The sequence below is a fragment of the Ambystoma mexicanum genome, chromosome 1q, assembly GCF_040938575.1.
Source record: "Ambystoma mexicanum isolate Mex_15411 chromosome 1q, UKY_AmexF1_1, whole genome shotgun sequence".
Taxonomy (NCBI): Eukaryota; Metazoa; Chordata; class Amphibia; order Caudata; family Ambystomatidae; genus Ambystoma; species Ambystoma mexicanum.
The window spans coordinates 901,514,424-902,667,856 of record NC_090922.1 but is presented as its reverse complement, the minus strand read 5'-3'; the positions used below and the strand labels follow the sequence as shown (position 1 = coordinate 902,667,856).

The 1,153,433-nt window shown below is 46.4% G+C and overlaps 1 protein-coding gene across 1 annotated transcript; it reads right to left on the bottom strand.

The window, feature by feature from the left end:
- Window positions 1-299,443: 299,443 nt before the first annotated feature.
- PLPPR4 (phospholipid phosphatase related 4) lies at window positions 299,444-837,449 on the bottom strand. The gene is made up of 7 exons (XM_069641535.1): window positions 837,132-837,449; window positions 664,331-664,516; window positions 507,448-507,577; window positions 392,486-392,681; window positions 334,694-334,751; window positions 331,338-331,511; window positions 299,444-303,362 (listed from the first exon to the last, which is right to left on the bottom strand). The coding sequence occupies exons 1-7, from the start codon at window positions 837,207-837,209 to the stop codon at window positions 302,028-302,030; spliced, it is 2,157 nt and encodes a 718-aa protein (XP_069497636.1). The 5' UTR covers window positions 837,210-837,449; the 3' UTR covers window positions 299,444-302,027.
- Between the last annotated feature and the right edge of the window lie 315,984 nt (window positions 837,450-1,153,433).

Genomic DNA, 1,153,433 nt, shown 5'->3' with positions numbered 1-1,153,433 from the left:
TCTTCTACACGCAAGGCAGACGGTGAGTGGTACCCCGCTCCCCCAGGCCCGTTCTCACGCGAACCCCTGAAATACACGTAGCCCGCTCCCCCAGGCCCGATCGCGTGAGAAAGTTCACGCGAACCCCTGAAATACACGTAGCCCGCTCCCCCAGGCCCGATCGCGTGAGAAAGTTCACGCGAACCCCTGAAATACACGTAGCCCGCTCCCCCAGGCCCGATCGCGTGAGAAACTTCACGCGAACCCCTGAAATACACGTAGCACGCTCCCCCAGGCCCGATCGCGTGAAAAAGTTCACGCGAACCCCTGAAATACACGTAGCCCGCTCCCCCAGGCCCGATCGCGTGAGAAACTTCACGCGAACCCCTGAAATACACGTAGCATGCTCCCCCAGACCCGATCGCGTGAGAAAGTTCACGCGAACCCCTGAAATACACGTAGCACGCTCCCCCAGGCCCGATCGCGTGTGTGACTTCCCGCGAACCCCCGGAATACACGTATCCCGCTCAATCGCGTGTGTAACTTCCCGCGCAACCCCTAAATACACGTGCCCCGCTCGCACAATTGCTGTATGTTGCCACTTTTGTAATGCGCAGGGACGCTACCGCCTGCCTTCGTGTGGCGGACGTGTATCGGCTTGTGCGTGTCTTTCGCTGTGCGTGGCTTTGCCCTATTCGATTCCATGAATACGTGTGGTTCGGGTGCGTGTGGGCGTTCCGTCTGCTTCCCTGCAGTACATCCCCAGTTACGCCCTTGTTTTCGTGAGTTATTCCCCATTCCGCGCGTTACGCCCCGTGTTCCGCCCACTTTCTGGTGTATGCGCCGAGGTTGTGCGCTTTCACTGTGCGCATCGCGCACGTCTTTTGGGATGTTGCAGTGACGTGTGCGCCATGCACGGGTTTGGCGCACATCCCGTGGTAAACACGCGCAGGGACTTCCATGTATCGCACGCGTGCGCCTGTTTTTTTCTGCTTGCGCCTGCTTGCGCCTGCTTGCGCGAAGATTTTCGGCGCACGTTTGTTCCATGAATCGGCCCCATAATGTCTATATGTTTGACATGAGGAAAGGAGAGGGGTTATTTAATTCCTACTTTGCTGAATGCCATTTTGTTTTTCTTCCATAATTCATTGCAGCAAATTGCAAATGTACTGACTCCTGGATAACTGGAATCTGGCATGTCTGGTGTGCAACATGAAAATATGGCATATGCATTCATAATTTCATGAATATTAGTGATTTTGTTGATTATTAAAAATCAAAGTGGGGGGGTCACAGATTCGGAACACACCCAGGCATATATTTGGAACTGGTATGGTCTTAGAGTTATGGGCCAAAATGTATAATGTAGTAATATGTAATTGAAACTAATGGATATATTTAACCCATCAACAAGACCTCATTTTCAGAAAAATTACTCATGTGAACATATCTCTATAATGTGTTCAGGGAATTGATTGATTTGCCATGAAATGGCAGATCTTTTTTGTTTTTGCTACGTTAGTTTACAGATGGCCAGTTCAAAAGGTGCCATGCTAAGTGCAGAACAGGTTTTTACCAGCAGTTGCTAATCTCTGCACACACTGCAACCTCAGGCTATTGGAATTGTAAGTTATTTTTCTGGAGTCCCTGGAAAATATTCCCAAAGGTGGGGTCCAACTTGAAGCTCAGATCAACTTGAAATCATCAAAATATAGAGCTGAGTGAGATGAATACAAACGTTATCCAAACCAGATATGTTGCATTTTCAACATATTTACAATATAATACATTATATAACATCCACCATATTATTATAAGTCATGCAAACAAATCTGACCATTGTGGGAGAAATAAATATCACATAAAATATATTCTGTATAGAATGCTGATTCATTTTCTTCACTACATGTACAGTAGGAAAACTGCACGAGTCCGCATTCAATACACATGACAACATCCCACAACAAGATTTTTGTCATTTTAAAATGTATTTTGGAAACACAAGCTGTGTTCTCCTGTTAGCTAGATTTCATTTCTGACTCATTTGGACCTTGGTATTTCTTAGATGGGCAAGTTACATTGTGACAATCGTAAGGGATCAAAGTTCAGTTCTACAGATTTCTGCAAGTTAAATGAGAAGCTGCATTGTACTCGGTTGTGTGACTGCAAATTTCTTGTGAGTAATATGGCTGTCATTGTAAATTTATGTTTGCCTGTGTGGTAGTGTGTGTAGAATGAGAATACTACTGCATACAGCTGTAAATAATTACATTAATAATTAATAGATTGGTAGATATTATGCTTTAATGAGTGTGGGATTTTCAGTTCCACAATTCTGTGGATGCAGCATGTTGTAGCTTTGTCCTGTACATGTACAATGTATTGTTCTGATCGGGTACAGTGGTGTATCATTTTTACTTTGTGAACCTAATTGAACATGCCTTTTCTTGAATCTGTGTATGCCTGCAGTGGAGCAGATCTTTGTAGTGCCATCAAGGTTTGATGTGCCATGTAATTCACAGTGTTGAGGATTATGTATATTAATGGTACTGAGTGCTGCATATTACCTTTGCATATTCATTGTAGCGCATAATGGAATGTAAGGTTACTTAAGGTCCAGCAGGAATACTGGTGCTAATGCTAGTGGGTTATCTTCTGACAATACGTTTTTTTTGGCTCAATGGAGACTCAAATCCTCAATATCCCTGGTAGGGCAAATGCCACCTTGGCATCTATCTGCCTCTTGCTTGTCACTCGACACTATCTATTATTTAATGCTGCACATCAGAAGCATTGCAGCTTGTGGTCCTAGTGCAGCGTCTTCAGTTTCTGTAGAATACACGGTTCAACTCCTTAACTTTAGTCATTTCAGAAAGCTGTCGACAATGGGCCTCATCAAGAGTGTGGCCTTAGCCCTTAAATGTGGCGGTAACGCTATTACCACCGTGTTTAAGGGCTGGCCCTATCATAAGTATGGTGGAAAGTTTGGACGTTTACCTCCAGCTTTTTGCTGGAGGTAAAATGCTCTGCTTTCCATCCATTTCAGGTGTAATTAGCACAGCACTTATTGTGCCGGTGCTAATATTGCACAGAAACCCCATTGGCTCAAATGGAGCCAATGGGGAATGGGGAATAACAACTAGACCGTTATTCGTGATCCGCAGCTAATAGTGCCAGACCGAGTAGTGGTAACGCTATTTGCGTTGGCGGTATTCCGGTGCATATAGCATTGGAATACCGCCAACCTCCTGATGAGGATGTCTGTTATGCACAACACAAATTAAATCTCCATAAAAACCAAGACCATTGTTGTAGTTAATTCTTCACTTACATTTTCCTCATAGGAAATTACTGTAACGACCACTATGTCTGGCAGAATTATTGCCATATTATGAGCCAATGTCTGTGTAGCAATGCTCCTGGCAGTAGCAGTTATTCCACCTGGAGGACGTACTGCCAAAATCAGCTACTGAGTGTTAATTACACCAGTATTTGGCAGAATGACTCTTACCACAAATAGTAATTGAATGAATTACCAAATGAAAATTCTGCCAAAGATCAGAGGAATAAGAGGCAGGTGTAAATAGCGTCATGGCAAAAACAGGAAGCTGCATAATGGCCAACTTTAAAAAGTCAATTCATTGAAAATAATGCAATCCAGGAATGAAGGGGGTAAAAACATGCATGGGGAAAAAGACAAATGTGAGGTGCCTGAAATGCGGATCAGGAAGCCAATGTTTATTGAGTCTGAGCTGGCTGTATTGGAAGCAGAATTTATGGATCATTCTCAAGATGTCTGTGTGGTCCAAAACAAGAAAATTATAATGTAATCATTTTTTATTAGTGTGTATGGTTAAACAACAAACCTTTCAGACTACAATTTAAAAAGAGAAAAAGGAAAACACACGTATATTGATCAATGTTACTGTGTGCAAGAAGTGCGTGAATATAAAAGAATAGTTAGAACAAAAAAAAAACACAAACCAGAGGAAGGCCTCCATCTGGAATGAAATAGAGGACACGGTGGTTTAAGTGGTGTCACTAAGAATGGTGCTGTGAGACCATGATGACAGGAAATAGGTGGAATTACCTCAAGTCTAGGCTCTGCTCACTGCTGGCAAACCACCACAAGCAAACAGTAGCAACAGGAGAAGGCACAACTGAGCCCCACAAATTCACTTCATGGCAGGAGACATTCAGCTAAATGTTCCATATAACTGGCCTGGAGGGTGTAGGTGTGGCTGAGGTCAGAGCTGGAACTCAAGCAACCCCTCTGAGCATATTTATGACTATTTGCTAATGGCATAAGCCATAGACAAATGGAAGCCAGACACCGCATAGAATACAGCAGTTTATGTGGCCACCATTGCACATGCAAAACGGTTGCAACCAATACAGAGTCCCCAGGAATAAGTATTCAAGGAAGGTCAGACCCATACACTAGGACATACAGTTAGCAAATAATGTCACAAATGCATCAAAGTGATGCATGTCATTTGACCCGGAAACAAACCACAGCTCAACCCTCTCACTCACATGTGAATCAGAAGCCTGACTAGCACATCTGGACAGACAGCCATATGTTGCACAATTTATATCATACCATATTGGCATCACACAAACACATAGCTAATAAGGAGGTACTACAATGGAAATGCAAGATGAAATACTCATCCACCACCTCTCTCTCACATATGGTGCTCCCAAGGTCTCTATCCTCTCACCCTGGCTCTTCAATGTCTACTTGGCCTCCTGATCTCTACCTTCTCTAACTTTCAGTGTTATGCGGATGACACTCAGCTCTCTTTTAGGCTTGCTTCAGCCTCCTCTCCTTTCTCACTCATTGCTGACCGTCTATTCACAATTCAGGATTAGTGTGCCTCCAGCGATCACTGCCTCAATGCCAGTAAGATGGAGATATTTCTCATTGGGACCCCTGCTCCTGCTTTCCCTATCTCACTCTGTCCCCTCTTCTTTTGCCTCCCTGTGAAGCAAAGAACCTTGGTGTCATCTCCGACCCCTCTCTCTCCTTCTCTCCTCACATCATAGACCTTGCCAAGAAGTCCCACTAACAGCTGCACTTCCTCAGAGGTATTCTTCCTTTTTTCACTTTCCCCCAGAAGCTCACTGTCTCCAGAGCCATGGTTCTCTATAGGCTGGACTACTGCAACAGCCTCTTTGTCAATCTGCCTTCCTCTACTCTCTGCCCTGTGCAACTAACCCAGAAGAGTACAGAGAAACATATCCTTGGTCTCAAGCGCAGGGATCGTGTCTGTCCAGCCCTGAAATCTCTCCACTTGCTCACGGTGGCTGCAAGGATCAAGTTCAAGACCCTCTGCATCATCCACAAGGCTTTCTGGGACCGGGTCCTGCACTAAATCCAACTTTCTCTTCCAAAATACCTTCCTTCTCAAGCCGTTTGTTCAGCCACCTCCAACCCCCTGAGGGTCAGACTATTCTCCGTGCAAAGAGTGGGGGTAGATCTCTCTCCTCTGCAGGTGCCTCCCTCTGGAATGTCCTTCCTGCCCCTCTCAAACTTGAGCCGGACCACCTGAAGTTACAGAAGCAGCTTAAGACCTTCCTTTTCTCCTCTGCTTTCTCTCTCTCCCTCCCCTGCTGACCTACCTGTCTGCTGCACCGACTGGTTGCTTGGCTACCCTCATAGTATCACTGGGTATCAGGCTCCTCCTTGATCAGTCTCCCCTGCACTGCCTCTGGGTCTACTACACACTTAGGGGATGTAACTGTAACCCCTACAGTCCCCTGCCTCCTTGCACTTAGCCAGAGCCACGCTGCCCTTGCTATATTTACTCAGAGCATTGGTGCCCTGATTGTACTTCCCCCTTCCTGCTCCCTGGCACTTCCCCCTCTCACTTCCTCCTGCACTTTGCATTGGTGCACTTGCACAATCTGAATGACACAAGGCCTATCTATCTGTGGGAGACTGGTTACCCCTCCCTTATTATATAATTAGCACAAATGCTCGCATTTTCCGAATTAGAAAACCGTCAGTTATCACTCGTGCTTCTGGTGCAAGAGAAACGCTGAATCCTACAAAGATAATATTGCTCACTCATTTTCTGTTAAAAAACACATTTTATTTGTAGTGTGTATTGAAAGCCTTACACATGGCTTTACTAATCAACATAGAACATTGCTTCACGTAATCACATAGGGGGTCATTACGACCCGGAAGGAAGCTATGCCTCTATTTGCGGCATGGCTACCCCCATTCTGGGTACCGGGTCTGGGTTCCCTGAATGGGGAAATACCGGGCCATTCCGACCTTGGAGGGCCCGGTATTTCCCCATTCAGGGTATCTGTACCCTGCACATCCCCATTCCCATTCGAGCCCCCATAGGGCTCAATGGTAATGGGGAGCATGCTAACAACAGGCCCGTTAATAACGGGCCTGTTGTTAGAATGCTGGGCCGCTCGCGGGACCCGCCAAGGACGCCTGGTTTACCAGGCGTCCTTACCGGGTCCCACGAGCGGACCTCGTAATGAGGCAGTAGGGGTTTAACGGGCAGGCAGCACTACTGGCCCTGTTGAACCCCTACCGCCAGGGTCGTAATGACCCCCACAGTGTTAGGGGGACATAAATAATGATAACAAGTTGCTACTGATGCAGCACTTCTACACACATAATTGTGACTGGGGGTTAGTACACAAGTGATTTTTCTCATATTTTCAGACACTTTGGAGAAAGCCCTTAATGTATATAGAATATCCGTGCTAGCTTTCTTCTGTTTATTTGTTTAGGAGTACATGTCCAAGAAAACACTAGTGTAGTGTTTTCTTGTTCAGATTGTCGACAAGTGTTTTGGCTCTTCACTCGTGTTACACGATTTATGGGTTTATAGAGCCATCTTCAAGACATGTAGTGGGAGTTTATTATAAATGAAGTGGGTGCTCGGTGTGTCCCTTGACATAAAATATGAAAGTATTAGACCTCAATGGCCGGATTTGGCAATTGAAAGGGTTCTTGAACTGCAAAACCGGATAGTTCATCTATGGAATTAATCTTTGCAATAAACTACTAGGTCTTCCTTCCCTTCTGACCTCCACACCTGTCAATCCTCCCCCCCAAAACACAGACCAATGAATTAGAAATTCTTATACAGAAAAAGAAGAAATTGATCAGGACAGAATCACATGGGTAGTTAATGCTGGAGCACCTAAAAGCTAGAGTAATTCCAGAGGGCCTATAGGTCGGGAATGTCCCCCGAATGTTTATAGATAATCCTAAATTTAAACACAATTTCAGTGGAGTGGGAAATAAATGTTCAAGAGACTGGATCATCTTGATCATTGACTCAGCCGCGGAGGAGGCTAAGAAGCAGAAGGAAGAACTAGATCTTCTAGAAAACAAAATAAAAACTGACAATCTTATACAATACATTAAAAACAAATTGGAGAACATAGATGAAGAGATTGTGAACAACTCACATTAGACGAGAACATTTGGAAACTAAAGAAAAACATAGACAACTACAGAGAGGAAAAAACATATCCATATTTGGTAGAAGGTTTTTATGACAAACGCAATAAAACAGGATACAATAGACCAAACATTCAGAATACAAAAAAACGTTTAGTAACTTTCTCTAACACCGCAAATAGATCCAGTGGGAACAAATCCAATAATTCAGGTCCACAACCAGCCCCATCAACATCAGGCCACCCGGCCATACAACCACCACAATTATTCTTTTCAGGGGTGGGGGAGATGAAGCAAAACCCGACAATACGTGGCACCACGGATGCGAACCCGCCAGTGGAGTCCAACACAACTACAGAATTGGTAATTCCCTTCTTTAACCTTACGGACTATCCCTTAACAGCTTAAGAGACCGCTCTACTAAGCAAAGGTCTAAGTTTCATGCCCACCACCCAATCCAATGAATTTGGGACTGAAATAGAACTGAGGAAATTTTTCAGGACTATACGTCTCAAATATTTCTTCTCACAAACTACGGAACTAAGTCAAGCTACGAAAGACAACACAACTGGGCTAAAACTACCCTCCACTTTTCTACCAACATCCAACATGGTGAGTCCGGCTATTGGGGCTTTCGAAAAGAAGATCCTGCATGAATCTAAAATCCTTCTCCATTCACATAATGTCAGTCGAGACAATCTAACCAATGAAGAGAGAGTGGCACTGAGAAATCTGGAACAGAACAAGGAGTTCATAATAAAGCCAGCAGACAAGGGCAGTGGTATTGTCCTATGGACATGGATGGGGTATACAGTAGAAGCTAAGAAACAGTTATACAATGACTGCTCTACAGGAAAATAGAGCACAATCTAACTACTAGGTTAAGGGAAAAAATAAGTAGCCTAACCACACATGCCTTCATGGAAGGATGGATAGATGAGGAAAAGAGTAGCTACCTCGTCAGAACACATCCCATGACACCGGCTTTTACTTAATACCAAAAATCCACAAAAACAGTACAAAACCCCACGAGAGACCTTTAGTATCAGTAATATGCTCTATTCTAGAACCACTATTAGTCTATTCTGATTTCTTTCTCAAACCCTTTGTGAAAACAATGCGATCTTTTGTAAAAGACGCAACTGAAATGCTTAACATTCTGGCAAGATTGGAGATCAACAGAGTTCATATTGGAGTGTATCAGTCTAGCACTTACAGAACACTTTTTTCTATGCAATGGCTCTTTTTACAACCAAAAGCACGGGATAAGCATGGGCTCCACCTTTGCTCCAGATATAGCCAACCTTTACACGGACAAGTCCGAAACAACTTTGATTTATCACAACAACAATCCTTTCAATACATGGATCACCTAATGGCACAGATACATTGACAATGTTTTCATTATCTGGTCAGGGAGTGGAACTAGTCTCAATGCTTTTCTAAGATGACTTAACACACCAGACCATAATATCAAATTCACCATGAACTACGATAAACAACAAACAAATAGCCTTTTTAGATCTACTGATCATAAAATCCCCGTCAGGGACCTTGGAGACCTCTTTATTTTGAAAAGCCACTAAAAATATCCTACTTCAATTTGTGTCATGATCTCTGCTTCCAAAAGATCAGGACTTGCCCGACTCCCTTGGAAGCAGACCCATAACCCCGGTTCCGAGTGCCAGCCAGTCCCAATTGGGACCTTTTGGACCCTGTCCTGGCACCAGTGGCACCAGGCTCATAAAGATGCCCAGTCCCAGCGCTGGAAGCACCGGGCTCATAATGCTTGGGTGGACTTACCTGCAGCAGACCATGCTGCTTACTTACCTGCCAGTTGAACCCCTGATCCTCTTCTGTTTGGGACTACTTTTCCTGTTGGGTGGGGCAGGAGCCACTCCCTAGGTTCAGAACACTGGAACTCTTCTGGAAAGCAGGAACTCTTTTCTTACCTAGGCGTGGCTGTGGAAGGAGACACCTAAGCACTACAGGAGGCTATTTAAACCACACCCGATGGATGAATCTTGCTTTGTGTTATTCTGCATTCTCTGCAGCAGAACGCTCATCGTGTCTTCTGCTTCTGATCCTGGGCCTAAGGGAACAAAGGCCTACCATCCTGGAATCCAGTCTTCAGCAGCACCTGTAAAGACAAAGAAAGAACAGGTTAGCACTACGGTCTTCAGTGGCAGCGCATCTCTTACCTGGTCCATTGGCTGTCACCAACGCCTCGCGCTGCATTCCGGCATCTGAAAGACAAAGGCTTACCTACTCTTCGCATGCTCCGGAGGTCTTCGCACTGCATTCCGGCATCTGAAAGACAAAAGCTTACCAGCTCTTCGCACGCTCCGGAGGCCTTCGGCGCTGCATCCCGCATCTGAAAGACAAAAGAAGGTGCGTTTAAAGACATTGGGCAACTTTATTACTCACGTGCCATTACTCCTTCCCACGCCGAATCCAGTGGGTATTCCAGCACCCTTCAGCTTCTCTAAAGCTCTGAACTTGTACCTGCAAGATAAAAGGGACAGTTAGTGCGCATCGTGAAGCAGGCTACAAGCGCTTACTTACGTGCTTCCAGGCGCTTCTATTCCTCACGCGGGTTCGATCCTCAACTCTCATCAGCCCGCCATCCGCCATCGCCGGAACCCTGCAAAACAAGAGATATCATTACAAAAGACTTTTAAGACATTTGAAGTGCCCAGAACTTACCGTTCGTGCAGTTAACGACGGACAGCAGTCCTCTGAGGTCAAGAGGCCTGCACCCTTATCCAGTGAAGAAACTGGTTACGGCACCCTGCCCCGAGGCAGATGGAGAGCTCGGCGTTCACTTACCTAAGACATCTTACTCTTCAAGTCAGACATACAGTGCACAGAGGTCCAGCCCAAAGAGCCAACCGTGTGTTACACATCACCTTTGAAGATACGGCATTCACCCAGTCAAGACCGGCGCCTCTGCGGGAATCAGGTGAGCGTTACAGAACACAAAGCCTTGTCGCAAAACTCCCACCCAGGCGCTATGGAAACCTCGGATACCGACCAGCTAGCCCAGTTACTTGGGGAACTAAGAGCAGAAGTGCATGCAGCCCGTCAGGAAACGAATGCTCTAAGAAGGGAACTGATTATTTCCAAGGAGCGAACAGACGATCTCGCTAGACAATTGCTACAGTCACAAGCCGGACAAACTCCGTTACCCGCATCAGGGGCAAATCTTCCTTCAACATCCTCTACGAACCCAGTGCAGATCAACCTACCTGGGAATGTACCTCTGGCTCCGCCCGAACAATTTTCTGGTGACCCAAAGAGGTTTGCAGTATTTATTAATCAGTGCCGGTTGCACTTCTTATGCCGGCCAGCAGCCTTTCCAACTGATCAAGCTAAGGTAGCTTTCGTGCTTTCGTACCTTAGTGGCAATGCGGCAGACTGGTCGATCCCTCTAGTTAATCAAGATGATCCGGTTCTCCATGATTTTCAAGCTTTTCAGCTCAGTATGGAAAAACTGTTTGCAAGACATTCACAGGGGCAGGCCTTGGACAATGAGCTTCTTTCATTGCGACAGGGTAATCAAGACCTTTTGGCTTATATTGCGTCTTTCAACAGACTGATAGTGGAAACTCGATGGCCTGAGGACAAAAGGATTACGCTGTTTTATAGAGGTCTACGTGGAGAGCTCAAAGATGTGTTAGCCCAAGTAGTGAATCCCCCACAAGACTGTTCGGACTATATTGACTTAGTCGTTCAAATTGACCACAGACTGCAGAACAGGAAGGCCGATCGTTCCAAGTTTGATGCTCGAGTATTTTCCAAACCACCAACTCCTACCAAAGGAGTAGACTCTGGGGAACCCATGCAAATAGGGGGCCTGAAAGGACCACTAACACAAAAGGAGCGGGAAAGGAGAAAACAGCTGCAATTATGCCTCTATTGCGGAAACTCGGGGCACTTTCTTCGAGACTGTCCGGTGAAACCAGCCAAGAAGGCAGTAGGAGCTGCAGTTACCAGGGTCACAAACTCTGAGCAGGGAAACGACCTCGCCCGACAAGAATAGAGGTCCTCTTGCCGAGCGTTAAAACCAGTTCAGTGACCTCGCATTTCGTGATACCTATGGTCCTCATTAGCCCTGAACATCCGGATCGATTACATGCGATTGAAGCTTACGTCGACAGCGGTGCCATCAGCAATTATGTGGATCATGAAATGGTTTTGAGGATGAATCTGACTCTTTGTCCACAGGCTGTAAAGGACGTCATTACTACGGTGGATGGTACGGAGATAGCCTCCGGACCAGTAACGCATACCACCCAAGAAGTGACGCTAGTAAGTCAAGCTGGACACCATGAGAAGATCGTGTTCGATGTGATCAAGGCCCCTCATTTCCAGATTATTCTAGGAATTCCTTGGTTAGAGAAGCACAATCCTCAGATCGATTGGCGAGCAAGAACGGTTCAGTTTCCAGAATGTGTCTCTACTTGTCACCCTCGACCTGGTGTTGCACTGGCAGCAATTTCCTCGGAGGCTCCCCAGTTACCTCCTGAATACCTAGAATTCCAAGATGTTTTCCGGAAGGATCAGGCTAACTCTCTACCTCCTCATAGGTCTTATGACTGCCAGATAGACCTGATACCTGGATCTACTCCTCCTTGTAGTAGAATTTATGCCCTCACCGAGCCTGAGAATCTTCACCTCCGACAATACCTGGATCAATACCTAGCGAATGGGTTTATTCGTCCTTCCAAGTCCCCCGCTTCCTCAGCTTTGTTCTTCGTTCCAAAAAAAGAAGGGGACCTTAGAACTTGTATAGATTATCGTGCCCTGAACCAGATCACCGTTAAGAATAGATATCCGTTACCTTTGATCCCTGAACTCCTGGACCAAGTCAGAAAAGCATGCATATATACAAAGCTGGATCTTAGAGGAGCCTACCACTTGGTACGAGTAAAAGAGGGCGATGAATGGAAGACGGCCTTCCGCACCAAGTATGGGCTATTTGAATATCAGGTCATGCCCTTCGGACTTTGCAATACCCCGGCCGCCTTTCAATATTTTATGAACGATGTCCTCAGAGAGCTCATAGATGTGTGTGTTGTCGTTTACATTGACGACATCCTCGTTTATTCTTCATCGGAAACTGAACATCGGAAACACGTGAAAATGGTCCTCGAGAGATTGCGTCAACACAAACTTTTCGCTAAATTGGAAAAATGTGTTTTCAACGTGACTGAAGTTGAATTCTTGGGATTCATATTATCACCTAGCGGAGTGCGTATGGATTCAAAGAAGGTCGATGCAATTCTCAAATGGCCATCGCCATCCTCCGTAAAAGGTGTTCAAAGCATGTTAGGCTTCGCTAACTTTTACCGCAGGTTTATCCCCGAATTCTCTCGAATAGTCCAGCCCATCACCGCCTTGTTAAAGAAAAACAAACGTTTTGAATGGTCTACCGAGGCGGAACAAGCTTTCCAGAATTTGAAGACTAGATTTATCTCTGCACCGATCTTAAAACATCCTCGCCCAGAACTCCCCTACATCGTTGAAACTGATGCTTCGAGCCTTGCCATGGGGGCAGTTCTATCACAAAAGGACCCAGTAACCAATCAGTTGCATCCCGTGGCATTTTGGTCCCGCAAATTCTCGCCTCCTGAAATCAATTACACTATTACTGATAAGGAACTTCTAGCTATCAAGTCCGCCTTTAAGGCTTGGCGGCATTATCTTCTGGGGGCCCGACACACCGTTACTGTGATTACAGATCACCGAAACCTGCAATATTTGAAAACCGCAAAAGCTCAATCCTCTAGGCAACTCCGTTGGGCACTATTCTTTGCCGAGTTTGACTTCATAATTACCTATCGACCTGGTACAAAAAACAGTAAAGCTGATGCCCTTTCTCGGATGGGAGTGGAAGAACATTTGATCAATCCTAAACCTGTACCTATCATTCCCGAACAAAGAATTCTAGGTGTAATCGCCACACAATCCATAGAGGAAGTTAAGGATAAAGCCAGGCTACTGGTAACTCCAGCAGACATACAGAATTGGCATCTGCAGGGAAAGGACTCTACGGTGAAGGACAACCTATTATATTTCCAAGAACGGTTATTCCTGCCCAGCACAGATTTACAGAAAAAGGTAATCTCTTGTTATCACGATTCTTTAATGGAAGGACATCCCGGTATGACCAAGACCTCGGAAAAGATCAAGCGCTACTTCTGGTGGCTGTCTTGGAAAAAAGATATCAGAGACTTTATAATGTCCTGTGGAGTATGCTCCCAAAACAAGAGTCAAAAGGAAAAACCAGCCGGCCTCTTACGCCCTATTGACATCCCGCCGCGCCCTTGACATACGCTTTCTATGGACTTCATCACCGATCTACCTCCATGCTCCGGATACAATACGATCCTAGTAATCGTGGACCTATTCTCCAAGATGGCGCATTTCATTCCACTCAAAGGCTTACCAACAGCAGCAACTCTGGCCCGAGAATTTCTCGAAAACATCGTCCGACTGCACGGTTTTCCTTCAGTTCTAATTTCGGATCGAGGTAGTCAATTTATTTCTCATTTTTGGCAAAGTTGCTGTCGGTCGGCTCAAATTGATGTGAGACTTTCGACAAGCCACCACCCTCAAACCGATGGACAAACCGAGAGGACCAATCAAACTCTGGAACAGTATTTGCGCTGCATGCTACAACAAACTGAAAAAACTTGGAAAGATATCCTTTGGATAGCCGAATATGCCTACAATAACTCTGTCCACTCGGGAACTGGGAAGACCCCGTTTTTTCTTTTATACGGTAGTCACCCTCGAACCTCGGAGTTGGATCCACTCCAAGATCTTGGAACACCAGCAGTAGACCACCTGCATTCTACAATCACCCAAGCCTTTAAGGAAGCCGTTTCTCACCTTCAAAGGGCTAAAGAACAATACAAGAAAGGAGCAGACCAACATCGGAAGGAAGCCCCCCAATATCAAGTAGGAGATCAAGTCTGGTTATCCACCAAATATCTACCTCTAAAAGGACCACGCACATTCAACCCAAGATACCTTGGTCCCTATTCCAACACTACCATAGTAAATCCAGTAGCGGTCAAGTTGGACTTGCCCCCTCACATGAAGATACATCCGGTCTTCCACGTCTCTCTATTAAAACCCGTGCAACCTCAAACCCGACTAACTACATCTCCAAAACCTATTCTAGTTGATGGAGAACTCGAGTTTGAAGTCAAAAGCATCCTGGATTCCAAGATCTCCAAATCTAAACTATTTTACCTGATTGACTGGAAAGGCTACGGTCCCCAAGAAAGATCCTGGGAACCTGCAGAATATGTCCACGCGCCTTGTCTAATCAAAAGATTTCATCGAACATTTCCTAACAAGCCCAAACCCCCGGAGAAGCCCGGTTTGGGAGGGGCCTTGAGGGGGGGTACTGTCATGATCTCTGCTTCCAAAAGATCAGGACTTGCCCGACTCCCTTGGAAGCAGACCCATAACCCCGGTTCCGAGTGCCAGCCAGTCCCAATTGGGACCTTTTGGACCCTGTCCTGGCACCAGTGGCACCAGGCTCATAAAGATGCCCAGTCCCAGCGCTGGAAGCGCCGGGCTCATAATGCTTGGGTGGACTTACCTGCAGCAGACCATGCTGCTTACTTACCTGCCAGTTGAACCCCTGATCCTCTTCTGTTTGGGACTACTTTTCCTGTTGGGTGGGGCAGGAGCCACTCCCTAGGTTCAGAACACTGGAACTCTTCTGGAAAGCAGGAACTCTTTTCTTACCTAGGCGTGGCTGTGGAAGGAGACACCTAAGCACTATAGGAGGCTATTTAAACCACACCCGATGGATGAATCTTGCTTTGTGTTATTCTGCATTCTCTGCAGCAGAACGCTCATCGTGTCTTCTGCTTCTGATCCTGGGCCTAAGGGAACAAAGGCTTCCCATCCTGGAATCCAGTCTTCAGCAGCACCTGTAAAGACAAAGAAAGAACAGGTTAGCACTACGGTCTTCAGTGGCAGCGCATCTCTTACCTGGTCCATCGGCTGTCACCAACGCCTCGCGCTGCATTCCGGCATCTGAAAGACAAAGGCTTACCTACTCTTCGCATGCTCCGGAGGTCTTCGCACTGCATTCCGGCATCTGAAAGACAAAAGCTTACCAGCTCTTCGCACGCTCCGGAGGCCTTCGGCGCTGCATCCCGCATCTGAAAGACAAAAGAAGGTGCGTTTAAAGACATTGGGCAACTTTATTACTCACGTGCCATTACTCCTTCCCACGCCGAATCCAGTGGGTATTCCAGCACCCTTCAGCTTCTCTAAAGCTCCGAACTTGTACCTGCAAGATAAAAGGGACAGTTAGTGCGCATCGTGAAGCAGGCTACAAGCGCTTACTTACGTGCTTCCAGGCGCTTCTATTCCTCACGCGGGTTTGATCCTCAACTCTCATCAGCCCGCCATCCGCCATCGCCGGAACCCTGCAAAACAAGAGATATCATTACAAAAGACTTTTAAGACATTTGAAGTGCCCAGAACTTACCGTTCGTGCAGTTAACGACGGACAGCAGTCCTCTGAGGTCAAGAGGCCTGCACCCTTATCCAGTGAAGAAACTGGTTATGGCACCCTGCCCCGAGGCAGATGGAGAGCTCGGCGTTCACTTACCTAAGACATCTTACTCTTCAAGTCAGACATACAGTGCACAGAGGTCCAGCCCAAAGAGCCAACCGTGTGTTACACATCACCTTTGAAGATACGGCATTCACCCAGTCAAGACCGGCGCCTCTGCGGGAATCAGGTGAGCGTTACAGAACACAAAGCCTTGTCGCAAAACTCCCACCCAGGCGCTATGGAAACCTCGGATACCGACCAGCTAGCCCAGTTACTTGGGGAACTAAGAGCAGAAGTGCATGCAGCCCGTCAGGAAACGAATGCTCTAAGAAGGGAACTGATTATTTCCAAGGAGCGAACAGACGATCTCGCTAGACAATTGCTACAGTCACAAGCCGGACAAACTCCGTTACCCGCATCAGGGGCAAATCTTCCTTCAACATCCTCTACGAACCCAGTGCAGATCAACCTACCTGGGAATGTACCTCTGGCTCCGCCCGAACAATTTTCTGGTGACCCAAAGAGGTTTGCAGTATTTATTAATCAGTGCCGGTTGCACTTCTTATGCCGGCCAGCAGCCTTTCCAACTGATCAAGCTAAGGTAGCTTTCGTGCTTTCGTACCTTAGTGGCAATGCGGCAGACTGGTCGATCCCTCTAGTTAATCAAGATGATCCGGTTCTCCATGATTTTCAAGCTTTTCAGCTCAGTATGGAAAAACTGTTTGCAAGACATTCACAGGGGCAGGCCTTGGACAATGAGCTTCTTTCATTGCGACAGGGTAATCAAGACCTTTTGGCTTATATTGCGTCTTTCAACAGACTGATAGTGGAAACTCAATGGCCTGAGGACAAAAGGATTACGCTGTTTTATAGAGGTCTACGTGGAGAGCTCAAAGATGTGTTAGCCCAAGTAGTGAATCCCCCACAAGACTGTTCGGACTATATTGACTTAGTCGTTCAAATTGACCACAGACTGCAGAACAGGAAGGCCGATCGTTCCAAGTTTGATGCTCGAGTATTTTCCAAACCACCAACTCCTACCAAAGGAGTAGACTCTGGGGAACCCATGCAAATAGGGGGCCTGAAAGGACCACTAACACAAAAGGAGCGGGAAAGGAGAAAACAGCTGCAATTATGCCTCTATTGCGGAAACTCGGGGCACTTTCTTCGAGACTGTCCGGTGAAACCAGCCAAGAAGGCAGTAGGAGCTGCAGTTACCAGGGTCACAAACTCTGAGCAGGGAAACGACCTCGCCCGACAAGAATAGAGGTCCTCTTGCCGAGCGTTAAAACCAGTTCAGTGACCTCGCATTTCGTGATACCTATGGTCCTCATTAGCCCTGAACATCCGGATCGATTACATGCGATTGAAGCTTACGTCGACAGCGGTGCCATCAGCAATTATGTGGATCATGAAATGGTTTTGAGGATGAATCTGACTCTTTGTCCACAGGCTGTAAAGGACGTCATTACTACGGTGGATGGTACGGAGATAGCCTCCGGACCAGTAACGCATACCACCCAAGAAGTGACGCTAGTAAGTCAAGATGGACACCATGAGAAGATCGTGTTCGATGTGATCAAGGCCCCTCAGTTCCAGATTATTCTAGGAATTCCTTGGTTAGAGAAGCACAATCCTCAGATCGATTGGCGAGCAAGAACGGTTCAGTTTCCAGAATGTGTCTCTACTTGTCACCCTCGACCTGGTGTTGCACTGGCAGCAATTTCCTCGGAGGCTCCCCAGTTACCTCCTGAATACCTAGAATTCCAAGATGTTTTCCGGAAGGATCAGGCTAACTCTCTACCTCCTCATAGGTCTTATGACTGCCAGATAGACCTGATACCTGGATCTACTCCTCCTTGTAGTAGAATTTATGCCCTCACCGAGCCTGAGAATCTTCACCTCCGACAATACCTGGATCAATACCTAGCGAATGGGTTTATTCGTCCTTCCAAGTCCCCCGCTTCCTCAGCTTTGTTCTTCGTTCCAAAAAAAGAAGGGGACCTTAGAACTTGTATAGATTATCGCGCCCTGAACCAGATCACCGTTAAGAATAGATATCCGTTACCTTTGATCCCTGAACTCCTGGACCAAGTCAGAAAAGCATGCATATATACAAAGCTGGATCTTAGAGGAGCCTACCACTTGGTATGAGTAAAAGAGGGCGATGAATGGAAGACGGCCTTCCGCACCAAGTATGGGCTATTTGAATATCAGGTCATGCCCTTCGGACTTTGCAATGCCCCGGCCGCCTTTCAATATTTTATGAACGATGTCCTCAGAGAGCTCATAGATGTGTGTGTTGTCGTTTACATTGACGACATCCTCGTTTATTCTTCATCGGAAACTGAACATCGGAAACACGTGAAAATGGTCCTCGAGAGATTGCGTCAACACAAACTTTTCGCTAAATTGGAAAAATGTGTTTTCAACGTGACTGAAGTTGAATTCTTGGGATTCATATTATCACCTAGCGGAGTGCGTATGGATTCAAAGAAGGTCGATGCAATTCTCAAATGGCCATCGCCATCCTCTGTAAAAGGTGTTCAAAGCATGTTAGGCTTCGCTAACTTTTACCGCAGGTTTATCCCCGAATTCTCTCGAATAGTCCAGCCCATCACCGCCTTGTTAAAGAAAAACAAACGTTTTGAATGGTCTACCGAGGCGGAACAAGCTTTCCAGAATTTGAAGACTAGATTTATCTCTGCACCGATCTTAAAACATCCTCGCCCAGAACTCCCCTACATCGTTGAAACTGATGCTTCGAGCCTTGCCATGGGGGCAGTTCTATCACAAAAGGACCCAGTAACCAATCAGTTGCATCCCGTGGCATTTTGGTCCCGCAAATTCTCGCCTCCTGAAATCAATTACACTATTACTGATAAGGAACTTCTAGCTATCAAGTCCGCCTTTAAGGCTTGGCGGCATTATCTTCTGGGGGCCCGACACACCGTTACTGTGATTACAGATCACCGAAACCTGCAATATTTGAAAACCGCAAAAGCTCAATCCTCTAGGCAACTCCGTTGGGCACTATTCTTTGCCGAGTTTGACTTCATAATTACCTATCGACCTGGTACAAAAAACGGTAAAGCTGATGCCCTTTCTCGGATGGGAGTGGAAGAACATTTGATCAATCCTAAACCTGTACCTATCATTCCCGAACAAAGAGTTCTAGGTGTAATCGCCACACAATCCATAGAGGAAGTTAAGGATAAAGCCAGGCTACTGGTAACTCCAGCAGACATACAGAATTGGCATCTGCAGGGAAAGGACTCTACGGTGAAGGACAACCTATTATATTTCCAAGAACGGTTATTCCTGCCCAGCACAGATTTACAGAAAAAGGTAATCTCTTGTTATCACGATTCTTTAATGGAAGGACATCCCGGTATGACCAAGACCTCGGAAAAGATCAAGCGCTACTTCTGGTGGCCGTCTTGGAAAAAAGATATCAGAGACTTTATAATGTCCTGTGGAGTATGCGCCCAAAACAAGAGTCAAAAGGAAAAACCAGCCGGCCTCTTACGCCCTATTGACATCCCGCCGCGCCCTTGACATACGCTTTCTATGGACTTCATCACCGATCTACCTCCATGCTCCGGATACAATACGATCCTAGTAATCGTGGACCTATTCTCCAAGATGGCGCATTTCATTCCACTCAAAGGCTTACCAACAGCAGCAACTCTGGCCCGAGAATTTCTCGAAAACATCATCCGACTGCACGGTTTTCCTTCAGTTCTAATTTCGGATCGAGGTAGTCAATTTATTTCTCATTTTTGGCGAAGTTGCTGTCGGTCGGCTCAAATTGATGTGAGACTTTCGACCAGCCACCACCCTCAAACCGATGGACAAACCGAGAGGACCAATCAAACTCTGGAACAGTATTTGCGCTGCATGCTACAACAAACTGAAAAAACTTGGAAAGATATCCTTTGGATAGCCGAATATGCCTACAATAACTCTGTCCACTCGGGAACTGGGAAGACCCCGTTTTTTCTTTTATACGGTAGTCACCCTCGAACCTCGGAGTTGGATCCACTCCAAGATCTTGGAACACCAGCAGTAGACCACCTACATTCTACAATCACCCAAGCCTTTAAGGAAGCCGTTTCTCACCTTCGAAGGGCTAAAGAACAATACAAGAAAGGAGCAGACCAACATCGGAAGGAAGCCCCCCAATATCAAGTAGGAGATCAAGTCTGGTTATCCACCAAATATCTACCTCTAAAAGGACCACGCACATTCAACCCAAGATACCTTGGTCCCTATTCCATCACTACCATAGTAAATCCAGTAGCGGTCAAGTTGGACTTGCCCCCTCACATGAAGATACATCCGGTCTTCCACGTCTCTCTATTAAAACCCGTGCAACCTCAAACCCGACTAACTACATCTCCAAAACCTATTCTAGTTGATGGAGAACTCGAGTTTGAAGTCAAAAGCATCCTGGATTCCAAGATCTCCAAATCTAAACTATTTTACCTGATTGACTGGAAAGGCTACGGTCCCCAAGAAAGATCCTGGGAACCTGCAGAATATGTCCACGCGCCTTGTCTAATCAAAAGATTTCATCGAACATTTCCTAACAAGCCCAAACCCCCGGAGAAGCCCGGTTTGGGAGGGGCCTTGAGGGGGGTACTGTCATGATCTCTGCTTCCAAAAGATCAGGACTTGCCCGACTCCCTTGGAAGCAGACCCATAACCCCGGTTCCGAGTGCCAGCCAGTCCCAATTGGGACCTTTTGGACCCTGTCCTGGCACCAGTGGCACCAGGCTCATAAAGATGCCCAGTCCCAGCGCTGGAAGCGCCGGGCTCATAATGCTTGGGTGGACTTACCTGCAGCAGACCATGCTGCTTACTTACCTGCCAGTTGAACCCCTGATCCTCTTCTGTTTGGGACTACTTTTCCTGTTGGGTGGGGCAGGAGCCACTCCCTAGGTTCAGAACACTGGAACTCTTCTGGAAAGCAGGAACTCTTTTCTTACCTAGGCGTGGCTGTGGAAGGAGACACCTAAGCACTACAGGAGGCTATTTAAACCACACCCGATGGATGAATCTTGCTTTGTGTTATTCTGCATTCTCTGCAGCAGAACGCTCATCGTGTCTTCTGCTTCTGATCCTGGGCCTAAGGGAACAAAGGCTTCCCATCCTGGAATCCAGTCTTCAGCAGCACCTGTAAAGACAAAGAAAGAACAGGTTAGCACTACGGTCTTCAGTGGCAGCGCATCTCTTACCTGGTCCATCGGCTGTCACCAACGCCTCGCGCTGCATTCCGGCATCTGAAAGACAAAGGCTTACCTACTCTTCGCATGCTCCGGAGGTCTTCGCACTGCATTCCGGCATCTGAAAGACAAAAGTTTACCAGCTCTTCGCACGCTCCGGAGGCCTTCGGCGCTGCATCCCGCATCTGAAAGACAAAAAAAGGTGCGTTTAAAGACATTGGGCAACTTTATTACTCACGTGCCATTACTCCTTCCCACGCCGAATCCAGTGGGTATTCCAGCACCCTTCAGCTTCTCTAAAGCTCCGAACTTGTACCTGCAAGATAAAAGGGACAGTTAGTGCGCATCGTGAAGCAGGCTACAAGCGCTTACTTACGTGCTTCCAGGCGCTTCTATTCCTCACGCGGGTTCGATCCTCAACTCTCATCAGCCCGCCATCCGCCATCGCCGGAACCCTGCAAAACAAGAGATATCATTACAAAAGACTTTTAAGACATTTGAAGTGCCCAGAACTTACAGTTCGTGCAGTTAACGACGGACAGCAGTCCTCTGAGGTCAAGAGGCCTGCACCCTTATCCAGTGAAGAAACTGGTTACGGCACCCTGCCCCGAGGCAGATGGAGAGCTCGGCGTTCACTTACCTAAGACATCTTACTCTTCAAGTCAGACATACAGTGCACAGAGGTCCAGCCCAAAGAGCCAACCGTGTGTTACACATCACCTTTGAAGATACGGCATTCACCCAGTCAAGACCGGCGCCTCTGCGGGAATCAGGTGAGCGTTACAATTTGACAGCTTTCATCCTTTGAGCCTAGGAAATAACCTCCCAGTAGGACAGTTGCTTAGAGTTAGAAGAAACTGCAGCTACAGTGAGGAATTTGAGAAACACAGTATAGAATTAGGCTCAAGATTACAACAAAGAGGCTATCCACCAAAAGTAATCCATAATGCCTGTAAACAAGCCAAACATACGACAAGGTTGGATTGTTTGATACCCCAGGAAAAGTCCAAGCTGGATGGAAAAATGACGTTTGTTACGACCTTCTTACTGAGAACATTCCTGAGAAACTGGAAAATGATACACAGGAGATTTTACATCTACCAAACCCAGATTTGGATATAAAAGGCAGAGAAATCTAAAGGACATGCTAGTACATTTTTCTGATGACCCCAAGAATAATAAAGGCGAACAACAGACCATTTGGTCCTTACCCCCAGTGGTAGGTCATTATAAATGCTGTGGATTCTTGGTGTGTCCCTTAACCACAAAACATAAAAGAGGTAGACCTCAATGGCCGGATGTGGCAATTGAAAGGGTTCTTGAACTGCAAAACGAGATGGCCATTTACAGAATTAAATGTCCTTACAATTTACTCTATATCAGGAAAACTAAGAGAGAGGTGTGACAAAGCATATGTGAGCACCGATCGTGACTGACAAACCAATGGTAGGCCATTTCAACCCAAAAAACATACATCCACAGACATGAGATGGTTCCTCATTCAGATCATTAAACACCTACCAAGAGATGGCGACAGAGATGCTCAACTGAGGAGAGCTGAGCAGAAGTGTAGTTTTAAGCTCAACACAGTCACTCACAGCATCAACATTAATATTGAATGGGAGCTCTTTATGCACAAGAGATAGGCAATGTACACTGAGTTACACCCTTTGTGTAATATGCCCAGCCTGTCTCCTTTAAAGACAACACCCCCAATGAGGTTACACCCAACCTACACACCTGGGCAATATATACTGATTTACCACTCCGAGATATAAGTAGGAGTGTCCCCTAAATGTGAGGAAGCCTAGTAACTAGATCAGAAGATCAACACTACAAACTGTTGGAATTCCTAAAGTGTTTTACAATATTGAGACGCGACCGCATTGGGGGTGCAACATTATGTGAGGGGCACCATGGCCCACTACAGCATTTCTGATGAACACATCACACCAGAGCATGCCACCCATAACCCGGGACAAAAGGAGCTCCCCTACTGTTTTTTTCTGCTTTTCTGTTGTCTGTTATTGAACTTGCCAAATGGCCCACAACAAGATAACTGATAACTGTGTTTTGCCAACATGTATGTATAAGAAATGCTGTAAGAAATGTAAAAAAATGTAAAAATAAATGTTTTGTAACATGATGTAAGCATACATTATTTCCAGTAATTGGTATCAAGAGACACAAGTAGTGCTTGCTCTTGTTTATGTTTTTTATTTTTTTTTATTTTATTGGTTTTTACAAACCTTTAAAATATGTATAACGTGGACACCTACATACTAACATATGTCATCTCACAAACTCTAACAACTCTCCAATAAACCATCCATTCCCATGCCTCGCACGTCTAACATCAACATATGTTATTTCAACCAACATTACTTTTTGCGAGTAGAATTCCTTCTGTTGGTGTCAAGCGTGTTTCAATTATTTCCAACAGCCGTGTTAACGGGAGTATTAGTTTCGCATCAGTTCCTTGAAACATCAGTTTCCACCATTCGTCTGCACACAAGGATGGATGGTTTAGACTCCAGGGACCCAGATGAATTGTCCTCTCAGATCTTAGTTTGGTACAAAATAGCACTAAGTGTTTGAGTGATTCATTTTTGCTAGAACACAACCTACATTCAGGTCTCAAGTGATCATAACCCTTCCATAGGCGAAGCCGATCAATGGTTTTAAACATGTCCAGTCTAAACAACATGAAAAGTCGACGTGCCTGCGGATCGGGAAATAATGCCACATAGTTCTGAAGAGTGTTAAACTCACATGCCTCTAATGGAACGTCACTCATTCGACTGGCGGCCGATCTCTCCACACAGGTTTCATCCCAATCTGTACGCCATATTTTGAGCTTGGCTGCATCCGGATTCTCGTGAAGCATGTCGATTTTGATTTCATTTTTTTTAAAAATTGCCTCGCTTCTGTTTGACCACATGTTGACAATTTTGGAGTTAACGGGTAAGACGTCATGAAATATCTAGAATTGTGGAATCTGCGCACAAGTGCAGGTCTTTCTATACAGATTCAACAGACTCCAACATATTCGTGCCTGTATCGATATTAATGCAAGCTCGTATCTTATACATGACGTCTTCACACCCCTAGAGAGGGTTAAAACCTTGGTCCAGAAGCAATTTTCTAAGGAGGCCCAGGTCTCGTATGGACAACCAAGGGCGTTTTCTGCCCCATAAGTCACAACCGGGATGACCTTTTGCTGATAAAAAGACAAGACGGGTCGTAATGAAAATTTACCAAACTTCTTGTGGATTATTAATGCCTAGCTTGCTAGTTGATTACATTTCCTTTTGATTTCCGCAAGCCAGGGCCCGTCGTTTATAGCAGAGCTTATTGTCATCCCAAGATATTTGACAGTTTGAGAGATTTGAAGCGTTTCTCGTCCTAGGGACCATTTTATATGTTTTATATTGGACACACCACCACCATTCAGATTCTGCAGGACCAATATTTCACATTTCTTAGTGTTAATCACTAGCTTGTTGGATGTGGCATCTCGTTGCACCGCGTTTAATTTTCTTTGCAACCTGATAGGCGTCACATCCATGACGATCAAGTCATCTGAATAAAGCAGCCAGCTTAAGTGTGTATTGGCAACTTTTTTGGCGAGAAGGACTTGACTTCATTGATTGAATCGCCTATATCAGAAATAAAAAGGCTGAATATAGCAGCGGCCAATGGACAGCCCTGTTTTACTCCTTTGAAAGTGTCGATGGAGGCGGATAGAAGGCCAGATTGATCCAAGCGAACTCGAATAGAGGTCTTTGTGTGGAGTTTTCTAATGGCCGCAACTAAATCCGGAGGACACCCCCACTTCCTCAGTTTAGCCCAGAAGAGCATTCTGTCGATGGTGTCGAATGCATACAAAAAGTCTATGAATGTAAATACACCTTTGTATTTGGTTTAATGGCCTCCATTTTGATTATATTTAGCAATAATAGGTTCAGCGAACAACCCACCTGCTTTACAAAACCCGATTGGCATTTGTCCACATGGGACGATGTTATCGACCAGGCTAATTTTTTCTGTAACATTGTGGTGTAGATTTTACCTAACACTTCCAACAATGTGACAGGCCGGTAGTTTTTCGGATTGGATCTATCGCCCTTTTTAAAGATAGGTACGATGATCGCACACTTCCAAGATTTAGGCGTCTGAAAGTTTTGGACTATCCTTTTAAAAAGTGTCTCACAAAACCCTGCCCATATCTCTGGGAACTGGTTGATGGTGAAATTTGTGAGCCCGTCAGGGCCTGGTGCTCATGAGTTTTTTGCTTTTTTGATGATGTCTACTATATCTTCTTTTGGAAATTCTAGGTCCCACGGTTTAAACATTTCTTTTGCTGGAATTTCCGAGGCCTCAGATGAATGATACAAAGCTCCAAAATGCGTTATCCAAACAGCTTCTGACACCATACATGCCTGTTTAGCATTTTGGGGGGCATGCAAGTTGTTAATAAGGCACGAGAAGTCCTTTGTACTTTTGTTTTGCAGGATCCTCAACATTCGTTCAGTGTCGTTTTGCAACATGATAACCTTATGCGATTTTACCCAATTTTTGTACCTTTGCTTTGCGTACTTAGTTACTTGCAGACGGGCATGTTCTTCTAAAGTCTTAGCATGTCTTTACTCACTACGTAGCAACCGCTGGTGTTTCACGAGCTCCAAGTCAAAGCAATGAGTACGTACGTAGGACTTATTTTTAAGGCCCTCCTTTTTGGGTTTAAGTTGCATCAATAGCTGTTCATATTCCAGAGATTTAGTGACATTACAGTATGTACTTGTAAGATTTTCAAGCTCAAGAGAGTCCAGTCTCAGGCGTACTCTGTTTGATTCAGCCTGGACTTTTTGCTGCCACGTTGGTATCAGGGCCTTAGGCCTCGTTAGAAATTCTACTACCAACATGTCGTGGTCGCTCTCATTTTTCTTTGTGACCGTCAATGAGCTTATTCGCGGATGCAAGGGTTCTGAAACAAATATGTAATCAATTGTTGAGACCAGATTTGCCTGATGCCAAGTTTTAGCTGGTGGCATATCGTTGCAGGTGTTCACGTTTAACATCTGAAAGTTGCGTACAGCCATCTCTTCTGTCCATGATTGAATTAATGCTTTTTTTTCTGTATCCGATGGTTTAAACAGAGACATTTTCAGATCGCCACAAATAATAATATTCGGCCATCCATCAGAGAATCTAATATTTCCATAACTTTATCCATAAAACCTTGCTGTCCGGCCCTTTTATGATTCCAATATATGTTTACCAACGTTATTGAGTCAGTACACATACCTGAGGATCTCAGAATTTCTATGGAAGTAGTCTGAATAAATGGAGTATGATTAGTTGAGTTTTCAATCCTCCAACCTGAGGATCTTCTAATCATAGTGAGTATACCTGCCATAGGACGACCCTTCAAAGGTTTAATTGCCGGATTTAATGTGACCTCAAAGTCATTGGTGACCGGGGCTTCCGTTAGCCATGTTTCCTGTAAGCAAACAATCTGTAATTGATCAAGCCAATTTGAATTAAATAAATGCAGGAAACCACGGGTGTTCCAAGATGCAAGGCTGCACATGTCCTGTGCCATTATTTTTGGCATTATTGTTGGGTTTTGCTGGTCAAAGCTTCAGGCAACCAAGCCCACTCATTGTTGTCCATAGTTAGATTCTCGAGAGGAATTCTCGAACATTCAATTGAGGGCGGGCATGTGATTCCATTTATTGTTATTATTATCTTGTCTTTTTGCTGAGTTGTTTCCATGTGTGGCGCGGATGGATCTTGAACTAAATACTTTGAGGAACTGTGATTTTTGTCTAACGTTAAGGCCTTATTGGTTCCCAGGTGAGAGCTTGCTTTTATTTTGCGTTCAGTCAAGTTGTTGACTGACAATGTTTTAATAGTGGTTGCTCCCACTAAAGGCGTACAAACAACAATTTCATCCTCTTTAGAGTCCAATGATCGATACTTTTCCTCAAACTTGTAGACATCAAAGCCCAAAGAGAACAACACTACGTTGGCATCCATGATTGAGGAGACAATCAAGGAGGATAGAACATGTAGGATGACTTTATCATTTCTGTTCTCTAAAAAAAATTCCACAATCTTCAAATCGTTGGAGCTTATTGCTCGCAATGATGGCACCAAGTGAAGTAACCTAATAATATTACCTTGGTTCAATATTATGTTATCGGAGGGTTCCAGACTCTCAATTATCAATTTTTGAGCTGAGATTGACAAGACGGTGTTTCTAGTGGATGAACCTTTGATGAGTTGCACACATTTTTGCAGGCCTTTTTGCTCTTGAGATCTGCCAAAACTTTAGCAAGTTTCACACGTTCCGGGAGAATATTTTTGGTCCCTTTTATTCTCCCATGACACCAAGCTGGGGGACACATGAGAATTAAACCCTAGAGCATTGGCACACTCAAGATGTTGGGATGCTGAATTATGCAACCTTTTTTCGTGTAAAGTTAGAAAGACCGGACTGGCCGAAAATGTTGATTGCGGCAGTGAACTGTCGTCCTCGCTGATAATACGGCAGATTCTGCCATGTGGGATTGAGGGCTCACGAGATGCTTGCAGGGGCTCCTTCAAGTTGTGGGCGTTAACGTGCTCTCTTGAGGCCATACTGGATTTCTGATGCTCCTTTAAGCAGCCTTGTGCATTTTGATTCGTCAAGCTCTTGGTACTAATCGGCTCAGCAATCTCAGACATTACGGTATCATTTTCCAGATCTAAGTGGTCACTGTCTTCGTAAATTGACAAGTTTAACAGCACATTTGGTATGTCCAATGCTGTGTCCATTAAGGCCGCTTTTGTGTTGTCTGTCGAAACAGCCTGTACTATGGATACTTGTTGCCGTGGATTATTGGATTGAGCAGACGCCATAATGCATTTATTTATGCTACTAGCCACATGCTGTACTACGTTTATATTCCGCAAGAATTTTCTGGCTCCTTGTAGAGACTTGTTTTTCCGACTTAGTTGATTTTTTGTTTTTTTCATTTGTTTTGGTGGTTGCAGGATAATCCGTTTAGGTAAGGCGGAAGTTTTCGGAATTTGGGGGCCCCCATTAAATATTGAATAAACGTGCTGTTGCGGCACCTCAGGGTCCGTTGAGAGCCTGTTACTGACCACGGCCACGGCCTGCTCCAAACGTGAGGAAGAAGCTGCCTGTGAGTCCATCTGCGCCGGATTTGAACTGCTCTGCGCTTGTTCAAATGCAGTATTAAAAGAGATGTCTGCAATTGGAGCAGTTTCACCACTTGCAGTAGTTGATAAATCTGCAGTTCTTGGAAGTGATGTTTGTTCATTTTTTCCTGTCGAAGGACAAGTATTCGACTCAATTAAGGTGTTAGAAGTTGTAGATTGTGGAACAGGCACGTCGCTCATTCTCGGCAATGATTTAAGGTCAATGGCCGTGGAGTCCACTTTTTCCACAGAAGTTGAATGAGGAGCCTCAGTGCCTCGTTGTACAGCTTTTTGATTAAATAAGGTAGTATCAGTTTCAGATGATTCAAGGTGACGTTCTCTGTTTGGGCGATGTCCCTCGGATTTAAATAACGCCAGAGCCTCTTTTGCAACTTCTGCCAACAGTTTTTTGTCAAGGGTATCGCTTTTCCTCTGATCGTGTAGAAGGCTGAAAGATGCGTCAAGCCGCTTTATCCCTTCATGTTGTTCATGATGAGAACAGTCGCACAACTGTTCGAGATGAATTAGTTTTGATAGCACTAAGGCCACAGTTGTTGATAAGTCTCTGGTTGCTTCGTGCATGCTTTCATATAATTTCATGAACGGTGCCAAGGAGATTGCCGTTGAGGATATCAATATTGTTTGAAGATCATGAAGTAGAGCAGGGGTGATGTTATTAAGAGCGGCCTAATGGCCCTGAGTGTTTGTTATGGGAGCTTCCCTGCCTTGACAAATTTTTGGGAAAGGGCGATCCATAAGAGAGGAATCCTGAGAGTCCTCTAGACATGATTCGTTTGTTCCAGGAGGCAGTGTCAATAATTCATTGTCAACAGTTGATTTATGTTGTCTCGATGCTAACCTCTTTTGAGATAAAAGCAACTGGCTAGATACGTCATCAAAATTAAAGTTATTCTCAATAAGGTCATCCGTTTTTGTTCTTTTATAACACACTTTATGCCAAATGTCGTCATTAGCTCCTGTTAATTGGCAATTTAACCTTTTGGCTGGATGTCTGTTTGTTTTAATTGGTCAGTGCAGACACCCTCTATGGGCGTTCTCATTACATGTTTTATTCATTGCTGACAGATTAGCCAACCCTTTATTTGCAATTCCCACAGAGTCTCTTCTGTTTTCCTTTTGCGTGAAATTGACCTTAAGTGGTGCAATTTCGTGTGTGTCTGTAATGGGGTTTTGCTCGTTAGTAACTATAAACGGGATTGAGTGAACAAGCACATCATCCAGCAGCGCTTCACACTGGAGGCTGCCGAGAGCCGCAACCGGCAACCTGGCGTCCAGAGGAGACCCGCAAGGATGCACACCAGCGCCGACCGGCTCCCTGACTCCCAGAAGCCCCAGCGGGGCACCAGCACCACCCTCTGCGCTCATTCCGATGCCGAAATCGGCACCAACCCCGAGGCCAACACCATTGTGGCATGAAAGCTTCTCAGCTGGTGCTAGCTCCAGCCCCCCCAGGCGAGCCGGGCCATGACAACGTCGGCAACGTGGGATCGAGCACCTCCATTCGCGTGAGAAATGCCACAAGCACAAGTCTCGCCACCGTCATCGCCGGCCCCCAGGACTCCCACAGCAGCCGCGGAGAAGGCGGACCCGCCACACCGTAAATTCTCAAAATGAGCCACGGCAGCTTTATCTTTAATAGAGGCATTTTCGTATGAAAGTTCGTTCAGTACAGTTTGTGCCTTAAGTTGCAATGTAGACGGAGTGTAGGCATCGTCGCCGATTCCCATCCCTTCAGCAAAAACACAATCGGTACTAAATCTGCCTCTTTACACGAGTCAGCCAAGTCATCCACGACTGTTATTATTTGTGCATTGCTAACTTGGCTACAGTCAAGGGAACACGGGAAAGGGGAAGGGGCGCAGGTTCATCTGTAGTTGAAGTAGTTGATGCACACAAAAAATAACGACTTACTTTGTTGGCTGGACCACGCTGGATGAATACATCAGTCACAATGCTGCCGGCACCTTCACGCTTCTTTTGAGCGCGGGTCCTTAGACCTGGTGATAGTGATGTTAAGTCTGGCATCTCCTTCCACGGACTTAAAGTCCCACCAGCTCACCACTCGCCAAACAGCCCAACAGCCAGAAAAGTTCACCGTCCTTCACTTCACTGGGCCTAACCCCTGCTCTTGTTTCATTCTGTATGATATAAGTTTGTACGCTGACATGTTTCGGAAGTGTTACTGATTCTGCTTATGCTTTACAATATATGGACTAGCACTCCGCTCTCACACATGGGTGGATACTGTGATCTGCATGGAAACATCCAATCGTGATGTTCCAGCACCGAAACCTCGCTTTCATTACGAGGCTTGGTTTCACTCTTGCCTTAGTGACATACACAAACAGACGCGTTTTTTGTGAAGCGTCTTCAGACCTGTTTCGATAGCGGCCATCGGGACCGGCATGAGTAGATACTGAGGTAAGCAACCTCTGCAACACGCTTAGCCATGTTTGGGACGTTATCTCTGTTTTACAGCTTTTCCTTGCATCAGATTCAAGCGAACACTTCGACATTTGTCCAGACACAGGGACGTGAAATGATACTTTGATCATGTCTTTTACTTTGGCATCGATGAATGTATGAGAAACAAGTTCATAATGAGAGTGACGCTCCAGCTATATTGAGATAAGCACCTAGCTAAGTGAACATGCATGTATAAGTAAAAGATTTGAACCACTGATTAAGTGCACAAAATGTAACAGTTGAGGAATGACTAGTGAACTATTCCCACATTAAGTGCATACATATAGCCTGACCTCACATGACATGGTGCTAAATACATCCTTCTGTCTATTTATTGACAGAGATCATATACAGATCTGAAATGGACTGGACTCAATCTAGCAGCCACAGAGGCGCATTCATCCCATAGGCAACAAGGACTACCTCCTAATTAAGATTGTGGGTAGGTGAAGTGTGTTGCAAATAAACGTCTTGTAATACAATGAAAGAACATTGCCACCCCAGCCCATGTGTTCATAGGAGAAATTAGACCATCTTTTGTCTTCTTTTGTCCCTGTAGGGAAGCAAATTAATCTTTGCTCTGCCTAGAAGAAATTTGGTGCACCAAATACCTGTCACTGGAAATGATCGCCTGTACAGGTTCCCTATTTTTCCTTCCTTAATCAAAGGTATTACACTTTCTAAGGTTTACTTGAATATAAGCATACACCATCAATTAGATGAGCAATCTGAAACCATTCCCTGTAATGTTTATTGTGTATTGTAGATCACACGAAGAGAGGGGTCGTAATATGAATTGTTCTACACTACAATAACATGTTTTCTATATGTCCTGAAGATGGCTCTATAAAATCATACATTGTGTACACTTAGGTACGGTGTAACACAAGTGAAGAGCCTGAAACACGTGTCGACAATCTGGACAAGAAAACAACCCACTAGGGTTTTCTTGGACCTGTACTGCGGAAAATGGATATGAGATTATACAAATAATCAGAAGAAAGCTAGCAAGGATATTCTATATACATGAAGGGCTTTCTCCAAAGTGTCTGAAAATATGAGAAAAATCAATTGTGTATTAACCCCCAGCCACAATTATGTGTTTAGAAGTGCTGCATAAGTAGCAACTTGTTATCATTCTTTATTTCTCCCTAACACTATGTGATTACGTGAAGTAATGTTCAATGTTGATTGGTAAGCCATGCGTACGGCTCTCAAAACACACTAAAATAAAGATTTGTTTTTTAACAGAAAATTAGTGAGCAATATTAGTCTTGTAGGATTCAGCGTTTCTCTTGCACCAGAAGCACGAGTGATAGCTGACGGTTTTGTAATTCTGAAAGTGCAAACATTTGTGCTAATTATATAATAAGGCAAGGGTAACCAGTCTCCCACAGATAGATAGTTATATACTCTTCCACACTTGAGTCTGGTTACCCAATAAAAAATAAATAAGTGGAAGTACCCAATTTACGTACTGACACAAGACCTAGTAAGATTGTTTGTTTAGTCCTCCCTCTGTCTTCCCTCCTTGTCTTGTTGCGCCTAGAAAGACTTGTGTATAGGTGTGTTATAAATTAAATATATCATTTCAGTCAAGGGGAACAATATGACAAGTCACAGCAAACCTCACTTTTCACTCATGCTGAAGACCAAATAGTCCTGCAGCCTCTAATTTACTGGTGATGACTGTGGAAACTTGCACATCTTAGTCTCATGTGCACAATAACTCTGCTTGATTACATTACATCAGATGCACATTAAAGAATCTGGGCCTCGATGAGCTGTACAACAACTATGATGCTCCTCCAGAACCATCAAGGAAAACATTGTCTCTCTTGCCCCTGCACTTGATGATTTCTGCAAGCACTCTTTTGCTACTGGATCTTTCCCCTCCTCCCTCAAGCACTCTCTTGTGCGCACCCTCTTCATAAAGCATTCAGCAGAACCCATTTTTCCAGCCAACCTCTGCCCTATTTTTATCACCCCCTTACCCAGGAATCTCCTATAGAAGCTGGCCTTCCACAAACTTACCTCACACACTGAACTTGTTTGTGGTCTCAAAGACCATCAATCTGGAATCTGATCTTCCAGAGGCACATAAACTGCTCTTCTGAACACCCGTGAAGAACTGCTCCCATAATTAACTCTCCAGCTGTCCTCATTCTACTTGATCACTCCTCTGTGACACGGCCAACCACTCCATCCTCATAAAGCAGCTCCATGATACCCTGGGCATCTCGGAGTGGGCACTGGACAGGTTGATCTTCCTAAGTGACCGTCCGTCCCAGGTTATTCTGGGCACCTTCTCCTCCCCTACCTCTTTCTCTACTTCTGGTGTCCACAGGGCTCCAACCTCTCCCCCTGGATTTTGAACACTAACCTTGTTCCAATGGTATTGCTCATTTCCACCTTCTCCTCTAACATCCAGTGCTACCCAGATGACACACAGCTCCTCTTCAAACTACATGCTGACCCTTCTACTTCTTCCATCATCCCGGACTGCCTAGCTGGTGCACTTCCAATGATCTCTGCCTCAATGCCAGCAAGACTGAAATCCTTCCTATTGGGACCCCTGCTCCCTCTTTCTTCCCCTTATTCTGGCCATCCTCTATGGGCTCTTCCGCTTCTCCTTCATCTGAAGCCAAAGACCCCGTAGTCATATTCAACTCCTCTCTCTCCTTCCTCCCTCACATTCAGGATATTGCCAAGAAGTTCAACTTTCAAGTCTTCCTTCTAAAATGAATTCTCCCTTTCTCACTTTCTCCCAGAAGCTCAATGTTACCAGAGCTCTGGTTCTCTCTAGGCTTGACTTCTGCAATAGCCTTCTCTTCAATCTACCCTCTTCCTCCCTACAAACCCTCCAGCTAATCCAAAATAGTGCAATGAGTCTTATCCTTGGTCCCAAGCCCAGAGAACATATCTCTCCTGTCCTATAAACTCTTTTCTGGTTCCCATTTGCTGCAAGTATCAAATTAAAATCCCTCTGCATCATCCACAAGGCTGTCTGGGCCTGGGGACCACGCTATCTGCTGCTTGCTCTTACTAAACACTCTCCCTCGAGATCTCTACCTTCCTCTGGTACCAACTCTCATTGTGTCAAGCGTTTCGGTAAACAGAGGGTCGGTGGCTGATCTCTTTCCTCAGCTGGCTCCCTCTTATGGAACAGCCTTCCCCTTCCTCTTTGTCTTGAGCTGGATCACCTCAAATTCCGGAAGCTCCACAAGACTTTACTTTTCACCTCTGCCTTCCCTTCACCCCTCCCCTGCTAATCCCACAGTTGCTGGGATTGGTGATCAGGGCCCTTATGTGTCCTTGGGCCCTGGCCTCCCACACCCAATCACTTTCAGCCCCTGCCCACCCACAGCACTTGCCTCGGCAACCATTGGCTTATGCCACTGTAGGCATGCACTTACCGATTCTTTGCAGCCTAACGTCCCTAGCACATCCTATATTGGTCACTTACAGTTGCTGCTCAAACCCCTCTGCTTCCCTGAACTTGCATGTTCTGAATGATTGCAAGTCCTAGTAGGTCTGTCTTTATCCTCCAGTGTATTAATTTGTTTCAATCCCATGCTCCCTCCCTGTTGTCCTGTGGGTGCTTTGAAACAAAATGTATTTGTTGTATAAAAAAATGCACTATAAATAAATAAAATAAATGAAATAAGATCAGGGATGATGATTCTGGGAAGATCATTAAAGAATTTCTCTTATTAAGATCTAAATATAGATAACAAATATAATCAAATAAACATATAAAATAATCAGAGTGGGCACTGGACTGGTTGATCTTCCTAAGTGACCGTCCGTCCCAGGTTATTCTGGGCACCTTCTCCTCCCCTACCTCTTTCTCTACCTGTGGTGTCCCCAGGGATCCAACCTCTCCCCCTGGATCTTTAACACTAACCGGCCGGTGGCTGCTTCCATGGATCTTTAACACTAACCGGCCGGTGGCTGATCTCTTTCCTCAGCTGGATCCCTCTTATGGAACAGCCTTCCCCTTCCTCTTTGTCTTGAGCCGGATCGCCTCAAATTCACACATAATGCTTATTTAGGTTTAACAATCTACGTGTGATGGTTTGATAACCCAAGGAAAAGGGAGATTCTGTTGCGCCTCATGTCAAATGTACTAATTCAAAAGGGCTCTGGCTCTCGCTTTGATATTAGGCCCAATGGCACAAGTAGATGCCACAGTAACAGGTCGGAGCCTGAAAACAGATTACAATTTATTTTGCTTTGTCCTGTTTTATCTAATCTTAGAAAGAGATATACGTTAACCGTGTTAAAAAGATGGGGAGTGAGAGGTACGCAAGTAGCCTTTCTCCCAGCCTTAGTATTTTCAATACCCATATGTGGCCTGCAGAATCTCTACATGTGTTTTCACTGAAGACAGTGAAACTGGCAAACATTTTCCAGGTCAGCCAGGCCATTAAATGTAAACATCCAACCCAAAATCATTCCATAGCAGTCGCCTAAACATCATAGGGTGCATGTAGCTGAGGATGCCAGAAATAAACACTCCATTTGTAATATCGACATCTGTTACCAACATGAGTGACATTTTATTTATTTATTTTATTTTATTTATTTCCATTTATAAAGCGCACAACTTCCATAGGGTATTGTGGCGCTGTTACAGAATATTCACTTAGGTGCAGGAAAAAACCTAGGTATAGCTCTTAAGTTCATTAAGGTTTAGACAATATACATGTTCCATGGTTAAAGGGAAACAGCAGAGAGGATACTCTCTATTTGAATAGTTTGGTTTTCAGTGCCTTTCTGAAAGCTATGAGAGAGGTTTCTTTTCTGAGTTTGAGTGGTAGTGAGTTCCATGATTTTGTTTCTGGCACTTCAAAGCTGGACCTGTCGGCTTTGGCTCTGTTGAAGCCGGGGATTGTAAATTGGTGAGAGTATAGGTCACGCTTAGGTCTGTGTGATTGTACTTGATGTATTTGTTCCGTTAAGTAAGGGGGGTGCCGATTTGGATAGACATATGTGTGTGATTGTGAGTGCCTTGAACAGTATACGTTCTTTGATAGGGAGCCAGTGGGCATCTTGTCTGGCCTGAGAGATATGCTCTCTCCTGGGGATACTGAGAGCAGCCCTGAGAGCATCATTTTGTGTGATTTGTAGTCTGTTCATGTTTTTGGAGGACATACCTGGCAGGAGGACGTTACAGTAATCCAAGTTTGCGCCCATGGTGGCTCTAGCAGTATTGAGACAATTTTTGAAGGAGAGGTGTGGTTTTATAGCATTGATGATTTTAGTGGTGAGTGCTGCTGATGACGAGATATAACTAACTTGTTTATCCATAAAGAGGGTGGGGTCCAGGAAGAGAGTGTTTACTGCAGCAGAGACTGTGATGACAGTCTTCTCTATGCTGAAGTTGCTATATTTGCTGTCAAGTTTTTTTAGGGTCTCCTTTGGGGCCTACCAGGAGGATTTTCATTTTATCCCCATTGAGACAAAGGCCATTGGCCGCCATCCATGCCTGGATGATTGCATATATCTGCCTGCTGTACGGTTTTGAGGTCCTGCTCATAGTCACCAGATAGTGGGAGAAGAATTTGTGTGTCATTGGCATAATTGGTAAACGTTATGCGAATTCTTCTAGGTGATTGAATAATTGTAAGGTGAAGAGGTTATAGAGGGTAGGGAAGGTGCACAAACCTTGTGGCACCCAACAACCAATGGGAGATGGGGCGGCTGATGCCTGGTCTGAGAAGACCCTCATGGCTTGGCCCTCCAGGAAGAGTGTTATCCAGGTGGTGTCTTCTTGGGAGAAATGGGCGGGGTCTGTAAGGTTTTTCCCTAGAATCTTGTGGTAGACGAGGTTGAATGCTGCCAAATGGTTGAGGAGCAAGAGAAGTGCAGATTTGCCTTTGTCCATGTTTTCTAGTAGCTGATTTTTTAAGTCTAGCAGGGCTGACTCTGTGCCGTGCCGAGGGCGAAAACCAAATTGCCTCTTGCCCAGGATGTTGTGCATATCCAGGTAGGACTGGATCTGTAAATATGCAGCCTTGTCAAGAATTTTCAACAGGAATGGCACAGTGGTGATAGGTCTATAGTTGTTTGGGAAGTTTTGGTCCAGTATGGGCTTTTTTAGCAGAGGCCAGACCCAAGCTTCCAGCCAGAGGTGAATGCGTCATTAATAAAGGCTGTAATGAAAGGAGCTAATGCTGCAGCACGGTCTTTGATTATGCTTGCAGGACAGATGTCGCCCTTACACAGCAATGGTTTCATGTGCTTCATGATTAGTAAGACCTCGGCAATGGTTTCTTCTCTGAAATCAAAGGGTGTCAGGGGTTTTGAGTCAGGGGAGATAGATGGAACTGGCTCCACGCCGACGTGAGTTGGGGGCGCAGCCTTGGGCAGGTTGTTGAAATTAGCCTTAATTTTCTCTTGGAGTAAATACATTTTGTCTACCATAGCGTGTTGGATTTTTCATCCTTCACAGTCTGATGTGTAGATGTGGGGGGGGAGGCAGTTCATTGAAAATGGCAAACAATTCCTTGGACTGGGATTGTGCTTTGTCAAGTCTGAGGTTGTAGGCAGCGACTTTTGCTGTGGCAATTGCGTTTTTGTATTGTATGGCGATTGTGTGGTATGACCCACACGTGGAGGCAGAGGGGCAAGATTGCCATTTGTTCAGGGCTTGCCTTTTGAGAGCTTTTAAGTCAAGTAGGTCCTGGTTGTACCAGGAGTCGGCATGTTTGATACTTTTGGCTCTTTTTTTCTAGTGGGGCAATGGCATCAACCACATCTTTAAGAACGGTGTTGTAGAGCTAGACCAGTTCTGTGAAGTTGCAGGGGAGTGGCAATGCTAATGCTGATGCTTCTAGAAAAGGGAGAATTCTGTCTTTGGTGAGCAGTTTTTTTGATCTGGCCATAGCAGCAGGCATGGGAGGGTTTTGTTGAGCAGGTATTTTAGAAGGTATGTGGAAGTGCAGAAGACGGTGGTCAGTCCATGTGCATGGGGTGTTGGAACTGATGTCAGCTCCACAGTTGTGATCGACGAACCAATCCAATATGCAACCTTTGATGTGGGTTGGGCTGTCCACTTTTGAAATAAAGCAGAGGTCCAGGAGAGACTTAGCGAAGGCTTTACCTTTTTTGTCTTTAACATCCTTGAAACCAAGATTGAAGACTCCTAAGAGAATGGCTCTGGTGTTGGTTTTGAGGTTACTACCTATGAGGTGTAAGAGATCAGCTTGGAAGTCCAGTAGGGGCCTGGAGGATGGTATACTAGGTGTAGCATCATGGTGTCATTAGGAGAGAAGGAGATTTTTACAGAGAGAGCGTCAAAGTTATCTGAGGTGGCAGACTTGATTTGTCTGGCCTTGAGTGTTTCTTTGACAATAAGGGTGATCCCACCACCCTTGTGGGTAGATCTATCCTGGTGGAGGATAGTATATCCTGGTGGTAAGGATTGGCATATGGCTGGTCCGGAAACTTAGTGTAGCCAGGTTTCTGTGATGGCTAGTGCGTCAAGCTCTAAGTCAATGATAAGGTCATGGATTTCTGTGGCCTGGGCTTGCATGGACCTTGCATTGATGAGTGAAAATTGGGTTTGAGTGGTAGAATTGTTACTAGATTTGGTTTTGGTTGTGGCAATGGGAAGCATTGTGATTGGTTCATGAGTTCTTGGCATAGAGGTAGTTTTGGGAGCAAGCGCAAGAAGGGTTTTTTCTGGGTGCTTGTTCGTAATGGAGGATAAAGTGGGGGAGCAAGATCCTAGTCTTTGGTTCCTTAGGTGTAGAGGTAGAGGCATCATATGGGCTTGAGCTTCTTGTGTTGGCTGAGGTGGGGCAATGCCTGAAAACTGAGCTGAGGAGATCTTTGTGGGGGCAAAGTACGGCTCACCAATAATGAGTGCAGGGAGGAAGGATGTCGGAGGAATACTTTGTGTGCAGGGTGGAAAGAGTGGTCCAGTAAGCGAATGTGGGACCATGTTGGTGGCTAGTTTCATAGAGTAGGTAGGTGCTGACAGGTTAGTGCACACAGGCAGAGGGTGCAGTACAGTGGCTAGTCTAGTTGGCATGGGTCACAAATGAAGGCAATCAACAATAGATAGGCAGGATCAGGTGATAGCAGGTGCAGGCATGCAGGCAGGAGAACAGTGAATAGCTAGGCAGATGGGGCTGGGTCACAAATGCAGGCAATCAACAATAGATAGGCAGGATCAGGATAAATACTGTAGCTGGTGCCGATAGGGCTTACTGGCAGTTATAAAAGAGTGTGCATAAAAAAGTTTTTGGCTGACTATTCGGTTGTTTAAGTGTCTGGCAGGCATTATAACTTATGTTGCAAGGGTGCTCATTGTCTTACTGTCATATGCCGAGTGATAGGCGGTAACTTGGGTGGAAGTGTCCAGGATGATGTAGTAGCGGAGGTGGAGGATGATGACAGGTGGCTATCTTCCCAGGCAATGGCCACTGGCCACGCACGGACAGGCACAGACAGCCCTGTGCCTTCACAGGAAGGGCCGGCTAGCGCCTTCCTGTACTGCTCGTGCTGGTTGAAGGAGTGGCGGCCAATCACTGGCAAGGCTTTGCTGCTGCTAGGCAACCAGTTAAACATTGGACTCAGCCGCCATTTTGTTATGGCTCCTCGTGTCCAGTCAGCGGAATGGTGGAGCAAACAAGGCTAATCCGTGGGCTATGGAGGTGAGGACAAGGTGGATGGGCCACAAGGAGAGGTGGGAATAAGGTGAGGAGTTCTTCACAGTACACAGCTCAATCACCTGATCACGATGTCCTGCCACTCACAATGAGCCAGAATGTATAGAATAGCAATTCCTGTAAGATGCATGTCAAGTGACAGCATGTCACATCTCTCACAACAGGCACCTAATGTCATGATGCCTACCTCCAAGGAGCCAGGTCCGACCCAGCAACCCCAGAGGCAGGCATCATTTCCCCCAGGGAAGTGCCAGCGGGCCCAAGCTGGGGCCCTTTGGACACAGTCCTGGCGCCTTAGGCGCCAGGCTCATGTTGGACCCCTGTCCTGGCGCCTTAGGCGCCAGGCTCATAAAGCTAGACATGTGTTCAAGTGTTTTAAGGTGCACTTACCTGATGCAGACCATGCTGCTACATCCAGGCCCTCTTGAGGCCTGAATGGAACTACTTTACCTGTGGACCTACTTTCCCCTGGGTGTGGTCGGGGAAGGATACATACCTGATCGGTGGAAGGATACATACCTGGAACTTCTTCCAAAGCTATTTAAACCACGCCCGATCAGCAACTCACCCTTCACGTTGTTCTGCTCCTCGCAGCTGGACGCTCACCGTGTCAGCTCCTGCATCTGGACTTCAGCCACGCCTGTCAGCATCCTGGGTCACCTGCTAAGAGAATTGGAGAGAAAGAAGACCTTACCTGCTAAAGCTGCATCACGGAGACTTCACACCGACGATCCTGAAAGGGAAGACATCATTTTAAAAGCATTTTGCTCCGATCGCTGCAGCGCTGCATTTCACTCACCTTTCCTGGGCACCTCCGTCTTCAGCAGCAATCATCTGGATCCGCAGCCACTTCCCAGAGCCTAGAGAGAAAAAGACAAGAACACAAGGTGAGAGAAGGAAGGGAATAGGAAAAGCTCAGTTTCCTTCTAAGACTTACCTGTTGGGTCATTCCCATTTCATTTCGGGTCCTGCCGCTTCCTGGCATTCCGGACCCCGGCCCCTATGGGGAAAAAAGACAAAGACATTGAATGAGCGAATGCAAAGACATTACCCGAACGCTCATCCAGAACTTACCTGTCATTTACTGAAACTGCACGTTTCACTTCGGGTCAGCGCCATATCTCCGGCATTCCGAACCCCGGTGCGCTTGCTGCAATAAAACGATGAACATTATTATTAAGCTTGAACTTTTGAACTTGCTACAGAACTCTTACCAGTGAATAGTCAAGCTTATTTGAACTCCCATCAAACCTCAATCCAGTGAAGTAACTGGGTTTCAACGCGCCCCTGCATCAGAAGCAGGATGGAGAACTCATCCTTCCAGACCCTAAGGTGAGACTTCACGGGGAATCGAGGAAGGGTATCGTGGAGGGTTGGAAGGGAGTGGGAGGCTTCAGCATTATTCCGTCAGTAGGTAATACTCCCTTTTCACGCACAGGGGAATATTCCTGCGAGCCAGTGAGTCCATCTTCAGAGTCTTGCGCTTCACCATAGAAGAAGCATCAGCACTCGAAGCCAGACCTGCGCCTCCGTGGGAATCAGGTGAGCGTGACACCTAATACGGATTGCCTAGTGACCTACAGGTAAAAAATGCAAAGTGGCCTCCCCAAATTCTCTGCATAAGTTGGGTCAGCCATTTTGGGAAAGTGTACCGGCTGGAATGTGATTACCTTTGGATTACCATGAAATGATCGAATTAAAAAAATCGAAAGAAGAAATTACAGAAGATTTCTTCTTCTAATAATGTGGGGAGAGACCCCCCACGAACTCCCCTCAATCCCCTACCTTAACTAATACACTTACCCACCCCACACCTATATTTTATGTCCCTAAACTTTGATACAAATTTTACCAAAGAAATGTGGTCATTTCTACCTTGTTTTTGGGGATTCGATTATTTCTACCGATACCCTTACCTTTTATACTTGGTTGTTTATTTTGACTGGATTGGGATGTGTCGTTATATTGTTGGGTATATCACTTGCAATTTTTTCAAAAAGTGACACAAATATAAAATGCACAGAGACTGCCCTCATGAATACTGTAAACAGCATTCCAGCACCCATTTGGGTGCTGCTAATGCATTTCACAGTGATTGGCCCAAAAAGGGCGAGTCACTGTAAAATGTTGTGAAATATAATTTTAAAAATGTGTTTCTATGTTATGTTATGTTATGTTGAAGGTTGTTCTACTGTGCACTGCTGCCACCTGCATGGTCTCTTGGCGCTCTGGCAGATCTGTAATGCAAGCAGGGTGGCAAAGTTTGATAGTAGGACTGAGCACGAAAAAGAGCAGGAGAGCTGTGATGTGCTGTTATCAGCTTCAGTTCGGAGAACACGGTCACTTACCTAGATGTGTATTTTGGTTGGTAGTCACAATATGGTGTTGGGTGAGATTGTCTGGTTTGTTTAATTGTCGTGTTGTTATGAAGTGTATGCGGTTGGTGGTGCAGTAGATGAATGCCTGTGTTTAGTTCAACATTTTAGAAGGTTATGCAGAAGAGTGAGTTTTTAGTATGGTTAGTTAGTGGCAATACATTGTATTTATTTATTTATTTATTGGACATTTGTATGGCACCTATACACCAGTGTTGCAAGGCTCCACAAGACAAAAAAGGTGTAGGGGACAGGGGAGAAAACAACAATAAATGGTTCTACTAGGCCTTGTGAAATTCGCTTCATGCAAATGCAGTGATAAATAAGTGTGGGGGGAGGGGGCAGGACCGGTCAGAAGGAATGGGATTTGGGAAATGGTGGGAAGGGAGATGTAAGTGGTTTCAACCCAGCACTCCACCTAAGTCAATGCCTAGCATGGGATGCCCAATTGAAACCCTTATTTATATATTTTTATGTCAAAAGTTCTTTTATTTCTGAATGATGTACCCTTATATCACGCCCCTTTCTTTGAATCCCCCCGGTCTCACTGAACCAAGGACTAGGTTTATTTTGCAAATTTAAAAGATTTATTTGAAGAATTGAACAATATATATATTACACTTTTATAAATATGAATAATATCTAAAGATCACACTTATTAATATTTGTACAATGATCAGCAATGGGTAGTATTACAATAATCAACAATCTCTTTAAACAATTAGGAGTATGGGTAAGAAGAATAATGTAGCAGAGAATAAAACTTTGTGTGGGTTCAATGAAATGCAATGATATGAAATTAATGCAACACAGAAATGAAACTTGATATGAATTCAATCAAAGACAATGTAATCACTCTTTCCCTCTGATACTATTCACTCCCCCCAATATGCAATATGAAGAGATGGAATGAGGGCACACAGGTTTCAGGAATAACAATCAACAATTGCAGTTTCAATCCCGATTACCACCAGCAAGCTTAGAGAGAACAGGAATGATTTTAAAACAGGTCAAATGCTTTTAAAGGTGGTTTGAAATGAATCGGAAAAATGCAAAAAATTACTTTAATTCGCTAAATAGGATTCAGAACTAGTGAGAGTGGCTTTGGATTGGTTCAGGTAGACACTAGCAATGATTGTTGAATGATTGGCAGATGGAAAACGAAATTCAGAGGTTGAATGCAAGAAATAGCTGTTTTTACATGTGGTGAAATTGAGCCAAATGCAAAATCGCGGCTAACTTTTCAGCACACACGAGAAATATGATTACAGCAAAACTATAAGGAGTACTATAGGGTTCAGAAGTTACAGAGGTTTTAGTAAAGGTCGATTTTTCTCAAAAGGGTCAAGATTTTACAAATGGGATTGCGCTTTTGAAGATTTACCAACAAGGATGGGCCTATACTAAGGGGCTATGAAGATGCAAGATACCCAATAGCCAGCCACCAGAGCAGTGGCGCCTCCGCTCCGACTTTTGTCTGCCAGGACACTTGACTTTCTTCAGAAAGATATCAGCGCACAGATGATTATCACTACGATTATCACAGGATTATATGGATGGAAGAAGGATTTCAGGATGGACAAAAGAGATTCTATAATGCAGTTCTGGATATATTGGAATGGGTTGGATTGGATTACTTAATACTAAGGGATTGGTTATGGACAGTTCTACGCTAAATACTCACAACTATGGTTTGGAATGGGCCCGTCAGAGATCTGGTCAAAGGTTTGGGTGGAATTCGCTCACCACCGGACAGGTCTCAGGTGCTTGGTTCTGCTCTCAGCAAGGAACTCTGGTCTGCACGGCCTCTTGGACTGGATCTGTCGGGTGGGTTACAGCTCTGCTGGACTGATCTGGAGCTTGGGTTCTAGCAAGGGTTCTTGGCCAGAAGCAGCCAAAACAGCACAGTCAGGATGTTGAATTGGTTAGGCCCTGTGGAAGTTTAGGGGTTAAAATCAGGTTGCAAGATTTTAAAGGCCCGCTGAGAAGGGTTCAGCTTTTTGGGTTGGGCCTCTGCTTCAGGGTTCTGGAGTCTCGATCTGGGTTCTGGAGTCTGGATCTGGTTCTGGAGTCTGGATATGGGTTCTTCCTGCAGAGCGCTTCACCGGTAGATCAGTGATGGGTGAATGTGTGTGTGTGTCTGGGTCCTCAACAGTCTCTATTTATGCATTTTCCGAGTGAGTGGGGAGGCTGATTATACTATGCCCAACCCTCTAAGAATCTGATAGGTCAGAGAATTACCTCTCCCATGATTTGAGAAGGGAACAGTGTGTCATCCTATCTCAGAGTGACACTGTGTTTATGGTCCAGAGAAGAACCCTCCCCTTTGTTTCTAGCAAGAAAATCTATTTTACCTAAAAAACATATTTCCTATATGTCCAACTTGTTAATAATACATATTTACATTACAGATTAATTTAAGGTACATTTCTGTCAAAGCCTCATCTTCCTACGAGTTTTGGTTCACAAATGACAGTTTTTATGTGGCGCTTTTGGGCTGTTACTCAGTGTCAGTTCTGTACCAATTTTTACACATACATGCACATACCATCTGGGCATATCCCTGTAAATTTTCACATTCCTAACATAATCACAATAGCTAGAATATGAACATTTTCGTGGTTCAGTCTCTGAATATCTCACAGATTGCAGATTAGTTTTAAACTATGAGCGAACTTTTCATTTTAATGACCTCTAAATTCCATATTTTTATCAGTTCAGTAAAATTTGCTATACGACTTTTTCAAAAAGATATTTCCTGTGCTTTCTGAATACACAAAACGGTTTGTCTCCGCCTCCAAGGTCTTGGCTGGGCCAGAGAGTCACATGGGCTTGTCTTCCTGGGCAGTTGGTTTCTGTTCACACCCAAATTAGCATTTTCTTTCAGTTCATGAAGCCCATTTTCTCTTTAGCAGAACAGCAGAGCAAGTCTCCTCCTCTTCTTATTAGCATCCAAATGAGGTATCCTCTCCTTTTGGTGGGAAGGAAAAGGGTGGTGTGTTCTCAGTGGGGGAAAACCTCTTTGAAGTTTAGCTGAGTCAGGTTACCTTACAGTAAATTGTGACATTGTTCCTTGTAAAAATTACAGTTACAAATTTAAAATAAGCAAACATATCTTCAATTCCAGTCTTTTTCCACATGAACATCAATAGTGGCACCCTATATTGCATTTGATGGAAGTCCCTTCATTCCCCACACTTAGATTTTGAGGCACACGTTACATGACAGGTTTAGAGATCGCCAGCTTCTGACAGAGGTGAGTAGCGGTATTGCGCCTATTTTCAACATATTTTCCCAAGCAATCATCTTTAAAAGTGGATTTTCTTCTGATAAATGTACTCCTGCTGACATTATATTTATGTGGCTTCTTGAAGTAGAATGATGTTTAACCCCCAACAAGGAGGTTGGATCTTTTGTGTGGTTTGTGAACCATGATTTTTGCAAATTTGACAACCAAGAAAAACGGATTTCCAAACAGCTCTGTGTTTCTTTTGCAATCAGCACTGCTTTTTCAAGTAGTTTCAGGATACTCTGTGGGTATCCCAATGGTGGGTTTTGGCAGTGGTCACCTGTGTTCCCACTGACATAGGCAAAAGTGGATTGGCGGCCTATTTTTCAGGTTTTTCCTGCACACTTCTGGGTGATTTTAGTGCAACAATCTTTTTGGCGGCCATTTCTGACGTTCCTGATGCAAGCAGCGCACAGGAATGTTGCAGGGCCTGGACCAGTGGGTTAAAACATCCCGTAGAGAAGTGGAGGAGGGATGGGCCCCCAGGGGAAGGGCAAGTGCTGAGGGGTGCCCAGGAGGGCAAGTTCTAGGGGATCAGGGGTAAGGTTAAGCTAGTGCAAGGATGGGGGACCAGATTCAGGCTAGTCGGGGGAAAGGTGCTCAAGTGCTGGTTAAGGGGTGCTGAGGGAGACTGGACAAGGAGGGCCTGACCCATATAAGGCACATAAGGGACCAGGCACCAGTCACAGTGGCAGGGGGACTTTAGCAAGGGATGGAGGTAGGAAAGGAGGAGGAGAAAAGGAAGGTCTTGAGAGGTTTCTGGATCTTAAAGAGATCCGGTTCAAGTCTGAGGGGGGCAGGAAGACCATTCCAGAGGGGGGATCCTGCCAAAGAAAGAGTCCCTCCAACCCTTTGCTTGGAGAAGCATCTGATCTGCAGAGAGTTGTAGCTAGAAGACTGAAGGACTCTAGCAAGAAGGTACTTAAGGAGAGAAAGTTGGATGTTGCAGGGTGTCAGGCCCCAGAAAGCCTTGTGACTGTTGCAGAGGGTCTCGAGTTTGAACCTTGCAGCCAATGGGAGCCAGTGGAGTGATTTTAGGGCTAGAGAGATGTGGACCCTGGGCTTGAGGCCAAGGATAAGTCTTGCAGGCCTAATCTGGATTAGTTGAAGAGGGCGCACGGAGGAAAGAGACAGATTGAGGAAGAGGCTGTTACAGTTGTTAAGCCTAGACAGAGCCAGAGCTCTGTAGTCATTGAGCTTCGGCGAAAGGCGAGGAAAGGGAGGATGCCTCTAAGGAGGTGGAGCTGAAAGTTGGACTTCTCGGCAAGGTCAGTGATGTGAGGAGAGAAGGAGAGAACAGGGTAAAAGATGACCCCAAGATTTTTGCCTAAAATGAGGTTATGGGAGTGGCCGCAAGGAGGGCAGGCAGAGAGTGGGAGCGAAACAGGGAGCAGGCACATATCCTACCCCCAATGTTATAAATAAACGTTGGTTATTCTAGAACGTAGCAATTTCCACACCCACAAATTCCTCCTGGAGAGATGTGTTCCCTGTCCACCATGGTTAATCTGTGAACTGCACGGTTTCTGCCACCAAATGCATTCATTTTTCTGTGAAGCATTTCACCACTCAGTGCTCCAATTACATGTGACATATTTCCTTCCCTTGATTTCAACTTGGGTCCTCTATCCGGGTGACATGCACTTCTGGTATCAAGCCACCCTTCTGCATTAGACACCTCTCTTCTCCCCTTCCCTTCCACTCTGGTGAGGCAGCCCCCTACTCTTATTCCTCTATATGGTTTTTTAAAGAATTCTTGCTGTCTTTTTTGTGTGCAGCAAGGGGCATAAGACTTTGCTATACTATTAGACTGGAGGCTGAGGCGGTTAACCTGCCGATACGCAATAAGTGCAAGAGTGGCTGATTTACACATATATTGTGTATGCTTGATGAATCTGGTCTATGTAGGTAGGTTAAATGCCGGTTGGAGTATGGTAACAGGTTGCTCAAAAAAGGGGGTTTCCTGGGGTACTTTAGTGGTTGTATTTCCTTTTTTCAGGTTTGTTTCTCTTAGTGGTTATTGTTTGGTTTGGCTTTTTGGATTGCTTTGATGGGGCCATTTCCTTTGTTTGTTCTCGGTTCATATTGTGTGTGTTCTTTCCATTCTTCCCCTTGCTGGCCTCCTTTTCTATGTGTTTGTTCATGTTGTTGTGTGTAGATGTTGTTCAGATGTTTTCATCCTGTTTGGAGTTGAAGAGCCAGTTTTTTAGAAGTTTGCTGAATTTCAGGTGGTCCCACGCGGTTTGTATTTCTTTCAGGAGTGAGTTATAGAGTTGCATGGCTATGCAAAAAAAAGGCTGATCCCCAAAGTTTTTTTCTCAAGTAGAGTGAGTTTAGGTTCTATGTGAATGTCGTTTGGGGGGTCAAAGTGTTCTTGTTGGTTTGTAGATGGTGATTTTCTTTGCACAGAGGTTTGAAGTTGATTGATATATTTTTTGACTGGGAGCCAATGTAGCATCCCTAACGCTGGTGTGATGTGGTCTCTTCGGGAAAGTTTGAGGAGAAGTCTGGGAGTTGAAATCTGTATTTATTGCAGTTTCCTCTGTAAGTAGTCCAGCATTCCAGGGTATGTGCTGTTGGTGTAGTCTATCCTAGAAATATGGCAAATATTTTGTGCGTTAAGGAGAGGAAGGGTAGAATCTTTTTGATTGTGTGTAGGAGGAAGGAGCATTTCTTAATTATCGCATTATCTTGAGTTTCTAGTGTTAAATCATTATCCATTAGGATTCCCAGGTTTTTGACTACTTTAGACGGTTTGGGTGGCTTTCCGAGTTCTCAGCGCAACAGGATGTCCTGGTTGTCTCCTTGGTTGTCACAATTTCTGTTCTGTCTGTGTTCATTTTGAGGTTATTAATGTTTATACATTGGTAGAGTTCTTTGAGACAGTCTGCTCATGTTGGGTTTTCTTCCCTCCAGATGTAGATGATTTGGGTATCATCTGTGTTGCTGTAGTATGTGAGGCCGTGTCTTTTGATGAGGTTGATTAGTTGTATAATATAGATGTTGAATAGTAGTGGGGATAAAGAAGAGCCTTGTGGAGTTCCACAAGTTGTGTCCCGTGTGGTGGATTTGAATGGTTTTATCCATTCTGTTTCTGGTCTTTCTGACAGAAGATTTAATCCAAAGCAGCAATGTGTTGCCGAATCCCATTTCTTCTAGTCTCTTGACGAGTGTGTTATGGTTCACTTCGAATGTTGCGGAAAGGTCGAGTAGTGTCAGTGCCGAGTTGGTGATGGAGTGATGGAGTCTGCATTGGTCTTTATGTCATTCCATATAGAGAGTAGTGTCGTCTCCTTTCCTCTCATGGGTCTGATGCCTACTTTTGCCTGGTCTAATAGTTGGTTATTTTCAACATGTTCCAGTATTTGTTTGTAGGCCTAAGTCTATATTAGTTTTGCTGGGTAAGGAATGTTTGAGATTGGTCTATAGTTTGAGAAGTCTTCCAAATCACCCAAAGTATCTTTGAGGAGCCGTTTGATGTAAGCTGATTTGAAGGCTTGTGGTACTCTTGCTGTTGAAAGTTACAGATTGAAGAGGTTTAGATAGTATTCTGATGTTGTATCCTGTGTAAGGATCGATTTGTAGATGACTGGTGGGCAGGGGCTCATTGGGGAGCCTGTATTGTTGTTGGCTTTTGTGATCCGGTAGTTGTAGTATTTCTTTTTCGCTTTGAGAACTTCCGCTTTGAACAATCAGATTTGTTTTTGATATGTTATTCTTTATCTTGGTCATAGTTTTTCCTCCATTCTTGTTCTAGTTTCTGTTATGTTTTTTTTCATTGCTTTGAGGTGGGCGTGAACCATATTGCCACTGCTTTCTTTCATGATGGTATCACGTTTTTTTTTCTTACAGAGAGATGCTATCTATTGTTCTACATTCCATTTCAGGATTATTTATTTATTTATGTTTCAATTTAATAAGCGCACAAAATCCTGAGGCATCAAGGTGCTGTTACAACCAGTTATATTTACATAGGGAAGAAAGGTCAGGTGAACAGGAGCAGCCAATGTAGTCTGAGATATGGTCCTTAAGGCCAGGTTTCCAAGGCCTTTCCGAAAGCCCAGTACAATTGTTCCTGCCTCAGATATGGTGGGAGTGCGTTCCAGAGACGGGCGGCAACAGTGGGGAAGCCGGCACCACCTCCTTTGGCTCGCTTTGATTTGGGCAGGACAAGTCTATGTGCATAAACCCTCCTGGTGGGACTGAGCATTCACAAAGCTTTTAGACAGGTAGGGGGGAGCAGTATTGGGAAGGCATTGGTGTGTAATTGTGAGTGTTTTGAAAATGATCCTTTCCTTGATAGGGAGCCAATAGGCATTTCTTCACGCATCGTGATTTGCTCTCTTTTGGGAATGTTGAGAGCCACCCGAATGGCATGGCATTGTTTTGGATCACCTGTAGTCTTTGAATGTTATATGCAGACGTGCCCCAAAATAGTAATCTTGTTCCGATGACGGCTCTTGTAATTGTAAGCCATTTGGCTGAGGCAAGGAATTGTCTAGCAGCATTAATAAGCTTCGAGGTGTAGGCAGCTGATGCCACAATGGCGTTTACTTGGCGTGTCATAGTGAATGCAGTGTCTAGGTAGATGCCTAGACTCTGCAATTAGGTGGAGACTGGTATTTGCAGATTGTCAATGTTAAAGTTCAGATATTGGAGACTGAGGTTTTTTGTCACTGGATGGGAGCCCTACCAGCAGGATCTCAGGCCATTGGCTGCCATCCAGGTTTGAATGAGGGAGTAGGTTGTGTTCAGAGTGTTGGAGTCTTTGAGGTGGTTTCCGGTGAGGGGTAGCAGAATTTGCGATTAGGTCTGTTTTTTCATCCAAGGTTGCAGATGGTGGCTTTGAGGATTCTAGATTTTATTCTTAGTTACTGCTTTTGACTGTTCTCCTGTTTCGCTTTCAGATTGGGGGGTTCTTTTGAGGATGATTGGATGCTTTTGATGGTATTTGGATCACAAAGGGTATAATGAGGTAGTTTTTCCATAGTATTTGGATTGGTGGTGCTGTTGGGATCAGAATTGTATTGGCAAAGGTTTCATCTAGGGTGTAACCTGCTGTGTGCACCGCTCCTTTCACCATTTGTCTTAGTTTCATCATCTCAAGTTTGCATTCTCTTCTTTGAACCATATCCCAAGAATGATCAAGTTTTCATGTTTAATGGCCAGGTTTGTGACTGCACCTAAGAAGGTGTTTACTAAAGTTGCGTCGTAGGTCAGGGGTCTTTTGATCAGTATAAATGTGAGGTTTGTTGGCAGGTTTGAGGTCAGGTGAAAGACGAGGGATTCATGGCTTGAGATGTTCAGCAGATCAGCAGTTTTAATTTTTAGATGTTCTTTGTAGGCCACTGCAAGTCCTGCTCCACTTTTTCCTTTTCTGTTTGCCTGTAGGCATTTAGAATTGTCAGCCAGACAGCTGCGCATTATGAGTTTGTAGTTTTCAGCTAGTCAGGTTTCTGTGACGGATGCTCCCATCATAAAGTAAATCATAGATCTCTGTTGTTTGTTTGGACATAGATCTGGCATTGATTAGGTTGCAGTGTATATTTTTTTCATTGTAGTGGCAAGTTCTTTTCTTGCTTGCGTCTTCTGCTGGTCTTTTTGGCGATGCTCATTATTGTGTTCAGGGTGTTGGTTATGTTCTGTTAGGTCTGTTTCATCATTAAGTAGTTCGGCTAGGTTTCGTATTGGGTTAACGTCTCCTTCTGCGTCCTTTTCGGTTTCAGGTTGATGTTGATGGTGGTCCCATTGGGTTCTAGTGATGTGGAGGTTTAATTTCCCATTGTTCACCTTCTGTTTGTTTCTGCCATTTCCCTTTGAAGTCCTGATATCCTGCTGATGTGTCTAATATTTCTGGTAGTAGGTTGCTGCTCTTGCAAGCAGTCTGTTGAGAGATAAGATGTTAGGTTCAGTGATTTTTGTCTTGTTTTCGGGGTGTCTCTTATTACAGTCAGGCTCGTAGGCATGAGTTCCATTGCTGTTTTGGTGTTTTGTGGTGTGGTGGCCCGGTGTAATTCCATTTAGCGTATTCTTTCTCCTTGCTTTCTCGCACATTGTCCTCTCCTTTGGCATGGCATATTCTATGCTTCTAAGTCTTCTAGTGTTTTTTCTTTGAATACTTGGAAGGTTGGAGTATCTCACATTTGTGAATGTCTTCTCGTGCTTCTGAGGTTAGATTTTTTATGGTTGGGTGTTCTTTGGTTTGTGCCCAAGGTGGTTCCTACTGATTTTGGGGTTTTCTTGTATCGCTCTTGGGTTTTCCTTTCAGTGTCCGGTAGTGTTACCATCTCCCCCATCTGCACCATCACAATACATATCATTTACCGCCCCGCTGCCCCAGGGCCGACTTCCATGAGAACCTCATACATCCACTATCCGACAACCTAAAAATCTCCTCTCAGTCCATTTTATTAGGAGACCTGAACCTCGGATTCAATGACCCTGACGATTTGCATGCCAAATCTCTCGCCAATGCTCTAGACACCACGGGGTTCAGTGAATCGATCACCAACCCCATCCACGCTAAAGGCCACATCCTGGACTGGATAGCTGACCACAATTGCTCTTCATCCATCTGCTCCAACACCCCCTGCCCCTGGACAGACCACCATATCATCCACTTTTCCATCCCCACGCCTCCGAAACAAAAACCTCTCACTACTCCACTACCGCCCACCCCAGCTCGCAGTTCAAGGAAACTAACCAAAGAGAGGCTACTGCCTGATGCTCTATCTAGAAACTCCTGCTTTCAGACTTCCTTTCTCCAATGACCCCACCATTCTAGATGATCTATACAACTAAAGAATGCAGTCAATCCCATAGCTCCACTGTCAGCAAGGAAAGCCAAAACTGTCAGACATGCAAACACTGGGTTCACCCCCGATCTACTGGAACTCCACTCCTTGAAATGCGGGACCTTCTCCACTTGGCAAACTAACCCACTTGAATCCACAAAACTAGACTTCAACAAGATAGCCTCCCAATGCAAAAAGGCAATCATCGCAGCCAAATCCACCTCCTTCCACACAAAGATTACCAATGCAAAATCTGGAACCAAGGGGATCTTTGCCATCTTCAGGAAAATGAACTCACTGGCTCCTACCACGCAGGTCATATTTAAAGACGAATTGTGGTGTTCTAACATCCAAAATGCCATGCTAAACAAACTTGACCTTATGCAGAGCAGAATCCCAACCAGCAAGAACACACTGTCCTCACCCTCAGGCACACCCACCACTAACCCCTCTTCCCAGGACTTCACTGTCTTCTCCTTCAATGATGTCACAGAACTCAAAGTCCTCACCCTCCTGAAACACCTCAAACCATCCAACTGCAAAGGTGATAACTGTCCAGCCATGATCATTAAAGACTGTGCTATCACACTGACCCTGTTTCTCACAGCATTTATGAATGCCTCCTTTGCTTCAGCACTGGGCCCTCCTTGCCTTAAGGAAGCCTGGGTACAACCACTTCTAAAAAAGCCATCACTTGACCTGGACTCCCCTAACATCTACAGACCCATAACTACAGCCCCTTTCCTTTTAACAATCCTCGACAAAGCAGCCTACACTCAGGTCCAACACTTCCTTGAAACCAACCATATCCTGGGCCTACGTCAATCCAACTTTCGCCCCAGTCACGGCAGAGAATCTGCTCTGCTTGACCTTAAAAACCAACTTGATTATATAAAGGATGCAGGCAAGCCTGCCCTACTCCTCCTCTTGGACTTATCAGTGGCATTTAACCTAGTCGATCACAACAAGATTGGATGGTATTGAATTCAGAAATATTAGTAGCAACCCCTATAAAGGGCCCTAGATTACATTTCTACATGTGATAATATCAGAGGCTCTCACTTATATGATCACATCATGAACGCAGAAAAAGCTTTAAATTGCATTCCACTGTACATGAGGAAATTCCCTGATAGAGGGCACAGGGCATGGTTTAACCTACCTATGAAATTTAAGGGGGTCGCCTTAAAATTCCAAGAGCGTTATGGTCCTGCATATTTTGTAAAGCACCAGATGTGATGATCAAAAAGCATGTACCATCTGATGATGGAATGCAAAATGCTATCAGTTAAACGTCAGCTAATCTTTGAGACCTTCTTGTATGGCTATTCCTAAAAATCATTCTATTTTAATTGCGTATTGACTAAAAACATTATCAATTCTAGTTCATAATACATCTGTTTTTACTATTTATTTGGGGCTGCATAGATCCATTTATTTTTGTATTTTTAATCCAAGAGTGTAATTGGACAATTTTCATTTTTGCCTGAGGTTGCCTCTGGTTTCTAGTGCAATATTTTTAGATCTCAGTGTTCATAATTTTATCGACTGTTTTGCACGTTATTTTTGTGTATTTTAATGTAAATATTAATCATTGTAATTCAGGTTTACTTCTAGCTTAACCAATTATTGTTATTTCCTTAAGTCCCCTGTATTTTCTTCCTGGGTCTTGGTTCTCTCTGAATGACACGTAAGGGACTGCGAAGTCAGTCAGCTATGGAGGACTCACTGGCTTCGACTCCGTCTGCTATTGGTAATTTACCCTCTGTTTCATCAGTTACTACTCTGTTAGATGTTCCCTCCCCGGCTATACTGGGGAATTTACATCATGTTCCAGCAGATGCCCCTCATAACCCTTTACTCCTTAAAACCCTGGCCCAGGCTCAAATTCATGTCAACGAGAGGTCTGAGGTATTCAATGCTATGGGTATCATTCCACGCAATACATCTTACAATAGCTGTATCTTTAATGGAACTCATGATATCTTGATAGATACACAGGAAGAACGTCTAGCAGCTACCTTAGCCTCTAACCCTGCGGACGGTGCTACTTTTCACAAGGATAAGGGCCATTTGGATTGCTCTAACAACAATATGGTTAATATTGTTCTTTCAACACCTGCTCACCCTCATCCCAGGACGCCTATATTATCTGTCATGGCGGCTGACTCTGTAGCTAATGCCTCTGAATTACCAATGGTGATGGTCAATGGGAATGCTGTTTCTCCTCCCATTGAACATTTTCCAGAAGTTAATTCCTCAGCTAGGGGCATTAATCATACTTCGTCTATCCATGTTAATCTTTCTACCAATGTGGCTGGAACTCCATACACTCCTACAGGGAAATCTATATCTATTTTGTTCAAAACTCCACTCAGCAAAACCCATAATCCCACCTTCAAAACAAAATCCAATCTGGGTACCCAAGGGAAACCAATTCAAGGGAAAAATATCTCACACTTCTTTGAAAAGAGGACTACATCTAGTACCCTTGTTAAATCTCTACACCCACTTCCAACAGTGTGCTCATTAGATCATACTAATCAGTTGAAGTAGTTAAGAAATTGGAGATTGAAGACCCTTTAGCTCAGGATATTGACGACATAAGCATTATAGAATATGCAGACAAGGCAATCACTGATAGTCACCTGGGCCCCAATTGTAATAATACAAATAATGTCACCCAGCAAATCTGCGATGATTCCTTTGTAGGCTCTCCCTCTGATCTCATCAACTTTATTGATGAGTACACAGAGAAAAAAATTGGCTGAAAGAAAGGGGTCTACTTCCAGACTCAAAAAAGGATCAGGGCAGCGAGTCTATCTTCCATCATGCTCTTAAAGAGGCAGATGAAAGAATTAAACTTTCTCAACCTACTATCTCGGCTCTGAATATGGTTCTGAGTTCCTTTGTGAGTTTGTATGATAACATATGGTCTGAGGTTAGATCACATTCTCTCCTCCTCTCTGAAATCTATTCTAGGTTAGAGGGCCTTGACAGATTTGAAGAGTTAGTTAAAATTATTAAGGAAGAACATCCACTTTTGTGTACACACGGTCCTGACTCAACCCCTTCTAATCAACTACTGTCTGAAGCCCATATCGTACGTAAAGGGCTTACTGCAACCATGCCAATTATACAAGAGGTAGTTTTAGTTAAGGGCCTGTGTCCTACGGTCCCCCAAGGCCCAGCTTTGGATTTTTGTAGCCAACCTTCTATGATTTCGTCAACTATCTCCGAGGGTATGCAAGAGGTTACTGGATCGAAGGCAGTACATCCTACCCCTCACACCAAACTTACTATGGTATTAATGGAGGAGAAAGTCCAAGAGGAATCGGTAGGTCCACTTCCTAATTTTATTGTTCAAGGTCTTCCCCTTGTGGGAAGATCTTTAGAACCAGTAGATACATCTAAGGGTGCCCTTATCGCCTCTTCTTTGGACTTCATATCTATTCCGACTTTAGAGAATCCATCTGTTCCCATTGAACGCATTAAAGAAATTTTACATCAAAAAGTTTTGCCCTGTATAGGAAGGAAAAGGAAAATTATTCAGCAAATGAAGAAAACCAAAAATCAGAAGAACGTGAAAAATATTAATTCATATATGAAACAATTTTTTAAAAATCTCTTCTTGGCAAATACTTTAGCTTCCTCATCTACTGCTCCCGTTCCGAAGGGGACTGGGAATTCTGCTGAACCAGTGGTTTCTCTGACCCCTATTTCTACTACGGTGGCTACTGCGGCCACAGCTGACTTACTTCCCACTACAGCAGCTCTATCTTCCTTACCGGATGGTTTGGTTGATGGTCCCTCGACTAACAACACTCCTCCTCTAGTAGTGGGACCTAATATTGAGGGGGCTGTGGACTCTGCGGCTTCTAGTACCTTGACAACAGTTCCAACTTCACTAGAGCCGACCTCCATTAATGCCTCCACTGTGCTAACCTCCAATATTATTGTCAAGGCAAAGGATTCCTCTTCTGCTGTAGTACTCCCAATTATTCCATCTAACTCCTTATCAGGGATAGATCAGAGCCATTCAGAGATTATTCTGCCAACGATTACAGCAAACTTGGTTAACATTGATATGGTCAAACACTTATTCCAGGAGATACTGGTTCCTAAAACTGTATGTGGGGTAGTGCCTAAGTCAAATATTAGCCCGTCCCAGGATGGGGCTTCTTCTACCCAGCCTCTACCTTTGGAGCCATCGTTCGTTTCTGTTATTGAGGGTCTTCCTGCTAATATCGAGCTTATAATGAGGGACGGCGATATGGGAGCCCGACTAGAGAGGGGTCCTTCTGCCCCTCTCTCTCTTAACCCAGCCTTTTCAAGTTTGCCCATTGTTGGCCCGATTATGGGCCGTGAAGGTGTCCCCTCTGGGCCCCATTCTGTTCATTACAATAATTCTTTCAAATTATGTGAAAGATTTCCTGTGGGTCCAAACGTTATTCAAAATAGGACTATATTAAGAGATGCTAGGGGCCCCGACTTGGCGGTTGATTCTTTAACTCAGTTCACTAAAAAGATCTCTGATTCTTTACCTGATTTATCAGAATCGAAAGTACCTCGTGATATTATACAGCTTACCAGCCTTTGGGGCCAAGATATGCCAATTTGTCTAAATCGTGGTCGTATTTTAAAGATCTTCCATCAACTTCCCTCACTCTCGCTCATCTCTAGCTATGACATGGATACCATTTTGTTCCCCATTCAGGATCGGGTAGATGTAAGTAATATCACTCTTAAATCAAGAGTGGTGCTGGACTTGATCATGGGGCATAGGGAAGGGTTAAAGCAACTTGGCTTCAAAGCAAATTTACTAGAATCCACTCAGTTCTCCAGTAATAATGGAAGGGGTGCAGAATATAGGGGTAATCTCACTATGGTATATCATCCAGAAAGAACCCCACAGCCCCAACGGAGGCAATTTATGCCCAAATCAAATGGAAACTTTCGCAACTGGGCACAGGTCACCGCAGGTCTGTGGAAATGAGTACCTTCTGATTAATTCACAACTCTCTCCAAACGTTCTTCCCGTGAATAGCTTTGGGTTTCTCTCTTCGAATTCTAGAGGTAATTTTCACCTCTTCACGAACTTAGACACTGTCACTCTGATTAGGGCTTCGCATTGTTTCTTTCTCCAAGAAACCTGGATGCACTCAACTCCCGTTTTAGATGGGTTTGATACTTTTTCTCAAAATGCTAAACCCAGCTTGGGAGGGAGGCCGTCGGGTGGTCTTCTTATAGGATTAAGAACTTCTTTTGGTTTTAGGAATAAGGTGCTTTTGGATACGCCTTTTGGTATCCTGGCCCTGGAGGTGTTCTCTCTTGATCTAACGGTTATTTTACTTCTGGTTAATGTATACTGGCACAAGGGAATTTCTCCTCTTGAGCCGTTTTTGTAAAAGTTAACGGATATGCTTCTTTCTTGGAGATCTTTGTACCCTAGGGGTAAACTGATCCTCGCAGGTGATCTTAATTCGGATTGCTCTATTTCTTCCGAATCCAAATATGACGACTTGGGATTGGCTATGGAGGATGATTCTCGCCTAGGCCTGAAATTCACACGGGGTGGTCGTTGGAATTTCGCCTTGGAATCAGTTGGTCTAACTTGTCTTAATGGTTATTATGACGCCATTAATTTACCTTGTCCCACATGGCGTAGATCCTCATCATTATCTACCTTAGACTACGTGTTTGTAGATCACTCTCTCATTCCTTTCTCGTCTAATGTCGAGGTTTCTTTTAATTCATGGAGTGACCATGGTATCATCCGGGTCTCATTTCTCTGTCCCTTTCCTACTAAGTCTTTGCCCGCGGGGGGTCCTACCCATCTCCAAACTGTGGGATAAGGGACAGGGGTACGTTGGACTCCTCTCAATATCAGTGTACTTAATCGTAAACTGATTTCTTCTTTTAACCATACCTCTTTCTGTTGGAAATTAGCAGTTTTCAATACAGTTCATTTTGATAGCTTTCTCAATGCTCTCCAGTGTAGTATTCATGGCCAGCTTAGGAAAGGTGTTTCTAAAATATCTCACCCTCATAGATTTGACCAAGAATTGGCTAATGTAAAGGGTCTCATTAGGAAACTCATTAGAGATGTACAAGCCCTAGATATTGAATGGGTTGACAAAAAAACAAAAATTAAAACTATCCGCCAAAAATATAAAAATTATTGTAAGTCTAGAAAAGCTACTATGCTACAAAATGACACGGTGCATATGCTTGCAGTGCTAATAAAACAAGATCTGGGGGAATTTTGGGTTATGGTATCTAGCTTAGACAATGCGGCGGTGGCCGACCAGCTGAATGCCATCCCTGAGGTTCAATGGGTTGAGCATTATACTAAACTCTTTGACACTGGGGGTGAGGGATTAGTTTCCTGTCTTCTGGGGAACAACCCCTCTAAGGACTCATGGAAGTCTGCTATTGATTCCGAGACAGTACTAAAACTCATCTCCAAAGCCAAGAAATCTAGGGCTCCGGGGCCTAATGGCCTCACTGACAATACATTTAAAGCTGAGCCAGATCTCTGGGTTAACCTTCTTTCTTTGCTCTTTCAAGATGTCGTTAATTCTGGGAAGGTACCCATTAGTTGGCAAACTGCTCATATTGTTCCAATCTTTAAAAGAGGCCTGCGTAATGAGGTCAAAAATTATAGACCTATTTCGCTTATTGATGCGGATTGTAAGCTTTTTGCCTCTATGTTGCTCTCCCACCTTAACGTTTGGATCAAGGAAAATCATATTCTCCCCAAACAACAAACAGGCTTGAGGGCAGGCCACTCAACTAATCTTAATGGTCTTATTCTTAGTGCCCTGCAGACTTCCACTTGGGGTAAATATGATGGTTCTCTTTATGTTGCGTCTATCGACCTGTCAAATGCATTTGACCTGGTTATCAGGTCAAGATTATGGGAAAAATTAACAAAATGGGGAATTCCGGCTGGGCTTTTAACTCTTATCATGGCTATGTATGAAAATTCTGGGGTCCATATCAGGCTTGACTTGGCAGGAACCCTCTCCAGAAGGATAAGGACACGTATTGGGGTGAGACAGGGTTGCTCGTTAGCTCCCTGTCTCTTTATCCTCTATATGGCTGACATTGATGACTTTCTGAGAAATGCAGGCATGGTGAGTGCTAAACTAGGGGATCTGAGGCTCTCATGGTTGGCTTATGCCGATGATTTTCTTCTTTTTGATCAAACTAAAGTGGGCCTGCAGAGGCTCATTTGCAAATTTGAAGAATACGCTACTCTTAATGGGCTTAAGATTAACCCGAGCAAAACCCGTACTATGGTCTTCTCAAAGGGGAGAATGGGGAATAACAAAGTATGGAAAATAGGTGGTGAAAATATAATCAGAGCAAATAAAATCGTCTATCTTGGTTATTTGATTTTGGCCCAACCCTCGGCGATCGAACTAAGACGATTTCTTAGACACAAACTGCTCCCTCTCATCTACCAATCCCTTAGACTAGACAATAAATACTGCATGTTCTCCCTTAAGCCTGTAGTAGATTTCTTTAAGGGTAAGGTTACTCCAAAGCTTCTGTATGGAATGGAACTCCACTACTCTGCACTTTTGACTTTCTGGGACTCTCTTGAGGGTATCTATTGGAGGAAAATTTTAAAACTGCCGAATTCCATTCCGACAGTGGCTATTAGGTATGAACTAGGGTTAGTCTCATTGCGAGCCAGGATTCTCTGGAGGGTTCTTTCACTTTTTTCAGCTTTGCTCTCTCCCAAACCTGATACTCTCTGTGCTGATGTGGGTCACATGATTTCTTCCCAGGGACCTTTAGTCCAGAATTTATACCTTAATGCTTTTAGTGATCTCTGTGATAAGACCCTGTTGGATATTTCGACTGATAGGGACACCCTATTAACGAATCCTAACAAGGTCAAGGAGTGTCTTTTCAGTCATGACTGGAGTAACACTATTGAAAAATGACATTTGTATCCCTCTTTGAGAGACTTACAATTTGACTATAAGAAAAGAGGCCTGCTGACTTTTATTCTGAATCAATTTCCCAACAGATATTATTGTTCCCTTCTCATTAAACTCAGATGGAATCTCCTTCCCACTCGAGAAGTTCTACATAAAAGGAAGGAGTTTTCTGACTTAGATCCTATCTGTCGTTTTTGCAAAACTCTGGGGGTGATTGAAACTGCTCGGCATCTCTTTTTAGATTGTACTGCTTTGACATCTTTAAGGGACAAATATTTAGCTTGTTTTAATGTAATGGGGCAAATGGGGGGGACAATCTGATCTGGTCACAGTGTCTCCCTATTTCAAATATTAAGGATGGACTTGCTGTGGCGGGTTTTATTAAAGCTTTAGATTTATACGCCCCTCTGTTATGATTATGCCTGTCTTCATGAAATTTTTCCAATTTCTGCAGGTTTATTCTCTATTTTAGAATTCTGAAAATTTTAAATTTAATGTTGGTATATTTCTCAATGATGCACTGTACTTTGCACTGAACCTTTCAAAATTAAATTTAAATGTGTCCCTTATTCTCTGGATATTTTAACTGGAAATTGGATCTATGTTTTAATGCGTGTTTGTATATTTGAAATTTAAATGTAATGAATGTCTCTTTTCTTCTTAAAGTCTTTTTTTTGTAAAGGTTTCTTGTAAACCATATACAATAAATAAAAAAAAGATATAAGCCTTGTGATTGAATCTGAAATAGAATCATGGAAATGTTACAGTAAATGCATGAAATTGTGTAAGTATGGAAAGAATAACACAGTTTGTAGTTTAGGGATATGTAAGATATGATAGGTTTTTTATAATGCACTTAATACTCAGAGGTTTCCAAGCGTGGACCCGGGGATCGAACTGGTGTTGTTCTGAGTCGCTTCTAAGGTTAGCACGGTGCCCCTGAGCTATCCTCCCTAGATAAGGGGAGTAACTTGTTTTTCTTATTTATAATGTGCTGTTTGTATGGGCGAAAGTTTGTAGTACAAACTGTAACAGGTTAAATAAAAAATTAAATTAAAAAGAAAACAATGCACACAATGCCAATGCCTTGGGCCCTATGTTCCATGTAAAAGCCTTTGTAGGTTATCCATCTACTCTACAAAATTCACTTGATGTCACTGTTGTAAGCAGGCTGGTACAGATTTCTGATAATCTTTTATCTGCAGCTGGTGCGTTGGCTGCAGTCCTTCACCTGATTTGTTTTTAACCAAAATCACCCTTGCTTTATTTAAGACATGTACATGCATTTAGCGTCATCCCATGCCTTGGCTACTAATCACCCTTTTGGTTTGTAAATGACCAAAAACTACATGTTACACTTGCATGCAAATATAACATCACCAGTGTTGGAAATGGATCGTTTTCAGTTTTCTTTGAGAAAGGGATGTGTCTCTTATACAGTATGCTTGGGGTCATATCAGGCTTTTATTTACCATGTGTAGGTGAGGATAGAGGAACTTTGATGATGGCCAGAGGTAATGACAAACTAGAGTCAGTCAGTTGCTCCATCATGTATGACCAGTGCAGCTTGCAGAAAGCTATTTTGTTCCCCCACCCCGCCTCTTGTCTCCTGTGTTGCTCTGTTGTGCCCCCAACCCCTCGTGTCCCCCATGTTGCTCCGTGTCCCCCCACCCCGTTGTTCCGCCACCCCCTCCTGTCCCCTGAGTTGTTCCATTGTGCCCCTGATCCTCCTCTTGTCCCTGTATTGCTCCTTTTTGCCCCAACCCCCTCTTGTCCCCTGTGTTGCCCTGTTGTGCCCCCCTTGTCCCCTGTGTTGCTCTGTGTTACCCCCAACCCCCTCTTGTCTCCCCTGTTGCTCTGTTGTGCCCCCTCCCTCTCTTGTCCCCCATGTTGCTCTGTTGTGCCCCCACCCCATCATGTCCCCATGTTGTTCAGTTGTGCCCCCAACCCCCTCTTGTCTCCCTTGTTGCTCTGTTGTGCCCCACCCTCTCTTGTCCCCCATGTTGCTCTGTTGTGCCCCCACCCCCTCTTGTCCCCCATGTTGTTCAGTTGTACCCCCAACCCCCTCTTGTCTCCCTTGTTGCTCTGTTGTGCCCCCACCCCCTCGTGTCCCCCATGTTGCTCCGTGTCCCCCCTCCCCGTTGTTCCCCCACCCCCTCTTGTCCCCTGAGTTGTTCCATTGTGCCCCTGATCCTCCTCTTGTCCCTGCCTTGCTCCTTTTTGCCCCCACACCCTCTTGTCCCCTGTGTTGCCCTGTTGTGCCCCCCTTGTCCCCTGTGTTGCTCTGTTGTACCCCCAAATCCCTCTTGTCTCCCTTGTTGCTCTGTTGTGCCCTCACCCTCTCTTGTTCCCCATGTTGCTCCGTTGTGCCCCACCCTCTCTTGTCCCCCATGTTGCTCTGTTGTGCCCCCAGCCCCCTCTTTTCACCGTGTAGCTCTGTTGTGCCCCATTCTTGTCCCCTGTGTTGCTCTGTTGTGCCCCCCACACCCTCGCTTGTCCCCTGTGTTGCATCGCTGTGCCTCCTCAAACCCTCTTGGACCTAGTATTATGGCAACTGTGCTTGTCTCCCCCCTTTATTTGTCCCCCCCCCTCAAGCACTATTTGAAATGTCATCAGGCCTAGTACAATAGTCACTTGTTTTGTTCCTCCCCTCCCTTTCTGCGCCCCTCTCCCTCGCCTTTTGTTTTCCTCCAGCTCTACCAGAAATGTCGCCAGGCCTAGTACAGTAGTCGCCTGTCTGTTTTCATTTCCTTCCCACTCTCCCCCGCCCTTCCTTATCTATGTCTTAGTCCTTGCACTATCTGAAATGTCCTCAGGCCGAGTACGATAGTTATTTCACATTCTTATTGTTCATGGCCTGTAAGAATGTCATTGTATTTTCCATTGTTACCTGCCTTGCCTCGAAGCGCTTTGAAACACATTGTGTGTAGGCGCTATATAAATAAACTATCATATCGTATGTTACGAAGCAGGCATTTTGAAAGAGCAAGTCAAGCTACCTGTGTTTGCAAGGGATTTTCTGAATGTTGCTTTTAAGTGTTTTATTTTTATCTGTCCTCCTTGGTGGATTGATAGGTCGATATAATTTTCACATATTTTGTGCATTACATCACATCCCAACCCCGAAAGCTCAAATGTTATTTCATGGTACATGCAATGTGCCTAATATCTGATTGACTGCAAATTATGCGTGTACATGTGGTAATTAAGCATTCACATTTCTTACTTTTAATCATTAAATATTACTTTTACCATAGCATTTATTTCATTTGGGCTGTTTGTTGTAGACACTGCAAACACACGTTGTGGAAGGCCTCTGTTGCAATGGGTTGTTTTTGAAGGCTGGAAGCAGAGGTGATTAGTCTGTTTGTGTGAGGCACTCTGGCAAATACAACATTTGCAGACCCCGAACAGGTGTGTGCGCGTCTTACACACGGTTTACATCACTAGTTTCACCCGTGCCTAATTGTTCAGCAGTGGAGCTGTGCCAGCAGTCTCTGTGGTGCTTGGGGGCTTACGCCCACCGAGGGATAGAATAGTTTGCCCCATACAGAAAGTAATAATATTTCTTTATAAGTGTCACCCGAATTTGTGACTTGCCCTTCGGTGATAATAACGTGTAATACGCGTATTCTCAGTGTTTATAGGAGGGGGGAGGGGCACCATTGCTTCATTCTTCTTGTGTACTCAAATCTATTTACAGGGGTTTGATTTCTTTTTCTCAAAATGACAAACCAGCGTTAAAAAACAATCATTGAAAAAGCTAATAGTTTTGGCTACACTATGTCAAGCACTTCTAGGTGTTCAATAACGCTTGTGGCTTGAGGTGAGGGAGGCATGTCAGAGGGAGTGTGGAGGAGATGTGATGGAAGATAAACATTATACTGTAGTGGGGCGGAGATGGGAGGAGGTGGCAAATGAGAGCGAACGAGGAGAGGTCAGGTGGATGGGAAAGAGGGGTATCAGAAGGAATGGAAGAGAGCTGGTAGAGGTAGTTTTGAGGATGTGATGTGGGATATGTTGCAAGGGACTGAGCATGATATGGCCTTGAAAAGAGGCGTAATGACCAGCAGAGATGTGGGGAGCAGCTGGAGGAAGTTATAAGAGATGGCTGGAAGGGATTCTGGTGCATTGAAAGGGAAGCTGCTGGGGGGAGGGCTTAGAGAAAGGAGGTATATTGTGCATTGTGAGTGCCAAAGGTGAGGAACGCTTTTGCAATGACACAAGCCGTTGTGCTGATAACAGCAGATATGACGTTTACAAGTTGTGAAATAATGTGCTGTATCTAGTGCAAAGGCCCCAAGAAGGTTTTGGAAAAAAGTAACTCCGCAAAAAATGTGGTGAAGAATCCTTTAAAATTGCTATTCAAATGACATACTGAGAAAATCCTTAACATCAGGTTGTGTGATGTTTTATTCACTTATTCAAGCTTGAATGAGGACCCCTGTTGCACTTTATTTAGTGCCTTGAATCTAAAGTGACCGTGTGACAAGTGACCCACTTTACAAAAATATATGCATCTCGTGAAAGTGAACATTAAATGCACATCAATAGTGCTTACATGCTTAGTCAATTGGAAACAGACGTATTTAAAAATGTCAGGCATCTTTTTTGATATGCTAAACATTACAATAGGCAAGTGGGTGCCTGAACATAATAAGTTGTGGCTATTAGGTGGCGCTTAAAGTGCTACCTTTAAGCCAAAACTATTGCCAATAAAATATGAGCTTTAACATAAGAGCTTTAAATAGGGGCTTTGCATGAGTGTCTGTAATGCTTTTCAATGGAGATGACATATGAGGATGGATATCTGTTGTTTGGCTATGTGTCCACCCGTTTAACGCCCATCTGTAAGTCAAATCTATATCATTGTCCTCCAATTCCCGCCCATCACCACCCAAAACCACACCCCTTCAGCATTCTACCAACATTTGTATTGTGTGCTGATTTTGTCAGCCATTTTTAATTCTAAAATGGCAGCCGCCATATATAAATGTTTCTAAAAAGTTATTTGACTTGATAGATACTTTAAAAAATATTGACAAGAGATTTAAGTTGTGTTACATATTTAAATGTTTTTTGTATTACAAATAAACAAGTTACAGTTATAGATGTTGCAGTAACGTTTTCAATCTCCAGGTCCTGGAGAGGAGGACCTATACTGCACTGCGCATACCACTATATTATTAGTTTCTGATTACCAAATCAAACAGTTACATTTCAAGGGTGGGATACAACTGCTGCATGGACTACCAAACAGACCCAAAGTCCCCACACACATCTGACTCTAAAGCATACAGAGAAAGATTTGTGGCCTGTTCACTGCGCAAAGCCCGTCAACTTCCCTGCTAAAACAGTACTCTATAGCCTTTATCCCTGTTGGGTATTATTCCAAAATTATCTGAACATGTCATATTATTCTCAATTCAAAATTGTATTCTATTCTGGTGATTTTCACGCTCCTGCCAACACGTGTTTGCACCTCACATTACATAGGTCTTCATCAGGGCTAGTAAAACACCCTTCTCAATGTCACAATATATCACATTCATGTTGTCATACCAACATAACAACCAATTATCACATTTCATTTGTCATCCCAAACATATTTCACAATATTAAGTTAAGAAAAACAATTGTATGTACAAATTAAATACTGCATATGTCATATGTCATGTGACAGAAGTGGTTCTACATCAGGGGGATGCAAACAATACATAAGGAAATTAAGCAACCAATCGTCAAATTCAACTAAATTCCTATTGCATCATTATCCTCACAGGATAACATATATGTTTTGTAGGAAAATGTCTGTGTACTTACCTGTGGTTGTTTGTCTAGTCTTTGGTGATGTAAGCAATACCTGATTGGATGTGCAGTATATTAGTTATGTCACTATAATGTAATTGGGTCTGTAGTATGTGCTTTTTTTACACTCAGCAGCCATTTTCTTTCAACAAACTGAAGCACTTGGACAATCTGAGGGACCATGCTCCCTGGACAGTTGGCAGACTGAGCCATTCTCCAAGATTGGCAGTCTACTTCTTGCCTTCGATTGGAGTTTTCTTTGGAATTTTATCACCCAACCTCATGGACTGTGATATTTTCTAACACTGCACCTCGCAACCTCTGCACCGGCGGTCTCTCTTGGACAGTAGCAGGGCCTTGTGCCTTGCCAACCCCAAGGAGGGCACTGCTCCTCATCGGACTTCTTACAATGCTGTGGCCAGCACAGGTGATTGCCTCTCTAATCTCTCTTTCCCTGGTCCATGATACCGCTGCCTGAGCACCTCTTTCTTTAGCTATTTGATCGGCTGTCTCTAGCTTAGTCTCCCAACATGGTCTGTAACATCCTTCATATCTAGCATAAAGTAGGCGAGGCACTGAAATTAAGCCCCATTCTAAGTAACTAATCACAACGAAGCACCCAATGTGATGTACCAAGCCCGTCAGATGAGCCCACCAGACAATAAAGAGCAGCAGGGATTTAGGACATGTGTCTGTGGCACCGAGGCAGAACCCAGCTGCATCAGACTGTGATGCCATAACAAGGGATACTGCAGACCAACGATGGAAGATCCAAGGACTCGAATCAGATATCGGAATCAGATATCGGCCCCACTCAGAAGTACGATCAGGCAAGATCACCATCACAGGGGAGTGACAAAAGCAGACTGGCAATCAGCTTGATGGTTTCAGCGCCCAGAGTTGACAGAGCCAAGCAGTGACACAACAATGCCCCTGACCACACTGTCTATGTGGGTGGGGCGAAATCGGACACAGCTGTTTCTGCATGGCATATTTATGTATTTTTTATTTATTTGTATTTGTAGCTCACACTACAGCCCACAGGCATCAAGGTGCTATATCAGAGCTTAGGAAGGTTTAATTAAGGGTTACAAAGAATCTCCCCAATGAAAGACTTGTTACAGTGCAGAGTCAATGGTTACTTAGTAGCATAAAATACATGTTATACAGTCAGACAAAGTGATTTGTTTTGATGACCTTGCGAAAGCCTGATGTGAGTTGGTAAGGAGAGAATATCTGATTGACATCTCAGGAGTGAATATATGATTAACACCCCAGTTTATCTCAAGGCATTGGTGGAATCCTGGCATCATATTGTGATCCCAGATTTGTTGCCCACTCCCCAAGCCACGCCTCCTGCATCAGCCCCCACCCCTTCCTCCTTCTTCCAAGGCCCAGACTGTGGACCAGAGGTTGGGGCCTCCTAGCTCCAGCACTTGTCCAAAGTTATAAATGAATTATCATATCATAGTAAGCGACGGTCTTGCGATGACACTTACAACTGCCAGATTACTCCCTTCACGGGCTGGGATGTTTTCTGCACACTACACCTTACAACCTCAGTTGCCCGCAGCCTCTCTTGGACAGTAGCATGGCCCTGTGCCTTGCCAACCATGGGGGAGGTCTGCTCTAAATCGTACTTCTTTTGATGCTATGGCCTGCACCAGTGTGTGCCTCTCTGATCTCCCTTTCCCTGGCCCTCGATCCCGCTGCATGAGCACCTCTCTCTTTAGCTGTTTGTTCATCTGTCTCTGTATCTCCCTCTGTTGCCAGGGGGACCCATTTCAGGCCTGTTTGTCACTTTTGAAATGCCTCCCTTTTTTTAACATAATGTTTATCTATTTGCCCGACCCGCTCCATAACCTGCATGTGCTTCTTGGGTGAAAGCGCTATTTAGGGAAATAATTAAATACAAATGCAAGTGTTTGGTGTAGGTTGTCCTCTGTCCTGCTGTTTCGTGATTCATTGGTGCTACTCTATGGGCAGCCTGTCCATACTATTAACTGCCCTCTAATCTATGTGCTGAGCAGAACCCACCATAGGGGGCACATTACAAGATAGGGGGCAGCACATCTTCAGATTGCCAAACAGTAATGATGAGTGCCCACTGATTTTATCTTTCGTCCAGCGGTATCACCTGCGGTGGTGGCAGGAATAATAGTGTCGCTGGATCTGCAGGGGTTGTTGGTTTCAGACAAGAGGGTTGTCCTGTTGGGAAAGGACAGGGAAGGGTGTGAGTGGTGCACAGTGCTCAGTATAGATCCAACGGTACAGCTAAAGGAAATGACGGATGACAAATTGTTTGAAGATAATGACACAGATGGGGAAATAATCGTAATAATCTGTAATCCCTGTGACATAATGATACAGTGTCCCTTGATGGCAGAATTAACTCCACCTCTATTTTGTTATGAGGATTTACAACACATGCCTTTGCAGTTGTGGACTACAAATCCACATGATGTAGGGTTACTGAAATATGTTACCCTCGTGCATATAAAACTGAAGCCAGGTGCAGTGCTGCCCAGGGTAAGACAATATCTATCGATGGAAACGGAGGAAGGTATTGGAAAGACTTTACAGGCCCTACTGGACCAGTGGATCATCATGCCATCTACGTCCCTGTGTAACAGAGTGATATACACTGGTCTAACCTGGTCCTCAACACCGTGCAAATGTCCTATATTGTCCTTTACTGCAAACTGTTCTTGCTTGCACATTGCACTACTAGCCCCTTTGGCAACCTTAAAGTGATGCTATGAACCTACTGTGATATTCCAATACATGTACGACTAATGTAGTAATACACCTCATGATTGCTCATTGCCTTACTAGCCCCATGGTGACCTTAACATGATGCCTTTAATCCACTGTCATTCCGATATGTAATGGTGTCATTTCGATTTCTATGTGACTTCATGCTGCAACTCTCAAATTATATGATTTATGCGATTTACTAGCCCTACGCGACCATAACGTGATGCTTGAATCCACTGTCACTCCGATATGCAATGGTGTCATTTCGATTCTTATGTGATTCTCATGCTGCAACTATACCCTATGCTTGAGTACCACACCCCCAGCCTTTCTGTCCTAGCACCGTTCTCTCTGAACTTGCAGCAACTCTAATTCGGATGTGACCATTGAACCTTGCAATGATTGTTTTTAGCTAAGCAAACCACCCAAGGCTGAAACAGCATACATCTGCTACACGGCCCTATTAGCATATTCCATGATCCATACCACTGGGTGAACCCCTTGGTTACAACTAGCCACCCTCAATCTACACTGCAACACCTTAGCCAGACAACCTTTAGCAAAGTAAGGGAAGTAACCTGAACCCATAACTACTCTAACTACCATGTGTAGAAACCTGACATCCCTGACCCTCCTAACTACACTTGGCCTCCTTACAATCATGGCCTTTGCTACGTATAGCACTAGTCCCCCTACAGACAGAAACCGGAGACTTAGGGCAAGACTACCTTGCATACATGAACCAAAAAGAAACAGTGCAAATAATACTGCTAGACTCCCAATTACACAGACTCACTTGGATAAGCAAACTCAAGCCACGAAACTCTCAACTCTGACCCCGAGGCCCACTCACTCTCACAAAAAGAAACACCCAAGTAGAAATAAACACACAGACAAATCTGTAAGCAATCCCATTCCCAAGAATACTTTGTCATTAATTGGATCCCTTATCAACGCCAGATCAATGGTAGCCCATACAACGGAAATTGCTGACATACTAAATAACGGTAGCATCGACCTCTTTGCCGTAACAGAAACCTGGCTCCACGAGGCAGCAGGACCCTCCCTGATGCTAGCCGTACCTGACAATTACCAGATCCACAGAGTAGACCCAATGCCAAAGGCGGTGGCCTAGCCATCATCGCTAAAACCACTCTGCCCATCAGGCTCACCATCTCACCTCCCTGTGCTTCTTGTGAAGTACTCTCAGCAAAACTGCCACTCTCCAATAACCGCACGCTAACCATCCATTTGATCTATAGGCCCCCAGGTCCCTTGGGTACCTTCGAAGATGACCTTACCACCCTCATAGCTAACAATACCCAAAACCACTCGCAAACGCTGTTGCTGGGTGACTTTAATATTGGCTTTAATGAGCCAGATAACAAAAATGCCCTTTCTATAACAGCCATCCTAAATGACCACGGGCTTACCTACAAAGTCCTCACCTCCACACATGTTAAAGCTAGGACCCTTGACTGGGTATCTGAACTTAACTGCAACCTAGTCATTACTTACATCATCCCTCAACCATGGACCGACTACTATCTAATAAACTTCACTGCCACACTTGATCTCCTCAGCCCCAAAATTATCAAAATGATACCACCACTCCCCACCAGAAGCAAAAAAGACATTACTACAGAAAAACTCATCCCCCTCCTCCTGCCTACTATTAATGGCCTGGAGAACAATACTGACCCAGATACCCTAGTAGACACCTTCAACAAAGCTATACCTCATGCACTAGATACTATTGCACCACCCAAACTAAGCAAAGCTAAGCAAGAAGCCCACCTTAATGCTTGGTTCACACCCCAACTTAAGGACCTCAGAAAGCAGAAAAGAAAACTCCAAACTATCTGGCGCAATTTGCCCACTGACAATAATAAAGCTAACTTAACCCAATTCTCCAAACATTACAAGACAAAAATTATCAATACAAAAAAAATGTATTCAATGACACAATTACTAATGCTAAATCTAATACCAAGGAACTTTTCGCCATCCTCTGGGAAATGCAATCCCCCATTCAACCAACTGACACTGTCCCCAAGGACAAGATATGGTGTACTAACATACAGAACGCCCTATCGAATAAAATCTCCCCCTCCAACACAAAATAACTAATAAAAAGGATTCCCTCCCTTCTACTGATCAACAAGTACCCTTAGTGACTGAACCCAATACTAACCTAGCTCATTAACTCCTTCTTCAAATCCAACACAGTACCGGCCAACCTAAAAGAATCCTGGGTCCTCCCCCTACTTAAAAAACAAACCCTTGATCCATCCTTCCCAACCAATTATAGGCCTATCACCACCGTACCCTTCCTACTAAAAATCATCTATAGAGGAGCCTATCTCCAATTTCAAGATTACTTAGAAGCTAACCATCTACTAGGCTTGCGCCAATCGGGGTCCACCCTCTCCATGGCACTGAAACAGCCTTGATAGATCTTAAAACTACAATTGAGGAATTTAAGGATAGTGGGAAAACAGCATTGCTACTCCTACTGGACTTGTCAGCAGCTTTTGACTTGGTGGATCACGCAGTGTTATGCAACCACCTCAAGCTCGCCGCCAATTTCACAGGGGAAGCTATAGCCTGGGTCCAGTCCTTTCTAGCCAATCAGACCATGAGAGTCTTCTCCACCTCTACCTGCGCTGATCCCATCCAAATCACATGTGGAGTCCCACAGGGCTCCGGTGTCTCACCCACTATGTACAACATTTTCACCAAGCCATTGTTCGACAAGTTGGACAGACTGGGTGTCACCTACACAAATTATGCAGATGACACCGAGATCCTCAAACCCCTTTCGGGCAACTATGAAGTGGACCTGGCTATGTTGAATAAAATATACATCCTCATTCAGACATGGATGGCCACCCATGGCCTCTGCCTGAAGGACGATAAAACTGAAATCCTTCTCCTCGGATCAGACCTTAACCTAACTAAACTCACCCCGGACTATGCCTCATTTAACATTGACAATAAGGTTATGCGAGAGGTTAAAACTCTAGGTTTTTACCTAGACTCAGCTCTCACCCTCAAAAAGCAACTGAACGCCCTCGCCTCTACAACCACTTAAACCTGTAAACTCATCCATGCTGCCAGACCATTCCTGTCCAGTGCCAGCTGCCTCACCTTGACCAATGCTCTTATCATGTCTAGACTGGACTATTGTAACACCCTATACTCAGGAGCCAACAAGTCGGTCATTGACAAACTCCAGAGACTACAAAACAACGCCCTAAGAGCAGCTTTGAATATCCCACGCAGAGAGCATATCTCCAAATACCGGACTGAGGCCCATTGGCTAAAGATAAAGGACAGAATCCTCCTTAAAACTATTTCTCTCACATCTAAATGCCTAAACAATCTAGCACCCCCATAATTAGCTGAAAAAATCAACAGGAGACCCTCAAACAGACCGACAAGATCTGCCAACACCTTCTTACTTGAAGTCCCTAGATTTAAACTAACCACAGCAGGAGGGTCTAGCTTCCCTGTTAGAGCTGCACAATCATGGAACACACTCCCACCTGACCTCAGACGCCCATTACTCTACATTAGATTTAGAAGTAACGCTCTCAAATGGCTGCACAACAATGATATGCAACTCTCCCTCATCTAGCTGTTCATGATATGCATATGTTAAAACCGTCTTCTTCCAATGCTGACCCATTATGACCCTGTATGTACTGTATCATTTGTATCATTTGTTGTAATTTACTTCTGTTTGTAATAGCCTGTTTCAGGCACTGTAACTAAGCTTCGAGTCTACCTGTACTGTTGCGCCCAGCTGTCCAAGGGCTTGGCGCGCATTATCAAATAAATAAACAAACAAACAAACAAACGGTCAGAAAATCAACAGGGGCCAATTGGAGAATGGTTCAGGACTTGCGCCCCCTAAATGACGTGGTACATAAAGAATTTCCAGTTGTTCCAAATCCTGTGACCATTCTATTTAGTATCCTCTAACAAGCCCCATATTTTACTTCAGTGGACCTGAAAAATGCATTCTTCTCGATTCCACTCCATCCTAATTCTAGGTACCTGCAGCATTTACACAGGACCAGATGCGGTTCATACACACTAGGTTACTTCAGGGGCACTGCGAGAGCCAGAGCATATTTAACAGAATACGGCATGCCAATCTAGGGAACATTCAGGTGCCTAGCCCGATTATCCAGTATATGGACGGTCTGCTAGTGTGTAGTGACAGTGAATAGCACTGCCGAAGGGACTCCCTTGCACTCCTGTAATTGCTGGCCTCTAAGGGGCACAAGGTCAATAAGGCTAAATTGCAATATTATCAACAGGAAGTGCTCTATCTAGGGCAGTTAATATCAGTGAACGGTAAAAGAATACTACCAGGTAGGGCGGCATCAGTATATATAGTACATCAGTTATCTTAAACAAGGGGTAGCAGTACTTGTACCCCGACTACCTCACTGGCCGGTCCAGGGGCGATGCTTGTGCAGTGGTATGCTCCAATGGCAGGCTGAAGTTTAGCTGCTAGCTCTGTTTCTTTCTTTTTTTGGGAGCGCTTTTCTTCTTTCTTTCTTTTTTGCCCTCTCTGTCTCTTTCTTTTTCTTTTCTCTCCCTTTTTCTCTTCTTCTTTCTTCTTTTTTTCCTTTCTTTCTGTTTGTACAAAGTAAGTCTTGTACATTTCTCTTTTTCGTTGTCTTGTGTGTCTGTATGTTCATTTCAGGAAAGAAGAAGATGGATGTGACTAATGCAAATAATTTGTTAAGCAAGGACCTGAGGTATAGATACACAAATGAGAGAATATGGGCCTATGTTAATTTTTGTGGGTTGGCGATTATTGTAGGTCTCTGTGTGATATTGCTAGTACTCTTGGGAGTGTATTGAGGAGAAGGTGTTATAGGGGGACGTCCTATAAGGTGGGAGAATAGGGGAAATAAGATTGTCAATCATCCAAATGAGAGGATACATATAAATGTTAATAATACGAGGTGATTTACATATATAAGCACTAATGTGAACACTAACAATAATAATGGAAATTCATTTAATGACTTTAATAAGCACAATATGTCAGTGGGGGAAACAGTGAATAGGTTGTTTTCAGCAAGTAGGAGGCTGTCTACCACTGTGAAATGATATAATGTTATTTCCGAAAGCACTATTAACGCGACCATCCCTGAGCTCATGTATAGAAGAATGAAAAGAGAAGTATGACAAAAGTATGACATGTATCAAGGGCTGGGTTTGGATGTGATTGAGGATATCAATCTTTCCGAGCTCACCAACTCATGGTATTCTGATATGAGTGGTGTGGGCAGAAACAGTGTGAATGGAAGCTGTTATGTGTGTTAACTCATTCCACACGTGTCAGGGGCTCCTAAGGTGTTAGTACCGCAAGCAGTCCCAATTATAGTGGCACAATGCCTAGTTCATCTTGTGCCATGCAGAATAAAAGGAACATTTCAGGCACATAGTGTTCAACTGCAAATGGTGGGTCCAGATTTTGTAAAGTGCAACGAGGATCCAAAAAACATGAAGTGTGTGGAGCTACCCTATCTGATGGTGAAACGGAACAAACATGTCAATAATAATTGGCATGACATCACACTACCTTGCTTGGCAGAAGGACTGGTAACATTTAACAAGGAAAGGATAGTACGGGTGGGCAGTTTCTGTGCGCAAATCTGAACAGAGCATGTCACAAAGCTGACGTGGAATGCAACAATGGAAAAGACGGTGCAAGTGCACAAGGAAGAAGAAAATAGACTCTGTTTCTGCAGCAAAGGTACAGTCTTTGTCGGCTCGAACCAACATTGCAATACAACTCTCTTGATCACAGACATGAAGAAAGTAAAAGCAGAACTGAGGGATTACTGCTCGGTCTGTGGCCACAATCTTACATGCACATCCCACCATCATGGGGGGATGTGGTTTGCTGGCCACATTGTACTCAGTGCTATTAGTAATCCCAGAAGAACACCAGAAGGGGGAGCACTGCCTGCAGAGGGACCAACTAGTCTCCCCATGGTCGAAAATGAAGAGAAAGGTCTGGTGCCCACATAAGAACCCCATATCTTGGCAGGAAAAGCGAAGTTCTAACAACTACAGATGATGAAAAGATTGAATTACATGTCTAAAGACTCTTCCACATTGCTTGGTGAAACACCAGAAGAATACAGGCTCTTCAGCTCAGCAGAATCCTTTTTTGCTTCTTTACTGTTGCCGGGAGTGCAGGCAGCAGCAAATGCCAAATGGTTGCAGATCGTAAGATGGGACCTGGTCAAGCTCACAAACAACAAAGATAATGGGTTCAACGTGATCAAGGTTGAGTTGTCTGCATTGAGATTTATGAGAATGGATTCAACATGATCAAGGTTGAGTTGCGAGATTTATGACGATGCAAAATGCAAGATGGGGTTTGCAAAAAAATTGGTGATTCCTGTTGCGCATTTGTGCCTCCAGAGGATGAGGAGAACACATCATTATCTTATCTCACATAATCGCAGCTGTCCATTGCCTTGGTGTTTGCATGAAGAAGGAAGGAGGAATACAGGAAAGTGACTGGTTTACTACAGTATTTAGTTGGGCTCTGTCGTGGCTCATAGCGATCGAGAAGATGCTAATGCCCCTCATTGAATGATGGTATGAATTGGGTTATAAAAGCACCTTGAAAAAAAAAACGATTGAAGTACAAACTGGTGTCCCACTGGGTGGCCCTAAGTATGAAATGCTCCCCATCCCATATGGGGATGATCGTGATCCTCTATACCACACCATCATTTCTCCACCTCTGACCCAGAAAATTACATAGAGGTTTGGGTGGACCTGGCGGGGGTGGGCGGTTGCATCTATATGATCTGCTCACCTGAAGAGTATGCACATAGGGTGGAGAGTTTGTGGTCAGTATGTAGGCCCTACGTACCAATAAAGGGAACTCAGCCATATGAGGAAGCAGAGACGGTGGAGCTGGAGTGCAGAGGTATCCCAGAGTTTGCTACTGTAGAGGTAATGAAATGGGGGAATGTTGGGATGGGGGACGCCTCATCCCACCCCCGTAGGCACTTTAGAGTGAGGTGAGATGCATTTGAAGCACTATGATGGGAAGGGGAGTAAGGAGGATGGTGAAAGTGACACGTCCCAGTTTAACAGGACCATACTTCATTATAACCAAATGTAATCCATTCACATAGTACAGCATAAGGCACGAGCAGCATTGCCATTATGTATAGATATTAGTAACCATAGGTAGAAGGGAATACCTGCACAGTAAATGCAGAATTGCATGCACTAGGCCCAAATGCGCAAGACAAGAGAAATCCCCAGTCATGCCTGAACTCCCATGAGGACAACCCACACCACCAACCACTACAATGCCTATTCATTGTTCTAACAGTGTTGCAAAGATGTTCAAGAGGAATGTGCCCTACAAGGCTGCGATCACAGACTGGCGCGTGGTGTGCATGTTAACACACATTGGCCAAAGCATGAACCCGCCCATCCCCTGGCGACCACATGTTATGGCCCATATAACTGACTAAAACTTAAGACCATATAACTGACTAAAACTTAAGCCCCGCAGCACCCACGTGATGTAAGACGGACGGTCTGGGACCAATAGAGCAGCATCCCTTATGAGTAAATGTGGAACATGTATAGGGTCCATCCAATCAGCCGGGTGGGTTTATACTGTATGTTGTTACGTCATTATGATGCTGTGTACCTTTAAAAGTTTCTGCTTGTACCTCTTTTTGGCAGAACCTTCTTAGTAGTAGAGTTCTTTGCTGTTGCTCTCATCTGCATGTGAGATTAAAACTTGTTATCCTTACAAGATTGACTTGGGCCTTTCTTCCCTAGCGGGTTGCATTTTCTCTGTTGTGAGCGTTCAGGGACTTGTCTTCAATACTCATGGATAGCGTTGTACTGAAGACTTCTGCGGGCTGGTGAATGAGGTAAGACCACAAACCTCAACCCTTTCAGTTGGCAGGTTGTGGGAAAGAAATCGGATCCTGCTTTTTTCAGGTGAGAGCCCGTTGAAATCTAGGGATAGGTGTAGTATTTGCAAGTGTGCCTGAACTCACTGCTGGCTGGTGAGTCCAGAGGTATGGTACAGGTCTGACATTCTATATTTGCAGCAAGAGCTACCTATTACTAATTAATGCACATAAACCTCCCAAAATGTAAAGCAAAGACATGGGTCCTTGGGTAAAGCAAAGAAAATGGTTCTCTGCAAACTAAAAGCCAAACATGCCATAATAATAAACGTCACACACTCAGAACCGTAATAGTTTCCTTTAGTGAATGAAACATCCATCAGTGTAAGGGTTATATGTGATTTTACCAAAGGTAAAAACAGAGTGGTAAATTTCAGAGTGGTCAAAATATTCAGAGTGTTCCCCCCCAAACCCGTTTTTCTACCCATTTAACCCCACTCCAACCGCATCCCCACCCATTTTAACCCCTTATCCCATTACCACATATATATTTAGTTATAATGTTCGGTATTTTTTCGATATTTTGGCTTTTGGTGAAACTTACCACTCTGTTTTATGTTCTGTAAAATGACTGGATACCAGTCTATGTCGCTCTGTCATTCTCTCTCTCTGTGCGCTGTCACTTTCTCTGCATTTTCACTGCCATGCGGGCAACGTGCTTGCATTAGAAGCAAGAAGACGCAGAGCCACACAGGTTCGATCCCAGTGTCCGCGCTTTGAAACCTCTCCGTTTTAAGTGCGTTATAACTAACCAATTACAATTACAAACAAATGTCAGCATTAAGGTATCAATGCACCTAAAAAATCTAATAGCCTAAGCCTACCAAACTGACAGAAACGGCCCAATCCTGCACTCTCCTTAAAAAGGGATGATTAGACATTGGAAAGGTTATCTGGACGCAGTGTTATTTTTTTAGCGGTAAATGAAGCAGGAAGCCCAATTCAAAACAGCATGGTCCTCCCTGAGAGTATCTCAGAATGAGGTATTGCAGAGATATCTACATTTAAAATTGCAGAATATTCAATTCTTCGATGCACACATACTGGGCCTCATTCCGAGTACGGCGCTAACCAATGGCGCTATTAACGCTTTGGTTGACGCCGTACCCGGACCGGCAGCGCCTTGGTGGATGGCGGAATTACCGCCCCATTCCAAGGTTGGCGGGGCGGTAATTCCCCAATCCCCATTTACCCTTCCCCATTCCCATTCTTGCCCCATAGGGCATAATGGGAGTGGGGAAGGCGTTAATTACGCCACCGTAAATTACAGTGGCGTAATTAACATCAAGGTCCCTTAGCGCCATGGTTTTTAGCACCTGCTAAAAGCAGGTGTTAAAACCTCCATGGCGCAAAGGGAACTCGGAGTATGGCGGTAAGGGATTACCGCCACCGCTCTCGTTAGCGGTGGCCGCTATCCCTTACCGCCATACTCGGAATGAGGCCCACTGTCCATACCAATAGCTGGACCAGACCTGCTGTAAATGCTTATGGATTGAACTGACTGGAACTCCTCGCACAATTGGTGAACCAGCGATAACACCCTGACTTTTCTCTCATCTATACACACTCATGGGTCATATCCCCCAAATCGATTTCAAGTCTGAATGAATGAGGTATCAGATCCTTATTTCTTCCAGTCAGGATGTGCAACAGCTCCTTTGCTGATTCTGCGAAGCGCTGCTGATTCTGTACTGGCATATTAAAGGATGCTCAATTTAAAAAAAATGCTCATTGAATGTCTTCTCGTTTGCAATGAAGGATAACGTTCGGGCCATTAATTCAGCAGTCCATGGCTACTCTGTATGCAATCCGATAAGGTCAGACTATTGCTTCCCAGTGCGAGCCAGATTTGTAGACCATCTCCTAATAACTGAACACTCTGCATCCCAGGATACATCCATTACAATTAATTTGAGACACATTCGGTTTATTAGGAAATTGATAATTTTTCAAACAATTATGTCATATGGGCAACAACAAAAAAGATTGGGATAAGACTCTTTTAGAAATAGATTTAAGTGACAGGAAATTGAATCCATAAACAACAAAATAGGAACAGGCTCTGCCCTAACGAGAAGGCATTAAGCGCCCATTTCAAATACATGCTTAAATATAGGGCGTGATTCACAACGTTTTTTTTGGTTGAAAATTAACTAAGCCGAATGCACCTGCACAAATTAGGATCTAAGCATGGCAATGAAAAAGAGTCTTGAGGCTGATTCCTATGACAGACATAGCTGATTTGCTCCCGTTAATTATTTGCACAACTTGCCCTTTTTTAAACTTGGCAACAAGTGGAAGGGACAGTTCATGTCCTCCACCGTTGGCTTGTAATTTTGTAAGTTAAGGGTTCATCCATGTTTTTCGCATTGGTAATTGGGCATTAGCAAAATTAATTCTTGGTCTTACAATGAGGATCTAACTGGCAGTGGGAAGAAGAGGGTTGGGAAGGCACCAGTGACTGATGCTCAAGCTAATGTGACAAGAGACAGCAAAAGCTGAATGATCTGAAATGTAATGAAAGTATCACCTTGCAGAAAGCTCATCAATTCCACAATGAACATGTGATGGTGCACATGGGGCAAACGTCAGGTCATGCATCGCTCCCCATGCTACCAAAACGTGAATGTAAATACAAGATAAATGAATGAATGTATGCCTTTTTTTTGTATTACTATCAATAGGCTTGAATACAAGCAACACACTAATACAAGTAGAATAGGGACACGTGTCTTTTGTTGCTGTTGAAATATAAACACAAGTAGAATAAAACTAGTTTGAAACACCATATATAGCTGTGCCACAATGAGTGAGTTGTGTTGCACTGAGAAGATCACTGAGCAATATAAGGTGCTGAATACACTGAGAAGACTAATAAAAGATACATACAAAAAGAAACAGTATTCCTGATGAACCATACATGTAGCACTGAGCAAAGGTTATGCCATTTTGCAGTAAAGACCTTATGTCAAATGGACCAACGTGCTATTTTAGAGCTGCTGGACTGCTGTGCTTAGCTTAGTTCAACGTTATAGAAAGCCTTTTTCTCACCTGAACGTATGAGGCAGCCAAGGTTACAGTGGAAGCAAGCACAAGACAGTGCTCGACATAGTGTCAAAGAGATATTGTTACCATGGCACAAGGACAGATAAGTACCAATTATTTTTGGTCCAAACAGTAATTGAATGAACACACAGAAGCCATGATCGTCAGGTGTATGGTGCCCCAAGACGAAATATTGCCAAAACACCAAATTAAGTTCTATACACAGTGCCCACTATGGCTAAGTAGTGCCTTCACACTCTGTATTAAATACAGTAAAATAGAAGGAAATATCCCTTTCAGACAGAGCCCCATAAAGACTGTTGTTATTCATCCTGTTGCCCAATGAAATGATTATGTACCTTTGTTGGCAGCAAGTATCGAGACCACAGTTGCAAACTAGAATATTCAGGCTTAGGGCAGCAGTCTGGGACAAATGAGGCCTTGGCATCGGAAATGAGATGGGATTATCCTTTAATTCACGGAAGCAGGGGTTTAATCTCCCTACAGTACATTAAACAATCATTGGCCTGTCTAGGATGGTTGCAACATTTGAGGCCACCATAAGAGTTGCCATCCAATGGCAGATAAGTATTCTTATCACTGTCAGTATAAAGTGTGCCAACTAACCAGATGATCATTTGGTAGTGATTTTATTGTAATGACGACTATGTTTGAGAATTTGGACATGGGTGGCGTTGTTGAGAATGGACTAGCCAATGCTAGACACCAATGTATATGGATCTATAGGTGTATTGATTAGTGTAGCCAATTATTATGTTAGAAAATGTCACGTTATTTTTGTAACTATGCAAATTGTGAGGTTTTGCACCTTATAATCCCCGGCCCATTGTGGACTTGTTGAGTTTTTTGCATTGTGCTTGACTCCCGGCCGACACTTTGTTAAAAAGTGAATAAAGCAATTTTTTCTTGCACATGGCACACTTCCTTTTTTAATAATGCACTGGTTTTGTGTGCATTAGTACAAAAGCACCAGCATAGGCTGAGTGAGGTCATTTATCAGAGAAGGTGTTACAGTTATAGTTTAAACAATCAAGAGCATCAGGAAAGCAAGGGAGATTGTAATTATTGCTTGAATAATTACATTAAGAGAACTAGAACAGGAAACTGTGATCCCTGCAGAAGGGCACAGTCTGTCAAGAACCAGGATATGACAATCAAACTGTGTTTAACACAACTGGACATTTAAGTAGAGATTCTTGGATAAATACCACACTCTCTTAATAACCTCTGTGTTGCTATTATTAATACAATATTCTGATCCTTGTGAACGAATATTTGGAAGCCAGGTTTATTACACATCTTATTATTAAACGATCCACCACTGGTATACACGCATTTCACCGCTGTATTTTTCATCGCGTGTTTTTTCATCGTCGTTTTTATTTCGAAAAAAACTAATCGTTTTTTGGGTTTTTTGGGGGGGGGTTAAAAAATTAAATATATGGTTGTGGGTGTAAGGGAATAAAAAAAAGTGGGGCTTGGGGGGGGTAAACCGCTCAAAAAAAAAAAAAAAAAAAAAAAGTTTTTCAAAAAAAAAACGGCGATGAAAAAACCTGCGATGAAAAATACCGCAGCGAAATAACGTAGAACCCCACCACTATACATGTCTAATTACACATTGATCCTGTTGTTCGTCATATCTGGTAGTTATTGTTCATGTATCACATACAAATAAAGTAAATCTATTTCAAGGTCACATTCAGAAATCTGTTTTCAAGTTCTGTTACAGAGTAATATAGTTCTCAAATAATGTTCTCTACTGTTTTTGTTTTTAGAAGGCCATTGTTTCCACTACTGCCTGCATCACAAAAGAAAGTAAAGCAATTTCGAGTCATCAATCAGAAAGCCATTTTCTAATACCATTCCGAAATAAATAGTTCTCCAATTGTTTCCACTGTTGTCTCTATAATTAGACAACATTGTTTACCTCTACTGCCTGCCTACGCATGTTTCGCCCATCTGGCTTTTTCCAAGGATAACACTATGAGTAATGGAAGACACACTTTTCGATCTAGAGATGATACTGTTCAACAAATGTTAACCGACTACTAGATTCAGGATGAATACCTCTTTCTTGAAGGACAATAAGGGGAAAGGCTCCCTATAAAATTAACTCTAAGGGCTTTTACTATATGACACTGGATCATTCTATTGTGTTCAGACTCCATGGGAATCTATGCAACTTTCAATAGAGGACAAAGAGCATAGATCAAAAGAGAAAGTAAGAGAACCTTTTAACATGTTAGAAACAGTGTTTAAGCTTGTAGAAAAATTAGACTTGAACTGTATATCTGAAAATAATTTTTATATTCTGATATCCATAGCTTTTGAACTTTTGTAAACTGACATAAATAGATGTTTCCTCATGTTTTGGAAAGGTTTTAGTTTATATGGTAACTATTAGGGGTTTTCAAGTAAATCTGCAGGAGCATTTCGGACAGTTGTTTCAGAGAACGCACACATCAATGCAGATATAAATGAACAGGATGTGAGTTATAAACTGTAGGTGTATGGATCATGAATAATGTTCAGAACATGTCTATTTATTTGGTTACATTGCAATATTGCCCTCAATAGATGGACTTTAATCAACCTGATTGCATGTGGCAGAGTAACTCTCACAATTATGGTATTTCCTGTATTTACATGTTTTTAGATTTCTATACATTGTTTAATGCATGTTTTTCATTGGTTTAATACACTTATCAGGACTTTTATTCGGGAGGGTAGCAAAGAAGCATAATACATGTAAATCTTTGCTACACCATACACCATGCACAGATTTTGTCAACAGATACCTAGAACATTAACATGGAAATATAATCATTGCACCAAATGTGCACTGATACCCCAGATCAGAAGGTACTTATGTGTATCTTTGTTTTAATCATAAAGGTTGAACATATCGTATTCTATGAATGCATGGCCTGATAGTCTGGTGCACACACTAATCAATTCTAGTTACTGCGGTGTACACAATTCACTAACACGTTTTCTGACATGCTATTACAATGTTCTCATAGATTCTGAATTCATTTCAGAGCTGCCTATTCCTCCCAACTCTCATCCTACCTTCAGCAGTTCTGCCAGTTTTGAATAGCGCCCACTCTCCTGCCCTCTCCCTCACAGGAAAGGCAAGTTCAGAAGCAAAATAACGTATAACAACCCGAATGTGAGAGTAGCCGTCAGAGAATGAGATAAGAATAGCTTAACCCTTTTTGTGATGGATTTTAGATCACAAGAGGAGAAGATTAGATTGTGCGGTTTGTGTGAACAGGGCAGAACAGTGAAAGATGGGAAATCTCTTTTTGCATAAAGTGCACATGCGGCATGGCTTCATTGACACCATGACACAACAACATACAGAGCAATTTGCACTCTTTATAACGAGACAGAGTCCAACTTAAGATCAGTTCCACAGATACAAGTCTCAACCACAGTATTTGCCAAGACCAAAGTGGGTGGCAGTTCTGCTCTGGGAAGTCAGCTACAAATTAGCAAAAGAAAGGGTGCTAAAAAATGGAATGTCGACCCAAATTCCCAAAAAAGTTTGCCCTCTCAGGAAAAAAATAAAATGATCTTCATCAATCATCGTGAGTACAACATCTGCGATCAGAATGAAACCCACTAGAGTAAACCATACTGCAATGCAGGACTGTATCTTTCTCCCTCTGTGTTTCTCTTGATCGCTCTGCCTCTAGCACGGTACAGTATGTCTATCGTTTCTCTCTCTTCCACTCTCTCCATACAGTATTGCTCTATGACTCTATCTCGCTCTCCCAATCTTAACATACACTCAATGTTTTTGAGGGCGAAAGTCCTATACTGAAACTATAAATACATAAGCTTTTTGTTTTTTCTGGATGGTTGAACAACATTTGCTTCTGGATATGTCTACATACCTGGCTTATCTGGGTCACATTTATAGGATGTGACCTTGGAGAGAACCTCAGACTCTCATGGCCATGGTGCCCCCAAAGAATCTGCCTCCTAGAAAACCACACACAGTTGACTACTGTGGCTCACTGGTTGTTGGAAAAGATGAATCTATTTGGGATTATGATTGGTTTATCCTTTGGGATGCTGAAGACCCACCCCATGTTTGCAATCTAGGCCCTCCAGCTAATCTTTGTTCCCTTTGAGTGAAAGTGCCATGTGTTTACTAAGCACAAAGCAGTAAGCTGGTCTAGTTTCAACACAGGCGGTGGCTGACTGTCCACCGGGCTTTGCAGCATTGACCTTCTATGGATAGGATTATTGTCTTATTTTGTGGAAAAGTGTATTCTCTATTGACTCTTGGGCACCCCTGGCTGATTTTGAATTGTGACAATCTATTTTGTAAGTCCTTCATTGTCTCTCTCTTTTATGATGGCTGGATATTCTTGGCAGTGTACAGTTTACTTAATATTAAAATAATTTCTCCTGCATACACTCCCTCCTGGTAATTTAGTGTTTTTCTCTGAGTGGCCGGTGCACAAAATGTAGGTTTTGGATTTAGCAAACTTTCTCCACTGCGTCTTTCAGCACACTTCTCAAATGATATCTTAACAATTAAAGTTTGATAATATGTCCTTCACAGTATGTTTATACAAGTTGGCTGCTTTCTAAACTAATCAATATCCTTAATTACCTTGTTCCAATCTGAACTTCTCTACGACATACCCCTTTCTGCTTAGTCACATGGTTTAATCGCATGGTCCATCTCAAAGGTTGCGTATAAGCACTTCTCCTTGTTAGCTATGTCATGTGTGCTAGTGTAAGTCCAACCTAATGCTATTGTTACAGCCTCTTCTCTTAACCTTGTGCTGGTTCAACATGCAAAACAATCCTCTATGATCAAGATTGCTTCATTCCTCTTTCTGCGGCCTGCAGGCTTTCTGCTGGAAAACAGCATCATAGATGAATGAAAAAAACACTTATAATTGTTAAGTTTCTACATGGCACAAGGTTTGTCATGATTTATGCAGTATGATTTCAAAACACAACCGTGATGCTAGCTCTTCTGATCCCCACACGTATGCCTTGTGCCTTGCAAGTGCAAGTTACTGCGTATATTTTCATATAGGGTTCTAGATAACAACATTAGGTCAGCAAGACGTGCAATAGATTCACAAATTAGACATGCATCATAATAAAAGTACATGGATGAAGTAATTTATGGTCAAGGACATTATTTGCCCAGAGAGAAGAGCAGCATCCGGTCAGCACTAGATCTGGCTAGTCTTTGAATCATACGAATGGGATTTCTGGCTGGAATTCACGTCCTATGTGTTTCTCCAGTGAGAATATGGCAAGTCAACACTCAAGCAATTGGTTGGCTGCCAAACATTTGAAAGGATACGCACTCCAGATTGGAAGCTGAGTTTGCACACAGTTCCCACTGTTCCTATTTAATCTTGTATCCTATACTTACCTCACCCAAAGCTGAGAAACTCCCCTATGCATGAGACTAATTCACCAACCCAAAGATGACTTCCCGAAAGCTCTGTTATTACACCTTATTGAGGCCAATCTGATGCAAAAGCTCAGCCAATGTATAAAAAACTGTGTTTCTTAAAAAAAAAACAGAGGGAATAGAAGGTGTTCGCTTTCACTAGCACAGCAGGCACAGCTGGGCCGCAAGCCATAAGGTGATCTGTTTCTAGAGAGCATGCTGTTGCCCATACGTGTGTGGATTGAACATGGAGAGAAAGGCAACATTGGACTTCCTGAGTGGCTGTAAAATATAGAGCCTTAGGCTCATCATTAGAGAAACAAAGAACACCAGCCAAACGTTCAAACAACTGCTGGGATGCTGCTGTGTCCAGGTCACCCCTGAAGTGTGATTTTTGGGATCTGTGCACACCTTCCTCTGAATGGTACCTGTGGAGAACATGACAGCTGCACCAACTTCCATCCTTCATCTCTCCTCTGGTTACTATCTTCAAAGGGCTTCAAAGGGAAGCTGTGGCAGAGGATGCTGCCTGTGCAGTTGGTATTATTTTAGCAGAGTGGTGTAAGCTGTTATTGTATGTGCCTCGCCGGAGTATTGCAAATCCAAGGAAACTAATGGAAGTCCCTTTTTGATGTCTACTCAGGCTTCACTGTGGGGAAGTGGTTTCCTGCTCCTGCCCATAAACCCTCATACATTGCACAAAGTGCCGCAAAGGGCTTCAATGGGCAGTTGTGGCATTTGAGGTTGTTGGAGGTTTTGTTTACCCTTGCTGCCACTTGTAGTCCATTGGAAGTGACACTCAACACCAGTTTAAATAGATTTGTCTTACTGCACAAGATTGAAAATTGAGGAAATGGTGAGTGAAATTTTGTCTTTGACATATTCTGATACATTGATGCTGACTGCATGAAGCAGAGAGGAACAGAACACAGGACGTCTTTTTGTTATCGCACTGTGCAGGGACTACTGCGAGCACCAACCTTTTTGAATAAGTGATGGAGCACATGGTCACTAAAAAATATGGGCTATGCAGCGCGACTTCCCGTGCTAGCAGAAAATCTTATTGGCACTAACCGTTCTGCTTCCCCTGACCTCACAGGATTAGTTTCCTCTTCTGATTCTTTGGAAACCACAACTAGCGAGAGAGAAAGTGAAAGTGGATTGAAATATACCTCTCCCCCAAACGGCGGAATGCAATGGAAGATCTGCAAATCCTGTCCAAACTTATGTACTCGTTTCAAGAGTGGGCGCTTTGATGATCCTGTGCTCCTCCATTGCAAAAAAAGGAAAAGGATCTCAAACATGTTACTGCCAAGGTTGTGGATATTATTTTGGAGAATTCCTCTCAGCCTACGCAAGTGGGCACCTCTGGAATCATCAGGAGGAACAATGATGCTATTCAACATCACAAAAGTACCTTTATGCAAATGACTACTCCGTTATTAGTTGAAGAGCATTCTCGTCAATCTGTGCCAGAAGAAGCGGACAGTACTGCTCTGCAATCACTCATAGAGGATGACTGAGACTATCAGGTGGTTATGCTGCCCCTACTCATGAATAACCTCACCCTTGATGAAACTTCACCATCTGCCCCGGAATTGCCTCAAAGGAATGCTAAGCCTGGAGTACAAAAACGTAGGAAAACGGGAAAAAGGAGCAAATACGTGGTCCAAGTAGGGAAACCTACGGCTGCTTGTGCCCGCAAAATAAATTGAGTTTTGATGCCAAACTCTATGACCATCGTATCACACACCTTAAGCGATGGCACAGTTATGCCGGTCCAATTGCAAGGCCCTATATATGGTTACAGGTGCCTGGGGACACGGTTTCTGCCACTACTGTAATTTGAGTAAACGGATCAATTACAGCTGCTGGAACACATATCAGTGCCCGCATTTTAAGCTCAGAAATACTGGCTCCTTCGGGGCCGCTCTTAATAGAGATAACTCTGTTTTGACACAGCTGCCGGTGTCATCTAATATTTTAACTTGCGCCAATTTTTCTTTAGAATCTGTTTGTGTGGGCCATTCTCTTCCTTATGTAATGGTGGCTTCTCTATTTCTGCAGTCTCCAGCGAGAGAATGCTGATCATTATTAGTGTAATTGTTTATTTGTAAAGCGCTTATGCACAAGGGAAATGCTTCAAAGCACCTCAAGGCAGGAAGGGAAAAGAGGGCTATCACAGTCTTTCTTAGGCCATGAAGATTCAGAATGAACTAACAACAATAACTAGCATACTGGGCCAGGGCATTTCTACTAGTATAAGTGTGTGACAAAGAATGGATGGAGAAATTAGGGTGGGGAGGGGGAGGAACATAAAAGACAAAGAAAGGGTTGGTCATCAATGCGCCTATGCATGCAGGCAGCTAGAGAGGGGTGGGAGAGTTGGACAGGACAGACAAACATGCTAAGCCTAGTACATTAAAGGTTCTGCAAGTACACAGACAGAAGTGTGACGGAGGGAGAGGGGGCATGTGCGCCCAGTCAAGCAGGGGCCAAGGTTAAGTGCAGAGTGGATGCCACTCTCATGGAACGTATTCCGAGTGCAGTAATGTGAGACAGAGTGCAGGAGGTCCGGAGGCAGCGGCAGGACTGGGGGGGGAGCCAGGAACCTGTGAGGCTCTGGATGTGAGCCAGGCGACCAGTCAGCTGACTAAGCAATTTGGGCATGAGAACGAAGGAGGGAAGCAGGAGAGAAGAGAAAGGAGGTCAACAAGGGAGAGGTAGAGAGAAAGAGGAATTGAAGAGGAATGTCTTGACGAGTTTCCGGAACTTAAGAAGGTCCGGCTTAAGATGGAGAGAGGCAGGTAGGCTGTTCCAGAGGAAGGCACCTGCAGAGGATAAGGATTTACCCCAAATCTATGTCTGGAAAAGCGGCTCACCCGCAGAGAGTTGGAAGAGGCCAAGCAGAGGGCTCTGGATGGAGAGTATTTAAGAAGAGAGCGTTGTAGATAATAGGGGCCATGGCCCCAGAAAGCCATGTGGACTATAACATGAATATTTATGATCCACCTGATGGTGAGGCCACATCTAAAATACAACAGTCAATAGTAAGCGCTATTCTAATGTGGTATAGCAAACATCCAACAGATAAGCTTTCGATTGCAGGAAATTTAAATGTCCAAGATCTGCACATTGATATGCTTGAGGATTTAAACATGGAAATGCATCAGTCTTGTGTAATGCTTAAAGTTAGTGGCATCAATCGTTGATGGCAATGACTTATTTTGTCTGCCTAGAGACAGCCCTGATCATCCTGATTCCTGCTTTACTTGGACATCCGGCCGCTCTAAATCTTACTTAGATTATGTAGTTGTAAACCAATAAATGCTTATGAACTGTAATAACTTAAATATCAGTCACAACCACCTCAGTGATCACGCCATTTTTTCCTGGACTTCAAGATCAAGACATCTTCACTCTATTCCTTATCTCACTACTTCTGTAAAAGTCAACACTACTGGAAACCGCCTAATGTGGTCTGCAAAAATAACCATGATCATTAATAACATCATCTCAGCATATGCAGCCTATTTAGAATCTGATATGCGGGGACATTTCTTCTCTGTGAAAAGAACAGTGAGTTAAAGACTTGGCTGAGACTCTCACAGGGGCCATCCACCCAAGAACAAGTCAATGGGGCTGTGTGCGTGCAGGTAGAGAGTTTCCCAGACCCCCCTCTATTTAGAATCTTAGCTGGTAAGATTGTAATATTGAGTTTATGGTGAAACATTTAGCGTGCCACGTAGATGTACAGAGGCATAATAATATCAGTAAGGCTAATAAACTTAAACTATCTAAATTCGACCCTGATATTTCGTATAGAAAGATACTTTATCGGAGGGAAAGGGCAAAGATCAGAAATCAAAATATTATACAGAATGAGAAAACAGCTAAGCTTACCCTAGGATGACACAAATGCGCTCATGCTTGCTAGGCTTCCACGTAAAGTTGCTTGGTGCCTGCAGCACACGCTTCCTTGAGGAAATCCTCAGCCACCACGAAACACCATGGGGGAATCGGAAAGGCCAAAATCTTTCAAGCTAGCAGGTGTGGAAACCGTTAGAGGATAAGAGGATCAGGGAGCCCTTTCAGATCCAACAGTAGAAGGAGGGATACCATTTCTTGCCACCGGCTGCCTCACCCCCACTCCCTGAAGACCCCTCACCCAGGTGAACCTCCTGCACTGGTCCACCCATGGGGTCTGGATCCAAAGGTGATGCTGTGCCCTAGCCACCTGAGAAAGAGATCCCTGGGGACTAGCAGGTGAGACGCCCTTGGGTTTCTCGCATACTCTTCCCCTATGCGATGTAGCCACATCTGTTTCACACGGAAAACGAGAAAGGATATCTATGCTCCCCTGTTCCTTTCTTTTTCGTTGTTCCACAATGAAAAAGTAGGGTTGCAGGTCTAAGAACCATCGCATTTCTCGAGGGTTAGAGTTATTTTGTTGACTTGGTGAGTGGTCAGTAACAAATGTGAACTTGAAATGTGAAATGTCATCCTTTGTCGGTAACAAATGTGAACAAATGTAACAAGGTAATACCTCAGATGAATAATTGCCCATTTGATGGCAATGGCCTCTAATTCTAATACACAGTAGTTTTTCTCACGTGGGAAGAGTTTACGACGGGTGAATAGGATGGGTTGTTCCAATCCATCACATATTTGTAACAATAATGCTCCTAACCCTGTGAGGGAGGCATCAGTATGTAATACGAAATCCTTTGAGAAATCCACCACTTTTAGAAATGGGTTTTGGCATAAGGTTTGTTTCAAATTATTGTAACATGCATCGTCCTCATCAGCCCAACCCATTTGCTGGGGTTCTGCATTTGTTAGTTTGTCTGTCAGTCAGGCTGTTCTATCTGAAAAATATGGGATAAAGCTATGGTAATAACCAATTATTCATAGGAATGCCCTGAGGCCTCTCTTGGTCTTGGGTGTGGGGGCATCTAGGATGGCTTTCACTTTTTCTTGCTAGGGCTGGACACTGCCATTTCCTACAAAAATAGGTATTTCACGGCTTATTGAGCCAGCTTGCATTTTGATGGATTGGCAGTTAAGCCAGCCTCTCTGAGGGTTCTCATAATAGTAGAAAGTTGAAAATGTGGTCTTCCCAAGTTTTACTATAAATGGCTATGTCATCAAAATAGGCCACGCAGAAATCAGAGTAAGGTTGTAATACCCTATCCATAAGTCATTGGAAAGTGGCTGGGGCCCCATCCATTCCAAAAGGGTGGACTTTGAATTGGAAAAGTCCCAATGGTGTTGAGAAAGCTGTCTTTCCCTTATCCGATCCATGTACAGGGACCTGCCAATATCCCTTGGTTAAATCTGGGGTTGACATGAAAGTGGCATTTCCAAGTTTATCTATTAACTCATTGATGCATGGCATAGGATAGGCATCAAAGGCGGAGATGTCGTTGACCCATTGGAAGTCCATGCAAAACCTCCAAGAACGATTGGGTTTAATCAGTAACAGAATAGGGGAGGACCATGGACTTGAAGAGAGCTCGATAATGTTTGCCTTCAGCCTTTTCTTAACTTAATCAATTACTATCTGTTTTCGTGCTTCTGGAAGTCTATATGGTTTCAGATGGACCACTTTTCATGTTGGGGTTCTGATACAATGCTAAATACCATGTACTCTCCCTGGTTTCTCATAGAATTCATTGGGGAATGCCATAATAAGGCTGTTCAAATCTTCTTGTTTCTGTTTCGATAGGTCTTGGGAAGTAAGTTCAGGGTTGCCTATCTCGTCAGGCACCAAACAGGACAATATAGAGGAGGAAGTAGCGGAAGGATTTTTCTTTCACTCCTTTAAAAGATTTAAGTGGTGGAGATAGGTCTTTTGCCTTCTTTCGGGTTAGGCTATTTTATAGGTTCCTGTTTGCTCTAGCACTTCATAGGGCCCATGCCACTTTGAGACAAGTTTATTTTCAAAGGTAGGTAAGAGGACTAAAACTTTGTATCCTACTGAAAATTATCGTAAATGTACCTTCTTGTCATAGGTGGATTTTTGTTGGGCTTGAGTTTTCTCCATGTGAGTGTGGACTAGACTCCGGACGAGCTTCATATGCTGTTGCAGTCGGATATATGTCTGTGAGAGGGGAATAGGTGCCTCTTTTCTTTCTTCCCAGGTCTCCCGGAGCATGTCCAAGACAGCTCTTGGTTCTCTACCACAGAGCAACTCAAAAGGGGAGAATCCTGTGGATGCCTGAGGGGTCTGTTGTACTGCAAATAGGGCCCACATGATCATACGATTTCAGTACTTCCAATCCTCTACTACCAATTTCCTCAAAATAATTTTGAGGGTTTTGTTAAATATCTCAACCAGTCCATCCATTAGGAGGTGGTAAACTGAAGTTCTTAAGGAGGTAATGTGTAGTAATTCTTTAACTTCGCCCATAAGCTTAGTTGTGAAATTGGATCCCTGATCTGTTAGAATTTCCCTGGGGAAACCAACCCAAGAAAAGAATGGCAGCAGGTGTTTTTACATTTCCTGGGTTGTGTTGTTCCACAGTGGGAAGGCTTATGGGTACCGGGTATATTACGAGGACATACTTATAACCCAGTCTAGAAGTGTACAACGGTCCAATGTTGGCCATCCCAATTCGGTAGAAAGGGATTTCTATTATCGGTAATGGGTTTAGAGGGGCAGGTAAGGGAATATGTGAGCATTTTTGGCATATCTCACATGTCTGAATGAAGTGTATATGTCTGAATGGATAACCGACCAATAGAATATCCCACTGATGTGAGCTTGGATTTTAAATTGTCCCAAGTGTCCCCTTGTCAAATGAGAGTGTGTGATCTGTAGCACAATCTTGCAATGGGTTTTGGGTATTACTAACTGAGTTTTACTTAGGCCATTCCTGGAGGTTTCCCTTCTATATAGTAATCCCTGCTTCAGGAAGAAAAAGAGGCTTTCCTTCTCTTGTCCTTTTCCCTCAGGAATCACTTGTAAGAAAGCCTCTGCGAGTACTGGATCATTTCGCTGAGCAAAGGCTAAATCGGGAAGGATGGTAGGTTCTTCTTCCCTTTTTGCCAAAGTGATACCTGTCTCATCGGCCTCTCCAAAGCCTAAACTACTTCTCTCAGTTTCCTCTTGTTCACTTTCTTCAGCAAAATGGGGAAATAGAGCTTTCTCAAGAATTCCATGTGCATTTTTTCCCTAGGTTGTATCTCAAATGGAGTTTTGCCATGGTTATGTAGGAGAAAATGTATGTCTCCCATAAAGTCTGTATCTAGATTTTGGGGCCAGACTTATATAAAAACCTACATGGGGGATCAGAACTAAGGGCCTGATCACGACTTTGGCGGTAACCCTTAAATCCGGCGGTACCGCTATTACCGCCGGATTTAAGGGTCCGCCAAATCAGGACTTTGGCGGATTTCGCCCCAGCTCTGAGCTGGGGGGAAATCCGCTGAAAATTTGCGCTATTACTGCTGGTGGGAAATCCACCGGCGGTAAAAGCGCAAATTTTCCCCATTGAGCCAAATGGGGAACGGGGCATTCCCGAATGGGCTCAATGGGGAATGGGGAATTACATTACCGCCAAACTCGTGATCCGGCGCTATTAGCGCCGGGGAGTTCGGAGGTAGGGCTAATACCGCCGGCGGTTATACCACCGGCATTACCGCCAAAGTCGTGATCAGGCCCTAAGTCTGTGAGAATCATCCCTCTTTTACCGGGAGGAATGGTGGCTTCTATGCTGCTGCAAATATCAAAGCCTATGGATTCTTTTGTGGCGTTAAAACAATCTGAGGCTCTATGACTACGTTTCTGAAATTTTAGGGTCCCCAATTTAGTTGTATCCCAATTCTGACACCATATGTAAGGGAAGCATGGTATCACACGTATGACAGTAACACAAAAGGTACAATTTGTAAAACCTTTATTGAAGTTTTAATGGGGTTGGAGAAACTCATACTTTGCCCTGTAGCTAAAATTGAAGTAGTCTCGACTATCAAATAATAAACAAAACAGTCCTAGTTGAGTCTGTCAAATCAAAATGGCCTATACTAACAAAACCTAATGGCTGCTCTATATCTTGTACAAAAAGTGTGAAAAGGAAAATAAGTGTGCAAAGGAAAGTCAGTGTTCAAATTTAAAGAATAAATGTGGCTGAGTCAGCTCCCCTCCCCACATTCGACAGCACGGAGTAAGGCTGTCCCTCTAGTCACGATGCCACATTCTGGCTCTGGCTTTTAACACAAAGGCAGTTCAATAAGTGGATCGAGCCCTGCCTGACCTTCCACATTAAACTATTTGTTTGCAATTTTCAAACACAGTTCACCAAACAGTTCACATCGGTCACCATCTATCGGCCTCAGAACTCTCAAAGCAAAATTCACATTAGTCTCCCTCAGTCGGACTCAGACCTCTTAAAGCAAAGGTTCACATCGGTCTCCCCTAATTGGGCTCAGACCTTTCACCAACAAAAGTTTGCCTGTCTCCCTCAATTGGGCTCAGACCTTTCACAGAAAAACAAAACACTTGCCGGGGTTCCCTTCGCCAATGTTCATTCACCTTCTTTAGGGGTTCCCTTTCCCTAACATATTATACCTTTGGTCTTCCACTGTCGGGATCGGAACATTTCCTGATGTTGAAGACTTTCGAGTGTGCGTGGCTTTTCCTGATGTTGAAGACTTTGAGTGTGCGTGGCATTTCCTTCAGACCTCTGCAGGAGCACTTGGACTTTCCAACTTGTAACTCATATTTCTATATAATTTGCTGCAGTGCTTCCTGGTCTGGTGGTTCAACTGTGGTTCCCCTCCTTGAAAACTTCTCCTCTGCCCTCTTCACTTCCCCCGACCCCTCCTCTTCTTACCCTCATCTGATTCCCCTCTCCCCTCTCCTACTCCTCTCTTTTCCCCTTCCATTCTCCCTCGCCCTGTCCATCTCCTACTCTCCCCACCTCTTCCCTCTCCCCTTTCCACCCCCCCTCCTAAATTAATTGCTCTTTGCACAGTTTTGTTGAATGATTCATGATGTAAATTTTGCTCTCATTGTTAAATGTTGTTGTTATTTTGTATTATGTTGTTCACCTGTACAGCGCCTTGGTATAAAGCGCTATATAAATAAATCAATCAATCAATCAATTATGCATGAAGTTCAACGTTACCCTTTTTACTCTCCACTTTTCTCCGGGTCAATATCTATCACCTTGCTTTTACAGTTCATCACTTTGTCGCTACAAACGTTTCACCCTTCACTGAGACTTTTGAGTGTGCTACTTCCTTTCGCTTGACCATTCTGTTACTCAGTACCACTGACTTTACAGCTATCATTACTTCAAGGTTCAGGTCTGCCTTTCTTGCATCTCATCCACATGCATGCAACCTTCAACTGTGCAATAATAAGTTGCTACTTCAATCTTTCTTTAGCACACATCAGTCTCTCAAGTCGCTTGCCAACTCACTCCCTATGTCTTTTCTCTTTTCTGTTCTGTGCTATTTGATCCTCGAGTCAAGGTTAGTACCACAGGCTTGACCCCACCTCCCCAACTCTGCTGTTCGCCCGGGAGGGTCGTTGCCTTCCTTGAAACACAATGCAGGCGTTCTTGTTTGGGACTAGGCCTTCTTCACGTGCCTTTTGCAGCCTTTTGGAGGAAACAACCTCCTGCAGGGAACTCCTGGGTTTCTCCTCCTGTGCCTCTCATCCCTTGGTCCTTTGCCCTGCTCCAACAGGTTCACCTACCCCGAAATTTCTGCTCTTACTCATGTTTCACCTTGCTCAGACTGTTTCTACGTTATGCTTTTTATCCGTGTGAGTGGAGCTAATTGAATTGGCATCAGGTGTATGCACTTAGAGTCAAGTGTCTGATTGTGGGGGCGTGGCTACGAGAGCCATGTTGGAGGAAGCGTCCTCGAGGAGCTCCCGAGATCCTGCAACGATCCGGGCAAATATGTGCGGTACGACGTATCGCTGACCACCGACGATACACAGGATGGTGTGTGAAGGTATTGGCCACGCATTGTGAACTTTTGGAGAGAATCGGATTAACAGCGACGGAGATCGGTGGCTATGAGTTAAAAGACTCCGCGAACAAAGGGCGACTCAAAATGGCCGACCGGGGCCCGGGACTGGAATAGAGGCGAGTTGTGCAGTGGCCTAGCTGTGACGGTGCACTGTACACAAACTTGCTACTTTAGCAACCGATCGATTTTCTGAGCCATGTCGAACAGGCCGGTGCGGCCGAAGGGGAAACAGCCTACCTTAGATGACTTCACTAGAACTCCCCCGAGCCAGGACACTACCAAAAGTAAGGAAGCGCTGGCTGGGAGTGGCACGACATCTTCGTGCACCAACCAAGAAATCCTGGCGGCGATTGTGGAACTGAGGGCGGCCTGGGAATCCAAGTTGGAACTGGCCGTTACGGAACTGAAGATTGCACTGGATCGCAAGGTTGGAGAGGTCCAAGAGGACGTTAATCTGCTACGACAAGATGTCAGGACCCTGGCGGAGCGCACGGAGGCCCTCGAAAAAGAAGTTGGCCCGAATACAGCAGATTGCGCCACTCATAAGGCCGACTTGCATGCCCTGACACAAAGGATGGGCAACCTGGAGAGCAGAGCGGAGGAGGCTGAGGGACGAGCCCGCTGCAATAACATCCGCATCGTGGGCCTACCGGAGGGGATGGAGGGCCGTGACCCTACGGATTTCATCGAATCCATGCTCTTACAGGAGATATCTGGAGGGGCCCTATCTCAAGGATTTGCGGTAGAAAGAGCACATAGAGCCCTAACTAGGAGGCCACCTCCCGGGAACCCGCCTAGGCCTGTGATCGCCAAAATCCTTAATTACCGCGACCGGGAGAGGATACTGGAATACTTCCGCAAAGGAGGGACGATCACGAGAGGAGCGGCAAACATCACGGCTTATCCAGATTATACTTTGACTGTACAGCGTAGTAGCATGAACTTTGGGTCTGTAAAGCGGAGGCTGAGAGAAGCGGGCCACAAATATATGTTACTCTATCCTGCAAAATTGAAGGTCTTCCATGCACATAAAACCTTGTTTTTTGAAACTCCGGAGGATGCCATGGGATGGCTCGATGCGCATGGATGCCCCCAGGAACCAGAAGTTCGGCCCAGAAAGGGCTCGGAAGAGACACGGGAATCATAACATGGCGTCGCAAGATGGCGTGGCTCGTGGGACTTGAATATAGTCGGTGTGACACTTTCGGTAAAGAAGGTCAGATGACCGCACTATTTGTCAGGACACTGTGAATTTTTATTTGATCGGGAGCCTTACGGGGCGATACTCTCTACCCCACAATAGTTTTAGTTGGGTGACCACTAGGGTGACCTCACCCTACTGGGCTCCGTTCGCCGATCGGTGTTTGCGGAGCTAGATTTGGGGGTGCCTGAGCTCTGAAGCTGGAGCTGGGCAGCAGTTGGGGTGTGTGATGTTGGGGAAGGCACGGGTGGGGGGAGGGGAGTTGGGGGTTAGTTGTGTATATAGTTGAAGGGAGTTTGAGCTTATATGAGGAGTTACTGGACCAAAACGCTATCTGTGTCATGGGGGCGGTTGGGGGTCGCTACATGGGAGGCAGGGGGGAACTAGCTTGCCATGGGAGACCTTAAGATTGTCACCTGGAATGTCAGGGGACTTAATAGTTATTTAAAAAGGAATAAAGTTATGTTGTACCTCAAAAGGCAGAGGATTGACATCGCACTATTGCAAGAAACACACCTAAACCGACACAAGTTAGAACTGGTTGAGAAAAAGTGGAGTGGCATGGTGGTGGGCTCCCCGTACTCTGCCTATGCCAGGGGAGTGCTAATCTGGGTAGCACCGCACGTTCCGTTCAGAGTCACGTGGCAGGAGGTGGACACGGAGGGCAGGTTGGTTATGCTCAGAGCCCTGGTGGAGGATAGAGAGGTTTGCATTATTAACACATATGCTCCCAATCAGAATGCTGCCGCATACTTCAGGACCCTATGCACCCGTCTGGGCACATGTGTGGGGGGAGCGATCATTTGGGGAGGGGATTTTAACTGTGTTCTCGACCCAAGGGCTGATAGGTCCGATGATAGGATTGATCGGCCCACCCCGGCGACCAGAGTACTACAGACGTTACTGGGCGACTTTGGGCTGGCGGATGTTTGGCGACTGAAATACCCTGGTACCTCGCAGTACTCTCACTACTCTGCCCCACAGCGCTTACACACGAGATTGGATTATTTTTTTGCCACGTCAGAAGTGGTGTTGGCGACCACTCAAATTGAATATAAAGCAAGGGTCCTATCGGACCACTCGCCCTTAGTGCTGACCTGGCAGTATGGCCGCCCTCGTGCACGAATACCTACATGGCGCCTCCGTGCGGAGGCGCTTAAGGACACGGTTTTTAGGGAGGACATCAGGGAGGCGATCCAGCGGTACTTTGAGGTTAACACGGGCAGTGTAGATTCAGCGGGCACACTTTGGGAGGCATTCAAGGTAGTGTTACGGGGGGACGCTATTTCCAAGTCGAAGGGCCTGCAGGGTGGGGTTCTGATGGAGTTAGAGAAGGCGGAGAGACAACTGGAGCGCGAATGTAGCAAGGCAGGAGGGGATGCAGACCTACTACTTGAGCTGCAGCAGCGGTGTTTGGAGCTTTGGGAGAGGCTTTGTAACCTTAACTATAGAAAATATGTTGAGAGGCAGCATGCGGGTGGAGACAAAACTGGCCGCCTACTGGCATGGCTATATAAGAGAGAAACCCCTAGGCCCCCGATCAGGATGATGGTTAGAGAGGACGGAGAGGAGGTGGACACCCAAGAAGGAGTTAATGCAGCCTTCCTTGATTACTATAAAGCACTGTATGAGGACATAGGGGGAGAAAATCAGGCAGAGATCAGAACTACACTGGAAGACATAGAGCTGCCCAGGATTAGTGGGGAAGAAAGAGAGGAGCTGGACGCGCCTATTACACTAGAGGAACTGGAGGAGGTAGTGAAGGGATTGCCCACTTGTAAGACCCCGGGCACGGACGGACTCCCTAGTGAGTTTTATAAAGTGTATGGAGCAGAGGTACTCCCCCCGATGCTAGAAATGTTCAATGAATCTTTCGAGAAGGGTCGGTTACCGGAGACGCTCAGAGAGGCGCTGATAGTGCCGCTCCCCAAGCCTAATAAACCCCGACAAAGCTGTGGATCTTATAGGCCGCTGTCGATGCTGAACCAGGACAGCAAGATCCTTACGGCGGTCCTGGCCAACAGGCTACATAGGGTCATCAGTAAACTGATACACCCGGATCAGACGGGCTATGTCCCCAACAGGAAGATAACTCACAATCACAGGCGACTTCACCGAGTGATTGAAGAGGGGAATAGAAGCGATGAAGAGATGGTGGTGGTGTCCCTAGATGCAGTTAAGGCATTTGATTCAGTGAGGTGGCCGTGGTTGCTGGCGGACTTGGAGAGGTACGGGTTTGGGCCTGGCTATGTGAGGTGGGCGAAACTGCTGTACAGCGAGCCACTGGCCAGGGTGCACACGGGATCTGTGATATCCGAAAATGTGGCGACTTAGCAGAGGCACCAGACAGGGATGCCCCTGTTCCCCGATGCTGTACATATTGGCCCTGGAGCCCCTGGCGGTGTACCTCAGACAACAATATGACCTGGTTGGCATCGAGGTGGGAGGAGAGAACCATTTGATATCCCTATATGCTGACGACCTGTTGTTGTACCTGAGGTGTCCGGAGGAAAACCTCCAGTACATTTTAGAGGTCATGGAAAAGTATGCGGAGTTGTCCGGCATATCGGTTAATCTCAGCAAATCAAGCATGTTTCCATTGGGGAGCTTTATTGGAGTCCCTCTGGAACGGTTGCCGGTGTTGCCCGTGCTCTGGGCGACTGAGTCTTTCCGCTACCTCGGAATCGATGTATATCATGCTGTGAAGGAAGAACACTTGCACAATGCCGAGGCGGCGGTAAAGAAAATCCGCAAGAGTATGCGGTTTTGGGAGAAGCTGCCGCTGGCAATGGTGGGCCGGGGGGCGATGCTTAAAATGGTGGTCCTGCCCAGGCTTTTGCACTTTTTCAGTAATACACCATATTTCATACCCAGGAAGTTCTTTGTCAAACTTGATAGTGTATGCAGGGACTTCCTGTGGCACGGCATCCGCAACAGTATAGCCTTGTGGAAACTGCAAAATTTCCACGATAGGGGAGGCATCAAGCTGCCAAACTTTGAGGCCTATTATGTGGCCAGCCAACTGCAATACGTGACCAGATGGCTCTCTGATGAGGAAACTCCTGAGTCTAGGCTGGTTGGGAGGGACTGCGCCCCATTTTATCTAAAAGAGGTTGTCTGGGTCCCTAGGTCGGACTTGCAAGGATGCCCAGGTATGTTGCTGCTGGGGTGGAGAATTTGGCGTAGAATGTGCCAGCTGATTGAGAGCCTGCACCCGTGTTCCCCGCATGTGCCATTGGTCTCCCTAGCTATGGGGGACAGCCAGCTCAGGAAAATTATCAGGACATATTGGGAAACGGTTGGACTGGCCACACTGGGAGACATATGGCAGGATGGGGCCATTAGAGAATTCGTAGACCTGGGTGAAGAAACAGGGTTGCACGGGGGCCAATATGTTACATACCTAAGGCTGGTACAGATCATCCGCAAAACTTGGCCGGAGACGGTGCTGGCGGAAGATCCATATGCACTGATCGGAACGATATATGATATATCAGAGGGCGGGCATGAGATCTCTAGATTATATGAGGTGGTGATGACCCGGGTGGGGAAGGATTTGATGGATCTGAGGCTTGACTGGGAAGCGGAAGTGGGGGTACAGATGACTGATGGGATGTGGGAACGGGCCATGGGATACCATAAGAAAGTGTCCAGGAATGCTAGATTGCAGCAAATACAGCTGTACATCACGCACAGAGCATATATGACCCCGAAGAGAATAGCTAAGTTTGCGAACGCAGGCAGACAAGCATGCCCGAAATGCGATGAAGTAGATGCAGGCATGACACATATGTTCTGGTCCTGCCCAGTGATTGAAGGCTTTTGGGGGGAAGTGGCACAGAAATTGGCAGATAAGGGGGTTCTGCTACGCATTGACACGGCCTGGGCCTGCCTCCTGGGAGGGTTCCCTAGACCACGGAACACCAAACATCTTGGGAAACTGAGAGACCTGGCGTATGTACTTGCTAAGAGAAGGATAGCTATGAGTTGGAAGCAACGCCATGGGCCAAGAATAGAGATATGGTGGCGGGACCTGCAGAAGTGGGCGGAGGCTGAAACGGGGGTATGGCAGGAAGCGTGTGGTATTTGCGGGGAGGAAGAAATGGGCAACCTGGCGGCTTGGAGAATGTTAATCACGGGACTCTTTGGCGCGGAAATGGACCCTGCTGCTTCCGGGAGGGGCGGCGCCCGACCGCACCAAGCGTACACAGAACTGTAAGGCTGATAAGCTCTCGAGGGAGGGGGGGGGGTTTAAGTGCAGTAATACGGTATTAATTGATGTTTACAGTTTGTAATGTATAATGCTGCAAGTTTGGTTTGTATTGTGTTATTTTGAAAATAAAAAATTATTTAAAAAAAAAAAAAAAAAGTGTCTGATTGTGCCTGACCCAATTAGTGGGACATGTCCAATGAGATGTGAAAGAGTTAGTGGTGTTACTCCTAGTAGACCTCTTCCTCTGCGCAGTGTTTGTGTGGAAAGGGGGGGGGGGGTCAGACATTGGAGAATCCTATGAAATATAAGGGATCATAGGTATGGGAAAGGGAGGAATACCGTGTCTAGCCACTAGCAGTGGCTGCCTCACCCCCACTCCCCAAAGACCGCTCACCCAGGTGATCCTCCCACATTGGTCCACCCTCATGGTCTGAATCCAAATGTGATGGATTTTCCCTGGCCACCTGAGAGAGAGATCCTTGGGGACTAGCAGATGAGACACCCTTTGGTTTCTCACATCTACCTTTAAAGTGGCATCCAATCTGCATACATAAGTCCTTTCCCAAGACAATCTGTCTAATTCAGAACCCTGTAGTAGAGTGGAAATATTGCCTGAATTGATGCAGATGGAAAACCTATAATCTCAGAAAGGTGTTGGATAGAAATAACAGGATGGTGTAGAATCAAATGTAACCCTCTTTTTATGGCCAAAATATTTCCCTGTGGAAGAAAGAGGGAGGCCCTGGCTGCATCTATATGAAATCCCAGAACACCCATCTGTTAGGAGGGAGGACATCAGATTTGTCATAGTTTACGACAAACCCCAGTCCTGAATGAAAGTCAAAACAAAGGGGGGTCTGGGAATCTCTCTACCAGCACGAACACAGCCCAATGACTTGTTCTTGGGTGAATAACCCCTGGGAGAGACTCTACCAAGTCTTTAGCTCACTGTCCCTTTCACAGAGAAAAAATTTCCCTGCATATCAGCCTTTGTCCTGCCCAGGGGCAGTCCAGCGCCAAAATGCTAGGCAATTCTCCTCTGAACAAGAGTACCATCAGTAACCCCATACACGTGTTTCAGCCTTGTTGGGCATCATCAGTGAGGTGAAACTGTTGCCTCTCTAAGAACAGTGAGCAAGGGGTCCACGTCTGGATCGCCCTGTTAACTTAGAGTGAAACCCAAAGTTAATTTATTCAAAACAAAGGGGGGTCTGGGAATCTCTCTACCAGCACGAACACAGCCCAATGACTTGTTCTTGGGTGAATAACCCCTGGGAGAGACTCTACCAAGTCTTTAGCTCACTGTCCCTTTCACAGAGAAGAAACATCCCTGCATATCTGCCTTTGTCCTGCCCAGGGGCAGTCCAGCGCCGAAATGCTAGGCAATTCTCCTCTGAACAAGAGTACCATCAGTAACCCCATACACGTGTTTCAGCCTTGTTGGGCATCATCAGTGAGGTGAAACTGTTGCCTCTCTAAGAACAGTGAGTAAGGGGTCCACGTATGAATCGCCCTGTTAACGTAGGGTGAAACCCAAAGTTAATTTATTCAAAACAAAGGGGCGTCTGGGAATCTCTCTACCAGCACGAACACAGCCCAATGACTTGTTCTTGTGTGAATAACCCCTGGGAGAGACTCTACCAAGTCTTTAGCTCACTGTCCCTTTCACAGAGAAGAAATTTCCCTGCATATTAGCCTTTGTCCTGCCCAGGGGCAGTCCAGCGCCGAAATGCTAGGCAATTCTCCTCTGAACAAGAGTACCATCAGTAACCCCATACACGTGTTTCAGCCTTGTTGGGCATCATCAGTGAGGTGAAACTGTTGCCTCTCTAAGAACAGTGAGCAAGGGGTCCCCGTCTGGATCGCCCTGTTAACTTAGGGTGAAACCCAAAGTTAATTTATTCAAAACAAAGGGGGGTCTGGGAATCTCTCTACCAGCACGAACACATCCCAATGACTTGTTCTTGGGTGAATAACCCCTGGGAGAGACTCTACCAAGTCTTTAGCTCACTGTCCCTTTCACAGAGAAGAAATTTCCCTGCATATCAGCCTTTGTCCTGCCCAGGGGCAGTCCAGCGCCGAAATGCTAGGCAATTCTCCTCTGAACAAGAGTACCATCAGTAACCCCATACACGTGTTTCAGCCTTGTTGGGCATCATCAGTGAGGAGAAACTGTTGCCTCTCTAAGAACAGTGAGCAAGGGGTCCACGTCTGGATCGCCCTGTTAACTTAGGGTGAAACCCAAAGTTAATTTATTCAAAACAAAGGGGGGTCTGGGAATCTCTCTACCAGCACGAACACAGCCCAATGACTTGTTCTTGGGTGAATAACCCCTGGGAGAGACTCTACCAAGTCTTTAGCTCACTGTCCCTTTCACAGAGAAGAAATTTCCCTGCATATCAGCCTTTGTCCTGCCCAGGGGCAGTCCAGCGCCAAAATGCTAGGCAATTCTCCTCTGAACAAGAGTACCATCAGTAACCCCATACACGTGTTTCAGCCTTGTTGGGCATCATCAGTGAGGTGAAACTGTTGCCTCTCTAAGAACAGTGAGCAAGGGGTCCACGTCTGGATCGCCCTGTTAACTTAGGGTGAAACCCAAAGTTAATTTATTCAAAACAAAGGGGGGTCTGGGAATCTCTCTACCAGCACGAACACAGCCCATTGACTTGTTCTTGGGTGAATAACCCCTGGGAGAGACTCTACCAAGTCTTTAGCTCACTGTCCCTTTCACAGAGAAGAAATTTCCCTGCATATCAGCCTTTGTCCTGCCCAGGGGCAGTCCAGCGCCGAAATGCTAGGCAATTCTCCTCTGAACAAGAGTACCATCAGTAACCCCATACACGTGTTTCAGCCTTGTTGGGCATCATCAGTGAGGTGAAACTGTTGCCTCTCTAAGAACAGTGAGCAAGGGGTCCACGTCTGGATCACCCTGTTAACTTAGGGTGAAACCCAAAGTTAATTTATTCAAAACAAAGGGGGGTCTGGGAATCTCTCTACCAGCACAAACACAGCCCAATGACTTGTTCTTGGGTGAATAACCCCTGGGAGAGACTCTACCAAGTCTTTAGCTCACTGTCCCTTTCACAGAGAAGAAATTTCCCTGCATATCAGCCTTTGTCCTGCCCAGGGGCAGTCCAGCGCCGAAATGCTAGGCAATTCTCCTCTGAACAAGAGTACCATCAGTAACCCCATACACGTGTTTCAGCCTTGTTGGGCATCATCAGTGAGGTGAAACTGTTACCTCTCTAAGAACAGTGAGCAAGGGGTCCACGTCTGGATCGCCCTGTTAACTTAGGGTGAAACCCAAAGTTAATTTATTCAAAACAAAGGGGGGTCTGGGAATCTCTCTACCAGCACGAACACAGCCCAATGACTTGTTCTTGGGTGAATAACCCCTGGGAGAGACTCTACCAAGTCTTTAGCTCACTGTCCCTTTCACAGAGAAGAAATTTCCCTGCATATCAGCCTTTGTCCTGCCCAGGGGCAGTCCAGCGCCGAAATGCTAGGCAATTCTCCTCTGAACAAGAGTACCATCAGTAACCCCATACACGTGTTTCAGCCTTGTTGGGCATCATCAGTGAGGTGAAACTGTTGCCTCTCTAAGAACAGTGAGCAAGGGGTCCACGTCTGGATCGCCCTGTTAACTTAGGGTGAAACCCAAATGGGGTTACTGATGGTACTGATGGTACTCTTGTTCAGAGGAGAATTGCCTAGCATTTCGGCGCTGGACTGCCCCTGGGCAGGACAAAGGCTGATATGCAGGGAAATTTCTTCTCTGTGAAAGGGACAGTGAGCTAAAGACTTGGTCGAGTCTCTCCCAGGGGTTATTCACCCAAGAACAGGTCATTGGGCTCTGTTCGTGCTGGTAGAGAGATTCCCAGACCCCCCTTTGTTTTGCATTAATTAACTTTGGGTTTCACCCTAAGTTAACAGGGCGATCCAGACGTGGACCCCTTGCTCACTGTTCTTAGAGAGGCACCAGTTTCACCTCACTGATGATACCCAACAAGGCTGAAACACGTGTATGGGGTTACTGATGGTACTCTTGTTCAGAGGAGAATTGCCTAGCATTTCGGCGCTGGACTGCCCCTGGGCAGGACAAAGGCTGATATGCAGGGAAATGTCTTCTCTGTGAAAGGGACAGTGAGCTAAAGACTTGGTCGAGTCTCTCCCAGGGGTTATTCACCCAAGAACAGGTCATTGGGCTGTGTTCGTGCTGGTAGAGAGATTCCCAGACCCCCCTTTGTTCTGAATGAAAGTCACTTCCAAATGCTGTAAAACCAACACCTTGGAAGAGGCCAGAATCAAGATGATGTCTAGACCTATCCACATTTGAATCCCCTAGCTCTGCAGGGATGCTGCAACCAACTTCAACACCTTTGTGAAACACCAAGGTGCTGAGGACAGGCTGACCAGCAGAAAGGCACATTTATCCAGGATATACATTTTAGGGCATTCTGACCGTATGCCACCTCTGGCTGCTTTGTCGAATCTTGCTGCTGTTACCTATTCTGTCATGTGAGCCAAAGGAACCCATTCAAATGAGTTAGGATAACTAATAGTGTGGGCTTACAATTGATGTTACCATCTGAGTCAGATACCCCCCATGTCTGTGTCTAGGCAAAGGTCAGGTACTAAGACAACCCCATCTGAGGTATCAATGTCCCCATTTCCATCATCATTCTCCACATCATCCTAATGATCATATGAAGTACTTGGAATCTCATCCATTCCAGGTGTCCTGCAACAGCCTTACTGCCCCACTCACTTTCTTATTGATAGAGTTCCCCATGGGTCAGACCTTGGTCCAATTCTCTTCATTCTCTATACCCCTGCTCTTGGCACTTTTACCTCCTCCTCTGGCTTATCCTATCAACTATTCGCCAATGACAATCATCTTCTTCTCCTTTCCCTCATTATCTGATGAGCTATGGTAAAAAATGTCTGTCTCTCTGTCATCAAATACTGGATGGCATCACCCTCATTCATGCTCAACTCCACAAAGACTAAAGTTCTCTACTTCCCATCCAAACAAGCTATCTCTTCCTCTCCTCCTCTTCTAGGTTTCTCTCCTGACCATCTTGCATACACCACTTCTCACAAGCTTGGTGTCATCTTCGACCCATCTCACAACTTCTGGCTATTCATCTCCAAATGTGCCACTGTAGCCAGACTTAATCTCCTCAATATCAGAAAAATAAGAAAACACTGCTAAACACCTAATCTCCTCTTTAATACTCTCTCAATCTGGCTACTGTTCCAGTCTCCTATATGGCCTTCCCAACTATGCTTTTTCACCTCTCGACAAAGTCCTCAATGCTGTCTGTACACTGATCAACCTTATCCACTTCACCTACACCTTCCCAGTCCATGGTCAGTTAGGCTGGTTATGTATGACATAAAGGGCAAAGTATACATGCATTCTCATAATCTTCAAAACTTTATACAGACTTACCCCACCGTACCTATTGGTCCATCTCACTCCCTACTCTCCCCCTCGCTTCCTCATCTTCAGTTCTACTTGCCACATCGTGCGCCCCATGTGCTCCCTCTCGTTTCTGCTCTCTCCCTCTCCTTGCTCCCTTACTATGGAATTATCTACCTCTCCATCTCTGTGCTTCACTGGCTCTAATACTACGTAAATCCAACCTCCTAGCTCTCCTCCTTTACTGAAGAAACTCTTTCATAGCATTCTACGCCACCACATCTCCATATTCTCCTCACCTCCTACCTCTCTATGACAACCTCGTGGCATCTATCATTCACCCCATCATCATAAATGTAGCACTTCCTCCACTACCCCGGTTCTATATCATGCACTACTGCCATCATCCCTGGTTCATGTGTTTACCTCCCATGCATCATCTGGTTTTATAGTCACATCCTCTCACCCACTGTTAATGATGCTGGTCCTCTGCTCTATAAATCAATGTTAAGAATTTCATAAGCATGTCTGTGTCACAAATACATTGTTTTCCCTGTACGTTCCATCAATAAATTAATAAATAAATACAATCTCATAGAGGACATGCCCCTCAGGGTATTGCATTCCACAGGCTGCCTTAGACCTGGAGTGATTCTTTCTCTTTTGATCGGATTTATAACTTCCCTCCTGATCAGGGGCACAAAGTCCCACTCAGTCATCATTATTCTGGCGTGAAAGGATGTGGTAGGGTAAGCACGGCACCCATCCCCTGTGCCTTACAGGTGTTTCCGTTTTGAAGCCTGTTTGGGGGGCACCCATGCTCACCTGTGGATTAAGCAGAGCTTTCTAACGGGGCAGAAATAACAGCTCACTATAGGGCTTGAGCCTGGGAGATCACAGTAGAAATAGAACTACCCAATTTATATGTCAGCGATAAAAAATATTCTGTCATGTCTTTCCCTGAAGCCTCAGTCACAGAAGTATCCTAAAAGGGGCCAGTTCAGTACTTTTGACAGGTTGAGACTCCTGAGTCTCACTAGCATCAAAATATTCCTCTGTATGGGAATCTTTCCCCAAACTTCGCCTCCCCATATTTTGCTAGTAAGCTGATGCAGTGCTTGCTGGTATAGGCATAACCAAACAATTGAAAAGTGCTTTGGGATTGATTTTTATGAAACATGTATGTTCCTACGCCATGCCCGCACGGCATCTAAACCATGGTAGTTCTTGGTGTCCCACCCAGCAGAAGTATTCATCATGGTGGGAAGGAGTGATCTGGAATATAGGAAACTCTGATGATATCCCACTAGGCCTCTGCACTCGGGCCTCTTTTGTGGGGTAACCTATTTTATTTTCACATGTTCTCATAGGAAAAGGATTGACCCTGCTGAAAATGTGTAATAGGGGGTCACTTTGAAACTTATTTCCAGGGCCTCTTTTGGTTCCCTGTCTACCATTGATGGTGGCACTAACAAACAAAGGGTCTGATTCACAGAAGTGCTTTATAATGGCGCAATCCCATTGAAAAACGTTCTGTGAATCAGGTCCTTTAAAGTATTCTCTGTGCTAGAGGCATTGCAAATCCTCACTTGAGGAATCAGCTGTTCAGTGTGCGATGGCCGGCCACGGAAGGGTGCTTGGTATCTTAAGGAAATAGATGGTGCTTGGTATCTTAAGGAAATAGATGTTCCTTTTGCGAAACATGGGAAACCTGCTACATTCCGCATTTATGAGCGTTATGCAGCAAGGGTTTTGAATGCTCTTGCTAAAACAATGAGCGCTCAGCGTGTTCAGGGATAAGACTAATCCTACGTACCATGCACCATAAAATTGGACACAACAAGAGCATAATTACATTGATAGATTTAAAATAAGGCATACTTAGCTTTGGCTGACCATGGCCACAGCAAGAAAAAGAGTACAACTAATGGGAAGGAGACACATTTATTGAAGAGCTAAGTACAGTGTTTTAAGTGAGGTGAGCAATTGAGGGGAGCCCTCATTTATGGACGTGGCTTGTATGTTGGGCATTGTCTAAAACATGATGGGCGTAGCCTAATAACCAAAACGTACAAATGTTCTGGCCTACATAACTAAGTTCATATCACAACACCGTCTGATTGGTACAAACTAGATAGATCAATGCACACAATGCATAAATAAATACATCGGCTTGTGTATCCGACAAACAATGCATAAATAAATAAACTGGGTCATGCATGCAGATAAGGCCTTGTAACCCAAGAGCTGTATGACACAGTTTACTTATTTATGCATTGTTTGTCGAATACCCGTCATGTTGTTGTCCTCCGTTTCTCCTTGCTCTTGTGGTTCTGGCTTTAAGTAGTGTCCCTTGTGCTGGTCACAGTGAGTGTTTGTGTGCTGTAGTAGAGCTGGTGCACTGAGGGCAATGTTGTGATCCAAATAAAGAGGTGGGTGCAACAACCACAACAACAATGCAGCCTACAGCGGCTGCACCAAACTGCTGTATGCAGCGCTGGCTAATGGGCCCACTCTCGCTGGATCCGAGATTCGGCATCAGTTCTCTAGCTGCATCTCGGGATCCGGCTTGCCTCTGCCCCAGCCCCATCAAACAGTGCACAGTGCGCTCACACGTGATCTAATGTGCTCTGTGCGAGCACACTGTGCACACAAATCCTGTGTGCACAGTGTGCTCGCACAGAGCACATTAGATCACAGAGGCCCAGTGGCATATCGAGCGGGGGGTGGGATGCAGCTGCTGGACATTTATCAGTGGTACACATCTGCCGTTCCGCACCTCAAAAAGGGTGCCCAGCGGGCAAAGGTGTCTTGCTGGCAGGACAATGAGTGCTGAGCAATTCCTGCTTACCTTTTCTGAACAGGGAGAGGTGTTCCTCTGCCAGGACCATGCCCTAAGCAGCTTTGGGCAGCAGAGGGGTTCCCACGTTGCTCTTTGTAAACAGAGCCTTAGAATGTGAGCTGAGCCATTAGGCACTGATGGAAGGGAGGTGGTACTATTAGCAGGGACGTTTTCCCTTTAGAAATGTGAATGGGAGGGAGTGATAAGTGTACATAATGTTGTATGCTTTATGAAAAGTGCCTTTGGTGATTTGTTGGGCTAACTTTGAATACAGGAGGGGGGAGAATATTACTGCTTATTGCTCAACTTATTTCTATGACAATGTAGGTAGTGTATAGTTAGTTTACTATGAAAGGCTAGTGTATTATGTAATGTGGTTTGCTTCCAAGGCATTGCTATAAATAAAGTATTATTTAAGCACATGAAATTCAAAGCAGAACCTAAAGCCGTATATCAGCTCAACCTGGGAAGATGTGCTCAGTTGCTTAAACCGGGTCCACATCCCGGTTTCACCATTTAGCCAAAGTTTGTGATCCTGGGCAAATCATTTAATCACACTGGCCCTCATTAGGACCCAGGCGGTAAGGGGTTTACGCCGGCGTAAACCATGGCGTACCTTACCGCCTGAGTACGAGTTCCCTTGGCGCCAGGGTGATTTTAACGCCTGCTTTTAGCAGGCGTTAAAATCCATGGCGCTAAGGGACCTTGTTGTTAATTACGCCACTGTAATTTACGGTGGCGTAATTAACGCCTTCCCCACTCCCATTATGCCCTATGGGGCCAGGAATGGGAATGGGGAAGGGTAAATGGGGATTGGGGATTTACCGCCCCGCCAACCTCGGAATGGGGCGGTAAATCCGCCAACCCCCATGGCGGAGTTGGCAGCTTAGCGCCATGGACCATGGTGCAAATTGCACCATGGTCCTCCGCCAAGGTCGTAATGAGGGCCACTGTGTCTTATCTGCAGCTCTGTAAGTGATTCTGATTCACTTCATCACTTATGTTAATATATCATCTATTATTTAAAAAAAGCCCAGTGTCTATACAATTGCTCCATATATAATAAAAGTGCAATTTAGATATGTTGCACCACAAAGCTATTTGCCACTTTGTTTACTTATTGCAACTTATTCTAAAGTCATTTCCATGGTGCCTCCAAGTATCAATGCTGATGCTCATTGCAATGTCCTTTTCTCTGAAGTCACTTCTGTTGGTGGAAGCCATATGCACATTCGGAGGTTTGCATGTATTTTGCCCCAGAGCTCCTGGACAGGCTCTAATAGATGAGTTTCCTGCATCTGTAATGATCATGCAGTTTTTGTTGCTGTGTTATAATTCCATCTGCCACTGAAGTTACCAAAAAAGTAGATTGGGGTGGGGGTGGCTGGTTTGGGGGCGTTGGTGAGACCGTATGGAATTGCGCACACTGCATTTGGGGGGAAAAGTAACAGGTCTTTTTTCGTGCCCCCCTCCCTTCTTGTAATGCTGGATACTCCCCTGCCGTGGACAGCCCCCAGGTTCGCAGAGGGTGAGAGACCCGGTGACAGAGTAGAAAGCACACTGTGCATACAGAGCAGAATCCATTTGGAAAGCACAATGATACCCGAGCCCCCAGCTTTGCGGGCACAATAATGTAAACTGCTCTGTGTGAGCACACTGTGCACACAGAGCACTACATTATCGAGCCCGCAAAGCTGGGGGCTCGGTGATCATTGCCTTTCCCAAACAGATTCTGTTATTTGTAGTCTTGGGAAGATGGCTTGAAAAGAACACACATCAAAGTAAGATATGCACACATATATTTGTGTAATTTTCAAGCCATATAACAAAATTGCTCCATTTTTAAACAAATTTTGAACAACCTTTGATCGGAGTTCAACTGTCAGCTACACCTCCTCGGAACTCCACCCATCATCAAAACTTCGCCCCCGGCCATTGTGGGATCCCCCATCACATCTTTTCCATTTCCACCACTGTCTGTATGTATATATGAAGCAATGGCTTGCGTGTGGGGGTTGGGTCAACCTGGGAGGGGTGTGCTGGATGGTAGAGGAGGTGATGTTGCTATTGAAGGAGTCACCATTGTGGTGCAAGTGTAAAGCCATGGAGTACTTGTAGTTTAAGAGTTCTTGTGGAGCCGATCACAAACAACCCATGTTTTCCCATGTTAGGTGTACGTCTTGTGTGGTATTTGGGTTCTGTTACTTCTAGTGTTTAATACATCTCTGATATAATGCAAAATGTACTTTTTTTTAAAGATACTGCAAATGTTCAAACGGTCAATAGAGCATTTCCATGAGGTTTGAATGACATACACCAGTTGGTTGAGGGGGAACTTGGAAACATTAATAAGTTGGTATACAGACTATCAATGTAAACAACAATTTACAGTAATTGCACCGGTTGCCATAGAGTGGAGGATGTGGGTCTGATTGCACTATTTAATGCAGGGTTACAGGTGATTCTTTAGCACGACCATTAACCTAATTGATCATTTTGATCCCACCACTTAGCATTATGATACTCATAGCTTTGCATACTGCACTGTTTGAATGCTAGGCTGTCGGCATTTTAGTAATACCTCATTGTGTTTTAAACACCAGGACCGATTGCACATCTTCCTCCTGGCGCAATGGATTCAGCCCTGCACTTCTCTTCCCCTGCAGCAGCCTCATGACCATTGCATGTGTTGCCCACCCCAATATCACTGGCCTAGTCCCTAGAATGCTCTTGTTGGAATTGTTGCCCCATGCATGTGCCAGTATGATATGATATGATAAGGCATTTATAGCGCGCCCATACACAAGTGTTTCAGGGCACGACGGAGGCAAGGGAGGGGGAACAGAGGGAAGACAGACAAAGATCCTACTAGGCCAGGTGTCATTAACATCGTGCAAGGGCATGGGAAGGGGGAAGGAGAAAGTGCGGGGGGAGGGACAGTGCAGTACATGGAATAATATAATAAATAACGATAAGTACGGCCCGCAGGTGGCAAGTGCAGGGGTGAAGGGTAAGTGCAGGCATCAGGTGTCAAGTGCTGGTAGTGGGCCTGTAGGGATACAGAAACAGTCCCCAAGTTCGGGGTTTGCAAGGAAGGCAGTGCAGGTGTGCGACTGGCGGGGTAGGGGACCTGGGCCCATACAGTATCTTGTAGGGCGACGTTCACTGATCGGCTATGTGGATCATGCAATTTGACAATTAGCCACTTCACCAAACGGAAAATAAACAAGAATAATCATCTGTCAAAATGGTACTTCTGGTTCGAATCTGACTCGCATCCCGTGTTGAAAATGCTACTCACAATTGGATTTAGTTGTGTATGTTCAAAGTAAATTGGTGGTTACACCTAAACATTAGGCAATCCGTGACAACATGTACCAACACAACATGAGTGATATGAAGTTTATAAATAAACCAGATCCTGTATGCAGTTGAGGCCTTCCCTAGCTGCCATATTCTGCTAACTTGATATTCTTTGCTAAGACTATCTAGAGACAACTGTGTGTCTGATTTCCTTTCCCATCCTTCAAAGAGTTAATACTATTCACGATGTTCCCTCTTTTTATGTACAAATCTTACTCACTTGATGAGGATGCACATTTTTACCTTATGGATGCCCCTTTGACCTGGAATGTTTAAATGTGGTTAAACATGTTGCTCAATGTGTGGCCTTGTTAAATGATACATTCTTGCTGATGTGTTAATAAGAGGCCCGCCTTCTCCCAACTGCCAACTAGATATTGATAGCTGGGCATCTCCCCATCAGTTTTTCTTTCACAGGTGGGACATCCTGCAATGTATAGTCAAGCTGAGTTCACCAAGATCTCCTGGGCCAGACAGTCTTACCAATGTTGTTCTGAAGCAGCGTCCTGAAGCCTGGGCTAGTATTTTACATCTGATCTTCAATAGAGTCCTGTACTCGGGTTGTATACCCTGTTCTTGGAGGAAATCAGTTATAATCCCCATCTTTAAAAAGGGAGAGAGGACCAACCCTTTATCCTATAGACATATTGTCCTACCAGACTCGACGAGAACAATCTTTGCAGGCTTGAGGCTGAGAGATTTAAACTTGTGGCCAAATAGAATGAAACTGCGAGATCCCTTTCAGACAGGGTGTATTTCTGTTCTAGGCACAGGTGTTAACCTGCTGACAATGAGCAGCAGAGGAAACAACCGCTGTACATGGCATTTGTAGATTTTCGCACGGCATTTGATTCTGTCCCAAGGGAATTGCTCTTCAAAAAACTACTTGACGCTCAATGTCCCCTGAACATACTGTAGGGGAAGGTAGGTCGATAGGACCCCCCTCCCACTGCATGTCCCACCCTGGTGAAGACCCTTGACTCGTCGGCAGCCCACCGGCCCCCCGGGCCCAGGCGGCGGGGTGGCTGCAGACCGACACTTGAGGCTGCACCACCACGTTATGTGGCAGAGCACAGACGCCATCTTGTATTAAGCCATCCCCATCTTGCTAGGAATGTGCAGATCTAACCCAAGGCAGAGCAAACATGCACACTGAACGCTGCAGGGTGACCCCCCACTCGACCTCGCTCACAGAGGCCCACACTTCCCCCACCTCCCACTGCATGGCAGATCCGCTGAGGACACGTTCTCACGAGCCACCAGACGCAAGCAAACAACAAAATAAAACATTGTAGCTGTTAACCTTCCGCAGTACATCATTGCCCCAGCCATGAACGGGAACATTAGGAAGCAACAGAGACCAGCCCAAACCCTGCAGGCCCTGACCCTGCACCAAGCGCCCAATGATCGACGGCGTGGCGCCTCACACCCATACCCACCCCGAAAACCCTTGCAATGTGTAGAAACCATTCATGTAATGTGTGCCTTGTTGACTAACGTTTGCTGCTAATGTAAAGGAGAATGGGTAAAGAGAAAATATGCAACCGATATTGTATATAATGAAGAGATGTACAAAGACTGGATAGCTGATAACAGTGTACAATAACATATGTTGCTCTCTTTATACACACACCAGCCTAACACTACGTCATGTTCGTATGTCAACTGTAGATGTGAAATGCTATGCAAAAGAGTATGATCCCCAGCTAGTATTCCATTTTAATGCAAATACATATGAGCGCTTTTAGAAACCCCATGTGTTGTTAGTCGCCCCTCACCCACAAGACAGTAAACCGCCTTGTGCAAGATGCCACGCACAGAGCTACAAGGCCATTTCCCCCTCCTCCTGCCCAGGCCCTCTAGAGATAGCTGGTGTTCAAACAGCACAGCTTTGCTTCCCCTCCCGACCCTGCTGGACCCATTTCAAGCATCCGTCCGCCTCCCCCATGTCAAAGGCCGCCACAGCCTGACTCCATGACTCACAAGCTACCTGGTCCTAAATCCCACCGCCTCTCAGGCACCAGTCACATGCCCCCCACGGGCCAGTAGTACCTCCATCGACCCCGAGTAAATGACCCTAAAAAGGGGGGCACCCACACGTGTACCAACAGATCGTAATACCATCCCTCACCTAAATTGCCAAGGCAGGTTGGTCAAGCAACCCCGCCCATGCCCCTGACTATGCAAATGAGACCGGATTGTTTGAAACTAAGGTATCCTCCAAACTGATGTATTGAGACACTCCAGATCGCATGTCAATGTTCCTGGCCACGTACTGATCTAAGGTCAGCGCTTACAAGAGTTGCAAATCAACGGAAAACATGAAGTGTGACAAATGAGTGGGAATGTGTGGCCAAAAGGGCAAATGTTAGTTTAGTTGTCAATCGTCGTTACAAAGCATGTCTGGCCCGGCACTCCACCCCGATGAGCCCAGCTGACCACCCACCCCATGTGGCACAGCACCAACGTCTGCCAATCCTGGAGAAGCGAACGTATACATTGTATCATTGTATACCACCTAGCCATCACCACCCAATCCCTAAGAGTCTGTGGCCCTATAGCTTACCTCATGCATGACGTGTATTTGTGATATAACTGACTGTCTTTGCTATTGTCAGACAGAGCGCTCTCGGAGTTTGCAAAGTCCTTTGCATGCCCTATATTGATCTATGCAAAGCTCTCTTTTGATCTCACCTGCACTTGGTCCTAGCCTCATTCCCCTTCTGGGGTGTGTCCTTTATTTCCTCTCACTAAGGAGGGTGCGTTTCTGGGGACGCTTACATTCAATACTAAAATGTCTATATCAATTACACACTGACACTACAATACAGATTCGTCTGACCACAACTGGGCTACTTACAGCCACCATAAGGACATAATGAGGGCTGAAGCAGAGTTGTATTTTTGCCTCAGTCCTCTTCAACTTTTTCATCGCAGGCATGGGCCGGAATTTTTCAAACGTAATAACTGATTCACCGAAGCTGGATGGTCTGATAGTTAGGTGGTTACTTTATGCGGACAATTTAGTCCTCATGCCCAGAAGCTACTTAACGCACTTGATAAATATGCCCAAGCAAACCATCTAACGATCAACACCATTAATACCCAAATAATACAAAATTGGACCAGCTAATAATAGAATAAAATTATGCAATTGGTATCTTCAGAATCAAGTGCTCCCGGTAGTCACAGTGTATATTTATCTAGGTCTCAACATAAACAATCATCCCTCTGACTTCCCATACCATGGAAGTCTTAGAAGCAAACTAGCTACAGTTTCATGACAAGCTAGAATAATAAATGGGAAGTATGGTAAGTTTTCTATCACACCCTTGCTTACATACTATAAACAAAAAGTAACTCCGATCTAACTATATGGTGCTGAGTCCAAATCTCACAAATCTGATGATTTCTGGCCCAAACTAGAGAGTAAGAATTGGAAGACTGTTATAATGTTGCCTACGTCACAGCCCATGCATGTCTTGAGGTATGAATTAGGTATGTTATCATTGTACAGCATATACACTTGAAAGTTGTGTTCATTGTATCGCAAATGTCTACTTACAAGAGATTGTGTTGACTTACTATCTATGATATCCACTTAAGTCAAGACATCCATTCATAATTTTATTACCCAATGGAGATCCAAAGTTCAGTGTATTTTGCATGAGGCTAGAATTTCGGTTGACTTACTAATTATGAATCCTGACCAGGCCAAAAAAGAAGCTTTGGTAGATGGATTGGATCAGAACGAGGGATCAATACATGCTATACAAGGATTTTCAACAGAATCCTTTTCTCTTGAAGGAGTGTGGGTCTCTTCCTTCGTATTTGTCAAGATCACCTGATCCAATACAAAGATCTGCCTTTATGCATTTTAGATTTAATTTGTGGCACACAAATGAGATTGTGACTAGACAGAAACCTATCCTTCAAACTGATGACAAGTGTCGCTTTGCCATTTACACTGTGAAACACTTATCGCTAAATGCTCTGAGTTGTTGTATATACGAATAATGTATTTTTAAAAACATTTTAAATGTTGCGAAGTTTTAATACCTGATTGTTTATGGAGAAAGTTATTCCATACTGAAAAACCAATCAATTAGATATTCGATTGTGAATTTTCTGCATTTTATGAAGTTAGGCTCTCTGGAAAAACAACTCATGAGGATAAACAGTTAAGGGGAAAATACAATGACTTCAATGTGTATGTCAATATTAGTGTGGTAGACACTTGAGAGCAAATCAAATGACTTGTTGCATCGATTCCGTTATTCTTATTCCTTTTATCTTTTTTCCTCCTTTTAACAACTTCTTTTTCTTTTTTACCAGGTGATTAAATGGAGTGCATTCATGAACAATATGTTATATTTAAATTGTGTAACTAAATATTGAAAAGTTGATTTGTTAGCTATATCAATTTAAAAAAAAGTTTGAAAAAAGATAAGATGCCTAGTGTTTTTTACGAACATGTATTTTCCTATTTATTTTGTTTTGATCATATCATCTTTTTGTCACATGATGCTTTCTGAAGTATTGTCTGGCCATTGTTATTTGACTACTGAATTTTGACTGTACGTTGTTGAGTCTGTGTGTCGATATGGCGATAATTGTTTTTGGTCAGTCAATGGGATTCTCTCCACCCCACCATCATAATAAGATTCCAAGTTTGTCACACACTCAGTTACAACCACTGAATGTAACTTCTTGACTCCAAACTACTCTGGAATGTTTTCCTTCATAGTAGTCAATGGCACATTTCATGTTCACACATGTCTGATCAAGTGGTCACTGGGATTCACTCCTCCCTTGTTATTCATAACTAGTTGGCACATGTGTTGCTTACCTATATACTACCATTGGATGCAATCTTCTACCTAATGAAAACAACAATGTAGTGTGTGTGTGTGTGTATGTATGCTTGAATGTGTATCAGTGTTTTCATTAAGAAAATAAGCAACATAACGTTGATCTAGCTCTTTCTTAACTATCCTTATTTAGCATAAAGTGGTGAACTATTTTAACTTGTTATCCAACACCAGTAAAGCCAACACCAACCTCCATCATCCTTCCTCTGCCCACAAGACTGAACAAAATGTCCAACCACAAGTTCCTCTTATACAAATTGAAAGAGATAATTTGCACACCCTGTGGGAAGTTCAGGAAAGTTTGGCTTGTAATTGATGATAATTCTGGTTGTTCAGAGTGTACCAGAATAGGTTTGCCATACTTAACAATGTGTTTACTGAGTTCAGTGTTCATGATATAATTTCCAAAATGACCTTAAAGGCAATATTTAGTTGACAAAAAACCATGTGATGTCCATTGTGAAATACAATGTAGAAGAATGAAAGCTAAAACCAGCAGCATGTTTGGATAGATTCACTATTATGATTATGCCTACTGTTGTAATTAAGCATCCAGTATTAAAATGTGAAAGCATACAACTTTCTGGTTTTTGACAGCTCTATAAATGTGTCTCGAAACCACAGCATTACTCGTTGAAATATGTTCTTGGCACAAGGCATCCCTGCTTGTATGAGCAGTCGGAACCTAAATGAACATCAATATGTTACAGAGGAAAGACACAGATTGTTTTTATTTTGTTTTTCAAATCCGGGCCAGTACTGCCAAAATTGGCCTGAAACTGTCTGGAAGATTGATCCACAGGTATGCTGCCATCACTGAAGATTAACTTCTAACTGTATGGACTTTCTGTAATGATTGTACAATCTGACATCAGAATTCATGGATGCTAGGTCTGTGGTGAGCAAATACATAGACAAGGAACTGTGTGCAGCAAGTCCAGGACATGACGTCTATTTCAGTCACTTTGAAGGGAATGCTCCCCCTTGTGATGGTGGTTTAGCTTATTAGCAATAGTTAATGGAAAAAAATAGTAATTCAAACATTAAAAAATAATAGTAATACACAGAAAATGAAGTATACAAAATAAGATTATTAATCAAATATAATGATCAAGATTAATAATGAAAACCAATCATTAATGAAACATACACTACTACTACTACAAATATGTGAAATATTACTTTCCAGCAATTATCAAGATGAACAAAACAATAAAAACAAAAATAGTAATGCATGGAGAATTACAAATACAAAATAAAATGATTAATCAAACTTAATCAACAATCTTAATTATAAACATACTATTTATTCATGTAAAATATAACAATTCAACAACAGAAAATTATATTGATTAGCAATAATCAGCATTTATCAAAAATAGTAATAATTAAAGAAAAATACAATAACAAACTAAAATGTATATCATAAATTAGCTGTAAAAATGGTAATGACTAAAACATATGCAGAACACAATAGTTAATCAAAATGTATGATCATCATTTATAATAACAAGTAATAGGTAATAGAAAATACAATAGAAATACAAAATAAAATGAATATGTATCAGTAATAATCGTTAGGGTGAACGGTAACAACAAAACATTATACATGAACAATTAAATACATAATATATTTCATTCAAAATGAAATCAACTTTATCGAAAGGTAAACTTCAAGATGAAAACGAAATTATAAAAAAAGTATATGAAAAATACAAAATACAAAATAAAACCATGAATCAAAAAGTATAACATAATAAAAAAACGAAGTATCTATAACACTAACAACTAATTAACGTATTAGTAATATTAAACTTAAATTAAAAAAAACGATATTGACGTTTAATAAATTAAGGCACACAGCTTGCTCATTAAAAGGTGTAACAAATCAGATTTAATATATTTGTATATGCATATATATATATACACACTTTTATAATCGTACATGTGTAAAATGAAAAGTAAACGGTTTGCATTTGCGATGTCTTTTACTAAAACATGTATATGATCTTAACATGTATATATCTTAACATTTTAATAAATGTACACATTTAAAATTAAAAGTGAATGGTTTGCATTTGTGATTTATTATACATAAACATGTATACAAAATATATTATGTTTAATTGTCATTTTCTTTCTAATAATTTTTGTATACAAGTGTACCTTAACTTCGAACCTACAACCCTCTCCATACCTACCAAAGGGAGCTTAAGGCCCCTAGTGTACAAAGAAGGTGGTGTGCACACACACAGGGTTCTAGTTCTTGCAGCTTCAGGCAATGCATCATCTGCTCCTTCCCTTAGCACCCCACCATGGGCCCTCCTCTGTTGTGTGTTGTGTGTACTACGCTGCTACGCAGTGCATCTAAAAACAAAGCACGTATTGCAAATAAAGTATAACATGAAATAAACATGTCTGTTGCGGCAACCTCTGCAACACCCCAATCAACCCCCCCCCCCCCAAAAAAATGTTTAATGTATGTAAAAAGTCACAAATGATGAGCGAATTAGTTATAACACATGTCACTTCTAATTACATGTGTTTTAGTATGAAAACACAGGATCACACAGAAGACCAAGGATGCAGCCACATTCTTCCAGTAACGCGGATCCAGGCAATCATTACTCCCAGAGCAATCCCATGTGAATAACAGGAAGGAGGAGTGGTATACGGTGTATCCAGCTTGCTACCTGCACTGCTGAGGGGGCGGGGTGTGCAGGGGCGTGCTAGCATGTGCTACACCCATGTCCTCATGATGCACACTCCATGTGTGGCAGTGGGGCCAGACAGATGCTGCCAGTGCTGCAAATCTGCAATGGCTGGCAGCGAAGCACCCAGTGGACGTGTCACTACGCGGGGGCTGCCTTCTATTCTCATTCTGTACTGATGGCACCGATTTTATTATTTATTTTACATTGCTGTTGGTTCTATTTTTGATGCCGTAAGGGGTATTGATGTAGCACAAGCCTGGCTCGCGGACAGTGGTGCAGTATACAGTGCACCGGAATATAACTCTAGACGTGCTTGTTTAGAAATGCATTCTGGGACATTTGGTAGCTGAAGGAGAGGGTTTCCAAACGTACAGCTGATGCCAATAGACAAGTGGAGGAGGAGGGGAGGGGCTGAAAGGCAGAATAGTGGAAAAGGGGAATGGAAGTGCGTGGACCGCAGTTGGCAAGATACATCTTCCTAAACCCTTCTCGCATCGCCCCCTCACCCCCTCACCCCCCCTACCTGCACCCTAACACACCAAAAAGGTAATCAAAGCATGGAAGAATCATATTGTTCTGATAGGATTAGACAGTTCGTGTAGAAGTCATATCTCGTAAACAGATGAGGAAGCAGAGGCTGCGGCAGATAGTCTGGGATCATAGCAAGCCCCGAAGTAGGGACAGAATACCCCCATATTTCAATGTCTCTTTCCCATGTGCAGGAGGGGACACAGTTCCATGTCACATGACCCTCCCCCCCCCCTTCACCTACTTCATTTCAAGTTTATGATGTTGTTTCCAGAGGAAATGTACAACCAACTTGTGGGCATAGTTTCCAAAGAGGCTACAGTGGGTGAGGCATGTGCCGCAAGGCTATTGCTCTCTTCAATACCCTTCTCAAAAAAGAAATGTTCTCACTTTGGCAGCGAGTGGACATCGACAGGTAAAATAAATGCGGCAGGTACTGTAAACATGGCGCTTTCCTGTCAGTGCCTTACATGGAGTATTGCGTGGGTGGACTCCGTCCCCCCGCGTGTACCCTCGACTTGAGCCCTGCTTGCGTCGCTGTGGTTAAGAATCAACGAGAATGTGTTCCCGAATAGCACTGGCGCCCACTGCATGGTGTGTGTGCGAAGGAGCGTAGCCACATATATGGTGAATCTTCGAAGGAGGGGGCTGGGGAAGAAGGTGTGCAGTTATGGATTTAATCAGATGCAGCGCATTGAATAAAGAAAATGGTCCTGTGAAGGGTGGGGCATTTTCACTCTGAAATACAATGTGTATGTGATCAGAAGGCCGGAGAATTACTTCAGCGACAGATAGGTATCGTTTAAAGAATTATTGTTTCCAGCGCCACAATTAGCGGCAATTAAACGGCGTAATGGCTTCATCAGTAAGACAAACTCGCAGCTTAATTTGTGCGTCGTGACATTTGTGAATAGAGAGATACGTTTCGTAAAAAGCTACTTGAGTCACACAGTGAAAGCTGCACACGTGGCAGGATCAAGCGGACTAATGCCGCGTGGAGGTGATTGACCCCTTCATCTCCCCAGGAGTCCGGCTGATCTCTGGCGCCGAATCTCCGTTTTTCTAGCGCGAACCTTCCGAGCGTTTTATTCATATTCATCTGCACTTAGAAAAGTTCTTTCCATATATAAATACCCGACTAGCAGCGTTGCCATAGTGACTGAAATAAAAGGCACTGGAAAGCACACAAGTTGTGTAAGCTCGAGTAATCTTTAATACATCAGCTCGTGGGACACGCTCGAGAAAAGCCCGCTACCTTTGTATAAAGGATGAATTTGCAGAATGTTATTTGTGTACACGCTCCATGGAGCAGCCGAAAATGTGCGCTATCGCGGACCATAACATGTTCACTCCTAATTATCCGATTTTATGAGTGCAGTCATGTATTTGCCACCTATCTGACAAGCACATTTTCAGACTAGGGCACGTTTGCAGGAAGGGTTTGAATAATTCTTTGTTTTTTGCTTTTGGAAATAATGCAATGGGCTCGTTATACATACGCCGGGTTATTTTGAGCTTGTGTTTTTGGTTCGATTGTAGGCATCAGACCAGCCCTCGTGCATGACAACGTGCCGACGATATTGGTGGAACAATCGATGTCGCCTTGGGCACCAAGCACGTCGACTCTTAGATGCTATCTGCCTAAGAGCGTCCCTCTTCATGGTCCTTTTCTTATCGCGAGAAGCCACGCAGGCAGCCCAGAGATCAGACACCTCTAGGCGGTCAGCTGTTCCCACAGCTGATACAGCCTCGTTTTGGCACCAAAGTAATAATTGCAGCTCAATCCCTGTGACGAACAGACTTGCACCCTGCTGGAGAACAAGGGTGAGTAGAGAGGCTAGAACGTCGTCTCGGCCCTCACATTTCTACATACCCAGAGCCAACACAATCGTAAAAGTAAAACTGCCACAGTTAAGAGATATACCTCCTTCGCCTTGTGTGATAACGTGGGCTGAGGAGAGGCCACACTCTCAAGACGGGTGTCTGGTGTCAGAAGGAGTCAGACAAAGGGGTTGCATTTCAAACTCAAGGTATTATTTGAATAATAATAAGAACTTATATTTCGCAATAACTGGCAGTGCCTGACAGGCTTTGTGCTGGGTTCCTCCTTCATTGAGCACCTTCTTTTTTTAATGTCCCATAGCGTCCTCCCCAGCAGAGTGCCATAGTCCTTCATTTGTATCAATGGAGTATTCTTCATGCCTCCTTGGGGCAACCTCTTCTCAGTACTGTCTAGACTTGGAAAAGGAGTGCTTTGCATCACTTCTTCAATCTTCCTCTTCTCAGTACTTTCGAGAGATGCCTTATTATCACTCTGCATGTTCCTCCTCATCGTGGTATTATTAAGTCTTAAGTGTGCAAGGAGGGAATATTGCAGTAACACACAGTAGTACCCTCAGGTTGGTTCTTGGGGGACTTTTATTGGTCTCATAGGCAAGTGGGTTAGGAAGTTCCATCAAGGAGCGGGAGTCCTTGTCCTCAAGAAGGCAGACTCTTCCTGCGAGGTTCTGCTTTCTGCCACCCCTAAGGGGATTGTTGGGTAGCGGGCTCACCTCTGAAACTTCACAGGGAATGCTCCCACCCGGGGAGAAGTGACGAGATCCTGTGAATCGTCACAGGTATCTATGTGGTTCAGTATCAACCCAAACTGGAAAGTATTACAGTCGAAAATAAAGGAATATCCTGTCAAGGAATTAAACACACCATGTACTGTAAAAACGAACTAGAAAAACACTACACAAAAACACTGCACAAAACCCAGCCCTGATGAAAGGACAACAAATAAACAAAGACCTTAGATACAGTACCCTCGGTAATGAATCAGGGTGAAAGGCAAAAGCAACAATGTGTGTGAAAAAGTATATGTACTTGTAACCAAAAAGGGTTTAAAGTAACCTACCCAGTCTCTGAAGCCCATAGATGGACAAATGGAACAGTTAGCAGTCATTGGAACCTTATTTTCAGTTCTTGGTTGGCTCGGCAGCGCCGAACCAGACTTCTTGACACTGTTCAAAGAACGGGAGAGAGCAAAAGGCAGCAATGGAGGTTACTGCTGGTTCAAATGTGTTGAACAGTCCTTGAAACATGCTCCGATTAGTTCAATGATGAAACATACTAGGATCGTGACTGTCCTGGCTCTCAGGGTGTTCTTAGTCCCAATCCAGGGGTGCAGTGAAAAGATGAGTACTTTTGCCATGCTCCCATACATGGGGGAGGCTGGCACGCAGCTACAGGGGTCCTCCAACATGGTGATGTCCTCAGTACCGCTGTGGCTGGCAGAGAGGCAGGCACTGTTCCAGCAGCAGATCACCCCCAATGGTCCCTATGGATGGCTAAGGGACAGAGCTTTCCTTTGCCTTGGGACACCAGCCTTCACACCAGAGCTGGTGGACTCTGGAAAGGACTGTTCTCCAGCAGGCTCCAACAAAATTTTCTCAAGTGACAAAGATGAATCAAGATGACTACAAGCATTGGTTTGAGACCCCTTCTTTCATAGGCAAAAGTCTCCAGAGGATTGGAATAAAGCTAGCCTGGTTTAGCAGTTCAATCTCTGCTCTTGAAATGGGCAGGCTTTGCCCTTCTGATATCACACCCAAAGTGCTTTGCCAGAGGAAGAGAAAGGGGACAGGGAACATAAAAAGAGGCAGATAAATTCAAGATGGTGGACGTCTCCTTCATTTGAACAAAGTTCCAGTGGCTACTCCAAACCCACCCCTGTGAAACACACTCCAAGCAGATTAGGGTGCTGTGAGTCCCAATCCAGTGGTCCAGGGACATGAGGAGCCCTTCACGCGCACCCTAACATGAGGGAGGCTGGTACATAAATGCAGGGGTCCTTAAACATGGTGGGGTCCTGGGAACTGCTGTGGCTGGCAGAGGGGCAGAGAGGCAGGTCCTGTTCCAGCAGCACTGTGCTGTAGCACCTTGAAGCAGCTTTTGTGCTAGATGGATTTACAATAATGGTCACAAACCCAATAATCGGACAGACTCAAGGAATATGGTAAAGTACTACTTTATTATCAATTGAATAACACATGGTGAACTGGCAGACATCCGACTGATGCTTGCACACTCAGAAACAAGCTTGATTGCATGGAGGTCTTATACCCCAATATGCATCATCTATGATGTCATTCTACGTGGAAAAATACAAAACCTATCAAGGGACGGGATTGGTGAAGGGCACATATCTACTTATAGAACATACAAGGATTAGTGCATCATTGGCTACCCCTTATCTGTAGGGGCCGCCTTAAACTACTAAATATGTATAGTACAGATTATAGCGGACAAAACAACAGTGGATTGGCTTCTGCTACATTGTGTATTCGGTTGCTCTCCAACCCCACTGATTAGTTGGCATACTATCCCAACATTGGGCCTTTGGCTCTTTAGCAGCACATATGTGAAACTAATTCTAGGTGTTTGAATCTGTCAGACTACTCCCCATTTTCCCAATTAGTCCATCTCTTATCGGGGGGCCATCAGCTAAAGGCTTCCATTTGTAGTTGACCTTGTTGCTGCTCATTGTCCTGGAACAGTCAAGGGACTGTGAGCACAGCACTATCTTACCGGAAGGCTCTAATGAATAGTCTTTGTTTTTGACTTCTGAGTCACATGTGAAGAGACCACACATGTGTCCATGTCAGCCTTTTTCATTTACTGCTATTTGATTTAAATATACAGAGTGCTGTTGCTTCTCTTGGCCTCTAGAGACTTGCTCACTCTATCTCATATTAATTTTGTATACTTTTAATTGACACACAGTTTGGCTCTCACAGATGTTTTAATCTTCCTTCATATATGAAGAATGTCCCATATTTAGAGCTTATCCATTTACTCCCTTTGTGCTCCTTGCTTATCCTTTGAAAATAGCATATTCGCTCTGGACCAACCTTGACTCATCATCAGCTCTGCACACAGAGCTGTTTTCATGTGTCTCCTGATTCTTACAGCCCCGGTCTATCTCTGAGGTAGCTTTATTATTTGAGCCAGCATCCATTTTCCTAATCTGGCCTTTCTTGCGACATTATATAGTCCTCTAGAGCAAAATTCTATACATTGTCTTTTTCCCTTGCGTTACTGTATATTTACAGGTATTGACCAGTAAGTTTCTTTATCTTCTTTAGATCCATGATTACTTTAGTTTTAGGTACATGTTACTGTTAGCGCTTCAGTTACATCTTTACTCAGTATGTTCATATCATTTCAGCATAGGTTCATATATCTTCTTTATGACATCACTTTGTCCTCATCAGATTTCACTTTAACGTACATCCATAATGTTCATCGATTCAGTCTGACATTGTGGTAGGTGACATTCTTCCATGTAACATTCTTCCATGCAACATCCTTCCACACTTTCAGTTTGAGGGTACATTCTGTATGGCTGTCTGAATGCATAACATCTCTCATGCACTCAATGTGGTATGGGCATAATGCAAGGGGTCCCCTTTATGGCTTTTTTCTGACTTTTCCAATATGACTGCAGTGTGTGGCAGAAACTGGCATAAGGGCGTCTACCTGCTCCTCTACATTCCCCCCTCTGGCCGGAATAACAACCAAATTCTCTTCTTCCATGGTCTTTATCTCCTCTTCATCATTTGTCAGCATCGTCTCCTCATCCTGCATTCTTTATATGTTCATCCACTCTCCAGGTCATAAGACATCACTCGCCAGATGGTGAATAGAATATCCAACATCCTACATATCTTTTCCAATCCTTAGGGTAATGGAACTTGGGTCCTGGAGGTGCAAGGGTACTTTTCTTTATGTTCTCATGGGTACTGGCTTCATTTTGCATCTGCTTACCCACTCCAGCATCACTGTCAATCATTATCTTCATCCCAACAGCTTCCTTGGCTGTCTTCTGGCACTGTCCCAAGATGATCCTTGTAAGACAGAATGCTAACAATATCAACACAAGTATTTCTCCAAGTATTTTGAAAGCATTATCCAGCCAAATTGGAATCCATGACAATAGGAATGAAAACCAGTCATCTTCTGCTATCTCTCAGCTTCTTCTTCCATCTTTGTATGCAAAATCGTCGGCATAGTTATTGCTTCTGTCAGGGTTCCATTCTCTTCATCATGGGATGGTAAAATAATGTACAGCAAGAAGGATCGAACTATGTGCACACGCCTCCTTCCATTGCTGTAATTAAGTCTAGGACATACCTGCTCTGGCGAGTCATCAGCCTGATGGCTCTCAATTCTTCTCTCATTGCATTACATCCTTGTATTGTTGAATACATCATCTGTAACATCTCCCGTCTGGTAATCTGCAGCCACTTGGCATTCACTGCATTGTGGAGTCCTGGCAGGAATATAGATGTCATTATCATTGCCATTTTACTGAACAGTATGTGCTCATCTGGAATACTGTAATAGGCCTTTATTGATTCTGCTGAGAAAAAATGACTTCCCTTCTTGCGATAGAGGTTGAGCAACCTCTTCTTCCACATGTGCTCATCCATTTTTGGAAATTCATCAATATGAAGGTCACTTTAGGGGATCACCAATGCTGGAACATGTACCATTACAATAGAGAATATTCCTCCTTAATTCCTTAATTCATAGGCAACTGCATGCAAGCTCTGGATCCACAGGCCCAATATCGATCCATCAGTACGGCAGTCCCACCATTCATCCCTGGCACTTCAAGTACCTGCTTACATCCTTTATCTTCTCCAACTAGAACTGAGCAGCCATTCTTAAAACATGTTGTTGCATTTGTTAATGGTATTATAGAAACTTGTCCTGCTTCACTGTCAACCCATGTTAGTAAATTAGAATACCTGGGCCACGACCCTAGGTATTTGTCATTCACTATTTGCAATATAGCTACTGGTTCCACATTCAATAAGTATGTAGGGCAAGATAATAGTGCTTCTGCCCATCTGGAACTGGTTGCAGCACGTCCATAGATCAATATCTGAGGTCTCTCCCAGCATCCTGGATGTACTGCTCATTCAGTCATATCTGAGCAGATCATCCTTTTCATCTCGACAACTTTTATTCATTCTCCAATGTGGGCTAGATACATGAGTTTTTTGCTTGTTCACCCCACCCTCCAATATTGGTTGGATACATGAGTGTTTTGTTTGTTCACCTGACTCTTAATCCTTTTTAGCTTTATATAAGTATCTTCACATGGAAATGTTCCTCATGATTGCCATCGTAAAGTTGCCTATTTTCCTTTGACCTGCCCTCTGGTTGTACATGCTGCTAGATGACTAAGACATATTGCATCATGTGTAGCCATCTCTTTGGCAATAAATGGTCTTGCTGCATTAACGGCTGATAGTATTAAGGAACAGACATAGCAGCTTTCATCTGATGCTCTCTCTCCCATTTCATTCATATGCTGAAACCATAGGTTATTTTTTAAATGAGCCAAATTATCAAGATATGTATTTATGTCTTCATGGTCTTCCTCAACATCCCTTTTAACTCAAAAATGTTCTCCTAGTTATATTACAAAAACAGGCTGTCTATGCCTTTAGTGGGGATAATAATAGACATTTCATTAATAACCATCACATCTGTGCAACCTTTTGACACATTTCGAAATGCCATAATAATGAGAAAAACTCAAATCATAAAACCAACGGATATCATCATCAATATTCCGTGAAAAACTATCGACTTTCTGGATGGCAATGAACCTCTGACATGTCGAAGCCTCTCCATCTTGTATTTACTTTAATATGCAAATGTGTTATCTCCTTTGTAATCTCATCTATATCAAAAACAGGTGTATTACTGCAATTATCACTCTCTAGACAATACAATTATTTTTTGGATCTTCCAAAGATGTGATAATATGTATTGATCTTCGTATTAGAGCTGGATAAGTCTGCAATAAGTAGGAAAAATAACTGATAAGAATGTGTATACTAGTGTAATCATGGGTATCATAAACCATGGTCGATACTCTTCTTTCTTCTTCAAAGTCTGGACTCTTCTCACATTGTCTCCTTTGGCCTGTCTAAAACAAGTGTTCCAAGGTAGCTGCAAGTCTATTTTCTCCTTGTCAAACTTGAAAAGCAATGATCTTTCATTGGCTTTAAAACATGTTGAACCCTAATCTATAGTGCTTGTGTGCACTTCATTCTCCTTGTTCTCGTTTCTAGTCATCTGGTGAGTCTACCTGCAAGGAACTACTTCTCTTGCTCCACTTGGATGGGTCAGCACATGCAGAACTTCTTCTCCTGCTTCGCTGTGCGTAGTTGCAGGAGGAGGTCAATGTTTTGCCTTTATAAGGTTTGAAGTCGTGTAGATGTAGCCATGGTCTTCACCCATTCAATTTGAATGCAGTGGGGCTAACTTCCTCTACCTAATGTGGCCCTTAAAGCGGGGTGATATGATATGGCATTTATGATGCGCCTGTACACGAGTGTTTCAAGGCACGATGAGGCAAGGGAGGGGGAACAGAGGGAAGACAGAGACAACGATCTTACTAGTCCAGGTGACATTGAGATTGCATAAGTGCAGGAGAGGGGAAAAGTGCAAGGGGGAAAAGGGGGAGGGTGCAGTGCAGTACATAGGATAACAGTAAAATAAATAAATATCATAAATAAAAAGTTCGGCCAGCTGGTGGCAAGTGCAAGGGTAAGGGCAGACATCAAGGTGTCAAGTGCTCGTAGGGGCTGTATGGATACAGAAACAGTCCCTGAGTGCAAGGGTTGCCAGGGGGGCAGTGCAAGTGTGCAACTGGTGGGGCGGAGACCTGGACGCGAGATCAGAGGGTAGCCAGGTAACCAGTGCAGTTTCAGTTCAGCCAGGAAATCAGCAGGGGAGAAGAGGAGAGAAAGCAGAAGCAAAGATGAAGGTCTTGAGGTGCTTCTGGAACCGGAGATGGTTCTCCTCAAGTTTCAGAGAGGCAGGGAGGCTGTTCCAGAGGGATGCCCCAGCAGAAGAAAGGGCACTACCACCAACTCATTTCTTGGAAAAGTGACTTACCCTGAGGGAGTTGGAGGTGGATGAGGAAAGAGCTCAAGAAGGGAAATATTTAGGAAGAGAGGGTTGAAGGTATGGAGACCCCCGGACCCAGAAGGCCTTGTGGACAATGCAGAAGGTTTTGAACTTAATCTTTGCCACCACTGGGAGCCAGTGCAGAGATTTCAGTCCTGGAGAGATAGGATCCCTGGTCTTGAGGCCAAGGACAAGTCTTGCAGTCCTGTTTTGGAGGAGTTACAGAGGGGGGAGAGTAGAGGCAGGCAGATTTAGAAAGAGGCTGTTGCAGTAGTCCAGCCTAGAGAGAACCAGAGCTCTGGAGACAGTGAGCTTCTGGGGGAATGAGAGGAAAGGAAGAATACCTCTGAGGAGGTGCAGCTGGTAGTGTGACTTCTTAGAGACATCAGAGATGTGAGGCGAGAAGGCGAGTGTGGAGTCGAAGATGACTTAAAGGATTTAGCCTCACAGGCGGGAGCAGGAAGAGAGCCAAGAGAGGCCAGCCAGAGAGTGACAAGAAAGGAGGGAGCAGGTATTCCGATGAGGAGAATCTTGGTCTTACTGGCATTAAGGCAAAGATCATTGGAGACACACCACTCCTGGATAGCAGACAGACAGTCAGAGATGACAGAAGGAGAAGAGGTGGAAGGGAGCCTGAAAAGGTGTTGGTTGTCCTCCACATAGCACTGAAAGTTGGGGCAGAGAGCAGCAATGTGGTGGGCATGAAGTTCCAAGTATTGGTTGAACAGCCAGGAAGATAGGTTAGACCCCTGGGGAACACCACAGTTAGGGATAGAGGAGAGGAAGGACTCAAGGTGACCTGGGAGGGTCTATCGGAGAGAAAAGAAGTCAGCCAAGCCAGGGCCTGATCGGTGATACCCAGGTTATCACAGAGATGGTTGAGCAGGAAGGCATGGTTGACCGTGTCAAAGGCAAAAGAGAGATCAAGCAAGATGAGGACACAGGGGGTGTTGGAGTCCAGGTTGGAGAGCAGGTCTTCACGGATGTTCAAAAGAGCAGTTTACATGTTCTGGCAGCTCTGAAGTGAGACTGATGGTCATGGAGACAACCAACAAATTCAGTGTGAAGATTAAGCTGGGAGATGGCCAGCTTTTCCAGGAGTTTTCCCAGGAAAGGAATGATGGAGATTGGGAGATAGTTAACCGGGCAGGAAGGGTTGGCTGGAAGTTTCTTAAGAAAAGGGTGCACAAGGGAGTGCTTCACGGGTGAAGGAAAGACTCCAGTGGCAAAGGAGGGGTTACAGAAGTCAGCCAGAGCAGGAGCCAGGGTGTCAATGTGGTCCTTGATGGTTTTGGAGGAACATGGGCAAACCTGTTTTGACAAGACTTTTATAGATCAGAGTTGTCTAGCAACCTCGTGTGGGGAGAACAGGTGAAAGGCAGAGAAGGAGGGGGGTGAGGTTGCCAAAGAGGGGGAGAGAAAGAGAGAGAGGATAGGATGTCCTGAGTTTTAGAGATCAAATGAGAAGCCAGGGCCATGCAGAGGGCCTGGGATGGGACAGGGGAGGTAGAGGCTGCAGCAGGACTGGCCAGCTCCTTGCAGATTTTAGAGAGTTCAGCCAAGTTGTTAGATGCTGCAGAGACACATGCTTGGGTGTGGGCTCTCTTATTGGTGCGGACAGAGAGCCGGTATTGCCTTTGGAGCAGGCAGCAGGCCACTTTGTCAGAGGATGTACCGGAAGCACAGCATTTCTTCTCAGCCATCCGGCACTTGCATTTAAGGGTGACAAGGTCAGAGGTGTACTCCAGATGTGCATACATTTAAACATTATCGCCTGGTCTCCTGGATACAACCTTGAAGGTTTCAGTAAATCTTCTGTTTCACAAGATTTATTGTCTTTGTCACTTCTTTTTGACACCTCCATTTTGTTCTTGATCTGTTGAGACATGAAAGAAACACATGCAAACAATTGTTGTTCGATAATCGAGCATCTCATCACCTAATGCCCTTGCTACATTGTGGGCATCAGTTCTTAACCTGGTTAGAAGAGTCAATGGGGTTCTCATACAATGTCCAGTCACCAACTCATGAGGATTCAGATGGTGATCTGAACTTGGCTGATTTCTCAGAGCATATAAAGCAAGGGGGAGGGAATAAAAAGATTTTCAACTTGGCTATGTGCTCCTTTAACAATCTGTTTAATCTCTCACAGGCGCTAATCACCTGTGGGTTACAAATGGAGGAGAACTTGTATTTTATACATAACAGAAGTACTATTTGCTCAAAAAGTTCATTTACAAAATGTGGTCCATTGTCAGACCACAAAACCTGGCACACCACAACCTGGAGAGCACCTGGCATACAAAGAACTGGTCAGTACATGGGCCATCAGGATGTGTGCATGGACCTGGCCCTATCCATCTAGAAAAAGGACATACCACGACCAGCATATCTGTACCCATTGCATATCTGTAGCATATCTACATAATCTATATGCAGATGCCAAATGGGCTATTGCATCTAGGGATTGGTCCTTTTACTGTTTGCAAAGTGTGCCCTGCAATACACTACTTTCACACTATGCAACTCACAATGAACTTTGCCACATATTTTATTTTTAATTTTTTTACATTTGTATAGCGCACTGCAACCCAAAGGCATTGAGGCACTTTTTACAAGAAATTGTCCGTAGGCAGGATTACAATTCAGACGGTGGTTACTTGGTTACAACATATGCACAAGGTTACAAAGTACAGTTAAGGGTGTTCATATTAGGTTCCAATAGTGTACAAAGTAAAAGGCTTGGGAGTTGACAGAAGCAGTTAGGCAAATAGACTGCATACTCCAGGAGATTGGGTGTGAACCACTCTTATTCATTTGTTGCAGCTAGACTCTCACGAGCCATGTGGGCTGGGTAGTGTCCAGTACTATCCTGCCTCCAAATTGCCTCAGTGGGGAATAAAGAACATCCCTGCTTTCTCCATAAATCATTTTCTTCTTGTGGAGCTCAATCTTGTATTTCAAGTAACTGCACAATAGACAGCATGTTAAAGCCCTCCTTTCCCAACATGCATCATCCTGTCATTTGTTTAACATCTTCTTTATCTAAACTAGATGTGGGTGTGACAGACCTGCATGTACAGTAGACGTCACATAGGCGTATCCGAGTACACTGTCACTTCCTCATCTTCGAAGCTCTGCAGCAAATCAATGAGCATCACTAATTCTGCAGCCTGTGCTGAATAATTTGAAGACAAGCTCATGCGTGTTATAACCTTGAATTCACCTTCTCTATTCAGTTTCACTACCAGTGATCCTGTAGGCCTTCCCCAGTTGTTTGGTTGATTTTTTAAGAAACATCAATAACTCCCCCTCTTCACAATGGCATTTTGTCTAGCTTGGGGGATTTCATTATAATTCTCAGCATACGTTGTGCAATCATGTACATAGTCATCCTCTCCTACTGGTTTCGGCTATAAACATTGCTGGATTCACTGTCTTATATCTAACAATTGTAATTGCAGGGTTGGAAATTATCACCTCGTACCCCAACACTCTTTGTATGGTCAATGTATTTTTGGGCTTCTGTAGAATTGCAAATAATGCATGCTCTGCAAATAACGTTATTGAACACCCCATCGTTATACTTGAAGCTGTTTCAATAGCGAATGCAGCAGCAGCTAAAGATTGCTCACAGGGTTAGTGTCCTTTGTTACTGGATCTGAAATCCCATTATAATATGCCAACGGTTTGTGTCCTAATGTCGTCTTCTGTTTAATTGCTGTCATGACATCTCCATTTTAATGTTTGAATAAATAAAACTCTTCATAGTAATCTGGGATCCCCAACATAGGGGCTGCACTGATTGATTTTTTTTCTCCATTCTTCTCACCACTTAGTCATCTCATCTGCCATGTTATTTTGCTTGTATCTACCTGTGCTTCTTTGAGTCCTTTTAAAAGTGGTTGATTGAATGTACTGTAATCAAAAACTCAAGCCCTGCCATAATTTCATGATCCTTGAAACTGTTGCATTTCCCTTTCTGTTTTAGGTGCTACGGTTTTCATGATTGCTTCTGCTCTCTCAGGTGTCACTTTTCTCAGTTCGTGAGAGATCAACTGTCCTATGTACAGGTCTTCTTCCTGACAATATTGTAATTTCTCCTTGTCTACCTTATATCCTTACTCTGAGAGTATGGCCATACGTTTAACTGAGTCTTCTCTACACATTTTCTCTGTCTCACTACAAATCAAAATGTCATCCACATACTGAATTACTACACTTTCGAGTTGGACATTATCCAAGTCCATTTGGAGGACTCTATTGAAGATCGAGGGGGACTCAAGGTACCCCTGGGGCAAACAAGTATGTTTCAGGCATGTATTTCTATATGAAAATGATGTAAAATCTTGTGAGTCTTCATGAAGGAGAATCGAAAAGAATGCATTTTTCAAGTCGACAACTGTGAACAATTTGGCCGTGGATGGGTGTTACACAATATCGTTGCAGGATTTGGAATTAGAGAAAACTCAGCTTTGACTCTATTGTTTAGGGGATGAAGGTCCTTAATAAATCTACCCCCCTCTTTGATTTTCTCACAGGGTACACAGCCGTGTTACATGATGAGTCTGATGACACCAATATGTTTGTTTGTTTGCTTATTTGTCTTATTTGCTTGTATAGTGGACCGAATCCAAAGGTATCTGGGCGCTTTTCTTGTGTACATGGTTACAGAATGTATAGGAGATATAATAATAGATACAGTAGAATATACGGTAGTAAATACAATAGTATACAAATATATACAAACTGAGGGACATATACAAAATGTACAGGTTCATAACATAGTTTAGGACAAGGTTGCACAGGGCCTAGGCGGCCCTTAGGTATGTCATATCTAAGCTATGGGCAGGGTCACAAGGATAGCTAGGTCTTGAAGTCATGATAGTACCTAGTGGTCATAGTACATTAGTTTGATTGCAAAAACAGCCAAGTTTTTACTTTATTCCGGAATGAAAGGAACATAGGGTCAATCATTAGTGCCAATGGTAGCATATTCCAAGTCTTAGCTGCGAGCACCGGAAAATTGGATCCTCCCGCTTTGCTGAGCTTGAATTTTGGAATGTTAAGACAATGGGCATAGTTAATTCTGGTGGGCTCTTTTCTAGAAAATGTGTACATCAGGTGTTTAGGAGCTGAGTTGTTTAGGCACTTTTGAGTAATCATGAGCATTCTAAAGGTGATCCTATCTTGAATCGGGAGCCAGTTAGTGTTACGTCGGATTTGTGAAATGTCATTGGAACGAGGAATTTTTAGGGCAGTTCTGAGTGCATTATTTTGCAATACTTTTAGCTTGGGAAGGTTCCTCTGGCTGGTGCCCAAGTAGATAGTATTACAGTAGTCCAGTTTGGACAGTATAAGGGCTCTTGCCAGGGTGATACAGCTATTGATGGTCAGAAAAGGTTGGGCATTTATCAGTTTTGATGTGTAAGCTGTTGAGGAGGAGGTGGCGTTGATTTGTCTTTGAAGAGTTAATGCAGAATCTAGCTAAAAGCGTAGTTTTTTTGCTTCCTTGTCGACTTTCATGAGGTTACCATCAATATTTAAAGAGGAATATTTGGGACCTAGCTTGTTAAGTCTTAGCTTGGAACCAATGAGAATGAGTTCAATCTTATCGCCATTGAGACAAAGGACGGGTTTGGCCATCCAAGCGTGGATTCTTCGGTAGATTTCGTTAAGGAGTATAGAATCTGCTTGGTAGTCGCCTGATCGAGTGATGAGTATTTGCGTATCATCTGCGTAATTCGTATATGATGTACCTGGATCACCTAGAAGGTCAGACAGAAGCTTATTGAATATATTATAGAGGGTGGTGGTGACACAGGAGACTTGTGGGACACCACATGTGATGGGGGAGGGATCAGCTGATGCGGTAGGGGAGAAGACCCTCATGGATCTGTCCGCCACGAAGGAGTTGACCCAAGCTGCAACTTTAGTGAAAAAGGAAGCAGCTGTGGTGGGATGTTTAGTTAGGATGTTGTGGTCGACTAGATCAAACACTGCTGACAAATCCAGTAGGAGGAATAGGGCAGGCTTTCCATTGTCCCTTGCCTCATCCATTTGGATTTTCAGATCCAGTAGGATTCTTTCTGTCCCATGTCTTGGTCTGAAACCAGATTGGCTGAGGCCTAAAAGATTATTATTCTCAATATGATTTTGGATCTGGACATATGCAGCCTTTTGTAAGGTTTTTAGGAGAAAAGGCACTGTGGTGATTGGTCTGAAATTAGTGGGAATATTGGGATCAACATTCGGTTTTTTGATGAGGGGCATGACCCATGCATTTTTGAGATTTTTGGGAATGGTGCAGGAGGTCGAAAGAGGCTTTTATGAAGGAGGTGATAAAAAGGGCACATTCTTTGGCTCCTTCTTTTATGATGGAGGCTGGGCATATGTCTCCTTGGCACTTAGACGGCTTGAGGCTTCTGGTGATGGATTCAACCTCTGTCGTAGTGACAGGGGTGAATTTGAAGACATTGTTTTGATTAGAGGGCGTGGTAGATTGGGGGCTCAGATTAGTCTGTGTATTGTCTGAGTTGCTAGTTTTGGCAGTGGTCAACAGGTTCATACATTTTGCTTCTATTTTTGATTGAAGTAAAGAAATTTTGTTGAGTACGGCCTTTTGGATGTTGGTACACCAATGGACATCTTTGTTACAGGAGTCTAGAGGGGTGATAGAAGATTCCAATTCTTTGAGGATGGTGAAGAGTTCCTTAGTGCTAGATTTGGCATTAGAGATTATGTTGTTATAATGTTCCCTTTTTGTTTCTAAGATAGCAGTTTTGTAAGTGGTGGAGGCAATCATGAATTTATCCTTGTTTTGCGTTGATGTTTTTTTTTTCCAGGACGCCTCTGCGTCTCATGCCTTTCCTCATTAAAGCGGAAGTTGACTCAAATATACCTTCATCCTCTCTCTGGACATAGGGTATTGTTTTGCTCGTGGTAAAAGAGTCCCTGGTTTTAGATACATTTTAACTGCACCTATCCCTTTTAATAAACCCATATCAAATGGGCTTGTGATCCATAAAACTTCTGGCACTTTCTCTAAGTCTTTGTGGAAGAATGGCGGTCTTCTTTTTGCCAATTCCATTCTCTGCTGTATTTCTATATTCTTCACTATAATTTAATATGTGACACTTATAAAAAAAATACTAGTTCATCGTCAGAGTAGTCATCTCTAAACAGTTCTTTGTGTGCCAAATCTGTCAACCAGTATCCTTCACTGAGGGCTATCACTGTCCTCCACCCTCTTCCTTCATCATCTGTAACATGCAGCATCACCCTTTTTTCTCTGACCACTGTTGCTTTTAGTGAATGATCTGCCCTTCCTCACCATGGGGATTTCTGGTTTGAACACAAATTCATCAGGTATTCTCAATATTTTACCTTCGAACCTGGGTAACCATGATAATAAAATACTCCATACAAAAATACTTCTGGATCTAAAGGTACTCCTTCTAATACCTTCGGACCTGTGAAGTCTAATACAAACTCTCTGACATTCATATAGTGTATCCCTGGAGTAAAGCACACTATTCCTTCATCGGTGAAAGATATTGTCCTGTTAAACTTTGTCATTAAGGAAAGTTCCAATGTGTCATGTCCTCCTATATAAATCGGTAATTCTTCTGTAAAAGGAACTGAATTTGACTACCCAGAGAACCCTTGAGCATACATGGTAGTACCTGACATTGGGTATTTTCCCTTGAGGACAAAGGAACAAGTGGCTCCAGTGTCTGCTAGAAATTAAAATGTCTTGCCCCCTACCTATCATCAGCTTGACCCTTGGATCCTCTTGGGGGTCTGGTGTCACTGATCGTACGAAACACATCAAGTCACTCTGTGGGCTGTCCTATTGTGGATATAAATTCATCCTCGTACCTGTGAAAGAATTTCCTCCTATCACAGTCACACTCCCCATTTTGGGCACAGATGCCTGTTGTTTCCCTGTGGTCATGTTCCATTGTGGTTCATAGCCTGCTGTATCTGTGCTTTCTGCAGTTGTGCCTGTTGTGTTTGCATGGGTGCCTGCTGCGGGTGCCCTTGCAACAATTGCATTTTCAGCGGTTCTGGCTGCATTTGTTGGGATTGCGGAGCAAATGTCTGAGCATACGTGTGATCTTGCATGTAATATTCCTGCGGATCTGCATTATATTGTGGAGCATAACCCATCACCCCTCTTGGAGCTTGCCAATTCTGTTGCATGTCTCCTCTGCTTCTGCATGTCCTAGTTATATTGTTGTGGCTGTCCACCATTAAAACCTCCTCTTTTCTGAGAGTTTTGAAATCATCTTCGTCCTACTCCTCTAGGCCCATTCCCTCTTCCCCTTGGCCAAAACCTTTACCCACTCTGATCTGGTGGATATCCTGCATTATTCTGCTGCCCTGACTGTATCTCCTGTGTCACCCCTCCTTCATTAAGTATCCATACTATTGCCTCAATGACTATTGTGGCCAACTTCTTCTGAACTAACTTTGCTTCTTCATGCTTTCTGTTCTTAGCTTTCTTCTTACATTTGTCCTGCATTCATTGACAGGGATGCACAATTGTTAATTGTACCTCTGGCCATTGCTTCAATTCCATTCACACCTGTTTTTTCAATTGAAGGTGCACTAGCTCAGATAGCCCCTGGCACAAAACATGTTAAAATAATGCTACTGTTTCGTCCCAAGGTTCAAGAGTCTCTTGCTGCCATTTGTCCTGAATATCTTGAATAAAGGCAACAAGATCTTCATCCTCTCCTATCTTCCTTCTCATAATCACACCCATTTCTCATTTATCGGGATTTTGCACTCGTGATATGTCTGCTCTGCAATTATTAAATGGCGCTCCATCGTGTGTCATATTTTGTGCAGTCACATCTGCATATCCTGCTTGTTTCCCAATGTCATCAGCTCTCTCCACTAGGATAGCCGTTAGCAGCCTTTTTATGTCACCTATAGCTAACGTCACTCCTGATGTCATCCACTCTAATTCATAAATCCATGTTCTCACACTGGAAGTTAAACTCATCAATTTACATCTTAAATTATCTTTATCCATCTGTGGCCAAAGTAAATATTGTGGTGATCCTCCCGCCTTTTTCTATAATGGCAATTGTGAAAATCATGATTTATAATCATATTTACCTACACTCCTTGTCTTCAAGACAGAGCTAGCCTCGCCCATTAGTTTCCTTCCTGGTATTGGTCTTTACCTGCTTGCCTATGGCGGGGATATATCCTCTGTACTACATACTTGTGGTCGCTCAGTACATGGTGTTGGTTCTGGTGTCCTCTCTTTAAGGTCCTCTAAATCTGACCACTCTTTCTGCACTCAAATTCTTTTGAAAACTCACATGCACCCTCTCTTTGCACCCTTTCATTCTCCTCCCTCCCTTTGTCCGACATCATTATGCCCCAGCTCCTGTGACTTTTTTCTCCTTCCACGTCGAGATCTAATCTGTTTAAAGACAGTGTTCTGTACTTGTCTGTTATGATGTTACCTGATCCTATTTCAGTTCCCTTTAATAGGGATCCTTCTATATTCTCTTGGGTTTTGCAGCTTCCTCTATCACTTATTTGCCTGTATAGCTTCCCAAGCCTTTTCTCTATATGTTCTGTATCCTGCCCACTGGCCCATGCTGATTGTGCCATTCCTTGCAGCTCTCTACGGGGCTGTTGTGACCCTCTCTCTTCCTCCAGTCTTTCCCGTGCATCAATCAGCACTATGCTGCTATGGCATAAATATTCTATTTCATTGTCTTTTCTCCCCTACTCTTGTTAAGTTCTTCTTGCCTTCTCCTCATCCCCCTCAATTCATCTTCCTCTCGCCTTCGTTGCAACCTACACACTTTCATTCTTTGGGCTTCTATCTCTTCTTGTTTCTTTTCTTCTAGTCTCTCTTTTTCTTTTCTTGCTTCGTATCTTCTTTGTTCTCCCCTTTGCTTGCATTCTTTATCCCTCTCGTCCTTGTAATTCTGTACTATTGTCATTCTCTTAGCTTTACCTTTTCTTTATTTCTGTTTCCCTGCTTCTTCCTCTATCACCATTCGTCTGTCTTGTCTGTCGTTTCTCTCATCACGCTTTTTACTTTCATTGTGTGCTAATCTAATATATCTTTGTGTTCTCTGATCTTGCTCTTTTCTGTATTTTTCTCACAGCTGGGAGCGTATAAGTTGGATGAACATACCCCACCACTGCTTTTAATTCCTTTAAGGGATACAATCCCTTCTCCTCTGTGTCTGTACTCTTCTCTTCAGGAAGGGAAAGGGGAGCCAAAGTGCTTTATCCTTCCTGTTACGGTGATTGAGCATCCACTCCCGATAAACTAGATCTTCTTTCTCACTTTGGCACATTTTCCAAAGCTCAAATATGGCTATCCTTTTCTGCAACATTTTTCCCTTATATGTGGCATGCAAATATGTCGTCACATGCTGCAATACATCTTTTGACAGCAAAACCTCCTGAGGCCATGAAATGAGTGTCTTATTGGTTGTGCCTCTAACCCATTACGAATGATATTTCCTTATCTTCACTATGTATCACGGTAATGTCCTACATAAATGTAAAAGAAGTGTATCGTACATGATGACAGATCGGTTTTGATCGTCAATACTTACCCGTTGTTTTTTTCGATTCTTTATTTTATCAAATATCCCCCACTGATCAATTGGTGTAGGCACCATCAATCACTGTTTATAATCCCTATCAAGATATATTTTAACTGCCTACTCTCCTATTTTTAAAATCTATGCAATGGTATTCTGTTTCCTCCTTCGTTTACACATTACACCAATTTGTATTATAACGTTCTTGTATTATCAGTATGTTAAGAGTCTTTTCTTTACTTATATATTACTTTCCTTTGATTTTTCCCTTCCTGATTAACATCAATCTCTTGGTCAACATTTTGTTCCAATCTCTTTCATTTTTTACTATCCATTTATATTCATCAGTGTAAACACAACAAAAGAATTATATTAGCAGTGTTATAAATCCACACGTGTGTACTTTTAAAATGTTTACTGCATACGCCTTCCTTTACTGTCTTAGAAAATGCATCCCTTCTGTGCTTCACTCCATTTTGGAGTTTGATATGTACTCATCGGTGTGCTTTGCCTTAGGAATCCTTAATATTCTTTACTTTAGTGTATGCCCTTCTGTCCCCTTAAAACCAGGAATCAATGTATCTACTTCTCTTTATAAACTCCCCAAAAAATCCTGTTACTTTTTTACACATATTATTTATAACACATCCCATCCCCCTATTTTGCCACTTTCATTGTTCTACTTACATCCGTGACTCAGTTTGAGTCCTCCGCCATCAACTCCCCCTCAACCGACCAGTTCACCTTTCATTCACAGGGCACCTGAGGGGACCGGACAGAAATGTCATCATAGGGCGACCTGCCGACCAAATCTTCTTCACATGTGACTCTGCGAACCAATCTCCACAGGAAACTCAGCAGTCTTCTGGCTAATGGCAGGAGTATACTTCCGCGGGTCTGGATCTGGCTTAGGTCGACTAGACCATAACCATCCCCATCGCTACCAAAATGTGCTATAGCACCTTGAAGCATCTTTTGTGCTAGATGGAATTACAATGATGGTCAAAAACCAAATATTTACTACTTTATTATCAATTGAATAAAGCAGGGTCAACATTGGACTGATGCATGCACACTCACAAACAGCCTTGATTGCATGGAGGTCTTATACCCCAATATGTGTCATCTATGATATCATTCTATGTGTGAAAATACAATCCTATCAAGGGAAGCGATTGGTGAAGGGAATATATCTACTTAGAGAACATATCAGAATGAGTGCATCATTGGCTACCCCTTATCTGTAGGGCACGCCTTGAACTACTTCTAAAAACGTAAAGTACCGAATATAGCAGACAAAACAACAGTGGATTGGCTTTTGCAACATTGTATTTTAGGTTGCCCCCTAATCCCACTGATTGGTCGGCATGCTATCCCAACCTTTGACCTTTGGCTCTTTAGCAGCACGTACGTGAGATGAAACGTAGGTGTTTCAATCCCATCAGACTACTCCCCAGTTTCCCAATTAGTACATCATCTCTCATCGGTAGGTCATCAGTCAAAGTCTTCCATTTGTAGTTGACCTTGTTGCTGCTCACTGTCCTGGAACATTCAAAGGAGTGTGAGAACATCACTGTATTAATTTAAGGCTCTAATGAATAGTCTTTGTTTTCAACTTCTGAGACATGTGAAGAGACCACAAATTTGCCAGTTTCTGCCTTTCATGTAGTGCTATTTGATTTAATTATATATGGTGCTGTTGCTCCTCTTGGCCTCTAGAGATTTGCTCACTCTATGTGAATTTACTTCCTTTGTGCAGATTCTTTGAAAATAGCCTCTTCGCTCTGGGCCAACCTTGACTCATCGTCAGCTCTGCACACAGAGCTGTTTTCATGTGTCTCCTGATTCTAACAGCCTCGGCCTGTTCCTGAGGTAGGTTGGTTATATTCAACGTGAGCCAGCATCCATTTTCCTAATATGGTCATCCTTGCCACGTTATCTATTCCTCTATAGCAAGGTTCTATACGTTGTATTTATACCTTAAATTACTGCATATTTTTATTTATTGGTCAGTAAGTTACTTTATCGTCATTAGATCCATGATTACTTTAGCTTTAGGTCCATGTTACTCTTAATGCTTCAGTTACAACGTTATTTAGTATTTTTATATCATTTCAGCATGGGTTCATATATCTTCTTTATGACATCACTATGTCCTCATCAGATTTCCCTTTAAAGTACATCCATAATGTTCATCGATACATTCTGAGATTTTGTTTGGCAACATCCTTCCATGTAACATTCTTCCAAGCAACATCCTTCCACACTTTCAGTGCAATGGTACATTCTGTATGGATGTCGGAGTGCATAACGTCTCTCGTACACTTTCAGTGGTGTGGGAATAATGCAGGGGGTCGTGTTTATAGCTTTTATTTGACTGTTCCAATATGACAGCAATGAGGGGGTGGGAACTGGAAAGATGGCATCTACCTGCTCCTCTACAGCACATAACCCCACAATGATCCCTGGGGATGGTTAGGGGACAGAACTCTCCTTTACCTTAGAGAACCTGCCTTCACCTCACAACTGGAGGACGCAGGAAAGGACTGCTCTCCCAGCAGTGCCCACCAACATATTTTCAAGTGATGATCCAAAGATACTTCAAGATGACTGCAGAACTTGGTGGAAGGCCCCTTCTTTTATAGGCAAAAGTATCCAGGTTATTGGCCTAAAACTAGCCTGCTTTAGGGGTCTAATCCCTTCTCTTGGAATGAATGGAATTTTCCCTTATGATGTCATACCCAATGTGCTTTGCCAGAGGAAGTGAAGGGAATAGGAAAAAGAAAGAGAGGCAGAGATATTTAAGATGGTTGCCATCTCTTTCTCTTCCTGTGGTAACTCTAACCCCACTCCCTTGAAAAACACTCCAAACTGATCAATGATGAAAAACACTTGAATCGTGGGCTGTCATGCCCTGTGAGTTCTTTCCTCATGCTCCCAAACATGAGGGAGGCTGGCACATGACGGCAGAGGTCCTTAAACATGTAATGCTCCTGGACACTGCTGGTGTGGCAGAGAGGCAGGTCCTGTTCCAGCAGCATATTACCCCCAATGGTCCTTCGGGATGGTTAGGGGACAGATCTCTCCTTTGCCTTAGAACACCTGCCTTCACCACACAACTGGAGGACTCTGGAAGGGACTGCTCTCCCAGCAGTATCCAACAAAATATGTTGATGTGATGATCCAAAGATGCTTCCAGATGATTCCAAGAAGTGGTGGGAGGCTCCTTCGTTCATAGCAGAAGTCTCCAGGTGATTGGGTTAAGCTAGCCTCCTTTAATCCCTCCTCTTGAAATGAACGGACGTTGCCCTTCTGATGTCACACCCAACATGCTTTGCCAGAGGAAGTGGAGGGGGAAGGAAAGCGAGAGAGGCAGAGATATTTAATACTGTGGAAGTCGCTTTCCCTTCCTTGAACAAAGTTCCCCTGGCTACACTGTCCCTTCACTCTAAGAACAAAGACCTTTAGAAATGCAGTTTGCTGTTGCCAGGATTGGCTCTTTGTGAATGGGTGTGCCCTATGATTCCTGCTCCCAAGTCAGCATCCTGTGCAGTGGCTATTTCTGGGAGAAGGGTGTTACCTGCCCTTACAAAGGATCAAAGATAGGCAAACCAACTAGATGAAAGTCCTACCAGTAGGGCAGGGTCTAGTCTGTCTGGGGGAAACACATAACCTTTCCACAGCTAAACTGGACCCACTGGGCTGACACATGTGTGATATAAATTGTATTTGGCTGGAACAACTCTGAGAGATGATGGCCACTGTACCCTAAATCAGTTATGGCTTATTTTTTTTTTACAATTTAGCCTACCATCAGGACAGTATCTTCAGAGGTATGCAATTTTTGGAACAGGGTTGCATATTTTAAATGCAGCCCCTGCGCTGCAGAGACTTGGATGTCACTGCAGATATCAAGAGGGCACATGTGACCTCTAAACCTGTTCTGTGCCACTCGTAGAGCAGGTTTTGTGAATTAGGATGCTGATGCAGCAAGGAACAAATGCATACTATGCTTATGACATGGAGCTCATGAAAGAGGAACCTGATAAGCAGATTTCCCTTTCATTAATGGAATTACCTGCATCATTTCACAACCTTGCCAGATGGAAATTCATCACAATCCAGTCTTGCACTTGTCAGCAGCTTACCTGATTCAAAAGACTCCACAATCACCTACCAAGAAACCACACATCCTGTCCTACCATACACCCACCAATAAAATAGCATCCAGGCGTGCCTTCACATTCCCTTAATGAAAACTAAATACATATTACTTATGCATCATGCATTTTTGTTCTTTTTGTTTTTCACTTTATCCCAAAGCACAAACTCAGAGTAAAGGATTTGGGAAATCATTATAAGCTTGGGGGTAGCAGTAAAACATGAAGAATTTGCCAAATGACACTGTTTTTACTGCCCCCCGCCCCCATTACAATTCAATGCAAGGTATCACCTCTGGCAATGTTCCAGGGGAATACTGCTGCTGGTGAATTCTGCTGAATTATGAGCTGGATTTTCACTATGAAAATCTAGCAACCTTTACCTCCATTTGAAAGGTAGAGGGGAAAATTGGAATCAGCACTGCTACCTTTTTTATATATATTTTCCTATAGAAGGGGAAGAACATATTTTGCGGCGACATGTGAAGAGGGGTGTATAAAGTGAGCATCTCTGATAGCCCCCCTCTCACCTCCTTTTCTATGGAATGCACCCTTTTAAATCCCACTAGTGTACACTATTAATTTGCACCACCAAAGCAGGGGTAGAAATATAGTCTTTGTAAGACATTCAAAAAGTAGTATTCTTGGAAGGCATTTAGTGAAATCTAGTAATATCGCTGGGGCAGTAGTAAACGTGGGATTGGGTGGATTTCAGGAAAACTACCAGTAATATTTATTTTTTTAAGTTTTTTAATTATTATTTATTACATGCATATGGTTAAACAAAACATTTTGCATGGAACACAACGGCGAATACTTCAACAAATAGCATTGTACAATAATAATATCACAATAGCATCAAATAATCAATATAATACAAACCCTTTAAAATAACAGTACATTAATAAATACATAATTATAAAATATCAAAATACATACAATCCAATATGATAAAACAAGATTCATTGCATGCTGTTTATAATAGTGATACACGCAAGAACATAACTCATAGCACCGTTATAACACCTTAATAAAAACCACCTAGGCCACTTCTATGAATCCTTGGTGACTCTTTTCTGAATATAATATGCAGCACAACTAATGATTCAGCTAAGTAAATTGCAGCCCAAAATTGGTAAACAGGAATCATAGAGGGATGGCTAACCGCATTCATAAAGTCCTTAAAATAGTAGGGCAGCAGAATAGGGCAAGCCGTATGTATATGTCTTGCTGTTTCTATTTCACACTTGCAAGAATGACACTTTCTGTCCTCGTAAGGGATGCCAGACCATGCACCAATATAGTAATTACTGGACAAATGGTTAAAAGGAAGCTATGAAATGAAATGTTTAAAATCGTAGTATGGCATTCCTGTTAAAAAAAATCAGCCAACACGTAATGAGGTCAAACTGAATGGTTCCCTGTTTGTAATCTTTTAATTGCATTCTTGGTGCGTGTTTAATTTTTCAAATTTATAGCAGTGTTTTAGAAACATAAGATATTGCAAACATGCAGACATGCAAAATATCAATAGCAGGAATCTAGAAATCTAGATGGTCCTAGTAAACATGCATGAGCAGTGAGCACACTTTGGAACCAAAACACATCCTCAATAGGTCTAAAATTGCAGTGCTGAACGGTAACTCTAGGACAGAAAATGCACGAAAAACATATTAATACAAATGCAATACACTCAAAAGGCCACACAACAAGGCCAAGAAAGATCAACAAGTTAGGGCAGTAAGGAGAGAGGGACACAGAAGCAGATGAGCAAAAGAGAAACTCCACCAAAATACATTGCCAACCAAAAGGACAGACTCATCAACCAAAACAATCCTTGCTGAGCCTGCCACACCCACGGATCTATCTCCACGACCCAATTCACCCACACCTGACACCACACACCTTCAGGTGCCTGGAGATGCTGTGTCATGTTTCTGCATCTCTGCCTCTGCGTGGCGCTGTCTGCAGACCAGCAGAGTGTTTTCTACCATCTTCAGAGAAGATCCTAAATCATTATTTAACATTTCCTTTCACAAATCTGTATATCCGAAAACATGGACTTCAAGTCCCATAATGCACCCTGCGGCAGTTCCCATTGCCTGGTTATTCCTATGATGCAGTCCTGGAACCACAATCCCCAGAAGACCTAGAGATCAGTGCTGCTTTCACTTTCCCCCGGACCAGAGAGGGGGGAGACATTACTTCCAGGTGTGCTGCTTCAGGTGCTACTAATCAGCCTGCTTCAGCACAGAACAGGTCAGTATTTAAGCAGCTGCCTGCAGGAGCAGAGGGCTCTTGCACTGAGTTGGCTCACAGCCCTTGATCTGCCTTTAGCCTCAGAATTCTATTTCCTGTTGCTGCTAGAACCTGCTCATGAGTCAGTGCCCTGTACTCCCTGCCTTACAGCCCTGCTACTCTTCCTATTATCCCCTGCCTTCTGACCTGCTCCTCTGTGCTTTCTTGGCTGCCGCCCTGCTTTCCTGCTTGCAGCCTTTTGTTCCCTGTCTGCAGCCTCTTGCTCTCTACCACCTGTTATTATGTTATTTACATGCAGATTCTTGTTCTATACCCATAGTCTGTGTTACCCGGCTTTAGCTTCCAAGTTTCCAGTCCTGAGTTTCCTTGTTATCTGTCTGCAGTCCTGCCCTTGTTATTCGAATACAGATTTACAGTTCCTTGAATTCCATGTTACCAGGCTGCTGTTCAGTCCTTCTTTTCTTAGTCTAGAATTTCGGTCCTGAGTTTTCTTGTTCCTGGTCAATAGTTCAGTTCGCTGTTGCTTGATTCCGATCCTTAGTTTCCAGTCAGCAATTCCAGTCTCCTGTACCATTGCACTTAGATTGTGTACTTGTTTTTCGTCTTTCATTCCTAGTCTCTTTCCTGAACCCTTTTTACTTTGCCTATTCTTCCCTAGAGCTTTCTGTTATCATTCTTGTCCTCACTCCTGCTTCTGTTATTCCTTTGTTCACAGTTTGGCTACCAGGTTTTCCAGCAGGCAATCTCTGCCCCCTCCTTTGTCTCGTTTTACTTGTGGTCTATAGTGAATTTAATCTAACAGTGTGTTGTGTTCTCTTCCCTGGGAGGGCATCCGCTGTAGGTTGCGGCTAGAGCCAAACCGGCTTTCTCGTGTAAGCACACTCCTTGTTTGTGTCCTAGGGTCAAGACACAGAAGCCACTCTTGCTGCCCTCTTCCATGGGCTTGCAGAGTGCTGTGCCTGTTAAAGTAACTTACACAGAGGCATTGACCTTCCCTTATATCTATGGGTAGTCTCTAGTGCAACCTGTGTATACATTCCTCATTGTTTGTCCAGTGCATGGTTTCCATCGCTTCTTGTTAAACATTGAGGTCTGCCCTTTCTTCCTGTTCCGTTGTTCTGAATTACCTTGTCTATTCTTCCTTTTGTCTAGCCTCCTGCTGTATGTGCTTGCTTGTCCCCTTACATCAGCACAGCCACCCCAAATCTATGCGCGTGCCTTGTGCAACCCCTGACATGCTACCCCATCAACACCCAATAACTGAACAATCAGGGCTGCTACCTCTCAACCACCACCTCCCCCCGCTAGGACACACATAGACACCACCAACAACGAAAGGGCCAGACACAGAAGAGGGAGGGAGGGAGGGAGGGAGGAAGGAAGGAAGGAAGGAAGGAAGGAAGGAAGGAAGGAAGGAAGGAAGGAAGGAAGGAAGGAAGGAAGGAAGGAAGGAAGGAAGGAAGGAAGGAAGGAAGGAAGGAAGGAAGGAAGGAAGGAAGGAAGGAAGGAAGGAAGGAAGGAAGGAAGGAAGGAAGGAAGGAAGGAAGGAAGGAAGGAAGGAAGGAAGGAAGGAAGGAAGGAAGGAAGGAAGGAAGGAAGGAAGGAAGGAAGGAAGGAAGGAAGGAAGGGCGGGCAGAGGTGTAATTTGTACACTTCTATAACCACAAAACCAAGGGAAAGTGAAGTACAGCTGCACAGAACATACAGCTGACATCTGCCTCATAGCAAGCAGACAAAGAAGCCACCCAACGAGCAAGCAGCAACACTCTGGGGACCACATCCCTCAATGGCAACATTTCCTGCTACCAGGAGAACACCAACAAAGTTAGAGAGAGTAGAATGAACCAGGAATAGACCAATCCAAAGGGAAAGAAAAGAATAGCCATACAGAGGAAGGTACACCAGGCAAGGACTGAACACACTCACACACGGGAATAAAAGGGTAGAATGGTAAAGTTATATTGACAACCGGGGAAGGGCGCTCAGCCAATCAGGTGACTGGAAAAACGGGCGAGAACACAATGTATACTGCCCACTGTTTCTGACCACCGGAGGACCTTTCCCCAAGTGGTGACCTCTTGCCTGTTGGAAAACTGTGAGGAGGCAACAGAGAGCCTCTCTCTGTTGCCTCCCCATGTCCCCAGCAACAAAAACATACCATACACTTTCCCCACCCCCTCCCTCTCTTCCCACTTACCTCCTGGATCAGAGCTTTGTGCACCGGTCCCAGCGCTTCTCCCTTCTGTAGCTGTCATGGAAATGGAAAAGACACTAAGTCCCTTTTCCTATGGTGGCAGCCATCGTGTTTTTTGTATGTTTACGGGAGATTGAGCTTGCGCAATACACGCTCAGTCCATCTCTATCTCAGAAGAAATTTCAACTATCCGCACCCTGGATGAACCCCAGGGTGCAAATGTCAATCACCCCCACGATGGGGGGCTAACATGGCCGGTAACTGCCCTCAGCCTTCCCTGAGGCCTGACTAGACTCAGGCTGGTGGGCCATTACCGCCCCTTCCAAACCGCAACCCCCCCACCCGAGCCGAAGGTTGGTGGCCATAGAGTAACCTTATGCAGTTTAACATCTGAGATGTGGTTTTCAGATCAGTCCTGTTTGTTGAGTGAAGACCACACAGGTACAGAGAGAGGTGACCCGCCGATGCCCATCCCCTAGTCATTCATAACATTACAGACACAGCACAAACACAGGTGAAGCACATTGTCATGAACATGCATGTTGGTATTTTTTGCCGCCAAATGACAAAACCAAAAATACAACTTAAACATATATTTATCATCCACATCAAGCACATCTGGGTCCCTATGTCATTATTGCCCAGAAGTCATTTCCCTTAAATCTGTGTTTTTTTTTGTGCCCCAATATATGAGGGAACTCATTTGCACCACAGTGCAGTGACAAAAGCCAGCACTACGTATTCCTTTTTTGTCTTCCGTTGTTCACCTTCGAAACCATGCGGATCAAGCAATTACAGGACTCATGTTCTCAAGCAATTACAGCAGCGTATGCAGAATTTAATACTGCTTCAATGACAGTCATTGCTAGTTTGTAATGGAAAAAGATAATTGAGTAGGTAAATCGTCGCGTGGCATTTACAAAAAAACCTGATAGGTGTTATCTAACGGGTTTCACTCTTGTGTTGCACTGGTTTCCATGGCATTTGCTACTTTCACTTGCATGCGTCACAGAATCAACCGCAGAGTGAAACAATACCTCTGCTCCACAATCAAGCATTCACCGATGGCCATCAGGCTCTGCACAGAGGTACCCATCCTTTCCTTGCCCTTAACGTAACACTGGCATACACCAGCTCCCTCCCAAAGCAGCATTGCTCATCTCGCATTTGACAAAAAGGATAGGGCCTAGCTGATGATGGGCAGATATATATCAACATTCTCAACAGAATGGAATTCTTACCTTGAAAATCAGGATCAAAATAGCATACATTCAGAACCATGGAAAAAGTAGTACAATACATGTTTTGTGTTGCAAAAGAACAGGTCTGTAGGTGGTGTTCAGTCAGGGTCACAAGGCGCCCGGCCGGAGGTTACACAGAGGGAGATTATTGCCCACTTTGCAGGGAGGCATACATGGCAACATGTCCCATTCTATTTGGGGGATATAAATCCAGTCCTGGTTTTACCTTTGAATTCTGTCAATTGTAGTCCTGGATTTGTAATAGGGAAATACGGAAGTGCAAGTCCCAGAATACAAAAAAACAGGACTGGATTATCATTTCCCAAACGAAATTGAGCATGCTGAATGCATGAAGAGGATATCAGGGACTCGTAGGCTTTACGCCAAGTTCTGTCTGTGCTGGAGTTCCAGGTAAACGTGTGTTATCAGCACATGCAGGCTTTAACGTTCAGCATCAGTTCCTCTGCCCTTGACTATACAGATATGTGTGAATGAACAGGAAAGAGATCATTTAGAGCTTGAATTCACCACAGTGTACCTTTCAATTGCTGTACTTGAGAACTACACCATGAGGGAATGACGCTCCAACCAGACTGGTTATATATTTCAGTTTTTCATGGATGAGAATGCTCCTACAATACCGGATGTGATAGGTTATGGCCGAGGCACATTTGATTAAGCATTGAAAAAGTCAATCGTTTTGGTTTTTGCATTTGTTCATTGCATTTTACATTTATAGGCATATATTTTTGTGACCCATGTCCAAGCATTTGACATCTGAAGGGCAAGTCATTGCGTGCCTATTTTTACATGAGCTCTCCTCCTCTGCTGGTTAACTAAATATTCTATGCGTTTTATAATATTCTGAGGATGGAGGCAAAGAAAGGTAGGTCCCATTATTGGGAGCCTCTCAGGTACATGAGGATGAGGTAAGTACCGGAACTGTGGTAAACAGACAGCAGAGATGGAACAGAGAAATGGAGCACTACAGCATGACACACGCCTGTAACTCACCCAGGATTCCATACACACAGGCAGGCAAGCAAGACCAGGAGACAACACATTTTACATCAGGAGATGAGACACAGAGAATTCAGCTTACACCACCTGCTACAAAGACCCTTCCATTACTTTTGGAAGAGCAGGAAGCAATGTCCAGTAGAACAGTGTAGCCCCTAACAATCTGTTCACTACAGGGCAACATATAGTAGCTGCCACTCCAAATAAGACCACAGACATAAATGATATACGAGACCAGGTATAGGAGGGCATGTGCAGCTTAGTAACCATCATTTTGCAGCAGGAGGAGACTAGTGTGCCTTACCAAGACCCATAAATGCTTACAAGCCATACTCATGCAAAGAGGGCATCACACTTCATGTCGAAATGCTACTCCTAAATGATGCAAGGAAGATCGGCTAACATGAAGAAGAAACACCCATTTCTGACTGGGAAGCATTTGATCAGCATTCATACTGTACCCTTTAGCTCTAGGACAACTGAAGAAGATGTTCTACCCAATCTTTACCTGCAACTTTCATGTCTAATAGCAGAGCATATATGCTGCATATAAATTAATTTCTTCAAGCAAGCTAGGCATGCCCGTATTCAGCTAAGAGGGTAGTTGTTTAAGTGAAACAGAGAAAAATGGTTTTAGGTCACATATCATTCTATGCATTCAGTGTTCAGCTCCCTTTCAAACACTCCATGCTGCAATTGTTTTCTATTTTTCTTTGCCACCATTTCCACCCCAACCAACACCTCACTCCCCTCTGAGATTAAGGGATAGAGCAAGAAGAAAGAGAGATAACAAGGGAAAACTGAAGGGGGAAAAGAAGAAAAGATGGTTGAAATAATGGAGAAACAAGAAGGAGATTGACTGAGAGGCTCTGCCTCAAAGACTGACTATGGCAAGGACAACAGAAAAGTACAGGGATGAAGTAGAAGTATACTTGGATATAGGACTAAGATGAAGGATGAAGGACAATGATGAAGGCTTAGCACTAGAAATAAGGACTAGTACTAAGACTACGCTCTAGGACTAGTTGTAATAGGCCAAAAGTGAAGGACTAGGATAAAGAAGATGGACTAGGATGAATGTTAAGGACTGGATTGAAAGAGAGGTACAAGGACTAGGAGAAAGTAGTGGGGGATGGAGGACAGGGATGAAGCAGAAGCACTGGGATGATGGAGAACTAACATGACTGTGAAAAGTAAGAATGTCTGGGACAAAGGGGAAGGAGAGTAACTGACAAAAGAGAGAGTCAGGGAGGAAGGAGAAGGACTAGGACAGGATACAAACTGGGACTAAGACCTTCATCCCAGGACTGGGATTAAAGAGGAGAAGCACTGGGATGACAGTAAAGGATAGTGACTGGGTTGAAGAAGACGGATGAGGATGAAGAAAAACGAGAAGGGATAAAGGAAAATGACTGGGGAAAAAGAGGAGAAACAATAGGATGGAGGTGAACAATGGCATGAAGGACAGGACGGAAGAGAAGGAGAAGAAACGGGATGAAGGTGAAAGAGGACTGGGATGAATAAGGGGAAAGACTTGGACAAAGTTGAAGGAGAAGGACTAGAATGAAGTAGACGGTTAAGGAAGAGGACAAAGAAGCAGGACTGGGTTGAAGGAAAAAATAGAAGGACATGGAAGGAGGAGAAGGGCTAGGAGAAAGTAAGAAGTGAAGTACTGGGATGAGTTGGAAGCTGAGGTGGAAGCACTCTGGTGCAGTCCCCCTGTGCTGTTGAGTCTGTTGTCCATTGCTATTGGTGTCTGGAGGAGGTGTCCACCCTTGAAAAACCTCCACACACCGCAGAGCGGACGCGGAGTTGGAAGCTCAGGTGAAGCAGTCTGGTGCAGTCCCTCTGTGCTGTTGAGTCTGTTGTCCATTGCTATTGGTGTCTGGAGGAGGAGTCCACCCTTGAAAAACCTCCACACACCGCGGAGCGGACGCAGAGTTGGAAGCTGAGGTGGAAGCAGTCTGGTGCAGTCCGGGGCTGCACTGGGTGGCCTGCTCGAGACCAACTGTGGAGGATGTTGGCCGTAGTATGCAGAGCAAACGACCAGGGACTCTGGACTGGACAAGAGAAGCCCGCTGAAGCGCCCCCGACTGCGCCAATGACGACTAGTATCAGCGTCACCAATGAACATACAGGTCGAGGCAGGTATGCAACAAAACATTTTCCTTTTTCCCAAAATGACCCCGACTAGTACTGACATTCTAAGTTGCCCTGTCTCTGTCCCTGTCTCTCCGTCACATTTGGATGAAACCATCGACAGTCCCTTGACGGGAGTGGAGGAGGAGGAGAACGCGGAAGATGACCGCAAATCAGCCTCTCCTTCCTCCCCCTCCCCCTCCGAAACACGAACATTTCCTCAATCTGTCTCCCCAACCACGCTGTCCCTCTTACCTGCCACCGGACTTGGAGCGGAGGTGGTGGAGCGAGTGACGATCGGCTTGCTCCTGATGGGGGCAGGGGGAGGTGGAGTGATGGAACTGCCCCGGGAAAGTGAGAAGTGAGGAGCGGATGGTGGGGGACGAGAGGTTCCATGGCGAGGAGGGAAAGGAGGAGTCCTGGGGATCGAGTCCTGCGGGAGCCGTGGGGGGAGTGGCTCCCGAGACAAACTCGCTGGGCCTGCCCTCGGAGGGGTTGACAATGAACTTATGCACGGAAGTGTCTCATACAGCCCAAAGTGCGACTGAAATTAAAGTGAACTTAACCAACCTAACAAACATCAGCATAAAGATCCACCCTTTAATTACAGAGCCAGATTTGATTAGCCCGTGTAAGGAAATTCAACAAGAGACCCCAATATCACCAGATGATATCCAAGCCCCAGAGTTTATAGACAATAATGAAACAAATGTTGATAAAGAAAATGGAGTTGGAGATTGTAACAGAGGGGAAGCTGAAGGTACAATAAAGAGTAATAACTCTCTTTCATCAGAGGATGAATTTGCGGCCCTGGACTCCTCAGACAAAGATAAAGACACTCGGAAAAAACCTGCTAGAAAATGCAGTATAAGAAGAGCAATGATATAGTCGCACATGTCTTTTCAGGAAAAATCAAAATTAATGAACAAGAGAGTAATCCGCAAAACTAACTTAAGGCGAAGGACAAAATTTGTATCCTCAAACCCTGTGACAAGATTCTTCCAAAAAACTGTAAGGAAAGAACAAATGCAGCTGGAGGACGTCTCTGATGCAGACTTATTAGATGGGACAAGTATGCCCCTGAATGAGAAGATACTTGGGAAAGACTGGGGTTGGTCAGGAACAAGAGAATACCCCCCTCGTACATCTTTAAAAACAGGAATTCGTTATTTTAAGGATCCCGAATCACAACTTGAAGGGAACCAACAACCCATTTTCACTTTAAACAAATGACCACAGGAGGAAATTGTGAAGTGTCGGGCATCTAACCCTGTGATAAGTCAAAACTATACGGCAAATGGCCGTGTCTTGGAATTGTGTGAAACTTCTAAGACAAACACAGATAAGAGCATAGAGCTAATCCCCAGACAAGAAGCAACTGATACATCGTTATGTGATAAAAACCTCCCTTTAAGAGAAACAAACTTGAGACCTACCTCAAGGGAAATATCAATGATGAGTGAGGCTCAAAGGGAGAGACCGCCAAAAGTTTCACTGGATGGGGGAAGTGGTGTTGAGAAGCCTATAAAGAATTTAGAGCAGGGACCTAACACCACACCTAGTACCCATCTACATTCTCCGCTGCTAAGCAGAAGATCTCCAACTATGGACTCTAATAATGAAAAAGAAACTCCCACAAAAAATGTGGACATCCTAACAGTGATGTCACCATCAACAATTGCCCTGACACCGTTTTGTAAATTATATTAATCCATTCATGACACCTTAAAGGACAAGATAACTTTGGTGGCAATGCTCTACACAAAAATGACTTACATTGAAGGGTATATTATGGCCCTAGAAACAAGAGGTGGGGGGCTTGCTTCGTCTAATAAACCACAGGACGACACTATAGGAAACTCGGAAATGGAGGGGAACAAGGCGACTCCTGGACTTGCACCGACTGTTGCACAGTCTGAGGAACTTGCAAAAGTACTCTCAAATACATTTGCTGTAGAAGACGGACAGCCATTGAGTGAAAATAGGAATGGAACAACTAACCCGAAGTCCCCAGGGGACTCCACCGAAGTCTTGAAAATAGTCCCGCAAACAAAAGCATGGAAAGAACACAGCCCCCCCCCCCTTCACATCTAACAAACAACCATCTAATGGATGTGTAATCACGCCCGAGGAAAATAGTACACTTGCCAAGGTTGAAATAGTAGAGGAACTAGATCTAGAGCCACATACTGAACCTCGGGGGGGCTTACCAGAGGACCATCCGTTCCAAAAGAACTTGACAATCGAGGGAAGACCCCAAAACTATATCCGCTTTTTGTAAAAGGGAAAAGACCAGTGAACAAGCAAGGAGAACATGTAGCAACAGAAGAAGTTCAGTCCTCAAAGTCAGTTCTAGCAAAAGACCAAACAGAAAAACAGAGAACTAAAGAACAGACAAGAAAAGAGGTAATCAATAGATCAGTGGTCTTCCAGGCTTTGAAACCTTCAAACCTAGAAGAAGTGAGACCAGCGGATAGCTCAGCTAAGAAGCATCAGATCATCATTGACTCTGAAGAGAGTATTGATTTATTAGACCTGTCGACATACTCGGTTGAAAGTTCAGAGCTAGAATCCCCAAGAGAGATTCAACATGCGAGGGTCTTAGAAAATGACTGTGGAAACAAAGTAAACAAAGACGTCCAACAATTTAGCCCCTTCCTTACTTTGGCAGAAAAACGGGAAAAGGCAGTAAAGGCCCACGGAGGAAAACAACTTTTGAGCCTGAATTCCCTAGAAACTGGGAACTTAGTGAACGACCATAAAAGGAGCAATAGAACTGCCTTAACAACAAATCCAAGGCCCATGGTCCTAGAAACCAAAAGAGAGATCAACACTCGGACATGGGAGAAGCCACACTCAATAACTTATAACAACAAAGAGGAAAAGAGTAGATTCACATCGGATCAAATTAGGGGACATAACGCAAGAGCTGACAGAAAACAAGATACACTCAAAGAACAAGATAGCCACATCCCGTACATCAAAAGACTAAATAGTCAAAGGACTTTTAAACTGGAACGGGTGGGGGAGTCCAGAGATAATTTGATCCTGAATCAGAAAAACATCATGGCACTAATGAATTGTATCCCAAAACGGAGGCAGATTAGCACGGAAGACATAAAAATTGTGTAGTTCAGCTCCACGGGTAAAAGAGATTGTGTCTATCTGCATATTACCTCCCCTATAATTAGACTAATGGTGATCTCGGAACAAGAAAGTTTCCAAATGTTAGGTTACGACTTATGGGTCTGCCGAACAAGTGGTGCTCAAACTGAACAAACATCCCAAAAACAGGTGCAAAAGGATAATCTGAGATCAAGACAAAAGGAACTACCTACCTGTCAGGATGACACCGCTATTCGATCTACTGCAGGTCGTACAGAAAGAAAGGAAGCTACCAGGAATGAGAAACAGTTAAGTGCCGAAGAAAGAGAAGATCAAAGAGCGAAATCAAACAAAGCAAGTGAAGATGGAAATATTCACCAGGTTGCTGTGAACAATGACAGATACCCAAAAGGTCCCCTGCGGAAGATAAAAATCACATTTGCCCAAGAAGTTACTGAAATGGTCAACGATCAAACAGCGGTAAGAAAAAAGTCTGGGGACGGAGAAGATGAGGAATATGCGAACGGTCCGGGGAAAGCACCAGGGAAGTTAGCTATGCAAGGCACAGAAGGTCAGCAAGGCGGATGCTGGGAATGAGAGTCGGAAGGCCTTGAGAGTGGATAATATCACCATGGCATGTTGGAACACCCTGGGGTTTAGCGATGTTAACCTGGGAGAGTTCGACATCATTTGTCTCCAGGAGACATGGCTAACCAAGAAGCCATTTTTGGAGGGTTATGAAACCTACCTGGCCCCACTGACCGTTCGGAAAAAGGACGACCCTCCTCAGGTCTGCTTACCGCTATTAGATCTGGATCAGGACTATGCTATGTTGACTCAGTGACTTCAAATAGCCACTTCCAAGTGTCTCTTCTGAATTGGTCACAGCAATTGTTAGATAATAGTCATCATATTCTAAAGGATGAAGCAATAATTGTGCTGAACACATATTGGAATCCCTACCTAGAAATGGCAGACAACATCTCAGAAAGAATACATCTGGCGTGGATGCCGAAATGTGTCATTCTGTGTGGAGACCTTAATGCAGTTTGCCCGAAATCTAATACGATGTATGAGAATGGTAAAAAGGTCTCTTTGAACATGGTACGTGGACATCTTCGTATTAAGGCAATGGCCGCTTGGGATCTGCAGAGTCTGGAAACATCAATACACAGAGATAACCCGAGAATAGCGACATGGGGAAGAAACAACTCGACAGCAAATTTGGATCATATATTGTTTCTAACGAGTTAGTTAAGATCATAACTGAATATGAGGTTGTGAGAACGGTTAACAGTGACCATAACCTCTTAAAGGTAAAATGGGCTTGCACAAGAAAAGCAAGTTCAAAAATGGAAGCAAAAATTGAAGTCTGTAATAGGGGCACAAAGTTAAGATTGTCGGCTAATGCAGTTGTGGAACTTACAGATTCATATATAAGCATCAAACCAGCAAGTAGCCATGAAAGATAACATCGACTATCAACCTCTGTTAGAAATCTATGAAGTTAAAGGAAAGTTTGGTCCAAATGATACATCAAAAACCCATTTACATGAATTTAACAAGAGAATTGTCGAAGAAAGGAAAAAACGGAGAAAACTAAAGTGACAAGTAAAGAAGACACCTACCTCTGAACTGCTGAATAAATAAAAAATAGCATCAAGGACCTATAAAAACTGGTTAAGACATCACAGAGAAAACATGCTTCAAGCCGATGCTGCTGGTATGCTAAAGACACTGTGCAGTAGGAAAACCAGAGATTTTTGGACCTTAATTAGAACCACATCAGACACACAAACTAATTCAATAAATAATTTTGTGGGGGAAGAAGCCTGGTCGGCCTACTGAAAGCATTTCAGAAAAAGGGACATCCTTACCGTTCTTACAAAAAGTTGGTAAATCTGTCCCATAACCATGAAGTGTTAGAACCATCATGGGAGAATTTCTGGGATAAGGAGGACATAAAAAGAAAACTCGTCCAATTGAACAACTCAAGGGCCCCTGGGCCCGATGGCATTACCAATGATTGATACCTGCTTCATGGACTACAGCAACAATTGTCCCGATTTAGAGATCAACCTAGGAACTACTGGCCGATTGCATTACTAGATGTAGTTGGGAAAGTGTTTGGTTCACTCTTGCTAGAAAAATTTCAAAAATGGTCTAGGAAATCGGGACATGAGGACCCTCTACAATCAGGGTTTGTGAAAGATGGGGGAACTGCAACTAACATTCTCTTATTAACCATCTTGAAAAGCAAGGTCCAGGCTTTTGACCAGGTCAATCGTGAAATACTTTGGGAAAAATTAACATCGAGAAACTGTCCGGAAAACATCTTAGGACCCATTAGAGCCCTTCATCATGACACCTCTATCAGAGTGCGTTTAAATCAAGGGGGATTGCTATCTGAGCCAATCCCAATGGCAAGAGGGGTGAAGCAAGAGTGTCCTTTTGCACCAACACTCTTTAACGCATATCTTTGGGACATTGAAGAAAGCGGCCTGGAGATCCGGTCTTTCCGACCCACAGCCGGGAAGGTTAAGATCCCAAAATTACTCTACGCGGACAATCTCATTCTAATGGACTACACCCCGATCGGCCTTTAACGCCAATTGAACGAACTAGTGTTGTACATAAAGAAGAATAATCTAGAGATTAACAAGACCAAAACCAAAGTTATGATCATGGAGAAACAAACCACCCGCATTGAGAATTTCAGTTGGACTCTGGAAGGTGAGAAAATAGAACAAGTGATACAATTTAAATATCTAGGGGTAATTCTCAGTAACAATAAACAAGAGTGTCCCATGCAACTCCACCTTTTGGAGAAGGTAAAAAAATTGGCAAGTCAAGCAAAAATAATCGACAGAAGATTTGGACGATGTACCGTAATCCCCCTGATTCAATTCTATGAAGGAAAGGTGGTACCGTCTTTGATTTATGGGGCCTACGCATTGCTGATGATTACACAAGACGTCTGGAAACGCCTAGAAGGTTTGTTCTGGAAACGTACCCTGAACTTACCACAATCAACTCCAGTCAAGACCATACGCCAGGAACTCTGTCTACAATCATTGGAATCAATGGTCATTAGAAATTCATTAATGCTATATAGGAAGTCCCTGATTACCACTTGCCCAAACGTAATGTCCATTATTCATACGGAAATTGAAGAACAGAAAAGTAAAATTTTGATGTGTTGGAAGAAAGAACATCAAAAAACCCTTGCGGAAATAAAAAGCTCTGAGGAAGAACTTATTCAGAATCCGAATAAAGTAAAAGAAAAACTGAAGGAACATGACTGGATACAGACTACATAATTGGACCAAAGAAGTAAATTGGTAAGCCACTTGCCACCAACAACAAGAGGCTTAAATGACCTACCGAATTATTTAAAAAAGTTTCCAAGCAAGACGTTGCGAGATACCTTCTTAAGAGTGCGAATGAATCTCCTATCAACGAACGAGATTAGAACAATCAGGAAAATAACAACTGACACTAGCTGCCGATTTTGTAAAAATAAGAAACAACCAGAGACATTGCGTCATCTATTATTAGCCTGTACTTCTTTGTTAAGGCTGCGAATGGCACATTTGGGTCATTTATTCAAGGAGTCAAGAACGTGCGATGAAGAAGATTGGTGGAACCGCTTAATTGAGGGGGATAACATCAGATATGTGATAGCGGTTTCCCAGTTCTTCATGAACTTGAATCTCTAAGAAAACTGGAGCCACGCCGTGGGCTGTGATTCGAAAAGGTCTGTCCGTGCATTACTTTGGACCTTGGTTACAATTTGGCAGCTGAAATGATGGGACAGTTGGAGTTGAGAATTTCATTATATTCTCTTTTTCTTTTTCTTTTCTTGTAAAAACATTTTTTGTAAATTGTGACAAGTAAAATTTTTTTAAAAAAAGTACTGGGATGAAGGAGAATAAGAAAGACAGGGATTACGTGGTTGAACTAACTGGGATGAAGGACACAGTGAAGAACTGAATATTGGTGTAATAGAAAGACTGAGACAAAGAGAGACAGACTAGGATGCCTTCATGAAGGAGAAGGAGGACTGGAATGAAAAATGAGAAAGACGGAGATGGAGAAAGAGAAGGACTGGAAAGAAGAAGGAGGTGCAGGAGGAGGAAGAATTAAAATGGGATTTGGAACAAGGAGTCAAACTGGGATATCTGATAAGGAGATACACTTGGCTGAAGTAGAAGGAGGACTGGGGAAAAAGGAAGGATGGGGACAAAGGAAAAGAAGGAGCTGGATAGAGATGAAAGAAAGAAAGGAGAATGACTGTGATGAAGGACTGGGACAAAGGAGAAGAAAGAATGGGATGAAAAAGAAAGAACGGGATTAAGATGAAAGAATGGAGCATAGGACAAAGTATGAGTGGCAGACTGTACCTGCACTGAGACATGCCGGCAGTAGAAAGAATGCAGAGTGGATGGTAACAAACAAGCTGATTGGACACAAGCAGACCAAAAATGAAAGAAAGATAGGATGCATGAACTAAACTTGGAGACATGCAGACCACGAAGGAAAAAGGAGAGCTGAATTACAATACATCTTTACAACAATCTGAACTCCGACATTCAAGGGAATAACACTTTAGCAAAGTTGGTTTACCTAAAACTAAAAATACCAATCGGCAACATACGAATGTGTCCAAAATCCTCTTTCATGATGTATATAAAGCAAACAAATTGTATTTAAGACAGTAACTATGTTTCTGAAACTGACATGATTTGGCATTTATTCAAACAAATAAAACAATGTAAATGTTTCCCTGGGCCACAACGCTGCAGTTCTCAAAACTGCAGCAATTTTGAGTAAGGTGGTACGTATCAGAAGAAACTGCTGCAGGCTTTTCCATAACCCTCAACCACCTGGCCAGGATTTTAGTGCCCCTGGACAAAGTGGACAAGTGGCTTCCAGTAATTTTGAGGTCAATAACATTTTGCTTTCTGAGAAATGCAGTAAATTGGCTCAACATGTAACACATACAATCAATTCCCGAAAGCACATGACAGCCTAAAAATCAATTTACTTGACCTTACTGTTCAAAAAGTTGATGACAAATTAGAATGCACATTTTATGGAAAACACACTGATAATATATTGCTTCATCTCAAAAGCTGTCATCCATGTAGCCCAAAGGAGAATCTCCACCTAGGGCAATACCTTAGAATACGAAGGAATTGTACTACACTGGTGGAATTTTAACAAAATGCCAATGTACTAGATACACTCTAAAGACAACGAGGATACCATAAAAATCAAATTAATCATGCACACAAGAGGGCGAGGTACACCTCACGAAAAGTGTTGACCACAGCTAAAGCTAAATCGGATAAGAGCAATAGATTGGCATGCATTACCACTTATTGTCCACACAACCTGGCTTTAAGAACATAATTTAAAAAAAAATACTTGCCTTTAATAAGACTTAAGTCTTCCAAATGAAGAAGTCCCAATGTACACCCTAAACAAGTCCAGAAACCTTTGGGACACTTTGGTCCATTTTCCAACACTGTAGAACTACTATCCCACACCGTTTTGGAATCAAAGACTCTTGATGGAACATATCCCCTGTGGACAATGCTCTGTGTGCAGATTCACCCAAAGAATTGATCACTTCTAAATATTTGAGGAAGAATGGGTACTAAGGGCTCAAGGATCATCAAGTCTCATACTCTACTGATTGCCCCTGTGAAAAGAGACATTTAGGCCTGACTATAAGATCAGCCCACCCACGTATTATGGAGCATCGCTCTGGAATATGGTGAACAACTCCATACGCACCTTTTGTTCAACATTTTGAAGAACAAATCCCTCAGCTGATGATATTCTATGATGGACAGTGGTTACAGTCCCTACCAACTTTAATCTACAACAACCGTTGCTGTATGAGGAGTCAAAGTGGATTTACCAGATGCAAACACATTTCCCTGGACCCAATGAGCATTTTTCACCTCCAATACAACACATTGTTCTTTGATAATTGATCCCTTCTGCACTAGAAATACATTAGGATCTGCCCAATTACCCACCCCAGTTTTGCGAATATTGTCAGCACTTGTAGTCAATCAGGACACCAGCTGGGACATGTCTTCCACCACTTTGGTCAAATGATCATTACAAAATTGACTATGCCATTTCCACTTTTGACAAGTCTTTACTAGGGTTGTGGATACTCATCGGTCTTGAACAACACAGAGACACATGTTTATCACTATTAATCTTGTGCATGACTCTGTACACGGCAGGATTTATGCAACAATACAACAAATAGGGGACATTTATCAATGGTGCTGGGCCGTGACTCCAACGTGATGCTATGACATCATCACCTCTGTTTGCCTGCCATTGATGTCATCCCAATGATGCAAGTTTCAATTTCTCTTCGAACAAGTAAGATATACACATTCCAATACAGGGAACAGGTTCATGTAACTTGATTAGATGCATGAGAACAAATTGATGACCTTTGAGCTGACAGATTGAAGGCACATTTGAGGTACCAGAATGCCCCCCTGCATCTCTGTATGATCTCCAATATGCTTATAAGACCTTAAAGAAGTATGGTCTGCCTCTCTATAGACACTTTGCACACTTGATCTATGGATAAAAAACTAGATACATGCAGAGGTATGGACTTGATTGCTTTTATTCATATCCTTATGAACGTTCTCTCCATATCCTAAATATACACCACATACATTGATATTTAGATGTATTCCAGTGAATAACTCACAGGAACGTTTCCAAGAGGGGAACTGTTCCCTCAAACGATTGTCAGTTGCTATTTCGGATTGGTGAGCATTTAACAAGTGCCTTATTGCTAAATGGGGACTATTCTATTTGTCCCCATTTCGGAATGAATGCAATTTCTACACACAGGGTCCTGTGAAGTATCAGCTGGTCTTGAGGAAAGCCCTTCAATAAAAGGCACAAAAACCTCTATGACATCGACTCTGTACCTCTTAATATTTGGTTCACCTTAAATGTTGCTCAAAATGAAGTATTCGTTCTCCACTCTACAGTTTATAATTTGAATAACTTATTTTGATCAAGAAATGTCATGTACTCTGAACATGTACTCACATTGCTATGACTCACAGAATGTTGTAGTATTCAAATTATGATTGCCATGTAATATCCAAAACCTTTTTCTTGTTTTTATTAATTGTTTTGTTGAATTTCACTTTGTGGCTCCTTAATATACACGTAGAGTATTACTTTGCACTTCAATGTTGGGAATTCTAAGTTACACATGTTGTATATATATTTCATTTCAACACATTCTTGTAATTTATTTTATTTTATCAGATGACAGAAAAATAGATGAAATTTGATCCAAATTATTTGTGTGCTCATATTTCATTCAAATGTATGACACCTACTAGTAAGGTCACCCAGAACTATTTACATCACCCTAGTTATGGGGGTCCTTTATGGCCTGTAACTGCCCGCCAGTCCAAGCTTAGGTATGCATGGGTATGCATGGGTGAAATGAGAGCCTTGTTGAGGGCGGGGGGGCATTAACGGCAATGTCTGCCCCTCACAGCGGGGTGAAAGCCATTTGCACCCCAGGGTTTATCCTTCTGACACTGTATGATTTGTCATTTATTTAAATAAATGAAAAAATGTACATGTATATGGGGGCTGAACACTGCAGCACTAAAAACTTAAAAGTAATTTTCGGTAAAGTGATAGGAAAGATAGATTAGTCACCAAAGGGGCAGAAGTGGCCATCATAGCCAAAAAAAACTGTCCATCAGAGAAATCTCCAATCAAGCATTCCAGTCAGGGGAACTGCTCTCAGTCAAAATGTCCCTCTCTGACATTGCCACCCTAACTATCCACCTAATCTACAGACCACCATGCCCCCTGCTATCCTTCGAGGAAGACATTGCACACGTCCTCTCAAGCAATTCTAAGCCTTCCTCCAGAATCATTCTCATGGGCGATGTAAACTTGGGTTTCAACGATCCTACTGATGACAATGCACTTGCCATAGCCAACACTATCAAAGCCTTGGGCTTCACCCAATGCCTCAAATGCCCGACTCATGACAGTGGTTGCATGTAAGACTTGTTGGCAGATGCCCTTTACTATCCCTAAAAATAATCAAACGTCTGCTACACTTCAATCCACACTGGATTCCTTCTCAAGAAATGCCTGTAATATCACTTCAGCCAATATTCTTCTGTTGCTGCAACCTCTAATGACCTACCTACACTAAACCAATGATCCTATCTCCATGGTAGAACTATATAACAAAACTCTCCTTTTTGCTATCGACAACGTAGCACCCATGAGCAAACCTAAACCAGTAACTCACCTGAAATCCTGGTACACCCCAAACCTTAAAGCACTACAGTCTACAAAGTGAGCAGCAGAGACTAAATGGGAAAAGTCTCCAGCAGCTGCCAATAAAGAGCACTTCACCTCCTTGTCTAAAACCTAGAAACAGGCCTCCAAGCTAAAGGTTTGAATTACAACAAGCGAATAGAAAAGGAAAATTCAGGTACTAGAGAGCTCTTCACTATCCTGTGAGAACTGAAATCACTGGTTTCTCCCCTAGACAGCTGCCTTAAAGAAATCACTTTGTGCTCCAATAGTGAAAAGGCATTATTGGACAAAATATCCTTACTACATGCTAAAATTGAGACTAAAAAAACAAACTAAAACCAATCGATGCACCACCAGACCCCTTGCCCCCACCTCCTCACTCTACACACCTGTTTGAGTTTAACCCGGTCTCTGTCTCAGAAGTTGCAAAAATCATCAAAGGGCTCAAGCCATCCAGATGCCAAAGGGACTTAAAAGACTTTGCAGCAGAGTTCGCCCCCTTCATCGTATCGCTTACCAACACTTCATTCACCTCTGGTAATGTACGAGCTAATCTAAAAGACGCATGGGTCCTCCCACTCCTCAAAAACCCACAGTAGACCCTAATAACCGCACCAACTATCAACCTGTCACGACAGGCCGCTTCCTACTTAAAATACTGAACAGAGCAGCATACCTGCAAATCCAAAAGTATCTTGAAACAAGGAAACCTCCTTGGTCTGCCCCAATCTAGTTTCCGCCCTGGTCATAGAACGGAATCAGTTCTCCTGGACCTAAAAATCCAAATGGATGAGATCAAAGACAATGGTAATCTAGCCCTCCTCCTTTTGCTCGACCTCTCAGCGGCCTTTGATCTGGTGGACAGTTAAATCCGCTGCCAACACCTCTCCTCAAAAGCCTATTTCCCTAACAAACCTATAGCATGGATTGAGTCCTTACCAGATAACTGAACAATGAGGGTCTTCTCCACTTCCGCAGCTGTCCCCCAGCCCCAGTCACCTGCGGAGTTCCCCAATGTTCTTGAGTCTCCTTGATGCTATACAATGGGAGTCATTAGGAGTTAGGAGGTAGCCATGCCGCTATTAGTGGCATGGCTACCCCCTTACCGGGTACCAGGTCCGGGTTCCTTAAATGAGGAATTGCCGGACCATTCCAACCTTGTAGGGCCCAGTAATTCCTCATTCAAGGAACCCAGACCCGGTACATCCCCATTCCCATTCAAGCCCCCATTCGGCTCAATGGGAATGGGGAGCATGCTAACAATGGGCCCGTTAATAACGGGCCCTTTGTTAGCATGCTGGGCTGCTCGCGGGACCTCGTAATAGGGCGGTAAGGGGTTAACGGCTTCGGCACTGTTAACCCCTTACCGCCCTCCTCGTAATGAGGCCAAATATCTTTACAAAGCCTCTCTTCAACCTCCTTGACGATATGGGTATCTCCTACACTAACTATGCAGATGATACCCAGATCCTCCTTCCCACCTCAGGCACTTACAACACTGATTCCAACGCACTGAGCAAAATCTATCAAACCATCCAGGCCTGGATGGCTCGACATATACTTAATTTACGAGAAAACAGGGTTGCTGCTTATTGGAACACAAACACGCTTAAACAAATTTAACGGATCCTACAAATCCTTTGTCTTTGACTCAAAAGAAGTACAAATCCTGGGGATTTACCTGTACTCCTCGCTATCTCTAACTAGATATGTAAATGCAATCACCTTCATGGCAGCATTGACGGCTAAACTCATCACCGCCTCCAGACCCTTCATGACCACTCACATCTGCATCACGATTGCCAGCGCCCTCATTCTTGCCAGGAAAGATTACTGCAATGCCATCTTTGCAGGCTCAAACACCTGTAACATAAAAAAAACTACAGAGCATACAAAATAGTGCACTAAGAGCCGCTCTGAACATTCCAATAAAAGACCATATTTCTTCTGCTAGACGAAAAGCCCACTGGCTGCCTGTTCGCAAATGCATTGTGTTCAAAACTCTTTCATTAACGCAAAAAATGCCTGTCAAATACTGTCGCCAGATACTTGTCAAGAAAATTTGCTAAATCACAATCTAAAAGATCCACCCGGGCAGCCCACTTGCACCTTCTCACTATCCCCAGAATCAAGTTGCAGAAAGCAGGGGGTCGCAGCTTTCCAGTTGTGGCAGCTAAACACTGGAACACCCTTCCGCTCTCACTAAGATCAGAATCCTCCTACTGGACCTTCCGCAAAGGCCTCAAAATCTGGCTATTCACTTAAGCACCTTAATCCATGGAAGTTACCACGTTCTACTATGCATGTTAAGCTCTCATGCATTCAAGTAATAGTATTGTCTGTCTGTATCGTTGTTTTACTGTAACCAGCGCCTAGATACCCTTGGGTTCAGTGCACTCTCCAAATTATACAATAAATAAATGTGTCAGTAGCCACAGCCCCAGGCTTTTCCGTGACCCTCAACCGCCTCCCTGGGATTTTCGCATCTCCGAAGCCCGTGGACATAGTTGATAATTGGCTGCAAGTCATTTTTTAGGGCAATAGCATTTTGCTTTCTGAGAAATGTGTTTTTGTTTTTTCCCATTGTAATTGTAGGGAAATACACCCCCGCATGGTAGATGAGTCCTGACATGTACCATCTTACCAGCTATGATTACAAAAGAAAGACCTCAGTGAGGCACTGGGGGCACAACATGCCGGGCTATGATTGTCCTTTGGTTTTATAGTCAGCCCAATAATGCCTTTTCGCTATACCCTGCATGCACTCCCGAATTCTGCAGACAGGCATTCCCTCATAGCCATGATGTTGCAACACGTGCACTAACAGTCAGGCCCCTCTATATTTGCTTCACTCTGGAGGGACACACATGAAGAGTTTCAGAGAGAGGAAGGATTGCCCCAAAGACACGCCAGGGTCCAATAACAAAGGGGTGGGATGAGCATACAGAGAGCAGTTTCACCTGGTGGCCAGGTGTCAATTTCCCCTTCCAAAAGAGGGCTGCGTGCACAACCCTTAATACTACCAATGGTGTGCTGCAAACATCTTTTTATCTTAATATACGTGATGTAACCAGATCTTGACTAATTTGACCCCTGGTAATTTTCCATAACTGGCGTTGAATGTGTTGAGGCTGCGCAGTTTGCGTTTTTCCATACATGAAATCACTGGCAAAATACTGTTTGGAAGAGAGTATTGCAAACTGAGGTGACCAGGCATGCCTATTCTGCTGAGAAATACCTGCAGCGCACAGGCTTGATTCATGGAAGTGTTTTATAATGGGGCAATCCTATATGAAAACGTTCCATTAATCAGTAAACCTGCTTCCCATAATTTCTATTCAAACACAGCTGAGTCTTGCTCCAACCCACATTTTGACGCAGACGCAACTGGTCTCCCCCAATTCCTGTAATATTTGCCCGGTTCAAAGTGAATTTGCACTGCTGAAAAAGTGACTTTGCACTGCCGAAACAAGCCCTGATTCATGGAACCGTGCAAAGGGTATTTTTGCGGTGCAAAGTTCGATCAAAGTCAGCGCATAGTCACTGTTGCAGTACAAGATGAACTTTGCCCGGCAAAAATACACTTTGCACGGTTCCATGAATCAGGGTTTGTGTCGGCAATGCAAAGTCTCTTTTCACAAGTGCAAATTCATTTTGAACCTGGCAAATATTCAGGTTCATTGTATTCTTCTGCATGGTGTAATAACTATGATTAGACTGTATAGCGTAATTTGGGATCTGAATATCTCATGTTTAAATCCACGCGTGAAATTTTCAAGCTTGTAAAGTGGCTAGTTAACAATGTAAGTGGTTTCAACCCAGCACTCGACCTAAGTCAATGCCTAGTATGGGATGCCCAATTGAAACCCTTATTTGTATATTTTTATGTCAAAAGTTATTTTATTTCTGGATGATGTACCCTTATATAACGCCCCTCTCTTTGAATCCCTCCTCCCCCGGTCTCACTGAACCAATAAATAGGTTTGTTTTGCAAAGTTAAAAGATTCATTTGAAGAATTGGACAATATATATATCACACTTTTATGAATATGAGCAATATCTGAATATCACACTTCTGAATATTTCTACAATGATCAGCAATGGGTAGTATTACAATAATCAACAATCTCTTTAATCAATTAGGAGTAGGAATAGGAAGGATGATGTAGCAGAGAATAACTTTGGGTTGGTTCAAGAAAATGCAATGAGATGAAAGTAATGCAGCACAGAAATAAAACTTGATATGAATTTAATCAAAGACAATGTAATCACTCTTTCCCCCTGTTACTACTCACTCCCCCCAATATGTAATATGAAGAATCGGAATGAGGGAACACAGGTTTCAGGAATAACAATCAACAATGCAGTTCAATCCCAATTCCCCAGCAAGCTTAGAGAGAACAGGAATGATTTTAAAACAGGTCAAATACTTTTGGATGTGATTTGAAATAAATGGGAAAATGCTAAAATGACTTTAACTCACTAAATAGGATTCAAAACTAGCGCAAGTTGCTTTGGATTGGTTCAGGTATACAATAGCAATGATTGATGAATGATTAGCAGATGGAAAATTAGATTCAGAAGTTGAAAGCAAGAAATAGCTGTTTTTACATGTGGTGAAATTGAGCCAAATGCAAAATCACAGGTAACTTTTCAGCGCACGAAAAACGCGATTACAGCAAAACTGTAAGGAGTTGGAATACGGTTCTTGGTTCTATAGGTTTTATTAAAGCCCGATTTTTCTCAAAAAGAGGTCAAGATTTTAGAAATGAGATTGCGCTTTTGAAGATTTACCAACAAGAATGGGCTTATACTAAGGAGCTATGAAGATGCAAGATACCCAACAGTCAGCCACCAGAACAGGTCACCTCCGCTACGACTTTTGTCCGCCAGGACACTTGACTTTCTTCAGAAAAATATTAGCGCACAGATGATTATCACTACAATTATCACAGAATTATGTGGATGAGAGAAGGATTCAGGATAGACACAAGAGATTCTACAATGCAGTTTTGGTTATGATGGAATGGGTTGGATTTGATTACTTAATACTAAGAGGTTGGTTAGGGACAGTTCTATGCTAAATATTCACAACTATGGTTTGGAATGGGCCCGTCAAAGACCTGGTCAAAGGTTTGGCTGGAATTCGCTCGCCACCGGACAGGATTCAGGGCACCTGGACTCTCTCAGAAAGGCACTCTGGTCTGCACGGCCTCTTGAACTGGATCTGACGGGTGGGTTCTGGATATAGCTCTGCTCTACTGATCTGGATCTCGGGGTTCTAGCAAGGGTTCTTAGCCAGAAGCAACCAAAACAGCACAGCCAGCCTGTTGAATGGGTTAGGTCCCGTGGAAGTTTAGGGGTTAAAATCAGGTTGCAAGATTTTAAAGGCCCGCTGAGAAGGGTTCAGCTTTTTGGGTTGGGCCTCTGCTTCATGGTTCTGGAGTCTGGATCTTCCTTCAGAGTGCTTCGCCAGTTGATCAGTGATGGGTGAATGTGTGTGTCTTGACTGTCTTCAGCAGTCCCTATTTATCCATTTTCCAAAGGGGTGAGGAGGCTGATTATACTATGCCCAACCATCTAAGAATCTGATAGGTCATAGAATTCTCTCTCCCCTGATTTGAGAAGGAACAGAGTGTCATGGTGTGTCAGAGTGACACTGTGTTTATGGTCCAAAGAAAAATCCTCCCCTTTGCTTCTGTTCCAGAAAATCTATTTTTCCTAAAAAACATATTCACAATATCCCCAACTGGTTAATATTATATATACACATCACAGATTAATTAAGGCACGTCTCTGTTCATGTCCCATCTTCATAAGAGTTTTGGTTCACAAATGACAATTTTTGGTGCTTTTGGTTGGTTTCTCAATCTTAAATCTGCACAACTTTTTCCCCATACATGCACATACCCTCTGGACATATTCCTGCACATGTTCATATTTTTCACATAATCACAACTGCTACAAAGTCCACATTTTGATAGTTCAGTCTCTGAACATCGCAAAAATTCCAGAGTAGTTTCTACTTGTCTTGTGAGCAATATTTACATTTTAATAATCTCTAAATTCCATACTTTTGCCAGTTCGGTACAATTTTTTATAAGTCTTTTCCTCAAACATGTATTTCCTCCGGTTCAAAATCCAAATCTCAGTCTGGGCCCACCTCCAAGGTCTTGGCTGAGCCAGAGAGTCACTTGGGCTTCTTCCTGCCAGGGCTGGTTTCAGTTCACACCCGAATTAGCATTTCCATTCAGTTCAAGGGAGTCCTTTGTCTGCTAGCAGAACAACAGGCCAAAGTCCCCTTCCCAGTTCCTTTCACACCAGCCTGCCAGTTTCTTAGCAGAGAGCAGGGGGAATGATTCCTTTGTTGGGTAAAAGGGTGTGGAATGTCTTTGAAGCCCAGTGCAGTTGGCTTTAATTCACTTTAAAACCAAGTTTAACAGTTTTGTCCTAAAATACAAATGACATTTTTAACAAATATCCACAAATCTCTTAATTTCAACCTTCTTAAATATAGGGATTGAATTATAACAACCCATCTTGCTTTTGATAGGAAGTCTCTTCTTTGGCATATTTTGATTCAATGTACAACTTTAAAATGACAGGTTTAGAGATCGCCAGCTTCTGACAGAGGCCAGTAACAGTATTGCACCCATTTTTGCCATATTTCTTTCCATCAAGCATCTTTAAAGTTGGATTTTGTTCTGATAAATGTACTTCTGCTGATATTGTGTTTATGTGGATTCTTGAAGTAGAATGATGTTTAACACCCAACAAGGAGGTTGGATCTTTTGTGTGGTTTGTGAACCATGATTTTTGCAAATTTGACAACCAAGAAAAACGGATTTCCACACAGCTCTGTGTTTCTTTTGCAATCAGCATTGCTTTTTCAAGTAGTTTCAGGTGACTCTGTGGGTTGCCAAATGATTGGTTTTGGCAGTGGTCTTCTGTGTTACCACTGACATGGGCAAAAGTGGATTGGTTGCCTATTTCCAGGTTCTCCTGAGCACTTCTGGGTGATTTCTAGCGAGCAGAATGCTTTCCGGTGGCCATTTCTGATGTTTCTGATGCAAGCAATGCACAGTGATGTTGCAGGGCATGGACTAGTGGGTTAGAACATCCCACAATGGGAATTCACAAGATTGGGATGTCAGTCTCATCTCTTTTGGTTCCAAAAATGGCACAGTTCATCATCTTTTCTTCCATCAGGGGTGGATCGATCGGTTCTCCTCATCCAGTCCTGATGTGAGTATTGAGCGATACTCCGGGGCCCTTGTATCTTTGCACCCGGTCCCTGGGTAGGCCTCCTTGGTTAGTCTCCATGGCTTTCAATCAACTATGGTTTCCAATCCTAGGATGACAAAGCAAAAACATATTTGTAGACATTTCCCCACCACTATGAATGTACATACATTTTGATACATCAGGACACATATTTATTATTGTATTTTATAGACTATATATGGAATATTTTATAATTGGAATTTTATGGAGCTGGAGTGACCCCCTCTGGGGTTCCAGAAAACTCCTCCAGTTGCTGCATAGTGTGCGTAGGATGGCAACACTTTAGTTGATTAATATGGACCCACTTATCTTCCCCATCTGCCAAACTGCCTTTGGGGATGCAGATTTTATAGGTGACTGGTGAGATTTTGTCTACGATTTCAAAAGTACCCCTCCAGTTAGGCAAATATTTGCGCTGTTTGACCTGGTCCTTTGGAAATTGTATAAGTAGACCCGATCTCCTACATTGTATTCTTTTCTAGTAGTCTTTAAGTCATAGTGAGACTTTATGCTGTCTGCAGATCTCTCTGGATTTCGTTGAGCATAGGCAAAAGCATGTTGAAGGTGTTTTCTTAGATTTTCAACATACTCAGGAGTTGTGGAGGCATTGATCAATGTCTGCTCTTGGGTTCTGTAGAGCAGATGCTGGGGCGGCACCATCCTGTGTCCAGTCATCAGCTTTTACTGTGACATTTTAGTTGCAGATGAAGGGGTAGATCTGATGGCCATTAGGACAAGAGGTAATCGAATATCCCAACTTGGCCCAGAATCTAACACAAACTTTTTTAATATGCTCACAATTGTTTTGTTTATCTCTCCACTGAACCACTAAAGGCTAGCCGGTAAGCAACGTGTAGCTTCCCTTTGACCCCAAATATCTCCCACATCTTTGTCATTACTTCGCTGGTGAAATGGCTACCTCGGTCTGACTCGTTCCTTTGGGGTAGTCCAAAACGCGAAAACATGTGGTTGATCATCAGGGCAGCTGCTGTTTCTGCCTTGCAGTTTGGGGCCGGGAGACATTCCACCCGTTTAGTAAACAAGCATGTCACGGTCAACATGTACTTGTTTCCCCTAGAGGAGCGAATCACAGGCCCGATGAAATCGACTTGCAAATCTGACCATGGCAGTGTCATCCCCCTCTTTTGGAGAGGCGCACAGTGTGTGAGGGACGTTTGCTGAAATTATGCACACACAAGACACCCCTTCAAGTATTGGTTGAGGTCCTGCCCCATGTGTGGCCAGTATGGAACCTCTCTTAAGATTTCAAGTGTTGTATGAAACCCCCTATGACCGGCTGTGGCCGCATCATGGGCGTGACTTAACATCAGGCTTCGGAATGAGGTAGGAACCACCCACCGATCATGGCCAGCTAGGGATTTCCTCACCAACAAACCGTCTTGGATTCGGAACATTTTTGGACATTTCATCAACACTCTGAGGTCCTCTTTCCCAATGTAATCGGTATCCGTCATGGGAAAGTTCTCAGGGTCCTCAATGTGTTGATAAAACTTACCAATTAGTGGATCCCCTTTCTGAGCTGTAATCAAATCAGCATCTGGGGTCTCCTTACTCCATTGTTCAGTTGAGAGATCATTGTGAGCATTTGTCTAGGATCTAGTGATAGCAGTGACCTGGATTTCCCCCAACAGGGACTCAATCTCAAGTAGATCCCCTTGGATGGCTCCGGTTTTGGTCAGCTGATCAGCTAAGTCATCTCCAGTTTCCTCTGGTCCCCCTGCTTTGGAATGACACTTGATCTTTTTCCAGTAGATGGTCATCCCATTCGAGGTGACCAGATCATCAATATTTTGAATTAACTTCCCATGTTTCAAGGGTTTGTTATTAGCTCAAAACATGCCTCTGGTTTTCCAGTTAACCAGGTGCTCCACAAACCCGTTCCGTACATAATCCAAATCAGTGATTATGACCAGTTTGTTGAGTTGATGTTGGACAGCAGTGAGGATGGCTTGATGCACAGCCATCAACTCTGCCACTTGACTACATGGGGACCAATCTTGTACCCCGCTGAGGGTTCTGGGGTCTCATTCACCCATGCGTTCCCTACGCCGGCCACAAGTTATTTTTCCCCATTGTTGTCAATGTGGTAAGAGCATCCATCCACATAAAAAGTGGGCATTCCCTCACACTTGTCTTCTTCAAAGACTTTGTGTGGGGAATTAAGGTATGCCTCCATGTTGTCCTTGATTTTTAGACTTTTGTCCTCGAGACAGTTTTCTCTGGCACAATCATGCAAGTCAGCCAGACCTTGCGCGAGGGAACTCATATTGTTTTGACCATATCTGACCTCCACATGAAAGCCTTGCATTGACAGAATCCAGGAAGTAATTCGGGAATTACTCACATTTCCGGCCTGGATTCTGTCACTTTGGAGATATTGCTAAGGCTGGTGTGGAGTCTCCACTATGATGTGTTCCCCCTGGATAAACAGGCTGTAATTCTTCAATGCCCACACCGTTGCCAGGAGTGCCTTCTCACAATCGTTGAATTTTTCCTCCACTGAGGATAATGTCTTACTCGGATAGGAGATTACTTTATTGACCTTGTCATGCTTTTGGTATAATCCTGCAGTCAAGCATGTATTAGAGAACCCTGTCTCCAAGAAGAACGCCTTGTTTTTGACTGGGTAAGCTAGGCAAGGCGCTTGTGAGAGGCTTCTTTTGAGTTGTCTTACTGCATCGGCTTGTTTTGGACCCCATTCCCACTTGACCCCCCCTTCAAAAGATGAATCAGGGGTCTTGTGATCTCTGCGTAGCCCTCAATGAACTTTCTACTGTAATTAGTCTGTCCAAGGATGCTCCTTAGTTCCCGCAGAGTTGTGGGGTCTTTTCATTTCTGGAGTGCTTCCACTTTCTTTACCTGGGGACAGAGACCCTGAGGAGTAATCTCATGCCCCAAGAAATTGACAAGGGTTCTACACCACTGTGCCTTTTGAAAGGAAAGTTTTGCTCCGGCGGCCCGCAACTGTGTCAGAACATAACGAATCTCCGCTATGTGATCCTCCACAGTTGAGCTTTTGAGGAGGGCATCATCTACATAAGCCAGGTTACCCCTCTCACCCAGGTAGGGCATGGCTTTATGTAGAAAAATGTTGAATTCATTGATGTTGATTGATGTAGCCAAAGGCAGTCCGGGTCCATGTGTACTGCTGCCCCCCAAAGGTAAAGTCCAGCTTGTATTGGTCCTCCCTACTGACAGGTACAGTCCAGTATTCATTGGTCAAGTCTATTGCAGTGAATACCTGTGACCACTGAATCTCGGCCAGCCCTTGGTCAATGTACGGAAGAGGCCATCGGGAAGTATGGACCCGCTGGTTGAGCTCCCTAAGGTCTGCGCAGAGTCTCCACTGGCCGTTTGGCTTCAATATCCCCAGCACCGGATTATTGAAGGTGCTGTGGACTGGACGGATTATCCCACAGGACTCAAGGTTCTTAATTATTTCAGTAAGGGACTCCATTGATGCGAGAGGCAAGCGATATTGCTTCACAAACACTGGAGTCATGCCAGGGTCCGTGGGAATTGTTGTTGTGTGGATGTCGGTGCGACCACAGTCATATGAGTCCACCGCAAAGAGATCTTGAAAATCCAAGAAAACTTGTTTCAACTTTTGCTTCTGCTCCAGAGTCTCACAGGCATCAGCTAGGTTGACTCTCTCTTCAACCATCTGGCTGAAGCCTGGAAAGACTTCTGGTTTCGCTATCTCAGCGGCCTCCTCCGGCTGGGTGGAGAGGTCCCTGGTCACAGTGCTGATTTGGACTGGAGGCTTCAGGTGGGAAAGGCAGCCCTCATGGACCTGAAAAATCACCTCATCCCTCCTGAAGTCACAGGTCACATCTTCCTTACCATAAGGGCAGGAAGTGTACACCAGGAAGTGTACCCCATGCCGGGAAAAGATCCTGTCTGTTGTTGTGTTGTCATCACTGTCACTGTCAAAACAGTCCTTGGGGATTGGTCCTAACAGTTAATTGCCTAAATCTATGGAGAAATGTCGGTCATCAACCGCCATTCCAATTATGGTGCCTGCGGCTAGAGTGATACTCTTTAAGTCGCTGTTATCCACCTCTATTGGAATGGTGTCATGTTCTATGTTGACTAATGGTGTTGGGTTTACCCCTAACCCTTGCTGTTGGAAGTAAGCACTTAGATGAATATAGGCATCAGGGGTTTCAAATTCTGTCCTCTTTTAACTTTCACTTCCAGGGAGAATTGTCGGGTCCTTTCTGGGATGGTGACTTCCTCTCCAATCTGAATTTCAACTGCATAAGGCAGCAGTTGAGCTGACATAAATGCTTTCTCTGGGTCATCAAAGCCCATGGGATTATCCACTAATCTGGACCAAGCATTGAAGTTGATTAGGTCCAAACTAATGGCAAAGCGATTGAGAATGTCACTGCCTAAGTAAAAGTCAGCAGTGACGTCTCGCACCACCCAACAATTATGGACTATGCTCTTGTTGCCTATGGAGATTTTGAACATACACCTTCTTGGCAGGAGATGTTTGGAATTGGGTGTTTCCAGATCCATTTCCCATTTGTCTATCAGTCTAAATGTTGACTGGCTGGATCTTTTGGGAATCGGTGGAACATGGCTTCGCTGATGAAGCTCTTACCGTTGTTCACATACACTCGGGCGAGAACAGAGTCCTTCCCTTCATTTAACTGAACAGGGATGAAAACTGCTCTCCAATTTGCTGAATATCAGCCAGGCTCTGAGCTGAATTTTCACCTTTCTGCAGTATAGGAGTGGGAATGTCTGATTGTGGATTGGCAAAACATTTCAGAGTGTTTCTTTCCAGTGTGGAATGCCACCTTAAACTGGAAGGAAGGTTGATTTTCAGAAATAGAGAGGACCCCCCATCACCAGTCTGTTGTCCTACTGCTATTACTGTCACGTCTTGAATTTGGTTGTTCTGGAAGCGAAATTCTACTTGCTCAGACTCGTGTTCAAACATGTGTCATGTGCCGTTTAAACTAACATGGTTGACACTCTGTTTTAACTTTATTGGCTGGCTAGTCTGGGTCCAGAGGACCTTGTTTACACAGTCTATTAGGGATGACAACCTTCTCAGGAGGTCATTCCCTAGTAAACAAGGGGTGCCCTCTGGAGTCACAACTATGACCGGGTGCTTCACCTTGTGTCGCCCAATTTTAATGTCCAAATCCACAGTCCCCTCGACAGGAATTTCCTTCCCGTCAAAGTTCTGAAGTTGTCCAGGAAGAGGTGTGAGAGGAATTTGGTATTTCTCCCCCCTTCCTGAATTCAGTTTATCAAAGGCCTTTTTGGACAGAAGGGTAGCTTCGGGATCCAGTGTCCACAAGTGCCAAAATTGTACCCTGCCCCTGCACTTGAACCGGGGCATAGTATCTTCCCTCCTTCTCCGCAACGGGGCACAGATAATGCACATTTCTGGACAACTGGTGGGTTAGTTTTTTAGTTTTGGACATTGAGAGAGAAGAGATTTGGCCAGAATTCTTTGGGGAGTCTTGGGAATCTGAAAGAAAAAGGTGGCAACTAGAGATGGGAGAAGTTTTGAGTTCCCCTGGTTCTGGGCCACCCTCCTCTTTTTGGAGGCAGTCACCAGGATGGGTTTGAACCAGGGGATTTTGATGCTGTTGGTCCTGGGATTGGATAATGGGTGGCGCTAGCTCAGTCCCCACATCTACCCAGTCTGGATTTGAATCCTTTGGGACCCATTTTTCCTTGGGAGGAGTTCCCCCATCTCTGAAGGAGAAGATCCTTCTCCCAGGATCCTTTGGGGATCCCTCTCCTTCAAATTGGAAGACTTGTGCCTCCTCCTCAAAATGGGTCTTTTTGGGTTCTTTGTTTCTCCCACCCCCCCTCTGCTCCTTGGGTGGCAGACTTTCAGGGGTAGGAGATTTCGATTCTGGTTCCTGGGTTTCCAGGGGCTTTCTACAAATGGGGAAGGAAGCTTCCTCCAAGGCTTTACACCCCCCTTCCCCATGTGCCTCCTCCCTGGGAACCAGTGGGTTGTCGGGGTGCTGCCCCCGTCATTGCTCTGGAGCACCAGGTCCAGAGTTTGGGGCATTCTGCGCCGGCATGCTCATCTGAGGGTTCTGTTGACCCCTCAGCATGTGACCCAGATCCTGTGCCATGTTTTGGACCTGGTGCTCTAGCTGTGAAACCCGCTCAGGCTGATACGGGGTTCTCATTTCTCTCCTGGGCTGATCCCGGGAAGGGTAGCTATCCCTTCTTTGATAATACCTCGGGTTTGGAAGATTTGGGTACCCCTCCACCCTTTGCCTCCCCTCTCTGTCTGGGCTCAGGAAAGTGGGGAAAGAAGGATGGATTGTTCTGGGGTTGAAAGTTTTGTGGGTAGCTGGGGAAAAAGTTCTGCCCAGGATTTGGGGAATTTCATCCCTCCCGGGGGAAGTGAGGAGGAAAGTTCTGTGGGTTTGCTGCTTGGTTGGATCCTCCCCTTGGGCAGGAGGAGACCACACATAACCCAGGATGGGTCTGTTCCCCTTGTAGCAGGGGCTTATTTAGTCAAGGGAGTGAGGGATCCCATTTGTGGGACTACCTCCTTGGCTCCCTGTCTGTGACTGGCACGTGGGCCTTCTGAGCTTGGGATTATTCTGCTGTGCAGGTGGGTTTTTAGGCCCCCCATCTCCAAATCTAAAATGGGGGCAACCTTCACCTCTGCCACCTTAGCAGCAGCAGGGGTGCTGGTTGGTTTGGGGCTTCTTTGAGTATTCTTGTTGTCTATGGGCTTTTGCGCCTCATAGATCCAGGTGGCCTGTTCAATGACCCAGTTTTGTGATCTTTTATCATGAAAAACTCTCACTAGCTGGGTCATGATGTACTTTGGTAGAGCGTGGAAAAAAGTATTAACAAATTCTTTGTTGTCCGTGCGCACCCTTCTGGTAGTCTGTGCAAATGCACGCTTTAATTCCTGCACAAATTCTTGTGGGGCCTGATCCTCCCCACATTGCAAGTTGTAGGCTGCCTTGCGAGCCTCTTGGGGATTTCTGTGTACAGAAAAATGCTTCAAGATGGCCGCCCTATATGTGGACCATATAGAATGATTTTGGTCCTCCAGCCCCGCAAAGAAACTGAAGTATTCTGGTGAGAAGGTCCATTTCACATACTGAATGCAGCTACTGTTGTCTTTCAAATGGAAAGTTTCCATCATCTGCTCAAAGAGCTCTAAGTGCTCCCAAACAGAATATTTGTCGTTCTTATGATAAGGCATGATGATGCTCCTTATTGCCATGATCTGTTTTAAGGGGACCTTAAGCATGCCCTTTTTGCCTCATTGGCCTTCTTGGTTTGGGTAACCCTGGTCCAATCCTCCTCTGACTCAGAGGCACTGCTCCCAGAGGTGCCCGTCTGGTCTTCTAGGTTCTCCCGGATTCTGCGAGCCTGGGAATGGCTGGCAGAATGTGGGGACCTAGTCTCCTGTGTCCTGTGGTGCTCAGAGGAGTCTTCTGATTCCTCCTTGCTCCCAGGATTTGATGGGTACCCCCCCACTGTCCTAGCTGGGCAGAGGATTTTAAGATGCCCTTAGTGGGCCTACTCTCCTGCAGTTCCCCACTAAATTTCACAGTGCTTGGGTACCCACCCCAGATGCCCGCCTAGCCATTCCTGGCAGGTGCTGGTCTATGAGCCCCATACTTCTGACTGGATAGTAATCTGCCATCCCCGTGGCCCTGGGCTCATGTGCGCCAGTGGACATGGGGTGGCAGAGTCCAGGGACTGGGAGAGATGAAGGCCTCTGGTACTAGGGTTCCTGAGGTTATGCTCAGGTGTTTCCCTTTCCCAGCGAACCTCATCTCTATCAGCCCATGCTCCCTGTTGTCATGCAAGAACCTGAGCTTTCTTTTCCTCAATCAAGGCCTTACTAGTCTCTATCAGTCTCTCTTGCATGGCTACCTGTCTGTGGAGCCTATCATTGTTCTCACAGAGATCCTCATTTTCTCTCTGTGCTTCCTGGTTTGTCTTTGAGTACTGGGCCAGTCTTTGCTGCAGGAGGGTTAACTCCTGAGTCCTGTCCATACTGGCCTGTTCTTTCCTTGCCAGAGCATCTTCCACCCACCTGGTGTGCTCTAACAATCTATCATGCTCTTTTTGGAGGTCACCCAGTCCCTGGAGGACCAGGTGACTTTCTTCCAGTTTCCCTTTTAAGTGACAGACTTCCTGGCCTAAGGTGTCCCTTTCCTGAGCAAGAGTCTGCCTCTGTGCCGCCAGGTCATCTCTATGTCTTTGAAGCGTGTCAGCTTTTTGGTGCTCTTCCTCAAACTTTGCCTGGGTGTCCAGGTCTTTCAGAATAAATGTGTTGCTCTCAGCCTTCTCTCTATCTAGGTGGCTTTGCAGGGTGACTACCTGCTCTGTGCATGCCCTGTTGAAAACCAGTTGTTGCTCCAGCTTTTTCTGGCTCTGCAGTAGGGAGTCCAAACTTTCTTGGTACTCCTTCTGCAAGGCCAGAATTCTGGTTTCCTGTTCTGCCTTTTCCTGCTGCAGGATACCCATGTCCTCTTTTATTTTAACTATATACTGCCTGCTTTCAGCCTCTGCTCAGAAGAGTACAGATCAGATTGGGCCTTTCCTAATGCCATCCGTTGCCTACTTGTCAGATTTTAGCCTTCAGCATATTTATCCTGTATGGCTCCCATAGATAAATATAGATATGCCGCTATCTTGGCAATCTTATTTTGCTCATCCTTGGCCTTAGGGGCCATATATAGTTCACTCAGGGCCACACGTAAGGGACCCTGATCTTTTCAGTTATCTAACCCTGTTGCAGTGATCTGTTTTGTGATTGCCTGCAACCACACATTCTGATCCTGCTCCGTCCATTCAACTCTCACAAATAACTTATGCAAAAGGTGTTCTCTAGCCATATTGATGTCTACCAATGTCTCCATTCTGGAAATATTAATTTCCTTCCTGACTTACAGACTTTATATTATTTTTGCAAAACAGACCGTTTCCTTAGAGTGTTCCCTTTTGAGGGGTGCATTTACAGTGTAACACAGCGTGGTAGCCCAACAGGATTTATGTATCCTGTCAGCACACTATATTAAGCTGTACAAGTGGTAGATATAATCCAGAAATCCCGCTACGAGCCCCAATTTGTAAGTGGTTTCAACCCAGCACTCAACCTAAGTCAATGCCTAGTATGGGATGCCCAATTGAAACCCTTATTTATATATTTTTATGTCAAAAGTTCTTTTATTTCTGGATGATGTACCCTTATATAACGCCCCTCTCTTTGAATCCCCACGGTCTCACTGAACCAAGAAATAGGTTTGTTTTGCAAAGTTAAAAGATTTATTTGAAGAATTGGACAATATATATATCACACTTTTATGAATATGAACAATTTCTGAATATCACACTTATGAATATTTCTACAATGATCAGCAATGGGTAGTATTACAATAATCAACAATCTCTTTAATCAATTAGGAGTAGGAATATGAAGGATAATGTAGCAGAGAATAACTTTGGGTGGGTTCAAGAAAATGCAATGAGATGAAAGTAATGCAGCACAGAAATAAAACTTGATATGAATTCAATCAAAGACAATGTAATCACTCTTTCCCCCTGTTACTACTCACTCCCCTCAATATGCAATATGAAGAGATGGAATGGGGGCACACAGGTTTCAGGAATAAAAATCAACAATGCAGTTCAATCCCAATTCCCCAGCAAGCTTAGAGAGAACAGGAATGATTTTAAAACAGGTCAAATACTTTTGGATGTAATTTGAAATAAATGGGAAAATGCTTAAATGACTTTAACTCGCTAAATAGGATTTAGAACTAGTGAGAGTTGCTTTGGATTGGTTCAGGTAGACACTAGCAATGATTGTTGAATGATTATCAGATGGAAAATTAGATTCAGAAGTTAAAAGCAAGAAATAGCAAGAAATAGCTGTTTTTACATGTGGTGAAATTGAGCCAAATGCAAAATTGCGGCTAACTTTTCAGCGCACTAAAAACACGATTACAGCAAAATTCTAAGGAGTTGGAATGCTATCTTCAAAATGACATTTGAATTTCGTTCCTAGCACGTACGTACGGTTCACAAGTTAGAGAGGTTTTATTAAAGGTCGATTTTTCTCAAAAAGAGGTCAAGATTTTACAAATGAGATTGCGCGTTTGAAGATTTACCAACAAGGATGGGCTTATACTAAAGAGCTATGAAGATGCAAGATACCCAACAGTCAGCCACCAGAACAGGGCGCCTCCGCTCTGACTTTTGTCCGCCAGGACACTTGACTTTCTTCAGAAAAATATTAGCGCACAGATGATTATCACTACAATTATCACAGAATTATGTGGATGAGAGAAGGATTCAGGATAGACACAAGAAATTCTACAATGCAGTTTTGGTTATGTTGGAATGGTTTGGATTGGATTACTTAATACTAAGAGGTTGTTTAGGGACAGTTCTATGCTAAATACTCACAACTATGTTTTGGAATGGGCCCGTCAAAGATCTGGTCAAAGGTTGGGCTGGAATTTGCTTGCCACCGGACACGATTCAGGGCACCTGGACTCTCTCAGCATGGAACTCTGGTCTGCACGCCCACTTGGACTGGATCTGACGGGTGGGTTCTGGGTACAGCTCTGCTCTACTGATCTGGATCTTGGGGTTCTAGCAAGGGTTCTTAGCCAGAAGCAGCCAAAACACCACAGCCAGGCTGTTGAATGGGTTAGGCCCCATGGAAGTTTATGTAACGCTCACCTGACTCCCACGGAGGCGCTGGCCTGGTTCGCGCTGTTGTGACCTCGTCTAAGGTGATGCGCAGGGGTCGGGAGACGGACTGGACCGGGCCCCAAATCTGGCTTGTCTGACTCGCAGAAGTATCCTTCTGTAGGTGAAAATAGGGGGTTAACTGTCTGCGGGGTAATGCAATCGGCCTCCCACTTACCCCTCTCACCCTCCTCAAAACCCTTCTGTGCTTCCCCGTAGCGTCTCACCTTAGGGCCTGGAAGGACGAGCTCTCCATCCTGCCTCTGATGCAGGGGCGCGTTGGTATCCAGTTACTTCACTGGATTTTCAGATTGGTGGTTTCAGATGCATGGGCGCGTTGGTATCCAGTTACTTCACTGGATTTTCGGATTGGTGAGAACCAAACTTGCTTGGCTTCCAGGTAAGTTTTTGATAAGTGGTTCCCCTTGTGTCCATGCATTAATGTTCTAATGGTAGTGTCTTTTTCCCCATAGGGGCCGGGGTACATAATGCCGGGGAACAGGCACCGACCCGAGATGAGAGGTGAAATCCTTGTGGAAATCAGGTAAGTCTTTAATGAGCGTCTTGGTAATGTCTTTTCATTTGCTCATTAATGCTGATGTCTTTTTCCCCTTAGAGGCCGGGGTCCGAAAATGCCTGGATGCGGTGCGGACCTGAAGCGAAAAGGGAATGACCCAGCAGGTAAATCTTAACATGGAGATTTAGCTTCCCTTTTCCCTTCTTTCTCTCACCTTCGTTATTGTCTTTTTCTCCCTAGGCGCTGGGGCGCGACTGTGAATCCGGATGGTCGCTGCAGAACATGGAAGCGCCCTGTAAGATGAGTAGAATGAGGCGCTGCAGCGATCGATGTGATGTGCTTTTAAAAATAAATGTCTTCCTTTTCAGGATCGTCGGCGAAATGTCTCCGGGATGCAGATTTAGCAGGTAAGGCATTTTCCTTCTTCTGTTCTTTTGTTCCCTTCCTTTGCAGGTGATTCAGGCTGCTGGCAGGCGAGGCAGAAGTCAGGATGCAGGAGCAGACACGGTGAGCGTCCAGCAGCTAGATGCAGAACAACGCAAAGCACGTGTGGCTGATCAGGTGTGGTTTAAATAGCCTTGGAAGAAGTTCCTAGAATGTGTCCTTCCCCCAATCAGGTATATATCCTTCCCCGACCACGCCCGTTGGTAAATGAGTCCCACAGGTAAAGAAGTTCCTTTCAGGCCTCAAGGAGGCCGGGGTTCTGCAACATGGTCTGCATCAGGTAAGTGCACCCAAACACTTTCATAATGAGCCTGGTGCCTATGGCGCCAGGACTGATGTTTTCTGTGAGCCTGGCGCCATAGGCGCCAGGACGCTGTCCAAATGGCCCCTATAAGGGGTTGCTTGGACCTTCCCCGAGGACTTGATGTCTGCTTTCGGGGACGCAGGGCCTGAGCCGGCTCCCCAGGAGCGGGCATCGTGACAGCACTCCCCCCCAAGGCCCCTCCCAAGGTTGTTCCCTCAGGGGGTTTTGGTTTGTCTGGGAAGAGTCGGTGGAATTTCCTGACTAATCGAGGTGCATGCACATGGTCACTGGGTTCCCACAACCTCTCCTGAGGTCCGTACCCCTTCCAATCAATTAGGTAGAAAAGCTTTGACCTAAACATTTTTGAATCTAAAATGTTCCTCACTTCGAATTCGGGTTCCCCATCTATTTGAATAGGTTCTGTAGGTTTGAGTAGTCGGGTTCCGGGTACCACTGGTTTCAGAAGTGACACATGAAAAACAGGGTGAATTTGCATATTAGCTGGAAAATCAAGTTTAACCGCTACTGGGTTAATTATTGCCGTAATAGAATAAGGTCCCACATATTTTGGGTTAAAGGTTCGGGGCCCTTTGAGCGGTAAAAGTCTGGTAGCTAACCATACTTGATCCCCAATCTGATACGGAAGTGCTTCACTCCGATGTAGGTCAGCATTCTCCTTGTATTTTCTCTTGGCTTGTTGTAAATGCGTGGTTGCCTCTTTGAAGGCTCGGGTAATGGTAGAATGCAGATGTTCTACTGCGGGCACTCAGAGGTTCTGAGGTGAGTCAAGGTTTGAGGTTTGAGGGTGATGTCCAAACAAGGTATAAAAAGGACTATGGCCAGTTCCAGAGTGTACCGAATTATTATATGTGTATTCGGCTATCCAAAGAATGTCTTTCCAGTTGCCTTCAGATTGCTGTAACATACACCGTAAGTACTGCTCAAAGGTCTGATTTGTCCTCTCAGTCTGACCATCGGTCTGAGGGTGGTGACTGGTCGATAATCTTACGTTGATTTGTGCCATTTGACAACATTTGCGCCAGAAGTGGGAAATGAATTGGCTTCCCCGGTCAGACATTAGTATAGATGGGAATCCATGTAGCCAAACAATATTTTCGAGGAATTCTTTGGCTAGGACAGCAGCTGAAGGTAAACCTTTCAAAGGAATGAAGTGGGCCATTTTGGAAAACAAATCCACAATTACCAGAATGGTATTGTATCCCGAACAAGGAGGCAGGTCCGTAATAAAATCCATTGATAGGGTGTGCCAGGGTGCTGGCGGTACGTCTAGAGGTTGGAGGAGACCGGCTGGTCTTTTCTTTTGACCTTTATTTTGGGCGCAAACACCACAGGACATCACAAAAGATTTAACATCTTTTCGCCAAGAGGGCCACCAGAATTGTCGTTTCACCTTTTCCATTGTCTTGGCAATACCGGGGTGTCCCACTATTAATGTATCATGATTACCGGAAATAACTAGTTCATGTAAATCCTTGTGTGGCAGGAATAAGCGTCCTTGGTAATAAGGTAAACCATTATCTATGGTAAAGTCTGATCCCTTTTGTATCCAATCCTGTAGGACTGTAGGGTCCAGGAGTTGTTTCACTCTGACTTGAATGTCTTCAAGCGTCTGTAACAAAGTCATGCCTAGAATTCTTTGTTCGGGAATTATTGGTACTGGTTCTGAGTTTGTATCAGGTTCTCCCATTCCAATTCGGGATAAGGCGTCTGCTTTGCCGTTCTTGCAGCCAGGTCGATAGGTAATCACGAAATCAAATTCAGCGAAAAACAAAGCCCATCGGAGCTGCCGTGATGACTGAGCCTTGGCGGTTTTCAAATACTGTAAATTCCAGTGATCAGTGATCACTGTGATGGTATGTCGAGCACCAAGCAGGTAATGCCACCAGGCTTTAAAAGCGGACTTTATGGCTAACAGTTCTTTGTCAGTGATTGCATAATTAATCTCTGGCGCCGAGAATTTTCTGGACCAAAATGCTACGGGATGTAGTTGGTTGGTTTCGGGATCTCTTTGAGACAGAACTGCTCCCATGTCTGGGCTGGATGCGTCAGTTTCGACGACATACGGGAGATCTCGATGTGGGTGTTTCAATATAGGTGCGGAGGTAAACTTAGCTTTTAAATCCTGGAAGGCCTGCTCGGCTTCTTCAGACCATTCAAAACGTTTATTTTTCCTCAAGAGTGCAGTAATGGGTTGTACTATGCGTGACAATTCCGGGATAAACCTCCGATAGAAATTGGCAAAGCCGAGCATGCTTTGAACCCCTTTTACAGAGCTAGGTGATGGCCATTTGAGGATGGCATCCACTTTTCTTGAGTCCATTCGGACTCCTTTGGGTGTCAGGATGAAACCGAGAAACTCAACTTCTGTGGTATGGAAAACACATTTCTCCAGTTTAGCAAACAGTTTGTGTTGGCACAGTTTTTCCAGAACTGCCCTAACGTGTTTTCTGTGATCAGATTCCGAAGAAGAGTACACTAGAATGTCATCGATATAGACGACAACACAAACATCGATGAGTTCCCGAAGGACATCATTCATGAAGAATTGGAAGGCAGCAGGCGCATTGCACAACCCGAAGGGCATTACCTGGTATTCGAATAATCCATACTTAGTACGGAAGGCCGTTTTCCATTTGTCGCCTTCTTTTACTCGCACCAGATGATATGCCCCCCGGAGGTCTAACTTGGTGTATATGCAAGCGTCCTTTACCTGGTCAAGGAGTTCAGGGATCAGAGGCAGAGGATAACGGTTTTTAACCGTTATCTGATTCAATGCACGGTAATCGATACAAGTTCTGAGGTCGCCTTCCTTTTTAGGCACGAAGAACAAAGCTGAGGATGCCGGGGGCTTTGACGGGCGAATAAAACCATTGGCGAGTTATTGATCCAAATATTGTCTCAGATGCAGGTTCTCAGGTTCGGTAAGGGCATAAATCCTGCTACAAGGGGGTTGTGCACCGGGCACCAGATCGATTTGGCAATCGTACGATCGATGAGGAGGTAACGTGTTGGCTGTTCCTTTTGGAAGACGTCCTGAAAGTCTTGGTATTTCGGAGGCAATTGCATGGAGGCAGAGGTTACAGATGCTAGATTAATCTTCAGGTTTTCTGGATAACAGGTTTGTGCACAATCCGGGAAGGTTATTCTCTTAGCTCGCCAATCAATTCGAGGATTATGTGTCTCTAACCAAGGAATTCCAAGAATAACCTGAAACTGTGGGGCCTTGATTACATCAAACACAACTGCCTCCCGATGGCCGTCGGGACCAATAAGAGTCACCTCAGTAGTGGAATGCGTTACCGGTCCAGAGGCAATTTCAGTTCCATCTACTGTGGTGATGACATCTTTGCTGGTTTTAGGACAGAGAGGGAGGTTAATCCTGGAGACCAACTCACGGTCCACATAATTTCCAATATCGATGTATGCCTTTATTGCATGCAACTGCTTAGGCTGTTCTGGATCTACGAGAACCATTGGCACTATGAAATGCGACGTCTGAGAGTTAGTTTTCAAGCTCGGCAAGCGGACCCCTACGCTTGTCGGGCTGAGTCGTTTCCCGAAACAGAGTCTTCAAGGTTTTTATCAGCGGCCCCTACCGCCTTTCGGGGCGGCTTTGCCGGGCAATCTCGTAGAAAGTGTCCAGAGTTCCCACAATAAAGACATAACTTTAATTTCCGCCTCCTTTCACGTTCCTTTTGAGTTAAAGGTCCTTTAACTTCACCAATTTGCATAGGCTCTGAGACATCAACTCCCATGGGGTTAGCGTGGGTCTTGACCAACACCCGGGTCTCAAACCTGGACTGATCTGCTTTTCTATTCTGGAGTCTGTGATCCAATTGGACCACTAAGTCTATATATTCTGTGCATTCTCGGGGCGGATTTACAACTTGGGCCAGGACATCTTTAAGTTCTCCACGTAAACCTCGATAAAATAACGTGATTCTCTTATCCTCTGGCCACCCAGTTTCTACAATTAGTCTATTAAAGGTTGCAATGTAGGATAGGAGATCCTGATTGCCCTGTCGCAGGGATAGAAGTTCATCATCCAGAGCCTGCCCCTGAGAGTGTCGAGCAAATAACCTTTCCATGCTTGCTTGAAATCCTTGAAAATCACGGAGAATCGGGTCATTCTGAGTAACCAGTGGAACTGACCAATCGGCAGCGCAGCCGCAGAGATATGACAATACAAAGGCTACTTTGGTCTGATCATTAGGGAAGGCCCCAGGCCTGCATAGGAAGTGCAAACGACACTGATTCATGAATACGGCAAATCGTTTGGGGTCCCCAGCAAAGCGTTCGGGTGGGGCCAGCGGCATGTTTCCAGGTAGATTCATATGCACAGGGTTACTGGGAACCACAGGAGCGGGGTTCCCTCCGGAACCGGGTAGAGGAGTTTGCCCAGATTGACTTTGCAAAAGCTGTCTGGCCAGGTCATCAGTTCTTTCCTTTGATATTATTAATTCCCTCTTGAGGGCATTAGTCTCTTGACGAGCGGCATGTACTTCGGCCCATAATTCCCCCAGTAATTGGGCCAACTGATCAGTCTCAGAATTTTCCATAGCGCCTGGGTGGGAATTTGTAGGAAGGCTTCGCGTTCTTTAACGCTCACCTGACTCCCACGGAGGCGCTGGCCTGGTTCGTGCTGTTGTGACCTCGTCTCGCAGGGGTCGGGAGACGGACTGGACGGGGCCCCAAATCTGGCTTGTCTGACTCGCAGAAGTATCCTTCTGTAGGTGAAAATAGGGGGTTAACTGTCTGCGGGGTAATGCAATCGGCCTCCCACTTACCCCTCTCACCGTCCTCAAAACCCTTCTGTGCTTCCCCGTAGCGTCTCACCTTAGGGTCTGGAAGGACGAGATCTCCATCCTGCTTCTGATGCAGGGGCGCATTGGTATCCAGTTACTTCACTGGATTTTCGGATTGGTGGTTTCAGATGCGGGGGCGCGTTGGTATCCAGTTACTTCACTGGATTTTCGGATTGGTGAGAACCAAACTTGCTTGGCTTCCAGGTAGGTTTTTGATAAGTGGTTCCCCTTGTGTCCATGCATTAATGTTCTAATGCTAGTGTCTTTTTCCCCATAGGGGCCGGGGTACGGAATGCCGGGGAACAGGCACCGACCCGAGATGAGAGGTGAAATCCTTGTGGAAATCAGGTAAGTCTTTAATGAGTGTCTTGGTAATGTCTTTTCATTCAATCATTAACGCTGATGTCTTTTTCCCCTTAGGGGCCGGGGTCCGAAAATGCCTGGATGCGGCGCGGACCCGAAACGAAAAGGGAATGACCCAGCATGTAAGTCTTAACATGGAGATTTAGCTTCCCTTTTCCCTTCTTTCTCTCACCTTCGTTATTGTCTTTTTCTCCCTAGGCGCTGGGGCGCGACTGTGAATCCAGATGGTCGCTGCAGAACATGGAAGCGCCCTATAAGATGAGTAGAATGAGGCGCTGCAGCGATCGATGTGATGTGCTTTTAAAAATAAATGTCTTCCTTTTCAGGATCATCGGCGAAATGTCTCTGGGATGCAGATTTAGCAGGTAAGGCCTTTTCCTTCTTCTGTTCTCTTGTTCCCTTCCTTTGCAGGTGATTCAGGCTGCTGGCAGGCGTGGCAGAAGTCAGGATGCAGGAGCAGACATGGTGAGCGTCCAGCTGCTAGATGCAGAACAACGCGAAGCACGTGTGGCTGATCGGGTGTGGTTTAAATAGCCTTGGAAGAAGTTCCTAGAATATGTCCTTCCTCTAATCAGGAATATATCCTTCCCTGACCACGCCCGGGTGGTAAATGAGTCCCACAGGTAAAGTAGTTCCTTTCAGGCCTCAAGGAGGCCGGGGTTCTGCAGCATCATCTGCATCAGGTAAGTGCACCCAAACACTTTCATAATGAGCCTGGCGCCATAGGCGCCAGGACGCTGTCCAAAGGGCCCCTATAAGGGGTTGCTGGGACCTTCCCCGGGGACTTGATGTCCGCTTTCGGGGACGCAGGGCCTGAGCCGGCTCCCCAGGAGCGGGCATCGTGACAGTTTAGGGGTTAAAATCAGGTTGCAAGAATTTAAAGGCCCGCTGAGAAGGGTTCAGATTTTTGGGTTGGGCCTCTGCTTCAGGGTTCTGGAGTCTGGATCTTCCTTCACAGTGCTTCGCCAGTCGATCAGTGATGGGTGAATGTGTGTGTCTTGCCTGTCCTCAGCAGTCCCTATGTATCCATTTTCCAAAGGGGTGGGGAGGCTGATTATACTATGCCCAACCCTCTAAGAATCTGATAGGTCAGGGAATTCCCTCTCCCCTGATTTGAGAAGGAACAGAGTGTCATGATGTGTCAGAGTGACACTGTGTTTATGGTCCAAAGAAAAATCCTCCCCTTTGCTTCTGTTCCAGAAAATCTATTTTTCCTAAAACACATATTCACAATATCCCCAACTGCTTAATATTATATACACACATCACAGATTAATTAAGGCACGTCTCTGTTCAAGTCCCATCTTCATAAGAGTTATGGTTCACAAATGACAATTTTCTGCGCTTTTGGTTGGTTTCTCAATGTTAAATCTGCACAACTTTTTCCCCATACATGCGCATACCCTCTGGACATATTCCGGTACATTTTCATATTTTTCACATTATCACAACTGCTATAAAGTCCACATTTTGATATTTCAGTCTCTGAAAATCACAAACATTCCAGAGTAGTTTCTACTTGTGAGCAATATTTTCATTTTAATAATCTCTAAATTCCATATTTTTGCCAGTTCGATACAATTTCTTATAAGTCTTTTCCTCAAACATGTATTTCCTCCAGTTCAAAATCCACATCTCAGTCTGGGCCCGCCTCCAAGGTCTTGGCTGAGCCAGAGAGTCACATGGGCTTCTTCCTGCCAGGGCTGGTTTCAGTTCACACCCGAATTAGCATTTCCATTCAGTTCAAGGGAGTCCTCTGTCTGCTAGCAGAACAACAGGCCAAACTCCCCCTCCCAGTTCCTTTCACACCAGCCTGCCAGTTTCTTAGCAGAGAGCAGGGGAAAGATTCTGTTGTTGGGTAAAAGGGTGTGGAATGTCTTTGAAGCCCAGTGTAGTTAGCTTTAATTCACTTTGAAAACCAAGTTTAACAATTTTGTCCTAAAATACAAATTACATTTTTAACAAATATCCACAAATCTCTTAATTTCAGCCTTCTTAAATATAGGGATTGAATTATAACAACCCATCTTGCTTTTGATAGGAAGTCTCTTCTTTGGAATATTTTGATTCAATGTACAACTTTAAAATTACAGGTTTAGAGATCGCGAGCTTCTGACAGAGGCGAGTAACAGTATTGCGCCCATTTTGCTATATTTCTTTCCAGCAAGCATCTTTAAAGGTGGATTTTGTTCTTGTAAATGTACTTCTGCTGATATTGTATTTATGTGGATTCTTGAAATAGAATGATGTTTAACACCAAACAAGGAGGTTGGATCTTTTGTGTGGTTTGTGAACCATGATTTTTGCAAATTTGACAACCAAGAAAAACAGATTTCCACACAGCTCTGTGTTTCTTTTGCAATCAGCATTGCTTTTTCAAGTAGTTTCAGGTGACTGTGTGGGTAGCCAAATGATGGGTTTTGGCAGTGGTCTTCTGTGTTACAACTGACATGGGCAAAAGTGGATTGGCGGCCTATTTTTCAGGTTCTCCTGCGCACTTCTGGGTGATTATTAGCGAGCAGAATGCTTTCCGGTGGCCATTTTTGATGTTTCTGATGCAAGCAATGCACAGTGATGTTGCAGGGCATGGACTAGTGGGTTAGAACATCCCAAAACAAAAGTGATGATATTGCTCTGTATGTGTAGATATTAATCATCTGTATAAGCTTAAGGTTTTCAATTGTAAAGCCAAATGCTTAATAAAAATAAAAAAAGAAATACGAGGGAGGTGTTGAAAGTTTGATTTCAGGTTTCCTTCATTTGGGGTCATTCCGAGGTTGGAGGTTAGGTAAAAACAATGCCGGTAAAGGATTACCGGCATCGCTTACCACTCCGGGCTATTCTGACCAACCAGACCGCTATTTATGGCATTGTACTTTCCGATGCTGTAAATAGCGGTCTATGGGTGCGCGCGTGACACACTATGCCGGCATTAACGCCATGCCGAAACCGGAGTTGATCCCACGTAATGCGGACATGCAAATAACGGCCTCCCGAAGGCCGAAAAAGAACTTACTGGCATGGAGTAAATACCAGCATCTCCGAGAAGGTGTAAAGAACCCTGAGCAGTATTTAGAAGTGCCAGAGGTGCACACAATCAACACAGGTGGAGGCAATGGAGTGAGGGCCAGTACAAAAGGAGCACACCCACACACCACACCCCCTCCCACACCAAGGTGATGCCAATAGTAGTAGCATTGCTGGAGTTGGAGGCCCTGCGTGCAAGGCCTCAACAACAACAACAGCCCCCACCACAGAGGAGACATAGGAGGAGAAGGAGGGTGAGACAGGCCCAGCATGCCCCACCAGTGCAGCCACCGTTACCACGCCAGCAGCCCCCAACCCCTCGCATCAGAGCCGCCCCCTTCAACCTAACACCTGAGCAGATCCACACCCTGTACCAGCTTGACCGTGACACCATCACCACCGTAGTGGACCTGATACACGACAACATAGTGAGCCTCATAGAAATACGCACCGCCATCCCCCCTCTACTGAAGGTAGTGTCTGTGCTGCACTTCCTTGCCACAGGCACCTAACAGCACACAGTGGGGCACATGCATGGCATATCACAACCCTTATTTTCCCGGATACTAAACCAAGTGCTGGATGCTCTCCTCAAACACACAAGGGACTACATATCCCTACCACAGACTCCCCAGGAGATATTCGATACAAAATTTGCCTTCCATGCACTGGCAGGCATGCCAAATTGTGTAGGTGCCCTTGACTGCACCCACGTGGAGTTGGTAGTCCTGCATGCCATGGAGGTGGTGTATCGCAACCGCAAGCAATAGCACTCCATCAATGTGCAGATGGTATGCAACGCCAGCATAATCATCACACGTTGCTGTGCCTGATATCGAGGATTAACTCATGACTCTTTGCTCCTGCGGAAATCCATGCTACCACGCTTCATGGAGCGACATGCTGGACGACGTGCCTGGCTGCTTGGTGAGTTGCCTGAGGCCCATTGCAGTGCATCGGGGTTGTGAGGCGGGGTGGCTGCGTACTCCACCTGAGTGGAAAGTGGGGGGATGCATACTCCACCTGGGTGGGAAGTGAGGGGTGGGTGCATACTCCACCTGGGTGGAAACTGAGGGGATGCATACTCCAGCTGGGTGGGAAGTGGGGGAGATGCATACTCCACCTGGGTGGGAAATGGGGGGGATGCATACTCCACCTGGGTGGGAAGTGGGGTGGATGCATACTCCACCTGGGTGGAGCAACTGAAACTGCACATGACAACCAAATTCCATAGTGATGAAGTAAGTTCGACACCTATCGCTACATGACTAACAGTTAACCAGCCCACATCCCACAACACATGCACCACTCATTGATGGCCCTCACACACCGTACGGCCATCCTGCACTATGCACTGCATATGCACTATGTTGTTGTATCCAGCATATCACCACACATGAGAGTCATCCCTGCGAGTGCATTGAATTGAGCCAACCAGGGATACCACAGTGTATCCCTGGTTCCGCAAACCCATTGGAGCGCTGCAAGTCACCATGGAACTGATCAGTGCAGAATGTCAAATATGGTCCTGACTACAGCCAACACTCCCTAATACAAATTCTCACAGGACACAACACATGAATAGTTTTACTCCAACACTGCTTCATGTATATATGTTGCGCGTGCAACAAGATGCCAGTGCACACCATGACCCATCTCGAAGATGCAACCCACTCCATCAGTCCATTGCACAGGACACATAGCGTGGCCAGAAATGGGGTAAATGCATCCAGAGACATGTGCGTATGTGCAGAAATTACCTGCTGCCATGTGAGACTAGTACAGTTGTCCGCCATGAATCTATGTACACTTACCTTCATTCCCCTCTCATGCAGGTGATGCTGGCTAACCCTTGAAGCCGTGGCTCATGACCCCTGTCTGAAACCCACAGAACAGGCACGAGAGGACTACAATCGTTCCCATACCCGTACACTTGTGGTGATTGAGCAGACCTTTGGCCTGTTGAAGGCAAGATTTCGCCGCCTCAGCCGGTCGGGTGGGGCACTCGTCTACAGACATGAGAAGGTGGCCAAGATCACCATGGTATCGGTAATGCGGCACAATATAACATCCGTCGGAACGTGCCCCTGCCCCCTGACATGGAACTGCTACCACCAGATGATGATGAAGGGGAGGAGGAAGATGTGGCAGGACATCATCAGGGTGCTGATGCACAGGAGGGACGTGCCGTGCTTCAGTCATTGATTGGACAATATTTCTGACACACAAGTCAGCAGAGGGTGTCATAATTTGAGGACATAGGGCACTGGGTGTGGGGATACATGTACACTATGCACTGTTATATATTAAATGACACATGTGCAATGATGAATGTCCACTCTGTTTTTTCTTTGCAACACAACCGGTGTATTAAAAGTGAAAATGTCGAAGTGAAAAACAAACCCTCAACCACCCTCACCCCCCTCCCACTCCCCCCGCCTCCCCCATGAACCCTCACTCCACCAACTTCCCCACACACCCTCCTCCCCTCCCCCCAACTCCTCCACACACCCTCACCCCCCTCACCCTCCCCCCCAACTCCCCCACACACCCTCACCCCCTCCATCTCCCCCCCACCTCCCCCACACACCCTCACCCCCTCCACTCCCCCCCAACTCCCCAACACTAGTCCCATAGGGTCCACGTAGCCCACATGTGGCTGGCAGTAAAGTCACTCTGCGCTCCCAGAGCCAGGGGAGACATGTCCCGGCGGCGCTGGCCACAGAACGTCCGACGGAGTGGGCTGGTCTGGGTCGTGTTGCTAGTTGAAGGGGTGTCCTCATGCTGGGGCTGTTGGGCAGGATGTGCAGCCTCCAGAGCATCGGCTATGCGGCCGAGGACCTCACAGAGCCCGTTGGTGCTGTCTGTCATTACCTGGCCCAGTGTCCTCAATTCATCCCGCCACTCCTCCCTGGCCTGCTGATTGTCCTGCATAAAATCTGTGATCAGGGCTGTGAGCTGCGCAGCACGCTGTGCATCTGCAGATGATGTAGTGGCCCTGCAGGGGATTGGGCTGACATGTCCTGCTGGCGCTTCCTCAAGGGAACTGGGCACTGGACTGGCATGTTCCTGTGTTGGTCCTTGGCCAGATTGCTCAAATGTGTCGGTCTCACCCGAGTCACTAAAGTGACCTGGGGGTTAGAGTAGGCTTCTGGGGTGTGCACGACAGCAACTGTGTCGTCCTCTGTTGCTCCACAGATGGAATTGGGGCTGTCTGCAAATTCGAGGGGGGCCGTGGCTGCCACCTCCCCTGCCACACCGACTTCTCAGACCGTGGCATTGGGCATGTGTCTGCAGCCAGTGCAGGGAGGGGTGAGAGTGGGGTGGTGGCGGTGCACCCTCCACGGCCTTGCTGGAGCTGGTGGTCTGCGTCCAGGTGTTGTCTTCCTTGCTGGGAGGCGGCGGCCCCTGCCTTGGCCCCGGGAGGTGCTGGGACAGTTGCTCTCCTGCTCCTCACTGTCATGCTCACTGCCTGTGGGGGTGGAAGAGAGGGGCGGCATGAGTGATGATTTGAGAGCCAACATTTATACATTGCTACAATCGCACATTCAGATATTTGTGGGTTATCGGCATTTGGGTAGGGAAGGAACGGCACATCATTCAATATTTGGGTGGTAAATGCATGCATATGTCGGTGTCACTCATGTTGGCCGGGTACTGTGCTGTCTGACATGCACACTGTTTACATCAACTGCCCTGTGGGCCTCATGGAATAGGCCACTTTGTGCAGTATGTGTCATTTACGTTACAGCCTTGCACCTGGCACTTGCTTGGGTCTCACTTGCTTTGCCATGATTTACAGGGGGTGGTGTGACCGACCATGCCGTGACTCCTTGGCCAGACCTTAACAGTGACATTCATAATATTGGCGTTGGCGGTGTTGACTTTGGACACTCACCTCCATCAGCGGATGACTTTGCACCACACTCCATTTTGCCGACCCCTTCGATGGATTCGGAGCCTATCATGGCCGCACATGTCTCCTCCCACGGCATGAGTTTCATGGGCGAACTTGGGGCTCCTCCAGTCTCCAAGGCCTGGCTTCTATTTGCAGAGAGGATTCTCCACATCCTCAGCCGCAGGTCGTCCCACCTTTTGCGGCAGTCCTTCATGGTGCGGGGGGTGTTGCCCACAGCGCTCACCTTCTGTGCCACTAGTGCCCAGGTGTCTTTTTTTTAGCACCGCCACCCTCCTCATGTCGTTGCTGATGACAGTCTCAGCATGCTAGCATTTGTAAAACTAGCATTTGCAGTTCGTCTGGGCTGAACCGCTCCTTTCGGAGGCGGGCAGCTCCCTTCTTTGGTGCTTTAGACATTCCTCGGTAGTGGTGGTAACTTTCCGGTATGTCAACAGTGTGCCAGGGGTCCTGTCTGGTGAGGATGGCAATGGATTGTGTTTTTAAAGATGGCCGCCGTGCTCCTTCCAGTTCCTGTGTGATGACGCTATTTCCGGTTCCACATTTTAACGGTGACCGTAATTAACAGTGACCGCTATTTAAAGGTCACTGATAATGCCACGTTGCTCTATGGTGGTAGTGTTCGTTACGGTGCAGTTCATGCTGGTAGGGGGTTTTTCAGGCATTTTTGCGGCATGCCGCTACGGTCATTACCGGCATGGCACAAAGCTTGTGCCCGCGAACTCGTAATTGTGCGCTTTTAGCGGTCTACTGCCAGCTCGGACACGCTATTTGCGCCATGCCGGTAATGGACAGTACTTACCTCCAAACTTGGAATGAGGGCCATTCTCTTGTTTCTTGAAAATCATTCTAAGCAGGGTCGGACTAGGATAACAATGATCCAGGCACCACAGAAAGTGGAGTAAATTTATGCAAGCCAATTGCAAGCTGCTTGATTAGCAGCCACTGATGCATTTTGTGTCAACATTTCTGAAATGGTACCTTTTAAAGCACATGAGTTCAGTAAAATTAGTCAAAACTATAAGCTGCACAGACATCAAGGAGGCCCACATTGGTCCAGAAAACAGGGCCAACATGGTCAATGCAGCCCGAACTTCATGCATTGCCTCATTGCCCTTCAGGTCTTATTTTCTCGAAATTGTTGCTAGCATGCAGGCATACACATACATTAGCACTTACATTCTACTGGGTCTCCTTCATGCATTTATTTATGTCCACAAGTCTTAGGGGTCAAGAAAAGAGTAAAAGTGGGGCAAACTTGCCTTTTCTTGTCCATTTCCCTCTCCATGTGAACAAGTAAACCCTGCCTGCAAAAGACTGATAGATTCCTATGGAATCCATCTGGTTTTGAGCGGGTGCAAAACCTGGGTTTGATTGAAGAGGAATCCATCTTTTTCACGCCTGAATGAAATTCTCATGCAGGTATAAAATTAAACGCACTGAAGAAACAGAGGAGGTCTCCATGGCACAGATATTATGTGTGCCGATGTCATGAAATAAACCTTCCCCCGTAACAAAGCCACCCATTGGAGAATCTATTCTGAAGAAAAGACTCCTTGGGAGAATGCATTCTGAAATGCAATCTCCCCCTGTGAAATACATTCTCCCCAAGACAAAAAATTAGTTTCCTCTTATTTTGAACCCTTCACCATATGGCATTTTATTTAACTAAGTCTCTGATTTTCTATGGAGGGAATTGGAAAAGTCCAGTCAGGTGAGAGAAGTCTCTGTTCTGAAATATTGTTGAGCCTTGATCTAGATGGGGAGAGACTCTGTAGCAGAATATCCCCTCCCCCTTGAAAGGGGAGATTCTGTAGCAGAATACACTCTCTCCCTTGATGGAGTGGACTCTGTTGCAGAATAAAATCCCCCCCTTGATGGGGGAGACTTTGCATCTGAATTATCTCTCCCCATCGAAGGGGAGACTCTGTAGCAAAATACATCCTTGCCCTTGATAGGGGAGTGTCTATATCAGAATAAATGTTCCCTCTTGATAGGGGTGACTCTGTATTAGAATAAACTCCCTACTTGCAAGGGGAGACTCTGTATCAGAATCAACTCTACCCCTTTAAGGAGAGACTCTGTAGAAGAATAAACATCTTTCCCCCTTAAAAGGGAGACTCTGTATCAGAATAAACTCTCCCCATTGAAGGAGAAGACTCTGTATCAGAATCAACTCTGCCCCTTTAAGGAGAGACTCTGTAGCAGAATACACTCTTCCCCTTGATGGGGGAGAGTCTGTATCAGAATAAGCTCTCCCTCTTGCAGGGGAGACTTGGTATCAGAATACCATCTACCCCTTGATGGGGGAACTCTGTATCAGAATAAACTCTCCCCATTGAAGGAGGAGATTCTGTATCAGAATCAACTTTGCCCCTTTAAGGGGAGACTCTGTAGCAGAATACACCCTTCCCCTTGATGGGGGAGAGTCTGTATCAGAATAAGCTATCCCTTTTACAGGGGAGACTTGGTATCAGAATACTCTACCCCTTGATGGGGGAGACTGTACCAGAATCAACTCTACCCTTTAAGGGGAAACACTGTAGCATAATACACTCTCCCTCTTGATGGGGGAGATTCTGTATCAGAATAAATTCTCCCCCTTGAAGGGCAGACTCTGTAGCAGAATAAACTCTCGCTCTGAGGGAGAGAGTCTATATCAGAATAAACTCTCCCCTTTGAAGGTGAGCCACGGTAGCAGAATAAACTCTCCCCCTTGATGGGGCAGAATCTGTATCAGAATGAGATCTCCCCCTTGAAGAGGTGACTCTGTATCAGAATAAACTCTCCTCCTCAATGTGGGATACTCCATAGCAGGATAAACCCTCCTCCTTTAATGGGACACTCTATAGCAGGATAAATGCAACCCGTCAATTAGCAGAGTAAACTCCCTTGATGGGGGATACTGTATCAGAAAAAGCTCTCCTCTTTGAATGGGAGACTCTGTAGCAGAATAAACTCACACCCTTAATGGGGGAAACTCTGCATCAGAGTACGCACTCCCCCTTGAAGAGAGAGGTTCTGCCTCAGAATAAACTCTCCGCTTCGAAGGTAAGCCACTGTAGCAGAACAAACTCTCCCACTTGATGCGGGAGACTCTGTATCAGATAAATGCTCCCCTTGAAAGGTAAACTCTGTCACAGAATAAAAACCTCTCCCTTGATGTCCAAGACACTGTATCAGAATGAGATCTCCCCCTTGAAGAGGCGACTCTGTATCAGAATGAACTCTCCCCCGTGAATGGGAGACTTTGTAGCAGAATAAGCACTCCCCTTGATGGGGGAGGCTCTGTATCACAATACACTGCCCCCTTGAAGAGCGAGACTCGGTATAAGAATAAACTCTCCCCCTTGAATCAGGGACTTTGTAGCAGAATACACACTCCCCTTGATGGGGGAGGCTCTGTATCAGAATAAACTCTCCCCCTTGTAGGGGAGACTCTATAGCTGAATAAACTCCCCCCGTTGAATAGGGAGACTCTGTATTAGAATAAACTCTCCCCTCATAGGGGAGACTCTCTAGCTGAATACACTCTTCCCCTTGAAAGAGGTGACTCTGTATCAGACTAATCTCTCCCCTTGATGGGGGAGACTTTTTATCACAATAAACGCTTCCCCCTTGATGGGGAGACGCTGTATCAGAATAACCCCCCCCCCCTTTGAAGAGGGAGACTCTGTATCATAATAAACTCTTCCCCTTAATGGGGGATACTCTATAGCTGAATACACTCTCTACCTTGAAGGTGGAGACTATGTATCAGAATAAACTTTCCCCCAGACTCTGTAGCAAAATAACCACGCCCCCTTGAATGGGAGACTCTGTAGCGAAAAAAAGCTCTCCCCTTTAAAGGTGAGAATCTGTATCAGGAAACACTCTCCCCCTTGAAGAAAAAGCTCTGTAGAAGAATACACTTTCTCCCGTGAAGCGGGAGACTCTGTACCATAGTGAACTCTCCCCCTTGATGGGGAGGACTCTGTATCATAATAACCTCTCCCCTTGTAGGGGACACTCTATAACTGAATACACTCTCCCCCTTGAAGGGTGAGACTATAGGGGTTATTCCGACCCTGGCGGTAGGGGGTTAACGGCACCGATAAGGATGCCAGTGCCGTTAACCCCCTACGCCCTATTACGAGGTCCCTTAGCGGGTCCCACCAGCCAGCCTTAGCAGGACCCATTAAGGGAGCATGGAGCTAATAACGGGCCCGCAATTTGCGGGCCCGTTATTAGCTCCTTCCTCATTCCCATTGAGCCCTATGGGTGCTCAAATGGGAATGGGGAATGGTTTTCGAAATGGGGACTTACTGGGTCCGCATAGGTCAGAATGTCCCGTTAAGTCCACATTCTGACACCACGGACCCAGACCCATGTTTGGAGGCAGCCATGGTGTTAATAGCACCATGGCTGCCTCCAAACTCGGAATGACCCCCTATGTATCAGAATAAACTCTTCCCCAGACTCTGGCCCTCATTACGACTCTGGCGTTGGACCATGGTGCTAATAGCACCATGGTCCATGCCGGTAACTTACCGACTCCGCCATGGTGGAATGGGGAATTACCGCCCCATTCCGAAGTTGGCGGGGCGGTAATTCCCCATACCGCCATGGCCCTTCCCCATTCCCATTTTTGCACCATAGGGCTCAATGGGAATGGGGAAGGCGCTAAGTACGGTGCCGCAAATTGCGGCACCGTACTTAGCACCAAGGTCCCTTTGTGGGTTGGTTTTTAACGCCTGCGTTAAAATCTCCAACCCGCAAAGGGACCTCGTAATCAGGTGTTAAGGGGTTAACGGCGCCGCCACCTTTTACGGTGCCATTAACCCCTTAACGCCAGGGTTGTAATGAGGGCCTCTGTATCAGAATACACCCCACCCCCCTTGAATGGCAGACTCTGTAGATAAAAAAACTCTCCCCTCTAAGGGGGAGACTCTGTATCAGAAGACACTCTCCCGCTTGAAGACTAAGCTCTGTAGAAGAATACACTCTCCTCTTCAAATGGGAAAATCTTTAGCAGAATAAACTCTCCCCTTCGAAAGGGAGGCTCCATCGCAAAATAATCTCTCCCCCTTGAAAGAGAGACTCTGTATCAGAATGAACTCTCCCCCTTGAAGGGTGAGACTCCATAGCAGAATAATCTATCTGCCTTGAAAGGGAGAATCTGCTTCAGAATAAACTCTCCCCCTTAAAGGGTGAAACTCTGTATCAAAATAAGCTCTCCCTCTTGAAGGGGAGACTCTGTATCAGAACAAACTCTGCCCCTTGATGGGGTGACTCTGCAGCAGAATAAACTCTCCCCTGTGAATGTTAGACTCTGTAGCACAATAAACTCTCCAACCTGAAGGGGAGACTCTGCAGCAGAACAAACTCTCCCCCTGATGGGGAGACTCTATATCCAAATAAACTCTCCACTTTGAAGGGAGACAATGGGCCTTATTATAACATAGGCGCTCCCATAATGAAGGGTGCCAGTACGGCACCGGCACCCTTCATTACGGGATGCCCTATTATGAGGTTCCCTTACAGGACCCGGAACAGACATCTGGTAAAATCAGATGTCCTTTCCGGGTCCCGCAAGGGGACCAATGAGCTAATAACAAGCACGTTATTAAAGGGCACGTTATTAGTACCACCCCCATTCTCATTGGGCCCTATGGGGGCTCAAATGGGAATGGGGAATGGTTCTGTGCATGAGGAATTACCGGGTCCTCCAAGGTCGGAATGACCCAGTAATTCCTCATTCACAGACCCCGGTATTAGAGCCCGGTATGGAGGCAGCCATGGCGCTAATAGCAGCATGCCTACCTCCATACTCGTAATGAGGCCCAATGTATCAGCATAAATGTTCCCCCTTGATGGGGGAGACTCTGTATCAGAATAAATGCTCCCCCTTCTAGGGGAGACTCTATAGCTGAAAAAACTCTCCCCCTTGAACAGGGGAGATCCTGAATCAGAATAATCTCTCCACCTTGAAAGGTAAACTCTGTTGCAGTATAACTCCTCTCTCTTGATGGTGCGAGACACTGTATCATAATGAGATCTTCCCCTTGAAAAGGAAAGGAGACGCTGTGTCAGAATAAACTCTCCCCCTTCAAGGGGAGACTCTGTATCAGAATAAACTCTCCCCCTCGATGGGGGAGACTCCGTAGAAGAATAAACCTTGAATGGGAGACACTGTAGTAGGATAAAACCAACCTCTTAAATGGGAGACTCTTTGGGCCTCATTACACGGATGGCGGTAGGGATTTACCGGTACCGGTAAAATACCGGTACTGGTAAATCCCTACCGCCTTACTACGAGGTCCCTTTGCGGGTTGGGGGATTTAACGCCTGCTTTTTACAGGCGTTAAAATCCAACCCACTAAGGGACCTCGGAGCTAATTACGGCACCGCAAAATTGCGGTGCCGTAATTAGCGCCTTCCCCATTCCCATAGAGCCCTATGGGGCAGAAATGGGAATGGGGAAGGGCAATGGCGGAAGGGGGATTTACTGCCCCTCCAACCTTGGAATGGGCCGGTAAATCCCCTTTCCGCCAAGGCGGTGCCGGTATTTTACCGGCATGAGCCATGGCGCTAATAGCGCCATGGCTCACCGCCTACCGGGTAATGAGGCCCTTTATCAGAATAAACTCTCCCCTTTGAATGGGAGACTCCATTGCAGAATAAGTTCTCCCCTTTGAATGGGAGACTCTGTAGCAGAATACAATCTCCCCTTTGAAGTGGAAAATGTGCCTCCAAATAAACTCTCCCATTTGTTAAAACTCATGTTGCTAGGCTTTGTCTTGATGCTGAGCGAGTGACTTGCCCTTGAAGTATTGGCTATGGTATTCTCATTACTTCATAAGTGATGTAGTGGTTTTAAGTATTCCATTTGCACTAATTTTGTGTTGTCTGCAGACAATTTGACACCAAGTTATTTGACTGATCAAGTCTATTATAGTGAACTGAATTATACTGTGTATGGTTTATTTTGTGTACTTGTCCTAATATGGTCATGTCCAAACATAGAGTAATCTATTCTGATGTAAACTGCTGGATATGATTACTTTGTTATATTGTGCACAGTGTTCTTTGGGGCCACTGAGCTGACAGAGAACACCTTAAATGTAATTTAAAAATAAGGTCAGTTGCATGTAATGACTAGGTTTGCAGGATCCACATGATGGCAGTTCTAGTCAGTCCCAGCACCTTAATCTACTCAATAATGTGGTTGTTTAGTTGCCCCTTTGTTCCTGTTTTGTGGACTATTGGTCAGATTTCACAACCTTTCAAGCGGTCCTTAGAATCCTTGTTCAACCTTTGTTTGGTAGCCCTTGTGATCCCAATGGATTCTTTTCAGTTAACCATATTTGCGTCTTTACATTGACTCTTTCAGATTTCTTTTCCTTTGGGATATCAATCTAAGCAACAATACAAAGAATCGGATTGGGTACCTGCAAATGTCACCAAACAAATTGGGACTATGTACTGCCATGAAAACTATTGAAGCTATATTGTATTACAAAAGTAAAACAAAGTTTATACAGTAATAGTACACTAGTCGCCAGCCGGGGTCTGGAGAGGTGTGTCTTTTTCTTGAGCATGTACTCTGCAAATAATCACAGCATGGTAAAATGCAGTTATCCTTCTTTTGATGCATTGATATCTTCATTCCAATCAGAAGGAGATTTATTGTTTCTATTCTTTATGCAGCAACTTCCAGCTGTGCTTGAATGTTACCATCGCTAGTAACACATTGTAAGGTCCCACCATGTTAACTCCAGTTGCATTGTGAGTGTATCCATTGCATTGAATCTCACTGTAGACACACGCTTGATTCCAGGGGTCCCTTGAACTCTGTCTCCTCTAATCTTGCTTCCGTTGAGTGCACTAAGAGCCCCTCCATTGACCAATCTTGCCACCAGAGAAGACGCAGAAGACTAACCATAATGCCAACCATCTCCCATATTAGAGGGGCACTTTGGTGTCCCGGAAACACTGACAACCCCCATGCCTACCTCATCCTTCCCTCATACCATCCACACACCCAGAATTCGGGGGAAACACACACCCCTCAGACACCACTCTCTGCCACCCACAGGCCTTGCAGCTAACATCGCCACACCACCCTCTCCTACCCTTGTGCCACCCCCTTACCCCCTGACCCCATCCCATCTTAGTCTCTACATCCCTAGGTGCCAATCTGGCTTCACTTGCCAGCAACCTTTCCTCAGCCACCCCACTGACTCTCACACACATGCTACAGACACCCAAGATTCCACTCAAACACAGAATATGCAACAACCAGGCCCTCTCATCTCTGCACACCTCACCCTATCTCCCTCCAGACCCCTGCCTGTCCCCCTCACTTACACCATTACATCCTCCAACTCTCCAGACCTAGTGGAATCTCTCTTCAAGACTACTTTCAACAACTCTGGCAGTAACCACCCCCCCCAGCACTCTCAACACTCTGATGGAAATCAGCAACCCGGCATCATCTCCAATCTTACACTCTTCCCTTCTTTCCACCTCCATTCATCAACAACCCATTCTTGGCAACCCCAGTCACCACCCTGAATGTTCTCTGGCTCCCCTTTCCTCTGCAAGATGAACTAGGCAGTGTGCCTGTACAATTTGGACTGCTTGCAGTACTAACACCTTGGGAGCCCCTGGCATGTGTGGAAGGAGTGAACACACATAACAGCTGCCATTCACAATGTTTCTTTCCATGCCACTCATGTCAGTATACCAACTGTTGGCAACCTTGAGTTGGAGTATATATCCTCAATCGCATCCAAACCCAGCTGTTGATACATATCATACTTTTTGCGTACTTCCCTTTTCATTATTCTATACACGCTCTCAGTGGTGCTGGTCTTAAAATTGCCATTGAAAATGCCATCATAATGTTTTGAAACAACCCTCAAATTTCTGGGCACAAACTCTTTACTATTACCCTCATTGCCGCTTGTGCACATACACTCTCTGTCATGTTATTCCTGCTATAACCATCATTAATACGTGTATCAACACTGTTGCTACTCCTATATGTATTTCCATTATTATTGTTAACATTCATGTTGCTATCAATATATGTAAATTCACTAATAATATTAACATTTATATGTACTGTCCCATTTAAGTATAAAGCCCCACCCCCCCTTTATATCACCTCACCCTATCACATACTCTCCCCGATAAAGCCCCAATAATACTGTAGAGGAGCAGCTGAATGCCTCTGCAGGAAGACCTACGCCTATTCTGCATATATGTTGGAAACCGGAAATTGTGACATGTGCAACGCCGGTAATGGTGCTGATTACACGAGGAGCCTTTGAGACAAGGTGTCGACTGAGAAAATCCTATATGATGTATCCCCAAAGAGATGACGGTCTTTTGAGGGAGATCCCAGAAGAAGTGTAAATATGTGAAAAGGAAAGGCCGGTGACGTCACAAGAAATGAGGGTGACGCACTGAGAAGGATGACCGAAGAAGAAAATGCATAGACCTCATAGAATCTGATGGTGAAGTAAAGAATCAAGAAGACTTTCATATGCGTAATGAAGTTTGCACTTGTAAAAAAGCACTGCATAAAATGTAAGCCATTTTATACCTGTACAGATGCTGTAATGCAAGTAGACCAAGTAATCATGAATGCTGGCTATACGCAGTTAATAGACTGCAGGCAGTGCCGCCAATTTATATAGAGTCTGGATATTTGATGTCACAATTTGAGTAAGGTCAACCCATGGAGAAAGGAGGATTGATAGCTGTGTGTGTGTGTGTGTCGCAGCAAAATAATAAACCGAAGCTCGAAGATGGACCAAAGAAAAGCTGTTTGGCCTGGTGTCAAAAGCTAACGCAGCCAAAACTGGTTATCAGTCCTTGAAGAACAGTGAATGTAAGACACTGAAACATTCCTTGTTAACTTGCAAAGAGAGAACACCATGAGTGCCAAGATTCTTTATTCAAGAAAATGAAATGCTATAATATGGGCTGATTCACAGTCTCCTGTCACGTGAGTCCAGCATGGAAATAGAAGTGGACACGCAGACCTGAACCTTGATAAGAATATGCTCACACTCCCTTATATTCCCAGAGAAGAAAAGCTACTACAAGGCCAAGTTCAAAGACAGTCCGAATGGTAGAAGGCATGAGCTATGAGAGATGTTGGGCTTATTGGGTGGGGAGGTACGGTCAAGTCCACTTATCAGCACCTGGGACACCAGCTTATGTGCTGCTAGTGAATTCAAATGTTCCAGAAGGGTACACATGTGTCAACCAATTGTAGAGGGCCATACAATTAAGAGCCTTATAGTTTAAGAGCCAATTATATGCTGTGTACTTAATAACTGTTGAATCCCTCTGCAGGAAGTCCCGCCCCTATTCTGCCTATATGTTGCAAAACATAAATTGTGACATGTGCAACGCCAGTAATGCTGCCGATTACATGAAGAGCATTTAAGACAAGGTATTGACTGAGAACACCCTATATTGTGTATCCCCAAAGAGATGACGGTCTCCTGACGGAGATCCCTGAAGAATTGTGAATATGTGAAAAGGACATCACAAGAAATGAGGGTGAACCACTGAGAAGGATGACCGAAGAAGAAAATGCATATACCTTAAAGAATCTCATGGCGAAGTAAAGAACCGAGAAGATTTAGATGCAGCCATAGTACAAGGGGAAATGGCAATGCTCGAAGGAACACATGATGCGGGTAGGTCATGGAGAACAGTGATTGCTATTGGGGAAGGGTGCAGATTGACTGACTGACTGACTGACTGACTGATTGACTGACTGACGACGATGACATATTTGGAGATGATCCATCAGATGATGAATTAGTGTTCTTTATGAGCATTACATATTGGATTAGAATTGATAAAAGATAGCCAGCGCATGGTGATAATGTGGTAGCACCCAGCATTTTTTGACAAAGACTTGGCGAAAGTGCCAAGCGCTGTATGGACTACAATCCCTTATGATGTAGGCCTATTGAAGGGAGATGGGGAGGTTAAAATAAATCTGAAACCAGGAGCGATTTTACCTTGAGCAAGGCAATACCCCACGTCTCGAGAGGAAGGTGAGGGCATTTTTTAGGCTATTTCAGTACTGTTGGAACAAGGTATTCTGGTACCATCAGAATCATTGTGTAATACCACGGTGTACCCTGTGAAATAATCAAAGGGAGGGTTGTTTCCTTTAGTTCCTAATCCAGCGATGATACTATGCAGTGTACCAGTAGAAGCACGATATTTCATGGTGATTGATTTGAAGAATGCGTTTTTCTAAATCCCGTTGCACAAGGACTCACAAGACTTGACTTCATTTACGTTCTGTAGAATCCGTCTGAAACACATTCATTTGCCTCAAGGGTACTGTGAGATCCCATCGATTTTTTTACAGAGTCCTACAGATGGAGGTAGGCAATATTGATTTGAAAAGCACCATGATGCCGTCCTTAGATAACATTTAGATTTGTAGCACATCAGAAGATGAGTGCAGGCAGGACTCAATTCAATTGATGACTATTTTAGCAGACAAGGGACACAAAGTAGACAAAGAAAAGTTACAGTACTGTCAAGAAGAGGTGCTGTACTTAGCCCAGTTGATCTCACATGAGAGAAAGAGGGTAACACCTGAAAGAGCTGAAGCGATCATGAGAACACACAGTGACTCAGATGCAACAGCTTTGGGGATTATGTAATTATGTGAGAGCATGAGTGTTTGATTATAGTTCATACACAAGACCCCTTTTGCAGGCCTGAAAGAAAGCACAGGTGAATAAGGAGAAAATAGAATGGACTGAGGAAATGGCTGGAGGGTTTGAAGAATTGAAGAAAGCAATTTGTACAGCTCTTGTTTTAGGAATTCCCAATTATGCTGAGCAGTGTTTCTTGTTTTCACATACAAATAGGACAGTTATGATGGCAGTGCTTACACAGAGGACTACATTAGGGTACAAACCTCTGGCATATTACAGTGGGATTTTAGACCCATTTATGAAAGGGCATTTTCCTTGCGAACCGTCATTGGCAGCCGCTACGTTTGCAATTAAGAAATCGACAAGTAGTGTAATGGGTTGTTCTATGATGCTTTTTATGGAACATACTTTGTTTGCCATTTAGGAGAAACCCAAGGGTACATTGAAATCTCAGAGTGCTTCTGTTTATGAAGTAATATGATCAAATCTAGCAATTAAAATTGTCAGATGTAAGATAGTGAACCCTGTCACCATTGTAGCTGTGCCAGTGGCAGAGTGTGAGCCTGTGCATGACTGTGCAAATTATATTGAGTTTTATGATGATATACTGTGCGTAAAAGAGAACGCATTGCCAGGAGGGGAAATTCTTTTTATTGATGGTTCTTTGAAAATTGATCAAACAAGTGGAGAAAGACATTCTGGCGCAGCTGAAGTGAGGCATAAAGGAAATGGTGAATTTGAGGTTGAAGCAAGTACAAGACCACCATCTCACTTTTCAGCGCAAGCGTCAGAATTGGTAGCGCTTATTGTCACGCTCGAAATACATAAAGGGCAGGAAGTGACAGTGTACAGTGACTCTGCCTATGTGACGTCAAACGTACATGCAGGACTAGCTCTTTGGAAAAGGAGGGGCTACCTGCGAGCATACGGCACTCCAGTACAGCATGCATCATTATTGGACAGATTTATTTAGGCACTACGACTCCCAGTAGCCGTAGCGAAAGTTATGCAGCGCATACTAAGTGAACTGACTTTAACTCTTGTGGGAATGAAGCCATAGATGTAGAAGCCAAAAGGGTTGCATATTCTTCAAATATATTAAGTTTTGATACTCCAGATGTCAAGGAGACTGTAGTTACGATTATGGTAGTGAATGAAGGATTTAATCATTTACCAAGAGCCCCATTAATAGAGCTGGAAGGCAGTACACCACAAGAAGAGCAGGAATCAAGGAAGTGAAGGGGGTGTTCTTTATCCCCCACAGAAGCATTATGGCGACAGGGCAGTACTGGAAAGTCTGTAATACCAGTAGCTTTGTTAAAGGTAGTGCTTGAACAGATGCACTACCTTGTGCATGTACCTAGGAAAAGTCTTGCTTACACAATTGCAGAAGACTGGTTTGTGCTGAACCTGTTAGAACATGTTGCATTTTGTGTAGTAAACAGCATTGTATGTCAACAGTTTACCACTGGGCATACATTGTGAACAATTAGAGGAGTCATTCATGACCAAATGGTCCCTTTCAGCATTTACACATTGATTGTGTTGATATGCAGCAAGTATGTAATGGAGACAGGTATCTGGCAGTGGTGGTGTGTCCCTTCTATAGGTGGATTGAAGCAGGTCCTTGTAAACACAATGATGCCTCTTACACAGCAACGTTTTTAGTATCTGAAGTCTTTCCAAGATAGTGAGTGTGTAAAGTGCCAATATCTGATAATGGGTTGTTTGAAAAAATAGGATTATTGTTGAGCATTAAACACAAGTTTTCTTCTGATTATCACCCGCAAGCACATGGGAAATGTGAGAGACTCAATGGCCTTATTAATGAAAGGGTTGCCAAGCTTAAGTTGATGCTGAAAAATGGATGGTTTTATTGACTACCCCTAGCTTTATATGCCCTAAGGAATCAGCCGGGTTGGCCCACCAACTCACACCCCATGAGCTAGTGACAGGAAGACGAATGAGAATGCCTTTAACTCCTCCAGCGAGGAGTAGAAGTGATGCCCAGAGTACAGCAAAAATGTTAGGAAATTAATTAAATGAATATTTTACATGTATGACAGCTGGTATCTCTGTCATTTCAGATCAACTCAAGTGACATGGGGGTCGGCCTCAGAACACAGGTGAAAACCTGTCAGCAACCTGATCTTCAGAACTATGATCAGCACCAAGACTGTTTGCTGGTGACACTGTGCTGATCAGAAACTTCACTAGGAAGTGGCATGAGCCAGGATTTATTGGACTTTATGTATTGGAGGACATTACTCCCTGAGCAGTAAAAGTTGAAGGCAGACGAGCATGAATCCATCTGAACGACATCAAGCTCTACACGGGCAAGGCCGCAGCACCCCCAGCCATTGGTACATAAGCAAGACAAGAAGAACAATTTCATCATTTGCAGACTCGCTCGATGACAGAGAGGAAGGACGATAAACCAACGGATTGACTGATAAATGCAGATTTACATTTGGACTGTGGCTCTCCTGGGACACTCCTTATAGATATTTTAGCAGGTATGCAAACTTGTTGCTTGAGTCACAGAATTCTGTGAGAATGAACTTTAGAAAATTGCTGATGCATCACAAATATGCCTGAACTAGATTTCGAGTTTGGTTTTGATAAATGGAGCAGGAGCAGTACCTTGATTTATTTCTTACTGAATGCTTGTTTAATTGAGTCTATGATCCTGTCAGACGGAGATGCCCATAGACTTCTAGTTCTTGTCTTTGTGTTCATTCTTCAAGCTTATCCTACCTTTGTTAGAAGAGATGTGGACATTCCACTTTTTTTTACAGGATACTAGGAATGGGCCTGTGATTAAAAGGCTGCTTACATCGATAGTGGAAGAAATCCTGCAGCTGCAAAACTTATTATAACGTATTTGATTAAAAAGTGTTTTTCCTTCCTTAATTGAGCATAGCAAAAATTAGGAATCTTAAAAATGGTATGGTTTTAAGGAATGAGCAAGCCCAAGAAATTCCAGAATGCCATAAATGGTGTGTTTTTATATTCTGGTGTGTAATATATGCATGCTCAGTTTCTATCTTTGTCTTCTTGTTTCTTCTGGTTCACACTCTTTATTTTCTTTGTCCAAGTAAAGCAGAAGTCCACTCCAGTAACTCGTGTAGATTTGCCCATTACTGATGAGCCAAGGTCTCAAGTGTTTTCTTCCCAGAGCAGAGCTTCTTTAGAGTTGTTTCCATGGGCTGCCTACATTTTAAAGGGGAGACACTGGAGAAGTGCAGAGGAAGATGATGATGAGATTGACACATATTTAGACAGTACAGCTTGGGTAATAACTTGTGGTATCAGCACATGAAAAAGGTGCTAGAGAGAACTTCCAAGGAGAGTTGCCATGTTTGTGCTCTCATACCATATGCTATGGGGAACACTAAGTTATTCATAGCTACAGAGGTTCCAGTGTAAAAAGCTATTTCCTAGCACATCTCGCACTCTGCCAGACCGAGGACAGTTCCAGGGTAGAACTGCATCCTTGATATGTGTAACTGAAAGACATCCCAAAGAGAAGACTATGTGCAAGATCTGAAAACAAGAGAGGAACAAGAAACACAGAATTTAGTGACAAGATATGAACGATGTGCTCCATAGTGCTTATTCACGTTCCAGCATTATTAATTCCAAAAAGTGACCTGAACATTGGAGAGTTTCCAAAGGCAGATGCTCACTTGAGAAAGAGAAGATCACCCGAATTCCTCAACCGGACACAGAGGGAGAATTATTTCTCAGCTAAATCGATATAAGCTTTTGATGCTATTCCATGTGAGCGCAGGTTGTACATCCAGTTCAGTGCTATTTTTATGCCTGGAATCCAGACTATGGTGAATGAGAAGTGGTTACAAATCACTCGCTGGGTGCTACTGCAGACAATCAACATTACCATAAAGGGACACAATGCGATCAAGGAAGATTTTAGGGCCATAAGGCTGATTACCCTTCGGAAGAGATATGTCCTTGATTTGATCAAAGCGATGGATGGAGGTGTTTGCACAAAAATCAGAGAATCATGTTGCACATTCATACCTTCTCACGAGAATGGGATCTTGACAGAGGCTATAATGTTGCTAACAAAGCTACACGATCAAATGGAAGATGAGACAGAAAATATTGACGATGACAGCTGTTTCGCATCTGTCTTCTCATGGGTTCCACAATGGATGGAGAATATCTTCAAATTCCTGGCAGAAATACTGGTGATAGTGATGTTTGAATTCTGTGTTATCAGGATAATAAGATAGCAAAGAAGGCAGTAGAAATGAAGATCATGATCAATGTTGAATCAGGGTTTGGACCAAAGGAGTTGACAGATGAAGAAATCAGAAAATATATAGAGGGTAGTATTTTAGCACCTGAGGGAACAAAATTCCTGCAGCCAAGAAATTACAGAAAGTATGTGGGATGATGGATCTACTGTAAACTGAATGAACAATGCAGCAACATGACTTGGAGTGTTGATGAAAATGTAAAATCAGCAGGATCCCTGAAGGGAGTGGTGAAGGTCTGGACTCCAAAGAAGCACTTTTTCAAGAGAGGATACCAAGATGTGGACACTGGTGAAGGAGTGGTCGATAAATCAACCAGAGAGGAGAGGTGTAGATGAGCAGCTGAATCTCTCTGCAGGAGGTCCCACCCCTATTCTGCCTATATGTTGCAAAACATAAATTGTGACATGTGCAACGCCAGTAATGCTGCCGATTACATGAAGAGCATTTAAAAGAAGGCATTGACTGAGAACACCCTATATTGTATATCCCCAAAGAGATGACGGTCTCCTGAGGGAGATCCCTGAAGAATTGGTAAGATGCGAAAAGGACATCACAAGAAATGAGGATGAACCACTGAGAAGGATGACCCAAGAAGAAAATGCATAGACCTTATAGAATCTCATGGCGAAGTAAAGAACCAAGAAGACTTTCATATGCGTAATGAAGATTGCACGTGTAAAGAAGCACTGCATAAAATGCAAGCCATTTTATAGCTCTACAGATGCTGTAATGCAAGTAGACAATGTAATCATGAAGGCTGGCTATACACAGTGAATAGACTGCAGGCAGTGCCGCCAATTTATATAGAGTCTGGATCTTTAATGTCACAATTTTGGTAAGCTCAATCCATGGAGAAAGGAGGATTGATAGCTGTGCGTGTGTGTCGAAGCAAATAAATAAGCCGAAGTTCGAAGATGGACCAAAGAAAAGCTGTCTGGCCTGGTGTCAAAGGCTAAGGCAGCCAACACTGATTATCAGTCCTTGAAGAACAGTGAATGTAAGACACTGAGACATTCCTTGTTAACTTGCAAAGAGAGAACACCATGAGTGCCAAGATTCTTTATTCAAGAAAATGAAATTCTATAATATGGGCTGATTCACGGTCTCCTGTCATGTGAGTCCAGCCTGGAAATAGAAGTGGGCATGAAGCCCTGAACCTTGATAAGAACATGCCCACACTCCCTTATATTCTCAGAGAAGAAAAGCTACTACAAGGCCAAGTTCAAAGACAATCCGAATGGTAGAAGGCATGAGCTATGAGAGATGTTGAGCTAATTGGGTGGGGAGGTACGGTCAAGTCCACCCATCAGCAACTGGGATACCATCTTACGTTCTGCTAGTGAACTCAAATGTTCCAAAAGGGTAGACGCATGCCAACCAATTGTAGAGGGCCATACAACGAAGGTTCTTATAGTTTGAGAGCCAATGATATGTTGTGTACTTGATAACTGTTGAAGATGACTTCCACTAGGGGAGGGCATACGTTGTCCACCTGACTGTAGAGACCCAATGACAATCCAGTCCCTTATAGAGAGTATACTTAGATATTCCCCTTGAACGAACCACAACCTCACATAGGTTTTCTTATTATGACATCACATATGACACATTTTTGTTAATAAGAATGTTTTTTTATTAAATACTTTGAGACTATGCTGTGCGAAATTCATGTATGTCCGTTGTAATTCCCTGTTTTAGATAACTGAGAATAAAACAGAGACATTTTGCCAACTTCCTGACTCAGTCTTGTTATTTGGTGTAAGAGGTATTCCCCATCCCATTCATCATACAATGTGTTGCCTCAATTAAAACACCATAAGGATTCAATACCATCAATATTATAGAGAAACCTGCAATAACGGTAATTCCACAGTAATAGGCACAGACTCAAACATTATCATTTGTGCATATACACTTCTGAGCCACACTTAACAAACAATTATTAACATTGGTGAGGTTCATCACATTCTCTCCAGAAATGGACACAGAATACACAGAACTACAAAGAAAAAGATAGGCGTACAAGACGAACCTTTACAAAAAGAGAGAGAGAGAGAGAGACAGAGAGAGAGAAAGAGAGAGAGAGAGAGAGAGAGAGAGAGAGAGAGAGAGAGAGAGAAAGAGAGAAAGAGCTCCCCAAAAAAAAATAGAAATACGGCACAAGCAGCTGAGTTTTTGCCCATTAGAGGAGTGTGACACCGAGCACTTACTGTGCTTGCACGCGCCGGTGAGATAGATAGGGTGCTGGTACTACTGCCACACCTTTAGGATAACTAAAGTGCTGATGTTCTGTCTGGAGTTGCCCTGCGGACCTCGGAGAGGTGGGCCCAATATTGCAAGCCGATTACCTTCACAGTGAGAGGAGTGCAAAACACCACCTCGCAGAGCCAGTGGAACTGAGGGTTGTTCCACCTACACACAACATTGTGAAAGTACACAAAGACACCAGGCAGCAGCGGTTGTGTGGCCATGCACTCAGCATCTATCTCCGTTGTGGTAGCTTCGCCCGGTGTGTCTGCTGTCTCAAGTGTGGGAGGTGCAATCTGTCAGGGGACACATTTAATTGCACACGTTAGTTTGGTCAAATAATCTTTGAACTTGTCACCTAACACCGCTGCCACCCTATGTGCGTCTGAAGCTCTTCTTACAGGAGATATGGGGATGTGCATGCACTGACCAGTGACCACCTTGTGAGGTGCCAAATAGTGGTCTTTGCTGGGAGGTGTGTGTAAACTAAATAGGGCGAGGGGCAAACAGTGTACACAGTTCTTCTTCAACATGGTACACACTGTGTACAATATGCTTTTGAGGAGCCTGTTTATCCTCTCCACAACACAGTTGACCTGTGGGTGGTAAATTGAACACTTCTGGTGCTGAATGCCAAGCAGTGGTGTGATGTGCTGAAACAGTGCATTGAAATATGTGTGCCATTGTCTGACCTTAAAACCCTGCACACGTCCCATCGAGGGAATACCTCAAGTACCAAAAATCTAGCAGCACATTTGGCATCCAGATGTGCACAAGGCCCTGCTTCCACCTCCCATGGGAAAGGGCAAACCACTAATAAGAGATACCTGGAGCCATTACAACGCTCACCCACGTTTGCATAATCTATGTGTAATTTACGGAACGGCCCAGTAGGGTGGAGCAATGTGCCCTATAACGTCTGTAGTGTCATCTCTGTACTGAAACTTTGACATCTGGTGCAATGTATGTCCATTTCATTGATGCTCTCCTGAATGTTTGGTATGAACCAGTCCTCCTGCATGTACACAGTGATGTGTTGCTTTGAACTGTGGGATGGGTAGTGTAATTGTTCAAATGCTACTATTAGCAACTCCTGGGGGATTATTTTCTTACTGGAGCTGTCTTGCTTTCACAATAGATCTGCTGGGTATTGCTTGCATCCCCCTTATAGAAAGAATTATGTCTCCCTTTCTGGTACCCTTCCCTGTAACTTGATTATCTTGGAGATAGGCAATGCTGTGTAAGGTATTGGATGTTCGCTTCGTGATAGGGTGGTCATGATGTACTCAGCACTCATTTTATTTGGCAGATATGCTGCCATTTTGGCTGCTGCGTCAGCGGCTGTGTTCCACATTGATATTTCATCAGTCCCGTTAGTGTGAGCAGTGCACTTAACGACCGCCATGACAGATGGCTGGTTTATGTCTTCTATGAGTGTTTCTGGACATTATGCATGCTGCACTGGGGACCCTTCCAGCCTCCCAAACCCCCTCCTTTTCCAGCGATATATATCGGAGTGCACAGTTGTTGTGATGTATGCTGAGTGTGAATATATTATGACATGCAACCCTTGGGACGCTCTCAATGCTTCGATGAACGCTATGAGTTCTGCTGCTTGTGCAGAATAATGCATGGGCAACCTATTCATAACCACTGTCTCGTATTCCCCTTCCTCATGTCTTACCACTGCTGCCCCTCTATGTCTCTATCCACTCTCTTCGTCAATTGTGGATGATCCATCAACAAACAGTACCTACCCCTCTGTCAATACACAATCTTTCGCTTTGGGGATATCATCCTCCTGCCCCTCATATGTGGCACTGTTGTGCAGCACTAGATCTTCGGCAGTGGGCATATCTGTTAGGAAGGTGAATGTGGGCTTTGAAATAATAATCTCATATGCTGAAGATCTATGTGTAGTCAGGATGGATTTTGACCTCTCGGGATGGCAAATAGAGAGTGTTCCACATGTAACTAAGCACCCCGTTACAATAGCCGAACTTCTTTCTATTGCAAATGTAGCAGCTGCTAATGCTTCTTCGCACACAAACTGCCTTGCATCACTGAATCCAGTTTTCCACTGCAATAGGCCAAAGGCTCATGGCCCATAGTGCTCTTCTGTATTAACACTGCGGTCATGAACGGACTAACTGAATGTGAGAACAAGTAAAATTCCTGTGTGTAGTCTGAGGTGGCCAGTACGGGTGCTGAACTAATAACTTCTTTTAGATCCTTGAACTGTTTGATCATATCTGCCGGCCACTGTAGCTTATGATCCTTTGTTTTTGTGCTTCCGTAAGGACCTGCAGAAGTTGTCTTGTGTATGACGGGTAATCTAAGATCCATGCCCTACAGTAGTTGTATAGCACCATAAATGTCTGCATTTCATTAATTGTGGCAGATCTGGTGGTGGTGCGTACTGACGTTGCCCTATCTAGTAGTATTCTTTTACCATTCACTGATATGAACCTCCCCAGATAGAGCAACTCATGTTGCCAGTATTGTAACTTAGCCTTGTCAACTTTGTACCTCTTATATGCCAGCAATTGTAGGAGTATGATGGAATCCCTTTGGTAGTGCTGTTCACTGTCACTAAACACTAGCAAATCGTCCATGTACTGGATAATCATGCTAGGTACCTTAATGTTCCCTAAATCAGTGTGCAGTACTCTGTTAAAGATGCCCGGGCTCTCACAGTACCCCTGAGGTAACATAGTGTGTTCAAAATGCGTTTGGCCCTGTGTTAATGCTTTGAGGTATCTTGACTCAGAATGGAGAAGAATCGAGAAGAATGCATTCTTAAAATCCACTACAGCGAAGTATGTGGCTTCTTTGGGGATACTGCATAGAATTGTCGCAGGGTTAGGAATGATCAGAAATTCTTTCTGTCCCACTTCATTGAAGTAGCGTATGTCCTGAATCATTCTCCAATTGCCCCCTGTTGATTACTTGACAGGATATATCACTGTGTTACATGGAGAGGTGGACGGCACAATGATACCCTGGTCCAGTAGGACCTTTAATGTATTTCTGACACCCTCTTCTGCCTCCCTTGATAACAGATATTGGGGGTCAGTACGACCCAGGCGGTAAGTACACCAACTTTACCACCATGGTGTAAACTATGTTTACACCATGGTGGATGGTGGATTTACCGCCCCATTCCAAGGTGAGTGGGGCGGTAAATCCCCATTTCCCATTTACCCTTCCCCATTCCCATTTTTGCCCCATAGGGCATAATGGGAGTGGGGAAGGCGCTAATTACGGCACCGTAAATTACGGTGCCGTAATTAGCACCAAGGCGGTTTAGCACCATGGATTTTAACGGCTGCTAAAAGCAGCCGTTAAAATTGGAATCAGGCGTTAAGGGTTAACGACGGCATTAACCCTTAACGCCTGGGTTGTAATGAGGCCCATTGTTTTACCCTGGGTAGTACTACACCTGGCTTCAGTTTTATACACACACGTGTCACGTATTTCAATAGTCTCACGAGGCACGTGTTGTAAGTCTTCATCAAGAAATAAAGGTGGAGTTAGTACTGCCATCAGGGTTCACTGCACCCTTCGGTACTGTACAATTATGTCGCGTGGGATACACATCTCTAATATTATCTCCCCATTTTTGTCATGGTTCTTAAACAGCTTGTCGTCTCTCACTTCCTTTAACTGTAATGTTGGGTCTATACAGAGAAATTATGTGCCACTCACATCCATCCTTGTCTATTCCTAGCATGACAACCCTCCTGTCAGAGACCAACAACTGGACGAAAGATGAAATCTGTGTGCACTCGCCAATATTGCTTAGCAATCTGAGGCAGCACCTCCACAAGCACAATAATACCATAAATGAACATGTCCAGGTCGACAGGAGTCCCGCAAACCACCATATCCCTTGTCATTGCGTGTATTATCTGCATTTCCCTTATTACGCACATCCTATGTATGGAGCAAACTATACCGCGTTCTGTGAAAGATATTGTCATGTTTAACTTGTTGAGCAGATCCCTGCCCAGCAAAGTAACAGGGAAACCTTCAGAATATAGTAATGGAGCCCGCACCACCTTCCCCCCACCTTTACATCCAGCTCCTCAGTGTATGAAACAGTGGAAATAGCCCCAGAGAATCCATGCGTGTGGAGATATTTCCATGATGCATGATTTCATTGCACCCGAGTCCAGCATAAACATGAACTGTTTCTTTCCAATCAGCGCACCACCAAGGGTTCCTCTTGAGGGTGGATGGTTGTTGACAAAACCGGACATGCAAGCGCTCTCTGTGGGCTGTCCTAATCGGGATATGTGTTCATTAACAGGGAACAAGTAGGGGTTACCCCATCACTGTTGTTCCTCCAGAGCAGCGGTATTGCCGCTCGGTACCCTGTTGACCGGGGCACCACAACCCTGCTGCTGTGGTGGTGGGTGATGCACTTTTATGTCTAGATCTTGGGCCTGCTGGTGATATGTCTGGTGTTGCCCCTGTAGATACCCTTGATTTTGATACCCTTGACTCTGTTGAGGATACCCTAGCCCTTGGGGCCCTCATGGCCCTTGGGCCTGCTGCTTTGGCCCTTCATTATACCCCATTGCAGACCTGCTCCTGCATTCCCTTGCAAAATGCCCCCAACTCAAACAATTCCAACATTGCAATGGTCCAAACCCACCCTCTCTGGGACCAAATCCCCCCTCTTGCTCCTTGGAAGCCCCCTCTTCCTCACTGCGGTACCACTTGCTGCCACTGTGAGCCGGGATACTGTTGCCCCCACCCCACTGTCCTTGTCCTCCTTCAGCCCAGAGCACAGTAATAGTGGCAATCACAACCTGTGGGGTGCTCTCTGTCCACCTCCACCTGTACTAGCATCAATAAAGGTAACTGGACAGCAACCTTTGCCAATTTATTTTCTATCCGTTTTGCTTCTTCCTTTTGATGCCTTTGGGTTGTTAGCCTGTCCCTCTCCTTGATTCTTTTGCAATGATGCACTAATATGCTCTTTATCTCCGGCCACCCCTTTGTTTCGATACCCACAATCTTATTTAACGCTGTCTGGACTTTCTTTGGCAAGCCCCTCTTTACAATAAAATAGAAAAATGGTATTGAATGATCCCATGGTCCTCCCATTTCAGCTCTCCACATCTCTTTTAATTTAAGAATGAATTTAGCTGGGTCCTCATCATCGCCCATTGTACACTGCATCAGGGACTGTAAATCTGGGGTATCTGGGAAAGCCCTTCATAGCCTATACGACACCTATGCTCTAATTCTGCTGAACAACACTCCATCATGTCCATCGTCCCCCAGTGTTATTCCCAGATACCCAGCTTTTACCCACACATCTTCAGCCTGGTCCCCAATTACAGCAACCATCATGCTCTTGATATCACCCACTTCCAGGGGCAACCCTGCTGTTTGCTTTTCAAACTCATATATCCACTTACTCGCCCCTGCTGTGAGCCGTGGGAGATCTTTAATCACTGAGTGTTATGTACATTCTGTCCATACTTGCTGTCTACTTGCTGCTGCCTCCCTATCGCAGACAGGAGACAGGAGTCTGTCATCTCTGCCTATGGTGTTGTTGAAGGAGGAGCTAAAAAACACCCAGCTCCGGCGGAGCCTCAGCAGAGTACGCCGAGTGTTCTGTGTTCAGTGTGAGGTGAGAGTGAGTCTGACCTCAACGCCCCGCTGGATTACTTAAATGCCTGAATGCGATGATTAAAGAGGATCTAAAATACCCTCCTGCATATGGAAAACCTCTTCCAATGACAGTAACACGGACCTGCCTACAAATGAGACTACTGGAAGCTCTCTGAAGCACCAGTAAGAAGCTGTGAGTCCCTGCAGGAAATCTCAATTAGTGGCGATGGGGTGGGGCTAAATAACGAATCAGGGGGGCAGGCAACTCAAGTCCAAATACTAGACTGCTCGATAAATCCCACTTGCTCAGAACCGCTATTAAATCTGCTGCCACCTCAGATGCTGCTATCCATTAACAATTATGGCAAAGCAGACCAATTAAGCCTACAGACGGGGCAGAGTGGAACTGGGGGTCAGTGCGGCGAGTTTGAATCCAGCTCTTCTACTCAGGCAATCGTAAGGGGGAACAAAGTCTGGATGAGAGCACAGTGGAATTTGGATGGGGAGAACTTAAGCACCCTGACGCCTATACAGATCCTGTGGAACAAGCCCCTCGATCCCTTTAGGAGGGCCAACCTCCTGAAAGGGTAATGGAAGCCAGTAAATACTTGAAAGCTGGTGAGCAAAAATAATTCTCTCTTGGTAGCACGACTGTCAAGGGACATTCTGGTTCTAACCTCTAAGGCCTGTGCACAATGAAGACGGAGTCTTCAAAATCAGGATGGATTAGAGGACAAACAGCCCCAGTGGTGAAACTACTAATAAAAATGTGCAATGGTCTGGATCTTTGAAACAGAATGTGCCAACACAGGATAGGTGGAATGTGCATGGAGAGAGCTCAAAAAGATGCCCCTTGATCAAGAAGTGGAGGGATGGCAAGCGCCAAAAAGCCCCATAAGATGACCCTTGCAGAATCACTCAATACATCGGTCCTCCTTGCAGTCGGACTTGGACTCTGGCTCCTCTGAGAGTGGCCAATATTCAGTCCCTAGAAGAGAACCAAGAGGGAATCTGCAAACTGGCAGGGAGAGTGGGTATGAAGATGGCAGAATGATGAGAGAGAGGATGGCACATGTGAAAAACACGGTTATGGCCTCTCTAGCCATCTCAACAGCACCCTTCACTAAGATCCATGAAAACATGAATGATTCCCTGAAAGATCAAGCCACCCTCATAGCCATGGCTCTCTCTAAGATGTTTTTCCTGGAAACTTTTGTAGTAAAAGGCTGGATAGGCAGTATAGCGAGGCCTCAGCCTTGCTTAACTGGAAAAATCGCCTAAGCAGCCTCGCGAGGCAAGAATAACTGAGTAAGTCAACTCTGATGGAAGCAGAGTTGGTGGACTGTAAATGGATTAAAGCCCATTTTAAGGATCATCAAAACAGGGACGCAACCCAGGATAAGTCCCAAGCCTGTCCTTCGAGCATGCAGATAGAAGAACTGCGAAATAATACACCTAATACTGCATCTAAACAAGTAGTTGGACGCGAAGAGCAAAATTGTCAGGAAAAACCCAAAGACAGGTAGCCCAATCAAAGTGCGAGACCAGGTGGACTATTACACCAATTGATCACTCTGGAACAGGGTGATACCTCTTGAAATTGCTAAGAGGGAAAGGTAGCGACCCTAAAACAGTGAATGATACCAACAAGAGACAAAGCCAGCAGTGCCCACTCGAGAAAAAGTCACAAAAACATGAAGATGGGAGTTAAAAGGAAATCTAATGGGTGGAGGGCATTCCTGAGGCAACTATGTTCTCCCCCACAAACATCCTCCGATCAGCCCATCAAACGTTCCAGAAGAGGTCCAACAATGGAGCTAAAAGGTGTCTTGGAGTCAGTAAACCTCACTTGAGAAAGGAAAGTGAACCTAATCAGAGAATGGATGAAATGGACTCAGTATCTGACTCGTGTCTCGGCAATCTAATAGACATTGGGCCTCATTACGAGATTGGTGGCAGTCATGAAGCATGAGTATGACTTGTCCCTCCTGAATTCCATAATGCAAATAAAAGATGAAATTCAAATGACAATATTTGACCCCCAACTGATACAATGTGGGGACTTTAACATGCATATGATGGATCAGTGTGGGAGGCTCAAGCAAAAAGAACTACTGGAAAACAGGGCTAATCTATGGCTGAACGAAATACAGCTTCGAGATATGGCACTGCTAAATGGCCAAACCTATGGAGATATTTCTGCATCTTATAACTGGTCAGGGGGTGATCAAATGGTGTGCATTGAATACTGTTATGCCTCCTAGAATGTTCTTGCAGATATATCTCAATTCATGGTTATAGATATGCCTGCAAGTTATCATAGGCTATTGGCATTAACCTGGGGTGAGAGTTGCCAAAATAGAAAATTGGGTACTACTGGCCAGATTGATGTTTTGTAGGGCAAGAACAGACTTAGAATAAAGTCACAAGAGATACCTGCAATAGCAGATCAGTATGTTCAATTCACGCAAGACCATCCAGAGGCAACTGATTATGCCTGGATTCTCTGGGCGTATCATGAACAAACGAAAACACCAGGCAGTAAACTGACTTCATTCTAGTGCATAAATATAAATACAACTTAGTGACAGCTAGGAGAGTTTTTAGAGCAGACATGAGAAAGCTAAAAAAGGCTGGTAATGATTTATCAGGAGATTTAAGACGAGAAAGAAAACACAGATGTAGAAACTGCCTGAAGGCTTCCAAAGCCGCTCGGGTTTAATTTGATGCTGAGCACATTCTCAGAATGCTCTGTAAAAATAACACTGGGCAATTATGGGAACTGTTGAATAATGGGGGAACATTTTAACCTTCCGCATTATTATCCCAATTCCAGAAGCCAGATGGGCGAGACATTACTGAACGATTTTTTGAAAGTGAGGAAGAGGAGTCTCATATGGAGCCGACGGTTTTGACTGGAAGCTGGGGTTTCAGTTTAGATAAAGAAGAAATAAAATCCATGATTTCTATATTGAGCTTGTCTAGAGTGGCCAGCCCAGTTGGTCTGGCAATTCATGTCCTTAAAGAAAATACCGAGGCCTGCATGGAACTAACTATAAAAAATCTTCAAGCAAGCTCTGGACACGAAGCGCATCCATTATACCCGGAGAGAAGCAATATTGGTACACATTTTTAAAAAGGGAGACTGCAGGGATCTGAACAACTACCGCCCAATAGCCCTTCTGGGCACCTTGGGCAAGCTGTTAGCTAGCATACTACTGAAAGAACTAAATGAGTGGGCAACACAATCGGGGCACTTAGATCCACATCAGACTGGCTTTGTCAGGGGGGTTGGCACACCAGTAAATCTTATACTCCTCGATTTATTAAAACTCAAGGCTATTGAAACCAATAGGAACATATACCTATCCTTTATGGACCTCGAACAAGCATTCATCTGTGTTAACATGGAATAATTATGGCAGAAACGATCAAGTTAGAATTGTCCTCCAGATTTGGTAGAGACCATTAGACTCTTATACTCAGACACCTCTGCACAGGTCAGGCTCTCACCGGAAAGGGTGCTCTCAGAGAAGATTCAGACATTTAGAGAGTTGAAACAAGGGTGCGCCTTAGCACTGATCCTTTTCAACCTCTATCTGTACAACCTGAGAGAGTTGCAACTAGAGATCAGAGCCTTCCCTCCCAAATTTGAGGAACTAGAGCTACCCTGGGTCCTTTATTCGGATGATCTGGTCTTTATTGACCAGACTCCGATTGGGCTCCAGCGCCGATTAAATGGCTTTGTTTCTTACATAAAAGAAAATAACATGAAGGTCAATACCAATAAATTGAAAGTCCTCATTATGTCCTCAGCCAGGAGAAAGTTTCAGGGAGGTCCGATCTGGAGAGTAGACCAAGACCCCTTGGGCACGTTAGATACAATGGCATACCTAGGGATGATAATTATTAATAACCTGGATGATAGAGCCCACCTAGTAATGCTGCAGGGAAAGGCAGAAAAACTCGCGATTCAGGCAAGCGTTCTGCATAAGACATTATGGACTTTTCTCGATGCTTCCTGTACTTATGTTTTACAAACAGAAAATTGTTCAGATCCTAACATATGGAGCGGAAGCCATTCTCAAGCTAGCAAGGAAATAATGGGGTATACTGGATGGAGTATTTTGGAGAAAGGTACTCCGTTTTCCAGGCTCCCTTCCAATGGCCTGCATTAGGTTCAAACTGGGACTGCAATCAATGGCCTCAGTAGTGTCTTGGAAAGTGGTATCCCTCTGTAGGAAGTGCCTGACTTCAGACAGTATTTCGGCTTTTGAAATCTTAAAACAAAAAGAGTCGAATGGGTCAGAAAAATGTTTCACTAGATAGAAGGAACAATGTAACAATCTCCTAGATGAGCGTAACTAACGCTAGATACCCTAATAGCCAATCCATTGAGGGTCAAGAAAAAACTGCAAGCCTTTGACTAGATCCAAACGATGCAGCCAAGGTCACGGTACATGCCATCCTTGACCCTCATGGAAGAACGAAGAGGGATAGATAATTCATGCCCCAAGATACCTACAAAAATGTCTGTCTGCCCAGGTCAGGGATTTCTTCATGTAGTGTCGTCTAAACATCCTCCTGACCAGAGAGGTGCACCTTCCAAGGAACCAGATCTTTGATGAGGCACATTGTAGATACTGTGGTAAGCAGCAAGAGATTGAATCCATTTTTCATTTGGTAAACAGCTGCAAAGCACTGACTGACGTTCACACTCGATTGTTGGTAAATTTCATTAAACAGGCAGAATCACTCACTGCTAAAGAATGGTGGGATTGGATTCTCTTGGCTGAAAAGATCAGCCTAATCCTAGTAGTGATGGCCTTCTTGGAATTCACTCTAAAAAAATAGATGGGAAGTAGTATGCTGAAAGTAGTGCCCTCACTATAGGGATAACATTAATATGTAAAGAATGATAGGGGAAATAATGTTTTAATGAAATTGTGTTTCCAAATTTGAGAGATGGGAAAAATAACAGACTCTTTTGCCTTTTAAAAATAATTAATGAATGTATTGTGACTATTCGGATGTACTTTTTTGTAAAAGGTTTTTTTAATTGTGTAATAAATCATGTACAAATAAAAAAAATTAGAAAATTAAACAGCTGTTGTTTTTATCCATCTGGGGCCAGGTCACATACTGTGTCCTCCCTGCCACCTTATCTCTGAGGGGCAGCTGCATCTTCGTCCCACTTCCCACACCCTTCTCGTATTTCACCTGTTCTTTATTAACGCCAACCGGCCGACCCTATTTCTCAACCTGCCCCGCACGCATATGCCTTTTACTTGGGGGATAATCTCAGCCGACTCTTCATCCCTTACTTCTCCTTCACCATATCCCTCATCAAACGTGCTATTGTCATCCTCCCTCTCATCATTTCCCAACACTGTGTTCTCCTGTCCAAAGATTGTCCATTCACACTTGCTTACCTCCTTCTCAACACATATGCTTCTTATTCCTTCATTATCCATCCTGATCAGCAACTTCCCTGATCTCCATTCTCCTGATCCTTTTTCTGACACCCCTAAATCCCTCACGTTCTCTTGAAGATGCCTTCATCTTGTTCAGCAACTCTGCCAACCTTTCGTCGAACTCTCTTGACCTGACACACGTGGGTGCCAATACTTCAGGCGGTTGTTCATATGGGGTGAGGGAGCGGTAGCCTTTGGTGTTACTGGTGCTGAAGGTGTCCACATCGCAGTGGGTACATAGGTTGGATTAGTGTACCCATCTGCGGGACATGCTGTCAAGGGATATAATCTCCCGCACCCCGGTTGCACCCCACCCTCTCCTTCTCCCTCCTACATTTTCCATCTTTCTGTATATGTGCACCCGCTCTGTCCCAATTGTCCTTTGTATCCTCAAACATTCACTAGAGGTCCAACATTTATTTTCTCTTTATAGCTGTTTCCCCTTACACTTAGCTACTAAGAATGTGGACATATGTTCTAAGACACTCTTATTGTGGGAGCCCTGCTCTCTCCACAGGCAGGGCATCCCCCTCCTCCCATCTTCACGATCCATCAAAATGTGGCTTTTTTTCTGGTCTATATACACTGCATACTAGTGAAGAGGAACACTGGGAAAGGCGAATATACATTTCATTTTACATTTTCTCTACATAGTGCCAACTTACAGGGGAAACTGTTCCAAAGCTCTTGGCAACAGATGTTAAAATTACCAATTGTTATCACCCACATTGTGGTACTTATTTCCCATTTGAATGAGTAGTGTAACAAGTCAGAAGAAGGAGTTGGACTCACGCTGGTCATTTTTATCTGGTCTATTTTAAATAATAAGAAAAGAGCCCATCTCACCCGACTGCTAGGGGAATGTTCCCTACCTAACCAAACTTACTTAGGGTGCTATTCTATCATCAAAAGTCCAATGAAAAATGTCCTCAGTCCAAAACCTACACTTGAGTAGAGGCGCGTTATAAATGCCATATCATATCATATCTGGCCCTACCACTAAAACAAATAAGTAAAGATTGACTATATATATATATATATGTATATATATATATATATTACATGGCCACGGTAGTGGCCATGTAGTTATGGTTAAGTTGCTGTTTCCATAGGAAGAGCACTTTTTGGGCGGCTTATAACTCGGCTCCCCCTGGACAAATCCATACCAAAGTTTGCAAAAGAAGTATATGGGCCACCCTGAATTCGTTTCCAAAGTTTGGTAAGGATTCGTCCAGGGGGGGCAAAGTTATAGGGGGGTCCCAAAACATCTTTTTTTCCCATAGACTGAAAGGGGCAAAACCTTTGCGCACGGCTACAGGCCAAACCACTGGACGGATTGTCACCAATTTTGCGGCAGGGGCAGGGGCTTGTTCCCCAAAGCGTGCTTTTGTAAATTTTGTGAGAAATTGTCCTGTAGTTTCCTTTAAAACGATCAAAAAGTAGCACTCTGAGAATTAGTGATATCTATGTCCGCTCTGCGGCCCCACTTCCCTGTTCGCTCAGTGGAGAAGATTTCTATTGGCTAATCTATGCCATGCTGTACGTCATGATGTTGCGCTTTCACCGACTGGTTCTGCCGCAGCGTCAAGTGCGTAGCATTCTTTTGACACGGCCGCCATGGTCATTTAGTTTTTGTGTTGTATGCCGAAATCCCCGCAAACAAACCCTTCTGGAACACTGTGTCAAAAGGTAAGCATTACTTATATGTGGCAGTAGAAAGTGAAACAGTGCTTTATTCTTGTTACCACTATCGTACCGTGCAGTGAATCTTGGTAGGCAATGTACGACAAGTCCTTACTGCGTCTATGTAAGAAGCCACCACCAAAAGTTCTGCGGTTAGACTGGCGTCCTATATTTTGGAATCTGAGGCAGCCACCTGCACAGTTTCGTAAACAGAGCGCGTCTGCACGTGGTCAAGAGTAACGGTTCTCATGATTGACTGCTGATATGTTGTTGCAAAATGAGAATGTATTTGCGCTCGGAGTGAAGGTCAGTTCATTTTATTTCATTTTCTCAGTAGGCGCTCAGTATGGTCGCACATGTACCAAACCTCATAAGGGTCAATTCTTTTTCGACCTTGACGTACAGGGAACGGAGACAGAAAGAATGTAGGGAGTCGCAGTTTGTGAAACATTCCCTTCGATAAGTTATGCTTCAAAAAGGTTTGTGAAGCACATGAAATATCAGTTCCCGAGGACGTCTTCTTGCAAACAACTACTGTGTGACTGCGGAGGCCGTACTGGAGGCGGTGCATATCATGTAAGCTTATTTTGTCTGGCCTATACACCTGTATATCTTCTGGCACCTTGGCACCTTCTCTTTAGATGTATGTCCTGGAGCTTTATTTCAGGGGTTTTCCAATTGTAACAAGTCTGTTTATGCCACTAACTGGAAGCAAGTTAGTAGAAAATGTTTATCCTTGTTCACAATGGCTCTTACATGAACTACTGCAGTTCATGCTGTATTTTCATAGGTAGGCTATGCCAGAGTGTACAAGACCTATCAATGTTTTTCTTACTGTCTTTCTGGCTGTAGCCTTTTGCATTCCTTCCTCTGTATATTAGTTGTTTAGACTCTTTATACTTGACTCTCTTTTGGTTGGGGTTTGGTAACTCTTAATGATTGTGTTTAACTTGTTCCCATCTTTAATTTCTGAGATTGATACTTGAGTTTAAATTACAGTGGTTTTCAAAGGGGGTCATTACGACCTGGGCGCAAAGCGATACCGGACACCGGTAATGACACCGGTGCCCGGTAACCCCTTTGTGCCCTATTCCGAGGTCCCTTTGCGGGTCCCAGGCATTATGGACGGGACCCGCAAAGGGATACCGGGGTCAATAACGGTACCTTTCAAATGGGGACTTACCGGTCCCGCAATGGTCGGAATAGACCGTTAAGTCCCCATACCACCAATTCGGTGGCGGCACCAACCTCGGAATGAGGGCCAAAATCTCTTAGTAATGGTTTCCAATATTCATTCCTAATTATACTTGGTAGCTTTCTAGCTGTTTCCCAATCAATATGTGTGGGCTTTCTTAATTATTCACAGTCAATCTAGGGGGTGAGCCCCTTTGGTATCTCCTAGCCCTTAGGTTTGTGCTTTCTCACTTTCCCCTGATCAATATTGGTTACAACTCTCCATGGTGTCTTCCAATAAGTATGCTCAGGCTTTCCCCAGGCTTCAGTATCAATTAAGCAATATGACACGAGCAGCGGGGACATTACCGCCTCAGGTAATGCCCCTGGGCCCATAGTTATAGGCCCGAGCGAAGCGAGTCGGTAATACCCCTGCCGCGAGGGTCATATTGCTTTTATTACCTTGGCCTGCAAGATTTGCATGACTGGGGCACGAAAAGCATTTTCTTTCTGTCCTGAAATGTTTCCAGACAACAAAAAAAAAACAACCAAGAAAATAGCTGCTGGGAAAGGGAAAACGGAGTCTGTTTTCCCTTTCCATGGCAGCCATCGGGAGAGGACGCGCTGGAAACAGAAGTGTTCCCAGCGCGTCCGCTCCCAAAAAAAAAGGAGAAGAAGGTAAGTGGGGTTGGGCGGGAGGGAGGAAAAAAAAAATGTACCTGCGTCCCCGGTGGGGAACAATGGAAGCCTCCAGCTGTTTGGAGGCCCGGAGCAGGGATGGCCCCACTCCGAGCTTCCACACGGCTGGAGGCTGCCATCGTCCCCCACCGGGGACAAAGGAGGCAGAAGGTAAGTGGGGTGGGGAGGGCAGGGAGGAGGGAGGAAAAGGAAAAGAAAAAAAGAAAAAAAAAAGCCTTACATGAGTCCCCGGCAGGGGGCGAAGGCAGCCTCTCAGCCGTGGGGTGGCTCGGAGCAGGGATGGCCCAGCTTCTAGTCTCCTCATTGGCTGAGGGGCTGCATCGCCCCCCCCGGGTACAATGGCCGTGGAATCACAGCTGAGGGATTCCCAGCCGGGTAATGCCTCGGTGGGGGCCAATCAGAAAGGTTGTTACATTCTAATTGTGCCCTCGCCGGATACTAATATTGGTTATAACTCTCCTTGGTATTTTCCAAAATATATGCTCAGGCTTTCTCAAGGCTTCACATTTAAAATTGCCAACAACTGTCCTGGGTATCTCTCCAATATGTCTGCTTAGGCTTTCTCCATGCCTCGTAATCACTATTATAAATGTGTCTACTTCCTCATCTTTCTCTGTACCACCCTGGTACCTTTACTTGGGGTGGGTGGATTCTTGGGGGTGGTGTTGGGACGAGTCGACATCCTCGACTCTCAGTCTACTCTCAATCTACTCTCTCTCGACTCCCTTGTGGAATTGTTCTCGGCGTCTCAGTGGGTCTGTCTGTTCAGCACAGGTTTGCAGACTGGAGGTTTTGTTCTTCCCGTTCCTTCTGGTTTTGGCTTTGCTGATCGGGCCCCAGACCCACCACAACCTTTTTGTGGTTACGCCACCACATAGGATTGTCTCCAGGACTCCGTCCGGACAGCAGTTTCCCCATTGTCCTCTATGCCAGCCTTCAGGCGTCCTTCTCTGGTGTTCTCTATTTCGCAGGCCACTGCGGATTCCGCGGCTCCACACTGCTCTGCCTCACCAAGATGTCACTACGTTAGAGGGCATCCCATGCGTATGGCTCTCTGTCTCTCTCCTCAATCTGTTTGTCTCTGTTACATAGAAGTTCACGTTCAAAGGGGAGTTCAGTTTTTCTTCAGGTGTCGTATTTGATCCAGCATAACCTGAAGCCAAACAAAAAGAAAGCACATTACTTGTAATTGAAGGTAATCCCATATAGGCTGACAGTTTTGCTTCCATAAGGGGCTCCTGTGGGAATGAGAGTCCTTGTCCCCTTGAGTGAAGTCAATCTAAATGAGGTCCCACTTGCTGCCCTAGAAAGGGTCTTGCAGAGTGAACTAACATTCCTGGAGGAAAATAAAACACCCACAGTGCGCAGCTCCTCCTCATCAGTGTTGTGTGCTTTATGCTATCCTTTCCCCCTCACATGTCACATTCGAGTTTTTAACTAACCTACTTTTGTGGATGTCTCTCCCCTGAACGTGCAAGCAGTATGTGGCTTGTTAGTTCCCCTCCTTGACATGCAGTATAGCAAGAGTCGCCTTATCCATAATGGGCGAGGGATGCCGACCCCCCATAACCCTTGCTCATTATGGCAGAACCAATGAGCAAGTCCAGTGAGCACTCCTGAGCTGGCTTAAACTGTCAAAGGGAAATGCGGTTTATCGTTGACAGTTTTTGTTCCTCAGTGTGCATGTCCAATGTACTATGCAGGTCTATGGACATTTTGCTTCCCACAGCTTTGCCTGGCCCATTGGGAATTCAGGATGTGGAACATAATGTGAATGTGAATGGGGCCATGCCCACAGTTCCATACACGTAAGATCAAAACTACAATATAGGACAACTATATACATACAACCAGCAGATGTCAGTCCCCACTTTCACTGTTTCTACTTTCCCCCATGCTGTCCCTCCCCCCTTGGGCTATCCCTCCTCCCCATCTTTTGCTGTTCCTCCTCCCACATTGCTGTGTCACTCCTCCCCACCCCTTCCACTGTCACTCCTTCCCCTTTCACTGACCTTCCTCCCCGTTACGCTCTCACTCCATCCCATGCACAGTCCCTCCTCCCCAACCCTTGCACTATTGCTCCTTCCCGTTATACTATCACTCCTTCCCTTTTTCATTGTCCCTCTTCTCCCCCTTACACTGTCCCTCCTTCCTCCCTTGGGCTGTCGCTCCTTCCCCCTCGCATTGTCACTTCTTCCCCGTCTAGTGCTGTTGCTCCATCCAGATTCACGCTGGCATTCCACCCATCATTGCGATGTTGATCAGCCCCATTGTGCTGTTGCTCTGCCCCCCCTTTACCTTGTTACTCCTTCCCCCATTTGTGCTGTTACGCCTTCATTTAAATGTTGTACAATGCTCATGATTACTGTTGGTGGCCTATCTTTCAGCTCATGTTTTTTTTGTATTCTTCCTTGAGATGCCATTTATTTTGTATTCCTCCCCACACATTGCATCTCTCACTCCCCCATGCCCAGCATTGCCCTTCATTCCCTTGCATGCTGCAATCATCTTTGCACTGCCATTTCTCATTCCTTTCCTCCATTCTAAATGTTAAATGCTATAATCAACTACAAATGTCAAAACTATTGGGTTTGCCAATGCTTGTTTTACTGAGCATCTGTTTTATGGCAAGCATGATGTGTTATTACGAGGCTAGATTTGCATGTTGGTTCAGCCACTCTGGCTATTTATTACTGTGACATGACATTTCTGTGGACATTATGATAAAGCAAGCATGATGTGTTATTACATGTCTATACTAGCATGTTGGTGCAGCCAGTTTAGACATGTGTTCATATTGTGGCATGGCATTTTTTATTGAAGCTAACAGGAGTACGTTCTTATGTGGGAAAACTGCCCTATATTGTCAGAACCATCGTAGACGTGTTTTCTTATAGTATCATTACATATGTTATGCACAAATCAAAAATGAATATGTTGATGTATGTGAATACTGGCATATATAAATGTATGGGCACAACTGGGAAAGAATCTTCATGACCCTCTGCGAGATTCATTCAGGGTCCGTCCCAAAGCTTATACTGCCGGTGACTCACATCTATTTTTTTTTCATGAGTTAGCCTATAAAACCAATTGAAAACTCTCTGGCCCTCATTACGACCCTGGCGGAAAGTGACTGACCGGACCGCCACAGCGTAAATAGCGTTTCCGCCATTGCACGAAGGAGCAAAGTGCGGCCCATTCCGACCCATCGGGCACGAGCACCACGGCATGGCGGAAGTGCAAAGTCCGCGATGGCGGAAATGACCCCAAAACGGCCCACACCGCCGCCGTACGGCGCCCTAGGTGCAATACCGCCACCCATCACAGCGGACACCGCAGTGTGCGCCTACCGGAAAGTACGGTGACCGGAAATATACGGAAACGGAAGTTAAAACATGGGCCCGGAACGGGAAACATCCCGCCGTACACCTATAAAACCACTAAAACCACACAACCACTAAAATCACTACCCTGAAACACACCCCAACCCGTCATCCACCCTAGCGAAACCAAGAAAAATGGGAAAAGTAGCGAAGAAAGCGTGCGACCGCAAGCGGCAGGTCCACTTCTCCCATGAGGAACTCACCGTGCTAACAGAGACCCTCCAGGAGAATGCTGCCGTCGTCTTCTGCACGCAAATGACCAGGACGGCACTTGCAAACAAGAAGGCCATATGGGCTCTGGTGGCACAGCGGGTAAGTGCGGTGTGGACCGCACCCCGCACCCCACAGCAATGCCGTAAGCGATGGGACGACCTGCGGATACGCGTCCGCAGCATACTCTCTGCCAACCGCAACATTGCCACAGCCACCGGGGGAGGTCCTGAATCACCCATCAAGTTGACCCCCTGGGAAGAAATCTGTGCCTCCACCATCGGAATGGAGAGCATAGAGGGAGTCGGAGGGATGGAGAAAGGAGTGCAGACATCCGAAGATTCAGGTAGGTGGGCCAAATAAAACAATGCCAAATCCACAAAGTCCATCCATGTGAAGTACCATGCGTCCACATAGTGCAACAGAAACACATGTCCAGGAGAACGTCCACACACATCGGCCTGATAGCGCACGTTAAAACCCACAATAAATACATAAATAATTAAAAACCCCTAAAACACGCACTACACGTGCAGCAGGCACACCCTAACTGCAGGCTGCCAAACAACTGCACCCTCACTCCACACACAAATGAAAGCACCTCCAAGGCCCCGACCCAAATCACCCTCAGGTACCACCCCAATGCATGTGATACAATGCCATTCCAATTCCCACAGACCCATCAATAACCCTCGCCCTCCTTTACTCCACCACAGGGTCCGATCCAAACGACGAGCTTCAGGACACCCCTACCAGCACACCTGCAAAGAGGGCCAAGACCAACGGCCAAAGACCCTCCACCTCAGCTGCACGCATCAAGACACGGCAGCAGCACAAATCAGGTGGCAGCACAGAGGAGGGAACATCAACAGGCACCCCAGCAGCCAGCATGCCCACAACACCACCACCACAGGTCCCCCCAACGGATGCCACAGAAGGCACTGCCTCTGGTGGCAGCAGCACCATAGGTGACACCCCATTGATGGCAGCATGCTCCGACACAGAAGACGGGGATGTCGAAGTCAGATCCATCCATGACCTGTCCCAATCCCCCTGTCTGTCCCATCCCGTACAACATGAGGATACCACGCAGGGGCACCCACAAGACGACGACTGGCCATCCCCCACAAGCCCTGTGGCAAGGCAACATGAGGACCACAGCCCCTCTGTGACACCCCTGCAAATGGCCATGGCCCAGCAGAGGCAACAGTCCCTCGACCAGTTAATCGTGCAACAGCAGCAACTGGCCACGCTCCTCAAGGACCATGCCGATGAATGTGGGGGCACTAAGGCAGACATAGAAACATCAACTGAGACACTTAGGGCACAAATGGAGAGTAGCACCGAGAGCCTGGGAGTCCAAATGGAGAGATGCACCGAGAGCCTGAGGGGGGAACTGCATGCGACGTCCAAGGACGTATGTGCCGAACTTGCCGCAGTGCGCCGTGTGCTCACTGAGCTCTCGCAAACCCTTAGGGACATGCATGGACGTGAGCAGGCAGAGACATCATCCGTTGCAAGTTCCGTCCAGGGCAGCCCCCAACGTAGATCTGGGAGGAACCTGCGCTCCACAGGCAGGGGTGCCCCTGATACCCGCAGAGGGGGCTTGCAATAGCGACTGCCCACTGACAATGAGCATCTTTGGACACTGGTGTTCGGGGGGGAGGTAGGAGGGTGGAGGGGGTGTGTTGGGCTCACTTGGGTGGCGGGTCGATAGGGTGTACAACATGATATCACATATGCCATAAACAGTGCACGATCAACCAATGAGATGTGTGGACATTGATCTTTGTGTACTAGGCCATCATAGGCGTACAGTCCATATTGTGCATGTCCCAGACACACACAGTGCCACGAGTCCCGTGTCCATGTATCAGCCACCAGGCGTGAGTGCTAGAAGCATACATCAATGAGACTCGCAGACTCCATGAGGTGCTGCCACATCCCCACCCTCATCATGACCATCATCAGGTGCTTGCAGTTCTGCGTCAGGGGGCATGGGCACATTTCTACGTACGCACATGTTGTGGAGCATGACACATGCCATCACCATCTTTGCAACCTTCTCATGGCGGTACAGGAGTGCCCCGCCAGACCTGCTGAGGCAGCGGAAACGACCCTTCAGTAGGCCGAATGCCTGTTCAATGACTACACGGGTACGTGAGTGGGCATGGTTGTAGTCCTCCTCATGCTGGTCCCGTGGGTTCCGGACTGGTGTGAGGAGCCATCTCTTCAGTGGATATCCAGCATCACCTGTATGTGGACGAGAAACGTATGATGTGGAATGCCATTGCTACGTACGCACACCCCCCCCTCTTCCTGCCAGGTCATTGCCGAATCACATACCCCACATTATCATGCATGTAATGAGACTCACCGAGTAGCCAGGATCTGTTCCCTGCGTGTCGCTCCATGTAGCGTGGTATTGTAGAGTTCCTCAAGACCATAGAATCATGGGTTGATCCAGGGAATCGGGCACAACAATGTGTAATGATCCTGTTGGAGTCACACACCATTTGTACATTCAGAGAATGAAATTGTTTTCGGTTGCGGTACTGGGCCTCCATGGCATGTGGGACGACCAATTCCACATGGGTGCAGTCGATGGCACCAATGCAACCCGGTATGCCGGCAAGTGCATGGAATCCCACCTTTGTGTTGGTAATTTCCTGCTCCGAGCGTGGTAGGGAGATGTAGTCGTCTGCGTGCTGCAGGAGGGCATCGAGCACTTGCAATAGTGTCCGTGAGAACAGTGGCTGAGAAATGCCATGCAACTGTCCGACTGTGTGCTGGTAGGTGCCTGTGGCCAGGAAGTGGAGTACAGACACCACCTTCAGTAGGGGTGGGATGGCGGTTGGGCTATCTATCATGCTGACAAGGTCAGCCTGTGTCATGTCCACAATGGCGGCTATGGTGTCCCGGTCCAGACGGTAGAGGGTGTGGATCTGCTCATCAGTGAGGTTGAACGGATGTGCTCGGAGGCGTGGGATTGCGGGCTGCCTGCGTGGTGGTAGTGGCTGTGCTGGCGGCCCTTGCTGGCCCTGCCTTGGCCTCCTCCTCCTCCTGCGTCTCCTCCGTGCGGCCGGTTGTAGTTGGTGTTCGTCTTCTTCTTGGAGTTGGAGTACTTGCAGTGCTATCATGTCCCCCAGGGCCAACATCGCGAGTCCTGCCGGTAGCATTTCGGTGTGGTTGTGGGAGGAGACTGGCTGTGCAATTTATGTGTTTTCAGGCTGTATGGCCTCCACCTGTGGTGATTCATTCCACCTGTGCAAACTGCTCTCCCCTTTGGCCGAGCACGTCCCGCGCACAACGCTGCAATTCGGGGAATGGCATCTTGCTATTGCAATCATGTATTTGTACCCGATGGCCGTGTAACATTGGTTGATATGTTCATTCTGCTGTGGTCCCATTGTTTCACATACTATCTGTGCAGTCGCGAACAGACTTGTGAAGGGTCAGTGGAATGTAGTACTCGAGTAACGGTGGGCCCTCATGCATCACTGTACCGAGTTGCAACGACGGGCGGGGCGTCCCATTTGTGGGTGAAGGCAGTTGCCATTTTCACACACAGCCGCACTCGATGGAATAATTAGTGATTTCAAACGGCCACAGATGCCTCTTCGACGTGATGTTGCAAATGAGGAATTCGAAGGGCGGCGCTTTCGGTTTTCAGCTAGCGGCGAGGAAATGCCCACAGGTCTGACTGCAAATATAACGTACTATTGTTCAATGTCCTTGAGACAGGGGCCATGGCGAGCATGCAATGATTGATATGAATGGTTTGGGATGCGCAATGGCGACGTGGGCGATGAGGCCGGACGTTCCCAAATACATGTTACTTCACTACACTGGAATTCCGGGCTGGGGCACTGTGGATTTTGCAGGCTGCATAACGCACAGACTCAATGGATATTTCTAATGTTATGTGAGTAAATATTCAGGCGTTTTAATCCCGGGATGAGGGAATGATGAATGGATGCATGGGCAGGTGATTTGATACAGTGTTTGCCATGTACAGGGCTTCTTGGGATCTATCCGCCTCCCCTACGCTATGTGATGCAGGGCTGCCATAGTGGGACCATCGTCTATCTGGCCTTGTTGAGCCCTCCCTGTCTCGACGCGCCCTCAGACACTTGTGTCCATGCACGTTAACATTCCCATCTGATGGATTCTGTTTTGACAGACGCATGCACAGGTACACTCGTTTGTGATGGTGTTTGCACCTCGATGGTTATGAGTCGCAAGTGGTTTTGGGGTGGTGATGATCCTTTGGAGTGGGCTAGCATGCATATGGCTGTGGATTTAGTGTGATCATTGAAGTGAGTTGTTCGAATGTAGTTCTGATGGCCATTCTGTTCTTTTTCTTTTCTTTTGGTTGACAGGTATCTCCTCCCCTTATGCCACTGCCATCTGTATGCCACTCCTGCAGATGGGTTTTACTCCCGACACCTGCTGCTTCGTGTTAATCAGTGGAGCAGCATTACGATCTTATGGGACGATCGCCAATGGGCCACATGCCCTTACGCAGTACTGGTGGCTCGGAGCAACATTTCGGCCTTTCAGCTGGACTAGTGCCTCCCCATTGGGACGGCCCTGCGGTTCTGTGCGCTTCCATGTTGCCTTTTCGTTCGTGAATGTGGCTCTGTGTACCATGAGGGAACAGGGCGTCACACAAGTAGTGGCTGGTCATTTCTTGCGGATGCAGCCCACAATGGTGAAAAGTGTTTTGGAGTTCATGGCCTGATGGCTGTATGGGCTTGGTGATTTTGATGTGCATTAAATTTCTATTCTGATTTGGCCCGTGTAGCGTTCTTCTTTGCAAGTGATGTGACATATGCCTATTTGGGGGGCGATGTATTGTGAGGAGATCTGCATTGGGTTCCAGCTTCGGAGTTTAGTTGCGTGGTACTGTACTGGGCGCGTTTGCCTACGAAGCCCGTGAGGTCAGGGATGGGGGCTGCCAATATGACAGTTTGAATGTTGTCATGCTCAGGGGCGGGGGATTGGGTTTTGTGTAACAGATGCCGGTCAGCCAGGTGGACTGGTGGAATGATGTGATTCTCGGAATATTGCTGGTCACAGGTGCCTGTGTTTGCGTGCGTTTCTTGGTGGGGGACTGTGGTCATGTCCATTGGGATGGCTTCTGTATTCGTGCCATCTGTGCCCTGCAGCTCCCATTGGCCCCTGTTGTGTTTCTTTTGTTCGTTGGCATGCATGGGTGACTTGTATATTTCAATGGTTGCATTGTGACTTCATTGCACCTACGGGGAGTTGTACTTCGTGGGCAGGGAGCGGTGTACAGGCACTCAGTGGGGCCGTTTACGGTTGATTCGCGATGCCGTACTTCTCACCATGGCGGAATGGTACATTCCGCCATGCTTGATGGCGTTAGGTACATGTCCGCTAGGGTCGGAATTGGCGTACCCTTGCGCCATGGTGGTGTTTGCGGTTTGGCATGGCGCGCGCGCGTGTGCTTGGTGCAGTTAGCGTTGGCGTTCACTACGGTGTCGCTAATGGCTTCGTACTTTGCGGTGACGGGTCATAGTCGCACCGAGCGCTATTCGATGGCGGTATTGCATTTCCGCCATCGTTTTCCGAATTCCGCCAGGGTCGTAATGAGGGCCTCTGTCTTTTCAACCAATTGTCCTGTAAAATGCACCATTTTCACCAATTCTTGAAAAAGATTTCTCGGGCGAACAACTTGCATGACCCTCCCTTTGATTGGTTCAGGGTCCCTCCCAAAGCTCAGTCGCGCCTGCATGTTTGTAGGACGTATTTACGCCCCTCCAAAAAAAAAAGAATCACCAGCCACCACTGAGGATAGCTCTGCCTTTATGGCACTCTCAAGCAAGAAAATGGAGTTGCCAATGACACCACAAACGCCAGTGCGTTGAAATCGTAGTGCACATGACCAATTTAAATTGGCGTGAAGTTGGGCTATGGGCACTATGATTTCAGCGCAGTGTGTATGTGTGCAGGTATATCAGTCCAAATGCATTTCAAAATGTGCGTGAAGATGGGCCAGTGTTCTGGCGATATACATACAATTTTGCATAAAAAATCATACTGACATCAATTACTCTGTAAGCACTTTCCAAAACTAGATTTATGCTCAATAAATAAGTGCAAATATTACAAATAAAATAAATGCTGTCAGAAGAGATTTGGAATTATACCAGTGGTAAAAGCGGCTAGACAAATGCCCAACATAAAGTAACATTCAGCGCCAGGCTCCGACTGGCTTATAGGACAATAGGCCAGGGGCCGAACCAAAAATTCAAAATGCTTGTGTGAGCCAGTTTATTGGGTCAAAGTGGGCCACATTTTTGGCCAATGTGAGCCAGTATGATGAGTTACTTCACCATGCGGCTAATAGTTTTAACCAGTGTTGCTGAATAAATATTCTTTAAAATGTACAATTTGCATCACATTTGGGTACTATTCAAACAGCGTCACAAAAGGAATGAATTCCCATTTGCAACTGGGGGCCACTTTTTCGTTGGTGCCTGAGACAATTTAATGCCCCAGTCCGACCCTGTTCAGCGCTGATCTTTTGCTAATTATAAGAGTATAATGTTAACATTGTTTTTAATTGTCTCTATAGTTTTATTAAACTTTTACACAAAACAAACAAAATACATTTATCAACATATTACATAGATACAATATTACTTTTTCCTCTTTTTCTCTTCCTTTCCTTCCATCATAATCCATAAATAGAGATACTTCAGTTAAGACCTATCTTCATAATATAAACCATGCTTCAGGCAGAATCAGGGCAGCTCCTCAAATAACTCACTGGACTAAGCTCCAGATTGGAGTAATTGCATGGCCTAATACACAGGTACGAATCCTGCTTCAGGCACTTAAAAGTATGCCTAAATATATGCATAGCAGTACAACAATCAGGCTGGTTAACAGAGATGCAAAGGAGCGAATTGATTTAACAGGGGGCACAAAAGTATTCTTCACCCTGGAGATTGAGATTCCATTTCAGTTTTAAAGTCTCTGGGTGATCCCCACGGGATATTACTACAATGGCATCCTTCTCTGCCTTGTCAGTGCTTGAAAATGTACAGGGGCCTCAAATGGAGGCACTTTGATGCCTCCATTTAACACACTGCTCCATTTAAAATGAGCCCTCTAATCTACCTCTCAGAGAACCAATATGTGGCTAAATTGTATAGTTATTGCTCTGAAACCCTAAAATATAGAATTTAAACTGGGGCTATGACATTTTATAAAAATGGTTGATTGCATGCAGGAGATCACCAGTGTTAGCACTCATGTGTTGTTGGATCCCCTGCAGGCAATTTTCAGCATTCACGAGGCGGAGGGGACAAGGACATAGTAAAAAAAGGGGCAACTTGCGTTTACACTTCCATTTTCATCTGCGTCTCATGACCAAGTAACTACTGCATGCAAATTATGCGTTGCAGGCGGTGTTAATAATAGATTTCTGTGGAATCCACCTCTTTTTGAGAAGGTGGAAAACTGAGGCTGATTCCATAATAATCCACTTCTTTTATGCCTGCATGAAAATCTCAAGCATGGTGAGATGAGAAACACAGAGGAGATGGAGGAGGTCACCACAACAGAGACCTTATATTCACTCCATACCCCTCCTCCACCTCATCACTGCTCTAAAATGGGGTACAACATTAAGTAGAGACATAAATGCATTACTCTTCACTGGCACGCCTCCATTTAATGCACAATCCCATTGAAAATGGGGTCTTTGGTTTTTTGATGAAGTTAATAAAGCCTCATGTTGGTTTTTCACAGCAAAGCTCCTCAACTTGGGGTAGATGACAGCCAAGGTGTAGACATTGAACATATGGTGAATTTCATTAAATTGGTAACCTGAACACAATGGCCATCTCCACGCTGTCATTTATTGCATCTACCACATAACATGCTTGACATGAGAAGTGACCACTTGTCAGAAGGTGTCTCAAGGAAATCATGCACAGATATAAAAACTACAGACGGAAGTGTGTCAACACAAAGAAATATGTCATCACATTAGACTTCTATCACTCAACAAGAGAGAACACATAATGCCAGCACTAATGTCTCTACACTGGCTACCAGTTAAGACACTTTGCATTGTGCACAGAGCAATTCACAGGGAATGAAGAATTCCTGCAAATGAAAATCACTTTATTTGCATGGGTCTTACCCAAGTTACTTTATGGCAAAGTACTGTGATGATGAAGATGACAGTGATTCCAATGGGGATTACTCTCTTCCCCACTCTAGGAAACCAGTTCACTCTTGCAGGTTCTCTTTGCCTCAGTTTCAACGTTCCCTTCTCCCCTCTGGCTTCACCAACAATCTCTGCATTTATTCACTCCTATTATATACGTTTGGATACTAGCTGGATTTGAGCGACTTTCACTAATCAGCGGCACGGCATGTTCTTGCTCCTCGCATCAGAATGAAACCCATCCTGGCTTCCAGTTCCCACTGTGACTTCCTTCTTCTTCTGCTGGTGGTTCCCTGGTCAACCGGCAGCGCTTGCCTACGCAGCCTGTCCAGAGCTCACCTCTGTGCTTCTCTTTTCACCAGTAGAGCTCTGCGGCCACAGCTCTCAGTCTGGCTACTTCCTGGTCTGCCCGACTGGCCAGGAGTGCTTTTGTCGGCTCCCTCTCTCACTGCCTCCACTTGCCTGTTTTAGGGTTACAATCCCATATTGGGACACTGTCTCCTCTGCACTGCACCCTGCATCTCTCATTGGTCTCTTCTCCTCTCCTGACCTATGGACTCCATATGTGGTCTCAGTCCTCTCCCCTTTACATTCTTCGTCCATTAATGGTGGAACCAGATGGGAAGTACTGTTTGCACACTCCCCATTCTCTAGGTGCATCATCAATGTCTACCAGAATGGCACTGTCATGATTCAGGGCTCTCAGCCCAACCCTCTCCCTATTGATAGGCTCCTTGTGTCTCTCATCAACTTCCTCCCTTCTCCTGCCACTCCTCCTTCTGCCACCCCTCTGGTACCTTTGCCACCACCATCAGGTATACCACGTCCCTGTACACCTCCTCAGAAGACCTTCAAAGGTGGCAACTATCTTCATTTAGCTACCCCCGACTCTCGCTTTGCTGTCAAACACTCCTCTGACATCTGTCACCTCCTTGAAGACTTTGACCTTGACGTCCTCGCTCTCAGTGAGACCTGATTCACTGCCAGCTCTGTCACTGTTTTTTGACACATTCCTCTCTGAGTGCTTCAAGATGCTCTCTAAGCACAGGCCAAACCAGCCTGGAGACAGAGTGGCCCTGATCTTTCTGAATGGGTCCCTGCTACTATCATACACACTCAGACCTACACTTCCTTCAAATGCCTCGTCTGCAGGCTTGGCGTCTCTCCTATCCTCTCGCCTACTCTTGCAACCATCTACAGGACCACTTGTCCAGTCTCCCTCTTCCTTTCGGAGTGGTCTGACCTCAGCTCTTGTCTCCTGACCTTCAAGATTTTCCTCCTCAGAGATTTCAATATTCACCTTGACTCTCCTGAAGCAGCCACTGGACCCTTCTGTAGCCTCTTTGACTCTCTTTCCCCCATCATTTTTCCATCCCGTCCGACTCACTTAGCCGGACACACCTTGGATGCTCTCCATCTCCAATTCTCTCACTACACCTGTCCCCTGGTCTGACCATGCTCTCCTGTCCTCTCAACTCGATCTCTTGGGTCCCCTAACTAAGGATCTGCCCGTACTGGCAGTCTCCTTCTCCGTCATTCAACCGATTAAGCAAGTATCAATTCCTGCTTTTGCTGCACTTTTATACCCCCTCCCACTCCAGCCACCAACTCTCACAAAGGCACAGCTCTTGCTAACCTCTACCTCTCCATCTCCAACACCCTTGACATCCTTGCCCCTGCCATGAGGACCCGCTTGAAGCCTGCCTACAAACGTAACATCTGGTATTACTCCAACCTAGCCTCTCTGAAACACAAGTGCAGAGTTGCTGAATGGAAGTGGCTGGCTTCTTGCACATCCACTGACAGATTGTCCTGCTGCTGGCTCCAAAGCCAATACAGACTCTCCATCCACTCTAAGAAGAAGGCCCATATCCAAGCCTGCATCTCTTGGGCCACCAACAATATGGCAGAACTTTTCAAAATCTGCCAGGAACTTGCCAATCCTAATGCAGTCTCCACTTCTCCTCTGCCTTTCCAGGTCCTCTGCACTGCAAAGCCAAAACCCAAGCCATCCAGTCCACACTCTTTTCTACTCCCTTCCCTCCTCCATCACCTACTCTCTGGCCTCCCTTGGGCCCCCTTGCCTCTGCCCTCTTACTCTCCTCCTTCTCGCCCATAGCACCGGATGAGGTCACTAGACAAGTCCTCTCTGTGAAAGTCTCCTCCAAACAAGTGCTCCCCTGCTCCTCCAGAACTATCAAGGACAGCATTGCCTCCCTTTCTCCAGCCTTGGCTGATTTCTGCAACCAATCTTTTCCAAGGGGCTCCTTCCCACTAACCCTCAAGCATTCCTTTGTGCACTGTCTTCTTAAAAAGCCTTCTGCCGACCTCTCCAGCCCGGCTAACTAACACACTAACCCCATTACCCCCTTCCTGGGAAAACTCTTGAAGAAGCTGTTCATCTCCCAACTGATCCACCACAATGAATCTGTGGGTTGTCTCCATGACCACCAGTCTGGCTTCCGAGCAGCGAGAAGCACAGAAACTGCTCGCCTGAACAGCCGTGAAGACTTGCTCGCTATGCTCCATTGGAGCTCTCCTTCCGTTCTCATCCTTCTCGATCTTTCCTCTGCCTTTGACATGGTCAATCATGCCACCCTTATTAATTGGCTCCATGATACCCTCAGCTTCACAGACCTGGCCTAGCACCATGGGGCCTCCTCTTCCCTGCCTCCTCCTCACATGCACTTGTTTGCACCCCCCGCTCTCACCTACCACCTAGGCATTATCCCTGCCGCCCCTCTGGCACTACCCCCCCTCCCCTCTGCACTTCTTGTTACTGCATTTGCACGATCCGAATGACACAAGGCGTAGTAGGACCATTAATGGTATTTTTATCCCGTTCCTCCCACCTTTTTTGTCTTATGGAGCATTGAAACACCATTTTCGGTATTGGCGTTTTATACATATACAATAAAATACAAATTAAAATAATTATATTCTTTCAATATTTTCAATGTTTTCTGTGAACGTCTGTGTCCCACAGTTATTGCATCATGGGTATGATGTAGCAATAACACCCGAAATGACATAGGGACCACCCATTGGATCTGACCTGAAATGGATTCTCAGACCAACAGTCGTCTTGAGGTTGAAATCTTTTTTTATTCTATAACATGACCCTCAATTCCTCTCTTCCATTGTAGGATTTTTCTCTGTATCTGACAGATGACTTTACAACATGCCTATGATTGGGTCTTCTCTTTGTGCTTTGATCAAGTCCTGATTGGGCATATCAAAACTCGACTGCACCACTGGTTGAACACTTGTTCCCTGAGATTTGGAACGTGTTACCACATCCACTTGCATCTCACTGAGCAAGTGTTCAATGGCAAACAGTTCCCCCATTACTGCCCCAATTATGGCCAATTGTTCAGCCTTGTCATTTCCTTCCTTATCTACCCCTGGTGTTCTGGAGTGCCCTCATATATTCTTCCAGTGAATTTTCATCTCATTCACTGAAACAAGATTGTCAATGGCCTGAATCACGTTTCCATGTTTGAGTGTTTATTACACGTGACCGTCCCTCTCAGCTTCCACTCTGGCAAGTATTCTACAACACGATTCCGGGCAAAATCAGAATCCGTATCCCATACTATTTCTTTTAATTTGTTTTCTAATGCTGTGGATATTGCTTTGTAAATTGCAGCCAATGCTGCCACCTGACTACTCTCAGGACCTATCCTCATGCTCAGTCGTGGGATACCTTCACATTTGACCCACACATTCCCTATTTCCCTATTCCTGCCACCAACCCTTTTTCAGGATTGCCCCCCAGGTGGTATGCACATCCATCCACATATACTATTGGAATATTTCTACACCCTTCTTCAACAAAGGACTTGTTTGGTAATAGTTCAGATTCAGTCAAATTAGTTTCTAATTCTGCCTCATCTGTAACATCTACAGCTGCACAGTCATGTAAGTCTGCAAGCTGCTGAGCTACTAGACTTGTTCTATTCTGCCCATATCTCACTTCCACACGGAATCCATGTGATGCCAATATCCATGATGGAATTCTTGACTGGTCTAAGTTCCCTGATCTGATCATTTTACTCTGTAAGAATTGCAGGGGCTGAGGATTAATCACAACAATCACCCACTCTCCTTGAACAATGGGGCGGAAACGTTACAATGCCCACACAGTCATCAAGAGTGCTTTTTCACATTCATAACACTTTGTTTCCACCTGTGACAATGCTTTCCTTGCATAGGTAATGGTCTTGTTATTTGAATCCTGGCTTTGATACAAGACTGCTGACATACATCGATCTGTGAACTCTATCTCCAGAAAGAAATCTTGATTCTTCTTTGGGATCTTATAACTTTTGGATGGCGTCTATCGTTTTCTTTTGCGGGTTTATTACTTGCTCTGTAACTTCATGTCCCAAGAAATTCCCCCTTTTCCTACACCACTGGGCCTTCTGCAATGATATTTTTACCCCAGTCTTTTGCAAATGGCTGAGCACATGTTTAATTTCACTGAAATGGCTTTTTTATATCCTAATTATTTAATCAGGACTAATACACATACACCACAGTTCCCCTTTTGGCTGCATCCGGGATTGCTTTGTTCAGAAATATCCCAAACTCACTTCCACTACTAATAAAGCAAAGGGAGTATGATTCCACGCATATTTAGTCGCTTGGAACGAAAAGACATATAGATTTTGTATATCTTCTGCTAGGGCCACACACAAATACCCTGATGCTAGATCGAAGTTAGTAAACCCCTTTGACCCTTGGATTTATGCAAGGCCTTGGTCAATGAATGGAAGAGGCCACCATGACACAGGCACCCTCTTATTCAGTTCTCTCAAATCTGCACACAATCACCATTGACCACTGGGCTTCAGAACACCTCATATGGTCATCTTTCAGGTACTGGTCTCTGCACTCCACATTTTTAATTATTTCTGCCAAAGATTCTAAACAGGCCAACGTCTGCCTACATTGTCACACAAATACAGTTCCCCACCGATTCTTCTGGCAGTGTAGCAACATTCAGATCAGTATGCCCACAATCATAGGGGTCCTCAGCAAATACCTCCTTGAATTCTATGAATATCTTTCTCAGTTGGTTTTTCTCTTCTTCATTGGTGCAATCGTCTGCAGCCTGTTTGTGTTCCTGTAACATTTCAGACAATTCTGAAAAATCCTCCAAAAGGAAGAATTTCGGTGCTTTCTTCTAACTGCGTGGCAGTATCTCTTTGGAGAGAGATCACTCTCATGTACATTGACACTTCAGTCTCCACCTCGATTTGCTGTTTGTCCTCTGTCTCATTTCCATCCACCTGATATAAGATGTAATCATCTTGATGATGATAAACCACATATTTTGGTGCACAACGGTACACTGGGCCTCATTACGAGGAAGGAGGTAACCATGCCGCTTTTAGCGGCATGGCTACCCACTTACCTGGTACCGGGTCCGGGTTCCTTGAATGAGGAATTACCGGGCCATTCCGACCTTGGAGGGCCCGGTAATTCCTCATTCAAGGAACCCAGACCCGGTACATCCCCATTCGAGCCCCCATAGGGCTCAATGGGAATGGGGAGGATGCTAACAACGGGCCCGTTAATAACGGGCCTGTTGTTAGCATCCTGGTCTGCTTGAGGGACCCGCTAAGGACTCCTGGTAAAACTAGGCATCCTTAGCGGGTTCCCGCAAGCAGACCTCATAATGGGGCCCACTGACTGAATTCTGAAAATTCCCATTGGGTTGGATTCTAAAGACACGGGCAATTCACCCTGTCAGGTGGCATAGCTTTCAGGAAAATTGCCAACAACTAGATTGTTTAAATCTACTGTATGGAATGATTCTTGCATTGCCACCACTAATGGTGTACCTTCTTCCAAGTAAATGTCCTGGCATCCTTTGTTATCCACAAGTATTCAGATGGAACCATCCCCAACATTCACTAAAGGTGTGTATTCACATTCTAGCCCATTCTGCCTCATGGATTCATTGAGACACACAAATGAATCAGGCTCCTTCACATTATGTCCAACATTGCCTTGTGAAATCAGGATTGGTAACATCCTTCTTTACTTCAAGCTCTACTGCAAATGGCATTATTTAGGCAGACTGGTATGCTTGCCTTCTATCCTCAAACCCAGGTGCTGCCCCCCCAGTTTGGACCAAATGTTTTAATTCAAGAAATCTAACACCATACTCATTCTGTGCATGATGTAATTTCTCTTACACTCCATATGTCCTGATGAATACTTTTGGACATGTGGTGTTATTTTCAACATGTACAATATTTTGTCCCAAATCAGGGCCATCTAATACGAAAAATGTGTTGATTCTTTATTTTAAGAAGTATTTCTTCACTTTTAACACTTTCTCACTAACGAAACTCTTTTCCTGTTCCAGGGCCAACACTGCCTGAATCATTTCTGGGTGCCCATTCACATGCACAGGTATCCAGGCTTGACCTTCATTCATGTGTTTTTCTGCAATGGTTAAAATATACTTCTCCTGATTTGACTCTGAAACCTCACTTTGTTCACAATCTTCATCACTTAGATATGATAGGTTATTTTTAACGCAATATGATAGGTTATTTATAATGAGCTTAATAGCTAGAGGTTTCTAAGTTCGGTGCTCCGTGTTGTCTTGCTTCGAAAGTGAGCACGTTGCCCCTGAGCTATCCTCCCGAGACCGCAATATCCTTTCATCTATCTGTGCTTGCCAGTTCTTCTTGGGATGCAAGTGAATCTCTAATGACTGCTTCTCTTTTTCTCCTTGTATTTCACCCTGGCACAGGAGATTGATGGTGACACTAGGTACACAGCCATTTTGAAGATACACTTCCACTACTCTCACATTCTTTTGCATTGCTAAACTGGCTCACCACTTTTTGAGGTTTCAGGGGATTTTTGTCCAAAGACCACAGTACCCCATTTACCCCATCAATAAGGAGTGACAATCTCTTCAGATAATTAGTTCCAAATAGGAATGGGGACTCTCCAATGGGTGTAACCACCACTCATTGTCTTAGTCTATGTTTCCCTACTTTAATGTCAACTTCAGTGGCACCTTCTACCGGTATTTCTTCTCCATTGAAATTATGCACAGGACTTTCAATCTGTCTCAATTTCAACATGTCTTGTGGAGGTCTCCCTTCATTTATGCTATACAAAATCTTTCTTGTCATTACAGTCGCCTGTGCGCCTGTATCCACCATTGCAAATACATTGCATTGCTTTTCAATTGTAATAGGGACATCTGTCTTCACATTCTTCAATTATACAGAGAAAATGTTGATTATCACTAATCTCAGGGCGTAATTTCTTTAGGCCTGCCTGGCTTTTGGCTAAACAAAGAGGCAGATGAAATGACATGGTACCCCCGTTTGCCGATCTCTTTTTCAATCTCTCTGCTTATGTTTCTATCCTGAGAATTCATTTGGAGTGTTGCTACTGATTGGTTCCCTTGTATAGCAGAGCCTCCTGAGTTCTCACCCCAACCCTTTTCTGCTTTCCTCACATCTTCTATTTCTCCTATCCCCTCCCAGACCCTCTGCACGCCCTGGTCTCTCATTTCATCTCTAAAACCCAGAACATCTGGACCACCATCTCATCCTCTCCTCCTCTTTCCTCTTCTATCTCTGCTACCTCTGCCCCCCCTTGCATGCGCCTCTCCTCCCTCTTTCTCTTCCTTTCCTCTGTTCTCCCCTGACGAGATCTCCAGACAAGTCCGATCTTTGAAAGTCTTGTCAAAACAGGTTCTTCCCTGTTCATCCAAAACTATCAAGGACCATATTGATACTCTCGCTCCTGCACTGGCCGACTTCTGCAACCACGTCTTCACCTCTGGAGCCTTCCCCTCCCCGTTTGAAACACTCTCCTGTGCACCCTCTTCTCAAGAAACCCACAGCCAACCCCTCTTGCCTGGCTAACTATCGCCCAATCTCTTTCACTCTTTTCCTGGGCAAAAACCTGGAAAAGCTGGCCATCTCCCAGCTTAATCTTCACACTGATTCTGTTGGCTGTCTCCATGACTATCAGTCTGGCGTCGGAGCAGCCCTCGGAAACTGCTCTGCTGAACATCTGTGAAGACCTGCTCTCCAACCTTGTTTCTAATCTCCCCTCTGTCCTAATCCTTCTCGATCTCTATTATGCCTTTGACACAGTCAACCATGCCATCCTGCTCCACTGCCTCTGTGGTAACCTGGGTATCCTTGATCAGGCCCTGTCTTGGCTGACCTCCTTCCTCTCCCCCTTTCTTCTATCTCACTCTCCACTTGTGGTGTTCCCCAGGGGTCTAACCTCTCTCCCTGGCTTTTCAACCAATACCTGCAACCCCTCACCCATCGCATTACTGCTCTCTGCTCCAATTTTCAGTGCTATGTGGAAACACTCAGCTAGTTTTTAGGCTCCCCTCTGCCACCTCTTCTCCCTCTCTCATCTCTGACTGTCTGTCTGCAATCCAGGAGTGGTGTGCCGTCAATGACCTCTGCCTTAATGCCAGTATGACAGAGATCCTCCTCATCGGTACTCCTACACCTTCCTTTCCTGCTGCTCTCTGGCCGGCCCTCCTTGGCCCATTCCCTGCTCCCACCTGTGAGGCTAAGAAACTTGGGGTCATCTTCAACTCCACGCTTTCCTTTTCTTAACACATCTCGGATGCCAGTAAGAAGACAAACTACCAACTGCACCTCCTCAGAGGTATTTTTCTTTCCTCTCCTTCCCCCAGAAGCTTACTGCCTGTAGAGCTCTGGTTTCTCCAGCCTGGACTACTGCAACCACCTCTTTCTAAATCTGCCTGCTACTACTCTTCGCCCTCTGCAAGTCATCTCTTCATTGGCTCTCAGTGGCTGCAAGGATTAAGTTCAAGACCCTTTGCATTGTCCACAAGGCCTTCTGGGGCCTGGGTCCACAATACCTTCAACTCTCCCTTTGGAAATACCTTCCTACTCAAGCGCTTTGCTCCTCCACCTCCAACTCCCTCAGTGTCAGTTGCTTCTCCAAGCAACGAGTTGGGTATAGATCTCTTTCTTTGGCAGGGTCCTCCCTCTGGAGCAGCCTCCCTGCCTCTCTGAAAGTTGAGGAGAACCATCTTCAGTTCCAGAACCACCTCAAGACCTTCCTCTTTGCTTCTGCATTCTCTCTTCCTCTCCCCTCCTGACTGCTGTCTGTTTTGGCACTGGGCACCTGGCTACCCTCTGATTTAGGACCCATGTCTGCCCACCCAGCCACATACCCGCACTGCCTCCTGGCAACTCTTGCACTTGGTTCTCCACCTTCAACCCTACAGTCCCCTTCCTGTATTTATTAGATACTGTTTGTCTGCGCCTTACTATTGCACTTGCCACCAGCTGGCCGCACTACCTGTTGTTCAGTAGATCATGTGTTCAGCACTTTTCCACTCCCCTCATCCTTTGCACTTTCCCCATTCCCTCTTCTCTGCACTTGCGTGTTCTCAATGTCACTGGGCCTTGTAAGATTTTTGTTTTGTCCCCCGTTGTTCCCTTCCCTTGGCTCTTTCTGTCCTAAAACACTTGTTTATGGGGGCGATATAAATATAAATAAAGTATTGTATCATATCAATGTGATTTCCTTCACTTACCTTCACTCTGGTGTGTTTTCAGTAGCATCATGTGGCAGGATGTCAGCATTTTGTGTTCGGAACTCACCTGGCTCTTGTGCCATACCTGTCAACCTTGCCTCTTGGAACATTTGTGGCTCATAATACTCCTCTGGGAACTCACCTGCAAATGTCCTTTGGGGAGCATCAATTTCTGTAGATATATGAGCACCATTAGAACCATCTACTGTTCCCCACTTGGCTGGTACACTGAAAACGTTTGTTTCCGAACCATGGATTGTTGTGAATTGCTGTGGAACTGCCACTTTAATTCCCCAAAAAATGCTGGGAACGCTTTTGGCTCTGCCCCCAACCACATCGCTTCGCTTTCAAAACCCCAAAAAACAATATCTCTATCGATCGTTCTTCACAAGTTCCCTCTATAAATGAATCTAAACTGATAAAAGAGGATCGCCAAGGAAAGCATCATCTACAAAATGTTGAGAAGAGTCTGAATCAGGAAAGCAACAAAATCCTTAGTCCCCAATATAGCATTGGACATGAGCCTTATTTCTATTTCTTTGTTACAAATGCCATATCATATCATATGGACTCCAGCCATCTGGCTAACACAAAAAAAGCACCTCAAGTAGCTTCTCGGAATCAAGTAGGGAAGAACCAATATGGGAACCAGCCGAGACAAACCCTGCCCTGTCTACAATGAACCTTGATACGTCAGAGCTCCAGAGAACTATTCTAGCCCCCATCTCATTCTCACTAGCACCCTTCATGAAATTATATGAAACCTTGCATTAAGCCCTGACAGACCTGAATACTCTAACGGCTATGATACAAGCAAAGTTAACAACAATTGAAGTCTTTGCCACGCGGGTTGAAACTCGTTTAGATAAGGAGGCAGAGACTTCAATAAGATGGCAAAATCGACTGTCAGATCTAGCTCGTAGAGATGATAATGATATTTCAACCATAATGGAGGCAATACTAGAAGATTGTAGATGGATGCCTGCCATGTGAAAATCGTCTAACGCCCCTGACCTTCAACATCAACCAGACGGATTAACCCCTTAGACAACAAAGCCAGAGACTGTAGTTGTACCAGTGGATTTAATACAATCCGATAAAGTGAAAGGAAGTAGCAGAAACATATTCTCTATCTTTACCAAAAAAGATACATCATCGAAAGAAGACCGAAGACAACCTCTTGAGAAAATAATAATAAAAGAAATGAAGAAACCGAAGAACCAACCCATGATATAAAAAAAAAAAGCAGAAAACCACTGGATCCCATGCATTCCTGAGAAATCTAAGAATTCCACCAAAGCTAGATGTAGATCAGCCTTCAAAGAAAGCGAGGAAAGAATTAGTCCTAGTGGCTAAGGATCCAATTAAAAATAAAGACAAATTTACTATGTTCCCTGATATTGCACACTCTAATGAGGATCAAATTGATGTAGACGCATTACCCTTAAGCGAGTTGGTCGACATACTCGAGCAGGAAATGGAAGACTCAGATTGGAACAATTTGTCTGAATCTGAATGGGCAGAAATTGAAGTTCTAACTGCTGAGATCCCAGACAATTCTCACACTAAAGACAAAAATTAAATTAAAAACAAGGAAAATCCTTGTGTGAACAAACAAGACAATTCAGATGTCTTTTTAACAATGGAACAAAAAAGGAAAAATCTACTTGTTCTAAATAGGCAATCAGCAACAACCAAAAGAAAAACATGAAGCAAAAGCCCCAAGGCCTGCAGCCCTAAATTGAGGAGGGAAAACAGACAACCTTCAGCGTTCAAACAAAAAGCAAGGAGTCAAAGCCTCTTGGAGCATAAATCTAAGCCGAAGAGGGAAAATCAGAAACTCAATCTAGAACAAATTGATAAAGGAGGAAATGCCCCTATTTTGAACAGTCTAACTGTGAGAAAACTGTTTCAGCATCTACCTAGTTGGAGAAAGATTTCCATGGACTACATTAAGATAGTAGATAATTGTGGTAATTCTCCATCTGTCGTCATGGAAAATCAAAACAGCGATTTTGGACCAGAATGTGAATCTACTGCGCTTAGGCTATGACCAACAAGACTACCAACAAGTCCCCAACCAAAGAGCACTGAGAGACACCAGTCCATTCCTGACCAAAGATACGCAAGCACAACTAACGCATGATGACAAGAACTCCCAAAAAAAGTGAATCAATTCAGAACACTTACACCAATACAAAGATTATCAACCAATACAACCGAAGGGATCGAATACAGTCAAACCAACAAGAAAAATCCTATCGAGGTCCAGAAAAAGAGAGCACAAAGCGACATGATACTAATTACATATGGGCTAGTCAGCAAAACCATCAGACCCAGTTACAAAATATAACAAAAAATATGGCAAATCATTTAACTCCAAATAAAGAACATCTGCGTAAAATATCTTTTATGGTAAGAAATACTGAAATGAAGAAGCATCCCGCTGCTGCCAACAAAGAGACTGTTTGGATTTGGATGGCAGAGACCTAAGCAGAACAAAAATGTCAATAGAATAAGGCCTAGTATACTACCTCTTGGTCCTGGTTTGCCAGTTGGAATACCAAAGGCTTCAAAGCTTTGTTCACTGAAGAGAGGCAGGATTTAATAAAATATGAAATCATTTGTATGCAAAAAACCTGGCGGAGGAACATCCCTGCGTGCAACGGATATTAGCCCTTTGTAAATCCAGCAGTAAAGGTCTGCTAGGTAGACCCTACTCTGGGCTCCTAACCTTGGTAAAAACTGATTCTGATTACCAAGTACTCTCACACAGTTGTCCGAATCCATACATACAAATTCTCAATTTACAAAGGAACTATAATCACTTCCATGAAAAGATATTATTGGTAAACTTCTATGGGAGATCCAATCTACTCCTAGGTAATAATCTCATGAAGTCCTTAAGTGGAGAAATTGAAAAGATGAGAACTGGCTGGAATGAATCCATATTAGTACCCCGGCGAGAGACAATCAGAATGAAACAAGCATTCTGATTGGCTCTCGCCAGGTCCATACCCGGCCGGGAATCCCTCCGTCGGGATTCCACGGCCTTTTTCCCCAGCGAGGGGCGTGGCAACCCCTCAGCCTATGGGGAGGCTCGAAGCGGGGCCTCCCCGCGGCTGAGAGGCTGCCTTTGCCCCCCGACGGGGACTCGGGTAAGTATTTTTTTTTTCTCCCTTCCCTCTCTTCCTTCCCACCCGCCCCCCCAACTTACCCTCTTGTTTCTGCATCCCCGGCGGGGGACGAGGGAAGTCTCCAGCCGTGTGGAGACTCGGAGCGGGGCCATCTCTGCTCCGCGCCTCCACACGGCTGGGGGCTTTCCTCGTCCCCCGCCGGGGACGCAGGTAGGTTTTTTTTTGTTTTTTTTGTCCCCTCCCAACCCCACTTACCTTTTTCTTGATCCTTTTTTGGGAGCGGACGCGCTGGGAACACATGTGTTCCTAGCGCGTCCGCTCCCGATGACTGCCATGGAAAGGGAAAATGGACTCGTTTCCCTTTCCATGGCGGCAGCTCGGGCCTATAACTATGGGCCCCGGGGCATTACCTGAGTCGGTAATGCCCCCGCCGCTCGGGTCATATTGCTTAAATAATAATCTGTGGTAATTTCAACATCCACTTGCTACATAACAAAGGTTTCCCGAAAAGTGAAAGCTATTGGCATCATCAAGCAAACATAAGAGATCTACATATGCTCAATGACCAAACAGCTGGGGATATCCCAGGAGGTTGTACATGGGGCCTGGGACTAAAGAGCTAATGTCTTGACTACTTCTTTGTTTCTGGAAACTTAAAAGATAGAGCTAAAAGTTTAGAAATCAAATGTCAGCCTTCAAGTGACCATGATCTCATTGCAATGGCGTTAGAGGTAGTATGCACCAACGAACACAGGAAGCATATGGACCCTGTAGATCTATCATGGGCAAAAAAAAGATTAAAAATTAATACGAATGAGATCATGAAGATCAACCTCACCTTAAAACAAGCTCTTGACATTAATCCAAACCAGGTAGAATAAACTTGGATCCTAAGAGATTTCTTAAAACCGTGTAAAACTAGCAAAGCAACTCCAAAGAACTAGTACATAATGCCAAAAAGATCATGCAAGCAGACATTCCAACACTAAAAAAGAGAAGACCTGTTAAGTGGAGAGAAATGGTGCGACTAATGAAACAAAAATATAAAAAATGGTTGATCACCACAAAATGACAAAGAATGCAAACTGAAGCTGAAGAAATACTAAAAGTTATCTGCCAGAAAAACACTATAGATATTTGGACACTGCTAAATGAGAAAAGAAAACATGTTGGCACAGATCTGTGAGCAGGGATGGTGTGAACATTATGCAAACCTGTTTGCAGCAAAAGAAGTTATACTACCCATTAGGTATCCACACTTACCACATACATGGCAAATAGACATCGATCTGGATGATATCGAGATGAGAATCATTAAACTGACAGGATCTTGAACTATCTTCTGAAAAAAAAGAAATATGGAGCAAAGTCCTATTGCAAATTTATAAAAAAAGTGCTGAAAACAAATTAAGTACCGATGTCCAGGCGCGAAGCGTTAATAGGATCGATCTATAAAAAAGGAGATCGATCAGACCCCCATAATTATCGTTCTATAGCGCTATTGGATTCGTTGGGGAAGTTATTTGCCTCGATACTCTTATGAGATTTAATAAATTGGGTAAAGAATGTACGAATCCTGGATATACACCAAACAGGTTTCATCAAGGGCATTGGAACCTCACTAAATATATTCATACTGGGAATTTTGAAATCTAAAGCTCTGGAAACAAACTCCAGAATCTACACAGCTTTTTTAGATCTAGAAAAAACATTTGATTGTGTAAACCGGAGGAAACTATGGTCCAAGCTTGCAGGGTGGAATTGCCCAAGTGATTTAATAGATCAATTCAAGCTTTATATACCAACACCTCTGTGCAAATAAGATTGTCAAACTCGGGCGCACTTTCTAAAAGAATTCCCACATTGAGAGGCTTGAAACAAGGCTGCGCATTGGCCGCCTTCCTTTTCAGCCTTTACATTGCGGACTTGAGAGTCTCCCAACAAGAGATTTGCGCATGCCCTCTGAAAATAAATGGCAAACCAACGGCATGGATTCTTTACACGGACGACATCATGTTTATGGATCTCAGTCTGTTTGGCCTACAAAGAAGACTCCATTGTTTTCATTAATATCTAACAACAAACAAGATGAAAATCAATGTTCATAAATTGAAAGTCCTACAGCTGTCCTCGGCACAACTCTCGAATCTTAAGAACCAGAATTGGTGGATTGTAACGCTCACCTGATTCTCGCAGAGGCGCCGGTCTTGACTGGGCGACTACCGTATCTTCAAAGGTGATGTGCAGCACCCGGTTGGTACTTTGGGCTGGACCTCTGTGCCCTGTATGCCTGAAATGCAGAGTAAGATGTCTGCAGATAGAAAATACGGGGTTAATGAACTGGGGTTATTGGGGTGTCCCTATCTCTTTCCTCTTCTCCTCTCCTGTAGACCCCCACAGGTTAACGCTCTCACCTTAGGTAAGTGAATGCCGAGCTCTCCATCTGCCTCGGGGCAGGGTGCTGTAACCAGTTTCTTCACCGGATAGCTAGCGCAGGCCTCTTGACTTCAGAGGACTGCTGTCCGTCGTTTACTGCACGAACGGTAAGTGCCGAGTAACTCAAATGTCTTTAAAGTCTTTAATAATGATGTCTCTTGTTTTGCAGGGTTCCGGCGATGGCGGATGACGGGCTGAAGTGCCTTGAAGATGAAGCCCGTGTGATGAATAGAAGCGCCTGGAAGCACGTAAGTAAGCGCTTGTTGCCAGCTTCACAATGCGCTCTAACTGTCTTTTTATTTTGCAGGTACAAGTTCGGAGCGGCTGCAGGGTGCCGGGATACCCACTGGGTTAGATGTGGAAAGGAGTAATGGCACGTGAGTATTAAAGTTCCCCAATGTCTTTAAACGCACCTTGTTTTGTCTTTCAGATGCGGGATGCAGCGCCGACGGCCTCCGGAGCGTGCGAAGAGTTGGTAAGCTTTTGTCTTTCAAATGCCGGAATGCAGTGTGAAGACCTCCGGAGCGCACGAAGAGTAGGTAAGCCTTTGCCTTTCAGATGCCGGAATGCTAACCTGTTCGTTCTTGTCTTTATAGGTGTTGCTGAAGACTGGATTCAGGATGGTAAGCCTTTTTCCTTAGGCCCAGGATCAGATGCAGAAGACACGATGAGCGTTCTGCTGCAGAGGATGCAGAATAACGCAAAGCAAGATTCATCCACCGGGTGTGGTTTAAATAGCCTCCTGTAGTGCTTAGGTGTCTCCTTCCACAGCCACGCCTAAGTAAGAAAAGAGTTCCTGGTAAGAAAAGAGTTCCTGCCTTCCAGAAGAGTTCCAGTGTTCAGAATCTAGGGAGTGGCTCCAGCCCCACCCAACAGGAAAAGTAGTTCCAAACAGAAGAGGATCAGAGGCTCAACTGGCAGGCAAGTAAGCAGCATGGTCTGCTGCAGGTAAGTCCACCCAAGCATTATGAGCCCGACGCTTCCAGCGCTGGGACTGGGCATATTTATGAGCCTGGTGCCACTGGCGCCAGGACTGGGTCCAAAAGGTCCCCATTGGGACTGGTTGGCACTCGGAACCTGGGTTATGGATCTGCTTCCAAGGGAGTTGGGAAAACCCTGACCTTTTGGAAGCAGAGATCATGACATGGATCAACAACGTGAAACGCAAAGTAGTCAATTCAATTACCTACATAGGAGTAGTGATTAATAAGAACTGTGATGATAAGGCACATCAACAATTTCTTCACCTAAAAACTAAGAAACTAGCAGCTGAAGGAGTGTGTATCCATCAAAACTACGGAAGGTTCTCTTTGATTCAACTTGTGTCATTCTACCGTCAAAAAGTCGCAGCCATGCTAACCTACGGATCGGAAGGTATGGTATGCTTACCATGGGAAATTTGGTAATCTCAAGAGGGGCTCTTCTGGCGCAAGTGCTTAAATCTACCCAACGCCCTTAGGATGGCAGTCATCCATCAGGAGCTTAGATTGCAATCATTAGAGAGCATGGTACTATGGAAAGCAATAGCTCTATACAGAAAAACTAAGATAGCGGAAGCACATTCTCTCCATGAAATCTTCATTGACCAAGCTAAAGAACATGATGGGATACTTCAGAATTGGCGCTCTAAAATTTCAAATATAATGCATGACCGCGAGCTATTGGAAGAAGAGCTAGTGGCTAATCCTATGAAAATCAAAAGAAAGATAATTGAACTGGACTGGATAGAAACAGTGCAAGCGAGAAACAAAGATCAGCACAGACCATCTAAAGAAAAGGAAAAAAGAGGTTTAAATAACCTGCCTGTATATCTGAAAAAATGCCATTCCCCTCTTTATTGAGACCTGTTATTATGGGTAACACTAAAAATTCTAAATACTAAAGAAATAGCCCTGGAGAGGAAATTGATAACGCAGGAAGATGCAGCCTGACGATTTTGTGAGACAGGGTACACAATTGAAACACTGTCTCATTGGGTAATAGGTTGCCCTAAACTGTCCAACCTACATACTTTATATTTGAAGAAAACCCAATTGATGTTGTATTCTAAAATGGATCATAATTGGTGGGAATGGATAATCATGGGAGAAAGAACTAGCCAATGCTTAGAAGTGCTGAAATGTATTGAAGCAATTCTAATGGAGGCAAAAAAATTAACTACACCTGTATCAGAGTGAAGTAAAGCCAATGACTGTGCCTTTGATAACCCACATCCCCATCTTCAAATTATTGAAATACCTTCTCGAAGTTAAGAGGACGATTGATTTTAATGTGCTTTTTTTAAGAACGGAACCACTCGTTAGGAAAATGAATATAAATGGTTAATTTAAATGTGTAATGCTAATGTATAGCTTGCTTATTTTCTTCTTTTTAAAAACCAATAAACATTTTATATAAAAAAAACATAGAACCATCAGGTAATACAAACCTTTCACCTGTCTTTCTTTTTCACTTCATTCACTTTTGTTTAAGTTATTGCTGATGCATTCAGTGCACCATTAACCCTGCAATTCTTGTTCAAGGTATGTGCTTCATCTTTTTCTTGTGCCGTGTTATTTTTGAATTGTCGTTTGGCCCCTTGCTGTTTGGGTTCCTCCTGTGCATTTCTCCTTCCCTTTTCCTTATCTTAACATACCTGAATAGTCTTTGTGTGTGTTTTATTTCCTATGTTATCATCATTTGGTTGTTTTCTTCATTTGAAATCGCTATGCAACTCAGTTTGTTCAGTTAATTGTGGATCATTTGTGCTTCAGGTGTGGGACGTCTGGCTGATAAGTCATTTTCAAATGCCTTGTGCAATGTCACTCGTATGTTATGCATTCTCACTCAGCCGTTGTTTTTGCCCTGTACAAAGCCTTCCTATCTGCTCAGCTAACATTTCACTTGTGCCTATAAGCACTGGAATCTAAACAGATCCCGAAAATCATCTTCTGGTCTCTGGGCCGGTATTGACTGTATTCGTAGTGGTCAGTCCTATTTTGGTTTGTTTTATGAGACTTATTCCAGTTAGTGTTTCCCCTGAATTCCCTGGACAGAAGAGGTGGGGGACATGGGGCTGCTGTGGAGGCCTGAGCATATGTGTGAGGGTTGTAGGTCACATTATGTCTCTCATTTGCTTGATACTGCTTCTTTTGATGATTTCCTTTTTCAATAAATATATCTACAAATCTACTCTGTGCTCCCAATGCCTGATAAGGCCTGCTATGTAATTAACTATGGGTGTTATAAGAACGTTCCTGTCATACCAAAACCCCACCCATGGCAAATTGCCAAGTTACCTGGAACTGATGTAAGTATCCCTCTGACTTGGGTCTGTGGATTGAAAAACATATACCTGGAGTGCTGCCTTTCCCTGCAGTGCCTCACCGTTCTGACTTTGCAATGTGTCATTCTTTGTTTGAGCAGTCCTTAATGACATGTTTTTTCCTGATCTGATTTCTACAACTGCTGGAACAGTCTCTTTTGACTTCTGCTTTGATTCCTTGCTTGTATTCTCACTGTTTGACATTACTTCACATATCTTTGTCGATTGATCTAGAATACATTGCAAAGTCTTATCTCTAGTAAATTCACGAGCCAACGGAGCTACCACCTCTTTCTGTAAACCATAAAATAACGTGGTCTTAACTCTACTAAGTGTATATCACAGGCCACATCTTGAAAACACTCTTTTCATATTTTGCAAGAACTGTCTTGGGATTCATCTGACTGTGCTAATAAAGTATATGCTGCTCTTTTTGCGTCTTGTATAGACTTAAGTGGAGAGAAGTGTTTTCTGACCTGTATCTAAAAATCATTCCATGGTAAATTCTCCTGTTCATTAAGGCTACATATAAAACTAGCATAGCCCGGATCCATTGTCAGATAGAAAAATCAAACATATTGGGGGTCATTACGACCTGGGCGCAAAGGGATACCGGGCACCGGTAATGACCCCGGTGCTGGTAATCCCTTTGTGCCCTATTCCGAGGTCGCTTTGTGGCCCTGTCCTTAACGCCTAGTTTTACCAGGTGTTATGGACGGGACCCGCAAAGGGACTTCAGAGCTAATAATGGTACCGCAATTTGCGGTACCGTTATTAGCGCCTTCCCATTGAGCCCTATGGGGGCTCAAATGGGAATGGGGAATGGCTTTTCGAATGGGGACTTACCGGTCCCGCAAAGGTCGGAATAGACCGGTAAGTCCCCATACCACCAACTCAGTGGCGGTACCGGTATTGGTGCTAGTCATGGCGCTAAAAGTGCCATGACTAGCACCAACCTCGGAATGAGGGCCCTTGTGTTTGTGGAATGTCCAAAGTGTGATACAATTCGAGTACATTTTCCAGATGCTCTTCGATAGTCACACCCAAGTCTTTTCTAAAAGGTTTAATTAGACTTTTAAGATGTTTCATGATTTTAAGTGGACTATCATGTGCTTAATCTTGACCCATCCCTCCCTGCTCTGCAGAAACAGGCCTAGCCTCCAACACTGGAGCCCGAGCAGCCCTTGGTAAGCGCACATCAGCTGGCAGAGTTTGCAGACTGTGGGCCTCATTCCGAGTATGGCGGTAAGGGATAGCGGCCACCGATAACGAGACCGGTGGCGGTAATCCCTTACCGCCATACTCCGAGTTCCCTTTGCGCCCTCGCCCTTAACGCCTGCTTTGAGCAGGTGTTAAAGTCGAGGGCGCAAAGGGGCCTCCAAGCCAATAACGGTGACCGTAATGAACGGTCACCGTTATTTGCATCTTCCCCATTCCCATTGAGCCCTATGGGGGCTCATTTGGGAATGGGGAAGAGCCTTGGTGAATGGGGAATTACCGCCCCGCCAACCTTGGAATGGGGCGGTAATTCCGCCATCCACCAAGGCGCTGCCGGTCCGGGTACGGCGTCAACCAAGGCGTTAATAGCGCCATTGGTTAGCGCCGTACTCGGAATGAGGCCCTGTGACTTGGCATAGCTCCAGTGAGAGTCATGCCCTGCTGTTCATGGTGCCTTGAGCACAGCTCTGGAATTCTGAAATCTAAATCTCACCATTTTATTTCTCTTAGTCGGGAGTAAAAATTGTGTATCTCTTTATAAAGTGCAGAGCCCTCGCCTCTCAGTTTGACTATTAAATCATTCATTGTTGTGATCTGCAGTATGTAATCATAGATTGTTTCAATTTTTCTATCCTATTCAGACATCAACTTAAACACTTCACTTTCTAACGATTATATCCCTACCAGCTTGGTTATTGTGTTTGTGTAACGATTGCACCTCTGACAAAGCAAGATCCCTGTATGCCCGGATGCCATCTAAATCTGTATTTAAGTGGTCAATCTCCCCCAAACATGCTTCCAACTGCTTCCCTTTCTGCTCAACCTCCACATTTAAAACTTCACATTTGTGGGGCACCCACTAACTGAAATACCTTTTCACGCATGGCTGCCAACTCATTCTGTAACTCTGTGACAAGCCTATCATCCCTCCTCTTCAGATCGATCAATCTGTGGTGAATGAACCATGTCTTTCCTCCTAAATGGACTAAGCAATCTTGCTTACTCTGCTGGTCATCACAGTTAAAACATCTAAGTAAACAAGAATGTAGAACCGTTCCTTCCGCAAACAATTGCTGATTGGACGCCTTATCAATTTCTGATAGCAACCTTTCTCACCAGACAGTATTTGATTCTGGAGTCCAGCTAGCTATAGCAGAGAATTTAGTTTCAGTGCAAACAACCAAATATGATATTTACATGTCTGCCATGTATGCCTGCATAATACACGGTGTGCTGAAACTATTTAAGACACAGCACTTGACTCACCAAGTTCGTCCATCCCAGCACCATATGGCAGCTATGCCAAGCCTAACTAATGCTCATAGCCAAAACAATCCATGGCATCTCAACCAACCATATATGATATATTCCCATGTCACTTTCTGTTAATACCGATATACATAATTGTGAGGGCATCAGAAGACCTAGTACTGCACTAGGCACACACCATTTTTCACACTATATATTGTAGATTGAGTAGGCCACACACTAACAGACTATCACGCATGCCTTTAAATCCATATTTTATGATTTTATTTTTTAGCTCAGTTAAAAATGTAAGACAGGGCATTCATTCCATTTGCCTTGGTTATATTTAAGAAAAAATGAAACATATTCAAGTTATAAATCAATCTACAGAACATAAATTCAACCATGCATGTTAAGAAGAGAAAAAAAAAGAAAAAAAGAACATGCCATTTTACACTGAGGGCTTACTTTGGGTTCTAGAACCCTAAACTAGCATTCATTGATAATGTATGTACCATGGAATGACATCCTTAGCCACTTCCCCCTTGTTTAATATTAGTACATTGAGAATTAAATATGGACACTCCCTGGTAAGTACTTTAGTTGGTTTGTGAAAGCAAATGCACTTTAGGAACAGCCTTCCCTCCCATTTACTCTTTGCCCTATAGCTAAGGTGGGGTAAGGATGATATTGGAGATAATGCACTGTCTGCAGTTTGGCATGTCTCAGCTTAAGTCACAGCAGCCCCACCTTCTGGCTCGGGATCCCAGTTCGCGTTGTCCTGTCGCACTGCCAGGCACACAGATAACCACTCTGCTTGATGCAGCTTTCAAGGCTACAGCAAGGCTTGGCAAAATGCATTATGCTCAGACAGCACAGTCACCAACTGACCAACCTGGCCTTCTTACCTGAGGAAAGCCATCCAAAATTCGAAAAACACAGTCCCATGTCTTTCCTTACAATCAAGCCTTGTGATATTTCAGCCCCGTTCTTTTTCAGCAATGTGAGGCCCTGCGCAGGCTACGACATGCAGAACAACCCAGGCCCCCGACTCATGCGGAAATCCCAGGTCAAAACCACCAAAAAGCCATGCAAAAAACACATGGAATGAGCCAAAAGCCCAGCCTTCCAGCTCGCAGTTCCTTATCAGCCTTTCTCTCCAAATCAGCCCATCTCCTATATCACAAATGGAATCTGCACATTTTACCCACCTATTTGCCGATGTCACTTCCTTCAACTCCGAACTTTAACACATAACAGAGAATATTCTGTCCCTTCCTGCATTGTGTAATTTCCCAGCTCAGCCCTCTGGTCTTTCTCAGGCTGTATCCCTCCCACCTGTTCCTTTCTGCGTTGGAAGAAAATCAAACATGCCATCCTCCCTTCCTGCGCTTGCTTTGTGCGAATAATGGACGTATATTATCAATGTCCTTTTGCTTTGCAAGGACTGGTGTCAGCTTCTCAACTTTATATTATTTTGAAACTTGCCATGATCGGCCAGCGTGTTTGTTCATGCACCTGGGCCTAGCAAGATCGTTGTTTTGTTCTCTCCTGCTCCCCTCCCTTGCTTTGTCGCGCTCTGAAACACTTGTGTACAAGCGCCAATAGAAATAAAATATCAAGTAAATTCGATTCACCTGCATCGGGGGTCCTCTACGAGCATGTAATCAGTAATTTACCTGAAGTAGCCCAAATTGTAGCATACACCAGGCAAGAATTAACACTGTTTATTACAGCTGGGCAAACACAAATCAAACAGCACAGTAGAACAGAACTGATTGATGAAAGCTGAAAAACCTGCCCACTGCGGTCAGATCTTTTATACAGCGAGTACAATATGTGCATAGTAAGAAACAGTTGCAATTAGTGTTACAGGTTATCAAGTGTCCCTCGGAGCTGATTTGCGGTGCCACGTCAGTCCCCTATAGCTAGACATAGGTTAGCTAGAAATGATTGGAGCAAACAGACCTGCCAACCCCTGGTTCATTACCTCCCCTTGTGGTGTCACATTCATTCTCGCTGCAATACATTACATTGTTAATAAACACTACGTAATCGTCCTGACCACCAGAACTTTATTAATCTGCCATTGATCAGCACACATAGCAAGAACATAAGACATCCTGAGCTGGTTAAGAAGGGAGACAATCACATGGCATCGGACCAATGAGGGGGCTCTTAGTCATCATTGAGGACACAGTATACTTGTTGCCTTTCAGGGACACTAAAACTCACCTTCTGTTTGGCTTTTATTGGATCGCCCCTTCATCTTACATCCTTCTTAACAGACCAACCTGACAAAGGGTGGTTTGAAATCACTAATGTGTTTTGGATGTGCTTCCCCGAACATATCTTTGTGAATTTAATTCCCCTGGTTTCAGCAAGCACCTGTGAGACTAGCTTGCTGACCTTGTATTTATCGGCTGCTTCTGTTCCCAGTGACTGCTGTCTCCTGGGGATGGTCAAGCCTAAATGCCTCTTCCCCCACCCCACTGCTGTCAAGTGTCCATGCAATGTTCTATGTGGCCTACCGTGCAGGGCTTGGCAGGATTATCCCTATGTAGTCCACTAACCTGCATTTTTCACCTGATTCAGAAGCAGCACCCTACGTGTTTATGATAACATACTAATCACACACCCGCATATACCTCATTGAGCACCTTCACCCTTCTCTTAACTTCTCCGGACCTTTGGATGCTCTATGCATCTATATTACAGCCGTCAATGAGGACAGGAGTCCCATGCTGGGGGCGCCCCCTCCCTTTCATATTATTCCCTCAGCTGCAAAATTCACCCCCTAGATAGCACTGTATCAGCTCCTTCATTGCATTCCCCCCTTTGATCGATTCTCTCAATCAACACACTTTGTTCCACCATTTCTTTTTACACTGTCTTGGGCACCCATAGCCTTGTTAACCGGTCCATGTCCCCTCCTTCTTCTTCGTACTCATCCAATGTTAACCCTATCACCATGCAATTCTGCCCATCTAGGGAACATGCGACCCAAAATGCGTCATCATCTCCTGCATTTGGTAGCAGTACTGTGACGACCACCTGTGCTTCATCCACACCATCATTCATTTGAGTATGCTAGGCCTCCTTTTTGCCACCCTCGTTCCACACATCATTGGCAGACATCATGAAAGTTATTTTGAATATGGTACCCAGCCACTCAGGCATCCAGGCAAACAATTAGTTCAGCCAACTGTCTTATGTGGTGTCCTGTGTCTCTTTGGTCACCTTTTCATGTAAGTTGCGCATCTCTTCGTCAGCATCCGTGAGCGTCCCATTGGTGCCATCATTGGAGGATATTGCTGTGCAGCAACTACTGCCAATTTTGTGGCAGACCCAGCCCTCCATGGAAGTCTTCATTTATTTTGCATTTATTTCAGCACACATAACCCTTAGGCATCTAGGTGCCAGTTACAGAAAGTGCATAGTACAGTTAACGAAGTGCAAGAACACACATATTAGTTACAGAATGAATTGTTGTGTGTGTACAAAATGGTAAAGTCTGACCTCCTGGCATGGGGGGCTACATCAGGTGTGCAGACAAGCATATGGCACAAAATAGGTGTGTGTATACAGACTGGCAAAGCCTCACCTCATGGTATCGGGGGCTACCTCACCAAGAAGACCCAGGTAACATGTTACTGGCTGTCACTCATCTGAAAAGACAAGCTTTTCATCCTGCCCTAAGTTTTATAACCGTTGTCCAAGCCCTGGTCATCTCCCTCTTGGATGGTGTCAGGATAGTTGTCTAGGGGGTGTAGTTGTTCAATTCAAATGAATAGTTGTGTGGGTGACCACTTTTGCCAAGATTTTACCAATAAACGGGATGTTCTTAATTGGCTAACAGTTGGCTAGGTCATCTAGGTATAGGGTTGTTTTTTCAAAAGAGGCATTTGAAAACAGTATTCATGTTGTCCAGGAATTACCCTTCTGTGAAGAAGCAGTAATGATGCTAAGGAATGCGCTGACCATGAAACTCATCAATTGTTTAATAACAGAGGCTGAGATAATATTGTCAGAGTAGGGATTCGATTTGAGGGAGATGATTGTTTTAGGAGGTCTAGGGAGAGAAAGGAGAACATTTGATCCACAGCTGCAGTTGTCTGCTAAAGTGCTGGGTGGAGCTAATGCTGTGAGAGGTTTATTCAATGATCTGTTGGATAGTGCCTACTTTTCCAATAAAGTTAGTGGCGCCTCAGGTCTCGTAAGGGTTTGGTATAATGCTTTACTACTTCAAAGAAAATGTTGCTCCTGTTAGAGGCTGCCACTATGCTGGTGGAGTAGCAAGCAACTTTGCCTCTGTAATCAGAATCCTATGGTTGCTACTGAGAGATGTGAGGTTTGTGAGAGAGCCAGGGTTATGTTTTTTGCACCACCATTTCTCTTTGGCTCTGATTGAGCATGTGTTGGGGGCAAGCTAGGAAGTGGACCAAGTAGCAGATGATTTGGTCTTAGCACAACAGGTCTTTAGAGGGGTATGAGTGTCTACTAGTTTCATAGTGGAGCTGTTGAATAATTATAGGAGGACCAACGCATTCTCTGTGGTGGGGAAGTGTGTTGGTTCAGATGAGAATTGCAGTGGGTCTGGCCATGCCTGCACCCATTACTGAGCATCAATGAAAGTACAAGCTAGGAAACATTCAGTAAAACACCAACGGTCACGCAGTTGCCATGAAGAGTAGAAAATGGTTGTGCGACACGGGTAGGGCGAGAAGTAGTTTGCATTTATAGAAGTAGGGAAAGGTTGCAGAATACCCAGACAGGGTTATACAAGTAGTTTAGAGATGGGCAGGTAGGTAGAGGTTGCAGCATACATGGGCAGGGAATAATTAATGGTGGCATGCAAGACATGAAGAGCACTAACTTGGCGAAGAAAGAGCTGAAGTACCACCATTACTTAGAACGACCCCTGCATTGCATCAATTCTGAAATATTGCAGCTAAGTACAACATTCCAGGCCACATGATGCTCAGACAGCAGCCCAAACTCCAAGGTCAGTTTACAAAAGGGAGTCATGCTTAAAAGTTGAAACCGAACCAGATAGTGTTTTCCAGGGCACAGTGTGCAATTATTAAGTTCATTAGTTTTAATTTGTAGCAACACGAAAACAGACACATCTTTGAATGCCAGGTGCAAGTAGTTGTGGTGACAAATGATCCCATAATGAATTAACATATAGCACCACAAGTGTTAGTTCAGTAGGAAATCCAATAAATGGGCGAACATTTTTTTAGCACACCGGTCCCTCATCAACAGTGACCATTTATTCCATGTTCAATTAGATAGCACACCTGCTAGGCTTAATGTGTATCTAGACAGGGGGATTACACACCAAGGCCGCAAACATGTCTGGAAGAGAGAACCTCGGCATGGGAATGAGATGGCAGTAACTGTTAAGGCCAGCTCACAGAGGTTCGCTTATCTCTCCTTCCCCACCACGTACCTTGGCATCACATAACAAAGCCTAAGGCTGGATGACCAAACAATATGATATGATATGATAAGGCATTTATAACGCACCTATACACATGTGTTTCAAGGAGCGACAAGGCAAGGGAGGGGGACAGAGGGAGGACAGAGACAAATGATGTTACTAGGCCAAGTGACATTAAGATCATGCAAGTGCAGGGGAGAGGGGAGGGGAAAAGTGTAAAGGTAGCTGGCAGTGCAAGGGTAAGTGCAGACACCAGGTGTCAGTAAGTGCAGGTAAGGGGACTGTAGGGTTGCAGGTATGGCCCCAAGTCCAAGAGTTGCCAAGAGGCAATGCAGGTGTGCAACTGGGTGGGCAGGGAACCTGGGCCTGAATTCAGAGGGTAGCCAGGTGACCAGTGCAGTATCAGACAGGAGATCAGCAGGGGAAAGGAAGAGAGAAGGCAGAAGCAAAGAGGAAGGTCTTGAGATGCTTCCCGAACTGGAGATGGTTCTGCTCAAGTTTCAGAGGGGCAGGGAGGCTGTTCCAGAGTGAGGTCCCAGCCGAAGAAAGAGCTCTACAACCAACACATTGCGTGGAGAACTGGTTGACCCTGAGGGAGTCGGAGGTTGAAGAGCAAAGGGCTTGAGTAGGAAGATATTTATGAAGATAGAGTTGAAGGTAAAGTGGACCCCGACCCAAGAAGGCCTTCTGGACAATGCAAAAGGTCTTCAACTTGATTCATGCAGCCACTGGGAGTCAATGAAGGGATTTCAGGGTTGGTGGGATACGATCCCCGGGGTTAAGGTCAAGGACAAGTCTTGCAGTCTTGCATAAGGTGGAGAGTAGAAGCAGGCAGATTTTGAAAGAGGCTGTTGCAGTAGTCCAGCCTAGAGAAAATCAGAGCTCTAGATACAGTGAGCTTCTGGGGGTAGGTGAGGAAAGGAAGAATACCTTTGAGGAGGTTCAGTTGGTAGTTTGACTTCTTAGAAACGCCAGAGATGTGAGGAGAAAAGGAGAGCGTGGAGTCGAAGATGACCCCAATATTCTTAGCCTCACAGGTGGGAGCAGGAAGAGGGCCAAGGGAGGCCGGCCAGGGAGTGACAGGAAATGAAGGTGCAGGTGTGCCGATGACGAGGATCTCTGTTTTACTGGCATTAAGACAGATATCATTGGCGCCACACCACTCCTGGTTTGCAGACAGAAAGTCAGAGAATGGAGAGGGAGATAGGCGGCTGAGGGGAGCCTGAAAACCAGCTAGGTGACAGCCTCATAGCACTGAAAGTTGGAGCAGAGAACAGCAATGCGATGGGCCAGAGGTGCTTGGTATTGGTTGAACAACCAGGGAGAGAGGTTAGACCCCTGGGGAACACCACGAGTAAAGAGTGAGCTAGAGGAAAGGAAGGACCCAAGTTGGACCTGGGAGGGTCGGTCGGAGTGGAAAGAGACTGGCCAAGCAAGGGCCTGATCATTGATACCAAGGTAATCACAGAGAAGGTTCAGCATGATGGCGTGGTTGACCATGTCAAAGGCAGAAGAGAGATAGAGTAAGAAGAGGACAGAGGGAAGATTTGAATCAAGTTTAGAGAGCAGGTCGTCACAGATGTTCAGGAGAGCATTGTCCACACTTCTGGCTGCTCTGAAGCCTGACTGATGGTCATGGAGAACACCAACATATTCAGTGTGAACAATCAATGAATTATGACCTTCCTCACCTTATGGGCTAGAGTAGAAGAATGGTTACCAATGGCAAGTTAGATAGAAATGCATCTTTATTAGAAGGATTGGCCTATGGGGAGTTATTAGTTGTGAAAGAGCACATAGTATACATTTTACTTATAGGTAACTGTTTTACTTATAGTCAACTATATGTTATATATTCTACTAACCAATTGAACAAGGCAAGTTAGATAGAAAGGCATCTTTATTAGAAGGATTGGCCTATGGGGAGTTATTAGTTGTGACAGAGCACACAGTATACATTTTACTTATAGGTAACTGTTTTACTTATAGTCAACTATATGTTATATATTCTACTAACCAATTGAACAAGCAAATAGAAATGTTATGATAATTGCTAACTATGATATCAGCAGTGATTTTTTTCTAACTTGAAACCTTGTTGTTTCTTACACCATTTTGAGATTCTCTTTTGTAGGCTCGCCCAGCCATTCGTATCTGAATAAACCTGGGGTTTCCTGTGCACTTGGAGTTCCTCTGGTTATTGAGTTTTTCTCTTTTTTGGTATTCTTGGGTCTATCTTAACTAAAGCCTGCAAAGTTTGATTCTAGATTATTGACCTTGAAGGTTTTGAATGAGTGGTGCTGAGAGAGGGGACATTTAGCCTGACCGGGTCTAGTGGGTGATCAACAGTGGGATGGCAGTGTGGTTGGATCAGTCGAGTGGTATAGGGTCTGCATAGGTGATGAGGGGTGAGGATGTAAAGACTATGTCTAGGGTGTTGCCTTTATTGTGAATGAGGAGAGCACAATTTGCTTAGTTCCATGGATCTGGTAAGTACAAAAAGTGCACTACTAGTGTGTTTGTTGGTGTGAGACTCACTGATATTAAAATCTCTCAGAAAGACAGTATTAGTGTGTGCTAATATGGCATAGGAGTTTGAGATGTCTGCAAGGAAAGAGTGGAAGTTGATGGATTCCTTTTGAGATAAAGTTGACCGGTAGACAAGTGATTCCAACAAGTTTGTTCTGGGAGAGGGAATGATGGAGCATGACCAATCGTTGCAGATGATAGCAACTCATGTTGGATGCAGTAGTCTTGGGGTATGAGGACATCAAAAATGTGGGGGGAGGATGGGGCAATCCATGTTTCGATGATGAAGAGGGTGTCCAGTTTATTGTACGAGATGAGGTTGGCAATCTCTGCGGAATGAGCGACTGCTGAGCGAACTGCATGAGAGGGTGTGTGTGAGTGGTATGTGCGTGTTGGTTTCTGGGAAGGGTAATGTTGATGAGGTGTGCTAGGGTAGCTTGCCAGGGCAGTCCAGGGCGCTTGGTCATTCAAACTCTAGCAAGGGTGCGTATAGGTTGTGGTGGGAGGAGACACATGGTGCCAAAAAGGCACAAACAGTTTCTTGTCTTCTTCCATAATTTGCTGATGAAAGCCAGCAATGAGGACATCTAGGTTAAGCTGGTTATGGGAGAATCAGCCGAAATGGCAGGGCCTGGTCACGTGACTGTTGTCTGCCTGTTAGGTAGCAATAACTTCCTTTGTCACCTTACAAGCCTTCAACTGTCACCGGAGTAGCTGCTCATCTAAGAATATTCTTCATACACGTATGAGAATATGGTTTCTGTTTAATAATGACATGCTGCAGTAGTTTATTATTCATCTGGACTTTACTTGTGCTGAGTTTGTCTACATCCACTAGCTATTGATATCTTTCCACTTGAGTTGCCACACCTCCATATTCACCTAAAGATCTTGAAATATTATCAGGTCACTACACTTTCTACAGATCCCATTTGGGACCAACTCACCTCTCACTAAAGGTTTTGATTGAATCCCACAAGTTCATGCGGAATATGATCCAGTTCTAATAACGAGGAATCAAGCCACCACTTTCACATTCTATGTTGCTCTATAGAAGACACAATTTAAATGTTCACGTCATTGCTGTAAATTCAGACATTGCCACACAATTCACCGTGGGGACATCAGAAACAACATATATCACAGAGAGATCATTAACTCAGTCAGGGCAAAGTAACCACAGACAGAATCATAATAGGACCCGAGTGTGAATTCCCACCAAAAGATGTAGCCACAGCAAGCCCTACACCAAACTTATATCCTACACACGCGTGATTCTTGTAACAAACAGATAACTGCTTTTCATCTATCCAACCAGTTCATAGTTATATTCCAATCTTTCCCCAGCGGTCATAATGTTCCCATGCTATACTGACCACCATCTGTTAACCTCTCAACTGATGAGAATGTGCATGTCACATTTAAGGAATGACATACATATCGTGTGAGCTTTTACAATTAATTATGAGGCAAAGTCCCACTGATAGATTGCCAGTGAGTCTAATATTTTCTAAAGGTTCTGCAGACTTCGTCACACACCTCCTCAGTAAACATATTAAAAAATCCACCAAAACCCTACTCCTAGGCAATCTCAATCTTGGATTCAATGACCCCAGTGATAAAGCTGCTACCTCATTCACAAAGGACCTCACAGATCTGGGGTTTTGCCAGAAAATGATGTTCCCTCCCCACTCAAAAGGCCGTACCCTTGATTGGGTGGCCGACCACAATTGTGATTCCACCATCACCTCTAACACTGTCGACCCCTGAACAGACCATAATTGTATTCAATTCACCATTCCTACAGCCCCAAGTACCAAAATAACCACTCATGCACCTGCTACTATAGCTAGAATGCGAAAAAGCTAACTGCAGATAACCTCCGACCCTTTCTTGACCTCCCGTGCCTAGCACCCCCTTTCACACAAGACCCAAACTTCCTAGAAGGAAAAAAAGTCATTCCACTCAAACTCTTGGTTCACAGAAGAGCACCAAACCTTACGTAACAACAAATGCCAGGTGCTCAAAACGTGGCAGGCTAACCCTAGTGACGCAGCTAAAGAAAATGTCAAAACAACTGCCAAAAAGTCCAAAGACGCCATCTTCTCTGCCAAATCCGAAGCGTATAATCGTTGAATATCTAACGCCTACTCTGCAATCCAAAGAACTCTTTACCATCTTTAATGACCTCACAGATCCCCCTATCTGCACGGACGAGATAATTAAAGATGAAGCCTGATGCACTAGCATACACGTTGTTATGCTTAAAAAATAGACTTCCTACAAAACAAAATCCTGGACCATTATAAAGCCTTATTCAACCAGAACCAGCCAATACAGACTATGCCCAACCGCAAAACCACCAACTTCCCTAAATTCACATTTAAAGACATCTCAGAAGTAGAAGTCAAAGGCATCCTCAAACACCTTAAACCATCGTAATGCAAGGGCGATATATGTCCCCCCAAAATCATTAAGGAGTGTGCTGTGTCACTTGCTCCGCTCCTTACCGCCTTCATCAACGCCTCATTTAAAACAGGCATTGTCCCTAACAGCCTTAAAGAGGCTTGGGTGTGCCCCCTTTTACAAAAAAACAACACTAGACCCCTAACAGCCTAATAACTACTGGCCTATAACAACCGTCCTGTTTCTTCTCAAAATCTTAGACAAGGCCGCTCACAGCCAGATCCAACGCTACCTAGAAACCAACTCCATCCTAGGAAAAAGACAGTCTGGATTTTTCAACGGGCACAGAACTGAAACCGCCCTCCTAGACCTTAAAAATCAAATCACTCAAATCCCGGACAAAGGTAAACCCGCCCTCCTCCTCCTCCTAGACCACTCAGTGGCATTCGATCGCGTGGATCACAAAAAGCTCACCGCACACCTCACGCATGCGGTGCAATTCTCTGACCAAGCAGCTTCCTGGATCACCTCTTTCTTAGTAGGCAGAGCAATGAAAGTCTTTTCAAACATAGCTAATGCAGCTCCAACCATCATTCACTGTGGTGTCCCACAGGGATCTTGTACGACCCCTACGTTATACAATCTTTTCACAAAGCCCCTTTTTGATAAGCTGGATGCACTTGGGATTGCATACACAAACTATGCTGATGATACACAGGTGCTCCTTCCGCTAACAGGCTCATATCACCAAGACGCAAGAGCCCGACGGCAAATTTACTCCACCATCCAAGCATGGATGGCCACAAATGGCCTATGCCTCATTGGGGATAAGACGAGATTCTTATTCTTGGCCAAAAGTCCACCCTAGCTAAACTTGACTGTCTCTATGCCAAATTCAACATTGACAACTGCATCATGCCAGTCCTGTCCTCTCTTAAGACTTTAGGGGTCCACATTGATGCTACTCTGTCAATGAACAAGCAAGTCAGCGCTATAGTCAACACCTCCGTCCTAAGCACCAAACTCATTAACGGCATAAAACCCTTCCTAAGGACAACTGTCTCTCTATAGCAAGAACCACCATAAGGGCCAAGCTCGACTACTGCAACATGCTCCTAGCCGGCACCTCCAAAAAAAATACATAAACAAACTCCAAATCACCCAAAATAACTCACTAAGAGCAGCGCTAAGCATTCCAAAAAGAGACCACATCTCACAAATGAGAAAAACCGTCCACTGGCTCCCAGTCAAAGACTGCATCACTTTCAGAATTCTCACGACTACACACAAATGCATTAACCTTACAGCCCTGTCATACCTCTCAGACACACTATCCATGGCTACCTCAATTAGGCCTACTAGAACATGCTACACCAACCAACTAATTGTACCACGCATCAACAGGGCCAAAGCAGGAGGGATAGGCTTCCCATATCTAGCCCCTAAACTATGGAATGCGCTACCCACTGACCTCCGAGCAGAAACTTCTCTCACTGCCTTTAGAAAAAACCTTAAAACGGCCCTCTTTAACTAATCCACTCTCTTCTCTTACCCGTTCTCACTTTCCAAGCTATCCATATGCTTTACAAACTGTTGCTTACTAAATTGTACAATAGGATACCTGTATATCTGTTTTTTGTGTAACTAAGCTGATCTGATCACTCACTGTAACAAGCGCCTCGATGGCTCGGGCTGTTGCGCGCTTTAAAAATACAAATATATAAATAAATAAATAGATAAAAAAAATACAAATAGGCAATCATTTGAAGAGAGGTATTGATTTCAAAGTTGCAAAGAGTGTTATTGACACAATGACCCAAAGAAATTGTGCGAGCCTTCGTTCTAACTGTTGCGAATCTGTAAAGTAATTGCGCGTGCAAAATAATCACTTCCACCTTTGCTTTGACAGATCTGACCCGTTATGAAATTATACTGTCATTTTCCTGCAATAAATCTATATAATGGGGCAAAAAAGGGAAACATTTTGCCAGATTCCAAGGAAACAAGCAAGGTATTATTTTTTTGGTGTAATGGCTGCTCCGGCCAAGCTTCAAACTGAGGCTGTTAAATATTGTGCGGCCCAGTAAAAATGTAAGAAAGGTAACAACAATGATTTGGCAACAGATTAGCTTACATTGCTGAAATAAGTAAAACTTTCAGAGGATAATTAGGATGTTGTGCAGGAGACCATACATACTGAATTGCATCTGTTTCTATATTTTGCGATATTTTGCGAAACAGTCGAGTGATTTACTTGAGAGTTATTTCAGGGTTTATTTTAGTTAAAATACATGACTACAGATGACTCATTAAAAAGTCAGTAAATTGTCAAAAATGTTCAATAGGATGAGTTACTAAAAGAAACATTTCCACTAAAATGCATATCATATCTTCAAACGGGGGTACTCACCACTAGATGATAGGTAAATGTGGCCCAGAAAATCTGCACCCACATTAGTATACAATGGCCAGAACATGCTATGAAAAGTGCAGTGATGCCAATATACCACCATCTATCTTACAACAAGATGAAAACCTAAATGCTGACTCTGTGGAATGCAACCCTTCATATGGTGGAGCATTTACAAGAACAGTGCAGCCATTGCCTCCATCAATAGTCAGAGCCAGAATGCAATATTGCCTACTTAACACTGACACAGTGGCACATTTGGGACAATGTTTGCTCTTTGCTGCAGCCAATGGACAGATGAGCCTGTAAACTACATCACTCAGTGTGGTGGTGGTGTCACTGAAATTAGAACTACCCAACACAATAAATTAACATGAACTGTCTTGTTATGCAGAAGCAGGGAAACAAGCTATGAACCTGCTCTAAACATTCAGACATGATCTGCACTCTTGGTATGAAAGCTAATGTGGCGTATGTACTTGTGTCTTTTCTTGACCTGTGGTTTAAATTCAAGGGAACATTTTTTAAACAGCATTTGAGGTGTCAGGGGGTCGGTGGTGGTGGTTAGGGGGGGAATACTGCAGGCTGCCATTTTCAAGAGAATGTTCAAGCCATTCGTAAGTATGAAGCAAGATAACAGAAAGAGAGAGGCAAATGTCAGAGATCACCAACCCAGTGCCACAGTCACGTGGATAGGGCAGCAACATGGAATGTTGTGGAGAATGAAACTCTGTGCAAAAATAATTTGTCGTTTTTTCATCATGCAAAATGTATCGGACTCTTCCAACCAGCGGAGCTACTCTCTGTGTCCTAGTTCGACATTCATAAACTCGGGGTTCTGCCTCAAGTAATTTTGCTCTGCCAGCACCACTCAGGCCATTTTTCAGCACTCTTGCAGGGCACTGTGCCTCGCCTTTCAGTAGCCACTTGTACAGTCTTCTAGAAAAGGGTATGTTGGTGAAGTAGCATGTGTCACTCCATGGCATCGACCACTACTTCATCATCCAACTCAAACTGACTGACAGAGGTCGTGCAATGCACACTGCATGTGCCTGAATTTCTGAGGTTGGGCCTGTTCTGCCCAAATGTCACCACACCTTGAATTGTACAATCACCAACAGGAGTCTGCACTGCTAGTGGTGGCAAAGTGATCCTGCTAGTCAAGGGTACCACTGAATCAGACATTGGTGGATGGCCAACAACATCCTGCAGAGGCTACATTCTAGCAAAAAGACCCTGTCCAAACTGTCTCTGTACCATCCCATCCTTAGTTCTCCAGAGGCAAGGAGTACATGGGTTTTAGCTACAGAGTGCCCACTGGAGAAGTGCTGTTTCATCTGAAAGTTCCCTGTGGTCACCATCATCACTGCCTGCAGGAGGGTGTGGCCTTATCAGCATCTGTGGCCCATGATGTGTGCTTCTTGAACACATCATTCGTCCACAGCCTACAGATATATTTCAATATTTAGTCCTAGCACAGAAAGTAGCACCATGACCTAATCAACTGGCCACGTGAATCTTGTATACAACCACCTTATATGAAGAGAGCCTTGATGAACTCACTACAGAACAAAGCTAACACCTATACACACAATCTCTCTTATTATACGCACCTTTAAAACCTGCTGTATCATGCAAACATGATCTCTGATCTCAGACAGTAACATAACGTATAATCAAGCCAAATCAGTTGGCTTTGCTGGTAGATTTCTCAAATTCAATTGTAATGAGTAACTTCCACAGTATTTTTGCTTGCGACACAAGCATTTCAGATTTTAGAAATCTATTTTGGAATACAATCAAACAATATTACAGATATGGAACACTGCTACCTCATTCAACAGCGGAACACATTATCCTAAAAGGTGATGGGGTGTAATAATATTGTGCGCCAAATAAATCATACAAAGCAACACATGTTCTTCTTATGAAGATGTGCAGCCTAAGTGATGCAAACAAGGCAAAAATGATAGATTACCTAGCAAATTAACATTTTTTAACAAGTATGATATGTTATTTATAACGAATAAAATAGCCTACAGAAAGAAATCTGTATTTAAGAAATCTAAATTACAGCAGCAAAGACACATTTTGGCATGTGCAGTTGTGTTGTAAATGTGCTTTTTGACATCCCTCCTATATTTATAATTACAATAATATTAATAATAATAATAATAGAAATTATTATTATTTTTATTATTTAGTGAGTGACTTAAATATTATGTTTAGAGGCAGGATTCATCGTGATTTTAGGTTGTATTTTTTTAACTCTTCAATCTGCCATCTGTCTTTACTTCTGAGGATGTCTTGCCACTCTGTCCTGTCATGCGGAAATCTTTCTTCAAGCTCTATTGAGGCAGCCAACGCCCATTGGGAAAGGTAGTTTGAGAGAACACTGTGTGTATCCAAATCTTGATGCAAAAAAACACCACATGCTACATTTGACTTGTTTTTACTAGAATCCTTTATTAAACATGTTATCCCTGTGACAGAGCTTACTCCCAAATGCAAGAGTGTCATGGATAGAATTTATTGGGTTTTTAGTGTGTATTTAAAGAAAATCACATCTTTACTTCCATTAAAGTCTTTTCACATTGCCCACTCAAACGGAAGTCTTTGTAAAAGCTCTGATGAGATTGCCATTTTCCACTGGGACACCTGCAATGACAGAGCTATATATTGAAACATGCTGCGTAAGTACAAACCTGTCAAATGTATTATCCCAGGGACAGAGCTTACTCTGTAATGCTGAAATGTGTCAGCGAGAGGTTTAATCATAATCAACACTTCACTCATTCCTTACTTCCACACAAGTCTTTCTTATCTGCCATCTCACAGCAAAGTCTTCCTACAAGTTCTATTGAGGAGGCACTTTCCAATTGGGCCACCAAAGCTGATAAACGTTTATAGAGGAGCACGGAGTGACCGAGCAGCAGTCACGTGAAGCGACTGAGAAGCAGCCACATGCTGCGGATGCACTGCAGTTTACCAGAAGACAATTCTGCCATGTATGACTGTCAGGACACAGGCAGGCTTAATCCCATAGCCCATAAAATCCAAACAAAATCTTGGGTACATGATGTGAATGAACTAAAAGACATTTAGCGTACACACTTTATAGCTAGTCCCACCACACCTCAGTGAAATCCAGCTGCAAAACCCTTTCACCACAGGCATTACCACTGCAGGGCATGATTATCAATTCTAGATAAGCACCTAAGCAGAGATATGACTTTGGCAAAGTTATTTTGGATGCCAAACGTGTTTAATTATTTATAATAGAAACGTGAGTGCCTGAAAACTGTGCTCAAGTGATGATAGACATCGATTGTGGACCAAAATCATACCTTAGGCTCTGTGGTGGCCTGGCACTGATCCATAATAAGGATACATTTATGATAACATCTTTAACATCTAGCACCATTAAGGGTTGTGAATCTATTGTCTTACAATAGCAGAATACATAATATTCAACTTACTGTTTCCTTTTTTATACATTGATTGCCATGCGTGTCACATCCCTTTCAGATAATATACATGATGCGGTTTTTGTCTTTGGGCTTATCAGCACTCACTTCAAGGGAAGGATGAGACTCAAACAAAAGTACATCAAAAGTGAGGATTAAACGTCTACTCACAAACAACCATGTCCAGTAGTACACATAGAGCCATAAGCATTTATAGTGTGTAGTGGAAGAAATAAGATTACATTCTGTCATTGGCTATCCAAATTGTAATACACAGCTAATCTAAGTAAAATATAGGCTTTGTGCAAGGAGCAGCACCAGCAATAAAGGCTCTCAATTCAGTAAGAGACTTGAATATTGGTAGATATGAAAAACAATTACCAACCAACTAGAAAAGCTATGTAACAACAATCGATATATAAGTATAAATGAAAAAGAGGTATACATCTTTAAAGCGATGCAATGCAGGATGCAATGCAGGATGCACAAAGTAGGCATTCAGGATGTATACAGTGAGCGATACTCATGCATGGGAAACCAACCCCAACTTCTCGTTTCGCAATGTACAATTTACAGTGATAGTAGCTATGTCAGGACAGCCGACAACAGATATAATTACACTCTGAATGAACAATGACCCACACAAGGACTGCAAAGTCTAAGTACCCTAACCTACGGCATTATTCCTGACCTAACTATGAGACCACTGCACACAAACACCACACTTGAATGACAACTGCACAATAATTCGGCTTCACACGGGTATCTTCTATTAAAATGCATCTAAACCGACTACAAGATGTAAATGGGAAGATGTCCCACCCTACTGACATTCAGCAGCCTAAAATCAAATGAGGCCGTAGGGGGCTGACAGCTCACTGTCCTGGAGTGGTAAGGTGTTCCCAAACATGCCTGCTTGAACTGTCTCATCCATAGGAACTTGTAAATGGAAAGCTAAAACATAAAGAAATAATGTGGCGTTATGCCCCTCTTCCAAGGGCTTGAACGGGGGTAACGGCCCAGCAGGCCATGCTAATAGCCCGAGCAAAGCATGACCAAGTACTCAGAGCTGAATACCCAGGTGCATACAAAAAAGAGCTCATGAAGCACTGGCATGACCAGATGGCCACAATGACTGAGCAAAGCAAGGGCCCTTAATGAGGGCACCAGGCCGTTACCCCATTCCAGCACTTGGAACGGGGGCTTAAAACCATTAGCATTGCGGGTTACCAAAGCGGTAACCCAGGTGCATACAGAAAGTATATTCAGTCATTGAACACGACGCAAACTTCCCACATACGGGGACTTGCACTCACACCAAATAATATACAAAGTAGGCATGCCACTCCAGTGGCAGTACACTTGCAGTATGTTCCAGACACTGCAGCATTTTCTTCTGGAGTGAGACCTAATTTATTGTCAGAATCCAACACCCCGTTTTGCCATTGCTTTTACACCTCTTTATTAACCTAAGTGTAGAGCAGTATCACAGTAAACAGCCAAACCATAGCTGTTCAGCTTCAGCAGTGGTGACTTCCTGATGCCCAAATATACAGCAAAATATTGCCAACACGAATTACCCGAGGATGGATGGGCTGTCTGTTGGGGGCAGCGTGAGTCTCATTTGGCTGCGTCACTCCACAGCATGCTTAGGCATGTTTATGTTGAAACTCGTTGTCTATGAAGGTCACTTCTCATACAGTTGAATGGACTTCGCCACACTTAAAAAAAGCGCCACACTGGGTATTTGTGAAGGGTAGGTTAGTTTATTAAATTGAATTGAAAGTGCCCTTTATGGATGACACGTGTTTCGAGACACCAGTGTCTTTTTCAAATTAGGGCTGATAGCAATGCTAAATCTCAAGTCAAAAGGTTTCAATTAGGTGTAACTCATAGTCATGGGTTAAATCCCCCTCCTGGTTCGCTGAAGTCTGCTGCCGTCTGGATTGTCGACACCTTCTCGAATTGGAATAATAATCAGGCGCATGGTAACCTTGTAAGTTGGTACCAAACAAAAAAACCCCAGAGTTGTGGTACAGCCCACTTCTCATACAGGTAGCAGCAGAAGCCAGGATATGCGAAATAGTGTTGCTTTAGTTACAGTCCATTGCAAACAATCCAGTTACTCGTCAGTTCAGATGTAGAGATAAGAAATAACCACAGGCCCATTCACGGATATACTTCAGTTCCAACAGACACTCTAAGAATCATACAGGCATACGCAACATTCTCTGAAGTGTCATTCATGGCCATTCACCAACCTTATACCAGATATAACATGCCTCCCTTTCAACAGTAGTTGCCCACATAAAGGCAAGTCACTAGTGTCTCTCGCAGGAGAACATTGTTCACTGTTAGTAGAATAAGCCATTGGAGTCTCTTGTCGGTTTATAAATGAGTGTCTCACAATGAGACAGGTTAGGAGTAGTGTGTAGGAGGCTCAATTATTCCAAACTATAGGTTCTGTTATTCAGCTTGTCAGTTTCGAGCTCGACCCATTGTTTCGGTAACATTATGACAGAAATGGAGAGAGATTAAATGGAATGGGAGAATGATTAATGGAAAGGACAAATGGCCTCTTTTATTCAAGGCTCAGTGAAGAAGGTACCATCTGCCAACATGTCGGGAATAAACAGGCATATATGCAAATGCATAAAAAGGTAAATTCTAAAGCATCCTCCTCAACATTGCAAACTCAATCACAGCAGCAGGGGCTTTCTGTTGACATTCTAAATATCTTCGAAAAAGAAAACACCTGGACTACACCAGTCAGCATTAGTGTCATATTTTACTTTCAGTCCACACGACCCAGGGCGTATGCTGCATTTCCACAGATTGGTGACACTTTTTCACAGATGAGACCCTACAGCCAAGTGGATGGGGATAAAGTGGCAAAAGGAGCCAAGACTCACATAGCTCAGATTATCCCATCAGGTGATTCTGATGTGGAATTGCCCCTGGGTGACCCCACGTCCTGAAGGATATTCTATAAGTAAACATTATCCATTACATGAGGACTACCATGACACTCAGAATGTGGGTAACCCAGTGCTAGGGGTGCCCTCACTCTTCTTTTCTGTGTGTAGAGGAAGGTGTGTGTGGCTGAATCAGTGCTGTGGTTAAACATCAACCCCCTCAAGTTTAACCTAGAGGATCCTTCTTAGATTAAAAATAAATTGAGGGGGTTGATGTTTAACCACAGCACTGGAGAACCCACATTTACAGCCCCACAGGTCTGCCTTGTTGTGGAGACTACAGACATAGGAAAGGGGCTCCTGCTTGCAAATGATGAAAATGTGCTAGGTCTCCCATAGAGACACTGCGTCCTGCAAAGACAGAAATCTTCTTGGACCACATAATCATGAATGAGAACAGAGCCCCAGCACTTTGTGATTCTTCTGCTAGTATCACTGCCGTCTGACGACGGTAGGTGCAGGAGGAGCAGAACATCCCTGGTCTTGGCAACTTCTTGCTGCTGTCAAAGAGACCAGACACCCCCGGACTGCCTAATAGGGAATGAAAAGCTAGATGAAGAAATGATTGCCACGATCACAAGATATAGCGCCAAGAAAGCAGCACAGGAAGCAACGCTGGTGAGTCCAGGGGGTATCCAGCGGTAGACAAAAAGAGACTGACCCCACCGCTACTACCCAGTCCGGAGCCAGAGTCCTGCAAAATATGGCTTAGTGGCCACTGAGGTACCTGCTGTGGCCGCCCCAGACTCAGTGAGATCAGGGTTGCCTACAGGCATACAACCAAAACCTGAGATGGAGGACACAGTAGTTAATTGCCACAAGGTTCTACCAGAACTGAGTGATGTGTCCTCAACTGGAGGTCACAGTCAGGCTGACCTTTGACAAGCACGGAGCTACTGTGCCACTCTGGCCGATTCTCGTGAATAGGCAGATAAATAGACTCATGGGGAAGCCCCAGGGATATTCTGGGAGAATTGCCTCCTGCAGCGAGCCCATAGCATTCTGAGGCAGGTGCAGCTGGTGGTTGGTGGTCCCCCAAGACCACAGGAGTTTCCTACTTGACTTGGCTCACACTATTCCTTTGGCAGGTCATTTAGGAACGACCAAGCCAGCCAACAGACTCTCTGCTAATTTTCAATGGCCCCAGATGGGGGCAAAATAATTAAATTAAATAATTTAATTTGTCAGTTCCTCCACCCTTACCAAGCATCCAGCAAGTCTGGCTGGGCCACTGAGGCACCCTTAATTCCACTACCAGTATTTGGAAGGCCTTTTGAGAGAATAGGAATGGACATTGTGGGTCCTTTGGATCCTCAGACCTACTCCGGGAACGGGTACATCTTGGTAATGATAGAACATGCCATCCAGTACTTTTGAGGAGCATCAAAGCTCCTTTAGTGGCAAAGGCCCTCAAAGGGATGTTCTCCTGGGTGGAGTTCCCTACGCAACCTATTTCTGACAGGGGATCCAACTTCATATGTTCATGTATGAAGGCAATGTGGAATGGGTGTGCTATAACTTTCACTTTCTCCACTGCCTTTCACCCACAGTCCAATGCCTTTGGTGTGCATTCAACAAGACCGTATCTGGCATGATAGGTGGCATTGAAGAGCTTCTAAGAAAAAAGTGGGATATTCTCCTACCATGCCTGCTCTTCTCCTAGCAGGATGTAGCCCAGAATGATGTTGGGTTCAGTACCTTCAAGCTCCTCTTTGGCCTCCCCGTTTGGTGGTCCTCTAATTCTTGTTCAAGAAGGGTGGGAGGCCATCCCCAAACTCTTTCCCATGACATCATGAACTATGTAAATGACCTCAGATCTGGAATGACCAAGTACTGAGAACGGAATACTCAGGACCTGAAGCCAAGAGCTCATGAAGCACTGGCATGACCATATGGCCACAATGACTTAGTATATGCCAGGCCAAATGGTCTGGTTCTTAGAACTAGCCAAGATCAGTGCCTATACTTTTAGTGGACTGGACTTATTTGGAACTGGAGAAAATTAGGGAGGGTTACTAATTCATTGATACTAAGGCCGTGAGCAGACACTTCAAGTCTTTCATGTCAACGGGCTGAAGCCCCATTAAATCCAGGATGACTTAGTGAGGGCTCTGGTCATTGATGATGAGACTGAGGAGGAGAAGGATCCCATCCCAATCTATTGACCGGTCTCTGCAGCGTTTTCCAACACAATAACGTTGTATTTATGTTTCCGGTCGCTTCAAAAGCGACTGCAAACATAAATACAACGTTTTTAAAGCTGCAGTTTTATTTCTCAGTTTTCCGGGCTCCTCCAGCCCGGAAAACTTAGAAAAAAAAACGCAGCTAGTGCTTATTTTTTGTAAAAATAAATAAATAGCACTTACCGAGATTCAGCTGCAGCTTTCCTGCTCTGGTCTCCGGTCCGCATCCTCCGAGTCCCGGCACTAATGAAGGGAAAGCCACCCAGCGGTAGACTTTATTTACTACAGCTGGCTGGCTTTTCCTTCATTAGTGCCGCAAAAGCCAGCACAGGAGGGCCTCCATTTCACAAAATGGCGGCGCCCTTGTGCTTGCTTTTGAACTTAAATATCTCAAAATTTTACATAGGAAGTTTTAAAACGGAGGATGCTAGTATTTTTTTTTTAATGTGGGCTATCTATTTTTGAAATAAAATTTTTTACTAGAGTATGCCTTTAAGGTATGGTGGCTAGCATCTCTCCTACTCATTAAAGATGCATCAAATTGATATCATACATGTGGCATTCCTGTGAGCATAATAGCTCATATGTGGCAGTGTTATTAGACAGTTTGGCTCTGACAACTGACAGGGCAGTGTATTGGATGGCTATGTCTCTCCTTTGATCCTTTTTGAAGCTGGGTAACATCTCTCTACAGCAAGCCAGCCTCTCAGTATGAGCCACCCTGGCAAACAGGATTCAAAGGGCACAGCCATCCCAAAAGGAGTAGCCTCACACTAGGGTGTTGCATACGAAAGGGACCTTTGCACTATTGACAAGTTAAAAGGGAAGAGTTAATGTAGATAGGGAGCTCAGCATAGCTGGAAGAGAATTCTGCCATTTTGTTTCTATCTATATTCTCTATTTGTTCCTGTCCCCTACACTTCCTTCAACACAAAGCACTTTGGGTGTGATGTCAAAAGGCAAAGACCACTTATCTCAAGTACACGGATTGAACCATTAAAGCAGTCTTGCATTGCCTTTAAAAGAAGGGACCTCCCCCTTCTTTGTGATTCACCTTGGAATGGACACCTTAGATGGAATTTATTGGACACCTGTTGGCAGAGTTCACTTCCTAAAAACCCTCCACCTTTGAGGTAAAGACTGAGTGGCAGAGGAGTGCTCGTTTACCTAACCATCCCCAGGGCACATTTGGGGTGACCTTCAGCTGGAACAAGACCTGCACCTCTTCCACCCACACTGCTGTCCATAGTGGAATTCACAACACCTGTGAGACAAGACAGACAAGAATCCCGTATTTTTCACTGTCGAACCACTGTGAGCTGTCACTCAACTGGCTTTCAAGCCGATATCTCGCACACTCAAACCAATTTGCCACTGCACCGCATCAGCTGAGCTCATTTCCTTGGCTCAAATTCAAACTCAGTCTTTGCATCCACTGCTATCAAACCGTCTTTCAAACCGCCAGTATCTTTGATTTTGATCTATATCACCAGAGGAACCAACCCTGGTGGCCCTCACCATCCACACTTTCTCGAGTGCCTCATCGAACAAACTGCCCAGAACAGCAGATCCAGGCACAAGTATCTTCGCAGTCGAACTGACCGTCTAACTGACACTGGTGGCCCTCACATCCCATCTTTTTTCAAGTGACACTTTGAACCACATCAAACATTTTCTCCACCCCTGTTCAACACTGCTCACCATATGTAACAATGCGACCACTCCATTTCAGCCATTTTGAAACACATGAGCAGAGGCTAGAAGAATGGTTCAACTTTGTTGAACTGCCAAGACCAACGAATGGTACTATTAACTGGTTACTGCCCCCCCCTGGTACGTATGTGGTCTGTACAGACTGGACAGTTAAACAGTCGTGCCTTTAAATACCAAAACATATACTTTTAAAAACGTATTGTGGTTAATTTCTGGCTTTTTCCCCCACGTCGTTACCGAGAGTGCTGCATCTTTCTTTCTGTGCATGTTGTCTATTCTTTCCACAGTTTTAGGTTTTGTAGTGCTGTTTTGTTTAGTTACTATTGCAGATGATGTGCATTATTAAAGTATACATATTTGTATAGAACCTTGATTGCACATTCCCTTTATTTCAGACTGTTGGGCTTTACTGTTTGGGTTGCTAATGGATCATATTCACACCCCTTTTGAGAGTATAGCCTACCTTTGGCCATGTTACCACAAAAGGTCAAGACAGTATATCTCTAGACTGTGCCTGTTTTGCTTATATGGTTGGGTTCACTCATGTTTTGTAGAAGTATGAGGGCTGAGTAGGCACTTTAGCCACTACACACCTTTGTCCATGTGCAGGCCGGAAGTCAATTTATCGCAGTATCCACATGGAGTTTCATCATCAGCTGCAGGTATACACAGAGACTCATAAGCACCTGATACATATGGGTCTGACAATGCTTCATTGGCTTCCTGGAAACTCTGGTATCACCAAAGGGGTCTCCATCCTATTTTGGGAGACAGGCATAATTTTCTATCTAAATTAGTGGACAGTTTTTCTTACTTAAGAGTGAACCATTACAGATCAGCTATTTCCTTCAATCATGACCTTGTGGATGACTCTGTGGTGAGGGAACACCAGATGGTCAAGTGCGTGTTGATGCAGATCTGAATTAGAAAGCTTCCTATATGTATGTATATGTGCATTTATAGTGTGAATTGAGTTCTCGTTCTATTTTTTGGATTGGCCTGACAAACCCTCTTTACAGACTTTCTTTGGCAAAACTAATGATGCTCATGTGGCACATATCCTTCAGAATAGTTTCTGAATTGAGGCACATTTTTTCTTGTTCCGACATACACTTTCACTTTTACTATTTCTGTCATCCTCCATCTCCCCTCTTTACCCCTTCCACCCTCTGCTACTTCCCCCACCTCAAATACCAAATTTGCTCCCATCATTTGCAGTACCAACCTATCGTTTGCAGCATCATTTTTGCAAATGGTCAGACACATAATTACAATCACGTGACCCGATGCCTCTGAGGTCTTTAGCCTCTCTGTATCCACTGAACTATTCTATGCCACCATCAAATCTGTAACTGTAATATAATTCTGAAGAAACCTTCTGCTGACACAACTGTCTCAGTGAAGTTTCACCCTATTTCCTTCCGATCAGTTATTCAAAGGTCCTTGAGCGGGTGATCCTACACTGGATCACTAAGTACCTTGAGAAAAATGGCACTGGAAAACCATTTTCATCTTGCTTCCATATTAAACATTACAATGACACTGCACTCATGAATGTCTCTAACTTCCTCTCTGATGTTAAGCACTGCAAACTAATTTCTATATTAATTAATTTGCAATTCCCTGCCACTTTTGACACTGTTGGACAATCATCTCTCCTTCGCACTCTCCAGACCTGTAAGGTTACTCCTGTACAATCTCCTGGAACTCAAAACACTCTGTCCCTAACTCCCTTCCTACCAGCATCCCCCAGGGATCAGTCCATGGACTTTTGCTCTTCACCCTCTAGACCAGTCCCTAGGTAGACATATAGGCCCTCATTACGACCCAGGCATTGGACCATGGTGCTAATAGCACCATGGTCCATGCCGGTAACTTACCGACTCTGCCATGGCGGAATGGGGAATTACCGCCCCATTCCGAGGTTGGCGGGGCGGTAATTCCCCATGCCGCCATGGCCCTTCCCCATTCACATTTTTGCCCCATAGGGCTCAATGGGACTGGGGAAGGTGCTAATTACGGCACAGTAAATTACGGTGCCGTAATTAGCTCCTAGGTCCCTTTGCGGGTTGTTTTTTTAACGCTTGCTAGAAGCAGGCGTTAAAGTGCCACCCGCAAAGGGACCTCGTAATCAGGCATTAAGGGTTTAACGGTGCTGCCACCTTTTACGGCGCCGTTAACCTCTTAACGCCTGGGTTGTAATGAGGGCCTAAGTGTCCTTTGGCTTTCACTGCTTTGCTGATGACACTGAAATCTTTTCTCTTTTTCTCTTTTCACTACTTCACCTTCATCATCTTGGAAAAGTCTACCAGCTATCTTACTGCAATCCTTCACTACTGCCTCATGCCGAATACTTTGAATTAGAAAGTAATCTTTCTCCCGGTTAATAAAACCATCTCTACCCTCCACTCTCCTTCCCATTTTAACTTCTTGCTTCCTTGCCCAAAGCTTGAAATCTTGGGGCCATCTTTGATTGTGATCTCCAATTGCAAAAATTCATCTTTACCACCACCTCTGCTGGTTGCATTAGGCTTCTCAACATTTGTAAAATAAAATAATTCTATGTCCTTCACACCACTCTATGAACACTCTAATCTCTACCCTTATGCTCAGCAGCCCAAACTACTCCTCGTGCCTACTCCTTGGCCTTCCACTGTCACTGTATTATTTGTATTTTTTTATTAGGAGGGTGGGGTTCCCAACCTCCAAACCACCTGTTTCCCTTTGTTTATAACCCTACCCCAAACCCCTCCCCACCTGTTTTAACCCCTTACCCCCAATATATATATTTTTAAAAATGGGTTATTTGTTTTGGCAAAAATGTTTAGTTGAAAATGTTGTTTGTTATTTTTAATTCGGTAGAATCACTGCATACCGTTGATTTGCCCTCCATATAAATCCTCTACATTTTCAAGTTCCTTCAACTAGTCTACAAAGTCATCAATTCGCTTGTTCCTCAGTACCCGACTAACTGACCCCCTACGTACTTACCATCTAATTGCCTCCACTCCTTCTCTGAACTCAAACTTGGACCCCCGTGCCTCCTTGTGCTTCTGCTCTTTCTCCCTACTCAGTTGGACCTCAAACCCATTACAAAGAAAGCCCAACTGTAGATCTCTTCAAAGCTTGGCTTACCCTTCACCTACTGGCCAAAGAGGAGGTTCAACCCACCAGCCCCACCACCCTCCCTTCGTGACCCCCCCATTCCCTCTAGTGCCAAGTCATTATGTAATGTATATTTTTACAGTACTTCTCTTTTGTGTGCAGCACTTGACCATACACGGCTGATATTACCTTTGTAAATCAGCTGTGTCATGAATGACCATACAGGGAGATGATGAGGGAGGAGGGTTTTCTGGTGCAGGAGGGATCAAGGTTTATCCCTTATGAGCTGCGGATAAATGGCCCGCCCATATAATATCATTACCCTCCACGCCTGTAGTTCTTTTTTTTTAGTAGACTTTATTTATGCATTTTATGTATTGGTTATTTATAGTGCACCTATACATCACAACGAGTTTCACAGCGCATCAAGATTAAAAAAAAAGGGGGGAACAGAGAAGCAGAAAAACAAAAACGTTCCTACTAAGTCTTGAGACATTCGGATCTTCCACAGCTATAACATGAATGAAAAGGGTGGGGTGGATGGGGTGTGCTAGGGCAGCCCAGAGGCTATTCGGATTGTGCGAGTACTATAACATAAAAGAAGAGGAGAGGGGGTGGTGTGCCAGACAGGGAGAAGGAGAAAACATAATGAGGACAAAGGTAGATTAAGTGCAGTGTGAGGAGTCGAATACAGTGCAAGGCTGGAATGAAGAGTGGGTGAACATCTTGGGAAAGCCTCACCATATGTAGGAGGGGCTACATCAAGTATCAGTTCAAGGTTAAACAATGTAAAGCACAGCACAGGCTGTGAAAAGTCAATCAGTGGTTGCAGGTATCTCAATTTGTATTGTATTGTAACAACATTTGTAGAGTGCAAACTAAGGCCCAAGGGAATCTTGGCACTAAAAATCCAACACGAGTTGGGGGATCCAAGGGATATTAAGAGTGCACCAGTACCTAGTTGAAAAAATGTGTTTTTAGTGCTTTCCGGAATGGAAGGTATTCCTCTGTTACACACAGTGGGAGCGGAAGCCGGTTCCATAAAGTTGCGGCAATGAATGGCCACCAGCTCAAGCACAATGGTACCTAGGCACTTTAAGAAGACCCAGAGAAGAAGAGTAAAGAGCTCTGGTAGGGAAATATATTTTGATCTTGCTTCTTAGGTAACTCTCCCCTCCTCCATGAAGAGCCTGGTGGGTGACACAGAGAGTTGCAATCGGCAACCAGTGAAGACGTTGCAGTAATCCTGCAGAGGGGGTCAACCTGGGGGCATTCAGGGCAAGTCTGGCTGACCTATTCTGAAGTATTTGGAGCTGTTGCAGCTAGCGCTCAGGTTGCCCTAGGTAGATTCAATTACAGTAGTCAAGCGAGCACATTATTGCTGAGGTGACTCTCTGTGTACGATTAGAAGGTGGCAGCAATGGTAGAATCTTTTTCAAGACTATCAGCTTGCTGAATATGGCGCTGGAGACAACTGTAAACTAACAGTACTTCAGGTTTTTCTCCATTTAATTTAAGCCACTTGGCGGCCATCCACTTGCCAATGGCAGAGAGGCAGTTTCTGAGTTTAGCAGGAGGGTTGGTGGATGGTGAGTCAAGCCGAAACACCAGCTGGGTGTCATCGGCATGGATGCAAAACACAGCAAGACTTCAAAATCAATCCGTGGCTGCAGATAGGAAATGCTAAACACAGCAAGGTTTCAAAGTCAATCAGTAGTTGCAGAAAGATGAAATCTAAAACACAGCAAGGTTTCAAAGTAATTCAGTGGTTGCAGGTAGGACAGATGCAAAACATAACAAGGTTTCAAAGTTAATCAATGGTTGCCGGAAGATGAAATGCAAAACAAAGTAAGGACAGGGACAGATTGGGGCATAAAATTATTTCGGGCACCAATGAAAAAGTATCCCACAGTTGCAAATGGGAATTCATTCCTTTTGTGACACTGTTTGAATAGTACCCGAAGGGGGAGGTGTTTGACAAAATGTGATGCACATTGTACATTTTAAAGAATATTTATTCAGCAACACTGGTCAAAACATTTAGGCGCATAATGAAGTAACTAATCAAACTGACCAACATTGGCCAGAAAAGTGCCCCACTTTGACCCAAAAACTGGCCGACACAGGCGTTTTGCATTTTTGGTTCACCCATGGGCCTATTGCCCTATAAGCCAGTTCGAGCCTGAGTATGGATATGCAAATCCATCAGTGGTTGCAGGTAGGGAAAAGCAGAACACTGCAGAGCTAGGGAGTGGCCATCCAAGGCTAAAGAAGGGCACGAACGAAGACACAGGACAAGGCTGAGTAAGACAGTTTAGAGGTTGCAGGTGGACAAATGCAAGGGAGGTTAAGTCTAGCCAATGGTAACAAAGCATGTAATTGGGCGACATCAGAGGGCTTCAGAGAATACTAGTTGGCAGAGGCAGGGAGTGGAAGTGCCTCATGACAGGGAGAGCGGGTAACCTGAGGAGTTCCAGGATGGGGAGTTCCAAACGGACACAGCAGCTGGGTAAGCTAGAGTAGGAGGAAGATGCAAGTACAGGCGAGCGGGCCAGGCAGTATAAATGCAGGAAATGCAGCCTCCCCTAAAACCAGGGAAGCCAAAACTGCTCCTGGAGGTAGAAAGTAGTAAGAAAGAGGCAGGGAATAGAAGGAGAGAGGTGAATGAGGTGGAGGGAGAACAGGCACGAAAAAATCAGGCTGACAGGAAGGCAGCCAGCCCAGAGCAGCGGTGAGAGAGTAAAGGGAAGAGACTGAAGGAGAGGTTAGGAAAGGGGGTTAGACAGGCTAAAGGAGGGGGAAGGCCTCATTACCTTAAAATGAGAGAAGGAACCATGGCAATGCCTCAGTTGAAAACAGGATCCATACGTAGAGAGCAGAGTGGCAAAACAGTGTGGTAGCAAAAAACAGAGAAGGGAGTTGGCTACTCGGCGCTGTCCATCTGGACCCTTATAGGTGGTCCTTCGAGGGGGCCAGCATCATCAGGTTTTCCCTCTTCCTGTTGGCTAAAGCCATTAATGGTTAAACGATTCATGCCTAGAGGGCAAGGGCCCCATTACAAATATACCGGTGCAGGAAAAATCTGCAGTAATGCAGCGGCAATACCGAACCACCGTACTACAATTTAGGTGCTGAGGTGGAAGAAAACCTCAAGCAAAATGCTGAAGGTAAATTCCGTTGCTTTACTGCCGAACATTGGTAAAATCAGTGCAATTACCGCTGGTGGTAATTCTGGCGGAACCCTCATGGAATCCATAAATGGGGACTAACAACACTATACCACCATTTGTAATCCAGTGATAATTCCGCTGGACCAAATGGTGATAACAGTAATTCCGTTTCACAGTACATCAGTGGATTTACCACAAGAATACTGCCAAACTTGTAATGAGGCCCAAAGGACTTTAGCCTCCATCCTTTCAGGGATTACTGGAGCAGGGCCACAGTCCTGAGCTCAGCAGAACAAAACACTCTCAGCTGGACTGTACAACGGACTGCTTTAATAAAACAGTAGTTGTCACAGGGTGGAGGATGTATGCCTTGGCTGATAAGTCAAGAACGGAAGCACTTCTCTGTGAGGGGTCTCTACCCTCTGTCAGGTCACGCTCCATTGGAAGAATATCTGTAGACACCACTTCCATGCATAGAGATTAAAGAATGACTTGTGCCACAGATGGATAGCCCATTGTTTGGCAGAAGGCGGCTTAACGGGCTGGAAGGCCTAGATGGATATTTGCTTATACCTTCTGAATTCTAGTAGCCAGAAGTCTATAAGGATAATAGGGTTGGAAGGTGGGAAAACGAACTAATGTTGTAGAAATTGTCAAATCTGCTGGGGCAGACATTGGCGACCCCCTACACCGTAAGGTGATTACCTAGGAGGATTTGGGGATAGTAGCAGGGATGTCATTTGGGGGTCGCCGGGAGTCTCCCTTGCAACCTCTAAAATAATAATTGTTATTGTAAGCTCCTGGCCTGGCTGTGGAGAGCGCCATGTGGCTCTTGGTTTCTGGCGTGGCGGGCTGTCTTGTTCAGGCCTGTTTAAAAAAAAAAAACAGGGGGGTTGAGCAGTGACCTTAAATAAGAAAGAATAGGAATAACAAATAATTTGTCTTTCCGGAATTCTATACAATAATTGCTAAACCCATTAGAAGTTAATTTCAGGCACACTTCAGGGGTGAGACACTGATTTAATCTGTTCTTAAACACCACAACTCAGCCTTTCATCCTTCTGAGGTTGCTAAATGAGTACAAACACAGGTTGGGTGATCTTGTATGCATATTTGTTCTATATAAAGCGCTTAAGCGTAAGTGCTTTATAATAACACATCATTATCATTTGGCCTTGGGCGTCTGCATGAATTCACAGTAACTTGGTAATATGGGCCTACACACACTGATATTAACAATACATATGGTGATCCATTCTTGTATGATATGTACATCACATTATAATAATATTGTAAACATATTTTTCGTTTTGTACTTAGGAACAATGCAATGTGATGTTCCTTCCTGTTTTGTCAAGGGATGAAAGGTCATGTTCCATCGCTCCCCGTGATGCCACTTCGGGGTTGAGTCAACTGACATCACTTCTCGTGTTGTCATCAGAGGTCAAGGGTCATGTGATGTCATTTCCGCTACCCTTGGCATTTTGGTAAAATGACATCCCTGGGCAGTTGCAGAGGCAGGGGGGAAGAGGAGCCCCACATCCGACACCTCATGGATAGCAGGAATATCAGGGACAGTAGGGAGATTAGGGATAACTGGGATATTAAGGCCCTCACGGTTATCAAGGACAACAGGCACACTCTGTTGATCCATCATTGTACAACTACTGTTAGCAGCCTGATCATGGAAAGAATGAACACCTTTCTAGACCCCAGTGAGGGGTGGTGCCCAATTGATAGGAGTCTAATACAACCCTTATCCCACGATGAGTACATTAGGGCCTTTCCCCAGCCATAACAATACTACATGTGGCCATGTCCCTAACCCTTATGCCCCAAGCTTTGCTCCAAGCAAGCACCTGCTTTCTCCAACGGACCCAGATCCAGTCTAAATCAGAAGGGGAGCTGACCTCACTGTTTGTCTCTTGATACCTGTAGATCAAGAAAGACCATATGTTCAATATGAGGTAGATGCAAAAGCTATTCCATGTCGAGTTGATACTGGTGCTAGTATGTACATACTCTAATTTGCAAAATTAGTTTGGTTCGTGAGAAAGTGAAGGAGTCCCTTCCAAAAATGCCTGCCAAAGCTTGCCATTCTCTGGAACCTTGCCATTAAGTCATGGTGAAGATATAGGTACACATCATCCAATTGGATGGGGAAGCGCCTGCGTGGGTCCGCCCACGCCTACTCTAATTTAAAGAAAGAAAACAAGAAAGAAAGATATTGCAATGGAAATCTGCATTTGCACACTGTTGGCCTTTGACCTCCCAGGTATTACTGACAGCACATTCTGCTCTTGAGGTTCATGCAATCCCCACTTGGGTGCATGCCATGCACTGTAGCCATGCTGTCACACCGAAGTAATGTGCAAAATGGGACTGAGATTGCAACTGTGATATTCTATTCTATGTTTCCTATGTCAAGCTGTTCCCTTTCCCTTAGAGATTTACAACCTGTTCCAATGCAACACCAGCCTGAGCGTAAATACAATTTGTCTAATGTAGTGATTACTGCTGAGGTTGAGTCATGGCCCTTCTATCACTGAAGGGATAAAGTGTCATGGCAAGGGCAGACTTGCAATCTTAATGGGAGCTGGAACTGTGGAATAGACCTTCTCCTAGGATACTAACTGAAATCGTCTCAATGCCTACACAATCAGGTCGCATACGCATATGAGGTACTCCCGAATTGGCTTTCCGATAAGAGCTATGCTCGAGCTTTAGCTGCAGACCAACTATCCATTAAACTGTTGTTTTGCCTGTACTGACTCAAATGTATGATCTAAAACATTATTGTCTCTCTGTTCTGCACCGTAGGCAAGAGGAATGGGAAATACAGCTAATCATCTTTTGCTTCTGCAATGGATCAATCGTTACTACTACAGTGAATTAACAAGTCACAGAGGAGTTTGACAGCACACTTCACATACTGGAAGGATTCCACGTGGGTAGTATAGAAGAACCAGAGAGTGAGTTAAAAATAGACTTTAATGAGACTGTTTAATTATTTTGTTTTCCGATAACTTCTTTGAGTTTAAGGGACAGCACAACGGTAACCAAGTTTTGCTCTAAGGTGTCACAAGTAATGTGCCAATATACCATACATGAAGAGAATACGTCATGTTCAATCGGTCCAATATACGGTTTCTCATTCCTTTAAAGTAACAGAACTTTTCAATCATACTAAAGTTGGTTCTCAGTCCCTGTGTTATGATACTGTTGGTCAGATAGAGAAGTCTGGCTTTTGTATGACATTGTAGATGTTTCATTGGGTAACACAGTTGTTTCAATTTTTCTCTCCGTCTTTCAGGTCACATCACTGTTTCCCATTTGTTTGGAGGGAGCTTCAATCAGGTTGTAACAACAGGTGGAGGAGATAGTTGCTAGAATGGGTAAGACGGAAGTGGCTGTTCAAGTCTGGGATGGCCCAAATGCAACCTTTGCAGCTTGGGGAATTTATCAGGTTGAAGTGCTATATGACTTTTTGGGGCAACTTGAAAATATAGCAGGGCTTATCACGGGGGCACAATTGACCAATACAGACACTAATATTGGTGAGCTCTAGTTAATCAGAATTATCAGCACAATAATCTGAGATGAGTTGGTTCAACTATTAAAGGAGTTGTATCGCCTGTGAAGAAGTACATGGCTACTTAAATAGTTAACTTCTGAGCATAAAGGAATATGTGCTGGACAGCAATTGGGCACACATTCTCAGCAATGACTATAGAATTCCAAAAGACTTGTGGCCCTTGAAAGACCTGTGTATATGCAGCAAACCGTGGTGTGAGAGCAGTCTGTGCACCTTGAATGAGTAAGGTCCAGTAAAAGATATATGAACACTGATTAGAAAGATCGTCCCGGCCCGTGGGCGAGCAGTACTTGGGACTGGGTCACCCAAAGGGATGGGTGACCCAGTCACCCACAGAGATGTGTGGGAGGTGCAACCTTCTGGAAAAGTCCTCCTCATTATCTGACTTCTGCCACAGAGACAATCTCTGATCTATGGTTTGGTATCAGTTCCATTTGAAGGTTATGGCCCTTACAAACACCTTCACTGCAATGTCTTAGTACGTTAGTAAGAGATCAGGTAGTACTAGTAGGTAATATAGTGTGTCAGGAAGGCTTGGTAACTGGAGTTACATTGCCTGGTAAGTTTAAGTTTTAAAGTGTGAAGCTTATAGTTTTACCCATGCAAAGATTTGAAATTGTAAGTAATTAATGAAGTTATTTATTGTACTGTGTAAGTAATTGATGATTGATGTGTGAAAAGTTCAGTTTTGTACTCAACACACAATAAATAAATAAATGCAATTGCATGGTAAGCTAGAAAGAGAACACAGGTGTAGAGTTGGTATCTGTGCCCTCCATCGATATTTATTTTGTTTTGCAGACATGAATACAGACATTTTATACTTTCTGTCCCATGGAGGAAAGGAGGTTGATAGGATTATAAATAGAGTTTCAGCAGCGATGGCCCAAGATGGTACCAAGACGGTCTGATAACTTAATAGAATTGCTACCAGAAGTGAAAATGATAGTGGATGTAAAAAAAAAGAGATTGCATGTATTAGTATTCAAAATCGTTTTCAATGAGGAGAACAGAGCCTTTGAGGTAGCTCATCATACAGCCACCTTGTGTACTCTCTACGATGTAATTTGTTCTGTTGCTCATTAATACATTTATGAACAACCTTAACTTACTGCTACTCTGTGCTGGATAGTGGTCTTTTATTTTTTACTAGGGCTAATCGTATGCTGCCACGTGTACAATTGTAAAGGAAGAGATATATTAGTTTTCAATGACTCTTCCAGACATGGTCAAAAATTGATGTATAACGGTTTGTATCTACATGGCATGGTCCAGCAAATGTGGGAAGAGAAGTTTGAATTCTTGATCGAGATGGAGATGTTGAAGTCAATCAAAATTAAATAACTGTTTCCTTTCTTTAATTACATAGTAGTCTATGAGAGCAGTAAAGGCCTCAACTTTTGGCCCAATTCCCATAAATGTTCCCCATGCAATAAAGCAAGAAAAGGGATAAAGATGGTGGTTGCACTGACGTGTAGATGGGGGAATTGTCAAAATGTGTTTTTGTTTAACAAAATAAAAAAACGATTGAATATACATATGGGAAAACAATGAGAAAGGGGGTGGCCACTGTAGGAGGGATTGGGGTGCATCCTATATGAACTGTGGCAACAATTGTCCCCACTTCTATGATATCGTGCCCCTTAACAGCCCTAGTTTTTTTTTCCTTTTTGTAGGTGTTTATCAGGTTTTCCCTTTTCCCATTGGCTAAAGCCAGTGCTTGCATGCACTGAAACTAAGGACTGTAGGTTTCGGCGCAGGTCAGAGCCCAGAAGAACAGACCAGTTTAAGCTGGACCGTACAATGGACTGTTGTCATGAAAAAGAAGTTGTCACAAGGGTGGAGGATCTGCGCCCCTCGTCAGATGCGGCAAGACCAGATGCACTCCATCCAGGAGGGTTCCTCACCTTCTTCCAGGTTAGGCTCCTCCCAAAGTGCATCAGTTAACATCACTCCCATGCATGGACATTGAAGTAGGACTTATGAGACAGATGAATAGGTCCATTATTTAGCAGAAGGCATGATACACAGGATTAAAGGCCTAGAGAGAGGTTTTCTCGAACCGTTCAAGGTCAGTTGACCAAAGAACTTTAAAGGTAGCAGGCCAGGTTAGTTAGATGGGTTCCGTTATGGGCAGGTTGCTGTGTTCCTTGGCTTGCAAGCCAATTAATAAATCACTTCTGTTTGCCTTGAACCTACATTGAAGTGTGATCCTAGTTTTCACTGACACTTGTTTTTGTTTTGTTTTTCTTTTGTTTTGTTCCTGGTTTATATCCCGAATTGTTCAAACCCTCATAAACTGGATGCCAAACTGTTCTCATCTTTGTGTTACTGTACAGGCGCCTGTCTAAAACTGTGCTAATATACGTTACTTGGTTGAAAATCTCCAACTGCATAGAGACCCTAAATTTCAAATAAAAGAGCAAAGGTCAGTTGAGAAAAGATACTTCTAATTTCAAATCATGCATTTGTACATATGCTTCCAAAATCTGACAAAGGCAAATGCACAGGATTATGTATACTGAACAATACATTCCAAAAATCCACATTCGGTCCATACATTTCACAATCCAAAAGTAATAAAAAGGTTTTACATTAATAAGAATACTGTATCAATCCCAGGCAGCCCAAGTTATCGGCCCAAGCGAAGCAAGGGCGGATAATGAGAGCTCTGGACCGTTATCCCCCTGGCCAAGCCCTGCAATGGGGGATGAATACCATTAGCACCCCGGGTTCCAAAAGGGGAAACCCAGGGTGCTAAAAAAAAGAAAAGATATTTCTTCCTACACCGGGATGCCTGCAGCATCCCTCTGTAGGAAGGAAAATCCTTTTCCAAGATGGCCACCATGGAAATGGAAGGCAGGGTCCATACAGAGCCCCTCTTACCTTTCCATGACAGCCTGCAGAAGGCAAAGAGAGAACCCTATGGCCATATGACGACAAACACAATTTGTTTTCCCTTTCAAACTTATTCCACTTTCGAATAACTTTATCACATAGCCGGTCCCAGGTGGACATGGCCACTTTAATCCAATTTGTCGTCACTCATGGTCAAGGCCAGTTGCCAGATTGTCTGTGTCATGACCTTATGCCATGACCCTGACAATCAGGCCACTGCCCATGGCCACAGGCTACGCCTCAGTCACCAAAAGTATACCACTATTTTGTGTACCTACATTATGACACTTGTAAAAAATAAAACACGGGCACATTTGCAAAACCATGCTTTAAGGTCATTGCCAATGCCCCTTACATGAGTTTGCTTGAAATCCACCGATGTTTTATTTTTTCAAAAGTGTCAATATGTATGTACATACAATAGTCATATAACTTAGCCCCCACTTTATAAAACCCATTCAGACTTTACACAAACATTCAAGGTTAGGTTTATAATCTTTCTGGAAACATTTGTCCACATTCGTCAAACGGCAAACAAAGTTATAAGCCATTTAAAAATGTTGAGACCACACCTCTAATTTAGCCCCTCTTGACAATAGATCACAAAACTTTACAAAAACATTCATATCTAGATCTAAAATGTTTTTTTGCAAACTTTTTTGTAGATTCGTCAAATGGCACCACATTTATAAGCCTTACAATATTTTGGGATCCCCTTTAATTTTGCCCCAACTGACAGAATCCCACCAAACATTGCGGAACCATTCAGAATCAGGTTTAGAATAGTATTCCAAAATTACATGCAGTTCCATTGAGTGGTGCCAAAGTTATAAGCCATCCAAAAACTGCTTTTCACCAATCCTGTAATGCAGAAATAGGCATAGATGTCCCCAAACATCGGAAGTGTTCGCGAACATCACAGAACTGTACCCGAACATCCAGAATGTTTGTGGACATTCGGGGAGAAAAACACCCATTTTATGGCTTCTTACGGCCATATCCTATCCCATCCTCATCAACCCTCACCACCTCATAGATTGTTTGATAAGTTAGATAAGTGCAATGTTGTGTTTTTTAATGTTTTTACGGCGATCCACGAATCCAACATGGAGGGCGTTTCCAAAAATGTGATGCACTTCACGCTTTTCACCATCCAACCAGTGGGCACGTCCGATGTTTGCGGACATCATGTCACCCCCTAGGCCAATTGGATGGGGGTCCGCGGACCAAACAGCGAAATGAGTCCACGGACCGAACCAGATAGCACACATTTTTTTTAACTGCTTTTAGCCCCTTTTTTCTGCTCAAAATTGACTTCCCGGTTTTTTAAATAAATACATATACAGATACTTCCCATTGTACAGTTATGACATCAAAATGTATTGAGTACCCAGCTTTCCATAATTTCTCAAAACCGTACATGGTGTTATGTCACCAGTGTTATGAAGAATATTCTTACGATTTAAGGATGTCTACTTTCAGTTGTTTATCTCCCGGAGAAATCCCTTCAGTCCAATTCACTTTCCACTGTTGACCCAATTGGTTTGGTGTTGTTATGTCCTATGCAGGGGTAGATGACTCACTTGGTTATGGGTGTTATGGTAGCCAAGGTTTATTGGTTGTGTTATTTGCAAGACATACTTATTTTGGCAGATTGGTCCAACCATGGCCCATCCATATCTTTCACTGCCAGTGTATTGTGCATGCTTCATCTGTGGTTCTTACACAGCTTTCAACATGCAGGCAGACTAGGAGCCACTGTGCGATGACATAAAATACTTCTTGCTCCTAAACATGATACCAGGGTCATTATTTGATTGAAGGACATGGTGACATATATTTTTGCTCCATTAATCCAACCATGTTTATGTTTGGTATGTTTCAGCCTTGGAAAGCCCTGACATGCCTACAGACTTTTTGAAACAGGGATATGAATTAATTGCAGGCGGATCAGTGCTGAATTATTTCTGGGGCTTGGGACACGCCAAAAAAAAAGAGAGGCTTTTGGGGTTGGGACCAAACTTTATATATTAAAGACTTGGTTCTAACTGTTTTTACCACCGATTCTTCTCTGCAGTATTTTTTACTATCTGTTTTTTACTGATTTGTATGCCACCATGACTGGTGTAAATGGGCATTGCACAATGAGAAAAGTAGTTTTGTTTTGTTTTGTTGCTGCTATGCACAATTACATTACTTGCAAAATACTCACCTCTGCATAAGACATGTGAGTGCATTAAACATCAAATAACTGCCACCATTGTTTTTATTATCACTTTATTTTTGTGATGTTTAGCACAATAAACACACAATAGCTTTGATCTTCACTTATTTAACAAAATACATTTATGGCAATCTACAAATTGTTTGCTTTGAAAACATGTGCATAACGTTTTATTAAAGACAATATATTACATGTAGAATCGTATTTATAAACATTTTGTTTTCTTTATATATACCTTTTCAGTAAAGCACAGCATAATGAGGAAATAAGTGCCCCCTTTAGCAAGTAAGAAAAATTAGAACTCCAAAAAGATGCAATCTGTTCATGAAATTATTGATTACTCTCATTTAAGGAGTCATCTGCATGTAAACATAGATTCATTTAAAAAAAGTTCCCTTATCAAAATGCATGCAGATGTTGGAGTACTTATGTTCTTGCCGTATTTAAGGTATCAGAATTATATATAATACAACATAACTGGACAAGCATCCATAAAAACATTATATTTTGGCACTTTAAGTATAAAAGAATGCACTGTATCAATATGCAAAGGACAGAGTTACAGCATTATAAAAATGCTCTAGAATCTTCAATCAGAAACGAGAAGGCTTGTGTAGAAAACGAAATCAATACTGTACCTGAAATAATGCAGCAAGTCTTAAAATACTTGAAAGCAGTGGGCGGTACAATTATGTGACACTTGCTGAGTTAACGAGTTACAAGAAAAAAAAGCAAATATGCAGAATAGGAGAAAATGGCTAATTGCCAGGGGGAACGAGTATCACATCCTTCTCTTGACATCATGATCAATGCTGTATGCGAGTACCGCAAAATAGAAATACACTTTTTCTTTCCTTAAATCAACAATACTGTATTACAGCATATACCCTGTAAAAGCTACTTCAGCCTACGGTAGGGTAAAACCAAGTGTTTTACCATAGGACATCACCATTTTGCAACTATTTACAACTCCTGGAAAATCGTCAACGTTTATATCAGGGACCGTAGATGTAAATGCTTTAGTAAAACCATTTGCAATGAATGAGAATGTCTGATTGATTAAGGCTCTTGAATAGAAAATTCACAATCCTGGTGTTGTGGTTGCTTTTCTCAAAATGCGCCCAACAAACATGAACATTGTTGTCAGAGCTTGACCGATGTAAATGAAGCAAGTTTATTTTTCACTGTCTCTTGGTACATTTTTAGACCATGTCAGTTGTGTTGCAGTTGTCGTCCACTAGTTCCTCTACGCTCACTGGATACATGCTATGAGACTTGCCAACCAGAATTCGATTTGTATACCACTTTGAGAATCAGCATGTGAATTAAGTCATGCATATTTGACAGTTCATCGTTGAGCTGAAATTCAAGATTGTTATTAAATGTGTGCATGATTGAAAAATAAATCACTCCTGCACTGGAGACTTTAAAGTTATCTTAATTGTACACATCACTGTTGTTCACACATGCAGTGCCACTCTCACAGAACCTACTATGAAACAGAAGTATGTTCTAATCTTTTGTACATGACAAGGACAGCACCTCAATTTAATGATTGAAAAAAAATAAAAATACAAATGGGTCCACTACTCAAGCATTACATATTCTGTGGCCAAAGTTAGTTGTCTTCTTGAATATCAATGCATTCATGACAATGTGGCTTATGGCTGCGAACACGAATTTAGATGATCGCTATAGGTGAATTGTGAAAAATAAATAATTTTGAAACATCAGAATTGGAGAGGGAAGCTTTGCAAATAAACTGATCTTTCATGTTTCACAAGTACCTCGAAAACAATGTCAAGTTCAGCATGTGTACACATTTACCCACTTTGAAGCAACACTGTTATCTTATATCAGTTTATCGAACCATAATTAACTGAAGCATCAAGTTCATTCTACAACGATGTGTACCAATCTAGTGGTGTCAAAGTAAAAGTTGATTTCAAAGAATTAAACAACGTCCTGCAGTCTGTCATAGTGATGGGGCCACTAAAGCAACACAGTTTTGTAAATACATTTTGTCCTAATCTACATGACTGGAGGAATGACTGTTATCCTAAATAAACATGTGCAACTTATCTAAAGAATAGAAACACCAATCTGCCAAAGAGAATGTGTATATATTTCAAGAGATATGAAATATGTTTTATGTTCAGTTAGCACCTTTTTCTTTTGTATTTAGGTGATGGTGCAAGACCTGATTGTGTTAAATATTACATTGATTGATTTTTGCACCCAAAAATATTCCTGTATTTGTACGGGATCAATTATCTAGAACAAGCAATATCAAACATGTTGACACGTTCAGGAAATAAACTTCCTGTGTTCAACAAGAGTGTTTCCACTGATGCCCCTCAGAATGGTTTATCTAGTCTGAGGAAAAAGCTGCTAAATTGTTTACATTCCTTCAGATTGTTTAGGTTCTTGCCATGTGCTTTTCCTTCCTACAGGATTTGAAACCCAGAAGCTCATGCTTGCCGCATCAGCAATGTTCGAGCATGGTTTGGCTGGTCACTCATAATTTGGCACATCGAGAAAAGGTTTAAGCTCGAAAACAAAAAGAGCACAAGTGTTGTCAGCGTACACCATATTCATGGGATGCCCAGTGCACCCCACTTCATTCTTTGTAAGCTCTTGTAGGGGAGCTCCCTTTGTAGAAAATATTACGGGTACTTTCAGGGCTATTTCCCCTTTCCGGAATCAAAATGATGTTTGCCTTTCGTCTAAGTGTCGAGTCACGGCTAGAGGCAATCGACACAGTCTCAGAGCCAATTTCACTCCCCTCAACTGGAGTTACCCGGATTGTGGTAATTCCATGGGCATGCTGGTCAATATTATCTATATTGCTTCTATTTCTCTCAATTGAACCAAAGGCATCCTTCAGAGATTCACAACTTTCCGAGTCTCTGCTGAGATCATTGAGCTCGTAAGCCTGGCGCAGGGCACTTTTTTCATGTGCTTTCCATTTCCATGACCCACTCCCTTCTCCTTCTTGTGGCATCTGAATGACAGGTCGGTTGTTTTCTGGATGGGCCTCTACCCTAACAATACTTGTTGGTTCATGCTCTGTCAAGGTCTTATATCTGATGGAGCCAGTGCAGCTGACTGTGCTGCCCTCTGAATTCTTTATATTGCCCTGAAGCATTCCTTGTTGCTTTGACATGGCTATGACTTGCATGATCCTTGGCTGACTGTTGCTTCTACATGCAACACTCTTCTCGGCTACTTTTAACCATTTGGATCTGGCTGAGCTTGTCTTAGGGGATGTGTTTATACCTTCATGGGTTTCTTCAGGAATGTGTACCAGTTGTGAAGATCCAGGGCGTGACTGAATAGAGACACGAGGCCCACCGATAATGCCACTGCTGTTGCATCCTGGCATACTGCCCGGCTGGAGCTTTAGGTACGGGTTGCTTTGGCAGTGGTGCTCCCCATTCATACCTACTCGGACTGGTTCAGAGCTTGATCTCATATCCATAACCCGCTGCGGAGAAAGGCCTAATTCAGTCTCTATCACTTGAAGGGATAGCTTGCGACTTTCATTCTTACTCTTCCACTGAGACAGAAGTTGCTTTGAGCGTGCAGAATCCATCGATGCATGTATGCTTGCATTTCTTCTCGCTGACTCCTCCACTGCGGGAGTGTGCACCCTTGGTAGGGTATTGCTAAAGGTTACCATATTTTCCTTCCCCATGGGACTCTGTGGTGTTATGATCTCTACATCAGCACTTGCTCTCTTAATGTTTGTTAGTGAACCAGTGTCTCTATGATTTCTGTGCAAAACAGTTTCTGAATGATGGGATGAAATGCCATCGCTGCTGCTATTTTTCCCTGGTAAAGCTCGACTGGCTTCTTGGCTAATGTCTGTCAACGAGCGTAATGGTTCTCTTTGCTGGACTGGTTGAGGCACATTATCTTCACTTGGTTGAAAATTTCCCACTGCATATAGTCCCTAATTTTCAAATAAAAGAGAAAAGTTCAGTTGAGAAAAGATATTTCTAATTTCAAATCATGCATTTGTACATATGCTTCCAAAACCTGACAATGACAAATGCACAGGATTATGTATACTGAAAAATACATTCCAAAAATCCACATTTGGTCCATATATTTCACAATCCAAAAGTAATAAGAAGGTTTTACATTAATAAGAATACTGTATCAATCCCAGGCAGCCCAAGTTATCGGCCCAAGCGAAGCGAGGGCGGATAATGAGGGCTCTAGACCGTTATCCCCTTGTGCCAGCCCCTGCAATGGGGGATGAAGACCATTAGCACTCTGGGTTCCCAAAGCGGTAACCCGGGGTGCTAAAAAAAAAAAGACTTTTCTTCCTAGCAGGATGCCTACAGCATACTGCTGTAGGAAGGAAAATCATTTTCCAAGATGGGCACCATGGAAAGGGAAGGTGGGGTTCCACACAGAGCCCCTCTTCCTTTTCCATGACAGCCTGCAGAAGGCAAAGAGAGAACCCTATGACCATATGACCACGAGCACAATTTGTTTTCCCTTTCAAACTTATCCCACTTTTGAATAACTTTACCACATAGCTGGTCCCAGGTGGACATGACTACTTTAATCCCATTTGTCATCGCTCATGGTCATGGCCAGTATGCAGATTGTCTGGGTCATGACCTTATGCCATGACCCTGACAATCAGGCCACTGCCCATGGCCACACGCTACGCCTCTGTCACCAAAAGTATGTCACTATTTTTTGTACCTACATTATGACACTTGTCAAAAAATTAAACGCAGGCACATTTGCAAAACCATGCTTTAAGGTCCTTGCCAATGCCCCTTACATGAGTTTGCTGGAAATCCGCACATGTTTTATTTTTTCAAAAGTGTCAAAATGTACATACATACACTAGTCATATGTCTTAGCCCCCACTTGACAAACCCATTCAGACTTCACACAAACATTCAAGGTTAGGTCTAAAATCGTTCTGGAAACATTTGTCAAACAGCAACAAAGTTATAAGCCATTTAAAAATGTTGAGACCCCACCTCTAATTTACCACCTCTTGACAAAATCCCACCAAACTTAACAAAAACATTTATATTTAGATCTAAAATGCTTTTGAAAACTTGTGTGTAGATTTGTCAAATGGCACCACATTTATAAGCCTTTCCAATATTTCGGGACCCCTTCTTTAATTTTGTCCCCTTTTGACAGAATACCACCATTCGGAATCAGGTTTAGAATAGTATTTGAAAATGTCATGCAGTTTCATTGAGTGGCGCCAAAGTTATAAAACATCCAAAAACTGCTTTTCAACAACCCTCTAATGCAGAAATAGACATAGATGTCCCTGAACATCTGAAGTGTTCGCGAACATCACAGGACTGTAACCGAACATGCGGACTGTTCGCGGTCTTTCGGGGTGAAAAACACCCATTTTATGGCTTTTTACAGCCATATACCGTCCCATCCTCATCACCCCTCACCACCCCAAAGATTGTTTGATAGGTTTGACAAGTGCAATGTTGTGTTTTTTAATGTTTTTACCGCGATCCGCGAATCCAACATGGCAGGCGTTTCCAGAAATCTGATGCACTTCACGTTTTTGACCATCCAATCAGTGGGCGCGTCTGAAGGGAGTCCGCGGACCGAACCAGATATCACACATTTTTTTTAAAACTTCTTTTAGCCGCTTTTTAAAGAAAACTACTGGACGGATTTACACCAAATTTACAAAAGCACACTTTCAGGATCAAGCCGCCGCTTGTGCCATAAATTTGGTGAAAATTCGTCCAGCGATTTAGGCTGTAGGCGTGAGCAAAGAAAAAGGTTCCATTGCGTCTATGGAACAAATACAAAATGTGCGATCCACTATAACTTTGACCCCTCTTGACAAAACCTCACCAAACTTACCAAAACAATTCAGAGCGGGCCAGATACCTTTTTGCAAAGTTTGGAAAGGTTTTGTCCAGGGGGTGCGAGGTTATAAGCCTCCCAAAGAATTCTCTTCCTATGAGTTGAGCAACATAACCATAATTACACGGCCGCTAGCACAGGCTGTGTAAAAAAAAAACAAATATATATATATAAATGTATTAAGTGCTTATGGTCGAAGGAACAACTTTTTACACTAAACATTTACAAAAACTATACAAAATCGTATAAAAACACAAAACCAACATATTCCACACCAAAAGGATATAAATAATTTTGACTTTAAAATAAGATATACAAATAACCTAGGTTAACAATTACACATTCATGGGGGAGCTACATCCAGCATTTGTTTTGCCCACAGCCAGATGTAATAGGCGGACGATGTCACCATCAGCAATTATGCACCATAACTAAGCCCCAGAACTGAGCAGACTGATCATGCTGAAATTTAAAATAGCCTTTCTCATAATTAGGTCTAAGAACAGTGCATTACGTTACTTCAACTACTGATTTTTTGTCAGACATCGGATACATTGAAAAAGTATATGCCATGGGATGCTTTGCTAAGGTACCAATGCAAACTTCACTGATGGAGCCCAATTGGGTACCCTGAGTGTTTTAGCGCAACAGCCCACTTTACGGCGAGAGTTAGGCATGAATGTGAAGTGAGTGGTTGCATATCTAATTGTAAGTGACACCAACTTCTTTTGATTTTTTCAATAAAAATAACCTGTTTTTGTACAATTAGTGTTAACACAGATGTTGCCATTTCTGGAAAAACCCAGTGTTTCTATTAACAACCAATGTACTTTTCTCCGATTTATCAACTCAGGGACGAAAACTGTCAGAGTTTAGGGGTTATGCATTGCATAAAGGCTAACTAACTTTTGGTGAAGAACGTGTAACGACAGAATTCGATTATAGGTTTCAGTGTTTGGAATATTTTTGGTTTTCTGATTGTGTATGCACAAGTGAAATGACTGTGCCTTAGGCACACCGTTCAGCCACTGAGTGACTTGTAAATGCCATTCCCAGTAACACTCATGCCAATTCATTCTCATTTTTAATTACTCGTTTTCTAAAATAAATATATATCAATGTGGACTTGGAGTGTGCAGTCCTGATTGCTTGAGCACAATTATTTTGTGAGAGTGCATGTTACGCATAATAGACTTAAATGTGTGTGTTGTTCAGCCTCCTATGCCTTTGTGAGAGTGTATACAACTTAAATTAGCTGTAAAAATTGCTTTAAGAAATCATGCATTGTAGCCTAATTTTCAGTGTTAAATCTGAATTATGATTGTATTTATATCGTGTGCTCACTTCGTTTTGTAGAAAAATGTCTGCTGTTATATACTCAAAACTTGAAACCTACATACATGATTACAATACAGACAAATGTATCCACACCATTTAGGTGTTATTTCTGTGAACAAATGCATTCTTACAATGGGCCTCATTACGACCCTGGCGCTAAGTGTTTAACGGCGCCGTAAAAGGCTGCGGCGCCTTTAACCACTTAGCGCCTTACTACGAGGTCCCTTTGAGGGACCCGACCTGAACGGCTGGTCTGGACCAGCCATTAAAGTAGGGACCCGCAAAGGGACCTCGCAGGCAATTACGGTACCGCAATTTGCGGTACCGTAATTGCCGCCTTCCCCATTCCCATTGAGCCCTATGGGGCAAAAATGGGGAAATACCGCCCCGCCAACCTTGGAATGGGGCGGTATTTCCCCATTTCACCATGGCGGACTCGTTACAACACCGGCACCAACCATGGTGCTAATAGCGCCATGGTTTTGCGCCGGTGTTGTAATGAGGGCCAATGTATTTTTGCCCGAGGGGACTATTTGCCATAGAGCTAACAGGGAAGAGTATCAGAACTAAGTCAGACATTGCCCTGGTGTACAAAAACATTGGGCATCATTACGAGTTTGCCGTTCCGGTAAATATGGTACAGGTAAGCTTGGCAGTACTGGCAAACTACGAGTTCTGCTTGCGGGTGCCATTGTGATAGCCAGGTCTGACCTGGCGGGCGTACCGGCACCCGCGAGCAGAGCATTCCGCATGCACGGCACCAATCACGAATGGTGCAGGTGCATCCGGCTTCCCCAATCCCATTGAGTCCTATGGGGCTCAAATGTGAATGAGGAAGAATATTTTCCGGCGCTCAGGAATGGGCAATTCCCGGGTCCACCGGGGTTGTAATACACCAAAATTGTAATGAGGCCCATTGAATACATTTGTTTTTACACTATGGCAGTTGTTACCCTATTGGTAAAACTGTGCAATATTTCAGTTGCACCAGTGTCAAGCCTTTGTAATACGGCCCCAGTTGAAAGAGTTATAGGACACAATGGGCCTCATTACGGGTCCGGTGGTAACCCTACCGGTGCTACCTGTAATAATTTACCGCACTTGACTTCTCAGTGTCACCGGGCTATTACAAGTCCGGCGACAGGAAAGTCAGGTGCCAGTACATTTGTTAATCCCCATAGAGTCTTATGGGACTTTATGGGAGTGTGGACATGGGACAAAAGTGCCGTTGCTCCTGTGACAAGTCTGCGTACCGTGGCCACTGTGCCCGACAGGGTCAGACCTGTCAGGCACAGCGGCTCCGTCAGGCAGACTTGACGTTTGCCGGTCCAGAAAGAAATGTGTCAGTGAGTTTACCACTTTGATTCCGGACCGGCAAACCTGTAATGAGGCCCACTGAATAGTAACTACCGTAGGACATGGCAATTATGCTTTTCACTAGCCTCTACAAATAAATAATTGTTCTTGCCTGCACACTTGTCTCAGGACATTGGCTTAAGGGCAGGCATCACTCAGAACAGTAGGCCTGAGCTTGGATGTTCTAGGTGGACTACTAAGTACTACCACGAGAAGGGCTGATTATTGGGCCAGCAAAGCAGGGCAGATCCAAGGGCTCCATTTCGTGTTTCTATTAAAATGAGTAACTCCAATGGAGGGCAGCACAATAGTCAGTTGCGGAAACATTGGTGACAGCTTTCTTTGGGGGCGTTGGCCCACAGAAGCTGTTGCAATCAATCATGTACTGCTTTCTTCAAGGATCACCTTATTCATACCCCAAAAGGTACACCCTGCACCGGAGAAGCCACACAGCTGATTTTTGTAGGCGACAACTACCCATGACATTCTATCACCCTATACCACCCCACATCTCCTGACACCACTGTTACATTCCCCCCACTAACTGTAATGTAAATATTACTCTTGGTGCATTCTTTGTGACATGACTAGCCTTTCTCAAAAGGTAACGCAGAGTTACTCCTAGAGACCTCTTTGGGAGTCAGACCCATAGCTGCTCTATGGGTCAGGAACTTGTGCTAACGTTTATTATGCATAATATATATGATGAAGCAAGGAGGGCTGACATCCTCTCAGGGAAAAATGTGGCAAGCGTATGAAAGCTATTTTTATGACAGCTTAAAATTTCAAAGCGTTGTGAGGGTCTTAAAAAGTAAAAATAGTTCAGTACTAAGACATCTAGTTTTAAGAACACTTCTGTTCTGGAGCGCTTCTTTTCTGATATTGCTGTGAGCACCTGGAACCAGCTCCAGTGATTGCTTGGAAATCCTCAATGGTGTTGCCTTTTAAGAAATCTTTGCAGATCTTACTAAGGTTGTCACAGCATTCCACAGTAATACATTACTATTGTTTTCCCTTCACTGCTTATCAAGACAGGCTTTGGGAGCCTGTGCATTGTTGAAGTTGATTATGTTTGATATCTTTGTATTGCAGTCTTCTTTCATTTTAACCAACTTTTATGCTTTTAACGTTGAACCTGCGGGTCCTGTTTTTTTATAAAGTGATGTGTTGCATTATATTATGCCTTTTTCGTGCTATAGAAAGTTTTTATTAATTACATATAAATACATCTAACTACTTTCGATTCTCATAAATAATGGCCTCCTTCAGAGATACAGTAGACGCCCTGAGGCTACAAGCTAGAATATATAGAACTGTGAATGTCACACCATTTACAATGGTTACAATTTCAAGTGAGGTTTTAACAATATGTCCTAGATCCGATGGATTGGCCAAAGCTGGTTGATAGGTGGTGATGAAGCATCGGCCATCCAGCCCCTGCCCGTAGATGTATAGTTTGCTTGGGACAGTGCAGGTGCTGCTGTCAGCACCATTGGTATTTATTCTGCTTCCCAAGAGTCAGAACAGAAATGCTGGCAGACAGTAGAAGGCAGAAAGAATGGTACAATACCAGTAGGAGAAGGTTTAAGTCTATGTAAAGTGCTGGTACTTTCAGTTCCCCTATGCGTCTGCCATTAGAAAGTAGGACAAACAAACCATATAATGGATTTATTCATTCATTAGAAGACAGAAAAACCTCACAGACAGGATAGATGTTCATTTTTACATTCATCTGACACCCTCGTGCACTACATCCTGGCTACCCCTTGAATTGGGGACTCTGTCTGTACCAACACAGCCGCCTCCACCCCCATTCTTCTTCTTTTTCTGCACTTATCAGACTTACCCAGTCTGCTGCCTTAAACACAGAACTTGCCACTTGCTGGCTGCACTACCACTGTTTATTGCCTCCATTTTCTATTTATTTTGATTTATTACTATTTATCTGCTCTCTTCTGCTCTGCAATTTCCACTCTCCCCCTTACATGCACTTTTTCCCTTTTCCCTTTCCCATGCACTTGCGCGTTCTCAATGTCACTGGCCTAGTAAGATCGTTGTTGTGTAGTGTTCTCCCCTGTCCCCCTCCCTTGCCTAGTCGCACTCTAAACCACTTGTGTACGAGCGCGATACAAATAAAATATCATATCATATATATCTTGTTCAGAATAGGTTCACAACAATCTCTTATGTGGTTCGAAAAAGAGTACTGCTAAGTGTGTACATTTCCTATCGAGAGGATCTAAATGTTGTGTTTTCTGTAACATAATAGAGAAGCAAATGTATTATGCTTACCGCACAATGCTATTGTTCAGACCCTATATTTTAATAGATTGTTCATTATGGTCATATGTCACATTTCAAAGGCCTTGCCTCAGAGACGGTGTTCACTGCTGATGCTACATGAATGCTAGATGTACCCTGTGCCTTCCTTTCTATGCTTTTTAGGTGCAGGGTCCTATGGGTCCATCAAGTGAAGAACGTATTTGTCTTCCCCAATGTCATATTAAGATCATAACAGATAGACTGGACGATACACCAATTCTAAATATCCAGCACATCTAGCTATTAAAGATAATATTGAGATTACCTTCACCAGAGTACTGTTAAATTGTTAAAAAAATACTGCGCTCCCTGAACCAGTCCCGACTAACCCATGTACAGAACCGACAACTGATGGCAGCTTCTAATAACGGGGAGAAGCCTAACATCAAGGAGCATTGCTAGTCAGTTTTCAGGTAGCCATCATATTTGGCTAGAATTCAGATGTCAATGAATGTTCTTGGTCATCATCCCTAGCTTCTCTCTAGAGTTAGGCTCATCACTGTATAGCAGAGGTGTGCAACATTTGGCCCTCTAGATATTTTTACTACAACACCCATCAGCCTCGGCCAGCATAGTGAGTTGTGAGGAATTAGGGGAGTTGTGGTCCAACATAGCTGGAAAGCTGCAGGTGGTAGTATTGGGTGATTTACAGGGCATCTTTAGAGTATAATGTGTCTCTGTATATAGAGATGTGCACCTTATAATGTTTTAATTAAAGTCTTTAGGTGGTAAGGATAAAGTACATATGTTCATATTAGTAATGTGAATAGGAAATACTTTAATTTCTTTCTTGAAAGATCTTCCTGCTGGGATGTTAAATTTTAATCTTGGCTGACCACCTTTCATTCCTTCTGACCTAAAATGTATATCCTGATGCCATCCGCATTCTGCCAGGAAGAATGGTAGCCATCTTGAGCAATTTAACTTCAAGGCAGTCACACGACACACTGCCCCCCGTAGGGCCCGATTCATGGAGTTTTTTGCACAGTTCAAAGTGACTTTGCATTGCTGAAAAGTGACTTTGCACTGTCAAAACAAGCCCTGATCCATGGAACTGTACAAAGAGTATTTTTGCAGATAACTCCTTCTAACACCTCTCACTGTTATGGCCCTCTATTAATCCACTGGTTCCCTCAAGTTCTTCTTTCCACATCTGAACCTTTGCTCTGAGTAACTTCCCTCCTATATGACCACATTATCTTCTCCCTCCATGAAGAGCCTGATGACTCTGGGGGACTCTCTTGATGTTATCTTTATCTTTTCTCTGCTTTCCTTCACTGATTTCTCTATTGACTTTTCTCCTTCATTCCTCTACACCTTTGCTCCTTTTTCAATGACCATGAGGCAATTAGAGCAGATCTTGCTCCATACTTTGTTGATGTGCAGACCGCTTTCTCTCCTTTATGCATGCATTGTTGATTGACCACGTTGTTTCCTGATTTTCATCATGCCTTTCTGACTCCCTTTGACCAACACTACCCTGGATACACAGTCACACCTTTCCAAACTGGTCCTCAGCCTTGGATCACCTCTGACTTCCAGACCCCCAAAACAGACATGCATTGTGACATATGATGCTGTTACTAGCTGTCAAAATGTTCTCTTGCTGCCTTCACCTATGCACTGGACTCTGTCAAATTCCCTTACTTCAATAACATAATCTCCCCACTTTCCAATCACAGTCACAAATGTGCAGCTTCCCTCCAATGTTTCCTCACACCTCCCAAGCCAGTCCAATTGCCTTCTCATTCTCTGCTAATGTCTTTTCTCATTACATTTCCTTGAAACTCTCTGGAATTCATGACACTCCCACATCCTACCTCTTTCCACCTCATTGACACTTCTTCTGCCCACCACCTTATCCCATCCCTTCTAATTTCAACTACTTCTGCCCTACCTCTCTTACAGAATTATCATCCACCCATTTGCTCATCAGACTGTCAAAAATATAGACCCAGTCATCTGCCAATAGCTTCCTATGCTCTGTAACATCTCTTTCTTTGCTGAACTCTTCCCTTTCCCTTCTCCTTCAAGTATTCAAATGTCCTACTTCTTTTGACGAAACCCTCTGCTAACTTAAATTTTTCCAGGAAACTATTGCCCATCTCATTCCCAATTATTCAATGCTCCTCAAGTGGGTGGTCTTCAATCGGATCGCTATATAAAGCCTCCTACCTGCAAAATCACTTCTTTAAATTCTCATGGGATTTTCAAACCTCTTCTTTTCACCCCTATGCCTCTGCCAGCAGAAGACATAGCTGGTCTTTTGTCTTCCCTATAAAAATGGTTCTGAGGACACTCAAATCTTGTTATCCTTTCCATCATTCACCTCAGCCATTTCAGAATGGATCAACAACTCTTCCATTGCAATCTGCCACCGGATGGCCTTCTTCTGCATAAGATTTAACACTTTAAACATTGAATTCTTCTTTCTACCATCTTACAGCACCTTCTATAACCTCCCCTCTGCTATCTCCTTCCCAGATGACCTTATTTCTCCTACATACTCCTGAACCTCTTAGCTACCCCTTGCTCCTACCTACTCCTTGACCTTTCTCTTTGCTCCTTCCTCCCCCTAGTTAAAGTCCTCAACTAAGCTAAGATCTTTCCCCCTACTCCCTTTTCAAGTTGCTACTCCTAGTCTAAAAAGCAATAAATGGCCTTATTTCTCAATACTTGTCGGACTATATCTCTGGCTACTCACCATCTTGTTGCTTCCACCCCTCCTCTCCTTTCCGATCTTTCTCTCTATTTGCCCAACGCCATTGGAACCTGCTGCCCATCACAGTGAAAATTAGCCTGTTTGTTGATCTATTTAAAGATAGGCTTACGTTTCATGTACTTCCCAGAGATGGAGCTTCCACTGGCCTCTCTCCACACTCCCTCACTTACTCCATGACTCCCCCCCAGCGCCATGCAATAATGCAAATGTGCACATTACTCCTCTTTTTAAGTATGTGCCATCCCCTCACCCCATTTAATGTTTCCATTGTGGTTTACCCTGTTTCTTACATTCGTTTTTGTTTTGTTTTATTCCCATGCCTACGTTCCACTTTTTCACACACTCATAAACTGGTTCACCACTTTCTCTCATCTTTGTGCTATGATACAGACACCCTTTTGCGAAAGTCTCATGCCATTAGTAAATGTGTTTGTGTACGTTATTTCTGATTGAAAGTGGCAACCCTGTCCTTCAAATAAATACAAAATATAAACACTTCAACTCATTATTTTCAGAAATGGTTATGTGAGTAAATGATTACAAACTTTGACTTTGTAAGGTGCAGTGGGGTAATACAGTGGATTAAAAACAAAATCTAATGTTAACTCATAAGATAATTTAACATTTCAGAAATACCTGATCAGTTCTACAATACAACGTGCACTGCTGATGGGTGGCAGATATACATATGACACACATATTCATTTTACAAGAATTACTGAATTTAATTGTGAAGAAATCTAAAGCTAGAAACCTGAGAGATGACAGTTTCATACAACTATAGTTGGCATAGAATGAGATGACTTGTTCAACTCGATTGTTTTTAGAAGTTTTAGAAGACGGTTGGCTACTCAGTCCTGTGGATTCTGCTCACGGATTTGTTCAAGTTTTTGTTGAGGTTTTTCACATAGAGCCACGTATGACCTCCCCTTGCGCCAGAGGGAAATCCAACCTGCCAAAAGGTCAAAAAAATGCAGAGTTGGGGTAAGATAGGGAGAGGGAGAACAAACTGGTAGTTATGATGACTACAATAACAGCCGACAGGCCTGAAATTAAAACTACCATCCAAGAGTTGATGGAGAAAAGGGGCAATGTTGTCAAATTCACCCATTTTCTGGAAGAACAAATATCCAAAGGGGAGGACATGGATCTCTCAGAGCAGAAGCATTTCTCGTGGCAAAATAGACTATGCATGTGTGGAGCACCGGAATGGGTAGAGAAAGACATTTGATTGAATTTCTGCAAATAACATTTCCCAAGCTCCTGCAGCTCCTCTTGGAGAAAACCACTGAAATTATAAAGATGTATGGGGCCCTCTTCCCAAAACCATTCTAAGGAGAAAGGCCAAGGCAGCTTATTTTGAAATGTCTTCACTATCATGTAAAAGAGATGTTATTGAAAAGAAACAGAGAAATGCAAATCATGGGGTGTGGGGTGGATAGGTAACCTTAAAATTAGGTTATTTGCAGATTTCATACTTTTTAGACTTCAGAAAGGATATTATGGACATGAGATAACTCTTTCAAAAGTCCTTAGTACATGGTGTACTTGCAGTATTCAAACTAGTATCAAGGGCGGCCACTCATGCCTTTCTGGTCAGGCAGAAGTGAAGGAATTTCTATGTGGATTAGAAATGGAGCACATGGAGCGCCTGCCTGGATTCTTTAAAAGACCACATAACAATCCTACCTCTGGACTAGAAGAAAGATCTCCATTAAATCTAGCTGTGTTGGGATTTATGAAATATGGCATTTTATTATTATTTATAGCTGTCTATTTTACCACTATGTATTGTGATTCCCTTGAATCACATTAAACAATGGATTGGAGTAAGTTTCATCTGTGATACTAATCCTCACACCCATTTCATTTGTCTCGCAGTACAGCTTTGCATACAAAATAGCAGACACTGTGAATGTTCCTTGTAGTTTTAATGGGCCTTCTGATTTGACTGCAATTGGCATCACACTTCCAGTCTTTCACTGGGCCCACTCAACTGGTGTACGTGAATAGCAGGAGGTATGGGGTCTGATGTCAGAGCATTGGGAGAGCCCACATCATCGCCACCAAGAATACATCACACCGCAGGTGCTGCCTAGAGCCTTGGTGGTAGACCGCAAAGCAGGAGAGGGGGGATACAAGCCAGCCAATACAGAGAACACCGTACAGCACATGGAATCCCTGCTGATGGCCATGCAAAACTGCATCCCACACATGTGGGTCTCTGAGCCTTACATCCAGGAGGAACTCACCAATGGCATGGATTCTGCACCATGCCATGACTGACATCTATGCCAAGCCGGCCTTCATCAACAAAGTGCAGATGGAGGACCAAACAGCTGACCTGGACCTCATGCTCTGGTAGGGTTAAGAAAATCTCCCTGGGCCTTGTTAATATGTACTCTCCAGATATACATTTTAACTGCTGATAGCCTGCACTACTGTTTCTATGTATGTTGTCGCTTATATGGAGTTTGAACATACTTTATGTGTGGATTTGGGTGAAGGTAAGGGGTGAAAAGGATGAAATATCATTGTGAAATACTGATGGGATCAGTGGGTGGGGAAGAAAGGTTAGGTTCTGAGGCACATATGATACTGTCTTGAACAAGGAAGGTAAGGAGGGATAGAAACAGTGCTTCATTTGTGCCGGTGTTTGCCGGTGGGCAACACCGCCACACTTTTTTTGGGCCCGGCACATTGCGCACAACGTTTAAGCATTATCCAATTGAAGTGAGTCAACAAACAAAACTTTGTTGACTCATTTCTTTTGAATAATTGATGTCGTGCTGAGCACTCGTCTGCCTGTATACAGTGCGTGTGTGCCGGGCACGCGGCCAGCGGCGGCAGGGCGGGTGCTTGCGTCAGCCACCGCCGGGCCTCCCCACCCCTTCCCTACTTGCAGGGCCCCTTCTCCCACTGCTACCGCCTGGGAGGCCAGGGCCGGAGCGCAAGACTTTTCAGAACCCCAGCAGCAGCGCCAGCGCGAGGCCCTCCGAGGAGACTAAGCGCCCCCGACCTGCCACCATGTTGTGGAGAGCCAATCAGGCTCTGACGAGGAAGTTCTCCACCGCCACGGTGGGTCCCGCGGCTGCCTGGATTGGCTGTTGTGCAACGGCACGTGTACATGTGCACAGCACATGCGCCAGGCCTGCTGCCAGTGCTCCCGTGTACTGGTGCATGCAACCAGGCTGCTGCCTATGAGTATATGTGCCCTTTCAGCTGCCAGTGCTCCCATGTACTGGTGCACGCACCCAGACTGCTACATATAGGCATATGTGCAGTTAGCAGAGATGCCATGCACAGGTAAACACACACTGACAGATGTCAATGCTGATGTGTCCTTGGGCACACATCCTGGCTGTTGTCAGTACTCCTGAGCACAAGCACACACACCCCAACAGCAGTTAGTGCCACTCCACATATGCACATACACCCTGGCTGCACTGTCAGTGCTTCTGAGTACAGGTACAAGCACCCTGCCTGCTATCAGTGCTACTGTGTACACGCACTCTGATTTCTGTATGGAGGCACATGTGCATGGGCTGCTCTATTAAGACACGTGCAGCCTGTGGTGGCTGTATACAACTACATTCTCACTGACTTTTCCCTGGCACATACACTCTGACTGCTAACAATGCTTCTGTGTACAGGACATGAACCCTGATATCTGGCAGAGTGTCTCCTGATGCTTACTGCTACCAGTGCTGCTGTGTTGAGGCACATGCACTTTAGCAGTGATGCTTTATTAAGGACCATGCACTCCGACTGCTAACAGTGATGCTTTATTCAGGCACATGCTTTATTCATTTATTACATACACTCTGACTGTTGTGCAGTGCTGTTGTTTAGCTCCTTGATTAGTGTCGGTGCTGCTGTACAGGTGCATGCCCCTTCACTGCTGCCTGTGCAGCTGGGTACATGTACATGTACACTGACTGCAGTGTATCTATGTATATACACCTTGAACATGGGTCAGGACATATCATATGCATACTGTCTGCTGCCGTTGTTGTGTAAAGGCCAGATTAGTACACAGACCCAGCACCTGCAGTCCAGCTGCGGACAGGGCATGGCATGGCAGGCGCATACACCCTGGCTCGTATGAAGAGAGGCCTGTTACTGCTGTCAGCCAGCAGCGCTGCTATATGGCTATGTATGTGCACTGGTGCTGTCGGCAGTGCTTAGCGTGTCCTATTCCAATGACTGAATTGTGTTTTGATGTCTTAATAGTATGTTGGCCTTTTTATAATGTCAACCTCTGAAGCATGAAAGATTGAGCTCCCTTCAGAGGCAGGTATTCAAACCTGTGACACACACACATACACACCTCACCCCTTGGCCCCCTCCTCCTCCTCAGCAGATGCATTAGTTCACCGAGCTATCTCATCAGCTCAAGCTATAGCGATTATTACCATCCAGTCATTGTATTTCAAGCACAGAGAAATGGCTTGGCCTGGATCAGCATGGCAGGGTTAGTGTAATGCAAGCAGCGGTGCGCAGGCACAGTGAGGAAGGAATTGCAGTGCTTGCAAAACACACTTTCCCAGGGCTTTCTGCCTCTGAGAATTATTAGTAGCAGGGCATGGGGGCAGGGGCGGGGCGGGTGGTTGTAGAGTGGGGCCGAGGATAACCATCCATTCCAGTGTATTATGGCCTCATTACGAGTTTCCCAATAATAAGTTGGCAATCTCAAGGTGATAGAAAGCAAATGAATCCTGGGGGCACGGGATAGATGGCGTGCTATGAGACTTGTGGCAGTAATACCATAGTTGAAGTGGTGTGTTGGTGGTGCAGATGCTAAAGTTGCGGCTGCACAATTTCTTGAGGTTGTTATGGTGGTGGCACTGGCACTACAGGTGTCGTGGTGGTGGTGGTACCAGCATTGCAGATGTGGGGTGAGGGAGGGGAGTGCAGATATGCTTAAAACTACAGGTTTGTGGCTGGTTACTATCACAGGTGCCCAGCTGGATGGCACTACAGAAGTTGGGATTTAGTGCTGCACAGAGTGGGGTTGTGGGCTCTTCACATGTAGGTTGGATATGGTGCTACTGCAGCGGGGTAGTAGTGCCCTGGAACATATTTGGGGGCATTGTTGATATTTCATGTGTTGGTACTGACCATGTTGTGCCCAGTTTGCGGTGGCCGCACTGCATATGTTGTGGATACGGCAAATCTAGGTCTAGCACTGAACTGGCCCGGGCCGCCCGCATGGCGGGCAGCGCCGGCCAGCCCCGGGTCGGCATTATGGAGCCAAGATTCTTTGGGCCCTGGCACTTATTTTTTTACAAATTAAGCACTGGATAGAAAGACTAGGGCCACTCTATGTAGAGTGTAGAGAGGATGGGTTAGATTTATAGAGACCATAGTGTAGCTTGGTTGGTGGGTGTCACCCTCCGATGTTATTATTTTTAGACACTATTTCTGAATGTACCTATGGTAATGGAGTAAGCAAAGACCTCTTGTGGTTTGTACATGATGTGTTTCCCCTTAGCCTTTGAACGTGTATGTGTGTTTGTCTGTGCCGTCCACCAGCACAACAGTGTGTGCATGTCTGGAGACCTTAAAGGGTAATAGGTTAACATAAGCTGCAGAGTCACTGGGCCTTGTTCAATGAAAGCCCTCAGGTAAGCCAGAGCATGGGCAGATAAGAGTTCAAGATAAATATACAATATTGAAGTCAATTGTAGCTACTGTTGATTAACAGAATGCAAATGGGGTAAATTGCTTGATGAGAAACAAGTTTCTGCCACACTTTCACCAATTTAGGCCTGATAAAACACTACTAGAGAAGAAACAGCATTTAAAAGCAGATAAACATTATATTTTAAATAATAAATACTGTGTCAAATTCTGCTGTTGCTTTAAACCCAAATCTAGAGTAGTTGCTACTTTAGTTAAACAAGGCTTAAGGTTTAGGAGGGCTGCGTTGTGAACGATGGGGAGGAGATATGCTCCATACTACTTGCCTACATAAATGGTACGATTTATATATTGGTTATGGTTATGCATATAACGTGGTGTCGGGGTAATGTTCTGATGCGCTGTCACTGGTACTTCCCACCCTGTACTGTCCAAATGTGATTCAAGAAGGAGGTTTCAACCTGGTACTTAAAAAGAGTTCAAACGGTTAAGAGATGGGCATTACTGTCAAGTTGGTGGCACCCTCAGGCTGAAGAAATTGTTAGACACTTTTAATTTGTGAACTGTGTGGTGCTGGCATTGCCATCATATCTAAGACCAACCTAGACTTAAGATTAGCCACTGTGCCCACACTCTCCTCCTGTGAACTACTCAGAGCCAAATTACCTGTCTCGAAAACATGCACCATAACGGTCCACCAAATTTATAGATCACCAGGGCCCCGTGGCTCATTTGAGGAGGACATGTCGCTACTACTCTCAGATAAGACTAAAACATCTTTGCAAATACTAATACTAGGAGATTTCAATCTAGAATATAACAACCTCAATGATCAGCAAGCATTAACAAGAGCTAACACCCTCACGGAACATGGCTTTAACCAAAAACTTACCCAGCCTACCCATGACAAAGGGAGGGCTTTAGACTGGGAAGTTGAGCTAAACATATCTTAATTTAGCTAGAGCCCTCCTCTTGTCCAAACTGGATTATTGTAATGGACTGTATCTAGGTGCTAGAAAGTTTGTTCTGAATAAACTACAAATCATGCAAAATAACGCACTCAGGACAGCTTTGAGCATCCCAAGGAGAGAACGCATCTCAGAAATTAGAAGACTGTACAAGTAGCTGTCCATCAAGAATAAGATTCAGCTGAAAACCATGTCTCTCACATTCAAAATCTTGAATCATGCTGCACCACCCTGCCTAACTGGGAAATTCACCATCAGATCATCTACACGGGTCACTAGGTCCACCAATACCTCCAGTCTGGTAGTAAGTACTAGGCTACAAATGAAAACAGTCAGGGGGGGGGGTAGATTCCCAGTTATGGTTGCCCAGCTATGGAATACACTCCCACCCTCCCTCAAGCTGACCAAGCCCTTCGCCAACTTCAGGAGAAAATCGATCACTTGGCTAACAATGGACCAACCAAGATAACAGGAGTCCAATACTTCCGGGGCCTCCCATTGTACACTAACTCCTTGCCACCTTCTACACCTTCACAATGCTCAATGCTCTCTGCCTTTATCCCACGCTTTTTACTCATTGTTCCTAGCTAAGTGTTCTTATAGTACTCATTCTGCAACCGGTGTCTTATGTACACTACTGCTACTTGTAATCTACCCGTTCTTAAATGTACCTTCCTGTATTATGCAATGTTTGACTTGCTTACCTGTAACACTGTAATCCTGTGCTAACACGCCCAGATACCCCCGGGTTAGGTGAGCTATAGAAATGAATAAACAAAGAATCAAACAAACCTCCCTTACAAAAGGCACTACACATTTTAGTTGCCTTTGCAAGAAGTTTAATCTATAAATTGTATCTTTCTTTATTAAAAAATCTTGTTAAAACAGTGTCCAGCATGGACACCCAAGTAATCGTGATTTCTGGTGATGCCAATATGACCATATTGTTTCAATTTGGAGGTAGCCTGGACGTACAATCAGACGTTTTCCCAGCCCTTGTCCTAGGAGATACAGTGGTAGAAAAGCACATCATGAACAGCATACCATTACTTCTAGGAGATTTTGTGAGCACATCACACATGCACATACTTTGGAATGCTTTGAAAGACAATGTACGGGGTGTCTTTCTCAGCCACATGGCACAATCTGGGACATTAAGGAAAACATTGATGGACTGAGATACAACTTGAAATAATCAGAATATAGATATGCATAAACCATGGCTATAAGTGATTCGATTGCTTTGCAGAAGTTGAGATTTTTTATTCCCTATTGTTCAGACGTGGTGAAAAATCAAATTTCTTCACAAGCCAATCTTTCTGAGGGCAGGGACATAATTGTGGCAAACTACTGGCCAGATGTTTTTTCACAAATATTCATTAATAACAATATATGAACAGTCCACAAAGTATATGGGAGCGTTACTGCATCAAATAAATCTGTGCTTTTTTCATCTTCCATTAGATTATTTATACAGAATCCCCCAACCTGAGTGCTAGTTTATATCACTGCTTTTCTGTGCGACTTCACCTGTCAACATTTAGTGACGAAGATAGAGCCTTTAGTCGGGGTGACATTCATACTGCAATTGACAGTATGAGTGAAGGTAAGACTCCAGGCATGGATGATTGTGTTCAAGACTGCCTCCATCCATGGTGGAAGCAGTGACTTCTTCAGTTTGAAAGCTTTGGAAAGATGTCATGTCACTCACTGTGAAAACTACAGGCCAATCTCACTGCTGAGCAGTGGCATAAAGTTATTTGAAAAGACAGAGCTTTCAAAAACTGTAATCTGATTCGACAGCAAGAACATTGACCAATGGTCACAGCCCTTTTTATAGCCATTAAGCACAATGTCAACCCTCTGCCCAACCCACTTGTAATGCACTCCATTGAAAGGTCCAAAGCCATCAACTCTTTGTCAACAAGATCAGCATGATCCACAGAGACACCAATGCCAAAACTGAAGGCACACTACACAATCCATCTTTCAAAACCACAACTACCTGGACAACTTTCAAGACACTAACTAGGGAACACTGCCACAATAGCATAGGTCAAGGCCAAATTATATGTGGGCAACATCAACCCTGTCTCCGTACTCTAGACCCTGCCCACTGAAGCACTCGTCCCTTACCTGACAATCCTCAACATCTCCCTCATTCAAGGCACCTTCCCCTCCACACTCCAGACTGGACAAATCCTGCCACTACTGAAAAACCAACCCTCAGCAATAACTGTTCCATCACCCATCCGTCCTTCCTATGTAAGATCCTTGAGAAATCAGTAGCCACGCAACACCACCAACACACCATAGCCAATAACCTCTTTTAGTCCTACCAATCTGGCTTCAGACCCAGATGTAACACAGAAACAGCTACTACAAGGTGACTGACAACTCCCTTAAAATCCTCCATGATGACCATCCTTAGCTTTTGGTTCTTTTTGACCTATCAGCAGCATCTGACACAGCAGACAAGCAGACACGCACTGACAATGTACATTGTCGTATGGGGATCAGCGAGATCATCCTCAGCTCATTCAATTCTTATCTTGCTAATCACCAAATGTTTGCAAATATGGCTTCCTCCAGATCACCAACTCTGCAAATCACCTGTGGAGTCCTGCAAGGATCCATTCTGTCGCCCGTGATCTTCAATCTGTACATGGAAGTGACCAGAGGCCACCACGCTCCACACATGAAGAGCTACCTCAAGATATCCTTCATCGAAGACATCCACAGTGTCAAGGCCTGCCTCACAACGATTCAGTTGTGGATGTCCAGTGCTTACCTGAAGCTTTAAGCCTCTTTCTACTGCTGACCAACAACACCAAACACCCTGACATGCAGACCTGGCTCGCTGCTATGAACCGCAAAAGCTTTACACCCCAGCTGGCCACCTGAGCTAAGTCCCTAGGGTTCAACATCGACAGATGCCTCACCTTCATACAGCACATAGCAAAGAAGACTAAAACAGCTTGGTACCAACTTACTCACCTGCCGACTATCAAGCCCGTCATCCCAGAAAACAACTTCAGATATTCTGTGAAAGCCTTGATCCTCTTCCATCTGGATGATGGCTTTTGGAAGGCCTTCTTGGGACTACCTTTGCACCCCTGAGATGTGTCCTGCATGCAGCAGATTGACTCTTCAAAGGAATCTGCAAATTTGACCACATCACCGGAGTCCTCATCAAACTGCACTGGCTTCCACTGCAAGCCTGTATCATCTTCAAATCCTGTTGCATCACCTATAAGGCTGTCACCCTGAAGTACCCAACCTACCTCACTGAGAAACTCAGTATCTCTGTAGTCCTGCTATTCACCAGAAGTAAGGACATGTGCAGAATTGAACTCCACTGGTGCAAGAAGAAAAGAACCAGAAGACAGTCCTTCTCTGCCTATGCCCCAAGACTCTGGAACCTTCTTCCCATCAACATCAGACTTGCCCCATCACTTCTACAGTATTGATATACATATGTTATTTCTATCACGCTCATACGCAAGTGTTTCAGTACAGGAAAGACCATTATCTTCTAGGAATGGCTCCTCCTCCCTAACATCTAGGTCCACACACCCTCCACTCCCCACCCTACCCTACCTTAGACTCTGATCTGCTCCTCAGTTTCCTCCCATGGTTGTTTGTAGATGCTTTCCTGCCAATGGCCTGCCCTCCCTTGTTAGCTCCTTGATCCCTTTTTCTATGCTTCCCTCACTGTGTTGTTCCCCCTATGATTCCCAAAGCTAGGTCTGCACTCAATAAATACCATCATAAAAAATATAATAATAATAATAATAATAATAATAATAATAATAACAATAATAATAATAATAATAATAACTGCATACTTTCAGAATGGATAGAGGGAGTAGATAGGGCTACCCCTTGTCACCCCAAGTATTTTATTTATAAATTGAACCAATAGCTGAATCAAATAGGTATTAACCGCCTGGTCGTAGGCTGGATGGATTATTGAGTCCTGTTATATCTGACCGACTAATGTTGTTGATTGAGAATAACTCAGCTATTTAAGGCTACAAAGTAAATTGGGGGAATCAGAAGTATTTCCAATGTCCAGTAATGACTATAGAAGCCATCCTGTGGGGCTAGGCTTCAATTGGTCATGGACAGAGCATTGATGCATGGGAGTCAAAGTGGTTCATGGGGTTAAACAACTAATATTTTTGAACTTAGCCATTGTTCTTAAAAAGGTGATACTTGATGTTGACAAATGAGAAAGGATATGGTTGACTTTTTGGGGAACAATTCAAGGTAATACAATGGGCCTTCTCCCTCGGATTTTCTACATTATTACAGATCTTTCCTTGCATTTTCAAAGAAGAGATGATGATATGACAGAACCTGTTTCAAAATCTTTCTTATGTAGAGAACAAAAGTGTTGAAAATCCCAGCTTGGATACTTCACACAAATTCCAGAAAGGGAATTTTGGTTATCCCAGTTTACTGAAGTACCACTGAGCCTTAAATTTAGGAGACAGGTGTAAATTGTCGGTATCAGAAGTAGCGAAACATGAACTACTACGATGGTGACTTGAATGTAGAATAGATACGTTACATGACAGAATATAAGAGTCCTTAAGAATGTCCTGTTTACAGCATCCAACCTGTTGACTCCGATTGTAAGGAACTAATAAGAGTCTGAGGGAAGAGAAATGAAAGCAAGTAATCATTCAATAAGCTGGGCAGTATCTTCACAGATGTGCAGTGGAGAATGGTCTGTGGGTTTCCTGTTGCTGAATAACTGGATTTACATTTAAGTTTCACTCAACAGATTATTTGCCGAAGTTATTGGACTCCATTTTGGATGTTAGCAGAATGCCGCACAGCCCTACGACAAATTTGAGCATGCTGACCACATAGCGAGTCTCTAGTACGGATGCCATCCCTACTCCTCTCAGTACCCATACACGTGCATGACCACATGGGTTGCATCTCTACTGGAGCCTGGCCACCCCTCTAAGTCTTTTTTTTGGCCAACTGCACACACACATCCTAGTCATACTTCAGGACCTCCAATACACTGGACTTCGGTCCTCCAAGGGCTTTCCCGCTAACAGCTCATTGAGACTGTAATAATGGTACCATAGGAGCTATACAAATGACAATTACAGCACAATACAATACAGCATCTAAAACATAAGAGCTTTAGGTCATCTGGCACCTTAAGAGCAAAGGGATCTATGCCTCATATGTTAGGGCATGTCCACGTTTCTGGCAATTTCGTCTAGATGTACTACAGAAAATCAACCTAAAATATAGTAGAGATATGCCCTTCCGCCTGATAATGCTCCTATTACTCTAACAATCGGCTCAATATGATGAGTCCTAGTGGCTCTGGTTTTTGCATGTGGTGGTTGCTAAACTCCAGGTCCTAAAATGCTGTAAATTTGAACACAGACGGATAGCTGAAATGTGGACCGACATTGCTTTGTAATCCTACATTGAGAAATTACAAATCCCACATTTTAGTGATCTGTTTGGGTCCGTTTAGGGACATGTACACTAAGTTGGAATTACAGGAAGAAGGCACAACCAGTCATCCAGTAGTCAATGGTTCATTATACAAATAAATATTCTATAACATCTTAATGATATCACCATCAATACACCTATATTCAGGTCTAATGTCAAGGGTACACGCAGGTGGATGGAGTCCACTCCCTTTTTTCAGAGGGTGGACTCCACCCAGCTAAAATGAGAAACATTGAAAGTCTTCCTTGAAAACGGGATGGGAGCAGTGATCATAGCAGACTCGAGCTTTCATTCCAAAACATTCTAGAAACTAAAACAGAGAGAAACTCAGAACCTAGAGGGAAAAAAGGGAAAATTAGAGTTGTGAAATATAAATATGGGGGATTTAAACTCAATGAGCGGCTAAATGAGATTCCTGAGCATATCTGGAAATTGGAATGCGACCCGCAGAGGTTCACCAAATTTCTCTGGGCAACCCTAGCACCCGGAGATTTAGCGGGCAGAGATAAACAGAAACATCTCCACGTCGTTGATGATACAACACAAAGGAGAAAAAGAGAGCATAGGAAAGCCCTGCGAGAAATTAAGAAAATAGGGTATCCTGCAGAACAACTGAAAATAGAAATAAAAAGAGAGAAAACCAAATATATATCTTGGTCACTCTCACAAAGGGAAATCCGGATGCAAGCAGACAGGGAGTTTGTACTTAATATACTAAGAGAAAATAATAATAAAAGCTTCTGGGAAACATTAAACCAATTTGAGGGGGAAACAGGCAACTCTCTTGGTAACCTAGTCTCTGAAGAAGGCTGGGTCAATATCTAAGAGACCTATAAGAGTCACAGTACCTGTCATTTTACGACCAAGCCAGACACACCTTGGCAACTCAATGTTGACGAGGAGGAAATTTACGAATTATAATGAATTCTTCGACATCTAAAGCTTCATGATTGAATGGCCTGACTTACCAGACTCTAAAAAGAGAACCGGAACTATGGTTGAAACTATTATCTGGTCTCTTTAGGGAAATCCTTAAGAAGCGGGCAGTTCCAATTTCTTGGAAAACGCCATTAGTAATACCCTTTTTTAAAAATGGGGATTGTCGGACAGCAGCAAATTACAGACCAATAGCGCTGCTCGACATCGAAAGCAAAATATTTATTAAACTCCTATTAAACCACGTCTCAAAATGAGTAGAAGATTTTGACATCCTATCACGCTTCTAATCAGGATTCAGGGACACTCGACATCAGTCAATGGTCTGATTTTAAGTCTCTTAAATGAACAAACAGAGAGCAAGAAATCGCCCCCATTTTATGGAGCTTGGATCGACTTATCGAAAGCTTTCGATCAAGTAGATCAAGTAGAACAAGCATTTCTCTGGCGAAAACTGCAATGGTGGGGATTGCAAGAAACACTATTGTCCATCTTGGTGGAACTGCATAGAGCTACAAACTTTAGAGTTCGTCTTGATGCAATGGGCCACCTCTCAAAATTAATAGAGGTAAACACAGGGGTCAGACAAGGGTGCCTAGGAGCGCCTCTCTTTTTCAATCTGTTTTTGGCAGACATGGGACCTTTCCTAGAATTGGCTGCGCTGGCCAGCTCTACCATAAATGGGAAAAAGATCTGTTGGCTGGCTTATGCAGACGACGTATTACTTCTAGATAGAACACCAATTGGTCTGCAACATCTGCTAGTGAGACTGAATGAGTATGTTGGGATAAACAAACTAACAGTCAACCCTGCCAAGTCAAACATCCTCATCTTTAAACATCCTTTGTCAAAAACTAAATATAAGAACTGGAAACTGGGGGGTGAATGTATTAGAGTTGTAGAAACCATAAAATATCTGGGTTATAATATACACGCTCATCCAGCCCATTACAAGGCAGAATCTGAGATTATGGACAAGATAACACAAGCTGCATCACAAATGATCAAACTGAACTATAAATTCTGTAAATTTTCCATCCTTCCGCTAGTGAAATATTACCTAGCAGAAGTGGTCCCAGTGATACTTTATGGTCTGGAAGCTAAACCAGGTCTCTGGTCAGCAAACTGGGAAAGTTTTGAAGGTCGACTGTGGAAAAGGGTCTTGGGACTTCCAAGCTGTACATCTATAGGAAGTCTGAGATTCGAGCTAGGCCTAAAGTCACTAAAGTGTATGGCAAACTGGAAACTGATTTCCCTGTTTCGATAAATAATTACGGGCAAAGAGACCTCCCTTTATGGTGACCTTAGGTCTCAGAAGTTACAGGGCAAATCATCACTTTTGATCTCACTTGGGGACAAGGTAACAAAGGCACTCATAAGAATAGACCTTGATTAGGAAACTCTGGTCTTAAATCCACTCAAAATGAAAAAAAAAACTGGAACTCTCAGACTGGATCGAAACCATAGAGAAGGTCAGATCAGATCCAGTTCAAAGTGTGTTCTTGAGGGGGTAAAAAGGAACTTGGGTGTCTTTCGTGCTATGTAATGAAATTTCCAAATAGAAAGCTGCGTTCAAACTTCCTCAGAATGAGATTAAATTTGGTCCACTGCGGGGCAGTTTTAGAAAAGCGAAACAAAGGGGATAAGGCAAAAAAACTGTGTTCGATTTGCATAAACACTGCCAAACAAACATTAAGGCACTTACTTATGGACTGTGAAGGCTCATGGATACAACGGTCAAGACTATTCAAGAACTTTGTGCGCAGAGAGGAGGACATTATTTCAGACTTTTTGTGGGACAGACTTATTTCTGGCACCAATGTCGCGTTGACATCAGCAGCCATCCAGGTATTAACCAACTGTGAAATAATCATCTAACCTGTATAGCCCAGGAAAATAGTCCACCACAACATTGTGCACTTAGGTGACATGAGAAAACATAAAACTAAAAAGCACAAATGCCTGAAAAGTGGCAGGGTTGATAAAAAGGAGAACAAAACGTTTTTTTTCTCTCTATCTTTTTCTTTTATTCTCTTTTTTATTTAGACAAAAATGTGTACATTGTCAGGTGAACCCATGTTCCAGTTATTATGCTGCAACATTTGGTGATGTGGGTTTAGAAAATCCAAGATGGCTGAAAAGCCCACATTTGCGCCAGAATCCAGGAAAACCGCACAGCTGAGACTTCAAAGGCTAGCTGGTCAATGAGAATTCTTAACACCTACCCTTCCCAGGCCCTACACCAACAGCACAAGATATCACAGGGTCCTGTTGATTAAAAGGGGAGGAGAGTTTCCCTGCAGCATGGAGGAAAGAGACAATGGATGCTTTCAGCTGAATAGAATATGCTGATTTTGGGTGTGAACTGTCGCCACATGATCTCTGAGTCAAGCCAAGTTCCCGGGGGCGGGGGCAAACAAATGGGTGTACTGAATTGAGAGCAAATGTATGTTTTATTAAATTGCTTATAAAATATTGTATTAAGCTGGCAAAAATGTACAATTTGGAGATTCCTAATATGAAAAATATACCCACAATTTGAGACTAAGCTCAACTCTGTGTGATGTTCTGACACCAAACCCCACGATTTATTCATATTGTAGACACTGGGTTTATGCTAGAAACATGATAACTTATAGCAATATGCTCAGGGAGGGGGTGCAGGTCTGTGTAAAATTTGATGCAGAACCGACCATGGCAAAACCCACTTAAAGCGCAAAATGTTGTCATTTCTGAACCCAAGCTCTTAGAAAGATCAGGGTTGGACAGAGACCTGTCTTAATTCATCTGTGATGTGTACATGTTTTATCAACCACGTGTGTATCTGGGAAACCTGTTTGTTATGAAAAATTAATTTTCTAAGTGAAACCAAAGGGGCGTTTCTTCAATAGATTGTAAAAGCATCACTCTGACTCACAGCTCAGTTCTCTAGTCAGGCGACAGAGAATCCTCTAATCTATCAGGATCCTCAGAGTGGTTGGCATAGAAAGTCAGCCTTCCCACCCACTTTCAAAAGACATAAAAAGAACCACTGAAAGCCACATAGGGACTGCTCTTTCCACTTTCTTGCGCAGCACTTTGCCGGACCAGACAATATCCAGAAGGACCATAGACTCCAGATAGACTCCAGAACTTGAAGCACAGAGGCCTGAACCAAAAGCTGAATCCTTCTCAGAAGGCCTCAGAATCCAGCCACCTAACCAAACTATTCAACAGCCGGGCGAGCGGTTTGATTCTGGCTAGAACCCTGTGACAGAACCATACCCGGACCAGACCGCTGTGCAGTGCTGATAGCAGACCAGACCGCCATGCAGTGCCAATAGCAGACCAGACCAGACCGCTGTGCAGTGCCAAGTACTTTTGCCAGAACCAGAGATCCAGACCAGCAGAGCTGACCCAGATAGCTGTGACTTCAGAACCACCCGCCAGAAGTCCAGTCTAAACCTGTTGACCAGATCTTGACGGCCTATTTCAAATTTATAGTGCGAGTATCCAGCCAGAACTGTGCAGAACAAATCTCTTAGTTTAAAATAATCTAATTCAAACCATTTCCACCTATCCAGAACTGCATAAGAAATCGTGTGTCCATTCTGTGATTTCAAAGCTGTGAAAGTGTAATTTGTCATTCTGAATCTTTACTGTATTTCTGAGAATCTACCTCCACAAAAACATCCATATCTTTTGAACCGCATGTGCTAGAAGCGAGATTTAACTGTCATCTTAAAGCTAAGAACCTAAGCTTTCCAATAACCCCATAATAGTTTTTCCGTAATCGCGATCGACACACTCAGAAAGAGTGCCGCCAATTGAAATTTAGCTCAATTTCACCACATGTAAAAAAATAGCTGTCTCTTGCTTGCACCGCTGAAATTTGTTTTCAATTTGATAATCATTCCTGAATCATTGCTAGTGTTGACCTGAACTAATTCAAAGTAGCTGCCACCTACCCTGAATCTCCTATAGGGAATTAAAATAATTTTTAGCATATTTTTCACTTCATTGCAAATCACATGTAAAAGTATTTTTGCCTGTTTAAAAGCATACCGGTTGCTCTAGGCTTGCTAGGGGGGAACTGGAATTTGAATTGTATTTTGATTGTATTCTTGAGAACTGTGTGCTCTCCTTTCCATCTCTTTATATGGCATGGGGGGGGGGAGTGAATTGCCACAAGGGGAAAAGTGATCATATTATCTCTTGTTGAAACCATATCAGTTTATTTCTGTGGTGCATTCTTTCCATCATTGCTTTTCCTTGAAACCCTCTGCTACCTTATCCTTTCTATACCAACTCCTAAGTAATTAAAGAAGTGTGCTAGTGTAATATTATCCATTGTTGATCACTGTCATATTATAAGTGTGCTATCAAATATTAATTTATTCATAAAAGTGTGATATATATTGTTTAATTTTTAAAATAAATCTTTTAATTTGCAAAACAAAGCTACTTCTTGGCTCAGTGAGGTCAGGGGGATTCAAAGAGAGGGGCGTTATATAAGGGTTCATCATCCAGATTTATGAACTTGTCATAAAAATATATAAATAACGGCTTCCATTGGGCATCCCAGACCAGGCATCGACTTAGTTGGATTGCTAGATTGGAGTCACTTACAACATTTGCAAAGACATTTTTTCACTTGTTTGATTTTATTTGATCCTTTGTAAAGGCTCATCGAGCCCAAAAAAAAAAATGAAATTCCTGAATGAATGCCGACCTCGGTGATCGGACTACAGTCGTCAGGCTTGCAAGCCTGATACTTCACCACTGCGCTACCTGATGAAAAACAACAAAAAGCGAAATATGAAATGTCCCATTTTGGTACTGCATGTTCCAGGGAAAACATTTGTATTGGTTCTTGGAGTTTAAAACATGCACAACTTTAAACGTTTTCAAACACTATTAGAAGAAAATATCCTCTCTTGATTTTGTGTGTGTGTTGATTTTATGGGAGGCAAATGCCATTTGTTCTGTGGAATTTGGGTGCTTATGCAAAGCCAATTTAATGAAATGTGCATATTTCACCATCATATGCTAATGTCTGGTGACGTCAGTTCCCATCGCGTTTGTTGATGAGTCCCCCCACTTTTATTTTTAGGACTTGACCCCTGCCTTTATTCTACTCTTGCCCCTTACAATCCACATGTTCATGCTTCGTTGGGTCACACTGTTCGCTAAGTGCTTTCCCCATGTGAAGTGTGTCCTTTCCCTCACACAGAATGATCCAGGCTTGCCCCTCACATCTCTCAAGTGGTGCTGCACATTCACCCACACTTACCAGGTAGACAGCAATGCATCCTCCGAGCAGAAAGCCGCAGTAAACATCAATTGGGTGATTCTTGTACTGGGTAATGCGGGTCAAGCCGCAGATGATTCCACCGATTATGAAGGCAAAGACCAGCAGAGGCTTCAGCAATTTGGATGAGTCTGTTAACGTAGCATTGAAGTACATCTTAGAAAGAAGAAACACATGTATTTAAGGAAGGCAGGAGAGAGATTGCATTCATTCTTGCTCATATCATCTTGTGTACAGTTAAGAAGCATTGAACACACACTTGCACAGAGAGATATCACTAAATTCAGCACGATGACATTAACATCAAAAGATACAGTCGTCAGAAAAGTGGGGGATGTACAATCCAGGTTTTTTTTTTTAAAACTTTGTTTTTATTAGCATTTTCAACATATACATAACAAGAAAGAAAAACAATCGCCTCCCCCTTCTCCACCTCCCCATGTCCCCCTCCCAACGCTTAATTCTGAGACCCGCAAGACCTTACATATGTTAACTCCAGTTGCGGTTCCTACATTATGTCCAATTTTTTAAAATTTTGGGTACACCATTGTTGCATGTATTCTCCCCGAAGGTAGTATCGTAAAGACAACGAATGTGATTAACTTTCACAAAACTGCAGAAGAGACAGCTATTTACCCGCAATTAAGCTCACTTCTAGCCATCTGCCATCCAGGTTGGGCAGTTGGACAAATGACTAATGGTGGTGAGCCATTCTGAATCTTTGTACAGTTCTGATCGGCTCCGGCGCTGCCTACACAATCAGCAGTGTAGCATGCTGCTCGCTGTGCACAAGGTCCAGGCACTACTCGAAACCTCCACTTGTTCCAGTGGCTTCTGATGTGAAACGTCAGGGGTTAAAAATGCATGAACTTTAGTCCTTAATTGCACGTATCTTTATTTTGTCGATAGTGGTGCAAATGTTTTCAGGCCAATTGTGCACATGGTGGTCGTAAATAGCACATCTTGTTCTTGTTAAGTGGATTTTAGTTTTTTTATGGCTGTAGCCAATTTGAGAGCACATCGACTACTCAATACATTTACTTTTTCTAAAAGGAAGGAAGACATGCCCAGGACAGGGTTGCATACCATCTGGTGTGCAAATGTACATCACTGAAGCCAAATAACGCAGAGATAGTATTTAGCACTGCTCTCCTGGGTCTATCAAGTGCTGTGCATGTCCACCTCCCAGGTGCTTTATGAGGTTTATAGCTTGCAGGTGCAGATGAAATAATGAACATTCTAGGGCCGGTTCCAGGCTGGGCTGCAAAGGGTAGCACAAGGTTTTGTTCCTTAGTGCAACGTAGGACCGAGGCATCACAGTTCATCAGTCTACATTCCCTGTGTCTACCTACGAGACTTGGCTCATGGATTGTAAGCAACGTCCAGGTCTACAAGATACAGTTGGGTTATGATAAGGGTTTTTCAGAGCCCTTACAGTTAGTTCAGTTATTTGCTTGTCCGTTGGTTTTTGTGCCACTTACCTCGGGCTATGTCTGGTACTGAAGATCCTAGTTCTCTCACCTCTTCACATTGAATCGCTGAAGGGCTGAATTGCAAAGCTTTTGCTGCAGGATAGGGGTATCTGAGGCTTGTGAGCAGACAGCACCTACTGTGTCAAGGGGAGGAAGGGTTGGTTTTTCATTTCCATCCAGACACTGTAGAAGACCAGTCCCGGCAGACCCAAGGAGTGCCTCTCTGTACAGCTGTTGGCAAGATGCAGTCAGGCACAATTTCTGCCCACTCCTCCTTCAATTTGTTTTTATCTTGTGGGCAATCCCGAGATCTCAAACCAACTAAATAAAGCCACAGACATCCAATGGCTGTGGGGAACAGGAAGGTGTTTTTAAAATTGCCCTCGATAAAAATACAAATACTCTGGATTGCTTTAATTGGTGGAGAAATGGTGATTTCATTATCAAAAATTAAACCTTGGTTCTTAACCTTGTTATAAACAAAGATTTTCAATATGGAGAGAAACAATGTCATCTTGGTTTTTGAGGAATTAGCACCCTGCCGGGGGAAGGTTGGCCATCAGAAAGCTCAGAACAGAGGTTATAGTCTCGGGTGTAAGTCTGCGTTCTGAGGAGCCTATGTTCAGCTCGGAGGGCACCCGGCATCCACACCACCTTGCATGCTCGCATGAAGGCCATTTGCACCCACGAGGATCACACATGGGTGCTGAAGGCTCGTTTATGTTGAGCTTCTTAAGTCCCTTTTTCTTGTTTGTCAACCTGTTAAGCAGACTTTAGAATTGCAACGTGGATTCAGGCACCACTGGGCAAAATTTATTTTCTTTTTTAAAATTCAAAAGTGCCCATAACCCCCCCCACCATGTGATCCTCACTGGTGCTAATGGCGATATTCACGACGGTGGCGGGTCGACCCCCGTGGTAACGATACCAGCACCCTCATGAAGGGACCTTAGCTTTGGTGGTCGGCCATTACCAGCCCGGTTTGCCCACCGCCTCAGTGACTATTGCCTTATTAAGTTTCAATAAGCTAACCCTTTTCCAGAACTGAACATTATGTAGATTGTCGTAAAGCAGAAGAAGCTAATCCTTTGCTTCCGATACCCGTAGACCTGGGTGTCCTGTGCATACGACTGACCATGCACAGTATGTCCTGTACGAGCTTAAAGGGTCAAGATGAATATAGAACACTTCAGCCTGGGATAAAAGAACCCTGCAGGACCCAAAATCCAGCCTCGACCCACACATGAGGAGGTCCTGTGAGAGGTGCGCGGGTTGGTGCAACCCTCAAACGTGAGATGTGAACATTCAAAGGTCACCAAAGCTTTGACTCACTGAGATATATAATGATCAGGAAGCACTTTGAGGAACACTTTCTCTGGCAAAAACCTGCCCTACTTTGGGGAAGTATGTCTGTTTAAGGCAGTGAGTCCACAATTCCACTTATGATAAACTGCCACACCAGTGCAATATTTGAATTCATTAAAATGTATTGTTTTATTTGTAATCGTGGCCATCACATTTATATGTCAGACTCGTACCTTCTTAACGCCTCTTGCTTTTAATAAGATTATTAGCTACAATAAGGGCAACTGTGATTTGAATACAGAAAATGGCCTTAACATGAGACATATGTATGTACATTAATCCATGAATTAGCATGCAACCTGACTGCAAATCCAAACGCTTCTGAATGCACACCCTGTTTTATCCCACGACTTTACAGGCCGCTGATAACACACATGATATATTGCCCACTCCTTATTGCTTTTTTATTGTATTCCAATAATGGGCATACTTTCGACAATTGATAGAAGATATCAAATTGTAAATGTGTGAGAAACACTGATCGATAATAGTATTACTTACTGAAATGTACACTGCTGCAAACGCTGCCAATGTAGCATGCTGGGAGGGGAACGACTTTCTGCCAAAGTAAAACACACACATTACAAATTGGAATCCATCCCTTACACTCTGTACATAACAATATACATGATGCATCTTGATTTGCAAACCATAAACACAATAACAACTTCATAAGTGCGTGTAGTGTTTGAGAGCGTGTAAAACATACCTACTATTCAATGAAACTATAAGATACTTTTTGAATCAGTAATCCAATGTCATGTCCGATGTATATGTTTGCATATTCAATACAAACCTAAGACAATGCACTCATTTGAACTCCATATATGTTTCTGTCGGTGCCCTTATCGTTAGTGAATTAAAGGCACAACATTACATGACACACCAGGAATGATAGTAAAAATGCTGCCCAGAATAGTGGGAACACAGACTGCTGTACACCGGGAGCATGTAATCTCCCAACGGGACTGGGTTACTTTTTGTTTGCTGTCATTTTGTGCACCACTTGTTCGCAATTACAATTAAAAAGGTAATTGGCAATGCCAACAATTTGGGCTTTTGTGTAGACATGGGAAAGGCACTTACCAGGCACTGCTGCAGAAGTGTTTACTTGCTATTGATGGTAGCAGGTGAAACATGGTTTGTGCACATGGGCATCTCATAGCAGCACCTGGCAAATGCCTAATATTTATACACAAGCCAAAACTGCTGCATTTGCCAATGCTTGTTTGTAACAGGACTTCAGTGAAGATCACACATATTGTTTATAAATAGAGTGGCTGAAGCCAGACCTCGTTAAGGCTTAGTTATTACACCAGTAACACCCGCACAACTCAGAAGAATGCTATGAAAATACACTGGCAGGCACTTCTAGTGCAAAGTTTGATGGTAAGACCTAAATAAAGTGAACTCAAAAAGTTCCCACGAGGAGGTTTTTTGGGCGGGTGTGGGGGGCGGGGAGCTGAAGTGAGTGGGAATGGCCATTTGGATTAGAACGGCCATGAGCAGTCAATGGGTGGGCAAATAGGTGGGCAAATAACCAAACAACCCATATTAGGTTTGTTTCTCTCATCTGCCATTTCTGTAATAGTTTCGCTCATAGGTGGCGTTAAAGCACATTTCATAATACTTGATACAAAGCAAACGCTGCAGCCCTTATATGTATATAAGTAGTGGCATATTTTGAAATGTGATACAAGAATAAAGAATGTATTTTTTGATCAGCCCATGTTTGCTCATACTCGGAGTTCCAACTTTAGAGACCATTTATTTAAAACTGAACTTTCTAAAACAAAAAAAAAAACTATCCCAGGAAGAATTACATTTGGCACCTTTCCTGAATCAAGATTGTCATTTTTCTATTATGTATCTTTAATGACCATATTATATGGGGTATTACATAATATTCTCTTCTTCAGAATAACAGTTTGTATGGTACCCAGTATTTGTAACCCATCTAGTTGTGGTTACTTATTTGTTCGCTTACTTCGTTGATTGCGGAACGATTGAAAATCTCAAGTGTCTGCTACTTTCTAGGTAAACACATTTTCCTGAAGTAGATTATTGACGCTGTAATATACATATAGGGCTTGTGGAGAAAATAGGCGTACCGGAATTTATAGAATATACTTCAACAGTCTTATTCTTTAGAACTCAGGTCCTTGGTTATTCCTTACTCATCCATGTTTTATCTGTTATTATATTTTGCAGATTGCATAATAAGTTTCTCCTCTTTCCCTTTTTGTACTTTTTTTTCTACTAGTTTTTGTACGTTTCCCTACTTGTGATCCTATGATGTCATGGTGTTGACGGTATGTTTTGGCAGAGCATCCTCACGTACCCTGTATAAATACAGTATGAATATGTACACATTTGGTTGGATGAATGCAGCCCTTACACACTGGTTGGTATCAATGAGTATTTGTAAGGAACCGGGGTGGCAGGAGTGTTGCTAGTTCTGGAAAAGATCACGGACTAATCGAATGTCAGCACTGACAGGAATCGGGGCTAGCTATAGCCTTTTGGTTGTAGTTCCTGAGCTTCCATCCAGGCTACAACCAAAAGACCCGGGGCTCTAGCCCCCTCAGCCCCACCTCCTAGCAACGCCTCTGCAGCTCGGGCTATCAAAATGTATTGGCAAGTTCTTTTGCCACAATTCATTTACTGCCACATTCAGCATGCCAGTTTGGCTATAGCATTGTGTTGAGTTACTATAGGGGCTTAATTATGGTTGTACTGACAATAATGTGTTCCCTTTTTCTTTGCACTGGCTATAGTATTTGAAATCGAAGTGATACGGGTACCGTTTTCTCTCTTTCTTCCAACTTGTGTTTTTCTCTTTTCGTAATCTTGTCACAAATGTTGATTGTGCTATAATGTACTCATATCTATAGCAGTATTGCAAATTCCTTTTCCATGCATTAAATGTGTATGTGTCAGGTAGGAATGAAGGTATGGACCCTTTTTGTCTGTGTCCATTTGTTTGAGCGTTTGCTTACAGTGAAACACTGGTATGTTAAAATGGTATGTATTCATATGTTTCTTTAGTTTTTTCCTGTTTTTTTTCCCTTTCTTGTGCCATTTTACCATGAATCATGCCCTGACGATGGACTCTGCCCAAAATGCTTTGACTTTCACTCTATTTGCTTCCTTTATGTTTTTTTTTAGCTGGTTTTGCTTATTTTAAAAATGGGACTACACAATGAATGCTTTCACACGGAAAATGTATTTCATACTAATATGAGAGAACACAGTATCTATGACGTCTTCCTTGGTTCTGGTTATAAGGTTATATGTAGCCACAAAATAATCTTCTTTTAAGAAACCTGGTTGTCTATTGATCCGAATACATGTTTTTCCAAGTATCACAACATTTGCAACTCCTAATCTAAGGGAATAGAAGGGCAATCATGTCAATGTGCATAGCAATGTGGGCTGCAACACAATTTACCTTAGCAAAACACAGCCATGTAATGAAATCAAGATATAGCATGCATTTTCTCTAGGATTCATCTAGGAACTAAATATCTCTGATGAATTATTATGCTCTTTTCTTCGCACAAGGACAAAGTGAGGTCACAAAATTGTAGCAAATTGTTGAATCTCTCTTCACTTTAGGCAGTTAGGGATAACTGGCCTTCCCACTTTGATCATTGATAGGAATTGCAATGTTAAGATGGTCCTACGCCTCTGCTGTTGAACGTTCTGGTAGTTTAGACAATTTACTGAATACTATATTCTGGACATGCTGTCTCTGTGTTTAATGGATCATGATATTGAATTGAACAGATCTTTGCTTTTTGGCCTACCTCCATGAACATGGTATCCGAACATTTAATTGTAGGCTTCTTCAGGATGTACCTGGGAACTATGCAAACAATAATGGGCACAGTTGTAGGATTGTAGAAAGTTTTGCTGTGGTGCTGAAGGACTAGCCAATGCTAAAAGGTTTGTTTATTGTGGATAGGCCAGTGAATGATCATGAATCGTCTTTTTTTTTTACTGCTGAACAGGGGTGTTGCTAGGTCTGGAAAAGACCTGGGGCATTGCTAATGTCAGAACTGTCAGAACTCGGGGCTAGCTATAGCCTTTTGGTTGTAGCTCCTGAGATTCTATCCGGGGCTACAACCAAAAGACCAGGGGCTATAGCCCTGTGAGCCCCCCGCTAGCAACGCCTCTGCTGTTGAACATTCTGGTAGTTTAGACAATTTACTGAATACAATATACAATATGCCCACAAACACAATCATTGGCCATAATTGAAGATGGGCTAATATTAATCTTAATTGAAAACAATATGGTAGTGAAAGACCCACAGGTAGTTATACAGGTTTGTTCTGAGCCCTTTTCAACGGACAAAAATTGACTAAAATTATTATTATTATTATTATTATTATTATTATTATTATTATTATTATTATTATTATTATTATTATTATTATTATATTTATTGAGTGTGGACCTAGCTCCGGAAAGCAATGGAGTGCTTTACAATGATAGGGGAAGAATATTGTCAGGCAGCATAGAAACAAGGGAGTGGGAATCTAAGAACAGGGGAGGGAGGGCAGTAGTCAGCAATGGATCTACAAGTAACCAGGGGAGGAAACAGTGGGGATCATATCATCCAGTCTCAGGTAAGGTGTGGATTGGATGGTGTATGGACCTAGGTGTTAGGGAGGAGCCACTCCATGATGAGGAGGGCCTTGAGCTCCTTCCTGAACTGTTGAAGAAGAGGGCGAGTTGGATGTTGATGGGCAGGAGGTTCCAGAGTCTGTGGCATAGACAGAGAAGGCCTATCTTCTGTTTTCTTCCTTCCTGCACTGGCAGAATTCAAGTCTACACCTGTCTTTAATTCTGATGGACCATAGGCCTCTGGAGATGCTGCATTTCTCAATGAGATAGCGTTGGGACTTCAGGGGGACAGCTTTGTATATGCTGCAGCAGGATTTTAAAATGATACAGGCTTGCAGCAGAAGCCACTGCAGTTCGATGAGGGCTGGGTGATGTGGTTGAATTTGCAGAGTCCTTTGATTAGTCATGCTGCAGCACGCAGGAAAAATCTCAAAGAAGCCAGGGTAGTTGCCATAAGACCTTCCAAAAGGGCATTGCCATCATCTAGGTGGGAGAGGACCAAGGCTTGGACAGCAGATCTGAAGTCGTTTTCTGAGGTGAAGGGCCCAGTTTATTGCAGGAGAGAAAGTTGGTACACAGCCATTTGTGTCTTCCTGGCTATGTTCTGTTTGAAGGCGAGGTGTTTCTCAATGTCAAACCGATGAGGCTTGGCACAGGTGGACAGCTGCGGCGTGAAGCTGTCGAGGTGCATAGCTCAGAGCCAGATCTGGATATCAGGGTTTTCTGTGATGTTGGTCGGCAGTAGGAATTCAGTCTTTGAGGGGTTGAGCTTCAGGTAAGCACTGGGCATTTACGACTGGATCAATGAGAGGCAGGTCTTGAGCCTGTGGATGCCTTTGATGGAGGATATCTTGAGGTAGAGCTGCTTGTCATCTGCATATTAGTGGATGTGGGTGTTGTATGGACCAAGTGGTTCAAAGTAAAGATTGAAGATCACAGGAGAGAGGATGGATGCTTCTGGGACTCCACAGGAGATGGGTAGAGTTGGTGATCTGGAGGAATTCATGTGTACACACTGGTGGCATAAGGTAAATTTTGAACCAGTTGAGGATGATCTTGCTGATCCCCATGCTGAAATGTCAGTTGTCAGCGAGTGTCTGGTGGGCTGCTGTGCCAAATACTGCTGCGAGGTCAAGAAGAACCAGGAGGCAAGGATGGCCATCATTAAGAATTTTAAGGGAATTGTCGCTCAGCTTGATGGGAACTGTTTGTGTGCTGCATCTGGGTCTGAAGCCAGATTGGTAGCACTGAAGGAGGATTTTGGCTTCAATGTGATGGAGGAGTTCCTTGGTTACTGTTTTCTCAAGGATCTTACCTAGGAGGCGAGAATGGGTGATGGGGTGATAGTTTCGGAGGTCCTCTTGGTTTAGTGTTGGTTTCTTGAGAAGTGGGTGGATTTATCCAATCTTGAGGGTCGAGCGGAAGGTGTCTTGAGTTAGGGAGCAGTGGATGGTTGGCAGGTAAGGGAGGAGTGCTTCAGTTAGGAGTGTCTTAAGTACAGAGGCACAGCTAATGTTGGCAGAGCGGATGTTGTCCCATGATGATGTGGCCTTCAGGGATGCTAGAATGGCAGTATAGTGTTCAATAGTGAGTGGCTTCAAAGTTGTGGAAGTAGTTGTGGTTTTGCAAGATTGGATCTGTAGTGTGCTGTCAGTTGTAGCGTTGGTGTCTATGTGTTGGTGGATCATGCTGATCTTATTGATGAAGAAAGTGTTGATAAGGGTTGCCTTCTTGATGGTGTGCAATATGGGTAGGGCGGGCTGAGGGTTAATGCAGTGCTTGATGGCTTTGAAGAGGGCTCTGCTTTTATTATTGGGCTTGGATATGGTGTTTTGGTAAAAGTTGGCCTTAACAGTGGTGATCAGTCATCTCCGTGTAGCACAGAGTTTGAGCAGGGCGAAGTCAGATGTTCAGCAGGATGTTTGGCAAGCCTTCTCTTGTTTTCTGATGGTTCATTTACTGAATTTGAGTTCTTGAGTGTACCAGCGTGTGGAAGGTTTAGGCTTGAGGGTGCGTTGTTTTACCGGGGCATGGCGGTTGATGTTGGTTGTCAGGTAGGTGTTGAGTTCTTGGAAGAGCGAGTCTCAGTCCTGGTTAATCAACGGTAAATCATCCCATGTGAAGTGACCCTTGGTGAAGTCTTCTGTGAAAGCCTCCACTGGTAAGTTCTGGAATGATCGGAATGCATGTTTGCAGGGTTTCCGATGGATTTGCTTGACTGGTGTGGTGTGACTAATAACAGATTCTGAAGAGCTGAACTCACCAATTTAAGGAGTACATTTTAGAAACCAGTTGTTTGTAAAAACATACTAATTAATTGTTTGATAAACATAAAACCTGGCTAGACAAGCAACGTGAAGAAATAAGATGTCTCTTATTAAAAATCCTGAAAAAAGGATAAACTCGGACCAGCCAGATTGGTTTACAAATGAGCACATTCAAAAGAAGGGGAGAATGTGTAAACATTATGGGGCAATGTACTTAATGCCTGTCAGGCATACCACTTGGCTGAACAAGCATTGTAAAGATCTATTGTACTTCTTAAAAATACACCGAGCCACTGCATCCTGATAAGCTCAAAACAGCCATATTGGTATATAAACGAACACTTAAGAAAGGAAGGGGGCGATTATGGAACTACTACAGGGTATTTATTTGATGCCTTTCAGACATAAAATGTGGATGCAGAAGAGTTGCAAAGAAACAAGATGCTTCTAGTTAAAAGGTCTAAACACAGAGCCACTGTATCTAGATTCGGTCAGAACAGTCAGATTTGATTTACAAATGTGCACTGTAAACAAGGAAAGGGGAGATTGTGCAAAAAGCATGGGGTATTTACTTGAGGTTTCCTCCTGGAATAACCCTCAGGAATACTGCACTGAGAGGAGCCAGGTGGGTACAACTACACAAACATATCATCCAAAAGTATGGGTGATCCTAGGGAAAATAACTCTGTGTTTAGCTGTAGATATGCCCTGTGCTAAATCAGAACCAGGAGACAGACAACTCATGGTGAGGTAAAGAAATAACTTGTATTACAGTGGAAAACCCCTGTCTAAACTGTATTCATTGAGTCCCCATTTTACAGAAAAAGAAAGAGTCCAAAGGGATGCAAGTCAGGATGTCATTTAAAGTAATGTTGTCCACTGTTCTGAACAATATCTAGCCCGATCCTAAAATACCACTATAAAGTAACAAAACTATAAATAAAAATGGGTAATGGCTTCCTGCCCGACTGGCTAGCTTCTGACCCACACTGTATTGTCGCAACATAATGTCAGGTCATAATTTGAGGGTCCATTTCCCTTTTCACAGTTCCAGCATGGATCAGTTCTCTACGGGCTCCTGCCTCTGACTTGTGACATACAGAGAAACAAATGGCTCTAGGGCTTGTGGTTTGGTTTAGGTTTCAACACAAATCCTTCAAATGTCCTTAGTTGGTCAGGGCTCTCCCAGACTGACTCAGATCCCTTTAGTTACAGCCCCTCGCTGGGGTCTCAGGTTCTCTACCCCCCCTTGGGGTCTTTGGGCTCTCAGCCCCTTTTACTGTCTTTATTTTCCAAACCCTGCATGGGGCAGTTTTGAAATGGGACAACCGACCCAGCCCTTTAAGAGAGAGCAATACTTAGAGACACATGGGGATGCAGAATATTACTCAATAATCAAACTAACTCAGGAAGATGGCAAAATGCGACTGTTTTAATGTCAATCTTCTAAAATAGGGAGTTACAATGAACTTCAACACGTTCGCTCGATCCTGAAACTCAATTCAATACATATAAAAAGCAGGTTACGTACTACAAACTTGTCACTATTGACTTCTACCTGCATTGCAAACTACAAAAACCTATTCGGAATGGTGATAGGCTTATAAGGAACATCTAAGTATACGTTCCATACCGGTCAGGAATAGTGATTGGGTCCCTAACATCAGGCGGGGCAAATAGGCCCTCCTCTAGTGCAGGTCACTGCAAATGTCATCAAATACATGACATCCCATTGGTTACACAAACTATAGGACTCTTTATTACGTGTCCCTCTATAATTGGTTGGCACCCTTGTACTCTTCTGTAATATTCCACATGCGTAAGCAGCATGCAGGCTGGCATGGCCACAACCATACCCTCCCATCAATTAGCCCTGGCATCCATCATCACACTTGCTGCCTACTAGTTAATTAAGGCTTTGAACTCGGCCTTGCAAATGTTCTCTGTGCTGAAGAATATGAGGGAGTATAGCATACTCTGTCCTCTTGGTTTCAATACAGCTCATTATAGTGTCTATTTTCATCTGACCACGTGACTGTAGACCACGATTTCAAGTCTTACTGCATTTAAAATACTACTATTTGATGAACCTCTGACGTCTTCAAAGTTCTTGCCTCTCACTAGAGTTAGGAGTTCTGTTCTGTCACACAATCTTTAATTGTTTGTACGCACAGGCAAGCCCAAGATGGCCTTGGCTTCTTGCTGTCGATCCAACCAAGCCTTTCTTTGACCCACCTCCATGGTTGAGTTTTCGATTTCGAACTATGCCACACTAAAACGTGTTCCTGCTTTTGGGGTCCAGCTCTACTATAGCGCATTGTGGAATTGTCAGTAGTCCTTACATTTCCTATTTATATATGTTTGTGCATTGCCACAATCTATTCACTACAGCCAGTCTTAAAGAATACTTTGTCTACTTGCGTTACTGCTTCTGTACAATTGTAAAACAACTCAATATCTTCTCTATTTATACTGTAGCATAAACAGCTTCATCTCGAGCCTGAAATGTTGCTAATCTTCAATACCTTGAACTTAGTGCGTATAGAATCTTTATGTTCTCTCATCTCTGCATCACTTCTAGGTGCGTCGACTCTGCTCTTAATGATGTCACCAATCTGTTTTCTCGCTTGCTTCTCCCATTTCCTCTGGGATTTCATTCAGTTAGCCATCATATTGTCATGTATGCATGTATGGCTTTCTCAATGGAAATATTACTTCCAGGATTCTCTATGGTATAGGTATTCTTACTGGCAATGCACAGGTTTCGCATTCTGGCTCCCAACATATAGGCATCATGGAGGAGGAGCTTTGGGTGGTGGTACTTGGCTCCACCTCTACAGTTTGGTTCTTGACCTGCCTCGGGCTGTATGTCGGATCGGCCTCCCTTAGCCCTTTATTTCTACCATCCTGTCTTGGGCAGTAAGGCAGCTCGGACCCTGCTGAGCCTTCCTCACCCCGGCTTTGGGTATGCGGCTTCTCACTCCATTGTCAGATGGTGTGGCAGCAGGGCCCCTCTTGGACCTTCCAGTCTCTCATCCCAGCTGACGGGTCCGCCCTCTTCATGGTTCCCTTAGCATACTGCATATCTGTCTTGTGACAGGCTATTCCATGAGAGAGGTAGAAGCTTCTCTGCTTCTTTCCGCAGCAGTGTGCAAGCTTTGGTTCTTTCTGGTCGGCACTGTGGGAGCCAATCACACACATCTCAAACTGTCAAATCACTTCTCGTTTTGGCAGGGACAACCTTTTTAACCTCCTGGCCTGACAGTAGGGAGCAGCACTCTGTGGGCTTCCTAGCTGTTCAATGCTCCACACCATCTGTGTGGGATGTCTCCCTGACTTTGCCTCAAAGGTGGATGGGCCCTTGTCTGCAGCTCTGCTCCACAGGCTGTTGAGCTGTACTCTGGCTTGCTCTCTCATTCCTCCTCGTGTCAGTGATAGGCTCCTTTAATATCTGTCTCTGGAAGGAGGTGAAGCAATGCATTGGTTCTGTGAGGACAAAAACATCAGGTCAGAAACTAACCCATGTACAACATTCTCATATTGATTTGAGGCAATCCCCAATGTTAGGCTGAATTGCATGCAGTACCCTCTGGGACCACCACACACAATTAGGACTACAGGTGTAAGCAAGAGCAACCTTTGGTATAAGTCTTTACCACACAGTTTGTTGGTAGCGAACTGAGCAGCCAGGCTTATCTCAAGAGTGTATGTGAGCAGTACAAGTAGTTACACAGAGGACTTTCAATCACAGTGGTTCAAGTAGACACTTATACTCAATGTTTCTTGGTAAAACACGTATTAATTTATTACACAATCATTTATAAAACATTTCCCTAGAAGAAGACAACTTAATATTATATACCAATACACTTCAATAACAAACTCTAAGTTTTTGAGACAGTCTGAGCTCCCCTGAAATAGGAGCAAAATGGCAGTTCAGTTCCTTAGCAGTGAGCAGAAAGGACAAAAGTAAGTAGAATAGATTACATATACTTTGTAGGCAGTGCAAATAGTTTCAGTTCACCAAAAGAGTTCAATTCAAGTCAATAGGCCAGGCCAAATTCAATGGGCTAGTGGTCTGGATTGGAAAGAGAAGTTCTGGTATCAAATGGTAAAGTCTTTGCAAAAGTTCGCAGAAGTAGTTTAGGCAAAAAAGAATCATTTGTGGGTTCACAAGCTGATTAGGCCTGCGAGTTGGGAACGTTTCACAAACTTTCACTGCAAGAGTGCTTTCTCTCAATCGGGTTGGCCCAGTACCTTTATATGAACAAACAAATGTTGCTAAAGTCACAGTTCCAGGCAGTTCCTGCAGATCTCGCTGTTGCTGAGCCTCAGTAGTGGGGACAAGAGGGTGGACGTCGGGGCACTCCTGCACTGCACGGAATCATTGAAGAAAGCAAACAAAAATGAGTCACTTCAGTTCCAGTAGCTGTAGATTCAAGAACACAAACTGGTGTCCGTCTCCCTGGTTAATCCCTCTCCCTGATTAATCCTAACTAGCCTTGAGAATGGTATCCAGGTGTTTTATGAGTTGATTGGTCCCCGAAGGAGCTTCTCAGTGGAATGGATTTTGGCAATTCAGACCTCCAGCAGGGCTTCACAGGGCAAACCAACGGTCCAGGAGTTGAAGCAGCCGTCCTCTTCCAGCTCGTCTTCGGTTCTTTCATTCCAGTGGTCGACTCTGCCTTCCAGTCCACGAGACTCGCCTTTTAAACAGTTCTCTCCCTTTCATTCCAGCCTAGCTGTCACTCATCCAGCAGGGTGGCTGTCCTTGCTGGACAGTCAGCCAGCCAATCACACCAGAGTGTATTTGGGTCTCATAGGAGACTAAGCACAGGGAGTTTTGGGCACCTCACTCACTTCCTGCTCACCCCAGACACTCAGACACCAAGGGCGGACTTAAGTCCTGAAGCCCGCCAAAGGCACACCAACAAAGGGACCAAACCTGGTTTGGCGCGCAGAGACAAATACTAGAAGGATCTTTCCAAAAAGAAATGGTGAAAAAAGAAGACTGGGACCTGTTTAAACAAAGGGGCTTAAGGCGCCATCTTGAAAAACATGGCTCCCGTGACTTTTAGCTACCGGTGTTCGCGGTCGGGAAAAATCATGGCAGTTTGTTGTAAAACCACTGCCACCAGCCTTTTCAATAGGAAAGGGTATCATTTGATTGCTGCATGAGTGTTTAGACACAGGGATACTATGTAACCCCTCCAGCACTCCAGTGTAAGATGGTGTGTGAATGGTCTAGGAATTTGGAAAAGACTAGTAAATTCAATTTCACTTTACATTCTCTGGGAAGCAGTAGTTGATTTTTAGAGAAGGTATTTAAACCTTTGGGAAGTCTAAAAGACATCCTTGTGTCACTGCACTGAGGGTGCTGTGTAACACACATGAAAAGATGATGCCTATGGAGTTATCTAAAACTCCATAATCGGAGAACAGAAATGTAAAACACACATCAAAATACATGAAAGAGTGGGAAAAAAGGCTCACACGCTTTCCAGGTAAGAAAATCAAGTCCTCAAAATCCAGAAAAGTTGTTGGGGGTCTCTAAGGTGAAGGGAATTAGTACATTTATAATTCTCCCTAACATCCAAATACCCAATTAAGACGTAGGATTCCTGAGATAAAGGAGGGTGGTCAATATCCCTTCTAGGGGTCTGCCTATCCTCTAAGGGGGGGGGGGTCACCACCAATGGGATCCTACTTGCCCTTTCCCCTAGGGTGTGTGTAGCTTAGTGGGCTCACCTCCCTAGTCCCAAAGGGTTTGGCTCCCCCTTGGGGGGAGAGGACAAATGCTATGACTTCATCACAGTCCATAGTATGTAAAGTAGATATTCAGAGTTGGCATGGTAAATACAGAGCTATTAATTGGCTATCATGTGTTCACCTTACCTGAGACATTTGCTGTATACTTCAAATGGGCCATGGAAAAAAAATCCACCAATTGTGACAACACTTTAGTACATATCAGCCCCCTTATTGTTGTAGACCTATCGTCCACCTCTAAGGACTGGCATGCACACAGGATATCAAAAACATGTTTCCCCTGCTGTATGCCTTCTTTCCTGTGTTTGTGGCACCAACCTCTTGCTTCCCATACCCTTATCTTCCTTTTGCAAACATGCCTTCCTCCAGTGGATTGAGGTTTGACTACCCCTGGCAGGGGCACAGTAAGCCACTCCATGAACAAGGCTAGGAAATCTGAAACTGCTATGTTGGTGATTTGGTGCAGTATAAAAGCATATTAAAATAAACTAACTTTTGCCACTCTAAAAATATATCAGACTTATATATCACATTACAGTTCATTGCATGCCATCCATTCTATTCCTTGAAAGGGTCTTCAGGGCTAGACAGGTAGCTGGCCCATAAAGAGGGTGCTTTACAGTCATCCGTCCTTTTTGGGGTCCTTCTCAGGGCCCTATGACGAAGGCACATTCCCCAAGATTCTATTTTTATTGATGCAGCTTTACAACATGCTTCAGTGACTCAAAAAACTAGGAAGCAATTGTAAGGAAGCATGATAGTTAAGAAAAAATAAAAAAGAGATTCCATTTCATAGAAGCACATTTTTGCTTGAAAGGATTAGACATGCCTCACTTACCAAAAGTGGCCAACATGTTTCTTTTTGAAGTCGGGAGATATCATCTCTTAATGAAATTAAAAGGCAATTTAAGCCCCGGGGTGGATTGAAGGAAGGGCATTAAAGGCGAGGCCCTCTTGCCTTTTATTACTGGGCCTGGTCCTCTCTCCATTTTACCAGCAGCCTACCCCCAGAGGAGCAGACTTAAAATATAGAAGTGGTGAGATGTAAGTAGTGTCTGTATGTATGTGTGTTTCTGTTTATCCCACGGAAATATCTTAGCAGGGATATTCTACCATGGCAGTGATGTTTTGAATGCTTACATTATTATTTATTGCTATGCTAAACCATGTCTTGCCTTTGCTATGTAGCTGTGCTATATTATTTTTACTCTGCTCTGCCCTGCCTTGGAATCCTATGCTCTCTTGGGTGTGTTATGCTACACACTGGTTTATTATGGTTTGGTATGTCATGTTTTAAGCTGCAGGGACATGGTTTTCAATGTTTGTCTGTTAGGACCTATGTGCTTGTTTTCCCAAATCTAAATGCATGTTAATTTGTGTAACAAATTGACTTCTGCCCTGCACGAGTACAAGGATGAGTAAAAGCTAAAGCGCCCACTGAGTCCTCACACTTCTACAAACCAAATGCCAACACAATCATAAAGGTAAAACAGGCCCAGTTAAGAGATATACCACCTTTGCCTTTGGTCATAACGTGGGCAGAGGCAAGGCTTTCCTCTCAAGGGGGTTGTGAATGTGGTTCAGTATCAGCTCAAACAGCAAAGTCAGTCCAATGTAAAGGAATTTCCAATCAAGATCCAATAAAAACATATGTTTTAATTAAACATACAATGTACAATGATACCTAACTAGAAAACACTGTAAAAACACACCCCTGATGAAAGAACACAGAAAACGCAAGATTAGAATATGCAGCACTCTGGGAAATGAGACTGGGGAAGAAAGGCAATAAAAACCACAAGGTTCAATGTATATGTTCTTGTGCTGCAAAAAGTGATTAATGTGACCTACCCAGTATCTAGAGCCCAATATGGACCAGATATCAGTCAATGGTGGCCCCCGGTGGGAAGCCCTCCTGGCCCCATTCAACTCCTCTAAGGTCATAAGTAATGTTTACCTGAATGGCACTGTCTTGGTCCAAGGCCCTCAGGATAACCTTCTCCTCTTTGATAGACATTTGCCGTGCCTCAACAATTTCCTTTCTTCTCCTGCTGTCACTTCTCTCCCTTCTTCAGCTTCCTTGCTTCCCCCCAATGCCTCCTCCTTGGCTGCCTTGCCCTCTCCTTCTTCCTCTTCTGCCTCTCCTCAGTCTCCTTTACACCTCCGTAGGGTGTACCTCTGATTCGTAACCCTTCCTGGAAGTCTTTCAAGGTTGGCAACCTTCTCCATATTGCCATTCCCAACCCTCCCTCAGCTGTCAAACACTCCTCAGACATCTTCAACTTCCTAGAAGAACTTGATCACGATGCCCTCTATCTCACCGAGACATGGGTCACGGCCATTTCTGTCACAAGCTTAGACACTGTCCGCCCTGATGGCTACAAGATCCTCTCTGCACCCGGATCCGACTGTTCCTGAGGGGGTGTAGCCTTGATCTTCCTGGAGTGGATTCCTGCCTCTGTCATTCCTATTCAGGCCTACTCCTCTTTGGAATGCCTTGTGTGTAGACTCTCTCTCTCTCTCTCTCTCCTGGAAACTCTTTTACCGTGGATACAATCTATCGGTCGCCTGGTCAGATCACCACCTTCTCTGATTGGGTGGACCTCTCCTCCTCCCCCCTGGCCTCGACCACTCAACTCCTCCTTCTTGGAGACTTTAACATCCACCTGGATGCTTCCTGTCCCTCCTGGGGACTCTTTCACAACCTCGGCGACTCTCTCTCTCTCTGTCTATTCTCCCCTTGTGCCCGACTCACTCTGCAGGGCACACTCTGGGTGGCCTTCCCCTCCCTATCCCTCTCAACACTCCTCTTTCCTGGAGTGATCACTTTCTCCTTTCCTCCCATCTCTCCCTCTCTTCCACTCAGGCCAAGTAAACTCCTCACTGCCCCCTACCTTCCCAGCCATCTGACCCATGAAGCATGTGTGAGTTGAGGCTTTCACTGCCACTTTGTCTACCCCTCCTCCTACTCTGGCTGACTCACATCCTGACACAGCACTTTCCATGCTCCATTCTTTTATCTCTGATAATCTTGATGTTCTTGCCCCTGCCATGAGGATCGGCTTGAAGCCCAAAGCCAAGTGCAACACCTGGTATGACTCTGACCTCATCATCCTTAAACACAAGTGCAGGGTGGCGGATAGGAAATGACTAGCTTCTTGTGCATCCTCTGACAAACTGGCTTGCTGCCTGCTCCAAAGGCAATACCAGCTCTCTGTCCGCACAAAGAAGAGAGCCCATCCAAGCCTCCATCTCTGCGGCATCTAACAACTCGGCCAAACTCTTTAAAATCTTCAAGGAGCTGGCCAATCTTGTTGCAGTCTCTACCTCTAATGTCCCCTCCCAGGCCCTCTGCATGGCCCTGGCTTATTTCCTCTCTAAAACCCAGCACATACTGTCCCAACCTCTCATCCTCTCTTCCTCCTACCTCTACTCTCTCCTACGCCCTTAGTCCCACTGTGGCCACCTCTCCTCTCTCTTTCTCTTCCTTTCCTCTGTTCTCCTCTGACAAGGTTTCTAGACAAGTCCCATCTATAAAAGTCTTGTCAAAACAGGTTCTTCCCTGTTCTTCCAAAACCATCAAGGACCACATTGACAACCCCGCTCCTGCCCTGGCTGACTTCTACAACCACTCCTTTTCCGCTGGAGCCTTCCCTTCCCCCCTGAAGCATTCTCCTGTGCACCCTCTTTGCAAGAAACCCTCAGCCGACCCCCCTGCCAGGCTAACTATCGGCCGATCTCCATCACTCCTTTCTTGGACAAACTCCTGGAAAATCTGGCCATCTCTCAGCTTAATCTTCACACTGCATCTGTTGGTCGTTTCCATGACCATCAGTCTGGCTTTATAGCAGCTAGAAGCATGGAAACTGCTCTCCTGAACATCTGCCAAGACCTGCTTTCTAACCTTGATTCTGATCTCCCCTCTGTCTTCATCTCACTTGATCTCTCTTCTGCCTTTGACACGGTCAACCATGCCATCCTGCTCAATCATCCCTCTGATAACCTGGGTATCACTGATCAGGCCCTGGCCTGGCTGACCTCGTTCCTCTCTCATCTGTAAATGCCCACACACTGCTGCTGAGTGGGCATTTACAGATTTTGGGTGGGCCTTCCCGCTATGTACCCACCCTCTCTATGCCTCTCCTGGCTCTCATGAGCTGCGAGTCCCACTCCAAGGTCTCATGGACAAGATTAGTCATTGTCCTGGGCTCCCACACACAGGGGAGGCTGGCACACACATTCCAGGTTCCTTCAACCAGGTGAGGTCATAGGAAGAAATATGGCTGGCAGAGATGCAGGTCTTGTTCCAGCAGCAGATATGCACAAATATATGTTCCACCATGGGACCTTATTTATAGTAACTTAATTATGAAAAAAATAATGGGTGTGGAAATATACCTGCCAGATATCACTTGAAACACACCAAGTGTGATGCTCTAATAAACTGATACTGTGGAAATATTGATTAATTCAGAGATGTAAAATAGGAGACCATTATGTATTTAGGTCAAAAATGAGAAGAAACAAACCAATGTGGTATGTGACATTTAGAACATATAACAAATGGTTATGGATCAACAGTTACTGTATACACACAGAATGTACGTTTTCATAGATTTTTTTGCACAATATTCTGAATATAGTCATAGGGCCTCATTACACGGATGGTGGTAAGGATTTACCGGTACCGGTAAAATACCGGTACCGGTAAATCCTTACCGCCTTACTACGAGGTCCCTTTGCGGGTTGGGGGATTTAACGCCTGCTTTTTGCAGGCGTTAAAATCCAACCTACAAAGGGACCTCGGAGCTAATTACGGCACCGCAGAATTGCGGTGCCGTAATTAGTGCCTTCCCCATTCCCATAGAGCCCTATGGGGCAGAAATGGGAATGGGGAAGGGCAATGGTGGAAGGGGGATTTACCGCCCCTCCGACCTTGGAATGGGGCGGTAAATCCCCTTTCCACCAAGGCGGTGCCAGTATTTTACGGGCATGAGCCATGGCGCTAATAGCGCCATGGCTCACCGCCTACCATGTAATGAGGCCCATAGTATTGCATAGATTTAGAGTAGGGTATCCCCCAAAGCGTGTCTATACCTTGGAACGCCTGTCTTTGCGCCTCACATCTGATGGAATTTGAAAAGGATTGCTCTCCCAACAGGGTCCAACAAAACCTTATTGAAAGTTTGATGTCCAGAGATGATTCAAATAAGAGGTGGGAGACCCCTTCTTTTTTAAGGCAAATACCCCCAAGTGAATGGGCTAAAAATAGCCTGATTTAGGGGTCCAATCTCTGTTGTTGGAACTAGAGGTTTTTGCCTTCGGGCAGACAGAGAAACAAGATGGTGAAACCTTCCTCCAGCTGTTAAACATTCCCCTATGTCTACACTAAACCTGCCCCTTCCATTCTCAATAGAATGAAAGGCCTTTGGATATGCAGCTCCCTGGTATGAGCCTACTCCTTTTGAGACTGGGTGTGCCCTTTGATAACTGTTCCCAGGACAACCTCCAGTGAAGTGACTGCCTCACAAAGAAAACAAGAGAGGCAATCTGGAAGGTTAAAGTCCAGCCAGCACTGGCAAGGTCCAGCCTGTCTGGGGAGAATGCACATAATCCTTTCATAGCCGAGTTCACCGGCCTAGACACATGTGTGATATCAAATGGATGTTGCTTGGCTAAATATGAGAGATGCTGGTCACCATATCCTAAACCCAGGTATGCCTTATATTTAAAGTTGTACGTGCCACCAGGAAAACAGGCTCAAAGTTATGTAGCTTTAGAAACAATGATGGATATCTTCAATGCAGCCCCTGCGCCGCATAGACTTGGATGTCACTGCAGCTTTCAAATGGGCACCTGTGTCCTCTGAACCTGCTCTGTGCCACTGGAGAGCAGGTGTTGCAGATCAGGTTACTGTGCACTATGCTTTCGGCATAGACCTTATGAAATGGAAATCTGATCAGCAGATTTACCTTCCTGAAGTGGAATTACCTTCATCAGTTTACACACAAACACACACCCACACACACACGCACGTCCTATTTCATGTTTTATGTCATTATGCAATTATTCACCAATACGTTGTACTCCTTTGAGACATGATGCCAACTTCTGTTATACTAGTTCATTATGGCAGAATAAGTTATGTCAGGTGACATTATGAAATCCTTTTTCATGTTGTTCCACTATAATGTCTAATGTTCTAGCAATCTGAAGCAGCCAAAAGGTGGTATTTTGCACACTTCACAATCACGCAATAGAATAAATAAATTAAATAAAGGATAGGTGTTCAGTTCATAAAAAGGGCCAAAATACCCAGGGTAGATGAGCAAATGTAATCTGGTAAGAAGACACTGCACTCCTGTTTTGACCTAAGAGTCACATGCTATCCTCTATTACCAGGATATGTTATCTGCAGCTCATGTTGAAAAAAACACATATAAGGCTGGATTATTCAGTTTAATTCTGAGAAGAGGCCAGCCAGGAGCCAGGCTTCAAAACCTAACAACTTTTAAAAGTACCCATAAGTCATGACAACGTTCTTGACTATAGAAACTAGCCAATTGTAGCATTCTGGCCTTTTCCCTAAAATGCCAAACCCACAATGATACCCGAGCCAAAGACAGTGCTCATGCCCTAAAAAGTGTTGCATGAAAAGAGATGATGAAAGGATTGGTGCTATGTGACAACTGTGATCGTGATTTGGCACAGTATAAAAACTGTAGAAAATAAAACGGGGAGGTAGGTGGGCATTTATATACAACATCTCCTGAGTATTGGTATTAACAAGGTTTCCTAGCACAAGCACATTATCTTCCTAGATCACCATTTCTCCTGCCTGCATGTCTGATGTAGAGCACAACAACATCTGTTTCTTGCCCATTCGCTTCACTTTGGCTGGCACATTGTCGGCTTGCAAACTGAAATATTCCCTCCCTACTACTCAGCCTTGTTGGATGGACTCACTGCGGCATAAAGTGCAGGACAAGTGCTTACCAGGCACAAAATAGTGGCATAGCCTTATGGAAATAAACAGTCAAAGCATAATATCATAATATAACATAACAGAAGTGTGCCGGACCTTCATTGCATACAGAAGGACAGGCATCTTTCCCTTCTCCCCCTAACTACCCTATTTGTTTAACAGCTTCATATTTCCTCACTATAGTACTCTACTCTGATAGCCTAGTGCTATAAAGCACCACCAGTTCTCGCTGAAGACTAAATTAAAGACAAGAATGACATGGCATAGAAAAAACTGTCAATAATAACCATTTTGACATCAATTGTACAGTACTAGTGTGATCACGGACGTCGATTCACCAAAAGTCAGCGATAGCGGAAGTGACATCATACACCTGATGACATCACATGAAGTGATGTCATATCACCTTTGCCCGCAGTGATCATGCATGAAATGACATCACACGACATTTAACAGTGATGGCATGAGCTGAAGTAATGGACAGGTTTTAAAAAACAGGATATAAGCTTACATTTCATCAACAACAAAAAAAACTGCCACTAAAGGAAACATCCAACATTTTAGATAACTACCAGATTATAACTAAGGTTACTAACTAACTAGGGTTCTGCCTCGATATGCAATGAGAGGTGCCATGTTATGACATTTTTGAGCAACAGATCCATGAGAATCTTTGCCCCATCCGCAGCTGCCGACCCTTCCCCAATTCACTGCGGCGTACCTCAGGGCTCTTGTGTGTCACCCACACTCTATAACATCTTCACAAAACCACTCTTTGATGTGCTTGACTATCTGGGTGTCTCCTACACTAATTATGCGGATGACACCCAGATACTCATCCCCATTACTGGTGATTATCTGGCTGACACCATACAAGCTTGGATGGCCCAACACCAGCTGTGCCTAAACGATGATAAGACAGAGGTTCTCATTTTGGGCACTGCACAACGCCTGAGAACACTTGAACCGGCATATCAATCTTTCACTATAGATGGCAATAGCATCCGAGTTTCAAAAGACACTAAAACATTAGGGTTCTACCTTGATGCTACTCTATCATTAACCCGACAAACAAATGCTGTCAGATCTGCGTCGGCATACACATGCAAACTCATTGCAGCCTGCAGACCTTTCCTTACCACCTCCAACAGTGTCACACTAGCGAGAACCCTCATCATGGCTAAAATTGACAACTGCAGTGCTCTCTACCTAGGCACTCGTCAAGAGAACTTAAATAAACTCCAAACTACCCAAAACAATGCCATTCGTGCCGCCTTAAACATCCCTCGTAACCACCATATCTCAGAAACTAGATCAAAGTTAAAGTGGCTACCTGTCAAGCAAAGAATCTCACTCAAAGCACTCGCCATTACGCACAAATGTCTGGCCAACAAGGCCCCCATCTATCTCGGCAGTCGACTGTCGGAACACTCGACCTCCCGTCCACTAAGAACTGCCCAGTCCCATTGTTTAGCTATCCCTAGATTTAAACTGCAAAAAGCAGGGGGGTTCAAGCTTCCCGGTCCTAGGGTCCAAGCTCTGGAATTCCCTCCCTGCTACAATCAGAGCGGAAGAGTCTTTTCACACTTTCAAAGCCAATACCAGATCCTGGCTTTTCGACCTGCCTTAAGTCCCGCACAGCGCCTTTGTCTTACTTTCTCTGACCTGCTGACTGTTTTACTTGTACTTAATGTCCTGTTCATATCATGTAATGTCATTCCTTTGTAAATTCATGCATTGCGACTCCTGTATCTATGCATTTCTGTAACCTTACAAATTGCGCCCTGATGCCCCCGGGCCTGCGGGTTGTGCGTTATGAATAAAATAAATAAATAAATAAATGGGTAGACTAGAGCGAACCAACATAAATCACGGGCATACCCATGAATATGCCATGAATATGCCACCACATTCTCAATAATAGCTGCAAATTGCCTAAGTAGTAATCGTGTGCCAAATAAAACCCTACATTCCCAGGTGTTGAAATAATATGGTGTGCAAAATGTATAACCTTACAGCCTAGGTGCAGTTACAATATATTAGTTACAGGTTTATATATATCCAGTTGCTTTGATCATATGCTAAGTGCATCCTCAAGTGCCCAGTAATGCCACTCAATTTCAGTTAATGACTCATACACTTGATGCTGTCACAACATGTAGGGGAGAGCCTCACATGCATAATTGCTGCCATCATATCTGAGGTGGAGCCTCAAATCCTCAGTAATACCATTCAATGCCTTTTATGCCTTGCATTAGGTTTCATATGTGCCTCACATGTAATTGATTCAATCATGTGCCAAGCACAGTCTAAAATGATCCAAAAACACCATATAGATTCTTTACCATCAGGAAATGACAGTAATCCATATCACCAGCTTCAGCCATACCAGTATAAAATAAGGTTCATACGTTTCTCACGGATGCAAGAAACATCTTTTAAAGAAACACTAATTTAAGACTACAACATTAGTCTGAGCCTATGCATGGATTTATTCATGCTAACATATAGGAATTTGTAATAATCCATTGCGTATGTAGTGTTTTTTCACCAAATAACTTTACATAAACCATTTTTATATAAAGGAGAGTTTGGCGCAGGAGTTTGTCAGAGTGACTGTGTGGCAGCTTGCTCTCTTCGCGACCCTCCTGTGGATGACAACTGTTGCTGTAGCTTTAAGGGCCAATCCACTTTTCTGAGCTCAAAACTACTCCATGGCGCGAAGCACCGGCGCAAGAGTTTGGCGCAGGAGTTTGTCAGAGGGACTGTGTGGTGGCTTGCTCTTGTTGTGACCCTCCTGTGGACAGTAACTGTTGCTGTTGTTTTGTGGCCTAAAGCACTATTGTGAGCTCAAAACCACTCGGTGGCGCAAAGCTCCGGCGCAAGAATTTGGCGCATGAGTTTTTCGGAGAGACTGTGTGGCGGCTTGCTGTCTTCGTGACCCTCCTGTGGACAGCTACTGTTGATGTTGCTTTAAGGCCCAACCCACTTTTGTGAGCTGAAAACCACTCTGTTGCACGAAGCACTGGTGTGAGACTTTAGCGCAGAAGTTTGTCAGAGTTTTGCAGAGGTGTGCACGGCACACCAATGGTGTCGACTTCTAGCCAACCGACACAGCATCAAGTCAAGAACGGACTTGCAACAAATGACTTAGCACCAGAAAGAAGCAAACCTTACCCGCCTACTGTACGAAGTGGATAGGAATGGTTGGTGATGGAAGACAAATGCATCCCGGAGCGCGCTGGTGTGTCTTGAGCTTGATATGCACGAAAAGAGGGAGGCACTGGTGATGCTTGAGAACATGACTGTCGGGGAAAATGTTGTGCATTCAACTTGTGATCTAGTACCTCATATTCATACACTGGAAGTATCCTGACTTACTGCAAATGAGGCAGGAATCATTGAGCTGGCCTCTGATCACGAGCCTGACACGGACACCAACGTCCAATCTGAAACTGTTATGCAAGATGAAATGGAGCCCTGCTTGTACATTGTCCAACGCTCAGATAAGGACACACTCCTTTGGCATTCTTTTTCTCTGAGTGTTGAACCGGAGTGTGATCTGATGGAAGCATGCAAGGCTAGCTTTGTGGGCAAAGACATGGAGGATGAGACTGTGGGCCTGATCACGACTTTGGCGGTAACCCTTAAATCCGGCGGTAGCATTATTACCGCCGGATTTAAGGGTCCGCCAAATCAGGAATTGAGCAGAATGGGGAATGGGGCATTCCCGAATGGGCTCAATGGGGAATGGGGAATGTGGAATGGGGAATTACATTATCGCCGAACTCATGATCCGGCGCTATTAGCGCTGGGGAGTTCGGTGGTAGGGCTAATACCGCCGGCGTTACCGCCAAAGTCGTGATCAGGCCCTGTGTCAAGCCTTTCATATCATGAAGGGAAAAAAGTTGCAGGAGGCTGCACCCACCCAACCGACAGCAATCTCATTGAACATTTCTGCATGGGCCCAATCTACATTGCAACAAGATTTTCCCTCGGCTCACATTGTGGCGGAGAGCGTACAGACTGCCCCTGTATATGCCGACCAAGGGCCCAAGAACCTTACCCCTCAATATCTACAACAACAATGGACTTACAAAACTCCCTTATGGCAGCTAATACAATATCATTAGCACCTGTTGGACCAGGAAAAGGGAATCATTCTCCTGGTATTCTCTACAAGTGCAAAAGTTTAACTATTATCAAAGACTAATAGAAGCATGCCCCTTGGGCTGATCCCATTGAACCAGAAGAAGGGAGTCATCCTCCTGGAGCTATTTATGGCTTTTGTGAGTGGTAGGGCTAGAGTAGGTCAGTTTTGACAGAGGATGGACACTTTGAGTATGACAAGCACCCTGACGACGAGCACAAAAATTATTCTTTAAGGATAGGGAAAGATTAGCTTTTTTCATTATTATTTAACTAAAGATTATTGTGAACATGCCACCCCTTGTCTGACTCCTTACTCCAGCATGCCACACTATCTAAGTTTTAAGAATCTCAAGGACCTTAAGGTTGAGCATCCAACATGTCCAAACAATCGCACAAATCAATGAAGAAACTATGCATTGTATCAAGGAAACTAAAAGACATCCCACTACAAGGTCCATAGTGACTGAAACATTGTGTGCATGTGTTCTGGGAACAGATTCTTGTACTGATATTCTGACAGTAGATCATATTTTCCTGGTGTGATTATTGAAGATCCATCAGCCTACTTGTTCATATGTTGTGCATGTCACCCCTCTTTCCTGGTCAGACCACTCACTCCTCTGCTCTAATCTGGGTCCTATTGATCCCCTGACCCCCCCCCCCAGTAGTCCCACCAACCTCATTCACTAAAATATGCTCAATGAAACGAGTGACTGGCTGCCTTCGCCTATATCTTCACTCCCCCCTCACCCCTGTCTCTGACTCTACCTCTGACTCTGCCCTGAGCAACCTCCATCTTTCCATCACCAACATTCTTGACATTCTTGCCCCAGTCACAAGGATCCGTCTGAAACCTGCCTCAAGGCATAACACTTGGTATGACACCGAACTTGCAGCCCTGAAATGAATGTTCAGGGCATCAGGCTCCTCCTCTGACACACTGGCCTCCCGCCTACTCCAAAGACAATACAGACTTGCCCTCCATGCAAACAAAAGAGCCCACATTCAGGCACGGGTCTCCGGCGCATCCAATAACTCGGCTGAAATTTTCAAAATCTACAGGGAACTAGCCAACCCCCTCTGCAGTCTCCTCCTCCGCTTCTCCTTCCCAGGCCCTCTGCAATGCACTGGCTTCACACTTTGCCACCAAAACTCTGGACACTCTGACCACCCTTTCTACACTCCCTCACAACGTTTCCCACACCCCCACCACACCCCTCCGTCCCCCTTCCTCCTTCTCTCCTGAAGAAGTTACCAGAGTTGCCTGCTCCATGAAGGTCTCTTCTAAACATGCCTCCCCTTGCTCATCCAGGACCATCAAAGATAACACTGCCTCTCTTGCCCTAGCTCTCGCTAATTTCTGCGATCACTCTTTTGTCACTGGATTGTTCCCCTACCCCCTTAAGCACTCCCTTGTGCGCCCACTCCTGAAAAAACATACTCTGACCCTACCTGCCCTGCCAGCTATCGCCCTATCTCCATCACCCCCTTCCAGGGGAAGCTGCTTGAGAAGCTAGCCCTGCCCCAACTCAACTCTCACACTGAACGTGGTGGCCTCCACGACCATCAATCTGGATTCCAAGCATCCAGAGGCACAGAAACTGCTCTTCTGAACACCTGTGAAAAGCTGCTCGCATCTCTGGACTCCAACTCAACAGGCGTCCTTATCCTTCTCGATCTCTCATCTGCATTTGACACAGTTAACCATTCCATCCTCATACAAAGGCCCCAATATACACTTGATATCTCAGAACAGGCACTGGATTGGCTGTCCTCCTTCCTCACTAACCTGTCTTCCTAAGTCATTGTGGGCCCTTCTCCTCTCCTACTTCCATCTCCAACTGTGGTGTCGCCAGAGCTCTATACTCTCCCCCTGGTTCTTTACCATCTAAATTGCTCTCCTTGCACACCTCATCTCCTCTTTTCTCCTCCAACTTCCAGTGTTACACAGCTCTTCTTCAGACTTCCTGCTGACCCTCTTGCACTCTCCATCATCCCCGACTGCCTATCTGCCATTCAGTCCTGGTGTGCCTCCAATGATCTCTGCCTCAACACCTGTACAACTGAGATCCTTCTCATTGGGATCCATCTTTCCTCCCCTCACTCTGGCCTTCTGCCTTGGGCTCTCCCCCTGCACCTTCAACTGAAGCCAGAAACCTGAGTCATCTTCGACTCCTCTCTCTCCTTCCTCCCTCCCACTCAGGACTTTGCCAAGAAGTCCAAATATCAGCTCTTCCTTCACAAAGGAATTTTACCTTTTCTCACTTTCCCTCAGAGGCTCAATGTGACTCGAGCCCTGGTTCTCTCTAGAGTTGACCACTGTAACAGCATCCTCCTGAATCTTCCTTCTTCCACTTTGCAAACCCTGCAGCTTATCCAGAATAGGGCAGCAAGACTTATCCTTGGCCTTAAGCCCAGAGACCACATCTCTCCTGCACTAAAAAAGTCTTCACTGTCTCCAGGTTGCTGCACAGATTAAATTAAAATCCTTCTGCATCATTCACAAGGCTGCCTGGGCCCGGGGACCACACTATCTTCAACTCTATCTCACTAAATACTCTCCCTCTAGCCCCACTTAATTCCTCTGGCACACCTCTGTGTGTAAAGCGTTTTGCTAAACAAAGGGTAGGGGGTCGCTAACTTTCCTCTGTGGGCTCTCTCCTTTGGAATAGCCTCCCCCTCCCCCTGCTCCTTGAGCAGGATCTTCTCAAATTCTGGAAGCTTTTTAAGACTTTCCTCTTTTCCTCCTCCTTCCCTCCTCCTCTCCTCTGCTAATCCCACAGTTGCTGAATCGGTGTCCTTGGCCCTTATGCATCCTCAGGGCCTTGGCCTCCCACACCCATTCTTCCCAGCTCCTGTCTATTCACAGCACTTTGCATCTGAACACCCTCTGCACTGGAGGCTCACACTTACACCTCCCGTGTCCCAGGCCATGTAGCACTCAACATTCCTAGTACTTCATCTATGGCTCATCCACGAGCTCGGACTCCCCAGCACTTACCCCTTCTTCCCTATTCCTTTCTGCACTTGCACATTCTGAATATTCGCAAGGCATACTAGGTTCATCCCTCTCCCCTCTGCTCTTAACTATTGTGTTGTAATGCCCACCCTTGCTCCCTCCCTGCTCTGTGGGCGCTTTGGAACAGTATTTTCTTACTGTATAAATGCCTGCTACACAATGAATTGCCATAAACCATTTTATCTGGTGTTGCTGATAACTACAGCTAGTTGCTATCTCTCCCCTAGCAGCCCTGAGTACCTTTCCCAAAGCAATTGGTGAACGTGGTCGGATTTTAGGCTGTTGCCATTAAGAACTGATTCTTTCTAGGGCTTAGTCAACTCATCTTGAAGGCATCTCAGCCTCACAAGCTTGACCATCCAACATTGTTGGTCTGGCCATTACTAGGTTTTATGATCATCCAACATCCTAAAATAGTACCCCCAGGACCTTTGTCAACTGTAACTATGGGTCCCGGGGGAAATACCTTAGGCAGTAATGGTTCGCCATCTCAGGGCTTATTGCCTCAATAATGCAATGGGAAACTCTGAAAACAATATGTTGAGACATATTATACCTATTGGAGGGAAATCCTCTGATCAGCAGTCGAAAAAGGACACACTTCTGACATGTGTTGGAGTGGGGGGTGGTAAAATATTTGAGACTATAAAATAGGCAATCAGTGGAGAAGGAGAGACTGGTGCCGGAAACGTGCATGACATGCCAGCGCAAATGCTAGAGAGTAATTTGGGGCCAACATAAAATGTGGTATTGGAAGGACATTGCTTTTTTGTCAAATAAAGTGCAATGGTTCAATGAGACTATAGTATGTTATGTGACAGCTTCGATTGGCTTGGATGACAATTGTGAATTTGGGTTACTGAGTGTCCCTATTCCCATTTAGTCATGGGAATAGGGTTCTAGATTATATCTGCAATGACTATGTACCTTTTGTTCAGAAGAAATATGAAACAAAAACCGTCCAATCCTTTGTATTCTCCACACTTAGCGTCCTTAAAGAAAATATATTGATGGCTGGAAAATCTCTGGAGACAGTGAAATACCCTGCTTTCTGATTTAAATGTCAAAATGGCTTTGAAAATCTGAATACCTACAAATCAAAGTTCAGACATCTCATAATAAACCCAGAGAACTGTTCTATGCCATGAATAACGTATTTCACCACAGCTGCAGCTCGTTGTCTCTTGTGCCTTCGACCACCACGAAAGTCAATGGGCCTCATTACGACCCAGGCGGTAAGTTACCGCCTGGGTCGTACCTTTACCACCATGGCGTAAACTACGTTTACGCCATGGTGGTTGGCGGACTTACCGCCCCATTCCGAGGTTGGCAGGGCGGTAAGTCCCCAATCCCCATTTACCCTTCCCCATTCCCATTTTTGCCCCATAGGGCATAATGGGAGTGGGGAAGGCGTTAATTACGCCACCGTAAATTACGGTGGCGTAATTAACAACAAGGTCCCTTAGCGCCATGGATTTTAACACCTGCTAAAAGCAGGTGTTAAATCCTCCATAGCGCTAAGGGACCTCGGAATCAGGCGGTAAGGGTCGGCGCTGTTTACGCCGCCGTAAACCCCTTACCGCCTGGGTCCTAATGAGGCCCAATGCCTTTTAAATTTCTTTGATGAATGACGTTGAAAATATTCAGAAAACGATTGACCGCAAGCTGGCATTGGTTGAAGTCACCTCAATTACTTTGGTTACCACGTTCTCCCCATTGCATATCACAATGCCTCTGCAATTTGATTTCACACCGGTCTCCCAGGAAACTATTTGTGCTTTACTAAATTAACTAAAACCCACCAATGGCACAATTTGTCTTTCCTGCCAGCACAGCTAAGCATTAAGCTACAGACTTCGCTGATTTTATGACCAATTTTGGAAACCTCTGACTTTAACACAGAATAGTTCCATCTGTCACAGTATCTCCCCTTTTGTTTTAAAAACAGTCTTTACTCCAGTGACCTCCAAAACTATCAGCCGGTTGCTGGCCTCCCTTGGCCAGGGAAGATCTTGGAGAAAATAGTTACTGATCAACTGCAAGATCATGTAGAGAAATACTCTCTCCTGGATAACTTCCAGTCTGGTTTCTGCACCCGAAATATGGTCCGGAAACAACCCTGGTGGCAGTGTGGGGCGATCTTCTCGACTGGGCAGAAAAGGGTGAATCTTACCTTGTGGTGTTGTTTGACCTCTCAACAGCCTTTGACACGGTTGATCATACTATCTTACTCTCTCGCCTAAGGTCAATTGGGGGAGTCTCTGAGAAGGCATTGACATAGTTCGCATCCTGTCTGTCGAACCGACATCAAGGCAAATGTGAAGGGTATCTATCGGATAGTCTACCATTGAGCTGTAGGGGCCCCGAGGGCTCTTCAATTTCACCTCTTCTTTTCAGTCTGTATATGAAACCTTTACTGAATATCTTTAGGAAATTCAGTCAAAGCTTCCATACATATGCAAATGATACTCAGATTTTTCTGAAAGTGGCCAACAGTGAGGATTCCTTACAGAGACTGGATCACTTCTTGAATGAAGTCAACCTCCATATGTCCTATAACCAGTTGCAGTTGAATGCCAACAAAACAGAGTGGCCCTGTTTGGACCCAAACATCTGCTAACTGACACCTCTAACCCAAATGTGCTTGAGCCTTACTTATACATATAAAATTTAAAAAACGTAGGCTGTATTTTGCTAGCAAACCTTGCAACAGGAAGCCAAGTTGCCGCCAAGGTGCAGTCTGTTTTTTACTCTGTATCTGGCCCTCATATTTAAACTGCAAAAAAATCATGCTATGGTTGTAGTACTGCTGGTCAACTCTCGCTTGCTCCCTGGCAGGCCAGAAAATCAATTAACCAGACTCCAGAGAGCCCAGAATGCTCAATTCCAGCTATTATTCGAAGTATCTAAATCAACAGCCATTTCAAGCAATGTAACACCTAGAACATTATGATACTTTACGTTGGAGATGAAGTGATTGTATTATCATAGGTGCCCAGAAGCAGTACAGTCTGCCCGATCACTTAGCGCTTTCCAAGTTCTTCAAAATTCAAATTCATGAGTGGTAGACTGGCTCTGAACCAATGGGCCAGTGATGGTATAGTAAGAGATTCCAGGAATAATAGTTGTTAGTGAAAAAATTGGAACAATAACAAAAAAAGAAGTGGAAATCAAGGGGAACACTGAGGAAATGACTGAAAGAATAGGAGATGAAGGGACCTGAGTGTTTATGTGTGTAAGCTTGAAACATTTAGCATTTAGCCCTAAGTAAGCACCAGGGAAGGGATGTGCAGGAAGTGCTGGAAGAAGGTGTAGTCAAATGTGTGGTGGAGGATGTAGTTGCTGGCATGAATTACAATACAGAATATTGACCATAGCAGCATGAGGGTGGGGTAGGTATAACAAGGAGCCCAGAAGCAGGTTTTCTCCTTTAGAAAACACTGATTGAGAGGGCTCCAACCCTGAGTATGGTGAGAATATGCTTGCCATTGTCTTTCTATTTGTTTTAGAAATGCTATACCTGAATTTTTGGGATTTGTCAGAGGAGAGATCGGCACAACAAAATCCGAGGGAGAGAGAGAGAGAGCGAGACAGCTTCTGATGGGAGCCAAAGTTCAAACCTCAAAGCACAGCGGAAGCACCAGTATGACTCAGCAGAAGGAGAGAAAGACCGATGAGCTACGCGGCCACATAAAGATTTTCGTAGTGCTCCCGGAGTAACCGACACCACCACACAAGGGCACAACAGTACATGCAAGGGAGCAAACCCACACTTCCTTGATAGATTTACCAAAGCAACCCATCAGTTGGGGAGCCAGAACATGACATGGAACATTGCCTATGCTAGCCACCATTGTTGTTGCTCTGTGGTAAAGCTACATGCACAAAGTGGGTATGGCTTCGATCCCTTTTCAATACTTTCCCTCAATATGATATCATATGATATGATAACAATATTTATAATGTTATTTGCACATACAAGCTCTGTTTGGGGAAGACAGGACCGGATGGGCTGGGCTGGGGAAAGGTGGCCATTCCCTTTAAGGGAGGGGGGATTTAAGCAGGGGACAGAACACAGCAAGTTTGGTTTTACTGGGTGAGGTCTGACATGGAGGTGGAGGAAGACCAAGAGACCAGGAGGAAGAAGGCAGGAGCGGTGGCTAGTGATGGAGACTCAGGTTAAGGAATGACAGTGGTTCTGGAGTTTGAGTGTGTGTGCTTGTGTGGCAAGGGATTAGTTGAGTAAGGAGTGATTGTGAAGAGTTTTTGGAGGGAGGTGTAGTAGAGCGGGAGGGGAGAACAGTAGTTGGAGGAGTATAATGGTTAGAGGGAGGAGTTGTAGAGTCGAGCAGTAGAGTGGAAGTATGAGAACATTGGTTGGAGGAGAGTAGTGTTTGAATGGAGGAATACTAGAGTGGGAGTATGGGAGTAGTGGTTAGAACAAGGAGTAGAAAAGTGGGAGGATAGGTAGGAGATGTGGGCAGAGGAGTGGGTGCAAAGTAGAGTGGGAGCAGAAGTAGCATGCACAGGTGGTGGTGAGGAGGATTGAAACATGGGATGGACTGAAGAGTAGTGACTGGAGTAAGCTGGAGGAAGTGCAGTAGTAAGAGTGGGAGAAAAGAGGTAAGTGGGCGAGGCTGAACTTGTCTGAATTCAACCGAGCAAGTGCAAAATGCTATCCCAATTCCCTTCATAACACTAATCTCTGGTTAAAGTAGGAAATATTATGAAGTCCTTGAGGGCTTTTAGATAGCCTCCATTTACATAACCATCATTAGTACCCAGTGTGGGTATTTCCACGGGATACACGTAACGTGATTGGCTCGTTTCAGAACCATACCACGGTGTAATCCCATGGACACACCTACGTGCCTGCGTTTGATAACCGGCGGGGGGCGTGGCAGCCCCTTGCCAATGAAGAGGCTTGAAACAAGGCAATCCCCGCTCTGAGCCTCCCAAAGGCTGGAGTCTGCCTTTGTCCCCTCCCGGGGACTCAGGTACGTTTTTTTTCCTCCACTCCCTCCCCTCCAAACTATCCCCTCCCCACCCTCCCAACCCCACTTACCTGCTTTTTTCTTCTTTTCTCTGGGGCGAACGCGCTGGGAACACTTCTGTTCCCAGCGCGTACGCTCCCGATGGCCGCCATGGAAAGGGAAAACGGACTATGTTTTCCCTTTCGCAGCGGCCATTTTATTTGAAAAAAGGGTCTAACGGTCTAACGGGCCGGGGTACTAATGGCGATAAGCCCCTCGACTGCGGGCCAATACCGCCCACGGGGGCATTACCTGGAGCGGTATTGGCCCGCCATCTCAGGGTTTATTGCCACATTAGTTGAAGCCAGACCTTAGACAATAGGGATCAAGATTTGGTAGTTCTAAACAGGATTTATGGATGCCTGGGTTAGGAAGGAGGGTCAAAATAAGACGGGAGACAGAGGGACCACACAAGGCCCCACAAAGGAAAAAAATGAAAGCCCTTTAACTGTTTGTCAGACTCATAATGATTTCTGTGCAATCTGTGCCAGTATACCAAGGCTTGTCAATACAGTGGATTCTCGATCTGTGGCAGATATGGGATCGTTCATAGGTTTTGGACCTGAATGCAGCATTGGCTGCCATATATGTGATAGAGACATTTTGAAATATACCCTGCAGTATTCATAGAATGGGGTGCAAGGTTTTAAATATTTGATTGGTGAATGAAAGGGCCCAGGACAGTTATACATAGGATGAGGCCCATTCCTTTATTATTGAGAACGCCTCTAAATAAGGAGCTACCTCCATTGTGTTAACTCGATTAAATAGACAATATTGATTTGGCAGAATGGATGGTCTGTTGATCATGGCTTGCAAGTTATGTGGTTCCATATGGTTATATGTAGACTTGCACTCCTTAACTGGCATGATTTCAGTAAACATACATATGTTGTTGTGAAAACTAAATATTTCTGAAGGAGCAAAATGGTTAAGTTAGACCTTTTGTATGTGTGTCATCAAATAGAACTTTTCCCAGAATGTGTGAGGTTATTGGGGACATTTGAGGGCAGAAGATTCTGTAGTCGACGGTTGAAATGACAGTTGTCGAAGATCATTGGTTTTGGATGGAAGGTTGAAAGGGTTCTAAAACTGAATTTGGAGTGACATCTTGAAAGAATAAAAAAACGTCCTCAACCACTAATTCACATATTCCTTACAGTATAGAAAAAGAGTGGGCATGATACTAAGATATAATACATTTCCCTGGGGGTGATCATCAAAGCCACAAATCATGTCTTACAGGGACTTGCTGATCCCCTCATCAACTCAATGGTGTTTGAAAAATGGTGAATCACTTGTATGTTAAACTGCACATATATTCCATTGCCTTCATATGGGAATATATGGTAGTTCCCCTTTGTTAGACACAAACTATTTGGGGACACAGATTCTGGTAGAAATGCAATCATGTTGTAATGCTTCTCGAGGGCATTATTTCTGGATACCCTGCTTCATGGACCACATATATTAGGATGAACATGTTACTGGAGGTAGTCTTGCATTCTACTGGTGTTCATCCCTATCATTCTATAAGTGCCCCCTTCACTGTCATTTGGATACGAGTGCCTTGGAGAAGCTCCATGACTTACGAGTCTCTTGCCATAATTTTAAAGGAAATAAACAGCCAGGGGCCTTGTAATATATATATATATATATATATATATATATATATATATATATATATATATATATATATATATCAAACAGGACATTCTGCAGATGTTCATTTTCTACTCAGGTTCACAAACACATGTTTACGTTTACCATGTGCAGATATTTTATTAAGGAACATATCCAAATTTCATAGACTACAGAAAGTAAGTGTGCAAAGGTTTCCTTATATGGTCATTTGTGTGTGTGTGTGGGTGTGTGTCCATGCATATTTAGTTTAATATATGTGTGCTTGATTGTGTGTGTGTGTGTGTGTGCTGTGTGTGTGTAGGAGGTATGCAAAGTCATAGCCCATGTGTCATCCTTGTAATACATCATTGTACTTGTTCTTTACCATAATATTTAGGAAATTGTTGGGCGGGGGTAAGAAGATGTGTGACATTTATGGAAATCACGCAACAGTCAATGTAATGAGAGATGTAAGGATATTTGGCGTGTTACAGCACAGAGTACAGCACTACTGCACCGGTAGCAAACAGCACAGAGTACAGCACTACTGCACGGGTAGCAATTTTTTTGCAGCACCACCACAAGGGTGCGGTGTATTGCTATATGTGTTACCAGATTAACAAGGAAAGACAGGCCATTCAGTCAAAAACGATTTTAACATATAAGATGCAAATCTATTTTTACAGTTAAAAGCACACGTGCACATTCAAAAAATGCACACTATTTTTCACCTGAAATGCCTATGGTGCGAGAGACACATTTGAAAATAATAACTAACATTACTTATAACTAACCTGACTAATGAAACATAATCCACTAATAAAAATGTGTCTCCACTGCAGAATTAGGCCTATTCTGAAAGTGAACTTTTAAACGCACATCCATTTTTTTTTTCTCCTCTCTGCTGCCCTGTCCACATAATTACAGGAAGCAAAAGAGCTCGAAAGAACAGGAAATCAGTTGGTTACAAAGTATTACTATAAAAATGAGCCATTGTGTAGAGAAGGAGGAGATGGCATGATTGATTCTGATTGGAGCAGCGTCATAGCAAGTATCATGCTAGAGGGAGTGATCAGAGTTTTGCTGGGGGGAGTTTGAGGAGAGAGAAGGGGAGTCAAGATTTGGCAGAGCTGGGAGAAGGACCTATTTTTTCCTGGTTGGAGCATTCCTATCTGCAAAAGCTGAGAATTCCAGGCAATGACCCCGGTTTGAGAAGGAAAGGCGATCCTTTTTACTGGGGTTAATCTTCAAGGGAGCCACATTCAGAAAGAGAACAGCTAAAGAAAACTTGACTGAACAGATAAGGTAATTACATAAGTGTGGGAGCTAAGTGTGTACGAGACGAGAATGTTCAGTCAGAGTAGGAAAAGAGATTCCGGTGCCTTAATCACACGTTAATGTTGCAAATTATGTTCTGTTCTCTGCCAGTTTTTTTTTCAGTGTATTTCAGACAATGCTGTTAATGTGCTGTTTTAGTTATTTCTGTAAAGAGTGAGATCGTGTTTAAATGCAACTTTTATAATACAGAAAAATATTTGAAAGCAGACGGGTGGTGTGTCTTCTATTTACCAATACAGTGCTGATGAGGGGAGATTTTTAAACAATGCAATTGTCATTTTAAGACAGATGTGTGCATGATCATATTCAGTATGGAGAGTTGAGAGTGATTGTTTGTAGCATAGCTCTTTGGAGGTACATGAGCCAACGGGAAGAGGGACTCTCTGAACATAGTTCCCTACCGTATATAAGGTAGTGGAAATTACCACAAAATTACCACATATAGCTCTCTGTCGTAAATAAGTCAGTGAGATCGCCCATGGTGGCACACTAACACTAACACTGAAAATGTGGTATTTCTAAAATGTAGGTCTGAGGTCTCTCTAGTGATTACACGAAAAATCTAAGCAAAGATAAGGGATTCTGGACATTGGGGCCACAAATAAAACAAGGGAATTATGCTCACCAAAATACCACCAACCACGCATACCAACCACGCATACCAAATATGCATGTCTGGGTGCTGAAATAATGCATGTCCACTGTATTATTGTTGTACAGGGCCCAATCTGAATACGAGGAGTGATTATTGCTAAGTTATTTTTCGGCGGTAATAAAATACCGTCAGGCCCCAAATCTCCACAAAATACCCTACATATTTATGGTGCGTTGCAGGCCGGGAAAGTGATCATAGAGTACCTACTGGGCGTGGCAAGTGTGTCTCACACTGCCATTTGCACATTAAAGGGAACCCATTTTATAATAGCAGTGTGCCACTAAAAACGAATTTCAGAATGTCACAAAGGGAAACCACATTATCAGATCTAGTGCAATATTTAGAGGCAAAGTTGTTTGCACATGGGAATTGGTCGTCAAATAGCGCGTTAGAATGGAGTAACCGCATTCAGGGTGAGGTGCAGAAAGAAAAACTAGACAATATTTTTGCAGAAGGCAGCATAATTCAGGTCTGCCTTACAAGATTATTGAATGCAGCCGATAAAAGTGCAGAGAAAGACTGATTAATACGGCTATGCGGCAAAATATGGTTTATTTTAAACAAGTCCCTGCGAATGCAAGAGAATGATACTCAGCTAATTAACCGGTTAAAGACTGAATTAGAGGGGGCAAGTAAAAATCAGGAAATGTTGAGAGCAGAATTGGATGTATGCCAAAAAGACATGCAATTAAAATGCAGAGAATGTGATACTCAGTTATCCAAAAGCAAGAAACAATTTGAAGATAGTGAGCAAGAATTGGCACACTTAAAAGCCTTAGTGGATCACATTAGGCAGGATAAAGATGAGGTTGTTTCAGAAATGCAGATTTTACAAAAAGAACATTGTGAAAAAGAAGGTGATCTCCAGAGTGCAGAACAAGAAATGATTAAAATGATTCAAGAAAGAGACAAGGGAAATAAAGAGTTCAATGAATGCCAAATGCAAATGTGCAACATGCAGGAGGTGATTAATAAAATGAATGGTGAAAACAACTATTTGCAAGATGAAGCCAACAGACTCCTTAAAAAGTGTAAGGACTTAGAACAGCAAATGTGCATTCCCAGGTCCCAGGAGAGGCGGCAGGGTACCACATTCAATGGAGTGGGGGTGAATTCTAGCTCTGCCCAAAGAGCTAGTGCTCCAGTGACTGGGCCGGTGACTGAACTTGGTTGCAGCGCCCTTGGGGGATTTGATACTCCCATTGGGTCAGCCACCAATCTCATACACCTGAAAACAGGATTGAATCACAAAATAATGCAATTCCATGCATTGCAACAAGTAGCCCCATAAAAATAATGAAATCCATTAAAGCCCTGATCAAACCATTTAAAAAGGGAGGTGAATGCTGCATTGAGGATCACTTAGAAGCGGTGCATGACATGTTTAAAGCACTCCAGATACCTAAGGAACAGTACAGACAATATTTTCATTTAACTTTAGATGCCCCGACGGCCAGCATCATAAGGGGATTAAATGAACAGCAGAATATGACATGGCTGGAGTTTGAAAAAGAAATTAGGCGTCATTTTTCTCCTTTTCAGTCATTGCAGGAGGCAAAGAAAGTCGCGTACACAATTACTGCTGGACCTAATATATCCCCTCACCAATTTTTACAAGACTTAAAAAGAGCATTTTCTCGCTTTGATGTATCTTTTGACTCAAATTCCAATGAGTTTAAAACTGCATACTTCTATGGGCTACAGAAAGACATCATATCCCAATTGGTCCGTGAATTTGACCGTGACAAGTCCCTTGAATGGATTGTACATCAAAGCACAAAACTATATGAAGTACTCTATTGTCAGGGTAGAGAAAGTGATAAAATGAAAGATACTAGACCTAAATCTAAAGAACCCTCAGCCACAGTAATGGAAATCAGGTCAGCCAAAATGTCCCTTGAGTCTGCTCAAAGCCAAGGTAAAAATAATGTGACACCTGAACAAAGGGGTAATCAACAAAGATCGCCATTTCCTGTACCAATGTTCCAATCACATGATCCTAGTAATAGAGAGAGCTACATCAGCCCTAGGTATTTAGGGGACAGACCCCGGGTAGGATACCGGCCTGATATGGCAGGTATGAACAATAACCAGAGACAAAATCAAGATCAAAGAAATGATGGTCCCTACCAGTCATTGGGGACACAGAGCAGATTTGATCCCAGCACCATGATATATGGTAATCAGGATAGGCCCCGATATGTGGATCGATTTACTGATAATGGAAATCAACATAGGGGCCAGTACCCACAATCTGAGAGACAGGACATGAGGCAAAACGTGAACTACAGTCCACGCCAGTACAATGATTCCCCACCAGGGGACTATAATCAAAGGATGGGTGCAACCCGCTCCCCTCCACAAATGAATCAAGAGTTCAGAAACCATCCCAACCGACATCAATCACCTGAGAGGTATCAGAATAGATCCAATCAGGGGGAAAACAACCAATATCGACCTAGGCCACAGAAAGAGGATCCTAGAGAGATGGAAAGGTTCCAGTGCCTTGAGGCCCAAGTGAAAATGTTAGCTGAGCAAATAGGAAAGCTCTATGCAGCGCAAAAACAACCTTCCAAAGAGGGGGCTGATGGCCATAGCAATGACCGGGGGGCTTCCGAAAAGTGACTAAGTACTCATGATAACTGCAGTGCCAAAATGACAGATTGCTCTGATATAATTTTGCATAACGACTCTAAGATGCTGAATGGATTAAAAATGAAAGTACCAGTAAATGAATTTGTGACAGAAAGTGCAAATACTTCTAAAAAAGAGGTACGGTTTAACTTAGAGCTAAATAAAACAGTAAAGATTTGCACAAATGAAAAAGAAACAATAGGAATTCCAAAAGAACAAAGGGACAGATTTAAGAAAAATGATTCATGCATGGGGAATACCAGTGAACAGGGAGTAAGTGGGGATGCTATAGCTCCTTCCCTGGGCAAGCTAAACAATGACCAAACACAGACAGAAAAAGGAAATACTCACAAGGAGGGTACAAGTCAATCACCTGAAGAATTCTTTGAGCCACATATTTTTGAAGAGGCTGAAAGGGCTGGTATCACACTAAATGATCACAAATGCACAGAATTAAAAAATGACAAATTGCTGAATGATGTTGTTACACATGTTCAGTTGGAGGATTGTAATGTGGTCTCTGATGTTACCCAGATGGATGGGCGAACAGTGGCCACACTCAAAAAAACCTCTAAACATGGAGAAATGAATAAAACCTCTCGCGCAGAAATGGGTAAAAAGGAGGGAAGAATGTCTTTCCATTTACCAATGTGCTTAGCCAAAAGTGAAAAAGACCTGAGAAAGGTGAGCCCTGAAATCAAAGAATTCACATTTCTTATGTGTATTAGAGGAAGTTGAGGACAGATATTATGCACCCATCACTGTAGAAGAAAAATGCCACACCTTTGCTATGATTGACACTGGCGCACAGGCCACAATTATGTCCAAGGAGCTGGTAAAGAGTATCAATGAAGGGAGACCTCCACCGAGTCAGATCACAGTGAAGGAAAATCAAGGCCCAGTGCATAACTTTAATGGGGAGGAGGTGCCCATCATAGGTGTAACTGAGGTTGACATAAAAATAGGAAAGCACAGAATGAAACAAGAGGTATTGATCACATCTATTTGTGAAATTCCATTTCTGATGGGGACAGATTGCCTGAAAAGATTGTCTCCTCTCATAGATGGGGTGAATGGAGTGCTGTGGTCCTTAACCAAAAAACCATTGAGGTCTAAGAAACTAAAATCACAAAACAGCAATATAAATGAATGTCACACCGTTGCCAAAACAAATGATGCTGTGGAGGTATATCTCCAGAATAGCTGCATACCTAGTGTCACTGTCATTAATGTGTCAAGACAAAATGCAGAGCGACAATGAAAAACTACCTGTACAAATATACTTGGACCCAAGGAAAGATTGGCAGACTGCCATAGATGAGCACACATTATGTTTTTATCTAAAAGAGAAAACATGCAAACAGAATATTGCTCCTAAAACAGATTCAGAAAAACACATTACCACTCTGGCAGAAATACACATGGAAGATGAGCAACCATGGGTTCATGTTGGTATAAATGAATATTTTAAAACAATAAAAGCCACTTTAGCGCTTGAACATGAAAGGAGTTTCATTAATGAGAAATTGTTGCAAAAAATAATGGAAAGGGAAGAAATCCCGAGATTTAGGATTAAAAACCAATATGTTTCTGGCTTGGACAGTCCAGACTTTGAAAACCGAATTGCAGGCAGATGCATGCTTAAAATTAGCATTGGGCAGAAAACAATTTACCATAATGTATGGATAGTGAGTGGAGCACAAAATGAATTTTACATGGGAAATGACATCATGCACAGAATGTGTATGGTGTTAGATTTCCTTAATCAAAAAATATGGTCACGCCTAGGTGGTCCGGCACCTGAATTTGAAGACAAAAGAAGGGCTTATCATTGTGCACAACTGGTTCCTTATGCAATCGAATTACAAATGAGGAAAAATACTATTATTCCTGCATTTACAAAACAGTTTGCAATAACACTGAAATGCAAAAATGGACAGCAGATGAAAGGCTCTGATGCATTTGTATGCCTGAATGAATCCATAAAACAGCAAGGCCTGGATTATGAATACATTCCATTGGTAGACATTGGTGAGGGATCTGTAAAAATCATGGTAAATAATAAAGGTTGTCAGGATATTCATTTAGACGAAAACTCCCCATTAGGAATGGCCATACAAAAATCGCATTATACGGCAGATTTAAATAACATGGTGATTGGGAATATTCCTGAAAAATATGTAGATGCCAAGGGCGAGTTGCCAGAACACCTGGACTCTCAGCCCAAAGGAATATTTAAAATTCATTCTGTGTACCCTTATGATTCAAATGAGACAGTGTTCTGCCATCAAGAGGATTGCATAATATTTAATTTAAATGAAAATGAAACAGAAAATCAGCCCATTGAAGTGGAAGCTGATATGCCAAAATATTTAAAAGTGGCAGCTTTACAAAAAGACACAGCCACACAGTTAGAAGAAAGCGCCGAGATTCCCTTACCAGAAGATTTTCCAGAATTTTCCAAAATGGTAGAAGAGCAGATCTCCTTAGCGGATGCATGTGAAAGCAATGAAGAGAGGGACAATCTGAGGGAGATATTTATGGAGTTTAAGGATGTATTTGCAAAAGATGCTTATGATTGTGGTTTAACTGATTTACATGTGGCCACACTACCAGAAGGGTGTAGCAGAAATCCAGTGTTTGTGCGCCAGTATAGACTACCGCTGGCATGTTTAGAATCATTGGCAGAGATTATTAAAAATTTGGAATCGCGGGGAATCATCAGGCCCATTCATAGCACATCCAATACACCTATTTTAGGTGTGTTGAAGCCAAATGGTCAATGGCGGCTGTGTGCAGACTTGAGAGAGTTAAATAAAAGAGTACCAATATCTAGATGGCCACTGCCATTCATTGATCAGGGCCTAGCTCAGGTACATGGTTCAAATGTATTTACCACATTAGATCTCACCTCTGGATATTGGTGCGTGCCATTGGCAGAGGAGATACAACATTTATTTTCTTTTACATTTGACAGGACTCAATATGCCTGGCTTAGAACTCCGTTCGGGTACATCAATAGTGGGAGTGAATTTGGCATATTTTTTGAGAAAGGCCATGCCGGATGCAGCGGAAAGAGGAACAATAGTTTATGTGGACGATGTCCTGATAAAAAATGAAAGCCTGAAAAGCCATTTTGATGAAATAAGACATGTACTTGGCCAATTGCAGAAAGCAGGCGCCAAAGTATCTTTGCAAAAAGCACAATGGTGCAAGAAAAAAGTGAACTTTCTAGGACATGAAGTGACTGAACATGGGCTAAATCCACAAAAGAAGAAAATAGAGGCCATACAAAGATTAAAAGATCCTAAAAATGTGAAAGGAGTAAAAAGTTTATTAGGGATGACAGGCTATAACAGAAAGTTCATTGAAAATTATGCAGAAATCACTCAACCATTGACTAAACTGCTTAAACTGAATACTCCCTGGAAATGGGAAAAGGGGCAGTCTGATGCAGTGGCTAAATTAAAGGAATGTCTTGTAAAGGCACCATATTTAGCATACCCCATAAAGGACAGGGATTTCTTTATAGAAATAGGTTTTTCTGAACATTGTATGTCAGCAGTGTTATCACAAAAACACGATTTGAATCACAAAACCATTGCATATGCAAGTAAGGCATTTTCCCAAGTTGAAATGAAATTTAATGAATGTGAAAAGGCCCTATTAACCACTGTGTGGGCGCTACAACATTTCCGCCCCATTGTTCAGGGAGAAAAGGTAATTATTGAAACAAATCATCAACCTTTGCAATTTTTAGAGAGTAAAAGAATTAGATCAGGTAATCTAGCGCAATCCAGAATCACTTCATGGACGCTGGCATTACAAGGTTTTCCCGTAGAAGTGAGATATGGACAAAATAAAAAGAACCCAATTGCTCAAGGGTTAGCTGACTTACATGACTGTGCAGCTAAACAAATACCAAATGAAATGGAAGTAGAAACTAGTTTACAGGAATTTGAACAATCACCACACAAAGCTTTTGATGAAAAAACATGCAAGGATTTGCCAACTGTATATGTGGATGGTTGTGCTTTTCACATTGAAAATGACAGTAATAAACAGTTAGTGGCAGGAATAGGAAATGTCTGGTTGAAATGTGAAGGTGTCCCCAGTATAGGGATGAGGATTGGAGATAGGAGCAGTCAGGTGGCGGAATTGGCAGCCATTTATAAAGCAATTGCTACTGCAGTTGATAAAAAGTTCAGTGAAATTGTCCTGGTGACTGATTCTGACTATGCACGGAATAGCTTTGTGGAGTATTTGCCTGGTTGGAAAGCAAGAGGCATGGTTACATATAACAAAAAGCCACTTAAGCATGGAAAAATGATACAAGCCATAGACAAATTGGTGTCAGAGAATGAGTTAACAATATACTGGAGAAAAATTTGTGGGCATTTAAAAACACCAGGAGAGGATAAGGACGGAAATGATAAGGCAGACCACCTGGCTAAGATTGGGGCTGTGATGGGAGAATTGCTACCTATTGATTATTTAATGGGTGAAATACAAATTGATGCAGTCACACGTTCTAAAGCACCAAAGGAGGTAGATCAACCGGTGGTGCAGTGGAGTCATGACACGCCAGACCAAGATTTGATTGAGGCACAAAAGAATGATCAAATTTTGGGAATCTATTATAATCATTTGATAGACCCCGAACAAAATCCTTTAACAGAAAATGATTGTATGGGAAAAGAAGAGTTGAGGGTGCTATTAAAGAACAAAACACGAATTAGATTACAGGATGGACTCATGATTAGAGAGTCCATAACAGGACAAATACAGTGGGTAGTACCCCTTTCATTCAGAGGACTAATGCTACACCATGCACATGATGCCATAACCGCAGGCCATAGAGGTTCACAAAAAACATTAGAAATACTAAAAGATTATGCTTACTGGCCACATATGTCCCAAGATGTGGAATTATATACTAGAGGATGTCTAGTATGCGCCCAATTTAAACCTGCTTCACCAATGCATAGAGCACCATTGATGAAGAGGCCTAACTCTCCCATGGTCAGATTTGCAAATAGACTATGTAGGTCCTTTAAAAAGGTCGAGCAGGGGACACCGTTATATTTTGAGTGTTGTATGTTTGATGTCGAAGTGGATTGAATGCATTCCTGCACCAGATTGTAGTGCGCAAACAGCAGCCACATTGCTGGTGAACCATGTGTTCTCAAGGTTTGGGTTGCCACAAAGAATTGAGTAAGACAGAGGAAGTCATTTCACAAGTACTCTAATGAGTAAGGTATGGCAAATACTAGGTGTGAAAAGGAAACTACATATCGCATATCGGGCGGCGTCTTCAGGTACAGTTGAAAGAAGCAATAGGTCTGTTGTGGATATTTTAAAGAAATTTGTGGCAGAAGCAGGTTCCAGCTGGGATTTGCGTTTACCATTGGTTTTGATGGCAATCAGGTCGACTCCTGCCAAAGCAACAGGTGATAGCCCCCATGAGGTCTTAACAGGTAGGAAAATGGTGTTACCACAACACCTACTATACAGAACACATGAGCAAACCCTTGTGAGTGCATCCACAGTTCATGAATATATTGATGAACTGAGGAGGCATTTGCAACATGCATTTGCTTTTGTGCAGAGAAATCTGGAAAGAGCTGCTGACAGTGCAAAATCGTATTATGATAAAAAGACATCAGTAAAGGAATACAGTGTAGGGGATCAGGTATACAAGTTTCATTTTGGAAAAAGTAAACAGAAAAATTCTAAATTTCTAGCAGCCTGGCAGGGGCCATTTCGAATTATAGATAAGGTCTCTCCTGTAGTGTATAAAATTTTGAAAAATGAAGGTGAAACAGCAATAGAGCAGTTTGTCCATGTAAATCAAATCAAACCATGCCATCCCAGGCATGAGATCAGGCAGCTTGAGCATGTAGAAACAGATAAAGTCCCTTGAACACAAAAAGAGAAAATAAATGGGTGTAATCAGGAGGCAGTGACAAAAGAGTTAAAAAAGTTGATTGTTATGATGGCACATAAACACTGTAGTATATGTAAAAATATATAATATAAAATAAATAAATAAATAAATAAATAAATGCACATATAACGGAAGCTCATGGTTGGTGTGCAGAGAGAAAATGTATTAAATATTGAATGCTGTTTATGTGTGCTTGTTTTCTTTTAACTTGTGTTTAATTTCAGAAAAAAAAAAACGAAATATTTTTACCAAGCATGTTTTATTTTTGGCAAAAGGGTGAAGTTAGTATTGTGCTATGTACTTAATTTGTTTATTTTCTATTTAATTTAGAAAATTAACATTATTTGGTCGGAGGTTCCGGGATCAGAGGCCACGGGAGACGATGGAGTCCTGGAGTCCCCTGGATGAAGACCAAAAGATGCCTGCCTCCAGGTGGAGGTGAAGACAAGATAACCAGAATGCTAAAAAAGATGACTCCTATGGATCTAAGATTGCCAAGATGAAAGTGTACTCGAATGAACCAAATAACATCGCTGGTCGGGACATATCAGAGACAGACAAGAGTGATGACATATGGAGTTCCACGTATTTATTATTTTAATTATTTATTTTAATTTGTCATATTAATTATTTGTTTTGGTTAGTTGTTTTATTTCATTGTTTTTAATTGACTTGAAAAATATAAACTTAAAGTAATGCCACTTCCACTGAGAAGGCAAATGTAGAACATTTTGTAAACTAATGAACTCAGATGAATACTGTATTGATTGCAACTTTTTCATTGATGCACATGGATATTCATTTTATTGGATTGCTATATTGTGAAAAGAAGAAAAAGAACAAATTGTTTTTAGGAATTGGCTTGGATCGTAGCCAGATTCTAAAAACAAAAGGAGGGTATGTAAGGATATTTGGCGTGTTACAGCACAGAGTACAGCACTACTGCACCGGTAGCAAACAGCACAGAGTACAGCACTACTGCACAGGTAGCAATTTTTTTGCAGCACCACCACAAGGGTGCGGTGTATTGCTATATGTGTTACCAGATTAACAAGGAAAGACAGGCCATTCAGTCAAAAACGATTTTAACATATAAGATGCAAATCTATTTTTACAGTTAAAAGCACACGTGCACATTCAAAAAATGCACACTATTTTTCACCTGAAATGCCTATGGTGCGAGAGACACATTTGAAAATAATAACTAACATTACTTATAACTAACCTGACTAATGAAACATAATCCACTAATAAAAATGTGTCTCCACTGCAGAATTAGGCCTATTCTGAAAGTGAACTTTTAAACGCACATCCATTTTTTTTTTCTCCTCTCTGCTGCCCTGTCCACATAATTACAGGAAGCAAAAGAGCTCGAAAGAACAGGAAATCAGTTGGTTACAAAGTATTACTATAAAAATGAGCCATTGTGTAGAGAAGGAGGAGATGGCATGATTGATTCTGATTGGAGCAGCGTCATAGCAAGTATCATGCTAGAGGGAGTGATCAGAGTTTTGCTGGGGGGAGTTTGAGGAGAGAGCAGGGGAGTCAAGATTTGGCAGAGCTGGGAGAAGGACCTATTTTTTCCTGGTTGGAGCATTCCTATCTGCAAAAGCTGAGAATTCCAGGCAATGACCCCGGTTTGAGAAGGAAAGGCAATCCTTTTTACTGGGGTTAATCTTCAAGGGAGCCACATTCAGAAAGAGAACAGCTAAAGAAAACTTGACTGAACAGATAAGGTAATTACATAAGTGTGGGAGCTAAGTGTGTACGGGACGAGAATGTTCAGTCAGAGTAGGAAAAGAGATTCCGGTGCCTTAATCACACGTTAATGTTGCAAATTATGTTCTGTTCTCTGCCAGTTTTTTTTTTCAGTGTATTTAAGACAATGCTGTTAATGTGCTGTTTTAGTTATTTCTGTAAAGAGTGAGATCGTGTTTAAATGCAACTTTTATAATACAGAAAAATATTTGAAAGCAGACGGGTGGTGTGTCTTCTATTTACCAATACAGTCCTGATGAGGGGAGATTTTTAAACAATGCAATTGTCATTTTAAGACAGATGTGTGCATGATCATATTCAGTATGGAGAGTTGAGAGTGATTGTTTGTAGCATAGCTCGTTGGAGGTACATGAGCCAACGGGAAGAGGGACTCTCTGAACATAGTTCCCTACCGTATATAAGGTAGTGGAAATTACCACAAAATTACCACATATAGCTCTCTGTCGTAAATAAGTCAGTGAGATCGCCCATGGTGGCACACTAACACTAACACTGAAAATGTGGTATTCCTAAAATGTAGGTCTGAGGTCTCTCTAGTGATTACACGAAAAATCTAAGCAAAGATAAGGGATTCTGGACATTGGGGCCACAAATAAAACAAGGGAATTATGCTCACCAAAATACCACCAACCACGCATACCAACCACGCATACCAAATATGCATGTCTGGGTGCTGAAATAATGCATGTCCACTGTATTATTGTTGTACAGGGCCCAATCTGAATACGAGGAGTGATTATTGCTAAGTTATTTTTCGGTGGTAATAAAATACCGTCAGGCCCCAAATCTCCACAAAATACCCTACAGAGACCAGCACCTCTTGAACTTCCATCTTTAATAGATTTAAATAAATATTGCTCTTAATATCAAGATTGCAAATTGATCCAAATACATCATTTTTCAGCTCATCAATATATAGCTAGTGACTATATTTGCATAGTGCAAAAGCAGATTACATTCTGTAAAGATTTTACAATTGTAGAACACAAATATATAAATATTAAAAGGTGGTAGATGTGCCCCTGAAAAGAATACAATATCACAATTCCTGTTTGCTATTCTTTCCACTCCCCAGACACTGGTCTGACCATGCTGAGGTTTCTTTTCAGATTTTTCTCTCCCCTACCTTGTCAATCTGTCAGATTTTGTAATTGAGTTGCAAACTCATGTGCAGTTTTCTAACTTACTACTATGTTACCTTAATGGAGACACTCGGAACAGTTTGAAAACTCATGGATACAGAGACTCGTTTTTGTGATGCTTCTGGGTGACCCCCTTAAAATGGTCTGTTCTACCCAAACTAAACAATCTGCACTGTAGTTTACGGAAGACTTAAACTTCAAAATTAAGAAGATTAAAACCATGCAGCACCTGTGTTGCCCTCCTATCTTGTGGATGATACACATTATTTTTCAGCCAGCTAATTGTACATAGCCTTGGGCTATTAAGAATGCCAAGATCTCCTTCCAAAGCAAATGTTTATCTACTGCCTCACATGGACAGGATGAGGTGTTTGCTGTTCTGAGACAACTTTCTTTTTTTCCGGCACACTCTAAAGCCTCTCAAAAATGTGTTGCCAATCTGTCATCTTTTCTAGGCAACACATTAAAAAATATCGATTCTAGAATTGTCAATCAACTAGCTCATGAGAATGGCCTGATGATTCATTTAGCATCTCCCCACTCCACTGTCTTACCATTGTACAGCATATCTGTCCCAGAATACCAGTATACGGGAATGCAGCTTCTTACCCATCTTAAATCTGGCTGAGCTCAAGAACTGATTACTATAAAAAGGTATAAAGTCTACTCGAAACATAGCTCCCTTGTTGACAGTGCTTATTTCCACTCTCTAAGAGGTTAGCATTCTTTCTGCTCTAAACGTGCTACTTTAGTTCCCCTGTTCAAAATACTCTTTCTGGAACCTTTCATTTCTGCAATTGTCAACCACTCGCTTTATACTGTGTGGTTGGTAAAGTTTTTGAGTAAGCACCCTACCACAACTTTCTGACTCTTTGGGAAAACGCTAATGTTTTTTTTTTTAGGAAGAACTGTCTCTCCCCTCCCAAGCTCTTTACTTGACATCTATAAATCTCACAGGGTCTTATAAGCTACTTACAAGAATTCTATGAGTCATTACTATATGGGATGTTTTGATATTTTTACCTGATCAAAATTGTAATGTTATTTCCATTCTTTTAGACCTACACTGACTGCTTATTCTTCAGATCATCTCCGTTCAGGTTCTCTACCCGTGCATCATGTCTATTAAGGCAAAGGTTTCCTTTTTTGAAATGTAAATTCTGTGTTTACATCCCTGGTGACTCAATATGGTCCTCTAATCTCCATTTACTTTTGATTCCCGGTTTTCATTTTACATGAGTAATTGTCTCCCCTTTTCCATTCTGGTGCCCATGGTTTGCAAATGTGAGGAGTGGCGTTCTGGTAAGGGTGTAGAAGCCCTGTTTTTTTTGGATTTATTAATTTAAGAAAATGAAACAGGTAATTTCACCTCTGATATGTTAATTTGCTAATCAGATTCCACTTTCACAAGCTCCACGACAAAAGTATACTGTACACCTGTGCCCACCTGACCGCTGCACTGGCAGCCAAGTCACTGAAGATTAGGGGATGCATTGAAGACATGCACCCCTATAAGAGAAATGGCTTAACTATGGGAATGCTCTCCTGGTGGCATGCTAAACTGTAAATATAAGCACTAACTGAGTTTAGTATATGATGGCCAGAATCCCTCAGTTATCCCACCCACAACAAAATGATATCACACATGTGTCAGGCCTATAAACCCAGCCCAGGTGTGAAAGGATTCTGCATATCCCCCCTTCTCTCCCCAGCCAGACGGTCCTTGCTAGTTCTAGCAACACCTTAGTCCTGTGGGGAGGGGGGGGGCTTGAGGGCTCAGCTGCCAAGATGTATGCTATAGAGTGTGCTCCGTACCAACACTCACAAACCTGGAGCAAATATCCTGATATCAGCTGTGAACATTATGAAAACATAAGGGGATCCAACACTGAACATCTCATGAGACCAGAGGGTCTCATCTCAGCTTATACAACCGACATGATATGGCAGGAACTGGGGTTGCTCGGACAGGAGAAGGCTATGTGGTGCCATTATGGCTGTGAGGATCTACCAACACAAGACCAGACACCGTGAGCAAGAGCTCTGACTGCAGAGATCAACCAAAAGGAGCCCTGGCAGAGAACGAATGAAACAGGCATCAGAGGCAAGATACCCGATCACGAGAGGTCCGATGCAGGCATAGCAGTCAACGGTTCCCAGTAGGCTTGGAGAACCCACAGAGGAGACGCAAATCCCAAGGAGGGGTGATAACAGAGACAGCTCCTTTGCCGTATCCCTGTTGCTGTGGAGCACCCAATATTTGGTGTCTGTGAGGCCGGATGATACTGTGAGATGAGACTTGTCGTGCATGCCCGAGGGGACTGGTGATTAATGCTGCTCCCCTAAAGGTGACATGCACTGTGTATTAACTGATAAACAATTGCAGCTGAATTGAAGGGCAGCCTTGATCACTTCATCCAGTGGCCAGTTCAAGCTCGGGGGTGTTGGGTGCATTGTCAGTAGGAAGGTGGATAGGTAGAATGAGGGGACAGGTGTGGAAGTGGCCCATATCGTTCTTGTATCTCCAGATACGGCAAACATGACAGCACAGAGGCCTTTGATGAGGGACATCCAGCAGATGGGTGAACAACCCTGGGCTCTATGCTCTGAATAACTTGTGACAATATTTGATGGTGGTTGACTGGCAAACTGGGGTGGCAGATTGCCTGAACACTTGGCCTCGGCATGTGCAAAACCGCTTCACAGCTTGCTAAGACCCACGAAACGCCCAGGGGGATAGCAGCTGCCTTGATAGTGGATATCCTGGATGGCCACTGGACCACTGCCCCTGCACTCTGGGTGAGAAGATGCTCAGGATCGGGTGGCACATTGGTCACAACCTATAACACTCACGCAGCAATAACACGTCATGTGTGGTGACACAGAAGATATGTGAAGGGGCTGCAGCAGGGCCATACTCTGAAGAGAGAGGCCTAAGATCACTGCCTGGAGTTGATAGCTAAAAGTGGGGCTAGTGGCATGCTAGCATCTGGGTGTGCTATGTGCTTGGTGTGCAGCTGGTGAACACAGATGATCAACAAGAGGAGCCCTAAGGCTGAAATGATTCTCGATCTGGCCTTTGATGAGTAGAACTTGAGCTATTGGTGCATATATATTGTCATACCTTGAAGAAGGCCTGTTGTCGGGGAGGCAACACACCTCTTGGTGCAGTGTTCGGGACTGAAAACTGACATTATCTCCGGTAAAGTGTGTTCTACCCCGGCATCACTGTTGTCCACAATGGGAAAGAGAGATAAACTTCAAACAATACTTCCATTTAAGACTCCCACTCAGGATAAGAAGGGGATATGGATGGAGCTGACCCCCATGGAGAGCCAAGCTGCTCTGTCCGATAGTCCACAGAGTATGCTACATGATATTAAAGAATTGTTCATGCAGTTGAAGACTAGCATACACTCTTAGGACAAGCTTGACAAGCTGACTTGCAAGGTGGATCACATGAAAGTCAGCCTCAACAAGCAGAGAGACAGGCTGGATGAAGCAGCAACAAAACTGTCAACTGTGGAAGATGAGGCCTTCACGATGGAGAGGGACATAGCGCAGGTCTGGAAAGACTCGAAGGAGTGGTCTGACAAACAACAAGATTTGGAATCGAGGTCACAGAGGAGCAACTTGAGAATAGTGGTGTTCCGGGAGTCAGCTGATGCTGGAGCTATGGAGCTGGTGGGGGAGTCCATATTGCTGGAAGTGCTAGGAACAGATGGTGTCTCCTCGGAATTTGTGGTAGAACATGTGCATCATATCCCTGGCGGGAAAAAGCCCATTCCTGGGGCTCAACCAAGACTGATATTTGCTTGAATGCTTAATTACAGGGATAGAGTTATTGCCCTTCGCCACTCTTGAGAAAAGAAATATTGAGATACAAAGGTGAGCAGATAAGGTTATTCCCAGATTTTCCAATAAAGTTCAAGCCATCAGGAGAACATATAGAGTCAAGTAGAGGCTAAGAGAGAAAGGAATCAAGTATACAATGCTTTTTCCTGCAAAGCTGTGCATTGAATATAAGGGCCAAGCAGTGTTCATCCAAACACCTGAGGAGGTCAGCGATTTTCTTGACTCAATGCCTCAGTGGTCTGAGACACCCAAGGGCAGATGTGGATCGATCTCGTCACCGAGCAGTGACAATGATTGACAGTGAGCATAACATCTTCAATTTGAAGCCCTAAAGTGTATTGAATGATGTATGCTGATGCTGATATACTGGGTTGGTGGGGGTAGTTGAGCCCTCGAGAATCCCTCAGGCAAATTTGCATTGTTTGCATTGTTCACTGGGGGTGGATAATATACCAGTGGTTTGGGGTTACTCGTGGGGGCGGGTGTGGGGGTGGCAACCCGGTGGTGGATTGTGGTGCTTGGGTGTTTCATATTCTTTGTTTCTTGACCAGTATTTGGGAACAGTATATCGTAGGTTCTTCTTATCAGAGTCATTAGCACAAGGCATACCTTACTGCATGGAGGATGTGGCTTACTGAACTGGGGCAAATGGATGAGTTATTACCCAATTGTAGTGCAGGGCCTTTGCAGCAGGGAAGCCTGGTGTCTTACTCTACAAAATGATAATGGCTAAAGGGATACAGATTGTTACATGGAATATAGGGACCTTAATTGTCCCTTGAAAGCTTGTATGGTCCTACTATAGACAAAAAAACACAATGCAGACTTTGTGTTTCTGTAAAAAACTCACTTGATGCCCACAGACAAAGCAAGGTTTGCTATGGGGTTGTCACTGTTACTTCTCCTCTCAACTGAATTATTGTAGAGGTGTGGGCATATTGATACATGGATCCCTGGGCTTTCGATCATTGAAGTGGCAATAGATGCAGTAGATAGAGCCTTCATAGTAACGAGTGTTATACATAACTACACCATCACGCTGGTTAATTATTTTGTGGTCAAATACTGAGATGCTAGAAACTTTAGAGTGGATAGAGTTACAACTGTTGAAGTAAGCAACCAATGTGATAATCTGGGCTGGGGATTTTATTGCAGAGTTAAACCCTGAGTGGGATGTAACAGGTGGGATACACAGGTGATTTTCTAAAACTACTAATCAAATTTCAGCAGCTTTGCCTAACATATGAATTGTGCGATGTGTGGTGAGAGAGGCACCAAAATAAAAGGGGTTAACGTTCTGGTCTGTGGTTCATTTCCACTAAAGAGGCAGACTGGGTCCCAGATTGTGATATACTGCAACGCACATTGTCAGATCATGCATTGGTGAGTGTATGACTAGTCTTTTCTGAAAAATTGCCGAACAGATCAAGATGGATATTTAAAAGTGTGGGAATGTCAGATCCTGTGTTTAGAGCAGCAACAATACTCAAGTGTGTCAATAATGTTTTTGCTGCATATTCTGTGTTATGGGAGTACTTTAAGCGCGTAATAAGAGGGGAACATATAGCTAAAAGTACAGAATATTGAGTACCTGTATTTCAGTTTCCAAGCACGGAACTGGAATTTGACCCTCTGTTGCTCTGCATGGTCTTGCTTCCGAGATCAGTTCATTGCCCCTGTGCTATCCTCTGTTCACATGTAAAATGTAATGAGATGGCACAGAGAGAGGTTACATTCTTGAACAGGCAGGTGGCTGTTGGTGGGTACAGTGAGGGATAAAACCCTCACTAGGGTGGCAAGAGTCGAAAAACCAAGAACGCATATAAATGCCTTAAAAGGTGGTGCAGTCGAGGTAAATACACGGATAGTGAGATTGTTCATACGTAATGCGATATCTGCACGCACCTGTACTCGACATGCATGGTTGTTCTGCAGGCTCTCATTACCGATTTTCTAGACCAAATAGTACTATATTGGTTTAATCAAGAGGAAATGAAGTGGCTATGCGGACCTTTCACCCTGCAAGAAGTCCAGTGAGTGATCGAGGCATTGCCATCAGGAAAAACACCAGGACCAGATGGCCTCTCGGCAGATTTTTATAAGGCCTACTCAGTGAACCTTGTTCCGTACCTTCTGAAGGTATATAAACAAGCCTTGGTCAATGGTATACTACTGTAGTCAATGGGAGAAGAAGTGCTATTGAAACCTGGGAAGGATTCCACAGAGTACTCATCTTATTAGCCGGTCTCGCTTATTAATATAGATAATAATATTGATATAGATAATATTTTGCCCAGCATTCTCACTTCTAGACTGGTGCTGTTAATGACAAAGTGCATAAAGGCGGATCGGGCAGGCTTCATTCTGGGTAGGTTCACGCTGTATGGGCTGCGTCTTATATTTGGGTTGATGTCAGCAGTAGAACAGAATATCTCAGTAGCAGTCACCTTACTGAATGCAGAAAAGGCCTTTAACTCTGTGGAGTGGCCATTCATATGTATGGTACTTTTGCGTATTGGTGCTGGGGAAGGGTTCTTATCATTGGTGTCACTGTTATATATTTCACCAATGGCACGAATCTGGACTAATGGACAGGTATCGGGTTGGGTAGGGGCACAAGACAAGTGTGTCTGCTCTCTTATTTGCTTTAGCAATTAAGTCGCTAACCAAATTAATCTGGGAAAAACATATGCACACAGGGAAACAGTTAGACTTGCATAGAAAGATCGTATTGTTGTATGCAGACAACATGATTTTATATGTCAAGTATCAGGTGGTTAATCTGCAGCCTATCATGTCGGACATCCTGGAGTTTGTAAGGCTTTCTGATCTTAAAATTAACCCCAAAATGTTGATTCTATTTCCACTTACTGATTAACAGCAGGAATATCCAGATGGGTTGGGGTTTTAGTAGCACATGATCAGTGCTCGATATCTAGCGATAGAATTGGCGTGCGCAACGCAGGTCCTCTGGAAAGGAAATTATCCTAGGGTGTTCGAGCAAGCACAATGTGTAGTTGACCTCTGGATGAAGCTCCCTCCTTTGATATATGGAAGGATTCCCTTGGTCAAGATGGTACTCCTATCCATATATATTTTACCCTTATTGCTCCGAGATCCTTCTTTAGTGAGTTTTAAACTATAGTATCTAGGTTCATCTGGGCAGTTAAGCAATCACGGTTGCGATGGGAAAAGGTGATTGCCCCGTTGGATAGGGGAGGGTTAGCACTTCCTGACTTTGGGTCTTACTACATAGCGGCACAAGTCAAATTTTTGTCATACTGGTATGCTCCCAATCCAAACAGACCTCATGTGCAGTTGGAGAGGGCTATGGAGGCAACGTCACTATTGAGAGCAATGCTGCCAATGGCTCCTTGAGGCATGGTTGGAATGAAAAACATTGTGTAGTGCACATGTACGGCGTGCTGGCGGATAAAACAATAACCAAACACAGAAGTCTTGTATTTCCCCCTCCTTCCTGTGATGCATATTCCTGGAGTAGTGCTTACAAGTGGAAAGTGATACACCCACTGCATGAAGAGGTTGGGCCTGTCTCGATTCCAGGATCTCTTTTCCCAAGGACAGTTTGTTGGACAAGTTTAGGGAATTGGGAGGTACATCATCATTGGATATATATTTTAGGTTCAGGAACTCGTTAAAGGGATTATTTGCCACATTCCCTAAGTTGCTAGACATAGCGCCTCTACTCCATGTTGCAACAATAACAGAGGAAGCAGAGAAGTTGGTTTCTAGTCTATATGAGAAAATTATAGAAAAGAAGCTGGGATGGTCAGATGTAGCACATGTGAAGTGGGAAGAATCATTGGGCTTTCCAATTCCCGACGAGGTATGGCATTACTGCTGTGCGCAGACGAGGAGAATAGCTCTCAATATTCAATACAAATGACTACACTATGAATACCTACATCAAACATAATGCACTCAGCAACACTCTGCAGATTCTTTCCGGACAGCTCTGAAGAGTGTAAGACATGTGCACATTCACCAGACACCTTTACACATTTGGTATAAGCCTCACCATTAGTGGCGCTCTTGGGGTACACAAATAACATATCAGGGCATGCGCAATGCCTAGTGGGGCTGCTATTAGCACTGGCAAAGAGAAAAGTGGCAATGGCCTGTGAAAGGGGTCTCCACCTATGAGTGATCAATGGATGAAAGATGAAATGTATCGCCACAACATAGAGTTAGACTATAGACTCACGGCCCATCTGAGTGCAAAACCTAGAGAATATAGGGGCCGTGCAAAACTTATTTGATAACGAAATCTCAAAGAACCTCTGACTACTACGATTTGGAAGCTCATATTTAAATTGCGATTCACTACAATGTTTATCCAGGGCATTTTCTTTTTTTTTTTTTTCTCAATAGTTGGAAATGCTGTCTTTTTTGTTGTATAAAATAACAAAGGGAATAGATAATTATTTAAAAAAAAAAAAAACTAGCCCTGTGGGTTGCATTTCTTTGTTTGTGACGGTAGGCACTATCCTTCCCAGAGAGACAGCCACTCTGCAGGAAGCTGTCCTGTGAACAGGAATCGAAGAGCACACCCATTCACAAAAGGAATAGCCTCACACCAGGGTACTGCATACCAGAGGGGCCTTTGATTCTATTAAGTAGGGAAGTAGCAGGGCTAATGTAGACAGAGGGAGCTCTTTACAGCTGGAGAAAGGTCCCACCATCGTATTTCTCTCTTCCTCTTTCTTTCCTTCCTGTTCTCTCCACTTCCAGCAGCACAACACACTTTGGGTGTGATGTCAGAAGGCAAAATCCAGTTGTACCTAGAACAGGGATTTGACCCCTAAGGCAGCCTAGCTTTAGTACAATTTGCCACAGGCTTTCTGCTTTAAAAGAAGGGGTCTCCCAATCCTTCTTTAGTTCACTTTTTGACAAATACTTAAGCAAGAATTCATTGGATCTGTTGGCCGAGTAGATCTTTCCAGTCCTCTGCCAGTGAGGTGAAGACTGAGCGCCTCATCACGAGTTGGGTGGTAATGGGTGTTTCCCATTCCCCATATGGGGCAGTTTCGGCACCATTAGCACGTGTTAATAGTGACAGGCTAATTGTGCCCAGAATTGGGCATTAAGTTGACGCATTTACCCACAGCTTAGAGCTGGGGCTAAATGCTGCCAGACTTATGATTGGGCGGACCCTTAAATGCAGCGGTAATTGCGTTACAACTGCATTTGAGGGCTACCACCCAACTCGTGATGAGACCATGAGTGTCCAAGGCGGATTCAAGGACACCACTAATTATCCCGAGGGGCCATTGGGGTGAACTGCTGCTGGGATAAGACTCTGTCAGATACAATGGTACACAGGACCTCACTGTGCTAAAAGAGCCGTCCAGTTGTGTGTCAGTCTCCCACGGGTCTGGGAGACCGGGTACAAGGATTAATCTACTCCTTGAATCCATGAATTGGGATTTACAGCATCCTGATAGCAGAAACAGCCAAGAACCCTGTTTTCATCACCTTGATCCTGTTTAATGTTTTGGTTAAAGCATATTCACTGCATTTCGAAACACAGGACCCACTTGTATTGCCTTTGGCACTCAACCAAACTCTTTGAACTAGTGTTCTTGAATCTCGTAACAGCTCAATGGTGCATCGTACCTTGCAGAGCCTGTCACAGCTGTGGCTTGAATCCACTGCTCATCGCTGGACCCCATCTTTAACTGCTGGAGTGTCACTCAGTGACTTGAACCAAAAGTTACTCACCGACACAACCCAGCTCATCCTCAAACTGCTGCTTCGTAGAAATGAACACCGGAGCATCAGGATCACCAATTCAAAACATTGCTGACCTTCGACTCAAAGCATGGGAGTATCATTCACTGACCCTAACCAGTGGTTACCAAATGTCTCGAATTGGCTCGACCCTGAATTGATCCAACTAAACTCTCCAACTTGCATCTCTCGAACACTGCCTCCGAACCACTCAGAGCCACTGCTTTCGACCTGACCCAACACGAGCTCTCTGCTTGGATCAACATGATATGCTACATCCTAACTTAGCTTGAACCAGTCGCACATCTCGAAGCCTGGTTTGACTCGGTCGAACCGCCATGAATCACAGCAAGGTATTATTGACTACTAACTGCCCCTGGGGTCAATTTGTGGGCCCTAGAGACTGATTAAGTCACTTTGATCTCTGTTGCACCCAAGAACATATCCTTTTAAAGAACACTGTTTCTTTCACTGCTAATTCATTCCCCAGAGTGCTGCATCTTGCTATATGTGCTTATACTGTGTTCTTTTGGGTGTTGTGTATTACTTTCTAATTATGTATTATTGCATATGGCGTGTTTAATTAAAGTATATATATTTTTATGGAACCTTGATTCAGACTGTTATACTTCACTGTTTGGGTTGCTACTGAATCATATTGACACCTCTCTTGAGAGTATAGCCTTCCCTCAGTCCAAATTGCTGCAAAAGCTCAAAAGGCAAAGAGGTATATTTCTTCTAACTGTGCCTGTTTTACCTTCTTGATTGTGCTGAATCTTGGTTTGTAGAAGTGTGAGGGCCGAGTAGCTGATTTCACCTCTACACATCCTCGTACTCCTGTAGGGCAGAAGTCAACTCGTCAGAGAAATCGATGTCCTTTTCACATTCATTGGGCCTCATTACACGGAATGCGGTAACCATGGCGCTATTAGCGCCATGGTTGCCGCCGGTATTTTACCGTGTCCGCCTTGGTGGATGGCGGAATTACCGCCCTACTCCAAGGTGAGCGGGGGCGGTAATTCCCCACTCACCAAGGCACCTCCCCATTCCCATTTTTGCTCCCATAGGGCTCAATAGGAATGGGGAAGGAGCTAATTATGGTACCGCAAATTGCGGTACCGTAATTAGCACCAAGGTTCCTTTGCGGGCCCGTTCCTTAACGGCTGGTAAAACCAGCCGTTGAGATCGGGTCCCGCAAAGGGACCTCGTAGTAAGGCGGTAAGGGTTTACCGGTACCGGTGCCCTTACCGGTACCGGTAAACCCTTACTGCATTCCATGTAATGAGGCCCATAGTGTTGGAACTGACCTTTTTGCATGGTGCTCACACTTGATACAATATAAAATAATTTAAACACAATTGGGTCATAACAATATGTATGTTTCCCTGTTTTTAATACAACACCTGTTGTACATTATCATATAGAAGCTCAAACTGCTGTGTCAGTCAAAATAATATCATGTCAGCGAGCCTTCCCTACACAGTTCCAGACTAGATTTAAGATCTCAGATGCTTGATCATGGGGACCTGATGATGAAAAATTTAACAATATTAAATAGACAACTCAGAGGAATACATGTTTGCGTTTTCCCAGTTCTTTGAGAATGCAATCGCACGACTGTAAAAGTTACACATCATACACAACGGTTTTCATTTCAAACATCAAACATTATAATACTGTACAATAGACAAATGAAATAAACAATATCATACCTTCCAGAATTTATAAGAGCTGGATCTGAGCCCGAGCAAATATCTTCCAAAATGTATGAATTTTCTTTGCAGGATATGTTCAAGGACGTATAATTAGGCTTGCAAACTGTGAGGAAATATGGTGCCTGGTACCCAGTAGAGAGTTGTATGATATCGGTAATGAGGGCAGTGGAGCAGAGACCAAAAATATGAACACCTGGTGAAGAAGACAAAATACAAAATACACTGAAACAGCCTGATTAATTTATATTAATAGAAGATGAAAACATGTATGTAAATGTAGGCTCAAAGAAAAAAGTCCAATGTTGTGTTAGTCCGGTTTTAAAATCACATGAGATGCAGGTTTTGATTGCTTTTATTGGATTAAATGAAAATACTATGCAGATATGGAAGAAAGCATTATCTTATGAAGTTCCACAGACTTCTTCATCAGATGGTACAGTTTGAAATGATTCTCAAAAAGAAAGCCACACTGCAGCGTATTCAACAAATGCAGAAATAAACATGTTAAACTGTATTGGCAGAAGGAACAGTATGCCTGAAATGTGGTCTGGAACCTGCTGTCTAATGAAAAAGCCCATACAAAAACAGTTCCCGGAAACAGGGAAGACACAGCAGTTTGGAAGCAGCACACATTTCTATCTGAAAGTTACATTTAACAAAAAAGGAAATAATGACTCCTCACGTGAATAGAGAGTGGCAGGTGTGAAATACGTTAACCAATTGGTGAACTGTCTGCTGTTGTCTCAGAATGTCCCGTGCAGGGTAATGGGTGCCACTCATTTGAGCTTAGACACCAAATATGTCCATTTTCGGTGTCCTGTGCCCCTTGCCCATACAGGGTCCTATGCAAATAAAATTATGGGTTGAAGTAAAAAATGTCCATTCATTTTAAACAGTGCATACTGCAGACGTTCTATACCACATGTAAACAGAAATTGTGTTATTTGCACATGTGCACGTATTCGTTCGTATACACCTGAATATTAGGCATTTCGGTTGACTCAAGATTTCATAAATATAATCAGGTCCAGGCAAGAAGTTTCTGGTGGTTTGGGTTTGATTGTGTGATCTCTTTAGTTAGGCAGTATAAGAGTTTGTTGGAAAAGGTGAGGGAATACGCTTTAGTTTATGGGAAAGGTTGATAATGAATAGGACTAAGGGCCTCATTACGACCCAGACGGAATGGGTTTAACGGCGCTGGTAAAGGTGCCGGCGCCGTTAAACCAATTACACCCTATTACGAGGTTCCCTTGCGGGACCCGCTCTGGACGTCTGGTCAGACCAGACGTCCTTTGTGGGTCCCGCGAGGGAACGAGGGAGCTAACAACGGGCCCATCATTAACAGGCCCTTTGTAAACTCCCTCCCATTCCCATTGAGCCCTATGGGGGCTCGAATGGGGATGGTCCGGGTCCGGGTTCCCTGAATGGGGAAATACCAGGCCCTCCAAAATCGGAATGGCCCGGTATTTCCCCATTCAGGGACCACGGACACAGACCCGAGTTTAGAGGCAGCCATGCCCTTTTTAAGGGCATGGCTGCCTCCAAACTCGTAATAAGGCCCTAAGACAAGGGAATGCTAACAATCTAAAATTGTGATAAGTTATGGGAGAGTCAGAGCATTACAATTGTAATAAATGAATGGAGAGGTAGAAAAGTGAAAAAGGATAGCACTTACTTTGTGTGATTACTGGCTACTGCCTCCCAGAGACCACCTTACATGACTAAAACAGTGAGAAGCCATCTCAGAATCTGAAGGCCTGCACAAGACTGCATTCAATGGCTGTAACTGAGCGTGCCATCCTTTTGTGGTGAGACAAAATAGTAGTTGCTTACAAAGAAACATTCTTAGAATAGTTTGGAGGCAGGAGTAAACTACCTTGTTTTCAATTGAGTGCCCCTTTTTGTGGAGAAAGAAAATGAGTGTTGCTTGCATAGACAAGGTCTTCAAAGAATTATTTAAGGGGAGAAGATTTTATTCAGTGGATGCAACTCAATTTACCTTAGATAAGGATGAGACAGACTACTAATTCTAAAGAATTGCTTAGAATGCTTTGCAGGATGGAGGAGGTTGTATTAGCTGTAACTAGTGCAACATATTGTTATGGCAATGCAAAATAGTAAATACTTGCAAAGAAGATGTTTTAGAATAGTTTGGAGTCAGGAGAGTTCACTCAGTGGCTGTTAATAGGAAATAAACTACCTATTTAAAATGGCTTAGGCTACTTTGGAGGCAGGATGAGACTATAGTAATAGGCTGTGATTTAGTGTTCCTCTTTTGTGGCAAGAATACTATTAGTGTCAAGAACAAGTCCTATCATTCTTTGGAGCAAGGAGGAGATTATATTTTGGGGTTTATTTTAATGACATATTCGGGACAGGACAAAATACAAGTTGCAGCAAAACCATTCATAGAATTCTTTAGAGGAAAGGGGAAAATGTATATTTAGTGCCTGGATCTCAGTGTTCATTATGTTGGGAAAAATTAAATGCTACTATTGACTAGAAAAAGTATTTAAATGATTCAGGGAAGACAGGAAGAGATTATATTCAGTGGTGGTAAATCAGTCAGACTTTTTTCTGATGAGTTGGCATGCTAGTAGTGACCAGAAAATGTCTTAGAATTAATTGGAAATAGCAGTTGATTATCTTCAATGATTGCAACTCAGTGTGCAATCTTTTTGATATAAAAATAAATATAAATAGTAACGGCTTGTAAATGGTATTTATATCTTTAATGGGTGAATATATTTGAGATTTCATAGTGGCTGAGTTAACAATTGTTTTTGGATAAAAACCTTTCAGCCAATCCAGTGTTATCATGTTCTATGTATTTGGTATAGACAGAATAGGATTTGCTGTGTAACACAGATTTGGGAAGGAGAATGTTTAACTAACTAGGAGAGTATCCCTGTAAAGATCAGGTATGGACAATAATTATTATTTGTGATTCACCTAAGAAATTCAAATGAATAATAGTGATGGAGCAAGTGTGACTGACATCAGAGAGGTTTTACATTTTGTGTTTCATGTTCCAAATATGTATAGATATTCATGCGTTCATCAGTGTGTTGGTTGACAGAGAAGGACAGGTAGGGATATATGTTAACTTCCTGTTGAATTACATTTTTTTGGATGGCAAATTGACAATTCTTACTGATCCACACATTGGATGTTTTTGTAGAGTCAGCCCTGAGGATGGATTCTAGGGTCCAGGATGCATTGGCTGCAGTTTCCTTGTCCTCTGTTGTGAAAATACAGCCAACAAATCAAATCATGAAGACTTTCACTTTAATTGAACGAATAGTTTATATTGTTAAGAGTTATATATAACATGCAGTGGGTTTTACTACATACAGATTATTGTTTGATGTTTTGTTTCTGATACAGCACAAATTGGGTTTCTGGAGGATGCCAGAAATTTGTCTTATTAAACACTGAATGTGTTTTAAAGAAGTGTTGCCCGGCCTCACCCCTATTTTGTAACACCTCCGCTTAAACCACAGGAGCTCCCACCAGGAGATCTCCTGGGAACTCTCCTTCAAAGGGTACTCACATTACAAAGGCCAGCCCCACACCAAAGAGCATTTGCAGTTGCAGGCACGGAAAGTGAGTGGAGTTAGAATAGCATTTGAGGTTAAACTGGACCTCAGTCTGAAATCTGTGTGGATCATTTTCCTTCATGTCCCATCCTTTTCCTGCAGTACAAGGCACTTTGAGTATGATGCAAGAAGGCAATGGTCACTTGTTAGAGCAACAGAGCAACATGGATTGAAGCTCTTATAGAAGGTTTGCTTTTGTCCAGTCTGCAGTAACAATTTGCCTTTATAAGAAAGGGGTCTCCCACTCCTTCATTGACACTTAACTGGACAAAAAAAAGAATACATCCACTGCCCCAAAGAAGAAGATAGATGTTATGCAAATCAGGAGGAAATTATGTTCCCTTACCATCTCCAGGGAACCTTCGAGGTGCCTGCTGTTGACATCAAGAAATACCACTCTGCCAGTTGCACTGGAACCATGCCCCTCATTGGAGGGGGTGGAACCCCAATAGGTTAGCCTAGCTCCCTGGACTGGGAAGAGCAGAGTAAAAAGGATTCACCTTGCTCTGGAGTCCCCAAACCATGAATCCTAGCAACCAGACGCCCAGGAGAAGCTGCAATGCTGCTGGCACAGCTTTGAACTACCTCATACTGTGTTTGATGCCCTATCTGACAGGGCACTCAGTGCTACTTTTGGCACTTTTTTAAATCTTTCAACCCACTGCTTGCATCCTTTGATCCAGCTTGATAATGTATTGCACCAGCAGCTTTAGTTTAAACACAGCTCACTGCTGCAGAAGCCATTGACACAGCGGTTTTTCAAGCACGACCTGAAACCACGCCGCAACCCGACTCGAACAACTGGAAGCCATTGTGTCCTGCATCGACTCAAACCAGCAGTAACAATGTCTAAAACGGACCCAAAAGTGTTGGAACCTTTGGACAGCAAAGGCAACTCAATGCCAACTTGCCACCTGGTCCAACGTGACTTGCTATATCTCGGGCCCTGTTTGACCAGAAGGAAAGCAGAGAGAAGCCCAGTTCAATACTATCAAACCAACCACGACCAAGAACACAGTAGTGTTGAGAGGCCTTTGGTGACTTCTATGCCCCTTTTACACCATTTTTTGAAAACCTATATCCTTTAAAGTTACATTGCTGAACTTGCTTGCCTGACCATCCCTGCCCAAGTACCTAGAGTGCTATTGTCTACAAGTTGTGAATGTTCTGTGTTCTTTCCATAGGGGTGGGTAATGGTTGGTATTTCCTAGTTAGTAAATTGCATTATTTACTGTTTAAGTAAAGTACATAATTATGTCTCAAACTTGATTTGGTATTCTTTTATTTTGAAGTCTTTCTGCTATAGCTGTTTGGATTGGGTTGGTACTGTGAAAACTTGTGTTAAGTGTTCATGGTGTTCGATTAAGATATAAATCTACACAGGTAAATATAGGTGTAGAGAGTGACTGGCTACTTAAGGATTTTACTAATTGGGACAGTACCAATGCCATATGCATGATCATCTGCTCTTGCTGGTTTAAGTATTTTGGTCAAACATGCAACATCAAAACTAGAATGATTAGCCATAGACGCTGTCTCAAAAATAATATTGAAGCTGCCCCATTGGGTAACAATTTCCAATGAAGGGCCAAATGTTTCATGACTTTTGGTTTACTTAGTGCAGAGGTTTAAGGGACAGTCCTATACTGTTTTTGATAATAAACTCATTAGTGGGAATACATATTCATTTTCAAGACTAAATAAGAGTAATGGAATTAAGCCATAGAATGGCATAATATTAAATGATATAGGTTAAAGTGATGAATAATATCTTGGATACGACAGCGGATGTAGCAAATTGATGAATTTTTAAATATGTGGAGTCTGTAAATGTTATGTTATGCTATCTTGCAGTTGTACAGCGCCTCCTACCATGGGTTATGGCATTGAAGTGCATTGCCTGTCAGAGAGGCAAAGGAGGAGTATGATAGAACATGCAGTTGTGGTAGGGAGGAGTAAAATCAGGTAGATAATTCTGATGAGGGTGGAAGATAGATATGAGGCTCATGAAGGAATGAGAAGGAAAAGGTGGAGGACTATGTGTCCAATTGGTCCAAATTGTTCACAGACACTATATTCTATGGGGCACAGCCCCTGAAAGGAGGAACAACTGTAGAGAGGCATTGGGTGCACCAGGAGGTATGTCTGGAATGTACTCATATCATGGTGAGCCAAGGTATCTTGATGCCATGCCCAAGAGGACACAAGACGGCAAAGCCCTTAAACTTCCTTCCTTCAATATGCCCCCAACAAACATTTGGGAGGGTCTGTATGTCAGAAATCAGAATTTGCCAAGCATGAAAAAATCTATCTAGTAAAAACAACCATGATTTTTTGGGGGTTTCCTCATTTGTCATGCAGTACTTCGCCATGCATTTTATTGATACAGCAAGGTTACTATGTGAATATCATTCTTAAAGTGTAGCCGTCATGTGTAATGAACACAGTAAAGAGCTATCAACAGTGGTATAAATTAATTTATTTTATTTTTATATTTATAATGCGCCGGTAGCCTGCAGGCATCAGGGCGCAAAAGATAGAGAGGGAAAATCAACCAGAAGACAGAGATGTTAATCGAAGAGGACTGTTTTCAGTTGTTTCCTAAAATTTAAGTGATTTCTTACTGTAGATAAATCTTTTGGAAGATGATTCCACGGACATACAACCTATGCCTGAAAAGATCTTCCCAGGCTCTTCACCCGCCTGCTCTTCAGGAGGGCCAAACGAACAGAGTTGCTTGATCTCCAGAAACACATTTATGCACAACAGTGCATACTTTGAAACAGATCCTGGCTTCTACTGAGAGCCAGTGCAAATCTTTAAGATACTCCGCAATGTCTTCTCTTCTGGAGACCCCTTTAAAAATGTGCACAGCATCATTCTGCAAAGTTTTGAGCATTAGTTACACCCCTTACCAGCCAAAAAAGCGCTGCAGTAATCATTACGTGGCATAATCAATGCGCTAACTATAGCGGTACAATTAGCCTCTGATACAAACGGTTTGACTAACCTAACTAATCTTAGGAAGTATTGAGCCTTATTTGTGGTATGCTGGATTTGGGCTTCTGAGTTTAGAGAGGCCTCAAAAACAACTCCCAAGATCTTGACCTTTGAAACCGTGTTTACTAGCTGGTTCTGGATAACCAAACTTGAGTAAGAGTCATCCAGTTTCGGCTGCGCCTGTGCAGAACCAGAAATCGAAGCTTGGTTTTGGCCACGTTGAGACACATACCATTATTGGACATCTAGTCTTGAATGGTATTATAAATCCTAGAAATGAGACCGAGGTCTTTTTCGTAGTTCCCACTGATATTTATAATCAGTTGGGTATCATCGGCATAGTTAGAAAATCTAACTCGCAATGAGTCAAGAAGATCACATAGTGGACGACAAAATACATTAAAGAGAGCAACATTAGAGAGAGACATTAAAGAAATATATTCATTACAACATGGCGGCGGCCATTGTGATCCAAGATTACCATACAAGTATAGATGATAAGTGATGACGCAGTACATTAATAATAAACAATGATGACTACTACGCATCACAGCATTTTGTCGGCCCAACATCTCCTTAGGTAACAGGCACCTTGCAGGTTATGGCAGCTAGCTGAAACACATGGCGCCTTTAACTGCTACAACACAGCTAACTAAAAGATTGGACAGTTAAGAATGAAATTGATATTTGACAACAGTTGATTATTCAGGTAATTGTATCCATTATGTTACCCTGTCTGTTTAAATGACGTTCTTCTAAATCAATCAAAAAAATCACTAAATAATTTCCCTTAAAATGCTAGAAAATTGCCATGCTGGGAAGGAAAGATTCCAAGTGATTGGTTCACGGCGTGGATTACAGTATTTCAATTATTTGAAGTCATAGATGATTATATAGTTTCACCACACATTAGTATTTATTGTTGTTTGTTGTTAATTATTTTACAGAAGCTGTGAGACATTAGTAACCATCTTCACACACTACAAACAGAAGTGTATCTATGCAAGAAAGAAGATATTGTATATTGTAGTAGAGTAACATGTTGGAAGGGAATCAAACTAGTAGGGTATTTTTTTTTTTTTTTTTTTTTTTTACAATTCGGGGTTTCAAATGATTAACTTCCTCATCCAATTTAATATTAAATCCTATTGCAGGGCTAATTTAAGCTTTAGAGCCCTGGGGCTATTAGCTGCCAGGAAGCCTGGCTTAATGTCCTGAATTTAAGGAGGGCTCTATGCACCAACTGCCTGGGAGTTTCACACCCCAGGGTGCTCAGACACTTAGTAATCATGGTGGGGGGTGTGCCGGTGTCCAAAACCAAAAGGTAGCACTCTGCGGCTTCAGTATTGCTTTGCTTTGCTTTGCTGCAGAGACAGAGGCAGGTTGAGGGAAGCTGACAAAAGTGGACATGCAGTTCAACATGCCAGATGGGGCTGAGTGTTACTTAGAGACAGGTTGGCAGCGGAAAGTGGGCTGATCTGAATGCATCCTGCCCCAGAGAAGAAGAGTCAGCCTGGTAATTCAGCAGAGGTGAAGTGAGTAGGAGGGAGGCGGAAAAAAGGGAGGGCCAGGAGAGGGTGGGGGATAGAAAGAAGGAGAGGCAGGGCACAGGCGACAAAGAGCCTTCCACGTTGGACCAGCCAGTGAAAAGTGGGTATTTCCGAGCAAACACGGGCATGCCTGACATTTGTTTGGGATGCTCATTCTTGGTTGGATGAGCCAAACTGAACTTTCTCAAATGTGTGCTAATTTTACAATTAAATTACTGTCAAGAACACTGAGGGCAGCCAGCAGAAGCTTTAGCATGTCGTGAGTCCCTCTAGCCCAGCTCTAAGTCACTTGAGAAGAACACACTAAGATCCGATGCAAGCACCCCAAGCCTGATCCCTTTCTCCCACTTTTTCCTGGATTTTTGTGATTTTCCTTACTAGAGTCAGAAGTCAGAACACGCTTTTATTCTCATGATTGGTCTCTTGAATTTGAGGCTGGGTAAAGGAGGACGTAGCCTGATCAGTGCGTTGCTTGGCAGACTGGGCAATAATGATTCGAATTGTTGCTTCAGAGGCTGGATCCAACCAGTCAGCGGGAAGATTAATTGCAAGTTTATAGCATGCATGTTTGCATGAAACTGGGGCCCATTCGTAGCTGGACGAAGAAGTCATCACTTCATGTCTTCTACCCGTCCCATGCCCAGAATGGCAGAGGGACCAACCCGCTACACCCATCACAGGAGTGCACGCCCAGGCCTAGCAGTAGCTCACGTCAAGATGAAAAGAGACTGGAACACGATCACAATTTCACTTTTTCCCACACAGAGATGCGAGTCCACATCAGCCCGGCGGGGTTTAGAGCGAGGCATTACAGTCTGAAGGAAATAGCAATATTCTCTTCCTTTGCCGCGAGGGACCGCCTGTTTGGAAAACTCGGCACAAACTCAGTAAAGCTGCGCGTGCTGAAACTCAGTTCCACAGAGAGACACAATCAATGAAGACTCGGCATCTTCGTTCATTCTGCTCTTTTCATTGCTGGTGTGATGCTGTTGCCATAGTAAAGACACATTTCGCCATATCAAAGAAAGTCACCACATTCAAAACCCATTTAGACATTTATACACGTCCCCAAATAAAGTACATACTCTCACGCAATGTCATCACGGTGCTCATGTAAACAAACATGATGTTAATTTGGATAAACATTTTTCCTGCTTCTAAAAAAAGAACCTAGACCTCAATATAATGCACCATATACATGTTTTACATGGGAGATTTCAAATCCTAATTCTAATCCATATTTGGGCACATTTTGCATGTTTAAATAAAGATCATTTGCATTCGTTTCCATTGTATTCCAAAGGCTTCTTTTCCATAGAAAAAAGTGTTTGTGTTGATTGTATAACATATTATTTATTCTCAGACTTTTCAGCAAAACATGGTTTACTTTTGCAGAGTGCCCGATGATGGCTGGTTTTGTATCGAGCAGTGCTAGGTTAATAGGTTGGCTGCAGCTAACGTGTCTGCTGCTTTTGGTCCTCCAGCTAAGGGTAAGTTGATGTCGAATAGTAAGATTCAGCTAAGGACTGGCATAGACTGGTTGAGACTCTTTAAATCAGTGGAAATTGAGGGCTCACCAGTAGGCTGAATCTGGACCATATAAATGAAGTTCATTTGAGGGCTATATTGCAGCTTGGTTCAGAAAGGCTCTTAAACAGTCCCAGGAATAAACTCCAAATATGGGTAACCTGCGTGCTAATGTTTATACCACTTCCGGATCCACCAAGTAGGGTAACTTGATGGCAATATAGCATAGGCTCACTTAATCTTTTCAGAGTATGGCTCCATCAGGGCTGTGGCCTATGCTGCCCCACGACCCAGAAATTAGAGTTATCGGAGGGTTATGGGGTATGCATAACCGCAGGAATCTCTAAATGAGGACCACATGAGGACTATGAAGTAGAAACCCCATAGACGTTACACAAGCAAATCTCTGAAAACTTCATATAGGCTGGTACTGCACCCTTCAAAGGAGGAGACACTTAATGCTATTGTATACATATTGTCTAATTAAATTGTGGAATAGGATAATTTGCGGATTGCGTACAATACAGGGTATACTGTCTCATGCCCCCCAATGGCGGTCACATTTCACATGAGGGCTATTGGGTATGCTGCTGGGGGATAATGTTAATTAGGTTCATTGAATGGATAGGAATGATACTGACTGACTAACCTCCAACTGATGGGCACCTGAAGACTATGAAGCAAGATGTCTCAGCAATATAGGATTCACTGCCCCAGGACCCTTGTAAGGTGCCTCAAGGCTTCCAAGTGAAAGCCACTTGAGGGCTGATATAGGCTGGCACCAGGCACTTCAAAGGAGGATAACAAGGCTACAATGTACGCTGCTACTAGACCTACCAAGTGAGTTCATCGTATGGGCCATCAGGAATGCTACATTGGGCCTGTTGATATGAGGTCTATTTGAGGGTTATGGGGTATGCTGCCTCAGAAACAACCAAATTAAGGTTATATGAGGGTTATCTTTATGCCACATGATGGACCACCAAACAAGAACAATTTGAAGGCCATGCTTTATATCACCATGGACCAACTTAATGGCTGTTATTGTAGGGCTGTGTGTGTGGTATGGAGATTTGGGCCTCCCCAGAAAAGTCAGTGGAAGGCTGTGAATTCAGATGCCTCCATATGAGCATTACTTGAAGGCCATTAAGTAGACTGATTTACGCATCTGCATAGGTGGGGCACTTGAGGGCTGTCGGATAAGCTGCATCAAATCATCCAAATTAGGGTTAATTGAGGGTCATGGGATAGTCCACTCAGAGTGCTCCAACTGAGTCTCTGTGAAGGCTTGATTTTAGTTGGATCAGGACGAGCAAACTGAGTGCCTCAAACCTGATATGGAGTACATGCTTCAAAACCCTCTACATGATGGCTATGAGGAAAGCTGTCTCAAAAGAGTTAATTTAGGGGAAACATTTCTTAAAACCTTGGCAGTAGACTGTCCTAATTTTTAACACCAACATTTTCAGTACACATCATACCATTCAGAAGTCTATCTATCACAGTGGGGAGAATAAGTCTCCTTTTGTGGAAGATTCAACACACTTTTGCCATTTTAATAGCTGATTTTTCACTGGTGCTATAACATTCTATTTTATATCACTTCTGATATTTCCATACATTAATTTCTGTGATTGACATGGAATTCCTTTTGAAAGTAATGCTTGTCATTTGACACTTAGGGCCTCATTACAACTGAGGTGGAATGGGTTAACGGGCTCCGCTAAAGGAGGCGGACCCGTTAAACCCGTTCTGCCTCATTATAAGCTCCCCTCGCAGGACCCGGTAAGTAACGCCTGCTCAAACCAGACGTCCTTACCGGGTCCCACGAGGGGAAGAGGGAGCAAACAACGGGCCGCTCGTAATCGGCCCGTTGTTTGCACCTTCTCCCATTCCCATTGAGCCCTATGGGGGCTCAGATGGGAATGGGGAAGGTACGGGCCGGGGTTCCTGGAGGGAGGTATTACCGGGCCCTCCGAAATCGGAATGGCCCGGTAATTCCCCATTCTGGGAACCCAGACCCGATTTCTGCAGCAGCCATGCCACCAAGAGCGGCATGGCTACCGCCAAAGTCGTAATGAGGCTCTTATAGCCAAACCAAACATCAGGTTAACATCTAGCTCTCTCCAAGATGTTTCCGGGTTGTTCACCATTACCAAAATCAAATAATTGCCTATCCTGCAAGAGGAAACCTTAACTAACAGATCAGCCATGGGCTTTTTACGTTTTAACAAGGGGTGACTATCATCTGGTCAGCATTGGGGACATAGATTGTAATAACATGAAGCCAACTAACCCCTTATTTAACGAAGAGATAGATTTGGAATAAAGTACAAAATTCATGTGGTTAAATATAGTCGTGTTGGATTTAGTAGTAATACAGATAAATTGTCCCCCAGAGCCCAGGCATGTAGTTTTGTCTTGCTGGCAACCAATAGTAATGTATGCATTGTGGTGTCGATTCATGGAATTAATGTGCGCCGAAAATTCCCGCGAAGAGGTGCCAAAACGTGCGATTCGCAGTAAAAAAGCGAAAATCGCAGTGCAAGTGCGAAAATCGCAGGGAAACCAGCGCACATCGTTTCATGGAAGGCCGTGCGCGCGAAAAATATCGGATGTGCGCTGAAAAAGTGCACGGCGCACACCGGCGCACAGGTTATCTAACGGCGTGCGCCACGGCCACAGCGAAATCGCACATAGCGCGGCGCACACAACAAAAGTAGACGGAATACGGGGCGTAACACTCGGAATGGGGAACAACTCGTCAAAATGTGGACGTAACGGGGGAAGTACAGGAGGCAAGTGCACGGAACGCCCACACGCTCGCCTACAACACGTATTCATGGAATCCAATAGGGCAAACCAGCACACGGTCAAACCAGCGCACAGGCCCAAACACGTCCGCCACAAGAAAGCAGGCGGTAGTGTCCCTGCACCTGAAATAAATGTGCGTCAACAAAAAGCACCTATGTACAGCTATGATGAATGTCACATACTGTGGCCCTCTAAGACAAATGACGTGCAAAGGGGTACGCGACAAACACAGACACCCGCTGTGTGAAAAATAGCATGTGCGTGCATTCTGTGCTGCGCGGAAAGTCCCACACGCGATTTGCCTGGGTACGTGTATTCCGGGGTGCGCGGGAAGTCCCACAGGCGATTGGCTGGGTACGTGTATTCCGGTGTGTGCGGGAAATTCCACACGCGAATTGCCTGGGTCCGTGTATTCCGGGGTGCGCGGGAAGTCCCACATGCAAATCGGCTGGGTCCGTGTATTCCGGGGAGCGCGGGAAGTCCCACACGCGATTGGCCTGGGTACGTGTATTCCGGGGTGCGCGGGAAGTTCCACATGCTAATTCTGCAGGGTACGTGTATTCAGTGGTGCATGTGAAGTTCCACACGGTAATTCTGCAGGGTACGTGGAGTCCGGGGTGCGCGGGAAGTTCCACACGCTAATTCTGCAGGGTACGTGTATTCCGGGGTGCGCGTGAAGTTCCACACGGTAATTCTGCAGGGTACGTGGATTCCGGGGTGCGCAGGAAGTTCCACACGCTAATCCTGCAGGGTACGTGTATTCCAGGTGCGCGGGAAGTTCCACACGCGATTTCAGCAGGGTACGTGTATTTCGGGGGTACCAGGTAGTACTACACGTGAATTGACCGTGTGGGTCATCCCAGGTGTTCCCTCTACACCCTCCACGGCCTCTGCAGGCAGCCCACACCACAGGGGACTACCCTGCACCCCTGCTCATGTCCCGTAGGCAGCCCATCCACCATGGCCATGCCCCCCAGCCAACCCACATGTCACCTTGCACTACTGATCACCAACGCATGTCCCCCTGCACCCCCACCCCCCAGCATCCAGGGGCACCCTCCACCAGGCCCCCACACATGTCTCCCATCACCCCCACCCCCCAGCAGTGCAGGGCACCCTCCACCAGGCCCCCACTCATGTCCCCCTGCACCCCCACCCCCCAGCAGTCAGGGGCAGCCTCCACCAGGCCCCCACTCATGTCCCCCTGCACTCCCACCCCCCAGCAGTCAGGGGCACCCTCCACCAGGCCCCCACACATGTCCCCCACCGCCCCCACCCCCCAGCAGTCAGGGGCACCCTCCACCAGGCCCCCACACATGTCTCCCACCACCCCCACCCCCAGCAGTCAGGGGCAGCCTCCACCAGGCCCCCACTCATGTCTCCCTGCACCCCCACCCCCCAGCAGTCAGGGTCAGCCTCCACCAGGCCCCCAATTATGTCCAACTCATGTCCCCCTGCAACGCCACCCACCAGCATCCAGGGGCACCCTCCACCAGGGCCCCACACATGTCTCCCACCACCCCTACCCCCCAGCAGTCAGGGGCACCTTCCACTAGGCACCCACACATGTCTCCCTGCACCCCCACCCCCCAGCAGTCAGGGGCAGCCTCCACCAGGCCCCCACTCATGTCCAACTCATGTCCCCCTGGACCTCCACCCACCAGCATCCAGGGGCACCCTCCACCAGGCCCCCACACATGTCTCCCACCACCCCCACCCCCCAGCAGTCGGGGGCACCCTCCACCAGGCCCCCACACATGTCTCCCACCACCCCCACCCCCCAGAAGTCAGGGGCACCCTCCGCCAGGTCCCCACTCATGTCCCCCCGCACCCCCACCCACCAGCATCCAGTGGCACCCTCCACCAGGCCCCCACAGATGTCTCCCACCACCCCCACCCCCCAGCAGTCAGGGGCACCCTCCACCAGGCCCCCACACATGTCCCCCTGCACCCCCACCCCCCAGCATCCAGTAGCACCCTCCACCAGGCCCCCACACATGTCTCCCATCACCCCCACCCCCCAGCAGTGCAGGGCACCCTCCATCAGGCCCCCACTCATGTCCCCCTGCACCCCCACCCCCCAGCAGCCAGGGGCACCCTCCACCAGGCCCCCACTCATGTCCCCCTGCACCTCCACCCACCAGCATCCAGGGGCACCCTCCACCAGGCCCCTACACATGTCTCCCACCGCCCCCAACCCCCAGCAGTCATGGGCACCCTCCACCAGGCCCCCACTCATGTCTCCCTGCACCCCCACCCCCCAGCAGTCAGGGGCACCCTCCATCAGGCCCCCACACATGTCGCCCGACACCCCACCCCCCAGCAGACAGGGTCAGCCTCCACCAGGCACCCACTCATGTCCAACTCATGTCCCCCTGCACCCCCACCCACCAGCATCCAGGGGCACCCTCCAGCAGGCCCCCACACATGTCTCCCACCACCCCCACCCCCAGCAGTCAGGGGCAGCCTCCATCAGGCCCCCACTCATGTCTCCCTGCACCCCCACCCCCCAGCAGTCAGGGGCACCCTCCTCACGGCCCCCACACATGTCTCCCTGCACCCCCACCCCCCAGCAGTCAGGGTCAGCCTCCACCAGGCCCCCAATCATGTCCAACTCATGTCCCCCTGCACCCCCACCCACCAGCATCCAGGGGCACCCTCCACCAGGCCCCCACACATGTCTCCCACCACCCCCACCCCCCAGCAGTCAGGGGCACCCTCCACCAGGCCCCAACACATGTCTCCCTGCACCCCCAACCCCCAGCAGTCAGGGGCAGCCTCCACCAGGCCCCCACATGTCCAACTCATGTCCACCTGCACCCCCACCCACCAGCATCGAGGGGCCCCCTCCACCAGGCCCCCACACATGTCTCCCTGCACCCCCACCCCCCAGCAGTCAGGGGCACCCTCCACCAGGCCCCCACACATGTCTCCCTGCACCCCCACCGCCCAGCAGTCAGGGGCACCCTCCACCAGGCCCCCACTCATGTCCCCCTGCACCCCCACCCACCAGCATACAGGGGCACCCTCCACCAGGCCCCCACACATGTCTCCCACCACCCCCACCCCCCAGCAGTCAGGGGCACCCTCCACCAGGCCCCCACTCATGTCCCCCTGCACCCCCACCCACCAGCATCCGGGGGCACCCTCCACCAGGCCCCCACACATGTCTACCATCACCCCCACCCCCAGCAGTCAGGGGCACCCTCCACCAGGCCCCCACACATGTCTCCCACCACCCCCACCCCCCAGCAGTCATTGATACCCTCCACCAGGCCCCCACACATGTCTCCCACCACCCCCACCCCCAGCAGTCAGGGGCAGCCTCCACCAGGCCCCCACTCATGTCTCCCTGCACCCCCACCCCCCAGCAGTCAGGGGCACCCTCCACACGGCCCCCACACATGTCTCCCTGCACCCCCACCCCCCAGCAGTCAGGGTCAGCCTCCACCAGGCCCCCAATCATGTCCAACTCATGTCCCCCTGCACCCCCACCCACCAGCATCCAGGGGCACCCTCCACCAGGCCCCCACACATGTCTCCCACCACCCCCACCCCCCAGCAGTCAGGGGCACCCTCCACCAGGCCCCCACACATGTCTCCCTGCACCCCCACCCCCCAGCAGTCAGGGGCAGCCTCCACCAGGCCCCCACATAACTCATGTCCACCTGCACCCCCACCCACCAGCATCGAGGGGCCCCCTCCACCAGGCCCCCACACATGTCTCCCTGCACCCCCACCCCCCAGCATCCAGGGGCACCCTCCACCAGGCCCCCACACATGTCTCCCTGCACCCCCACCCCCCAGCAGTCAGGGGCACCCTCCATCAGGCCCCCACTCATGTCCAACTCATGTCCCCCTACACCCCCACCCACCAGCATCCAGGGGCACCCTCCACCAGGCCCCCACACATGTCTCCCACCACCCCCACCCCCCAGCAGTCATTGATACCCTCCACCAGGCCCCCACACATGTCTCCCACCACCCCCACCCCCAGCAGTCAGGGGCAGCCTCCACCAGGCCCCCACTCATGTCTCCCTGCACCCCCACCCCCCAGCAGTCAGGGGCACCCTCCACACGGCCCCCACACATGTCTCCCTGCACCCCCACCCCCCAGCAGTCAGGGTCAGCCTCCACCAGGCCCCCAATCATGTCCAACTCATGTCCCCCTGCACCCCCACCCACCAGCATCCAGGGGCACCCTCCACCAGGCCCCCACACATGTCTCCCACCACCCCCACCCCCCAGCAGTCAGGGGCACCCTCCACCAGGCCCCCACACATGTCTCCCTGCACCCCCACCCCCCAGCAGTCAGGGGCAGCCTCCACCAGGCCCCCACATAACTCATGTCCACCATCACCCCCACCCCCAGCAGTCAGGGGCACCCTCCACCAGGCCCCCACACATGTCTCCCACCACCCCCACCCCCCAGCAGTCATTGATACCCTCCACCAGGCCCCCACACATGTCTCCCACCACCCCCACCCCCAGCAGTCAGGGGCAGCCTCCACCAGGCCCCCACTCATGTCTCCCTGCACCCCCACCCCCCAGCAGTCAGGGGCACCCTCCACACGGCCCCCACACATGTCTCCCTGCACCCCCACCCCCCAGCAGTCAGGGTCAGCCTCCACCAGGCCCCCAATCATGTCCAACTCATGTCCCCCTGCACCCCCACCCACCAGCATCCAGGGGCACCCTCCACCAGGCCCCCACACATGTCTCCCACCACCCCCACCCCCCAGCAGTCAGGGGCACCCTCCACCAGGCCCCCACACATGTCTCCCTGCACCCCCACCCCCCAGCAGTCAGGGGCAGCCTCCACCAGGCCCCCACATAACTCATGTCCACCTGCACCCCCACCCACCAGCATCGAGGGGCCCCCTCCACCAGGCCCCCACACATGTCTCCCTGCACCCCCACCCCCCAGCAGTCAGGGGCACCCTCCACCAGGCCCCCACACATGTCTCCCTGCACCCCCACCCCCCAGCAGTCAGGGGCACCCTCCACCAGGCCCCCACTCATGTCCCCCTGCACCCCCACCCACCAGCATCCAGGGGCACCCTCCACCAGGCCCCCACACATGTCTCCCACCACCCCCACCCCCCAGCAGTCAGGGGCACCCTCCACCAGGCCCCCACTCATGTCCCCCTGCACCCCCACCCACCAGCATCCGGGGGCACCCTCCACCAGGCCCCCACACATGTCTACCATCACCCCCACCCCCAGCAGTCAGGGGCACCCTCCACCAGGCCCCCACTCATGTCCCCCCGCACCCCCACGCACCAGCATCCAGGGGCACCCTCCACCAGGCCCCCACACATGTCTCCCATCACCCACACCCCCCAGCAGTGCAGGGCACCCTCCACCAGGCCCCCACTCATGTCCCTCTGCACCCCCACCCCCCAGCAGCCAGGGGCACCCTCCACCAGGCCCCCACTCATGTCCCCCTTCACTCCCACCCACCAGCATCCAGGGGCACCCTCCACCAGGCCCCACACATGTCTCCCACCACCCCCACCACCCAGCAGTCAGGGGCAGCCTCCATCAGGCCCCCACTCATGTCCAACTCATGTCCCCCTACACCCCCACCCACCAGCATCCAGGGGCACCCTCCACCAGGCCCCCACACATGTCTCCCACCACCCCCACCCCCAGCAGTCAGGGGCACCCTGCACCAGGCACCCACTCATGTTCCCCTGCACCCCCACCCACCAGCATCCAGGGGCACCCTCCAACAGGCCCCCACACATGTCTCCCACCACCCCCACCCCCCAGCAGTCAGGGGCACCTTCCACCAGGCCCCCACACATGTCTCCCTGCCCCCCCACACCACAGCAGTCAGGGGCAGCCTCCACCAGGCCCCCACTCATGTTCAACTCATGTCCCCCTGCACCCCCACCCACCAGCATCCAGGGGCACCCTCCACCAGGCCCCCACACAGGTCTCCCATCACCCCCACCCCCAGCAGTCAGGGGCACCCTGCACCAGGCACCCACTCATGTTCCCCTGCACCCCCACCCACCAGCATCCAGGGGCACCCTCCAACAGGCCCCCACACATGTCTCCCACCACCCCCACCCCCCAGCAGTCAGGGGCACCCTCCACCAGGCCCCCACACATGTCTCCCATCACCCCCACCCCCCAGCAGTCAGGGGCAGCCTCCACCAGGCCCCCACTCATGTCCAACTGATGTCCCCCTGCACCCCCACCCCCAGCAGTCAGGGGCACCCTCCACCAGGCCCCCACTCATGTCCCCCTGCACCCCCAGCCACCAGCATCCAGGGGCACCCTCAACCATGCCCCCACCCATGCCAACTCATGTCTCCCAGCACCCCCAACCCCCAGCAGTGCAGGGCAGACTCCACCATGCCCCCACTCATGTCCCCCAGCCAACACGTCATCACAATCCAGATCCCAGGCTCCTATGCCCACCCAAATCCCACCCCACGCCACCCCAGTCCAAACACCCAACCAAGCTTTACATCCATTCAAAATGGAAATACCCATTACATGATAGATAACAAATAAGCAGTATGTGCATGAGTACAAATCCGTCAGACCCACACAATGGCAACACATGACTGTGAAAACCCACATTCTGACAGGCATGAAACCAATGAGAGAAGTCCACACATTGAAGTAAGAAACAAAAATGTATTACAGTGTAAATGAAGTGAATGAAATACAAACAAACAATAATGGCAACAAAAATCAAAAAGCAGCATGTCCACAAAAATAATAAATAATGAAAATGGGACTCCAAAATAACCGTAAAGAAATTGTGTCCAAAGTCACTGTCCAACAAAGCAAATCCAAAGGGAAAGTAAAGTGAAAATCCATTGCTTCATGGTGAAAAAAATAATAAAAGATGAAGGCCACAAATCCACTGTCAAACTATGTACAAAGAGCAAATCCAGGGTCCATGATCCCAACGATGTAAATGAAACCTACAATAAAACCTACCTAACTAATAACTATATACAAAAATGTGGGGCATAGTCCAAGCGCCCCAAATTAAAAAAAGAAATAAAACCTAACACTAATTAACTTTGTACAAAGGCGGCGGGCTAGTCCAGCGGCTCACTCTGTAGTGTCCTGGGCCAGGGCATCATCGAACTCCTGTTCGGTCTCCCCGAGGCGGTCCTGTTCCATGGCCCCGAGGGTCCGCAGGGACGCCGACATGTCCTCCTCCAACTCCCTGCGGATTCCCTCGAGGCACTCGGCCCGCCTCAGGGCCCTCCGAATGGAGTTCTCCGCCCTGACCATCGTGAGCCGCGCCTCTTCCGCCCGCCGCCGCTCCGCACCTATCTGCTGGCCCAACCGCTGCCACACGGAAGACACTTCCCGTCCTGGGTCCTCCTGCCCTCCGGCCGATGCCTGCCCCTCCGATGTAGATTGCCCCGAGCCATGATGCCTCCCACGTTGACTCCGCTGCTGCCTCTGACGCAACTGCCTCTGCCAGCACGACGGCATCCAGGCTGATGGAATCCACCGACGCTGTCGTGCACGTGCCCTGCCCAATGATGCCGGCACATCCTCCATCTGATGGGGTCCAGTTGCTGTGGTGTCCACCCCTGCTGGACCTCTGACTCCCGACTGTGGCAGGGATGGGATCCCCACCAAGCCGGCTGCGTTGGTCAGGGCAGGTCCACAGGGGGCCCTGGTGGCATCTGGGCCGGAAGACGGCATGGAGAACGACTGGCTTATAGTCTCCACAGAGGAGGAGAGGGCCGCCAGATTGGTCGACACATGTATGAAACCCCCGACCACGGGCGATCCCAACTGGGCCACGTTGGCACGGTGCTCTTCGTGATGACGTGCAAGCTCCTCCTGGGAAGCATGCACGTCATCACGAATGACACCCGTGCGCAACGCGACACCAATCAGGACCTTCTCCATACGGCCATGGGTCCCCTCGTCCGCAGGTGGAGGGGCGTCAGATGACATGGACATCCCCCCTACCTGCAGACGGGCCTGGGATGGGGCATCCCTGCTGGTGCATGGCGATGCAGTCACAGTGTCAGGGACAGTGACATGCACAGGCCCCTCCACAGCGACCTGTGCTGCCTCCTGCCCCTGCCCCTGGACTGCACCACTTGCACCAGCAGGGATGCCCCCACCAGGCCCCATGTGCGCCTCAGTAGCGGGCTCCTCCTCCTCTGTGGAAACCACCAACCTGGATGGCTCCACACCGTCTTCCGCCGTTGCAAGCCCCTGTGGGGGCTCACCCACCCCTTCCGCTGCAGCCGTGGGGGCATCCTTGCCGCTTTGCTCCACAGCGCCGTCTCCGCCCTCTTCTTCACTTGCCGCTTTGTAGAGGGAGACATAGAACACAAGCATCAGGGTACTGTACAATGTTCCCCTAGACAGGAAGCAATAGCAGATGAGTGGCACTGTCAAAGATCACTTCCATCATGTCCCTCCACAACCCATGGGTCAGTGCAGGCAAAACACACGCAGTAACAGGCATGGCACATGCTATGGACATTTGCATACATGTCCAAGGGACTCTCCAAACATACAATGTTGTTATGGAACTCACATGCATCATGGGTCATGCCTATCACATGCACACACATCAACGTAATTTCATCCATCTGGCCTTGTACACCCCAGACACAGTGGATACAAGGATAACTAGGCAGCATCTGTGAATCTGTACAATGTCACAGACATGTGTCATGCATCCATGGCATTCACAAGTCACAGACACGCAGGTCAGACACACAGACATGGATACCATACATGTACATGGCATCAGCACCCATCCCTCACCCCCACCCATGTCCAGGAACAGAGACTGGCATGCTCTCATGTGTCCAATCCGCATAGGGCTCCCCATGATGCATTTAAACACATGACCAACCGTGTGGTTCACACATTACTGGTCTCACATGCATGACCATGATGTCCCTGCACACATACATGCATACATGGCCTATGTCACACATACAGGCAAGCATCAGACAACCAGCACACTGCAACATGCCCTGTCTCACACAGCAATGCTTGCCCACTTACCGCTCAACTCCAGACGGGTCTGCCTCGCAAGGATCTGGGCGTGGAGCGCTGGGTCTACACGTTCCAGGACCCTCACCTGGATGGTACTCATGCGGCCCCGGCCCCCCTCCACGAGGCGCCGGGCCTTCAAGAGGGTCCTGGACCTCAAGTCCTCCCAGCGCTTCTTGACTTTCTGGATGTTGCGAGTTGCCACCCCCTCCGCATTGATGGCAACCACCAAGTCGTCCCAGATCCTGTTCCGTCCTTCCTTGTTGGCGCGTGGCGATCCGAAGAGGGCATCTTACTGCCCCAGGACTTGCTCCACCAGGACACCAACTTCGGTGGCAGTGAAGCTGGTGCCCCTGTGCCTCTCTGGCCGGGGGTTGCCACTGGTGTCAGATGTTGCAGTGCCCGACATGGCAACCCCAGAGGCAGGAGTGGGTGGGCAACTGGGTCCTGGGGCTGGGCTGTGGAGCGATGGTATAGCAGTCGGGAGGCTTCTGTTCCAGCAGGGGTGGACACAGCAACTGGACCCCTGCAGATGGCAGATGTGCAGGCACAAAATGGCAGGGCACGGTGGCAGCAGGCAGGTAGGCAGCAGCAGATGGCTCGTGGGAGGCTGCTCGGGGCTCTGGGGGGCAGTAATTTGGCCTTTTGGGCAGGAGCGTGGTCTTCCGTGTGCATACGCGTGGCCAGCTTGATACGGAGTGAATTGGCACGTGAAAATCCTGCACGTCAACCTGAAATTCGAGGAAAGGGCCTTAGCGCGTAAGCACGTCAGCATGCATACGCGATTCCATTGGACCAAAGGCCCTCAGCGCGTAAGCGCATCTGTGACGTGACGCGCGCGGGAGTTTCCGTCATAGCACGTGATGACAGAGCACACGTGGAAACACTGCACGTCAGAGTATCATTGCGTCTAATTGGATGAACGGTATATTCATCCTGGCGGCTGAGCTTGTTTGTTGTTTGCGCGCACTTTTATGCTGCGCGGGTCGACGTACGCCTGCTTCCTGCTGGCGTACGTGTTTCCGGATTAGCACGTTTTTTTGTGCGCATTCCTTAGCCCCGTTCAATTCCATGGATACGTGTTGTTGGCGAGCGTGTAAAACTGCAACTCCAGACCCCTGCAATACACGTACACGCAGTTGGCCTGGGTACGTGTATTGCAGGGGTTTGCGGGAATTCTCACACGCGATTTGCTTGGGTACGTGTATTACAGGGGTGTGCGGGAATTCTCACACGCGATTTGCTTGGGTACGTGTATTACAGGGGTGTGCGGGAATTCGCACATGCTATTTGCTTGGGTATGTGTATTACAGGGGTGCGTGGGAATTCTCACACGCGATTTGCTTGGGTACGTGTATTACAGGGGTGCGCGGGAAGTTTTACACGCTCGCCAACAACACGTATCCATGGAATTGAACGGGGCTAAGGAATGCGCACAAAAAAACGTGCTAATCCGGAAACACGTACGCCAGCAGGAAGCAGGCGTACGTCGACCCGCGCAGCATAAAAGTGCGCGCAAACAACAAACAAGCTCAGCCGCCAGGATGAATATACCGTTCCTAGCAGCAGTGGCCATGGGTTACCAAAAGAGGAGGAGGAGGATAGTGAGGGCCCGAATTTTCACACCCAGAACCAGCCTTTTTGGGATGCCTGATGACCAGGTGTATGGGAGGTACAGGTTTCCACCTCACATAATACTCGACCTAGTGAGTGAGTGGGAGGATGACCTCACATCACCCACCCTGTGCTCCCAAGCACTCAGCCCCCTGGAGAAGGTCCTTAATGTACTGCACTTCTTGGCCACTGGATCATTTCAGCAGACAAGTGCCATAGTGGGTGGGGTGTCACAGGCCACGCAGTCACGCTGCCTACACCAGGTCTTGAACATCATCACTGCACGCCCATCAGTCCGCAGGCACATATACCTTCCCAGGACACCTGCAGAAAGGCAGGCTGCCTCCCTGGATTTCTACGGTGTGGCACAATTCCCCAAAGTGCTAGGTGCCATTGACTGCACCCATGTGGCACTACGTCCCCCCAGGGCATCTGAGCACATCTATAGGAACCGCAAGCACTGGCATTCAATCAACGTGCAGGTAGTATGTAATGCCAAGGGAATCATCACCTCAGTATATGCCAACTATGCAGGGTCCACCCACGACAGCTTCATTTACCGAATGTCTACCCTAAGCCGGGACCTAGAAGCTGGGCGGCATGGCAATACATGGCTGCTTGGTGAGTATGAATGCCACTGCACATGCATGCATGTTAGATGCAGAGTCATGTCACTACCCCACTAATGATACCCATCACCTCCTCACCAGGCGACAGTGCCTACCCTCTGAGCACCCACATGATGACGCCAATTCGGAACCCCATCACGCCTCCCGAGGTAAGATACAACACAGCCCATATTGCAACCCGGGGCATAGTGGAGCGCACATTCGGAGTGCTCAAGTCACGCTTTTGCTCCCTTGACCGTTCTGGCGGGCAGCTGTTATATGCGCTCCCAGTAGTGTGCAGGATCATAGTGGCAGCATGTGTCCTGCACAATGTTGCAACACGCCGGGGCCTGGCTGTGGACATGGTGGTGCCCCCACATCCCCAACCACATGCATGCCCGCTGCGCATGGGAGGGGAAAGGGCACGGGGTGAGGCAGCCCGTACGCAGCTGGTGGCTAATTACTTCACATAGAAATCACACCCCTGTGGAGTGCACACAGCCCTGTCACATACCATCTGATAATCAATGATGACTCGACCTGACAATTATGATGAACAAAGGGACAGTCAACTGTCAGAACCATAGCAGCCTGAGATTGTTCATGTGGAAGTGTCACAATGTGTGCATCCCTACCTACACAAACACCACCAATGCAGTGTCATCAAAAGACACACTTCCATGCAGCAGAAATGAATACCCACTTGCAAAATACTACATGAGAACAGTGCCATGTCACCCAACCCCTCCCCGGCACGGCCACACAACACACCATGGCATGTCATGCAATGTGAGAACAAACAAATTAATCCCCACAACATGCCCCAAGTGTCACCAACTACAGTGTCCCTAATGGAAACTGGCCACACATGAAATGTTCACAGTAATGCAGGACCTACAACACACATTACCAAATACTTACCAAGAATACCAATCACCTACACAACCTCCAACCTACCTTAAACATGACAGTACAGACTTAAAAAATTGGTAGCCTCACTACCTGATAATGCCAGCACTTTGAACACTTCCAAGTATACAGTGTTAGCGCCACGCAAAAGTGTAGGTGCACTGCTTACAACATGGTTTCCAGTTCCAAAGTAGACCGCATTGTGAAGACATGAAAAAATGGACCTGCAAATTAGGAGGATGAGATGTATGCAGAGGCACATATCAATGCAGCATGCAGTGTACAATACAACAACAATATGCACTAGGAATGTATACACAGTATTGACTACAGACTGCCCACACATCAAATGGGAGTCCAACGTCACCGTGTACGTCAATGTCACTTGGGCACACCCTTTGCAAGCCCATGGAAACGGGAAGCAGGAGGGGTGTGTGTCACAAAAACCCAAGCATCTGACCCAAATTCATGACAAGCCTGCATGTGCCCAGCCACAATACAGCGTATGCCCACGGGAGCCACACAAGACAACACACTGTCCAAAAAATCAAAGGTTTAAAAAAAAGAAAAAAAGAATATCAAAAATGGCCATTAATGGGCCCGGGGGGGGGGTGGGGGAGGCCACGCAGGATGTCCGAGGACAGGGCGCACACCAAAACCCACCTGTGTGGATCTTGTGGAAAAAAAACACCTCCATGGGCTCACGGCCTGCACGGCTACCCTATTGTGGGAGAATTGCTGCTATCGCTCTCCTCACCCTCTGCAGCTGCCTCAGGAGGTGGTGGCACTATGGGAGGCAGCCCATGCAAAGCCCTAGTCTGGTCTTCCATGGCAGCAAGCATGCGGGTCTGGAAGGTCTGGTTCTGGAGGATAATCGTGTGGAGGTCCCCATGCAATAACTCACGGGATGACCGGACCTCCTCACGAGTTGCCTGCATCTCAGCTGAGAGCGTACGTGTGAGACGCTCCAGCTGCTGTTCTGTCCTTGTGTTTGTTGAAGCCTCAAGCTCAACAAGAGTCATCCTGAGGTGATGGAGTTCCACCCTCAGGGCTTCCCTGTGGCCCTGGGACTCTATGGAAATGGCTTCCTGCAGAGTCGCTAGTGCCGCCCGCCTGTCCCTGTCGGACACCAACATGTCCTCCCTGTTTGACTGGCAGATGGAGTCTGTTGCCTGCTGTAGTCGCTCCATCAGCCTTTCGGGTGAACAATGGAAGTGGCCACCCTATCCATGGCCTGAGCCATCATCTCTGATGATGCTGCCTGTTGGGTTGCCATACCGTATATGGATTGCTCCCATGCGGTATTGCCAGGTGGCGTACGGCCACCACGTCGGCGGGCACCACACCTGTCTGGGGCAAGGCGAACTGCGCCTTGCTGTGCCGGCACTGCCTGAGGCTGCATGACTGCATTCCCCCTCTGATCTGCTGGCCCAGGAACAGGATCAGATGTTGCGGAGTGTGACCCTGCATCCGTAACCACCAAAGGCGTACCTGCCAACACTGACATCCCCATTGAGGGTTCTAACCCTGGTGCAGGTGGGTCGGACAGAACAGAATCCCTCCCAGGAACACTCACCTGTGACGGCACATAGGTCTCATCATCCAAATCGACACCTGAATACAGCTTGGGGGAGGTGCACATAGAGACACCCCTTGAGAGCACGACCTGCAGCAGTTGTGGGTTCTCACCCACCACCACACCACGTCCCTCACTGGTGGTCGGTCGGCACTGAGACCCCTCCTGGGTCTGCACCATCACCACAACCCCAGCAGTATCAAGTGCGTCATCCCCTGCAAAGACATAAAAGAAAAGAAATGGAAACAGGCATTAGCACTATGGCACACAATTAGGGCTGCGAAGCTACAGAAACAGTACTTGATTGACACGTGTCCCACATCACTTAAACCCTCTCATGCATGCACTGTCACTGCGTGTGAAGGGGAGGCAGATGGCACACATTGATGACACCAAGATGGAAGATGAACACATTTGCTGCATGCTGCCTAGTAGTGGCATCACACATTGGCCTGTGATTGGCAGGTCAAATACACATGCCATCACACAGATGGCATGTACCCTAGCCATAAAGTGAAGAGGGAGAGGAGGGCACCAATTGTTCATTCAGTCTAGTTTGCTCATGAAATAGATTTTTCTATTGAAATGGTTCAAATGTTTAACCTGGAGCTGCCAGTCCAAAATGGTCCTATAGCACAGGGACATGTCTAAACAAATCATATCCAGGAAACAAAGTCAGTCCACTGTACCATAGCCATGTCAGACATGTGACAATAGGACTGAGAAATGCCTAGTAAAAGTGGTGGTATGCAAACAATCTGCCTGAATAAACAGAGAAAAATAAGCAACAATGTTGTGGCAAGATGACACTTCAAGGGCAACTGGCGTGGTGTTGGGCTAGATGTCTAATGTTGGCAGAAGGGATACTGCTATACCCAAATGCTGGTGCTCAGAATGTATTGGATGAGGCACATGCGTGACCCAAACCACTCAGGCACACACACCCTCACCTGGCACCCAAACAGAAGCCCTCACACACACACCATGCATATGGATGACACACACATGCATGTGCACTCACTGGACAATGCCTCGTAATCTGCCAGTTCTCCCACGCCTTGGATCTGTTCCTCCGTGACGTAGGTCCCAGCAACATGCTCATGTGGAGTGAGTTCTATGTCCTCTGCTGGAGACCCACCTCCAGTCACTAGAGTAGCGGCATGACTTGAGGCCAGCTTATTCTTTGCCCTGCGCTTCAGGTCATTCCAGCGCTTGTAGCATTCTGTAGCTGTGCGCCTCACGATTCCAAGGGCACTTATGATGTCCGCGATGGTCTGCCAGTGTGCCAGACGTTGTGCAGGTGTGGTCTTGGATCCTGCAACAATCACCATTTCGCGGTCATGTGCGGACACATACTCTACAAGTGCATTCAGTTCCGCCTCATTGAAGCTGGGCTTCCTTGACGGGCCGGACTGTTTAGCCGTGTTTGGGGCATCAGCCTCTACTGGACGAGCACTCTTCCTCTTCCGCTTGGAAGGTGGTGGGGATCCTGAGTGTCCTATGCCGCTCTGGACACTAGGGGCAGGAGCCCCGGTGGACTCTGTACTAGGAGTGTGGGATTTCACACTCAGCATGGGAGTTGGTGCAGGCATTAGCTCAAGTGTGATGGTGTCAGGGGGGATGTCAGCAGGATGGACTAGGACCGCAACTGTCCTGGCTGGGTGTGTGAGAGGTGGGGTGGATGGAGCCGCAGCTGCCCCTGCAGCCTCCCCAGCCTGCCTACGCGGGGCAGCAGATGACCTAGCTGACCCTGATCCACGTGGCCTGATGACACCAACGTGCACTGGCGCACGTGGCCTAGACCTGCTGACCTGGAAGTCAGCCATGGAGTCACCCTGTGCCAGGTCTGGTTCCACAGTGGGCTGGTCCAACAAGGGCTGAGCATGGATGGTGTCAGCCACGTTACCCTCAACCAGGGGGGGGGGGCATGGGTGCCCCTGACTGGTCCTCCACACATGGGGGGCTAGGGGCACCCTGCAAGACATGGCCACGTCCCCTACCGGATCCACCACGGCCACCACTTGGGGCTCGGCCACCTTTGCCACCCTTACGGCTTGTTCGCCTCCCAGCCATGGCACTGATGTTATTGTGCGTATGGGAGTCGCTGTGAACTATTGTCCTGGGGGTCAAAGGGGTTGGGTACCAGATGGTAATCGTACCCTAGTGCTCTAGCAAGGCTGTGTGTTACCCCTGGGGAAAGATGACGGGTCACGCAACGCACAGGCACCCCAAAAAAGGGAAGTAAGGTGCATGCAACCCCTCCTAGACCACATGTGTGGAAAAATAAACCTGCACTGGGCTGTGGCACCCAGAAACACAAGAATGAACGTATGCGTGTCACACGCAGCCTAGAATGACCTCTGAAGGGGTATGCGACACACGGAGCAAGCACAGATGTTAAATCCGTGCGCGACACACCGTCTGCCAGGAAAAAAACCGTGAAAAATATGCACGCCAAAAGAAGAATTGTACGCTGTCTGAGGAGACAGGACAACAGTAGAAAGGAACGCTGTTTGAGGAAACAGGCCCAGGAAAAAGAGGAAAAGAGAAAAAGCTGTCAGAGGTACCAGGGAGTACGAACTTGAAACGCAGTGAAGTAAATCGCGTGTGAACCGACAAGAAGTACAGATTTCACCCACTTGCTCTCCACGAAAAGCACGTACAAGGAAATGGCGTTCTACACGTACCTTTTATACAAACGTCACAGACGCGCATACGCGATGAGGCCATTTCCACCAATTACACGCTTTGACACTCGGATGTGTATTTTTTTTTTACACGCGCCATTCTCTGCGGCCATGCACGTGATGTCATAGATGCGCCTGGGGGCCTTTGGGCCAATGAATTAACATACGTGTGCTGATGTGCTTACGCGCTAAGGGCCTTTCCTCGAATTACACACAGATGTGCTGGATTTTCACGTGCCAAATCACTCCGTATCAAAGCTAGCCACTCGTAAGCACACGGAAGCCCACGCTCCTGCCCAGAAGGCCGAATTACTGCCCCCCAGATCCCCGAGCACGCTCCCACCTGCCATCTGCTGCTGCCTGACTGCCTGCTGCCCATGTGTCCTGCCATTTGCTGCCTGCACATCAGCCAGGGGTGCTGTTGCTGTGACCACCCCTGCTGGAACCGAAGACTCCCGACTGGGATACCATCGCTCCACAGCCCAGCTCCAGGACCCAGTTGCCCACCCACTCCTGCCTCTGGGGTTGCCATATCGGGCACTGAAACATCTGGCACCAGTGGCAACCCCCGGCCAGAGAGGCAGAGGAGCACCAGCTTCACTGCCACCGAAGTTGGTGTCCTGGTGGAGCATGTCCCGGGGCAGTATGATGCCCTCTTCGGAAGGTTGCGCGCTGACAAGGAAGGACGGACTCGGATCTGGACAGACATCGTGACTGCAATCAACGCGGAGGGGGTGGCAGTCTGACTATTCCATCAAGTGAAGAAGCGCTGGAAGGACTTCAAGTCCAGGACCCTCAAGAAGGCCCGGCGCCTCCTGAAAGCAGTGGATGCTAAGGGGCGCCAGGGCCACTTGTCGGAAGATCAGCTGAGGGTCCTGGAACGCATATCCCCAGCGCTCCACGTCCAGGTCCTTGAGAGGCAGACACGTCTGGAGTCGAGCGGTAAGTGTACATGCATACTGATTGTAAGCTGTGCGTGTGGTGGTGTGGCAGGAGTGTGCAGGTTGCACATGTGGTTTTATGTGGCCAAGTATGGGGGGGGTACAGGGCCATGAGGCTGACACATGCGAGGGCTCTCATGTGTGACACATGGATGGTGCTTGTGTGTGTAGGCTTGCATGGCAAAGGATGTGGAAGAATGATTGGCAGGTGTGACATGGATGCTGATCTGAACACTGCGACAGTTGGCGGAGGTGTACACATGCATGCAAGTGTGGTGGTGTGTGTGCATGTGTAGTGCACTCCCTGTGTCACATGTGATGTCTGGCTCACCTTTGCCTGCTCATGCTGTTGGATGTGCTGGCTGTTGCGATATGGCTGTGGTATAGCTCATGTGTGCAAGTTGAAATGACATGTGTGTTGGATTGTGATGGCATGTCTGAGGTTTGCCAATGCCACTCATGTACAACTGTCATGTGTTTATGAGTCCATTATACAGTGCCCTGATGCCTGTGTTTTATTTCTCCCTGTTTGCAAAGTCAACTGATGAAGAGGGCGGAGAAGGTGCTGTGGAGCACAGCGGCAGGGGTCGCACCACCAGCCAGAGACGCAAGGCCCGGCTCCCCTCCCAGGTTGTGATCTCGTCAGGGAGTGAGGAGTCCGGTGCCGCGTCCGAGGACGCAGCTGCCGAGGGGAGGTCCAGGAGGCGGAGGCTGGAGTTGGACTCCTCGGCAGCAGAAGGGGCAGCTGGGACCCCACAGGGCCCAACGGAGGAAGATGGCACAGAGTCATCCAGGTTGATGGGGGGTTTGGTGGAGGAGGAGGCCGTGCAAGCAACAGAGGCGGGGTATGGAGGTGGGGATTTCACTGGTGCTAGTGGTGCAGTGCAGGACCAGGGACAGGTGGCAGCACAGGCCACCGCGGAGGTGCCTGTGTGCAATCCTGTCCCTGCTCCTGTCACTGCATCATCTTGCACCAGCAGGGATGCCTACCTCCAGACCCGTTCTCAGGGAGGGGATTGGCTTACACCAAGTGGCCTTCCTCTCCCTGCGGATGTGGCTATCCTGCAACAGGTTGAGCCTGTCCAGGGTGGGGTGGCGTTGCGTCAACGGGCCATGTGAGCTGACCTGCAGTCTTTCCATGATGAGACTGCACGTCTTCTCGCATGGCTCATTGACCCACTGGGACAGCTCACCATGGCCGGATTCCTCCATTTCCTGGACCTTGTTCCGACCCCCTCCTCAACGGTACCCCCTATGCCCCAGTCGTCCTCCATGCCATCTTCCCACCCATGTATCACCTGGGTTCCCTGTGGAGCTGCCTCTGAACGTGCGGCTAGGCTGGTGGACAACAGATCCCTGCCACAGTCGGGAGTCGGACGTCCAGCAGGGTGGCCACATCAACAACTGCACCCCAGCTGGACGAGGATGTGCAGGCACCATCAGACAGGGCACATGGACAGCAGCAGCAGCAGCAGCAGAAGGAGGCTGTAGGTGGGAGCCACGATGGCTCGGGGCCTTCGACATCGGAGGGGCAGGCATCGTCTGGAGGGCAGGAGGACCCAGGGCGGGAAGTATCTTCCGTGTGGCAGTGGTTGGGCCACGCCATAGATGCGGAGCAGCAGCGGGCAGAAGAGGCACGGCTCACGATGGTCAGGGCAGAGAACTCCATGCGGAGGGCCCTGAGGCGGGCCGAGTGCATCGAGGCAATCCGCAGGGAGTTGGAGGAGAACATGTCGTCGTCCCTGCGGACCCTCGGGGCCATGGAACAGGACCGGCTCAGGGACATTGAGCAGGAGTTTGATGATGCCCTGGCCCGCAACATCCAGAAGTGAGCCGTTGGACTAGCCCGCTGCCATTGTATATAGTTAATTACTGTTAGGTTTTATTTTTTTAATTTGGGGCACTTGGGCTATGCCCCACTTTTTTGTATATAGTTATTAGTTAGGTGGGTTTTATTGTAGGTTTCATTTACATCGTTGGGATCATGGACCCTGGATTTGCTCTTTGTACATAGTTTGACAGTGGATTTGTGGCCTTCATCTTTTATTATATTTTCACCATGGAGCAATGGATTTTCACTTTACTTTCCCTTTGGATTTGCTTTGTTGGACGGTGACTTTGGACACAATTTCATTACGGTTATTTTGGATTCCCATTTTCATTATTTATTATTTTGGTGGACATGCAGCATTTTGATTTTTGTTGCCATTATTGTTTCTTTTGATTTCATTCACTTCATTTACACTGTAATACATTTTTGTTTTTTTACTTCAATGTGTGGACTTCTCTCATTGGTTTCATGCCTGCCACAATGTGGGTTTTCACAGTCATGTGTTGCCATTGTGTGGGTCTGACGGATTTGTACTCATGCGCATACTGCTTATTTGTTATCTATCATGTAATGGGTATTTCTATTTTGAATGGATGTAAAGCTTGGTTGGGAGTTTGGACTGGGGTGGCGTGGGGTGGGATTTGGGTGGGCATAGGAGCCTGGGATCTGGATTGTGATGATGTGTTGGCTGGGGGACATGAGTGGGGGCATGGTGGAGGCTGCCCCTGGATGCTTGTGGGTGGGGGTGCAGGGGGACATGAGTGGGGCCTGGTGGAGGGTGCCCCTGGATGCTGGGGGTTGGGGGTGCAGGGGGACATAAGTGGGGGCCTGATGGAGGGTGCCCCTGGATGCTGGGGGGTGGGGGTGATGGGAGACATGAGTGGGGGCCTGGTGGAGGGTGCCCTGCACTGCTGGGGGGTGGGGGTGCTGGGAGACATGAGTTGGGCATGAGTGGGGGCCTGGTGGAGGGTGCCCCTGGATGCTGGGGGGTGGGGGTGATGGGAGACATGAGTAGGGGCCTGGTGGAGGGTGCCTGCACTGCTGGGGGGTGGGGGTGCTGGGAGATATGAGTTGGACATGAGTGGGGGCATGGTGCAGGCTGCCCCTGGATGCTTGTGGGTGGGGGTGCAGGGGGACATGAGTGGGGGCCTGGTGGAGGGTGCCCCTGGATGCTGGGGGTTGGGGGTGCAGGGGGACATGAGTGGGGGCCTGATGGAGGGTGCCCCTGGATGCTGGGGGGTGGGGGTGATGGGAGACATGAGTGGGGGCCTGGTGGAGGGTGCCCTGCAATGCTGGGGGGTGGGGGTGGTGGGAGACATGAGTTGGACATGAGTGGGGGCCTGGTGGAGGGTGCCCCTGGATGCTGGGGGTGCAGGGGGACATGAGTGGGGGCCTGGTGAGGGTGCCCCCGGATGCTGGGGGTGGGGGTGATGGGAGACATGAGTGGGGGCCTGGTGGAGGGTGCCCTGCACTGCTGGGGGGTGGGGGTGCTGGGAGACATGAGTTGGACATGAGTGGGGGCCTGGTGGAGGGTGCCCCTGGATGCTGGGGGGTGGGGGTGATGGGAGACATGAGTGGGGGCCTGGTGGAGGGTGCCCAGCACTGCTGGGGGGTGGGGATGCTGGGAGCCTTGAGTGGGGGCCTGGTGAAGGGTGCCCTGCACTGCTGGGGGGTGGGGGTGGTGGGAGACATGAGTGGGGGCCTGGTGGAGGGTGCCCTGCACTGCTGGGGGTGGGGGTGCTGGGAGACATGAGTTGGACATGAGTGAGGGCCTGGTGGAGGGTGCCCCAGGATGCTGGGGGCTGGGTGTGCAGGGGGACATGAGTGGGGGCCTGGTGGAGCGTGCCCCTGGATGCTGGGGGGTGGGGTGATGGGAGACATGAGTGGGGGCCTGGTGGAGGGTGCCCTGCACTGCTGGGGTTGGGGGTGCTGGGAGACATGAGTTGGACATGAGTGGGGGCCTGGTGGAGGGTGCCCCTGGATGCTGGGGGTGGGGGGAGACATGAGTGGGGGCCTGGTGGAGGGTGCCCCTGGATGCTGGGGGTGGGGGTGGGGGTGATGGGACACATGAGTGGGGGCCTGGTGGAGGGTGCCCTGCACTCTTGGGGGGTGGGGGTGCTGGGAGACATGAGTTGGACATGAGTGGGGGCCTGATGGAGGGTGCCCCTGGATGCTGGGGGCTGGGGGTGCAGGGGGACATGTGTGGGGGCCAGGTGGAGGGTGCCCCTGGATGCTGGGGGTGGGGGTGATGGGAGACATGAGTGGGGGCCTGGTGGAGGGTGTCCTGCACTGCTGGGAGGGTGTCCTCCACCAGGCCCACCCCCCAACATGTCCCCCTGCACCCCCAGCCCCCAGCATCCAGGGGCACATGTTGGGGGGTGGGGGTGCTGGGAGATATGAGTTGGACATGAGAGGGGGCCTGGTGGAGGGTGCCCCTGGATGCTGGGGGCTGGGGTGCAGGGGGACATGAGTGGGGGCCTGGCGGAGGGTGCCCCTGGATGCTGGGGGGTGGGGGTGATGGGAGACATGAGTGGGGGCCTGGTGGAGGGTGCCCCTGGATGCTGGGGGGTGGGGGTGCTGGGAGACATGAGTGGGGGCCTGGTGGAGGGTGCCCCTGGATGCTGGGGGGTGGGGGTGCTGGGAGACATGAGTGGGGGCCTGGTGGAGTGTGCCCTGCACTGCTGGGGGGTGGGGGTGGTGGGAGACATGAGTGGGGGTTTGGTGGAGGGTACCCTGCACTGCTGGAGGGTCGGGGTGCAGGGAGGCATGAGTCGGGGCCTGGTGGAGGGTTCCCTGCACTGCTGGGGGTTGGGGGTGCTGGGAGACATGAGTTGGACATGAGTGGGGGCCTGGTGGAGGGTGCCCCTGGATGCTGGGGGATGGAGGTGATGGGAGACATGAGTGGGGGCCTGGTGGAGGGTGCCCTGCAATGCTGGTGGGTGGGGGTGCTGGGAGACATGAGTTGGACATGAGTGGGGCCCTGGTAGAGGGTGCCCCTGGATGCTGGGGGGTGGGGGTGATAGGAGACATGAGTGGGGGCCTGGTGGAGGGTGCCCCTGGATGCTGGTGGGCGGGGGTGCGGGGGGACATGAGTGGGGGCCTGGTGGAGGGTGCCCCTGACTGCTGGGGGTGGGGGTGATGGTAGACATGTGTGGGGGCCTGGTGGAGGGTGCCCCTGGATGTTGGGGGTGGGGGTGGGGGTGATGAGAGACATGAGTGGGGGCCTGGTGGAGGGTGCCCTGCACTGCTGGTGGGTGGGGGTGCAGGGAGACATGAGTTGGACATGAGTGGGGGCCTGGTAGAGGGTGCCCCTGGATGCTGGGGGCTGGGGGTGTGGGGGCCTGGTGGAGGGTGCCCCTGGATGCTGGGGGGTGGGGGTGATGGGAGACATGAGTGGGGGCCTGGTGGAGGATGCCCTGCACTGCTGGGGGGTGGGGGTGCTGGGAGATATGAGTTGGACAAGAGTGGGGACCTGGTGGAGGGTGCCCCTGGATGCTGGGGGCTGGGGGTGCAGGGGGACATGAGTGGGGGCCTGGTGGAGGGTGCTCCTGGATGCTGGGGGTGGGGGTGATGTGAGACATGAGTGGGGGCCTGATGAAGGGTGCCCCTTGATGCTGGGGGGTGGGGGTGCTGGGAGACATGAGTGGGGGCATGGTGGAGGATGCCCTACACTGCTGGGGGGTGGGGGGTGGGAGACATGAGTGGGGGTCTGGTGGAGGGTGCCCTGCACTGCTGGGGGGTGGTGGTGCAGGGAGACATGAGTGGGGGCCTGGTGGAGGGTGCCCTGCACTGCTGGGGTTGGGGGTGCTGGGAGACATGAGTTGGACATGAGTGGGGGCCTGGTGGAGGGTGCCCTGCACTGCTGGGGGGTGGGGGTGGTGGGAGATATGAGTGGGGGCCTGGTGGAGGGTGCCCTGCACTGCTGGGGGGTGGGGGTGCTGGGAGACATGAGTTGGACATGAGTGGGGGCCTGGTGGAGGGTGCCCCTGGATGCTGGGGGTGCAGGGGGACATGAGTGGGGGCCTTTTTGGAGGGTGCCCCTGGATGCTGGGGGGTGGGGGTGATGGGAGACATGAGTGGGGGACTGGTGGAGGGTGCCCTGCACTGCTGGGGTTGGGGGTGCTGGGAGACATGATTTGGACATGAGTGGGGGCCTGGTGGAGGGTGCCCCTGGATGCTGGGGGGTGGGGGTGGTGGGAGACATGAGTGGGGCCTGGTGGAGGGTGCCCCTGGATGCTGGGGGTGGGGGTGGGGGTGATGGGAGACATGAGTGGGGGCCTGGTGGAGGGGGCCCTGCACTGATGGGGGGTGGGGGTGCTGGGAGACATGAGTTGGACATGAGTGGGGGCCTGGTGGAGGGTGCCCCTGGATGCTGGGGGCTGGGGGTGCAGGGGGACATGTGTGGGGGCCTGGTGGAGGGTGCCCCTGGATGCTGTGGGTGGGGGTGATGGGAGACATGAGTGGGGGCCTGGTGGAGGGTGCCTGCACTGCTGGGGGGTGGGGGTGCTGGGAGATATGAGTTGGACATGAGTGGGGGCCTGGTGGAGGGTGCCCCTGGATGCTGGGGGCTGGGGGTGCAGGGGGACATGAGTGGGGGCCTGGTGGAGGGTGCCCTGCACTGCTGGGGTTGGGGGTGCTGGGAGACATGAGTTGGACATGAGTGGGGGCCTGGTGGAGGGTGCCCCTGGATGCTGGGGGGTGGGGGTGGTGGGAGACATGAGTGGGGGCCTGGTGGAGGGTGCCCCTGGTTGCTGGGGGTGGGGGTGATGGGAGACATGAGTGGGGGCCTGGTGGAGGGTGCCCTGCACTGCTGGGGGGTGGGGGTGCTGGGAGGCATGAGTTGGACATGAGTGGGGGCCTGGTGGAGGGTGCCCCTGGATGCTGGGGGCTGGGGGTGCAGGGGGACATGTGTGGGGGCCTGGTGGAGGGTGCCCCTGGATGCAGGTGGGTGGGGGTGATGGGAGACATGAGTGGGGGCCTGGCGGAGGGTGCCCCTGGATGCTGGAGGGTGGGGGTGATGGGAGACATGAGTGGGGGCCTGGTGGAGGGTGCCCTGCACTGCTGGGGGGTGGGGGTGCTGGGAGATATGAGTTGGACATGAGTGGGGGCCTGGTGGAGGGTGCCCCTGGATGCTGGGGGCTGGGGGTGCAGGGGGACATGAGTGGGGGCCTGGTGGAGGGTGCCCCTGGATGCTGGGGGGTGGGGGTGATGGGAGACATGAGTGGGGGCCTGGTGGAGGGTGCCCCTGGATGCTGGGGGGTGGGGGTGCTGGGAGACATGAGTGGGGGCCTGGTGGAGGGTGCCCCTGGATGCTGGGGGTGGGGGTGCTGGAAGACATGAGTGGGGGCCTGCTGGGGGGTGCCCTGCACTGCTGGGGGGTGGGGGTGGTGGGAGACATGAGTGGGGGTCTGGTGGAGGGTGCCCTGCACTGCTGGGGTTGGGGGTGCTGGGAGACATGAGTTGGACATGAGTGGGGGCCTGGTCGAGGGTGCCCTGCATTGCTGGGGGATGGGGGTGCAGGGAGACCTGAGTGGGGGCCTGGTGGAGGGTGCCCTGCTCTGCTGGGGGTTGGGGGTGGTGGGAGACATGAGTGGGGGCCTGGTGGAGGGTGCCCTGCACTGCTGGGGGTGGGGGTGGTGGGAGACATGAGTGGGGGCCTGGTGGAGGGTGCCCCTGGATGCTGTGGGTGGGGGTGATGGGAGACATGAGTGGGGGCCTGGTGGAGGGTGCCTGCACTGCTGGGGGGTGGGGGTGCTGGGAGATATGAGTTGGACATGAGTGGGGGCCTGGTGGAGGGTGCCCCTGGATGCTGGGGGCTGGGGGTGCAGGGGGACATGAGTGGGGGCCTGGTGGAGGGTGCCCTGCACTGCTGGGGTTGGGGGTGCTGGGAGACATGAGTTGGACATGAGTGGGGGCCTGGTGGAGGGTGCCCCTGGATGCTGGGGGGGTGGGGGTGGTGGGAGACATGAGTGGGGGCCTGGTGGAGGGTGCCCCTGGTTGCTGGGGTGGGGGTGATGGGAGACATGAGTGGGGGCCTGGTGGAGGGTGCCCTGCACTGCTGGGGGGTGGGGGTGCTGGGAGACATGAGTTGGACATGAGTGGGGGCCTGGTGGAGGGTGCCCCTGGATGCTGGGGGCTGGGGGTGCAGGGGGACATGTGTGGGGGCCTGGTGGAGGGTGCCCCTGGATGCAGGTGGGTGGGGGTGATGGGAGACATGAGTGGGGGCCTGGCGGAGGGTGCCCCTGGATGCTGGAGGGTGGGGGTGATGGGAGACATGAGTGGGGGCCTGGTGGAGGGTGCCCTGCACTGCTGGGGGGTGGGGGTGCTGGGAGATATGAGTTGGACATGAGTGAGGGCCTGGTGGAGGGTGCCCCTGGATGCTGGGGGCTGGGGGTGCAGGGGGACATGAGTGGGGGCCTGGTGGAGGGTGTCCCTGGATGCTGGGGGGTGGGAGTGATGGGAGACATGAGTGGGGGCCTGGTGGAGGGTGCCCCTGGATGCTGGGGGGTGGGGGTGCTGGGAGACATGAGTGGGGGCCTGGTGGAGGGTGCCCCTGGATGCTGGGGGTGGGGGTGCTGGAAGACATGAGTGGGGGCCTGCTGGAGGGTGCCCTGCACTGCTGGGGGGTGGGGGTGGTGGGAGACATGAGTGGGGGTCTGGTGGAGGGTGCCCTGCACTGCTGGGGTTGGGGGTGCTGGGAGACATGAGTTGGACATGAGTGGGGGCCTGGTCGAGGGTGCCCTGCATGGCTGGGGGATGGGGGTGCAGGGAGACCTGAGTGGGGGCCTGGTGGAGGGTGCCCTGCTCTGCTGGGGGTTGGGGGTGGTGGGAGACATGAGTGGGGGGCTGGTGGAGGGTGCCCTGCACTGCTGGGGGTGGGGGTGCTGGGAGACATGAGTGGGGGCCTGGTGGAGGGTGCCCTGCACTGCTGGGGGGTGGGGGTGCTGGGAGACATGAGTTGGACATGAGTGGGGGCCTGGTGGAGGGTGCCCCTGGAGGCTGGGGGCGGGGGGTGCAGGGGGACAAGTGGGTGCCTGGTGGAGGGTGCCCCTGGATGCTGGGGGGTGGGGGTGATGGGAGACATGAGTGGGGGCCTGGTGGAGGGTGCCCTGCACTGCTGGGGGGTGGGGGTGCTGGGAGACATGAGTTGGACATGAGTGGGGGCCTGGTGGAGGGTGCCCCTGGATGCTGGGGGCTGGGGGTGCAGGGGGACATGAGTGAGGGCCTGGTGGAGGGTGCCCCTGGATGCTGGGGGGTGGGGGTGATGGGAGACATGAGTGGGGGCCTGGTGGAGGGTGCCCTGCACTGCTGGGGGGTGGGGGTGCTGGGAGACATGAGTGGGGGCCTGGTGGAGGGTGCCCCTGGATGCTGGGGGGTGGGGGTGATGGGAGACATGCGTGGGGGCCTGGTGGGTGCCCAGCACTGCTGGGGGGTGGGGATGCTGGGAGCCATGAGTGGGGGCCTGGTGGAGGGTGCCCTGCACTGCTGGGGCGTGGGGGTGGTGGGAGACATGAGTGGGGGCCTGGTGGAGGGTGCCCTGCACTGCTGGGGGGTGGGGGTGCTGGGAGACATGAGTTGGACATGAGTGGGGGCCTGGTGGAGGGTGCCCCTGGATGCTGGGGGCTGGGGGTGCAGGGGGACATGAGTGGGGGCCTGGTGGAGGGTGCCCCTGGATGCTGGGGGGTGGGGGTGATTGGAGACATGGGTGTGGGCCTGGTGGAGGGTGCCCTGCACTGCTGGGGTTGGGGGTGCTGGGAGACATGAGTTGGACATAAGTGGGGGCCTGGTGGAGGGTGCCCCTGGATGCTGGGGGGTGGGGGTGGTGGGAGACATGAGTGGGGGCCTGGTGGAGGGTGCCCCTGGATGCTGGGGGTGGGGGTTATGGGAGACATGAGTGGGGGCATTTTGGAGGGTGCTCTGCACTGCTGGGGGTGGGGGTGCTGGGAGACATGAGTTGGACATGAGTGGGGGCCTGGTGGAGGGTGCCCCTGGATGCTGGGGGCTGGGGTGCAGGGGGACGAGTGGGGGCCTGGTGGAGGGTGCCCCTGGATGCTGGGGGGTGGGGGTGATGGGAGACATGAGTGGGGGCCTGGTGGAGGGTGCCCTGCACTGCTGGGGTTGGGGGTGCTGGGAGACATGAGTTGGACATGAGTGGGGGCCTGGTGGAGGGTGCCCCTGGATGCTGGGGGCTGGGGGTGCAGGGGGACATGAGTGGGGGCCTGGTGGAGAGTGCCCCTGGATGCTGGGGGTGGTGGGAGACATGAGTGGGGGCCTGGTGGAGGGTGCCCCTGGATGATGGGGGGTGGGGTGATGGGAGACATGAGTGGGGGCCTGGTGGAGGGTGCCCTGCACTGCTAGGGGGTTGGGGGTGCTGGGAGACATGTGTTGGACATGAGTGGGGGCCTGGTGGAGGGTGCCCCTGGATGCTGGGGGCTGGGGGTGCAGGGGGACATGAGTGGGGGCCTGGTGGAGGGTGACCCTGGATGCTGGGGGATGGGGGTGATGGGAGACATTAGTGGGGGCCTGGTGGAGGGTGCCCCTGGATGCTGGGGGTGGGGGTGATGGGAGACATGAGTGGGGGCCTGGTGGAGGGGGCCCTGCACTGATGGGGGGTGGGGGTGCTGGGAGACATGAGTTGGACATGAGTGGGGGCCTGGTGGAGGGTGCCCCTGGATGCTGGGGGTGGGGGGAGACATGAGTGGGGGCCTGGTGGAGGGTGCCCCTGGATGCTGGGGGTGGGGGTGGGGGTGATGGGACACATGAGTGGGGGCCTGGTGGAGGGTGCCCTGCACTCTTGGGGGGTGGGGGTGCTGGGAGACATGAGTTGGACATGAGTGGGGGCCTGGTGGAGGGTGCCCCTGGATGCTGGGGGCTGGGGGTGCAGGGGGACATGTGTGGGGGCCTGGTGGAGGGTGCCCCTGGATGCTGGGGGTGGGGGTGATGGGAGACATGAGTGGGGGCCTGGTGGAGGGTGTCCTGCACTGCTGGGGGGTGGGGGTGCTGGGAGATATGAGTTGGACATGAGAGGGGGCCTGGTGGAGGGTGCCCCTGGATGCTGGGGGCTGGGGTGCAGGGGGACATGAGTGGGGGCCTGGCGGAGGGTGCCCCTGGATGCTGGGGGGTGGGGGTGATGGGAGACATGAGTGGGGGCCTGGTGGAGGGTGCCCCTGGATGCTGGGGGGTGGGCGTGCTGGGAGACATGAGTGGGGGCCTGGTGGAGGGTGCCCATGGATGCCGGGGGGTGGGGGTGCTGGGAGACATGAGTGGGGGCCTGGTGGAGTGTGCCCTGCACTGCTGGGGGGTGGGGGTGGTGGGAGACATGAGTGGGGGTCTGGTGGAGGGTACCCTGCACTGCTGGAGGGTCGGGGTGCAGGGAGGCATGAGTCGGGGCCTGGTGGAGGGTTCCCTGCACTGCTGGGGGTTGGGGGTGCTGGGAGACATGAGTTGGACATGAGTGGGGGCCTGGTGGAGGGTGCCCCTGGATGCTGGGGGATGGAGGTGATGGCAGACATGAGTGGGGGCCTGGTGGAGGGTGCCCTGCAATGCTGGTGGGTGGGGGTGCTGGGAGACATGAGTTGGACATGAGTGGGGGCCTGGTAGAGGGTGCCTCTGGATGCTGGGGGCTGGGGGTGCAGGGGGACATGAGTGGGGGCCTGGTGGAGGGTGCCCCTGGATGCTGGGGGGTGGGGGTGATAGGAGACATGAGTGGGGGCCTGGTGGAGGGTGCCCCTGGATGCTGGTGGGCGGGGGTGCGGGGGGACATGAGTGGGGGCCTGGTGGAGGGTGCCCCTGACTGCTGGGGGTGGGGGTGATGGTAGACATGTGTGGGGGCCTGGTGGAGGGTGCCCCTGGATGCTGGGGGTGGGGGTGGGGGTGATGAGAGACATGAGTGGGGGCCTGGTGGAGGGTGCCCTGCACTGCTGGTGGGTGGGGGTGCAGGGAGACATGAGTTGGACATGAGTGGGGGCCTGGTGGAGGGTGCCCCTGGATGCTGGGGGCTGTGGGTGTGGGGGCCTGGTGGAGGGTGCCCCTGGATGCTGGGGGGTGGGGGTGATGGGAGACATGAGTGGGGGCCTGGTGGAGGATGCCCTGCACTGCTGGGGGGTGGGGGTGCTGGGAGATATGAGTTGGACATGAGTGGGGACCTGGTGGAGGGTGCCCCTGGATGCTGGGGGTGCAGGGGGACATGAGTGGGGGCCTGGTGGAGGGTGCCGCTGGATGCTGGGGGGTGGGGGTGATGGGAGACATGAGTGGGGGCCTGATGAAGGGTGCCCCTTGATGCTGGTGGGTGGGGGTGCTGGGAGACATGAGTGGGGGCATGGTGGAGGATGCCCTGCACTGCTGGGGGGTGGGGGGTGGGAGACATGAGTGGGGGTCTAGTGGAGGGTGCCCTGCACTGCTGGGGGGTGGTGGTGCAGGGAGACATGAGTGGGGGTCTGGTGGAGGGTGCCCTGCACTGCTGGGGTTGGGGGTGCTGAGAGACATGAGTTGGACATGAGTGGGGGCCTGGTGGAGGGTGCCCTGCACTGCTGGGGGGTGGGGGTGGTGGGAGACATGAGTGGGGGCCTGGTGGAGGGTGCCCTGCACTGCTGGGGGGTGGGGGTGCTGGGAGACATGAGTTGGACATGAGTGGGGGCCTGGTGGAGGGTGCCCCTGGATGCTGGGGGTGCAGGGGGACATGACTGGGGGCCTTTTTGGAGGGTGCCCCTGGATGCTGGGGGGTGGGGGTGATGGGAGACATGAGTGGGGGACTGGTGGAGGGTGCCCTGCACTGCTGGGGTTGGGGGTGCTGGGAGACATGAGTTGGACATGAGTGGGGGCCTGGTGGAGGGTGCCCCTGGATGCTGGGGGGTGGGGGTGGTGGGAGACATGAGTGGGGCCTGGTGGAGGGTGCCCCTGGATGCTGGGGGTGGGGGTGATGGGAGACATGAGTGGGGGGCCTGGTGGAGGGGGCCCTGCACTGATGGGGGGTGGGGGTGCTGGGAGACATGAGTTGGACATGAGTGGGGGCCTGGTGGAGGGTGCCCCTGGATGCTGGGGGCTGGGGGTGCAGGGGGACATGTGTGGGGGCCTGGTGGAGGGTGCCCCTGGATGCTGTGGGTGGGGGTGATGGGAGACATGAGTGGGGGCCTGGTGGAGGGTGCCTGCACTGCTGGGGGGGTGGGGGTGCTGGGAGATATGAGTTGGACATGAGTGGGGGCCTGGTGGAGGGTGCCCCTGGATGCTGGGGGCTGGGGGTGCAGGGGGACATGAGTGGGGGCCTGGTGGAGGGTGTCCTGCACTGCTGGGGTTGGGGGTGCTGGGAGACATGAGTTGGACATGAGTGGGGGCCTGGTGGAGGGTGCCCCTGGATGCTGGGTGGTGGGGGTGGTGGGAGACATGAGTGGGGGCCTGGTGGAGGGTGCCCCTGGTTGCTGGGGGTGGGGGTGATGGGAGACATGAGTGGGGGCCTGGTGGAGGGTGCCCTGCACTGCTGGGGGGTGGGGGTGCTGGGAGACATGAGTTGGACATGAGTGGGGGCCTGGTGGAGGGTGCCCCTGGATGCTGGGGGTGCAGGGGGACATGTGTGGGGGCCTGGTGGAGGGTGCCCCTGGATGCAGGTGGGTGGGGGTGATGGGAGACATGAGTGGGGGCCTGGCGGAGGGTGCCCCTGGATGCTGGAGGGTGGGGGTGATGGGAGACATGAGTGGGGGCCTGGTGGAGGGTGCCCTGCACTGCTGGGGGGTGGGGGTGCTGGGAGATATGAGTTGGACATGAGTGGGGGCCTGGTGGAGGGTGCCCCTGGATGCTGGGGGTGGTGGGAGACATGAGTGGGGGCCTGGTGGAGGGTGCCCCTGGATGATGGGGGGTGGGGTGATGGGAGACATGAGTGGGGGCCTGGTGGAGGGTGCCCTGCACTGCTAGGGGGTTGGGGGTGCTGGGAGACATGTGTTGGACATGAGTGGGGGCCTGGTGGAGGGTGCCCCTGGATGCTGGGGGCTGGGGGTGCAGGGGGACATGAGTGGGGGCCTGGTGGAGGGTGACCCTGGATGCTGGGGGATGGGGGTGATGGGAGACATTAGTGGGGGCCTGGTGGAGGGTGCCCCTGGATGCTGGGGGTGGGGGTGATGGGAGACATGAGTGGGGGCCTGGTGGAGGGGGCCCTGCACTGATGGGGGGTGGGGGTGCTGGGAGACATGAGTTGGACATGAGTGGGGGCCTGGTGGAGGGTGCCCCTGGATGCTGGGGGTGGGGGGAGACATGAGTGGGGGCCTGGTGGAGGGTGCCCCTGGATGCTGGGGGTGGGGGTGGGGGTGATGGGACACATGAGTGGGGGCCTGGTGGAGGGTGCCCTGCACTCTTGGGGGGTGGGGGTGCTGGGAGACATGAGTTGGACATGAGTGGGGGCCTGGTGGAGGGTGCCCCTGGATGCTGGGGGCTGGGGGTGCAGGGGGACATGTGTGGGGGCCTGGTGGAGGGTGCCCCTGGATGCTGGGGGTGGGGGTGATGGGAGACATGAGTGGGGGCCTGGTGGAGGGTGTCCTGCACTGCTGGGGGGTGGGGGTGCTGGGAGATATGAGTTGGACATGAGAGGGGGCCTGGTGGAGGGTGCCCCTGGATGCTGGGGGCTGGGGTGCAGGGGGACATGAGTGGGGGCCTGGCGGAGGGTGCCCCTGGATGCTGGGGGGTGGGGGTGATGGGAGACATGAGTGGGGGCCTGGTGGAGGGTGCCCCTGGATGCTGGGGGGTGGGCGTGCTGGGAGACATGAGTGGGGGCCTGGTGGAGGGTGCCCATGGATGCCGGGGGGTGGGGGTGCTGGGAGACATGAGTGGGGGCCTGGTGGAGTGTGCCCTGCACTGCTGGGGGGTGGGGGTGGTGGGAGACATGAGTGGGGGTCTGGTGGAGGGTACCCTGCACTGCTGGAGGGTCGGGGTGCAGGGAGGCATGAGTCGGGGCCTGGTGGAGGGTTCCCTGCACTGCTGGGGGTTGGGGGTGCAGGGGGACATGAGTGGGGGCCTGGCGGAGGGTGCCCCTGGATGCTGGGGGGTGGGGGTGATGGGAGACATGAGTGGGGGCCTGGTGGAGGGTGCCCCTGGATGCTGGGGGGTGGGCGTGCTGGGAGACATGAGTGGGGGCCTGGTGGAGGGTGCCCCTGGATGCTGGGGGATGGAGGTGATGGCAGACATGAGTGGGGGCCTGGTGGAGGGTGCCCTGCAATGCTGGTGGGTGGGGGTGCTGGGAGACATGAGTTGGACATGAGTGGGGGCCTGGTAGAGGGTGCCTCTGGATGCTGGGGGCTGGGGGTGCAGGGGGACATGAGTGGGGGCCTGGTGGAGGGTGCCCCTGGATGCTGGGGGGTGGGGGTGATAGGAGACATGAGTGGGGGCCTGGTGGAGGGTGCCCCTGGATGCTGGTGGGCGGGGGTGCGGGGGGACATGAGTGGGGGCCTGGTGGAGGGTGCCCCTGACTGCTGGGGGTGGGGGTGATGGTAGACATGTGTGGGGGCCTGGTGGAGGGTGCCCCTGGATGCTGGGGGTGGGGGTGGGGGTGATGAGAGACATGAGTGGGGGCCTGGTGGAGGGTGCCCTGCACTGCTGGTGGGTGGGGGTGCAGGGAGACATGAGTTGGACATGAGTGGGGGCCTGGTGGAGGGTGCCCCTGGATGCTGGGGGCTGTGGGTGTGGGGGCCTGGTGGAGGGTGCCCCTGGATGCTGGGGGGTGGGGGTGATGGGAGACATGAGTGGGGGCCTGGTGGAGGATGCCCTGCACTGCTGGGGGGTGGGGGTGCTGGGAGATATGAGTTGGACATGAGTGGGGACCTGGTGGAGGGTGCCCCTGGATGCTGGGGGCTGGGGGTGCAGGGGGACATGAGTGGGGGCCTGGTGGAGGGTGCCGCTGGATGCTGGGGGGTGGGGGTGATGGGAGACATGAGTGGGGGCCTGATGAAGGGTGCCCCTTGATGCTGGTGGGTGGGGGTGCTGGGAGACATGAGTGGGGGCATGGTGGAGGATGCCCTGCACTGCTGGGGGGTGGGGGGTGGGAGACATGAGTGGGGGTCTAGTGGAGGGTGCCCTGCACTGCTGGGGGGTGGTGGTGCAGGGAGACATGAGTGGGGGTCTGGTGGAGGGTGCCCTGCACTGCTGGGGTTGGGGGTGCTGAGAGACATGAGTTGGACATGAGTGGGGGCCTGGTGGAGGGTGCCCTGCACTGCTGGGGGGTGGGGGTGGTGGGAGACATGAGTGGGGGCCTGGTGGAGGGTGCCCTGCACTGCTGGGGGGTGGGGGTGCTGGGAGACATGAGTTGGACATGAGTGGGGGCCTGGTGGAGGGTGCCCCTGGATGCTGGGGGTGCAGGGGGACATGACTGGGGGCCTTTTTGGAGGGTGCCCCTGGATGCTGGGGGGTGGGGGTGATGGGAGACATGAGTGGGGGACTGGTGGAGGGTGCCCTGCACTGCTGGGGTTGGGGGTGCTGGGAGACATGAGTTGGACATGAGTGGGGGCCTGGTGGAGGGTGCCCCTGGATGCTGGGGGGTGGGGGTGGTGGGAGACATGAGTGGGGCCTGGTGGAGGGTGCCCCTGGATGCTGGGGGTGGGGGTGATGGGAGACATGAGTGGGGGGCCTGGTGGAGGGGGCCCTGCACTGATGGGGGGTGGGGGTGCTGGGAGACATGAGTTGGACATGAGTGGGGGCCTGGTGGAGGGTGCCCCTGGATGCTGGGGGCTGGGGGTGCAGGGGGACATGTGTGGGGGCCTGGTGGAGGGTGCCCCTGGATGCTGTGGGTGGGGGTGATGGGAGACATGAGTGGGGGCCTGGTGGAGGGTGCCTGCACTGCTGGGGGGGTGGGGGTGCTGGGAGATATGAGTTGGACATGAGTGGGGGCCTGGTGGAGGGTGCCCCTGGATGCTGGGGGCTGGGGGTGCAGGGGGACATGAGTGGGGGCCTGGTGGAGGGTGTCCTGCACTGCTGGGGTTGGGGGTGCTGGGAGACATGAGTTGGACATGAGTGGGGGCCTGGTGGAGGGTGCCCCTGGATGCTGGGTGGTGGGGGTGGTGGGAGACATGAGTGGGGGCCTGGTGGAGGGTGCCCCTGGTTGCTGGGGGTGGGGGTGATGGGAGACATGAGTGGGGGCCTGGTGGAGGGTGCCCTGCACTGCTGGGGGGTGGGGGTGCTGGGAGACATGAGTTGGACATGAGTGGGGGCCTGGTGGAGGGTGCCCCTGGATGCTGGGGGTGCAGGGGGACATGTGTGGGGGCCTGGTGGAGGGTGCCCCTGGATGCAGGTGGGTGGGGGTGATGGGAGACATGAGTGGGGGCCTGGCGGAGGGTGCCCCTGGATGCTGGAGGGTGGGGGTGATGGGAGACATGAGTGGGGGCCTGGTGGAGGGTGCCCTGCACTGCTGGGGGGTGGGGGTGCTGGGAGATATGAGTTGGACATGAGTGGGGGCCTGGTGGAGGGTGCCCCTGGATGCTGGGGGGTGGGGGTGATGGGAGACATGAGTGGGGGCCTGGTGGAGGGTGCCCCTGGATGCTGGGGGGTGGGGGTGCTGGGAGACATAAGTGGGGGCCTGGTGGAGGGTGCCCCTGGATGCTGGGGGTGGGGGTGCCGGAAGACATGAGTGGGGGCCTGCTGGAGGGTGCCCTGCACTGCTGGGGGGTGGGGGTGGTGGGAGACATGAGTGGGGGTCTGGTGGAGGGTGCCCTGCACTGCTGGGGTTGGGGGTGCTGGGAGACATAAGTTGGACATGAGTGGGGGCCTGGTCGAGGGTGCCCTGCATTGCTGGGGGATGGGGGTGCAGGGAGACCTGAGTGGGGGCCTGGTGGAGGGTGCCCTGCTCTGCTGGGGGTTGGGGGTGGTGGGAGACATGAGTGGGGGCCTGGTGGAGGGTGCAATGCACTGCTGGGGGTGGGGGTGGTGGGAGACATGAGTGGGGGCCTGGTGGAGGGTGCCCTGCACTGCTGGGGGGTGGGGGTGCTGGGAGACATGAGTTGGACATGAGTGGGGGCCTGGTGGAGGGTGCCCCTGGATGCTGGGGGCGGGGGGTGCAGGGGGACGAGTGGGGGCCTGGTGGAGGGTGCCCCTGGATGCTGGGGGGTGGGGGTGATGGGAGACATGAGTGGGGGCCTGGTGGAGGGTGCCCTGCACTGCTGGGGGGTGGGGGTGCTGGGAGACATGAGTTGGACATGAGTGGGGGCCTGGTGGAGGGTGCCCCTGGATGCTGGGGGCTGGGGGTGCAGGGGGACATGAGTGAGGGCCTGGTGGAGGGTGCCCCTGGATGCTGGGGGGTGGGGGTGATGGGAGACATGAGTGGGGGCCTGGTGGAGGGTGCCCTGCACTGCTGGGGGGTGGGGGTGCTGGGAGACATGAGTGGGGGCCTGGTGGAGGGTGTCCCTGGATGCTGGGGGGTGGGGGTGATGGGAGACATGCGTGGGGGCCTGGTGGGTGCCCAGCACTGCTGGGGGGTGGGGATGCTGGGAGCCATGAGTGGGGGCCTGGTGGAGGGTGCCCTGCACTGCTGGGGGGTGGGGGTGGTGGGAGACATGAGTGGGGGCCTGGTGGAGGGTGCCCTGCACTGCTGGGGGGTGGGGGTGCTGGGAGACATGAGTTGGACATGAGAGGGGGCCTGGTGGAGGGTGCCCCTGGATGCTGGGGGCTGGGGGTGCAGGGGGACATGAGTGGGGGCCTGGTGGAGGGTGCCCCTGGATGCTGGGGGGTGGGGTGATTGGAGACATGGGTGTGGGCCTGGTGGAGGGTGCCCTGCACTGCTGGGGTTGGGGGTGCTGGGAGACATGAGTTGGACATAAGTGGGGGCCTGGTGGAGGGTGCCCCTGGATGCTGGGGGGTGGGGGTGGTGGGAGACATGAGTGGGGGCCTGGTGGAGGGTGCCCCTGGATGCTGGGGGGTGGGGTGATTGGAGACATGGGTGTGGGCCTGGTGGAGGGTGCCCTGCACTGCTGGGGTTGGGGGTGCTGGGAGACATGAGTTGGACATAAGTGGGGGCCTGGTGGAGGGTGCCCCTGGATGCTGGGGGGTGGGGGTGATGGGAGACATGCGTGGGGGCCTGATGGGTGCCCAGCACTGCTGGGGGGTGGGGATGCTGGGAGCCATGAGTGGGGGCCTGGTGGAGGGTGCCCTGCACTGCTGGGGGGTGGGGGTGGTGGGAGACATGAGTGGGGGCCTGGTGGAGGGTGCCCTGCACTGCTGGGGGGTGGGGGTGCTGGGAGACATGAGTTGGACATGAGAGGGGGCCTGGTGGAGGGTGCCCCTGGATCCTGGGGGCTGGGGGTGCAGGGGGACATGAGTGGGGGCCTGGTGGAGGGTGCCCCTGGATGCTGGGGGGTGGGGTGATTGGAGACATGGGTGTGGGCCTGGTGGAGGGTGCCCTGCACTGCTGGGGTTGGGGGTGCTGGGAGACATGAGTTGGACATGAGTGGGGGCCTGGTGGAGGGTGCCCCTGGATGCTGGGGGCTGGCGGTGCAGGGGGACATGAGTGGGGGCCTGGTGGAGAGTGCCCCTGGATGCTGGGGGTGGTGGGAGACATGAGTGGGGGCCTGGTGGAGGGTGCCCCTGGATGCTGGGGGGTGGGGTGATGGGAGACATGAGTGGGGGCCTGGTGGAGGGTGCCCTGCACTGCTAGGGGGTTGGGGTTGCTGGGAGACATGTGTTGGACATGAGTGGGGGCCTGGTGGAGGGTGCCCCTGGATGCTGGGGGCTGGGGGTGCAGGGGGACATGAGTGGGGGCCTGGTGGAGGGTGACCCTGGATGCTGGGGGATGGGGGTGATGGGAGACATTAGTGGGGGCCTGGTGGAGGGTGCCCTGCACTGCTGGGGTTGGGGGTGCTGGGAGACATGAGTTGGACATGAGTGGGGGCCTGGTGGAGGGTGCCCCTGGATGCTGGGGGCTGGGGTTGCAGGGGGGCATGAGTGGGGGCCTGGTGGAGGGAGCCCCTGGATGCTGGGGGGTGGGGGCGGTGGGAGACATGAGTGGGGTCCTGGTGGAGGGTGCCCCTGGATGCTGGGGGGTGGGGGTGATGGGAGACATGAGTGGGGGCCTGGTGGAGGGTGCCCTGCACTGCTGGGGGGTGGGGGTGCTGGGAGACATGAGTTGGACATGAGTGGGGGCCTGGTGGAGGGTGCCCCTGGATGATGGGGGCTGGGGGTGCAGGGGGACATGTGTGGGGGCCTGGTGGAAAATGCCCCTGGATGCTGGGGGGGTGGGGGTGATGGGAGACATGAGTGGGGGCCTGGCGGAGGGTGCCCTGCACTGCTGTGGGGTGGGGGTGCTGGGAGACATGAGTTGGACATGAGTGGGGGCCTGGTGGAGGGTGCCCCTGGATGCTGGGGGCTGGGGGTGCAGGGGGACATTAGTGGGGGCCTGGTGGAGGGTGCCCCTGGATGCTGGGGGCTGGGGGTGCAGGGGGACATGTGTGGGGGCCTGGTGGAGGGTGCCCCTGGATGCTGTGGGTGGGGGTGATGGGAGACATGAGTGGGGGCCTGGTGGAGGGTGCCTGCACTGCTGGGGGGGTGGGGGTGCTGGGAGATATGAGTTGGACATGAGTGGGGGCCTGGTGGAGGGTGCCCCTGGATGCTGGGGGCTGGGGGTGCAGGGAGACATGAGTTGGACATGAGTGGGGGCCTGGTGGAGGGTGCCCCTGGATGCTGGGGGGTGGGGGTGGTGGGAGACATGAGTGGGGGCCTGGTGGAGGGTGCCCCTGGTTGCTGGGGGTGGGGGTGATGGGAGACATGAGTGGGGGCCTGGTGGAGGGTGCCCTGCACTGCTGGGGGGTGGGGGTGCTGGGAGACACGAGTTGGACATTTGTGGGGGCCTGGTGGAGGGTGCCCCTGGATGCTGGGGGTGCAGGGGGACATGTGTGGGGGCCTGGTGGAGGGTGCCCCTGGATGCAGGTGGGTGGGGGTTATGGGAGACATGAGTGGGGGCCTGGCGGAGGGTGCCCCTGGATGCTGGAGGGTGGGGGTGATGGGAGACATGAGTGGGGGCCTGGTGGAGGGTGCCCTGCACTGCTGGGGGGTGGGGGTGCTGGGAGATATGAGTTGGACATGAGTGGGGGCCTGGTGGAGGGTGCCCCTGGATGCTGGGGGCTGGGGGTGCAGGGGGACATGAGTGGGGGCCTGGTGGAGGGTGCCCCTGGATGCTGGGGGGTGGGGGTGATGGGAGACATGAGTGGGGGCCTGGTGGAGGGTGCCCCTGGATGCTGGGGGGTGGGGGTGCTGGGAGACATGAGTGGGGGCCTGGTGGAGGGTGCCCCTGGATGCTGGGGGTGGGGGTGCTGGAAGACATGAGTGGGGGCCTGCTGGAGGGTGCCCTGCACTGCTGGGGGGTGGGGGTGGTGGGAGACATGAGTGGGGGTCTGGTGGAGGGTGCCCTGCACAGCTGGGGTTGGGGGTGCTGGGAGACATGAGTTGGACATGAGTGGGGGCCTGGTCGAGGGTGCCCTGCATTGCTGGGGGATGGGGGTGCAGGGAGACCTGAGTGGGGGCCTGGTGGAGGGTGCCCTGCTCTGCTGGGGGTTGGGGGTGGTGGGAGACATGAGTGGGGGCCTGGTGGAGGGTGCCCTGCACTGCTGGGGGTGGGGGTGGTGGGAGACATGAGTGGGGGCCTGGTGGAGGGTGCCCTGCACTGCTGGGGGTGGGGGTGCTGGGAGACATGAGTTGGACATGAGTGGGGGCCTGGTGGAGGGTGCCCCTGGATGCTGGGGGCGGGGGGTGCAGGGGGACGAGTGGGGGCCTGGTGGAGGGTGCCCCTGGATGCTGGGGGGTGGGGGTGATGGGAGACATGAGTGGGGGCCTGGTGGAGGGTGCCCTGCACTGCTGGGGGGTGGGGGTGCTGGGAGACATGAGTTGGACATGAGTGGGGGCCTGGTGGAGGGTGCCCCTGGATGCTGGGGGCTGGGGGTGCAGGGGGACATGAGTGAGGGCCTGGTGGAGGGTGCCCCTGGATGCTGGGGGGTGGGGGTGATGGGAGACATGAGTGGGGGCCTGGTGGAGGGTGCCCTGCACTGCTGGGGGGTGGGGGTGCTGGGAGACATGAGTGGGGGCCTGGTGGAGGGTGCCCCTGGATGCTGGGGGGTGGGGGTGATGGGAGACATGCGTGGGGGCCTGGTGGGTGCCCAGCACTGCTGGGGGGTGGGGATGCAGGGAGCCATGAGTGGGGGCCTGGTGGAGGGTGCCCTGCACTGCTGGGGGGTGGGGGTGGTGGGAGACATGAGTGGGGGCCTGGTGGAGGGTGCCCTGCACTGCTGGGGGGTGGGGGTGCTGGGAGACATGAGTTGGACATGAGAGGGGGCCTGGTGGAGGGTGCCCCTGGATGCTGGGGGCTGGGGGTGCAGGGGGACATGAGTGGGGGCCTGGTGGAGGGTGCCCCTGGATCCTGGGGGGTGGGGGTGATTGGAGACATGGGTGTGGGCCTGGTGGAGGGTGCCCTGCACTGCTGGGGTTGGGGGTGCTGGGAGACATGAGTTGGACATAAGTGGGGGCCTGGTGGAGGGTGCCCCTGGATGCTGGGGGGTGGGGGTGGTGGGAGACATGAGTGGGGGCCTGGTGGAGGGTGCCCCTGGATGCTGGGGGTGGGGGTGGGGGTTATGGGAGACATGAGTGGGGGCATGGTGGAGGGTGCTCTGCACTGCTGGGGGGTGGGGGTGCTGGGAGACATGAGTTGGACATGAGTGGGGGCCTGGTGGAGGGTGCCCCTGGATGCTGGGGGCTGGGGTGCAGGGGGACAAGTGGGGGCCTGGTGGAGGGTGCCCCTGGATGCTGGGGGGTGGGGGTGATGGGAGACATGAGTGGGGGCCTGGTGGAGGGTGCCCTGCACTGCTGGGGTTGGGGGTGCTGGGAGACATGAGTTGGACATGAGTGGGGGCCTGGTGGAGGGTGCCCCTGGATGCTGGGGGCTGGGGGTGCAGGGGGACATGAGTGGGGGCCTGGTGGAGAGTGCCCCTGGATGCTGGGGGTGGTGGGAGACATGAGTGGGGGCCTGGTGGAGGGTGCCCCTGGATGCTGGGGGGTGGGGTGATGGGAGACATGAGTGGGGGCCTGGTGGAGGGTGCCCTGCACTGCTAGGGGGTTGGGGGTGCTGGGAGACATGTGTTGGACATGAGTGGGGGCCTGGTGGAGGGTGCCCCTGGATGCTGGGGGCTGGGGGTGCAGGGGGACATGAGTGGGGGCCTGGTGGAGGGTGACCCTGGATGCTGGGGGATGGGGGTGATGGGAGACATTAGTGGGGGCCTGGTGGAGGGTGCCCTGCACTGGTGGGGTTGGGGGTGCTGGGAGACATGAGTTGGACATGAGTGGGGGCCTGGTGGAGGGTGCCCCTGGATGCTGGGGGCTGGGGCTGCAGGGGGGCATGAGTGGGGGCCTGGTGGAGGGTGCCCCTGGATGCTGGGGGGTGGGGGGGGTGGGAGACATGAGTGGGGTCCTGGTGGAGGGTGCCCCTGGATGCTGGGGGGTGGGGGTGATGGGAGACATGAGTGGGGGCCTGGTGGAGGGTGCCCTGCACTGCTGGGGGGTGGGGGTGCTGGGAGACATGAGTTGGACATGAGTGGGGGCCTGGTGGAGGGTGCCCCTGGATGATGGGGGCTGGGGGTGCAGGGGGACATGTGTGGGGGCCTGGTGGAAAATGCCCCTGGATGCTGGGGGGGTGGGGGTGATGGGAGACATGAGTGGGGGCCTGGCGGAGGGTGCCCTGCACTGCTGTGGGGTGGGGGTGCTGGGAGACATGAGTTGGACATGAGTGGGGGCCTGGTCGAGGGTGCCCCTGGATGCTGGGGGCTGGGGGTGCAGGGGGACATGAGTGGGGGCCTGGTGGAGGGTGCCCCTGGATGTTGGGTGGTGGGGGTGATGGGAGACATGAGTGGGGGCCTGGTGGAGGGCGCCCCTGGATGCTGGGGGGTGGGGGTGCTGGGAGACATGAGTGGGGGCCTGGTGGAGGGTGCCCTGCACTGCTGGGAGGTGGGGGTGGTGGGAGACATGAGTGGGGGCCTGGTGGAGGGTGCCCTGCACTGCTGGGGGGTGGGGGTGCAGGGAGACATGAGTGGGTGCCTGGTGGAGGGTGCCCTGCACTACTGGGGGGTGGGGTGGTGGGAGACATGAGTGGGGGCCTGGTGGAGGGTGCCCCTGGATGCTGGGGGCTGGGGTTGCAGGGGGGCATGAGTGGGGGCCTGGTGGAGGGTGCCCCTGGATGCTGGGGGGTGGGGGTGATGGGAGACATGAGTGGGGGCCTGGTGGAGGGTGCCCTGCACTGCTGGGGTTGGGGGTGCTGGGAGACATGAGTTGGACATGAGTGGGGGCCTGGTGGAGGGTGCCCCTGGATGCTGGGGGCTGGGGGTGCAGGGGGACATGAGTGGGGGCCTGGTGGAGAGTGCCCCTGGATGCTGGGGGTGGTGGGAGACATGAGTGGGGGCCTGGTGGAGGGTGCCCCTGGATGCTGGGGGGTGGGGTGATGGGAGACATGAGTGGGGGCCTGGTGGAGGGTGCCCTGCACTGCTAGGGGGTTGGGGGTGCTGGGAGACATGTGTTGGACATGAGTGGGGGCCTGTTGGAGGGTGCCCCTGGATGCTGGGGGCTGGGGGTGCAGGGGGACATGAGTGGGGGCCTGGTGGAGGGTGACCCTGGATGCTGGGGGATGGGGGTGATGGGAGACATTAGTGGGGGCCTGGTGGAGGGTGCCCTGCACTGCTGGGGTTGGGGGTGCTGGGAGACATGAGTTGGACATGAGTGGGGGCCTGGTGGAGGGTGCCCCTGGATGCTGGGGGCTGGGGTTGCAGGGGGGCATGAGTGGGGGCCTGGTGGAGGGTGCCCCTGGATGCTGGGGGGTGGGGGCGGTGGGAGACATGAGTGGGGTCCTGGTGGAGGGTGCCCCTGGATGCTGGGGGGTGGGGGTGATGGGAGACATGAGTGGGGGCCTGGTGGAGGGTGCCCTGCACTGCTGGGGGGTGGGGGTGCTGGGAGACATGAGTTGGACATGAGTGGGGGCCTGGTGGAGGGTGCCCCTGGATGATGGGGGCTGGGGGTGCAGGGGGACATGTGTGGGGGCCTGGTGGAAAATGCCCCTGGATGCTGGGGGGGTGGGGGTGATGGGAGACATGAGTGGGGGCCTGGCGGAGGGTGCCCTGCACTGCTGTGGGGTAGGGGTGCTGGGAGACATGAGTTGGACATGAGTGGGGGCCTGGTGGAGGGTGCCCCTGGATGCTGGGGGCTGGGGGTGCAGGGGGACATGAGTGGGGGCCTGGTGGAGGGTGCCCCTGGATGTTGGGTGGTGGGGGTGATGGGAGACATGAGTGGGGGCCTGGTGGAGGGTGCCCCTGGATGCTGGGGGGTGGGGGTGCTGGGAGACATGAGTGGGGGCCTGGTGGAGGGTGCCCTGCACTGCTGGGAGGTGGGGGTGGTGGGAGACATGAGTGGGGGCCTGGTGGAGGGTGCCCTGCACTGCTGGGGGGTGGGGGTGCAGGGAGACATGAGTGGGTGCCTGGTGGAGGGTGCCCTGCACTGCTGGGGGGTGGGGTGGTGGGAGACATGAGTGGGGGCCTGGTGGAGGGTGCCCCTGGATGCTGGGGGCTGGGGTTGCAGGGGGGCATGAGTGGGGGCCTGGTGGAGGGTACCCCTGGATGCTGGGGGGTGGGGGTGATGGGAGACATGAGTGGGGGCCTGGCGGAGGGTGCCCTGCACTGCTGGGGGGTGGGGGTGCTGGGAGACATGAGTTGGACATGAGTGGGGGCCTGGTGGAGGGTGCCCCTGGATGCTGGGGGCTGGGGGTGCAGGGGGACATGAGTGGGGGCCTGGTGGAGGGTGCCCCTGGATGTTGGGTGGTGGGGGTGATGGGAGACATGAGTGGGGGCCTGGTGGAGGGTGCCCCTGGATGCTGGGGGGTGGGGGTGCTGGGAGACATGAGTGGGGGCCTGGTGGAGGGTGCCCTGCACTGCTGGGGGGTGGGGGTGGTGGGAGACATGAGTGGGGGCCTGGTGGAGGGTGCCCTGCACTGCTGGGGGGTGGGGGTGCAGGGAGACATGAGTGGGTGCCTGGTGGAGGGTGCCCTGCACTGCTGGGGGGTGGGGTGGTGGGAGACATGAGTGGGGGCCTGGTGGAGGGTGCCCTGCACTGCTGGGGGGTGGGGTTGGTGGGAGACATGAGTGGGGGCCTGGTGGAGGGTGCCCTGCACTGCTGGGGGGTGGGGGTGCTGGGAGACATGAGTTGGACATGAGTGGGGGCCTGGTGGAGGGTGCCCCTGGATGCTGGGGGCTGGGTGTGCAGGGGGACGAGTGGGGGCCTGGTGAAGGGTGCCCCTGGATGCTGGGGGGGTGGGGGTAATGGGAGACATGAGTGGGGGCCTGGTGGAGGGTGCCCTGCACTGCTGGGGTTGGGGGTGCTGGGAGACATGAGTTGGACATGAGTGGGTACCTGGTGGAGGGTGCCCCTGGATGCTGGGGGCTGGGGGTGATGGGAGACATGAGTGGGGGCCTGGTGGAGGGTTCCCTGCACTGCTGGGGGGTGGGGGTGCTGAGAGACATGAGTTGGACATGAGTGGGGGCCTGGTGGAGGGTGCCCCTGGATGCTGGGGGCTGGGGGGGCAGGGGGACATGAGTGGGGGCCTGGTGGAGGGTGCCCCTGGATGCTGGGGGGTGGGGGTGCTGGGAGACATGAGTGGGGGCCTGGTGGAGGGTGCCCTGGATGCTGGGGGCTAGAGGTGCAGGGGGACATGAGTGGGGGCCTGGTGGAGGATGCCCCTGGATGCTGGGGGGCGGGGGTGGTGGGAGACATGAGTGGGGGCCTGGTGGAGGGTGCCCCTGGATGCTGTGGGTGATGGGAGACATGAGTGGGGGCCTGGTGGAGGGTGCCCTGCACTGCTGGGGGGTGGGGGTGCTGGGAGACATGAGTTGGAGATGAGTGGGGGCCTGGTGGAGGGTGCCCCTGGATGCTGGGGGCTGGGGGTGCAGGGGGACATGAGTGGGGGCCTGGTGGAGGGTGCCCCTGGATGCTGTGGGTGATGGGAGACATGAGTGGGGGCCTGGTGGAGGGTGCCCTGCACTGCTGGGGGGCGGGGGTACTGGGAGACATGAGTTGGACATGAGTGGGGGCCTGGTGGAGGGTGCCCCTGGATGCTGGGGGCTGGGGGTGCAGGGGGACATGAGTGGGGGCCTGGTGGAGGGTGCCCCTGGATGCTGGGGGGTGGGGGCGGTGGGAGACATGAGTGGGGTCCTGGTGGAGGGTGCCCCTGGATGCTGGGGGGTGGGGGTGATGGGAGACATGAGTGGGGGCCTGGTGGAGGGTGCCCTGCACTGCTGGGGGGTGGGGGTGCTGGGAGACATGAGTTGGACATGAGTGGGGGCCTGGCGGAGGGTGCCCTGCACTGCTATGGGGTGGGGGTGCTGGGAGACATGAGTTGGACATGAGTGGGGGCCTGGTGGAGGGTGCCCCTGGATGCTGGGGGCTGGGGGTGCAGGGGGACATGAGTGGGAGCCTGGTGGAGGGTGCCCCTGGATGTTGGGTGGTGGGGGTGATGGGAGACATGAGTGGGGGCCTGGTGGAGGGTGCCCCTGGATGCTGGGGGGTGGGGGTGCTGGGAGACATGAGTGGGGGCCTGGTGGAGGGTGCCCTGCACTGCTGGGAGGTGGGGGTGGTGGGAGACATGAGTGGGGGCCTGGTGGAGGGTGCCCTGCACTGCTGGGGGGTGGGGGTGCAGGGAGACATGAGTGGGTGCCTGGTGGAGGGTGCCCCTGGATGCTGGGGGCTGGGGTTGCAGGGGGGCATGAGTGGGGGCCTGGTGGAGGGTGCCCCTGGATGCTGGGGGGTGGGGGTGATGGGAGACATGAGTGGGGGGCTGGCGGAGGGTGCCCTGCACTGCTGGGGGGTGGGGGTGCTGGGAGACATGAGATGGACATGAGTGGGGGCCTGGTGGAGGGTGCCCCTGGATGCTGGGGGCTGGGGGTGCAGGGGGACACGAGTGGGGGCCTGGTGGAGGGTGCCCCTGGATGTTGGGTGGTGGGGTGATGGGAGACATGAGTGGGGGCCTGGTGGAGGGTGCCCCTGGATGCTGGGGGGTGGGGGTGCTGGGAGACATGAGTGGGGGCCTGGTGGAGGGTGCCCTGCACTGCTGGGGGGTGGGGGTGGTGGGAGACATGAGTGGGGGCCTGGTGGAGGGTGCCCTGCACTGCTGGGGGGTGGGGGTGCAGGGAGACATGAGTGGGTGCCTGGTGGAGGGTGCCCTGCACTGCTGGGGGGTGGGGTGGTGGGAGACATGAGTGGGGGCCTGGTGGAGGGTGCCCTGCACTGCTGGGGGGTGGGGTTGGTGGGAGACATGAGTGGGGGCCTGGTGGAGGGTGCCCTGCACTGCTGGGGGGTGGGGTGGTGGGAGACATGAGTGGGGGCCTGGTGGAGGGTGCCCTGCACTGCTGGGGGGTGGGGTTGGTGGGAGGCATGAGTGGGGGCCTGGTGGAGGGTGCCCTGCACTGCTGGGGGGTGGGGGTGCTGGGAGACATGAGTTGGACATGAGTGGGGGCCTAGTGGAGGGTGCCCCTGGATGCTGGGGGCTGGGTGTGCAGGGGGACGAGTGGGGGCCTGGTGAAGGGTGCCCCTGGATGCTGGGGGGGTGGGGGTAATGGGAGACATGAGTGGGGGCCTGGTGGAGGGTGCCCTGCACTGCTGGGGTTGGGGGTGCTGGGAGACATGAGTTGGACATGAGTGGGTACCTGGTGGAGGGTGCCCCTGGATGCTGGGGGCTGGGGGTGCAGGGGGACATGAGTGGGGGCCTGCTGGAGGATGCCCCTGGATGCTGGGGGGCGGGGGTGGTGGGAGACATGAGTGGGGGCCTGATGGAGGTTGCCCCTGGATGCTGTGGGTGATGGGAGACATGAGTGGGGGCCTGGTGGAGGGTGCCCTGCACTGCTGGGGGGTGGGGGCGCTGGGAGACATGAGTTGGACATGAGTGGGGGCCTGGTGGAGGGTGCCCCTGGATGCTGGGGGCTGGGGGTGCAGGGGGACATGTGTGGGGGCCTGGTGGAGGGTGCCCCTGGATGCTGGGGGGTGGGGGTGATGGGAGACATGAGTGGGGGCCTGGTGGAGGGTTCCCTGCACTGCTGGGGGGTGCTGAGAGACATGAGTTGGACATGAGTGGGGGCCTGGTGGAGGGTGCCCCTGGATGCTGGGGGCTGGGGGGGCAGGGGGACATGAGTGGGGGCCTGGTGGAGGGTGCCCCTGGATGCTGGGGGGTGGGGGTGATGGGAGACATGAGTGGGGGCCTGGTGAAGGGTGCCTCTGGATGCTGGGGGTGGGGGTGCTGTGAGACATGAGTGGGGGCCTGGTGGAGGGTGCCCTGGATGCTGGGGGCTAGGGGTGCAGGGGGACATGAGTGGGGGCCTGGTGGAGGATGCCCCTGGATGCTGGGGGGCGGGGGTGGTGGGAGACATGAGTGCGGGCCTGGTGGAGGGTGCCCCTGGATGCTGTGGGTGATGGGAGACATGAGTGGGGGCCTGGTGGAGGGTGCCCTGCACTGCTGGGGGGTGGGGGTGCTGGGAGACATGAGTTGGAGATGAGTGGGGGCCTGGTGGAGGGTGCCCCTAGATGCTGGGGGCTGGGGGTGCAGGGGGACATGAGTGGGGGCCTGGTGGAGGGTGCCCCAGGATACTGTGGGTGATGGGAGACATGAGTGGGGGCCTGGTGGAGGGTGCCCTGCACTGCTGGGGGGCGGGGGTGCTGGGAGACATGAGTTGGACATGAGTGGGGGCCTGGTGGAGGGTGCCCCTGGATGCTGGGGGCTGGGGGTGCAGGGGGACATGTGTGGGGGCCTGGTGGAGGGTGCCCCTGGATGCTGGGGGGTGGGGGTGATGGGAGACATGAGTGGGGGCCTGGTGGAGGGTTCCCTGCACTGCTGGGGGGTGGGGGTGCTGAGAGACATGAGTTGGACATGAGTGGGGGCCTGGTGGAGGGTGCCCCTGGATGCTGGGGGCTGGGGGGGCAGGGGGACATGAGTGGGGGCCTGGTGGAGGGTGCCCCTGGATGCTGGGGGGTGGGGGTGATGGGAGACATGAGTGGGGGCCTGGTGAAGGGTGCCTCTGGATGCTGGGGGTGGGGGTGCTGGGAGACATGAGTGGGGGCCTGGTGGAGGGTGCCCTGGATGCTGGGGGCTAGGGGTGCAGGGGGACATGAGTGGGGGCCTGGTGGAGGATGCCCCTGGATGCTGGGGGGCGGGGGTGGTGGGAGACATGAGTGGGGGCCTGGTGGAGGGTGCCCCTGGATGCTGTGGGTGATGGGAGACATGAGTGGGGGCCTGGTGGAGGGTGCCCTGCACTGCTGGGGGGTGGGGGTGCTGGGAGACATGAGTTGGAGATGAGTGGGGCCTGGTGGTGGGTGCCCCTAGATGCTGGGGGCTGGGGGTGCAGGGGGACATGAGTGGGGGCCTGGTGGAGGGTGCCCCAGGATGCTGTGGGTGATGGGAGACGTGAGTGGGGGCCTGGTGGAGGGTGCCCTGCACTGCTGGGGGGCGGGGGTGCTGGGAGACATGAGTTGGACATGAGTGGGGGCCTGGTGGAGGGTGCCCCTGGATGCTGGGGGCTGGGGGTGCAGGGGGACATGTGTGGGGGCCTGGTGGAGGGTGCCCCTCGATGCTGGGGGGTGGGGGTGAAGGGAGACATGAGTGGGGGCCTGGTGGAGGGTTCCCTGCACTGCTGGGGGGTGGGGGTGCTGAGAGACATGAGTTGGACATGAGTGGGGGCCTGGTGGAGGGAGCCCCTGGATGCTGGCGGCTGGGGGGGCAGGGGGACATGAGTGGGGGCCCGGTGGAGGGTGCCCTGCACTGCTGGGGGGTGGAGGTGGTGGGAGACATGAGTGGGGGCCTGGTGGAGGGTGCCCTGCACTGCTGGGGGGCTGCTGGGGGGTGGGGGTGCTGGGAGACATGAGTTGGACATGAGTGGGGGCCTGGTGGAGGGTGCCCCTGGTTGCTGGGGGCTGGGGGTGCAGGGGGACAAGTGGGGGCCTGGTGCAGGGTGCCCCTGGATGCTGGGGGGTGGGGGTGATGGGAGACATGAGTGGGGACATGGTGGAGGGTGCCCTGCACTGCTGGGAGGTGGGGGTGCTGGGAGACATGTGTTGGACATGAGTGGGGGCCTGGTGGAGGGTGCCCCTGGATGCTGGGGGGTGGGGTGCAGGGGGACATGAGTGGGGGCCTGGTGGAGGGTGCCCCTGGATGCTGGGGGGTGGGGGTGATGGGAGACATGAGTGGGGGCCTGGTGGAGGGTGCCCTGCACCGCTGGGGGGGTGGGGGTGGTGGGAGACATGAGTGGGGGCCTGGTGGAGGGTGCCCTGCACTGCTGGGGGGTGGGGGTGGTGGGAGACATGAGTGGGGGCCTGGTGGAGGGTGCCCTGCACTGCTGGGGGGTTGGGGTGCTGGGAGACATGTGATGGACATGAGTGGGGGCCTGGTGGAGGGAGCCCCTGGATGCTGGGGGCTGGGAGTGCAGGTGGGCATGAGTGGGGACCTGGTGGAGGGTGCTCCTGGATGCTGGGGGGTGGGGTTGATGGGAGTCATGAGTGGGGGCCTGGTGGAGGGTGCCCTGCACTGCTGGGGGGTGGGGGTGCTGGGAGACATGAGTTGGACATGAGTGGGGGCCTGGTGGAGGGTGCCCCTGGATGCTGGGGGCTAGGGTTGCAGGGGGACATGAGTGGGGGCCTGGTGGAGTGTGCCCCTGGATGCTGGGGGGTGGGGGTGGTGGGAGACATGAGTGGGGGCCTGGTGGAGGGTGCCCCTGGATGCTGGGGGGTGGAAGTGATGGGAGACATGAGTGGGGCCTGGTGGAGGGTGCCCTGCACTGCTGGGGGGTGGGGGTGCTGGGAGACATGAGTTGGACATGAGTGGGGGCCTGGTGGAGGGTGCCCCTGGATGCTGGGGGTGCAGGGGGGCATGAGTGGGAGCCTGGTGGAGGGTGCCCCTGGATGCTGGGGGGTGGGGGTGGTGGGAGACATGAGTGGGGGCCTGGTGGAGGGTGCCCTGCACTGCTGGGGGGTGGGGATGCTGGGAGACATGAGTGGGGGCCTGGTGGAGGGTGCCCTGCACTGCTGGGGGGTGGGGGTGGTGGGAGACATGAGTGGGGGCCTGGTGGAGGGTGCCCTGCACTGCTGGGGGGTGGGGGTTCTGGGAGACATGAGTGGGGGCTTGGTGGAGGGTGCCCCTGGATGCTGGGGGGTGGGGGTGCTGGCAGACATGAGTGGGGGCCTGGTGGAGGGTGCCCTGCACTGCTGGGGGGTGGGGGCGGTGGGAGACATGAGTGGGAGCCTGGTGGAGGGTGCCCTGCACTGCTGGGGGGTGGGGGTGGTGGGAGACATGAGTGGGGGCCTGGTTGAGGGTGCCCTGCACTACTGGCGGGTGGAGGTGCTAGGAGACATGAGTTGGACATGAGTGGGGGCCTGGTGGACGGTGCCCCTGGATGCTGGGGGCTGGGGGTCCAGGGGGACATGAGTGGGGGCCTGGTGGAGGGTGCCCCTGGATGCTGGGGGTTGGGGGTGGTGGGAGAAATGAGTGGGGGCCTGGTGGAGGGTGCCCCTGGATGCTGGGGGGTGGGGGTGATGGGAGACATGAGTGGGGGCCTGGTGGAGGGTGCCCTGCACTGCTGGGGGGTGGGGGTGCTGGGAGACATGAGTTGGACATGAGTGGGGGCCTGGTGGAGGGTGCCGCTTGATGCTGGGGGCTGGGGGTGCACGGGGACATGAGTGGGGGCCTGGTGGAGGGTGCCCTGCACTGCTGGGGGGTGGAGGTGATGGGAGACATGAGTGGGGGCCTGGTGGAGGGTGCCCTGCACTGCTGGGGGGTGGGGGTGCTGGGAGACATGAGTTGGACATGAGTGGGGGCCTGGTGGAGGGTGCCCCTGGTTGCTGGGGGCTGGGGGTGCAGGGGGACAAGTGGGGGCCTGGTGCAGGGTGCCCCTGGATGCTGGGGGGTGGGGGTGATGGGAGACATGAGTGGGGACATGGTGGAGGGTGCCCTGCACTGCTGGGAGGTGGGGGTGCTGGGAGACATGTGTTGGACATGAGTGGGGGCCTGGTGGAGGGTGCCCCTGGATGCTGGGGGGTGGGGTGCAGGGGGACATGAGTGGGGGCCTGGTGGAGGGTGCCCCTGGATGCTGGGGGGTGGGGGTGATGGGAGACATGAGTGGGGGCCTGGTGGAGGGTGCCCTGCACCGCTGGGGGGGTGGGGGTGGTGGGAGACATGAGTGGGGGCCTGGTGGAGGGTGCCCTGCACTGCTGGGGGGTGGGGGTGGTGGGAGACATGAGTGGGGGCCTGTGGAGGGTGCCCTGCACTGCTGGGGGGTTGGGGTGCTGGGAGACATGTGATGGACATGAGTGGGGGCCTGGTGGAGGGAGCCCCTGGATGCTGGGGGCTGGGAGTGCAGGTGGGCATGAGTGGGGACCTGGTGGAGGGTGCTCCTGGATGCTGGGGGGTGGGGGTGATGGGAGTCATGAGTGGGGGCCTGGTGGAGGGTGCCCTGCACTGCTGGGGGGGTGGGGGTGCTGGGAGACATGAGTTGGACATGAGTGGGGGCCTGGTGGAGGGTGCCCCTGGATGCTGGGGGCTAGGGTTGCAGGGGGACATGAGTGGGGGCCTGGTGGAGTGTGCCCCTGGATGCTGGGGGGTGGGGGTGGTGGGAGACATGAGTGGGGCCTGGTGGAGGGTGCCCCTGGATGCTGGGGGGTGGAAGTGATGGGAGACATGAGTGGGGCCTGGTGGAGGGTGCCCTGCACTGCTGGGGGGTGGGGGTGCTGGGAGACATGAGTTGGACATGAGTGGGGGCCTGGTGGAGGGTGCCCCTGGATGCTGGGGGCTGGGGGTGCAGGGGGACATGAGTGGGAGCCTGGTGGAGGGTGCCCCTGGATGCTGGGGGGTGGGGGTGGTGGGAGACATGAGTGGGGGCCTGGTGGAGGGTGCCCTGCACTGCTGGGGGGTGGGGGTGCTGGGAGACATGAGTGGGGGCCTGGTGGAGGGTGCCCTGCACTGCTGGGGGGTGGGGGTGGTGGGAGACATGAGTGGGGGCCTGGTGGAGGGTGCCCTGCACTGCTGGGGGGTGGGGGTTCTGGGAGACATGAGTGGGGGCTTGGTGGAGGGTGCCCCTGGATGCTGGGGGTGGGGGTGCTGGGAGACATGAGTGGGGGCCTGGTGGAGGGTGCCCTGCACTGCTGGGGGGTGGGGGTGGTGGGAGACATGAGTGGGGGCCTGGTTGAGGTTGCCCTGCACTACTGGCGGGTGGGGGTGCTAGGAGACATGAGTTGGACATGAGTGGGGGCCTGGTGGACGGTGCCCCTGGATGCTGGGGGCTGGGGGTCCAGGGGGACATGAGTGGGGGCCTGGTGGAGGGTGCCCCTGGATGCTGGGGGTTGGGGGTGGTGGGAGAAATGAGTGGGGGCCTGGTGGAGGGTGCCCCTGGATGCTGGGGGGTGGGGGTGATGGGAGACATGAGTGGGGGCCTGGTGGAGGGTGCCCTGCACTGCTGGGGGGTGGGGGTGCTGGGAGACATGAGTTGGACATGAGTGGGGGCCTGGTGGAGGGTGCCGCTTGATGCTGGGGGCTGGGGGTGCACGGGGACATGAGTGGGGGCCTGGTGGAGGGTGCCCTGCACTGCTGGGGGGTGGGGGTGCTGGGAGACATGAGTGGGGGCCTGGTGGAGGGTGCCTTGCACTGCTGGGGGGTGGGGGAGTGGGAGACATGAGTGGGGGCCTGGTGGAGGGTGCCCTGCACTGCTGGGGGGTGGGGGTGCTGGGAGACATGAGTTGGACATGAGTGGGGGCCTGGTGGAGGGTGCCCCTGGATGCTGGGGGCTGGGTGTGCAGGGGGACATGAGTGGGGGCCTGGTGGAGGGTGCCCCTGGATGCTGGGGGGTGGGGGTGATGGGAGACATGAGTGGGGGCCTGATGGATGGTGCCCTGCACTGCTGGGGGGTAGGGGTGCTGGGAGACATGAGTTGGACATGAGTGGGGGCCTGCTGGAGGGTGCCCCTGGATGCTGGGGGCTGTGGGTGCAGGAGGACATGAGTGGGGGCCTGGTGGATGGTGCCCCTGGATGCTGGGGGTTGGGGGTGGTGGGAGAAATGAGTGGGGGCCTGGTGGAGGGTGCCCCTGGATGCTGGGGGGTGGGGGTGATGGGAGACATGAGTGGGGGCCTGGTGGAGGGTGCCCTGCACTGCTGGGGGGTGGGGGTGCTGGGAGACATGAGTTGGACATGAGTGGGGGCCTGGTGGAGGGTGCCGCTTGATGCTGGGGGCTGGGGGTGCAGGGGGACATGAGTGGGGGCCTGGTGGAGTGTGCCCTGCACTGCTGGGGGGTGGGGGTGCTGGGAGACATGAGTGGGGGCCTGGTGGAGGGTGCCCTGCACTGCTGGGGGGTGGGGGTGGTGGGAGGGTGCCCTGCACTGCTGGGGGGTGGGGGAGTTGGGAGACATGAGTGGGGGCCTGGTGGAGGGTGCCCTGCACTGCTGGAGGGTGGGGGTGCTGGGAGACATGAGTTGGACATGAGTGGGGGCCTGGTGGAGGGTGCCCCTGGATGCTGGGGGCTGGGTGTGCAGGGGGACATGAGTGGGGGCCTGGTGGAGGGTGCCCCTGGATGCTGGGGGAGTGGGGGTGATGGGAGACATGAGTGGGGGCCTGATGGATGGTGCCCTGCACTGCTGGGGGGTAGGGGTGCTGGGAGACATGAGTTGGACATGAGTGGGGGCCTGGTGGACGGTGCCCTGCACTGCTGGGAGGTGGGTGGTGGGAGACATGAGTGGGGGCCTGGTGGAGGGTGCCCTGCACTGCTGGGGGGTGGGGGTTGTGGGAGACATGAGTGGGGGCCTGGTGGAGGGTGCCCTGCACTACTGGGGGGTGGGGGTGCTGGGAGACATGAGTTGGACATGAGTGGGGGCCTGGTGGAGGGTGCCCCTGGATGCTGGGGGGTGGGGGTGCTGGGAGACATGAGTGGGGGCCTGGTGGAGGGTGCCCTGCACTGCTGGGGGCAGGGGGTGGTGGGAGACATGAATGGGGGCCTGGTGGAGGGTGCCCTGCACTGCTGGGGGGTGGGGGTGGTGGGAGACATGAGTGGGGGCCTGGTGGAGGGTGCCCTGCACTGCTGGGGGGTGGGGGTGTTGGGAGACATGAGTGAGGGCCTGGTGGAGGGTGCCCTGCACTGCTGGGGGGTGGGGGTGCTGGAAGACATGAGTTGGACATGAGTGGGGGCCTGGTGGAGGGGGGCCCCTGGATGCTGGGGGCTGGGTGCGCAGGGGGACATGAGTGGGGGCCTGGTGGAGGGTGCCCCTGGATGCTGGGGGGTGGGGGTGATGGGAGACATGAGTGGGGGCCTGGTGGAGGGTGCCCTGCACTGCTGGGGGGTGGGTGGTGGGAGACATGAGTGAGGGCCTAGTGGAGGGTGCCCTGCACTGCTGGGGGGTGGGGGTTGTGGGACACATGAGTGGGGGCCTGGTGGAGGGTGCCCTGCACTGCTGGGGGGTGGGTGGTGGGAGACATGAGTGGGGGCCTGGTGGAGGGTGCCCTGCACTGCTTGGGGGTGGGGGTTGTGGGAGACATGAGTGGGGGCCTGGTGGAGGGTGCCCTGCACTGCTGGGGGGTGGAGGTGCTGGGAGACATGAGTTGGACATGAGTGGGGGCCTGGTGGAGGGTGCCCCTGGATGCTGGGGGCTGGGGGTGCAGGGGGGGCATGAGTGGGGGCCTGGTGGAGGGTGCCCCTGGTTGCTGTGGGGTGGGGGTGATGGGAGACATGAGTGGGGGCCTGGTGGAGGGTGCCTTGCACTGCTGGGGGGTGGGGGTGTTGGGAGACATGAGTTGGACATGAGTGGGGGTCTGGTGGAGGGTGCCCCTGGATGCTGGGGGGTGGGGGTGGTGGGAGACATGAGTGGGGGCCTGGTGAAGGGTCCCCTGCACTGCTGGGGGGTGGGGGTGCTGGGAGACATGAGTTGGGGCCTGGTGGAGGGTGCCCTGCACTGCTGGGGGGTGGGGGTGCTGGGGGACATGAGTTGGACATGAGTGGGGGCCTGGTGGAGGGTGCCCCTGGATGCTGGGGGCTGGGGGTGCAGGGGGACATGAGTGGGGGCCTGAAGGAGGGTGCCCCTGGATGCTGGGGGTGGGGTAATGGGAGACATGAGTGGGGGCCTGGTGGAGGGTGCCCCTGGATGCTGGGGGGTGGGGGTGCTGGGAGACATGAGTGGGGGCCTGGTGGAGGGTGCCCCTGGGTGCTGGGGGGTGGGGGTGCTGGGAGACATGAATGGGGGCCTGGTGGAGGGTGCCCTGCACTGCTGGGGGGTGGGGATGGTGGGAGACATGAGTGGGGGCCTGCTGGAGGGTTCCCTGCACTGCTGGGGGGTGGGGGTGCTGGGAGACATGAGTGGGGGCCTGGTGGAGGGTGCCCTGCACTGCTGTGGGGGTGGGGGTGGTGGGAGACATGAGTGGGGGCCTGGTGGAGTGTGCCCTGCACTGCTGGGGGTGGGGGTCGTGGGAGACATGAGTGGGGGCCTGGTGGAGGGTGCCCTGCACTGCTGGGGGGTGGGGGTGCTGGGAGACATGAGTTGGACATGAGTGGGGGCCTGGTGGAGGGTGCCCCTGGATGCTGGGGGCTCGGGATGCAGGGGGACATGAGTGGGGGCCTCGTGGAGGGTGCCCTGCACTGCTGGGGGGGTGGGGGTGCTGGGAGACATGAGTTGGACATGAGTGGGGGCCTGGTGGAGGGTGCCCCTGGATGCCTGGGGCTGGGGGTGCAGGGGGACATGAGTGGGGGCCTGGTGGATGGTGTCCATGGATGCTGGGGGGTGGGGGTGGCGGGAGACATGAATGGGGGCCTGGTGGAGGGTGCCACTGGATGCTGGGGGGTCAGGGGTGATGGGAGACATGAGTGGGGGCCTGGTGGAGGCTGCCCCTGCACTGCTGGGGGGTGGGGGTGATGGGAGACATGAGTGGGGGCCTGGTGGAGGCTGTCCCTGCACTGCTGGGGGGTGGGTGTGATGGGAGACATGGGTGGGGGCCTGGTGGAGGCTGCCCCTGGTGGCTGGGGGGTGGGGGTGGTGGGAGACATGGGTGGGGGCCTGGTGGAGGATGCCCCTGCACTGCTGGGGGGTGGGGTGCAGGGAGACATGAGTGGGGGCCTGGTGGAGGCTGCCCCTGCACTGCTGGGGGGTGGGGGTGATGGGAGACATGAGTGGGGGCCTGGTGGAGGCTGCCCCTGCACTGCTGGGGGGTGGGGGTGATGGGAGACATGAGTGGGGGCCTGGTGGAGGCTGGCCCTGCACTGCTGGGGGGTGGGGGTGATGGGAGACATGGGTGGGGGCCTGGTGGAGGCTGCCCCTGGTGGCTGGGGGGTGGGGGTGGTGGGAGACATGGGTGGGGGCCTGGTGGAGGCTGCCCCTGCACTGCTGGGGGGTGGGGGTGCAGGGAGACATGAGTGGGGGCCTGGTGGTGGCTGCCCCTGCACTGCTGGGGGATGGGGGTTATGGGAGACATGAGTGGGGCCTGGTAGAGGCTGCCCCTGCACTGCTGGGGGGTGGGGGTGATGGGAGACATGAGTGGGGGCCTGGTGGAGGCTGCCCCTGCACTGATGCGGGGTGGGGGTGATGGGAGACATGATTGGGGGCCTGGTGGAGGCTGCCCCTGCACTGCTGGGGGGTGGAGGTGATGGGAGACATGGGTGGGGGCCTGGTGGAGGCTGCCCCTGGTGGCTGGGGGTGCAGGGGGACATGCGTTGGTGGGCAGTAGTGCAAGGTGACATGTGGGTTGGCTGGGGGGCATGGGCATGGTGGATGGTGGATGGGCTGCCTGCGGGACATTTGCAGGGGAGTCCCCTGTGGTGTGGGCCGCCTGCAGGGACCGTGGAGGGTGTAGAGGGAACACCTGGGTGGACCCACACGTGCAATTCATGTGTGGTGCTCCCCGCGCACCCCTGGAATACACGTACCCTGATGGAATCGCGTTTGATACTTCCCGCACACCCCTGAAATACACGTACCCTGCTGCTTTTGCGTGTGATACTTCCCGCGCACCCCTGGAATACACGTACCCTAATGAAATCGCGTGTTATACTTCCTGCACACCCCTGAAATACACGTACCCTGCTGCGTTTGCGTGTGATACTTCCTGCGCACCCCTGGAATACACGTACCCTGCTGCTTTTGCGTGTGATACGCACCTCTGGAATACACGTACCCTGATGGAATCGCGTGTGATACTTCCCGCGCACCTCTGAAATGCATGTACCCTGCTGTTTTTGCGTGTGATACTTCCCGCGCACCCCTGGAATACACGTGCCCTGATGGAATCGCGTGTGTTACTTCCCACGCACCCCTGATGTACACGTACCCAGGACAATCGCGTGTGAAACTTCCCGAGAACCACTGAAATACACGTTTCCCGCTTGGCGTTTGCTGTTTGGCATCCCTGTGAACTGGTCCAGGGTTAGCGCAGCCCTTTGCGATGATTTGGGAATTTTTAAGGCTTTTCCTTTCGCGAGGGCGTTCTTGGGGGCGTAACTGGCGCTGCTGCAGGGTCGCTGCGCCACTCGGAGGCTAAAATCCATGAATACGCTGTGCGATGAAAAGGATTTTTTCGCACGCGGCTGGCGCAGTGTATCGCACGGGGACACTGTGCGCCAGCCGCGTGCGCCACTTTTGTGTGAATTTCTATGAATTACCCTCTGTATATGTTCAGTTGGGCCCTACATTTCCTGCATGAAAATAACATGAAACTGTAACATTAGCTCCTCCCATCTGTGATAGACTAGTTTATTACTCAATCCTGCAATATTTCAACTAAATATCTTCTCTTTTTTTACAAAACTACAAATCCAAGTGGATAATGATTTACCTAAGTTGTGAATAGCTTGGACTTGAGGAAAATAGCAGAAAAATGGGATGGCTTTCAATGTTTATCTTGTAAGGTTAGTAGTGTTGGGAAAGCCTTAGTCGTGTTGGTTACCTGAGGGGAGTGACCAAATAGTGGCATTTGCATCCTCTAATGCACCATTAATTTTTTCCTTTAATATTCCTGGTATAACAAGTATGTGGACTCTTTAAAGGCCACTATAAGGAGGTTTATGAGTGTCTGGCCTGCATTGTTTTAAAAGAGAAACATGCCAAATAGGGTGTATTCGATATTGTTTTGGCAGTCTTAGAGAGTAAGCCACTGGGTTGATTACTATGGTTATCACATATGGGCCGACATACCTAGATGCTAATTTCTGGGATCCTGTTAGGCATAGATGTTTTGTAGACAACGACACGTTTTCACGTATGCTATACGTGGATACAGCTGTTTGATGTTTATCTGCCTGTGCCTTATAGGCTGTTTGTGATTTTTGCATTCATCATTTTACTTGATTATGAACAGAAGTGCTGCTATTTGCTTTTATCTGCACTTAGGGTGCACTAGTGTCTCGAGGGACCCAATCTGGAAATGTTCTTGGATTTCTTATATATAAAGCAAAAAATGGAGAAGTACCAGTGAATGTTTGCGGGGCATTGTTATAGGTATATTTGGCCAAAGATAACAAAGTACAGGATTTATTTAATCTTTCTGCTTGTCCATCTGTTTGTGGATGATAAGCTAAGGACAAACATAGTTCGATATCTAGAAGTCTTGAAAAGGAATTAAAAAAATAAGCCGTAAACTATGGGCCCCTGTCTAAAACAATTTCCAAGGGTAAACCATGCAATCAATATACATGATGCACCATTAAGGATGCAGTTTGTTTGGTGGTAGGGATACACACACAGGGGATGAAATGACCCATCTTGCTAAAATTGTCCACCACAACTAGAACTGTAGTACTGCTATAGTCTTCTGGCAGCACCACTATATAGTCGATGCTCAAGATACTCCATGGTTCAATAGGTACAGGTAAAGGATGTAAATAAATAAAGTGGTTTTCCAGTGGCAAGTTTTCCTTGAGCACATGTTGAACAAGCTAAAATGTGTTCCTTTGCTTGTTTGGTAATTCCAGGCCACCAGCACCATCTTTTAAGGAGTTCAGTGGTTTTGCTAATGCCGGGATGACCAGCAGTCCTGTGGTCATGACACAGAAAAAGGGCTTGTTTTGTAGTTGTATTAATGGAGGTAGCAGACATTCCTGAAACAATGGAAAACTCTCTCACAATTGGAGTTCCTGCCATTAAGGTTCATGTTGCTGTTTTTTTTTTAATAACAAATTTTATTGGTTTTCCAACAAAACAAAACAAAGAAAAGACATACATTACACAAACTTGTAACTTTGCATACAGACGGCGAGTCAGCACGAACAGACATAGTATATGTTTCTTGGTCGCTTCCATGCTAGTCTTATTCTAAGGATGACAGGACAGGATATGTCTCTATGAAATAGTGGGAGGTTTATACGTCATTATCTATTGGTTCAGTCAGTATGTATATTACACAGTTTGTTCCCACTTTGCCCATATCTTCTCTGCCTTGCCCGGGCAGCCTCTTGCTTGATATACTCGGCGTTCCATTAGGATGCAGGCGTCTACGTCCGACAACCATTGGTCATATTGGGGGGTGGATTCTGAACCCCATAGCTGCGCAGTGTTTTTTTTTGGCAATGCCTGTGGAGGTTGAAAACAGGAGTTTTTCAAAGCGAGACATTTCCCCTTCCTCTGCAAATCCCAGGAGAAGAAAAAGTGCTGTATTTTCTTGCATTGCCATAGGATGTGGTAGAAGGTTCCTTGCTCTTGCTTGCAGCATAGACATCTAGAGTCATTTAATTTACCCCATTTGTATAGTGCCACTCAGGGATAGTATATCCTATGAAGTATTTTAAGTTGTATAAACTGGATTCTGGCCGAGATTGCAGTCGCTCTAGGATACATCAGGGTCGAGATCCAGTCCTCAGGCAGTATTGAGCCCACATCTCTTTCCCATTTCAGCTTTAGACTTGCCAATTCCTTTGTGGTGAAAGAGGAGATGGCACTATACACAGTGTATGTCACCTTGGTTTTCACGCAGTCCACCACTATATTCCTTTCGATGGGCGTGCATTTTGGCATGTCTAACAGTTGGGCCCTTTGGTGATAGCATTATATAGTTGGCCATAGAGGTAGCTATCGGTGGCAGGAAGATATGTGGCTGAGATCTCGGCAAATGAGATAATTTGATTGTTTACATATATTTGCTGAATGGTATGTATACCGGCAGTTTCCCAGTTTGGCCACTTGGGGAGCCGACTGAGTCCTGCAAGACAGGCATTATTCCAGATGGGCTGGACTGGGGTAATTTTTGTTGTCCCATCCGATATGTTTGTGTGCTTCTCTCCAGATTTGGGACGTATGTGCTATTATCGTACCTTCAGGGGAGTGGTTCTTTGTGGTATATAGGCTTTCAATTGGGGACATGTTGTGCCTTCCTGCTATTTCGGCCATTATGTGTGGGAGGTTTGGGTTACCATCATTTACCGTCGCCATCTCGGTCACCCAGTAATAGGTTTGGATATCCGGGAGTCCTATTCCCCCTTCCCATACTGAGCGTTGGAGGGTTTTGAGAGCTATCCTTGGATGTTTCCCCGCCCATAATAGTTTGCGTGTAATTCTGTCTATTTTACAGAATTCTGTTGCTGGGTAGTGAAGGGGGGCATTTTGTAGGATGTACAAGAATCGAGGTAGAGCAAGCATTTTGAAAAGTGCTGCTCTGCCCAGTAGTGTTAATGGCAGTGCTTCCCAGTGGGTCACGTCTTGTGCAAATCTTCTGACCAACGGATATAAGTTATGAGTTATATAGCTGTCCAGTCTACTTGTGATCTGGATGCCTAAATATCGAAACTGGTTGTGTTTGACTTGGTATGGGGAACCCTGTGGTGGAATGCAGTCTACACCTTTCACCGGGAAGAGCACTGATTTGGACCAGTTCACTCTTAGGCCGCTAAAGGCCCCATAATCTAACAGTATTTGAGTGACTATGGGACAGGAGGTTATCGGATCGCCTAGGTACACCAGATGTGGGATGTTTTTATCCACGCATCCAAGCCCTACCTCAAAACTGTGCAGTACTGACATGGAAAACATCATGATGGCCAGAGCTTCCCAGAAAATGCACATGGAAATGCATGAAAAATAGGCTGCCACTCATTTTTGCCGATGTTATGGGCACAGAAGGACACTGCCTAAAACCACCATTGGACTACCCACACAGTAGTCTGAAACCATTGGGAATGGCAATGCTGATTGCCAAAAGCAAACCCATAACTGTGGAGAATTCATTTCTTAAATCCCAAAAATGGGTGCACTACCAGTACTCACCACTATCCAAAAGCCGGCGTTTTAAAACCACCAGATTTTACTTTTTGTAAAACTGAATAAATGAACCCAAAACAGGCCAAAGAAAGACTTACTGAGAGGTGGATCCAATGTAAAGTTATATTCTGAAGTGACTTGAAGGTTTATAACAAGACTGGCTGAGCTGTGGATTTCAGCAGTTTAAGTGAATTTGGACTGAAAGACACTAAAAAATCTAAATGTTTAAATTGACTGAGTGACCTACTTTTGAGTGTCACATAGGTTGCAATTGTTTAAATGTCATAGTTTTAAACTTAGAATCAGCATTCTAGCTGCATATGTAAAAAAAATGTCTTGACTTAAACTGGGGAACAAAAAGTGACATTTTATCTGAAACCTGGCTTGAGAAACTGAATTCTGCCTGGCAACTACCCCCATCAGGAGTGAAACTTGAGTCACAGCTGTGTTCCCAGGCCTATCTGCCTTTTGCTGGCCACACTAAGGATATGCCATCTCTCTGATAATTGAATTAAGGGGAGCCCCCACAGAATACAGGAGCTCTGAACAAAGCCCTGTCCTGACTCAGGCAAAGGTTTTATTACGGGGGCTGTAAAAGTAGCTTCCTCCTGAAGCAAAGGGGAGGAGCACTGCCTGTGAGAGCAAGCTGGCTTGGCAGAACTGGAAAAACCAGAAATTCAACCTTGTGCTGGCGGAAAACCACACCCCTTTGGGGCCAGAACATAACTCTAAAAATATGAATAACTCATAGTACGGACTTGTGAAAATTTTATAAATGATACCATAATTCTTGTGATTTTTCTGCCCACATTTTAAGAGGTTTTTAGAACCGGTGGCATGTTCAGGGGGGTTTTAGCGGAAAAGAGGATATTACTCAAAATGTGTGCATGTGAAAAATCTGACACTTCATCAACTAATGTCCATACTCCTTGCGCACATGTGTGTAAATTTGGGGTAATGTCCGGTATTGCAAACCAGTTAAAAAGTGCAAAATATTGCCATTTCTGAATGCAAGCTCCCAGGAAGAGCAGAGTTTGAACAGGGTATACATCCTGTAATGCATGATGGGTGCATATGATTTTAAAACAATATGTACCTCTGCAAATATGTATTTGGTTCAAATCTAGATTTGTGTGCAAGTTGACAGGAGGAGTGGACTTTCTGCAGGCTGTAAAATGACATCACTCTGACACAACTTAGCTCCCCCAATCAGGGAAGAAATGAAAGCTTGGCCAATGACAAGTGGAGAGGGGTAGAGCCTAGTGATGCTGCATACACACCCATTAAAAAACACATAAAAGCAGACAGACAGGACAGATAGGGACCTTCAAATCCATTTGCAGCTGGAAGCTCTGCCGGGAAAATCCATACTTTACCTTCCTCAACCTTCAGAGAGCCAAACTGGAGACTTCAATCTATCCAGAACTAGAGACCCAGACCAGACCAGCAGAGCAGAGCTGATCCAGACCACTGTTAGCAGAACCAGAGAGAGCTGATCCAGACCACTGTCAGCAGAACCAGAGAGAGCTGACCCAGATCACTGTGAAGTGCAGAGACCAGAGTCCAGTCTAAAACCTGACCAGATCCGTGGCGAGGCCCATTTAACTCAAGAATATAGTGTGAGTACCTAGAAAACGGTGCAGAACCTATCTCTTAGTTAAAATAATATAATTCAATCTATTTTAATCTAAGTAGAACTGCCTCCTAACTGTCACTTGTCATTTTCTAGTTGCAAGCTGCACTTGTCTTTTTGAACTTTAAAATTTCAAATCTGAAAAACGACCTTTATTTAATCGCTCATATCTCCGTGACCGTTTGTGCTAGAGACTTGCAGTAACTTTCATCTGGAAGCTGAGATCCTAGGCTTTCCTAGGACCCCAAAACGATAGTGATAGTCCTTGTAGTTCCTCTGTAATCGCGCCCGGCGCACCCGCGAATTTTGCCGCGATTTGCAAATTTCTCCACGTGTAAAAATCTGCTGCTGCTTGCCTTCCATTTGCCAGAAATTCGTTTAACCTGCTAATTATCCCTGAATCATTGCTAGTGTGAGCCTGGACTAATATTAACTAGATACCACTCACCCTGAACCTCTAGAGGGAATTAAAAGCATTTTAGCATATTTTTCCTTCATTGCCAGCACATTTAAAAGCATTTGGGCCTGTGTTTCAACTTCTGTAGTCTAAGTTGCTGGGTGAACTGAATTACATTTGAATTACATTTCTGAGAACTGTGTGTGCTTTCCTTCCATTTCCCTGCATTGCATAAAGGGGGAAGGGGATTGCCAGAGAAAAGTGATTACATTGGTTTGTTGAAATCATATTGAGTATTTTCTGTATTGCATTTTTCATTCAACATTACATCCATCTGAACTTATATAAAGTATTCTCTACCACCTTATTCTTCTGTTCCTATTCACAAGTGTGCTAGTGCCAGATTCTCCGTTGTTAATCTTGATCAGCTCAGATTAAGTGTGATATCCAATTATTAATTTATTATAAAGCGTGATATAATATATATTGTTTAAATTATCAAATAAACCTTTAAACTTGCAAAACAGAACTACTTCTTGGCTCAGTGGGGTCAGGGGGATTCCAAGGGAGGGGTGTTATATAGGGGTAGTCATCCAGAACGCATGAACTGGACATAAAGATATATAAATAAGGGTTTTCATTCAGTATTCTAGACTAGGCGTTGACTTGGCTGTAGTGCTGAATTGAATCCTCTTACACAGAAGATAGTCTGCGTAGAGAGATACTTTATCTTCCCAACCTGAGTTCCAGCGGAAACCCGTCCATGCCGTAGTGTCCCTCATTATGACTGCTAGCGGTTCAATGATCAATGCGAATAGCATTGCTGAGAGCGGGCATCCTTGTCTGATTCCCTTCCTCAGATGGATGTTACGAGAGGGCCACCCATTCACCCTCACTTCTGCCAGCGGGGTGTTGTAAAGAAGCTGGACCCATTTTATAAATGCCTCACCAAACTGCATTTTTCTCATGATTGCCCACAGTGCCTCCCAATAAACCAAGTCAAATGACTTTTCAAAATCTATGGACAGTAACGCAAGTGATTGTTGTATGGTGGCTGCTCTTTCCAGCGCTAGGTGCAGCCTGGGGATATTCATCCTTGTGGATCTTTGAGGCATAAAGCCGCATTGGTCCGGATGGATCAGTGTTGTGATAACCGTTTGGAGTCTATTAGCTAATATTCACGCTAGTATTTTGGGTTTGCTGTTTATTGAGGATATGGGCCTGTAGGATCCACATTCGTCCGGGGCTTGCCTTTTTTGGGGATTAATATGATTGTGGACTTGCGTAGGTCTGGTGGGGGCTTTCCTACTTCTAAGAAGTGTTCAAACATATTAAGCAGGTGGGTGGATATGTCTGTTTTATCTTTTCCATATGTCTAGTTGGAAACCGTTAGGACCTGGGGACTTGCCCGTTTGGAGTTGGGCAATGGCTGCTGAAATTTCATCTTCAGTTATTTTTGTGTCTAGTATGGCAGCTTGCTCTGTGGTAAGTGTGGGGAGATTGGCACCATCCAGTATGGTACTGGTTGCTATGACGTTGGGGGGTTTGTAAAGCTCTTCGTAGAAGTCAGCAAAACATTCTGCTATCGCTGCATCCGAGGAGACCACTTCCGCATTCGCATTCTTGATGCTTTTCACTTGTTGGTGACCTTCGTCACGTTTTTCTAGTCATGCAAGCAGTTTGGCCGCTTTCTCGCCAGTCTCGTATATCCGTGCTTTCATGGCACTATGTGCTTTCTTGGCACAGTACAGCGATAAATTGTAGAGCTTCTTCTGGGCTAGTGTCAGGGCTCGTTTGTCTTGGGAGTGTCGTTAATGTTGTGTTCTGACTCCTTGATCGTGACTTCTCTTTCGGCCTCCATGACCTGTTCAAGCTGCGCTTTTTTCTTTGCCGTTGTCCACGAATGGATTTCGCCCCTTAAGACCAACTTGTATGCTTCCCATAATGTTCCAGGGTCGTTGACCGAGCCTGTGTTGAGTTCGAAGTAATCAGAGGTGACTGTTTCCAACCTCTCCTGTAGGTCCGGGAACCCCAGGTAGTAGGAGTTACGTCGCCATGTGGGGGGAGGCCGCGGTCTTTCCGTTTCAAGCTTGAGCAACATTGGGGAGTGATCAGAGACACCCCGTGGGAGGGAGGATGCATCACACACTTTGGAATGTTCTGATTGGGTAGGAAGAAAGAGTCTATTCTTGACATTGAAGCATGTACTCCTTAGTGGAAGGAATATTCACGTGTGTCCCTGTGCAGATCCCGCCATGCATCTTTCAGTCCTAGCGCGGACGCAAAGGCAGCCAGTTTAGTGGTGGTGGCTGGGTTCCTTGTTCTCATGTGTGTACGATCTAGGGCGTTGTCCATGACTTCATTGAAGGCGCCACCTAACATCCACGCGTCGGCCGTATTTGCAGCCAGGATTGAGGCAATATCTGCTAGCAGTGCGTTCAGGAGAGACGGCGGAGAGTATATTGCCATGATCGCCATGGTTTGGTTCCAGAGCGTAGCTTGTATTTGTACATAACTTCCAGCTCTGTCCTGTGTTATTTGCGAGATCTCTAGTGGAAGTCTCTTATGAACCAGTATTAGCACCCATCACGCCCCCATAGAGAAACCTGCGTGCATCGCTGTGCGATAGTTGGATCTCTTGAAGAGGTTACAGATCGTCTCTGCAAGATGCGTTTCAGTTAGGAGTACTATGTCCGCTGAGTGCCGATTTATATATTGCAATACCAGTTTTCTTTTGATGCTAGACCCCAGCCCATTCACATTCCAGGTCATGAGCTTTAGGTGTCTATTGGTTGAACCAGTGTCAGGTGTCATCAATTGTCTGGATCTTAGGTTTATGGGTTCGCCTCCACTGGCGTGAATGTTCCAGACTAGTTAGGAAGTGGAATAGCTTGTTGTACATCCCTTTCGTTTTGCTTGTAGCGCCGTTACATGCTGAATATTGAATAAGAACTTTGCCCTCAACTCCCCCCTCCCTATACTCCAACCCCAACTGAAGCATCTGTCGGCCCAATGTAAACTTGTAAACAGTTAAACTTTAGCTCGCATAAGCTCGCTCCGTGCTGACTGGGTTTGCAGTTTTGTGTCGAAACTGGAGCTTGGCGGTGTACCACTCTCGTTTGGTGCTGTGAGTTCGTTTCCTTGTCAGAGGGGGGGGGGGGCAGTTGCCAGTTCGGCCACCAGCCGTGGTATTCTTTGGGATTTATATTACGTTTGAATTGCAGTCTCTTTTTCATTTTCTGCACTATGGTGCCGTTGGTTGAGTACTGTTAAGCCTTGTTCATTTATTTCCCTGTTACGGCATTCTGTCTTGCTGCTGTTGTTGGGGCTCTATTTCTGGTGGTCTCTCAGGATGTGGTCTGTTGCGTTCTCCTCTCCTTTTTCCTTCAGTGCTCCGGTCGCCCTCTATATGCCTTTCGCCCCAGCTCCATGCTTCCTTAGGGTCTGTGAAATGCACAGATGTGCCTTTATGAAATATTTTTAGTTGGGCAGGGAAAATTAGTCCGTATTTGGTTCCCATTTATTGCAGGCATTTTGAGGGGATCAAAGGATTGGCGCACTTTCTGAACCTCTCTGAACCTCTCTGGTGAAGTCCGGGAAGAAGGCGATCTTAGAACCATTGTACGCGACAGTCCCCTTCAACCTGGCCAATTGTAGCACAGTGTCTCTGTCCCTATAATTCAGGAATCTAGCTATGACTGTGCACGGTGGGGCGCCCGGTGTGACTTTTCCTGATGGGATGCGGTGAGCCCGCTCGATGGAGAAGAACCTGGAAAAGGACTCCAACTTATATATGTTCGCTAAACATTCTTCAATAAATAGTTCCATACATGCCCCCTCTGCCTTCTCGGGGAGACGGAGTATGCGAATGTTGTTGCGTCTGGATCTGCCTTCACTGTGACGTCCACCCTCACCTCCAGGGTTTTGATGAGTTCTAGCATACCAGACACATGGCGATTAACCCCTCGTAGGTTATCTTCAGTCTCCGAGATGCGTGCTTCGGCCTCCCCAGAGGTTAGCTTTTGTAGATCATGGCTGTGCAGAGACACGTCAGTGCCTATACTGTCCATCTTCTTTGCCATTGATGTTCTGGAGCTGGCTATGGCACCCATCACGTCTCTGAGGGAGATGTCATCTATGGGTAGTCTGTTTCTGTTGTCGACGACCGCTCCGGAGAGTGAGCCATTGTTGTGGTTGCATATTGCTCTATTCTACTTTGTGTGGAGGTTTTTATGGGCTTATCTTTCCCCATTTTGTTCAGTCATTATAGCAGCAACGGAGAGCTGTGTCTTGCCAGGAGGTGGGGGTGGAGACAGAGCTGATAGGGCTGTATAACCTGGAGCGTTGGGGATGACACACCCTGGGTCTACGTGCGGCGTAGTGTACTACCCGCTGGGGAATTGCACCTTCTTGAGTCTTAATTTGGGTGCTCACTCTGTCTGGGACCCGGGAGCCGCACCAACTCCCTCCCTTCTCTTTCAGGGCTGTCTGGTGGCGCTTGTGGTGGTTTTTGCTTATGATAGCCGGTATGCTGGGGCCTATGGTTCGTGCTTGGAGACGTTCTGGTATGTCCACATCGGGCTTGGGGTGCTTCCGTGCACCCCACTGCAGAGGCGCAGCAGCAACAGTTGCTGTGATGTGTGTAGATTCTCGGCACCAATAGTTCAGTTAGGGGGAGGAAGTGCGTTCGCCGGCCCTATGTGTGGCATACTTCGGGAGAGTCAGGCGGCCGTTGAGGCTTGTCTGGCAGTGCTATGAGTAGCGTTGGTTGATCCTTTCAGCACTTAGGCACACCGAACAGTCACTTATTTGCGTTGTTGGACCACTGGAGATGTTACATGCGGTCGTACCACTCTCCTATTGTCTGGTGCCACCAGTGCAGGGGTCTGGGTGTACGTTCTTTGTTTTCCTTGCGTCCCGCAGTGGTTATTGGTGATCTACATTAAATGCGGTGGGGCTGCAGTGAGCTCAGTATCATGTAGGGGATGTGGCCAACTCTGCCGCTGCCACCACGCTCCCCGTGTCTCCCTCTCCTTATCGTTGTTTCTTGGCCTTCTTGTGCAGACAGGTGGGTTTGCAGACACCAGAATATGGGACTGGCAGGCACTCTACTCTGAGCAGAGTGCTGCGACCCCACCGCGGGTCCAGATGGTTCTTTCAGCGTTGTGGCCGTGTACTGTGGGTGGGTCGTAGCAGCGCTCTCTTCCCCACGAGCCGCCACAGAAGCAGTGACAGCCGGGGACACCTGTGCTCTCCGGAACACGGGGCTGTGCCTTTCTCACAGAGCGTCCGTCGACAGGGCTCCTGCGCTCCTCGCAGCCACTGTGTATCGGAGGGGGAGGGGGGATGTCACCCACGCCCGTCTGCCCTCGTGAGCGGGAGTCGGCAGAAGCGGTTCGGCAGCACCCTCGCCCACACAGGTGCAAGGTCCGCTCATTCCACGCCACCCTCCGCCCTCCGTCCTTTCACAGCTGTAGTCCTCTCGCTCAGGCTGGCACGAATATTGATGCACGGCCTCCGCTCAGATCTCACCCATGGCGGCCATCTTGAATATCGCACACGGAGTGGGGCCCGCTACTTCCAAACGCTGCAGCCGGGGATCCCCGCACCGGTTCTGATCCGTTGTCAGACTGGTTGATGCAGCAGTTTTTCATACGTTGCTGAAGTAGTTTTTGGCTCTTCAGTATTATTTTTCAGCAGGATTCTTGCAGGAACTGGCCGGCAGCACGGGAGCGATGCGAGATCACGTCCACATCGTACATCTGTTGGCCACACCCCCTTGTTGCTGTTTTTAACACCCAATTCTGTAGATCACTGAGATCAAGGGTAGGGGATTTATATAGACAAACTACTCGACCTGGGAGGAGTATGGTAACTGCATCTTCCTTAACTTTGAATACTGTATCTGTTTCTTCAGGTATCCGGGATATAGTGTCTGCCTTACCATGCTGAGAACCTCGACATCAGGTCAAGAAAAAATTGAATTCAGAAAAGAAAATGTGCCACCGAGCCAGACAAGCATTGGTAAAACAGGCGCTATTCAAGGCTAGCAGATTACTATGGTCTGTATATATTGTGGTTTGATGCCTGACTCCTGCAAGCAGATGATGCCATTCACCTAAGGTGTCTTTAACCATCAAAAGCTCCTGCTCAGTTATGGAATAATTCTGCTCTGCATGGCATAATTTTCTAGAATAATAAGCAAAGGGATGTAACATATTTGTTGTCCTACAATTTTGGGATAAGACTGCTCCAATGACAAACGAGGAAGCATCAGTCTCGAATATGTATGCGTGGTCGGGGTCTGCATGCTGTAACACTGGAGCCATGGTGAACCTGTTTTTTAGGGTCTCAGAAGCCTTTTGAGCTTCTGGGTTCCATATGTACGGCTTGTTGTACTGGGTTAAGTCAATTAATGGTCGTTCAATCTCTGAAAAAGCCATGGATAAAACAACAGTAACAATGTGCACAGGATTAAAAGCTTTGTTGTGTCTTGAGATTTGTAGGGACAGGCTGTTTTACCACAGCATTCACCTTTATATCATCCATACTTATTCCATCTGATGAAAAAATGTAGCCTACCAACTTAATACATTTCTACAGTTTAGCATACAAAAGGTGTTCATAAACTGTTTTGAGCACCCATGACAAATGCCTCTTATGTTCCGGAAGGGAATTGGAATACACCAAGATGTCGTCCAGTTAGATTACCACAAATCCATTCAATGTTTCCTGGAAGACATCCTTAACAAAGTGTTGAAATGTGGCAGGTGCATTGCATAGCCCGAACAGCATTACTTGAAACTCAAATAATTAGTATCGGGTGGCAAAAGCATTTTTCCGCTCATCTCCTACATGTATGAACACCAACTTGAATACACCGTAAATCCAACTTGGTGTATTCCGCAGATCTATCAAATGCTTCCCAGAAGACATCGTTAATAAAGTGTTGGAATGTGGTTGGTGGATTGCATAGCCAAAAAGGCACTACTAGATACTAAATAATCCATATGGGGTGCAACAAGCCATTTTCCACTCATCCCCTGTGCTCATGCGCATCAAGTTGCATACACCCTGTAAATCCAACTAGCATCATGCACTTGCATATCTCACTTGTTCTAACAAGACAGAGGTGAGAGGAAGAGGGTGTTGATTCTTGATCATTATGCCATTCAATTTACAAAGATGGATAGCTCTTTATTTCATTTTTAAACAAAGAATAGTGGAGAGGCAGCTGGGGATCTTCAGTGGCGGATTTAACCATTTTTGAGACATTCATCAAGATGCCATCTAAGATAAGCATTTTCCTATTTAGTAAGCGCATAAATACAACCACATGGAATTGTTACCCCTCGTAAGAGATCAATTGGGAAATCACATTCTCTATGTGGAGGTAGCATGATTGCCTCCTGTTCACTGAAAACCTGTTGATACTGGTTATAACAAGGAGGTATTGAAGAGATCAGGGCTGTTACGTGCTTGATTAGATAAGAGGCTGCTGAAGCTGATGGTGTCTGTTCCGTAGCACCATCTGATACCTTTACGTCATTGGAATGGATACTGTTGCAACCTGAGTCAAAAGAGACGATTCTCAATGCCCAATCTATGGTAGGGTTATGAAAGGTCAACCAGGGAGATTCTGAAAATTAATCACAATAAGGGATCATCGATTAGATCAAATGCAAAAGTCTCAGTATGACCCCCTGTGCATGTCATGCATATGTCAATTGTATGTTCCACTACAGGACCGGATGAGAAAGACGTACCCTCAATGGTCTGCATATGTTCTGGTGCCGCTTTTTGCAAGGTGGGTACATGCATGGTCCTATTATATGTAATATCCATATAATTACTGGTTGTACCCAAATCGATAAGGGTTGCAGTATCAACAGGAAGGGAACCAGGCCATGACAATGACATTTGTAAATTCCTGTGTGGTACAGAGGTCTGCAGAGCCTGGAACTACCAAAAGCCTTGCTGGTTTCCCCAGTCCCCTTTAGAAAACAGCACATGCATTTCTCGACCTTCTCACAGATCTGTTTGGGCATTCACAGATAAAATGGCCATTCTTGCCAGAATACAAATGAAGTCCAGTGGTAAGATGTCTCTCTTTCCTGTGGAGTCAGAGGGCCTCGTGACCTACCTATTTGGATTGGTTCCTTGGTATCATTTTCTGACCAAGCTTCTTCTCCAGCCCCAGGGGTGTGTATGGACATGGAGGGTTTAAAGTCTGGGGTATGCCTTTCCCTTCTCCTATCAACCAGTCTTTGATGTATACGAATTACCAATTCCAAAAACTGTGAGAAATCTGAGGGCATCGAGGGAATACTAGCTAAGTCGTCCTTCAGATCTCCTCTAAGAAATCTACAAAACCCAATGGTTTTCTTATTTTCAGGACAACCAGTAGTATTGGTCAAATGGTTAAACCGTACTATATACTGATATAGATCCTCCCGTCTTTGTTTATGTTCCAAGAGCTTCAAATCTGCTGCTTGAAAAACATCCAATTCCAGGGGCATGGGATCAAATGGTCTGACTAATTACATTCTTAAAGCTGATATAGGCCTCCGGTCAGACATCCTGTATTTATTATTTTTTAATATACCAGCATCAAGAAATTATCTATCATTATAACTATCTATAAAAAAGGGGATCGGTCGAACGATATAAAATATCAACTGATCGTGCTACTAGATGCTGACATCAAGATTTTTCTGCAATGGTGTTAAAAGATCTCAACGATTGGACATGTATAGCTGGTAGACTACAAAACATTTCAGACTGGCTTTAGAAAGGGTACAGGGACTACTCTGAACAGCCACATGATAATTGTTTGCAGGAGATTGCCTGGAGGAAGGAAGCATTGCCCGTTTATGTGGCTATGATAGACTAATCACAGGCCATTGATACCATCATTTATGAATTGCTATGAACTAACCCAAAGAAAATGAATATTCTGGCACCCCATTGTCGATTTTCAGGTATCTACATGATACCAGGCATCAGGTTAGGTTCAACAGGCAGTGCAGCCTGAGGAGGGATTTTCAGTTTTATAGAGGCCTCAGCCAGAGGTGTGTTCTTGACCCCTGCTTGTTCAACCTCTATCTTTCTGACCTGGGGGATAGTCTGTCTTTATCAGCTTTGGCTAGGCCGAGAATTAAGACCTTAGCAGTAAAATGGCTAACATACGCGCATGATGTGGTCCTTTTGTACCACACACTTTGTGGCTTACAGAGACTTATAAATGCTATTGCAAACTGCGCATCTTAAAACTATTTCGTAATAAACGCAGCCAAAACAAATATCATATGTTTTACTAAAAACACAAATAAACCCTATGGGTATACCTGGGAAATAGGTAAAACAACTGTGAATCCGGTAACACAGGTAACCTAGCTGGGATTCAAACTGTATGTGTCTCCAAATAATAAGAGGATATTTTTGAGGATAAAACTTATGGCCGATCATGTGATGAAGAGAATAGATAACATATTTTACATTTTCGTTCCTGGACCTCATTGAATTTTACAAAATGAACGTGGCCCCTACTTTTCTTTATGAGTTGGAGACGTCACATATAGTCAGAGATCTGGATTGAGGTCTCTTTGAGGGATGGATTTGGAAAGAGGCACTGAATCTTCCAGCAGGTTAACCAATAGATTTGAAGTGGGCTGTGCGTCTCTAAGAGGGTGGTATAGCTGGCAAGTACTTTCTCTTCAAAGACACGTTTTGGATCCTCCTCAGAATTCACTATATCTTTATCTTAAAGAAATAATGTTCTCTACATTGCAGGGACTGGTAGCAACTTTTAGGAGATTTTTTATGGAGGAGACTCTAGAAAATAGCCAGCAGAGGTCTGAAGTGCTGATTACAAACCCGGGTTTATCAAAAAAGCTGCTATTAATAGAATGTGTGGCTATGCCCTCTACAAAAGTTTCTCTATAGGAGATGAGAGTTTTGGTATGGTTCCAATATATTTGTGTAGGCTTCCCAATGCATATTGGAGACAATCCTTGTTATGTTTCAGACTTAATATATTGCCAATTCGTGTAGTGCTTGCTATTCAAGCAAATGGAATAGAGAAATTCGGCATACGCTACATGTGCAATTCATGAGCAGGGGGGTTCAAACGTTACATCATTTGTTAACAAGCCACACTGCATGGGGAAATCTAAGAACACTTATTGGGTAGATTCATACATGACTTATGCTGGCTATCCACATAGGAGTTTTGGGAAAGACTTGCGAGTGGCGATGAGCCATGAGACCTTATTGACTATAGCAGTGCTGCCATGTTTAGGCTTATTTTAAATAAAGGTAATGTATACACATGTTAACTGGACCACGTGGATGTTTTAATCGAGAAATTATGTACCTCAATAATAATGTGATGTATTGTAATATTCTGCTCAGACATTGATTAGTGTGTTTTATCTTTTTAATATATCGAGTGGCTTGTCAATGGACCCAGGCATCTTCCATGTAAGGGGAATAGAAAAGGTAACAGGGTAACTTCAGAATGCTTAAACCTAGCCCACCAGTTTGCATTTAAAGAATGGACACACACTGAAAATACCTAGAGTTACCTTGAAACAGTACTCTGTCGGCCGCATTTGCAGCTCTATTAAGGAAGCTACTGTCTGGGGGGCTGCAGGAACAGATTGGATTGGCACCAAAGTTACATTAATTAGATAAGTGTTTACCCTTTCTTTACATCTACTCCACACCCCTTAGATTTGGGTACCACAATTTGACTCATTTTTCTTTCAAAAGATGAGATTCTTTTACAAAGGGGAATAATCATGTGTATCATAATACAAAATGATTTAATTATAGGATGCTTAGAAAATTGAATTAGAAACCTTAAGATTACGAATATCCCCTGTGCCCCCGACCCCCAGTTAATTTGGCTAACACACATATTGGGCTAATTTTGTAATCCAATTAACAATATCACCTGTGATCTCACTCATGAGGTTTTGCTGAAACACTTACTGGGCCCATTTTGTAAGCACTGGTGAAGTAACAGTGTAAGGACAATGCATACAAGACTGCACTCATTTTCTCACTCTGGGATATTTTCAACATTTTCTTGCAGTGTGAGAGAGAGAAGGGGACATACAGTCTCTCCTCCTAATTCCCACTCCGGCTGCATAACCACCCAATTATACTTGCATTAGAGTGTTATTCGGGTATAAAAGTAATAGAGTCCTACAGAGTCCTTCATTTAGCACCTGCTAAAAGCAGGCGAATCCCACAGGAATCCACTGTAAAAGGCATCAATAAAGAATAATGATCAGACAGCAATAACAGTTTTTGCAAAACAACGAGTAAAAGGAGTAAGGAGAAGTTCACCTGTTTTTACTATTTGCATGTACACTCCATTTTGAAAGTGCTATAACACTGGTAGTTCCATGCGTGCATTTAACAACTTTTACCGAAATAGCCCCACTGACTTATTTATTTTTATTTACATTTTTTTTAATAATGCGCCTAATACCATACCTGAGTCCAGTTTCTAAGTGCGGATCCGGGATTCTAATCTCTGTTGCTCTGTGTGGTCTTGCTTCCAAGATCAGTGCATTGCCCCTGTTTTATCCTCCATTCCATTTACCAACCTATTACATTTTTAGTTTGGGCTATTAGGCACACTTGTGACACCTAATGCCTAAACTATTGCAATAGAGTACAGGTAGGATGGAATGGCATACGTGGAGGGACACAGAGGTATGACATATGAGTAGGGGCACACAGTCTATAGGTGTTTGGTTATGAGCCCACCTATTGACTGCCCATGGCCATGCAAATCCCAATGGCCATTGCAACCCAATTTCTGCCTCTCCCATCCCAAAACGCCTCCTCATGGGAACTCTTTCAGCTCACTTTAATCAAGCCTTACCATCAGACATTGCACTAGAAGTGCCTGTCCTGCTAGTGCGGTTGTAAAGCAGCCTTCTGGGAGATCATAACTTATTGGAATTGTAAGCACTCTGCTGGTGTAATAAAAATGGCTTGCCAGGCCTGTATGCACCAACTTGATTTGTAAGCACTCTGCGTGTCGTTCCCTGAAGTTCTGCAAAACTAAACAGGGCTGGTCAAGCATCGGCTGTATGTAATGGAATGGAAGTTCCACTGGGAAGCTCTGCCGCCATCATCTCCACCACCATTCTTCTGGCCTTTCTTACACGTTGTGCAGGGAGAGCAATGGGGCATCCATAATAACGATGGCTGGGGGTGCTCTTACCTACTGTCTGTATATGTTCATAATAAAAAGGCATTGATCTGGTGTAGTCTGTAGAATTAAAAATGCAAAAGGGCAGTTGAAAAATGGTAAACACGTTTTTGGGGGTACAAGCAGTTTCAGTTAGTGATTTTTTTATTTTTTTTTAAATACGGGAGCACATATCTGATCACACAATCCATGTACAACAAGGAATGGGAAGAGTGAATTAGGGCAACCTAGGTGAAGGCCTTCTTTTAGTGGAAGCAGCTTTGGGGTGCATTTATTATAAATGGAGAATATGTTTCGCAATGGAAATATAATGAGAGGTTCTTCTGGTGTTTGCTTAAGGTTGGATGGCTTGATGAGCTCCACTGTTGAACTAACTGTATTAATTTCCTAGCAGATTGGATACCCCACTCCAAAGAGTTAAAAGAAGAGTGGCACATGTCTGTGATTATTAAACAGTTTTAGGGAAGGTCTGTCTTTGGCCAACAGTGTACAATTAAAGTGCACACGCCTTCAATTTGTGAGGACTAATGTTTCTTTAGAGCATGTGTGCATACCTTCTGCTCCACCAAGTAACCTTATCCTGTGGAAAATCCTAGATGTAGCAATACCGAGGATGGTATAAATACAAATGATCACAGGACAGGTTTACTGGCCGCTGCATAGTCAAACAAAGAAAGACAGCCAGATGGGAAGCTTTAACCCGCAAGTGACCACTTAAGAAAAGCTATTAAGCTTTCATGTCAAATTCAAAGAGTAGAGTCCAATGCTAACTGAATAGGTGGAAAGGTTCTGATGCCATGCCCGATTCTGAATCACCTTATTATATCATAATTTTCAGACTCATTTAACCCATATCCAGAGTCTGGCAATTCATGACGCATGGACCCAGAATACATAAGCTTCCTCTGGGTCATAGTCAGGCCCCATCATCACCATGTGAGTAACCCTACCAGGCTGGATGCTTGGTGTCTTTGCATAACTAGTTTCTGTAAGTATTTCTAGTTTTCTGAGTACAGTGGTGACTGTTGCTGGTGCAGTGGAGTCTCTAGGAAGGGCCTGGTGGACCCCTTCCATAAAGCCTGTCCTCACCCCCTTTTCCCTTCCATGCACTGAGCACCAGGAGGCTTGGCCCTGGTGATGTGGAGCACACAGAAACGGCACTTGTTACAGATTCAAGTCAGGTGAAATGTGTGCACATTGCATTTAATGCAGGATGCAGTTAAACATTCACACCACAATTCGCCCTGCCAGGAACCTTCCTCGTTTCACGTGGGTTTTGGCTTTCTATCAGTGGCTAATGTGCTTTTTTCGTAAGGGAGCAAGTAGCGAGTAGGGTGTGTCTATTTAGGGCAGGCAGACTGGAAGCTCCACTTCAAGAGCTTTTTTACATAGAATCAGCTTGACTGTTTTATCTTTTTATGACCTATCATAAAATACTGCATTTTGATGCTGCTGTGGCTTAGAGATACCCTAATGCTGGAAGACTATGTTATTATATCACATATTTATTTATAGCGCTTCATGATTTAACCAAACCACTTCTAACTGCTGTGACAATGGTGGAATTACTACCAAAAGCAATGGTACTCAATGTATCAACCTCAAAAGGATGAAGGGCTTTGTAGGTGCAGCCAAAATTTGAACTTGGGAAGTGCAGGCAAGCACATGTCGCAGCTGAGCATTTAACTCACTGAGCTAAACACTTACGGGCCGATTCATGGAATATTTGCCCGGTTCAAAGTGAATTTGCACTGCTGAAAAGTAAATTGCACTGCCGACACAAATCCTGATTCATGGAACCGTGAAAAGTGTATATTTGCAGTGCATTGTACGGGCAAAATCAGCACATAGGCATTATTGCAGTACAAAATGACTTTGCCTGGACTTTAAACGGCAAAAATACACTTTGCACAGTTCTATGAATCAGGGTTTGTGTCGGCAATGCACAGTCACTTTTCAGCAGAGCAAATTCACTTTGAACTGGGCAAATATTCCATGAATCGGGCCCTAAGTGTAGATAAAAAGAAACATGTATCATGTCTGCTACGCACCCTCTCCTAACTCCTTTTCACTTCAGTCCTTTTTCAATACAAAATATAACATTAATATTATCACATTTATAAGAAGTGTGCCTTGACGTATTTGTACTGCTTCTATCCACTGTACTAAAAAGTGAAGTAACAGGTGTAATATTAGTAATAAATGTAATCCACACAATCAAAGCATTAGCAAAGGTTTTTCCGTATGCACATGTACGGAGAACTGTCTAATTATTAGCATCAATTATTCCATACAAAGGCTCAGAATGATGTCATAGTATTAAATCAGTTGATTTAAGTGGGACTGCACGATTCGTACTAAACTTCAAACATGCCCCTACAAAAATAGTATCCCAATCATTTTCTTTGCTTCCATGAGGTATGCAATGATCTAATTTGTTTAAGCTATTAGGTAGCACTTGCACCACATATAAACTGAAACTATTGCATTAGGATACAGATAGGGAGAAATGCAAATACGGAGGGACACACCAGCTTGGAGGTGTTGTTTGGTTATGTGGCCGCCCATTGACTGCCCATGGCCATGCTAATCCCTAAGGCCATTCACACGCAGTTACTGCCCCTCCCCTGGCAAAACACCTTTTCATCAGAACTTTTTGTGCTTGCTTTAATTAAGCCTTACCATCAAATGTCGCACTCAAAGTGCCTGCCAGTGTTTTTCCAAAGTAGTCTTCTGAGAGTTAATGACTTAATTGGGGCTGTAAATGTGCTACAGGCGTAATAAAAATGTCATAACCAGGACTGCCTTTAGTCACTCAATTTATAAGCATTCTGTGTGTCCTCCACTGAAGTCCTGTTAAAAACAAGCATTGGCAAAGCCAACAGTTTTGGCTTGTGTATACATATTAGACATATACCAGGCAAAACAGTGAAATGCCTAGGTACTTGCACTATTTTGCACCTGCTGCCATCAAAGGCCAGTTAATACCAATATGGCAGTGCCTGATAAGTGCCTTTTCTATGCTTACACAAAAACCAAACTGTTTGGTATTGTCCATGCTTGTTTTACCTGTCATGATAAACTTAGGCTTCAGCTGCACAGTGACCTAGTTTAATTCTGCACAGTGAGGTGTAATTGCTTACCACTCCCTACCCAATAACTGATTGCTAAAAACACCCAATTGTAAAATATCATTATTAACAAGTCTAGATATTTGGATGTCCTCGCTAATGGGCAGATATGGCACTGATGTTTTTCTATGCGCATGTCCGTTTTGCTTTTCGTACCCTCCCCTGACAGCTTTCATTAAATAATACGTAATTGATTCAGGTTGTGCTTGGTTTTCTGCTATAGGCAAGTAAAGGCAAAGCAACCACAAAAAAACAAATACAGGAAACCTTGCTTACAATGTGGCAGATACGGGCTCCAGACCTTATGGTCCCTGGATGTACAGTTAGGAGCTCAACATTTGCTATCTAATATGAAAAGTGAAACATGCAATCGAAAATGTATAGATGGTGAAACAAACAGCGTGCTATAATGTATAATTGCTAACATTGGTCAGGCTCCAAGACTGAGTGACCCCTGGGCACCCTGCTGAAAGTGCAACATGCAGAAAATAATACACAGCTCAATAAGCACCGCAGAAATAACTGCTGGGTTCCAAGTCTAAATGGCCCCAGGCCACTAGGATGCAAGTGTGGCATGCAACACACAGAGAGCAACTTGATGGGATTGGGAACCACTAAAAGGTCAGCTGTGCTCCAAGCCTGAATGGCCCCCTGAAACCTCTCTGAAAGTGCATAATGAATTAAACAATGCACAGTTTACATTTCAAACAAAATCCAGATTCAGATTCTGCCTGCATAATAAGGTGGATGATAACGGTGGGTGTCCCAGCCACAATGGCCCTGGTCAACCAGCTGAAAGTGGGCCATGTCCTAAACCGCACACTCTTTTTGGTTTGCAATACACCGTGTATATAAGTACTCTCTATTCGTAAACTATCAGCCACTCTATCAATCTCTGCGATTGGGCAAGTAGGCACACAGCTGTAGGCCTTCATTGTTCTCCTTCCTGCTAAAAAGAGATTGAGAAGAAAAGGACCCCAGAAAATGTCCAAGCTGCACAGACAGGTCAGGCTCTCCCATTGTTATCACATGGGAATAACATTTTACCCACCGTGCAGAAATGTTAAAGCAACATATTACTCTGTAATCTCACTATCATTAGTCGCCATTGAAAGGTAAACAAAAGCCACGCTTCACGCCCTGCTGCCCCATCTCTCCCAGCTAACGTTCTAAATACAGTGCAAACGATTGCAAACAATGCCCATGGTTATCATAAAAAGCAACACAACACCCGAAGGCCACCGGGGATGCTTATAAAATGCTCTCACATAAAGGTGAGAAAGTTCTGAAAGAGGTATTTAGTGACTCCCAAGTCCCAACAGCAAACCTTTCCTAACTATAAAGCCACTTCATAAGTTTGATTCTATAAGCTCCCGGCATCTGGGTCCAAGGATCCCCCACATGTCCAAATGTGCCCAGCACCCAGGCGCCCTCCTCACCCAAACGGCTGATTCAGGCGTTCACGCCCTGAGGTGGCTGGATTTTTATGCGGTGATGCTTTCCATGCTGGCAATGCAGGATGCCTTGAGATGATGCAGCCAAGTGATTCTTTTGAATGAAGGACGTGCACAGTACGATGCTCTCAGAGTCCCAGTGCTTCCTTCCACTGCCTGCGTTCTGCTGCCCAAACTGACACAGAACGGTGCCATGATCAAGCACTATAATTAGTGTCCGTTTTAACGTGTGCTTTAAATACATGTCCATGAAAGGTATAATCACAAGCCTCTGTGAGCTGGTTGACTAGATGATTGCCGTCTATATTTGCAGGCCGGGATGCATTTCAAGGTTTGCACTTTTGAAGTGAGTTATTTAGTCTGACGCATGGACAATTAAAAACAATTCGATCTATGTCTGAAGGCCGTGAACTGACCTTGCGCAATCTAGACCAAAAGGGCAGCACCTGCAGGGTCGGTCCTTTCATTATGACTCTCTTCCTCCACCTCGGCTGCTCTGCACGGCCCATCCCCTCCTCCTGACGCGGGCTCGAGTTGCCTCACTTCACGGTCTGAAGGCCCTGAACCCGGAAGCCTGACGTAAAGAATGCCACGCTTCTGTATGTAGACTTTTGTGCCTCAGGCTTCTGGGTTCACGGTCTCCAGACCGTGAATGTTATGGGATCATTATATAGGTTAGCGATGGATGTAGGGGACCAGCAACAGTTACTGGGATAAAGCAGATGAGGCATTGTCATTTCTAGAGCTTTCTAGATATTTTCTGTTCCAGAAATCCATGTGTAGAAGCACATAAGTCTCCTTTTAGCAAAGTCCAAAATACAGGCTGATTTAACTCTAGGGTAACCTCTGAAAGCGGGATTGAAGATGGAGGACTGACAGGCCTCCACCCACCTCCGTTTTACTGACACTCAACAAAGTACAAGTGGTTCTAATTATAGGTAGTGAAGACATGCTCAAGATTTAACAGAGCTAATCTAACAAAACACAATACAACATAGGCAGAAAGTACAAAGTATAAAGAAAGTCTGATATAAACATACTAGAAATTCAGTCGCTACACGCTGATAAGGGGGTAAGGGTGAAACCGGGAAAGAATGAAATCAAAATAGATCAAGTCACTAGGAGAAATGTTTTAATGGTTAAGACGTTCTCATTAGTGTCTCTGTAGGTTTTCGGGGGACAGTTTATTGTGAATGTACGCCTTGCAGAACTTGGTTGATCTGAATCCCATTTATTTAGGAATCAGTGGATTTCTAACGTCATCTGAGACAAGCAGACGCACCGGGATCAGAGCTGAACTTGCCCAAACACTCCTCTCTAGTTGCAACAAGGTGGCTTGTGTGTTAAACACTTAGTGCCTGATTCACAGAAGTGTTTTATAGCTGCTCAATCCCATAGGAAAATACTCTGTGAATCAGGCCCTTAGTTACAGCCACTGCATGAAACTACCTACAAATAACTCTAGCGTGTTTTGTTCACTGCTAACAACTGTCATGCGCATGAATGTCTTGCAAGATTGGTCACTGGTATTTGGTCCACCCAAGTATTAGTCACACAAAAAGGATATTCCCCTTGAAAAACTCCTTTGTAAGTCAGGCCCTCTGAATCTGATTGCCTGCCTGTTAGAGCTGGGGATGAGTGCATTCGCTTATGCTTCAATAAATATAATAAAATTAGTTTGCTGATTTATATAGACATAATACCAGACTCTCCTAGTTGGGATGCATGAGGAGATACAGCTCGTAGTAGATGAAGCCCGACTTGGGCATCACAGCCCAGATTCTGTAGCCAATAACAGCCAAGGTGCTTAACCTTCTAAACAAAGCAAGTTAGGAGACCAAATAAAGGAGGCGGCGATGGTAGTTGATTGATCGTTGAGTATATGCTTAGGACCAAATAAGATGATCTCAGTTTTTGATGGGTTCAGTTGCAATCTGTTAACAGTCACCCACTGATTTACTTCATTGATACATTCCAGAATATTTGGTAAGGATTCTGCAGGATAACTGACATTGAAGTGCTCCAGATAGGATTTTGAAGTGGGAGTATCTTACTACGTATTTTTGAAAGCTGAGAGTAAAATGATGTTTTAGGGAGTAAATAATTCCAATTCCCAATAGTAGCATTTTTATAAGTGTTTAAACATATATTTTAAGTGGGAAACAGAACAGTTTTAGTAATAATTATTTATTTGCACCTAGTTATTCATAGACATTAAAAGATGTATGTTTACTTCTTTCAATCAGGCAGTAATAATAGCAATTTCCTCCAGTGGTACTATGTGCACTGCTGGCCCAAATATATCCATGAAGCTGTTTGAGTGAAAGCAGGGGCACATGGTCATATATGTTTGTTTCCATTTTTTATTGTAAGTATATATACTCCCTGTTTTAATTTTTTGGGAGTATTTGCCTATTTTTAGGGAGTACAACTGGCCAATACACCCCTTATCTATAGGGCTGCTGACATGTAAACACATCTGTGTGTCATCATCATATGAATGATATTGGAGTCAGAAGATAGAAAGGAGGGACATCAAGCACCAGATAGACATTTTAAAAAGAAACAGTGACAAGGAAGAACCCAGGGGTAATCCACGGGAGACAGGAAGAAGATTGGGGAGACAGCCACCATTATTATTAACTTGTTGGAATAATCAATCAGAAATGACTCGACAGCCTGAGCAGTGAGATGTCATGATCTAGAGTTGTAAGTGATTTCAATCCAACACTCCAACTAAGTCAATGCCTAGTATGGGATGCCCAATGGAAACCCTTATTTATATATTTTTATGTCAAAAATTCTTTCAATTCTGGATGATGTACCCTTATATAACGCCCCTCTCTTTGAATCCCCCCGGTCTCACTGAACCAAGAAATAGGCTGTTTTGCAAATTAAAAGATGTATTTGATGAATTACACAATATAGATATATCACACTTTTATGAATATGAACAATATCGGAATATCACACTTATGAATATGTATGCAATGATCAGTAATGAGTAATATGACAATATCAACACTCTCTTTAATCAATTAGGAGTAGGAATGGGAAGAATAATGCAGCAACGAATACTTTATATGGGTTCAAGAGATGCAATGATAGAAAAGAATGCAACACAGAAATAAAACTTGATATGAATTCAACCAAAGACAATGTAATCACTCTTTCCCTCTGTTACTACTCACTCCCCCCCACTATGCAATATGACGAGATGGAATGAGGGCACACAGGTAACAATTTCAGTTTCAATCCCACTTCCCCCCAGTAATGATTTTAAAACAGGTCAATTGCTTTGAATTGTGGTTTGAATTGAATGGGAAAAATGCAAAAAATGATTTTAATTCACTAAATGGATTCAGAACTAGTGAGAGTTGCTTTGGATTGGTTCAGGTCAACACTAGCAATGATGTGTGAATGATTAGCAGATGGAAAACGAAATTCAGAAGTTGGAAGCGAGAAATGGCTGTTTTACATGGAATGAAATTGAGCCAAATGCAAATTTGTGGCAACTTTTCCACGTGCGGGAAACGCGATTACGTTAAAACTATAAGGAATTGTTACAGAGGTTTTCGTAGAGGTTGATTTTTCTCAAAAGAAGTAAAGATTTCTAATGAAATTGCGCTTTGAATTACAAACAGGTTGGCTTACACTAACAATTATCACAGGATTAGATGGATGAGAAAGGATTCAGAATAGACAAAGGAGATTCTACAATGCAGTCTGGATATGTTGGAATGGGTTGGATGGATTACTTTAAACTAAGAGATGACTATGGACAGTTCTACGCTAAATACTCATAACTCTGGTTTAAAATGGAATGGTCCCGTCAAAGATCTGGTTAAAGGTTTGGAATGGACTTCGCTCGCCACCGGACAGGTCCAGGCAGTTCTGCTCTCAGCACTCTGGTCTCTGTGCAGGCTCTTGGACTGGATCTGACGGGTTCTGGGTTACAGCTCTGCTGGACTGATCTGGATCTTGGGTTCTACCAAAGGTTGTTGGCCAGAAGCAGCAAACAGCTCAGCCAGGCTGTTGAATGGATTAGGTTAGGCCCTGTGGAAGTTAGGGGTTAAATCAGGTTTGCAAGATTTTTAAAGGCCTGCTTAAAAGGGTTCAGCTTTTTGGATTGGGCCTCTGCTTCAGGGTTCTGGAGTCTGGTTCTAGAGATGGGTACCTCCTGCAGAGCGCTTCACCAGTAGATCAGTGAAAGTGTGTGTTTGTCTGGGTCCTCAACAGTCCCTATTTATCCATTTTCCAAAGTGGGTGGGGAGGCTGATTTCACAATGCCCAACCCTCTAAGGATCTGATAGGTCAGAGAATTCCCCGTCTCCTGATTTGATAAGGGAACAGTGTGTCATGAGGTGTCATGTGTCAGAGTGAAACAGTGTTTAGAGTCCAGAAAAAATCCGTCCCCTTTGCTTTTACTTAGAAAATCTATTTTTCCCAAAAAACATATTTTCAACATGCACAACTTGTTAATAATACATATACACATCACAGATTGCCTAAGGTAAGTTTCTGTCAAAATCTTATCTTCCTACGAATTTTGGTTCATAAATGACCATTTTTCATGCTTTTGGTTGGTTATACATTTTCGGATCTGTACAATTTTTTATATATACATGCACATACCCTCTCGGCATATTCCTGTAATGTTTCATGTTCCTAGCATAATCACAATAGCTACAATATTAAAAATGTTGTGGTTCAGTCTCTGAATGTCGCACAGATTCCAGATTAGTTTTAAACTGTGAGTGAATTTTTCATTTTAATAATTCATATTTTTGTCAGTTCGGTACAATATTTTATAAGTCTTTTCCCAAAACATACAGTTTCTTCAATTTCAATTCAAATCCACATTTTCAGTCTGACCCGCCTCCAAGGCTTGGCTGAGTCAGAGAGTCACATGGCTTGTCTTCTTGCCAGGGCTGGTTTCTGTTTACACCCGAATTAGCATTCCCATTTAGTTCAAGGGAGTTCTTTGTTTCTTTCCCAGAGCAACATGCCAGAGTGCCCCTCACATTTCCTTTCACACTTGCCTGTCACATACTCAACAGAGCACAGGGGAAAAGATTACTTTGTTTAGGGAGAAGGTGGGGAATGTCTTTGAAGCTCAGTGTGGGAAACCTAACTTTGAAACACAATGTCTGAAATTATCTTGTCTTATAATATAACTTACATTTTTAACAAATACATCAACCAATTTCTTAATTCAAGCCTTTTTAAAATATAGCTTTGAATTGTCTCCACCTCTTAGGCTTCTGATAGCAAGTCTTTCTTAGGCATACTTTGAGTTCAATGTCCAACTTTACACATGACAGGTTTTAGAAATCGCCAGCTTCTGACAGAGGTGAGTAACGGTATTGTACCCATTTTTGACATATTTCTCCAAACAAACAATCTTCAATGTGGATTTTCTTCTGATAAGCGTACTTCTGTGGACATTGTATTTATGTGGATTCTTGCAGTAGAATGATGTTTAACACCCAACAAGGAGGTTGGATCTTTTGGGTGGTTTGTGAGCCATGATTTTTGCAAATTTGATAACCAAGAAAAACGGATTTCACACAGCTCTGTGTTTCTTTTGCAATCAGCCTTGCTTTTTAGGCAGCCTAAGGATGGGTTTGGCAGTGGTCTCCTGTGTTAACACTGAGATAGGCAAAAGTGGGTGGCGGCCTATTTTTCGGATTTTTATTGCGCACTTTTGGTTGATTTTTAGCAAGCAGCATGCTTTCCGGCGGCCATTCTGATGTTCCTGATGCAAGCAATGCACAGTAATGTTGCAGGGCCTGGACTAGTTGGTTGAAACATCCCACAAGCCTCACCTCTTGCGATTTGGCGTTGAACATCCATCAATGGGAATTTGCAAGACTGGGATGTCAGTTTCATCTCTTCTGATTCCACACATGGCAAAGTTCCTCATCTTTTCCTCATCAGGGGTGGATCGATCGGTTCTCCTCGCCAGTCCTGATGTGAGTATTGAGCGATACTCCGGGCCACTCGGATCTTTGCTCACGGTCCTCGGGTAGTCCACCTTGGTTTCCGTCTCCATGGTTTATCAATCCTAGGATGACAAAGCAAAAACATATTCATAGACATTTCCCCACCACTATTAATGTAGTGGGGCAAACACATACATTTTGATAACTCAGGACACATAGAAATGTGATAATCATGGACTATATATGGAGTATTTTAGAGTTGGAGTTTTATGGAACTGGATTGGCCCCCTCTGGGGTTCCAGAAGACTTCTCTAGTTGCTGCAGAGTGTGCTTAGGATGGCAGCACTTAAGTTGGTTAATATGTACCCACTTATCTTCCCCCCCCCCTGCCAAACTGCCTTTGGGGATGCAGATTTTGTAGGCGACTGGTGAGATTTTGTCTACAATTTCAAAAGGACCCGTCCAGGTAGGCAAACATTTGTGCTGTTTGGCCTGGTTCCTTTGGAAATTGTATAAGTAGACCTGGTCTCCTACATTGTACTCTTTTCGGGTCTTCATGCTGTCGGCTGAACTTTCTAGATTTCGCTGAAGGCAAAAGCATGTTGAAGGTGTTTTTTCAGATTTTCAACATACTCATGAGTTGTGGAGGCATTGATCAATGTCTGCTCTTGGGTTCTATAGAGCAGATGCTGGGGAAGCACCATCCTGCATCCAGTCATCAGCTCAAACGGTGACATTTTAGTTGCAGATGAAGGGGTAGATCTGATGGCCATTAGGACAAGAGGTAATCGAATATGCCAACTTGGCCCAGAATCTGCCACCAACTTTTTTAATATGCTCACAATTGTCCTGTTGTATCTCTCGACTACACCACTAGAGGCTTGCCGGTAAGCAATGTGTAGCTTCCTTTTAACCCCAAGTATCTCCCACATCTTTGTCATTACTTCGCTGGTGAAATGGCTACCTCTGTCTGACTCGATCCTTTGGGGTAGTCCAAAACGTGAAAAGATGTGGTCGATCATCAGGGCAGCTTCTGTTTCTGCCTTGCAGTTTGCGGCCGGGAGACATTCCACCCATTTAGTAAACAAGCATGTCACGGTCAACATGTACTTGTTTCCCCTAGAGGAGCGACTCACAGGCTCAATAAAGTCGACTTGCAAATCTGACCATGGCAGTGTCATCATCCTCTTTTGGAGAGGCGCACGGTGTGTGAGGGATGTTGGCTGAAATTGTGCACACACAAGACACCCCTTCAAGTATTGGTCGAGGTCCTGCCCCATGTGTGGCCAGTATGCAACCTCTTTTAAGATTTCAAGTGTTGTATGAAACCCCCTATGACCGGCTGTGGCTGCATCACGGGCGTGACTTAACATCAAGCTTCGGAATGAGGTAGGAACCACCCACTGATCATGGCCAGCTAAGGATCTCCTTACCAACAAACCGTCTTGGATTAGGAACATTTTTGGACATTTCATCAACACTCTGAGGTCCTCTTTCCCTATGTAATCGGTATCCATCAGGGGAAAGTTCTCAGGGTCCTCAATGTGTTGATAAAACTTACCAATTATTGGATCCCCTTTTTGAGCCGAAATCAAATCAGCATCTGGGGTCTCCTTACTCCATTGTGCAGTTGAAATATCATTGTGAGCATTTGTCTGGGAACTAGTAATAGCAGTGACCTGGATTTCCCCCAACAGGGACTCAATCTCAATTAGATCCCCTTGGATGGCTCTGTTTTTTGGCAAGCTGATCGGCTAAGTCATTTCCAGTTTTGTCTGGTCCCTCTACCTTAGAATGACCCTGGATCATTTTCCAGTAGATGGTCATCCCATTCGAGTTGACCAGATCATCAATATTTTGAATTAACTTTCCATGTTTCAAGGATTTGTTATTAGCACATAACATGCCTCTGGTTTTCCAAGTAACCAGGTGCTCCACGAACCCGTTCCGTTCATAATCTGAATCTGTGATTCTGACCAGCTTGTGGAGTTGATGTTGGACAGCAGTGAGGATGGCTTGATGCACAGCCATCAACTCTGCCACTTGAATACTTCGGGGACCAATCTTGTACCCAGCGGAGGGTTCTGGGGACTCATTCACCCATGCATTCCCTACGCCGGCAACAAGTTCTATTTCCTCATTGTTGTCAACATGGTAAGAGCATCCATCCACATAGACAGTGGGCATTCCCTCACACTTATCTTCTTCAAAGACTTTGTGTGGGGAATTGAGGTATGCCTCCATGTTGTCCTTGATTTTTAGACTTTCGTCCTCGAGACAGTTTTCTCTGGCACAATCATTCAAGTACACCAGACCTTGCGTGAGGGGACTCTTCTTGTTTTGCCCATATCTGACCTCTACAGGAAAGCCTTGCATTGACAGAATCAAGGAAGTAATTCGAGAATTACTCACATTTCTGGTCCGGATTCTGTCACTTTGCAGATATTGCAGAGGCTGGTGTGGAGTCTACACTATGATGTGTTCCCCCTGGATAAACGGGCGGTAATTCTTCAATGCCCACACCTTTGTCAGTAGTGCATTCTCACGTCGTTGAATTTTTCCTCCGCAGAGGATAAATGTTTACTCGCATAGGAGATTACTTTATTGACCTTGTCATGCTTTTGGTATAATACTGCAGTCAAGCATGTATTAGAGAACCCTGTCTCCAAGAAGAACTCCTTGTTTCTGACAGGGTAAGCTAGGCAAGGTGCTTGTGAGAGGCTTCTTTTGAGTTGTCTTACTGCCTCGGCTTGTTCTGGACCCCATTCCCACTTGACCCCCCATCCAAAAGATGAATCAGGGGTCTTCTGATCTCTGCGTAGCCCTCAATGAACTTTCTACTTTAATTAGTCAGTCCAAGGACGCTCCTTAGTTCCCGCAGAGTTGTGGGGTCATTTAATTTCTGGAGTGCTTCCACTTTCTTTTCCTGGGGACAGAGACCCTGGGGAGTAATCTTATGCCCCAAGAAATTTACACAGGTTCTACACCACTATGCCTTTTGAAAGGAAGGTTTTGTTCCGGCAGCCCTCAACTGTGTCAGAACATAACGGATCTCCGCTATGTGCTCCTCCACAGTTGAGCTTTTTATGAGTACATCATCTACATAGGCCAGGTTACCCCTTTCACCCTGGTCGAGCATGGCCTTATGTAGGGAAATGTTGAATTCATTGCCAGAGTTGATGTATCCAAAAGGAGTCCGGGTCCATGTGTACTGCTGCCCCCCAGAGGTAAAGGCCGCTTGTATTGGTCCTCCCTACTGACAGGTGCAGTCCATTATCCATTGGTCAGGTCTATTGTAGTGAATACCTGTGACCCCTGGATCTGGGCCAGCCCTTGGTCAATGTAGGGAAGAGGCCATCGAGAAGTATGGACCCGTTTGTTCAGCTCCCTAAGGTCGGCACAGAGTTTCCACTGGCCGTTTGGCTTCAATATCCCCACCACTGGATTATTGAAGGTGCTGTGGACTGGACGGATTATCCCACGGGCCTCAAGGTTCTTAATTATTTCTGTAAGGGACTTCATTGATGCGAGAGGCAAGCGATATTGCTTCACAAACACTGGAGTCATGGCAGGGTCCGTGGGAATTGTTGTTGTGTGGGGTATTGCCCAAATTGTTCGTTTACAATTGTTCGAATGAACAATTGACCGATATATATATATATACATATATATATATATATCAGTTTGGTTATATATATATATATATATATATATATATATATATATATATATATATATATATATATATATATATATATGGGTTTTGGGGGGTTTGGCGTTGGGTGGGGGGTTGTGGGGGGTTTCCCCCCACATATGTGGTACAATTGACCTTCACAATTCGGTCAATTGTGAAAAGGTCAATTGTCATTCGAACAGTTGTAAAACGTACAATGTATATACAACCGCTGTGGATGTCACTGCGACCACAGTCATATGAGTCCACCGCAAAGAGATCTTGAAAATCAAAGAAAACTTGTTTCTACTTTTGCTTCTGCTCCAGAGTCTCACAGGCATCAGCTAGGTTGACTCTCTCTTCAACCATCTGCCTGAAGCCTCGAAATACTTCTGGTTTCACTATCTCAGCGGCCTCCTCCAGCTGGGTGGAGAAGTCACTGGTCAGAGTGCTGATTTGGACTGGTGGCTTCAGGTGGGGAAGGCAGTCCTCCCGGACCTGGAAAATCACTTCATCCCTCCTGAAGTCACAAGTCACATCTTCCTTACCATAAGGGCAGGAAGTGTACACCAGGAAGTTCCCCCCATGCCGGGTAAAGATCCTGTCTGGTGTTGTGTTGTCATCACTGTCACTGTCAAAACAGTCCTTGGGGATTGGTCCTACCAGTTTCCTAAATCAATGGAAAAATGTGGGTCATCAACCGCCATTCCAATAATGGTGCCTGCGGCTAGAGTGATACTCTTGAAGTGGCTGTTATCCACCTCTATTGGAATGGAGTCATGTTCTACATTGACTAGTGGTGTTGGGTTTACCCCCAACCCTTGCTGTTGGAGAGAAGAATTTAGGTGAATATAAGCATCAGGGTATTTCAATGTCTGTCCTCTTTTAACTGTCACTTCCAGGGAGAATTGTCGGGTCCTTTCTGGGATGGTCACTTCCTCTCCAATCTGAATTTCAACTGCATAAGGTAGCAGTTGAGCTGACCTAAATGCTTTTTCTGAATCATCAAAGCCCATGGGATTATCCGCTAATCGGGACCAAGATTTGAAGTTTATTAGGTCCAAAGTAATGGCAAAGCGATTGAGAATGTCACTGCCTAAGTAAAAGGCGGCATTGGTGTCTCGCACAACCCAACAATTATGGACTATGCTCTTGTTGCCTATGGAGATTTTGAGCATACACCTGCTTGGCAGGAGATGTTTGGAATTGGGTGTTTCCAGATCCATTTCCCATTTGTCAATCAGTCTAAATGTGGGAATGGCTGGATCTTTTGGGAGTTGGCAGAACATGCCTTCGCTGATGAAGCTCCTACCGTTGTTCACACACACTCGGGCGAGAACAGAGTCCTTCCCTTCATTTAACTGAACAGGGATGAACAACTGCTCTCCAATTTGCTGAATATCTGCCAGGCTCTGAGCTGATTTCACATCTTTCTGGACTATAGGAGTGGGAATGTCCGATTGTGGATTGGTGAAGAATTTCAGAGTTGTTTCCTTCCAGTGTGGAATGCCACCTTAAACTGGAAGGAAGGTTGTTTTTCAGAAATAGAGAGGACCCCGCATCACCAGTTTGTTGTCCTACTGCTATTACTGTCACGTCTGGAATTTGGTTGTTCTGGAAGTGAAATTCTACTTGGTCAGATTTTTGTTCGACCATGTGGCATGTGTCATTTAAACTAACATGGTTGACACTCTGTTTTAACTTTATTGGTCGGCTAGTCTATGTCCAGAGGACATTGTTTACACAATCTATTAGGGGTGACAACCTTCTCAGGAGGTCATTCCCTAGTAAACAAGGGGTGCCCTCTGGAGTCACAACTATGACCGGGTGCTTCACCTTGTGTCGCCCAATTTTAATGTCCAAATCCGCAGTTCCCTCGACGGGAATTTCCTTCCTGTCAAAGTTCTGAAGTTGTCCAGGAAGAGAGGTGAGAGGAATTTGGTAATTATCCCCCCTTCCTGAATTCAGTTCATCAAAGGCCTTTTTGGACAGAAGGGTAGCTTGGGATCCAGTGTCCACCAGTGCCAAAATTGTACCCTGCCTTTGTACTTGAACCGGGGCATAGTATCTTCCATCCTTCTCCGCAAGGGGGCACAGATAATGCACATTTTTGGACAACTGGTGGGATAGTTTTTTAGTTTTGGACATTGAGAGAGAAAGATTTGGGCAGATTTATGTGGGGAGTCTTGGGAATTTGCAAAGAAAAGGTGGCAACTAGAGATGGGAGAAGTTTTGAGTTCCCCTGGTTCCGGTTCTGGGCCGCCCCCCCATTTTGGAGGCAGTCACCAGGCTGGGATTGAACCAGGGGATTTTCATTTTGTTGGTTCTGGGGTTGGATGATGGGCGGCGCTAGCTCAGTCCCCAGATCTAGCCAGTCGGGATTTGAATCCTTTGTGACCCATTTTTCTTAGGGAGGAGTTCCCATCTCTGAAGGAGAAGATCCTTTTCCCAGGATCCTCTGAGGATCCCTCTCCTTCAAATTGAAAGATGTGTACCTCCTCCTCAAAATGGGTCTGTTTGGGTCCTTTGTTTCTCCTACCCCCTCTCTGCTCCTTGGGTGGCAGACTTTCAGGGGCAGGAGATTTTGGTTCCGGTTCCTGGGTTGCCAGGGGCTTTTTACAAGTGGGGAAGGAAGCTTCCTCCAAGGCTTTACACCCCCCTTCCCCTTGCGCCTCCTCCCTGGGAACCAGTGGTTTGTCGGGGTGCTGCCCCGTCATTGTTCTGGAGCAGCAGGTCAGAGTTTGGGGCATTCTGCACCGGCAGGCTCATCTGAGGGTTCTGCTGAGCCCTCAGCATGCAACCCAGATCCTGTGCCATGTTTTGGACCTGGCGCTCTAGCAGTGACACCAGCTCAGGATGAAACAGGGTTCTCATTTCTGCCCTGGGCTGATCCGGGAAAGGGTAGCTATCCCTTCTCTGGTAATACCCTGGGTTGGGAAGATGTGGGTACCCCTCCACCCTTGGCCTCCCCTCTCCCGGATTAGGTTCTCTGGGCTCAGGAAAGTGGGGAAAGAAGGATGGATTATTCTGGGATTGAAAGTTTTGTGGGTACCTGGGGAAAAAGTTCTGCCCAGGATTTGGGGAATTTCTGGCTTCCTGGGGGAAGTGAGGATGGGTCTGTTCCCCTTGTAGCAGGACTTACATAATTAGGGGAGTGAGGGATCCCATTTGTGGGACTACCTCCTTGGCTCCCTTTCTGTGACTGGCCCGAGGGCCTTCTGGGCTTGGGATTATTCTGCTGTGCAGGCGGGTTTTTAGGCTCCCCCATCTCCAAATCTAAAATGGGGGCAACCTTTACCTCTGCCACCAGCAGCAGGGGTGTTGGTTGGTTTGGGGCTTTCTTGAGTATTCTTGTTGTCTATGGGCTTTTGCACCTCATAGATCCAGGTGGCCTGTTCAATGACCCAGTCTAGTGATCTTTTCTCATGAAAATCTCTTACTAGCTGGGTCATGATGTATTTTGGTAGAGCATTGAAAAAAGTATTAAGAAATTATTTGCTGTCCATGCGCACCCTTTGCACAGACATTAGTCTGTGCAAAGGCACACTTTAACTCCTGCACAAATTCTTGTGGGGCCTGATCCTCCCCACATTGTAAATTGTAGACTGCCTTGCGAGCCTCTTGGGGATTTCTGTGGACAGAAAAATGCTTCAAGATGGCTGCCCTATATGTGAACCATCTTGAATGATTTTGGTTCTCCAGCCCCTCAAAGAAACTGGAGTACTCTGGTGAAAAGGTCCATTTCACATACTGAATGCAGCTACTACTGTCTTTCAAATGGAACGTTTCCATCATCTGGTCAAAGATCTCTAAGTGCTCCCAAACAGAATACTTTGCGTTCTTATGATAAGGCGTGATGACACTCCTTATTTCCGTGATTTGTTTTAAGGGGTACTTAAGCAAGGCCCTTTTTGCCTTATTGCCCTTCTTGGTTCGGGTACCTTGGTCCAATCCTCCTCTGACTCGGAGGCACTGCTCTCAGAAGTGCCCATCTGGTCTTCTAGGTTCCCCGGATTCTGCGAGCCTGGGAATGGCTGGCAGAATGTGGGGACCTAGTCTCCTGTGTCCTGGGGCACTCAGAGTAGTCTTCTGATTCCTCCTTGCTCCCAGGATTGATGGGTACCCCCCCCCACTGTCCTTGCTGGGCAGAGGTTTTCAGGATGCCCTTAGTGGGCCTACCCTCATGGAGTTCCCCACTAAACTTCACAGTACTTGGGCACCCACACCCAGATGCCTGTCCATCCATTCCTAGGAGGTGCTGGTCTATGAACCCCATACGTCTGACTGGATAGTAATCTGCCATCCCCGTGGCCCTGGGCTCATGTGCGCCAGTGGATATGGTGGTGGCAGAGTCCAGGGACTGGGAGAGATGAAGGCCTCTGGTACTAGGGTTCCTGAGGCTATGCTCAGGTGTTTCCCTTTCCCAGCGAACCTCATCTCTATCAGCCCCTGCTCCCTGTTGCCATGCAAGAACCTGAGCTTTCTGTTCCTCAATCAAGGCCTTACTAGTCTCTATCCGTCTCTCTTGCATGGCTACCTGTCTGTGGAGCCTAACATCGTTCTCACAGAGAGCCTCATTTTCTCCCTGTGCTTCCTGGTTTGTCTTTGAGTACTGGGCCAGTCTTTGCTTCAGGAGGGTTACCTCCTGAGTCCCGTCCCTACTGGCCTGCTCCTTTCTTGCCAGATCATCTTCCACCCTCCTTGTCTATCATTCTCTTTTTGGAGGTCACCCAGTCCCTGGAGGGCCAGGTGATTCTCTTCGAGTTTCCCTTTTAAGTGACAGACTTCCTGGCCTGAGGTGTACCTTTCCTGAGCAAGAGCCTGCCTCTGTGCCGCCAGGTCTTCCCTCTGTCTTTGAAGGGCACCAGCTTTCTGGCACTCTTCATCAAATTATGCCTGGGTATCCAGGTTTTACAGAATTAATTTGTTGCTCTCTGCCTTCTCTCTATCTAGGTGGCTTTGCAGGGTGACTACCTGCTGTGTGCATGCCCTTTTGAAGTCCAGTTGTTGATCCAGCTTTCTCTGTCCCTGCAGTAGGGAGTCCAAACCTTCTTGGTACTCCTTCAGCAAGGCCAGAATTCTGGTATCCTGGTCTGACTTTTCCTGCTGCAGGACACCCATGTCCTCTTTTATTTTAACTATATACTGCCCGCTTTCATTTTCTGACTCCTGGCTCCTCTGCAGCCTCTGCTCAGAAGAGTCCAGATCAGATTGGGCCTTCTCTAAGGCCCTCAGTTGCTTACTTGCCAGATCTTGGCCTTCAGCATATTTGTCCTGTATGGCTCCCATGGATAAATATAGATATGCCGCTATCTTGGCAATCTTATTTTGCTCATCCTTGGCCTTAGGGGCCATATATAGTTCACTCTGGGCCACATGTAAGGGACCCTGATCTCTCCAGATAACTAACCCTGTTGCAGTGATCTGTTGTGTGATTGCCTGCAACCACACATTCTGATCCTGCTCTGTCCATTCACCTCTCACAAATAACTTATGTAAAAGGTGTTCTCCAGCCATCTTGATGTCTACCAATGTCGCCATTTTGGAAATATGAATTTCCTACCTGACTTACAGAAGTTTATTTTATCTTTGCAAAACAGACCGTTTCCTTAGAGCATTCCTTTTTGAGGGGTGCTTTTACAGTGTAACACAGCGTGGTAGCCCACCAGGATTTATGTATCCTGTCAGTTAGCACACTGTATTAAGCTGAACAAGTGGTGGTTCTAATCCAAAAATCCCACTCATGAGCCCCCAATCTGTAAGTGATTTCAATCCAGCACTCCAACTAAGTCAATGCCTAGTATGGGATGCCCAATGGAAACCCTTATTTATATATTTTTATGTCAAAAGTTCTTTTAATTCTGGATGATGTACCCTTATGTAACGCCCCTCTCTTTGAATCCCCCCGGTCTCACTGAACCAAGAAATAGGTTTGCTTTGCAAATTAAAAGATTTATTTGATGAATTACACAATATATATATATATATATATATATATATATATCACACTTTTATGAAAATGAACAATATCGGAATATCACACTTATGAATATGTATGCAATGATCAGCAATGGGTAATATGACAATATCAACAGTCTCTTTAATCAATTAGGAGTAGGAATAGGAAGAATAATGTAGCAAAGAATACTTTTTATGGGTTCAAGAGATGCAATGATAGGAAAGAATGCAACACAGAAATAAAACTTGATATGAATTCAACTAAAGACAATGTAATCACTCTTTCCCTCTGTTACTACTCACTCCCCCCACTATGCAATATGACGAGATGGAATGAGGGCACACAGGTAACAGGAAAAACAATCAACTATTTCAGTTTCAATCCCACTTCCCCCAGCAAGCTTAGAGAGAACAGTAATGATTATAAAACAGTTCAATTGCTTTGAATTGTGGTTTGAATTGAATGGGAAAAATGCTAAAAATGATTTTAATTCACTAAATGGATTCAGAACTAGTGAGAGTTGCTTTGGATTGGTTCAGGTCTGCACTAGCAATGCTTTTTGAATGATTAACATATGGAAAACGAAATTCAGAAGTTGGAAGCAAGAAATAGCTGCTTTACATGGAATGAAATTGAGCCAAACACAAATTTGTGGCAATGTTTCCACGTGTGGCAAATGCGATTACGGAAAAACTATAAGGAATTGGAATGTTGTTTTGGGTTCATTTGAAAGCTGAGGATGTTAGCTTCAAAATGACGACAATTTGGTTCCTAGCACATACGGTTCAAAAGTTAGAGGTTTTAGTAGAGGTCAATTGTTCTCAATAGGAGTCAAGATTTCTAATTAAATTGCACTTTGAATTACAAACAAGTTGGCTTACACTAACAATTATCACAGGATTAGATGTAGGAGAAAGGATTCAGAATGGAAAAAAGAGATTCTAAAATGCATTCTGGATATGTTGGAATGGGTTGGATGGATTACTTTAAACTAAGAGATGACTATGGACAGTTCTACGCTAAATACTCACAACTCTGGTTTAAAATGGAATGGGCCCATCAAAGATCTGGTCAAAGTTTTGGACTGGACTTGTCTTGCCACCGGACAGGTCTCAGGCGCTTGATTCTGCTCTCAGCACTCTGGTCTCTGCGTGGCCTCTTGGACTAGATCTGACGGGTTCTGGGTTACAGCTCTGCTGGACTGATATGGATCTTGGGTTCTAGCAAAGGTTGTTGGCCAGAAGCAGCAAACAGCTCAGCCAGACTGTTGAATGGATTAGGTTAGGTCCCGTGGAAGTTAGGGGTTAAATCAGGTTTGCAAGATTTTTAAAGGCCTGCTTAAAAGGGTTCAGCTTTTTGGATTAGGCCTCTGCTTCAGGGTTCTGGAGTCTGGTTCTAGAGATGGGTTCTTCCTGCAGAGCGCTTTGCCAGTAGATCAGTGATGAGTGAAAGTGTGTGTTTCTCTGGGTCCTCAACAGTCCCTATTTATCCATTTTCCAAAGTGGTTGGGGAGGCTGATTTCATGATGCCCAACCCTCTAAGGATCTGATAGGTCAGAGAATTCCCCCTCTCCTGATTTGAGAAGGGAACAGTGTGTCATGCGGTGTCATCATGTGTCGGAGTGACACAGTGTTTAGGGTCCAGAAAAAATCCGTCCCCTTTGCTTTTACTTAGAAAATCTATTTTTCCCAAAAAACATATTTTTAATATGCACAACTTCTTAATAATACATATACACATCATAGATTGCCTAAGGTACGTTTGTGTCAAAATCCTATCTTCCTACGAGTTTTGGTTCATAAATGACAACTCTTTGCACTTTTGGTTGGTTACACATTTTCAGATCTGTACAATTTATTATACATACATGCACATACCCTCTGGGCATATTCCTGTAATTTTTCATGTTCCTAGCATAATCACAATAGCTACAATATTAAAAATGTTGTGGTTCAGTCTCTGAATGTCGCACAGATTCCAGATTAGTTTTAAACTGTGAGTGAATTTTTCATTTTAATAATCTCTAAGTTTCATATTTTTGTCAGTTCGGTACAATATTTTTCCCTAAACATACAGTTTCTTCAATTTCAAATCCACATTTTCAGTCTGGCCCGCCTCCTAGGCTTGGCTGAGTCAGAGAGTCACATGGCTTGTCTTCCTGTCAGGGCTGGTTTCTGTTCACACCCAAATTAGCATAACCATTCAGTTCAAGGGAGTTCTTTGTTTCTTTCCCAGAGCAACATGCCAGAGTGCCCCTCAGTGTGGGAAACCTTAAATTTGAAACACAATGTCTGAAATTGTCTTGTCTTAAAAAATAACTTACATTTTTAACAAATACATCAACCAATTTCTTAATTCAAGCCTTTTTAAAATATGGTTTTGAATTGTCTCCACCTCTTAGGCTTCTGATAGCAAGTCTTTCTTTGGCATACTTTGAGTCCAATCTCCAACTTTACACATGACAGGTTTTAGAAGTCGCCAGCTTCTGAAAGAGGTGAGTAACGGTTTTGCACCCATTTGTGACATATTCTCCAAGCAAGCAATCTTCAAAGTGGATTTTCTTCTGATAAGTGTACTTCTGTGGACATTGTATTTATGTGGATTCTTGAAGTAGAATGATGTTTAACACCCAACAAGGAGGTTGGATATTTTGGGTGGTTTGTGAGCCATGATTTTTGCAAATTTGATAACCAAGAAAAATGGATTTTCACACAGCTCTGTGTTTGTTTTGCAATCAGCCATGCTGTGTAGGCAGCCAAATGATGGGTTTTGGCAGTGGTCTCCTGTGTTAACACTGAGATAGGCAAAAGTGGATGGCGGCCTATTTTTCAGATTTTTACTGTGCACTTTTGGGTGATTTTTAGTGAGCAGCATGCTTTCCGGCGGCCATTCTGATGTTCCTGATGCACGCAATGCACAGTAATGTTGCAGGGCCTGGACTAGTTGGTTGAAACATCCCACAAGCATTGTGGAATCAGAAAATACAATATTAAGGATTTTACACCATGCAAAGAGAAATACACCGACACAGCTTGTAAGGATTCCCAGAATCTTTATTGCAATTCTGTACAGTTCACAAAACAAAGTACACAAATAGCTATTTGGCCATCAATACATCACAGAGACCACCAGCAGGGTTCAATGTGAGCAGTGAACAGGATTTGCTAGCTGGACATCAGCGTATTTATACAGTTATAACAATGTCCAGCCTCCTACAAGTTAATCATGTACTGGGCTAGGGTCGCGCCAGGTTCGTTCTTAATTTACATATCTCGTGCATGCAGTTTACTTTTTAATGCATTTGCTAACAAACACTATTATTCTCTAGGTTTAACTTTACACTCTTTGCACATTGCTTTAATACAGATCATACAGATGTTTCACATATCGTGTTTAGTGTTATTGTTCTTGTATACTTATAGGTTAACATCGTCAATTCAAGTAATCCCCTGATCCCGAGGTCAACAAAGGACAAGGTCTACATGACCCTAACATGTAGCCTGAAGGCAGGTTGGGCATTAACTCTCCTACAGAGGTTGAGGGGGCTAAAGCAAGAACAAGAGAACACGAGACAGCCATTTTAGGCCACAGGGTGACTTTGTACAATAAACTAAAATGGCGGATTTAACCTAAAATGGAGGCTTGATTCACTTAAGGTCACGACCTTGCAATACGGATTTCCTCACAAAGCGACTGGGCATAGGCCAACATATACAATGAGGACGAAACAATATTATATTAGTTCTAACAGCATCAAATGCTTCTGAGAGATACAGCATGAAATCAACACATAGGTGCACCTATCTGCAAGTTTCTAGCTATCCTCCTAGACTGTCAGTGCGGTTTTCTCTGTCACATGTGCTGGCCGAAAGCCAGATTTAAAAAAGCCTAAAAAATGATGTTCATCAACATGATTCTGTAGTTGAGACATAACCACATTTTCCAGTATTTCTGCAGTTCAAGGCAAACACACTATTGTTCAATCATTTTGTAAAAGCCCTGGATTGTGCAATGATTCATTTAGCAAAGGGGTTAGAGTAGAGGACCTAAGGGCCCCCCAGAAACACTGCTTGGGAAATGGTGGAGTCCACAAAGACTTTGATAAAGGGGCATGCATGCTGGTATGTGATCAAAGAAGCAATTGCTAGTTCTTAGAGCCTTCAGAAGTGATAGGGCATTAGAGATGTTGGTAGGCTTTGATAACCAGATCGACTGATTGAGCTGAGGGGCCGACATGGCTTTGTTAAGGTCATCCTGAATGAATTTAATATGAAACAATTGTTAAAATCATTTGACAGTTTAATAGTAGGTACCACATGCACCAACATACAGGGAGGATTGCAAAATGTATTAATAACATCAATTAGCTCTTGTGGTGTGTTGGTGGCAATATAAGCTATTGTTCAAGAAAGCAGTGTTTGCCAGAAAAAATGCTTTTTTATAACTGGTAATGTAATTCGAACATTCTTGTAACCGCTATGCCCTGATAACCTTGGGTCTGGCATGCAATATAAATAAACAATGCTGATTTAGCAGTAGAAAGACAGAATGGGCCCTCTCGTTTCCTCCAAATGTTTTCTTTACTTAGATATTCTTGTTTCAGGTTTCTAAGGATAGGAGTATGCCAGAGATAATGGCGTTTTGTAATTTGTCTGACACGAAAAGGGGTAAAAGAATCTGACACTCAAATCGAAGCAAAATAGATTTTTTTATTGTCTCTCCAAGTTAGGATACTAAAGCGGGCATTAGATCTTGCACGGTGATCTCCGAGAGGTTCTTAACACTGTGCAACAGACCTTGGTTGGCTACACGAGCAGTGTAAGACACTGACGCCTGACCGAGACCAAATGTAGAAAACCTAGCACAATGATCCGGCCAGTATCAAGATATCCCACTCCAATTCTTCTACCGAGGATTAAGTCAAGACAATGCCCTAACCAATGTGATGGTGAGGTGACCAGAGATGAATTATCACAGTCCACAAGTATCTCCATCAGTTTATTAGTACCCTGGCGAGAGACAATCAGAATGCAACAAGCATTCTGATTGTCTCTCGCCAGGTCCCTACCCGGCCGGGAATCCCTCCTTCGGGATTTCACAGCCTTTGTCCCCAGCGTGGGGCATGGCAGCTCCTCAGCCAATGAGGAGGCTCGAAGCGGGGCCATCCCCGCACCAAACCTCCCCGTGGCTGAGGCTGCCTTCGCCCCCTGCCGGGGACTCGGGTAAGTCTTTTTTTATTTTTATTTTTCCCTTCCCTTACCTCCCCGCCCTCCCACCTGCCCCCCCAACTTACCTTCTTGATCCTGCGTCCCCGGCGGGGGATGAGGGAAGCCTCCAGCCGTGTGGAGACTCGGAACAGGGCCATCCCCGCTCTGCACCTCCACACGGCTGGGGGCTTCCCTCGTCCCCCGCCGGGGACGCAGGTACTTTTTTTTTCTTTTTCCCCCATCCCACTCCCGCCCTCCCAAACCCACTTACCTTTTTTTTTAATCCTTTTTCGGGAGCGGACGCGCTGGGAACACTTGTGTTCTCAGCGCGTCCGCTCCCGATGGCCGTCATGGAAAGGGGCGGCGGCCATTTTCTTAGTTGTTTTTTTTTGTCCCAAAACGCCACAGCGTTGAAATGCTGCAGCGTTTCGGGACAGAAAAAAACTTAGTACCCCGGTCATGCACATTTTGCGGGCCGGGATACTAATAGCAATAGAACCCGAGCGGTGGGGGCATTACCGACTCTGGTAATGCCCCGGGGCCTTCGGTAAGGCCCTCGCTTCGCTTGGGTCCTTACCTGAGTCGGTAATGCCCCCGCCACTCGGGTTCTATTGCTTAAATAAGTCCACATTGTCCGGGATGCTATGCCACACATTAAAGTTGCTGATTAAAAGCAATCTGGAGCGTCTGAGAGCTTTAGAAGCCAAACATTCTTTTACATATACCAATAAATTATGCACAAGACCAGGTGGTCTATAGCATAAGATCATTCAAAAGTACATCAGGAAGACAGGAATAGGGTGAACAGGCACATTTAGGATAGAGTATCCCAAATCCTGAATAACCACATGCAATAAATTGTTCATGCTGTAACAGGTTTGTGTGGAGGACATTCCCCCCACGCAAAATCTTCCTGTTTTGGTGAGTTTCAGTTGTGAAAGCATACATGTGATTGATTGATATAACATTTGACATTCTGAAACAGCTGCTGTTTTACTACCCAAGTCAAACTTGTAACAAAGCCCTTAGTCGTTCATCTTTCTAAAATCTATACACCTTACCAGTCAGTTGAATAATAACAAATCCTGTTACTTTAAAAGCAAATATATGTGTAAAGTTCATGGTGTGTGCTTCATAAGTGATCAGTGGCCTCTCTCATGTGTTAGAATTGGTCAGACAGACAATGGCAGTGTCAAAGAGATCTGTGTGGAATCTAAAGGTCTGAGGTAGCTCAGTGATCTAAGCACTTAATACTAGGACCTGTGTGCGACCTGCAGGCCGTAGCTTAGTATTTTAATGGCGCCATATTTAGTCATGCTGAAGTTCATAAAATAGTACAATTTAGCTGCGTAGTAATAATCCCTACTGTTTACAGTCCTATGGGCATGGCAAACGGTTCAAAGCTGTGTTTTGGCTCCGGGCACTGTAGTCCAGGACTCAAACACAGGCTTACAGGCATTTATTTATTTTTATTTATTTGGATTTGTATAGTGCACATCTGCCCAGGGGCATCGTGGCGCTGAAAGCAATCTTACTTGTTACAGGCATACATGGTGTATACATAGATACAGTGCAGAGCATATTTGCATATTTACATACAGTTGTGAAAATACAGTCGGATAGGTAAGGTGGAGCTATTAAACAACATGGTTTTGAGTACTCTGCGGAAGGTATGGTATGAGTTTTCGTTCCATAGCGCGGTGGGGCATATCGAAGCTAACAGGCCAAGACCACTCTGAAACCCGCCATCTCACATCTCAGTGCCTCCTGTTCCACACCAGCAACCTTCCAACAGAATGCACAGATGTCAGACAGCGGCTGGGCCAGCAGATAAGCGCAGGAGAGAACAGGGGAAGGTGCAACAAGGTACAGTGAGGCCCTCAACAGAGAAGACAGATAAGAGAACGGATCACACAGGTACGCAACAACCAGAACCCAACACAAGCATTAGCAGTAACCAACACTACTGGTCAAAAAAATAAAAATGTTGAACTCCCAGAAACCCATTCATCTGCAGCATACATTAGGAATGTTCAAATAGAATTATGTCGCGTTGCCATTCATAATTTCACATTATGAAGGAGGTCATTACATTTTGCTTGATCAATTTTCATGAAAAAGAACATGTCTGTCCTGTGAGAGCAAGCATTTCGAAAGGTCGGTGCTGTGAAAGTATATCTTGTGAAAACATAACGGTTACAGTTATAGGGTTACAATCCCATTAAAGCATATGTCATTCATAGCAATAAACGACATTCTTCAGACTCTCCTGAAAGTGCTGATTCTTCCGGGTACATGCTATTCACTTTTACACTTGTTTCTGCAATGGCACATACACCGGTTTCGGAACACCTTGAAGTTACAAGCACAACAATGAACGATTCTAAGGAATGCTGGGGAAGGCTTTATATCATGCACTTGAAGTTCATGGGTAAGACATACCAATAAAGCGGACAGCTCTTCGCAGGAAGGAGTTGAAGTTGCAGCCTCCGGCATTAATGTTGGCTTCTGCTCCAATGCCGCTCTTCCTCTTGGACAGACAGCAGTAGAGGACACCCTCTCCGACCATTATCTAGGGTGGCAAGGAAGAAGGTTATCAGGTTAGAAGTGACCGCAGGCTGGCAATTTAACGTATGTTCATGAACAGTACATAATGTTTGACAGAAGCATGTCACAAATATACTCGATAGTATCATCATCATGTTAATCATCATTTGACTTTATTGTTGGTTTGTGGATAACCACAAAATTATGAAAACAAAATAAGAACCATGTCATAAACAATTTTAACTCTGTTACCCATATGGTATAACACAAGATATTAGTCATACATAAGGCATAGGACTGTGAACAGTAGCATGATAGATAGCATCATTTGTGATTAGCTGTGGAGCAGAAACAACACCAATTTTGAATATTCAAAACACTTAAATAGATAAATGAATATATACATACACATTATTTAATCAATTACCCAGAATAAGGCACTATTATCCATATTTGACACACAATCGGCTATGCTACGTATTATATTACATGACTAGGAGACTACATAACAGTATAACAGTACAAATGTCATGATACATTTAAATTAAAAAGAATTAAAAACAATAGTTGATTGTTCCTGCCCAAAAGGACAGTCTACTCAAATCCATCCTCGCATTATAATACATTTAATTTAGGCCAACATAGTTCTTGGCGATGCCAAAGGCCTACATCACATCAGCCATGCCTGGGCTAGGCAAGCAGAAACCACAAACATGGTATCTAAATCTTTGGATTATTTGCACAACACTTCTGCCTCACTAAGGGATGGTTATCCTCTATTATTTAAAAATAAGTTTACCTTTTTTCCACAGGCACTTTTGTACCTTGGGCACAAAAAAAGGAAGTGTGTACTTTCAGCTGCTGGTGGTCAGTGGACTTATTGTTGCCACTGCGGCAAGGAAACTCTCTTTGGATGCTGGGTATACAAGTGATAGGGTCCCCAACCCGTCTATCTTCCACCTCTGTGTCCTCTCTGTGTCTCTCACACCTCCAGTTACCATCTGAAGGATTTAGGCACACCACTGGGACTTCCTGGGACTGGGGTTCTTCTCTCAGATGTACCAGGTTTCTCTCTCTGGTTTCCACAGCACCATGCAGCTCCATGCTCTGGTATGCTTCTCGGCTCTTCTCTCCTGCCTCGTGTTCAGGTCCATGTTAGTTGGACCCACACAGAACTTCGGCGCTTCTCTGGCAACCTCTGCTCTCCCCTAACTCTGGTCTGCCCACAGGGTTTGAAACTCCTGTTGGTTTCTGAACCTGTTGCCTCTCCCGGCTGGGTTTGACATGGTAAATCCTTCTTCCATTTATAAAGGAGTTTTCCTCTTTGGAGATTTACAAGTGTCTGATGTCTGTTTTACCAAAGTGATCTCTATGCCTCCTCAGGGCTTCCTCGTTCCAGTACTACTGGACATTAACGAGTTACAATATACCATCTGAGTACATTAAAGCATATCTGGTTTTGTACTGGTGGTGGATGATGGGGTTATTAAGGGAATGCGGTGCTTGTGGGCCACAATATAAGTCCTCATCCCCAAGAGGGAAGCCCACCCCTGCAAGAACCTCCCGCATTTTACCATCCCTAGGGGGAATATTGGTTAGTGGCTGCACCACACTAGCCTTACAGCGAAGGGCTCCCCATGTGGAGAATTGACGTTATTCAAAAATTTGTCACAGAGCTCTTACAAATTACATTGAAAATATCTAATCCTCTGCATTAGCAACTTAAGTATATGTGAAAAAATAAGTTTGGTAGGAACAAAAATGTAATTCTGGAGGGGAGAGTACTAAAATCAAAAAGTGGTAGATGCAAGGATTTCAATTAAACATTACCACTATCATTTCTCTGCACAGATATCCATGCCATAATTCTTTAGTATGTCTGTGCCGTTACAGAAGGGGGCAAGCCATTAGCAGATGACTCTTGGTTCTGCCACCAAAAGGTGCAGTTCAGTCTCAATTGCTAGGCATGGGCATGGCAAACGGTTCAAAGCACTGGAACACAAGCAACCAAAGGCATTTTTAGATCTTATAGTCTAGCCATCTAGCAGTTTAGGCAGGGCTGCTCACATTAGTGGCAGGGCCAAGGCTGATTTGCAGACAATGGTATGGAAGGCTGACCAGAGCAATGCCAGTTGGATTGATTCAGAGACGTACATCCATACTTTTTGAGCTTTGCCTATTAGGTATAAGCCAGAATTCTTGCAGTTGAACACAGATAGGATGGAGACAGGATGTGAGGGGAAACACACATCTCACTGCGTGTGTCATGATGCCTGCCCCCAGAGCACCGGGACAGGCCCAGCACCCCCGGAAGCAGGCATCATGCCCTCGGGAAAAAACCCAGCGGCCCCTAATAGGGGCTCTTTGGACTTTGTCCTGGCGCCTTTGGCGCCAGGCTCATATTGGACATCAGTCCTGGCGCCAAAGGCGCCAGGCTCATAAAAGAAGGTGTTTGGTGCACTTACCTGACGCAGACCATGCTGCATAAAGCCTCAAGCCAAATAAGGCTTAGGAGGGACTACTTTATTAAGGAACTATTTTACTTGGGTGGGGACCATGGAAGAATACTTACCTGGGACTTCTTCCAAGGCTATTTAAACCACACCCGGACTTCCACACGTGCTTCGCGTTGTTCTGCATCTAGCAGCTGGACGCTCACTGTGTCTGCTCCTGCATCCTGACTTCTGCCACGCCTGCCAGCATCCTGAATCACCTGCAAAGGAAGGGAACAAGAGAACAGAAGAAGGAAAAGGCCTTACCTGCTAAATCTGCATCCCAGAGACATTTCGCCGACGATCCTGAAAAGGAAGACATTTATTTTTAAGAGCACATCGCATCGATCGCTGCAGCGCCTCATTCTACTCACCTTACAGGGCGCTTCCATGTTCTGCAGCAACCATCCGGATCCGCAGTCGCGCCCCAGCGCCTAGGAGAAAAAGACAATAATGAAGGTGAGAGAAAGAAGGGAAAAGGGAAGCTAAATCTCCATGTTAAGACTTACCTGCTGGGTCATTCCCTTTTCATTTCGGGTCCGCGCCGCATCCAGGCATTTTCTGACCCCGGCCCCTAAGGGGAAAAAGACATCAGCGTTAATGAGCGAATGAAAAGACATTACCAAGACGCTCATTAAAGACTTACCTGATTTCCACAAGGATTTCACCTCTCATCTCGGGTCGGTGCCTGTTCCCCGGCATTCCGTACCCCGGCCCTTATGGGGAAAAAGACACTAGCATTAGAACATTAATGCATGGACATAAGGGGAACCACTTATCAAAAACTTACCTGGAAGCCAAGCAAGTTTGGTTCTCACCAATCCGAAAATCCAGTGAAGTAACTGGATACCAACGCGCCCCCGCATCAGAAACCACCAATCCGAAAATCCAGTGAAGTAACTGGATACCAACGCGCCCCTGCATCAGAAGCAGGATGGAGAGCTTGTCCTTCCAGACCCTAAGGTGAGACGCCACGGGGAAGCACAGAAGGGTTTTGAGGAGGGTGAAAGGGGTAAGTGGGAGGCCGACGCATTACCCCGGAGACAGCTAATCCCCTATTTCCACCTACAGAAGGATACTTCTGCGAGCCAGACAAGCAAGATTTGGGGGTCCAGTCCAGTCTGTCTTCCGAGTCCTGCGCATCACTTTAGAAGAGGTCACAGCAGCTCAAACCAGGCCGGCGCCTCTGTGGGAATCAGGTGAGCGTTACAGAACGCGAAGCCATCCTACAAATTCCCACCCAGGCGCTATGGAAACTTCTGAGACTGATCAGTTGGCCCAATTACTTGGGGAATTACATGCCGAAGTACATGCCGCTCGTCAAGAGACTAATGCCCTCAGGAGGGAATCAATTGTATCAAAGGAAAGAACTGATGACCTGGCCAGACAGATTTTGCAAGGTCAAGCTGGACAAACTCCTCTACCGGGTTCCGGAGGGAACCCCACTCCTGTGGTTTCCAGTAACCCTGTGCAGATTAATCTACCTGGAAACATGCCGCTGGCCCCACCCGAACGCTTTGCTGGGGACCCCAAACGATTTGCCGTATTCATGAATCAGTGTCGTTTGCACTTCTTATGCAGACCTGGGGCCTTCCCTAATGATCAGACCAAGGTAGCCTTTGTATTGTCATATCTCAGCGGCTGTGCTGCCGATTGGTCAGTTCCACTGGTTACTCAAGATGACCCAATTCTCCGTGATTTTCAAGGATTTCAAGCAAGCATGGAAAGGTTATTTGCTCGACACTCTCAGGGGCAGGCTCTGGATGACAAACTTCTATCCCTGCGACAGGGCAATCAGGACCTCCTATCCTACATTGCAACCTTTAATAGACTAATTGTGGAAACTGGGTGGCCAGAAGATAAAAGAATCACGTTATTTTATCGAGGTCTAAGCGGAGAACTTAAAGACGTCTTGGCCCAGGTTGTAAATCCGCCCCAAGAATGCACAGAATATATAGACTTAGTGGTCCAATTGGATCACAGACTTCAAAACAGAAAAGCAGATCGGTCCAAGTTTGAGACCCGGGTGTTGGTCAAGACCCACGCTAACCCCAAGGGTGCTGATGTCTCTGAGCCTATGCAAATTGGAGGGGTTAAAGGACCTTTAACTCAAAAGGAACGTGAAAGGAGGCGGCAGTTAGAATTATGTCTTTACTGTGGGAACTCTGGACACTTTCTACGAGATTGCCCAGCAAAACCGCCCAAGAAGGTGGTAGGCGCCGCTGATAAAAACCATGAAGACTCTGTTTCGGGAAACGACTCTGCCCGACAAGTGTAGGGGTCCGCTTGCCGAGCTTGAAAACTAACTCTCAGACCTTGCATTTCATTGTGCCAATGGTTCTCGTAGATCCGGAACAGCCTAAGCGGTTGCATGCAATAAAGGCATACATCGATAGTGGGGCTATAGGAAACTATGTGGATCGTGAATTGGTCTCTAGGATTAACCTCCCTCTGTGTCCTAAAACCAGCAAAGATGTCATCACCACAGTCGATGGAACTGAACTTGCCTCTGGACCGGTAACACATTCCACTACTGAGGTGACTCTTATTGGTCCGGACGGCCATCGGGAGGCAGTTGTGTTTGATGTAATCAAGGCTCCACAATTTCAGGTTATTCTTGGAATTCCTTGGTTAGAGACACATAATCCTCGAATTGATTGGCGAGCTAAGAGAATAACCTTCCCGGATTGTGCACAAACCTGCTACCCAGAAAATCTGAAGATTAGTCTAGCATCTGTAACCTCTGCCTCCATGCAACTACCTCCGGAATACCAAGACTTTCAGGACGTCTTCCAAAAGGAACAGGCCAACACCTTACCTCCCCACAGATCGTACAATTGCCAAATCGATCTGGTGCCCGGTGCACAACCCCCTTGTAGCAGGATTTATGCCCTTACCGAACCTGAGAACCTGCATTTGAGACAATATTTGGATCAATACCTAGCCAATGGTTTTATTCGCCCGTCAAAGTCCCCAGCATCCTCGGCTTTGTTCTTCGTGCCCAAAAAAGAAGGCGACCTTAGAACTTGTATCGACTACCGCGCATTGAACCAGATAACGGTTAAAAACCGTTACCCTCTGCCTCTGATCCCTGAACTCCTTGACCAGGTGAAGGACGCTTGCGTATACACCAAGTTAGATCTCCGGGTGGCTTATCTGGTGCGAGTAAAGGAAGGCGACCAATGGAAAACCGCCTTCCGTACAAAATACGGATTATTCGAATACCAAGTGATGCCTTTCGGGTTGTGCAACGCGCCTGCTGCCTTCCAATTCTTCATGAACGATGTCCTTCAGGAACTCATCGATGTTTGTGTTGTCATATATATCGATGACATTCTTGTGTACTCCTCTTCGGAATCTGATCACAGAAAGCATGTCCGGGCCGTCCTTGAGAAATTGCGTCAGCACAAACTGTTTGCTAAGCTGGAAAAGTGTGTTTTCCATACCACCGAGATAGAGTTTCTCGGATTCATCCTGACACCTAATGGGGTCCGAATGGACTCACGGAAAGTGGAGGCCATCCTCAAATGGCCATCTCCTAGTTCGGTGAAAAGGGTCCAAAGCATGCTTGGTTTTGCCAATTTTTATCGCAGATTTATTCCGGAATTTTCACGTGTAGTACAACCCCATCACTGCACTCTTGCGGAAAAATAAACGTTTCGAATGGACCAAGGAAGCTGAACAGGCCTTTTAGGAGTTGAAAGCTAAATTCACGTCTGCACCTATTTTGAAGCACCCGCGTCCCGATCTCCCATACATAGTCGAAACTGACGCATCCAGTTTAGCCATGGGAGCTGTCCTGTCTCAGAGAGACCCTGAAACCAACCAACTGCATCCTGTAGCATTCTGGTCCAGAAAGTTCTCACCGCCTGAGGTAAATTATGCAATAACCGATAAGGAATTATTAGCCATCAAGTCCGCCTTTAAGGCATGGCGGCATTATCTTCTTGGCGTCAGGCACACCATTACCGTGATCACTGATACCCGAAACTTGCAATACTTAAAGACTGCCAAGGCTCAATCGTCACGTCAGCTCCGATGGGCTTTGTTCTTTGCTGAGTTCGATTTTGTAATCACTTACTGTCCCGGCTGTAAGAATGGCAAAGCAGATGCACTATCTCGAATAGAAATGGGAGAAATAGACACTACTTCAGAACCTGTGCCGATCATTCCCGAACAAAGAATTTTGGGATTAACCTCCTTACAAACCTTCGAAGACATTCAAGCACGAGTAAAACAACTCCTGGACTCTACCGCCTTGCAGGATTGGATCCAAAGAGGATCTTACTTTTCGGTCAACAATGGCCTACCTTACTTCCAAGGACGCTTATTTCTGCCAGAAAAGGAATTACAAGAACTGGTTATTTCCCGTCATCATGATGCCCTGATGGAAAGACATCCTGGCATTGCCAAAACTGAGGAAAAAATTAAACGACAATTCTGGTGGCCTTCCTGGCGAAAGGATATTAAATCTTTTGTGATGTCCTGTGGAGTTTGCGCCCAAAACAAAGGCCAAAAGATAAGACCCGCCGGTCTTCTTCAGCCTTTAGACATTCCACCAGCGCCTTGGCACACCTTATCACTAGATTTTATCACAGACCTGCCCCCTTGTAATGGATACAATACCATTCTGGTTGTGGCGGATTTATTTTCAAAAATGACTCATTTTATTCCGTTGAGAGGATTACCTTCAGCTTCTGTCCTTGCCAAGGAATTCCTCGAAAATATTATCCGTTTGCATGGATTCCCGTCCATATTAGTCTCCGACCGGGGAAGCCAGTTTATTTCACACTTTTGGAAAAAGTGTTGTCAACTGGCACAAATCGACGTAAGACTCTCAACCAGCCACCACCCACAGACCGATGGTCAGACGGAGAGAACAAACCAGACCCTTGAACAATACCTACGGTGTATGTTGCACCAATCGGAGGGTAATTGGAAGGATTTGTTATGGGTGGCCGAATATGCATACAATAACTCGGTGCACTCTGGAACTGGACAAAGCCCCTTTTACACCCTATATGGACATCACCCTCGTACTTCAGACCTGGACTCTCCTCTGAGCCTCGAAATGCCCGCAGTGGACCATTTGCATTCCACTATAACTCAAGCCTTCAAGAATGCAACTGCCCATTTGCAACAAGCGAAAGAGAAATACAAGAAAAATGCAGATCAGCATCGGAGGGAGGCGCCTTCATACCAAGTAGGAGATCAAGTATGGTTGGCTACAAAACATTTATCGCTCAAGGGACCTCGAACTTTTAATCCAAGGTATTTAGGCCCTTATTCGATCAAAGCTATCATTAATCCAGTGGCAGTCAAGCTCGAGCTGCCAACCAACATGTGGATTCATCCCGTTTTTCATGTGTCTCTTTTGAAACCAGTGCAACCAGGAACCAGATTAATAAAGCCTCCAGAACCAATTCAGATAGATGGGGAACCTGAATTCGAGGTAAAAGACATTTTGGATTCTAAAATCTCAAAATCAAAACTTTTCTATCTAATTGATTGGAAAGGGTATGGGCCTCAGGAAAGGTCTTGGGAACCCAGCGACCACGTACATGCACCTCGGCTGGTAAAAAGGTTCCATCGGAATTTCCCAAACAAACCGAAACCTCCAGAAGGAACGACCTTGGGAGGGGCCTTGGGGGAGGGTGCTGTCATGATGCCTGCCCCCAGAGCACCGGGACAGGCCCAGCACCCCCGGAAGCAGGCATCATGCCCTCAGGACAAAACCCTGCGGCCCCTAATAGGGGCTCTTTGGACTTTGTCCTGGCGCCTTTGGTGCCAGGCTCATATTGGACATCAGTCCTGGCGCCAAAGGCGCCAGGCTCATAAATGAAGGTGTTTGGTGCACTTACCTGACGCAGACCATGCTGCATAAAGCCTCAAGCCAAATAAGGCTTAGGAGGGACTACTTTATTAAGGAACTATTTTACTTGGGTGGGGACCGTGAAGAATACTTACCTGGGACTTCTTCCGAGGCTATTTAAACCACGCCCGGACTGCCACACGTGCTTCGCGTTGTTCTGCATCTAGCAGCTGGACGCTAACCGTGTCTGCTCCTGCATCCTGACTTCTGCCACGCCTGCCAGCATCCTGAATCACCTGCAAAGGAAGGGAACAAGAGAACAGAAGAAGGAAAAGGCCTTACCTGCTAAATCTGCATCCCAGAGACATTTCGCCGACGATCCTGAAAAGGAAGACATTTATTTTTAAAAGCACATCGCATCGATCGCTGCTGCGCTTCATTCTACTCACCTTACAGGGTGCTTCCATGTTCTGCAGCGACCATCCGGATCCGCAGTCGCGCCCCAGCGCCTAGGAGAAAAAGACAATAACGAAGGTGAGAGAAAGAAGGGAAAAGGGAAGCTAAATCTCCATGTTAAGACTTACCTGCTGGGTCATTCCCTTTTCATTTCGGGTCCGCGCCGCATCCAGGCATTTTCGGACCCCGGCCCCTAAGGGGAAAAAGACATCAGCGTTAATGAGCGAATGAAAAGACATTACCAAGACGCTCATTAAAGACTTACCTGATTTCCACAAGGATTTCACCTCTCATCTCGGGTCGGTGCCTGTTCCCCGGCATTCCGTACCCCGGCCCTTATGGGGAAAAAGACACTAGCATTAGAACATTAATGCATGCACACAAGGGGAACCACTTATCAAAAACTTACCTGGAAGCCAAGCAAGTTTGGTTCTCACCAATCCGAAAATCCAGTTAAGTAACTGGATACCAACGTGCCCCCGCATCAGAAACCACCAATCCGAAAATCCAGTGAAGTAACTGGATACCAACGCGCCCCTGCATCAGAAGCAGGATGGAGAGCTCGTCCTTCCAGACCCTAAGGTGAGACGCCACGGGGAAGCACAGAAGGGTTTTGAGGAGGGTGAGAGGGGTAAGTGGGAGGCCGACGCATTACCCCGCAGACAGCTAATCCCCTATTTCCACCTACAGAAGGATACTTCTGCGAGCCAGACAAGCAAGATTTGGGGGTCCAGTCCAGTCTGTCTTCCGAGTCCTGCGCATCACTTTAGAAGAGGTCACTGCAGCTCAAACCAGGCCCGCGCCTCTGTGGGAGTCAGCTGAGTGTTACAGCGTGTTCGGTCATTTACCCACTCAATGAATAGCCATGGCTAGGTGAATGCCTATGGCATTACTACCAACTACCCTTTGGAAATTCTTTGAGCAAGCTCTATCACAAAGTAACATCAATCTATGTGCTATATAGGACCTGGCAGTGTTATATTTAAGTATTCTTTTGAGGTGTTTAATTACTTAATTGCCTCTGTAAATGAGCTCCTGGTGTGATAGTAATCTCTTAGTGTGTGCCTTCAGTCAGCTGATTTTAAAAACAATATCTGTGTCGATGTCTCTGTTCCTTGCACGGGAGTCCTGTCTAAGAAAAGCAATTGCAAAGCCAGCAGTTTTGGCTTGTGTATAGGTATTAGACAGACATTTGCCAGGCAATGACATCATAAGCCAAGGTACTTGCACAGTTCCCGTGTGGCAGTGCTTGGCAAAAGCCTATCTGTGCCTAATCAAAAGGCAAAGCTGTTGGCATTGCCAATGCATGTTAGTTTCAATTTATCTCCCGAAGTGAAAGTGTATATATCCAGATGTGGGTGCTTCATTTGCTCTGCCTAGTGAATTAAGCTGCACCTCACTGAGTTGGTCCAATAACCCTACCTGGAAATGACAAGTCTACGATGGTAAGTATGGACCCGTTTCAGATCATCTTCTCATGAGTACTTACCAGTGGAGTTCAGACCTAAATAGACTATCTTTGTCTGTGTGGGAGCATGGCCTGAACTGCCAGAACATTTCATGATTCAAATTGATAATTACTGAATTGATAACCTCATTCTGCTTGAGTAACTTAACAAAGTTTGCATGTGTTAGGCAGAATCATATGCAGTACCCTTTGGGAACACCACACACAATTAAGACTACAAGTGCAAGTACAAATTCACCTTTAGTACAAGCCCGTACTACACAGTAAAGTGTTAGCGATATCTGAGCAGCCAGACCTATCTCAAGAGTAAAGTGAGCAGTATCAGATGTTACACAAAGGACAGTAATTACTATGGCTCAAACAAACACTGACTCAAGGTTTCTGAGTAAAAGAATATACATTTAGTTACACCATCATTTGTAAAACAGTTCACCAATAAAAAAGTAGCAGAAAATCACAATCTTAATATATCTCACAACAACCAATAATTTCTGGATAACTTAAGCTCAAAATGAAGTGTGAGCAAAATGGCACTCCAGCAATTTAAAAAGGGAGGGAAAGACAAGGTTATACCAAATCAAACAGCACCAACAAGTAAGTAGGCAGGGCAATCTAGAAAAGGCTTACTACAATGAGGATTCAAATCAATAGGCCTGGGCCAATGTTAATGGTTCAGAGTTTTTGCAGAGGATCACACAGTTCAGAGTAGTTCACGGTTAAGTCTTTGCCAAGAGTTCGAAATGAAGTTGGTCGAAGGAAAAGTTATTTAAAAGAGTAGAGAAGGACAAGCCCTCGGATTGGTGAAAGATTTAAAACACTTTCACTGTGGTTGGATGAAATGAACAACCGGGTTTGAACAGTACCTTAGAAGAAGAAGAATGCTGTAGCTGAGGCAGAAGTTCCTGGCAGATCCTGCAGGCTCACCGTTCCTGGAGCGACTGTCGGACTGACACGAAGGAGGAAGACTGGAGGGTCCTGCACTGCCCAGCGAAGAAACCAGCAGCAGAGCAAAGCAACAAATAAAAGGTGCGCTCCTTAAAACTCAATCAGGGTCTGGTCCTCCTGGCTATCCGGCCCATTGCAGTGGTGCACAGCAAATTCGACCAGGGTAGGGAGGCCTTGCTTGGTGTTTGGCAAACTGGTTGGTCCCACCAGCTAAAGGGAAGAAGATTCCTTGCAGATCTTCTCTGTCATTGAAGTTTAGGAGATTCAGACCCACAGCAGGGCTTCACCGGGAGGTTCAGTAGTTGCAGCAGTCCTCTTCCTTCAGCTTCTCTTTGGTTCTGTCAATCCAGTGGCGACTCTGCCTTCCAAGTCCCAGAGACCTGCTTTTTATGCAGTTTTCCCCCATTCACACAGGCTGGCTGTCAATCACACAGCAAGGTGATTGTCCTGGCAGGACAGTCACCTAGCCAATCAAACAAGAGTGCAACTTGGGTCTCCAAGGAGACCCTGTCCAGGGGGCCATAAATCCCTCCCTCATACCTGTCTACCTAGACTCTCAGGAGCCTAAGGAAGGCTTCTGTGCAGAAGCCCGCCAAAGGATGGCGAACAAAGGAACCAAACCTGGTTTGGCGTGCAGAGTAAATCATGAGAAAGACCTTTACAAAAAGAAATGGCGAATAATCCCAGCCGGAACCAAATTAAAGTAAATGGGGTCCAGCGGATTAAAGTTTGAGGCTACTAACATAGCCTAAAACAGTCCGAGACTGCGGTAGGAAAAATATGGTAGATACCACTACCACCAGCCAAATCATAAAGAAAGGGGAACGAAACAATGTTCCATGAGAGACAGACAAAAACGGATAACTATTAACCCTTTCCAGTACTCTATGGAAGATAGTTTGTACTGTGTCTGTGAATTTAAAAAGACTAATAAAGCCAATGGCAACTTTACATGTATTGTGAGACCTTACTCAGTCCCAGAAAATGGAGTTTAGAGTGGGAAGTCTGAAAAAGACAACCCTGTCTCACTGCACTAAAGGTGCTGTGTGACAAACAGTAATAAGATGATGCCTATGGAGTAGGTGAGGCCCCACAATCTATGAACACAAACATGTAAAACACACAGCAAAACACATGTAAGAGTGGGAAAAAAGGCTCACACTCTTACCAGGTGAAAAAAATAAATCCTAGAAATCCCGCAAAACATGCTGAGGGACTCGATGGTAAGGGAAATAAGCCATTCTGGAGAATTATCCCTAACAGCATGCAAACAGAAAACATCATGTGTATTTGGAAAGTATGATGTAAATCTTGAGTGCTGGGTGTTTAGGCAGTGCCGGAAATGGAAATGATTTGCCATGGGACCCCCACCAGTGATGGGGAGGGGAGCAGGTTGGGAGGATTTTTCCCACCCCCAGCCGCCAAAAAACATTTGCCTCTCAGAAGATTAATCAGGAACAATAAAAGCGCCCAGATGCTGTGGGATGTTTTTACCCATGCATCCAAGCCCTACCATAAAACTGTGCAGTACTGGCATGGAAAACATCATGATGGCCAGAAAGAGAGTGCACAGGGAAAACATGAAGAATAGGCTGCCACCCATTTTTGCCTATGTTGTGAGCACAGGAGGGCACTGCCTAAAACCACCATTGGGCTACACACACAATAGCCTGAAACCATTGGGAATGGCAATGCTGATTGCCAAAAAGCAACTCAGAACTGTGGGGAATTCATTTTCTTAATCCCAAAAATGGTTGCAATACCGGTACTCACCACTAGCAGAAAGCCGGCGTTTTAAAACCACCAGACTTTTGTGTAAAACTGAACAAATGAAACAAAACCAGACCAAGGAAAGACTTGCTAAGAGGTGGATACAATGTAAAACTATATTCTGAAATGGCTTGAAGGAAGTAATTATTTAATGTATATGTAAATATTGTCAGTTTGATTTGATTGTAGAAAACTGGGAACAAAAAGTGACATTTAGCTGAAACCTGGCTTAATGAAACTGGATTCTGCCTGACAACTACCCCCGACAGGAATTGAAACTTGATCAAACTGCATTCCCAGGCCTGGCTGCCTCCCGCTTCCCCGCCAAAAGGAGATCACACCTCCCTGATTGAATTAAGGGACGGGACCTGCAGACTGCAGGAGGTTAAACAAAGCCTTGTCCTGTGCTCAGGCAAATGTTATATTGGGGGGGCCGTAAAGTGGCTTCCTCTTGGGAAAACTGGGAGGGGCAGTGCCTCTGCTAGCAGCTGAGCTTGGGGGAAGTGGATAAACCAGTTATTCCACCCTGTGATCTGGGAAGCCACACCCCTTTTTGACCAGAGCATAATTTTAAAAGATAGATAACTCATAGTGCGGACTTGTCAGAATTATATAAGTAATATCATTATTTTTGTGATTTTTCTGTGCACGTTTTAAGAGGTGTTAGGACCCTGTGGTGTATTCTGGGGGGTTGCTAGCGGAAAATAGGGTCTCACTCCAAATGTATGTATGTTAAAAATCTGACACTTTATCATCTGAAGGAAGGTAAGTAAGTGGGCACCACTTGTTTAAATTCACTTTCAAACAGATCAAAAAAGGTTGAGGTTATAAATCATCTTTCAAAAAATTCACAGGAGCTGGCTACGATGAGTCTGGAGACACCCTGACTCGTGGAACACAAAAATATGCCACTAAAACACATGTCGTTGCACCTACAGATTGAAGAATTGATTTGGTCTGGTTTCCAGACCTTTGATCTTGCGTGAAGTTGTTGTCAACTCCCCGCACATTCTTTCCACGGGCTACCTCGATCCCTGAAGGTAACTTTCCTTGGTTTTCTGATCATGTTCAAATTAACTGTGTTATTTCATTTACACATTATTTATTTTGGCATCTTTTCTTTTCCCTACTGTGTGGCTTCATTCACCTTTTCCATTTACCTTGCAACTCATCTAAAATTGGTATGTTATTTTTATATTGTTTTCACGCATGGTTATATTTTGTAACACAATCACGATTTTGTTTATGTTTTTCAAAACTTGATGCTTTTGGTATAAATGTTCCACAGTTTGTGTAAATTAGACCTGCCCTGATGAAGGAGCTGTATGCTCCGAAATGCATTGGCACTTTATGTTTATAACAATTATGGGATGAGTTAGCCGCGGCCTCACTAAGATTTTATTAGTGACCAACTTGGAATTTTCTTTTTGATAAACGCATATTACTTTTGGATCCGACTAAGAGATTTATTTGGATGAGTTACATTCTGTAAATACAGTGAACATTTACTAGTTGACTCTAATTTTGCAAATTGCACTGCCCTTGGTAGGGCTTATACAGAGAGCGGCTGTGTGGCCAGGTTTGTTACCTGGTCTTCTGCATATTTTTGTACTTTATCATCTGAAACCCATCTCCCTGGTGCACATTTGTGTAAAATCTGGAAAGGTTTAGAGGTCGTTATCTGGATGAAAAGGGGAGAATTCTGTCATCAGTGGACACGACATCGTACAAAGACAGGGATCGGATGGTTTGGTGCTACAGAAAATATGTTAACTGGACCTATAATATTAGAAAAATGGTACACAGATAATAGATTTGTGTGCAATTTGACCAGGGGAGGATCCTCTGACCCATAAACAGACCTCATCATGATGACAATCCATTTCCTTCCCCCAATCATGGGAGAGGGGAGAATTGGGCCAATGATAAGTAGAGAGGGGCAGGCTTAGCTAGGCCCAGGCACACACCCATTTTCAAAACACATAAAAAGAGACTGCTGGGACAGGTAGAGACATTCAATTCCATGTGCTGCGGAGCATGCTGACCGACGACTTCACATCCAGAGATCCAGACTTCAAATACATCAATCTCCAGAACCTGTAGCAGAAATTAACTCCAGAATTTGTAGCAGAGAGGCCTGAATCCACCAGCTGAATCCTCTTCAGCAGGCCTCAAAATCAACCAAACTATTCAACAGCCGGGCGAGCTGTTTGAATTTTTGCCAAGAATGTTTGCAAGAACCTGTAGCAGTATCCAGAAAGCAGTGCTGTATCTGGAACCCGAGAGAACCACAAACCAGACCGTTGTGAGCAGATCCGGTGCTTGACAGACCCAGAGAGCAGAGCTGACCCAGATAGCCGGGAATTCAGAACCACCCGCCGGAAGTCCCGTCCAACCTGACCAGACCGTGACGAGGCCTATTTCAAATTGATATTGTGAGTACCTAGCAGAACTGTGCAGAACCCCATCTCTTAGTTAAAATAATCTAATCCAAACTATTTTAACGTAAGTAGAACAGCCTCCTAGAAATCGTGTCATCTGTCATTTTTAAAGCTGCACAACTGTCACCTGTCAATTCTGCAGCTGCAAGCTGTCACCTGTCATTTTGAGTTTTACTTTAAATCCGATAATCTACCTTTATTAAATCGGCCGTATCTCTGGAACCGTTTGGACTAGGAACGTGGTTTAACTTTCATTTTAAAGCTGTAATTCTAGGCTTTCCAACCTAGAACCGACTTCCTATACTTTTAATCGCGAGACACACACTTGCGAAATTTACCGCGATTTGCGATTTTGGCTCAATTTCTCCACTTGTCAAAATAGCTGCTCCATTCTTTCTTTTGTTAAAATATGTTTGCAACTTGGTAATAACTCATAGAGCATTGGTAAAGTGAGCCTGCACTAATACCAACACGCATCTCCCACTCACCCTGAATCTCTAGAGGGAATTAAAATCAGTTGGCACATTTTCCCATCCATTGCCATCACATTTAAAAGCATTTTGGGCCTGTGTTTCAAACCTCTACCTGTTTTCCTCTAAGCTTGCTGGGGGAACTGGAACTGTGTATTGCATTATAAAGTGTGATTTGTGGGATTCTTGAAGACTGTGTGCTCTCCTTCCATTTCTTGTATTGCATAGGGAGGGAGTGAATTGTCAAAAGAAAAAGTGATCATATTTAAATTTAAATACTTTAATGTGATATAGATTGAAAAAAATTCAAACTTTACACATATTACTTTTACATAATCATATACAGAATACAAAAAATAAAATACAGTTTATACAATTATATAAATATAAGAGTAGAATAAAAAAAAATCAATTATATACAAAATAGAAAGGGAACTCCATAATAAAATACATTTTAAATCATTTCAGTCATTTAAATCCGAATATCCATCACATTTTCAATCTGAAGCCATACATTGTGATCATATTACCTTTTGCTAAAATCATAACAAGTTATTTCTGTACTGCATTTTATTCCACCTTGCATTTCCTTGAAACCATCAAGCATTTTCAGCTACCTCATCCTCTACACTACTCCTAAGTAACCAAATCAGTGTACCCCTGTAACATTATCCATTGTTGATCACGGTCATATTCTGAAGTGTGATATCAGTTATCAATTTATTTATAAAGTGTGATAGATATATATTGTTGAATTGTCCAAATAAACCTTTTAAATTTGCAAAACAAACCTACTTCTTGGCTCAGTGGGGTCAGGGGGATTCTAAGAGGGGGGTGTTATACAAGGGTTGTCATCCAGAGTACTGAACTGGACATAAAAATACATCAATAAGGGTTTTCCTCAGCATCCCAGACTAGGCATTGACTTAGCTGTAATGTTGATTGAATATCGCTTACAATGCCTGTGGGCTTTGTGCGTTATATAAGCACCAAAAATAAAATAAAATAAAATAATTAAATAAATAACAAAAGAGAGGAGAGTTTTCTTTAATATTGCGGGCAAAGTATAGAAGGTGTACATCTTTTCAAACAAACAAACAATATTTAAACATTTCCTAAAGAGTGCAATCATAGGTGGATTTAACATTTGGACAAGGGGCAAATGTCCATGCCTCCCGCCCCCGATCTGCCTCTCTCCCCTCAAACACAAACAGCCAGGGCTGCACGTGCCCTCCCAGTGAGGTCTTATCTTTTAAATGTGTCTCAGAGGCAGATTATTTACAACAGGAAGTGATTAGAGATGTGAAAAAAGATAACTGGCAGTGAGCATTGCTGTGACACTTTTTCTTAAAATTATATACTGTGTGAATTTTGGGTGATTAGAAATTAAGGAGATGCAGAACAAGCTGTGTGACACAATTTCCTTGTCATGAATTTAATTTCACTTTGTCCTTATGACATTTTTTTGTAAGTACTCATTATTTTCTATGCTGGAGCTTGTAGGCTTCCATTCAGGTTGAGGAAAATAAAGCTGCAATCATAGGGCGTCATTTTTCAAGTCAAGCAGAATGGAAAAAAATTTGCACGAAAAGCATTTATTGCCACTTTTTATGCGCTGCAGGATTTTGTATGATTTGGCAGGCAAAGTTGGAGAGCAGATCAGACTTAACAAGCTTTGTTGCTCTTACAGGTACCCCTGCCGAATCCGATTGGTGTTCCACCAGCATGAATTTTTATGTTGGTAGAAAACCAATGGATTCCTTGTGGAATCCGCCTAATATTTACACACTGGTAAAAGCAGGCAGATTAAAACGGAAACCATTATGGATGGCTCCCACAATCGTTAATTGTGGGAGGGATTTACACTTTTCCAGACACTTAGTGGAAAAGTGACAATCAGAGGCAATATTTACCAGTGGTTTATGATTACTTTACCAGTACTTGGTAAAAAAATACTGCAAACAGGAGTGGTCGCCTCTGTGCAATTTAGGATTCAAAACTAAATGACTCCCTTACTCTTTTTCATCAACATGGTTCTACAAAGACATATACATTGTTAGGTTGGTTTATCATGTGACTTTTTAAAGTAATTGTATACTTTACAATGGAGTATGATTTAGGTATTCAAAACCAAACTTAAACACAACCTGAGCTTGGAAGATACATCGTCAAGTATCTAAATTTGAAGCTAGGCTCAAATTCTGGCTTTATCACTTAACCAATGTGTGTGATCCTGGGCAAATCATTTACTCACACTGTCCCTTACCTTCCAAAAAATGGGTACCTCTAGAAGTGATTCAGTTCACAGTATACGCTATTTCAAAACAGCCTTGCTCATGGTTTAACAGATGGGCAGTGCATGTTTCAGGACCTGCTAAGAACATGCCCACACACCTTTCCTTGAAAATATCAGGCCACATTATTGAACAAAATTGTGGAAATTAATAGCAAATCAAAGTAAACACATCAAACAAAAAGCCATCAAGGACAATTGCAAATTATAACCAGTATATAAACAATATGTACCAGACAATGATGTACAGGGGCATGACAAGAGGGAAAGAGCTGCTCCTACCTTCCAAGGCCCACTGGGACCGATAACAGCAAGATGGAAACCCCTCCTCCTGCACTGTCTGCCTCCTGATCCCGCTCCCTTCCACTCCCACCCTGGCTCTCCTGCATGCTAGTACTCCCTCATGCACTCAACCCAATTAAACTGTTCTGCAAAAATGCAACAAAAAATAAAAATGTTGTGCTTCAAAATGTAATTCTCTAAGAAACAAAAAGTCCTATTTCTTGCTTCAGTATTTTGAAAGGGGGCCCTGGTTTTTGCAACAAGATGGTGGCACCAGAAGTACCTCCTGCAGGGCCTGCTGGGAGTAGCCACAGTGTTCAGGGTGGCATTGTTAAGTGCACAGCATCTGACAAGGAACACAGACTGGGGGCCTCGCTGCTCAGCCTTCACAGAGGAGGAGGAGGAAGCATCAACCTTGATTTTCCCCAGCCATTCTAAGAAAGAGATACAGTGCCCAATTTGTGGGGGTGTTTGCCACGGTTCAGCCCCAGCATGTGTTTTTGAGCTCAGCACTTATTTTCTCAGACTCACTTTAATTATGTAGTGGTGATAGTCAGTGCATCCATCAACCACACTGAGCCGATGCAAGCTGTACTGTAACCCCAAATATGTTGATACTGTGGGGAGCAGCTATGGCTGGTGGCAGCAGTGGTGGGGAATTGCCCACCAAGCAGTGTCACAGGACTGCTAGAACTATGTGGGCCCTAGCACTTATTTGTTTTTCAAATTAAAAACTGAAGACATGATGTGGGTTTGTTGGGGTAAGTGGGGATGGGGGGAAATGGGAATGGTGGTCAGGGAGACCTGTTAAGGATTTCAATCAGGCACACACCTAGGTATTGCCTAGCATGTAGTGCGCAATTAACCCCTTATTTATTTGATGTCTATAAGTTAAATATTCTGAATGATATACCACTCATATCACACCTGTCTCAAAATACCCCCCAGGTCACACTGAACCAGGAGTCAGGCTAATTTGCACAGCTAAATATGTATTTTTTCATTTAATATTCAAATCACACATATGTTTATTATTTATATATAAGTCAAGCAATTGAATTCACTTATAATGATGCAGAATAGAAACACAAGAAAAAGAACAGTTTTGTGTGTGAACAGATAGCGTTTAGGTTGATAGTTCCCCCTGCAAAGTACTGAAGTACAAATGAGCAATCCTACACAAATGTGAGTAATCAGCAGGTATTCAGGAATGAACGGCAATGTCTAGAGTTTAAATGCAATCTTCCCTCCCCAAACAAGAGAGAAAACCGTTTTGGAAAATGGCACTTTTAAAATGACAGGTGATATGTTTGTTGGTTTGTTTATGGCTTGGTGAAACAATGCAAACAGGTGCAAAATGCTTAAAGGGATAGAAATTCTGAGGAAAGCAACACTAACAGGTCCTATGACACATGAGCTATAAAATAAACAACAGTACACACTTTAGATCAGGATGGGATTGAAGAAACCTTTGGATGGGAAAACACACGTGGGAAACTTTTGAAAACTGCAAATTCGCAGCAAACCTTTAATATGCAATATTTGAGAAAAACGGGTCAAATACACTGTTCCGCGATGCATTGTAGAGGTAGCTAAGGGTCTTGGGTATCAGTTATAGAGGTTTAAGTGAGAGGTGTTTCTACAAAATAGGCATGAAAATGAAGCAGAAGTTTGGTTTTGAAAGTGACAGATAAGTTTTACTACACTATATTAATGACTATGAAAAAGAGGAGGCCACACATGAATCTTCACAGTTACGTGGCCAGCGCAACTATTCACGTGCTGGATACTCAATTTCTTCCTGGGATTTACTTTAGTTACTCAAAATCACTAAGGAGTTATGGTTTAGTTACACAGATGAGAAAAATCAGTGCAAGAAGGATTCTAACAATACTACGGTTCTGAATTTAGGATGGGTTGAGATTAGGATAATACAATGCAGATATACTATGGGTCACTGTTCTTCCTATTAATACTTAGAGTCCTTTGTAATTAAATTGGACCGTCACGGTTCTGGTCATTGGATTGGGTCAGGTCTACCTGCACCAGGGCACCTCTGGAGGGATTGGATCAGCGGCACGGTTCTGGTCAATTGGGACTGCACCTCAGACTGGATTTTGGATGGGCCCTTCTGGTCACTGGACACGGAAGATTACAGGATGCATGTTTCAGCGGGAAAGCCTTAATGGTAACAAGCCAAGCTGAATCAGAATTATTCTTTTAAGTTTTGGATGTTGAAATTGGGTCAAGCCAGCAAGAGTTCAGCAATGCTAAAGTCAGGAGTCTGCCAAGATGAAGAGTTCTGGAACAAGGTGCTGCGCGGAAATCTGGAGGGGTTCTGGAAGCAGTGTGTCCTATGTGTTGTGAAGTTCCTATATTTATACTATCAAATGCCATCCCCAAGTTTATGGTGTGGGCAGAATTTCAAAACACACCCCCACGGCTGTGAGTGGCCGCAGGCACATGCTTTGTTTTGGTTGGCAGTCAGCACAGAGCAGTCATCTTTATGATGCGATTTAGGAACTCCCAAATTGATTTTGACCAAAACGTTAACTTTTGCACAAATGTACATTTCTAAACGTATGTACCCTTATGTACCCTGATAAAATCGGACACATACATTCAATCCCCATCTTTGTGAGAGCTGTCTTTGTCATTCTACAATTTTTATCAATTTTAACCATGACAGTTTGGATTAATAATTTCTAATTCGGTACATCTGTGGGCGCTTATCAGTGGATCATGTACATCCAATGTTAGGTTTGCAACATTAATCGTTCTGCTACAATGAGCATTTTTTCATAACTTTGGTTCCTTAAATGGTACAGGTTTCATCAATGTCTTCAAATCAAACGCCTGAAATTAGGTTAATGCCTACCAATTTTCAGATGTATCCCTCTTTAGGTGCTCAGTTAAAGAGTTTCAACTTTAATCACAAATAAGGTTTAAAATGTCACAGCAGTTTTTTTTTTTATTTGTACCTCCCCTTCACAAGCAACAGCTGTCCAGTCCTTTGATCAGGGAGGTGTGTCCCCTTCGTGGAGAGGGAAGGTCCCCTGTAGAGATCAGTTGGGCAGCTTGCCATTGTTCTTGGCTCAGCCAGAGACGAATATCTGATGCTCTCTTTGTTGTCAATATGCAGGAACCATTAGGCTTCCTGTTTTCAAGGGAGTGTCAAGCTGAGATGTCAACCTTCCCAGGCCAGGCACTGCACAATCAGAATTAAGCAGTTACTTCCACTGGGTCACTGTAATATTCACAATAAAGTCTTCTTAAAACAAAAAAATAAGCACAGTTTATAAGGGATTTGGACATTTAAAAGAATTACGCCCTTCACAAACATGCTTTAAATAGGCATATTTTGCAATTTATTCCAGAAAAAGGAACACCTTTAAACTGGGTTTGACAGCCAATTTCCTTAAGCAGCTGTCAGGCAGTGAGGCCTGGATTCCTATGATTGCCTGTAGAATCTATGGGCCTCATTACGACAAAAGCGGAGGACCATGGTGCTATTAGCACCATGGTCCATGCTGGTAACTTACCGACTCCGCCATGGAGAAAGGGGGAATTACCACCCCATTACAAGGTTGGCGGGGCGGTAATTCCCCCTTCCTCCATGGCCCTTCTCCATTCCCATCTTTGCCCCATAAGGCATAATGGGAATGGGGAAGGCAGTAATTATGGTACTGTAATTAGCACCAAGGTCCTTTTGCGGGTCCATTCCTTAACGGTAGGTAAAACCAGCCGTTAAGGTGGGAACCCGCAAAGGGACCTCGTAATCAGGCACTAAGGGATTACCGGTATGGGTACCCTTACTGGTACCGGTAATCCCTTAGCGCCAGGGTCGTAATGAGGCCGTATGATTTCAGCACACTTTTCCTTTCAATCATTCACTGGGAAAATGACTGAATTTTTAAGGGCATTTTCGGATTTTAGCCCTTCTGCGGCCTTGCTTCAGGTGACAGGTGACATTCAGTGATTCCTGTTTTTCCACCAACTTTGTTGTGTGTGGCAGAGTGTACAGCTCTTTTGTGGTTTATGAACCATGCACAGTTTTGCAGATTTGGCGCACACAGGGGTTATCGCCTCCATTGTTGGCAGTTTTCTTTCCCCATTGGCAAAGGGGTTTAGTAGGGTGCATTGGCATGGATAACATTATTCCACAGACCTGACCTGATGGGGGGGTTACACCGGGGTGAAAGGTAAAAGAGAAGTGGGTATAATAGAAAGGGAAGAGTAGATGGCAATGGGAGATAGGTAGAATGATGTTTCAAGACTGTTTTCCATGTTTCGCTTTTGCTCTGTACTGTTTTTTATAGAGCGGTGAAATTGTATTTTCTGGATGGGGAAGGTATTTTTTGCTGGATCACAGATCAAGGGAATCAGGATTAATGCCAGCACATTGTTTAGGGTACTCATACACCCACACCCAATGGAAATTGCCCCCCCCCCCTGATCACAAACGTGGCCCATCCAGAAAATAATATTGTTTCCCTGGGACGCTAAAAACAGACACATATCAACATTTAGTAAAATCCCTCAGTACTGGGACGAGGAAGAGGGATGCAGAGGAACAAAGATGCAGTAGGTGTCACCTAATTAGTAAAAATGACCCACACCTGATGGAGACAGAGGTTTAAAAGGAAGAGGAAGAAGCAGAAGCAGAGAAGGCAGTGCATGCTGTGCATGCAAAGCGAAGAAGGAGTAGCAGAGCAAGGAGACGCCAGGACCATTGTGAGTCCTGAGAGGGTATGTTCCTCTACTATCCCAAATTGCAGGGGTCATGCACTGGGAAGCGTGAGGAGGAAAAGTTTACCTAGGGAGACTATGTTGTGCAGAGATTCTGCAACAAGAAGCAGACATGGTGTGGGCATTTGAGAGACGCACCAGAGACTCTCAGGAGTCAAAGTGACTCCAATCTTGTAATGCGGAAGTGATGGCGACCAAAGAGTGAAGGTACACCGAGTCAGCTGAAGCCACAGGTCCAGTAGCCCTGCAAACACGAAGATGAGCACCTGGAAGCGACTTACCCAGTGAGTCGGACACAAGCAAGTGACTCCAGGGCGCTCCGGTGCAGGCTGCGTGTTCAGCGTAGGCAAACTAACTGGCAAGCATGTGAAAAGCAGATTAAGCAGCGTTATGAAAATGCTGAACATTTGTTGACTTACAAAATCAAGCGAATAAATGTTCCGAATATGGAATTACTGCAAATGTACTAAAACAAGGCAACAAGCATTATGGATGCTGAACTGTTGTTAACTTACAAAAACAAGCCGATAAGTATTACTGATACCAAATTACTGCAGGCTTACCAAGACAAGTTAAAAAGCATTATGAATATGAACCATTGCAAACTTACAAAAGTCGTTGATGCTAAATCAAACAAATCCTAGAACTAAATGGGTGAGTGTGGGCTAACATCAACAACCTGGTGGGGAGGCCTTATTAGAATCCCAGGCATGCCACCAAGACCCAAGCCAAGAGAACCAAAGAAATTGGCAATATCAGTCCAACACAGGAGGGAGTTATTGAAAAGCCCAGGGTTGTCAAGGTTGCAATTCAGGTTCTGGGATACCCATCATTGTGGTTGATGTAAGTTCAGATTGTGACAGCCAAAACCGAAGCAGGAAAATACGTTATCCTGACCATTATCTTGTTGTTGATGCAGAAGGGAAAAAAGGTGGCAAACAAGCTGCCCTTCTGGGAGAAGTTTTCCAGAGGGACAGGAGCATTGTTTGTAGACCAATCCTGATATGGATCAATGTGAATGTTCTATTCCCCGAAAGCTGCTGACATTTATGATACTAAAGAAATATATTGAAGGTTTTGTTCTACTTGGAGGTTACCATTGAAGCACTTTTCTGTTTGCGTATTGAAGAATTAAATGGGCAGGCAAGAGGTGCCCTAAGGGCAAGAGGTGATTTCTCAAAAGTAACCTGGTAAAAGGAATATGCCAGGTAGTAGAAGGTGCAAGTGCTGCAGAGTGGTACTAATAGAAAGAAAATATTGCTGTTTCATATTTGGGGAAGAATTGTGTAAGCTGGTTGAAGAAAAGTTACAATTCTTTCTGTTGTTTAAAATGTGCAGAAGCATCGTGAACTTAAGAACTATATTGGAACTTTGTGTTAAATCGGATGTTTTTCCTTTGTACTGTGGAGAAGAACCTTTTTTGGATCTGAGGATGGGAAGTTCGCCCCGACCATAACAGGACACTTATCAAATTGTGCATAAGGCCACATGTTATTGTTATAAATATATGTTGAATTGAATTGCCAAATTATACGTTTTTGCTGTGATTGTTGTATAAGTGTGAGGGTTAGATATCCCTTGGTTAGAATATTCCCTTTAGTTTACTTTAGGCAGGGAAATCCTCGTCAGGGTAGGGATAGTGAGGAGTTTATTCAATTTGTTTATTTAATAATCGCAAAAGTTGAAAACTCTATACAAAGTTGTTTGCCTCACATTTCTGACCACTCACAGTTGCTGTTATTTGAGTGCAGATTTATTACATAAAAAATATGACTATCTGCTACAGTTATGCTTTCAATTGGATGAACGGAAAAAGAGACAATGACCACTTTTAAGGCTGCAAAATCTAGGAGGGTGAGCTTTAGACAATTAACCTATTCTTGAGAGAAATGAACATGAATTATTTTTTTGCAAAATGGTCTCCTTGGCTTTGCTAACTTATTACTTTTACATACATTAATAACAAGTTAATAAAACCACCTCTAATTTATATTGCAAATATTTTACTTTCATTTTGGATCAGGGTTGTAGAACATGGTTTTCAGTGACTTGCCTAGAATCTGCCCTATAAATAGAGTACACAGTGTGTGAGGGAGAGGCGAAAGTGTTCTATTTTAGCATGTATGCTGCATTGTGAGGGATGTGCATGGTGGAATGGCCTGTATTCGATTTAATAGACCAGAGAGAAGTGAGATCATTTAACAGAGACATTGCCCGGTATTGAAAAAGAATGGAGCCTAATGGCTATTACCAACAAAGGGGTGGCCAAGGTTCTAATGGTAAGATAACAGAAGGAAAACAGGGGATGCAGCAAACTGGAGACCCTTGCGTTCTATATGTAAAAATAGAAACATCGTTGGAAACAAGAAATATCGTCGGCATGCAAATGGAAGCCCTGGCTTTGAGTGGAGCCGCTTTTCACTTCCACTTCTATAGGCACTGAGGTGCTAGCAAGAGGCTGAAGGATGAACATTAAATCAGGGGCCTCTGGAGTCTGTCATCAAGTATAGGTAAAACGGTTCAAGTGGGGGGCGAGAAGCTTGGAGCAGTGGAGAAGGATAGCGGGGTTTGAGGACAGGCCGTTAAATAGGCATCAGGCATGTTACACTGGGCAGCAGCTTTCAACTTTGAGTTGCTTCTGTGAATAAAGGCTGTGTTTATTCAAACTTTTCTCAGGGGTTCTTCAAATACATGAAATCTCCCAGCACATCCTTCCCTTTTGGCAATTTCACGTCACAACCTAGACAGTACCAATACATTTCCAAAGGTGGCACCCATGCTCCTTCCACTCCACTCCACCTCTTGCATTTATGCATTGTCTGATATTGCTATCATTTTCACCACAACATTGCAGCTCCCTCGAGCCTCAATCTCCTTCATGTTACTCTGCACTCCAATCCTCCTGTAACCTGTCACCTCCTGCCCCTGACCACCTTTCAAATGCCCTCATTAATGTGCACTCCCCTCAAAAGCATGCCATCGAAATATTCAACTTAATTTTCTCACTCTTCCCGGACAGGTTTTCCTAAAGTAAGCTTGTTTTGTAATTCTACCAGTCTTGCTCCTGCCTCTGCTCCCAACTATAACGTCCGTCCTGTCGGCAGCTTCTCCTTACTAGGCGGGCACATCATCATCATTTTCCATGTTTTCATTACAGATTCTCACAACTCCTTTTCCACCTTTGGGGGCATGGTTTTTGTTGTGGTTAAATGCATGTGAAGGGGGGACCAGAAATGTTATGCACTTAGATGTATTTTGTGGCCGGACAGTGCGTTGAACATAGATGCAATGGGTGGCAGGAAATGTGATGCACTCAGTATTTGGGAGCGAACAATGCGTTGAACTTGGAGGTATTTGGGGGCATGTATTCTGTTGGGCTTAGATGCATGATGCGGGTGGGCAGTCAATCGCAGTAAGAAGTATTCAGTGCAACAATTCTAGGTGAATGTAGCTAGACTTCCAAGGCATTCATTAAGTTATAGCCAATGCCTTTGAACCTATTGCACTCCATTATTATGGAGCTTTAGCTGCAGGCACGGATACTCGCCTAATGCACCCACTCCATACCCAGACTTAACACAAAGCACAACATCTCTGCATTTAAAAGGCAGCTACGACCTATGGAACATTAAGTGCATTTGGACACATATTGAACTTACTGCATCAGAATGCAATTCCGACCTACGACATAAATTCGGTCCAGCTGGACACATTACAACTCAGGCGGTGGACCATGGTGCTATTAGCACCATGGTCCATGCCGGATTCCGCCATGGTGGATGGCGGAATTACCGCCCCATTCCAAGGTGAGTGGGGCGGTAATTCCCCATTCACCATTTGCCCTTCCCCATTCCCATTTTTGCCCCATAGGGCATAATGGGGATGGGGAAGGCGCTAATTACGGCACCGTAAATTACGGTGCCGTAATTAGCACCAAGGTCGCTTAGCGCCTTGGACTTTAACGCCTGCAAAAAGCAGGCGTTAAAGTGTGAATCAGGCGTTAAGGGTTAACGGCGCCGACGGCGCCGTTAAACCCTTAACGCCTGACTTGTAATGAGGGCCATAATGAGTCTCTTGCACTTGTGCCTTCATCTGTCCACCTCTTAGCACCCATGCACATGCCTGGCCTTCAAGGGTAGCTTCTTTCAGTGGTACAGTCCACCTAAATCCCTTTCTTGGTAAAAATGCACACATGCATTCTAATACTTCAGACACATTTCCCATACAATGGACTTCAGTCCGCAGAGGGCATTCCCCCCACTAGCGTGTTGAGGTCACAGTAATGGGATAAAGGCACTATAGAAAGGACAAACTACTACTACTACCACCCGTCTCCTCCACCTATAGAATGCATGTCAAAATCATCAACATTCCCATTTTTAACATCTCTCTGGGCATCGTTCACCACCCTCCAGACACATCATTTTTTGTGACACTGACAATATCGCTCTTCTGGCTGCCTCATCCTTCCCCTAATTGGTGACTTCATTTACAGTGCGGACTGCCTCTCTGCTGTTCATGCTCTCCTTGTTCTTTTTTTTATATTGCACCTCATTGCACTTCATGATGGATTTGGCCTCTAAGCAAGGGACACGGTTTCAAACCTGTGCCATTCGCTCTGTCTTGTTCCAAAAATGAGCGAGATTGCCCTTACCTGTCCTCCCATTTTGTGTTTGCAAGGCACTGGGGGGCATAGGGGTCAGGCATGGAAATTGTTTACTGGACATCTATGATAGATTTCCAATATAAAAATAACATGCTTGAGCCCTGTGCCTCCTAGCATCTTGCATACTCAAAATTGCATTCATTGTGTTGTGTGAGGTGCTGTGGGGCCTGGGGCACAGACATGATATTTTTCGACTGGATATCTATGATAGATATGACAGATGTCCAATGGAAAATACCATGTGTGCACCCTGGTCCCCCAGCACCTGGCAGACACATATAATCACATGGGACGTGTGTTTGTGTGAGGAGCTGCAAACCCAGGTGGCAGGTATGTCATTTCTTTATTGGACATCCATCATAGATGTCCATTAAAAATATCATGCCTGCCCCTGGGACCTCCAGCCCCTGGCATACACACATAATCACATTGATTGTGTGTGAGGAGCCTCACATGTACACACATTTGATTATCTGTGCATGTGAGGTGCTCGAGAGCCCAGGGGGCAGGGATGCCATTTGTTAATGGGCATCCATGATAGATGCCCACTAAAATATACCATGCCTGGACCCCACAGTACCCTGCATGCACACAATTGATTGGAGGAGGCCCCGTGGGGCAGGCATTGTAGTTTTTACTGGCCATTTCTGCCCATAAGAACATGCCTTGGTTGTACCTTAGGACCCAAGCACCTTGCACACATCTGCCCTCCGGGCCCCCAGCACCTCGCACTCACATAAAATCGCATTCATAATTAATGTGATTATGTCTGAGTGTGAGATGCTGGTGCACCTGGAGGTAGACATGGCATTTTTTTACTGGGCATGGATGATAAAGCAAGCATGATGAGTGTTATTATGTGGCTAGACTGGCATTTTAAGGCAGTCAGTATAGCTATTTCTTATTGTTGTTTGACATTTTGTATTGGGCAGCTTTAATAAAGCAAGCATGATAAGTGTTGTAATGAGACTAGGCTGGCATTGTGTGCAACCGGTCTAGCCATTTCTTACTGTGGCATGACATTTTGTATTGGGGATCTTTGATAATGCGAACTGATCAGTGGTATTATTCTTACTGTGGCATGCCATTTTGTTTTGGCCATCTTTGATAAAGCAAGAATGTGAAGTGTGAATATGTAGCTAGACTTGCATTTCAATGCAGCCAGGCCACCCATTTCTTATTGTGGTATGACATGTTGTATTGGGCATTTTTGATAAAGCAAACATAATAAGTGTTATTACGTGGATGGACTGTTATTTTGGTGCAACCGTTATAGCCATTTCTTACTATGGCATGATATTTTGTATTGAACATCTTTGATAAAGCAAGCATGATAACTATTATTACGTGGGTGGACTGACATTTTGGTGCAACCAGTATAGCCATTTCTTACTATGGCATGATTTTTTACTGAACATCTTTGATAAAGCAAGCATGATGAGTGTCATTATGTAGCTAGACTGGCATTTTGGTGCAACCACTTTGGACATGTTTTCATACTGTGGCATGTATGTTTAATGTTAAAGCCAAATGGAGTATGTTCTTGCGTGGGAATACTGCCATATATTGGCAGAACAAGCCTGGACATGTTTTCTTATAGTATCATTACTGGCTTTATGTGCAAAGCAAGCATGTGTGTGCTCCTATATGAAAATGTATGGGGCCAGCCAGTGTGAACATGTTTACTGGCACATATTGTGGTTAAAAGCATCATGAAAATGTGTTGGAGAAATGCCCCTGTGCACTGTTGGCGACGCATCTATTGGATTTTTTCATGAATTATACTACAAAACCAATTTCAAGTGTTTGGCTTGTTACCCAATTGGTCTAAAAAGTGTGTTATAAAATGCACAATTATAACCCATTATTTAAAAATATGTCTTTGGGGAGAAAACCCTCACGCACCCAAAATCAGCTTGATCAGTTCTGGCTCCCCAGTTACACTTGGTTACTGGGGCATATCTTGGAGAAGTATTTACCCCCTTTACTTAAAGAATTCACCAGCCGCTACTGTATGGTATTGAACCTTATTGCTCAACAAATGTCAGTGATTGTCACAGAGGTCTGTTTACTCAGCAGTTCAATGTAATTTCATCTGCTGAGAAATCAGGACCATAAACAAAATTGGGCCAATGTTGTATAAAAGAATGTGCAAAAAGGTTCTACAATTTATCAAATACAACAACAAACATTTTCACTGTAATGAACTTTAGGGTCTCCATCACTTCATTGTGAGATTCACAAGCACAATTGTGATATTGTCTGTAACAACTGTGAATGCGGAAAGCGCTTCTAGGCTTGTTTCATGCCTATAACATGATGAACATGCCAACTGTGATGGAATCATGCACACTTTCATAGCATTCTTTTATGTTCATAACAAAATTGAATGGATAGATGTTCTTTGATGATGGGTCAGTGCCTATTGACCAAAAGACAGGTCAGCGATATACTGGGGAAGCAGTGGTCCGGTTGGTTGATGGAGTGTATGATATGATAGTTTATTTATAAAGTCCCTATACACAATGTGTTTCAAAGTGCTTCACGACAAAGGAGGGGACAAGGAAAATACAAAACTTTCTTGAAGGCCATGAACAAAGGAATGTGAAATTAACTATCGTACTCGGCCTAGCGACGTTTCAGATTGAGCAAGTGCTAAGACACAGGTAGGAAGGAAATGGGAAGCAGACAGGCGACTACCGTACTAGGTCTGACAACATTTCTGGTAGAGCCGGAGATTTACACAAGGTGAGGGACTGGGGAGGAGAAAGAAGGGAGAGGAACAAAACAAGTGACTATCATACTAGGCCTGACAACATTTCAGATAGAGCTGGAGGGGAAGGCGGGGGGAAACAAGAAAGGAGGCGGGGAGGAGACAAAACATGTTACTATCATACTAGGTCAAGGGACAATTCAGATACAGAAAGTGCATAGAAGAAAGTAAGAGGGGGATGGCAAAACAGAGAAATGGGAGGGGAAAGGGGAAGAGAACAGAATAAAACAGTGAAAAGAGCAGAGAAGCAGAGGGAAGAGCAGAAAACTGTTGCAGAGGTCAGTGAACACATAATGATTGCAAGGGAAACAGGGATTGAATATAAGGATTCACTGTGAAGATGGGGACAGCAAAATTCAGAGCAAACCTGATTGTGAGATCCAGGGAAGGCCCAGCATGAGAGTTGAGGGAGAGAAGCCCCAAGTGTCAATGGCCCTCATTACGACCCTGGCGGAAAGGGTTTTACGCCAGCGTAATGCATGGCGTACCTTTCCGCCTTACTACGAGTTCCCGTAGCGCCATGGTGGTTTTTTCGCCTGGTTTTTCCGGGCGGAAAAATCCATGGCGCTACGGGACCTGTTGTTAATTACGCCACCGTAATTTACGGTGGCGTAATTAACGCCTTCCCCACTCCCATTATACCCTATGGGGCAAAAATGGGAATGGGGAAGGGTAAATGGGGATTGGGGACTTAACGCCCCGCCAAGGTCGGAATGGGGCGGTAAGTCCGCCAACCCCCATGGCGGAGTTGGCAGCTCTGCGCCATGGACCATGGTGCAAATTGCACCATGGTCCTCCGCCAGGGTCGTAATGAGGGCCAATGTGTCCAAAAGTAAAAATCAAACATTGGCAAATGTCATTAACGGAAACCCTTTAGGAATAAAGACAACATATGCAATGAATGGAGGGTTGGGAATTAGAAGAAAGGAGACAGGGAGGGGGAGGAGGGGGAAGGGATTAGGGAAAAGGCAGGGGGGTCACATGGGAAACTTCACGAGGGACCAGCAAAGGTGGGGAACATATGGTAAACATCATGGGTGGCCAGCCTGGATGGGGGCACATGGGAAACATTATGGGGGACCAGAGAGGGTTGGGGGCACATGGGAAACATCTCGGGGGACCAGTAGGGGAGGGGGGCACATGGGACACATCAAAGGGAACCAGCAGGGGTGGGGGGGCACATAGAATACATCACAGGGGGCCAGCAGGGGTGAGGGGCACATAGGAAATATTACAGGGGACCAGAAGGGGTGGGGGGGCACAAGGGAAAATCATGTGGGACCTGCGGGGTGGCCCATGGGAAACATAACGGGGGACCAGCATGGGTGGGGACTCATGGACAGCATTACACGGGACCAGCAAGGGTGGAGAGCACATGGACAACATCACAGGGGACCAGAGGGGGTGGGTGGCACATGGGAAAATCATGTGGGACCTGCGAGGGGCACATGGGCAACATCACAGGGGCCCAGCAAGGGTGAGGGCACATGGACAGCATTACACGGGACCAGCAAGGGTGGAGAGCACATGGACAACATCACAGGGGACCAGAGGGGGTGGGTGGCACATGGGAAAATCATGTGGGACCTGCGGGGGGGCACATGGGAAACATAACGGGGGACCAGCAGGGGTGGGGGCACAATCACGGGGGCCCAGCAAGGGTGGGGGCACATGGACAACATCACGGGGGACAAGCAAGGGTGGAGGGCACATGGGCAACATCACAGGGAACCAGCAAGGGTGGGGGGGCACATGGACAACATCACAGGGGACAAGCAGGGGAGTGGGGCACATGGGAAACATCAGGGGGACCAGCAGGGGAGGGGGGAACATGGGAAACATAAGGGTGATCAGCAAGGGTGGGGGGCACATGGACAACATCACGGGGGACCAGCAGGGGAGTGGGGCACATGGAAAACAACAAGGGGGACCATCAGGGGAGGAGGGCACATGAGAAACAACAAGGGGTACCAGCAAGGGTAGAGGGCACATGGACAACATCACAAGGGACCAGCAATGGGCATACCTGAAGCAGACAGGCAGCAGACAGGGGCCTCAGGAGTGGGCCCCGGTGGGGACTCATGGACAGCATTACACAGGACCAGCAAGGGTGGAGAGCACATGGACAACATCACAGGGGACCAGAGGGGGTGGGTGGCACATGGGAAAATCATGTGGGACCTGCGGGGGGGCACATGGGCAACATCACAGGGGCCCAGCAAGGGTGAGGGCACATGGACAGCATTACACGGGACCATCAAGGGTGGAGAGCACATGGACAACATCACAGGGGACCAGAGGGGGTGGGTGGCACATGGGAAAATCATGTGGGACCTGCGGGGGGGCACATGGGAAACATAACGGGGGACCAGCAGGGGTGGGGGCACAATCACGGGGGCCCAGCAAGGGTGGGGGCACATGGACAACATCACGGGGGACAAGCAATGGTGGAGGGCACATGGGCAACATCACAGGGAACCAGTAAGGGTTGGGGGGCACATGGACAACATCACGGGGGACCAGCAAGGGTGAGGGGCACATGGACAACATCACAGGGGACAAGCAGGGGAGTGAGGCACATGGGAAACATCAAGGGGACCACCAGGGGAGTGGAGAACATGGGAACATCACGGGGGACCAGCAGGGGAGTGGGGCACATGGAAAACAACAAGGGGGACCATCAGGGGAGGGGGGCACAAGACAAACAACAAGGGGTACCAGCAAGGGTAGAGGGCACATGGACAACATCACAAGGGACCAGCAGGGGGCATACCTGAAGCAGACAGGGAGCAGACAGGGGCCTCAGGAGTGGGCCTCGGTGGGAGGCCTGGCAAGCCTGCCAGCTTACCCATAGGCCAAAAAGAACCAATCAGGCCCAGCATGCACAGACAAAGGCCCAGGCACGCCGGTGCATGCGGGGGCAGCCATCTTGGAATGGCCAAGGAAGCACCAGCAGGCACTGCAGAAACTCAAAGAAGGCCGGCAATTGCCAGGGCAGGCATTTTTTTCAAAAGGGCAATGGAAATCCGCTACTCCAACACAATGTAAAGTCATAATTTTTAAAATGTCTGCGTTTTTCTGAAAAGTCATGCTCGAGCGCTAATAATGAATTTCTGTAATCCCCATGGCTTACCTTCCTTCAGATGTTGTCAAAAGTCAGGCCTCCCGATGGAATTGAGAGAGAGGCGTGGGGCAACCATCTCCCTGTAGCTTCAGGTCCTAGTATGAGGTTTTTATCCAAAAAAGATTACAATTGCATTATTCTGCCCAGGCGGCTGAATTGATCGCCCTTATTGATGCCCTGGAGGCAGCACAGAGATGTCAGCTAACAAATCTTTCAAACTCAGCTTATGTAACGCAACTATCTACTCAGGATTGTTGATTTGGAAGAGAAGAGGGGTTCAGAGAGAAGATGGGTCCCCAGTACAGCATGCAGCCCTCTTAGATAGATTGATACATGCTCTCTCACAGCCAACACTTGTCATGATCATCAAGTGTGCTGTGCATGCTAATGGCAAAGACATTGTCTCACTTGGTAACAAAGCAGCAGACAGGCCAGCTAAATTAGCAGCATATTTACCAGTGCCAAATATCCCTGAGCACCCAGCACTCGTCAGTATGCAGTTGTAAATACAGGTTCGGTATACCTATTACGGAAGTGCTAGAGTTGCAGGGTCAAGCACCGCAAAGTAAGACATTGTTGTGGCAGAGGAGAGGATATGCGCAGTCTCCTAGAGACCTAGTGTGGAGACAGGTTAGCACAGGGAAAGTGGTGATGTCCCAAGAACTGGTCCTGGTCACATTCAAGCAGCTGCACTACCCCTCACAGGTGTCTAAACAGCACATTGCTGCTGATATACAGGAATATTGGTACATGCCAAAATAGTATTGAATGTGTTAACGTCAAACTGTACTGTCTGTCAGACATATAACAGGGGGCACATGTTGAGGACCTTGCAGGGTACCTTGCCACGTCCATGCAGGCCATTTCCAGACCCTCATATTGATTTGCAGATATGGGGGAACAGTGCAATACCTTTCACTATCTCATTGTAATGGTATGCCCCATCTCATGTTGGATTGAGGCTGGTCCATGTGCATATGGGGATGCCAAATCGGCAGCTACATTTTTGGTCCGGGAAATATTCCCCCAGTGGGGAGTGTGCGAGAATCTTTAAAGTGATAACAGCACTTTAATGAGCTGTTCAAGGAGATTGTGGTTCTTTTAGGAATTAAACACAAAATGGTGTTGTTGAGTGGATGGACAGCCTTTCAATGGCTAAACTATCTAAATTGTGTTTTACTGTCAAAAAAGAATTGGGTCAGTTGCCTGCCTTTGGCCCTCTTCAGCTTGAGGACTCAGCCCTGCAAGGACCATCACCTCTCCCCGCATGAGATTGTGATGGGGAGACGTATGCACACGCTACTATCACCTGTGCAGAGTGTTTCCAATGCTAGGAGATGAGATCAGGTTGTATTTAACCGAATTAACAAAGTCAATAATATGTCTTTCTCGACAGAAGAGAACAGCGCTGCACCAGATTCTACAAACTTTCTGCCTCTCCAGCTGCAAACAGGTGATGCAATCTATATTAGAAACTTTGTCCACAGGTGGAGTTAGCCATGCAGTAACGGGCCTTACATGGTACTGTATGCCATTCCCTTTGCAGTCAAAGTGAAGGAACTGCGGTATTGAGTGCACCTCTCCGATGTCAGGAGGGCGCCCCATACATCACTTCCTTCTGTGAACATATTGTCTGAATGTTTTTTGTGAATTGTTGTATTGAACAAAGACTTGTAAAGTTCAGAACGTTGTTTTCAGGTATTTTCCATTGTAGTAACAGATTCCTCACCTCTACATCAACAAATTACAGAACTTTTATTTGAGTGTATTTATATTGTATACTATAAAGAATCTGCTGTTCTTGTGTACTTCTTTTTCTTTGACAAAGATTACTTTTCTTAGTGATATTACATGGCTTACTTATTTTTTTTTTACATCATATTCAAGTTGTGTAATAAGCATTCTTGTATCATATTTATTTTTTATCTGTGATGCAGGTTTCTTTTTGGTATATTGTTGTATTTATTAAGCAAGTTCATATGGTTAGGACATATAAATAGGGGGTAGTATAGACGGATGTGTAAGTAGGGAATGTGTATGTTCTACAGTACCTATGAATGATGTTATGACTACTGTAGTGGACTTTAAAAGAATAAATATATATGACACAGTAGCATGGCAATGGAAGATGCGTGTAAAGAGGGGAATAGAAGAAGACAATGAATATTCCCAATATATAGGAGTTGTTTTTGACACGTCTGATGTGCACCACCCAGAATTTAGTAACATGTGGTATACTCACATGCACTCAGTGGGAAAACAGAGGTAAAATGGGAGCTATTATATCTGCTCCCCCATGCCACACGTGTCAGGGGCACCCAAAATGTTAATACCCCAGGAAATGCCATTCTTGGAAAACCAGTGTTTGGTTAGTCTGACTCTGTGTCTGGCTCACAGTGTGTTCCAGGGACACACAGTACAAGTTGTACTAAACGATGACGTTGATAACATTTTTGCTAAAGAACATAATGGTCCCCAATGCTAACCACGTCCCCTGCTGAAATTGGAGGAAGTTCAGTTCTTGTCAAATAAATGGGAAAAGGTGGTGGTGAGCTGCACAGCAGGGTGGTTGGCAGGATTTGGAGAGAAAGTGATATGGAATATCAACAAGAACTGTTTTACAATATGGGCCTCCTATTGTGTCTAATATGGATTGAGACACAAGAAATCCCAGGTTCAAGCAGCTGAAGAATATGAGATTTGTTTTCGAGGGCATGGGACGGTTCCTGTTGGAATAAATATTAAATGCAATACAATATTGTTCATTCCAGATCTTGCTAAGGGAACAGAGGACCTCATTCATATCTACTTGGTATGCGACCAGCAAGCATACCTGCATCTTCCAGCATCCTGGCGAGGTACCTGTGCATTGACTTCATTCCACTCAGCCATTCACATGGTGTCTGAAGCTCATCTAACAATTGCACACAAACCTATTACAGAGCAGCAGATTCAAGTTCCAACCAAACCCCTTGGGTGAGAAGAAAGAAGCGCTCACTGAAGATAAGAACGAAAAGATTGAATTATCTGTCTAAAGACTTGTCCAAGATGCTTAAAGCCTTCCCAGACAAATATCACCTGTGTACCAAGATGGAAGTATTTTTCATCACCCTTCTGATGCCAGGGGTTCAGGCCACAGTAAATTCTAAGTGGTTACAAATTGTATGGTGAGAGATGATTCAGCTGGCAAATGATACAGAACAAGGTCTGAATGCTATCAATAGTGAAATGCAGATGATCCTGTTGATTACCCGGTAAGTTTTGGACCCTCTGATGGTGATGGAGAGGGGTGTGTGCAAAGAAATTAGACTGTCATGCTGCACGTATGTTCCTCAAAATGGTGCAGAACATGGGTCCCTATCACAAATTATAGGGGTCTACACAAGTTGAAGACAGACATGGAAAGTGAAGCAGGGGTGCAGGCTGAATATTGCTTTGACAATGTTCTCATGGGTGCCCACCAGGCTCGATGCAGTGGTGAAGATTTTGGTTGTTTGTTATGTTCTACACGTGTCAGATGATACTTCAATGTTGTGCAAAGACAATTCTGTACAGTGCAATGATGGTCACAATCGAGGCAGGAAAGGCTCGCTCTGGTAAAAAAGATGTGCAGGTTCAAACGGAATACCCAAAAAAACTATGTATGGTTAGAATTGAAAGGCACAGAGACCCTCTTTGGGACACTGACCTCACCTCCACCAGACTCACAGAATTATACAGAACATTGGGTTCATTTAGCAGGTGATGGGGGATGTATTTATGTCATATGTACCCCAGAAAAGTATGCCCGAGATGGTGCAAGTTTAAGTCATGTGCGTAGAGTATGGGTCCCTAACAATTAAGTGTACAGCAGGAGAGAGACGGAGGGATTAGTTAATGGAGGATTACCTGAAGGGGGAATGTTGGGATGTACATTCAGATCCCAGCCCCTCACAAATGATTCATACTGCAGAAAATATATGAATACACAGGAAATAAAGATGAGCGGGTTCAGGGATTTGGGGGAGTTCTGTGGGCATAGACAAGTAGTGCAGGGTTTATTACGCGTAGTTACATAGATGGGATTATGGAACTTTTCAAACAACCCTATAGAATGTTAGGTAGATATACTGAGTGTGAACATTACATATGATATAAATTCCCGCTCGATTTATGATAATTATAGAAGTGTTGTCATGCATGAAGTTAGGCTTGGGTCCTCACAGGCCATGTTGAGAACACAGAACAATGAGGCTCCAATATTCCACCCTCACCTCAGTCAAGTTAGGGAACATGTACACCCACAAATGTATCCTGTTAGCTTTACAAAATTAGAAAGGAATGTGAATGTCTTAATGTGAGCAGGGCTGGTAGTGAAGGACAAACCCATGGGAGCCAAGGCAGAGGTCTTGAGCTACAAAACACAAGTCAAGAGGACACAAGTGGCCCCCAAGATAATGGCATCCCATTTAAAATACCAGATGTCTAAGAACAGACAACCTAAATCCTTCACAAATTAGACTGATTAGACTGATTAGTGGGACTTGCGGGAGAACCAGGCCTGCCCCTGGGAGTGGTAGCTGATAAGGGGGAGCAGAGAACAACTGGCCCCATGATTTCTACCAGGGAGAGCAAAGGGTGAAGCCAACTCACATAAGATTGCAACAGGGAGGCATGATGGGGCACCTGTTTGTCTTGAATGAGAGAAGAGTTGCTTTATTTGCAAGGACCAGACTGACCTCAATCTATCCATTGAGCTCACTTTGGTGGCCAGGTGCACATCACATGATTAGGCCTTAGGGCAGGGACTTCAGTAATTTAACCTATCACCTAACTGCAACCCAAGGTGAAGAGACCAAGACCCACGTGTGAAGAGGTTGGAGTCAAAGAGGATGTGGCCAATGAAATGGGGGGGTCGTATGTAATCAGTAGGATGTATATAGGTGGCAACCTATGCGGGTTGGGGATGAACACTGTATATCTATGTGTCACAGATGACAATTTTAGCAATTATAATGTGCTGTTTTTTTTTTTAAGAAGAGCGAGAGCTCTGTCATAGATGACTTATAATACCCTGTCACCATTTTCTTTTTGTATACAAATTGAGCTCTTGTTCATCTTACAAAAGGGTGCACCGAACCCTCTTCCCTAGATGGTTATTTTTCTGTCTGGTTGTTGGGGGTTTACCCTACACCTCCACAACCTACAAAATGGCTGCCAATCTAACAGAGCTTTCCCCATGATGGACTTGTTCTGCTTCACAAAGCAGCTAACTAACAGAAGGAATCCTGTAGTATGGATGTTCATGAGCAATGGGAGAGACCTAAAAGGCTTCTGGATTAGTGTAGGAATGAATGCAGAATAACAGTTACCATTGGACATATTTATACTGCACAATTCTGTCACATTTAAAAAGACAATATGCAAAGCTTTAACCATTTCTGTGGCCAATGTGTGGCAGTGTCTGCACATGGTAATTAATGATTTATTAATGATTGTTGCATGGCACCTTGTGATCACTCCAGTGATCTATTACCTCAATAGTACATCAGGAAACATTGTTAAAGGAATTAAAGCATCTATCCAGATGCAACAAAAGGAACACTACTGCATACTATTCACTCATAAACCTCTTTTATAACTAGTTCATAGTCGAAGGCAACTTCCAACAATACAGTTTTCTGGCACTCATTTCCACTTTTAGATTGGACTTCAGAGAAAATGTCCTGGACTCATAAGAGCCTCCTAAAAGCCTACCTAGGTGTCTAACCCATTTAAATACTATCAAGTGCATTACATATCAAATAGATGCAAAGAGGGATCATGGCAGTGATCAAAGTAGTACATAGTTAAAAGTGTGATTCAGCAGGTATCCTGTTCATTTGAACCAGTAATCCTAGTGCAGGTTCAAGCATCTTCTGGGTATCTTGGGCATCAATGGCATGCAGACCTGCCCAAGTACCCATGCCAGAAGACACACAGATATTGAACAGAGGGTGTGAAAGATAAGATGTCGGAGTATAGTATTCGCTTTGATTGGTGAGAAAGTAGATTTACAATTAGGACAACTGGAAACCACTCCACATTATTACAATCATTTGATTACTGGGTAAACAACAACAGAGATATCAAAGAATATCTGTGGCCATCCTGCTATTCTTCGATATTTCCATGGTTGTTCACTAAGTAATGTAATGTGTAAGTATGTACAACCATTGCTAGCTGTCATTACGTTTGATAGGGATTTCGTCCCTGCGGAATGGCAGGACCATTTTCAGGTACTCTATTCCATATGAAACCAGATTGTTGACTAGGGAGGAGGGGATGTTTGGCGATTTGCTGATAATTTACCAGAACTCACAAGGGACATTATTATTGCATGCTTCAGTGGCTTTGGCCTAATATATATGTCTCAAGAAACATGTGATATTTTTCCATAGTGCTGCACAGAATTGTATGTATTCATCCAGCTTTGGATCAGCTGTTAGTGTGAATTCTTTTGTCTTTGAAAACAGCTTTTTCATTTCTCCTGTAATGGGGCAGATGAATGCACATGTAATACCCACTGCCACCTGGAAGTGCCTGCAAGTAACTGTTTGGCTGGTTTTGCTGCCTGGCGTCTGCTTGCTTTACTGGAACTTCTTTGGGTTTGCTGATGATGGCGTCTGCAAGAGGAAGTCTTGTGTTAATTACTGGACTCCATAACTCGTGTGTGCTGCGAGTGGTAACGTGACTTTGAATTCCTGGCCCCACCCCCCTGGCTCGAGGGTCCCGTGTTTTCAAAAAGGATAAGACTCCAGGTGTACGCCCACCCACGCGCGCGCCCGGAAGTGCCTGCAAGTGACTGTTTGGCTGGTTTTGCTGCCCGGCGTCTACTTGCTTTACAGAACTTATTTGGGTTTGCTGGTGACGGCGTCTGTAAGAGGAAGTCTTGTGTTCATTACTGGACTCCGTAACTCGCATGTGCTGCGAGTGCTAACGTGACTTTGAGTAAATATGTTTGTTTATTCACAGAAAGACTTGTACTTGTACTAGTGTACTTGTACTCGTGTGTACTTCTTTGCCACACTACTGGAGTCTTCTCTGCATTACTGAAGCCTGTCTTTCCTGTTTCAGATTTGAATTCCTGGCCCCAACCCCTGGCTCGTTGGTCCCGCATTTTCGAAAAGGATAAGACTCCAGGTGTACGTGCACCCGCGCGCACACCCGGAAGAGCCTGCAATTGACTGTTTGGCTGTTCGGCTGCGTGACGGGTGTGCGGGGTGTCCTATCCACGGTATTTATTATACGCGGAATGCCCATTGTGTGGAATGGTAGTTGCCCTGCGTGTAACGTTATTATATATCCCGCTTAGGCCATTAGTGTCTTGCCCAGTCTGTCGTGCTATCAGAGTCAGATTGTTAACTTGAGTTTATAGCCCTGGGTGTGTAATCTGGTCAGTATTCTGGTCCTTTTCTTTACTCTGTATCCAGGTTCTCTGCACTCATCTGTTCATCTTTGTGGCATTTGACGTAGCAGACTTACCTATTAGCAATATGGTAAATGGATTGAGAAGTGGGAGGAAACTTAATGACCCGCTATGTTCTATCGCTTCCATACCTAGTAATGAGATCACATTGCCTTTACCAGTGGAGCAAACAGCGATGCCGTTAGCCTTGCTGGATGGTGTGCGGGGTGATTCCGGCAGTAAAGAATCAATTTCCCTGATGGAATCCAAGGAGAGGGTCCTAGATGTAATGGGTATCATTCCCAGAAAACTGGTAACAGCTATGGTCCATAATTATAATTATAAGGTGAGCCGCGACTTTACCATACCCATAATTAAATTTAATCTAAAGAAAATAAATTATACTAAACACTCTGATGTGTCATTTGGTGTCCATGATGAGGAACACCAGCCCCTGACATCCAATGGCATGTTTAGTGTTGACAATAAGTCATATAATGAAGACACGATTGATTGTTAAATGATGGGTCCCACAATTGAAGCTGAATTGGGGAAGCGAGTTCGGCTGTCTCTCGGCCCCTGCACCCCGGTGAATTATAGATCTGTGGGACGGGAAGATGTATTCATGTTTAGCAACCCACCTCATAGAAAATGAGAACTTCTTCCTCCATATATGGAGTCACAAGAAGTGGATAAGGCAAAAGTTCTGTGGGAGACTGATCTGGCCAATGACCACTAGCAAATAAAACCTAAGGTGAGTTCACCCAAACTGAAAAGCCCCCTAAAGGCCATTAATGACCGTATGAATTTTGATATTGAAGAATTCCAGTCAAGTTTAAATGAGAAAGACAAGGAGGTTACTTCACTTGAAGCTCGTTCTGAAATATATACGTTGGATGGGCCATCTCTGGGTACCGAATTCCCTGTGTTAGCAAGAATTTTGGATCTTTTAGATAAAGGTCACGAACAGTCCCACTGCGAGATTGGAATCCGGAGGGTGGCAATTGGGGACCTCCTGAATAAAACCAATCGCATTGAAGGACTACTGTTTACATGTGATGCCGTGGCTGCTTTGTCTGAAAGACCCAAAAAAGAGAAAGTTGTGGTTGATAACTCTACTCAAAACCATGGTGATTCTGGTTGGACAGATAGGGAAAAAAGAACATTTGCAGAAGTAACTGCCCCTAAAGTGATGAAGGCTTTATACAATCAGACTGAATTTTTACCCCATAATGACAAGGAGATTGCCAATGTGGTTATATCAATTCAGAAAATAGGATGTGCCAAGGAGGTATTGAAGGACCCACATGGGTCACTCCCCCATGAGGTGATTGTTATTCCAAAGGATGAGGTTGGTATTGATCTCTCTCAACTCAATGAGGAATCAAGGGTGTTATTAGATCTCAATTTGGCTGGTAAAACGGCAGCCCCAAAGGACCAGACAAATATGATCCCTAAAAGGAAAGTGCTTGGGAATGCCGTTGCTAAAGATTCCAGGCTAAATGGTGACAGCAAAAATCCAACAAAAAATGTGTCAGAATACCTGGGTGTGGGAAATGGTGGCCTTCAATCCTCTCTTTCACAATTCTATTCCATGGTACACAAGAGTACTTCTTTGAAAAAGCAAAAAGAAAGAGTTGAGGGACAGGTGGTTAACAAGGGGGAACCAAATGTGACATAGGGCATGGGTGAGCCATGGATGTTGGGTATCCTGGGCCAAGATGCACAAGTACTGGATTCTATCTTGCATACAGATGCTGTGAGGGTCCAGAACAATGTTAGCAAAACAGAAAGGTGATGGCTAGAAGGTTTTGAATTAATCATAACCACGGGCAAAGCTCTGGGCAACCCTCCAAACCATTGTTTTTCAGCCTGCCAAGCCATTACAGAAGGGGAAAAACCATTTGCAAATCAGGCTTGGTCCTAACCCAAAAATGGGCAGTCCAGCCCGAACTTCTAGGTCACATCCCTTCTGCACAAGACCGCAAGCATCCCCAGACAGGTTTCAGCCTTGCTGGGGGTCGTCAGTGAGGAGTAGCTTGGGTCTCTAGGCTCGGCACCCTCATCTGGGAATACCCGTCCCTCTCAGGGTGACTTTGGCAAAACAGAAAGGTGATGGCTGGAAGGTTTTGAATTAATCATAACCACGGGCAAAGCTCTGTGCAACCCTCCAGACCATCGTTTTTCAGCCTGCCAAGCCAACAAGGCCGAAACATGTCTGGGGTTGCTTGTGTTTCCGTGCAGAGGGGATCTGGCCTAGCAGTTCGGGCTGGGCTGCTACCATTGATGGCAGTACCTGACTGATTTGCATATGGCTGGACCCCTTTTGCAATGGCGCAGACGGGCTAAAAAACGGTGGTGTGGAAGGTTGCCCAGAGCATTGCCAGTGGTACAAATTTGTTCAAAACCTTCCACCCATCACTTTTTTGGTCACAGTTTGTCTCACTATGTGAGAGAGGGTATGCCCAGACGTGGGTCCCTTGCTCGCTGCGCCATAGAGAACCAAGCTGCACATCACTGAGGAGGCCCAACAAGGCCGAAACTTGTCTAGGGTTGCTTGTGTTTCCATGCAGAGGGGACCTGGCCTAGCAGTTCGGGCGGGGTTGCTACCATTGGTGGCAGTACCTGACTGATTTGTATATGGCTGGACCCCTTTTGCAATGGCGGAGACGGGCTAAAAAACGGTGGTGTGGAAGGTTGCCCAGAGCATTGCCAGTGGTACAGATTTGTTCAAAACCTTCCACCCATCACTTTTGTGGTCACACTCCAGAACAATGTTACCCATAATGTTTTGGTAGGCAAAATCATGGATATCCCATCCCAAGTCATAAGCAAGGAGACGTCACAAGTGCCTGCAGGGCATTCTAGTGGTAGTGAGGTCTCTCTCCATGTTCACACTCTAGGCGTGAACGTCATGGAATGTGTGGACAATCGGGATAATGCATTGCATCCAGAGATACCACTTATCTTGGGATGGGAAAGTAATGTTAAGGTTAATGGCAAATCTAACCTCAATCGATCCTTCCTGTTAAAAGCCTTCCAACAATTCCCTCTTTAAGAACGCTCTGTTCAGATGATATCAATTGGGTGTGATTAGCCACTAACTATAATAACAGGATGATATGTGGCTTTCACTCATTGGTGATTCTGAAATTGGTGTCGGAGCAGAGGGAGAATTTTGAATTTGTAGGCTTGTTGCCTTGTACTTTTCAAACTGACCTTGATGCCAAAACCTTTTTGGATAAACCTGTTGTTTCTTTCTTTGATCAGTGAAAAGCCAAACACTGAGCTGGCTTCATCTACACATATCAATGAAGATATGATTAGACAAATTCTAGCCTTGGCAGCGGCATTCAGTGGAATCAACAATGGTCCTACAAATGCTGCTGCTTCTGCGTCCCTAGTGCTCCCTTAACCCGTACCAGAATGAGGTTCCTTTTGTTGTGGGTTGGCAAATTTCTATCACTGGTGGGGCTCTGTAAATTCCATTTCCTAACCAGCTGTCATTTTATTACAAGAGACAATGCATGTCTCCCACTTTAATGTTGAGGGGTTTGCATGTTATTCTCAACCTGCTCACAAAGGGGAGAAGGGTAGACCCTCTGGTTGGTTAGCCATCCTCATTAATAATGCCTGCAAACTGTCTTCTAAGCTTATATACAAAGACCCTGCAGTGATAGCTGTAGACTTGACTCCTTGTCAGGCATATGAGAAACCAATATTGATTTTGTGTATATATTGAAGTAAGATAGTTACTCCATTTAATGAGCTGGTAGACACCTTGGATTTAACCCTAGAAGGAGCCCCAGTTTGTCTTATGCATGTGGGGTTCCTAGTGGGGGAGAGGACTTCAACTCAACCTGTTTATTTCGTGGGCAGGGTTTTGGTCGGAAATTGATGTCTTCTGCTTCTACGGTCAGGAATGGCCAAAAATGGGTGGATTCATTTTTGAACTGGGATGTTAAGGTTGTTAATACACAAACAAACTGTCTCAGCATACATGGTCGCGAGGTGTGATGACCTCACATATTGATAATTTTCTTCTGTCCACTGCTCTTTATAACATTTCTGACCCTATTGTAATCAACGTTTTGGAGACCATCCTGCAATCTCAATTAAGCTGAATATTGACAATTGGGGACATAAAACTAACCCGGTCCTAGAACTGGTGGAAATTGACAGATCAGGTCTATCTGTGAGATGGAATTCTTCAATTTGCCACCAGCTGATATGTCGGATAAAAGATGACCCTGCAATGGTCATCATGAGATCCCAGACAAATTATGATCCTGCATATATGGATGCCCTCTTATCTAATAGGATTAATTTCCATTTAATGAAATTGGCAAAGAAGGTTGTATCTGTTCATAAACCCACCACGCACAGGCATAGTTTTAACATAAAGATCTTCAATTTAAAGAAACAGAAAAAAATGTAAAGATTAGACAACTAAATAAATTGAATCTTGACAGTTAAGTGCACTGTTATCAAAAAAAGGGAATCCTTCGATTCTACAACAATGCTGTTAAGAACTTAAAAGCTAAGCTTCTCCTTCAAGATAATCAAAATATGATGCATCTTTTGCTGAAAAGTGACACCTGTAACATCTGGGCTATCCTAAGGACCATAAATGGGGCAAATGTAGGTCAAAAAGAAAATGCTATTGCGGCGTCTGAGTGGGTAAATTACATAAGGTTGAAATATGAAATTCCTATCCAATTCGATAAGGAAAAAGCATATCCTTGTACAAACTCATTGTTGGCCAGCTCTCCATGGTCTTTTGATGACATAGTTAGGGAAATTATGAAGTTAAATGTGTCAAGAGCAGTCGGACCAGATGGAATTCCGGCATTGTTTATTTAAACTTGAAACACAATTATGGGCAGAGATCTTGAAACACAGATTTGATGCCATGTTTCATACCCAAGCAATATCTAGTTCCTGGTGTTCGACTATCATAATTCCAATCTATGAGAAAGGCCCAATCAATTAGCCCAGTAATTTCAGACCGATCGCACTCACTGACACATCCTCCAAAGTTTTTTGTCATCTTATCTTGGAGGAGCTGTTGGAGTATATGAAGACTAATGCCATCCTTTCTAAATATCAAACTGGATTTTTTCGTTCTACGGGCTGCCCTCTTAATGCAACACTAGTATCTCATATCCAATGGAATACTAAGCACAACCATATAGGGCCAGTATATATGGCTACCCTTGACTTGAGTTCAGCGTTCGACACCATCCTGAGAGAGCTTTTGTGGGATAAAATGCTGCAAATGGAGTTTCCGGATCACCTGGTGTCGCTCATAGCCCTTTTGAACTCCTCCACCAACTATAGAGCGAGATTAAATAAAGAAGGGGCACTCACTGATTCAATACCGACTGCAATAGGGCTGAAACAAGGCTGCACGTTTGCAGCGGTATTGTTTAATTTATATATCTACGATATTGAGGAGTACTGGGCAAATGCAACTATATTTCCGGTTACACTTGGTCTGCTGAAACTGAATTATATCGAGTTTGCGGATGATCTCCTACTTTTTGAGAGGACCCCGTTAGGGCTCCAGACGAAGATGAATTTATTCTCTCATTATGTAGTAGCCCATATTCTAAAAGTGAACCAGCCAAAGTCTAATATCATTGTTTTTGTGGATGGGAGAAAAAGGGTCTGTCGATTTACTTCGTCCATGAATGGGGTGAATATTGAGACGGTACAGTCTACTAAATATCTGGGCTATACCTTATCTGACTCATATTCCCTGACTTGGTGGAAGGATAGACTTCAAGAGAAAATAAGATCTTTAATCCCACAAATGAGAATAATTATGAGGAAATACTGCAACCTTTCTTTATTACCTGTTCTCCAATTTTCTCTGCTGAAAGTTGAACTGTGTATTCTTTATATCTTGGACATGTGTCTTCATGAAATAGACGATGTACTTGATACCCTACAGGGTGGCATCTGGAAAACAGTGTTGGGTTTGGCCCCCTCCATTCCTAACGATGTTATCTGCCATGAATTGGGGCTCTTACCATTGTCAGCTAAATGGCACTGGTGGCTGCTAAATAATTATGTTAAGATTCTAAGGCTGCCCCCCAATTCCTTATATGAGGTTCTGAACCCTGGGGTGCTTGAGCTCACTATCAGCTTTTGCTGACAAAATGAATGAGCTGTTTGCTTGGATGGCTATTTCCAAAGAAGACCGAATAATGTGTCTGCTAAGTTGCAAACGGAAAATGCAACTCTATTATTGGAGTTGTCAATCTGATCGAATTGGTTTCTCTGAAACATACCACAGGTTTGCCATGGTTAGAAGAAAATGGGGAGATCGACCCAGATATGTTTTACAGTTCCCCTCTGCTTCGGGACGTAACTTGTATACAAGCTTAATCAATTTCACACAAATGGAGGTTACATCAATGGGGAAGATATAATTTGTTGTAACAACTGGGATTTTGCAGATTCTGTAAAAAAAGAGAAAATAATAGAGTCCCTACAACATTTGGTCATGTTTTGTGAATATTTCGAGCCCTTGAGACTCCTCTTATTTGAGAATTACCTTTACTCGTGTTCTGTCCTGTCTGGACTGTTTTTATGGTTTAGGTGTATGTGGGGCAACAGCATTAAGCTGGTTATTAAGCTGACTATGTTCTTTTTTGTACTTGATGTCAAATTGAGGGAAATTAATTGCTAATGTTTATAGGTTTTAAAAACTCTCAGAAATATTGCTGTCCAGGTTTACTTGTGATTGTTGAATATTGTTTTTTTATGATTTATTGTGATGTACCTTTCATCTTTTAGAAAGTTCTCATATTATAAGTTATACGTATTTTATTTATGAGTTATGAATAGGAATTATTTATGATGGAAAAGGAAAAATTCAAATTCAATTTGTTTTTTTCTTTTTCATTTTACTGCTAATTTGTAAATTGTAAAGGTTTATAAGTTGACTAACACAATAAAACAAATTAAAAAAAATGCCCACAGCCCATAATCAGATGAATATGCAAGTACTGATTCCAATCCCTGCCCCTCACCAGGATCGTCCAGGTGAGAAACAGTACCAACTAAGATAGCCCTACAACTCCAAGAGCCTAGGAGTGGAAGATGATACCAACTAAAACCACAAAGTTACTGTTACAAATAAGATATATGAGTTGACTAGTAGAGTGCAGGTAGTTATTACTATATATAAATATACAAAGAGAGTTAGAGATTAACTAGACGACTATACATATACACACAAAGTACACATAGCAGAAGTGCATGGATTAGACATGAAGAAAATGTGCACTCCACATGAAGAACATGTACAATAGGTAAAATATGCATTTAGACATGAAGAATACTAATATAATACCCATAAGAACATTAACATGACCAATGTATTAAGTGAATGCAACATGAAGGACATGCAAATATAGCTTGCTAACATAGAAGCGAGAGTGTAATTGGCAGCCATCTTCCCAAAGATGAAAGCTGCAGCATGTCTCAGAACAAGCAAAGGCCTCAAGGCATCAGAAAACTGAAAAGGCTGAATCCACAGAAACACATTCATGCAATAGCTCACAGGAAGAACCAAGGTCAGGTACTAAGAAACGAGTTGTGGATGAGCAGAATGCGGACACCAGATAACAGTTCCCAGTACAAGGAATTGTAGTCTCCCCAGCTTTAATAAGAGCACAAACAACCTCTGAAGTCCAGGTGCATGAGATTAACAAGCCAACAGCCTTTATAGAAAGTAACCGACTAGCGCCATGAGTAGCCACAAAGAACACAACATGCACATTGGAATTAGATAAAATCTTAATAAATAGAAGGAAATTTATTCTGAATCATTGTATCAGAACACATGAACCAGATATGGAAAACACTGCCTATTCATTATGTGCCAAACATAGATAGAACATATGCAGAACTCCTTCAAAATGCACACAGACACCAGACAGCACACAAGGCCAAGTTCAAAGAATAAAGGAGGCATTGCAGTCTTGGGATGATCAGGAGCATTCTTTAATTGGAAATATGGCAGACCATAGATGTCTCTTCCCCCCTTGTGCCTCAATGATATCTTGACATTCGGTCAAAGTGTCCATGGTTGGTAAGCTAGATGCCAACCAAAAAAAGTTCCCCTTACTATTTCATTTTTTCATTTTTATTAATATACTGTTAACCTGTTGGCTTTGTTTATACAACAAGATACAGACATAAACATACACATAGTCCACAAGATACCCTGGGAATGTCAGAAAGACTGAGGACATTATACACCTGGATACAACTTGCAATGTTAAAATGTCATGGGTTGTTAAACAATTATCCCAGACAACTTAAAATGTCAACAACACACAGATACAATGGCACCATAAAATAGATGAGGTTACAGGTGTCCAGTCAACTGGTCGACTGCAATTTGGTCGACTGCAATTTGGTCGACACCATTTGGTCGAATGCCAAATGGTCGAATTTTTTTTTTTTTTAATATATATGTGTTTTGTGGGTTTTCGTGTGGGGAAAAAAAATAAAAAAGAAAAAAAAGGGGGTTGGGGGGGGGACCCCCCCAAAAAAAACCAAAAAATGGGTAAAAAAAAAAAAAAAAAATTCGACCATTTGGCATTCGACCAAATGGTGTCGACCAAATTGTCTGTCGACCAAATGTTTTCGACCATTTGACTGGTAACCGAGGTTACAGTCATCACCTTTCATAAAATGTTGCCATAACATAGGGGCAGTACTAAAATTGATCCTGTTGTCATAACATTTGAAAAACCTAACTCGCAACACAAGAAGACTTTTGCAACATATCATTAAATAACTTCACAGCCATACAGGCAACATTGTCTCATATCCCGACTTAAGCCTAGCTGTGAACCTTTAGTTTCGAGCGCATCAGAATTGTTGAATTTCATTAAGAGATAGGATCTGAATATCTGAGGACTAGGATAGGCCTTTATATGTATTTTGGCACCATCTCTCAATGTAAGTAATATTGACAATAAGGACCGCTGTGTACTTTAGTTGCTAGCTCGACTATATGGTTCTCGTTACTGTGCACTGCTATTTTTCTTTTTAGCAAACCTTTGAAAGGGTTATTAGGAGTATCAGTTAGGATTTGTACAAATGAATCCGCCCATTTTTCCTGCATGTTTTTGATAGTCCCTAACGTGCCCATCGTTGAGCACTTGTCAATCTTCAAAAATGCTTGCATATGTTTTACAACAATGGTACCATTGTCTAACTTAGACAGATTGTCATAGCACATACCTAATCTACTTATTTACTCTGCTTTAATGCATTTCATGTCAAAATCTAAGTATAGATATTCCACTGATATAGTCTTTGTCAAACACATATAGGCCAATTCATGGAATCAATGTGCGCCGAAAAAACGGCGCACGCGTGCGAAAACGTGCAATTCGCAGTGAAATAGCGAAATCGCAGTGCAAGTGCGATTATCGCACAGAAAACATCGCACATCTATTCATGGAAGTCTATGCACGCGCGAAATGTGGGATGTGCGCTGAAAAAGTGCGCGGCGCACGCTGGCGCACAGGTCATTGAACGCCGTGCGATAAGGCCACAGCAAATTCGCACATAGCGCAGCGCACATAACAAAAGTAGGCGTAACACGGGGCGTCACACGCAGAATGGAGAACAACTTGTGAAAATGTGGGCGTCACGGGGGAAGTACAGGAGGCAAGTGCGCAGAACGCCCACACGCTCGCCTACAACACGTATTCATGGATCCGAATAGGGAAAAACAGCGCACGGCCAAAGACGCGCACAGGCCCATACATGTCCGCCACACGAAAGCAGGCGGTAGCGTCCCTGCGCAGGAAAAAAATGTGCGCCAAAGTCCTACACGCGCGAGAAGGCCCACACGCGATCGGACCTGGGGGAGCGTGTGCGTGTATTTCAGGGGTGCGTGTGAAGATCCACACGCGATTGGCCTGGGCGCGTGTATTTCAGGGGTGCGCGAGAAGTTTCTCACACGCGATTGGCCTGGACGCGTGTATTTCAGGGGCTCGCGGGTGTTTTCACACGCGATCGGGCCTGGGGGAGCGGGGTACGTGTATTCCAGGGGCTCGCGGGTGTTTACACACGCGATCGGGCCTGGGGGAGCGTGTGCGTGTATTTCAGGGATGCGCGTGAAGTTCCACACGCGATTGGGCTGCGTGCGGGTATTTCAGGGGCTCGCGGGTGTTTTCACACGCGATTGGGCCTGGGGGAGCGGGGTATGTGTATTCCAGGGGCTCGCGGGTGTTTTTACAGACGATCGGGCCTGCGGGAGAGGGGTACGTGTATTTCAGGGGCTTGCAGGTGTTTACACACGCGAACGGGCCTGGGGGAGCGTGTGCGTGTATTTCAGGGGTGCGTGTGAAGTTTTACACGCGATCTGGCCTGGGGGAGCGTGTGCGTGTATTTCAGGGGTGCGCGTGAAGTTCCACACGTGATTGGCCTGGGCGCGTGTATTTCAGGGGTGCGCGAGAAGCTTCTCACACGCGATTGGCCTGGGCGCGTGTATTTCAGGGGCTCGCGGGTGTTTTCACATGCGATCGGGCCTGGGGGAGCGGGGTACGTGTATTCCAGGGGCTCGCGGGTGTTTTTACACGCGATCGGGCCTGGGGGAGTGTGTGTGTGTATTCCAGGGGTTCGCGTGAAGTTATTCACGCGATCGGGCCTGGGGGGGAGCGGGGTACCACTCACCGTCTGCCTTGCGTGTAGAAGAACGCGTAGCCAACACCCGCTGTGAAGTAATAGCGTGTGCACCCCAACGGATGGAAAACACACGCACCGCACGAAAAGCACGTACAGAGCAGTGTAAAGGCACGCGGGATCTCCAAGCCCTGCCAGGGCAACGCCCGTGCGCGAAACGCCACAGACGCGCTTACGCTGTAAGGGCCTTTGGTCCAATGAAATCGCGTACGCGTGCTGACGCGCTTACGCGCTAAGGCCCTTTCCTCGAATTTCACGCTGACGTGCAGGATTTTCACGTGCCAAATCACTCCGTATCAAGCTGGCCAAGCGAAAACACACGGAAGACCATGCTCCTGCCCAGAAGGCCGAATCACTGCCCCCCAGTGCCCCGAGCAGCCTCCCACTTGCCATCTGCTGCTGCCTGCCTGCCTGCCTGCTGCCACCGTGCCCTGCCATTTGGTGCCTGCACATCAGCCATCTGCAGGGGTCCAGTTGCTGTGTCCACCCCTGCTGGAACAGAAGACTCCCGACTCGGATAACATTGTTCCACAGCCCAGCCCAGGACCCAGTTGCCCACCCACTCCTGCCCCTGGGGTTGCCATGTCGGGCACATCAACATCTGGCACCAGTGGCAACCCCCGGCCAGAGGGGCAGAGGGGCACCAGCTTCACTGCCACCGAAGTTGGTGTCCTGGTAGAGCAAGTCCTGGGGCAGTATGATGCCCTCTTCGGATCGTCCCGCGCCAACAAGGAAGGACGGTAGAGGATCTGGGCCGACTGTGTGGTTGCCATCAACGTGGAGGGGGTGGCAACCCGCACCATCCAGAAGGTCAAGAAGCGCTGGGAGGACTTGAGGTCCAGGACCCTCATAAAGGCCCGGCGCCTCGTGGAGGGGGGCCGGGGCCGCATGAGTTCCATCCAGATGAGGGTCCTGGAACGCGTACACCCAGCGCTCCACGCCCAGGTCCTTGTGAGGGAGACCCGTCTGGAGTTGAGCGGTAAGTGGCCAAGCATTGCTGTGTGAGACAGGGCATGTTGCAGTGTGCTGGTTGTCTGATACTTGCCTGCATGTGTGACATAGGCCATGTACGCATGATGGTGTGCAGGGACATCATGGTAATGCATGTGCGACCAGTAATGTGTGAACCGTACGGTTGTTGCATGTGTTTAAATGCGACATGGGGAGCCCTATGCAGATTGCACACATGAGAGCATGGCAGTCTCTGTTCCTGAACATGGGTGGGGGTGAGGGATGGGTGCTGATGCCAGGTACATATATGGTATCCATGGCTGTGTGCCTGACCTGCGTGTCTGTGACTTGTGAATGCCATGGATGCATGACACATGTCTGTGACAATTTACAGATTCACTGATGCAGCCTAGTCATCCTTGTATGCACTGTGATTGGGGTGTACGGGGCCAGATGGATGTGACTGAGGTGAAGTGTGTGCATGTGATAGGCATGACCCATGATGCATGTGAGTACCATTACATTGTATGTTTCGAGAGTCCATTGGACATGTATGGAAATGTCCATGGCATGCACCATGACTGTCACTGTGTGTGTTTTGCCAAGACTGACATGTTAGGCAGAAACCTGTGGAGTTCCCTCTGGGACCACTGCAAAAGATTTAGGACTACAGGCGTTGGCGGTGAACCCACTTAGTTGCAGTCTGTACCACACAGATTCACTTGGTAGCTGTGGCTGAGCAGTCAGACTTCTCTCAAGAAAAGTTGAGCAGTATGTGGAGTATACAACATAGGGCAATTCTTCACAGCAAGACAAGCAAACACGCAACGAGGCTTAGTGTAAAGATAGTAAGGTATTTATTTATAACACAACATCTATGGAAAACACTAAAGCAAATCACGGCAAACAAATCAAACACAATTAATCTACGAAGTAGAAAACGATCAATCCCCCTAGCAGAATATCGACAACTCTAGGTTCTACCGTTACCACTTATTTCCAGACAGAGGTGTCTACCTCAACCTAGATGACACTCGAATATTAGTTAGGACGGGAGAGAAAAAGATAGGCAGGTTATGAAATCAACACAGTTCAATCCTATGCGGATAAAATGCAAGGCAGGAAGGCAAGAATCACAATAGATCGTAAAGTTCAGAGGCCAGGCCCACTCGGAGAGAGGCAAGGCGCGATGTCCCAAAAAGTCTCTAGTGGAGATGCATTCAAGTCTCTATAGCAAATTGTTATCGGCAGATTGAACCAGTTCAGAAAAAAGAATGAGCAAAGCTTGGAGGCGACCCAGCGGAACGGAGAGGATTAAGACACCTCACTCGAACCGACCGAAAGGGAAGCCAGGCGGACACGGTACCTTGTTGTGGAGGGCAGCTCCGGCGGGGGCAGTTGTTCCTGGTGGTGGATGCACGTCGGGTCTTGGCCAAGAGTAGAGATGATCTCGTCGTCGAAGGAAAGTGAAGTCCGGTGCACCACCAGGGAAGAGACCAGCCGCGGAGTGCTCCGTCACAAGGCACCACCTTTTGGTCGCAGTACAGGGGTAGTGGCTATCCGGTTGCCGAGGTGCTCTGCACGGGCAATTCGACCACTGCGTCCTGAGGCGAATAAAAAGCGAAGGGGACTGGTTGTTCCCACCAGCCAGGGGAAGAGACTCTCCGGCAGGGAGATCTCCTCTGTCGTCGGGAAGTGGTGAGTCGGCTCAGCAGGGCGGCTCAGCGTTACCCTCGTCGGATTCTTAGGTCCTGTGGCGACTTCTGAAGATCCAGTCCCAAAAGCCCTGCTTTTATGCAGAAGACCCCCATTCATTCAGCCTAGCTGTCAATCAACACATGCTAAGTGGTGAGCGGGAAGGCTCACCACCTGGGCCAATCACTCCAGAGTGCGACCTGAGTTGGCAAGGCAACTCGGTCCAGGGTGCCTAAACCCCCTCCCACACCCCTGAGGTAACCCAGACAGAATGACACCACTTTGGAGGGTCTCTGTACAGAGGCCCGCCAAAAGTGGAACAAAGGGCTCAACCTTTGGTTTAGGAGTCACAGAGACGAACACAGACGCCATTTTAAAACCGAGTTCTGGCAGAAAATACCACTCGATAAACTTATTTAAGATAAGTAGATCGGTGGTACGTCAGAGATAAATGAGAAAAAGTATCAATCTCCAACAATGGGACGAATCCCATAGGGTTATGTTCGGGATCGAACATAACAAGTAGTTTCCACTGCCACCAGCCAAAACTCGACGAGGGGGGACGGGACAGTGCCCCCTCGAGTAACAGATCCAGGAGTAATCGAATTACCCCTACTAGTACGTCCACAATAAGATGGTTGGTACTAGTTCTGTTAGTAAATTTAGGTCTAGTAAAGCCAATGGTGACTTTACATGCCCGGGGAGACAGTAGTCAGTCCCCGGGTATGGAGTCTATGGTGGAGGACCCGCTAGGGCGCCCCCGCGTTACGACACGTAGGGTGCGGTGTAACACACATAGAAAAACATATGAGACCCTATGGAGTAAAAGACCCCATAGCCCATCGAACACATTGACATTTCAAAGGAATTACACACATACATGTCCAAGAGTGGGAGAAAAGAGTCTCACTCTTGGCAGGATGGAAAAAAACAAACTCCAGAAATCCAGCAAAGCTGCTGGGGGACTCACTAGGTTAGGAAATTCAGCCTAAACAGAGAATTCTCCCTAACATGACACATGTGTTGTGGAGTGACATGATGGAAGTGTACTTTGACAGTGGCACTCATCTGCTATTGCTTCCTGTCTAGGGGTCCATTGTACAGTACCCTGATGCTTGTGTTCTATGTCTCCCTCTACGCAGCGACTAGTGAAGAAGAGGGCGGAGATGGTGCTGTGGAGCAAGGCGGCGGGGATGCCCCCATGGCTGTAGTGGAAGGGGTGGGTGAGCCCCCACAGGGGCCTGCTACGGCGGTAGACGGTGAGGTGCCATCCAGGTTGGTGGTTTCCACAGAGGAGGAGGAGGCCGCCACTGAGGCGCACATGGGGCCTGGTGGGGGCATCCCTGCTGGTGCAAGTGGTGCAGTCCAGGGGCAGGGGCAGGGGCAGGAGGCAGCACAGGTCACCGTGGAGGGGCCTGTGCATGTCGCTGTCCCTGACCCTGTGGGTGCACCACCATGCACCAGCAGGGATGCCCCGTCCCAGGCCCGTCCGCAGGTAGAGGGGATGTCCATGTCATCTGACTCCCCTCCACCTGCGGACGAGGGGACCCCTGGCCGTATGGAGAAGGTCCTGATTGGGGTCGCGATGCGCACGGCTGTGATTCGTGATGCCGTGCGTGCTTCCCAGGAGGAGCACGCACGTCATCACGAAGAGCACCGTGCCGACGGGCCCAATTGGGATCGTCCATGTTCGGGGGTTTCCTGCATGTGTCGGCCAATCTGGCGGCCCTCTCCTCCTCTGTGGAGACTATATGCCAGTCGTTCTCCTTGCTGTCTTCCGGCCCAGATGCCACCAGGGCTCCCTGTGGACCTGCCCTGACCAATGCAGCCAGCTTGGTGGGGATCCCATCCCTGCCACAGTCGGGAGTCAGAGGTCCAGCAGGGGTGGACACCACAGCAACTGGACCCCAGCAGATGGAGGATGTGACGGCATCATCGGGCAGGGCACGTGCACGACGGCGTCGGTGGTTTCCATCAGCCTGGATGCCGTTGTGCTGGCACAGGTAGTTGCGTCGGAGGCAGCAGCAGGCTCAACGTGGGAGGCATCATTGCTCGGGGCCATCAACATCAGGGGTGCAGGCATCGGCTGGAGGGCAGGAGAACCCTGGAATGGGAGTGGCTTCCATGTGGGAGCGGTTGTGCCAGCAGATAGGTGCGGAGCGGCAGCGGGCAAAGGAGGAACGGCTCACAATGGTCAGGGCGGAGGACTCCATGCGGAGGGCGCTGAGGCGGGCTGAGTGCCTCGAGGGTCTTCGCAGGGAGTTGGAGCTGGACACTGCATTATCCCTGCGGGACCTCGGGGCCAGGGAACATGCCCGCCTCCAAGCCATTGAACAGGAGTTCGATGATGCCCTGGCCCATGACAACAACCAGTGAGCCGTCGGACTAGCCCGCTGCCTTTGTGTATAGTTATATAGTTAGTGTTAGGTTTCCTTTATTTTTTTTTTTATTTGGTTGCGATTGGACAATGCGCCACATTTTTGTATATAGTTCAGTTTTTAGTTAGTTGTCATAGTTAGGTTTCATTTGGTTGGGCTCATGGACCCGGGATTATCTTGTAAATAGTTCTTCAATGGATTTTTTTATTTTTTGGATTTTTTTCATGGACATTCATCTTCTTTTGGTTGTTTTGCTTTGTGGTTTTTCTCATTTCATTTCCATTCAAGTTGATTTTCAATACATTTTTATTTTCATCCTTCAATGTGTCGTATCATCTCATTGCTTTCATGCATGTCATGTTGGGTGTTTTAACATTCACTTGCAGCCATTGTGTGTGACAGACATGTGTTCATTTGCATTATTTACATTGGGTGTGTAACATGTAATTGCCTTTGATATGTGGGTGGATGTGATAGTTGGTTGGGCCTTTTGGCAGGGGAGGATGGCCATTACGGACATGATTGGGGATTGTTGGGACCCAGGTGCAGGGGGGCATGGATGGGACATGGGCGAGGGCCTGGTGGAGGGTGCCCCTGCACTGCTGGGGGGTAGGGGGGTGGGGAACATGAGTTGGACATGGGTGGGGGCCTGCTGGCAGGTGCCCCACAGTGCTGGGGGGTGGGGGTGGTGGGGAACATGAGTTGGACATGGGTGGGGGCCTGCTGGCAGGTGCCCCACAGTGCTGGGGTGTGGGGGTGGTGGGGAACATGAGTCGGACATGGGTGGGGGCCTGCTGGCAGGTGCCCCACAGTGCTGGGGGGTGGGGGTGGTGGGGAACATGAGTTGGACATGGGTGGGGGCCTGCTGGCAGGTGCCCCGCAATGGTGGAGGTGGTGGGAGACATGGGTGGGGGCCTGGTGGAGGGAGCCCCTGCACTGCTGGGGGGTGGGGTGGTGGGGGACATGAGTTGGACATGGGTGGGGGCCTGCTGGCAGGTGCCCCACAATGCTGGGGGTGGGGGTGGTGGGAGACTTGGGTGGGGGCCTAGTGGAGGGTGCCCCTGCACTGCTGGGGGGTGGGGGTGGTGGGGAACATGAGTTGGACATGGGTGGGGGCCTGCTGGCAGGTGCCCCGCAATTCTGGGGGTGGGGGTGCAAGGGGACATGAGTTGGTGATCATTAGTGCAAGGAGACATGTGCCTTTGCTGGGGGGCATGCCCATGTTGGGTGGGCTGCCTGCGGGACATGTCCAGGGATGCAGGGTAGTCCCCTGTGGTGTGGGCTGCCTGCAGGGGCCGTGGAGGGTGTACAGGGATTACCTGGGAGGACCCACACTGGCAAATCACATGTAGGACTCCCCGGCACCACTGAAATACACGTACCCTGCTGAAATCGCGTGTAAAACTTTCCGCGCACCCCTGGTATACACGCACACGCTCCCCCAGGCCAGTTCGCGTGTGGAACATCTCGCGCACCTCTGAAATACACGCGCCAAGGCCAATCGCGTGTGAAACTTCCTGCGCACCCTGAAATACCCGCACGCAGCCCAATCGCGTGTGAAACTTCCCGCGCACCTCTGATATATACACACACGCTCCCCCAGGCCGATCGCGTGTGAAACTTCCCGCGCACCTCTGATATACACGCTCACGCTCCCCCAGGCCAGATCGCGTGTGAAACTTCCCGCGCACCTCTGATATACACGCACACGCCCCCCCAGGCCAGATCGCATGTGGAACTTCCTGCGCACCCCTGAAATACCCGCACGCAGCCCAATCGCGTGTGAATCTTCCCGCGCACCTCTGATATACACGCACACGCTCCCCCAGGCCAGTTCGCCTGTGAAACTTCCCGCGCACCTCTGATATACACGCACACGCTCCCCGAGGCCAGTTCGCCTGTGAAACTTCCCGCGCACCTCTGATATACACGCACACGCTCCCCCAGGCCAGATCACGTGTGAAACTTCCCGCGCACCCCTGAAATACCCGCACGCAGCCCAATCGCGTGTGGAACTTCCCGCGCACCCCTGAAATACACGCGCCCAGGGCAATCGCGTGTGGAACTTCCCGCGCACCCCTGAAATACACGCGCCCAGGGCAATTGCGTGTGGAACTTCCCGCGCACCCCTGAAATACACGCGCCCAGGGCAATCGCGTGTGGAACTTCCCGCGCACCCCTGAAATACACGCACCCAGGCCATTCGCGTGTAGAACTTCTCGCGCACCCCTGGAATACACGCACCCAGGCCATTTGCATGTAGGACTTCTCGCGCACCCCTGAAATACACGCACATGCTCCCCCTGGCACGATCGCGTGTGAATCTTCTCGCGCACGCGTGTTCCCGACACCCGTAATACGCGTTCCCCGCTTTTGCCAGTCCGGTAAACTGGTACAGTGTTGGCGCAGCCCTTTGCGATGGTTTTGCGATCTCGATGGCTTTTCCTTGCGCGAGGGCGTTCTTGGGGGCGTAACTGGCGCTGCTGCAGGGTCGCTGCGCCACTCTGCGCCACGTCTGCTTTTGGAGGCGAGAATCCATGAATACGCTGTGCGCGGGAATTGGTTTTATCGCACGCAGCTGGCGCAGACATTCGCACGGGCACGCTGTGCGCCAGCCGCGTGCGACCCTTTTGGGAGGAATTACATGAATCGGCCTTATAAACTTTCGAAGAAACATCTCAAGTTTTTGTAGGCGAGATAGATATTTGAGACCCCATTTCTCAATTGCGTACATCAGCATAGCTCTTATTTTTGCTGTATACATCAAGAGAATTGCATGCGCAGAGTATCCAACATTCCTGCCTATAAAGGCGCTGACTACACTGGCTGACATGATGCAACATGATTTAATTGAAGCCCATTGGTCTTCCCAGTTAAACTTAGAGTCAATCACAATACCCAAATACGTATCTCTAGGGCACTGTTCCAGAATTACACCATTCATATAACATACATGTTTCTTAGGAATGGTCTCAACTGGATTAAAAGAGTATTTTGCTCTTCTCAGTGTTTATTTTTAACCCATTGATGGTAGTATAGGCAGCCAGTGCATCAAGCAGCCTCTGCAGGCCTGCTGGAGTGTGATCAAGCAATTGCAAGTCGTCCGCATATGCTAGCCATCCCACAGACGATGTGCCAAGCTTGACTGGAAAGGTAATCAAATTCACAAATGCATCTTTCATATCGGCCAAATATAAGTTGAACAGGGTCGCTGCGACAATGCAATCCTGCTTTACTCCACAGCTTGTAGGTATAATCGCGTACAATTTCCCTGTTGCATCAAGGTATATCCGAAAAGACGTGTCTGGATACAGTAACGTGAGCATTTTTAATAGACCTTTAGGTATGTTCCATGAACTCAACTTATGCCATAATCGATTCCTAAGAACTGAATCAAAAGCGGCAGAGAAATCAAATAATGCAAAGTATACATTCAGGTTTCTTCTTTTCCATGCATAATCGATGGCTGAGGATAATACAATTAGGTTGTGGTTTCTGCTTGACTTTTGTCTGAAGCCAATCCGATTGTCTGAAAGGATGTTATTGTTTTTGATCCAATCATTTAATTCTGATAACAGCACTCAGGCAAATATTTGGGATGGTATATTGAGCATGGCCAGGATTCTGATATTCTTGGGGTCGTCTCATGCTCCCTTTTTATACAATGTTAAGATGTGGCTCACATTCCATGATTTTGTAATTCTCCCAATGTTATCAATTTGAACAAACAGAATATGCAGGGCGGAGGCCCACAGATCTGTTGCTAGTTTAAGCAGATCATTGCAGGTACCATCTGGCCTGCTGCTCTGGAATATTTTTGCTATTCTATAAATAGTATAATATACAGGATAGATGCCTTACATATCTATCTCTCATTTGGTAAGGGGTGAACCGCCTCAGTTTTTTCAATTTGGCCTAAAGTCGATTTGACGTGGGCACACCACACTTCTTCGGAGATACAATTTATTGCTAAGTCTCTTTTTTTTAATCTACGAATTACATCCCATATCAGGGATGAATTATTAGACTGTGCCAAGCAGGCAATCTGTTGCCATTGCTCGATTTCACTTTTCTGCTGGTGCTGTTTTAATCAACGACAATATCGATTTTTGATTGTTTTTACTCTGGTTGTTACCTGATCAGTATCAAGCCCTAACCTAGTTCAACAGACAACATCAGCAATCCCACCACATACCTTTTTTTTCGTGGTGCTAATTGCCTTGTCGTTATATTTAGTGTTTGGCCCAGCTTTATTTGATTTTCAAAGCCGGTCTTGTATGCTCAGCTCTCTTTCACTTCCTTTTGAATGGCAACCATCATGTCAGAGAATTGCGCTAGTATCCTAGACTCTGTATTTGATTCCACAGTATTACCCTCAGCTGTACATTTTGGGAGTAGTACTTTCGCCACTTGATTAGCATGTTCCAGATTATGTGCATGCCAATGTATTCGATTGTGACGCCCATAATCATCCAGAGATCTATTACTTTTAGGCACGTCTAAGAGAGTACAGAGAGGCAGATGGTCGCTCTCATCTCTAAATACTATGACCATGTCATGAATATAGGCAATACCTCTACTGTTTGAAAATACATTCAGGGTCATTACGAGTTTGACGGTAGCCCTTAAATGTGGTGGTAACGCTATTACCACTGCATTTAGGGTTCGCCAAAACACGGGTTTGGCTGCATTTACCCCCAGCTTTTAGCTGGGGGTAAATGTGCCAGGGAAATTCCAATAGCGCCAGAGGGTTTGGTGGTAACGCCATTAGGCCGGGCAGTAGCCTGGTGGTAATACCGCCGGGATACCGCCCAACTCGTGATGGCGCCCATACTCTAGGATTGAAGCAGATTTACCAGCCACTCTTGTAACTGCCATTTTTGCATCACTCGGTGTGCTATAATTGGGCATAAGAAACTCATAAGATGTCAATAGTGTAACCACGGCTTACCTTGCCTGTTTCTTGTCGACTTAATTGGCGAGGAAGCTTTCTCAAAGGCATTGAGCCTACTTGTAGCCATGGGACTAATTTTTGCATTGAAATACCTAGTTATACATATTGGGTATTTGTGGTTGTAATGTTGCAGAATATTACTAACCATTCTCACAATCACTTTTGTGTTAGCCATATTAGGGGAGTCATATATATTCAAGAGTATAATGACTTCCTTTTGGTGCATCAGCTTGACTGCAAGGACATTTAGGGTAGATTATTTCAACATGTGAACTGCCCACGGGAATTTCACTTTTATTAAAAGACCTTCTTTAGGTCTGCCTTTTTGGCCTTGAATCGCAGGTTGCTGGATAGTGTTACGCCCATCAAATAGTACACTGTTGGAGAGCCATGTTTCCTGCAGGGCAACTATCAGGAAACTATCCAACATAGATAGGAAGCCCTCTTCATCAAACAAGTGGCTGTGACCCCTCGTATTCCATGTAAACATAAGATCATTTCAGCACTGCCCATCATAAAATTTAGCTTAAAAGCCACTGGGAGCCACAGCCAATACCCATTTTCTGTTACCTCATTACAGGGCACTACAGAGTTGTTATTCGGGGGAGTAAAGATGTCATGTTCTTGTTCCTAGTATTTGTTATTAGTGTTGGATCTGAGCATTTCACCAGCTGGAGACCAGAGACTGTAGGTGTAGTAACAGGACATACTTACTATTCCGCTCATGTTAGATCACACCAACCAACCAATAAGCCCTATGGTGATGTATTAGAAAACAGTATATGTCTGTAGCATGGGCCCAGGTGGAGCCATCAGATAGGTATCAACCAATTAAGTGACTAATCTTTAAATGTTACGCTGGCCGCTCAACTTACTAACCAACCCAATCCCCGGTAGGTTTTGTAAATTGATAATGTAATGTGACGTAATTTCTGATGCTATTGTGTAAGAAAACATGCAATTGTCTGGAATACGTGAGCTACAAGAGGAAATGCTTGTATGTTGTCCCGGTTTAGTTCTATTGTCTAAATAAAGCTGGGTTTTGAAGTGCACCTGAGTCCTCCATCATTGAGTATTTTTCCTAAATGATTGTGTGATCTTGGCACCCCCTTACACATGGTAGCAGACAATTGTTCTCTAGAACCTTCCAGACAATCGAGGGGTCCTTGCTGCGTCCTCTCAGACAGCAAGAGAGGTCTGTGGAGAGCGGAGATAAACATGCATTTGAGCTGAAGGGTCGGCAGGTATCCAGTTGAAGGACGAGCCCTGCCCGCTTCCAGCAGGCCTCCCCAATGGACATGTAGGGGAGTAGGTAGCTAGAGAAGACTCCATGTCGGAGACTCTCATATGATCCGTGGATGCGAGTATGAATGGTGCACGATAAAACTCGAGGGGGTCGGGGGATTTGTGTGTTGGTGACTTATGAGAAGTACACATATTAATGGATTGTATACCTTCGACTACAGTTGGGGAAGATCAAGTGTGATAAGCCTCTTTATGGGGCAGATATAAAGAGAGGAATCCCCTGCTTCTATGGGAAGATGGACATATTTTTATTAGTATTACTGTTTGCTGTTATCAGCATTGTGTTGTTGTGTTATCTGGAATAGTAGACGTGTTTTTTCTTTGTGTTGGTAGGAAAAGTGATTTGGTGTTGTGGACCAGATAAAGGGGTTTGGAGTGTGAGTGGTGTTTGTGGTGCTGTTCAAAAGAAGGTTTGTGGGTTATTGAGGACTTGTTCTCAGAGAGAGACGTGGTGTGGTAACATTGGGAAAGCTATTGTGGGCAGGGGGTCTGAAAAGCAGTATTTATTGATAAGTAAATTGTGTTTGATATTATCCACATGGCAGACACCCCTATTGTTCATACTTCCCAAATACAAAAATGTACCATGTTGAGTGGGTTAAAAATACGGCTGGAAAAATGTTTATGCCATGGCCACAAGATGGCACTCATTTGAAATTGGCCCCGCAACATAGGTGCACACATTCATATGCCACCCATAAGGGAAAAGAATTACAGAAAAGATTGAGTATTCTTGAACTATGGAAAATGTTCAAAGAAAAAGGTTAGTAGAAAAGTAAGACGGAATGGATGCTTAATCAGCACGATGAAATGGGTGCTAAACCCACGGCTCCTACCCCTGTGGCAATCTCACACTTTTCACATTCTGCTTTCACTTCTGCTGTCCCACTATGTTGCAATCTACTGCCCCCTTCTAAGCCGTTATCTTAGATGCGGGATACGTCATCATTAAAATCAGTATAAGTGCCACAACCATGTGCATAATCCCCCTCTTTCACTGGTTCCGCTATGAGCCTTGCTGGGTTCACTGTGTGACACCTAACAATTTTGATTGATGGATTCAAGATTATGACCTCGTAACCCGATGCTCTCTGTGTTGGCAATGTGCTTTTAGGCTTCTCAAGTATGGCAAAAAGAGCATGTTCTACATATAATGTTACTGAACAGCCTATTGACTTAGTGAAGGCTACTGGAGCTAATGCTTTTTTGCATGGGTAATGGCCTCTCATTACTGGGTCTAAGATACCACTGAAATATGCCAGTGGTGTGTGTCCCAATGATGTTCTCTGTGTGAGGGCAGCCATCATGACAACTCCCTTTGAATGGGAGAACACGAAAAACCTTTCATTATAATCTCAGATCCCTAATACAGGATCTGTGCTGTTTGCTCTTTTCAATTCATCAAATGCATTTGTCATCTCACTTGTCCATGCAAAGTCTCTCCTCTCTTTCTGAGCTTCTTTTAGTTTTTCTAAAAGTGGCTGAACAAGGGTCCACTAGTCAAAGACCAACATCCTGCAATAATTGTCCAAAACACTGCTGCATCTCCTTTACAGTATTCAGTCCAGGTGTCCTGCTGATTGCCTCTGCTCTTTCAGGTGTCACTTTCCTCCCTTCATTTGATATTATCTGGCCTATGTACAACACCTCTTCCTGGCAATATTACAATGTTTCCTTGTCCACTTTGTATCCTTTCTAAGACAAAGCTGTCAATAATTGCACTAAATATTTCCTGCACTCTTCCTGCGTTGCACTACAAACGTATAAGTCATCCACATACCGCATGACCGGGTGGTCAGTTTGGACATTTCCCAGGTATTAGCGGGCCCGTTATTAGCTCCATCCTCATTGCCATTGAGCCCTATGGGGCTCGAATGGGAATGGGGAATGGTTCTCAGAATGAGAATTTACCGGGTCCTCCAAGGTTGGAATGAACCGGTAAGTCCCTATTCCAAGAACCGGGACCCGGAATGTGGTAAGGGGGTAGCCATGGTGCTAATAGCACCATGGCTACCTCTTACCTCGTAATGAGACCCACTGTCTATAACACATACTGTGGAGTTGCAGGGATGTGCCATGCAAGGCAAGAATGATTTATGGCAAAAGCAGGTGTGTTCATTATACCTCTCTGAAGTAGTGTGGCACCAAGATAACACAGGAAATGCCATCATGCCCATTGAGCTGCTCACAGTAGCAGTGGAGTAGGTCCAATAACTAGCACACATAACCAAAGAATGTCTTGCAGCAACCATTTCGGATGACTGGTTTGTCTGAAAACTTAATGTGCATGTGACTAATTATATTATAAACTGTGTAACGTGCCAGACCTTTACTGTTGGTCGTACACTAAGAACAATGAGAGGACCAATACCCCATCCTACTGGACCATTTCAGCATTTGCATATCGATTATCTAGATATGCTCCAAAATTGCAACAGCTGCAAATATATGATCATAGTCATATTCTCATTTTCCCGCTGGATTGAATCAGTCCATGCACACATACAGATGCCATATCAGCTGCAAAATTCCTCGCACGAGAGTTGTTTCCAGGATGGGGTGTGCAAAGTGCTACGCTCTGATAAAAAAAAGTCTTTCAGCACATAAAATCCCTATTGGGAATAAGACACACATTCTCATCTGCCTACCACTGGCAAGCAAACATGATTGTTGAGTGTCTCAATGGCCCCTTGAAAGAATGCATTGCAAAAATAAAAGATACTCTGCACGGCATGGGCTGCACTGCCTGTTCACCTTACGCAATTAGCTAGGCACCGACCACCAACTGACACTTCATGAGCTGGTGAGAGGATGCAGAATGATTGCCCCAATTGCTCCCCCAACTCAGGGTCAAACTTATGCTGAGAATTCAGCTAATGTACTTGGACAAAAAATGCATGACTATTTGATGGCTATGACTAAATCTCTGAATGTTATCTCTAAAGGCAAAGCATGGGGGCTCGAGAAGAACAGAAGAAACAAGTGGATACATTGATATATTGAAAAACTGCTACATCCTCCTAAGCTGTACCCCAGGGATGAGGTATTGTGTAAGAATTTTGTCCGTAGATGGCATAAGCCTCAGTTTGATGGACCCTATATAGTAGAAGAACTAACAGCTTCTGCGGTGAAAGTAGAGGGAAGGAAGGCCTGGATTTATTTAAGTGACGTGAAGAAGTACTGCTGTGATGTCCCCATGTCCAGCAATCCAAAAGTCAAAAGTGAAGAAGATGTCACTAGAGCCCAGATGCGATCGATGCCCAGAGCCAATCAGTAGCAGGAGCAGCAGCAACAAGAATAAAGTGGACATATTGGTTAGTTAATCCAAGAATATTTTTTCAAGATTCTCTAAAGGCGCTGTTTGAAAAAAAACAGAGTACTTCCTTTCCCATTGCAGGTGAAAAATCAAATGTTCCCCATAGACATCCTGTTTTTTCAGATCCCTTCATTCTTCGTGAACACTTATCCCTTTTCGAGAGCATGGACAATTTGCCTTACAGTTCTGCTATTTAATTAAAAAACTCATACTGTCCTAAAAAGAAATTTCCTCTCACTTTTAAAAAAGTGTTTCTTGTGAAAATGTACTCTTTCAACAAAGAACAGAGATATTCCCTTTGGCAAAAAAATGCAGTTCTTAAATGATATCAGATATTCCCTTTTACTGCATAGAAGAGTGCACACACACAGATCTCTGCAAAAGGCAGACACACTAGCTATCATGATTATAGGCACTTTGTTCTCATTGTGTTGTTTTTATTTTATATTTTGAATTGCAGTAAAAGAACTTGTTACTAATATTATCGAGAAGATATTAGCTAGTGAAACTAACCTCAGTATCATAACTGCAAGAATGACAACCCAATAATATCTACAGCACCACTGAATCATTCCCTTAAATGAGCATACTAATTCAAAGAGTGTAGAGAAGTGTGCCACATGACAACAGTCACTTGAACACATATCTTGATAAAACCCTTCATGTCTCTAACAACATGCAGTACCAACATATGAGTAGAGTCGGGTGAGAGACTACTGATGAGAGCGGTTTTGTGTGTTCCCTCATCCCTTACACCATGAGTGCCTCCAGAATATTCATAGCCACAGAAATACCTGCACACAGAGCACACTGCTGCGCACATTTAGCATTATCCACTATGAGATGGCAATTTCAAGACAGGTGGGCTTCCTTGGGATGGATGACAAAATCAATGTTCCCTTAGGAGGATAGCTACATAAAACCAAAGTCTATGATGGTGACACCTCGAACAAAAATTAAGATGATGAAATATACACTAGAAAGCCTGGATAGAAGAGGAGTTAAAATAACTGACCATAAGTTATTACAATCCATTAAGGCAGCAGGGAAATAAATACTGGTTTCTGGGAAAGATCCCAGCTACTAATATACAGAGAGGTATTTACCTCAGAAGGCTGGGTCGAAGGGATGATAGGTTGTAAGGCACTTCTCCCAGTACCAGTAGAGATTGTGCAGGAGGAACGGACTGAATATCCCAAATTACTCAGGAGGGTAGAGGATGAAGGAGGCCCCCTATCCATTGTACCCATGAAGAAGTCCACTTTATGTTTGCCAATGATGGGTGCACATGCATTTTTATGTGCATGCCTTGAACATAGGCGCAGCTGTATTAATGGACCCCTATAGGACCTGTGGTTCAAAAGCCTATATGCAGCTCCCTTCCTAATTTAGGAGCCCTTTGTTCCCTAGCAATAATAAGTGCACCAGCCATGGCAGTGCCCCAAAAGGAGGTGCAGATTCTAGTAGCCATACTGGTACTAGTACAGTTAGCTTGCTGTGTCCTGAGAATAGCAATAAACCAATACAAAAGGACTACCAAGAAGGACGTGGACATGACCATAATACTAAACATGGATACTCAAGTACATAGGTATACACAAACAGATGAACTACCCAGAATGCACCCCATGGATCATATTATTGGACCTCCTGGGACAGTATCTGAATGTCCCATTGGCCCCCATAATGACACAGAATATTGGGTAGATTGTGAACTTGATGAGAATTGCTTGTTCGTGACTTGTGGCCCTGTGACAGATAAATACACAGGTAATACCCACTGCCCATATTCAGATGGATATGCAAGTACCGATTCCAATCCCTGCCCCTCACCAGTATCGTCCAGGTGAGAATGGTACCAACTGAGACAGCCCTACTGTCCCAAGAGTCTCAGGGTGGAAGATGAGGCCAACTAAAACCCCAAAGTTACTGTTACGAATAAGATAGATGAGTGGACTAGTAGAGTGACAGGTAGTTGTTACTATATGTACAGAGAGTAACTAGATGACTATACAAATACACAGGAAGTACACATAGCAGAAGTGCATGCATTAGACACGAAGAAAACATGCACTCCACATAAGGAACAAGTACAATAGGTAATATATGCATTTAGAAATGAAGAATACTAATATATCATCCATATACCATCCATAAGACATGAACATTAACATGACCAAAGTATAAAGTGAATGCAACATGAACGACACACGAATATAGCTTGCTAACATGGAAGCAAGAGTGTAATTGGGCAGCCACCTTCCCAAAGTTGGATGCTACAGCATGTCTCAGAAAAAGCATCGGCCTCATGGCGTCAGAAAACTCAAAAGGCTTAATCCACAGAAACACATATTTGTGCAGAGCCTAAGCAGAAACTTGCAGCAAGAGCAAAGGTCAGTAACTAAGAAGGGAGTCGAAGATGAGTGAAATGCAGGCACCAGATAGGTTCCCAGGACGAGGCACAACAGACTCCCATCTAATCAATTTTAATAAGAGCACAAATAACCTCTGAAGTCCAGCAGATCAACAAGCCAAAAGCCTTTATAGAAAGTAACCGGCCAGCATCATGAGTGGCTACAAAGAACACAAAATGCACGTAGGAATTAGCTGAAACCTTAATAAATAGAAGGAAATTAATTCTCAAACACGGTATCCCGACACGTGACCCAGATATGTCAAACATTGCCTACACATTGGGCTTCATTACAAGGTTGTCGGTCCGGTAACAACGGTACCGGTATTCTAGCCGGTACCATTGTTACTAGACTGGCAAACTTCGAGTTGTGCCGCGGGTGCCTGGCAGAATGAAAGGCACCCGCAAGCACAGCATGCCTCTAGCACCGGCACTGTTGTGAATGGTGTCGATGCTACAGGCATCCCCATTCCCATTGAGTCTTATGGGGCTGAAATGGGAATGGGGATCTACCGGCACCCGTGAAAGGGCAATTACGGGGTCCGGCAGGGTCAGAATATCCCGCTAATTACCCATTCGCGGGTACTTGACTTTCATGCTGGTATGGAGGTAGCCTTGCCGCTCTTACCAGCAAGGCTACCACCAACCTCGTATTGAGGTCCATTATCTGCCAAACGTAGAAAGAACACATGCAGAATGTCCTCAACAGGCACGCAGACACCAGTCGCACACCAGGCCAAGTTCAAGGAATGAAGGAAGCCTCATCGTCTTGGGATGAACAGGGGTATTTAATTGGAAATATGGCATACCATAGAAGTCTTTTCTCCCTTATGTGTCTCACTCATATCTTGATGTCCGGTCAAAGGGGGTCATTACGAGTTTGGAGGTAGCCATGGTGCAATTAGCGACATGGCTGCCTCCAAACCCGGGTCCGGATCCAGTCTGGCGGAATGGGGACTTACCGGGACTTTCTGACTTAGGCGGACCCGGTAAATCCCCATTCCAAATGCCATTCCCCATTCCCATTTGAGCCCCCTTAGGGCTCAATGGGAATGGGGAAGGCGCTAATAACGGGCCTGCAAATTGCGGGCCCGTTATTAGTTCCAAGGTCCCTTAACTGGTCCCGTAAAGAACGGCTGGTCAGACCAGCCGTTCTACGTGGGACCCGCTAAGGAACCTCGGAATAGGGCAGTAAGGGTTTAACGGCACCGGTCTCCTTACCGGTGACCGTTAACCCTTACCGCCCAACTCGCAATGACCCCCAAAGTGTCCAAGGTTGGTAAGCTAGATGCCAACCAATAAAATGTCCCTGAACCACACCGCCCGTGATGGATAGCACCAACCAATCAATAAGCCCTATAGTGATGTATTAAAACAGTATTTTTAGGTAGGATGGAGCCAGGTGGAGTCATCAGATAGGTATCCATCAATTAACTGACAAACCTTTAAACGTTCTATATGCAGTTCAATGCACCAATCTCAATCCCCCATAGGTTTCATACATTGATAATGTAATGTGACGTTATTTCTGATGTAATTGACAAACCCAGCTTGTAATCGTCTGGAATAAGAGAGCTACAAGAGGAAATGCTTGCGTGTTGTCCCAGCTAAGATTAGTTGTCTTAATAAAGCTGGGTTTTGACGTGTACCTGAGGCCTGCAACATTGAGTATATGGGTTGTGGGATGTCTGGTGATGATTTTGGCTCCATTAGGATGGATTCTAGGATTTTGTCAATCAGGGCATTGACGAAAAATAAAATGTCTTCTCATTTTAATCTGGCTTGTTTAGGGGATTTCATATAGGGTTCTAACCCGGTAGCTCTTTGAGGCATTTGAAATTCCCATTTTCTTTCTTGAATGTCTTGCTGATCAGTTTGGCATAGCACAGTATTAATTGTTTGACTCCATAATAGCTGCCTATATAGAAGAGGATCATATTTAAATTTCTAAGCATTACAGAAAGATCACTTTATTTTAAGACTCCTATTGATTTAGCAGAAAAACTGAAAATATCTAGAGGAGAGGTCTAAGGAGCCAAGAATATTTAATACTAGATGTAACTAAATTCAAAAGGTTGAGTACTCTGAAACAATCATTCTCCAGAGCAGCAGCAATGTATTAGAATGAACTTCAGAATGAGTTAAGAACAATATCAGACTACCTAAAATTTTGCAAACTAATGAATGCATTGCTGTGGAAAAAAGGTTTGCATTGATCTAGAGTATGAATACTGTTTGTTATTAGGATCTTTCAAGATTGAACATTCTATAAGGGTTTCATGACTGTTTAACTGAGGATGATTATATATAGATTCATTGTATTTTATTGCATGACATATTTCACTATGATTGTTTTTATTGATGTTTGAAACATTGTATGTTATGTTTGAAATCTGTGTAGAGCACGCTGATGTCAAGTTTGCGCTATACAAAAAGTCTTATGAAACCCTTTTGGAGTCTCTTGCCCACAGTATTGTTGGAATTGGAGTTGGATGACCAATGCTGCAACACACTTGCTTAAAATCCACCAACTCTCCATACATTCCAGTTTGGTGATCGAATAATGATCAATAATTTAATTGCTTGTATTATTAACGTAACTGACTGCAGTCAGGTATGCGAGATAAAATTGTGGGGCTACCAGGAACACAACACCACTGACAACAGAGGGTGAAAATTGGGTGATCTAACAGCATTTGGCATTGTATTTTAATATTTGACATTCAATGTTAAGACAGAACATCAACTGTCTGTGGCTGGTTATTATGTGATCAGTGTAATGATTTCTTCAAGTATATTGATAACCTGAGCTAGTATCTTTCGGTATACAGCCATTCTAAGGTGCATTATCAGGAATGAAGCGTCATAACTAAAAGTTCTGTAAATAACTGCAAGATGGAAGGAGCTATTTGGGCTTATGGTGACAACGCAAATAAGTGATATATGCGGACTATGTGTATATTGTCTAATATCTGCATTGTACAGGCAAAGTCCTCCTGTTCTCTCTTGTTTTTGTCCTTGTGAGTGATTGTATAATAATAATAATAATAATTAGGCTTTTATATAGCGCTACAAACCCTCAGGTATCTGAGCGCTGCTTATTATTACCCACGGTGTGTATATTCTGGGAGAGTCAGTTCCCTAAATGTGGAGTTTTTAACATGTCTATTTCACTCGGGCAGACTATTTGGCGTTCATTTTGACAATTAGCTAACCTGACTTCAAGGTACGTTTGTGTTACAAATAAGTTATATTTTGTTCCATCATTAACAATATCTTGGTGTAAACTGGGTTTTTGGATGTTGTTGGGACTTTTTCTGGGGCAGGAATATCAGGGGTGTTGCTAGGTCTGGAAAAGACCCGGGGCTACGCTGATGTCGGAACTGTCGGACTGGGGGCTAGCAAGCCTTAAGCCTTTTTTTTTAACTTTATTTAATGATTGTGGCACAAAACATTGCAACAACATAACACTCCATACATAGCCATATCAGAGACGTACAGTTCAGTTATATAACATAACGAGTGGTATCACAGAATAGATGTATTACTGGGCCCTGACGGGCTACTGCTGGTCAAGTCCATTTCACATAGATATAGGGCCTCATTACACGGTATGCGGTAACCATGGCGCTATTAGCGCCATGGTTGCCGCCAGTATTCTACCGTGTCCGCCTTGGTGGATGGCAGAATTACCGGCCTACTCCAAGGTGAGCGGGGCCGGTAATTCCCCATTCACCAAGGCACTTCCCCATTCCCATTTTTACCCCCATAGGGCTCTATGGGAATGGGGAAGGAGGTAATTACGGTACCGCAAATTGCGGTACCGTAATTAGCACCAAGGTCCCTTTGTGGGACCTCGTAGTAAGGCGGTAAGGGTTTACCGGTACCGGTGCCCTTACCGGTACCGGTAAACCCTTACCGCATACAGTGTAATGAGGCCCATACTCTGAACGGGGCCCAGATGTCCTTTGGTTTACATGAGTTTGGGAGTGACATTACATAGTGTTCCTCACATTCATTGATAAACATTAGTTCCTTAAGAAAATGGTTCACTTGTGGTGCCTGTGCACTCTTCCACTTTTGCAGAATGCACTTTTTGACCACCGCGCATGCAATATTAAAGAGCCTTCTGATTACTTCAGACCGCTTTCCTATATCCCTGAACAGATATTTTTGTGGTGTGAGGTCTGCCGGTATCTGCGTGACTTCTTCCAGGATTTTCGCCACCTCCCCACAGAATACACCTACGTGTGGGCAGCTCCAGGACATGTGTATCGAGTCAGCCTGATCCGCCCCACATTTCTGACACCTGCCGGGAATGTTTTTTGTAAATTTCGTGATTTTTTGGGGGTTATAGTGCAACTTATTCAACACCTTAAATTGAATCTTCCGGAGGCCTGCGTTCATGGACACCCTCTTGGTCAGTTCACAGTATCTCTCCCAGGATCTATCAGTTATGGTAGCACCCAGATCTGTTTCCCAGGAGGCCTTTATAATGTTTACTGTTGGAGTGTTGGCCTGCACAGCCGTGTAAAGCCCGAGACACTATTTCCCGATCGGGTTGACAAAGCCTCCAGGCACGGGTGTGGTGGGGGCTCATCTGGGAACAGTGGCCACCTAGCCTTAAATGCCATTCTCATTCTGTAATATTGTAATATCATCAATTGGTCACTTCCCATCCCTGTTTTGAACTCTTACAATGTTATAAATCTGCCGTTGGGGAATATGTCTCTGATTTTAAAGTCCCCCTCCGGGTCCCATCTCTTTTGCACATCCAGATCTTATGTGGGTGCTATACCGGGGAAGTTCCAGAACGGGGCCTCAGAGTAGTATGGTGTCTCCAGCCAGAGCCTACGATAAATCTTGGACCATGCATGCACTGTTGCACTGACTGGATCAAATGGACATTCATCTTTGTGTTTTCCTTTAAAGATGACTGACCTTAAGTCGGTTGGCTGTGCAGCGTGTTTTTCTAAACAAATGTGGGGTGAGGTATCCTGCTCATCACACCAGTGTTTAAAAAACTGGGCATGTGCCACTAGGTAGTATAATTCAAAGTCTGGAGCTGCTATGCCACCATTGTTATATGGTTCCACCATTTTTTCCCACTTCATTCTGGCCGCCCCCCCGCACCAGACAAACTCTACAGCCATGGATCTAAGAGTATCAAAGAACCGCCTATCAGGCCATATCGGGATATTAGTAAATATATATAGCAGCTTGGGGAGAATAACCATTTTCAATATGGCAACCCGGCCGATAAGTGGAATGGGAAGTTTTGCCCAGAAACAGAGTTTAGTAGAAATCGTGTCCAATAAGGAGCCATGGTTGTTCGAGAGTAGGGATGCTCTGTCTCCCGACACAATAATACCAAGATATCTTATCTTAGCAGGGGACCATTGTAGACCGTGTGTGTTGTTTGGACATCTAGTGGCAGGGGTCAGGGGAAAGATTTCAGATTTGGCGCGGTTGGTTTTGTATCCTGAGTACTGTGCGAATTCATGCACGGTCTTCATCGCTAGCCCCAGGTGTGTGTCTGGCTCTCGGATGTATAACAGGGCGTCATCTGCATATAGTGATATTGATTGGGTCAGGCCCGACATCCATATACCCCTCTGTCCCTGGTGTTCCCCGATTGCAGCTGCGACTGGTTCCATAGTAAGGGCGATAAGTATGGGGGAAAACGGGCAACCCACTCTCGTACTCCTTCCCAGCTCAAACCATTCTGTGGGATGTTTTTATCCACGCATCCAAGCCCTACCTCAAAACTGTGCAGTACTGACATGGAAAACATCATGATGGCCAGAGCTTCCCAGAAAATGCACAGGGAAATGCATGAAGAATAGGCTGCCACTCATTTTTGCCGATGTTATGGGCACAGAAGGACACTGCCTAAAACCACCATTGGACTACCCACACAGTAGTCTGAAACCATTGGGAATGGCAATGCTGATTGCCAAAAGCAAACCCATAACTGTTGGGAATTCATTTTCTTAAATCCCAAAAAGGGGTGCAGTACCAGTACTCACCACTATCAGAAAGCCGGCGTTTTAAAACACCAGATTTTATTTTTGTTTGTAAAACTGAATAAATGAACCCAAAACAGGCCAAGGAAAGACATTTTAAGAGGTGGATCCAATGTAAAGTTATATTCTGAAGTGACTTGAAGGTTTAGAACAAGACTGGCTGAGCTGTGGATTTCAGCAGTTTAAGTAAATTTGGACTGAAAGACACTACAAATCTAAATGTTTAAAAGAAATGAGTGACCTACTTTGTGTGTCACATAGGTTTCAATTGTTTAAATGTCATAGTTTTAAACTTAGAATCAGCATCCTAGCTGCATATGTAAAAAAATGTCTTGACTTAAACTGGGGAACAGAAATGACATGTAGCTAAAAACTGGCTTAAAGAGATTCCAATTTTGCCTGGCAACTACCCCCCATCAGGAGTGAAACTTGAGTCACAGCTGTGTTCCCAGGCCTATCTGCCTTTTGCTGGCCACACTAAGGATATGCCATCTCTCTGATAAATGAATTAAGGGGAGCCCCCACAGAATACAGGAGCTCTGAACAAAGCCCTGTCCTGACCCAGGCAGATGGTTTATTGCAGATGTCGTAAATGTAGCTTCCTCCTGGAAGGACAAAGGAGGGGCACTGCCTGTGAGAGCAAGCTGGCTTGGCAGAACTGGAAAAACCAGAAATTCAACCTTGTGCTGGGGAGAAACCACACCCCTTTGGGGCCAGAACATAACTCTAAAAAGATGAATAACTCATAGTACGGACTTGTGAAAATTATTTAAACGACACCATAATTCTTGTGATTTTTCTGCCCACATTTTAAGAGGTTTTTAGAACCGGTGGCATGTTCAGGGGGGTTTTAGCAGAAAAGAGGATATTACCCAAAATGTGTGCATGTGAAAAATCTGACACTTCATCAACTAATGTCCATACTCCTTGCGCACATGCGTGTAAATTTGGGTTAATGTCCGGAATTGCAAAATCAGTTAAAAAGTGCAAATATTGCCATTTCTGAATGCAAGCTCCCAGGAAGAGCAGAGTTTGAACAGGGTATACCTCCTGTGATATGTGATGGGTGCGTGTAATTTTAAAACAATATGTACCTCTGCAAATATGTATTTGGTTCAAATCTAGATTTGTGTGTAAGTTGACAGGAGGAGTGGACTTTCTGCAGGCTGTAAAATGACATCACTCTGACACAACTTAGCTCCCCCAATCAGGGGAGAAATGAAAATTTGGCCAATGATAAGTGGAGAGGGGCTGGCTAGTGATGCTGCTCACACACACCCATTTTAAAAACACATAAAAGCAGAGAGACAGGACAGATAGGGGCCTTCAAATCCATTTGCTGCGGGACGCTCTGCTGGAAAATCCATACCTTACCTCCATCAACCTTCAGAGACCCAGACCAGACCAGCAGAGTAGAGCTGACCTGTTAGCAGAACCAGAGAGAGCTGACCCAGATCACTGTGAAGTGCAGAGACCAGAGTCCAGTCTAAAACCTGACCAGATCCGTGGCGTGGCCCAGTTAATTCAAGAATATAGTGTGAGTACCTAGCAAACTGTGCAGAACCAATCTCTTAGTTAAAATAATATAATTCAATCCTATTTTAATCTAAGTAGAACTGTCTCCTAACTGTCACCTGTCATTTGTAAAGCTGTCACCTGTCATTTTCTAGTTGCTAGCTGTCACTTGTCTTTTTGAACTTTAAAATTTCAAATCTGAAAAACGACCTTTATTTAATCGCTCATATCTCCGTGACCGTTTGTGCTAGAGACTTGCAGTAACTTTCATCTGGAAGCTGAGATCCTAGGCTTTCCTAGGACCCCAAAACGATAGTGATAGTCCTTGTAGTTCCTCTGTAATCGCGCTCGGCGCATTCGCAAATTCAGCCGCGATTTGACATTTTGCCGCGATTTGCAAATTTCTTCACGTGTAAAAATCTGCTGCTGTTTGCTTTCCTTTGAAAAAAAATCGTTTGCCTCATAAAAACTATCCCTGCATCACTGCTAGAGTGAGCCTGAGCTAATATTAACTTGATTTCACTCACCCTGAACCTCCTAGAGGGAATTAAAAGCATTTTAGCATATTTTTTTCTACATTGCCAGTACCCTTAAAAGCATTTGGGCCTGTGTTTTCAACGTCTGTAGTCTAAGTTGCTGGGTGAACTGAATCACATTTGATTGCATTTCTGAGAACTGTGTGCCTTCCTTCCATTTCCTTGCATAGCATAAAAGGGGGGGGGGGTGAATTGTCCAAGAAAGTGATTACATTGGCCCTCATTACGACCCTGGCGGAGTGGGTTTACGCCAGCGTTATTCGCGGCGGACCCGTCCGCCCTACTACGAGTTCCCGTAGCGCCATGGAGCCTTTCTCCGCCTGGTTTTTCCGGGCGGAGAAATCCATGGCGCTACGGGACCTTGTTGTTAATTACGCCACCGTATTTTACGTATTTTACGGTGGCGTAATTAACGCCTTCCCCACTCCCATTATACCCTATGGGGCAAAAATGGGAATGGGGAAGGGTAAAATGGGGATTGGGGATTTACCGCCCCGCCAAGGTCGGAATGGGGCGGAAAATCCGCCAACCCCCATGGCGCTATCGGCAGCTTTCCGCCGTGCTCCATGGTGCATTTTGCACCGCGATTTCCGCCAGGGTTGTAATGAGGGCCATTGTCTTTTGCTGAAATCCTATCAAGTTATTTTCTGTACTGCATTTCATTCCACATTGCATCCATTTGAAACCATAAAAGTATTGTTGCTATCTTATCCATTTCATGTCAACTCCTTAGTGATTATAAAGAAGTGTGCTAGTGCCAGATTCTCCGTTGTTAATCTTTATCATCTCAGATTAAGTGTGATATTCAATTATTAATTTATTATTAATTTATTTTAAAGCGTGATATATATATATATATATATTGTTTAATTTATCAAATAAACCTTTAACTTGCAAAACAGAACTACTTCTTGGCTCAGTGGGGTCAGGAGGATTCCAAGAGAGGGGTGTTATATAGGGGTAGTCATCCAGAACGCATGAACTGGACATAAAGATATATCAATAAGGGTTTCCCTTCAGTATCCCAGACTAGGCATTGACTTAGCTGTAGTGTTGAATTGAATCCTCTTACAAATTGGGGGCTCGTGCCGGACGTTTGGGTTAGATCTACCATTTGTGCAGATTAATACAGCGTGCCAGCTGACCAGATACACATATCCGGTCGGATCACCACGCTGTGTTACGCTGTAAAGCACTCCTCATAGGAACGCTCTTAGGAAAAGGTCTGTTTTGCAAAAATAAAATACAAACTTCAGTAAGTCAGGACAGAGACCAATCTCTAGAATGACGACCTTAGTAGACATGAAAATAGCCAGAGAGCACCTCTTACATAAACTATTTGTGAGAGGTGAATGGACTGAACAGGGCCAGGATGCCTGGTTGCAGGCCATCACGCGACAGGTCACTGAAACAGGGTCAGACCTATGGAGAGATCAGGGTCCATTACATGTGGCCCTGAGTGAACTATATATGGCTCCTAAAGCCAAAGATGAACACAATAAGATTGCCAGGATAGCAGCATACCTGTACCTATATATGGGAGACATGCAGGATAAATGCACTGAAAGCCAAGATCTGGCAAATAGGCAACAGATGGCATTAGAGAAGGACCGATCTGATCTGGCCTCTTCTGAGCAGAGGCTGCAGAGGAGCCAGGAGTCAGAAAATGATAGTAGGCAATATATCATTAAAATAAAAGAGGATATGGGCATCCTACAACAGGAAAAGACAGACCAGGATACCAGATTTCTGGCCCTGCAGAAGGAGCACCAAGACAGTTTGGACTCCTTACTGCAGAACCAGAAAAAGTTGGAGCAACAGATCAATTTCAACAGGGCATGCGCGGAGCAGGTAGTCACTCTGCAAAGCCAGCTAGATAGAGAGAAAGAGGAGAGCAATAAACTGATTCTGAAAGACCTGGATACCCAGGCAGAGTTTGATGAGGAGCACCAAAAAGCTGGTGCCTTTCAACGACAGAGGGACGACCTGGCAGCACAGATGCAGGCTCTCAGTCAGGAAAGAGACACTTTAGGCCAGGAAGTCTGCCACTTAAAAAAGGAAATTGAAGAAAATCACCTGGCCCTCCAGGGGCTGGGTGACCTCCAAAAAGAAAACCGGAACTTGGTAGAGCACACCAGAAGGGTGGAAGATGCTCTGGCAAGAAAGGAGCAGGCCTGTAGGGATGGGACTCAGGAGGTAAACCTCCTGCAGCAAAGACTGGCCCAGTTCTCCAGGACCAACCAGGAAGCACAGAGGGAAAATGAGGCCCTCTGTCAACACAATGATAGGCTCCAACAACAGGTAGCGATGCAGGAGAGACTGATAGAGTCTAGTAAGGCCTTGACTGAGGAACTGAAAGCACAAATGCAGGCTCTTGCATTGCAACAGGGAGCAGGGGCGGATAGAGATGAGGTCCGCTGGGAAAGAGAGACTCCTGACCATAACCTCAGGAGCCCTAACACCAGGGGCCTTCATCTCTCCCAGTCCCTGGACTCTACCACCCCCATGTCCCCTGGCGCACATGAGCACAGGGCCACAGGGATGGCAGATTACTATCCAGCTAAAAGTATGGGGCTCATAGGCCAGTACCACTCAGGAATGGAGGGGTGGGCCTCCGGGTATGGGCACCCAAGTACAGTACAGTTCAGTGGGGAACCCCAGGAGAGTAGGCCCCTTAAGGGCATCCTGAAAACCTCTGCCCAGTTAGGTCAATGGGGGGGGTACCCAGCAAATCCTGGCAGCAAGGAGGGATCTGAGGACTCCTCTGAGCACCACAGGAAACAGGAGACCAGGTCCCCACATTCTGCCAGCCATTCCCAGGCTCGCAGAATCCGGGAAAACCTGGAAGAACAGACAGGAACCTCTGGGAGCAGTGCCTCTGAGTCAGAGGATGAATGGACAAGGGTTACCCGAACCAAAAAGGCCAATAAGGCAAAAAGGGCCTTGCTTAAGGACCCCTTAAAGCAGATTAAGGTGATCAGGAGCGTCATCACGCCTTACCATAAGAACGCTAAGTATTCTGTTTGGGAGCACTTAGAGTTGTTTGAGCAAATGATGGAGACTTTCCATTTGAAGGACAGCCAAAGCTGTATTCAATATGTAAAGTGGACCTTCTCCCCGGAATACTCCAGTTTCTTTGCGGGGCTGGAGGACCAAAATCATTTAAGATGGTCCACCTATAAGGCGGCCATCTTGAAACATTTTTCCATTCATAGAAATCCTCAAGAGGCTCGCAAGGCAGCCTACAATTTGCAATGTGGGGAGGATCAGGCCCCACAAGAATTTGTGCAAGAACTGAAACGTGCTTTTGCGCAGACCACCAGAAGGGTGCGCACAGACAGTAGAGAATTCATTAATACATTTTTTCATGCCTTGCCCAAATACATAATGACCCAGCTCGTGAGGGATTTTCACGAGAAAAGATCTTTAGACTGGGTCATTGAACAGGCTACCCGGATCTATGAGGTGCAGAAACCGGTAGATAGCAAAAGTAATGCCCAGAAAAACCCTAAAGCCAACAGCACCCCTGCTGCTGCCAAGGTGGCAGAGGTAAAGGTTGCCCCCGTTTTGGATTTGGAGATGGGGGGGCCTAAAAACCTACCTGCACCTAATAATGCTAGGCCCAGAAGGTCCTCGGGCCAGTCACAAACAGGGAGTCAAGGAGGTAGCCCCACCAATGGGGTCCCTCGCTCTCCTGATTATGTAAGCCCACGTTACAAGGGAAACAGACCCATATTGGGTTATGTGTGGACTCCTCCAGCCCAAGGGGGGGGATCCAGCCAAGCACCTAACCCAGGGAACTTCCCTCCCAACTTCTCACAGGAGGGCAGAAACTCACCAAACCCTGGGCAGAACTTCTTCCCCAGGTATCCACCCAACTTCCAGCCCCAAAATCCGCCACCCTTCTTTCCCCAATTCCCTGAGCCCAGACAACCAAATCCGGGAGAGGGGAGGCCAAGGGTGGAGGGGTATCCAAATCTTCCTAACCCGGGGTACTACCAAAGAAGGGATAGCTACCCTTCCCGGGATCAGCCCAGGGGAGAAAACAGGGCCCCGTATCAGCCTGAGCGGGTTTCCCAGTTAGAGCGCCAGGTTCAAAACATGGCGCGGGATCTGGGTCACATACTGAGGGCTCAGCAGAACCCTCAGATCGGCATGCCGGCGCAGAATGCACCAAACTCTGGACCTGGTGCTCCAGAACAATGACGGGGGCAGCACCCCGATAACTCACCGGTTCCCAGGGAGGAGGCACAAGGGGAAGGGGGGTGTAAAGCCTTGGAGGAAGCTTCCTTCCTCACTTGTAAACAGCCCCTGGAAACCCAGGAACCGGAAACAAAATATCTTGCCCCTGAATGTCTGCCTCCTAAGGAGCAGAGGGGGGGTAGGAGAAACAAAAGACCCAAACAGACTCAGTTTGAGGAGGAGGTACAGATCTTCCAGTGTGAGGGAGAGGGATCCTCAGAGGATCCTGGGAAAAGGATCTTCTCCTTCAGAGAGGGGGGAACTCCTCCCAAAGAAAAATGGGTCCCTAGGGATGCAAATCCAGACTGGGGAGATGTGGAGACTGAGCTACCGCCGCCCACCATCTCATCCCAGAACCAACAGCAAGAAAATCCCCTGGTTCAAACCCATCCTGGTGACTGCCTCCAAAAAGGGGGGGGCGGCCCGGAACCGGAGCCAGGGGAACCCACAATGGCTCTGATCTCCAGTTGCCAACTTTTTCTTTCCGATTCCCAAGGCTCTCCACAGAATTCTGCCCAAATCTCTTCGCTAGCGATGTCCAAAACCAGAAAGTTAGCCCACCAGTTGTCCAAAAATGTGCATTATCTGTGCCCCCTTGAGGAGAAGGAGGGAAGATACTATGCCCCGGTACAAGTACAGGGGCACGGTACGATTTCAGCGCTGGTGGACACGGGATCTCAAGCCACCCTTCTGTCCAGAAGGGCCTTTGATGAACTGAATGCAGGAAGGGGAGAGAATTACCAAATTCCTCTCACCTCTCTTCCTGGACAACTGCAGAACTTTGACGGGAAGGAAATTCCCGTTGAGGGGACTGCAGACTTGGACATTAAGATTGGGCGACACAAGTTGAAACACCCGGTCATAGTTGTGACTCCAGAGGGCACCCCTTGTTTACTAGGGAATGACCTCCTGAGGAGGTTGTCACCCCTAATAGATTGCGTAAACAAGGTCCTCTGGACCCAGACTAGCCGACCAATAAAATTAAAACAGAGTGTCAACCATGTTAGTTTAAACGGCACGTGCCACATGGTTGAACAAAAATCTGACCAAGTAGAATTTCACTTCCAGAATAGCCAAATTCCAGACGTGACAGTAATAGCAGTAGGACAACAGACTGGTGATAGAGGGTCCTCTCTATTTCTGAAAATCAACCTTCCTTCCAGTCTAAAGTGGTACTCCACGCTGGAAGGAAACACTCTGAGATTCTATACTAATCCACAATCAGAAACTCCCACTCCTATAGTCCAGAAAGATGTGAAATCAGCTCAGAGCCTGGCTGATATTCAGCAAATTGGAGAGCAGTTGTTCATCCCTGTCCAGTTAAATGATGGGAAGGACTCTGTTCTCGCTCGAGTGTGTGTGAACAACGGTAAGAGCTTCATCAGCGAAGCCATGTTCCGCCAACTCCCAAAAGATCCAGCCATTCCCACATTCAAACTGATAGACGAATGGGAAATGGACCTGGAAGCACCTAATTCCAAACATCTCCTGCCAAGCAGGTGTATGCTCAAAATCTCCATTGGCAACAAGAGCATAGTCCACAATTGTTGGGTCGTGCGAGACGTCCCTGCCGCCTTTTACTTAGGCAGTGACATTCTCAATCGCTTTGCCATTAGTTTGGACCTAATAAACTTCAAAGCTTGGTCCCGGTTAGCGGATAATCCCATGGGCTTTGATGATCCAGAAAAAGCATTTAGGTCAGCTCAATTGCTACCTTATGCAGTTGAAATTCAGATCAAAGAGGAAGTCACCATCCCAGAAAGGACCCGACAATTCTCCCTGGAAGTGAAAGCTAAAAGAGGACAATATTTGCAAAACCCTGATGCTTACATACATCTAAACGCTTCTCTCCAACAGCAAGGGTTGGGGGTAAACCCAACTCCATTAGTCAACATAGAACATGACACCATTCCAATAGAGGTGGATAACAGCGACTTAAAGAGTATTACTCTAGTTGCAGGCATCATTATTGGAATGGCCGTTGATGACCGACATTTCTCCATTGATCTTGGAAATGAACTGTTAGGGCCAATCCCCAAGGACTGCTTTGACAGTGACAGTGATGGCAATCCAACACCAGACAGGATTTTTACCCGGCATGGGGGGAACTTCCTGGTGTACACTTCCTGCCCCTATGGTAAGGAAGATGTGACTTGTGACTTCAGGAGGGATGAGGTGATTTTCCAGGTCCATGAGGGCTGCATGTCCCACCTGAAGCCTCCGGTCCAAATCAGCACTCTGACCAGGGACTTCTCCACCCAGCTGGAGGAGGCCGCGGAGATAACCAAACCAGAAGTCTTTCCAGGCTTCAGGCAGATGGTGGAAGAGAGAGTCAACCTAGCTGATGCCTGTGTGACTCTGGAACAAAAGCAAAAGTTGAAACAAGTTTTCTTGGATTTCCAAGATCTCTTTGCGGTAGACTCATATGACTGTGGTCGCACCGACATCCACACAACAACAATCCCCACGGACCCTGGCATGACTCCAGTGTTTGTGAAGCAATATCGCTTGCCTCTCGCATCAATGGAGTCCCTTACTGAAATAATTAAGAACCTTGAGTCCCGGGGAATAATCAGTCCAGTCCACAGCACTTTCAATAATCCGGTGCTGGGAATATTGAAGCCAAACGGCCAGTGGAGACTCTGCGCTGACCTCAGGGAGCTCAACAAACGGGTCCATACTTCCCGATGGCCTCTGCCCTACATTGACCAAGGGCTGGCCCAGATCCAGGGGTCACAGGTATTCACTGCAATAGACCTGACCAATGGATACTGGACCGTGCCTGTCAGTAGGGAGGACCAATACAAACTGGCTTTTACCTTTGGGGGCCAGCAATACACATGGACCCGGACTCCCTTCGGATACCTCAACTCCGGCAATGAATTCAACATTTTCCTACATAAGGCCATGCCCGACCTGGGTGCGAGGGGTAACCTGGCTTATGTAGATGATGTCCTCATCAAAAGTTCATCTGTGGAGGAACACATAGCGGAGATACGTTATGTTCTGACGCAGTTGAGGGCCGCCGGAGCAAAACTTTCCTTTCAGAAAGCACAGTGGTGTAGAACCCGTGTTAATTTCTTGGGGCATGAGATTACTCTTCAGGGTCTCTGTCCCCAGGAAAAGAAAGTGGAAGCACTTCAGAAACTGAAAGACCCCACAACTCTGCGGGAACTAAGGAGCCTCCTTTGACTGACTAATTACAGCAGAAAGTTCATTGAGGGCTACGCAGAGATCACCAGACCCCTGATTCATCTCCTGAAGGGGGGGGTCAAGTGGGAATGGGGTCCAGAACAAGCCGAGGCAGTAAGACAACTCAAGAGAAGCCTCTCACAAGCGCCTTGCCTAGCTTACCCTGTCAGAAACAAGGAGTTCTTCCTGGAGACGGGGTTCTCTAATACGTGCTTGATGGCAGTATTATACCAAAAGCATGACAAGGTCAATAAAGTAATCTCCTATGCGAGCAAAACTTTATCCTCTGTGGAGGAAAAATTCAACGATTGTGAGAAGGCACTCCTGGCAACGGTGTGGGCATTGAAGAATTACCGCCCGTTTATCCAGGGGGAACACATCATAGTGGAGACTCCACACCAGCCTCTGCAATATCTCCAAAGTGACAGAATCCGGGCCGGAAATGTGAGTAATTCCCGAATTACTTCCTGGATTCTGTCAATGCAAGGCTTTCCTGTGGAGGTCAGATATGGCCAAAACAAGAAGAGTCCCCTCGCGCAAGGTCTGGCTGACTTGCATGATTGTGCCAGAGAAAACTGTCTCGAGAACGAAAGTCTAAAAATCAAGGACAACTTGGAGGCATACCTTAATTCCCCACACAAAGTCTTTAAAGAGGACAAGTGTGAGGGAATGCCCACTGTCTATGTGGATGGATGCTCTTACCATGTTGACAACAACGGGGAAAAAGAACTGGTGGCTGGCGTAGGGAATGCATGGGTGAATGAGTCCCCAGAACCCTCCGCTGGATACAAAATTAGTCCCCGAAGTAGTCAGGTGGCAGAATTGATGGCTGTGCATCAGGCCATCCTCACTGCTGTCCAGCATCAACTCCACGAACTGGTCATAATCACAGATTCGGATTATGTACGGAACGGGTTCGTGGAGCACCTGGTTAATTGGAAAACCAGAGGCATGTTATGTGCTAACAACAAACCCTTGAAACATGGGAAGTTGATTCAAAACATTGATGATCTGGTCACCTCGAATGAGATGACCATCTATTGGAAAAAGATCAAGGGTCATTCCAAAGTAGAGGGACCAGACAAAACTGGAAATGACTTAGCTGATCAGCTGGCCAAAACCGGGGCCATCCAAGGGGATCTAATTGAGATTGAGTCCCTGTTGGGGGAAATCCAGGTCACTGCTATCACTAGGTCCCAGACAAATGCTCACAACGACCTTTCCATTGCACAATGGAGTAAGGAGACCCCTGATGCTGATTTGATTACAGCTCAGAAGGGGGATCCAATAATTGGTAAATTTTACCAGCACCTTGAGGACCCTGAGAACTTTCCCCTGACGGATACCGATTACATTGGGAAAGAGGACCTAAGAGTGTTGATGAAATGTCCAAAAATGTTCCGAATCCAAGACGGTTTGCTGGTAAGGAAATCCAAAGCTGGCCACGATCAGTGGGTGGTTCCTACCTCATTCCGAAGCCTGATGTTATGTCACGCCCATGATGCGGCCACCGCCGGTCATAGGGGGTTTCACACAACACTGGAGATCTTAAGAGAGGTTGCATACTGGCCACACATGGGGCAGGACCTCGACCAATACTTGAAGGGGTGTCTTGTGTGTGCACAATTTCAGCCAACATCCCTCACGCACCGTGCGCCTCTCCAAAAGAGGAGGATGACACTGCCATGGTCAGATTTACAAATCGACTTTGTAGGCCCTGTGATTCGCTCTGCTAGGGGGAATAAGTACATGTTGACTGTGACATGCTTGTTTACCAAGTGGGTGGAATGTCTCCCAGCCCCAAACTGCAAGGCAGAAACGGCAGCTGCCTTGATGATTAACCACATCTTTTCTCGTTTTGGTCTACCTCAAAGGATTGAGTCAGACAGGGGTAGCCACTTCACCAGTGAAGTAATGACAAAGATGTGGGAGATACTGGGGGTCAAAAGGAAGTTGCATATTGCTTACAGGCCAGCTTCTTCTGGAGCAGTAGAACGCTACAACCGGACAATTGTTAGCATATTAAAGAAGTTTGTGGCAGATTCTGGGCCAAGTTGGGATATCCGATTACCTCTGGTCCTAATGGCCATCAGATCTACCCCTTCATCTGCAACCAAAATGTCACCATTTGAGTTGATGACTGGGCGCAAGATGGTGCTTCCTCAGCATTTGCTCTACAGGACCCAAGAGCAGACACTGATAAATGCCTCCACTACTCATGAGTATGTGGAGAATTTAAGGAAACACCTCCAACATGCTTTTGCTTACGCTCAGCGGAATCTAGAAAGATCGGCTGATAGCATGAAGACCCACTATGACCTGAAGACTTCCAGGAAGGAATATCAGGTGGGGGACCGGGTCTATCTATACAACTTCCAAAGAAACCAGGCAAAACAGCGGAAATTTTTGCCTACGTGGAAGGGACCCTTTGAGATCATCGACAAGATCTCCCCTGTGGCCTACAAAATCCACATCCCCAAAGGCGGTTTGGCAGAGGGGGAAGACAAGTGGGTCCACATTAACCAGTTGAAATGTTGCCATCCCAGGCTCACTCTGCAACAACTGGAGGAATCCTCTGGAATCCTAGCGGGTACTGTCTCAGACTAATTCAGTTCCAACCATAAAACATACCACATCTAGTCTCTAAAATATTGTGATTTGCATGAAACTGTCTCTTAGTTATACTGTTTTTTTTTCAAAATAAGAATGCAATGTTTCGTTATGATGAAATGCATATGCTGCCCCACTATCTCAACAGTGGTGGAAAAATGTCTATGAGTAGGTATTGCCGCTTTTGCTTTATCATCCTAGGAGAGATGAAACCATGGAGAATGACCTAGGAGGACGATCCGGAGACCGGGAACGAAGATCCAATGGGCCCAGTGTACCGCCCAATCTTCCCATCAGGACCGGCGAGGAGGACCGATCGATCCACCGGATGGAGAAAAAGATGCTGAACTGTGCCATCTATTGGAAGAAGATGAGGAAACATCCCAGGTCTTGCGAGTCCCATTAGTGAAATAGAATGGCCATCGCAAGAGGGGGGCTTGTGGGATGTTTTTATCCACGCATCCAAGCCCTACCTCAAAACTGTGCAGTACTGACATGGAAAACATCATGATGGCCAGAGCTTCCCAGAAAATGCACAGGGAAATGCATGAAGAATAGGCTGCCACTCATTTTTGCCGATGTTATGGGCACAGAAGGACACTGCCTAAAACCACCATTGGACTACCCACACAGTAGTCTGAAACCATTGGGAATGGCAATGCTGATTGCCAAAAGCAAACCCATAACTGTTGGGAATTCATTTTCTTAAATCCCAAAAAGGGGTGCAGTACCAGTACTCACCACTATCAGAAAGCCGGCGTTTTAAAACACCAGATTTTATTTTTGTTTGTAAAACTGAATAAATGAACCCAAAACAGGCCAAGGAAAGACATTTTAAGAGGTGGATCCAATGTAAAGTTATATTCTGAAGTGACTTGAAGGTTTAGAACAAGACTGGCTGAGCTGTGGATTTCAGCAGTTTAAGTAAATTTGGACTGAAAGACACTACAAATCTAAATGTTTAAAAGAAATGAGTGACCTACTTTGTGTGTCACATAGGTTTCAATTGTTTAAATGTCATAGTTTTAAACTTAGAATCAGCATCCTAGCTGCATATGTAAAAAAATGTCTTGACTTAAACTGGGGAACAGAAATGACATGTAGCTAAAAACTGGCTTAAAGAGATTCCAATTTTGCCTGGCAACTACCCCACATCAGGAGTGAAACTTGAGTCACAGCTGTGTTCCCAGGCCTATCTGCCTTTTGCTGGCCACACTAAGGATATGCCATCTCTCTGATAATTGAATTAAGGGGAGCCCCCACAGAATACAGGAGCTCTGAACAAAGCCCTGTCCTGACCCAGGCAGATGGTTTATTGCAGATGTCGTAAATGTAGCTTCCTCCTGGAAGGACAAAGGAGGGGCACTGCCTGTGAGAAAAACCAGAAATTCAACCTTGTGCTGGGGAGAAACCACACCCCTTTGGGGCCAGAACATAACTCTAAAAAGATGAATAACTCATAGTACGGACTTGTGAAAATTATCTAAATGACACCATAATTCTTGTGATTTTTCTGCCCACATTTTAAGAGGTTTTTAGAACCGGTGGCATGTTCAGGGGGGTTTTAGCGGAAAAGAGGATATTACCCAAAATGTGTGCATGTGAAAAATCTGACACTTCATCAACTAATGTCCATACTCCTTGCGCACATGTGTGTAAATTTGGGTTAATGTCCGGAATTGCAAAATCAGTTAAAAAGTGCAAATATTGCCATTTCTGAATGCAAGCTCCCAGGAAGAGTAGAGTTTGACCAGGGTATACCTCCTGTGATATGTGATGGGTGCGTGTAATTTTAAAACAATATGTACCTCTGCAAATATGTATTTGGTTCAAATCTAGATTTGTGTGTAAGTTGACAGGAGGAGTGGACTTTCTGCGGGCTGTAAAATGACATCACTCTGACACAACTTAGCTCCCCCAATCAGGGGAGAAATGAAAATTTGGCCAATGATAAGTGGAGAGGGGCTGGCTAGTGATGCTGCTCACACACACCCATTTTAAAAACACATAAAAGCAGAGAGACAGGACAGATAGGGGCCTTCAAATCCATTTGCTGCGGGACGCTCTGCTGGAAAATCCATACCTTACCTCCATCAACCTTCAGAGACCCAGACCAGACCAGCAGAGTAGAGCTGACCTGTTAGCAGAACCAGAGAGAGCTGACCCAGATCACTGTGAAGTGCAGAGACCAGAGTCCAGTCTAAAACCTGACCAGATCCGTGGCGTGGCCCAGTTAATTCAAGAATATAGTGTGAGTACCTAGCAAACTGTGCAGAACCAATCTCTTAGTTAAAATAATATAATTCAATCCTATTTTAATCTAAGTAGAACTGTCTCCTAACTGTCACCTGTCATTTGTAAAGCTGTCACCTGTCATTTTCTAGTTGCTAGCTGTCACTTGTCTTTTTGAACTTTAAAATTTCAAATCTGAAAAACGACCTTTATTTAATCGCTCATATCTCCGTGACCGTTTGTGCTAGAGACTTGCAGTAACTTTCATCTGGAAGCTGAGACCCTAGGCTTTCCTAGGACCTCAAAACGATAGTGATAGTCCTTGTAGTTCCTCTGTAATCGCGCTCGGCGCATTCGCAAATTTAGCCGCGATTTGACATTTTGCCGCGATTTGCAAATTTCTTCACGTGAAAAAATCTGCTGCTGTTTGCTTTCCTTTGAAAAAAAATCGTTTGCCTCATAAAAACTATCCCTGCATCACTGCTAGAGTGAGCCTGAGCTAATATTAACTTGATTTCACTCACCCTGAACCTCCTAGAGGGAATTAAAAGCATTTTAGCATATTTTTTTCTACATTGCCAGTACCCTTAAAAGCATTTGGGCCTGTGTTTTCAACGTCTGTAGTCTAAGTTGCTGGGTGAACTGAATCACATTTGATTGCATTTCTGAGAACTGTGTGCCTTCCTTCCATTTCCTTGCATAGCATAAAAGGGGGGGGGTGAATTGTCCAAGAAAGTGATTACATTGTCTTTTGCTGAAATCCTATCAAGTTATTTTCTGTACTGCATTTCATTCCACATTGCATCCATTTGAAACCATAAAAGTATTGTTGCTATCTTATCCATTTCATGTCAACTCCTTAGTGATTATAAAGAAGTGTGCTAGTGCCAGATTCTCCGTTGTTAATCTTTATCATCTCAGATTAAGTGTGATATTCAATTATTAATTTATTATAAAGCGTGATATATATATATATTGTTTAATTTATCAAATAAACCTTTAACTTGCAAAACAGAACTACTTCTTGGCTCAGTGGGGTCAGGAGGATTCCAAGAGAGGGGTGTTATATAGGGGTAGTCATCCAGAACGCATGAACTGGACATAAAGATATATCAATAAGGGTTTCCATTCAGTATCCCAGACTAGGCATTGACTTAGCTGTAGTGTTGAATTGAATCCTCTTACAATTCTGACATGGTGCAATTAGTCAATACCCTGGCTCCCGGGTTAGTGTATAATACCTTGATGCATTTTAGGAAGTACGGGCCTAGTCCAAATTTCTCAAGCACCATGAACAGGTATGCCCATGACACTGAATCAAATGCCTTTTCGGCATCTAGAGATACGGCCACAGCCTCGGCTTCTGGCTTAATCTGGGCCATGATACCAAACAACCTACGCAGATTCAGTGCCGTCGATCTGGTGGGGATAAATCCGCATTGGTCCGGATGTACCAACACGGGCATGTTGGGTAGGAGTCTCGTGGCCAGAATCTCTGTGAATACCTTGGCGTCACAGTTTATAAGGGATAGGGGCCGGTAAGAGGACATCTCATTCGGCGTGCGCCTGGGCTTGAGAAGCACCGTTATTATGGCCTCCCTCATGGACGTTGGAAGTGTCCCCAACTCCAAGGCCTCCTCCCACACAGACAATAGGACCGGGGCCAGCTACTCACAGAGCTCCTTATATAACTTAGCCCCCAGTCCATCTGAGCCGGGTGTCTTTCCGTTGGCTAGCGATTTTATCGCTTCCTTTATCTCATCAACCGTTAGGGGCTGGTCTAACAACAGTCTATGTTCTGTTGGCAATGTCGGGAGTGTGATGTTGTCTACGTATTCTCTAATGTCATTGGGAGTTTTCAGGTCATGATTGGCATACAGTTCTGTGTAAAAATTGGAGAATTCTCTGTTTATGCCCTCTTCACAAGTGGTTACTGTGCCACCCCCCGCTACTATGCTGGAGATCGTTGTGCGGTGTCTCTCAGCCTTCAGCAAGTTGGCTAGGGTGCGACCCGCTCTGTTCCCCTCGCCATACCGGCGTGCTCTGACTGGAGTAGCCATATATAGCAGCTCCCTGGTAGCTAGTTTGTTGAATTCTTGCAGGTTACTATTGATGTCCGCCAGGATTTTGTCTTCATGTGCGGCTGTATATCGCTTTTCTAACTCACCCAACCGTTTATCTATTTCCGCCAGTTCCACCCTGACCGCCCTCAACATCCCCGTGGATTTGGAGATCAGGATCCCCCTCACCCATGCCTTAAACGTCTCCCATAGAGTTGCAGAACTATTGACTGAGTTTTTATTAGTTTCAAGGAAGAATTCTACCTCTGTATGTAGTGCCTCTGCCACTGTGGGATCCTTAAGAATATCGGGTGGCATTCTACATCTTCTGACTGGGGGTTTTAGATTTCCTAGTGTTATATCTAAAAGGATAGGGGAGTGATCCGATAGGGTACGGGGAAGTATTTCACTATTATCGATTTGGTTCATAATAGATGCGGGCACCAGCCAGTAACCTATGCGAGATTCAGTGTCATGCACCGAGGAGTAAAATGAATACTGTCTTTTATGGGGGTGTAGTGTTCTCCAGGCATCTACTAGTGTTAGTTGCAACATGATATGTTGCAGAATACCAGCTGTTTGTGGGGTTCCTGTGGTTGGAGGTGGAGCTGTCTAGGTTAGTGTCCAATATGGTGTTAAAGTCCCCCCCACAATATTTGCCCACTTCCAGAGAAGCCTATCTCATGCATCACATTTGTGTAAAAGTCAGGGTCATCCACGTTTGGACCATACGTGTTTATTAATATAATTTCTTCCCCAGCGATGCTGCCCCACACTATTACATAGCTACCCAGCGGGTCTATTTTACTTTTCCCACATGGAACACAACGGAGGGGTGGATCAGGATGATCAGGATGAGTACTCCTCTTGCCTGTGAAGAGTATTCAGTGTCATATCTGTGCTGACCCCACCCTTTCAAGAGCTCAATATTGACTTTCTGGAGTGCGTGAGTTTCTTGCAACATGATTATCTGGGGATGGCGTCGAGTGACATAGGCTCCCACCTTGTTCAACTTGGCTCGGTTGTTTAGCCCATGGACGTTCCATGTGAGAAGTTTTAGTCTCAGCCCTCGGGCCGTCACAATAGGATTGGTCATATCTGTATACCCTTGTTGCGTCTTTTGTCTTGCCGTTACTCAGGGGAGTTCCATGTGCTGCAATGCCACCTCGATTTTCAACTTGTGGGACTCCTCCAACTGAGTCCCAAACCCTCAACACACCCGCCCATTCCCGCATTGCTCAACGGAGCTGAACATCCTGTGATATTTTGGTCCCCCACCCACATCATCTCGACGATGCTGCCCTGCAATGTTCATTCCCTTAAACTGTTGGAGCTTTCCTGAGGGTCGCCCGTTGTAGGCACTTGGCTTGCCCCGACGGAGGCTCACGGCTCGGTTAATCATAAGTCTTCATTCAGACCGTCCATAAAACAGAGTTTTTCCTTCCTTAGGGTGGTCAGCAGCTGGCCATTATTCTCTCTTTCAGTCTGTGGGGTCCCGCCTCCCATCTCTCGGCTGTGGTCTCGCATTTTGGTCAACTGCTCTATTTCCAGGAGGTAACGGAATGGAGGCTTCCACATATGTCATGGCTTCTGTGGGGTTCTTGAAGAAATGAGCTCTTCCCCCATGTTGTATTCTCATCTTCGCTGGGAAGATAAGAGCATGGGGTACGTTGCGCATCCGTAGCTGCCTTTTCACCCCTTCATAGGATCTCCTTTGCGTTTGTACATTAGCTGAAAAGTCCGGGTATATGTGGATTCTGTTTTGATCATAATGCAAAGTTCCTTTCTCTCTCGATAATCGGAGTATGGTGTCCCTGTCCCTGTAATTAAGGAGCCGTGCAATTATGGTGCGAGGGGGAGCCCCCTGTTTGGAGTGTGATGCTAGGGTACAGTGAGCCCTTTCAATTAGGAAGTGTTCCGAAAAAGAGTCGGCTCCCAGGATGTCTTTCAACTCTCCACTTGTTTCTCCATGGGTCCCTTGCCAAAGGTCTCTGAAACCCCAACAATCCGGATGTTGTTCCTCCGGGATCTTGATTCGAGATCCTCGCACTTGTTTTGAGTTTTGTGCAATTACATTTGGAGATGGGCTATGTCGTGACTATGTTGTGATATCGTATCCTCATTTGCGCATATCCTGTTTTCCGCCTCCGTGATACGTGCGCTCTCCTTTTCCACTCGTGTTTTCAGGGATCCGATTGTCGCCACTATATCATCCAGTTTTACATTCACGGCCATAAACCCATTTTGCACCAGCGTCGCTAGACGATCTATAGGATCATTCTCCTGCCCATCAGGTGTCGGTGGTGCCCCCCCAGTCGCCCCCTGTGGCTGCAAACTGGCGAAGGTATCCATCGGGCCGATCTTTTTCCCTCCTGTGCCCTTTTTCTCGTTGCGGCCCATGTGTTGTAATGGTGGACTGTGGTCTCCCACGTATTGTCGCCAGATACACCGCTGTATGGCTCAAGACGAGGGGGGGATGTTTCCCTGTACGTTTGCTCTCAGCTCATGATATGCTGCATGTATGTAGGAGTGGGTTGGGCAGATTTATGTTGGCGAGATCCACACTGGCTGACCTCCAGGCCTATTTGAGTGAGGGGGGTGTGGCGGCGCGCCTGGAGCAGCAGGGATGGCCCACGGGGGCCCCTTGGATGTGCCTGTGTTGTTGTAGGATTGCAGGTGGATAATCCGCGCCTGAAGATTGGTGTTCGTCTCCCCCATAGTCGTAGAGATGCAGCCTGGGGGGGCTGTCTGGGACAGCAGTTGCATAGAATGATGTGGGCCCCCCCCCGGCAGCTGCCACCGTGGGCTGTGCGTTGGAAGAAAAGTCCACCTCACGGGCGTCAGAAAAGGCCAAGAGGACCTCACAACTCGGCCCGGTTTCCCTCACTTGGTGTGGGGGGGTTGCCTTCCCTGCACGTCCCCAGCTCCAGTCTGCTCCCCTCAGCGGAGATCGTGGGCAGCGCCGCATGGAGATGCCGCCCAGAGACAGATCTGCGCTGCAATCACAGCGCCTCCAGCCGTGACCTCGGCAGGAGCAGCGCACGGCCCCTGGTTATCTCCTCCCAGCTTTCTTCTCCTCCTGTAACCTTCGTCGGATCGCCGGTGTGTTCGCTAGTGCCACTGCAGCTGTCCCAGGGCGGGATGGCCACTCGGCTAATTCCTTGAGCCTCAGGATATTGCAGACAACGTGGCGCCCCTCCCCCTGCTCGGCTCAAGGCCTACGTGGTCGTGGAGCCTTCAGGCGGCTACACAGGAGTCTCTCGATCTCCGAAGGCGATATCTCGCCGATGCCGCCACGGAATTTCACTGTTACTTTTCCAGGTTGTGCCCCTCGTCTTCCACCACCGAATTCCAGCTGCTTGATGTGTCTGGAACGGTCTGAGAGGATCTATTTTGTATTAGGATTTCTTTCGAGCCGGAGCTCTCGCTCTAGGCAGCCATACTTGACGTGCGCAACAGCGCCCACCCCAGCTAGTGAGCCTTTTGATTGTAGCTCCTGAGATCCTATCCTGGGCTACAACCAAAAGACCAGGGGCTATAGCCCCCTTAGCCCACCCCTAGCAATGCCTCTGAGGAATACTATTTTGGCCACGAAATGTCAGCTTAATGTGTCAGCATGTTGTTGCTGTACACAGGGTTTTCACATTAGGGGCTTTCATATATAGATAGTTTGATTTTAGTTTCAGTGAAATATCGGATTTGATGAGTGCTGTCAAAAAGATGATGACACAGGGGCAAGGGATGCAGAGATGTTGAGATGTATTTGCTTGGCTGCAGCACAGGGTGTAGGCATTTGTTTGAGTAGTCTATTAGGGTACAGGAGGGTGTAAGCACTGAGCCAACATCCACAAGGATGGTTTCTGTGGTTGTTTTACATTTTTGTAAACCCTCTTAAAATGGAGTGTTCTTTTTGTTCATCTATATAATAATCCTGCCATTGGCCAATTGTGTATTCTTTGCATAAGGTGTCCACTACATCTATTGGAAGGACTCCTTGCATCTCGGAGGTTAGTGGGCCAATCATCATAGCACCCATTGTAGTGCTTAAGAATATATTTTCAGAAAAGGGTTTCTCTAATTATCTCTAATGCAGTCTTGCTGAGTCTTTTTTTCACATTCTTTGATGTAGTGGTGGATGGGTCATAACTGGGAGGAGTTTAAGACCAACTCTACAATAAGGTGTACCCATAAGTCTTTATTGCTTTATTGTTTGATCAGCTGTCAGCATACTGTAGGTGTGGTAGGGGTGGGGATTGTGGGAAGTGGAGTTACGCCACTGTGTTCATATGCTAGCTGACGAAGCTTAATGGGCAGGTATCCTACTTAAGCTTTTGGGGGGAGGTCTCAAGTATGCCGGTAACATTGCTAGTTTTGGATATTGTCAATGCAAATGTTGAAGAGACATACATGTAGGTGTTGCTCGTACATAGGGAAAAGAGGCATGGGATTGAATGGGCTATAGAATCTGTTAGTGCCACTGTGTTGTTCATGGGAATGGTCAATGGCATAGTGGCACAGGAGAATAGTAGATTGGGGTCTAATTCCGAACTGGGCTAGCCAATTATTCCACAATGGCCAATCAAGAAATTTGAGAAATTGATTGAAGGGCACACAGAGCTGAGAGGGCACCTATGCTAATAATCCTCCTTGCACCGTGGGACTGAAGAATGGAGATGGCCAATTCCTGAGATAATTCTGCCTTTCCCAACCAAATATTTTGTGCAAATTGGGAACTTCACCCTCTTTTGTACGCGGGGGTGGATTGGGGGTTGGATTTTGCCCAATGAAGAACAGAGGTTGGAGGGTTGGATATCGATGCATATAAATATGCTCATAATGTAAATATAAATATTTTTACACATGCATAAGAGAATCTGCTGATAATAGCTTCAATATCTATGTATTAGCAGTACAGCATGTGCCTTTGTATCAATGTTGAAGAACTGGTGCAGGATTATAATTTTTAGGGAAAAGGGTTGCAAGCAAAAGTACCTCTTTCCCTATTGTGCCTACGCTCTCTTCATTTTTGTCAAACTGTTGCCCTTTTCCCTGAAAGATAATAAAATCAATACACCTGCAATGATTATTTTACACCAATTCCAGGACACACCACTCTCTTAGCATCTATGTAATTACATGTGCTTTGGGGAATATCATGTCTGCTGGCCATCCAGTTATTTCTGATGAATCCTCTTCCTAATCTGCTGTCAGCAGATTCACAATGAGAATTATCTGCATGAATATGCAGATCCTCGGCATTAATAATAATAGAGAATAGTCTATTCTAATATAGTGCTTCATCGCAGACTCCTCCATCACCTATGTGCAATAGTATAAGATGTTATTATCACACAGTGTCGACAGAACATGATTTATTGACCTAGGAAAGACCAATGGCTTATTCAGCCAAACAGTGGTATTCAAACTTGTGAAGTGCAGGATGCCCTCTTGTTAGAGATCAATGCATTTTTCACGTAGATATCCACCCCTGGTGCTTCTGGTGTGGTCAGTCCAAAACAGTGGTTCCGTCACCCTGTGTGTAGTTCTCCAGGCAATGTGGGCATTACAGTACCCTTCTTTACTACAGGCTTTTTTTCTGGGCTTTTTGGGGACCCATACTGCAAAGCGCTCTGTAATAATTGGAGGTGGCCCAGCAGACAGGTACCCACGGGGAACCTGCATGGAAAGGCTGAGGGAAACACAATGAGAGGTCCCTTCCAGTATTCTGATTAACCCACCTATTTCAATCATTTTCTGCCACCATTTCTCTACTGCTTTGATAATCTTGCTGACCCATTCACATGCCTCACATCTTGTGGCCTTGCAATGGAGCTGGCCAGGACCTTTGTAAACTGCCTTTGCTAGCTGAATAATCCCTTCTCTAATCTCCTCCTTGCAGTTCCTTTATCTTTCTTAGCTCTTCCTTCCATCTCCCAGATGCTTCCACTTCCTCCTGCCATCTCTTCCATTCCTCCTCCCAAAACTTTCCTCATTCTTCAAACGGTTCCTGCATTTGGGTCTCAACTCACTTTCTATGCCTCTCTTAACCTGTCTTGCCTCTTAACTGGCTTCTACATCCCTCAGGCCTATGACCTACCTGGCCTGCCTGACTATGGTCCTCACAACTACCATGTCTGCTGCTGTTGCCAACTCTTCCTTCTCATAATTACCATTTCCACCTGGGACGAGATTACAGAAACAAAGCACCAGTGTAAACACAACTGTGCAAGGGAGTGGCACAAGTGAACAGTTTACCCTAGAGGAAAAACCTTCTCTTTCAATGCAATGCTGCTCTAGTTCTAATATGGAATAGTATTAGCACTAGGGCAAATTTTGTCTTGGAGCCAGTTTTGGCCTTGGACGAAAGCATATGTTTTTCGCACCAGGGCATGTACCAGGGCACATTTTGTTCCTAGTGCTCATACCGTGCAAATGTGCACTTTCACCATCCAAAGTTTCTGTAATCTGGCACCAGATTTTCACATTTCCTCCTGCCCACGGTTCACACAATGTTCCATCTCTTTTACTAAAACCTTTATCTCCCTTCTCTTAATCCCTCTCTCTCTTTCTCCCCTCTCGTCTCTTCCCATGATCCTGTTACGCTCACCTGGTATCTGCGGGGACGTTGGGGCATGGTTGGAGCCCTCCCTGGATCTTGCTTTACCCTCAGCTGCGGCTATTTGTTCTGGTCAGTTGCTGCAATGCCCTTGGGGAAAGTTAAGAGTCAGTGAGAAAGCTGTGGCTGATTTGCGATCCCCCTCGAACGCCTTATGCCAGAATGAGATGCGCAAGCGTTTTCCCGTAGGCTCTCACCTGTTATTTTGCAAAGATGAGCTCTCAGTCCTGCTTCTCTTCAGGAGGGGTGCTATAGACAGACCCAGTTACTTCACTGGCCCGCATGCGTAATGGCCCAGCCGGCTGAGACCAATCCTCATGGGTGGTGAGTGTTGATTACAATGATTATTGTCCGTATGCTTTTGTAAAGTCTTTCCCAATGATTATTGTCCGTATCATTAATAATGTCTTTCTTTTCCCCAATAGGTGTTGAAGATGGCTCCGCTGAGTCGCGTTGCTGACAGTGTACCCACGCGGTGTCAGAAAAGAATGGAGCAGACCCCACTAGAAGGTAAGTAGGGTTTCTAAATACAACGCAAGGCTTAGGTGTTGCACGGCCAAGTGTTAAATGTTTATGCGGTTTCTAACCTTGTGCTGTCTTTATTTCTTGCAGGAATGGCCTGGCGTCGGAAAGCAGAGAATGTCTATCAGTGCAGCTGTCCGCAGATGCGAGATGGAAGAACCGCGAGGATGCCTGAAGACTAGAAGAATTCTGTGTGGATGAAGACTCTGACACGTGAGGAAGAGGCGCCCAACAGAAGATGGATTCGGAGACAGGTAAGGTGCGTGCGCTGGAGATACTGGCGTGAAGCTCGTAGTACTTCATGCAATGGGATGGCTGATTTCAGGTAAGTTGCAAGCTGCGGATGCCAGATCAAGGTTGGATGCGCTCCGGGCGATGGTATAGCTGGATGCAGGTAAGGTGCGCGTTGAAGATGTATGGCTGGAATCAGGTAGGTGCGCGCCGAAGACTTGAAGCTGGAATCAGGTAGGTGTGCGCCGAAGATGTGAAGCTGGAATCAGAAGATGCAGAGCTGGAGACAGGTAAGAGCTTCAGACGGCGGTAAGCGTTACGCTGCATACAGCATATTAATGCGAAGCCTCAGCATGCAGGTGGGGCCGGCCTAATTAGTCTGGCCCTAGCCACTCCCCTTTAGCTCCACCTTGTGGCCCCACATCACCACTCCCATAGATGATTGCACGTGCCTTCCAATGCTTTCTAATGGCCACGCCCAGCCTGGATACACGTGCCTTGGATCCAAAGTGTGCAGAGCACACTTTCTTATGAGCCTGGCACCAAAGGTGCCAGGACAGGGTCCAATTGGACCCTTAGGAAGGAGGAAATAAGGGCCCTTGGTTAGTGGCCATGACAGATCTCTAGCCAACTCCAGTCCTTCTCTTCCTCAGAGAAATCTTCTGGGGACCTCAGATGCCAGCCCTCTCTGCCACTCTCTACCTACCTCTTAGTGCAGTTGCCTCTGACCACTAGCACATAATGCTGTAATCACCTCTGCCGCAACTAAGGTTACCATACCTCAATCAGTTGATACTAGGACATATCCCATTTTTGCATCAATGAGTGAGTGAGTAAAATAAAGAGTTTGGGAGAGTGAAAGGAGGAGGCTCCTTTCTGGTTTTCATCCTAACCAACTTACAGATCTGTTATCTCCTTGTGTGCATTTTTCTGAAGTACCATCTTGAGGTGGAGGAAATGACAACTCATGTTGCTGCACATGTGGTCTACTGTTATTGGGAATAGGTATGCTTAACTCTATTTTTAAATTTTTCAAGGCATGCAACGACTTTATGGCAAGGAAACTGGGGAACATGTGGGGCCTGAAAAACACTTCAGTTCAGTTTGTGGGGACCCTCAGCTTCTTTTTGTGATCATGGTCAATGGGGAGGGAATCTTCAGTGATGGTGCAGGAGAACTGGTTGGTCTATAATGGAAGTTGCCTGCCAAATGTGGGGGACCAAGGGAGGGTGCCCATTTGATTCTCTGCATGTCAGCCCTAGACATATCATCTAGTTGCTTAGGGAGGCACCAGCCCCCTCATTTCTGACCCTCCTATTCCCCAGAATCAGGCAGATCACTTCATCACATTCCATAAGAAAATATATGGAAACAGCTTTGCTCTTCAAGAAATGTGTTGTGTGAATGTTCGTTTTTCCAGAGAATCTAACCTCCACCTGCACCAGCTAGATACTCACCCCTCGACCAACCAAGCCCAGTATCATGAACTGCATGCCAACGTCCAAAAGCCATTCCTACAAATATGCATGATAAGACATTTTCCAAAATCCTGATTCCCAATCTATACACATATTTAAACAAATTAGTATCCAGATTAACATTTCTGTAATATCCAACTGATTTTCCAATATTTTGAAGGACATCACAGACACATGATGTGGTTCTCTAAAGTAAGCCAATACTTTGTTGTGTGGCTACAATTCTTTTGCTATGTCTGAATTTTCATTTTGTAGCTCACCATGACCATACAAATCTGTAGCCAGGGCACATGCAGTTCTCGCTATGTGTTAATCCATGCCACTGTTGCCACACAGGGATCTAAAGTGCATTGCAGCCTTAATCATGCTGGCATGGGTTTTACCACATGCCTTCTCATCTACAAAAGGATAATGTTCTCAGCTAGAGTAGCATCTTTAGAAGTAACGTTATCAACATGATTAGCTATGTTAAACTAAAATAATATTCAAAAGATTAGTTGTGATAAACTTGCGACCTTTTCCTACCCAGGTCAATGATGCTCATTAAACTAACTAGAAAGATGGCACTGTGGGATCAAAACATCTTTTACTACTTAACATGGGGAGACATCCTTTGTCCACCAAGTGCTAAGCCCACATCCCTTATTGCCTTCACCTTGTGCCATTCTTGGAAAGCCATTCACTTTCAAATAGTTGTGTGTTTCTCTGGAAGACAAGGGACCCAATGACTAAACCAAACTTGGCATGGCTGGAGGTACTTTGATTAGAGTATTAAGCTACACATAAAAAAAACATGAACACACCAGCAAGAGAATCCTTTCACAGAACTGAAATCAAAACAATGGATATGTATTCTGTTTTAAAAGAAAGTCCTACACACGGTTGGCATTTTATCACAAGACTTTATTTAGAAACAACATGGAGTATGTTATGCAAAATATAATTATTAAAAAACCATCAAGTATTTTACTTTGAAAGGCACAGTACATATTGACATGGTTCAGCAAAACATGTACAGAAACAAGATAGGAAACCGCAAGCCATAAGAACCTTAAAGCCTGACAATGTCATTGGACACCTTATGTAATTAGTATGACATTGTATGTGTTCAAACAAATTGTACCCTGAATAACTATCCCAGCAACCACCATGTGGGTGTTGCTGTTGTTAACCGACACCCTCAGGTGTTGCCTACAGGTGTTTCAACGTATTAGAGAGTGGATGGACCTACCATCATTATTAATAATGGTGTGCATCGCAGTGTGTCCCATGTTACTTGTGGAGGAGGCTGTGTATTTACTTTCACAAAGGAATGTGAGGATCGGTGGTGGAACCACTAGTCCTCTTTCTATGTTCATCAAAAAAGACCTTTCAATCCATTAAAGCACCGCTCATGCGTGGAGCGCTGTGTGGTGTGCATCGCAGTGTGTCACGTGTCTGTTGTCCAGCAGCAGGCGGTTGGTGGTCCGGACTTGCAAATTCATTGTGTCGGCTGGCTAAAATCACTGCAACTGCAATAATTAAAAAGATAAACAGTCTGTAAACTCCCAAGCATGCTGCGCTAGACTTCTCAACGGCTCCTTCGCTCAATTGTTTACAAAGATTTTGTTTAGAGCGGAGGGACGATCCGTTATCAATTGTAAATGACTAACTGTACTTGACTTGAAGGAGTAACTTTAACAATCTACGATGCGCAGCCCCTTCTATTGCACTCCTGTTGTTAGCTTGTCTTCTGCGAGACATATGGGAGCTCTCCGACCAGGAAGGGTCTGTTGGAATTGACGATAGTGCCACTCCGTTTAAGACGTGTCTTATTTTTTTCGGTCTAGATGCATATACACAACGGGAAACTACTTATTCAAGTAAACTTCTGACTGCTGTGATGAATTGTGCTTCAAGCAATTGCCGGTGTGGCCTATGAACAGTAGTTTTGGAAGTTGGAGTGACTTTATGCGCACAAATATTTGGCAAATAAAATGATCTGTGACAGCACTCACCTATTCTCCATAAGGTTGAAGGTCCAAGTAAAGAAATCAAGTTGATTGCAGTGAGCAACACAAACACGGTTTCTGCTGAGCGTACGTTCTTTGCGCCGTGTGTTGTGTGATTATAGAAGTCCTGTTTAATAAAGTACTCCTGCTTGCCTGTTCATTGCAATGGGCTGCTAAATAAACTTGAATCCTTCTGAACATTTAAAAACAAATCATCCAGCTCGGTGCCTGTGGGACTTTAGCCCTTTGAGCCGAGTCCTCTTGTGAGAAAAGGAGTGTGGTTATACAAAGCACAGTGACTGTGGAGCGTATGTTCTTTGAGCTGTGTGTTGTCTGACTTTTTGAATAGCTAAAATAAGTCAACCAGCTCGGTGACTGTGAGGCTCATGCCTTTTGAGCCGAGAGCTCCATAAAAATAAAGGAGCCAGGTGCATTGGAAAAAAGTTGGTTTATCTGATGCTGTCATGTGGCAGTTAAAATAACTTTGGTCTAACCAGGCCCAGCAATCATTGAGCGAGATCCACTCCGAGTTGTGCTGAGTGACCTGGGTGGAGAACTCGAAGTGGAAACCTTGTGCTCATATTGAAGTCCATACTGGTTGAGCGAAGTGCACATGCTCTGTGGTTGTTTAAAATGTGTAGGTTTGTGAATTTCTGAGACCTTCGTTTTGTGGACACAAGCAGTCTGTGTAGATATAAATGCGGAATTGTGAAGGAATTGCAGTGCATTTTGAATTTATATCTTACTCTCCGTTCACCCTAACCACATGTATGCCAGATGTTCGTAAGATAAGTACTCCCTCATTGGTATTGAAATCAACTCCTTTGAAATTGTCTTCTAATAACATTAAAAAACGCAAGGTGGTCAACTGAGCTTGGCACATGGACACACAAATTGTGCTGGGGATATACGAGATTTCTGTCTTCCTTGTGTGCCAGTAGAGGGTCCTAAGCAGGCTTCACTAAATAATATTAATGATGATGAAATGTTGAACATTGGAATGGTGCATTTAAGCATAATCAAGGGGTTTCAGATACAAATGGTGTGGAAACAACAGTTACTGATACACAAATGCTGTCCATTGTCTCAGATCCACTTTTTCTGCTTGAAAATAAAGAAGTGATGTCGTCAGTGAAAGAACCATCTCATACTATTAGTGATACGGATGTCAATAGTTTTGACTTTGTTCCCCAGGACTTCATAAGTGACTGTCTGTAAATGAACAAGAGCCAACATTGAATCATGATCGATCGGCAAAATCTCGTTAATTGCCTCTTCCTCGCTGAATGAATCTGTGAATAACAACTTATACCATTCACTGAGTCTGTTTAACAACTCTAATACATCTTCTCCTATGAGTGCTGCATCTGACCATATTCGGCCAGATTCAGCAAGGAACATGTTACCATCTATGCCAAATAGTTCTCACTCCACATTACTAAAAATAACATTGATCTCTATTCACATGACTATTGTTTCCCTAACAAAACTATTTGAAAGGTTGGATGCGAACATTACGCAGCAGATGATTCAAATAGGTCATATTGAACAATGGATGAACAGTAATCCAGAGAAAGAGAAAGAGATAGTGGCCCCTGTGCCACTCTCGTTGGTGTCATTTTTGAAAGGGTTGCAATAACTAAAATGCAAGAGGTACAACAGGGAGAATTGACAACTAGATTACCATTGGTGGAAGGTATTATCACAATAGGTGATGAAAACTTGACAGTCTATTCTGAATTGCAGTCTGGTGTTGAAATGGTTAATCCAACTGAAATTGTGCATGCTATATCACCGTTGACTAAAAACTAAAACTTGTTTAACAAAAATACTAAAAGAAAGAGATGAAAAATGGAATGTCATAAAAAAAAGACAATCAGAAGTGCACTACACGCCGCTCACAAGCAAATGGTAAACAATTCATTAGACAAATAACTGGTAACAATATCACCCTTAAGACAACCAAAGCAATGCTTTATACACAAAAAGCTATGTTCAGTACACTTAGGAATACAAATGATGCCAAAGTATTAGAAGTAAGGGACTATTCACCACTTAATGAACTAATTACTGCCTTGGGTGCCTCCCAAAACAAACTCGAGGAACTTAATATAGGTGATCCTGAAATGGTGATCCCTTTAGAACCTGCTATTGTTTCCATTCAGAAAGATGATTTGTCATAGGCACCTCAAGAACAAGTGTCAAGTCATGAACTAATCCTTGCTGATATTAAAATACAAATTGAGAATTCAAATACTTAAAACTTCATCAAAGAAGTGATGATCCAAGCATAATAGGCAAACAAAATCTGAACCAACAAGGGTTAACAACGATGCTAAAAAAATAACATTGACAAATGAGCAAAACAAACAAGCTGATGATATTGTCGGCCCGCGAGTAACAGAGATCGAAGATAGCACTAGGAAAGCTCCTCCTGCTCAAAGTTTAGTTAATGGTGATAAAAGTACGCCTATGCAAGAATCTGAGGCCTAAATGAATGAAGTAGATAATATAAAAGAGGTCATTATCAATAAGACTAAGGGGGTAATTCATAGAATTCAGCGCACAAGTGGCGCACGCGGCTGGCGCACAGTGTGCGCGTGTGAATCCCTGCGCCAGCCGCGTGCGCCAAAACCCATTTCCGCGCACAGCGTATTCATGGATTCCAGCCACCAAAACCAGCCGTGGCGCATAGTGGCGCAGCGACCTTGCAGCAGCGCCAGTTACGCCCCCAAGAACGCCTTCCGCGCAGGGAAAAGCCATCAAAATCCCCAATCCAGCACAAAGGGCTGCGCTAACCCTGTACCAGCACGGCAAGCGGGCTACGTGTATTTCAGGGGTTCGCGTGAAGTTCCACACGCGAATAGCCTGGGCGCGTGTATTTCAGGGGTGCGCGGGAAGTTCCACACGCGAATAGCCTGGGCGCGTGTATTTCAGGGGTGCGCGGGAAGTTCCACACGCGAATAGCCTGGGCGCGTGTATTTCAGGGGTGCGCGTGAAGTTCCACACGCGAATAGCCTGGGCGCGTGTATTTCAGGGGTGCGCAAGAAATTCTACACGCGATTGGCCTGGGTACGTGGATTTCAGGGGTGCGCGAGAAATTCTACACGCGATTGGGCCTGTGCGAGTGGGGCAGTGTATTACGTGGGTGTGCGGGAAGTTGAAGAGGTGAATTGCCAGTGTGGGTCCTCCCAGGTCTCCCCTCTACCCCCTCCACGACCTCTGCAGGCAGCCCACACCACAGGGGACTACCCTGCACCCCTGGTCATGTCCCGCAGGCAGCCCATCCACCATGGGCATGCCCCCCAGCCAAGCCACATGTCCCCTTGCACCCCCACCCCCCAGCACTGTGGGGCACCTGCCAGCAGGCCCCCAACCATGTCCCCTTGCACCCCCACCCCCCAGCAGGCCCCCACTCATGTCCCCCTGCACCCGCACCCCCCAGCACTGTGGGGCACCTGCCAGCAGGCCCCCAACCATGTCCCACTCATGTCCCCTTGCACCCCCACCCCCCAGCAGGCCCCCACTCATGTCCCCCTGCACCCCCACCCCCCAGCACTGTGGGGCACCTGCCAGCAGGCCCCCAACCATGTCCCACTCATGTCCCCCTGCACCCCCACCCCCAGCACTGTGGGGCACCTGCCAGCAGGCCCCCAACCATGTCCCACTCATGTCCCCTTGCACCCCCACCCCCCAGCACTGTGGGGCACCTGCCAGCAGGCCCCCAACCATGTCCCCTTGCACCCCCACCCCCCAGCAGGCCCCCACTCATGTCCCCCTGCACCCCCACCCCCCAGCAGGCCCCCACTCATGTCCCCCTGCACCCCCACCCCCCAGCACTGTGGGGCACCTGCCAGCAGGCCCCCAACCATGTCCCCTTGCACCCCCACCCCCCAGCACTGTGGGGCACCTGCCAGCAGGCCCCCAACCATGTCCCACTCATGTCCCCTTGCACCCCCACCCCCCAGCACTGTGGGGCACCTGCCAGCAGGCCCCCAACCATGTCCCCTTGCACCCCCACCCCCCAGCAGGCCCCCACTCATGTCCCCCTGCACCCCCACCCCCCAGCACTGTGGGGCACCTGCCAGCAGGCCCCCAACCATGTCCCACTCATGTCCCCTTGCACCCCCACCCCCCAGCACTGTGGGGCACCTGCCAGCAGGCCCCCAACCATGTCCCCTTGCACCCCCACCCCCCAGCAGGCCCCCACTCATGTCCCCCTGCACCCCCACCCCCCAGCACTGTGGGGCACCTGCCAGCAGGCCCCCAACCATGTCCCACTCATGTCCCCTTGCACCCCCACCCCCCAGCAGGCCCCCACTCATGTCCCCTTGCACCCCCACCCCCCTGCAGGCCCCCACTCATGTCCCCCTGCCCCCAGGTCCTGACGAAACGCAATCATGGCAGTAATGGGCAGCATACCCAGCACAAACACCCAGCCAAGGATTGCATCCACCCACATAGTAGATGCAATTACATGATACAACCCCAATGGCAAGTATGTAAATGAACACATGTCCGTCACACACACATACACAATGGGTGCAAGTGAATGTCAAAACCCATATCATGACATGCATGAAACCAATGAGAAAATACCACAAATGTAAGTAATAAATATATGTATTAAAGATGAAAATGAAGTAAAGAAATAAAACACACAACAATGGGGATGACAAAACAAATGGTCCATGTCTGAGAACTAATAGAAAAAATCAAAAAACAAAGGAATCCAAAAACTAATGTAGTCCAAAGAAAAATAATGGGGGGAAAAAATAAGGAAAAACCATTGCCTCATGGTGAACACAAATATAAATCCAACAAATGTTTTCCAAACATCAAACTATGTACAAGAATATCCCAGGGTCCATGAGCCCAACACCATAAATGAAACCTACTACTACTAACTAATAAAAAAAATATATACAGAAAAGTGGCCATTGTCCGAGCGGTCCAAAAAAAACTTAAAAAATAAAGGAAACCTAACACTAACTAACTAAAGAACTATATACAATGGCAGCGGGCAAGTCCTGCGGCTCACTCTGTGATGTTGCCGGCCAGGGCATCATCGAACTCCATGTCGATGTCCCGGAGGCGGGACTCTGTCCTGGCCCCGAGGTCTCGCAGGGACAACCCTGTGTCCACCTCAAACTCCCTGCGAGCTTCCTCGAGGCACTCAGCCCGCCTCAACGCCCGACGCATGGAGAACTCCGCCCTGACCATGGTGAGCCGCTCCTCTTCCGCCCGCTGCCGCTCCGCACCTATCCGCTGGACCAACTGCTCCCACACGGAAGACACTGCCATCCCAGGGTTCTCCTGCCCTCCGGCCGATGCCTGCTCCTCTGATCTTGATGGCCCCGAGCCATGATGCCTCCCACGTCGAGCCTGCTGCTGCCTCCGACGCCACTGCCTCTGCCAGCACGACGGCATCCAGGCTGATGGAATCCACCGATGCCGTCGTGCACGTGCCCTGCCAGATGATGCCGGCACATCCTCCATCTGCAGGGGGACAGTTGCTGGTGTGTCCACCCCTGCTGGACCTTCGACTCCCGACTGTGGCAGGGATGGGGTCCCCACCGAGCTGGCTGCGTTGGTCGGGGCAGGTCCACAGGGGGCCCTGGTGGCATCTGGGCCGGAAGACGGCATGGAGCACGACTGGCGCATAGCCTCCACAGAGGAGGAGAGGGTCGCCAGAAGGCCACACACATGTAGGAAACCCCCGACCATGGCGGCTCCCAAATGGTTCACGTACGCACGGTGCTCTTCGTGATGATGTGCATGCTCCTCCCGGGAAGCATGCACCTCATCACGAATGCCAGCCGTGCGCAACGCGACACCAATCAGGACCCTCTCCACACGGCCAGGGGTCCCCTCGTCCGCAGGTAGAGGAGTGTCAGATGACATGGACATCTCCCCTACCTGCGGACGGGCCTGGGATGGGGCATCCCTGCTGGTGCATGGTGGTGCAGTCACAGTGTCAGGGACAGTGACATGCACAGGCACCTCCACGGCGACCTGTGCTGCCTCCTGCCCCTGGCCCTGGACTGCACCACTTGCACCAGCGGGGATGCCCCCACCAGGCCCCATGTGTGGCTCAGTAGCGGCCTCCTCCCCCTCTGTGGAAACCACCAACCTGGATGTCTCCACGCCGTCTTCCGCCGGTGCAAGCCCCTGTGGGGGCTCACCCACCCCTTCCGCTGCAGCCGTGGCGGCATCCCCGCCGCTCTGCTCCACAGCGCCTTCTCCGCCCTCTTCTTCACTTGCCACTGTGTAGAGGGAGACATAGAACACAAGCATCAAGGTACTGTACAATGGTCCCCTAGACAGGAAGCAACAGCAGATGAGTGGCACTGTCATACATCACTTCCATCATGTCCCTCCACAACACATGGGTCAGTGCAGGCAAAACACATACAGTAACAGCCATGGCGCATGCCATGGACATTGGCATACATGACCAAGGGACTCATGATTCATACAATGTTGGTTTTAAACTCACATGCATCATGGGTCTTGCCATCACATGCACACACCTCACCGTAGTTCCATCCATCTGGCCTCGTACACCACAGACGCAGTGGATACAAGGATGACTAGGCTGCATCAGTGAATCTGAACATTGTCACAGACATGTGTCATGCATCCATGGCAGTTACAAGTCACAGACACGCAGGTCAGACGCACACACATGGACACCATACGTGTACATGGGACCAGCACCCATCCCTCACCCCCACCCATGTCCAGGAACAGAGACTGCCATGCTTCCATGTGTCCATTCCGCACAGAGCCCCCCATGTTGCAATAGAACACATGCACCAACCATGTGGTTCACACATCACTGTACTCACATGCCTGACCATGATGTCCCTGCACACACACATACGTACATGGCCTATGTCACACATACAGGCAGGTATCAGACAACCAGCACACTGCAACATGCCCTGTCTCACACAGTAATGCTTGGCCACTTACCGGCCAACTCCAGATGGGTCTGCCTCCGAAGGATCTGGGCGTGGAGCGCTGGGTCTACGCGTTCCAGGACCCTCATCTGGATGTCACTCAGGCGTGCCCGGCCCCCCTCCGCGAGGCACCGGGCCTTATTGAGGGTCCTGGCCCTCAAGTCCTCCCAGCGCTTCTTGATGTGCTTGATGTCGCGGGTTTCCACCCCCTCCGCGTTGATGGCAACCACTACATCGTCCCAGATCCTCTCCCGTCCTTCCTTGTTGGCGCGTGGTCTTCCGAAGAGGGCATCATAATGCCCCAGGACATGCTCCACCAGGACACCAACTTCCTTCTCACTGAAGCTGGTGGCTCTCTGGCTGAGGTTCGCCACTGGTCTCAGATGGTGCTTGCCCCGACATGGTGACCCCCGAGGCAGGTGGGCAACTGGGTCCTGGGGCTGGGCTGTGGAGCGATGGTACCCCAGTCGGGAGTCTACTGTTCCAGCAGGGGTGGACACAGCAACTGGACCCCTGCAGATGGCTGATGTGCAGGCACCAAATGGCAGGGCACGGTGGCAGCAGGCAGGCAGGCAGGCAGGCAGCAGCAGATGGCACGTGGGAGGCTGCTCGGGGCACTGGGGGGCAGTAATTCGGCCTTCTGGGCAGGTGCGTGGTCTTCCGTGTGTTTTCGCGTGGCCCTTAGCGCATAAGCGCGTCAGCACGCGTACGCGATTTCATTGGACCAAAGGCCCTTACAGCGTAAGCGCGTCTGACGTTTTGCGCACGGGCGTTGCCCTGGCAGGGCTTGGAGATCCCGCGTGCCTTTATGTTCTGTACGTGCTTTTCGTGCGGTGCGTGTGTTTTCCATCCGTTGGGGTTCACACGCTATTACTTCACAGCGGGTGTTGGCTACGCGTTCTACTACACGCAAGGCAGACGGTGAGTGGTACCCCGCTCCCCCAGGCCCGATCGCGTGAGAAAATTCCCGCGCACCCCTGAAATACACGCGCCCAGGCTATTCGCGTGTAAAACTTCCCGCCCACCCCTGAAATACACGTACCCTGCTGAAATCGCGTGAGAAAATTCCCGCGCACCCCTGAAATACACGCGCCCAGGCTATTCGCGTGTAAAACTTCCCGCGCACCCCTGAAATACACGCGCCCAGGCTATTCGCGTGTAAAACTTGCCGCGCACCCCTGAAATACACGCGCCCAGGCTATTCGCGTGTAAAACTTCCCGCGCACCCCTGAAATACACGTACCCTGCTGAAATCGCGTGAGAAAATTCCCGCGCACCCCTGAAATACACGCGCCGAGGCTATTCGCGTGTAAAACTTCCTGCGCACCCCTGAAATACACGTACCCTGCTGAAATCGCGTGAGAAAATTCCCACGCACCCCTGAAATACACGCACCCAGGCTATTCGCGTGTAAAACTTCCCGCGCACCCCTGAAATACACGCGCCCAGGCTATTCGCGTGTAAAACTTCCCGCGCACCCCTGAAATACACGCGCCCAGGCTATTCGCGTGTAAAACTTCCCGCGCACCCCTGAAATACACGTACCCTGCTGAAATCGCGTGAGAAAATTCCCGCGCACCCCTGAAATACACGCGCCCAGGCTATTCGCGTGTAAAACTTCCTCCCGCGCACCCCTGAAATACACGTACCCTGCTGAAATCGCGTGAGAAAATGCCCGCGCACCCCTGAAATACACGCGCCCAGGCTATTCGCGTGTAAAACTTCCCGCGCACCCCTGAAATACCCGCGCCCAGGCTATTCGCGTGTAAAACTTCCCGCGCACCCCTGAAATACACGCGCCCAGGCTATTCGCGTGTAAAACTTCCCGCGCACCCCTGAAATACACGTACCCTGCTGAAATCGCGTGAGAAAATTCCCGCGCACCCCTGAAATACACGCGCCCAGGCTATTCGCGTGTAAAACTTCCCACGCACCCCTGAAATACACGCGCCCAGGCTATTCGCGTGTAAAACTTCCCGCGCACCCCTGAAATACACGCGCCCAGGCTATTCGCGTGTAAAACTTCCCGCGCACCCCTGAAATACACGTACCCTGCTGAAATCACGTGAAAAAGTTCACGCGAACCCCTGTAATACACGTAGCCCGCTCCCCCAGGCCCGATCGCGTGAAAAAGTTCACGCGAACCCCTGTAATACACATAGCCCGCTCCCCCAGGCCCGATCGCGTGTAAAAGTTCACGCGAACCCCTGTAATACACGTAGCCCGCTCCCCCAGGCCAGGTCGCGTGTGTGACTTCCCGCGAACCCCCGGAATACACGTACCCCGCTCAATCGCGTGTGTGACTTCCCGCGCAACCCCGAAATACACGTGCCCCGCTCGCACAATTGCTGTATGTTGCCACTTTTGTAATGCGCAGGGACGCTACCGCCTGCCTTCTTGTGGCGGACGTGTATCGGCTTGTGCGTGTCTTTCGCTGTGCGTGGCTTTGCCCTATTCGGTTCCATGAATACGTGTGGTTCGGGTGCGTGTGGGCGTTCCCTCTGCTTCCCTGCAGTACATCCCCAGTTACGCCCTTGTTTTCGCAAGTTGTTCCCCATTCCGCACGTTACGCCCCGTGTTCCGCCCACTTTCTAGTGTATGCGCAGAGGTTGTGCGCTTTCACTGTGCGCACGTCTTTCGGGATGTTGCAGTGACGTGTGCGCCATGCACGGGTTTGGCGCACATCCCGAGGAAGACACGCGCAGGGACTTCCATGAATCGCACGCGTGCGCGTGCGCCTCTTTTTTTCCGCTTGCGCCTGCTTGCGCCTGCTTGCGCGTAGATTTTCGGCGCACGTTTGTTCCATGAATCGGCCCCTAAGAGTCATATAATTTATAATAATCCATCAGATCCAGTAAATAAAGAAGACAGAGGTAGAAACAGTGCAGTGACTGTAGTGTGAAGTCACTTATTTCCATGAATGAGCAAGTATCTGCAATTGCTAGATCCAATCGAACATTTAAATCTGTTGAACAAATTAGCTCAGTGACTTACAGGATCAAATAGCGAGAGCTGTTAAACAGTACATTAGTTCAACAAGACTGGAGTCACAGAATGGAGTTTTTGATAAACAAAGCATCAAGTCAAATTTAATACTCCAGTGTTGTCCTAAAGCCACATTAATAAACCTAATGCAGAGTCCTTTAAGAAACCAAATGTGGAAGAGAGAGTGAACCAGTTGATTAAAGCTCCAAATGTACTTTCGAGAGCAACTAAATATCATTGTTTAATACTCAAGTGTCGCGTTGCGCCTTATCAAATGTTTGATCTGAATAGAACAAGTGTGCTTGCAATTTTGGATGGTTTACCAAGCTTGCAAGACATAACTTCGAATGATATTACCCAAGTACAATTTCTTAATGATACAGACCTTACCGTGGTTCGACTATGGCTAACCTCCAATGTGGTTAGGAATTTATAATGGCAAGCTCGGATGGACTTATTCTTTGCTTGGTGTTGTCCTAGCCCAAGCTCCCTCCTCCCTTGACCTTTTAGATGGTCAACAACCTAGATATAACACTAAACCTCACAAGACAAATGATTCAAAATTCAAGTGGGTAGCATCACAAAAAACTGATGGGAATGGAAATAATTGGAATGAAAGAAAACCACATTCATAGCCATCTGAGTGTAGGAGACAAGCAAATATGTCTGTGCTTAGCTGGAACACATGTGGCTTCTCTCATCTGTTGAATACCAGTGCTGACTTTCTGAATTCCTTTGACATTGTGATACTCCAGGAAACTTGGCTGACTATTAAGCCGGCTTTGGATAATCACTCTATTTAACTACATCCAGCTAAGGCAGGGTCTCGAGGCAGACCAACATCAGGCCTAATGGTTGCCATTAAAAACAATCATAACATGCAAATTGTAGATTATGAAGCTCCAAACCTGTATATCCAAATGGTAAAAATTGCTCACTTACAGGGAGCAATAGCTGTTATTAATACATATTGTAACCCAATGGGCATTTCAGACAAAATGTTTAGTGAAGATTTGGTAAATCTTCTGGATACTTTGTCTCAAGCCTCAGACATCACTAATGTGATTCTGGCTGGTGATCTAAATTTGCATCTGTTATCAACTCAGAAATCTATATGACAGCAAGTCAGCCACAAATGGTTATCATTAATGGATGAGAGAGGCCTGGTCATGTGTAATGGGTCAATTGTAGGAGATATTCCACCCCAACAAACATGGCAGCGTGGTCAAAACCATTCTTTAATTGACTATGTTTTTGTTGGCAAACTCACATTCCAATGCGCCACTGAATTTTTAGTTGTTAAATGCACACATAGTGATCACAACGCCTTACTGCTTTGTTTATCTCTGGACTATAGCTCAGAGGGGTTGCCCAATGGAAACTATTCTGATGTTATCACAGTCAATAATGCACAATCAAGATTTCATTGGACCAGACAGTCATTAATGGCATTTAATAGCAATATTGTAAAACATGAGAAGAGGGCCTTGTGGCAAGGTGAACTGTATACAGCACATTTGCATTTATACCAAATCCAGACTGTGAATAACAAAGGCATTATTTTCAAACCAAGACATGTGTATGATCAACAGGTACAAGCCAGAAAGGCGATCCTTTGTAAAGAAATAAGAGGTATATTGACATCATCAGAGACGAATAAAAGCAAATGTCTTAAGAATGCTGAATGCAAATTCAGGAACTGGCTTAGATCATACCATGCACCACTGTTTCAGACTGATGGTGAGCCCATAATAATAGCAATGGTAACAAAAAACTTGGCCCAGATCTGGTCTTTACTTAACAATGCTACTCATTCTAACCAAAGAGCTGTGTAAGTTAACAGGGTCAGTGATTCTGACTGGGTCAAATATTATACAACTTTGTATACTACTCCTTCTGCAAGTCAGATCAAATCAGATATTGGCTTATCTTGTTATCACGGTTTGCAAGAGTCAGAAGAAGATGTATTATACTACATCAATAAAGCCAGCTCATCGAGGGCGCCGTATCCTGAGGGCCTGAATAATTGCATGTTCAGCCAGACATATGAGCCAAGATTCCGTGCAATATATTCAATCAGGTTATATTGTTATCAAGAATTCCTGAGTCTTGGAGATGTTCTATCATAGTGCCAATCTTTAAGAAGGGCGATCGGTCATGTCCTACCAACTACAGACCGATCGCCCTCCTAGACGCACTTGGGAAACAGTTCTTGAAATGTGTTTTTCGAGATTGTATTCACTGGACAACTAGTGAATCTTGTGTAGATGTTTTGTGAAGGGATTGGGTACTACTGTGAATTAGCTTACTCTTAATTCTATACTGACTCATCACGCACAAAGACAGCAGCCAATTTATTTGGTGTTCGTTGACTTGAAGGCTGCTTTTGATTCAGTGTCAAGAGAATTATTGATAAATAAAATAGTCCAACAAGGTTGCCCAGCACATTTAATTTCTCTGATAAATGACATTCATACAGATAACTCCGTTCAAGTAAGACTTTCTTTAGATGGAAAACTAATAGCACCAATAAATACCTATAGAGGTCTTCGTCAAGTATCCACACCTGCTTCAATTTTGTTTAATTTTTTTATTTCAGATGTAGGGAGATCTTTCACAGACATCATAACTGATTCGCCAAAGTTAGCAAATAGGGTGATTAGTTATTTGCTTTACGCAGATGACTTGATCATTATGTCTAAAACACTGTCTGGCCTGCAGAGAATGCTAGACGCCTTGGCAATTTATGTTCATGAGAACCATCTAAACATAAATTCGGAGAAAACCAAAGCAATGCAGAGCAATGGTAGAAAACAAAACCATATTATTAAACATAACTGGTTCTTAGATGGGTAGGTACTTGAACTTGTGTCCCATTACACGTATTTGGGTGTGCCCTTAGCTAGAGTGTGTGATGAGAGACAATATATTGAGTCTTTGGAAACCAAATTAAGAACAGGGATTTCCCAAACTATGATTATCCAGAGCAAATACGGAAAATTCACACTTAATCCAGCAATAATATATTACAAGCAAAAACGTACTCCCACAATATTGTATGCTTCTGAGACAAAAGCAATCAAAGTTGAAAACATTTGGAATGCCCTAGAGGGAAAGCTTTGGTGACATATTTTGCACCTCCCGAATTGTGTACCATCTGTTTGGGTGCGATACAAATTAGTTTTGATTTCGCTTTATGCCCGATTTTTATGGCAAATGATTGCTTTGTTTAGGAAATGTCTTCTCACAGTCCAGTCTACAATGGTCATTGGTATATTAGCAGACTATATATTTTCATCAAAAGACAAATGTATATTGAGTTGGCGCAAACTGGTTGTTCAGACGTTAGCTACTATTGAAGTCTCTTTGTTAACTTTGATCCAGAATCCCATGCGAGTGAAGACCAGATTATTTCAATGGGACTGGTGTCAAACTATAAGTAGGTGTAATTCCCATCACAACTTTCATAATAACGACTTCCATCTTAAAAAAACATGGAGCCCCAGAGAGGTATCTAATCAGCTCTTCATCTGTAAAACATTGAATAGAATTTATGCACCTTCGATTTAATCTATGGCTGACAAAAGATGTCTTAGCGAAAAGGAAAATAATCACGCAAACTGATAATATATGCAGATTCTGTCATTCTATAGCTCAAAAAGAGAATTTAAGACATATATTAGTAGTGTTTCAGCTTATGTGATCTGAGAAAGAAATATTTTAAGCAACTTCTGAAAGAATACAAAAATGTGGACTCTGACTTCTTATGGTTGCTGATACCCAGAATTGGAGCACTTGGTCTTCTGCATGCTGTGATAATAAATGAACACTGGAGTGTGATTAAGTGCAATAGTTCAGTTTGACACACATAAGTAAAGTCGAAATTCATGTGATTCTATAAAATAGTGTAATAGGACCATCAGAAAGTTTGTATTGATTTTAAGCTTTGTGTCTAACTTAAAATGTAGGGCGTCTTGCTTGTTTTTTAAAAGTTCTTTTAAAGTGTCTACTCAATTGTTCAATAATAGTGTACGATGGGTATAATCATTTTTTTTACTAAAATATTGTAAAGTTGAAATTGCAGCCAAAAACAATAACAAATAAATGATAATAATAATGGAATCACTGTCCAATTTTGTCAAACATTGGTGAAAGAAGGGTCACACCCCTCCATGTCTTCGTCAGGGCACAGGTTAGGACAGTGTGGTGTTATTGAAGCCAGCCTTAGGTGTAGAAGGTCCCTTTAACAACTGTCCATTTTCATGTTGGTATTCTTTGAAATTCAGACAAATATAAGACTCATTTTATTATAGAGTGCAACGGCTCACTGTTAGGATCTGGTCTTTTCCTGCATCCTAATGGAATCTGGAGTGATTGTTATGATTGGCAATGGAAGGTTACTGGTTAGAATGTTTGTGTGTGACTGGTGTTCTCTTGAGGGCAGTTGAGAGATGTAGCCTGAGAGAGAGGATGCCGGTGCTTGTCTATGAGATCTGGACTTTACAATCTAATGAATAATGACTCTAGAAACTGGATGTTATGCTTGGAAACTGATTAAAGAAGTTACTCATCCACACCTTGATGTCAGAGTCATTTTGCTAAAACACAGAACTCCACATTGGCGACAAGGATGCTGGCTATGCTGGGGGGACAGCACAGAAGAAGAGACAAGCACCGCCCCCCAAAACAAGGAAGACCCTCTCTTTTAGGTAGGGCGAGCGCTTAATGCTGTAGGCGCAGAAGGGCCCAGTGCAAAGGGCACAGGTGCAGGAAGTAAAGAGTTGCTCCAGAGCCAGGGGCCAGCTGGTCTGTCAGCAGTTAGACAGGCCAAGCACAGAGAAAGTCAAGAGACTGTGGCAGGGCTGAGGGCCCAGAGACTGTTTTAAGGGGTTTGGGAACCCAAGCTGCAGCATGGAAGACTTGGAGCCCAGGGCAGTAGCAATTTGAAGAGGCCTGGGGTCTAAGTTACGCCTAGATCATGAAGAAGCTATGCTGTGCAGCTGGGGGCTTGGAGCCCAGGGCAGCAGCATCAGAAGAGGTTGGGAACCTAAGCTGCGCCTAGATATTGGATGTAAAATTTGTGGCTAATGTGCAAAGCGCCTGGAGCAGAGGAGGATCCAGGGGGCCATTCCAGCGTTAAAGCGGGCTTGGAGCCCGTACCTGCACCTAAGGGACTTGGAGCCCGTGTCTGAAACTGGCGGGCTTGGAGCCCATGGTATTGCTGGAGGGGCATAGAGCCCAAGGCAGCACTTGCAGTGCCTGGCGGGGCTGGGAGCCTGAATGAACTAATTAGGAGGGGCCAAATACCCATTACAGCACAAGAAGAGGCTTGGAGCCTGAGCTGTGTTTTAGAGGGGGCTTGTAGCCCAGGAATTGCACAAAAAGCGGTTGCTGAATTTAAGAGGAACTTGGAGCCATGAGTGTTCTTTAGAAAAGACCTGCATAACCATCAAGTGAGCGGTATATTAACTGTGACAGTTGTTAATGGTCGATGTACTGGAGGCTGAAGTGCACAAGAATTTACAAATGAGGCTTTACATTTGAATTGATCAGCTGTTAGAAACCTGAGAAGTGTGCCAGGGCGATGGGGAAGCTGTGCTGATCATGGCTGTGGCAGCGTTTGGGTTGGCTGGATTGTATGAGGAGATGCGCAGTGTATTAGGAGCAGAAGCTGTGGCGACGGTTGGAGAGGAGAGCTTTGTCTTCCCCGATGTTGCTGAGGCAATGGTGATGTCATGCGGAGAGCCTGGGGTGTTGGCGATGGGCTATCTGTGATTCCAAACGCAGTGACGGGAGATTCAATGGTTAGAGTAAAGGACCTTCTAAGTGATCCTACATGACAATGGAAGTGTTTCCGGAATTCGAGGCTGAGTAGAAAATAGACGGGAGACTCGCATGGCTCAATTAGTTGCAATATCTGCATAACAGGAAATGTACGGGACCCTGAAAGTACTGTAAGTTTAAAATAAAGAATGCAGTGGTTTTACGAGATGAGAGAGAATGCCGGTGCTTGTCTATGAGATCTGGTCTTTACCATCTGATGAACAATGACTCTAGAAACTGGATGTTATGCTTGGAAACTGATTAAAGAAGTTACTCATCCACAACTTGATGTCAGAGTCATTTTGCTAAACACAGAACTCAATGAACAGCCATGAATGCAACCACATGTTTGTGCCATAGTATAAGGTCACTTAGTGCTGTATTGTCATGGAAGAGCAGAATTACCCAGCCAATAGTGAACATAAATTCACCGTGTTGTGTGGATTACAAAAACATAACACTGTTTACTTGCTCTATTTATGGTGACTAGAGGGCTTCTCAATAAGCGTAAATCCTGAGACTTGCACAATAGGTAAATTAGGTAAACCTGAAAGAAGGTAGTTGGAGCCAAACAATTATGCCCAAAGGTGGTAAAGGAGAGAGGGGAAGAAAAAGTGGAGCATGGCCTCGTGGAAATATAAAGTATTAGCTTGAGGTAGCAGAAATCTGTCTTTTCCTGTGCCTGCTTTGTTTTCTGTCCGGGATGTTCACCCATGAGACTGCAAAGCTGAGTGCAGTGAACATTTCATAGCATGGAACTATTTCTATGAACATTTTGTCTGGTCACGTGGTATCTACATGCTATAAGAAGCCCAGAGAGAAATATTGGCCATCTTGTAGTAGGCCAGATACATGAATCTGACTCTACATACTTGGTTAAGTGGGCTCTAAATCACTTCTTGCTGACCAATAACTCAAGTAATAGTTGAATATAATCCTCTGAGGCGAGTCTTCTGTTGAGTTCATGATGTTAGTGTATGAATATGTTGTGTGTTGTGTAAATCAAACTAACGTGGGAGGCCTGGACTATTATCCACATATGCGCTAATGTAGATGATACCAATGCATTGATGTGAAAAGTGTAATACATAATTATAGTTGCAAAATGACAGATGCCCCACATTGGTAAAAAATTGCAAGCATTTACTATCTGATTTACACATATTATTCACATGCATTTTTCATGCCACTGTTACTCAACATGTATACAATATTTGTAATTCATGAAGAACACACTCAATTAGCCATGACCATGATTGTGCAGTAGCCTCAAGGAGACATATTGGAAAACAGGAAGTGCACATTGTTTTAATGCAGCAAATTCAATTTTGACAGAATTTGTTACCATGATCCAACATTTTTCCCTTCTCCTCAGTATACGAACAAATGTCACCTTTTCTGCATGACTGTACCAATTTTTATATAACAGTCCGAGCCATCTCTGTGTCTAAATGAGGGTGCGCAACAAGGTGTTTCACTAATTTGGCGCTATCCCAGCCCTTAGCTGTGATCTGTTTTCATTCATGCGTGTTGAGATTTTCCGTTTTCTGTACCCCATGTAAAACAGAATGCAAGTGCATGTGATAAAGGCATGTGATGCAATATATCAAGTTACTAGAATTACAATTGGAATTTAATTGACGTTCCAATTATAAGTGATGATATTCAAACATCTTTGAGGCAAGTTTGGCGTTGCATGATACACATAATCCACAGGGGTAGTGTGTCCAAACATCCCCCAATGCACTGGACATTTGGTTCTCTGTAAGTTTTAACATTTGCTTAAGGAAAGAGCCTTTCTTGTATGCAAACAGTGGATATTTGTTTATGTGCTCTACTTCTTTTAGGATTTTCTAATTACGTTTGACTATGCGACTAATCCGAATAGGGATTAAATGTGGTGGCACATGGAATGCGATTAGTATTTTGTGTTCTCTCGCTGGGCTGTAACAAATACTCTCTGTGTATTTTGCTCGTTTAAATGTTTCAGTAATGACTTTATGTGGATGCCCTCTCTCTTTAAGCTTTAATTTAAGGTTAGATGTTTCCTTGACTAAATGCAACTGATCAGTACAATTACTTTGCGTCACAAGAATTGTCCAAAAGGGAGTACAGATATTAAACTCTCTCAATGAAAACTGTCCCAATGCAACAGCATGCTTTGTCGTTATTTTGATGGAAATACCTGTTTTATAAAACGCCATTTGTCATGCCAGATATGTAAGTCCAAAAAAGATGTACAGGTTTGGGTATAATGCATTCTGAACTTAATGTGTGGTTTACACTCATTGGGGCATTGAATAAACAATGTTAAGGTTAAATCACATGAAAACAGCATTGACCCTCCTCAAAGAGAATCCTTTGACAGAACTGAGATCAAAACAATGCATCGTGACATATGACCTGGTCACATAACTAAGATATTGAGTAGTTTTTCCTCCAATTGGTGAAACAGATTTGTTTTTTTTTTACAGAAGAATGAAATAGGATACAATGTACCATACACACATTTAATCAAATGTCTTTGTGGGCATAACATGGGGGAATGATTTTGTTACTGTTCCTTAGAGTAGCATTTTTGATTATAATAGCCCTATTGAGCTCTAGGTACTTTCTCACAAGCAATATCTCTGTTTTGAATAAATCCTTATAATGTATTTAGAAAAAGGGTAGACATATTCCCAGATCAGGTCACTCGAAAAATGTGACTTTATTCAATGGTACTATGGTTTAAGAATCTATGATTTGAAGGAATGTGCCAGTCTACAGACCACAGAACATTTATGATAAACATCATTGTTTTCTGTGCTCATGCATCCACTAAAGCATATTATCAGGGATCCAAATTGTCTTGTCATCATTATCAGGACTCTCAAAATCTACGAGCCCACTCGCATTGGCTAGGAGTGAATACCATTTGCATGCAACTCTACCATGCTAGCGCGTATGGGGGATGTTTGAAACTTGTATGCGACGTATACCGCAAACAAAATTAGTTTGCAGTAAATTACAGATACAAGGGTTACTGTGCATGGCTGGCCTGTGGGGGGCAGAACTGTACCAAATATGAAGTGTGGTTAAGGTGGATTGCACTAATTACAGAAGGCACTGGAAAATAGTTTGTCAACCATCACCAGTGGGCAAATGCATTTTTCTTAGGTCAAGTATGTAAACTAAGGAACTCCTAACCCGGCAGGTACAATGGAATTTATTTTCATTTGAAAGGCTGGAATATGCTTTATTTTGATTTTGTCTCAAAATGTAGATGTGATAATTATACCTATATATGTTTCATGCCGTGGACGTTTTGATGAGGCAATCCAATGATTACAACGTTATGGTACAACAGCATAATTTGCTTACAGAATGTTATGCTTGCACCGATTCCTGTCACTTGTTTGACTACCTTTGCAGACCTTTTTGAAGTCTTATGACTAATTGGTCTTGGGAGGATAGCTCAGGGCAACACGCTCGCTGTGGAAGCAAAACGACATGGAGCAACACAGATTCTCTCCCCGGGTCCGCGCTTAGAAACCTCTGGGTATTAAGTGCGTTATAAATAACATATCATATCATATCATATCATTGGTCAATGAATCCAAGCATAATCCGGCAGTCAAACAAAATAGCACCTATGTTTTTCTGCACAAGCAATCTTAAAATAGGGACTTCACGGCAACACCGTTTTTACTTTTGATGGCTGATTGAGGAATTCTTGACACCAGAAATGTTTCTTCCAAGGTGAGATGGAGAAAATGATCTAGTCTGCATTGAATTCTGAACGTCAAACAAGTATACATCTATTACAAACACTAAGTACAACATTTTGTATCCAAATTGACAAAGAGCATCTTGTGGGTACCAGCCTGCTGTACAACAAAGTCGTTGGACACGTATCATCTCAGTGATCATTCCAGGGATTGGCAGAACCATGAAAGATACTTTTCTTCACAGAAACGATTAGAACCTCATTACAAGTTCGCTGGTGTATTACAAAAGTGATAGCAATTACATTTTAGACATCTTGTTGGTGGAAACAGAATTAACACCACTTGAACTGCACTGCTGAATTTCATGTTATGACCTTGAAGGGAAGGATTTATCTCAAGCCAAGGGGCAGAGCAATAGGGAGGCAGGGGGCTCGTTTGCTACTCCTGGCTCCATCCTGGTGCCCAGTGTGCCCCAGACTTCCCGCAGGTCTGGGTCTCTGAATAAGTGCCAGCCCTGATATTAAAATAAAATTCAAAATAACCTTGTGAGTGGTGCGCGGATGTGCAATCTGGTTACTATAAATCATATGCATAAAGTGTTCCATGCATGTGATTTTAAAATAACCATTACTGGCATATATAGCTTGTCCCATCTATGCCAGTAATGGTCACTTTAAATCATATGCATGAAGGGCTTGAACCTTCTTCCATGTGATTTACACTAACCATTACTGGCATATACAGCTTGTCCCATCTATGCCAGTAATGGTCACTTTAAATCATATGCATGAAGTTCTTGAACCTTCCTCCAAGTGATTTATACTAACCATTACTGGCATAGATAGCCTGTCCCATCTATGCCAGTAATGGTTACTTTAAATCATATGCATGAATTACTTGAACCTTCCTCCATGTGATTTATACTAATCATTACTGGCATAGATAGCCTGTCCCATCTATGCCAGTAATGGTTACTTTAAATCATATGCATGAAGTGCTTGAACCGTCCTCCATGTCATTTACACTAACCATTACTGGCATAGATTTGTTTTGGGAGCAGCCTCAGGAGAAAGGTACGAAGTGTTCCTGCGTATTGTAGAGTTGGAGACATGTGCTACCCTAAAGAACCAACTGTAAATTGTGGGGCTTTTTACCTCATTTTGTTGTCAAACATTGTGCTACAAAATGCATATTTCAGCACGTTTAAAAAAGAGAAAACAAGTATTGTGGGTAACCTCGTACACCCCCGCAAAACACGCTTAATTCGTTTGGGCTCCCTAAGTACATACGCTTGGTGGTTTGCACTAATTTGAGGAAACATTTAGCACCCTCGACTGTACACATTTACCATCCCATTGTTGCGTAGTGACTACGTGGTTGATACGCATGCGCGAGCGGGATCGATGCTCGCACATGCGCAGTTGTTAATAAAGACGGTCCTCCGGGAGTTTGAGCCGGGAACCCGAGCAGAACACACGCGTCCTGCGTGGTTCCTGGTGTGCGTGTGCCTGAGTGCGTGCGAGTGCCGGTGGGGGCCCTGGGCAGCCCCCCACCATCTAACACTGGCGACGAGGAGGCGCAGGAGCGTCCTGTACCCGCTCTGACAGCATCGGAGTGTGAATTGATGCTCTGTGTCATCTCGGACTCACAAGTGCGGTCGGCGGCCATTTTGTGTCATCAGGGATTGCAGCGGTTGCGGCCTGAGAGGGTGCTCGTGTGCCGGCTGCGATCCCCAGTGCTTCAAGTACAATTTTTGGACCCTCCCACAGGACGAGCTCGCTGCAGGGTTGTGGATTAAAAAAAATAATAAAAGAGGGAAAAGAAAGGTGAATTTGTCCCCTTGCAGGGGATTGGAAGCTTTCACAAGGGTGCAAAGACTCTACAGGCTGGGCATCTACAGGCCTTCCAGCAACTTTCTCTAAACTGGACTTGAGGTCTGGCTACCATCAGCTGGAGCTTCACCCTGAGTCAAGATACATTACTACCTTTACGACTCACGAGGGGCTGTATCAGTTCAAGAGGCTCAGCTTCGGGGTCTCGTCGGCAGCAGAAGTCTTCCAAAATGCCATCAGGGGAGCCCTGTCCGGACTTAAAGTAGTGATCAACATGTCAGACGACATCCTGGTGTTCGTAAGGTCGGAGGCGGAACACCTAAAGTGCCTGGAAAACACCCTAGAAAGGCTCTGCGGCCTTGGGCTGACTCTCCACAAACAAAAATGTGAGTTTTTGAAAGACCGGCTGGAATTCTTCGGCTTTGTGTTCCACGCGGGGGCATCTCCCCGGATCCGGAGAAGGTGAAGGACATCCAGGAGGCGCCCCTCAGTCAGGAGTTTCCTGGGGATGGTCAACTATTGTGGACGATTTATTCGCGACTTGGCCTCCCTGTCGGAACCCTTGCGGGCACTGAACAGAAATGGCCTGGCCTGTTCCAGGCCTGGAACTGGACCGGGAAGGAACAGAGGGCATTCTCCGCTATCAAGAACGCCCTGTCGGGGCAGGAGACGATGGCCTACTTCAATTCGGACTGGCAGTCGGAGATCGTGGTGGACGCCAGCCTGGTTGGATTGGGGGCGGTTCTCATGCAGGTGGATCCCCAAGGGACCATGCGGCCCATCGCATATGCCAGCAAGGCTCTCACCGAGACCGAGAGGCGCTATTCACAGATCGAGCACGAGGCCTTGGCTATCCTATGGGGCTGCAAACACTTTCATATTTACATTCTGGGGAAGCCCGTAGTGGTCATGACGGATCACAAGCCCCTGATCCCGATCATGACCAGGGCATCGTCCAAACCACCACCACGCATCGAGAGATGGATGCTCTCGCTGATGGAGTACGGGGTCAAGCTGATGTATCATCCTGGCACGCACAATCCAGCGGATTATCTGTCCCGACACCCAGGCGCTAGGTGGCCCAGGGACTCGGCAGAGGTGGCGGACTGTGTTGAGGTGGTGTGCCTGGTGGTGGAGGCAGCGCTGCCCGTCGCCCTAGCGCGCCAGAAGATTGCAGATGAATCGAACGCAGACGATGTGTTCTTGAGGATCAAGGAGGCCGTGTCAAGTGGAGAATGGCGCAAAGTGTTGATGAACAATGCCAGAAGGGGCGACAATGCACAAAATGACTTGAGAGCGCTCTGGAAGGCACGGCATGAGCAGTCGGTGGCCGAGGACGGTCTACTGCTGAGGGGGCACCAGATAGTCATCCCCCGCGGTCTGGTGAGCAAAGTGCTGCAGTTGGCCCACAAGGGACACCAGGGGACGGCAAAGACGAAGGCACGTCTCCGTTTAAAAGTGTGGTTCCCGGATCTAGAGAGCAGGGTGGACGAATTTGTGCGGGCTTGCATTCCATGCCAGGCAGCAAGTCCGGTGAAGAGAGGGCCGCCCATTCAAGCCATGGAGAGGAGTGAACGCCCGTGGGGGACTGTGCATGCAGACTTCGGGTCCACGGGCCGAGGAATGTACTTTCTGGCGGTAACGGACCAGTGGTCCCGCTATCCCGAGGTGGAGCTGGTTGAGTCCACGGCGAGTGACCACACCATCCTGGCCATGGAGAAAAGGTTTCCCTCTGGAGATCTGTTCGGATAATGGGTCGCCTTTCCAAGGGCAGCAGTTTGCTCGCTACTGTGAGGAAAGGGGGATAAAGCACCGGAAAGTCACCCCGCTCTGGCCCAGGGCCAATGGGGAGGTGGAACGCTTCATGCGGACGCTCAACAAGATCTTCTGCATATCGCTGAATGGAGGGGAAGACCTACGGCCGCAACCTGTTTGACTTTCTGCAGGAATATCGCACAACCCCAATCTACTGGGGTCGCGCCGGCAGAGGCCCTCTTTAAACGTGTACCCCGAGGACTGTTGCCCGAAGTGGAAAGTCAGAGTCCGGGGGAGATCGACAACAACCAGGTGTGAGCAGAAAGGGCTGCTCGGAACGAGAGTGAGACTACTCGGCGAAGATTACCAGAGAAGGTGATTGCAGTGGGGGACATTGTGCTGGTGCGAAACAGGAGTCCGGAAGGAAAGCTGTCGTTGCCCTATGAGGCACAGCCGCTGGGGGTGACCCACGTCAAAGGGTCCATGATCACTGCGGCCAATGCACAGGGAACCGTCACGAGGAATGTGTTGTTCTTCAAGCGCATAGAGGCGGCGCCAGACCTGCCAGAGAGCGTCATGCAGGAGCCCGAACAGCACGCCAGATCGTCACCGAGGGACGATGGACCGCCCGAGACTCCAGGGACACCAGAGGTGCCCCCAGCTGAGGCACACAGGTACCCGAGCCGGGCGGGGCACAAGCCGCCGCAGACGTTCCAAGAATTTATTATGGACTCTGCCTCGTAACCGGTGTAAGACTGTCAGTTAAAGTTTGAAGTACTACTGTTAATTGCATAAATTGTTATGGTTTCTTGTTTGGGATAAAGGAGGGATGTTGCGTAGTAACTACGCGGTTGATACGCATGCGCGAGCGGGATCGAGGCTCGCACATGCGCAGTTGTTAATAAAGATGGTCCTCTGGGAGTTCAAGCCGGGGACCCGAGCAGAACACACGCGTCCTGCGTGGTTCCTGGTGTGCGTGTGCCTGAGTGCGTGCGAGTGCCGGTGGGGGTCCTGGGCATCCCCCCACCATCTAACACCCATGAGGGGTGACTTATGAATCGTTTAGAATGTAGGTGCCTGTTCAAGAGCTATCTGCCACCTCCACTACCCCATCCTCCCGGGACCCTGGCACCAAAAGCAGCTTCCTCAACTTTAAAGAAAAGAAGTGGAAAATGTACCAAGATTTACCACGCACAGTAAACCCATAAGAATTGCTGTAGTGTCCCTTTGGACTCCAAAACGGGATACTTCCACCACCATAGTCGGGATACCATTTAATAATGTTAGCAGTAATTTCATAGAATTAACGCAAATTACATCACAGCACGTAGTGAGGCCTAAAATGTGAAGATAATATATCACCATGACTGTGCATCTGCCATATACTCTCAATAGCTCCTCAAAGTCCAGATCCCCCCTTAGGCCCCAACTTGCTAAAAGCCTCTATCTATGTTGGGATAGTTTATGTTTAGCTCAGAAATAAATAAATCGATATGACATAACTACTATTAAGAGTCCTATGAGGAAGGCACTGCTATATTTATCCCTTCTATGATATTGTAGGGGTAGCTGATTGATAATTATAACCGATTTTGGAATAACACGGGTCTTAAAGTTATGTCCTTCATAGCGTTTAAGTTGCTCGCATAGTCTTACATAAATGGTCTCGCATTGTTCTGTGAAGCCTTCAATTCAAAGAAGCTATCAAAATCAGCGCCACTGAAATGGCCAGGGCCGTGGGTTAGCCGCTCAATGTGCACATACGTCTTTGGGCGTTGCAAATGTCTGGGTCTGGAGCATTAAACCTGAAAACCCTCACATAAGCAATGCTCTCCCATCTGGGCGTATTTACCTCATTGAACTCGGGCATATTCAAATCTAACCTTGCCTGTATGCAAAAGGGTCCTGGTTAGTTTGTTCGTGTACCTGAGATGTTGGATGCAACAAGCACCACACTGTTGCAACTCTTCCCCCACCCAACAATGTGTTTCCAATATTTAGATACCTGCATAACACATGCAAATCCCTATTTACCATCAAAGTCTGATCTTTAAGATAATCTGAACTTTCTTGGTAAAGACTGAAACCCCACAACCTACACTGGCATAAAGCTGGCATCACCAAACAAAAACACTCGGAGGCTGAAGGTCATCAGACCTGCGATAGCACAGCCTAAACACATTTTCCACAAGGCAGTGTTGACACTGGCACAACGGGTAGCAGAAGAGGTCACTTCAACCAATGCAGACCTTGCTCCAGACCACTCCTGATCTTTTCCGTCAGTCTTCGACGTCTCGGGCAAGAACAACCGTGATTTTTCCATTTCGCAGCTACATGAGAAGCCCCCTTGATGCTTCTTTACCTGCTTCCATGCTGGCTATAAAGCATAAATGCCATATTGCATACGTTTAAAGAACTCAATATATAACATTCATAGAATCATATGTGTGTAGTAGATGTGGAGGTTTGTCAGCGGAATGCTCTGAAGATGCTGCTTTAATCCCAGTAGCAGATACATGAATGCTTGAACGGCAAGTCAGATATAAAAAAAACTCAATATTATAATTTAACAACGATATTTTGAAAGCTTTATTTATTTATTTCATTTAATTTATTTGCATTTTTAAAGTGCTCACACAGCCCGCGGGCATCGAGGCGCTGTTACAGGAATTGTTTGTTTTTTGTTGCGTAATTGGTTTTTTTTGTCTTAGTTGCGTATTTATAACACGCTTAAATACCCAGAGGTTTCTAAGCGCGGACCCAGGGATCGAACCTGTTTTGCTTCGTGTTGTCTTGTTTCCAAGGTGAACACATTGCTGCAGAGCTATCCACCCAGTGACGGGATTTACGCCCAAATAGAACGTGCACAAATCCGTCGCAGTCCATTCTATATTGTGTTGCCCCAGAACTGGAAGAGGAGTAAATCTGGCAAGGAAGTTGTAGGGGCACAGGGGTGCACCTGTCTTCTACACCAAAGAAGATGGAGGAAGGCAATGGAGACGGAAGAGGGGGCGTGCAGCTCGGGGCTGTGAGCAGGATGAGGTGGCGAATTGGTGAGCAATCACGTGTGGTGTCCCTGAAGAAAGATGAGGGCGGGTCAAGAGGCGGTATTGGTTTCAAAACAAGGGAGAAAATAGAAAGGAAAGGGGTGAGAAGGAAGTGTGGGGGGGGGTCGGTACAAAAGAAAGGAGAGGACACCTTAAGGAGAGTGAACATTCAGAAAAGTGAAAAAGGCAGAAATTGGAGAGATGGATTTACTCACAGCTAGAAAAGTTATATGTATTGGCATATTCGCCAAAGCTACGTCCTCCATCCTACAGCACAGACAGTACCTGTATAAAAAGCCTGATCGATTCCCTGCACACTGGGTATTTAGGAGGCTCTCACTGGATGCGAGGAATCTCTGTGACCAAGGGGTTCTGACATCTCTGAGTCAGAGGGTCCCGTCAGTCATATCTTCACTCCCAGTCTTAGGGGAAACAGATGTGTATTTCATCGCTGTTTAATCAGAGACATTGAACATGGATTAGGCCCTACAGTTCCGTACTTACATTATGTGAAAGATGCCACGAAACTGAAAGACTTGGATGCAGAACAGATATGATGCCACCATTTAATGCCAAGTTACATTTTCAAAATTAGATTACAGCCATTGGTGCTAAGGTGGTGCACAACTTGTCACATCCTGATTTTAAATGGGTTGAAAAACACATCTACAAATCGTGTATGAAGCCAATATAATGTTCATAACATGGAAGGGAAACAAATTACCTGGGCTGGCGGTGAAGAAGTGTCAGTCTTGTTTATTAATTGGATCAACTGCATTTATATTTCACATTATTATTTGACAGCATCAGGTCAATTTCCTGCATCGCAAAATGTATCAGAAGGATGGCATGCTCATTTTCTTTCTCCATAGAGGAAAATAAATAAAATATAGAAATCTCTCGAGATGTTTGCTTTCTTTCAGCTCAAAGCTTTGCAAGACAGCTGACTATAAATGCCCCATGGCCTATGGGCATATTGTGAACATTTAAGTTCATGAACTGAATTCTAATCAAGTGAACACGAAATTAGGAGATAGGCGCAAGCCAAAATGCTTGATATGCAAAGAAGGGAACAGCTAATTACAGCAGGACCAAGATAAAAGCATGTGAAGAAACATCCCTGCAGTGAGAGTGGTTGTCAGTACCCTGTTGAATAAATAGGGCCATACTGAAAGGATTGCCTTCAGAAATGTGTTGCAGTGGCACCCCAAATTGTGAAACAAACGATGTTGGCATTAAACCACCACACAAGTATTTGCAACAGATCTGATTATATTGAAGCAAGACTACAAGCAGCAGATACATCCCAATATGGCATTAGCCTCCCATGATGCTCTCCACAATTCTCTGGGTCCCTAACCTCAGGGCACCTGCGGCATTTGCCAGCTGACTAGTAAAAGCAATGAGGTGGGCACATGATGTAATGCTGCTTGGAGACAATCAAGGATCACAATTTGCAGTACAGAAAGTGTGGTCGATGTCAAGAAATATTTGTGTTCGACAAACTATACCGGAAAGATGAAATGCAAAATAAATACATCTCTGAATCCTGACTCGTATTGCTGCAGCTCATTCGTTGTACCATTTCTCAGAATCGGAACACAATGATTGGACAGAGGGAAGAACATGTGCTAGGTGGAGAGTAACTGGGTTTTCAAGCCCTTCAAGGGATCATAGGCTTATGGTTGAGAAGAGTGCTGAGCACGGGAATACAGACATGTGGGCTAAACGATGGGGCAATGCAGTGCATCCAACAGTTCTGTATTTTACTAGGCTACATGATTTAAGTGATATAGACAAGGCTGATTGACTCGACCCGCATATTGCAAGCCAGTTAGGGGTCAATCAATAGGAAGGCAATACAGCAACGCTATGGATTGGAAGTTGGAATATTGCAGGCCTGCCCTCGATAATGGTTGATGTTTCATTCTTGACTTTTGTGAGCTCTTTGGATGTTGTACTGCTTCAATAACCTTTTGTCAGAAAGTAGAATAGACTTAGAAGATGGTTTTACCTGTATATGTTCAAGTGCAAAGAGATCTGTTAGAGGGAGGAATATGGTGGGTCTTATAATTTGGATCACTGGGAATCTGGACATACATTCAATTGTTTCACTTGCGCACACAGACACAAACTTAGCTATATCAAGTATATTCAAATATTCTCGTGCATTGGTGCCAGTGACATTTTTATAATGCTTCGAAGGGCCCAAATGATGACAAATCACTTAATTGCTTGAGGTCTATCACTTATAATATTATGGAGATCAGTGAGGATGTAGGAGTTCTGATCTGAGGCAATTGCAATTTGAAGATGGGTTCATATATGGATCAGGTCCCCTTTGATGAATAAGAGAATGTGAGGTTTATTATTCCATGCATGTCATTGCTTGACCCTAGGAGAGACATGCAGAGAGGGATGGGGGCGTGAGGGTTTTGGCTTATTTAAATGAGAAATGATTTAGAACACTGAATGGAAAGAAAGCCCCAGACTACCCACTGGGGTAACCTACAAGGGGGATCACAGAAAAGTAGCACATTAGATGAAATTGTGGTACGACCGTAATCAAGGTAAGCCTTGTGTTCCCATATCAATGCCACAGGCCCCTAGCATCGATATGAACTGATGAATTAACCTTGTTTGATTTTGAGCAATTTTGTTGTGCACCGCATGTAAAACACAGCCGTACATGTAAAGAAGCAAGTTTGCTTAAGCACATGTTTTTGTTCCACATTGTGCTGTGTGTGGTCTTAATTTGCTCAATTGCGAGCCTCTTTCATTGTTTATGCAGCCCTCACCCCCTTTCAAGATGGCTGCTTGCTTTTGATGCTACCTGGGTAGCCTTGACCTAACCCCCACCATTGGCTGCCTTGCCTTCATTAACCAATCGGTGACACCGGGAGGCGGGAGCCGACCCATTGTTCAAAGGCCCACTTCTCAGGCCTCTATCTGCTCCCTGTTTGCTGCCAAGGTGCTGCGTGAGATTTTTCTGCACATGAGCCTCCATGTTGCTGCTACTTCACACCTTAAAACATCCTGGACGACCATGGCATTCACTCCTCCTTAATCATGGGTTAGTTCCCTCCATCTGGATTGACTCCTACCCTCTTTTGACTTTGACTTTCCTTCTCTTCTTGTCTCCTATGTTTACACTCTTGATTCCAGTACATTTGGCACCCACTGCTAGCTTTTGATACTGGTTGCAATTTCAAATCTAGCTGTGATTTAGCATTTTAGCTTAATTTCAAATCTAGCTGTGTTTTTGCATTTTAGCTTAATTTCAAATCTAGCTGTGTTTTTGGATTTTAGTTTAATTTCAAATCTAGCTGTGTTTTGCATTTTAGCTTAATTTCAAATCTACTGTGTTTTGAATTTTCGCTTAGTTTCAAATTTAGCTGTACTTTTGCATTTTATCTTAATTTCAAATCTAGCTATGCTTTTGCATTTTAGTTTAATTTCAAATCTAGGTGTGTTTTCCATTTTAGCTTAATTTCAAATCTAGCTGTGTTTTGCAAACTTGCTGCTCTGCTTGCTTGTATTACTTGCTTTTCTGCAACCGACTGACCCATTGACTGGACTGTCCTACTTGCTCTACTCTTACTCTCCGTCCCTCCCCACAATCCCTTCCTACCTCTCCCATGGCACTTACTGTTTCTCCCATCTTCCCCAACTGTTTCTCCATTGACTATCCTTCCGTTCTCACTAAGTCTGGTAGGAAGAAGTTCAAAAAGGATATCTTGACCTCAAACCCTGGTCTCCCTATCGCTGACACGTACTCCAGCGCTTCTGCCAGACAGACCCTCACCAACATCTTTTTTGTTGTTCCTTCACCAGATCTATCGACACTTCATGTGATCTCTGTGCTCCTCCTCTCCCATTAATGGTGCCACCTGTTGGGAAGCCCTCATGGCCCCCTTTTACTCTTCTAAGGTCATCATTAATCTCTACCTAAATGGTACCATCATGGCCCAAGGCCCTCAGGCCAATCTTCTAATCTTTGATAGGCGGTTCCCCCGCCTCATCAATTTCCTCTCATCTCCTGCTGTCCCCTTTCTCCCTTCTCCTGCTTCTGTGTCTCCCCCCTCTGACCCCTTTTGGTTACCTTGTCCTCTCTTCTCTCTTCTTCTGCCCCCCCATCCCCTTGGGCTCTTTCGCCTCCGCAGGGCGTACCTCTGATTTATAGACCTCCCTGGAAGGCCTTTAAAGCTGGCAACCTTCATCTTGCCACTCTCAACTCTCGCTCCGCTGTCAAACACTCCTCCAACATTTACCGCCTCCTCGAAGTAATCGACCTCGATGTCTCCGTCTCACTGAGACTTGGTTCATGGCAAGCTCTGTCTCAAGCTTTGACACTCTCCTCCCTGACTCCTCCCAGATAGACTCTGCACCCAGATCCACCCGGTCCAGAGGGGGTGTAGTTTTGATCGTCCCTGAGTAGATTCCTGCTCTATCAATCCCATGCAGACCTACTCCTCCTTTTAATGCCTTGTCTGCAGAATAGGCCAAAATTACCTGACCCAAAATTAATGATATCACCAAAAGACCTAAAGCACACACCACGAAAAGTTCGAACTACCAAAAGTTTGAACTTTTTGTAGTATGTGTTTAGGTCTTTTGGTGAGGTTGGTAAAAATGTTTTTTTAAAGGCTGTGGGGGGGGGCTGCAGGGGTGTCCCCCGCACCTCCCGCTCACTATACTGTATAGTGGGGCCTCCAGGGGGCTGCTGGGGTGTCCCCCGCAACACCCCGCTCACTATACTCTACAGTATAGTGAGCGGGGGTGTTGCGGGGGACACCCCAGCAGCCACTGCAGCCTTTTTTGTCCCCCGCAACACCCTGCTCACTACACTATAAAGTATAGTGAGCAGAGGGTGCGGGGGACACCCCTGTAGCAAACCTGAGGGAAAAAAAAAGCTGGGGGCTGCGGGTGTGTCCCCCACTACACCCCGCTCACTATATTACAGAGTATAGTGAGCGGGGTTGCAGTGGACTCTGCAGCTGCCTAGCTGCCTGAAAAAAAAAAAAAAAAAAGCTAAGCTCCCTGCGGCACCGGTTCCCAATCACAGGCACTGCAGGGACACAGCATGTCGGAATGAAAGGTAAGTAGGGGAGTGGGCGTGTGTTGGGTGTTTGTTGATGGTGGGGGTTGCATTGGGGGTGTGGGTGGGGTGTGTGTTTGTATGTATTTAGGGTTGTTTTAACATTGATGACGCATGGGAAATGTACGAAAATGTTTGTATTTTGTACATTTCCCATACGGTCATTTCCGTCGCAGGTTATTTACCTGTGGTAAAATCACATAGATTCTTGTCTGCAGGCTTTCTCTCCCTCCTGGCTATTATCTATCAGACTCCTGGCCACATCACCTCTTTCCGCTCTGAGTGGGCAGACCTCTCCTCATCCCTCCTGGCCTCAGCCACTCAACTCCTCCTTCTTGGTGACTTCAATATCCATCTAGATTCGCCATGTTCCTTATCTGTATGCTTTTGCGACCTCTGCGATTTCCTCTCCCTTTCCATCCTCCGCTCAGGCCTGACTCACTCTGCAGGGCACATGTTTGATGCATTGATCTCCTCTGATCTCCCTTTCTCCATCCCTCTGACCACTCCTCTCTCCTGGAGCGACCACTCCCTCCTCTACTCACATCTCACCCTCTCTACCCCCCAGGCCAAGCCAAGTGCAACACTGTCAGCTACCTTCGCAAACTTCTGGCCCATGAAGCGTGTGTCAGTAGAGGCTTTCGCTGCCACCTCCTCTCCCCTTCTCTGGCTGACTCATTTCCTGACACAGCCCTTTTCATGCTCTACTCCTCTACCTCTGATATCCTTGATGCTCTTGCCCCTGTCATGAGGATCCGTTTGAAGCCCAAAGTCAAGTGCAATTTCTGATCTGGTACCACTCTGACCTAGCTACCCTTAAACGTAAGTGCAGGGTTGCTGAGAGGAAATGGAGGGCTTCTAGTTCATCCTCTGAAAAACTGGCCTGACGCCTGCTCCAAAGGCAATACCGACTCTGACCATACTAAGAAGAGAGCCCATAAAAAAGGCTTTGTCTCTGCGGCATCTAACAACTTGGCCAACCCTGCTGCAATCTCTACCTCTCTTGTCACCTCTCAGGCTCTTTGCACTGCCCTTGCCTCCCACTTCATCTCTAAAACCCAGGACATCCTGTCCACCCTCCCATCCTATTCCCCTCCTTTCCCTTCTCCATCTGCAAACTCTGGCCCTCCAGCTACTGCCCCCCCTCTCCACCCTCTCCCCTTCTCTTGCTTTCCTCTTTTCTCCCTGAAGAGGTTTCTAGACAAGTCTGATCTATGAAAGTCTTGTCAAAATAGGTTCTTTCCTATTCCTCCAAAACCATCAAGGACCACATTGACACCCTTGCTAATGCCCGTCTGATTTCTGCAACCTCCCCTTTACGTCGAGAGCCTTCCCCTCCCTTTTGAAACACTCCCTTGTGCACCCTCTTCTCAAGAAACCCACAGCTAACCCCTCTTGCCCGGAAAACTATAGCCCAATCTCCATCACTCCTTTTCTGGGCAAACTCTTGGGAAAATTGGCCATCTCACAGCTTTACCTCCACTCCGATACTACTGGTTGTCTCCATGACCATCATTTTGGCTTTAGCACTGCCAGAAGCATCAAACCTGCTCTCCTGAACATCTGTGAAGACCTACTCGCCAACCTTGACTCTAACATCCCTTCTGTCCTCATCCTACTTGATCTCTCTTCTACCTTCAACACGGTCAACAATACCATCCTGCTCAACCATCTCCATGACAACCTGGGTAACACTGATCAGGCTCTGGCCTGGCTGACTTCTTTCCTCTCTGATTCACCCTCCCAGGTCCAACTTGGGTCCTTTCTTTTCTCTATGTCCCCCTCTACCTGTGGTGTTACCCAGGGGTCTAACTTCTCTCCCTGGCTTTTCAACCAATACCTGGCAACTCTTGCCCATCGCATTGCCTCTCTCTGCTCCAATTTTCAGTGCTATGCGGATGACACTGAACTCATTTTCAGGCTTCCCTCGGCCACCTCTTATCTCTCTCTCATCTCTGACTGCCTGTCTGCTATTCAGGACCAACGACCTCTGCCTTAATGCCAGTAAGATGGAGATCCTCCTCATCAGCACACCTTCACCCTCATTTCCCGTCACTCTCTGACCTGCCTCCCTTGGCCCTCCTCCTACCCCCACCTGTGAAGCTAAGCACCTCACGGTCATCTTTAATTGCACACTTTCCTTTTCTGCCCACATCTCTGATGTTTCTAAAAAAATCACATTTTCAACTGCACCTCCTCAGAGGTATTCTGCATTTCCTCTCCTTCCCCCAGAAGCTCACTGTATCTCGAGCCCTTGTTCTTTCTAGGCTGGATTACTGCAACAGCCTTTTTTCTAAATCCACCCTTTGCAACTCATCCAGAACAGGACTGCAAGACATGTCCTGGGTCTCAGGCCCTGGAATCGTATCTCTCCAGCCCTAAAATCCCTTCAATGGCTCACAGTGGCTGCAAGGATTAAATTCAAGACCCTTTGCATTGTTCACAAGGCTTTCTGGGGTGTGGGTCCAAAATACCTTCAACTCTCCCTCCGCAAATACATTCCCTCTCCAGCTCTCCAGCTCTTTGCTCCTCCTCCTCCAACTCCCTCAAGGTCAGTCGTTTCTCAAAAAACATGCTGGGGGAGATCTCTGTCTTTCACTGTCACTCTGAAACTTGAGGAGAAGCATCTCTGGTTTCGGAAGCACCTTAAAACCTTCCTCTGCCTTCTCTCCTCCTCTCCCCTGTTGATCAGTTCTGCTTAAGCATTGTGCCCCTGGTTACCCTCTGAATTCGGTCCCAGGTAATTTCCACCCTGCCACGCACCCTCACTGTCTCCTGGCAACCCTTGCACTTTGGGTCTGTATCTGTAACCCTACAGTCCCCTGCCTTTCCCTGCACTTAATAGACACCCCTGGGCTTTGCCTTAAACCTAGCACTTGCCATTTGCTGCCTGCACTACCATTTGTTGTTGTTATTCTTTCCTATTCAAAGCACTTCCACCTCTCCCCCCGCCTCTTTGCACTTTCCTCCTTTCCTCTCGCCTGCACTTGCACATTCTCATGCCACTGGGCCTAGTAAGATCGTTGTTGTTGTTCCCCTCCCTTGCCTCGCCGCGCTCTGAAACACGTGTATGAGTGTGATACAAATAAAATATCAATATCAATACGATTAGAAGATTGGCAAAGGCTGAGAGAAATGAGGGTGGTAGAGTGGTTCGAAAGTAACCTCAATCCCTTGGAATTGTTATATGATCTTGAGATGGATGCAAGTGTAAGCTAAGACCTCAACGTATGTATGTTATGAGATATTATAGACAAGCAAGGTTCCTTTAGAATTCATACATTCTTTATCTAACTCGATTTCTAGTCAAGTTCTCTTCTGACAAGGGACATCACACCAAGGAAAAGGAAACAGATGGTGAAAGGAATTCCTAGTAGATCTACAGAAGGAGGCTAAGGGATGTGCTAATGGGAAGAATCAAAAACAAGGTAAGAAAGAACAGCAAGAGAAGCTATGGGAAGCACTACATGATGCGGCCCAGAAGATAACTATAGCAGATATTGGGCCATAATTACAAAGGCTACAAAAGGACCAACAGAAATTTCAGGACCCGACTTCAATATCATGGAGACAGTTTGCCACATTGTATGGATCGACTTCCCCCCCATGGATATACTGAGTGAGATTGCAAATGAGGTAATGACCATCCTAGTTGAAAGAAGTAAATGAACTTCAATTTTTGAAGATTAGGTGTCAAAGAAACACTTATGAAAGCAGTGAATGGAAACAACCTAGGTCCTGATTATTGCTGCTCAATGGATGTATACTAAATGGATGTAGGGTTATGGGATTTCAATATTAACAACATTATTTTACGCAATTGTCAGTGTGAATCCCATCCCTAAGCAGGCACTATTGGTCCCCATCTTCACGAAGTGGGAGAGAGGGGACCCATCCTATCATCTGTATGTTTACTAGATGCAGGAGCCAAAATATTTGGAAACCTAATTTACATCCAGGTCATAGATTGGGCACAGGAAACGTACCCAATAGACGATTTCCAGTATGGTTTCAGGGAAGAAGCAAGGATTTTCAATATATTTGGCATTCATGGATCTGCTTTTGACTGTGTGGATAGGGCACACTTGTGGACACTATTGTGGAACAAGGGTATGCCCACAGCACTGTTTTACAGAGGTTATATTTACAGTTGTCGATTAAGGTGAGACCCTAATGGTGCACTATCAGGACCTTTCTCCTTGGAGAGAGGAGTACAAGGCTGCTTTTTAGCCCCACTCCTTTTTAATGTGTATATGAATGGTTTGAACTAGAAATCATCAGTGTTAATGATATGCCAAGGGCAGCGGGTTGTCCGTTTCCACTATTAATTTATGCAGACAATGTAGTTCTATTGGCTCATACTCGGAAGGCTCTCATTAGTATATTTTCATAGTTCATGGATAAAGGTCGACTAGTGAACATAACTAAATCAAAACTGATGATGGGGAGAAGGACATTGATGACCATGGTTTTTTAAATGTAAAAAAGCGAAGGATGGATGGCAATTCCAGTATGAGTACCTGGATGTTACCTTTTCAGGTTCACTATCATGTGGGAATCATATTGAAAAGGCATCCACCTGTATGAAGCAACTGGATGTGCTGCCAACTTTTGCTTTGCATGGGGTAAACCATATGCTATGCATTCACTGAAGAATAACTGTTGAACCTGTGGCATGATGGGCTACTCTAGTACTGATCCATTGGAGCTGTGTGTGAAAATGATTTTCTAAGAAAAGCACTAGGATTACCACTGCAGCCCCAACCTTCTCAGTTCACTTAGAATTGGAAGGCATGCTCCTAACAGAATATCTGAGCCTAAAACCACTTCCGTTATTGGTCTCAATGTGGACTAATTCCCAGACTTTATTTTGAACACATAATATCTAAGATGACGTACACAAATGAGGTGCAGCAAAAAAAGATTACCTGGCTATGGTCTTTTAAAAAATAATTGATCACCTTTGGCCTGGGGGCATTGTTCGAAAATCCATGATCGATGAGTGCAATTCAAATAGTATACTTAAAGCATTCTCCATGCATTCAGCAATAACAGAAGGAAGACAAAAATATAATGAAACCAAAGGTGTGAACTTATGTTATTTCTAAATGTGTTTGGGTCTGCAAGCCTTATCTATGTGTTACATGGAGATATGGGTGTTCTCTCATAACTAAACTCAGATGTATATGCGTCTGCTGAAAAGCGAAACACATTAGTACAGCAAATCAGAAAATGGCTCATAGTGGTGTAAATGTGATGCAAAGGTGGTGAAGGATTTATCGCATTTCATGCAGTTCTGCCCATTGTAAAAGTTTATTCAGGAAATAACAATCCTTCCTATTGCCAAGGACGAGTATGCTCGTCCTTTTCCCATCGACTTGCATAATAGCCTGGCAGTTAAGGGTTTTAAGGGGCATGAATTTCACACGTTATCTTCCTGCCCTTCTTTTCCTTAAATTGTGTAAGGAACCGTCAGTGTGCTATGCATTAGAACAGAACCTAATTAATGCAATAAGAATGAGGGGAGGGGTTTTCAATCCTCCTGAACTGTGATGTACTTTGTCTACATTAATTATATAACTTGCTATTTTTTATTTGTCTTATTAGCATTAGGAACTTGTACTTACATTGCATTAGTCATATCACTCCAAGATCTACTGGAGGGTACTGTAGTATATAACATTTGTTACATGAATTGTATGGTGCATGGATTTAATGTGGATGATTTTGTATGTTTTAATTTATTCATTGCTCTTTTATGGGATGTTCTTCACGCTGAAAAAAAGATGAAATTTGTATTTCAGTTTGAATTTAACCTTTGGTGGAGTGGTGCAGAAAATATCAAGAATATGAACAAAAAGGGCACAAGAGATTATGTATGGAAAATTATAGGAAATTACATTTATTGCTCACATAAATGGTTTGACGTACACTCTCCATCGGACTATGGTGAAGAACACGAACAAATACTAGTTGTTAAGAAAAAGGTAAAGAATTCCTTCAAGGCAATACCCAATTTAATTCAGTGTCTGTAAATCACTCCACCATCATTCTTTCTGATGAACTAAAAATAATACTAATTGAAGGAAACAATTCTTAGAATTCTTTGGGGAAGGTGAGTACATAAATTGGTTGTACTTGAAGTGCTTACTTTTTGTGACAGATCATGCAAAACACAAGTTGCAAGAATTCAATTTTTTTCAGTGGCTTTACCTCAGTGCACAACATGCATTCCATTTCTTGTGGCTAGGTAGAAGTGACAATTTTGAGTGCCAACATGTCCAGTGAACTTACAAGTGATGGGGGATTCTAAATCAGCCACAGAATTTGTTATGCACATTTTTAAATAATCTTTTTATAGTGTTTTATTAGATTAAATATAACCTTAAAAAACACTTAACATGTTAATACAGCACATTGCACATAAAATCTATACATCCAAATTGCTTCCAAAACCTTTCCACAATAATATGATGTCATCTTGATCCTATCAGAAATTGCCTTTAAAACATTTCCACAGTACATAAGAAACGATTTAATCTTAGATCACACAAGAGCTAATTCGTCCTGGGATAATTGTTTTAAAATAATTTGCCAGACCTAAAACAAAGTAACATGCATAACCAAATTATTCCCCGAGTATAAATGCGACCACAATTGGATTGGTCACTATATATACAATTTAAATCATACACTAGTGTTTCATAACCTTTTACATACAATATTAACAAGCTAGGGCAATATGTTAGCAAATGTCTAGGGGTTCCGATAGCTCCCCTGCACAACCTGCAAATTCGCTCCTCTCTGGGGATGTGCATTGTGGATGTCAGACGTGTACATAGTAATTTGAAGGGTTCAATGTTGCATTCAGTAGCAGCACTGTGAAACAAAAAACACTCTAGTGTGTTAGATTAGATCTTTTTCAGTTGTTAGTTATTGCAGCCACAGCGGTCACAGAAGTAGGTTGAGCCTGCTGTTTATCAGGAAAAAGAGAGAGGAGTTGCATACTGACAGGGTGGGAGAAGCAACAAACACACAGTTCATATGGGAAGTTATGTTACTGGTCTCACTCCCTACCACCACCCATAACTATTGATGAGTCTGAGAATTATGATCATGATGGGAAGGTAAAATTGATCCATTAATGTCCTGACCAGAGGACATGATTTTGAAAACCAGTGATAAGGAGGATGGGCATGAGTGGAGAAGACAACGCTCTAATTAGGGACAGAAAGGAAATATAAATATGTTGTTACACCTTTGTACAAGGTATTTAAAAGACACCCTTGTAGTGCTGAAAGTGCCTAATATCAGTGTGTGGCAGCCTCACCACCAGGGGTGTTGCTTAGTCTGGAAATGATCCGGGGCTACGCTAATGTCGGGACAGTTGGGGCTCAGGGCTAGTTAGCCTTTTGGTTGTAGTCCCTGAGCTTCTATCTGGGGCTACAACCAAAAGACCCAGGGCTACAAAACTTAGCCCCCATAGCAACTCCTCTGCTCATCACCTACTCTACCACAAACGATCGAGAAAATTACTAAAGTGTAATTTCTTCATTCAGGGCAACAGACTACAACATCTCACCACTTGCACTCTGTTTAACAAATATGATTGGCCGGGAAAGGATGCAACCCAGTTGAGTACCACATCTTTTTAGTGTCTTATGATGTGACACCATGCACAGATCTGCCATGATTTCTGAAAATCTCCACTGCAGCCAATAGCCAGCTACTACACATACCTCCGTCTTCTCATACTGTCACCCCAGAATGTGCCATAGCTCTAGTGACTGACTTCTGCAGCTGACTGTCTGTGATATTATGATATGCAAGTATAATGGGTACTTCTACAGTTCTGTCTGTGAGTACTGTTCCTGCTATTTTGTAGCTACAGCAATGCCCATAGATCAAAAGTCCAAATAATGAGCCTGTAGTTCAATATCAATGCAAGAAAGTTGGAAATTACCCACTACCACTAGTAGCCCATGCACTTAGTGGAAAACCTCAGACAGACACCTGTCATTCAAATAGATGGGAGAGCTATTGAGTTAAAGGGAAAGGGCACTACCAAAGGGTTTGATGTATTTGTAAATGATTGGGCTGCCTTGGTGAGGTCCCCTCTTCGACCGAAAATAGAGCAGATAGACAGCCTTTAACAAGTACCTTTACCCAAGGTTTATAATTCAGGCGTTGCACTGCACATAATAGCATTGTAAAGCGTGACTTTGGGAATTCTATACCAGAGGTGCTCCCTGTTGAACTGATCAAGAGCATTTTCAGCTTCAAGAAAGAACATGGTAAGGTAGGGACCCCCAATCGGATGGCAGCTCCACATGAGTGACCACCAGTCTTGCATGCTCAGTGGTAGCCCAACTGGCCACACACCCATGTTTCTCAGGCTGAACAAGATCACTTATAAGCTGTCCCAAACATAGTACCGATATCCTGGCGAATAACGTACTATCCAGATTAATACAGCATTATAGACCGAGGGAGGCATCATTATCACATGATAATGACCAGCCAGCAAGTTATGGTCTGAGGCGAAGCCTAGGGCCAAAGCCCGTTGAAGGGTCACTACTCAAGCAATCATGCACTTGGTTTATTTATAAGCATTTGAAAAAAGATTCCCATGTTTTAGCTTTCTTTCTCATGCGAGAGATTGCAGCAAAAAAACAAATATATATATATATATATTTATATCCTCTCAGGGAGGTAGTGTCTTGTTGACAGAAATATTGCCTGAAAATTGCATTGTCGTTTCCCGGTCTCCATTTGAAGACATAATGTTCAGAATGGAGTCAATGCCAGTAGTTATTAACTTCACTCTCTGAACATTCTGGTTGGCCGAGAGGAGGTCATCAAGGATCTTCATGTGCTAATATAGGCTTATCAACTGAGGGAGTGGTTGTTACTGCGGGGATAGTGACCTGCCCCAAGGTTATGACCTGAGGTGAAGCCGAGGGCTGTATGTTGGGGAAGCATCATTATACCTAGCGATAATTACCCCTTCCAAGGTCAATAAGGCTATTAGAACATAGTGGTAGTAGCAATATATGTTTTGGAGTTTTGGTGATGAAGTAAAAAACAAATTACTTAATATTGGGAGAAGTAAATAGACAAACTGAGTTAAATGTGGTTTTATTTTGTAGTATTTAAATAACATGGTTGTTTGCCTAAGTTAAGCATTTTAATTGTAAAAGCTGAAACAGGTATTAGGTATCATGTTGTTTTCCTGTCTGTCCTTGAGGACAGAATGTTCTGAATTCAGTCAATACCAGCAGTTATTAATTGCATTTTAAACATTCTGATTGGCTGAGAGCAGGTCAGAAACGATCTCCAGGTATGTTGGACAATAAGAGGAGCAATTATTCTTCTGGAAAATAGCAAGAGTGCATTCTTGCAACATGTGGGGCAATACCACTGGTCTATACTTGCCGGATAAATTGTGCAAACTGAGTTTAAAAAAAACCTATATACCACAGTAGGAGGGCAATCTTTGCATACAACCTTTCCAATGGTGAGAGAAGAAAGGTCCTCTGTAACTTCTTTACTCGTTATTTCTTTCAAAAGCAAACATGAATCATCCCTCAATATTGATGCCATGCCTGGCTCGATCCCATGCACCATTTTCATAATATTGATCTTCATGAAAGCACTGGAAAGCCTTACTTATCCTATCTTTCTCAGGGAGTAAAACACTCTCCTAAGAGAATACTTCTTTAAATACTTCCTGACTCTCACTCTGACACAGCCCTTACTAACCTTACACTCTCCATCTCCAACACCCTTGACATCCTTGACCCTGTCATGAGGATCCGCGTGAAGCCTGCCTCCAAGCGCAACATCTGATATGACTCCTACCTGGACTCTCAGAAACGCAAGTGCAGAGCTGCTGAGTGGAAGTCAGAGGCTTCGAGCACATCCTCTGACAAACTGTCTTGCCGTCTCCTCCAAAGGCAATACAGACTTTCCATCTGTTCAAAGAAGAGGGCCAATATCCAAGCGCACATCTCTGGGACCACTAAGAACATGGCTGAACTTTTCAAAATCAAGGAACTCACCAATCCTACTACAGTCTCCATTTCTCCTCTGCCTTCCCTGGCCCTCTGAACTGAAGTGGTCTCTCATTTCATTACTAAAACTCAAGACATCCTATCCTCACTCTCCTCTGCCCCATTCCTTCTCCCCCTCCAGCTATTAGGCCTCCCTTAGCCCCCGAACCCCTTGCCTCCTGCTCTCCTAGTTCTCTCCCATTTCACGGCATGAGGTTTCGAGACAAGTCCGCTCTATTACATTCGCATCCAAACAGGTGCTCCACTGCTCCTCTAGAACTATCAAGGACAACATTGTCTCCCTTTCTCCATCATTGGCTGATTTTTTTCAATCACTTCTTTGCCACTGGATCCTTCCCGTTAGTCCTCAAGCACTCCCATGTGCACCATTTCCTCAAAATGCCTTCTGTCGACCCTTCCTGTCCAGCTAACTATGGCCCTATCTCCATCTCACCCTTCCTGGGCAAACTCTCGAGAAGCTGGCCATCTGCCAGCTTATCCACTACACTGAATCGTTTTTTTTTTCTTTAGCATTTATTTCAGCGCACAAAAACCAGAGGCATCTAGGCACTAGTTACATAAAGTGCATAGTACAATAGAGAAGTGCAAGTGCACTCATGATGGTTACAGACAGAATCAGTGGGTGTGTACAAACTAGCAAAGCCACCCACATGGAGCGCAGCGTTACAATGAAAGTACAGTTACAAGTAGGTAAGATGCAACTTAATAAAGGTTGCATAGATTGGGAAAGCCTCACCTCATTGTACGTGGGGCTACATCAAATGTACAGGTACAAGTAGGTAAATTGCATCTTAATAAATGGTGAACAGATTGGGAAAACCTCACCTCAAGGTACGGGGGCTACATCAAATGTACAGGTACAAGTAGGAAGATGCAACATAATAAAGATGCACAAATTGGGAAAGCCTCACCTCAATGTGCGAGGGGCTACATTAAGTATGCAGGCGCAATCGGATGAGTTAGGTAAGGGGAGTAGCAGAGGGCTGCAGAATCAAATCAGGTACAATTGGCCTAGTTAAGGAGAAGTCCAGTAGCATTAGATAAATGGGCATTGCCAGCTTACGACAAGTTAAGTAGCAGTCCGGTAGCAGTGCAAGGCAGAATATTAGGGCCATAGTATTGGCATGTAAAACAGCTACAGTGTTATCAGTAAAATAATAGCCTGATGATGCAGCTAATCCAGTTAAAAGGCATAGCACTTGTGACGAGCAAAAAGCAATTGGTAAATTTTGTTAAATTAGAGATAACATACCTCCAGTGCTCCGATGTGAGCAGTGGTGTTTCGAAGCAAGGCATTAGGAATGTCATCATGACCGCAAAGGGCAGGTCAAATGAGCGTCAAACTGCAGCATATAAGTAACATTAGCACCAGGCATGGCAATGGCAAGCATAGTTTTACATGCATTACAAGGTCAATAACGTTTGCGCAGGGTGCTTTCTTCAGAGTCATAGACTTGCAGGCCGCACAGGAAAGTGAGTCATTTGAGAAGTCATCGATGTTACCACACAGATCATCATGGGGCACGGGGGTCCGAAGTGGGTTCTTGGTGAATGCATATGGTGAAATAGGATGGGATGCGGCAGTCGGGAGCGTTGGGTACCCCGCTAGCAGCTGCAGTGAGTCGATGGCATTCGATATATGGGCATGCAGGAAAATGGTAGCAAATAACTCATGGACGGTGGTATGCTTTGCCATTGTACTATGGAGCTCAACCGTCAGGTCAGAGGACTTCAATGTAGGCCAGATGCACCTCATAACCTTGTTGCAGAGTTGATATCCGTACTGTAGAAGGTGTTAGTGGTGGTCGGGAGGGGCTTGTAGGAATCCACTGAGCGTTGTAAGGGCTTATGGTCAGTTCATCCCTGGCAGACAGGGAAAGACAGGGGCTTTAGACCAGGGCCTTTGGTTGGGACCCATCTTTACCTCCCGGCTCAGCTGGGCCTCGGGATTACTGCAGAGGAAGGCCATTCAGTGTGCATGTTGCTGCCAAGTGCCCCTCCATGTTCATCAGGGAAGCAGGCAGGCAGGGCGCGGTGGTGGCCATCTTCTAGGTGGTTTCTAAACCACTGATGTCAATAGAAGATGGTGGTTCGGCTGCTGGTGTCTCGATTTTGGGAGGCACATCCTTCTTCCTCGGCTGTGATGAGGGAAATACAGGGGCCTTAGACCAGGGCCTTCAGTCTGGGTCCGGCTTCGCCTGCCAGCTCAGCTGGGCCTCAGGATTGGCTGGTTGTCTCCACGACCACCAGTCTGGTTTCAGAGCAGCCAGAGACACAGAAACTGTTCTCCTGAACACCTGTGAAGACTTGCTCTGTAATCTCAATGCCAACTCCCCTTCGGTTCTCATCCTTCTTGAGCTTCCCTCTGCCTTTGTACGGTCAATCATGCCACCCGTATAAATCAGCTCTGTGATACCCTTGGCATCATGGACCTGGCTCTAGATTGGTTGATCTCCTTCCTCTGACCGACCTTCCCAGTTTCAACTGGGCCCTTCGCTCCCATTTGTTTCATTCTCCATCTGTGGTGTCCCTTATGGCTCTATCCTCTGGACTGGTTTTTCAACATCTACCTTGCACCTCTAGCACATCTGATCTCCACCTTCTTGCCTAACTTCCAGTGTTATGTGGATGACAAACAGCTCTCCTTCAAGCTTCCCTCCTCTGCCTCCTCCTCTCCCTCTCTCATTCCTGACTGTCTGTCTGTCTGTCTGCTATTTAGGCATTGTGCACGACCCCTCCCCTCACCCTGTTGTGAGGCAAAAAACCTATGTGTCAGCTTCCATTCCTCTCCCTCCTTCTCTTCTCACATCACGGACCTTGTCAAGAAGGTCCACTTTCAGATGCACCTCGTCATTCGGCATTCTCTCTTTCCTCACTTTCTCCCAGGAACTCTATGTCTCCAGAGCTCTGGTCCTTTCCAGGCTGGATTACTGCAAAAGACTCTTCCTCAATCTCCCTAACTCCTCTCTTCACCCCCTTCAACCAACACATAATAGGACTGGAAGCCCAGGGACCGCATCTTTCGAGCCCTAAAATCTCTCCACTCACTCCCGGTTGCTGCGAGGATCAAGTTCAAGATCCTCTGCATCATTCACAAGGCTTTCTGGGGCCTGGGACACCGCTACATTCAACTCTCTATCCCTAAATACCTCTCTGCTAGAGCCATTCATGTCTTCTAGCTCTAACTCTCTGCAGTTCAAACACGTTTACAAGCAGAGCGTGGGGGTAGATCGTTCTCCTCTGCAGGTGCCTCCCTCTTGAATGGCCTCCATACCCATCTTAGATTTGATTCAGATCTCCTTAAGTCCAGAAGCTTCTCGAGACCCTCCTTTTCTCTTCCTCCTTCCCTCTCCCTGCTAATGTCCCCTTTCTGCCTCTTGACTGGCTGGCTGGTTCCTTCAGATTCGTATGGGGCACCAGGCCTCATCCACTCTACCCCTGCACTTGGTGTCCCCTGATTCCCCCCTTTCCTGCATTTTCCCTTCTGGGCCCCCTCTTCTGCACAAGCCTGACTGGACAAGACCCTCTGAGTCTTTTCAGACCCGCACCTTACACTTAGCACATGGATATGGACCTCCCCTGCACTCTCTGTGTACCCTGGCTCTGTCAAGCTGCCCTCCCCTGGCACTTTAACCCATGGGCTTTACACCCTGACCGGTACCCCACTCTATCCCACGCACTGCTTGTTACTGCACTTACACGATCTGAATGTCACAAGGCCTAGTAGGAGCGTTTTTTGTTTGTATCCCTCCCCCTTCTTGTTGCTTCTTGAAATACTTGTGTATAGGTGCATTATAAATACCGAATAAATAAATAATTAAAGACCCAGCCAAAACACTTTTCATATTCATCAAAGCAACTACACTGACAACGTTTTCCCCACTTTAATGAAAACGTGATCTTTTAAGGCCAGCCCAAATTTAGCAGTGTTGTGTATGAGAACATGAGCCCACTTCAGGGTTAATAAATTTGTATTCACTTTGAAGCTCTTCGCATCATTATATTTGTGCATGCACCACTTCAAGCATCCAAATATGAAGCTGCATTTCCTGAGCCTTTCCAATGTGCTGTTTATGTGAGCTCATAGGAAAGCTAATTACAGCCACTCTGAAGAATGCTTTAAATAAAGACCAAAATTGACAATTATCCGAAATCAGAGCCAGTCCATAGCATTGCTTAATGAAGTGGAGACACTTGAATATTGATTATGGACATGTGGAAAGAATGGACATTCACGTTCATCACCATGCTGCATAACATTTATTGGATTAATTTAACTTAAAAAGTGAATTTCCATTTTACAAATCAGATCAGGAATTGCTAGGCTAAAGAATGGCACTTCACCAGAGATTGCTTTCATTAGAGACTCCTTGGGTATATTCTGGGTACTTCCCAATTTTTGGTTATAGAGGGGCCTATCTCATACGGTAAGAATGACAAGAAACTATACAGAGGAGGTAGACTAAGCTGCCCTTTCTCACGGCAGTTGGTGCATACAGGCTACAGGAACACTGATATTTGTCTTTTAGCAGCATGCATGGCCAGCAGAAAACAAAACATGTATTACAAAAAAGATTTTTACACCTAAAGTCAGGTTAGTATCAGCGTGTCATGAATTACACCATCAATGTCATAAGTGTGTCATGAATTACACCATCAATGTCAACACATTGTATTTCTGGCTAGTGGGACCTTGCTGTTGTGTGCCAGCAGGATGCAAATAAACGAAGTCCCAAGAGTGGCCGTTTAAGAAATGTAGGTGCTGGAGTCACAAATATGGACGATACTGTCAGTATATCAAAAGAATGATAGATACCTTGATGACCCCTCGGGACACATCTGCCTGACACATGGTTCTATACCCGTTTCCACAACAGCAAGGTCCCACCGAACGCATGAGGCTTTGGTTGAGTAAAGAAGTAATCAGCCCAAGACACAAGAAGAAATTGTAGTGCCGAACTGAAGTTGTTCTTCAAAAGTAGGGAGCCCCTCCCGAATTGTTTCCCAAGTTGCATGTCCTGAGGAAGGCTAGGTTTTGGGACTAAGATATTATGTGCTGGTATTAGCGCTAGCACTCCCACTAGCCACATTGATGGTGTAATTCATGACACACATGACATTGATGGTGTAATTCATGACACACTGATTCTAACCGTGATCCATAAGCACAGACACTGCTCTCCTGAACATCAGTGAAGATCTGCTCTCTAACCTAGATTCTAATCCACCCTCTAGCCTCGTCTTACTCAATCTCTCTTCCGCCTTTGACAAGGTTAACCATGCCATCCTGCTCAATCATCTCCATAATAACCTGGCCTGGCTGACCTTGTTCCTCTCTGATCGACCCTCCCAGGTCCAACTTGGGTCCCTCCTTTGCTTTATCTCACTCTCTCGCCCACCACATTGCCACTCTCCTCTCTTGCTGCTGTCACCTGCGAGGCTAAGAACCTCGGGGTCATCTTCGACTCCACACTCTCATTTTCTCCTCACATCTCTAATGTTTCTAAGAAGTCAAGCTACCAACTGCACCTCCTCTGAGGTATTCTCCCTTTCCTCCCCTTCCCCCAGAAGCTCACTGTCTCTAGAGCTCTGGTTCTCTCTAGGCTGGACTACTGCAACAACCTCTTTCTAAATCTGCCTGCTTCTACTCTCCACCCTCTGCAACTCATCCAGAACAGGACTGTGAGACTTGTCCTTGGCCTCAAGCCCAGGGATCGTATCTCTCCAGCACTGAAATCTCTTCATTTGCTCCCAGTGGCTGCAAGGATTTAGTTCAAGACCCTCTGAAATTTTCACAAGGCCTTTTGGGGCCTGGGTTCTCAATACCTCCAACTCTCTCTTCACAAATACCTTCCTACTAGAGCTCTTTGCTCCTCCACCTCCAACTCCCTCAGGGTCAGACGCTTCTCTAAGCTGGTGGTAGATCTCTTTCTTCGGCTGGGTCCTCCCTTTGGAACAGCCTCCCTGCCTCTCTGAAACTTGAGGAGAACCATCTCCAGTTCCAGAGGCACCTCAAGACCTTCCTCTTTGCTTCTGCCTTCTCTCTTCATCTCCCCTGCTGATTTCCTGGCTGATACTGCACTGGTCACCTGGCTACTGTCTGATTCTGGCCCAGGTCCCTGCCCGCCCATTTGCACACCCACACTATCTCCCAGCAACCCTTGCACTTGGGTCTGTTTCTGTAACCCTACAGTCCCCTTACTTGCACTTCTGGACACTTGCTGTCTACACTTACCCTTGCACCTGCCACCTTCTGGCCGCACTCCTTGTTATTGTTTTGATCCAATGTACAGCACTGCCCCCCTCCCCATTCCCCTAGGAGTTCTCCCCTTCCCCCTCCACTGCACTTGCGCAATCTCAATGTCACTTGGCCTAGTAAGATCATTGTCTCTGTCCTCCCTCTGTTCCCCCTTCCTTGCCTCGTCGCACCTTGAAACACTTTTGTATAGGCACGTTACAAATATCATACCATATCAAATCAAACAATAAAGTCTGGTGATGGGGACGGCATGAATGTGTATGAGGTGCTGTTAACATGGATGGAGAAATAGTTCAAGTGGGACAATACCTTCATGTTAGGGAGACACACATTTAACACATGTAAACAGGTGAGGTAATAGATCAATACCTACTAGCACTGCAGGCTATAGAAGGGAACTGCAAATCCAGACAATCCTTAAATCAAGTATTGCATGCTCAGTTGACAATTCACACAAGCAAACACGAAATCTGAGAAAGATTGTGGCAGGAATCAGAAACAATTAAGAAGTGATACACATCACCAAAAGCATTGAGACATCCTCAAGGACATGTAGGAAATTCATATAAGAAAGGAAATATGACAAGTCACAAGTATAAAGAACAGACATTAAACAACCCAAATAAGATAAGCCTATGGGTGGCATACGTTGATTCAGGTGTAGAGATAATGATAAGGCAGTCACAGAAAGTATTGCCCACTCCTGGGAGTGAAGTGTGAAAGCAAGCACAATAGAATAAAGCACAAAAGAAAGGAAGGATTGCCCTTGTCAGTGGAGACTGTGATGAGGGACATAATGTGGAGCTAGAAGAAGTCACACACACCATGGAGGGCTAGAGAGACTTTATGATGATAAGCGACCCCACTTCCAAAGTATCCAGCACAAGCACATAAATTGAGCTGATGGCAGATTCTGGGACTCTACATGCAATCATTCCTAAGACAATGTGCAGGGGAACATTGGAGGTGAAGGTTAGAGCACTTCAGCTAGTGACATATGCACCAGATGCATACTCCAGTCATTCCATTGACCTACGTGGATGATTCATATGCCATAAGCAGCGTAAAGGCAAGAAAATGATCAGCAAATTAAATGTTGTGGCAAAGAGCCCCTAGATTCTCAGCTGGAGACACCAAGTAAAGTTGGAAGGGAACTCAAACCGGGAGCAAGCTATGGTGCAAATCACAGTTAAGGCATAGGAAATTAGAAGGATGTTTCTGGAAGTCTTCTAAGAGAAGATTGGAATGCTGGCTTCCCAACAGAACCAGCTCAAGATGACAGAAGGAGGAACACCTGGAAAGTGTAAAAATACCCCTGGGCCTACATCGCCCCCATAACCTTTGCAACATGGTCAATGAGGGCATGTTTGAAGAGACTAAATCCTCTGAATAGATTGTCCTGTTGTGTAGGTGAACACACCAGATCATAGAATATGCCTAAGTGTGGGTTTAAGGGGGCTCAACTTTCACATTGTCACAGACTCCTGCCTTGTGACAGATTATCACCATCTTCCTAATATTGGGGAGAAAGTCAACAAAATCGTGCATGTCAACATGTTGTATAGCTTATGATTTGCTCATTGTGTATTATCAAATTCATCTCAACAATGGAAGTAGGTAATTAATGGCAAATAATGCACATTATCACACTATGTGGATTTTTCAAATTAACAAAATGCCATTTGGTTCAGCCTTTGATGCATCAGTGATTCGGCGACTGATGCATAAAATGTTCAGGGACAAGAGCAACATCATTTATTTAAAAGATAACATCTTGGGAGTAAGGAAAGGTGAACATACTCAGACTTTGGAAAAAGTGTTTCAGAGTCTTAAAGAGAAAGATATGACCGTACATATGTGAAATGTAAATTGGTTGATGAACAAGAGATAAAGTTAGGACATACTCTCTCAAAAGAGGGTATCAAACCCAAAGAGACACTAGTGAAAGACATATTTTCAGCACCATACCTGAAGAACAAAGAGGAATTATTGTGATTCCTCGGTTTGTATGAATATTTCCCAAAGTTAATTTATAATTTTGTAGCCACATTCGAGCCAATGAGACATGTGCTCAAAAAAGGAAAACAGTATTTGTTTTTTTAAAAATATCAATTAACAATCTTTATTCGGATATAAAACCATCAAAGTAAAAATGTAAAATTAATTACAAACTTCAATAATATAATGTTTATGACATTAACATAAAAGAACAGCACATTTCCATTCAACCATGATGGAGCTTTCATGAAGAACATTATAAATCATTTTGGCATAAAGCAATCATTCCTTATCAAATTTCAGATGCCTCAGCAAGGCCCAATGTATTTATATATTATTTATTTAGGTAATTATAAAGCTCCAAAAGCATGCATAGGGGCATATCACAGAAAACTGGGTTACTACAAAAAGACATAACACGGTATCTGGTCTTTGCATTGAATGACTTTGCATCGAAAACAATTTCATCGTACATTTTGCATAGAAAATGTTACCATTGAATGTAAGTTTGTTTGGGTTAAGGGGTTAATTTTGTTTGGGGTGGGTTTGTAATAGCAAAAAACCTGGAGTTTGGGGGGACCCCCCAACAAACAAAAAACATTTCTTTTTTAAATGGTAAGAGTTTCGATGGAAAATTTTAGATGCATTGTCATCTCGATGCAAACTTTTTGTTGGAATGACCATAAACCCATAACATCCTATACTGATAGTGATCACTTGAAGATACGTGTTTTTAGACACCTTCTAAAGGCCATATGTACATAGGAATGATTCATTTTAGGCATTTTCCCAGCATTCAGAATAGGAATTAATTTTATTTTATGATATTTTTCCATGTGATTTTGAGGGGGTTCCGAAGAGACTAAGCGCATGTTCCTAGGGCTTTGTGGACTGAAATGGCCAGTAAAGACTTGTTTCTGGCTGATTTATAAATGGGACAAATATGAACATTGGTGGAAAGATGGAAAATGAGAGTATGAACATGCTTAATCATTTGCTGAGTTACAACTGTTATGCATTTCATGAAAATGACAAGAATGTGCCAAGGGGCCATGCTACCTCGCATGGAGTCGGTGATCGGCTTGCCTAATTCCCTATGACCCACTGGAATCACCTATTTATTTCTTATGGCGGTGGCTAGTATAAGTTTGAAGTTATGATACATAACTCAGTTTTGCTAAAAAGTTGACCAGAGAACAAAGAACTATAATAAATGACAAACGGACATATGATGCTCTCTCCCCTTGAACCAATAAGGCCACGGGTCTTAGAGAGGAATGATAGGCTGTCCTATCCCAGGGTAGGAGTAATTCTAGAGTACTTCCCCTAGATTGTAAAATGTAATAATGTCATTTGGGCTATATAAGGGGGGACTGTACACACAGACAACACACAAGGAGCCGGGGAGACAGGAGAGGGAGGATGGAGAGGAGACAGCTAATCCAATCCAAGAGAGTGTAGAGACCAGACCCCTTGCCCAGCTGTTCAGGGTGCCCTGAGATCCAGCTGGCTGTCCAGAATCCCATCCAGAAGAGTGCCGAGATCCGACCCCTTCCCTAGCTGTCCAGAGAGTCCTGAGATGTAGCTGCTTATCCAGAATCCCACCTCGGAGAGTGCAGAGACCAGACCCCTTTCCCTAGCTGTCCAGAATGTCCTGAGGTGTAGCTGGTTATCCAGAATCGCACCCCGGAGAGTGCAGAGACCAGACCCCTTGCCCTAGCTGTACAGACAGTCCTGAGATTCAGCTCCATCCCCATTCCCATTGAGTCCTATGGGGGCTCGAATGGGAATGGGGATGGGTTTTTTGAATGAGGAATTACCGGGTCCTCCAAGGTTGGAATGACCCAGTAATTCCTCATTCAAAGAACCCGGACCCGAGTTTGGAGGCAGCCATGGCGCCAATAGCATAGCTCTCAACTCACACGCTTTTGGCGGGTGTCACCCGCCTTGTGAAGGGCTGACTCACCCGCCAAGCCTCCTGCAAGCCCATTCATTTCAATGGGCATCTCACCCGCCAAAAACAAAATCGGGTGATTACACCCGCCTTTGCGACACAAATGGTTGAGAGCTATGCATATAGCACCATGGCTACCTCCAAACTCGTAATGAGGCCAAGGGTGTTTTTTGGTATGCTTGGGTAACTTTACTGCACAAATGGGGTTTATGCCCACACCTTGGTTGTCACAATCAGTTTCCCAATGCACCCGGCTTTAATGGATGCATACTAAATTTGCCATTATCACATGCCGATTTAGCACATTTATATGCTAAAAAATTCAAATAAATAGATAAAAATAAAATTATGCCTGCACCAACTGGTGATTGACTTGGGCTCCTCTCCTCTTCAACCTTATTACACTATTCGGTTTTGCCTTGTAGTTTCCTTTGCTTCTGATCATGTGTCCTTGATGGTCAGAGTTATACTAATGTGTGCTTTTTTATTTTGCTTTCCCGATTTTTTGTGTTTTCCTTTGAAGAACTGTCCACGTATGTATGTTGTCATGGCTATTATTTATTGATTCATGCTTGTTTTACTTTTTTCCCCATGTTTCTAAAACCACGTTTATTATATTTCTGTTGCAAACGTGTTGGGATGTGATGTCTTCTCTGATATTTGATGTGTTGTTCTTTCATTCATTTTTGCTTGATTTTGGTCTGTCTAAATGCATTACAGTCTAGAAATAGCACCAGTGGTTCGAGACACGTGTTGGCTGTGTTCCCTTTACTAATATTGTAATAAATACTAATGTTTTTGGACTGCCAGCGCCGTGAGCCAGTGTTTCCTTTCGATTAAGCTATCGTTGTAGTGCAGGTTATTTCAAACTAAAAATGCTTAACCATGTGGTCCCTTTAATTTGCCAAACCTGGAAATCATATTTAAATGAGCTACTCTACAGGTTGAAGGACCCATTGCACTCACGAGCGCTTAACCTAGATTGCTCAATCATGTCTGCCAATAGTGGAGCAAATGACAGCTTGCATATAGTACAGCTGTTTTCCTATTCTGGGAATAGTACCTAGAATCTAACCCAGAGTCTGTGGAGAGTTCATTATACAGATAATGACAACACCTGGCACGTGGTAGGAGCATCTGGTAATATAATGCCAATCAATGGCAAATTCGTTCCATATGATGGCAATACTTGCCAATTGTTGTGATCACTTGCACAGCATGGCCATAACATCACATTACTGAGCATATGATCATAGAAGCTGCCCATATGAGACCACAACCTGGTAATCCGCAGCTAATCTAGAACTCCAACCATGCTACACCATTCTCACATTAACAAAAATAAAGGCACATATACAATTCATGCTTCCAAAACGACAAGCAGGCACTAAAATGCACAAACACATTCCAGCCCACCCATTTATGTAATGCACTTATCTATACACTAGAAAACGCATACGATTAAAACATGATAGGGGAAATATTTTTCTATTTGCATTACTTTTTACGAATACTACTGGTGTTTCTGATGGGCAGCATTTAATGAATGCATACAGTTTGGGAACATTTACTAGCATATTAACTTTGGTAGCCAGCAAGAAGACATGCATCCAAAAATATGTGTGCCACAGGGGGAAACATATCTTGGCTTTTACAATGTGCCTCAGGGGAAGAGTGCCATCATCAATCTTGTGCTAGGGACAAACACGAGATGTGTCCATACTGTGGAATGAGCTATAATGCCCACCTTTCATGTCAGAGAATATCCATCAGAAACACTATGTCATAAAATGAAGGACCTTTACATGACATCCATCATATTCCAGGCTGCTGTCAATAGATATCCGCTTACTGGTGCAGGACAGAGTTCTGCAACCGGTGGCTCTCCAAATGTTCACATGACTCCCATGGTTATTCACATTGACTATGACTCTAGGGCTGATGGGATTTGTAGTCCATATCATCTGGAGAGTCAAAGGTTGACTTCCTCTCTCTACGATACTGCCTGTGTATGAGGGTGAGTATCAACAATCTGGAGTGCTACCATAATAGCAGCCTACTGCCTACATATTCCAGTGCGCTGACGATAACACAAGGGTGCCAGCTCTGGGGTTCGATGAGGTAATTTCCATTGTAAAAGAATGATTGCTGAACACATTGTTGGTCTTGCATTATCCATTTCTAGTGTGTAGGGCAGGGGAACTGTGGAAGTTTAGATGAGGGTCCTTTTTCCTTTTCCATTCTTATTTAGGACAGATTACTCACTACTGCCCGAAACCCACCGCCTCCCACACACCTGCCCTATACCAATTTCAATTTCCTATTTTTCCCCAGATTTCCTAATGTGTTTGTGAATTTGTTGCCTTTCAGATTTCGTTGTTTATAATCAATGGGCCTCATCATGTAGCCATGCCAGTAAAAATGGCTCAATGGGAATGGGGAGGAAGGTAGCACCGGCAGCATCGGCAGCATCCGTGATGGTGCCGGTGCTACCGTCAAGGTCTGCAAGCAGGTGCCGTTCCGCCCGCCAGGTCAAACCTGGCGGGCGGAAAGGCACTCGCTCGAAGAACCCGGAGTATGCCGGTCCGGTAACAATGGTGCTGGTAGCTTACCGGCACCGTTGTTACCAGACTGACATACTCATAATGAGGCCCAATGGATTCTAAGAGCATGATACACAACAGCCGAATGGTTGGTACAAAGTCCTAGTGTGCCTGTGAAGACATAGTGTGCAAAGCTGTGCTGTGTCCACTATATTTACTTGCAACAAAAGGTCTGAATAACAATGGCGAAGAGGCAAAGATGAAGAGATGTCAATCACATTTTAGCTACTTCTTTGACGCTGGATGAAAAGCTAGAGGTGGGAGTAGTGTATGCCGATAAGTGGGAAATGGTGGTAGACCTCTACCAGGGATGGCAGCAGGAACATTACTACCAGAAGACAGACACCAATTGGATCCAAAATATCCAGCCCCTTAGTAATGGAGGGGTGTGACAGTGGCTGATTGTAGCAACATCCGTGTTTCCACCAGCCTTGATGGGGAAGCAACAGAAGTACAATGCATATAGTAATTGCTGAGTTTCTTATTATTGTCGTACACTGTTTGCCAAAGCGCCAAGTGGAGCCTACCGTGGCCGCAGGTCCAGCGAAGGCCAGGCTGAGAAGCATGAGGAACGGGATGGACTCCTGCGTGGGTTCAATGTACGGCATGCTGAGACTCCGGTCATAGCAGCTGAATCCGGAGTGCACTGGTTTGAAGACATCCGTGAGCTCGAGAAAGTAAAGGCTGACCACAGATGATGCGAGGATAGGGAGCTAAGGGAAACACAAGAACAAGTGTTGTTGGAGAATTTGATGCAAATTCTTTATTAAAAGAAAGACATTGTATAAGAACAGCTTTCGGGAATGCATTTTATGGTGATAGTTCTCAGTCGTCTAGAACATTCTATTTCTTGTCCATTTCTCAACCCTTTTGTTTAAACGCATTTCCATCCTGTTAAAAATAAAATGCATGTTTCATAATGAGCTGCGGGCTATTTCCAGTAAAGCAAATAACAGACAACAATAAAGACAGCATTACAAATGCATAGTCAAGGAATTGAAATTGCTGGGAACACTTACAAATTCTAATTAAGGAATTAGTTTCTAATGGTTCCTATCAGGGCAGAGAGTATGACCAATCATTATTTGCATATAGTCTTTCCCCTTCTGAAATGGCACGCAAGGCTGAACAATTGTGGTCTGGAAGGTTGCCAAGAGCATTATATCAACCCCTTCTACCCATCAACCTTCTGTTTTGCAAGGTAATTTGGCCACTCCAAAGGCCCCCCTGATGTGCCTATATTGAAGTATACTTATTTTAATTTCTTGGAAAATGTGTGCTTGTAGCATTGGCTCCATTTCTCTATGTACTTAACAAAAAAGTAGTAACATTTTCTGACAGTTGGCTAAAGTGTGATATCATAGCACCATGATATTTAAAAGTTGGAATCATGCATGATATGTAATGATCCCAAATGTAATAAACGACGCAGCCCAAAGCAAGGATATACAGCTCCTTCGAGAATTTGCAAAGAGATCTTTGGAATCGCTTTGCATTTAAGGCAGAGTTGTTAGAGCTATGTGCTGTGGGAAAAGGCGAGGGTGGAGGGAAGTGTAAAATGCAGGTGAGAGGGTGACAACTTTTCCAATTTTGGTGATGTAGGTACATTTGGTTAAGAGGAGGGGTGAGGAGAGGAGGGCATTCGGATTGGGTAGGCGACAAGTGGAGGTGCATTCCATGGGCCCCCTGTAAATGTGGAATTGCATGCCCATGTTGAGGATTCAGATCTGAGGGGTGATCAAAGATCGGGGCAGATGGAGAATAGAGAAAGACTTTAGTAAAGGTATCAAAAGGAGGATGGAGTGCCAGGTAACCATTTCAGAAGGCATGCAAGCTCGTAGGCTTGGAGATAGACATTTGCGTGGGGGTGTGAAGATTTCGGGAAGAGGGAGGGTCGTTGCTCATTATGTTTGTCCTGCCAGGCACCGGCAGCCATGCCTGGACTTGGCTGTGTAAACCCATGATCCTGGGCAGAGGGCTATTCCTGAGACTCATGGACCTTGGGATTGATCCAGAAAAGAGGACAGGGAAGTTTGCACAGGGTGGCATTATATGTAATTTTCAGAGTTGTTAGTTTCTTGCATGGGAGTGACATATTGGAGCAGTCAAGTGGCCTCTGTGCATTGGGAGAGCCAGTGAAGGTGAATACGCTGATACTGATATTTTTTATATCAGCTGTGTGGTAATGGTAGTGTTTATTTATAAAGCACTTATACACAGGCAGGTGTTTCAAAGCGTTCATGGGAGCACTGGTGGGGAGCATGATATAGGCATGTGGCGATGGTATGTTGGAATATCTCCCAGGCACAGGCGTGATGTAACGCTTATGTATCTGTAGTTGGAAAATGAAAGTCTGTGCTAGGATGCCACTGTCTATGTCATCCTGAATGAGCTGGAGGATGGAGGTAATAGCCTCCATCTCCAGCCATTATAATGTCAGTAGTTGCCATGGAGATGGTTTTGCCCTTAGGAAAGTGGGCCACCGTTCACTCTTTCTGTTATGGGCTAGTTGTTACCTCTCATTCTCACTGTGCTTCACCACTGATCCTTCATAGACCACCATTATCGCCTTGATTGTTCAATAGACCAGCTACCTGCATGTTGCTTCATGGCGAGACTATACAATTCTGCCATATGCAATGTGTCTAGCGAGTGCCTAACCAAGCCCTTCTTTGGTGTCACCTGAAAGACATCGACAGGTGCCGATAGTTGCATTTTTCTTTATTAACCTAACCATTTTCGGAATATTTCTTTATATATGAGGAGACAAGGGTGTCCCATATCTATAATTTGGCATTAGACATTTTTGAAAGTGATTGCTGCTCCCTTTCCTGGGTGGTCTTGGTATGCCTCTTCAATTTAGACCATGGCAATGCCCGCTGCACAATTATACTTCAATTGGCAGCCATAACCACCATCTTTTTGATTAAGTAACATGTTCATGGTAATTTGATAGTTTTAATGCTTTTTCTGTTAACGAGGCAGTCAATACTGTCTCATAAATAGTACATGCAGTGTGTTTAATCCTCTGTCCGCAGTGAACATCAAATATCAACAGGCAATATATGTCGCGTTAAAACGGGTGCTATTAAAAATGCCATGTTCTAAACATCTACATAGTAAAATTGTATTTTGTGGTTTAACTTTACCTGCTCGACTCACTCTGAGATCATAAAGACATTCATTATTTCCGTTAAGGTGCGGTCCCGTAATGGAAAAAATGGGCCTCATTACGACCCAAGCACTAAGTGGTTAACGGCGCCGTAAAAGGCTGCAGCGCCGTTAACCACTTAGCGCCTTACTACGAGGTCCCTTTGTCTGGACCAGCCATTAAAGTAGGACACACAAAGGGACCTCGCAGGCAATTATGGTACCGCAATTTGCGGTACCGTAATTGCCGCCTTCCCCATTCCCATTGAGCACTATGAGGCAAAAATGGGAATGGGGAAGGACCATGGTGAAATGGGGAAATACCGCCTCGCCAACCTTGGAATGGGGCGGTATTTCCCCATTTCACCATGGCGGACTCGTTACAACACCGGCACCAACCATGGTGCTAATAGCGCCATGGTTTAGCGCCAGTGTTGTAATGAGGGCCAATGTATTTATGAAGTCAGAGTGACTTCAAAAAGAAACTATTTATTTTGTTTGTAAGTCATAGGGCTCCCAACCACCCTATGACATTGAGGTCTCCAGCTACTCTGTGCAAGATGGAAAGAAGCGTTCCTGTAGCAGGTAGTTGGAGGTCTGATCCCTTCAAACCAACGGATTAAAAATAAAAGGTAAGAAAATGTATTTTGTGTAAATGCTTGTGCATGCATGCAAGTGTGTGTGTGGGTGTGTATGTATACAATGTAATAATGTGTGAATGAGTGAGTGCATGAGGTCTGAGTGACTCCCTGGGTGTGGGTATGTGAGTGTATGGTGATAGGGTGTGTGAATGTGAGTGTACTTGTGTTTAATCCTTGGATTACTTACTGGCAATCTTCATTACTCCTAGCCATACTCTTCCTCGTCCCAGTACTTGTGTATGAGACATCTTAGTTACCAGTAATATCAATTGTTCATAGTCCCACTGTTGCTCATCCCAGTACTTACCTGTGAGGCAGGGAGCCTCATATGTAAGTACTAGGATGAGGAAGAAGGACGTGGAAGTAATTCTGGGCAGAGAAGCTGATTTTGGGGGTTGAGGTTGGGAGTGAGAGGGGATATGTGGGGTGGATGCACTGGGACAGGGGTTGTGCGCTAAATTGTAATGGTCAGTCATGCCCAGGCTAAGCAGGAATGATATGTGTTATCACTGGCTTTACTGGTATTTTGGTGCAGCCGGTCTAGTAATTTCCTACTGTGGCTTGACTTTCTTTTACTGGACATCTCTGATAAAGCAGTCCTGCTAAGTGTAATTGCCTGGCTAGAGTGGCATTTGGGTGCAGCCAGTCTAGCTGTTTCTTACTGTGGTATTGTATATTATTCTGGGCATCTGTGCTAAAATAATCATGATAAGTCCTATTGCTTCGACTGGCATGTTGGTGCAATCAGTCTAGGTATGTCTTAATGTGGCATGGCATGTTTTACTATAAAATTTCTATTATGTGTCTAGACTGGTCAAAATTGTGAAGCCAGTTGGGCATGTTTTCGATGTGGCAAAGCAATACATGATTTAAAGTATTAATGCTCCTGTGCACTCTTGGTGGTTTGCATGCATTAGATATTTGTATTGGTGTTACCCTTTAAAAAAATTGGAAAGGCTCTTTTTAGCCAATTCTTCTCAGAGTGTGCTATATAATGCATTAAAACACATATTTTTATTTTTATTCTAGTGCTGTGTACGGGGTGCCCCTGCGGCAGCATGAACGTTGTGTGTATTGCGCAAGCGTGGTAGCATAGGCTAGCATGGAGTGTGGCATGACCCACGCATTGCCGACTTTCAGTGCAGGGCCCTCAGCATGGCTCGCAAGGGGAGCCCCAAATGTTGTGCTCCGCCACTGGCTGACTAAAGGTTGGCTATTGCAGAGTATCCACTTTTCAAGTGTAAGAAGGGAGTGTGCCAGAGAGTGGGTGATTTTGACACAAGGGCAGATGGGTGTGCAAGATATAGGGGACACCTAGTGGGACATGCATGGTGGTGGAGGTTGCTGCTAGGATCTCCCATCATAGGAATGGATACTCACATTATTCTTTATAAATTGAAGGGACTAGTTTTCTGCCTGCTCTGATGGGACGAGAGGCTGTTTTGCATTAGCTCTCATGGCAATGGCAGGCCCAACAGGAGAGCAGGCACATATGCCCGTTATATTTTTGGATTTTCATTAATTTACCTTTAACCTTGATGTCACAGCAATGTCCATCCAATGCTATTTGTATCTTGACATGTCAGCATTACTGGTTCAACTTTATTAGCAGTTATTTTTGTTATTTACGATGGCATCACTATTTGTTTAACTTCTGTGGGGCGCTATACTTTTTTCAGTTTTAATCTGTGAGTTTAAGGGTTTCCTTCTTAATTTCTCCAGCACATAATGGGCTCTGCAAATCACGGCTACTTTATGCGTCTGATCTTGACAAAACAACATTGTTTGTTGCCGTTATTTTATTTGTTTTCCCATTTGAACATGCGACTTCCATGTGTTCGATTCTGCAATTTTCTTTTTTTTATATACAAATATTGGTAGTGGATGTCAAATTAATATTGGAATGCAACAAAATCCTCTCCTAAAAATGAGATCATAACAAAAGAATTGATACATTTCAAAAATATGGTAGCAAGCTTATCACAAAGCATTAATTTTAGGAATCATGTACCCAACATAGTCTTCTCGAAACACTACATAACCTTCTGTAAGCACAATTAAGATTCAGTATCGCTTTTTCTAGTTTGAACCCTTGTATGATCTCTTCAAACCAAAGGCTTTGATTCACAGATTTGGGATTTTCCAGGCCCACAGAATTCAACGTCTGACCATGGTGGGAAAAAGGCACACCCCGAATAGCCTTCTGACTGTGTAGGGCACCAAAGATAATCTCAAATGTTATCAATGTAACAGTATGTCTGGAGGTATCCTGCTGGTAAATCGGGTGGGATACCACCAGACGGTTATACCGTTACTGGCAGGTTACAAGTGGCAGTAATAGCTGGAATTTTCCATGGGGGAATTGCCAGTATTACCGGCACCGGTAATGCTGGTGCTGGTAATACCAGCATTGGTTGGTGGTGTGTGGGATGTATTGACCCACTTTGCTGTGCTATGTGGTATCACTCTAATACTTATGGTGCAAGGAGCTGCAACAATGGTGGCAAAACTCGTGTGCACCTAAAACCAACAAAAATCTACGAAAGCCTACAAAAACATGTGCTTCAGCACACAAAAAGAGGGATGCACAACCTGCCACCCATGGTGCATGCGTGGTGGAAAAGAGCACACCTGGCGGACAATGTGCCAGTGGGCTCCATGACCAGCAAACAGGGTGCAGAAAGAGAAGCAGCGCTTTCCAAATGAAACTTCAAAAGGTACCTATAAGTGACATTTGCTTTGTGCTAAAGACTCCAAAATGCCTATAACACAACACTTCTCAACATCCAAAATTTTGCTTGGTGCTAAAGTTCATGTAATATTATGAAGCATTGCAAACATAGAAAGTCCTAATGTGAAGAGCAAAACATTCTTCAGAAAAACTGGATTGTCTGTAAACTGACAGCCCCTGTCAGAATCTTGGTGCAGTACCCCTGGCTACCTGAATGATAGCTGTCAGATGAATTACTGATGAAACTTTAAAGTGATCTAAACCAAAAAGTCTGCTGGATCAGCAAACATAAAAAGGATTGTGGCTAAAAAGATCACAGATCTCAGATGCCTTTTATCCCACAGAGTTAAAGCTGAGAAAATAATGTATTTATGTTTGATGCAACAAATGTGGTTTTTCCTGATTTTAATTAAGAATAAATTAGCTTGACTGAGCTGCAACCCTTTGGAAGTGGACAAACAGGTTTCTCCCAGGGGGAGGGATTTCCTCTCAGCAGAAACTCACTTGGAGGTGCTAAATGCGCGTTAGACCAGACTCTTATCTACAGAGAGAGAATGAACAATAGCAGGCCCTTCAGCCCAGGAAACGGAGGTGTGAGAAAGTCATAAATGGCTCCTGGAAGGAAAGACCCAGGAGGGGGATGCTCCTGTACTAAAGGGAGAGAAAAAGGGGCGTGCCATTTGCTGTTCAGCATGAACAAAGAACACATATTAAAGACTCATAATTTATGATTTAAAATGGTGAAAAATATACCAAGGACATATCTGTTAGTCTAATTTTTGGCTGCACATTTTAAGAGGCAGCAGAACCGTGTAACATGTTCTGACAGGAATGGCAATATATGTGGTTTTATGTGAAATGTATGAATCCTAGAATTGTGAAAATTTACACACACATTCCTATATTCAACACACACATTTGTAGAAATTTGCATACAGTTTGGAAAGTGTGTTCTTTCCAAAGGGCAAAATTCTGTAGAAAGTTGAAACAAGACCCCAGAGCTGCAGGATTTTGAGGAACAGATGCTACATAAAATATGGCATCTTTGTGTGTGATTTGTGTAAAAGTGACCAATGTAGAAATGTGTATTTAGTATAAAATCCAATTTTGAGACCAGGAGCTGAAGGGAGGTTTCTAAGAACTTTAAAGCAAACCATAAAATGTGACATCATACTGCCTTGATCCAATCACTCAAATGCAAGGCGGAGATTAAGTTTTGACCTAATTCCAGCTCACAGGGGCAAGCTTAGCTAAGCCGGCCCATACACCCATTTTGTGATGTCATTTTAATGGATACATAGAGACAGCTGACAACACATAGGGACTGACCGATTCACTCACTTTCCTGATTCCAGCAAAGCACTCTGATCCAGCATTCTAAATCCAGCTTTAACATCTTTCCAGATCCAGATGCCAAGACTCTTACAAGCAGCAGAGAACTATTGACTTCCTGCAAGGCCTAATCCTCAAAATTATTCTTGAAACCAAGTGAAGCACTGTGGTGTGAGAAGGCCTGTTGAACTAGTATCCTGAAATTCTCTGGCTTGCTACCACTAGGCTTGCCCGAGGAACTCGCTATAGAGCTGATTGAAATATCCACAAACAAGGAGGGCAGATTCTGTGCAAATCAAGTGACCGGCCTAGCTGATCCGATCCCGTGCCTGATGTGCTGTGTTGGGTGTCCTGACCCACGTTTGGACTATGAAAAGCCCACATTTGCGCCAGAATCCTGGAGAACCACGCAGTCTTTGCGCACAACAAAATGGTCACCTGACCTGCCACCCACCAGTATGAGCGTGAGGGGCCAGAAGCGCCATGAGCAAAATCAGTGCTAAGGAATATGGTGCTGTTCAAAATCTGTTGTTATTAATGTCAAAAATAGGTGCAATACTGGTGCTCACCACTACCAGAAAGCCGGCGTTTTAAAACCCCCAGACACTTCTGTAAAACTGAACAAATGAACCAAAGAATGAACCAAAGAAGGCCAAAGAAAGACTTACTAAGAGGTGGATACAATGTAAAACTATATTCTGAAATGACTTGAAGGAAGTAATTGTCTAATGTATGTATGGAAAATAGCTGGGGATGTCAGCAGCTTAAGTGAATTTGGGTTTAAAGCCACTAAAATCGAAATGTTTAGAATAAATGAGTGACCTACTTTTGAGGGTCACATAGGTTGCAATTGTTTAAATGTCATAGTTTTGAACTTAGAATTAGTGTTCTAGCTGCATGTGTAAAAATTGCAAGTTTGGTTTGAATGTAGAAAACTGGGAACCAAAGTCACATTTAGCTGAAGCCTGGCTTAAAGAGATTGAACTCTGCCTGACAACTACCACCGACAGGAGTTGAAACTTGATCAGCAGCTGTGTTCCCAGGCCTGGTTGCATTCTGCTCTCCCTGCCAAAAGGAGATGACACCTCTCTGATTGAATTAGGGGAGTGGCACCTGGGGACTGCAGGAAACTGAACAAAGCACTGTCTTGGGCTCAGGCAAATGTTATATTGGGGGGGTCGTAAAATAGCTTCCTCTTGGGAGAAGTGGGAGGAGAAGTGCCTCTGTGAGCAAGCTGAGCTTGGGGGAAGTGGACAAACCAGAAATTCCACCATGTGCTTTGGAAAACCACACCCCTTTGGGGCCAGAGCATAATTTTAAAAAGATGGATAATTCATAGTGCGGACTTGTAAAAATTATATAAATAATATCATTCTTGTGATTTTTCTGTGCACATTTTAAGAGGTGTCAGGACTCTGTGGTATGTTCTGGGGAGTAGTAGCGGAAAATAAGGTTGTTACTCCAAATGTATGCATGTTAAAAATCTGACACTTTATCATCTGAAACCCATATCCCTTGTGCACATTTGTGTAAAATCTGGAAAAGTTTAGAGGTCGTTATCTGGATGAAAAGGGCAGGATTCTGTCAAAAGAGGACACAACATCTTACAAAGACAGGGATCGGATGGTTTGGTGCTACAGAAAATATGTTAACTGGACATATACTATTAGAAAAATGGTACATAGATAAATGGGTATTTGGATCAGAAATAGATTTGTGTGCAATTTGACAAAGGGAGGATCCTCTGACCATAAACCTACCTCATCACTCTGACTCACTGTTCCCTTCTCAAATCAGGTCAAAGAGAAATCCTCGACCTATCAAATCGTGAGTGGGTTGGACAAAGAAAGTTAGCATCCACACCCATTTTCAAAAGACATAAAAAGAGCCACTGGAAGCCAGACAGGAACATTCACTTTCCACTTTCTTGCGGGACGCTTTGCTGGGAGACTCCAGATTTCAAATCCATCAATCTCCAGAGACCAGAACTTAACTCCAGAATTTAAAGCAGAGAGGCCTGGACCATCAGCTAAATCCTTTTTCAGCAGGCCTTCAGAATCCAGCAATCCAACCAAACTATTCTACAGCCGGGCGAGCTGTTGAATTCTTTGCCAAGAACTTTTGCCAGAACCGGTAGCAGACCCAGAAAGAAGTGCTGATAGCAGAAACGCAGACCATACCCAGACCGCTGTGAGCAGAACTGGTGCCTGATTGACCCGCCGAGCAGAGAGAACCGCAGCTAAACCTATTGACCCGATCCATGACAAAGTCGCATTCCTGTCCAAAATATAGTGTGAGTACTCAGCCAGAACTGTGCAAAACCAATCCCTTAGTTTAAAATAATCTAATTCAAACTATGTTAACCTATTGAGAACTGCATCATAGAAATCGTGTCCCTCCTCTTAATTCAAAGCTGCAAAACTGTCATTTGTCTGTTATTTTGAGAATCTACCTTCACAAAATCGTCCGTATCTCTTGAACCATTTGTGATAGAAGCGAGATTTAACTTTTAAAGCTGAGATTCTAAGCTTTCCAACAAGCTCTAAACTGACTTGCTACTCCTTACGACTAAATTGCCGCGATTTGACATTTTGTTTCATTTCAGCCACGTGTAAAAATATTTGTCTTTTGCTTCCATTACGGAATTCCGTTTTCAACCTGGTAACCAGCCTTGAATCATTGATAGGGATGGCCTGAACTGATTTAAAGTATCTCTCACTCACCCTGAACCTCTAGAGGGAATTAAAATCATTTTTAGCATATTTTTCCCTTCTTTGCATACCACCTTTAAAGTACTTTGCCTGTGTTTAAAATCATCCCTGTTTCTCTAAGCTTTCTAGGGGGGAACTGAATTTGTATTGTACTGTGATTGTATTCCTGAAGACTGAGTGTGTTACTTCCACCTCCTTACTTTGCATAGAGGGGGGGGGTGAATTGCCAAAAGGGGAAAAGTGATTATATTATGTTTTGCTGAAATCATATCAAGTTTATTCCTGTGTTGCTTCTTTTCCACCTTGCATTTCCTTGTACCATATAAAGCATTCTCAGCTACCTTATCTTCTATACTACTCCTAAGTAATTAAATCAGTGTGCTAGTATAACATCATCCATTGTTGATCACTCACTGTCATATGTCTAAGTGTAATATCAAATATGAATTATAAAAGTGTGATATATATCTATTGTTTAATTTTTCAAATAAACCTTTTTAATTTGCAAAACAAACCTACTTCTTGGCTCAGTGGGGTCAGGGGGATTCTAAGATAGGGGAGTATAACGTGTCATAAAAATATATAAATAAGGGCTTCCCTTGAGCAATCCCTGACAAGGCACTGACTTAGTGGGATTGCTGAATTGAAGTCGCTTTACAGAGTGGGGGCTCGTAGCCGGGGATTCTTGATTAGATCTATCACTTGTGCAGATTACTACAGTGTGCTAACTGACAGAATATATAAATTCTGTCGGATCACCACGCCGTGTTACACTGTAAAAACACCCCTCAAAGGAACGCTCTAAGGAAACGGTCTGTTTTTCAAAATGAAATACAAACTTCTGTAAGTTAGGAAGGAAATCAAGTTCCAGAATGACGACCTTGGTAGATATCAAAACAGCCAGAGAACACCTCTTACATAAGCTATTTGTGAGAGGTGAGTGGGCTCATCAGGACCAGGCGGTCTGGTTGCAGGCAATCGCTCCCCAGATCACTGAAACAGGGTCAGATATATGGAGAGATCAGGGTCCCTTACATGTGGCCCTGTGTGAACTATATATGGCCCCTAAGGCAAAGGATGAGCACAACAAGATTGCCAGGGTAGCGGCATATTTATATTTACATATGGGAGCCATACAGGACAAATGTGCTGAAGGCCAAGATCTGGCAAATAGGCAACTGATGGCATTAGAGAAGGTTCAAATTGACCTGGTCTCTTCTGAGCAGAGGCTGCAGAGGAGCCAGGAGTCAGAATATGATAGTAGGCAGTATATTAGTAAAATAAAGGAGGATATGGATATCCTGCAACAGGAAAAGGCTGACCAGGATACCAGATTTCTGGCCTTGCAGAAGGAGTGCCAAGAAGGTTTGGACTCCCTACTGCAGAGCCAGAAAAAGCTGGAGCAACAACTAGACTTTAACAGGGCATGCACAGAGCAGGTAGCCATCCTGCAAATCCGACTAGACAGAGAGAAAGAGGAAAGCAATACATTGATTTTGAAAGACCTGGATACCCAGGCAGAGTTTGATCAAGAACGCCAGAAAGCTGGTGCCTTTCAAAGGCAGAGGGACGACCTGGCGGCACAGATGCAGGCTCTAAGTCAGGAAAGGGACACCTCAGGCCAGGAAGTCTGCCAATGAAAAGAAAAAATTGAAGGAAATCACCTGGCCCTCCAGGGGCTGGGTGACCTCCAGAAAGAGCATCAGAACTTGTTAGAGCACACCAGGAGGGTGGAAGATGCTCTGACAAGAAAGGAGCAGGCCAGTAGGGACGGTGCCCAGGAGGTAACCACCCTGCAGCAAAGATTGACCCAGTGCTCTAGGACCAATCAGGAAGCACAGAGGGAAAATGAGGCTCTCTGTCAACACAATGATAGGCTCCAGCAACAGGTAGCCATGCAGGAGAGACTGATAGAGTCTAGTAAGCCCTTAACTGAGGAACTGAAAGTGCAGGCTCTTGCATTGCAACAGGGAGCAGGGGCTGATAGAGATGAAGTTTGCTGGGAAAGGGAAACACCTGAGCATACCAGAGGCCTTCACCTCTCCCAGTCCTTGGACTCTGCCACCCCCATGTCCCCTGGCGCACATGAGCACAGGGCCACAGGGAGGGCAGATTACTATCCGCCCAAAAGTATGGGGTTCATAGGCCAGTACCTCCCAGGAATGGATGGGCGGGCATCCGGGTATGGGTACCCAAGCACAGTGCAATTTAGTGGGGAACCCCAGGAAAGTAGACCCACTGAGGGCATCCTAAAAACCTCTGCCCAGTTAGGTCAGTGGGGGGGTACCCATCAAATCTTGGCAGCAAGGAGGGATCTGAAGACTCCTCTGAGCGGCCCAGGACACAGGAGACCAGGTCCCCACATTCTGCCAGCCATTCCCAGGCTCGCAGAATCCGGGAAAACCTGGAAGATCAGACGGGCACCTCTGGGAGCAGTGCCTCTGAGTCAGAGGATGAGTGGACCAGGGTTACCCAAACCAAAAAGGCCAATAAGGCAAAAAGGGCCTTGCTTAAGGACCCCTTAAAGCAGATCAAGGCAATCAGGAGTGTCATCACGCCTTATCACAAGAACGCCAAGTATTCTGTTTGGGAACACTTGGAGCTCTATGAGCAAATGATGGAGACTTTCCATTTGAAGGACAGCAGTAGCTGCATTCAGTATGTCAAATGGACATTCTCCCCAGAATACTCCAGTTTCTTTGCAGGGCTGGAGGACGAAAACCATTCAAGATGGGGCACATATAGGGCGGCCAGCTTGAAGCATTTTTCTGTTCACCGGAATCCCCAAGAGGCTCGCAAGGCAGCCTACAATTTGCAATGTGGGGAGGATCAGGCCCCACAAGAATTCGTGCAAGAATTGAAGCGTGCTTTTGCGCAGACTACCAAAAGGGTGCGCACGGAGAGCAGAAAATTCATCAACACATTTTTCCATGCTCTCCCCAAATACCTAATGACCCAGCACATGAGAGATTTTCACGAGAAAAGATCTTTAGACTGGGTCATTGAGCAAGCCACCCGCATCTATGAGGTGCAGAAACCGGTGGAAAATAAGAATCAGCCCAAAAACCCCAAAACCAACAGCACCCCTGCTGCTGCCAAGGTGGCAGAGGTAAAGGTTGCCCCCGTTTTAGATTTGGAAATGGGGGGGCCTAAAAACCTGCCTGCACCGAACAATTCACAGCCCAGAATGCCCTCGGGCCAGTCACAGACAGGGAGTCAAGGAGGTAATCCCACAAATGGGGTCCCTCGCTCCCCTGACTATGTAAGTGGCCGCTACAAGGGAAACAGACCAATCCTGGGTTATGTGTGGACTCCTCCAGCCCAAGGGGGGGGGATCCAGCCAAGCACCTGACCCAGGAAACTTCCCTCCTAGCTTCCCACAGGAGGGCAGAAATTCCCCCAAACACTGGGCATAACTTTTTTCCCAGGTATCCACCCAACTTCCAGCCCCAAAATCATCCATCCTTCTTTCCCCACTTCCCTGAGCCCAGACAACCTAATCCGAGAGAGGGGAGGCCAAGGGTGGAGGGGTACCCAAATCTTCCCAACCCAGGGCACTACCAGAAGGGATAGCTACCCTTCCCGGGATCAGCCCAGGGGAGAAAACAGAATCCCGTATCAGCCTGAGCGGGTTTCCCAACTTGAGCGCCAGGTCCAAAATATGGCACGGGATCTAGGTCACATACTGAGGGCTCAACAGAACCCTCAGATGAGCATGCCACCGCAGAATGCCCCAAACTCTGGGCCTGGTGCTCCAGAACAATGACGGGGCAGCACCCCGATAACCCACCGGTTCCCAGGGAGGAGGCACAAGGGGAAGGGGGGTGTAAGGCCTTGGAGGAAGCTTCCTTCCCAACTTGTAAACAGCCCCTGGAAAACCAGGAACCGGAAACAAAATCTCCTACCCCTGAAAGTCTGCCACCCAAGGAGCAAAGAGGAGGTAGGAGAAACAAAGGACCCAAACAGACCCATTTTGTGGAGGAGGTACAGGTCTTCCAATTTGAGGGAGAGGGAGGGGGATCCCAAGAGGATCCTGGGGAAAGGATCTTCTCCTTCAAAGATGGGAGAACTCCTCCCAAGGAAAAATGGGTCCCAAGGGATTCCAATCCAGACTGGGTAGATGTGGGGATCGAGCTGTCGCCGCCCATCATCCTATCCCAGATCCAACAATACCAAAAACCCCTGGTTCAAACCCATCCTGTTGACTGCCTCCTAAAAGGGGGGGGGGGGCGGCCCAGAACTGGAACGAGGGGAACCCAAAACCATTTGCAGTTGCGAACTTTTTCTTTCAGATTCCCAAGGCTCTCCACAGAATTCTGCCCAAATTTCTTCTCTCTCAATGTCCAAAACCAGAAAGTTAGCCCACCAGTTGTCCAAAAATGTGCATTATCTGTGCCCCCTTGAGGAGAAGGAGGGAAGATACTATGCCCCGGTACAAGTACAGGGGCAGGGTACAATTTCGGCACTGGTGGACACTGGATCCCAAGCTACCCTTCTGTCCAGAAGGGCCTTTGACGAACTAAATGCAAGAAGGGGAGAGAATTACCGTATTCCTCTTACCTCTCTTCCTGGACAGCTTCAGAACTTTGACGGGAAGGAAATCCCCATCGAGGGGATGGCAGATTTGGACATTAAAATTGGGCGACATTAGGTGAAACACCCGGTTTTAGTAGTGACTCCAGTCACCCCTAATAGATTGCGTAAACAAGGTCCTCTGGACCCAGACTAGCCGACCAATAAAATTAAAACAGAGCGTCAACCATGTTAGTTTAAACGGCACCTGCCACATGGTTGAACAAAAATCTGAACAAGTAGAATTTCACTTCCAGAACAACCAAATTCCAGATGTGGCAGTAATAGCAGTAGGACAACAGAATGGTGATGGGGGGTCCTCTCTATTTCTGAAAATCACCTTCCTTCCAGTTTAAGCTGGTATTCCACACTGGAAGGAAACACTCTGAAATTCTTTACTAATCCACATTCAGACATTTCCACTCCGATAGTCCAGAAAGATGTGAAATCAGCTCAAAGCCTGGCTGATATTCAGCAAAATGGAGAGCAGTTGTTCATCCCTGTTCAGTTAAATGATGGGAAGGACTCTGTTCTCGCTCGAGTGTGTGTGAACAATGGTAGGAGCTTCATCAGCGAAGTAATGTTCCTCCAACTCCCAAAAGATCCAGCCACTCCCACATTCAAACTGATAGACAAATGGGAAATGGATCTGGAAACACCCAATTCCAAACATCTCGTGCCAAGCAAGTGTATGCTCAAAATCTCCATTGGCAACAAGAGCATAGTTCATAATTGTTTGGTTGCGCGAGACGTCACTGCCGCCTTTTACTTAGGCAGTTACATTCTCAATCGCTTTGCCATTAGTTTGGACCTAATAAACTTTGAAGCTTGGTCCCGATTAGTGGATAATCCCATGAGCTTTGATGATCCAGAAAAAGCATTTAGGTCAGCTCAATTGCTACCTTATGCAGTTGAAATTCAGGTTAAAGAGGAAGTCACCATCCCAGAAAGGACCCGACAATTCTCCCTGGAAGTGAAAGTTAAAAGGGGCCAAAAATTGAAAAACCCTGATGCTTATATTCATCTAAATGCTTCTCTCCAACATCAAGGGTTGGGGGTAAACCCAACACCATTAGTCAACATAGAACAAGACACCATTCCAATAGAGGTGGATAACAGTGACTTACAGAGTATTACTCTAGCCGCAGGCACCATTATTGGAATGGCGGTTGATGACCGACATTTCTCCATTGATTTAGGAAATGAACTGTTAGGACCAATCCCCAAGGACTGTTTTGACAGTGACAGTGATGACAATACAACACCAGACAGGATCTTTACCCAGCATGGGGGGACCTTCCTGGTGTACACTTCTTGCCCTTATGGAAAGGAAGATGTGAATTGTGACTTCAGAGGGGATGAGGTGATTTTCCAGGTCAATGAGGGCTGCCTTTCCCACCTGAAGCCTCCGGTCCAAATCAGCACTCTGACCAGGGACTTCTCCACCCAGCTGGAGGAGGCCGCTGAGATAGCAAAACCAGAAGTCTTTCCAGGCTTCAGGCAGATGGTGGAAGAGAGAGTCAACGTAGCTGATGCCTGTGTGACTCTGGAACAGAAGCAAAAGTTGAAACAAGTTTTCTTGGATTTCCAAGATCTCTTTGCGTTAGACTCATATGAGTGTGGTCGCACCGACATCCACACGACAGCAATTCCCATGGACCCTGGCATGACTCCAGTGTTTGTGAAGCAATATCATTTGCCTCCCACATCCATGGAGTCCCTTACTGAAATAATTAAGAACCTTGAGTCCCGGGGGAAAATCCGTCCAGTACACAGCACCTTCAATAATCTGGTGCTGGGAATATAGAAGCCAAACGCCCAGTGGAGACTCTGTGCCGACCTTAGGGAGCTCAACAAACGGGTCCATACTTCCCGATGGCCTCTTCCCTACATTGACCAAGGGCTGGCCCAGATTCAGGGGTCACAGGTATTCACTGAAATAGACCTGACCAATGGATACTGGACCGTGCCTGTCAGTAGGAAGGACCAATACAAACTGGCTTTTACTTTTGGGGGCCAGCAGTATACATAGACCCGAACTCCCTTCGGATACCTCAACTCCGGCAATGAATTCAACATTTGCCTACATAAGGCCATGCCCGACCTGGGTGCGAGGGGTAACCTGGCTTATGTAGATGATGTCCTCATCAAAAGTTCATCTGTGGAAGAACACATAGCGGAGATCCATTATGTTCTGACACAGTTGAGGGCCGCCGGAGCAAAACTTTCCTTTCAGAAAGCACAGTGGTGTAGAACCCGTGTTAATTTGTTGGGGCATGAGATTACTCCTCAGGGTCTCTGTCCCCAGGAAAAGAAAGTGGAAGCACTTCAGAAACTGAAAGATCCAACAACTCTGCGGGAACTAAGGAGCTTCCTTGGACTGACTAATTACAGCAGAAAGTTCATTGAGGGCTATGCAGAGATCACCAGACCCCTGATTCATCTCTTGAAGGGGGGGGGGGGGGCAAGTGGGAATGGGGTCCAGAACAATCCGAGGAAGTAAGACAACTCAAAAGAAGCCTCTCACAAGCGCCTTGCCTAGCTTACCCTGTCAGAAACAAGGAGTTCTTCCTGGAGACAGGGTTCTCTAATACGTGCTTGACGGCAGTATTATACCAAAAGCATGACAAGGTCAACAAAGTAATCTCCTATGTGAGAAAAACTTTATCCTCTGTGGAGGAAAAATTCAACGATTGTGAGAAGGCACTCTTGGCAACGGTGTGGGCATTGAAGAATTACTGCCCGTTCATCCAGGGGGAACACATCATAGTGGAGACTCCACACCAGCCTCTGCAATACCTCCAAAGTGACAGAATCAGGGCCGGAAATGTGAGTAATTCCCAAATTACTTCCTGGATTCTGTCAATGCAAGGCTTTCCTGTGGAGGTCAGATATGGCCAAATCAAGAAGAGTCCCCTCGCGCAAGGTCTGGCTGACTTGCATGATTGTGCCAGAGAAAACTGTCTCGAGGGCGAAAGTCTAAAAATCAAGGACAACATGGAGGCATACCATAATTCCCCACACAAAGTCTTTGAAGAAGACAAGTGTGAGGGAATGCCCACTGTCTATGTGGATGGATACTCTTACATGTTGAAAACAACAGGGAAAAAGAACTGGTGGCCGGCGTAGGGAATGCATGGGTGAATGAGTCCCAAGAACCCTCCGCTGGGTACAAAATTGGTCCCCGAAGTAGTCAGGTAGCAGAGTTGATGGCTGTGCATCAAGCCATCCTCACTGCTGTCCAACATCAACCCCACAAACTGGTCATAATCAAGGATTCGGATTATGTACGGAACGGGTTCGTGGAGCACCTGGTTAATTGGAAAACTGGAGGCATGCTATGTGCTAACAAACCCTTGAAACATGGGCAGTTGATCCAAAATATTTATGATCTGGTCACCTTGAATGGGATGACCATTTATTGGAAGAAGATCAAGGGGCATTCCAAAGTAGAGGGACCAGACAAAACTGGAAATGACTTAGCTGATCAGCTGGCCAAAACCGGGGCCATCCAAGGGGATCTGTTGGGGGAAATCCAGGTCACTGCTATCACTAGGTCCCAGACAAGTGCTCACAACGATCTTTCAACTGCACAATGGAGTAAGGAGACCCCTGATGTTGATTTAATTACGGCTCAGAAGGGGGAATCCAATAATTGGTAAGTTTTACCAACACATTGAGGACCCTGAGAACTTTCCCCTGACGGATACCGACTACGTTGGGAAAGAGGACCTAAGAGTGTTGATGAAATGTCCAAAAATGTTTCGAATCCATGACGATTTGTTGGTAAGGAAATCCCAAGCTGGCCATGATCAGTGGGTGGTTCCTACCTCATTCCGAAGCCTGATTTTATGTCATGCCCATGATGCGGCCACCGCCGGTCATAGGGGGTTTCATACAACACTTGAGATCTCAAGAGAGGTTGCATACTGGCCACACATAGGGCAGGACCTCGACCAATACTTGAAGGGGTGTCAGGTCTGTGCACAATTTCAGCCATCATCCCCTCACACACCGTGCGCCTCTCCAAAAGAGGGGGATGACACTGCCATGGTCAGATTTGCAAATCGACTTCGTAGGCCCTGTGATTCGCTCGTCTAGAGGAGACAAGTACATGTTGACGGTCACATGCTTGTTTACCAAGTGGGTGGAATGTCTCCCGGTCCCAAACTGCAAGGCAGAAACAGCAGCTGCCCTGATGATTAACCATATCTTTTCCTGTTTTGGTCTACCTCAAAGGATTGAGTCAGACAGAGATAGCCATTTCACCAGCGAGGTAATGACAAAGATGTGGGAGATACTGGGGGTCAAAAGGAAGATACATATTGCTTACCGGCCAGCTTCTTCTGGGGCAGTAGAACGCTACAACTGGACCATTGTGAGCATATTAAAAAAGTTTGTGGCAGATTCTGGGCCAAGTTGGGATATCCGATTACCTCTGATCCTAATGGCCATCAGATCTACCCCTTCATCTGCAACTAAAATGTCACCATTTGAGCTGATGACTGGACGCAAGATGGTGCTTCCCCAGCATTTGCTCTACAGGACCCAAGAGCAGATGTTGATCAATGCCTCCACAACTCATGAGTATGTGGAGAATTTGAGGAAACACCTCCAACATGCTTTTGCCCATGCTCAGCGGAATCTAGAAAGATCAGCTGATAGCATGAAGACCCATTACGATTTGAAAACTTCCAGGAAAGTATATAATGTGGGAGACCGGGTCTATCTATACAATTTCCAAAGAAACCAGGCCAAACAGCGAAAATGTTTGCCTACATGGAAGGGACGATTTGAAATTATAGACAAGATCTCCCCAGTAGCTTATAAAATCCGCATCCCCAAAGGTAGTCTGGCGGAAGGGGAAGACAAGTGGGTACATATAAATCAGCTAAAGTGTTGCCATCCCGGGCACACTGTGCAGCAACTGGCGGAATCCTCTGGCATCCCAGAGGGGGCCACTCCAGAGTAAATCAGTTCCAACCCTAAAATATCCCGCATATAGTCTCTAAAATGTCATGATTCTGGTATGAAAATGTTTTCTGTTATATCTTGTTTTTTAAAATAAGACTGCAAAATGTATCCGGATGTATAAAATGTATATGTTCGCCACACCATTAATAGTGGTGGAAAAATGTCTAGGAATGTGTATTGCCGCTTTGCTTTATCATCCTAGGAGAGATGAAACCATGGAGACTGACCAAGGAGAATGACCCGGAGACCGGGAGCAAAGATCCGAGGGGCTCGGGGTACCGCCCAATATTCCCATCAGGACAGACGAGGAGAACCGATCGATCCAACCGGATGGAGGAAAAGATGCTGAACTGTACCATCTGTGGAATTGGAAGAAGATGATGCGGACATACCAGCACGTGGATCAAAAATCCTTTGCACCCAACTCCCCCTCGACTCGAAATCAAAGCGCAGTCGGGCGGGGGGGCTTGTTGGGTGTCCTGACCCACGTTTGGACTATTATGCTGCAACACTTGGTGCTGTGGGTTTAGGAAATCCAAGAGGGCGGAAAAGCCCACATTTGAGCCAGAATCCTGGAGAACCGTGCAGTCTTTGTGCACAACAAAATGGTCGCCTGACCTGCCACCCACCAGTGTGAGCGTGAGGGGCCAGAAGCGCCATGAGCGAAATCAGTGCTAAGGAATATGGTGCTGTTCAAAATCTGTTCTTAATGTCAAAAATAGGTGCAATACTGGTGCTCACCACTACCAGAAAGCCGGCGTTTTAAAACCACCAGACACTTGTGTAAAACTGAACAAATGAACCAAACCAGGCCAAAGAAAGACTTACTAAGAGATGGATACAATGTAAAACTATATTCTGAAATGACTTGAAGGAAGTAATTGTCTAATGTATGTATTGAAAATAGCTGGGGATGTCAGCAGCTTAAGTGAATTTGGGTTTAAAGCCACTAAAATCGAAATGTTTAGAATAAATGAGTGCCCTACTTTTGAGGGTCACATAGGTTGCAATTGTTTAAATGTCATAGTTTTGAACTTAGAATCAGTGTTCTAGCTGCATGTGTAAAAATTGCAAGTTTGGTTTGAATGTAGAAAACTGGGAACCAAAGTGACATTTAGCTGAAGCCTGGCTTAAAGAGATTGAATTCTGCCTGACAACTACCCCCGACAGGAGTTGAAACTTGATCAGCAGCTGTGTTCCCAGGCCTGGTTGCATTCTGCTGCCCCTGCCAAAAGGAGATGACACCTCTCTGATTGAATTAGGGGAGTGGCACCTGGGGACTGCAGGAAACTGAACAAAGCACTGACTTGGGCTCAGGCAAATGTTATATTGGGGGGGTCCTAAAATAGCTTCCTCTTGGGAGAAGAAGTGCCTCCGTGAGCAAGCTGAGGTTGGGGGAAGTGGACAAACCAGAAATTCCACCATGTGCTTTGGAAAACCACACCCCTTTGGGGCCAGAGCATAATTTTAAAAAGATGGATAATTCATAGTGCGGACTTGTAAAAATTATATAAATAATATCATTCTTGTGATTTTTCTGTGCACATTTTAAGAGGTGTTCTGGGGAGTAGTAGCGGAAAATAAGGTTGTTAAAAATCTGACACTTTATCATCTGAAACCCATATCCCTTGTGCACATTTGTGTAAAATCTGGAAAAGTTTAGAGGTCGTTATCTGGATGAAAAGGGCAGAATTCTGTCAAAAGTGGACACGACATCTTACAAAGACAGGGATCGGATGGTTTGGTGCTACAGAAAATATGTTAACTGGACATATAATATTAAAAAAATGGTACATAGATAAATGGGTATTTGGATCAGAAACAGATTTGTGTGTAATTTGACAAAGGGAGGATCCTCTGACCATAAACCTACCTCATCACTCTGACTCACTGTTCCCTTCTCAAATCAGGTGAAAGAGAAATCCTTGACCTATCAAATCGTGAGTGGGTTGGGCAAAGAAAGTTAGCATCCACACCCATTTTCAAAAGACATAGAAAGAGCCACTGGAAGCCAGACAGGAACATTCACTTTCCACTTTCTTGCGGGACGCTTTGCCGGGAGACTCCAGACTTCAAATCCATCAATCTCCAGAGACCAGAACTTAACTCCAGAACTTAAAGCAGAGAGGCCTGGACCACCAGCTAAATCCTTTTTCAGCAGGCCTTCAGAATCCAGCAATCCAACCAAACTATTCTACAGCCGGGCGAGCTGTTGAATTCATTGCCAAGAACTTTTGCCAGAACCGGTAGCAGACCCAGAAAGAAGTGCCGATAGCAGAACCGCAGACCAGACCCAGACCGCTGTGAGCAGAACCAGTGCCTGATTGACCCGGCGAGCAGAGAGAACCGCAGCTAAACCTATTGACCCGATCCGTGACGAAGTCGCATTCCTGTCCAAAATATAGTGTGAGTACTCAGCCAGAACTGTGCAAAACCAATCTCTTAGATTAAAATAATCTAATTCAAACTATTTTAACCTATTGAGAACTGCATCATAGAAAATCGTGTCCCTCCTGTTAATTTAAAGCTGCAAAACTGTCATCTTTCATTCTGAGCTTTACTTTTATTTTGAGAATCTACCTTCACAAAATCGTCCGTATCTCTTGAACCGTTCGTGATAGAAGCGAGATTTAACTTTTAAAGCTGAGATTCTAAGCTTTCCAACAAGCTCTAAACCGACTTGCTACTCCTTACGACTAAATTGCTGCGATTTGACATTTTGTTTCATTTCAGCCACGTGTAAAAATATTTGTCTTTTGCTTCCACTACGGAATTCCGTTTTCAACCTGGTAACCAGTCTTGAATCATTGATAGGGCTGGCCTGAACTGATTTAAAGTATCTCTCACTCACCCTGAACCTCTAGAGGGAATTAAAATCATTTTTAGCATATTTTTCCCTTCTTTGCATACCACCTTTAAAGTACTTTGCCTGTGTTTAAAATCATCCCTGTTTCTCTAAGCTTGCTAGGGGGGAAATGAATTTGTATTGTACTGTGATTGTATTCCTGAAGACTGTGTGTGTTACTTCCACCTCCTTGCATTGCATAGAGGGGGGGTGAATTGCCAAAAGGGGAAAAGTGATTATATTACGTTTTGCTGAAATCATATCAAGTTTATTCCTGTGTTGCTTCTTTTCCACCTTGCATTTCCTTGTACCATATAAAGCATTCTCAGCTACCTTATCCTCTATACTACTCCTAAGTAAGTAAACCAGTGTGCTAGTATAACATCATCCATTGTTGATCACTCACTGTCATATGTCTAAGTGTGATATCAAATATTAATTCATTATAAAAGTGTGATATATATCTATTGTTTAATTTTTCAAATAAATCTTTTTCATTTGCAAAATAAACCTACTTCTTGGCTCAGTGGGGTCAGGGGGATTCTAAGAGAGGGGCGTTATATAAGGGTTTATCATCCAGAGTATAACGTGTCATAAAAATATTTAAATAAGGGCTTCCCTTGAGCAATCCCAGACAAGGCACTGACTTAGTGGGATTGCTGAATTTAAGTCGCTTTACAGCTGTTCTTCCTAGACCAGATCCAATCCATGACCAAAACTGACAGTCCAATTTAATAACTTATCCTGTGAGTTTTAATAGGAAGAACTGTGACACCTAGTATATTTGCATTGTCTTATCCCTATCTCAAACCCATCCCAATTTTAATTCAGAACCATAGTGTTGCTAGAACTATCTTTGCACTGACACTTATCTCATCTGAAGAAGTAGAGTATCCACAACAGGTGGGTTATGCTGATCACGTGACTGTAAGATCCATCTGTGGCATTCGCTTTTTCATAGTCATAATCTATCGTAATCAACCCATCTGTCATTTTCAAAGTGCATTTCTGTTTTCCATTCTCGCGCCTATTTTACAAAAAGGACCTTTACTAAAATCTCTATAACTCCCGCATTTTTTGTGATAGAAATGAAATTTCAACTCCTACTTGTGATTCTTCTGTTATAGTGAATATTGCGTAAGGAAAAGTTTGCCGCGATTTTACATTCTGAGAAATTTTACACGTGTGAAATAGCTTTGAATTGTTTTCGACTTGGACTTTGAGATTTCCATTGTTTTCCTTTGACTAAACCATTACTTGTGATTGTGTGCAACTGTTCAAAGCGGCTCCCATAGGAATTTATAACAATTTAAGTATTTTTGACCACATTTGGTGTTTTTGCTCAGTCAATTCCAAAGACAATTTCAAGGCCATTCTGACAGCTCAAAAGTCAATTCCATTTTTCTCTTGTGTTTGAAGGGGGAAGGTGGGACTGATAGTCTGTTTGATTTGTGCTATTCCTGGACACCTGCTCTCTCCTTCCATCTCTTTATATTGTCTATTGGGGGTTGAGGGGTGTTGCAGGGGGAACGCCTCACCATAGTGCCATCTGTTCTACACCAATTCAAAAGTATTATTTTCTGTGCTGCATTTGTTTTTGTGCTCATTACCTGATTCATAGTATATTAAAGATATCATTCAGTGTTCTGTCACCCCATGGGTGATTGTTGTTTACCTATTAAAATATATTGCGATTAAATTTTAAATACATAAATAAATCTTTACCTTTGCAAACTAGCCTGATTCCTGGTTCAGTGTGACTGCGGGGGGTTCCAGGAGAAGGGTGTGATACGAGTGGTATATCATTCAGAATATTGAACTTATAGATAAAAATAAATAAGGGTTTCAATTGCGCACTACATGCTGGGCTTGACTTGGGTGTGTTCCAGATTGAAATCACTTACAGCTGGAGTGCAGGAATTACTGGCAGCTTGGAGCTGCAGGTAAATCCGGCCACCCCACCACCAAACTGGGAGTGTGCCAGTATGCGGTAATAGCAGCACGTTATTACCGCACCAGCACTCATAATGAGGCCCATTGTGTCTTTTGACTTCAATTCAAAATGGTCTCAGACAAGGACACCCAATTGTGGGGGACATGGTCAGCTAAAAGCAGACAGCATCCCGGAGAGCAAGGTAGAGCATGCATATTTGATCCTGGAAATATTACGTCTTGCCACTGCCTCTTATGTCACAGGTCTTAAGTCTGCAATACAAAGCTTTTGCAGACTACAGTATTCAGATTGATGGGTTACTTTCACCCGGTGTTATAGCTTACCCCGCACTCACTTCACAACACATTACCCACAGCACTCAACACAGCACTCATCCCTCCCCATGTGTCTTAGCAGGTTTGAAACTTTGAGGGAAGGGCCCTTTCAAGAGTCACCTTTTCTACTCCCTTCAGTTTACATTATGCACCATTAGACATCAAATGCTCGCCTTTGTCGCATATGACAGTTGGCAGTCCGATATTATTTTGCCTGGGGTTTGTCTGGGGACAAATGAAATGTTACTGACAAGCCTTTTTTTCATCTTAGTTGAAAGCTTGAGCATATCTCAAGGCCATCACACACCCATTCAATGACTAATTGTAGTACTTTTAGTACTTAAACCGCCGCTTTGCCAAATGGCTTGTTATGAAAGGGTGACTTTGTTTCCCTTTTTCTAATCCGCATTACATTGTAATCCACAATCATTGACTACGCATGCACCCCTATTACCACAATTGCGCACCCTCACTCTCAAACCTGTCCAATGTTTTTTTGTCCATCCTATCTACTTCCTCTTTATACCTCTTCTCTGTGTGGCTCCTTTACTTCTCCTCCACATATCATAATCTGGGTCCCCACATTGGACCACAATGCACCACTCTACGGAAAAGCCCCAGCGCTGTACGACCACTGCTCCAGTGATTAGCACATCCCACATCAGATCAACATAATAAATTAGTAAGGAAGCAAATACAATGCTAAGGTAACAGTTCAAGCCTGTTGGATTCCCCTGTTACATAGGATTACTACTTGGAAGTGGTTAAGCTGCTTTGGTCAGGTTGCTGATACCATTTCCCCTGCTCCGCCTTCATTTGTGGCTCTGTCGCATCTCACTGAACATAACCATTTGGTGGAGACCCCACATTTATGGATATTGGAATTAGCACTGGAGGCTTCTTATTGATTGTATTCAAATTGAGACAGTGCCCTGAGTTCCTTGAAGCCTTCAATACACCAGTCTTTGCTATCTCGCATCCCAGGCCGTGTTGCAGAATTCTCTGCTGGTCTAGAACATTCCTTCAATTTCTATGTTCAGTTAGTCGCTTCCTATTTGTACAACAGTTTCTAAACTTTGATTCTCTTGTTTTTTGTGTTTCCCTTTTAAGAATGATTGATCTTTGTGAAGAAATGACTACTGTTCTGCAGGAGTGCCTTGATGAATAGTCATTCAGCCCACACTACTATTAAAGCAGCAGTGATCCCAGTCATAAAGGTGAAACAGACACACAACGTGTACCCACTTTGCCTCTTTGGGTACCTCCGACCCAAGATAGGCTAGGAGGAGTGTAACTAGTACAGATGCAGACCAAACAATCATAGTATATGGTTACCAAAACAGACAAATACAACCGGGTTCTATAAAAACATAGAATACTTTAATCAAACTAACAATGTAAACAAACTCATCAAAAACACTATACCCCACCTCTATGACAGAACACACAGAGAATGCAGACCTACGTATAAAGGGGCATTCTGGGTTTGAGGACAGGTGTACACAAACAATAATTTCAGCAGCAAATGTCAATTTAATTGGAGATGGCTTTAAACATTTAGAGAGTGGGATCTTACAAGTCACTAGGGCCCTTTAAGAAAGGTCAGAGTCACAGGTCCACTGCATGCCAGGCTTCAAGTCCCTTTTAATATGGGCTGAATTGGAGTCAAGATGTTTCGAGCCAGTGATTCCCATTGGATTGCAGATGTCGAGAAAGTCAATTTAACTTGTGACAGTCCAACGATGCAGTGCAGTGCTGTAACAGAGATTGGGGTTGACATTGAATAAAGAAACAAAGCGGCAATGGGTCGAGTCAGCATCTTGAAGCATTCGAGTCAGCTCGAACGAGGTCTTCAGCAGTGATCGATTTGAAATTGCTAGAGCACAGGCATGCATTGGGTCAAGTCAGCAGCTCAATGTCTCAACAGCAGAGCAAATATGCAGCAAATGTCAAAGACAGCTCCGGGGTGCTTACAGTGGCTCAAAAAGCACCTCAAAGTGGTCAGGTTTTACATATTGTACACAATGTCCAGAGCTGGTGTTTGACTTCTGGATGCTTGGAGAACCCAACCAGGATCTCCAGAGGCAAGATAAGTCCTTTCTTCTGGAATTCCTAACCAGGATTATTTGAGAGAGTGATTACAGTGTTCTGTCACTTTCAATGAACAGGCCATAGGTAACAGTGCTCTCAGCTGCAGTAGGTCTTGTCCAGCCAGCAGTCACCCCAAATAATCCTTTAGAATGGTTAGAGTGAAGTGCCAGCCTCTTCCTAGGAGCGCTCTGTCTCCCCCTCTAAGGGAGAGGACTTTGGACTGATTTCACCCCTGACAGAGTTTAAACTGTATGCACTATTTTCAGTGTTGAAAGATGAATTAATTAAGAGAAGGGCCTCCCTTCCTATATGGGCAAAAGACCACAGTGGACTTCTTGCCACCTAATGTTCTGTAAGGGGTTCAATCCAGAGTAATGTTTCAATCCAGATGTGGCTGGTAATGTCTTACCCAGAGTTCTATGTCTGAAGTCAATGGGGAGGATGGCAGGAGGAATTGTTGCCCAAACAAATTCAAAGATGGTGTAACCCCTCAGTAGAATGTAGTTCTGTCCTAAGCTACTCTGACTCCACCCCTTCTTCTAGCTGCGTACATCAAAATGTTTCCAGTAGTCAGCACCATGATGTAAGTTTCCCATGAACTGACAGGCCTGCATTTGAAGCAGTGGTTCCCAACTAAGCCCCCAGTGTCTGTGCCCTGATGAAGGTGACAAGCCATCTGAGGGGATCAAAGAAAGCCAAGTGGTTGCTGTGGGTGAAACCGGCTCAGGCAACTGACCCAACATTAGGCATTGTTAGAATGAGTCACTAGCCACCATTCTGACAATAAAATGACATCAATTACTTATGGATGTATAAATGTGCAATCCCACTTGCACCAATTTAAAAATCAGCCATGGCTTACATGCAATTATTAATCAAACTGTCACCATACTCTGCAATGCAAAGGCTACTTCAGATAAAAGTCATCCCTTGTCTGTTGGAACTTTGGGTTCCAGAAGGCGGTGTTCATAAACGCACAAGTGACCTTTGATCATGTCATATTGCCATTACAAGACATCTGCTCGGGGATGTCATTAGACAGTCACAGAACACATATCTGTTCACTATACTTTTTTGGCATGGGGCATTATGAGAGAGATATATTGGCAGAGCTCACTCCCAGAGTCAGAATTATCTGCACCATTTCATCACTAAAAATTCGAAAACCGCAGGCTATACTTCCCTCACATATGGAATTCTGTCACAAACCTTTTCAGTTTTATGATCAGAAAATGAGTGAATGGTTTACCCATGAGCTATTTGTCGCTATGCTTAACACTTTCATTTTTCATACAGTTGTGTTGGGTTATGCAGCCACGTTTCCAAAGTACTGTACACATTAAGGATACACACAGCAAAGAGATTTGGGGTGGATACGGAATGCATGTAAGGAGGCAAGAGGACAGGCCAGCAGAGAGAGTTCTGCAGCTTTAGAGTGAGCAACCAAAAGGAGCAGAAACTGAAGGAGGAGCAGAGAGAAAGAGACCAGGGAGTAGAGTGTACAAAAGAGAAGAGATAGGGAGCAGGCAGCCCATGAGAACATTTGAAAGCAATACAGAGGTAACACATCTGGAGGTGAACAGTGAAAGGAAGCAAGTAAGCAGAGTTAAGTGTGCATGGAGTGGAGCTAGAAAGGAAGACCTATAGCTCAGTTGAAAATAGATATGGAGAGGATAGGCATGGAGGTCAACGGGGAGGGAAGTACAATAATCAATATCCTTAAAAGTGGGGAGGGGAAGAGCAGTAATAGGAGAGTTGACACATAACTTGGAAATTATTAAATCAAGAACAGAGCCTCAAATGTCAGAGGGAGGAGTATTTAATGGAAGACAATAAAAGGAATCAGTGAGAACGGTACAGAAAGAAGGAGTAGATTGCAGAAGGATACTGAAGAAACCAAGAATAAAATAGGGCAAATCAAGAGTCAGAAGAAGAGCAAGTGGAGAGACAAAGGAAAAAAGAGTGCTCCAGTGAGCAAAAGAAAATCGGAAAAGGAAGTCAGTGAGTTGTTTTTTTTACCAACATAATTCAAAGAAAGAGAAAGCATGAAGGGAGTTTACTAAAGGAAGTGGGATCTTGGAAGAGTGACAGAGGATACGAATACCACCGACAGTGCCAGTCATGTGAGGCAACAGAACACGTGGACCAAAAATGTATAATGATAATCAAGTTGTTTTAAGCCAGAATAACTTTAATAGAGTCAAGAAACAAGTAAAGGTTAAATGAAGAGGTGTTATAGACAGATCACACACTCTATTCAGACACAGAACTATCATGGACCTGCCGGTGAAATATTAGGATAGATAAGATTAGTAAGGTGTAGGAGCTAAAAATATGAGCAGCAGGCATAGGGAGGATCAGCGAACCAGGATGGACCATATCGTAGCATTGACGAAAGGACAAAAGTAAAGACAATACAAGAACAGGGAGTGATGACAGCACAGATGTATTTAGAAAAGGCAAGAAGGGGGGCATAGCTCGAGGTGATAAATGGTCTGACTATGTCCTGACTGGGTTTGTTCTTAACTCAAGTGTTCACTGGCATGGTGGCAAAAAAACACATATTTGTGTGATTTGTGGCCCTCCTCATCGGGGAGCATGTACAGAAGGATGAGGGACCGCCCCATATGCCCTGAGGCCCAGGGGCCTCCCCGTAGATGAGCATGTGCAGAAGGATAGGGGAAGTGGAATGTCCAGCAGATTACAGGGAGCACGGTGGTGTTGGACACGATTCATGTAGGTCTATGATGCTCTTGCCAAAACATGCATACATAAGTTATTGAGGTAGGGCCCACTTCTTAGCTGGGTTCTGGCCTAGTAAAGTGGCATCCAGGGAGTCTTCCGGAGGTGTGCCCAGACAAGAAAAGTCAATAAGGCAGCCTCCGTAGAGCACACACGTGCAGATAGGTTGGAGGGCAGGAGGCATACTGAGGAAGTGAAGTCCAATATCTTTCAATGAGGGTGGCACAGCGGTACCAGCCAGCCCAAAGTAGAGTGAACAATTGCAAAATAAAAATCCCCCGCAGAAGCATGAATGTGCACGACCTGCAACGTTCTTTGTGATGAGTATCTTGATACTCCTAATATTTTCTGGCTAAGAGACCAACACAAATACAGAGCTTATGATCTGCTGGCATTGCGTGTACGTGAGTGTAAACAGCATTCGCTTAATTATATCCAGTGGTCGAAGTGTACCAGGGCTGTCACAACGTGTGGTGAGGTCCGGGGCCAAATGTTTGGTGAGGCCCCCTTATAATGTTTTGCACTGGGCCAGCGTTGCCGCCGCAAACAGGAGATGCAAGAAATCTCCCATTGAGTTTGTGTGGAGCAACCCAAATATGGTTCATTATTATGACAGCAAATCCACTACAGCAAAGTTATGTTTCTGTACTGAAGACAAGTTCCCTCCAGAATAACAATTTTGCAATATGCATAAATATATATAGGATGTCATGACGGCGGGTGGTGTGTGACGCCAGCTTTAGGGAGGAGCCCCATGCCCCTTTGTGTGCATTAAAACACACATCATACACAGTAACAGGTAGATGATGTTCAGTGGCAGCTGATGAATTTTTGAACTGGAGAAGCTTAAATGTGTGCACCAATTATGTGGGACTGATAGAGCACAGTGAGGGAGCCCAAACAAGGGGTGCTTGAGAAGGTTTCCTGTCCGCAAAATTGTTTTGAAGCAAAATAAAATTGTTTAAAAATTAGGTTGAAAAGCCATAGAGTTTGCAATTGGTTTTGAATGGTAGCCCACGGACAAACCCAGTAGATGTAAGTCACGAAACATGCACAGGAGCATTTTCCATTGCATTTAATGCTGCCTTTGCCCACATCATGTGCCAGTATGAAAACATGTTTATGCTGGCTGTTCGCATACATGTCCATGCAGGCTGAATCAATATATTTTATTTGTTTATTTATTTATTTGGCATTTGTAAAACGCGCCCAACCCAAAGACATCTGGGCCAGCATTACCATATAAGGACTCACAGCCAGTAAAAAGAAAACATGCCACGGAACGTGTATGCAGACCAGCTGTGCACCATGACTGTTATTGCTGGCTAGACTGGCCAATATTCAATGAAGGCCAGTCTATCCACCTGATAACACTTATGTTTTCTTTACCTAGGTCTGGCTGAAGATGTGTTGGGGCACATGGGGGCCTCCCTTGCTTAGAGTGGAAAACAGTCTCAGGCCACCGTTGGGTACATACATTATGATGGAGACATAGAAAAACAGCCAGGAGTTAATATCCACTTATTATCACAAGACAGCTTGCCAGCAGGGAGCTGAAACACTAAATGCCCACTGAAAATTTTAAAATCCCCCTTTGTCAGAAGTTGGCTGATGTGGGGGAACCAGTGTTAAAAGGCAATATGGAGATAACAATTCTGTGTACCTCAGAGAAGTGACCACTGAAAGGGCTCCAGCAAACGCAGCTGTAAGACGAGCATTTGAAAGCTCTAATTTTAAGCCCCAGAACGAAATTAATATAGAAAGGAATATATTGCCATGTTAGAAAACTGCTGACTGGCAACATGGGGGCATTTGCTGGGGTCCCCCGGAGCCACTTTCAACTGAAAGAGCTGAAAGGCCTGGCGAGACAGCCAGCTGGCAGGGACCTGAAACACTAAATGCCCACTGAGAATCTTTAAATCCTACTTTGTCAGAAAGTGGGTGATGAGGAGGAACTGGTGTCAAATGGAAACAAGGTGATAACACTTCTATGTACCCCAGGGAAGTGAAGGCCGGAAGGGGTCCATTAATTGCAGCTTGATGGAGCACACCTAGATATGCTGTTTATTTCATTTCCACCTTAGGAATGCCTAAAAGTGAGCCTTCTAGGCTCTGAGTGGTGGTTTTCAGCTGGCATCGGACCATCTGTGCATGTGGCGGATCAGCATAATTGTACATATTATGAGAAAAGTGAATCTAATGATCTTACAGTCGATAAACTGAAAGAGGTGTTAAACGCGAGCAAAATCTAATAGATACCAACCCAATGTATTTGAAAAACAGAAGGCTGCACTAGCGTTAATAGCTCTCAACTCCCATGCTTTTGCAGGGTGTCACCCTCCTTACAGTCATCTGCCTCACTAGCCAAGCCCTCTATACGCCCATTCACTTCATTGGGCTCTCACCCCGTCCAAAAAAAAGAATTCTGGTGTTTTCACCTACCTTGGTAAGGTTGAGTGCTATGTAACTATCAGCTGGAAGTTTGGGACAACGAATATGCATATCTATCTTTGTGTTGCATTCTGGGACCTATAGTTTACACGCTGATGGTGCTGACCACACACACGGGTTGCCATTGAATCACCTAGGGCTCAAGTTGAGGGTACACGCGGGTGGACGGAGTCCACCCACCCCACTTTTAAGAGGGTGGACTCAGTCCCCCCCATCTAAAATGAGAAACATTGAATGTCCTCTTTGAATTTAAGTCACCAGGTTTGCAGGCCGGACACTTCACTACTGCATTATATAACCTGATGAAAAATAACTAACTAAAGGTGAAATGTCCAATTTCAGTACTGCAAACTCCAGGGAAAACATTTGTATTGGTTTTGGAGTTTAAAACGTGCACACCTTTTAACATTTTCAAAAACACTCTTAGATGAAAATATCCTCTCTTTTTTTTGTTGTGCGTGTTGATTTTGTGAAAGGCAAATCCATTTGTCCTGTCTAATTTGAGTGGTTATGCAAACCCAATTTAATGAAATGGGCATATTTCAACTTCATATGTTAATTTATGGCGACACATCCAATTGCGTTTGTTGATGAGTCCCCCCTCTTTAATTTTTAGCACTTGACCCTCATTCCCCAAATTCGGATACCTTACCTGCTGCTGCAGCCTATATGCCCCTGCAGGCGCTGCAGTGATCATCCAAGGACCCCTGGACCAGGCCACAACGAAATCCGACACAATTGCTGCGCAAGCGCTGGAGTCCAGGCACTGAAGTAATTTCACTTAACTACTTCATCTCTGACTCCAACGCCTGCGTCGTCTGCAAAATGCAAGGTTTGCAAACCACGTGGAATGATGCTGGGACCGGGCGCCAGCAAACTGTTACATTGTACAGTGCCGCTGGCACCACCTGCTCAGTGCCCACTATATCCCCTGTGGGCCATGGCCCTCCCCGCCCTACCCCCAATGCTGTGTGCTCGTGTAACTTTTTTTTTTTAATCCTTTTTTTTCAATCCTAATGACACCTCGCAGCTCCCAAGATGAAATCTCATCCAGGCGGCCGCGAGGCCCCCCCTGAGCGCGAGGCCTGGGGCAGTTTGCCCCCCCTGCACCCCTCTTGTGACGGCCCTGAAGTGTACGAAAAGAAGTAGTGGAACTATGTTCCCAGCTGGCCTGCACCCACTCCACACAAACCCCATCACCACGTTCCCTCCTAGACACAATACACACCCCCAAACACTTGCACCTGCTGTTTAAGGGAACGTTCGGTGCAGTGCACTGAAAGTGCAAGTTTCAACTTCTTCCTACACTTTTATTTTAAAACGAAACCATTCCGGAACGGTTTCTTTTTAAAATAAAAGTATAGGAGCTGTGAAAGGTAATTTAAAAAAGTAGAGGAGCACCGCTCCCAACCGCTCACGCTCACTTCTACCACTGATTATATCACCATTTTTGATTCTGTGTTCAATCACACTGGAATTTAGAATACCTCTATGAAGTCACGACTGCAGTTATGCTCCGATCCCTTCGCAAACACTTTTCATCTGGACTCTCATGTGGCCTCATTACTCATGTGTGCCTTGTCATAATGCTCAAGGAAAGCATAATCACACTCTACGCATTTACTCCCGGGTAATTACCAACTCAGAATCTCAAAATGTTTATAATACTTTTTCGATCGTCCCTTAATGCGAAAATTAAAAGTGTCTGATCTTACTTTACAATCAATTTATTTTCAACAGGCATGTGTCAGTTGCACTACAAGTGTGGGCCCAGGGGAGAGATGTTTTGCCCGAAAGAGTAGCTTATCATTATGGGAGGGAGTAGAGGGGGGGACATCAAGTAAATGATATGACCAGAACAGATTTAAAAAAATGCATGTCTCAACCTGAAAGTAAACACTGACTACACTTTGGGAAAACACAAAACAACAATTGAAGCAGCACCTCTTTTTTGACTTTCTCAAGTTCCATGTTCCTATTTCTTCTCGGTCGTCTTCAATTAAAACATGGATCCCTCAGGAACTCTCTGTTCATCTACATACGTGTTTCTCAAGGGTTCTATTTTAAATTACGCCGTATAATTGAAGTAGAATCCACCTATTACCACCTAATATTTTTTTACATGTGCACCCTGCTAAGCAACAATTATTGTTTTCATGCTACCTACCCTCTGAATAAGGCACGCTGGTCGCGGGGTTGGTATTTACTAACAATGATATTTAGAGAAGCCAAATGTGTGTGATACAGGCTATAGCCATAACACTGCCATACCTGATATTATTCTCTGAAGGCAGGAGAGCATTTGCAGCGTAGTATTGGTGATGTACTGATGGTTTTAAAGCTATAATCGTTCACTTCTTGTGTCTTCGGGTACTGGCAATGTGAAGATTGGTGGGCTATTTGGAGTAGGGAACAATTCCTCTCCTCTTTTTATAATGAACAATCCCCTTTCTGCATTTTAAATTGTTCCATACTATTTCCACTTGAGCAGAAAGAAAACACTTTTTGCGTGGGTATTGTGAACACGCATATACGTTATGACACCACAAAAGAGTAAAAAAATAACAACAGAATGCCATGCTCACGTGGAGCAAGAGTCCCTTTTACAACGTTCAGCATTCAACAATTATTTCATGTCTTGTATTATTTTTAAAACGGGTAACACATACAAAACTCTAACACATCTTCCTTAGGCCTGGGTGCAGCCACCAGCACGGAACTGGCCAGAGTGTGAAGATCCACATCCGGTATGAGATCAATAGGCTGACGCCAGGTGGCAACAAGCTGGTAGCTAGATCTCTGGATGGTGGCAACTGAGAAGAGAAAAGCAACTCTCCCGTGAGGAGAGTCTATACTGCAGAAAATAAACTGCCAAACTGCAAAAGGCAGCGCGTCACTGTACAAGCACTTCAATTGGAATATCAGAACGGTGTTGGGCAAAACCAGATAGGAAAACTGAGGGAAATGTTGCAAAAGATGGACATACTGTCCTGACCAGAAATTTAAATGTGGCTGAGTTTTCTGCAACCATTCATTTCCGCTTTAAGTTACAAGATGGAACAGAGCCTTTGGCCAATCATGAAGCGATTCAGTGGTGGCTGGTGCATTGTGGGCGTTGGGGCGGAGCCCCACTGATCATCTGTACTAAATGAAAGAGAGAGAGAGCACAACATTTATCTGTAACTGCTCTCTCTGGCTGTAATCATTTTACTATATAGCAACAAAAGTTCCAAGTGCGCATGTGTGCGTGTGTTTTATGCTTGTGGCGCCCCTTCATCAAATGCTCAGTTGTGCAGCAGAGGGAGTGGAGAGGAATTTTCATCAGGGAAAAAATTGATTGCGCTAAAGACAATAAACCCACTAGGAAGGCGTGGTCTCCAGTGAGAGTTTCAGTGTCATTTGTGAACCGAGGTCAGACCCGGAAAACACAATCACAGGCCAGGAATCTAAAACGCACTTTTGTAGGCACTTTTGTAGGCACAGCTAGCTGCGTGTTTAGGGAGATGAAGTAGAAAGTTGCCAACTTAGAGGTCGGCACCAATGATGTGAGTTGTAAAAAGGTAGGTACTTTTTTTGATATATTTCTGCCCATTTAGAACGAAACTAAGGGGAGGTGACAGGATGCTACAGTACTACTTTGAATCAAAAAAGCGCTCACTCTGATCCCTTTGAATTCCATGCTTTGTCTGGTCTGTCTGTACTTTTTGCAAGGACTCGGAGAACAGATTGTGAAGAGGTAAAGTGACAAAAGTCAGGCAGGTATTTCATGCGCACACGTATCTTGTACCTGTAGGACTTGTGATAGTACAGGTATTAAGAACATGCTTTTTAAGAAAAGCAGAATCAATACACTTACCTCTGCACACAACATGTGTGTGTATATAAATTATATATATGCCAGAAGCTCCCTCAATATAGTTTTTGAAATGTAAGTATGTGTATTCTGTGTATGCGTTAAAAGACAATAATATTAGCATGACACATTGCGTTGTATTTTACTGGCCAACACATTTGCATTACCTTTCAAATGTGAGTGTGTGACCTTTACATTTGCAGATCTCTGCAGTAGGCACCCAAACTACTGAGGTATCGTACGCTACCAGGTGCACTTTAACCATTAATCAGGCTTGCCACAGATACATCATGGACTATTTTATTGCCTAATGGATGTCTGCAGTAGGCACTCAACCTACCAAGGTATCTTATGCTATAAGGTGCACTTTAACCATTAATCAGGCATGCCACAGATAAATCGTGGACTATGTTATTACCTAATGGGTCAGTGATTCCTTTATAGGTGCTTATCAAACCAAAGTTTTTAATGATTGACTTTACATCCATTTTAGAGACACTGTACTTGGATCTTACATATAGCACCGCGAGCATTTATTCTGGGTTGTTTTCATCACTGCCACTATGGGACTGATGTCCCCTACACAGTTATTTTCAGGGATACGCTGTACATCAGCCCCCAAATGTCCCGGTACATGTATGCCTCCTGTCAATATCAGCGGTCTCATGTTACCCGTGGTCATGGGGGAGAAGGCTTTCCAGTCCTGTTTTTGCTTGGAATTCTGGGACTTGCAGTTTTTTCTTTTCCATTTGAAATGTAGGAAAACGACAAGTCCCAGAATCCAAAGGGGAAAAACTGTTCTGGGTGGCATTCTCACACATGTCCACAGAAAACCTGAGAGAACTGCAATATATCTTTTGAATAGGAAGGTCCCCCTTGCCAATTGTGTGGGCATGACTTGTGCTATGTGATGCCTAAAGGAAGTTTGCTTTCACCCACTTAGAATCTCTGTAAGCGTTGCAGTGACATAGCTCCCTTTGCAACACTTTTTGAGATAAGTGTGTTGGCATTTTGAAAAACTGTGACTGCATGGCAGGAGGATCATTTTGCATTTGGTGAAGTGGATCTGGGGATCCCAGTACGAATGATGGAGTCAAGCTGGAGACAGAAGACTGTGGTAAATTGGCAGAACTGCTGGTGAGTCCCAGTGCTGAAATGGTGCGCGATTTCTCCAGGACTGAAGTATATTGGCAGAGCAGTTTCTTAGTCATGGTACTAGAATATAAAAGATGTTAGTGGTTATTATTGAGAGTCACGGTCAGGTCTGTGTGTTTGTATATGCAATGACATAACATGCTTAGAAGAAAGGCTATTTTGCAATCTGTATCTGAGGCCAGCACTGGAATTGCAGGGGTTCCTTCTGTTATAAAGAGTTGTATTTGAATTTTATATTAAATATGTACTTGAATAACAATGGGCAGAAGGGAAATGACCCATTGAAACAGGATTGAGGAGTGGTGCATGGCTTTTCAGTACTGGAGCCTGGGTAATGGGAGAAGGTTACGTGTGTGTGTGTGTTTGTGTGTTTGCCTCAAAATTGGACACATAGGATTGAAATTGATCTGGCAGATCTTTGCATAGTTCTCAGTTTTGCAGTACAAGCAGACATAATACGGGCAGTTTTGAATTGCCCTCGAAAAATAAATATGGGTGCCAGCATCAAAATAGTAGAGGTTATTGCTGGTCAGGCTTGATGTTAATTGGTAGAGCGACAGGTTTCAAGTGCATTGTGGAGTCTCTGTACCCCCCACCCCCCAATATTGGAATAGCAGCATGCAAAAGAGGCTAGGATGGAGTACATTCGCAATGATGTGCTTGGAGCTCAATGATGAAACAGATGTAGTACAGGATAGAGGTGCATGGGCAGAGCTGAATGTGTCCTTCTTAGAACAATAGGAGGCGCTTACAATCAGGAGGGAGGCACTAACAACAGACGTGGGTGTGGTACTGCGAATATCAGGAGGACTGCAGATCACAACTGGGTTGTGTTTGTGGAATATCAGTGGGTGCTACAGGTCAGGATTTGAGCCATTGACCTTCAGTTCTCAAACGATACACATCTGTCAAGGAGTCATGCTGATATACTCAACATCTGGGGTTTAGTGTAGAATAATGGCATAACGCACTACAGTTGACACTTTTGCCGGTAGTCGCACCACTGGTCCCATGTATTTTCCAAACCTTCTTCAGATGAGCCCCATACATTCCCCTGGAAATGGTTGTGATTGGTGAAAATGATGCTGGTAGTTACACCCCACCTTTTTAAAGGTTCACCTGCCGCCACTGGATTCCAAGAAGCAGTGTCTTCCACTTTTATTTCCTTTCACGCCCAGCTGAGAACAACATTTTTCAAGGTATTGGGAACAGAAGGCCTTTTGGGAGAAAATGAGGCAGTGTTCTTATTAGAAAGAATATTGTCCCAACATTCGCAACTAGCTTCCTATGGGCGCTATGGAAACTACAAAAACAAAAGATGCAAAATTGCATAGGTCACATGCCCAGTCAAGCCTCCCATGTCCCAATCGGGTGATCACCTTCCCGATGTAGTCACCATACGCTAAAGGTATACACCCAGGTGTGCATATGCTGACACCATACACTAAATGCAGCCTCACATGCCCCACTTCCGCCATCAGTATCCTGGTGTATGGAGGGCTTTCTGTTCACTAATAGAAGTCTTATTTATAAAATAGTGACAACATTGCAACAACACACATTACACTTTGTGCCTAGGTGCCTGATAAAATAACTGATCGTGTAAACCAGGCCACTAGAGTTTAAATAAAATACACTTTGCTCCATGTCACACATTCTGCCTCAGTTACCTATCAGTACTGCATCAAGAGGGCACCATCAGATAACAATTAGTTAAACAAAAAGCAAAATTCACACCAGCAGCCTTCTTTCCCTGACTAAAAGACAGTTACAAAAGTTCACACGATTACAAGTGATAATCAATTAACTACTTACACAAATAGACGAATGCTTAAAAACTAAAGCAGAACAACCACTACTCAAAAATAAAAAATAAATGGTCCAAAGCATGCCAGGGAATTATTCTTTCTCACATGCAACCCTGTTCAGTTTGGTGCCAAGGGGCTCATTCAAGGCGAGGGCAGTATGTTGTAAGCTTAGATAAAAAATGCACCTCCCGCATGAATTGTGTTTACTATATTTTAGTTGCCGAATGGGATATGTTCATATTTTTTGTTAACTGATTTCATTAGTATACCCTTTATGCATATGATATGTGTTCCCTAATGGCGTTCATGCCACAAGCAATGAATACATATTTACTAACTTCTAACATGATATTCGGGATTCAGGATTTAAACAGAGTGGATATGCTTAAAACAGACAATACAAGAGAAGAATAGGGAAAAGAAATGCATTACTTCAATTAGAAACCATACACCATAAGAGAGTGTTTTTATTCTCATCAAAAGATTGCAATATGGGTATAAGCTTATCAAAAGAATGCAATATGGACACACACTTATCAAAATATTGAAATATGGGTACAAGCGTATCAAAAGATTCCAATATGGGCACACGCTTATCAAAAGAATGCAATATGGGGACAAGCTTATCAAAATATTGCAATATGGGTACAAGCTTATCAAAATAATGCAATATGGAGACAAGTTTATCAAAAGATTGCAATATGGGTACAAGCTTATCAAAATAATGCAATATGGAGACAAGTTTATCAAAAGATTGCAATATGGGTACACACTTATAAAAAATGCAATATGGGGACAAGCTTATCAACAGATTGCAATATGGATACAAGCTTATCAAAAGAATGCAATATGGGGAAAAGCTTATCAAAATATTGCAATATGGGTACAAGCTTATCAAAAGAATGCAATATGGGGACAAGCTTATCAAAATAATGCAATATGGAGACAAGCTTATCAAAAGATTGCAATATGTGTACAAGCTTATCAAAAGAATACAATATGGAGAGAAGCTTTTCAAAAGAATGCACTATGGGGACAAGCTTATTAAAATAATGCAATGTGGAGACAAGCTTATCAAAAGATTGCAATATGGGTACACACTTATAAAAAAGGCAATATGGGGACAAGCTTATCAACAGATTGCAATATGGATACAAGTTTATCAAAAGAATGCAATATGTAGACAAGCTTATCAAAAGATTGCAATATGGGTACAAGCTTCTCAAAAGAATACAATATGAAGACAAGCTTATCAAAAGATTGCAATATGGGTACACGCTTATAAAAAAGGCAATATGGGGAAAGCTTATCAACAGATTGCAATATGGGTACAAGCTTATCAAAAAAATGCAATATGGGGACAAGCTTATCAAAATAATGCAATATGGAGACAAGCTTATCAAAAGATTGCAATATGTGTACAAGCTTATCAAAAGAATACAATATGGAGAGAAGCTTTTCAAAAGAATGCACTATGGGGACTAGCTTATCAAAATAATGCAATGTGGAGACAAGCTTATCAAAAGATTGCAATATGGGTACACGCTTATAAAAAATGCAATATGGGGACAAGCTTATCAACAGATTGCAATATGGATACAAGTTTATCAAAAGAATGCAATATGTAGACAAGCTTATCAAAAGATTGCAATATGGGTACAAGCTTCTCAAAAGAATACAATATGAAGACAAGCTTATCAAAAGATTGCAATATGGGTACACGCTTATAAAAAAGGCAATATGGGGACAAGCTTATCAACAGATTGCAATATGGGTACAAGCTTATCAAAAAAATGCAATATGGGTACAACCTTATCAAAAGATTGCAATATGGGTACAAGCTTATCAAAAGAATGCTTTATGGGGAAAGGTTGGTGTAAAGGTGGCAATGGATTGTCAATCCTATCTGCAAAAGTATGCAAGCGTTTTTGCTGGCTGTTGTAATTTATTTCTAGAACAGACTCCCCAAGCACCACACTGATTTGGCCAGTTATTTACTCCAGGGATGTGGATCTTTTGCTTACTTCAAACAAGAATTAGCAAAGTGAAAACACAAATGTGCTTTTGTGAAAGCATGGAATAGGCATTTGCCAGGCACTGCCATAAAGGCACTAACTGGCCATTTAATAGTAACAAGTAGTAAATGGTATGAATGCCTGGGGATATGATAGCAGTAGCTGATAAATGAGTTTGTAATGCCTATACTCAAGCCAAAAGTGTTAGCTTTGAAAATGCATGTCTTTATTAGGAGCTCAGTGCATGGACCAGATATAAATCAAGTGACCTCTGGCACACTTGTTTAAGATATTTATATTACACTTATAGCAAGTGCACAACTATTATTACACCATTAACTCTCATGAGGCTGCTTAGAATGTACACTGGCAGACCAACGTGTGAGGTCAGTGCTTGTTAGAACTAGCTCAAACTGACAAAGAGATCACAGGAGGATGTGTGTTGGGTGAGGAGGGACAGGTAGTGCTTCAGAATAACCATAGAGATGACCATGGCCATGGGAACTCAATGGGTGAGCAAATAACCAAACAGTGACAAGCTGTATGTCCTTCCTCACATGTGAGCTCCCTCCTAGCTGTACTCCAATTCAATATTCTGGTGTATAGGCAGCACTTAAACACCCCCGATAGCCAAAACAAATCAAGGAGAGACTCCACTATAAAACAAAAGAAAAAACGTCTCACACATATTTTAATCCTATCTCCAGGAGGAGGTTAAAGAACAGTGGGCACATACCATAGATTTTTGTTTTGTCTTGTCTCAGTTGAAATGGGCACCCAGTGGATCTGCATGCTTATTGTACTCACAAGTGTCCTTTTATGTCACTGATATTTTATTTGTGGACGTTTTTGTTCACATATTAGGTCTGCTAATTTTCAGCAAGTAGACCCTAGAAAATGGTAAAGGGGGAATGGAATGCTTGGCATAGAATGCTACATTTGTGCAAACCCCACATAAACATATTTCATAATTCTGAAAGTGTGGGACAGAGCTTCATATTTGGAGCTTCACGATCAGACCCATGAGCATTACGATGCATATATCTGGCATCAGACGATGACAGTGTGTTTTGAAGTTATGTGTGCCGCTCTTTATATTGCCCATTCTCTGAATATAGATGCTTAATTCAGACCTAGCACAACATGCAACAATCACTCCCATAGCAGTTGCAAATTGCAGATGCATCCCCTATATTTAATGAAGCTGATAGACTGGAAAGGGAATAAAAGATAAGAATCAGATGCCTGGTCTGGTGTGATTGTCATGTATAGAGACTTTTAGACTGGCGATCTCCTGCCCTCTTTTTAATTTCGAGGATCGGCGCTGGGTGACTCAAAGACGTACTTCACATAGATCTTCTCACCATTCTAATTCTGGGGAAGATAATGCAATACCTTGTGAGGTTAGACAATATCAGAATGGGAGAAAGTCTCCATCTCCTGATGTGGATTCTCTTAGGAGACATCTTGTTGTTCTCATTAGAGTGGTCACTTGCTCTCCTGAGCAGGTTCAGGCCATATTTGAGGCAATAGCGAATGCTTTTAAAAAAAATGGAATACATACCCCATACTCCCACCCCCGAAGGCTCTGGTACTGTCTGTAACAAACTGGGTATCTACACTTACCCAACCTGTTTCCCAGTTGTCAACATCCATCCCTTTCTTTACAGAGGCTCCCACCATAGAGAAAGAACACGCACAGGATTGGGAGATGCCAGAGGAACATCTCAGGCAGGCAGCGGTGGATGAGGATTCAGCCCATATCAGGTCCAACCTTTGATTACCGTCTATGATGGTTCTCACTACTTCCAAAACAGCAGATCCTTACAGTCGATATTTGTGTGCCAGTGGAGAAGGAATATCATCCACCAAGAATGGTAGGACCCTAACAGGGCTTCTGGGCCAAGCATTGAAACCAGATGTCCCATAAAGACAGCAGTTTCCTCTGAATATGTTGTTGCAGTGGACACCGTCAATATTAACTTGGAATCCTTCTTTAAAGTAACCATTTATGCCAACAACATCCTTCTTTGAGCAGAGAGTTACTCTGCATACACATCCCCATCCCCCCTTTTGGAATGCCAGTGTCTGCTAGTAGCCCTTTCTTGTCGAAAATACAACTTTGGTAGAAGGCTGTGGGAGCTGCTGAGGGCAGCAAAGGATTAAACTAAGATTTCCTTCTCAGTTAAGACCTGTTGCCCTCCTACTTTGCTTTCTTATACTTTGGTTCTTGAATTTTTGTCCACTGAAAATAGGTTATTTAAGGGAAACGGTGAGGGAAGATGCCTAGTTCAGCCTTCTAGAGGAATGACTCCCTCACATTTGACGAGTACATGGACTCAACTCTCTGCAACTTCTTCCTGCTGTGCTTATGAGAGCAAATCCTTCAGCAATGTCTTCCTAGTTGTATTTCAAACCCCAGTGCCTTTGTTAGAGGATTTGACATTGACTGTATTTGCACAACTCCTCAGCGCCATGGGAATGGTTAAACCCTGAAACTGCATTGTTCCACTGTTTGTGTGGGCCTTGAAACAATGTTCAGAGGATTAGTTGTTTCAGAGCCTTAAACAAACCACAAGCAGCTCCAATGTGGGAATCCATAGATATGAAGACCAAGCAAACTCCTTTAAGAACCTCTTCATGAAGACTGAAACAACCACCTTTCAGAGCCCCAGTACAAGGTCTGGTATGAGTTGCTAATGGAATCTCATTATCAGGGAGGGACTTGCAATCCTGCATGTCCTTGGCCATTCTATGCACCTTGTTACCTTCAGTGCTATTTAGTATATGAGTCCAAAACAGTCCTTGGTGGAACGTTGGCACAGGAGCAGGGGTAAGCCACTTTGGCACTTTGGGGGTGGCCCACAACAAACCAGAATAGAACAATTCTTCCTTCAGCCGGGGTTCCTGGGGAGACAGGGGTGCACACATTATTATACTTAATATTACCTTTTGCTGCCAGAGAAGTCCTCAAAGGGAACTGGCACCTGTATTCCAATGAAATCTGCATACCTTGCACCACTGGAGGAATGGGAAGTGCCGGTAACATTAAGAAATCTTTGCAGGGTGTCTTTCAAAAGTTGAAAAGAAAAATGCGTAGAAAGAACCAAGGACAAATACAGAAATGGGTGGCACTGCAACACAAAAACTGTCGCAAAACCAACTAGCAACACATAGACGTCCAAGCAGGTTGATTATGCAAGCTGCAGAAGAAAACGTAGAGCCCCCAGTGTGGAAAATAGGAAAATGGAAGGAAAACTGCTAGGTGTAAATGTGTGGAGGTACCACCGATCTGAATTAGAGTGGCCAGGTGCATCATTAAACTGGTGTCTCTTTTGGGCCTGGGTGCTATGTCAGGAAACCTGGAATTGGTATCCTTAATCATTGGATTAGAATGACTATTCCTAAGGCTTAGTCGGCTTGATTCACAAAGGTACATGGTGGACTTGTGGGCTGCTTGTAAGCATGTATCCCTGTCCAATGTGTGTAGGGCAGACAATTGGTATTACCTGGATAGTTGCATTTATTGACCTGAAGGAGGAACATAGGCTTCTTACAATAGCAATGTTGTTATGAGTGTGACAACTTGATTACTGCTGTGCAGCCGTAGAGGGATGAGTATTGGCTAAACCGCCTACTCAGCCCCATACTGCTACTAAACCAGCAGTGATCCCAATCATAAAAGTGAAATAGGCCCAGCCTGACATGTACACCTCCACCTCTTTTGCTAACGTGGGCTGAGAGCTGGATATACATTCAGTAGGGGTTTCAGCTGATGATAGCAGCAACCCAAAATAGGGAAATGGTTCCAAAATAAAAGAATGTCCAATCAAGATTCTATATAACATATTGTGACGTTATTTTATATCAATCAAAGCAATCGACAAATCAAAAATACTGAAGACCGATCCCCGTAACAAAAACACCGAGAATGCAACTGGATTGACAAGCAGGCTATTTCCGGCAAGAAGACTTCAGCACAATTGAAATGTCCAATAATATGTTTAAAAAGTCAAACAAAGGGGGCATAAACGTTACTATGTCATTTAAAAAATAGACAAGAAGGCAAGGGCCTCTTCAAAATACTGTTAATTCTCTTGGGAACTGGACAGCATCGATCTGTATTCCTAAGCACTTTTATTGTCATCAAGCCAAAATCGTGACGTTCGAGTCATGCGGTCCCACCGGTGAGTGAGTACAGAGTTGGTTAGATATACAGGATTTCTCTTGGGTCAAGTCAGCATTCGAGACGGTTGAGTCGCTGGCTTAACAGTTTGAGGTGGAGATTGAATCAGCGGTGAAACAAAACTTTTATTGGGTCAAATCAGCATTCAAGATGGGCGAGTCGATCGCTTCAAGCAGGTCGAGTCAATGTTCAAAACAGTTGCCTGTATAGAGTCGAGCCGGTCATCGGGTTGATTAATGCTGCCTACTTCAATAATAGGGCATGCCAACAACTGGATAGTTTGAAAGGTGAGTGATTTGAAGATATGTAGCCAGCAAAAAGCAGCACTACCGGTCAAACTGGCTTGCAGATGTCTTGAGACAATGAAACATGGTGCACGCTGCCTCTAAAATGTTGGGTTGATGGGAGGCACAATCCAGGGTCTACAGAGTAAGATGATTTTACAGTTTCACACTTCCAGTTGAGAAGTTGGCTGGAACCGACCGGGGGCCCTTGTCCTCCAGTAATCAGGTTCCTGGATCTAGTGCACAGCTAGCACATGGGGGCTAGCGCAAGCATAGCTGTTCTCTATTGATGGCTTTGGAGCAGAGGTTGCTTCTGCCTTGGATGCATGGGAGTAATTTCCGGGGGATAGAGATGTCTGTCCCCCTCAACTTTGGTGGCACTGCAGATTGTCCCCTGAATATTCAGCACAGCTGCCAACTGACATGCGACACAGGAAAATAGGGTTCATCACTTAATTAATCACTTACTTAATCTTAATCATTTATCTTAACTACCACATTTATTCTTCCAACAGGGATGAAGAGATTCTTCTGGATACATTGGATGGTGTGAAAGGAAGCCTGTGGTGATGCAAGATGTCCTGGATACAGCCTCTTTCTAGCTAAAAATGTGTTGCTGGATTTAGAACACTACACAATGTGTCCCTAATTATGAGCATGTCGAACCGGAAAAAGGTGCCAGTAACAATGGTTAGTTGTTCCGGCATAGTTCAAGCCCCTACCGGCAGATAATTCACTGAAGCACCACACAGTTAACAGTGGTGAAAGTGCTTCCGTGGGTCCCATCCCATGGAATACTATCAGACTCCATAGGAATTGGAATTTACTGTTCCGCCGCAGCCCGTAATATCCAGTAATGGTGGCAGAAACAGTAAGCAAAGGCTGCTGGTAAGCCGCCAGTGCAAACAGAAGCTTACGAGCAACCTTGTAATGAGGCCTAATGAGTAGCTATACTTCCAATTGGCCATGTCACATTATTTAGTGGTTGGTGCTTGGTCCCCTTTAATTTATTATAATGATATATATTGAAAACAGAAAAGTTTATGTGCTAATATTGTTGTTATATAACACATAAGATGTCCTTATAGTTTAATTCAAATGCAGCTATTTATGTGCTATTAATTTAGATGTGTGTGGCAATTCATGTGCACTTGTTCCAACTAGTCTTTGCAGCATTCCTAGTGACAGTCATACTTATTTGACACTTTCTTGGTGGGTCTATTTGTCACCCAGTATGTTCTTTTTATTGACAGTAATTTAACAATTAATTCTGTTGTGATCATGACCATCAATCGTGTTCAAGTTCTATCAATTGGTGCTGCTATGCTTTTTTGCTACAAGACTTGCTCAATTATCAGAAACATATATACACATTTACAATAAACACATTTTAGTAGCACCCAACATTTAGTGCTTGTCGTGCACATCCATTAGCTTGAATCACATAAACATGGAGGCACATCAATCATCTGTACATGGTCGAGTGAGTCCATTCACAAGTGGAAATGTCTATACCTATTATATTCAAAAACTGTTGAACCAAACACATAAGTAAAATTACATCAGAATCCACAAAGCATAGACATCTTACAAATGTTCAAAGTGCATTTAGTTTCTATTATTTTCCTGTACCAACCCAGTGTGAGTGACACCTGTGTATATTTCTTGGGATTACTGTGAAATGATAAGAAAATAATGACCTACTGAGAAATGACAAAATACTTTTTGATACATTTTTTTTTTTAAATAATGCACGAGGAGACCCCCACACCCTGCGCATTTACCTCTACCTTAACCTATCCCCTTACACAACCACCCATCTATTTTTAATAAAAATAAACAAAAATCCCTAACAAATTTGACCAAAATAATTCAGTCATCTCTCATTAGGTATTTTTTATGTTCAACCATTTCTGCAGATACCTATCTATGGTGGGTATAGGTGTCCTTGAGATTACTTATTGTAATGCTTACCTCTGGTGCCCTGCAGGAGTGCCTGGTCCGGATCGCTGGAAGTGTGGTACTTGACTGTGTGCTGCTTAGACCAAACCACTCTCTTCCCACTGTTGCGCTGAAAGGCTGTTTGCCCAGCGTACAGTACAGTTGGGAGTGATTTGGTAGGGTTCTTGGGAAGATGAGATAGGTGCCGGACCCTCTGGATGAACCTAGAGATGGATAATGTGAAAAGGAAAGAACCATGCTTCTACTCCCCCCACCTCCCGTACTTTCTCCCCAGGGCGTGCTGACTGGCTTTGCAAGACTCTTGCTCATCTTGGTACCAGATCTCGTCACTGGGGTTTGTGGCCAGACCAGCTGAGGCGCATGTAATGCCTGAAGGTAAGTGTCTTTGCTTTACACTCCTTAATGTAATCTTCAGCGCTGTTAAAGTCCTCTTCTCTGTAAATATTGTCAGAGCTTGACTACCAAGCACGTTGTATAATTGTCTGCAAAGTGCTTTATAAAAAAGTGTCTCTCACCTTGCAAAAGTGTGTTTTAAAACGTGTTATCTTTCTTCTTTGCCTTTCGGGTACTGCAGCCAAACCAAATCGCTGCTTCTTTGAAAGTGCCCCCGATGTGTGGCGAGCTTGAATTGGGGTCAGGATCTGCCAGATTGCAGCCAGAGGTAAGCTGACATGATGGGGATGGGGAGCCATGAAGGCGGCTCGCTCCGATTTGACTTACAATGTTCTTTCTCTCCCCAGGAGCTGCGGAATGATGCAGTGGAAACGGCGAGCTATTGAAAGTCCAGGAAAGTCTAGGTGCAGCTGCAGTAAGTATAAGGAGGACTGCTTGACCCAAATCAGGTAAGCAGGAGGCAAGATAGACTGATAGACTGGAGCCGTAGCACGTGGACTACAACAGGATGGCAAGTGTTATGCTGCTTGCATACTCTGTCGGAAAAAACGCTAAGCACTAGGTGTGGCCAAGGGCAGAGCTTATATAACACTGTGCTGCAAACAGCACAACTAGACCACCAAGGATACTTGTGGCATGCAATGGGCGGTGTCCAGACAAGTGGTCGACTGTAAACATCGACATAATTTGGTCGAAAACCAAATGGTCGATTTTTTTTTATTTATATATTTATTTTTTTGGTTTTCGTTTAGGGAAAAAAAGGGTTTTTTAGAAGGAAAAGGGGGTTGGGAAGGAACCCCCCCCCCAAAAAAAAATAAAAAAAAGGGGTGAAAATAATTGGTTCGACCATTTGTCCAGTCGACCAATTTTCTTCGACCAAATGTCTGGTAACCCCATGGCCATCTTGGTTTCTGTATGGTATCCTACTCTGGGGGCTATCTTGGTGGAGGCTGCTGCCAATAATTGTCTTCCAATGTTTGCAAACTGCACCTTACGCCCGCCAGCAACTCTTAGTGTCCAGGACTTGCCCACATTATGTGCCTTTGTTCTGCTAGGGATCATGACAGCTATTCATCCTCGGGGTTCCTCAAAAATTAGTGTGGTGCAAAATGCCATGTTCATAATAGTTAATTTACTCGAACAAGCAGTTCACCAATCATTAATAATATTTTTGTCACCCTAGTATCTTATAAAGCTATATGTCAGGAAAAGTTTTTTTTTTTTTTTTAATATGAATTTTATTGGTTTCCAAGGCAAAAGTTTGACAATCATATATAGGCATTTGCGACCAACCGGTCAAATATGAGAAATATCACATAAGGAAAAACAGTATATAAAATGCGTAGCATCTATTGCACGTCACTTAACTTTTCAATAGTGTCATCAAACCAAAGTACCCTTTCCCTCCCCCTCCCCCATTTCCACGTAATACCATCTGAAGGGCTGGAAGAGACCAATATATACATCTGAACCAATTTTGACTCCATGGCGTCGATCACATGTGCACATTAGATCCTGCGGGTTTGATATAGCAGACATTGTCAACCACTACTTAGATTGTCTCTGAAATATAAAAACGCTTTGCACACATTCTTTTTATGTCACATATTTAGCTCGAAATTCCGACCATGCATTCTCAACTGAGGTGCGATCCCCATGGAGGACTGCAGTGAGGTTGTCCATTCTATATTTATTCAGGGCAACACCCAGCTATTCGGTTTTATTAGGGAGCCTGGCTCTCTTCCATACCATGGTGAGACAAGCTCTGGCGGCCAACAGTAGACCTTGTATCATTGTGGGCGCTTTCATGATCATATCGTCCGTTTCAACCAAGCCAAACAAGATCAAAAGTGGATGTTTCTCTCTGTCATCATCATCCAACTCCTTGATCCAGCTGAGAACTTCCGTCCAGTAAGCTTGGACCACCTCACATCCCCACCACATATGCCAATAATTGGCCCGCTTCCCACAGCTCCTCCAGCAGCATGGGCTTACCCCTTGGTACATTTTGGCAAGACAGAGCGGGTCATATTGGCACCTGTACAACAGCTTGACGGCATGTAATTTGTATTGGCAAGAGATGGAGGATTTTGCCGTTCGTCTACAAATTTGGAGCCATAATTTTGGTGAGATCTGCCTGCTCATGTCCGATTCCCACCTACTCCTCAATGTGTGGGATGGCGTAATATCAATCTCGATCAGCGCCGAGTACATTGCACTTATTAAGGCCCTAGAACTCATACCTGTGTTGAGAATGCTTTCAAACGGGGTGAGATCCCTTTGTAACTTGTCCTTCCATATCGCCCTAGTCATCACCCCCTTGAGTCTCAGATATAGGAAGATCGAGAGCGGACCTATGCCAAGTGCCTCTTGCAGGTCCTGAATGGTGATGAAGGCTCTGACTCTCCAGAGTTGACCAGCCCTTTCTAGTCCCATATCGTACCATGTCTCGAAGCTCCCTGGATCCGGGATTGCATCTCGGATCCCCGGTGACCAAAGATGTCCAAGGGGAGAGGGCCAGGTCGTAACTCCCGCCATTTTCTTGCCTGGTGTCCATATTGCCTATATTGTTCCAATAATGGGGTGATTGCTGTTTTGGAATTGGGGCCCCGGAACCCATAGCCATTTTCCAAGGATGAATGGTCGGAGATGATAATTGTCTAGGGCTATCCACTGTGGTTCTGACTTCTGCCTGATGTGTGGGACAAGGACACGTAGTTGGGCTGCCCTGTAGTATGTTTCTATGTCTGGGAGGCCTACCCCCGCATTGTCCTTTCGGAGCTGGAGCAAGGATCTGGGAACTCTCGGCTTTTGGCTTTGCCACAGGAAGGCTAAAAGAACTTTTCTTGTGTTCGTAAAGTATTCCTGGGGCATTTAAATGGGGATCATTTGGAACAGATAGAGTACTTTAGGGAGAATCACCATTTTTATTGCATTTAAACAGCCCAGCCAGGAGATGGTGAGTCTGGACCACCTTTGGATGTCCTTTTGAAGGGTGAGTGATAGTGGGGGAAAATTAGCCTCGTAAAGAGAGTCAAGGTCTCGGGTTACATTAATGCCCAGGTATCGAAGCGTGGTGAGGCGCTGACCTTTACTCCTAGGGGATCAAAGCGGTCCACCTCAGCATCTCTACTTTTGTCAATCGGAAGGAGGATCGACTTTCCGGTATTGATTTTGAGGCCGGACAGTTCTCCATATTCTTCGATTATGCTGATCGCAGCTGGAACAGAGTTTAGGGGATCAGTTCAATAGTATATCATCAGCATAGAGGCCTAGTTTGTATTCGCATTCTCCCACTGTAATGCCTTTAACTTTACCGTCCTGCCTTAATTTCTGCGCCAATGGTTCAAGGGATAGCATGAAAAGTATCGCTGACAATGGGCAACCCTGCCTTGTACCCCTTTCAAAAAGGGAACCATCGTCAGTAGCCCCCGTTTACTGTCACTGAAGTTGTAGGAGATGTGTACAGGGCTGTAATGGCACGGCGTAGCTTTGGCCCCAACCCGTTCCAAACTAGTACCCTTTCTAGGAAGTCCCATGCCACCCTGTCGAAGGCCTTCTCGGCATCTAGTGACAGAAGGGACGGGTCCCCTCCTTTCCCCTGTGGATCGTAAATTAAGTGTAGTGTTTTTCTCATGGTGTCTGCACCCTGTCTCCCAATGACAAAGCCAACCTGATCAGAATGTATTTGTCGTGGTAGGTACGTTTCGAGTCGGGCTGCAATGACTCTTGCATGAATTTTAGCATCGATGTTGAGAAGAGAGATGGGGCGATAGGAACTACAGTGTGTGGGGTCCCTCCCTTCCTTTGAAATGACAGCGAGAAGGGCCTAGGAAAAGGACGGGGGTGCCTGGCCTGTTTCAAAGATGCGATTGAATAAGGATACAAGGAAGGAGCGATGAGTGGAGAGAACGCCTTATAGAATCTGGGTGTGAAACCATCGGCTTCCGTGACTTCGTCTGTGACTGGTGTGTCTAAGGATTCGGCCTCTATGGACGTGAGTATGGGGATCTGGACCTCTTTAAGATATGTGTCAATGCTACCTAGGGGAGGGGGGGGTCGCATGTATATAAATCCTCAAAAATCGGCAAATGGTTCCTGTATCCCTTCCGGAGATGTTACTATCGTATCTGTGAGGGTGCCATCGGTCCTTTCGATAAGATCGACCCATCTCTCTGCTTTCTGTACCCGAAGACGAGCCACCAGGAGGGCATCTGCTTTATCGCCCTTCTCATAATATTTTTGTTTTAAATATTGTAAGGTTCGGGCTGTGTTACCCACAATAAGTAATTTGAGCTCTTCTCTGAGCCGTTTGGCTTCGGCCATGTGCTTTGGTCTGTCACATGGGAAAGACTGCGCTAGTTTCTGGGCTGTGTGGAGCTTTTCCCTAATGTTCGTTTCTATCAGAGCACATTCTCTTTTTTTTGGCCACTTCCCTAATAAGCAACCCCCTCCAAGTGGCCTTAGCTGCTTCCCATATGAATACCTTCCTGACCTCTCCTGTATCATTGGTAGGAAAACATTGCTCAATCTCATTTTCAAGGATTTCCTTGAAAACCGAGTCAGCCCATAGGGAGTCATTGCATCTCCATTTAGAGTTCCGAGGGGCCAGGTCGTTCCAGCACACATCAACCGCAACCATGTCATGATCTGACCATGCGGTAGGATATATATTTGCCGCACGAAGTATCCGGAGAAGGCCATCGTGGAAAGTGAAGCCTCTATCCGTTGGGTGTAGGTAGCGCCAGCTGTCAGTGAGACCATATAGGTCAAGGGTTAGTTTGATTTCAGCTTCATCTCGAGAGATGGGTGGGTTATGTGCCTCTGCCCTGGTTTGTCTGTCCACTGAACTATCCATCCATGTGTTAAAATCTCTACCAAGAGCTATGTGTCCCTGTGCCATGTTAAAAACCTTCTCAGTAATCCTATGGAGGAACTTATTCTGCCCTTGATTAGGTGCATAAAGTGTACCCAGGGTGACAATTGTACCACAAATGTTTCCCACAACCACGAGAGCCCTTCCCTCATTGTCTGTCCACGAATCGAGAGTTACCATCCTGAGACCTTTGCGAATTAGAATCCCCACTCCCCCCTTTTTTGTGATATTAGAGCTCCAGAAGGAAAGGCCCACCTCACGAAATGGAATAGGTTTCTCCTCCCCTCTTTGATATCGTGTTTCTTGGAGAAATAGAATGTCTATGTTGGACCGCCTGAATTCCCTGGCCATCATGGAGCGTTTTGTGGTGGAATTCAAACCCTTTACATTAAGTGTGCATATACGCAGTGTGTTGATAGAGAATGTAGGTGACATCTCTAGCTTTGTGTAAGTGTATGAATGACCAAATTGTCTGCTTCATAGCCCTTGCCATATTTGATACATGGAGTGTGATTCGTATTTTTTAAGTTGGGACTCAATAAGTCCTGAAGAGGTCAAGGATTGACCCGCCCAGTTTGCTTCCTGTCCCTTCATAGTCCCGTTTCGTGTTCTTCCGCCCCCCAGATCTGCCTTCTGGTGAACTATGTGTCGTTCTCCCATCCAACCCACCCATCCCTGCCCTCCCCCCCATACATTCGGCGTCCGGTCCGTCCAGGTTAACGTCACCCAGTCGGCCTTGGACCACCAATGGAAACCGCGGAACACGCGGTCCTATCCTAATATTAACAAGTTTAACAATGAGCCCCCAACCTTGTACTCATAACTCAACAAAACCAGCTTGTAAATATGAATCCCTACCCCCATTTTAGGCATCTATCCAGTGTCTGTTTTAACTTATAGGTCTATCAGACAATCCAGGCATTCGGGTCCCAATTCGCCGCTTGTGCGACTGGAGTGAAGCAATTAGACAAATATTCTGACCTTAGAGTCGGGTGCATCGTTGGCGTATGCTGAGGTTTAGTTCCCCCACAAATGAGTCTGAGGTACACCAACCACTGTCAGGTGGCGCTCAAGCTCCCAGCTTCAGCCATACCATCCACCCCCTCATTTCCATGCGTCGTGCAGCCTGATGTGACACTCTGGGTTCTAGATTAGTGCTCCATGTCCTGGGAATTGTTCATCCTCTGGAATTTCCTGGATCCCTGAATCCTCCTCCGCCGCGGGCCCTTGGTGTGCCACTCGCCCTCCTCACCTTTCGATTCACCCAGGGAGGGGCCCTCAGGTCTGCTACACAGTCAACAATGTCTTTTTCCGAGACAAGTCTCATTGACGAGCCCTCCCACTCAAAGGTGAGGGAGAACAGGTAGCCCCATCGGTATCTAATGCCTTTGTCCGTTAGCATCTTCATGATTGGGGAACACTTCTTCCTCATTGCCAACGTGAGTGATGACAAGTCTTGGTAGAGTGAAATATTGGAGTCATCCAATGAAAGTTGTGGGATGTTTCTGGCCTTCTTTAGGATTTGTGCTCTGTCAGCATTATTGTGAAAATGAGCTAGCACCGATCTCGGGCCTCCTGGTCTGCCTCCAGCTCTATGAATACGGTCAATTTTGGGTTCGTCCACCGATTCGTCCTTGAAGAGGAGCTTCAGAATAACGTGCAGGGTTTGCTTTAGATCAAATTCGGTTTCGCCCTCTCTCTCGGGAATGCCAAAAACCTGTATGTTGTTACGGCGCTCCCTGTTTTCAAGATCATCAACCTTGAGGCGTATTTCCTCATCTCTATGTTCTATCTCTGCAATGCGGTGGTCCATTTGTGCCTCCAGTGTGTTCTCGGAGGTTTGATTATACTCGACCTGTTCCAGCCTGTCATCCATTTTGGCCACCCTTTGTATAATTTTATCTATTTTGCTGCCAATGTCCGTTCTCATGCCCCTCATCTCGGTAAGTAGGTCAGCGACGTCCGCCTTGGTCGCAGCTGCATCAGACCCTGCCGTCGACATCCTGGACTCAGTGAAAGACTTTGGAGGTTCAGTGGTTGGTGCATACTTGTATCTCGCCAGTTTGTCCTTACGGTCCATGGGCGATAGATCCCAAATGCACGTAGGAGGGCTATAACGCCGGAATGGTCATTCGAGGATGGTGCGCTTGTGCATGTGAGCTTTTGTCCTACGGTGGCCAGACGTGGCTTCGAGTGAGGTGCTTTGGAAAGTTCCCTTAACAAGCAGCGTCTCACGTGTAATCAAGCACCACTTGGTTCTTTTTTGTTACTTGTTTAGCCCTATTTTAGTGGGGACTTGCCTGCGACGTAGCACAACAGAAGGCTCCGAGAGTAGTTCCCTAGGGAGAGGGACAGCAGTTCGCAGACAGGGTACGACCACCCTGGGTATTCCTCATGCACAAAGAGCACTCCAGATGGAAAGCTGGGGCCCTTTTTTTAGATCTGGTGAGCTTGGAGGTATTTATGGGATCAGAGGAGGGCACACGCCCTGTCCAACAGGGGCCCAACCCTCAGTCCTTTTTCGCCGAAGAGGGATCTACTCGTGCCCCTTAATGCATAGTGTCCGTGGCATTATAGCTTCTCCCATCTCTTTGGGGTTCCAATACTGTGATGTCAGGCCCAGCAAGTGTTTATATCCCTTACGCGTTGAGGATCAGGGACAAGACGCCAAGAGGGAGAATGGGCATGAACGGCTCTGCGCTGAACAACGTGCGCACTTCCAGTGGTGCCGTCAGGGTGTGCCGAGCTCCTGAGGTTCTACGTAAGGCGGGCTGCTCGGACAACTCAATCAAGTGCGCTGAGGGGAGCCAGCAATGTGGTATTGCGAGGAAGAGCGATTACGTACTACGCGGTAGCGCATAGTCTCAATAGTCCCAATGCGGGCGTCTCCGTCCACCGTGACCGGAGTGCGCGCCCGCAGTGTAAGCATCAGCGGAGGCCACCTGTAGTGCAGCACCTTCAGCAATCACCTCACGGTTGTGTGGGGATGGTGCCGGAAGCACCCAAAGGCGGGAGGCCTTCTTCCAAGGCCTTTGATTCTGGGAGTGGGAGTGTGCACAACCTCCCGGGGGCCGTTGACGCTTCAAGTGGGCTTTATAGGGCTAAGTGCGTCTTAACACAGTACCTTCAAGGGGTCCTGGAAGTTGAACACGTCGCCAGGCGCGCCATGGCCATGCACGTATCACAGCTGCGTAGTCACTCAGGAGTTTGGCGGGAGCTCGGAGGCCCTCTTTGACTTCATGCGCCGGAATATGCGGAGGGAAGTATCTCCGTGAAGGAAGCTACGTTTGAAGCCAAATTTTATCCCAGTGCGTTGTGGTTATTTCAGCTGGGGGGAGGGGTCTTGTGGTGGGGGCTCAATCCACTTTTCAGGACCCTTGCGCGGAGCCTACATGGAAAGCAAACCCATCCGTGCGCCCCCTGGTGGCCGGTAGGAAAAGGTTTTTAAAGAAACCAGGCGATAGATGAACTGGTAACAGGTATGTGCAGTTGGATTTTAAATGAGTTGAAGTTTTATAGCTGTTACACTTTTACACACACTATTTTTATGTATTCAGTCAAACATTAGTATTTACATTCTAGAATGAGATGAAGGTGAATTGTTTTTAGCTCATATGCCATGTACTTTGAGGCAAAAGGTTCTTTGTTTGTTAGACTTGTGTTCATAGGTGTAACATATAGTTAAACATGCATTTGCAAAGCCAACCGTTTAGGCTTTTGCGTATACAAAAAAAGTTATTTGCCAGGCACTGCCATAATGAGAGTACCTAGCCATAAAATGGCAACAGCTGGAAAATGGTGTGATTACCTGGGCATATGACAGAAGTGCCAGGACTATTCACAAGTCAAAACTGTTGATTTTGTCAATGCTTGTTTTTAACAGGACCTCAGTAGCAGGAACTGATATAAATAAAATGTCTGAAGGCAACCCTGGGTAAGACATTTTGTATTACACCAGTAGCTGATTTAGAAGTGATTTAGAAGTGCACTTACACCATGTCTCAGAAGACGGCTTGGACATAACACTGACCAGCCAACCTTTGAGGTTATGGGTTGATAGAGCTAGCTAAAAGAGATCCTGTGAGGATGTATTTGGGCGAGCAGGAGCAGGTAGTTAGTGAGAATGGCCAAACGGATTGGTAGGCCATTGGCAGTCAATTGGTGGGTGTGAGAATAACCCGACAACACCTATGAGCTGTTTGTCCCGCCTCACATGTCATCTCCTACCTTGATGAAATTCAATACCTAACAGCCAAAACCAAAATGGGGCTTCTGAAGGACCCACGTCGGTTGAAACTATGCATTTTCACTGCCATTAACCATGCACCCTGCATTATATTGAATAATTTGAATTAGTATCGAATACGTATTGCATCTATGGTTAAGGTGTTTATAACTGAGAAACTGTCCACCCAAAATATGCAAAGTTTACACAAATAATGGTTGGACTATGACAGGGTTGAATGCCCACATTTAGCGGAAGGACGACATGAATGTCACATGGAAGATCAAGGCTGGCATAGTCTTCTTTCAGGAAGCACTTACCAAAGGAAAGATCTATAGTCACTTCTAAATGGTCAATGCAATGGTAAGCACTCAAGTGTTCACGAAAATGAAATCAAGACGTTTTCCTAATGTTATACATTAAAAAACGTGTGTTCCAAGTAATGACGACTCTGAGCAATGCAACATTATGACAGGTAGTACTTCAGATAAACACGTATAACTCCCAATGGCCGACATTAAAGAAGGCCTTCACTGGTATAAGGGCAATTTTCTATTGTATTGGCACTTTATTGCATTTTTCACTAGGGCAACGTTTGCCATAGTGCTAATATAGGATAGTAGTAGCACTAGAACACACTTGGACTGATGCAAATATACATTGACTGACTACACTTTTTTGTTTCCGAACAATTTTGGACCCAGTGCAAATTCCCAGATATCCGAGGTGATGCATATGTCCTAGGTGAGCTCATAACACATTATTTAGCTGGCATTCTTTATCTTGAATTATGTGGCAGTATGAACATTATTATGGATGGGAACTTGAACACCCTTGTAAAGGTCTCTCCATCATGTACACTCAGTGAACAGATATATATATTATTTTTTTATTTTTTTTAAACTGAACATACCTGTGGGACACCACAATGGTTAAAAATATGCCTTTTGTTCGTGGGTACGTTCATCATATACCAGCATCCATAGGATTTCTATTTAGAGACGTGTTAACTGAGATTGGTAACATCTGCGTTACTGACCATGCACTTGTGGCAATAAACATTAATTGAGTCAATAGTAATATATACACAGGAATCCTCGAGAATGAATTTTCCTGCTTTGACAGTAACCCTCTCACTCACAGTACTGTGGTGAATATTGGCATTTACCTTTCACTATGAAAATAGCAACTATTTGTTCCTTGCAGAAGCCTGGTTCGAGCAGCCGAATCATCCTTATTATTATTATTATTATTATTATTATTATTATTATTATTATTATTATTATTTAGATCTTCTTACCTGCCACATGCCCGTAGGCCCCAGGGTGCACATCAAAGACAAACAATACATACAAGAGACAAGCCAGAATCGGGATGGAGAAAGGCAACTAGGAGGTTTAACAACTTTAGCCTGGCTTAAGGTTAAACAAGTAGGTGTTACCTGTTCCCTTAAACACAGACAAGGAGTAGGAAGTTCTTGCTACTAGTGGGAGGGCGTTCCATTCTCTTGGAGCGTGCACAGAAAAAGGAACACTTGCAAATTTAGCCAACCTGAACAGAGGCTGTTTAAATTTGTGATGGTCACTTGAGTGAAGATGCCAAGAAGGATGATCAAAACCCATTCCCTCTGAGAGATGCGCATGAGCAGAAGAAGTCCAGCACTTGTACGACAAGACTAACATTTTGTGAATAATCCTTTGCCTGACTGGCAAGCGATGCAGTTATAATGCTGGATGTCTTCTTTCTACTATGTCCATCAAGGTAGTTTTAAGGTCCAATAGAGACGTTTCTGTCCCGTGATGTGCTCCGAATCTGGATTGGTGGATGCAGAAGATTTTATTCTTCTCTAGGAATTCCTGAAACTGAAGATAGGCCAATTTATCCAGGATCATGAGAAAGAATGGGATGTTTGTTATCGGGCAACAGTTTTTGGATAAAGATGGATCAGGAGAGCTTTTCTTCCGGAGGGGAGTAACCCAAACCTCTTTAACGGAGGAAGCAACCACACCCTTGCTAAACGACAAATTCACTGCCCTGAAGATCCATGGTATCAACAAGTCAAGGGATTCTTGAAGGATATTTGCAGGGCAGATGTCTCTCTTAGATGAAGTAGGTTTTAAGTTGGTGACTATATTTAGAATCTCTGCTTTAGAGCTTTGTTTACAATTGAATTCAGGTGTCAAAATTAGGAGCAATAGGAGTAAGCTTTTTTTTCCAACAGGGCATTTGAGCCAAGTAGCTGTGTGCAAATAACTTCCTGGTGGCCACAAATTATGTTAGAAAATTCCTCCTGAATTGTTTGGCACCAAGAAGAGCCTTGTTTGTTGTCAACACTCTTGCCCTCAACTTCCTTCAAGATTTTAAACAGTTCCCACAATCTAGTTTTATCGTTGCTGATTCTAACGTTTAAGTGTTTCGGTTTTGCTTCAATAAAAGGATTGTTAAAGTTCTTGACAGATTTGTTATAGTTGGTTAAGGGTTATAGATTGCTATGCCATTCTCTCTCCAGAACCCTTTCCTTCAATCTGTTCTGGTGAGTGTGATCATTAAACCAGGTGTTTTTAGGGTCTCTGGTTTGATTTCGTTTTCTTTTTCAGGAGGTAATACCTCTATAACAGAGGAAATGGTGGAGGACAGATGCGAAACTTGGGTTGTAACATTTTCAAATGGTATCCAGTGATGTTACTGGAAAAAAATGCACAATCAACTTTTACCAAAAAAATACCGATCACTGTCCCTTTTGGGGGTGGCAGTCGGGTGGTCACTGTTATCAATCTTTATGATCCCCCTTATAGGCAACCCCACAGCTTCGTAATATCTGAAATTGAGACATTAATTGGTGGATTGACCTTTTGCCCCCCTTGAATCTTCTGTGGTGATTTTAATTCACGGACCCCGGCGGGCACCTGTTGTCCTCTCCTGTTGACAATGGTTTGCTTTCCCGTTTGTGCAGGAGAGATCTGGAGTGGGCTACTCTACTCTATTATTTTGTTTTACCATGATCAATGGTGCTACTTTATTGTATTTCCCACCAAAATGCACCCACTTTGGTCCCAATTCCAGCAGTATTATGGATTATGTTTTTATGGCCACTGCTTCTGGTCTGGTGGTGGATTTGGAAATGTGTCCTTGGCTTGCAAGTGACCACTCTTCTCTTGTGCTCCCTTTACATTCCTGAGCCTAGTAGTATTTTAAGGGTTAATCCTTCATTAATATGAGCAGTGGGATTCTTTACACAGAATAAATGTAACTTCTTGCCAAAGATGATGATGTCCTTTTGCCACTGGCGGCCCTCAAAGAATCATTAAATAGAGAATCTGGGTAAAAATCAAATATGAATAAGACCAAAGTGATGCCCCTCTGAAAATATGTCAAAAAGGGCATACAAGTAGTGTATGCCCAAATTGGTGCAAACAAGACATACAATATTTAGGGACTGAAGCTTTCTCAGACTCCAGGAAATATTGCTTGAAAATCTACAAACCATTTTGAAACAAATGAAAAGTGACTTTGCATGTTTGTCAGTATTTCGTTTTCTAGTCTGGGATAAGGTTCATTCTGTTCAAATGAAAGCACTACCGAAGACTGTATACCTTTTCAACGGCATGCCACACAAAGGAGTTCATCTAAACTATGTATAAAGAAATGGGGAGGTTTCTATGGAACATGGGTAAATGAGAATACCCATGAATGAAGCAGGCTTCATTTTCCTTGACTTGTTATGGGACAGTGGACTGGCTGTTTGTTTGTCATTTAAGCAACATGCCCCAAGCCACAGGGTCATTACTGAGTCAGGGAATAACCCAGGGTCCACAGTTACCAGACTCAGTAATGGCGCTGCAGCGAGGGGCATATTGCTATTAGTACCCCGGCCCACAAGACCGGGGTACTAAAAGCAATCTTTTTCTGTTCCGAAACGTTGCAGCGTTTAGGAACAGGAAAAAAAAGTCAAAACAATGGCAGCCGAGAAGGGATAGCAGAGTCTGTTTTCCCTTTCCATGGCGGCCATTGGGAGCGGACACATGGGGACAGAGTCCCCAGAGCGTCCGCTCTTGAAAAAACAAGGTAAGTGGGTTGGGAGGGTGGGATGAGGATTGATGGGGGACTGAGGGGCGAGGCTGTGGAAAACTCACCTGAATCCCTGGTGGGGGAGGATGGCAGCCTCCAGCCCTATGGAGGCTCGGAGCAGGGATTACCCAGTTCTGAGCCTCCTCATTGACTGAGGGGCTGCCAAACACCCCCGCCGGGGACAAGAACAAAGCTGAAGCTTCGAGGGATTCTCAGCGAGGTATGAACTGGGCTAGGGCCAATCAGAATGGTTGTTTCATTCTGGTTGACCCACGCCGGGTACTAATAAAGCATAGCCCATGTAAGACTTAGTTTTCTTTTGTTTTGTTTCTTCAACGACTTCTTCAACAGCATATTCCCAAGAGTAGGTTTCACCACACTCTTTGTGTCACTTCACCCCTACCCTGGTGTCTTCTGCGAAGCAGCAGGTTCAAATTCCTCTCTAAACAGTTACTTCTAGAAAGAAGGTGTGACACGGTACGATGAACTAGGTAAGGGCATTTGTGAAATATTCCTTGAGCTGCATTTACTTCCACAGCCGACCAAACAATCTTATACATCCAGAAGCGAATATTCCACCATAAGTACTGGTCCCCTCAGAAAATGCAGTTTGGAATTAAGGTAAACACTGGGCTTGTAGAAAATAAGGGGGCATTAAATAGATGATGTCCTTTGGAACTATCTTAGAGTCAAACAATGTTCTGCATTCTTTGGGTAACAATTTAAGATAATCCTGGCTTTAAATGTTAATCTGGGCATTTCAGTGAGTATTCTAAATTTGAATGGACAATTATTCCGCATGGACTTGGGTGTGAGGGAATTCTTACTCAGTGAGCTGCTATTTGTCAAGTGATACATTCTTAAAATATGACAAATCATAAGGAATACTTTCTTTAGGGATTGCATTGGGTTGGAGCAGGGTTTCCATCAAGAGATATTGTCAAAACCTGGGTTACCCATAGAAATCTGGCAGAATTTGGTTGAGTGCTTTACCACCTTAGCCTTTATAATGTATGTAAATACAGTATTTGCCTTCTTCATGATACCCACACATATGTTTTCATGTAGTTATTCCCCCGTTGGATCATATATGCAATGCATTTAGGTCTGCAGTAATCCTGCCACGTCCTGCTGTCCCACTCTCTTGGAATACTTCCTATCCATGTCATCAGCCACATGAGGCACAATCTCTGTGCTGCTTAAGGGTTACAAAACAATCTGGACAATGTGTAGATGCAGCCACAGTGGCCGGATATAAGTAATGGACTTTGGCTTCCTTCAAAGATTCCCAAGATAAGGAATTCAGGGTGGGTGTTGTTCAATTGAAGGTTGGAGGCTCTGATATAGGCCTGGAAGAGGGAGAGGAGGTGTCTCAGTTGAGGTATATCTTCAAAGCATTAGATCATGAGTGATAGATATGTGTCATCAGTGTTCTGGTGGATCTTAATAATGAGGTCAGCTAGGAGTTCTCCCAGTGGTTTCAGGTACAGGTTGACAATGACTGGGAAGGGGGTGTACTATTGGGACATACTGATGGTGACTGAGTGTAGTTGTGATATGTTGGAGACCATTTGCACTAGCTTGTGTCTTTCTTTGAATAATGAGGTTAAACAGTGCAGTGTCATTGACACCCATACAGGAAACAAGGATGTTGGGGAAGTCCTTGAGCTGTATTGTAATTAAGAAAGAGAAATGTTCAAGCAAGACCAATAATAATGGGTCTCCATTATCCATGGCATGAAAGACATTTTTAATGAGCTGGTGTGTGGCTGGTTTAGTGCTGAAACATGGGCAAAACCAAGGCTGTAGTTCTTGAGAAGTTTGCGTTGGAGGATCATCTTATGTAGCTGTATGGAGTTGCAATATTGGATGATTTTCCCCCATATAATTTAGATGAGTGATGGGGCAGTCATTTGTGAGGAGGATGTCTGGGTCAAAGATGGTTTTTTATGCATGGGAGGATTTTACTAGTCTTAAGTGTCTGAGAGGCGATGCCTTGAGTTAGGGAGGCACTGAAGATTTAGTGAAGAGGCATGAGTGTTTTACTAAGTGATGATATTTATGGTGATTTAGGGAAGCTGTCATTTTGGTAGAAAGTATCCCTGAGGGCAGCAAGGATGCTGGTGGACTCTTCTAAGGTTGCAATTTTAGATCTAGATGTGTCACTTAGATTGATGGAGTGGATCCCCATTGTGTATTTGGTGCTGTTGGTGTGTTTGATTTTATCTATGGTATATTGCTGATGGTTTTTCATTGGTTGGTGAGATGTGAAATTGCAGGTTCAGGTAGTGGATTGATGGCTTCAAATAAAAGTTTGCTGCTGTTATTTTCTTCTGATGTGGATGTGGTTTAACACTGTTTACCTGTTTTGATGAGTAATCTGTAGATTGATGGATTTACGGTTGATGAGAGCTTAATCGCATTTGTGTTTTGACCAGCTCATTCACTGTCTGTACATGGTATCATCACTATTGGTGATCTCATGTACATAAACATCGGATTGCATTAGTCTCTTGAGTCATAACTTCATTGGGGCATTTATGTCGACATGCTTGGTAGGTAAAATTGAATATGCCTAGCAGTGAGCTGATGTTTGTCGGATGATCAGATAGCAATGGGTGTCTGGGAAATTTCTTGGCAGAGCTGTAAAATGCCTTTGTTGAACTTGGTTGGCCATGCCCTGTGTGATACATCCAGATGGTCTGGCTGTCAGCGGAGTATCTGAGCTCCCGGTTCACCAAGGAGGTAGAGGACCCTGATGCTTCATGTCTAGGGGAGCAGGGCCTAGTGGTGAAGGTGGACCAGGGCCGACTGTGGCTGAGTGGACGCGCGGGTAGGTGCCACTCTGCCTCTGGCTCAGCTGCGCATATCAGATAGCAACAGGAAGCTCTCTTCTTCCTAGTTCCTGTCTTCATGCAGCTTGAGAGCTGTAGTCCTTAAGATGGAGCATCCAGTTTGGCGGACGAAAACTGCCACGAGAAACAGGTAAGAATGTTTTTTGTATATGTGTAATGTGTGTAGTGTGCATGTGTACATTATGCGTGTGTGCATTTTGGATGTGTATGTATGTATAAATGTGATTGCGTGCATGCATATGAATGGTGTGTATGTATGGGTGTGAGTGCATGTGTCATTTTGTGAATGAGAATGCAGTGTGTGAGAAAGTAGTGTGAATGTTCTGGTTGTGCTTGTGAGTCAATGTGGATAAGAAAAGGCAAGGGTGACTGGTGGGTGAATGGGCAAGGATGCGATTGCGTGTGAATGTTATGGGTGGGTGCCATGTCGAGAATGCAGTGTGCAGGTTTTGGGTGTGAGTGAGAGTGGATATGCGAGAATATGTATGGGTGAGTGACTGGTGGGTGAATGTGAATATGTGTGTCTGTGCATGAATATTAAGGGTAGTTGCCCATGTGGACAATGCAATGTGAATGTTCCGGCAATGTGTGTGAGTGAACGTGAGAGAAGGCTTATGGGTGAGTGACTGATGAGAGAATAGGTGCGAATGGGAGGAACTGTGGGTCGTGCAAGGCGCTGGGGGCCCAGGCAGCACTCGAGCATAATTGACGTTTCCTTAAAGTGACATGGCATATTTTACTGCCATTATTGTGCAAAGCCAACTTGATGAGTGTTATTTGTGGTTAGACTGGCATTTTGGTCATGATCAGCATGATCATCATGGGTATTGTGCATGCATTGTGGACCACACCAGCCCGGAGTGTGGTGCATCCCGCTCTTTATCTCAGAGCTTCGAGGGGTTTGGGGGGGGCACTAAGGATGGCTTGCAGGGTGCTCCCAAATTTTATGTTATGCCATTGAGGTAGTATGACATGAATACTATATAGACCTGAACTTGAAAGAAATATTATTGGTTATGTTGTGTCATACATTACATATGTTCACTTAATTTTATTTTAATGTCTTGTTTTAAAATAATTCAGCCTTATTTCTGAATCTGCCCCCACAAATCACATAGCATAAAACATGCGCTGGCATTATTCTGCAAAAAATGATTTAAAAACAAGGTTTGAAGTATAACTCTTTGTATGAACACAATTTGCATTAAACAGAAATATATCAGCCCACAAACTCGGGGACGTCATTCACTTTCATTGTTCATAATCTGAGCTGAATGCGAAAGGAATGTTTTTACAAGCGACAACGCTGCGTGACTTCCCCATCCTCTGTTCTTGCAATATCAACCAAATAAATACATGGTGCATCTCAAGCCTTGTAGAAGACTTTTCCATTAAATGAAAAAGAAACCTGCGCACCAGCCAAGAATCACTGTTAGTGGGATTTTCTAAATAACAATATTTATTTATTTTTCAAATGGCAAAAGAAAACAGTGAAGCAATGTAAATATAGTGTTCAAATGGGCAGGGGAGCCAGTGAAGTCATGCCAAAAGCCTGACGACAGGGAGTAGGGCGCTGCGCAAAGAAATGCACTTGCAAAAACACACAATGAGGATGTAGTTCCAAGGTACAGATACATAAGGGTGTGAAAGCACAATGAATGTGAAGAATACTTCCATGTGTAGCAATAATTGGGTTTTGTTTTCACTTTATAGAGCATATGTGTGCAGGGTGTGTTACCACATATGCACATAGGGGTTTGTTTATTGTTTCTTTTTATAAGTATAGGTGGAGCATAATTAGGGCTTTTAGCTCGAGGAAGTGGTAGCAGTAAAATAGAAGTATAATAAGGAATACTGTTATGTGCATTAATGAAGTACAGTGCAGGCACCTTTTAGCAGGCCCAACAAGCCATAATTTATTTTTAAGACCACAGCTCACAGTAAAATTGAATTTCTGCTGACACGTGAAGAAGCACTATTTAAAGCTACCAAGGCAGAGATCTGAGACACATTTTTCATGGGAGAAGAGCCTTGCAGAGGGCTTAAGCCAGATGCCTGGTAGAAGACCTCTGGCAGTGAATACAATAGCAATTGAGAATGAAATATCAGAAAATACAAACTCACCATCACTGGTGCAAGGAGTTGTTTTCTGAGTAGAATTTGGCATGAGGCAAGGAGGGAGTTGGAGAGATAGCATGTGCAGGAGCTGGAAGTATGAGGAGAACCTATCAGAGGGCAGGGATGATTGTAACCAATGTTTTTTTTTTTACTGCGGGGTAGTATAGCTCAATGGCAATGGCCTCATCTTGAAAGCAAGACGGCACAGAGCAACACCTGATTGAATCCCGGGTCTGCACTTAGATCCCTCCTCGGTAATAAGCACTTTTTAAATAACCCATTATAATTAATTATGCTGAGCTTGTGTTACCTCCAACCAACAGAATCTATTTCAAACTTGTAGCTGCAATGGATATTTTGTATGTTCATCTGTGCCAGCCAATCTGGTCAGCTTAATAGAACCAAGAGCTGTGGGGGCGGAGGGGGGGGGGGTTAGTAGGATTATGACCTCATAAAGGGGTGGTTGAGGGTTGTGTTCCAGGAAATATGTTGTCCAATAGAACTACCCCAATCTGCAAAGAACTATAGCTTTCTCATGATGTGTTAACCAATCATTTCTGCCCCAGAATGAAGTGTAATGAATGTGGATTATGTTAGTGAGTGTCTAGTTGGATACATATTGTAGCCTGTCATGGCTTCTCCCAGCTGTGTGGGGGTTAATAAGCATGTGTTTTTTCTTGCACAGTGTCTACTTTTCTGTGAAGTATTTTTGTCAGATTACTTCTGAAAAGCAGTCCCTCTTTACACCATTGTAGGCTCTCATCATGACCAGGTGTATGGGAGGTACAGGTTTCCACCACACATAATACTCAACCTGGTGAGTGACTAGGAGGATGACCTCACATCACCCACCCTGTGCTCCCAAGCACTCAGCCCCCTGGAGAAGGTCCTCAATGTACTGCACTTCTTGGCTACCGGATCATTTCAGCGGAAAAGTGCCATAGTGGGGGGGTATCACAGGCCACGCAGTCACGGTGCCTACACCAGGTGTTGCCCATCATCACTGCACGCCCATCAGTCCGCAGGCACATATACCTGCCCAGAACACCTGCAGAAAGGCAGGCTGTCAGTCAGGATTTCTACAGGGTGGCACAATTCCCCAAAGTGCTAGGTGCCATTGATTGCACCCATGTGGCTCTACGTCCCCCCAGGGCATCTGAGTACATCTATAGAAACCGTAAGCACTGCCATTCCATCAACGTCCAGGTAGTATGTGATGCCAAGGGAATCATCACCTCAGTATATGCCAACTATCCAGGGTCCACCCACGACAGCTTAATTTACAGGATGTCAACCCTAAACCGGGACATGGAAGCTGGGCGGCATGGTGATGCATGGCTGCTTGGTGAGTATAAATGCCACAGCACACGCATGCATGACAGATACAGAGTAATGTCAAAACCCCACTAATGATCCCCATCACCACCTCCCCAGGGGACAGTGCCTACCCTCTGAGCAGCCACATGATGACACCAATTCGGAACCCTATCACGCCTCCCGAGGTAAAATACACCACAGCCCATATTGCAACACGGGGCATAGTGGAGCGCACATTCGGAGTGCTCAAGTCACGCTTTCGCTCCCTTGACCGTTCTGGCGGGCAGCTGTTATACACTCCCCCAGTAGTGTGCAGGATCATAGTGGCAGCATGTGTCCTGCACAATGTTGCAACACGCCGGGGCCTGGCTGTGGACATGGTGGTGCCCCCACATCCCCAACCACATGCACGCCCGCTGCGCATGGGAGGGGAAAGGGCACGGGGTGAGGCAGCCTGTACGCAGCTGGTGGCTAATTACTTCACATAGAAATCACACCCCTGTGGAGTGCACACAGCCCTGGCACATACCATCTGACAATCAATGATGACTCAATCTGACAATTCTGATGAATTAAGGGACAGTCAACTGTCAGAACCATAGCAACCTGAGATTGTTAATCTGGAAGTGTCACAATGTGTGCATCCCTACCTACACAAACACCACCAATGCTGTGTCATCAAAAGACACTTCTATGCAGCAAAAATGAATACCCACTTGCAAAATACAACATGAGAACAGTGCCATGTCACCCAACCCCTCCCCGGCACCGCCACAACACACCATGGCATGTCATGCTATGTGAGAGCAAACAAATTAATCCCCACAACATGACACAAGTGTCACAAACTACAGTGTCCCTAATGGAAACTGGCCACACATGAAATGCTCACAGTAATGCAGGACCAACAACACACATTACCAAATGCTTACCAATAATACTAATCACCTACACAACCTCCAACCTACCATAAACATGACAGTACGGACTTAAAAAATTGGTAGCCTCACTACCTGATAAAGCCAGCACTTCGAACACTTCAAACTGTACAGTGTTAGCGCCATGCAAAAGTGTAGGTGCACTGCTTACAACATGGACTCCATTTCCAAAGTAGACCGCCTTGTGAAGACATGACAAATGGACCTGCAAATTAGGAGGATGAGATGGATGCAGAGACACATATCAATACACCATGCAGTGTACAATACAACAACAATATGCACTAGGAATGTATACACAGTATTGACTACAGACTGCCCACATATCAAATGGGAGTCCAACGTCAACGTGTAAGTCAATGTCACTTGGGCACACCCTTTGCAAGCCCATGGAAACGGGAAGCAGGAGGGGTGTGTGTCACACAAACCCAAGCATCTGACCCAAATACAGGACAAGCCTGCAAGTGGCCAGCCACAATACAGCATATGCCCATGGGAGCCACACAAGGAAACACACTGTCCAAAAAATCAAAAATCAAAAATCAAAAATGGCCATGAATGGGCCAGGGGGTGTGGGGGAGGCCGCCCAGGAGGTCTGAGGACAGGGTGCACACCGAAACCCACCTGTGTGGATCTTGCAAAAAAAAAAACACCTCCATGGGCTCATGGACTGCACGGCTACCCGATTGTGAGAGATTCGCTGCTGTCGCTCTCCTCACCCTCTGCAGCTGCATCAGGAGGTGGTGGCACTATGGGAGGCAGCCCACGCAAAGCCCTAGTCTGGTCCTCCATGGCAGCAAGCATGCGGGTGTGGAAGGTCTGGTTCTGGATGATAATCGTGCGGAGGTCCCCATGTAACAACTCAGGGGATGCCCGGACCTCATCCCTAGTTGCCTGCATCTCAGCTGAGAGCATACGTGTGAGCCGCTCCAGCTGCTGTTCTGTCCTCGTGTTAGTTGAAGCCTCAAGCTCAACAAGAGTTACCCTGAGCTGACGGAGTTCCACCCTCAGGGCTTCTCTGTGGCCCTGGGACTCAATAGAAATGGCTTCCCGCAGAGTCTCCAGTGCTGCCCGCCTGTCCCTGTTGGACGCCAACATGTCCTCCCTGAATGACTGGCAAAAGGAGTCTGTTGCCTACTGTAGTTGTTCAATCAGCCTTTCTTGGGGGACAATGGAAGTGGCCACCCTATCCATGGCCTGAGCCATCATCTCAGATGATGCTGCCTGTTGGTTTGCCATACCGTATATGGATTGCTCCCATGCGGTATTGCCAGGTGGCGTACGGCCACCGCGTCGGCGGGCACCACACCTGGCTGGGGCAAGGCAAACTGCGCCTTGCTGTGCCGGCACTGCCTGAGGCTGCAGGACTGCATTCCCCCTCTGATCTTCTGGCCCAGGAACAGGATCAGATGTTGCGGAGTGTGACCCTGCATCCGTAACCACCAAAGGCGGACCTACCAACACTGACATCCCCATTGAGGGTTCTACCCCTGGTGCAGGTGGGTTGGACAGTACAGAATCCCTCCCAGAAACACTTACCTGCGACGGCACATAGGTCTCATCATCCGAATCGACACCTGAATAGAGCTCGGGGGAGGTGCACCCAGAGACACCCCTTGAGATGATGGTATGCAGCAAGTGTGGGTTCTCACCCACCACCACACCACGTCCCTTACTGGTGCCCGGTCGGGCCTGAGACCCCTCCTGGGTCTGCACCATCTCCACAACCCCAGCAGTATCAAGTGCGTCATCCCCTGCAAAGACATGAAAGAAAAGAAATGGGAACAGGCATTAGCACCATGGTACACAATAAGGGCTGAGAAGCAACAGAAACAGTATTTCATTGACACATGTCCCACATGACTATAACCCTCCCATGCATGCACCATCACTGCGTATGAAGGGGAGGCAAATGGCACACATTGATGACACCAAGATGGAAGACCAACACATTTTCTGCATGCTGGCTAGCAGTGCCATCACACATTGGCCTGTGATTGGCATGTCCAATACACATGCATGACACATGCCATCACACAGATGGCATGTACCATAGCCATGTCACACATGTGACAATAGGACTGAGAAATGCCTAGTGAAAGTGGTGGAATGCAGACAATCAGCCTGAATGAACACAGAATAATACGCAATTATGTTGTGGCAAGATGACACTTCAAGGGCTACTGGCGTGAGGTTGGGCTGAATGTCTACTGTTGCCAGAAGGGATACTGCAATACCCAAATCCTGGTGCGCAGAATGTATTGGATGAAGCACATGGGTGACCCAAACCATTCAGGCACACACACCCTCACCTGGCACTCAATCAGAAGCCCTCACAGACACACACCATGCACATGGATAACACACACATGCATGTGCACTCACCGGACAATACCTCGTAATCTGGCAGGTCTCCCACGCCTTGGATCTGTTCCTCCGTGACGTAGGTCCCAGCAACATACTCATGTGGAGTGAGTTCTATGTCCTCTGCTGGAGACCCACCTCCAGTTACTAGAGTTGCGGCATGACTTGAGGCCAGCTTTTTCTTTTCCCTGCGCTTCAGGTCATTCCAGCGCTTGTAGCAATCATTAGCTGTGCGCCTCACCAATCCAAGGGCACTTATGATGTCTGCGATGGTCTACCAGTGTGCCTGACGTTGTGCAGGTGTGGTCTTGCATCCTGCAGTAATCACCATTTCGCTGTCATGTGCGGACACATACTCAACATGTGCATCAAGTTCGGCCTGATTGAAGCTAGGCTTCCTTGGTGGGCCGGACTGTGTAGCCGTGTCTGGGGCATCAGCCTGTACTGGACAAGCACTCTTCCTCTTCCGCTTGGAAGGTGGTGGGGATCCTGAGTGTCCTACACCGCTCTGGACACTAGGGGCAGGAGCCCCGGTGGACTGTGGACTAGGAGTGTGGGAATGAACACTCACCATGGGACTTGGTGCAGGCATTAGCTGAAGTGTGATGTAGTCAGGGGGAACGTCAGCAGGATGGACTGGGACCGACACTGTCCTGGCTGGGAGACTCAGAGCTGGGGTGGATGGAGCCGCAGCTGCCCCAGCAGCCTCCCCACCCTGCCTACTTGGGGCAGCAGATGACATAGCTGCCCCTGATCCACGTGGCCTGGTGACACCAATGTGCACCGCCACACATGGCCTAGACCTGCTGACCTGGAAGTAAGCCATGGAGTCACCCTGTGCCAGGTCTGGTGCCACAATGGGCTGGTCCAACAGGGGCTGAGCAGGGATGGTGTCAGCCACGTTACCCTCAACCCGGGGGGGGCATGGGTGTCCCTGACTGGTCACCCACACATGGGGTGCTAGGGGCATCCTGCAAGTCCCGGCCACGTCCACTACCGTATCCACCACGGCCACCTCTTGTGGCTCGGCCACCTTTGCCACCCTTACCGCATGCTCGCCTCCCAACCATGGCACTGATGTTGTTGTGCGCATGGGAGTTGCAGTAAACTATTGTCCTGGGCAATTGGGGGTCAAAGGGGTAGGGTACTAGATGGAATTCATACCCTAGTGCTCTAGCAAGGCTCTATGTGACCCCTGGGGGAAGATGACGGGTCACGCAATGCACAGGCACCCCAAAAAAGGGAGATAATGTGCACGCAACCCCTCCTAGACCACGTGTGTGGAAAAATAAACCTGCACTACGCTGTGGCACCCAGAAACACAAAAATGAACGTATGCGTGTCACACGCAGCCTAGACTGACCTCTGAAGGGGTAGGCAACACACGGGGCAAGCACAGATGTTAAATACGTGCACGACTCACCGTCTGCCAGGAAAAATCGCGTGAAAAATACGCGCGTGTGCGCGTTGGCAACACCCCCGCCAAAAGAAGAATTGTACGCTGTCTGAGGAGACAGGACAACAGGAGAAGTGAACGCTGTTTGAGGAAACAGGCCCAGGAAAAAGACAAAAAGAGAAAAAGCTGTCAGAGGTCACAGGGAGTACTTGGAACGCCGTGAAGTAAATCGCGTGTGAACCGACAAGAAGTACAGATTTCACCCACTCGCTCTCCACGAAAAGCACATACAAGGAAATGGCGTTGTACACGTACCTTTTAAACATGCCCACACGTCCAGCGTCACTTCCGCGTGTACGCGCTAAGGCCCTATCCTCCAATTACACGAGCTGACGTGCAGTCATAGGGAAACGCCCGCGCACGCACGTCACAGATGCGCATATGCGCTGAGGTCCTTTCCACCAATTGCACGCTATGACACTCTGACGTGCTTATTTTTTCTACGCGCCATGGAAAGCGCACGTGCGCGTAACGTCATAGACGAACCTACACGCTGGGGGCCTTTGGGCCAATGAATTCGCGTACGTGCGCTGACGCGCTTATGAGCTAAAGGCCCTTTCCTTGAATTACACACAGACGTGCTTGATTTTCACGTGCCAAATCACTCCGTATCAAGCTGGCCACGCGTAAGCACACGGAAGACCACGCTCCTGCCCAGAAGGCCGAATTACAGCCCCCCAGATCCCCGAGCACGCTCCCACCTGCCATCTGCTGCTGCCTGATTGCCTACTGCCCACGTGCCCTGCCATTTGCTGCCTGCACATCAGCCAGGGGTGCTGTTGCTGTGACCACCCCTGCTGGAACCGAAGACTCCCGACTGGGATTCCATCGCTCCACAGACCAGCCCCAGGACCCAGTTGCCCACCCACTCCTGCCTCTGGGGTTGTCATGTCGGGCACTGCAACATCTGACACCACTGGCAACCCCCAGCCCGAGAGGCAGAGGGCCACCAGGTTCACTGCCACCGAAGTTGGTGTCCTGGTGGAGCAAGTCCTGGGGCAGTATGATGCCCTCTTCGGACGTTTGCGCACCAACAAGGAAGGACGGACTCGGATCTGGACGGACATCGTGACTGCCATCAACACGGAGGGGGTGGCAGTCTGACTATTCCATCATGTCAAGAAGCGCTGGGAGGACTTCAGGTCTAGGACCCTCAACAAGGCCCGGCGTCTCTTGAAGGCAGCGGATGCTAAGGGGCGCCGGGGCCACTTGTCGGACGATCAGATGAGGGTCCTGGAACGCATATCCCCAGAGCTCCACGTCCAGGTCCTTGAGAGGCAGACCCATCTGGAGTCGAGCGGTAAGTGTACATGCATCATGATTGTAAGCTATGCATGTGGTGGTGTGCCAGTAGTGTGCAGGTTGCACATGTGTTTTTATGGGGCCAAGTATGGGGGGGGTGTACAGGGCCGTGAGGCTAACACATGTGAGGGCTCTCATGTGTGAGACATGGATGGTGCTTGTGTGTGTAGGCTTGCATGGCAAATGCAGATGTGTGGGCACACATGTTTGGATGAATGTGTATGTAAGTAGGCATGTTTGTGATGTCACACCTGGATGTTGGTTTCAGCTGCATGTATCAGCACTGTGTACATGTGCATGTGTGTGTATTTGACAAGGGGGCAACAGTGATGCAACATGGATGCATATGACAGCGGGATGTGGAAGCCTGATTGGCAGATGTGACATGGATGCCAATCTGAACACTGCAACAGTTGGCAGAGGCGTACACATGCATGCAAGTGTGGTGGTGTGTGTGCATGTGTAGTGCACTCCCTGTGTTGCATGTGATGTCTGGCTCACCTGTGCCTGCTCATGCTGTTGTATGTGTATGGATGGTGCTGGCTGTTGCAATATGGGTGTGTATGGCTCATGTGTGCGAGTTGAAATGACATGTGTGTTGGTGAATGTGATGCCATGTTTGAGGTTTCCAAATGCCGCTCATGTACAACTGTCATGTGTGTATGTGTCCATTGTACAGTGCCTTGATGCCTGTGTTTTTTTTCTCCCTGTCTGCAGCGTCAACTGTTGAAGAGGGCAGAGAAGGTGCTGTGGAGCACAGGGGCAGGGATTGCACCGCCAGCCGGAGACGCAAGGCCCGGCTCCCCTCCCAGGTTGTCATCTCGTCGGGGAGTGAGGAGTCCAGTGCCGCGTCCCAGGCCGCAGCTGCCGGGGGGAGGTCCAAGAGGCAGAAGTCGGAGACTCCTCGGCAGCAGAAGGGGCAGCTTGGACCCCACAGGGCCCAACGGGGGAGGTTTTGGCACAGAGTCATCCAGGTTGGTGAGGGGTTTGGTGGAGGAGGAGGCCGTGCAAGCGACAGAGATGGGGTCTGGAGGTGGGGATTCCACTGGTGCTAGTGGTGCAGTGCAGGACCAGGGACAGGAGGCAGCACAGGCTGCCACGGAGGTGCCTGTGTGCAATCCTGTCCCTGATCCTGTCACTGCATCATCTTGCACCAGCAGGGATGCCTACGTCCAGACCCGTTTTCAGGCAGGGGATGAGCTTACAACAAATGGCCTTCCTCTGCCTGCAGACGTGGCTATCCAGGTACGGGTTGAGCCTGTCCTGACTGGTGTGGCGTTGCGTCACCGGGCCATGCGAGGTGACCTGCAGTATTTTCATGAGGAGACTGCACGTCATCTCGAATGGCTCGTTGACCGCGTCGGCCTACTGGGACAGGTCACCCAGGCCTGATTCCTCCGTTTGCTGGAGCTTGTTCCGACCCCCTCCTCAACTGAACACCCTATGCGCCAGTCGTCCTCCGTGCCATCTTTCCACCCATTTGTCACCTGGGTTCCCTGTGGAGCTGCCTCTGACGGCGCGGCCAGGCTGGTGGAGGACACATCCCTGCCACAGTCGGGAGTCGGACGTCCAGCAGGGGTGGCCACATCAACGACTGCACCCTGGCCGGTGGAGGATGTGCAGGCAGCAGGAGCCAGGGCACGGGCAGAGGCACAGCAGCAGCAGCAACGAGGTGGGAGCCATGATGACTCTGGGCCTTCGACATCGGAGGGGCAGGCATCGGCCGGAGGGCAGGAGGACCCAGGACGGGAAGTGTCTTCCGTGTGGCAGCGGTTGGGCCACGCCATAGATGCGGAGTGGCAGCGGGCAGAAGAGGCACGGCTCACGATGGTCAGGGCGGAGAACTCCATGCGGAGGGCCCTGAGGCGGGCCGAGTGCCTCGAGGCAATCCGCAGGGAGTTGGAGGAGAACATGTCGTCGGCCCTGCGGACCCTCGGGCCATGGAGGAGGACTGCCTCCGGAACATTGAGCAGGAGTTCGATGATGCCCTGGCCCAGAACATCCAGAAGTGAGCCGTCGGACTAGCCCGCTGCCCTTGTAAATAGTTCTTTAGTGTTAAGTTTCCTTTCGGTTTTGTTTTGTTTTGGGGCGCTTGGACAATGCCCCAACTTCTTGTATATAGTTCTTCATTAGGTAGTATTTTATTTTATAGGTTTCATTTAAAGGATTGGGCACATGGACCCTGGATGTTCACCTTGTACATAGTTTGACAATGGCATTGGATTTCTGATTTTTTTTTCACATGTATCAATGGTTTTTTCTTATTTTGGAACATTGGATTCAGTTTCTCAGACTGACACTTTGGAGACTTGCTTTTGGATTGCCTTTCATTTGGATTTCATGCATCTTTTTCATTTATTGGACATGCTGGATTTCATTTATTATTTCCATTTTCTTATGTTCCATTTCATTGCCTTGCTTTTCTGTTTAATACATTATAATTTTGTACTTCAATGTGTGGTATTCTCTCTTTGGTTTCATGCATGTCACAATGTTTGTTCTATCATTCACATGCTGTCATTGTGTGGGTTTGATGGATATGTGTTGATGTGCAGACTAGCCATTTGGGATGCATCATTTGCTGGTGATTTCTTTGTCGGGTGGATGACATACATGGTGGTGTGTTCGGACTGGGGTGGCATAGGCAGTGTATTGAGTGGGCATGGGGGCCATGATTATGGATCGTCATGAGGTGTTGGGGGGACATGTATGGGGGCCTGCTGGCAGGTGCCCTGCACTGCTGGGGGGTGGGGGTGCAGGGGGACATGAGTGGGGGCCTGCTGGCAGGTGCCCTGCACTGCTGGGGGGTGGGGGTGCAGAGGGACATGAGTGGGGGCCTGCTGGCAGGTGCCCTGCATTGCTGGGGGGTGGGGGTGCTGGGAGACATGAGTGGGGGCCTGGTGGAGGCTGCCCCACAGTGCTGGGGGGTGGGGTGCTGGGAGACATGAGTGGGGGCCTGGTGGAGGGTGCCCCACAGTGCTGGGGGTGGGGGTGCTGGGAGACATGAGTGGGGGCCTGGTGGAGGGTGCCCCACAGTGCTGGGGGTTGGGGGTGCTGGGAGACATGAGTGGGGGCCTGGTGGAAGGTGCCTCTGGATGCTGGGGGGTGGGGGTGCTGGGAGACATGAGTGGGGGCCTGGTGGAGGGTGCCCCACAGTGCTGTGGGGTGGGGGTGCTGGGAGACATGTGTGGGGGCATGGTGGAGGGTGCCCTGCACTGCTGGGGGATGGGGTGCTGGGAGACATGAGTGGGGGCCTGGTGGAGGGTGCCCCTGGATGCTGGGGGGTGGGGGTGCTGGAGACATGTGTGGGGGCCTGGTGGAGGGTGTCCCTGGATGCTGAGGGGTGGTGCTGCAGGGGGACATGAGTTTGACATGAGTGGGGCCTGGTGGATGGTGCCCCTGACTGCTGGGGGTGGGGATGCAGGGGAACATGAGTTGGACATGAGTGGGGGCCTGCTGGCAGGTGTCCCACAGTGCTGGGGGGTGGGGGTGCTGGGAGACATGCGTTGTTGATCAATAGTGCAAGGTGACATGTGGCTTGGCTGGGGGGCATGCCCATGGTGGATGGGCTGCCTGCGGGACATGAGCAGGGGTGCAGGGTAGTCCCCTGTGGTGTGGGCTGCCTGCAGGGGCCGTGGAGGGTGTAGAGGGAACACCTGGGAGGAGCCACACGGCCAAATCATGTGTAGTACTCCCCGCGCACTCCTGAAATACATGTACCCTGCTGAATTCGGTTGTGAGACTTCCCGCGCACCCCTGGAACACACCTACCCAGGAAAATCGCGTGTGGAACTTCCCGCGCACCCCAGTAATACACGTACCCCGCTCGCACAGGGCCAATCGCGTGTGAGACTTCCCGCGCACCCCAGTAATACACGTGCCCCGCTCGCGCAGGGCCAATAGCGTGTGAAACTTTCCGCGCACCCCAGTAATACACGTACCCCGCTCGCACAAGGGCCAATCGCGTGTGAAACCTCCTGGGCACCCCAGTAATACACGTGCCCCGCTCGCACAGGGCCAATCGCGTGTGAAACTTCCCGCGCACCCCTGTAATACACGTACCCCGCTCGCACAAGGGCCAATCGCGTGTGAAACTTCCCGCGCACCCCAGTAATACACGTACCCCGCTCGCACAGGGCCAATCGTGTGTAAAACTTCCCACGCACCACAGTAATACACGTACCCTGCTGGAATCGCGTGTGAAACTTCCCGCGTACCCCAGTAATACACGTACCCTGCTGAAATCGCGTGTGAAACTTCCTGCGTACCCCAGTAATACACGTCCCCTGCTGAAATCGCGTGTGAAACTTCACGCACACCCCAGTAATACACGTACCCTGCTGAAATCGCGTGTGAAACTTCCCGCGCTCCCCAGTTATACACGTACCCCGCTCGCACAGGGCCAATCGCGTGTGAAACTTCCCGCGCAGCCCAGTAATACATGGACCCCGCTTGGCGTTTGCTGTCTGGCAGCCCTGTAAACTGGTCCAGGGTTAGCGCAGACATTTGCGATGAATTGGGGATTTTGATGGATTTTCCTTGCGCGAGGGCATTCTGCAGGGTCGCTGCGCCACTCTGCGCCACGGCTGGTTTTGGGGGCTAAAATCCATGAATACGCTGTGCGATGAAATGGATTTTATCGCACGCAGCTGGCGCAGTGTATCACACGGGGACACTGTGCGCCAGCCGCGTGCGCCACTTTTGTGCAAAATTCTATGAATTACCCTGTTAATGTGTGAGGAGATTCCATTGTGTAAAGTTCTAACTCAACTAAAATTGTATACCAGAGAACATAGCTATATAGGAAGCCTTCTGTTGTTAAAATTACATTGGGTCCAATTACCTATTGTGAAAAGGTTCAACTGCATTTCAAACACAAGATTACACTCTTTTCAGACCTCTTTTTACCAAAACGAGTTTGAACAATTGTAAGCTTAAAAGAGCTGCCTGGTGGACATTCCAATTGACAACTGAGAAAGCGCAAAAGCATGGACTAAAATTAATATGACAATGTAATTAATACACTTCAGATTACAATATTCTCTTAAAATATCTTGCACATTATAAAAAAGTGACTACACTGTAAAGAACAACTACTTTTATCTAGAATTCATGAGGCTGAAGACACTCAAAGAAAATGATTTGTTATGCTTTATTCAATAATATTGGTCCCAGTAAAGAGATTTGTGACTCTCTCACTAATATTTTTATCACTAAAATTCCTTACTGAACAAACACCACTTTCGTTACTAAGTCAAGTCTTTCCGACTTCCATCCCCTCTCATCACCTGATGTTTTAGATTTGAACCCTCCTAGTAATTCTCTAGATCATTTCTTGACTCACTTGCAGTCTAATGCTATAAGAGGCTATCAGCATTTTTATTACATAGCCCTTATGAAGGGTGAGCCAAATTGCTCTGTCATATTCAGCCAAAACTTAAGTTGGCTTCTGTTTAGAATATGAATATACTAACCCAAAGGATTTTTGCATACACAATTACCAAATGTGCCAAAGGGTCGCTTTGTGATTTTGTTTTTCTACTCAAAGATTGATATCATGGTATTAATTGTACATGCATAGGATGCGCCATAACAATATTGAGATAGGCGCTACTAGAAAACTTTTGCTCAAAAATATTGAATATGTTTTTTGTTTGAGTAGTTTCTGGTGATGGGCTCACTATTGGTGTTGGTGATTGTGTGTACTTCTTAGTTTGAGGACCATTCAGCCCTTCCAACTTGCTATACCTCTTGGCTGTATGAATTGTTGTTTCCATATGAACTAATAACTGTGATTATTGCCATTAAGTGCATTGATTGGCTGTGAATTTCTCTCTGGATCTCTTTTAATTAACCCAGGGTTCCTTGTTCAAGTCAAATTGCACGTTCATGCTGACCTGCTGTACTCGGTACAGATTTAATTTCAGGTCGCCCTCACCTTTATGTCTCCGCTATCAACATTTCTACCAGTAACCAACCATCAAGGTCCTTGGTTAATAGTGTGTGCAGAGCATTGTAGGCAGATTGTGTTGGGAAAGGGGGAAAAGAATGAAGAAGGAAAATGATGAGTCAAGATGACTGCCTTACACAAAAAAAAATGGTGATTGTTGGGGATGTGGCCTGTGGCAATGCTTGCGTGATCACTGTCTTCTGCAAAAACCAGTTTCTGGAAGTGTATGTTCACACCATCTTTGAGAATTATGGAGCAGACATAAGGGTGGACAGTATCCAGGTGCAGAATGAACTATAGCAAACAACTTGCCAGGAAAACGACCACCCTTTATGACCCCTATCACATGCAGGCACCAATGTTATTTAGTTGTGCCCCTCCATTGACAGCCCAATGAACACCACTGAAAACTGAACTTCTAAAGTGAAGCACTTGTGACCTAGGGAAGCAGAAGGATCTTCAAAATGCAGTGAGCTGGTGCAAATGAAACAGGAGCCTGTCAAGCCTGAGCACGTTTTTTTAATGTGGCAAACCATATTAGTGCATTTGGCTATAATATATTTTTGTTTTCACAACAATTGTTTGGGACTTGATTAGGTGTGATACGAAAAAATGTTCTTAAATAATCTTTCTCTTTATTTCTTCTGAATGCATTTCAGACTTTTAAAATCCTTTTTCAAGATGTCCCAAATCTGTCATCCTTTCCTGCAACATAATTATAGATAACTATAATATCGTTGATATTTCATCCACTATTTTACTTTTCCACCTAGAGATAATTCTTAGTATCCTTCAATTCATTGTGGTTATTCCATCCAAAGGCCTTTCATCAAGAGGCTGTCTAGAAAACATAAAATACATCATAACTATTATAAATATTCTCGTCCACAGTTTCTCACACAATATGTTAACTTATTGAAACATCTTACCCCACTTCTTCCAAACTTGTTCTCATTGAACCTAAACAGTAAATATAATGCAGTGCTGTTGTTATAAGGCCGAGGTTGTTAAAGATAGCTAACTTCATGAATTGTAGAGAAACATAGAAGAGAGTATTTTTACTATAATACCTGAATGAGCTCCTTCATTATCTGAATCTCACTTCCTTTGATATTGACATAGCACAAAACCTCGTTTGTATTCCACTCGTTTCTTTAACCTCAGAAAATGACATCACTGCACAGGACACTTGACATTTTCTGATGTTTCGTGTCATTCCACCAGCAGTACATGCAACTGATTATCATTTAAGTAGCTTTAGAGTTATATTCTCCAGCATTCACTAGTTTGCACTCAGTATGCCATTCAAAACCCCCAAATGTATTTACACACTAATTAGTGATATTGAACTTTTCTGGAATCATCTTTACAGGTGTCAACATTGTTTTTTTTTTACATCTCATGCATTTAAATAGCATATACAATATTACATTGTATGGACATGTAGTTCTCACAGTACATCACAGCTAACTAAGTCACGCTATTAATGTGTTCAATTAACATTCAGTTGTAGTAAATCATAGAAATTCATAACAACATGTCAGATCCCAATCTGCATTCATCCCCCTCAGTTGCAGGGCTTCAAGTTAATCAATCCAATACATGTCTGTTCTTAACAGTAATGTATTGAGATTAGCACCTCTTTTGGGTAATGCAACTTGCTCAAGGATAATAGATCACAGTTGGATCTGGAAATAAGGATAAAGGTGCAGACAAGGGGTGTGCTGCAATAAAGACAGAGCACAAGCGAACTGTGAGAGAGGGTGGAACAAACATTAGTAGGTTTTTCAGGTGTGGGTGAACATTCCATTTAGCAAATTCTGGTAAGTGCCCAGGGATTAATTCGAAGTGTAGACAGTGTGGAAAAAGGGGACATTTTGAACGATGCTGTGGACTTTTTTCAAAGTCAGGTGTGAGGAAGGTGTCTGTTGATTAAGGGAACATGGATGTAGGTGGAGTAGTTGAGGATCCAGATAGTGTGAGTTTTTCTGTAATCAGGGTGACAGTAAGAAAAGGAGGGGAGACCAGCCTCATGCAGAAGTGAGGATCAATGGCATACCTGAACCCATGTTGGTGGACTCTGGCTCAGATCAAACCATTATAGATTGGAAGACCTGAGTGGCATGTTTTTAAGGGAAGGGTCATGCCCTGGCCAAGCCAAGTGTGTGGGCCAATTCCTACAGAGGGTGAACATTGACATTGTGGGGGAGTTTAAAGGGATGCTTGAATGTGTTGGACAGTCAGCCATGGTAGAGGTCTAAATATACAGTGGCAGAGGATTTCTTGGATGGTATGAGCAGAGTGCAATGAACATTGTACTTGACACTAAAGTTCCTGGGATGACTTTAGTGAAATGAAAGGTAGGTTTGGGTAAAATGAAGAATTTTTGGATATGCTTTTGAAGGCAGATTACGGTGTCTCACAGGATACCTTTTATCCGAACAAAAGCTAGTGCTGGGCAATGCTAAAAATGACACTCTGAAATGGATAAATGAATGAATGTGTATAAAACTCTTGAAACTAAAACAATTATTTACTGGAGAAACACTGGAAAGATACTAGTAATCGCAATCAATGGATTGAGCAAAAGCATACAATTTGAAATTGAATGGAAAATTGAAAACAGTTTATAGGTAAAATGACACGTTGGAAATTTAACAGACTTCTGCAATTCCCGCCTGAATTTATCAAAACAGTTTTTAATAAAAATGGGTGAAATATTGTGTTGGGGTGTAGCTATGGATAATAGGCACAATATGAAAGTGAAATGAGGCATCTAGCTGTTAAATTGAGTGAGTTATGCAAGATCTAGTGAGGAGAGTTTTTGAGAAAATGAAGGCGTGAAGTATTAACAATGCACCTACCACTGGCACCAGCACTTTCAGGTGGCAAGAGGGTCTGATACCACAGGATGTCCTCTTGGAGATGCCCTGCGAATACACTGACCCCGCCCCCACTTTCTGATGCAGCTATTCCCTATCCAACATCACTGACAGTCGGAAATGTTGTACTTAGCCTACTGCTGCCAAGGAGGCTGTGCGTGTGGAAAGGTGGAGTAGGAACCAATTGCTGTACCTGTGGCAGGGAGCCAGGACCATCAGGGGGGATGAGGACAGAAAGCATCCTTACCAGCATCATACTTAGGATGTCATTTCCTTCAGTTCTTGAAATGATGATGGTGGGTGCGCTGAAGGGTATTCCTCCTCTCACAATGATATTATCTAACTAGTAAGGGAGAGGTCTACAAGCAGGGTGGACTTTCCTCCCATGAGTGATCTTACTTGAGATGGATGTAACAACATAGCCTATACTTCATCTTTTGTTTGTGGTCCACAATGTGTTAGATAGGTATGGAGTCTAGTTCAGAATATCTGGCAAATCTGGTTCATGACTGCCACAGAGAAAAACTGTAATTTTGCCAAAGTATTAACAATTACCAGCAAAACCTATGTTTCTGAAAGCCCTAGACCACAATATTGCCACAGAAGCAGCAAAGCAATAACCCCAATGTCGAATATGCCTTTAGAAAGCACAGTTGAGTGCCAAACATGTGCTGACTACGTTATAACGTTTTGCAAATAAAAGTGCGTTAATACAATCTCTAAAGTGAACACAGTGGATATCTGTGCTAGAAATTCATAATCCAAGAAGGAAGCTAAAACAGACTTACACACCAGACCCAGCATTCCGTTTACTGGCTCATGTGAAACATATCTTAATCTAACTTGCAAGAGCAGACATCACCGAGAAAAACTCTGGGTTCAGAGCTTATATTATAACATGTTATGGTATTGCATGCATATTCTAAACACTCTGACCTTCAACAGGGTCTACTGGTGCTCTGAAGTCGTCCCACAAAACTAAAACATGTCTTATGAAGCCTGTCTTCTTTAGTTAAATAGATATTTTTTCGAGGCCTTTCGGAATTTCATATGATCTTACATAGATGATATACCAATTGATATAGAAACCAAAGTATTGCTACTTCATGTAAAACGGCTTTCAGACCAAATCAGTCTGGGGTCCTGGGTATTGGAAGAAGCCTGGTGTTTTTGATTGGCAAATGTTGTTTCGGTTGTCAGAAAATGATATACATTTTATTGTATGCCTTGTGTACAGGCCAACACAGATAGCCAGTGGAGTGATTCCAAGCTGATCAGTGGTATTTTGGATTCTATGGAGGTACTGATTCATGTATTTCGGTATGCCTACATATAGACTAACGGCATACACCAAAGGTGCTATGGCTCTGGGCAAGATCAAGTGGACCTTGCAGGTAAATGTGTGGAAAGGAAGGATGCCCCTCCGTTTAAAAAAATAGTGAGACATGTTTGGAGGCCTCAGCATGCAGCCTACAATTATTATTTTGCCCGGCCTTTGCCAGAGGTGTACATGTAGGAAACTCCGGTTCTGTGGAGGCACCTGTAGTTTGGTTTGAATCAGATAAAAAGGTGTATCTTTCGCTCTTCTGACCGTGGCATGTGCCTTGCTGCACCAATGTTCCTGTTAAGTGGGGGATCCCAGAAAGAGATCCTCGCCAAGGCGATAGCCTGACTCTATGCGATTGTGATGGCATTAGGGGATGCACAGCAATATATTTTAGCAAAAATCCTTTTAACATGCAATTATTATAGTGTGTTATTTGTCTGCCACCAGCATCCCTGTGCACATCCACACCTCTTCATCCACCACTGAACAGGTGTGAAAATGTAATAGTGTGGAGGGTGATGAAGGTTGGAGGGTGCAGATGGGTAAAGGGTTATGGCTGTGTGGTTGAGTGGTTATCTTCCTTGCCACAAAAATAGACATTTGATACATTTCTTGCAACTGTATCTAGCATTCTATATGCATGTTCATGAGGAGTGGCAGTACACTAGCTCCCTTGTTCCTTGTGGTGTAAATAAGAATCTGGAGCACTCCTGGATACCTTGGGTAAGTTTGGAAATCGCTCTAGGCTGAAGAACTACCCTTTGGTCCTGTGGAGTGGGGAGTGAACATTAATGGATTTGGCTTTGTCATTCGAAGCAACATGCCAACCAGTTTGGAATATTCCCATGGCACATAAATGGCAGATAAATGCTACCTCAATGAGACAGAGTATGGCTTTCTGGGTGTTGATGGCACTGTTCATGTGACCAGCTATACACAGTAGGATGGTGTTCCTATCCAGGTGAAACAGAGTGATCAATTACTGTTCAGTCAGTGGTTTGAGCTTGGGGTAGACTGGCCTCCACATCCTATTCGTGCTCCTTCGTGAAATCTGCTGACCCTGCTGAAGGATGCAGTTGTTTCTAATCCACAAAGGGCATCATTAACTGTTGAATATGCTTGTACAGTATGCTGCCTGGCTGATGCTGCCTGGCTGCATGAGGACACTGGGGATGTGGTAATATTCTGTGGGAAGTGGGTGACCACTTGCAGGTAGTGGAGACTGCACATGCTGCAAAGGGTAGGTGGGCTCTGGGTCCCAGAAAGCTATGATTGGTCCCTTTTCTCTAGGTCTAGTTTTGCATTGGAATCAGTTATACTTGTGTGGGGAGCCTTCACTTTAGCATCAACCTTGAAATCAAGAAGGCTTATGCTTGACTTCAGCTAGCACGCGCGGAACTGACACTTGGCTCATCCTAAATGATTGTTCATTTGCCAAGGTTTGGGAGAAATTGCTGAAGAGACATGCTGCCTAGTGGAAAATGCATTGCCAGAGCCCCACTTTGATATGGTAGGGGGTTCCAGGAAATGGTGCCTTCAGATTAAGGCATGCCTTAGGCTCTCAGAACACCCTAACACTAAGGCAGGTGTTGGCATACCCATAGAGGTCAGCAAACCCTGTTTGAACACTTTCTGACTTTTTCACATGCGTAGGGGTGTTCCCATGGAGGACCTGCAGGTTGGTGAACTTTTCACAAAAAATTGTGATAAATCTCCATTGCGAGACAGGACAAGATGCCTACCTTTCCCCGACAACGAAGCAACCTCGGTTGCTACAGCAAGCACCTTAAACCATCTGGAGAGTATTGCAGCAGAAACACTGTAGTAAGTCCAACCAGGCGAGATATGCATCCTTCAGGAAGCCTAGTCTGCCATAACAACCATGAGGTCTCACTGGCCTCTTCTGTTTGGACTTGATCATGTTTTCAATTACAGTAGCACGGGACTAATCAGGAAAAGTATCAGAACTCGCTGATCCTACACCACTTCCACCCCTAAAGTGGGCAATTTCTTGCAATCAGGAACACAAGACCCCTTTGGTACTAACAATTCTGAGGCTGCAGTTTCAATGGGCATGCATTCCAAATGGGACATCATCTGCCTGCTCCGTGTGCCTGAACCCCTCCCTGCCCCTCACATGTTCCTATCTAGAAACTGAGGTGCCAGCTGAGGCAAGATGTGCTGATGTGCATTTTCTGATCTTGTTGGGTAATGTGAAAGAGGGAAAGAAGGGTTCTTCAAGGGGTTTTCGTTACATAATATGGTTCAATCAATGGAGGGTGGGTGGCCTCCATTGCCAATGCTCTGTGCACATAGCACTAAGCATATGCACTTGTGCACTCTCACGGAACACATTATGTACCATTGAGCCCAGCAATCTTAGCAAGACACAAAGGACACACTCAAAAGAGGGTCTCAAGCCGTATCACTTTAACATTAGTGTTTTTAGCCTAATGAAGAAAACTGCAAAGTGAGTGATAGTGGAGAAGTAATGGAGATATGAGGAACACTGAACAAGCACACAACATGGCCAGTACTCTCAGCCAATGATAACAGGAAAGAAGGGATACGCATATTGACGCCTATCGTTGCCCCTTGTGTTCTTTGCACTACAACTACTGGTTCATTTTTCAAGGTTCGTATATGTTCAAGAATTGCAGTGGCAGGTCATTCTTACATGAAAGTTAGATTCAGTGAGAGTAAATGCAGACCTCTAACAGCTCAGATCCCACCTCCCCCCCCCCCGCAGTGAATTGAAGGATTCCCAACCCATTATTTAGAAACGAACGAAATGGATTTTGTACATGATTTTGTTCAGTGCTGCTAGGAAAGTACATGCTAATTTGGGCTGTAGGTTTTTTCACTGTTGTCATGGAAACTATTCTACAGTGTTTTTTCTCTGTATTGCTCGGAGTGTGTCGTGTCTTATTATGATTTCTTTTCATTACCATACTTCTCTATATGATGTTTTCTTTTCGCTTATTTTGCCCCAATTCCTGTAAATATTCCTTATGTTTCAATATATATATATATATTTCAAATACATTTAAATGGTCGCATAATTAAAGTTATCAATCTTGAGAAAAAGGGGACATTTTGGGGCAGATTCGCCCCAAAATACTTTGGGTAAATCTGAGAGGTGCAAATATGTGCAACAAATGTGCAACAAATAGATAAACATGATTCTCAGAAGTGTGCATCTCAGAAATGTGCTCGGACAAAAATATGCAAAAGCAGACCAAAAGATGCATTCATGCATGAAGCATATAAGAGAAATTACTAATGGAAGAGGGACGTAACCCGAAAACGTAGGCACAAATGCTCAAATATTCCAGTTTACAAAGTTGTGTTAATATTTGCACCATCGCTAATTTCTCCCAAAAAGTGTAACAAGTCGTTCAGGAAAGTGTGCAAAGAGGCAACACAATCAAGTGACAAATATTTCCTTCACCACAATAGAAAAGCCGGTCAGATAACCATGTTCACAATGGTTATCTGCTGCTGTGTGAACTGAGAGAGAGGAGGAGGAGGAGGAGGAGGTGGAGTAAAACATAGGCCGAGGTAAACCACTTTCAACTAGCAGTGGAGGACATGCTTACTAACTGTATCTCCCCAGAGGACAGGAGGCATCAGAACACAGTGCTACCCATAGGGGGGCACCTCCCACCACCTGTGACTTATCCCCATGAGCCTCCGCTCCCTTGCAAGGTATTCCTGACTGAAATGTGACTTCCCATAGGTCAAACTGAACGAAATGTGGATTCTGGCTTGACGTCAGAGCAGAATATGACGAACATGGAAAGCAAAACACGTCAATAACAACTATCAATGAACGCTTAAATGGTAAGAAATGTATACCAAGGTGCTAGCAGAGATGCTGCTTGCTGATTCACTGAGCCACCTTCTACAGGAGCGGGCACCCTCCCAGGTGTGATCTCTTGGGTTGGCAAAATCAGTTGACTGATGGAAGCCCCATTTGTCATAACACTGCTGTGAGATAGAGCCTTGAATGCATTTACAAATCCCTCTCATATCATCCTCCCAAGTGACACACATGATGCATGCATTGCACATGCCACTACATTATACACTTTTTAATTAATGGAGTTTAACTCATTGTGAAGTCTTTGGCGCCTTCTAGCAGTCAGTTAGTACTCTCCCATGAGACTGGTGGGTGTTATTCAGTGTGCAGCTATGTTCAGGGCACTTCTTGGCAGTCCATACTCAATAGACCGCTTGCATAACCCCTTTTATATACCAGTTTATTATTTCAACTTGACAATCACTTTGGGGGTGGTACAAGTTGGACTTCTTATCCCTGATGCCATTCTTTTTAAGCAATCTCCTCATTTTGTCAAAAGTGAACTGAACTCTTTTCCGGTTATTGAGCATTTAGGATACCAATCTCTCCTGAACACCTCTTTAAGGCCTCTTATGGTCACCCCCATAGCGAATTATGGCAATAAATATATTTACATCAGTTTTGATGTATAACCCAATCCATCATTACCATCCAATGCTACTGGCTGCCAGGTAGGTCTTCCATGGGTCCTTTGAAGTTGACTCTGATTTGAGTCCATACTTCTCCTAGCCAATCTGCTGTTGTCGGTGATGCTGGCCTTGTCGTTAATCTCTTCTTACTTTGTTTGCATGCATACTATTCTCTTATTCTCCTTTTGCTTGGAATAATTCCAGTGTACCCTTTTTGGGCAAGCCAAATTATTTGGTTTCTGAGACTTGAGGGGAATCAGTATGTCTCCCCTCATGATTATTTGTGTGTGTGTGTGTCTGTGTGTGGTTAATGATCTTGCTCCAGGCCACCCCTTCTTTGTGTACTCCATCAGTCTGTGTTGAATTATGTCTCGTATGGGCTCATTTTTCCATTCTTTCTGGGTATCTCTTGGTCCTCATGTTCAGTTGTGTCTATTATTGTTGCTACTATTTCTCTTTCAGGTCTCTTTCATTGTCCTTTTTTGTGCCTGGTAGTCTTGAGAGACAATCCGCTTGGCAGTTTTGCCCTTCTTGGATGTGTTCTGTTTTAAGGATGTACTCTTGCATTTTGGAGGCTAATCTGGCTAAAATTGGAGTTTGACCTGCTGCGTTCCTGGGTCCCAGTATTTTCAATAATGGCTTATGGTTAGTCTACAGCCTGAATCCTCTTCTCCAAATAAATTTTCTAAAATGGTTCACTGCCCATCTCTATTTCTATAACCGAGTAATACTCTTCTTTTGTCGTCAGTGCTTTGAAGCTGAAATCCACTGTTTTTCTGCCCCTCTCTCTCTCTCTCTCTCACGCACGCGCGCGTTATCTGTGGCTTGCATTACTGCTGCTCCCAACATGCAGGCACTAGCAGGTAATCCCTGAATTGTGGGAGCAGCATTAATGCAAGCTGTTTTTCTGCACTGAAAGGTTAAAGGCTGGCTGCCTTCTTTATGTCCGTCTTTATTCTGGTGAAGGTATCCCTGCATGATTCTGTCCACTCATACTGCTCGCCCTTTCTTAACAACTTATTAGTTTTGATGCAGAAGTCACTTACACATTTTCAAAATACGCCGACATGCCCATAAATGGTTTCAGTTCTTCCTTGTTTTGTGGTTCTGGAGGCAGCTCCATTGCTGAAAGGAGACTTTGTTTTGGTTCCAGTCGTTCCGTTGAGATGGCATATCCTACAAAGTCTAATTAGTCATTGCCTATTTTTGACTTCTAATTTTTAGACGCAATTCTTGTTTTTAGAGTCGGTTGAACACTTTCTTTTAAGTGTTATTGCATTCTTCATTGGCTCCATATATCAGGATGCTGTGTTAAAAGGCTGCAGAACACAAAGCAAAGGGCATCCTCGTGTATTGGTATGTGCCAAATGGAGTCACAAATGCAGTCACTTATTTCGACTTGTGGTATATTAAATTCACATGAGTAAGTCACTTGTTACATTTAGCTTCAAAAAAGTTTTTTGCTCCTTCAGGTGATTGTTTAATTTCGGTCCCGCTTTGCAAAACGAACTTGTGTTGTACTACTTCCTGGTTCAGTCAGTGTTCTGAGGTCAATGCACATCCTCAGATTGTCTGACCCATTTCTTCTGGTAATTACTGCATGGCTCAGCTCCTTCATGACTTCAGCGGTTTCTCTTTTTAAAAAACAATTTTTAGGAGATGATTCATCAGTATTTGTAGGTGGGTTCGAGCGTGGTACTGGCATCAATCTCCCTTTCCACTTGACTGGTGTGGCACCTTCTAGAGGTTTAATTTTGTGTATATATGATGTGTGCATCCCAATTGAATACTTCTCAATATTTTTGCAGTAGATTGTAGTTTCCCTTTTTCGTTACCACCATGGCTTGTTTTCTTGCATTGGGATGTAGTTTAATTTCTACGTCTGCATGATGTGTCCCTCACAACAGTGCATTTCCTACTTGTTTTTCTGTCTTTGAATTGTATGTCTGTCTTGAAGAACTAAATACGTTTAATTTCTCTGCCACCATGGGCTGAGGTGTTGGGTTGGGTACTTTTCAACACCCTCTCGTTTCCAAATGTGTTCCTGCTGGTCTTCACTCATAAGCGTGAGATTTGGCCCGGAGTCAGCCAATGATTTACATCAGTTACCTACCTAGCAGCACTTTACAGTATGGTTTCTCTTTCTGTCGCTTCTCGGTCAGTATCTGTATGCTCAGAACTCATGCTAGTCTTTCTTCTGGTTCTGCTTCTGAGTCATTGCTGTCACTTTCTTCTCTTTCTACTTGCTTCACTGTTATGCTCCCGCAGGCTCTGGCAAAGTGACCTATTTTGTGGTATTTGGAACATTGTTTGGTCTAGTGGGACATACTCTGTCGTTTGCTGCATGACTGTGCATTACACGCCCGATGCATTCACTCTGGTGCTGGATTTCTCCCTAAGGGCTGTACTCTTTTCTTTCTTGATTATCAACTTGTCGGCTATTTTATTTTCTGCCCACCTCCTTTCGTTCACTTGCATGACTTCTTTGGCTGTGCTCCGTTTTCTTTCCTTCTGTTGGTCAGTTTGCTTTCTTCCACGCTGTTTGATATTGTCAATACCTCTTCCAGCATTGGAATCTTACTTTGCAGCACTTTATCTTGCATGTTCATGCTCTTGCACTCTACTACTATGGAGTCTCCCGAGATGGTGTCTAGTCTCTTTCAGAAATAGCTAACCTTTGCTAGTTCCCCCAGTACTGAGAGATAAACGTCAACAGGTTTATTTGCATCCTCTCATAATAGCGCATCCGATGCCTCAAGTTTTTCCCTTTGAATTCATGTTTTGTTTCCCTTCAAAGCACCTCTGCCCGTGGGCTCTCTAGTTTCCAACTTTCACACTCCTCTGTATGCAGGGTTTTAAATATAGGCTGAGCCTTTAGTCCTAACACATTAGTAGCACTGTGGATATTTTTTTGGCAATCGTTTCTTGCAGTCCGGAAGCTTCCATGTGTGCACTTTGGAGCTGTGGCCACGGTAATGCTGTCTTCCCTGTGCTTTATAGGAAGGTTTGGTGGTGTTGCTACCTGTTATACCATTTTCCTCTTGTGTTCTTCATTTATTTGTTAGTTATTTGTGTACTCTTCGATTTGTTTCTCTGGCGGTGGCATAGTTTTGTTTTATGTGACGTATTCTTTCTTGATCTCATTCTCGGTTGCCATTCTGGAAATGTGAATTTATTTAATGTAAATAATAAATAATGTTTTTGTGAATGAAACTCTTTGGTTTATTTAGTAATAGTCATTATTCTTAGGCGCCGGTGGAAGCTCTTAAGTGCGCTGCTGCTGTGTCCTCTTTCATGCTTGACTCACAAATGTGTGGAGTCCACATGCTCCTCCCTCAGCGACCCACTCGGCTGGGTTCCTCCTACATGACACACGCAATGCCCACGTCACTAGTGTATGTTATGATCTCATTCACTTCTGCACTACTCACTGATCACCCAGCACCCATTTCTCATCCTGGGTCTGTGTGCAGTGATGCTGCATTCCCATGCATAAAAGGACACACCAGCCTCAGAACACATACACTAAGCCATCAACTCTCGATACAGGAGAGGCCCTAGTCATAGATTCAAGAGTATCCATACACAATGGGGAACTGCCACAACATCACTATTACAAACAATTGTACCTATTTGAACACAATGAGAGTTCAGGGCAGCACCTTGCACCACACTGGGCTGGCTACTCCAGATATGTATTCCCCTGCCCACGATAGGGAGGGGGAATCAGTTGCATATATATTCTGGCAGCCAATCTTACAGTATCCCATCACTCACACAGCAAATGTTGGTAAGGCACAAAGAAAGTAGAATATACTTTTGTGGCTGCTCAAATAGCACTTTTGTAGCTGTGTGTTTATTCCCCGTATGCCAACCACAGCTTTAGTGTTGATCATCATGGAAGCATCCCCCACTGCAGCAGTCAGCAGCTGATCCTCTGCCTGTTCCACTGGCATAGGCTTGTTGGTTGGCCAATCTCTCCATGTGCATTTTAATGTCGTCCCTGCACTTATTGGCCTCTTTCGGTGTCCAGTTGACAACACCAAGTGCATTTATATCAGTTGTTAGTTCTAACCAGGGTGCACTCTGGACAGCAATTGATAATCACACCACATACAGCTGAAAGGGGATACCATCATACTCTACATTGTAGACTGTTATGAGGTCCAACTCTGTAGTACTAACCTTCTTGCCATTCACACCTTTTCCTCAACCTTGCTACCTTAATCATCTTTGGATGCCATCCGGATTTCCTGGATACAGATGGATGGAGTTTGCCTGTGTTTTTGCAGACAACTGTGCACATTCGCAATGCTTCTGATGCAATGCACACATTTCGGGCACTATTTTTGCATTATAAATCATAAAACATGCACATCGTGTCAGAAGCATCATTAAAAATGTGCCATGTTTTGCACTAATTTTGTGCAACAATTTCGGCTTTCTTGTGCACTGTGGTCTTTCCTTTGAGAACTTGTGCATTGTCACTTTTCTGACGAATCGCAATTTTGGTCATCATTTTTGACATAGCAGCCTTTCTGCAAGGCAGCACCAGAACACTTTATCAGGGAACAGCCTTTTCTGTGAGACAGAGCAATAATATCAATTATAATTACCCCCAAGACAGTCAATGAAGTTTCAGTTCATATAGAAAACATTTTGAGACTTGTCTTTCTCACTCAAGTAAGTTAATTGTACTTTATGACCACCTTTAATAACTTCACTTTACTTGATAGATTCCTTATTCACAATCATAAACAGACTTTGTCTAACAATGAAGTTGCCAGAGCAGGGAAGGCTAGCAAGGGGTACTTGATTCCTTGGATCCTGTGTTGCATGATTGCAATGCTTTCGTACGAGGAATGTCACTTTTCATGACCTGAATAGACGTTTTCCTACTTTGATGGGTTCCCAGTTGTGCTAAATCATATGTATTTTCTCTAAGAGATACCATATAAACTAGATGATCCATCCCATGTTTTGGCCAATATAAGGATACTCAACTGTTTCCTATGCATTCTCATTTTAAATAAGTATCGTTACTTCATCATTATTCCATCAGCTCAGATGTATGCTTAAGCTACTTTGGGTTTCTAGTGGGTACGTAGAGAATTTCAACGTTGCATTAATTACTGCACAGATCTGCATGCATTATTTATGTAGGGGTTGTTTCATTTCATGTAGCTCCTGCAAATATTTTTGTCAGGTTAGGTTTGCAATTGATGTGGTGCTTGATTAGCTCTGTATTTGGGTGCTAATCTGCTCTACCGAATGAACAATTAGTACACATCCCACCTATTGTTTGGAGTTTGTTGTGGGTTTGTCTCAGCATTCACGCAAGTGTTTGAAAACCGCGTTTTCAATTCTCATTGGTAACTCAAAGTTTATAAGTCCCTCTGAATGTGGAGCTTTCCACTCCATGTTTAAATGTAATGTAACATAAGAGGTCTTGCGTAGCACATGACTGCCACTATTGGTGGACTTGTTGTGTTTGGATCGGTAAGAGAAAAAGGGTTTGGTGTTCATTAGCTGGGCAGTGGGGATGGCAAATGTGAATCCTCTGGTGTTGATGGGTGCAGGTCGGAGGTACCAGGTGCCTGAGTGCCAATCTGCTTTCTATGGGTTTGGCTGAAGAAACTTGGGAATATGCTGTCCATAGGAAACAGCCCAAGATGTGATATACTACAGCCCTTTGGGTATGGATCGCTGCTGATGTGGGACAGTGTGACAGGGCTAAAGAGGAGAGCTTAGTTGTGGTTCGGTTAGTGTTGATGTGCTAACTGCTAAGCCTGTGGTTATCTTCTCTGGGGGGTTTGTGTATGTGTGTGTGTGCATAGTGTAAGTTGATAGGCGATTTTAGAGAGGAGTCAGTGAGTCAGAGGAAGGTGGGAGTAGGCCTTACAAGGCAAAAAAAACACTTGCATCCCTACACTCTCTCTCTCAATGTCACCTATCTCTCTCTCTCTGTCTCAAATGGATACATTGATCCCCATGAAGAACAAAGCAAGCATCTGCCAGTTGCCAGAGGAGGGAAATGGGTGGTGTGGAAACTCAGACATTACCATAACCGGCTAAGGTTTATGAGAGGCAAGAACGTAAGGCTCGGTGCAAGTTCAACTTAAAATGTGAGGACGGCAGTCACCTATTTCGCCATCCTTAGAATGTTGGCTAGCATGGCATCTTGAATTGGTCTCTCCTTAAATTTAAAAATCATATTAAACCACGCTTAGATTCAGAGGTAATTGAGCATTGTAAAAACAGGCGAGCAGGTAAATAAATCCCTGGCCAGTGGTATCTTTGAATATTGTACCTCAAATAGCAGGGTGCCTGGCTATATCAAATTCTGTGTGGGAAATCATGTAATTTGGGACAACATTAAGTTCAAGTTTAACAGTGTAATGTCCCTTGAAAGCAACTGGGCTTGGTCAAATATACCTTGCTGCGAGTGATTATGACGATTATGTGCAGGAAGCTGTCTTGAATCCACTAAACACTTGTTAATGGACCGTGAGGCACTTGACTCACTACGGTTAACGGTGATGTGATGAGAGGGGCAGGCTTACAAACATCACTTTTGTCTGTTGAGGTATGGAAGATATTTATCAGTGGGAACCCAGAAGGATGTCATTATTACTATTCGTTGTTTTGGAAAAAGATTGTTTCAATAAGTTATATATTTTAATAGTTCTAATAGTTTATTAGGTATACATATAACAAAACAAATGTTTTATATACCGAGATTACACATTATTACAGTATTAAAATACAAGATTATATACCAATTTACTAATAACTCACATTAAAAAACACATTTGATTTCATACGACAGTTATATATTGTTTTAATAAGTTAATTATTTTTGGAAAAGGCTGGTTATCATCAGATGTATTGTTTTAACATGTGAACATTGTCTTTATTTTACTCTGTGTATGGAAATGGATTAATTATTTTTAAAGTTGTTCTGCAACTATAAAATAACAAAAAAATAACCTGCAATCCTACATTCTTACCCATGGCCATTTGCAAACAGACCCCATTTCTCTAGCCCCAATGTCACCTCTCTCTCTCTCTCTCTCTCTCTCTCTCTCTCTCTCTCTCTCTCTCTCTCTCTCTGTCTCTGTCTCTCTCTGTCTCTGTCCCTCTCTGTCTCTCTCTCTGTCTGTCTGTCTCAAATGGATACATTGATCCCCATGAGGAACAAAGCACGCATCTGTGAGTTGGCAGAGGAGGGAAAGGGGTGGCTTGGAAACTCAAACTTTACCATAACCTGCTAAGATTTATGAGAGGCAAGAATTTAAGGCTCAGTGGAAGTTCAGCTTAAAATTTGAGGACAGAAGTCACCCATTTCGCCATCCTTAGGATGTTGGCCAGCAGGCTGAGAGATGCCTCAAACCTTACACTTGCATGCTCAGGTGTTATGCTCAATGGCCTGCTGGGGCATTTGCCTGTCGAGGGCAGAGCCCATCCAGGCAGAGCAAGATTTTTGTCTGACATTCATTGGGGGTCGGGCAGAGGTCAGAATCCCTGCTCATTTCTCGCAGAGCTCTAGCCTGCTGTCTCCCACAAGCACCACACTCTTTTCACACAGTCCAAAAATGAAACCCTTCCCCCACTACCAACACCCACAACTCACCAGATTTGACTGGCACCAATGCTTTCAGTATCAGAGTGATGTTGCATCCCTGAAGGGGATTATTCACCATGAAATGAGGACCAGGAAAGATGGAAGGTGGAGTGCGGATTCCTCAAATAAAAAAAATGAAATAAGTGCAGCACATTTGCTATTTACACTACGCAAGAGAGTAAAGGAGAAGAGTGGCTGCCGGGCTGTCTCTCTGATGTATGTGGGATGTTGACTGAAATGTTGTTCTTACATTTACAACTTTTACACAAGTTGGTAAAATGTCTTTGACAAATGGCAGAGAAGGCAGCAGAAAGTACCGGAAACTCACTCCCAAACTGGGCAGCTGCTGTGCATACCCTCTGTAACCATAATAATTATGGTACAGTATGTCCCTCTATCTCATGCCAAATCAGATTACACATGTAAACTGTGGATGTACAACACAAAGAGGAATGCTGTAGCTCCTGGAACATTGAGCAAAACAGCATTTGTCTGGATTGGATCAGCCAATTTGTAAATGCCGGTGCCACTCTGTAAACTATATCTAGGGTTTTAGAATGCTGCCTTTAAAAGATCCTTTTGTTTATCCTGCCCAGTGTAAAGACACATCCACACAGTCATCACAAAGAAGGTTGCAGCTCCCTGACAACTGAGCAAAACTGCATTTGTGTGGATAAGATGAGTCAGTTAATAAATATCTGTACTATTCAGTAAACTGGTCTAGGGTCATGTGCACAATGTGACTGCTTCTCTGAGGTGCATGTGTGTCTCTTATGTGGTTTTCAGTCATGTGTGAGGAATCCTATGGACTCCTCACTAAACCCTTGCCTAAGGTCTCCTCCCAGGGGACCAGGGAAAGGAAGACGCTTTCTGACCCTGACTTTAGGGGTGGTGTTCTGCAGGAGGATCAACTGGGAGGACAAAGGGCCCAGGGCAATGCGAGGACTGTGTAGGGTGAGACGCATTATTTATCCGCCTCTAAGGGGGATATCTCTTCAATGCCAAAGTCTGTAAAGGCTTCTTGTGTAAAGGCTTGTTGTCATAACAATCTTTTTATTTCACAAGTTGAACATCTAAGTGGGTAAAAACTATCTTTAACCCATAGGCAATGGGAGAAATAAAACCCCTTCTAAAACCATGGAGACTTGTAAAGCTAAAAGCTCCCCTAACCCCCAAAGTCTGTGAATCATACCATTTCAAACTTTAAAGAACTTTATCCCACTTTACAAACCAGTCCTGTGATTGATCTTTATGATATTTCTTCAAAGAATATTGTAAATTATGTGGGAAAAACTAAGTTTGTCATTAGGCACTCCAAGTCCCTTAAATCCCGAAGTACTGGGATGCAGAAGCAGGGGTCAAGTTCTAAAAATGTGCCTTTCATAAAATCAACACACACAAAACCAAAAGAGGATATTTTCTTCTAATAGTGTTTTTAAAACATGCACACCTTTTAATGTTTTCAAACTCCATGCACCAATACAAATATTTTCCCTGGGATTTGCAGTACTGAAATGGGACATTTAACCTTTAGTTGTTTGTTATTTTTCATCAGGTTATACAGTGCAGTGATGAAGTGTCCAGCCTGCAAACCTGACAACTGCGTTACGATCCCCGAGGTCAACTTTAATTCATAAATTCAAAGAGGACATTCAATGTTTCTCATTTTAGCTGGGGGGGACTAACTCCACCCTGTGAAAAAAGTGTGTGGATTCCGCCCCCCCCCCCGCGTGTACCCTCGTTGAGCACTGTGCAGTAGAGGGCTAAAGTGGAACAATGGTGCAGGAGTGGTCAGATTGTTAGTGGAATTGACCCACACCTGAGGGCGACTTAGTAGCTTAAAAAGCACCCTCAGGTGCAGGCCATGAGAAAGCAAAGATGAGAAAGCAGGTTGAGCAGGAAGAGCAGTGTAAGCAGCGGAAGCAGAACCTGGAGAAAATGCCAGGACTACTGTGAAGCAGAGAAAAGTAGCCAGTCCTGTGAGGTCTTAATTGCCAGGAGTCTTACTTGCAGAGGCTGTGCGGCAGGAAGCAAAAGTACAAAGCTTACTTCCCCAAGAGGCTGTCCCCGGTGAATGGCGAGCACCAGAAAGCCCAGCCCCCAGAGCAAAGAGAGCTCCATTTACATGTGGCACGGTGGCAGCGGATCAAAAGTAACAGATTGCCGGCTCGCAAGGAGCCACTGATGTAGAAACAGTGAGCAGCGAGTGAGCCAGATGCACATGCCTTACCCCATGAGTTCACTTGCTGAAAGTGACACTGGAGCGCTCCAAGACCTCTTGCGTGCTAGATACAGGGGTTTTCAGCAAAGAAACACTTGTGTATGAATGAAAGTAGCATTAAAGGCAATTTTGCATGCTCAAACCCCAAATAAAACATTTTTCAAAACCTAGTGACTGTAGGCCTCATCAGGAGTATGGCAGTATCCCGGCGGTAATATCACACACAAGTTTATGGGGAAGCCAGCAAAATCTGGGTCAATACCTTTACCACCTAATGCAGAAAATCTCTACCCAAGCCTAAAGAAAGTAAGAACAAGGCAATTTGAAAACAATAGATATTCTTCCCTTTCTTCTCTTCAGCTTGGACTTCCTTCCCTCTGCCCCCCAGCACCCTCCAACTGCGCATGACCTCCATCCTGATGCACATTGCTTGGGGCAAAGAGACATTGACTTTTGGATATTTTGGGGTGCAGCAGTGAGCAACCTGAATTTGAGCTGGTAATTTCACGTTTTGAATCGTGTCTTTGTACTTTGCTCAATTTTAACATCATGTTGCGCTCCGCCCCTTTGCCATGCGGCATTATCTTGAAATGCATTTTTCCCCTCCCTGCTGATACCATGCTTTGTGGCCTTTCAAGATGGCTGTACCTTTTCTTGCCGAAAATATGTTCAAGTCTTTGCTTCCTGCTACTGGGCCAACTCCCGTCCCACTTCCCATTGGTTGCCTTTGGCCCATAGGCCAATGGCTGCAACCGGGAGGCGGGAGCTGGCCACACCACAACGAAGGCCCTGTCTACCCCTGCACACCACGGTACGATGCAGTGTCGCTCCATTAGTATGTCACCCCCCCTCTTGGCCCCTAGTGTGCCTGTGTACCCCTTCTTGCCCCCTAGTGTGCCTGTGTACCTGCTCTTGCCCACTAGTATGTCTGTGTACCCCCTCTTGCCCCTGAGAGTGCCTGTGTACCCCATCTTGCCCCCGAGTGTTCCTGTGTACCCCTCTGCCCCCGAGTCCCTCTGTTTTTTACCCCCCCTTTTTTTCTGACTAAACCCCCCTTTTCGTTCTGACTAAACCCCCCCCCTTGGCTCCCTCCTCTCCACCCCTCCCTTCTTCTCTGACCCCTCCTCAACACTTGCCCCCCTTTTCTAAATGTACACTTCCCACCTTCCCCCACCTGCCCTCCTCGTGGTTCCCTCTTCCCTCTCCTGCTTTGCATCCTTGCCCCCTCCCCTCTTCTCCTCCCTGCCCTCATTTCTGTAAATCTCCGGCACTACCCCAATTGCCATCAGGCATAGTAATTATAGTCACCTTTCTTTTGCAGCCTCTTCCCCTCCCCTCCTTCCTCTCCCTCCCTTGTCTTGTGCAAGTTAGGCACTACCAAAATTGCCTTAGGCATAGTAATTGTAGAGCCTGCCTTCTATAGCCATCTTGCCCTCCCTTCCCCTCTCTCACTGTTCCTTATTTAGCACTTACTCTTTTCACCGTCCTCTGTCCTCTGTAAAGAGCTTGTCTGTCCCCACCTTTCCCCCTTGTCTTCTCCTCCCTCTCCCTCCCCAGCACTACCTTGATCAGTCGCTGACCCGTTAAGATAGTCAATTGTTTTGTACCTCTCCTCTTCCCTTCTCCCCTGCCCCCTACTACCCTCCTCCCCCTCCTCTTGTCACTCTTGCACTGCAACAATTGTCGTCAGGCATAGTAATGCTACTGCTAGTATTGTTCTCCTTCTTTCTCCTTTCCTGCCTCTCCCTTGATGTTCCATGCACTTGTACTATCTGTTATGATTTGATAGTTATTTTCACATTCTGTTTTGTTTCCAGGACCATTAAGAATGTAACTGTATTTTTCTCATGTTCCCTCTCTCCTTGAAGCGCTTTGAAGCACACTGTGCATAGGCGCTATACAAACAAACAATCAATAAAATCAATCAATTACCAACGGTAGGAGGGGACTAATGAGAATTCCAAAGGTTGTTAAGTATATTGCCCATGTTTGAAGTATCACATAAGAAGGGCTGGTAAAAACCCACATTGCCAAAGCCAAGGAAGAAGCAGAATAAAATACCATCCTTGTAAGTGTTTTCTTTTGAAAATGCAGTTTGGAGATTAGACTGGCAAGACAGCTAGCCTTCTGAAAAAGGATGTTCAGAATGAAAGTAGTATAACTTGCAGAGGTTTTGGAAAGTACAAAAGAGTACTAAAGAACACCAATGTGAATTTTGCATTCCCTGAAGAATTGTTGAAAGCTTGAAGTTGTAAAGTGATGCAAGCTGCAAAGTTGGTGTAAACTGATGTTTAAATGGTATGCAGTGATAGAATTGTGTCATAAATGTCACCTGTACAAAAATATTGTGGCAATGGTTTGACCCATTAAAGGTGTTCCTCATTACTTTAAGCGGTGAATCACTGCAACACTGGAACAGTGGAACTTTCTGTTATGAAGTTGGAGTCACAAAGAACTGTAATATAACTTTTCTGTACACCAGGATTTCCTTGTTTTTTTTGTAACTGAAAATAAATCTTGCTTGAATCTGGTGAAGGGGTATTCACCAAGATTATAAAGAGATTATTATTGTGTTGCCTTTTTGAACTGCCATGCATTCCCACATTAAGTTATTGTATGTACAAGTGTGAGGGACAGATATGCTTTGTTAGATTGATTTCTTTAGTTTATTTTTGGCACGGAACTCCTCGTCAGGGTGGGGATAGTGAGGCGTGTATCCAACCTTATTAGTTAATAAAATGGCATCTTTTGAAAAACCTTCTTTTTTTCTAGCAGTGTAGAGGTGTGTGTGCGCTGCATTGACCTTTGCAGAAGGTGTGGCATGCTGTCTGATCTGTTTCGGATTTAATATTATTATGAAATTTGATTGATGTTTGTGGATGATCTGGTTTGTGTGGTTCTAGCCTTTGTCTGATGACTGTTTTGTAGGGGTTACATTTTTGGTTGCAGTGTGACTGCTATTGCTGGTGAAGCTTACATGTGATTTTGATGCTTTGCGTGAACCAAGCCTTGCTTCTGTCCTTTTCCATGGGAAGGAAGGTGTCTAGTATCCTGAATGTGAATGGTGAATGAATGCGTGTGTGCGGTCAGTAATTTGTATATGTGAGGGTTCTGAGAGTGACAGTGCAGATAAGATCAAGGTTTAGAGGTGGTTGGCATTAACAGAGTCCCTTGCCTATCCCTTTACTTATACCTACAACTGTAATAAACATTTTAGTTCTGCCTCCCCTACCCAACATGTATGACATGCAACTTACTTCCCTTATCATCTGCAGTTGATCACTAGAAAGAGAACATGCATTGTTTTATTTGTAAACGTCCATTGATCTGCATTTTGCATCATCTTTTTGCGATGAATGAGAGAAAATAATTATTGCAAAGAAAAGGCCTTAGAATACTTCATAAGTAGGAGAAAAGAAAAGACCTTGGACTACTTCATAAGTAGGAGATTATAGTCAGTGGCTCTAACTCACTTTTTGTGATGATGAATGTAAATCATTATGTCATCCTTTTATTATGAACCAGAAAACATATACTTGTAGGGAAAAATGTTACATTCTTATGTGATGAATGAGAGAAAATAATAGTTGCAGAGAGAAAGTCTTATAATTCTTTGGAGGCCGGAGGAGATCATACTTATTTTATTGGCTGCAACTCAGTGCACAATCTTTTTTGTGGCAAATAGGAAAACAATACTGGTTGTGGAGGGAATGTCTTAGGACCGAGTCTCAAAGAATCGCAATGTAGCAAATCAGGAGATGGCACCTTGGCTACATGATTCACAAAGACTAAAACCAGAGAAAATCTAGATATGCTTGGAGTATCGCTGAAAGGTCTGACAGTAAATCTTTGTAGCACGTCACTTGTGTATAAGCGCTGTACAAAGAAACAATAAATACATCAATAATTAAATAAACACATTAAAACATGAGCATCCCATAGTTGCTCCAGACATCTTCACATTTGCTCAGGATGTATGCCTTGTGAATCAGTTAAAAGGTAGCCGGTACAAATGAGAGTTGACCATGGGCATTTCCTTACTTGCTCCAGTGCATGTATTTTAGAATCAGGGCCTTAGAATTCTTTGGAGACAGGGGGATATTATATTATGTGACTGTAAATGAGTGAACGATCTTCTTTGTGACAGACAATAGAAAGTCCTGGTTGCAAATAAAAAATACTTTTGGAGGCAGGAGTAGATCATTTTCAGATCTGTGAACTAAGTGTAGCATTCTTTTTAATGACAAAGAAGATAAAATACTAGCTACAGAGAAAATATCTTATAAATATCTGGATACTGGAGCACATTATATTCAGTGACTATCTTATCTTTCTTTGTGAATGAGAGAAACTGCTAGTTGCAGAGAAAATGTCTCAGATTTGTATTGGTGTCAGAATCCCATTATACTATATGGCTGTGAGCCAGTGGTACATAATTCTTATGATAATTATGAAAAAATACATGTTGGTGAGAATGTCTTAACATTCTTTGGTGGCAGGAGGATATTGTATTCAGTGTTTTTTAATCATTGTTACTATTTTTATGAGAAATGAGAGACCAACAATTTTTCTGACAGGTGAAAAACTAGACGTTCTAGAGGAACAGTGTTGTGGTACTACTGTTCTCTTCATGTGTCCTGCCATTTTTGCAGACACTGGAATTCACAAAACACAACTTTCAAATGAGACAGACAGTGTTCTTACAGTGTTTCTGAGTTTTCCAGAGCTGCAAACACAAGTCTTTTTTGGGTACTCAGTGCCTGGTACATGGCAGTGAGACAACTGTGTTTGAGTGCCTACCCAAGTTGTCCCAGCACTGAAATACACATTATCTTTAGGTGGAGAATTGTTCTCAAGTATTATAACACACCATCAGTATATACCCAGGAACCATTGTCTATTTGCATATGCCTGCATATTTCAACTGCAATAATTTGCTGCAATGTAATTTAATGGTTTATAGAATGTACTGCTTTCGTGTACACTTCTGAAATTGCAAACATCTAAACAGTTAGTATTATGGTCAAGCAGTCTTACTAGACTCTGTGGTATTGTGTATTTATAACTGTATATCCTCTTCAAAGTGCTACATTTCTGGAATTAACATTATTCAGCTCAGTTAATATCAACATTGGATTCAGTAGGGGTTTGGTGCTTTTACATAAGTCTCCAATCAACTAATTCTGGATTAGCTCCTTTGACTCACAATAACTCCTTCAATACTTATTTCAAATTGTGCTATTATCTTTTCAATTTCAAAGGGTTGTTCAATGCCCTTTGTTGAGGATGGTAAAGGTTTTCCAACAAATAATTAGGCTGTGAAAGTGGTTTCTGCAACAGATTGACATTGCAACACTCTTTCAAAATTGAAGAGCCATTTTTTTTTACCATTTTCTTATCCTCCTACCATGAAACCTACAAGAGCATAGGATGGTGCTGGAGCATGCACCTCTATGTGGTACACTCCACTGCAGTGAGAATCTAAATATTTCTAGTAGTGCTATATCTGGTCAAATTAAGGCATGTCTTCCTTTGAACAACCTGCAGAAACTCCCTCACTGCCATGCCCACTGATGGATGGTGTTGTAGAATAAGGGTCACTAAAGCATGATATGTCCAATCTAGAACTAGTCAAAAGGCCAGGATTCCATATGCTTATGCATTGGCATGTGTCCCAATGGGCTCAAATTGACAAGCTTCTTATAAAGGTGCCTCACAGAATTGATTCCTCTACCTACACAATCTTCCCCTAATGCTTCTACAGTGGAGCCAGACCCACCCTGTCTTGACTCAAACTTTTCAGAGGAAAACCTGTGCCTGCTTTACCACTTTTGCAAGGCCTGGAACAGGTGTAGATACGTTAATGTCTTTCTCCTCCTGAGCCACCTGATGTCTACTGCAGCACCATCACCTGCATCGTCTCCTTTTAAATCTACCAAGTGACCCATAGCTCTCGCACACTCGCTCCTTATTAAATTCTCTCTCCAACTCCAAAGTCAATCTGCTGAGCAACATTGCGCAGTACGCCATGTGTCTGTATCTACCACGTACGGCTGCATTTATTTTTCTTTTCATTGTATTTGGTTATTAAAAACCTTTACAAGATCTAATCATTGACAATAAAAGAAAAATAAATTCACTTACAATTACATACTTCCATATAACACATAAATAAATCAACAACGCACCCTAAGATAATACCAAATATTGAAAAAATGAACTTATCAATTTAACATTTAATCATTGAATAATAAATGCCCAATATAATTTTCCAAAAACTGTTTCATCATTTGTTAACATAAAACATCACAGTGTCTAGAACAATTTATCCTTCCATAAAATAAACAGTTTTCTCAGTTAACTTTTCCTATAGAATTTCAGCTTGCTCAGCTCGCTATTTATGGGCTAGTCATTTTCTTTTGTGACAAATTCTCTTGACTAACATTTAATAATTAATCTAAGCACTAACTGTTGGCTATAGCCCCACATACAACTTTCCCATAAGCTTTATCTGCTCAACCAAGATGACAAAGATAAATAGGATCCAAATATCCCAGATCTAGATAATTAAAAAAACTCACAATATATAATCACGTACTGCTGCATTGCCCCTACTTTAATGAGGACCTCAGAGTTTGGCTCTCTAGACATTGCATCAGCTCCTTTCATTACCTTCTACCACATTGGGCAAAAGGACTCGCTTCCCTCTTATACTAGCCCTGACTCCTCCACCTCCCTTTCCTCCTGTAGCAGTTTCGACCCTTCCTTTTCAGGACTGCCTCCTTCTGTCTTCCTGACCCACCCCCAATAACTGTCCCACCACAGATAATACTTAAGAAAATATATGTGGCTGTGGATTACTGATATCTAACCATACAAATACGTTAACCACACAGCCTTCACCTACAAGACATGGCGATTTACATCCTCATCTAATTTAAGTGAATGTATTCTTCTTCCTCTCTCTCTCTCACTTCAAGTAAAACACTCACAGGCCGATTCATGGAATAATTAGCGCGGCACAAGTGGGCAAAAACGTGCGATTCGCAGTGAAATAGCGAAAATCGCAGTGCAAGTGCGAAAATCGCACGAAAAGCAGCGCACGTCGATTCATGGAAGGGCGTGCGCGAGAAAACCAGCGGATGTGCGATAAAAAAGTGCACGGCGCACGTTGGCGCACAGGCCATCTAACAGCGTGCGCCAGGTCACAGCGAAAATCGCACAGGCCACAGCGAAATTCGCACATAGCGAGGCGCACGCAACAAAACTAGGAGGAACACGGGCGTAACACTCGGAATGGGGAACAACTTGCCAAAACGTGGGCGTCACGGGGGAAGTACAGGGCACAAGTGCGCGGAACGCCCACACGCTCGCCTACAACATGTATTCATGGAATAGAATAGGGCAAAAAAGCGCACACTCAAAAAAGCGCACACTCAAACCAGCGCACAGGCACAAACACGACCGCCACAAGAAAGCAGGCGGTAGCGTCTCTGCGGCTGTAAGAAATGTGCGCCAAAAGGTGCGCCAACAAATAGCACCTATATACTGCCATGATGAATGTCCCATACTGTGGCCCTCCAGGAAAAATGACGTGCAAAGGGGTACCCACAAACACGGACACCCGCTGACAAAAAATACGTGTGCGTGTATACCGGGGTGCGCGGGAAGTCTCACACGCGATTTCAGCAGGGTACGTGCATCACAGGGGTTCGCGTGAAGTCATTCACGCGATCGGGCCTGGGGGAGCGGGCTACGTGTATTTCAGGGGTTCGCGTGAAGTTTCTCACGCGATCGGGCCTGGGTGAGCGTGCTACGTGTATTTCAGGGGTCCGCGTGAACTTTCACACGCGATCGGGCCTGGGGGAGCGGGCTACGTGCATTTCAGGGGTGCGCGGGAAGTTTTACACGCGAATACTCTGGGCGCGTGTATTTCAGGGGTGCGCGGGAAGTTCCACAAGCGAATAGCCTGGGCGCCTGTATTTGAGGGGTGCGCGGGAAGTTCCACACGCAAATAGCCTGGGCGCGTGTATTTCAGGGGTGCGCGGGAAGAGTTTGGCTCTCTAGACATTGCATCAGCTCCTTTCATTACCTTCTACCACATTGGGCAAAAGGACTCGCTTCCCTCTTATACTAGCCCTGACTCCTCCACCTCCCTTTCCTCCTGTAGCAGTTTCGACCCTTCCTTTTCAGGACTGCCTCCTTCTGTCTTCCTGACCCACCCCCAATAACTGTCCCACCACAGATAATACTTAAGAAAATATATGTGGCTGTGGATTACTGATATCTAACCATACAAATACGTTAACCACACAGCCTTCACCTACAAGACATGGCGATTTACATCCTCATCTAATTTAAGTGAATGTATTCTTCTTCCTCTCTCTCTCTCACTTCAAGTAAAACACTCACAGGCCGATTCATGGAATAATTAGCGCGGCACAAGTGGGCAAAAACGTGCGATTCGCAGTGAAATAGCGAAAATCGCAGTGCAAGTGCGAAAATCGCACGAAAAGCAGCGCACGTCGATTCATGGAAGGGCGTGCGCGAGAAAACCAGCGGATGTGCGATAAAAAAGTGCACGGCGCACGTTGGCGCACAGGCCATCTAACAGCGTGCGCCAGGTCACAGCGAAAATCGCACAGGCCACAGCGAAATTCGCACATAGCGAGGCGCACGCAACAAAACTAGGAGGAACACGGGCGTAACACTCGGAATGGGGAACAACTTGCCAAAACGTGGGCGTCACGGGGGAAGTACAGGGCACAAGTGCGCAGAACGCCCACACGCTCGCCTACAACATGTATTCATGGAATAGAATAGGGCAAAAAAGCGCACACTCAAACCAGCGCACAGGCACAAACACGACCGCCACAAGAAAGCAGGCGGTAGCGTCTCTGCGGCTGTAAGAAATGTGCGCCAAAAGGTGCGCCAACAAATAGCACCTATATACTGCCATGATGAATGTCCCATACTGTGGCCCTCCAGGAAAAATGACGTGCAAAGGGGTACCCACAAACACGGACACCCGCTGACAAAAAATACGTGTGCGTGTATACCGGGGTGCGCGGGAAGTCTCACACGCGATTTCAGCAGGGTACGTGCATCACAGGGGTTCGCGTGAAGTCATTCACGCGATCGAGCCTGGGGGAGCGGGCTACGTGTATTTCAGGGGTTCGCGTGAAGTTTCTCACGCGATCGGGCCCGGCTGAGCGTGCTACGTGTATTTCAGGGGTCCGCGTGAACTTTCACACGCGATCGGGCCTGTGGGAGCGGGCTACGTGCATTTCAGGGGTGCGCGGGAAGTTTTACACGCGAATACTCTGGGCGCGTGTATTTCAGGGGTGCGCGGGAAGTTCCACAAGCGAATAGCCTGGGCGCCTGTATTTGAGGGGTGCGCGGGAAGTTCCACACGCAAATAGCCTGGGCGCGTGTATTTCAGGGGTGCGCGGGAAGTTCCACACGCGAATAGCCTGGGCGCGTGTATTTCAGGGGTGCGCGGGAAGTTCCACACGCGAATAACCTGGGCGCCTGTATTTGAGGGGTGCGCGGGAAGTTCCACACGCAAATAGCCTGGGCGCGTGTATTTCAGGGGTGCGCGGGAAGTTCCACACGCGAATAGCCTGGGCGCGTGTATTTCAGGGGTGCGCGGGAAGTTCCACACGCGAATAGCCTGGGCGCCTGTATTTCAGGGGTGCGCGGGAAGTTCCACACGCAAATAGCCTGGGCGCGTGTATTTCAGGGGTGCGCGTGAAGTCATTCACACGATCGGGCCTGGGGGAGCGGGCTACGTGTATTTCAGGGGTGCGCGTGAAGTTTCTCACGCGATCGGGCCTGGGTGAGCGTGCTACGTGTATTTCAGGGGTTCGCGTGAACTTTCACACGCGATCGGGCCTGGGGGAGCGGGCTACGTGTATTTCAGGGGTGCGCGGGAAGTTCCACACGCGAATAGCCTGTGCACGTGTATTTCAGGGGTGCGCGGGAAGTTTTCCACGCGAATAGCCTGGGCGCGTGTATATCAGGGGTGCGCAGGAAGTTCCACACGCGAATAGCCTGTGCGCGTGTATTTCAGGGGTGCGCGGGAAGTTTTACACGCGATTTCTGCACGGTACGTGTATTTCAGGGGTGCCGGGGAGTCCCACATTTGATTTGACAGTGTGGGTCCTCCCAGGTGTACCCTGTACACCCTCCACGGCCCCTGCAGGCAGCCCACACCACAGGGGACTACCCTGCATCCCTGGTCATGTCCCGCAGGCAGCCCACCCAACATGGGCATGCCCCCCAGCAAAGGCACATGTCTCCTTGAACTAATGAACACCAACTCATGTCCCCTTGCACCCCCACCCCCCAGCACTGTGGGGCACCTGCCAGCAGGCCCCCACCCATGTCCAACTCATGTCCCCCACCACCCCCACCCCCCAGCACTGTGGGGCACCTGCCAGCAGGCCCCCACCCATGTCCAACTCATGTCCCCCACCACCCCCACCCCCCAGCACTGTGGGGCACCTGCCAGCAGGCCCCCACCCATGTCCAACTCATGTCTCCCACCACCCCCACCCACCAGCAGTGCAGGGGCAGCCTCCACCAGGCCCCCACTCATGTCACCCACCACCCCCACCCCCCAGCCACCAGGGTCACCCTCCACCAGGCCCCCACTCATGTCACCCACCACCCCCACCCCCCAGCCACCAGGGTCACCCTCCACCAGGCCCCCACTCATGTCACCCACCACCCCCCACCCCCCAGCAGTGCAGGGTCACCCTCCACCAGGCCCCCACTCATGTCCCCCACCACCCCCACCCCCCAGCACTGTGGGGCACCTGCCAGCAGGCCCCCACCCATGTCCAACTCATGTCTCCCACCACCCCCACCCCCCAGCACTGTGGGGCAACTGCCAGCAGGCCCCCACCCATGTCCAACTCATGTCCCCCACCACCCCCACCCCCCAGCACTGTGGGGCACCTGCCAGCAGGCCCCCACCCATGTCCAACTCATGTCCTCCACCACCCCCACCCCCCAGCACTGTGGGGCACCTGCCAGCAGGCCCCCACCCATGTCTCCCACCACCCCCCACCCCCCAGCAGTGCAGGGTCACCCTCCACCAGGCCCCTACTCATGTCCCCCACCACCCCCACCCCCCAGCACTGTGGGGCACCTGCCAGCAGGCCCCCACCCATGTCCAACTCATGTCCCCCACCACCCCCACCCCCCAGCACTGTGGGGCACCTGCCAGCAGGCCCCCACCCATGTCCAACTCATGTCTCCCACCACCCCCACCCACCAGCAGTGCAGGGGCAGCCTCCACCAGGCCCCCACTCATGTCACCCACCACCCCCACCCCCCAGCCACCAGGGTCACCCTCCACCAGGCCCCCACTCATGTCACCCACCACCCCCACCCCCCAGCCACCAGGGTCACCCTCCACCAGGCCCCCACCCATGTCTCCCACCACCCCCACCCCCTAGCCACCAGGGTCACCCTCCACCAGGCCCCCACCCATGTCTCCCACCACCCCCCACCCCCCAGCAGTGCAGGGGCACCCTCCACCAGGCCCCCACTCATGTCACCCACCACCCCCACCCCCCAGCCACCAGGGTCACCCTCCACCAGGCCCCCACTCATGTCTCCCACCACCCCCCACCCCCCAGCAGTGCAGGGGCACCCTCCACCAGGCCCCCACTCATGTCACCCACCACCCCCACCCCCCAGCCACCAGGGTCACCCTCCACCAGGCCCCCACCCATGTCTCCCACCACCCCCCACCCCCCAGCAGTGCAGGGTCACCCTCCACCAGGCCCCCACTCATGGCCCCCACCACCCCCACCCCCCAGCACTGTGGGGCACCTGCCAGCAGGCCCCCACCCATGTCCAACTCATGTCTCCCACCACCCCCACCCACCAGCAGTGCAGGGGCAGCCTCCACCAGGCCCCCACTCATGTCACCCACCACCCCCACCCCCCAGCCACCAGGGTCACCCTCCACCAGGCCCCCACCCATGTCTCCCACCACCCCCCACCCCCCAGCAGTGCAGGGTCACCCTCCACCAGGCCCCCACTCATGTCCCCCACCACCCCCACCCCCCAGCACTGTGGGGCACCTGCCAGCAGGCCCCCACCCATGTCCAACTCATGTCTCCCACCACCCCCACCCACCAGCAGTGCAGGGGCAGCCTCCACCAGGCCCCCACTCATGTCAACCCAGCCACCAGGGTCACCCTCCACCAGGCCCCCACTCATGTCACCCACCACCCCCACCCCCCAGCCACCAGGGTCACCCTCCACCAGGCCCCCACTCATGTCTCCCACCACTACCAACTGTGCAGTGTTGGCGCCATGTAGAGTTGTAGGTGCACTGCTGCCAACATGGACCCCATCTCCAGACTAGAGGTCCTTGTGTAGACATGAGGAAGGGACCTGCAAATTCGGAGGTAGACACAGAAGAAGAGTTACACATCAATGCAACATGCAGTGTACAACACAACAGCAATATGCACTAGGAATGTATACACAGTATTGACTACAGACTGCCCACACAGCTCATGGGAGTCCAATGTCACTGTGTAATTCACTGTCACTTGGGCACACCCTTTGCAAGCCCATGGAAACGGGAAGCAGGAGGGGTGTGTGTGACTCAAACCCAAGCATCTGAACCAAATACATTACAAGCCTGCATGTGCCCAGCCACAATGCAGCGTATGCCCACAGGAACCACGGAATCCAACAAATCGTCCCAAAAAAATTGGGAATAAAAGAAATCAAAATAAAAATAAAAATAAGAAACAATCAAAAATGGCCATTGATGGGCCCGGGGGGGTTGGGGAGGCCACCCAGGAGGTCCGAGGACAGGATGCACACCAGAACCCACCTGCGTGGATCCTGGGAAGATAAAACACCTCCATGGGCTCATGGCCCACACGGCTACCCTATTGTGGGAGTATCACTGCTGTCGCTATTATCACCCTGTGCAGCTGCATCCGGAGGTGGTTGCACTATGGGAGGCAGCCCACGCAAGGCCCTAGTCTGCTCCTCCATGGCTGCAAGCATGCGGGTGTGGTAGGTCTGGTTCTGGAGGATGAGTGTGCGGAGGTCCCCATGCAACAACTCACGGGATGCCCGGACCTCCGCCCTCGTTGCCTGCATCTCAGCTGAGAGCGTACGGGTGAGACGCTCCAGCTGCTGTTCTGTCCTTTGGTGTGTTGAAGCCTCAAGCTCAACAAGAGTCGTCCTGAGGTGAAGGAGCTCCTGCCTCAGGGCTTCCCTGTGGCTCTGGGACTCAATGGATATGGCCTCCTGCAGAGTCGCCAGTGCCGCCCGCCTGTCCCTGTTGGACCCCAACATGTCCTCCCTGTGTGACTGGCAGATGGAGTCGGTTGCCTGCTCTAGTCGCTCAATCAGCCTTTCTGGGGGGACAATGGAAGTGGCCACCCTATCCATGGCCTGAGCCATCATCTCGGATGATGCAGCCTGTTGGGTTGCCATACCGTAAATGGATTGCTCCCATGCGGTATTGCCGGGTGGCGTACGGCCACCACGTCGGCGGGCACCACACCTGTCTGGGGCAAGGCGAACTGCGCCTTGCTGTGCCGGCACTGCCTGAGGCTGCAGGACTGTATTCCCCCTCTGATCTGCTGGCCCAGGAACAGGATCAGATGTCGCGGAGTGTGACCCTGCATCCGTAACCACCGAAGGCGTAGCTGCCAACACTGACATCCCCATGGAGGGTTCTGACCCTGGTGCAGGTGGGTGAGACAGAACAGAATCCCTCCCTGGAACAATCACCTGCGACGGCACGTAGGTCTCATCCGAATCAACACCTGAGTACAGCTCGGGGGAGGTGCAGCCAGAGACACCCCTTGAGAGCACGACCTGCAGCACTTGTGGGTTCTCCCCCACCACCACACCACGTCCCTCACTGGTGGTTGGTCGGCCCTCGGACCCCTCCTGGGTCTGCACCATATCCACAACCCCAGCAGTATCAGGTGCGTCTTCCCCTGCAAAGACATGAAAACAAAGAAATGGAAACAGGCATTAGCACCATGGCACACAATGAGGGCTGAGAAGCAAGAGAACCAGTACTTGATTGACACATGTCCCACATGACTAAAACCCTCCCATGCATGCACCCTCACTGCGTATGAAGTGCAGGCAAATGGCACACACTGATGACACCAAGATGGAAGATGAACACATTTTCTGCATGCTGCCTGGCAGTGGCATCACACATTGGCCTGTGATTGCCAGGTGAAACACACATGCCATCACACAGATGGCATGTACCATTGCTATTGAGTGAAGATGGAGAGGAGGGCAGCACCTATTCATTCAGTCCAGTTCCCGCATGTAATCGCTTTTCTAATTCTAACAGGTCAGATTATTCACCTGGAGCTGCCAGTCTGAAATGGTCCAATTGCACAGGGACATGTGTGTACAAATGATATCCAGGTAACAAAGTCACTACACTTTACCATACCCATGTCAGACATGTGACTAGTGGACAGCGACATGCCTAGTGAAAGTGGTGGAATGCAAACAAACTGACTGAATGAACAGTGAAAAATAAGCAAATATGTTGTGGCAAGGTGACACTTCAAGGGCAACTGGCGTGCAGTTGGGCTAGATGTCTACTGTTGGCAGAAGGGATACTGCTATGGCCAAATGCAGCTGCGCAGGAAGGATTGCATGAAGCACATGGCTGACCCATACGACTCAGGCGCACACACTCTCACCTGGCACACAAACAGAAGCCCTCACACACACACCATGCACATGGATGACACACACATGCATGTGCACTCACCGGACAATGCCTCGTAATCAGCCAGATCTCCCACGCCTTGGATCTGTTCCTCCGTGACGTAGGTCCCAGCGACTGACTCATGTGGAGTGAGTTCCATGTCTACTACTGGAGACCCACCTCCAGTCACTAGAGTTGCGGCATGACTTGAGGCCAGCTTACTCTTTGCCCTGCGCTTTAGGTCATTCCAGCGCTTATAGCAATCATTGGCTGTGCGCCTCACGATTCCAAGGGCACTTACGATGTCCGCAACGGTCTGCCAGTGGGCCTGGCGTTGTGCAGGTGTGGTCTTGGATCCTGCAACAATGACCATCTCGTTGTCATGTCCGGACACATACTCGACAAGTGCATTCAGTTCGTCATCCGTGAAGCTTGGCTTCCTGGATGGGCCGGACTGTGTAGCCGTGTCTGGGGCATCAGCCAGTGCCGGACGAGCACTCTTCCTCTTCCGCTTGGAAGGTGGTGGTGATCCTGAGTGTCCTGCGCTGCTCCGGACACTAGGGGCAGGAGCCCTGGTGGACTCTGTATCAGGAGTGTGGGATTGCACACTCAGCATGGGAGTTGGTGCAGGCATTGGCTCTAGTGTGATGGTGTCAGGGGGAATGTCAGCAGCATGGACTAGGACCGACACTGTCCTGGCTGGGTGTGTGAGGGCTGGGGTGGATGGAGCCGCAGCTGCCCCTGCAGCCTCTCCGCCCTGCCTCCTTGGTGCAGCAGATGACCTTGCTGGCCCAGATGCACGTGGCATGGTGACATCAACGTGCACCAGCGCACGTGTCATAGGCCTGCTGACCTGGAAGTCAGCCATGGAGTCAGCCAGATCTGGTGCCACAATGGGCTGGTCCAACAAGGGCTGAGCATGGATGGTGTCAGCCACATCAGCCTCAACGGGAGGGGGGGGGGATTATGGGTGCCCTTGACTGGTCCTCCACACATGGGGGGACAGGCTCACCCTGCAAGTAACGACCACGTCCCCTACCGGATCCACCACGGCCACCACTTGTGGCTCTTCCACCTTTGCCACCCTTACGGAATCCTCGCCTCCCAGCCATGGCACTGATGTAAATGTGCGTATGGGAGTGTCTGGAAACTATTGTCCTGGGCAATAGGGGGTCAAAGGGGTTGGGTACCAGATGGTAATTGTACCCTAGTGCTCTTGCAAGGCTGATTGTAACCCCTGGGGAAAGATGACGGGTCACGCTACGCACAGGAGCCCCAAAAAAGGGAGATGACGTGCACGCAACCCCTCCTAGACCACGTGTGCAGAAAGAAAAACCTGCACTACGCTGTGGCACCCAGTAACACAAGAATGAACGTATGCTTGTCACACGCAGCCTAGAATGACCTCTGAAGGGGTAGGCTACACACGGGGCAAGCACAGATGTTAGATACGTGCGTGACTCACCGTCTGCCTGGTAAACGAGCGTGTAAAAGGAGCACGTTTGGTTGGCAACACCCCCGCCAAAAGAAGATTTGTACGCTGTCTGAGGAGACAGGACAACAGTAGAAGGGAACACTGTTTGAGGGAACAGGCCCAGGTAAACCAGTAAAAGCGAAAGAAGAGAAAAAGCTGTCAGAGGTAACAGGGAATACGAACTTGAAACGCCGTGAAGTAAATCGCGTGTGAAACGACAAGAAGTACAGAATTCACCCACTCGCTCTCCACGAAAAGCACGTACAAGGAAGTGGTGTTCTACGCGTACCTTTTATACAGGCCCACACGTCCAGCGTCACTTACGCGGCGTGTACGCGCTAGGGCCATTTCCACCAATTACACGCTTTGTCACTTCTGCGTGTAGGGACATTTCCTCCAATTACACGCTTTGTCACTTCTGCGTGTAGGGCCATTTCCACCAATTACACGCTTTGTCACTTCTGCGTGTAGGGCCATTTCCACCAATCACACGCGATGAGACTCTGACGTGCAGTCTTTCCACGTGTGCTCTGTCATCACGTGCTGTGTGGGAAACACCCGTGCGGGTCACGTCACAGACGCACTTACGCGCTGAGGGCCTTTGGTCCAATAGAATCGCGTATGCGTGCTGACACGCTTACGCGCTAAGGGCCTTTCCTCGATTTTCACGCTGACGTGCAGGATTTTCACGTGCCAAATCACTCCGTACCAAGCTGGCCACGCGTAAGCACACGGAAGACCACGCTCCTGCCCAGAAGGCCGAACTACTGCCCCCCAGAGCCCCGAGCACGCTCCCACCTACCATCTGCTGCTGCCTGACTGCCTGCTGCCCACGTGCACTGCCATTTGCTGCCTGCACATCAGCCAGGGGTGCTGTTGCTGTGACCACCCCTGCTGGAACCGAAGACTCCCGACTGGAATTCCATCGCTCCACAGCCCAGCCCCAGGACCCAGTTGCCCACCCACTCCTGCCTCTGGGGTTGTCATGTCGGGGCAAACACCATCTGTGACCACTGACAACCCCCGGCCAGAGAGGCAGAGGGGCACCAGCTTCAGTGCCACCGAAGTTGGTGTCCTGGTGGAGCAAGTCCTGGGGCAGTATGATGCCCTCTTCGGAAGTTCCCGCGCCGACAAGGAAGGACGGACTCGGATCTGGACTGACATCATGACTGCCATCAACGCGGAGGGGGTGGCAGTCCGGGACTTACAACATGTCAGGAAGCGCTGGGAGGACTTCAGGTCCAGGACCCTGAACAAGGCCCGGCGCCTCTTGAAGGCAGCGGATGCCAAGGGGCGCCGGGGCCACTTGTCGGAAGAACAGATGGGGGTCCTGGAACGCATATCCCCAGCGCTCCACGTCCAGGTCCTGGAGAAGCAGACCCGTCTGGAGTCGAGCGGTGAGTGTACATGCATCCTGATTGTGAGCAGTGCGTGTGGTGATTATTCGGTATTGTGCAGGTTGCACATCTGTTTGTATGGGGTCGAGTATGGGTGGGGGTGTACATGGCCGTGGGGCTGACACATGCGAGGGCTGTAATGTGTGAGACATGGATGGTGCTTGTGTGTGTAGGCTTGCATGGCAAATGCAGTTGTGCGTGCACACATGTTTGTATGTATGTGTATGTAAGTAGACATGTCCGTGATGTCACGCATGTATGTTGTTTTGGGCTGCATGTATGAGCACCGTGTACATGTGCATGTGTGTGTATTTGACAAGGGTGCAACAGTGATGCAACATGGATGCATGTGACTGCGGTATGTGTAAGCCTGATTGGCAGATGTGACATGGATGCCCGTCTGAACAGTGCGACACTTGGCAGAGGTGTACACATGCATGCAAGTGTGGTGGTGTGTGTACATGTGTGGTGCACTTCCTGTGTTGCATGTGATGTCTGGGTCACCTTTGGCTGCTCATGCTGTTGTATGTGTATGGATGGTGGTGGCAGTTGCGATATGGCTGTGGTATGGCTCATGTGTGCGAGTTGCAATGACATGTGTGTTGGGGATTGTGATGACATGTCTGAGGTTTGCCAATGCCACTCATGTGCAACTGTCATGTGTGTATGTGTCCATTGTACAGTGCCCTGATGCCTGTGTTTTGTTTCTCCCTGTCTGCAGCGTCAACTGATGAAGAGGGCGGAGAAGGTGCTGTGGAGCACAGCGGCGGGGATCCGACCGCCAGCCGGAGACGCAAGGCCCGGCTCCTCTCCCGTGTTGTCATCTCGTCGGGGAGTGAGGAGTCCGGTGCCGCGTCCCAGGCCGCAGCTGCCGGGGGGAGGTCCAAGAGGCGGAGGTTGGAGTTGGACTCCTCGGCAGCAGAAGGGGCAGCTGGGACCACACAGGGCCCAACAGGGGAAGATGGCACGGAGTCATCCAGGTTGGTGGGGGGTCTGGTGGAGGAGGAGGCCGTGCAAGCACCAGAGACGGGGTCTGGAGGTGGGGATCCCACTGGTGCTAGTGGTGCAGTCCAGGACCAGGGACAGGAGGCAGCACAGGCCGCCGCGGAGGTGCCTGTGTGCAATCCTGTCCCCGATCCTGTCCCTGCATCATCTTGCACCAGCAGGGATGCCTACGTCCAGACCCGTTTCCAGGCAGGGGATGAGCTGACGTCAACTGGCCTTCCTCTGCCTGCGGACGTGGCTATCCAGGTCCGGGTTGAGCCTGTCCTGGCTGGTGTGGCGTTGCGTCAACGGGCCATGCGAGGTGACCTGCAGTCTTTTCATGGAGAGACTGCACGTCATCTCGAATGGCTCGTTGACCACGTCAGCCTGCTGGGACAGGTCACCCAGACCGGATTCCTCCGTCTGATGGGGCTTGTTCCGACCCCCTCCTCAACTGGACCCCCTACGCGCCAGTCGTCCTCTGTGCCATCTTCCCACCCATCAGTCACCTGGGTGCCCTGTGGAGCTGCCTCTGACAGTGCGGCCAGGCTGGTGGAGGAGGCATCCCTGCCACAGTCGGGAGTCGGACGTCCAGCAGGGGTGGCCACATCAACAACTGCACCCCAGCCGGCGGAGGATGTGCAGGCAGCAGGAGGCAGTGCACGGGCAGAGGCAGAGCAGCAGCAGCAACAAGGTGGGAGCCATGAAGGCTCGGGGCCTTCGACATCGGAGGGGCAGGCATCGGCCGGAGGGCAGGAGGACCCAGGACAGAGAGTGTCTTCCGTGTGGCAGCGGTTGGGCCACGCCATAGGTGCGGAGCGGCGGCGGGCGGAAGAGGCGCGGCTCACAATGGTCAGGGCGGAGAACTCCATGCGGAGGGCCCTGAGGCGGGCCGAGTGCCTCGAGGCAATCCGCAGGGGGTTGGAGGAGGACACGGCGTCGTCCCTGCGGACCCTCGGGGCCCTGGAACTGGACCGCCTCCGGGACATCGAACAGGAGTTCGATGATGCCCTGGCCCGGAACACCACGGAGTGAGCCGCTGGACTTGCCCGCCGCCTTTGTATATAGTTCTTTAGTTTTAGGTTTCCTTTGTTTTTTCTTATGATTTGGAGTCGACGGACACTGCTCCACTTTTTGTATATAGTTGATATTTAGGTAGGTTTTTTAGGAGGTTTCCTTAGTTCAGTTGTGATGATGGACCCTTGTTATTTTTGTACATAGTTCTTTGTTGCATGGAGAGTTTTTACATTTCACTTTGGACAAAATTTTTTGGATTTGATTTTCCACTTTTGTGTTTTTATGCGGACATGCAGCTTATTTTTTCACATTTACATTGTAGTTATTTTTCTTTCTTTACCATTCGTATTTTTGTCCAATACATTTTTTTTACCATTGTTCACTGTGTGGTTTCATCTCATTGGTTTCATGCATGTCATGTTGTGTGTTTTCCCATTCAATTTGAAAATATGTGTGTGACGGACATGGGTTCATTTGCTTCATGAACATTGGGGGTGTAACATGTGTTTTCATTTCCATGTGGGTGAATGGGTTACTTGGTAGGGCTTTTTGGCTGTGGAGGCTGACCATTACGCACATGATTGGGGATTGTGAGGACCTGGTGGGGGCTGCACATGGTGGCAGGGGGGTGGGGGTGGTGGGAGACATGAGTGGGGGCCTGGTGGAGGGTGCCCCTGCACTGCTGGGGGGTGGGGGTGGTGGGAGACATGGGTGGGTGCCTGGTCTGGTGGAGGGTGCCCCTGCACTGCTGGGGGGTGGGGGTGGTGGGAGACATGAGTGGGGGCCTGGTGGAGGGTGACCCTGCACTGCTGGGGGGTGGGGGTGGTGGGAGACATGAGTGGGGGCCTGGTGGAGGGTGCCCCTGCACTGCTGGGGGGTGGGGGTGGTGGGAGACATGAGTGGGGGCCTGGTGGGGGCTGCCCATGGTGGCAGGGGGGTGGGGGTGGTGGGAGACATGGGTGGGTGCCTGGTGGAGGGTGACCCTGCACTGCTGGGGGGTGGGGGTGGTGGAAGACATGGGTGGGTGCCTGGTGGAGGGTGCCCCTGCACTGCTGGGGGGTGGGGGTGCAGGGGGACATGAGTGGGGGCCTGGTGGAGGTTGACCCTGCACTGCTGGGGGGTGGGGGTGGTGGGAGACATGAGTGGGGGCCTGGTGGGGGCTGCCCATGGTGGCAGGGGGGTGGGGGTGGTGGGAGACATGAGTGGGGGCCTGGTGGAGGGTGCCCCTGCACTGCTGGGGGGTGGGGGTGGTGGGAGACATGGGTGGGTGCCTGGTGGAGGGTGCCCCTGCACTGCTGGGGGGTGGGGGTGCAGGGGGACATGAGTGGGGGCCTGGTGGAGGTTGACCCTGCACTGCTGGGGGGTGGGGGTGGTGGGAGACATGAGTGGGGGCCTGGTGGGGGCTGCCCATGGTGGCAGGGGGGTGGGGGTGGTGGGAGACATGAGTGGGGGCCTGGTGGAGGGTGCCCCTGCACTGCTGGGGGGTGGGGGTGGTGGGAGACATGGGTGGGTGCCTGGTGGAGGGTGCCCCTGCACTGCTGGGGGGTGGGGGTGCAGGGGGACATGAGTGGGGGCCTGGTGGAGGGTGCCCCTGCACTGCTGGGGGGTGGGGGTGGTGGGAGACATGAGTGGGGGCCTGGTGGGGGCTGCCCATGGTGGCAGGGGGGTGGGGGTGGTGGGAGACATGGGTGGGTGCCTGGTGGAGGGTGACCCTGCACTGCTGGGGGGTGGGGGTGGTGGGAGACATGGGTGGGTGCCTGGTGGAGGGTGCCCCTGCGCTGCTGGGGGGTGGGGGTGCATGGGGACACAATTGGGGGCCTGGTGGAGGGTGCCCCTGCACTGCTGGGGGGTGGGGGTGGTGGGAGACATGAGTGGGGGCCTGGTGGGGGCTGCCCATGGTGGCAGGGGGGTGGGGGTGGTGGGAGACATGGGTGGGTGCCTGGTGGAGGGTGACCCTGCACTGCTGGGGGGTGGGGGTGGTGGGAGACATGGGTGGGTGCCTGGTGGAGGGTGTCCCTGCACTGCTGGGGGGTGGGGGTGGTGGGAGACATGAGTGGGGGCCTGGTGGAGGGTGCCCCTGCACTGCTGGGGGGTGGGGGTGCAGGGGGACATGAGTGGGGGCCTGGTGGAGGTTGACCCTGCACTGCTGGGGGGTGGGGGTGCAGGGGGACATGAGTGGGGGCCTGGTGGAGGTTGACCCTGCACTGCTGGGGGGTGGGGGTGGTGGGAGACATGAGTGGGGGCCTGGTGGGGGCTGCCCATGGTGGCAGGGGGGTGGGGGTGGTGGGAGACATGAGTGGGGGCCTGGTGGAGGGTGCCCCTGCACTGCTGGGGGGTGGGGGTGGTGGGAGATATGGGTGGGTGCCTGGTGGAGGGTGCCCCTGCACTGCTGGGGGGTGGGGGTGGTGGGAGACATGAGTGGGGGCCTGGTGGAGGGTGACCCTGCACTGCTGGGGGGTGGGGGTGGTGGGAGACATGAGTGGGGGCCTGGTGGAGGGTGGTCCTGCACTGCTGGGGGGTGGAGGTGGTGGGAGACATGAGTGGGGGCCTGGTGGGGGTTGCCCATGGTGGCAGGGGGGTGGGGGTGGTGGGAGACATGGGTGGGTGCCTGGTGGAGGGTGACCCTGCACTGCTGGGGGGTGGGGGTGGTGGGAGACATGGGTGGGTGCCTGGTGGAGGGTGACCTGCACTGCTGGGGGGTGGGGGTGTTGGGAGACATGAGTGGGGGCCTGGTGGAGGGTGCCCCTGCACTGCTGGGGGGTGGGGGTGCAGGGGGACATGAGTGGGGGCCTGGTGGAGGTTGACCCTGCACTGCTGGGGGGTGGGGGTGCAGGGGGACATGAGTGGGGGCCTGGTGGAGGTTGACCCTGCACTGCTGGGGGGTGGGGGTGGTGGGAGACATGAGTGGGGGCCTGGTGGGGGCTGCCCATGGTGGCAGGGGGGTGGGGGTGGTGGGAGACATGAGTGGGGGCCTGGTGGAGGGTGCCCCTGCACTGCTGGGGGGTGGGGGTGGTGGGAGACATGGGTGGGTGCCTGGTGGAGGGTGCCCCTGCACTGCTGGGGGGTGGGGGTGGTGGGAGACATGAGTGGGGGCCTGGTGGAGGGTGCCCCTGCACTGCTGGGGGGTGGGGGTGGTGGGAGACATGAGTGGGGGCCTGGTGGGGGCTGCCCATGGTGGCAGGGGGGTGGGGGTGGTGGGAGACATGAGTGGGGGCCTGGTGGAGGGTGCCCCTGCACTGCTGGGGGGTGGGGGTGGTGGGAGACATGAGTGGGGGCCTGGTGGAGGGTGCCCCTGCACTGCTGGGGGGTGGGGGTGCAGGGGGACATGAGTGGGGGCCTGGTGGAGGTTGACCCTGCACTGCTGGGGTGTGGGGGTGGTGGGAGACATGAGTGGGGGCCTGGTGGGGGCTGCCCATGGTGGCAGGGGGGTGGGGGTGGTGGGAGACATGAGTGGGGGCCTGGTGGAGGGTGCCCCTGCACTGCTGGGGGGTGGGGGTGGTGGGAGACATGGGTGGGTGCCTGGTGGAGGGTGCCCCTGCACTGCTGGGGGGTGGGGGTGCCGGGGGACATGAATGGGGGCCTGGTGGAGGTTGACCCTGCACTGCTGGGGGGTGGGGGTGGTGGGAGACATGAGTGGGGGCCTGGTGGGGGCTGCCCATGGTGGCAGGGGGGTGGGGGTGCAGGGGGACATGAGCAGGTGTGCAGGGTAGTCCCCTGTTTTGTGGGCTGCCTGCAGGGGCCGTGGAGGGTGTACAGGGAACACCTGTGAGGACCCACCCAGCCTAATTGCGTGTGATTATTCCCGCACACCCCTGTAATACACGTACCTGGCCAAATCGCATGTGAGAATTCCCGCGCACCCCTGTAATACACGTACCCAGCCGAATCGCGTGTAGAACTTCCCGTGTACCCCTGTAATACACGTACCCAGCCAAATCGCGTGTGATAATTCCCACGTACCCCTGTAATACACGTACCCTGGCCAATCACGTGTAGAACTTCCCACGCACCCCTGTAATACACGTACCAAGCCAAATCGCGTCTGATCATTACCACGCACCCCTGTAATACACGTACCAAGCCAAATCGCGTGTGATAATTCCCGCGCACCCCTGTAATACACGTACCTGGCCAAATCGCATGTGAGAATTCCCGCGCACCCCTGTAATACACGTACCCAGCCGAATCGCGTGTAGAACTTCCCGTGTACCCCTGTAATACACGTACCCAGCCAAATCGCGTGTGATAATTCCCGCGCACCCCTGTAATACACGTACCTGGCCAAATCGCATGTGAGAATTCACGCGTACCCCTGATATGCACGTTACCCGCTTTGCGTTCCTTGTTTGGCAGCCCTGTGGACTGGTCCAGGGTTAGCGCTGCCCTTTGCGATGATTTAGCGATTTTGATGGCTTTTCCTTGCGCGAGGGCGTTCTTGGGGGCGTTACTGGCGCTGCTGCAGGGTCGCTGCGATACTCTGCGCCACGGCTGGTTTGGGAGCCTATAATCCATGAATACGCTGTGCGCGGAAATCGGTTTTAGCGCACGTGCCTGGCGCAGACAATTGCACGCGGACACTCTGCGCCAGCCGCTTGCGATACTTTTCTGCGAAATTCTATGAATTACCCTGTCAGTCTTGCTTCATGCTTTCATTCCCTTTCAAATACTCACACTAGACAAAAAAGACATTATTGACTAGGTCAAACAAATGCAGTCAAACAGAAATCACACAAACAACTGGAAAGGGCTCAGACACCCCAAGGAAGGTGACTAAACTAAATGATGGACTCCCTAGTCCACGCACAACTGGAAAATATGTTTAGTTTCACAAAAAAAGTGGGAATACAGAAGGACACAATTATTGGGTAAAAGGTAAGTGAAGCAAACTCTCACAGACCTTAGAAGTATACGTCCACATCCAAATGGGATTTGGAATCCATATGAGAAAAGGGTTTTGTTTGCTTTTTTTAAGCTTTTTGGGGGTGCCAAAAATGGAAATGAGAAAAGGGTTAAAGGACAGGGAAACCTTTGTATGAGGAAACGAAAAGCTAAAAATTAAAATACGAAAAAGGGGGAATAAAAACACAAGCACTGATAACTAATTCACTGGCAAAACAGGCCACCAAGCTCGACCAAATTCAACCTAAACTTTTCCAAACTATGAGCCAGTAAACAAGGGCTCTTACAATCCAACAAAACACACAGATGGAAGGAGAAATAGAGCTTGGCTGACTTTTTCCCCAAGAAAATAGTTGATTCAGTGTGGCAAAATCCATTCTGCCGAACTCTCCTGTGGGTTTGGGTGCTTTTCCAGTCTGCTGTTGAATTCTGAAACATCTTTCTGGGCTATCATATATGAGCTAATGCATTTGGTTCACGCTATGAGATTGAACAGAAGTAAGTTTGCCCATTGTTACTTCAAGGCTTGTATATGTTGTGTCACATTGTGAATGTTGCCATTTGGTAACACACAAACATACACACACACACACACAAGAATACTGACCCTTTAGAAATCCATGTACTTGAAAGGATATGTAAATCACATAATACACATAATGTTTAATTGTAGGAGCAAACTAAAATGGTTCCTTCATAAGAGGGATGCTTAGGCTGTCACTATAAACAAAGCTGAACTCAAAGTGGGTTTTCGTCCCCGACAATGCTTCCTAGTTCTATTTCAAGCATGGCAGGCTTATGCACATGCAGGTGCTTGAATCAAACAGAGGGATGGTGGGGCTGGGATTCAAGAGTACCAAAAGGTAGGAGAATATTTGAGGTACAATGTAAAGTTTACGGAGCCCCCCTCGACCTTTGGAAATCCATGGATCATCTTTTTGAAAATTCACCCATGCATAAGTATAACCACATAAAATACAAACATATTGCTATACTGCCAATTAAACGATGTGTTGTCACAAAGCTGAGAAGAAGAGTGACACAGAGGTTTCAAATCATACATTCAACTGTACAGTAAAAACTTTGTTAACCAGTAATCTGAATGCTCTTTTCACAGGCACCCACACTGACAGTAATTCTAATGGTTCCAGTTAAGAAAATGCCTGTTAACAAAGTTGTGGATCCATATAAGAGAGTAAAAAGGCCAGGAAGATTGGTTATCTGCTCTATTTGCTTTATTATCTGGCTCATTCAACTGCTATTAGGTTAGGCAACATTTTTGTTTATCAAGCAACATTGAGTTCCTTAGGGTGCCAGGTGATCAATCAAGCTTTTAATGTATATAGGGACTTATTAACTACAAGAAGGCCAACCTAAGAGAAAATTAAAACCTAGCAAAGGTAGGCTCCAAAATGTGCACTCGCAACTAGCTATTGGCTAGTGATATTTGACTCTTAGTGTGTAAAAATGGTGTGCTGTGTGTATGTGTTGAACTCAGGGGGCAAATTACATTTTATACCTGGCTAGTAGCATGCAACTTGATATTTTCACCCCCGACAAAGGGATTGTCTCTTCCTTATGACGCATCACAAAGTTGCTGAGTTTCCAGTTTTCAATCAGAGGTCCTTTCAGTAGAAAGTCTTCAGGCACTCACAGACTTCAGGGTTTCAGTGTTCCCTTAATTGTTTCATGATTGTTTCTTTAGCACCACCAGGTGCACTGTTTTATCTCATTGTCTACTGAAGAAAACTGCTCTCTTATGTCTCACGGATCTACTTCCGCCTGCACGGTAGGCCTGGGTGATGGCAGAATTCTGAGCTGGATGTTAACTAGATGGGTCCCAAAACTTTGATGACACAGATGGCCAAATAGGCTTTTCTGCAGATGTTAATAAGTTACCATTAACTTTTCCTTGCCTGAGGGTCCCATGAATGATCTCATACCCAAGGAGTTCTCTCACACACCACTGTTTTTCTCCTCTTCACTACTTCTCTCATTTTCCTCATCCCAAACCTCCTCCTCACTTTTCCACAAGCCGGTATCTATACCACATCACAACTCCCACAGCCTAAAATTTGGAGTCTGCCTTTTCCTAAGCAACTCCATTCTTCTTTTTGGCCTTTTTCTTTTTCCTCTATCCCCTCCTCTCCACATGCTTTGTCTTCATCTCCCTCATGGATTTCTTCCTCTCTAATACTCTCCTTTACCTTCTTGTTGATGTTACCACCAACGACTCCTTAATATATTGCAATCCTCCAGTATCCCTCTCCCATTCTCCTTTATTTCTTCCTCCTTCCCCCTCCTTCCTCCTGATTTTCCTATTTGCCACCTCCTTCATATTCTCCACCCATCTTCCTCTCCCTTCTCCTGCTGACCTCTCTCCAGCTTTTAACCTCCTTTTCCACTTCCTTCTTCTCCCCTGTCCTTGTAAAACTCTCTCAAAGGATCTGCCACTGTCCCACATCACCCATGCTGTTGAGACTTATAAAGTGACCCATTTTTGCTAGCAGACTCTCTGCATCTCCCACTGCCAGGCCACACCACCTGTGGATACATTCCAAGCATCTTTTGGGGCTGATATCCATCTTGCATCCACATGAATTCTCAAACTACAGCTGGATTGCTTGTTTTTGTGTTTAGCTCTGCGAACATTAGTTCTCTGCAGAGAACTGATGTGTAAATTCCATAATCTAATATAGTGTAAAGTGGCCTGTGTTGTGCCCATCTGCCAATAATGTTGGCATTGCTGTCCATGGATCTGTAAGAAAGGAGTGCAGAGTGTGTTAGTGGGATAGAGGGAAATCAGATGCAGAAACCTCTGCTGTTGATTGATACAAGTCCGAAGTACCCTTTACCTGTGTGTCGATAAGAAAATCTCTGTTGTTTGTGGTTGGTACTGACAGGGCAGGTCTGCCATATGGGCATCCCCTAGCCTGTAGAGTGCAAACATTGACAGCATGGTTGTTGATAGAAGATAGAGTCTGAATTTATTAAGTAGAGTAGACTGGGAGGTAATTAGAACGAGTGTGTGAGGTGTAAGGATGAAAGATTTTAGTAGTGAGGAGGTGGTTGAGGGAGGAGGGGTGGAAAAGGGGAGGGGAGTGAGGGTGATATTGCTGTCTGGCGTGTTGTTGCAGATTTCACTGAGATTAATATGTGGACCAGTGTCACACAGTAGAGCATCCAAGAATCAAACTGGTTTCCCAAAGATGGTGGTGCTAAGAGTTTAAAAAAATAATTGTCATAAATAAGCCCACGGTTCTGGCAAACAGTTTTTAGTTCTCTGACATGCTGACTCACTGGAGATCGGGGTCACATGACAATTACTTCGGGTATGCTCTGTGGGCAATGGTGCCACAGACCCTCAAGTAGCTGGGTGACTTAATTAGGTTCAGGGTCTTTCTATAGTGGCTTGGTGCATATGGAATATCAATGTCACAAACCCCTGCCAAACAGCATTGTCATGATGGGGCGAACCATGGGATCCTTCCCACAATATACCTGGGTACATAATCACATAGCCAGCAGTGTTACCCGAGATTTCCTACCTTGCCCACCTTCTTCCCATAAGACTAGAAAGGGGATTTTGTCACAATGGTCTACTCAAAGGCATATTGATTCCAAAGGAAACATCATTGTGCCAAACTAGTCATGCCTCCACTTTGCTGGCACTCTGAGAAGCAGGTTGGCACCATTTGTAACTAGACTTTCTGAACAATCTCACCTTAATGTAACTAGCTATGAGCTCCTTCCCTGGCCAACTTGAAAACATCTATATAGCTGACTACTTCTCACACGTTGTGGGAATATGTTTTGTAAACCTTCAGGGTCATAGAACTGTCAAAACTGTGGTCCCTGTAAAACAACTAACAACCTGCACTATTGTAGCTTGGATAGAAATATGTCACTTCTCATATATTCCACATGCTTAAAGGAAAGTACTACAAGAGGTGTCTCCTTGCACTTGACCAATGAATAAAACTTGAAACACTTTTAAAGGTCTATGTTATAATATATGATATGATATGGCATTTATAACAAAACGTGTGAATACGCCAAACATATGTTGCAACCTTACATTTTAAGCCACATGTTTAAAATGTTTTAATCAATGCTCCTCAGTCTGAATCCTCATGAAAACAACATTTTTTTTGTCAAAAGCCTGTTACTTTCTTTTTTTTAAATATGTAGACCAATTTAGCCACTGGTATTTTTAGATATGTCATACTCATTACTTTCATTTTAAGAATGTAAATGTATTCCTTGCTGTTTGATGGTTTACAGACTTTCTTGTATTTAATGTAATACACATTGCAATAAAATTATTTTATCTTAATAAGGAATAAATGGCATGACTGCTCTACACATAACATCAATGCCACCTTACAGTGTTTTTTTTGGGAGATGTGTGGCATGCTCCACGCCCAGGTGCAAAAAGGTGGATTATGATACTTAGTTGATACTTTTTTTCTAGAAGAGGTGTCCACAAAGCACCTGTCATGGGTGCTTGTCAGAGAACATGCACACACTGATTTTACCAACTCAAAAGTGAACAAGTAAAAGCCAAACCATGAAGGAAAAGATACCATATAAGTGTAGTGTTAAGGCCTAAGAGAAAGGGTCTAAACTCCACATTTCAATGCCTATTCTACACGAGTATCCACCATGACTCCCTGGGACAGCGTTTCACTCACAGTGACATGAGTTTATTAGTGTCCGCACACAGATATTTAACACTTTGGTCTTAGCTCCTGATTTTTGTATACATGTTCACTTTGCCCTCAGCATTTGTCTAGTGTTCCCTCGGTCTACTCTAGGCTTTGTTCTTTGTCTTTGTCCTACAGGGCTAGGCAATGGGCTCACACTGCTACCAATACTGGCTACTTCCGGGTATGATTGCCTATTACCTAAGTACACAAAGTCTTGCAAGTCATAGTTTTTGAGATGGTGGCCTCTGAACACCCACCAGTTCTGCTCTCCTGATTCACCTTCTCTCTACTTTTTACTGCTTGAAATTAGCTTGCTCAATACAGTTTATGCTCCTCTGATTCCCTCTCTCTATACATATACATATGTTAGCCGCCCTACAGTTAAGGTGAGTGACAGGAGCCATAGGAAATCCGGAAATTCCATTACCAATAACATTGACTTGGTGAATGGATTTCAATGACATTTTCCAAACAAAAGATTTGTCACAGCCCCTCCCCCCCCCCAGACTGGAGGTTATGGGAAAGATTTGTTAATAAATTAAAACGTCATTTAGAAAGCAAAGAAAAACCTGTTTTCAGCCTACTCGCATTCATTTCCCATAGAGAAAAAGCCCACATTTTATCAAGCCGAAGCGCAAAACAGTTCTAGACAGTATTGGACCAAATAAGCAACAACATGAGAAGGAAGCGTTGACTTAATTTCGGGGACAGGTTTGGGTTTATACCGTCCCATAGGTTTTAAAATATTTGACAGGGAAGGTGGTGCCACCTTCTCCATAAAATATAGGTATGTCTCCCATGGTGCTTTGCAGCAGAGAGGATATACAGAAATGAAAAGCCGCCATCATTTCCTTTGCTCTATGTGCGTGATTACTGCAGTAATAGAGGCGGAATGCAAAAACAAAAAGTAAAAAAAAAATGTATTTAGAGGAGGAAAAGGGGTGAAATTTTATTCGGCTAGGAGTGGGGAGGGTGAAAGAGGATACCGTATGGAATTGGAGAGTGTGGGGTGGTCTTGGGAGCCAGTTACAGTTCGAACAGTTTTGGATTACAGGGGGAATCTCACGAGATGTCTGCAGTAATAATGAGAAACATGATCGGAAAAGAAATCCATCACACGAAGGAAAGGGTGAAAGGGGATAATGGAAGACGGCATGGGAGGGAAAGAGCAGCTGAGCAGAGTGGGGCACCATGGAAAGAGGAGGGGGAACTTGGAGAGTGCCTGAAATCTAGATTAGGGTTCTGTTCCCTCCTAGTTCTGTTTCTTGTGTTTCCTGTTGTTTGTCCTGTCTAGTGCCGTTATCCCCTCGGGCCTTTGTCCTAGCACTTTATCAATAAAATAAATGAATAAAGGCAAGAGTTTTTTATTTTCAAGCATTCTTGCATTATCCCTGGAATACCGTAAACAGTGCGGGCATGAGAAGTTAATTGACTCTATATCTGTAGTTCATTGCCATTATTGGGGGAATATCAGGGGAGTCCCGCAGGAATCAGAAGAGAGTGAAAAGTAAGAAATGTTATATGTAGTGATCCTACGGGAACCTATTGGTGCAACATGCACAGTGGCCACGGCCAAAGGCCATGGCTAGTGGGCCCCAGAGAAACCTATTGGTGAAACATGCACAGTGGCCCGGCCGAAGGCGTCAAAGACTGTGGCCACTGTGGCCATGTCTAGTGGGCCCCAAAGAAACATATTGGTGCAATATGTACAGTGGGCACAGCCCAAGGCCATGGACACTGGCCACGGCCAAAGGTCATGACTAGTTGGCTTGAAAGAAGCCTAGTGTTTTAAAATATACAGTGGGCACAGCCAAGGGCCGTGCTCACTGCTGAGGCCGAAGCCCATGGCTAGTGGACACCAAGGAAACCTATAGGTGGAACATGTACAGTGGCCAGGGCCAAAGGTCATGGCTAGTGGCCTTTGAATAAACTATGTTATAAATAAATCTTGAAATTCACAGTTTTTTTTTAATGTTTGGTTTACATTCAAACCTCTCATCTTTTTATCTTCTCTTCTGTTTATTGCTCAAGTTACTTAAGATAAGCTGTCAAGGCGTTGGCAGTAGCCTTCCTCATGTTTGTTGATTTTCACTTCAGATTCTCATTTTCCTTCATCTTAGAGATGCATTATCCCGTTTGTCTATTGTTTGTAATGTTGTTCCAGAATGATATTAGTGAAAACACCAATTTTCTTTTCATTTCCAGCAATCATCGTCACCCAACGATCATCAGGTGTTAGAGTTGTTTGGGTTTTCATGAACCATTCTCTGGATAGATGTCTTTTTTCATTCAGTGCTGGACATATCATAATTATGTGATGTAGACTCTCTGTCATCGTTAAGTCCTTGCAAAATCGGCAGTATTTTTTACTTTGTTTCCTAGCTGCCATTATTTCTCGAGTTGGGAGGATGTTTAGCCGTAGTCTCATGAATGTGTCTCTTATTTTGGAAGACGGAAAAATTTGCAAGTACGATGGTAGTTGGTTAATTCTTCTATTATCAAGTGCACAGTGTATGTCATGCCGGTATTTAGCTTTGGCTTGGTTGGTGTTCAGCTAGTCATTCTCTCTTAGTTTGATCTTCACTTTTTGTGGTCTTTCTAGTAGCATTTCCATTGATATGTCTTGTTTTTCTCTTTTTGCTTCTGTCAATCTTTTCCAGATTTTTATGGCATGTTCTGTGTTGTCTATTTTCTCGTTTCTGAGTATTTCAAGCGGTGGGGTATTTGATTTGCTCATAATTTTCGATATAAATCGAGCTGTTTCCACAGGACGATGGATTTGAGCGATTGGAGTGCAAGTTCAGCTCGGATGCATGTGGTGGGCAGTGACAATAGGCAGGTTTAACCCTTTCTTACAGAAACTCCCTTCCAATTTATCCCAGATGGTGCTGTTGATGTTTATCATGGATTTCCGTGCTTTCGGTGTATTACTTTCGCCTCACGTGCTAAGGACAGTGTTTTTTTTTTGAGATGTAGGGCCCATTCATCTTCTGTTGGAGATTAAGAGATCCATATTCCCAGATACTTTATTGTCTTTACTTGTTCCATTCTGTCTTTCCTATACGAAAGGGGGGGAGCAATCGATTTTTCTTAGTTTCCTTCTTTAATGACATGATTTTAGTTTTCTGCGTATTTATTTCCAGCTGGCTCTTTGTCATGTATTCTTCTAGTTTTTCTAGTGCAATCTGTAGTCCTCTGGGTGTTTTTGCCAGTAGCACTATATCGTCAGCATACAAGATAAGGGTATTGCTGTGTTGTTTATTTTTGGAGGCTTTATTTGAGGTGTGTATGTGTTTGTTTCAAGGTCTGCAATATAAAGATGAAATAAAGTAGCTGCCAGTGGGCAACATTGTTTCAGGCCATTCCATGTTCTAATTTGTTCCGTCAGTGTGCCGTCTCTCGATAGTCTGACTCTTATACTGGCGTCGTTGTACAAGAGTTTGATCGGTTCAATGATGTTGGTTGGGCACATCCATGCATTCAGTTTTTCCCATAGGTCATCTCTGCTCACGGAATGGAAGGCCAGCCGTAGATCTATGAAGGCAGCATAGATCTGCGTTTTTGTTCTTATGGCTTCTTATTTCAGTATGTTTAGTAGAAAGAGATTAATTTTTGTGCCTATTGTTTTGACGAATCCTGTTTGTCTTGTTGCATATCTCTTTTCTTTAGTTGCCCATCTGTCCAGTTTCCCTAGTAGTAGTTTTGCAAAAATCTTCCACAAGGGGTCAAGTAAAGCTAGAGGTCGGTAGTTTTGCGGTTCTTTTGTGGATCCATGCTTGAATATGGGTATTATTGTAGCTTGCTTCCATGTGTTTGGGATTGTTTTTGTATTCTGAATCAACTTGAATATGCTCTAGCATATTGCTCCCCAGACTTCCGGATTCTGTTTGATTATTGTATTTGATAGACCATCTGGTCCTGGGGCTCTGGAAATATTTAGAGTACTTATTGCCTTTTGTAGGTCTTCAGGGTCCCATTCCCATTGCCATGCTATGTTTTTTGTTATATGGATTTTTTCTTTTGATGACTTGCTGTTTCCATATATCTCTGTAAAATATTCCGCCCATCTTGCCTCCGGTACATCAGTGATCATTGTGTTTTATATTTGTGTTTGATCATGTAGTAGCGTCCATAATTGTCTCGTGTTTCTGTTTTTTAAGGTCTGGGGCATCTTCTCTGCGTCATCTTGCATTATTAAGGCTCTGTTGTTCTTTGTCCAATTTCTGCATTCTTGCTTTGCCGCTTTGATTTTCTTATATTTCTCGGCTAGGTTTTGTTTCATTATCAATTTTATTTTTCAATCTCAATTCCTTTTTTTTGTTATTATTTTCTCATTGTATGCATGAGTATGTTTCTTTGTTAATTGCTTTTCATTTGTTGTATTCTGGCACCTATATGGTAGAAGTAACCATCCATAGTTGATTTTTTAAATTTCATCTAGTGTTGAGTTGTTCATTATGTTTGGCAGTTCTTCCATTGTTTTTTGTCCGATTCTTATTCTGTTTCTTCCATTAATTATTACAATTTTTGCTGGTTCCATTTTTTTATTAATCATTTTCTCATGTTCCACGATCTTTTCATTATGTAGTGATCGCTCGTTTCAGTTTTGATGTTTAGGGATTCACTCAGTTCGTCATGTATATCTTTACTCATGTATATATAAGCGATTATGGCAGTGGAGTTGCCTCTTGCCCGAGTTTCCATTTGTCTTCCGGTTGATGTGTCGAGGCTATCCGATCTTCTCAGGTTCCTGCAACTTACAGCATTTGGCTCGGGCGTGAGGTGACTTTCCTCTAGTTCTTCTCCTTTTTTGTCGAATATGTGAATATTTAAATCGCTGCATATTATGAATTCAATTGCATTGTATTTTCCTTTTGTGTTGTCTATTGCCGATAATACCACGTCTATGAATTTCTCATCCGTTATGCTTACCAGGTTCCAGTACAGGTTCATTAGTGCCCATATTTGGTCCTTCCTGTAAATCCTGCTTGGAGATTCTTTTTCTTTGTTTTCTGTTTTGCATTTGAGTATTGTGATTTGTATCCACGGGTTTAGGTTTTTCGGATTCTACTATGTCAATCTTTTGCCCATTTTTGATTATCGTTAAGAGTCCAGATGACGGTCGGCCTTTCTTCTTCTGGATTGCTAGGTTCATTATTATTGTATAGCCGTCACATATAGGTTTTTCTGTTATCCATGATTCCTGAATGCAGATTATGTCAGCCGTTATGAGAGTCGGGTTTGTTGTGTTGAATAGAAGGTTATTACCCCGGGAATTCCAGGAGCATAGTGTGGTGTTGTACGTATTCTCTTATTTTGATTGTTATCTTCTTCGGTTGTGAATTTCTTCTGTTTCCGTTATTGGTTTGTCTTGCTGTCTCCATATTCCATATTTCGGTAGAGCTTGTGCCAGTTTTGATATTCTTTATTATCATTTTCTTTTGCTTTTGTCTTTTGCATGTGCTCTTCGTTCTCTTATTCAGTTGGCTTGCTCTCGTAATCATCTGCCTTTTCATGTGTGCTTTCATTGAACAGGGATTGTCTCCAGCTTGACTTTGCCATTTGTTTTTTCCTTCCTGTGTTTGGCATTTCTTCGATCAGAGTTAGCTCAAAGCCTAGCTGCTTGAAGATTAATTTATTATCTATCATTCTGTTCAGTGTTTTTTCGGAGTTGAAGTTGATCTTCACTTGGTCCATTGTTGTGTCATTGCAGAATTCTACTGTTCGTATATCTTTCGTTGTGATTTTGTTCATGTTTCGGATTGCTTGTATCAATCTTAGAACGTTTGTGCGGTTCATTATCAGGTTGACGCTTTTTGTTGCTGCTCTTTTTAATTTAATTTTTTTGTCTGCATTTTCCATTTGTTTGTTTTGTGGGTGGACAAAAGTTGGCAGTTTTATTGCTTTTTCTGTTTGCCCAAGGATTGCTTCGTTCTTATCATTGTTGTTTTCATGTCTCCTTGTCGGTGTTAGTTCATTATTCATATTTTATGTTGGCTCATCATCGTCTTCCCAGTCGACCTTAGATATCATGTCAAGAGTCATTTCATATCCGGACCTTTCTTGAGTTTGATCTTCTGGTTGCTCTTCTTCCTATTCGTCCGGTGTGAACATTGAAGCCACTTCAATTTCGATTTGAGATTCTTCTGATTGATCGATCACGTCTTCCATATACGTTGATATATTGATGAGTTAAGGGACAGTTAAGGTGATCAGATTTAATAAAATAAACCCTTCAAAAACAGCGCATGTGGGAAGTGATGACCATCTTAACTTGGCGTCCCCCCTGTTGCAAAGCCTGTGAGCACATAAATAACAGGAGGAATTCACAATGACATTAAAAATTAGAGGCTGACAAGATAGCTCAGTGGGTTCAGTGTTTGCTGCTGTGATCTTTGTGACTCGCAGGTTCAAATCAGATAAATGAGTACCAACTCTGATTAGGTGATATTGAATGTGTATGTGTTATATGTGAAGCGAATAGGCATAAGCACTATATGAATAACACATCATTTGATCCTAGTGGTCATCAACAGGCAGACACCAAGTTAAGATGATTCTAACTATCCACATTCACTGAATTTCAACAAGGATTTTGCTGTGTTAAATCTGATCACATTAACTGTCGCATAACTAAAGTAGCAGCTGTGTAGTTATGGTTAAGTTGCTAAACTCATAGGAAGACCACTTTTTCAGCAGCTTTTGAGGCCGATTCATGGAATAATTAGCGCGGCGCAAGTGGGCAAAAACGTGCGAATCGCAGTGGAATAGCGAAAATCGCAGTGCAATTGCGAAAATCGCACGAAAAGCAGCGCACGTCGATTCATGGAAGGCCGTGCGCGAGAAAACCAGCGGACGTGCGATAAAAAAGTGCGCGGCGCACGTTGGCGCACAGGCCATCTAACAGCGTGCGCCAGGTCACAGCGAAAATCGCACAGGGCACAGCGAAATTCGCACATAGCGCGGCGCACGCAACAAAAGTAGGCGGAACACGGGCGTAACACTCGGAATGGGGAACAACTTGTCAAAACGTGGGCGTCACGGGGGAAGTACAGGGCACAAGTGCGCGGAACGCCCACACGCTCGCCTACAACACGTATTCATGGAATAGAATAGGGCAAAAAAGCGCACGCTCAAACCAGCGCACAGGCACAAACACGACCGCCACAAGAAAGCAGGCGGTAGCGTCTCTGCGGCTGTAAGAAATGTGCGCCAAAAGGTGCGCCAACAAATAGCACCTATATACTGCCATGATGAATGTCCCATACTGTGGCCCTCCAGGAAAAATGACGTGCAAAGGGGTACCCACAAACACGGACACCCGCTGACAAAAAATACGTGTGCGTGTATACCGGGGTGCGCGGGAAGTCTAACACGCGATTTCAGCAGGGTACGTGCATCACAGGGGTTCGCGTGAAGTTATTCACGCGATCGGGCCTGGGGGAGCGGGCTATGTGTATTTCAGGGGTTCGCGTGAAGTTTCACACGCGATCGGGTCTGTGGGAGCGGGCTATGTGTATTTCAGGGGTTCGCGTGAAGTTTCACACGCGATCGGGTCTGGGGGAGCGGGCTACGTGTATTACAGGGGTTCGCGTGAAGTTCCTCACGCGATCGGGCCAGGGGGAGCGTGCTACGTGTATTTCAGGGGTTCGCGTGAAGTTTCACACGCGATCGGGCCTGGGGGAGCGGGCTACGTGTATTACAGGGGTTCGCGTGAAGTTCCTCACGCGATCGGGCCTGGGGTAGCGGGCTACGTGTATTACAGGGGTTCGCGTGAAGTTCCTCACGCGATCGGGCCTGGGGGAGCGGGCTACGTGTATTCCAGGGGTGCGCGTGAAGTTCCACACGCGAATAGCCTGTGCGCGTGTATTTCAGGGGTGCGCGGGAAGTTCCACACGCGAATAGCCTGGGCGCGTGTATTTCAGGGGTGCGCGGGAAGTTCCACACGCGAATAGCCTGGGGGCACGTGTATTTCAGGGGTGCGCATGAAGTTCCACACGCGAATAGCCTGGGTGCGTGTATTTCAGGGGTGCGCGGGAAGTTCCACACGCGAATAGCCTGGGCGCGTGTATTTCAGGGGTGCGCGGGAAGTTCCACACGCGATCGGGCCTGGGGTAGCGGGCTACGTGTATTACAGGGGTTCGCGTGATGTTCCTCACGCGATCGGGCCTGGGGGAGCGGGCTACGTGTATTCCAGGGGTGCGCGTGAAGTTCCACACGCGAATAGCCTGGGCGCGTGTATTCCAGGGGTGCGCGGGAAGTTCCACACGCGAATAGCCTGGGGGCGCGTGTATTCCAGGGGTGCGCGTGAAGTTCCACACGCAAATAGCCTGGGCGCGTGTATTTCAGGGGTGCGCGGGAAGTTCCACACGCGAATAGCCTGGGGGCACGTGTATTTCAGGGGTGCGCGTGAAGTTCCACACGCGAATAGCCTGGGCGCGTGTATCTCAGGGGTGCGCGGGAAGTTCCACACGCGAATAGCCTGGGCGCGTGTATTTCAGTGGTGCGCGGGAAGTTCCACACGCGAATAGCCTGGGCGCGTGTATTTCAGGGGTGCGCGGGAAGTTCCACACGCGAATAGCCTGGGGGCGCGTGTATTCCAGGGGTGCGCGGGAAGTTCCACACGCGAATAGCCTGGGCGCGTGTATTTCAGGGGTGCGCGGGAAGTTCCACACGCGAATAGCCTGGGCGCGTGTATTTCAGGGGTGCGCGGGAAGTTCCACACGCGAATAGCCTGGTGGCGCGTGTATATCAGGGATGCGCGGGAAGTTCCACACGCGAATAGCCTGGGCGCGTGTATTTCAGGGGAGCGCGGGAAGTTGCACACGCGAATAGCCTGGGCGCGTGTATTTCAGGGGTGCGCGGGAAGTTCCACACGCGAATAGCCTGGGGGCGCGTGTATTTCAGGGGTGCGTGGGAAGTTCCACACGCGAATAGCCTGGGCGCGTGTATTTCAGGGGTGCGCGGGAAGTTCCACACGCGAATAGCCTGGGCGCGTGTATTTCAGGGGTGCGCGGGAAGTTCCACATGTGATTTGACAGTGTGGGTCCTCCCAGGTGTACCCTGTACACCCTCCACGGCCCCTGCAGGCAGCCCACACCACAGGGGACTACCATGCATCCCTGGTCATGTCCCGCAGACAGCCCACCCACCATGGGCATGCCCCCCAGCAAAGGCACATGTCTCCTTGAACTAATGAACACCAACTCATGTCCCCTTGCACCCCCACCCCCCAGCACTGTGGGGCACCTGCCAGCAGGCCCCCACCCATGTCCAACTCATGTCCCCCACCACCCCCACCCCCCAGCACTGTGGGGCACCTGCCAGCAGGCCCCCACCCATGTCCAACTCATGTCTCCCACCACCCCCACCCCCCAGCCACCAGGGGCACCCTCCACCAGGCCCCCACTCATGTCCCCCTGCACCCCCACCCCCCGGCAGTGCAGGGGCAGCCTCCACCAGGCCCCCACTCATGTCTCCCACCACCCCCACACCCCTGCCACCATGTGCAGCCCCCACCAGGTCCTCACAATCCCCAATCATGTGCGTAATGGTCAGCCTCCACAGCCAAAAAGCCCTACCAAGTAACCCATTCACCCACATGGAAATGGAAATCACATGTTACACCCCCAATGTACATGAAGCAAATGAACCCATGTCCGTCACACACATATTTTCAAATAGAATGGGAAAACACACAACATGACATGCATGAAACCAATGAGATGAAACCACACAGTGAACAATGGAAAAAAAATGTATTGAAAAAAATACAAATGCCAAAGAAAGAAAACTAACTACAATGTAAATGTGAAAAAATAAGCTGCATGTCCGCATAAATACACAAAACTAGAAAATCAAATCAAAAAAATTATGTCCAAAGTGAAATGTAAGAACTCTCCATGCAACAAAGAACTATGTACAAAAATAACAAGGGTCCATCATCACAACTGAACTAAGGAAACCTCCTAAAAAACCTACCTAAATATCAACTATATACAAAAAGTGGAGCAGTGTCCGTCGACTCCAAATAATAATAAGAACGAAAGGAAACCTAAAACTAAAGAACTATATACAAAGGCGGCGGGCAAGTCCAGCGGCTCACTCTGTGGTGTTCCGGGCCAGGGCATCATCGAACTCCTGTTCGATGTCCCGGAGGCGGTCCAGTTCCATGGCCCCGAGGGTCCGCAGGGACGACGCCGTGTCCTCCTCCAACCCCCTGCGGATTGCCTCGAGGCACTCGACCCGCCTCAGGGCCCTCCGCATGGAGTTCTCCGCCCTGACCATTGTGAGCCGCGCCTCTTCCGCCCGCCGCCGCTCCGCACCTATGGCGTGGCCCAACCGCTGCCACACGGAAGACACTCTCTGTCCTGGGTCCTCCTGCCCTCCGGCCGATGCCTGCCCCTCCGATGTCGAAGGCCCCGAGCCTTCATGGCTCCCACCATCTTGCTGCTGCTGCTGCTCTGCCTCTGCCCGTGCACTGCCTCCTGCTGCCTGCACATCCTCCGCCGGCTGGGGTGCACCTGTTGATGTGGCCACCCCTGCTGGACGTCCGACTCCCGACTGTGGCAGGGATGCCTCCTCCACCAGCCTGGCCGCACTGTCAGAGGCAGCTCCACAGGGCACCCAGGTGACTGATGGGTGGGAAGATGGCACAGAGGACGACTGGCGCGTAGGGGGTCCAGTTGAGGAGGGGGTCGGAGCAAGCCCCATCAGACAGCGGAATCCGGCCTGGGTGACCTGTCCCAGCAGGCTGACGTGGTCAACGAGCCATTCGAGATGACGTGCAGTCTCTCCATGAAAAGACTGCAGGTCACCTCGCATGGCCAGTTGACGCAACGCCACACCAGCCAGGACAGGCTCAAGCCGGACCTGGATGGCCACGTCCGCAGGCAGAGGAAGGCCAGTTGACGTCAGCTCATCCCCTGCCTGAAAACGGGTCTGGACGTAGGCATCCCTGCTGGTGCAAGATGATGCAGGGACAGGATTGGGGACAGGATTGCACACAGGCACCTCCGCGGCCACCTGTGCTGCCTCCTGTCCCTGGTCCTGCACTGCACCACTAGCACCAGTGGGATCCCCACCTCCAGACCCTGTCTCTGGTGCTTGCGCTGCCCCCTCCTCCACCAAACCCCCCACCAACCTGGATGACTCTGTGCCATCTTCCCCTGTTGGGCCCTGTGGGGTCCCAGCTGCCCCTTCTGCTGCCGAGGAGTCCAACTGCAACCTCCGCCTCTTGGACCTCCCCCCGGCAGCTGCGGCCTGGGACGCGGCACCGGACTCCTCACTCCCCGACGAGATGACAACACGGGAGGGGAGCCGGGCCTTGCGTCTCCGGCTGGCGGTCGGATCCCCGCCGCTGTGCTCCACAGCACCTTCTCCGCCCTCTTCATCAGTTGACGCTGCAGACAGGGAGAAACAAAACACAGGCATCAGGGCACTGTACAATGGACACATACACGCATGACAGTTGCACATGAGTGGCATTGGCAAACCTCAGACATGTCATCACAATCCCCAACACACATGTCATTGCAACTGGCACACATGAGCCATACCACAGCCATATCGCAACTGCCACCACCATCCCTACACATACGACAGCATCAGCAGCCAAAGGGAAGCCATACATCACATGCAACACAGGAAGTGCACCACACATGTACACACACCACCACACTTGCATGCATGTCTACACCTCTGCCAAGTGTCGCACTGTTCATACGGGCATCCATGTCACATCTGCCAATCAGGCTTCCACATACCGCTGTCACATGCATCCATGTAGCATCACTGTTGCACCTTTGACAAATACACACACATGCACATGTACACAGTGCTCATACATGCAGCCGAAAACAACATACATGCCTGACATCACGGACATGTCTACTTACATACACATTCATCCAAACATGTGTGCACGCACAACTGCATTTGCCATGCAAGCCCACACACACAAGCACCATCCATGTCTCACACATTACAGCCCTCGCATGTGTCAGCCCCACGGCCCTGTACACCCCCACCCATACTCCACCCCATACAAACAGATGTGCAACCGGCACAATGGGGAATGATCACCACACGCCCTGCTCACAACCAGGATGCATGTACACTCACCGCTCGACTCCAGACGGCTCTGCTTCTCTAGGACCTGTACGTGGAGCGCTGGGGATATGCGTTCCAGGACCCCCATCTGTTCTTCCGACAAGTGGCCCCGGCGCCCCTTGGCATCCGCTGCCTTCAAGAGGCGCCGGGCCTTGTTCAGGGTCCTGGACCTGAAGTCCTCCCAGCGCTTCCTGACATGTTGTAAGTCCCGGACTGCCACCCCCTCCGCGTTGATGGCAGTCACGATGTCAGTCCAGATCCGAGTCCGTCCTTCCTTGTCGGCGCGGGAACTTCCAAAGAGGGCATCATACTGCCCCAGGACTTGCTCCACCAGGACACCAACTTCGGTGGCACTGAAGCTGGTGCCCCTCTGCCTCTCTGGCCGGGGGTTGTCAGTGGTCACAGATGGTGTTAGCCCCGACATGACAACCCCAGAGGCAGGAGTGGGTGGGCAACTGGGTCCTGGGGCTGGGCTGTGGAGCGATGGAATTCCAGTCGGGAGTCTTCTGTTCCAGCAGGGGTGGTCACAGCAACAGCACCCCTGGCTGATGTGCAGGCAGCAAATGGCAGTGCACGTGGGCAGCAGGCAGTCAGGCAGCAGCAGATAGCAGGTGGGAGCGTGCTCGGGGCTCTGGGGGGCAGTAATTCGGCCTTCTGGGCAGGAGCGTGGTCTCCCGTGTGCTCACGCGTGGCCAGCTTGGTACGGAGTGAATTGGCACGTGAAAATCCTGCACGTCAGCGTGAAAACCGAGGAAAGGCCCTAAGCGCGTCAGCACGCATACGCGATTCCATTGGACCAAAGGCCCTCAGGCACGGGTGTTTCCCACACAGCACGTGATGACAGAGCACACGTGGAAAGACTGCACGTCAGAGTCTCATCGCGTGTAATTGGACAAAAGTGCGTGTACACGCGATTGGCCTATGTACGTGTATATGAGGTGTGCGCGGACACTTACACACGCAAGTACGCAAGCCCCGAGCACGCTCCCACCTGCTATCTGCTGCTGCCTGACTGCCTGCTGCCCACGTGCACTGCCATTTGCTGCCTGCACATCAGCCAGGGGTGCTGTTGCTGTGACCACCCCTGCTGGAACAGAAGACTCCCGACTGGAATTCCATCGCTCCACAGCCCAGCCCCAGGACCCAGTTGCCCACCCACTCCTGCCTCTGGGGTTGTCATGTCGGGGCTAACACCATCTGTGACCACTGACAACCCCCGGCCAGAGAGGCAGAGGGGCACCAGCTTCAGTGCCACCGAAGTTGGTGTCCTGGTGGAGCAAGTCCTGGGGCAGTATGATGCCCTCTTTGGAAGTTCCCGCGCCGACAAGGAAGGACGGACTCGGATCTGGACTGACATCGTGACTGCCATCAACGCGGAGGGGGTGGCAGTCCGGGACTTACAACATGTCAGGAAGCGCTGGGAGGACTTCAGGTCCAGGACCCTGAACAAGGCCCGGCGCCTCTTGAAGGCAGCGGATGCCAAGGGGCGCCGGGGCCACTTGTCGGAAGAACAGATGGGGGTCCTGGAACGCATATCCCCAGCGCTCCACGTCCAGGTCCTAGAGAAGCAGAGCCGTCTGGAGTCGAGCGGTGAGTGTACATGCATCCTGGTTGTGAGCAGGGCGTGTGGTGATCATTCCCCATTGTGCCGGTTGCACATCTGTTTGTATGGGGTGGAGTATGGGTGGGGGTGTACAGGGCCGTGGGGCTGACACATGCGAGGGCTGTAATGTGTGAGACATGGATGGTGCTTGTGTGTGTGGGCTTGCATGGCAAATGCAGTTGTGCGTGCACACATGTTTGGATGAATGTGTATGTAAGTAGACATGTCCGTGATGTCAGGCATGTATGTTGTTTTCGGCTGCATGTATGAGCACTGTGTACATGTGCATGTGTGTGTATTTGTCAAAGGTGCAACAGTGATGCTACATGGATGCATGTGACAGCGGTATGTGGAAGCCTGATTGGCAGATGTGACATGGATGCCCGTATGAACAGTGCGACACTTGGCAGAGGTGTAGACATGCATGCAAGTGTGGTGGTGTGTGTACATGTGTGGTGCACTTCCTGTGTTGCATGTGATGTATGGCTCCCCTTTGGCTGCTGATGCTGTTGTATGTGTAGGGATGGTGGTGGCAGTTGCGATATGGCTGTGGTATGGCTCATGTGTGCCAGTTGCAATGACATGTGTGTTGGGGATTGTGATGACATGTCTGAGGTTTGCCAATGCCACTCATGTGCAACTGTCATGCGTGTATGTGTCCATTGTACAGTGCCCTGATGCCTGTGTTTTGTTTCTCCCTGTCTGCAGCGTCAACTGATGAAGAGGGCGGAGAAGGTGCTGTGGAGCACAGCGGCGGGGATCCGACCGCCAGCCGGAGACGCAAGGCCCGGCTCCCCTCCCGTGTTGTCATCTCGTCGGGGAGTGAGGAGTCCGGTGCCGCATCCCAGGCCGCAGCTGCCGGGGGGAGGTCCAAGAGGCGGAGGTTGCAGTTGGACTCCTCGGCAGCAGAAGGGGCAGCTGGGACCCCACAGGGCCCAACAGGGGAAGATGGCACAGAGTCATCCAGGTTGGTGGGGGGTTTGGTGGAGGAGGAGGCCGTGCAAGCACCAGAGACGGGGTCTGGTGGTGGGGATCCCACTGGTGCTAGTGGTGCAGTCCAGGACCAGGGACAGGAGGCAGCACAGGCGGCCGCGGAGGTGCCTGTGTGCAATCCTGTCCCCGATCCTGTCCCTGCATCATCTTGCACCAGCAGGGATGCCTACGTCCAGACCCGTTTTCAGGCAGGGGATGAGCTGACGTCAACTGGCCTTCCTCTGCCTGCGGACGTGGCTATCCAGGTCCGGGTTGAGCCTGTCCTGGCTGGTGTGGCGTTGCGTCAACGGGCCATGCGAGGTGACCTGCAGTCTTTTCATGGAGAGACTGCACGTCATCTCGAATGGCTCGTTGACCACGTCAGCCTGCTGGGACAGGTCACCCAGACCGGATTCCTCCGTCTGATGGGGCTTGTTCCGACCCCCTCCTCAACTGGACCCCCTACGCGCCAGTCGTCCTCTGTGCCATCTTCCCACCCATCAGTCACCTGGGTGCCCTGTGGAGCTGCCTCTGACAGTGCGGCCAGGCTGGTGGAGGAGGCATCCCTGCCACAGTCGGGAGTCGGACGTCCAGCAGGGGTGGCCACATCAACAACTGCACCCCAGCAGGCGGAGGATGTGCAGGCAGCAGGAGGCAGTGCACGGGCAGAGGCAGAGCAGCAGCAAGATGGTGGGAGCCATGAAGGCTCGGGGCCTTCCACATCGGAGGGGCAGGCATCGGCCGGAGGGCAGGAGGACCCAGGACAGAGAGTGTCTTCCGTGTGGCAGCGGTTGGGCCACGCCATAGGTGCGGAGCGGCGGCGGGCGGAAGAGGCGCGGCTCACAATGGTCAGGGCGGAGAACTCCATGCGGAGGGCCCTGAGGCGGGCTGAGTGCCTCGAGGCAATCCGCAGGGGGTTGGAGGAGGACATGGCGTCGTCCCTGCGGACCCTCGGGGCCATGGAACTGGACCGCCTCCGGGACATCGAACAGGAGTTCGATGATGCCCTGGCCCGGAACACCACAGAGTGAGCCGCTGGACTTGCCCGCCGCCTTTGTATATAGTTCTTTAGTTTTAGGTTTCCTTTGTTTTTTCTTATGATTTGGAGTCGACGGACACTGCTCCACTTTTTGTATATAGTTGATATTTAGGTAGGTTTTTTAGGAGGTTTCCTTAGTTCTGTTGTGATGATGGACCCTTGTTATTTTTGTACATAGTTCTTTGTTGCACGGAGAGTTTTGACATTTCACTTTGGACAAAATTTTTTGGATTAGATTTTCTAGTTTTGTGTTTTTATGCGGACATGCAGCTTCTTTTTTCACATTTACATTGTAGTTAGTTTTCTTTCTTTAGCATTCGTATTTTTTTCTAATACATTTTTTTTTTCATTGTTCACTGTGTGGTTTCATCTCATTGGTTTCATGCATGTCATGTTGTGTGTTTTCCCATTCATTTGGAAAATATGTGTGTGACGGACATGGGTTCATTTGCTTCATGAACATTGGGGGTGTAACATGTGATTTCCATTTCCATGTGGGTGAATGGGTTACTTGGTAGGGCTTTTTGGCTGTGGAGGCTGACCATTACGCACATTGTGAGGACCTGGTGGGGGCTGCACATGGTGGCAGGGGGGTGGGGGTGGTGGGAGACATGAGTGGGGGCCTGGTGGAGGCTGCCCCTGCACTGCTGGGGGGTGGGGGTGGTGGGAGACATGAGTGGGGGCCTGGTGGAGGCTGCCCCTGCACTGCTGGGGGGTGGGGGTGGTGGGAGACATGAGTGGGGGCCTGGTGGAGGGTGACCCTGCACTGCTGGGGGGTGGGGGTGGTGGGAGACATGAGTGGGGGCCTGGTGGAGGGTGACCCTGGTGGCTGGGGGGTGGGGGTGGTGGGTGACATGAGTGGGGGCCTGGTGGAGGGTGCCCCTGCACTGCTGGGGGGTGGGGGTGGTGGGAGACATGAGTGGGGGCCTGGTGGAGGGTGCCCCTGGTGGCGGGGGGGTGGGGGTGATAGGGGACATGAGTGGGGGCCTGGTGGAGGCTGCCCCTGCACTGCTGGGGGGTGGGGGTGGTGGGTGACATGAGTGGGGGCCTGGTGGAGGGTGACCCTGGTGGCTGGGGGGTGGGGGTGGTGGGTGACATGAGTGGGGGCCTGGTGGAGGGTGCCCCTGCACTGCTGGGGGGTGGGGGTGGTGGGAGACATGAGTGGGGGCCTGGTGGAGGGTGCCCCTGGTGGCGGGGGGGTGGGGGTGATAGGGGACATGAGTGGGGGCCTGGTGGAGGCTGCCCCTGCACTGCTGGGGGGTGGGGGTGGTGGGAGACATGAGTGGGGGCCTGGTGGAGGGTGACCCTGGTGGCTGGGGGGTGGGGGTGGTGGGAGACATGAGTGGGGGCCTGGTGGAGGGTGACCCTGGTGGCTGGGGGGTGGGGGTGGTGGGTGACATGAGTGGGGGCCTGGTGGAGGGTGCCCCTGGTGGCGGGGGGGTGGGGGTGATAGGGGACATGAGTGGGGGCCTGGTGGAGGCTGCCCCTGCACTGCTGGGGGGTGGGGGTGGTGGGAGACATGAGTGGGGGCCTGGTGGAGGCTGCCCCTGCACTGCTGGGGGGTGCGGGTGGTGGGAGACATGAGTGGGGGCCTGGTGGAGGGTGCCCCTGGTGGCGGTTTGGGTGGGGGTGATAGGGGACATGAGTGGGGGCCTGGTGGAGGCTGCCCCTGCACTGCTGGGGGGTGGGGGTGGTGGGAGACATGAGTGGGGGCCTGGTGGAGGCTGCCCCTGCACTGCTGGGGGGTGGGGGTGGTGGGAGACATGAGTGGGGGCCTGGTGGAGGGTGCCCCTGGTGGCGGGGGGGTGGGGGTGATAGGGGACATGAGTGGGGGCCTGGTGGAGGCTGCCCCTGCACTGCTGGGGGGTGGGGGTGGTGGGAGACATGAGTGGGGGCCTGGTGGAGGGTGACCCTGGTGGCTGGGGGGTGGGGGTGGTGGGAGACATGAGTGGGGGCCTGGTGGAGGGTGACCCTGGTGGATGGGGGGTGGGGGTGGTGGGTGACATGAGTGGGGGCCTGGTGGAGGGTGCCCCTGGTGGCGGGGGGGTGGGGGTGATAGGGGACATGAATGGGGGCCTGGTGGAGGCTGCCCCTGCACTGCTGGGGGGTGGGGGTGGTGGGAGACATGAGTGGGGGCCTGGTGGAGGGTGACCCTGGTGGCTGGGGGGTGGGGGTGGTGGGTGACATGAGTGGGGGCCTGGTGGAGGCTGCCCCTGCACTGCTGGGGGGTGGGGGTGCAGGGGGTCATGAGCAGGTGTGCAGGGTAGTCCCCTGTTTTGTGGGCTGCCTGCAGGGGCTGTGGAGGGTGTACAGGGAACACCTGTGAGGACCCACCCAGCCTAATTGCGTGTGATAATTCCCGCACACCCCTGTAATACACGTACCTGGCCAAATCGCATGTGAGAATTCCCACATACCCCTGTAATACACGTACCCTGGCCAATCGCGTGTAGAACTTCCCACGCACCCCTGTAATACACGTACCAAGCCAAATCGCGTGTGATAATTCCCACGCACCCCTGTAATACACGTACCTGGCCAAATCACATGTGAAAATTCCCGCGCACCCCTGTAATACACGTACCCAGCCGAATCGCGTGTAGAACTTCCCGTGTACCCCTGTAATACACGTACCCAGCCAAATCGCGTGTGATAATTCCCAAATACCCCTGTAATACACGTACCCTGGCCAATCGCGTGTAGAACTTCCCACGCACCCCTGTAATACACGTACCAAGCCAAATCGCGTGTGATAATTCCCACGCACCCCTGTAATACACGTACCTGGCCAAATCGCATGTGAGAATTCCCGCGCACCCCTGTAATACACGTACCCAGCCGAATCGCGTGTAGAACTTCCCGTGTACCCCTGTAATACACCTACCCAGCCAAATCGCGTGTGATAATTCCCACGCACCCCTGTAATACACGTACCTGGCCAAATCGCATGTGAGAATTCCCGCGCACCCCTGTAATACACGTACCCAGCCGAATCGCGTGTAGAACTTCCCGTGTACCCCTGTAATACACCTACCCAGCCAAATCGCGTGTGATAATTCCCGCGCACCCCTGGAATACACGTACCCAGCCAAATCGCGTGTGATAATTCCCGCGCACCCCTGGAATACACGTACCCAGCCAAATCGCGTGTGATAATTCCCGCGCACCCCTGTAATATACGTACCCAGCCAAATCGCGTGTGATAATTCCCGCGCACCCCTGTAATATACGTACCCAGCCAAATCGCGTGTGATAATTCCTGCGTACCCCTGTGATACACGTGCCCTGGCTAATCGCGTGTAAAACTTCACGCGTACCCCTGATATGCACGTTACCCGCTTTGCGTTCCTTGTTTGGCAGCCCTGTGGACTGGTCCAGGGTTAGCGCTGCCCTTTGCGATGATTTAGCGATTTTGATGGCTTTTCCTTGCGCGAGGGCGTTCTTGGGGGCGTTACTGGCGCTGCTGCAGGGTCGCTGCGATACTCTGCGCCACGGCTGGTTTGGGAGCCTGAAATCCATGAATACGCTGTGCGCGGAAATCGGTTTTAGCGCACGTGCCTGGCGCAGTCAATCGCACGCAGACACTCTGCGCCAGCCGCTTACGACACTTTTCTGCGAAATTCTATGAATTACCCTGTATAACTTTGCTCCCCCTGGAGAAATCATCACCAAACTTTTCAAAAAAAGTATATGGTCCGCTCTGAATTATTTTGGTGAGGTATCGTGCGGGTAGGGGGGCAAAGTTATAAGGGGGTAGGGGGTCCCAAATTTCTTTTTTTTCATACACTGAATGGGGAAAACGTTTGTGCATGGCTACAGGCCGAATGGCTGGACGGATTTTCACCAAATTCACAGTAGGAGCAGAGGCTTGGGTCAGAAAGCGTGCTTGTGTCTTTGGTGGAAATCCAAACAGTACTTTTGTTGCAAAGAACTGTACGTCCCAGAAAACTGAAATGTACGTCCCAAAAAATTGGGGATAACTGGGTCCGCTCCGCAGACCCATTTCCCTGTTCGCTCCACGGACAGAAGTTCATTGGCTCGCGGTACGGCATGCTGTCAGAGAAGTTTGGACGCAGCCGGTGGTTGCTGGAGGGAAGCGTGCTTTGCATCAACATTTTTTGGGAAAGCCGCCATGGTGTATCGGATGACAGTGTGGTGGCAGAAGGGTCTGGAAAATGTACCGTATGCAATGTGTTGGCGGCTATAAGGGAGGGAACGGGTGGGAGAGTGCGAAGTGGTTCATGTGACATATGTACATAGTTGGAAGAAGACGGAGGAGCGCCAGCAGTATTCGCGTGTATTGTGCAAATTTGCGGGTACCTAGACAGGCGAATATTGTGAGGTGTGTATGTGGATTTGCATAGTTGGTGACATGGTGACATGCATGGTGGCATTACGTTGCTGTGGGTGTGTTCAAGGCCTAGACTATTGGGTGCATGTCCGAAGCCCGTAGGCTGTAGGCCATGCACTCAAGATCCTAGGACTTGAGGACACCCACAGCAGTTATGCAAGTTTGACTCTGCATCAGATCAGTTAGAGGGGGGGTTACATGTAAGAATGGTTGTGGAGCACATTTCTGACATCATAGGCCAGCGTTGCAAACAGAATGTGGGTAGGTTGGCAGTGGCACAATCAGGGGCTTTTCGTTTTTACCTGTAACCATAACGTCCCTGTAACAACGTTTTTCCATTGAATTTCATAGGTTTTCGCTAGTGCATCATAATCATGACGTCTCTTTAACCGTGTTCTTATTAGTGAATATACATATACACTCACTGCAGAATTATCTGGACATTGGACGTGTACCTCGAGGATTGCGCATCATGACAATGCCATCCTTTGAGGATCAAGATCTGCTCATGCTCCAGGAATGTGGCGAAGCCAGCAAGGGTTGGTCTGCTCATTTTCTCACTATTCTAGTCAAATATGCCAAATCTGATCGAGTCATGGCTCTTGAGGAACTGGACAAGAAAGGAAGTGAACTAATTAAGGTTCCCAGTACAGAGGAGGGCAAGCAATTACGTGTAAAAATTAATGAGGCTTTGACCGCATATGAAGAAGATATTAAACAGTGCAAACATTGCAAGTTTTTAAGGGATAAACTGGAGAATAAGACAGGAAGGATATTCACCTTTGCCAAACGATTTGACTCTTTACGCAAAAATCCCGTCATTCAGCCTGCATCTGTTATGTCTGGTGATCGTGGCACCATGTCGTCTGAATCAGATGTTTCAGCCTCTGAAAATGAGGAGCCTGCTGTGAAGCTTAATTGTTTAGACGAGATGCGTCTACTCTGTCAAGACGGGAAAAATCAAAAACGTGGCAGAGGTCAAGGCAAGCCAAGAGGAAGAGAAAAAGGACAGAAATCACGAAAAGGATTTGCCGAGGCCGGCGTGGGAAACGGCTCAGGCGTAAATCAGGAGAGCAGATCAATGTGCTCTGGAGCCAAAAAATAACTATTGATACCATGAAGCTTTGCCAAATCATTAGCCTGTCCTCCCATATACTCACTAAGCCTCAATCCTCGGTTCTTTCCCTTGGTCTCAATGTCTGCCCCACCAAGGCTTTTGATTATGTACAGACATGTCTTGATTTAGATAAGTTTTTCCGTAAGATAAAGCTTAAGAAATTCTTCAGCACAAATCCGATGGTCATTAAGCCCTCCGTACCTCATACTGGTCGTACTGACCTTATTTCGGACATTCCATCGCTTATGGATCTAGCTTGTCTGGAAGACACCCAATTTGATCCTACTAATGTTGACTTTAAGGACTTTGACATTAATCCCAATTGGGACATATACACTAGGCTCAAGAACAAGTCCAAATTCAATCCTCAGTTTCCCGTGGGTGGTTGTATCGAAGCGTTCTATGATTTGTGTGTCAACGATCTAAGAAAATTACAGACCAGCAATGCCAGCGTAAAACATAATCTCACTGCCATACAACTCCAGGCCATAGGCGAACTACAAAATCTGCCTAACATTGTCATCAAACAGGCTGATAAGGGGTCGAATATAGTGATCCAAGACAGAGTCCATTATGTCTCTGAGGCCAATCGCCAACTCAGGGACAGACTGTGCTATGCCAAACTATCTAAAAATCCTTTTTTGGATATACAGTCGGAGCTCAACATTCTATGCACTAAATGGGCTGATAATGGCCTAATTGAAGAGGATCTAGTCGAATTCCTCGTTCCCTCCTGGCATACTGTCACCACTATCTATTTTCTACCCAAAACACACAAATCTCTCACCCATCCACCTGGGAGACCCATTGTCACATTATGCGGATCCCTCCTTGAGCATTTGGCCCAATTCATTGATGAGACCTTGTTTCCTTTTGTTTCAGTTTTGCCGTCCTACTTGCGGGACACGAAGGATTTCTTGCAACATGTCACCGAGACTCCTTGGGAGGAGGGCCTCCTTCTGGCCACCCTTGAGGTTGTATCCTTATACACATCTATTGACCATCAAGTGGGTATGGGAGCTTGCAAATATTTCCTGGAGACACGTTCACTAAACTACCACGGCCATAGTTCCATGATATTGGAGATGTTGTTCTTCTGCCTTACAAATAATGTCTTTTTGTTTGATGGTGCCTTCTATCGACAAGTCAGGGGAACTGCCATGGGCAGTACTTTTGCCCCATCGTACGCCAATCTGACGATGGGGCGGTGGGAGGCTACCTTCTTAAATGACCTACTTGTGTCCAGTTTTCCCACCCACATTGTCGCCTGGTGGCACTACATCGATGATGTATTTGTAATTTGGAAGGGCACCGAAATGTATTGGCAGCAGTTTGTGAAAACTATCAATACCAATGTGTCCAATTTACGTTTCACAGAATGCCACAGTACCACTGAGATTATCTATCTTGATGTAGTGGTAAGTCTAGACAGATCTGGCTTTCACACAACTCTGCATAAAAAACTTTCCAATACCGGTCTACCTCTGCATGCCACTAGCTGCCATCCTGTATCATGTAAAAAAAGCATCCCTTACGGTGAATGTATCCGTTATCGCAGGAACTGCACTGACTTGGCATCATTTGACCACCATTGTGCCTTAGGGACTTTGACTTTTTGCAACAAGGCTACACCAAAAGAACCATCGAAATGGCCTACACCAAAGCCCGTGGACTCTGCAGGGACAGATTATTGTATGGCACCAAATCTGATAAGACTACAACTGATGATGAACCCAGACTTATTGTCTCTTTCGATAATGCTTCTAATAATGTCCATAGGATCATCGAACGGCATTGGTGTGTCCTGATTTTAGACAAAGATCTATGCCCATTATTGTCTAAACGTCCTACCATTACCTACAAAAGAGTCCCTTCACTCAGATAAGCTTGTTTCCAGCTTTTTGTCACCCATTGATAAAAGTCCTTCCTTTTCCAATTGGTTGGCGGTCTCCCCCATTGGTTTTACTAAATGGACCAAATGTAAAGCATGTGCCCATGCCACACCTTGCAAATCCTTTTTACATCCAGTCACCAAATGTAATCAAATCATTAATTACTCAATCAATTGTGACACTGCCTTTGTGGTTTGTTTTCTCGTGTCCCTGCGTGAAGTGGTACGTCAGGAGCACTACATGCAAGCTCAAATTAAGGATTCTACAGCATCTCAGGGCAATTAAAAATTCGGATCCTGCGTACCCCATGGCCAAACACTTCCGACAGGAACATGAGAATAACTCCAATTTGCCTACGATCTTTGCAGTGGCACACATTCCTATTCATCCTAGGGGTGGAGACCGTGTTTTAAAGTTAAGACATTTGGAAACTCGATTTATATTGGACTTCGATACCAAGTTTCCTAATGGACATAATCTCGATGAGGAGGTCTACACGTTTCTGGGCACCTAAGACTGGCTTATCTGCCCCATTCCTGCTATGCTCTCTCTTGCCTTGCCACATCTTTATTCCCTTTTGTTTTAAGTGTTCTCCGTTGGCATTCTTATCTATTTGTTGTATCCTTGGCCTGTTTTGGATTATTTTACACCTTATTTTGGTGTTTTTGTCTTTTTGCTTTAGACTTATTCCTGTCTAATTTCTTAGCTGTTGCAGCACGTCTCTATGGGACCTGAGCTACTTATGACATTTTTTTTATCATCTTTTGTGCAGTCCTTCCTGCTTTTCCATATTTTTTCTACTCCACCTTTGTTTCTATGCTGTCACACATTTGCTCCCCATTTGATCTGTACACCTGTACTCACTATCGCTGCTATTTCCCCCTCTATATTTGTTATCTGTTACTTTTTCTGTCTATGTTAGAATTACGACCTGTTATTCTCCATATGCCCCCCCCTCCCCTTTTTCGTGTTGGCTAGCCATGGACCATGTGATTTTATCTATGTCAATGCTACTATTCTGGTTTGCAAGTTTTCGCATTTTGAGGCTGCTATATATTGTTTTTATAATGATGATACACTGCAACTTTGCTTCCATAGATTTTAACACTCTGGCCTGGTACATTTGCACACTACTATGCTGCTATGCACTTGCACTTTACTCTATTTTTTATTGCGGCCAGAGTGTTGTATCATGCCATTTTATATATCTATATATTGCTACCTTGTTCTTGCACATTAGTGCTCCATTATGCTGCTACTATTATGCTCGCACTTGCACTTTATTCAATCTTTCAGATTGTTGTATTCTGCATCTTTGCACATGTGGATATTGTCATTTTGGTTGTGCATTTTTGCACATTACTTTGCTGCTACATTCGCTTGCACTTGCACTTTACTTTGTTCTGTTGGTATTAGAAAGCCTTTACCATGTCCAGCCATGACTTACATATTCGTGATAGGTTTTCCCTATACTAGGGGGCTACGCTATGGTCTGGTCCATCCTCATAGATGGTTTTCGTCTGTTTTTTCAACTGCGGGGGTTAATTTTATTCATTCTACTGTGTATATTTTATGATCTGCATATTTTTTTTAATACTCCAAATCACATTGGTGGAATTATGAAACCTTGGGTCTGGGCGCTATGGAATGGCTGCTTGGGTAATTATGTTATGGGCACTTTGTCCTATATGTTTCCCATTCTTGCCTTTTCATTCCATCATGGCCGCCGCCCATTCGATCTTCCCAAGCACCCATTTAGTTTAATTGAAATAGCAAAATGACTGCATCTACCTAACTACTAATGTGCTCAGGTCCCTTGTTTCTTCACATCATCAAGCACGCGTTGTGTGTGGGTCGCGCTCAGGGGCGTCCTGTCTCTGTTTTTTCTACTGCCTTCCAGCCGTATTTTGTATTGATGTTTTTTTTGTTTATATGACACATTAAATAACTTCCAGACCTATATTTTGCTGTGAGCTGTGCTTTCTTTTTCCATGACCATGGCCTTTCAACTGGCCGTGGAGAGTGTGGTTCATTTTTCCTCTTTTTCATATATATATATATATATATATATATATATATATATATATATATATATATACACTAAACCAGTCTATCTTTGAAACACTGTTGTAAGACCTGCCAAAGTCTAGAGGCTTATGCATTTTTTATTCAAGTGCTAATCGTGTGATTGTGTCAATATGTATTTTGATTTATCGGTCCATTTCCACATCAGCTTTGGATTCCTTGATTGGCCATTGCATAATGGTTCGACCTGCTCGCCAAATATGTGGCCAGTAAATGTATCTATCTTTGGTGCTGTGCAACCTTAAAGTAACATGAATAAGCGTATGCCCTGACCCTTATGTCCCAAAGTTATACCCTCCTTATCGCTTACATTGGGATCAGGTAGTCATGGGCATATGCTGATTTGTCTTCCTGGTCCCCAATTAAAAAGTGAGCCTCTTTCAACAACCCATGTGAAGATGAGATGCCATGTAGTGCCTCTTTTTCCCTCTCAGCTGTTGAATGATGTCTCCCTGTCTCCAGTTTAAACTCGATGCCTGGGCTCACACACTTGGCGTAAACTCCAGTAGACTCTCGCTCATGGCATAGCACATCGACCCCAGTCTGAATTTCTTTTTTTTATTCATTGTATATTTGGTTTAGTAAACTCTTAATACATCATTAAAATATATAAAAACAACATACATTTTGATTTTCATGATCATCATATACATTTCTACTACAACCTTCTAAGTAACAATATAAAACAATTTCTCACAGTCTATTTCACTGATCTTAATTCATAAAAACCCCTTTCTCCCCTAATATATCATACATAACTCTAATGAACCGTACCAATGCAATAACCATGCCAGACTTCTGCTGTTAATAAGCCGTATTCATAATCAGTTTAGGTTCCAACTTTCTATTGCCTTAATAAACCACATTTTGCCATGCTGCAAAAATGCACTGAAAGAATATCTTTTTTGCAATATGGTGTTTCTTCGCCCTAGTGATAATGCCTTGCAAAACTGTACTTTCCATGGTACAAATGTTTTCTAATATGGCCCCAATGTTGTTTGCACTATGTCACGAATGTTCTCCCGTGCTAATGCTGGGCAAAATGGCACTTGCACTCGTGCAAAGATTGTTTAATCTAACCCCTGATGTTCTATATATGGATGGGGGTTTCAAAACCAGCACGTAAGGCCAGAGTTAATTAACTTATTATAGGCCAGCTAGGTTAACAGGACATGTCTGTAATTAGGCACATGTCCTTCCTAGTAATTAGCACTTCAAGTCTCCGATGTCTCACTTGATACACAAGCTTTCACTTTCTATAATGTCGTGCGCTCTGAGACCCATGGGCGGGTAATGCTTAACACAAATTAAAATAAATAAATACGTTTTCTGCTGGGGAAACGCCTTGTTACATATGTACAAGATGGGCTGCTTTAGACCTTGCTTTCCCTGGGACAATGCTGCCCCCAAATGCACCTTTCCGGGTGACAGTCTGCAGTTGGGGTTTTATACAGTGCTTCTTTCATAGATTAAAAAGCTATTATTTTAGGTTCTGCTCAGGTTACCCACGAAGTCTGGTCTGCTGTTGGTAAGGGGTCCCTCTATGGTAGATAATCTTGGAATAAACCTCCTCTGGTATACCACTAGACCTAAGAAACCTTGCAATTGCTTATTGTTGATCAGACTGGGTCCCTTCTGGTCAACAGATACTGTTTTCTACCTGCGGTTGCACTAAACAATTGCTCACACAATATCCTAATTACTTTACAGTGGATTGTATGAGATAGCACTTTGTGGAGCTGGCTATTCGTCACCCTTCAGGAAAGGCCTGATCTAGCAAGTATAGATTGTGCAGGTGTTTCCTCCTATGGGCGGCTTGGTATGATGGTGTCATCATAGGCTCATATGAAAGTTGACTATGATCCCAGTGGCTGTGGCCAGTAACCACTGGAAAGTTGCTTGAACTTTGTGGAGCTCTAAATTGTCGATGGCTATTATGCAGAAACATTTATTTGTTCAACTTTACCCGATTGATTACAATGGGGCCGCTCACTCACCCATTTACTTCATATTGTTTGGGGTGCACTGGGTAGCACTTCAGGCTCTCAGTTCAGGAGGAATTTCTCCCATTTTCATGAGTCCTTTGTTTCACATGGTAGCATACACCACATTAAGTGGCTTTCTGCAGTGACACATATGTCTCCTTCTCTTTTTCTCTAAATCATATTGTGCTACTTGTGTGATGTGCACAAAACAGGCTGGTGGAAGTGAGCTGACTTTTACTCTTTTTAATAGTGCAATACTGCGCACAACGATTTTTACTGCGATACTACTTTTTTGAGTGCTATATTCGCAAAGTAACAGCTCCTCATGGTTTAAGCTCTGTTTTTTGTGCTCCTTCATTGGTTGCATTCTTCTCCTCCTAGGTTGGAAAATACCTTATTTGGTCATGCACTGCCAGGTGCTTACTGCTGGAGGGATGGGGCAAGCTCCATACTAAATGTATGTTATAAGGAGATGGCCTGGAGCCATTTTCAAACATTGACTAATTCAGCCAAGTATTTTGTGAAGACCTGTGATAAGTGTCTCACTCCCTTTGACTGATGGGACCAAATATTCCTAAGTCCTACTTGCTGTCCTCAGTGTTTTATCGCTCACAACTTTTATGGTGCTACATTTTTCCTGAATTCTCCTAGAAATGGACTGCATCATAGCATGGACATCTTCTTGTCTTGGGCCTAAACACTTAATGAGTATCATCCCTGCACTGAAAATACCTCTTCACCTTTCTAATCTCATTCTTCACCACGGAGAAGGGCATACCTGGACTGCAATCTTAAAACCATGCTGCATGGTGCCTGTTGACCCTGCCAAGGGTTGAAACTGCTGCTGCTCGATTATGCTGCTCCTTTGGTGGCGTCTGCCTGAAGGGATACAACTTCAACTGTCTTCTGCCACTACAGCGGTATCTACTGATCTCTGACTGGACCATCAGAAGGAACCTACAATCTGCAAAAAGGAGCCCAAGGCAAGTCCAGTTGTCCCCAATGATATTCTGCCCTAGGAGGATAATGGTGTTGCTGTTCAGAGTTCAGTAAAAACCATTAGGATGTGGAGTCTACCTCTAGCTATCTTTGCCTTGTCTATGGTGGTGGCGCCAAGGCCATAGGGGTCCTGTCTGGGTTCCCCTTAGTCACTATGGACTGAGAGTCACCCTTTTTCTTTACAGGACAGTTGACTTTTCTATACTTACCTTTTCATCCATATTGTTCTCTAGCTCTAGAGGCTGACTTTCAAACCATTGGTGGAGCCGTTTGGGGAAAGTTGAGTGCTATGTCTGAACCAGTTAAACCCCAGGTGTGTGATTGAACTGCCCTATTTTAGCTTGCACAATTGGGGTGCTTACATGTAACACTTCTGGATACGGGATAAGATAGGGCTTGATTTCTTAAGTAATTCAGGAAATGGTGCAGGTGTCTTATGAGGTTATTAGGCCATTAATGTGTGTGATAACTAATATTTCCAAACCGTAGCTACTGTAGCAGTGTACATGCCTATTTAGCAGTGCAAAAACGAAAGTGGTGTGTATTCCATTTTGTGTTACCAAACTGTGTTGGTATGTGTATATTTTCCTTTTCTTAGTTGGTGGTGTTTTTTTCTTTAATGAATGTGTGTTTTAAATAAACACTATGGGCCTCATTACGAGTGAGGCGGAACGGGTTAACAGGCTCCGCTAAAGGAGGCGGACCCGTGAAACCCGTTCCACCTCATTACAAGCTCCCCTTGCGGGACAAAGTAAGTAATGCCTGGTCAAACCAGGAATCCTTAACGGGTCTTGCGAGGGGAAGAGGCAGCAACCAACGGGCCACTCGTAATCGGCCCGTTCTTTGCACCCTCTCCCATTCCCATTGAGCCCTATGGGGGCTCAGATGGGAATGGGGAAGGTCCTGGCTCGGGTTCCTGGAGGGAGGAATTACCGGGCCCTCCAAACTCGGAATGGCCCGGTAATTGCCCATTCTGGGAACCCGGACCCCATGGCTACCGCAGAAGTTGTAATGAGGCCCTATATTCTAATACTCTAATGTGCAGGCATTCTAATATTGGTCAATCTCTAATTTTGTTAACAATATCTGCCAACAAACACCTGATCTCCTTACTCTAAGCATTACAGATCAGCCTTGTTAAGAAGCCAAGGTTTGTTAGAGCAAGTGTGAAAACACGTGCTGGTCAAATAGATTGGTTTACCAGGAACCCACCCCAGTATTAATTCTGAAAAAGCTCCTAAAACTGGTAAAGTGGAATAATCCATTAAGTAAAGAAAAGTCCATCTTTTCTTATACTTATTGGCTAGGCAAATCTACCAGTAACTGTTTGAAAAGTTTAAGAGAGATATTATCATAGAGGGTGACATTTTCTTTTTTCATTCAATTCATCCTCTAATGGTATGGGATATGCATTGAACTGAGAGAAATTATTGAATTTTTGGAAATGTCAACTACTGTTAGGTTTTCCCAACAAAACAATTGAGGGAATCATTGATTATGGGATTTTACTATGCCTCCAATGTATAACAACATTTTTGATTGTTTTCGTTGATAATCTGTCTTTCGACATCTGGCAACTGATGCGGTATAAAGGAAACTAACGTCCTTGGTCGGCATTTGTACCTGATGGAAAAAAAAACAAACAGGGATGATATGCTTTTTACGTTCCTTGAGTATTTCAAAGAGATGGGGCCTTTAATGGCCCATTTTGGTGAAATTCACTGAGCCTGTCATATAATAGTGTCAGGAGCACTCTCCAAACACCAGTGTATTCAAGGGCGCAGGACAGCACATCCTTGCACTAATGCCCAGCCGCCCCTGAAATGCTCTGGTCAACTTAGAGAATAAGGAGACCTGATAATTTCAGCAAAGAGTGCAAATGAAACGAGTGCATTCTCTGCACTCCTTTCATTTGTGCTCATATTTCAGAATCTGGCCTTTAATGTCCACATTTCAATCCCTATTCTAGAGTTTAGTATTCCTGGCATCTGCCAAAGACAGTGGGCCTCATTCTGAGGTGGGCGCAAAGGGATACCGGGCACTGGTAATGACACCGGTGCCGGTAATCACTTTGCGACCTATTCCTATTTCTTTTACCAGATGTTATGGACGGGACCCGTTAAGGGATACCGGGGTCAATAACAGTACCGCAATTTGCGGTACTGTTATTAACACCTTCCCATTGGGCACTATGGGGGCTCAAATGGGAATGGGGAATGGCTTTTACAATGGGGACTTATCGGTCCCACCAAGGTCGGACTGGACCGGTAAGTCCCCATTGAACGAGGGTGGACACGGTCCCGTAATTGGTGCTAGTCATGGTGCTAATAGCGCCATGACTAGTACCAACCTCGTAATGAGGCCCAGTATTTCTTAAGTCATTCACAGTCATATGGGATTGTAAGTATTCCAATAAAATGTATTAACAGTTTCCTTCATTTGTTCTCGGCTCTTGTTCCTTTTCGTGTCCATGTCTTTGCCTTGGTTACTGGATTGGCCTTGGTTTTTGGCATGGTCTTGTCTTGGCTTTGGTAGTATGGGGTGATGGCCTCACAATGTGACTGAGGCAAGCTCAATGGAATCCTCTTGCCCTTGCAGTTTCTTGTAGGTTGTTTCTGATTGGTAGTCTCACCTCTACTGGGTACAATTGGGTAGGAAACCCCCACCCCACCTGTGTACTCAAAGATTTTCAAGAATTATTTATTTAGTATGGGGCCTCACAACTCCCTTCAAGGTCTGGTATAGAGCTGGCTTTAAAGGTGGCTTTAGTCCCAATGCTTCTCCAAGAATTGACCCCCACCAGTCTGTCGCCCAGGTTCTCAGCAGGCAACCTATCCTAGTTTGCTCTTCAGCCTGGCATATCTCAAGCTCTGACATAACCTGCCCAACTATCCCTTGCTCTTTCTTTTACTAAATGGCTTTCTTGGGTTGTCCAACACCGGTTCCTTTCTCCAGATTCTTCTCCTCTTCTCTGCTTCTCTATTGTTATTTGTCTTTCTTAGCTTGCCCATCACAATTGTAGCTGTTCTGCCTGTCCTCTGCCTCTACCCAATACACAATCATTCTCTCAATGGAATTCTGTCATCATAGCCACCAAGACTGGAGGCTTGAGGCTCTTTTTATTCAGTTGCTGTCTGGGTGTTTGTGTCAATGAGTAAACTGATTCATGGGTTTGTTTAACCATCAGCTTCGTTGTCTGTGACAGTTCCTTGCCAATTGGCTCCATCTCCTCCTGGTTTATATGATCAGTGAATTTTATCTGCAAGCATTGTGCATCTTCAACCAAAAAGGATTGGCCCATGCTCGACCGGCATGGCTATAAAAGCCTTGACCACCATGTGGGTATCAGGAGTGCCAGAGCTTTGTAGCTCTCACTCTGCTGCTGAATGTTTTCTTACTGACTCCAGTCCATGCTTCATGTTGTAGCTCATGCACCCATCAAGCACTGCCCTGTGGCTCTCCCTCCATGAATAGAACCAGACTGAATTGTTCAAATAAATATCTTCTTATTCTAGACATGACAGACAGGGGTTCTGGTGCCAATTTACTCTGTTTTTTTTTTCCTTTGTCATATTAATGAACCTGGAACAATGGGGAGTGGCTTATTCTCCTGGAATATAAAGCATATTGCCCACTGTGTGACAAACTGTGGTTCTGAGGAGAACTTCACTTCAGGGTCTCTTAAGGAAGGTCTGGGGGAGTTCTGCTGGATCCACCTCCAGGAGTTGCACCGCAAAATGTGTGGATAGCCTTGGCCCCACAGTTCCCCAGCATTCACTTATGGGGACGGACAGGTGGCCTTGTCAAACACTATTGTCTGTAGAAACAAAGTGATACAATACTATAAGCATCCGATTTAGGAATAGTCCTGTTAGCAACAGAATCTTCATGATACTTAGATCTACAAAGGAATGCTAGTAGAGTCACCTCTGCTTGTGGTAAATCCGAAGATAGAGTAAACATTATTGGCAGACCCTCACACGCTTGACAATTGACAGATGCAAGTGGAAGATGCCGAAAGCTGATTTAACTAACGTTTGCCAGCATCTGACAAGAAGACTTGATCATTTCAGCAAAGAGTTCAAATGAAACGAAATGAAACGAAATGCAAAGTATTTTGGCCAGGGTAGTGGATGCTATTTTAACCAACTGTGCCATGGGCCTGGAACAGAGAGGTGCTGTGAATAGAAGGAAGGCAGAATGGGAGGAGGAGGAGGAGGCACTGCTTAATGGTTTGAGCATTTTAAATACACCGTTACAAATCTCCCTGAATGCCTCGTTTACAGTGGAAGGCAATTGCACGAGGGGATTAGGTATGGAAGGGACAATGAAGTCTGTAACAGTGAGTTCACTGGCACAATCTGTTCTGGCCAAGGATAAACAAGGTCACAGTCTAGGCAGTTAAAAAGAAATCAACTACCGGCTAGGCCACCAAGGAATACGGGAGCACTTTCAGCGACACTAAACAGACCAGTAAAGATAATCCATACGAATGAGGAGGAAGCTAACACATCGAGAAAAGGCCATAAACCTAAGCACTGTATACGACAACATGGTACACTGGATACATGGCTCCAGTATCCTGAGGTGGAGTAAGCCCTTCAGACAGAGCCTAAGGGTCCCAAAAAGCCAAAAGCAAAATGATTGACTATGACCACACATGGGCGGCAGGACAAAGCGTATGCTGGGGTTGAATATGGGAAACCCACCGATCTGGAAACACCTAGGGGTCTTACCAGGATGACTGTTGTAGAGGTACCCAGAAAAAAACCTAGATGAGCAGCATTTATTTGAGTACATAGCCATGGGGGGATGGGAGGCCACAGGCTGAGACTCAAAAGACTAACACAAGGAGAAAACATACTAGGTATCCTAAAATTCTTTCAAATGTACCCGTGCATTTCTTTCGCACATTTCGGATAGAGGAAATTGCACCCACAGAGTATTCCCCCTGTTTGAAATACAGGAAATGTGAGGCTCCCTTTCAACAACTTAGGGAGCTAAATATGACAACCGAAGACATTGAACGTGTGAAAATCCCGCCCTATTTTGGTCAGACCAATTGGGAGGTTATAAAGTGAGTCAAATGTTGGTAGAGAAAATCTATTTGCAAAGGAATTTTATGGCATAGGTTTTCTGATACGACTTTAAAAGGGTACAATTAATGAGGACGGTTGTGAAAATCCAATTTCTTGTAGGGAAGGCAAGGGAAAAAGCTACCCATTAAACCACAGTGTCCTAAAAGAAAGTTGGCTTATGAGCAGAAACAGAAAAAAGGTTGTCTACAAATGCAGAAAGATGAACAGTGGGACCCAGTATTAGAGGAAGAGACCTATTAACCAACAGAAACCGCCACCCAGATTCAGGTTTTATCGTGGAATACGCGGGGCTTTGGTTTATATATATCTCAGCCTGCAGGATACAATGTTTTGGTCAAATCAGATAATTTTCTTCTGCCGGAGACATGGCTCAAGCCTACCCTAACTATGGATGGTTATCAAATCTTCAGATACGTGGCACTAAAGTATATTTTGAAGTCAACTAACGATAACTGTCTAGCCGTAGAGATTAGGAACTTTGCAGTTAAAAATATATGTGTTTTAATGCTTAATCTGTATGATCCGCCAGATGGCACTTTGACTGAGGATCTGCTGAGATGTGTGATGGAGCTTTTGACCTATTGGCGTTTAAAAAAATAAATCTCTGTATTCATATTGGTCACTGGGGATTTCAATGCACATTGCACCCCTCTGGAAGAAGGGTTCTGTCCAGACGTTGTGGGGGGGCAAGGTGGCAGAAGTGGGTTCACAACTCTCTGCGCATGCCCTCTCATTACTAAAGAGGGGATGGAAATGGCAGGAAACACTATTGGAATTGGATCTCGTCCCTTTGATTCCGAGTGAGAGTCCAAATTGAATGGAGGTTGTCACCTAGTCTAATAGCCGTAGCTCATCCTGTTTGGATTGTATTTATATTACGGGCACGCTTGTGGAACTATATGGAAGTATGAAATTATGAATACTCCACTTAGTGATCGTGCCATTTTAAAAGTGATGTTTTACAGGGATGTACAAAATATCATAAAAATAGACCTAAGTAAGGTGGCAGCGACTGCCCCGGGCAATCGAATTGCTTGGTCTGTGGCAAATGCGAAAACCTCATTCTATACATCAATAACATGTTGTGTTCGCCCGAAGAGTTCTTGAAATACTTCAAAAGGGACTTGCGTGAGTTATACGAAGCAATCAGGCCATTGCTATATGTCCTAGTCAAGATCAAGGCCCAGGGTAAGGGTAATGCACCGCTCTTTGATTACAAAATACACCTTGAAAAGCATGTTAAGTCAAAAGGGTGGCCACGATCAAAAAAGGTAAGACATTGGCCCTCATTACGAGGTTGGAGGTAACCATGCCGCATTTAGCATCATGGTTGCCTCCTTACTGCATACCGGGCCCAGGTTCCTCAAATGAGGACTTACCAGGCCATGCCAACCTTGGCGGACCCGGTAATTCCTCGTCTGAGGAACCCGGACCTTTGTCCATCCCAATTCCCATTCGAGCCCCCATAGGGCTCAATAGGAATGGGGAAGGAGCTAACAAGGGGCCCGTTTATAACGGGCCCCTTGTTAGCTCCCTGGTCTCCTCGCGGGACCCGGTAAGGACGTCTGGTTTTACCAGGCGCCCATTGCGGGTCCCACGAGGAGACCTCGTAATAGGGCGGAATGGGTTTACCGGCACCGGCACCATTACCGGTGCCGGTAAACCCATTCCGCTAACCTCGTAATGAGGGCCATTGACTGTGAGGTAACAGAATATGAGATTGGGTCCACCATCACCAAGTATAAGAACTGGCTCTGCAGTCATAAAATGAGTAAAACATCAGCAAATTTGAAAATGGTATATGGCATGTTGCGAAAGCATGACTTGCGCAAGTTCTGGCATTTGTATTGTACCTATATCTCTGCAATTACCCCGAAAGAGTTGTGTGGCATTGCGGAAGTGGCATGGCATCGTCATGTGAAAAGTTTTTATTGGGGCCAGGGGACTATACAATCTGTTGAAACTTTTTCTGAGAAGGGTGGGCCCGTCTTGAACATTGCCATTTCTGATATTTTTGACATTTTAGCCAAACGTACGCTAAAATCTAACCCTCAATTTTGGGCAAGAGTTTTAGTTGATATGCACACTAATATCTGTACTTGCGGTGCTATTTCCCAAAGTTGGCTTAGTTCTATCCTGATCCGGGTCCATAAGCGCAGGTCATATACGGATCCCTGTAATTTTATATTGCTTGCTATGTTAGACACTAGCAGCAATATTTTTGCTACACGATTATTATGCTTATTGGAAAAGTGGGTTAGCAAAAAGAAGCTATTGCGGTTACAACAGCTTGGATTCAGGAAGGGGCACTCGACAATACACGCAATGTGGGCCCTACGCCTATTATCTGCGGGTGTTTTGCATGGGGCCAATGGAGCACTTTATTTGTGCTTTGTCAATTATCCGTCTGCCTTTGATTGTGTCGATCGCCCGACCCTGTGGGCCAAATTGGAGAAATGGGGCATTGATAGGCAGCTATTATATTTTATTAGGGACCTACATACTGACACAAATGTTATAGTTCGAATGTCCTCCCCCATGTGCACCAATAGGGGACTGAAGCAGGGATGCGTTTTGGTGCCACTGGTTTTTAACCTCTATGTGACTTTTATGGGGGAGAATCTGGTAGCGGGGGAGGGGGTGGCCCCCCCTAGCATTGGAGGGGAGGTTTTGCTATGGATTTCTTACACAGACAACATGATCCTCCTGGACCACACCGCACTGGAATTCCAGCGGGCCATTGACGATTTGGCCACCTTTGCCGAGACAAACCACTTTACGATCAACCATCCTAAAACTAAGGTGATGCAGATTCTCAGTAAAGGACGACATCCTGCTCGATACCGATGACATATTAGGGGTGTCAAACTAGAAGTAGTCAATACCTATATTTACTTGGGCCTTCCCTTCTGCAGTGCCCCTCGTGCAGTTGTGTACTACACATATATCAAAGCGAAAGCATTATGACGATGGGTACTCATCAAAAGAGTAGGTGGTGATTTGTTTGAGGGACTCAGGGAAAAAGATATGAAAGCAATTTTTCCCATGCATACTTAATGGACTAGAGACCATCCTGGAAAAGTATGTGAGATGTCTTGATATTTTGGAGGGAAAGATTCTCAGGTCTCTCTTGGGATTGCTTATGGTGGTTCCCATGCCAGCAATAACAATGGAGCAGGGCCTCACATCACTATATACTCTGAGAAAAGTGATGTGTAGTAAATTATACTTAAGTATAAAGCATGCAGTCATGCCAGTGGACATCCCTGGAATTCTCCTTCTCTTTGAGGCTAGCTCGCGTTTCCGTAAAGCTAATTTAGCAGATAGAGACCTAGTAGTGTCCATGAAAGTCCATCCAGAATATATTGTGTTGGCCTTTTTTGACCATGATGATCATTGGAAATCATGCGTATAAGCTTAAGGCAAAGTCATTTTTGTGAGACAAAGCTAGATCTATTGACTCCCTCCATACAAATAAAAACGTTATGGGGAGTTTGTAGTACAGAGATTTGAATATGAAAAGCCACACAGTTATTTATCTAAGGTGTGTTCTCACAATTTAAGATGGTTTATTTTGTATTTGAAGTTAAATATCCTCCCATTGATAGAATTCCTTGGTGCATGGCAGAGGGTACCGGGAGAAAGGAGACTTTGCTAGTTGTGTGAAAATTGTGTTGAGACCAGTAGACATGTTTAACTGCATGTGAGAAGGCTGCTGACCTGTACACAAAGGGGTATGAACGTTTCTGCTCTTCACTTGGGTCGATTGAATCTGATCAGTTTTGGTCTACAATTCTGACCGCTGAATCGTTGGTTATTGCGCCCGCATCCATGCAAGTTTTGGAGAAGATTCAGACTCTTTTATCATGTAGGAATATGGTATAAAATAGGTCTACATTAAAGTTAATTTGACTATGATATGGGAGGGAGAATTTTAGGGTGTGTCTTTGATTAATATGAATTTCTTGGTGATGTGGAATGCCTGTTGTGTTTTTATTGATGGTGTATTTTACATTTTGTTGTTGTATATTGATGTGGTTTTACTCTGTGATGACGATTAAACATTAATGAAATGTCAAATTGTATATTCTATCTATATGCAAAAGGCTTATTTTCTGTATTAAATAAAGCAAAACAAAAATATGTAAATCCCTTCTTGAGCTGATAAGAGTCATGAATTAACACATATTTGATACATTGATGATGCATAGCCTTACCTGTATCCAATATCACAGTGGAACACAATGCAACCAACCACTCTAAATGCTGTGGAATAATTGAGAACTGTGTACCTTTTCACTGCTTGGAGCCTAAAAAAAACAGAGTTGCTGTTTTTGACAAGATCATCCTCCAGCCTTTCAATACTAAATTCTATGCCAGCTCTGACAGATAGAGATTTACATGTATTACACTCTTTTCGTCAAAACTAGACCAATGCATTTTAGTTTGAACATTGCTTTGCAGCTTGACCACCATGCCAAGGATATGATAGTGATGCCTCCGTATCAATTATCTCTGCTGGGGAACATAGATGATTCTCAGCCATGGGACAGGCCCAATGATCAATGTTTCAAGGTATATGTGTATGCCTTCCCGATGGATTTCAATCGCCACCTCATTGCAACGCCTTCCAATAGAAGCACAGTCTGTTCTCAAGCCAGCCTGCTGTGACAAGTCAGCTATTACATCAGTCCAAGTGTATTGCTTTTTGGATTGATGGGTACTAAGCTGGCAGTCATGTGGTCTGTGCCACGGTACAGAAGTGACTCAAAAAGTTCAACAGGAAGAAGAAAACAGTGCCAAAATCAGAATGTGGGACAGCATTAACATGTGGGAGAACACAAGTTTTTGGCAGTGGAGGTCCACTTTAATAAATGTGGGTGGGAAAAGGGAAACCCAAGGCCATCTGTACTTTTGCCTTCAGTCTCAGGACAACCTTGACAGGTAAGATCAAGAACACCAGGGACATACAGCATCAGACACTGGTCATGTGGAGACCAAATGAGAGACGAAAGCTACCAAAGCAGAGGTCAAGCCACTGCCATAAAGCGAGCATGGGGGTTATAACAACCATGAGAAGAGCTACTGCTACAGACAGAATTTAGAGTTGAAGCACTCAAAGCTTATAAATATTTATTTTATTTATTTATTTGCATTTTTAAAGTGCTCACACAGCCCGGGGGCATCGAGACACTGTTACAGAATTATATTTCTGTTGTTGTTGTTGTCTTAGTTGCATATTTATAACGTGCTTAAATACCCAGAGTTTTCTAAGCGCGGACCTGGGGATCGAACCTGTGTTGCTTCGTGTTGTCTTGCTTCCAAGGCTAGCACGTTGCCACTGAGCTATCCTCCCAGGACAATGTAATAAATATCACGTCAAGTCAATGCTTTTGTCTCTTCCTCCGTTCTAACAACTAAACTCATTAACGCCATAAAACCCTTCCTAACTAAGGAAAACTGTCTCTCAATAGCCAGAGCCACCATAGGGGCCAAGCTTGATTACTGCAATGCGCTCCTAGCCGGCACCTCCATAAAAAACTTAGACTCCAAATCACCAAAAATAATTCTCTAAGAGCAGCCTTAAGCATTCCAAAAAGAGACCACATCTGACAAGCAAGAAAGTCTGTGCACTGGCTCCCAGTCAAAGACGGCATCACATTCAAAGTTCTCATGACCACACACAAATACATCAACCTCACAGCACCGCCCTATCTCTCAAACACACTATCCAGATCCATCTCAACCAGGCCTACCAGAACATGCTACTCCAACCAACTCACTGTTCCGTGCATTAACAGGGCCAACGCAGAGACTTCCCATATCTACCCCCGAAGCTCTGGAATGCGCTCCCCACTGCTCTCAGAGAAGAATCCTCTCTCCCTGCCTTCTGAAAAAAACATAAAACTGCTCTCTTTAACTAACCGCTCGCTACCTTCACTCCTCCCCTCCTTCACCCAATATATATGCTTGACAAACTGTTCTATGCAAATTGTACAATAACTATGCCTGTATGTTTTTTATATGTAACAAAGTTCTGATCACTCTCTGTAACAAGCACCACGATGCCCCCGGGCTGCTGCGCGATCTCCAAATGTGAATAAAAATAAATAAACAAAAGCTGGGAAAAGCAAAGCAGAGTGAGGCAGTAGCCCATGAATGTGCATGGAGCCAGAGAGCCCACTGACCCATGCAGGTCCGCTGAGAAAAGGAAGTCAGGGTTAGAGAATTAAAGCGACTGATTACGAGCACAGAACAGAAGACCAGCCAGAAGAGACTTTGGAGAGTAAGCTGATGTGAGATAGCATAATCTGGGTGCTGAAACTACCCGATGAATATTCGTTGCATTTTGGGCGACTGAGTACATGTTCCCTTAGTGTACTAAGATGCCATGAGCTGAGCAGCGGCTTCATAGTGGGCCTAGATTCCACGTTACTAACTGAAGAACCTGAATGCTGATAATCTACTCTATTCTGCGCAATGAGCCTGCGTATCAAGAGCAAACTGATGAGGGTCAGAGTTTATTGAAATCTGGAATACTGAATCCAAATTCCCAGAGAAAACAGTAAAAACGACATGCTAAGAGCCCACTGGAAACTGTCAAACTGAGTCACAGTTCCCAGAGTGTACTGAAGAGTGTACAGCTTGATAACTACTTGCATACTGGGATAATGATTCCAAGTTCTCATGATGTACTGAGGAAACTACACGCTGAGAACCATCTGCATGTAGACACACTGAGGTCTAATTCCTAAAACAAACTGAAGAAACTGAAGGTTGAGAGCCCATTACATCCGGTGAGGGACACTGAAACCAAGTTCCCAGTGCAAATGACAGTAACTATTCTGTGAGTCTGCTGCTTATTGGGATACTCAGTTGACATTATTGGATCAGCACAACCCTTCTGCGAAACCCCAATAACATTTGGCACTGAGCCTAAAGGCCCAAAATGGACTTAAGGACCACTGTTTGAGAACCCACTGCAGACTGGAATACTGAGGCCTAACTCCTAAAGCAATCTGAGAGACTTATTGGACAGCAAACTGTGCTTTTTGGGACATTCATTCACATTCAATGTTCACTACTGAAATATGCTGTTTGTAGGGACTTGAATCCAGATCACCCACACAACCTGAGCAAGACCTTCACAGAATGCTGAGAGACTGAGAAAGAACCAACCAACCATTACCATCTGAGAGTCTGTAGTCAATTTCCCAGCACAAACTAAAAAAAGCTCAGCACGAACAACTTCTAACTCAAAATATTAATATCGGGTTGAAACATTTCCCCAGTAGTCTATCACTGGACGTGAAGTGGGATTCTGAAGGACTTGACACAGAGGATGAACCGACCCAAAGATCTGCATAAGTATACCTTCAAAACATTGCAAAGGATTATACTGTAAGAGAGAGCCAACTAATTTTACGTTTTTGGTTCACATGACAATAAACATGTATTACTCTAAAAATAAAAAATAAAAACCCTCTTTACAATTAAGCACATTCAGATCTTTTGTTCAGAAACCCATTATGTGTTTATGTTGTAGACACATCAAGATGATAATAGTTTGGGGACATATAGTCAGCAGCATCTTCATTAGTTTCAACGTTTGGTACTACTTATTTAGGCTAATAAGAAAGGATAACCGTATGTATGCTCTCCATTCATTGTAGGTCACCTTTTGTAAGTTAAAAGCTAAGATCACTGTCCTATTTAAGCATTCGGTGACACCATGTTAATCTGAAACAGTGGGTGATGCAGACATTAGACACAACCATTATGGAATGATGGGTAAGTCCTATCCATAAGTGGATGCATCAAATGGGATGCATCTTTCATGCCAGTGGCATCCTAGTGTACCCTCTCACATGCCTGTATTCTGGCAAAGTCTCTAAGTACTGGCTTAGTTAGATCCCACTCACACAGTGCCAGTAAATGTTTTAGGTAGTTGCTAATATATGAACATTATTGGAGATTTTGGATTAGTAAATTGATGTCCAAGGAAACTTAGTATAAAATACAAGCAACTCCTGAAGCATGTATTGCTCTGATTGGAGCTGGTTATAGGGATATCAAGTGTATCCAGGCAGGAGCAGAGCACCTACTACAAGAGAAATTAAAATGCTCAGGAGCATAGGGTTACAAATAAATAATGCAAAACCAGACAGGGCAGTCTGTGTGTATTCCTTTTTTAGTGGGGAAGGATCGCCAGAGAGACGCATCAATTTCACTGTTTGGCCGCACTCTGGCAAAGATCGTAAGCGCTAGATTACTTAAGAAGTGTAGACTTTGTGCCAGGAAATTAGACAGGCATTTACCACTTCAGAAAAGATTGTTCAGCTTCTGATTAATAAAATACCCTCTAAGCCAAGCCTCAAATATGTATTTCCCAAAGAGATTAGCCATAAACCCTTCCTTTGCATGCCTCCAGATGAGAAATGGAGGACAACATTTTCTTGCTTAGGACATCCACAAAGAATTGCATAAGGAGGAGCAATCCTCCAATGACAGCGTTTGTCCATGTACACATATCGTTCTCCTTCGCTTACTTGCAAACACGCTTTTATGATATGATTCCAGGCATTGGGCTATAAAGATGAAACATGATTGAAGCAGGGTGAACGCTGTGAGGAGTCCCAGTGGATTATAAAGTGTATACATCATTATATTCTCAAAACGGTATCAATCTTGACAAGTAACTGCCAGATAGGTCTGCATCACATTCGGGATAAAGTTGCAGCTTAGCCTCTTCACTGTTCCCGGCAAAGCATCATGTTGTGCTTTTTCCCAAAGCTATGGTTGAACCGTGGTGGTTGGATTGGCCAAATTATTTGTGGACAAGACACCATTAGGTTTTATCTTGTGGTTCTGGTACATAACATTTCCGTTAATCTTAGGAGCAAAAGGGCAGCAAATGCGGCTAAACCATACCACTTTTTACAGTGTTATTGACAACAGTGACATGTGACGAAGGCAATGAGATGGCTTCCCAGCAGGGGGCTTCCATATTGCAGCACTTAAAGATTGATGACTGGCATTGTAGGGGTGTCATGTAATGTAAAGTGGTCTTACATATGTCTAGCACCTTCGTGACGGTAGATTCTGTAATAGAGTACAGACGAAAGAGGTAAGTGGTAACAAAAATTGCTAAGTAAAGATTGGAAGAAACTATTCCCCGCTTGTTTTTCCAGGAGAGTGGTGAGTACTCTAGGGGCATCTGTGTACAGAAAGGAGTCCCAGGTTTGCTACTGATAAGGTTTGCACTGTGAGTGACTATGGGTCCCGGGTGATGTAATATAGCCTTATAGACCGAGGATGGGGGCATTACTGCAGGATAATGACCCTCAGATAGGGTGGGTCTATCCAGCCGGTCCCATAGCACAGTGAGTAGAGCGCTAGCTTTGACATCTGTGCAGAGTCTGCTGATGCAGGTTCAAATCCCGGCAGGGCCAAACTCAGCCTTTCATCCTTCCGAGGTCGATAAATGAGCACCACACACCGTGGGTAATAATAATAAGCAGCGCTCAGATACCTGAGGGTTTGTAGCGCTATATAAATTCTAAATTAAAATAAATTATTAGCACATAGTGGTAGTACCAATACATGTTTTGGTGGTGAAGTTATCATCATTAGTTAGTAAAGTAAATAGGCAAACTTAGTTAATACATTAAATGTGTTTGTATGTTGTAGTATTTAAATACGAAAGCTGTTGCCGTAGGTTGAGCAGTGCAGTTGCAAACTTGGTTAAACTGGAGAGGGTTTAACGTGAGCATGCAATAGTTCTCACGCAAAAGAAAACAGTTTCTCTGCAAGAAACAAAATTCTTCTTATGGTCTAACTTTCTCTTTGTTCAATTAAATTTGATGTTACAGCAAAATAAATGGTCCTCCTAGAGTCTAGATCAGCCGCCTGCAACCTGTGGCTCTCCAGATGTTTTGGACTACCACTCCCATAATACCTTCATATCGACTATGCTGGCTGGGTCTGATGGGAGTTGTAGTCCAAAACATCTGGCGAGCCAAAGGTTGCAGACCCCTGGTCTAAATGAAAAGGATCTTGCTGAGAAATTGCATTGTTGCTTCCCTCTCTGCTTTTGAAGTCACCTGTAGTGAATGACAGCACTCTGGACTTTTTGACTGGATGAGAGGAGGTCAATAACGATCCCCATGTGATCATGTATCATAATAGGCAGTTATGAAACATGACCCAGGCCCAGGAAATCCACAACAGGAAACCACCCAGTATATATATTGTGGTCCTCTTTCAAAGGTTTAAGAGGAAGACACGGTGAACATATGGATGGCCTTCACCTTAAAGCACAGCTCTGAGTGTATGCGGTAGCTGCAGCATGTGGAAACACACGTGCATCAATATCTGACTGCTTCAAGCAGGGACTGAATTATTCATCACTGAGCACTGAAGTGTTTTCCCAATAGGCGGCGTGAAAGCCTGACCCTAGGGTTAAAGAACCGAGCCATTTGAAGTTACTTTCAGCTTAACCAGACACCTAAACATCTCCGGCATGACTTATGTATGTAGTTCGGCTCAGCGCAGGTATGGCTACCTGCGGAATGGAAACTTGTGTGAAGGTATGCGGTCACCGGGACACTCCTTTGCACGAAATGATTACCCCAAAGGCAGAGTAAAGAAATTGGAGTAAAGACTGTTATTTCTATTGTTAATGGAAGTACAAAAAGGGGATGAAAACAGAATGACCTTATATAAACATGACAAGTGCAATTTCCAAGGGAGCAAAGTGTGCTTATAAATTACCTATTTTCAGAGCAAGCAATCATGTTTCCTGGAAAATCGGGCATATAATCTTGCGCGGGCTGGATTTTGAGCTAAATCCGGTCTAGTTCAAACCCTGTAACATGTATATTCAAACAGACCTTGCAGCATACAATAAGTGATCTTATTGACAATGACAGCCTCAGCCCTGACAGATACCAGGTGCCTGCTTGCTAATGTCTACTTCCTGAGTGTAACTGGCTCACCGGATGTGTGTTTCCAAGTCAATGGCCATGGTGGTTCCCCCGCTGCTCTGCCAATGGCGTTCCAAGATGGGGCAATTCCCACTGTTTGTCATGGCGTGCCAGGCTCATATGTTCTGCTTAACAGGTAAGATTGATTGGTATTCAGGACAACTGGGGCCACATTCGAGGGTATTTTGCACGGTTGCAAGTGCAATTGCTCACGATATTAACATTAGGGCAAACATGGACCTAAGGCAAACATGTTATTATTTTAATTAATTTTTGCACAAAGTTAAGTAAGTTTTGGTCTAGTGCTAAGAGGGTACAGATTTTTTTTTACCAGGACAAACATGGTTTACAAACATGGCTTTGGTGCAAATATGCACAGAAATAATACTGTATTTATACTAATGTTATGATGTGTTATTCAAATAGCGCCTTAACCCAAAGCGCTTTACAGAGCACATATTTACATATAATACCACCCAAACGAAATTGGTACAAATTTATCGACCTCGGAAGGATGAAAGGACGAGTTGGCCTTGCCGGGATTCGAACCTGCGACCTGCAGACTAAAACTGTGCACTATTAATTCTGTAAAGTAGCTGTAATGAGCCCCTGAAAGCGTGAAGAGCCGCCCTCAAAGGTATCAGATGACATAATGATGCAAGTTGGTAATCTCTCCTATGAAATCATCCATAAAGCAAAAATTAATAAAGTTGCAGGCACGCATGCACGAAACAACTGGAAATATGGCAGCCTAGGGCCTGGTTAAATATAATTAACTTTAAATTCCCAGATTTTTCGCTTAGTACTTGCTGTCTCGAAAAACGAGCATACATATTCAAGCAGAATGTGCATGAACGAAAGATGACAATTTCGGCAGAAGATGGTGGAGTCGGCCTCAGGGGCCGCACTGATTCACAAGTACCAAGAAATGACAACATTAAGGCTGTGTTTCGCTTTTGTGAAATGCATTCATTTTAAAACAAGCAAATGCATGTGTTCTGCATTTCAGAATTAACAAAGTCAACAAAATAATTAGAATCATTAAACCCGTGTTGAATTGGCTGTCCTAACATCTGTTGCCACCTGTCGTACATGGCCTGGTCACCCCTCCTGCCCAGTCTCTCATGTCAAATATGACAAGTTTCGCGATTGCATTAACACATTTGGTATACATATAATTGGATGCAATTTGAATAGCTCTCTCTCCCCCACTATATATATTTTATATGTATTATTCAAATGCATGATGATAATGACACGAGTACCATCTAAAGAAGCAGCCAGCGAGTGAAATCACGACTCACTATGCCATTCCGGGAGAGAGAAAACCTTTTGCAAATGGCAGTTCGCTTTTTCTCGCCTGAATTCCTGCCCAGATGCAGAAGAACCGTTTCAGAGATTATACGTGAGCGATTTATAAATGTACTCCATCAGAATTCATTTCCGCCAGTGAAATACACACACAGACACAGCTGCGGGCCCCACGCGTACACACAGACACACGCGCGCGCGTGCAAACGTAAGAGCGTGGATGCTCTGCGCTAAGCAGGTGGCCCCGTTGTTTTAATTATACACGGGTTGAAGGGAAGCCGTGCGTCCACCACATAGAGACATCCGTAAAACGCCAGCGTCGGTTGGTTCGCGGGCCGCCTGTGCATTGCTGCACAGCGGTGTCTGCACACTCGGCGTTTCACTTACCTCCACAAAATAGAAGCAGGGCAGCAGAGTGACGCTGTCCTTGGTTACCCTTGTTTTCTGCCTCTCGTTCGCAGACATGGCTCCCCGGTGTCGAGGCTGGCGGGCCCCTCGGCTCTAGGGCAGGATTCCGGCGGGCTGTGCCGTGGAGATGCTCCTCTGGCAGGCGTGCTTCTTTGTACTGATGTGTCTATCATTCCCAGGAGCCACCTACGGACTGCGCTGCACCCAGCGTCCTCCCTCGCCGCAAACCAAGTCCCCGCTCAGGCAGAGGAGGGGAGGCGAGCACGGGAGTGCGTTTCGCGTGAAGCACACAAATCCCCTGCTCTGACTTCGCTCGGCACTTAAATAACTATTCGTCTGCGCGTTGGGGAGCTCGAGCTGCCATATTAAACCTTGACTTCAGGCTTATTGCTATAGGATTGACGTCAGAAGCGCTACGGTGCGTGGGGACGCGCCCGATGTCCACATGCACGCACGAGCCTTTCGTGTGCCCGACGAACCTTAGTCAAAACCCACTACTAGACAGGGGTCCAGCCCACTACCGCCTCTCCCTCCACCCCCTGACCCCCAGCTCTTCCCCGCGGATTGTCTTTGAACCCGTCTGAGTCCAAAGAGGTCATGGGCGCGTGTCTGCTTTCGAAATGGCGTTGCCAAGAGGGAGCTGCTATTGCCGGATCTTGAATGCGCGAGACGGAGACAAGCAGGCATTGCATTTTAAAAGGCAAGCCTCTTCCAAATGCACTAGTGCCAACCCGAACCGGCACCTCCATTGAAGGGAGCAGGATTGTACATTGAGGGTAATCATTAACGGTAAACATCGGACAATTAGAAAGTATGTGACGCAAATCAGGACAGAGGAAATGCATAGCATGGCTTGAACACACTTACTGCCCTGTGTCTCGGAATGGGGGACGCATGTAGCTAAAGGGCACAGGCCCTAAGATAAGAAAGTGGACCAAGGCATGTGGGGGAAGGAGGGAAGCAGGTGACAGAAAGAAGCTCTGCACTTCCACCTTCCAGGCTGGAGTAGGTCACAAAGAGCTGGGGTTAAAAACAGAGAGGTGCGAATGGCGCGGGGAGGCAACACCTGGGGATACATCTCTTCCTCACTTCAAAAGGGAAAGAGAGGGTGCACTGAGCCTGAGCCACATAGGTGTGAAGTGTCAGTCAGTTTCAGCAGGCCATTTGGCAACAGCAGCCAAAAACCAAATGCATGGCCCCAGGCCATATTTTTACAATAAATACAGGGCTCTTAGGCCAGCTCAGCAGAATTACACACTCCGGAAGGAGTGCAAGACCTTTGTCACCACACACTGAAAACCTTTTCTTTTGCCCAAATCCCACCCACCCTCTGAGAATGGACAGTTTAGGTAAACCGTCTCCAGAAGGGGGAGGACCAAACCTTCCTACTGCTGCCTGCTGGGACCAGCCTGATTAACTAACAAATGCTCTATGGATCTGCCATGTCCTTTTGTTGGGCCATGTAGCTGGTGGCAGCAATTAACATAATTAACATACTAATAGAGTGGGGCCTGGCTGCAGAGGTTAACAGAGGAGACAGGACACCCCAACAACCTTTCATATGCAACTGTATCAACCTGAAGCCAGCTCCCGCCCTCATTATATTTATTTATTTATTTGTAGCGCGCACCAGACCCGAAGGTATCAGGGCGCGGGGACAAGAATGCTTTAGGCTTACAAGTTGCTTATAGGTTACAAGTTACATAGACAAAATTCATATTAGTACAATACAACAGGTAATACATAAACGTTACAAATGAGGATTCAATACAGTGGGCGTCATTACACGGTAGGCGGTAACCATGGTGCTATTAGCGCCCTGTTTGCCACCGGTACCGTACCAAGTCCGCCATGGTGGATGGCGGAATTACGGCCACATTCCAAGGTGAGTGGGGGCGGTAATTCCTCATTCACCATGGCACTTCCCCATTCCCATTTGAGCCCCCATAGGGCTCAATGGGAATGGGAAAGGCGGCAAATTGCGGTACCGTAATTGCCTCCAAGGTCCCTTTGCGGGCCCGTTCCCTAACAGCTGGTAAAATCAGCCGTTGAGGTCGGGTCCCGCAAAGGGACCTCGTAGTAAGGCGGCAGGGGGTTACTGGTACCCTTACCGGTAATCCCCTACCACGTTCCGTGTAATGAGGCCCAGTAAGTAGAACAAATGCAGTGTGTGTATCAATTGACAGTGAGCTGTCATGACTGGGAGTGCGTGTTTACAGTAGCTCACCCCTCATGGGGACACCATTCATAGGGTAGAAAGGTGTGGTTTGCAGGAACCAGAGAGTATGGTCTTGTCGCAGCTGCAAGGGAGCATGAAACAAAAAAGGGGTTGTTGCTACCACATGGTCAATTCTTAACAGTACATTATTACTTGTATGTCTGCTGTGTTTTTCAACCAATTCATACACATTGCTTCATAAGTAAGCTAGACGTCCCTTGAGGTTATGGTGAAAGTGTGGACTTAATCCATACATATAACATTGAGCAGTTGTTTAACTCATATGTCCGCTTTATTCATTTCAGCGGATCTAATTGTCTGTTTAGTAGACATGCATCATTAGTATTTTCCAATTCATACTTTTCATCATTAAAAATCTACAGCGTTGTCTTAGTACAGTTGGGGGTGGGTTAAACAAAACAAGCATTGCTCCAATCACAAATGTATTATTAGCAAGTAAAACAAATATTACATCATATTTGGTAAACACATGTGTGTTAAAAACAAAGTTTTAGGTTTCTGAAAGGGAAACAATAAAGAAAAGAAGGGTGGCTAAGACTCCAATGTTTCCTCAGTGCATTAGAACAAAAGAGCAGATTTGTGCTTCTAGTCTTGTGTGACCTAGAGGTAAATAAAGGTCTGCTTGGTTAGTCAGACATGTTGTCTGGTTCCTAACTAAGAGGATCCGATTTTGAGTCATCTGTCTGCTGAATCAGAGGACCAAACCGTAAGGGAGAGCTGCCGATTTAATCAGGAACCACAGAGAGCTCCATTGATCAGAGAGACCCTTTGATCCACAACAGACAGGAAGGTGGGTGGGACTTAGTATTACCTGTTTTCACCCCTTTACCTTTTACCTTTACCTTTTCTGTTGTAAAGCACTCTGGTTATGAGCTCAAGCACACAGGATATTGTTGGTGGGAACCCAGGATTTGTTCATTAAAGTAGGCTTATTCAACACCAATCCCTGTGCTCCATTTGGTTTTAAAAGAGGGCCTAGTCCTTCTTTTGGCAGATCATCTGAAGATTTAGCAAGGAGTAGAAAGAAGAGCTCATCATTGGACCCTGGCTGAAGATACATTCTGCCATACGTCTTCCACCAGTGAAGGAAGGCCAGGACCTCCAAGAGGGAAGCAAGATACCTCCCAAAAACTTCTCCCTGGACCCTCCAACAGCTCCAGAACCGGTACCCAGCCATCATACAGCATGCCCTGCTAAGCTCTGCAGCACGCTTCCTCAGTTGGAAGTGCCAGAGAGTCTCTGAACCCTAAACCAAGGACAAGGCAGCTTTCTGCAGTGCACTCCCCATCTCTGGGCCATCCACCTTAAAGAAAGACACAAGCCCAGTGCACCAGCTAGGAGAAGTGCATTGACGAGCATCTACTGACGTCTGCCTGAAAGAATGTTTTCGAGCCAGTCGAGTCCCTTGAGCTGCAGACAACTGCAATGCTGACTGTTGTTATGCCGCAGTCGCTTGACGTCATCTGGGACCTCTCAACTAGTGCTTCAGAACCGCCAACCAGCACTGAGACAACCATTCCTGATCCGAGCCACTGTGTAGTTTAGCCTGCAGCCCTGCATCCAGCTTTGATCGCCAAACTGTTTGCCGCCTAATACCCGCAGTTGTCTTCCATCTTGAACTCTGTCAAAGAAGCTGCAAAGCGCCCTTAAACTGACTCGACCCTATCAAGCACCAGTTAAACGGGATATCATATTGTGCCTCCTTTATTGTATATATTGGCCTAAGCCCAGTCGCTCTGCAAAGAAAACCGCATTGCAAAGTTCCGATTTTAGATCCACTTCGCCGCCATTTTAGGTCCATCCACCATTTTGATTTCCATTTCAAAGTAACTCTGTGTTCCAAAATGGTGGACAGTGTTTCCCGCTTGTAACTAAGCCGTCCTTTACTTCGTACGTTAGTTAATGTGTAAATTGTCCGTTGGCCGAATGTTTGGGTTGAGTAAAGAGACCTTGTCCCATGCCTGACTTGTAGACAGAGGATTGTCTGCGCCAATGAGTTTGATCCACGGACATACATCGACCACAATGTAGAACAAATACTGAATGTGGACACTGGCTGAACTGCATTGTAAAGGATATGTGTTGAGGGTTATTGTTAAATCCGAGAATACACATTTTTGCCATTGTGATTTGTTTGTATGTGAATTGTGGATGATCCATGTGCATATTGTCGGACAAGCCAGAAGTGAACTCGGCACGAACTCTAGACCATGGATTATTAACTTGCAGAGGGGCTGGACATTATGATCGCAAATGTATAAAATGCACAACTGTTTAAATGTGCAGTACCTCTCACTTCTCATACCGAAAGGGCTGGTATTCGCTGTGATGTACTGAGGGCCAGATAGCTATCTGTATCTGATTTTGTTTCTTTGTAACTGTACAGTTTTAGAATAATGATCTGTGAATCTTTATAAGCCTGTGTTTGGTGTATTTCCTTTTGGGGTACTTAGCCTCGATATTTCCTTTTGCTTTTACACACGAAGAACACCTATAGCACAAGGTACATTGTGGTTCTGTCCCCCTGGTCTTTACCAGAAGATGCCTAGGGACATTTTAAGACCCATTGATCCATTTGTACTGAAGCCAAGTATTCTTGAACTGTTGTGATTATTTACTATACTGACCACCCTTGTGTTAGTATACAGAGTGCATCCCTTTTCCTTTTTTGAAACTGTCTGTCCTCTGCATTCCTTTACAGGGTGGGTTACATTTTGTGGTGTTGCTAGAACCGTCTGTTTTGATAATAATAAAGTAGATATTTTTGTACAACCTTGACTGGACAGTCCCTTTTATCATTGAGTAATCATATTTTTTTCGCTGTGTTGCAACTAACCAAAAATCCACAACCTTTCGAAGAGAATTCTGCTGTTCAGTCCATGTTACAAAATTGCACCATGATGTGTATAATTTGCTTGTGTTTCCAATCCATTCAGATCCCTTCTGGTGTACTAGAGATGTGGGGATGATTGGTGGTTTAGAAACCGATATTCATCCCAGGACCTCTGGTGCCCAGGAATTTGATTGGTCACATTGGTGGCAGGCGGTCGGATCTAGTTGGAGCCTTGCAGCAATGTTTAGAAACTGCTAGGTATTTTTTAATAATCATAGATCTTGACATAGAGAGTGTGAAAGGCATGACCAAGTATGTTCTGCGTGACCTATGTCAAGAGAGGGGACTTCCCCACAGCACAATGGTTAATAGAGCTGAGTTGCTGACTAGCCTCCAAGCTTGATAGAAGTGACATCGTTTGAAGAGTAGACCCCAGGGGATGGGTGAGGCCCAGTGTACCCAGATGATGAAGACCTTCCGGGAGGGTTAGTGGAAGACGACGAGGACGCTCGCATGAACAGTGTTTCTCGCCAGCCATCCCTTCAGGGAGCAAGAGTGTCATTGAGGTCAGGGGCTAGTGTGTCATCTTGCAGGTCCCAGGCCTCAGCACGGTCTCTAAGTGGCCCAGAAATTCTTCTGTCTGTTGAAGATGTAGCGGCTAGAAAGCTCCTGTTGGACGAGAGGAGACTAGTGCTGGAAAAACAGAAACAGTGGAACAATGTGTTAGGCAGAATTTCAGGCAGTACCCTCGGGGACCACTAAACACAATATGGAGTACAGGTGTTAGCCAAACCAAACTTTGTATAAGTCTGTACCACACAGTTTTTGGTAGCGAGCTGAGCAGCCAAGCTCATCTCAAGAGTGCATGTGAGCAGTACAAGTAGTTACACAGAGGACTGTCAATCACAGTGGTTCAAGTAGACACTTATACTCAAGGTTTCTTGGCAAAAACACCTAGTAATTTATTACACAATCATTTAGAAACATTTCACTAGCAGAAGGCAACTTAATATTATAAACCAATACACTTCAATACAAAATTCTAAGGTATTGAGACAGTTTGAGCGCCTATGAAAAAGGAGGCAAATGGCAGTTCAGTTACTTAGAAAGGAGCAAAAGGCTCAAGGTAAGTAAAATAGATCACATCTACTTTTTAGACAGTGCAAATAGTCTCAGTTCAGGTGAAGAGTTAAATTCAAGTCACTAGGCCAGGCCAAAGTCAATGGGCTAGTGTTCTGGATAGGAAAGAGCAGTTCTGGTATCAAACGGTAAAGTCTTTGCAAAAGTTCTTAGAAGTAGTTTAGGTGAAAAAGAATCATATGTCGGGTCACAAGCTGATTAGGCCTGCAAGTTGGGAAAGATTCACAAACTTTTCCCGTGAGAGTGGCGTTCTCTCAATCGGGTTGGCACAGTACCTTAGTATGAAGAAACACATTTTGCAGAAGTCGTAGTTCCTGGCATGTCCTGCAGATATCCCTGTTCCTGAGCCTCAATCGTGGGGACAAGAGGGATGACATCGGGGGACTCCTGCACTGCACGGGATATTTGAAGAAAGCAAACAAGATGGAGTCACTTCAGTTTCCAGTAGCTGTAGCTTCAAGAACACAAACTGGTGTTCCCCTCCCTGGTTAATCCTAACCAGCCTTGAGAATGGTATCCAGGTGTCTTATGAGTTGATTGGTCCCACCAGCTCAAAGGAAGAAGCCGTCCTTGAAGGAGCTTCTCTGTCAAATGGAGTTGGGCAATTCAGACCTGCAGCCGGGCTTCACCGGGCAAACTAATGGTCCAGGAGTTGCGGTAGCCGTCCTCTTCCAGCTCGTCTTCGGTTCTTTCGTTCCAGTGGTCGACTCTGCTTTCCAGTCCAAGAGACTCGCCTTTTAAACAGGTCTCTCCATTTCATTCCAGCCTAGCTGTTACTCACCCAGCAAAGTGGCTGTCCTTGCTGGACAGTCAGCCAGCCAATCACGCCAGAGTGCATTTGGGTCTCCTAGGAGTCTAAGCACAGGGAGTTTTGGGCACCTCTCCCACTTCCTGCCCACCCCAGACACTCAGACGCCAGAGACGGTCTTCAGTCCTGAAGCCTGCCAAAGGCACACAAACAAAGGGATCAAACCTGGTTTGGCGCACAGAGACAAACACTAGAATGACCTTTCCAAAAAGAAACAGCAAAAAAGAAGACCGAGACATGTTTAAACAAAGGGGCTTAAGGCGCCATCTTGAAAAACATGGCTCCTGTGATTTTTAGCTGCCGGTGTTCACGGTCAGGAAAAATCCTGGTAGTTTGTTGTAAAACCACTGCCACCAGCCTTTTCAATAGGAAAATGTAGCATTTGACTGCTACATGAGTATTTAGACACATGGGATACTATGTAACCCCTCGAGCACTCCATTGTAAGATGGTGTCTGCTGGGTCTCGGAATTTGGAAAGACTAGTAAAGTCAATTTCACTTTACATTCTCTGGGAAACAGTAGTTTAACCCAGAGAAGGTATTTAAACTTTTGGGAAGTCTAAAAGCCATCCCTGTGTCACTGCACCGAGGGTGCTGTGTGCCACACATGAAAAGATGATGCCTAAGGAGTTATCTAAAACTCCATAATCAAAGAACACAAATGTAAAACACACATCAAAATACGTGAAAGAGTGGGAAAACAGGCTCACACTCTTTCCAGGTAGAAAAATCAAGTCCTCAAAAATCCAGCAAAGTTGCTGGGAGTCTCTAAGGTGAAGGTAATTAGCACTTTTATGAGAATTTTGCCTAACACAATGTCACCATGGAGCAGCGCAAGCTGGCATTCAAAGATAAGAAGGAGGCCAACAGATCCACCTTTAGCGGAAGCAGCGGTAGTGACTCAAACCAGAGTGTCCGGGATGAGCCCTGGTGCTTCATACCCAAACACTTGGTGCAGGCTTACGAAGTGGGGAAGGATATTTTCTGACTAGCTTGAAGTGTTCAATCTTGCTTTTCAGTTAGTTACAGGAGGTGGACAAGGTACTGTGGGTGCAGCCTTGATTACCGACACCAGGGACTGATGCAATTCTTCAGTTAATCTCTGGTGAAAGGCCTGTTTATGAGAGCAAGAAGGCGGCCCTCCTCAGGAAGTTCTGTAGAACCCAGGAACAGTATTTCAAGAGCTTCAGAGATCTTGGAAAGGAAAGTGGGTAGACATTTGAAGCATTCACACACTTTTTGAGATAACTGTCGGGTGGGTTTCTGGTAACAAAGTGGACACATTTAAAGGGATGTACAATTTCATTGCTTGTGAGCATGTATTGAAGAATTGTGAGGTTGACCTACACCAGCATCTTGTGGACAAGACTATTAGAGACTCTAAGGCCTGTAAGTACTTCTGTCCAGAAAAAGGCTCAGGTGAGCACACCTAAACCAGAAATCTTGGGACAAAAAAGTTAGCAAGGATGGGAAGGACAAAGGTCCAACCCATTCTTCTTTGAAGTCAGGTCCCCAAAAGACTGAAGGAAAATCCCAAAACTTTAGTTCCGCCATACACACCAAAAAGAAGAGTGCATGCACCCCAACACTGGGACTCCTATGCTCTCACCATGCAAAGGTTGTTTTGTGTGTAAGGAGCTGGGTGATAGAAAAGGGGATCCTGCTTGCATGGTCTTACCCAAGCAAGCCATAGTGAATGTTGTACTCGTGGAAGAGGTCATCATTAGCGTTGGCCTCCTAGAGGAGGACTTGCTAGTAGGCCAGGGAGTGGCTGAATGTGGATTGGTTACACTGAGTGGGAATGGTACCGGGTCTCCAGAAGTGATACCAGTTACCAATAATACTCAATTCTATTTAAAACGTGTGTATATGAATGGACACAAAACTCCTGTGGTCTGAGACACCATGGCTAGCCTCACTGCTGTCACCCGGCAGTGGCTATAGCCAGGCCAGTATATTGATGGGCCTGACTGTAGCTTCAGTGGGTGTGATGAAACGAATAAAGTGCCCCTTGGTGATTGTAGAGTACAGCTGGTGAGGTGAAGCGACCCGGCGCCTCATAGAAGTGAAAGATGCCATCCCTGTCCAATGTCTGTTTCTTCCTGATCCGATATAGTCATGTCGGCTATCCAATCGAGGGCCAAAGAGGTCACCAGATTGAACACTTTCAGAGCCTTATGATCTAGAGTACTTCCAGAGGGCTTGTGCTAGAGACTGGTGTGGCCAGTAGCCCCTGGGTCAGTTGCGCTGACTGCTGAGTCACCTACTCCTGCGGGAGAGGGGCCAGTAGCCACTGAGGACCCTACTTTGGTAGCAGGGGACTCAGCGATTTCAGAGTTGCATGATGCAGCACAGGAACCTGAGGTGGAGGACCAGGTGAGCGCAGATCTGAAGGGTCTGCCCAAACTGGATGAGTGTGCATCAGCTGGGACCCCAAATCCTATTGACTTTGTTAAAGCCCAGAAACAGTGTCACACTCAGGTGGGCAAGTGGAAGCAGGCAGAGGAGCAAGCTAAGGGTGAGGTCCCTGAACTGTTCAAAGTGTAATGGGAAAATGGACTCCTGAACAATGAGCCAAGAGATTCTGAGGGTGAGGGCACCAGATGGTTGGTGATTCCCCAAAGCCACAGAAAGTTCCTTTTATATTTGGCTCACCACATTCCTTTAGCAGGTCCCTTGGGAGTGACTAAGACATCAAACTGGTTGTCTGCACACTTTTACTGGCAGCAATTTGGCATAATGGTAAAGAATTTGTCCGGTCCTGCGTGACAAATGCCTCCTTAATTCCACTACTCGTTGCTGGAGTGGCCTTTTGAGAGAGTAGAAATGTACGTTGTGGGTCCTTTGAATCCTCAAACCAGCTCAGAAAACAGATACATCTTGGTGGTGGTAGACCATGCCACAAGATTCTCTGAGGCTGTCCCTCTGAGGATGTCATGATCACAGCCAAAACTCCCTATGGTCATTCCAAGAAAACCTGGTCCGGAGCATTTCATTCTTGGATTAAATGCAGATTCAATGTTGAGGAAGCTAGTAAGGAGCCACTTCCTGACTTCCAAACATGGCCGCATCCTAATTCCCAGAAGTTACAGTGTAGGTCTAGTCATCACCACTATGTCCCTACATAAGCCCCGCCCCTCGAGGGCTCCGTGCTTCGCGTCTTTTCTGCTTCGGCAGTTAACGCTTACCGCGGTCTGCTCTTGAAGAGAATTACAGTTCTATTCCTTTCACAGTTTCACAGAACCAAAGCCTTAGTATTCCTTTCCTTGTCAGTTTTAATTCAAGTGTCCTAGTATAATTTTCCGTTCTCCGTATTCTTGTCAGTAGATCCCTGTCAGTCAGCTGTTCCTGTCATCGTTCGCTTCGGCGTTGCCTCAGTTGGTTTTGAAGTGTGTTGCCTTGTACAGAGTTATTGCAGTCACTGCACCTCATTCACAGCAAGTATCCTTGTGCATGCGGTTGCCCCGTAAAGCTGACTCGCTCTCTAAGGTTGTGATGTAACTGAATTGTGTGAGTTTATTTGGAGTGCGTGGATCGTGTGGAGTAGCCATTATGCTCTGCTTGTACACGCTGGTGTATGCATTTTAAAAGCTCGCAATTCCATTCCCAATTTTCCTCAGAAGTTGTTGATAGCATTTCTCCTCATAGAATTCAGTCAGAAAATACTTAAATGGAAGGAGAGATAAGATTCCGCTTGCCAACATTAGTTCCATATTGTCTTGTGGCATCTGCACATTGTGGAATAAGTGGAATTTGGCATTTTCCTCAAGGTGTGTTTGTAACCTGTGTAGTACTAGGTGTTTTTTTCATTATAATTGGGGTACCTTCTGTGCCCTCAGAGTTGTTACCATTTGTTATCCCATTCAAGTACTCTCCTCTCCTCCCCACATTAATTCCTGTATTCACAAGTGGCAGTCCCACTTATTTCCATCACATCTACCGAACCTCTAGTCCTGTCATTGCCCATTCTTCAGAACAAGCGCCCCTGCGCAGATGCAGGATGGAGAGCTCACCATAAAAAGGCAGAAGGTAAATAATAAGAAAGTAATCATAGTACTTTCACATTGAGTTAGTGCCCTTTGTTTCCCTCCATCTTAAAAAACTTGAATCCTTGTTCTAATAAGAGCCTTCTGTGTTTTGATAGTAATTCCATTGCAGTAAGGAGGCCTCTAATTAGTAGTAGCATCGCTCTCCAAGAAGAGTCCTTGTGGTGTTCCTGCGGAGTTCAGGTAAGCGTTACAGAGGAGCATCTAAGCCCCAGTGGATGTGAAGGCTCTGATTGGGATATTCTCCCATGTTGGATTCTCCAAGTTAGCCGTTTCTGACAGGGTATCAAACTTCATATCAGTGTATATAAAGGCTATGTAGGAAGAGTGTGGAGTTACCTACCAGTTTGCTACATCCTTCCATCCACAAAATAAGCGGGCTTGTTGAGCATTTCAACAAGACCCTGAAAGGCATGATAGGTGGCTTGGAAGAGCACCTGAATAGAAATTGGGATATTCTCTTGCCATGCCTATTGTTTGCACACAGGGAGGTGCCGCAGAACGTTATAGGGTTTAGCACCTTTGGGCTTCTGTTTGGACACCCTGCATGAGATCCCTCAGTCTAGAGTAAGAGCAATGGGAGAGCAACCCCTCACCGTCTATGCGAGATTTGGTGGACTATGTACTTGGACTTCGGTCTAGAATGGCAAAGTACATGGAACAGTAGATGATCAAATGAGCTGATGAAGCAGTGGCATGACCAGAAGACCACAGTGACAATCGATACTCCAGGCCAGTGAGTGTGGATTATTGAGCCTATCAGACCCAGTGCACTTCAGGACAAGTGGACTCGTCCTTACTGTGTTCTGGAAAAAGTCTGTGAAGTGCATTATCTCATTGATGTGAACGGACCTGTTAGAGATCTTTTTGGCTATATTTTTTATGTCCTGTGGTATTTTTGTGGTATAGTGGTATATTTGGTACGTTGTGGCATAGTGGCATTTTTGATATAGTGGTGAGCAAAACTTCATAACACTGCTTAATATTTATTTTTACCAGGGTCACTAACAGTAAGCAAGTAGTGGACTTAGTACACTCTTATCTGCTCAAAGTTTCTTATATACAATACCACAATATGCCCTTTTGACTGTGTTTGAAAACAGATTTATCATATCAAATCACAAAATATGTATATTCATACACACTCATAGCACCTCTGAAAAACTCAATTCACAATAATCAATTCACCTTATATTTGACCACATGTTGTTATGGGAACTACCGCCTGCAGTAAGATGCGTTTACCACCTGTTGGAACTCAGTGTATCTGTTAACATAATAATTGAGACACATAATGAGAACTCTGAAGCTAACTTGTTTTTTCAGCCAGAAATGTGGATGATGAAATTCAGAAGAGGGAAACTTATTTCCCTATTACATGTCCCTACACACCCACCTTTTTTTCTGCTGAGACACAACCAAAATCGCTGCAGGAAAAAACAGCATGCAATTGGTAATTTTCATACACAAAATCATTATCATTATTGATGACGAAATGTGTATATTTCTACATCCTAGGTTCCCGGTTATGCCAATGATCTATTTTTTACCCAAAGTGCGCAAAAGCATGACAAGACCTCCAGGGAGACGTTTAGTAACACTTTGTGGTGCTTTACTTGAAAATACTTCCAAATTTGTGGATGAAACTTTTGTGTCTTTCATGACTACTCTTCCCTCATACTTGAGAGACACCAAAGATTTCTTAAATAAAATAGACGGCATACCGTGGGAACCCATCTTTTTGTTAACTACATTGGATGTAGTATCTCTCTACACATCAATCAAACATACTGATGGCCTACAATCATGTGAGTAGTTTGCAATGAACCTTATGTCTCTTGGGCTCCCTCCCAGGTATACAAATGGCCGAAGAAAACAGGCCTTAAAGCAACTTCAGAAAGGGTCCTCAATGCAGCCACTGAGTCTAAACCATACACAGCCTCAGGGAGGTCCCTTACTGAGGGGCCTGTAACAAAACTCCCAATGCACAGGGAAGCATGGAGAACACATTGTTTCATATCATTTTGTGTATTGGGTCTCAGCTGTGTAAGTACACAGGCACAACAAAAGGTAGGATCTGTACATTCAACCATACACCCAATATGTATTAAAGCAGGCTGTTTGGAATAAGGGCCAGTGTTTGGATGCCAGAGACCGCGACTAACGTTAGAATAAACAAAACTGAGCATTTAAGAGAGAATAATGATTGCACGCCTCAGGTATCAGCAAATAAAACCTTCTACCAGCATTTTCACCCATTTCACCCACCCTTCACCTGCAAAGGTAAAGAGGAAGCAGGGTGCAAGGCCTTCTGGGAAATAGTTTTTTTAAAATTAAATTAGTTTTAATGATTGCCTTAATCTCCATATTCTGTATATATAGTACATTCTGAAATACAATCCTAGGGCTTACAGAACACAGCAGCCGTATGCTGCAAAGTTTGGAAGCAAGGTTCCAAAGCCAGTAGGCTCCAAAGCCAACAGTTTGGACTAAGAGCGAAAGGACCACATTATGACAAATGATAGCGCACACTTGTGCTTGCCACACTTTATACCTAATGCAGAAGTACAATTGACTGTCAGTGTCCTATAACTGTTCACTGGAACTTAGGACATCAGCTCTTAAAAGAAGCACTGTGCATTGGACACTCCTAGTCAATGGTACAAAATACACATAAATGCAGGAATATTTACTACAATTTAAGGGAAATTTCAATTTCTGTAAACTAAAATGATAAAGCTTTGTCCTGGCCTGTAGCGGTTTGTCTGTGTCACATTTCTGACATTTTTAGAAGATGATAAGAGCTTTCGCTCATGGGTTAAAAAGAGACATGTGGCGTGGATGATGTTCATTTTCAGTCTTAGAGAGCTTTCGGAGAGGCTCGATCATGACCTGATAAGTGTGATATACATACAATATTACTGCATGAAGGAGCCAGCAGGTATGATAACATAGACCCAGGGCATCCCAGGGTGAAACATAGAGCTTCCTGTACATATGTATTGTGACACTGGAGCCAACTAAATACTGTATCATCACCACTCCCTCCCAGGCCCACCGAATGTAAACCTTTACAATTAACCACCTTCACTGTGCTTTTTAAAACTGACACACTGAGTATCATCAAACACCTTTACCACTGGGCAGCTCTGAGTATTTTCACCACAGAACACCATCACATTCACATACCTTTAACACAAGATAGCACTGATATGAGCATAGCCCATTTGACAGCAGCGTAAACTTCTCTTTTGCTGAGTAGCATCACAAAGCCGCATTAAAGTTTAATACATTAGGCTGCACATTTGGTAACTATGTCCTGACTTTGCTGCAGCAGATAACCACATCAGAACCAGTCCCACCTGATTTGCCTAAACTGTAGTCAGACCTCCTCCATTTGTGGAGCCCTCCCACCGAGTAGCGCCCCAAAGAAGTAAGGACCCAGGCCAGGCACGGGCTATCTTAAAGTGGATAGACAAGCACAGACTGTCTTGGACTTGAGACCAGAAACCCAGTGCCCACTAACAAGCATCAGTGGGGCTGCCTCCAACAAACCCACTGATCTGCATCATAAATGCCTTATGCACAGATGAGCAACATGGACAGCCAGGTCCCTAACACCCCCTGGGGCCACAGTATGAGAAATCGGATTTTGATATTTATTTCTATCGCGCTCGTACACAAGTGTTTCAGAGTGCAACAAGGCAAGGGAGGGGAGCAGGGGAGAACAAAACAGCAATCTTACTAGGCCCAGTGACATTGAGAATGCGCAAGTGCATGGGAGAGGGGAGAGGGGAAAAGTGCATGGAAGGGGGGAGAGGTGGAAAGTGCGAAGCAGAGGATAAACAGATAAAGAACAATAAATAAATAATAAAGGCAACAAACAGTGGTAATGCAGCCAGCAATTTGCAAGTGCTAGGTTTAAGGCAGCAGACAGGGCAGGTCTGATAAGTGCAGGAAGAAAAAGGGGGGCTGTATGGGTACAGATATAGACCACAGTGCAAGGGGTGGCCCGGAGGCAGTGCGGGAGGGTGGCAGGATGAGCAGGTACCTGGGCCCAAAGGACAGAGGGTGGCCAGGTGCATGGTGCCAAGAGAGGACAGATCAGCAGGAGAGAGGGGGAGTGAAGGCAGAAGAAAAGAGGAAGGTCTTGAGGTGCTTCCGGAACCGGAGATGGTTCTCCTCAGGTTTTAGAGTGGCAGGGAGGCTGTTCCAGACGGAGGCCCCAGCCGAAGACAGAGATCTACCCCCAGCTCGTTTCTTAGAAAAACGACTGACCCCAGGCTTCATAAAATATGGAGTTTGGAGACAGGAAGATAAAGGTAAAAGGGGAATGGAAATTTGGAGCAGGTTGATGCTTCAATTAGTAGAATGAAAGACTACACAATGATACTATTTCCAAAAACTTCACATCAACTAGGATAACTAGGCCCTGCATGCGCCACCAGGACAGGACCTTTCACCTTTCCCTGCAGCCGGTCTGTCCAGGGAAGCTCTTCAATGTGGGCTGAGTCCATAATACTTTAAGCGTGTTGTTCTGGCATTCATTCAAATTGGCAATCCTGCATGTGCACATTTATGTACACACAAATGGGTCATTTTAGGATTCAGTGTTCCCCTCTCCCATGGTGCACTTTTGTAAGGACTAGGATTCCTACAAAGGCTGGCCCTCCACTGCTGTCTGGCCCACACTGAGCTAGGTGTTGCAAGCAATGACCCATGCAGACCACGACACAGCTCCCTTCCACACCATCTCCGGATACAGCACCAGGAACAGCATCGAGTTTAAGTCATCTCATGCTCCCACCACCATATGCCATTGATAGGAGGGATGCTGCTGCCTGCAACAGGTGTTTGAGAAAACCTGATTTTCATTCAAAAGACACTCATTTAGTCTGATTGAAAATGTGATTTTTTTCAAATTAGTTTTTGTGTGTGTTCAAACATCCTCTTGTGGTTTGAATTGCATGTGTTGTTAGTTATGCTGACACGATGATTGCTCGGCCGTGACACACACTGACTGAGTGGCAGTGCTCTGGCCCTTTCTAGACGAACAGAGATAGTAACAATTAATTACAAACACTTCACTTGACTGTTCTCGTTCAGAGTGACTGCCTCTTCTCCGACCCATGACCCCCACTGGCCCATTCTATTGTATGTTTTTATTACTTACTGTGTGTAACACATGTGCACAAATTCTGTCTCCAGAGACTCTCCATTGCAGTTTACAGCTGTGCCAGGCAGCTTGAATAGGTCCCTCATCATTGTTGGCTGTGCTTTACTTGGGGCCTGCTCCCTCCTCTGTCATCAACACTTCCTCTCGAATATCTGCGCATTGTGCTGGGTGTTGCACCCAGCAACACACCAATGCGCATGACCGGCCACGCGTCTTGAGTATGATTGGTTGCCACTGCCAGCCTGCTACATATCAACAGGCCCCCTGACCCTGAGAGGGCAAAGCTCAAGATTGATCCCTGGGTCAGCCCTGCTCTGTGCCCCACCAAGGCAGGCAAAAGCAAACTTGATGTAGAGCCCACCCCCCACAACAGGAATTGTTGGGGTTCTCGAACAGAACGTGAAGCTACCTGCCCGAAGCCAAGCCATTGGATGGCTGACGCACTTGCAGCCCCATGACTCATGCTATAGGTACATCATCAAAGCAAAGTTAACACTAAGTATTAACTTTCCTTTGATGATGTTTTCCGACTGACACTGTGTGCATTCTAATCATAAATACATCCATTTGCCATTGTGCAGCAAGCTAGTGGCAGGCTGTGTGAGGCAAAGTAACAAGTACAACTTCAGTTACAAAAATCCAGCCCAGCTCCATGGATATTAATGTGGCTCATTAAACCAGCCCCAGAGGGCCATCCAAAGTCCATTTTGATTTTTCCGGTGGCAGAATGGCAGATAGGCCAGCCCGCCCATGTTCACCAGAGTTATCCCAACCCTGGTTCTATGGGTACATTTCAAACTCAGAGGAGGCAATACCACAGGTAAATCAGAACATGAATATTGAGAACCAACCTGTTCCCATTTCCAATGCATCGAGTATTGAACTTTGTTATAGTCAAACTGTAGTTTTACACGCAGAAGTATTTGTTATCCCCATCATCAAAACATACTTGCTTCAATTTGAAATTGAACTCAGACATTTCTGTTTTCAAAATTCGATTATTCGAATTTTTGAAAATCATACCTTAATTGAAGATTTTCCCTTCATGGGATGCAAAGAGAAATGAACATGTTCCCCACAGGATGCGATTAATTCCCTGGCAATTCAAATAATTGAGAAAGCAGTTAATGTGACATCTATCAGATTCTAGCTAACCTTAAACAGATTCTTCAGAATCTGTCCGTACTGGAAGGGTGCACACTAAGAGAGAGAAAATCAGGCCTTAGGGATCAAACTGGCAGATAATTGTTAATTGCATTATGGTTATGATTTTACAAAAATATGCAGACATGGCTTATGAATTATTAAGTGATCCAAATAACTACTTGCCATTGATAAAAGATAGAACAGATAGGATTATATGCTTGAAACATGAAGCTACTAATTAAGGTCCGGGAACATTACAGTACATGAATATAACTTTATAAACCACTCTAAATGTTTAATACCATCATTCGATGTCCTAAAAAAGATGCATACAATTGCCCACAACCTTCTAGGGTGCCCTATCATTGTAGGTTGTAATTATATCCTAAATCACTTAGTAAATGTGTGGATTCATTTCTGTAAAACCAACTGTTATTTTAGGGAAACAACAGATACATAAGGGATATTTAAAAATATTCCTTTAATATCAGACCAATAATTCTTGGTGACTCTAGATGTTAGTGCTCTATCTTATCTTATCTTATCTTATCTTATCTTATCTTATCTTATCTTATCTTATCTTATCTTATCTTATACAACAGGATGAGGCAATAACATGTATGAGAGCATGCCTCTTTAACAGTGTTTGAGAGACCAAAATTGAATTCCATTTTTAATGGAACTCATGACTATGTAGCTCTAAAACATGACTCAAGGATGATTTTTATTTACAGATTTAAGTCAAGGCCATTGACTTGACCTTTTCTCTGAGCCTGGCAATCCTATACATGGCTAGCTTTGAAATTAAAATATTTTTTTCTTACACCAATCCCAAGTGATAACATACAATCTTGGAATAGATATGTTGATGACTTCATATTTATTATTAACTTACTTTATTTATTGTATTTATTTATGTATGTATATAGGACCGCAGCCCACAGGCATCAGGACACACAAGGAGACAGTAGGCAAAACATGAAGCACAGAATGAATGGGTGATGTCAGTCTGTTTAATGTATTCTTAACATTGTAAAATGTAATGTTAATGGTTTCTGTAACAATAGAAACTGACCCATACCATTCACCTGTAACTGTAGTCCAAAAAAGAACATTTTTGGATTTGCTGTATGACAGTGAGGGAGAACAGATGACAAAACTCCATATATCACAAAGAGACTGATAGAAATGCCCTCTTACATTATTCTAGTTGTCACTGTAAGTCACAGAGAGTTAGTCTTCCCTTGGGACAATATCTAAGAAAAAGTGAAACTGCATGAATTTTCCAGACTTTGATGAGTCATCTACACAGCTAAGTCTGGCAGGAGTGCTTTGTCCATAATGGGTGACAGGGTCTCGATGCGCCACACCTTATGGAAAAGCTAAGACATGTTGAATGGCCCTTTGCCAGTTCAGTAGTAACCCAGAGTGCATGCCAAATGAGCCATAAAAGGCTGAGGTGTTTTGCTTCCCCAGCCTTGCATCGTCTATTGGGTATACTCTAGGCCTGAATGTGCAAGATGAAGGAAGCATTATGGGTTTTGGACAGAGTGTGTTTGGCGGTGTCAGTGACTGCATCTACAGCGTTTTCTCTGTGATCCTGATACTCAGCAAGTCTTTCTTCTGTTCCCACTATTGGGCGCTCTAGCCTGAACTTCTCCCACTCTATAAACCCATAGCCACTCACTTGGAGCGTGAAATGGAGTGTGGGCAGAGTGTGTTTGGTGGTGTTCGAGGTGCGGCCGTGGCTGGGTCTGATATTTCTATACTGGACTGGAGCCCTTGCCTTTCTCCTTGTGGTAAGCACCTGCTATCTTGATTACTTCAATGCCCGGCAAAGCAATGAAGAAGTGTAAACACTATAACCTTCGAAAAGGCAAACCTTACGGAAAAAGTTCCAGTCATCAATGCGAAGAAAGGGAAATGCCAAATAGAACGAGTAATAATAAACATGATAAAGTGACTACCTCATTAAACACCGCTGATGTAAGGTCCCCCAATCTAAAATCAATCATGACTCTGCCCAAATTTCAGATTTTTTTTAAACCCGGAAATTAACCTTTGGGGAGTACAGTCCCACCCTGTCGGTCGACTACCACTGCTATTATTCATGTTCCAAATGCTTGTAGAGGTGATTCCTCGCCCCCCGCCATTACATGATGCAATCAACGATAATTCCCTGCTAGAATTATGCTTTTATCTCTGTGGCACGAATAGAGAGACAGCAGAAGCAGAGGTCGCAATGTCGGAATGAATGAATGACAAATCTGACATCCATCCACATAATGTACGAAAACGAATATTAGACCTTCACCCAGGTTATCTAGTACTCCCTCATTGTTGCCTCTTACAGGTCTTCCCAGCTACCAGACGTCTGAGCAACCTGCCCATAACAAAGTTATTAATATAACTGACAGAAGTGAATCTGGTGGCTCATTACACACTGCCAAAGAGAAGGAAAGGTCTACCGCTGAGAGTAACCCCTTCCCCTCTATTGGCCTTTTACACTTTGCTTTAAAAATGTTCATTAAACTGAGTGACCAGACCTATTATCAGATGCAAAGAAATTGTCAGATGGTGGAATCATTGCTACATTTGAAAGACAATGATTGTGTAGTAAATATTGAGAAGGCATCTAACTATCCCAATGGGGAAGTAATTGAAGAGAAAGACATCATAAATCAGCTTGCTGTGGATTGTGATGTGGGGAACTCCTACAATGTGTCGGAGTCCTCTCTTTCCTATCCATCTCGCAGGCAAAGACAGAAACGAGTGAAACAATGAAAACAATGCTTAGACCAACCAGCTATCGCAATTAGCATCAAGGATGAAATCAATGACATCAGCCAAACCCTGAATTCTACAGTGGCCTCACTGGTAGTCACAAAGGGTAAGTCAAAGCGAATACGCAAGCCCGAAAACAAGAAAAAAAAGGCAATCAGCTAAAATCGGTACCTTGACCAGCTGGTTGGCCTCAAACGGCAATGCCAATAAGGAAAAACCTAACGCATCAAAGGATCTGACAAGTGTTGATGATTCATCTTTTGCCTCTGTGGGAAACGATAATCATAACATTTTTGAGAACCAATCTTGTAAAAACTCCTGTGATGGCGTAGGTTTTGAAGTGGACCCAACTAAAGATAGTAAAGCCACTCTTGATAAAAGAGTGGTTACTATTAGTGAAAAAATGGATAAGTGAACTAAGAAACCGATAAATAGATCCCTACTGCTTGAACTTTGTATAAAGATCCCTGCTTTGCGTATGTTCAAATCCTGTGATTTTGACTTTGTCCAACCATTGAGATGTCCGTTTGGAGCAATCGCACTTGTCCATTGTGCACTACCAACGACTGCCACATTGGTCCATTGCCATGAGGAATCATTGACGTTTTTTCAGATATGAATTGGACATTGCTATTCCTGTGGCTCATGTCTTTCATCCCTGTGAACATTGCGGTACTTCCAAGCTCAAAGCTTTGCCTACATTGCCTGTGCAAATGGAATGGTCATCTGAAAATCAAGCAGGGTCGAAATGGCTCAAGAAATTGCTGGGCCAGTTGGAATTGTCTCAACCGTGAGAGATAAAGATTGCATCCTTGAACACAAGAGGCCATATGCACTTTCTAAGACTGGATGGTTCTCTTGATAACCTTCTTAAATTCCCTGTGTTTATATTGCAGGAAACCTGGCTTCTGAAAGACTTCTATGTAGATACCCACTGCATATACCAACAACATGCAAAAAGGGAGTGAAAGGTCGCCCCTTTGAAGGCTTATTAATCGCAATCTGTCATGACTTCCATGATAGTGAAATCTCTCTTATCCCTGACAGTGATTATGTGTTAGCTGTCCAAATCTAAGCAAAAGAAGGAATTTTCACCCCTAAAATTCTCATCGTTAACTTCTATGACCCTCTGACTAAAGAGTGTACGTCTGAAATACATGATACACTTGATATAGTGTTAACCAGTTGGCTGATGATTGAGAGCAATGATGTGGTTATGATTGGTGGGGATTTTAATGCTCACTGCAGGGTATCGAGCATGAAGGAGGCACTTGATAACATATCTCAAAAAAATGTAATGTTTAAAACAAGAGTAATGCCAGAGGCAGAGTTTGGTCCAAGTTCATGCAAGACTGGGAGATATGGCTTCTCAATGGTAGGACTGCTGGTGATACTACTCGAAAGTGTACCTGGAGTGCTGGAGATAAATCAGCTACTCTGGACTACCTGTTTGGGAACATGACTGCTCTTGGCTACATAGGTGGTTTTGAGATTATCACACTTCCTTATAGTGATCACTCCCTTGTTTCAGTAACACTGAAGTTGTCTCTCACTAGACCCAAAATACAGGGTCCGATAAATATTGGTGTTTCTAATAGTGTATCCAAAATAAAATGGAATGAAACACAAATTAAAAAAGTTGAATAAAAGAATCCACAAATGTATAAGCAATGTAACATATGATTGCACCCAATTGAATTGCAATGAAATTGAGATCCATATTAGACAATGGACTATGGAAGTGGCTTCCGTTTGTGGCACCCCCATTATTGCCTCAGGTAAAACACATAAGTCCTCCTATGATAGGGTGCTGGTGGTTGCAAGGTGAGTTCATCGCTGTGAACTCCGGAAGATAAAAAAACTCCCTATCACTTGGGACGACTAGATAGCCCGAAGAAAATGTTCGAACAACACATTTAGAGGTTGGTGTAAATGCTATTGTTTAGGGGAAATTAATTCTAACTGGCAAATGCTGATAGGAACACTACAAAAAGGAGATAGTAGGTCCATATGGAGAGTGCTGAATAAGGTCAGAAGAAATAGCCTACCCCAACCTCTTAATGCAATTGGTGAACAGATCTGGGCCGAATACCTTACAAAAAACTTGTATGATGGCAGATTGAGGAATCAATTGTCCACACCGCAGAGTTTTGGCCCTTAAAGTTTAGTAGAAGAAAAATTATTAACATCATTAGTAAGCTCAATGGTTCTAGGGCCCCTGGGCCTAATGGCCTCTCCTCTGTTGTTGTTAAACAAGATCCGATCATCTGGTTCCTTATCTTGATGACTTTATACAATAAGTTGTGCCATGAAAAATGTATATCTGAATTATGGTCCACCTCCATATTGATCCCTGTGTACAAGGCGGGCTCCAGAACTATGCCTGAAAATTATCTGACCCTTTCATTACTTGACACCACTAGTAAGATATTCACTGCCATCGTCTTGAACCATCTGCAATGCTGGACTGATGATAACCAAATACTTCACCCATTCCAGTCTGGGTTTCGGTCTGGATCCAGTACCATGTATAACATCAGACTTATTGATGCTATTACTACTAGGGCCAAACGCGACCTAATCCATCTATGTTACATTTGTTGATTTTAACTCTGCGTTTCACAGGGTGAATCGTAATAAGCTGTGGGAGATTTCACCCTCCCCTCAGTGTCCTACATGGTTGCTGGAGATCCTAATAAAATTGCATCAGAATACCACAGCTTGCATACGACTTGACAATGATGGCCGTCTTTCCAGTCCGATAAAAATTAACAAGGGTGTTAAACAGGGATGTTTATTGGCGGCACTCCTTTTCAACCTGCTGAACTGATCAGACGACTAGAAAGCCATGCACAAAGTCCAGCTAGATTTACTACCACCAGAGTCCCAGCATTATTGTATGTGGATGACCTTGTGATAGTTGATCACACAATAACAGGCATGAAGGCTATACTGGAGGAATTGGGTCGTTTCTCAATCGAACATGGCATGTCTATTAACCTCAAAAAGACTAAGTCCTTGTTAATTACATCTAGAAAGGTTAATAGGCCTTCTATGAAAATAAATTGGGTAACAATTGAATATATCGACTGTTATAGGTATCTCGGAGTAGACATGGATTGCTGACCTGGCTACTTATCTTTAATTGACAGTAAGATAAAACTAGCTAGGCAAATAATGCTGCTTGTGCGAAAGTATGTCTCCCAATATGTTGGTTATACCCTGAAGGGAATTATGCCGTTGTAAACTCAATGGTTTATACCTGTTGTGGCCTATGGACTTGAAGCCCTTACCATTGAAAATCTGTTTTGGTTGGACATGGTTGAAGGCTATTTCTGCCAGACCATATTGAGTCTTACTCCAACATGTCCTATTCAATATATATGAGTTGAGTTTGGTCTGACTTCCTTAAAAGCTATAATACAATAACAAAGAGGCCTATTACCCCTAAAGGCATTGTGTCATCCGGTTAGCCAATAGCTTAGAATTATTGAAAAAATGTAATTGATTTCAAAATAAAAAATATGCAAGTTAAAAAATATGATGTATTGTGTACGAACTCCTATGCTGCTCTTATTTGGTCACTCGAGCGCTGCATCAGTGGAAGATATAAGGCCATTAAAAGGGCCTTTAAAAAGAAATCACGGAAAAAACATTGGGAGGACAATTTCATCTATTTGAGCAGACTTCGAAATTACATGCATTTAGAGGGCATTGTTTATAAGTATTGATGTCCCCAGATATATCGTGTTACATGCTGTGCCCTGACATCCACAGATTTCTGCTATTAATGCGGCTCAACCAACTGCCCGTTAGAGCCACGCATGGAACTCAATGGAACTTGGATCCTAACCAACGAATGTGTCACATATTTGCAAATAAGAGAAATTTGGAGACAGTAAGGCTCCTATTAACCGAGTGTCCCGAATTTGAAACTTGGTATAGGTGTATGTATAGTCGATTTGTTCACCATTTTGACTGTGTTGATACCATCCATTTTTGGAATCAATCTTAAATACATCATCTGAAAATGTGATCATTGCTCTATACGAAGTTTGGAACATTGCACTGTCCATGTTCAAACCTGTTGATAACATCTAAAAGTTTGACTGTTGTTCCTTAACCTCATGTCTTATGTATCGGTATTAATAGCGAACAATAACACCCATATCTATACGATTGCAGATGTCCAAGCTTCCACTCACTTGCATGGGTACAGATGTAAACTTGAAGTGCGACAATAACTTTTGAGAAACAGCTATGGTGACATGTTTTGTGTATGAATTGATGAATTAAATAATGTTAGTCTGGTTGTTTTAATGATTTACTCTTTGGATGAATTGATATTGCTGATGCTTAATGCTTAATGCATTATTTGTGATGATTTTTGTAAATATATTTGTTATGTTTTAGAAGTTCTTTAGAACTAAAAACAACAATAAATAAATAAATTATGGATTTTCCTACGTGGTATTAACCCACATGGTAGTCCAGTCTGAAGCTACTTCTTTACAGCAACATGGTATTCTATACTCGGCATAAAGGGTTAAGGCGGCATGATGAGTGTTGCTACTTGGTACTGGCCAACATTGGCAGCCCAGCCTGGACATACTTCTTTACTGTGGGATATATATATATTTTTTACTAGGCATCAAAGGGTAATGTAGCATGATTAATGGTCTTAGGTGGTACTGGCTCACATTGGTAGGGCCAGTCTGAACATATTTCTTTGCTGTGGCATGGCATTTGTTTACTGGGCATCATGGGTAAAGGCAGCATGATGAATGGTTTTACATGTTTCTGGCCCACATCGTTGGAACCAGTGTTGGCCCATTTCTTCACTGTGGAATGGTATGTGTTAATGGGCATCAATGGTGAAGGAAACCTTATGAGTATTCCTACTTGGTACCAGCCCATGTTGAAATGTTGGTGGGCCAGTCTAGATATATTTGTTTACTGTGTCAAGGCATTTTCTACTGGGCACCATGGGTAAAGTCAACATGATTAGTATTATTATGTGGCTAGACAAGCCTCCATTGGTGCAGCAAGACTTGATATATTTTCTTACTGTTGCAAGGCATTTGTTACTAAATATCAAAGGTAAAGCAAACATAATTGTTGATAAATGGCTAGATTTGTCTTCATTGGCACATGTGTGTGTACTGTGGCATGGTATAACTGATTAGAAACCCAGCATTAGCATGTTCCTATATGGAAATGCTGGCATATATTGGTGCAGCCTCCAAGGAATGTTTATTTTTATTTATTTACTGGCATGCAATGTGTGTAAAGGCATCATTATAGTGAGTTGGAAAATGCTTCTATGCTCTGTTTTTGACTTGCACAAAACCTACTGAAAACTGTGGCTTTATACCAATTTCTTCACAGAAAGTGTGCTAGAAAAGCATGATTTTTTAAAAAAATGTAATGGTGGTGTATCCCGCTGAATCCCTCCTGCTCCAGTCATGCTTCCTCACCATGCTCAGTCGCTCCTGCATATTCATGGGAAAGATGTATGCCCCTCAATAAAAAAAGAAAAACACCACTGTAGTCAGCAGCTAAAGGTGAGGGGATACCTGAATCATCTCATTCAAAAAACAGATGACAGGACTAGATTTACACCAGGTGAAACCTTCTCCATATTCAATAAGATAAGAAGGCTTCTGATAAGCTAGTTTTGCTTGTAATGTTCATCCTCATTATCCCCTAACATTATCATAAAAACAACACTGGAAAACGCAACAACTTTCACTTCCAGATCTGCCTGTTCCTCTCTTTGCACTTAAATGTGGTCTGAATTTAATAGATGCATTGCTGTGAGTAAAACATAGCCAAAGAAAATGTATCAGCGTATTGACTTGGTGGTCACTTCCCATGTGGCAACTGTTTAGTTTATGAATTTACTGAATGTGCACTCGCATTTCCATTGAATCATAAAATATGGGAACTTAAATTCTTTTCAAACTATCATACCACTTATGCCATCTATTGTATAGACTTAGGTATGTGGTTAAGACAATAAGACAATAAAATATTCATATTATGTAGCATAGATTGCGGATCCAGTGCAGGAACATTGGTTCCACAGAGCTGCTAACTAGTTGGAAAAGAGACCTACCGAGGATCAGTTGAGGTGGTGGATTGTGGACAATGATAGCAAATAGAACCATAACATTGAGAACCGCCTATTCTATAAGGAACTAGTCTGGGTCAAAGATATGGGTGTCATAAATAATTGTTTAAATGAAATTTATCACGGGCCAACCGTCCTATGATTGCATCATCTAATGGATGTGAGTATATGCTTCCAATGCTGTAAGAGGCTGGGATAAAGGATGTAACGCTTATGTTCTTTATTGTAATATTTTGGTCTCTTTTCAAATATATTGGAATACCACACACAATGATTGGAATACATCTTTGTCCGCTTTAAGAGGATACGCTATCCCTATTTACATTTTTCATTCTAGGTGATGACCCAAATAGCAAGCTAAATCATTTTTAACATACTATTATTTTTCAAATTCAGTTTTCATTTTGTACCTTTTTGTTTTTTATTCATTTGTTTGTTGATGTCACTGCAACTACTTTGGAAGCAGCTCCCACAAATGTATAAATATTACATTCCTGATGTGATATTTAACATCAGAGCTTGGAATCATTGCTCACTCCAAGATGGCGAGCTATATTGCACGTGTTACATCATTTACTTGCTACTTGTACTTTAAGTAACTTTACATACACAATGTACACAATGTGGCTATATGGCAGTACAGAAAAACACCTCAATTGGTGCTCAAAATAAATCCAACTTAGATCACAACCACTATCACTATTGGGGACTGACACTATAATCATTGTGTATGTAGATGGAATGCCTGAGTACATTTCTTCCCAGCTACTTTGTTTTTTGTCACTATATTATACGTTTTCTGATGGAGAAGATTTTAGAGTTTACACCTACTTTGCTGCAGGTTTGACTATAGGGCCTTTTTTCCACATTTGTTTTTTTATAGACCTTGGTCTCTTAATTGAATGCACCACAGACAAACCCTTACAACCAAGGCTATATGACAAATGTAAGGTTTGGTAACATGGAAAATATTATTTAGGTACTTTGAGTGATATCATTGGATTCATTAACCTTCAGCCTATGTCTGGTCAGGTTTTCTAATAGACAGACAGACACTAATTGCTTTTCAGTCAAAATAAATAGTTTACTTCTGCTTCTTATTCCCTTTTTTTTTCTCTCCTGTGCTTTGTTATATCCACATTAAAATGGATACAAATGGAGCAAAGTGATGACTGTTTTGGTCCTTTCAACAACTTCATTAATTTAAAATAATCTGCAAGAGAATTTCCCATTAGGCTGAGGATAAATTATTGAATTCTATGGCACTATTGAGATTCTGGGGTCGATTCATGGAGCAAACGTGCGCCGAAAATCCCAGCGCAAGCAGGCGCAAGGTGGCGCTAGCGTGAGAAACCCAGCGCACGCACACGTGTGTGATTCAAGGAAGACGCTGCGTGTGTTTCCCGCTGTCCGTGTGCCAAATACTGCCATGGCACACGTGGGCACACACGGCGTGCGCTACACGCACAGCAAAAGCGCACATAGCGCGGCGCACACAACCAAAGTGGGCGGAACAGTGGGCATATCACGCGGAATGGGGAATAACGCGTGAAAAAGAAGGCGTAACTGGGGAAGTACTGCAGGGAACTACACGGAACGCCCACACGCACGCCAACAACCCGTATTCAAGGATTCGAATACGGGAAACCCGTGCACGGCAAAAGACGCACACAGGTGTCAACGGTCCGCCACACGAAGGCAGGCGGAAGCGTCCCCGCGCACAGTATAAAAGTGCGCGCAAACAACAAACACGTATATACAGCTACGATGAATGCCCCATTTGTTGCACCACTGATCGTGGGACACCGCAGGAAGATAAGAATAGCCAGGGCACGCATTTTCGCACCACGGACAAGCCTTTTTGGGATGCCTGACGACCAGGTCTACGGCAGGTACAGGTTTCCACCCCATATCATCCTAGACCTGGTGAGGGAGTGGGAAGATGACCTTACATCCCCCACCCTTTGCTCCCAAGCATTGAGCCCCTTGGAGAAGGTGCTCAATGTCCTGCATTTCTTGGCCACTGGGTCATTCCAGGGGACTACTGCCATAGTGGGGGGGTCTCACAGGCCACGCAGTCACGCTGCCTACACCAGGTACTGGCAATCATGACAGCGCGCCCCTCAGTCCGCAGGCACATATACATGCCCAGAACACCCACAGAAAGGCAGGCCGTTGTCCTGGATTTTTACAGGGTGGCACACTTCCCCAAAGTGCTTAGTGCCATAGATTGCACCCATGTGGCCCTACGTCCACCTAGGGCCACTGAGCACATCTACCGAAACCGCAAGCACTGGCATTCCATCAATGTACAGGTGGTATGCGATCGATGCAAAGGGAATCATCACCTCTGTCTATGCAAACTACCCTGGCTCCACCCATGACAGTTTCATATACAGAATGTCCACCCTGGAAACTGGGCAGCATGGCGACAAACTACATGTACTCACCTAGGTGAGTACAAAGGCCCTTGCACATGCATGCATGTCACACACACACACACACACATACACAAACCCCAATAATCACAACCATTTACACCTCCCCAGGGGACAGTGCCTACCCTCTGAGCAACCACATGATGACGCCAATCCGGAACCCCACCACACCGCCCCAGGTAAGATACAACGCCGCCCATATTGCAACCAGGGCCATAGTGGAGCGCACATTCGGAGTGCTCAAGTCACGTTTCCGCTCCCTTGACCGCTCTGGGGGGCAGCTACTCTATGCACCCCCAGTAGTGTGCAGGATCATTGTGGCAGCATGGGTCCTGCACAATGTTGCAACACGGCAGGGCGTACCGGTGGACATGGTGGTGCCCCCACATCCCCAACCACAGGCACAGGCGCTGCCCATGGGAGGGGACAGGGCACGTGGCGAGGAAGCCCGCACCCAGCTAGTCGCCACATTTTTCACCTAAACTCCCACCCCTGCGGAGTGCACACAGGCCTGGCACAGACCAGGTGACAATTGATGATGACAAAGAGACAGTCAACTGTCACAACCCTACCACCCTGAGATAGTTGCCATGGAGGTGCCACATTGTGTGCATCCCTAGCTACTTAAACACAAGCTATCCTGTGTGACCAAAAGGCACACATATGACATGACATGATATGGCATTTGTAACGTGCCTATACACAAGTATTTCAAGGTGCGACGAGGCAGGGAGGGGGGAACAAGGGAAGACAGACAACGATACTACTAGGCCAGGTGTCATTTAGATTGTGCAAGTGCAGGGGTAGGGGGAAGGGAAAAGTGCAAGGGGAAGGGGAGGGGGGGAGTGCAGTACAGGGTAAGTAGACTAAAAAACAAATAAATAGGCCAGCTGGTGGCAACTGCAAAGGTAAGTGCAGACAAGTGCTGGGAAGGGGGGGCTGTAGGGATAGAGAGACAGTCCCGCAGTGCAGTGCTTGCCAGGGAGGCAGTGCAAGTGGAGAGTGGCTGGGCCAGGGACCGAGGTCGGTGAGAGTGGCCCAGTTGCAGATCCAGTGCAGTTCCAGTGAAGAATTTTGCAAGGGAGAGGGAGAGAGAAAGCAGAAGCAAAGAGGAAGGTCTTGAGGTGCTTCCGGAACCGGAGATGGATCTCCTCAAGTTCCAGTGAGGCAGGAAGGCTGTTCCAGAGGGAGGCCCCTGCCGCGGAGAGAGATCTACGCCCAGCTAGTTGCTTTGAGAAGCGGATGACCCTGACATGCAAGGTGTGAATCACACACACCTGCAAAACAGGCTATGACCATCACTGTTATGTCACTCAAACCACAACATGATATGGCAAGCAATACGCATACACCAACACAGTACCAATAAGGTACACATTGCCATGTCAAAAATGTACAGTGGCATCAGACAATGATGCCTGACATGGAATCAGATGAAATGACTGACCAACAACCTCCCACCCAAAATAAGTCATTCCCAAATGCATTACAAAAGTTGTAGATGTAACATAACAATGAATGACTGTCTACATGCACATTGTGCATTGCAAATTCAACACTGCAGAATCTGTGTGCTGTGTCCAACTCCTGCAACACACTGCTCAGCGCACAGCACAGTGAACAGCCATTGTGTGTGATGCACACCCTGAGCATCACATCTAAGTGAGAGACCACATCGAAAAGCAAATTAGGCATGTACAGGATCCATAATTGGTCACAGAACATGTGCTGCAGGGACACAGTGGGCAGCAGAAGGCAAACGGAGTGTACACGTGGATATGCAAGGGTGGTTGTACATGTAGTGCATCATAGTGCACGTGTGTAGGTCAGTGAGGACATGCACTCAACATATGCATGTGCAATCAAGTGACCATCAGTGTCCTCTACACATCACATGTGAACATTCACCATGTGTACACCCCAGCATGTCAAACCACAACTATCCCCTCACACCTGAAAGGTAAACACAACACATGAACAGGCATTGATCAGCAGAACACAACATGTACATAGTTTACCACAATTACAATGTCAGGGTTCCCATCACACTGCAGGGCAAGGCAACTATCAATAACAAACCACCCCCCCTCCCTCACAAATGACCATGACCCACTGAACAACTGCACCTGGGTCATGGAGCCTTCAACCCTCAATTTCACCTGGCCACAGGATCACCCTTCCCCTTCGTCACCATCTCCCACCTTGTGTGTAAAAAGGTGCCTGCACCCTCAGAGTCCACCCTCATTTGCAAAATCATAAAATCCAAGCCAGAAAAACGAACCAGAACACCCTCCAGTAGATGACTTGACATAGCAGTATCTCACAAAGGCCAAGTACTACCACAATGATGTAACAACCAAGGTAGCACAGTAAAACAATGTCACAACAGGATGTGAACCATGTGTGGTACATAACATAGAATGATGCACCATGAACGGATGTGTACTGTCACAGGTTCAGTGTACAGGCGCAGGAGTGGCACGAAACAACCACCCCCACCGTGTCCCGGGTGCCTGCAAGGTCAAACTCACACAGGCCTCTGAGACCCTGGTGGGGAAGGAGGGTCAGGGATATGCAGTCGGGACAGGTATTGGCACACTCGATAACTGGAATGAGTGGCAGGAGAGGGGAGGAGGAATGACACATGAAAGTAGGGAATGCACGAAAATGTACTACCTGCATGCACACATACACAATCTGAACAAACTTGGACATCATTGTCATGGCCTTCTGTAGTCCAGGCTTAGGAGTGGCACGTACCAACCACCCCCTCTAGGGTTTTGGCGCCTGCAAGTTTGGGGCTTACACAGGCATCCGCAACCCCAGCGGGGAAAGAGAGTTAGGGAACGTTGCTTGGATAGGTATGGGAAGCAGGAACACCGGGTAGAGGGTACAGGTTTTAAAATTGGATAGGACTCCGGGTGATTAGGGGAAAACAAACATACCAAATTGAATTACACATTCATCCATGCATTAGTGCACTATCCAGCAAGCCTATGCAGAGCAGTTTGAAAGAAAAACAACAAGACACTTAGCTCTGGTTTTGAGTGCTGGCCTTCTGCCTGCACACTCTCAGGTCCGGGTACAGGAGCACTGCAATGCTGCAAAGAGAGCCACAGTTAATAATCTGTCCATGCCCATAACACAAAAACACACCAGCAAACATGCCCCATAGCAACAAACTACTCTACAAACAGACAATCTGGTGTAGATGCTTCGTACCCATATATAACATTACCCCTGTGATGGGTCATACACAGTCAATGCAGTAAGTCACCCGCCGGTGGGTGCGTGGCAAATGGAACATCAATGTGTCACAATTCACACAACATGCAATGTTCCCTGGGTAAGCAGAAAGACCCATATAGCAAGGCATGACTTCAGAACAAGTCGTGTTCCACCATGACTGAAACAAAGTAGGCAGTGCATGTATCAAAATGTACATGGAAATGAAATGCACTGCACCCGAGTATGTCCCTTGCTGTATGTCCCTGTGAGCTGCCCCTTTCCATGTCTCGGAAGGCTACATGGTTGATACAAGTGCCTCAATGGACCTTGGTGTACCGGAGGGTATGTGCCACTGCCCCTGCAGGTGTCCCAGACAACCTTACAATCAACAGCCATTAGTCCACCAACACATCTGAGCTGCATTGTGTGCTTAAACACCAATATTCGTCCAAGCTCACCCTCAGTGCTGTAACTGAGCCTGCATGTGCAACTCACCTGGTGCAAGCTTTGCTGTGTTGTGGCCCCCCTGTGCTGCTCACATTGCCTGGAGTTCCTTGGAACACGTCAGCAGTTCTAGGATGTAGGTCTGCAATCCCTGTGCCTCTGCTTGTGCACACATGCATGTGGGCACCAACAAACGTGTCCAGAATTCAGATGTCCAATGGGCCATGTCTGCTGGCAAAGGTGCTCTGGAGGCTCATCCCCCTGCAGAAAGGGCATGCAACACATGATTAATGCTTTAAAGTCATCTGTGTGTGTCTCTTCAGGCATCTCATTACTGGACCATGTCAGAGACTTACATCAGAAATCACACCATCAGTCCGTCTTTCACAACCAAAGTTGGAACACACTGTCTACGGCATGAATTGCAACAAGCACGTGTACAGTAAAGATAAGAAACATACTACACAATGCATAGCAATGAATGTACACATTAATCATGAAACACCCCATCTAGCAAAAGCTGAACAGTGGACAATAACACCGCAATCATCCCCACTAGGGGTGTCAACACAAGACACACAGCACCAGACATGCCACAGATATGACAGTCCAAAGCCCTTGTGTAATAGGTTGTCACACTGAACCATCCTTGCGAGCCCATTGATAAGGGAGGCAAGAGTGGCATATGTGAGTCAAGGACCCCAAGCAGCAAACACATACACAAGACAAGCCTGAAGGGCCCAGCTGGAACAGACAGTGGATGCCTTCAAAAGCCACAAAGCACCGCACCGTCACATGAAAGTACAATAGACAAGCAATCTTAAACTATATTAACTAATTACACTAACAATGAAAAACCTACATTACCTAATTAAACTAACTATCAAACAGAAACTTAACTAACTAAACTAAAAGAAAAATCAAAAATGGCCACATTCAACCCGGGGGGGAGGGGAGGCACCCAGGAGGGGGGAGGTACAGGGTGCTGCTCAACACCCACATGCGATGATGCTGAGCCAAAAAAAAAAAACCTCCATGGGCTCAACGCCTGCACAGCCCGACCTATGTGGGAGATAGATGGTCGTCCGAGTCTGGCTCATCCTGGAAAGGAGGATGTGGCACAGTAGCCTGGCCACGCCTAGCCGCAGCTTGCCCCTCGTCGACAGCAAGTCTGCCGGACGAGTGAGCCTGGTTCTGTGTGGCGATGTGACGTAGGTTCCTCCTGCAAGGCCTGGCTGGACAACCGCTGCACCTCCCGGCAAGCCTGTAGCTCAGCCGAGAGGGTACGCTCAAGCTGTGCAAACCTCTCCTCTGCCCGCTGCCTCTGGGACATCATAAGTACACCCAGAGTGGATTTCAGGGAAGCATACTCCTCCCTCAGGGCATCCATGTGCGCCTCTGCGTGAGCAGCAATTGCTTGACGCAGAGACGACATTTCAGCCTGGCGTGCCCTGTCTGAGGCCGCCATGCCCAGCCTGAGCGAGCGGGCTGTGGACCGTGCCGCCTGCAGCTGGAGAAGCACCTGCCTAGCAGGGGGGAGCACAGATCGGGCCACACGCTCCATGCTCTCAGCGATGTTCTCCATTGCTGCCCCCTGCCGTTCTGAATTGGCAGTCATGTCTTGCTCCCACTCAGTATACTGCGGTTGCGCGCGGCGACTGCGTTGCCAGGCTTGAACCCTGCGGGACCCAAGGACCGGGGGTCCTCGCTGTGTTCGCACCGCCCGCGGCTGCACAACTACATGTCCCCGTCGAAGTGATGTCCCAGGCACATCAGTGACTGGTATGGAGGGTGACCCTGCGTCCCGATCCACCACGGGCGGAGGAACCAAGACTGTCTGATCCCTCAGTGCAGGTGTCGCGGACAAAGAAGTGTCCACATCAGAATCACTCACCCCGACACATGGACTTGATGCTCATCCAACTCAACATGGACGTCAGAGTCGTCATCAAGGCTGGACTCATAGGCAGCCAGAGACAAGATGGACTGTAGCACTTTGGGGTTTTCGTGGCCTACCACCCCATGACCCCCACTTGTGCTGGGTTGATGTAGTGGTAACAACCCTGTGTCTGGCATGACAACACCATCCTCCGCCTCCATTGCGTCATCACCTGAAAAATAGAGAGAAAAAAGGTCACTACACATGTCAGAAGCACACAACACACACACACCGACAACAAACGCTTCAGGCAGACATGTAACACACAACATATAACCTGGCATGCCTGCTGGGTCAACTTTGAATTGCTTCTGTGATCAGACCTGTTGAAAGGTGGCAGTTTCCATGGATGTGGGTCTATGCAGTGCAGAAAATGTGTACGCCACTCACTACCTACATGTACAAGGACTCCATGGTGTGTGTCAGGAAATGTGAAGGCAGTGCAAGGTCACATTCAGGCATCACGTGCATTGTGCATTCAATGTGTACTATATCTAGAAGCCAAGCCACCCCCCCATCCCAGTACAAAAGCAGGGATGCCTAGCATGGTATCAAAAGGCTGACCATACACCTGTGTATTGACTGGCAGTGTTGACTGGCATCAACAGCTTAATGTGATTCAAGTGACAACACTGCAAATGATGATGGGACAGTAAGCAGGACACATGATGAAAACTCTGGAGGCCGCCCACGTTTGAAGAAGACAAAACAACAATTGGACAGAGTCATTGGCCATTGAACAGACTGCGGCCTGTGAGCCACACAGATTGTCAGACCCTAAACATGTGTGCAACGCAGTACTGAGCCACAGTTGACATGGGAAGGCTGATGAGATGCCATGCAATGTATGTCACCCAGGACTTGTATTACAGTGATCATCCAGTCAAGGACACATAGGGGCATGCGTGCAATGCACATGGAGCATGAATGGGCACTCATGTCCCTGCGGGACATCTGACCTATGCACAGTTCAAGTGAGATACCCTACTTCAAGTACTAAGGCTGTACCACACGGCATATGTCTGGCAGATTGTACGCTGGAAGTTAGCATCTACACAGGACGCATGAACAGGAAAGTACACATTGGCAAGATTGCAGACCAGCAGACCAGTGCAAAGGTGGAATTGGGGTGCAGAGTGGCGGAGGAGGGGCAAGGGAGCATGCCTACATGGAGTCCCCACATGCAGGCAGAGGAGACATGCACATCAGTCATGCAATGACATTGTGCCTGGGCTGAGAGGAAGGTCACCCCACGCCACATGCAGAAGGGCCAGTGAGCTGGAACATGGACCGGAGGGGCATACTTGTAACCAGCATGTCAGTAGGGTGCAATAGTGGTGATGCGGACAGCCCCCGTCTGGTCCACATGTCCACCATCCAGCCGAGCAGACATGCATCACGGAAGCATTGCATTACTTACACATCAGAACCATGTACACGTCACATATAGTGGCAATCATGCACAACACATCCCACAAGTGAAACACACACGTCCTCAACAAACACGCATCAACACTCACTGGACTGGGCATCAAAGTCCAGCATCTCTCCCACTCCTTCGACCAATTCAGGTGGTATGAACTCCGCAACGAGTGCCTCATGCGGAGTAAGTCTTCCTCCTCTGGTGCAGGCCCACCGCCAGTCACCAGAGTCAAGTTGTAATTAGAGGCACGCTTAGCCTTAGTGCTGCGTTTGATGTCATTCCAACGCTTTTTGCACTCTTGCGCCATGCGCACCTCATGGCCGAATGAACTGACATGTTCCGCAACATGCTTCCAGTTCGTGCTAAGTTGGGCAGCCGTAGTCTGACTATTGGCACCCACTAGCATGTCACGGCTGTGGTCCCGCACGTAGCCCACGAGGAAGTCCAGTTCCTGCTTGCAGAAAGGCTTCTTCCTCGATGTGCAGGAGGTCGTGGCTGTGTGTGGGGTCCCAGCCTGTGCTGCAGGTGCAACCTTCCTCCTCTTGGATTGTGGCGCAGACCCTGGCTGGCTAATGCCGCCCTGACCAGTATGGCCAGTGGGTTCGGTGGATTGAGCCAAGGGAGTGGCAGGTGGAGGGACGACCAAAGGCCTGACTTGTGTCAGTGGCATCTGGGTGCCCTCTAATGGACCCTGCGCAGCAACATCAGCTGTGGCAGGGTCATTGACCGCAACGGTCCTGGTTGGCAAACTCACAACCGGGGTGTTGTTGGGTACATCTGCCCCTGCACTTGCCAACACCCGGCTGTTCGGGGCAGCAGATGACATAACTGCCCCAGGGACACGTGTCTTGGTCTGAGCAGCCCTGCCTGCCCCTATGGTTTCCCTCCTGGCCTGTTGGAAATCTACCAAGGGCTCCTCAAGTGCCAACACAGCCTGCGCTGGCAGACCCTGAGCCTGGGTGGCGGTGTCCACAGCTGCACCTGCAGCTACCACTACCCTTGGGCCCGTGGTAGTCGATGGAACGGACTGCCGGGTCACACGGGCGCCAGTGCCAGATGCAGAAGCTGCATCCCCCGGAACCACAGGGGGTGGTGGCATGACTGCACCGACACATGGCACAACATTGTGCTCAAGTGGCGCACCCCTGCCTCTTCCCCCTCTGTGGCCGCCCTGGACACCCTGGAGTCCCCCTACTCCCTGGTCACCACGGCCATGTCCCCGACCACGCCCACCACAAGGAGTACGCCCAACTGAGGCGCCGCTCATCTTTGGTGTCCTCCCAACCATTGCACAGATGGAGTAGTGCCGGCACAGATTGAGTAGTGCCAATGGGAGGTGTACACCACAATTGACCTGGGCATTTGGGGTGAAGGGGGTGGGAAGCAAGATGTTAACAGCCCCCCTGCACCTGTAAGGCTGTATGTGACCCCGGTGATGTAGTGACGGGTCACGCAATGCTCAGGCACCCCAAAACTGCAGTAAAACTGTGCATGCAACCCTGCAGCCTACGTGCAAGGAATCAAACTCCCGCAGTACGCGGTGGTACCCAGTAACACATATAACACATACGTGTGGGACACGCAGGCTACTATGACATCGAAAATGGGTGCAATACACAGGGGCACCCACAGTGGGAAAAATAGCGCGTGCGACTCACCGTCTGACTAGTGCGATGCAGAAAAACACCCGTAGCCAATACCCCCGCCAAAAGAAGAGATACGTCCTTGATAGCTGTGAAGTTGTGATGGCGCGCGAAACAACAGGAAGCAGCAACACACGTCGGTCTCCACGAAAGGCACATACAGTGAACTGCTTGCCCCGCTCACCTTTAACCCGTGCTGAGGGAAACGCCCGCGCGCGTCACGGCACTTACACACATGGGCCCTTTCCTCAGATTACACGCGGACGTGCAGTTTTTCACGCGCGCTGAAATGCCCATGCACGCTTGCGTGCGTCACGTCACAGAGGCGCTTGCGCTTTAAGGGCCTTCTGTCCAATGAAATTGCATATGCATGCAGACGCGCTTACGTGCTAAGGGCCTTTCCTCGAATTACACGCTGACGTGCAGAATATTCACGTGCCAAATCACTCTGTATCAAACTGGCCACGCGTAAGCACACGGAAGACCACGCTCCTGCCCAGAAGGCCGAATTACTGCCCCCCAGAGCCCCGAGCACGCTCCCACCTGCCATCTGCTGCTGCCTGACTGCCTGCTGCCCACGTGCCCTGCCATTTGCTGCCTGCACATCAGCCATGGGTGCTGTTGCTGTGACCACCCCTGCTGGAACCGAAGACTCCTGACTGGGATTCCATCGCTCCACAGCCCAGCCCCAGGACCCAGTTGCCCACCTACTCCTGCCTCTGGGGTTGTCATGTCGGGCACTGCAACATCTGGCACCACTGACAACCCCCGGCCAGAGAGGCAGGGGGGCACCAGCTTCCGTGCCAGGGAAGTTGGTGTCCTGGTGGAGCAAGTCCTAGGGCAGTATGATGCCCTCTTTGGAAGTTCCCACGCCAACAAGGAAGGACGGACTCGGATCTGGACGCACATCGTGACTGCCATCCACGCGGAGGGGGTGGCAGTCCGCGACTTCCAACATGTCAAGAAGCGCTGGGAGAACTTCAGGTCCAGGACCCTCAACAAGGCCCGGCGCCTCTTGAAGGTAGCGGATGCTAAGGGGCGCCGGGGCCACTTGTCGGAAGATCAGATGAGGGTCCTGGAACACATATCCCCAGCACTCCACGTCCAGGTCCTTGAGAGGCAGACCCGTCTGGAGTCGAGCGGTAAGTGTACATGCATCATGATTGTAAGCTGTACGTGTGGTGATGTGCCAGTAGTGTGCAGGTTGCACATCTTTTTGTATGGGGCCGAGTATGGGTGGGGGTGTACAGGGCCGTGAGGCTAACACATGCGAGGGCTGTCATGTGTGAGACATGGATGGTGCTTGTGTGTGTAGGCTTGCATGCCAAATGCAGTTGTGTGGGCACACATGTTTGGATGAATGTGTATGTAAGTAGGCATGTTCGTGAAGTCACGCATGTATGTTGTTCTCAGCTGCATGTATCAGCACTGTGTACATGTGCATGTGTGTGTATTTGAAAAGGGTGCAACAGTGATGCAACATGGATGCATGTGACAGCGGGATGTGGAAGCCTGATTGGCAGATGTGACATGGATGCCCATCTGAACACTGCGACAGTTGGCAGAGGTGTACACATGCATGCAAGTGTGGTGGTGTGCGTGCATGTGTAGTGCACTCCCTGTGTTGCATGTGATGTCTGGCTCAGGCGGAGGTTGGAGTTGGACTCCTCGGCAGCAGAAGGGGCAGCTGGGACCCCACAGGGCCCAATGGGGGAAGATGGCACGGAATCATCCAGGTTGGTGGGGGGTTTGGTGGAGGAGGAGGCCGTGCAAGCAACAGAGATGGGGTCTGGAGGTGGGGATTCCACTGGTGCTAGTGGTGCAGTGCAGGACCAGGGACAGGAGGCAGCACAGGTGCCTGTGTGCAATCATGTCCCTGATCCTGTCACTGCATCATCTTGCACCAGCAGGGATGCTTACGTCCAGACCCGTTTTCAGGCAGGGGATGAGCTCACGACAACTGGCCTTCCTCTGCCTGCGGACGTGGCTATCCGGGTCCGGGTTGAGCCTGTCCTGACTGGTGTGGCGTTGTGTCAACGGGCCATGCGAGGTGACCTGCTGTCTTTTCATGAGGAGACTGCACGTCATCTCGAATGGCTCCTTGACCGCGTCGGCCTACTGGGACAGGTCACCCAGGCCGGATTCCTCTGTTTGATGGGGCTTGCTACGACCCCCTCCTCAACTGAACCCCCTATGCGCCAGTCGTCCTCTGTGCCATCTTCCCACCCATTAGTCACCTGGGTGCCCTGTGGAGCTGCCTCTGACGGTGCGGCCAGGCTGGTGGAGGAGGCATCCCTGCCACAGTCGGGAGTCGGACGTCCAGCAGGGGTGGCCACATCAACGACTGCACCCCAGCCAGCGGAGGATTTGCAGGCAGCAGGAGGCAGTGCACGGGGAGAGGCACAGCAGCAGCAGCAACGTGGTGGGAGCCATGATGGCTCGGGGCCTTCGACAACAGAGGGGCAGGCATGGGCTGGAGGGCAGGAGGACCCACGACGGGAAGTGTCTTCCGTGTGACAGCGGTTGGGCCACGCCATAGATGCGGAGCGGCAGCGGGCGGAAGAGGCACAGCTCACGATGGTCAGGGCGGAGAACTCCATGCGGAGGGCCCTGAGGCGGGCCGAGTGCCTCGAGGCAATCCGCAGGGGGTTGGAGGTGGACATGTCGACGGCCCTGCGGACCCTCGGGCCATGGAGGAGGACCGCCTCCAGGACATTGAGCAGGAGTTCGATGATGCCCTGGCCCGGGACATCCAAAAGTGAGCCGTCGGACTAGCCCGCTGCCCTTGTAAATAGTTCTGTAGTTAGTGTTAGGTTTCCTTTGGTTTTGCATTTTTTTTGGACCTTTTGGACAATGGGCCACATTTTTGTATAGAGTTTTTTTTTATTAGGTAGTGTTATTAGATAGGTTTCATTTCTTCTGTTGGGATCATGGACCCTGGATTGTTTATCTGTATATAGTTGACTGTTGGATTTTAATTATTTTTTATGATTTACCCATGGAGCAATGGTTTTCGATTTTAATTTTCCATTGGATTTACTTTTGTGGACTGTGACTTTGGACACCTTTCCTTTGGATTATGATTTGTGGTTTTGCATTATTTCACGGACATGCTGGTTTTTATTTTTTTAAATTCCCATTTTTGTTTGTTTATTTTTGATTCAATTTATGTTGCTTTTAATACATATTTTTTCTTCAAACTTCAATGTGTAGTATCATTTCATTGGTTTCATGCATATCATGATATGAGTTTTGACATTCACTGACACCCATTGGGTGTATGTGAGGGACATGTGTTCATTTCCAAACTTGCAATTGGGGTTCTATCATGTTATTGCCATTTCTAAGTGGGTGGATGCAATAATCGGGTGGGTGTTTGGCATTTGGAGGCTGACCATAAGGGCCAGGGATCTAGATTGTGTTAACGTGTTGGCTGGGGGACATGTGTGGGGGCCTGGTGGAGGGTGCCCTGCACTGCTGGGGGGTGGGGGTGCTGGGGGACATGAGTTGGACATGAGTGGGGGCGTGCTGGCAGGTGCCCCACAGTGCTGGGGCGTGGGGGTGCTGGGAGACATGAGTTGGGGGCCTGGTGGAGGGTGCCCTGCACTGCTGGGGGGTGGGGGTGCTGGGGGACATGAGTTAGACATGAGTGGGGGCCTGGTGGAGGGTGCCCCACAGTACTGGGGGGTGGGGGTGCTGGGAGACATGAGTGGGGGCCTGGTGGAGGGTGCCCCTGGATGCTGGGGGGTGGGGGTGCTGGGGGACATGAGTTGGGGGCCTGGTGGAGGGTGCCCTGCACTGCTGGAGGGTGGGGGTGCTGGGGGACATGAGTTGGACATGAGTGGGGGCCTGCTGGCAGGTGCCCCACAGTGTTGGGGGTGGGGGTGCTGGGAGACATGAGTGGGGGCCTGATGGAGGATGCCCTGCACTGCTGGAGGGTGGGGGTGCTGGGGGACATGAGTTGGACATGAGTGGGGGCCTGCTGGCAGGTGCCCCACAGTGCTGGGGGGTGGGGTGCAGGGGGACATGAGTGGGGGCCTGGTGGAAGGTGCCCTGCAGTGCTGGAGGGTGAGGGTGCTGGGGGACATGAGTGGGGGCCTGGTGGAGGGTGCCCCTGGATGCTGGGGGGTGGGGGTGCAGGGGGACATGAGTGGGGGCCTGGTGGAGGGTGCTCCGCACTGCTGGGGGGTGGGGGTGCTGGGAGACATGAGTGGGGGCCTGGTGGAGGGTGCCCTGCACTGCTGGGGGGTGGGGTTGCAGGGGGACATGAGTGGGGGCCTGGTGGAGGGTGCCCCTTGATGCTGGAGGATGGGGGTGCAGGGGGCCATGAGTGGGAGCCTGGTGGAGGGTGCCCTGCACTGCTGGGGGTAGGGGTGCTGGGAGACATGAGTGGGGCCCTGGTGGAGGGTGCCCCTGGATGCTGGGGGGTGGGGGTGCTGGGGGACATGAGTTGGACATGCGGGGGGCCTGGTGGAGGGTGCCCCACAGTGCTGGTGGGTGGGGGTGCTGGGAGACATGAGTGGGGACCTGGTGGAGGGTGCCCCTGGATGCTGGGGGGTGGGGGTGCTGGGGGACATGAGTTGGACATGAGTGGGGGCCTGGTGGAGGGTGCCCCACAGTGCTGGGGGGTGCTGGGAGACATGAGTGGGGGCCTGGTGGAGGGTGCCCCCGGATGCTGGGGGGTGGGGGTGCAGGGGGACATGAGTTGGGGGCCTGGTGGAGGGTGCCCTGCACTGCTGGGGGTGGGGGTGCTGGGGGACATGAGTTGGACATGAGTGGGGGCCTGCTGGAAGGTGCCCCACAGTGCTAGGGGGTGGGGGTGCTGGGAGACATGAGTGGGGGCCTGGTGGAGGGTGCCCTGCACTGCTGGAGGGTGGGGGTGCTGGGGGACATGAGTTGGACATGAGTGGGGGCCTGCTGGCAGGTGCCCCACAGTGCTGGGGGGTGGGGGTGCAGAGGCACATGAGTGGGGGCCTGGTGGAGGGTGCCCTGCACTGCTGGGGGGTGAGGGTGCAGGGGGACATGAGTGGGCTCCTGGTGGAGGGTGCCCCTGGATGCTGGGGGGTGGGGGTGCAGGGGGACATGAGTGGGGGCCTGGTGGAGGGCGCCCTGCACTGCTGGGGGTGGGGGTGCTGGGAGACATGAGTGGGGGCCTGGTGGAGGGTGCCCCTGGATGCTGGGGGGTGGGGGTGCAGGGGGACATGAGTTGGGGGCTTGGTGGAGGGTGCCCTGCACTGCTGGGGGGTGGGGATGCTGGGGGACATGAGTTGGACATGAGTGGGGGCCTGGTGGAGGGTGCCCCACAGTGCTGGGGGGTGGGGGTGCTGGAAGACATGCATTGTTGATCAGTAGTGCAAGGTGACATGTGGCTTGGCTGGGGGGCATGCCCATGGTGGATGGACTGCCTGCGGGGCATGAGCAGGGGTGCAGGGTAGTCCCCCGTGGTGTGGGCTGCCTGCAGGGGCCGTGGAGGTTGTAGAGTGAACACCTGGGAGGACCCACACGGCCAATTCACGTGTAGTACTCCACGGAACCCCTGATATACACGTACCCTGATGGAATCTCGTGTGGAACTTTCCACGCACCCCTGAAATACACGTACCCTGCTGAATTCACGTGTGTAACTTCCCGCGCACCCCGAAATACACGTACCCAGGACATTTCCGTGTGGAACTTCCCGCACACCCCTGGAATACACGTACCCTGCTGAAATCGAGTGTGAAACTTCCCGCGCACCCCGAAATACACGTACACAGGACATTTGTGTGTGGAACTTCCCGCGCACCCCTGATATACAGGTGGGGGTGCTGGGAGACATGCATTGTTGATCAGTAGTGCAAGGTGACATGTGGCTTGGCTGGGGGGCATGCCCATGGTGGATGGGCTGCCTGCGGGACATGAGCAGAGGTGCAGGGTAGTCCCCCGTGGTGTGGGCTGCCTGCAGGGGCCGTGGAGGTTGTAGAGCGAACACCTGGGAGGACCCACACGGCCAATTCACGTGTAGTACTCCACGGAACCCCTGAAATACACGTACCCTGCTGAAATTGCATGTGAAACTTCCCGCGCACCCCAAAATACACGTACACAGGACATTCCCGTGTGGAACTTCCCGCGCACCCCTGATATAACGTACCCTGATGGAATCGCATGTGGAACTTTCCGCGCACCCCTGAAATACACGTACCCTGCTGAATTCACGTGTGTAACTTCCCGCGCACCCCAAAATACACGTACCCAGGACATTTGCGTGTGGAACTTCCCGCGCACCCCTGGAATACATGTACCCTGCTGAAATTGCGTGTGAAACTTCCCGCGCACCCTGAAATACACGTACACAGGACATTCGCGTGTGGAACTTCCCGCGCACCCCTGATATACACGTACCCTGATGGAATCGCGTGTGGAACTTTCCGCGCACCCCTGAAATACACGTACCCTGCTGAATTCACGTGTGTAATGTCCCGCGCACCCCGAAATACACGTACCCAGGACATTTGCGTGTGGAACTTCCCGTACACCCCTGGAATACACGTACCCTGCTGAAATCGCGTGTGAAACTTACCGCGCACCCCGAAATACACGTACACAGGACATTTGCATGTGGAACTTCCCGCACACCCCTGATATACACGTACCCTGCTGAATTCACGTGTGTAACTTCCCGCGCACCCCGAAATACACATACACAGGACATTTGTGTATGGAACTTCCCGCGCACCCCTGAAATACACGTACCCTGCTGAAATCGTGTGTGAAACTTCCCGCGCACCCCGAAATACACGTACACAGGACATTCGCGTGTGGAACTTCCCGCGCACCCCTGATATACACGTACCCTGATGGAATCACGTGTGGATCTTTCCGCGCACCCCTGAAATACACGTACCCTGCTGAATTCACATGTGTAACTTCCCGCGCACCCCGAAATACACATACCCAGGACATTTGCGTGTGGAACTTCCCGCGCACCCTGGAATACACGTACCCTGCTGAAATCGCGTGTGAAACTTCCCGCACACCCCGAAATACACGTACACAGGACATTTGCGTGTGGAACTTCCCGCGCACCCCTGATATACACGTACCCTGCTGAATTCACGTGTGTAACTTCCCGCGCACCCCGAAATACACGTACACAGGACATTTGCGTGTGGAACTTCCCGCGCACCCCTGAAATACACGTACCATGCTGAAATCGCGTGTGAAACTTCCCGCGCACCCCGAAATACAAGTACACAGGACATTTGCGTGTGGAACTTCCCGCGCACCCCTGATATACACGTACCCTGATGGAATCGCATGTGAAACTTCCCGCGCACCCCGAAATACACGTACACAGGACATTTGCTTGTGGAACTTCCCGCGCACTCCTGATATACACGTACCCTGATGGAATTGCGTGTGGAACTTTCCGCGCACTCCTGAAATACACGTACCCTGCTGAATTCACGTGTGTAACTTCCTGCACACCCCGAAATACACGTACCCAGGACATTCGCGTGTGGAACTTCCAGCGCACCCCTGGAATACACGTACCCAGCTGAAATTGCATGTGAAACTTCCCGCGCACCCCTGATATACACGTACCCTGATGGAATCGCATGTGGAACTTCCCGCGCACCCCTGAAATACACGTACCCTGATGGAATCGTGTGTGAAACTTCCCGCGCACCCCTGAAATACACGTACCCTGCTGAATTTGCATGTGAAACTTCCCGCGCACCCCAGTAATACACGTACCCCGCTCGCACCGGGCCAATCGCGTGTGGAACTTCCCGCGCACCCCGAAATACACGTATCCAGGACATTTGCGTGTGGAACTTCCCGCACACCCCTGGAATACACGTACCCTGCTGAAATCGCGTGTGAAACTTCCCGCGCACCCTGAAATACACGTACACAGGACATTTGCGTGTGGAATTTCCCACACACCCCTGATATACACATACCCTGCTGAATTCACGTGTGTAACTTCCCGCGCACCCCGAAATACACGTACACAGGACATTTGCGTGTGGAACTTGCCGCGCACCCCTGAAATACATGTACTCTGCTGAAATCGCGTGTGAAACTTCCCGCACACCCCGAAATACACGTACACAGGACATTCGCGTGTGGAACTTCCCGCGCACCCCTGATATACACGTACCCTGATGGAATCGCGTGTGGAACTTTCCGCGCACCCCTGAAATACACGTACCCTGCTAAATTCACCAGTGTAACTTCCTGCGCACCCCGAAATACACGTACCCAGGACATTTGCGTGTGGAACTTCCCGCGCACCCCTGGAATACACGTACCCTGCTAAATTCACATGTGTAACTTCCTGCGCACCCCGAAATACACGTACCCAGGACATTCGCGTGTGGAACTTCCCGCGCACCCCTGATATACACGTACCCTGATGGAATCGTGTGTGGAACTTCCCGCGCACCCCTGAAATACACGTAACCTGATGGAATCGCGTGTGAAACTTCCCGCGCACCCCTGAAATACACGTACCCTGCTGAATTTGCGTGTGAAACTTCCCGCGCACGCCAGTAATACACGTACCCCGTTCGCACAGGGCCAATCGCGTGTGGAACTTCCCGCGCACCCCAGTAATACACGTACCGAGCTGAAATCACATGAGGAACTTCCCGCGCACCCCAGTGATACACGTACCCCGCTTGCCATGCTGGTACAGGGTTAGCGCAGGCCTTTGCGCTGGATTGGGGATTTTGATGGCTTTTCCCTGCGCAAGGGGCGTTCTTGGGGGCGTAACTGGCGCTGCTGCAGGGTCGCTGCGCCACTGTGCCCCACGGCTGGTTTTGGTGGCACGGAAATGTATTTTAGCGCACGCAGCTGGCGCAGGGATTCGCACGAGCACACTGTGCGCCAGCCGCATGCGCCACGTGTGCGCTGAATTCTATGAATTACCCCCATGGTGTCTTTCTTCTAGTGCTCTTTCTTTATATATCTATGTGCTTGGTTCACTCAGTAAGATGTGTTCTAGATTTCCGCTGACTGTATGCCATTATAGTTTATAACAATTTGGTTACAGTATTATTTAGTTTGATCCACTTAGTTCTTTTCAGTTCACATATATAATATATTTGTTTTTAAATTGTTTGTGAAGCAATTGTGTTATTTACAAGTATAATGATATTATTCTTATTGTTATTAATGTATTAGATATTCATTATATGTGGGAATGGAAGTACATGCATGCTAAGGTCCTGAGGAAAGCGTGGATGAATCTTTCTTGAGACATCAACATGTTTTTCAGCATGGTTAATATCTGACTGGGTCCTTTTTGGATAGGGTTGTCTTATGTAACTAAATGATTGGTTCAATGTTGTATTCATCATTTGACTGGCTGACTACTACATATTTTGTCTCATTGCAACTTTTTCTTATGTTTATTCTTTGAAAGGTCAATATGTTGTTTGATGTTATATGTTTATTGTTCTATGTGTTTGTCGTAAATGCATTGATATGTAAGTATATGACCAACTCTAACATCTAAAAAGGTTAAATGATTAAAATGCATTGTGATACGAACATACTCGTCGTTAGCAGTTAGTTCTAATTACTTCCAATGAATGATTATCAGCACACAATGTTCAGACTGCTTTTTCTATGTAACAACAAAACAAATGTTTAGCGTTCACTAGCAGCTTCTCTCTTTTGTATAGATCTTTAATTTGAATATTAGATTTGCAGTTGAGAATTGCCCAGGATGTCTCACCTTGGTATGAGCCAACTGTTCATAGGTTGTACTACACCCCAACCTTGCACTATTTTACCATGTTGTCCTCATGTATTATTTTCCCAGACATTGCTCACTTGGTTAAATTTACTTATCTAAGGGATATTGGCCTCGAAGACATTAAACAATCTTCCAGCCCATATCTCTAGACATGTTTGCACATTGTTTCTAGCATGGCAAAAATGGGCAATTAAAATGGAGACAAACAATTACTTCGTACACAGAGTCCACCAACATGTTGCATTACTCTGTCAAGAACACCTGTCATATAATAGCACTTAGAAATGAGAATTGACCCGGATGCCCCGTCACCAGTGCATGATAGAAGTTTTATAAAGTGGCAAAACAGTCCTCATTTGACTTTCAAGTTGATTATCGAAGGTATAAAAGCTGCAAAGTCATTGCACTATCTGCTCTTAATCAGCAATAGACATCCATTCACATCTTGTGTCACGCTGGATAAAACCATGTGATCAGAATACATAAATCAAAAGAACAGTCTATACAGTCTCTGCCTATGTGCTCCATAAAAATGTCAATATACCACTGTATACAATTGAAATTGCTAATAGAATTGGCCAGGATATCACACCATGGTGTGGCATCACTGGAGAGCAGTACAAGATTTTGGGCCAGCACATCATCTAACCTTGCTGTCACCATGTACATTTTTCATGCCCTTGAGCATTTGATTCCATTTATTTTCATCAAAAGGTATACTAGCTTCCAAGGCATTCCACAATCCACCCACCCATAGACCTTTATTTTACCCATCATGTCTCACTTTCTGCTCGCTCCTGTCGATTTGACCAATATAACATCAGGAGTCTGTTTGTTTTTGACTTTAAAGCCACAAAGCTATTGGTGTCTGCTTTAATTTTCTGATTACTTTTTAATTGCACTTCTGCACTTTTTGGACTTCCTATCTGTCGTTTAGCTCCACTGAAATCTGCATTTCATGCCTCTATCCATGTTCTATGTCAATTAGCTCCAAGGATTCTATTTCTTCCTCTCTGGCTCAAATTGGTTGACTTTCCTTTCATAACCGTCTAAAGTAAAAAAACAATATGTCTGGTTTTTAAAGCTCTTCATGGTCTTGCTCCTTCTTACTTTTCCTCACTTTTCTCTTTTTATCTTCTTTTGTGTCCTCTTCGGTCTGCCTCTTACTTCCATCTTGTAGTTACCTCTCCTCCTTGTGCTCAATATCGTTTTTGGTATTTTTCTTCATTGCACCTTTAAATTGGAATGTTATCCCTCACCCTCTCTGTTCTATTACTGTCTATTCTTCCTTTCGGGTGTCTCTTTGATCCCATCTGCTTTTATCTGGTTAATGTGGACTTTTTTTTACAATTATTGAAATACTTTGTGTTTTTAATATTGACTTACATTTGTTATACAGTCGTTGATCCTATGTACAGTGCTTTGGCCTAAGGCGCTATATAAAATAAAATAAAATACAAAATACAAAATATTTAGACATCTAAACACATCATGTGTTTGCAGGAAAAATTCAAAAGAGTCAATTACACAAAAACCGAAGGACCGCACAACCAGAGTAGCATAATTACATCAAGAGTACAGGGTATACAGTAACTTTTGACTCAAAACGTTCATCTTTACTGCATTTTTCCTCAACACCAAGCACTGAAGGTGTACATTTTTCTTTCATTTATTTAGACTTTAAAGTCAGGTCAATTTATTAATATTCCTATCCACCCATCCTTGTTGTAAATTCAAAAACTTGGATACAGATTAATTTCAAGTGTGGAGTTAATCCTATTTAATATCATGATATTGTTCATTCCAATTTAGGAAAGGTGTATGAATATGAGTTACATTTTATATAATATGGTCTTATTTTGACAATGGCATTACTTATTCTATAACGTCTTCTTTTTAGAAATTCTAAAATTTGATTTTGTCAGTAAAATGCCATCTTGTATCATCATCGAATGTACCAACACTATATATACCGAGATGCTTGGGACAATTCTATGCATTTTTCCCAAAATATATTCATCTGATCCAAGAATGGCTACTCAACTGTGGCATTCATTCAAATGACATAGATAGACATACCAAAAAAGAATGAAGAGATAAAGGAGGACAGTGATTCTACATATGTACCCAACATTTCAACACATAGCTGTACAAGTCTGATAAATTTACAAAGATGGGCCACCTGGGGCTGACAACTGAGAGATTACTTGCTACTGCTGTATCAACATTCATTCAGTCTCATTGTTTTAACTTCAACTTAAGCCAGTCATTACAATATGGATCACCGATGTAAATTCATAAATAGTGTATCCCTACATGTGATTTGTATTTTCCAAGTTCCCCCTTTCCTCTTGGCCATTTCATTTCTTGTCTGCAGGAGGTGAGAGCGATATCCAGTGTTTTGTTTGTACCCTTGAACATATCATAGCCATGCAGGTATCCCAGCCACGGTTACTTTGTGCTGCAATGTGGATGTTCTCTTTGGGTAAAATTCTGAGCATGCATGTGACTATTGTCTCTCTTTTTAGTGTACTGTCACATACTATCTCCCTATGAGATAACTGAGCATTTTCCTGTTGACCCATTTTATTACTTGTCCACAGGAGAAGGAAGTGCTTTCTCTTCACTTTCTGACACATCACAGTCCAATGAGTTATGTCAGTCAATGATGCTTTGTTCACTACGATACCCTGTATGTCAGATTCACCGAAATGTCTGTATTAATATATAAGAATGCGAACTTTGCTCTTAATACTATTTAAATTGTCAGTGTATTCTGTTACAAAACCGGGGCCACCCTGACCAGTTGTTTATATTGCCTTGCAGTACCTGGAAAGGTGAGGGAATAGTCAGGCACCCCTTTTTCGTTTACATGCTTTGTAGAGTAGTAAAATGTTCTCTTAGGTTAAAAATACGAGCATGCACATAACATATATGTTTAATCAGTGTAGAGTCTATGTGAATATTAGCCCATTCCATTTTCTTATTTGATAACTGTTAATTTTCCTTTTCACCTTGTTTGTTGCCCTCAGGGGGAGACAGGGAAATGCTAGTGCTTTCTCAGTAACCACTGACACATCACAGTCCTTTCAGGTCTGCCAGTCATGGTTACTTTGTGCAGGAGCATGAATATTCTCTTTGGGTAATATTCTGATCATGCATGTGAGCAATAGCTGCCTTTTTTCTAAAAAAAAACTTTAGTTTTTATTAGCATTTTGTAATAAAACAGGACATTGGAAAAACCCCTGCCCCCCCTCTGACTCCCCTCCCCAACACCGACCCTCCCTCCTTCCCTGTGTCCAGTTCAAAGTGATCGACAAAGGAGACTCATAATGCTCATTCCGTTCCCTGTGCCTCGTAGGCGATGCAATGGGTGACCAATTCGCTGACTGGCTTGGCGCCGACTTACCCCGGGCCGTTTATTGTTGTTCGTTTCGAGCCTTAGGTACTCTTCTCAGTTCGGGGATCTACCCATGAGGTCAATGCACATCCCAACCCCAAGTTTGTTGTACCCCATACCAGTTTGTGAGGAATGAGCTTGTGTCTTTATTCACCATGGCCGTCAGTTTGTCCATCAAGAACATGCCTTTCACCTTTTTCATCCACTCTTCCTTGGAGGGGGTTTCCAGGCTCTTCCATTTCTGAGCGAGGGCCATTCTGCCCGCCCTCAGCATGGTTTCCCACATCCTTGGGTAACGGTATAGTTCCGCTTCCTCCGGGGGGAGTCCCAGTAACAGCCTTCTCCGAGTCCAGCGAGAGGACACACGCGTTAAGCTCTGATGTTTGGGCAAAGTGGAACAGGTCTAATGTTTTACGGATGTTATCTGAGCCTTGTCTGCCCCTGATGAAGCCCACCTGATCCCCGTGGACTAACTTCGGCATGATCCCCTCCATCCGCCTCCCCACCACCTTGGCCAGGATCTTGACATCAATGTTTAACAATGATATGGGCCGGTAGGAGGCACCCTCTGCTGGGTCCTTTACTTCATTGGGTAAAACAGCTATTATGGCCCCCATCATGGAGTCGGGGAGGGAGCCCCCCTCCAGCACGGTGTTGAAGACTCTCACTAGGTAAAGGATCAGGGAGGAACGAAATCTCTTATAGAAATAGACTGAAAAGCATTCTTCCCCGGGGGAGGGTCCCACCTTCATTCTACTGATCACCTTATCCACCTCCTCCTCCGTGACCGGGCCCTCCAACCCCTCTGACATCTCTCTCGACAGGGACGGGATTTGTTTGGAATTCAGGAAGTCCTCTATCTGGGAATCGTCCCCGTTATATTCAGATGAGTATAGTGACTTGTAGTATTGGCGAAAGGCCTCTCCTATGTGGGGGGTGTCGCAGCCAAGGGCCCCCGGGATGTCCCTTACCTCCTTCACACTTCTGCTTCTCTAGACCTCTCTCAACTTCCAGGCCAAGATACTATCTGCTTTGTCCCCCTTGTCGTAGTATTTTTGTTTTACCATTTGGAGGCTCCGCTCCGTTTTGTGTAGGAGTAGGTCTTTTAGCTGGAGCCTGTAGTCCTCCAGTGCAGCCTCCTGGTCGCTCCCAAGGCCTGTTCCGGACAGCCCCCCGGTTGGAGACAGGCTATTTTCTCCCACAGAGTTTTTTTCTGGGCCTCCCTCTCCCTTTTCTTCTGGGCTCCCATTTTCATAAGTACTCCTCTTAGGACTGTCTTAAAGGCGTCCCAGAGTGTGTGCATGACCACCTCCCCGTTATCATTGAGGTCGAAGAATTCCGCTGTAGCGTCCAGGACAGCTTCGGCGTGGGCCTCGTCTCTCAATAGGGCGTCAATACATTTCCATCGACCCTTGCGTTCCCTACACCAGCCCACCGCTAAGGCGACTCGGACCAAGTCATGGTCTGACCAAGGGACCGGGTCTATCCTATAGCCTGTGAAATATGGGCAAAGGATCTCATCCACCAGAATATAATCTATCCTAGAGAATGCGTTGTGGATGGTGGAGTAGTAAGAAAAGGAGGGAACACCTGTTCAGGAGGTCGGGATTGTGTCTGCCAGGCCCAAGCACTCATTCGCCCTCTGCAAGCTTCGAGCCATGGCTTCGTCTGCCGGTCTAGGGTTTTGGGGGCCTAACCGCTTTCTGTCCCTGGATGGGTCCAGGACCATATTGAAATTTCCTCCAACCACCAAGGGACCCTGCATGACCAGTCTAAGCCTGTCCCTTACTCCTTCCCAGAATAGGGCTTGACCTTCATTCGGGCCATACACGACCGCCAAGGTTAGGGGAGAGCCTTGTAAGGAACCACGCACCATCAGGTAACGGCCCTCGTGGTCCTTCGGACTGACTCTTTCTCAAAACCCATGCCCCTGGCTATCAGGATGGCCACCCCTCTTTTCTTTGCCCTGTGGGATGCGTGAAAAACCTCCTCAATTCCTCCCGCTTGCATTTTGGGCTCTTTCCCCCGCGCCCAGTGTGTTTCTTGCTCAAAGAGCAAGTATAGTTTTGCCCTCCTAAATTCCCTACAGATCAGGGACCTTTTCGTAGGGGTGTTCAAACCCTGCACATTCAGGGTACCCACTCCCAGGGCCGGTCGGTCCTCAGCCATAATCTATGTTTCCCTTTTTGGTGGTCAGCAACGTCGCATCGTTACTCTCTCCCTGCCTCCTCTGTTTCCTCGTTTGGACACTTTTAGAACGTTTCCCCACTGTCCCCCCAACTCCCTCCCAAACAAACAAACCCCAACTAATTTGTGTCCCCCCTCCCTGGCATCCAGCCAGTTAGTTCTGCCATTTCTGGCATTGTGGACGGACCACCAGCCTGTCCCCTTCAGCCAGGCGTTGCTTGTCAATCTCGATTTTGTGAGCTTCCCCTCCCCCCAGTTTCGACCCCTCAGTCCACCCCACATTGATCGCTTTTCAGAGGGACTCTAAGTTTGACTTAACCCTGGATTCTTTGGGTCCCGATCTATGAATGGTCAGGGCTTCCCCATGCCTCTGTGGTCATCCACTCCTCAGGGCCGGATTCCCAGCCTTCCTTCCACTGCTAGGACCTCAGTATATCATGCCCCCTCTTCCCTGTGGTTGTGTCCCTTCAATTGCCCCCATTGTACTTGCTGTTCATGGAGAAACTGTCCTCAGTGCGTCCTTCGTGTCTTCCTTTTCCGCTCCACTGCAGACCCGGGATCCCTGGTCATCAGCCCTCTGAGTCGATATGCTCCTCCTCCATTGCAGACGGCGGGGTGTTCAATTTTCTGAATTTTCTCGAACTGGTTTTACTCCTCCTGGCACCCGACTGGCAGGGGGTGCCCCTACTGAGTGCTTCTGGGCCTACTGGACCCCTCTGGGGGGTAGGCTCCACCACATAATCCTGGATGGCTCCTTTTATTTCCTCCTCTGTTACCGGCAATGTTCGTTGGCCCAGGTATTCGTAGTTGTGTTAGGGGGCGGCACATTCTACATTTGGCTAAGGTATAGGCGGAGAGGTCCTGAAAAATTGAGATCTGGGCGTTATTGTAAGTAATCACCCCCGCCTTCCTTACTTCTTCCAGGACTTTAGTTTTTTCGGTAGTGGAACCAAACCAGTACTGATCTGGGGCTCCCTGCCCTTCCCCCTGCTCTGTGCACCTGGTCGAAACGTGGGTTCAGTTGTCATTTCCTCTGCAAACAGTAGAGTAATAATGTCCTTCACGACTCGGGTCAAATCCCTCTCCGTCTCGCCCTCCGATTCCGGGATCTCAAAAAGTCTAAGGTTGTTCCTCCTTTCCCTATTTTCATAGTCGTCCATCTGCCTTGCTCTTTCCTCGTCCCTCTTCTCCAAGGCCGCTAGCCGCATATCGAATTGAACCTCCTGGGAAGCCGAGGAAGACTGGTTGTTTTCCACTTGTAGGAGTCTGTCCTCGACTTTGTCCACCCTTTGGTCCATCTTTTCGAACTTCTGGGCGATGTCAGATCGCATTTCCCTGATCTCCTTGAGAATGGAGCGAAGCCCCTCTCCATTCTCAAGGCCTCGACATTCTGTGTCGAGGCCTCTGGGTGAGCCATGTCCCTGGTGCGAGTACGGTCACTGGTGTTGCTCTCCGTCTCCCTGTAGCGGAAAGCCTGCAGAGTCTCTTACCAGTTCATATAGTTGTGCTGTACACCCACCGCAGGGTCTGCCTCGGGCTGCGGGGTGCACGGGGGGTACCACCCCACCCTGTAGGGACCTGGATGGAGCGTCTCGGGGGAGCTTATGAATGGTATGCGCTCCTCTGTTGGCAGGGGGTGCAGTCTTCAGGCGGGCACTCGCCCCATCAACTCTGGATGGGGGCCTCTCACCTGGGTCTCGCCTTGGTGTCGCCTCAGTACCGGTGATGTTTCTCCGGGTTAATGAGTCGTTGTTGCCGTTCCGCTACCTCTGGCCAAAGCCTTTCGTCACCAAGCAGGCACACGCCCTGGGGCCGAGCCCAGGGGCCTCCACCTGCTGGGGCTGGATGTGGGTATGCGATGTCCCCTCGCTTGTCTTCAGGGCGGGAGCGGCCACCGAGGCCCTGGGGCCCTCTCGGAAGTGGGGGGGCACGCTTCCCCTCCAACTGCCGGATTGCCATGGTGAGTTGGTGTTGTGGGGGCCTTCTGCAGGGCGATGCGGTCGATGGCGGCCCTGTGCCACTTCCGCCCGTCCGTGGTGTGATGCGTTGCGGGGGGCCCTCGTTCCCGAAGTCGCTTGTCTTCTTGTGCCGCCTCCGATGCCTCGGCTGCCCGGTTCCCGACGGCAGGTGGATGAGAGGGGCCGGGCCCTTCGCCTGGACTTTCTCACCTCGGCAGGCTGCTCCTCCTTTACCAGCGCCGGGGCCAAAGCGCGCCCCGCCGTTCTTCCTCCGTCACCGCTCGTAAACCAGTTTCCCGGGGTCCTGGAGCTTCGCTCTTTCACGCAGATGCGTCACGGGGGGATCACTGGCGCGGACCCGTCAAGTGAATCCGCCTTGGGGATCCCGGGGGGGCTCACTCCCCTGAAAAGGCCCAGCCTCTGTGGGAACCCAGCGATCAGGCAGCCATTACCTGTGCGCCCCCTGGTGGTCTCTCATATAGCTGCCTTTTTAGTGTCTAGGCCTAGTGGAATGCATTGTTCCATCCCATAGCCGTATGCCATAACTGCTTCTTTTTCCTCATGGCACATTTCAAATATATTCTGCAGGAGGAGATGGGGCAGTCAGCACTTTCTTTGCACCATCTAACACATCACAATACAAGCAGGTATTTTAGAAGGGTTGCTTTGTGCAATAGTGTGAATGTACTGCCAGGTTAGAATTCTGAGCAAGCATGTGACTAGTATGTCTGTTTAGTGTCCAGGGTCCTATTAATGTATTGCTTAATTTGTGATAACATGACTACTACTCCTTATGGGTACAGGGGTGAACATTATATAAAATTGCTTGTCAGCCCATGCTATTACTAGCTCTGAAATGGTCGCGATCATAAAAGTGAAACAGGCACATCCTAACAGGTAAATCTCCTCTGCCTATTAGAGTAGTGCAAGCCTACGTCAGCCAATACTCTTCAGAAGAGCAACAATAGTACTTTGGTACCAAAATAAAAGAATGTCCAACCAAGGTTCTATAAAATATGGTACTTTAATTAAACTAACAATACAAAAAAAAAAGATCAAAAACACTATGACCCGCCCTTGTAAAAGAAAACTCAGAGAATGCATACTAAGGCATAAAAGGAGCACTCTTGGCTGAAGATAAGGATTTACAGGCACTTATGTCAGCAGCAATTGTGAAAGTAATTGAAAATGTCTTTACAAAGTTAGAAAATCCAGTTTTACAAGTCATGGGAGCACTTTAACGTGGGAGACACCGTTTCAAAGTCTTTCAAATGCTTCTCTTTGGGAATCAGCATCCAGCCAGGCTTCTAGGTGTTTCAAATGAGTTGAGTCAGCATCAAGATGATTCAAGTCTGTGATTCCCACAGGATGACTGCTCTGAAAGTAGTCGAGTCTGCTCAAGACCGTCCAACATTGTGGTGCAGTCCTGTAGTGGTGATCAACTCAAATTGGGATGAAGAAACCAGGTGGGATGGGTTGATTCGGCATCTTGAATTGGTTGAGGCAGCTCTAAAGTGTCCCACGATGCGATTCGGTCAATTAGCTTGAAAACAGAGGCGTACAGGCAGGTGAAAGGTCGAATCAGCAGCTTGATAGCTATACAGTGGATCGAAAAATCTGTAATTGTAAAAGGCCACTCTGTGTGCTTGGAGCCGGAAAAAAAGGGTTCAGAGCTGGAGCTTGATTTGTGGTGATGGGGGCCACTGTCCAGGGTTTCCAGGGACAAGGTAAGTCGTTTATCTCTGTACATCCCAGCCGGAAGTCTTAGAGAGTACTTGCATGGATCTGACACCTCCAGTGAACAGGTCCTGGGTATCAGTACTCTCCACTGCATTAGGTCTTGTCCAGTCAGCAGGTCACCCAAAATATTCCCTGGGAATGCTTAGTGGGAACGGCTTGCTTCTCTTTTGAAGATCTCTGTCTTCAACTCTATGGAAGAGGCTTTTGGAGATACTGTACTTCCAACACAGTTTCTGATTAATACTCCTTCTCACAGAGTCCAAAGATGAATCAAGTAAGGGAATGGTCTCTCCTCCTATATAAGCAAAAGGCAGCAATAGACTGGTGCTCTCCTAGCCTTCTGTAAGGCATAACAGTCTGAGTGCTCTTTCAGAGTCTTCTTGCCCAGTAATGTCATACTCAGAATGCTTTGTCTGCAGGAAATGGGAAGTTTGACAGGACGTTTGTTTGTGAGCCTTGGGAAAATCCACAATGGTGGGACCCTTATATGGACTGTTGCTTCCCCCCCTGGATACTCTGACTCCACCCCCTTAATCTGTCTCCTACATTGAAATGTCTCCAGTAATAATAATCCTGGTGTGAGTTGCCCATTGTATTGACAGGACTGCATTTGAAGCACTTGTCGCGAGTCAAACCCCCCCTCCCCCACAACACCCTACCGCTCAACCTCCTGGGAGAGACCTTATGCTCTCGAGGATGTGACAAGCCTTCTCAGGAGAAACAAAGAGGCAATTTCCTGTTTGTCACTCAAATGGTCTCTTTGGGTGAACCCAGCCCAGACCAACCAAATACACTCAATACATAAGTCATTGCCCTTCAAGCTGACTATAAAAGGACATCAGTTTGAACAAACGTGGTTTAAATAAGCCAAATGAATAAAATAAATGAAAGTGCTTGTGACTGTGTATTGGTTTAATCCCAGTAGTCAAACATGCCAAGCATGAAGCATTTGAAGTAATTTTATTTCAATTTATTGGACTATATTCATACATCTTTCAATGTCCTTCTAGAAACTGTTCATTTTTGTATTATTGGTTGAATATATTACTTTATCAATTGTTTTAAACACATTTTCCACTCAACTGTGTTTGTGTCATTTCCTCTGCAATTGCTGTCTTTTCATTCATTTGTTCATTTTATTATTTTTACATTCTATTATTCCATGCTGAATTAAGATTACCTTTTTCTTTGCCATTTCCTTGGAATTTGTTGTCATTTATTTGGTTTGTAAGATTTAGCATTTGCCCATATAAACAGTGTTCTGTATATATGTAGCTATTTCCGGTTATGCATGGGTTATGTGATATTGCTTTTCTGCATTATTAACACAAAACAATGGACCTTCAACAAATAGCCCTTTAAAAAAAAAACGAACATAACATCAGTATACTAGCGGTGTATAGCTATTTTTCTCCAAATTAGGGTTGTAAAAACGGACAGCCCCTGTCAATGAAGAGCATAAAACTTTAGTCTGTATTTATTTATTTATTTACTGTTTTTTAAGGCACTTATACATCAGGTAAGCGCCCACAGGGCAACAGGGAGTGAACAAGGGAGTGCCAGTCAAATATACAATGCCCGAGAGAGGCGGTCCTACTGGGCAATATGAGCATTCAGAGTGTGCAAGTGCAGAGAGAGTGGGTGAAGGCGGGGTAAGTACTAGGAGTAACAGGGAGGTAAGTACTAGGAAGTAAGTTTCAAGCTGTTAAGTGACTGCCAGAGAACATTTGGTAAGTGGTCGACTGCGAATAAATAAGTGCAGACTTGTGATAGCACAGGCAAATGCAAGTGCTAGGAGTGGGCAGAGGCTGAAAGCTATTGGGGGTATGAGGCTAGGAACCAGGTGGACACAAAAGGGCTCTGTTAACCAATCTCAGTGACTGTGGTATTTAGCAAAGGAGGGAGGGGGAAAGGAGGAGGCGAAAGGAAAGTCTTGAGGAGCTTCTGGAATTTGAAGAGATCCAGCTGAAGATTAAGAGGAAGGGGAGGCTGTTCCATAAGAGGGAGCCGGCCGAGGAAAGAGATCATCCAGCAGCTCGCTGTTTAGCGAATTGCTTGACATGCAGAGAGTTGGTGTCAGAGGAATGCAATGATCTGGAGGGATTGCATTTAGTGAAAACCAGTTGTAGATAGCGTGGTTCCTGGCCCCAGACAACCTTATGGATGATGCAGAGGGTTTTGAATGTGATACTTGCAGCAACCGGGAGCCAGTGAAGAGTTTTAGGGCTGCAGAGATGGAGTCCCTGGGCTTGAGGCCAAGGATAAGTCTTGCAGCCTATTGTGGATTTGAAGTGGGGGAGGGTCCCTATTCGGGTGCCATCTTGAAAGGGGCCCCTAGGGGACCCTGACGTCTATGGAAACAAGGTGAGTCACCACACACGATAGATACGCCAGACACAAGGTTGTATTCCTAAAGCTAGGGTTTATTGCAAAGCAAAAGTCTCAGTTGGCCAACTCGGTCTCACGCCCCGCGACGTGTATCTCTAGACCTCGAGAGACGCAAGAGAGTGAATTACGTACATCAGTTACATATATACAAAATGCATATCAAACAATCCCCTTAAATATCCCAATATTTAACACCCCCCTTTTGTTGGGTTTCTTTGAACTTGGTGTGATGATGGACATCTCCGACAACTATGACACCTTCAAACATCTATTCTAGTAACAATTTGCAATTTGTGAGTGCCAAGGCATCTTTCAGTTGTTGAATAGAACACAGGGCTTCTGTTCTTGGAAGCGAGCTACATACGGGGGGGAAGAGTTGCATTCCGGACCTTGCTATCTATTAGGTGCTATTTGTGTCCTGGGAGCCGACACGCCCTAGCGGGCTCAGCAAAGGGGGGCCATAAGAAAAGCATAATTCAAGCCTTTAGCAGTATTATTCTAACATATTCTACCATATTACAAGACAGGCTGGCAGCTGCGAAATGATTAAATGCCCTGCAGCTCTGCTTCAAGGTTACATTCGGGAGGGAGCCGGGCATTCTTCCTGGCGCTGCCTACGTTTGTGTTTCAACTAACTCTTGTTATCCTCTCGGCCCTGCGGCCTTGTCCTTTTCACATACAGACAACAATGTTTTACAGTCGAGCAGTGTAAGCGGAAAATATACTGCGAAGCAATAGGAACAGAAAGCAATGAGAAATGGTTAGAAAACAAAATGGCGATTCTTGTTACATCAAAATGGCTGTTAATTGGCAAACTCGAAAACCTATATTCTGTCATATCGTGCATGAGACGGTTGGCCCACGGCCACCAAAATATGTTTGCGGTCACAAAGTAGAGGTATCCATTTTTCTAGACTGACAGATTAACTGGAGGTGACGTAGAGTGGGACAGGGTAGATTGAGGAAGAGGCTATTACAGTAGTGGAGCCTATAGAGTACCAGATCTCTAGAGACATTGAGATTCTGGGATTAGGGGAGGAAAGAAAGGATTCCTTTGAGGAGGAGGAGTTGAAAGTGGACCTTCTTGGCAAGGTCCTGGATGTGGGGAAGGAAGGAAAGAGAGGAGTGAAGATGACTCCAAGGCTTTTGGCTTCAGAGGAAGGAGAAGAGGGAGAACTAATAGAGGGTGGCCAAAGTGAGGGTAAGAAAAAAGGGGCAGGAGTCCCAATGGGAAGGATCTCAGTCTTGCTGGCATTGAGACAGAGATCATTGGAGGCACACCAGGACTGGATGGCAGACAGGCAGTCAGGAATGATTGAGAGGGTAAGGAGAGGATCAGAGAAAGGTTTGAAGATGAGTTGATTGTCATCTGCATAACACTGGAAGTGAGGGGAGTAGGTGGAGGTTAGGTGTGCAAGTGGGGCAAGATAGATGTTAAAGAGCCAGGGAGAATGTTTGGAGCCCTGGGGGACGCCACAGGTGGAGTTAGGTGTGTGAGAGAAGAAAGAGCCCAGGATAACCTGGGAGGGGTGGTCAGTGAGGAATGAGGTCAGCCAGTCCAGTGCCCACTCAAAGATACTTAGAGTATTATGGAGATGTTTTATGAGGATGGATTGATAAACCGTGTCAAGTGCAGAGGAGAGATCAAGTAGAATGAGAATGGCAGGAGAGTTTGAATCAAGAGAGGAGAGGCGAGATGAGAGATCGGTGTGGATGCTGGCATTGAGAGTGTGCCCAGCCGAGTGGATAGAACCAGAAGGGAGTATGAAGAGCGAGGTGCAGAGGTCACAGAAGAGAGTGGATGCTGTGATTGAGGAGTCAAGGTGGATGTTGATGTCACCCAGGAAAAGGAGTTTGGAGGTGGATGAGAGGAGAGAGGAGGAGAAATCAGTCCATTCAGCGAGGGACAGGGTGGTAGAGAAAGGTGGCCTGTAGATAGTGGCAATGGTCAGGGAGGAAGTTGGAGAGGTGACCAGCTTGCAAACTAGGCTCTTGAAGGAAGAGTAAGGCTGGGTGGGTATGAGGGAAGAAAGGACGCACTCAGGGAACATCAGGGCAACGTCAGGGCCAGCACGGTTAGGGTGAGGCTTAGAGATGATCTTGAAGGAATCAGGGAGAAGCGAGTCAAATGTAGTGACTAAGCTGGCATTGATTCATGCATCAGTAAGAGCAAGGATATTGAGGGCAAGTTCTTCAAGGGGGAGCAAATGTTGGCAGAGTGTTTGGTAGCAGAGTGAGCATTATGTGTGGCTATATGCAGGAGGTCAGTGCCTTTAAAGGTTTTCCGAGGAGGGAGGAGGGGTGCAGGGGCATTGTACACCAGTCAGATAAGGGGGTACAGAGAGAGTGGAAGAGTGGGATAAGGAGTAGGATAAGGAGTTGTAGGTGTAAGAGGTTAGGTTGAGGACCCTGAGCCAAGATAGTGCCATTATGATGGACATTAATGATACGCCTGGATGATGAGAAGTCCGCCAAGAGTACTCCCCATGGGATGGGTAGGACAGGGTTAGTGGTCAGGATGTCTTTTAAAACTTTTTTCTTCCAGACTTTGTGAGAGGGGCAGGTTAGGTGATAGTATAGGAATTAGAAAAGATAGGGTAGATGGTGAGTGCAATAGAGGCAGCGAAGGAAAGGAGGAAGATAGAGGAGGGGTTGCAGAGCACAGTAAAAGCACAACTCACCAGTTGGCCTAGTAGCCAATGGCAGCAAGAAAACAGATGGAATGGGAACACTTTAGTACCCACACTGGGGTGAAAAGATGTAAAGAAACACACCAGGATTCAAATTTGCACAAGGGTACAGAAAGCAATTGAAAAAGGGGTGCAGAGGTTTTAAAAACACACCACAATTCTAATTTGCACAAGGGCACAAAGAGCAATGCAAAATGGGGTGCACAGGTTTTAAAAACACACCAAGATTTGAATTTGCACAATGGCACAGAAAGCAATGCAAAATGGAGGGCAGGGGTTTTAAAAACACCAGGACTCGAACTTGCATAAAGGCACAGAAAGCAATGCAAAATGGGGTGCAGAAGTTATAAAAGCACACCATGATTCGAATTTGCACAAGGGTACAGGAATGCATTGTGCAAGGATTAGGTTAGGTAAGGAAGGCAGAAAGGCATAGGCACACCTTGGTTCAACAGCTGTTTAGGTAAGTTGAGAAAAACAATAGCAGTGTCATGACTCAATGGTGTTCTTGAGCGGTGCACAATGTTCCAGAGGCCCAGGATTGTTGGGGTAACAGACAGGCTGACTGGTGGCTACTCCATCATGTTCTCAGAGGGTGAAAGGAGGAGGGGGCCCTCTGAATCACCCAAGGTTTGGACATGCTCAGACAGGGGCCTTTAATGTGGGCTTTTAAGTGGGGGGGCCAGCATTTTGCCTGCCGGCTCCCTGGATTGGTGGATAAGGCTCAAGTTGCAGCCAATCACAGCGACAACATCAGGTTTGCAAAACGAAGCCCTGTGCTTCACTACACAGCAGCCATGTTGGAAAGTGGTACAAAAGGCCCAGAAAATGCAGGAGGCCCACTGAAATCCACCCCAAGGAGAGCGCACAGTGTCAGAAGGTACACATATACATTTAAAACATATATTGTGGCGCTCGTTGCAACCTTGGTGAATTTAGCAGGCAGGATGACTCCCAAGACCAGAAGGTCTTACCTGGTGGCTGGTGATGTCACGTAGATCTGTTGCTTGTGCTGCAGCTCGCCTCCGGTGTACACCTGATGTTAGGATATGATATGATGCGATAAGTAATTTATAATACGCCTGTACACATGTGTTTCTAAGCACGACTGTGCATCTAGGAGAGTGAGGTAGTGTGATCACAGGCTCAGTCAGGGGCCTTGTATGTGGGCCTTTGAGTCGGGGGCCGGCGTTCGCCTGCCGGCTCCCAGGGTTGGTGGATTAGGCTCAAGTTTCAGCCATTCACGGCAGCAACATCGGGTTTGCAAAAGGAAGCCCTTTTCTTACCAACACGCCTGGCGTTTCTGAAAGTGTGACAAAAGGAAGAGGAAATGCAGGAGGCCCAATGGAATTCGGCCCCAGGAGAGTGCACTGCTTTGTAAAGAAGTGTTGGTAGCTTAATTCAAGACTGCAGAACAAATGTGTTTTGGGGCAATTGCCAGCTTTGCCACCAGATGATACAGTGAAGCTGGGCAAAGCATCTTATGTATTGTCTAGTACATTAGATCAATATGGTTATCATTTTGACTGTGATAGCATTTCCTAAGATTGTCTATAATTGTTTCCATGAATGATTTATGCAATATATTTTTATTGACTTGTTATTGTTTTTGGGTTTACTATTGGTGACTGTTTTAAGCCTGGGCAGTGATCCTGAAGAACCAACAAAATTGACACCTTCAGCAAGTCATAAAAAAAACACAGGAGGGCGTTTAGGCAATTTGATGGTGGTTCATCCTATGAGAAGAGTGTTTTTGAACTCTCCGATGTCCCACACATAGAAACACTTGTAGGCGTTTGCTAGACATTTTTGTTATTAGCGATGATAGACATGGAGCGTTTTTGGAAAGAAATGGATTATACTGGAAGTGAAACATTGCATCAAGATATCACTCCTGAATACATGTGTTGAATTGATGTTAGGTCTATGGTTCTACGTGATTTCGCCGACCTATTTTTGGGCGTGGTACTTTTCATCGCCGGATTTTACATCGCCACAAACCCTGTTTTTGTTTTTTTTTTTATTGCGGGGGGGGTTCCCCCCCAGACTTCCCCCTTACAATTATAATAATACCCCAACCCCAACAAAACACATCCCAATATAAAAAATAAAAAAACGGGGTTTCTGGCGATGTAAAATCCGGCGATGAAAAGTACCACGACCAAAAATTGGTCGGCGAAATGCGTGTATACCAGGTCTATATAGCAGTGAAGTGTGATATGTTTTGATCTGACTCTGATACACTCCAACCAACACACCACAGACATCTTTTTCCATTAGACTTTGCTATTCAGAGTGATATGGTTGGAGACTAGAAAGGATGGGATACGCATTATATAATGTCTTTTACCTGTGCATAATGGAAATGACTGTGGTGATGGATTTCGTTATTTGAGGAAATAGAATAAAACATGAACTGAGAAAGGAAACGTTAATATGCATTACAGAAGAGAGCTTTTACATGACTGCACATGACTGCCTAAATATGTATGTTCTTCTCTGGCAGCCACAGGCTTCAGCAGCAGGGGTGGTTGATCCAGTTTGTCCCTCCAGAACAGACAATGTTAACTCACCTATGTGTGACCGTCCGTTAACACAAGACGGCCGTGGAGTACAAGGGTGGGACGCAGTGATACATGCATCCCAATATAAGTGATGCTCCATAGGAAACACACTCATAATACACCGCTGTGAGGTGCAGAGCGGATGCACTGTTGATTCATTGTGAAACAATGCAGGAAATGACCATTCCTTTAAGATGGAGAGTAAGACCTACATAACAAGTGTGATAAAGATGTTAGTGCATCCTTCCGACAAAGCTGCAAGCATGGTGCGAGGCACGGGGCATGTCACCAAGTTCAAGTGTACCTGCATAATATCCACCTTTTACTTTAGGCACCTAGACATTCCTCTGGTCACAATGTCCCTGTGACAAAACCACCGAGGCTATTGAAAGGACGATAATATAAATGCTTTGTTCTAGAAGCCTAGCAGCACAGGTGAACATTCTTGGCTCTCTTTCTACTTAGCAAAGCTGGACACCAGAAAATAGGTTCTATATTGTGCAAGTAAAACTAAGGCACAATGCAATACATTTAAAAAGGGGAGCATTTGATAGCCACACAAAGGTTAATGTAAAACTAATACGAATATATGACGGAAATGGCACTAGCTGACTGGATGTGGTCAAATTAGCAAAATTAATACAGGTCATGTTAGTGTACTGTTTATTCACCAGGACTTTACACGCATCAATGATTATTTTAAATCCACAGCAGTTCACTAATGTTGATTAGAGAATAATACCTGCTTAGAAATTCGTGTATAGGTCACTCAGCAGACATCACTGACCTGGTGGCCATGTCTTCTCATGTTTTGGCCAGAAAAGGCCAATCTTAGTTGGACATTTTTTCCACTAGCAAAATACATCTTTTTGCTTTGAAACATGTATGTATATATTTATTTATACATTATTTATGGTGCTAAATCCACTCAAGGAAAGTCTGGCAGTGGGTGATGTCGGATTCACATCTTTAGACTAGCACAATGGGAAGAGACTTTATATAGGCTCATTGGGAATGGCCTCAGGGAAGCAGACTTGGGTGAAAGAAAATCCCCATGCAGGAACAGGCATTGTTGGTGGCAGCAGCTGAATCCAGTTCTGTTTATCTGTGAAATGGGTCTCCAGGTCAGTGCGATCGTTTGAGCATGGAAGCCACACACCATTACTACTCTTCAGTTGGAAGGAAGGCTTGGCTTCTACAAGACTACACCTCTTCAGTTTCAAGTACTCTATTTCGTTATATCAGGTTTTTAATTACTGGTGACTGTGGTCCCAGGGAGGGCAGAACTAGTCCTGATGATGGACTTTTAGTCGGAAATGCATCGGCTATTGTTTCTGCCGCTTTCAGCAGTAAAGATGGCACCACACACTCTATTAAAGACTTCCACCAAGAACACTTCAAGAGATGATTGAGTGATTTTGTTATAAAATTCTTTGTGAATGCAGTAGTTTTTACTATAGAGGGTGGTGTCAGATCTGGTGGTAAAAATCATCAGTTCAGTCTCCCGGTTTCATTTTCCAAAAGGCTGCATTTCGGGTTACTGGTATACCCCATAGACCGTCAACACTTGATTGAATTTGTTTCCAAAAGCGATGCCCAGCCTCACCTTGTATTCTGTACCTTGCATTCTCTCTTCTTGTCAGTAGGCTAACAAATGGCTGTCTGAAGCAAAGGGCTTTCTAGTGTGAGCTGGACAAGGGGTGTTTCTTAAGGCCTTTCCAAGACCTTGCAACAGTTTGATGGGAGGTCACAATTAAGGAGACGTGGAAAAAGCTCTCAGAGGGAAAGGTGACAGCACAGTCAATGGCTACCCGTTTTTCAACAGTTGTTGCTTTCACCACTTAATTTCAGTATAAAAAAACTGAAAATATAGTGGATTTTAAAAGAACGTGCATGTCAACCCACGTAGGTCTTGCAAAGGATGTGCACCTCTACGTCAAGCGGTCAATGGGTGTTGAAAAATGTCTGCGTTGGACGTTAACACAGTCTTTCATATTTTTTTAAAAAACATTTAAACGAATGACTAGTTGCCACACACTACCCATTTTAGCACCATCACAGTTTCTGACAGCTACTAGTGCTCATGTATTGTTGGCACATTGGGCCTCATTACAAGTTTTGCGGTCTGGAAATAAAGGTGCCGGTAGCAACTTCGGCCCTCTTTCCGGACCACCAAACTGTCAGTATGCCGGTAGGAGTACTGAACTACCGGCAGGCCTTACCTGCCAAGAGTAAGGCCCCTACCGGCATGATTTTCACTGAAACACTGGCACCATTAACAACAGTGCCGGTGCTTCAGTGTCCCCATTCCCAAAGGACTCCACGGGAATGAGGATTTACCTTACAGCTGCTGTTTGTGATATCCCGGTAGCACCGAAACAATTTTACGGTGTTGGTGGCAACCCACCGGTAGCCTCCCAGTGCTCATATGAGAAAGATGCAACCTGACTAGGCTGAGAAAGTGAACTATGCCACTCAGTGGAAGTCTACAAACTTATCTAGGACAAGCTCCCACTATCATATCCACAACCAGTGCAACTGGGCTCAGCTTTGCTGCATCAGCTACATTTTAAGGTGCCATGTGTGTTCTTTGGAGTTACACTCTGCCTACTCCACGGTCATCATGTGCCTCTATCTCCTACTTTAGTCACACTAATACGGACAAAGTGCTTTCTCTACTGATGAAGGCTAAGCCCTCTTGTTTCCCATTGGACCCTCTTGCTCTTCCGCTAGTCAAGCCTATTGCCCCTTTATTGGCCTCTCACCTCGCTGAACTCTTCAACCTGTTCTTCACTCTGCCTGCTTTCCCTCTGTATTCAAAATAGCTATGGTCATCCTTCTCCTAAAAAAAGCAAAGGGCTGACCCAAACCCACCAGCTAACTTTCACCCTGTGTAGCTCATTCTGCACTACTTTAATGCGTTTGAAAGGGCTGTGTGCAACCGTTTTACCAATTTTGTAGACATCCACAACCCTCAAAACCCTCTACAAGCAGGTTTCCTCTCTTGTTGCTCCATGAAAAACTGCTCTCATGAATCTCTCGAACTTCATTGCCTCTGCCAAGAACTCCAACCTATCCTTATTCTCTTTGAACTGCCTGCTGCCTTTGACACTGTTGATCACTCTGATCTCCTTATTACTCTCTTTCTTCTTGGGATTCACAATCGAGCCCTTGCCTGGATTGAATCCAACCTTGCACCTCACCAATTCTCTGTCTCCTGGAGCAACTACGCCTCTCAACTTACTCCTCTAACTGTTGGTATTCCACAAGGCTCTGTCTTGGGTCTGCTACTGTTTACACTCTACACCTCTGCTTTTGGGGCACTAATCTCCTCTGTTTGGTTCTTATTGATGTTAATCTTAATGTTAATGTTAAAGGTATTTGTAGCGTGCACCAGACCTACTCTTTGTGGACAACACCTAAATCTTCTCTGTTTCTCTGCCATTAAATCTGAAAAGTGGCTTTGGACTCTCTGATAAATTCTACAAAAACAGAGGTGCTCTTCTTCCCTGCTGAAAGCTCTCTCTCAACTTTTCCTCTGCCTATCAAGATCCCACCTGACACTCTCCCCTACTCTTCTTGATATCAGGTAATAATGACCCCATACATAATGTCCCCATACATAATGTCGCCGGGAAAAGCCATTGGCGGTATTATATATAGTGAGATTATGTATGAGGGTGGGTTGCGGGGATGTCCCTGAGTAAACAAAAAATTGGGGGTTGCAGCGGTGTCCCCCGCATGTTCAATCTAATAATGTCTCTGCATAAAACTGTGACATTTTTGTCAGGAGACATTTCTGCGGGGACATTATTGCATCCATGGAACACTCTTCTTCAGCTAGAAACCTCAGTGTCATTTCCGACCCTTCTCACACCTTCTCTACTTTCATCTCCAAAACTGAAACAGCAGCACACATCAACCTCCTAAATATTAGGAAAGTCAGACACCTCCTTCCTTTCAACACCACCAACCATCTATTAACCACGGTTTGCAAAGGTAGCGGGCGCCCCTCTCTCGATAGAACAAGGCTTGATAACCTGTTCAGTGGTTATCAACCACTTGAGAGTTCGCAGCCACTGCTTTTTCTCACTGTGCCTTTCACAGATGGGAAATATCCATTTGCATATCAGTCTTTGTCCTGCCTAGGGGCAGTCCAGCACCGAAATGCAATGGCAATTCCAACCTGAACGAGAGTACCACCAGCAACCCCATACACGTGTTTCACCCTTGTTGGGGATCATCAGTGAGGTGAAGCTGATGCCTCTCTAAGCACAGTGAGAGGGAGACCACGTCTGGTTGCCCCCAGGATACCTAGGGTTACCAATCCCAGGTTCCTTGAAATTTGGTTTGCAAAGGTAGCGGGCGCCCCTCTCTCGATAGAACAAGGCTTGATAACCTGTTCAGTGGTTATTAACCACTTGAGAGTTCGCAGCCACTGCTTTTTCTCACTGTGCCTTTCACAGATGGGAAATATCCATTTGCATATCAGTCTTTGTCCTGCCTAGGGGCAGTCCAGCACCGAAATGCAATGGCAATTCCAACCTGAACGAGAGTACCACCAGCAACCCCATACACGTGTTTCACCCTTGTTGGGGATCATCAGTGAGGTGAAGCTGATGCCTCTCTAAGCACAGTGAGAGGGATTACACGTCTGGTTGCCCCCAGGATACCTAGGGTTACCAATCCCAGGTTCCTTGAAATTTGGTTTGCAAAGGTAGCGGGCGCCCCTCTCTCGATAGAACAAGGCTTGATAACCTGTTCAGTGGTTATTAACCACTTGAGAGTTCGCAGCCACTGCTTTTTCTCACTGTGCCTTTCACAGATCGGGAATATCCATTTGCATATCAGTCTTTGTCCTGCCTAGGGGCAGTCCAGCACCGAAATGCAATGGAAATTCCAACCTGAACGAGAGTACCACTAGCAACCCCATACACATGTTTCACCCTTGTTGGGGATCATCAGTGAGGTGAAGCTGATGCCTCTCTAAGCACAGTGAGAGGGAGACCACGTCTGGTTGCCCCCAGGATACCTAGGGTTTCCAATCCCAGGTTCCTTAAAATTTGGTTTGCAAAGGTAGCGGGCGCCCCTCTCTCGATAGAACAAGGCTTGATAACCTGTTCAGTGGTTATTAACCACTTGAGACTTCGCAGCCACTGCTTTTCTCACTGTGCCTTTCACAGATGGGAAATATCCATTTGCATATCAGTCTTTGTTCTGCCTAGGGGCAGTCCAGCACCGAAATGCAATGGCAATTCCAACCTGAACGAGAGTACCACCAGCAACACCATACACGTGTTTCACCCTTGTTGGGGATCATCAGTGAGGTGAAGCTGATGCCTCTCTAAGCACAGTGAGAAGGAGACCACGTCTGGTTGCAAAACAGGGCCAGATTTGAATTCTCCTGGTTCACAATTCCATCCATGGTAAGGAACCACTTTATCTATCCTCCTCTATCCAACTCTAAAAGTATTCTCGTAATCTCTGCTCTGCCTCCTCGACTACTCTTGTGGGGTCTTGTCATCCCTGTGCTTCTTTTTGCTTCTGCTCTTTCTCTCTTCATGTTCCACTTGCATGGGATTCTCTTCCCCTGGACATCTGAGAAACAGTCCACATGGATTTGTTCAAAAGCAAACTGAAACCCACCTCCTCGACTCCGAGTTACCCTCTTAACCTACCTCTCATCTGCATGCTAGCTAACATTTTTACCTCGCTTCTAACCTGCCTCTGTCTCTCTCTTCCTCTGCCTCCGCTCTAGCACTTCACCCATCATGGTCACATCCCGAACAGAGCTGGCCGTACTGCATACCTGGACTTAAAAATGTCCAATGTTGGCTGTCCTTAATCTATGTATGTCCACTTATGTATTGTCCCTGGTGTCTGTTCCATGTACTCCCCTCCACAACCTGGTCAGAATATCCCTCAAACTCACCCCATTGTAAGAAACTCACTGCTTCCTGTCAAATATGATTTCCTACCTATTGTATGTTCTTTTGTGATCCAAAGAGCATGTTTCCTCCTGTATATAAATACATAAATGAATACATGTCAAAGAAAGGTAGATAGTTTAACTAGTTAAGAATGAGGTGTTGATGCCGTCCCATTGTAATTCAAGTGTGGGATCACATGTTAGATTATTTTGATACCATTTTATTTGTCAAAAGAAATTGTTATTGCAAACCAGTTTCTCCTCTTAGAGCACAAGGATGTGATTGTTGTTTGCTAAATCATGAAGCAGAGGGTCACCCAAGACCAGAAATGAAAACTTAATCTACATATATTGATTTTGATGATTTTATGCTGGGGTGGGTTTTTAATCTGCTGTAATGCCTTCATGGCTGGCGCATCTAAAAAGAACTTGCACACCCTTCAAGAGGTTAATAATAATGCTGTTTGCATTATAAAACAAGTCCCACGATGTGAGCCTATCACCGTACAGCGAAGGTCTCTTCACTGGCTCCCCATAAAAGCTCAAATCCAATTTCAAATGGCTGTCTTTGCTCACAAAGCAGTTTATGGTACAGCCCGGAATACAGAAAGAGAAGAATAACAATTTAACATCCCATTAAAAGGTTATGCTCAAGTAACACCATGCTGTGAAACTGTCCTCGTCGAAACGCTAGAACGCAAATGGCAAATCTTTTCCTTACATTGCATCCACTACCTGGAAAACTATTCCACCTTATTTGTGCCTTAAAAGTAATTTACTGATATTCAGAAAAGGGCTGAAAACCTCTCTGTTCGATTAAAGTCCCCATTGCTACTTTGTCACTGAACTTATTAAGGTCATGTTTCCCGTTATTTTGTTATTTCTCACTGTTTGTGTAATCCACGCCCTGATGCCAAGCAGGTTTTCTGCGTTTAATAAAACAACATAAAAATAGGGTCTCACCTGTCCTATATGTAAATAATCTGTCAAGACCTAGCTGCAGTTATATGAGCTCAGGATACAATTAAGGATTTATGGCACGCCTGCGTGTGGTCCCTACGGAAGATTTAGTTTTTAGCTTTACAATATCAATGATCAAAGACTTTAACCACTATGTCCCCTTAATGGTCCTGGTGAATATCAGCTGAAAAGCTTTTGTGGCGAATGAGTAAATGAGCTCAGTGAAGCTTCCCTCCATTTTGGATGTTTTTTGTCTTGATAGGGCTGAGAGCCAACTACAAGATAAGATGTGTAAGCATAACGAGTTTAGATATAGGGTAGCAGAATTACATTACCTTTTTCACAAAGTTAAGAGCAGGTATTTGGAAACAAATATATATGGTTAACATTGATAATGGTAAAAAAGAACTTGGAAGATGAGCACATTCTTTGGTAGGGGGTTTGTTAGGCAGGTCCAATTCCTCGTCAACATGGGCACTATTTGAAGCATCCATGATTGGTCAAGGTACAAACACAGTGTGCACAATATGTGGCCCATCGCCTGGCTCATCCCCTGTTTGGTATGATTAGCTGGTAAGGGTAAGGAATGGGATGCAGAGTGAAGGCATGTACCCCTTTACGCACACTCCAAAATAAAGACAACCTGCTAGGGAAATAGGCCAGGAGATAGCTTTGCAAGGATAACAAGGTTTAATTATACAGAATACAAATATCAGCAAAGGACTCTGCTGATCGAGAGCGATGTGACTCTAACAGTTACAAACGTGGCCTTAAGAACCCAAGATACATACTACCTAGGGTACACAATAGGGAGTCACTGATTGGAGGCCCTCAGCACATGAACCTGCGCCATAGGGGATGCCAGGCAGTAATTGGTCGGCTTTCTCTCATCAATCAGGATCCACGTGAGTCAGCTGGGCTCTTCCTCGCAGTGAAGTTCGGATCACATATTAAGACATTGTTTCTATCTAGGCTTAACATGCTAGGACTGAATATTAACTCATTGTGGCAGGCACCTGGGCAGCACAGGAAGTGGTGGCAAGGAAAAGGGAGGATAAAATACAGTTGTGCTGACCTACACATTCAGGGCTTCATTGATACCACCCTTCCCGCACTCAAGGTCTCCATTCTGGGGTTTGACCTTTAATTTATCCTCTGTGGTACCTCGTGTTACAAGGGGTCTGTATTGTGTCTATGGTTGAAATATGGTCACGCATGCTTAGATCTCCTGTGGGCACTTGATGAGGGTTGGGACCTCGGGGTTGCGTGCAGGTCAATGAAGCAAAGGTGTGGGGGTCGATTCAGTGGTGTGAGGCTGGCTCCGGCCTGGTTCGATGAGGGTGAGAGGCCGACTGGCAGTTTAGTGGATATGAATAGACGCAGCGTAGAGCCTGGCACTGTCTCACACTCTTGTAGGGCACATTCCGGCAAAAGATACTAAATAGTTGCAACACTGAAGGGGAGAGGGGGAAGTGGACTTCCGTGGGAATGGAGCTCTCACAGAGCCGATGTATTATGCAGAAATTGGGCCTGGTGAGCCAGGGACGTGAACAGCGGGAGCCTGCATCTTATCCCTTGTGGGCCTCATACAAATGGAGTTAAGGGTATGAGTTTTTCTAGTTCCATTTGTCTACTTCTAAGCGCTGCAGGGCCATTATGCATTGCATGATGGAGTGCATTGCTCCTCCCTTGTATATTACATCACCTCATATGGTTTTTGCTGTACCTGAAAGCGCCTAGGGGGGTGAGATAGGCTCATTTTCATCCCAACAAGAGGTAGGGATCCAAATTGGCCTTCACTCTCAGATCATGGATTTCAGAAACTGAGTGGAGTCCGCAAGAGGTATGTGATGGGATACGTTGGGTATGGGTGTGAGCTGAGCAGCTGGCTACTGAAGTTCCTTTTCCACACAGAACGCCTGCTCAAAGGCCACGTGGCATCCTCTTTAATGAAGCATGGAGTGGAAATGTACTTTATATTTAGTTACATAAAGCAGTTGAATCACTAAGTAGAAAACGTAGGGGATATCCAAGCGTCCATCCATTCACCAGTCAGTCAACTCACAGATGCCATTTGCAAAACACTCATCTGCATAATTTTCTAAATATTCCACTCATCAGAACATCATACCCACATCACACCAGAACATTTGTTTCGACACTCGTCTCCATTAAAGGTGACTAAGAAAAAGTCTTCTCAACAGTGCTGGAACAAAATAGCTTTTTGTAGGATTCAGACGTTTATGTCGATCCTATTCAAGTCTGGGATCTTGAGAAATATTTTCCTAAAGTTCCAGGGCACTTGTGTAGAAAACAACTGCTCGCAGTTATTTTCCTTTAATAAGCTCGTTGGATGAGCATCAAATACTCCTTGTTGGGCTGTAACGGTTATGATTATAATTGCTTATTTATAACGCCCTGGGGATCGAACCAGTGTTGGTCTGTGTCGTCTTGCATCTAAGGGAGCGCGTTGCCCCCAAGCTATCCTCCCGAGAATTTCTGTAAGCCAGATATACTGTTAGCCAGTTATTTTACATGAAAGCTCTGCAAGTAATACAGTGTTTTGAAGTCTATTCATTTGCGAAAGATGAGCCAATTTAAAGATTACAAGCAGGGTCAGACTGGGGCATGAAATTGTCTCGGGCACCAATGAAGAAATGGCCCACAGTTGCAAATGGCAATTAATTCTTTTTGTGACCTACTGAGTAGTACCCAAGGGGGAGGTTTTTGATTAAATCTGATGCAAATTGTGCATTTTAAAGGATATTTATTGAGTAACACTGGCCAAAACTACCAGTCACATGGTGAAGTAACTTATCAAAACAGCCCACATGGGTCAAAAAAAGTGGATCCCTTTGACCAGAAAAGCTGGCCCACACTAGGATTTTGCGATTTTGGTTAGGACATTGCCCTATTGACCCATAGGCCAGTCCAAGCCTGACTGTAAGGCCTTTCAAGTATGATACATTTTTGCCAAGCCCCAACATTAAGTGACTGCCCTGCTTTGCATGCTAAGTCATTAAGCTGGGTTTCATTCGAGACTTTATTTTGTGCATTTCTGAATGTCTTTCTTGAGAGACAACCATATATGAGCTGTTGGACTAATATATACCATTACGGCACTCATAATTTCACTACTGTAGCTAAGGTTGGGAGGAAGGATAGCTCAGGGCAACGCCTATCTTGGAAGCAAAACGCACAACACAGGTTCGAATCCCGATCTTGCGCTTAGAAACCACTTGCTGATATTAACTGCATTATAAATGAAAAATAAAATAAATAAATAAATAAGGGTTAGTCAAGGGAAAATCTACTTCTGGATGTGAACTTGCAAGTTTCATTTATCCGTTAGTGTCTTCATTTGTGAGTTGAATAACAAGGATTTTTGCTCTGTTGAAAGGAAAGCTTAGGGCCATATAGAGAATGGCCTCTTAAATGGACTCAGAGGGTTGGATGGGCTTCCTTGGAGGGAAACCTCTGTCATGATATGATATGATATGTCATTTATAACGTGCCTATACACAAGGGTTTGACGGCGCAACGAAGCAAGGAAGGGGGAACAGAGGGAGACAGAGACAACGATCCTACTAGGCCAGGTGTCATTCAGATCGCGCAAGTGCATGGGAAGGCGAATGAGAAAAGTGCGGGGGGTGAAGGGGGAGGGGGCAGTGCAGTACATGGGATAATAAATAACAACAAAAGTGCGGCCAGCTGGTGGCAAGTGCAATGGTAAGTGCAGACAAACAGGTATCAAGTGCTGGTAGTGGGACTGTAGGGATACATAAAACAGTCCCCCAAGTGCGGGGGTTGCCAGGAGGCAGTGCAGGTGTGTGACTGGCTGGGGAGAGGACCTGGGCCCGAGGTCAGAGGGCGGCTAGGTAACCATTGCAGTTTCAGTTTCAAGCAGGAAATTCAGCAGGAGAGAGTAGTAGAGAAAGCAGAAGCAAAGAGAAAGGTTTTGAGGTGCTTCCGGAACCGGAGATGGTTTTCCTCAAGTTTCAGGGACGCAGGGAGGTTGTTCCAGAGGGAGGCCCCGGCCGAAGAAAGAGATCTACCACCAACTCTTTGCTTGGAGAAGCGACTGACCCTGAGGGAGTTGGAGGTGAATGAGCAAAGAGTATGAGAAGGAAGATATTTAGGATTAGGGAGTTGGAGGTATTGAGGCCCCAGAAGGCCTTGTGGACAATACACAGGGTTTTGAACTTAATCCTTGCAGCCACTGGGAGACAATGCAGAGATTTTAGTCCTGGAGAGATACGATCCCTGGTCTTGAGGCCAAGGACAAGTCTTGCAGTCCTGTTCTGGATGAGTTGCAGACGGTGGAGAGTAGAAGCAAGCATTTTTAGAAAGAGGCTGTTGCAATAGTCCAGCCTAGAGAGAACCAGAGCTCTGGAGACAGTGAGATTCTGGGGAAAGGAGAGGAAAGGAAGAATACCTCTGAAGAGGTGCAGCTGGTAGTGTGACTTCTTAGAGACGACAAAGATTTGAGGAGAGAATGAGAGTGTGGAGTCGAAGATGACCCCAAGGTTTTTAGCCTCAAAGGTGGGAGAAGGAGGAGGGCCAAGAGAGGCCGGCCAGAGAGTCACAGGAAAGGAGGGAGCGGGTGTGCCAATGAGGAGAATCTCTTTCTTACTGGCATTAAGGCAGATATCATTGGCGGTGCACCACTCCTAGATAGCAGATGGACAGTAAGAGATGAGACAGGGCAAAGAGGTGGCTGAGGGTAGCCCGAAAATGAGCTGAGTGTCATCCACATAGCACTGGAAGTTGGGGCAGAGAGAGGCAAGAAGTGCCAGGTATTGGTTGAACAGCCAGGGAGAGAGGTTAGACCCCTGGGGAACACCTCAGGTAGAGATGGAGATAGAGGAGAGGAAGGACCCAAGTTGAACCTGGGAGGGTCGCTCAGAGAGGAAAGAAGTCAGCCATGTCAGGGCCAGACCAGTGATACCCAGGTCATCACAGAGATGGTTGAGCAGGATGGCATGGTTCACCGTGTGAACGGCAGAGGAGAGATCAAGTAAGATGAGGACACAGGGGGTGTTGGAATCAAGGTTTGAAAGCAGGTCTTCACGGATGTTCAGGAGAGCAGTTTCTGTGCTTCTAGCAGTTCTTAGAGATGGCGATAGAGAAGAGGAAGGAACCAGTGAAGCAGAGATGGATGCTCATCATCCATTCCCAGAACAATTGCAGAAGTTAAACAGTTTGGATTCCTGTTTGTCGGCTTCCCCGGGTGAATGTTCAATTGCAAATCATCACCAGGCAGATGGAATGGGTTGTTGAAGTTCTCGATTGGCAGTGCCAAGTATTCAGATAAACATTAAAAAGGCAAAGATATAAAAGGAACCTTGTGGGAATAACCTGGGCTGTGTCATGTTTCTTTAGTGGAATTCATCAAAATTCACCTGGTTGCATTATTCCTACAATAATCATATCATCCAATGAAAGGCTGTGCCATAGATTTGCATACATTGTTGGAGTGTTCGCCATAAGATGGAATGCTTTACAGTGTAGTAAGATGTATATAGTGTGAGCAAGCTACCTGCGAGTTGCCTCCAGACTCGTATCATTTTACTGCCAACTAGCTTCCCGATACCACCGGGACATTTCAAGTCCCGGCGGACCTTGAACCTGGGTGCGCTAACAGTTAATACCCATTCCCATGGAACTCTATGGAAATGGGTTCATGGAAGCATCAGCACAGTTAATCGTGAGTTTGCCTACCGGGGCCGCTACACCTGGCATGGTCAGACCTGTCGGGCATAACGGCCCCTGCCGGCAAACTTGCAATTTGCTGGTCCAGAAACAAGGGTGCCGGTAAGCTTACAGGCACCCTTGCTTCCAAACCTGCAAGGTTGTAATGAGGCCCATTGTGCTTTTTAGATTCCATTGAAGCAGTGTTGATAATTCAGTTATTGCCTAAAGCCCAACTGTCAATTGTGGAGAAGCCTTAGCGCGTCACTGTATTCCTGGAGTTGTTTAACAGCCATTTGTTGCAGGTACCCCAAAGTCTGCGAGACTAAAAGCGTTTCTGTGGTGGGACCCTGACTGCAGGATAAATGAAAAGAAAAATACATTACTAAAGTCAAAGTGAATTTGTGATGTGTACTGGGTCTCCCTATGCAAACTTATAGATTATTGTCTAAAAATAACAACCCACTTATTACACATTACTTTGATTGCATGACTGTGATTGGATGCCAGGAGTGCAGAGAGACATACGGATGTATTCAGCACTTTCTTAAGGAGACCCATGAAAGCATTCCGGTTATTTGATTATAATTCATTGCAAGTCTTCTATTCATCTTCTCTATCTCCTTTCCTCTCTCACATACCTCTTCTTCTCCTGTAGTTGTTTATTTATTTATTTGTGTTGTATTGTTTAAAGCGTGGAGCTAGCACGAGAGCAGCAAAATGCTGTACAAGGTTTGAGTAGCCAGTGTTTGGGCTGGCACCTTTTAACAGTAGTGCAGTAATGTGAGTTGTATTCCTGTCGTACTTTGGTATTTGTCCATGGTTGGGTGGTGTTGGAAAAGCCACGTTTTCAGAGATTTGCAAAACTGGAAATTTGTGGGGGCAGTCCTTCATTGGCATTCCTGTCCTGCATGCGTCCAATTATGCTTCGTTTGTACTGTGTTGAAGTGTTTTCACAGACTTGCTCCACTTATCTCTCCTCTCTCATCTCAGTTTATTCTCCTGGCTGCGAGTTTTTCTGTTCGTCCAGCTTTCTTACAGAGCTCAGTCGTTTTACCGCTCCTTTCTCTTCTCGCTCCCAAATTGTGGAAGGCCCTCTCCTTGTCATTACATTCTGAGCCACTTTGCTTCTTTTTGGTCTTCTTTGAAACCTCATCTTCTGTCATCATTGAATCAGTAGCCTCAGGCTTCATGTTTTTTCTTTTTGTTTTTTATTGTTTTGTCACCATTTATTTAGTATAATTGTCCAGTGCTTTGCCAAAATCACTCTATAAAGCCAAACAAATAAATAAATATATCTATAAATACATACATACATAAATAACTTCAGGTTTAAAACGAATCTACACATTAGTTCTTAAACTTCTTTACTTGATAAGTCGGATCAGTATTAACATTATATATGCACATACATGTGTAGTATTCATATAACACATTTTTGGCTTCTTTGGCGTGGTAAAAATAACAAATAAATACATAATTAGTGAGAATTGTAAATTCATTTCTCAAATAATTCTAAATGATTGCAAATGCTTAATTTGACAGCTATAAACTATTTAATTTAGGTCTTTATATTTGGAACTTCATCCCAGACAATCGGGGCAGTGTTCCATCTGCAGGGGCCACCTTATCAAAGATCTGCACTGGTGCTAAAAAGTGGAGCAATTGAATTAGTGCCAATTTTTCCGCTGTGATAATAGAGAATGAAGCAAACATGTCTAGCTCAAATCAATATTATCTAAAAATGTTTTCACCAGGGGAAATTGGAGCAGGCTGTTTTATTGGCTATGTTTGCTCCATAACATGAAAAGAAATGTAGCAGCTATGCAGAAAATATTGTGCAAAAAACAGCTTGATAGTTTTTTGCCCTAGTGCAAAACTGATTTATTGAAAGTATTGCATGGCCCAAATGCACTTTGCACTGAAAGGACTTTGCATCATGCTAAACTAATGTCGCTGATTCATGCATCGAACTTTGCGCTGGTCATTCGCACAAGGCGCAATGATTACACGCTTTGCGCTGGGCGTCACCGAAGGGCCAGCCCAAAGAGTAAAAAGTGGGTGGAATATGCAAATGCAGTCATTAAAGTAGGGAAATGAGGGATAACATGGGCGTGGTGACAGAGATACTGCAAAAATGTACAAACATCTCCCATCAAGTGCAAATATACTAGTATTTAGAGATTTAAATGTGCATCCACGCTAACTGGAAAGGACACAAATCTTACAAGGCGCAAAGTAGGACTGCTCGCATACATGCTACTTCATGGAAGGAGGAGGAGGAGGAGAAGGAGGGGCAGAATCTTCCATACATGCATGACAATATTCGGTATGCCAGATGAGAACGTGTATGGCACATACCGCCTGCGCCTGCCCCCAAAGGTCATCCTTGATTTGGTCAGGGAGTAGAAGAATGACCTGGTATCCCCCACCATGTGCTCACAGCCAATACCACCCCTAGATAAAGTGATATTTGGTTGCACTTCTTATTTTTTTATTTATTATTCTCATTTATAAAGCACGCAGCAACCCTTGGGCATCCTGGCGCTTACTGGGCACTGGCACAGTCCAACAGACCACAGCAATGGTTAGGGGTATTTTACATCCCACACAATCACACTGTCATCACCAGGTCTTGTGCTACATCATAGCATGCATGCACAGCCACATTGACATGCAACATACCCTGTATGCAAGGCAAGGTAAAATATGTGATTTTACCGACCACAATTACAGAGTGATACATTTCATTGGTGTCAAAACACCTCCCCCAAACCCTGTGATTTTTCACCCTTATAACACCACCCCAACCCTATCCCAGCCCATCTAACCCCTTACCCCACTACCCGTTATATATTTATTTATTCTTTTCAGTGTTTTTTTAGTGTTATTGTCTGCTCTGTTATGTACCACTCTGTAATGTTCACAATAATAAGACTAGGTACCGGGAAAGAGTGGCTCAGGAAATATGCAGTTGCCCACTTCCCACGGGTAATTGAGGTCATTGATTGCACCCATGTTTTTCTTCAACCCCCATGAGCCACAGAATACATATACTAGAAGAGAAATAAAATTGCCATTCAATCAATGTGCAGGTTATCTTTGAAGCGAAGGGACACATCATGCAGGTGAATGCAAACTACCCTTGAAGTACCCATCATAGCTGCATTTTATGCCATTCCCACATGCACCATGCACTGTATTGGGAACCTATGGCAACAAGTGGCTCATTGGTGAGCATCAGCCCTCACATGCACACAAACACACTGATTGGGTCACATGCAGTTGTGGGGTGCATTCAAAGGACCCAAACCGAAGTCCCTTTCACATGAACAGCCAGATTCTGAACCCTGAAACAAAAATGGACTGGCCTTTGTTTGTTTTCAAGTAAAATTGAAGAGCCATTTGGAAAAGGGGCCTGCCTGTCGTTACCAAAGGATAAGCAGCATTTTCAGTTTACAAAAAAAAGGAAAAATCAAAGATCCCTTTTGGAATGCGTGGAATGGTTCAGAGTGCGTGGAATGGTTCAGAGCGCGTGGAATGGCTTGTTGCGCGTGGAATGGTTCGGAGCGCGTGGAATGGTTCGGAATGCGTGGAATGGTTCAGAGTGCGTGGAATGGTTCGGAGTACATGGATTGGTTCGGAGTGCGTGGAATGGTTCGGAGTGCGTGGGATGGTTCGGAGTGCATAGAATGGTTCGGAGTGCGTGGAATGGTTTGGAGTGCATGGAATGGCTCGGAGTGCGTGGAATGGCTCAGAGTGCGTGCAATGGTTCGGTGTGCGTGCAAGGGTTCGGAGTGCGTGGAAGGGTTCAGAGTGCGTGGAAGGGTTCGGAGTGCGTGGAATGGTTCGGAGTGCGTGGAATGGTTCGGAGTGCATGGAATGGTTCAAGGTGCGTGGATGGTTCGGAGTGCGTGGAATGGTTTGGAGTGCGTGGAATGGTTCGGAGTGCCTGTAACGTTTGAAAGAGCATGTAAACCATCCTATCACATCACCATGCTTACTCTCCTCTTTACACCACCATTCAACTAGAACACAGAGATACTATGACACCATTCGGTATAGCTGTTCTCATACCAACATCTGCCTCATACTCCACATCACTCTAACTAATCACTGCTGGTTTAACACCCGCCAGCCAGGCGTTCTCCTCAGGCCTAACGCAGCCAGAACCGGTCTGGATAAAACCTGCCGTAACGAACACATACCCCTGATCTCTCAACCTCCACACCTACCGCTATGAAGCAGCTAATACACAAATGCCACACCAGCTGCACACATAGCCAGTGCTCACAAGCACCTTTGACTCTCTCTACTCTCTCTACTGACTAGAACTTCGGTTCCCGAGGGCGTTCAACCTACCAGCGCATTCAGACCATACCAATGGTACATAAGGCGCTATATAAATGCAAAGTAACATAACATAACATAACATGGAAAACAGGATTTTTAAACAGTGACACCAAAAACGACTGGCACAGGTGTGTGCAAATAAAAGCAGTTTAAATGTGAAAATGTATCACTGCAAACAGAAAGATGTCACGGAAAAGAAACCATAATGTGCAGTTTTACAAAAAGCAATGTATATTAGGTTTCACATACACATCTCCAGTGACATTTGAAAAGCCACTTTGTGTTCATGAAAAAATATCAGCCCAAGACAAACCCTTTTGCTGACTGTGGGAAACTTCACAAGACAATCTCCCACTCCTGGCCTGGATGTCACATCTCCCATCTAATTGCCAACTGAAATAAAGTGTCCTGCAAAAGGTGTCAGAATTCCATGTTCTCCTGACCTGCTGGCTTTGAAGGCATTGACTGCAAGAGAAGTTCCACTTAGCTGGAGCATGACCAATACATGTGAACATGGGGGCAGCAACTTCAAAGAGCAAGCTTCCAACACAGAGAGACTGAGATTTTGTAACGCTCACCTGATTCCCACGGAGGCGCTGGTCTTGGCAGGAAGGTGTCTGCGACTCGAAAAGTGATGTGCAGGACTCGATTGGCTTCTGGGGTCGAACCTCTTCTCACTGTGTGTCGAACTCGAAGGGTGAGGTTTCTGCAGGTGAAAGAATATGGGGGTTAAGGGTCTGGGTTGTTGAATGTCCCTCTCTCTCTCCCTCTCTTCCTAGCTTCTCCATAGAGCCCCCAGGTCAACGTGCTCACCTTAGATAGGTGAATGCTGGACTCTCCATCTGCGTCTGGTGCAGGGTGCCGTTGCCAGTTCCTTCACTGGTGAAACATAGGCCTCTTGAACTCAGAGGATCGTTACCGTCGTTAACTGCACGAGCGGTGAGTTTCCGGACACCTTTTTAGTCTTTATAGTCTTTAGGTGCGTGGCACGTTAATATTGAACAGGACTCTGTATAATGCTTTTCCCTTTTTGTCTTGCAGGACTCTGGAGATGGAAGATGGAGTGAAGCGCCTGGAAATGAGTAAGTAAATGCAAGCGCTCAAACTGTCTTTTTCCCTTGCTGCTTAGTTCGTGCTGAAGAGACGCCGGAGTACTTGCAGGCGTTCTATTGTGACGAGCGCGATGGGCATAAGTAAATACCTGTCTAATGTCTCTTCGTTTGTTTTCACAGGCGGCGATGCAGCGTGAAGAAATCCGGAATTCGCGGAGTGCCGGTAGGTAATAACAATGCTTTCGTTTTCACAGGCGGAGGTGCAGCGTGAAGAAATCTGGAATTCGCGGAGTGCCGGTAAGTAATAACAATGCTTTTGTCTTCACAGGCGGAGGTGCAGCGCGAAGAAATGGCCGCAGCCGATGGATCAGGTGAGTAAGCACTGCGTGTAAAGGTTGCCTTGCTAACCTGTTGTTTCTTGTCTTTGCAGGTGCTGTTGTTGACTGGATACAGGAATGGTAAGTATAATTCTTGCAGGTTCAGGATCGAAAGAAGAAAGGCTGGAACAGACTCGGTGAGCGTTCTGCTGCAGATGCAGAATAACGCGAAGCACGTTTCATCTATCGGGTGTGGTTTAAATAGCCTTGGAGTGATGAGGCGTCTTCCTCCACGGCCCCGCCTAGGTAAGAAAAGAGTTCCAGTTCCAGAAGAGTTCCAGTGCTGTATCCAGGGAGTGGAGCTTGCCCCACCCAGGTAAGAAAGTAGTTCCTGTTCACAGAGGACTTCTAAGTGGCTGGTAAGTAAGCAGCATGGTCTGCTGCAGGTAAGTCCACCCAAGCATCTTCATACATAATACGAGCCCGGCGCTTCCAGTGCCGGGACCGATGACTTTGATGAGCCTGGTGCCACCGGCGCCAGGACAAGGTCCAAAAGGTCCCAGTGGGGACCGGCTGGTGCCTAAGATGACGATTAGGGGCCTGCTTCCAAGGATGTTGGGCTGTTCCTGACTCCTTGGAAGCAGTGATCATGACAGATTTTAAAAAAAGGCTCTGGGTACAGGCTGACCAAGTGAAAACAAATGGCCGGAAGGCAGGATGAGGGCCATTTGTCCCACATGAAGATTAACAATTAATTTAAAAGCACTATTATAATGTAGGCCATTTCTCAACAACGATAAGGCAGATTGATTTCATCTATGTACCATTAGATATGTAATTTTTCAAGTGATTTTGGAGATATACAATTCTTCCAACTGCGACTCAGGGAACTGTAATAGTAGTTAAACTAGGTTTCTGGATGATCTGAAAATGTTCCAAATGTGAGAGTTGGTGAACAGGGTAGAGAATACAATTAGGGATATGGGTAAAAATGTATATATTCATAACTGTGATGCTTTTTATGGAAACAGCATAAATGTGTCACAAGGCCATTCTACATGGTACGGACTTGGTGGTCGGCTTTTCTAAATCTCCATGATTAGCTGAATCAGAAAATATGTATATTATGGCAATTGATAGTAACATTATGAAGTTGTGATACATAACTAGTTTTTGCTCAAAATTGGAACGGAGAACAAATGGTGATTACAAGTGGGAATTGCTATATTTTGTTCCAGACCCCTACACCAATCCTGACTTGGAGGCTGGGTTTGGAAGGAGAGAGAAGGTTAACTGCCCATTCCTAGTTGCAGGAAGTATTACAGGGTACTTCCACAAGATTGTAAATTGGTAAATTGGTGGTGTCATTGCTGCTATATAAGGGGCAATGCACTGAGAGGAAAGGACAGAAAGACAGAGGCAGAAAGACAGACATACAAGAGACAGACCATCAGGAAGGTTGCTGGAACTTACCATCTGACAGCTTTAAGGAAAGACCAGAGGACATTGCTGAGAGTGCATCTGGATTGAGCCATCTTGGAACTAAAGTTTCCTCATGTGTTTTTCCTCGCTCAGGGTGCGCTTTCTGCTCCAACTTTTATCTGTGTGGGGAAGTGTGATGGAAGTCAGGCGTGTGTAATAATCCGTAATTGCCTGACCTTGCCTGTCCATGGAGTTGGGACATGTCAGGTCTACGGCTCTGGTGTTAGTCCATTGTCGCCCATGGTAAACTGTTGGGAGAAAGTGTGTGTGTCAGAAAAGGGTTGGGGGTTGAATTCTTAGGTATCCAACCTGGTAGTATGGGGAAAAGATGTTGCAGGGAAGGGGATACCGCATCTCACCACCCGGTGTCCAACTTCCACTCCTCAAAGACGCCTCACCCAGGTGATCCTCCCACACTGGTCCACCCCCAGGAACTTGATACAAAAGCGATGGCCGTGTCCTAGCCACCTGGAAGACAGATCCTCAAGGATTAGCGGGTGAGACACCTTCAGGAGACACCACAGGAGAGCTCACCAGGTCTGTCCAATTGGACGTTGAGTTAAGCGAGGGCAGAGCAAACGCAAAAGCAGCACACCAGGGTCTAGGACCAATGTGAAGTTCTTGAAGCCCTGCCAGAACAGAACACCTGTGTCTGGGACCCATACAAAGTCAGGTGAGCCCCGCAAAAGCAGTATACAGGGGTACCCACACAAGTTTGAAGAAGCACACAGTCATGGGACTGGGGCCCAGAGCAAGTTGGGGAGATCCCAAGATAATATAAATGGGTCTGGGATCCACACAAAAGAGAAACAAGCTACAGAACAAGTCAAGGGAATATTGAAACAGCCCAGAGGGCCTGGGTCCCATGTAAGAAATAAAGAGAGGTGCAAGAAGCTAAACAAGGGGTGGAGGACCCATTGCCAAAAGAAGAGACATTTTCTGGAATTCTAAGATATATAGTCAAGTCTGGCAGCTGGAGAAAGAACAAGGGAAGCGACTCCCACCTGATACTTGGGAACTGTGTTTTGTGATAAGAGGACCTACAGTCAAGCCTTTCAGGATAGTGTAGCAGACTTCATATTATGTTTTGGAACTGGAGAAAGGCATAGGGGAAGAGTCCCCCCCATTATACTTGTGAACTGTGTTTTGTATATGTATGCAAGGGCGGTTAAGTTTCAGAATTTCTAAGATAAAGAACCACTCATCATGAACGAGAGAAGCCTCCTTCTGGATCAAGTTGACACTCAGTTTTTACTTAGTCAATTTAGACTGCAAGGGATATGTTTGGACACGGGATTGTGGACATTTTACTTTACTGGACATCCTTGCAGACTCCTTAGTATATTTGATGAGGTACAGCAACCCCTCATAAAAATAGGGCAAGATAGTTTTTTCCTTTCCCTTTCCTATTATAAATAAATGTCTTCACCAACAAACTTGCCACCAGTGTGACAGACTCGTACATCTGCACCCTTACAATGGACTCCTGAGTACTGACACCCTGAAAGCAACATTACATGACTAATGTGTCTGTTGGCAGCATAGGAGCTGCAGTGAATACCAACCACACTGCCCCTGTGCTACTTTTCACTGACATTGCATCCCTTCCTAGGTCACTGTTTGATCGGAGCAGTGACTGATTTACTCACATGACATCACCCTAAGCAATGGGTGATACCTGAGTGCAAAAAGCATTGCAAGTGCACTCTACACATGCATGACACTGATACTGCGTGCAGCTACACGTGCCATGCATTTATAACCATATTATTTATGTTGCCATTGCCATTATAAAATGTGTTGGGTAAGGGGTGGTGAAATGTCAATGACTTACAGACCCTACATCCTACATTCACACTGCATATCATATGGGCTGAGTTCCCTTGTATGTTTAGCAGGATTTGATATGACTGGAAATGATGTACCACAGACCACATCAATGCACTTAGCATGTACAGTGGTGTAGAAATGACAGTTATAAGTCACACATGTCACTCAACTGATGTTGGACCCTAGGTGTCCATGCTTCCCACACCATCCACCTGCTCACTTGTGATGAGGTCACAGGTGACCTACAGGTGACCTCTTCAAATGGACCGAGCTACTCAAGATGTGGTCAGCCACCATCATAGGTTGCATTGCTGCCATGCTTATCTTTGGTAAGCCTGGTGAGGTCATTCATCTTCTTTTGGACTTCCACCACACAGGCATTAATCAATTTAGTGACCTCATGCCACTTCCTAATCTGCTGGACCACTGGTAAAGAGCTGCCAGCCCATAGGGCTCTGATAGTTGATAATCCACTTAGTCAGTCTGGATTAGCAACTCCTCTACGGATAACCGATTCTTCCTGCTTGGCCCCTGCTCATGAATCTGTGGCTGTCCCTGGGTCATGGGTGTTTCTGTGGCCTCTTCCCTTCCAGCCCTGCTGCCCCACCATTCTGGTGGTACCCCCCTACGATGTGGTGGTATTGGTGTCTGCTTCCCACTTTTGGCTGGTGGGCCCTTCTTATTCCCTGTCCTTCCATCAGTGTCAGATCCCCTATCACTCATGATAAGTGTAATGTACAAGAATGTTAAAAAATGATGAAAATCTGCCTTTGCGAGTCACAAAGTCAATGTGTGCTGTCTCGCTATGTGTCTCCGAATGGCAAGACGCTCCTCATCCACTAGGATTAAGCTGTGTAAATGCTGTGCATGTGCCCCCTATTCATAGTGTAACATGCTTGCATCACGCATGTGCAGCACGCCACATGATATGCGTAACTCATGCGCTAAAGGCCTTTCTTCTGCCAGGGGACCACTCTGGCAGTGATAGTGCGCGGTACAAATGTCCTTTAACATTAACATAACTGCCAATACTGCCTCATTGACCTTCTGCTGAGACCTGTTCCTCATTTATTTGCCTTCTTTCTGCCTTTTGGTCCTTAATCCTACTTATGCCTGCATTTTCTCTGCAACAACTCCTTCTGTGTGCCATCTTGTGGCTGGTTGCTGACCATGGCCACTGCCTTGGAGTGCCTGGTCCAACTCCACTGCTTGTTCCTCTGTTTGTACCCTGCAATACTCTGTGACCACCTCAATGTCCTCATTTGGCCACCGCCACCTCACTTGTCACCTGGCATCCCCTCTGTACAGGTGAAATGTCATGTGATGTGATAGGGTCAGATCTGTTCACATGGTGCATGCAAGGTACTTTGGAGGTAGGGGTGGGAGGGATGAAGGAGGATAAGCAGAGGTGGATTGATGGAAGAGGGTAGTCTTCACGCAGATCATGATTACAGTTTTCTTTAGGGTTGAGAGGAAGGTGGTTAGCCGGCATGCAGTGGTGGCTTCATGTGAGGCATAAGGTGTGGTTGGGTGCAGGTTTCTAGGTGTCCCATGGATTCTTGGAGATGATTTTGATGTCAACTGCATATTTACAGCAAGACATGCAGTGTGAAGAGTCAATAGCGGGGAAGGCAGTACAGGTAAAGGTTTGAGTACTAAGGTGACAAAGAGGCACCCTGGTGACAGGGTGCAGAGTCGAGGACAAGGGAAGCAGGTGTGCACATTTGTGCAATGGTGAATGGCGACAAAGTTTGCTGTGGGGTCATGAACGACCAATGCATCACAACCTTCCAAGACTGAGGTCCCTTCGAGTACATTACAGATGGAGACTTGGCATGAATCCATCCCTTACAGGGTCTGAAGTAGGACTGGGCGGGCAGGAGGAGGGGCTTAGGTTTAGTGAAAAAGCATAGCTGACTGTAAGCTGCTCAGTCAATTTGTTGACAATTTGTCAGTTGTTTGATGTAGGTCTGTAGTTGGCCAGTAGAAGGGGGGATTTAGGAGCAGGCATTTGCTGTGGAATGTATTGAAAACTGCTGGGAAGGTACCTGAAGTAAGGAATGTGTTATTGATAGATCTTGCAATGCAGCTGGCATAGGTTGTGGAAAGGATGGCTTTTTGAAGGGATGGAGGGAGGTGATGTACAGGATATTGTGAGGGACAGCTTCTGGCTAGTAGCATAATGAAATCAGTATTGTAGATGGGAGAGCAGGAAGAGAAAAGTGGGTAGCTGGTGAGTGGGTATGTGAGCACAGACATGGGTGCATGGGATTGAGTGGGAGCATGTAGAGTGATACCCAACACCGTGGTTTCTTTATCCAGCCATGTTGTGCAAGTGCTCAGAGTGGGGCCTCGTATTTCACTATGATCTCGTGGAGTATCCTGCTGGTGTTTAGGGAGTTGTATAAACTGTTCAAATTCAGGATTCTTTGGCATTCTGGATTTTTACAAAGTTGCGTTTGAACAGATGGACATACATAATTCAATTCTGAGGTGAGGGATCAGCCCGCCATCTGCCTTCCAGGATGTGGTATTGGGTTGGGGGGATATGAGGGCTGGGCTGACCCATCATCTGGTGGAGGGGCCTTGTCTGTCATTGGGTGATGTGATAGGTGTGATGTTAAATTTCACTAGGGCGATTGGCTGTCTGAGTTGCAGGCTCGTTCATTGGAGTGTGTAACAGATCGTATCAGGAATATTATTGGATGGAAATTCTGTCCACCCTGCTACAACTTCTTACTACTCCTGTCTCTCTGCCACACTATTACTCACTTCCTCTACTCTCTCCCTCTACTGCTAGTTCAACTCAGTGACGCTTACTATCATCTGCTACTACCAACTACCACCATCTCCACTTCCCTCATCTACCACCCCTCCACTGCCATTCCACGGCTCCTACTCCATTTCAGCTTCTTAGGCTCATGCCTCTCGCACACATGCACTCCACAGACCACATCCTTCCAGTTGCCTCTGCACTCCTTTTGCTGTTTCCTCCTGTGGTCTCTCAGACATCCTACTCAAACTGTGGTCCTCACACAAATGACCCACACTGGACCACTCAAACACAGTCCCGTCACTTTCACACACACTTACAGTATTGGCCATTTACCTAATCCAATTGCTTCCCATCATGGGTGCGCTGTGGTCATGGCTTGCAAAAAGAGTGGGTTAGGTGCACACAGTGAGTCAAGGAGAAATTACCATGTGAATGAAAGGTGTGCTGGTGGCTGAGAGAAGATTAGTATGTGTCTGGCAATTAGTCAGGTTTTCTTTTTACAATGTTTTGGTGGTGGCAGTGGGTATGTACCCATTGTTTGATTGGCTTGAGGCAAGTTGAGACATAACTGTGTTGTACTATTGAGTAGGATGGTGACACAAATGATCCTCTGTTGACATTCACACATGTATGAGGTGGTCTGTTACTGGAGGATATGGTTTTATGGCTCATACACATGTTCGTCTGGCACGTCTCCCTGGAAGGGTGTGTGCCCGTGCCATGTCATCACATAAGTTGCAGTACCCCCTATGCCATTCATGCTCAGACAGTGCTACTGAACTAATGTGTTGTGTTTTTGCACATGTATACGGAACATCCAAAATGCCAGGGTGTGCTTGTCTGCCCCTTCTATGCGCAGTGTGAGCTGTGGCCCTGAAGTGTTGTTTGCACATTCTATTCCCTACTATGCAGACAATTGATAGTGATGTTTTCATGTGTTAAAGGTTTTCATGTATGTGTGTTATGGATGATTAATGTAGGTAGTGATGTGTTGAAGCTAGGACTTTGATGTCAAGGACACTTGCTGGCATGTGCAATTTTCATCACTCGGCCTGCACAATTATCTTGTGACATGGCATATTTGCTTAATGTATTTCTAAGGAGTACGTGTGATGGTCATGTGATCACAGGTAAGGGTTGCATGTGCATATGTGTCAGCCCCATCATTGGTAGTTGACATCTGTAGAGGACTTCTTGCACAGCCCTGACACAAATGTGGCATTGTTTTTAGTGTGTGTGTGAGAGACTGTGGCATTTGGAAATGTGATTGCCCTATACTACTTTGTCAATCATTTGAACTACACACATGTACACACATATGTCTCACTCCCTTTCCTCCTTTTCATTCAGTGTCCGCTATACTGACGACAGAAGAAGTAATAAGGAGGAGCTGCTTTCCAGGACAAGAGTTTCCAGATGCCTGCACAGACCTCGGCCACACCTACCATCATACAACTCCTCCGAGGGACAAGCCGCTGGGGCATGCAATTCACCTGATGGCACTGCTCTTAAGGTGCTGGGCGTTGGTAAGGGCATGGCAAGTGAGACCTCAACAGCAGAGGGACAGGGTAGATCCACCATCCCCACAGAGGAGCCACTCAGCGTAGAGGTCCCGTCTGTGGTGTCAGGGATGGGTGTGGTGGTGGAGGAGGATGACATTGTGGGCTTGTCCAAAGTGTCAAGTGAGGGATCAGAGTTGGATGGGCTACTCCCATTGTTCCTTGGGAGTGGTTGGGGTACTGATCTTTCTTCTGTCATGGACTGTCTTGATGTCAGCTGTGACTTATCTATGTAAAGCACACAAGTATTGTAGTTGTTTTGCAGGGCAATGTTCGTGTTCCAGTCTGCAAGGGAACAGGAGGGCACATGCATTTAACAGTTGGCAAGATTGTTGTCTTGTCTAGTGCTCTAGCAGTGTATCAGACCTACTGATGTGCCTCTGAGTCAAGCTTAGTGTAAGGGCAGTGATCAGTGTAATGTCCTATTTTTTTATGAGAGGTGGGAGAGTGGGTGTGGAGTACTGAGGTTTAGGGGTGCACCTTGTTGATGCAATTACTTTGAGGGGGAAGAGTGGGTGCTGAGTCCTGAGGATTATGGGTGCACCTTGTTGGTGCTAGTACCGTGAGGAGGAAGAGTGGGTGTGGAGTTATATGCAGATTGGAGGGTGTACAGTGAGTAGAAACAGTAGGTGTAGATGCGCTTTGTATTTGGGGTGCGCGGATTGGTGGGTGTACAGAGAATAAGAATAGCAGGTGTAGGTGCACTTTGCATCTGGGGTGTGAGGATTTGTAGCACTACTTAGACTAGGAATGGTTGGTGTAGGTAGAATTAATGGTGATTAATCATCATGCACTTTTTTCTATCATTTTCGCTGTATTTATCGACAAGGTTCGCTATGTGTGCAAAAAGGTCTGCTACAGCAGGACCTAGGGGGCGTGTTGTGGGCATGTCAGACGCAAACCAATTGTCTTTGCACTGCAGGTTCCTGCTTGCACTTTATTCTGTAAATCTCCTCTCCGGAAGTTGCATTTGTGCCGCGCAATCTTAGAACACACTGATAGTTTTGCACACCATTAGGCCTATTAAATCAGGCCCTATGGGATGTGACAAAATCTGTGTCCTCCATTTTGCATTATCAAAGCATTTGCTCTCTTTTTAGCACAAGTGCAAATCTGTGATAATCTGGCCCCAGAATTTTAAAAGGATGCCTTGAAGTTTAGCATCTTCAATGAAGGTATAGAATTAAGACACTTGCATGACAGATGTCAAACCTCATTTTCATGTTCTAATGTTAACATTTTCTCAACGGGCCAGCTGCCAGCATACTATAGCCACATTATTTCAGTGCTATAGGAAGCATGGTGGTTTCATAGAAGCAGATTTCTAAAGCCTATATGAATACACATTTTCAAAACACTGACACCTACGTGCTCACTGCATTCAGTAGCTGCGACCCTACAGTGTAGAAATGCAACGATAGCAGGCGCAGCATTTGTGAAATTGTTTAGAAAGTCTCTGCACAGCAGAAGAGTGGGTTTACCACACGTACTGTCATTCTCTTAGAATACCTTTGTTGCCATGGAACCAATGCTTGAAACGTTTGTGCAGTTGCACTGCCAAGCAACCGTAGCAAAATAATGCAGACATTAACATTATCGGCACCGTAGGAAGGGTCCAATGACTGAGACATTTAATATGAGTGCTGTATGCAAACATGATTGATATGCTTATGTGTCATTGCCTCCACCCACCCCCTGAAAACAAGTCATCTGTTTGCTGTGACCTTTGGAGTCCAGCATGGATCCCTTTTCATTCAAATGTTACAGTTTGATTTCTCCCTGATCTCTCGAAAAGAAAACAAACATGGCAAGGAATCAGAACAAATTGCATTTGCTCCGAGTAGTCCAAAGGGAGCGTGCGCATTTTTAAAACAATAATGAAACAAGTGACCTTCAGGCTGGTTGACTGCTCACAGCTTTCAGAATGTTTTCTTTGACATCCCTTTGGACTGCTCTCAATGATCACTTAAGAACGGCTGCGTGACTGCCAACTCGCTGCAGTGAGAGCCGCCATTGGAGGTCCAGTTCATCTGCACTAGACTGTGACTTCTGGTTAGGGTCTATTAATTGCATCGTTGAGAGTAGTCTTGGATGAAATACAGTGCACTCTTATTATTATCCTTAAATATTAGTTATGGTTAAGTTGCTAAACCCATAGGAAGACCACTTTTTCGGTGGCTTATAACTTCGCTCCCCCTGGAGGAATCCTCACCAAACTTTGCAAAAAAAGTATATGGCCAGCTCTTGATTTTTTTGCAGCACGTTTGGTGAGGTTTGGTGCGGGGGGGGACAAAGTTATAGGGGCTCCCTAATATTAATTGTTTTCAATAGACTGATTGGGGAAAAACTCTGTGCACGGTTATAGGGCGAACGGCTGGAAGGATTTTCACCAAATTTGTGTCAGGAGTTGGGGCTTTTTTTCAGAAACCGTGCTTTTGTATGTTTGCCGGAAATCCGACCAGTACTTATGTCGCAAAGAACTGAAATGTACGTCTAAAAAAATGAGTGATATCTGGCTTCCCTCCGCGGACCCATTTCCCTGTTTGCTCCGCAGACAGAAGTGTCATTGGCTTGAAGTACGCAGTGATGTCGGCGAATATTGGATGCGGCCAGTGGTTGGCTGGAGGGAAGCGTGCTGTGTGTCAACTTTTTGGGTAACGCTGCCAGGGTGTAATGGACGATTAGTGTTGTGGTGTGTGTGCCAAGCCCCTAAGGCATTGTGTGCATGGCTCGGGCTCTTTTACGTAACAGAGTGATCACTGAAATTAGTCATATCTGGCTCCGCTCTGGCGTCTGAGTTCCCTGTTTGCTGCATGGTCAAAAATGTGATTACACTATAGTGTGCGGTGACGTGATGTGCGTCATAAGTTTTCGATAATGCCGGCATGTTGTATCTGAGGCCAATGCAGCAGCGAAAGGGCCTGGAAAACATACTTTATGGCATCTGGTGGTGGGAAGAAGGGATGGAAAGAGTGGGGGAGTGAGAAGTGCTTCATCTGATATATCTCATTAGAAGAAGACAGTGGTGTGCAGCGGTATCCGTGCATACTATGCCAATTTGCAGTTACCTCAACAGGCAACAATCTTGTGTGGTAATTGCAGGCAGCCTTCGTTATGGCGTAACAGCTCCAGTGGTGATCTCTTTCTGTGATGAGTGGTGACAGGCTGAATTGCAGAAGGGGAGTGCATTCCACATTGCATGACCATGTAAACATATTGGGCCTCATTACGAGTTTGGAGGTAGCTATGGAGCTATGAGCTCCATGGCTGCCCACAAACCGGGCTCCTTTTCCGGGTTCCTGCAATGGGGACTTACCGGGTCATTCCGACATAGGAGGACCCGGTAAGTCCTCCTTGCAGGAACCATTACCCATTCCCATTTGTGCACCCATAGGGCTCAATGGGAATGGGAATGGAGGTAACAACGGGCACATTATAAGTGTCCCGTTGTTACCTCCCTCTTCCCCTGGCAGGACCCAGAAAGGAAACCTGGTTTTACCAGGCGTCTGATCTGCGTCCAGCGATGGGAAGCTCGTAATCAGCCCTGACGGAATGAAGGGGGCCGGTACCGTACCGGCCCCCTTCATTCCGTCAGCGCCTGCATCGTAATGAGGCCCATTCTGTACTATGGTCTGTTGTGTGTGGTACGTCCATAGCCCCTTCGATGCATGGCTGGATCCCTTGCACGTAAAAGTATGTCCACTGGTTGAAAAGGTATGTTTACTGGTTGCAAGTAAGTGTCACATCACATGGTTGCTTTGTGTGTGTGGTTTGTTTGCATTGTACACATTGTTGGTTGCATGGGTGTGGTGATAGAACATCCTACAGTTGTCGATGTATGGCTGGAGATGCTGCAGTGAGCAGTCATGCAGTGTGTCTACTGGGTGCAGTGTTGCAATAGTGTCCATATATAAGAGGGTACGGTTGAATTGGTTCTTATATGTGCTTGGGTAGTCTGCATTGCGCAGATTAGTAAGTGTTGTCGTGCACTATTCAGTATTGGTTCTATGCACTTACTAGAGTGTAGGGAGGAGGACCAATGTTGTGCAGATTTTGTTGTTTGGTTGGCAGTAATAGAATGCTTTGTGAATGGAAGTGGGTAGGGGTGCCAAACAGTGTGGTATGTTTGTGGATTATGGTAACTGGAACATGTTTGCAGGCATCGCTGTATTATGGGGAGGCGGTTGGGTAGAAATGCCGGAGTCTATATTGCCTTTGTGAATTCTGGAACATGGCTACATTTTCGCCTACATGGCTCTGTTATGTTGTGGTGGGAGTGGGCAAGTCCTAGACTGTTGGGTGCATGGCCAAATGCCGTAGGAAGTAGGCCATGCACCCAACAATCTAGCCCTTCACCACAGCCACCACAACATAATGCAACAATGCATTTGTAACTCTGCATGTATTTGAAGTTGGTGACATTTACACAATGGTTGTGGAGGACATTGTAGAATTGGTAGAACAGCAGAAGTGAGCTGCTATGCATAGATTAGCATATGGTGTAGATCATTGCACCTGTTGCACAATAGGGAGCCACATGTGACCATTTGCGTTTGCTGCAGTTAGGCCCTCATAAGACCCTTGCTTTAGGAAGTGCTTTAAGATATTGCGGCATGAAAGGAAGTGCTCAACAGCACTGATGTAAAATATGGCCAATGTACAAAGGCACCTACATACCGTTCCACACACCCAACCCAACGTTATGCAGCCATGCATGCAAATATGTGGCATGGGTGAAAGCTGGCAGGCTCAATTGCAAATGGGGAGCCCATTGCACATGACATGAGCATGTAAACATAGGGGCCCTCATTACGACCCTGGCGGAAAGTAACTGACCTGACCGCCATAGCGTAAATAGCGTTTCCGCCATTGCACGATGGAGTAAAGTGCGGCTAATTCTGACTCATCTGGCACGAGCATTACGCCATGGCGGAAGTGCAAAGTCTGCGATGGCGGAAATGTCCCCAAAACGCCCCTCACCGCCGTCGTACGGCGCCCTAGGTGCAATTCCGCCACCCATCATAGCGGTCACCGTAATGAGCGGTAATCGCAAAATACGGTGACCGTAAATATACGGAAACAGAAGTAAAAACATGGGTCCGGAACGGGAAACAGCACGCCGTACACCTATAAAATCAGAATCCCAACACAACCATTAAAAATCCGACCCTGAGACACATCCCAACCCGTTAGCCACCCTAGTCAAAACAATCAAAATGGGAAAAGTTGCTAAAAAAGCGTGCGACCGCAAGCGGCAGGTCCACTTCTCCCATGAGGAACTCACCGTGCTCACAGAGACCCTCCAGGAGAATGCTGCCGTCGTCTTCTCGACGCAAATGACCAGGACGGCACTTGCGAACAAGAAGGCCATATGGGCCCTGGTGGCACAGCGGGTAAGTGCGGTGGGGACCGCACCCCGCAACCCACAGCAATGCAGAAAGCGATGGGACGACTTGCGGATACGCGTATGGAGCATACTATCAGCCAACCGTAACATTGCCACAGCTACCGGGGGAGGATCGGAATCACCCATCAAGTTGACCCCCTGGGAAGAAATCTGTGCCTCCACCATTGGAATGGAGAGTATAGAGGGAGTCGGAGGGATGGAGAAAGGAGTGCAGACATCCGAAGAATCAGGTAGGTGGGCCAAATAAAACAATGCTAAATCCACAATGACCAATCATGTGAAGTACCATGTGTCCACATAGTGCAACAGAAACACATGTCCAGGAGAACGTCCACATACATTGGCCTGATAGCGCACTTCAAAAGTCACATTAAATACATAAATAATTAAAAATCCTAAAAACACCCTCTACACGTGCAGCATGCACACCCTAACTGCAGGCTGCAAAACAACTGCATCCTCAATCCACACAAAAATGAAACCACCTCCAAGGCCCTGACCCAAATCACCCTCAGGTACCACCCCAATGCATGTGAAACATTGCCATTCCAATTTCCACAGACCCATAAATAACGCTCGCCCTCCTTTAATCCACCACAGGGTCCGATTCAAACGACGAGCTTCAGGACACCCCTACCAGCACACCTGCAAAGAGGGCCAAGACCAACGGCCAAAGACCCTCCACCTCAGCTGCACGGATCAAGACACGGCAGCAGCACAAATCAAGTGGCAGCACACAGGAGGGGACTTCAACAGGCACCCCAGCAGCCAGCATCCCCACAACAGCAGCACCACAGGTCCCCCCAATGGATACCACAGAAGGCACTGCTTCTGGTGGCAGCAGCACCATAGGTGACACTGCATTAATGCCAGCATGCTCCGACACAGAAAACGGTGCTGTCGATGTAGGACCCATCCATGACCTGTCTCAATCCCCCTGTTTGTTTCATCCCGTACACCATGAGGATACCACGCAGGGACACCCACAAGACGACGACTGGCCACCCCCCACAAGCCCTGTGGCAAGGCAACATGAGGTGATCAGCCCCTCTGTGACACCACCGCAAATGGGCATGGCCCAGCAGAGGCAACAGTCCCTCGACCAGGTGATCGTGCAACAGCAGCAACTGGCCACGCTCCTCAAGGAGCATGCTGATGAATGTGGGGGTTCTAAGGCAGCCATAGAAACATCTACTGAGACACTTAGGGCACAAATGGAGCGAAGTACAGAGACACTAAGGGTACAAATGGAGAGAAGTACAGAGACACTAAGGGTACAAATGGAGAGAAGTACAGAGACACTAAGGGTACAAATGGAGAGAAGCACCGAGAGCCTGAGGGGGGAACTGCATGTGACGTCCAAAGACGTATGTGGTGAACTTGCCGTTGTGCGCCGTGTGCTCACTGAGCTCTCACAAACCCTTAGCGACATGCATGGACGTGAGCAGGCAGAGACATCATCCGTTGCAAGTTCCGTCCAGGGCAGCCCCCAACGTAGATCTGGGAGGAACCTGCGCTCCACAGGCAGGGGTGCCCCTGATACCCGGAGAGGGGGCTTGCAATAGCGTCTGCCCACTGACAATGAGCATCTTTGGACACTGGTGTTCGGGGGGGAGGTAGGAGGGTGGAGGGGGGGTGTTGGGCTTTCTTGGGTGGCGCGTCGATGGGGTGTGTAATATAATTTCACACATGCTATAAACATTTCATAATCATCCAATGAGATGTGTGGACATTGATCTTTGTGTACGAGGCCTTTATAGGCGTACAGTCCACATTGTGCATGTTCCAGACACACACAGTGCCACAAGTCCCGTGTCCATGTATCAGCCACCAGGCGTGAGTGCTAGAAGCATGAATCTATGATATTCTGACGAATTTCACGGGCCTCCTGTGCCTCGCGGACTCCTTGAGGTGTTGCCACATCCCCACCCTCATCATGACCATCTTCAGGTGCTTGCAGTTCTGCGTCAGGGGGCATGGGCACATTTCTACGTACGCACATGTTGTGTAGCATGACACATGCCATGACCATCTTTGCAACCTTCTCATGGCGGTACAGGAGTGCCCCACCAGACCTGCTGAGGCAGCGGAAACGAGCCTTCAGTAGGCCGAATGCCTGTTCTATGACTACACGGGTACGTGAGTGGGCATGGTTGTAGTCCTCCTCATGCTGGTTCTGTGGGTTCCGGAGTGGTGTAAGGAGCCATCTCTTCAGTGGATACCCGGCATCACCTGTATGTGGACAATAAAGGATGTTTGTGGAATGACATTGCTACGTACGCATCCCCCCCCTTCCTGCCAGGTCATTGCCGCATCACATACCCCACATTATCATGCATGAAATGAGACTCACCGAGTAGCCAGGATCTGTTCCCTGCGTGTCGCTCCATGTAGCGTGGTATTGTAGAGTTCCTCAAGACCATAGAATCATGGGTTGATCCAGGAAATCGGGCACAACAATGTGTAAAGATCCTGTTGGAGTCACACACCATTTGTACATTAAGAGAATGATATTGTTTCCGGTTGCGGTACTGGACCTCCATGGCATGTGGGACAACCAATTCCACATGGGTGCAGTCGATGGCACCAATGCAACCCGGTATGCCGGCAAGTGCATGGAATCCCACTTTTGTGTTTGTAATCTCCTGCTCCGAGCGTGGTAAAGAGATGTAGTCGTCTGCGTGCTTCAGGAGGGCATCGAGCACTTGCGATAGTGTCCGTGACAACAGTGGCTGTGAAATGCCATGCAACTGTCCGACTGTGTGCTGGTAGGTGCCTGTGGCCAGGAAGTGGAGTACAGACACCACCTTCAGTAGGGGTGGGATGGCGGTTGGGCTATCTATCATGCTGACAAGGTCAGTGTGTGTCATGTTCACAATGGCGGTTATGGTGTCCCGGTCCAAACGGTAGAGGGTGTGGATCTGCTCAGCAGTGAGGTTGAACGGATGAGCTCGGAGGCGTGGGATTGCGGGCTGCCTGCGTGGTGGTAGTGGCTGTGCTGGTGGGCCTTGCTGGCCCTGCCTTGCCCTCCTCCTCCTCCTGCGTCTCCTCTGTGCGGCCGGTTGTTGTAGTAGTTGATGTTCGTCTTCTTCTTGAAGTTGGAGTACTTGCAGTGCTATCAGGTCCCCCAGGGCCAACATCGCTAGTCCTGCCGGTAGCATTTTGGAGTGGGTGTGGTTGTGGGAGGGGGTTGGGTGTGCAATTTATGTGTTTTCAGGCTGTATAGCCTCCACCTGTGGTGATTCATTCCACCTGTGCCAGCTGCAATCCCCTTTGGGCGAGCACGTCCCGCACACAACGCTGCAATGTGACGCATGGCATCTTGCTATTACAATCATGTATTTAATCCCGATGGCAGTGAAATATTGGTTTATATGTTCATTCTGCTATGGTCCCATTGTTTCACATACTATCTTTGCAGTCGCGAACAAACTTGTGAAGGGTCAGTGGAATGTAGTACTCGATTAACGGTGGACCCTCATGCAGCACTGTACCGAGGTTCACCGACGGGCGGGGCGTCCCATTTGTGAGTGAAGCCAGTTGCCATTTTCACACACTGCTGCACTACATGGATGAATTTGTGATTTCAAGCGGTCACAGATGCCTTTTCGACGTGATGTTGCAAATGAGGAATTCGAAGGACAGCGCTTTCGGTTTTCAGCTAGCGGCGAGGAGACGCCCACAGGTCTGACTGCAAATATAACGTTCTATTGTTTAATGTCCTTGGGACAGGGGCCATGGCGAGAATGCAATGATTGATATGAATAGTATGGGATGCGCAATAGCGTAGTGGACGATAAGGCAGGACGTTCCCAAATACATGTTACTTCACAACACTAGAATTCCGGGCTGGAGCACAGTGGATTTTGCAGACTGCATTACGCACAGACTCAATGGAAATTTCAAATGTTATGTGAGTAAATAATCAGGCGTTTTTATACCGGGATAAGGGAATGATGTATGGATGCATGGACAGATGATTTAATTGAGAGTTTGCCATGTACATGGCTTTTTGGAATCTATCCCCTTCCCCTGCGCTATGTGATGCAGAGCTGCCATAGTGGGACCATCGTCTATCTGCCCTTGTTGGACCCTCCCTGTCTCGACGCGCCTTCAAACACTTGTGTCTATGCACGTTACTAATCCCATCTAATGGATTCTGTTTTAACAGACGCATGCACACAAACACTCGTTTGTAATAGTGTTTTCACCTCGATTTATATAGTTATGATTCGCAAGTGATTTTTGGGTGGAAATAATCCTTTTGAGTGGGCTAGCATGCATATGGCTGTAGATTTAGTGTGATCATTGAAGTGAGTAATACAAATGAAGTTCTGATGCCCATACTATTCTTTTTCATTTCATTTGGGTGACAGGTATCTCCTCCCCTTTTGCCGCTGCCAACTGTATGCCACTCCTGCAGATGGCTTTTACTCCCGACACCTGCTGCTTCGAGTTAATCAGTGGAGCACCATTACGATCTTATGGGACGATCGCCAATGGGCCACATGCCCTTACGCAGTACTAGTGGCTAGGAGCAACATATCAACCTTTCAGCTGGACTAGTGCCTACCTAATGGGACGGCCCTGCGGTTCTAGGCGCTTCCATGTTGCCTTTTTGAACGTGAATGTAGCCCCTGTGTACCATGAAGGAAGAGGGCGTCACACAAGAAGAAGCTGGTCATTTATTGCGGATGCAGCCCACAGTAATGAAAAATATTTTGGAGTTTATGACCTAATAGCTGTATGGGCTTGGTGAATTTGATGTGCATTATAATTTTATTCTGATATTAACCGTGTAGCGTTATTCTTTGCAAGTAATGTAGCATATTCCTATTTGTGGAGCGATGTATTGTGAGAAGATCTGCATTGGGTTCCGCCTTCTGAGTATAGTTGCGTGGTACTGTACTGGCCGCGTTTGCCTACGAAGCCCAGTAAGGTCAGGGATAGGGGCTGCCATTATGACTGTTTTAATGATGTCATGCTCAGGGGCGGGGGATTAGCTTTTGTGTAACAGATGCCGGTCAGCCAGGTGGATTGGTGGAATGATGTGATTATCAGAAAATGGCTGGTCACAGGTGCCTGTGTTTGCGTGCGTTTCTTGGAGGGAGACTGAGGTCATGTCCATTGGAATAGCTTCTGTATTCGTGCCATCTGTGCCCTGCAGCTCCCATTGGCCCCTCTTGAGATGAGCTTGGCTGCTCAGTCACTCTGCCAACTTGTGTGGTACATGCTTATGCTGATGGTTGGTTTGTTTACTGGCAAGAGTACAGGGCTGGTGCAGTCTCCCTCAGGATACTGCTTTGAATGTTGCCTTACACTGGTGTCAAGCGATGGGGGCCTGTTGTTGTTTTGTCTCATATTTCAGTTAATATTGCTGTACTTGAACCTTCACATGCCTGTGCTGCATCAGTACGGCAATGGTGACATGCCAAATATGGATGGCCACTCACAAGGCACTTGGAGCACCTACATTCATTTGTTCATTGGCATGCATGGGTGACTTGTACATTTCACTGGTTGCATTGTGTAACTTCATTGCACCTACGAGGAGTTGTGCAATGTGGGCAGGGAGTGGTGTACAGGCACTCAGTAGGGCCATTTACGGTTGGTTCACGATGCCGTAATTCTCACCATGGCGGAATGGTACTTTCCGCCATGCTTGATGGCGTTAAGTAAATGTCCGCTAGGGTCAGAATTCGCGTACCGTTGCGCCATGGTGGTAATTACGGTTTTGCATGGCGCGCGTGCGCGTACTTGGTGCAGTTAGCGTTGGCGTTCACTACGGTGTCGCAAATGGCATCGTACTTTACGGTGACGGGTCATAATCGCACCGAGCGGTATTCGATGGCGGTATTACATTTCCGCCATCGTTTTTCGATTTCCGCCAGGGTCGTAATGAGGGCCAGGGTGTACTATGGTGTGTTCTCTGTGGTGATGGCCTAGCTCCTTCGATCCATGGCTGGAGTGGAATTGGAAGAAGGACAGTCCCTGCTTTACTGCGGCGCAGCCCTCGCTGTGACTGGGAAAGCGCATGCACCACATCTGCTCTTTTAAGCATGGTGGGCATGGAAATGGAACTGTGGGAATTAGCCAATCAGGTGTTGAGGGTGTGCCTCACAGGAAGGGCCGGTACTATTTTTCCCCATCAGTCTGTGTAATGAGGGTGGCAGGCAGTGATGGAGAGATGCAGAGTCCTAATAGTGAGTGATACCTTTGTGCAAGATCTGTACAGGTATGCCGTGCAAAGAGGCATGGCTGCTAATTCTGCATTGGACAGAGTGGAGGCTTTCTGGCGCACTGTCTATGAGGGAAGTTTCTGCAGTATGTTTGACCTTTGCAGATGTGTGGCCTTTGTCAGTACTGTTGATGTTGTCATACTGCATTATGGAGGGCTACATTTGGGGTACATGTTGTGTGGACATTTTCTCTGCCGCCTAAAGAAGTTGATGGAAGAAGTGATGCAGATTTTTCCCACTGCCAAAAAGGTTCTCTCAAGCATACCAAAAAGAGGAGCATAGGACAATACTGGTGTAATTTGTCCCCAGCCAGAGGTTGTAAGTTGTTTCATTAACAGAAGTATGTATCAATTTTTGTCCACTGCTGGGATGTTCACCACAGTCTATGACATCATTAATGAGCAAAATTTGCACTGGTTCCATGCAAATGGCAATTTTTTAATCAACATTGACAATGTTGTTTTGTTTTACACTGTGCAAGAGGTTTTGGAGACAATCCTGTAACAATGTAAGGAGGCAAACAAAAGAAAAACTCAGATTAAGCGCTAAAACAAAAAAGCTTCTTTGTGAGCACAATAATAAAAACAAAAACAAACAAAAAAACATCTTTTCCGAGGGACCAATAAAGACCCAAACCCCTAACCTGTTTCACACTTCTTCTCCCCACAGCCCCCTTCCTAGCACAATAAATCTGCAGATTCTGCTGTAGTTTCAGCATTAAACATGTCACTTGCAAGATGGTAGTCATGGAAATGGGACTTTGGAGGCAAAGGGATTGCTCAATAAGGTTACCGGTTGTGGAGTGTACAGAAAAACTGTGGCAGAAAGTCTCTTTGTACAGAGAAATATAGAAGACTATGGTGGAAGTGTGCCAGCTAAGGGGCAGGCATCCTGTTTGGATGCATGCACGTTATGTACTTGTTTGCAGTTGCTAACATACACTTAGTGTTTTTTCTGCAATCAGTGTGCAGTAAGTGGGGTGCTGCAGAATTTTTTGTGTGAAGTGTACAAGGTAAGTAGCAGGCATCCTATTGTGATGCATGCAATGTGTGTATAATATCATATGATGTGATATTGTTTGATATGCCATTCATACTACGCATATACACACATTTTTGAACGCGCCCCGAGGCAAGGGAGGGGGAACAGAGGGGAGGCAGAGACAATGAACCTACTAGGCCAGGTGTCACTGAGATCGCCCAAGTGCATGGGGAGGGGGAAGAGAAAGTGCAGTACATGGGAAGAAGAAACAATGACAATTGCAGATGGGGAGTCCATTGCACATGACATGAGCATGTAAACATAGGGTGTACTATGGTGTGTTCTTTGTGGTGATGGCCTAGCGCCTTCGATGCATGGCTGGAGTGGAATTAGAAGAAGGACAGTCCCTGCTTTACTGCGGCGCAGCCCTCGCTGTGACTGGGAAAGCGCATGCACCACATCCTGCTCTTTTAAGCATGCTGGGCATGGAAATGGAACTGTAGGAATTAGCCAATCAGGTGTTGAGGGTGTGCCTCACAGGAAGGGCCGGTACTATTTTTCCCCATCAGTCTGTGTAATGAGGGTGGCAGGCAGTGATGGAGAGATGCAGAGTCCTAATAGTGAGTGATACCTTTGTGCAAGATCTGTACAGGTATGCCGTGCAAAGAGGCATGGCTGCTAATTCTGCATTGGACAGAGTGGAGGCTTTCTGGCGCACTGTCTATGAGGGAAGTTTCTGCTGTATGTTTGACCTTTGCAGATGTGTGGCCTTTGTCAGTACTGTTGATGTTGTCATACTGCATTATGGAGGGCTACATTTGGGGTACATGTTGTGTGGACATTTTCAAACAAACTAACAAAAAAACATCTTTTCCGAGGGGCCAATAAAGACCCAAACCCCTAACCTGTTTCACACTTCTTCTCCCCACAGCCCCCTTCCTAGCACAATAAATCTGCAGATTCTGCTGTAGTTTCAGCATTAAACATGTCACTTGCAAGATGGTAGTCATGGAAATGGGACTTTGGAGGCAAAGGGATTGCTCAATAAGGTTACTGGTTGTGGAGTGTACAGAAAAACTGTGGCAGAAAGTCTCTTTGTACAGAGAAATATAGAAGACTATGGTGGAAGTGTGCCAGCTAAGGGGCAGGCATCCTGTTTGGATGCATGCACGTTATGTACTTGTTTGCAGTTGCTAACATACACTTAGTGTTGTTTTTCTGCAATCAGTGTGCAGTAAGTGGGGTGCTGCGGAATTTTTTTGTGAACTGTACAAGGTAAGTGGCAGGCATCCTATTGTGATGCATGCAATGTGTGTATAATATCATATGATGTGATATTGTTTGATATGCCATTCATACTGCGCATATACACACATTTTTGAAGGCGCCCCGAGGCAAGGGAAGGGGAACAGAGGGGAGGCAGAGACAATGAACCTACTAGGCCAGGTGTCCCTGAGATCGCCCAAGTGCATGGGGAGGGGAAAGAGAAAGTGCAGTACATGGAAAGAAGAAACAATGACAATAACTAAAAATATGGCCTGATGGTGGCAAGTGCAAGGATAAGTGCAGACATCAGGTGGTGGTGGAACTGTTAGGGATACAGAAAACAGTCTCCAAGTGCGGGGTTTGCCAGAAAGGCAGTGCAGGGGTGCGACTGGTGGGGGAGGTTGCCTGGGCCTGATATCAGAGGGTAGCCAGGTAACCAGTGCAGAATCTGTTTCAGCTAGGAAGTCATCAGGGGATAGGAGGAAAAAAAGCATAGGCAAAGAGAAAGTTTTTGAGGTGCTTCCAGAAACGGCGATGGTTCTACTCAACTTTCAGGCAGGCAGGCAGGCTGTTGCAGATGGAGGCCCCAGTCAAAGAAGGAGATCTACCACCAACTGGTTCCTTGCTGAAGCAAGTGACCCTGAGGGAGTTGGAGGCAGATGAGGGAAGAGCTCAAGCATCGAGATATTTAGGAAGTGAGAGTTGCAGGTATTGTGGCCCCAGATCCCAGAAGGCCTTATGCATAATGCAGCGGGTTTTGACCTTATTCTTTACAGCTACTGGGAGCCTATGCAGACATTTCAGTCCCAGAGAGATACAATCCCTGGACTTGAGGCAGAGGGCAGAGAGTACAAGCAGGCAGATTTAGAACGAGGCTGTTGCAATGGTGTAGCCTAGAGCGATCCACAGCTGTGGAGACAGTGAGCTTTTCGGACATTGCTTTAGGTTGGTAACATACTTTTTGTTTTGGTGCCATATTTTTATGATTCATGTAGGAGATGCGTTAGTGGGAAAACAAATTTGGAGTATTTTCGGAAGGAAAAAAGAAAGTTCCTATTTTGATATTACAATGGGTGATATGGGTAAATGGAAACGTTGCAAGCATATACAAATGAAGTGCCACTTGACGATAGGGAATGGGAGAAAAAAACAGTAACCTTGTTAAGAACTAATGGATGCTCACTGGCAGATACCGTGCTCACAGGCGCTCATAACAGAGTTGTAAACATATTGCAGACAAGGTTTTCATACCTCCACTTTGTGTTTATGGGTGCTCATGTGAATGAATGTTGATGCACAAATCTTGCATTCTTTACTGAACTTTGTACCGGACGTGCTTTCCAATGACACGACACTTGGAGGCTTAATATGCAACGGTTCAAATGAAGTGTTGTACAGAAGTGACAGTGTTAGATGCTAACGTCTTGGATGCCATTGGTGGATTTGTGTGTCACCATTTAACAGTACCCAATGAGGTAGTAATGGACACAAAATAGTGGAAAGGGAAGAAGGACTGCTCCTGCTTCACTGGAGTGCGGCCCTCGCGGTGCTGTCATGATTCCTGCCCCTCATGTCCCCAGCCCTCCAAGATGTCAGGCTGGAGCCAGGCCACGATCCCCTACATGGCCCTCAAGGGCCTCTCCATCCCTCCAAAGACCCACTTGGAGTCAGACTTGGCACTTGTGGCACCAGACTCACTCACTCCCATAGTATAACATTGGGGGTAGTGCATTGATGGGGACAAGATGGATGCCCCCACATATTTCGGTTCCCAGAACTGAATGTGCAGTCTAGTCTTTTGGGTGTGGTTCAGCCCAGAGATACCTGGGATACCCAGAGACTATTTAAGGCATGCCCAGGCTGAGAAACATGCTTTGCGTTTTCTGCACCTGCAGGGTGACACTCACCGTGTTCGGATCAGTCTCCAGTAGGCCTGCATCTTCTGCGCTCAGCTCCTGCAAGAACAAGAACACTGTTAGGAACAGCCTTACCTTGAGGCGCTTCTGCCCATCATTCATCGCTCCTTCTGTTCTGTGGGCATCTTCGGCGGTGTCATTCCCATCCTGGCACGTCGCTTCCTAAGGAAAAGGGAAAAGAACAGAAAAAAGGCATTAGTAAGCATTCAGCAAATCTTTGCTTATTTTTTAAGACTGTACGAGCTTCAAACGCTTACCTGAATCCCAGCCGCTCTGCGGGAACTCTGTCTCAGGAACTTCTCATCCATCTGTGCAAGACAGAAAAGACACTCCAGGTTAGCATGGAAACATCTATAGGCGCCACATACCGCGCTTACTCAACGCATTTCTTCTTCATAACCCGAATCCATGCTGAAAATGTTGTGGCACCTAAAAGACACAGAAAAAGAACTCAGTTCAATACAAATATGAAAGGGGCACATCGCGCATTGTGCTCTCACTCACTGTCAGCACTACTCATCTCAGCAGCACACCGCCATCCCCAGACGCCGGCCATCATCTAAGGAAGAAAGGAATGAAGTTAGAGAACTGTTCAAAAGACTCATTATACTTACCTGTCGGACTCTTGCCAGTGAAGTAACTAGGCAGCAACGAGCCTGCATTAATCAATGCGCCCCTGTGCTTAAAGCAGGACGGAGAGCACACTTTCCAAGAAAACAAGGTGAGCTGTGGATCAAAGGGAAGGGTTGGACCCGGGGGAAGAAGGGGTTCAAGCACACAGAGACAATAGGGAGTTAAACTCTACCAATCCTGTGTTTCAGGCCCAGTCTCCAGTCGAGTAGACTCCAGGGAAGGGTTCGAGGTCGTAAGAGGTCAGAACAGGCTGAGTGACATCCCCGTGGATATCAGGTGAGCATTACTGAGCGCAAAGCCTCACATCAAAATCCACCTGGGCGTCATGGAAACATCAGAAACCAACCAGTTAGCCCACATGTTGGGGCAGCTACGTTCCGAAGTACATGCAGCCAGGCAGGAGACCAACACCCTGAGGAGAGAGCTGATAGTAGCCAAAGACTGCACTGATGATTTAAGCCGGCAACTTCTCCAGTCACAAGCAGGGAATGCACCATTGCTGGGAAGCGTGCCCTCTATGCCAGCACCATCAGTCAATCCCATTCAGATAACCCTTCCTTGGGCAGTTCTCCTGGCCCCGCCCAAACGATTTACTGGGGATCCCAAGAGGTTTACAACGTTCATGAACCAGTGCCGTCTGCACATCCTTTGTAGACCAGGGGCCTTTCCGAATGACCAATCACGGGTCGCTTTTGTGCTATCATACCTGAGTGGTAGCGCTGCGGACTGGTCTGTACCCTTTGTGGCCCAAGGTGATCCTTAGCTGCATGACTTCAGGGGCTTCCAGCAGGAGATGGAAAAGCTGTTTGTCCGTCGTACTCATGGGCAGGCATTAGACAACGAACTTCTGTCCCTACGCCAAGGGAATCAAGACCTATTAACATACATAGCCACGTTCAATAGACTCGTAGTTGAAGCAGAATGGCCAGTCGAGAAGAGAACCATGTTATTTCATCAGGGGTTGAAGGGGGAGCTCAAGGATGTTCTCGCACAAGTAGTGAACCCCCGAAAGACTGCTCAGAATTCATTGACCTTGTTGTTTAACTGGATCATAGGTTGCAGGACCGAAGAGCAGATCGAACCAGACCGGACCCTCACCCTATGTATGTGCGTTCAAAGGACAATATTGCCCGCACAATGGAAGGTTCAGGAGAACCAATGAAAATCGGGGGGTCAGATTCCCCTTGACTAAAGTGGAAAGGGATAAAAGGAGACAGCAGCAGTTATGTCTGTACTGTGGAAGGTCAGGTCATTTCCTTAAGGAGTGCCTTGTGAAGCCACCGAGGAGGACGGTAGGTGCCACGGACAAGGAAGATACCATCAAGGAATCGAAAAACTCCCCAGCCCGGCAAGTGTAGGGGTCCACTTGTTGAGAGAAGAAAGTGAACTACAGACCTCCCATTTTGCACTGTGGCCTTGATCAATCACCAACAACCATCTTGGATGCACGCAGTAAGAGCGTACATTGACAGTGGAGCCGTTGGGAATTACATCGACCAGGATCTTGCGGCAAAGATGGGGCTTCCGTTACGCCCTAAATCAACCACCGACACTGTTACCACTGTCGACGGCACGGAAATAGCTTCTGGTTCAGTATCCCAATGCACTGAAGCTTTAACCCTTCTGTGCCAGGATGGACACCAAGAATCTATTGTTTTCAACCTTTTAAGCCACCACAGTTCCGGTTGATTTTGGGAATGCCATGGTTGGTAGCTCACAATCCTCGAATCGATTGGCGAGCAAAAGAATTGGCCTTTCCCGAGACTTGCACCCACACATGTTATCGCCAAGATAAACAACCAATAGACACCAGAACCTCCACGCTTGCGACTGTGGCAATCGGTATTACCCAAATTTGTCGTTTACAATTGTTCGAATGAACAATTGACCGAATTTAAAGGGTCACAATTGACCTTTTCGCAATTGACCGAATATATATATATATATATATGGGTTTTGGGGGGGTTGGCGTTGGGTGGGGGGTTGTGGGGGGTTTCCCCCCACATATATGGTACAATTGACCTTCACAATTCGGTTAATTGTGAAAAGGTCAATTGTCATTCGAGCAGTTGTAAAACGATCAATTCGTATACAACCTGGCAATCAACACCCTACCAAGTGAATACCAGGACTTTCAAGATGTCTTTCAGAAAGAACAGGCTAATACCCTGCCACTGCATAGACCATACGATTGCCAAATCGACCTGATACCCGGCGCACAAATCGCTTGTGGATGAATTTACACACTCATGGAACCAGAAAACCAGCACCTGAAGGCCTATCTTGACCAATACCTGGCCAGCGGGTTCATCCGTCCCTCGAAGTCTCCAGCAGCCAGTCCTCTATTCTTCGTGCCGAAAAAGGAGGGGGACTTGAGAACGTGCATCGACTATCACGCACTGAACCAGATTACCCTAAAAAACTGCTACCCCCTGCCACTGATCCCTGAATTACTTGATCAAGTCAAAGATGCCCAAATATACACAAAGCCAGACCTGAGGGGGGCATATCACCTTGTTCACATAAAACAGGGGGAAGAATGGAAAACTGCTTTTTGCACCAAAAACGGCTTGTATGAAAATCAAGTAATGCCCTTTGGCCTTTGCAACGCGCCTGCAGAATTTCAATACTTCATGAACGATGTCCTACGGGAATTGATTGATGTCTGTGCTGTAGTGTACATCGACGATATTCTAGTATATTCCACAATCAAAGCAGGACCACGTTAAACATGCCTGATCCGTGTTGGAGAAACTCCGGCAACACCAGCTCTACACCAAGCTCAAAAAGTGCTCATTCCACGTCTCTGAGGTGGAATTCCTGGGCTTTATTCTCAGCCAGAATGGAATCCGAATGGATGTACACAAGGTAGATGCTATCCTGAACTGGCCATCCGCAAAGTCATTCAAGGGGGTTCAAAGTATGCTGGGTTTTGCAAACTTCTACTGCCGGTTCATCCCAGGATTTTCGCAAATCGTGCATCCCATCACGTCATTGCTAAGGAAACGCAAATAAAAAGTTCCAGTGGACAACAGAAGCCGAGGAATCTTTCCAGGAGCTCAAAGCAAGATTCACATCTACCCCAATCTTACGCCACCCTCGCCAAGATCTCCCATACCTGGTGGAAACAGACGCCTCAAGCATGGCAATGGGAGCCATCCTCTCACAAAAGGACCCCGAAATGGGCCAGTTACACCCTGTTGCCTTCTGGTTGCGTAAATTCACACCCCCTGAACTCAATTACGCTACCACAGACAAAGAACTCCTGGCCATTAAGTCAGCATTTAAGGCATGGCAGCACTACCTCTTGGGCGCCAGACACACAATCACCATAATAACTGACCACCGGAACCTCCGGTACGTAAAAACGGCAAAGGCCCAATCCTCACGACAACTACGTTGGGCCCTTTTTTTTGCTGACTATGACTACGTGATTACATTTCGACCAGGGGTGAAAAACGGGAAGGCCGATGCCCTTTCCCGTATTGGGGTAGAAGAGCAAGGTATCAGACCCCTGACCCAATAGCAATCATCCCGAGTGACAAGCTTCTAGAAATCACAGCAATCATAACTCAGAAAGAATTACATGAAGAAATCCAAAACCTGATGAGTCTGAAGCAATTACAAGCGTGGAGTGCACAAGGAGAACATTACATGATGAAAGATCAGTTGCCCTACTTCAGGAATCGTTTATTCTTACCAAACCAAGAACTACGAGAACAAGTCATGTCCTGTTATCATGATTCCTTGATCGAGGGCCACCCCGGAATCGCTAAAACCCTAGCCAAGGTAAAACGAAATTATTGGTGGCCCACGTGGCGTGAAGACATTATCCAATTCATCCTATCTTGTGGAGTGTGTGCTCAAAACAAGTCATCCAAGCAGAAACCGGCTGGGCTATTACAACCATTTGAAATCCCACCACCACCCTGGCACACTTTGTCCCTCGATTTTATTACTGACTTACCACCCAGTCAAGGGTTTAACACTATTCTTGTGGTCGTGGACCTATTTTCAAAAATGGCACATTTCATTCCTCTTAAGGGGCTCCCAAATGCTTCCACTTTGGCAAAGGTATTTCTTGAAGGCATCGTACAGCTCCATGGGTTTCCTTCAGTTTTGGTCTCAGACCAAGGTACTAAATTCGTATCTAACTTCTGGAGAAAATGCTGCTCTATTGCCCAGATCGACATCCGGCTATCCACCAGTCACCATCCCCAAACGGATGGTCAGACTGAGAGGACAAATCAGACGCTCGAGCAGTATCTGTGTTGCATGTTACACCAAGCTGAAGGAAGCTGGTTCGACCTATTATGGATAGCTGAATATGCTTATAATAATTCCCTACACACCAGCACTGGGCAGACACCCTTTTATACCATGTATGGCAGGCACCCACGTACTTCTGAGTTGGACGTTCCTACAACCCTGGAAATGCCAGCAGTCAAAACCTTGCACACAACCATTTCTCAAACCTTTAAAAGGGCAGCTGAACACCTACTTCAAGCTAAGAATCACCAAAAGAAGTTTGCTGATCAACACCGAGCAAAGGCCCCAACTACCAAGTGGGAGACAACGTCTGACTGGCGTCTAAACACATGTCCATTAAAGGAACCCAAACTTTCCGTCCAAGATACCTGGGTCCATTCACCGTCACCTCTGTGATAAATCCTGTGGCGGTCAGACTAGCTTTACCGCCAAACATGCAGATTCATCCTGTGTTCCACGTGTCTCTCCTTAAACCTGTTCAACCTGGGACCCGGGTAGCATCGCCACCGCAGCCAGTAGTAGTCTCCGGGGAGCCAGAATTCGAAGTCAAGGACAGCCTGGATTCAAAGTACGTCAGATCCAAATAATACTACTTAGTGGACTGGAAGGGTTATAGTCCACAAGACAGGACATGGGAGCCTTGTGAGTACATCCATGCACCTCGCTTGCTTAGACGATTTCATCAAAACCATCCAAACAAACCGGCACCAGACAGAAGAGCCACCTTGAGAGGGGTCTTAGGGGGGAGTGCTGTCATGATTCCTGCCCCTCATGTCCCCAGCCCTCCAAGATGTCAGGCTGGAGCCAGGCCACGATCACCTACATGGCCCTCAAGGGCCTCTCCATCCTTCCAAAGACCCACTTGGAGTCAGACTTGGCGCTTGTGGCACCAGACTCACTCACTCCCACAGTATAACATTGGGGATTGGACTTGTAGTGCATTGATGGGGACAAGATGGATGCCCCCACATATTTCGGTTCCCAGAACTGCATGTGCAGTCTAGTCTTTTGGGTGTGGTTCAGCCCAGAGATACCTGGGATACCCAGAGACTATTTAAGCCATCCCCAGGCTGAGAAACATGCTTTGCGTTTTCTGCACCTGCAGTGTGACACTCACCGTGTTCGGTTCGGTCTCCAGTTGGCCTGCATCTTTCTTCTGCGCTCAGCTCCTGCAAGAACAAGAACACTGTTAGGAACAGCCTTACCTTGCGGCGCTTCTGCCCATCATTCATCGCTCCTTCTGTTCTGCGGGCATCTTCGGCGGTGTCATTCCCATCCCAGCACGCTGCTTCCTAAGGAAAAGGGAAAAGAACAGAAAAAAGGCATTAGTAAGCATTCAGCAAATCTTCTCTTATTTTTAAAGACTGTACGAGCTTCAAACGCTTACCTGAATCCCAGCGCTCTGGGGGAACTCTGTCTCCGGAACTTCTCATCCATTTGCAAGAGGGAAAAGACACTCCAGGTTAGTGTGGAAACATCTAGAGGCGCCGCATACCGCCTGTACTCACCGCATTTCTTCTTCATAACCGGCATCCACGCTGAAAACATTGCGGCAGCTAAAAGACACAGAAAAAAACCTCAGTTCAACACAAATACGAAAGGGGCGCATCGCGCATCGCGCTCTCACTCACTGTCAGCACTACTCATCTCAGCAGCACGCCGCCATCCCTGGATGCCGGCCATCATCTAAGGAAGAAAGGAACGAAGTTAGAGAACTGTTCAAAAGACTCATTATACTTACCTGTCGGACTCTTGCCAGTGAAGTAACTAGGCAGCAACGAGCCCGCATCAATCAACGCGCCCCTGCGGTGAAAGCAGGATGGAGAGCACACTTTCCAAGAAAACAAGGTGAGCTGTGGATCAAAGGGAAGGGTTGGACCCCGGGGAAGAAGGGGTTCAAGCACACAGAGACAATCGGGAGTTAAACTCTACCAATCCTGTGTTTCAGGCCCAGTCACCAGTCGAGTAGACTCCAGGGAATTGTTCGAGGTCGTAAGAGGTCAGTGGATACCAGGTGAGCGTTACAGGTACTTGGGGAAGCGCACGTACCACATTCTGCGCTTCTCACCATGCTGGCCAATGGAAATGGGACTGTGGGGATTGTACAATCGGGTGCTCAGGGTGTGCATCTCAGGAAAGGGCGGCAATATATTTTTTCATTACTCTGTGTAGTGTGGGTGGCAGGCAGACATGGAGAGACGCACTGTTTTGATAGTCGGTGATGCCTTTGTGGAAGATCTGTTCCAGCATGCTGTTGAAAAAGGATTTTGTGGCAATTTTGATTTGGAGGGAGTGGAGGCTTTGTGGTGCTGTGGCGATGTGTGCAGTTTAGGCGTTCTGCTTGCAGAATGTCGACAAGTGGCCACTTTCGCAACTGTACATGGGGTGGTCGTGCACTATGGAGCGTTGCATTTGGTTTTCATGGCTTGTTCCCTTGTGTACCGTCAACTGAAGAAGTTGATGAAAGCAGTGAAGTGCATTTTTCCCACTGCAAAGGTGCTTTTCTCATTTATACCACCAAGAATAGTATGGGACTATTCCAAGGATTGTTGTCGCCAGCCAGAGGTTGGAAGGGGTCTCACCAACAGAAGCATGTGTGACTTCTTGAGTGCTGCTGGGATGTTCTCATGTGGGAATGACAACATTGGTTCTCGGTATATACACCTTTTCAAAGCAAATGGCAAATGGTATTTCTTTGTTGACCAGTGGCATGCTATTTTGTTTTACAATCTACAGGCTGCACCTATTGTAAGAATGTGAGATGAACTACAAAACACAAAAATACTTTTCAGAACTGCTTACTAACGAAGTCCCGTACCCTGGTTGAAATGTATTCCTCAACTCCAGCGCACTCACATCGCGAAAAGTCTGCAGACATCGTGATAGTTGCAGGGTTGCAGGTGTCACATACGGCCATTTATAGATGGTGGCCATAGAAATGGACCTGTATAGGCTACAATGAAGTGACTGATTTTGGTTTGTCTTTGTGAGACTTTGGTGACGCGCAATCATGCTGACATTATTGGTCTTCATTGTGGAGGGAAAATTTCACAACAAGTTACACGAGTTTCAGAGCTGAGGCACTTGCATAGGTCATGCGTCTGATTCCAATCTACTGCATAATTGTTTATCGCATTACTCAGACACTGATGTGGATGCAGCATTATTTTTCATTTGGTCTGGAAATGGAGAAAGCGTGGTACATTGTGAAGAAGTCTATTTGTGCCTTTTTACAACATGTGCCAATGTTGTGCTTCAAAAATGGGAATATGACGCTTCACAGCACAAAGAGATTTTCCCACAAATAGCATTCATCTTACTATTCCTGCCATTCCGATTTCTGCACGCCCTATCCAAAAGGCCTTGGCACCCTTCTTGGAAGTACAGGAAGAATTTTTGGAGTAGGTGTTGCACACTTAAACTGTTCAAAATACACTGCAACACGTAAAACACCTCTTTTTACAGTGAGCCCTTTCTACCCGATTCCACTACAGTGTTTTCCACAGTGCCACGCATCCCTTTATTTAGCGCACATTCTAGGGAGCGTCTAAGGTGCGCGGCACCCTGCATCCGTTCATTGGCAATTCCATTGTTCAACTCTGAAAGGACCTTTCTTTATATAACTTTTTTCCTTATCCAGTTGATTTCTATTTATTTTGGTCTTTTAATACATGACAGAGTAGGAACGGAAGGAAAGGGCCAGTACAGAAGGGGCAGCACCTATAGGGATAACATAGGGGACATGCAGAGAGAGGGAAATGTTGGGTGGCCCTCACTTAAATAGGCGGCAGTCATTGTCATGCTCCCGGACCGACCCTTCCCAAGCACTTCCAAGTAGCTTCGCTCTGTGGAGTAGTGCATCGTAGTACATGCACAATACAATGCCCTTTGCCAGGTAAGGGTCTGTAGCGCAGCATATGGTCTGCAAGGATGTTTTAAAGATCTGCTGCCCTAGAGGAGTGTCCCTGTTGTTGGCCGCAGCAGATTTGGAGAATCTTTGATGTCATGGGTGTTAGTCTTAGCAGTGCAAAGTGGTGGCGCAAGTTATGGTTGCTTAGTTTACCATAACTGGCGAATTTCGGTTTTACTTGTAACCATAGTATGAATAGGTTGTTGTTAGTGCAAAGTAACCGTAACATCCATGTAACAAAAGTTTTTTTCACTGAATATGCTAGATTGCTCTTAGGGCAACTGAAGCATAACGTCCCTTTACCAAGGTTTTTTCACTGAATTTGATAGGTTTTTAGTAGGGCACTGTAACCTGTAACCAGAACCTTCCTTTAGCATAGTTTTTTCAGTAAAGGGGATAGGTTTTTAGTAGTGCAACTTAACCATAACATATATATATATATATATATATATATATATATATATATATATATATATATATATATATATATATATATATTACATGGCCACTGTAGTGGCCATGTAGTTATGGTTAAGTTGCTGTTTCCATAGGAAGAGCACTTTTTGGGCGGCTTATAACTTCGCTCTCCCTGGACGGATCCTCACCAAACTTTGCATAAAAAAGTATTTGGGTCACTCTGAATTTTTTTGCAAGGTTTGGTGAGGATTCGTCCAGGGGGGAAAAAGTTATAGGGGGGGTCCCAAAACTTATTTTTTTCCCATAGACTGAATGGGAGAAATGTTTTTCTCGCATCTACAGCCCAAACTGCTGGACGGATTTTCACCAAATTTGGATCAGGAGCAGCGGCTTGGTCCCGAAAGCGTGCTTTTGCAAATTTAGTGAAAATCTGTCCAGTATTTTTTTTTAAAACGACCAAAAAGTAAGTAAAAAAAAATGAGTGATATCTGTGTTCGGTCCGCGGTCACACTTCCCTGTTCGCTCCGCGGACAGTGTCCTGATTGGCCAATCGGCTTGCGTGATGTTCGCGGACATACAACGTGTTCGCTGATTGGACGGCGTGGAGCGTGAAGCGCGTCAGATTTTCGGTAACGCCCGCCATCTTGGATTCGCGGTCGTCCGCGGACAGCGCAGTGAAACTTTGTTCAAAATTTGTATTTAGTAGAGTGTGTTGGTGTGTAGGAGTGTTTGGGGAGGGTGGGAGTGTATGGGATAGGATGAAAGTTGTGTTTTTTATGTGTTAGATGTTCCTTTTGAGTTCGACTTGTCTGCGGACATCACAGGTGTTCTGAAATGTTCTAAATAAACTGAATGGGGGGTGTTCTGAGGACTCAATATGTGTCCGTTTTGTTCGCAAGCAAACTGAAACTGTTCTAAGAACACTCGCACTGTCCTGAAATGTTCGCAAATAAACAAAATGGGGGTGTCCTGAGTACGCTGTCCGTATTGTTCGTTGTCAAGTTGAATATGTTCTAAGAACACTCGCGGTGTCCTGAAATGTTCGCAAATACACAAAATGGGGGTGTTCTGAAGACGTTGACGAACACTCGCTGTGTCCTGAAATGTTCGCAAATATGAATGGGGGTTGTGGCTGACAAGTTGAATGTGTTCTAAGAACACTCGCGGTGTCCTGAAATGTTCGCAAATAAACAAAATGGGGGTGTCTTGAGGACGCTGTCCGTATTGTTCTCTGTCAAGTTGAATGTGTTCTAAGAACACTCGCGGTGTCCTGAAATGTTCGCAAATAAACAAGATGGTGGTGTTCTGAAGACGCTTCTAAGAACACTCGCGGTGTCCGGAGAATGTTCGTACGGGGTGTCCTGAGGACGCTGTCCGTATTGTTCTCTGTCAAGTTGAATGTGTTCTAAGAACATTTGCGGTGTCCTGAAATGTTCGCAAATAAACAAAATGGGGGTGTTCTGAAGAAGTTTCTAAGAACACTCCCAGTGTCCTGGAATGTTCGTAGGGGGTGTCCTGAAGGCGTAGTCCGTATTGTTCGCTGGCAAGTTGAATGTGTTCTAAGAACACTCGCAGTGTCCTGAAATGTTCGCAAATTCACAAAATGGGGGTGTCCTGAGGACACTGTCCGTATTGTTCTCTGTCAAGTTGAAAGTGTTCTAAAATCTCTTGCGTTGTTCTGAAATGTTCGTAGGGGGTGTCCTGAAGATGCTGTTCGTATTGTTCTCTGTCAAGTTGAATGTGTTCTTAGAACACTCATGGTGTCCTGAAATGTTCGCAAATAAACGAAATGGGGGTGTTCTGAGGACACTGTCCGTATTGTTCGTTGTCAAGTTGAATGTGTTCTAAGAACACTCGCGGTGTCCTGAAATGTTCGCAAATAAACAAGATGGTGGTGTTCTGAAGACGCTTCTAAGAACACTCGCAGTGTCCGGGGAATGTTCTTAGGGGGTGTCCTGAGGACGCTGTCCGTATTGTTCTCTGTCAAGTTGAATGTGTTCTAAGAACACTCGCGGTGTCCGGAAATGTTCGCAAATAAACAAAATGGGGGTGTTCTGAAGACGTTTCTAAGAACACTCGCAGTGTCCTGGAATGTTCGTAGGGGGTGTCCTGAAGGCGTAGTCCGTATTGTTCGCTGGCAAGTTGAATGTGTTCTAAGAACACTCTCAGTGTCCTGAAATGTTCGCAAATAAACAAAATGGGGGTGTCCTGAGGACACTGTCCGTATTGTTCGTTGTCAAGTTGAACGTGTTCTAAGAACACTCGCGGTGTCCTGAAATCTTCGCAAATAAACAAGATGGTGGTGTTCTGAAGACGCTTCTAAGAACACTCGCGGTGTCCGGGGAATGTTCGTAGCGGGTGTCCTGAGGACGCTGTCCGTATTGTTCTCTGTCAAGTTGAATGTGTTCTAAGAACACTCGCGGTGTCCTGAAATGTTTGCAAATAAACAAAATGGGGGTGTTCTGAAGACGTTTCTAAGAACACTCGCGGTGTCCTGGAATGTTCGTAGGGGGTGTCCTGAAGGCGTAGTCCGTATTGTTCGCTGGCAAGTTGAATGTGTTCTAAGAACACTCGCAGTGTCCTGAAATGTTCGCAAATAAACAAAATGGGGGTGTCCTGAGGACACTGTCCATATTGTTCGTTGTCAAGTTGAAAGTGTTCTAAGAACTATCGCGTTGTTCTGAAATGTTCGTAGGGGGTGTCCTTAAAACGCTGTCCGTATTATTCGCTGGCAAGTTGAAAGTGTTCTAAGAACACTCATAATGTCCGCGGACATTAAAAGTTTCCATAGACCATAGTTGAAATGTTTGACTCTATGGATGTGATATGCTGCGGTGGTTGTTGCCAGGGCATAGAGTCTTGGGTGCATGGCCATTTGGCCATGCACCCAAGACTCTATGCACTGGCAACAACCACCGCAGCATATCACATTCATATTTGCTTATAACTTTGGGTGAAAAACAAATGTATAAGGAACAAAGGTATTAGATACTATGGATGTTATATGCTGCTATGGTTCTCCTTATTATTGTATACTTACTGTTTGGTCTATTAACCGGAGTACATGTATTTCTTGTTAATTTCTGTGATAAAAGAAAATAGCATGTTAGTATTAGTACTTTGTAATGACTTATTACATTGTATAATCAATATACTTTTTTTTTTTGGACCCTCATATTTAGTAGATTACAAATCAGAGTACTGTGCAATTTGCTCAGTTTCTGTATTTGTTGCTAAAATCATTGGGTCTGTGGGAGAAAAAAAAATCCATGTTGGATTAAAAAAAAAACTTTTTCGGTTATGCTACAGTTTATTTGTTTGTTTGTTTTCAGTGTTCACTTGTTGTTTCTGGCTAATGCTTTATACTTTGGCTTGTTGTATTTTTTTGGAGCAGTAACATATTATTTATTTGTTTTGATATTATAAAATTTTGGAGCAGTTAGATACCAATTGGCGTATTCTAACTGTCTATTTTTTTGAGATATTTTAGCGGTATTGATTTATCTATTTGGATATTGTTAAATTTTGGGACAGTTAGATACCAATTGGCGTATTCTAACTGTTTATTTTTTGGTCTAATTTATTGGTATTCATTTATCTAATTAGTTGTTGTTGAATCTTTGAGCAGTTAGATAGCTTTGGAGTATTCTAACAGTTTATATTTTTCTAACACAAGTTTACTTAGGGTTTAAATACAGTTTAGTTATCAAATTTTGGTTTTAAGAACATCAAATAACCGTTTGTAAGATTTCCTGGTAATCTCTGCTTTAGAGTAATGGTACTATCATTACATTCAAACCATCCACATTTCTTTTTTATATATGCAGTGTAGTGCCCTGAATTGGTTGTGGCTCCTGCGTGGTAGATTATACATATTGTTGTGAAGATTTTCTTACCAAGTGATATTTGACCATGTGTGAATCCAGTCAGCTTGCAGTTGCTTTTGGTACCATCTGCATTGTAACGTAGAAGCATTAGTATTACGTATTTACTATGTGTTTGTATTACTAACGTGGAGCGATTATCTGAATTGCAGGTAGAGCATAATCTACCATGGTTTGCATTTTGTACAAGTCGCTGAAATGGAACGGATTCACAATTAGGTATTGATATATACACAAAGCGTTCATTGGGGATTTCTTCTTGTGTCACATTGTTGCAGAGAGTGCATGTATGTTTCCACATGTATGAAATCTGAAAGATTTCATTTATAGGTATGTTTTTGTTTTCCAGTACTTGTAGTAAGTACATTAGAAATTCTTGTGGATCTTCCTGTGAGTTTATAGTGAATTTCAGCATTCCGGCACAGTAGTCCAATTGTTGTCTTATTCCATAAACACTATACGTGTTGTCAGGATTGTTTGCTGCATTTCTGTGAAGTAATAACATTTGCAAACACAAAGGGTCTGTACTGTGTAAGTAAAAGTTGTCAACAGTTGGTGGTAATTGAAATAGAATATTCATTGCTACATTTGCGTAGCAACTTACACCAACTATATTTGAGAATTTAAATGGTCCAGGTAGTTCTGTATCAAACTGCTTTTTTTGGAGGTTGTCTTCCTTCTTTAAAGAAGTACCTGGTTTACTTTCCCTAACTGATTCTTTTTTGATTGTGGTACTTGATGAAGTATTAGTTTCTTTTACTCTCTTTGGAGGATTTGAAGTGACATCCTGTTGCATTTCTGTTTGATTTATTTTTCTTTTATAACATTTTACTTTTTGTGGAACAGAATATGTGTTTAGGTGGGGGGTGTATAGTGAGCAAAGTCTATTGTATTCTAAAATGCAAGGAATATCAGCGTTTATTTTACTTGCATCAAAGTTGATTAGAAATAGACCGTCAAGTGTACGTAAGCGTGATAGTGCTACATAGCTCATGCCTTCTTTAAAGACTGTGTTACCAATATCTATTATTGCTTTGTCTAGGGTAAGACCTTGTGATTTATGAATCGTGACTGCGTATGCAAGAGTTAGAGAAAATTGTTCTCTGCGTACATACATATCTTTGAAGAGAAGGAATCTAGCTGTTGAGCGTCCTATCCTTTTTACTTCTGAAAGTTTGTCAAAGAGTATATTGACAAACTGAATTTTGTTGTCGCGTGGGTATGTTTGAAAGCCAACAACTGTACCCAGTGCTCCATTAACTAGTCCTTGGTCCACGTCAAGGTTACGTTTAAGCATTACTCTGCAATTTAAGGATAATTTTAATATCTATACTAAGCCTGCTGTGTTTGAGATTGATTTTTCTAAACTATTTAGTCTTGTTGTGGCTTGGGTAGTGTCATACCATGTACATCTAGTTTGTCTGTGGCGCTAATTTCCATGATTGGTTGCATTTCTTTACTTAGCATGATTTCATTGAATTTGAAACAGCTTGCAAGAGTTGGCATTAAGGCCATACAATTGACATTTTTGTTGGCTAATTGTTCCACACCATCTGTAGCACATGCATTATCGCCATAAAGTGCATTAGTGTGCCGGATTTTCAATATTGCTTCTGCTTCTTTAGAAAGTATACCAACTCTGATACTTTTTAAAATGTTGGCATAAGTGAGATCTGCAGATTGCCGCATGTTTTCTGTTAATTCTCTGTAATGGAAATGTTTCCAAAAGTTGACATTTCCAATGCTGCCAACAGTTTTACGGCAGAGTTTGTGTCCTAATGTTTTAAAAATAGGCTCACCTTTTACTGGTGTTTATTGAAGCAGATCTCCAAAAACAATAGTGTGTTTTCCTGCAAAGAGCTCTTCATAATCTGTTTTGAGTACTTCTTGTAATCTGAGGTGAATCAAAGCTAACATCAGGTTGGAGACCATGCTCACTTCATCTATTAGTAGCATTTTCATTTGTTTCAATACTCTACGTAATTCCATTGCAGCTTCTTCAGAAAGTTTGTAATAGTCTAATTTGTTCTGGTGTTCTACTGGTAATAGTAGTAATCAGTGTAATGTAAACCAACTATGTTGTAGGCAGCTAAACCTGTGGGGGTAGTGACAACAGCTGACAGTTTGTTGTTTGTCAATTGTTGAAGGAACTTACTAATGATTTTGATTAGGAATGTTTTGCCAGAACCAGCTTCACCACTGACGTACAGTAGTATAGGTTTATAATTATGGCAGGAACATTCTTTATTTTCATGTTTTACACCATGTGCAATTTGTTTTGTTACTGCTTGAAAAATGCTACTTTGCTCATTGTTTAGTTTTGATTGTAGTATAGTTAAGTCTTCCTTATCTTCATACTGACACATGGTGTTTTCTACTTCTATCATAGCTAATTCTGCCTCATTTATTATTAGTGGTTCTCCCAGTGGTTCTTGGCTTCCTGTTACAGAAGGTTGACTACTGTCAGGAGTGTCCTTATCTAGTTGGGCTTGGAGTTCTTCTTCGTGTTGCTGTTCATTGTGCAACAATGTTTTGTACTGTGTAAAGTTTACATCAGTTATAGTGCTTTCATTTGCTTTGAAAGCATCCTCATATGAGTAATAGTTATCTAGTAATTGTTCTTCTTTTCTCCATGGTTTGAAGAGTTGTAGCAGGGGCATGTAATATACTTCTTTATGTTGAGGAGTCTTTAATGACAATTTGATATGATTAATTAAATTTGGTTTAGTGAGTTTAACTAAGCTGCCTTCACAGTTTGTCACTCTATATTTACCTTTTTTTTCATCATTATTTTTGTATGTGTAGTTTTGGGCTATGTGGTGTAGACACATGTTTTCCAAAGTATTACTGCTGTTTGGGTAGTATGTGTCCAATAAATTGTTTTTTAAAATGTCTTGGCTGTTGGGATCATGTTTGGCTATTGTTTCTATATCTTCATATGATTTTAGAACTCTTTTTCTAGATTTAGCTGGACCAAGACTTAGCCATACTATATTTTCAGATTTACCATACAATGCAGTACCAGTTAAACGATCAGCTGATTCATATGATCCACATTCTCTATGGGTGAGCATTTTTATGCCCAAGCTGTATAATTTCTGAGGTACTGTTTTATCTGATGACAGGTCATTCCAGAGGTCTTGGAGCTCTGTCTTTTCTGCTTTAGTTAAGTATGCTGTGACATATCGTGCAACTGCAGTAGAATTGTCTGCAATGTACTACACATCTATGTTTGCATTCCATAAGTGGGCAATGATTGCATTATAATCATTGATATATTTTTCTTCTTCTTTTCTTTTTATGTAATATGTATTTTTAGGTGACTTACCTTTAACACTATGTCTAACAGAAGACATGAGGTTGTTCACTTGACCTGTATTTGTAACTGGTCTAGGGAAACCAAATCGCCATTTGGTGTAGTATTTCCCTTTGTTTTTGTATTTGCGACGACAATATTTTCAATATTTGTGGCTTTGAAATTGTAAAATTTGTGTCTTTGAAATTGTAAAACTTGTGCATCAAGATCACTATTTGTGGCTTCTGCTGGAATTTCACAAGTGACATATTTTTCAATAAACTGTAAAACAGTGGCATCACTTTCTTGACCAAATTTAGGAGCATCTTTAATCCATAAAAGCATGTGGATATGTGGTGCTCCTCTGGCTTGGTATTCTTTTCTCCAAAAGAATTGTTGCACTTCTCCAAAGGGAGGAACAGTTTTATTACAAATAAAATGTAGCATAGCAATAAAGCGATGGTGAAAATATCTTGAAACATTAACAGGATCCAAAGAACAAAGTTCTCCAGGTGTTAGTATATCTATGTTTGTTTTGTTTTTATTTGATAGGCGTAGGAAATCATGTAAATCTTCCCATGCATATTCTGCACAACTTAATGTAACAAACCAAGTGGGTGGGCCAAGGTTTCTGATCATACAACGTACATCTCCATGACGTCGAAACCAGTACTCTTTAGTACCACACCTATTTGCTAATAGATTGGTAATATTTGATTGTAAAACCTCATCCTTTTGTTGCACTTTTTCTAATAATTGTGTAGCTGTCATATTTTGAAAGTGTGATCCTGATTTTAATATGTGTGCAACTCCGTAACATAAAGTTGCTAGTTCACTTTCAAAGAGTAGGTGGAATATGTATTCCACATTTTTTCTAAATCTGGGATCTTCAGAATACATCCGTAATGAGCGGTATTCTGAAGCTGATATTTGAATAGGTCTATCATCATACCTTCTTCCTTTGCCAGTAGGAAAGAGTAGAGGAAAAGCACGTGCTTCTATACTTTTTTCCCATATGCTGATTGGCGATCCTTTTGTTTGATGCATTTGGTAAGTTTCCAGTACATCTTCTACGGTGTCATTACAGTGCAAAGGATGAATTGTATAATGGTCTAAAGTATTTGATATTGTAGCAGGATCTAGTAGCTCGAATTGACCAGCTTCTTGTGTTTCTTGAATTATTTCAGTTGTATCTTTCAAGTTTTCTTCAATATTAATTTCTTTGTAATATTCATTATTCTCTTTAAGATATTGGAAGGCTTGTCTAACTTTATATAAATCTACCAGCTGTTGCCATATTATTTTGTCTTTTGTAGGTACTCCATTTACTAAGATAATTAAAGATTGCTGCATTGGACGTTGCACTCCTAGAGCATGCACATTTTCTTTTAGATCTAATGGTAAATAAACTACTTTTCCACGAATGCCTTTTACCAATTCAGAGGGAGGTAATTTTGCTGTTTTTGGTTGAAGGCGTATTATTGCTTGAAATGGATACTGTTTGAATTATGATGCTCTCATATAAATTAAGTTGTTGTAGGGGTTTTGGTACTGGGTATAATTCCAAATTATTTGTGATAGCACGTGAAGGAGTTTGGTTGTAGTCAAGTTTTGTAGTGCAGTAACTGCAAAGTATTAAGGGCTCAGTTATTTCGTATTTGTTTTCTGCTACAAGGTAGAGAGCTAATTCAAACCATTTAGAATCTTCATTGTCTTCTATTTTGTATGATAGGTCTACAGTTTTCGTGTTACTTTTATAAAAAGTTCTACGCTAACATACACATACATGGTTTGGTACGTCAGCTGATGTACTTTTAAATTTTAGTATTTCTTTTTTGTATGTGTTTAGCAAAAGGTTGCCATGTGTAGAATTGTTGCTTAATTGGTTTAAAGCTATTTCATTCTGTAAATGGCTTTCACTTTCAAAATATTTCTTTGTATATAGTAAATTTCTTCAAGTAGGTCTTTTGCTGTACCATGTAGAAGGATGTTATTTAACTTTGCTAGTGCTAAAGCAGGACTTTTAGCATAGTACAGTTTATAGACTAGATTTCTTATAGTTGAATGATGTGTTGATATCCTTTTGATATCATGGAAAGTGGTTTTACAAGTACGTCCTGTAATGCAGGCCAATGAATCTCCTTGTAGTCCTGTGTACTTGCGCACTGGACAGGTATCCATATTTTGCAGTAATTTAATTTTGATTTTGTCTTTGCTTTTTACATATTTATTGAGGAATTGGCGTAAAGATTTGAAACATTGTTTGAGAATGTTACACATTGACGTGCATGGCCATTTGTACACTAGACGTTCTGATTCAGTTGAATGGAGGGGTAATTCTAAGTTTTCAGGGCATTTTTTTGTAAGGAGTACTTCTTGTTCCATTATGGCACTATTCACTTTTTGATAACCTCGACCACTGCTATGTATGGAAATTGTATTTGTTTGCTTTTGTTTGTACGCTTCTTCATTAAAATATGGTTCTGTGCTCGTAGTGTGATTCCATTCACTTCCGCAGATACTTAAGAAGTTCTTTCTGTTGACATTTCGCTTATTGAGAAGTCTTTTTTGTAATTTAGTTATTAGTTTTGTTAGTGGTTTCATTTTGTTTAACAGTAAAATAAATAACTTTCTTTTGAGAAGAATTGCACTGTCCATCAACGCTTCTAAGATTAATTTCCTACGATAGGTTTTAAGCATTGAACCTGATTTCTCTCTTGTTTTTATAAGATTTTGAAGGACTTTGTGACGGTACATTTTGGCTAAAATACTTTTCTTGGTATGCTTACTTTGCACTATATTAAAATTTGAAGAAGTAGTTTTATCTGTAGTGATAGCTGATTTTCTGTTAATTGTTATTTGGTTTGTTTTACATTTTGATAGAGGAGGCAAAGTTTTTGTACTTCAAACTTCTTGTGTTTCACTAAATGACTGTATTAGCTGTTTTGTCTCAACTTTTTTTTTACAAATTCTGCTAGAGATGGATGCTTATGTTGGACACTTTTATTTTCATTTGCCCTACTTTTGCGTTGCTTTCTACGGACTTGACTTTTGGTAGGCATTCTTTAGGGTCTGTTGAAAAAAATAAAGAAGATATGGGTTGGGGGTTTTCTGGAATGTATGTGTGCTGTGTGCATGAGTGTTTGAGTAAGATGATAAAAATGTATGTAATGGTGTGTGATTGTGCATTGGGAACTACAACTAGTAGGGATAGGTATTCTTGAATTTATGTGTTACTAAACTGGGGTTCAGATGACAAAAAAAAGTAAGCTAGTTGTGTGGAAAAGTACAAATAGTAAATCTAATGTATACAATTGAAACAGTTGTTTGTTCTATAATATGAAAATTGTAGTGGTTCAGTTGGGTAATTTGTGTGTCCAAAAAAAGGAATTTGTGGGCCATTCTGGCTGTAAATCGCTGTTTAAGACATGGAGATTTTTGGACAAGATGGTACACAATCTCTATTTTTAGGCACAGAAATAGCTTGTATTAACGTTGTAGTATGTTTGATTAATAATACAAATATTATGGTGATATTCTATTTACTTTTTTTCTTACATTAACAGGTAACTTCTTATTTCTTCTTTGTTCTTCGAATTCAGCTGCTTCTTTTCAGGAGACTGGTCTTCACTGCAATTGTAAAAGCTTCAAATTAGTAACTTTGTTTGTATATAGCGCTGTTTTTAATTTAGATATTGATTTTTTTAATTGAAATCCTCAGTGCTTTCTTTAAAACCATTAAACTAATATTTACATAAGATACATTGCATCAGTTCAGTACATATGATATGTTCTTAATCAACAAATTGTATTGAATGACTAACTGTAGCAACAAAAAAATATCTTTACTATGTCTTGTGAAATTTATAATATACCAGTGAATACCACTATTTCTGTAAGTAAGCTGTTCTAGGTAATAGCGCCTCAATGTCATGTCTAAATTAAAGTAATTAAGTAAATAAATAAATAAAAACAAAAAAATATGAAATTGTATAAGTATTGTTTTAAAGATTTAAACATTGATTGTGCTTGCATGCAATTTTGTTTGAATATATGTAGTCTATATATTTCATTTAAAAAATGTTAGTTTAACATGATTTGAGTGTGTGTGTATGAAGAAAGTAAATGTATAAAGGTTTATAAGTGATAGTTGATTTTAGGAAATTGAAAAAAAATACAGTAAATTCATTTTACAGATTATACAAGCTAAAAGTCTGTTTGAAAATGTGTTCATCTACTGTACAGAAAATATGCATACCTGAAGTTTGTGTTCATGCATATGGATATGCATGGAGCTGCAAGTAGAAATCTTGGAGACTTGTACAGTATTTCTGGTAGATGGTGCTTGCCAATGATATGACACTTGTACTCAGAGAGATTCACAGTACATTTGCACTGCTGATCTATGATGATGCAGTTAGATGTAGAGGTCTTGAATGTGATTGGTGCATGGTCATGTGATTTCTTAGCTACATCCAATGAGGGAATGGCAGAGAGAGTGAAGTGGAAATGGTAGAAGGGCTGTTCATGTTACGATATGTCCGCAGACATGGCGGTAGTTCGCAGACATCGGGAGTTACATCCGGGGATTTTTGGGTTCAGAAGTCATGCAAATGAGAATAAGCACTGAAAGGGATTGGTCAGGAAAGTTTTGTGGGTGTGTTGTGCCAGGAGAGAGTTTCTCAGATACTCTTTTTGCTGAGAGAACAAAAGATAGCTATGGCTGTGTGTTTCAGAAAACAGATTGTTTGGATTTTGGGAGATTCGTGGATACATTGGATGAAGGTGCATGCAGAAAACTGTGGAGTAGCTGTAGATCTTGGATTCCCACATATGGAAGTACACTGGCATGGAGTACGTGGAATGAGGTGGTTGGACTTGCTACCTCTCTGTGCTACTTTGGAGACAGAGCAACATCCAGACATAATTGTAATTCATTGTGGAGGGAACAGTTTAGGACATGTGACTGGAATTTTTTTGCAATTTGCTATGAAAGAAGGACTTGGGTAGGTTATGGACATGTTTCCTAATTCTCAAGTGATATTTTCACGGATTGTGCAGAGACAAATGTGGCTTCGTTCTTCTTCATTTTGTCCACAAATGGAAAAAGCAAGGCGCAATGTTAATAAGACTGTTTGTGCCTTTCTAAGAGATTTTGGCATGTCCTCTTTTCACAATGAAAATATTATGTTTCGTAGTACATACATTTTTTGCAAAGATGGAGTATATCTTACTTATGCTGGCAATCAGATTTTTCTGAGAAATGTACAAAATGCATTGCGACCTTTTTTGGAATTACAACATCCATTTTGAAGTAGGTGTTAAGCATTTATAATTTTTGACTTACAAACACCTCCCAAAGGCTCTTTTCAGAGCCACCACTTCCTCCCAGAGAAAATTGCAATGATTGTGATGGGGTAGCAACCCAATTTTTTTAAATGTTCGCAAACTGTCCGCGGACTTCTAAAAAATACAAAGGGCCCTGCTTCATTTATTTTCACTTCTATTTTTTAACTGTGAAAGGCGACTCTGAAAAGAGCCTTATTTATTTTATTTTTTTTGATATTTTGTATTCTTTTTGGTTTTTTATACACGACACACTAGGAGAGGAGGGGAAAGGAAGGTAAAGGGGGGGACACCAACCACAGGGATAAGAAAGGGCGAGCTGAGAGAGGAAGATGCATAGTGGGTTTTATTTGGGTAGTGAGCAGATCTTCTCGTGCTCTGAGACGATAGTCTCAAAAGCACTACGAAGTTGCTCCCCCTGCAGAGTACTGTGTCACAGTACATACATACAACTGTGACCCTCAAAAGGTAAGGGTCATCAGCATTCTGTATGGCCTGTGAGGCAGCTTGAGGAAGATGCTGTCCGTCAGAGGTGGTCCTTGTGGTGACAGGATCAGAAATGATGAAGTAGAGGAAATCAACCTGCTACGTTCTTCGCAAGGTACAACCCTGCGAATAGCCCCAGAGTGAAATGACCTCAGGTGTCGATTCATAGTAGTGGTCCCAAAGCTGTAATTACCGTGCTTCCCGCGACTGAGGTAACACGGTTCGCACGAGCCTTAGGAACATTCCCATGAATGGTAAATAACCGCCACACCCAAGACTCACGCCTAGTGCGGGTAGTAGGGTTTTCCTCTACCTCATTCTCATCATCCTCTTCTTCCTCCTCTGCATCCTCACTCCTGTTCCCCTCTTCAGGCCCCTGGGGAGGTGGTGGTGGTGGAGGGGGTGGTGTTGGTGCTGAAGCAGGTGCAGCACCAGGTGGCAGTTCAGCAGTCAGGGATGCCATCAAAGATGCGATGGAAATCTGCAGTTGGCAGCAAAATTCGCTGTGCTCTGTAGAAAAGCCAGAAACACAATAAGAATGAGCTCTAGGGCGTGGTCTTTTATAGGGGTGCTTGTGCACGGTCCGCGGACATGCGTGCTGTCCGCGGACAGATCGAACACAAAAAAAAGTTTAAAAAGTTTCAAAAGGTATGTAGAAACTCAGGATTACTATGTGGGACTTGTGCCATGGTGAGATTTTATTGAAAAATATTATGGATTAATTGAAAATGTACTTTAATTTGTTCAGGGACCCGAACAGTGTCTGCATTCAGAACACGCGATCAGCGTGGGCGCGATCATATGATCTGTTCGCGAACAAGTCCGCAAAGGAAGCGCATGTCCGCAGGACACCAAATGCACGGAGATTGGCTAGCGCAAGCGCGTTGATGTTCTACGGACACTATTCGGGTCCTGGACTAATTAAAATTGCGTCATACGTGAAACGAACATTTCAGGACACTGCGTGTGTTCTTAGAACAGTTTAAATTTGCTAGCTAACAGTAAGGACAGATATAGTGTTCTTCAGGACACGTTCAATTTCGTTTATGTACGAACATTTCAGGACACTAATTGTGTTCTTAGAACATTTTCAACTTGCTAGCGAACAGTACGGACAGGTATAGTGTTCTTTAAGACACCTCCATTTTCGTTTAATTACGAACAATTCAAGACACCGCGTGTATTCTCAGAACAATTTGAACTTGCTAGCGAACACTACGGACAGATATAGTGTTCTTTAGGACACTTTAATTTTTTTTTTTTACGAACATTTCAGGACACCGCGTGTGTTATTAGAATAGTTTCATCTTGCTAGCGAACAGTACGAACAGGTATAGTGTTCTTCAGGACACCTCCATTTTCGTTCATTTACGAACATTTCAGAACACCTGCACTGTCCGCGGACACCTACATTGTTTAAAAAAAAAGAAAACGAAACTATTTACAACACAATATAAAAATTAAACTTTATTTAACATATATTAATCATTTATGACAGAGAAGGTGAGGCAGAAACAGAAACAAAAACAGGAGAATTAGGGGTTTCATCATGATTGTTATTAGGTGAAGAAGGGATGGAAGTCTCATCAAAACGTTTTGGGTTATGGAGAGGGTTTGGGGATAATTGACTGGGATATGGTGAGGAGGTGGTTTAAAATGATCTTCCACAAAAGTTTTCAAATTATTAAAATTAGTCAACACTAAATCCATTTTTTCTTCTATACTGTGAAAAGTGTTATCCATAACAGGTTTTTCTGAAGTATTTTTTTATTTTGGTATGCTCTGTACAAAAAAAAATATATATATGTTAAATGTATACAAAATAATAATAATTAAATGGTTTATATTATAAAGTGTTTACCATTAGTTTCACTATCTTGTGACATTTCTTCATGTGGGAAATGTTCCTCTAGCCATTCAGGAGTACTAGACATTTCTGTGAGAGAAAAAAAAAAAGATAATATATTTTTTTATCTAATACAGAAAGTTTATAAATATATGAATAAAATTAAGTACACTTACTATTTCAGGTAAGATATGTCCTATATACTCAGTGGGTCTGCTCTTGTTCTCAGTTCTGTCGTGTTTGTGAGGTAATTATGTTGGAAGCCAATTTATTTTCTTGTGGTATATTCCATTTTAGAACATAGTGCATTTAAATGAATGGTTAGTGTGTTGTATATATGGGTTACATTTCTTATGTATTAGTACATATAATGTGTTTGTGTGCTGTTTTTTTAATTTGTTAAATGTTCCTATGTTATGATATAACAATCAAACATACCCCCCCAGAGTTTTTAGGTAGTGGTACTGTTCTTCGAACATGTCCGTGAACATAAAGGGGGTAATTCATAGAATTCAGCGCACAAGTGGTGCACGCGGCTAGCGCACAGTGTGCGCGTTCGAATCCCTGCGCCAGCCGCGTGCGCTAAAATACATTTCCGCGCACAGCGTATTCATGGATTCCAGCCACCAAAACCAGCCGTGGTGCACAGTGGCGCAGCGACCCTGCAGCAGCGCCAGTTACGCCCCCAAGAACGCCCCTTGCGCAGGGAAAAGCCATCAAAATCCCCAATCCAGCGCAAAGGGCTGTGCTAACCCTGTACCAGCACGGCCAGCGGGGAACGCGTATCACTGGGGATCGCGGGACGTTTCACACGCGATGGCCCTGTGCGAGCGGGGTACGTGTATTACTGGGGTGCGCGGGAAGTTTCGCACGCGATTTCAGCAGGGTACGTGTATTACTGGGGTGTGTGGGAAGTTCCACATGCGATTTCAGCAGGGTGCGTGTACTACTGGGGTGCGCAGGAAGTTTCACACGCGATTTCAGCTGGGTACGTGTATTACTGGGGTGCACGGGAGGTTTCACACGCGATTTCAGAAGGGTACGTGTATTACTGGGGTGGGCGGGAAGTACCACACGCGATTTCAGCAGGGTACGTGTATTACTGGGGTGCGCGGGAAGTTTCACATACGATTTCAGCTGGGTACGTCTATTACTGGGGTGCGCGGGAAGTTTCACACGCGATTTCAGCTGGGTACGTGTATTACTGGAGTGCGCGGGAAGTTTCACACGCGATTGGCCCTGTGCGAGCGGGGTACGTGTATTACTGGAGTGCGCAGGAAGTTTCACACGCGATTTCAGCAGGGTACGTGTTTTACTGGGGTGCGCGGGAAGTTTCACACGCGATTTTAGTTGGGCACGTGTATTACCGGAGTGCGCTGGAAGTTTCACACGCGATTGGCCCTGTGCGAGCGGGGTACGTGTATTACTGGAGTGCGCAGGAAGTTTCACACGCGATTTCAGCAGGGTACATGTATTTCTGGGGTGCGCAGGAAGTTTCACACGCGATTTCAGCAGGGTACGTGTATTACTGGGGTGCGCGGGAAGTTTCACACGCGATTTCAGCAGGGTACGTGTATTACTGGGGTGCGTGGGAAGTTTCACACGCGATTGGCCCTGTGCGAGCGGAGTACGTGTATTACTGGGGTGCGCGGGAATTTTCTCACGCGATTTCAGCAGGGTACGTGTATTACTGGGGTGCGTGGGAAGTTTCACACGCGATTTCAGCAGGGTACGTGTATTACTGGGGTGCGCGGGAAGTTTCACACGCGATTTCAGCAGGGTACGTGTATTACTGGGGTGCGCGGGAAGTTTCACACGCGATTTCAGCTGGGTACGTGTATTACTGGGGTGCGCGGGAAGTTTCACACGTGATTTCAGCAGGGTACATGTATTTCGGGGGTGCCGGGGAGTCCCACACGTGATTTGGCAGTGTGGGTCCTCCCAGGTGTTCCCTGTACACCCTCCACGGCCCCTGCAGGCAGCCCACACCACAGGGGACTACCCTGCATCCCTGGTCATGTCCCACAGGCAGCCCACCCAACATGGCCATGCCCCCCAGCAAAGGCACATGTCTCCTTGCACTAATGATCACCAACTCATGTCCCCTTGCACCCCCACCCCCCAGCATTGCGACGCACCTGCCAGCAGGCCCCCCTCTCATGTCCCACTCATGTCCCCCTGCACTCCACCCCCCAGCATTGCGGGGCACCTGCCAGCAGGCCCCCACTCATGTCCCACTCATGTCCCCCTGCACCCCTACCCCCCAGCATTGCGGGGCACCTGCCAGCAGGCCCCCATTCATGTCCCACTCATGTCCCCCTGCACCCCCACCGCCCAGCATTGTGGGGCACCTGCCAGCAGGCCCTGACACATGTCCCCCAGCCAACACGTCATCACAATCCAGATCCCTGGCCCTTATGGGCAGCCTCCACATGCCAAACACCCACCCAAGTATTGCATCCAACCACTCAGAAATGCCAATTACATGATACAACCCCAATGTCAAGTATGTAAATGAACACATGTCCCTCACATACACACAATGCGTGTAAGTGAATGTCAAAACCCATATCATGATATGCATGAAACCAATGAGATGATACTACACATTGAAGTTTGTCGAAAAAAATGTATTAAAAGCAACATAAATGGGATTAAAAATAAACAAACGACAATGGGAATTGAAAACAAAAAGCAGCATGTCCGTAAAATAATGAAAAACCACAAATCAAAATCCAAAGGAAAGGTGTCCAAAGTCACAGTTCAAAAAAGTACATCCAAGGGAAAAACAAAACCGAAAACCATTGCTCCATGGGTAAATCCAAAAAAAAAACATAATCCAACAGTCACCTAAATACAGATAAACAATCCAGGGTCCATGATCCCAACTGAAGAAATGAAACCTATCTAAAAATACTACCTAATAAAAAAACTATATACAAAAATGTGGTCCATTGTCCAAAAGGTCCAAAATCAATAAAAAAACAAAGGAAACCTAACACTAACTACATAACTATTTACAAGGGCAGCGGGCTAGTCCAACGGCTCACTGGATGTTGTCATGGGCCAGGGCATCATCGAACTCCTGGTCAATGGCTTGGAGGCGGGCATGTTCCCTGGCCCCGAGGTCTTGCAGGGATAATGCAGTGTCCAGCTCCAACTCCCTGCAAATACCCTCGAGGCACTCAGCCCACCTCAGCGCCCTCCGCATGGAGTTCTCCGCCCTGACCATTGTGAGCCGTTCCTCCTCCGCCCGCCGCCGCTCCACACCTATCTGCTGGCCCAACCGCTCCCACACGGAAGACACTCCCATTCCAGGGTTCTCCTGCCCTCCGGCCGATGCCTGCACCCCTGATGTTGATGGCCCCGAGCCATGATGCCCCCCACGTCGAGCCTGCCGCTGCCTCCGACGCAACTGCCTGTGCCAGCACGACGGCATCCAGGCTGATGGAATCCACCAACGCCGTCGTGCACGTGCCCTGCCTGATGATGCCGTCACATCCTCCATCTGCTGGGGTCCAGTTGCTGGTGTGTCCACCCCTGCTGGACCTCCGACTCCCGACTGTGGCAGGGATGGGATCCCCACCGAGTTGGCTGCATTGGTCGGGGCAGGTCCACAGGGGGCTCTGGTGGCATCTGGGCCAGAAGACGGCATGGAGGATGACTGGCACATAGCCTCCACAGAGGAGGAGAGGGTCTCCAGAGTGCCCGACACATGTACGAGACCCCCGACCACGACCGCTCCCAACTGGGCCACGTTGGCACGGTGCCCTTCATGATGACGTGCATGCTCCCCCCGGGAAGCACGCACCTCATCACGAATGACACCCGTGCGCAACGCGACACCAATCAGGACCTTCTCCTTATGGCCAGGGGTCCCCTCGTCCGCAGGTGGAGGGGAGTCAGATGACATGGACAACCCCTACCTGCGGACGGGCCTGGGATCGGGCATCCCTGCTGGTGCATGGTGGTGCAGTCACAGTGTCAGGGACAGTGACATGCACAGGCACCTCCACGGCGACCTGTGCTGCCTCCTGCCCCTGGACTGCACCACTTGCACCACAGGGATGCCCCCACCAGGCCCCATGTGCGGCTCAGTAGCGGCCTCCTCCTCCTCTGTGGAAACCACCAACCTGGATGGCTCCACACCGTCTTCCGCCGTTGCAAGCCCCTGTGGGGGCTCACCCACCCCTTCTGCTGCAGCCGTGGGGGCACCCCGCCGCTTTGCTCCACAGCGCCGTCTCTGCCCTCTTCTTCACTTTGCGCTGTGTAGAGGGAGACATAGAACACAAGCATCAGGGTACTGTACAATGGGCCCCTAGACAGGAAGCAATAGCAGATGAGTTGCACTGTCAAAGATCACTTCCATCATGTCCCTCCACAACACATGGGTCAGTGCAGGCAAAACACATGCAGTAACAGGCATGGCACATGCTATGGACATAAGCAAACATGTCCAAGGGACTCTTGAAACATACAATGTTGTTTTTGAACTCACATGCATCATGGGTCATGCCTATCACATTCACACACTTCACCGTACTTTCATCCATCTGGACTCGTACACCCCAGACACAGTGGATGCAAGGATAGCTAGGCTGCATCAGTGAATCTGAACATTGACACAGACATGTGTCATGCATCCATGGCATTCACAAGTCACAGACACGCAGGTCAGACACACAGACATGGACACCATACATGTACATGGCATCATCAACCATCCCTCACCCCCACCCATGTCCAGGAACAGAGACTGGCATGCTCTCATGTGTCCATTCCGCGTAGGGCTCCCCATGTAGCATTTAAACACATACACCAACCGTGTGCTTCACACATTACTGGTCTCACATGCATGACCATGATGTCCCTGCACACACACACACGTACATGGCCTATGTCACACATACAGGCAAGTATCAGATAACCAGCACACTGCAACATGCCCTGTCTCACACAGCAATGCTTGGCCACTTACCGCTCGACTCCAGACGGGTCTGCCTCAAAAGGACCTGGACGTGGAGCGCTGGGGATATGCGTTCCAGGACCCTCATCTGATCTTCCGACAAGTGGCCCCGGCGCCCCTTAGCATCCGCTGCCTTCAAGAGGCGCTGGGCCTTGTTGAGGGTCCTGGACCTGAAGTCCTCCCAGCACTTCTTGACATGATGGAATAGTCGGACTGCCACCCCCTCCGCGTTGATGGCAGTCACGATGTCCGTCCAGATCCTGTCCCGTCCTTCCTTGTCGGCGCGTGATGATCCGAAGAGGGCATCATAATGCCCCAAGACATGCTCCACCAGGACACCAACTTCCTTCTGACTGAAGCTGGTGGCCCTCTGCCCCTCTGGCTGGGGGTCGCCAGTGGTCTCGGATGGTGTTTGCCCCGACATGGCGACCCCCGAGGCAGGCGTGGGTGGGCAACTGGGTCCTGGGGCTGGGCTGTAGAGCGATGGTATCCCAGTCGGGAGTCTTCTGTTCCAGCAGGGGTGGACACAGCAACTGGACCCCTGCAGATGGCTGATGCAGGCACCAAATGGCAGGGCACGGTGGCAGCAGGCAGGCAGGCAAGCAGGTAGCAGCAGATGGCTCGTGGGAGGCTGCTCGGGGCTCTGGGGGGCAGTAATTCAGCCTTCTGGTCAGGAGTGTGGTCTTCTGTGTGCTTACGCGTTGCCAGCTTGATAAGGAGTGATTTGGCACGTGAAAATTCTGCACGTCAGCGTGTAATTCGAGGAAAGGCCCTTAGCGCGTATGCGCGTCTGCACGCATACGTGATTTCATTGGACAGAAGGCCCTTCAAGCGCAAGCGCCTCTGTGATGTGACGCGCGTGGGCGTGCACTGGCGTTTCAGCGTGCGTGAAAAACTGCACGTCCGCGTGGGAATGCGTGTAATCCGAGGAAATGGCCCATGGGTTAAAGGTGAGCGGGGGCAGCAGTTCGCTGTACGTGCCTTTCGTGGAGACCGACGTGTGTTGCTGCTTCCTGTTGTTTCACGCGCCATCACAACTTCACAGCTATCAAGGAAGTATCTCTTCTTTTGGCGGGGGTATTGGCTACACGTGTTTTTCTGCATCGCGCTAGTCAGACGGTGAGTCGCACATGCTATTTTTCCCATTGCGTGTGCCCCTGTGTATCGCACCCATTTTCAAGGTCATAGTAGCCTGCGTGTCCCACGCGTACGCGTTATTCGTGTTACTGGGTGCCACCGCATACTGCGGGAGGTTGATTCCACGCACGTAGGCTGCAGGGTTGCGTGCACGGTTTTACTGCAGTTTTGGGGTGCCTGAGCGTTGCGTGACCTGTCACTACATCACCGGGGTCACATACAGCCTTGCAGGTGCAGGGGGGCTGTTAACATCTTGCTTCCCACCCCCTTCACCCCAATTGCCCAGGTCAATTGTGGTGTACACCTCCCATTGGCACTACTCCATCTGTGCCGGCACTACTACATCTGTGCCATGGTTGGGAGGACACCAAAGGTGAGGGGCACCTCAGCTGGGCGTACTCCTCGTGGCGGGCGTGGTTGGGGACGTGGCCGTGGTGACCAGGGAGTAGGGGAAATCCAGGGTGTCCAGGGCGGCCACAGAGGGGGAAGAGGCAGGGGTGCGCCACTTGAGCACAATGTTGTGCCATGTGTTGGTGCAGTCATGCCACCACCCCCTGTGGTTCCGGGGGATGCAGCTTCTACATCTGGCACTGGCGCCCGTGTGACCCGGCAGTCCGTTCCATCGACTGCCACGGGCCCAAGGGTAGTAGTAGCTGCAGGTGCAGCTGTGGACACCGCCACCCAGGCTCAGGGTCTGCCAGCGCAGGCTGTGTTGGCACTTGAGGAGCCCTTGGTAGATTTCCAACAGGCCAGCAGGGAAACCATAGGGGCAGGCAGGGCTGCATAGACCAAGAAATGTGTCCCTGGGGCAGTTATGTCATCTACTGCCCCGAACACCCGGGTGTTGGCAAGTGCAGGGGCAGATGCACCCAACAACACCCCGGTCGTGAGTCTGCCAACCAGGACCGTTGCGGTCAATGACCCTGCCACAGCGGATGTTGCTGCGCAGGGTCCATTAAAGGGCACCCAGATGCCGCTGACACAAGTCAGGCCTTTGGCCACTCCCTTGGCTCAATCCACCGAACCCACTGGCCATACTGGTCAGGGCGGCATTAGCCAGCCAAGGTCTGTGCCACAGTCCAAGAGGAGGAAGGTTGCACCTGCAGCACAGGCTGGGACCCCACACACAGCCACGACCTCCTGCACGTCGAGGAAGAAGCCTTTCTGCAAGCAGGAACTGGACTTCCTCGTGGACTACGTGCGGGGCCACAGCCGTGACATGCTAGTGGGTGCCAATAGTCAGACTACGGCTGCCCACCGTGACACCCACTGGAAGCATGTTGCGGAAAATGTCAGTTCATTCGGCCATGAGGTGCGCACGGTGCAAGAGTGCAAAAAGCGTTGGAATGACCTTAAACACAGCGCTAAGGCTAAGCGTGCCTCTAATTACAACTTGACTCTGGTGACTGGCGGTGGGCCTGCACCAGAGGACGAAGAGCTCACTCCGCATGGGGCACTCGTTGCGGAGTTCATACCACCTGAATTGGTCGAAGGAGTGGGAGAGATGCTGGACTTTGATGCCCAGTCCAGTGAGTGTTGATGCGTGTTTGTTGAGGACATGTGTGTTTCACTTGTGGGATGTGTTGTGCATGATTGCCACTACATGTGACGTGTACATGGTTCTGATGTGTAAGTAATGCAATGCTTCCGTGATGCATGTCTGCTCTGCTGGATGGTGGACATGTGGAGCAGACGGGGACTGTCCGCATCACCACTATTGCACCCTACTGACATGCTGGTTACAAGTATGCCGCTCCAGTCCATGTTCCAGCTCACCAGCTCTTCTGCATGTGGCGTGGGGTGACCTTCCTCTCAGCCCAGGCACAATGTCATTGCATGACTGACATGCATGTCTCCTCTGCCTGCATGTGGGGACTCCATGTAGGCATGCTCCCTTGCCCCTCCTCTGCCACTCTGCACCCCAGTTCCACCTTTGCACTGGTCTGCTTCAATCTTCCCAATGTGTACTTTCCTGTTCATGCATCCTGTGTAGATGCTAACTTCCAGTGTACAATCTGCCAGACATATGCCGTGTGGTACAGCCTTAGTACTTGATGCAGGGTATCTCACTTGTACTGTGCATAGGTCAGATGTCCCGCAGGGACATGAGTGCCCATTCATGCTCCATGTGCATTGCACGCATGCCCCTATGTGTCCTTGACTGGATAATCACTGTAATACAAGTCCTGGGTGACATACATTGCATGGCATCTCATCAGCCTTCCCATGTCAACTGTGGCTCAGTACTGCTTTGCACACATGTTTAGGGTCTGACAATCTGTGTGGCTCACAGGCCTCAGCCTGTTTAATGGCCAATGACTCTGTCCAACTGTTGTAGTGTCTTCTTCACACGTGGGCGGCCTCCAGAGTTTTCATCATGTGTCCTGCTTACTGTCCCATCAGCATTTTCAGTGTTGTCACTTAAATCACATTAAGCTGTTGATGCCAGTCAACACTGCCTGTCAATACACAGGTGTATGGTCAGCCTTTTGATACCATGCTAGGCATCCCTGCTTTTGTACTTGGGTGGAGGGGTGCTTGGCTCGTAGATATGCTACACATTGAATGCACAGTGCACGTGATGCCTGAATTTGACCTTGCACTGCCTTCACATTTCCTTACACACATCATGGAGTCCTTGTACATGTAGGTAGTGAGTGGTGTACACATTTTCTGCACTGCATAGACCCGCTTCCATGGAAACTGCCACCTTTCAACAGGTCTGATCACAGAAGCAATTCAAAGTTGACCCAGCATGCATACAAGGTTATATGTTGTGTGTCACATGTCTGCCTGATGTGTTTGTTGTCGATGTGTGTGTGTGTTGTGTGCTTTTGACATGTGTAGTGACCTCTTTTCTCTCTATTTTTCAGGTGATGACGCAATGGAGGCGGAGGATGGTGTTGTCATGCCAGACACATGGTTGTTACCACTACATCAACCCGGCACAAGTGGGGGTCTTGGGTTGGTAGGCCACGAAAACCCCCAAGTGCTACAGTCCATCTTGTCTCTGGCTGCCTATGTGTCCAGCCTTGATGACGACTCTGACGTCCATGTCGAGTTGGATGAGCATCAAGTCCATGTGTCAGGGGTGAGTGATTCTGATGTGGACACTCCTCTGTCCGCAACACCTGCAATGAGGGATCAGACAGTCTTGGTTCCTCCGCCCGTGGTGGATCGGGACGCAGGGTCACCTTCCACACCAGTCACTGATGTGCCTGGGACATCACGTCGACGGGGGAATGTAGTCGTGCAGCCGCGGGCAGTGCCAACATAGCGAGGACACCCGGTCCTTGGGTCCCGCAGGGGTCAAGCCCAGAAACGCGGTCGCCGCGCGCAACCGCAGTATACTGAGTGGGAGCAAGACATGACTGCCAATTCAGAACGGCAGGGGGCAGCAATGGAGAACATCGTTGAGAGCATGGAGCGTGTGGCCCAATCTGTGTACCCCCCTGCTAGGCAGGTGCTTCTCCAGCAGCAGGCGGCACAGTCCTTGGCCCACTCGCTCAGGCTGGGCATGGCGGCCTCAGACAGGGTACGCCGGGCTGAAATGTTGTCTCTGCGTCAAGCAATTGCTGCTCACGCAGAGGCGCACATGGATGCCCTGAGGGAGGAGTATGCTTCCCTCAAATCCACTCTGGGTGTCCTTATGATGTCCCAGAGGCAGCGGGCAGAGGAGAGGTTTGCACAGCTTGAGCGTACCATCTCGGCTGAGCTACAGGCTTGCCGGGAGGTGCAGCGGTTGTCCAGCCAGGCCTTGCAGGAGGAACTCCGTGTTACATGTGCTACCTTGCAAGAGGAAGCACGTGTATCACGTGAGGTTCTGCATGCAGACCTACGTCACATCACCACACAGAACCAGGCTCACCCGTCCGGCAGACTTGCTGCCATCGAGGGGCAAGCTGCGGCTAGGCGTGGCCAGGCTACTGTGCCACGTCCTCCTTTCCAGGATGAGCCAGACTCAGACGACCATCTATCTCCCACAGAGGTTGGGCTGTGCAGGCGTTGAGCCCATGGAGGTTTTTTTTTGGCTCAGCATCATCGCATGTGGGTGTTGAGCGGCACCCTGTACCTCCCCCCTCCTGGGTGCCTCCCCCCCCGGGTCATATGTGGCCATTTTTGATTTTTCTTTTAGTTTAGTTAGTTAAGTTTCTGTTTGATAGTTAGTTTAATTAGGTAATGTAGGTTTTTCATAGTTAGTGTAATTAGTTAATATAGTTTAAAAATGCTTGTCTATTGTGCTTTCATGTGACGGTGCGGTGGTTTGTGGCTTTTGAAGGCATCCACTATCTGTTCCAGCTGGGCCCTTCAGGCTTGTCTTGTGTATGTGTTTGCTGCTTGGGGACCTTGATTCACATATGCCACTCCTGCCTCCCTTATCCATGGGCTCGCAAGGATGGTTTGGTATGGCAGCCTATTACACAAGGGCTTTGGACTGTCATATCTGTGGCATGTCTGGTGATGTGTAACTTGTGTTGACACCCCTAGTAGGGATGATTGCGGTGTTATTGACCACTGTTCAGCTTTTGCTATATGGGGTGTTTCATGATTAATGTGTATATTCATTGCTATGCATTGTGTAGTATGTTTCTTATCTTTACTGTACACGTGCTTGTTGCAATTCATGCCGTAGATAGTGTGTTCCACACTTTGCATGTGAAAGACGGACTGATGGTGTGATTTCTGATGTAAGTCTCTGACATGGTCCAGTAATGAGATGCCTGAAGAGACACACACAGATGACTTTAAAGCATTAATCATGTGTTTCATGCCCTTTCTGCAGGGGGATGAACCTCCAGACCACCTTTGCCAGCAGACATGGCCCATTGGACGTCTGAATTCTGGACACGTTTGTTGGTGCCCACATGCACATGTGTGCACAAGCAGAGGAACAGGGATTGCAGACCTACATCCTAGAACTGCTGACGTGTTCCAAGAAACTCCAGGCAAGGTGAGCAGCACAGGGGGCCACAACACAGCAAAGCTTCCACCAGGCCAGTTGCAGATGCAGGCTTAGTAACAGCACTGAGGGTGAGCTTGGACGAATATTGGTGTTGAAGCACACAATACATATCAGATGTGTTGGTGGACTGATGGCTGTTGATTGTAAGGTTGTCTGGGGCACCTGCAGGGGCAGTGGCACATACCCTCCGGTACACCAAGGTCCATTGAGGCACTTGTATCAACCATGTAGCCTTCCGAGACATGGAAAGGAGCAGCTCACAGGGACATACAGCAAGGGACATACTCGGGTGCAGTGCATTTAATTTCCATGTACATTTTGAAACATGCACTGCCTACTTTGTTTTGGTCATGGTGGAACACGACTAGTTCTGAAGTCATGCCTTGCTATATGGGTCTGTCTGCTTACCCAGGGAACATTGCATGTTTTGTGAATTGTGACACATTGGTGTTCCATTTGCCACGCACCCACCGGCGGCTGACTTACTGCATTAACTGTGTATGACCCGTCACAGGGGTAATGTTACATATGGGTACGAAGCATCTACACCAGATTGTCTGTTTGTAGAGTAGTTTGTTGCTATGGGGCATATTTGGTGATGTGTTTTTGTGGTATGGGCATGCACAGATTATTAACTGTGGCTCTCTTTGCAGCATTGAAGTGCTCCTGTAACCGAACCTGAGAGTGCGCAGGCAGGAGGCCAGCACTCAAAACCAGAGCTAAGTGTCTTGTTGTTTTTCTTTCAAACTGCTCTGCATAGGCTTGCTGGGGGGGTGCACTAATGCATGGATGAATGTGTAATTCAATTTGGTATGTTTTTTTCCCCTAATCACCCGGAGTCCTATCCAATTTTAAACCCTGTACCCTCTACCCGGTGTTCCTGCTTCCCGTACCTATCCAACCAACGTTCCCTAACCATCTTTCCCCACTGGGGTTGCGGATGCCTGTGTAAGCCCCAAACTTGCTGGCGCCAAAATCCTAGAGGGGGTGGTTGGTTCGTGCCAGTCCAAAGCCTGGACTACAGAAGGCCATGACAATGATGTCCAAGTTTGTTCGGATTGTGTATGTGTTCATGCAGGTAGTACATTTTCGTGCATTCCCTACTTTCATGTGTCATTCCTCCTCCCCTCTCCTGCCACTCATTCCAGTTATGCAGTGTGCCAACACCTGTCCCGACTGCATATCCCTGACCCTCCATCCCCACCAGGGTCTCAGGGGCCTGTGTGAGTTTGACCTTGCAGGCACCCGGGCCACGGTGGGGGTGGTTGGTTCGTGCCACTCCTGCGCCTGTACACGGGACCTGTGACAGTACACAACCATTCGTGTTGCATCATTCTATGTTATGTACGACACATGGTTCACATCCTGTTGTGACATTGTTTTACTGTGCTACCTTGGTTGTTACATCATTGTGGTAGTACTTGGCCTTTGTGAGGTACTGCTACGTCAAGTCATCTACTGGAGGGTGTTCTGGTTCGTTTTTCTGGCTTGGATTTTATGGCTTTGCAAATGAGGGTGGACTCTGAGGGTGCAGGCACCTTTTTACACACAAGGTGGGAGATGGTGACGAAGGGGAAGGGTGATCCTGTGGCCATGTGAAATTGAGGGTTGAAGGCTCCATGACCCAGGTGCAGTTGTTCAGTGGGTCATGGTCATTAGCGAGGGAGGGGGGTGTTTTGTTGTTGATAGTTGCCTTGCCCTGCAGTGTGATGGGAACCCTGACATTGTAATTGTGGTATCCTATGTACATGTTGGTTTCTGCTGATCAATGCCTGTTCATGTGTTGTGTTTACCTTTCAGGTGTGAGGGGATAGTTGTGGTTTGACATTCTGGGGTGTACACATGGTGAATGTTCACATGTGATGTGTAGAGGACACTGATGGTCACTTGATTGCACATACATATGTTGAGTGCTTGTCCTTACTGACCCACACACTTGCACTATGATGCACTACATGCACAACCACCCTTGGATATCCACGTGTACACTCTGTTTGCCTTCTGGTGCCCACTGTGTCCCTGCAGCACATGTTCTGTGACCAATTACGGATCCTGTACATGCCTAATTTGCTTTTTGATGTGGTTTGTCGCTTAGATGTGATGCTCAAGGTGTGCATCACACGCAATAGCTGTTCACTGTGCTGTGCGCAGAGCAGTGTGTTGCAGGAGTTGGACACAGCACACAGAAGCTGCAGTGTTGATTTTGCAATGCACAATGTGCATGTAGACAGGCATTCATTGTTATGTTACGTCTACAACTTTTGCAATGCATTTGGGAATTACTTATTTTGGGTGGGAGGTTGTTGGTCAGTCATTTCATCTGATTCCATGTCAGGCATAATTGTCTGATGCCACTGTACATTTTTGACATTGCAATGTGTATCTTATTAGTACTGTGTTGGTGTATGGCTATTGCTTGCCATGTCATGTTGTGGTTTGGGAGGGTTTGAGTGACATAACAGTGATGGTCATGGCCTGTTTTGCAGGTGTGTGTGATTCACACCTTGCATGTCAGGGTCAGCCGCTTCTCGAAGCAACGAGCTGGGGCTAGATCTCTCTCTGCGGCAGGGGCCTCCCTCTGGAACAGCCTTCCTGCCTCCCTGGAACTTGAGGAGAACCATCTCCATTTCCGGAAGCACCTCAAGACCTTCCTCTTTGCTTCTGCTTTCTCTCTCCCTCTCCCTTGCTAAATTCTTCACTGAAACTGCACTGGATCTGCAACTGGGCCACTCTAACTGACCTCGGTCCCTGGCCCAGCCACTCTCCACTTGCACTGCCTCCCTGGCAACCCCTGCACTGCTGGACTGTCTCTCTATCCCTACAGCCCCCCCTTCCCAGCATTTGTCTGCACTTACCTTTGCAGTTGCCACCAGCTGGCCTATTTATTGGTTTTTTATTCTACTTACCCTGTACTGCACTCCCCCCCTCCCCTTCCCCTTGCACTTTTCCCTTCCCCCTACCCCTGCACTTGTGCAATCTAAATGACACCTGGCCTAGTAGTATCGTAGTCTGTCTTCCCTTTTTCCCCCCTCCCTGCCTCGTCGCACCTTGAAACACTTGTGTATAGGCACGTTACAAATGCCATATCATGTCATGTCATATGTCATATGTGTGCCTTTTGGTCACACAGGATAGCTGTGTTTAAGTAGCTAGGGATGCAGACAATGTGGCACTTCCATGGCAACTATCTCAGGGTGGTAAGGTTGTGACAGTTGACTGTCTCTTTGTCATCATCAATTGTCACCTGGTATGTGCCAGGCCTGTGTGCACTCCGCAGGGGTGGGAGTTTAGGTGAAAAATGTGGCCACAAGCTGGGTCCGGGCTTCCTTGCCACATGCCCTGTCCCCTCCCATGGGCAGCGCCTGTGCCTGTGGTTGGGGATGTGGGGGCACCACCATGTCCGCCGGTACGCCCTGCCGTGTTGCAACATTGTGCAGGAAACATGCTGCCACAATGATCCTGCACACTACTGGGGGTGCATAGAGTAGCTGCCCAGCAGAGTGGTCAAGGGAGCGGAAACGTGACTTCAGCACTCCAAATGTGTGCTCCACTATGCCCCCGTTGCAATATGGGTGGCGTTGTATCTTACCTGGGGTGGTGTGGTGGGGTTCTGGATTGGCGTCATCATGTGGTTGCTCAGAGGGTAGGCACTGTCCCCTGGGGAGGTGTAAATGGTTGTGATTATTGGGGTTTGTGTATTTGTGTGTGTGTGTGTGACATGCATGCATGCGCAAGGGCATTTCTACTCACCTAGGAGCCAGGTGTCGCCATGCTGCCCAGCTTCCAGGGCCCGGCTCAGGGCGGACATTCTGTATATGAAACTGTCATGGGTGGAGCCAGGGTAGTTTGCATAGACAGAGGTGATGATTCCCTTTGCATCGCATACCACCTGTACATTGATGGAATGCCAGTGCTTGCGGTTTCGGTAGATGTGCTCAGTGGCCCTAGGTGGACGTAGGGCCACATGGGTGCAATCTATGGCACCGAGCACTTTGGGGAAGTGTGCCACCCTGTAAAAATCCAGGACAACGACCTGCCTTTCTGCTGGGGTTCTGGGCATGTATATGTGCCTGTGGACTGAGGGGCGCGCTGTCATGATTGCCAGTACCTGGTGTAGGCAGCGTGACTGCGTGGCCTGTGAGACCCCCCCCCACTATGGCAGTAGTCCGCTGAAATGACCCAGTGGCCAAGAAATGCAGGACATTGAGCACCTTCTCCAAGGGGCTCAATGCTTGGGAGCAAAGGGTGGGGGATGTAAGGTCATCTTCCCACTCCCTGACCAGGTCTAGGATGATATGGGGTGGAAACCTATACCTGCCGTAGACCTGGTCATCAGGCATCCCAAAAAGGCTTGTCCGTGGTGCAAAAATGCGTGCCCTGGCTATTCTCCTCCTCCTGCGGTGTCCCACGATCAGTGCTGCGACACATGGGGCATTCATCGTAGCTGTATATACGTGTTTGTTGTTTGCGCGCACTTTTATACTGTGTGCGGGGACGCTTCCGCCTGCCTTCGTGTGGCGGACGCGTTGACGCCTGTGTGCATCTTTTGCCATGCGCGGGTTTCCCGTATTCGAATCCATGAATACGGGTGTAGTTCCCTGCAGTACTTCCCCAGTTACGCCTTCTTTTTCACGCGTTATTCCCCATTCCGCGTGTTACACCCACTGTTCCGCCCACTTTGGTTGTGTGCGCCTCGCTATGTGCGCTTTTGCTGTGCGCGTAGCGCACGCCGTGTGTGCCCGCGTGCGCCATGGCAGGATTTGGCGCACGGACAGCGGGAAACACGCTCAGCGTCTTCCTTGAATCGCACGCGTGCGCGTTCGCTGGGTTTCTCATGCTTGCGCCACCTTGCGCCTGCTTGCGCTGGGATTTTCGGCGCACGTTTGCTCCATGAATCGACCCCAAAATGAGTTTGCGGACATCAAGTACAGTAGAAGAGATTCAGTCAGTTCCATATGTATATAAAGTGAAAGTCATTATTGTTAAGTTGCACTACTAAAAACCTATGAAATTCAATGAAAAATCTTTGTTAAAGGGACGTTATGGTTAAGTTGCACTATTAAAAACCTATGAAATTCATTGAAAAAACTTTGTCAAAGGGACGTTATGGTTCCAAGTAAAACCGAAAAATCCTTGAAATTCGCCAGTTATGGTAAGCTAAGCATCCAAAACTCGCGCCACCACTGTGCACTGCTAAGACTAACACCCAGGACATCAAAGATGACATCACAAATGTGCCAATACACCGACGTGTATTGGCACAGAAACCGGTCGGAGGAGAACACCAGTGGCTTGGAAGGTTGTGCAGGGAACTGGAGTGCGCCCCTTTCCTCATTTTTGTCATTTTTTCTGGACTTTGAAGGGTGGAAGCTTCAAATCCTGACAGGGTGTTGCACCAGGGCGATATATGCCCGGCTTTGGAGTGCCTCACTGGAAGCTACTCCCCCCCCTTTCTCCATTGTGAGATTGGGCGGGAGCTTTTTCCCTGCTAATCAGATGACTACATCTACCAGAAGCCTTTGCAGCTAATTATCATCACCTGCAACTGCGGTGAGCTGCAAGTTAACACAGCCTCCCTGATGATGTGTATTGGCACAGAAACCGGTCGGAGGAGAACACCAGTGGCTTGAAAGGTTGTGCAGGGAACTGGAGTGCGCCCCTTTCCTCGTTTTTGTCATTTTTTCTGGACTTTGAAGGGTAGAAGCTTCAAATCCTGACAGGGTGCTGCACCAGGGCGATATATGCTCGGCTTTGGAGTGCCTCACTGGAAGCTAATCCCCCCCTTTCTCCATTGTGAGATTGGGCGGGAGCTTTTTCCCTGCTAACCAGATGACTACATCTACCAGAAGCCCTTGCAGCTAATTATCATCACCTGCACCTGCGGTGAGTTACAAGTTAACACAGCCTCCCTGATGACGTGTATTGGCACAGAAACCGGTCGGAGGAGAACACCAGTGGCTTGGAAGGTTGTGCAGGGAACTGGAGTTTGCCCCTTTCCTTGTTTTTGTCATTTTTTCTGGACTTTGAAGGGTGGAAGCTTCAAATCCTGACAGGGTGCTGCACCAGGGCGATATATGCCCGGCTTTGGAGTGCCTCACTGGAAGCTACTCCCCCCCCCCTTCTCCATTGTGAGATTGGGGGGAGCTTTTTCCCTGCTAACCAGATGACTACATCTACCAGAAGCCCTTGCAGCTAATTATCATCACCTGCGCCTGCGGTGAGCTGCAAGTTAACACAGCCTCCCTGATGACGTGTATTGGCACAGAAACCGGTCGGAGGAGAACACCAGTGGCTTGGAAGGTTGTGCAGGGAACTGGAGTGCGCCCCTTTCCTCATTTTTGTCATTTTTTTTTTACTTTGAAGGGTGGAAGCTTCAAATCCTGACAGGGTGCTGCACCAGGGCGATATATGCCCGGCTTTGGAGTGCCTCACTGGAAGCTACTCCCCCCCCTTTCTCCATTGTGAGATTGGGCGGGAGCTTTTTCCCTGCTAACCAGATGACTACATCTACCAGAAGCCCTTGCAGCTAATTATCATCACCTGCACCTGCGGTGAGCTGCAAGTTAACACAGCCTCCCTGATGACGTGTATTGGCACAGAAACCGGTCGGAGGAGAACACCAGTGGCTTGGAAGGTTGTGCAGGGAACTGGAGTGCGCCCCTTTCCTCGTTTTTGTCATTTTTTCTGGACTTTGAAGGGTGGTAGCTTCAAATCCTGACAGGGTGCTGCACCAGAGCGATATATGCCCGGCATTGGAGTGCCTCACTGGAAGCTACTCCCCCCCCCTTTCTCCATTGTGAGATTGGGCGGGAGCTTTTTCCCTGCTAACCAGATGACTACATATACCAGAAGCCCTTGCAGCTAATTATCATCACCTGCACCTGCGGTGAGCTGCAAGTTAACACAGCCTCCCTGATGTCGTGTATTGGCACAGAAACCGGTCGGAGGAGAACACCAGTGGCTTGGAAGGATGTGCAGGGAACTGGAGTGCGCCCCTTTCCTTGTTTTTGTCATATATATATATATATATATATATATATATATATATATATATATATATATATATATATTACACGGCCTGCAGTAGCAGCTGTGTAGTTATGGTTAAGTTGCTAAACCCATAGGAAGAACAGTTTTTGGGCAGCTCATAACTTTGCTCTCCCGTTACAAATCCTCACCACACTTTGCAGAAAAATTATATTGCCCGCTCTGAATTCTGATGGCAAGTTTGAGATTTTGTCAAGGGGGGGCAAAGTTATAGGGGGGGTTCCAACATCTTTTTTCCCATGGACTGAATGGAAAAAACTTTCCTTACACCCACAGCCCAAACAGCTGGACGGATTGTCACCAAATTTGCGGCAGGAGCGGCGGCTTGGTCCCGAAAGCGTGCTTTTGTAAATTTGGTGAAAATCCATCCAGTCGTTTTTTTAAAAACAGGCAAAAATGTAGGTTAAAAAAAAGTGTGATATCTGGCTCCGCTCCGCTGACCCATTTCCCTGATCGGTCCGCGGACAAGCATATGACTGGCCTAGAGGGTGATGTGATGTCTGCTGACATCAGACACGCCCCCTGATTGGATGGTGAAAAGCGTGAAGTGCGTCAGATTTTCGAAAACAGCAGCCATGTTGGAATCGAGGACTTTGGCCGATGTCCGTAGACATCGCAGTAAAAACATATTAAAAAAAACACAACATTACACTTATCAAAATTATCAAACAATCTCTGGGGAGGTGAGGGGTGATGTGGATGGGATGGGTTATGACCATAAGAAGCTAAAAAATGTGTGTGTTAAATCGCAAATGTCGCGAACAGTCCTCTGATGTTCGGGGACACTTCGAATGTTCGGGGGCAGTTCTTGGATGGCTTATAACTTTGCAAAAACAAAGAGGTGATGGCTGGAAGGTTTAGACTGAATCTTGACCACTGGCATTGCTCGGGGCAACCCTCCAGACCATCGTTCTTCGCCTGCCAAGCCATTACAGAAGGGGAAAGACCATATGCAAATCAGGCTTGGCCCCACCCCAAAAGGGGAAGTCCAGCCCGAACTGCTAGGTCACATCCCTTCTGCACGAGACCACAAGCATCCCCAAACATGTTTCACCCTTGTTGGGGATCATCAGTGAGGAGTAGCTTGGGTCTCTAGGCCCAGCAGGCACGGGACCCACGTCTGGGCATACCCGTCCCACTCGGGGTGACAAAGCAAAAACAAAGAGGTGATGGCTGGAAGGTTTAGACTGAATCTTGACCACTGGCATTGCTCGGGGCAACCCTCCAGACCATCGTTCTTCGCCTGCCAAGCCATTACAGAAGGGGAAAGACCATATGCAAATCAGGCTTGGCCCCACCCCAAAAGGGGAAGTCCAGCCCGAACTGCTAGGTCACATCCCTTCTGCACGAGACCACAAGCATCCCCAAACATGTTTCACCCTTGTTGGGGATCATCAGTGAGGAGTAGCTTGGGTCTCTAGGCCCAGCAGGCACGGGACCCACGTCTGGGCATACCCGTCCCACTCGGGGTGACAAAGCAAAAACAAAGAGGTGATGGCTGGAAGGTTTAGACTGAATCTTGACCACTGGCATTGCTCGGGGCAACCCTCCAGACCATCGTTCTTCGCCTGCCAAGCCATTACAGAAGGGGAAAGACCATATGCAAATCAGGCTTGGCCCCACCCCAAAAGGGGAAGTCCAGCCCGAACTGCTAGGTCACATCCCTTCTGCACGAGACCACAAGCATCCCCAAACATGTTTCACCCTTGTTGGGGGATCATCAGTGAGGAGTAGCTTGGGTCTCTAGGCCCAGCAGGCACGGGACCCACGTCTGGGCATACCCGTCCCACTCGGGGTGACAAAGCAAAAACAAAGAGGTGATGGCTGGAAGGTTTAGACTGAATCTTGACCACTGGCATTGCTCGGGGCAACCCTCCAGACCATCGTTCTTCGCCTGCCAAGCCATTACAGAAGCGGAAAGACCATATGCAAATCAGGCTTGGCCCCACCCCAAAAGGGGAAGTCCAGCCCGAACTGCTAGGTCACATCCCTTCTGCACGAGACCACAAGCATCCCCAAACATGTTTCACCCTTGTTGGGGATCATCAGTGAGGAGTAGCTTGGGTCTCTAGGCCCAGCAGGCACGGGACCCACGTCTGGGCATACCCGTCCCACTCGGGGTGACAAAGCAAAAACAAAGAGGTGATGGCTGGAAGGTTTAGACTGAATCTTGACCACTGGCATTGCTCGGGGCAACCCTCCAGACCATCGTTCTTCGCCTGCCAAGCCATTACAGAAGGGGAAAGACCATATGCAAATCAGGCTTGGCCCCACCCCAAAAGGGGAAGTCCAGCCCGAACTGCTAGGTCACATCCCTTCTGCACGAGACCACAAGCATCCCCAAACATGTTTCACCCTTGTTGGGGATCATCAGTGAGGAGTAGCTTGGGTCTCTAGGCCCAGCAGGCACGGGACCCACGTCTGGGCATACCCGTCCCACTCGGGGTGACAAAGCAAAAACAAAGAGGTGATGGCTGGAAGGTTTAGACTGAATCTTGACCACTGGCATTGCTCGGGGCAACCCTCCAGACCATCGTTCTTCGCCTGCCAAGCCATTACAGAAGGGGAAAGACCATATGCAAATCAGGCTTGGCCCCACCCCAAAAGGGGAAGTCCAGCCCGAACTGCTAGGTCACATCCCTTCTGCACGAGACCACAAGCATCCCCAAACATGTTTCACCCTTGTTGGGGATCATCAGTGAGGAGTAGCTTGGGTCTCTAGGCCCAGCAGGCACGGGACCCACGTCTGGGCATACCCGTCCCACTCGGGGTGACAAAGCAAAAACAAAGAGGTGATGGCTGGAAGGTTTAGACTGAATCTTGACCACTGGCATTGCTCGGGGCAACCCTCCAGACCATCGTTCTTCGCCTGCCAAGCCATTACAGAAGGGGAAAGACCATATGCAAATCAGGCTTGGCCCCACCCCAAAAGGGGAAGTCCAGCCCGAACTGCTAGGTCACATCCCTTCTGCACGAGACCACAAGCATCCCCAAACATGTTTCACCCTTGTTGGGGATCATCAGTGAGGAGTAGCTTGGGTCTCTAGGCCCAGCAGGCACGGGACCCACGTCTGGGCATACCCGTCCCACTCGGGGTGACAAAGCAAAAACAAAGAGGTGATGGCTGGAAGGTTTAGACTGAATCTTGACCACTGGCATTGCTCGGTGCAACCCTCCAGACCATCGTTCTTCGCCTGCCAAGCCATTACAGAAGGGGAAAGACCATATGCAAATCAGGCTTGGCCCCACCCCAAAAGGGGAAGTCCAGCCCGAACTGCTAGGTCACATCCCTTCTGCACGAGACCACAAGCATCCCCAAACATGTTTCACCCTTGTTGGGGATCATCAGTGAGGAGTAGCTTGGGTCTCTAGGCCCAGCAGGCACGGGACCCACGTCTGGGCATACCCGTCCCACTCGGGGTGACAAAGCAAAAACAAAGAGGTGATGGCTGGAAGGTTTAGACTGAATCTTGACCACTGGCATTGCTCGGGGCAACCCTCCAGAGCATCGTTCTTCGCCTGCCAAGCCATTACAGAAGGGGAAAGACCATATGCAAATCGGGCTTGGCCCCACCCCAAAAGGGGAAGTCCAGCCCGAACTGCTAGGTCACATCCCTTCTGCACGAGACCACAAGCATCCCCAAACATGTTTCACCCTTGTTGGGGATCATCAGTGAGGAGTAGCTTGGGTCTCTAGGCCCAGCAGGCACGGGACCCACGTCTGGGCATACCCGTCCCACTCGGGGTGACAAAGCAAAAACAAAGAGGTGATGGCTGGAAGGTTTAGACTGAATCTTGACCACTGGCATTGCTCGGGGCAACCCTCCAGACCATCGTTCTTCGCCTGCCAAGCCATTACAGAAGGGGAAAGACCATATGCAAATCAGGCTTGGCCCCACCCCAAAAGGGGAAGTCCAGCCCGAACTGCTAGGTCACATCCCTTCTGCACGAGACCACAAGCATCCCCAAACATGTTTCACCCTTGTTGGGGATCATCAGTGAGGAGTAGCTTGGGTCTCTAGGCCCAGCAGGCACGGGACCCACGTCTGGGCATACCCGTGCCCAGACGTGGGTCCCTTGCTCGCTGCGCCATAGGGAACCAAGCTGCACCTCACTGAGGAGGCCCAACAAGGCCGAAACATGTCTGGGGTTGCTTGTGTTTCCGTGCAGAGGGGACCTGGCCTAGCAGTTCGGGCTGGGCTGCTACCATTGGTGGCAGTACCTGACTGATTTGCATATGGCTGGACCCCTTTTGCAATGGCGCAGACGGGCTAAAAAACGGTGGTGTGGAAGGTTGCCCAGAGCATTGCCCGTGGTACAGATTCGTTCAAAACCTTCCACCCATCACTTTTGTGGTCACATGGCTTATAACTTTGTCACCACTCAATGAAACTGCACGGTATTCTAGACCTGGTACTGAAAGGCTTTGCAAAGTTTCGTGGGATTCTGTAAAGTGGGGGCAAAATTAGAGGGGGTCCCAAAATAATGTAAAGGCTTATAAACGTGGTGCAATTTGACGAATCTGCACAAAGGCTTGTAAGACGATTTTAAATCTAGATATACATGTTCTTGCAAAGTTTGGTGGGATTCTGTCAAGAGGGGCAAAATTAGAGGGGTCCCAAAATATTGTAAAGGCTTATAAATGTGGTGCCATTTGACGAATCTGCACAAAAGTTTGCAAAACGATTTAAAATCTAGATATAAATGTTTTTTCACAAATTTGGTGGTATTTTCTTAGGAGGGGGCTAAATTAGAGGGGATATCAACATGTTTAGATGGCTTATAACTTTGTTGCCATTTGACAAATGTGGACAAAAGTTTTCAGAAAGATTATAGATCCAACCTTGAATGTTTGTTTAAAGTCTGAATGGATTTTGTCAAGTTGGGGGCTAAGTTATATTACCATTGTATATACATACATTTTGACACTTTTTTGAAAAAGAAAAAAACATGGGCTGATTTCAAGCAAACTTGTGTAAGGAGCATTGGCAAAAATCTGAAAGCATGGTCTTGCAAATGTGCATGTGTTTTATTTTTTGACAGTGTCATAATGTAGGTACAAAAAATAGTGATATACCTTTGGTGACTGAGGTATAGCCTGTGGCCATGTTATAAGGTCATGACCCGGACGATCTGGCTACTGGTCTTGACCGCGAGGAATGAAAAATGGTGTTAAAGTGGCCATGTCCACCTACGATTGGGTATGTGATCAAGTTATTTGAAAGTACGATAGGTTTGAAAGGGAAAACAATTTGTTTGTGGTAATATGGTCATAGGGTTCTGACTTCGCCTTCTGCAGGCTGCCATGGAAAGGGAAGAGGGGCTCTGTACTGAGCCCCACCTTCTCTTTTCATAGTGGCCATCTTGGAAAAGGATTTTCCTTCCTACAGCAGGACTCTGCCGGCGTCCCGCTCTAGGAAGAAAAATCTATTTTTTAGCACCCCGGGTTCCTGCTTTGGGAACCAAGGGTGCTAATGGCCTTTATCCACCATTGTAGGGGCTGCAATAGAGGATAATGGTTCCGAGCTCTCGTTATCCATGTATTTATTTATAATGCGCCAAAGCCTGCAGGCCGCAGGTCGCACACAGACACACTTTGCTTGAGCCGATAACTTGGGCTGACGGGCCGTTATCCCCCATTCCAGTTCCTGGAACGGGAGATGAACGCCACATTATTGCCATTAGCATAACACAAAATGCTAATGGAAATGTTGGAAAAACATATTGCGTCAAGGCATTGTAACATGGCACTGTCCAGAAGGTCCACAGTGACATCAGACGTTTGCAGACGTCGACAGAAGCAAAAACTATGGAAAAAGTATAGAAGTGTTAAAAATGATGCTAGAAGGTGGGACATGACAGAGTTTTAAGGTGAAATGTTGTAAATTGGACACACACGTTGCTATATTGGGGTTAGTATGATATTAGTAAAATGTAGGAAAATAGCATGCACAGTAAAACACACGTAATTCTCTGAAAAAAACTTTGTTAAAGAGACATTATTGTTAAGTTGCACTAATAAAAACCTATGAAATGAAATGAAAAAACTTAATTAAGGGGACGTTATGGTTAAGTTGCACTAATAAAAATGTTACAGGTAAAACCGAAAAACTTCTTTTACCAGAAGTTAACACTTCTGTTCCCAGCGCGTCCGCTCCCGATGGCCGCCATGGAAAGGGAAAACGGAGTTCTTTTCTTTGAATTTCTTTTTTTCTGTTCCGAAATGCTGCAGCATTTCGGGACAGAAAAAGATTGCTTTTAGTATCCCGGTCTTGGGGGCCAGGGAACAAATAGCAATATGCCCCTTGCCGCTGGGCCATTACTGAGTGAGATAACTATGGGCCCTGGGCATTACCTGAATCAGTAATGGCTTCACGGATCAGCGCATATTTAAAAACAGAACCTTTAGGAGTAGTTCCATGGGCATCAGTAGAACATGAAAATGCAATTAGAAGCATAAAATAACTGCACTAAGAAGACTTTCTGCGAGAATGCGTGTTGGAATTTGAGTACAATGCCTGACATGCAAAGGCTCCCATGGAGTGCTAGGCACATGTACTTGGAATGTCGTACATGTAATATCAGTTTTAGAAAAGCAGGGAAAACCTTAATGTAAACTATTTCTCATTCTGGTGTCGCCACATTGGCACTGTAGTGCAGCAGGCATTATGGGGCTGCCTCATGGACCATACATGTGGCAGGCGGTTGCCATTCATTTCCGGCGGCATGCTCTTGCTACTGCCAAGGGGTGCCCATACATGGGAGGCCAGGTTCACGTTTTGGGTAGGATAATGGGGATTCACCTCATTCTTGATGACCCACTGCCTCTCCCGCCAATTTAAAAGGATGCTCCAGGGTACCCTGTCCCATTTCTCTGCCTGACAATTACCCACCCGACAAACCCACTGTTTGTTTATGTATTTTAGAGATTTGCTTAATGTGAGTCTGGGTTATGTTCCTTTGTAAGATGGTTTTTGTATGGACAGTATCTATCTTTCGTTGAGCTGTATCAATTTATTTCGCTTTTCGCTACACTTCATATGCTGTTAAAAGGAACTTCAGCAATTGTTGCTGGATATTTGATGACCATGAACTGTATATCATTTTGCTTCCAATTTCTATTACCTGGATTGTGGGCAAAGGGTCTGCAGAGGTGTTATAGTCCAGCAAGCATATGTGAACGATTGGCTGGTCCCACAGGTCGCCCATCAAAGGTGAAAGGCGGGTGCCAGACTGGGGTCCTGGACTGCCCATAATGGCCTTCTGGCTAATTAATACCGCCATTGCAATACAGAGAACTCGGATGCAACAGAAATGAACAAGTTAACTTGTGACGTTCAGGCTGGCTCTCCGTCATAGAATTTGAGTCCGCAATACGAAGTGGCCTGATTTCCCCCAAAGACTTTAAACTCATGTATTTGAAGCCAGGGCACTCAATTGTGCACCCGCATGGGCTTGATTAGCAGAGAGGATGGTTGAGCCATGCCTCAAACCAACAAGAAGGGACAGGCCCACCGCACTTAAAGCTCCAACAAAAGCGAAACAAATATTGGAAAAACCGGTAGTATTGCATTTTTCAGTTGTTAATTGCAATTGATATTTATAAACATGAATGCAGCAACTACATGGGACACAAATATTCAGTAATAATTTTAAAACTTCCAAAAATGCCTGAAAGTTAGTGTTTGAAGACATATAACATTAGCAAAAGACACAGAAACTCATCACGGCAATGGTTGTATCTCAGCCGTAAATGCGCTGGGATAAAGCCAACGCAAATAGCGTGACCGCAACTCGGTCCGGCCATCCCAAGTTGTGGTAAGACTGTTACTTATGGGGCAGTAACAGCACTATTACTGCTGGTGGTATTAGCACTGCAGTAATAGTGCCGCAAATGGGCGGAAAGGGGAGATTTTGACCTCCAGCAAAAAGCTGGAGGTAAACCTCCCACTTTCCATCCAAACTCAGGATTGGTAGGAGCGGTGATGGGGCAGTAATAGCGTTACCACCACATTTTTGCTGCTCCACCCAACCCCTGATGAGGCTCACAGTAAAAAGGGTTCCTCCTAAAGTGATGTCTGGAGTATTTTTCTAGGCCTCTAGGCTTGGGCAATGTTTGTTGTTATTTCTGCTTAAACATATTTTGTGTTATGGAACTAACTGTACTTTCGAGGCTTAGGGGTGATGGACAGGGAGCACCTGGGTGATGGAGAGAAAGATTGTGGGTGAAGGGGAGAGAGAAAGAATGAGAGATAGTGAGCATCGTTGATAGAGAAAGAGCGTGAGTGATAGGGAGTGTGAGGGTGATGTGTGATTGGGGGCCCAGGGATGTAAAGGGCTGATGTGTGAATCCGGAGTGATGGAGTTTGATGGTGCAAAAAATTGCGAGGTGCATACAATTGTGTGAGAGAGCGTGTGCAAGGATGCAGGTGTTGGGTATACATTGTGTGAAAGGATGCAGCTGTTGGGTATACATTGTGTGAGAGAGCGTGTGCAAGGATGCAGGTGTTGGGTATATATTGTGTGAGAGAGTGTGTGCAAGAGAGAGCGTGTGCAAGGATGCAGGTGTTGGGTATACATTGTGTGAGAGAGCGTGTGCAAGGATGCAGGTGTTGGGTATACACTGTGTGAGAGAGCGTGTGCAGGGATGCAGGTGTTGGGTATACATTGTGTGAGAGAGCGTGTGCAAGGATGCAGGTGTTGGGTATACATTGTGTGAGAAAGCGTGTGCAAGGATGCAGGTGTTGGGTATACATTGTGTGAGAGAGCGTGTGCAAGGATGCAGGTGTTGGGTATACATTGTGTGAGAGAGCGTGTGCAAGGATGCAGGTGAAACCTAGTGTATCTGGGTTCATCTTGTGAGTTGAGCACTTTCACAGAGTTGCTGATCTGAGACCAAGTGACATAGTACTGTTATAAAAAGAAAGTGCACAATAGATCACTGCCTTTTGTTGAGAGAGAATTCCAATTATTTGGGTCCCGGGGCACTTTTTAGGGCCCATTGAACATATTGCCTTTTCCAATTTCATGCTTTGGATTGCTAAGCTCTATGATGTGGTCATTGGAACTTCTGTTAAAGTCCCCCTGCCACTGCAAACCTTGTTCACTATTTTTGAGTATATGGTTCTGTGTTGCCTGTAGGTCTCCAAGTCCAAGGGGTGCTCCTTAAACACTTCATATATGACCTATAGTGATTCTAACACCGTACATTGGTTTTAGGGAGTAGGATGGTGGCAGTTGTACTTTAGTTTTATCTTCACCACAGTTGCAAGGCATTTTACTGGTTGCCATTGGTGTACAAATGCATTTTTTTAAGTCCTGCACTTGACCAATTTGTATTGTATTACTTTACCTTTGTTCGAGGCAATCATGAGGTAGGCTGGATTTTCAGAAGGTTTACTTACGTGCTTGAGGATTTCCTGCTGTTTCCCATAATTGCTGTAATTTTAGGCCCTCATCTGACTATACTGTGTTACTGTATGCAGTGGTCTGGGCACATTTCCGATTGGTGTTATCTGCACCTGGAAGTCCATCTTGAGCTTCCTGCATGCTCCTGCTGACTCCAATTATGTGTTGAGTTGGGACTTTCATTCTGGTAATGTTTCTAGGCTGTTTAACTGCCGCTTCCTGGCATTTTCCACCAGGGTCACTCGCCTTGCTGATATTCTCTGTCATTGCCTGTAAGGGCATTGGTACACTACTACCCCACATCATCTTCTCCTTGGGCCATCCTGGGTTGTCTCCCTCTCTTATCCCTGTGTAGCGATTGCCTTCTGCTGGATTGCTGCCTTCTTTGGCCCACTGAGCCTCTGGAATCTTATTTACTAGTCTCCTTCATCTTCCTAAGGTCTTCCTTACTGGTGCATTCATTGTTAGCTTTTGGGCCTCTTTAATGGGAATGGTGTTTGTTCTTATTTTAGACATCAGGGTCTTCATTGGCCCAGCATTGAAGTCTCTGGGAACCAGAATGAGCTTAGAGGCCTTTAGGAACGTGCATGCAATGGATGGGTTTACACAGAATAACTAAGAGTCCAAATAACCAAACCAACTCAGGAAGATGGCACAGCACTGATTTATTAACAATTATCTAAAGCAGGGAGTTACAACGGACGGACACTCGATTTCGCTCGGCAATCTTTTCACAAATCATATCTTTTATATTACAAAATACTTCAGCAGTGATGTCATACTATGTGGCAAATAATGAACAAACTACTGGGAACCGGGATATGGTTAAGCAGAACATCTAAGTGCATCATCTGTAGGAACTAAGATTGCAATTGGCTGCCCACTGTCAGGTGGACTAGATATGCCTACCTGAAAAACATGTCATCTTCAAAAACATTAGATACACAGCTTCTTATTGTTTTTCAAACTATAAGATCCCACGTTATATGGGTCTCTACAAATGGTTGGCACGCTTGGGCCATGTTTGGAATATTTAAATCACTTAGCAGCATGTAAGCCTAGACCTAGGTGCAAGGAGATGGGCCTGACTCTACCTCCCACCCAATTAGCCTAACATCTCTCATTTCCCATGCCTCCAGCCATGAATAAACGGGAGTGCAGGCCCTCAATATCGTGTTCTAGGACTCCAAGTTCGAACTCTATTTTCATCCTTCGCTCACATGACAGGAGACCATGATTTGGTCCATTTTGCAGCTTTTAAATCTCTTAAATGAATTGAAATTGTCACTCTTGGCATTCCTTCTTTGCACCTTAACAAGAGATGTTTCATCCTTCGTACATTCACTCCTTTCCAGAATAGATAGCTGACCTGGGCTGCTTCAATCTTGACTTCAGGCCAGACAGCCTCGCCATGCAGCTCCACGAGTCAGCTTGTTCTTGCTGCCACATAGTTTTTCTCTTCCCTCTTCATGGGTCCTGGCTTATTAAAATTCATGATATTGATATTCAGCTTCTATACAATGATGGCTTCGCCTGCATTCAATTCTCTAAATATAGCCAGCTTCTGTGATGACTTATACTTGTGTTTCAGCATCTGTACAGTTATTGAAAGGTTGATTCTCTGGAGCAGTTTGTGCACATTTAATCTTCTTTTTCATATTTAAAAGTTCTCCTGATTCCTTACTTCATCATTCGTTTCTGTAGGATCCATACATCCTTTTCAGCCAGTATCCTGAGAGGCCATTCATACTCTTTTATTACATGACAGGCTTCTTTCTTAACTCATTTTATGTTCCTTAAGGGAGTTTCTCTCTCAAATTGTCATCCCTTCGGGGATACATCCGATAGGGGTTTCGCAATGGATATCTTCTTTCAAACATACGTTGTGATATCAACACAACTGCTGGTGTTAAACACGGCATGATCTCAGGCTACCAAAATATGGGAGTTAGAGGGGCAGGGTTTCCTGCAGAGGCAAGCAGCTACTCCTCTACATTCCCCCCTCTGGTCGATTTCTCGACCACCTCCTCAATTGTTTGCAAAACCTAACATTTTCTCTTGAAGAAATGTTTTTTGGTGTCCCTATCTTCATCATCTACCTCAGGTTGCATGCTGATTTGACATGTTCATCTACACTCCAGGTCATGTAATTATGTTGTCCATTTGGGGTACAGTAGTCCCACGTGCTTCTTATGATTCCTTGGGTACAGGAACTTCATTCCCTCTCGTGCTACAATGCTGGCCTCTATGTATTTCCCAACAGCATCATCAGTCAGCTCCTTACTGTTTGGTTCAGATCTAACATCGATCATGATCTTCATTCCTACCTCTTTCTCGCATTCAGCAATTACCATCACCAGCACCAATATTACTCCAAGAAATTTGAAAATATTTGCCAAACCACTGTGGAATCTACGGGAACAGGGAGGCAAACCAGCTGTCATCTTCAATGTCATCTGTCTCATCTTCCATCTTGTTATGCAGGGTTGTCAACAACGTTATGCCTCTGTCAGGGTTCCATTTTGTTAATCATGAGAAGGTGTGAATGTGCAACATGATGGCCCAATTTTGGCACAAACTCCTCCTTCCATCACTGTGATCATATCAAGGACATATCTGTTCTGGAGGATCACCAGCTGTATGGCCATCAACTCTTCCTTAATGGTGTTGAATCCCTTTATGGTAGCATTGATTGTCTGGAGAAGCTGATAGTCATCAGTATTGTGGTGGTCTTGCTGAACAACCTGTGTTTCTCAGGAATGTAGTCATACACTGTTATCAATTTGGTGTAAAGTAATTCTCTCTTCTTGTCCGTCTAAGAAGTTCATGCGATCTTCTTTTTCTTAAGTGGGCATCTACTTTTGGAAATTCTCCAATGTTGAAATCAGTCTATGAAATCACTAATGCTGGAACATGGATGAGCACCAAAGAACATACTCCGCCCCAACCCTTGGGCAACCTCATATATGATCTAGATCCACAAGCCCAATATCGGTCCATAAGGACGGTTGCCCTTTCTACCATCCTGGGAACGTCAATTGTGGTTTTGCATGCTTTGTTATATCCCACATGGTTCTTCCTGTGCCTTCAGAAGCATAGTGTCACATTAACCAATGGGATTACAACTACTGAGCCTGATTTCTTCTACCCATGTCAACAGTTTGAAGTGCTTGGCCCATGACTTGAAGCATCCATCATTCACCATATGTACCTCTTGTACATAATCCATTTTCAGCAGATGAGCTGTACAAGACATCGTTCCTTCTTCCCATCTGTTCTTAGAATTCGCTCGTCCATAGATCAATAATAGAGTTTGTTTCCAACATCCAGGTGATCTGGCTATTTCCGTCACATCAGAGCAATTCATTCTCTTCATTTCTTCAATGATCACCTCATCCTGTCCTGCAGCAGGATACACAAGCTTCTTGCTCTTCCATCCAGGCCCCTTCTCCATTTGTAGGGTTTTGATGTAGTCATCCTGGTATGGAAATTACCATTTTGATCTCCATCGCAAGGTCACCAGAATTCCTTGGAATTGTCCTTGTGTAGTGCATGGTGCAAGATGACTGAGGCACTTCGCATCATGCTCTGGAACCTCTTTTGCAAAGAAAGTCCTTACTGTATTGATGGCATAGGGGATGAGAGAGCAGACGTAGCAACCCTCCTTAGATGCTTGTTTCCCTACTTTTTTCATGTGTTGGTACCACATGATATTTCCCAGGTGTGCTGTGTTTGCTAGATAGGTGTTTATCCCTTCACTATCTGGCCTCTGCATCTTTTTTGTGTCTTCCAACATACTTATAGAAATCAAAAAGCCTGTCTTTATTTGTTTTCACAGTAGGGAGAACCATAGGAACTCCTTTTTCAGCAGAAGTACTAAGATCATAGATACTGTGAAAGATGAGGAACAAAAAGACAATGAGAACAATCATGCAAATATATATCATGCATAAAAATCTGGGCATCCATTTCTCGCGCCATCCTAATACTTGCTGAACTTGTTTATTCTCTATAACCATGTCATTTTCTTCATTAATCATTTTTAATACAGTCATCAAGTTTCTTTATATTTGCAACTGTAAAATGTGTTCAATTATAGCAATAAGAAGTCTTCTTATCATTTGACTGATTTTGGGATCATGTGAGAAAGTGGGAATATTAACGTCTCTTCTAACAAGAGCAGGGTAAGACTGAAGTATGAACACAAAGACAGCAAGCACAAACCGAAAACCAAGCCCTTCCAATGTGCCAACCCTTGGTGTATAGTTGACATCACATAAGCAGGGTCACTGTGCACATCACTTCCTGCCCTTCATGTTTCTCAAGTGCGACAATAAGCGCTACTAACTCTGCTGCTTGCACAGAAAAATGGTATGGTAGCCTTGCACTTGCTAGTACTTTGAAATCTGCATTTAATCTGTGTTTTACTACCACGGCACCTTAGTGCCTTTCCCCAATAGTCTGATCAATTTTCAAAGAACCATCAATAAACCGAATCTCCCCTCCCGCTAAAGCATTCACCTTTACATGGGGTATAGCATCATAAAATTCAACATAATTGGCACAGTCATGTACATGATCACCTTCTTCTGCGGGTTCAGCTATGAACGTGGCAGGGTTCCCTATTTTACATCTTGCAATTTTAATCACTGGATTAGAAATAATTACCTCATAAGATGAAGCTCTTTGGGATGTCAATGTACCCTTAGGTTTCTCTAGAATGGCAAATAGAGCATGCTTCACGAAAAGAGTCCTAGAGCAGCACATGACAATGCTTGTGGACTTCCTGATGCAAACGCGCGGCTGACAAAGTTTGTTCTCAAGGGAAGTGTCCTCTCATAACTTGGTCTAGAATCCCAATGTAATATGCCAAAGGTTTGAACCCCAATATAGTTCTTTGTGTAAGCACTGCTGTCTTACTGACCCATTTGTGTGTGATAACAAATACAATTCCTCAGCATAATTGGGAATGCCTACAACGGGGGCTGTACAAATTGCTTTTTTCAATTCTTCAAATCCTTCCACCATTTCTCCAGTCCATTCTAGATTTGTTTTACCAACGTGTGATGTTTATAATGCTGGCAGAAGTGGCCTAGTGTACGTACTATAATCAAACACACAGGCTCTAACACAATTGCACAGCTCCAGAAACTGTTGCATTGCCTCACTGTATTTGGTTTTGATGTTTTCATGATTGCCTCAGCTCTCTCAGGTGTCACTTTCTTTCCTTCATGCAAAATCAACTGACCTATCTACAACACCTCTTCTTGACAATACTGCAATTTTTCCTAGTCCACCTTATATCCCTTATCTGCTAGAATAGTCATTAATTGGAGAGTGTCCTGAACTCACCCTCTTTTATACTGCAAATCAATATGTCATCTACTTACCACTGCACTTTCAAGATCGATATTGCCTAGATCCATCTGTAGGACTCTGTTAAAGATTGATGGGGATTCAGAATACCCTTGAGTCAGCCTAGTATGTTTTGGTCTTATTTCACAAAATGTAAATGAAGTCAGGTCCTGAGAGTCCCTATGCAACGGGATTGGGAAAAACGCATTTTTCAAATTGATCACCATGAAGTATCGAGCTTCTACTGGGATAGTGCACAATATTGTTGCAGGATTAGGAACTAACGGAAACTCAGCATCTACAATCTGGTTAAGAAGCCACATATCCTGGATAAATCTCCACAATCCCATTTTAGATTTCTTAATCGGATACACCCCATTATTACACAATAACTCTAATGGCACCAGAATCCTCTGATTCATCAGTGCTGAAATAGTCTAAAATATATTCTCATCAGCTTCTCGTGACATGGGGTACTGTTTTGCTCAGGGTAAAATTGCTCCTGGCTTAAGCTATATTTTAACCTCCCCTATCCCCTTCAATAAACCTACATCATAAGGGCTTGTAGTCCATAAGGCACTCTACACCTCCTGAACGTGTGCTGGTCACTGCTGCATGCCGCATTATCCCCATTCTTTGTTGAACTTCCATTTTCTCTATCCTTATCCAGTATGTAATGCTCATGAAGAACACTACTTCATTATCGTTTTGGTCCTCCCCGAACATATCTTCATATCGTCATCAGTTATGCCAGTCAATGTGTAGCCCTCCTCAAGAGCTATCACTGTTCTCCATGGTTTATCCTCATCATCTACTCCTTCGAGCATTGCCATTTCTTTTCGTACTATAGCTGCTTCTAACTCTATAGTAATAGCCACGTTAGTAAAATGCTTACCCATATAGAAACATCTTTGGATCTACTGGAATGCCTCGCAGAGCCACTTGCCCTTTGAATGCTACTACAAACTCTTCCACGTTGAAATAATGTATTCCTGGAGTGGAGCACACTATTCCTTGATCAGTAAATGAAATCGGTATGTTAAGTTGCGTCATTAAATCTCTTCCCAAAATATTAACCAGTGTCTATCGTGAGCATAAAAGAGGAATGGACATGTCACATTTTCTTATGGACACTGGTAATTTATCAGTAAAAGGAACGCAACTCGTAGCTCCAGGGAACCCTAGTGTATTCATGGCGATTTCTGACATTGGATATTTCCCCTCTCGCACACATGAAAAAGGTGCTCCAGTGTCTTCAAGAAAAGAAATGAATTTGCCTCCTATTGACACATTGACCAATGGTTCCACTTGGGGGTCTGGTGCCACTGATAGTATTGAACACATCAAGTCACCCTGTGAGCTGTCCTGTTGTGGCTACAAGGGCATCCCCGTCCCTGTGAAAGGATTTCCTCCTACAAAAGGGACACCAACTTCTCTCCCCTCTCCTTCTCTGTTTGCTGACCCACCTTCTGCTACCCCCCTCCCTCTTTCTCCTCCTTTCCTCTCTTCTCCCCAGATGAGGTCATTAGACAAGTCTGATCTATGGAAGCCTCATCAAAACAGGTCCATCCCTGTTCCTCTAAAACCATTAAGGACCACATTGATACCCTTGCTCAGGCCCTTGCCGATTTCTGCAACTTCTCTTTTGCCTCTGGTTCTTTCCCCTCCCCTCTGAAGCACTCCCTTGTGTATCCTCTCCTAAAGAAACCCCCAGCCGATCCTTCTTGCCCGGCTAACCATCACCCAATTTCCATAACTCCCTTTTTGGGTAAGCTCCTGGAAAAGCTTGCCATCTCTCAGCTTTACCTTCATTCTGACTCTGTTGGCTCTCTCCACGACCAGCAATCTGGTTTCAGATCTGCCAGAAGCACAGAAACTGCTCTCCTGAACATCCGTGAAGATCTGCTCTCCAACCTTGACTCTGACATTCCCTCTGTCCTCATCCTACTTGATCTCTCCTCTGGTTTCGACACAGTCAACCATGCCACCCTGCTCAATCGTCTCCATGACAAATTGGGTATCAATGATCGGGCTCTTGCCTGGTTGACCTCTTTTTCTCTCTGATCAGCCCTCCCACGTACAACTTGGGTCCTTCCTATCTTCTATCTCCCTCTCTACCTGTGGTGTTCCCCAGGGGTCTAACCTCTCTCCCTGGCTTTTAAACCAATACCTGGCAACTCTTGCATACTGCATTTCCATCTTCTGATCAATTTTCCAGTGCTGTGCTGATGACACCCAACTCATTTTCAGGCTTCCTTCAGCCACCTCCTCTCCTTCCCTCATCTCTGACTGTCTCATCACCATTCAAAATTTGTGTGTCGCCAACGATCTCTGTTTAAATGCCAACAAGAATGGGATTCTCCTCATTGGTACACCATCTCCATCCTTTCCCCTCACTCTCTGACCGGCCTCCCTTGTCCCCCCTCCTGCCCCTATCTGTGAAGGTAAGAACCTCAGCATCATCTTTGACTCCACACTTTCCTTCTCCCCACACATCTCTGATGTCTCTAAAAAGTCACATTTCTTACTGCACCTCCTTAGAGGTACTCTTCCGTTCCTCACCTTCCCTCAGAAGCTCACTGTCTCCCAAGCTCTGATTCTCTCTAGGTTGGACTACTGTAACAGCCTCATTCTAAATCTACGTGCCTCCACTCTTCGCCCTTTACAACTAATCCAGAACAGGACTGCAAGACTTGTCCTTGGCCTCAAGCCTAGGTCCAAAACACCTTCAACTATCCCTCCATAAATACCTCCCCTCTCGAGCCCTTCACTCCTCTACCTCTAATTCCCTCAGGGTCAGTTGTTTTTCAAAGAAACATGCCGGAGGAAGATCTCTGTCTTCGGCTGGGGCCTCCCTTTGGAACTGCCTCCCTGCCACCTTGAAACTAGAGGAGAACTATCTACGGTTCCGGAAGCTCCTCAAGACCTTCCTCTTGCCACACTTCTCCGGTGCTGATCTACCTTCTCCCTCGGCACTGTGCACATGGCCACCCTCTGTGCTTCAGTCCCAGGTACCTGCTCACCCTGCCACCCTCTTGCACTCCCTGCGGGCCACCCCTTCGACTGGGGCCTGTATTTGTACCCATACAGTTCCCCACCCACTTTTCTTCTGCACTTATCAGATACACCCTATCTGACTATACCTAGCACCTTCGCCTCTTACAGGCTGCACTACTACCACTAACAACCTATGCAATGATTTATTTACTTACTATTTATTTTGTTCTCTCCTATGCTCTGCATTTTCCCCCTTTTTCCCTTCCCCATGCACTTTCCCCCTTTCCCTTCCCCATGAACTTGTGCGTTCTCAATGTCACTGGGCCTCGTAAGATCGTTGTTTTTGATTCTCCCCTGTTACCCTCCCTTCGCCTGGTTGTGCTCTGATACACCTGTGTATGAGCGTGATATAAATTAAATATCATAACATATCATATCATACCCCCTATTATAGGTGTCAGAATTTGTCCTGTATTTGCATACTGTTGTGTCTGCATATGATCTTTTTGCAACTGCCCTTGTGACGGATTCATTTGTACTTGTCACTGCTGTTGCTTTAAGGATTTATATGGGGATTTTATTGCCAGCATGCAATATGAAGCATGGAAATGCAGCCAGGCCCAGTTTTTGAAACTGCAGGCATTATTTCAGTAACAGCCAGCAGGCAAATTTCTCAGAACATTTAGTAAAAAAAAAAAAACATTTTAGCACAGTGTGCTGCCATTTTAAAATAAAGAGGTGCACAGTTTTATAAATTGGATTTTTTCATGTGTGCAAACTGCATTAGAAATACACAACTGATTAACCTTGTACTAAATGCATTACTAATATACTAATTTCAACCTATAACATTATAATGCAGTTTTTGTGCACAATGAAATGCATTGTATGTTTTTTACACTCACAGTTTCAAATTCAGTTTTTCTATGAAGAGATGCACACTCAGTTTATGTCAGCATTTTTTTGTTTTTTCTCTTATGGAGAGCAGAAATATGCACCAACAGCAAAGGAAAACAGAAACAGTTGCTTTGCAGCTGAAATCTTCATTGTCTTGGAAAACGAGAACTGATACAGGGCACATTCTTTTTGTTCTGATTGGTAGGGGTTTTAGATGTATGATCCACTTCAACAGAGGGCTGACTTAGAGTTTTCTTAAGGAATGATCAGGAGGGAGGATTCAGTTCGTGCTGGGACAGAGATACAGACGGCGCTACATCTGATGAACTCCATGTGGGTGTGAGCGCTATCTACAAACCTAAACAGCTGGAAGCTCCCCACACATGCAAAGGAGTTTGGCACTGGGTCTGCAAAGCAGCGAGGTTGTACATGAATTTCAGATTTCACTGGCCTTGGCGAGTTAGTGCCAAGTGAGGAAAAATAGAATGATGAATGTGAGTTGATACAATTTATTGGCAGTGCAGGGAGTTTAGATAAAAGAAAAATGCTGTATGTTTATTTCTCTCTACATATAAAGTGTTTATAATCAAATTTGTTTTTCTTGCAATATGCTTGTTTGTTCTTTTCTCTTTTATATTTTGTAGGTGATGCTGTGATATCATGTGGTAAGATGTATTGCTGTTTATAATTGCTATCATAATGCAGAGTATTAAAAAACAAAAACAAAGACTGGGATGTTGGTGTCATTCATGCGGCTGTGGATAATTTCTATACAGGGAATCACAAGTGTTTGATGTTTATACCAGAGCAGTAAAGCATTTACCAATTTACAACTGTAGCAGAAATAGCAAGCATGGAAAAGTGAATAGCTATCTGCAAGGTAGGAAGGTGTGTATAAGTGTTGTGAGTGATCCCTTCTTTGCATGCTGAAAAAGAAGGCACTGTCAGATGAGACACATAGATTACTGGATGTACATAAGCCAGTTATATCAGCTGCAAACCAGAGGTGGCGTTCTAAATAAACTCATCGGGTTCTCTGAAATGTCATATGTCTTGGGGCTCTCTACAGGTGACTAAAAGACATTCTAATAGAAAGAAAAGGTTTGTTTTTATGATGGGTTTGTAGTATAAAAGAAAACATGCTCACCACTGTACCACAAAAATAAGGTAATTCCGAAAATACCACAAATTAATATACCACTAAAATGACCACCAACACAAGCTAATAATAAATAATCACCAAAATAGAGTAATACCAAGCTATCTAAATGTAAGGCTAGTTTACCACCAACATATTATGGTATGAAAAATACCACCAAATGCTAAATTTACCCCAATAAGACAAAACCTCCTACAAAATTCCAAATTTACCCCAATAAGACAAACCCTCCTACAAGAATGGTGCGTTGGCCGGGAAACAGACTGTAGAGCATCTACTGGGCATGGCAAGTGTGTTCCACACTACCATACGTGCATTAAAGGGAACTCATTTTGTGAGAGGAGTGTGACACTGAAAGTGAATCTCAGAATGTCTCAAATTGATGCCACATTCCCAGAGTTGGTGAAATATTTGGAGGCAAAATTATATGCACATGGAACATGGTCATCAAATAATGCCACAGAGTGGCATGACCACATCTATGGGGAAGTTCAGAAAGAACCATTGGACAACATTGTTGAAGAGGGTAGCATAATTCAAGTATGTCTTCTGAGATTATTAAATGCTGCTGACAAATCTGCAGAGAATAATTGACTGATACGGCTATGTGCCAAAACATGGTTCATTTTAAATAGGTCTCTCTGGATGCAAGAAAATCATATCAAGCTAATTAGCAGACTAAAATTCGAATTAGATGGAGCTAGCGAACAGGAGAAAAAGTTAAGAGCAGAACTGGAGGTATGTCAAAAGGACATGCAATCAAAGTGTAAAGAATTCAACATTCAATTGTCTCAAAGTAAAAAACTATTTGAGGACAGTGAGCAAGAATTAAAACACTTCAAAGGATTGGTAAGTCACATTAGACAAGATAAAGATGAGGCTATTTTAGAAATACAAGTTTCACAAAAAGAGAATTTAGAGAAAGAAGGTGAGCTTCAGACTGATTAAAAAGAGATAGCTAAAATGTTTCAAGAAAGAGACAAGCGAGACAAAGAGTTTAATGAATGTCAGATGCAAATGAGCGATATGCAAAATGTGATTAATAAGATTGGTGATGAAACAATTACTTGCGTAAGGAGGCAGATCAACTCCTTAAAAAGTGCAGGGATTTGGAACAGCAGATATGCACTTTCAGATCCCAGGACAAGCGACAGAGCACCACATTCAATGGGATTGAGGGGAATTCCATTTGTACAGAAGGAGATAGCTCCCCAGTGGCTGTGCCGGTGTCTGAGCTTGGTTGCAGCGCCTTTGGGGGGTTTGACATACCCATTGGGGGTTGTCACCAATCCCACACACCTGAGACAAGGGTTGAACCACAAAGTAGTGCAATCCCAGATATAGCGCCAAGTAGTCCTATCAAGATAATGAAGTCAATCAAGGCCCTGATCAAACTGTTCAAAAAAGGAGGGGAGTGCTGTATAGAGGACTACTTTGAAGCAGTGCACAATATATTTGAAGCCCTACACATACCCAAGGAACAATATAGACAATACTTTCACTTAACTCTGGATGCTCCCACAGCGAGCATCATCAGGGGATTAAATGAACAGCAGAACCAGTCATGGGCAGAATTTGAAAAAGAGAATAGGTGTCATTTTTCTCCATTCCAGTCATTACAGGAGGCAATACACGATTACAGCTGGGCCAAATACGTCCCCTCGTTAATTTCTTCAAGACTTAAAAAGAGCTTTTTTTTATTTTGATGTATCTTTTGATCCCAATTCCAATGAGTATAAAACTGCCTATTATTATGGTCTGCAGAAAGACATTGGCCCTGATTCCGAGGTTGGTGCTAGTCATGGCGCTATTAGCGCCATGACTAGCACTAATACTGGTACCGCCACCGACTTGGTGGTATGGGGACTTACCGGTCTATTCTGACCATTGCGGGACCAGTAAGTCCCCATTTGAAAAGCCATTCCCCATTCCCATTTGAGCCCCCATAGGGCTCAATGGGAACAGTCAATAACGGTACGGCAAATTGCGGTACCCTTATTGATCCCGGTATCCCTTTGCGGGTCCCGTCCATAACGCCTGGTAAAACCAGGCGTTAAGGGAGGGACCCGCAAAGGGACCTCGGAATAAGGCGCAAAGGGATTACCGGCACCGTTGTCATTACCGGTGCCGGTATCCCTTTGCGCCCAGGTCGTAATGACCCCCATTATATCATAGTTAAGCCACAAATTTGATTGTGAAAAGTCCCTTGAATGGATTGTGCACCAAAGTACAAAACTATATGAAGTGCTCTATTATCAGATAGAGTGATAAAATGAAAGAAACAAGATCAAAATCTAAAGAGTCCTCGGGAACAGCAATGGAGATCAGGTCAACTAAAATGTCACTTGGGTCTGCTCAAAGTCCAGGCAAAAATAATATGACATCCGAACAGAGGGAAACTCCACAGAGGATGCCGCCCTTGGCACTGATGTTTCAGTCACATGATCCTAGTAATAGGGAGAGTTACATTAGCCCTAGGTACTTAGGAGAAAGACCCCAGGCAGGATATCGATCCGATATGTCAGACATGAACAATAATCAGAGACAAAATCAAGATCAAAGAAGTAATAATCCCTACCAGACATTGGGGACACATAGCAGATTTGACTCCAACACCATGATATATAGTATTTACTGAAAATGGGAATCAGCATAGGGGACAGTACTCACAAAATGAAAGACAGGACACGAGACAGAATATGAACTATGCTCCACGTCAATACAATCAATCACTGCCACCAGGGGATTACAACCAAAGAATAGGTACACCCAGCCCCCCTCCACATGAAGCAAGAGTTAAGAAACAATTCAAGTAGGAATCACTCTCCTGAGAGATACCAGAATAGATTCGACCAGGAGGAGAACAACCAATATCGGCATAGGCCGCAAAGAGAATATTCTAGAGAGATGGAAAGATTCCAGTGTCTCGAGGCCCAAGTAAAAATGTTGTCTGAACAAATAGGAAAACTCTGTACAGCTCAAAAACAGTCATCAAATGAAGGGGCAGAAGGTCATAGAAGTCACCTGGTGGCTTCTGATAATAAGTGACTAAATATTCATGACACCTGCAATGATAAAAAGACAGATTCCCCTGATCCAGTTTTGCATAATGACCCTGAGCTGTTTAATGATTTAAAAACGAAAATACCTGCAAATGAACATGAGGCAGAAATTGCAAACCCATCTAAAAAAGAGGATTGGTTTAACCTGGCGTTGAATCAAACGTTGGAAATTTGTACAAATGAAAAAGGAATACGAGAAGAATATGAAACTCCAAAGGAACAAAGAGACAGATTTAAGAAAGACAACTCATGCGCAAATAAAATAATTGATGAGGGAGTAGATGTGAATGTTAGAACACCCTCCGTAGACAATCAAGATTCTAATAAAATACAGGCGGGAAGAATAAGTACTAAAAAGGAGGGTATAGATCAGTCACCTGAAGAGTTCTTTGGGCCACAGATTTTTGAAGAAATTAAAAAGGCTGGTATCATACCAAATACCTACAAATTCCCAGAATTAGAAAATTACAACTTATCAAATGTTTATACGCATATTCAGTTGGAGAATTGTAGTGTGAACTCTGATGATCCCCGGATGGAAGGACGAACGTGGCCACACTCCAAATGACCTCTGAACATGGGGAGATGCGTAAGGTTTCTCAAATGGAAATGGACAGAAAGGAGAGAAAAATGTCCTTTCATTTACCGATGTGTTTAGCCAAGAGTGAGAAAGGTCTGAGAAAAGTGAATCCTGAAATCAGTAAAAATGTGCACTTTTTGTGTGTTTTAGAGGAAGTTGAAGACAGAGATTATGCTCCCTTTACTGTGGAAGAGAAATGGAATATATTTGCAATGGTTGACACAGGCACACAGGCCACAATTATGTCGAAAGAAATGACAAAAAGTATCAATGAAGGGAGGTCTCCACAGAATCAGATCAAAGTGAGGCAGAGTGAAGGCTCAGTACATAACTTTAACGGTGAGGAGGTGCCTATAGAGGGTGTCACTGAAGTTGACATAAACATAGGAAAACATAGAATGAAACAGGAAGTATTGATGACATCTATTTGTCAAATTCCATTCTTGATGGGAACAGATTGCCTGAAAATATTGTCTCCTCTCATTGATGGGATAAATGGGGTTCTGTGGTCTTTAACCAAAAAACCATTAAGTCCTAAGAAAATAAAGTCACAAAACAGCACTGTAAATAAATGCCATACTGTTGCCAAATCGAATGATGCAGTGGAGATGTACATCCAGAATAGCTGTGTACCTAGTGTCACCGTTATTCTGATGGGTCAGGACAAAATGCAAAGTGAAAAAGAAAAACAATCTGTGCAGATTTATTTGGATCCTAGGAAGAAATGGCAAACTGAAATAGATGAACACACTTTGCGCTTCTATTTAAAAGAGAAGAAGTGCAAACAGAACACCATCCCTAAAGCAGACACAGAAAAACACATCATCCCCCTTGCCGAAATACATATGGAAGATGAGCAGCCATGGATTCATGTTGGTATAAATGACCATTCTAAAATGATAAAAGACACTTTGGCGCTTGAACAGAAAGGAGTTTTATTAATGAGAAACTACTGCAAAGAATAATGGAAATGAGCAGATCCCGAAATTTAGAATTAAACACCATACATCTCTGGTTTGGACAATCCAGATTTTGAAAATCGAATTGCAGGAAGGTGCATGCTAAAGATTAATGTTGGACAAAACACCATCTACCACAATGTGTGGATAGTGAGTGGAACACAAAATTATTTTTATTTGGGCAATGATATCATGCACAGAATGTGCATGGTGTTAGATTTCCTTAACCAAAAAATATGGTCCCGGGTAGGCGGGCCTGCGCCCGAATTTGAAGACAAAAGAAAGGCTTATCATTGTGCACAATTGGTGGCATATGCAATTGAACTACAGGTGAAGAAGGATATTACTGTTCCTGCGTTCACCAGGCAGGTTGCTATAACACTAAAGTGCAAGACTGGACAGCAAATGAAGGAATCTGATACATTTGTGTGCTTGAATGAATCCATGAGACAGCAAGGGCTGGATTATGAATATACCCCATTGATAGATGTTGGGGAGGGGTCCGTGAAAATTCTGGTGGATAATAAACGATGTCAAGATATTAATTTAGAAGAGAATTCCTTACTAGGAATGGCCATACAAAAATCACATTATACTGCAGATTTCAATAACATGGTGATTGGAAAAATCCCTGAGAGATATGTAGATGCACAGGGTGTATTCCCAGAGTACCTGTATTCTCAACCAAAAGGACTCTTCAAGATTGAATCTGTGTACCAGTATTATTCAAATGAGACAGTGTGCTGTCATCAGGAGAATTGTATAGTATTTGAATTAAATGAAAATGAAACAGAAAATCAGCACATTGAAATGGAGGTTGATATTCCAAAATAATTAAAAGTGGCATCTTTGCAGAGAGATACAGCGACACAGTTGGAAGAAAGCACAGAGGTTCCTCCACTGGAGGATTTTCCAGAATTTTCAAAAATGGTAGAGGAGCAGATTTTGTTAGCAGATGCATGTGATAGTGAAGAGGATAAGATTGAATTGAGAAAATATTTATGGTATTTAAAGAAGTTTTTGACAAAGACACATATGATTGTGGCCTAACAGATTTACATGTTGCCACATTACCAGAGGGGTGGGGTAGAAATCTAGTATTTGTGCACCAATATCGATTGCCACTGGCATGTTTAGAGTCCTTGGCAGAGATAATTAAAAACCTGGAGGCTAGGGGAATTATCAGACCCATTCATAGTACCTCCAACACTCCTATTTTGGGTGTATTAAAGCCAAATGGTCAATGGCATCTGTGTGCAGACCTGAGGGAATTAAATAAAAGAGTGCCAGTGTCTAGATGGCCGCTGCCATTCATTGATCAAGGCCTTGCTCAGGTGCATGGGTCAAAGGTTTTTGCCACATTAGATCTCACATACTGGTGTATGCCATTGGCAGAGGACATTCAGAATTTATTTGCATTTTCATTTGATAAAGCGCAATATGCTTGGCCTACAACACCATTTGGATATGTCAATAGTGGGAGCAAATTTGGCATATTTTTGAGAAAGGCTATGCAAGATGCAGCGGAAAGAGGGACCATAGCTTATGTAAATGATGTCCTGATAAAAAATGAAAACTTAAAAATTAATTTTGACGAAATTAGACATGTACTTGACCAATTACAAAAAGCAGGTGCCAAAGTATCTTTACAGAAAGCCCAATGGTGCAAGAAAAAGGTGAATTTCCTAGGCCATGAAGTAACTGAACATGGGTTAAATCCACAAAAGAAAAAGTTGGAGGCCATATAAAAATTGAAAGATCCTAGAAACATGAAAGGTTTAAAACGTTTATTAGGAATGACGGGATATAACAGGAAATTTATTGAAAATTATGCTTTAATCACTCAGCCATTGACTAAACTATTGAAGCTGAATACACCCTGGAAATGGGAAAGGAGCAACCTGAGGCAGTTGCTAAATTGAAAGAATGCCTCATACAGGCACCATGCTTGGTGTACCCGATAAAGAACAAAGATTTCTTTATAGAATTAGGATTCACTGAACATTGTATGTCAGCAGTGTTATCTCAAAAACATGATTTGAACCACAAAAACTATTGCTTATGCAAGTAAGGCATTTTCTCAGGTTGAAATTAAATTCAATGAATGTGAAAATGCTCTTCTGACCACTGTGGGGGCATTGCAACATTTTCGTCCCATTGTTCAAAGGGAAAAGGACATCATTGAGACAGATCATCAACCCTTGCAGTTTTTACAGAGCAAAAGGATTAGATCAGGCAATCTAGCTCAATCCAGATTTACTTTATGGACTTTGGCATTGCAAGGCTTCCCTGTAGAAGTGAGATATGGCCAGAATAAAAAGAGCTTAATTGCTCAAGGATTAGCAGATTTACATGACTGTGCAGCTGAATGTGTATCAGATGAGGTAGAGATGGAGTCTAGATTGCAGGAGTTTGAACAGTCTCCTCACAAAGCATTTGATGAAAATACATGCAAGGAATTGCTAACTGTATGTGTTGATGGATGTGCTTTTCACATTGAAAAGGACAGTAATAAACAGTAAGTGTCAGGGATAGGACATGTCTGGTTGAGATGTGAGGATATTCCTAGTATAGGAATGTGATTTGGGGCTAGGAGTAGGCAGATAGCAGAGTTGGCAGCCATTTATAAAGCAATCACTACTGCAGTTGAGAACAAATTCAGTGAAATTGTCCTGGTGACTGATTCTGATTATGCACAAAATAGCTATGTAGAATATATGCCTGGCTGGAAAGCAAGAGGCATGCTCACATATAATAAAAAGCCCTTCAAACATGGGAAAATGATAGAAGCTATAGACAAATTAGTGTCCCAGAATGATTTACAGTATACTGGAGGAAAATGTGTGGACATTTGAAAACACCAGGAGAGGATAAGGAGGGAAATGATAAAGCAGATCAATTAGCGAAGAGGGGGGCTGTTATGGGAGAATTGTTGCCCACTAAACACTTAATTGGTGAAATACAAATAGATGCAGTTACACACTCTAAAGCTCCAAAAGAAGTTGAACAACCCGTAGTGCAATGGAGTTATGATACACCAGATCAAGATCTGAATAAGGCGCAAAAAGACGATCCAATATTGGGGATCTATTATAGTTTTTTGATGGATCCCGAACAAAATCCTTTAACTGAAAATGATTGTACATGAAAAGAAGAGTTGAGAATGTTATTAAAGAATAAAAACCAGATTAGATTACAGGATGGACTGATGATCAGGGAATAACAGGACAGATACAGTGGGTGGTACCTCTTTCATTCAGAGCACTAATGTTACACCATGTGGGATGTTTGAACCCACTACTGCTCTGCTATGCTGCAGCACTGTTATGATGGGGCCAGAAATAGCAACATGGCCACAAAACCCTTGTGCGCGCCAAAACCCCTGAAAATCACTCTTTGCAATGCACAAAAATATGGTTGCCCAATCTGCCACGCATGTTGTCAGCGGTGGAACAGGGATCTGACTCCTGGAATATGTCACTGGGCTCCACAACAAGTGAAAATGGAGTACAGAAGGAAAAAGCAGTGTTTGGCTAAATGAAACCCCAAAAGCTTGCTTTAAATCCCTTTTTTTGTTGCTGAAACTGCAAAATGCCGGTACAAAACACCCTCAAACATCCAAAATTCTTGCTGGGTGCTACAATTCACTTAGTTAAGAAATCGTTATGAACTTGCAAAGTCCTGAAAAAATGAAACCATAAAGGGATTTCCACAGCAAAAGTGTCCTGTCTGTGGATTTCAAAAATCTCTGTGCAGCAGTGGAGTGCTGAGATGACAGCTGTCAAGAGCCTGCCTGATTAAACTTTAAACATGTATAAACTGAAATCAAATGTTTGCAATCTAAGAGGCCTGTTACTGAGAGTTACCATCTTGTAATTGTTTTGATCCCATGGTTTAAAATCTTGAATCAGAATTCTAGCTGCTATTTGGAAATCACAAGTTTGTTTTAAGCCAAGGGAAAATGCAACAGAATTAACAATTAAATGAAGCCTGGCTAAAAGCTACCCAACTGGAATATCAGGTTTCTCCACAGAAGGATGGCCTTTCCCCCTACCAGGAAATCACACCCAACCAGTAATTATAGGGTTTGGAAAGAACTTGGTCTACAGAGGCAAAAGCGAACAATGAACCGCTGCTACTAAGGAAAAGCGGGGTGTGAGGACATTCGTGAATGGCCTCTGCCAAGAGCAAACAGGGAGGAGACTGCTTCTGGACTGCAGGGAGACAGAAAGAGGCGGATCCGAACAACCATCTGTGGCTGAACCTTCACAAAGAACATTTTCTTCAAAGATTTATAATTTGCCAGTGAAATTGTACAAATTATAAAAGTAAAAGATTGGTGAACCTAAATTTTGGCTGCATATTTCAAGAGGTGGCAAAATCGTGTGACATGTTCTGGAAAGAAATGGCCGAAAATGTTATTTTACACAAAAAGTATTTTCGCTAGAAGTCTGAAACTTTATACACTTATGCCCATGTTAAACGCGCACACTTGTAGAAATTAGCTTATAAATTGGACATTGTGTTCCTGATGAAAAGAGCCAAATTCTGTGAAAAGCCGAGACAAGATAACCACAGCTACGGGGGTTTGAGGGATAGCTGCGATATAAAATATGTACTCTGTATATGTGATTCTTATAGAGGTTGCACATGTGTAACTATGTATTGTGCCAAAAGTAGATTTTGTGTTCAAGGGGTTAGGGGTGGATTCTCTACCTCATAAAATCACACCATGAAGGTGACATGCTGTTTCTCTCCTCCTATCAAGGCAGAGAGGAGACTCTGACCCAATCACCTGTCAAAGGGGCAAGCTTAGGATAAACCAGCCCACACACCCCTTTATCATCGCATAAATAGAGACAGCTCACCACTCAAAAAGACAGACAGATTCACTCACTATCCTGATACTGGTGGAGCACCCTGTTTCAGAACTCTACATCTTCCTTGCTCCAGACTACAGAAACTTGGCAAAGCAGAAACCCATTGCATAGCTGAACCATTTTCAGCTAGGCCTCAAATTCCAGAACCCCACAAAAGAATTATCATCTGAACCAAGAAGGGCTGATCCAATCCAGTTCTGTGCTGTGCTGTGACAAAAGTGCATTGCAGATCCAGTCCAGTCCTTTGCTGTGCTGTGACCAGAGCGCCTTGCTGATTGCTGATCCAATCCGATGTGCCCAGCTGTCTGTCCTAGAACCATATCCCATTCCCTGACCATAATCTTGACGGACCAGAACCCTGACGGCTCTGTTTAAAAACATATCTAGTGAGTATCTATAGATAGAACTGTGTCACAAGCATATGTACCTTGCTTAGTTAATCCCTATCTTAAACCCATCCTATCTTGTATTCAGAACCTGTATTGTTAGGAGTACTTTTGAATTATCTGAACTCTCTCCAAACCATTCTATCTTCCTCCTGTAATAGTATTGCTATTCTTTGCGCTGATCTTTTCCCATCTGAAGAAGGCGAGTCCTTAGCAGGCAGTCATTCTGATCAAATGGCTGTGTTCCTGTGGGGCATTTGTTTTGTTCATAGTCATCCTCTAAGGCAGGGGTGCACAACTGATTTTGATAGAGGGCCGAAAGTACCTTACATGAGGGCTATAGTGGGCCAAAAAGGAAATGTGGGCGGGGCGGTAGGCGGGGCGTGGCAGGAGGCTTTTTAAACCCCCAATTTGTACTAAACACATGGAAAAAGAATGTTTTTGAGGGGTAACGATTTTTATTTGCATTTCAAACTTACATTTTGTACTACACATTTTCCATTGTTATAATTTATTTCTATTTAGTTATTGTATCTCGCCTGTTTAATTAACTTATATATATATTTTATTGACCCTAGATACACTATGCCCCATGGCCCCCTCACCCCCAACCAAACACTATGCCCCATGGCCCCCTCACCTCCAACCAAACACTATGCCCCATGGCCCCCTCACCCCCAACCAAACACTATGCCCCATGGCCCCCTCACCCCCAACCAAACATTATGCCCCATGGCCCCCTCACCCCAACCAAACACTATGCCCCATGTCCCCTCACCCCCAACCAAACACTATGCCCCATGTACCCCTCACCCGCAACCAAACACTATGCCCCATGTCCCTCACCCCCAACCAAACACTATGCCCCATGGCCCCCTCACCCCCAACTAAACACTATGCCCCATGGCCCCCTCACCCCCAACCAAACACTATGCCCCATGGCCCCCTCACCCCAACCAAACACTATGCCCCATGGCCCCCTCACCCCAACCAAACACTATGCCCCATGTCCCTCACCCCCAACCGAACACTATGCCCCATGGCCCTCACCCCCAACCAAACACTATGCCCCATGTCCCTCACCCCCAACCAAACACTATGCCCCGTGGCCCCCTCACCCCCAACCAAAAACTATGCCCCATGGCCCCTTCACCCCCAACCAAACCCCCCAACTCAGCACACTGTCACGCTCACCTGATTCCCACGGAGGCGCAGGTCTGGCTTCGAGTGCTGATGCTTCTTCAATGGTGAAGCGCAGGACTCTGAGGATGGACAGGTAGGGCCCCTCTACTCTGGCTTCTCTGGCTCGCAGGAATATTCCCCTGTGCGTGAAAAGGGAGTATTACCTACTGACGGAATAATGCTCAAGCCTCCCACTCCCTTTCAACCCTCCACAATACCCTTCCACGATTCCCTGTGAAGTTTCACCTTAGGGTCTGGAAGGATGAGTTCTCCATCCTGCTTCTGATGCAGGGGCGCGTTGAAACCCAGTTACTTCACTGGATTGAGGTTTGATGGGAGTTCAAATAAGCTTGATTATTCAGGTAAGGCGCTGTAAGAGTTCTGTAGCAAGTTCAAAAGTTCAAGCTTAATAATAATGTTCATTGTCTTATTGCAGCAAGCGCTAACGCTTATGTCTTTTTCCCCTTAGGGGCCGGGGTTCGGAATGCTGGAGATATGGCGCCGACCCGAAGTGAAACGTGCAGTTCCAGTAAATGACAGGTCAATTCTGGATGAGCGTTCGGGTAATGTCTTTGCATTCGCTCATTCAATGTCTTTGTCTTTTTTCCCCATAGGGGCCGGGGTCCGGAATGCCAGGAAGCGGCAGGACCCGAAATGAAATGGGAATGACCCAACAGGTAAGTCTTAGAAGGAAACTGAGCTTTTCCTATTCCCTTCCTTCTCTCACCTTGTGTTCTTGTCTTTTTCTCTCTAGGCTCTGGGAAGTGGCTGCGGATCTGGATGATCGCTGCTGAAGATGGAGGTGCCCAGGAAAGGTGAGTGAAATGCAGCGCTGCAGCGATAGAAGCGAAATGCTTTTAAAAATGATGTCTTCCCTTTCAGGATCGTCGATGTGAAGTCTCCGTGATGCAGCTTTAGCAGGTAAGGTCTTCTTTCTCTCCAATTCTCTCTTAGCAGGTGACCCAGGATGCTGACAGGCGTGGCTGAAGTCCAGATGCAGGAGCTGACACGGTGAGCGTCCAGCTGCGAGGAGCAGAACAACGCGAAGCGTGAGTTGCTGATCGGGCGTGGTTTAAATAGCTTTGGAAGAAGTTCCAGGTGTGCATCCTTCCACCGATCAGGTATGTATCCTTCCCCGACCACACCCAGGTGGAAAGTAGTCCCACAGGTAAAGTAGTTCCATTCTGGCCTCAAGAGGGCCTGGATGTAGCAGCATGGTCTGCATCAGGTAAGTGCACATTAAAACACTTGAACACATGTCTAGCTTTATGAGCCTGGCGCCTAAGGCACCAGGACAGGGGTCCAACATGAGCCTGGCGCCTAAGGCGCCAGGACTGTGTCCAAAGGGCCCCAGCTTGGGCCCGCTGGCACTTCCCTGGGGGGAATGATGCCTGCCTCTGGGATTGCTGGGTCGGACCTGGCTCCTTGGAGGTAGGCATCATGACAGTACCCCCCTCAAGGCCCCTCCCAAGGTTGTTCCCTCCGGGGGTTTTGGCTTGTTCGGAAATCTCCGGTGGAACCTTTGTATTAATCGAGGTGCGTGAACATGGTTACTAGGCTCCCACGATCTCTCCTGAGGTCCATATCCCTTCCAGTCAACAAGATAGAAGAGTTTTGACTTTAACATCTTGGAGTCTAAAATGTCTTTAACTTCGAATTCTAATTCCCCTTCAATTTGAACTGGGTCTGGAGGCTTGGACAGTCGGGTCCCTGGTTGTACTGGCTTCAAAAGTGATGCATGAAAAACTGGATGAATCCGCATGTTGGACGGTAAATCCAGTTTAAAGGTCACAGGATTGATTATAGCCTTGATGGGATAAGGTCCTATGAATCTGGGATTGAAGGTTCGCGGGCCCTTGAGGGGTAAATGTTTCGTTGCTAGCCATACCTGGTCTCCTACTTGGTAAGGAGGAGTCTTACTTCGGTGCAAATCAGCGTTTTCTTTATACTTTTTCTTGGCTTGCTGTAAATGAGTTGCAGCTTCTTTGAAGGCTCGGGTAATTGTGGAATGCAAATGATTTACTGCGGGCATTTCCAGGGTCAGAGGTGGATCTAGGTCAGAGGTCCGAGGATGGTGACCATACAAAGTATAAAAAGGAGTTTGTCCGGTTCCAGAATGCACTGAATTGTTGTATGCATATTCTGCGATCCAAAGGATGTCTTTCCAATTTAACTCGGATTGGTGTAACATGCACCGAAGATATTGCTCGAGAGTCTGATTGGTTCTCTCGGTTTGTCCGTCGGTCTGGGGGTGGTGACTGGTGAATAACCGCACATCTATTTGTGCTAGTTGGCAACACTTCTTCCAAAAATGGGAGATAAATTGACTTCCACGATCCGAGACTAATATGGAAGGGAAACCATGTATGCAAACTATATTCTCCAGAAATTCCTTGGCCAAGGTGGAAGCTGAAGGCAAACCTTTCAAAGGGATAAAATGGACCATTTTGGAGAATAGATCCACAATTACAAGAATAGTGTTGTAACCAGCACAAGGAGGCAGGTCAGTTATAAAGCCCATTGACAAGGTGTGCCATGGTGCCGGAGGAATATCCAAGGGTTGAAGTAGGCCGGCTGGCCTTTTCTTTTGACCCTTGTTTTGGGCGCAAATTCCGCAAGACAATACAAAAGAAGTGGCGTTTGATTTTTTCCTCCGTTTTAGCGATACCAGGGTGTCCTTCCATTAATGATTCAGGATAGTGGGCAATAACAAGTTCTTGCAATTCTTTACTTGGCAGAAACAACTGCTCCTGGAAGTAGGGTAAATCATCCTTAACGGTGTAATGAGGACCCTTTTGACTCCATTCCAGTAAGGCTGAAGAGTCTAGAAGTTGTTTTACTTGCGTTTGGATGTCCTCAATAGTTTGCAATGACGTTAGGCCTAAGATTCTTTGTTCAGGTATGATTGGCACAGGTTCTAAACTCGAATTGGGTTCTTCCATGCCAATCCGAGATAAGGTGTCCGCTTTACCATTCTTGCAGCCAGGGTGATAGGTAATTACAAAATCAAATTCCGCAAAGAATAGAGCCCATCGGAGTTGTCGTGAAGATTGAGCTTTGGCCGTCTTTAAATACTGTACATTTCTGTGGTCCGTAATTACAGTGATGGTGTGTCTTGCCCCGAGAAGGTAGTGACGCCAAGCCTTGAAAGCAGATTTAATAGCCAGTAACTCTTTGTCGGTAATTGCGTAGTTGATTTCAGGAGGAGAACATTTCCTGGACCAAAAGGCCACTGGGTGTAGTTGGTTAGTTTCTGGGTCTCTTTGCGACAGGACAGCTCCCATGGCCGAACTGGATGCGTCGGTTTGCACAATGTAAGGGAGATCTGGGTGCGGGTGCTTCAATACAGGTGCAGAGGTGAATTTGGTTTTCAGGTCCTGAAAGGCTTGTTCGGCCTCAAGAGTCCATTCAAAGCGTTTGTTTTTCTTTAGGAGAGCTGTGATGGGTTGGACTGTTCGGGAAAATTCCGGGATGAATCTTCGATAGAAATTGGCGAAGCCGAGCATGCTCTGAACTCCCTTCACCGAGCTAGGAGATGGCCATTTGAGGATGGCGTCCACCTTTCGTGAGTCCATTCGGACTCCTTGTGGTGTCAGGATGAATCCGAGAAACTCAACTTCTGTGGTATGAAAAATGCATTTTTCGAGCTTTGCAAATAGTCTGTGCTGGCGCAATTTTTCAAGAACTGCCCTAACATGTTTTCTGTGATCGGATTCTGAAGAAGAGTACACCAGGATGTCGTCAATATAAACAATGACACAGACATCGATAAGTTCCCGAAGAACATCATTCATAAAGTACTGAAAGGCGGCAGGTGCATTGCACAAACCGAAGGGCATCACCTGATATTCGAAGAGCCCAAATTTGGTGCGGAATGCAGTCTTCCATTTGTCGCCTTCTTTTATACGTACCAGGTGATAAGCTCCTCGAAGATCTAACTTGGTGTACACACAAGCGTCTTTCACCTGGTCGATAAGCTCAGGGATCAGGGGCAGAGGATAACGATTCTTAATCGTTATTTGATTTAGGGCGCGATAGTCTATACATGTTCTAAGGTCGCCCTCTTTTTTCGGCACGAAGAACAGAGCTGAGGAGACAGGAGACTTGGACGGGCGAATAAAACCATTGGCTAGGTACTGATTTAAATACTGACGCAAATGCAGGTTCTCAGGTTCCGTAAGAGCATAAATCCTACTACAAGGTAGTTGAGCATTGGGTACCAGATCGATTTGGCAATCATAAGACCGATGGGAAGGTAACGTGTTAGCCTGTTCCTTCTGAAAAACGTCTTGGAATTCTTGGTATTCTGACGGTAGCTGTACAGGGGTGGAAGTTGCTGAGGCTAGGCCCATAACTGGATTTCTTGGATAACAAGTTGGTTCACAATCAGGAAAACTTATCTTCTTTGCTCGCCAGTCAATTCTGGGATTATGTGTTTCTAACCAAGGAATTCCAAGAATCACTTGAAATTGTGGGGCCTTGATCACATCAAACACGATTGCTTCCCTATGTCCATCCTGACCCACCAGTGTCATTTCAACAGTGTAATGCATCACAGGCCCTGAGGCTATTTCGGTTCCATCTACTGTAGTAATGACATCTTGGGTTACTTTCGAGCGGAGAGGGAGCTTAATCCTGGAAGCCAATTCACGGTCTATGTAATTTCCAATAGCTCCACTGTCGATGTATGCTTTTATAGCATGCAACTGCTGAGACTGTTTTGGGTCCACGAGCACCATTGGCATGACAAAATGCGAGGTCAAAGAATCTGTTTTGAAGCTCGGCAAGCGGACCCCTACGCTTGTCGGGCTAGGTCGTTTCCCGAATCAGGTGTCAATAAATCGTTATCAGTGGCTCCAACCACCTTCTTAGGTGGTTTAACCGGACAATTTCGAAGAAAGTGACCGGACGTCCCGCAATACAGACAAAGTTGCATTTGCCGCCTTCTCTCTCGTTCCTTCTGCGTTAATGGTCCTTTAACACCGCCGATTTGCATAGGTTCGGATACGTCGGTACTCTTGAAGTTGGCATGGGTTTTGATCGTTACTCGGGTTTCGTACTTGAACCGATCTGCTTTTCTATTTTGAAATCTGTGATCAAGTTGAACCACCAAGTCTATGTAGTCTGCGCAGACCTGGGGTGGATCTACTATCTGAGCTAGAACATCCTTAAACTCTCCACGCAGGCCTTGATGAAACAATGTGATCCTTTTGTTTTCTGGCCATCCAGTTTCCACAACCAGTCTATTAAAGGTGGCAACGTAGCACAGGAGATCCTGATTACCTTGTCGTAAGGATGGCAGTTCGTTATCAAGGGCCTGTCCTTGAGAGTGTCGAGCAAACAATCTTTCCCTGCTGGCCTGGAAACCCTGAAAATTCTGGAGAATGGGATCATCCTGATTTACCAATGGAATAGACCAATCGGCAGCACTGCCACTGAGGTAAGATAGTATAAAGGCTACCTTGGTCTGGTCGTTAGGGAGGCCCCGGGTCTGCATAGAAAGTGTAAACGACATTGGTTCATAAAGACGGCATATTTCTTGGGATCCCCCGCAAAACGTTCAGGCGGGGCCAAAGGCATGTGTCCAGGTAGATTGATATGTACCGGGTTATTCAAACCCATTGATGTGGAAGTACCTCCGGAATTAGGTAAAGGAGTGTGCAATGCCTGGGCCTGCAATAACCTTTTGGCCAGGTCATCTGTTCTTTCCTTGGATAGGATCAGTTCTCTTTTGAGAGCGTTAGTTTCCTGGCGGGCTGAGTGCACTTCTGCCCGTAATTCCTCCAAAAGCTGGGCCAGCTGATCTGTCTCTGAAGTCTCCATAGCGCCCGGGTGGGAAATTGTGGGTAGGCTTCGCATTCTGTCACGCTCACCTGATTCCCATGGAGGCGCAGGTCTGGCTTCGAGTGCTGATGCTTCTTCAATGGTGAAGCGCAGGACTCTGAGGATGGACAGGTAGGGCCCCTCTACTCTGGCTTCTCTGACTCGCAGGAATATTCCCCTGTGCGTGAAAAGGGAGTATTACCTACTGACAGAATAATGCTCAAGCCTCCCACTCCCTTCCAACCCTCCACGATACCCTTCCACGATTCCCCGTGAAGTCTCACCTTAGGGTCCGGAACGATGAGTTCTCCATCCTGCTGCTGATGCAGGGGCGCGTTGAAACCCAGTTACTTCACTGGATTGAGGTTTGATGGGAGTTCAAATAAGCTTGATTATTCAGGTAAGGCGCTGTAAGAGTTCTGTAGCAAGTTCAAAAGTTCAAGATTAATAATAATGTTCATTGTCTTATTGCAGCAAGCGCTAACGCTTATGTCTTTTTCCCCTTAGGGGCCGGGGTTCGGAATGCCGGAGATATGGCGCTGACCCGAAGTGAAACGTGCAGTTCCAGTAAATGACAGGTAAGTTCTGGATGAGCGTTCGGGTAATGTCTTTGCATTCGCTCATTCAATGTCTTTGTCTTTTTTCCCCATAGGGGTCCGGAATGCCAGGAAGCGGCAGGACCCGAAATGAAATGGAAATGACCCAACAGGTAAGTCTTAGAAGGAAACTGAGCTTTTCCTATTCCCTTCCTTCTCTCACCTTGTGTGCTTGTCTTTTTCTCTCTAGGCTCTGGGAAGTGGCTGCGGATCTGGATGATCGCTGCTGAAGATGGAGTTGCCCAGGAAAGGTGAGTGAAATGCAGCGCTGCAGCGATCGAAGCGAAATGCTTTTAAAAATGTCTTCCCTTTCAGGATCGTCGATGTGAAGTCTCCGTGATGCAGCTTTAGCAGGTAAGGTCTTCTTTCTCTCCAATTCTCTCTTAGCAGGTGACCCAGGATGCTGACAGGCGTGGCTGAAGTCCAGATGCAGGAGCTGACACGGTGAGCGTCCAGCTGCGAGGAGCAGAACAACGCGAAGCGTGAGTTGCTGATTGGGCGTGGTTTAAATAGCTTTGGAAGAAGTTCCAGGTATGTATCCTTCCACCGATCAGGTATGTATCCTTCCCCGACCACACCCAGGTGGAAAGTAGTCCCACAGGTAAAGTAGTTCCATTCAGGCCTCAAGAGGGCCGGGATGTAGCAGCATGGTCTGCATCAGGTAAGTGCACATTAAAACACTTGAACACATGTCTAGCTTTATGAGCCTGGTGCCTAAGGCGCCAGGACTGTGTCCAAAGGGCCCCAGCTTGGGCCTGCTGGCACTTCCCTGGGGGGAATGATGCCTGCCTCTGGGGTTGCTGGGTCGGACCTGGCTCCTTGGAGGTAGGCATCATGACACACACACACAAACATGCACCAATACAGACCCGAACCCCCACCCCCCAACTCAGCACACACACAAACATGCACCCATACAGACCCGAACCCCCCACCCCAGCACACAAACATGCACCCATACAGACCCGAACACCCCACCCCCCAACTCAGCACACACACAAACATGCACCCATACAGACCCGAACCCCCCACCCCCCAACTCAGCACACACACAAACATGCACCCATACAGACCCGAACCCCCCACCCCCCAACTCAGCACACACACAAACATGCACCCATACAGACCCGAACCCCCACCCCCCAAATCAGCAAACTCTCAAACAAGCACCCATACAGACCCGAACCCCCACCCCCCAACTCAGCACACAAAAAACATTCAAATCAAAACATTCATACACATCCGACACCCCCCCCACCCCCGCATCTCAACACACACACAAAATACATTCAAATACAAACATTCACACCCCCCCACATCTCAACATACACACAAAATACATTCAAATACAAACATTCACACACCCCCCCACATCTCAACATACACACAAAAAACATTCAAATACATTCATACACATCCGACACACCCCCGACCCCCGCATCTCAACATACACACAAAATACATTCAAACACAAACATTCATACACATCCGACACACCCACCCACCCCCGCATCTCAACATACACACAAAATACATTAAAATACAAACATTCATACACATCCGACAGACCCCCCCACCCCCACATCTCAACATACACACAAAATACATTCAAACACAAACATTCATACACATCCGACACACCCCCCCACCCCCGCATCTCAACTTACACACAAAATACATTCAAATACAAACATTCATACACATCCGACACACCCCCCCACCCCTGCTTCTCAACATACACACAAAATACATTCAAACACAAACATTCATACACATCCGACACACCCCCCCACCCCCGCATCTCAACATACACACAAAATACATTCAAACACAAACATTCATACACATCCGACACCCCCCCCACCCCCGCATCTCAACATACACACAAAATACATTCAAACACAAACATTCATACACATCCGACACACCCACCCACCCCCGCATCTCAACATACACACAAAATACATTAAAATACAAACATTCATACACATCCGACAGACCCCCCCACCCCCGCATCTCAACATACACACAAAATACATTCAAACACAAACATTCATACACATCCGACACACCCCCGACCCCCGCATCTCAACATACACACAAAATACATTCAAACACAAACATTCATACACATCCGACACCCCCCCCACCCCCGCATCTCAACATACACACAAAATACATTCAAACACAAACATTCATACACATCCGACACACCCACCCACCCCCGCATCTCAACATACACACAAAATACATTAAAATACAAACATTCATACACATCCGACAGACCCCCCCACCCCCGCATCTCAACATACACACAAAATACATTCAAACACAAACATTCATACACATCCGACACACCCCCCCACCCCCGCATCTCAACTTACACACAAAATACATTCAAATACAAACATTCATACACATCCGACACACCCCCCACCCCTGCTTCTCAACATACACACAAAATACATTCAAACACAAACATTCATACACATCCGACACACCCCCCCACCCCCGCATCTCAACATACACACAAAATACATTCAAACACAAACATTCATACACATCCGACACCCCCCCCACCCCCGCATCTCAACTTACACACAAAATACATTCAAATACAAACATTCATACACATCTGACACCCCCCCCACCCCCGCATCTCAACTTACACACAAAATACATTCAAATACAAACATTCATACACATCTGACACACCCCCCCACCCCCGCATCTCAACATACACACAAAATACATTCAAACACAAACATTCATACACATCCGACACACCCCCCCACCCCCGCATCTCAACATACACACAAAATACATTCAAATACAAACATTCATACACATCCGACACACACCCCCCGCAACATACACACACAAACATAAAGCAAAACAAACCCGACACACAGACACAAACAGACCACTTACCGGAGACGTGCTGGAAGGCAGGCAGGTAAGCGGCAGGTAAGCTGGAACGCTGGAATCGCACTACGACTGGCGTGGTCCAAGGCTGAAATGCCTTCCGGCATCAAGCCTTATGGACCACGCCAGCCGTAGTGCTGGCCCTCCATTGGTGCAGCACACACGCATTACGTGGCTCGTAGGAGCGACGTGATGCGTGTGTGTGCTGAGCCAATGAGGGCCAGTGTTTTCACCGGCCCGGAAGACAGCAAAGACTTTCCTAATGGAGGGCGGCCGGGCCGCCCTCCATTAGGAAAGCCTTTGTGCCTCGCAGGCCGGTCAAAAGGGCATGGCGGGCCGCAACTGGCCCGCGGGCTGTATGTTGTGCACCCATGCTCTAAGGTAAGAAATCCTTCTGTCATTTTAAAAGCCCATTCCTGTTTTCCATTCTCGCGCCTATCTCGAAAAAAATGACCTCCACTAAAATGCCCATAACTTTCTCAGTTGTTGTGCTAGAAACAAACTTTTGCATGTAGCTAGCATCCACAGCTTTAAATTGCATCTAAAACCGCATCCCAAATCCATAGGGTTCTCCCGTTATCGTGATTATCGCGCAGTGAAAAGTTTGCTGCAATTTCGTTTTTGGGAAATTCTGACAAGTGTAAAACAGCTTTTTATTGCTTCCAACTTGAATTTTAAGATTTCTAATTGTTTCTTGGTATTACATCATTGCCTGTGTTGCCTTCAACTATCCAAAGTGGCTCCCATAAGAATGTATAACAAATTCATACATTTTGACCATATTTAGTGTTTTTGCCCAGTCCATTCTAAGTTAACTTTAAAAGACATTCTGACAGCTTAACAGTCAATTCCATTTTCTCATGTGTTTGCTTGGGGAAAGTGGGATTGATATTCTGTTTGCATTCTGCCATACCTGCTCTCTCCTCCTATCTCTTTACATTGCCTTTTGGGGGGATAAGGGATGTGCAGGTGGAACCTATAACCACAGTGATATCTGATCTGGACACACACACAAAAGTATTATTTCTGTGCTGAATTGTTTTGCTCATTAATACTCCTTATGTGTTAAAGATATTATTCAGTGTTACATCACCCCATTGGTGATTATTGTGTACCCATTAAAACATTGGGCCTCATTACGAGGTAGGAGGTAGCCATGGTGCTGTTAGCACCATGGCTACCCCTTTACCGCATTCCTGGTCTGGGATCCCAAAATAGGGACTTACCGGGTCATTCCAACCTTGGAGGATCCGGTAAATCCCCATTCCGGGAACCATTCCCCATTCCCATTCAAGCCCCCATAGGGCTCAATGGGAATGGGGATTGAGCTAATAACAGTATCACAATTTGCGGTACCGTTATTAGCTGTGAAGTCCCTTAACGGGTGCCATCCATAACGCCTGGTAAAACCAGGCGTTAAGGATGGGACGCGCTAAGGGACCTCGGAATAGGGTGGTAAGGGATTACCGGCACCGGTGTCCTTACTGGTGCCGGTAATCCCTTACCACCTACCTCGTAATGAGGCCCATAGTGTGATTAAATTGTAAATACATTAATAAATATTTTAACTTTGCAAACCAGCCTGATCCCTGGTTCAGTGTGACCGGGAGGGTTCGCGGAGAGGGGCATGATATGAGTGGTACATCGTTCATAATAAAGAGCGTTTAGACAAAAATAAATAAGGATTTCAGTTGTGCATTACACGCTAGGCGTTGACTTGGGTGTGTGCCGGATTGAAATCGCTTACAGCTTGGGGGCTCTTTATGAGATCCTGAATTAGACATACCACTTGTGACAGTCTAACGCAGGGTGCTAACTGACCGGGTACATACACCTTTTTGGGTTAGCACACTGTGCTACACTGTAAAAACACCCTTCAAACTCAAGGGAGTTGGGCCTGTTTTGTTGCAAAAATAAAATAACCCTGACATAAGACAGAAGGAATTAATATTTCCGGAATGGCAACCTTAGTGGAAATCCAAATGGCAAAAGAACACCGACTGCACAAATTGTTTGTCAGGGCTGAATGGGCTGAGCAGGATGAGAATGTTTGGCTGCAGGAAATCAAACAACAACTCACTGCCACAGAATTAGATGCATGGCAGGCCCAGGGTCCATTACACCAGGCACTTAGTGAATTGTATATGGCCTCAAAAGTAAAAGAAGAGCAATGTAAAATTGCCAGAATAGCGGCTTACTTATACATCCACATTGGAGTAATACAGGAATACAGGAAAAATATGCCGAAAACCTAGATCTGGCAAAGAGGCAAATACAATCCCTAGAGAAAACCCAAACTGATCTGGACTCTGCAGAGAAAAGGCTATAAAAGAGCCAAGAATCAGAGAGAGAAACCAGACAGTACCTGAAAAAGTAAAGGAAGTTCTGGATCTCGTGCAGCAAGAGAAGGTAGAGCAAGATACCAAATTACTGACACTGCAAAAAGAGTGTCAAGAAAGGTTGGATTCTCTAGAACAGAGCCAACAAAGGCGGAACAGCAAGTACATTATAATAGAGCCTGCAGATGGCAGATAGTTGCCCTAGAAAATCAGATTGATGAAATGAAGGAGGAAAATAATAAATTAATAGTGAAGGATCTCCACACTCAAACAGACTTTGATGAGAAACGCCAGAAATTATGTGCCATTAGAAAACAAAGGGACGACCTGGCTGCACAGAGGGGTACTCTAATTCAGGAAAGGGACGCCTTAGGCCAGGAAGTCAGCCATTTAAAAACCAAGGTGGAAGAAAATCACCTGGCCCTTCAGGTACTGGGTGAACTCAAAATGGACTATGAAAAGTTGTTAGAGCATAACAGAAGGGTGGAAGATGCTTTGGCAAAGAATAATCAGGCAATCAGAATCAGACTCAGGAGGTGTGTCCCCTGCAGCAAAAGTTGGCCCAATACTCCCAATGCAGACAGGAAGCACAGAGAGACAATGAGGCTCTCTGTGAAAAGAATGACCGGCTCCATAGACCGATAGCCATGCAGGAACAATTAAAAGAGACCAGTAAGGCCTTAATAGAAGAACAAAAGGGTCAGATTCTTGCATGCCATCAGGGAGTAGGGGCTAAGAGAGATGAGGTCAGAAGGAGAGAGGGAATCCCCTGAGCATAACCCCAGGAAACCTGTTCTCACCAGAGACTTTAATCCCTTCAATTCCATGAGCTCTGCCACCCCCATGTCCACTGGCTCACATGAACCAAGGGCCACAGGGATGGTAGACTTCAACCCAATGGGAAATATGGGGCCAATAGGTCAGCGCCTCCCAGAAATGGATGGGCAGGCATCTCTGTACAGGTTTCCAAGCGCTAGGGCCATCTTATCTGATCAGGGAGATTCCAGTGAGGGGAGAATCAGAGAAATGGATCCTCAGAAATATAACTTACCAAGAGATCAGACAGTGACATTTGGTGGGGAATTCCATGAGACTAGGCCCACCAAGAGCATACTAAAAACCTCTTCCCAGCTAGGGCAGTGCGGGCGACGAGGTACTCAACCAATCCTGGGAGCAAGAAAGAGTCAGAAGACTCTTCTGAGCACCACAGTCCCATGGGACTAGGTCCCCACATTCTGCCAGCCATTCCCAAGCTTGCAGAATCCGGGTGTGTCTAGAAGACCAGACAGCCACCTCTGGTAGCCTGTGCCTCTGAGTCAGAGGATGAGTGGACCAGGGTGACCAGAACTAAAAAGACCATCAAAGTCAAGAGGGCTTTACTTAAGGATCCCCTGAAACAAATAAAAGCTATTAGGAGCGTCATCACGCCCTACCACAAAAATGCCAAATATTCGGTTTGGAAGCGCCTTGAATTATTTGAGGAGATGATGGAGACTTTCCATCTGAAGGACAGCCAAAGCTGTATTCAGTATGTAAAGTGGACGTTTTCTCCTGAGTACTCCAGCTTCTTTGCTGGGCTGGAGGATCAGAACCATTCCAAATGTTCCACCGACAGGCCAGCCATCCTGAAACAGTTTTCCATTCATAGGAACCCTCAAGTGGATTGCAAGGCAGCCTACAACTTACAATGTGGAGAATACCAGGCCCCCAATAATTTGTTCAGGAATTGAAACGCGCCTTTGCGCAAACCACTAGAAGGGTGCGCACTGGCAGTAAGGAATTTGTGAACACCTTCTTTCATGCTCGCCCGAAACACATTATGACCCAGCTAGTGAGGTACTTTCATGAGAAAAGATCACTAGACGAGGTCATTGAACAAGCAACGTGCATCTATGAAGTACTGCTTCTGAGGTAGAAAGTATCATTAGCAAAGTTAAACCGTCTAACTGCCAGTGCGACACATGCCATGCTCACATCATCAAGGAGGTCACTCATGGTCTAGCGCCTTTTATCACTACTTTTATAAATTCCTCATTAAACTCAGGCATTGTCCCCGACAATCTGAAGGATGCTTGGGTTATCCCCCTTCTCAAGAAACCCTCCTTAGACCCTAGCATACCCATTAGCTACAGGCCCATCACCACTGTGCCCTTTCTGCTTAAAATCCTGGCCCGAGCTACCTACCTGCAGATTCAGGAATATTTGGAATCTAATAAACTACTTGGACTCAGAAAATCTGGTTTCCATCCTAGCCACGGAACAGAAACTGCCCTCATTGATCGAAAAACACAAATCGAGGATCTGAAAGATAATGACAAACTGGCTCTCTTACTCCTTCTTGATTTATCAGCGGCATTTGATTTGGTTAACCATCAAATCCTCTGCCGCCAATTCAAATCGGCTGCCCACTTTGCTGACAAAGCTACTACCTGGATCAGATCCTTCCTGGCCAATGAATCCAGGAGGTTCTTCTCTCCCTCTGTCTCTGCTGAACCCTCACCAGTTCTCTGCAGAGTCCTTCAAGGATCATGTGTTTCACCCACACTTTACTATGTGTTTACAAAACCGCTCTTCGATATCCTTGACCATCTGGGTGTCACCTACACAAACTATGCAGATGACACTCAGACACTCATCCCCATCACTAGAGTTCACTCAGTGGATTCCAAAACCCTAAATGATATATATCAGGTTATTCAGGCCTGGATGGCACAACACAAGCTCTGTCTTAATGACAATAAGACAGAGCTCCTCATTCTGGGCTCCCATCACCCTCTTAGCAGACTTGCTCCCACTTTCAAATCCTTCATCATAGAAGGCAACACCATCAAGGTCTCCAATAATACTAAAACTTTAGGTATCTACTTTGATTCTACATTATCTCTCACGAGACAAACCAATGTCGTCATTTCAGCATCGGCCTACATCTGCAAACCTATTACAGCTTGCCATCCATTCCTCTCCACAGCTAACCTCACCACACTCGCTAGAACCCTCATTATGTCAAAACTTGACTATTGAAATGCGCTTTATCTAGGGACAAGTCAACGAAACCTTAGTAAGCTCCAAGTCATCCAAAACAATGATATCAGGGCAGCATTGAATATTCCCAGGAATCATCACATATCTCACTCCAGTCTACGCTGGCTTTCAGTCGCACAGTTTCCCTCAAATCTCTCGCTCTCACGCACAAATGTTTGGTTAATCAGGCTCCTATTGTAACGCTCACCTGATTCCCGTAGAGGCGCCGGTCTTGACTGGGCGTATACCGTATCTTCAAAGGTGATGTGTAACACAAGGCTGGCTCTTTGGGCTGGACCTCTGTGCACTGTATGTCTGACACGAAGGGTAAGATGTCTGCAGATAGAAAATATGGGATTAATGAACTGGGTTATTGAATGTCTCTCTCTTCTTCCCTTTCTCTTCTCCTGTAGAACCCCAAAGGTTAACGCTCTCACCTTAGGTAAGTGAACGCCGTGCTCTCCATCTGCCTCGGGGCAGGGTGCTGTAACCAGTTTCTTCACTGGATAAGGGGAGCAGGCCTCTTGACTTCAGAGGACTGCTGTCCGTCGTTTACTTCACGAACGGTAAGTTTCGAGTACTTCTAATGTCTTTAAAAGTCTTTAGGAATGATGTCTCTTGTTTTGCAGGGTTCCGGCGATGGCGGATGACGGGCTGAAGTGAGTTGAAGATGGAGCCCGTGTGATGAATAGAAGCGCCTGGAAGCACGTAAGTAAGCGCTTGTTGCCTGCTTCACGATGCGCTCTAACTGTCTTTTTATTTTGCAGGTACAAGTTCGGAGCGGCTGCAGGGTGCCGGAATACCCACTGGGTTAGATGTGGAAAGGAGTAATGGCACGTGAGTATTAAAGTTCCCCAATGTCTTTAAACGCACCTTGTTTTGTCTTTCAGATGCGGGATGCAGCGCCGAAGGCCTCCGGAGCGTGCGAAGAGTTGGTAAGCTTTTGTCTTTCAGATGCCGGAATGCAGTGCGAAGACCTACGGAGCGCACGAAGAGTAGGTAAGCCTTTGTCTTTCAGATGCCGGAATGCAGCACGAGGCGTTGGTGACAGCCGATGGACCAGGTAAGTGAAGAGCTGTCACTGAAGACCGTAATGCTAACCTGTTCTTTCTTGTCTTTATAGGTGTTGCTGAAGACTGGATTCAGGATGGTAAGCCTTTTTCCTTAGGCCCAGAATCAGATGCAGAAGACACGATGAGCGTTCTGCTGCAGAGGATGCAGAATAACGCAAAGCAAGATTCATCCATCGGGTGTGGTTTAAATAGCCTCCTGTAGTGCTTAGGTGTCTCCTTCCACAGCCACGCCTAGGTAAGAAAAGAGTTCCTGCTTTCCAGAAGAGTTCCAGTGTTCTGAATCTAGGGAGTGGCTCCTGCCCCACCCAACAGGAAAAGTAGTTCCAAACAGAAGAGGATCAGAGGCTCAACTGGCAGGCAAGTAAGCAGCATGGTCTGCTGCAGGTAAGTCCACCCAAGCATTATGAGCCCGGCGCTTCCAGCGCTGGGACTGGGCATATTTATGAGCCTGATGCCAATGGCGCCAGGACTGGGTCCAAAAGGTCCCAATTGGGACTGGTTGGCACTCGGAACCTGGGTTATGGATCTGCTTCCAAGGGAGTTGGGAAAACCCTGACCTTTTGGAAGCAGAGATCATGACAGTACCCCCCCCAAGGCCCCTCCCAAACCGGGCTTCTCCGGGGGTTTTGGCTTGTCAGGAAATGTTCGGTGAAATCTTTTGATTAGGCGAGGAGCGTGGACATATTCAGCAGGTTCCCAGGATCTCTCTTGGGGGCCGTAGCCTTTCCAGTCAATTAGGTAAAATAGTTTAGATTTGGAGATCTTGGAGTCCAGAATGCTTTTGACTTCAAACTCGAGTTCTCCATCAACTAGGATAGGTTTTGGAGATTTAGTTAGTCGGGTTTGAGGTTGCACAGGTTTTAATAGAGAGACGTGGAAGACCGGATGTATCTTCATGTGCGGGGGCAAGTCCAACTTGACCGCTACTGGGTTTACTATGGTAGTGATGGAATAGGGACCAAGGTATCTTGGGTTGAATGTGCGTGACCCTTTTAGAGGTAGATATTTGGTGGATAACCAGACTTGATCCCCTACTTGATATTGAGGGGCTTCCTTCCGATGTTGATCTGCTCCTTTCTTGTATTGTTCTTTAGCCCTTTGAAGGTGAGAAACAGCTTCCTTAAATGCTTGGGTGATTGTAGAATGCAGGTAGTCTACTGCTGGTGTTTCAAGATCTTGGAGGGGATCCAACTCCGAGGTTCGAGGGTGACTGCCGTACAAAAGAAAAAACGGGGTTTTCCCAGGTCCCGAATGGACAGAGTTATTGTAGGCATATTCGGCTATCCAAAGGATGTCTTTCCAAGTTTTTTCAGTTTGTTGCAGCATGCAGCGTAAATACTGTTCCAGAGTTTGATTGGTCCTCTCGGTTTGTCCGTCGGTCTGAGGGTGGTGACTGGTCGATAGTCTCACATCAATTTGAGCCGACCGACAGCAACTTCGCCAAAAATGAGAAATAAATTGACTACCTCGATCCGAAATTAGAACCGAAGGAAAACCGTGCAGTCGGACGATGGTTTCGAGAAATTCTCGGGCCAGAGTTGCTGCTGTTGACAAGCTTTTGAGCGGAATGAAATGCGCCATCTTGGAGAATAAGTCCACGATTACTAGAATCGTATTGTATCCGGAGCATGGAGGTAGATCGGTGATGAAGTCCATAGAAAGCGTATGCCAAGGGCGAGGTGGGATGTCAATAGGGCGTAAGAGGCCTGCTGGTCTTTCCTTTTGACTCTTGTTTTGGGCGCATACTCCACAGGACATTATAAAGTCTCTGATATCTTTTTTCCAAGACGGCCACCAGAAGTAGCGCTTGATGTTTTCTGAGGTCTTGGCCATACCGGGATGTCCTTCCATTAAAGAATCGTGATAACAAGAGATTACTTTTTTCTGTAAATCTGTGCTGGGTAGGTATAATCGTTCTTGGAAATACAATAAGTTGTCCTTTACTGCAAAGTCCTTTCCCTGCAGATGCCAATTCTGTATGTCTGCAGGAGTTACAAGGTGCCTGGCTTTATCCTTAACTTCCTCTATGGATTCTGTGGCGATTACACCCAGAATTCTTTGTTCGGGAATGATTGGTACAGGTTTAGGGTTGATCAAGTGTTCTTCCACTCCCATCCGAGAAAGGGCATCAGCTTTACCGTTCTTTGTACCAGGTCGATAGGTAATTATGAAGTCAAACTCGGCAAAGAATAGTGCCCAACGGAGTTGTCTAGAGGATTGGGCTTTTGCGGTTTTCAAATATTGCAGGTTTCGGTGATCCGTAATCACAGTAACGGTGTGTCGGGCCCCCAGCAGATAATGCCGCCAAGCCTTAAAGGCAGACTTGATAGCCAGAAGTTCTTTGTCAGTAATCGTGTAATTGATTTCAGGAGGCCAGAATTTGCGGGACCAAAATGCCACGGGATGCAACTGATTGGTTACCGGGTCCTTTTGTGATAGAACTGCCCCCATGGCAAGGCTTGAAGCATCAGTTTCCACGATGTAGGGGAGTTCGGGGCGAGGGTGTTTTAAGATTGGTGCAGAGATAAATTTAGTCTTCAAATCCTGGAAAGCTTGTTCCGCCTCGGTAGACCATTCAAAACGTTTGTTTTTCTTTAACAAGGCAGTGATGGGCTGGACTATTCGAGAGAATTCGGGGATAAACCTGCGGTAAAAGTTAGCGAAGCCTAACATGCTTTGCACACCTTTTACGGAGGATGGTGATGGCCATTTGAGAACTGCATCGACCTTCTTTGAATCCATACGCACTCCGCCAGGTGATAATATGAATCCCAAGAATTCAACTTCAGTCACGTTGAAAACACATTTTTCCAACTTAGCGAAAAGTTTGTGTTGACGCAATCTTTCGAGGACCATTTTCACGTGTTTCCGATGTTCAGATTCCGATGAAGAATAAACGAGGATGTCGTCAATGTAAACAACAACACACACATCTATGAGCTCTCTGAGGACATCGTTCATAAAATATTGAAAGGCGGCCGGGGCATTGCAAAGTCCGAAGGGCATGACCTGATATTCAAATAGCCCATATTTGGTGCGGAAGGCCATCTTCCATTCATCGCCCTCTTTTACTCGTACCAAGTGGTAGGCTCCTCTAAGATCCAGTTTTGTATATATGCATGCTTTTCTGACTTGGTCCAGGAGTTCAGGGATCAAAGGTAACGGATATCTATTCTTGACGGTGATCTGGTTCAGGGAGCGATAATCTATACAAGTTCTAAGGTCTCCTTCCTTTTTTGGAACGAAGAACAAAGCTGAAGAAGCAGGGGACTTGGAAGGACGAATAAACCCATTTGCCAGGTATTGATCCAGGTATTGTCGAAGGTGAAGGTTCTCAGGCTCGGTGAGGGCATAAATTCTACTACAAGGAGGAGTAGATCCAGGTATCAGGTCTATCTGGCAGTCATAAGACCTATGAGGAGGTAGAGAGTTAGCCTGATCCTTCCGGAAAACATCTTGGTATCCTAGGTATTCGGGAGGTAACTGGGGGGTCTCTGAAGAAATTGCTGCCAGTGCAACACCAGGTGGAGGGTGACAAGTAGAGACACATTCTGGACCGTTCTTGCCTGCCAATCGATCAGAGGATTGTGTTTCTCTAACCAAGGTATTCCTAGAATAATCTGAAACTGAGGGGCCTTGATCACATCGAACACGATCTTCTCATGGTGTCCATCTTGACTTACTAGCGTCACTTCTTGAGTGGTATGCGTTACTGGTCCGGAGGCTATCTCCGTACCATCCACCGTAGTAATGACGTCCTTTACAGCCTTGGGACAAAGAGTTAGATTCATCCTCAAAACCATTTCATGATCCACATAATTGCCGATGGCACCGCTGTCGACGTAAGCTTCAATTACATGTAATCGATCCGGATTATCAGGGCTAATGAGGACCATAGGTATCACGAAATGCGAGGTCACGGAACTGGTTTTCACGCTCGGCAAGAGGACCTCTATTCTTGTCGGGCGAGGTCGTTTCCCTGCTCAGAGTTTGTAACTTTGGTAACTGCAGCTCCTACTGCCTTCTTGGCAGGTTTCAACGGACAGTCTCGAAGAAAGTGCCCTGAGTTTCCGCAATAGAGGCATAATTGCAACTGTTTTCTCCTTTCCCGCTCCTTTTGTGTTAGAGGACCTTTCAGGCCCCCTATTTGCATGGGTTCCCCGGAGTCTACTCCTTTGGAAGGAGTTGGCGGCTTGGAAAATACTCGAGCATCAAACTTGGAACGATCAGCCTTCCTGTTCTGCAGTCTGTGATCTATTTGAACGACTAAGTCTATATAGTCCGAACAATCTTGTGGGGGATTCACTACTTGGGCTAACACATCTTTGAGCTCTCCATGTAGACCTCTATAAAACAGCGTAATCCTTTTGTCCTCAGGCCATTGAGTTTCCACTATCAGTCTGTTGAAAGACGCAATATAAGCCAAAAGGTCTTGATTACCTTGTCGCAACGAAAGAAGCTCATTGTCCAAGGCCTGCCCCTGTGAATGTCTTGCGAACAGTTTTTCCATACTGAGCTGAAAAGCTTGAAAATCATGGAGGACCGGATCATCTTGATTTACTAGAGGGATCGACCAGTCTGCCGCATTGCCACTAAGGTACGAAAGCTACTTTAGCTTGATCAGTTGGAAAGGCAGCTGGCCGGCATAAGAAATGCAACCGGCACTGATTGATAAATACTGCAAACCTCTTTGGGTCACCAGAAAACCGTTCGGGCGGAGCCAGAGGTACATTCCCAGGTAGGTTGATCTGCACTGGATTCATAGAGGATGTAGAAGGAAGATTTCCCCCAGATGCGGGTAACGGGGTCTGTCCGGCTTGTGACTGTAGCAATTGTCTAGCGAGATCATCTGTTCGCTCCTTGGAAATAATCAGTTCCCTTCTTAGAGCGCTCGTTTCCTGACAGGCTGCATGCACTTCTGCCCTTGGTTCCCCAAGTAACTGGGCTAGCTGGTCGGTATCCGAGGTTTCCATAGCGCCTGGACGGGAGTTTTGCGGTAGGCTTTGCGTTCTGTAACGCTCACCTGATTCCCGTAGAGGCGCCGGTCTTGACTGGGCGTATACCGTATCTTCAAAGGTTATGTGTAACACACGGCTGGCTCTTTGGGCTGGACCTCTGTGCACTGTATGTCTGACTCGAAGGGTAAGATGTCTGCAGATAGAAAATATGGGATTAATGAACTGGGTTATTGAATGTCTCTCTCTTCTTCCCTTTCTCTTCTCCTGTAGAACCCCAAAGGTTAACGCTCTCACCTTAGGTAAGTGAACGCCGTGCTCTCCATCTGCCTCGGGGCAGGGTGCTGTAACCAGTTTCTTCACTGGATAAGGGGAGCAGGCCTCTTGACTTCAGAGGACTGCTGTCCGTCGTTTACTTCACGAACGGTAAGTTTCGAGTACTTCTAATGTCTTTAAAAGTCTTTAGGAATGATGTCTCTTGTTTTGCAGGGTTCTGGCGATGGCGGATGACGGGCTGAAGTGAGTTGAAGATGGAGCCCGTGTGATGAATAGAAGCGCCTGGAAGCACGTAAGTAAGCGCTTGTTGCCTGCTTCACGATGCGCTCTAACTGTCTTTTTATTTTGCAGGTACAAGTTCGGAGCGGCTGCAGGGTGCCGGAATATCCACTGGGTTAGATGTGGAAAGGAGTAATGGCACGTGAGTATTTAAGTTCCCCAATGTCTTTAAACGCACCTTGTTTTGTCTTTCAGATGCGGGATGCAGCGCCGAAGGCCTCCGGAGCGTGCAAAGAGTTGGTAAGCTTTTGTCTTTCAGATGCCGGAATGCAGTGCGAAGACCTCCGGAGCGCACGAAGAGTAGGTAAGCCTTTGTCTTTCAGATGCCGGAATGCAGCGCGAGGCGTTGGTGACAGCCGATGGACCAGGTAAGTGAAGAGCTGTCACTGAAGACCGTAATGCTAACCTGTTCTTTCTTGTTTTTATAGGTGTTGCTGAAGACTGGATTCAGGATGTTAAGCCTTTTTCCTTAGGCCCAGGATCAGATGCAGAAGACACGATGAGCGTTCTGCTGCAGAGGATGCAGAATAACGCAAAGCAAGATTCATCCATCGGGTGTGGTTTAAATAGCCTCCTGTAGTGCTTAGGTGTCTCCTTCCACAGCCACGCCTAGGTAAGAAAAGAGTTCCTGCTTTCCAGAAGAGTTCCAGTGTTCTGAATCTAGGGAGTGGCTCCAGCCCCACCCAACAGGAAAAGTAGTTCCAAATAGAAGAGGATCAGAGGCTCAACTGGCAGGCAAGTAAGCAGCATGGTCTGCCGCAGGTAAGTCCACCCAAGCATTATGAGCCCGGCGCTTCCAGCGCTGGGACTGGGCATATTTATGAGCCTGGTGCCACTGGCGCCAGGAATGGGTCCAAAAGGTCCCAATTGGGACTGGTTGGCACTCGTAACCTGGGTTATGGATCTGCTTTCAAGGGAGTTGGGAAAACCCTGACCTTTTGGAAGCAGAGATCATGACACCTATCTACCTGTCCTATCAGTTCTCTCCCCACACCTCCTCCCGTCCTCAGAGAGCTGTCCAAGCACATTGTCTCTCTCTACCTAGATTTAAGCTTCAAAAAGCCAGCAGAGCCGGCTTTCTGGTCCTTGCCTCCAAATAATGGAAGTCACTACCCAACCCTCTTAGATCAGATCCCTCCTTCCACTCCTTCAAAAATAAAGCTACATTTTGGCTGTTAGCCCAAGACATTCCGAACAACTACAGACCTTAAACTCACAGACCTCCTTCTCGCTGCCCCACTCTTGGTAATCGTCCTCTAGTACTCTAATGTTATAGCCTAATGCAAATATACTGTAATTATACTGTAAGTATCTTGAATGTATATTCTTTATTAACTGCTAGTAAAGATTTGTTGCATATTTTGACCATGTAACCCTGACTGCTTCTACTGTATACTATGTCATTGTAAACCAAGTTATGCGCCCAGATGCCTGTGGGCCAGGTGCGCTATACAAATAAATAAAATACAAATACAAATACAAAAACAAATACAAATGCTGTGCCCTTTTCCCATTCTTCACTGTACTGTTTTAGCTTGGGAATATGTTTTGGCAGTGCCTGGCATAGGTGCATGAGTGTAGTATCCCCCATAATGACAAGTCTCAATCGACTGTCAATACTTACCAGATCGTTAAATAAACCTTATACCTTGGCTTAAATCATCACTTTTAAAACAACACATTTGAGAAAGCACCATCAATTGCTGCTCAATCCTCTTGTTTCAATGGCCTATCCATTCTCTTGATTGGCGCCAATAGTGTTACGACACTGTTACTTTTTCAATTCTTCACAATCTCTTCACAATCTGTATCGCTCTTTGATATTTTACTCAACAGACAACATTTAGACTAGTCAGACATTACACATTATTAACACTGTGATCACCTCTTCCCTCTCCTTTACTTTATTACCTTGTACAGGGATTGAGACATCACCTTACATAGTCCTGACTGCACAATTTATATATTACTCTACCCCCGTTGGGATCTGAAATGTCTCCTTCTGATGCCCTGAATCAAGTTTTCCTAGGCAGTCCCTCTTATCTCTACAATTGTTACTCACAATTATTATAATCCTGTCTCCTTATTTGCCTTTCCCCTTAGTTTACTCACCATTAGTTAATTTGCTCGAGGCCTTCGGTATCGACTCTTCCTCCAATCTGACCACTTCACCTTTCATCCGCAGAGCGCCTGTGGGAACCAGGCAGGGATTTCTTCAAAAGGGGACCTGCCCACCGTCTCGGTTCTTCTTGCAAGTTTATTTGTATTCAGCCGCTCCCCACAGGGAACTCTGTGATCTTCCAGCTAATGGTGGAGGATGCTTGATCGTCCGTAAATCTGGAGACAAACTAGTTTGGATCTTTTTGAACTATCTTCACTGCTACCACGTGAGTTTAGGGCCCCTTTGGAACGTGCATGCAATGGATGAGTTCACACAGAATAACTCCAACTCCAAATAACCGAACCAACACAGGAAGATAGCAAAGTACTGTTTTATTAACAATTACCTAAAACATGGAGTTACAACTAACATGAACAGATGTACGCTCGATTTCTCCCAGCAATCTTTTCACAAATCATATCTTTTATATTACAAAATACGTTAGAGGTGATGTCATACTATGTGGCAACTAATGAAAAAGCTACTGGGGATCAGGATAGGTTTAAGGGGCACATCTAAGTATATCATGTATAGGAACTAAGATTGTATATCATGTATAGGCACTAAGATTATACCACAAAAATAAACTTAAGGAAATATCCTCTGATTAGAAAAAGGAAATCCACATGGCCAAGCGAAACTCATTCAACATGCGTATATCTAATGCTAATTCAAGTATGAGGGAACTGTTTACCATACTCAAGGAATTAGAGTCACCCATCCCCATCCCGGGCACATGCTCCAAAGATAAAACATGGTGTGCCAATATACAAGCACTATCAAATAAAGTATCTATGCTCCAAAAGAAAATGGCTAAGAAAAAAGCCTCTCTCAATCAGCCATCCCAGACCAATAACATGAGGACCGACCCCCCTTCAAAGGAACAGGACTCTGATGTGCGATTCATGTTCACTAAAACCTCTATCCTTGAGGTGGAGAAAGTCATCCTCTTGCCAAGGCGCCCTCTGCCCGGCCCAGCTCATAAAAGATGCTACCAGAGATCTCTCGCCATTTGTATCTAAACTCATCAATGCCTCATTTGCAACGGGAATTGTGCCTACTAACCTGAACCAATCTTGGGTACTACGGTTGCTCAAAAAGCAAACTCTAGATCCACTTATACCCACAAACTACCGTCCTATCACGACAGTCCCATTTCTGCTCAAAATCCTGGACAAGATTGCTTACAACCAAATCCCAAAATTCTTGGAACAACATAAACTATTAGGAGCACACCAATCAGGCTTCTGTCCCCAACATGGTACGGAGACTGCCCTCATTGACTTGAAGGTGCAAACAGATGAACTCTGAGACAAAGGCAAAACAGACCTCCTTCTGCTGCCGGACCTCTCGGCTGCATTCGATCTTGTCAACCACAAGGTCCTTTGCAGGCATCTAGATTCAGCTGCACATTTCTCCAAGGGGGCTTTAACTTGGATTGAGTCCTTCCTCAGCAACAGGACCATGAGGGTGTTCTTCCCTTTGGCAGCTGCCGACCCGATCCCCATTCTATGCAGAGTTCCTGTGTCTCCCCCACCTTATACAACATATTTACTAATCCCCTTTTTGATGATCTGGACCTTCTTGGTATCACCTACACTAATTATGCAGACGATACCCAGATTCTCCTCCCACTTTTCCGTGGATTACAACAAAGATTTAGCCTTGGTAAATAGGGTGTATCTCATCATTCAGACATGGATGGCAACTCACGGTCTTTGTCTGAATGATGATAAAACAGAGCTGATCATCCTGGGTACTCACCAGAACCTTAAAAAACTAGGCCAAGATTACACCTCGTTTGAGATTGACGGCAATATCATCAAGGTGTCTAAGGAAGTGAAGACACTTGGCTTCTATCTGGATGCCACCCTCTCCTTTGATAAACAGGTGAAATCTATGGCATCAGCCACTGCTTACACCTGTAAACTCATCAGAGCAGGTAAACACTTTCTCTCCAATGACAATTGCATTATTTTAGCTATAGGCTTGATTCTGTCCCGGCTCGACTATTGCAATGACCTTTACATCGGCGCCAACAAATCTATCATCCACAGAATCCAAATCCTACAAAATAACGCCTTAAGTGCAGCTCTAGGTGTGTCTAAAAGATTGCACATCTCTAAAACTAGACGCCAATAGAACTGGCTGTCTACCCAAAACAAAATCCATTTAAAAGTTGCTTCCCTTGTTCACAAAGCTTTGAACAATGCTGCACCCTGCTATCTCATGCACAGATTCTTAAAGAGAAGCCCTACCCGACCGTCAAGAACCACTAATGCCAATAGCCTTATCATACCACGATTCAGGTTGGCCAAGGCGGGGGGAGGTAGCTTCCAGGTCCCAGCGGCCCAACTATGGAACTCATTGCCACATCCTTTATGCAAGGAGCAGCCCTTCCCAAAATTCATATCCAACTATATCAACCTACTGAAGGCTGCCAACGCTTAGTCTTTCACTGGCCCCACCCAGACAGTTCCATGTGTTAATATCCCTGCAAAAATATTGTGACACAAAAATATCAACATATTTTTGTGGCAATATTAACCCATGGACCCTGTGAGGGATACTCCCGCAACACCTGCATTTTTTTAAAATGTGCGGGGGACACCCCCGCAACCCCTGCTCCCATAAATTATGCCCCCCAAAAATACTGCCTATGGCAAGACAAACGGCATATGTACGGCAATATTTTTAATGGGGATATTTTGTAGGGATACCGTCCAGACTCCGGACAAGTCCCAGTGTATATTCACATACTTTCACCATCCTGGTGCCCACCTGTATAACTCCCCGCTAGGCCAGCAACTTCCTGCTCGTGCCTTTATATCTTGCGTGTATTCTATCTCCGATCTGCCTGTATATATTCGGACTGTATATATTCGGTTTTGCCGGGAATTTGCAATTGACCTCCTATGGCCTGTATACATCTGTATACATTTGTTTTTGCCTGTATTGTGTAACCATTTAACCATATAACCCTAAGCCTCACTTAATCTGCAATGCTGCGCCTGGTTACCTTCGGATTTGGTGCGCATTATAAGTGAATAAAACAAACAAACAAACAAACAAATTGGCTACCCACTCTCAGATAGACTACACATGCCTACCGCTAAAACATGTCATCTTCAAAATCATTCGATAAACAGCTTCTTATTGGTTTTCAAATTATAACATCCCTCGTTATATGGACCCGCTACAATTGGTTGGCACGCTTGTGCCATGTCTGGGAAATTTGGTTCATTTAGCAGCACGTAAGCACAGACCCAGGTGCAAGGAGATGGGCCTGACTCTACCTCCCCACCCAATTAGCCTAACATCTCTCATCGCCCGCACCTTCTGCCATGAAGATTGTGTTTGAACTTGGCCTTGCAAAGTATCCTTGTCTCTGAGAATACCCGGAAGTACAGGCCCTCACTATCGTGTTTTAGGACTCCAAGTCCAAACTCTATTTTCTTCACTGGCTCACATGACAGGAGACCAGGATTTGGTCCATCTTGCAGCTTTTAAATGTCTTAAATTAAACCTGGCACTATTGGCGTTCTTTCTTTGTACCGTTCCAGAACAGAGAGATGACCTTGGCTGCTTCAGTCTTGACTTCAGGCCAGAAAGCCCTGCCATGCAGCTCCATGATTCCGCTTGTTCTTGCGGCAATATAGTTTTTCTCTTCCCTCTTCATGGGTCCTGGCTTGCTAAAATTCATGATACTGATGTCCAGCTCCTATACAATAGCGGCTTCGACAGCATTCTATTCTCTACATATAGCCAGCTTCTATGATGACTTAGTCTACTTCCGTTTCAGCATCTGTACAATTATTGAAGGTTCATTCTCTGCAGCACTTTGTGCACGTGTAATGAAATGAAATGAACTTATATTTTATTTATATTGCGCTCATACACAAGTGTTTCAGAGCACAACCAGGCAAAGGGAGGGGAACAAAAACAACAATCTTCCTGGGCCCAGAGGCATTAAGAGCGTGCAAGTGCATGGGAAATGGAAAAGGGGGGAAAGTACATGGGAGGGGGGAGAAGTGGAAAGTGTGGAACAGAGGAGAGAACAGAATAAACAATAATAAGTGAAATAAATATATCAAAAAAGGCAATAACCAGCGGTAATGTAGCCAGCATGTGGCAAAGTGCTAGGTTTGTCAGATAAGTGCAGAATAATAGTGAGTGGGGGACTGTATGGGTACAGATACAGATCCCAGTACAAGGGGTGGCCTGAAGGCAGTGCAGGAGGGAGGCATGGTGAACAGGCACCTGGTCCCGAGGAGCACAGTGGGCAGGTGCCGAGAGAGAAAGCAGATCAGCAGGGGAGAAGAGGGGCAAAGGAAGAAGCGAAGAGGAGGGTCTTTAGCTGCTTCCGGAACCAGAGATGGTTCTCCTCAAGTTTGAGGGCGACAGGGAGGCTGTTCCAAAGGGAGGCCCCAGCCGAAGACAGAGATCTATCCCCAGCTCATTTCTTTGAAAAAGGACTGACCCTGAGGGTGTTAGAAGAAGAGGAGCAAAGGTCTTGAGAGGGGAGGTATTTGCGGAGGGATAGTTGAAGGAATTTTTGTACCCAGGCCCCTAGAAAGCCTTGTGGACAATTCAGAGGGTTTTAAATTTAATCCTTGCATCCACTGGGTGCCAATGAAGAGATTTCAGAGCTGGAGAGATACGATCGAAGGGCTTGACGCCAAGGAAAAGTCTTGCAGTCCTGTTCTGGAATATTTGTAAAGGGCGGAGAGTGGAGGCAGGTAGATTTAGTAAGAGGCTGTTGCAGTAGTACAACTTAGAGAGAACCAGAGCTTGAGAGACAGAGAGCTTCTGGGGAAGGAGAGGAAAGGCAGAGTACCTCTAAGGAGATGAAGTAAGAAGTTTTCCTTTTTATGGACATCAGAGATGTGTGCGGAGAAGGAGAGTGTAGAGTCAAAGATGACCCCGAGGATCTTAGCCTCGCAGGTAGGGGTAGGAGGAGGGCCATGGGATGCCGGCCAGAGAGTGAGGGGAAAGGATGGTGAAGGAGTACCAATGAGGAGGATCTCAGTCTTGTTGGCATTTAGACAAAGATCGTTGACAGCCCACCAAGTTTGAATGGCGATTAGGCAATCAGAGATGAGGGAAGGAGAGGAGGTGGCTGAAGGAAGCCTGAACATGAGTTGGGTGTCATCAGCATAGGACTTGAAATTTGAGCAGAAAATGGAAATGCAGGAGGTGAGAGTTTCCAGGTATTGGTTGAAAAGCCAAAGTGAGACGTTAGACCCCTGGGGAACACCACAGGTAGAAAGGGGGATAGAAGATAGGAAGGAGCCAAGTTGGACCTGGAAGGGCGATCAGAGAAGAAAGAGGTCAGCCAGGCCGGAGCCTGATCAGTGATGCCCAGGTTATTATAGAGATGGTTGAGCAGGATGGCATGGTTGAACATGTCGAAAACAGAGGAGAGATTAAGTAGCATGAGGACAGAGGGAATGTTGGAGTCAAGGTTGTAGAGCTGGTCTTCACGGATGTTCAGGAAGCAGTTTCCATGCTTCTGTAAACTCTGAGCCAGATTGGAATGAAGGTAAAGCCGAGAGATGGCCATCTTTTCCAGGAGATTACCCAAAAAGGGAGCAATGGAAATTGGGTGATAGTTAGCCGGACAAAAAGGATCAGCTGTGGGTTTCCTGAGGAGAGGATGCACAGGGAGTATTTCAGAGGGGAGGGGAAAGATACAGAGGCAAAGAAGAGGTTGCAGAAATCAGCAAGGGTATCAATGTAGTCCTTGATGGTTTTAGAGGAACAGGGATGGACCTGTTTTGATGAGGCTCTCATAGATCTGATTTGTCTAGCAACCTCATCAGGGGAGAAAAGAGGAAAGGAGGGGAAAGAGGGAGGGTAGCTGAAGGAGGGTCATCCTTCAGAGTAGGGGGAGAGAAGGTGGAGTGGAGGAGAGGGTGGACAAGATGTCCTGGGTTTTAGAGATAAAGTGAGAGGCAAGGGTGTTGAAAAGAGCCTGGGAGGTGAGGAGGGGTGGAAACTGCTGCAGGGATGGCCAGTTCCTTACAGATTTTAAAGAGTTTGGCTGAGTTGTTAGATGCCACAGAGACGCAGGCTTGAATGTGGACTCTCTTCTTGGTGTACACAGAGAGTTGGTATTGCCTTTGGAGAAGGCCGCAGGCCAGTTCGTCAGAGGATGAGAAAGAAGCCCTCCATTTGCTCTAGGCCGCCCTACTCTTAATTTTTGTCATGATGCCTACCCCCAGGGAACCAGACCAGGTCCAGCAGCCCCGGGAGCAGGCATCACGTTCCCAGGGAAAGGCCCAGCGACCCCTGTTAGGTGCCATCTGGACACAGTCCTGGCGCCTTTGGCGCCAGGCTCATATGAGACTTCAGTCCTGGCACCATAGGCGCCAGGCTCATAAGGGGAAAACTTACCTGGACTTACCGGATGCAGACCATGCTGCAAGGGATCCAAGCCCTCAAGAGGCCTAGAAGGGACTACTTTACCTAGGGACTCTTTTGCCACTCGGGTGTGGCGGTGGAGGAATACTTACCTCAAACTACTTTGGAGGCTATTTAAACCACGCCCGAAGAGCAGCACACGCTTCGCGTTATTCTGCACCCAGCAGCGTAACGCTCACCGTGCCTGCAGCAGCAACCAGACTTCAACCACGCCCGCCTCAAACCTGGAGCACCTAGAAACAAGAGAAAGAAGGAGAAAGGTTAGAACCAGAACATTTACCAGCTTCTTACCTGATTCCAGAGCCATTGCATCGTCGAACCAACGGAAAGACTTTATTTTTAACACGTTGCATTGCCAGCAGCAGCGCCGAGCTGCACTCACCGTTCCTTGCAGCATCATCACGTTTCACCGCAGCCTCCTGCATGTTCCCGCCGCATTCCGGAACCTAGGGGGAGATAAAGACAATAAGGTGAGCCAAGGGAACATATAGAGGAATACTGGTTACCACCCTAAGACCTACCTGATTTACCACCGGTGGAACCATTCCTCTCCTCAGGTCGGCGCAGCTCCCACTGCACCATCGCCGTACCCCGGCCCCTAAGGGGAAACAAAAGCACAACAGGGTGAATCAAAAGGACAATCAAGGGGAGCCACCTCCCGCCATAGACTTACCTAATTTTACCGCTGGAGGTATAACTCCTAAACTCTGGTTTTCTCTCAGCACCTGAATAAAGGAGAAGACCACAGATTATGGGATTGGATAGGAGTGATGGTCAGGCATTTGAACTCTTACGAACTGCATACTTACGGCGTCTTGCCGGGAGAGTCAAAATAGCCCTGGAACTCACCAATTCCTTCGACCAGTGGAGCAACTGGTCCATCACGCGCCCCTGCGCTCAAAGCAGGATGGAGAGCTCACCCCTTCAAACCATAAGGTGAGACTTTAGAGGGGACATCGGAGGTGGTCAGTGGGGAGAACAACGGGGGTGGGGGGAATTTATGCTCAACTCCACGGGTGGTTAATTCCCCTTTCTCCATTCACAGACAAACGACACATCTCGGCCCTACGCATTACGCTGGAGGAGGCCGCAGCAGCCCAGATCAGACCGGCACCTCTGTGGGAGTCAGGTGAGTGTAACACTTTTAAGTGTAGCTAGGTCAGAGTCATACCAAGAGTTGCACTTGCCTTTGGAATTTAAGCAGATCCTCATGACAGGGGTAAGGGCATCAAGAGTAGCAGAAATAGAGGAGTAGAGCAGAGAAAGGGCTGTGTCAGGGTGTGATTCTGCCTGGGGTGGAGGAGGCGGGCAGAAGGTGGTAGCGAAAGCCTTGACTGACACACGCTTCATGGGGGCACTTCATGGGCCAGATGTCCGAGAAGCTGGGTGGCAATCTTCAGGTAGGTTGTTCTTGAGGGGAGGAGATGGAAAGATGAGAGGAGAGGAGGCAGTGATCACTCGAGGAGAGAGGAGTGGGAGGGAGGGGAGCAGAGAGGGGGAGGCCAGGGAAGATCAAGACATGAAGTGTGTGACCAGCAGAGTGAGTTGGCCCGGAGGGGAGGATAGAGAGGGAGAGTGAATCGCAGAGGTCATGAAGGAGCACAGATGAGGAGCAGGGAGAATCAAGATGGATGTTGAGGTCACCAAGAAAGAGGAGTTGAGTGGTTGAGGCCAGGAGGGAGGTGGAAAGGTCAGCCCACTCAGAGAGAAAGGAGGTGATTTGACCAGGGGGTCGGTAGAGAATAGCAACAGTAAGAGAGTGGCTAGGAGAGAGAGAGCCGGCAGACAAGGCATTTGAAAGAGGAGTTAGTCTGAGTGGGGATGATAGAGGCAGGAATCCACTCAGGGAAGATTAGGTCTACACCCCGTCCAAGCCGGGTGGATCTGGGGTGGAGAGGATCTTGTAGCTGTCAGGGGGGAGAGTGTCAAAGCTCGTAACAGAGCTGGCTGTGAACCAATTCTCAGTAAGACCTAGGACATCAAGGTCAAGTTCTTCTAAGATGTGGCAGAGGTCAGAGGAGTGTTTGACAGCAGAGCGAGAGTTGAGAGTGGCAAGATGAAGAAGGTTGCCAGCCTTAAAGACCTTCCGGGGAGGGGTACAAATCAGAGGCATGCCCTGCAGAGGTGTAGAGGGGGCTTGGGATGGGGCAGAAGAGGAAGGAGAATAAGGCAAGGTAGCCAAAGGAGGAGAGTAAGGGACATCTGGAGATGAGAGGAAGTTGATAAGGTGAGGGAACTTCCCATCAAAGAGGAGGAGATTAGCTTAAGGGCCGTGCACCAGGACAGTGCTATTTAGGTACACATTAATGATGACTCTGGAGGAGTCAAAGAATCCATGAGGACTTCTCGGTGGGTGCCACCATTAATGGGAGAGGAGGAGACAGGACAGAGCACAGAGATCATATGTGGGGTCCAGAGATTTGGTGAAAGAACGACAAAGAGGATGTCATGAGGGTTTGTCTGGCAGAGGCGCTGGAATAGGAATCAGCAATGGGGAGACCTGGGTTTGTGGCCAAGATATCCTTTTTAAAATTCTTCTTACCAGACTTAGTGAGAAGCGAAGGATAGTTGATAGAGAAGCAGTTGGAGTAGAGAGAAGGAAATATGCAAGTACAACGCTGAAGAACAGTCACTGGGCTAGCAGGTTACAATTTAGGTTAAAAGTAAAAATGAAAATGAAAAACACACCCACATTTGACTTTACATAAACACACCCAAATTATACTTTTCAAAACACAGGCAAATGTGACTTTCCAAAACACACCCAAATTTGACTCTACATAAACACACCCAAATTTGATTTTCCAAAACCCACCCAAATTTGACTTTCCAAAACACACCCAAATCTTCTTTTTCGTATTCAAAAGTTCTTTAGATTATTTACTTCATCATTAGTTTCTGTAGGCTCCATACATCCTCTTCAGCCAGTATCCTGAGATGTTGTTCATGCTCTCTTGTGATGCCACAGGCTTCTTTCTTTACTCTTGTATTGTTCCTTCAGGGAGTTCCTCCCTCAAATTGTCATCCCTTCTGGGATACATCCGCTAGTGTTGTCTCAATGGGTATCTTCTTTTGAACATATGTTGCAGTATTGGCACAACTGCTGGTATCAAACACGTCACAATCTCAGGCTTCCAACATATGCGATGTGGGGGGGGGGTTCCTGCAGAGGCATGAAGCTGCTCCTCTACATTATCTTTCAAACTGCACCTAGAATAGTAGCCCTGTACTTATTGGGCCTCATTCCGAATCCGGCGCTAACCGGGTTAGCGCCAGATTCGGAATAATACACCGGCGCCTGACTTGCTGGTGTCTCCGGGAGATTACAACCCCGGTGGCCCTGGAAGTCATGCGCCAGTAAATTGGAAGTCCCCATTCCCATAGAGTCCCAGTGGGGACTATGGATGCACCGGCACCAGTGCTAATGGCGCAGGTGCTTACGTGGCGGTCTGCATACCATGGGCGCTGTTCCCGGCAGGGTCAGACCTGTGAGGCACAGTGGCTCCGGCAAGAAACTGGGGGATTCACCGCAAAGAACCATGGTGAACAACCTGGGGCGCAGCAATCAGCAAATAAATTGCAATATTTTTGTAGCCTGGTTAGGCAAGTTAAATAATTGAAATACACATAGGTCAAAACTTTAAATTAAAGTAGTATTATTATATAACCTTTTCTTGGTTACTTTTGAACTTGCAGGTGTATTTTAACAACGTCATATACATGCCATAAACAAAAAAATCAATATTGCTTCTTAGCAAATCATGATAGTACAAAAAATCACGAAGGTTTACATTAGATAAGTTACTCTTCATGTGAACTTGTTTGTTTCATAAAATCATAACTTCAACTTTCCATTTTTATAAAATCCCAATCGTTTGATATGAGTAAGCCACTCGATTCCTGTGACTCCTGCTGTCTCTAATGCCCTATCTCTAACTACGCGTTTCGGGCGCTTTCTGCCCTTCTTCAGGTTTGAGTATTGGATATTTTCTTGTCTAATTTCCTGCAAAAAGATATAATAAGTAAACTAAGTCAGGATTCTATCTTGTTACAGCACTAGATAGTGTACTAAATTCTAAAAAGGTGCATTCAAACACCTTAGAATTGGTCTTGGAGCCTGGACGAGATGTCTCTATTCTTAAGGCTCATGATGGTCACAGAAAAATATGTATACATATTGCTTAGGTGTAACCTCAGATGTCATGGACGAGAGCAGAGGGATCCCGTTCTCAAAAAAGCAATGGGTCCCCCTGCGCATCGTCAGGGTTCAGGATGTAAACATTAAATCTGCATATTAACATGAAAAGTGCTTACCCCAAATGTACTGTATGTTGCAAACAGATGGGGACGATCGAGTGCTTGGAATCACTTTCAATCTTCCTTCCAGAGTGGAAGGACAAAGCCCTAAAAGCATGTGAAATGTGTGTGTTACAACTCAAAGAACGCCAGGCTAGCGTAACTGTATTCCTGATGTGGCATCAAAGTGCAATGCTCTCGCCTACCTGCGTCCTTGTCTCGTGTGTGTTGCCACTGTGACTGCTGACGTCTATCGTATTCCGTTACCCAGGGTCTATTCAGTAGTGGTTCTGCTGTACTGCTGTCCCTCCTTGTATAGGAAATGTATGATTTATAAATGTTGAGTATATCACTATTTCTCTATGTGTACAGCTATGTAAATAAAGTTACATTCTCTGTGTTCGGAGAGCGTGAGCAAAACTCTGCTCCATGGCAGTGTTCTCTGTCTCCACGCACTGTCGCTAAGCACTAGATGATACATGCCTCAAGCTGTCCCTTTACTCTTTCTATTGTGCCCATTTTGCGGGCGCCATTTTGTAATGGTACCTTTATCGCTAAGTGGTATGTAAATGTTACGCTCACTTGGCTCCCACAGGGGCGTCAGTCGGACCCGGGCGGCTGCGGTATCCACCAAGGTGATGCGTAGTGCAGAGACGACTGACTGGACTGGCCCTCCTAATCTTGTCCGCTTGACCCGTAGAAGTAATCTGCTGCAAGTGGAGAGATGGATTTAGCCACCCGTGGATTCAAGTGATGGCACTCCCCACAGTCCTCCCCAGTAATCACCTCCGAAGTGCCATCTCAGCAATCTCACCTTATATTCTTGAAAGATGAGCTCTCCATCCTGCATAGATTGCAGGGGCGCATTGATCCCAGTTACTTCACTGGTTTGAAGGCATGGGAGAGTTCCGGAGAGTATTGACTCTGAGGTTCATGGCGAGGACCAGTAAGTATCAAGTTCATAGAGTTCAATATGTCCAATGTTCTCTCTTGTCCCCTCTTCCTTCCTTGTCTTGCAGCCGTGAGAAGATGCTCTCGTGGCAGCTGAGGGCATTCAGGTAAGAGTCTGTATTACCTGACGCTGTCCGGTAAATGTTGCACGTGTTTAACACGTTGTTTTCTCTCTTTTTGCAGGTGCGGAACATGAAGATGTGGAGAGTTATAGAATAATGCCTCCGGTGGTAAATCAGGTAAGTCTATGGTGATAAGAGTTATATTTTTTGGTTTTCTCGGCTCACCTAGTTGTTTTCTTTTGTCCCCCAGGTGCCGGAGTTCGGCGAAGAAATGATGAAGGCAGCGCTGAATCGAAAGATGCTGCGAGGACTGGTGAGTATGGCGCGGCGCTGCAGCTGGAGATGCGACGCGTACAGAAATGATATTCTTTCCAGGTCCGGAGGCGAGATGGATCTGGAATCAGGTGAGGAATTCGAAAATAGTTTGTTTTCTAATCTTGTCCTTTTCTCTCCTCTTTGGATTAGGAACTCCAGATTCGAGGCGGGCGTGGCAGAAGACTGGATGCTGACTGCAGGCACGGTGAGCGTTACGCTGCTGGATGCAGAATAGCGCGAAGCGTGTGCTGCTGTTCGGGCGTGGTTTAAATAGCCTCCAAAGTAGTTCCAGGTAAGAAGTTCCCCAGAACCACGCCCGAGTAACAAATAGTCCCTGTAATAAAATAGTCCCATCCAGGCCTCACGTTGGCTTGGACTCACTTGCAGCATGGTCTGCATCAGGTAAGTAAAGTCTATGAGCCTGGCGCCTATGGCGCCACGACTGATTTCTATGATGAGCCTGGCGCCTAAGGCGCCAGGACTGAACCCTAACAGCCCCCAGCTGGGGCTGTTGGGGTTTTAATAAGTATCTGGATGCCTGCTCTCGGAGCTGATGGGCTTGGTCCTGACACCCGGGGATAGGCATCATGACAGTAAACAGAATTAGGACCTGACTGGTGTCCGGGGGTATCTTACCTTTTCACATCAAAGACTAAATACAATTTACTTCGCCAGAACAATATAATGATATCCTTCATGGTGGAACCATATGTCTCCATATTTCAATATTCCATTGACATACAAACATTTCGGTGTGCACTGAATGATACAAGTATCAGCATATCATCAACTTAATACTGATGAACATGCTAAGTGTTCCCACTTAAGTTAATATTAATTAGGGGACAAACACATCGGTCAACACTTAATGATATAAGAACCAGCATTTAATGCGTTCATCACTCAGAATTCAACAGCTAAATACTGATGCATGCGCTAAGTGTTCCCACTTATATTAAGGCTCGTAAGGCGACCTATTCAGAATCACATAGTTATTCATGGATACGGGTTCATAGTGACTGTTTCGACAGTCAAAGTTTCGAATGACAAAACTTTCGACAACAAAGCATCAGAAAAATTATTCATTTTTTTTTAATGGGGGCTCCCCCCAAACCCCCCAACAAAATAAAAACACTTATTTTACTATACAAAACTAAACTAAACCCTTTAACATTAAAAAGAATGAATTACATTTTTTTTTTTCGAAACTTTGTATTCGAATGTTTTGTCATTCGAAACTATTTTTTCGAAACTATGACAGGACAACATGGATACGATGTTCCATCCTCATAAATAGCAATTCAAATCCAAGTCAATGTTCATTCCACGGGGGTACATAGTGTCCAATTGTTCTATCCAGAATATTTCTCTTTGTTGTAATAGTTTAACCAAATTGCCTCCCCTCCTTGGTAATTTGACTGATTCTAAGATCACAAATTTAATTTGTGCAATTGTGTGTCTTTCCGAGACAAAATGTTGTGCCACAGGTGATTTGGTAGAAAGATTCCTGATATTAGACTTGTGCTCACCCTATCTTGTTTTGGCTTTTCTGCTCGTGAGTCCAACATAATACTTGCCACAAGGGCACTTGATACCATATATCACATCTTAGTATTTCACGTCGATGTATGGATTAGTGCAATCTTTCATCCATTATGGGGATGACAGATAGAGTTACCCCTTAGTACATTGTTACAGCAGTTGCAGTTGTTGCACGGTATGGTGCCCCTGTATTGTTTCTTCAAATTGCTCTTCTTGGTAAAGTCTGATTTGATTAGATGGTCTTTCAATGATCTACCTTTACTATGTGCAAACAGAGGTGGAGTAAGAAACACATTCTCTAGTGTGGGATCCAGTGCTAACATGCCCCAATTTTTCTTACTAATTTTCTTGATTTTGCTGCCGTGAGAAGGTGGTGACATATACCAGCTCTGTGTCATTGGTTTTTTCTTTAGGTTTGAGGGCCTCTGTTCTCGTGGTAATCCTCACCGTTGTGTAGTGTTCGGATAAAATGTGTTCACTATACCCTCTCCAGACGAATTGCTCCTTCAATTCTGTTGATTAAACAACATAGTCTACTTCTTCTGAAATTATCCTTCTGTATCTTAGAAACAGGCTAAGTGGGATACTTGATATGGTTTTCTTCGGATGGAAGCTTGAAGCAAGCAACACAGTATTCCTGTCAGTATCCTATATATAGATTGTTGTAGCTAGTTTATCAGACTTCCAATAAATCTTGACATCCAAAAATTCCATACTGGTTTTACTGAGTTTTTGTGTAAATTTCATATGAGGTCCAAATTGTTCATATACTCAAAGAATTCCTTCAACTCTTCTTTGGTGCCTTCCCAGGTTCCAAAGAGAACATCGATAAATCTTGTCAAGCACTTTGATTTGGTGCTCCATCTTGGATTTGTGATCACTCTTGTCTCTTCTAAGTATGCCATATAAATATTTGCGTAACTAGTTTCCATGGCTGCACCCATCAAGGTACTGATATTTGTATGAAGTATCGATCTTCAAAGGAGAAAAATTTGTTTTTGAGAACTATGCTTAACAATTTCATAATGAATAGATGGTCACGATTCACTGTTTCGCCAGTATTCAACAACATCCATTCCATAGCTTCCAATCCAGCTTGATGGGTGATGTTAGTGTAAAAGCTTGTCACATCCATGGTGAACAGAAACTCAGTTTCAGGATTGAATGATGTAATTTCCAATCTTCTCAAAAAATCATTAGTGTCTTGTATGTACGTTGTTCATTTCCGTGTCAGTGGTTGAATAACCTTGTCTATATATTGTGCAATAGGTTCCAATAAACTGTTGTTGGCCGCAATAATGGGTTGTCAGGTATCTTGACCCACGTTGAAGTTATTATGCTGCAAAATTTGGTGATGTGGGCTTAGAAAATGCAAGATGGCCGAAAAGCCCACATTTGTGCCAGAATCCAGGAAAACCGCGCAGTATCACGCACACCAAAATGGTTGCCTGACTTGCCACCCACCAGTGAAAGCGTGATGGGCCAGAAGCGCCATGAGTGAAACGTGGTGCCAAAGGAAAAACAGCAGTGCCTGTTAGCTCAAAAAGCTCTTTGACATCACCTTTGTTTATCTGAATGCAAGCTCAAAATGCCTATTTCAAACATTGCAAGATATTCAAAAATCTTACTGAACACCAGCAGACGTCTGGTAGAATGAAGTCTTGTGTGCATACAAAATCTGGAAAGATGAAGAGCCTAAAATAATGTTCATAACAAAACTGGCTGAGCTGTGGATGTCAGCAGCTTAAGTGAAATGGGATTTAAAGCCACTAAAATCGAAATGTTTAAAATAAATGAGTGACCTACTTTTGGATGTCACATAGGTTGAAACTGATTAAATGTAATAGTTTTAGCTGCATGTGTAAAAATTGTAAGTTTGATTTGAATGAAGAAAAACTGGGAACAAAAGTGACATTTAGCTGAAGCCTGGCTTAAGGAGATTGAATTCTGCCTGACAACTACCCCCGACAGGAGTGGAAACTTGCCCAGCAACTGAATTCCCAGGCCTGGACTCCCTTCTGCTGCACAACCAAAAGGAGATCACACCTCTCTGATTGAATCAGAGGAGGGGCACCTGGGACTGCAAGGGAAACAGAACAATGAACTTTCCTTGGCTCAGGCAAATGTTAAATTAGGGGGGTTGTAAATGGCTTCCTCTTGGAAGAAACAGGGAGGAGCAGTGCCTCTGTGAGCCAGCAGAGCTGGAGGCGGGGACAGACAGAAATTCCCCCATGTGCTTTGGAACCTAAACCACACCCATCTGGGCCAGAGCATAATTTTAAAAAGATGGATAACCCATAGTTCATAACTGTCAAAATGATATCAATAATATAATTATTCCTGTGATTTATCTGTACACATTTTAAGAGGTGTTAGGACTCTGTGGTATGTTCTGGGGGGTAGTAGCAGAAAATAAGGTATTACTCCAAATGTCTGTATGTTAAAAATCTGACACTTCATTTGATGCCCATATTCTTTGCGCAAACTTGTGTAAATTCTGGAAAAGTTTAGAGGTTGTGTTCTGGATGAAAAGGGCAGAATTCTGTCAGAAGTGGACATGACATCTTACAAAGACAGGGATCGGATGGTTTGGTGCTACAGAAAATATGTTAACTGGACATATAATATTAGAAAAAGTGTACATAGATAAATCTGCATTTGGATCAAAAATAGATTTGTGTGCAAAGTGACAAGGGGGGTGTTCTTTCTGTATGCCATAAAATTGATGCCTGATGACACTCCATTCCGTCCCCCAATCAAGGGAGAGAGGAGAACTTGGCCAATGATAATTGGCCAGACATAAAAAGACCCACTGAAATCCAGGTAGGGACATTCACTTTCCACTTCAAACTGATTTCCTGCGAAGCATTTTGCCGGACCAGACAATATCCAGAAGACTCCAGAACCAGAACTTAGAATCCAGACTTCAGAACTTGCAGCAGAGAGGCCTAGTCCAAAAGCTGAATCCTTCTCAGCAGGCCTCAGAATCCAGCCACCTAACCAAACTATTCAACAGCTGGGTGAGCTGTTTGATTCTGGCTAGAACCCTGTGCCAGAAACACCCAGAAAGCAGAGCTGTATCCAGAACCGAGACCAGACCAGACCGCTGTGCAGTGCCGAGACCGGAACCAGAGATCCAGAACTGAGACCAGACCAGACCAGATCGCTGTGAGCAGAACCAGTGCCAGAGACCGTCCGTGGCGAGAGAACCGCAGCCAACCTGACCAGATCTTGACGGCCTATTTCAAATTTATAGTGTGAGTACCCAGCCAGAACTGTGCATAGTCATCTATTAGTTTAAAATAAGCTTATCCCATCCAATTCAACCTGCCTAGAACTGCATTAGAAATTGTGTGTTCATTCTGTGACTTTAAAGCTGTGAAAGTGTAATTTGCCATTCTGAATCATTATTTCATTTCTGAAAATCTACCTCCACAAAATTGTCTGTATCTTTGGAATCGCATGTGCTAGGAACGAGATTTAACTTTCGTTTTAAAGCTAAGATCCTGAGCTTTTTATTCCTTGCAACTAGCCCATTGCACAACTTGTAAAAAAAGAGCTGATTTTGCTTTGCATTGCTGAAATTCGTTTTCAACCTGATAATCCCTCATGAATCATTGCTAGTGTTGACCTGAACTAATTCAAAGTAGCTGTCACCTACCCTGAATCTCCTATAGGGAATTAAAATAATTTTTAGCATATTTGCACTTCTTTGCAAATCACATTTAAAGTATTTTGCCTGTGTTTTAAAAGCATCCCTGTGCTCTAAGCTTGCTAGGGGGGAACTGAATTGGTATTGCTTTTGATGGTATTCCTGAAAATTGTGTGCTCCCCTTCCATCTCTTTATATTGCATAGTGGGGGAGTGAATTGTCAAAAGAAAAAGTGATCATATTATCTCTTTTGGAAACCATCTCAGTTATTTCTGTGCTGCATTCTTTCCATCATTGTTTTTCCTTGCAACCATAAAAGCATTCTCAGCTACCTTATCCTTTCTATACCAACTCCTAAGTGATTACAAAAGTGTGCTAGTATAATATTATCCATTGTTGATCACTGTCATATTCTTAAGTGTGCAATCAAATATTAATTTATTATAAAAGTGTGATATGTATATATATATATATATATATATATATATATATATATATATATATATATATATATATATTGTTTCATTTTTCAATAAATCTTTTAATTTGCAAAACAAACCTACTTCTTGGCTCAGTGAGGTCAGGGGGATTCAAAGAGAGGGGCGTTATACAAGGGTTTATCATCCAGATCTGTGAACTTGTCATAAAAATATATAAATAAGGGCTTCCCTTGGGCATCCCAGACTCGGCATTGACTTAGTTGGAGTGCTGAATTGAGTTCACTTAACAGGGTCAACCAGGTGGATCTGACAGGTTCTTGTGTATCTTAGGTAACACGTAGATAACTGCCATTATTTGATATAGGTGTGTTAAGAATGCTTTGGTTTTGTGGGTGATGATTTCAGAGTATTCCGCTTTGTCCAATGTCTGTTTCATAATATCCCAAACTTGTTCTGTGGGGTCCTAGAATATTTCTAGGTATGTGTCTTGATCGTTCAGTTGTCTCAATATTTCCATCTTGTATTTTGCAGTGTCCGTTATCACAAGGGCACCCCCTTTATCTGCTAGTTTTGAGATAATATCTGGGTTCTGCCAAAGTTGATCAAGGATTTGTTTTTCCCTGTGTGTTAAGTTGCCCCTTTTTCTGTTTTGAAATTTGATTTTCTGTAAATCTTTGAGCACCAATTTCTGGAATGCGTCTAACACAGAATTCTGAATCGGTGGTGAGAATGTACTTTTCGGTTTCATCTCTAAGTATTCAGTTTGTTGTGTTCTTTCTGGTACGTCGATTGTGTCAAAGAAAAGTTTCAATTTCATTTTCCTCATGATTTTAAAGAACGCTATCTTTTCCTTCAATAATGTGGTGTTATATTGAGGAACAAATTAAATTCCTTTTTGTAATGTTTCACATTCAAATTTGGACAGTCTATAACTTGAAATATTCACAACTAGGTTTTCTTTGTTGGATAATTCACTTTGCTTGTTGGATTTTTTATTTTTCCCACTTCGTGTCTTATTCTGTCTTAAAAAGAAAAAGATGTTACTGATGTTTCTGTTACTGTTTTCGAAGTGCTTGCAGTCTGACTACTCCCTCTGGTTTCACTTTTTTCTTCTGGTTCTATTTCTATTGTGGCCTCTATAATCTCAGTTTCGCCACTAGATGCATCAGATGATGTGGGTGCTGAATTTGGAGTTTTCTTCTTCTTGTTCCAGACTGGTCTGCTACCTCTTTGATTATCTTTCTGTTGGCAATAATCCTTCCATGTATATACAATGTCCAGTTTGTCGTCCAACGTATCTCTCCTCAATTTTCTGATTTTTTTGGATTCAATTTCTCTTTTGTATGTTTCCAATTTAGCGCCGACCTCTGTGAGAAGCGAAGTTAGTTCTTCTTTGGTCATAAATTCAGCTAAAGATTTTTTTGTACTCTCAAGATCTACTTCTATTGAGGTTAAAGATTTAGATAGCTCTTCAATTGTTAAAATTATGAGGTCTAATGAGCACTTGTTTATAATAAGTCTCCATCTCTTAACAAATTCAGGGTTTCCTTACAGAGAGTTGGTTCCAAGTCGATTCCTAGGCCCCATGGGATGCGCTGGGATGCAGACCTGTAGAATGCTGGTCCATAAACAACAGTGCCGATAAGCTAACCAGCACTGTTGTTTCCGGACCGGCATACTTGTAATGAGCCCCATTGTTTTTTTTTTTTACTTCTCTGAAGCCATATTTCTTGAAACCAACATCCTGAGTACACCCCTGGGTGGCCATTTGCACTTGATACTCACCTCAGGAGTCCTTCTAGTCCGGGCTAAAGACTTTTTGGAAATTAGTCATTACTATATTTTCCACTGGGTAACATTGGTGGACTTTCGGCTTTGGTGCACCCTCTTTCAAGGCTTCTCTTCTTGAACTGACCACTGTATCTCTTCATTGGGGACTACTCTAGTCCTAAATACTTCATCCAGTTATGTCCTATAAATTTTGTACCCACCTTGGAAATCTTCAAAAGTGAATTTAGGGAGTATATAAGGGAGTATATAACTGCAAACCAGTAAGGTTTCTGTAACTTATAGTCCCAGAACTGGAATTTTAGCACTTAGCTGCTATTTTTAATGTACATTTAAAGTTACGTTCTGCACTCCTGTAAATGCGAATACTTACTTACACTGTGTCTGGTGGGCCTCATTACAGATTTTTGGTGCTGTAAAAATTGCCATAAATTGGCGGTAATTCTATTACCACCACTCTACTGATGCTTTACTGCACCTCCATACTGGGAGTTTCAGTGGCAAAGCGACCTCTGGCTATGTTTCAAAGTAGATTTTCACCCTATAGCACTGTTTTTAATTTTGATATATGTGTTTTTCCAAATACCTTGTCCTGAAGAACCAGAATCACTGAGGATTGTTGGCCTTGGGGGCCTGTATAGCTACTTTTGATCTCTGTTAAAATGCTTGGTTCCCTTTTTTCCCAACTCTTGTCTTTATGTGTTGTGTGCCTACCTCTAGAAGTACCTTCAAAATATTACAATACTGTGTTGTGTCTTGTTGGACAATGTACTGTATGTTGTGATCACACTAGGTATTTCTTTAACTATTTGTTAGAATGCCTCATTCCCTTCCCCCTCCTTTACACTCTCTGTGTGCGTATCTTTAGATAGTGTACCAATAGAAAAGTATAGCAGTGAGGAGTGTCCTAATTGATGTTACTGCTATTCATAATATAATGTGTATTTTTATACTTTGTGTATTATGTGCCTTATTTGAACTGAGAGTTTTCGATGTGTGACAGAATACATGTATTTTTTTCCAGATACACCCTTCAAGCTAATTCAGGGATTTCTCCTTGGGAGTATCTACAAGTTCTAATCTATACCTCATTATAGGCCTTTGGCCCATCTGATCTTTACCTTCTCCCCTAACTTTCAGTGTTATACGGATGACACTCAGCTCTCTTTCAGGCTCCCCTCAGCCACCTCTCCTCTCTTGCACATTCCTGACTGTCTACACGCATTTCAGGATTGGTGCGCCTCCAACGATCTCTGCCTTAATGCCAGTAAGACTGAAGTCCTTCTCATTGGGACACCTGCTCCTGCTTTCCCTCTTTCAGGCTGGCTGCCCTTCTTGGGACCTCTTCCTTCACCTTCATGTGAGGCAAACATCTTGGTGTCATCATGGACTCCACTCTTATCTTCTCTCCTCAGATCATGGCCCTTGCCAAGAAGGCCCAATACCAGATGCACCTCCTCACATGTATTTTTCCTTTTCTCACTTCCCCCAAAGGTTCACTGTCTGCAGAGCCCCGGTTCTCTATAGGCTGGACTACTGCAGAAGCCTCTTTCTCAATCTGCCTTCCTCTACTCTCCGCCCTCTGAAACTAATCCAGACCAGCACTGCAAGATTTGTCCATGGCCTCAAGCCCAGGGACTGTATCTCTCCATCCCTGAAATCCCTCCACTGGCTCCCAGTGGTGGCAAGGCCCAAGTTCAAAACCCTCAGCATCATCACAAGGCTTTCTGGGGCCAGGGCCTGCAATACATGCACCTCTCACTTACAAAACACCTTCCTTCTTGAGACTTTTGCTCAGCCACCTCCAACTCCCTGAGGGTGAGATGCTTCTCCAGGCAGAGCGTGGCAGGGTAGATCTCTCTCCTCTGCAGGTGCCTCCCTCTGGAAAGGCATCCATGCCCTTTTAAACTTGAGCCAGACCACCTGAAAATCCAGAAGCAGCTCAAGACTTTCCTTTTTGCCTCTTCTTTCTCTCTCTCTCTCCCCTGCTGACCCTCCTTTTCGCTGCACTGATTGCCTGGCTACCGCAGAGTCTCACTGGGCACCAGGCACTTCCGTGACCAGTCTCCCCTGCACTGAGTCCAGGCTTACTGAGCACGTAGGGGCTGTAACTGTAACCCCCCAGTCCCCTGCCTCCTTGCAGTTACACAGACACGCACTTCCCTGGGTGCTCATCCGCAGAAAAATGCTGCCCTGATGGCATTCCCCCTTCCCTCTCCCTAGAACTTCCCCTTGTTCATCCCCTTGCACTTTGCTTTGATTGCACTTGCACAATCTGAATGACACAGGGCCTAGTAAGATCGTTTGTTTTGTCCTCCCTCTGTCACAGCCCTCTCCCGCCTTGTCTTGTCACACCTAGAAACACTTGTGGACAAGCTTGTTATAAATGACTAATCATATTAAATAATCTTGAAATAATCTTAGACTTGGAGAATTTCAATAGTGGTGTCATGGAGGTCTAATGCTTAGACTTAATTGTTTGGGAATTTGGGCCAATAATGGCGCCCATTTGTTGCATAGTCTTGACAATATCATTGCAGGACTACATTTCCTATAAACAGGATAACATAAATAAATGATGTTCAATGATAATCGCTTATGAGATAAATCCCACGTATAACTTATCTGATTTTTTACTGTTATGGAAAATCAAGATGCAGTTGTGTTAGCATTAACCTTTAAGTAATTATCTGCACATAGAAATCTAGTTGATTAAACAGACACTGGAGCCCTATTCGCACCCAGTCATACAAAATAATGTCCTGTACAAAATCCAATATCCCAGCATGCTCATGTCCTATCTTGGGAGGAAACACTTGAATTTTCACTATTTCTTCCGCCAAGTCTGGGATATATAAATTAAAAAGACAGGGCACCAAAACACATCCCTGTCATAACCCTACACTAGACAATTGTATATTTTCTATTGGACTATTCTTTGGTAATGTCTCTGTTCTTGAATGACATTATCAGAGCACAATTAAACATTTTCAGTAGCCACTTTGGGATCCCTCAATGCCATAATGTATTCCATAATTATTGTCTGCCAATAAAATCAAAAGCATCACTCAGATCAATATAGGCTGCCTATAGGGGTGGTTTCCCTGAACTCCGATCCTTGGCAAGGAGCAACTTAAAAAAAATAAAAAAAGACGTTCAGGGAAGTACCAGCCCCTTTCCTAAATCTGGTATTTCACTGCCTCTCTGATTCCAGAACCAGAGGTTGCAGAGGCAGTGTTAGAAGTCCTAGGGGAGTCAATAGGGGTAGCACATTCTACATCCGGCGGCCCCCTAGTGACGTCCAAGCTGCCTTGTTGAAGTTAGTGACATACCAAGGACATGTCACTGATACACCACGTGTCAACTCGGGGAATTTAATTTAAAAAAACTACTGCATTCTGGGGGTTGTAGTCTTCGTTAACTATAATTCATCAAATTGGACACAAGCAATTAGTGCCAATGCTTTGTTCAATGACAGATGTGTCATGGCGTTAGCTGGTCACCCTAAACATGGGCCCTATTTTTAGATTACATACATATCCCTGAGAAGCGTCCCATGAAATAGTATTTGTGCAATTCCTACTAATTCAACATCTTAGTGAATTGTTACCTTGGACCTTTGTCAGTGAAAACACCAGAGTCCTTTCAAGAAGTATGGAGGATTTCGAGAAGAAACTTAACATGCACGGACATGTTGGTAATGGAGCAATGTATTACCTTTTAAGACTCAGCCATAGTAGTAAGGAAGGGGCTGACACACGTGAAATAAAGCATTTTGACAGCTTTGGGGACCTTATGACGAGAAAGAGATGACGTGTGGATTCTCATAGCATCAATTGTCAGGTCGGTGCCATTGTATTTTATTCCACAGCCAAGAATGTAACCATTAGGCCGCACCTGCTCTATAATTGGAACCCTTCTCGCATTTAGAACACATGCGGAAAAAAGATAAACTGACAATGGGAACAATGCAGGGGTGGAATTTGGCAACGTTGCTGAGTAAATGAGACATGATTTCTAATTACAGTTTTCCACCTTGACCAAATAGTTTGATCCTGGTTAAAAAGCACTTTATCGCCAGGCAATTCCCATATCTGCCAAAACAGAGAGCACCTATTCTATGGGATATTCTGCTGTAAACGGACTACATGCCAATAAATGGAAGGGCTAACTCTACAACGTCTGGACACTACACCTTTGACAATGGGAGGTTTAGGAGCATTATTGATTATAATTAAGTCCCTATATATTGGTGGGGCTCTATTTCCATTGTTGAGGTTTTTGGGAGGCTCGAGAGTGACCATAATCCACTGCTCCTGGAATGGCGTTGGGATATTATTGGCCCTGGGCCAGGAATGGTCTTCACCAGGAATGGTCTTCACTCTGCAGATAATACAGAAGCACAGGGGAGTATTATGTTGGACGAGCTGTAGAGAAGCCAGTCTTTATAACAAGGGGATTTCTACCACAAAAAAGTAGATACTTATCAGTTTGAATACAGAAACTAAACCTCATGAGGTAGTAGAGGCCTTCAATCAATGTACTGGAACTTGTCAGCACATTTCTAAACCCCCAGCATTCTACAAAACCTTTCAGGGGCCACGGCAAAAATAGTGGTTATCATTGGCATGCAAAGCCAAGAAGAGGAAATGATTAAGTGCTCTAAAGAATCGGCAACCAGATATGAAAGAAATTAGAGCTAGACGAGGGGAATACAAAAGGGAAATCTCCAAGAGGAGAGCAGAGATAGATAAAAGAGAGACAGAACTAAAGGAATCACAGTTATATCAAATACAACTACTACCAATATTGTATATCCAGCCCAAAATCCCCATCCCATTTCACCATATTGTTGTATACTAGCGCCTAATCTTACTCCAGTGTTTTGCATTACATCTGCTATGTGAGCTGTGTGTCTGTCTGAGAGAGCAGTGGAGCTTTGATTGTTCGTGTGAGGCCTGGAATGGAGTGAGTGTGAAGGTTCCAGGAATGACAGTTGGGGACTGACAGGGAGAGAGTCAAGGGAAGCAGAAGCACATCACCTGATCTCCTGTCTCACCTTCCCACTATTAATGTAACAATAAAGAAGTCTTACCTTTTATATAACCCTGGCTCTGCAGTGGCTACTGAGTGTCCTGCCTGAGTTGCTACCACTCCCCAAGTTACATTACATATCCCCTAAAAACGTCCCATCCCACATTGTCCATTGCCTGGTCCCAAAAGGGACACTCAGTTCCCTGTGCAGCCCACATGCATTCTTACCATCCCAGATATCCCCCTCCAGAAGCCCCCTTTGGAGATTTTGAAGTAGGTATCCTACCTTATCATTTTGAGCGTGCTTGGGGGTGTTTGAATGGAGGCCCTCGAGAAACAATGGTCTGCAGTGTTGTGTGACAGTTCCGATTCCCGTTCACCATCTATTCGTGAAAATCAAAACAAAAGGACTCTGAAGTTTTGTCGAGAATGGACAAATCAAGAGACTATTTATTACAGGGTTGCAAACCAAATAAACGGACAGCACCCATTAGCCCACTGCTCAAACTAACCCAACCTGCCTCCAATTCACCTTCACCTTATATGCCCCTATATTCTGGACCCTCACAATATACATCATATCTGTTTTACCTCTCCCACCCCCAAAAGATAACAATAGCTCTTCTTGTATGTTCCCATACTCTGTCTTCTGTTTCCATCCCGTCTCTCGTCATCACGTGATCCAATGCTTCCTGATCGTTCGCTCAGGTCTGAGGATATCCAGTGTCCTCCTCCTCAGGTGAGGGACATAGGGGAACTGTCCCCTGGCACACTTCCGGCCAAGAACTAGGTTCCATTGTCCTAACCGATATATGCCGGCAGATCCAGAAAATGGCGATCATATGTCCTTCACCCAGTCACCCTGATGGCTCCTGAAAGCGCTGTCTCATCAGTCCTACTTTACATGTCCTTTTAGAGAGCCCTCAGGGCAAATATTGCCTAAAGCCAATAGATGGTGATTTCCCTATTCATTGTCCGCTAGAATAAAACGGAAAATAACAAGCAATCAGGTGTATATAAAAAGAGAGTTCAATATATTCCCAAACGTCTCCCACACCATTGTTTACCTTCGTTTATAATCTCTGTCCTCGCAACATACGTTTTGTCTGGGCTATCAACTTTCGCAGGATATAACAATAATAATTCATATATAAAAACATTGATAAGGAAAAATGCTTACCTCAGGTAGTTTGGGGCTTGCCTCGTGTGGCAGCAGGGTCTAATCAAATCCAATTGAGGACAAATATCTCTCACATCTATAGCAGTCTTCCTTATAGCCCAAGAGGGCAATGCATACAGTGGCCAGTCTCAACTAGTGTTAACCTTTACCTTGGAAGTGTGAGTGGAAATGAATTCATAGGGAACATGGTACAATTCCTAAGATTTGAAAAAGTAAGAAAAACTGTCCATCAGATACAGGAGCGAGCATGCCTCACTCTGTTGAAATAAGCCAGAATGTGAATTTAGCAGTAGAATGACATTATATTAAGAGATTTCCCTTGACAACCTGAACAGATTCTTAGTTTACAGGAACAAAACTGACCCAATCATTAAACATAAACTAAGAGAATGCCTATGACACTACCTTCGAAACCTGGGTTCTTATGTACTGCTCACACATATGCAGCTCTTGAAACATTGAGGTGAACTGTTGTATTTAAATTGTAACCACTATTACAGAATGTAAAATATCTACTGTGCACGCCAAATGAGGCAATTAGACCCGCACAACAGAAATCTGTAGTCTAATTTTAATCAGTGGTGTGGAGCCTGAACCTATAACCCTAGGGTTGAGAGTCTCCCACTTTACATGCATGATACATATCTTGGTGGAGAAAGAAAGAAAGACAGAAAGAAAGAAGGAAGGAAAGAAAGAAATAAAGAAAGAAAGAAAGAAAGAAAGAAAGAAAGAAAGAAAGAAAGAAAGAAAGAAAGAAAGAAAGAAAGAAAGAAAGAAAGAAAGAAAGAAAGAAAAAGAAAGAAAGAAAGAATGATTCTTCTTAGGCAAACTGGATTTAACTGATGGATGCTGAAATGGATCAAAACATCTTTCTATTCACTTGGGTACTTTGGCAGTGTGAACAAGCCACACGTCTTAAACCACATTTTTTCTATGGATAGTCAAAGGAGATAAGACAAGCTCAACGTTGTGCAGTATCCATCCCTCGCTTCGAACATCCAGAGGAGCCAAGTGTGGCATGTTATCAATGGCAACTGTAACCTTACCAACTGAGCACACTGGTAAAACTGGAGACCGTGCAGAGCACGGAGAACACATGAAAAAGAGTAGTAGGTAAAAACCCGTAGGATCAGCTGTTCTCAAATGCAGTCAGATATCCATGGAGAGGGCATAGGGACCACTTCACAAGGGATAGAGTGGCCAAGATAGTCAAACAACATATGTGATATGTTAAATATTGTAAAAAGCCTAGAAGACAAGATTCAATTGTCAACCTGGGTAAAGCCAGCCAAAGTCAGCTGTCCAAAAAGGATGCAACTACCTGAACAAATACCCCTTAGAACACAGCGATGCTTTCCCAACATGTGATATATATTGAAACGCGAGTATTCCAGGTAGGCGAGCAGATGAATATTTACTGTAAGCAAAACAACACTTAGCCAGAATAGCACTTTGAAATGGTCAATGGTAAAACCATTAGTGATTATCCAGGGCGCCACACTTGGTCTAATGGAACCACCTGCAGCACTTTAGATTACATCTTTGTTTGCCCTAGAATACATGAGATAGTGGATGACATGCAAATAATCGCTAACGAATGGAGTGACCATGCCACACTTACATGCAAACTGAAAATCAGGGTAACAGACCCCCCCTCAGGGCTGCGACCAACTGCCCACCATCAATATGGGTAACATTAAATCAAATAAAACTGGTTCACGGATTAGCTGGTCCGATAAAAATGTAGCCCATGCCATGGCAGCTTTGACTAATGATAATTTACTACTTTACTACTACCGAATTTTGGGGCGATGTCGATCAACTCCATCGAAAATTGGATTTACTCTTTTGTTGAGACTCATGCAGTTTGTCGAATAGGAGCTATGGCTAGTGGGGGGGGGGGCTCATTTTGATAGAATGATTAGAGATGCTAAAAGAGAGTGTAGAGCTGAACTTCGGCTTGCCAAGAGACAAATATGTGATCTCGATCAGTATTATATTAAGGTAAGGAATGTTAAAAACAGATACAGAGACATTATTAAGGCCAAAAGGAAAGCTGACAAAATCTTGTCTTGGCAAAGGCTAGTAAATACGATTTGCTCCGGTAATACCCGTAATATATGGTCTGTACTGGGTGAAGCGCAGAGCACTGTACTAGGCCCATTAGTTAATCCTATTAAGGCCGAAACATGGATAGCATTTCTTGAAAATCGTAATTGCAAGGAAGCTACTGAGGAATCGTGTCCAGTGTCCAATATGCCATTAATTCCGCCTATTAACCCTTCCTATGAGAAGGTGATAAATATGATCACGGAATTAAAATCCTCACGTGCCCCAGGCCCTAATGGACTCGCAAATATTGTGATGAAGTCTCAACTTGAATTTTGGGCGACATTACTAGTCATTATGTTTAAAAAGATCTTAAATGAGGGGAAAATACCTAGGTCCTGGCAAACGGTGGTTCTTATACGGGTCTTTAAAAATGGCAATCGAGTGGACCCCAGCAATTATAGATTCCTATCCATGTTAGATGTCACGGGGAAGATATTTGCCTCACTCTTATTAAAGGAGCTACAGCTCTGGGTAGAGAAAGCCGATGTACTTTGCAAATTTCAGAGTGGCTTTAGGGAGTGTTATTCTACGGCATATAACATTATGGTTATGGACCTCCTAAGGACACGAGCTAGGGCAGGGGGTCAGCCCTCATTATATGCCCTCTATATAGATTTCTCTGCGGCATTCGATTCGATTCCCAGAGATTGTCTGTGGCAGAAGTTAAAATCAATGGGCTGCCCGGAGGGCCTAAACTATTATCTCAGACTGCTCCATCAGAACACCTCTGTAAAATTAAAACTGGACCAGAAAGGTCATACCACCAGAAGCGTGCTCCAAAATAGAGGGGTCAAACAAGGTTGTGTCACGGCTCCCATAATATATAATCTATACGTACACGACATCCCCGTGGCCATCAGGGCTGCGACCAACTGCCCACCTAAAATAGGAGATTCCATCTGTCCTGTTCTTGCCTATGCAGACGGCCTAGTTATACTTGATCACACTATTAGTGGACTACATAGATTGGCCCTTGCCCTGTGGGAATATGCTGAGAGAAAAGGCCTTAAAATTAAATTGGAAAAAACTAAGGCCATGAGATTCACCAAACAGAATACCTCTCGTGTCCAGCTGAGAGTGGGGTGTGATATTAACGCCTATATTCCTTATTATCGCTATTTAGGGCTCGAATTTGAGAACATCAGGGAGTACGGAACCTGATGACAGTCGCGTATTTTAGGAGCGGCACAAATGACCGCCTTGTTCCACAGATTTACAGTAAATCAGGGGGTTTTTACTATTTGGGGCACACGTCAACTCTATGTTCAAGTACTGTCCCCTATGATCATTTATGGTCTAGAAGCTCTCCTTAATACCGACTTGAAATGGCTGCAGGTGATAGAAGGAACATTTTGGCACTCTATCTTGGGTCTACCACCAGGTATTCCCATGGCAATAATAAGACTAGACCTGGGATTGATCTCGCTGAAAGCTCAAGTTCTAAAAAAGCGAGCCTTACTCTATCTGAGAATGAGTGGTGAATCAAATAATGGGCTGCTAAAGGGCGTCTACCAAGAGATCTCTAAGGAGAACCCCACATGTCCTGCGAAAGAGCAAATGTCCAAATTGTTGCTGGACATTGGTTGGCAAACCCGGGTGGAAAGTATTATAGAGGAAGCACAGAGGGCCCTGGGTAAACGGACAGATCTCTGGGATTGGCGTGAGAACTATGCCCATCTCCGGAAACTGAAAAGCTATCAGTTTGTCCAGTATAGACTTTACAACTTTAAAAAACCTCAGAGCTACCTCAGTTTGTGCCCTGATGTGAGACTTAGATGGTTCATCTTACTTCTAAGGCTCGAACAACTACCCACATTAACGATCACCGGGAGAAGAGATAGGATCGCTCCTGAACTACAACTTTGCCGTTTGTGCAAGGAGAGGAATCAGTCTGAGATGGCCAGACATTTGTTGACTGAATGCCACCAGATGCTAACTGCCATAAACCTTGGCTTGGGCAATTTTGTACATAATCATGGATATATCAAAGAGGAATTATTCTGGCATCATTGCATCAATTCTAACAGCATGAGACTTCTGATGGCATTATATAATATTTGTGTCATGATGCCTACCCCCAGGCATCCGGACAAAGCCCATCAGCTCAGAACGAACAACACAAAGCTTCTTACAATCAGAAGGAGCTTGGCCTACAGCTCCTCACAATCTGTGATGTTTGGATTCCATCACATCCAAAAGAAAGGCTTTTGAGAGAGCTGGCTGGGTGGTATGGACCACACAACCGGAGAGTACCAGAAATATTGTACCTGAATCTCTTTCAACGGGGGCACTCCAAATAAATATGTTTGGGAGGGTGCTGGGAATTAAAATTGTAGATTCACCAAAGTTATTGCAACTCAACAAATGTAGGCTCAGAGACCTTTTTTCAAAAGCATATTTGGATGTACTTATGGGATTTACAATGCAATCTAGTCGATAAGCTACAGAGTACTCTACAGGTGGCATGCACCCAACCAAGAAGTTAAAGGTAGGGTCTCACTGTAACACAGGAGTATGGCTTGGTCGGGGAAACAGGGGACTGAGCATTTAATAGGGTGATAAGTCGGGTTGAGTGTAGTTATTTGTAAATGGAGAGATGTTCTTTGAAGGGTAATGCCTTCAGGTTCTTCCAGTAGGACAGAAAAGAAGCTGCATCTTATCTGCTTTGGTAACTTACAGAGACAGGTTTCATAGCTGGAAAAGGCATGTTTCCTGTTTTTGCTCAATCTTTCAGTTCTTTGTGAATGTTCTACTGTTTACAGTCTATCAATGTTGTGGAATCTGGTGGTGAGATTGTGAGTTCCTCAGTCTGGTAGAGGGTGTTCTAATTGGGACTTCAGGCTGTCTTGAAAACGATGTGATCTTTAAAGGGGAGCCATTGCAGCTCCAGGAGGATGGAGGTGATGTGGTAATTTTTTTCACTTTGTGATGATTTGTGTGGCACCGTTCAGAGCAACCATAGCTACCCCTGGAGCTCTTGTGAATATTGTTGCCACTGTTCAAGTGGGAGATGTATACTGGTTTTTCTTAAGTATGTGTATTTTGAATGAGAAGACACAGTCAATAGGGAAAGACAAGAATGTTTTCCCTATGGGAGAGTTGAGACATGAATCCATTCAGTTAGCTAATTGGATGTGGGATTTTTTTTCTTTTTTTAATAGTTCATTTATAACCCGCTCTGATCAGCGAGTGGTTCCCAAGCATGGGATCGGGTTTCAAACCACTGGCGCACGCGTTATCTTGCTTCCAAGCTGTAACTCTCCTGCCCCTTTCCTCTTACTTGCAAGACATATGCGTTGCCCCTGATCTACCCTTGCACCATGTGCTTGGTAGGGTTTTCTAGAAACTGATGTCAGGATGAGCATTAAGTAGGTGGTTGAACTTCAGACTTGAATGAAAGTCAGACAGTGCTTGAATCAATGAATGTTGTTGATGCAATTGATCTTTAGATGACACTGCGTGTCAGCTGCATGTTGGTGTAGACTGCTGTCAATTGTGCAGAGGAGATCCACAATGTTTTCATTTAGAGAGTGCAGATGAAAGGGAATACGAGGGGGCTTGATTGAACTCTGCACATTAGTGGGAAGTACTAGGATCCAATGGCATTCATCTGAATGAGTTTATATATGTCGAAGTGGTAGGAAGCAGATCTTGTCAGAATGTTGAGGAGGACTTCATGGTTAGTGGTATTGAAGGAAACAGAGAGGTCAAGTAGAGCAATTAAGGATGATTAAGAAAGGGTGCCATTTGTCCAGAACGTATAGGCTGTCAATGATAACTTAGATGTTGGAGGTCTCTGTGATTTATCTTGGTCAGAAATCAGAGTGTTCACAAACCAGGTGTGTTGTCCTGCAGCAGATTTTCCTGAATGATACTGAGGGTAGATACATGATGGAATGATAGTTGGTCATTATGATAATGATGTGTTTACTTATATAGCGCCTTAATCCAAAGACCTTTATAGAGCACATATTTACATACAATATCACCAAACCGAAATTGGTACTCATTTATCGACATCAGAAGGATGAAAGGCTGAGTTGGCCATGCTGGGATTCAGACCTGTGACCTGCAGATCATGCTCACATTGCAGCAGTGAGCGCTCAACCCGTGGAGCTATCTTACCGGCACATACAAAGGGTTCTTCAGCAGGCAGAGAAACTGTTCTGTTTTCAGTGCATCTGGGAAAGTGCCTTGGGAGCGGGATGTGTTTTTCGGAGGTTGAGAAGTGGTGTGAGTGCTTCTACTGTCACAACCTTCACAACTGAATAGGGGAAGATGTTGTCTTGGTAGATGGTGGGGTGAGGCTGGAAGAGTGTTGATCGAGTATCCTGAAGTATTTACCCTGAATGCAATCCATCTCTGTATAGTGTGGGCTGGAGTAGGCGGGATGTCTGTGGAATTATTTGAAGCTGTTTCTGAATTGCCTCATCTTATCTAGAGAGGGAAGATTCTTTTTTGCAGTACTCCATAAGCTGTAACTCTCCTGCCCCTTTCCTCTCAATGTAAAGACAGAGGAGGATCGTTAAAAGGCACACAGCATTCCAGATCGCATCATTGTGGACACAGAATGATGACCTAATTCTGAACTCCTTCTGACACTGCACAATTGGAAGAGTTCCGGGACCTGAGTCTCTGAGTCTTTTAGCAACCTACTACAGGATTCTCAGAGACCAGCTGGTTGAGGTAAGAACATATTTATTTCCATTTTAACAATGGCACCCATTTTCTGCAGCGGGAATACTCCCTCAATGCTCCCGTCCTCTCCGACCATCCTCCCATCTCAACCTTGTGTCCCTGACATTCCAAACTCCATCTCCTAAGACAAGTTATTGCACCCCTCACACAGCGATTTCTTAACAACCTAAACACAGAAGTTAAACAATAGCATACATATGAAACTATTGCGACACAACATTATTGGAAAATGCTTAAATTAAGAACTTAACGTTTCTTTGTGTGAGTGGCATTACACTCATATGAAAATGTGTTCAGGACCCTCTGTCAGTGCATGAAGCACCTATATGTGATGCCTCTGGTCTTTTTTATCCTCAATTCTTCCTGCAGTTCCACTACTGTCACTTCTCTATTCACTGGCTCATTCACCACACAGCTAGTTCCTTCCTGGTCCCACATCCAACTGCACTTTCCATTGACCGGAACACCCCTAATTTTGTCATGCTCTTTCCTGAGTACTTGGCAACTCTGTTAACATTCCAGGTAGAACAATCTTCTACCCTCACAGCATTTGACAACACTTCTCTTATTTGAACGGGATCTGAACACGTATACAGTCTCTTACTAGTGGCCAGTCCTTTCTTTATGTTTACACATTCACCAAGCACAAAACTCCTGGTGTACTCTGATGCCTTGGCATCATATTTCATCTTGTATTTGCTCTGTTCTACCTCAATGTACCTTTTCACCTCCCCTACCTGTCACACTATTCTTTGCTCTCACATTCAACCATCTAGGATTGAATTTATAATTCGGGTATCCCCGTTTAATTAATTGGAAAGGTGAAATCCCTGTCCCAGAATTTGGGATTGTTCTAACCACCCAAGCCTTATCTGCAATAGCCTCTAAAACATCCAGATGACTTCTTTTGGCTCACTCTACAATCGCCACTAACACTCTGTTGAACCTTTCTACCAACCTGTTAGCTTCTGGGTGGAAATCTGAAACATATTTCCATTTTATTCACATTCTGCCTGCATAGTCCTGAGCGTCATTGTGTTTAAAATGTGCACCCTTGTCCGCCACCACTTCCTTGGGATACCCTTACCTGCTGAATACCTGGTCCATAAATGTATTGCATCACAATAAGAAACCTCCTTTACAATCTTTACTTCTGTCAATGTTTTATAATATTCAATCATTACAATAATGATCTTAATCCTCATGCCAAGCACCTGGTAGGGACCTAAAGTGTCTATCCCAATCTTTTTCTAACCCACATTGGGTACTTCCACTTTGGTAATAATCCTTTCCATGCACAAATATATTCCTGGCTACCACAACCTCTCCATAATCCTTCTGTTGGTGCTGGTTATACCTGGATGACATTTGTGACCCACACTCCTATGCAATCTCTCAATGAACTGGGAGGAATCATTTGCTGTCCCCTGAGCAGAAATCCTACATCTAGAGATAATGCATCATTCACTGCCCAAAATGGCACCAAATTCTCTGTTAATTCATTTTTGTTTGCCCACCCCTCCCAAGTACGCATATTTACTTTGTTTGAAAGTATATCCTCAGTCATTTCCATAATCGATTCAACCACAGATATGGATTTCCAAAACTCCCCCCCTCTCAACAATGCCACTACCTCTTCTTATCATTCCTACACATTGGCACTACCTGTTGTGATCTCGACAGGCAATCTGTGACTTTATTTTCTACTCCTAGCAAATATTTTACTTCAAAATCTTATTCCTGCAAATATAAGCTCATTCAGGCAATTCTTGGGGATGCTCCAGTCTCCCATTCACTGTTAACAACACAACCACAATTGGTTTGTGCTCTGTACACACTGTGAAAAGATAATCGCTAAAGTAATTTACTCCCCAAACACATGTTAATAATTCACGTTCTATTACTGAGTATCTTAATTCTGTCTCATATATATCTCTAGATGCGTGACATATGATTTTTTCACTTATCTACACAACTTGTGACATGACAGCTCCCAACCCTTTCCCACTGGCATCAACTGTTAACTTTATTATGCTCGCTATGACATAACCTCTTAACCAAGGGACTTCACAAACCCTATCTTTCACTGCAAACTCTCATTCTTTGCCCCACTCAAAATTGCTGTCTTTTTTCAATATGTTTCTCAGTGGTTTTGTTCCGCTAAATCTCTCATGAATTTATTAACACATTTAGCTAAACCAAGGAATGACCTCACTTCATCCTTATTGCATGGAATAGGTGCCTTCCTGATTGCCTCTAAAGTTTCATGTTTGGGTCTGTGCCGTTCTCCATTTAAAACATGTCCCCAATAGTGCACTTCCTTTTCTCTAAGTTCGCACTTTAATTGTCAATCCTTTTGCTTTCAATCTCTCTAAGAACACCTTTAGTCTTTTGCCATGTTCTTCTACTCCAGACCGGTATATTAAAATATCATCCTGATCCACTATTGTTCCTCGTAGGCTTTTGATTAATTCATCCTCCAGAAAAACTGCAGTGGCAGATGCAAGTCCAAACAGCATCAAGTTGTATCAATAAAGTCCATCGGCCTCATTACAAGGGTGGAGGTAAAAAAACAGTTTTTGACGGCATGGAGCAAATACCGTGTCCATGTAGGAAAGAGGCTGCTAACAGTGGCCCATTACGAGTTCGCATACACGAGCGTAGCAGCATGCGGTAACAACATTACTGGCATGCTGCTAAAGTCCCAAAAAAGCCCATTAGCGGCTTCATGGGAAGCGCAGACAGCACTACCGCCGCCGTCCACCTCTAAATAACGGGCCTGGCATCAAAGGATATGGCATTAGCGGTCACTGCTAATAGCGGTCACCGCTGTTAGCGGACACCACTAATAGCGGAACCGTAAGTAACGTCCTCGTGCATCATCGAAAGGGAAAGGACACGGCGGCCATCTTTAAAAACACAATCCATTGCCATTCTCACTGCACAAGACCTGGAGCCTCATTCCAAACATCTACTCCACCAGCATCATGCTAAAGGCAGTGAAGAAAGGGGAATCGCAGCAGCGTAAGGAGCAGTTCTCAGAGGATGAGCTCACAATGCTAGCAGACACGCTGGCTGAAAATGCGGAGGTGGTCTTCGCAAATGACCTCAAGAGAGCAGCCCAGCTCAAGAAAAAAGATATCTGGGAACTAGTAGCCCATAAAGTGAGCACAGTTGGGAACACCCCCCACACAGTGAAGGACGTTAGTAAAAGTTGGGACGACCTGTACCTCAGAGTGGTAACATCATGTCGGCCAACCGAGCCAGGGCCTGGCTTCTGGTGGTGGCCCTAGCTCTACAGTTAAACTCAGCTGCTGGGAGGAAACCTGTGAGTTGTCTTTAGTAAGGCTGGTCCTTTCCCGAATAGCAGATGCCTTGGAGGCAGAGTGTCCTGCCCCAGGACTGGAGCAATTGGGCACGGCCTCCTCCTCGAGCGCCACTCAGACCAGCCCCCTTCGCCGGTCTGTGCGCACCTTCCAGCACTCAGACATGCCACCACCAGATGCGGGAAGTGGGAAAAAGTAGCAGGGGAAGCCTGATTATGGCAATTGATGCTGCAACCTGCAGCATTCGATAGAACACCATGTGTGGGGGAGTTGTGGGAGCAGGGAGAGCGGGGAGAGGGTGTGTGGGGGAGTTGTGGGGCTAGGGAGAGAGGGTGTGTGGGGGAGTTGTGGGGAGAGGGGAGAGTGTGGGGGAGTTGTGGGGGCGGAGGAGTGCTAGAGGTGGAGGGTATGAGCACTTTTTACTTTTTACAAGTTAATACACCCGTTGTGTACCTGAAAAAAATACTTGAGTGGACATTCCTTATTGTGAATGTGTCATTTATTGGTTTACAGTGCATAGTGTCCACTCTCATGGCACCCTGTGAACCCATGTGTCTCAGAAATATTGGCCAATCACAGACTGGCTCACGGCACGTCCCTCCTGTGCATCGCTACCGCAATGATGTGCGCCCACATCGGAGGGTGAGGACTGATGATGGGTGGTGGAAGTGTTGTGGGATCTGGGGTGGTAGGAAGTTCGGCATGTTGTGTTTGGTCTGCAGCTTCCATCATTGCTATGGGGATTGGTTGTCATGTTCAGTTTGGGATGCTTTGGGGCACAGTGTTTTGGGATGTGGACATTGTGCAGTCACCACAACAATGACACCATTGTGGTGTGTGCATCTCTCCCCCATTACACTGCCATGTGCCTGTCATGCAACTTACCAAGCAGCCAGGCATGTCGTCCTGCATGTCACTCCATGTAGCGTGCTATCGTGGAGTTGCACAGGACCATTGAGTCATGAGTTGATCCGGAAAATCGGGCACAACAATGTGTGATGATCTTGCTGGAGTCACACACCATCTGTACATTGATGGAGTGATATAGCTTACGGTTGCAGTACACCACCTCCTTTGCATGCAGGGCCACCAATTCCACATGGTTGCAGTCAAGTGCACCAATACAATTTGGCATGCCTGCCAGTGCATGGAAGCCAACTTTCGTGTCAAAGATCTGCTGGGCAGTCCCTGGTATGTATATGTAGTTCCTTGAGTGCTTCAGGAGGGCATCCAGCACTTGGTTCAGCATTCGAGAAAACAAGGGTTGTGATATGCCATCCATCTGTCCCACTGTGTGCTGGTAGGTGCCTGTGGCCAGGAAGTGGGGCACAGACACTACCTTCAGTAGAGGTGGGATGGTGGTGCGTATTTCAATCAGGCTGACAATGTTGTTGTTTATCATGTCCACAATGGTGGTGATGGTGTCCTGGTCCAGAAGTACAGTGTGTGGATCTGCTCAGGGGTTAGGTTGAATGGACTGGCTCTGATGCAAGGGATTGGGGGCTGCCTGTGTGGTACCACTAGCTGCACTGGTGGGGCTTGCTGGGCCTGTCTCACCCTCCTTCTCCTCCTGCGTCTCCTCTGTGGTGCCTGTTGTTGTTGTTGTTGTTGCTGGTGTAGCAATGCAAGCAGGTCCTCTAGCCCCAGTATTGCTACTACAAGTGGAATCATTTTGGTGTGGAAAGGGGTGTGGTGTGTGTGCTCCTTTTGTGCAGGGCCAGACTCCATTGCCTCCACCTGTGCTGATTGTGTGCACCTGTGGCAGTTGTAGACACTGCACATAGCTGTTTGCGGTTGGTTCGCGATGCCGTTATTGACAGCATCCCGGTATCCCTTATTACCGCCTTCATGATGACAGTATTTGCATGTCCACCTGACTTGTGATGTCCTCCTGTTAGCGGCATCCTGGCATTGCCGGACTCAAGGCCTGCGTGCCCGCGCGCATGCCAGTAGGGGGGAGTACGGTATCAGCGGTGCTGCTAATACCGGATTCTTAAATCAGAATAGCCCAGAGCGGTATGCGGTGCCAGTATCGTTTTTCCATTACCTCCAACCTTGTAAGGAGGCCCCATATGTTGTGATGAATAAAGTGATACCTTTACTGTCATCTGCTAACAAAATCTGATAGTACGCAGCTGATAGATCCAATGGTAAATAATTTAGCACCACTAACACAATTTAACATCTTCAAAATGTTTGTTAAAGGATATTTATTCACTTGTATATTCTTGTTCACGTCCCTCAGGTCAACACTCTCCCTTACTTTGCCATTCGTCTTCACCGCATTCACTATGGTGCTTATCCATTCTGATGATTCAATTTTTTCTATGATGTACCCATTTTCCAAACTGTCTAGCTCTTTTTTCACTTTATCACTCAAAGAAAATGGATGTCTTCTAGCATAATGCATTACAAGTTCCTTTGAAGCATCCTATATTTTAAGTAAACACTTCTTCAATCTTTTCCTTTCCATGCCCATCTTTTTGTCGCACACATAACACTGGTAACAATACTGTCCATCATCAATCTCACTTTTTTCCCATCCATCCGTATCACGCAGCTTGGGCATTTCAAATCAGACCTATTCTCTTTGCATCTTATTGTTATTCCCATTTATTTATCAGGCACATCTTCTTGTGCCGGCACAATCTTCTTTTTTGTTACATGCACACCACTGCAAAGTGCCCTTGCATGCCACAATTTGCCCATTTGAGATTTCACGCAGGACAAAACTTCAAATAAGCATGATGTCCACTTCTTCACAATGAAAGTGTCTGTTTCTAGCTCCAGTCATTTGATGCCAACTCTTCATGACTCTCTCTTCCCTATCTCCATCATTCGGAGCATGAATTCTTCCTTTCCTTTTTCTTTTTCCTTCACATTTCCTTCTGTTCTTTTTCTCACTACATTCACTTGTGCACTATTTGTCACATTACCCTCTTTCTCATGCTTTGCCTGCCGGGCTTCTTTCTTCTTCTCTTTGATCTAATTTGAGCACACTTGGGTGTGCAATTAATCTTTTTGCTATTGCGGTCATCTCTGCTAAAGTGGGATCTCCAAACTTCCGCAACCTCTGCTGTATCAGTATGTTATTTTTGTGTATAATTATCTGGTCTCTGATCAATTACTCTGTCTATATCCCCATTGCAAAATTGCATGACAGAGACAATGTTTTGAACTCTAGAAAAAAAAGAAACCAGTTTACAACTGCATTCATTTCTGGTGCATAATGCAGCTCTTATTGACTGAAGGGGCCTCATTACGACCCTGGTGGTACGGGGTTAACGGCGCCGTAAAAGGTGCCGGCGCTGTTAACCCCGTACCACCTCATTACGAGGTACCCTCGTGTGACACGGTAAGCACGCCTGGGAAAACCCGGTGTGCTTAGTGGGTCCCGCGAGGGGACGAGGGAGCAAACAACGGGCCAACTCGTAATGGCACGTTGTTTGCTCCCTCTCCCAGCCCTATGGGGGCTGAAATGGGAATGGGGAAGGACCAGGTACGGGTCTTTGGAGGGAGGAATTACCGGGCCTTCCGAACTCGGAATGGCCCGGTAATTCCTCATTCTGTGGACCCGGACAGGATTTCGGCGGCAGCCATGCTGCCAATAGCGGCATGGCTAGCGCCGAGGTCGTAATGAGGGCCAAGGTGTTTTCATATGTATCTATATCTGCTGCTCCTGATATGCAAATGGGTATTTCCCATCTGTGAAAGGTACAGTGAGCAAAAAGCAGATGGCTGCGAACTCTCAATGTGGTTAACAACCACTGAACAGGTTATCATGCCTTGTTCTTCCGAGAGAGGGGCGCATGCTACCTTTGTTGAATTCTTTGAAGGAACTTGGGGTTGGTCACCCTAGGTTACCTGGGGGCAACCAGACGTGGACTCCCTGCTCACTGTGCTTAGAGAGGCTCAGCTTCACCTCACTGATGATGCCCAACAAGGCTGAAACACGTGTATGGGGTTGCTTTAGGTACTCTTGTTCAGAGAGGAATTGCCATAGCATTTCGGTGCTGGACTGCCCATGTGGGTGGGACAAAGACTGATATGCAAATGACATTTCCCATCTGTGAAAGGTACAGTGAGCAAAAAGCAGATGGCTGTGAACTCTTAATGTTGTTAACAACCACTGAACAGGTTATCATGCCTTGTTCTTCCGAGAGAGGGGCGCCTGCTACCTTTGTTGAATTCTTTGAAGGAACTTGGGGTTGGTCACCCTAGGTTACATGGGGGCAACCAGACGTGGACTCCCTGCTCACTGTGCTTAGAGAGGCTTAGCTTCATCTCACTGATGATGCCCAACAAGGCTGAAACACGTGTATGGGGTTGCTGTAGGTACTCTTGTTCAGAGAGGAATTGCCATAGCATTTCGGTGCTGGACTGCCCATGTGGGCGGGACAAAGACTGATATGCAAATCGATATTTCCCATCTGTGAAAGGTACAGTGAGCAAAAAGCAGATGGCTGTGAACTCTCAATGTGGTTAACAACCACTGAACAGGTTATCATGCCTTGTTCTTCCGGGAGAGGGGAGCCTGCTACCTTTGTTAAATGTATGTATTTGTACCCTCTTAATACTGGTACTTTCCTTCCGTAAATTATTATTATAGCATTGCCTTGGCAACCATTCTTTCTATTTCAGCCTTTCTCACATTCTGTGGACATCACTGCAAGTAGTATGTTGCCTTCCTCTAACCTTGCACGCACCCTCTAACACTTTACCGTTGAACACAGAACTCCTTTGCGCACTGCAAATCTTGACTTACACTTATCTTTACGCTGAATAAACCACTTCAAATTAACTCCAATCAGGCTTACTGAGCGCTTACATCAATGACTGGATCTCCTTTCCGTGATCTCCCATCTCCACAGGCATGCATGTACACTGGTACTGATGTTCTCCCGTCTTGTCACCAAAATGTAGCAACCTACTTCAGGAATCATCAGAGACCAGCTGGTACAGGTAGGAACATCTCTATTTCCATTTTAACATCATTACCCATTCTCTGCAGCAGGGACACTCCCTCAATGCTGCCATCCTCCCCAACTGTCCTCCCATCTCAACCTTATTTCCCGTACATTCCGAACTCCAACTCCTATGTCAACCAATTACAGGTCTCCCAAGCAATCTAAGAAATGGGGCATCATTACAAGTTTGCCGGTCCTGTAACTATGGTACCGGTAAACTTGCCGGTACTGTCGTTATCAGACTGGCAAACTACGAGTTCTGCTCACGGGTGCCTTTCAGCCCGCCTGGTCGGTCCTGGCAGGCAGAACGGCACCCGCGAGCAGAGCATGTCGGATGCACCGGCACCATTCTAAATGGTGCCGGTGCATCCGGCCTCACCATTCCCATTGAGCCCTATGAGGGCTTAAATAGGAAAGGGGAGCATTTCTTACCGGCGCCCGGGAATGGGCAAATACCGGGTCCAGCAGAGCCATAATGACCCAGTAATTGCCCATTCCCAGGCACCGGTAAAATTTGCAAGTTCAGTGACCGCCTGCTGGTTTTTCCGGCAAGTCTATCGCCAAACTTGTAATGAGGCCCACTGCTTTTAGAATATCAGCCGGCAGTGTGAGACCAATACTAAATCATTGAAAATAAAGGGGTCATTCATGGAACAAACGTGCGCCGAAAATCCCAGCGTAAGCAGGCGCAAAGTGGCGCAAGCGTGAGAAATCAAGCATGTGCGATTCAAGGAAGGCGCTGCGCTTGTTTCCCGCTGGTTGTGCACCAAATCCATGCATGTCGCACACGGGCACACACGTCATCAAACGGCGTGCGCTACGCACACAGCAAAAGCACACATAGCACGGCACACACAACAAAAGTGGGTGGAACAGTGGGTGTAACACGCGGAATGGGCAACAACGCGTGAAAAAGAAGGCGTAACTGGGGAAGTACTGCAGGGAACTACACGGAACGCCCACACGCACGCGAACAACCCGTATTCATGGATACGAATACGGGAAACCCGCGCACGGCAAAAGACGCGCACAGGCGTCAACGCGTCCGCCACACAAAGGCAGGCGGAAGCGTCCCCGTGCACAGTATAAAAGTGCGCACAAACAACAAACACGTATATACAGCTACGATGAATGCCCCATTTGTCGCAGCACTGATCGTGGGACACCGCAGGAGGAGGAGAGTAGCCAGGGCACGCATTTTCTCACCACGGACAAGCCTTTTTGGGATGCCTGACGACCAGGTCTATGGCAGGTATAGGTTTCCACCCCATATCATCCTAGACCTGGTCAGGGAGTGGGAAGATGACCTTACATCCCCCACCCTTTGCTCCCAAGCAATGAGCCCCTTGGAGAAGGTGCTCAATGTCCTGCTTTTTTGGCCACTGGGTCATTTCAGCGGACTACTGCCATAGTGGGGGGGGTCTCACAGGCCACGCAGTCACGCTGCCTACACCAGGTCTTGGCAATCATGACAGCGCGCCCCTCAGTCCGCAGGCACATATACATGCCCAGAACACCTGCAGAAAGGCAGGCCATTGTCCTGGATTTTTACAGGGTGGCACACTTCCCCAAAGTGCTCGGTGCCATAGATTGCACCCATGTGGCCCTACGTCCACCTAGGGCCACTGAGCACATCTACCGAAACCGCAAGCACTGGCATTCCATCCATGTACAGGTGGTATGCGATGCAAAGGGAATCATCACCTCTGTCTATGCAAACCACCATGGCTCCACCCATGACAGTTTCATATACAGAATATCCGCCCTGAGCCGGGCCCTGGAAGCTGGGCAGCATGGCGACACATGGCTCCTAGGTGAGTACAAATGCCCTTGCACATGCATGCATGTCGCACACACACACACAAATACACAAACCCCAATAATCACAACCATTTTCACCTCCCCAGGGGACAGTGCCTACCCTCTGAGCAACCACATGATGACGCCAATCCGGAACCCCACCACACCACCCCAGGTAAGATACAACGCGGCCCATATTGCAACCAGGGCCATAGTGGATCGCATATTCGGAGTGCTCAAGTCACGCTTCTGCTCCCTTGACCGCTCTGGCGGGCAGCTACTCTATGCACCCCCAGTAGTGTGCAGGATCATTGTGGCAGCATGTGTCCTGCACAATGTTGCAACACGGCAGGGCGTACCGGTGGACATGGTGGTGCCCCCATATCCCCAACCACAGGCACAGGCGCTGCCCATGGGAGGGGATAGGGCACGTGGCGAGGAAGGCCGGACCCAGCTTGTGGCCACATTTTTCACCTAAACTCCCACCCCTGCGGAGTGCACACAGGCCTGGCACATACCAGGTGACAATCGATGATGACAAAGAGACAGTCAACTTTCACAACCTTACCACCCTGAGATTGTTGCCATGGAAGTGCCACATTGTGTGCATCCCTAGCTACTTAAACACAAGCTATCCTGTGTGATCAAAAGGCACACATATGATATATGCTATGATATGATCTGGCATTTGTAACGCGCCTATACACAAGTGTTTCAAGGCGTGACGAGGCAGGGAGGGGGGAACAAGGGAAGACAGACAACGATCCTACTAGGCCAGGTGTCATTTAGATCGTGCAAGTGCAGGGGTAGGGGGAAGGGAAAGGTGCACGGGGAAGGGGAGGGGGGAGTGCAGTACAGCTTCTGTGTGCTGTGTTCAACTCCTGCAACACACTGCTCAGCGCACAGCACAGTGAACACCCATTGTGTGTGATGCACACCCTGAGCATCACATCTAAGTGACAAACCACATCAAAAAGAAAATTAGGCATGTACAGGATCCATAATTGGTCACAGAACATGTGCTGCAGGGACACAGTGGGCAGCAGAAGGCAAACAGAGTGTACACGTGGATATCGAAGGGTGGTTGTACATGTAGTGCATCATAGTGCAAGTGTGTGGGTCAGTAAGGACATGCACTCAACAGATGCATGTGCAATCAAGTGACCATCAGTGTCCTCTACACATCACATGTGAACATTCAACATGTGTACACCCCAGCATGTCAAACCACAACTGTCCCCTCACAATTGAAAGGGAAACACAACACATGAACAGGCCTTGATCAGCAGAACACATTATGTACATAGGATACCACAATTACAATGTCAGGGTTCCCATCACACTGCAGGGTAAGGCAACTAGCAACAACAAAACACCCCCCCTCCCTCACAAATGACCATGACCCACTGAACAACTGCACCTGGGTCATGGAGCCTTCAACCCACAATTTCACCTGGCCACAAGATCACCCTTCCCCTTCGTCACCATCTCCCACCTTGTGTGTAAAAAGTTGCCTGCACCCTCAGAGTCCACCTTCATTTGCAAAAACACAAAATCCAAGGCAGAAAAACGAACCAGAACAGCATCCAGTAGATGACTTGAAGTAGCAGTACCTCACAAAGGCCAAGTACTACCACAATGATGTAACAACCAAGGTAGCACAGTAAAACAATGTCACAAAAGGATGTGAACGATGTGTGGATCATAACATAGAATGATGCACCGCGGACGGATGTGTACTGTCACAGCTCCTGTGTACAGGCGCAGGAGTGGCACGAACCAACCACCCCCACCGTGTCCCGGGTGCCTGCAAGGTCAAACTCACACAGGCCTCTGAGACCCTGGTGGGGAAGGAGGGTCAGGGATATGCAGTTGGGACAGGCGTTGGCATACTGGATAACTGGAATGAGGGGCAGGAGAGGGGAGTAGGAATGACACGTGAAAGTAGGGAATGCACTAAAATGTAGTACTTGCTTTAACACATACACAATCAAAACAAACTTGTACATCATTGTCAGGGCCTTCCGGAGTCCAGGCGCAGGAGTGGCACGAACCAACCACCCCCTCTAGGGTTTTGGCACCTGCAAGCTTGGGGTTTACACAGGCATCCGCAACCCCAGCGGGGAAAGAGGGTTAGGGAACGTTGGTTGGATAGGTACGGGAAGCAGGAACACCGGGTAGAGGGTACAGGGTTTAGAATTGGATAGGACTCAGGGTGATTAGGGAAAAAAAACATACCAAATTGAATTACACATTCATCCATGCATTAGTGCACCCCCCAGCAAGCCTATGCAGAGCAGTTTGAAAGAAAAACAACAAGACACTTAGCTCTGGTTTTGAGTGCTGGCCTCCTGCCTGCGCACTCTCAGGTCCGGTTATAGGAGCATTTCAATGCTGCAAAGAGAGCCACAGTTAATAATCTGTGCATGCCCATAACACACAAACACACCACCATATATGCCCCATAGCAACAAACTACTCTACAAACAGACAATCTGGTGTGGATGCTTCATACCCATACGTAACATTACCCCTGTGATGGTTCATACACAGTCAATGCAGTAAGTCAGGCACCGGTGGGTGCGTGGAAAATGGAACACCAATGTGTCACGATTCACACAACATGCAATGTTCCCTGGGTAAGCAGACAGACGCATATAGCAAGGTATGATTTCAGAAAAAGTCGTGTTCCACCATGACCGAAACAAAGTAGGCAGTGCATGTTTCAAAATATACATGGAAATGAAATGCACTGCACCCAAGTCTGTCCCTTGCTGTATGTCCCTGTGAGCTGCTCCTTTCCATGTCTCGGAAAAGGTGGTCTGGAGGCTCATCCCCCTGCAGAAAGGGCATGAAACACATGATTAATGCTTTAGAGTCATCTGTGTGTGTCTCTCCAGGCATCTCATTACTGGACCATGTCAGAGACGTACATCAGAAATCACACCATCAGTCCGTCTTTCACATCCAAAGTGTGGAACACACTATCTACGGCATGAATTGCAAAAAGCACGTGTACAGTAAAGATAAGAAACATACTACACAATGCATAGCAATGAATGTACACATTAATCATGAAACACCCCATCTAGCAAAAGCAGAACAGTGGTCAATAACACTGCAATCATCCCCACTAGGGGTGTTAACACAAGTTACACAGCACCAGACATGCCACAGATATGACAGTCCAAAGCCCTTGTGTAATAGGCTGTTACACCGAACCATCCTTGCGAGCCCATGGATAAGGGAAGCAGGAGTGGCATATGTGAGTCAAGGACCCCAAGCAGCAAACACATACACAAGACAAGCCTGAAGGGCCCAGCTGGAACAGACAGTGGATGCATTCAAAAGCCACAAAGCACTGCACCGTCACATGAAAGCACAATAGACAAGCAATTTTAAACTATATTAACTAATTACACTAACTATGAAAAACCTACATTACCTAATTAAACTAACTATCAAACAGAAACTTAACTAACTAAACTAAAAGAAAAATCAAAAATGGCCACATACGACCTCGGGGGTGAGGCACCCAGGAGGGGGGAGGTACAGGGTGCTGCTCAACACCCACATGCGATGATGCTGAGCCAAAAAAAAACCTCCATGGACTCAACGCCTGCACAGCCCGACCTCTGTGGGAGATAGATTGTCGTCTGAGTCTGGCTCATCCTGGAAATGAGGACGTGGCACAGTAGCCTGGCCACACCTAGCCCCAGCTTGCCCCTCGACGGCAGCAAGTCTGCCGGATGGGTGAGCCTGGTTCTGTGTGTCGATGTGACGTAGGTCTGCATGTAGAACCTCACATGATACACGTGCTTCCTCTTGCAAGGTAGCACGTGTAACACAGAGTTCCTCCTGCAAGGCCTGGCTGGACAACCGCTGCACGTCCCGGCAAGCTTGTAGCTCAGCCGAGATGGTACGCTCAAGCTGTGCAAACCTCTCCTCTGCCCGCTGCCTCTGGGACATCAGAAGGACACCCAGAGTGGATTTGAGGGAAGCATACTCCTCCCTCATGGCCTCCATGTGCGCCTCTGCGTGAGCAGCCATTGCTTTATGCAGAGACATTTCAGCCTGGCGTGCCCTGTCTGAGGCCGCCATGCCCAGCCCGAGCGAGCGGGCCGTGGACCGTGCCGTCTGCTGCTGGAGAAGGACCTGCCTAGAAGGGGGGAGCACAGATCGGGCCACACGCTCCATGCTCTCAGTGATGTTCTCCATTGCTGCCCCCTGCCGTTCAGAATTGGCAGTCATGTCTTGCTCCCACTCAGTATACTGTGGTTGCGTGCGGCGACCGCGTTGCTGGGCTTGACCCCTGCGGGACCCAAGGAGCGGGTGTCCTCACTGTGTTGGCATGGCCCGCGGCTGCACGACTACATGTCCCCGTCGACGTGATGTCCCAGGCACATCAGTGACTGGTGTGGAGGGTGACCCTGTGTCCCGATCCACCACGGGCGGAGGTACCAAGACTGTCTGACCCCTCAGTGCAGGTGTCGCGGACAAGGAGTGTCCACATCAGAATCACTCACCCCTGAGACATGGACTTGATGCTCATCCAACTCGACATGGACGTCAGAGTCGTCATCAGGGCTGGACTCATAGGCAGGCAGAGACAAGATGGACTGTAGCACTTGGGGGTTTCCGTGGCCTACCACCCCACGACCCCCACTTGTGCCGGGTTGATGTAGTGGTAACAACCCTGTGTCTGGCATGACAACACCATCCTCAGGCTCCATTGCATCATCATCTGAAAAATATAGAGAAAAAAGGTCACTACACATGTCAGAAGCACCCAACACACACACACACCGACAACAAACACATCATGCAGACATGTGACACACAAAATAGAACCTGGTATGCATGCTGCGTCAACTTTGAATTGCTTCTGTGATCAGACCTGTTGAAAGGTGGCAGTTTGCATAGAAGTGGGTCTATGCAGTGCAGCAAATGTGTATGTCACTCACTACCTACATGTACAAGGACCTCATGGTGTCTGTCAGGAAATGTGAAGGCAGTGCAAGGTCAACTTCAGGCATCACATGCAATGTGCATTCAACGGGTAGTATATCTAAAAGCAAAGCACCCCTCCACCCAAGTGCAAAAGCAGGGATGCCTAGCATGGTATCAAAAGGCTGACCATAGACCTGTGTATTGACAGGCAGTGTTGACCGGCATCAACAGCTTAATGTGATTCAAATGACAACACTGCAAATGATGATGGGACAGTAAGCAGGACACATGATGAAACCTCTGGAGGCCACCCACGTGTGAAGAAGACACTACAACAGTCGGACAGAGTCATTGGCCATTAAACAGGCTGAGGCCTGTGACCCACACAGATTGTCAGACCCTAAACATGTGTGCAATGCAGTACTGAGCCACAGTTGACATGGGAATGCTGATGAGATGCCATGCAATGTATGTCACCCAGGACTTGTATTACAGTGATCATCCAGTCAAGGACACATAGGGGCATGCATGCCATGCACATGGAGCATGAATGGGCACTTATGTCCCTGTGGGGCATCCGACCTCTGCACAGTACAAGTGAGATACCCTGCAGCAAGTACTAAGGCTGTACCACACAGCATATGTCTGGCAGATTGTCCGCTGGAAGTTAGCATGTACACAGGACGCATGAACAGGAAAGTACCCAATGGCAAGATTGAAGCAGACCAGTGCAAAGGTGGAACTGGGGTGCAGAGTGGCGGCAGAGGGGCAAGGAAGCATGCCTACATGGAGTACCCGCATGCAGGCAGAGGACACATGCACGTCAGTCATGCTATAACATTGTGCCAGGGCTGAGAGGAAGGTCACCCCACGCTACATGCAGAAGGGCCAGTGAGCTGGAACATGGACCGGAGGGGTATACTGGTAACCAGCATGTGAGTAGGGTGCAATAGTGGTGATGCGGACACTCCCCATCTGCTCCACATGTCCACCATCCAGCACAGCAGACATGCATCACGGAAGCATTGCATTACTTGCACATCAGAACCATGTACACGTCACATGTAGTGGCAATCATGCACAACACATCCCACAAGTAAAACACACACGTCCTCAACAAACACGCATCAACACTCACTGGACTGGGCATCAAAGTCCAGCATCTCTCCCACTCCTTCAACCGATTCAGATGGTATGAACTCCGCAAAGAGTGACTCATGCGGAGTGAGCTCTTCCTCCTCTGGTGCAGGCCCACCGCCAGTCAGCAGAGTCAAGTTGTAATTTGAGGCACGCTTAGCCTTAGCGCTGCGTTTAAGGTCATTCCAACGCTTTTTGCACTCTTACGCCATGCGCACCTCATGGCCGAATGAACTGACATGTTCCGCAACTTGCTTCCAGTGGGTGTCACGGTGGGCAGCCGTAGTCTGACTACTGGCACCCACTACCATGTCACGGCTGTGGCCCAGCATGTAGTCCACGAGGAAGTCCAGTTCCTGTTTGCAGAAAGGCTTCTTCCTCGATGTGCAGGAGGTCGTGGCTGTGTGTGGGGTCCCAGCCTGTGCTGCAGGTGCAACCTTCCTCCTCTTGGACTGTGGCGCAGACCCTGGCTGGCTAATGCTGCCCTGACCAGTATGGCCAGTGGGTTCGGTGGATTGAGCCAAGGGAGTGGCAGGTGGAGGGACGACCAAAGGCCTGACTTGTGTCAGTGGCAGCTGGGTGCCCTCTAATGGACCCTGCACAGCAACATCCACTGTGGCAGGGTCATTGACCGCAACGGTCCTGGTTGGCAGACTCACAACCGGGGTGTTGTTGGGTGCATCTGCCCCTGCACTTGCCAACACCCGGCAGTTCGGGGCAGCAGATGACATAACTGCCCCAGGGACACGTGTCTTGGTCAGAGCAGCCCTGCGTGCCCCTACGGTTTCCCTCCTGGCCTGTTGGAAATCTTCCAAGGGCTCCTCAAGTGCCAACGCAGCCTGCGCTGGCAGACTCTGAGCCTGGGTGGCAGTGTCCACAGCTGCACCTGCAGCTACCACTACCCTTGGGCCCGTGGCAGTCGATGGAACGGACTGCCGGGTCACACAGGCGCCAGTGCCAGATGCAGAAGCTGCATCTCCCGGAACCACAGGGGGTGGTGGCATGACTGCACCGACACATGGCACATGTGCTCAAGTGGTGCACCCCTGCCTCTTCCCGCTCTGTGGCTGCCCTGGACACCCTGGAGTCCCCCTACTCCCTGGTCACCACGGCCATGTTCCCGACCACACCCGCCACTAGGAGTACGCCCAGCTGAGGCGCCCCTCACCTTTGGTTGCCTCCCAACCATGGCACAGATGTAGTAGTGCCGGCACAGATGGAGTATTGCCAATGGGAGGTGTACACCACAATTGACCTGGGCAATTGGGGTGAAGGGGGTGGGAAGCAAGATGTTAACAGCCCCCCTGCACCTGCAAGGCTGTATGTGACCCCGGTGATGTAGTGACAGGTCACGCAATGCTCAGGCACCCCAAAACTGCAGTAACACCGTGCACGCAACCCTGCAGCCTACGTGCGTGGAAGCAACCTCCCGCAGTACGCGGTGGCACCCAGTAACACGAATGACATGTACGAGTGGGACACGCAGGCTACTATGAACTCGAAAATGGGTGCGATACACAGGGGCACCCGCAGTAGGAAAAATAGCGTGTGCGACTCACCGTCTGACTAGCGTGATGCAGAAAAACACGCGTAGCCAATACCCCCACCAAAAGAAGAGATACGTCCTTGATAGCTGTGAAGTTGTGATGGCGCGCGAAACAACAGGAAGCAGCAACACACGTCAGTCTCCACGAAAGGCACATACAGCAAACTGCTGCCCCTGCTCACCTTTAACCCGTGCTGAGGGAAAAGCCTGTGCGTGTCACGTCACTTACGCGCATAGGCCCTTTCCTCGGATTACACGCATTCACACGCGGATGTGCAGTTTTTTCACGCGCGCTGAACCACTATGCTATCGTCATGAGGGAAACGCCTGCGCACGCCCGCGTGCGTCACGTCACAGAGGCGCTTACGCTTGAAGGGCCGTTGGTCCAATGAAAGCGCGTACAAGTGCTGATGCGCTTACGCGCTAAAGGCCTTTCCTCGAATTACATGCTGACGTGCACATTTTTCACGTGCCAAATCACTCCGTATCAAGCTGGCCACGCGAAAAGACACGTAAGACCATGCACCTGCCCAAAAGGCTGAATCACTGCCCCCCAGAGCCCCGAGAACGCTCCCACCTGCCATCTGCTGCTGCCTGACTGCCTGCTGCCCACGTGCCCTGCTATTTGCTGCCTGCACATTGGCCAGGGGTGCAGTTGCTGTGACCACCCCTGCTGGAACTGAAGACTCCCGACTGGGATACCATCGCTCCACAGCCCAGCCCCAGGACCCAGTTGCCCACCCACACCTGCCTCTGGGGTTGCCATGTCGGGCACTACACCATCTGGCACCACTGGCAACCCCCAGCCAGAGAGGCAGAGGGACACCAGCTTCACTGCCACTGAAGTTGGTGTCCTGGGGCAGTATGATGCCCTCTTTGGAAAAAGACGCGCCAACAAGGAAGGACGGACTCGGATCTGGACCGACATCGTGACTGCCATCAACGCAGAGGGGGTGGCAGTCCGCGACTTCCAACATGTCAAGAAGCGCTGGGAGGACTTCAGGTCCATGACCCTCAACAAGGCCCAGCACCTCTTGAAGGCAGCGGATGCTAAGGGGTGCCGGGGCCACCTGTCGGAACATCAGATGAGGGTCCTGGAATGCATATGCCCAGCGCTCCACGTCCAGGTCCTTGAGAGGCAGACCCGTCTGGAGTTGAGCGGTAAGTGGCCAAGCATTGCTGTGTGAGACAGGGCATGTTCCAGTGTGCTGGTAGTCTGATACTTGCCTGTATGTGTGACATAGGCCATGTATGGATATGTGTGTGTGCAGGGACATCATGGTCATGCATGTGGGACCAGTTATGTGTGAAGCACATGGTAGGTGCATGTGTTTCCAAGCAACATGGCGACCTCTATGCAGAATGCACACCTGAAATCATGCCAGTCTCTGTTCCTGGACATGGATGAGGAATGGGTGCTGATGTCATATACATGTATGGTGCACGTGTGTGTGTGTGTGTGTGTGTGTGTGCACCAGAGAAGTGTGTGTTTCACTTTGAAACGCCATGGATGCATGTGACTTTGAAGGCAACATCTTGGTTTACAGGGGCACTTGTACATGGGTGGTGATGTTGATTGCAGGCGCCGGGAGTGTTTCTGCATGTGTGTTGCATGCATTGACCCATGTGTTGTGGAAGGACAGGATGGAAGTGACATTTGACAGTGCCACTCATGTGTTATTGCTTCCTGTCTAGGGTATTTTGTGCTGTACCCTGATGCTTGTGTTCTATGTCTCCCTCTACACAGCGTCAAGTGAAGAAGAGGGCGGAGACGGCGCTGTGTAGCCAAGCGGCAGGGATGCCTCCACTGGGCGGCGACGCATGGCCCAGCCACCCTCCCAGGAATTACCATCATCCGGGAGCGAGGGGGCTGGTGCCGCGTCTACCACAACGGCTGTGGCAGAAGGGCTGGGTGAGCCCCCACAGGGGCTTCCAATGGCGGAAGAGGGTGTGGAGCCATGCAGGTTGGTGGTCTCCACAGAGGAGGAGGAGCCCGCTACTGAGCCACACATGGGGCCTGGTGTGGGTAGTACCACTGGTGCAAGTGGTGCAGTCCAGAGCCAGGGTCAGGAGGCAGCACAGGTCACCGCAGAGGGGCCTGTGCATGCCGTTGTCCTTGACCCTGTGACTGCACCATCATGCACCAGCAGGGAGGCCTTGTCCCAGGCCCGTCCGCAGGTAGGGGAAAGTGCCATATCACCTGCCTCTCCACTACCTGCGGATGAGGGGTCCCGTGACCGTATGGGATCCGTCCTGGTGGGTGTTGTGTTGTGCACGCGTGTCATTCGTGATGACGTGCGTTCTTCCTGAGCGGAGAACGCACGCCATCATGAAGAGCAGAGTCATGATGTGGCACTGCTGGGAGGGGCCGTGGTTGGGGTGTTCCTACATGTGACGCGCACTCTGGCGGACCTCTCCTCCTCTGTGGAGGCTATGCGCCGATCGTTCTCCACATCGTCTTCCGGCCCAGATTCCACCAGGGCCCCCTGTGGACCTGGCCTGACCAACACAGCCAGCTTGGTGGAGATCCCATCCCTGACACAGTCGGGAGTTGGCAGTCCAGCAGGGATGGACACCACAACTGGAGACCAGCAGATGGAGGATGTGCAGACACCATCGGACAGGGCACATGGACAGCAGCAGCAGGAGAAGGCTGTAGATGGGAGCAATGATGGCTCTGGGCCATCAACATCGGAGGGGCAGGCATCGGCCGGAGGGCAGGAGGACCCTGGACGGGAAGTGTCTTCCGTGTTGCAGCGGTTGGGCCATGCGATAGATGCGGAGTGGCAGTGGGCGGAAGAGGCACGGCTCATGATGGTCAGGGTGGAGAACTCCATGCGTAGGGCCCTGAGGCGGGCAGAGTGCCTGGAGGCCATTCGCAGGGACCTGGAGTTCCAGATGTCATCGTCCCTGTGAACCCTCAGGGCCATGGAAGGGGACCGCCTCCGGGACATCGAGCAGGAGTTCGATGATGCCCTGGCCCGGGACATCAACATGTGAGCTGTTGGACTTGCCCGCTGCCCTTGTAAATAGTTAGTTAGTTACTATTAGGTTTCCTTTCGTTTTTTCTTTATTTTGGACCGCTTGGACAATGGACCACATTTTTGTATATATTTTTTTATTAGGTAGTTTTTGGTAGGTTTCATTTCTTAAGTTGGGTTCATGGACCCTGGATTCTTCTATTGTACATAGTTCTACATTGGATTCATCTTTTTAAATATTTTTTTGTGTTCACCATGGAGCAATGGTTTTTATTTTCCCTTGGATTTGATTTATTGAACTGTGACTTCGACAACATTTCTTTTGAGATTACTTCTGCTTATGTTTTCTTGATTTTCATAATTTATCAGACATGGACCATTTCTTTTGTTATTCCCATTGTTGTGTGTTTAATTTGATTTACGTTCATGTTATCTTTAATATATATTTTTGTATACTTCCATTTGTGGTATTATCTCATTGTTTTCATGCATGTCATGATATGGGTTTTGACATTCACTTGCACCCATTGTGTGTGTGTGACAGACATGTGTTCATTTACATACTTGCCATTGGGGTTGTATCATGTAATTGGCATTTCTATGTGGGTGGATGCAATACTTGGGTGGGTCTTTGGCATGTGGAGGCTGCCCATAAGGGCCAGGGATCTATATTGTGATGACGTGTTGGCTGGGGGACATGTGTCAGGGCCAGCTGGCAGGTGCCCCGCACTGCTGGGGTGTGGGGGTGCAGGCAACATGTGTGGGGGCCTGCTGGCAGGTGCCCCGCACTGCTGGGGGGTGCGGGTGCAGGCAACATGTTTGGGTGCCTGCGGGTAAGGTGCCCCTCAGTGCTGGGGGTGCAAGGGGACATGAGTGGGACATGAGTGGGGGCCTGCTGGCAGGTGCCCTACACTGTTGGGGGGTGGGGGTGCAAGGGGACATGAGTGGGGGCCTGCTGGCAGGTGCCCCTGACTGCTGGGGGGTGGGGGTGCAAGGGGACATGAGTGGGACATGAGTGGGGGCCTGCTGGCAGGTGCCTCTGACTGGTGGGGGGTGGGGGTGCAAGGGGACATGAGTGGGACATGAGTGGGGTCCTGCTGGCAGGTGCCCTGCACTGCTTGGGGGGTGGGGTGCAAGGGGACATGAGTGGGGGCCTGCTGGCAGGTGCCCTGCACTGCTTGAGGGGTGGGGTCCAAGGGGACATGCGTGTGGGCCTGCTGGCAGGTGCCCCGCACTGCTGGGGGTGGGGTTGCAAGGGGACATGAGTGGGGGCCTTCTGGCAGGTGCCCCTGACTGCTGGGGGGTGGGGGTGCAAGGGGACATGAGTGGGGGCCTGCTGGCAGGTGCCCCTGACTGCTGGGGGTGGGGGTGCTGGGGGACATGAGTGGGGGCCTGCAGGCAGGTGCCCCTGACTGCTGGGGGATGGGGGTGCTGGGGGACATGAGTGGGGGCCTGCAGGCAGGTGCAAGGGGGTAATGCGTTGGTGATCACTAGTGCAAGGTGACATGTGGCTTGGCTGGGGGGGCATGCCCATGGTGGATGGGCTGCCTGCGGGACATGACCAGGGGTGCAGGGTAGTCCCCTGTGGTGTGGTCTGCCTGCAGGGGCCGTGGAGGGTATAGAGGGAACACCTGGGAGGACCCACACTGCCAATTCACGTGTAGGAATCCCCTGCACCCCGAAATACATGTAGCCCACTCGCACAGGGCCTATCACGTGTGGAACTTCCCGCGCACCCCAGTAATACACATACCCTTCTGAAATCGCGTGTTAAACTTCCCCGCACCCCAGAAATACACGTACCCTGCTGAAATCGCGTGTGGAACTTCCCGCACACCCCAGTAATACACGTACCATGCTGAAATCGTGTGTTAAACTTCCCTGCACCCCAGAAATACATGTACCCTGCTGAAATCACGCGTGGAACTTCCCGCGCACCCCAGAAATACATGTACCCTGCTGAAATCGCTTGTTAAACTTCCCTGCACCCCAGAAATACACGTACCCTGCTGAAATCGCATGTGGAACTTCCCCGCACCCCAGAAATACACGTACCCTGCTGAAATTGCGTGTTAAACTTCCCCGCACCCCAGAAATACACGTACCATGCTGAAATCGCGTGTGGAACTTCCCGCGCACCCCAGTAATACACGTACCCTGCTGAAATCGCGTGTTAAACTTCCCTGCACCCCAGAAATACACGTACCCTGCTGAAAACGCGTGTGGAACTTCCCACGCACCCCAGAAATACACGTACCCTGCTGAAATCGCATGTTAAACTTCCCCGCACCCCAGAAATACACGTACCCTGCTGAAATCGCGTGTGGATCTTCCTCGCACCCCAGAAATACAGTACCCTGCTGAAATTGCGTGTTAAACTTCCCCGCACCCCAGAAATACACGTACCATGCTGAAATCGCGTGTGGAACTTCCCGCGCACCCCAGTAATACACGTACCCTGCTGAAATCGCGTGTTAAACTTCCCTGCACCCCAGAAATACACATACCCTGCTGAAAACGCATGTGGAACTTCCCACGCACCCCAGAAATACACGTACCCTGCTGAAATCGCATGTTAAACTTCCCCGCACCCCAGACATACACGTACCCTGCTGAAATTGCAGGTGAAACTTCCCGCGAACCCCAGTAATACACGTTCCCCGCTTGCCGTGTGCTGTGTGGCGCCCCTGTATACTGGTCCAGGGTTAGCACAGCCCTTTGCGCTGGATTGGGGATTTTGATGGCTTTTCCTTGCGCGAGGGGCTTTCTTGGGGGGCTTTACTGGCGCTGCTGCAGGGTCGCTGCGCCACTCTGCGCCGCGGCTGCTTTTGGTGGCTAAAATCCATGAATACGCTGTGCGCCGAAATGGATTTTAGCGCATGCGGCTGGCGCAGACTATCGCACGCGCACACTGTGCGCCAGCCGCGTGCGCCACTTGTGAGCTAAATTCTATGAATTACCCCCCAAAATGTCTTCTGCATTTGTCTTTCAGGAGACTGTAGAGGGAAACCTCCCCATTGCACATCAACAATAACATTACCACAAGCAAGACAACAGAAAGGGAACATAAGTAGATACAGAGCAGCATCCAACCTACAGCACACATCTGAGTCAGGAGTACCTGAGAGACAGGAATAAAGATGATTGCTTATGTGCTTTATACTCAGGATCTAGGGGGTTCACTGTTTAAATGCATTGCCTGCTCATGGACATGATTTACCCTCAACGCAAAGGACTATGGAGAGTAAGTGGTGACACAGTTCTGAAACAAATGTGGTATTTGACTGCATTTTTATACTTGAGTACACTTTTAGATAAATGAATCGACACAGAACGTATACGCTGATTAAATCGCAATAAGAAGACATTGTGTTTGGATGATAGGATATTTTACTCTGAAAAGAAGTTAAAGAGGACATTCATTATTTACTTGAATGTGCACATGATGGAAACAGCGATGGACATGTGGTTAGATGTTAGTTTCATTTTTCAAATGAATTATTACTTTTTGCATTCAGGACGAAAATGGTAAGTTGTCCAGTGTCCTATTTCGAAACATGGAGCATCATTCTTGGCCATCGCTAATATGCGCAAAGTCAATTATGAAATGACCTTCTATCAATGGAGATGTTTTGATGTTTCTGCTTCATGGAATAAGTGAATTGTGGCATAGCTGTCTTTGGAGCCATAACATTAAAGGAACGAGAACATTCTCTCGCAAACTGATTCCGGTGGCATGCTGAACAGAAAGCAATTGAACTTTGCCTTTACATATTAAACATCAGAGGAGTCAAAGTGATTAATGCACGAGTATTTGTGTCTATGCATCCAAAGCTTGAGCGAGCAACCAAAAACGTTTAAGCACGATTTATGTTTTAAGAGTCTTTATTGCAAAACAAAAGAAAAATGCGAAGGTATTTAGTAGAAGTATAAAACAGGGAATGGATTTAAAAATGTGTAGTACTCAGGCTTTCTAGTTGATAGTTATACCTTAGTCCTTCACTCTCTTAGGCTGTGTCCACTGGCAACCAAACAAGTTTGCTGGTATGCCAATGGTAATTCCGTCGGGATATCGGCAAACTGCTCCTACTGTTTCCGTCACCTAATATCTCGGTATTACCAGGATATTCTACGCGGTGAAAATGTAAATCCCCATTTCATGGAGTCCCATCGGACTCCATTGAGGGGATTGCCGCAATTTCCGGCACTAGTAATTGCAGCATTTATGTGCCAATGGGGGCCTGATTTACCACAAATTCAGGCCTTCAGGTAGATCCGTGGCCTCACCAGCAAACTTGTGTTTTCCAGGTATGGAAAAAGTGTCAGTGCCAGAATTACTGGCAATAATACTGCCATTTTTCCTATACCGGGAAACTTGTAATGATCCCCAGTGTTTGGGCAACTTATATGTCCCAAGACTTCTGTCACTTGCAGAAGTCCACCGGTGTCCCATTGACATGTTAGGATTCTATAGCCTCAGCAATGAGAAGTCACTGCCACCAATCTTGATGCCATATGCTGAACCTCAGTCGAATTGTTTGTCATGGTGAACATGAGCCAGCTCATCAAGGGCCGAGAGCATCAGGAAGTGCAGATGAGTATGTTGTAGTCTCAGGCTCTGGCACATCACTCACATCAGGTCCTCAACCCCAATGTCACACCCCGACCTCCAGCAACAGAATTCTTCCTTCAATGACTTGTTGTAGGCCATGTTATTTTTTGCCCTGGCCTGACAGCTGCCACTCTCATAAGCAGGCCATCAAGCGCACCAGTATGTAGTATCCTCCAAGCAGGCTGAAAAGGAGGACCCTGTGGTAAGCAACCTACAATATGCAAGGTCGTTAAAAAGAGGATAGCCACGTTCCCGAGTTCCAAGATGCTAACACTCATTTAGGTCCTGGGTAGCAGAGGATAAGCAACCAGCCTGAAAAGAAACACACAACAGCAGACAGAATATTCTAAAGCCACTGAAGGGGTCTCTATTTCTATCGCTAAGCTAATTACAGAAGTTCATTGGCATCATGCAGCATTGACTAATTCAGCCCCATCGAACAGTATATGGTAGAACATAAAGGTGATGTGAAGCCATATTGGAGTAAGACACAGTCAACTGATTCTGAATTAACAATAAAATGTTATTATCTTAAAAGTCAGAATGTAAAAACACCTATCTTGCCCTATACTATAATGGATTTCCCTACCAAATCAAAACTGAGGGGAGTCAAAGTCCAAGAGTTCAACTTAGGAACCTTGCTGTGTCCAAAACCTATACATGCGCTCACAACTAATCTATACAATGTGTAAGGATGTCGGCAACCAACAAAACAGTTTTCAAAACAAAGCTCGGAGCTGTTTCCACCCGCAGCTTTCTTTCAGCTCCCTTCCCTAAGAATAAAGCAGTTCCAACAAAAAGTCTCAGTTCCAAACACAAAATATCTTGAGACTCTGTCCTCAAGTGAATAAACAGGTTAAACCTCGGAGTTCCCTTCCCAACGATTCACGTTCAATGTTATAAACCTGAAAACTGCCATCAAACTTAACACTTGGTACAATTCTGATCTAGCTTCCCCGAAATGCAAGTGCAGAGCTTCTGAATGGAAATGGCAGACCTCAGGCTCATCCTCTGACAACATGGCCTTAGGCCTTCTCCAAAGACAATATCGTTTCCACATTTGCTCCAAAAAGAGGACCCACATCCAGGCTTGCATCTCTGGAGTACCCAACAACACAACTGAACTCTTTAAAATATGTAGTATCTAGTCAATCCTTCTGCAGTCTCCCCTCACTACTTCCCTCCCAGGCTCTCTGCACTGCACTGGCCACCTGTTTCACTGCAAAAACTCAGGACATCATGAGTGCTCTTTCCTCTTCCCTTTCCACCTCACCACCATCCTTGGCCTCTCATCCTCCATCATGCTCTCTCTCCAGCTTCTCTCCTATCAGATCAGATCAGAACAGGTCCCTTGAGTTGTCCTCTCTATAAAGGTCTCCTTCAAATAGGTCTCCCCCTGTTCTTTCAGAACAATTAAGGACACCATCAGCTCCCTTGCCTCTGCACTCACTGATTTCTGTAATGATTCTCTTGCCACTGGATCTTTCCCCTCTTCCCTCAAGCACTCCCTTGTGCACCGCCTCCTGAAAAAGCCTTCCAGAGAACCCTCATGTCCAGCTAACTACCACCCCTTCTCTAACATGCCCTTCCGTGGGAAACTTCTGGAGAAGTTGATCCTCCCCCAACTAACCCAACACAATGATCTCGTTGGTTGCCTTAACAACCATCAATCTGGATTCTGAGCATCCAGGGGCATGGACACTGCTCTCCTGAACACCAATGAAGAGCTGCTTGCATCTCCTTACTCTAACGTACCCTCTGTTCTCATTCTTCTCAATCTCTCCTCTGCTTTTGATACAGTCAACCACTCTATCCTCATGAAGTGCCTCCATGATACTATGGGTATCTGGGAGCGGGCACTAGACTGGTTGAACTCCTTCCTTACTGACCATCCTTTCCAGGTTATCCTAGGTTATTTCTCCTCCCCCATCTCTATCTCCACTTATGACATTCCTCAAAGTGCTATCCTCTCACCTTGGTTCTTTAACATCTATATCGGCCCACTTGCTCACACTATCTCCACTTTCTCCCTGCACTTCCAGTGTTATGCAGATGACACCAACTCTTTTTCAAACTTCCCTCTGAATCGCTTCCCACTTCCTCTACCATTCCTGACTGCTTGTCTGCTATCCAGTCTTGGTGCACCTCTAATGTCCTCTGTCTCAATGACAGCAAGACTGATATCCTTCCTATTGAGACTCCTGTTCCTTCTTTCCTCCCTTCACTGCGGCCACGCTCTATGGGCTCTCTCCCCTGTACTTCATTTGAACCAGAAACCTTGGAGTCATCTTTGACTCCTCTCTCTCCTTCCTTCCTCACATCCTGGACCTTGCCAAGAAGGCCAATTTCCAACATTTCCCCAGAAACTCAATGTCTCTAGAGCTCTAGTACTCTCTAGGTTGGACTATTGCAACATCCTCTTCCTTAATCTACCCTCTTCTTCGCTAAGCCCCCTCCAGCTAATCCAGAATAGGACTGCAAGGCTTATCCTTGGCATCAAGCCCAGGGACTGCATCTCTCCAGCTATAAAATCTCTCCATGGCTTGGAATTGCTGCAAGGATCAAATTCCAATCCTTCTCCATCATCCATAAGGCTGTCTGGGGCCTAGGACCACTCTATGTATGACTTGCACTCACCAAATACTCTCCCTCCAGATCTCTCCTATCTTCTGGCTCCAACGCTCAGCTTGTCAAGGGCTTCTCCAAGCAGTGAGCTGGTGACCTATAACTCTCCTCGGCTGGCTCCCTCCTATGGAACAGCCTCCCCCTTCCTCTCCACCTGGAGCCACATCTCCTCAAATTATGCAAGCTCCTCAAGACTTTCCTCTTTTCCTCCTCCTCCCCCCTCTCCCTCCTGTGCTAACCCCCAGTCTCTAAGACTGGTGGCCTGGGCCCGTGTGTGTCCTTCTGGGCCCGAGCTTTCAGTCCAATCGCCTAAAGCCTCCACCCCTCCCCCCCTACTCACTTGCTTTTCGGCACCCATTGGCCTGTGTTGTCTCTCAGCCCAGCACTTATTGCACTTACTGTGGACCACTCTCCAACTGGCTCTCTTGCACTTCCCTCTCTGTGTAACCTCTAGCCCTTACCCCCACTCCTTCTCCCTCCTCTCATCCTGCACTTGCATGTTCTGAATATTCACAAGGCATAGTAGGACCTTCTCTGCCTTTTGCTTATTATTATAACTTTATTCCATTGTCTTATTTTTGCTCCCTTGTTCCCTCCCCTCTACCCTGTGGGCGCTTTAAAACACAATTTCTTGATGTATAAGCACCTTACAAATGCACAATAAATAAATAATTGATATTTTCCAGTTTTCGTTAAGTTCTGCGCCACACTTGCGCCCTCTGTATATGATTGGTCTTTGTTAAATAAATGTCTGGACTGAAAGTTGCAGTTCATCTCCAAAGTTTAATTCAATTTGGAGTACAATTTATATTGGGTTCACTTGTATTTCTGAGGTTCTGTTCACTTTAAGGTGAAACATGTATCTGGTTCCTCTGGTTCAAGCTTTGTTGACTTGTAGATACAACACATGACTTTTGCTTGCATTGAAAGTTTCATTCCCTTTTAAGCTTGGCACATGATAGGTTTATTCAAATTTTAAAGCTCTATTTATTTATAATCATCATAAGTGACAGTTTTCTATCAGTTTAGTATTCAATAAGTATGAAGCTAGGCTGTGTAAGCTTTTCATTCAATTCGGAATTCAATAAGGTTTAAAGGCCTTCATGCAATTAACCTTGTTATCATATATCTGTATAGAATGCCTTTAATAATGTGCCCTGTATCCTGAGACTTTTGCAATAATTGTAAAATGTTTCATTCAGTTCATTTTGTTGTAATAAGTCTTTGGATATTGCTTTTTTAACGTGCCCAGCACTGTGAGACTTTCGAAAAAGTGCATTCATGTACCTAGTTGCTACAAAGTATTCTACATTGTTCAATAGTTAATGAGGATTGAGATCAGAGACCTTCGAAATTGTGATTTATCATGCACGCGACCGCTCCAATACAATCTAATCCTTGACGTAAGTTCAAACACTCGCATACCGGGTTCACTCTCTCATAGAAGCTCACTAGTTGCTTATTTCGGAGTTCCCGCAGTGCAGATCTCTCCGACCTTCTGATCTCTGCCCCAGGGCTCTACCTCCTTCCCCTCAGGCACTCCTGGGTCGGCTTCCGACCCCAGGAGAATGAGCACTGCGAACACCAGAAAAAGAATCATCCTCCCAGCATGGCTCCCTTTCAGCATGTGTTCAGCTCCACAGAGCCCCAGCTCCCAGGCTGCACTTCTTTTAACCATCGGTGTGCTGCACATATACAGCTCCTCGCTGCTTCTCTTGGCCTCTCTGCTGCTTCTTCAACATCACTGCCACTGCTTCTCCCTCTGACATCATTTGACTGGGCGTTTTATACACCTGTGGGCCTTTAACAGGCTACAGGTGTGAATGAGCAATTAGCCCTGCCTGCCCATCATTAAAGGGACAAGTTTGACCTCTACAACTTTTAAGAGGCCTCTTCCTCGTCTAATAACAAAGCGGTAAAAGCACCTAGTCTTCATTACTCCCGGTTGCCTCTTCTTCGTCCAATTACTGTTAGTGGTTATATATGAGGAAGTCAGGGAGTTGACTCATAATAACCCATGAAGACGGGAAACGGTTGGGTTGGTTGTCAGAAGGAAAAGGGGGATACCATGTCTCTCCCAAGGGCATCCCACTCCCAGTCCCCAAAGACCCTCCAACCAGGTGATCCTCCCTCGATGTCCACCCCCAGGGTCAGGATCCAAGAGCGATGGCCTTTCCCAGGCAGGCTGTGCAGCAGACCTTTGGGGAGTAGGAGTGAGAATATCCCCAGGTTTTTCACAGTGCCTACATGATTTTAGCATCACTGGTGAATACATTGCAGCTCATTGTGTCGTAACCATAATGTAGCACAATCATCACTCCAACTCACCTTCCCTTGTAAATGTGCAGAGGGTGCACAAGGGCTGCCTGGTTGAAGTTCTCCATGGAACCACGATGTATTGAAGTACTTCTAGCATCTAATTACCACAATTCCACAAGTACTAAATGGAGAGCTGGTGTGGTGCTTCCTCCAGGTCTTGTCATCTTGCCATGCCTAAACCCCAAACACACTTGCTTCCCATAGTGAGTGCTCTTGGGGCATCCAACCACCAGCAGACAGCCACAGATTGTAACAAAGCAATGTGTATATAACAATCAACTGGGGCCCCATGAAATGCGCAAATACCGACCAGCTGGCCACTTTACTATTTGGTGCATTACAGGGAGACCTGCTCTATCTTCACCTCATGTGGCTCATGGCCTCCCTTCATGCTTTGCAAGCACTAATTGGGATTCAGATGAAAGAGTGTGGGGGCCATTCACCTCCTGAATGTGTAACTGAGAGATGCTGAGAGGGTGTTGGCTTATGCCAAGCATCACCAATGCTGGTCACTACTACATGTCAGGGTGTATTCTCTCACATCGACCAAGTACTTCCTGAGGCAACTCATCACATGCAGCCATAGTCCTCAATAGATCTCCGTGGTTCCAGATTCAGGCTATCCTCCCTACAGACAATTCAGACCTACCTGCACTCAGTGCTAGCTCCTCATTGGGTCACAACGTGCCCCCAGATGTGTATGCACACTCCCTTCCCTGCCTTTGTGGGTGGGCCCAACCAAATTTGGTTATATCCCAGGCTGCTGCCTTCACCTTGACATCCTGGGATTCTAGAGACTTGTTGCAATTTTCTCGTGAGTCGCGGTTACAGCTGCTCACCCCAAACAATCCATTGTGTTCCTGCAGGAGGCGAAGTGTCCCAGGGTCTCAGTTTACACCATGCTCTCAGTTCACACCAGGCTCTGCTGATGGTGATGATGAATTCAACAAAGGATTTTCACTGAATTTCAAGGGTTTTGTTGTGTTTAATTGATTTAAATTAACTGCAGAGTTTTCACTGAATTTCAAAGGTTGTGTTGCAGTGTTCCACTCCACATGTAGTACTGCAGTTTTTTAAAATCTTTTTATTTCCAAATTTATACAAACCAGAGACTGTTAGGTTGTGGATTCCATCAGGTATGGTGGCCCAGGCAATTTGGAATGCGAACCCCGAATTATTTGAACTGGGCTTTACCATCCTGCAAGATAACCAAGGTTATGAGGCTTCAAACATGGCGAGAACACCAACAGAAAAATATGTGAGTGTGCGACAACACACAGACACAGAGTGGGAAACCAAGCAATCATAACTGGGATCCAATGAAGTAAGCAACCACGACAAACATCTTAGATTGAACCAGATGCTTTTGATCAGCTGGAATAACCGTGGACATTCCCACTTCCTTAAATCCTTGGATAAAGATCTCGAAAGTTTCGATATAATCGCATTTCAAGAAACGTGGCTAATAAATGAATCAGTCTGGAATGATCATAATATCTTGTTACTTCCAGCGATTGCAGCCACTAAAGGTCGACCGACAGCTGGACTAATGGTAGCCACTAAATCCAGCTCAGGATGCGTTCTACAACCATGGTTGACACCTAACAACTACATCCAGCTGGTTAAGATCCTACAGCATGGACAAGTAATAGCACTGCTGAACATTTACAGAAACCCGGCTGGTATATCAGAATCAAAGTTCTATCAAGATTTGATAAACATGCTAGATGAGATTGCTCTTGATACACAAGTCACCAGTACAATCCTGGTGGGAGATCTGAACTTGCGATGTCTTGACAAAATGGCTCAAAAAAGAACAGACGTTCGTAGGTGGTCAGCACTAATGGAGGAACGAGGTCTGGTTATGATTAATGGATCACTTCCTGGAGATTTAGCACCGAGACCCACATAGTCTAGGGGACAATCGAATAGCATAATTGATTTTGTTTATCTGGAAAGAACTCTCTACTCATAGACCTTGAGATCTGAAGTTAGGGAGCAATCATTCAGCGATCATAATATGCTTACAGTGTCCTGGAATACAAAATTGAAAACAGTGTCAGACCTAAGGAAGTATTATACTCCAGAACTAGTGATAAATAGTGCAAAAATCAGGTTTCATTGGAATGAAAACAAGTTGCAACAACTCAACGAGACACTAGTACAGAACTTACTTAAAGATGAAAAGGCTCCGTACACCACAGCACTTTTCTTATTCAGACTGAATGGACCAGATAATGGGCCCAAGATTCAGAAAGCCCAAAAAAATAAAAAAGCCCAGATGAGAAAAGATAAGAAAGTCGACAGTTTGTTGGCAGAACCTGAAAGAACTTCCACTTTGCGCTCAATAAAATGTCAGTATAAAAATTGGACACGTAACAGGAGCGCCATGAAATACCAGCGAGATGGTGAACTAATGCTACAAACATGGTCATCAAAAAGCACAGCCTGTATGTGGTCAATTCTCAATAAATCCGGAGAGAAGAACAAATCGGTCCAAATCAACGGCGTGACGGAGGAGTGTTGGTTACAACACTTTCAGTAACTGTACAGCTCAAAGAAATGGAGCATACTACAAAAACCCATCACGACATGTAAAACGTGGCTGCTGGCCATTGAGATGGAAGATATAGTGTATTTCATCAATAAATCATCTAGCTCACGGGCACCGGGCCCGGATGGCCTAAGCAATGCCATGCTTAGAGCCTTTCCAGATCATTGTCAATGATTCTGTATAACATATTTGCCAAAGTGCTAAAAACAAAAACTATCCCGGATTCATGGCGTAAAGCGGTCGTAGTTCCTATCTATAAAAGCGGTGATAGACTTCTCCCGCATAATTACTGACCTAACTCTTTGCTCGATGTTACTGCTAAGGTTTTTGCACAATTTGTACTACGAGAACTCAACCGATGGGCAATACAACATCATAAACGAGATCCCTACCAAACTGGCTTCACCCGTGGAATGGGCACGAGTGTTAACCTGATGTCCCTATATGCCATCAAACAGCAAGCCTATACTTCAAATCAATCACTGTATCTTGCATACATAGACTTTCATGCAGCATTTGACTCTGTGTCACGAGAACTGCTGATCTGCAAACTGCAGAGAGCGCAATGCCCAAACACCCTTGTGAACATCATACAGGAGCTATACACGAATACCTGATTGCAAGTGAGACTGAATCTGGAGGGCCTTCTGTCAACTCCTTTGTGGACCAAAAGAAGGTTGAGGCAAGGATGTATCCTCGCCTCAGCCCTGTTTAATTTTTTTATCCACGACTTGCCTGATGCTTTTCAAGATTCAATCACAGACGCACCGAGTCTGGGCTTGAAAAAGCTTCCTGCATTGTTGTATGCTGGTGATCTTATTCTTCTGTCAAAAACGCCCTCTGGTTTACAAAACCTATTACACGCTGTGACCACGTATATAAACATCAATCAACTCACGGTGAATGTTGCTAAAACCAAAATCATGATCTGCAATACTCGTGAGAAGACGTCAAATAAATACAAATGGGTCTTACAGGGTGCTGAAATAGAGGTAGTGACCAGATACACATATTTGGGAATGAGAATTGATGATCGCCAAACTAATAAAGCTCACTCAGAAATGATGGAACAGAGACTAACGACAGCAATTTCGCAATCCAAACTAAGATTACGCACATACGGCAAATTCTACATAAAACGGTTATCACTTATTATAATCAAAAGACATTGCCAATACTCTTGTATGACCTGGAGACATTTTCCAAGGTGAACCAAATCTACCTCCAAAAAATGGAGGGAAAACACTGGTGTGAAATTCTTAATTTGCCTCAATGTACTCCCGTTGCAATTATACGACATGAAATTGGGATGCTGTCCTTGCATGTCAGACTGTTGTGGAGGCAGTGTGCTTTGCTAAGGAAATGTGCTCTTGCTGACAACCCCAACACCTTGCTTGCATCTTTAGCATTATATACCCTGAAGTCAGCTCCCGGTTTAACGGTTAAGTGGCGAAAAAATGTGTATGACGCAATGGCTGCTGCAGACGTGTCATTAGAGACACTATTAGAAAATCCGGACAGAGCCAAAAAAAAGCGAGCCAAAAAAAAGCTGTACATCCATGACTGGATTCAAACCAGAGAGCTATGTGGTACATATAGAGACTTCAGAGACAACACATTTCCCTGTAAAAAGTTTGGTACCTGTGAATCTTATTTAGTTTGTTCCCCTTCTGTGTCCCTTTGCTCAGCCATTCTACGATTTAGATTAAATCTATGGCCGACTCGATCTTTAATGGCTAAACGAAAACAAATTCCCACATCTCTGAATTTTTGTAGATTCTGTGCGAACACTGAGATGGAAGAAACCCTACGACATGTGTTTATGCATTGTCCAGGAGTCATGCGACAGAGAGAACTATTTCTGTATAAATATTACCAACAGTACGAAACCATTGCTCAAGAGGAAAAATTGAATACATTCTTTTTAACAAATCGAACTTCTGTATATATAGCCATAAAAAGATTCTTAGAAGCCCTGTTCACGGTATAAAAAGGACATGGGGAATTTTATCATTTTTCTCTTAACCATTGTACCTTAATATACCATTATATAAATTAGTGATGATTTCAATTGCACTTGTTAAATTTATGAAAATGTCATAGCTTCTGCTCTTCTGTTTTTATATGAATTTATTAATGACTTACTTCTTTCTGTAATGGCAATTTTTGTTCTTATAAGTTGTAAAGTTGTTAATCAACTAAAACAACTATTAATTAAAAAAAAAAATCTTTTGATATCATATATAGTCTGACCAGGAGGAGAACGAAGGGATAATGTGGGACTGTGACAAGGAGGAGGGGCGTGGGGGTAATATGAAAAGTGTGAATGAGAAGGATTTTGGGGCAATGATGGGCTGTTACACAAGGAAGAGTAGCATGGTAAGCAGAGACTGTGGTGTAGTGGAGGTTTGCAGGTTCATGAGTGACTGTGACAATGATGATGGAAGCAGGGGTAATAAGGCACTGTGATGGTGAGGTTGGATGCAGGGAAAATTATGACAAGGAGGAGAGGTGTGAGGGGTAATGCAAAACTGTGTTGAGGAAGTTGTGCAGTGGTAACGAGGGACTCTGACAAGGAGAAGCAATGAGGGGCTAATGAGGGACTGTGATGAGGAGAAGAGATGTGACACAATAAGGAATAGTGATGAGGATTAGGGATGCAAGGAAATTGAGGTACTGTGCTGATGAAGTACAATGCAGGGGCAATGATTGACTGTGAACAGTGTGAGGGATCCTGAGTGCAATGAGGGACAGCGATTAGGAGGAGAGATTCAGTGGTAATGAAGCACAGTGATAAGGAGGGGGTTACCGTTTTAATGAGGGACTGTGTTGAGGAAGAGGGATTTGGGGATTATTAGGGGCTATGACAATGCTGAGTGATGTGGGGGTAATGAGGTACTCTGATGAGGAGGAGGGATGCAGTGTGTGTCATGGATAAGGGACATGGGGGCAATGAGGGTCTGAGGCAAGCAGGGGGAAGGATGCAGGGGTGTGTGAAGGAGGGATGTTAGGGAAATGAGGACCTGTGTCAAGGAAGAGGGACATGGGAGTAATAAGTCACTGTGATGAAGAGAAGGATTGTGGGGGTAATGGGGTACTGTCCTGACAAGGAGGAGTGTTGTAGAGGTAATGGGATGTTCTGATGAACAGAAGGGATGCAGTTATAATGAGGCTCTGTGATGAGGAGGAGTAACGCAGGGTTAATGAGAGTCTGTGACAGGGCTGAGGGATGAGGATGAACTGTGACGAGAAGGAGGGATGTTGTGGAAATGAGGGACAGAGGCAAGTAGGAGGGATGTGGGAGTAATGAGGGACTGTGATGAGAGAAGGATTGCAGGGCTAATTGGTACTGTGACTGAGGAGGACAGATGTAGGTGTTAGTGAGGGACAATGATGAGGAGAAGGGTTGCAGTAGCAATGAGGGCATGTGCCGAGGAAAAGGGTTGCCTGGGTAATAAAGAACTGTGACGAGGAGGTGGAATGCAGAAATAATGAGGGTCCAAAAGAGGGTAGGAATGCAGAGTGATAAGGGAGTATGATGAGGGGGATATAGGGGTAATGAGGATGTTTTACAACCGAGAACGATGTCGGGCTAATTAGGGGCTGGGTCAAGGCGGATGGAAGCAGGGCTAATGTGGGACTGTGCTAAGGGGAATATTTTGGAAATGAGGGACTGTGTCAAAAATGTAGTTTGCGTGAATAATGAGGGAATGAGGGACTGTGAAGTGAAGAAGGATGCCGGGGTGTAATGGAGGACTGTGACGAGGAGGAGGCAGGAGGTAACGGGGGGGTGACCAGGAGGAATGTTGTGGGGCTAAGAGAGATTCTCAGAATGGAGAGGAATGCAGGGGCAATGAGGGACTGTAAAAAAATGTATAAGTTATGTTCCTGCTCCTTTGTGGATTTTGCTAGCTATGTGGGAAGGTGTTACACATGCCACACTCATATTAGCAAGGTAATTCATGGAATTAATGTGCGCTGAAAACGGGGGCGCAAGCATGAAAGTCGCAGCACATGCGTGCGAAAGCCGTGAAAGCGTCCGTTTGTCGATTCATGGAAGGTGCTGCGCGTGGCTTACCTGTGATGTGTGCTGAATCCGCGTGTGGCTCACACGTCATTGCAACATCCCGATGGCCATGCGCGAGACGGCGAGTGAAGCGGAACACGCAGAATGGGGAACAACACATGAAAATGTGGGCATTACGGGGGAAGTACCGCTGCCAAATCCTCACAGCGCCACCATGTGTGCTAACAACACATATTCATGGAATCGAACAGGCGAAACCTGCGTGCCACAAAAGACGTGCTAATCCGGAAGCACATACGCCAGGCGGAAGCTGGCGTAATTCCCCCCACGCAGCATAAAAGTGCACGCAAACAACAAACAAGCTGATAGCACTATGATGAATATACCGTTCCTCGCAGCAGTGGTCCTGGGACACACCAGGAGGAGGAGAATAGCCAGGCCCTACATTTTTGGGATGCCCGATGACCAGGTCTATGGCAGGTACAGGTTTCCACCCCATATCATCCTAGACATGGTCGCTGAGTGGGAGGATGGCCTCACATCCCCCACCCTGTGCTCCCAAGCAATGAATACTTGGAAAAGGTGCTCAATGTACTTCATTTCTTGGTCACTTGGCCATTTCAGCGGACAAGTGCCATAGTTGGGGGCATCTCACAGCCCACGCAGTCATGCTGCCTACACCAGGTGTTGGCGATCTTGACTGCACGCCCCTCAGTCCACAGGCACATATACATGCCCAGAACACCCGCAGAAAGGCAGGATGTGGTCCTGGACTTTTACGGGGTGGCAAACTTCCCCAAAGTGCTAGGTGCCATTGATTGCACTCATGTGGTTCTATGTCCTTCTGGGGCCTCTGAGCACATCTATCGCAACCGCAAGCACTGGCATTCCATCAATGTGCAGGTTGGATGTAATGCCAAGGGAATCATCACCTCTATATATGCCAACTATCCGGTGTCCACCCTTGATTATTTCATATTCACAATGTCACCCCTAAACCGGGACCTGGAAGCTGGGAGGCATGGCGACACATGGCTCATTGGTGAGTACAAATGCCTGTGCACATGCATGCATGTCACACACAGAGAAATGGCAAAACCCAACTAATCACAACCATTATCACCTTCCCAGGGGACAGTGCCTACCCTCTGAGCCCCTACATGATGATGCCAATCCGGAACCCCACCACACCACCCGAGGTAAGATACAACGCAGCCCATATTGCAACCTGGGGCATAGTGGAGAACACATTCGGAGTGCGAAGTCACGTTTACGCTCCCTGACCACTCTGGCAGCTAGCTGCTACATGCGCCCCCAATAGCGTGCAGGATCATTGTGGCAGCATGTGTCCTGCACAACGTTGCAACCCTGCGGGGTGTGCCAGTGGACATGGTGGTGCCTCCACATCCTCAACCACATGCACGGCTGCTGCACACAGGAGGGGAAAGGGCACGTGGGGAGGCAGACCATACCCAGCTTGTGGCAACATTTTTCACCTAAAATCCTACCCCTGCGGAGTGCACACATGCCTGGGACATACCAGGTGACAAACGATGACGACAAAGGGACAGTCAACTTTCACAACCATGCCACCCTGAGATTGTTTCCCTGGAAGTGCTACAGTGTGTGCATTCATAGCTACTTAAACAGAGCCAATGCTGTGTCAGCAAAAGGCACACACTCATGCTGCTTAAAAGACTAGCCCCTTGCAAAACAGCACACCCAAATACTAGTCTGTCACCCAACCCCTACCAAACCCCATGTCACCCGCCCGAAACACCATGGCATGGCATGCAATGTGAAATCAACCAAATGAATGCACAACACATGACACAACTGTCACAAAGTGCACCATCACAAATGGAAACAGGCCACAGACAATTCCTTCTCACATATGAAAAACAAACTGCACACATGAACATATACTTACCAGCATGACAAAACATGAATACAGGACCCAACAGTGGCAATGTCTGACAGTGACCAATCACAATGGTTCAGATGTGACAACCTGACAAAGCCAGCACATCGACCCCTCCCATCTCCAGTGTGTTGCTGGTAGGTAAATGTGGCAGGGTACTGCATACAACTTGAACTGCATCTGTAATGGAGACAGGCAAGGTAAGACATGAAGAAGTTATATGTAAATACGCATAATGAGCAATATTGAATACTATATACTAATCAACCATGCAGTGGATAATTCATCACTAATCCCCACTAGGGGTGTATACACAGTTTGGACTACAGACTGGCCACACAACTGATGGAAGCCCAATGCCTCAGTGTAAGTTACTGTCACACGGTGCCACCCTTGCGAGCCCATGGAAAGGTAAAGCATGAGTGGCATATGTGTCTGGACCCCAAGCCTCAAACACAAACACAAGACAAGCCTGTATGGGCCTAGCTAGAACACACAGTGGATGCCTACGGGTGCCACATAAAGCAACACTATGTAACATGAATGCACAATAGAGAATAAAAAAGGAAAACATTTTTTTTTAAAAAAATGCTCATGGGTCGACCGGGAAGGGCACCCAGGAGGGAGGAGGTGCAGGGTGCACCCCAACACCCACATGCATGGATGGATGCTGAGAAAAAAAAGAAATCCCTCCATGGGCTCATGGCCTTCACGGCTACCCGATAGTGGGAGAACTGCCGTCGCTGTCGTCAGCCTCTGTTGCTACATGAGAAGGTGTGCGTGGTATGGGAGGCAGACCATGCAAAGCCCTTCATGCTCCTTCATGGCAGCATGCATGCAGGTTTGAAATGTTTGGTTTTGCAGGATGATGGTCCGAAGGTCCCCATGCAGCATGTCACGGGTAGCACAGAGTTCTGATCTGGCTGCTGTTCTAACTGTTTACTCCGGGACACCTCAAGTGCACCCAGAGTAGCTCTGAGGGAGGTGTGGGCCCGTGCCTCTGAAGCTATGGCTGTTCGCAGAGCCCCCATTTCAGCCTGTCGGTCCCTGTTGGCGGCCAACATGACCTGCCTGTGTGAGCGGCACATGGACCGCGTTGCCTGCTGCTGGAGCTCCACCTGCCTTTCGGGGGCGGGAGAATGGAAGTGGCCACCCTATCCACAGCCTGAGCCATCATCTCACATGATGGCCCCTGTTGTTGTGCAATTGCATACATGGAGTTCTCCCACACAGCATTGCCCGGTGGTGCACGGCCACCCCGTTGCCGGAAATGACACCTGTCGGCCCCAAGGTGATGTGTACATTGCTGTGCTGGTGCTGCCTGAGGCTGCAGGACTGCATTCCTCCTTTGATCTCCTGCCCCAGGAACAGGAGAAAATATTGCTTAGTGTGACCCTATATCTGTAACCATCACAGTGGACATTCTAACACTGAATGGGCCATTGAGGGGTCTACCCCCAGTGCAGGAGCATTGGACATAACAGCATCCCTGCCTGAAAAATTCACCTGCGACGGGACATTTATGTCAATGTCTGATTCAGCACCTGAGCCATAGAGATCTTCGTAGGTGTATCAAAAGACACCCGTGGACAGGATGGTCTGTAGGACCAATGGATTTTCCTGCGGCACCACCCTACGTCCTCCAGTGGTGCTTGGTTGGGGCTCTGAGTACTGCTGCCCCTGCGCCATCTCCTCCTCCTCCACAGCATCTAGTGCCTCATCACCTGCACAAAATCAAAAGAGAAGTCATGAAGACACACATGAACAGCATAGCCGACACACATAGACATCACAATGTACACTTCCAATACATTAATCAGGCATGTCACACATGACACAGACTCAGCCATGCATGCAGTGGCAATGAAGTGAAAGGGGACCCTGAAAGCAGACACTGATGACTCCAAAAGGGAAAAGCAATACATGTGCTGCATGGTGCATCACACCTGCATCACACATAAACCTGTGAGTGGCATGGACCATCCACAAACATGACACATGCCAGCACACAAATGGCACATAGCATAGCCATGGCAGAACTGACAAGGACAAGGAAGTTATTCACTACTGTCCCCCATCCATGTAAAACGCATATCATCAAACAGAACACGCAAAAGATTGGGACAAAACACACATGTGTCACATGCTTCAAGAACGCCACTCTGTTGAAATACAGTGATGGGAGGCACATGGATACATCAATGGTAGGTCACTTGGACATGACACAAGTCAATTGTCATGCTGAATGCTCAAAGAGGGCTCAGAAGTGAGTGGGTGCAGTACATGTGTAGGTGCGCACCAGTCAATCTGCCTGATTGATGGAATCATTTCTGTGCAAAGCGCACATTTGTGCGCGTTTCTGGGCGAAAATCCCTGTCTGAAGTATGGTGATTTTTGGGCAGAAAGGAACACACATCTGCATTTTTCATGCAAATAATTACATCAATCAGGCAGAATAAAGCGAAAAAATTGTAATAATGTCGTGGCATGATGGCAGTTTTAGGGCAAGTGCAGTCATCATGTGCAAAGTGTTTGCGGTGGTCAGTAGGGATACAGTGGACCCCCAACCCAAGGGTGGGGGATGGCTTGGAGGCACTACATGGGTCACATATGGCAGTTATGACTGCACAGCCTGAACTCAATCACAACACATCACCCAAGCAACATACATATGGTCTGGACACACACGCATGGGCACTCACAGGACATTGTCTCAAGATCTGGTAGCTCTCCCATGCCTTGGATCTGATCCTCTGCAATGAACCCACCAGCAATTGCCTCATGTTCTGTGTGTTCATCCTCCTCTGGTGGTGACCCACTGCCAGTCACCAGAGTAGAGGCGTAATTAGAAGCCAGCTTATTTTTTGCTTGTAGTTTGAGGTCATTCCAACGCTTTGAGCAATCATCAGCTGTGCGCTTCACAAATTCCAAGGAACTAATTTGGTCTGCTATGCACTGCCAGTGGGCCCTATGCTGAGCATCCATAGTCTTGCACCCTTCCGTCACCAGCATGTTGTGGCCATGTTCCGACATGTAGCCCACAAGGGCGTCTAGTTCCACATTATTGAAACTCTGCTTCCTTGATGTTCCTGAGGGGCGAGCCGTGTCTGGGGTCCCAGCCTGTTCCGCAAGAGCATGCTTCTTCCTCTTGAGAGGTGGTGCGGACCCTGAGTGGCTTACTCCGCTCCAGTCTGTAGGGGCTGAAGCGCAGGTGGACTGGCCACTGGAAGCAGGCAATGGCATGATGACCAAAGGTCTCATTGCAGGCATTTGCTGCTGGGTGCTGTTGCCAGGACCAAGCGGCACAACTGCCTTGGTGTGAGGGGCCGGGACCAACACTGTCCTGGCTGGGTGACTCAGAGCCGGGGTGGAGGGAGCTGCAGCTGCCCCTGCAGCTTCCTCACCCTGGCTACTCGGGACAGCAGATGACATTGCTGCCTCAGATCCACGTGGCCTAGTGACATCAACTTTCACCACAACACGTGGCTTGGACTTTGAGACACAGAAGTCGGCCTGTGAGACATTCTGTGCCTGTTCGTTGACAAATCCGGGCCGGGCTAGCAGGGCCTGAGCTGGGATGGTGTCAACTGCATCTCCCTGACCCACTGGGGAGGGGCATAGGTGTCCCTGAATAGTCCTGGACATACTGCCCTCTTGGGCCACCCTGCCCACGTTGCCCACCTCTGCCACCTTGTCCTGGCCATGTGCCATACTGCGGACACCTCTTGGAGGTCGGCCACCTTTGCCTCCCTTCCCACTTGGTCGCCTCCCAACCATGGCACTGATGTACTTGTGCGAATGGGAGGTGCAGAAAACAATTGTCCTGGGTGATTGGGGTGAAGGGGGCAGGGTACTAGATGGAATAGGTACCCCTGTGCTCTTGCAAGGCTGTCTGTGACCCTTGAGGAAAAATGATGGGTCACGTAATGCTCAAGCACCCCAAAAACAAAAACAAACATGCACGCGACCCTTCGGTAGCCCACGTGCATGGAATGAAGGACCTGCAAGTATGCTGTGGCATACGGAAACACAAAAAATGCAATATGCGTGGTACATGCAGGCTACAATGACCTCTGAATGGGTACGCGACACACAAGGGCAACCACAGTGGAAAAATACATGCGCGACTCACTGTCTGCCTGGAAAATGAACAAGAAAAAACACGCGTTTGCGCATTGGCAACACGCACGCCAAAAGAAGAATTGAGCTCTGCTGCAGTATACAAGGAGTATGCACTGCAACCGTGGTGAAGTTATCGTGTGTCAACCCACAAGAAGTACAAGAATTACACGCTCGCTCTCCACAAAAAGCACGTACAAGAACATGGCGCCCTACGCAGACCTTTAACCCTTGCACATAGCAAAACCTACGCGTGCCATATCACTTACGTGCTTACGCGCTAAGGGCCTTTCCTCAATTTTCACGCAAACATGCTGATTTTCACGTGCGGATTCACTCTGCATCAAGCTGGCCATGCGACAACACATGGAAGACCACACTCCTGCCCAGAAGGCCATTTTCCTGCCCCCCAGATCCCCGAGCAGCCTCCCACAAGCCATCTGCTGCTGCCTGCCTGCCTGCTGCCCATGTGCCCTGCTATTTGGGGCCTGCACATCAGCCATCTGCAGGGGTCCAGTTGCTGCGACCACCCCTGCTGGAACAGAAGACTTCCGACTGCTGTTCCATCACTCCACAGCCCAGCCCCAGGACCCAGTTACCCACCCACACCTGCCTCGGGGGTTGCCATGTCGGGGCAAACACCATCTGAGACCAATGGCAACCCCCAGCCAGAGAGGCAGAGGCCTGTCAGCTTCTCAGCCACAAAAGTTGGCATCCTGGTGGAGCAAGTCCTTGGGTATTATGATGCCCTCTTCAGAAGACCGTGCGCCACAAGGATAGATGGAAGAGGACCTGGTTGGACATCGTGGTTGCCATCAATGCGGAGGGGGTGGCAACCCGCGACTTGGAACACATCCAGAAGCGCTGGGAGGACTTCAGGTCCAGGACCCTCATTAAGGCCCGGTGCCTCTTGCATGCAGTGGATGCAGGGGGGTGTCAGGTCCAATTTACCATCGACCACATCAGGGTCCTGGAATGCAGCAACCCAGTGATTCACCACCAGGTCCTAGAGAGGCAGACTCATCTGGAGACAAGCAGTGAGTGTCTGGGCTGTCCCATTCCACACAATGCATGTTGAGGTGTGGCAGGGGTGTGCAGCTTGGACAGATGTCTGACATGGACCATGTATGGATGTGTGTGTGCAGGGACATGTCCGTGCTGCATGTGAGTCCAGTCATGTGTGATGCACATCAATGGTGTATGTGTTGCAATGCATGATGCCCAACTGCATGTGGAGATGCACACATGTTTGCATTTCTGTGTATGTACTATGCCATGGTTGGGGTGTGACACATGGATGCTGGTCCCACCTTCATGTACGTGTACAGTGTACATGTGTGTGTGTCTGTTTGGCATGTGTGTGACTGTGAGATGCCATGGATGCATGTGTCCCAGACAGCTGGGTACCTGATTGGCAGATGTGACATAGTTGCTGATGATTGCACTGTGACAGGTGGTGGAGATGCATGTCTGTCTGGTGGCGTGTGTGCATGTGATTTTCACTCCCCATGTTGCTTGTGACGTCATGCCAACCTTTGGATGTTCATGCAGTTACGTGTGTATGGATACTGATGCCTATTGCACAATACCAGTTTATTTGTTCATGTGTGTGTGTTCAAATGATATGAGTGTTGGGGAGTGTGATGCCATCTGTGATGTCTGCCACTGCCACTCATGTGCAACTGTCATGTGTGTATCAGACCATTGTACAGTGCCCTGATGCCTGTGTTCTATCTCTCCATGTCTGCAGCGTCGACTGATGAATTGGGCGGAGACGGTGCTGTGGAGCACAGCGGCAGGGATGCCACCGCCAGCCGGAGACGCAAGGCCCAGCTCCCCTCCCAGGTAATCATATCTTCTGGGAGTGAGGAGACTGGTGCTGCATCCATGGCTGTAGCTGTCGAGGGAAGGTCCAAGAGGCGGAGGTTAGAGTTGGACTCCTCAGCAGCAGAAGGGGCAGCTGAGCCCCGACAGGGGCCTATGAAGGAAGACGGCACAGAGTCATCCAGGTTGGTGGGAGGTTGGTTGAAGAAGAGGCCGTGACAGCCCCACGATTGGAGCCTGGATGGGGGGATTCCACTGGTGATAGTGATGCAGTCCAGGGACAGGGACAGGAGGCAGCACAGGCCGTCGCAGAGGTGCCTGTGTGTAATCCTGTCCCCGATCCTGTGACTGCATCATACGGCACCATCAGGGATGGCTTCGTCCAGACAGGTTTTCAGGAAGGGGATACGTGAACAACAACTGGCCTTCCTCTCCCTGCAGACATGGCAATCTGTGACCGGGTTGAGCCTGTCCTAGCTCGGTTGGCGTTGCATGCATGTGGTATTCGGGATGACATGCACGGTTCTCGTCAGGACAATGCACATCATTTCGAATACCTGTTTGGGCGCGTCGACCTACTGGGACAGGTCATCGACACTGGGTTCTTCCGTGTGCTGGAGGCTCTTGCGACCCCCTCCTCAACTGAACCCCCTACGCACCAGTCATCCTCCGTGCCATCTTCCCGCTCACGGATCACCTGGGTCCCCTGTGGAACTGCCCCTGAGCCAGCGGCCAGGCTGGTAGTGAACACATCCCTGCAACATTCGGGAGTCAGTGGTCCATCACGGGGGGCCACCCCACCAACTGGACCCCAGCAAATGAAGGACGTGCAGACATCAACAAGCAGGGCATGTGCACAACGGCGCCATGGGATTCCATCATCCCGGAGGCCGTCGTATTGGCAGAAGCAGTTGCATTGGAGGCAGCAGCAGGCTCAGCATGGGAAGAATCATGGCTCGGGCCAACAATATCTGGGGGCAGGCATCAGCCAAAGGGCAGGAGGACCCAGGACTGGGAGTGTCTTCCGTGTGGCAGCGGTTGGGCCAGCAGATAGATGCAGAGCGGAGGCGGGCAGAGAGGGCAAGGCTCAGAACAGCCCTGGCGGAGAACTTCATGAACCAGGCTTTGAGGCGGGCTGAGTGCCTCAAGGAAACTCGCAGGAAGTTTTTGGATACCATGGCTGCATCCCTGCGAGACCTCAAGGCCGGGTAACAGGCCCACCTCCGTATGATCGACATGGAGGTTGATGATGCCCTGGCCCAGAACATCACCAATTGAACCATGGGACTGGGCCGCCACCTTTGTAAATAGCTCTTTAGACATAGGTTTCCTTTTATTTTTTTATTATTTGGAGTGCCTGGACTTTGCTCCACCTTTTTGTACATAGTTATGTTTTTTATTGGTTTTTGTATAGGTTTTCTTTCTTCTGCGGATCATGGACCCTTCTGACTTTCTTTGTCAATAGTTGCAGACATTTCTTTTTTTGGAGCCATGGTTTATTTTTATTTTGACCTTTGGATTTTGTTTCTTGGACATTGGCGATGGACCACTTTTCATTTGTCTTTTCATGGATCTCACTTTTTTCTTGGATTTGATTTTTTTTATCATACTGACTCTGAATAATTTCCATTTTCATGTGTGCTTTTGATTTTGAGTTTACATGTTACATTTAATACATTTATTGGATCTATATTATTTGTGTGGTCTTCTCTCATTGGTTTCGTGCATGTCCCTATGAGCATTGGCTCAGACATGTGTTGCCACTGTGTGGCTCTGTAGGACATTTATTCATGGGCATGCTGCTTCTTTTCACACTCTCATTGCATGGATAATTTACTAGGAAGTGGGTGCCGTGGATGGTTGCGTGTTTGTACTGGTGTGTCGGGGGATGGGATTTGGGTCAGCCTAAGGGCCAGGGATCTGTATTGTTATGACGTGGTGTTTGGGGGGACATGAGTCGGGGCCTGCTGGCAGGTTGCTGTCAATGGGGGTGGGATGGGGGGACATGTGTCGGGGCCTGCTGGCAGGTTGCCGTCAATGGGGGTGGGGTGGGGGGACATGTGTCGGGGCCGGTGGCAGGTTGCCGTCAATGGGGGTGGGGTGGGGGGACATGTGTCGGGGCCTTCTGGCAGGTGCCCGTCACTGGTGGGGGGGACATGAGTCGGGGCCTGCTGGCAGGTTGCCATCAATGGGGGTGTGGTGGGGGGACATGTGTAGGGGCCTGCTGGCAGATTGCCATCAATGGGGGTGGGGTGGGGGGGCATGAGTCGGGGGCCTGCTGGTGGGTGCCCCTCACTGGTGGGGGGGACATGAGTTGGGTCCTGCTGGCAGGTGCACGTCACTGGTGGGGGGGACATGTGTTGGGGCTCACAAGTGTATGGTGCCATGTGGGCTGCTTGCAGGGCATGATCAGGGGTTGCAGGGGTCCCCCTGTGGTGTGGGCTGCCTGCTGGGCATGGTCAGGGTGGATGGGCTGCCTGCGGGGCATGACCAGGGGTGATGGGCTGGCTGCAGGGCATGCCCAGGGGTTTAGGGTGGTCTCCTGTGGTGTGGGCTGCCTGTGGGGCATGGAGAGGGGGGACGGTTCACACCCGGGAGGGTCCCCACTGCCAATTTGCATGTAAAGCACACTCGCGTACCCCTGAATACATGAATCCTGCTCGCACCAGTGAAATCGCGTGTAAAGCACACCTGCGTACCCCAGAATCCACATACCCCGCTCGTGCCAGCAAAATCGCATGTAAAGCTCACTCGCGTACCCCGGAATCAACGTACCCAGCTCGCTCCAGCAAACTTGCGTGTAAAGCTCACTCACGTACCCCAGAATACACGTACCCTGCTCGCACCATTAAAATCGCATATAAAGCTCACTTGTGTGCCCCCAGATTCACGCACTAGTGTGGTGAGGAGCCACATGCACCTCCTGCAGGCAGTCCGCACCACAGGGTGCCACCCTACACCCTTGACCATGCCCCTCAGGCAGCCCATCACCCCTGGGCATGCCCCACAGGCATCCTATCCACCCTGACTATGCCCTGCAGGCAGCCTATCCACCCTGACCATGCCCCGCAGGCAGTCCGCACCACAGGGGGGACCCCTGCAACCCCTGACCATGTCCCGCAGGCAACCCATCACCCCTGGGCCTGCCCCGCTGGCAGCCAATCCACCCTGACCATGCCCCGCAGGCAGCCCCCACCACAGGTGGGGACCCCTGCAACCCCTGACAATGCCTCGCAGGCAGCCCATCACCCCTGGGCATGCCCCACAGGCAGCCCATCCACCCTGACCATGCCCCGCAGGCAGCCCACACCACAGGGGGGACTTTTTCCATGCTATTTGCCTGGCGCAGGTGGGTACATGTATTGCAGGGGGTGCACAAGGAGATTTTCACGCGATTGGGCTAGCGCGAGTGGGGTACGCGTATTCCGAGGGGTGTGCGAGAAGGTTTACATGCGATTGGGCTGGCACGAGCAGGGTTTGCATATTCCTAGGGGTGCTCAAGGAGTTTTACACACAATTGGCTGGCACGAGCAGGCTATGCATATTCCGAGGGGTGCGTGAGGAGTTGCTGCCGTGAACGGGGTGAACAGTGTTTTTAATGCAATTTAGTTGTTGGGCGGCTGTCTGCTGGCCCACTGGCCTTTGCCCCATATAGGGGATTTGTGCAGCTGTTTTTGGTGCAAGGGGAGGGGTTGGGGGCGTAACTGGCTCTGCTACAGGGTCACTGCACCACGCTGTGCCACGGCTGGATATGGATGGAGAAATCCATAAATACGCAGTGCGTGAAAATGGGTTTTGGCGCCACATCTGCACTTGATTCCATTCTCCTTGACCTCAGCGCCGCGTTTCACCTCCTCGACCATAACCTACTCCAGAAGGCACTAAAAAAGACCACCAACTGCTCTGATTAAGCCATCGGCTGGATAATGTCTTTCCTAAAACATAGGATATCTAGGGTGCACTGGGGGACAAGTTCTCTTTGGAAAAGGAAATCCTCTGTGGAGTCCCCCAAGGGGCTAGCATGTCACCACTGTTATTCAACCTCTATCTGATGTAGCTATGCCTTGTCCTCGATCATATCAACACCTATTTTACAAACTATGCTGACGACACACAGCTGGTGTTTGAATTAAGTGGCAACTATCAGAAAGATAGTGAGCAATTTACCATGATCTACAACAACATGGAGCAATGGATGGACTCCAATTGGATGTGCCTCAATGGGAAAAAAACAGAGTCATGATATTCGGCTCATCTTCAGCCCGAGCAAAACTATCTTCCTCCTACACGTCCTTCCAGATTAAAGATACACCTATACCGGTCCGGGGTAAGGTTAAAACCCTTGGTATGATGCTAGGAGCATCTCTTGGGGCGGATGCCCAAGTACAGTATATAAAAAAAAACTGTGCTTACCACCTCAGACTAATAAAAGCGACCATACCCTTCATATCAGAGGACAACTGCGCGACTATAGCAAGAGCTACTATCATGTCGTGCCTTGACTATGGCAATGCTTTAGTCCTGGGTGCCTCTAAGCAGTGTCTGCAAAGCTACCAAGTTGTCCAGAACAATGCGGTAAGAATTGTCAAGCACAAAACTAGATCAGAGCACATCAGCAACTCCAGAAGGGAGCTTCATTGGCTGAAAATCGAAGATAGAGTACATTTCAAGACCTTAACAATCGCCCACAGATGTATCTACAGAAAAGCTCCGGCTTACCTTAAAACCAGGATTAAACCATATGTTCCAAGTAGAACATTGAGATCGTCCCAACTTGATAAAATCTCAGCGGCCCCACACAAACTTAAAAGCGGCCTAGGCAGATCCTTTCCGACCCTCGCAGCCAGTCTTTGGAGCAATCTTCCAGACCACTTAAGACTGGAAACCAACTACATCCGTTTCCGCAAACTGGTGAAAACCCACATTTTCAAATAAATGACATCCCCAGCCTATGCCTAGCTCAGACTAGATTTATATGGTCGTCCCGTCTTCCTTGTCTAGTCACTGTTTGTCTGTTTTTGTGTCCTTGTATCTGCGCCTGAGGCTTGCGAGCTACCGGCTAATTATACATATTAAATAAATAAATAAAATTACCCCCTAGGTGTTTTATTTTCAGAATGTCACACTGTATTATTGGGCCTGTCGGTGCAGAGATCTCATTTGAGATCTTAGCATCAAAGTGCATATTATTAAGAGACCAAACAAACAGTGGGAATTGGTGTGCCTGGCCCAGCCAACTCATGTCCATATAGTGTTTCATTGTTGCAAGTTTCCAGCTCTGAAACCTCATCTAACAAAGGGAGTCACTGAATCCCATGTTATGAGACCCATTGCAAAGAGGACAGGTAACAAGGAGGCTCGGTTCATTAATGAACAGGATGAGAATGCCTGGGATGAGGAGGAAGAAGATGAGGAGGAGCAGGAGCAGGAGCAGGAGAAGGAGGAGAAGAATGTTGACCTCATCCATTTCCATATCTTTTCCTACATTATCCTCCTGTACAGTCAATTTCCCATAACAACAGTCAAAATGTATTTAAAACTGTTTGCAAGAAAACTTTGCGCATCTTATATACAAATTAACTGACTGTTTCTTGAACACCCAAAAATGTTTTAAAACAAATGATTGATTTGTTAAAAAGACCTGCTGCATCTTCTAAATGCTGCATTAATAAAATTGACATAATTATGATTCATAAATAAAACATTGTGTCCATATAGGATCTGACTGTATTTTTTTAAAAAAATGTTTCTTAAGCCATATCCTTCTAAGATCAGTGAATTTGGGGCAGACCAACAGGAAGTATAGCAGGTCCTCCTCAGCGCCAGTCCCACAGTCACATGTTCTTTACCACCCAACCATTTAATGCGCGCCTGAACGGCAACACATGTAACCAAATCATTAGAGCATCATTCTATGCCCAGGCAATCCAAGTCTTTCTACATCACAATCGGAAACCAGCGCCTGATTTGTTAGAGCAACTAATATAACGGTATTAAAAGCATAGCATTAGCGCTAGGGCAAAGTTTACCCGGGTGCAAAAAACATTGAGGCCATGTTAGAAAACCTTTCCACCATGGCAAGTGAGAATTTGTATGGCATTAGCACTAGGTCAAAAACATATATTTTCAATGCATGTCTGCACCATAGCAAAGTTTGTCCAAGTGGTAATACCATTCAGTATTAACACTAGGTCATATATTGCCCTGGTGAAAACATTTATTAAAGGAATAATTTATTGCCCAAGAGGAAACTTTGCCCTTGTTCCTTGTCCTTGTCTTTGTGCCTAATGTTTCTTGCAGTAGGGCAAACTTTGTCCTTGCACTAACACCATTGCAAATGTGCACTTGCATCTGTGCAACGTTTCTGCAATCTGTCCCAAGTGGGTAAATAATTTAGTAGCCTGTGGCTGAAGCGTAGATCTTCCCCAAAAACCTTTCTTAATTTGGTTTGACCAAAGCACATGGGAAAGAGATAACACTGGCAAAATGTTACTCTCCTTCTGCTCAATGCACACACACTAGGTTGTGGTTTGGTAAAAATGTATTATGCATGAGTACAAGTGAACGCATATCTGTGAAGTTGCCCATGGCTATGCGTGTGATGGCCATTCAGTCCTATTCCCCCCTTCTGGATCCTAGGACGCGTAGTCTTTTTTTTTTCTTCACATTTGATCTGTAGGACAACTACAAGTCCCATAATTCCAAGCAAAATCAAGATGGAAAGGCAAGATGCCTCGTGTATGGCCACAGGGAATTTGAGAACTGTGAATATTATACGTTAGTTTTATATTTTGCAATGGAGAAAGAACCGGCAAATATATATGTAAATATACATGACATATATAATAATTAAACGGTATTTACCTGGGCAATGTTCTGTGCCTTGGCTGGGAAAATGTGACAGGGGGATTTGTGGGAGTTCAGCCCTTCTCTAAGTCTCAAAGTTAGTACGTTGACCTCTCACTAGGCACCTCGCTTCACTTGCGCTGCTTGCAGGCAATTCATGCCACAGGTGCGACAGCATTATTCTGTCCTTTGGGTAAGGGATAGATATTGTTTTAGTTCTGGTTTTGGCCATGTAGGGGAACCGCATCACTCCACCTATTGATTGTTCATAACCTCACAGCCGAAGTACTACATTTCAGCATATAGCATAACGCCTTTATTTTGGAGACAAGCTCCATAAAAGCAATTAATTAAAATACCAACCTTACATTTGAAACAAACTATCCAGGCCTATTTAAATCCCTTTTACAACACACTATGTTAAAATCTCAGCCTGAGTAGATAATGCTGTTCTTATCATATTTGCTGTGGTAAAACAGATGTGTACATTTGTTCATGGCAATACATAGTACATCACTGGTCTACACTGTTTAAAATCCTTTTCTAATAAAATGTGCCCAAAAAAACAATGCCTTGACCTTCTATATAAACAAAGTGCACCTGTGGAAGCCCCGGAAAGTCCCGCTTAGCCCGGAGTCGCTCTTCAATTCACTGTGGATTTGTGGACCTTTTGTTGCTGTTTCCTGCTTTTCCATCGGATTCAAGCACTTCAATACCCACAAGGCTTTGCTCACGCAATTTTGGAGGCGGGGCTATATAATCGAGGTTGAGCGCGCATCGCGCGCACGCACCCATGGAAGCCCCAGAAAGTCCCGCTTAGCCCAAAGTCGCTCTTCGATTCACAGTGGATTTGTGGACCTGTTGTTGCTGTTTCCTGCTTTTCCATCGGATTCAAGCACTTCAATACCCACAAGGTGAACGACTACTGCAGAAGGATTTTAAATAACCTTTATTTTGAGTTATACAGACTCTAAACATCTTCTCTTTAATTGTTTAGGCTTTGCTCACGCAATTTTGGAGGCGGGGCTATATAATCGAGGTTGCGCGCGCACAAAGCGCGCAACCGTGGAAGCCCCAGAAAGTCCTGCTTAGCCGCTTTGCCGCGCCTGTCACGGTTCGTGGTTAAGCCGTGGTCCTTACTGATTTAACCTCTTTTCTTAGGGTTCTGTGTATTGTGATCGGAGTTACTGCACGACCGCAATGAAAAGAGGCATTATCACTTTGAAAACGGGCATGCCTGTAGTTACAGCAATTCATTGTACTAATACTGATGGTTCTTTATTCAATTCGCCCCAATGTCCAACTAAGAAATCCCGATTAAGTTCCACACCTCGTACGGGTGTAACTAAACCCAAACTGAGATCCAAAGCTGAAATTCTATTGGGCATGGACATTCGTCCTTTCTGTCGCGATGCATGTCAGCTGGACCATAAGGATGTGGACCGGACAAACCTTTCGGTTGAGGCTACTCAACTCTTGGAAAAGCCATCCGCCTCAGATAGTTGTCTTCAAAATGGTTCTACACATGGACAGTGTGGCACACATGACACTCTGGATGCAAAGACACCCGAAGGGCAAACTAATCTTGTGTCAGCGGTTGTCCCTACGGTAACTTTTGCAAAAGACGTATCTTTAACAGACAGCATTCTGTTGAAAAATGTGTTAACTGGTTCTGTTGCTATGCCTGTTAAAGTTCATGTTCTTTCTGTTACGTCTGATAAAGATATTTCAAATTTTAAGTCACCTAAAACAACTATCTCTGGTGATATGGCTGTAATTGATCTAGATATGAATGCATCATGTTTCTCTGCTCACACTTTATCTGAAAATGTATCTAAATCACTGATTCTATTTACAAATATTAGTGATACAAACTCAGTGGAGAAATTATCATTCATTGCTCCTACCCCAAGGAAAATTGCGGTTAATCATTACTCCTCAGTTGAATCGGTTGAAAAACAAAATGGCCTAACTGAAATTGCATTATCTTCAATGTATACAGCTATTCTTTCTCTTGCTAAATTGTTTGAAGCATTAGCCTCTAAGGCGGATCCACTCTCAGCAACTGAATCAGATCTTGTCTGGGCACCTTGCTATCACAACCAAACTTGAGACCTTAGGTGGTATAAACATCTTGCCCACTGTGAAAATGTCAGTAGGCTCCCAAACCTACACGCAGACAGGTGTGCCTTCACAGACTTTTCATAATATCCCACACATATCGAATCCCATCATCGAGCTGGCTGCCATTGCAAATGAACCTGTGGTTGATTCTAAAAAAAAAACAAACTATGCCCTTTTTGATGGCACAAGCACAAATGTATTTGATTTGCCTGTAAAATCAGGGATTATAAAGGGTGACTTATTTAAGAAATCAAAAAATGTAAAGTCTGTGGCCAAGCGAACATCCCAAATCAAATCATTTGTTAAAAATCTCTCCCTACCTTCAACAACCACCAAAATGGCTTCCAAGGCCATAGCGAAAACATATCTGCTGCAATTTCAGGCAAAGAAAGCCAAGGCTTCAACAGAAAAGAGTAAATCTGTGCAGTCGAATAGCCCTCTGAATGCCTTGGTAAGTGTAGCCATAGCAGCTGATAGTGCTTCAAGTGTGAAACAATTAGATGAAGCACAGTGTTCTCAACCTAAGTCATTTCTCGAAGAGCAGAATCTGTCTGATCGACGCAGAGAAATGAGACAGGCTGTGGACGAATATGTGGCCTCCAAACCAGCACCTAAGAAGCTGAGCTTGCCCACATGTGAGTCCACAGTTTCCATTCCAAAAACTCTCTGTGCCAACAGAAATGCTAGCACAGGAGAGTCTGGCCTTTTATTGGAGCAGAGAGCACAATTAGCTTGTCCCCAACCAACAGATGGTCCTCATTCATCTCTATACATGTTACAGACGCAACATCGAAACAAGAGCAATGAGTTACAACATAAGATTTCTCCTTCCCCTAACAGTGAAGAACTGATTAAATCCACATTATTCAAAATTCTCGATGCTCACATCACTACAAATGGAAGTGAGACCAGAATGAAGTCAGTGATGAATACAATCCAGCCTGATTCTCGTAATTTGCTAAACCAAAGAAATTCAGTTCCTTGTATCAAACGGCCTGCTGTTCACTCGTTATCTCTTAGATGTCGACCAGTCCCGGCGCCTAAGTACCATCTGAATCGAGCTTCTGTTCTATCTATATTCAGTGAACTTCCAGAGCTCGAAGATATTGGTACTATTGATATCGAGCAAGTGGAGTTTACTGACCGGTTAAAATGGTCTTCAGTGAATTTATGGATAAATTCAAGGGTTGTAGTCAATGCTATCTGGGCAGTAAAGTCCCAGCTCTTTGACTTTGGATTTATAATCTCAGCAGTTACGGGCTCCCCCGAGTGCACTCCAACTGAAATATCAAAGCAAACCATACATCATCAATTGAATAAAAAGCAAAGTAACTGCCCTCTCAATTGCAACTGTTATCAAAAAGACACACAGTGTTAGCATCTGGATACTCATGAAACTGCTTTCTCCTTGATCAGCTGCAACTCTAGAGGGCACAGGCATCTAATGAACAACCAAGCCATCACATTATCAGACCATGATGTAATACTAATACAAGAATCTTGGCTCACGTATGCCCCATCGTGGAATAATTATGACAGCCTCCTCACTCAAGCTGTTAAGGGAAATTCTGGGCGACCTACTTCTGGTCTGTTAACGGCCATTAAGCAGAGTTCAGCTCTAAAAGTTAAGCCATGATTTTCCCCAAATGCCTTTATACAAATGTCCAGACTTATTGGACACAATATGCATTGTGCACTTAACAACGTCTATTGGAACCCGATGAGCATTACAGATGACAGGTTTTTGGATGCAATGAACAAGGCTTTGGACCCCATAACCTTAGATGGCAATCTGGACACTATTATCATAGCTGGAGATTTGAACCTCCACTGTTTGGGACCAAAAAAGAAATCTGAAATGAGTCGCCTTGTTAAATGGACAAGCTTTGTGGAGTCCAGAAATCTGTTCATGCTAAAGGGCTTGACTGTCATGGATATCCCTGCTAGAGCAACATGGCATCGCACCTTCAGCAAGTGAATCATTGACTACATTTATTTTAATATAAACATGTTGAACAAAGTAAAATCCTTTCAAGTTATAGACACGGAAGCGAGCGATCATAACATGCTTAACGTGACCTGGACTTCTAAATTCAACAAGACTCAAGAGAAACTTCAATATCTTAAAGGTTCCATTATAGCAAATACAGCTAGGAATAGGTTAATTTGGACGGAATCATCTGTGGAAGCGTTCAGGTCCTGCTATGACGCTCAGCTAAAGTGTCAAAATACTCAAAGCAAGGTTTAGTAGTAATTTATCACAAACTAATGCAGTTGTTTCAGCCAGCCTCTAGTGCCCATAAACAAAAACACACACCTCATTTTCATGTGTTTGACCATAAAATTAAAATTAAGAAATCATTGGTTCAAGCAGAAAGGAGGGAGGCCTATAAGCTCCCTTGTGATAAACGAGCGATGGCCCTGACTTACATCAAAACCAGGTACAGGAATTGGTTAAGAGGTATGCAGGCCAAATTATATCAAAATGATGGCAGCAATATGTTAAAATTATTGGCTAGCAAAAATGTGGTGGAATCATGGAGAATAATCAATCGAGCGACTGCAGGACATCAGGTTGCTATCCAGACAAATGATGTGAATGAAGAGAAATGGGTACAGTATTATTCTAATCTTTATGCGGCACCCTCTGAGGATACGAGAATTCATAAGCCCCTGCGCCAGCCTATTTTCCATCTAAGGTTCGATAAGGATGATATATTATACTTCATCAACAAAGCTAGTCGTTCAAGGGCTCCTGGGCCGGATGGTTTGTCAAATACGCAAATGAAACAATTTCCGTTGATTTGGGCTGATATATTATACTCTATGTTTACGAACACACTATCATCACAAAAAATACCGATGTCCTGGAAACAGTCCATTACTATTCCAATCTACAAGAAAGGAGACCGGTCCAACCCGGCTATTTATAGACCAATATCCTTGTTAGACGTGCCTGGGAAGATCTTTTGCCATCTACTTTTAAGAGCTCTGAACAACTGGTCTAAAAATCACCTTAAGAGAGATCCCTTTCAATCCGGGTTTATTAGTGGGCTTGGTACCCTACCTAACATCATAACTATTAATATGCTCAAAGCTCAGTATGCATTCCAGAAACAATCTTTGTACTTTGCTTTCATTGATTTCCAGACGGCATTTGATTCAATAAACCGTGAACTCTTGTTTCAAAAACTAAAACTTTTAGGTTGTCCGGTATCATTGTTAGCTTTGATAATCCAGTTGCACACGGAGACTACCATGCGTGTGAGATTATCTTTGGAGGGTCTCTTGTCCTCATCTTTCAGCACTCACGTGGACCTTAAACAAGGCTGTATTTTGGCTTCTATTTTGTTTAATTTATTTATTTTGGACATGGGCAAATCATTTCTCCAAGTTGTCTCTGATTCTCTGGAGCTGGGGGGGCAACGTATAGCGTGGTTACTCTATGCTGATGATTTAGTCTTAATATCGCAGACCCCTAGGGGACTGCAAAATCTGTTATCTGCTCTATCCACTTATGTTGAAGACAACCATCTGATTGTGAATCTTGATAAATCTCATTCAGATTTCTATCTGCAAAAACCAAGGTAAAAACAAACCCATTAATTGCATTTGATCAATCTGAAATGAACCTCTGAAACCAGTTTCAGAATATAAATATTTGGGGCTTATGATACAGAACTCAGTCACTGACAATCTATATCTGGCTAACCTTCAGTTTAAACTCTCAAATTTGATTTCACAAGCCAGAATTTTGTTCTACAAATATGGGAAATTTACCTTGAAACATCTTCTTCTTTTTTATGGGCAAAAGGTTATCCCCATATTGGCCTAAGCTGCTGAATCTAAACTTTACCTTATTGATAAAATATGGAACAAACTGGAGGCCTGCTTTTGGAAAAGGGTATTACACCTGCCAAATTGCTCACCTATGCCAATCCTGCGATTCGAGTTAGGCTTGAATTCGATGGCTTGCAGAGTTAAGTGGCGGATGTGTTCCTTTTTCGCAAAATTTCTGCTAGGTCTGGAAAATAACAACATCCTTAGCACGGTTGCCCATTATCTGTCTTCTTCAAACCATGCCTTTCCTCTTACATGGCGTAATCAGGTAACGAACACCTTAGTTGAGGCTGATATAACGGTTACCCTCCTAATTGAAAATCCTGTGCGTGCTAAGATAAAGTTCTATCGCTGGGCCTGGATATCAAATCGTGAAGCTTGTCTAAAATTGAAAGATTTTAACAGCAGCAATTTTGGCAACAAACCGCTGGGTCAAGATGCAGGTTACTTGTTGAAATGTCCTTCAGCAATCATACGGAATACATTTTTACGCTTCAGATTGAATCTATGGTTAACCAGGGAAGTGCTCACTAGGCGTAAAATCTCACCAGCTAATTTGAACTGTTGCCAGTATTGTGTGCCTTATTAAATCTTTTTGAATATGTGAGAATTGAATGTGTGCGCTGCCAGAATGAAGCTGGGCAAGCGCACATTTTCCCACAGAAAAGGAGACTATACAGCATTTGATCGTATCTTTTGTTAAATTACATGTCCAACGAGCCCATTTTTCACCAATATGCTGAATTTGAACAGTGCACAAGATGAAAAACAGATTTGGAAATTATTATTTGCTAACATGAAATTTTCTATGATAAAAGCGCTAATACAATTTCTTGATGCAATTTTGCCTACGGAAATCAAGATGTAATTACTTTTTTGAACTCAACTTGTAAATTGTTTAAAGCAAAATGTACAGTTAGGAATTAAGATCTGTACAGTTTTATTTTTCCTTTTAATTTTATCTATCAAATGTCTTTTCATCTTTTAATTAATGATTTCTTTTTCTTTTTTACCTTCTTTCTAATTGCTCGTTTATTGAGATGTAAATGAAATGTGAAGTATCGGTTTTGAATTTTTCTTTATTTTTGAAAAGTTGATTTATTCAGCTATATCAAAATAAAAATAAATAAACAGTGCATTAAGGATTCTCTTTTGGCATCTCTGGAGGCTCGCATCCAGCCCACCTTCACTACCATAACAGTAGAGGAAGTCTGTGTAATCTAAAATAGGTTAAAGCATCACAATGTGATTTCAATTGAACACATGAAAAATATTCAGTTACTCTGTTATGTGAGCCATAGCACTTTATGTCAGTATTGAACGTCTGTTCATACATAGCATCTCTCTCCTATCTCCATGGTATCTCAAACAAGAGACCTTCATAATCCTCTTCCCATTGGCAGGAATCCTTCCCAGGTAATTACATTAGGATGCCCAGACCATGGCTTTTAACATTCTCTGTATAAAGCACAATCATGTTATTTTTCTGTGGAAAGCACAGATTGTCTAGTTTAGTGAGCTAGTCAATATATTGCGATTTAAGGATTGAAGTAATGTATATTATGGGCAATGTTCCCTCTAAGCTGTACACATGTGCGAATGCCCAGCTTCATTCTGGCAGCGCACACAATCAATTCTCAAATATTCAAAAAGATTTAATAAGGCACAAGCCACAGCATACCTGAAATGTTAGTTTTGTTCAAATAAGCAACTAGTCTTGTTTTTCTGCTCATTTGCATTACGCTACTATGCAAGGGTGACCATATACACCTAAAATCCCTAAAAGCAAAATACACACACAAGAGGTTAAATATTCAGACAGGAGAATGCTTTTCACAAAATCTGCATCGTTTGCAAGTGTTCAGGGTTCCTTTGGGCATAGACATTCACACATTATATGGTAACTCACCGCTATACAAAAACGATTTCACTGAGCACGTGTGTAACCCTACACAATGATATAAGGGTGGTGTATTTTGCAAACAATCTTGTATGCACTGCAAATGAATTGTGTACATGCAGAGTCATGACATTCTTAAAATGCACATCAAATGTTGAGGCATTAAATATGCCTTGCTTGCCAAGTATTGTAGGTCCGTAAATATCCCAGTGAATGTTTGCTGCTACAATCCCTCACTTTTACAGTGCTCTATCAATTAGTATTGGTGGCAAGCACAGGGGCTGGGGAAGGGTATGGGTGGAAGAGCACAGGTCATCGCTCCTTGTGGTTGAAGAACAAAGCAGCTAATTTCAAAAACCAGGTCAGACGTTTCCACAGTACACTGCAAGCAATGTGTTGCTTGTTTGCTAAAGGATAGGACAGTCTAGTACCCGTCCAGACAACAGCACCTTCTTTTTCTTTCAATGCTCAGCTGCTGAGGACTTTTCAATATAACCATGTGTTCTGTGTGTATCGTATCTAGCATCTCCCTGCATCTAATTTAACTGATAACAAAGAATTACAGAAGCGGGATCCATAGTTACAGAAGAAGGACCACAATCAGTTGTATCGCTGATGAACTGATGCTATTGATTTAAAAGACATATATATGTGATTTTCTTCAACAGGGCTCCATAATAAACCCCAGTAAGACTCTTGCTTAATTTGATCTAGGCCGTGGTGCGGAAGGGTGGGCAAAACTATAGATTTTATTTTGTGCCCTGTCATTTCACTTCCTATGTCAGGGGTACGAACAGGGCTCTAATCAGATTGTGCTCTCTATTGGAATGAAATGATTTTTCAGGGAGTAAAAAAGTAATTAGCTTTGTCAATAGGGATACTTTCTGCTTATTAAAAGATGTTGTTTCCACTTAAAATTCCTCTTGAGATCAGGCATTCATATTATTAGAGTTCCTTCAAATGCCACTGCTCAACTGTTCACTAATTAGTAAAAATATCAGCAGAGATTTGAAGGTTCAAGCAACGATATGTCTCTTAGCTATAAGGCTGGTCACTACCCACAGGACAACGTAATGTGGATAGTAAGCAGAGGCACAGGAATTTTTGATCATGCTATACTGAGGTGCAGTTATTATGATACAATTATCCTCCTTACACAAATTATTAGAAGCATGTCCTCCTGGCCCTTGAATGACTTCATTAAATTGGCACTTCAACTCTTATTACCATGTTTTTTGAAACATTGCTTTTAATTAACATTAATCAATCTGCAAATGTTGTATTCTGGCTGGATTTCTTGGCAGCCACATCAGTTATGACAATAGATATTTGTGTTTTGTAATACTTGTGTAATATTTGTGTTTTGTAATGATTGATTTTTCAGTGGCATAAAACATACTTTTTCTCTGCACAGAACTATTTTTGCAAGGTACTGTGGCAGATGTTGAAGTCTTGGTCTGGTTGATGAGTTTTCTGTATAATCACATATGACATTTTATTTTAGCCTTTGTGTTTGGAAAAAGTGTTGTAAGATTGCAGTGGCTGGGAAGAGGAAATTCCTTTCAAAACTCTCCTCTACGATGGTAGTTCACTAAATACGCATGCTCAAAAGTTAGCTTACCGCATTAGTCAGTTGTGCTCAAGGAAAATAATGTGTGCACAACAGCCAACCAGTTCCGCACATAGCGACAAATAATTAGAGGGAACATTGATTATGGGTTGTATTAATTGAATGTTTAAACCAATTCACTAGAAGAAAAATAAATAAAAAGATATCTAAAGCACAGTTGAAAATGTCCCTTAAAATATCCTGAGAACTAGCTTTAGGCTTGACCTGATTACACCATAAATTTCACTGGTTGGGTAGCAATGTCTGCCGGAAAGAAACCCAATTTGTATACATGTAAACATGGTAAACAAAGGAATATGGGAGCTTGGTATGCAACATTATAAGGCCTTTATATATGATCAGAAAATAGTCATAGGCGCCCCTCTGCGAGAATGAACATGGCTAAATGTGGAACAAAGAATGATATGCAAATGGGTATTTCCCATCTGTGAATGGTACAGTGAGCTAAAGTGTGGCTGCAGACTCTCGATTGGGTACCTTCCCAAAGAACAGGCAATTTTTGCTGTGTTCGTTCTCGCAGATGGGCGCCTATGACTAATTATTGAGCCTTTATATATGCGCCTGCCATTACAAACATCTATTAAACATTATCCAAAGATTACATACAGAATGAATACTAGTCTTGTTGTTTCTGGTCACAAAGTTCACCTTTGATTTTTCTATATTATACGCAAGACTTTTCAGAGGTAACAACAGAACAGATATACAGTGGGGGTAGAATACAGGGGGTCATTAGGATAGATATCATATGTCTCAGTAAACCCCTGCTCAAACAACATGAAACAGAGTCTATCCTGACTAACATTATTATTAAAGGCACATGACAAGTCCTTATAAGTACGTTATACCAAATCTTCTACAGCAAATAAATAATTAGCACAAATGAGATACAAACTAAAACTCTGTAATTCAGTTCTCAACCCTCCTGTAAATCAAACAGAATGCCACATGACACATGGTTTTCGTTCAGCCATCCTATCCACCTCCCACACATGATATTTACTTTTTTCAATCTATCAAACATAAGGACACAGACCAGAGTCACATATTGTGTTAAGCACTAATGCCAGCAGTGGGCACCAGATTTGGGTTTATACTTGTAAAGATCCAGCTGGAAAAATCTGGTCCTGGAGTCTAGCCGGCAGCTCATCCCACATGCCCCGTCGCCAAGACTCCAATATGTCTTGTTTTATTTCTTAACGCTTACAAGTCCTTAATGGCCCTCACTTTTATAATGTGAGTCTCGTTTGGCAAGAAGACACAAGAGCCATCCACCGGATCTTCATATAGTGACCTATAGTGAGCCATCCCCTGTTCAGATAAAATGTGCACTACATTCTTGTCAGACTTTGTATGAAGTGTTATCAAATTCCAAAACTTAAGCAATCTGGTGGCCCCCACAGCTTCCTCCAATGTGTGCCATACCTTTACATTTAATGTTGTTATCACCCCTCTAATTTCTCCCTTTGAAGCTCTCCCACACTGCCTTACATTTTCCATATCCACTGAAGATATTTGCAGTGCTTTTAACACATCTCTTCTGGTCCCTAGCACCAAGAGGCATAGTTATGCCCTCATTTATGGAGTCATTTTCTACCTGAACTGTTTACACGACTACTCCATATTGATTGCAACAGGTCAATTAAATCTTCTACTAATGACTTTGGGCCTCATTACAATTTTGCCAGTCCATACAAACTGTTGGTAAAATTGCCAGTAATTGCAGCACCTGCAATCTTTCCAGACTGGCAAAACACAAGTTTGCCGGTGGGGGAACTGACTTACCTCCTGCTAGTACCTGGATTTGAAGATGTCCTTAGCATGTTTGGTACTGGTTAGTGGTCGAAGTGTACGAAAAGAAGTAGTGGAACTATGTTCCCTGCTGGCCTGCACCCACTCCCCACAAACTCCAATGCCACGCCCTCTCCCCCACACAATACAAACCCCCAAACACTTGAACTTTCTCTTTAAGGGCACGTCCTGTGCAACGTCGCAGCGAAGATGGGAAACACATTGGTCATCAGCGGAACCTGGACTGCCTACCAATGTGTCACTGGGGCAGAATATTGGAGGAGGTCTTGGGAACCAGAGAGTGGTTGGGTAGATAGGATTCCACACCAGGCTGGGGGGAGAAATGCAAGGGTGAATAAGTGAAGGAAAACATGGGTACACTAATCAGCACTGGAAATGAACACACAGAGATGGTCTTAACTTGGTTCAAGGCAGACCGGACCGTGAAGAGAAGGGGATGAAAGCAGGATTGTTGGAAAGAAAAAGGCAGTCTCTGTTCCCCAGATAGTAGTCTCTGGGTAGGAACGCTATCATTTGAGTTGGGTCTCCCCTCCCCTTCTTTCTGTAATATGCTAAAACAAAATTGTATACCAATTTATACCTAACTATGAAAACATATAGTTTTCCTAAATTGATCTAAAACTATAATAACTTACTTATTAGGATGTTGTGTAGTGCCTCTACACATTGCCCGGAAGTCCGCCGTTACAAAGGCACTGTGGAGTTCTTTCTATTCTCTTAAATAGTGGCGGACCAGAAGTGGTTTGCTGCACTTCCGGGTCACCGTCCTTGTGATGCCTGTTTAGCACCTGGCAGCCCGCCATCTTCAGGGCAGGTGCCATGCCAGGCGCCAGGCTCACAACCTCGTTGTGCCCTGTGTCCCTGGTGTGCATGAACATGAAGGTCTTCCCCCATTTACGCAGTGAGTCTGGGGAGGTTGCGCACTGGAGCAGGTCCGCTCTTGAGCATTCCTGACACCACAGCCCTGAGCTGCTGGTAAATCAGGCCCCCACCAGCAAAGAAATGCTGCAATGGGCCACGATCATCTCTGGCAGTGACATAAAATTAGTCTGCGCGACAGTAAATTATCTAGACATGCTTCTGAAAACTGATCCTTAGGATCTAGATGGCATCAATCTGAAGTGGAGTGGGTCCATCTAAGCTGAACTAAATTGCGGTGGTACTGTAATTGATGGATCTATTTGGTGGTGCAATGTAATGTATTTTTTTCAATTTTTTGGAACTCGAAAGCCAAATGATTGATGTTGGCTATGTATTAAGGCACTTGAAACAAAAGTTTGAACCTTGTGTTTTAAACTGTAGTACTCTTTTCAAGAAATAAATAAAAAAAATGCTGCAATTACCTCCATGGAGTCCTATGGGACTCTATGGAATGGGGATTTACCAGTGTTTCCACTGCCTGGAATATCCCAGTAATACTGGAATACACGCCGCAGTAACGATAGGGGAAGTTTGCCGGTATCCCGTCGGAATTACCAGCGGGAACCGGCAAACCCTTTGAGTCCCTTCCAAGCTGGAATATGTAGTGCAAACTTTGCATGTATTTGGCCTCGGCAGTGGTGATCAGTTGTCTGAGTTTAGCACATGGTTCCTTTCCTATTATTCATCTGGAGTGATTGAATTACAGATTCACAATGAGTCCTCACATTTTTCCAAAGCAATTCCCATAGTGTGAATCAAAAGATTATGATCACTTTCACACGTCATGTCTACTGTAAAATCCTTTAATAACCCACCAATCAGATACTGGAGCCAAGACATAATCAGTAATTCTTCTATGTTTCTCATTTTTGAAAGGAGAATTACCTGGTTCATCCCAAACAAAATGGCCATTGACCAGAAGTTGCCCATTCTCTACCGAAAAGTGCCACAGGGTCAACATTAATGTTAGCATTAGGGTCTCATGAATCAGACTGACCAATACCAAGAGCAAAGTCTTCGGCTAAGTCTTCTATAACTTCCGCATCATCACCCAAAATGATATGAAGCACGTAGTCTTGCTGTTTATCCCCTTCCTGGTGCTTCCTGGTTCAAAAATACCAGCAGCTCCTTGATGTGTATGTTCTTATCTCTCCCATATTGTATGTTCTTATCTCTCCCATATTTGAATCGTAGAAGTTAATCAGTGAATACCAGTGATTTTGCTCATATTTGAAGTGACTGTTTTACATGTCACAAACCATGTATATCTATCTTCTCACACGCACATGTCTCATAAAAAAGTAAGATGTCACATGTGTTCATGTAATATAGCATTGGCTGGATCCTCAGTTTATTGTTAAGTACGGCAATATTGCATGAAATACATGCCGTTCTCTGTTATAGTGTGGTATCTCCACCCCTTCGGTTGCCCCTGGGGTTTGCATTCTAACCATTGTTGTGTAGCATTAGTATAGTTAGAGAGCTCTTTAATATTACTGAAAACTGAAATCCGGCTTCTGCATAGGTCTATTGACTCGACATAGAATATCGCAGCTATGCAGATGAGCAACAGTTAACACGGTTTCAGTGACTACATGTTGTTGATCAAAAGATGGGGGAGTCGGGAAATGCCAGAAGTGAAAATAGGAATTATGTTGCTAAAATGTAAACTAGATTTAAGGCCTCCATCTTTTAACACTTTAGAATTAGCCAATAGCCAGCGTGGATTTGTTTTTACTCTTATTGACCAGGTTACAGCTGTGGAGGGGTCAGCTTTTTCGTTTAAATTGCTGATGGAGTTTATTTAATTTTTAGAACATGCAGGAGAGCAGACATAACTGCTCACGAGTTGGACGGTATTCCAGAAGTAAATGTGCTGGGATACCAACCAACTCTATTAGCATTACCACAACTCAGTCCGGCGCAATTTGCGCCGGATCCTGAGTTGTGGTGGTGCTGTTAATCTCCATTTATTCTGAGTCCATGGGACTCTATGGGGCTTTTCGGTGCTATAACCGCCAGTGGTAAGAGCATCAGCGGTAATAGCACTGAAAATGGGCAGAAAAGGGGAGATTTTAACCTCCAGTAAAAAGCTGGTGGTAAATCTCCCACCTTCTGCCAAATCTCGGGATTGGGTAGAGAGGTGATGTGGAGTAATAGCGTTACCCCAGCATTCTTACAGCTCCATCCAACCCCTGGTGAGGCCCATGTTTTGAATGAACTATGTTAATATCCTGTAACGTGTCCAACCCATTAGCATCATTACGAGTTTCCAGAGTTTCCAGAATGCAGCCTTGTGCCTTATGCCTTTTAAGACAGAAGTAATAATTCAATGATTTCTGTTCCCTTCATAATCAATTGAGGACGCTAACCTCCCTCGGGAGATTATCTCAGAGTTGTTTCCCGTCATCAACAACAGGAACAACAGTGCATTTATCAAAAGCCAACCCGTAACACAACATAATATAACATAACGTGGCAGTGGCACCAACAACAGTGGTAATGTGCATGGCAGCACCTTGGGCACAGATTATATTGGACCGACAGAGCCTCGGCCGTTGTTAGAGTCCTTCCAGAGAATGCCAACGCTTGTGTACTCTGGGGACATCAAGGTACTCTGGGATGAATCCAACACTTCCATGGTGATACCAGTGTGTTGCCAGTATTTGTTTTGTGGGGGATAAGGCTTTGATTATGGGGATTGTGAGCATAGTTCTTTCATAGAGGATTTTGAACAGTTTGCATTTCTCCCACTCTGTTGAGCCACAGCTGTATGTGCAAGCACAGAGGAAACTTTGCAAATTCATGAATGGATCAGAGAGTACTAAAGTTCACCCGATGACAGGCGCGCAAACATATTACCCAGGTAAACATCAAAGCAATACTCAAGCATCCAAAGAAAAGCTGTCTTTCCACTGTGAATATACGCTCCACATGCAGCGATTAGGGAAGGTATCCATTATTGTGTTGTATTATGTGATTCAGTGATTACGTTGTAACCAAAAGAAGCTGGACGTTTGGGTGCCTAGAATCGCAACCATGACATTCAAAGATAGGCAAAGGATATTCTGTCTAGTTCAAACACATTATTGGCAAATGCTACGCTCATTAGCACTGTGCCCTCCACTGCATCATCCACACTATTATTACTATATATATATATATATATATATATATATATATATATATATATATATATATATATATATATATAGCACAGGCAATTACATTGGTTTATGAATGTATAAAGGCGTGGGATAGTCATTTTCCAGGCACTACTATAACAGTACTACATGGAAATATAATGGTAGTGCCTGGTAAATGCCAAATCAATACACTACTGCTTGTCAATACTTATTTTAAAAAGAATTCAGTGCAAGGTGCAGATGCAAGGATGCATATTACATCACCCAAAAAGTATCAGAGCACATCCTGTCAGCGTATGGTGACCCCGAATCATGCCAACTAGTGAATGTGGCATAATTTCCCTGTGTGTGCATAAACATGGAAGATAGTAATTTTTATGGGAGGACAAAATGGGCACTTTCCCGGGCCGCCACCTTGAAGGGGGTCACAAAAAGCTGCCTGAGTAAAGAAGTCAGTTCCAATTGTTCACCAAACTTAAATAGCACATACAAGGATATTTCTCCTGAGGTTGTAAACCTATTGTTAGTCTGTTGTTGACAAGTACATTCTTCTCTGATCAATTCAGCCTTTATTGATTTCTGTGTCCTCGTGGTATACATAGTTTATGCGTTCTCTATGGCACAACACCTGTAGCATTCCTACCATTCTGTGGGGATTACATTAATCATGTGCAATGGCCAAAGTTATAATGCACATCAATGCATTTGAGAGACACAATGGTACAGCAGATAGCTCAGTTTGTTAAGCACTCATTGCAGAGACTTGTGTTCATATGCAAGATTACAATACCAAATTCCATCAAGGCTGACCCAGTATTTCCTACATCCGAAGTTGATATATCAGCATGTATATGTACTTTGTTTTGTAGCACAACAGGTGCTATTATCAGCAATGTGCCTGCACCAGATAGCTTTTACTATTAAAATTAACATAACATCAGTATAGCGAAGGTCTAGAAATTGGTTTGTTCAGATAGGAAGTTGTAAAACCTTGGCAGCCACCTCCAATAATGAACATAAAGTCTTAGGGTCTGATTGACAGATCGTTTTTCAATGGGATTGCACCATTATAACACCCTTCTGTGAATCAGACCCTTAATCCATAGAGGTGATTTGGTTATGCTTGTACCATGGCTTTACAGTGATCCTGGACAAATCCTCATATCATTGACATTACTGTGCTGTCTTCTGAGAAAATATTTGCCTTCTTACATGCTGGTGGCATTGTTTAGTCGATTACCTGATCTTTCTTTTTATGTAGGCCATTTAAGTGGAAAGGGTTCTAAAAGGAAAAGCGCGGACCAGATATCGCAGGCCTTTGACAAGCATATTTTAAGGTCTGCTAATTTGACACAAAAAACGGTTTGCTTTCTTATACAGTTCAGATTCTTTTCTGAATGTTTATAAATAACAATTTTACAAGCCGGTGTTTTGGGCGTATTTAAAGCTTTAAAATGGAAAGAGAAATCCAGATAAACAGGGTAATTCATAGAATTCAGCGCACAAGTAGCGCACGCGGCTGGCGCACAGTGTGCGCGTGCGATAGTCTGCGCCAGCCGCGTGCGCCAAAACCGAATCCGGCGCACAGCGTATTCATGGATTTTAGCCTCCCCAGGCAGCCGTGGCGCACAGTGGCGCAGCGACTCGCTGCAGCGCCAGTTACGCCCCCAGGAACGCCCCTTGCGCTGGGAAATCTCATAAAAATCACAAACCAGCGCAAGGGGCTACGCTAACCCTGGACCATCACGGCAAGCGGCCCATGCGATTTTCAAGGGTGCGCGGGAAGTGTCACACGTCAAATCCCAGGCTACGTCCATTCCAGGGGTGCGCGGGAAGTCCCACACGCGAAAAGCCAGGCTACGTCCATTACAGGGGTTCGCGGGAAGTTTCACACGCGAAAAGCTAGGCTACGGGAATTCCAGGGGTGCGCGGGAAGTCCCACACGCGAAAAGCCAGGCTACGTCCATTACAGGGGTGCGCGGGAAGTTTCACACGCGAAAAGCTAGGCTACGGGAATTCCAGGGGTGCGCGGGAAGTCCCACACGCGAAAAGCCAGGCTACGTCCATTACAGGGGTGCGCGGGAAGTTTCACACGCGAAAAGCTAGGCTACGGGAATTCCAGGGGTGCGCGGGAAGTCCCACACGCGAAAAGCCAGGCTACGTCCATTACAGGGGTGCGCGGGAAGTTTCACACGCGAAAAGCTAGGCTACGGGAATTCCAGGGGTGCGCGGGAAGTCCCACACGCGAAAAAGCCAGGCTACGTCCATTACAGGGGTGCGCGGGAAGTTTCACACGCGAAAAGCTAGGCTACGGGAATTCCAGGGGTGCGCGGGAAGTCCCACACGCGAAAAGCCAGGCTACGTCCATTACAGGGGTGCGCGGGAAGTTTCACACGCGAAAAGCTAGGCTACGGGAATTCCAGGGGTGCGCAGGAAGTCCCACACGCGAAAAGCCAGGCTACGTCCATTACAGGGGTGCGCGGGAAGTTTCACACGCGAAAAGCTAGGCTACGGGAATTCCAGGGGTGCGCGGGAAGTCCCACACGCGAAAAGCCAGGCTACGTCCATTACAGGGGTGCGCGGGAAGTTTCACACGCGAAAAGCTAGGCTACGGGAATTCCAGGGGTGCGCGGGAAGTCCCACACGCGAAAAGCCAGGCTACGTCCATTACAGGGGTGCGCGGGAAGTTTCACACGCAAAAAGCTAGGCTACGGGAATTCCAGGGGTGCGCGGGAAGTCCCACACGCGAAAAGCCAGGCTACGTCCATTACAGGGGTGCGCGGGAAGTTTCACACGCGAAATTCCAGGGTACGTCCATTTCAGGGGTGCGCAGGGAAGTTTCACACGCGAAATTCCAGGGTACGTCCATTTCAGGGGTGCGCGGGAAGTTTCACACGCGAAAAGCCAGGGTACGTCCATTTCAGGGGGGCGTGGATATTTGAACACGCTACTCCGATCGTTGGGTCTTCACAGGTCTTCCCTGTACAGCCTCCACATCCCCTGCATGCAGTCCACACCACAGGTGATTACCCTGCACACAAGCTCATGACTCCCACCCCACAGCAGTCAGGGGGCACCTGCCAGCAGGCCCCCACTCATGTCCCACTCATGCCTCCCACCACCCCCACCCCCCAGCACTGTGGGGCACCTGCCAGCAGGCCCCCACTTATGTCCCACTCATGCCTCCCACCACACCCACCCCCCAGCACTGTGGGGCACCTGCCAGCAGGCCCCCACTTATGTCCCACTCATGCCTCCCACCACACCCACCCCCCAGCACTGTGGGGCACCTGCCAGCAGGCCCCCACTCATGTCCCACTCATGCCTCCCACCACACCCACCCCCCAGCACTGTGGGGCACCTGCCAGCAGGCCCCCACTTATGTCCCACTCATGCCTCCCACCACACCCACCCCCCAGCACTGTGGGGCACCTGCCAGCAGGCCCCCACTCATGTCCCACTCATGCCTCCCACCACACCCACCCCCCAGCACTGTGGGGCACCTGCCAGCAGGCCCCCACTTATGTCCCACTCATGCCTCCCACCACACCCACCCCCCAGCAGTCATGGGGCACCCTCCACCAGGCCCCCACCCATGTCCCACTCATGCCTCCCACCACCCCCACCCCCCAGCACTGTGGGCCACCTGCCAGCAGGCCCCCACTTATGTCCCACTCATGCCTCCCACCACACCCACCCCCCAGCACTGTGGGGCACCCTCCACCAGGCCCACACAGATGTTCCCCTACCAATAGGAAATCACAATACAGATCCCAGGATCCCATGGGCAACCACATCCCACCCCATGTCACCCCAGTCCATACACACATCCAAGGTACACATCCATTCAAAAATCAAATACCCATTACATGATACATAACCAATGAGCAGTATGCGCATGAGTCCAAGTCCGTCAGACTCACACAATGGCAACACATGACTGTGAAAACCCAGATTGTGACAGTCAACAAACCAATGAGAGAAGTCCACACAATAGAATCAAAAGAACAATGTATTAAAATGTAAGAAAGAAAAAAAAATAAACACCTAAATGAATACACAAAGTAACAGGAAAAAAAAAAAATTTCTAATGAAAGGTGAAATCCAAAAGAACGGGTGCAAAGTCAATCAAAATGGAAATCAAAAACAAACACATTGCCCCATGGTCCAAATAATAAAATCGAAAACATCCACAAACTATGTACAAAGATGATTGTCCGGGTCCAATATCCCTAAAAACCATAAAATGAAACCTACCCAAAACCTAACTAATGCGAACTATATACAAAAAACGTGGGCCATTGTCCAATCAACCCAAATAATAAATTAAAATAAAGGAAACCTACTATCTACATAACTATATACAAAGGCGGCGGGCCAGTCCTGCGGCTCACTGGGAGATGTTATGGGCCAGGGCATCATCGAACTCCCTTTCTATCTCCCCGAGGCGTTCCTCCTCAATGGCCCCGAGGGCCCGCAGGGCTGACGCAGTGTCCACCTCCAAGCCCCTGCGGATCTCCTCGAGGCACTCGGCACGCCTCAGGGCCCTCTGCATGGAGTCCACTGCCCTGACCATAGCGAGCCGCCCCTCTTCTGCCCGCCGCCTCTCCGCATCTATTGCGTGGCCTAACCGCTGCCACACGGAAGACACATTCTGTCCAGGGTCCTCCTGCCCTCCAGCCGATGGCTGCCCCTCCGATGTTGATGGCCCCGAGCCATGACGCCTCCCACGTCGCTGCCGCTGCCTCTGCAGCCACTGCCTTTGCCAGCACGACGGCATCCAGGCTGATGGTATCCACCAACGCCGTCGTGCACGTGCCCTGCCTGATGATGCCGGCACATCCTCCACCTGCAGGGGTCCAGTTGCCATGGTGTCCACACCAGCTGGACCACCGACTCCCGACTGTGGCAGGGATGGGATCCCCACTGAGCCGGCTGCATTGGTCGGGGCAGGTCCACAGGGGGCCCTGGTGTCAACTGGGCCGGAAGACGGCAAGGAGAACGACCGGCGCATACTTTCCACAGAGGAGGAAATGCCCGACACATTGGCCATCACCTGCAGAAAACCCGCGCCAATGGCAGATCCCAACTGGGCCACGTCGGCACGGTGCTCTACGTGATGATGTGCGTGCTCCTCCCGGGAAGCACGCACATCATCACGAATGACCCCCGTGCGCAACGCGACCCCAATCAGGACCTTTTCCATGCTCCCATGGGTTCCCTCGTCCGCAGGTGGAGGGGAGTCAGATGACATAGACACCCCCTCCACCTGCGGACGGGCCTGGGACGGGGCATCCATGCTGGTGCATGGTGGTGCACTCACAGGGTCAGGGACAGCGACATGCACAGGCACCTCCACGGCGACCTGTGCTGCCTCCTGCCCCTGGCCCTGGACTGCACCACTTGCACCAGCAGGGATGCCCCCACCAGGCCTCAGGTGTGCCTCAGTCTCGGCCGCCTCCTCCTCTGTAGAAACCACCAACCTGGATGGCTCCTTGCCCTCTTCCGCTGTAGCTGGCCCCTGTGGGGGCTCACCCACCCCTTCCGCCGCAGCCGTGGGGGCATCCCCGCCGTCTACCTCCACAGCGCCGTCTCCGCCCTCTCCATCACTAGCCGCTGCATAGAGGGAGACATAGAACACAAGCATCAGGGCACTGTACAATGGTCCCCTACACAGGAAGCAATATCAGATGACTGGCAATGGTAAAGTACACTCCTATCATGTCCCTCCACAACACATGGGTCAGGCAATACACACACGCAACACCCATGGTCCATGGCATGCACATCAACATACATGTCCACTGCACTCTTCTAAAGTACGATGTCATGGAACACACATGCATCATTGGTCATGCAAATCACACGCACACACTTCACCTCTGTCACATCCATGTGGCCTCGTACATCACAAACACAGTGGATACAAGGATGATTAGGCAGCATCAGTGAATCTGTACAGTGTCACAGACATGTGTCATGCATCCATGCCATTCAAAAGTCACAGACATGCAGGTCAAGCACACCGACCTCGACACCATACATGTACCTGGCATCAGCATCCATCACTCACCCACACCCATGTCCACGAACATACACTTGCATGCTCACATGTGTCCAATCTGCATAGGCCTCCTCAGGTTGCATAGCAACACATACAACAACCATGTGATCCACAAATTACTGGTCGCACATGCATCGCCATGACAACACTGCACACATACATGCCTACAAGGCCCATTCCACACATACAGCATCACACAACCAGCACACTGCAACATGCACTGTCTCACACAGCAATGCCTGCACACTTACCGCTCAACTCCAGACGGGTCTCCCTCTCAAGGACCTGGGAGTGGAGCGCTGGGTGTATGCGTGCCAGGACCCTCATTTGGATCGAACTCATGTGGCCCTGGCCCCCCTCCACGAGGCGCCGGGCCTTTGAGAGGGTCCTGGACCTGCAGTCCTCCCAACGCTTCCTGACATGTGGGTTGTCGCGGACTGCCACCCCCTCCGCGTTGATGGCATTCACGATGTCGTCCCAGATCCGAGTCCGTCCTTCATAGTTGGCGCGGCTACTTCCGAAGAGGGCATCATACTGCCCCAGGACTCGCTCCACCAGGACCCCAACCTCGGTGACACTGAAGCTGGGGCCCCTCTGCCTCTCTGGCTGGGGGTTGCCAGTGGTGCCAGATGTTTCAGTGCCCGACATGGCAACCCCAGAGGCAGGAGTGGGTGGGCAACTTGGTCCTGGGGCTGGGCTGTGGAGTGGTGTTCTTCCAGTCGGGAGTCTTCAGTTCCAGCAGGGGTGGACACAGCAACTGTACACCTGCAGATGGCTGATGTGGAGGCACCAAATGGCAGGGCACGGTGGCAGCAGGCAGGCAGGCAGGCAGGCAGGCAGCAGCAGATGGCACGTGGGAGGCTGCTCGGGCACTGGGGGGCAGTAACTCGGCCTTCTGGGCAGGAGCGTGGTCTTCCGTGTGTGAACGCGTGGCCAGCTTGATACGGAGTGAATTGGCACGTGAAAATCATGCACGTCTGCGTGGAATCCGAGGAAAGGTCCTCAGCGCGTAAGCACGTCAGCACGCGTACGCGATTTCATTGGTCCAAAGGGCCAGGCGCGTAAGCGCGCCTATGACGCACGGGTGTTTCCCAACCGGCGTGAAAAATAAACACGTGCCGCGCGAGCGCGTCAGCACGCGTACCCGATTTCATTGGTCCAAAGGGCCAGGCGTGTAAGCGCGCCTATGACGCACGGGTGTTTCCCAACACGCGTGAAAAATAAACACGTGCCGCGCGAGCGCGTCAGCACGTGTACCCGATTTCATTGGTCCAAAGGGCCAGGCGCGTAAGCGCGCCTATGACGCACGGGTGTTTCCCAACCCACGTGAAAAATAAACACGTGCCGCGCGAGCGCGTCAGCACGCGTACCCGATTTCATTGGTCCAAAGGGCCAGGCGCGTAAGCGCGCCTATGACGCACGGGTGTTTCCCAACCCACGTGAAAAATAAACACGTGCCGCGCGAGCGCGTCAGCACGCGTACCCGATTTCATTGGTCCAAAGGGCCAGGCGCGTAAGCGCGCCTATGACGCACGGGTGTTTCCCAACACGCGTGATTGGTCCAAAGGGCCAGGCCCGTAAGCGCGTCTATAACGCACGGGCGTTTCCCAACACGCGTGAAAGAAACACAAGCCAGTGTCAATGCGTGTGATTGGAGGCTGGCCCTTCAGCGCCTACACGCGGAAGTGACGCAGGACCTGTGGGCCTGCATAAAAGGTACATGTAGAACGCCATTTCCTTGTACGTGCTTTTCGTGGAGAGCGAGTTGGTGTATTCTGTACTTCTTGTCAGTTGACACGCGATTTACTTCACGGCGTTCAAAGGTCGTACTCCCTGTTACCTCTGACAGCTTTTTCTCTTTTGCTCTTTTTCCTGGGCCTGTTTCCTCACACAGCGTTCCCTTCTACTGTTGTCCTGTCTCCTCAGACAGCGTCCCATTCTTCTTTTGGCGGGGGTGTTGCCAACATTTCTCCCTGGCAGACGGTGATTTGCGCACGCATCTATCATCTGTGCTTGCCCCGTGTGTCACGTACCTCTTCAGAGGTCAATCTAGGCTGCGTGTGACACGCATACGTTCATTACTGTGTTACTGGATGCCACAGTGTAGTGCAGGGTTTTTCATACGCACACGTGGTCTAGGAGGGGTATCGTGCACGTTCCTTAACTTTTTTGGGGTGCCTGTGCGTTGCGTGACCCGTCATCTTTCCCCAGGGGTGTCATATAGCCTTGCCACTGCACTAGGGTACGAATACCATCTGGTACCCAACCCCTTTGACACCCAATTGCCCAGGACAATTGTGCACACCCACTCCCATACGCACAATAACATCAGTGCCATGGTTGGGAGGCGTGCAAGCCGTAAGGGTGGCAAAGGTGGCCGAGCCACACGTGGTGGCCGTGGAGGATCCACTAGGGGACGTGGTTGTGACTTGCAGGGTGCCCCTGTCCCCCCCAGTCTGGAGGACCAGTCAGGGACACCCATGCCCCCCCCTCCCCCAGGTTGAGGGTCATGTGGCTGATACCAACCCTGATCAGCCCTTGTTGGACCAGCCCATTGTGGCACCAGACCTGTCCGAGGGTGACTCCATCGCTGACATCCAGGTCAGCAGGTCCACTGCACGTGCACCGGTGCACATCGATGTCATCAGGACACGCACATCTATGCCAGATAGGTCATCTGCTGCCCCCCGTGGCCAGGGTGTGGCTCCATCCACCCCACCTCTCATACACCCTGCCAAGACTGTGTCGGTCCTAGTTCATGCACCTCAGATCAGGCCTGACCCTATCCCTCTACCCCCAATGCCTGCACCTACTCCCATGCTGAGTGTGCAATCCCACACACCCAGTACTGAGTCCACCACGGCTCCTGCCCCTAGTGTCCACAGCGGCGTAGGACACTCTGGATCCCCACCCCCTTCCAAGCGGAAGAGGAAGAGTGCACGTCCGGCACAGGCTGATGCCCCAGGCACGGCTGCACAGTCCGGCCCATCAAGGAAGCCCAGCTTCACAGACGCCGAACTGAATGCACTTGTTCAGTATGTGTCAGACCATGATAGGGAAATGGTCATCGTTGCAGGGTCCAAGACCACACATGCCAGACGCCAGGCACACTGGCAGACCATTGCTGACAAAATAAGTGCCCTTGGAGTAGTGAGGCGCACAGCTAGTGATTGCCAGAAGCGCTGGAATGACCTTAAGCGCAGGGCAAAGGATAAGCTGGCCTCAAGTCATGCCGCAACCTTGGTGACTGGAGGTGGGTCCCCAGCACAGGAAATAGAACTCACACCACACGAGTCCGTAGCTGGATCCTACGTCACCGAGGGACAACTCCAAGGTGTGGGAGATCTCCCTGATTACGAGGCATCATCCGGTGAGTGCACATGCATGTGTGTTATATCAATGTGCATGGTGTGTGTGCGAAGCCTTCATGTTGGGTGCCTGTCAAGGGGGTGTGTGGCAGAGTTGATAGTGTCACCCATGTGCCTCATCCAGTATGTTCAGTGCAACACCATGTGCCCACACCACTATCCCTACTGCCAACAGTGCACATATGGCCCTACACCATGGAAGTTCCCCTTGAATTGTCATTTTGTCACGACATTGTTGCTCATTCTCCCCTGTCTATTCATCTTATGTCTTACATACCATTCCTACACTTTCCCCCAGCCATTCAAGTTCCATCATCACATGCCTGACATGCAATGATACCACATGCTAATGCGTCCTCTGTATATACATGGCACTCAACATGCTGTCATACTCTGGAATTTGCCTTGACACCCACCTCCTACCTGTGTGCTCTTGTTCCGTCTGGTTTCAAGCCCCATTCCCTCACACTCCATGCTGCTCTTCATGGTCTATCTTCCCTGACTTCTACTGTTCAGACCATCGTGCCCTACTCACGACACCTGCTTGCAAACAGTCAAATGAGGGCACCCTGCCCTCCAATGCGACCCACCCTATTGCTGACAAGTACATCTGAGCCTACTCAAGGTTAACTCTCACTGACATCTGCTCATACATGCCTTTGTCTGTCCCATGGACCCTTCACATGGTCCCAGTCCTCTCTCCTTGCTCCTCTTCCACCATCAATGGTGTGACCTGTTGGGGTGTACTCTTGGCCTCCTTCCAATCCTCAGAGGCCACAATTGATGAGTATGGTAATGGGAGCATCTCAGTCCAAGGACCTCAGGCCAACCTTATTCTCCTTGACAAATGCTACCCACATCTCATCAACTTCCTTTCCTCTCCTGCTGTCCCCCCTCCTCTCTCCTCATCTATCCTGCACTGCCTCCCTGCACCCTCCCATGATCCTTCTCCGCCTCCCACTCCAACTCCTACACAAGCTACACCTCTGATCTGTAGCACTCCCCGTAAGTCCTACAAGGCTGTCAACCTCCTCCACATTTACACTCCTTACTCTGCCGCTGCATCAGGCATTCCTCCAATATATGTCACTTACATGAGGTAATGCACCTTGACATCCTTGGTCTCATGGAAACATGTCTGACGGCCAGCTCTGTCTGCATCTTTGACACACTCCTACCTGACGTTCAGGAGATCCTCTCCTTGGCCCGGCACTACTGTGCAGGGGGGGGGTGTGCCCTTGCCTTCCCTGAGGGTATTCCTGCCACTGTCACTCCTACGTAGACCTACTCCCCTCTGGAATGGCTTGTGTGACGTCTCTCTCCATCTCACCTCGACATTCACAAACTGTGCGTACTGTGTATCGGAAAAATGGTCAAATGTACTACTTCCTTTCTGAGTGGCCTCACCTCTCCTCCTCACTCATATCCCCAGACACTGAAATCCTCTTCCTTGGTGATGTACGCATCCACCTGCATGCTTGTTGTCCCCCCCACGTGACTTTTCCGTGACCTCAGCAACTCCCTATCAGCCTCTAATCTCCCGTCTGTCCCTACTCATTCTGCAGGGCACACTCTTGATGCTCTGATCTCATCTGACCTTCCCCTCTCCATCCCTCTCTGCACTCCTCTCTCCTGGAGTGATCACTTTCTCCTCTCCTCCCACCTCACCCTCACCACCCCACAGGCAAAGCCACCCTCACCACTGTCACACACCTTCTTGGTATTCCAACCCATGAAGTGTGTGTCAGTCGAGGCTTATGCTGCCAAAATCTCCCCCCCATCCAGCTCCCCCTTAGGCTCACTCCCATCCTGACAGGGCCCACTCCATGCTCCACTCTATGTCAGGTACACTGGATGTCTTTGCCACGGTCATGACAATCCGCCTGAAGCCCCATGCCAATGCTGACTCCTGGCATGACTCGCATCTTGTGAACCCAAAACACAGGTGCCGGGTGGCAGAGAGGAAATGGCCTGCATCATGCTCATCCTCTGGCAAACTGGCCTGCCGCCTGCTCCAAAGGCAATAGCGTCTCACCCTTCTCACCAAGATGAGAGCCCCAATCCAAGGGCACATATCTGCGGCATCTGACAACTCTGCAGGACACATTGAAATCTGCAAGGACCTTGCCAAGCCAGATGCAGTGTGTACCTCCCCTGTCCCCTCCGAGCCCACAGCACTGCATGACTGTCTCTGTACCCCTATAGGCCACCCCCCCAGCACTTGTCTGCGCCTACCACCATCTGCCCTCGACGTTAAGTCCTACTTACCTTGTACAGCACTACCAGCCGCAACTTCCCCTTGCACTTCATTGTGCCACCCACCTCTGCACTTGCGTTACATGAATGACACCAGCACCAGTAGGATTGTTGAATGGCATCCCCTTCTGCCCCACCACCCCTCAGTGCTCCGCTGTTCCTTCATACATTTCTGTACAGGTGCTTCACGAATGCTATATGAATCCATTACAGGTGATGGGGAGGTGGAATCTCATTGTCTACTGCATTTTGTTAATGTTGACAAGGCACTGTGCATCGTGGCCAATTGGGACTAGCAGATCCATGTCCAACATGTTAACTTCTTGATGTGATGAAGCAATGTCAGGACCAGAGTGGCCAAAATCCAAAATAGTTGCCCTCCTCTCCCTCTTCACTTGGTGGCTATGTCACATGCCATGTGTGTGATGGCATGTGCATTTGACATGGCAATCACCGGCCAATGTGTGATGCCAGTGCTAGGCAGCATGGGGAGCAGGCGTTGCTCTCCATTCTCTGTGTCATCATTGTGTGCCCTGAGCCTCCCCTCCAGACCCAGTGATGGTGAATGCATAGGAGGTTTCCCAGTCATGTGGGACATGTGTCATTGAACTACTGGCTCTGTTGTTCATCAGCCCTTGTTGTATGCCATGGTGCTAATGCCTGTTTCCATTTCTCTCTTTCATGTCTTTGCAGGGGACGACGCACTTGTTGATGCTGGGGATGTGGTGGTGGAGCCGTCCCAGGAGGGCAACCCGGGCCGACCTTCCACAAGTGAGGGACGTGGTGTGTTTGTGGGTGAAAACCCACAAGTGCTGCAGGTCGTGCTGTCGAGGGGTGTCTCTGGGGGTTCCTCCCCCGAGCAGTATTCAGGTGTAGACTCGGAGGATGACACCTATGTGCAGTCGCAGGTGAGTGTTCTTGGGAGAGAATCTCCTCTGTCCGACCCACCTGCAGCCGGGTTATTGCCCTCAATGGGGATGTCAGTGTCGGCAGCTCAGCCTCCGGTGGTTACGGATGCAGGGCCACACCACACAATCTCTGATCCTGTTCCTGGGGCTGCAAATCAGAGAGGGAATGCAGTCCTGCAGCCTGAGGCTTTGCCGGCACAGCAAGGCGCAGTCCGCCTTGCCCCAGGCAGGTGTGGTGCCCGCCAACGTGGTGGCCGTATGCCACCTGGCAATACCGCTTGGGAGCAATCCATCTACGGTATGGCCACACAACAGGCAGCATCATCCGAGATGATTGCACAGGCCATGGATAGGGTGGCCACTTCCATTGTCCCCCCAGAAAGGCTGATGGAGCGACTGGAGCAGGCTACAGAGTCCATCTGCCAGGCACACAGGGAGGACATGTTGGCGTCCAACATGGACAGGCGGGCAGGACTGGCGACTCTGCGGGAATCACTTTCCATGGAGTCCCAGCACCACAGGGAAGGCCTGAGGGAAGAATTCCATCACCTCAGGTCGACCCTGTCAGAGCTTGAGGCTTCATCCCATAGAAGGACAGAGGAGCAGCTGGAGCGTCTGACACGGACGCTCTCGGCCGAGATGCAGGCAACTCGTGCGGAGGTCAGGTCATCCCGGAAGTTACTGCATGGGGACCTCCGCATGATCATAATCCAGAACCAGACCTTCCAGACCCGCCTGCTTGCAGCCATGGAGGAGCAAACTCGGGCTTTGCGTGGGCTGCCTCCCATTGTCACACCATCTTCTGAGGCAGCTCCCCCACCTCCTGAGTCAGCTGCAGGGTCTGGCCAGAGCGATAGCGACTCATCTCCCACAACAGAGTAGCCGTGTGGGCCACGAGCCTATGGGGTGTTTTTACTTCCCATGATCCACACAGGTGGATTGTGGCGTGCATCCTGTCCTCGGACCTCATAGGTGGCCCCCTCCTCCCCGCCGGCCCTTTCATGGCCATTTTTTCTTATCATATTTTTGTTTTTCAAGTGTGTTGCCTTGTGTGGGTACCTGGGCATACACTGTATTGTGGCTGGGCACATGCAGGCTTGTCCTGAGTTTGGTTTCGATGCTTGGGTATCTGGCATCCACACCCCTCCTGCTTCCGTTTCCATGGGCTTGCAAAGGGTGTGCCCAAGTGACAGCAAATTACACGGTGACATTGGACTTCCATGAGCTGTTGGGCAGTCCATAGTCAATACTGTGTAGACATTCATGGTGTACATTGTTGTTGCACCTAACTATGCATGATGGTTTGATATGTGCCTCAACTTACATATGTTACTCATGTTTTGCAGGTATTTCACACAGTTCTTCACACCGGCATACTCTCTGGAGTCAGACTACATGTCGGTAGATGTGCAGTGACACTTTTGCGTGGCGCCATCACTGTACATCTGGACGGTGAGGACATACCAGCACAATCAGGTATTGAGACTAGCATTGATTACATGCATTGTGTCTTGTTTTGGTGGGCTTCAGGGTGGGTTGGTGTGTAATTTGATTGAATTGACTCTTACACAGGTGTGTAGTAGTGCCTCCATCACGGTTAGCTGTTCAAGTGCGGCTATGTTCCATTTGGGGCACTGCAATTTGTGACACCGGTGTCATGTTGTGAGGGTCAGTTTGTTTGCTCTCACATACCATGACATGGTGTCCTCTGTGGCGGGACTGTGAAGGGATTGGGTGACATGGCAATGTTGTAATGTAGCAATTCGCCTGTGCCAATGCATTTTTGATGAATGGAGTTGTGTCTTTTCATAGTTATGCATTGCTGGTGTATGTGTAGGTAGGGGTGCACACATAGTGACACTTCCATGTTAACAATCTCAGGCTGATGTGTTTCTG

Coding starts and splice junctions, on each gene's coding strand:
- PLPPR4 (XM_069641535.1), bottom strand. CDS start 837,209: ATGTCTGCGAACGAGAGGCAGAAAACAAGGGTAACCAAGGACAGCGTC. Junction 664,517..837,131: donor CCTGCTTCTATTTTGTGGAG/GTAAGTGAAACG, acceptor TGTTTCCCTTAG/CTCCCTATCCTCGCATCATC. Junction 507,578..664,330: donor TCGCTGGACCTGCGGCCACG/GTAGGCTCCACT, acceptor TTGCCACCCTAG/ATAATGGTCGGAGAGGGTGT.